The sequence below is a fragment of the Schistocerca nitens genome, chromosome 2 (assembly GCF_023898315.1).
Source record: "Schistocerca nitens isolate TAMUIC-IGC-003100 chromosome 2, iqSchNite1.1, whole genome shotgun sequence".
Classification (NCBI taxonomy): Eukaryota; Metazoa; Arthropoda; class Insecta; order Orthoptera; family Acrididae; genus Schistocerca; species Schistocerca nitens.
Genome location: NC_064615.1, coordinates 717748900 through 718902332, shown reverse-complemented (window position 1 = coordinate 718902332; position 1153433 = coordinate 717748900). Strand labels below are relative to the sequence as shown.

At 42.9% G+C, this 1153433-nt stretch overlaps 1 protein-coding gene and 1 non-coding gene across 5 annotated transcripts; both read left to right on the top strand.

Moving 5' to 3' along the window:
- Nucleotides 1-39065: 39065 nt before the first annotated feature.
- Trnat-ugu (transfer RNA threonine (anticodon UGU)) lies at nt 39066-39140 on the top strand. The gene has a single exon. It is a non-coding gene; the product is annotated as a tRNA-Thr (tRNA).
- Nucleotides 39141-306629: 267489 nt separating this feature from the next.
- Nucleotides 306630-1122820, top strand: LOC126236895 (schwannomin-interacting protein 1 homolog). 4 transcript variants are annotated; one of them, XM_049946538.1, is made up of 13 exons: nt 306630-306839; nt 473372-473436; nt 554312-554398; nt 574001-574182; nt 609040-609512; nt 629111-629759; nt 726775-726872; nt 1085853-1085970; nt 1087940-1088070; nt 1091467-1091751; nt 1098934-1099045; nt 1106457-1106556; nt 1118952-1122820. In XM_049946538.1, exons 1-13 carry the CDS (start codon nt 306705-306707, stop codon nt 1119067-1119069), a joined length of 2553 nt encoding a protein of 850 aa, XP_049802495.1. In that variant the 5' UTR covers nt 306630-306704; the 3' UTR covers nt 1119070-1122820. The 4 variants fall into 4 exon arrangements, with proteins under 4 accessions (XP_049802495.1, XP_049802494.1, XP_049802493.1 ...); XM_049946537.1 differs by having other exon boundaries at nt 1087922-1088070; nt 1091470-1091751; XM_049946536.1 differs by having other exon boundaries at nt 1087922-1088070.
- Nucleotides 1122821-1153433: the final 30613 nt, after the last annotated feature.

The window sequence follows — 1153433 nt, the reverse complement described above, 5'->3', positions numbered from 1 at the left end:
GTGGAAGGACTGATACTGGGTGCATTCAGCCTCGTGATGCCTACTGAGGAGCCACTTGAGTGAGCAGCTGCGCTCCTTGGTCTGGAAAGTCTGTGTAACGGCGGGGAAATTGGTGGATTTGACCACATGTCCGTCCATTCTGCATCCGCATGATGTCGCAAGGCAGAGGATAACATGGCAGCCAGTCAACATCCCCTGGATATTCACGGCCTGTTGACGAGGTCGATTAGTATTGTCAGTAGTGCTCTTGTTATTCTTTATTGTTGTCAGAAGACAATTGATTAATATCAGGAGTTACCATGCTGGAAGATCTAGAAGTCATGACAGCATAAGTATACAGCCTCCCCCCGCCCCCCCCCCCCCCAACAAATAATAATAAAAAAAACACTTGCTTTCGATATCTTAATTTCTTTATGAAATACTTTGATGTATCGTTCTTTACATTTCTTCAGATACCTCCATCCATTCCTGGATAAACATGTCTTTATTTAATTGGGGTGAACTTCGTTTTAATTTATGATAAATTCACTTGCTTTTGTGTCAAGTGTATCATTCATGAATCATATATTCTTACTGCTTAGACTACAATGTTTCGCCGTATAAATTAACCTGCTATAACGAGTCTTGCCAAATTATTGGCGATTAAAGCAACTAGGAAGAAAGCATGTGAACGTTCTAACATTTTGTAAGGCAGTTCCATTTCAAGACTGTTACACTTAAGTGTAATGACGTGAAGGTCAGCATACTTCAGAGTGACTACTTGGCGATGTGAAACACGGAACTAGACTCTCGCCCTGTCTTTCTGCTGTTGCCTTGCTGCTGTGTGCCCTGCTGTGTTTACTCTCTGGTGGCTTGCCAGCGGCGTTTTACGGCTTCCCGAAGGCAGCAACTGAAGCCATGCAAACTGTAGACGTCCGGAGGAGACGTTCTCGGGAGGTGCTGTTAATTCAAAGAGAGTATTTCTGGCTATGCGGCAACCAATAGCCCATCAGCTCTGTGATTCGCAAAATATTTATAAATTTTTGTTGTGACTGACAATTCGCAATTTTTGGCACACACAACTTTTATTGATGTAAGCTCACAAGGCTGATGACAGAACAACAAACGAATGGTAACAATAACGATGCCAGTAAAAGTCTCCTAACTGGGGCAAACAAAAGTTCACTTGTAATTTTCCACAAAGGTTCGTGGTAAAACACACACACACACACACACACACACGCACACACACACACACACACACACACACACACACACACACACACTAGTAACAGTCCAATTCAGAGACGAAGACGTAATCTTCAGTAGTGCAGTACACGAGGTCGGCATCCGGCGTGAACTGAACTTCAGGGCTGGTTCTAGCCCCTAAATAGCTGCCTCCGGCCGATCAGGTTTTGGCGTAGTGATACTAACTGCAGGCCGTGGCTCGAGCTCCCCCTGCAGGAAGTAGTGCTCGGAATGTCTGTTTCCAATATCTCGTATGTAAATAGCCGGTACGCCCTGGGCATAGACAAACTCGTCCTGGGTGGTGTAATATGGGTTGCCGGCCCTCAGGGGCTACCTTGGCTCCAGTATAACAATTTTCATTTCGAAACATTTCATTTAGTCCTTATGTTAAAATGCATTCTGAGTCATCAGATGATCTATCACAGTTCTTATCTGGGAAATCTGAGCTCTCCAGTTGAACTCATTTCTGCATTCCATTTTGACTTAAAGCTTGCATATTTATAGTCGTGAGTGTCTCCGATTCCATTTACAATTACATATTTGTTCAACACATCATATAAAAGTTATGATAAAAAGTTATGATACGATTTGTGTCTATTGAAAAACAAACGTATTTACACGTAGAGAAATGTACTTACATACCTACTTGACGGCTATATCGTTAAAGAGTTTGATACCGATGCGTTGTAAGCACATCATTAGACGATAGTGCAAATAATAGTGGCCAGGAGTACAGAGAACCAGGGTACTAAGAAACACAGAGAGGAAAGGAAATACAGTCCTAACCTGATTATAGCAGCTATTGAAAGTGACCTAAATTCATCTCTTGGCACTTTTTGGTCCTGGTCAGCAAGTTGTTGAAGGCGGGTCGAAGATGGACTGCTGTAATTGCTGTAATCTCATCCGAAATGTTCTGGTGCAGTTCTTGAAGACTATGAGAGTTGTTGCAATACATGTAATGACTTGAGGGCTCCCCGCACATAGTAATCACACACCGACAGATCAGGTGACGTGGGGCCAGCTAGGGCCGCGACCAGACTCACAGCTGCTAAAAAGTCTTGAAGATTGTGTAAATGTGCGCCAAGGTTCGGCCAGCTGCACGGGCAGTTGTTCTTTCCTGTTGAAAGTAGCTTTATGTCTTTTCCTCCTCCGTTAATGCTGCTATAAATGATTTCAAAATGTAACGCGCCAAACGTCCGGGTCACTTTTATTTGCCCCCACCCTGTACTTTTTTTCCTTTGAAACTGTATTTGTGAGCGCCTGTGATATTCTCAAACACAAATGGATTTCCAACAGTTAATGAAAGTACTGTGAGGCTGTGCTCGATTTCTCCAACTGAAACCTGTTGATGACATTTCTTTGCTCAACCCTACAACAACATCTGAATCTTCTTCGAAAAAGGTTGTTTCTGCCATATCTATTAAATTAACATTAGATTCGTCTGAAAATCTTTTTTTAAATAAAAATCAATCCAGACCGCAATAATTTTTAATCTTCGACCAGTTTCGGTGTTTTATACCATCCTCAGATCAAGGTCCCAGATGACCGCAGTTGGTAACCAGTATCAGTCGGTACTACAAGGCGGCTCCTCGCGTCATGTGGCGTCTTGGTGGTCTGAGGATGCCCTTAAAGACCGATACCGATAACCAGAATTACAGATAAAAATTTATTGCTATTTGGACTGCTTTTTATAAAATATTAAGTACGATGGCACTCTTTTTGTTGTTGTTGTTGTTGTTGTAAAGATGTGAAAATTATCATCTTAAAATGGCCTGAAGTTGATATATTAATATTTTTAATTATTTTTTGTTAATTTAGATCTTAAATAATACCAGATCCATGCATATCAACATAACGTGCGAGAAGGGTTCGTTGACGTCAAAAGTACAGGCAGAACACAGGAGTCACATGTATGAAGCGTCATTGTTCTAAATTATGGTTCGATTTGTTGAAATTAGATGGTCAATTTATAGTGTTCATTGTATAGTGCAGAAGTGGTATTAGGCGGCTTTAAAATGTCTTTTCTGCCGAAAGTTTTTCGAATAATCGATCAGCAACAACGATAATTGCTACGAGGCAATGATTGAATTCTGCGGAACGGTAATACTGCCTTTAATATCTAACTCAGCTATGATATTAATAAGTATATTGTGTTTAAAGAGGAAGGAGTTGCTCTTTTCAACAATGTTGCTACAGAGTCTATAAACGATGATAGAGTGTCATCATAATGCACATTATTGCCGCCGTTGGCTTGAGAGAACATACAGAGGAGACCATCTGAGAGACTGATGGTGTTTGGTCCCATACTGGCATCGCACAGACTACATTCCAGCACCTAGTTACTCCTATTAACAGAACAAACGAATCCTAACCGTAACAGATTCACACCAAACACAGAGTTTTTATAGGTAAAGCGATATTTTTTAGATCAATATATGTGAATGGCTTGTGAAATAGTTGACAATATTTCTGACTCTCTTGCGCTCTCCTGCAGTGATGCAACGTTTGGTCACGCGTCATTCAATAGTTTTCGTGAACTTCAATACCCCAGCGAAATGATTATCATACCGTCTCTCTCTCTCATAGGTTGGTGACGAAATTAAATCCTTAACTGCATAATTCACAATGTTACCTTGTACCAAAACTATTTCCGTCTAGTCGAAACCTGTATTTTACCTCTCAAAGTGAATTACTATACACTGATGCGCAAAACGTAAGGGTGAAAATATAACATGATATGAGGGAAGAACTGCTACAGTACAGTACTGAAGGTCACTGAAAGAAATACGCAGTGAGACGAACAGAAGTTACACTTTTATTGAAAGACAACAGTAACACTGAAGTCACTGCTGTTTGTCATCGTCCTCTGGACATTACAAACGGCCGGACATGATATTTAATAGGATGTGTGATCACCATGGCGGTAATGCATGATCTGCAACGTGTTCCTATGCTGAACACAAATGGTAATGTGATAAACCTTTTTGCATTTACTTTATGTTTTCGTCACCATGGCGGTAATGCATGCTCTGCAACGTGTTCCTATGCTGAACACAAGTGGTAATGTGATAAACTTTTTGCATTTCTTTTGTTTTCGTTTTCTTTAAAGGCAAAGAGAAAAGATGAAACGGTAGCCCATCATAGAACCTATTCCTACCGTCAGGTATTTTTCATTTTCAGTTGTTAAAAAAGAGAGGAGTTTTTCTTGTACCAGTATGAGGAAGGGATTCGCGCTCAGCTAGTGAACGAATGAAAAGCACGCCATTTCAAGCGAGTAATTGTAGACCGCCATTTTGGGGTCGCTATGAATAAGTGAGGAGTATGTATTTCGTATGTGCACCGTTTAGAAAAATACAGTATTGTTTTATTAACAAAAAGGTCGTGTGAGTTTTATTTCAAACAGTACGATAATTACAGGAACTGAAGCCCACCTGTGTACTTTGGAAAATTACGAAGATCCGATAAGCTTAATGGGAACACGGTCAAGACTTCAAAGGTGAACACGGCGACCAAACGTAGCATTATAAAGCATGGTAAGCACAAATCTACAGCGGGGAAAGAAACTACTTCGCCCTGCAAAATAATATGAACTAATACGAACTTCTTTCCAGGCATAGCTCAGCTTATTGTGCTTATCATTCGTGCCGAAAAATTAATCTCATTAATTCAATAAATTTTAAAAAGCCACGCATTTCAACATTTTATTATCATCTATTCCATTATTTTATTATATTATAGTAAGAACCTCTTGTAGGAGGACGACCCATTCCTCGACCAGGGCTGTTGACAACTACTGGATGGCTGTTCGCAGGAGAGCTTCTGTAAAGTTTGGAAGGTAAGAGACGAGATACTAGCAGAAGTAAAACTGTGAGGACGGGGCCTGAGTCGTGCTTGGGTAGCTCAGATGGTTGAGGACTTGCCCGCGAAAGGCAAAGATTCCGAGTTCTATTCTCGGTCCGGTACACAGTTTTAATCCGACAGTTAGTTTCATATCAGCGCACACTCCGCTGTAGAGTGAAAATCTCATTCTGGATGGTTGTTGTACATGTGGAAGTGCTGCAGTACGTCTCTCGGCGTGCTCCATGGGATTTCAGTTGGGGGAACGGGCAGGGCAGTCCATTTCGCTGAATATCCTCTCATTCAAAGAGCTCCTCCAGCTGCGCTGTTCGATGCGATCGCGTATTTACATCCTTAACAATGAAGTCGTGGACAAATGCACCCCAGAAAAGAAGCCATTATTGATTACTTGTTCTGTCTCGCAGTAAAAAGAAGAAATTAAGTGCCCGAGTGAAGTGACACCAAGCAAACATTTTCTCCTCCTTCCGCGCACAGGGCCGGCCGGAGTGGCCGTGCGGTTCTATGCGCTACAGTCTGGAACCGCGTGACCGCTACGGTCGCAAGTTCGAATCCTGCCTCGGGCATGGATGTGTGTGTTGTCCTTAGGTTAGTTAGGTTTAAGTAGTTCTAAGTTCTAGGGGACTTACGACCTCAGCAGTTGATTCCCATAGTGCTCAGAGCCATTTGAACCATTTTTTCCGCGCACAGCTTCTAACAAATTTACAAACTATTGTGAAATTCGGTTCTCTCATGTTCTCGTTCGCATGTTGACACCATAATAACTGGTGTGGAATTGCGCCAATAATGTCACTGTATAATTCAACAGGGCTCACACTTTACTGTAACTGAGTGTCGATGCAGTCTGTATCTTGGTCTGACGAGAGAAAATTTACAGTCAGTAAATAACAATCGCTGGAGTTCTCCATAACCTCGATCGGCAGTCATGATTGAGCTAATAAGAAAGTTTTATTCTTAAATATAATTAGGGATTCTACGTCTGTTCTTAAAACAGACAAATATCAACCATAGATGCATTTTTATACACAGAATAGGTGAAAATGTGCACTTACAGTCAACAGTCTGCCATTTTTAATGGTACTCATAACAAGTTTCATAGTGAAATTATGACTAGGTAATAGTGCAATAGCACTAATTTTAGAATTTTCACATGAGAGTACTCTCAAAGAGGGATATCTGCATCATACTTCATTGCGCTTTGTGTGACAAGTAATACATATTTTAATACAAAAATGGAACAAAAAAAGAGACGCACCACGAAGGAATTATCCGCATGGGACGGAAATCCGTAGATGTGGTGTACATGTACAGATAAATGATTACATTTTCAGTAAAATTGGATGATTTATTCAAGAGAGCTGGACATGGCATGCCCGCCGAGGTGTGGCCTGTTTTGGCTTACTCGGAAGTACACGGAACTGCGCGACGTTCCATTTAGTATTGCGGTGTGGCATTGAGAGAGCAGAGTTGGCGGGCGGGGCCTGCACGCTAGTGGGGAAGCTACTGGCCTGACAGCGGCTGGCTGGATCCATCAAAACTATTCGCGTTACTTACACGCGCCTCTAGCCTGTCGCTGAAATCTGCTCGTATGTGCTCAGCTAATTCTTGGCACTAATGCGACCTCGCAGGGTAACCATAGGATCTTGTTCAGCCCACGTTCAGGATCTTGTTCAAAGACTTCATCTACATCTACAAGACTACGCTGCAATTCACATTTAAGTGCTTGGCAGAGGGTTCATCGAACCACAATCATACTCTCTCTCTACCATTCCATTCCCGAACAGCGCGCGGGAAAAACGAACACCTAAACCTTTCTGTTCGAGCTCTGATTTCTGTTATTTTATTTTGATGATCATTCCTACCTATGTAGGTTGGGCTCAACAAAATATTTTCGCATTCGGAAGAGAAAGCTGGTGAGTGAAATTTCGTAAATAGATCTCGCCGCGACGAAAAACGTCTTTGCTTTAATGACTTCCATCCCAACTCGCGTATCATATCTGCCACACTCTCTCCCCTATTACGTGATAATACCAAACGAGCTGCCCTTTTTTGCACCCTTTCGATGTCCTCCGTCAATCCCACCTGGTAAGGATCCCACACCGCGCAGCAATATTCTAACAGAGGACGAACGAGTGTAGTGTAAGCTGTCTCTTTAGTAGACTTGTTGCATCTTCTAAGTGTCCTGCCAATGAAACGCAACCTTTGGCTAGCCTTCCCCACAGTATTATCTATGTGGTCTTTCCAACTGAAGTTGTTCGTAATTTTTACACCCAGGTACTTAGTTAAACTGACAGACTTGAGAATTGTACTATTTATCGAGCAATCGAATTCCAACGGATTTCTTTTGGAACTCATGTGGATCACCTCACACTTTTCGTTATTTAGCGTCAACTGCCACCTGCCACACCATACAGCAATCTTTTCTAAATCGCTTTGAAACTGATACTGGTCTTCGGATGACCTTACTAGACGGTAAATTACAGCATCGTCTGCGAACAACCTAAGAGAACTGCTCAGATTGTCACCCAGGTCATTTATATAGATCAGGAACAGCAGAGGTCCCAGGACGCTTCCCTGGGGAACACCTGATATCACTTCAGTTTTACTCGATGATTTGCCATCTATTACTACGAACTGCGACCTTCCTGACAGGAAATCACGAATCCAGTCGCACAACTGAAACGATACCCCATAGGCCCGCAGCTTGATTAGTCGCTTGTGAGGAACGGTGTCAAAAGCTTTCCGGAAATCTAGAAATACGGAATCAACTTGAGATCCCCTGTCGATAGCGGCCATTACTTCGTGCGAATACAGAGCTAGCTGCGTTGCACAAGAACGATGTTTTCTGAAACCATGCTGATTACGTATCAATAGATCGTTCCGTTCGAGGTGGTTCATAATGTTTGAATACAGTATATTCTCCAAAATCCTACTGCAAACCGACTTCAATGATATAGGTCTGTAGTTCGATGGATTATTCCTAATACCCTTCTTAAACACTGGTGCGACCTGCGCAATTTTCCAATCTGTAGGTACAGATCTATAGGTGAGCGAGCGGCTGTATATGATTGCTAAGTAGGGAGCTATTGTATCAGCGTAATCTGAAAGGAACCTAATCGGTATACAATCTGGACCTGAAGACTTGCCCGTATCAAGCGATTTGAGTTGTTTCGCAACCCCTAAGGTATCTACTTCTAAGAAACTCATGCTAGCAGCTTTTCGTGTTTCAAATTCTGGAATATTCCATTCTTCTCTGGTGAAGGAATTTCGGAAAACTGCGTTCAATAACTCCGCTTTAGCGGCACAGTCGTCGGTAACAGTACCATCGGCACTGCGCAGCGAAGGTATTGACTGCGTCTTGCCGCTTGTGTACTTTACATACGACCAGAATTTCTTCGGATTTTCTACCAAATTTCGAGACAATGTTTCGTTGTGGAACCTATTAAAGGCATCTCGCATTAAAGTCCGTGCCAAATTTCGCGCGTCTGTAAATTTTAGCCAATCTTCGGGATCTCGCGTTCTTCTGAACTTCGCATGCTTTTTCCGTTGCCTCTGCAACAGCGTTCGGACCTGTTTTGTGTACCACGGGGGATCAGTTCCATCTCTTACCAATTTATGAGGTATGAATCTTTCAATTGCTGTTGCTACTACACTCCTGGAAATTGAAATAAGAACACCGTGAATTCATTGTCCCAGGAAGGGGAAACTTTATTGACACATTCCTGGGGTCAGATACATCACATGATCACACTGACAGAACCACAGGCACATAGACACAGGCAACAGAGCATGCACAATGTCGGCACTAGTACAGTGTATATCCACCTTTCGCAGCAATGCAGGCTGCTATTCTCCCATGCAGACGATCGTAGAGATGCTGGATGTAGTCCTGTGGAACGGCTTGCCATGCCATTTCCACCTGGCGCCTCAGTTGGACCAGCGTTCGTGCTGGACGTGCAGACCGCGTGAGACGACGCTTCATCCAGTCCCAAACATGCTCAATGGGGGACAGATCCGGAGATCTTGCTGGCCAGGGTAGTTGACTTAAACCTTCTAGAGCATGTTGGGTGGCACGGGATACATGCGGACGTGCATTGTCCTGTTGGAACAGCAAGTTCCCTTGCCGGTCTAGGAATGGTAGAACGATGGGTTCGATGACGGTTTGGATGTACCGTGCACTATTCAGTGTCCCCTCGACGATCACCAGTGGTGTACGGCCAGTGTAGGAGATCGCTCCCCACACCATGATGCCGGGTGTTGGCCCTGTGTGCCTCGGTCGTATGCAGTCCTGATTGTGGCGCTCACCTGCACGGCGCCAAACACGCATACGACCATCATTGGCACCAAGGCAGAAGCGACTCTCATCGCTGAAGACGACACGTCTCCATTCGTCCCTCCATTCACGCCTGTCGCGACACCACTGGAGGCGGGCTGCACGATGTTGGGGCGTGAGCGGAAGACGGCCTAACGGTGTGCGGGACCGTAGCCCAGCTTCATGGAGACGGTTGCGAATGGTCCTCGCCGATACCCCAGGAGCAACAGTGTCCCTAATTTGCTGGGAAGTGGCGGTGCGGTCCCCTACGGCACTGCGTAGGATCCTACGGTCTTGGCGTGCATCCGTGCGTCGCTGCGGTCCGGTCCCAGGTCGACGGGCACGTGCACCTTCCGCCGACCACTGGCGACAACATCGGTGTACTGTAGAGACCTCACGCCCCACGTGTTGAGCAATTCGGCGGTACGTCCACCCGGCCTCCCGCATGCCCACTATACGCCCTCGCTCAAAGTCCGTCAACTGCACATACGGTTAACGTCCACGCTGTCGCGGCATGCTACCAGTGTTAAAGACTGCGATGGAGCTCCGTATGCCACGGCAAACTGGCTGACACTGACGGCGGCGGTGCACAAATGCTGCGCAGCTAGCGCCATTCGACGGCCAACACCGCGGTTCCTGGTGTGTCCGCTGTGCCGTGCGTGTGATCATTGCTTGTACAGCCCTATCGCAGTGTCCGGAGCAAGTATGGTGGGTCTGACACACCGGTGTCAATGTGTTCTTTTTTCCATTTCCAGGAGTGTATATCTTTGAATTTGAGCCACATCTCGTCTACATTTGCATAGCCAGTTCGGAAGGAATGGAGATTGTCTCTTAGGAAGGCTTCTAGTGACACTTTATCCGCTTTTTTAAATAAAATTATTTTGCGTTTGTTTCTGGTGGATTTGGAAGAAACGGTATTGAGCCTAGCTACAGCGACCTTGTGATCACTAATCCCTGTATCAGTCATGATGCTCTCTATCAGCTCTGGATTGTTTGTGGCTAAGAAGTCAATTGTGTTTTCGCAACCATTTACAATTCGCGTTGGTTCGTGGACTAACTGCTCCAAATAATTTTCGGAGAAAGCATTTAGGACAATCTCGGAAGATGTTTTCTGCCTACCACTGGTTTTGAACAAGTATTTTTGCCAACATATCGAGGGAAGGTTGAAGTCCCCACCAACTATAACCGTATGAGTGGGGTATTTATTTGTTACGAGACTCAAATTTTCTCTGAACTGTTCAGCAGCTATATCATCGGAGTCTGGGGGTCGGTAAAAGGAGCCAATTATTAACTTAGTTCGGCTGTTAAGTATAACCTCCACCCATACCAATTCGCACGGAGTATCTACTTCGACTTCACTACAATATAAACCACCACTGACAGACACAAACACTCCACCACCAATTCTGCCTAATCTATCTTTCCTGAACACCCTCTGAGACTTCGTAAAAATTTCTGCAGAACTTATTTCGGGCTTTAACCAGCATTCTGTACCTATAACGATTTCAGCTTCTGTGCTTTCTATTAGCGCTTGAAGCTCAGGGACTTTCCCAGCACAACTACAACAATTTACAACTACAATTCCGACTGTTCCTTGATCCAAGCACGTCCTGTATTTGCCATGCACCCTTTGAGATTGCAGCCCACCCCGTAATTTCCCGAGGCCTTCTAACCTAAAAAACCGCCCAGTCCACGCCACACAGCCTCCGCTACCCGTGTAGCCTCCAGCTGAGTGTAGTGAACTGCTGACCTATTCAGCGGAACCTGAAACCCCACCACCCTATGGCGCAAGTCAAGGAATCTGCAGCCAACACGGTCGCAAAACCGTCTGAGCCTCTGATTCAGACCCTCCACCCGGCTCTGCACCAAAGGTCCGCAGTCGGTTCTGTCAACGATGCTGCAGATGGTGAGCTCTGCCTTCATCTCGTAAGCAAGACCGGCAGCCTTCACCAAATCAGATAGCCGCTGGAATCCAGAGAGAACTTCCTCAGATCCAAAGCGACACACGCCATTAGTGCCGACATGTGCCACCACCTGCAGCTGGCTGCACCCTGTGCTCTTCATGGCATCCGGAAGGACCCATTCCACATCAGGAGCCGGGCAAGTGGCCGAGCTGTTCTAGGCGCTTCAGTCTGGAATCACGCGACCGCTACGGCCGCAGGTTCGAATCCTGCCTCGGGCATGGATGTGTGTGATGTCCTTAGGTTAGTTAGGTTTAAGTAGTTCTAAGTTCTAGGGGACTGATGACCTCAGATGTTAAGTCCCATAGTGCTCAGAGCCATTTGAACCATTTTTAACCACATCAGGAATGACTCCACCCGGAATGCACACGGAGTGCACACTGGATTTCTTCCCCTCCTTAGCCGCCATATCCTTAAGGGGCCCCATTACGCGCCTAACATTGGATCTCCCAACTACTAATAAGCCCACCCTCTGTGATTGCCCGGACCTTGAAGGCTGAGAATCATCCTCTGAAACAGGGCAGGCAGCTGCATCTGGCTCAGCCAGAGACAGTGCCTGAAACCTGTTTGTCAGACGCACCGGGGAGGCTTTCTGATCAGCCTCCGGGGACGTCTTTCGCTGCCTTTCACGCCTTGAAACGACCTCCCAATCAACCACAGGCGAGGGCTCAGCCCCACTGCGGGCAGCAACCGGGGCAACCACAGCGGCAGACCGATCTGGGGACAGACGGGACGAGGTTGACATCTCCGTGATACCCAAGTCCGGCTCCCCACAGTGGTGCCCATTGGCAACAGCCTCAAACTGCGCGACTGAAGTCAGCGCCGCTTGCAGCTGTGAGCGAAGGGATGCCAACTCAGCCCTCATCCGAACATAGCAATCACAGCCCCTGTCCATTCTAATCGATGTTGAACAACAGTTACTGAAACACGAGTCCATGCCTAGATAACGCAAGGGAAACACGCAAAGAATGTATTAACTAACCTGTACAAATGCCTAACGACTGCGCTACAATCTGCCTGAATTTACGATTACAGTAACTAAAACTCTTAATTACACCTCCTATACGAAAATCACACGCAATTTAAGTAAGAATCTACGAAGTAAACACTAAAGCGCGATGCTACAACTCTCAAATACTATAATACGCCCGAAATTTATGAATTAAACAATGCAAGTACCCAAAAACACGCAAAGAAATTAAGAATTAAACTATGTAACAAATAAGTAAGCTAGGGGTATACGACTTGCTGCTGCAGCTGCTTATCCAACGGCGGCAGGGAGCACTTAATACTGCCATTTTCACTATTCGAACGGTATCAAAAGTGAGTGCTACTTCGACACGTAAATTAGTCTACTTTGCTTATTTTCATTCACTTATGTCGTATGGTATTATGTTTTGGGGTAACTCTTCCCATTCTAGAAGGATTTTTTTGGCTCAGAAACGGGCGGTTCGGGCAATAAGTGGTGTGAGTTCACGAACCTCTTGTCGACCTCTGTTCACGAGTCTGGCTATTTTAACATTGGCCTCTCAATATCTATATTCCTTATTGTCGTTTCTTGTTACCAATATTAGTTTATTTCCAAGAATAAGCAGCTTTCACTCGGTTAATCCTCGGCAGAAATCAAACCTCCATTTGGATCGGACTTCCTTAACTCTTGTGCAAAAAGGTGTGCGGTATACTGCTGCATCCATTTTCAATAAGCTGCCACTAGAATTAAAAAATCTTAGCAGTTATCCACGCGCTTTCAAATCGAATCTGAAGAGTTTCCTCATGAGTCACTCCTTCTATTCTGTCGAGGAGTTCCTTGAAAAATTAAGCTGATTCTTATTGTAATGCTGATAGCGTTTACTTAAACTTATGGACTGACTTTTTTTCAGGTTCATGAACATTTATTTTTATCTAATATTACTTTTATGTTGTAAGTTCATGTACTGACACGTTCCATGACCTTCGAGATTTGCTCCTCAATTTCGTCCTACGGAACTTGACGTGTAAATAAAAAAAAAAAATACTCAGTATCACAATATGGCTGCCCAAATCAGTACCAGACCCATGCCACGTTTCATTCTTGGGAAGAAAACTCGGCCAGAAATTTGTAACAGTGTGAAACAAGACTCATCCGACAAATCTCTTACTTCCACTGCCCCATAGCCGACGTTTTATGGTTTCGTACAACATTTTCCTGTTACGGTATCTGCATGGCTGATGAGTGGTTTGGGAATTCCATCTCGCCCTTCAATTCCCTAGTTATGCAGCTCCATTCGTGTTGTTTTGGTGCTGACAGGATTCGCGTGCTCGAAATTCAGTGACTTTTTCGAAACAATGCTTCTCAATGACTGTTAGTTGCGATCACTCAACACAAACTTTCATCAACATTGTCACCTATCCGCTACAAATCTTGCAACATAAAACACTTTCGCTCCCTTGCTTACAGAAGCATCCAGCACACGAGCAACAACAACTTGCCCGTGTTAGATTGTACTCACCTCCATCACAATGCAATCACAACTACAGAAAACAGTGTTCTACATCTGCATCCATACTCCGCAAGCCACCTGACGGTGTGTGGCGGAGGGTACTTTAAGTACCTCTATCGGTTCTCCCTTCTATTCCAGTCTCCTATTGTTAGTGGAAAGAAAGATTGTCGGTATGCCTCTGTGTGGGCTCTAATCTCTGTGATTTTATCCTCATGGTCTCTTCGCGAGATATACGTAGCAGGGAGCAATATACTGCTTGACTCCTCGGTGAAGGTATGGTCTCGAAACTTCAACAAAAGCCCGTACCACCACTAACACTTGTAGCGAAATAAGGACCTGCACAGTTGCCGTTCATGGTTAAATATAACAGAGATGCGTGCAGATTTGACTAGCAGCTGCATTTATGTTCAAGCATGCATTTATCGCGGTGTTTTTATATTTTTGTCAAACCCTGTAAGTGTAGTATTACATACCGCAACGTTACACGTCCAAAACATTAATTCAATCCGTGACAGAATGCTTACATCGTAAATTTCTGAAGTATTCGTTATCAAGAACACGAGGAGCGATGTCGTACAATAGACAAAACAGCCAGCTCGCGTGTAGCGCCATGACATATAACAAAGGGAGGATGGGCGTGGTGCAGTACCGGCGCGGCGCACGTGGCTCGTGAGCCCATTGTAGGAGGAAGCGGAGACACACCTCCAGCTGCTCATACCGGATAAAGATCAGCCATCGCGGCCGCAGAGAAGCCGGCACACCAAGCAGCGTCTCAATTCGTGTCTCCCGTGAACCTCTCGATGACTACGAGAGCTTTCTCACTCCTTGTGAAAACAGAGCTCTTATATTCGTACGTCTTCGTTTCTTACGACCATACAATCGGTGTCTGTCTATTGTCTGTAAGTATAAACCAACTTTCCACTGAAATGTAATTTTCAGTAGGTGCTTAGAAACAACGGTAATGTTAAACGAGATTAAAGTGGGCTATACGCTTGATAGCACCAACACGTTCAGATTGCAGCCACCAACATAATAAATAATCAAGGAAAATCGAATATGCTTCCATCGTGATTGTAAAACATCGGACTTCACACAGAGTAAGTGGGGGCAGATGGCTGCACACGTCACCAACAGGCCACAACTAAAAAGAGGAAGTTCACCGCTCAGCTGATTACCACACTGTTTTCTGGCTTACAATGTCACTTTCATAATTTCAGAGAAATCGGTATGATGCAGCTTCTTTGGGCGCTGAGATGATTCAGCAGCTACACTTGAAAATTTGTGCCACACCGGGACTCGAAACCGGATACTCCGCATCTCTAGAACGGTTGTCTTAACTACCTCGACCATCCAGACAAGCTCCCCTCACCACTGATGTTGTGACTCCGTTCATTTTCACATTGCTCGCAGCTTCAATTTATTCCCGCGTGGGCGGCGATCGATGGCATGCATTCGCGTTGAAATAGTAGTATGCCCGTCGAGGCGTATTTTCACAATTATATATGTGGTGTCTGTCCTTTAGGAAAATATCAAAGGAACAGGCACCACATATATAAGTAACTGATCTGACTTTCAATTGCGTTAAGCCTTTGTAGACATGGAAACGAGTCCTAATTTTATGTCTCCCAACACTGGCTGGGTCCTTAGGTCAGAAACGAAATCAGGCTACCCTGTTATCCGACACAGTTTATTTTATTTCCACACCGGTTTTCAGAGTTTTAATGCACGCAATCAATATGTTCCCAAACGCCGCGCATAAAAACAGGATTCTTCCCGGGCTCATACCTGGACTTCTGCCGGTGATAGGTATAGTCATGTGCTTCGGACACCCCTTGGGATAGGGATCGTTTGTACATCCAAGAGAAGGATCGTCTTAGTGTCTATATCATACAGTACAGAATCTAAGTATGAATATTACACACTTCTCAGTTTTTAGGCAAATAGAGCAAATCGATTGGTAGTTTTTTCATTTGATGTGATCTGGCGTGAACATTAAGAGGCTTATGGAGACACCATTTCTTCATGACCTGTTCCTTACAAAACTAAAAAAAAAAGAGGTTTTTTGAGCAGTTTTTAGCACCAAAACCGAGTCGCTGATTCCAAGATGTCTACGGACAGCAAATGGCAGAATTTTATACTATGTGTTCTAAGTTCCCGATCTCTAAATCCCTGAAAATTTTCTTGATATCTTTATTCTTTTCCGAGGTACACACGCTCAAGCTACCCTACTTGTATACGAAAAACACGCACGTAAAATCCGTTGTGAGACGCAAATGTAATTTATAAAGTGACAACATGGAGGAATATGGTTTAAAGTGTCTCAGTCTTCATCAGAAGGGTTCTGGGAGCCCCATGTTGTAGTACTGAAGCACATGCAAAAATTTTGTGTATGTGAAATCCGGTCTGAGGTGTAAAATTAGTTTTTCGTTTTTTTTTCAATTTCACGTAAGTAAACTAACAAAGTTTTTGTGACATACCCTGCTGTTGCAGGGAAAAGAAATGAACCAGCGCAAAAATGGTCCTGTCGAAACACAAAAAAAGACGAATATGCTCCTGTTTATAGGACTCTGACTGAAAAGTGGGGTACCAGCTGTCTCATTCTACATTCGTGAAAACCTTTGCCGAGAGCAAAGGAAAAAGTGACAGTGTGACAGAAAGATAGGGACAAAGCAGTAGTGGAAAACTGTGCTAAGAAAAGAGAAAAGACAGTACCAGTGGAAGAGGAGTAAAGAGAATGAGAAAGTGGGTGTGATCCAGTGATAGGAAGAGACAAAGCATATGTCGATGACAGCAGGAAGATTGAAGCAGTGACAATGAGAAGAGCCGGCCGCGGTGGTCTCGCGGTTCTAGGCGCGCAGTCCGGAACCGTGCGACTGCTACGGTCGCAGGTTCGAATCCTGCCTCGGGCATGGATGTGTGTAATGTCCTTAGGTTAGTTAGGTTTAAGTAGTTCTAAGTTCTAGGGGACTGATGACCACAGCAGTTGAGTCCCATAGTGCTCAGAGCCATTAGAACCATTTGACAATGAGAAGAGGTAGCAGCAGTGGGAAGAAATGAATGAGATAGTAGTAGTAAGAGAGACAGTGGGAGTCACAGGAGACAGTAGTAGGAAGACAGAACGAATGAGACGGTGGCTGTGAGCCAGGAGACAGTGACAGTTAGAGAAACATTCAGCCCAACTCATTGTCATTGTCTCTTACAATGACAATGAGCTGGGCTGAATAAGTGAGAGTGGACAAGTCGAAGTTGATGGGTATGAGCGACTTAAGGCGACGGACCAGTGGGTAAGAGCGAGTTACAATTAGGGGAAATTGTGGGAGTAAGAGGCAAGGCAGAATGATGCAATTTGTACTCCACTGTTAAGACAGAGTCTTTTAAACAGGAGCAAAAAAATGTTCAAATGTGTGTGAAATCTTATGGGACTTAACTGCTAAGGTTATCAGTCCCTAAGCCTACACACTACTTAACCTAAATTATCCTAAGGACAAACAGACACACACCCATGCCCGAGGGAGGACTCGAACCTCCGCCGGGACCAGCCGCACAGTCCATGACTGCAAAACAGGAGCATATTCGCCTTTTTTGTGCTGCGACAAGAAGGGTTTTCCGCTGCCAGCCTTGCATGTGTGTATTGCTTTACGACTTTTGTGTAGGCTGGGGCACTGTCTCCAGTCTCAGAGCATCCTTTTTCTGTCGTGTTACATCACATAAAGCATCACTTCCACTTTGTAAAAGAAGAAATATAATGTAAGCAACGATATCGTCTAGAATGTGGAAATGCAAAGCAAATAAACCTCATATGGCTTCATTGATCAAGAAGCAATGAAAAGTAATATGTCATTTTATATTTTCTAGTTGTCAGCTAGTACGGATGCCGAGCCGGCCGAAGTGGCCGTGCGGTTAAAGGCGCTGCAGCCTGGAACCGCAAGACCGCTACGGTCGCAGGTTCGAATCCTGCCTCGGGCATGGATGTTTGTGATGTCCTTAGGTTAGTTAGGTTTAAGTAGTTCTAAGTTCTAGGGGACTAATGACCTCAGCAGTTGAGTCCCATAGTGCTCAGAGCCATTTGAACGGATGCCGAGAGGATAAACAAATATAGCGTCTACTGTTTCTCGAGGGTTGACGTTTCATCTTACAATGAAGGTACCGAATAATAAATTAGTTGTATCACTCAATAGTTTATCCTAATACCTACCAATATGAAACGTAATAACCTTACCACAGATGAAATCGTATTGGTTTCAGATTACATACGTGTATGAAAGAAGATCGTGGCAGTGTGAGATTAGAAATATATAGGTCACCTTACATAGAGAAGGCTAGCAAGCTGAGAGGCCACCTGTGACGACCGTAATCTCTGTTGAAACTTCCTGGCAGCTTAGAACTGTGTTTCGGACAGAGACTCGAACTCGGGACCTTTGCCTTTTGCTGGAAAGTGCTCTACCGAGAGCACTTGCCCACGAAAGGCAAAGGTCCCGAGTTCGAGTCTCGGTCCGGCACACAGTTCTAATCTGCCAGGAAGTTTAATATCAGTGCACACTCTCCACTGCAGAGTGAAATTTTCTTTCTGTAATCTCTGTTGCTTGCCAGATAATCAGTTTGCCATTACACTCTCGAGAGAAGCTAGATTCCGAAATTAGAGTTCTGCTTTTATGCAGCCTGCATCCATACTCTGCAAAGCACAGTGAAGTGGCACTAGCGAGAGTGATTTCCATCGTACCACTTGTTACGTTGTCTTCCCTCTGCGTTCGAGTGTAGTGCGTGTGGAGAATGATAACTGACAAGGGAACCGCGTCAACTCGCCGATTCAAATCAACCCATCGTCGCACACAAAAGTACACTACTGGCCATTAAAATTGTTACACCAAGAAGAAATGCATATAATAAACGGGTATTCATTGGACAAATATATTATACTAGAACGGACATGTGATTACATTTTCACTCAATTTGGGTGCATAGATCCTGAAAAATCAGTACCCAGAACAACCACCTTGGTTGCTTGGATGGCGTGTACAGGTACAGCTGCCCATGCAGCTTCAACACGATACCACAGTTCATCAAAAGTAGTGACTGGCGTATTGTGACGAGCCAGTTGCTCGGCCACCATTGACCAGACGTTTTCAGTTGGTGAGAGATCTGGAGAGTGTCCTTTCCAGGGGAGCAGTCGAACATCCTCTGTATCCAGAAAGGCCCGTACAGGACCTGCAACATGCGGTCGTGCATTATCCTGCTGAAATGCAGGGTTTCGCAGGCATCGAATGAAGGGTAGAGCCACGGGTCGTAACACATCTGAAATGTAGCCTCCACTGTTCAAAGTACCGTCAGTGCGAACAAGAGGTGACCGATACGTGTAACCAGTGGCACCCCATACCATCACGCCAGGTGATAAGCCAGTATGGCGATGTCGAATACGCGCGTCCAATGTGCGTTCACCGCGAAGTCGCCAAACACGGATGCGACCATCATGATGCTGTAAACAGAACCTGGATGCATCTGAAAAAATTACGTTTTGCCATTCGTGCACTCAGGTTCGTCGTTGAGTACACCATTGCAGGCGCTCCTGTCTGTGATGCAGCGTCAAGGGTAACCGCAGCTATGGTCTCCGAGCTGATAGTTCATGGTGCTGCAAACGTCGTCGAACTGTTGGTGTGATGGTTGTTGTCTTGCAGACTTCCCCATCTGTTGCCTCAGGGATCGAGACGTGGCTGCACGATCCGTTACAGCCATGCGGATAAGATGCCTGTCATCTCGACTGCTAGTGATACTAGGCCGTTGGGATCCAGCACGGCGTTCCGTATTACCATCCTGAACCCACCGATTCCATATTCTGCTAACAGTCATTGGATCTCGACCAACGCGAGCAGCAATGTCGCGATACGATAAACCGCAATCGTGATAGGCTACAATCCGACCTTTATCAAAGTCGTAAACGTGATTGTACGCATTTCTGCTCCTTACACGAGGCATCACAACAACATTTCACCAGGCAACGCCGGTTAACTGCTGTTTGTGTATGAGAAATCGGTTGGAAACTTTCCTCATGTCAGCACGTTGTAGGTGTCGCCACCGGCGCCATCCTTGTGTGAATGCTATGAAAAGCTAATCATTTGCATATCACAGCATCTTCTTCCAGTCGGTTAAATTTCGCATGTGTAGCACGTCATCTTCGTGGTGTAGCAATTTTAATGGCCAGTAGTGTATTTTCCGATAAAGCTTTCAATACCTTCTCGTGTATTTTACTTTCAGTTTGAATGTGTTCTTCAGTTATTGCTGCGGAATCTTCTGGCGTCATCAGATCGTTTTTGGTCCAAATATGCAAACTATAATCCAGCGCCGTTTTGAAGCTATGATTCAACGCTTTGTTATGGAGACTATCATCGTGTGGCTTCTGTTCTTCTTCTAGCGACGTTCCTGCCACATCAACATTTTCACTTGCACATTCAGACATTTTCGGTCGGCTCGATATTTTTCACAGGATTCCCACTGTGTGCTCACAATATTGTAAAAAAATTCGTGTTACTCGATTTAGATCTAGCAAGCGTATGAGCACCGTAATCGTGTTGATAACACTATCCCTGAAGCCAAACAAAACTGTGACCTTTCCTGCAGTCCTTCGTTGTGACTCGTGTTTGGCATGGGTCTCACACAAGTGTTTTGGAAGCAATCTCCTTTGTAGACTGGCTGCATTGTCCAGTGTCCTACCGAAGCATACAAGTCGCATTGAAGTCGGCCATCTGCTTTACGTATGGCTCAACCTACGCGAACTTTCCATTTCACATGCCCTCAAAATGATACAGCCAGGTGGACCGATTCCAAGGCGGTGGTATGGTGGACACTCAGATGAAGCGAGCTGGATTCAGTGACCAGTCTCTCCACTTGTGTTATATTTCGCGTCGTTGCACAACAATGTGAAACTTATCTCACAGCCCGAATTTCAGAAGGGTTGCTCGACTCAGAAAGCTATTTATGTATCCACTCACCAAAGATTACAAGACGTAAATAACAAATATCGCCAGTTGCTATTTTATCTGATCTTTCCAGGGAGTTTGATTGTGCAGATAAGGTTACTCTCTTAGAAAAACTCTTGTTTTATGGAACTGATGACTTTACGTACAGCTGTTTTGAATTATACGTAATAAACAAAATCCAAAAGGTTGTGACGCGTAATTCAAATCATGTCTGAAGGGTATAAAATTTTAGGGACTGGGGTAAATCATAAAAAGAGTCCCATTTTCGATGGAATTATGAAGTGGTTCGTAGAAAATGAACTCTCTCTAAATTTTGAAAGAAACACACTCTATATTCAGTTCACTACAACAAATAGTCAAAACAACATCTGATGTAGCACATGAACAGGAGACAGCAAATACAGTAGAACACTCCAATATATGTTGTGTGCTTGAATGGGAAGAAGCATGGTACTGATCTAAAACAGTTAAATTCAGCTACTTTTGGTCTTCGTATAATTGCTGTTCTTGGAAACAAACGAATCAAACTCCTGAAATATTTTGCATATATTCCCCCATTGATGTCTTATGGAATCAGGGGTAACTCATCACTTAAAAAGTGTTGATTGCTCAAAAGCGAGCAGTAACAATAATATGGGGTGTTCACCCACGGCGATCATGTAGGTACCTCTTCAAGAAGCTAGACATTTTAACTGCGCCTTCGTAGTACATATATTCGCTAGTGTCTTCGTCATAAATAATTTACCACATGCGGCCGGTGTGGCAGTGCGGTTCTAGGCGCTTCAGTCTGGAACCGCGTGACCGCTACGGTCGCAGGTTCGAATCCTGCGTCGGGCATGGATGTGTGTGATGTCCTTAGTTCAGTTAGGTTTAAGTAGTTGTAAGTTCTAGGGGACTGATGACCACAGATGTTAAGTCCCATAGCGCTCAGAGCCATTTGAACCAATCTACCACAATTTGAGATGAACAGTGATGTCCATAACTACATCACTACAGGGATAAATGACCTTTGTTATCCATTATTAAAGATGTCAAAAGATGTCAGTGGCTAAGAAAGGAATTGAATATGCAGCAAGAAAAATTTTTGATCATTTGCCCAAGAACATTAGATGTCTGAGAGGTAACAAAAGAAAGTTTTAAATCAAACTTAAAACCATTTCTGCTCGACAACTCCTATTCCAATCACAAATTCCTACTTAAAACTGATAGCCAGTAAAAAAAAAAAAAAAAAAGAAAAAGAAAAAATGAAATGTAATGTAGTTGCCCGAGTTGGACAAAAGAAGTAATGTGATCGTTTCGATCAAAGGATTGTTCAAAGGCTCTATCAAATACGTGAATAACTAAATATCTCCAAATTTTAAATCGTTTTTCCCAAAGAATCAAAACGGAAGAAAAAGAACAAAGACGTGTCTATACGCCAGAATAACAAAATGAAAATTTATTTTGATGAACGCTTGCTAAATCTTTTACCAATAAGCGATACCAATCTTTTTCTGACGAATTTCGTTTGTAGTTTGCCGACTTCATTTCCAAGTGCTCTTTGAGCTGCCTGGTTTCTTTGGACGACATTCTGGTGACACGTAACCGAGGGCATCTGCTCCGAGGCGGAACGAACAGCCGCTTTAAAAAAGTGCGCCCGTGCATTGATTGCATTCTGGTCCCCTCAAATTTCCTGTCTGGCAGCGTAACGAAGTGATCGACCGGCAGCCCTTCCGGCTCAGCCCGGCGCTGCGTGGCCTTCCACCAGCGCTCTACACGTGTAGTCAGCCAGCCGTCGCCTCACGAACGGTACTGTGACCACGTGTCATCGAAGTACTATGTCGGAGTTCCTTAAAAAGTAACAGGAATACAAATTATCAGAAACTGATCTACTCGTAATATGACCTATAAGAGACACTTTGCTGTCTTTCCAACTTTGGTGAGGCACGCACGAATATCACTCCTGTGTCAGCCTCTTCATCTGAGAGTAGTACTTGCACTTCACGTCCTCACGTACCTTCTACAGCTGCCATTGAACTTACTCCTTGACGTCTTTATGCACATCCTGTCATACTGTCCCTTGTTCTTGTCAGTCTTTTCTACATAGACCTCTCCTCACCGACTCTACGGAGAACCACCTCATTTCTTATCAGTGTACTTAATTTTCAACAGCTGTCTATACTATAGACCCTACAGTATCAAATCTAACATGCTTCAGTTCTGTTCTTTTCCACTTTCTCAGTGTCTATTATTCACACCAATGCAACGCTGTGCTTCAGACGTAAGTCTCATATCTTTCTTCCTCAGATTGGTGCATTCGAGAATGGCGTCAGTCACCCTGAATGAGGCAGCTGGACTGATCTTTTTAACACATATTTTTCGAAAGTAATAGCTTTGTAACTGTGAATTCAATAACTGTACGTGGTATTTCATTTGAAACGATGAAACCTGGTTTACCTGTTTCTAAAATATTATTATGAATATTAAAACATTCTGAAAAAAATCTTGTGTACGTGATTTATACACACAATTGCCTGAATGTGTTGTATTTTGAAACGATCAGGCATACAAAGTGCTCTATAGATCTACCGCTGCAGTTCTGTGACTGGATTGGAGACATCCCGTCAGAAAGGACACAGGTCGTGTTAACTGACGGAAAATTATCAACTGGGACAGAAATGATATCTGACGTTCCCGGACGAAGTGTTATAGGTCCTCTGCTGTTTCTAAAGTATATAAACGATTTAGGAGACAATCTCAGCAGCCCTCTTCGATTGCTTGCAAGTGATGCTGTCGTTTGCCGTCGAAAAAAGTCATAAGAAGCTCACAACATGTTTAGAAAATGATTTAGGTAAGTACGAATTGACCCTAAACAATGAAAAGTGTGAGGTCATTCACATGAGTACTTAAAGGAAACCTTTAAATTTCCGTTACACGACAAATCATTCATATCTAAAGGCTTTCAATTCATTACACACCTACGGGTTACAATTACGAAGAATTTAAGTTGGTAAGATCACATACAAAACGTTGCGGGGAAGACGTACCAAAGATAGAGTCTTATTTACAGAAGATGCAACAGATCTACTAAAGTGACAGCCTACAGTACGCTTGTCCGTCCGCTTATGGAATATTTCTGCACGCTGTGCTATCCTTACCACATAGGACTGTAGATGATATCGAAAAAGTTCAAAGAACGACAGCTCGTTTTGTATTATCGCGAAAAAGGGGACAGTGTGTCATCGATATGACACGCGAGTACGAGTGGCAGTCATTGAAAACAAAGGTATTCCTAGTTGCGGCGAAGTCTTTTCACGAAATTTCAGTCACCAACTTTCTCCTCCGAATGACACCAACCTACGTAGGGAGAAGTGATCATTGTAATAAAAGAAGAGAAACCAAACCTCATCGGGAAAGAATTAAACGTTCGTTTTTCCCGCACGCTATTATAGAACGGTAGAGAAATACTCTAAAGGGAGTTCGATGAACCCTCTACCAAGCACTTCATTGTGAAGTGCAAAGTAATAATGTAGATTTAAATTACAATTTGCACACCAACAGGCGTTCATTTCGGCAAATTCTTCTCTTCTGGTTCTTAGTGACATCGGAACACACTTTGCAGACACGTGTCGCATGTGATTTTTTCTCAGTAGGTGGTATCTTTCCGGCAAAATGTCACCCACTAGTTCCGCTTGTTGCAAGAACAGGAGAAAACCCTGGGCGCCATCCGCCTGAATAGCCGCCTATGTTAATTGAAGGTGGAGAGGGGAAGAAACGAAAGGAAAGGGAGGGGATCCCTGCTGAGAGCTGCCTTGGGACATAACGCGGAATCAGCGGCGACGTGTGAAAATGTGTACTGGCCCGGGATTCGAACCCAGGATCTCCTCATACAATGAAGGCTTTCACGACCGGATGTTTCAACTGCCGAATTCTCGGTACCAGGATGTCCTGCTTACTGGGCAGGTGTGTGAACCATTGCGCCATCCGGAAGACAGCGTGATCGCACCTGCGCGGAATATTACCGCACGCCTCACGGCCGACCCACACTCCCATCGAACGCCACCTATTCGCACTCCCTGTCCATTTCCTCCATATTCGCTCTCTGAGATTCCTACACGACACACCACGCATTCGTATAATTTGAATAACTGGCGCTGCCCGAGTTCTACTCGGGTTCCGTGCACAACGTATTACCACCGATTTCTGGTACTAGTAGACTTCTTTTGGTCAAGAATGTCCTCTTTAACTGTCCTAGTCTGCTTCTTGTGTCCTCGTTGCTTCGTGCGTAGTGCATTATTTTGCTCCAAAGGGCGCAGAATTCATCCACTTCATCTACTTCGCCGTCCTCTATTTTGATGTTAAGTTCATCGCTTAACCCATTCCTGCTGTTAATCATTACTTTCATCTTTCTTCAGCTGATTATCAATCCATCGTGTGTGATCTTTAGAATGTTTTGCTTCATTTAGCAGGTCCTGCAATTCTTCTTCGTTTTCAAAAAAATGGTTCAAATGACTCTGAGCACTATGGGACTTAACTTCCCAGGTCATCAGTCCCCTAGAACTTAGAACTACCTAAACCTAACCTAAGGACATCACACACATCCATGCCCGAGGCAGGATTCGAACCTGCGACCGTAGCGGTCGCGCGGTTCCAGACTGTAGCGCCTAGAACCGCTCGGCCACTCCGGCCGGCTTCTTCGTTTTCACTGAGGATAACAATGTCATCAGCGAATCTTGTCACCGGTATTCTCACACACTTTAATCCCTCTTCTCAGCCTTTCTTTTAAAATACTTAAATAATGAAATATTAAAATATTTTAGAGGTAATTAGTACATCCCACCTTCCTTCATAAGGACTTCATGGGTGAACAGATTGACAGTCGATGAAAGCCACCTTCATCACAGCGTGGACTCATTTAGGTGGGAATTGGGACGCGCTGTCTTCCCTGATTCTTTAGTCTACGTCTTGAGAAGGGTCGCTGCAATAAGGATAAGAAGTCAGATATTTTATTTTTTTTAAGGTGACGATGGAGTACACCCACAAGTTTTCAATAAGATCAATACCGAATGCTTCGTCGACTATTTTACAACTGGCAGTCATTACATTAAAACTTATAAATGAGGTCGTGACTTGGTAAATATCATCACAAAACGTCTCGTAGAGCGGGAGTGTGATTTGATATTGAAAAAGGCAAGCTCCGAACCCGAGTTTCTCTGGTGACCTCCGAGGCTTTCGTTACAGGCGCAGTACTTGTACAAATTATGCAAAGTGGCCGCTTATACTAGCGCAATTTGATCGATAACGGTAGAGATTATCCGTACTGTGAAGGACAGTAGGACTAAGAATGGGAAGTGAGTAATCACTCTGCCGATTTCCATAGTTCTAACAACGCAATATAGTTCACGACAACGAGAATAAATTTAACAATATCAGTAACATAAATCTTTCATATGATCCCAAGATTCTGAAAACAATATGAAGCATTTTAACACTTGAATTTTCTGATAACTTACGCAAATGCTGCCTGATTACGTAGTCGACAACCGTAGATGATTCGACTGGTGAACATCCAATAGTTTTCATGGCATGAATGACGATCTCGCTGTTTATGGTAACTTAAATCCTCAGTTGGCGGGACTACGCAACCTGGAAGCAAACTATGTGTATGGAGAAATACAACACACACCGTAAACGACTAGCATCAGCATACAACCAAAGATGAGCTACGTTAGGCTTATCGACAGTGGAAAATTAATTAAAAGCGGATGAACAGGTAGCTCTAACTCCATCCCTCGTTGTTTGACGAGAGAAACAGCATGGTTCCACCCAGAATTTAATCAAAAGTCTGTCTGTATGTATAACGACACTCGCTAGATTAATACCAACTGCTAGCTTAATATCGCTATCCCAGTAGCTGGAAGCGCACGCCAGAATCTCTGCGTTATATTCAGGTAGAATGACCGATGCATGTTGGAATGACCGGTGCCAAGCCAGTGTCCCGCAGCAGTAGATTTTCTCGGCTGTTGTAAGCGTATGTGATGCTCATGCTGAGCACACCGGTCCTCCACAAATCTGAATATCTGACCGATGTATGACGTGCGATAACTCGAGAGGATACAGTAGGTTGTGTAGACTTTACAGACGCTAAGAGGGCTCATAATTCACACCGCGTTTCCTCAGAATGCGAATAATCCTATTGGAAATAATGCTTGAGTAAGGGTTGCGGCTCCTCCTTTCTGTAGTCATTTGCGGATGCTAAATTTTAGGTTATTAAGTTGGTGGGTGACGATGTCTTCGATCTTTAGAGTCGTGTTCGGTTTATTTTTATTTAAAGCAGGGCGGACTAGTCACAAACTACATTAAAATCTCTTGAAACAGTAATAGTGGACGCAACGCAGCTTGACTTCGTCTTAAACTGTTTATTCACAAGCCCTGTTACTAAGCAAGCTCTCCCTAATTCCGCCCGCGCTGGATAGCCGCGTGGTCTAGCCGCCTTGCCACGGTTCGCGCGGCTCCCGCCGTCGGAGGTTCGAGTTCTCCCTCGGGCATGGGTGTGTGTGTTGTCCTTAGCGTAAGTTAGTTCAAGTTAGATTAAATAGTGTGGCAGCCTAGGGACCGATGACTTTAGCAGTTTGGTCCCATAGGAACTTACCATAATTTTCCAATTTCTAATTCGTTGAACAAACTCTATTTGTTTTTAATTAGAATTAATTTCAATTACTAAGACTTGAAAACAAATGTCTTGACACGTTATATTCGTCGTTACTAAGTTTTCACGTCAGATTACACACTGAAAGTCAGAGGTTGCTGCAATGTAGTCGGTGAAATTCTTCAAATAAATCACAGTCAGTCGATCGCTCTGTGCTGCGATCGGAAGTTAACTTTTTCATGAAAATTGTTGAACCGCTGTTGAACTGAGACTGACTTCAAAATTATAGAAAGTGCAGTCTAGTATTTTTAAACCAATCAGCCTCAGGTGTAAAATCGTAACACTGCAATAATTCTATACATTAAAATCCGTAAATAACAAAGCTGAGCCAGAGATTACTTTTGATTCTGTTTTATTCGTAACCCGTTCGAAACGAAACTTTCACAAATAACACTTTTCAACAACAAACATAAATGTAACCGAGATTCTGAGAGAGAGCTAACAGAAAAGAAGAAATTGCTACGGTCTAAAACATGTACTTATACTTCTAAAATCAAAACACTGAAAAATGGAATACCTACTTGTTATTCTGTAGCCTTTATCATCCTTAAAAAATCTAAATTATTTTATTATATTAATAAACTTTTAAATTTCAAACAAAAGTTGACATAACAACTCTTCTAAATAACTCAAAAATAAATATTTCAATTACTATACTACGAAATAATGGCTTCAGGGGCGAAATCCTGTATACTAGGCGCTAATTCATTATTCTCATCGTTAACCCGTTTCATGGTTTGTTGAAAGCGCAACGCGCATTTGATCTCTCTCTCACTACACTCATTCTGGGGAAAGGTAAGTACATGATGGGATAACTCGCGCGTCTGAACTGTCTCTCACCATATTCATTGGGGTAATTCAGCTGACAGACTTTCAGGGTCTGAGTTGACATGGACATGTGAACCACGACACGAAGTCACCCATCGTGCCGAGTCCGATGGTGACAATTTTCAGCTTGAGTGAGAGATGGCTGCCTGTTAACGGCATCGCCCAACGTACCATCATCCTTCCTCCTGACCAATTCATTAAGGAAAGGAAGGCAGCCATCCTTTTCCATTTTCATGTTGAAGTGAATATCTGGGTGGATTCATGTTCTAAAAAGCTGGGAAAAATTTTGAAATTTGTGGTAAAGTACTATGGGACAAAAACTGCTGAGGTCATCGGTCCTTAGGTTTACACACTACTTAATCTAACTTAAACTAACTTACGCTAAGCACAACACACACACCCATTCCCGAGGGAGAACTCGAACCTACGACGGGGGGAGCCGCCAGAACTGAAAAAGCTGGGAAATTTTCGGCCAAAACCCAAGTGTCAATAGTTTCGCACCAACCCTATTCATCAGGTTTGCCCCTCGGCGACCTTTGCCTCGTCTCAAGTACGAACATAGACTTCAGAGGAAAGCGTTTTCAGTGCAAAGAAAGGGAAGGTTCAATAGCTATTGGAGGCATTACGCAGCGTAAGTTTACACTGCTTTGAAATCTGTTGTTATCTTCAGTTGCAAATTTGAATCAAGTTCATTAGGTCTGTTTTACACTAGACTGAAAGCAGTGCTACTTTGTAAACAGCTAAATTGCAGGAATATAGCTTAATAACTTTCGTCACTTCGCTATAGCATGCATATACTCATTCCTGACGTTATTGTTTAAATTTTGGTTTGTAAATACTTTGACTCCCAGTAGCGGCCTGTTTAAAACCACAATGCTAGATTTGACTTTCCGATCTTCTCTTCACGAGACAGCAACACCGCGTGTTGGCGGTGAATACGTGGTGTGAAACGAGGTATCTGATACGTCTACATCCACATGGACGCTCTGCAAGCACTGCGAGGTACGTGGCTGAAGATACTAAGTTGCTGTTACATTTGCGAGTTGTGCAGTGGAAAGATGAATGGATGGAATCGTCCTGTGAGTGTCCTAACCACTCTTCTTCTGATAATCCCTATACAAGAATACGAGGGTGAAAGCAGTATGTGGCACAGTCCTCCTCTGCGTCTAGGGAGTCACATTATCAGCATACAGACAGCACAGAAGGCGATGGGGACCTAACTGACAAGACCGATCTGAATAACATTATATTGGCACACACAGACTACAAGAAAGCTCAAGGCTGTAGAGGGCTTCCCCTACCTACTATCGTTACCTCTTTACTCCACAGACCGGATGTAAATAACTACAAATGGTTCAAATGGCTCTGAGCACTATGGGACTTAACTACTGAGGACATCAGTCCCCTAGAATTTAGAACTACTTAAACCTAACTAACCTAAGGACATCACACACATCCATTCCCGAAGCAGGATTCGAACCTGCGACCGTAGCGGTCGCGCGGTGCCAGATTGTAGCGCCTAGAACCACTCGGCCATACCGGCCGGCTAAATAATTACAATTTGATGTGATAAAGGTATATAAATTTGACAGACTCCGAAGCCAAATACCCAGTGACGATACCTTCTGTGTGGAAGGACACGGATTCGATTCCTAGTACTTCCTCGGATTTTTCTGTGGTGGGGATGTCTGGAATGGGCTCCACTCCACTCTGCTTCGTGGGATCATTTGAGGAGTTTCTTGAATAAAGATGGTTCAAATGGCTCTGAGCACTATGGGACTCAACTGCTGAGGTCATTAGTCCCCTAGAACTTAGAACTAGTTAAACCTAACTAACCTAAGGACATCACAAACATCCATGCCCGAGGCAGGATTCGAACCTGCGACCGTAGCGGTCTTGCGGTTCCAGACTGCAGCGCCTTTAACCGCACGGCCACTTCGGCCGGCTTGAATAAAGAAGCAGTGCGTCACCAGGCTTCACCTACTGCAAGCAACGGCTGGAGGGATTTACAGTCCACAATCACAGATCGCTCCTCGGCAGTAGTCTGTCAGTCGAAGCAGGCCTAAGGGCTAAATGCTTGAATGGTGTTTACGTTTACTTTAAGTTCAGTTGGCTCAATTAACGTTATTATTACAGCCCAGTTCTCGAAATACTGCACTGTATCTTTGCGTATTGTATTCAATTAGGAGCTTGGATCTGAACGCACAAACTATCTTGAATAAGGCACTCATATGAATCCATTCTAATAAATGATTTGTATGTGATGACTATAATTAAACATCCTTGGCATATTGTACCATTCACAATGCTGACCTTATTCTGGCTGTTGTAATCTTACTAGCTTATTTTTCGTATTAAGTGAACGTGATGTGAACTCTCTTTTTATTCGATACTTCATACTTGTACCGTTCCGTCCGGACAAACCTTGGAAGGCCCAAAGGTAGCGACCGAGTGCCGTGTCATCCTCAGCCGATGAGTGTCATTGGAGGAAGGGAAGGAGATTAGAGTTTAACGTCCCCTCGACAACTAGGTCATTAGAGACGGAGCACAAGCTTGGATTAAGGAAGGATATGAAGGGAAATCGGACGTGCCCTTTCAAAGGAAACCATTCCGGCATTTGCCTGAAGCGATTTGGGGAAGTCACGGAAAACCTAAATCTGGATGGCCGTCGGTTTGAACCGTAGTCCTCCCGAATGCCAGTCCAGTGTGCTAACGGCGTCACTGCATGCGGATATTGAGGAACATGTGGTCAGCACGATAGTCTCCCGGCCATTATAAAATTAGACGACGGGAGCTGCAAATTCACCGTCAAGTAGCTCGCCAATTAGCCTCACAAGGGCAGAGTGCAACCCGCTTACCAACAGTGCTGGGCAGTCCCGGCCGGCCACCCATCCAAGTGGTAGCCCAACCCAACAGCGCTTAACTTCGATGATCTGACGGAAATTTGCCGTTAACACTGCGGCGAGACCATTGACTCATATTTCTACACTGCATATTTTTGAAACAGAAGTCTTCAATAGTCAAAGTGTTACACCACAGAGGTTCAAAAATGGTTCAAATGGCTCTGAGCACTATGGGACTTAACTTCTGAGGTCATCAGTTCCCTAGAACTTAGAACTACTTAAACCTAACTAACCTAAGGACATCACCCACATCCATGCCCGAGGCAGGATTCGAACCTGCGACCGTACCGGTCGCGCGGTTCCAGACTGTAGCGCCTAGAACCTCTCGGCCACTCCGGCCGGCACACCACAGAGGATCCGAGTACAAGCAATGTGATCCGTTGTTGTCAGTGGCACTGTCGTTGCCACGTTATCAGTGTAGCATTCAGAGTGAAGTAGGCGAGAGAGAGCTGAGTGTTGGTCATGCTGTTGAACGGTCTAAAAATAACCAGCAGAACATGAAGGATGCAAACGCAGACGATGTTGCATTTTGTAAATATTATTTTATAAAGACTGATATGGAAACTCTGAAGATATTCAAATAATGTGGTCACTGCATTGCTTGCTCGCGCATAATTTATCATGAGTTTTGAAGACAGATTTTAGCATCATCTTTCTTCTTTGGTTTGCGTCAATATTTTCATTGTCAAGACGAGATTAAACAAATTTATCTGCTCACATAGCTTGTACTCAGAACTATAGTTTCACCACCTCTTTACCATTACAGTAACGTAATGTATGAAACAGTAACATTTTTGTAATAAGAACTGAATTTTTTGAAGATTGTTGTAATGTTGTTGTCATGATTCACAATACAGTTTTTTAATGCAAGTCTCTTCTACATTGTTCAATAAATTCAGTTTTCTATGTTGCCGCTCTGCAACTATAGGAACACAGTTTCTCAAAATATAAAGCACGATTTGTTTACCATTGTTGCTTTTCCTCACTTTGCACTTGGGCAACATTTTTTTTTCTTTTCTTTCTCTGGTTTGCTTCTGCTCTGCATTTTAATTTTCATTACTCTCCAGCAGTACCGAGTTACAGTTGCCACAAGGAGATAAAATTTAGTAAGGGCCAGTTTAACATCAGTCAGGACACAGTAAGACCATTCACAGTTAAGTACGGAATTTGAAAATCATCTTCAGCGTCACTACAGGTAAAGTCAAGTTCAGATCTCATTTGTTATGCCGACGTTCTTACTTTTACAGTGCAGTGTTACATTCATATCATTATCGTTTAGTGTTCAGAATTTTATTTTGTCAGTTTGCATACATGAAATTACAGCACATTGTAATAAAAGCATTCTGGACATATATATGTTCTTTAAAAATTCGATTTTAAAATTTATGTAGAATATTTATTCTGTTACTTTTGTGTGTTGGAACTGCTAGTCACGTACTGTGGCGTCTCGCATTCTATCACTGCTTACTGCATGCCACGATACAGAATTTCACAGGACAGCTTTAAATTTTTAATTGTCTTTGGTAATAGTTAACCACGCGTAACACAGCCCGCACGGTAGCTCAGAGTGTTCGGTCAGAGGGTTACCTGCCCTCTGTAATAAAAACCTGAGTGAACGGATCAACGATGAACTTGAACAGGTGTTACGGGACGTCCGCCCCGAACAAATGCAACGAAAAATAACAAACAAAATTAGATCAGCAAGAAAAGTTGTGTCTTTGATTAGTAATCAAAATGTTCTGCGTCCTGTGTTCGGAGCTCGCCACGCCTATATTCTGATTAATAATCACCACTGGCGGCCGAAAATTTACGGCACAAGAAGTCACCCTCATTCTGACGGAGAGGACGGAGTAACGGACAGAGGTTCAGGGCACTCTCCTGTCCTTGGGGTGGGAAACTTTCCCTAAAGGCGGAAAAATCAGCAGTGATCAACGGCATGAGGAAGCAGAAGGCAATGGAAACACTGCATTTAAGGCACATAACGTGTTTCTACAGGACATGTGGCCTGTGGCTGAAAAAGTGTCATGATGACCTCTCCACTACTAGAACATTCCGGAATAGTCCCCCATTCGTAACTCCCGGAGGGGACTTTTTTTTACATTACATTTATCGTTTTCCATGGATCCCTTGGAAAGGAGTCTCTGGGATGTGGAAAGAGTCTAAGTATTTTTTTCTGCTCAGATACATGGAAATTGTACAATTCTAATGCAGACAGTTATGAGCTATAATCCTTGTGAAGATACTCATTGATGGAGTAGAAGGAATTGTCCAACAGGAAGTTCTTTAATTCACTCTGAAACCGATCTTTATCACTTACAAGATCTTTGATATGCTCTGGTAAGTTATTGAATATGTGGGTACCCATGTATTTACTCCTTTTTGTATTAATGTTAAGGTTTTATAGTCCTTATACAGATTGTTTTTGGTTCTGGTATTATAATCATGTTTTTCACTATTTTGTATAAAAAGAGACATTTTGGAAATGACAAAGGACGTCAGTGAGTGTATGTACTGAGAAGTAGTTGTTAGAACACCAAGTTTCATAAAGAGGTGTCTGCATGATGATCTAGGACTGACACCAGATATAATTCTAATGACTCGTTTCTGAATTTTGTAAATGTTCACTTTGTGAGTGGAGTTTCCCCCAAAGATGATTCCATAACTCATTAGTGAATGTAAGTAGGCCGAATAAACTAATTTCTTCATTTTTAAATCACCTATTTCTGCTATCATGCGTACTCCAAATGTAGCTGAACTAAGGCGCTTCATTAAGTCTATAGTGTGATTTTTCCAATTTAGGCTGTGGTCAATTTGTAGTCCTAAAAATTTGACACTGTCTACAGCTTTAATTCCATTATTTGAATACATTATACTCATACGGTCAGGTATTCTTTGTGAGGTACTAAACTGTATGTACTGGATCGTGTCAAAATTCAGTGACAATCCATTTGCTGTGAACTACCTATTGATACCTACGAATATTTCATTATCTGATTGTTCAGCGAGATCACGGGTACTGTTTTTATACCAATACTTGTATCATCTGCAAATAAGACAAAATTTGAATTTTGTGACACTGCATATGGAAGGTCATTAATATATAAGAGGAACAACGAGGTACCTAAAACAGTGCCCTGGGGCACCCCTTGTCTGATGGTTTCATAACTATTGTTATGTGGTAAGTCTGATACAGACACGCACTGTTTCCTATTAAAAAGACAGGATGAGAAACATGAGCCTGCTACTCCTGTTATCCTATAATATTTGAACTTTGGATAAAGATATCATGCTTAACACAGTCAAAAGCTTTAGCCAGATCACAGAATATTCCAAGTGGTAATAACTTTTGATTTATTGATTCTAATATATCATCTGTAAAAGTGAATATAGCTTGATCAGTTGACAGCCCTTTCTAAAATCCAAACTGATTGTAAATGAGAATATTTTTCTGTACTAAGTGCTTATAAAGTCTATTGTACATAACCCTTTCAAGCACTTTTGAAAATATTGCCAATAATGAAATGGGATGCAAGTTTTCCATTGATTATTTGTATCCTTTTCGTGTAATGGTTTGACAATAGCATATTTAAGCCTATCTGGAAAAGTACCACTGGGGATGGTTTCATTACATAATTAACTCAGTATGTCACAAAGTTCTGAGGAGGAACATTTAAACATGGTAGTGCTGATTCCATCATAACCACTGGAACAATTGTTTTTAAGAGAGCTAATAATATGACAAATCTCTTTCGCTGAGGTAGGATATAGTTGAATTTTGTCAAACTTCTGCGGAAATGCATTTATTAAATATTTTAGGCTGTCTTCTGAGGAACCATGCAAACCTGAGTTGTCTATTACTGAAAGGAAAAAGTTGTTGAAAGTGCCTGCAATTTTGGAGGTATCTCTAATCAACATTTACATTTACATTTAACGTAATTTCCTCATTTGCCTGATTAGTTTTTCCTGTTTTACTTTTTACTATGTTCCATATAGTTTTTATCTTGTTATTAGAGGCATTTATTTTTTTCTTGAAAATAAATACATTTTCAGGTTCTGATTACTTTGCTTAGAATTTTACAATATAATTTGTAATGTGATTTAGTTCTGTAGTCATCGTTTTCCCTTGACATTAAGTACAGTCTTCTTTTTGCTTTGCAAGATACTTTTATTCCAGTTGTAATCCAAGGTTTTGAAATATTTAATCTATTTGCCTAGGCAGCACTTTTCATTGTGACATGTGACCATATTAGAGAAACAGTTATGTTCTTCATTTATCCCAGGTGGATTGTATACATCTTTCACGTCTATATTCCTCAAACAGTTTTTTATACCTTCAATTCCTGTTTCATTTATCATTTGTATAGTTTCCTACTTCCTGTTATTAGTCGAATCACACTCCACTATATTATATGTAAGAAACTGGGCATCAAGATCTCCAAGGCCATTAAATATTGGATTTATACTCTGATTTGTTGGTGTGGTAGTATATATGAAAATGTTATCAATAGCAATGCTGCTGGTACCCATAACACTGGTTGGAAACTTTACTAAGGTAATGGGACTATAAGAAGTGGTAAGAGACTCTAGTATGGATCTTGAGTGACTTTCCCCCAGAAAATTTAAATTAGAAGTTAAGAAATTTAATATTGCATCGAGCTGTTTAGTGAATACCTGGAAATTACCAGTTGGAGCCCTGTATAATGTGACTATGATTATTTTTCTTTTGTGTGTTTCTACTTGTGTGGCACATACTTCAAAATGCTGATCACTGCAGTATTTAAGAATGTCAGTATTTTTATGTTGTGACCCTTTCTAATATAAGTGGCAACTCCTCCTTCCTCCATCTCTTTTCTACAGTACTTTGAAGCTAAGGTATACCCTTCCATATTAACCATTTCAATTTCACTACCTAAATGACGTTCAGAAATACAAATAATATCAACAGGAATTGTAGACTGCAGCTCATCTAAATAGATCTGAAGTTCATTAATTTTGTTTTTTAAACCTCCGACATTTTGATGTAGTAAATTAACTCTTTTTTTCCCCTTCACAAGTATTATGCTTAACATTTTTCAGATATGTCTTATTTCAATGTTGAATGTGTAGATAATGAGCTTAACCTAAAAAAGAACTACTATGAGATGCAGTGTCCCCCCTTAAACAATTTGCTATCATCCTAGCCAGTATATCCTTCCCTGTTCTATTGAGATGCAGGCCATGCGAAGGAAAGCCCCACCAACAATAGTGTCAACAGGAACCAAACCAATCCCTGGCCCAGCACCAGCTCAAAGCAGTCGATCCAACTCCGTATAGGCCCTCTTAACAGAGCTATTCAACTGGGGTGGATCGTACCACTTGAAAACAGGCACAAACTCAACATTAGTATGTTTCGTTGCCAATGAGGAGATGACCATGATAAAAAGACGAAAGGATAACGTTCTACTAGTCGGGGCGTGGAATTTCAGGAACTTGAACGTGGCAGGGATACTAGAAAATCTGAAAAGGGAAATGCAAACGCTCAATCTAGATATAGTAGGAGTCATTGAAGTGAAATGGGATGAAGACAAGAATTTCTGATCGAATGAGTTTGCGGTAATATCAACAGCCGCAGAAACTGGCATAATGGGAGTAGGATTCGTTATGAATAGGAAGTTAGCGCAGAGATTGTGTTACTATGAACAGTTCAGTGATAGGGTTGTACTTATTAGAATCGACAGCAAAGCAACACCGACAACTACAGTTAAGGTATACAACAAGAAATAATAATAATAAATTAAAACAGTAATGTTTATAATAAGCCTCTACAGTTACAACTATTGCTGCCTGTGTGGTCGATGATGCCTGAAGCCAAAATAAAAAGAAGAAAAGTAGCACAGCATTTACAAGCATTAATCACCGCTGTCGTACATTTTTCTAGAAAACTCTCATCCCATTCATTGGCTACCGTTTCCGAGAAGCGGCAATTACGTAGACATCTACCTACATCCCAAGAAGGAACATAGTCACGACGTCAGAGGCCACAGAAAGGCCCCACTGCAGTTTGCTGACAATTTATTTGACTCTTTGATATCAAGTAAACAGTGACTTATCATGTGGCTCTTAAACCAGGAACTTCATTTACCAAGTATCAACCTGTCATTATGTAACTGTCATTATGTCACCAACGCATTAGTATTTACCTCTAATTTTGGTAAGTCTCTAACACGGAAACTACAAAATGGCCCCTCAACAGCACTGCCAAAAACGTGATTTATTCTTGCCAACACGTTTTTAGCAATCGTGAGATACTCTCTTGGAATGTGTGCTACTGCTTTTCACTTATTTGTGTGTATTTATTTCAAAACAATTACAAGTTTTTTTGAAGAGAAACAATTAAAATGAGCACTATTACAGCACACACTTTTCTCCATGTGCACCTTCAAACTGCCCTAGCCATCCTCGTGTCAAGGCGTCCTGAAGTCGCTGACCTCGAACTCTAACCAATCAGACGCCAGAAAAAGCACCGCTTCCTTATACAGGCATGCTCTGAACAGCGGAGTCGAGAACCGTATTATTTAATCGCTTCGCATGTTCGATCACGCACAAAGTTTGTGATCACGACGCAACAGGAGTGGCCCGGTTGAATGTAACTTATACTACACAACGTTAATTTTTCCATACACTGCATTACTTGGCTGTAATTACTGTCTCCCAATCAACTGACACTATATTTCAGATTTGACAGCTCTCAGCACAGATCTAATTAGCCATAAATAATACAAGTTGCTTACCAAGGCATTCGCCAGTAGCCCCTCGCCACTATTTACAGCTGAGTTCGACATCCGACCCTTTGATGGTCTTGTTTTTCAGAGTCTGTGCTGATATTCCTTGAAAAGCACATTCTCTAAGTATATCCTATCTATGGTGGATGCGATGGCCGGAGAGATTCCAATGACTTATTTTCCAGGCCCCAAGTCTTGTCCAAATTGAAAACTCCGTCCCTGGTAACTGGGATCTCATAGGCCATCGCATCCACTGAATTTTGAAATGTTAAGAGGATTTAAGTTACTGCAGAATGACAGTCTACTATGTGGCTGCATTTTATGCAGGTACTCAGTGGGTCATGTTACCTAAAAGGCTTGTACAACAGCTGACTACGTTACCACCTGCGCAGTTTATTGAATGGGTCAGAGGATGTTCAAAATTCTTGTGCCTATGTACCTAAATGGCGACATTGTCCATAATAGCACAACTGGTTTTAATGTGAGAATTATTCAGCTTGGAAAACACATCAACGTTAAAAGTGAGTGACACAGAAGTGATAAAGCTATTGTTTACCCTATTTAGAAAAACTGATCTTCAGCTTCAGTTTCTCGGGCATGTCCTTTAATACAAGACAGTTTGCTCGCGCTGTCTAGTAACGATCTACAACACTGCTATTTACCTTTGTTGTCTGTAATCTTGCCAACGGTTGTTGACAATAATTTATTGAAGCTTTCATCCGGTCTTCTATAAGTAGTCTGATTGGACAAGGAGCAGCTTCTAGAGCTACCAGTCTGATTACACCTTATGTCACCTGACTTCTGGGCAATATTATATGAAGATGGTATCTGTCCTTTAGGACATGTCTGAACGAACAGCTACCATCTTCATATAGTTAAGGGTAACCGGCCACTGATCTTCTGTGCGGATGCACACGCATTGCCCGAACTCTTATGGGACTCGATAAGATTGTCAGCCGCGAGTAATGAGTGTAATGGGCAGGGGCACTTCGAATGTAGTGTGTCGACATTAAGTCGGGAATTTGGGTCTCACGGGGAGCGTGCAAGGGATAAATCCCTGTAGTCGCACTATCCTCTGTGCCCTCGGTGGCTCAGGTGGAAAGAGCGTCTGCCATGTAAGCAGGAGATCCCGGGTTCGAGTCCCGGTCGGGGCACACACTTTCAACTGTCCCCGTTGATGTATATCACCGCCTGTCGGCAGTTTAGGGTCTTGATTTAATTATCATATATTGTGTTTATCATTGCATATTTTACAAGTAGGAGCTTGCAGTTACTAGCATAACGATCAGGGCAGATGCACACAAACACAGCTTATTTTTCATGATAAATGTTCGTCGATCTTTGATACCAAGTGTTTGAAACTACTTACATATAATGACAACATCAAGTTTATTACAAAACTTGCAGTTCCCTTTTTTATCAGCACAATCCAGACGTTCTTTCCTCACATTTTTCATTTGACTTTTGGTGCTGGATTTGCCTTGCATGTCTTCTGGAGGGTTGTTCTTAAATCTAACCAACCTAACAGGTTGACGTTTTATCTCCAAAATATTCGTCAGTTGATTTAGAGTGGTGAATGTGGACTCATGTTAACCTGCCACTTAGGACGATCTGTGGGTCGCAAACAAGCCAGAAATCTTTATTAAACAAAAAAAAATTAAAAATAAAGCTTTTAATGCCTATAGCACCATTTTCCTACTATTGCATGAGTACTCATTCAACGGGACAATTTTCTACATGACCCTCAACCAGCGAAATTACCGTCTACAACAGGGCCGGCCAAACGCTGCGACAGCGACATCTGTTATTAGACAGAGGGTTGGATCCCCTCAGTCGACGACGTTAGGTTGCAACGCCTGGGCTACTCTCAGGTTGTAATCTCCGTCTTCGGCGGTTGTGTCTGTCTGTCTGTCTGTCTGTCTGTCTGCCCGTCGCTTCCTGCTGTCGCTGTTCGTCCGTCTGTCCGCCTGCCTGCTCGCTGTCCACCGCCGCCGCTGCTGCCTGCTGTCCGTCCGTCCGTCCGTCTGCCTGTTCGCCGCCGTCTGCTGTCCGTCCGTCCGTCTGTTCGTCACCGCCGCCGCCGCCGCCGGTGCCCGCCGCCGCCGCCAGCCGGTGCCCGCCGCCGCCGCCGCCGCCGCCACCGCCGCCACCGCCTGGTCGCCGCCGTCGCCGCCGTCCTGACCCTGGTCTACGGCCGTCTTCGTCTTCATCCGTCTTCGTCTTTGTCTGTCCCCAGTTTCTGTCCTTTCCTCTCCGTTCTGTTCGTTATTGTTTCTGTCTACCATCATGTCCGCCCCCACCACCGCTGCCACCGCTACCACCACCGCCATAGTTTATACTTCCCCTTCCGCCGCCTCCACCACTATAACTTGGTGTGCCCAGTCCCACCCCCCTCCTTCCATCCCACCTCTCCTCACTCTCCCTTCACCCTCTATCTTTGTCGCCCCCTCTCACGCTTCTTCCTCTCGCCCCTCTCGTTCTGATCCTTTCCCCCCACTCCCCCAGCCTGTCACTGCAGCTCCGGCTCGGGTGGTGGCCCGTCGGGCCACTGTCCACGCCCAGCTTTCACCGTCACCTTCGCCATCACCACCGCCACTGCCACCGTCATCGCCGTCGCCTTCGCCTTCGCCTTCACCGTCACCATCACCATCTCCGGCGCCGACTCCGGCCCCGGGACCTGCCCCTCCCCGCCACATTCCCGTTGTTCCCGTCCCCCACACCTCCTCCACCGCCGTCAAGCGCCCCAGTGGCACCCCTGCTTCCTCTGCTTCCAAAAAGGCTCCGCCTCGTCCTCCTTCCCCCACCCATGATGCCATGGATGTCTCCCCGCCTGTCCCTGCCCCCTCCTCCTCCTCCTCTACCCCCTCCTCCTGCCGCTACCTCCTCTCCCGTCCTGATCCCTCTCTCCTTGAAGCACGGAACCTCACCCTCTTCCTTCGCCAGCATTGTCCTGGTGCCCCCATCTCCCTCCTCACTCCTCGCCGTGATTCGGTCCTCATCTCCTCCCCCAGCCCAACCCTCCACACATACCTCCTTTCCCGCATCCCTGTCACCCGCTTTGGCCCTCATGCCTCTCTCACCCCTGCTCCTTCCCCACCTCCCTCCCGCCAACCCCAACCTCCGCGTCGCCCGCCAACTCTCACCGCCGTGATCACTCGGCTTAGTCCAGTGATCACGGAGGAGGAGGTGTTGGCGGAGCTCAAGGCGCATCCCCATTTGGAGGTGCGTGCGGTTCGCCGGATACATAACGCTGCCGGCCCCACCCGCCTTATGCGGGTTTTTTCTGAGCACGCCCCCTCCATTGACCGTCTCCTGAAGGAGGGTGCCCTCCTTTTTAACCAGCGGTACAAGGTCGACCCCTCCCGTTCCCCTCCTCAATCCCTGCGCTGCCAGAGGTGTCTGCACTATAACGCGCACCCCACAGCTGAGTGCCGCGAGGCCCCCACCTGCCCGCATTGTCGGCAAGCGCACTTCCTCCGGCAGTGCCCTAACCTCCAATCCCCTCCTTCCTGCAATACCTGCAATCTCCCCCATCCCACCTACTCCCAAAAGTGTAAAGCCCGACCCCCTCCAACCACTCCTGAACTCACCGTCCCTGTCCGTCCACTGGACGCCCCCACCCCTCCTGGCAATTCCCTTCGTCCCCCCCCCCCACCGCTGAGGACATCATCAGGTTCCTAACCATCGTCCTCCAGAATGTTCACCCCTTTCAGCGCCCCCACACCCTCCGGCAGATCTCCCTTGCCGCCCATTCCGTATTCCAACTCAAGATGTACGCCACCTACTCCAACAACCAGGCCCATTTCACCTTCTCCCGCCTTGACACCCTCGTCTAAATCCCGATCATGGCGCGACAGCAACATATCCTTTTCAACAACATCCGCTCCCTACCCGCCAACAGGAACCTCTTCCTGCACACCCTTGCCGCCCACCGCGTGGATGCCTTCCTCCTTAATGAAACCTTCCTCCAACCCCACCACACCATTCACACTTCGCCCTACCTCCTCCACCGCTCCGATAATCCCCTCCCAATTGCGCGTGGTGGAGTTGCCATTGGTCACCACCGCCAGATCCCCGTTCGGCTCCAACCTCTCCTTCCCGACCCCACCGAACACCTTATCCTTAGTCTCTTCTTCCCCGGCCTTACCGTTACCTGCGCCACCATCTATGTCCGCCCCAACGCTCCTATTCCCTTCGACTTCCTCTCCCACGTCGATCGTACCTTTTCCTCCTACGTGATCGCCGCCGACCTCAACATCCATAGTCGTTCCGCCGCCCAGTTACGGCGGTGGCATCGGTTCCTCTCCTCCCTTCAAGGCGACCTCATTCCCATCCCCCAGCACACCCGTACCGAATCCAACTCCACTCCTGATGTTATCCTCTCCTCCCCCAACCTCCTTGGCCGCATAACGGTGGATGTCCTGGAGCCTATTGGCAGCGACCATCTCCCTGTCCTCCTCACCGTTTCAGACGGTCGTCGCCCCCGCCCCGACCCTCGTAATGACCCTCCCCCTAAGTATGTCCATGACTACTCCCGTGCCGACTGGAATGCCTACCAGGATACCGTTTCCACCCAGGTCGATAGCCACCCCTTCACCTACCACCACCCTGACGATGTTACCCATGCCGCTTCCTTTCTCCAGCAGACCTTGTCTGAGGCCATGGAGGCCCACGTCCCTACTGTCGCCATCCACCCCCACCGTCCTACCTTACCCCCACAGGCCGTCCTCCTCCTCCGTGAATCCCGTCGTCTCTACCGCGCCTTCCTCCGCACGCGTGACCCGGACACACTACGACGCCACCGGCAACTCCAGCGACACATTCGTAATTTGCTCGCGGCTAAGAAACGCCGGGACTGGCGACAGACATGCACCCGTTTAAATGCTACCCTACCAATAAACTCGTCCAAGTTCTGGTCGGCCTTCCGTCGCCTTACTGGAACTAAGCCCTCCCCTTATTATCCTCTTCTCCATGATGATCACCCTTTCCCTGACTCCCTTAGTAAGGCCAACCACTTTGCCTCCTACCTCTCCGATGTATTTTCCATTCCCGATGATCCGCAGTTCGATTACTCCCTCTTCCCGGATATCCGCGATCGAACTGACACATCTGTCCCTCCCCTCGCTCCTGGTTTCCAGTACTTGGACAACATTGCACACACGGAACTCAATGCCCCTATCACTACACAGGATCTCATTGCTACACTCCGCACGAAACGCAACACCGCTCCTGGCCACGATCGTGTCACCTACCGTCACCTTCGTGAAGCTCCTGTCTCTTTCCTCTCCACCCTAGCCAGGCTCTACAATGTAGTCCTGTCCACCGGTTACTACCCCGACCTGTGGAAAACCTCCCGTATCCTCATGTTCCTTAAACCTGGCAAACCGCCGTCAGCCGTCTCCTCCTACCGCCCCATCTGCCTTACCTCGGTCTTCAGCAAGGTCCTGGAATCTATCCTCACCCGCCGCATGCACCAGCATCTCCGCCAGCACCGCCTCCTTCCCGTTACCCAGTGTGGCTTTCGGCCGTCCTTCTCTTCCGACGACCTTCTCCTTCACCTCACTCATCTCCTTACCGAACAGCTTAATTCCCGTCGCTCCGCAATCTTCCTCTCCCTGGACCTCGAACGTGCCTATGACCTCGTATGGCATTCCGGTCTCCTCTTCAAGCTCCAAACCTTCGCCCTTCCCATTAACTACGTCCGTCTGATCGGCTCCTTTCTCTCCCGCCGTCCTTCCTATGTCACCGTCCATAACACAGATTCCTACACCTTTTTCCCCTCTGCCGGTGTGCCCCAAGGCTCCGTCCTCTCCCCCCTTCTGTACCTCTTGTACACGGCGGATATGCCGCCGCCGTCAGCCCCCGTCCACCTTCTCCAGTTTGCCGATGACACCGCCTTCCTTGCCCTTGCCCCCACCCTACAGCGCTCCCAACACCTTCTCCAATCCCATCTTGACCGGTTCACCGCTTGGTGCAACCAGTGGTTGCTCAAGGTCAATCCATCCAAAACCCAGGCGATCATTGTAGGCAAAACCACCCCTTCCTTCCGCCTCCTTGATTTCTACATCACCATCTATGGCCGTCCCATCGCCCTCACTCCCACCCTTAAGTACCTTGGCGTCACCCTTGACCGTCGCCTCTCCTGGACTCCCCACCTCCGGACAATCCAAGCCAAGGCACGCTCCCGACTCAATCTCCTCTAGCTCCTCTCTGGCCGTACGTGGGGTCTGGACCCCTCCACCATCCTCCACACCTATAAATCCCTCATCCGCCCTATCCTTTGTTATGCCCATCCGGCTTGGATCTCCGCCCCCCCTCCCTTTTATAAATCCCTCCAAATCCTTGAACGCCATGCTCTCCGCCTCGCCTATCGCATCCGTCTCCCCTCCCCCACACGGATCCTGTATGATCTCATCCCCTTCCCCCACCTCCTGCTTTTCCTTGAAAGGATACGGATCCTGTACACCTCCCGTAAACTCGACCCTCCTCACCCGCTCGTCTCCCCAATCCTCTCCCACCCCCGCCCGCTGCCGCGCCTGTATGCCCACGTCCCACCTGGTCTCCATCTCTCCACCCTCCTTACCCTCTCCCAAGGTGGCTTCCGCCAGCTCCCCCTCCCTGATGATGTCCTCCTCCCCTCCATCTACCCCTCCTATCAACTTTGACCCTGCCCCCCCCCCCCACTTCCTGTGTCCTTTCCTTTAGGCACCCTCCCTCCCTTCTCTTCCCTTCCCTTCCCTTCCCTTCCCTTCTCTTTCCTTTTTCCCCGTCACCTCCCTCCACCCCTCTTCCCCCGGGCTTCCCCTCCCCCTTCCACCCTCCCCCCTTTTCTCCTCTGCCCGTGGCATCTCTGCTCTCCCCTCTCCCACTCCCCTTCCTCCTCCTCCTCTCTTGGCAGGTCCCCGGACTCGCACACGCATAGTGAACATTCGCGCGCCGGAGATCATCGCCATCAGTGTCTAGTGTGTGTGCTTCGTTTTGTGTTTCGTGCAGTTACAACTCAACTGTTCACATGTGCTGTCGCCTTTCTCCGTGTTTTGTGCGCCGTGTCAACAAGTTTTAGTGTTTTTATCGTCCAACGTGAACGGCTTCTTGTTTATTGTTTTTTGTATCTCCATTTTTTGCCCGCCGTTTTTTGTATTGTTTGTATCGCCTCTATGTCATGTTATTGTTCCACTTAAGGCTGAAGAGCAGCGTACTATGCTGCTGCCAGCCCGCCTGTACAGGTGATTAAAATTACAATAAAGGAAAAAAAAATGAACGGCGGCGGCTCCACGTCCCTGTTTATGTGGTACAAGCAAGAGCGCAACATACCCAGTCTCGTTTACCCCTGGTGACCGTAAACTTAACAGAGAAGTACTGAGAAATGGCAGGTACTGTGAAAAAGCAAAGGACGGGAGATCTATGTTCTAAGTCGTTTAAAAATGACTGGGAACTGCAATTCTTTTTTGTAGCCCTTGGCGAAAACTCACAGTGTTTGCTGTGCCGCCGAATAATAGGCGGCCAGCGTAAGCTTTCAATTGAAAGACAGTGCAATATATATCACAAAGACGAGTGTAGTGTACTCAACAGCGAAGAACGGCAAGCAAAATTGAATGTACTTAAGAAAATGGAAGAGACACACCAACTCGATTTTACTGTACGTCAAAGTAAGTGATACTTCTTGAACTCTTAGTTTCTTGTGTGACATTTATGTCTATTTTACTGTATGCTGTACAATGTAATGTTTTCAGTTTTCCAGAATGACAACCACACTAAATCTTTACAGCGAGCAAGTTTTAAAATCGCATTAAGAATTCACAATCTGTTAAACCCTTTTCCGAAGGGGAGTTTGTGAAAGGGTGTCTGACTGATGCTGCAGAGCTTGTGTGTCGCACGAACGTTAGCAGATTTCAATAAATCAGTCTATCCAAACAAACAGTGACAAGACGTATTACTGCTATGGCCGGCGATGTGCACAGGCAGCTAATAAATAAGGCTAAAGACTTTGTTGCTTTCTCTGTTGCGCTCGATGAAGCAACAGATCTTACAGATACAGCCCAGGTTGCGATATGCATACGAGGTGTCGATAACGCATTTTGTGTAACAGAGGACGTTTTGGACTTGGTACCTTTGAAAGGGACTACTACAGGTGCGGACTTACTCCAAGCTGTCGAGCAAGCGATTGATGGTGTCGGTATGGACTGGAATCGGTTAGTCTCAGTGACCACAGATGGAGCACCATCAATGCAAGGCCATCAGAGATGACCAATAGCACGGATGCGCAAAAAGCTAGGGCCATAGCACAGACGAGATGTTGTATGGAATTCACTGCATTGTGCATCGAGAGGCACTTTGTGCAATATCAGTAACGTTAGAAAACGTCATGCAAATTGTTGTGCGTAGTGTAAACTATCTGAAGACACATGGGCTTCCGCATCGCCAGTTTCGTCAGTTCTTGGAGGAGTTAGGAGCAGAGTACGGCGAAATACCTTCCTATACCGAAGTACGCTGGCTCATTCGAGGTAAAATATTTTTTGATTTACGTTTGGTCATAGTAACATTCTTAAATGAGAAGGGAAAAAGTGAACCTATGTTGGAAGTCCCTTGTTGGATGTCAGACCTTGCATTTCTCGTGGACATTACGTCTCACATGAACAGCCTGACCGTCAGTTTGCAAGGTGAAAATAATTTAATTTCCGACATGTTGGAAAAAATAAATGACTTTGAAAGGAAGTTTGCGCTTTGGGAGAGCCAGCTATTGACAGAAAACACTGCACATTTCCCGACTCTTGGACTGGTCCATGAAAGGTGTCAATAATTGTAAAAATTAAGGAACAATTTCGAGCACGATTTGCAGATGTTACGAGTTTGTCTCTTGTCATTCGCCTCTTTGCTCGACCGTTCTCGTCGTCAGTTGAAGATGCTCCAAATGATCTACAGATGGAACTGATCGACGTACAGTGTAATACGAGACAAGGACAAGTTATTTGCAGTGCGAAGTACAAAAGAATTCTACGAAAATTTTTCACAATAAGAATTTCCACGCCTGCACCGAGAAGCCGCGAGAGTTATGTCGATGTTCGGGTCGATATATGTTTGTGAAATATTTTTCACAGTAATGAAAATGAATAAATCAGGGTTTCGATCAAGCACAAGTGATGAAAATCTTCGCAACTGCTTGCGTTTGTCAATGAGCCGTGCTTTTGTGCCCGATATTAACTATATCATTTCTCATGACCAGTGATAAACGTGTTTGGATTTATTCCTTTCATAATTAAAAATTATTGTTTACTGACTGTGCATTATTGCCTCATTCTGCTACATGTTACATTATTATCAGGAAAATTGGTCATTAAACCGATTGTTCCAATGTATACTTACATTTAGGGGTTTCTTTTTAATGTGTGATGGGCTACGCTCAGCTGAATTCGATAAAACATAACATTCATCTAATTGTCGGTTATTATGCAGATTTCAGACGGATCTGATGAAAGATACAGCCATAATGGTATAGAAATAACAGGTGATCATCGAGAGGTCTGCGGTTATCATTCTGTTCAGAGGTCAGTGAAACAGAAATTATGTGGATGTAACTAAGGGCACCGAGAATTAGTTATAGGAAACCTTTCATTAGTTTAATGTTATTTGAAATCATGAATAAGGTTTGTTGGAAGTCACTACGTGCTCACTTTCTTAAATACTACATCAAAAACAGTACGCGTCTTTACGTGCCGCCAGTCAAGCTGCCTTAATAAAAACCCACGGTTGTTAACTGTATTACTTGTCCTATTGGGTTAAACTGTTAACATAAAAGTAGACGTCTCAATGAGTAGACTGTGACAGTGTTTTAAATGTTTAATACGCGAAATATCTTCCCATGGTTGGCTTGCAAGCTGTGGAATGAGCACTAGAATGCGCCGGTACAGAGTATCCCAGCAAGTGGATAAAGCGACACGTGTGCGTAGAAACATGCATTACATGAACGCTGACGGCTGCGGCGTGCACGCTGTGACCCGGAAGTTGCACATGTGCAGGAGCACCGCACGCCTGCAGAATTTCTGGCCAGCCCTGCTCACAAGCTGGCTTCCTCGCGGTGACGTTTTCAACTACGTACTGTTATTATTTTGGTACCTACGAAAGCATGTTGTTGCATGACTACAGCTAACGATGCTTTTCAATGTTATTCACCGCCTTTTAATATTTTGACCGACCTGAAGATGATTGCAGATAGTAACCTAAACTAGTTATAGAACTTTAATTGTGACAGGAAAATTGCGATCTAGGCATTAACAGTCTTTACTTTAAAAAGAAGTTATTTAATAAACCATATTAAGACCGCCGTCTCCCCCTGACCATGTCTGGCTTCACTAACCAGAATTGCTTCCGAAAGAAGCACTTAATGAAATGGGACATTAAGAGTTAAAACCTTTAAGGGATTCTACAGCTACGTGCGTGATTCATGAGGCGTCTAATCCCTAACCGTGCAGTGGTAGACGTAGGTGCGGCCAAAAAAGACTTTGCGTGTTTGGCTTCAATTATTTTGGTACTATCCCATCTCTGCATGATAGCCCCAAGTCAGTCGTTAGATTTTCTGACATGATAGATGTATGTCTTAATAGGTCCTCTGCTTCACAAGCAATGTAGAACTGAGCTAGTGGACTTTTTTACACATCATCGATTGAGTTTTTGTTCATAATTAAACTCGAGAAGACATCATTGTAACGGCAACTTAAGGTAGTCACCTTCAGAAGTCGGTAAGTTAATAGACACTAACTTCAAACTACAGACATTGCCTGGCGGATTCGATAGTTCCTTAGGCTGTGGTATGTGAGCGTGCCGCTTCATTAAACTCTTCGTATTAAATTCAATGAAATTCCAGGAATCCTCGGATTCTGCCGTGTGCTTGCTATGATCCATGGACTCATCTTCAATTTGCAACCGTGTTTCTGCCGACTTTTCATTCCGGCGTTCCAACGCTGAGTGTGTCTACAGCTTGTACAAAACCCTCTATGCGTGCGAGGTGGCTTTTGCAATACCTCTCTGTTTAACCAATCGAGCCTCTCACCAGATTGTATTTTTAGAATGATCGGATGGTAATAGGGTAGCAAGGAGCTGATAGTTGCACTTCCAGATTACAGTCAGCGCGGCAGGCACCACGGACTGGAAGGACCCTAGCGTCATTATGCACTCAGTCATCGGTGGCGAAATTTCGACGCTATCAAGTGACGTCACAGAACACAATGGTTGGTGACGCCTGTACTCTTCCTGTTTAGTGTTCAACAAACACATTGTCAGCGGACAAACAGCTGAGAGCGCTGATGTTTCAGCAGCTGTTTCTGAAGTAATGGATCTTTTTTAAGAAGGAACACTGATAAATCTTTTTAAAAATGTAGAACAGGGCTTCTACGGCTGTAGAAACGAATTTAGAGGATGGTACGACAACAGAGGGAATTAAATCAGATTTTGAAAGTGAACGACGTAAATGATGAGCTGTGGGTTAAATACTTAACAGAGTTGTTTAAAGGTAATAAACTACCAGAAAACGAGAAAATTTTAGAATTCAGCATACAAGAAAACAATGGTGAAACTACTTCACTGGCAGAGTTAGAAGAAGCTGTAAGTCTGGTAAATAATGAGATACCTTCAGGGAAAGATAGGATTCCCAATGAGTTACTGAAGTATGGAGGATATCCACTAACTAAACGTCTAATCACGTTATTTAATAATTTTATAAACTCCTAATAAAATTCAAAATGAATTAACTACTAGTATCATTATTCTCACGTGCAAAAGAGGAGATATGAAAGATCCATCCAATTACAGAGGGCTGAATCTACTCAGTTCAGTTCTTAAACTCAGAAAAAGGTTGTAGGAAATGAAATTTAAAAAATATAACCCTTACAGAGGAGCACTATGATTTTAGAACCAGTAGGTCACGCACAGATGCAATATTCATTGTGAGACAGCTTGTAGAAAATGCAACAGACCAGCTTATTTTTGTTTTATTGACTTTTAGAAGGCTTTCGACATTATTCAGTAACACATGTGATAAACCTGCTCTGTAGTGAGGCCATACCTAATAAAAACAATTGAAGACATTTATTCCAAAAACTACATGCACGCGAAAATTGGTTCCAGTTTATCTGGCTGTAAAGCAATTAATAACGATATTAGACATGTTGACTCTTTCAGCCTGCTAGTCATGGATGACGTGATAAAGAAGGTATTGGATTGTAGTCGATATAAAATGGGGAACGAGGAAATAAAAATAATTTCTTATGCTGTTGCAGTTCTGTAAGCAAATAGTGATAACCTGCAGAAAATTTTACATACAGTTAACGTGGCAGCCTCAAACTTTAATATGATCATGTTCACTCAAAAAACCAAAATCATGACCATTTCTGTGGAAACAATTAGATGCCAGTTGAAAATAAATGGAAAGACTCTTCAACAAGTAATAAAATTTGAATACTTTGGTACTGAATTGTCCAGCAGAGGAAATTTCGCAGAAGAGCTTAGAGAACAAGTATAAAAAGCAAACAGAGTGGTAGGGTGTTAAACAATACAGTTTGAAGAAACAAAAATATAGGATGAATGCAAAAGAAGGAATATGCACTGAAGAGGCAAAGAAATTGGTACACCTGCCTAATATCGTGTAAGGCACCAGCGAGCACGCAGAAATGCCGCAACATGACGTGGCATGAACTCGACTAATGTCTGAAGTAGTGCTGGAGGGAACTGACACCATGAATGCTGTAGGGCTGTCCATAAATTCATAGGAATACGAAGGGCTGGAGATCTTCTGAATATCACGTTGCAAGGCATCCCAGGTATCGTCAATAGCGTTCATGTCTGGGGCCTGTGGTGGACATCGGAAGCGTTAAAACTCAGAAAAGTGTTCCTGGAGCCACTCTGTAGCAATCCTGGTCGTGTGGGGTGTCGTATTGTCCAGCTGGAATTGCCCAAGTCCATCAGAATGCACAATGAACATGAATGGATGCAAGTGATCAGACAGGATGCTTACGTCCGTGTGACCAGTCATGAGTGGTCCCATATCACTCCAACTGCACACGTCCCACACCATTACAGAGCTTCATCCGATTTGAACAGTCCCCTGCTGCACGGATTCATGAGTTTGTCTCCACACCGGTACACGTCCATGCGCTCGATACAATTTGAAACGAGAGTCGTCAGACCAGGCAACATGTTTCCAGTCGTCAACAGTCCAATGATGTCGGTGTTGATGGGCCCAGTCGAGGTGTACGACTTTGTACAAGGGTACAAGAGTGGGCCTTCTGCTCCGAAAACCCATGTCGATGATGTTTCGTCGAATGGTTCACGCGCTGACACCTGTTGATGGCCCAGCATTGAAATCTGCCGCAATTTGTGGAATGGTTGCATTTCTGTCACGTTGAAGGATTGTTTTCAGTCGTCGTTGGTTCCGTTGATCTTTTACCAGCCACAGCGATGTCAGAGATTTAATGTTTTACCGGATTCCTGATATTCACGGTACGCTCGTGAAATGATCGTACGGAAAAAATCCCCATTTCATCGCTACCTCGGAGATGCTGTGTCCCATCGCCCGTGCGCCGACTATAACACCACGTTCAGACTCACTTAAGTCTGTATAACCTGCTATTATAGCAGTAGTAACCGATCAAACAATTGCACCAGACACTTGTTGGCCGATCGCAGTGCCGTGTTCTGCCTGTTTGCATATCTCTGAATTTGAATACGCTTGCCTGTACCAGTTTCTTTGGCGCTTCGGTGTAAAGAACAATAGTGAGACCGATTATGGCATACAAAGCTGAGACAAGGCCTGAAGTATCAAGAACTGGAAGACTTTTGGAAGCCACGGAAATGAAAATACTGTGGAAGATTGCAGAGGAAACGCCGAGAGATAGAGATAGAAGTGAGAGCATAAGAAAATGGTTGCGGGAGAACCAGTCCAGTGGAGTGTCTCCTCAGGCGCTTCTTGTCGACTATTGATCTCAACATGGGGAACGTCTGTTAGGACACTTACTTACAATGTCGCTCATTGAATATCGCCACAATCACACGAACTGTCAGGGCAAAATTCCCACTTGTGCATGTTGTTTTGAACATACCTCCTCCAGTCCAGTATCTGCTAAGCTGCACGCGCACCCCTTTAGGACCATGAAAGCCTGGGACTTTAACAGCTGAGTTGTTAATAAATTCGTGGTTCCGGGAATTCATGGCTCGCCATTCAATTTTCCATTCGCAGTCCCGGTTGAACCCAATTGAGAAAATCTGGACACCTTCTTCATATACTGGACTTCTGTATTTGAGACATTTCTTGTTCAGCAAGAGTAAATCTTTGTAAAGAGAAACTTATTTTTAGAAGCTTCCCGGAAGAGGTTGTAGAGAGCCGCCTTTCGGTGTTGGTGTGCATGTCACATATTCAAGACTACTGATAGCCAACATAGCTGAAGGTACGGGATTAAGGCAAAAGAAAAAGTAGCAGAAATATGATTATTATGGAAAATATACATTGCGTTTGCGAAGGCGGTGACTGACATGTTATGAGATATTATTTTTTGTTTTGACGCAGCCACTTTTGATGATACAATCATAACCAGTTTCGGCCGTCAAAGGCTATCTTCATGTGCTGCAACAGAAAACAGAAATGCTTGAATTAAGACCTGAAACAAGTGCAGCTCTTTTCACTAGACCTACGTGTGGGCTTAATAAACTGCTATTGCAATGAATATGGTTCATACCTAAGGGCGGCGTTTGATGAGAACATCAGATCAGAAATCAGGGAATTATGTACGTACAACCAAGTGTACTTTTCCTTCCCTACTCTTTGCGCTAGATGCACGCATCCGCTACAAGAGAATCTTCAGCCTTGAAAACAATAGTTACTACAATAATATTTCACTCAGTTATCCATTCAGTAATTCCCTAATTTATGATCTTGTGTTTAGCTGACTATACATGAACACTTGTTCATCAAACTCCGCCCATAGGTCTGAACCATATGCATTGTAACAGCACTAAACTCACAACTAGATCTAGTGAAAATAATTGCACTTGTTTCACGTCTTAATTTAAGCTTTTCTGTTCTCATCTGAAGATGAAGGCCGAAACCGGTTATGATTGTATCATAAAAAGTCGCTGAGTAAAAACGAAAATAATACCTTATAATACCATTATTATTTTCCACTACGAACCATGCATTCCAAGCTATGACGGCTCATCTCTGCAGAATGAACATTATTTAGCCCCATTGCTCTGTCTTTACAAATAACTTTCCATCTTAACTATTCTATGTTACTTAGAACATTATGAAAGTGTGTTTCAAATGGACATCTAAAAGTTTGCCTTCTATTGCTAGGCTCTTCCACCCCTCTCTTAATGTTACGGTTTCTGCTGTCCTAATCCATTGCAATCTTTTGGCTTTTCCTACTATATCTAGACCTTTATATAAATTATTAAATTCATCATCATGTAGTGTTCTCCAGGCTTTATTATTACTTTTTTTCATCAGTCTTGTGACTGGTCTGATGCGGCGCACCACAAAATTCTTTCCTATGCCACCCTATTAATCTCAGAGCATCACTTACAACCAACGTTCGCAGTTACTTGATGGATTTATTTCAATCCTCATCGCCTCCTACAGTTTTTACCCTTCACTGCTCCGTCAAGTGGATGTTATTCCTTGATGTCTTAACAGATGCCCTATAATCCTATACCTTGTTATTGTCAACGTTTTTTCTCATTTTTCTCCTCCTCCCCTCCCCCCCTCACCAATTCTGTGACGAGCCTCCTCACTTCCTGTCTTATCAGTCCATTAAGTTTCAACGTTCTTCTGTAGCACTAAGTCTCAAAATATTTTATTCTCTTCTTTTCCGGTTTTGTGGACAATCAATGATGCACTTGCATACAACCCAACGTCGTTCTCAGTTGGTAGATCCTCATACTGAAGCTGATACTAGTAGACGCCCTCTTTGCCTGTACTGGTATGTGCTTTATGTCCTCCTGGTTTCGTCTGCCAGACCCCATTTTGCCTTCAAGGTAGCAGAAATTCACCATTCCGTCGGCTTCGTGATCGCTCATTTCTGCTACCTCTCATTACTTTCGTCTGTCTTCGGTTTACACTCAGTTATACTGTGGTTGTAAGATTGTTCATTCTGTTCAATACATCCTGCAGTTCTTCCTCACTTTTGCCGAGGCTAACAGTGTCATCAACAAATCTTTGATATCTTTTCACCCTGAATTGCAATTACACTGTTGAACCTTTCTTTTTATTACCGTCATTGCTTTCTCGATGTATACATCGAACAGTATGGGTGAGAGACGACATCCCTGACTTACATTCTTTCTAATCCGAGCCCTTCATACTTGCTGTTCCATTCTTAGTTTTTCCTGTTGGCTCCGTACACCCTACACCTAAATTCCTGAGAACTTCGAATATATTCCACTATATTACATTGCCGGGCACTTTTTCGAGGTCGCCAAATTCTGCGAAAGTTTTGTGTACCTTACGCCGGCCGGAGTGGCCGAGTGGTTCTAGGCGCTTCAGTCTGGCACCGCGCGACCACTGCGGTCGCAGGTTTGAATCCTGCCTCGGTCATGGTTGTGTGTGATGTCCTTAGGTTAGTTAGGATTAAGTATTTCTAAGTTCTAGGGGACTGATGACCTCAGATGTTAAGTCCCATAGTGCTCAGAGCCATTTGAACCAGTTTTGTATCTTACAGGTCGACATATTTTCCTTAAGGGGGGTAGGACGTCAAACGGGCCAACTTGGAGCAGGAGAGGCACCACAGGACATTTTAATTTCCACTGTCTATACTTTTACAAATAAATTCATAAAACTTTGTCAGCATGACCAGGAAGGATTCAGAATTCACACTCATAGCAGTGGATGTTCGAAAACATAACGAAGTAATTTCTTTTTTTTTTTTTTTTACGTGTGAAATTTCATCATTTTTTTCACTTACTAATGGCTGCATTTGTTGCTACAGGTACACTTTTCTTCATAAGGAAGTGATATTCTTTGATTAATTTTGCACAGCATACAAACCATACATAAAGGTGTATGAAACTCCAGAATTTTCAAAATCTATTAAAAACTGTGGTAAAAATTGAGGTAATTAACTACAAACTTTGTGTTTTTTCTAAACATGAAGTTCAAAATATAGAAGCTCATTCGTTTTTTCATAAATTAAATCAATTCTTGAGTTTCATAGACCTGTAAGCATGGTATGTATGCTGTGCAAAATTCATCAAAGAATCTCTCTAACTTACGAAGAAAAGTGTACCTATAGCAACAAATGCAGCCATTAGTAAGTGAAAAAAATGATGAAATTTCACATGTAAAAAAAATTATTTCGTTATGTTTTCGAACTTCCACTGCAATCCTTCCTGGTGATGCTGACAAAGTTTTATGAATTTATTTGTAAAAGTATAGACACTGGAAATTAAAATATCCTGTGATGCCTCTCCTGCTCCAAGTCGACCCGTTTGACGTCCTACCCCCCTTAAGGCTCTGCGTTCAACTCCCCTTCAGTTTCTTTTGTTATTTCCCGAAAGAAGTACACCGTTTTATTTCTTTTAATGTGAACAGTATCGCCTTTCATACGCACAAAGACATTAAAGTTTTTTTTATTAAGTTTGAATGTGGATTCCAATAGAAAACCACCCATCTTGAATTCGCTTGAGATTTAACAAGTTAAGATTCATAAGCGCTTATAATTGTGTTTGTGTATTTCTGTGTGTGTATGTGGAGGGGGGGGGGGTGTGGATGTGGGTGAATGTGTGTGTGTGTGGGAGGGGGGGGGGGTGTACGTACAGTAATCGTTCATTAAGCGCTTTTGGAGGATTTTAATCTCCGCGGCGCTACGCTTCAAAATGTACGCGGACTCGCTGCCCGTCCGCTCCAGAACAGAAACACAAGGGCCGAGACGGAAAGCGGCAGGCTGCTTTTCGCGCGCAGCGGAAATCTCCGCCGAGCCGAGAGCACGGAGTGAGCCGGGAAAGGGGCAGCTGGTGGGAGCAGAGCGGCCAGCCGTGTTTTCCGGCCGCGCGATCACAGGCGCGGTCAGCACTCGTGGCGTCAGCTGTACCGCGGGCCGTCGCCATGGCGACGGCGGCTACGTGGGCGTGGCGGGTGGGGAGGGGGCGCGGGGCAGCGCAGGCCGGCAGTGCTCCGCGCCGGTGGCGCCCCACAGCCAGCCGGCGAGCCAGCGTCGCGTCGCGCCGTGCGTGCCGAGGCGTGGTCCCGCGCCGCGCCGCGCAGCTGCCAGCGTCCGCCCGCCGGTGACACAGTGACGGCCGGTGACAGCGAGACCGCGACGCCAGCATGGAGGCCCCGCCAGGTGAGTGAGTGCCAGTGCGTTGCAGCGCAGCCCCGTCTCGCTCCGAAGTGGCCCACCCGCCGGCGTCGCGCCTGACCTCGGCGCGCGCGATCGATAGCTCGCAGCCGGCCGCGAGTGTGCGCCGCGCTCTACGGCTCTGCTCGCGTGCCGTCCGGCGTTCGCACTGCCGCAGGCCCGGCCCTGGCGACGTCATCACGTGTGTGTTCGTACGGCCACGCTCAGCTGCCCGGTGCACCGACTGGTAGCTCGGTCTCTCCCCGCCCTGTGATTTACTAGCAGTGCGTGTGGAACGCTACTTACGTTTCGTGGAGCAGTGACACCCTCGTGCGCATTAACGTCATTTGACAATTTTTTCCGAAAGGGCTCGACAACTATCTGTTCAGTCACAATCTGCTGCTGCTGGGTCTTCAGTCCGAAGACTGGTTTGATGTAGCTCCCCACGTTAGTCCATCTTGTGCAAGCTTCTTCATCTCTGCGTCACTACTACAACCTTCATCGATTTGAACCTGAGTTTTATAGTCGTGTATCCGTCTCCGTCTACAATCCCCTGCACCCCTCCCACAATTACCAAACTGGTATCTCAGGCTGTGTCTCATCAATCGATACCCTCTTTTATTCATGTTATGTCATAAACACTTCTCCAGATCAATTGATTATTTCCTCCTCATTAATTATTCGATCTAGCTATGTAATTTTGAAGACGCTCCTGCACAACCACATATCAAAACTTTCCTCTCCTTGTTTATCACGCACATACCGCTTCTGTACAAGGCTCAAGATAGACAACGTCTGAAAAGATTTGCTAACATTTAAGTTCATATTCGACGATAACAAATTTAACAATTGTTACGAGAGTTTCCGCACCGGTTTAAATTTTCGAAACATTTATTGTCACTCTTGGTTTCGATCACATTTAATGATCATCTTCAGCTATGACTAATCACAGATATTGAGCAGCGCGGGATCAGCCGAGCGGTCTAGGGCGGTGCAGTCATCCTTTGTGAGGCTGGTCCCGACGGAGGTTCGAGTCCTCCCTCGGGCATGGGTCTGTGTGTGTTTGTCCTTAGCATAGTTTAGGTTAAGTAGTGTGTAAGCTTAGGGACTGATGACCTTAGCAGTTAAGTCCCATAAGATTTCACACACATTTGAACATTTGAACAGATATTGAAAAGCCAAAATTCTTTCAAAAGTACGTAGTCATAGTTGTAAAATTAAGGAAACAGCACAATAGTACATACATGAAACTTTCCATTTCATCTTGCATTTTACTCATAGATGTTAGATGCCATGAAATGTTGCCACAGGTGTACTACTTTGCTGTTCTCTTTGTTTTGCAGCTTTGACTGTATTATTTTTAAAGAATTTTGCTATTCACTACTCATGATAAACCAGATCTGAAGATGATCCTTAAATGTGATTGAAACTAGTTATCAGCGATAACTACTTTCAGCTAAAACAATTGTATTAAATATTTCAAAGAGATATGGTAAATATCATTTCCAGAAATGTTTTTCCTACTAATGTCGGGGTGAATTTTTATATCTTTGGTAGCTAAGCCATCGTCATTTACGTTGTTACTCAAGTAATGAAACTCATCTAATACGTTTAGTGTCTCGGCTCTCTTTCTGAATCTAATTCCGCGACCGTTGCCTGGTTCAGTTCGACTATACTGTATATGACTGAGGAAAGTGACAGCAGTGTCTTAACGAGGATGATTTACATCCGGTACTACTGTAATAATTTATGGAAGGATCTAAGGCAAAATCTGAATGCATCTTACATATTTATTTTATTATTATTTGTACGATTTGTTTCGGAACAATAAAAGGGAAGAAGAAACGTAAACTGCACATCACGACAACGACAGTGTCATTAGCGACTCAGAAGAAACTGGAATTTTTCATGTTTTGTGAAGGAATTTGGTAGCGTCCTTTCATAGGGGACGATACCGGTCTCGCTTAAATCGATGTAGGGAAACCACGGAATACATAAACCAGGACGGCTCGACGGGGATTTGAACCCTGGGTCGATGTTCGTCTCTCCATCAAAAAGCCGGCTACTTAAAAACAGTACCTGGAGAAGAAACGCAATCAGTCGTAACGACTGCTTCCTTTGTAGCCGAGTATACACTTTAATCAAACATCCTGCCAGTTTGGAACAGTGCAAAAAGCAAATACTTTTCAAGCTCCAAATGCGGCCGTCGGAAATACAAAATTATCTCAGCTACAGAGGAATTTCCCGCCAAAGGCAGCGATTGGTATTCGAATCGCATTCTGCTGAAAAGTTTTAATCTGACAAGTAGATTTCGATTTCAGAACTTCTGTACCTGTTCGTTCTTCTTTCCTTCTTGGATGTTACTTCCATTATGATAAAAGTTTAAAATACGTTTTAATTTTCGCACTAGAGACAATGTTAACTACTGGCAGATGTCTGTTGATGCCAAATCGAAAGCACGACGCAGAGGACTATATCAGTGGTCCTGTGTGCCTGATTTGTTGCAGACACATGTTCTAACCCAGAGATACTTTGTGAAAACATTTCGCAGTGGCAAATGCTACGACTAATGCCCAATGTGCTTCTCTGCAGATTTCTGTACCTATTGAAAGGATTTCTGTTGGGGATCTTCTTACTTAATATTCTCAGCTGTGCTGGAGTACACAGATTTGAGACGCCTTCTCTTGATATAGATCGAACGAGGTGGCTCAGCGTTTAAAGGCACCGGATTAGTATTTGGAAGGAAGGCGGTGCAAATCCCTACACGACCATCCTGCTTCAGTTTTTAAGCAGTCTCTGTAAATCACTAAAGGCAAATGACGATGTGGATCCCTCGAAAAGAGCTCGTCCAGTTTCCTTGCTCATCCTGCCGTAGAAAGGGGAGATTTTTATTCGGCTCTGACGACGTCACCGTCGATGCGATGTGAAACCCCATTTTTCCTTCCTTGCTCTTAACACAACGCTACGACACATAAATAAATGTCTTTGAGAAACATTATACACAATCTTCATCAGAAGAGGATCGGTCACCCGTACAAGCAATGCACAGATGCTTTTGGGATGATTCCTTGTTTTATTTTCTTTGCAGGATTCCAACCCAAGGATCCCTACAACCAACCGCATAACATCAGAATAAAACATAGACTATGTAGTAATAAAAACACCACAATGTAACAGATATATAAATATAGTTTCGAGATTTCGTGTTACAATTTGACTAGTTCATAACGTACATGTAATGATAGGTTTACAAAGAATGAACAACATGCTCTCACTGTTATGAAGAAGAAAAATTAATATTTACAACGATGTTGCATCTGTCCACATTCATAGATGGAATGTTTGTGATGTCGAATGTCAGCCTTATTTTGTACTACTGATTTGGTAATAGTAACAGGTTTTGGCGTTAATGGTTGTTCTGGTCGTGGGAGTAATAATTGACGAATTAGTGTGTTGGCTGAGTAAGGAAGTATGCTGTAAAAGCTTTCAGATATGGAGCGAATCTCTTATAAAACAAATTTCTAAGTGTGAAACTTCTTAATAATTGTTTTTACTTAAACTGCAATAGCTTGGAGAGGTGAAACTTCTAAATTTATTTGATTCTGAAACTGCTGAGTGAAACTGAATGCAAGTGAATCTGCTTAAACTGCTGAGTGAAACTATATGTACTGTCTCTTTGCTTGTCTTTATCATTTCATGTCTGACCTACAGAACTTGCCCTGACAAACGGAACTCAAACTTCTCCTATTCATTAATTACTCACAATATTCAAATAACGCGATCTGACTGCTTTGAAATTGATAACCTGACTTCAAATAATTAATACAAAAGAATGTCGCTGAATTAGAAGAAATCCTAACAATAACCCATATATATCATAAGTTACTTACCTCATAGAAAATCTTCATTACACGAACTACGGCAATGCACCAAACACCCATAAAGCTAGCTAAATCAAAGATTCTAGCTACAGTAGGCTCTAACCATTAATGGAAATGTGGTTAGCAAAGGAAAAATTTGGTTGCAGAGCAAACAATGTATTTGCCTTAAGAATGTGACAACCAGTTCAAAAATTATATAATCATCAGTAATAAATCTCAGTGGCAGATATACATTCAGACCGTCCGCTCACGCTAATACTGCAAACTTCCAACACTGCTAATTATTAACCTCTAACCTCCATCACTGCTGACTACTCACTCCCAACTTCCATCACTGCTGGCCATTCACCTCTAACTGCCATCACCGCTGACTGATAACTTCCAACTGCTAGTCCAACCAGCCACAGAGTCTCTTACAGAGTGCACACAGCACTGTCAGAGTTATTAATGCAAAGTGCTACATAGTGCTCCCAACATACAAACACATAAACAAGGTACTTACATAGCCTCCCTGCTCCTCTCAAATATTTTTACAGAATAGTTTGGGCAGTGGCCAAGATTCTTTTGTTAAATTTTTTTCATATTAACGATATCAGCTAGATCAAATGCACACAATTAGTAATATACTGTTGGTCAAAAGCAAAAATTGTCCTCACAGTCCCTAAAGACAGTCCTAATCATTCATCAGAAGAGTAGTCTTGACAGTTTTATGCACAAAGTCTGAGCATTAAAAGAAAATGCACACACAAGGAGAGGACCACCATGCAGTCTTGAAGAAGTAGTGTTGTCCTCCCATTGGAAACATTGTGCTGACTCTTTACATGAAGAATGGTAGTGGGCCACAAGAGACAAAACCCACAGCAGAGTCAGTCGAAGCCTGGAAGAATATTGGTAGAACTGGTAGGTCACCAGAGAACAGACCCCAGTATTTCGTGTAGAAATTATGGTAGTAATGGGCCACCAAAGGTGCAGACCTACTGTAGTCCTTTTAGAGATTGTGGTAGTAGTGGGCCACAACAGAGCAAACCCAGAGAAGAGTCGGTCATAGTCTTGTAAATATAGCTAGGTAGATCACCACAGAGCAGACCCACGGTGTGCCTTGTAGAAATTATGGTAGTAATGGGCCACCAAAAGTGCAGACACACTCTAGTCTTTGAAGAGATGGCCAGCAGCTGTGTGGGTGCACAGTCACAACTGAAGAGTCTTGCGAATAATGTAGCAAGTCCATAAACCACCACTTGTGCCCTCACTAATTTTTTACAGTATCCTTAGAACCCACAAGGCTGTTAACCAGTCCCTTGCTGAGTTATCAACACAAGTGCAAGCACTAACACAGTCATATAACATGTGACGTTTTATTCATATACCACGACCAATAGAAATGTGTGCAGTAAAATGAATCCCTACTCTTTACTTAACTTGAAGAACTGGTGTCTATACAATTTACAATTTTACAGCATAAAAATACAGTTACAAAGGTACAGAAAAAATCATTACAATCAACAAAATGATAATACAGATAACATTTGTATTAATACAGGCTTTACACAAAAATAGAAATAAGCATAAACATCAGTATTACAGGAATTATGACATAAGTAAACAAATTAAAGAAATTAGAATATTCTTAGCAACATTAACTTGACACATGAGCATTGAAAGAAAACGTAACAGAATAAATGACGTCCAAACATCTACCCAAAGTAAAAAAAAAAGGTTAGATTTGAGGATAACAGTATTCCTCATCATAGTGAACGCAGCTAAGTATTAGAAGGAAAAAAATTCTATCAAATTTATCTTATCAGGTAAACACACAGAGACAGGAAGAACACAGACATACAAGGGTACACATAAACATAGAGGAATAACACAAAAGGAAAAGACGGGGTTTGTTTTCAGTGTAATATTTAGTACTGCAATACTTAAGGTACTTCATTTCCAACCAAAACTTCGTTTTGTTCTCGGAGATCTCCCTTAGTTCAACATTGTTCCCAAAAAAATTCCTGTCTAAGCATGCTTTTTTGGAATCATACTTTCACATATTTCTTACCTCATCATTTGTTTCCAAATAAATCCTACCTAACAAAATAATTGTTCCCCATTAACAATACTCTTTGGCCAAACTTTTTTCTTATAACTTCTCAATTCAAATGGCTCTGAGCACTATGGGACTTAACATCTGTGGTCATCAGTCCCCTGAACTTAGAACTACTTAAACCTAACTAACCTAAGGACATCACACACATCCATGCCCAAGGCAGGAATCGAACCTGCGACCGTAGCAGTCATGCGGTTCGGGACTGAGCACCTAGAACCGCTAGACCACCGCGGCCGGCTTCTCAATGCATTTCTTCCCAAGTCATCACAGTCATTTTCATATATAGCTTACCTCCTGTTAAACTAACTTCAATCTACTGAACTCAGATACATAAACTAGACAACGAGGCAATGCAGCAGCACAAAACAATTAACACAAACAGCAATGAAAAAAAGTAAATTGGCAAAGCAAGCAGCAGCATACTTAAATTAGCAAAGCAAATCCAACATGACAACTAATATAAGGCAGCAAACAAGAGAAATAAATCATTGGTAAAACTTACTTAATGCAGTAATAGAATGTGAAATTCAGTAGAGCAATGCCTGACAAATAGCAGCAGCAAATGCAGAAACTTATACCTAAACACGAGAAAGCACAAGCAGAAAAAATATTACAGTAAAGAGAGCAATGCAGATAAGGGAAATGTTTATTACATCTTAATGTCTATCGTATCACTAACATGGTGCACCACAACAGATTATTCTACCAAAAAATTTCCAACTCTTCAAAAAGAAAGTTATGTATGCAATTCCTGTTACCAGCCCCTTCGCCTTTTTATGCTTCTTTCCTTTCCAAGTACTCTTTTTTAAAAATGTGGATCATAAGATTATTATTTAATGGATCTGTAGACAGAAAGTGTTTACATTAGCATATGTATTAAATTCTATTTTATAAAATCAATGTTAGAGTACAGCTAGAAACTAGACATCAAAAAACGAAAATTTGTACAAAGCAATGCATAAAAACATCATTCACCAGCCGTATGGAATTTCATAAGTCAGTAAAAAAATTTCTCAGCTTTTGTACAAAGATACTAGTCATAATCAGATGTGTAACCTCAGAATATTTCTCATCAATTCATAAGTATTTCAGTAATTAGTATAAGGTACGACCTCCAAAGTGTAATCATATGTTTCCAAGTAATAGTGTGTCGTGTTTGTGGTGCGTTCTGCAAAGAAATGTCAATAGTAAGGTAAATGGCCTCTTTTTTCTACAGCTATGTGAGCGCTTATGGTAGTGTGGCAAGCTTCAAAGTTTCTGAAGCGGCACGAGGAAAGTTGAAAGTCCACACAACGATATGTATATTTCAAAGAGGCTAGTGCGTACCCCAGCGCAGCGTAACTTCAAGGTCACATACACTTTTCACGAAAATATTTACAACAGCAATTTCAGCTATAATGATCGTTTAATACAAATAAAAAATTTCACAGGCTGAAAATTTACGTTGGAAGTGTATAGAAATGAAATTTCATTAATAACAGTGTCCAAAAATTTCTGTCAGCATTGTGGTACTCACATTCACATATATACTCACCTTTCATAACTCTTAAAATACAGTTCTTGGTTTCCAACAATTTTTCACAAACCAGAGCTCCTAACCACTACTCATTATTCACACACATATATGTCGATACTGCTTCAATATTTCATCATAAGAAACACGTAACATAATCACATTCCTCATATAGAACCACCTTATTGATCATAAACATACCTCAACATCATAATACACATCTTCGTTATAATACCTCATAACAGATCAATCAAATCTCAAAATCGTCATAGCTTCTTTCAATAATCTCAAAACACATAAAAAATTCTCTGCTTGTTTCAATAATGTCATCTATCTCAAACGTACTTCAAAAATCATGATCCCATACAAAATACATCATTCAAATCTCTCACAGTATCACAATGATTCCAAAAATATATGAACAGTTCACAAAGTACAAAGTACAATTTCCAAAATACGAATTGACTCAATTGTGTAATTACGTAGCATGTGTCATTGACATAGTGAAAAAATTTTCAATTTCCTTTCCTAAATGTCTAGATAGCTGTGTAATTCTGTTTTAGAGAAATATGGTACCAATATCTAAATTGTATAAGCAAATACCATATTAACTAGGGCTTCCTGCACTTGCTACACACATGGTACACAAATTAGGCGTACCCCCATAAGGGATAATGTACACTCATGCTCATAAATTTAGGATAATTGCAGAATGTGATGCCACACAACGTGGCACTACACAAAACTGGCGCTAATAGCATAGGCACATAGGGAACACACACGACACAGATCTGTAAGTCCATAGTATTGGTGATAAGTTGAGAAAATCGTCCCAAAACACATTTGCTACAAAACGCCACTGTTAACTGCTCATGTACCCTGACATCAATATGGGATATGATCACGATGCACACATACTCAGGCCGCACAACGAGTTGGCATACTCTGGATCAGGCGGACGAGCAGCTGCTGGGGTATAGCCTCTCATCCGTGCACGAGTGCCTGTCAGACCTCCTGAAGTGTTGTAGGGGTTTGAAGGCGTGCAGCCATACGTCAGCTGAGAGCATCTCAGACGTGCGCGATGCGGTTTAGGTCTGGAGAACAGGCAGCCCACTCCATACACTTGATATCCACTGTTTCACGGTACTCCTCCACGATGGCAGTGCGGTGGAGCCGTGCGTTATCATCCAACAGGAGGAAGGTGGGGACTCACTGCACCCTAAAAAGGCGGACATACTGGTGCAAAATGATGTCCCGATATACCTGACCTGTTACAGATCCTCTGTCAAAGATATGCACCAATCATAATCCCACCCAACACCATCAAACCACGACCTCCATACAGGTCCCTTACAAGGACATTAAGGGGTTGGTATCTGGTTCCTGGTTCACGCCAGATGAAAACTCAGCGAGAATCACTGTTCACACTTTACCTGGACTCCTCCGTGAACATAACCTGGGACCTCTGTTCCAATGACCAGGTACTGTGTTCTTGATACCAGGCTTTATGGGCTTTCCTGTGACCAGGGGTCAGTGGAATGCACCTTTCAGGTCTCCGGGAGAATAAACCATGTCTGTTCAGTCGTTTGTGGACTGTGTGTCTGGAGACAACTGTTCCAGTGACTGTGGTAAGGTCCCTAGCAAGGCTACCTGCAGTACTCCGTGGCCGTCTGCGGGCACTGATGGTGAGATATCGGTCTTCTTGTGGTGTTGTACACTGTGGGCGTCCCGTATTGTAGCGCCTGGACAAGTTTCCTGTCTGCTGGAATCGTTGTCATAATCTTGAGATCACACTTTGTGGCACACGGAGGGCCCATGCTACGACCTGCTGTGTTTGACCAGCCTCCAGTCGTCCTAGTATTCTACACCTCATAACGTCATCAATATGTGTTCTTTGAGCCATTTTCAACACACAGTCACCATTATCACGTCTGAAAACGTCTGCAAACCTACTCGCTGCACCATACTCTGACATGCACCAACACACCTCTGTGTATGTGGACTGCTGCCAGTGCCACCGTGTGACGACCGCAGGTCAAATGCACCACATGGTTATACCCCGAGATGTTTTAAACCCGCAAACCACCCACCAGAGCGTTGTTTCACCATGTATCAGCAATATCCTTAATTTATGAGCATGAGTGTGACAATGCCCTCAGATGTTACAGATTAAAACTGCGGAATGAAATGTATCGCCGAAAACCTTTACTGTATCATAGTAGTTCAAAAATAGTTCTTAAAAATATTCCAAGTACAAAAGGTAATCACTCAAATGCGTGTCCTGTAGCGCTAAGCTATGCTTCCTGTTGTAGGATAATTTCTGTCATTGGTTAATGGTAAAAATGTGCTAAGTGTCATAGTCATCGTCATCCATAAGCAACGTTCTCCAAAAATCAATGTACTTACCTTTGTCATATACAGAAGTAAAGGCTGCGTTAAGTATTAGCATTTCAGCGGTGATGTCCGAGCAGTCTGCTATAATAGTCATTGCATATCGTCGGATGGAGTTTGTATGTCCTTGTAGAAAATGTCTTTCAGCTTTCCCCACAGAAAAAAAGTCTACAAGCCTTAAATCTGGGGAGCAGGCCGGCCAACGATTTGGAAACAATTTGTGAAGACATGATGTTGTACTTCGTCCACTATTGGCTGGATAGCTATCATTTTGTTACCACAGGGTCTTTCCAGTCTGCAGATGAACGTCTTCTAGCATCCGTACAAGACGATCTGTTAGAAGGATGCGATACTTGTGTGCATTCAGTCTGCCGTCTCTGATAAATGGACTATGAGCTGACGGTTCACTATTTCACACCACACGTTTACACTCCATGGACGCTGACGTTTCACCTGACGAAGCCAACGGGGATTGTCGACAGACCAATAGTGCATGTTTCAACGGTTTACCTGGCCATGATTGCTAAATGTGATTTCGTCTCTGAACGAGATACGTGATACATGTGGAGTATCCTGTCTTCAGGCCCATGAGCAAAAGTGAACACTATTCTTCTAGTTGTTTCCTTGCAGCTCTTGATGGAGAAATGTGACCGGGATGGGACCTAAGTCGATGAAGAATGTGTAGGTCACTTGCCTGACTCATGGCACTTCCTCGTTCGATTGCGCAGGAGCTAAAGTGCGGATTAACTGCAACAGCAGCAATAGTGTTAATTTCCCCCTACTCTGTCTCCATTTTTTCTCTACTGTTAAGCATTGTGTAGGTGTTACACTACCATTTGCACGTAACTGAAGGAAGAGGCTGATAACTGCAGAGATGGTTGACGTCTATTGGAATATCTTGCGGCATACAGTGTACAAGCGCAAATTGCATTCTGCCTACAGTCTCCGTACACCGTGAGCATGCCGACTTTTTCTGCATTGATAAATCTCATCGTCCACTCACGACCTACTGCTTGGACTGTCACACACTAACTGACGAGCAACCCGCAGTGCACTCGAGGAACACACAAACACTTTGTAAGCAAACATAACATCTTGCCTAGCAACTACGCTGACAGTCCGCAGCTCGTGGTCGTGCGGTAGCGTTCTCGCTTCCCACGCCCGGGTTCCCGGGTTCGATTCCCGGCGGGGTCAGGGATTTTCTCTGCCTCGTGATGACTGGGTGTTGTGTGATGTCCTTAGATTAGTTAGGTTTAAGTAGTTCTAAGTTGTAGGGGACTGATGACCATAGATGTTAAGTCCCATAGTGCTCAGAGCCAACTACGCTGACTGAATGGCACAAACAAGTGTCGGCGTGAAAGTATTTCAACATACGATACAACGTAAATGACGTGTACTAGACTACTGAAACAAACTCCTGTGACATTCTAATTTACTGTACTTTTAGTTTGTTACTGCCAATAGGCATCGCTCCATTTAAAAAAGTATATGTTCGCACAAAAAATTCACCTAAGTATTGTTACAATCTGTGTATTGGCTATCAGTACGAGGCCCTAGCTACCAATCCATTCTGTAAAAACGGCAAATCGATAACACTTTGCATTTTCACAGTATTTTCGTGCAAGTTTTAGGTAGTTCACCTTTCTTTTACGACGGAAAAAAATGGCAACACCAAAATGGAGTAATGTGACGTAAACACAAAGTTGACAGCCGTGTTTCTACATCTGGAAGACATCTATTCAAATTTTACACCAGCAGCGTAAGAGTGGCGCTAGTAGCGCCACTAAGAGAATGCGAATCGGGTTTCATTTAAATACACGCTGTAACGGTCGTGAGCATTTGTTATCCTTGAACGGGATGTGGTGAGTTGATGTTAATCAAGAATGCCTTTAAAGCGGCAAGGACGCCCTTATCAACTCCTCACTGAGTTTGAACGAGGACTTATAATAGAGCTACGAGAAGCTGCATGTTCCTTCCGCGATATTGCAGAAATACTTGCCAGGAATGTAGCCACTGTGCATGACCACTGGCAGCGGTGGTCACGGGAATGTACAGTCCCAAGAAGACCGGGCTCCGGATGGCACGTGACACTACCGAGAGGGAAGACCATCTTGTTCGGCGTATGGCTCTGTCGCATCGTACTGCGTCTGCAGCAGCAATTCTTCCAGCAGTTGGCACCACGGTGACACAACCAACTGTTAGAAATCGGTTACTTCGAGGACAGCTCTGAACCAGACGTCCTGTGAAGTGCTTTTCACTGACGCCAAACCACCGCTATTTGCAACATCAGTGGTGCCAAGCAATAGACCATTGGAAGGCAGGGTGGAGGTCTGTTGTGTTTCCGATGAAAGCTGGTTTCACCTCGGTGCCAGTAATGCCCGTGTGTTAGTTAAGATGCGGCCAGTTTTGGTCCTGCAATTAATCTGTCTGCATGCTAGACACATTGGACCTACAGCTCGAGTTATAGTCTGGAGTGCCATTTCGTAAGACAGCAGGAGCACTCTAGCGGTTATGCAACGCATCCTGACTGGAAATTTGTACGTCAGTCTGGTGAATCATTCTGTTATGCTGCCACCCACGAACAGCAACAGTTCAACGCTCCCCCACATAACGCTGTTGTATCCCTACATGCTTTAGAGAATGTCGACATTTTGCCTTGTTCTGCTCGGTCACCAGATATGTGTCCAATCGAGCACACATGAGACATCATCGGACAACAACTCCAGCTTCATCCACATTCAACATTAACTGTACCTGTATTGACCGACCAAGTGCAACAGGCAAGGAACTCCATTGCATAAACTTGTATCCGGCAGCTGTACAACACAATACATGCACATTTCCATGCTTTCACTCAACTTTCTGGTGGTTACTCCCATTATTGAAGTACCAACATTTCACATTTTCATTGGCTTATCTCGCGCTTACATTAACTTGCGATCTTGTAATGTTAATCAGTTAAATATGTGCCTAGAGAAATATATTGTCGAAATTTAATTCTCCACATTAATTTTTGGTGTTGCAATTTTTTTCCGTCAGTGTATATTAAGTCGGTCGCAAAAGGGAACATTGTGAGACTGCGGCGCTAGTAGGATAGACGTAGAAAGTATTACCATCTTTACGATACAGGCGAATTAGTCTTACAATAGTGCTGGAAAATATTAATTTTATGAACTTGTATAACATACCATTATGCCATTATGGCATAGTGTGTCAGAGGCTTGAGCTATGTCGAGGTATACGGCTGTTGTGTCATCTGTGTAAGCTTCCACTAATATTTCCAACTGCAGTGGAGCCGAGTGTTTTGGACGAAAACCGAGCTGAGTATTTGGTGTAATTGATTTATCATCGCATGATATACAGATTCGGAGTAGGAGGCCTGTAATTTGTTCAGATCCAAATGACGACCAATGGCTGATTGTTCTGTAATTCTCGGGGTCTATGGTGTATGTTTTGTTTGGGTATAGTAATTACCTTATCACGCTTCCACAGACTGGGAAAATTCCTTAAGTTTTATACTGCATTTATTGTCACTACCAGCACTCTTTGGGAGCTTGGAGTCGCGTTTTTTCATGATTTTAGTTGAGACAGAATTTTATTAATCTCTAGGATGTTTCAGACACACTCACTTTACTTTAGCAGCGGCGTCAATCCTAGACTTAGCGTGTCCTAGCCAAATGGCGCGTGTAGTGGTTGTGATGGAGGAGACCGGCGTACCACAACAAGGCTAGCGCAGACCTCAAGACGCGCTGGGCGCGCCCGGACAGCCGCGCCTTGGTATTGATCCCTGAGGATATTAGGCAGGCCGTGGTGTGGAGAGGACACGAGAGGCGGTTAACAGCGGCCGCGGAATGAGTGCGCAGGATGTGTCGCAACCGCCCCCCCCCCCCCTCCCCTCCCCGGCTCACCGCGGCTGCGGGACCAGCCGGGCACACGGCGGCTCGCGTCCCTGCCTCCTCGTCATCTTCAGTATTTACATACCAGGGAACACAGGCGCGGATCCAGGGTTAGAGTAGGAGACTGTCACAGTCGATATAATTGGTTGGCACTCCTATTTTTGACGTACCACAGATGCGTAAGACTTCATTAATAATAACGACACTAAACCACGAGGGGGCTTCAAAGAGTATGTTACACATTTCGTCCCACGCTAAGATCATTGCGCAACAAAAGAGCCGCATTGTCAGAAGGGGGTACACGTTTTGTGTTTCCTGCAGACACAGTTCTGCTGCGGTAAGGATAACATGTGCACCACAGTGTGGGAGTGAAATGATGCGGCAACTGCAATACTCGAAAGTTCACCGTGAAATTCTGGTGGTATGTGGACCTAATGTAACGTCGCATGCAGCAATTGTGAAATGGTACCAACGATTTTCCCAAGGTCGCACAGACTTTTGTGAAGTGAATCGGGAAGGAAGATCGTCGATACTCATCACAGACGACTGTGTCCAGACACCCGAGGAAATAATTCTCAGCAGCCGCGATTTTAGACGTCACGCAGCATTTCTCGAATGGCTCAGAAACAAAGGATCGGATTTTTGTCGTCGGGGAACTGTACGAATGGTAGAACGATCCGTCCGTTGTTTTTAGTGACTTAGCAACTATGCTGAAGAATTGTGTCATGTATCAATTTGAACTGTAGTGGAGCATTCAGTAAAACTTGTCTCCCATAGCAATATGTATCTTACTTTTTTGGTGAAGTCCCCTCGTATACAAAATGTTGTAATGCAATAATAATTTGCATCAGTGCTTATTAGGGCTGTATTCCTTTAGCGTATCTTCCAAGAAATTGTAATTCAGCAAAAGAGATTATTTTAAAAGAATTGGCCGAAAGTTTGAGATCATATGCCACCTAATTCATTTAAGAAATAGAGCAGCAACAAACTTCCACAACTCTGAGAGCGTCATAATTTACAAGATATCCAGGAATTGGAAAAAAATATGAGAACAACGAAAGAAATGCATGCTTGAACTTAAATGTAGACGTTAGCCAATCCTGCAAGTTGCGCTGTCATATTGTGATTACGAATGGCGCCTGTGTAGTGTCCTCAATTCGCTGCCAGTGTCCGTTTCGGTCAGAACAGTCTTCTGTGTAGTTGTAACTGCATTATGTCGGAACTAAGTGAATTAGAACGTGGGAAAATTGTTTGTGTCCGTTTCGTGGCTGCTTCCGTAACCAAGGGAGCAGAAGTATGTGATGTTTCAACAGGCACCGCATCGAAGATCTATAGCGCATGCATGGAAAAGGGAAAAAAATCATCCCATTATACGCTAGATCACAACGCGGACGGAAGTGTATGTTGAGCGATTGTGACAGACGGTCGTTGAAGAGGATTGTGACGTAACATTAGAGGACGATAGCTGCAAAGTCGCTGCAGAGCTGAATGTCGCACACGCTAGTCCAATTACTACCAAAACATCGAAGAGCGGCGGGTATGCCTATGATATTTTAACATTTTTCACACTGATGATGCGGCTTAAAGCCACGAAACCGGTCGTGTTTTAATAAACAACAATTTTACCAGATGTGAGCGGATTCAAAACAAGAAGGGAGCTCCATAAGCAGGGAACTGCAGGGCCCAAAACCACTCATCAGTGGTGCACATGCCCTTGACAGGGAACGTAGTGCAGAGCTCATAAGACTTTCCTGTGGAGCAATGGAGGAAAGTCATTGGTCGGATGAGTCTCGTTTCACAGTTTCCAACTTCTGGCCCTGTTTACGTCCCATGAGTGAAAAATGGCGCGATGTAGGTTGCGAGGTGCCGGGGCTAGCAGTGTATTTAACACTAAATTCTAGAATCTACATATGTAAATGATGCTCTAAGCCCCCCTATTCTAACTCCGACTTTTGCTGTTGCACAAGGATTAAAAATTATACGCGAACTGACTGTAATCAACCCTGCAAGTGGAGTAGAAAAGAGTTTGGCACCTGCAATAATTTAATTTGATAAATAAGTTAAATAAAGGAAGGTTTCATAAACGTAGTGAGAAATGATGGGTTGCTCTACCGATTAACAGAATGAAAGTTCTGTCCAAAATAACAATATGATTTATTAAGACTAAACACAAAATAATAAACAAAAACACATGAATTCTAATTTATAATACATCAAATTGGCTCAAATTGGAGATTCATACAAACACTGTAAAGGTGAAGTTGTCCCTAAACTAGATCGTGAGGTTTAAGACGAAGTGGTATGTGGAGCCAATTCCTTGCCACTCAAATCTCAAGAGAGACACACAGCTAACCCAACTGTAATTGCTGCTACTCAAGACAGAACAAAGTTAGAAAAAGACGAACAGGCGCGCTCTGCTGAGCTCTGATTATCACCTAGGAAAATCCCTATCTGCCGGTGCTGCGGACATACATTACCAAACTGTCTTCTTGACTGCCAGAACGCGATCTGGCGTACTGCAGGCGAGGGCTGGTTGCTTCGACGTCCTCGACCGAAAAGCGACTGCCGACTACCTAGAGCACCCGTACAGGCCGAACACAGAACATTCCCGCCCCCACGACAGCGGCCGTGGTTATACGTTCCAATCAGCAACTCGAAAACCGGCGGAAATTCCACTCCATTGCCGGAGCACTACCATTCCACCAATGGAGATTCTTGGCGCCAATTTCTGTGCTGATTTTGCTACGTCACGGAGCTATGCCCTGAGCAAGCCAATCACAGTTACTATTTTGCAGAAAGCGCGGGAATTTTCCCGCCACAGCTGCCTGGGTGCATAAGTCATTCCCACGCCTCGCTGGTAGCCCGCCAGAAAGTGTTTTCGCTAAGCTTCTGAGAAGCAACGGAACCTCCAGCCCAGCCGCCACTTCCGGCCCCAAACGGGCGCGTCTCCTGACAATGCCGGCGTCCGGAAAGCATTCACTCGACCCCCCACGCCTGTCGGCCTACCCTTTCAAAGTCAGAAGAGCCCGCCTGTCACTGGACCACCCAGGTGACGAGAGACGCTGCATGGGAAGTCTGCGTGTATAGGAATAGCAACCCTCCACCGCATGCAACTAGAGAGGAGAATCGTAAGATAGAAATATGAGAGGGGGCTCATGCCACCTCTCAAGGTGATGATTTGGCCAGCCAAATCGTGATATTTCGCGAGCACCTTGGTTACTCTGCAAACTCACATTACTGCCAAGGTTTATGTGATCATTCTGGCTGATCAATTGCATCCCGTGACCAGAGTTTGTTTCCCAATCGTGGAGCTGTGTTCAGAACGACAGGTTTTCCTTTCAAGCAGCTTGCGTCGCCCAGGACTGGTCTTGTCAGCATGAGAATTAGCTATCGCTTTCTTCCTGGTCACCAGACAGTAGTTTGGAAAGAAAGGGGCGTGATATCTATCCACCTCCGTCATCGTTACCTGAATTTGCCACCATATTCCAGGAAGAATGGTATAAGATTCACTTGAAAACTATACAGGACCTGTATTTTTCCATTCCAGCAAGACTGTTTTCAACGCCTACACCGTATTAGGTATGGCAGTGTGTTGTGTTTTTGGTGTTACCATATTTTTGTCTAACGCTGTAAAACAAAGTGCGCACTCATGATCATCAGTATTGTCCTAACTCTAAGACTGTGAGAATTAGCTATCGCTTTCTTCCTGGTCACCAGACAGTAGTTTGGAAAGAAAGGGGCGTGATATCTATCCACCTCCGTCATCGTTACCTGAATTTGCCACCATATTCCAGGAAGAATGGTATAAGATTCACTTGAAAACTATACAGGACCTGTATTTTTCCATTCCAGCAAGACTGTTTTCAACGCCTACACCGTATTAGGTATGGCAGTGTGTTGTGTTTTTGGTGTTACCATATTTTTGTCTAACGCTGTAAAACAAAGTGCGCACTCATGATCATCAGTATTGTCCTAACTCTAAGACTGTGAACGTAGGTCTGCTGACTATGGTTATATGAGGTACTTTTTTCCGTCCGGGAAATTTTGTTCTGTGTCTTTCCCTTTCTGTCTCGCTTTACGTTATTTATTTATGTAACCTAATCTGATTAGAGTCATCAGACCCTCTCTTACATCAGACCAGGGTTTCACAGATAGAGTACCTCTTTTACATCATAGCTACCTAAGAGATATCGGTTTTAATATGGAAAACAGTATTAAAATGATTTGGATGTCTGTAGTGATAATGTGAGTAATACTACGAACTAATAAAGTTAATACTGGCAATATTTGTATTACTGCTGCTGACGCCACTAACAGTATTAACAGTAATAATAATAATGTCAATTTTCCGACATGGCGAGTTCTGGAGAAAGGAAATTCAAGGAGAATTCTCCAGCTAAGGACACTGGGAAACGAGGGAGAAATGATTGGAAAGATGAGTGTAGAAGTGTACAAGCGAAAGGAGAGCATACAAGGACAACAGTAATCCTTATTGTTGTTTGAGTAGTTACGTCATTAGCCCTTCTGAAGCCGAAAATGTTATTTAGTTCTCTAATATAATGCAGGAGGTTATTCCGCAGTCGGGTTCCTGCTACTGAAGAGGACTGAGAGAAAGCAGCTGGACGACGGAGTGAGACAAAGGATTTTGCCCTGATGCTACTCCGCCGTGTTGTTCAGACAAGAGCGTTAAGGCCGAGCAGAGAGGTGGATTCAGTGTTCGTTGTAATACGGTGGAGAAGACAGAGGGTATATAAATTTCTGCGCTTGTCTGCACGCAGTCCGGATAGATGTGCAAATGATGGAGAACTGTGATCAAAGAGTGGAACATCAAGGATATAAAGAACATAGGCATTGATAACCAATTTCAGGCGCCTTGAGCTATCCTGAGAGGAACCTTCGTTGGATAACTTCGCTGTAATCAATAACTGGAAGTATAAGTGTTTGTTCAAGTTCCTTCGTCAGGTCATGAGGAAAGAGCTTTTATAGTTTTGTAGAGAATGAAGAGAAGCTGATGCCTTCTTTCCTCAACTTCGTGTGGTTTGCTGATTTTATCTTCTGCTTGCAAAACGTGACGTGATTCTTGTTCTTCGCAGGCACGGTCAGCCTATAAAAGTGCCCTTTTTCCTTGCATGAATATTATCTGCAAACGGTCAGCAGGAGAGTGCATCCATTCGCTCTGGTCCTCAGACGTGCAACTGAAGACTATCCTGTGTTACACATATTATAAATTTAAATCCCCCGCCATTTTTTGCTACCTAAGTAAGAAGGATGATCTTGGAAACAGTAATACATATAATGATTCACAAGGAAGATTTACGTATGTAATTTACAAATATTTCATGCAAATTGGCTGCACTAAAGGTAAGATCATATCTGTCGATTAATTCGTGCCTCCTGACAACTTTCCTGGCGTGGGCTGCTTAAATCGTTTAAGTTATGGTAGAACGTGGAGTTAATTTTCAGTTACCCAATGTATTTTCATTAATTTTAATCATAATTCTTCGCAGTGTTCCGTAAATGAAATTATTGCTACTCCAGACAAGCCGTACGGCCGTAAATATGACTGTTATACTTAGTGCTACCCGTGCGAAGCGGGGGCGGATTGTTACTTGATATATGTAAAACGGAAAACATGTTTTAGTAAAATGGTATTTTGGCAAGAGGAGGTAATGTTACTTATATCTCTCCTCAACCCCCCCCCCCCCCCTCCCCTGAATCCCATCCACCAACGCCTCTTGTGACAGGTAGCGACAGTTTCTGGAGAGACACATTGTGCATTTTTGTACCTCATTAGACTCCACTTATCAGCACAGCTGCCTCTTATTTGTGAAATGTATACGACATTTCTGCACTCAGGCTGCAATACTTCAAAAATGGCTCTGAGCACTATGGGACTTAACATCTATGGTCATCAGTCCCCTAGAACTTAGAACTGCTTAAACCTAACTAACCTAAGGACAGCACACAACACCCAGCCATCACGAGGCAGAGAAAATCCCTCACCCCGCCGGGAATCGAACCCGGGCATGGGAAGCGAGAACGCTACCGCACGACCACGAGATGCGGGCTGCAATACTTATCAAGATCTTTTCTTGGTCACACCATATACAAAACTAGTTTCTTCTTGTATAGCCATGTATAGCCAGTTTCAGTTATTTACATTTACTATTGCAATAACGGCAGCGGAAGTCTCAAGTAAACCGTCAGTGGTGGTAACATATCTTGTTTGATGATTACTATATGCATGTTGTGAAATCTCGCTGCTGGTAACGGTGTTGTGAGCTGTTTCGCAATACAAAGATGAGCCAAAACATTGTGACCATCCTCTGATTGGCGAGTTGGGCCACGTTTGGAACGCAATGACGCGGCTGTTCTACGTAACATGAACTCGCAGAGTTCTTGGTAGATTTCAGGAGATTTGCGGTATTAAATGTCTATTCACTTGTTACGCAATTCCCGTAAAGTACCGTTCCGGTTGCTCGTGAGAGCGGAACAGGCATCCGATGGCGTCCCAGGTGTGTTCTGTCGGATTCACGTCAGGTGAATTTGTCCACGGCAGCAACCTTAGATGTCTATCATGCTCATCAAAACACTGTAGGATGATTCTGACTTTACGAAACGGTCTGTTATCGTGCTAGAAGATGCCCTCACCGTCGGTTCAAATGGCTCTGAGCACTATGGGACTTAACATCTGAGGTCATCAGTCCCCTAGAACTTAGAACTACTTAAACCTAACTAACCTAAGGACATCACACACATCCATGTCCGAGGCAGGATTAGAACCTGGGACCGTAGCGGTCGCGCGGCTTCAGACTGTAGCGCCTAGAACCGCTCGGCCACTTCGGCCGGCTCCTCGCCGTCGGAAAAGACTTCAACCATGAAGGGTCCCAGATGATTCGCAGTAAAGTTCATGTGTTCCGCTTCTCTAGAACGGTTGTCTTATCCTCCTCAGCCGCCGGACACGCTTTTTTTCAGACCCAAATTCACAACTTCCCGCACCGCAACGGCCTCCGTCCATTAACCTCCTACTCGTTAGCTTCTGATTCCCCGTACGAGTTCGGACGTTAGTTGCGCATTCACAATGAAACTTTACCAAGTAGCTGTTGCGTCCATAGAATTATAGGCATGAGTGGTGACAACATTCGTATCTACACTCCTGGAAATGGAAAAAAGAACACATTGACACCGGTGTGTCAGACCCACCATACTTGCTCCGGACACTGCGAGAGGGCTGTACAAGCAATGATCACACGCACGGCACAGCGGACACACCAGGAACCGCGGTGTTGGCCGTCGAATGGCGCTAGATGCGCAGCATTTGTGCACCGCCGCCGTCAGTGTCAGCCAGTTTGCCGTGGCATACGGAGCTCCATCGCAGTCTTTAACACTGGTAGCATGCCGCGACAGCGTGGACGTGAACCGTATGTGCAGTTGACGGACTTGAGCGAGGGCGTATAGTGGGCATGCGGGAGGCCGGGTGGACGTACCGCCGAATTGCTCAACACGTGGGGCGTGAGGTCTCCACAGTACATCGATGTTGTCGCCAGTGGTCGGCGGAAGGTGCACGTGCCCGTCGACCTGGGACCGGACCGCAGCGACGCACGGATGCACGCCAAGACCGTAGGATCCTACGCAGTGCCGTAGGGGACCGCACCGCCACTTCCCAGCAAATTAGGGACACTGTTGCTCCTGGGGTATCGGCGAGGACCATTCGCAACCGTCTCCATGAAGCTGGGCTACGGTCCCGCACACCGTTAGGCCGTCTTCCGCTCACGCCCCAACATCGTGCAGCCCGCCTCCAGTGGTGTCGCGACAGGCGTGAATGGAGGGACGAATGGAGACGTGTCGTCTTCAGCGATGAGAGTCGCTTCAGCCTTGGTGCCAATGATGGTCGTATGCGTGTTTGGCGCCGTGCAGGTGAGCGCCACAATCAGGACTGCATACGACCGAGGCACACAGGGCCAACACCCGGCATCATGGTGTGGGGAGCGATCTCCTACACTGGTCGTACACCACTGGTGATCGTCGAGGGGACACTGAATAGTGCACGGTACATCCAAACCGTCATCGAACCCATCGTTCTACCATTCCTAGACCGGCAAGGGAACTTGCTGTTCCAACAGGACAATGCACGTCCGCATGTATCCCGTGCCACCCAACGTGCTCTAGAAGGTGTAAGTCAACTACCCTGGCCAGCAAGATCTCCGGATCTGTCCCCCATTGAGCATGTTTGGGACTGGATGAAGCGTCGTCTCACGCGGTCTGCACGTCCAGCACGAACGCTGGTCCAACTGAGGCGCCAGGTGGAAATGGCATGGCAAGCCGTTCCACAGGACTACATCCAGCATCTCTACGATCGTCTCCATGGGAGAATAGCAGCCTGCATTGCTGCGAAAGATGGATACACACTGTACTAGTGCCGACATTGTGCATGCTCTGTTGCCTGTGTCTATGTGCCTGTGGTTCTGTCAGTGTGATCATGTGATGTATCTGACCCCAGGAATGTGTCAATAAAGTTTCCCCTTCCTGGGACAATGAATTCACGGTGTTCTTATTTCAATTTCCAGGAGTGTATAATCTGGCCTTTGTCGAAGTCGAAGATAAAGAAGGTGCTGTGCCCACTCTCTCTCCCTGGCATTCATATGCTTCCTTGCGAGTCAGGAAGAAAGTACATTGGTCAGGCCATCGGTCACGTAACCATCTGTTCTTCAGAACATAAAAGGCACATTAAAGGCGTTAACTTGAGAACTCAACGTTTTCTGACACAGAGTCTCACAAGTAAACACATAATATTGTCTGATGAAGCTAAAACCTTGTCATACGGGCCCAAACATTCGGATTTTGTCATTAAGGAAATTAGAATATCCAAGAGCAACTTCAACCTGGGCAGCAAGCGTGGAAGCGATCTGTCGACGCCGAGTAGAAACAGAGGAATGTGCTGAACTGTTTACGTTCGTAAGAGAGCGGTGTCTCCACCAGTGCAGACGCGTACAGTGGGTGAACAAAAATATGGAAATGCCAAGAACGCAACACATTACAGCGCCTAATACGATGTAGGAAAACCGTTGACGATCAAAACAATCTCCAGTCATCTCGGAATGACTAAATAAATGGGCTGTATCGTTATCAAAGGAATTTGCATCATTCTTCCTGCAACACACTGGGTAACGATGCTGGATGTGGAGAGCCATGACACACCCTGCTCTCCAAAGCACAGGTACATTTACATCTACATTTATACTCCGCAAGCCACCCAACGGTGTGTGGCGGAGGGCACTTTACGTGCCACTGTCATTACCTCCATTTTCTGTTCCAGTCGCGTGTGGTTCGCGGGAAGAACGACTGTCTGAAAGCCTCCGTGCGCGCTCGAATGTCTCTAATTTTACATTCGTGATCTCCTCGGGATGTATAAGTACGGGGAAGCAATATATTCGATACCTCATCCAGAAACGCACCCTCTCGAAACCTGGCGAGCAAGCTACACCGCGATGCAGAGCGCCTCTCTTGCAGAGTCTGCCACTTGAGTTTATTAAACATCTCCGTAACGCTATCACGGTTACCAAATAACCCTCTGACGAAACGCGCCGCTCTTCTTTGGATCTTCTCTATCTCCTCCGTCAACCCGATCTGGCACGGATCCCACACTGTTGAGCAATACTCAAGTATAGGTTGAACGAGTGTTTTGTAAGCCACCTCCTTTGTTGATGGACTACATTTTCTAAAGATTCTCCCAATGAATCTCAACCTGGTAGCCGCCTTACCAACAATTAATTTTATATGATCATTCCACTTCAAATCGTTCCGCACGCATACTCCCAGATATTTTACAGAAGTAACTGCTACCAGTGTTTGTTCCGCTATCATATAATCATACAATAAAGGATCCTTTCTATGTATTCACAATACATTACATTTGTCTATGTTAAGGGTCAGTTGCCACTCCCTGCACCAAGTGCCTATACGCTGCAGATCTTCCTGCATTTCGCTACAATTTTCTAATGCTGCAACTTCTCTGTATACTACAGCATCATCCGCGAAAAGCCGCATGTAACTTCCGACACTATCTACTAGGTGATTTATATATATTGTGAAAAGCAATGGTCCCATAACACTCCCCTGTGGCACGCCAGAGGCTACTTTAACGTCTGTAGACGTCTCTCCATTGATAACAACATGCTGTGTTCTGTTTGCTAAAAACTCTTCAATCCAGCCACACAGCTGGTCTGATATTCCGTAGGCTCTTACTTTGTTTATCAGGCGACAGTGCGGAACTGTATCGAACGCCTTCCGGAAGTCAAGAAAAATAGCATCTACCTGGGAGCCTGTATCTAATATTTTCTGGGTCTCATGAACAAATTTCCAAAAACGACATGACACTCGAGCAAAAAACATGTTCTAAAATTCTACAACAGATCGACGTCAGAGATATAGGTCTATAGTTTTGCGCATCTGCTCGACGACCCTTCTTGAAGACTGGGACTACCTGTGCTCTTTTCCAATCATTTGGAACCTTCCATTCCTCTAGAGACTTGCGGTACACGGCTGTCAGAAGGGGGGCAAGTTCTTTCGCGTACTCTGTGTAGAAACGAATTGGTATCCCGTCAGGTCCAGTGGACTTTCCTCTGTTGAGTGATTCCAGTTGCTTTTCTATTCCTTGGACACTTATTTCGATGTCAGCCATTTTTTCGTTTGTGCGAGGATTTAGAGAAGGAACTGCAGTGCGGTCTTCCTCTGTGAAACAGCTTTGGAAAAAGGTGTTTAGTATTTCAGCTTTACGCGTGTCATCCTCTGTTTCAATGCCATCATCATCCCGGAGTGTCTGGATATGCTGTTTCGAGCCACTTACTGATTTAACGTAAGACCAGAACTTCCTAGGATTTTCTGTTAAGTCGGTACATCGAATTTTACTTTCGAATTCACTGAACGCTTCACGCATAGCCCTCCTTACGCTAACTTTGACATCGTTTAGGTTCTGTTTGTCTGAGAGGTTTTGGCTGCGTTTAAACTTGGAGTGAAGCTCTCTTTGCTTTCGCAGTAGCTTCCTAACTTTGTTGTTGAACCACGGTGGGTTTTTCCCGTCCCTCCACAAATCTCAATAATATTGATATCTAGTGAGTATAGTGGCCAGAGGAGATGCGACAATTCATCATGCTTTACAAAGGCTCTCCTGGACGACGCGATCTGAATGAACAGGGGCCCCTGTCGTCTTGGAATATAGCATCACCATTGGGAAACAAACATTGTACCATGGACCTGACCAGCCAAAAGGGCCACGTAACCCTTGGCAGTAATGCGTCCTTGCAGAGTAAAAATGGGACCCAGAGGAATATCATGAGTGGCTACCCAAATCGTAACCGAACACCCACCATGTTTAGTTTTGGGCCGTAAATTCGGTCATAATTGTAAACAGTGTGTAACAAATCTCATCGAACCAAATGACTTTCTTCACTGGATCCATAGTTCACGTTTTATGCTTTAGGCACTACGTTATGGGCATTTCATCACTGATGAGTGGTTTTGGAATACTACCTGTTGTTGTGGTCTTCAGTCCTGAGACTGGTTTGATGCAGCTCTCCATGCTACTCTATCCTGTGCAAGCTTCTTCATCTCCCAGTACCAACTGCAGCCTACATCCTTCTGAATCTTCTTAGTGTATTCATCTCTTGGTCTCCCTCTTCAATTTTTACCCTCCACGCTGCCCTCCAATACTAAATTGGTGATCCCTCGATGTCTCAGAACGTGTCCTACCAACCGATCCCTTCTTCTAGTCAAGTTGTGCCACAAGCTCCTCTTCTCCCCAATTCTATTCAATACCTCCTCATTAGTTATGTGATTTACCCATCTAATCTTCAGCATTCTTCTGTAGCACCACATTTCGAAAGCTTCTATTCTCTTCTTGTCTAAACTATTTATCGTCCACGTTTCACTTCCATACATGGCTACACTCCATACAAATACTTTCAGAAACGACTTCCCGACATTTAAATCTATACTCGATGTTAACAAATTTCTCTTCTTCAGAAACGCTTTCCTTGCCATTGCCAGTCTACATTTTATATCCTCTCTACTTCGACCATCATCAGTTATTTTTCTCCCCAAATAGCAAAACTTCTTTACTACTTTAAGTGTCTAATTTCCTAATCTAATTCCCTCAACATCTCCCGACTTAATTCGACTACATTCCATTATCCTCGTTTTGCTTTTGTTGAATTTGAATTTTGTTTGTATTCTAGCTAGTCCTGCAGTACCCTGCTTATGGAGCTCTTTTCGCGTTGTTTTGGTGCTGACAGGGTTGGCGAGTACGATATTTGGTTCTGCAGTGTCGTCATGCAATTTTTGGTCGCAATCCTCCTTAGTGACGATCACTCAACACACCAACACACACTTTCGTCCGCTTTTTGACTTAGCGGATGATGTTTTCCGCTTACCTTGAATGTGACATAAATCTTCGACATGGTGGCTCTTGAAATACCAGACACTTCGACTACATTGTTTACGAAAGCACCCACTAAACGAGTACTAACAATTTTCCCATATTTGAATACACTTAGCTTCGACATAATGGATTGACAACGACACAGAACTCCGTTCTGATCGCGACTGACACTTGCAACATATTGACGACATTGCATAAAAGCCGCTCGTGCTCAAATACAAAAGTGCAACGTTTTGTCTTGGCTAACATCTGCATTTATGTTGAAGCATGTATTTCTCGCGACGTTTTCGTGTTTTTGTCCATCCAGTGTACAGTGTTCCTGGCAGTGTTTCGTATGTCGCTCAGTCACAGCCGTATGAAGGGTGCAAAGGGTCACTACAACAGCAATCACGACAGTGGGTTTTATTCTTAGCGAAGACAAATTCTCGTCGAACACACTAGCTTCTAACCAGATTTGACGAGGCAAGTAAACCGAGAACGTTTTCTACAATGATGCCTTTCCGAAGAAATTCGATCTTATAGATACACAGTATTGCTATCACTGTACGACGCTAATAGTGCCTCGAAAAACTCGTAAAAACACGATGAACCTGAAGAGTGGTCGAAAACAAGGAGACTGTGAAAAACGACACCGTATGCAGAGACAGTGAGTGCTGCGTCGACAACAAAACGCACTTTGCACGCTCGCCGTGCTGGCTGTGTCGTGCCGGTGGCTGCCTTCGCTCTCTGCGTTGCGCCCCCCTGAGCAGTGGAGGGGTCGCCAGAGCTGTGGTATAGCGCGGGGCGCGCCAGACGTAGGGGTTCCCCCTGGCGCGTGACCTGCTCGCCGGAGCCGGGATCATCCGGTAAACACAGGGGTTCGCCACACCGCCGCAGGCCGCGGCGTCACGCCACACGCCGCCAACGAAATCCCCGAAACCTCTCCTCCACCCACAAGCCGCAGACACACTTCTCCGTCTTTCTTCGTTCTTGCCGATCACAGAAAATCTTGCTTCGATTTCTTACAGCTTCAACAAGATAAAACTGGAGATGGATAAACTTGTTCATCTTTGGGAAACAGTTCACTGATGGCCGGTCCTTTCTGGGAGCTGTCCATTTTTTCTCCTTCATTTTTCCTTTATTTATGTAATTATGTAACGATTTATTGGTTGTAAGAGGACAGAATGGAAAACCAGAAATACTACACCCAGTAATAAAAGCGTTCCCAGAAAGAAAACGATCCGCCATTGGCTGTGGTGCTAGGGGGCAAAGGGGGGCGGGGGGTGGGACTTGTATTAGTTTCAGGGTGAAAGGCGAAATACGAGGGCTATTCGGAAAGCAAGGTCCGATCGGTCGCAAAATGGAAAGCACAGTTAAAATCAAAAATGTTTTATTTGCAACAGTTGGCTACAGCTTCCAGCTACTTATCCACATACCTACCACTCCGACTTAGACGTATGTTGTAGCATGGTACCAACTTTCCAACATCGTCGTCATAAAAGGCAGCCTCTTGTCCTTTACGCCTCTTCTGTACGCTGGTCTGCAGTTGGTTGATATTTTACGGCGTATGATTCAGTATACCCCTGCTTCTAGTCAGTATTTATTACATGTTCGGCCTCACTTCATACTGGTCATGTGTGTGGTGGAGCATCATGCGAAGCGAAGTCAATTAGTGAACACCAGTTTTACTGGGTGGGGGCGAGGGGTCAGCTCAGCCTGCCACCCCCTCCTTCATCTGTGGTACACGGAGAACTGTAAAATAAATATTATTTAGTTTTTAATGAGTCTACATTCTTATGTACTGACGGATTATTCCATAAATGACAACGATAAAAGCCTTTGCCGAGATGCAGAGACACGTAAGGTTTTCTTTAATCGAAATACGCACTGTGTAAGGGCATTCGAATGTCCTTTACAAAAGTACAATAGTGATACACTACACTCAACGTTTTCGGAAATAGGCGTTCCGTAAGTGTGATAAATTTCAAGGCCAAAGTGAACTGTAAAGTGATGTTTACGTTCAGTTATCTAATGTTTACATAGCAATAAACTGAAACCGAGATGTGCTGTTAGTTTCGGATTTCGTTTTTTTGTTTATTCCTTGTTTATTTCCGCTAAATCTTTGAGGTTATTATTTAAGAAGGATCAGTTTGTTAGACTCCTTGTTGCAAAATTTCTTCCGAGTACCGTATTAAGCGAACATAGCTCAATAAAGAAATATCGACTTCCTCAATATCTCCGTGAATAAGGTTTAGCGAAATCGAACACCTTTGTCCTACTCTTCTATCCATTTATGAAACTAGGTGTGGCAATGTTAGAAGCGAACCTCATAAAAAATAAAAATAAAAAAGTTGCTTGTCTCAAATCCGTTGGCAAACTATTACTGAACACAGGTGACATAGTTGCAAGAAGACCAGAAGACCACAGAGGTGAGACTCAAATCGCAGTACGGCTATTAATATTTATGTTTGTTGAGACGTCCTTATATGGTTTCAGGTGCTCTCCTATTGTTTCCTTTCATATGGTCACGGTCAGATCCTTCCCTTGTCTTCCTGCTGCCTAACAGCGTTCCGTTCTCAACGCCGACGAAGTGTAAGGCGTTAAACTGTGTCCTACACTGATATACGAGGGTTATTCGGAAAGCAAGGAACGATCGGTCGCGAAATGGAGACCACAGTGAAAATCCGATGAAGTTTTGCGCAGGTGTGTTGGGCAGTGTCTCTAGTATGCCCGCCGATCGCGTTTCGTCGTTCTTTTTACTTCTGAGCACGCAGGGAGCACATAAAAGATACCTAGAACAGTAGTGTCTCCCGCCAAGCACGAGGGCCTGGTGAGAAATTTCGCCTGAAGCTATGCCAACAGCCAACATTACATAACTTTCGTGCGTTTTCTTCTTCAAGACAATTCTCAGACGCATTCTGCAGGGGCAATGAAGATGCTCCTGCATCTTTTCCAATTGGAAATATTTGATTACGCACAATTCAGCCCGTAATTGTCTCTCTCTGAGTTACATCTCTGTTCACATGAACCGCTGGTTATGAAGTTAACATTTTGGCACATACAACGAGCTGTAGGCCAGTGCAGAGAATTGGCGGAAAGCACTGGCAGCTGCCTTCTACAACGAAGGTATTGAAAAGTTGGTACAACGCTACGACAAACGTCTAACTCGGATAGGCAACTACGAACGTAAGTAGCTGGAAGATGTAGCTGTCTGCTGCAAATTAAAAAGTTTTGATTTTCACTGTGGTTTCCATTTCTCGATCTATCGTTCCTTGCTTTCCGGATAGCCGTCGTAAACTAGGAATATCTTTCATGCTCAATAAGGTCGTAACAAGTCTGAGCCGGCCGCGGTGGTCTCGCGGTTCTAGGCGCGCAGTCCGGAACCGTGCGACTGCTACGGTCGCAGGTTCGAATCCTGCCTCGGGCATGGCTGTGTGTGATGTCCTTAGGTTAGTTAGGTTTAAGTAGTTCTAAGTTCTAGGGGACTGATGACCACAGCAGTTGAGTCCCATAGTGCTCAGAGCCATTTAACAAGTCTGAAATAAAAAACTCCGTTTTCTCTAAAAATCACCGTCGAAGATACTGGGTAAAAACGCGCGTTTCCTCGTGGGCATGAATTGTACGATGTAGGTTCTCTATTACAATCTCAACCCGCCCCATGCACGAGGTTATTAACACTCGCTCATCCGTAGATACCAACTTCGAAAACCAATGGTTAAGAACGTTTTCATCGCCATAATTTAACTGTCCAGGGGAGAAGAGGCGGTGGTGAATGGTTTCTCAACAGCAAACCGTATACCTATAGGCCTGCGGAACATCGGGATAGCACCGCGCTCTCATAAAGTGGCGATCATGGCTTTGAGTCCAGGAGGCAAGGTAGCAGATTTTAAATGCACCGCTGCTGTTTACTATTGAATTTAGTGATGAAATGAACCCCGAGAAGTAAGTACATATGTGAGTCCATTATGTTACAACGCCGATTACAGTAACTGAAAGATCAATACTTTCTACTAAACTAAGTAGAAAGTTCCGGCATACGACGTCACCCTCATTCTGCCAAAGGTCAAACATGGTGGAGGAGCGTACAGAGTTTCAGAGCACTCTCTTGTCCTTGGGGTGCTAAACTTTCCCTAAAGGCGGAAGAATCAGCAATGATCAACGGCATGTGGATGAAGAACGCAATGGTAACCACTGCATTAAAGACACATAGCGTGTATCCACAGGACATGTGGCCTCTAACAGAAAAAGAGTTTGATGATCTCTCCATTGACAAGAGATTCCGGAATACGAGTAGACTCCAGTTCGGATCTACGGGAGGGGACTGCCAAGGAGGAGGTGACCGGGAGGTGTAACAAAGCAGCTTTAATCACTTAATAAGGGCAAGGCCTCCGGTCCAGATTGTATACCAGTCAGGTTCCTCTCAGAGAACGCTGATAAAATAGCTCCATATTTAGCAATTATATACAACCACTCGCTCACAGAAAGATCCGTACCTAAAGACTGGAAAATTGCCAAAAAGGGAAGTAGGAGTAATCCGCTGAATTACAGGTCTATATCACTAACATCAATTTTCAGTAGGGTTTTGGAATATATACTGTATTCGAACATCATGAAGTACCTCGAAGAAAACGATTTATTGACACATAGTCAGCACGGATTCAGAAAATATCGTTCTTGTGAAACACAACTAGCTCTTTATACTCATGAAGTAATAAGTGCTATCGACAGGGGATGTCAAATTGATTCCATATTTTTAGATTTCCCGAAGGCTATCGACACCGTTCCTCACAAGCGTTTTCTAACCAAACTGAGTGCCTACGGAGTATCGCCTCAGTTGTGCGACTGCATACGTGATTTCATGTCAGAAAGGTCACAGTTCGTAGTAATAGACGGAAAGTCATCGAGCAAACCAGAAGTAATATCCGGCGTTCCCCAAGGAAGTGTTCCTGATCTATATTAACGACATTGGAGACAATCTGAGTAGCCGTCTTAGATTGTTTGCAGATGATGCTGTCATTTACCGTCTTGTAAAGTCATCAGATGATCAAAACGACTTGGAAAATGATTTAGATAAGATATCTGTATGGTGCGAAAAGTGGCAATTGACCCTGAATAAAGAAAAGTGCGAAGTTATTCACATGAGTACTAAAAGAAATCAGGTAAATTTCGATTACGCGATAATTCACACAAAGAGGGCTGTAAATTCAGCTAAATACTTAGGGATTACAATTACAAATAACCTAAATTGGAACGTTCACATAGATAATATTGCGTGTAGAGCGAACCAAAGACTGCCATTCATTGGCAGAACACTCAGAAAGTGCAACAGGTCTACTAAAGAGATTGCTCACACCACGCTTGTCCGCCCTATTCTGGAGTATTGCTGTGCGGTGTGGGATCCGCATCAGGTGGAACTGACGGATGACACCGAAAAAGTTCAAAGAAGGGCGGCTCGTTTTGTATTATCGTGAAATAGGGGAGATGGTGTCACAGACAGGATACGTGAATTAGAGTGGCAATCATTAAAACAAAGGTGTTTTTCGTTGCAAGGGGATGTTCTCATGAAATTTCAATCACCAGTTTTCTCCTCCGATTGCGAAACCATTCTGTTGCCCCCCACCTACATAGGGAGAAATGGTTCTCGCTATAAAATAAGAGAAATCAGGGCTCGTACAGAAAAATTTAAGTGCTCGTTTTTCCCACGTGCCGTTCGAGAGTGAAACGGTAGAGAGGCAGCTTGAAGGTGGTTCATTGAACCCTCTGCCAGGCACTTTATTCTGAATAGCAGAGTAGGTGGTGGTTAGTTAGTGTTTAACGTCCCGTCGACAACGAGGTCATTAGAGACGGAGCGCAAGCTCGGGTTAGGGAAGGATTGGGAAGGAAATCGGCCGTGCCCTTTCAAAGGAACCATCCCGGCATTTGCCTGAAACGATTTAGGGAAATCACGGAAAACCTAAATCAGGATGGCCGGAGACGGGATTGAACCGTCGTCCTCCCGAATGCGAGTCCAGTGTGCTAACCACTGCGCCACCTCGCTCGGTGAATAGCAGAGTAATTACGTAGATGTAGATGAGAAACAGACTGAAAAACCAACAAAAGGATAACCTTCTACGAGCAGGGGCGTGAAATGTCAGAAGCTTGAACGTGATAGGGAAGCTAGAAAATCTGAAAATGGAAATCCAAAGGCTCATTATAGATACAGCAGGAGCCAATGAAGTGAAATGGAAAGAAGACAAGGATTTCTGGTCAGATGGGTATAGGATAATATCGACTGCAGCAGAAAATGGTATAACGGGAGGAGCATTAGTTATTGGCTCTGAGCACTATGGGACTTAACATCTTAGGTCATCAGTCCCCTAGAACTTAGAACTACTTAAACCTAACTAACCTAAGGACATCACACAACATCCAGCCATCACGAGGCAGAGAAAATCCCTGACCCCGCCGGGAATCGAACCCGGGAACCCGGGCGTGGGAAGCGAGAACGCTACCGCACGACCACGAGATGCGGGCCATTAGTTATTAACGGGAAAGCAGGACAGAGAGTCAGTTACCGCGAACAGTCCAGCGATAGGGTTGTTATCATCAGAACCGACACAACCCAACACCGACAACGATGGTTCAGGTATGCATGTCGACGTCGCAAATTGAAGATGAAGAGAGAGAGATAGTATATTAGGATACTGAAAGGGTAATACAGTAGATACAGGGAGACGAAAATCTAATAGTTAAGGGGGACTGGAAAGCAGTTGTAGGGGAAGGAGTAGAAGAAAAGGTTACAGGATAATATGGGCTTGGGACAAGGAATGAGAGATGAGAAAAACTAATTGAGTTCTGTAATAAATTTCAGCTAGTAATACCGAATACTCTGTTCAAGAATCATAAGAGGAGGAGGTGTACTTGGAAAAGGCCGAGTGATTTGGAAATATTTCAGCTACATTGTATAATGGCCAGACAGAACTGGATTTTAAGGAGTACCCAGGAGCAGATATAGGCTCAGATCACAATATAGTAGTGATGAAGAGTAGGCTGAAGTTTAAGGGATTAGTCAGGAAGCATCAATACGCAAAGAAGTGGGATACGTAAGCACTAAGGAATGACGACAAACGCTTGAAGTTCTGTAAGGCTATAGATACAGCAATAAAGAATAGTTCAGTAGGCAGTACAGTTGAAGAGGGACTGACATCTCTAAAAAGGACCATCACAGAAGTTGGGAAGGAAAACAAAGGTAGAAAGAAGGTAACTGCGAAGGAACTATAGGTAGCAGAATAAATACTTCAGTTGATCGATAAAAGAAGAAAGTACAAAGACGTTCAGGGAAATTCAGGAATAGAGAAATAAAAGTCGCTGATGTATGAAATAAACAGGAAGTGCAGGGAAGCTCAAACGAAATGGTCGCATGAAAAACTTGAAGAAATCGAGAAGAAAATTATTGTCGGAAGGACTGACACAGCATATAGGAAAGTCAAAACAACCTTTGGTGAAATTAAAAGCAAGGGTGGTAACATTAAGAGTGCAACGGAAATCCCACAGTTAAATTAACAGGAGAGAGCGGATAGGTGGAAGAGTACACTGAAGAGGAAGGGTTGTCTGAAGTGCTAGAAGGAGAAACAGGAGTCGATTTAGAAGAGATAGTGATTCCAGTATTAGAATGTAAGAAAGATTTGGAGCACTTAAGGTGAAATAAGGCGGAAAGAGTAGATAACATTCCATCAGAATTTCTAAAATCATTGGGGGGAAGTGGCATCAAAAAGACTATTCACATTGGTGTCTAGAATGTACGAGTCTGGCCACATACTATAACCCTCCTACCTCCCCGTCTAATTACGCTTTTCTGTATGACCGTGCACCTGAAGTCTATAATCTTTGGGATAACCATGTACTCCGAAGAATAATGCAAAACCGAGAGAAGTAGATGAAGCTATAACAGAATCGCCACTGCTCAATATTTTAGCAATGACGATTAGAAACATAGTTCGGTTAACTTCAGATTTTTTTTTTACGTAAGCTAATTTTTAAGTAACAATAGTTAGTGGAAAATTCGAAAAAAAGGTTTTCACAGTATGTCATTAATGAAAATAGCCAACGGTCGCTAGTTTCTCACCGTAACAAGAATAATTATAATGAAACACAACTTTATACTCATAAACAATCTTATGTAAGAATAGTTATTGGCGTCATAACGTAGGAACGGTACCTAACGCACACTTTCAAGTACTTCACACCACACATATCACAGTAATCAAATAATAATCTAATAGCAAACACATACAATATATTATATTAATTTTCAAAGGTCAGTTAAAGTAAGTTTTGCTGTGCACAGAAACGTTTTGTTACGTTACTCATCGTAATACTGACTGTCGTAATTGTAGCAAGCAGAAAGATTGTTCGACTTTACTCATTGGTAAGGACTGTCATTTACCTAGCAGTTACTCTTATATTTCTTTGCAATAAAAGTTATAAGTTATGTCACAAGCTATAAATTAAAACTGTGCTTTGACAGTGAAATTCAATGTCCAAGTTACGTAAAGTTTTATTACCAATTTTTAATTATGAATTTTACTCTATTTTTAGTAAATGAATTAATATTGGCTTTTTCATCATTCTGTTTCTGACATTATTCATACTACAGCCAAAGACGTCATTATTACTTAATTGTCCAAAAGTTGGAAAAATTATGATTTGATAATCTAATAAATTAAGGTTCATTTTCAGTTCATTTTGCGGTAGCGTTCTCGCTTCCCACGCCCGGGTTCCCGGGTTCGATTCCCGGCGGGGTCAGGGATTTTCTCTGCCTCGTGATGGCTGGGTGTTGTGTGCTGTCCTTAGGTTAGTTAGGTTTAAGTAGTTCTAAGTTCTAGGGGACTTATAACCACAGCAGTTGAGTCCCATAGTGCTCAGAGCCATTTGAACCATTTGAACCATCAGTTCATTTTCTGATTATCTCGGTTCGTACAAATGAATGGGATGGATACTACTTGGATAATGATTAGGAAAATTATCTACGTGACAATATGCACGAAAACAAGGTTATTTAAGCAATAAAATTCCAACTACGCTGATCAGCCTATTACACTTGTAGTTAAAAGAAGTCTAGGTCTTACTTCGCTTTATGATGCCGCTGGTTTGTCGAGCGGCTTCATTTAGTGGCATACATTGATCATCTTACCATACCGTAGCCAGTAACAAGGGCCCACAGTACTCTTGGTGTTATGTGAATTCACAGTACTCTTGGTGTTATGTGAATTACTCTCGCTGCATTAGTACTGTGCCCAGTACGCTCCATACACATAGCTTGCCCATATTAAACATCCTCCAAAACAGCCATTCCAGTTTTCATTACTCCGCACTTCGGAAACAGGCTTTTTACCTTCGCACTTCTGCACAGCCACGCCGGCGACTACGCACAACCAATGACACCAATCGTCTCCTTGTGACTCCGAACTGCTACTTTTCTGGCGCGCTCGCACGCCCAGCGATAATGCATTGACAATTTATTACACTCTTTGACAATATCTTTTCCCTGACTACGCCAGCGTGTCTACTTACAAAATGTTAACATTCCATGCGTATTCTCTTTCTTTAATAACAACAGAATTTGCAACTTGACAACATATTTACAAGAATAATACTCAGCACAACTAATAAAACGAACTTCGCTAAACACGTAGAGAAAGTATGATCATCCACAGAGTTGTGGTGTTACAGTACCATCTGACTTTCGGAAAAATATCATCCACATAATTCCGAAGGTTGCAAGAGCTGACAAATGCGAAAATTGTCGCACAATCAGCATAACAGCTCATGCATCAAAGTTACTTACAACAATAACATACAGAAGAATGGAAAAGAAAATTGAAGATATGTTATAAGACGATCAGTTTGGCCTTAGAAAAGGTGAAGGCACTAGAGAGGCGATTGGTAATGAAAGCAAGACAGAAGAAAAATCAAGACACGTTCATAGGATTTATCGACCTGGAAAAAAAAATCGACATTGTAAAATTGTGCATGTTGTTCGAAATTCTGAGGAAAATAATAGTAAGTTGTAGGGACAGACGGCTAATGTACAATATGTCCAAGAGGCAAGAGGGAATAATAAGAGCGGACGATCAAGAATGAAATATGCGGATTAAAAATGGTGTACGACAGCGATGTAGTCTTTGGCCCGTGTTATTCAGTCCATACATCGAGGAAGCAATGATGGAAATAAAATAAATGCTCAGCAGTGGAATTAAAATTTAAGGTGAGAGGATATCAGTGACACGATTTGCTGATGACATCGCTATCCTGAGTGAAAGTCAAGAAGAATTACATGATCTCCTGAATTGAATGAATAGCCTAATGAGTAAAGAATATGACTGGGAGAAAACCGGAGAAAGACGAAAGTAATGAGAATTAGCAGAAATGAGAACAGCGAGAAACTTAACATCGGGATTGATATTCACGAAGTAGGTGAAGTTAAGGGATTCTACTACCTAGGCAGCAAAATAACCAATGACGGACGGAGCAAGCAGGACATCAAAAGCAGACTAGAACTGGCAAAAATGGCATTCATGGATAAGAGAAGTCTACTAGTACCAAACATAGGTCTTAATTTAAGGAAGAAATTTCTTAGAACATACAGGCCTTAATTTAAGGAAGATTTTTCTTAGAGTGTACGTTTGGTGCACAGCATTGCATGGTAGCGAAACATGGACTGTGGGAAAACCGGAACAGAAAAGAATCGAAACATTTGAGATGTGGTCCTAAAGACGAATGCTGAAAATTAGGTGGACTGATAAGGTGAGGAATGAGTAGGTTCGGTGCAGAATCAGCGAGGAGAGGAATATGTCGAAATCACTGACAAGGAGGAGGGACAGGATGATAGGACATTGTTAAGAAATCAGGGTGTGCCTTCCATGATACGAGAGGGAGCTGGAGAGGGCAAAAACTAATCGGAAGACAGAGATTGGGTACATCCGGAAAATAATTGAGAACGTAGGTTGCAAGTGGCACTCTAAGATGGAGAGGTTGGCACGGGTAGCGTCAAACTAGTCAGAAGACTGATGACCCAGAAAAAAAGAAACCGTCTTTGCAGTATTGATGACTGAGACGAATACAGTGCGGACATTGTGTGTCGCGGATGTGTTGTTATTGTGATGGTGGTGTTGGTCGCTGACGGTGGTGGTGGTTGTGTTCATAATGATACTAGCACTAGTAGAGAGCTTTCTCGTCTTGTATAACATCAAGATGTTAGCTGAACCTGACGACGCCATCGGATGGACGGATCACCATCAACAATGCGCCGGCAGTTGCTCCGTCCTGGAGATGGAGATGTCGTACTTGGGGGCCATCTTGGTTTTACTCAAACTCATTTGGCTTAGTGGGTAAGGGAGTTAGCATTAGAACAAAAACTCAAAGGTTCAATCTTCAATATAACCAAGGACTTTTCGTCATTTATCATTTTTTCACTTCTTTAATCATTTATATGTAAGAAAATAGCAAGTTCCACCGCGCTCGAACATAGACAGTGGCATACTTCCCTCGTAGAACATTTCCGGGAAAGCACTGCTGTTTTTGAACCGATCTTAGGGTTGAAGGCGGCTTAATCAGAGGCCACGTGCTGGTATTGGCATTCTCAACGTGCCTTTCTGTCACATTTGATGCAACATGAACGCAAGACTGCACTTCACGATTACTTATCAAGTCCTCAGCCATTCTCGAACTCTAGATACAAACTTAATACACTATCCACAAATAGAAAGAAGGCAACCCGTATTCGTTTCTTACCCTCCCCAGCTGTTATGAAGACAATCACGAAAGTCTAATGGTGAAATTATCGCTCTCAGAAGTGCAACATTGTAGCCCAAACACAAACCAGATTTTACAACAAGGATGTCTACTGCCAAGATAAAAGAGTCCCATCTTAGAAACGATTAACTGATAGATGAACATAATTTCTCTTGTTTTTAATATTTATTATCGTAATGAATATTTGTATCGTCGAGAATTCCTCAAAAAGAGATTTTATTGTATAATCAGGTGAAAATGGCTCCAACTTCTTCATTAAATACGTAACACCAAGCCACATTATGTCGTCTACAGAAAGTAAAAGAGAATTACCTCAGAGGGATTGCAATAATATAACTGACACAGTCACCGGATGTAGCAGACGACTGCGATATCATAATTCTGCAGCGTGACGATTCCTGCAATGGCTGATATTTATTAATAAGCATAATGCAACTCTAATTTCCTTCGAATGCTGGTGGCATTGTAAGAACGAATATCGCGAAACGATATCGGATAAGCAGAAGAAATATTTACGGCACAGAAACGAGCCTGTAAATAGTGAAAACTAATCGAATCATTTTTTTTCTATAAACGTCCCTTCATTTATAATATTTTTCTACCCCCTAGCTGTAGTAGCAGTTTTGGCCCAAACAATGGGCTATTTGAAAGCATCAAAGTTCTTCGGGGTTTATCAGAGTACTGTGGAAGCACGCGTAAAAAAGACCCGGAGTGGAATGTGTTTAGAGGATGCTACAAAGAAAGGTAGGCCTATTTACTATTTTAGAAGAAATTAATTAAACTGTTGCAGTTATTATTATTGTTGTTGTTGTCGATGTTGTTTTAGGTCTAGGCTGCTACAAACCTGTATTTAATCAGGAGCAGGAAAATGAACTTGTTGAATATATCCCGTTAATGGAAAGCAGATTGTTTGGGTTGACCATCGATGAGGTGCGGAGTCTTGCTTTCGAGAGAAAAATAACTTGCTGCGTAACTTCAGCAAGACTAAGAATATGGCAGGTAAATGCTGGTTCTATTCGTTTTTGAATAGGAATCCGGAAATAAGCCTGCGTTCTGCCGAGCCAGCATCTCTTGCGAGAGCAATGGGTTTTAACCGTGCAGTGGTAAGCAGTTCTTTGGTTTGCTGTTAGAAATTTATAATAGGTACAACTTCACAGCCGATAGGGTCTATAATGTGGATGAGACAGGAATGACAACAGTCCCTAATAAGCAATCAAAGGTGCTTGCCTTGAGTGGAAAACGTCAAGTTGGCGGTTTGGTTTCTGCGGAGAGAGGCATCTCAGTGACTGCTGTAGCCTGTATGAGCGCTTCTGGAATTTATATGCCCACAATGTTTGTGTTTCCTAGACAAAGAGCAAGCCTGAGCTGCTGTATAATGCTCCGCCAGGATCTACTGCGGAGTATCACCCAAGCGGATGGATGCAGAAAGAAATTTTCCTGATGTGGTTTCAACGATTTGTTGAATTTTCTAAACCAACTGCAGAGAAACCCATTCTTCTGCTCTTGGATGGTCACCCAACACACACAAAGAGTATTGAACTTATTGATGTGGCTAGAGAAAACCATGTTCGTATCTTATGCTTCCCCCCCAACTGCACCCACCGAATGCAGCCACTGGATGTTGCATTCATGGCCCCACTGAGTAATTATTACTCTCAAGAGGTTCGAAAGTGGCTTCAGTGTCATCCTGGATGAGTGATAACCATCAATCATGTTGCAGGGCTGTATGGGACAGCATTCATGAAAGCTGCTTCTATTGAGACTTCTGTATAAACATCCTGTAAAACTGGAATCTTCCCACTGGATGCAGATACTTTCCCTGTTTGGGTGTATCAGCCTGCTGAAACAACAGACACTGACCCACTATTGGAGAAAGGTGATGTCCCGCCTTCGGAACCTACTTCAGAGTCATTCAACAGAGAAACATCTTTTCCAACCACATCATGGTCTTCCCAGTCGGATAGGCCTAAGCCTTCTACTTCAGCTTTCCACGTCTCTCCGAAAGACATAAAAGCAGTGCCAATAGCTGAAAGAAAGGAACAAAAATCTGATAGAAGAAGAGGAAAGACAGCTGTTCTTACAAGTTCATCTTATAAGAAAGAATTAAAGTTTTCTATGAAAAAGGGAAAGAATCCCAAAAGGAATCTTCAAATGGGGCCACATTGTAACTGTTCTAGGCCTACTGAAGTCAGAAATATTGGTCAGAAGGAAAGAAAGAAAGCTGTAAAAGTCAGAAGAGGAAGGGGAAGATAATAATACTGCTTGCATTTATTGTAATCAACTTTTCTCCAATTCTAAGCCTGAAAAAGGCTGGGTGAAGTGTTACAAGTGTAGTGAGTGGGCTCATGAACAGTGCGCCGGCATTAATGATGATTAACCATATAAATGTGATTTTTGTACATGAAGTGATTGCCAGGGTTTGTAAATGGAGTTTTTTTTAATGTTCATTATAATGTAGTACCCTATTTTATCCAAGTAGTCTGATAAAACGGGGTAGTTGACACAAGTGTAAAAAATTCTTTTCTGTGATGAGGCATTTTGTAATGTATGTTTCTCATGCCTAATTGTAAGTAGACAGATTGGACAATTAGTCATTAAAAACTCAGCAGATTGGTACGCACAGTTCATTACATATGCCACTTTGTTTATTAAGTACCCTGTTTTAACCGACTCTCCCGTACAAAAAATTACAACAAAAATAGATGTAACAGTCTCAACAGTTGTGATAACTGCGCAGCAACAATTCTGAACAGAAGTCGTTTCTTATTCCGCGGGAAAACAGATGCAACTCAGATCGGTGAGGTGACTCAACCAAGCGACACAGTGCGAATGGTAGTTCGCTCCTTCGCCAACAGATGTCGAGTGCGGCTCTCTTGCAGCGTCACATCCGCAACGTGGATACGCATGGCGTTTTTAGAAACATTGAATGTAGTATGTCGCCGTTGTTTCACAAATTTTTCCTTTTTTCCAGAGCGGTTGAATCGTTTCTTATCTCAACGTAGACCTCATTGAACTTACATGTCATGAATTTGTTATAGAAAGCATTACTTGCTAGATCCTTACTCCGGCACTTTTAAAAAAGAATTTCATACAAAATATTCTAACTGCTTTTCAGAAAAACAGAAGAGAAGGCACTTTAGGGGATGCGCGTTTTATATACACTGATTATCACAGAGTTAATGTGGTTCACGCCTGCTGTCCGCTCAGTTATCGGAATTTGAGCAGACTGTTTATTAGTGAAACATCTTCACAGTTAGTGTGATTGTGAACAGGCAGGCAGCTTCGAGTTACTATGGGACCGTGAGACCTGTTAATCACGGATTCTGATGAGTCTTACGTGTGTTGTAGAGGCACTTGTCCTGAGTATATGGCTTGCTGCTTGCATGCGATAGCACTACGTTTCCCTGAAAATCAATGTTGGCGTGTCAACTATACTTACGTTGCGACAAAGCGAGCTAGGAGGCCGTGGTTCACGGCTACCACGCCTATATTAATTGCATCGAACAGAAGATCATTAAACAGTATATGTCTTACAATAGAAAAATTGTCATTTCCCCCGTAGTAAGTTCACTATTAAATCAATCGTTGCAGCAAACGTACTTCAGATGTGTATTCCGTTTTTTACAGAATAGATTGCATTGCTTAGTGTGCAGAAATCCGGATGGCACTGTATTTGTCACAGAGGCAACCGAAACACAAATTCGTGGAGCATAACGCACATTTAATGAAAGCTACTGAAGTGCAAGCCACATATTTTTACGTAGCGTCACCGGAAAACACCGTCCATTTATATTCGAAAAGATTGCTCTGTCTTCGACTATCTTAGATAAGGACGACTCGTACTAGATCATCCTGAGACTGCTAGTGCATAAATTGATGCACAATTAAAGAATGTGCTTTTATGGAATTTTCCCTCGAAGCGGTTCCACTATCAGTCTTTATCAGTTCGGGGGCATTCTGAATTTTTTTCGTGATAATTTTAACCTACCTATAAAAAATAAACGTCACAGGGTTGGCAAAGCAGGATACATTTGGGTGAGATAATTTTTACGATGTACGTTCATTCTTTTCTTGCATCCACAAGGATTTGATCCCCACGATTCAGTAATGGAAAGAAAATTTTCTTATTCCACGTATGAAAGAATGACCAATTTTAAAAATTCTTCGTACAGCACTTTTGTGAACTTCCTAACTGCATACAGGTCCAAGTTACATTTTTTTATTTATCGGTCAGTTCGTGAACTCTTCTTTGAACAAAGCGACAAAATTTTCTGCATGGTTTTTGTATACATAAGAAAACATAATGGAATATCTCTTCTGTCGCAGTTATAGTGTGCTGTGAGGGAAGGATTAATCTTGTTCATCTTTCTTTTTTTCTGCACAGGGACGGTTTTTGCTTCTTACTCCGCAAGAGATCTACTCCACGTCGATTGATATTGGCAGCCGGTTGGATTGGTATTAATTACGTAATCGAGGTCGAAATTAGGGATGGCTTTTTCCATCTTTACCTGGAATCCTTTCGCATCTGCTAATACTTCCTTCATTGTAGCAAACTCTGGGGCCTGTACAAAAATTTGGAATTTTAACTAGGAACCACAAACGGAATACACATTTGAAGAAAGTAATGTAATGATTGATTTATTAACGTAATTACTATGCAAAAAATGAGTAACTATGCGTAACGAAATTGAAAACAAATGAAGTAGACGGGCAGGTTTTGAACGTCTACCAGCAATTTCATAGGAGAGAAATTTGGCCGCTGTGCTGTGCCTGCTTGGTCGAAACATGAATAACATTACGGTAGAGGACGCACGCACACAACTTTAACATCGATTTTCTCCGAAATTTGGATCCGTCGCAACAAAAGCCACCCCCTCCTTGGTAGTGATATATTTCTCAGTCAGAAAAAAAAAATACAGGAAATTTCGGTCAGAGAGAATGCACGCGTGTTAGTAATTATAGAATGTGCACAAATCATTGTTTTGTAAACCTTGCTACGTCTACACATGTCAGTGATAATTTTTCAATGAATGATTCAAACTTAAATATATTTACGGTTTCCTACCGTCATATTTTATTCAGAATTCAGGTATAAAAGACATGGGCACAGAGAGAAACTATTGAAATTTCGGTTACCGGATTTCTTGTGGTGTCACCGCCAGACACCACACTTGCTAGGTGGTAGCTTTTAAATCGGCCGCGGTCCGCTAGTATACGTCGGACCCGCGTGTCGCCACTGTCAGTAATTGCAGACCGAGCGCCACCACACGGCAGGTCTAGAGAGACGTCCTGGCACTCGCCCCAGTTGTACAGCCGACGTTCATAGCAATGGTTCACTGACAAATACGCTCTCATTTGCCGAGACGATAGTTAGCATAGCCTTCGGCTACATTTGCTACGACCTAGCAAGGCGCCGTATTCAATTGATATTCAGATTCTATTAATGTATCATCAAGAGCGATGTTCTACAAATGTGGATTAAAGTTAAGTATTCCAGAAGCTACGTACTTTTCTTTATAGCATTCATTACGTATCCTGTTTCAGACCTCACGCCAGCCTGCGTGAGTTTAAGCGCGTGCCTTTCGGCTTCCTCTCATTGTGTCTAGGCTGTCTTGTCTAGACACAACATTTCTACAATTAAGATATTTAAATATTCATATAAAACTGCCATAGAACATCGATCAGCTGCTGTAGAACACTCAGACTGGAGGCAAATCGAAACTCTATCTTCATACGTTAACTGAAAATTGGAAGTACAGTAACATTTTATTTTTTACAAACACTGAGAGGAATAACTTTCCAGTATGCAATTGGGTCACACATGGAGGTGATATTTAGAAAGTGATGCATTTGCAAGGAAGAGCGGGAGTATTAACTTACTTGTTTCCAGAATGAGATTTTCACTCTGCAGCGGAGTGTGCGCTGATATGAAACTTCCTGGCAGATTAAAACTGTGTGCCCGACCGAGACTCGAACTCCGGATCTTTGCCTTTCTCGGGCAAGTGCTCTACCATCTGAGCAACCGAAGCACGACTCACGCCCGGTACTCACAGCTTTACTTTCTGCCAGTATCTCGTCTCCTACCTTCCAAAGGTTCGCAGAAGAGCTTCTGTAAAGTTTGGAAGGTAGGAGACGAGATACTGGCAGAAAGTAAAGCTGTGAGTACTGGGCTTGAGTCGTGCCTCGGTAGCTCAGATGGTAGAGCACTTGCCCGCGAAAGGCAAAGGTCCCGAGTTCGAGTCTCGGTCGGGCACACAGTTTTAATCTGCCAGGAAGTTTCAACTTAATTGTTGTATAGACAATCCTTTCAGTTGTTGGTCCATGATGAAGCTATCTTTAAAACAGAATATACACTCAGATAATACCATTTTATCATTATTGAAGACTCGATGCAACAAATGGAAGTACAATGTTGGGTAATGATGCGTAGTAGTTCGACATCTAGTTAGAAATCGCCTTCGGAAGCTGGAAAAGCTTATCCATGGTCTACTTCATACTCATAAATTACCTACATTGACCAAAATGCAGTCTTGATCACCCCAGGAGCAGGACCAAATCACTTTAGATCGTCTACTAAGGAAGTCATCCATAGAAGCGACTCTGCTATCCAGAGATTGTAGCACCGGATACGGAATGACACCATCTCAAAAGTACATTGCTGCAGTTTCCGATGGCATTCCCCAAGACTGATTCTTTTTCTTTTATTTATTTCGAATAGAAAATAACAGGTATTAGTCATTCCCTGAAGATGAATGTGATGATTACCAGGTCCTAATACTCTTTTCTAGATCGTATTCTTCTAACTGTCTGAGATCACAGTGTTACTTGCTTGTGACATCCAAGAGTACAGCATAAAGTGATGAAGACGCGTATCACGTCTGGTGATAACACGGTCCTAACTTACCTCTGCCTGTGCCCTGCCGGCTTCTGCCTGCCTTTCACAACTGTTTCTGGGTAAGACACTTTCACAGAAGTTTGTGGAGCTTGCAAATCCTTGATCAACTTCACGCCCTCTCTCCCCCCCCCTCCCCCCCTCTCCACATGCTGCATAATACAGTGACGCTGATAACTGAATTCACTGTACCGTCACAGATACTTAATGCCTCAGTGCTTAACGTTGTCACAGCACCACCTCGATGATCAAAATTTAACCAAAAGGACCACGTCCTCCTGTCAGATTCGATTTAATGTGGATTTTTTTTTTAGGAATTTGAACCGCAGTATCTATGAAATTATCCGTCGCCTCGCTTTTCTCTTTATGTCTGACTGAGAAGTTCAGTTTCTACGCATTTACGCCCACAATCAGTCTTCCAAAACGGCGAATACAATTAAATACATAAACAGTTGCGAATACGCAAATACAATAAGAGCTACTATAGAAATTCGTTATTGTGAATCAATATATAGACAAGTACTTCAGAAAAAAAATATGCATTGAGAAAGTGAATAGAGACGCTTTGCTGATGTGTGTTAACAGTTCGGTGTAACAAAAGTCAGATCAATCGCAATAACAAAATGTTAATTGTTGTATGGTCTAGCAGCATGCGACCACGTGAATTCTAACTAGAGTTAAATTAATTGTAATACTGATTAGTACCGGAATGCACCGAATGGTAATAACACTCCTGCATGAAGCCTCTCTATGGTGCCACTGTCAGTTACAAGCAACCTCCTGCTGCGTTTCAGAAGAAACCCTATTTTTAATCTTATGTGTTTCAGAAAAATTACAATCGTCAGTAATTTCCTTCGCACCTCTCTCTGAAGTATGTAAGAAAATTATTTAAGTAGGTCTCATGATTCCAATGTTATTTATCCACATACTACACTGGTCTCCAAAATTAAAGCAACAAACCGCTATTTCTCCGTCTTGCATCTAGTTCACGATAAAATCATACAAACAGATGTCTGTACGATCGTGTTCTCTACGGAAGATGGCATTCTAGAGTTTTTCCGGATAGCCCCACATCCACAGTCGCCGTTTTCACAGTCACAGACTGTGCGATATAGCACAGAGAAGACGCCTACCAGACTTTCTGCAGTAGAGGGCCATAGGAGGAATAGAAGCAAGACAGTCACAAGCTGATATGGCCCGACAGCTTAATGTGGATTGTTCTGTTGTTTCTCGGATGTGGCGACAGTTTATAGAGACCAAAAGTGTATAACGAAGACCAGGGCAGGGCCGACCATGTGCGACATCAGAGAGAGAGAGAGAGTACCGCACAGCAACTGGCATCTGACCTCGCAGCATCCACTGGGCGTGTTGTATCGAGGCAAACGGCCTACAGAAGGCTTCAACAGAGTGGCCTTGACTGCCGGAAACCTGCTGTATCCTATACCTCTGACGCGTCATCACAAAAGGGAACGTCTAGAATGGAGTCGTCAACTTGTCTCCTCGAGGGTCGAACAGTGGGCCAATAATCTTTTGACAGATGAGTCCCGATTTGGTCTGCAGAGACCCAAACGTTGTGCAAAAAGATCGATATCGAGGAGGCAGGGATTACGTTGACCATTCGAACAGCTCTTCGTGAAACCGTACAAGTGAATCGGTAAGGTTTAACTGGTGTCAGGTATCGTGAGGAGATCTTGGGACCCCATGTGTGGTTATTGCTAGACGATGTGGGCTCAGACTTTGTACTGATGGACGCTAGAGATCGACCTCATAGAGCACGGGCTATTCATGTTTTCTTGGAAACTGAAGATATTGCACGCGAGGCGTGGTTACTCGCTCTCCCGATTTGAATCCCATAGGGCATGTCTGGTATGTACTAGGGAGACGAGCTGCATCACGTCAACGCCCACCACCAGATATCCAGGACTTGTGATTAGCTCTATAGGAAGAATGGGCGTTATTGCCTCTGCATGAGACTGACGACGTCATACACAGCATATCCCGACGTTGTCAGGCCTGTATTGCTGCAAAAAGTGGTCATTCCCCACACTGAGCGCATTAACTAGTTGTCGGAATGTGTGTGCAAATACTGTTTCGTAGCAAAATAAACGCAACCTTGCAAAATTTCATTTTGTTGTTTTAATTTTGGACACCAGTGTACTATGTTTACACAGTTCTGATAAAATTTACGATCACACTGTTCTAGCTGCTAGAGTGAGTGCTCTGCTGTTGATGTAATTAATAGTCGTCAGAGTACTGTTAGACAATGTTAAACCAACATACGCTCGCTGTTTATTTAAGCCAATACACTTTAATGTAATATTCCGTATGAAGCCTGCTTTTCTATGATACGACAACGAAGATGGCGGCTGATAGTTGACTGCTGAAGCACTGATACAAGGCCGTACCACGCCGTAGCGGAGAAGTGTGGAAAGTGTTTTCGAATAGAAGACAGCCATTTGCATGGACGAACATGAATACTGATCTTGATTTAAAGGATGTGGGAGACATCTAAAGAAAACCGACAAACAAAATGAAAGGATGTTTGCTTCACAATTCCTAATGCGTAATAAAGTCTTTCTTAAGTGACTGTATTTTCCTACTTTTCTGTATGGGTCTCCATCAAAAGACGGGAAGTAATAAATGTCTATTCAAGAATGTGGGGTTCTTCTCTTACAAGTATGAGCGAAGTGCGTGAAATTTTCTATTCAGTATAGCTGCATGTAACCAATTAAGTTGCAGACAGTTTGTCAAACACTCAGTTATTCACTTCCGGTTGTTGTTCTTCCTGGCACATACTCTGCGTCTGTTTTTTGCGATTATTTTTCGGACTTTATTTTTTGTATGGTATAATTCTGTCTACCTTACTTTCCACAATTTTGTAGTACTTTTTATTCATTTAGCATGGACATGACTAATTGTAATCTCCAGTATCAACTTGAACTAGCCACTTCATTTTCACACTTTTTCCTGACAACAGGTATACATAGTCCGTATGAACATTATTTGGGTAATTTCTAAGAATGATTGCCTATCGAACGCGCTTTGGCTCTAACGATATAAATCGAACGTGCGACTGTATGTCGACTACACGACTCGCGAATTATGGTAAATATATAGCGAGTTGACAGGGGAACATAGTTTATTGTTCTCGGTTGTGAATAGCAGTGAATGAACGTGTTGCGGTTTCGAGTGACGATAGTCTCACACAGGGAAATCTAATTCCTTTGTTATGTAGTGTGGAAAATTGTATGAATTTTGTTGGGACTTCGGATTGCTTCCAAATTAAGATACCAGTAACTGAGTAGGATGTCGTGGCTTCAAATCCGTGAAACTTCGCAAGAAAGATGCTGATTTTCTTTTCCAATTGTACAGCGCCCATTGTCACAAGAGAACATCTTTAAGAAAAAACAGTGGTTTCACAGTTCGACCTTGTGCATTGAGAAGAGCATCATTTTAGTTTCTTGTTGGATAAAAGCCTATATGTTACATGTGACAGCTTCTGAATCACAATTGTCCACGAACACCGTCTGAATACTGCGGTTTCGGTCTAGAAGTCTGTTACGTAATAGTCATGAACGGGAGTGTTTCAATCAGTGGACGAAACAAGATTTTCGAAACAGCCGAATCGCAAGTAGCTTCTAGGAAACACCGCTGAAAAATATAGTCGAACTTATTTGGGTATTGGGCGGCACTGAAAGAAAATCCCGCAGGTGCTTTATAGTTTGCTTTTATTCAAGAGGAAAGAAACTTGAGCACTCTGATGAAGCATTTTATATAGCCAGCCACGAATGTAATGGCAGACGGCCTTCGGTCGTACAACATATTAAAGAAGGAAGGATTTAAGCGTGAGTTTATGAATCATTGTGTTGAATTTGTGTCATCGGACGATCCATAGACACCGAAAGTCTAATACTTGAGGAAATCGGTGAACTCCTCCGCAAAGGGAAAGTATCTCCCGATACTTCTGACTCACATAGCAAGAGTGAATCAGGGGTGCGAGAAAAAAGGGTTATTGCCGGCAATTTGTACAACACGGGGAAAAGTGCATGAAGAAGACGTGGTTGACAAGTAAGTAATGTTACTAATTTCATTTGTAATTAATTGTAACTTGGTAAACAACAGTCTTTTGTTAATGCTGTAGAGAACGCTGTAACAGGATCCGTACCTCGTGCCACCAGAGACGTGTGATCGACATAGAGTCACACGTTCAGTATCCTTCATTAGGGGCCCGCGCATTCGATAGGCAGTCATCCTTGGATGGTTCAAATGGCTCTGAGCACTATGCGACTTAACTTCTGAGGTCATCAGTCGCCTAGAACTTAGAACTAATTAAACCTAACTAACCTAAGGACATCACACACATCCATGCCCGAGGCAGGATTCGAACCTGCGACCGTAGCGGTCGCTCGGCTCCAGACTGTAGCGCCTAGACCGCACGGCCACTCCGGCCGGCTCATCCTTGGAAACCACCGTTATTTGCATCTGTTAAGTCATTTTGTGTACAATGTCTTATCAGATATTTGACATCAATCACTAAGTGCAAACACGGAGTTGACCTGAAAATGGCAGCTTCAATATGGGTGGGCTATACTAGCGCCAGTGATCAGTCTATTTAAAGTGGCCAGAACGAAAATAAGGCTTCAAGGTCATTTCGCCCTCTTACAATATTGCCAGCTTCTTTTTATAGTGATAATTTAAAATGTTCGAACAGATTCAAAAAAATATCAGGCAACTCATATTTTTAATCTAGAATATTATGGAGTACTTTCCAAAAGAAAATTCTCACTAGCTGGTAGGAAAAAAAATGAAAACTAACGTTACAAGAAATTTTGGAGGGAAATAATTTTTGCTTCAACCTGTGGTAGTAACAGAATCACTAATGTAATTGGACTGAAGAAAAATATGAACATCCTCAAAGTTCACAGATGCATATGCTGCGTCTTTTATTTCGGAAACATAAAAGTATTCTGAGATAAAAAAAATATTATAAGAGGTGTGAAATTGTGCCGACTGCGTAGCAAAAAATATAGTCACTGATGAATATTCGTTCTGTAGGACTGCGAAGAAACATCCAGCGAGAAAGTTGTTAAGAAAACTACAACATTATTTTTGGTGACATTTCAGGTATCATTATTGTATCGTATCATGTACAGAGGCAAATTAATTCTGCGGTATTCCGTGCACAGCAGCGCGCGAGTCGTTGTAGGCCATCGCCAAGGGTTTTGTTCGGACGGCTCGCTTTAATATGACCGAGACTATTCCCTACTTCCCGAAAGTATTTTACTGGCTGCTAATACATATCCTTCGTCATTGCATCCATCACTCAAAACGCCAATATACGCTACGCAAAAGTAATTGTAGTTATTTTGAAGCCTATATTTTCACTGAAGTCAAGCAAAATATTTGTTCGAAACGTTTTGTGAAACACAAGTTTTATCTAAATTTGCTGTAAGCTCATTATTCTCAGCACGCAATACGTGCTTGGTACACGAAAACCTCATTTTACTACTGTAATCTCCCTGTCTTGTGTTTCAAATTTCGTCCAGCATTACAGTTTCTGAATTAAAAACCAAGTGGGCGGAGAAGACAGTGCATTGCAATGACTGGCCAGAATAATCAATTTTATCATGGACATTACCCTGTATTTCTTTAGCCATCGGATACTATCCTCTGTCATAGTAAAGTAACACAATTTTACGTTCTAGCTTTTTGTAAAAGTCGTCAAATATCATAGATTTTTATGCTCTTCTCGGAGAATCAGAATAGGCGATGGGATTGTCCTGATGTTACTGCACTGTTTATATATATAGTCGATACAGAAGCACCACAACGTTTTGTCATTTTATGAACTGCATTACCCTTACTAAGAAACAGCCAGTAAATCCTTCTATGAAAAAAGGAATTAAATTTCGAATGTACTGGTAAACCGAATGCAGTAAGATTATATCCGAGACATTCGATACAGATTCTTTGGAAAAACTGTTGTTAATTAATGCTGAACTGACAATCTTATTTTAATTGACAGTTACTGTCGAGTAAACTAATGGCCACCATTTGTGATAAATTTATCAGACGTCTACTGTAAGAGAAAAACATTCGCAGTATGTCCTCTATAACTGCAATGAATAGCCAAACATTTAAATCAAGTCGTCTCTGTACATAGACGGCACTTACCTAAACTGAAGGATCCTGTGGCTCCGTGTCTTCAGATTCCCTGTCGCTTGTTTCAACCAGTTGTACCATCACAGATTCCACTGTGGTTTCTTTTAAAACCTGGTTCAAAAAATCAGTTTCTTGCAATGCTTCTGCGTGTTTTACGTACCTCTCCCAGTCCTGCTGAGTAACATTGTCAAGAGTTTCGTGTGTTATCTTCTCGACATCAGCAAGTATGAAAGTAGTATTTCTTTTCGCTACTTCTCGCTTTACTTGGTCCCATATCAATTCAGTGGGATTATAATGGCAGTTGATCTAATTCGTAAGTCTTTTGGCACCTGCGATTTCTTCCTTAGACAGGAGTTCAGCCTCCGTTTCATCGACTGAGTATGAAACATTCTTTCTCTTTAACCACTCCATAATATCTGCCTTGCGCCAATTTGAACGTGACAGCTTTTGTATCTGAATGGAGTGGTAGCAGGCGTTATCCATCACGATAATTGACCCTTATTCCAGCGCAGACAACAGTCGAATAAACCAATTCTTAAAAACTTCTCTCTTCATTTCTGAATGGTAATCGGATTGATAGAACTTTTCCCAACACGAAAAACAAGTTTGGCCTCGGGTATGAAGCCTGTGGTTAATGAACCAGCGTGGGCGATGATTAATCGGCCACCTCTACCAGTAGGCACTTTCAAACCGCCGTTTCCTTTGCAGTCGTGCCATATGTATTTATTGCTGTGGTTTTGTGAAAACCAAGTTTCATCCAAGTACACTACAGGCCTGGGGTCTCCAGCACGCAAGAAGTGCATTCTACGCTCAAACTTCGCTCTTGCTGCTGCAATGCTTCTGTGTTCCATTAAGAATTTCCGTCCGTCATTACACTTGCTGAATCGGAAACCGAGGGAGCGGAGGATAGGAAGAACAGAGGTCTATGAGCCCTAGTGATTAATTTTTTCATGGAGGTCAGCCTGTATTTTTTTAGCCGTTGGATACTCTCCTCGTCGTAATATCCAAGTACATTTCTACACACGAGTTCTTTGTTAAAATCGTCAAAGTCGGTTGATTTCCATTCACGTTCGGATCCCTTTCATGGAGAATCCAAACACGCATTCATGTCTGGAGATTCTGCCAATGACACAATTTGCTAATACGGCCTACAGTTGGAGACAACAAACGCTTTAGCAGTAAATTTATGAATTTGCGCCAAATTTAAGTTATTCCTCGCTTCTTCATTGTCAGCCATATCAGTAAAAAACTTGAGTACATTCGATACAGTAATTTTCAATTGCTTACAAATGTCTTTCCACCCTTTACACACACCGATCAGAGGAGTACTACAAGTAGGTCGTTGCTCCTGCATTGTTGTTCACCACCGAACACATGTCAAAGCACCTTTCTAAAGACAGGAAGACACTGAGATCAGACGTGAACACGCGATATCGCTAATGGTGCCTACATGGCAGCAAAGTCGAGAGGCGGGCAAATCACAGCCCCTGCTGGCGGTAGGCAGCGGCCATGACCTTGAGGAGTCTACTTTCGTGCTGGCCACTATAGTTATTTTTACTAAGTGTATGAGCAGAGTCTAATTCATACAGTCACGACACTTTCTGTGCGAAAGTTGTTACCGTTCAACAGATGGAGCGACACCAGTGCTCCAAGCGGTGAGAAAGCTGACAGTCACAAGTGTTGTAAGGACAATGTTTGTTTTTAATTATTTTCTACTTCCTTAACGAAATGGTTGTTATATTTTTTGCATTCCATGCGGTAGTAAATTATCAAGAGAGATGAATTGTAATGAAGTACATTCAAAAACACCTGTACTTTCAAATATGTGTATATTTGTAGCTTATTCCACTGAAATCAAGAGAATATAAACACATCTCATGTGTGAGAAGCATACATTTCTATTGTTGTCTGTTGTTATTATCAAAGGCACTTTCCTCACACTTGAAAATTTTTATGGAATCTAATGATTCACCCATTGTTAAACTTCACTCGACTTTCTGATACATGGATATTTTTGTAAATGTAATTACTTTTGCTTCAAAAGTGAATGTTTTGAAGATTCTTGCCATTTGTGGCTCAGATTTACCAGTAACTGTAGAATTGCTATATTCTGTGCTGGGAAACAGTTTTATTGCTTTTGACGATTTATTATCAGATCTGTATGATTTTTTCCTTAATATGTAGTTGCCATGGCTTATTTGGTGCGTTGAATACTGATTTGCCTGAAAGTGTGACGAACAAAATTCTGCTTTGTTGGGTACATATACCATGTCTTTCGGTAAAAGGTCAGGTTTTCTGGCGTTTACTAGCAATTATTTGTTATTAAAGGAAACTAACAATATTTAAGTGTCACTTGTTGGCCGCTTGAGACGCTGCTATCGCTGTGGGTAAAAAAACGATACAAAGTGTCCTGACTATTATGTTAGACTGTGGTATGAGTAAGTCTGCGCACTGATATTTCGTACCTCTTGATGGCAGTTCTCTGGATCTGGTCCTCTGCTGTTCTTTGATATCACTGAGCTACTGCAAGATGGCGATGGCGATCTCATTAATTAGCTCAAGTAATGATGAAATTCAAATAAAATTTCACAGCTGCTCCAACTGGTCTTTTCATAGGAGGAGGCACAGTAAATAAAACGTTAAATGGTTTCCAAGAAGTGTGGGATAGAATTTGTTGGGTTAATAAATTTAGCGGACACTAATTTAGCACTTCCAACAATGACGGCTGTGAAACTGCGTATTTAAAGAGCAGTTCATTATTGCACTCAAAATTAATTGGTCGGAAGCTTGCCTGTCGCGCTGTTAAAACACAGTTTTAAACAAAATACTTCACAGTTCGATGCACGGAACACTATTGGTCGATATCCACTCATACGTCCATAGCACAGTGAAAGTCTCAGTCGCTGCTGTCGAAATAACACGGAAATCATTCAGCCAGACACTCGATATGGATTGCGTATTGCTGATGTGATTAGGTACTCCGGGCATTTGACTGTTTTACGTATTTCGTCTACATCTTTCCAATGTCTTGTACGACGATCTTCTAAAATCTCCTTGCTTGTAGTTTCTTTTCACTACTCCGACATCTTTAACACTTGTGATTCCTTTGCTGCGATGATTTCCACAGATAAAATCTTCTTCCAGAAGCATAGTAATTTTCGGCAACAATGGTGCAGTCACCATCTTTTAGAATGTTCTATGTTCGACTCTCCTCTCCGGATAAAAAAAAAGAAAACAGCGTTCTCCTGCTCATGACAGCCCGCGTTCCGATCGTCTTGATACTGCCACAGTCTAACATAACAAATGCAACACTCCGTCTCCTTTTTGTTAGTCACAGCGACAGCAGCGCCCCAACCGGCCAGAAAACAACACTTCTGAATAGGACATCGAATGGGTGCGAATACTAACGTTTATATTGGTTTGTAACATAGCTTTTACAGTAGGGAGTGTGTATATAAAGCAATAAAAATCTACAGTCACAAAAAATTACACCGCATTTGTCATTCTTTAATTTGCTGAGGATCCTGAGAGGTACGAAATGGTACAGTACAGCACAGTTTATTTACGATTCTCTTGTAATGTAAAGATATTTACTGAGTAATATCGTTTTGCTTCAGTAACAAAAAACTGCTAGTAAACATCAAAAAGCCTGTCATTTTGCAGAAGGAAGAGGCCTTTGTTCCTTACACTCTCAGCCAAATCAGTGAATATGTACGTAGGAAACCTAATGGAATGTAATACCTAAATCATTTAACGTATCAAATATGCCACGACAACTGTAGCGTTTGGGAAAACTACACAGATGTGATAATAAATCGTCAAAAGCAATAAAACTGTTTCTCAACACAAAAGAAAAAATTCCACAATTGCTGTTAACTCTGAGCTACAAACGGCAAGAATCTGCAACACACACGCTTTTGAAGCAAAAGTAATAACTAGTGCTTGGATTTATATGCACTGAAAAGTATGAATATATGCATGCATCTATGCATTAAAAATCTGATAAATATGCTCTAAAAACTTTAAAATATGCATAATAAATAAATTTCATTATTTCAACTTTCTCACATGTTTTAATCCTCCTAAAGTAATCTGATTATACAATTATTCTTAAAACATTAACTAACAATTATTACGTTATATTGATAATTTTTACAAGGACTAAAAAAGTTGAAGATTAATTAACAAAGTTAATATTTATTATTGTCTGTTTGTTTCTTTCTCTTAGTCTATTTTAGCATCAGTTGCTTTCATTGCAATAAACAATTAAATATTTTTCATAGTTTTCTGGAAGAAATGATTCCCTTCTGTCACTTAAAATGTTTTTGTACGAGGAGAAAGATCTCTCTATATCACATGAAGTCACAGGACAGTACTGAAAAGAGGCTATGTCACTTACAGAATAACCATTAAGCTGTTTTTCAGATTCTCCTTGTAACACCTTATTCACACCCCGAAGAAACATTAAACCTGGATTCCTTACTTCAGTTTTCTCATTTCTGTTGCGAAGACACATTCCTATTTCTCCTGGTATGTCTCCGACGACAGCTGTTTCGTAGACCTCAAGGGCAGAAAATAGAGGCATTGCTTCTTCTTCCAAACGTGTGAGTGTGGCTGGGAGTTTACTTAAATAGGTCCTAATAAACACTAATTTACTCTGGAGACTCTCCTCATTGCAAGCACTAATTGCAGCTCGGATACTTACTGATTCGTTTCTGTCCATCACGTCCAGCACCCTTTTCACGTCTTCTAAATTCTCACTGTAATACAGAGCTGCTTCTATCCATGTTCCCCACCTCGTGATGATCGGCTGTGGGGGTAAACGAATACCTGGCATCATTTCAGTAAATAATTTTACTCTTGATGGCGCCCTCACAAACACTTTTTTCACAGATGAAATTAAGGCATTTACTTCTGGAAAATACGCTCGAATGTCTTCAGCCAGTCGGTGAAGAGCATGTGCTAAACAAGTTATGTGAACTGCCTTGGGATAAAATGCCTGCAAAGCTTTAGGAGCCTTAATCATATCACCAGGAGTTTTTCCTCGTTTTCTTTAGCGGGCCACAAAACGCGTAATGCATCACGAACAACCCTAGCAATAGCACAATGGTTTGTTTTTCCAGTACTCTGGAGACAATGAGATGAGGTGTTCCTGGTTCAGATTCCGCCATTTTTCCGACGACAACATTGGCCATATATCTCTCACATGAGTCAGTCGTTTCATCCACAGATAACCACACGTTTGAATCTCCAATATCATCTCTGATCTCTTGTATTACCTGAAAAGTATTATTTTATTGAAAATTTGTAAAGAACAGCCATGGTAATATGGGTCTCACTTCTTTTTTTTTGGGAGGTGGGGGGGAGAAGCACAAGTGTAAAATGGGGGGGAGGGGGGAGGATAAGTATAACAGAAAATATTAAAAATGTTTCTTGATCGTAAACTCGTTGACACTACAGGCCATAAGAAATTTTATGTTTCGATTTTAAAATATTTTTTGTGTAATAGATTTAAAATTCTTTAAAAAAACGAAAAGTTTTAATGAAACTTAAATGGAGGGCGGGGGATATGGGGGTAGCTGACATGCGAACTAATTTCATTAAATAAATGTTTAAACTACCTCTTCATAAACTTTGCCAAGATAGTTTTTCCTTATTGTTGATTCATCATGAACTTTTCGTTTGGTATATTTTTCGAGGAACCCGCGAAATTTTTCATTATTTAATTTATTGAAAGGGATGTTGGCTGAAACTAAAGCTTTGCAGAGATCTTTCGAAAAATTATCATTGCCATCATTTCCACTTCTGCTTGCAGAAAATGCTGTTGGTAAGGTTGTCTGGATGTTTGAGATAATTTTATTAGCAGCATTTCTATGAGCAGCTGTTTGTAAATGTTGTGTAATCTGGAATTTTTTATCACAGGGCACCTATAACAATGTTATGAAAATAAAGTGAGTTTATTTTCATTAAGTAAAAAACTAACTCGAAAATCACATTGATTTTTCACTTTGAGAAAGCAAAAATAGAACTTACGTGCTTCTCACACACTTGGCACAATACTACATTTCCATCTGTTGTTAGAGTAGGATTTCCATCAATCCACTGTCGAAGTAAATAATCTTTACTGTTCTTCTTTTTCGGCATTGTGGTAATATGGTCTCCTCCTGCGCACACTTCAGAAATCACGAAGAACAGCAGACTAGTTACTGATTTATACGTAGCTGACAATGGAACTTTTTCATTCTTGGAAATGTCATTGTTGCAGATGGCGGCTTCGTTTATTACACAATACAAACCGTACTGACTTTTATGACGTGATGGCCGACCAAACTTTAAAGGTTTGCCGCATGATTGTTGATCGCTATTTAGTTTTTGTTAAGCTGTCGAGAGACATATTTTTGTAGTACAGGAACCGCTCATTGCTGATTGCTATGTTCGTCTCATTTTTAGGCGCCCTTTTATGGATTTGTAAATATGACAGAGAAGTAATTCTACAAACACAGAGCAATAAAAGAGAAATTTGCTCAGGTCTTACTCTTCTTCTTAAACTATTGTGGTGAAATACTTGTCTTTCAAGAATCATTGCTGCAAAAGTAAAATATATGCATAAATATGCAAAATTTATTTATATATGCAATAACCCCTTAAATATACATTTATATGCACTAACATGCAACTATGCTAAAATCCTAGCTCTAGTAATAACGTCTACAAAAATATTCTTGTATTAGGAAATCGAGTGACGCGTAAAACAGCAAATCATTACATTCCATAAAAATATTAAGTTTGAGAAAGCGTCAATCATAAAGAAAATAGACAACAACAGACGTACGTGCTTCTCATGCATGAAATATGTGTTTGTATTCTCTAGCTTTCAGGGAAGCAAGCTGCAAATTGGCACCTATTCGGAAGTATTTCTTCACAAAGAAGTTGTAGCTTATATCACTGAACCATTGTGATTCACCCACATATCACTTAGCCAGAGAAATGCACACATACTTACAGAAACATTACATGCACACAAATAACAGAAGCATACACAACACTGAAGAGCTGATACAAAAAATCGAAGACATCAACGTACTTTCAACAGCCACACTCACATCATTTGACATCACATCCATGTACACCAATATCCCCACCACAGAAATCATCAACATTATCAAACAACAATTAGAAGAACAGGCAGAAATTCCCAAACTCCACATAAGAGAAATAGCTAGCGTTCTAAAACTAATCACAGAGTAAAACTATTGCTCCTTTGACAATCAGTTCTACTCACGAGAAGACGGGGTTCCATTGGGGTCACCAGTCAGTGAACTTCTAGCCAACATTTTTTCTTAATCACATTGAAAATAAAATATTTGAAACAATGGTAGGACCCAAACAATACGGATGATATATTGGTATCATTATGTAGATGAAATCATATACCTTCTGGGTGAAAAACCCAGTTGCATCCAACAACTCTATAGTGACGTGAACAAAGTCCACCCAAAAATAAAATTCACCTTAGAAACAGAAAACAACAAAATGTTAAATTTTCTTGACCTCACAATATTCAGACACAACAACCAACACAAATTCTCCACAATCAGAAAAGTAACCACCACCATCACAGCCATTCACAAACATTCCAATCTTCCGATTACACACAAACTTGCCGGTTTCCAGTATATGCTACACAGACTGACCAAAACTCCACTCACTGAAAGCAACTATAACAATGAATTACAGACAATCAGACAAATCGTGGGTTTTGTTAATATCGTCTGATCTAATATGATAACAATTGCGCTGCCATCATCTGCTTAAATTAGTAGCTGCGGGAATTACCAGCTGATAGCTTTAAATTAATGTAACACGTGGTACGTCTAGTCTAAGGGTAGCGTCTTTGTTCCTGCATTCAAACCCCTCCTTTGCTTAAATTTTGAATAAAAACCATCAGTAATGGCAACCGAAGACCTCCGACATAAGAAGTCATCCTCATTCTCCTCACCACCTTGTCAAAGACAGCGGAGGAGCGGACAGAGATTGAGGGTATTCTCTTGCCCTTGCAGTGGGAAAATGTCCCTAAAGGGGTAGGAATCAGCAATGATCAACGGCATGAGGATGCAGAAGACAATGGACACCACTTCATTAAAGACATATAATGTGTATCCATAGGACATATGGCCTGTATTTCAAAATTGTCATGCTAATCTCTCCATTGGCAAGAGATTCCGGAATAGACCCCCATTCTGATCTCCAGGAGGGGACTGCCGTGGAGGAAGTGACCATGAGAAAAAGATTAAGTAACCAACGAAAGGATAACGTTCTACGAGACAAGGCCTGGAATGTCAGATGCTTGAACGTGGTAGGGAAGCTAGAAAATCTGAAAAGGGAAATGCAAACGCTCATTCTAGACATAGTATGGGTCAGCGAAGTGAAATGGAAATTAGACAAGGATTACTGGTCAGATTAGTATAGGGTGATATCAACAGCACCAGAAAATTGTATAACGGGAGTAGTATTCGTTATAAATAGGAAAGTGGGGCAGAGAGTGTGTTACAGAGAACTGTTCAGTCATATGGTTGTTCTGATCGGGACCGACAGCAAGCAACACCCACAACGATATTTCAGGTATGCTTGCTAACGTCGCAAGCAGAAGATGAATAGGTGAGAAAGTATATGAAGGTATTGAAAGGGTAATACAGTACGTACATGGAGGTGAAAATCTAATAGTCATGGGGGACTGGAATGCAATCATAGAGGAAGGCGTAGAAGGAAAGGTTACGGGGTTATGGAAGAATAACGGTTTTGGACAAGGAGCGAGAGAGGAGAAAGACTAATTGGCTTCTGCAGTAAACTTCAGCTAGTTATGCGAATACTCTGTTCAAGAATCACAAAAGGAGGAGGTATACTTGGAAAAGACCGGATGATACAGTAACATCTCAATTAGATACATCGTGGTCAGACAGAGATTCCGTAATGAGATACTGGATTGTAAGACGTAACGAGGAGCAGATACACTCAGATCAAATTGTAGTAGCGATGAATAATAGGCTGAAGTTTCAGAGGCTAATCAGGAGGAATCATTGTGCAAAGAAATGGGATACGGAACCACTAATGAGTGGAGTGTTACGTTTGAAGTTCTTCGACGCTATAGATACTGTGATAAGGAATAGCTCAGCAGGCAGATCAGTTGAAGAGGAATGGGCGTCTCTATAAGTGGGCAATCACAGAATTTGGAAAGAAAACCATGGGCACAAAGAAGGTAACTGCGAAGAAGCCATGGGTAACAGAAGGAATACTTCAGGTGGGCGATGAAAGAAGAATGTACAAAAATGTTCAGCGAAATTCAGCAATACAGAAATACAAGTCACCGAGAAATGAAATAAATATGAAGCGTAGGGAACCTAAGACGAACTGGCTGCACGAAAAATGTGAAGAAATAGAAAAAAGAAATGACTGTCGTAAAGACTGTCTCAGCATACAGAAAAGTCAAAACAACCATTGCTGAAATTAAAAGTAAATGCAGCAACATTAACAGTGCAATAGGAATTCGACAGTTAAATGCAGAGGAGAGAAAGATTAGACGGAAGGAGTACACCAAAGGCCTCTATGATGCGTAGGACTCGTCTGGTGTGATAGAAGAAGAAAACAGGAGTCGATTTCGAAGAGATAGAGGATCCAGTGTTAGAATCAGAATTTAGAGGAGCTTTGGAGGACTTAAGATCAAATAAGTTAGAAGAAATGGACAACATTCCAGCTGAAGTTCTAAAATTTTTAAGGGAAGTGGCAACAAAACGACTATTCACGTTGGTGTACAGGATGCGTGAGACTGGCGATATGCCATCTGACTTTATGGAAAACATCAGCCACACAGTTCCGAAGACTCCAGGAGCCGACATGTGCGAGAATTATTTCACAACCAGCTTAACAATTCACGCATCCCAGTTCCTGACAAGAATAATACACAAAAGAGTGGAAAAGGAAACTGAGGATCTGTTAAATGACGATCAGTTTCGTTTTAGGAAAGGTAAAGGTACCAGAGAGGCAGTTCTGACGTTGCGTTTGATAATGGAGGGTAAAGTGAAGAAAAATCAGCATATGCTCAGAGGACTTGTTAACCTTGAAAAACCTTTCGACGTTAAATGGTGCAAGGTGTTCGAAATTCTCATGAAAATATGGGTAACCAATAAGGAAAGAACGGTGATATACAATATGTACAAGAACTAAAAGGGAGCAATAAGAGTGGAAGACACAGAAGGATCTTCTCGGACTAAATAGATTATATGACAGGAATCCGCTCTTTTGTTCCTACTGTTCAATCTATACACCGAAGAAGCAACGACGGAAATAAAAGAAAGCTACAAGACTGGGATTAAAATTCAAGGTGAAACGATATCAATGATAAGAGCTGTTGATGACATTACTGTCTTTTGTGAAAGTGAAGAAGAATTGCAGGATCTGCTGAATGGAATAAATAGTCTAATGAGTACTGGATGAGAACTGAGAGTAAATCGAAGGACGACGTAAGTAATGATAAGCAGCAGCAATGAGAAGAGCGACAAATTAGTATCAGTATTGGTGATTATGTAGACGATGAAGTTAAGGAATTCTGCTACTTAGGCAGCAAAATAACCGATTATGGAAGCAGCAAAGAGGGTATACAAGGCAGACTGGCACAGCCAAAAAGGGCATTGCTGGCGAAGAGAAGGCTGCTAGTATCAAACATAGGTCTTAATTTGAGGAAGAAATTTGTGAGAATATACGTTTGAAGCAGACCCTTGTACGATAGTGAAACCTGGTCTTTGGGAAAAGCGTTTGAGATGTGGTGCTACAGAAGAACGTTGAAAACTAGGTGGACTGGAAAGGTAAGGAATGAGGAGGTTCTCCGGAGCTTCGGCGAGGAAAGGAGAAATGAAAAACACTGACAAGCAGAAGGGAAAAGATGATAGGACATGAGTTAAGACATAAGGGAATAACTTCCACGGTGCTAGAGTGAGCTGCAGAGGGTAAAACTGTAAGAGAAAGCCAGCAACTAGAAAACGTACAACAAATAATAGAAGACGTAGTTTGGCACAGGACAGGAATTCATGGTGGGGTACATTCAGAAATCTGATGCCTCAAAGAATAAAGAAAATACGTATTGTCCCGTCCTCATTATTCATTCCATTGCACATACATTTTGATCTGGTCTATAGTCCTTATAATAACTTTGTTTCCGTTATGAGCAATAGCATTGTTATAATTCCGGCTTAGTTTGGCAATTTTATATCCTATTTTTATACTTGCTATTAAATATTTATTATTATTTTATTTGCTTTTTTATTCTTTTATTTTTGTTTACTTATTTGTTCTTTTTTTGCACATAAGGATTTTGTTCAACATATTTAATTCATTATTGTTGACACATAGTTCTGTATTAAGTACGACTTCGTCAAAAAACTTACTGAGAAGAGATAATGAGAGACTTTATTGCGTTATTTGAGATGAAGGCACCTATCTTTTTTTGTGTCTAAGCGAGATTTTAGTAAGTTCCTTGTTAACATATGTATCGATATTATTAAGAAGAATTGTGAACACATGGGCATGACAGGTGTGACGAATTGAAGATTCATATTGTACAATTGCAAATTGAAGAGATCTTCCGTCTTATTAAGAGATTTGGTTTCAGTTTCAGCGAAATAGTGTCACAGTGTGATTTCGTTTTGGCAGGCATGCTCTCACTTCTCTTATACACTGGTATAGTTCAGGGTCAGGTTTTCAGATGGACATTTCTTGTTAAATCTTTTTGCGAGGATGGTTTTCGTTTGTTCTGTTGTGGTGGAAGCAGGTTAAGCTTAACCGTTTTGTGTTTACATTCAACATACAGTCACAGGTTCTAGAATATCCATTGTGGATAACCTTAATCCTTTCCCTATTTTTTAAATCAGCATACGATGCTACTCCATGCCAAAAGATTTCACAGTTTAACAAACACTGATCATTCTTATCTTTTCAGTGCGTGCACTTCTGACTTTATTAAAAAGGTTTTTATTTTCCTGTCTTTTTACCATACTAATACTATTTCTCTTCTTAAGCTCTATGAGTAGAAAAGAGACTTCGGGTCTTTATAAACTGACTGCATTTCTCAGTAGCAATCAAATGCATTATTAAAATTTACTCTTTGATAACTTCTTCCTTTCAGAGTAATGAACAGAGAAAAACAATAATAAACGCTTAGTTTCAATTAAACCTTAACTCTAATATAAATTTTATAAAAACCAGACTGCAATTGCGGAGCTCTGGAAGGACACTGTACACAGGCACACTTAAAATTATGTCTGCCGCAGATAAACTTGAAAATAAAAAATATTCTCTCTCGTATTACTGCAGAAGCTTATTACAGAGATTATATGGCCTCTAGGTAGTGTCATTAACGATAAGTGATGAGCGAGACTCATTTGATTGCGACAATGTAAAAAAAGCAGCTATCACTACTGTCCTCTTCTTTATAGTTACAATATGATGGAGGTACAGACCTGGGAAAGCATCAGACTTCAGCTTACGTTTCATAGGAACATTCCACAGTTCACCTTACAATTCTCCTTGCATTCTGAATCAGAAACATTATCTCTTTAGAATCCTTATCAGCAAAATGTACTGAACACGCTCAAGCATTACCAACTGACAACGAATCGGCCCTTTAAAAGCATTTATCCATTGTTGTTTCGTCTGTAGTCTTCAAAGTGCATGAAACCTACCTTCTAACTTTTTGTTGTCTGTAGTGGTTACATTAGCTTAGCAAATAATTAGTTTTCTATTTAAACTGTAGCCTCAGAAACTGTCAATACACCGACAACTGTAGTAAAACGCTGCACTTAATCGTTAGTAACCGATAAGAACTAACACTCACGCACGGAACCTTGTATATACTCAAAAACCCATGATAAGATGACAGCATCTACCCTATTATTCATTAGTTTTACTACATTTCTTTTCATTGGTTGTTGTCAAACGAAAAAGACCTGGTCCAGCTGATACTTGATTTAGAAGTATCATTAAGAAAATGGATCTTCTGCGACAGCGAACTTACTTCTCGTCACAAACAAAATTGTGAAACGTATCTCTAAGCCTAATTTTTGGGATAACGGTGCTGAAAGCTTTGAGACGGTATACGCCAAAGGTTACGACGTGAGGGCTTCGACTGGTCCACAGTTAGTGATGTGAACTGAGTCTCGCAGTCTCAAGTTCGCACAGTGTCTGCGCCTTGTGTGCGTTTGTGGACTAAATGCCGTCCTTCCCGGAGATTAAAATGTTAAGCACGCCGTTGCGCTACAATATCATTGCATTTACATGCTCCGGGTCTCCTGCGGCAAGGCCTCGCTGCAGCGTAATTACCTCATAGGCTCCATTACGGGACGCGCCAGCTCCGGGAGCACGCCGTTGTAGCGCTCACCGACCGGCTCTGCCGGAAGTAACGTAATCTTCCGGCGGCAGCTTACGGGGCGAGGCCGTAGCAGGAGCGGTGTTGGGCGCGAGCAGGCCATCTGTCCGCACAGCACGTCACGCTCTTCTTATCTACGTTTGCTTTTTACTCTGCGCGTTGATCTGTTTACACAGTCTTCCAGTAAAGAATACCTAAACCCGCGTGCAGATCATTCAGTCTCTTTTCGGCTGGCAGACTGTTAAATTTAATTTGTGGTAAGGTCTTAGGGGACCAAACTGCTGAGGTCAGCGGTCCCTCAGCCTACACACTACTTAATCTAACCTAAACTTACTTACGCTATGGACAACACACACACCCATGCCCGAGGGAGGATTCGAACCTCCGACGAGGGGAGCCGAACGGACCCATAGACCGCGCGGCTACCCCGCGCGGCAGACTGTTAAATATATATTGTCTACATCTACATAAATAATCCGCAAACCACTATAAGGTGCATGGTGGAGGGTTCCTTGCACCACTAATAGTAGTTCCCTTTCCTATTCAATCGCAAATAGAGAAAGAGACATCGACTGTGTATACGCCTCCGCACGAACACTAATTCCCCTTAACTCGTCTTTGCAGTTCTTAAACGAAATGTACGTTGGCGGTAGTAGAATACTTTGGCAGTCAGACGCAAATAGCTGTCCTCTAAATTTTCTCAGAAGTGTTTTGAGAAAACGTCGTCGTCTAACCTTCAGGGATTCCCACTTGAGTTCCCGAAGCTTCCCTGTAATACTGGAGTGTTGATCGAACCTACCGGTAACAAATCTAGCATCACACCTCAAGAATAGGTCGCACTAGTGTCCTACATGCGGTCTCTTTTACAGACGAACCACATTTTCCCAAAACTCTCCCAATAAACCAAAGTCGACCATTCGCCTACCCTACTACCGATCTCACGTGCTCGTTCCATTTCATATCGCTTTGTCATTCTGTGCCCCCCTAATACCATATTCAAATATTACAGAATATTGTCTTTCCTACTCATCTGCGTTAACTTACATTTTTCTACAATTAGCGAAGGCTGTCATTTATTAAATGAGAGAGAGATTCTGTCCAGTTCATTACGTATCCTCCTACAGTCACTCAACAACTACAGTTTCCCGTGCACAATAGCGTTCTCAACAATGTCGGACACTGCTCATAACACTCTCTGTCCGTCGTTTTTGTATATACAGGGTGACCATTAATAAAACCGACAACCTATAGGCATGGATTGCTGACTGGAACTGAAAGAAAAAAGATCATATGAACACCTGTCCGGAAATGGATGGTGTGCGTGTAATGACAAGAAATCGTCCCGGAACGCAGTACAGAGCTCTATCACATCCATGTCACAACATATGTTCAAAGCGGCCTCCATGGGATGCAGTGTACGTAGTTCTCATGCAGGTTACACATAATCTTACTTCGGCTTACACCATGTTGGCGGGCCACTTGCTGGATCTTGTACTGAAGTTCCTCTCAGTATCCTGTAGACCACTGTCCTCCACCTTTGGTGTAGGCACAGTCCACCACCTTCCCGCAAGTTCGTCTGTCTGAAAGGACCCATGATCACACAAACTCCCAAAAAGGGCTTGGGATATTATGTAATGTGGCAGGTGTCTATGAGGGTACTTGTTGCGGTATAGCCGTGCTGCCTCTCGACCGTTTCCATTTACTTGGCCGTACACAAGACCCATCTCGGCTTGTTCCCAACATGAATACCATATCATTCAGCTGCTTACAGTAGACTGTGCCAATCACACAGCCTGCAACTCACAAGGAACACACGGCACGGGTTCAGAGGCACTTTCATTCGTCACCACTATCTTATGTGACAACGATGAATTTCCGGACACATGTTCATAGGACCTTTTTTTTTTCCTCCATTTCTGGTCAGGAATCCGTCGCTGAAGTTTGTCAGTTTTATTGATGTTCACCTCGTAGGGGACAAGAGTTGTCTGTCATACCCTTATCTCTGATGAACACTTGTCTGGGAACCCATCCCGTATGCTCGGATCTTCGTTAACAATTTGAAGTGGGCCACCATATCAAAAACTTCCAGAAAATCTAGGAATATGGCATCTGTCTGTTGCAGTTTATCCACGTTTCGCAGGATGTCCTGCGAGAAAACGGCAAGCGGAGTTTTTCACGAGAGATCCTTCTTAATTCCGTTCTGATTTGTGGCCGGAAGCTTTCCTGTCTCAACGTAATTTATTATAGTCCAACTCCGAACATGCTCAAGAATGCTGCAGCAAACTAATTAAGTATATTGGTCTGTAATTTTGCGGGTGCATAGAGCCATATGTGATTGTTATTTAGTACACCAGAAGGAACTTCATTGGTTGGTTGATTTGGGAGAGGGATCCAAACAGCGAGGTTATCAGTTCCATCGGATTATGGAAGGATGGGGAAGGAAGTCTGCCGTGCCTTTTCAAAGGAACCATCCCGGCATTTGCCTGAAGCGATTTAGGGAAATCACGGAAAACCTAAATTAGGATTACCGGACGCGCGTTTTAATTGTCGTCCTCCCGAATGCGGGTCCAGTTTGGTAACCACTACGACACCTCACTAGGTGGAATCATTATTTCTTTCCTACTGTATCTACGGACGTGGTATTTCTTCGTTACTGGCTTTTAATCACAAAATCACTTTAGCTGAAGCCCTTCCTCTCACTACAGGTAGAGGACACTAGACTAGCACGAGATTACTGTTAACAACAGGCACGTAAGTAATGTGAGAGATCGGAGCTGCTGAAGTTAAAGTATAGCAGCTCGTGAACTTGCTGTAACAAGTAGTCCAACAATTCAATAGTCCGGGTAGCATCATGATGACTGACTGCGTTTTCAGTGCGTTTGCGCTCTCTGGCCAAGAATAGCTTCAGTACCTGTTCGAAAATGAAATTCTTTAATAACAACATCTTTTTGAAGGAATAGGCACCTGGTTATATTTTGCAATTAACGCGTGGAGCTAAGAAAGAATGACCTTGGACTACAAGGAAGATAATGATTTGTCTTGTCGTCGAAGACCAACTCTAACGACCTCGACACAGACTGCAGGATTAATGAATCAGTGCCAGAGACAGTATCGCTTCATAATATCTGGGAGTAATAATGCAAGACGATTGTGAGTAATGTAAATGGCAGGCTTCGATTTACATACAGGATACTTGTAGGCAATATATTATTTATATACTCTGCCCATAGAAACTTCCAAAGTAGTTAGTTCATTTCAGGAGGCAGGAACAACTCTAAACGGGCAATCACACAAGCTGGTAGTAAAATATAAATGTAAGAAAAGTAACAGCGAGGGAGTAGTGGGTAGCAGAGGAACTACTTCACTTGGCTGACGAATGAACGAAGTGCAAAACTGTTCAGATAAAGAAATGAATGCAACTACATGAATCATTCAGACATTAAACCAATAATGAACGCAAGTTAACTAAGGCGAAATAAAAGAGGATAACTGTCAAGAAATCTCAAAGTAAGTGCTACTATGAAAAACAAATTCATCATGTAGGAAAGCATTTAAATGCAACTGCGCCAACTTTAAGAGTGCAAGCGAAATCACTTTCTTAAACTCGGAAGAGAGAGTGGATGGGTGGAAAGAGTACATCGAGTGCCTCTACGAGACGAAGAAACGGTCTGATAATGTAGCACAAAAGTAAACGTGTTTGATGTGAGGCATATAGGGGATCCAGCATCACTCACAATTTGAATGAGCTTTGAAGACTTGATCAAACAAGACAGGAAAGATAGATATCGTTTATTGGGAATTTCTAAAGTGTTTGGACCAAGTGGCAACCAAATTTACATTTAGATTAAACACTAGGGTCATGCCATCGGACTTCCAGAAAAATGTCATCCACCCAATCCCGGAGATAGCGGGGCCATATAAACGCGAGAGCTGTCGCAGCTTAGTAACTGACTCATCCGAGTTCATGGGCACAGTCATACACAGAGCAAAGAAATAAAAACTACCAATCTGTTAGATGACTATCAGTTCAACTTCAGGAGAGGCACCAGAGAGACAATTCTTATGCTACGCGTGATGATGGAAGCAAGACCTACAACACTTCCAGAGGGTTTGTCGACCTAGTTAAAGGTCCGACAATGTATAGTGGTGTGAGACATTTCAAATCCTTGGTGGAATACTGGAAAACAACATTGGTCCATACATTGACTGCACAAACAGGAGTTTTTCAGAATAATATTACCACGAAATATTTGCATACAGGAGCTGCAAGAAAAGTATAAATCCTTTGGGTAAGTATAAATGAGAATGTTATGGTTTTCTGAGCATCCAGTTCAAACGTCCACGTCCCACGGTTCAAAGTGTTATACGTCACGATGCAATCCGACCGAGGACGTGGGTGGCAGCCTGCAGAACACCACAAATCAGCCGTTAGTGTATTGCAGCCGATTATCCATTTTCAGAAGAGAGGTACAATAAAACAATTACGGCTATTAAATTGCGTTGTGATCTCGTAACGTCAACATGACAAGTGCCCGGATTATTATGATCTTCAACCGTATGCACTTACATCGTCTGTGCAAACAAGAAACGTGCTATCCAGAATGTTCATCCCACTCTCAGTTCACTATCACTTGCAAATAATAGCCTAACGAGATGTTAAGTGGTTGTAATGGCCATTGTCCCAAGTCGGATAAGTTTTTCCTGAATTTTGGGTGTAAGTATACTACCTTTTTGCACTGTTCATCAATTCTAGGCACTAGTTTCACACACTTTTTGCAAGTTCATTTTACGACCGGAATAAAGAAAGTGACTGACTGCTAAGACCCAGTAGTTGTGCATTCTCTTTGTTTAGAGACACTTACATCACAGATCACTGGACTCGATATATACTTTTGTTTGTACATTTGATTACTTTCATATGCTTGCGAATAAACGCTACTGTATCTCTTTGCTTTCACCTTCGATATTGCCTCGTACCACTCTTACTGCCTAAAGTGGACTCTGGCTTCCAGTTCACCCTACAATCACTGCATATGAGCACTCTAGCTATAACAAAAATGGATCAATAGTGATTGGAAAGGACGTGAAAATATCGCTCTGTTTCATGACTGTAGATGTTGCATAATTTCCAATTGAGGGACGGTAATCTAATGTAAAATAAATGGTCATCGTGTACCGATCTGGAAATAAATATATATGTTTTGACTACTGGAACATGAATTCACGATGTTCGAGGCTTTTGTAAATGAAGCTTTTCGAACTACTTCGAAACTTCTGTATGACTTTCGTATAAAGTTCTTACAGCTTTCAGAATAAATATACAATTTGTTGCACGAATCAGTCGATCTTAATTTTAGAGCTATTTAATTTTGAAATCAGGGACACCTTCGCTGGACTCCCTGTATGTTTAATGAACATTTCCTAAATGTAATACAAAATATAAGGACAAACAGTTCAATAGAAAAATCACAACAATATTTTGAAAACGCAGCTCTCATAAAATTCAGTCACATGAATTTATCTTCAACTTCTCCTTTTGAAACTGAGAGAATTGTATAATTTCCGAAAGATGAAAACTCACCTGGATTTGAAAGTGTTTCTAACAGAGTACTAAAGATTTGTTTCCATATAATAAGCCATTTATTATCTGAAATATGCTATGCTTCAGTAAGTCAAGACTATTCTCCAGAAAGATTGAAATATGCCATTGCTAAACCATGTCTATCCGAAAGGCGATAGGGGGTATGTCAATAACTAGCCACCTGTTTAACTACTGGCAGTATTTTCCAAAATTTTTGATAATGTAATGTGTTGTACAATAGTATCACACCTTGGCAAGAATATTATCTTCAGCAAATCACTGTTCGAATTTCCGAAAAGTGGATCGACTGAGAATGCCTATTACACGCTAATTCACCAAATTTAAATTAAATAACAAAATTTCACCATTTGGTATTTTCTGCGACCTATCTAGGGCACTGACTGTGTGAATCACAATATTCTCCTGCATAAAATGTGGTGTTTGTAATTGATGGTATAGCCAACCAATGGGTAATGTAGTATCTAACCAAACGAAGACAGAAAGTTGTACTTAGTAATTCAACCGACGTAATTGGGAGAGATTATTCTGTCTGGGTGGGGGGGGGGGGGAGATATCACTTATTAGATTCCACAAGGCTCAATCTTAGGTTCGCTATTGTTCCTCGTCTATGAAAACAATCTTCCGTATGATATAAATAAGCTGAATAAGTTCTTTTTGCGGATGAAACTAGTATTATAATCAGTCGAAGCATACATGCAGCAACAAAAGAAATGGTAAACAAAGATCTTAAAAGTATCATTGACTAGCTTTTTTTTGCGAATCGCCTCACTCTCAACTTCAAAAAGACACCACTTATTCAGTTTCGTATATATAGAGATATTACCACAATGATAACTGTAACATGCGGTGAGAAAATAATAAATGGGTGAAACCTTCGAAAATTTTAGGTGCCCATGTTGATGAAGATTTAAACTGGAAAAAGTGCATTTTCGAATTCAGCCACATTTGCACTTAGGATCATTGCAGATCTTGGGGAGAGACAAAGCAGTAAGTTGACATATTTTCCGTATTTCCACTCAATAATGTCATATGGAATAATGTTCTTGGGTAACTCGTATTTGAGAAAGAAAGTCCTCATTGTTCAAATACGTTCTGTAAGAATAATATGTGATGTTGACCCATAATCACCTTGTAGACATGTGTTTATTGAGTTCGGCATTCTGACTACTGCTTCGCAGTATATTTATCTCCTCATGAAGTCTGCTGTAAATAATCCAGTGCAACTGAAAAGGAACAATGATGTACACAGTTACAATACCAGAAGAAAATTGAGAATCTTCACTCCACAGTAGGGTTGTCTTAATCACAAAAAGATGTGCGCTGTGGCTGTAACCAAAACTTTCGACATGTACCCAGTGATATAAAATGTCTGATAGGCAGAAAAAGTAAAATTTGAAAACAAACTGAAAAAAATTTCTTCTTGCCACGTCCTTCTACTCTCTAGAATTTCTGTTATTGTAATGTATAAAAGTGTTGCATATGAATTAGTAACTCACATCTGTATATTTAAAAATGGTTCAAATGGCTCTGAGCACTATGGGACTCAACTGCCGAGGTCATTAGTCCCCTAGAACTTAGAACTAGTTAAACCTAACTAACCTAAGGACATCACAAACATCCATGCCCGAGGCAGGATTCGAACCTGCGACCGTAGCGGTCTTGCGGTTCCAGACTGCAGCGCCTTTAACCGCACGGCCACTTCGGCCGGCTCTGTATATTTAAAAAACTAATGAACAGCATGTAGCTATATTTACAAATTGATTTGTTATTTGAAAGTAAAATGACTCTACACACATCACTGCGATTTATCCTGTAAATTGTCCACGTAACAAGAAACTAAGTAACTTACTGAGTAACTAACTCAGAGCACGCTGCCTTGCAAGTAAGGGATATGAGCCAGATCCGGATAGAGCCCGCGGTGCGGATAAATTACCGTGGTCTGGTACACCGACTAGCCTGAGATCGGGTTTTACGCTGTTGCCCACCCTCGTTTGGGCCAACGCTGGGCTATTCCTCAAATTCAGTCTGAGAGAGTACATACAGCACACAAAGAGCTGTGGTACCTTAACACGCAGAACAAAGTTTACGCGATGCACAGACATACGGCACACACGACTTCCCTGTCTCAGATTACCTTGACGACTGTGACGTCTGGAAGCCATCCGACCACGAAGTTAAATGCCTACTGAAAATAAACCTGTAAAACTGTCGTGCTGGATTGTTTGTTTGAACAAGCTTCTTCAAAACTAATAGACGAATTTTCAAGGGGGTTTTCGCATGTAACTTGGACATAGCTTGGGGCGCCGTATAGAATTCATTTCATCAAAATTGGGTCACGTTAAAAGAGATGATACAAAAATTATAAATGCGATAGTAACTCTATCTACTACATTTTGACGAGTAATCCGGTGAATCAATTTCGATGACATTTGGTATGCAGATAGCTTGTACCAACATAGGCTGCTTTAGACAGTGTGTAGTACATGATAATTATTGATTTCACGAATATTACTCGAGCTAGGGGAAAAAAATATTCACTCTTTGGAAAAGCTATTTACCTTCTGACTTTTGATCTTTATCATATTTGTAAAAATAGTTTTATTCGTTGTATATGCTATGTGTTACGATTCAAAGTACTGAAAGCAATGCTTAAACAATCTATAATGTGTTTAATCCGTACTTCCACACTATTTGTTCCATAATGTACTTGCTATAAACGTTATATATACACTGCCAGTACATTATAGCCACCGACCTACTGTCGATATACACTCGTCCTTTCGATAGCAGCGTCACCTGGCGGGGAATGTCTAGTGTTCAGATATACACAAGGCTCGGCACGAGAATTTCGAAAACTGCAAGATTTGTTGGGTGTCCGATGAGTGCTGTGGTGAGTATCTTCAACACTTGGCGAAACCGACGTGAAACCACGTCTAGACGTCTTGGGTTGGGCGGACACCTCTCATTACAAATGTCACACGTCGCAGTCTGGGCAGACTAGTAAAACAGGATAGGCGGCGAACTATGACGGAACTAACATCAGGCTTTAATGCTGGGCAGATTACAAGTGTGCCGGAACACGCAGTGCACCGAACGTTCCTAACTATTGGCCTCCGCAGCCGACGACCCATGCATGTGACAATGTTAACACCATGACATCGGCAACTGAGATTGGAATGGGCAATTGACCATCAGCACCGGACGTTGCCGCAGCTTCGTGGCCTGATAAATCCCGACACCTTCTTCATTATGCCAATGGGAGGGAGCTAATCCGTTGTGATCCAGGAGAACAGCTACTTGACACCTTTTCTGCGGGACGGAGACAATCTACTGGCGGCTCCATTATGCTCTGGGGAACATTTACCTCCTTGACGCCGAAGGAGTATCGTAAACTGGTTGCAGACCACGCACACTCCTTCATGACGATCATGTTTCCCGACTGCAATGGCATTTTTGAACAAGATAATGCGACGTGTCACAAGGCCAGAAATGTGATGGAGTGGTTCGAAGTATACAGTGGGCGAGTTCCAGTTTATGTGCTGCCCCCCTCCCCCCCCCCCCTCCACACTCGTCAGATCTGAACCCGATCGAACACATCAGGGATTTGATTGGACGTGGCGTCAAAACTCATCGCCCCCTACCAGGAATTTACGGGAATGAGGTGACTTGTGTATGCACGTGTGGTGCGATGACCGTCCAGCGACCGACCAAGGCTCCACTGGTTCCATGCCACGACACATTGCCACTGTTATCTGTGCTGATGGTGGACATACCGGCCACTAGGCAGGTCTCATCTGCGTGATTACTCTACTATTCACAATAAAGTGCCTGGCAGAGGGTTCAATGAACCACCTTCAAGCTGTCTCTTTACCGTTCCACTCTCTAACGGCACGCGGGAAAAACGAGCGCTTAAATTTTTCTGTGCGAGCCCTGATTTCTCTTATTTTATCGGAATGATCGTGGTCATAATGTTCAGGCTGATCAGTGTAGATGTGCACTTTTGCGTTTGCCCCTCTGAACGCACTGCTCGGCAGCGAAATTGTGCATGCCGACGTATTATTACTTAGGTAATGCTTACGTGAACAGTCAGACGCATGAGAGTAGCTGATTTTATTGCACCTATTAATCATCATAACGAAGCTATTGGTATGAAAGCACTGCCATGGGTTAAAAACAAAATTCTCAAAATGCAGACCCCATACTGTGGTAGTGAAAAGAAAACCTCAGTGTTTTGGCAGTGATACTAAAGTGAAGAATATAGTGCAGCAGCCTTGTATGATCCGAAAATTCAAAACTCTTGTACCAATATGAGAAATGCTTTAATAACAGTCACGATCACATAAAGAAATACAGAAAGCTTCAGTTTTATAAGTGACATTTTTTTCTAACATAGTGCTTTGTTTTACTAATATCTATTAAAGTTAGAAGATACTTACGTCTTAGACTACCGTTGAAAGGTAGGATTAACTATTGCGCGATATTGTGCTAGCCGCATGCGGTAGCTGCTTGCACCGTTCTGTGGAACAGGTAATAAGCACAGCGGTGCGGCTTCTCCCAGCAAATTACCGCGGCTCACCTCACCTCGCGTCGCGTCGCGTCGCCACGCTACGCCAGAACACGCACAGGTGGCGGTGGGGGCGCTGTGTTAATTAAAAGTTGAGGCAGCCAGCAGCCGACAGCAGGCTGCCCTCAGCCGTGCTGCTAATCGGCCCGCGGTCACCGCGACCCGTGCGGCCCTCAGCGAGATTAGGGCGCCGCTATGCGGCTCCACACTATGACGCTGCCGCCAGTCGACACCGACCTGTAGCGACAGGTGGCCTCAACCTCGCATATGTGCCACACTGACACGTGATCCTCCTAAGATGGTGTACAAAACGTAACAACGAAAGTGACTTCCGCATGTGTCACTGCCACGTAACATAGCTCGATGAAACATGAAACATGCATAGGAAAAACTGCTACAGTACAGTAAACACGATAAATGAAATACCCAGAGAGAATAACAGAAATTATACCTTTATTCAGACACAATAATAACACCGCGTTTCATGATGGCCCACTGGACATTACAAAAGGCGGATCACGGTTCTAAATAGGGTAGGTAATCACCACGGACGGCAATGCATGCTCTGCAACGCGCTGCCATGCTTACCACACCGCTATATTTGTAGTAGGACGTTACATTTCTGCACCAGCGCAGTTGAAAACTTTTCGATCGCCGTTGGTGTATGAAGACGTGTTACAACACATTGAAAGGTGGCTACACTGAGTCACTGCGCCAGAGATTGCGCCAAAGATTATTATTCCGCCGCCTCCACGGGGGCAGTAGCAGTTCAGAGGATGTCGAGGGCAGTCGTTGTTATGTTGGGCGAGAGAGTAGACGATCTGACTGTTGCCTGAAATGTTGTACTGTTCGGCTGGTGTAATGTATAGATGGAAGAAGATGCAATTGTCAGAATATATTTGAGAAAGGAGATGGGATTTTGATTTATGATGCTGGTGTAATGGAATATTTTCGTCAGTATATAATGAGGTAAAAAGGTATTACAGTTTTCTTTAATAACAATCCCTCTTGCTCACAGGTACAGTCAACAAAGCATCTAGCTCGTGTTCATTTATTAGACTTGTAATTCTGTTTTCTATATGCAATTATAGTATTTCTGGTTTTTCAGTTAGTTCATTGTAAATGCTGTTTAAAATATTTCGTCGTATTGACAAAGAACCGAGCCAGATACATGTACGTTGAGTCACACTACCACACACAGAACAGTTACACTTGTGCTTTGTTGTTTCGTAGCTTTTATAGTTGCAGGGGACTTAATTAATCAATTGTGTTAAGGGAAATTCCTTGTCGTTCTTTATTTTTATTTTATGCAGTCAGATTGCGTGCTAATACTAGTCAGGGCCAATCGGTTACGAGACTTCTTAACCGGTCACACAGCTAGTAAAATTATTGCATTTATTCATTAATATTAGTCTTTTCTTTTTAATTAAGCCCCCATGCAACATCTCCCCGGTGAATCCCGCAAGTGCTCTGTAGGATTCAAGTCGTGGAAACGGGCATGCCAGACCATTTATAGAATAACCTCTCGTTCCAGAATCAACACGGCTTGCACTGTTCCATGCAGTCACACGCACTCATCCACGAAAATGAAGTCATGTCAGAAAGCACCTCTGAAAAGATACTTGGGGAAGAAGTATATTTTTACGACGGTTGCCCAGGAAGAAATGCACCGGATTTTTTTCTCTCAGCCGAAAACAATGCTACGAAAGCGAAACGTTACGTATGTACGAGGGCTGAATGAAAAGTAATGCCTCCACCTTCGTTAATGGGGTTTTGATGACGATACCTTAATAAATCAAACGCAGAAATAATCCTTAGAATATGTTCTTTAATTACCAATATTCACTTTTCCACATAATCACCAGTCAATTGGATACATTTCTGCCAATGATGAACAAGTTTTCTGAAGCCGTCGCGGAAGAAGCAACCACAGTCTCACAGTTCTCTCAACGTCTTCATCAAAAGCATAACGATGTCCACGCAGATCGTCTTTCATTATCGGGAACAGATGGAAGTCAGACGGTGCTAAATCTGGACTGTATGGAGGATGCCTTACGGCGGTGAGATTCAGTCTCTGAAGTTCTGCTGTGGTGGCACGCGAAGTGTGTGGTGTGGTATTTTCATGCTGCCGGAAAACAACGACGCACAGTACTCACATCAACACAATCACCATAAACTGCTTTCATTCTCTGATGAATCTCCTCTGCGACGACACCTTCTGCTGTCAAGAATTCAATGACTGCACGTTGCTTAAATCGCATTGACCGACCGTCTGCGCAGGGTTCCATACGTTACACTGTAACAACACAACCGTTCAATGCTAAGGCTTCCCGCCAACTGGAGATGTAGAGAAGAGGCTGCGGAAAAAGTCAGTATCTGCCGCATACCAATGCTGCCAACCGTTCAACAGTAACGAAGGTGGTGGCATTACTTTTCAGTCAACCCTCGTATTATCTGAAGTCTCCTGAGTGATATCGGCAAGTTTCCGTCACTTCGACAGATAGCACGGCAGCAGGACAGTTTCAAAATGGCGTATGCAGGTGATGCACGTTACAAGCAACATACCGTCATTGAATTTCTCACTGCAGAGAAAGTAACTGTGGGGAATATACAGAAGCGGTTGTGCAAAGTCTATGGAGCATCTGCTGTCGACAGAAGTGCGGTTAGGCGCTGGACACGGAGGGTGAGGTCATCAGAAGGCGGTTCGGCGGGGCACCACGACTTACAGCAGTTGGGCAGACCATCCATGGCTGTCACACCTGACATGTTGCTGCGCGCTGATGTCATTCGCGAGGACAGACGCATTACGACTCGGCAGTTGGAGAACATTTTGAGGACGATGAGGAAGGAGGTGATTCACACAGTGCAGCACTGGCTCCGCCTCCATAGGACAAGGATTCGTACCGTCAGGGCACAGACGCCCTTGTTTCGTGCTGGAGGAAGGCCATAGAACGGGATGGAGATTAAGGGTGGAAATAGGGTTTGTAGGTAAAACACCAATCATTCGTGTGTGTAATTCTCATTATGTTCAACAAAGAATTGTTGAAGAAAAAAATGCGATGCATTACTTTCTGGGCAACCATCTTACATTAACGTTGACCAGGAGCATGCCCTGTTCAAAGATTTGGATGTCAGAGTGCCCGATAAACATTATGCTCCTCACATTTAACACCTGGACCAGCAAAACGATAATGTTCGACAATGTTCCTCGGTGCACTACGTGTTCCTCTCGTCTTGCCATATGAGACTACGCCCAGCATTGTCGAACGTGATTGTTTTGCGGGCCCAGATGTCACGGTGGGGGCAGGCATAATGTTGCGTCTTTGAATCTTTGAACATGGTATACTCACGGTCAACGTTGTTGTGAGACAGTACTGCTTCCCCATGAGCGTCTTTTCAGGGATATTGTTGGAGACTACTATACATAGCGAAAAAATGAAAATACGTTAAATCAACGTACCAGACGTTTTAAAACATTTTTTAAAAAATGTAGACCTATTATAATACTAGTCTTTCGTTATCTACACTAATCATAGTAATACTATTAACATTTAATTCGTGGCGAGATGCGAATCCCCGATCATCTTCGCAGGGCTGTGTATTATCTTTGGTAATTGGTCTCTTTGATTTCATGTTTACGCACCGAAGCGCTCAGCCGCGCTACTCATATGTTTGTATTACTTTGTTTTTCCTGGAGGTGTACGGACCGTGCACACAAACAGCGGTGGCTGTGTCACTCCCTGTATTCAGGAAAGCATATGCCGATTCATTTCAGTTTATTTTGTCGATTGTGCGAATGATGTGGAAGCACATCTTAGAAACACTTGGTTTCAATGGCAGTAACGACGTATTTTAATACTTTCATCAAGAATTTTATTTTTATCGTTTTCATAGATTCTTGTGAAATAATTCTGGTAAAGAAGGCTTCGAAACACGCCAGGTTTAGTACTTTTGCATTGTGAAAGGTTGTTGAGCCTAAGACGACGATAAATGTACGTTGAACGACTACGGGTTTTATCAAATGGTGGTGTTAGTTCTCCGTACTGTCCTGATATTACCGATGCTTTCTGCAGTACGGAGCTCTCGCCTCACTGTATTTTCACTAAATATAACTGAATTATTGTGTCTTTGGAACTTCTTTGAACCCTAATAAAACATCTTACCACTTTCCTCAGTCTACATCTACATGGATACTCTGCAAATCAAATTTAAATGCCTGGCAGAGGGTTTATCTATACATACACTGACAAACAGATTTCTCTGATATTGTATTGGCTCATATTTCCCACACAGACAACACAATTGTGAAGACACATTCACGTAATCAAGCCAACCAACAAAATAATAATAATAGCAATAATATAGTATCATATTAAGTTTATTTGAGCGTACGTTGTTTACTTATAAGTATCAGAATTTGATACATTAAGGTCGCGTAAGACTTTTAGTGATGCATAGTTTTGTTATAACTCTGTACCTTCTGTAGCCAGTTTAAGTAGATTTTACGTCAAAGTTCAGTCGCAAAACATATGCGCTACAGTTTTTTTGCTACCATAAACTGATGTTATTAGACATCCCACCCATTTTAGCAATTTCTCACCCAGTCGCGAGTTTAACTGCACATTCATATACGGAAGCTATAAGGTACTAGACTGCGGGAGAAATGACCGAGTTCGTGTTTTTTTACCAAAATCGGACTATCTACCGTTACCTTGAGTGCATTTCCAAAGTTTTGCACTGCTAACTAAATTTATTTTATTATTTTATTTCCTACTTTCTTTCTGAGATTCTCGTACCTCTGGCTGAAGGCAGTTCCAGTTAGCTGTGTGAAACTCGCTGGGCCGCGCTGCCGTCGCTGATCTGAGACGGCTGCGAAAATGACGGTATCTTCAATTCGAAATTTTAAAAGAAATTGGCTAAAAATTAATACAGCGAACATTCCGCTCCAAACTGTAGTTCAGCGCGCATTTAACGTCTTGATTAAGCCAAGGAAGATTTCAGTAGTGATTTAACTGACTCTTCGGTTCTCTTCCAACAATAGTATCTGCACTATTATTTTATTTGCTAATATGAAGTGACCATTTATTTAAAACATCAACTTTTCGCAGGCAAATTGCATGCTATTGCCTCAAAAATGATAAAACAGCAGTAAATTTTCTGTCACTTACGTAGGTCTATGCAACAGTCACTGACACAGGTAAACAGTTTGTTCATCTGCCACAGTCCAACTACAAAATACAATCGACACATGCCTGCTCCTTTACTGACAAATATAATTATTCTTGGCTGTTCTTGACGTCACAGTATGATACCAAGCCTTACGCCCACACGTCTGCAATAAGAGTACAAGCAGTTAGTAACCTTCACATCGACGTGCTTACCGTCCACCATTAAACAATTCTCGGTGTCTCCTGTTCTTCTCCTCTTTCTTGAAATCTTCTTCTTCCAATTAACTCAACTTCTACTTCCTTTTGATGACCAGCCTCTCTTGTTTCTTGTTACTCTCCATACTCTTTTTAAAAGATTTCTAACTACGTGATATCTCAGCTTACAGTTCGTCGCTCCCACTAATACGACGCCATTGCCATCTGCGACCTACGTCATCATTACAGTGGCAGTTTCTCATAATACCTACCTTAAACTACCTCTCCTCACAGTAATTCCTTCCGCACTCTTCTTACCACTTGACAGTCTAAATATTGCTTCAAAATATTTCTACTTCTCTCACTACATGAATCCTTCCTTCCTCGACTAACGTACGTCCATCAATTTCATTCCATCTTTACATTGTCAGCAGTCGTACTTTACCTCTCTCGTTTAAAAAATTCCGTTATTAGCTTTCACCTAATGGGCTGAGTATTAGATTACATACATTCAATATATTAACATTACACAAAAGTAAAATAAAAGGAATACGTTTACAAACAAAGTTTCATTCATTCATATTTTACACCTACTTAGAGCCCGCTGCTTCTCTCGCGTAGACTGTATGACTTGCACAGATTTTTCGCTTTTGTTTTCCTTTAGTTGATTTTTTTCTCAAATAACATCTTACACTTCTGACCAAAATGCGATTCTGGTAGCTAGAGTCGGAGGTCTTTGTTAAACAACTTGCCTACCGAGTTCTTGTGGTGATATTTCCATAAAAATATTCGTCCCTTTACATACATTACACATACTTCCTAAGCAGTCAAATATCAAATTTCATACATTTAGCATTATATATGTTTCAATGTAACGAAAAATTTTCATCCCCTATTTCACATTCTTAGGAGTTGTACTTCCAAAAAAAGCCAAATAGAAATTTTCAGGCTTTTGTTCCAAAAATTCTTTCATAATGACATATTTCCATAAAAACTTTCAGCCCCTATTTTGCGTCATTAGATACTGAATTTCCGAAAACATTGAAACACGTATTTCTTTTACTTGTAACCGAGAATCCAAGTACTTTTTTTTTATTTAGCTTTAAAAATCCTTTCGTGATGAGATATGTTCATAACGGATTTTATCCGAAAACACTGAAATACGAACTTTTTATTTGTGACCCAAAAGTCAATACCAGTGTTCACAGATTTACTTTTAAAAGTGCTTTAGTAGTTCTTTAATAATATTTTTTTAGAATAAATTTTCAGACACTATGTTATCCTCATAGGGGTTAAAATCCAAATATGCAGAAACATTTATTTTTTTTATTTCTGATTGAGAAGACAAATGCCAATATTTTTTAGCTTAAGCTTCAAAATTGCCTTAAGAGTAGCATATTTTCAAAAACCATTTCATACTCTATTTCACCCCCTAGAGGTGGAATTTAGAAAAATCTCTTCTCAAACTCAGCAACACCCTCTTCAATTTTCAAGTTACTGGTCTTAGCGGTCTGGGCTGAGCGATCATGAGTCAGTGAGTCAGAGTTAGTCAGTTATCCGGGTATTTCCTTTTATGTATAGAGATTTTTATTAACAGAACCAGTTAAACAATATGCAATAACTTTACTTTGAAACAAAGAAAATTAACATAATAGAGCCTACTGTCGGAGTAACACACAGAAACAAAATAGAGGGAAATTGTCTGTCGCAAGTCTACGTTTTAATATTTACACATGGAACAGTTCTGAAGCTGTGAGATGATGCATTGCATTGACGAAGGTACAGGTTGCCTGCGCGTATCTCCAGACTTAAAACCAGACACATATAATCGATTACTGGGTTCCCGAGTCGTCGCAGGTAGGAGACAATGACAGATGTGTATTTCATCTCGTGTAATCTCTCAAACGAAGATCCTCCTTCACCCTGCTGAAGAGTGCAAGAGGAATGCATCAACTTACGGGGATCTCTGCCATTGGAGTGTGCCGACTATGAAGTGAGCTCTCAGAAGCGTCAAATATTTTATGAGAACATGTATTCAGCTGAGCTTCCAGGATCCTAATCATGAGTTTCATACAATCAAAATGGCCTGCACTATATCCAAATATAAACGCTGAATCCACGACGTAAAAGAGAGCATGGTTTACCTCCTACTACCGTTCCACTGAAACGTACATAATTTATGCTTTTTATCAGGAAGCATCTGTATATTCAGCTGAAATCTTGTGAATTAAGGCTGCTAAAATGTACGGAAATCACAAAATTTTAAAAGTCTTAGTGCTAGCAAATTAGAATTACTCACAGTGAAATGGTGTGTGCCTTAGCAAATGGGCATGCTGAAAAAGTTACATATCTTCACTGATTACGTTCTCAGTCACATCTTTCTGGGATGAAAAAGTACAGGAAGGAGCAAAATGTCCTTTATACGACATAGGAAACAAGGAATTTAAGTTATTAAGTGCAGTGTTTCCAGTCTATCCGCACTTAACAATCTTCAGCAGTCGATGGCGATTTGCCTCGCCAACCCGGTGTTGCCCACAAGAAGTGACTAATAGTGATGATTCTCCCTTGCACTGAAAGTTGCTGAACATTCGCGATGTATGTGGGGAAAGGTAACTAGGGCGACGCGCAAGTTCGTTGCGAGGTCCGCATTTCTAGTGGGCTCAGAGTTGCCTTAGCCGATATACATCGTGAGTGCTCGGTTCTGCCTGGGGCCCACGAAAAATCAATACATCACTGAAAAGGTACACACGCTAAATATTTTAACTTTGTCATCTGTTATCGAGAGCTTTCATGTATTTAAACGCTTAATTAAGAATTATTAAACTCGTCTAAAATAGTAACCTGCTCCCCTTCGCAGATGATCGTTCGAAGTAGGAGGACCTGTAGCCTCACGTCCTGTGACGCACGCCACAGAGCCCGCATATCTCTTCGTGAGAGTGTGAGGACAACAGGCTTGTGCTTCAGTGAAATGTGCCAAGAGGCTGAGTTACAAACGGAGGTGTGGCCTTCTGTTCACAGAAAATGACATGTGTGCACTCTGGTAGGCTTGCAACAGCAATCAGACACAAGAAAACTCTATCATTTCATTTGAACTGTGTCATTAGTCTGGTATAAGTAGATGTCACTGATGGCACGAAAAGGAAATCATAGGCCGGAGAATATTTCACGGAATCCTCAGAAAATCTCTTGTATGTTTCCATTAAATAAGTTTCGAATGCAATATACAACAGGGAAGACTCGCCATTGGAAGGACCATGAAATACTTCATGACAGACGGGGATCAACTAACAGTTCATTTGTAGGTTGCTTTTGCAAGTACGACTAATAACAACAACGCTGCTCGCGAAACAAGATGACACTCGGCACGTTGGCTGACAAGAACGGCCGTAAGGGCATTACCCAATTAAGGTCGCTCCAATGAGCCATCGCGTCGACTGTCGATTTGCATGAATAGTGTAACTTTATTTCAGGACGGAGGTTAATTTTCCTCTTCTTTTTCTTTTTTGTCATTAAAGAGGAAACCACTAGTATGGTGTGCATTAGACCAGCTCTTTCTTCGTAGCAGATTATGCTATTATTTCCTTACTTAACCTACCTCTTTTCTATCTTAAGCACACTAAGTGTAAAATGTACTCGGACACCTAGATAATTCGGCTTTGGTTCTTAGGACGTGGACCACAGACGGTCGATGCTGTGTTATTTTATTACGCATATGCATAATTAAAAACGAAACATTGCATCAGTAAAATAAAATTTTATGCAGCTATCCATTTTCTTTCTTGAAAGAATTCCTATGTTCGAATCAAACGTCAAGGTTATATGAATTACTGCAACAGTATCAACACAGACATGTCGAAAATTAGAAATTGTGATGAACGTTTTAAAAATACAGGCACAACAAATAACTCGTGTCATTTCAAGCCCTGTAAGAAACAGATGTCTTGTTTCTTCTATATAATTACTCTCTTGTAAGAACGCATTCATATAACCGATCCGCCTCGATGGGCAATGAATCACAACCGTCATTGCGGACGCACATTTACGTTCGACCTCCAGCGGAAATGTAAAATTAGCAGGCGCCGAGGACATGGACAGGGACTGAGGATAGGCGGCGCTAGGTGGGAATGTGATCGGCTGGGAAGTGTGCCGTGATAGTCCGCTTACTTGCAATAAACACTATGTCCAGGTGGCGCAGCTGTTAACTCAACTACTTAGTAAGCAGGAGATCGTGGGTTCGAGTCCCAGTCCGTCACATCTTTTCACTCGTCGCCGCCGATTCCACATGAAGTCCCGATGCAGCTGATATCAATAGTTCCTTAACCTTCCTTTCCTCTCGTCCCCAAACCACCTTCAATATACATAATAATTACTCTATGGTGACACTTACTAATCAATACTATAATTTTTATTGCACCATTGCCGATTTTTTTCATCGAACTTATGGAAGTAGCTTGATCGTATGGTTTTTATTTGTAATTTAATTGTTTTTTTGTGTAATATTCGAAGAAGTCTCAGACCAAGCAGAGGCGACTTGACATAACAGTCCGCAGCTCGTGGTCATGCGGTAGCGTTCTCGCTTCCCGCGCCCGGGTTCCCGGGTTCGATTCCCGGCGGGATCAGGGATTTTCTCTGCCTCGTGATGACTGGGTGTTGTGTGATGTCCTTAGGTTAGTTAGGTTTAAGTAGTTCTAGGGGACTGATGACCATAGATGTTAAGTCCCATAGTGCTCAGAGCCATTTGAACAATTTTTTGACATAACTTAACCCGATATCTGCGCCCCTTCAAATACCAACAGTGCTTTAATTGCATGCCCGGTCAGGGAAGGAAAGCTCAGTTAAATACTCCTCGAGATGCTGCGCGACAGTCTCTAAACATTTTCCAGTACCCATGCACGACCCCAGAGATTTAGTGTTCAGTACGACGGACACCGATGTCTTGGTCTCAGTAAAATATATTGGTATTGCTCGTTTTGTTCACCCGTTGCTCAGGCACGTTTCACACCAGTTGTATTTGTCTAAGCATCCCAGTTTCGTTGAACTTTTTAAGTGACAACATTTTCGCCAATGGGTGCACTATTTATTACGTCTCTGACATCTGTAGAACCTACGAATCCAGTTTAACTAGATTTTCCAGAATAGGTTGAAACGTTGTGCCCACGCGACATAAATGACATTCGGAAAAGCGAATATTTAAACACCATACTTTCTCGAATTTCTGACTGCTGAAATAGTGACTTCTGGTGAGATTTACCGTCGTTAAAAGACTGTTTATGGTGATGATGCTGTTGATAAGTGTACTCTAAATCGATGGATAGCAAAATTTCGTGGTTTTGAACGTGAAAAAGCCGTAATTTTTCATGAAATACGCGGCGGACGTCCGGTAATTGCCAGAGACGATAAACATAGCAAACTCGTCGACGATTTGATTCAAAATGGGCGGCGAATCACTCAAACGCTAATCGCAAACCATATTCGAATATCCAAGGAACATGTCGGCTTTACTATTGAACAATTAGGATACCGTTAAATCCGTGCACGACGGGTACCAACCGTCTAACAGACGAAAACGAAATTAATAGCGTCGATTAGAGTGCTGCGAGCAACATTTGCAGTGCTATCGTGACGAAGGAGACGGCTCAAAATGGCTCTGAGCACTATGCGACGTAACTTCTGAGGTCATCAGTCGCCTAGAACTTAAAACTAATTAAACCTAACTAACCTAAGGACATCACACACATCCATGCCCGAGGCAGGATTCGAACCTGCGACCGTAGCGCTCGCTCGGTTCCAGACTGTAGCGACTAGAACGGCACGGCCACTCCGGCCGGCGAAGACGGCTTCCTTTTGAATATTGCGACGGGAGGCGAGGCACGGGTCATTCATTACGACACAGAAGGCAAAAGAGCGCTGAATATCGATAGTTGTCTTCTCCTTCGGCGGAAAAATTCAAGACTTACACACATAAATAATCTTTTCACTGTGTTTTGGGATGATCACCGAGTTTATGTGACCGACTGTCTGGTACAAAGGGCAATGGTAAATTCTTTTCAGTTTGTAGACACTCTAAAACCCCTCCGACGTCGAGTTTGTCATGCTAGAGGCTGCCTGGAGTCAATAATCTTGCACCATGACACTCGTCCAAAGACCTCGGGCGCAACTTAAAGGGGCTCTGCGAATTCTAAATTCTGAATCTATACCACACACTTGTTACTCCCCCTGCCTTAAGCATTGCGATTTTTTTCCCCCGTAGTCAAGAGAGACCTCTAGGTTACTCATTACACCTCAGACGATGAGGTGAAGGCAGCTGTAAAGTCCTGCATTCGAGAAGAGTCGGAAGAACTTTTCAGAGACGAAATGAAACAACATGTTACATGTCGGTAGAAATGTGTTAGTCCTAACGGTGTCTACACTGAAAAATAAGTATATGATTCGGGAGATTAAAAGTTGTGCTGTAGCGTACTTTTCGCCCAATCTTCCTAATTGTTTTTGTTCGTGTTATACAAGCATTTGTGGAATACTTCTCAGTCTATCCTCCTATTTCTTACTGTTGCATATCGGTAGAGTTAAATAAAGTGTTTTATTTATCTGTTTTCTTCTTAACACGTTCTCGTAAAAAGATGACGTATTCTGACCCTTTACACCGATGAAGTACGTCACAAATTTTGATATAAGCCATAAAGCTCTCGTGCTTTTTACTTATCTCGCTAATTTTGGCAAATGTTGTGATTTCCGCATATCAGTCATTTTTTTCGATTGACAATCCAGATTATTTCATGGAAATGGTGTAACACGCGTATGCTTTCTGCCATTGCAACTTTAGTATTTCTTATTGACTGCAGCTGAACCATTCGAATACTACTTAACAGACGAAATCTCAGCTCTAGAAATTGTAATAAATAGTACAGCCCATGCCTAAAATGTTTCCATGTAAAAAATAATCGCCCACCGTCGTGGCCGAGCGGTTCTAGGCGCTTCAGTCCGGAACGACGCTGCTGCTACGGTCACAGGTTCGAACCTTACCTCGGGCATGGATGTGTTTGATGTCCTTAGGTTAGTTAGGTTTAAGTAGTTCTAAGTCTAGCGAACTGATGACCTCAGATGTTAAGTACCATAGTGCTTAGAGCCATTTGAACGATTTTTTAAAATAATCATGAAACAGAAGCCTAAAATATTAATTATGATAACACTAATATTATTAAACATTTCAGTAAGGCTGGAATATAATGGTTCAAATGGCTCTGAGCACTATGGGACTTAAACTCTGTGGTCATCAGTCCCCTAGAACTTAGAACTACTTAAACCTAACTAACCTAAGGACGTCACACAAATCCATGCCCGAGGCAGGATTCGAACCTGCGACCGTAGCAGTGGCGCGGTTCCGGACTGAGCGCCTAGGGCTGGAATATAACTGAGTGATTGTTTACATAGAAAAATCAGTAAACAAGGACGAGTGAAGTGAGCATCAACGGACAGTATACTGTAGTGTTCTCCACCTTCTCGCAGGCCGAAGTGACCGTGCGGTTCTAGGCGCTGCAGTCTGGAACCGCGAGACCGCTCCGGTCGCAGGTTCGAATCCTGCCTCGGGCGTGGATGTGTGTGATGTCCTTAGGTTGGTTAGGTTTAACTAGTTCTAAGTTCTAGGGGACTAATGACCTCAGAAGTTGAGTCCCATAGTGCTGAGAGCCATTTTGAACCATCCACATTCTCCCCCACGTAGCGGTAACACATTTCCGGGACGAAGTGATGTTACGATTAACATCAGAAATGTACTTCATAAAAGCGTTCATCCTCTTCTGCAGAATCGATGAGGTCGCACATTCACACAAGGAAGTCCTTGAAGAATGACCTGACCGCAGTCGACAGCTGAAAGTACCAGGGCTCAACGAGTTTTCAGAGCGCCTCCAACAGATATTTTTGATCCGGATTCTAAAAACAGCCCATTATCATTTGCTTCAAGTTACTGCCACTGTGTTTTGTGCAGTTTGTGCTCCATAGCTCGTAAATATTTGGAAAAAAGACTTTTCAGAATCGTCAAGAGGTACTGATAAAATAATAAATCTTTATTAAGTATCGGGATCGGTTAAATGATCATTTTCAGAAATCATAAAATTGTTTGCAACAGCCTGCATAGTAATGTTCTTACTGTGCCTCCAAATAGAGTAAAGAGAGTGAACTGGACACGGAAGGATGGAAACTGATTAGGACAGTGTGCGATGACTATCTGTGCCATAGCATTTTACTGTAGGCTATACAGGGTGAGTCACCTAACGTTACCGCTGGATATATTTCGTAAACCGATTCCACAGACCGAACGTGAGGAGAGGAGCTAGTGTAATTGTTTAATACAAACCATACAAAAATGCACGGAAGTATGTTTTTTAACACAAACCTACGTTTTTTAAAATGGAACCACGTAAGTTTTGTTAGCACATCTGAACATATAAACAAATACGTAATCAGTGCCGTTTGTTGCATTGTAAAATGTTAATTACATCCGGAGATATTGTAACCTAAAGTTGACGCTTGAAACCTCCGACGTGCAGTTGCGTGTTGTAACAAACACCGGCCACGGTCGGCGAGCAGCATCTGCAGGGACATGTTTACGATGACGACCGTGTTTACGAGTGTGGCTGTAGTGCACTGTTGTGGCTTGGTCTAGCTGTCGCAGTGTCCGCATGTAGCGCTTGCTGCTATTGTTATTCTGCATTCGTCTCCGCACGCAGACCAACTGTAGTACACCGTGTTACCAGACGTCTGTGATAGTGTTGTGTTGTAGGAACTATGACCATGGTGTATTCGATCTCTGAAAAGGCGGAGATGATACTCATCTATGGCGAGTGTCGACGAAATGCAGCTGAAGCCTGCAGGGTGTATGCAGAACGGTACCCGGACAGAGAGCATCCAACGTGCCGCACATTGCAAAATATCTACCGCCAACAATATGCAACAGGTAAGGTCGTAGCACGCAAACGGGTCCGTAACAGGCCCGTCACAGGAGAAGCGGGTGCAGTTGGTGTGTTAGCTGCTGTTGCCATGAACCCACACATGAGTACACGGGACATTGCGAGAGCCGGTGGACTGAGACAAAGTAGTGTCATGCGCATACTGCATCGTCACCGCTTTCACCCGTTTCATGTGTCGCTACATCAGCAATTACATGGTGATGACTTTAATCATCGAGTGCAATGCTGTCAATGGGCATTAACAGAGAATGCGTTGCAGTTCTACCTGTTTACCGATGAAGCGGGTTTCACAAACCACGGGGCAGTGAATCTACGGAACATGCATTACTGGTCCGTGGACAATCCTCGCTGGCTCAGACAGGTAGAGCGACAGCGACCGTGGACTGTAAATGCATGGTGCGGAATCATTGGCGACCACCTCATTGGTCCTCGCTTCATTGCAGGGGCCCAAACAGCTGCAACATACATCGCGTTTCTACAGAATGATCTGCCGACGTTGCTCGAAAATGTCCCACTGGAAACCCGTCGACGTATGTGGTATCAGCATGTTGGAGCACCTGCACATTCCGCAATTAACACTAGGCTGACCCTTGACAGGATGTTCGACGGGTGTTTCGTAGGACGCGGAGGACGCATAAATTGGCCAGCCCGTTCTCCTGATCTTACACCTCTGGACTTCTTTCTGTGGGGTACGTTAAAGGAGAATGTGTACCGTGATGTGCCTATAACCCCAGAGGATATGAAACAACGTATTGTGGCAGCCTGCGGCGACATTACACCAGATGTACTGCGGCAAGTACGACATTCATTACGCCAGAGATTGCAATTGTGTGCAGCAAATGATGGCCACCACGTTGAACATCTATTGGCCTGACATGTCGGGACACACTCTATTCCACTCCGTAATTGAAAACGGAAACCACGTGTGTACGTGTACCTCACCCCTCATGGTAGTGTACAAGTGCGTCAGTGAAAAAGACCAATAAAAAGGTGTTAGCATGTGGACGTAATGTGCAGTTCCAGTCTCTTCTGTACCTAAGGTCGATCACCGTTCCCTTTGGATCCCTACGTAATTCGGTGCTCTCCGATACACACGATCGAACAGTGGAGGAGTGGTACTCAAGCGTCAACTTTAGGTTACAATATCTCCGGGTGTAATTAACATTTTACAATGCAACAAACGGCACTGATTACGTATTTGTTTATATGTTCAAATGTGCTAACAAAACTAACGGGGTTCCATTTAAAAAAAACGTAGGTTTGTGTTAAAAACATACTTCCGTGCATTTTTTTATGGTTTGTATTAACCAATAAACTAGCCCCTCTCCTCACGTTCGGTCTGTGGAATCGATTCGTCAGTATTTGATGTGGTTTACGAAATATATCTAGCAGTAATGTTAGGTGACTCACCCTGTATAATGCATTATGCTGTTGAGAAAGGTGATGCAGGACGGTTTTCGCTTTACCTGAAAGTGGAAACCAGTTTTATTTATTTTCCGTTAATCCTCTCTCAATTTCTCGTTTTTGGGCACCAATGTTTGCTTTTCCACGTTTAGCTGTAGCCGCGGTCTCAGATGTTTAGCGAAACAGAGGAGTGTGAGTTAGTGCGCCGCCGTGTGATCGCCCTCCCGCGGAGTGCTGAGCGCCGACTGCGATGGATGTGGCGTGCTTTACGATCGGGGCGCCCCGAGTGCCGGCCTCGCTGCTGGCGGAGACTTGCGCACGCGGCCATGTGAGAAATTGCGTCTATTCTCATCCATAACAATACTCGCAAACTGATTGCAAATTACTTCCAACGCACGCGCCCATTTTGCTCTAATTGAAATTCAGCGCCGCGCCGGAGCCTTGCTGCTGGCAGCGAGGAAAGTGGAGCCCCGGCAAGTGGGCTGCTAGGCTGGCTCCAAACACACACACACACACACACACACACACACACACACACACACACACACACACAGCTCCGTCACTTTAACTCCCTGCTACATGTCGAATATTAAAGCCAAATATCCTGCTTCACTACAGTCGTACCACTTGCCCTTTGCAACATGGTTTGGCAACGAATTTTGATTTTTACTACTGAAACGTTAAACAGAGACGTTACAGTTTCATTGCAGTCTATTTTATAGATGCGTTGCCGAAAATCCCAGTTGATACAGAAATCACTGCCTTACTTGTCGCACAAGAGCATTAGTTGTCAACTTCTTTTTTTTTCCCCCTCAGTAATGTCGGAATTGAACTCCATTCTGATATTTGGTTCGAGCGGATGTTTTCCTTTTAAAACATTTTACACTCACGGAATTAGTAATTCTGCAATTCTTAAGTGACGTGGAACAGTCCCTAAAACACATAAAAAGTATCTACAACTGCATCTACATACACACTCCGCAAGCCACCGTATGGTGCGTAGCGGAGGGTATCCCGTACCACTATTAGTCATTTTCTTTTCCGTGCCTCTCACAAACAGAGCGAGGGAAAAACGACTGTCCATAACCCTCCGTACGAGCCCTAATCTCTCTAATCCTATGTTGATGGTCCTTATGTGAAATGTACTTAAGTGGCAGTAGAATCGTTCGGCATTCAGCCACAAAGGCCGGTTCTCTAAATTTTGTCATAGTGCTCCTCGAAAAGAACGTCGCCCTTTCTCCAATGATTCCCATCCGAGTTCCAGAAGCATCTCCATAATACTTGCATGTTGTCCGAACCTACCGCCAACATACATAGCAGCTCACCTTCTAACGACAGAAGTATACGTAACACAGTGTAGGAACTGTTGCATTTGATTTCATAGAAGTTATATCGTTATTCTCTGCCATAACTTAAAAAAATATATGATCAGTAGCAGGGAAGTTGTAAAAACATGTATAAAGCAAGACATGATATGACAGAGCACTGACGGCGCGCCGGCCGCAGTGAACGAGCGGTTCTAGGCGCTTCAGTCCGGAACCGTGCTACTGCTACTGTCGCAGGTTCGAATCCTGCCTCGGGCATTGATGTGTGTGATGTCCTTAGGTTAGTTAGGTTTAAGTAGTTCTAAGTACTAGGGGACTGATGACCTCAGATGTTAAGTCCCATATTGCTCAGAGCCATTTGAACCATTTGAACCACTGAAGGCGCACAGGCCTTCTAACGGCAGCAGGGTAAAGTACAGCAGCTCGCCGCTGTAAGGTGCTGCTACCAACCTGCGAAGTACGCAACCAATAACACAGGTCTGCAAAAAAATATTTTTTGAAAGTTGTTTGAAATTTGATAACTGACTTTTAGGTACTTTTCAGCGCTCATTTCAAAAATGCAATCCATTTTTCCTATCACGTCAAGTTTTCTCACAAAAAAGGGAGTAGTTTAGGGTATAATAACAAAATTTAAGCAATTTATCACATTTTTCGAACTTTATAAAATTTTATTTTATTTATAAATCCTGTTCTAAACTACATTTCCAGTACACTTCCACTTCTCTTTAGGCTCGTAAGTCCTTATAATAACGCTTTCACTTTCGATCGAAGCTTCTTTTATTTGCTTTTCCGGCTGCGGACTCGTTGAGGATCATCTCTTGTAACCTCCCCACACGAAAATATTAATTAAATGATGAACCATGAACCAAGTGTAACCTCCCCACAATTTTATATAAATGAAAATGAACCCTGCGTAAACTTCTCACAAAAATAATAATTAAATGAATTTTTTAATATTGTAACCTCTGAACAAAATTGGCTCCCAATTACAGTGTCCGTGCAGAAATGCATTCACATTTAATGTTCCCACAAAATTTTATTCCTAAACCCGGAAATAATAAAAAAAATTCAGTAACCTGGTTAATTTTATGACGACAGCAACGCTGCGCCTCGGCCCTATATTCTGAATAAAAAAAAGCAAAAATTCTTACCTCAATAAAAACTGCAAATATATCTGCTCGTACATAAAAATTTTCGGCACAGCTCCGTGCAATGCTGACCTATGCTTTGTGATTCGTGAAAGGAATAATTATTCATTGAAAAAAAATCTTTAAAATTTTAATGAATGCTTTTTTTAATTACTTTATATTATAAAAATTATTATTGGGGCATTTTTTTGAAAGAAATTAAATAACAATTAATATACATTACTAGATATGCGCAAGGCTGCTTCTTTCCTTCTGTAACAATACTCATCCTCCAGAGTCCTGACCAGAGTCCCGAGCAGAGCAGACAGCCGATACGCGTCGACTACCGCCGACTCACGCAGACTACTCAAGACTACTGTCGACACCCGCAGACAAGCGCAGACTAGCGACAAGCAACAACTAACGACATACTGCTCTCTGGTCAGAGACTCTCCTAAGTCTTGCCTATTGCAGGCAGCGCATATAGCGCATACCTCACCTCTTACATAACCCTCCACTGGGGGGGCAAAAATTTGGCAGCGATGGTGAGTCAATTGGACTTGCCATGAGCAACAAATTTTTCCTAATTAACTAAGTTTACAACCACAGAATATATACATATATATAAGTGCAGAACATAAAATATAGTGTACATGCACTGAGTACAGAACATATCAAGCAAAGACAAAATGTGTACACAATGAGTACAAAACATATTAACAAATGACAAAAAGTGCACACGCACTGTAAAACTCTTTAGCATTTTTACAACAAATAAACATATCAAGGAGTGAAATAAAGTGCACACGCACTGTAGAAGTCTTTAGCATTTTTACATTACATATCATGGAGTGAAATAAAGTGCACACGCACTTGTAGAAGTCTTTAGCATATTTAGGACAAGGGATCATATTAACAAATGAAAATGAAGTGCACACGCACTGTATATGTCATTATCATTTTACAAGACCTAGGAAAGGAATGGGAAGGATTGCATCATGGTTGTAGTAAATTAGGTTGCACGCAGCTGCACTGAAAGTCCATATCTTTCTACAGAAGCACAACACCAAGTGAGACAATCTGAAGTTCTTTTCCCTGAAGTATTAATCAGTGTAGCCAAGACACTGAAATGTCGTATTAATATTCCATGTTATCATTTTGGTAGTACATTAGGTACACCAAACAGTGGGACCATAATAATATCTCCATCGCTCAAGGTGGTGGACAGCATGTCGTGTCAACACCACGTTCTTGTAAGGTACACCAACGTAGAATTAGTGCAAAAACCAAATATAGTGCTCCATGAGCATGAGGATAGACAGGACAAACGAATATTACAGTAATTTCTGGTAATTAAGTTAGAAGGTGAAGGACATTAAATCTTATGCCAGTCATCATTGATAATTACACTAGTCTATTAACTGATTTTAAGTAATTCGTGGCACTCATCGCCCAGTTACTGAACATTTCTGTACCATGTATGAAGTATTACAGAACAATGTTCATAAGTTATCTGTTTACAGAGAACATTGGCACTCATTGGCCAGTTACAAATCATCAGAAGTCATCATTCAAACAGGAGCTAATTCATATATATGGCATGAAAGTGACATAATATAAATTTAAAGTATAAGAAACAGTGGCATTCGTTGGTCAGCAAGTATTAAATATTACAAAACATTTTTCATCATTGGAGTGACATATGACATATTTAAAAATAATTATTGGCACTCATTGGCCAGTTACTAAACATGTAGCAAGTATTGAATATTACAAAACATTATTCATAACTCATCTGATTGCAGTAATTATTGGCACTCATTGGCCAGTTACAAAGTATTCACATAGTTTTACAAAACATTATTCAGTATTATTCAGAAGTCATCATTCAAAATAAGAGTTAATTATTGGAATAGCATTAATGCATAAGTCATCATTCAGTATTACTCAGAACTCATCATTCAAGTGACATAGGACATATTTAAAATTTAACACCGTAACTATTACTCAAGGTCTGTAGTCGACTAATACATAGACATAATAGATTCAATACAACAGAGAAATTTGTATTATATTTAGAACTAGAAATATATCTTAAATTGGTAGCATTATTTGGTTGTATACTGGTAATAGTTTGGACTGGTAATAAATTTATTTATTTATTTATTTATTTTGCTAGCAATGCATTGTGTTTGGATCGATAATTAATTGCTGGGGCATGAAAATATTTGCTTTTGACTTATTGCTGGAAATAAGGATTAATAACGTCATTCGCCATGAGTCAGCTGTAGCAGCCGGCCGCAGTGGCCGTACGGTTAAAGGCGCTGCAGTCTGGAACCGCAAGACCGCTACGGTCGCAGGTTCGAATCCTGCCTCGGGCATGGATGTTTGTGACGTTCTTAGGTTAGTTAGGTTTAACTAGTTCTAAGTTCTAGGGGACTAATGACCTCAGCAGTTGAGTCCCATAGTGCTCAGAGCCATTTGAGCCATTTTAAGCTGTAGCAAGGTTATGAAACAAAGGCAGTATATGTGATCACATTTATAAATGATAGACACAACTGGGTAAAAAAATGCAAGTACTAGAACAGGTTTAATAAGTAACAGGTTTAGTAAGTATCATGAAAAGCTTCTCCTGGGAAAAAAATACAAAGTGGATTATTGAGCTGAAAGAAGAAATGCATGTTATGCTGAAAAGTAGTGAACTTCGAATTAACAGGTAATGAAACGTGTAAAAAAAATATATGTTCTCTAGCTATCCTTTCCAAAACCTTCAGTCATCATACCATGCGACATAAGACATACTGTCAAAACGAACTGCAACAAATACCTAAATAACTACATAGCATTTCTTAACTAACAGTAAATATATAAGCTTCATCATTATTTTCATCTGCAAAGAAAAACTTCATTATCATTACTATCATCACCTGCAAAGAAAAACTTCATTATCCATATCACCATAATTCCATTATTATCATCACCTGTAAAGAAAAACTTCATTATCTATATTACCATATTCTAGCATATTTCATCACTAAAACTAAGATGTGTAGTTCTGTCTGACAGTCTGCATCAATCGCCTCGTATTCTGAAAGAAAAAAATTAGTTAAGACTGCTATCATACGATGTGTATAGTATATTCTGTAAAGTTTGGAAGGTAGGAGACGAGGTACTGGCAGAAGTAAAGCTGTGAGTACCGGGCGTGAGTCGTGCTTCGGTAGCTCAGATGGTAGAGCACTTGCCCGCGAAAGGCAAAGGTCCCGAGTTCGAGTCTCGGTCGGGCACACAGTTTCAATTTGCCAGGAAGTTTTTTAGTATATTCTTGTTAATGCTTGTTAATTCTGATCCATTTACTCTTCGTGACGAGGTATTGCATCTTCTTTCGGTCATTCCGAAGGTGAAATTCCCATTTCTGTTTAATGTATTTCTTTTACACGTTATTTCTTTCTGAAAATGATGAATAAGGATTAATATCTTGCATTTAAATCACATACTCATTAAATAAAAGCTGGTTTCTAGTGATATAACTGAGCATACAGCGTAGCATGACAGAAAACGTAATATGTCAAAAAACATAGACAGTGTTCAGATGCAAAAATGTACACAGAATATCACAATGCAGCAGCAAAAAAAATATATATATATAAAAATAGTCACGATGTTGAGATATCATAAGGCAAAATGTCAAAGTCAACTGGTGTTTGTTATATCTAAAAGATTACATAGTGCATACAAACAAAACAGGAAAACAATCATACATACATGAAAAATGAAAAATGTGCACGGTCTAATGTGTAACGACAAGAAAAGCGACCTGCTAACCTTACCTTGCCGGGCACTTGCCAAGAATAAATACGATAATCATCAGTAAGTGTTCATGTGAATATAATTGCATAAGTGGTCATAAAAAAAATCAGGAAATGGCATTACAGTGTGATAAATCATAAAGTATGTTCATTCAATAAAAGGTTTGACGTTGGAGACGTGGTGGTTCCCTTTGGTTTTTCTGGTTCTCAAAGTTTTGACGTGTACTACATTGGGGTGAGGAATGCTGCGAATTCGATATGGACCTGCATATAGAAGCTCAAATTTACTACATCTAGCTTTTCCTCTATTAGATAAATAATGTGTGCGTACTAATATCTTCCCCCCCATGAACCATGGACCTTGCCGTTGGTGGGGAGGCTTGCGTGCCTCATCGATACAGATAGCCGTACCGTAGGTACAACCACAACGGAGGGGTATCTGTTGAGAGGCCAGACAAACGTGTGGTTCCTGAAGAGGGGCAGCAGCCTTTTCAGTAGTTGCAAGGGCAACAGTCTGGATGATTGACTGATCTGGCCTTGTAACAATAACCAAAACGGCCTTGCTGTGCTGGTACTGCGAACGGCTGAAAGCAAGGGGAAACTACGGCCGTAATTTTTCCCGAGGGCATGCAGCTTTACTGTATGATTAAATGATGATGGCGTCCTCTTGGGTAAAATATTCCGGAGGTAAAATAGTCCCACATTCGGATCTCCGGGCGGGGACTACTAAAGAGGATGTCGTTATCAGGAGAAAGAAAACTGGCATTCTACGGATCGGAGCGTGGAATGTCAGGTCCCTTAATCGGGCAGGTAGGTTAGAAAATTTGAAAAGGGAAATGGATAGGTTAAAGTTAGATATAGTGGGAATTAGTGAAGTTCGGTGGCAGGAGGGACAAGACTTCTGGTCAGGTGACTACAGGGTTATAAACACAAAGTCAAATAGGGGTAATGCAGGAGTAGGTTTAATAATGAATAGGAAAATAGGAACGCGGGTAAGCTACTACAAACAGCTTAGTGAACGCATTATTGTGGCCAAGATAGATACGAAGCCCACACCTACTACAGTAGTACAAGTTTATATGCCAACTACCTCTGCAGATGACGAAGAAATTGAAGAAATATATGATGAAATAAAAGAAATTATTCAGATTGTGAAGGGAGACGAAAATTTAATAGTCATGGGTGACTGGAATTCGAGTGTAGGAAAAGGGAGAGAAGGAAACGTAGTAGGTGAATATGGATTGGGGCTAAGAAATGAAAGAGGAAGCCGCCTGGTAGAATTTTGCACAGAGCACAATTTAATCATAGCTAACACTTGGTTTAAGAATCACGATAGAAGGTTGTATACATGGAAGAACCCTGGAGATACTAAAAGGTATCAGATTGATTATATAATGGTAAGGCAGAGATTTAGGAACCAGGTTTTAAATTGTAAGACATTTCCAGGGGCAGATGTGGACTCTGACCACAATCTGTTGGTTATGACCTGTAGATTAAAACTGAAGAAACTGCAAAAAGGTGGGAATTTAAGGAGATGGGACCTGGATAAACTGAAAGAACCAGAGGTTGTACAGAGTTTCAGGGAGAGCATAAGGGAACAATTGACAGGAATGGGGGAAAGAAATACAGTAGAAGAAGAATGGGTAGCTTTGAGGGATGAAGTAGTGAAGGCAGCAGAGGATCAAGTAGGTAAAAAGACGAGGGCTAGTAGAAATCCTTGGGTAACAGAAGAAATATTGAATTTAATTGATGAAAGGAGAAAATATAAAAATGCAGTAAATGAAGCAGGCAAAAAGGAATACAAACGTCTCAAAAATGAGATCGACAGGAAGTGCAAAATGGCTAAGCAGGGATGGCTAGAGGACAAATGTAAGGATGTAGAGGCTTATCTTACTAGGGGTAAGATAGATACTGCCTACAGGAAAATTAAAGAGACCTTTGGAGATAAGAGAACCACTTGTATGAACATCAAGAGCTCAGATGGAAACCCAGTTCTAAGCAAAGAAGGGAAAGCAGAAAGGTGGAAGGAGTATATAGAGGGTCTATACAAGGGCGATGTACTTGAGGACAATATTATGGAAATGGAAGAGGATGTAGATGAAGATGAAATGGGAGATACGATACTGCGTGAAGAGTTTGACAGAGCACTGAAAGACCTGAGTCGAAACAAGGCCCCCGGAGTAGACAACATTCCATTGGAACTACTGACGGCCTTGGGAGAGCCAGTCCTGACAAAACTCTACCATCTGGTGAGCAAGATGTATGAAACAGGCGAAATACCCTCAGACTTCAAGAAGAATATAATAATTCCAATCCCAAAGAAAGCAGGTGTTGACAGATGTGAGAATTACCGAACAATCAGTTTAATAAGCCACAGCTGCAAAATACTAACACGAATTCTTTACAGACGAATGGAAAAACTAGTAGAAGCCGACCTCGGGGAAGATCAGTTTGGATTCCGTAGAAATACTGGGACACGTGAGGCAATACTGACCTTACGACTTATCTTAGAAGAAAGATTAAGAAAAGGCAAACCTACGTTTCTAGCATTTGTAGACTTAGAGAAAGCTTTTGACAATGTTGACTGGAATACTCTCTTTCAAATTCTAAAGGTGGCAGGGGTAAAATACAGGGAGCGAAAGGCTATTTACAATTTGTACAGAAACCAGATGGCAGTTATAAGAGTCGAGGGACATGAAAGGGAAGCAGTGGTTGGGAAGGGAGTAAGACAGGGTTGTAGCCTCTCCCCGATGTTATTCAATCTGTATATTGAGCAAGCAGTAAAGGAAACAAAAGAAAAATTCGGAGTAGGTATTAAAATCCATGGAGAAGGAATAAAAACTTTGAGGTTCGCCGATGACATTGTAATTCTGTCAGAGACAGCAAAGGACTTGGAAGAGCAGTTGAATGGAATGGATGGTGTCTTGAAGGGAGGATATAAGATGAACATCAACAAAAGCAAAACGAGGATAATGGAATGTAGTCGAATTAAGTCGGGTGATGTTGAGGGTATTAGATTAGGAAATGAGACACTTAAAGTAGTAAAGGAGTTTTGCTATTTGGGGAGCAAAATAACTGATAATGGTCGAAGTAGAGAGGATATAAAATGTAGACTGGCAATGGCAAGGAAAGCGTTTCTGAAGAAGAGAAATTTGTTAACATCGAGTATAGATTTAAGTGTCAGGAAGTCTTTTCTGAAAGTATTTGTATGGAGTGTAGCGATGTATGGAAGTGAAACGTGGACGATAAATAGTTTGGACAAGAAGAGAATAGAAGCTTTCGAAATGTGGTGCTACAGAAGAATGCTGAAGATTAGATGGGTAGATCACATAACTAATGAGGAGGTACTGAACAGGATTGGGGAGAAGAGGAGTTTGTGGCACAACTTGACCAGAAGAAGGGATCAGTTGGTAGGACATGTTCTGAGGCATCAAGGGATCACCAATTTAGTATTGGAGGGCAGCGTGGAGGGTAAAAATCGTAGGGGGAGACCAAGAGATGCATACACTAAGCAGATTCAGAAGGATGTAGGTTGCAGTAGGTACTGGGAGATGAAGAAGCTTGCACAGGATAGAGTAGCATGGAGAGCTGCATCAAACCAGTCTCAGGACTGAAGACCACAACAACAACAACACTAATATCTTCTGTCCAATGTGAAAGTCACGGCGTGTACAAACCTGTTTTTGCTGTCTTCTCCGGCGCTCTGCGGCACGTTTGATGTTGTTCAGCGCAATGTCAATTATTTCATGGTGTCGTAGTCGACGAGATGTAGGAAAGGTTACTAATTCTTTAGTTTTGTTAGGTGGTTCAACATTTTTCAGTATAACAGACGGAGATAGCATAGTAGATTCATTTGGTATGGAATTAATTACATCCTGGAATGAGAGTATGTGTGTGTCCCAATCAATATGTTTTTTATGGCAGTATATTCTACACAGTTTACCAATTTCTTTCATCAATCGTTCACAAGGGTTCGAAGAAGAATTGTACCTGGATATATAGATCGGATAAATGTTTCTAGCTCGTAACATACGTGTCCATATAGCAGATCGAAACTGTGATCCATTGTCGGAAATTACTTTCAACACATGCCCTACATGAAATAGAAAATGTTTTACAAATGCTTTCGAAACAGTTTTACCAGTAGCTTTGCGTAACGGAGTGAAGGTAACAAATTTTGAAGTGAGTTCAACAGCGACAAAGATGTAGCGAAAACCTCTATTAGTTCTGGGAATCGGACCAAAAATGTCTACAGCGGCCATGTGTCTCAATTTAACAGGTACAATGGGATGTAACGGAGGAATATGTGAAGTCGTGTCTGATTTAGCTTTCTGGCAGATTTTACATGACGCTAAAACTCGTCGAATACGTTTCTCCATGTTGGTAAAATAACAGTTCTGTCTCAGTATAAGAAAACATTTTCTGGCTCCGTAATGTGCGTAACTTAAATGAGTATACCAGATTAATTTGTTAACAAGTTCGTCTGGAATGCATAATAACCAATTGTTGCTGTCAGGGTGAGAGCGGCGAAACAGTTATTGCGTACAGTGTAATGGCTTCTAATGGTAACATTATTCCTATCTTGCCAAAGGTGTTTAATTTCTTTCCATACGTTGTCTTTACTCTGCTCTTGTGCTATGTCTTGTAATGACGACGAAATGACATTCTCAAATGCAACTTGTTGAATGTACATGACGCTGAAATTTGCTTTGCAGAAGTTGGTTGCGATGTCTTGCTGATTGTTGCTGAGAGAACGGGATAGTGCGTCTGCTACAATATTTTGTGTACCGGGAATGTGAACAATTGTAAAATTAAATTCCTGTAAATAAAGTTTCAATCTACTTAATCTGTCGTGTGTAAATTTAGCCGAAAGTAAAAATTGTATCGTTCTATGATCTGTGTAAACGGCAGTGTGTCTTCCATAAAGAAAGTGCCGAAATCTCGTAAATGCCCAAACAACACATAATGTTTCAAGTTCTGTAACAGAATAAATTCGTTCAGCAGGTGACAGAATGCGACTAGCAAAGGCTATATTTTAATTACTGTAGTGCCATCTTCTTCAATTTCCTGAAAAATGTGTACGCCTAAAGCGGTGTTAGAACTGTCGGTGGCAATGTAAAAATTTCTAGTAAGATCTGGGTGTGATAAAAGTGGTGCATTCAACAAGACATGTTTCAGATAACATTTTCGTGAACAAGATTCTGTGTATCTGAAGTATTGCTTACGTTGCTGGAAGATGCAACTTGTACTGTATCTAGTCAAATTCTATCTGACGTGCTATTATTTTCAGGAGGATGCTGTGGCATTTCAACTATTTGTACCGTTCTGTTATTTCTTCCTGACGTATTACGTTCGGGATGATATCTACTGTCTGGTTCATTCATGATATGTTGTTGCGGATGATTTTGCTGCTGGTAAGACCGACTGTTATTAAATGTACGCTGAAAATTGTGCTCATTACTTTTACCTCTGTCATGATAGTAATTTCTATACGGTGCATTATTAAATGTACGCTGAAAATTGTGCTCATTACTTTTAGCTCTGTCATGATAGTCATTTCTATATGGTGCATTGCGATAGGAATTGAAATAGTGTGTTTTCTGTACGTAGTTATTTCCTTGTTGCTGTGCATTACTATTTGTTGGAGCTGATGCTATACGTGCACGAGGCGAAACATTAAAGCTTGGTTGACCTTGCAGATTACATTGTTGGTTAGGTACGCTAACCGGCTGACTTTGATGCTGTTGCGGTGAAAAACGTCTATTGTTACCAAAATGTGGTTCCTATTGCTGATAATTTTGACGACTGCTGAAAATGCTGCACATACTGATGATTACAATTTTATATGTTATTAAAATTATGCTGGTAGTTCTTGCCATTTCGAGAGTGTCTAATAAAAAATTGTCACTTTCGGTAAAACTTGTCATATCGGGTTTCCTTTACTCTTTCTTAATCCTAGATAGAGCGATAGTTAAAGAGCTATTCAGATAGATATAAAGGATAGTAGAAGAGAAGGCAGCAGTGCAGAAAACTAAAGATGAAATAGCACTACTACGGCTCGGAGCCCTGTGCACGCTACGACACATTTTCATTAAAGCGTAATGAATCCCCTGAGGTCTATTACGCGCTACAAATAAATTTTAGCTTTTGCGTTACAGGCAATGGCGGTGAAAATTCCAAAACAAATTGTTGTATCCAAGCCAATGCTAGTTTCTGCATTACACGAAATGCTGGTGAAAATTCAAAAGCAAATTGTCGTATCCAGTCGAAAGCGTGTACCTGTGCTCTGTCATTTTTAAATACCTTAGATTTTTTTTACAGATACAAAATGCTTATAATCAACGTTATCGTCACTGAATGTGTGAACAGGTTCACGATTGCATAAGAATCTGTTTGTCTGTGTCACTTCGTATTCTAAGTCACTTAGTCTCTGTAAATTACCTAAATTACACTGGCTGTGTGAGTGTGACAAATGTTCGGAATGTGCCGTATGCTGTGACGTGTTATTGACTGAAATATTTTTTGTCACTTCTTGCTGTAAAGTTGACAATTTTCTACGTAATGTATTATTGGACGAATCTATCTCACTGATCGTCTGCTGTAAATTTTGGAATTCAGGTGTTTGATTAAACGAAATCGGTGAAGTATCGTCTGATTTGCTGTCATTATTACTTTCAATAACATCAATACGACTGGCCAATTCATCATATTTTTCAGTTAGTATTTTTACCTGATCATCGTTTTTAGTGTCACAAGCATTAATTTGTTTTTGTATTTTACGTGTGGTTTCGTTCAATTTTTTAACGTCAGCTTTGATGACATCGGAATCCTGTATTAGTTCTAATTGTTCAAGTCTGTCGGTCACTGTCTGAAAGTCACTGTGTGTGTATCTGTTTTTGATTTGAGATCGGAAATTTCATCACGCAATTCGGTGTTCAACTGTTTGATAGTATTAATTTCTTCTGATACTGTAGCAATATTGTTGTCTACGTATGTTTTTGCTTTCGTAAACAATTTACATTTATCTTCCTGTCTCTGTGCAGTAATTGTTTCCATGACTTGTCGCTTTAATTTATTCTGTTCCTGTATGAATTTACGGAAACGCGTTTCACTGTTTTGTAGGTGGTGATTGAAACGTTCGTCAATTTGACTGTTCTGTTGGTCGAATTTCGCGTCTACCTTTGCATCCAGTGTGCGCGAAAGTTCTGCTGACATTAATTTAAACTCGTCGCGTAACTGTGTTGCGTTTTCAGAGCATTGTTTACTGACTGCACTAATTTCGTCTGTAAGTAATTTAGTTGTTTCTGCATGTCTATTATTTAATTCTTGTGCCACAGATCTAATTTCTTCACTACTTTTCCTAGCACAAGCCTTAATTTCCTCACGTAATTGTTCTTTAGTATCATGACATTGCGCGGCAACGGCTGTAATTTGTTCACTAAGCTGTCTGGAATTGTTGTCTAATTTTTCATTAAGGTTGTCTTGTTTTTCATTAAGTTGTTTCAAATTTTCATTCTGTTGTAGCAATACTGCCATAATTTGATCCAAGCCAATATTACCTACTCTATTCTCTGTGCTGTTTGATGGCGTACCTGCAATTGTCACGTTTTGTGTAACCATTTGGTCATTCTGTGATTCACGAAAAAGTTTGCCAATCGGATGTGCACTGTTAGTCACTAACTCGGAATCAAATAAATCTGTCGTACTTTGAGTACACTGTTCATTTTCGTTAGAAAAATTTATCTGTTCACAATTCAAATTTTGCAAATCGGGTGTGTTAAACTGGGCAGCGTTCATTGTAACAGAACGTCCCGCGTCATCAATTGTCGTTAAATTAACAAAGGACACAACTGAATTCGTTTGTTCATCATTAGGATCAAAATCAATATTAGTGGTCGGTACGCACTGATTGTCTACTATTAGGGGATTATCATCATTACACTGAGTGCCGCAAGTATTATCGGTCAAACTATTCGAGTCGGCTGTTTCACTCATTACACATCGCGATGTACTGTTAACAGTTTTTCGCGGCATTTTTTTTTTTTACAAATCAGAATTAAGCACAAATGAAACAAGGGCAATACAAAAAATGCAACAAACACAATTACAACAAAGAGCAAAAAATTGCCGATGATCTGTGAAAGAAAGAGTGACAAATTAGTAAAATGCGTTGCGCCAGATTCAAACTACGTTTCAGTAAATAAGAGCAGATATATGACTACTTCTCAGAAGATTCACAAAGAAATACGATCCTGGCCGGATGTCGCCAAGTGTAACCTCCCCACACGAAAATATTAAATGATGAACCATGAACCAAGTGTAACCTCCCCATAATTTTATATAAATGAAAATGAACCCTGCGTAAACTTCTCACAAAAATAATAATTAAATGAATTTTTAATACTGTAACCTCTGAACAAAATTGGCTCCCAATTATAGTCTCCGTGCACAAATGCATTCACATTTAATGTTCCCACAAAATTTTATTCCTAAACCCGGAAATAATAAAAAAAATTCAGTAACCTGGTAAATTTTATGACGACAGCAACGCTGCGCCTCGGCCCTATATTTTGAATAAAAAAAGCAAAAATTCTTACCTCAATAAAAACTGCAAATATATCTGCTCTTACATAAAAATTTTCGGCGCAGCTCCGTGCAATGCTGGCCTATGCTTTGTGATTCGTGAAAGGAATAATTATTCATTGAAAAAAATCTTTAAAATTTTAATGAATGCTTTTTTTAAAATTACTTTATATTATAAAAATTATTATTGGGGCATTTTTTTTTGAAAGAAATTAAATGACAATTAATATACATTACTAGATATGCCAAGGCTGCTTCTTTACCTTCTATACCAATACTCATCCTCCAGAGTCCCGAGCAGAGCAGACAGCCGACACGCGCCGACTACCGCCGACTCACGCAGACTACTCAAGACTACTGTCGACACGCGCAGACAAGCGCAGACTCTCGACAGGCAACAACTAACGACGTACTGCTCTCTGGTCAGAGACTCTCCTAAGTCTTGCCTATTGCAGGCAGCGCATATAGCGCATACCTCACCTCTTACACTCTTTTTATCATCCAGCAGTAGCCCGCTATCATGTTGACGGTCCATCTTCCTTGATATCTTCTTTCAATTTCTTTGATGTCTTGGTGGAATCTTTCGCCCTGCTCTTCACTTAAAACAACAAGGTTTTCAGGGAAGTAGTCTAGAAGTGAGTGGAGGAAATGAACTTTAATGCTCATGTTACAGCCCAGTCTCTTAAAGCTGTCGAGCACGTCTGCGACGATTGTCTTGTAGCTTGGATCTCTTTTGTTTCCTACGAAACCGGAAACAACTTATTTAAAAGATGTCCATGCTGCCTTTTGTTTCCATTTTGTCCACAAAGCTGGGCTCTGTCATTAGTTTTCTAATGTCTGCTCCGACAACGATTCCTTCCTTTAGCTTTGGTTCGGATAAACCAGGAAACTGGCCACAAGGATATTTGAAACACTCTCCTAGTTTTTGGCAATGCCTTAACAAATCGTTTCATCAGCTCCACCTTAATGTGAAGTGGTGGAAGTAACACCTCTTTAGGATCCAAAAGGCTTTTCCTCTCAACATTTCCATGATTCATGGTGTGTGACAAACTAAATTTATGTTTCAACGAAAGTGCAAGAAAGTGCTCTTGGTACCTTGCTCTGAAGTACTAACAGGAAACATCAGTGCAAAAACTCATTTTCAATCAGTGATCAATACTGTACAAAGATAATGTTAAAGAAAGATGTTTATTAGTTACAAAAATTACAAATAACGCCACCACAGTAACTACGCATTTCAGTGTTTAGCAGAATCTTTTCAGTCAACATGTCAGTGTTATTTTACACAAAAGTCTCTGGAGTTTGAAATAGTTTTATTCTGTACTGATGAAATTGTCTTTTGCTGCGGTAACGAAAGTAATACACGTGTAGGACCCATACTGTCCACATGCATTGTATGTCGCTATCTCGAAGTGGTTATGACATATTGTTTGCTCTCCTCCCACTTATTTCCTTGTAATGTTACTATATCAGTTAAAATAATTCAAAATTAAAGATTGTGCGCTGAGAACTTAGCTCTGAAGTGCTTATAGCGATTAATGAAATGAACACTGAGGTCTTATAGCATGTGAGTTTTTGAAAGCAATCACAATGAAAACAGTTGGGTGTGATTGTGTATTGTTTCATTACTGGCAATGAAATAAAACAACATTTATTATCACAACTGATTAATTCCATTGAAATAGTTCAATAATGTATAACTGAATGAAAAGAAATAAAAATGTGGGAACATATTGATTCTTTCCCCATGAGTCATACAATGATATAAACCAGGAAAGTGTTGGAAAAAAGATGTTTAAGACAGTTTATTATGTGTGTATTTGAATTTAACATCATGATGGAAAGTGTGAACACAGTGGGGTGATAATCTGACATTTATACTAATAATAAATCTGTAAAACCGTTATATTTGTCTATTTGTCTGCTTGAAAATGCTTTTCCAAACTGCCAGACGACTTTTCATGAGGTTTTTGCAGCTAATTTGAGTTTAGCTTTGGGAACCATATAGACTTTAGTTGATCAAAATTGGATCGTGGAAAAAAGACTGGAAGTTTTATCCATAATATTATTAATGTGAAAGAAAGTGTTTGTTACATTTTCATGACTAACCCTCTGAACCGATTTTAATTACATTTGGTATGGAGATAACTTGAACCATGAGGAAAAACATAAGCTATTTTAGAAAGCGTGTAGTACTACATACTTATTGATCTGAAGATAAGTACGTGAATTGATGTTTCTCATATTTGTGAAATTGCTCTTATTTGTTGATATGTTTTATGTGATACAATTCAAAGCAATCAGTACAATTCTTATACAATCTTCAACGTGTGTAATCCATAATCCCACACTTTTTGTCGCAAATGTACATGTTGTATAATATATAGCTGCTTCAGTAGCACAGTTCAGTTCATAGATATATGCTAGTGCCCATGTTCCTCTGTACGCGTGCAGTCCGACATATCGTGTGTTTGGAAAGACTGGGAGAGGGAAAGCTATGCTTACACAATTAGGTGGATATGTGAGGACAACTGACGTGATTGCATGTACAGTAGCTCACTTACTAAGCATCACTCATCACACCAAAGCTACTGATATGCAAGTGCAGCATTTGGTAACAGCTAGTTAGGAATAAATTTACATCTGACGGTAAAAGTTGTCTTCAGTTCCTTTTTATTATGTCACAATAGATTAGGGGCCACCAGTCCTGCAGTCAGATGCATGTGCTGAAAGTATATCTAATCGATGTGATGCATGTTTTCATAGGATCACAGCTTGCTGTCATCACTAACGCCACCGTGTGTGCTGGGAGGAAGGTTCGGTCATGCTAGGTGGCGTAACAGTGTCGACGCTCGTACTGAACGTGACAAAGGTTCTTGACCAAATTAGGTATTATCTTTAAATTTTTAAGAACCTGTTACCGAAAGTCCTATCTTACTTATCGAAAAGTTTACGTATTTCTGTGCTAAGTAATGTAGCCAATTTGTATTGTAACATATTTCAGTTGGTCATGTCATCTATTGTATTTGTATGCAAACTAAAAATCTCTGTGAAGATTATTATATGCTGGCTATTTGATAAAGTGCTGTTTGAATTTTTATAAGTAAGACAGAATTTTTGCCAGTGTTTGGGCAAGCAGTTTTTAAATATTTTATAAATGGACACGCATTTGCTGTAACAGCTTCTTAAAACTTTAATGGTAATACCTACATTGTCCAGATTCTCTATGGCACTCTTTGTACGTGCATCGACACGGTTACGCCACTTATAGTGACCGAGCTTTGCTGCCAGCACACACGGTGGCTCTGGCCATTGCTTGTATAGTACGCCAACAGTTAGTCAAACTGTGCTACTAATTGTGCAACCTGTTGTAGTATAAGTACATAATAGTAATGACAGTATTCTACATCAACATCAAAGTTTCATGTATTCGTATCTAAATTGGTATGTATTTCTCTCTTAAAAAGTGTTTTGTTTTTTAATATTGTTCGTTTATAACTGGCTTTTACAAGCAATTTGCGTTTCTGTAAAATTTGTAACCTAATATCTGTGACTTTTGGCTGTTTGTAATACGTCATCATGATGGGTTCAACCTGAATCGCGTCATGACAGTTAATAAACAAATTCAGAAAAAACCAGCGACTGTTTTTAAGCAACTACACGCCTTTCTTAAATTCCTTCCAGGACCGTGGCGGTCCGGTGTATAGAGTATAAGCATCACACACGCTTACAACAGCCGATCAAATCAAATTATTTACGCGAAAATTTCTTTTCATGGCATTCCGTATGTATTTGCTTATTGTCTATAAGCACTGTCTACCATTTTTATTTTAATGCACACTGAAATCGCTGTTGCTAGGATACGATGCATCTGACTTACCTTTATAATTCGTCCTTAGTTGGAAATAGCACCAGCTCAACGATTATTTGCACTGCTACTTTTGTAGGATTGCTGATAATTGTCGCTTCAGTAACGCAGCTGTAAGCACCACCATACCGCCAATACCTGCCACCACTACTTCTGGATTGTCTACTATCTGCTGACTTCTTGTTTCCTTCACAGACGCTTGCAGTACTTCTAAATGGCTTCATTGTTGTTCTTCATATTTAATATTTGTAATATATGATTACAGTGATTACAGAAATTTATGTAGGTGTACAGTACATATACATTACGCCAGCAAAAAAGTAACAAGACACGCAACAAAACAAATAAAGATTTTTATCCGTTTCTGTGAACGTAATTACAAAATAAATGAATATGATAACGGCTTCACGACTGTCAACTTACTTAAATTAATTCTTGTTGATGTACAGATGAATTAGTTGAAACTATTACGATGACAGTTTCTTCAAGAAGTTGATCAATTCTTGTCACATTCCCATTAGTATGCCAACCTGGTGTGCTTTGTACGTTGCATTTATTGCCACGCGATTCAAATCGCTTGTTGCTCACCTAACGATTATATTGATTTACTTTCCTTGACACTATGTAAAGGAAAATAGCTCAAAATATATTTGTAAGAAAGTGCATGCTCATGTGACTTCAATGGTGTCGCAAGCGTTATAATGTTAAATTTCGATATTTAAGAATTTAAGTATATATTTAAGTGTCAGGAAGTCGTTTCTGAAAGTATTTGTATTGAGTGTAGCCATGTATGGAAGTGAAACATGGACGATAAATAGTTTGGACAAGAAGAGAATAGATGCTTTTGAAATGTGGTGCTACAGAAGAATGCTGAAGATTAGATGGGTATATCACATAACTAATGAGGAGGTATTGAAAAGAATTGGGGAGAAGAGGAGTTTGTGGCACAACTTGACAAGAAGAAGAGACCGGTTGGTAGGACATGTTCTGAGGCATCAAGGGATCACAAATTTAGCAATGGACGGCAGCGTGGAGGGTAAAAATCGTATAGGGAGACCAAGAGATGAATACACTGGACAGATACAGAAGGATGTAGGTTGCAGTAGATACTGAGAGATGAAGCTTGCACAGCATAGAGTAGCATGGAGAGCTGCACCAAACCAGTCTCTGGACTGAAGACCACAATAACAACAAGAATTTTAACATTAGCAGTACGTATTTCAATTACTACGCTAATTCCTCTTTCAATTAAATTACTGAGGTAAGCTACAGAGGTACCTTTAATGTTTCGATATTAGCGACAAATGATTTCCGTCTGAAAGTTAAATACTCTATCTGCCTCAGTATATTTTGAGTATATCTTTTCATCATTACGCTAAGTATTCTTCTCCAACGTCTTACTTCGTCGTATATTAAGCTATTTAGCTTGTTGTAATACACACGGTATCATCATAATTGATGTCATTGAATTTAGCGACGAAGAGCTTTTGGACGTTAGTTACCCATAGGGAACTTTAACGTTATTTCGAAAATAGTAAATTAATAAGCACTACGTGCAGAATTAAGTCTTGTAGTATCTGAACCGCAGAAACCGTATAAAGTTTGGATGCCTCCAAACAGGGAGTAATCCTCTTTATTTGGGAGACGGTAGCCGCCTGTAATTGTACCGGAGGACCAGCTGCGCCCCGCAGAACAACGCATCTGCAGAGCTTTTTCCTCTCGCTGGCCTGCTTAAAGTTCTCAGTGATCTGGGGCGCGCTGAGATTACCTTCCTCCTTCCAGTGAGGCTGCTGGCCCTTTTTCGTGTGAATAAAGTACATTGACCTCCTGGTCCAACGCCCATTTCAGCACTGGATAAATCCCACGTTTTCGTCTGAAACTTTCCTTGTAATAAGCGTGCAAAGAAATAGCCAACGTATCATTTCTTTTTTACTAATTGGATGTTTCTCAAGAATATTACTTCCGCTGTAATGTGAATTTAGTTATTTGCAGAACCTAAGTTACTCGTTTTAACAGCGATGGTACAAAAAAAGTACTCAATGTGGAAACAAGTTTTAATTATTTTAAGAAGCCACTAACCGATGCTGCACTTTTCTCTCAATTTAATGATACATTAATTTTTCTCTCGGATAATTTCGACGTTCTGCGCTGGAGAGACGTCTCAAGAAAGGTTTCTGAGTGTTGTCTTTGTAATATTGTCTTCATTTTTTATTTCAAAACAATTTAGCTGCTTCACATACGTAACATGATTCTTCCCATTTCTTGATATCGCATTGGAGTTGTAAGCGAGGTATGCCAGGAAAAACTTCTGTTTCCTTTAGACAACCCTTTTCGAGTCTCTTAATAGATTTTATCCAGCAGTGTGCTTTGGATGTGCTCCATGTGGAGGAGCATCACAACTATAGTGCTACAGGAGTGTGGTAGGGTTGGGTTGAACGTGGGTGAACATAAACCTTAATATTTATAAATATTTAGTAACAGACCAAGGCTTGTTGAATCGAAACAGAATTAAAATCGAAGGCGACGGTACAAGCCCCAAAAGATAAAAGGGATAGTAACCAAATATTATTGATGAAACAAGTTGCATTGGACAAAGCCACGGAACAAAAACAATTCAGAAAGGATATAAAAAATTCATAACACGCTCAAGCCAATGGATCAAAGGGCCAAGTAAAATCACATTATACAAGAGACTCATGAAAAATTGCTTTAGTTAATCTTGACCACAGGTCCTGCCAAGTTACAGAATAACGAGAAATTAGAGTTATCACCAAGCCTAGTTTTTAAAAATAAAAACTGGAAGTTATTATATGGGATTAATAAAAGTGTTATAGTTGCAATTGACGAGATATCCGAGAGTAGGGGTACAACTTACAACGAGTAAAATTAGAATCACAGCGAACTACTGATGGCTCTCGCATAGCTTCGACGCATCGTCGGTTGCTTACAGAAAGTATAGGATTGCACAGTTTTTGTAATCGCGACACGCCCATTTTTCTCACGGCGTCATTCAGCGTGAAACTTTTTTTAAATCCACTTCTACTGTTTCCACCATTTGACGTTGCTACTCTACAGCAGAACGTAAGTTTTACATTGTTTTTACGCTTGTACTGTCCATATATAAAAATTCTCTCACCTCCCATTATATTAAAAAATAAAAATAAAAAACAAGAGTATCTATATGCCCGTTATATTATTTATTAACACGCATCGGTTTCAGATGCATTTAATAATGGCCTAATATAGAGGTCGAAACCGGTCGTGTGAGCTTAATAAAGTCCTAAACTAAAACAGCAACTGGAGCGGCTTTCATTTACTGGGCGTCCTTTACGGACTCAGCAGCAATTTCATCGATACATGGAGAAACTAAAAAGGCAGATTGTTTGCAATTCCCTCTTCAATGGGTACACTGCAGGTATCAGAATGTTATTTAAGTGATTTCATATTTTCATTAACATTCTCTTTTTTCAGTGTCTGGGATGTTGATAGAGGTTTTGGTCGTCGAAATGACTACGGTATTGCGTTTACATGAGTTCCTGTAATTTTTTGCGGGAACGCTTTGTGTTCGGACCAAGTGCCCAGGTGCTGTGATCACAAAAGAGAATCGTTCTTCTGTTTAATGTTTCGCATAGTAAATTCCCTGCCATTGTCTAGAGGAAACTTAAGGAAAGTAAGTGTGCATAATGCAAGATCGAAATTCATATTTTCGTCAGTTAGGAACTTGGAAAGTTGTGCCTTTGTATCGATCTCATATACAAATGATTAGTATTAGATATCATGTTGAGTGAGCTTGAATCATTAATAAGTGGTTCAGTTATTTAATACGTGTCTAAAATTGCTTCTTATACTCGTATAACGTAGAGTTTAAATACTTAGCCTTTTTTTCTCGTTAGTTTGACTCGTCTTCAGTTACATGTCGATCACTGAGGTGGCCTCTGTAACGTTGCCAAGTGAGTATCTGTTACCTGCACGTTTCGTAAATTATGCTTTTTTAATTAATCAATTTTTGCGTAGATTTTTGGGGACGCAATTTTACTTCTCTTTCACGTGTATTATAGTGTTTGCATGAGCCTCAACTGTAGGAGAGAAATATCTTATGTCTAGTCTATGTACACTAGTAAGATTGCTGTCCTTTCGCGTACCGTTACCGTGCACTACAATGTGCCCATCCTCAGTCCCTTGATGCATATGGTGCTCTTAACGCCCATTCATGTATAGGAAAGTGCAGTTCCTTTGCATAAATGCTAATCTAGTTTCTCAACTGTTACACCAGTTTCTTTTATTGGTTTGCATGTACTTTATGTTTAACGAGATATGGTCATTTATGAAACTTCCTGGCAGATTAAGACTGTGTGCCGGACCGAGACTCGAACTCGGGACCTGTGCCTTTCGCGGGCAGGTGGTCTGTCATCGGAGCTACCCAAGCACTACTCACGCCCCGTCCTCACAGCTTTACTTTTGCCAGTATCTCGTCTCCTACCTTCCAACGAGGTTGCAATGTACATCTCAACTTCTAAAAATGACGTTCCGGCTGATGCAGCTCTAGAAGAAATGAAAAACAAAATAAAGGATCTCACGCCATTTGAAGATGGAGAAGATATCTTTAATTTCAATAGTGCCTTTGATTACATAGTGAGAGAATCATTGTGATATATAAGTTCTTCTAAAAACGTATACACCTTCTCTTTCGACGTGGAAGAACTGTGAGTATTACTCGGCTTACTACTTTTGTCAAGGTACCATAAACTTAAATCAGAAGTACATTTTTGGTCTGAAGACGGTGACTTAGGACTGGAAGTCGCCAAGAAATCTACGTTGAGAAGTATATATCAGAAGAAAAAATCTTTAATACAGTTCAGTGATAATGATCAAGCTCAAGATAACAAACGTGATAGAGGGTTCAAGGTTAGAGCACTAATTACAATTAACGAGTCCTACTAGCAGTTCGGTATATTTTTGGAAAACTTCAGTGTCGATAAAATGATTTTAAGTACTATGGCCATCACACACGAAAACAGTTCATTCAAAGAAAGCCAATTCTATTTGGCTATAAGCTATAGGTATTACGTGCTTCTAATGGTTAATGTTTCAATTTTGATTTGTAATATGGTGAGGAAGAGACAAAAGAAATGCTGACCCTGGTGTTGGATCTAGGGTAGTACTAAATATGCTTGAATGTGCTGAAAATCCCCCGGATCATACTACTTACTTCGACAACTATATGACTAGCTGAGATCCCTGTTGCATGTGCGAAACATTGTATTTAGGGCAACAGGTACAGTGCAAGAAAATAGAACTGAAAAGTGCCCTCTTTAAGAAACAAAGCACTAACAGAAATTGCCTCATGGCACTTGTAACTTTGTGATACACGTGGTGAAATCCTGTTTGTCAAATAGAATGATAATAAATGCGTCTGTATTGGCACCATTGTTGATACTGTGGAGCCACTCACTTCTGCTAGTAGATGTAATAGAAAAGCTAAACAGAAAGCCAACATTCAACAGCCACAACTTGTAAAGAGTTACAATATATATATATATATATATATATATATATATATATATATATATATATATATATATATATATATATTGTAATTCTTTACAAGTTGTGGCTGTTGAATGTTGGCTTTCTGTTTAGCTTAGGAGAAGACTATCATGACTGGCTAGCTGACAAATATGCCACTTCTTTACACTGTAAGAAATGGTATTAGGGTCTCTTTTCAGGAATAATTGATAGAAGAAAATCTCATGAAGTGAGATATGACGGAAAGACCACTTTATGTCAACGCGTTATTCTCACAGACGTTGTCAGTTGCTGGTTGCAAAGGCAATACACAGACGTTGTGGAAGATATGTAACATTACCCTTTGTTGCAACTGCTTTGAACCTTAACACAAAAAATAAGACAGAACAATGTGAAAGCATTAACAGGTGATTAGAATTGAAAATCACTGGTCTTTACAAAAATACGTGTTTCGAAAGTAAATTTTAAAAGTAATAAAGCTTTTGACAAAATAAATCTTGGGTGAACTGGCTGGTATGAGTGTCCATAGGACACAATATTTCGGCAATCGACCACGTTGCCATCATCAGGTGCGCTGATGATGCAACGTGGTCGATTGCCGAAATATTGTGTCCTATGCACACTCATACCAGGCTGTTCACCCGAGATTTATTTCGTCATAAAATACGCCTGGAAAAATTGAAGGATCACAATACAGCTTTTTCTTCTAAAACTTAAAGATATTTTTAATACAAAAATATAATAACAATGAGTAATACACTGAAGAGCCCCCACGAGCACGCAGAAGTGCTGGAGGGAATTGAAACCATGAATCCAGCAGCGCTGTCCTTAAATCCGTAAGAGACCAAGGGGGTGGAGATCTCTTCTGAACAGCATGTTATAAGGCATCCCAGATATGATCATAATGTTCATGTCTGGGGAGTTTGGTGGCCAGCGGACGTGTTCAGACTCAGAAGAATGTTTCTGGAGCCACTCTGTAGCAATTGTGGACGCGTGGGTCGTCGCGTTGCCCCGCTGGAATTGCCCAAGTCCGTCGGAACTCACAGTGGACATGAATAGATGCAAGTGATCAGACAGGATGCTTACGTACGTGTCACCTGTCAGAGTCGTATCTGTACGTATCAGGAGTCCCATACCACTCCAATTGCACATGCCCCAGTTTCCTGCTGTCATGCAGGGTCCATGGATTGATGAGATTGTCTCCATACCTGTACACGTCCATCCCCTCGATATAATTTGAAACGAGACTCGTCCGACCAGGCAACATGTTATCAGTCATCAGTAGTCCAATGTCGGTGTTGACGGGTACAGGAGAGGCGTAAAGGTTTGTATCGTGCAATCGTGGAGTCATCAAGTGTACACGAGTGGACCTTCGCCTCCGAAAGCCCATGTCAATGATGTTTCGCTGAATGGTTCGCACGCTGACAATTTTTGATGCCTCAGCATTGAAATCTGCACCAATTTGCGGCGGGGTTGCACTTCTGTCACGTTCAACGATCTCTTCAGTCGTCGTTGCCACCCTTCTTGCAGGGTCTTTTACCGATCGCAGCGATGTCGGAAATTTGATTTTCACGGTACACTCGTAAAATGGTCGTACGGGAAAATCCCCACTTCATCGCTACCTCGGCGATGCTGTGTCCCATCTCTCGTGCGCCGACTACAGCACCACGTTCAAACTCACTTGAATCTTGATAACCTGCCATTGTCGCAGCAGTAACCGATCTAATAACTACGCCACACACTTTTTGTCTTATATAGGCGTTGCATACCGCAGCTGCTTATTCTGCCTGTTTACATATCTCAGTATTTGAATACGCATGGCTGTACCAGTTTATTTGGTGCTTTAGTGTAAGAGAATATGTAATTTAGTTTGGTATATGTAGTTTATCTTTACAATAATAAGCTATAATAATGTAATTATAAAACGAATCCCAACTGAGGTGCCAAAATCTAAATGTTTGCATAAACATCTCATCCGAGTAATCTTTTTGTAGATCAGCCAACTCTGTTCTTCAGAGTAGTTTAAAAAATAAATATAGGATTTATTTATGATATTTAATATCACTAAATTATATAAACACAGAAAAACGTCACTCCCCCCCCCCCCAAAAAAAAAAAAAGAAAGTTGGGGTAATGGGATAGTAGCAAGGATCATGTGGTAAAAGAGATGTATTTTATAGTAATGAAGATGAACAAGTGGTGATGGCTCTTCAGGTAGATGCTTAGCCCATGTTTACACAGGACCTTTTTGTATTTAGTTTCGTTATAACGTCTGCCAAAGTACGGAATACGGTTTTCTTGGGAGCCCTATACACAGAAGTACCTACCATGTGCAAAAATGCTTACCATCTGCATATCCTAGCATGTACTACGTTTCATCCAAATTTGACGTTTGTTACATGCCACCTTCACAGTGGTTCAATTATAATTACTAGCAATGTAATTTATTAAAGTGACGCAGGATGCTGTTGTCGTAGGTTAAGGTTTCACTCACACCAACTTCTCAGAGAAATAGGAGTTGTTATGGTGTTTTATTGGCAACCATACTTCCAACGCATCATTTGTGACTGAAACAGGGAAGGAAGGGAAAATGTAATGGTAGCAAAAGTCCCCTCCGCCACACACACTAGCTGGCTCGAGCAGTACAGAGGTAGATGAAACACTTCAGCTCAAGGTCACAGCCGTCGGCCAACTCACAAGAAACTGACATTTCCTTTTTATTTTACACATTCATGGGTACAAAAATAAAATAACTTCATTGGAAGGGTGATACTGTTATTATTCCAAGACTAGGTATGTAATATCTAGTATTCCAAGACTAGGAAGGTAACATCACCAGCTTGACCCCATATTTCAAGGAGAAAAAAGCATACTTACAAGATACCAGTCGTAGAAATGATTCTGCGTGAAAGTTTGGGACGTAATTCTGATAGTGTGATAGTACCGATTGTCTCTCGCTCCGCCCCACTGCAGTCGCATAAAGCCGGAGCGCAACAGCGGGGTGACTAAGAGGCTTGTCAAGTACTGATTTCCCATTGGTAATAGGCTTTGTTCACTGTGTCAAAGTCCGCGGTTTCCAACCTGTAACTGGTGCCAAAGATCCTTGTGCTTTGAATGAGAAGAATAAGTGTGTCGTTAAAGTAGTAGCGAAGCGCAATTAATGTTAATAATTTGACATTAGATTATTATAATAACATCACTTCTGTGCGTAATTTTCTTTCGTTTATAAAGCTGGCACTGTTAAATTCAAGTACACTCCCAGGAGACGATTAAATTGTAAATCGAAAATCATTGACTTACTTTCACGTAATTCGTCAGTAACTTCATTTTCACTTTCTCGTGTAAATATAGCTGCAGAACATCGATTGAAGAATGGTGTTAACATACACTATCAAGTCATGTTAATGTAACCATCGGTAAAAGGCCTGAGTTAAGCAGCTTTCAAAGCGCGGGCTGCTGCCAGACATGATGGAAGAGAGAGAGGTTCTGGAAGGTGCCGACAGGGATGTGGACTAATACCGACTCCAGTGCCGTCGTCAGCTGCGCTAGGTTTCTCGGTGGAGGATCCGTGCCGCGTACAGATCGATCGTGGGATCCCAAAGACTCTCGATTGAGTTTAAGTTGGGGGGGGGGGGGGTTGGTGGCCAGCGGTGGTACTGCAAATTCATCCTGATCCTCTTCGAACAACACTCGTATACTGTGAGCCGTGTGGAAAGTTGCTGAGGAAAAACAAACTGCTTGTAGGGTTGGACATGGTCTCCAAAGATAGACGCACATTTGTGTTGTGTAGACTTTTCACGTCATACATGCCAACGGGCATTTGCCCGATGGAGCATAAAATGTGATTCATCTGAAAGGACCACCTATCGCCACTCAGTGCACATCTAGTTACCATATTGTCGCGCTGATTCCAGCCTCCGTCGCCGGTGAGCACTAGTCAGCATGGGGTCATGAACAAGGAACTTGCTGGTGTCCAATACGTAGCAATGTTTACTGAGTAGTCATTGAAGAGACACTATTGGTAGCCCCTTGGCTCATGCCGGCGGTCAGTTCCTCAGCAGTTGCGCGTCTATTCGCCAGTACACATCTCAGCAGCTATCGTTCACCGCTGACAAGTGTGGCCCTTTGTGCAGCACACCAGCCTCTTCAACCATAGCAGGACGTGAACAGCTTACAAATTCAGGCGTTTAGGAAAGCTTCCACCTGTGGCCAGAAAGCCAATGATCATATCCTTTCGGACGTCAAATAAACCGCTCTCTTTCCGCATTACGACAGCAACTGCACTGTTTCCCATGACTCCCTTCACCCTCCCCCCACCCCCTTCCAAGTTTTAAATAACTTCCACTCCTAGTGTTACAAGCTGCCGTGTGTTAGTGGTTATTGCACGGTGACACCGAACATAGGCGATAGTCAAATCAATGTGACTGTACCACTTAATGTTGGACATATATGTGTATGAATATGACACATTACGTACTTGTATTACCGTCTTGTAAAGTCATCAGATGATAAAAACGACTTGCAAAATGATTTAGGTAAGATATCTGTATGGAGCGAAAAGTGGCAATTGACCCTGAATAAGGAAAAGTGTGAAGTTATTCACATGAGTACTAAAAGAAATCAGCTAAATTTCGATTAGTCGATAAGTCACGCAAATCTGAAGGCTGTAAATTCAAGTAAATACTTAGGGATTACAATTACAGGTAACTTAAATTCGAACGATCACATAGATAATATCGCGGGTAGAGCAAACCAAAGACTGCGATACATTGGTAGAACTCTTACAAGGTGCAACAGGTCTACTAAAGAGACTGCTTACACCACGCTTGTCCACACTATTCTCGAGTGTTGCTGTGCGGTGTGGGATCCGCATCAGGTGGAACTGACGGATGACATGGAGTAAGTGCAAAGAAGGGTAGCTAGTTTTGTACTATCGCGAAATAGGGCAGATAGTGTCACAGACGTGATACGTGAATTGGAGTGGCAATCATTAAAACAAATGCGTTTTTCGTTGCGACGGGATCTTCTCATGAAATGTCAATCACCAGTTTTCTCCTCCGATTGCGAAAACATTCTGCTGGCACCCACCTACATAGGGATAAATGATCATCACGATAAAATAAGACAAATCAGGGCTCGCAGAGAAAAATTTAAGTGCTCGTTTTTCCCGAATGCCGTTCGAGGGTGGAACGGTAGAGAGACAGCTTGAAGGTGGTTCATTAAACCCTCTGCCAGGCACTTTATTGTGAATAGCAGAGTAATCACGTAGATGTAGATATTACGGATCTGTTTTTCGCGTAGAGTCTGTTCTACATCTACATCTACATCTACATCTATACTCCGCGAGCCACCTTACGGTGTGTGGCGGAGGGTACTTATTGTACCACTATCTGATCCCCCCTTCCCTGTTCCATTCACGAATTGTGCGTGGGAAGAACGACTGCTTGTAAGTCTCCGTATTTGCTCTAATTTCTCGGATCTTTTCGTTGTGATCATTACGCGAGATATATGTGGGCGGTAGTAATATGTTGCCCATCTCTTCCCGGAATGTGCTCTCTCGTAATTTCGATAATAAACCTCTCCGTATTGCGTAACGCCTTTCTTGAAGTGTCCGCCACTGGAGCTTGTTCAGCATCTCCGTAACGCTCTCGCGCTGACTAAATGTCCCCATGACGAATCGCGCTGCTTTTCGCTGGATCATGTCTATCTCTTCTATTAATCCAACCTGGTAAGGGTCCCATACTGATGAGCAATACTCAAGAATCGGACGAACAAGCGTTTTGTAAGCTACTTCTTTCGTCGATGAGTCACATTTTCTTAGAATTCTTCCTATGAATCTCAACCTGGCGCCTGCTTTTCCCACTATTTGTTTTATGTGATCATTCCACTTCAGATCGCTCCGGATAGTAACTCCTAAGTATTTTACGGTCGTTACCGCTTCCAATGATTTACCACCTATGGCATAATCGTACTGGAATGGATTTCTGCCCCTATGTATGCGCATTATATTACATTTATCTACGTTTAGGGAAAGCTGCCAGCTGTCGCACCATTCATTAATCCTCTGCAGGTCTTCCTGGAGTACGTACGAGTCTTCTGATGTTGCTACTTTCTTGTAGACAACCGTGTCATCTGCAAATAGCCTCACGGAGCTACCGATGTTGTCAACTAAGTCATTTATGTATATTGTAAACAATAAAGGTCCTATCACGCTTCCTTGCGGTACTCCCGAAATTACCTCTACATCTGCAGATTTTGAACCGTTAAGAATGACATGTTGTGTTCTTTCTTCTAGGAAATCCTGAATCCAATCACAAACCTGGTCCGATATTCCGTAAGCTCGTATTTTTTTCACTAAGCGTAAGTGCGGAACCGTATCAAATGCCTTCCTGAAGTCCAGGAATACGGCATCAATCTGCTCGCCAGTGTCTACGGCACTGTGAATTTCTTGGACAAATAGGGCGAGCTGAGTTTCACATGATCTCTGTTTGCGGAATCCATGTTGGTTATGATGAAGGAGATTTGTATTATCTAAGAACGTCATAATACGAGAACATAAAACATGTTCCATTATTCTACAACAGATTGACGTAAGCGAAATAGGCCTATAATTATTCGCATCTGATTTATGACCCTTCTTGAAAATGGGAACGACCTGCGCTTTCTTCCAGTCGCTAGGTACTTTACGTTCTTCCAGAGATCTACGATAAATTGCTGATAGAAAGGGGGCAAGTTCTTTAGCATAATCACTGTAGAATCTTACGGGTATCTCGTCTGGTCCGGATGCTTTTCCGCTACTAAGTGATAGTAGTTGTTTTTCAATTCCGATATCGTTTATTTCAATATTTTACATTTTGGCGTCCGTGCGACGGCTGAAGTCAGGGACCGTGTTACGATTTTCCGCAGTGAAACAGTTTCGGAACACTGAATTCAGTATTTCTGCCTTTCTTCGGTCGTCCTCTGTTTCGGTGCCATCGTGGTCAACGAGTGACTGAATAGGGGATTTAGATCCGCTTACCGATTTTACATATGACCAAAACTTTTTAGGGTTCTTGTTTAGATTGTTTGCCAATGTTTTATGTTCGAATTCGTTGAATGCTTCTCTCATTGCTCTCTTTACGCTCTTTTTCGCTTCGTTCAGCTTTTCCTTATCAGCTATGATTCGACTACTCTTAAACCTATGATGAAGCTTTCTTTGTTTCCGTAGTACCTTTCGTACATGATTGTTATACCACGGTGGATCTTTCCCCTCGCTTTGGACCTTAGTCGGTACGAACTTATCTAAGGCGTACTGGACGATGTTTCTGAATTTTTTCCATTTTTGTTCCACATCCTCTTCCTCAGAAATGAACGTTTGATGGTGGTCACTCAGATATTCTGCGATTTGTGCCCTATCACTCTTGTTAAGCAAATATATTTTCCTTCCTTTCTTGGCATTTCTTATTACACTTGTAGTCATTGATGCAACCACTGACTTATGATCACTGATACCCTCTTCTACATTCACGGAGTCGAAAAGTTCCGGTCTATTTGTTGCTATGAGGTCTAAAACGTTAGCTTCACGAGTTGGTTCTCTAACTATCTGCTCGAAGTAATTCTCGGACAAGGCAGTCAGGATAATGTCACAAGAGTCTCTGTCCCTGGCTCCAGTTCTGATTGTGTGACTATCCCATTCTATACCTGGTAGATTGAAGTCTCCCCCTATTACAATAGTATGATCACGAAACTTCTTCACGACGTTCTGCAGGTTCTCTCTGAGGCGCTCAACTACTACGGTTGCTGATGCAGGTGGTCTATAGAAGCATCCGACTATCATATCTGACCCACCTTTGATACTTAACTTAACCCAGATTATTTCACATTCGCATTCGCTAATAACTTCACTGGATATTATTGAATTCTTTACTGCTATAAATACTCCTCCACCATTGGCGTTTATCCTATCCTTGCGGTATATATTCCATTCTGTGTCTAGGATTTCGTTACTGTTCACTTCCGGTTTTAACCAACTTTCCGTTCCTAATACTATATGCGCACTATTTCCTTCAATAAGCGATACTAATTCAGGAACCTTGCCCTGGATACTCCTGCAGTTTACCAATATTACGTTAACTTTTCCTGTTTTTGGTCTCTGAGGACGGACGTTCTTTATCAACGATGCTGATGTTCTCTCTGGTAAGCCGTCAGGTATTTTATCGTTTCGCCCAAGGGGGGGGTCCCTCTTGCACAAAATTTCAAAACACTTCGGCCAGATGTGTCCACCTTCCCCTCCTTCTCCCGTGACTTTCAACATGCTGCGAATGGGAGTGCTCTGGTTGTCACTCCGCTGTATAGTACTTTGCGCTCGGGCATAACGAGGTTGCAGAGGGACGGAGCGAATGATAGCAACTGATGAGCGCGCAGTTAAGGGCTGTAATCTCAGAAAGTCATATTGTGTACTACCAGAATTACGGCCCAAATTTTGCGCAGGTATGATTGGCGGTGCTGGTAACTTGCAAGTATCCTCTTTTCTCCTTAAAATATGAGGTGAAATTGGTGACGTTTCTTTATAACAAGTGGTACTTTTTATTATAGAAGTCGCTAGCTGGATGCTTTTAGTTCCCCTCGGAGGACGACACAACGCGCTCCTGTAGTTTGGGTGGGATTGACAGCCAAATCCCCGCCTCGTTTGGGAGTGTTGGGGTGCACCTGGCGCGGCGCGCCGGCCCCCTGGATAATTCAACGGGCAGGGTGGCCAGGCGGCCGGGAGGCCGGCCCATCTCATTCTGGGGACGCATCACGGCCGCCTTTACTCCGGAGCGCCCGCTGTCTTGGCTGCCGGCGGGCCGCCGCCGCCGCCGCCGCCGCCGCCGCCGCTGCCGCCTCCCACTTTCATATTCATGGACTCGCTGTGCTCTGCTCTGCTCTGCTCTCTCGACTCCCCAACTCAGCAGGCCAAGCGTGGCCGCTGCTCCTGTCGCCGCATTCCTTCGACTGTAGATACTAGGTACCGGGCGTGTCGTCACTTTCTTGCAGGTACAGATCCAGGATGGGGCTCTGCAGTTTCTTACTTTCTCCTCGGCCTCCCCTTTCCCCAAGTGTAGGAGGAGGAGGAGGAGGAGATTAGAATTTAAAGTCCCTTCGACAACGAGATCATTACAGGTGGAGCAAGCTCAAATTAGGGAAGGATGGGGAAGGAAATCAGCCGCTCCCTTTCCTAGAAACGATACCGGCATTTGCCTGAAACTATTTAAGTAAAACACAGAAAATCCAGATCAGGATGTCCGGATATGGTTTTGAACTGCTGTCCTCCCGAATGTGAGCCCAGAGTTCCCCCAACTATAATTTGCTATCACTGTCTCTCTTAATGTATCACAGTTGCCTAGTATATTGTTATAAAACAGAATGGTAAGAGATAGAAATTAGAAGAAAGTATTAAATCTCCTTCACTTTACCACAGACAAACTCAAGTCATGCCAGAAGCAGCAAGAAGCGCGCCAGCATGTCGCAAGTGAGTGACGTTACCGACACATTACAACACCAGTTATCAAGATAGGATACACATTCACCAGAAAGCATACTGTGACAAAAAACCAAAAGAAGTGAGACAAGCATATTCGTTAACTCGTAAGCATGTTGCACGAAACTCTCCCTCTTTCACAAGAGCACATCACGTGGAACTGACAAAGTAGTTAACAGCCTATTACGCGAATATAGCAGAATAAGGACGACACATGTGGTCATTAAAAACTGAGCCTTACATGACAGCCTCACGTCAACTCCCTTTAAATGCCATAGCTCTCCAGCTCTCGTAATGAGTTTATTATTGGGATCGATGGCATGCACAGCAACAGCACTCGATTCCATCATTACGACACTGAGTGAATCTAAGTCCTAGAGGCACCAGCTCAGTCTATGAATCAGTCGAAGATGCATTCAAAATGATGGCCTTCACGTGATAGAGAGAGTGACTGTCTTTCGGTAACACCATATCGCAGAGTGTTGCCAGCGTGGAACTTCAGTGTGGTAGCCAGCAACAGTGTCTACTGGGGTCTACGTTCCCGTTCAACACTCAGGCGCCTCTTGGTGTTGAAACCTACCAGGATTATGGAGGAAATCAATCGACCACACCACTACCGACACCAGGAACATCACGAATGGGTCATCAATGGCCATCATAGAATTCGGATTGGAACCAAGACACTCCAGCAGCCAGCGCGAGAATCACTTTGTGCTGGGCAATGGCCACGCCTACCAGCTGGCAACCTGCTGCAGTCATTTCCTGCTCGCGCAGACGTCAAGCTGATTCAACGGATATCAGCTAGACTCCAATATGCATCTGTATGAACAACAGCGGAGGCTGATACAAAAAAACGACTTGCAGACATTGTGAATAAATGACTGAATTTTAATAATGTTTTACTGACATCAAAGACGCTCCACATGTTCCCAACAGCTATCCTGACTACATGCAGAGACGCCGCTGCTCGGCCCTCTGTAATATTATGAGGGCGTGCTGAAAAGTAATGCCTCCGAATTGTTTATCGTGTTCGCAATATCGATTCATGTATTACATGCCACGCATGTTAGTCGGTCGGCTTTCCCGCTTCGCTCACGCAAGTTGCAACACTATGCCGCTAGAGGGCTCCGAATTCTAGCATGTAACCTGGCTGTGTGTAAATCAACTACGTCGGTGCGTGAGAACAGCGTGCTTTTATCAAGTTTCTAACCACAGAAGAGTTTAGAATCTCAAATCAAACACCTTCCAGCCATCTAAATTTCCAAATTGTTATTTTGTTGGGTTACCAGTTTCGGTGATATATTACGCCATCTTCAGGCCCATTGGCCGACGGTTAGGAAGATGGCGCAATATATCGCCGAAACTGGTAGCCCAATAAAGCAAAAATTTGAAAATTTAGGCCTGTACAAGGTGTAGAAGATTTCGTCCACACATGTAGCACCCTCTCCTTCAGCATCATAATGCCAGACCGCAGGCGATTTCTGTGACATCTGAAAGAGTCTGACGCCTTGGATTCACAGTCATCAATCATCGTCCATACACTCCAGACTTGTCTCCATCCGATTTTTCAGTTTCCAAAACTTACGGAACACCTTTGAAGGCTTCACTTTGAGAGTGATGAAGGGTTCAAGTAAAGGTTTTGGTTCCATCAACAAAGTCAGACGTTCTGCAGTGACTGCATCAACGAACAGGCCTCTCTTTGGAAGAAATGTATTCGTCGCCAAGGTGACTATGTTGAGAAATCAGTATGTATCTACGAAGGAAAATGATGTAGAATATTAATAACATTTGTTTTGTTTAAAAATCTTTAAGGGTTTTCTCATAAAGAGTTTGGAGGTATTGCTCTTTAGCACAAGGTGCTTCAGGAGCACTTAGTATAGACTAAAACGAATAAATTATTCCATAAAACACGCATCCAGTTTTTATTGGTTACATAAATACAGCAGTAAGAATGTAACTAAGCAAACAGTCACAAAGGTGTTAAGAAATGGTAAATGATTAACTTCAAAGTTGATTTTCATAAATTCCATCTCCGACTACGGAGCACTTTCGAAGTCTCTTGATAACAACATGTGATGTCTGAGGTCGTCTGCGCATCCTATGAGGGCACCACTATCCATAATCCGTTCAACTGATCTCTTTTCTTCCTTTCTTTTTTTCGTTGAAGATTTTGCCTTCCATACAGCCTTAGTGGCCAAGAAACAAACATTGCTGCCCACGCATCTCCCGGGAAAGGTTTAGATGATGTCTCACCTAACTTCTAGAATTTTGACCAGTCATGATGGAAGAACGTATTCCACCCTTGAAGCGAAAGGAACCTCTTCCAAGAAAGCTGCAAACTTCCTGAAAGTCTAGATAACACGTCTCTGTTCGATGGTGCAGCAACAAAATAGGATCAATCAACTGAGTGACAATACCACACTATAGATTTATATAGAAGCGTTCTCACAAACATGTCTCCACAAATACATTCGTCGGACCATCGATGTGAATTAACGAGTCTTAACTGATGCTGTAACGAGTAAAACAGACTTAATCAGTATAATATTATGTGTTATGGCGTTATTCGACGATTTGCAAGTAAGCAATGCCAAATTTCATCGGTCCACCTTGGCAGAGGTGCACAGCCCACTGTAAACGATATTGATAGAGGGCTTTCATACGTGAACTCAGCATCATTTAATACCGTATAATTCCGCCCCTGGACTTGATAACCGCCTGGATTCCGTTAGGAAGTGAGTACACGTAGTTGTACCGGTACTTCGCATACAGGTTAAGCCACTCGCTGAGGATTTCATTGCGTAGTTCAACCAAATATCGAGGATGCTGATGTCGGCGTTTTACCCACTGTTCAAAGATGTCCCACAGATTTTCTAAGGGGTTCATGTCGAATGATTTTGTAGGCCGGTCATGATGTAACAGGTTGATAGTGTGTTCAGAAAACTAGTTACTTTGTCTCCAGCCTAATAAAAACACTGCCGTTATCGTCCTTTTGTGCCTATGTGAACACTGGCCTCTTGCGAGGTGATCGACTCCAAATGCTCATTAAGTGTAGTTGCCATCACAATGTTCTCTCGCCAACGAGTTGGAACGGATCTTCAGTCACTGCCTGCAGCAATTCCTGTTGTGTCTGGTAGAGATTTCGATTCCCAAGCCATGAAATACGTCTGCGGTCCTTCTCAGTCAGGATCTTTTTCCGACCATAATTCTAAGATGTTTCGCGGCCACCTGTAGCACACCCTTGCTTGCAGACACGTTGAACTGACCGCCGTGAAACAACAACTAGTCCAGCAACTTTTTTTTTTCATTTATTGGCTTTGGTGACTTACCTGTACTGTCATCTGACGTAGAAGATTGGCAATTACGATGATGCGAACGGGAGGATAATACAACACCCAGTCCCTGAGCGGATTTACATATGGTTTCGTACATTGTCCGCTAGAATATAAATGTTCAGTGATCACTACTGTGTTATGTGACCTGTAAGAGCTTAAGGTTTCATCTGTGTGTGCGCACTGAGCTTAATATCCGTCATATTCTTGTACGTGGAACACCGATAGGTGGAAAGACTACGTTCTACCAATTGTATAATGCCATTTGAACGTTCACATGAAATGTGACTGTTCGACCCATTTCTGTTAAACACGATTAAACACTCTTGAATCTGGTACTTTGCTGCTAGAAAATCTTCTGCCTTATTCCCTACAAGCAGCAACACCAGCATTTCCAAGTATGTTTGACATGCTTAAACGATACAGCACAATTGGCCATAAAATCACAATCACAATTGCAAAATTCAATTACCTAAACTCACGTTCGTCTTCATAACTTGAACTTCGAAACAAAAACGATCGTTGACAAAGAAGCCCATATTAAATGGAGTATTACCATAATAAATAAAAACTTATCTGTGTAATAAGTTGTATCTCTATAACCATCCTTAGTATATTGCTCTTGCAGAACTTCGAGAGTAATAATTTACACGATATAAAATCGAAGGCGGACTCGCACTATCAATATTTCACCCAGCACTACGATTCTGAACAAAAGGCTGCAGGCTACGAGTAGACGAGCTTGGAAATGAGAAGAATGTTGTCTGTTTCAGTAGTTTCAGCCCACGATCAGGAAAGTCCTTGATTTATCCGTAGTTGAAGTCCTTTCTCTTTCTTTCTTGGCTTCTTCGGCTTCCTATGGTTTGCCAGTTCTACCTGTGGAATCAAAAAATTGTCCGATTTGTTGTCGATAGCAGTCATAGACGAACTGGCTCGAATGCTTTCTGCAACCCTTCAGTCCGCAAGCCCATCCACGTGGGCTGGCCCTCGAATGATAGATTGAAAGTTTCCTGTCTTTTTATTTCTTTTCAGTTTTAGACTGTTCTCACGCTACCTTATTTTCCGTAAATTGACTAAGAATATTGCAAATCGATATACATAAAATTTAAATGCTTTCAATAACTTTTTGCTTTAGCGCGGATGGTGTGTTCATGACCCTATGACATCTGCTTCTTGCAACCGCGCTTATGTTCTTTGGATAACACCTGTGGAGCCACTACGATGTAACTGTTCGCAAAAGATCCGTGGTGTCATGTTGTGCTGACGAATGTACAGTGCCTTTTGTTCGGAACACTATCACTCAATTTCACGTGTACCTATTATTATTACTATTATTATTATTATTATTATTATTATTATTTCTCTTTCCTGTCTCAGACGTTATGTCTGGTTAAAAATGGAAAGTGAGGCGGACCTTGATCAAGCGTGACTTCCTTTTGACTGTACGGTATATGTTACATTGCATTTAGGAACTTTCGGGTAATTGAACATGTATCAATAATTACAGATGTCTGTAGTTGTATATATACGTTTGGATGTAGCTGTATTGCGTTGATGTACTGGTGTGTATTGTGCGGTATGACTCCTGTAGTTGATAGTATAATTGGTATGATGTCAACTTTATCCTGATGCCACATGTCTTTGACTTCCTCAGCCAGTCGGATGTAGTTTTCAATTTTTTCTCCTGTTTTCTTCTGTATATTTGTTGTATTGGGTATGGATATTTCGATTAGTTGTGTTAATTTCTTATTTTTATTGGTGAGTATGATGTCAGATTTGTTATGTGGTGTTGTTATATCTGTTACAATGGTTCTGTTCCAGTATAATTTGTATTCATCATTCTCCAGTACATTTTGTGGTGCATACTTGTATGTGGAAAAGTGTTGTTTTATTAGTTTATGTTGTATGGCTAGTTGTTGATGTATTATTTTTGCTACATTGTCATGTCTTCTGGGGTATTCTGTATTTGGTAGTATTGTACATCCGCTTGTAATGTGATCTACTGTTTCTATTTGTTGTTTTCAAAGTCTGCATTTATCTGTTGTGGTTTTGGGATCTTTAATAATATGCTTGCTGTAATATCTGGTGTTTATTGTTTGATCCTGTATTGCAATCATGAATCCTTCCGTCTCACTGTATACAGGGTGTTACAAAAAGGTACGGCCAAACTTTCAGGAAACATTCCACACACACAAATAAAGAAAAGATTTTATGTGGACATGTGGACATGTTAGAGCTCATTTTAGTTTCGTCAGTATGTACTGCACTTCCTCGATTCACCGCCAGTTGGCCCAATTGAAGGAAGGTAATGTTGCAATTGTGCAATCACGTCATCAACACAGATTTTCTGTGAACGTTTGGGCAGGCATTGTTGGTGATGTCTTGATTGGGCCCCAAGTTCTTCCACCTACGCTCAATGGAGCACGTTATGATTTCATACGGGATATTCTACCTGTACTGCTAGAACATGTGCCTTTACAAGTACGACACAACATGTAGTTCATGCACGATGGAGCTCCTGCACATTTCAATCGAAATGTTCGTACGCTTCTCAACAACAGATTCGGTGACCGATGGATTGGTAGAGGCGGACCAATTCCATGACCTTCACGCTCTCCTGACCTCAACCCTCTTGACTTTCATTTATGGGGGCATTTGAAAGCTCTTGTCTACGCAACCCCGGTACCAAATGTAGAGACTCTTCGTGCTCGTATTGTGAACGGTTGTGATACAATACGCCATTCTCCAGGCCTGCATCAGGGATTCCATGCGACGGAGGGTGGATGCATGTATCCTCGCTAACGGAGGACATTTTGAACATTTCCTGTAACAAAGTGTTTGAAGTCACGCTGGTACGTTCTGTTGCTGTGTGTTTCCATTCCATGATTAATGTGATTTGAAGAGAAGTAATAAAATGAGCTCTAACATGGAAAGTAAGCGTTTCTGGACACATGTCCACATAACATATTTTCTTTCTTTGTGTGTGAGGAATGTTTACTGAAAGTTTGGCCGTACCCTTTTGTAACACCCTGTATATTGCCTTTTCTTAGCCATGTGTTGGATGCGTCTTGATCGATGTGTGGCTGTGTTATATGATACGGGTGCTTGCCATGTAGTGTTTTCTTTTTCCAATTTACTTTCTTCGTGTCTGTTGATGTTATGTGATCTAAAGACTTGTAGAAGTGGTTATGAAATTGCAATGGTGTAGTCGATGTATTTATATGAGTGATTGCTTTGTGTATTTTGCTAGTTTCTGCTCGTTCTATAAAGAATTTTCTTAAATTGTCTACCTGTCTACTTAATGTGAATCTTTCTGATGCTGAATGTATGTGATGTATTCTATATTTGTGGCATTGTGATCGTGTAAGTGTATTGAGTGCTTCTAGGTCTGTGTTACCTCATTTCACTACTCCAAATGAGTAGGTCAATATTGGTATAGCATAGGTACTTCTAGTTTTTCTCTTGTTTCTTGTTGTCAGTTCTGTTTTCAGTATTTTTGTTAGTCTTTGTCTATATTTTTCTCTTAGTTCTTCTTTATCGTTTGTATTATCTATTCCTATTTTTTGTCTGTGTCGTAGATATTTATAGGCGTCTGTTTTTCCGTCGCTTCTATGCAGTCGCTGTGGTTATCCAATATGTAATCTTCTTGTTTATTGTGTTTTCCCTTGACTATGCTACTTTTCTTACATTTGTCTGTTCCAAAAGCCATATTTATGTCATTGCTGAATACTTCTGTTATCTTCAGTAATTGGTTGAGTTGTTGATTTGTTGCTGCCAGTAGTTTTAGATCATCCATGTATAGCAAATGTGTGATTTTATGTTGGTATGTTCCAGTAATATTGTGTCCATAATTTGTATTATTTAGCACGTTGGGTAGTGGGTTCAGAGCAAGGCAGAACCAGAAAGGACTTAATGAGTCTCCTTGGTATATTCCACGCTTAATCTGTATTGGCTGTGATGTGATATTATTTGAATTTGTTTGGATATTAAGTGTGGTTTTCCAATTTTTCATTACTATGTTTAGGAACTGTATCAATTTAGGATCTACTTTGTATATTTCCAATATTTGTAGTAACCATGAGTGGGGTACACTATCAAAAGCTTTTTGGTAATCAATGTATGTGTAGTGTAGTGACCTTTGTTTAGTTTTAGCTTGATATGTCACCTCTGCATCTATTATCAGTTGCTCTTTACATACCCGTGCTCCTTTGCAACAGCCTTTTCGTTCTTCATTTATAATTTTGTTCTGTGTTGTATGTGTCAATTTTTGTGTAATGACTGAAGTTAATACTTTGTATATTGTTGGTAGGCCTTTTTTGGGGCGATATTTTGCTGGGTTTGCTGTGTCTGCTTGATCTTTAGGTTTCAGATAAGTTATTCCATGTGTAAGTGTATCAGGGAATGTGTATGGGTCTGCAATGTAACTGTTAAATAATTTAGTTAGATGTGAATGTGTTGAGGTGAACTTCTTTAGCCAGAAATTTGCTATTTTATCTTTCCCAGGGGCTTCCAATTGTGCGTAGAATTAAATGCTCGGGTGACTTCATGTTGCAAAATTATCACTTCGGGCATATGTGGTATCATCTTGTATGTGTCTGTTTCTGGTTGTATCCACCGTGCATGCCTGTTATGTTGTACCGGGTTTGACCATATGTTGCTCCAGAAGTGTTCCATGTCTGTTATGTTTGGTGGGTTGTCTATTTTAGTGTGTGTTATCTATTGTCTGATAAAATTTCTTTTTGTTTGTGTTGAATGTTTGGTTTTGTTTCCTTGTATTTTCACTTTTTTTGTATCTCCTAAGGCGTTTGGCCAATGCTTGTAATTTCTGCTTTTTTTCATCTAATTGCTCTATCGAATCTTGTTGTGAGATTTTACCTAGCCTTTTTCGTTTTTTGTCTGATATTTCATTTCTTATAAATTGTGTTAGCTGTCCGATGTCTTTTCTCAGTTTTTCTATTCTGATCTGTAGCCTGTGTTGCCATGCTGGTTTTGTGGGTTTCTTCCGTGTGTTGGTTTGTTCTAATCTCTGCCTACTGTGTATATTTAATATAGTGAGTGCTCCTATATAAACAAGTAGTTGTAACTCATCCATAGTTGTATTTTCATTTATTTTGTTGTGTATGATTGTGTTGATAGTTGTTATTGTTGTTCCGACTTGTGGGTTATTTGGTGGTCTATGCAAGAATGGTCTAATGTCTGTATTTGTGTCTTTGTATTCTATATATGTTAGCTGAAATTTTTCTACTATATCTAACATATGTGTCACTTCATGTTCTATTTGTGCTTCTTCTGGTGGCTGTCTTAAGATTTCGTTTTCCTCTGATTGTTTAATTGAGGCGTGGTGTTGTTTGTTTGTTTGCTCTGGGATGTTTGAGTCCATTACTGTATTTTCTTCTTCTTCTGATTGCACATTATTTTGTTCCAGTATTTGTTGTACTTGTTTGATGTTTTCTAATTCTGACTGGGGTATCCTGTTATTTTTTATTATTACCCGGATCTGATCAGCTAGTCGTTGTTCTGTTAAAAATTTTAATTCTGGGTATCTGGTAATAAATTTTGTGTATACTTGTGATCTGTATCCAGTTGTGCTGGTTCCTAAGTTTGTTGCTTGGTAATAACAGAACATGAGGTGTTGGTTAACTTCATCTGACCATCTCATCCTCTGTCTTTGTTTTCCTTCTAGAGTGGTTGCAGGACGCATATCCTGCAAAACACCTCTATTTGGATTTAAATCATTTTTCATTTCAGGTCAACTCCAGATAAGTGCATCCGCTCCAGAAAATTCGAGGAAATTTTTAAGACAAGACAGAAAACTAGGACTGTTATTAAGGCACATTAAGCGATCAGTTTTCATGTTTATTTCCTGCTGACAACTTCTTCGTTTGAGCTATTTAGCGAGCCACCAGATACCGCGGGTACTTTATACCAAAATAGAGATTATCCCTGAATGTCATCCGAAATTTTTTCATTTGATTTCGGGTAGACCCTGAGTATATGAATAATTATTTTAGGAAGAATTAATTGCATATTAGTTATGCTCATAGCTTTGTTACTCAAGATGTGAAAGTTCTAGTCTGCTTACAGATTGCCTTCAGTAAATGAGGAAAAAATATCTGCAACATATGAGAACGTACTGAAAAGTAATGCCTCCGAATGCTTTACGTGAAAGCTCTTCTTAAATTAAACAAACGTCGTTAATATTCTACATCTTCATTCTTCGTGTCTACTTATCCATTTTTGAACATAGTCACCCTGTCGACGAAGTTATTTCCCTTATCCAGAGACCAATTTGTTGATACCGTCACCATAGAATGTTTGTTGACGAAGCCACAATCTCACCTCTGCTAACACCGTTTCACCACTATGGAACTGAAGTACTCGAAGGCGTTCTTTAAATTTTGGAAGCAGATGAAAATCGTAAGGGGTCAAGTCAGGACTATATGGAGGATGATCGATGGGTGACGTTCGTTATGGGCAAACTCTTGGATTTTAATTTCGTGAACTAGTTACACTCGTATATGTATGAAGGCCACTTGATGAAGATCCCTGAACGTCATCTGCACATTTTCTATGTCAAGGTGAAGGTATTTGATACTCATCTGTTATGTGAGCGATATATAATTTTATATTGGATAATTTTTTTCCTTTTGTTCCTAAGTACTATTCTACTTGATTTATTGTACCAATGATTTTGCTGCAATATTGTACAAATTAGAGTATGTTCTTCACGGAGAAACGATTATTATCGTTCTCCGTAATGTGGTGGACCAAATTTTATTTCTTGTGGCGATTGTGGCTGTTTCTGTGTGGCCCTCTCCTGCATCGATTTTATAAAAATTTTTATTGCTATGACATAGGCACATTTGCGTTCATGTCTCTTTGAAAATCTCTCCGTTCTAATTCTGAATTTCCACCTACTGGCAACCTCTATCATCTTGGCGACTGTTCATCCGTTATCTGTCAGTCTATCTCCAGCCGTCAGCAGGGAAACTTCTTCTGACGTAGTACTAGTGGAAATGTATTTTGCTACCTGCTTATTATAGCTACCTCCGTGATGAAGCTACTGAGTTACGTAGTGCTGTGGGGCGTTAAACAATGCCTTTACTGTGCGGTACGTTTATTACGGATACATCTTGCACATATGTTTATATTTTTTGATCGTAGGTATCTTTCCATATACTTGCTTTTCATTTATAGTGCAGTAAAATTGTAAAATGTATGTTGTTACGATAAAATGTCTAAATACTATCGACGTAGATACTACCGCCTTATACTAAGTGGTATGTAAGCCTATTGCTAGGCAGTCTGTATTCTTATATATAGTCCGTTGAATATTAGCCTGTAACCTGATTATTACATTTTTTTCTTATGTCAAGATGGAAATTTAATTTGCTGAAAGTAGTTATCAACGTAAAAATATTAACGATCGAGGCTAGTAAAGTATTCCAACAAGGAGACTACACCACCGATAATTATTGTTCACCTCCTACAGACCTGATACTGTCAGGTAATTATTACATAAATATTCTTCGAATGACCTTACTTGCACACATGTTACATACCAAGCTATCAAAAGCTGAAAATGTTAACATTTTTGCCAGTTGTAGAGGCCCCAACTCGATTATATTGTGTCATACGTCCGATACCTACGAAGGCCAACGCTCCACTGTACTAAGACTGATATAGTTATAACTGTGAACTGAACTTCGTGCATCTTCATAAACTATACTGGGCGATCGGTTTCACAATACGATGGCTAAGCCATGTCTCCGCTATATCCTTTCTTTCAGGAGTGCTAGTTCTGCAAGGTTCGCAGGAGAGCTTCTGTAAAGTTTGGAAGGTACGAGACGAGATACTGGCAGAAGTAAAGCTGTGAGTACCGGGCGTGAGTCGTGCTTCGGTAGCTCAGATGGTAGAGCACTTGCCTGCGAAAGGCAAAGGTCCCGAGTTCGAGTCTCGGTCGCTCACACAGTTTCAATCTGCCAGGAAGTTTCATATCAGCGCACACTCCGCTGCAGAGTGAAAATCTCATTCTGGAAACATCCCCCAGGCTGTGGCTAAGCCATGTCTCCGCTATATCCTTTCTTTCAGGAGTGCTAGTTCTGCAAGGTTCGCAGGAGAGCTTCTGTAAAGTTTGGAAGGTACGAGACGAGATACTGGCAGAAGTAAAGCTGTGAGTACCGGGCGTGAGTCGTGCTTCGGTAGCTCAGATGGTAGAGCACTTGCCTGCGAAAGGCAAAGGTCCCGAGTTCGAGTCTCGGTCGGTCACACAGTTTCAATCTGCCAGGAAGTTTCATATCAGCGCACACTCCGCTGCAGAGTGAAAATCTCATTCTGGAAACATCCCCCAGGCTGTGGCTAAGCCATGTCTCCGCTATATCCTTTCTTTCAGGAGTGCTAGTTCTGCAAGGTTCGCAGGAGAGCTTCTGTAAAGTTTGGAAGGTACGAGACGAGATACTGGCAGAAGTAAAGCTGTGAGTACCGGGCGTGAGTCGTGCTTCGGTAGCTCAGATGGTAGAGCACTTGCCTGCGAAAGGCAAAGGTCCCGAGTTCGAGTCTCGGTCGGTCACACAGTTTCAATCTGCCAGGAAGTTTCATATCAGCGCACACTCCGCTGCAGAGTGAAAATCTCATTCTGGAAACATCCCCCAGGCTGTGGCTAAGCCATGTCTCCGCTATATCCTTTCTTTCAGGAGTGCTAGTTCTGCAAGGTTCGCGGGAGAGCTTCTGTAAAGTTTGGAAGGTACGAGACGAGATACTGGCAGAAGTAAAGCTGTGAGTACCGGGCGTGAGTCGTGCTTCGGTAGCTCAGATGGTAGAGCACTTGCCTGCGAAAGGCAAAGGTCCCGAGTTCGAGTCTCGGTCGGTCACACAGTTTCAATCTGCCAGGAAGTTTCGTATCAGCGCACACTCCGCTGCAGAGTGAAAATCTCATTCTGGAAACATCCCCCAGGCTGTGGCTAAGCCATGTCTCCGCTATATCCTTTCTTTCAGGAGTGCTAGTTCTGCAAGGTTCGCAGGAGAGCTTCTGTAAAGTTTGGAAGGTACGAGACGAGATACTGGCAGAAGTAAAGCTGTGAGTACCGGGCGTGAGTCGTGCTTCGGTAGCTCAGATGGTAGAGCACTTGCCTGCGAAAGGCAAAGGTCCCGAGTTCGAGTCTCGGTCTGTCACACAGTTTTAATCTGCCAGGAAGTTTCATATCAGCGCACACTCCGCTGCAGAGTGAAAATCTCATTCTGGAAACATCCCCCAGGCTGTGGCTAAGCCATGTCTCCGCTATATCCTTTCTTTCAGGAGTGCTAGTTCTGCAAGGTTCGCAGGAGAGTTTCTGTAAAATTTAGAAGGTACGAGACGAGATACTGGCAGAAGTAAAGCTGTGAGTACCGGGCGTGAGTCGTGTTTCGGTAGCTCAGATGGTAGAGCACTTGCCTGCGAAAGGCAAAGGTCCCGAGTTCGAGTCTCGGTCGGTCACACAGTTTTAATCTGCCAGGAAGTTTCATATCAGCGCACACTGCGCTGCAGAGTGAAAATCTCATTCTGGAAACATCCCCCAGGCTGTGGCTAAGCCAAGTCTCCGCTATATCCTTTCTTTCAGGAGTGCTAGTTCTGCAAGGTTCGCGGGAGAGCTTCTGTAAAGTTTGGAAGGTACGAGACGAGATACTGGCAGAAGTAAAGCTGTGAGTACCGGGCGTGAGTCGTGCTTCGGTAGCTCAGATGGTAGAGCACTTGCCTGCGAAAGGCAAAGGTCCCGAGTTCGAGTCTCGGTCGGTCACACAGTTTCAATCTGCCAGGAAGTTTCATATATGCGCACACTCCGCTGCAGAGTGAAAATCTCATTCTGGAAACATCCCCCAGGCTGTGGCTAAGCCATGTCTCCGCTATATCCGTTCTTTTAGGAGTGCTAGTTCTGCAAGGTTTGCAGGAGAACTTCTGTAAAGTTTGGAAGGTACGAGACGAGATACTGGCAGAAGTAAAGCTGTGAGTACCGGGCGTGAGTCGTGCTTCGGTAGCTCAGATGGTAGAGCACTTGCCTGCGAAAGGCAAAGGTCCCGAGTTCGAGTCTCGGTCGGTCACACAGTTTTCATCTGCCAGGAAGTTTCGTATCAGCGCCCATCCGCTGCAGAGTGAAAATCTCATTCTGGAAACATCCCCCAGGCTGTGGCTAAGCCAAGTCTCCGCTATATCCTTTCTTTCAGGAGTGCTAGTAATGCAAGGTTCGCAGGAGAGCTTCTGTAAAGTTTGGAAGGTACGAGACGAGATACTGGCAGAAGTAAAGCTGTGAGTACCGGGCGTGAGTCGTGCTTCGGTAGCTCAGATGGTAGAGCACTTGCCTGCGAAGGGCAAAGGTCCCGAGTTCGAGTCTCGGTCTGTCACACAGTTTTATTCTGCCAGGAAGTTTGAACTAATCAAAGGTTTGGCCGAGTCGGAAAATAAATTAATTTCATCACATTGCAAAAAATCATAAAAATACGTACGTCGTGATATCGCTCATAGGGGATGCGATGTAATTAATAGTATTTCCCGTGCACTGTTCACGATTATCAACCATTTAAAATAAAATAGTATATGCATGAACACTGTGCAGAAGATCAGCTCCCAGCAACACACCTGAAAATATGACTTAATCTAAAGCATTTGTTTTAAAATAAAAGGGGAAACTAATCACTGGACCTTTGCGAAAGGAAACGCGTTGGATGTGCTAACAGGAAAGTTACGAGGTGAGTGGCTTAGGTGCAAAAACGTAACCTCTGAATGCAAGAGAAAATTATGTATAACATCATTTATTCCTAAGATATGGATGTGAGGCATGTACACAATTTCTGATAACATTAACTCCTAAAAGATTAAAGAAAAGCATCGAAACATACACCGTTATAATCTACAACTAAAATCATTGGTGTGAATCGTTCATACAACTGCTGTTGCCTGATAACTGATCGCAATAACTCGTGAAACGGTACACGTTTCGCAGTACACCCACATGCCCACGTGGTTTGTGGAGATGCAATTTCTAGGTATCGTGGCCAAGTTGCTACAATATCACATTACACAATCATGAATAGTTAACATTCTTTAAAACAAACATGAGACCGGACAGTTAGTGATGACTGTAGCCCAATAAACTGTCATGTTCAACCACGTGGTCGGCTCACGCACGGACGAAAGGTACATAAAACCAGAAAAATTTACGAGAAGGCAAAGCTATTAATATTTAGGAAAATGAAAGCTTATACAGGCACGGCTGAAGGCAAACAGACATTCATACAGAAGCGAGGGTTCACTTCTTATCGACACCTTTGTGTGGCGCTCTTCCGGCGGATCCAAGTCTGCTACAGAAATTTGCTAAAAGAAAAATCCGCCAAAGTTTTGCATTCCTTGCTGCGACAAGGCAAAGCAATCTTTCAGAGTTGAAAAGCGAGACCAAAAGCTAACAGCTCTCCCCTCGCCAAGCAACAATGCGCCTCGCGGTCAGTCTAACTCACCCTTCTTCGACTGGAGCACAGCTGTGGACGCTTCCCGTACCGGCGGCAGACTGCCTCCCGCTTCTTCTCCAGCCTCTTCCACGCTCCGCGTGGCCCGGAAAACCCAAAGATGCCGTTTCCGCCACCAACCCAACGCGGGTGGATTTCTCACAGCCGGCCGCGGTGGTCTAGCGGTTCTAGGCGCTCAGTCCGGAACCGCGTGACTGCTACGGTCGCAGGTTCGAATCCCGCCTCGGACATGGATGTGTGTGATGTCCTTAGGTTAGTTAGGTTTAAGTAGTTCTAAGTTCTAGGGGACTGATGACCACAGATGTTAAGTCCTATAGTGCTCAGAGCCATTTGAACCATTTCGATTTCTCACAAGTAGCGCAAACCTCTTTGCCTACTTGACCACTACCAGAGTTGGCTATTCTGTACAACTGCTGCTGAATCTGTATCGCAGACTTTCTGCAGCAGACTACGCCACCGTCTAGCAACGAGACACACAACCACATTCATTCAAACACACCACTATGATAATTATGAGAGAAGAGAAACAAGGAAGGAAAGAGAAATACTAGTGAAAATGGGCTACCGGACTAATGAAAGGTGGCTACAGGACCTTTTCAAGATCCTAAAATAACGGAGGCCTCTTCATACGAGAAGCAGATCCGTTCCTTTAATCAACTTCCTGGAGAGCAGACGTACGGTCATGGCGTAGTCTCCACCTATCACACGCATCACAAAGTGTGAGTGTCTAATGGAAGCACAAGGTCTAACATCTCTCTATTTGTACGTCACCCACGTAATGAGCAGATACAGTATGAACTAATGCAGATCGATGAACGTTAGGTGCCTGTTAAGTAATTTCCAACTTGTGATTATAATCTACGGAACGAATCGGCCGGGCATTCGAGCTCCGTAGCGACGTATTAATTACTGTAGATAAAAATAATTATCGCTCAATAACGGTCGCAGAGAGACAACGATTTGTTTTCTGCGGCACGCAACTTAAGCAGGGCTAGGCTGTCTGAAGAAAGCCCGGAGATGTCCGGGCCGGGAGACAGCGCTGGTTAGCCGAGCCGCCTGCGCATGCAGTATTCAGGCGTCAGCGGGGGCCGCCATGATTTCCCCCGAGATGGCGCCAGCGACATGAGGCCTGTCGGGAGGCCACGACGACTGCGCGCCCTTTGTCTTGTGTCTTTGGCGTCGCTCTGCCGCTGTGTCCGCTCACTCTCTCAGGAGAAAGCTGCTGCCACCTAGCCCTTTCTCCGGGAAATAGCCTTGACCGCATGCCGCGGAGCTGAACGTGAAGGTCCAAAGAGACCCTTACAGTGAGCTGCCTCCCCCTCCCCCCCCCCCTCTCGCCAAGCTACGATAATGAGGGCATCACAAGAGTGAATGACCACACCGGCCATAGAAATCAGTCATATCCCTGCCCCCACCCTCCACTTGTAGGAGAAGTCACGCTAACACCGTCTCTAGCCTTGATAGTAAAGTTCGGCGAGGAAATGGATACATAAATCTCTTCCAAAACGCCACATCAAACACAAGCCACACATGAATTTTAAACCCCGCAGAGTTTCCAAATTGAAGGAGCATTGATTACGACGTTTCCCCAACTGTCCAAAGCAAGTACCAGGCAATTTCTATGAGATTAGGACCAGGAGATTTAGTGGACCAGTCGATGTTCCATGCGGGGCCAGACCGATCGTCAGTGCAGCCTTGTTAACACAGCTGGCATCATGTTGCAAGACGAGTGTCCACAGAACGATCACGATGTAGGAGGAAGGCTCACATTTTGTCACCGAGAATGCGGAAATAAACAACCTGGTTCACGTTAACGGTAACCTTATTAGGTGCTTGACGTCTGTTATGATTCTTGGGGATGCAAAATTTGGAGGTATATGGGAATATGAATCGGTAGTGACTTGCGAATTACTAACAGCGAATGGCTCCTGCCCTACTAGGATACAACAGAAACGCCTACCACCAGGTATCCCCTCTTTAATGTATTTAGTTGGTCGTCTGCCATATACCAGGTTCTAACAAAAGTATGAATCAAGTGAGGCTTGAAGTCAAGAGAAAATATTCTCAACCTAACCCTCCACAGGTTCAAATGGCTCTGAGCAAAAAATGGTTCAAATGGCTCTGAGCACTATGAGACTCAACATCTGAGGTCATCAGTCCCCTAGAACTGAGAACTATTTAAACCTAACTAACCTAAGGACATCACAAACATCCATTCCCGAGGCAGGATTCGAACCTGCGACCGTAGCGGTCGCGCGGTTCCAGACTGTACCGCCTAGAACCGCTTGGCCACCCCGGCCGGCTCTGCACAGGGTAGCGTTGACTCGGTACATCCTTATGGAGACGATGGCCTGATTTTCCAATGATATTTTCATCTCACAGATTCTTTTATACTACTATCATTGCCTTGGGACTGTCGACAAGGGCCGGCCGTGGTGTCCGAATGGTTCTAGGCGTCTCAGTCTGGAACCGCGCGACCGCTACGGTCGCAGGTTCGAATCCTGCCTCGGGCATGGATGTGTGTGATGTCCTTAGGTTAGTTAGGTTTAAGTAGTTCTAAGTTCTAGAGGTCTTATGACCTCAGATGTTAAGTCCCATAGTGCTCAGAGCCATTTGTCGACAAGGTGGTATGAAAAGGTCCATTGCAAAGTAACACTTGTGTTGATAAAATTCTTCTCGGGTATGCAGCCGGATCATGACGTCTTCAAGACACAATATTTCTGCGGTCCAACTGGCCGCCATCATCAGGTGAGAGCGCTGGTGCACAATCTCGCCGGAACTGACTTCCCAGCGCAAGCGGCAGCCCATATATAGGCCGCAGAAGGCCCACAACGCGTGCGCGAAAAGGTGCCGTAGCTGCCCTCTAGTGCAGTAAACATGCCGCGCCGCCGGTGGTGGAAAGAGGCGAAATCGAGATATCGCTGTCAAAAATAAAAGAAATTTAAAAAATTCTATTCCGACGATTGAGACGCAGACCCTGCATCCTAGCATCAAGTTTACCATGGAGGTGGAAAGTGATGGAAAGCTTCCGTTTCTGGATGTTCTGGTGTACAGAAAGGATGATGGGACACTGGGACACAGTGTTTATCGAAAGCCTACGCACACGGACCGTTACCTGCATGCTTCTAGCTGTCATCCATCGTTCCAGCGTACAGGGGTCCTGCGAACGTTGGCGAGAAGAGCTTATGCCATTTCAGATGGAGAAAGCTTGACACAAGAATTGGACCACCTTAAGGTTGTGTTCAAGCAGAATGGCTATACAGATAAACAGATCCGTCGTGCTTTCCAGTTTGGACCATCGCCTGAACCACCAGAAGATACCTGCAAATCGGTGGCTTTTCTGCCTTTTGCTGGGAGCATTTCCTCGAAGATAGGAAGAATTCTAAAAAGATATCACATCAAAAGTATTTTTCGTCCGCCGGCCAAGCTTAGAGCGTTTCTTGGCTCTGTTAAGGATGACTTGGGTCTGAGGAAGCCCGGTGTATACAAGATCCCTTGCCACTGTGGGAAGGCTTACATTGGTCAGACGATCCGGACCATTCAGGACCGATGTGTTGAGCATCAGCGGCACACACGGCTGCTTCAACCCGAGAAATCCGCAGTGGCGGAGCACTGTCTCACCCAGGGACACAGAATGCAATATGATGCGACACAAATGGTTGCCCCTGCATCTCGCTATTGGGACTGTGTTTTAAAAGAATCAATAGAGATTCGTTTATCTGACAATCTTATTAATAGAGACAAGGGCTATCTTTTAAGTAAGACTTGGGACCCGGTGTTATCCGACATTAAAAAACAACGGTCTGCGTCTCAATCGTCGGAATAGAATTTTTTAAATTTCTTTTATTTTTGACAGCGATATCTCGATTTCGCCTCTTTCCACCACCGGCGGCGCGGCATGTTTACTGCACTAGAGGGCAGCTACGGCACCTTTTCGCGCACGCGTTGTGGGCCTTCTGCGGCCTATATATGGGCTGCCGCTTGCGCTGGGAAGTCAGTTCCGGCGAGATTGTGCACCAGCGCTCTCACCTGATGATGGCGGCCAGTTGGACCGCAGAAATATTGTGTCTTGAAGACGTCATGATCCGGCTGCATACCCGAGAAGAATTTTATCAATTATTACGCCGGGAAAGCCTTTGTAGTCACAACACTTGTGTTGATACTGTATTGCTTATTTGACGTGAAATTTGGGTACAAAATTATGGTGGACTGCTAAGCGCTGTTGTCCTGTACAAAGTCGTTATCACAAGGAAGTATGATGGACAAAAGGATCAGCATGGGGAAGGACCTATACATTAAGGGATTGGATTCTTATATTGGAGGGGATATTAGCCATGTAGGCACCAGACATGTTCTGTTAAACATGGCAAGGAAAACGGCCGAATGTCTAGATGTATTAGCGGAAGGTTCGACCGAATAATCTCAAGTTAAGATCGGGGTGGCAATGCCACAGTACCGTTGAAGAAAGCTTCTATAGACAGTAACAGCAACATCTGTAGGATTGCACTTTTCTATTAGAGCGATTTCTTCCGAAACTGAAAGCATGATACCAAATTAAGTAACTACTCTGACGGAGAAATATAGCAGCACCAAGGAGCAGTTGTGCGACATAAACGAAAGTTGGTAGGCGCGTTTCTACATCTGAAAGATGGTGACTATTCACATTTCGAGTCAATCGACTACGAGTGGCGCCAGTAGAGTCACTACGAGGATGCAATTCAGATTTGCTTCAAGTGCGCACTCCTAACAGCAGTGAGCGTATCTTTGAGACTGGACGCAGTGAGCTGATGTTAGTCAAGAGTGCCTTTAAGGCAACAAAGATGCCATTATCAACACGTCACCGAGTTTGAACGACGTCGTTTAATAGGGCTATGAGAAGCTGAATCTTCCTTTGCGACACTGCAGAAAGACTCGGCAGAAATGTTTCCACTGTACATGATTGCTGGGAGCGGCTGTCATGGGAACGTACGGTCTCAAAAAGACCAAGCTCGTAACGGCCACGCGCCACTACCGAGAGGGAACACCAACATGGTCCGCAAGTGGCTCTGGCGCGTCGTACTGCATCTGCAGTAGCAATCTCAGCAACAGTGACACAACGAGGTGTTACAAATCCGTTACTTCAGGGACAGCTCCGAACCAGGCGCCCTGCTGCGTGCATTCCACTGACCCCAAACCGCCACCATTTGCGGCTTCAGTGGTGTCAAGCGAGAGCTCATTGGAAGGCAGAGTGGAGATGTGTTCTGTTTTCAAACTGTCGCTGGTTCTGCCTCGGTGCCAGTGATGGCCTAGTGGAGGTTAGACGGAGGCCAGTTGAGGACCTGCAACCAACCTGTCTGCGTGCGGTGTACTCTGGACCTACAGCTGGAGTTATGGTGTGATTTGGTATGACAGCAGATGCAATCTCATGGCTATCCCACGCACCCTGACTGTAAATTTGTACCCCAGTCTCGTGATTAAACCTGTTGTGCCGCCGTTCATAAACAGCATTGCAGGGGGTGTTTCCCAGCAGGATAACGCTGCCCACATACCGCTATTGTAACTCAACCTGCTCTGCAGGGTGTCGACTCGTTGCCTTGGCCTGCTCGATCACCAGATCTGTCTCCAGTCGACCACATATGGGACAGCATCGGACAACTCCAGCGTCATTCGCAACCAGCATTAACCGCTCCAGTATTAACCGACTAAGTGTAACAGGCCTGTAATCCCATGCCGCTAACTGAAATTCTGCACCTGTACAGCATAATACATGCACGTTTGCATGCTTCCATTCAGCATTCTGGTAGATATACCGGTTATTGAAGTACCAGAAGTTCCTATCTTCAATGCCATATCTTGTACTTAAATTTACTTGTGATCCAGCAATGTTGATCACTTAAATATGTTACCTGGACAAATGTATTCCCGAAATTTCATTACTCTACATCAATTATTTTATTTGTTGCGTTTCTTTCCCTCGGTGTTTGTGCATATTCACACGGAAACAGAGACTGAGCAACTCGGAACGCTCTCTATTCCTGAAAGCACTAATTCTTTCAAGTTCTGTGGCCTAACCTCCTAACAAACCCCCAGTTACAATTACATTTTCTCTTAGCATCTCAGGTTGCAGATTGCAGCAGTCCTGCGTGGACGCAACCTCTGAAGTATTCCACCAGTTACTTCCAACACAAGTCTACCACTCCCCAAGTCTATCTACCAGACGGCCTTCCGCAAAACACGATTCCTCTTCCGCAGTTTTTGGAGATCTCTCTGTCACGCTCCTCGGTGTGACGCACTAGTCGAGTCGGAATCTGAGAAAATGATGCGTAGAAAATCACTTTTGGCGGCCCTGTGAACTAAGAAAGCTACTAGAGCCTTCTCGAAGCTTCCACCAAAAGATCAGAGGAGCAAATAAAACGATTCGCCTAAAGTTCGGCGGGAAAGCTCGCTTCTCGAACCTCTTGCATCCCACAAGTCACGTAGGCTCTAAAATAATGTGCCGGTTTTCGCACCAACGTTTTTTTGTGCGTCCACCCCGCCAAGATCCCGTGAGAGCTAAGAGTCTCTCTCCCTGGCTTCCTCCAACAAGGAACAGTAGTAGTTCGTCCTAGCACCCAGCTAAACTTATATCACGTGTTTTCATGCATGGCAGTGAAAAAACACAGATTAGAGTCTGCCGACCATAAAGGGCATTTAAATAAAAATAAAATAGAGGGTTTCACAGACCACTTACTCTGTTATTTAATTTTATTAGAAACAGACGGAGAAACAATACGTTACTCAGTCAAGTTAAAGAGCTCCAGTTTAAGGATGAAGTACCAAAATCAACATACATCTTTCAACTTGAATAACTTGGCCCAATGTTTCGCAAGACACACTCTCAAAATCACCATGGGCCTCAACTACACAATCCACGCACACTCCAGGTTAAGCGCCTCATCGGACCTTCGGCGCACTCGATCGCTTTGCTCATTTGAAAAGAGGTAAAATCCCGACTCTTCGGACTACACTATGCACCAGACAGCCACGCTCCAGTTTCTGTGTGGTTTGGCAGATTGGAGACGTGCAACCTCATTTACTGCTGTGAACAATCGTCTTTTGCGAGATAGCTAATCCAGATGTCCATTGCATCCGGTCCCCTTTGCAACGTTCACTCAGACTGGTTGAGACGGACCTGCATTGACGGACAGCAGCAGATCCTGACCCGTTTCTAACCAGTTTTCAGTGACCAGGCGTAACACTCGCCTCCACTCCTTGTCGGTTAGGATCGTCTCACGAGCGCTGTTCTTGTGCCTCGTTACGTGGCTGTGGGTAGACACGCCAGGCAGTCCGCGCTGATACATCAACAAATTGGGTCATTTCCTTTACGGCGAGGTTATGGGCACGTCCAGACACGGTGGTTTCCTTCTGCCAATTTGACATGTCTGCACGTCGACTCACCTTACGCACCGGTTAATGACGTCCGAAAGGCACTCTCGTGCGTCATTTCGCTGCCGTGGCAGGTTGCCAACGGTTACATGACTAGCCGTAACAAATTTTACACCGCCTACAGTGTTTCAGAGCGACCACACAATCAATGACATACACTGATGGACAAAAAAGTGGACCACCGTGAAGGTGGGAAGGAAACGAAATGAAACTTCAGAGATTGAGAGAGTATTTGAGATACTGCACTAATTACAGAATCGAGTCACACTGACAAACAATTAGGCAATATGGACCCACTTATCAGCAGGACATCGCTCCCTTCTGACCGGTATGCATGCACTGATTCGATTGGTAAGGGTGTCACTAACGCCGTTGTATCCTCTCCTGAGGAAATTCAGCTGACAGCTGTTCTGATAGATTCTTCTTGATATCCTGGGTATTGGACCTGAGATGGAGTTGAAGATCGAGCTGATCCCACCCATGTTCTACCGGAGACGGATCTGAGGATCTTGCTGGTCAGGGAGTACCACTACATCACGCAGACAGTTCACAGAGACATGCGTCGACGAGCATTGTGCTGTTGGAAAAAGACACCACAGTCTGTCGATTAGAAGCAACACGTGAGGATGCAGGATATCCGTGACGTGCCGTTCTGCTGTCAGAGTTTTCTCAGCCACTACCAGTGTAGGGCTTTACATCAGGAAAGAAATAGAACCCAGCGTAGTTGCAATAAGGTATGTAAAAGGACGACTAATGTGGATAGATTTGACAGTGTCTAGCAAGAAAATTAGGATTATGTCAGTATATTCGCATTGTGAAGGGACACATCAAGATAAGATGGATAGTTTTTATGAGGCACTCAGTTATGTAGTTGTTAGAGTAAAGGACAAGGACAGTGTCCTGCTCATGGGTGATTTTAACGCCAGGATTGGAAATCGAACAGAAGGGTATGAAAAGGTTATGGGTAAATTTGGAGAGGATATGGAGGCCAACAGGAATGGGAAACAACACTTGGATTTCTGTGCCAGTATGGGCTTAGTAATCACAAACTCATTTTTTAAACATAAGAACATTCACCGGTATACTTGGGAAGGCAGGGGAACCAGATCTGTCATTGACTATATAATAACAGATCAGGAATTCAGGAAGGCTGTGAGGGACACACGTGTATTCAGGGGATTCTTTGATGACACTGATCATTATTTAATTTGCAGTGAAATTGGGATTGTGAGGCCGAAAGTGCAGGAGGTCAGGTCCATATGTAGGAGGATAAGAGTGAAGAAACTTCAGGATAAGGAAATCAGGCACAAGTACATAACAGCGATCTCATAAAGGTACCAGTTAGTTGAATGTAGTAAATTACAGTCATTGGAAAAGGAATGGACAAGGTACAGGGACACAGTACTAGAAGTGGCTAAAGAATTTCTTGGAACAGTAGTGTGTAAAAGTAGGATGAAGCAAACAGCTTGGTGGAATGACACAGTCAAGGCAGCCTGTAAAAGGAAAAAGAAGGCGTATCAGAATGGCTACATACTAGAACTCAGGTAGACAGAGAAAGTTATGTTGAAGAAAGAAACAAAGCCAAACAGATAATTGCAGCATCCAAGAAGAAATCTTGAGAAGACTTTGGAAACAGGTTGGAGACTATGGGTCAAGCTGTTGGAAACCCATTCTGGAGTGTAATTAGCAGTCTTCGAAAGGGAGGTAAGAAGGAAATGACAAGTATTTTGGACTGGTCAGGAAAACTACTGGTGAATCCTGTGGATACCTTGGGCAGATGGAGCGAATATTTTGAAGAGTTGCTCAATGTAGGTGAAAATACGATCAGTAATGTTTCAGATTTCGAGGTAGAATGGGATAGGAATGATGATGGAAGTAGGATCACATTTGAGGAAGTGGAGAAAATGGTCAATAGATTGCAGTGCAATAAAGCAGTTGGGGTGGATGAAATTAAGGCGGAACTCATCAAATACAGTGGAATGTCAGGTCTTAAATGGCTACACAGGATAATTGAAATGGCCTGGGAGTCGGGACAGGTTCCATCCGACTGGACAAAAGCAGTAATCACACCAATCTTTAAACATGGAAACAGAAAAGATTGTAACAACTACAGAGGTATCTCTTTAATCAGCGTCGTGGGTAAAATCTTCTCAGGTATTGTTGAAAGGAAAGTGCGAGTATTAGTTGAGGACCAATTGGATGAAAATCAGTGTGGGTTTAGGCCTCTTAGAGGTAGTCAGGACCAGATCTTTAGCTTACGGCAAATAATGGAGAAGTGTTACGAGTGGAACAGGGAATTGTATCTATGCTTTATAGATCTAGAAAAGGCATATGACCGGGTCCCTAGGAGGAAGTTATTGTCTGTTCTACGAGATTATGGAATAGGAAGCAACCTTTTGCAAGCAATTAAAGGGTTTTACATGGATAGTCAGGCAGCAGTTAGAGTTGACGGTACATTGAGTTCATGGTTCAGAGTAGTTTCAGGGGTAAGACAAGGCTGCAACCTGTCTCCACTGTTGTTCATATTATTTATGGATCTTATGTTGAAAACAATAGACTGTCTGGGTGAGATTAAGACTTGTGAACACAAAATAAGCAGTCTTGCATATGCGGATGACTTAGTTGTGATGGCAGATTCGAGTGAAAGTTTGCAAAGTAATATTTCAGAGCTAGATCAGGAATGTAAGGACTGTGGTATGAAGATTAGAATCTCCAAAATGAAAGTAATGTCAATGGGAAAGAAATATAAACGGATTGAGTGCCAAATAGGAGGAACAAAGTTACAACAGGTAGACGGTTTCAAGTACTTAGGATGCATATTCTCACAGGATGGCAACATAGTGAAAGAACTGGAAGCGAGGTGTAGCAAAGCTAATGCAGTGAGCGCTCAGCTACGATCTACTCTCTTCTGCAAGAAGGAAGTCGGTACCAAGACTAAGTTATCTGTGCACCGTTCAATCTTTCTACCAACTTTGTTGTATGGGAGCGAAAGCTGGGTGGATTCAGGTTACCTTATCAACAAGGTTGAGGTTACGGATATGAAGGTAGCTAGGATGATTGCAGGTACTAGTAGATGGGAACAATGGCAGGAGGGTGTCCACAATGAGGAAATCAAAGAAAAACTGGGAATGAACTCTACAGATGTAGCAGTCAGGGCGAACAGCCTTAGATGGTGGGGTCATGTTACACGCATGGGAGATGCAAGGTTACCCAAGAGACTCATGGGTTCAGCAGTAGAGGGTAGGAGGAGTCACGGCAGACCAAGGAGAAGGTACCTGGATTCGGTTCAGAATGATTTTGAAGTAATAGGTTTAACATCAGAAGAGGCACCAATGTTAGCACTGAATAGGGGATGATGGAGGAATTTCATAAGGGGGCTATGCTCCAGACTGAACGCTGAAAGGCATAATCAGTCTTAAATGATGATGATGATGATATTGATACCAGCCGTGATCAGGAGTCATACCCAATGACTCCCCACGTCATGACGCCAGGAGTAGCTACCCTGTGCCACTCCAAAACAGTGGAAGAATAGCACCTCTTCCAAGTCGCCGCCATACTCGCTGACGATGATCATTCGGGGTGATGCAGAAGCGTGATCCATCGCAGAGCACAATGCAACGCCATTTATAAGCGCTCCATGCTTCCCGGTCGCTGCACCACTCCAAAAGCAGCCGTTTATGTTGTGAAGTTATCGGCGGCCTATGAATGGGACGGTAGTTTTCTATTCCGACTGCTGCTAGTCTTCGACTAGCAGCAGTTGTGTTTCAGTAACAGAGGTGGGGGCGATAAGTAACAGAAAAAAATTTGGACCAAATTTGTAACGAATAACAGACCTTTAGATTTGTAGCCTTACACTAAGCCACCAAGCTATCGACTGAAAACGTTTGCAGCAAAACGAATGCCAGCTTAACAATTTCTTGACTAGTATTATTGACACTGCGAAAGTAGACCATGTCCCACATGTTGTATCCTCCCTAAATGTGTTGGATTAAATAATTTACACATGAACGCAGACATTGGTTTTTAATGGAAGAAAACTTCAGTTTACATAAAACTTAGTTTTCATTTGTTTATCTTCTCTTAAATTTTCAATTTCATGGATACACCAATTTTCTCCAGTCCTAAGTTTTTTTTTTCCTGTACTGTATATAGAAAGGTAGGCAAACCCAAAAAGCAGCATTACACTTCAAGTGACTAATAAAACATATAGCAGCTTGGGTGGAATGTTCATTTGCAGATTTGAAACTGTTCAAAAGATTTCCAAGGTCTCTCAGAGTCAAGAAATAGTTCCCATCTTCGCAGTACTCTCTAGTCTAGAGGCTGACCTCCTTCAGACAGAGTGCTGTAGCATTCTACGAAGGAATTAGATTATATATTAATACCTTCAACTGTTGACGGGCGTTGATGTATATCAACGGGGACAGGTGAAAATGTGTGGCCCGACCGGTACTCGAAACCGGGATCTCCTGCTGACATGGCAAACGCTCTATCCATCTGAGCCACCGAGGGCACAGAAGATATTGCGACTGCAGGGACATGTCCGAAAGAACAGACACCATATCCATGTAAGTATATTCTACGAAGATGTCGTCACGGGGATGAGTCAACAAGAATGGCGTGCAACTAATCTGTCAAAATGTAATGAAAAGAATTAAGAAATGATTAGGTTGTGAAATGCTATAAAACCTACGAGTGACATACACTTCGAAATAATAAAATTGTTACTTTAACTGATTCTTCCGTCGCTTCTTGGTAAAGTAGCGCCGGCCGCTGTGGCCGAGCAGTTCTAGGCGCTTCAGTCTGGAACTGCGCTGCTGCTACGGTCGCAGGTTCGAATCCTGCCTCGGGCATGGACGTGTGCGATGTCCTTAGGTTAGTTAGGTTTAAGTAGTTCTAAGTCTAGTGGACATGACCTCAAATGTTAAGTCCCATAGTGCTTAGAGCCATTTGAACCATTTGGCAAAACAGCTTCATAATCTTAATAAAATGTAAATGTTCATTTGTTGAATATCGTATATACCTGCGAAAGTTCTTCACCGATTGCTGTAATAATTTTGACACAGAATTGCATTCGAATACGCACGTTTTTCTATGTTCCTAATAGGCCGCCATATGTATAAATACGGAGATGGACAGAGAGGTGGGAGTAAATAGATATGGAAAGGAAGAAATTAACAGGGATGGCGGCAAGGAGGAGATGAGAAGAGAGGGCGTGGACGAGCTGGATATAGAAAGAGGGGAGGGGGTGATGGACAGAGAGAGGGGAAGGAGGAGGTGGACAGACGCAGTGATAGGAGGAGATCAGGACGTGTGCTTTCTCTTTTCTTTCCTTTCCATGTCATCAGAGTGAGTCACAACAATGCATGGCTGGCAACAGCTACTTGTAAATGAAAAGTTCAATACTGTGTGTGTGTTACAGTTTAATTTCTTTTGTTAACAGATTTTCGGCTTACAAGGCTATCAACAGCATTAATTGCCTATCGTCGTCAAAGAAGATAGAGTATTCACTAACAGCACTGAAAAATATGTTACACATCAATACTGAGGTACGAACGCAAAGTAAATAACATCTTTGAGAGTGCAGTTGTAATGCAACTGACAATGTTAACACAGAACAGTAAATAAATATAAAGGGAACAAAACAGGAAAATATTAACAATACAACTGAGAAAACAGAGCATATATAACAATTTAAATTACATTAACAATCTCAATAAAATAAAACTAGTACATGCAAGTGTACTGAAGAACGGTTTCGAGAGGTACTATGTATGGAAATTGATACTGAAATAGAACTGGCAATTTTAACAGAAGAATATATGAAGAGCATCTACAGTCACTATAAAATTAGTAAATACAGAAGTAATGAGGAACAAAATGGAACAGACTGTGTGGGAAGCATTGGAAACTGTGAGGATTAAATGAAGTTCAGAAAACGAGAAGTGCTGAGCTGTGTTTGGTCGTTTAGTACGAAATATGATGATCAGATGTTTCTTAATCTCCACGGCTTCCAACAGATTAAGCTTTTATCCTTCGTTTGCTGAGAGGAGGAAATGTGACTGTAGCTGCTAACTGTAGCCCTCACTCAGTATTTGATCCACAGATGTGGAGCCGTAGCTCTGCAACTTCCAGCTGCACTCACATTCAGCCAACGCAGCCGCTATGTCTCTGCCTGATTGACCAATATGAAACTTATCACAAAAGGAAAAGTAATTTTGAATACTCCATTGTTGGCCAATACTTGGGTATTACGCCGGCCGCGGTGGTCTCGCGGTTCTAGGCGCGCAGTCCGGAACCGTGCGACTGCTACGGTCGCAGGTTCGAATCCTGCCTCGGGCATGGATGTGTGTGATGTCCTTAGGTTAGTTAGGTTTAAGTAGTTCTAAGTTCTAGGGGACTGATAACCACAGCAGTTGAGTCCCATAGTGCTCAGAGCCATTTGAACTTGGGTATTACCTTTACCACTGAAAAAACACTGGGCTGTGGTCATCCTCACGTATTGGGAAATTATATAGCTGCAGGACTTCTGTGCTTTGCCTACACTCCGTGACACCTGTCCTATGTATGGGATTGTGTATCATTTCCTGAAAATTTTTAAAAGAGCAGCGGAGAGGGTGTATAATTTTGAATTTTTGGTTTTTATGCAAGATGTAGTGAATCAGGACAGGGTTAAAGCGACGGGGTTATAGCAATTGGTTGTGTCTAACTCTCCTTTGAAATCTTCATTGAGCATGAGATCAGATAAGATGTGGTAGACTACTGTGTGGAAAGCTGCATGTCTGTACGTTACTGAGTGTTGGCAACAAGAAGGCATTACATTGTCTGTAGTTTTAGTTTTCTATAAATTTTGAAACAAGGTGTTTGTGTGCTGATGCCCGTGGTTAAATCTAGGAAATCTCGATTGTGAACTGAATTTTTTATGCTGAATTTTTAAGTTAAGAAAAATGTGTTGGGCTCTCTTTAAGTGCATTACAAGACAGCTCAACACATTTTCTCAGCTCAGTCAACATAAAACCGTTAAAAACATTCAGTTCAACAAATTTTTCAGAACTTTTATTCCTTGATTAGATAGCCGAGCGAACTGGAAGTACAGTGACTCTAATATAAATTCCTGACATCTTAGAACATTTCTCTCCTTAAACGCGCAATTCATCTTTGTTTAACGATAAGTGTAGTGATTGAAAAAAGCACTTGAATCAAAATATAAACATTTTAAGGAGGAATATGTATAAGCCGATTCTTAGTTTAATAAATCGTACATCAGTTGCAGGTACGTTGCCTGTATTGGAATAGCACCCTTTCGGAAGGTATTGTGACGCTTCAAGGCTCTAGGCGTCTACAGTGGGCGACGCGTAAAGCGAACAGTGTTTCCTCTCTCCTGTCGCTCTGTTGTAGCGAACGTGTACGTGGTGTAGTAGCAAGTCAGCGGCTGCGGATGGCTCGTTCCTTGTCTCAGGGAACGGCCGGACCGTAAATCGGGAGCTCCCGGCTCTGTTTTGACGTGTATTGCCCATTCTGCCTCGATAAACGGTCGATTCCTGCCACTAAAGTACACATTTTCATTTGCAATTTCGTTCGGTCGTGATTTACTGTCGCCTGAACGTCGTGCCGGTAGACCAAAGTAGACGAGAGAAGAATGTGTGTGTAAAACACCGTCAGGATCTAAGGCTTCCTCACTGCCCGAAAGCACGCTCATCCACATATTACATGCCGAAATTAAAGCTCTACTGATACACTGTTATTTATAACGTCAAAACAGCAAATGAATCTGAGAACTGTCGAGTGTCCGTTAATTCAGAACTTGCTACCGTAGTATTATTATACTAGTAGGATATTAGCTGATTTCTCTTCAGTATCATAATACAGAAAATCGACGTTTCTTCTTGTAATTAGTAAAAAAATTAAGTGTAACATCTTTTTTTCTGTAATCCTAATCCTAGACTGTTCTTTCTTTCATTTCGACTGTATAGCAAACTATGCCAGTTACTTTAAATTTCGTTCATAAGGTATGTTTCGCAGGGCTACGTTAATTGGTTCAATATACGTCGTTCTTCGTGTTGCACTTACAGCCTGACCACGTAATACTACAAAGAAACAAACAATCAAGGCCGTTCGATCGTTAGTTTTCATACAGTTTCCCAAAGGCTACAATACATGATTATATGATAGCGGAACAAACACTGGTAGCAGTTACTTCTGTAAAATATCTGGGAGTATGCGTGCGGAACGATTTGAAGTGGAATGATCATATAAAATTAATTGTTGGTAAGGCGGGTGCCAGGTTGAGATTCATTGGGAGAGTCCTTAGAAAATGTAGTCCATCAACAAAGAAGGTGGCTTACAAAACACTCGTTCGACCTATACTTGAGTATTGCTCATCAGTGTGGGATCCGTACCAGGTCGGGTTGACAGAGGAGATAGAGAAGATCCAAAGAAGAGCGGCGCGTTTCGTCTCAGGGTTATTTGGTAAGCGTTACGGAGATGTTTAGCAAACTCAAGTGGCAGACTCTGCAAGAGAGGAGCTCTGCATCGCGGTGTAGCTTGCTGTCCAGGTTTCGAGAGGGTGCGTTTCTGAATGAGGTGTCGAATATATTGCTTCCCCCTACTTATACCTTCCGAGGAGATCACGAATGTAAAATTAGAGAGATTCGAGCCCCCACGGAGGCTTTCCGGCAGTCGTTCTTCCAGCGAACCATACGCAACTGGAACCGGAAAGGTAGGTAAGGACAGTGGAACGTAAAGTGCCCTCCGCCACACACCGTTGGGTGGCTTTCGGAGTATAAATGTAGATGTAGATGTACAGATGGTTCTTCACTCCTTACCCACTTTCGAACTATTTCGTAGATTGCTGACTGTGCTCCACTTACTCACTTTCCTTCAGTTCATTTGCTTTTGTTAACATTTGATTCAATGACTCTATAAAGCGTACCACAGACCCCGCAGGAACGGAAACTAACTTGACTTTACGACAAGATACAGTGACATTAATGTAGTGCGCGTTGTTACCACCCGATTCTAGTAAGAAAAGCGAGTTCAGAAATGGTTTGGTGTTACTGTAATTAAATGTAATGACGGAAACTGTAAGCAATAAGTTTGAATTAAGTAAGTAAACTTCTGAGCAGCAATGTCTGTACTGTTACTATGCATATGACGGCAGGTTTCGAGACTGGGTGCTGAGTGGAACTTATATATCAACAACAAAGGAGGAGGAGGAGGAGAAGCATATTGCTCCCAATAAATATCTGATTTACGGTATGGCTAAATGCGTTCTTAAGTAGCAATGTCTACGATACGTTGTCAACTCACATTAATGTTAATAATTGGCAACCAATGCTATACAATCGCAATAAAATCATGAGATGTTCAGTTGACTCCTTTATTAGAATATGTTACGCGATTCGGGATTACACCCACCTTCAGACATCTGTTACAAAAAAAGTACGAAACGTAAGTGAACAGCACACTCAACATGTCTCAACGTTACAGAAAATGGGATCGTAAATATAACCATCATTATGCATCTAGAGCTATCCAGTCTCCGGATAGCTTAGATAGGAGTCGGGAAATTCTCGTGCCACTAGTTTATATAAGGAATGTATGAGGTACAACCCACATGTGTGTTTTGGGATTTTATGAAAATGTTCATTCTCTCACCATTAAATTTTTTCCACTTGGTAGAGAGGTGTAAGTTGTTATTTGAAGGCTTTTGTTTGGGCAATCGTGGCGCATGAATATCACTTGGCTGTAATTCGATAGGCGGATGGCTGCCGCCGACATGGTTGCCGTTGGCTTTAACAGATGGTGCCTAAGACGTTTGCGTACGCGAGCTGATCACAGGGTTTTAGTTTAAGATGGATAATGTAGGTTATATTTAATTTGGTGGTATTCTTCTAGAGAATTGAGAGTTAAAGGTCTATTCATGAAGGAACTCCCCCCCCCCCCCCCCCTCACTGTTATTTATTTTATATTGACATATGGTTTGAGTTTTGCTTAGTGCCACTACTGACTATAGGTATAGTACGGCAATGTAAAAATTTTGAAGTTTCTAAAATATTAAAAAAAAATCGTTTAGTGTTAACGTGAACGGAAGTACCATTCCGGTCGCTAGTCGTAATTACACCCTGTTAGGTGTTACATGCTGAGTATATTATTATTAACGACATGTGAACGCATGGAGCACATGACCATGCAGCGCCCCCTACCGAGGGCGCTTCGCTGCTAGTTGACTTGTTTAGCGTCAGTATACGCTCTGCTTCAAAACTGCTTGTGTCGCAGTTATAGTCATGTGTTATTGTACACATTCTTTGAGCTGTCAAGGCTGTACGCCTAGTTAGGAAGGAGTTGAAGTTTGTGGTATGTAACTCATATGACCCATCTCATTTTCTGTAACGTTGAGACGTGTTGAGTGTGCTGTTCACTTATGTTTTGTACTTTTTTGTAACAGATGTCTGAAGGTGGGTGTAATCCCGAAACGCTTAGCAGGTTCTAATAAAATGGTTCAAATGGTTCTGAGCACTATGGGACTTAACTTCTGAGGTCATCAGTCCCCTAGAACTTAGAACTACTTAAACCTAACTAAACTAAGGACATCACACACATCGATGCCCGAGGCAGAATTCGAACCTGCGACCGTAGCGGTCGCGCAGTTCCAGACTGTAGCGCCTAGAACCGCTCGGCCACTCCGGCCGGCGGTTCTAATAATGGAGTCAACTGAACGTCACATGACTTTATTGCGATTGTTGCCATTCGTTGCCAATTATTAACGTAAAAATGATCGCAGGCCGCAGACGGGATTTTATGTCCCGTATATGTCCGTAGCTCGTGGTCTTGCGGTAGCGTTCTCGCTTCCCTCGCATGGGGTTCCGGGTTCGATTCCCGGCGGGGTCAGGGATTTTCCCTGCCTCTTGATGACTGGGTGTTGTCTTCATCATCATCGTTCATCCTTATTACGGTAGGAGGAAGGCAATGGCAAACCACCTCCGCTACGACCTTGCCTAGTCGGTGGTGCGGTTCTCCCGCATCGTTCTCTACGCTCCTCGGAGTATGGTACCTCATCATGATCATCTGTCACATTAATGTGAGTACGTCTCAGAAGTCTCAATAACCAACTTTTGTAGCGCGGACCGCTCCGAGACGTGCAGGAAGAGAATTAACCAGGTTCTGGAACGTACCTCCGACGAGGATATGGAGCCATGCCGACTGCAGCGCCGTGGCCAGCTGCGTTTCTCGGTCGAGGATCCACGGCACGAACAGCCTGACCGAGGTGGTCCCACAGATATTGTGTTTAAATCCGGGGAGTTTGGTGGCCAGGTTTGTACAGTAAACTCACCCTGGTCCTCTTCCAACACCGCACGTACACTGCGAGCTGTGTGATACGTTCACACTGTTCTGCCGGTAGATGTCATCGTGCCAAGGAAAAACAGATTGCTGGTACCGATGGACATAGCCCCGAACAACAGATACATGATTACGTTGATCCATTGTGTCTTCCAGAATGACGAGATCACCAAGGCAATGTCACGAATACATTCACGCAGGCTATAACGCTCCCTCTTCCGGCCTGCACCCTTCCGAAGACTCTTGCACAATGTTTCCTTTCTCTCCGATGGAGCATAAAGTGATTCATCTGAAAAGGCCGCCTGTCGTTATTCAGTGGACGTCCACTTGCAGTATTGTCGTCCAAATTCCAGCCTTCGTCGCCGCTGAACTGCAGTCAGCATGGGTGAACGAACCAGGCGCCTGATGCGGAGTCCCATCTTGTTCATCTGGGGGGCCAGGTGCTCAACATTTGCACGTCTATTCGACCGTATACGTCTCCGCAGCCGCCGTTCACGCCCGTCTTCGACGGCCCGTGGTACACCACAGTTGTTCGGCGTCGGTTTTGGACAGCGCGATATACTGTAACCACGGCGGCACGCGAACAGTTTACAGACTTAGCCACTTCGGAATTGATTCCACACTTGGCCCGAAAGCCAATGAACTTACCCTTTTGAAAGTGCGATAACTCGCTTCGTTTCCGCGTTACGACAACGGCTGCGCCGGCCGGAGTGGCCGTGCGGTTCTAGGCGCTGCAGTCTGGAGCCGAGCGACCGCTACGGTCGCAGGTTCAAATCCTGCCTCGGGCATGGATGTGTGTGATGTCCTTAGGTTAGTTAGGTTTAAGTAGTTCTAAGTTCTAGGGGACTGATGTTAAGTCACATAGTACTCAGAGCCATTTGAATCTCAGCGTTTTTTTACACAATATTTGCACGTAGCCAAGCTGACAAAAGCAAATAAATGACGTACTTCGCTTTTTTCTTGCATTCACAGTTGTTCGTCAGACTGAAAACTGTCCTTGGCTCATTGACGGATTGCTTTTAGTAACTGATGGTTATGGCATAGATGTCGATGAAAGTCTTTCAACGTTTATCGTGTCTTCTGCCCAAGGCCTCTGCGTGTACCAGATTATAAGGAGGAGCTGGTGAGCCGTTAGATACGCTGTGGACGTGGCCATTAACGGCAATCTCTCTCTCCATATGCAGTGCCACTCGCCGGTCCTTCGACGAGTGACGGAGAATCTGGAGCGAGCGAAGCATCTGCAGCCGACTAACCCGGACTTACTACACTCGGCTGACTTAAGAGCAGAGCGATAGTGGCGTCATTTGCGGTCGGCGCGAATACCGCTGATCCCGCAACATCTCCAAAACAATAGTGTCTGCCTTTGTTCTTGTACGCCTTCTTTACCCCAATGAAACTAACGAGGAGAACACGGAAAGTGCCATACCGACACCGGTAGTGTAAGGATCAAACACTTTTGTAATCGTAGAAGATAACAAAAAAAATTGTTCTGTGTTTACTGAAGGTACAAGCCATATCCTGTCCAGCAATGCCCCTAAGCAGGATATAGTCAGATCTTCTGTTCGCATTCCTAATAATATTTATTACCTCGAATATCTGTTACTCTAAAAAATGCTAAACAGGCCTTAATCCCTGTGGGCCATCTTTCGCAAGAGCTCAGCGGACTCTTTCTCCAATGCAAGGCACGAGGTATTTTATTCATTCCTATGGGGCGCCACGAATTACCCACTTTCCCACACGTCACACCACAGGCCAGGAAGATTTTCAAATCCAGCCGGCAGCTGGTGAGCGCTTCCGCGAGAACAAGTAAACATTTGCATACTTTATAGGCGCTCCCCCGGCAGCGATCTCCGACTGAGTTCATCATTAATGCAGCCCTGGGCTGGCTGCCGACTGCTTGCGAATCGTGGGAGCTCTGCAGGACAGGCAAGCTGGAGCCGAAGCGGAAGTCTTTCGCTTGCAACGTCCTTACCTTCTTTTGACACGCATTAACCAGTCGTGCTAAGTGTTGTCAGATATCTTACTTTAGTTGGAATAACCGTGAATGCACTGAACAAGACTCAATACTATCGCAGTACACATTAATCGAGAGCCGCTAAGTTAAGTGCGGTGCCTGCAGTAGTACTGAGCCACGCGGGATTAGCCGAGCGGTCTTGGGCGCTGCAGTCATGGACTGTGCGGCTGGTCCCGGCGGAGGTTCGAGTCCTCCCTCGGGCATGGGTGTGTAGTGTGCGTCCTTAGGATAGTTTAGGTTAAGTAATGTGTAAGCTTAGGGACTGATGACCTTAGCAGATAAGTCCCATAAGATTTCACACACATTTTGCAATAGTACTGCCTTGTACGCTTTTAGACTATGCACAATCAAAACGGTCGCCAGTCCACCGAGACACATGCTGTTGTGGACCATTTGGCTATAAGCGTAAATTTTCTTCACCAACAATACAACCACAGTGATCTCAACTACGATATTCAATGCGCAAATTGCATTAAACTTACATTATTCGTTCTATGTAGCAATATAATTTACATGCACTGAAATTTCCTGTCAGTTTTGATCTTTACGAAACAATAGCTTGTAAGTTAAAATATATTACTTGTCGAAAAGTTTGGTTATGATAGCGTGAAAACATCACCTCGCATGAACATATGCCTCATTAAATATGCAAGTTTCCGTTTGAGGGCTTTGCTGCAGAGTGTATGGAACCCAACGCGACTCCTATGCGGGTAAAATAAGCACTCACATGTAGATAGGCATTAGTGTGGCCTTCGAAAGAAAACGTTTTAATCGCTCCTTGTACAATTACTCAGAACGAAGCACGCATTTATCATTAACACTGCCACCTAAGACTCCAGTTATACGAGTAATATGTGCTCTCATATAAACACAAAGCAGTTCGATCTCCAACAGCTCATTAATACGAAGAAAACATAAATCTAAATAGTATAGGCGCTGTGTCAGTTGGAACTTGGTAAGAAGACTTTTGGGAGTGACTACAAGGCTTTCTGCCTATCCCACCGCCGGCCGCGGTGGCCGTGCGGTTCTGGCGCTGCAGTCCTGAAGCACGGGACTGCTACGGTCGCAGGCTCGAATCCTGCCTCGGGCATGGGTGTGTGTGATGTCCTTAGGTTAGTTCGGTTTAAGTAGTTCTAAGTTCTAGGGGACTTATGACCTAAGATGTTGAGTCCCATAGTGCTCAGAGCCATGTTAGCCTATCCCACCGTTCCCAGCATGCATAAGGAGAAGTACATTCCGGGTATTCTACATTAACATACCACATCTGATAGGACAAGGCTGCAGTCTGTCAATGAGTAAGTGATACTTTTTTCATATACAATGTACCCCAATTACATTTAAAGCCACTAATTTCGAAGCAATAGTCATCAATCACTTTCCCCACAGACAAACAAATTCTTAAAACGACTTATTCCTTGGCTATTCTTTAGACAGCATTTTGGCTCCGACATGTAATAGCTGCTTCATATTACGTCTACAGTCACTAAATAATAGCAGACGCCATTCGTGTTATGCTTTAACTTTAAGCTTCTACAAACATTATTTTGAAACGTCCTTCCTCAAGCGTTTTTGGACACAAAAGCGGTACCAGTCGTGCCCACAGCTTCTTGATTCAGAACACGCCTATTAGTCCGACCGTATTATCAATATCAAGAAGATTTATTCAACGTTTCTGTATCGCGCTACCTTAAGACTGTCGACCACTTATTCAGAGCAACCCTCAAACTGGTGTCCAGAAGAAGTCGAGGTACCACTACTTTGCTTAAATTCATTTATCCAACAGTAAATAGACCTCAGTGTCGTGTAGAGTCCTCGCCAAGTTTTCCAAATTACTATGATCCCGTTGGGCTGTTCTTTAGAAATATTTCATTACTCTATTTTCTCTTTATCCATTTTATACAGAAGGTGTACTACTTAAAGGACCTAAGCTCAAATAATTGTCACTCGTATTTCTTTGAAACTTCGAACAAAATCGATGTCTAGAGACATTCAAAAATTTCTAGTTATTTATTTGTTATATCAGGCTATTCTCGTGGCGGCATACAAATATGAATAATTCTGTTTATCGGAGTATGTGATGACTGAACTATGTTCTGTCATCTGAAAGCCACAAAAGTGATTGGTTTGTTTGCAGCTCATTCTTATGTATTTCTTAAGAGGCAGCAATGGTGGTGTTGGTACACATATGGTGATAACAGCTTCGACTGCGTGGAATCTTCCTGACTGGATGTATGGGCGTTCTCTAATGAGTCTCTACGATGAAGATGACCTGCGCGTTCCTAGAAATGGCACTGCAACGTCGCTGCTCTTTCCTGAATGCAGGTGGCAGTAAGCATTTTTCTAGCAACTACACGCGTGCTGCTAAGCCGTTGAAAAGCTGGCGCCCTCAAAACACGTCAAAAGTGCTGTCTGTGGAGTTCTTCATTTGGGCTGTCGGTTGTAAAACAAAAAACTATGATGCACTACGTAAAAGCCGTTCTGACGGAGTGAATACCGCAGAGGCTGCATCCGCAAAGACTTGGCTCAACAGGAATTTGCGGGTAAACTCAGGGGTATAGCACGGTTAAATTGAATGGGGCACACATGTGAGTAGGTTAGTATCCAGCAAATCGTGAACATTTATGAGTACCACAGCGAAGGGGAAAATATCTCTTCATAATGAAAACTACTGCCAACGGCGGCACCATTCTGATGACGTACCAAACGACTCATAGGCCGGTTAAGACTCTCGATTCAAAAGAGAAAAACACAAATGACGATAAGAAAAAGTTATTAGAGTCTCGTGCGTCTGTGAACAGATGTATGTGCGAACCGTACAGCTACTACTACCGGCGTACCTTAGCAAAACATCTGGCAGAGAACCCGAAAAAATTCTGGTCCTACGTAAAATCGCTAAGCTCATCTAAGGCTTCCATCCAGTCTCTTATTGATAAATATGGTGTAACAGTTGAAGCTAGCAAAACGAAAGCCGAAATTTTCAATTTCGCTTTCTAGAAATCGTTCAAGCAGGAAAATCGAACAAACATATCGGCATTTGACCATTGGACAGGCATCCGAACCGATGACATACTAATAAGCATCCACGGCGTAGAAAAACAACTGAAAGATTTGAAAGTAAAAGTCTTGACAGAATCGAATTCAACTTTACAAAGGGTACTTTATGGCATTGGCGCCTCACCTAGCTTGCTTCTATCCCTTATCTGTCGCTCAGCGCAAAATCCCAAGTGACTGGAAGAAGCGCAGTTGACTCCTGTATGTATGAAGGGCACAAGAACGGACTCATAAAATTACAGACCAATATCCTTAACTTCGAAACTTCCTGGCAGATTAAAACTGTGTGCCCGACCGAGACTCGAACTCGGGACCTTTGCCTTTCGCGGGCAAGTGCTCTACCAACTGAGGTACCGAAGCACGACTCACGCCCCCTCCTCACAGCTTCACTTCCGCCAGTACCTCGTCTCCTACTTTCCAAACTTCACAGAAGCTCTCCTGCGAACCTTACAGAACTAGCACTCCTGGAAGAAAGGATATTGCGGAGACTTGGCTCAACCACAGCTTGGGGGATGTTTCCAGAATAAGATTTTCACTCTGCAGCGGAGTGTGCGCTGATATGAAACGGGGCGTAAGTCGTGCTTGGGTAGCTCAGTTGGTAGAGCACTTGCTCGCGAAAGGCAAACATCCCGAGTTCGAGCCTCGGTCCGCCATACAGTTTTAATCTGCCAGGAAGTTTCATATCAGCACACACTACGCTGCAGAGTGAAAATCTCATTCTGGATCCTTAACTTCGGTTTGTCGCAGAATTCTTATTTCGAATATAATAAACGTTTTTGAGACTGAGAAGCTTATGTCTACAAATCGGCATGGTTTTAGAAAGCACCTCTCATGCGAAACCCAGCTTGCCCTTTTCTTACATGATATACAGCGAACTATGGGTGAAGGGCAACAGGCAGACTATACTTCTAGATATCCGGAAAGCACTCGACACGGTGCCCAATTGCAGGTTGTTAACGAACGTACGAACATATGGAATATGTTCACAGATTTGTGAGAGGCTCGAAGACTTCTTAGGTTATAGAACGCATTATGTTGTTCTCGATGTCAAGTGTTCATCAGGGGCAAGGATTTCGTCAGGAGCGCCCAAGGGAAGTGTGATAGGACCGCTATTGTTCTCTATGTATGCACACGAATTGGCGGACAGGGCGGGCAGCAATCTGCGGTTGTTTTCTGATGATGCTGTGGTGCACGGAAAGGTTTAGAAGTTGAGCGACTATAGAAGGATACAAGATGACTTAGCTAAGATTTCTAGTTGTCGTATTGAATGGCAGCTAGCGCTAAATGAAGAGAACGTAACCTAATGCGAATGAGTAGCGAAAATACCTGTAATGCTTGCATATAGCATTAGTATTTTTCTCGACACAGTCGCGTCGTTTAAATATCTGAGCGTAAAGTTGCAAAGTGATGTGAAATGGAACGAGCATTTGAGGACTGTGGTAGGGAAGGCGAATGGTTGACTCCGGTTTATTGGTAGAATTTTAGGAAAGTGTGGTTCACCTGTATAGAAGACCGCATACATGGCGCTGGTGCGACCCATTCTTGAGTACTGTTCGAGTGTTTGGGGTTCTTATCAGGTCGGATTAAAGGAAGACATCGAAGCTATTCAGATGCGGGCTGCTAGATTTGTTAATGATAGATTCGAACGACCCGTTCGGCAACTTAAATGGGTATCCCTGGAGGGAACGCGATGTTCTTTTCGAGGAACACTGTTAAGACAATTTGAAGAACCGCCATTCGAAGTTGGCTGCCCAGCGATTCTACTGCGGGCAACAAACATTGCGCGGACCACGAAGATAAGATACGAGAAATTAGGGCTCATACGTAGGCATATAGATATCTGTTTTTGCTTCCCTCTATTTGCAATGCCGGCAGCTATGCAATAGACACTCTTGAGCTTTATTTGTCAGGTGAATAACTGAAACGGTTAAATGGAGGATATTAAATAGGTTGCTGCCATCAAAATTACAGTCTCATGTTTTCGCGACTGTCAGAACAATGTCCACTATCGTCTGGTCTGCGTGCTACAGGCAATGAACGTCCACGACATTCGCTACGAGACATAATAACATCTCGGTCGATAAGAGTGTGGTGGATAATCCACCCTAACCAGCCAGCTGCTGTTGAGAGGGAGGGCCGCGCCACATAAGGAACAGTCACAGTTTATAACAACAACACTTTCATTACTTCTCTTCGGCCAAATAAAATTTTATCTTTAAAATTCAAAATCCTTTCAAGCACGGGCCACCGCCCTATTCAAACAACAATATTAATCTTTAACCAAGCATTGACTTGCAAGTTAATTAAATTCTATACACAGTAAAGCTCCCAAAAGGATACTACAATAATGATATAAACTTTAACCAATAATGGATATCACAATCTATTTTTAACACAAAATAAAATACAAACAGATACGCCCCTTCGTGACATTTTCAGAACAGGTGACGTCACATAGGCACGGGCTAATTCAAGTAGCAGAAGGGGGACCCACTGGACCCAGACCAGAGGCGGCTAGACCCAGAACCCACCGCAAGCGGGCGAGCTGGACAGGGTGCCGCACACAGTACACTATAAAACACTGAAAAAAAGGTCTTTGAGCTCGTGCTACTATACAATTTCAGAGAAATAGGGGGGGGGGGGGGAGGGGGGAGAGAAAACGGCAAACATTAATTCCTCAAACGTAGAATAACTACAATGTATAAAATGACAGCCTATTTCACGAACAATGAAATAAAATAATCAAGAGTGAATCAATAACTAATGCCCTTGACGTAACCTTGAAGGACAAGGGCGAATAGCATAATACCAAGTCAGCTTAGAAATTTAAACTACACTAGTAGGTTAACATATGCTCACTGAAACTGGGGAGCTTATTTAAATTACCCCCTTAACAGGATACTGAGAAACAGTCAAGTGAGGGTACCATCTTACTTTTACGAGTGAACGAGTAATGCAATTAGTAACACAGAATGTACAGATTCAATGTTAAGCCTGCGCTTTGAACCAACTATAGCAACGTCCAAAGAGCTCACAGTACCAGGAAAAAATATTACTGTTTCACCATACTAGCTTATTCTGTCCGTCACTCCGAACAGCAATAGTACCAATTAATACACCTCGCTTGCTCGGACTGTATCACATCACAAAATCCAGATAGACATTTAACCAAACACAATAACACGTGTTTACTTAAGCGGCACTAAATAGAGTGGACCTTTTGGTTGGCAAGACAACAGTTTCCGGTCATGGTGCCGATACTTGGGAAGCAAGGATCAGTATAATATGCGCACCAAAAACATGACAAGCAATTCTCACCAAATCTTTTATGAAATCCTTTACAGATCCAAGTCGGGGCCGCACGACTCGATTCGGGTAATGTGGCCGAGTCCAATTCACACAGTACAAGCCAGGTTCGGTCTTGCAAACGTGTCAAGCAGACAACCGCCACCTCTGCGTCGTACCCCGGCCTGCAAAACCACGCTCTCACGCGCCGCGCGGCTCTCCGGCTGTCCCTCTCTAGCGCCACACCCCATCGCGGCCAAAAGCCACGTCAAACGGCCGAGCCCAAAGATCACACCATGCCGTCCCGATCGATCAATCGATACGAGCCGGCACGGCTCAAAGAGAAAAACTATGATAATGGATCATGATCAGCCTCCTATAGTTTTGTAAATGGCTTGATCAGTATAGCCATCCTTTTGTTGAACTGAAGGCTCCTATTCGTTACTTTTTGTATGTCCGGGTTACTGTGAGGAACTACTGTACAGATTTTGATACAAGTCTTGAAATTCCCGGAATCAATTTTTAGGTAGTATCGTTATCGGTAACAGGCAAAAATGGTTGATATTACCGATTTCCAGGATGGCTGAACCATTTATGTACTTAATTAAGTTTGTACGGAAGCCTCAGTGCGTGAGGCCTACTCGCACTTGGCCGCTTTTTGTTGTTGTGGTTACCCGTCACATCTAATGCACGCATACAACATTCCTAATACAAAATGCGTACCGGACAATTCATTACTGTGGAAATCCCTTCTCGCCACATTCCGGAAAGATCTGATGCACAACATGCAGTTGGCGTTTGCACGTGTGACGCTCTGGCCGGGGTTCCAATCGGCGCCGCGCGTCGCGTCGCGGCCTGCGGTCTGCACGCCTGCGGGCGATGCGTGCTGCCGCAGGCACGCCGCGCGCTTCTGACGTCACGGGCCGCAGCCCATGTGGCCAACCGCGGACGCCGGCAACGGCGCAAGAAGTGCGGCCTTGGCGGACGACAGACGTCCCCACAACAAATTGTTGAATGCGAGCATCCTGTAGCAAAATCAAGCCAATCCTATGAAGGAAACTGGATACTATCGTACCACAAATGAAAAGCTCGGATGGGCTGAACCTACCTATTTCGGCTTTGACTCGTGACGTAATAATGATCTGATGTCATACGTGCCCAAATAGAATCCCGCTTACACCTGGTGAAATTGTTGCTCATTGGAACACAGTCGCTTTCGCAGCGTAAAGCCGCATCAACAGGTACTACCTACATGGTAATGAGCAAAGTACAAGTCACCAAATTTTATGGGTATTAAAATAAATAAAGGAGTGACTAAAATATACTCACAACGGTAAAAGGTCATGGGAATGCCCATCCCTCCTAATCAAAATTTGCTATTCAGAGAGTATTGTCAACACTATGGCAAGCGAAAGGTAACGAAGATGTGCTCTGTTCATTTAGGACAAATTACTGATATACGTTAAGTTAATTCGCAATTGAGAATGAGGACAACCATCAGCTGTAGAATGGAATGACGACAATGAGAATTTCTGCTGGACCGGGACTCGAACCCAGAGTTCCCCCGTAACGCGAGCGGTCGCCTTACCGTTTGGCTATCCGTGCACGGCTTAAGGCCAAACTCAAACTTCTATATGACGTCAACCATGCGTCTACTATGACAGATGAAACCTGCAGGTACAGACCCATGTTTTAAAATTTGCCTGGAAATACAAGGAAACAAAGAAAAAAATATTTTTTAGCGGGAGGACGCTACATTACTTTAAAAGGGCCGGCTTGGCGATAAAAAAATTGTCAGTTCTAACATAATTAGTCGCGGCACTATGCAAATCGCTACGTGGAATTAATCAGGTGGCAGTATCTTACTGGTGTGACGGCAGTGCGACCCGGTATTGGGCAAAGTAAAAGTGGTCCGCACGAAACATTAAGAGATAGTAGCTGGCTGGTGAAACGGAACCTATCCGTGTGGAGTGTGTGATATCATGTACTCATAAACGGAGCCAACGAGATATACGGGCCCTGCAACGAACTTGTGACGTCACACCAGTAGGCTTGCCGCCACTCTTCGGGAACACTCAGCCCCGTGCAGGGCTCACGGGAGATCGTTATTTAATTGAAAACATACGGACTAAAGATCTTAAGTTTGTCGTGTGCTGTCGGGAAATTTCATGCCTTTAAACGCGCAGTCCAATGATTATTAAACTCGTCTGAAACAGTTACTCGCTGGCAACCCGAGACGGTGCCGGCACTCTTGAGACCTGCTGTGTCACGGTGCTGTGTTGTACGCGCCTGTCTTTCTCGTGGGCGTCGCTCATGAAGAGGAGCGCTGGGTCGCTACCTTTAAAAGCTAGAAATACACAGAATTTTATTACGTACTGATACCTAATCGTGGCCAGCCGCTGTGGCCGACCGGTTCTAGGCGCTTTAGTCGGAAACCGCGCGACCGCTACGGTCGCATGTTCGAATCCTGCCTCGGGCATGGATGTGTGTGGTGTCCTTGGGTTAATTAGGTTTAAGTAGTTCTAAGTTCTAGGGAACATGACCTCAGATGTTAAATCCCATTGTGCTCAGAGCCATTTGAACCATTTTGAGCAATCACGATTAGCCAGAATGCTATGGTGCTTTAATTCAACTTGGTTATTCAACGTGAACTGCGTATTTTCTGTTTTATATTTAAAATTATCTATTTCCTCTGTTACATACCAGGAAGCATGTTTGAATTTTATGAAGGCCTTGTGATGCTGTGCCCCTCCTCGCGTAAATGTGCTCTTAATGCAGATCAGGAATTATTAAACTTAAGATGTTCCTGAATTCTTATTCGAAATGACCTGCTGGTTTATACGATTAGGTATTAGTATGTAATAAAATTCTGTGCAATTCTTGCTTGTAAAGGTAACGACGCAGCCCTCATATTCAGGAGTGTGTGACGTCGCATGGCGACACACATAGCTTCCCTTCCGCCAGCCAGCTAGTCTCTCTTTGTCGTTCGTGCGGGCCGCTTTTACTTTGTCCAGCACCAGGTTGCCCTGCCGTCGCACCAGGAAGACGGTGCCACCTGATACATTCCACACAGTAATTTGCATAGTGCCGCGATTTCTTTTTAGACGCAGGCAACTTTTAAAACATGGCTCTGTAACCACGAGTTTCACCCATCAGCAAGATTGTCCTAAAAGGAGCACGTCTTTGTTACTTTTCGCTCACCACAGTATGACGATACTCTCTGAATAGTAAATTTGGACTAGGAACGATCGGTGTGCCTATGACCTTTTAACGTTGTGCGTTTATTTTAGATGTTTATATTAATATCCAAAAACTGTGATGACACTGTAGTTTGCTCTTTACCACGTATGTCGCATCTGTTGATGCGCCTTTAGGGCGCGAAAAGCGGTTGTGTATCAATAAACAAAAATTTTACCAGTTGTCAGCTGAGTTTTTCTTAACATCGCGTCTTTCAACGGCAGTGGATGCCTAGAATATAAAACAAATTTTTCCATATAGAACAAAGCGCTGATAAATTTATTTCCAAATTATTATTATTGTTATTATTATTGTTGTTGTTTTGTTTTAGTTTCTGATAACGGAATGATCTCTATAATAGCCCGAAGTCTAGGTAAGATTGGAATGAGAAAGTTCGATAGTGAGGTGGCGAAGACAATAAATGTAATGTGGCAAGAACTATGACGTTTGTTTTACGCTCTTTGGATTCCGATAACTAGTTTATGTCTATAATTCTGATGACGTCAACCGGCAAAACAGGGGTATGGTATTCTGAAGACTCAGTCAGCCTTGTAAGCCAGAACGCAGGGCTTATTTAGTGAACAGGACGGAAACTGTAAGGTCATGTAGTCAGTTATCTTTCATCTGCACGTGGAGAATGTTTCTACCAAAACAGCAAAAATAATCAAGACACATAAAGTGGAAGTCACGCTCTCCCACTGACCAACATGTTAAAAGGGAAGGAAGATTAGCGTTTAACGTTCTGTCGACAGCATGGTCATTAGTGACAGAGCACAAGCTCAGGTAAACAAAGGATGAGAAAGGAAATCGGTCGTACCGTTTGCAGAGAAACCTTCCCGACATTTGCATGGAGCGATTTAGTGAAAATCGGGAAACATAAATCTGGATGGGCGGACTCTGAACCGTATTCTTCTGACCTCGTGTCCAGTGCGCTAAACGTTGCGCCACCTCGCTCGGTACCAACATATAAGATCTTCTGGGGACATTAAGTACGATTTACTATTAAAGAAGGTGAAAATCTATTCGACACATGGAAACACAACCAACAGTAAGTACAAGAACAGTGTCAGAGGCTTATTGCTTTCTTCAGCCAGAATAAATCGGCCATGTCTGATAGTTTTAGTATCTGCTTATTGCTCTGATTCGGCTACATAGTAATTTTTTTTTGACATGTTACTGCTGTAATGAGACTCTAAATAGAATGTTAAATATTAACGTTTTTTTGTAAGAAAAGTGATGCTTACATAATGTTACATCGTAATGGTACCTGCCATCTTTTCATCGTGTCATTCTTGTATATGAGCTCAAAAAATGGCTCAAATGGCTCTGAGCACTATGGGACTTAACATCTATGGTCATCAGTCCCCTAGAACTTAGAACTACTTAAAGCTAACTAACCTAAGGACAGCACACAACACCCAGCCATCACGAGGCAGAGAAAATCCCTGACCCCGCCGGGAATCGAACCTGGGAACCCGGGTGTGGGAAGCGAGAACGCTACCGCACGACCACGAGATGCGGGCTTGTGTATGAGCTAGAAGGGTATATACACAGGATAAAATTTTGTAAGAAAATTTTGTATTGAACGAGACATGGTCAGTTTTAGTATCGATTGTGTAGTAGCGTCGCTGGTCAACAGCGATCGCTGGTTCAAGGTGTTATGGGTATGGTGTTAGGGTAACTTTAGATAGAGAGATGAATGGAGGACTCTCAAGTGTAAAGACGTGTTGTATCTGATGGGTGCTTCACATATACTTGCTCGCTACGGGCAGCAATGATTTTTTATTCGCAATATACCGTACTGTAATTACACACATCAAAAACAGTGTTGCATCACACCGGTTCCGAGAACTCCTGAAGATAGACGCTGACTGTGGATATTGTACCGCAGACACAGTCCCTTTGACTGTTCAGAGATGTCACTAAACCCGACCAAAGATGTAAACAACCGTGCATGAGCAGCGCATATTAGACGGAGGGAGTCCGACAGACGATCAGTTCCAGTTATTCCACCAGGAAGGAGGCACACGGCTCGTGTTGTCTGTAGTTCAACTATGCCTAGACAGTCAATACCCGGGTTCGATCGCGTCTGCATTGTTACTTTGTGCCAACAAGGGCTCTCAACAAGGGAAGTGTCCAGTCTTCTCGGAGTGAACCAAAGCGATGTATTTCGGACATGGAGGAGACACAGAGAGGCAGGAACTGTCGATGACATGGCTCGCTCAGACCACCCAAAGGCAACTACTGCAGTGGATGACCGCTACCTACGGGTTATGGCTCGGAGGAACCCTGACACCAACGTCACCATGTTGAATAATGCTTTTCGTGCAGCCACAGTACGTCGTGTTACGACTAAAACTGTGCGCAATAGGCTGCATGATGCGCAACTTCACTCCCGACGTCCATGGCGAGGTCCATCTTTGAAACCACGACACCGTTGAGCGCGGTACAGATGGGCCCAATAAAATGCCGAATGTCCGCTCAAGACTGGCATCACGTTCCCCTCACCGATGAGTGTCGCATATGCCTTCAATCAGACAAGGTGGAGGTTCCCTGCTGTTTTGGGGTGGCATTATGTGGGGCCGACGTACGCCGCTGGTGGTCATGGAAGGTGCCGTATTCCCGGCGGGGTCAGGGATTTTCTCTGCCTCGTGATGACTGGGTGTTGTGTGATGTCCTTAGGTTAGTTAGGTTTAAGTAGTTCTAAGTTCTATGGGACGGATGACCATAGATGTTAAGTCCCATTGTGCTCAGAGCCATTTGAACCATATTTTGAAGGCGCCGTAACGAATGTACGATACTTGAATGCCATCCTCCGACCGATAGTGCAACCATATCGGCAGCATATTGGCGAGGCATTCGTCTTCATGGACGACAATTCTCGCCGCCATCGAGAACATGTTGTTAATGACTTCCTTTAGGTTAACGAAATCGCATGTTCTCCACACATGAACCCTATCCAACATGCCTAGGATGGATTGAAAAGGGCTGTTTATGGACGACGCGATCCACCAACCACTCTGAGGGATCTAAGCCGAATCGCCGTTGAGGGGTGTGACAATCTGGACCAACAGTGCCTTGATGAACTGGTGGATAGTATGCCACGACGAATACAGGCATGCATCAATGCAAGAGGACGTGCTACTGGGTACCAGATGTACCGGTGTGTACTGCAATCTGGACCACCACCTCTGAAGGTCTCGCTGTATGGTGGTACGACATGCAATGTGTGGTTTTCATGAGCAATGTTGATCTCTATTCTAATTTTCTGTAGAGGTTCCGAACTCTCGGAACCGAGGTAATGCAAAACTTTTTTTATATGTTTTATTAAGGTAAAGAAAGTTGTTTTGTTACCGACGCATTGCGGCGTGTTCGTAAGTAATGGCTGAGACAATGTATAGCACTCACATCCAATGATTTTGTAAAGCTAATTGTTAATGCATAATCAGTTTATTGTGCGTTAATTGTGAGCATTATTAATTTTCAAAGTTTCAAAATACTAGTTTTAAAGTTAGTGGCCGGCCGCGGTGGTCTAGCGGTTCTAGGCGCTCAGTCCGGAACCGCGCGACTGCTACGGTCGCAGGTTCGAATCCTGCCTCGGGCATGGATGTGTGTGATGTCCTTAGGTTAGTTAGGTTTAAGTAGTTCTAAGTTCTAGGGGACTGATGACCATAGATGTTAAGTCCCATAGTGCTCAGAGCCATTTGAACCATTTTTTAAAGTTAGTGCCATGTTGTTACTTACCACAAGTGAATATCCGTTCCCAGATCCATATCGTTTTTGATTAACTATTTTGCTCAAGAAGTTATCGTCTCAGTCATATTCGATTTTATTAAAATGTATGCTAAGCAACAGCCTTGCACACAGCTGTATGCTAACTATGCAATTTAAAGTACTAACAGAGAGCAGTGCGAAGAATGTTACCATTATACAATAAAGGTAAGAAATTGTACTTCAGGGATAGCGTTCATTAAGCACAGGGACCACTATTTTCAATTTGATCAAGTTTTGTTTTATTACCAGGGCTAATTTTAAATCAATAGTGTTGCATCAGATTCAGTTTTTTTGTTAACGTAACTTCATGCAGTTTTGGTTTGGCATAAAGTTATTGACAATTAACATTCTCGCAGTCAGAAAAGTTCAGTTCAGGGAAAAGCGTTTGAGGGACGAAATAAAATACACGTTCGCATGCCATTCGCATTTTAATAGATGTGTTGCAGGCCACTGTCAGTTACGTTACATCAAACGTACATGCTTCAAGCTACTACTATGTCGATGACTATGTGACTTCACCCAATCTTACGGTCAGACACTGCACTCGAATCAACAATTGATCTCATGATGACTGAATATTCAGCCGAAACAACAATTCGCAACACAAGTAATGGGCCATGACGAAATTATCTGTCACTGGAACACAGAAATTTGTAATTTGGGTCAAAGGTGTATACAACCTTTCTCTATACTGGTGCAACAGGGCGGCGTGTTGCGATGTCCCCCTCGAGGTAGCGATGCTTCAGACAGCAAGGCATCACCACATGTGAAAAAAAGGACAGAACTTAGAAGAAGGTGGGAGATGCAAGGTGAGTTACATGCGTCGCAATGGCACCAAGTTTCACCACAATTCTGGGCAACCCCACCGCGGCCATGTCTTACGATGGGAAGCCCCCATACCTTCTGATACCAAAATTTCTGCGTCTGAAAGCGATTTCGAAAAAGTTACTCTTGAATTATGTTGCACATTGTAGTAATCATCGCGAACAGATGTTTTCGACCGCGAAATGTTGTAAATGAAGGCCCCTGGTTTCGCTGACGGCCTTGATGCTGCCGCCAGGGTCCTTTTCGTGTTGCTTTTGACGACGGTGTGTCTGAAGTTTTCGTTGGCCATCTATGAGAAAATTGCACGATTTCAACGCTGGAAGTCGCGGTTCTCGCAGAGACGTCAAGAGATGAGGTGAAGTGTGGTTAATTGGAGGTGTGACGACCTTCTGTGGCGCCGTGGGAAAACATAAGGAATTTCTAAAAAGTTACCGTTTAATTGTTTTGTACGTTGTAATAATCACTGAATGTTATACAGTTGCTACCTGGACTATTGAAAGATATTGTCTATATTTTTCTTACGTTCACTAGGCTTTCTAGATCACTTGTCTCCACTTCGAATGTGAGAGGAAATAACAGACTGTATTTCCACTAGCTACCCAATGAATTATGATTCATGCTTGAACCTCATCTTTTATAGGTTTTTGTAGTCAAGGAAGTATGTGTTGAGACTCAGCCTTATAAGCTCGGTTGTTACACTGAATCAGTATTCTGTGTCTTTTATTCTCGGTATTCCGATGAATGTCATCATTTTTAACTTCAACCACGCGCCTTTTAATTATTGCAGACTTGTAACTTCCGCTGAGTGGCGCGGTCGTAATTTGTACTAAGCGCTCACGCAATTCGTCAGTGCATTATTCATTAACCCGGTTAAGTCTGTGGTGATATTTTGTCAATCAAGTCTTTTGTAACGATTCCACCTTGACAAAATACATGATGACTATCTTTTTCAGCCTTCTAGGGGTTGCGAAATTAAAACAACAGTGAAAATCCGGTGAAGCTTTGCGCAGATGGGTTGCACAGTGTCTGTAGAATGACCGTCTATGGCGTCACGTCGCACCTTTCACTTCCGAGCCCACGATAGGCAAACACAGATGCCTTCAACAGTAGTGCCTCACGCCAAGTCTCAAGTGCAATTTGAAGGGTTTCGCCTTATGCCATGCAGCCCACATAATGTAAATGTCTTGCGTTTACTTCTCATGGCAGTTAGTCTCGGCAGCACACTGCAGGTGCAACGAAGATGATTCTGCAGCGTTTTCAATGGGAAATCTTTGATCATAGATCATGTAGCCCGAATTTGGCTTCCTCTGATCTTCATCTCTTTGCTCACATGAACCGCTGGTTGCGAGGATAGTATTTTGGTACAGACAGGGAGCTGCAGAGCAGTATAGCATATTGGCGGAAATTACTGGTGGCTATGACGAGGCTATTGGATAATTGGTACCACACTAAAACAAATGTCTAAGTGGGAGCGGAGACTATGTAGAGAACCATCTAGAAGGTGTAGCTAAATGTTGTAAGATAACTTTTTTGATTTTCACTGCCGTTTTCATTTCTTGATCGTTCAGAGGTTGAAAAAAAAGTAGCCCCCGAACCTTTGAGTCCTATGATCGTGTCATTTTAAGCTATAAGTAGACATCTAATAACGCTCTGAGGCCAGTCAACGATTCGCTTTGGCAATACGAGGTGTGGCTAGAAAAAAACCGGACTAGTACTGGTGAAACAATAAAACGAATGCAATAAGGCTGAAAGTCGCGTGGCCTGTCACGTGACTCTCGCTCCGCCTACTGCTCGAGTTTCATCTGCCTCCTGCACTCAGTCTGCCCGTGGCGTCTGTTTTAAGTAGTTGACGTTTTGTCTGTTCGTCGGAAAATGTTGAGTGTACAGAAAGAACAGCGTGTTAACATCAAATTTTGTTTCAAACTAGGAAAATCTGCAAGTGAAACGTTTGTAATGTTACAACAAGTGTACGGCGATGATTGTTTATCGCGAACACAAGTGTTTGAGTGGTTTAAACGATTTAAAGATGGCCGCGAAGACACCAGTGATGACACTCGCACTGGCGGACCATTGTCAGCAAAAACTGATGCAAACATTGAAAAAATCGGTAAACTTGTTCGACAAGATCGCCGTTTAACAATCAGAGCAGTGTCTGAGTTAACAGGAGTTGACAAGGAAAGTGTTAGGCAAATTCTTCATGAAAGTTTCAACATGAACAAAGTGTGTTCAAAAATGGTTCCAAAGTGTCTCACAATTGAACAGAAGGAACGCTGAAGAATGATTTGTTCTGACATCCTGGAAAACATTGAAAGTGATCCCACCTTCTTACAAAATGTTATTACTTGCGATGAATCGTGGTTTTTTACTTACGATCCCGAAACTAAACGCCAATCGATGCATTGGAAAACTCCTGGTTCTCCACGACAAAAAAAAGCACGAATGTCAAAATCGAAATTCAAGGCAATGATGATTGTTTTTTTTTACATCAAAGGGATTGTGCACATTGATTGGGTACCAGAGGGACAAACAGTGAATCAGCATTACTACATTAGCGTCCTGGCTACCCTACGTGAGCAAGTACGGAGAAAACGGAACGATTTGTGGAGAAAAAAGTCATGGATCCTTCACCAAGACAATACCCCAGCTCACAGTGCGTTGTCAGTGAAGACGTTTTTGGCAAAACACAACATTCCCATCTTAGATCATCCACCCTACTCACCTGATTTGGCCCCCTGTGACTTTTTTCTTTTCCCTAAAGTCAAGTCAGCTTTGAAAGGAACTAGATTTGAGACTGTTGAAGCAGTAAAAGAAAAAGCGACGGAAGTAATGTATGGACTTACCGAAAATGATCTGCAGCATTGCTATGAACAGTGGAAAATTCGTATGGAGCCGTGTAGAGACCGAGGAGGAGAGTACATTGAAGGAGATAACATGAAATTGTAAATAATTGTAAATAAATGTTTTTTCCAGCATCAGTCCGGTTTTTTTCTAGCCGCACCTCGTATAAAGATTCAGAAATATCGAAGAACAAATAATGATGCACGGAAGCACGAAAACCGTTCGGTAAGGCAATTGCACAAATGTGGTTTATCATGGGCACCGCGATTGACGCATGATGCCAAGTCCCAGTCCTCTTTATAAAGCTCCGAGCATTAACATCTTTTCAGTTTTATTTTAGATTAATTTTGCGGCTATCGGATTCAAGTACAGGAGCTTTAAATAGAGAAAACGCTTCGTCACGAATATAGCTTTATCATGTGCCTCATACGAATACGTTTCACTTATACTTCCCAAATATTGAAGTTTCTCAGTCGAAAAATGGAAATGTCACTTTGACATATCACAGTACAAGTCAAATTACTTTGTTGTATTGTCCCTTCAGCATGTAACATCCCTGCCTGTACCTAAGCTCATCCGGTCTCGCTTTAACAGTTATGCTAGTGCACATTCGCACTCAAGTAACCATTGCTACGTTGCATTTCCGCACTAATTAAACAGGCAATCGCTGTTGACGGAAGCCTTTTGATTTACGTCCTACTATCAATGTGTTTTTCCACAACAACTGCTGATTCACAAACACTGTTTCAACAGTATATCCCAAAGTTAATCCCTCGCTCCTTATTGCGTAATAACGAACTTACTGAAATACTTGTCTTCTGCAAACCGACATAACAATTTCAACTCTATTACTAGCAAATTCTTCATACCATCTATTTGCGACGCGGCTGCGCGTGAGCGCTCCATACTGAAGAAACCCAATGACGACTCTCCCTAAAGGCCAAGAAGGCACGTCACCGTTAGGCCGGTATTACACTATCAAATTTCTTTCTCAAAGATTTGATCAAAGATGTGATCCAATATTGCGTCCAATATATTTGACAAAGATCTTTGACGTAGCGCTAGAAGGGGTATTACACTGTCATCAAATTTTTCGTCAAAGTTCACGATGGCTGACAACAACTTGTTATTAACCGCAGCAGTTGTACGTACCCCAATTGCATTGTGTGCACATGCGGAAAAGAAGTGGGGGAAAAATGGAACCATACATACGAGGTTGACAGTCTTAAAAGTCCTGGGATTACAACTTGATAATAAATTCAGTTGGGAGGAGCACACCAGAGAACTGCAGAAAGGCCTTAACAAATCTGTATTTGCAATTCGAGTGTTAGCAGACATAGGCAACATAAAAATGCAAAAGCTTGCATACTTTGCCTACTTTCATTCCATAATGTCATATGGGATAATATTTTGGGGTAAATCTTGAAGTCAAACAAAAGTTTTCAGAGTCCAAAAGCGTGTAATACGTATTATTTGTGGAGTAAATTCACGGACGTCCTACAGAATCCTCTTCAAAGAACTGGATATACTAACTACTGCCTCTCAGTATATTTACTTCTTAATGAAATTTGTCGTAAATAATATATCTCTTTTTCCAACAAACAACTCAGTTTATACATACAATACCAGCAACAAAAATGATCTGCACAAGGACTTAAAAGCACTTACTTTAGTTCAAAAAGGGGTCCACTACTCAGGAACACTCATCTTCAATAATTTGCCAGCAAACATAAAAAATTTAGTTAGAAATAAAGATCAGTTTAAAAGGAGCCTGAAAGACTTAGCCTACTACTGGCCAACTCCTTCTACTCCATTGGCGAAATTTTTAATAGAAACAGATGATGTATTTATTTATACTATTAGTATTGTTATTTCAGCTTAAAAAAATCGACATGTTCCACATCCACGAGGATCTCCTCAGCACGGATCTATGGAACGAAAACTAATGTAATCTGGGTGAAGCCGTGGGTTTTACGACGACACGATAAAAGCATTCAACAAAACTTGTTACATGAGCTTACAGTGGAAGACGTCAAGTCGTACATCAATTACTTAAGAATGGATGAGCATACATTTCTGTATGTGCTCAATGAAGTGTATCCTCATATCACAAAGCACAATATTCGCTTAAGAACTGCTACATCTGCAGAAGACAGGCTCACTGTAACACTCCGATTCCTTGCTACAGGAGAGGGGTATGTTAGGTTAGGTTAGGTTAGGTCAGGTCTCCAATCTTCTTAATCTATTTTTGTATTCAGGGTGCCTCACGTTGTAAAGCGCCTCATCAGCATCAGACATCTCTATTAATTTTGTAGTTGTCGGCACACACCAATTGTATTTACCGGCAATGGTTGTAAAAACACTACAGACGACAGAACGCTGCAGCGATGCTAGCGCTCCATGTGGTAACATGTCACATTGCAGTGAACTGAAGACAAGCGGTTTCTTTGATCAAATATACAGCGAGGCCCTAGATTTGATCAAATATTGGACGATATTTAACAAAGTCCCTATTACACTATCAAATATCTTTGACAAAGATATTGGACAAAGATATTGGACAAAGAATTTGATAGTGTAATACCGGCCTTACTGCTGTGGCATTGTTGCTGTTACGCAGCAAGATAGTGCTTCCTCAGAGAAAAGGCGCTCTCGTTTCCGAAAGTTCCACTACAATATCAATCCAGAAGCAACATTCCTCACATCCTTCTTTACTGTTGTACTTCGTCGACAGATATCGATGGTCATGTGATGTGTAATTTGTCTCCCCCAGCATTTGCGTCGAGAGAAAGACGTTACGAAACGCCTTGCAGAGACAGGAACTATTGCTTTTAGCCATAATTTAATTTCTCGTTGGTGTATGGGATAACATGTACGGACAACTTAGTTCACTCACGAAGACCATTTAGCCAGATGAGAATTTTCGAACCCATGTTGCATACGTTTGGCCACTTCTAAACAGTTATCAGAGCAAATCCCTTCTGCTACAGGCTGACGTCGTGCAGTTACTCAAAAGGATATGAGCAGCCAACCAGTGAAGATACGTATTGAGAAACAAGTTCTGTGAGAGAAGTGTGTTCTCCGCTATTGTTTAGGAATGATTTCTATACTCTGCTACACACACTTTCAGTACTCGCCTCAATACTTTTCCTACTGCCTAAAATTTTAGAATGGCTCCCAGTTTTGACAAACACAATGAGGCACACGTTCTGATATATCAATGGTGTTATCTACTTTAACAGTAATCTCAATCAGTTACAACCTCGTAACACAGTTAAATGGGTCAAAATAATTTCTGTAGGTACAGTGATCTAACCGAAGCAAACATTAAATTTAGATCTGACAACCCGTGAGGTATCGCTAAGATGATTTAGCTCCTACAGAAATATATTGAAATGTATGTATATAGCGGAGAGCTGCGCCCTTATTTCTCAGTATTATCAGCATCACAATGATAAAAAATCCGTCAGTTTGATACCAGAAAGTTGTGTCATATATGTGGACATTTAAAAATGAAGATAGGACACGAAATATGGTTGACCGGAGGTTTTTGAAGAAGCCGTCCCTTTTTGTTTTCTTACTTGCCGAATCAGAGGAGAACTTGCTATTGTCTTATGCTAAGTCATCGTAACTTTTAATATCTTGCTATAGCACAACAACTCAAACGTGTCGATGCTCTTTTGCGATGTTACCACACTCTATGGTTCATTACCATACAATATTGGCTCCAGAAGTACATCAACAGAACTTTCTTCCTCAAATTAAGACCGATATTCGACAGATGTACATTTTTTGTCCAGCAACGCAGTTTTTGCCTGTTCTAGTATACTTTATATGTCCGCATTATTCCGTCCGTCATATGTTATTTCCAAGGTAGCAAAAGTCATTCAATTGGTGATCCCAATTTTTATGTTATCGAAAATCTCATTTCTGCTGCTCCTTACTAACTTCGTCTTTGTTGGATTTACTCTGAATCCACAGTGTGTGTTTATTCCACTTAACAGATCCTGCAAAGTTTCGTCACTTTCACGGAGGACAGCAGTGTCATCAGCGAATCTCAGCATTCATATGCTTTCACCTTTAATTTTAATCCCCACTTTCTTTTACTTGTATAATTGCTTTTCGATGTATAGGTCAAATAGAAGGGGTGAAGGACTACATTGCAATATTACACCCATTCTAACTTGAGCATTTCGTTTTTGGTCTTCCAGTCTCATAATTCTCTCTTTGCTCTTGGCATGTTGTATATTACCCGTCTTTCCCTGTTGCTTACAGACCGAGCGAGATGGAGCAGTTGTTAGCACACGGGACTCGCATTCGGGAGGACAATGCTTCAAATTTCCGGGCAGCCATCCAGCTTTATGTTTCCTTTGATTTCTCTAAATCGTTTAAGGCAAATACCGGGTTTCTTCCTTTAAAAGTGCAGGGCCGAATTCCTTCCCAACACTTCAGCAGTACAAGCTTCTTGAACGCTGTCTCTAATGACCTCCTTGTCACGGGATCTTAACCTCTAATCTACCATCCTTACTGTTACTTACACTTAGTTTCCTGAGAATTTAAAACATCTTGTACAGTTTTACGTCGCCAGCCTCTTTTTCCAAGTCGACAACTACTACGATTGCGTCTTGTTTTTCCTTAAGTGTTTGCTTCCATTGTCAAGTGCAACGTCAGAACTGCCTGCTCCGTTTCAAGTTCCTGTACACTATACTTCTCAGCGATTTGGATGCAACAGCTGTTAAGCTGATTATGCGACAGCCGTCGCACTTATATGCCCTTGGTATCATTAGTATTGTGTAGATGAGGTTTTTTCCGAAAATCTGACTGTATTTCTCCAGACCCGTTAAGTCTACAAACCGATTTGAATAGTCGTTTGGTTGTCACTTCCACCAAAAATTTGAAAGGACTAGTCTTCTACAGCTCTGTTAAATTCTGACTCTGATACACTATATCTCCCACATCGAGTTCCATTTCATCCGCTATCTCATGTCGCCAAACAGTTCCTCCCCTTCGTAGAGGCCTTTATTGAACGTTTCTACCTATTTGGTCTCTGTTCTGGATTCATTAATGACATTCCTCTTGCATTTTAAAGTTAACATATATTGTTTCACCGAAAGTTATTTTGACTTTTGTGTATGTTAAATCAGTATTTGCAATGAACATGTCTTTTTAGATTTACTCCCATTTTTCGTGCAACCATTTCGCCTTGGCTTTCCTGCACTTCGTATTTATTTCATTCGAGACTTGTATTGCCGTATTTTCGTCTTTTCCGTCACATTTTTGTGCTTCCGTCTTTCGTCGACCAATTGAAATATTTCTTCTGTTACCCAAGAGTTCCTTCCAGTTACCTTCCTTGTACCTACTACATTTACATGTCCAAGTTATGAGACTGCCTCTTCAAGTGAACTGCGTACTGTGGTATTCATTATTACATTTAGTTTAACCACATAAAATGAATTATCCATTATTGATGTAGTCTTCTCGCTTCACATAGGCCCACACATTTGACTCTGATTTCAGGACCACGACCACGCAGGCTCTCTATGTCTTCCCTTCTGCCCGTCAGAAAAACTGTATCAGCATCCCCCCATAATGAATGAGATATTGAACCCCCGCTCCAAATTCTACGTCTTTAGCCGTTTATTATGTAATATTTAAGATTTACTCTTTGACTCCCTTTTGAAACAAGTATCTTTCACTTCATTTCCTTGAGCCAATTATTTAACAGTTTTAATCCCTGATATATGTCATCATCAGAATAATTAGACAGATCTATAGTTCTACTTAAATCCAATAAGTAATAAAGTTGCTTTAGACATGTAAAGTAACAGAGGAGAAGTAAGAGGAACTTCAACCAATAACTGTGTTTTTGTTTTTTTTTTTTTTTTTTGGCACACACTGGGCCATCAGCCATCAAACAATTGAAGTGAATTAAAGAAACAAAATCTGAATCTAGAAGATGCTACTCCCAATTAACCCAGCATAAATCGTGCAATTCCTTCTATAATCAGAAAAGGGGTATCAGATACATTTGTGACTTTGTGTGATGGTTATTTCTACGAAGTGCACCCTCACTCCCTGTTCGGTGGCAGAAGCCGCAATCGCGGAGGCGTGCCAACGTGGCGGCAGGGCGCTGGCGGTCACCTCAAATTAATTTTGCCCGTGGGGACGGGTCGTGCGGGAGTGAGGTGGCGGTGTTGGAGAGGAGGGGGGGAGGTCGAGTGGCGGCGACCCGTGACAAACGAGCGCTGGTGGCGCCGCCACGCTGAGGACGCCGGCACCGGCAGCGCCCCCTGATAAATGATGACAAATGACTGGCGCCTCTGCGCCTCTCGTCGCGGGCGATTCGTCAGCGCTCGCCTGGTATTTTCCGATAAAAAGAAATAGTTTTTCTCGAGGTAATAAACAAAGCATTCGAGGCAGGCTTGCTGGCAGGGGGAAATAATTGCACCGTGTCACTCAGGAGGGGCCGCTGCTTGCGCCGTGTGGCTCCACGTGTCACGTGGCTCAACCGGCCAAACAGCGCCTGACTGAGCGCAGGAGCTGCGCCTTATGGCTCTAGCCGTCAGCGTCGGCTCTGTGCACGTCGAAACACGTACCACAGAAGAATTTGTGGTGTGTGGAAACCTTCGGCAAGTTTGATTAAGCTCAATGTTCCTTCGTACGTTAGAAAACCAGCATGGGTGCGATCCAAAGTGTCTGTCACTGAAAAACGAGCTTTAACATATAGTCTTGTAATAAAATTATAAACAGCCGACCAGTTGCAATGGATAAAGAAATCTTTACCTAGGTTTCAACAAATTTAAATTTGTCTTCTTCAGAAGGTGGCAATTTTACATTAGTATGGACTGATGTATCATCGCCGTTTTTACAAATGTCTGCATAGATCCATTTGTCCAAATTAAAATATAGTATTAAAAATAGGGTTTGTCATGTAAATATAAATTAGTACATGGATGTTGCAGAGCTCTAACTACCATGCGTCCATTCAAAAAGACATGGTTGATTCTCGTATCTTGTTGATTAATGTAACTTTGCAGCGCATTGGTCTTTGCTTTTTTACCCCTCGTCGCTGTTGATGAAAGAAGATAGATAGATTTAGCACACGCTGATTCCATCGTACACCATCACTAGCAACTAACTCTATCACAGTACGTGAATCCTACATAGTATGTTTGTTGTCATTTGAGGAGAGCTGACAATGCAGATCGCTTTGCGAGAACAGTGGCTTTCACTTGCTGTTCATCTTGAGAGGGTACTGGTGTGTAGTATCTGTAAGTGGTTGTTCTTTGGAGGGTGACAATGCCCAGTGGCGCAGGGAGTCGCAAGCAGAGGCAGTTGTTGAGAGTCTGTGGAAGGTGTGGGCTGCGTGAGCCAGGCGGTTGCGTAGTGAAGGATTTATCTCTGTGTTTAATAGTAGTGGCACACAGTTCGAATAATAGCGTGTTTATGTTTGTGCAGTGTGATAAAGGAAATAAATTAAATTTTACCAGTCTCCATCAGTTAGTACCACACCATTGCATTTAACAATGAACGAAGTCTCGATACACACAGTCAACTAAAACAAGAGGAATGTAACATAATAATCATTAATTAACCCATATAATCTCCAAGGAGACGGGAGCTTATAATCTCATAGACAGCTTTACTTACTGCTGTGTGTGTTACATTGCAACTGATGGGTATGACCATTTTGCCATTACTTCCTCTGTAAGAAATTAATTCACCTTTTAAGGTGACTTGAAAACGTATATTTCTTGACAGTCGTTCTTGTGTGACAAAATACTGTCAGATTTGGATCGCGAACTGCAAGATGAATAATGTATAAGCAATGGTTCAGCAGACAACGCATATATGATGTCTGCACGTGTTTGTCGCGCAGTATCTGTTTTTCCTGGGACGCCATCGTACCAGTATAGGCTAGGCTGACCAAATCATTATTTGAGCAAACCGAGAATCATCGAGCTGCGCTCCAACGGACAACTCCCACCCCCCCCCCCCCCCTCGCCCCCTCGCAAATGTACCAAGTTCTTTTTAATCTACAGTATCAATAATAATACGTTTTGTTAACCTGATTAAAGCATCAACAGTTACACTATTCTGACAGTGATAGTGGTAATTGGCGCCACAGCCGGATATTTTTCATAGCTCTTCTCAAGTTACAACGCCTGCAAATGTTACAATATAATTACTCTCCAGCCACAGTACCGCGAAAATAACGGGTTGTAGGGAAGCAGCCTACTCACGCTGTAGTAAATTCACATCATTGTATGCCAGCCAGTCTGCTGTAACTAGCTCTGACGTCATAAATGTTGCGCAATACCTTAAGAATCAAGCAAATGACCTAAAACTTTTATAGCATGTCAGGAATAATGATACTGCAATCATATATTTCCCTTCTAACTCGCCGCCCCACATATGGTGCATCGGCCGGGAAATACGCTAAATGAAAGTGATTTTTAACTATTCGGATTCGCGAGTGGAATGCGACACGCAACTGAGTAATAGAACAGTGGAAGTGTTACGTGTGCATGTGGACGACGCAATTGGATTAACAACGCATCTGGATTCACGGAGCTGGCACTGAGTCTAGCGGTGCTGCCGGCATCGCGAGTAGCCAGTTTCGCCGCACCGCAGTCGGAGCCGCAGCAGCCGGAGCCTCGCCTGTAGTTACGGGCCACGCAAACACTCATCAGCCGTCGGAGTGCCGTCTGCAGTTCAACGTGACACGTCGCCTCAGTAATCCTGGTACGCCGCGCCGACAACGTCGTGCAGAAGGAACTAAGTTAAGTGGAAAGCTGTTAAAAATTTTACTAACCTGCACTAAAAGACTGTCGGCGATGGAACCGCCAAAAGAAACTGAGTTTAAAATTAAATTAGAACCTATGTCTGTTGAGGGAACTGTAAATCCAGACTACGTTTCAAGTACAAACATGCATGAAAGTAGTAATGTTAAAGTGACAGTAGTGGGCGAAAGGGCAATGATTCAATAATAGAGACCCCTGTAGTAAAACAGAAACCAGAAATAGTTAATTTATTGGATGATAGTTTCTCTGATGAATTAAAAATGAAACAGTCATCAGAGATGGTAGAATTTAAACAGGAGAAGTTAGATATGACTAATCAATCAGAAGTTTCATGTAGTTTTGATGATTCTGGTATTGGAGCTAGTTTTTCGTCACCTGAGTGTGATAAAAAGCCAGCTAGTGAGCAACCCAAAGATGCTGGGGCTGTTGATTTAAATATTATATTACAAGCAATAGCTGCCAGTAATGCAAAAATGTCAGCCAGTAATGCAAAAATGACAGCGGAATTAAAGTCTGAAATAACTGAGGTCAAAAGCAGCCATGCAGAAATGTCAGCTAGAATGAATGCTGAATTAAAGTCTGAAATAAGCGATGTCAAAAGCAGTAATGCTGAATTAAAGTCTGAGATTATGGCCAGCCAAACTAATTTTAATAAACGATTGGAGGTAATGGACGATACCTTCAAGGCTGGTTGCAATAAGTTGAAAGAGGATCTAGATAGTTTAAACTATAAAATTGATTACAACCATGAGGATATTAAGAAAAAGGTTGCTCAACAATTTTCAGAAATGTATAAAACAGTTAAATCCGAAGTTGCTGAGGTTCGCAAAGACTTCCAAATGGAAGATGCGAAGCTGGAGCACAAGCTAACAGAAAAGATCGAGGCGGAATCTGAACTGTGCTCAGATAGAATTAAAGATGTTAATATAAAGGTAAACATATGTCAAGCTGACATAGATGCAGTCAAAACTGATACTACTCATATTGTACAAAGAGTAGATAATGTGGAAATGAAAGTAGAAAATATTAGTACTAACATTGCTAACATTGAAAGTAGAGTAGCTTCAGTAACTTCTGGTAATGGTAGTGTACAACAAGTTGTAGCTGCAAACGCCGCTTTTATCGGGTGTCGGCAATTCTTGCGGTTCGATCCAGATAAGAATATCCACCCGCTAGATTTCTGGAACGATTTTGAGGATGTGATTCCACCAACTTGGTCTGAACGAGAGAAAATCTCATTTATTAGAAGCCATTTAGCAGGTGACGCCATGCGTTGGTCAGCTGATGTTATGTTGAAATGTAAAACATTAGCGGAGTTTAAAACAGCTTTCATTAATGAATATTGGTCTAGTAATAAGCAAAATGAAGTGTTGAGAGAATTTTGGAGTGGAAAGTGCTTCAATGCAGGCTAGGAATCCATCAAAGAGTTTGCTAGGTTATGGATTTCACGTTTGTCACATTTGGACGAAAAGCTAAAACCTGATATGATTATACTAGGTCTTGAAGCCAAACTGCCATGGTATTGGCAAACTAGAATTATATCTGCCCCTAGAGACAATCTGGATCGTTTCATTGAGTATCTGGAACGTGCCAATGAGGAGCAAGCACGTAATAATAGAAATGCCAATAACAATAATAGTAATTTTAGGAACGAACAAAATGGCAATGTAAACATCAGAACAGTAGGTGTTCGCCATCCTAAGAGAGGTAGGAATTGGGGAAATAATTATCAGAACCAACAATGGCATCTAAATGACAGTAATGTTGTTCCTAACAGAATTATGCAGGTAAACAACAGTACGGAAAGTAATGCTGTGCCAACTAACTATAATGAAAACAAAGGAAACAGCAGTAGGCCGAGGCAGGAAAACTAGTTCCCGTCTATGAGGACACTGGCGCTCACCAGGCGGTTACTTTTCCTAAGCCAATAGTTAAGGGAATTGGCAAGACAGATCAGGATACTCAAACTGAACATGTAGATGAAGAGTCGGTAGCACCTAAGGATACAACAGAAATATTAGATCACTCACAGTATTTGATAGATACCGTGTTAGAGACGCTTTCTAAGTGGGAAGAGAAAGAGAAGGCGCAGCTGTGTAACGATAGGGAAGAGCTACAAAATATTGAATTGACAGGTGAAGAAGCAGAAGAAATTCATGCTTATATTTACGATGAAGATGATGTGCTCTTATCTAAAGTGCTTGTGCAGGATGTTGATAATGTACTAATAGATTTAGGACAGGAGCTAAGTGAGAATGTAGAGGGTAGGTTGTTGGGGGTCGATGAACCCGGTAGCTGTGACCAGTTGTCACTTGAGAAGGGAACCGACGATAATGGTGAAAGTGGTTTAGCTGTAACTAGTGTTATGCCCGGTCTGGAGGCGCAGAATAGCTCAGACTACAGTAATTTGGGTCATGTTCAGCAGACTAAATGTAATGAAGTCGTGCGGTGTTTCGATTTAAAATTAATAGACCGACTGGAAAAGGCAGCTGAAAATGTAATTCAGGAAACCCCTACACACTGTGACCTAAATGTAATGAAGACAGATGTCGATCACTTTAGTTGGAGACAAATCCAAAAGGAACTATTAGATGAATTTGAGAAACCACCTGTACAACCTAGAATAAGCCACCCTATAATAATAGTGAATATGTTGGGTATCAATGTACGTTGTCTCTTAGACAGTGGAAGTGAGGTGAGTGCGATATCACAGTCCTTCTTTGATGCATTACCGGATAAAGACAAACTTACAGTAATGAGGGTATCAGGACTAAGAATAATTGGTGCTACTGGCAAGGTGTCAAAAACTGTAAAGCAAGAAGCTTTGCTGCCCTTTAACATTAATGGTAATTTAATTGATCATCCATGTTTAATTGTAAACAATCTCAGTATTGAGGTTTTAATTGGCATAGATTTCTTGTCAAAATATCAGAGTGTTGTTGACTTCGAAAGAAGCCAGTTAAAAATGGTCTTGCCAATAACCGGAGTAATTACAGTCCCTTTTAGTGATAAACATGTAGTAACTAATGATGAAACTTGGGAGCTGCCTATACGAGTTCTGAAAAATAGGAGATATTGGGACGAGGGTGCTAATCTTAGTACAAGTAAGCTAAACACAGAAAAAGAAGAAGAAGCAATTATTTTGGACAAAATAGAAGCTAAATTGCAGGAAATCGATAAGGTTTCAGCCAATCAGAAGGAAGAACTGAGACAGGTTCTAAAAAGGCATCATAAAGTATTTTCAGATCGACGTGGCGTATTCATAGGCAGCCAATGAAGGCTGTAGGGAGGAGGTTGTTCTGTAACCTCTACACAGTGTGGCAGCTGTGCAGTCCCAGCTGTGTGAGATCTTCTTTCCCATTTCAGGTCTCACTCACTCTTCATCTTTCCTATCTACAAAAATTTAGATATCTTCTTTCCAATACGAAAATTTTCTGTTATGGCTATCAAGCCATGAATTATGTAACCATTCTATCTACCGATTAGTGAGGAAAAATACCGGATGTGACAAACCTAATAGTGACAAACAATAGAGAAGTATGACGTAATTAAGATATAAATGTATTTGAGTAACAATTATGTATAGAACCTTGGTAATATTGTAAGTACAAAGTGTTATTTTATTGGAAATGGTCCACCAACAGTAATTTAAAAGGATGTACAAATTCATGTACGAGCAGGATATGAAGTGGTAGTGAAACTTAGTGTATGCATTAGAGCTAACTGAGAAATAGTAAAAGAGATTGCTTAGTGTTAGGAGAAATATGCAGATAAGTTGTAAGAATAAACTCACCTTGAGTAGCAAGGAATAGCAGTGTAATATAATGGAGCAGTGTTTGTGGTTGAGACGTGAAGGACACGTCCCTGAAGTATTTATAAGGTTGGAGCTGGCCGTTATTTTGGTGTAGTGTGTGACAGGATACACCTACACATATTGAGGTTATGAGTTGGAGGCGTGAATGCGACCATAGGTACCCTTATGTTAAATGAGACAGAGAAGCTCATGGTGTCCTATAGGTTTCAGGAATTTAGCATTACGCACGTCCATAATTACTTGATGCATTTTAGTGGTAGGTCGAGAGAGACTACCTGTGGTTTCAGCGTCCGATCGAGTGGAAATGGATTGCCACGTGAGCAAACTAATCAGCTGCAATACACTATGAATATGATATAAATGTGCTATCCTATGCTTTAAATATTAATGGAGTGAGTGTTAAATAAGTACATACACTAGCAAAGTAAATTGAATAACATAATGGCAGACGTAAAACATTATTTTAGCTCAGCATAAATACACTTCAAAGTAAGTAAGTACCTAATTGCAGATGTGGAACTGACAACAGCAGAGGACCAATAAGTGGATTCAGTAGTCAACTAAACGTAGTGTGTTTTGAACACTTACAACTGTACTATTACCAAAGGTTACTCACATGTACAAAGAAGCTAAGAAAACAACCACTAATCATACTCATACTATCTCTAAGAATAAGGTAATCGAAGATGAGTCAGCTAAGTGAATAAAATACAGATTTGTCAAAAATGTACCGAGCATTGGTTCAGTGTTCCGGCCCAGAAATAATAAATTGACGTTAAATCTGATTTATGATTATATGCCTTGAGCATAAATTTTCTCTAGTACATGACTAAAGGCGTTTTGAGCCATTTATTTACCGATTTTATGACAGTTAAGTAACCGCGAGAGTAATATTGAAAAGGTTCTGTTAACTTTGTTCCAGCAACATATTGAAGGATAAAATGTATATATCCCCATTTCATTGTGACCCACCCTTAGATATTAAGTGAACAGAGTCTGAGGCACTCTTTTTGTTTGTTCTACAGGACAAACCAGATAATGGCAGCCTGGTAGCTGCGTGAAAGCGTGGAGTGACTTGGACACAACTCACAGTGACCTCTCCCCTTTCCCCATGTAGTTCAGAGAAAACGAGAAGGACGCACACCATAGCAACTTCCCCTCCTCTACCCTTGTGAATGGAAGTGTAGGACGCCAGCCAAAGCAGCTACAACCACGTGTGTAAAAATTATGTGTGAACTTTTCTTTCAGGTTTAGAAAAGACTGCTAAGAGATAATCATCTGTTTATGTATCATGTTATTTTCTTTGAATTTGTGTATGTAAAAATGTATGTAATGGATTTAAGATTTTCATAATTTTTCTATTTGTATGTGTTTGTTTGTCTAAGGCAATATGTATGCCAAAATATTTCATTGACTTTGCTTAAAATTTTGAGTAATGACATTGTTTAAAAGGCAGTGCACATGCCCACAATTGAAATAATTAATGTAGGTAATCAGTTTTCTTTAATGTGTCTATATGTTTACATTTCAATTTTCATAGGGAGTTAAACTGTACTCTTGCTTCCCTTTTTGTAATTAAATTTTTTTTCATTCATTAACATTCATAAACAAAAAATTTAAGTAGAGGGTGATGTAGGGAAGCAGCCTACTCACGCTGTAGTAAATTCACATCATTGTATGCCAGCCAGTCTGCTGTAACTAGCTCTGACGTCATAAATGTTGCGCAATACCTTAAGAATCAAGCAAATAACCTAAAACTTTTATAGCATGTCAGGAATAATGATAAATTAATGTGTGTTAAATATCAGTTCGATAACTTAAGCGATTTCCGAAATTTGGACGTTTTTCTGCAAAAATAATTGGCGCAACAGAAAAGAGCTAGAGACTTCAAAATTTATATTTAGATTCACCTTTCATAATGATTGAATAAAAACAGTACTTTGGATTTCACAAATTAAGATCTTAATGGAAATTCATGATTTTCTGGTTTTCGTCTCAAAACTGAAGGAAGCAAGATAGATTAAGTAGGCTAAGAAATAAGGCTAGGATGTTTAGATTTAAATAGGTTGGAGGTCCGCTATAACTAGGAAGATGTGTGAAGTTTCCTTTGAATACTTATAAAATTATAGCGATAGCGGATCTCAAAAGGGACAGTTCAGAGCTCATCTGCTGCGTGCAGTGCAATTAAATTAATTCTCTCGCCCAAAATATTTAAGTTAGCCACGTCAAAATTTTATTATCAATACTTACTTGCGTGCTGAATGCACAGTTAAATTAAAAGCTTCATCGGCCATCAGCAAGAGAAGCTATAATTTATTATGTAACTTGAAGTGGTGCGTTACTAGCCCAGCGGCTAGTCGGGACAGCCGATTTGATCAGGCGTTCCCTCAGCCGTCCGCACCGCGGCTTTATATAAAAGAGCGCTGCGCGAGGAAGAAGGCCCCAGTTCTCTCCAGACGCTGAATGACACGCCATCTGTGTCGGCTGTCGCGCCGCATCGGTATCACTGCGAAGAACAGCCTCGGGTGCCGTATTAAGTTACTAGAGATGCGCGTAACCATGAAATCGTTTCAAGTGACTTTCATTTTCTAGCTTCAGTTTGCGTTTTGTCGTATTTTCACGTGCCGTCGCGGGACAGACATTCTACCAATAATTTAGCGTGGCGTTTGATGAAATACTCTCATCAAATTATGGCGAGCATTCTTATTAACATCTAATTCGGACATTTATAGTTGCATCAGCGCATTAGACTCTGAACTGCTCTGTTAGTTAGGTTGAAAGGATTCTTATGTTTTATCAGCGAATTTCAGAATATACTCAACTATTTTGAAAAATCGTGTTTGATTGGAAATCCCAGACAATCACCTAATTCCTCAGAGCTACAAGCTGCAGCTATAACAGTTTTCTCAGGAGAAGTGGGCACTAGGAACTCTTTTTACAAGCTTCACGTTTTATGAAATCGCTTTCTGGGGGCTAACACGTAAATAGAGAGCCAGTGTTGAGAACGGCGAAAGACAGCTTTAACAATATTCTAATAGCCAGAAGCTGATTCAACAAACAAACATTTTATACAGCAACTAAAATATTTCCCAATTCTCTCTAACTCGCCGCCCCACAGGGTCCCATGTGTCGATATTTAAAAATTATCAATATAGGCCTACGACAAATTGAGAAAAATAATCGATATTTCGACAAATCGATGGGAACGATATCGACGAACCGGCCAAATAAACGTCGACTGCACATAGTAAATATACTGCCAGTTTTAGAGCTGTATATTTATGTACTAATTTATTATTAGACATCCTGTACGTCAACAAGCTAGCAGCCTGTTTATCTCCCTCAGAACAATAATTGAAAGTAAAACCACTTTGTTAACAATGGTAACTGCAGGTAAGTGGCACAATAAAAGGTGTCAGATGGGTTCGTCGTTCGGTTTCGTCTCATATTTAATTTATCTGAAGAACTTCATGTCGACTTACCTGTTTTTTTCACTTCTGCAAATACCGGAGACCCAGCAGCTGTAGTGTCAAATCTGCGTGGTGAAGTCCAACGTTGAAGTTTCTGTTGGTAGCGCCGAATCCAGATTACGTCAGCATTTCCTCTCACACTTCTCCACCCACCGCAAAGATCAATTTTGTCATTTAGATTTTTGTTCATCAGTTTCAGCAACTGTTTTTTAAGAATGTCGATGTGCAGAAATAGCACATCAGTTGCATTAAAAATTGTTTTTTAACGAAATTTGTGTGCTATTTCTTCACATACGATATCTTGTTATTCCATTCACACCACCACCTCCCCTCCTCCCCCCCCCCAAATGAAATCGAACTTCTTCATTGTGCCATCTATAGATGTATCACACCGCCGAAGAGAAAGACCGGGCGTGACGAAACCTCAAAAAGTAGTAAGACTCCTTCACACAGTGAAACTAAAATTATGTTATACTATATTTTCAAAAAACGACAAATTCAATTATTCATCGAATATTGCGAAAAAAATGTGATATAAAATGTTCCCATTTCGATATCGATAAACAGATATATCTGTGAAAAAATATCGCCTATTTATATCGATATTTTATCAACTGCGCTAGTGCTGATAGTGCTGTCTCACACGTGGTATCTCCGCGTACTCCACCGTGATCAGTCAACATCTGTCCCTGTTCACGCCCCTTTTATACCCTACTACGCCTGGTAACGACTTTAAACACGAAGAACACTAACGCTCTCTGGTGGCCGTTCTACTTATCACAGAGGATTGCAACTCCTATAATTTAAGCCGGCCGTTGTGGCAGGGCGGTTCTAGGCGCTTCAGTCCGGAACGGTCGCAGGTTCGAATCCTGCCTCGGACATGGATGTGTGTGATGTCTTTAGGTTAGTTAGGTTTAAGTAGTCCTAAGTCTTGGGGACTGATGACCTCAGATGTTAAGTCCCATAGTGCTCAGAGCCATTTGAACCTATAATTTACTGCAGTGCAGTAACTGAGACACTGCGTTGACGATCAACAGCCGCATTCAATTAAGAATGAACTCGCAAACTGAGATTATGGTTCGGCTTCAACTGTAGAATATTTCAGAACAAATGGAAGTTTGAGCAGGACGGGGACTCAACCCGGATTTTCTGTTTGTCGCAAGCAAACCGAGCTATCCGAGGACGCCTTCAGGAGCGACCAAAATATCCATTTGTCCTGCTTTCTACTATACCTTGTGCTCGCAGTACCTTACCGCGATTCCCACGAGGGGTGAGGTTGTTACAAGAGAAAACAGTATCTCACCCTGTGCAGGAATCACGGTAATAGAGTGCGGCCAAAAGGAAAAGCAGACACCTGGGCAGATGGAAATTTGGACTGCTTCTTGAAGGGGTGCTGGGATAACCGAAGTGTTTAAGGCGATTGCTAGCGACAAACAGGGAATCAGGATTCGAATACCGATGCAGTACAAATTCTCATTTATTCTGAAATATTGTACAGCTGTAATCAAAATTTGCGACGTCATTACGTCATTCAATAGCCGCCAACGGTAGGTAGGTAGGTAGGTAGGTAGGTAGGTAGGTTGGTTGGTTGGTTGATTCATTTGGGGTTGGGGACCAAACAGCGAGGTCGTTGGTCCTATCGGATTAAGGAAGGATGGGGAAGGAAGTCGGCCGTGCCCTTGCAAAGGAACCATCCCGGTATTTGCCTGAAGCGATTTAGGGACATCACGGAAAAACTAAATCAGGATGGCAGGACGCGGGTTTGAACCTTCGTCCTCCCGCAATCCAGTGTGTTAACCACTGTGCCACCTCGCTCGGTACCGCCGACGGTGTGCACGTGTACGCATTTACTGTGACATCCGACCATGTCTTCTGGGTGCTCCAATTTTTTATGGCAGGCTGTGTATTTTGTCCTCCACTGTGCTGTGGAAATCAGGGTGCCATGGGATTTGAATGAATTGATGGTTTCAGGATGGCTACATACGATGTCCCGTAGGATCTTAACGGATTCACGCCACATGGTGGACGAGAGAAGAGATGTATTGTTGGTTGGGCCCCGTCACGTACTATGAATCAGAAAATGTGCCAATTGTCAGCAGTATGGACTGTGTGACAATGTCAGGAGCAGCACTGACTGTCAGCAAGGTGACCAATTCTGCGGCTTCTCTGGAAGCATATAGGCCCAATGAAAACACTTGACGCACTGGTGGCATCACATCCTCTTCTAAGAGGAATTTCGGTTCTACTTACCGTACCTCTGTGGATGTATTCGTCTGTGGAGCTCACTCGAGATATTCCTCATTACCCAGATCTTTCACGCATTAAAATCATTTGAACAACGGAAACCGAAAACGTTCTGGGTGACACTTTGCCACAAAACGCGTTTTCAGTGTTGTGTTCTCGCTGTTCTGTCGCTTTTCTCTAGACTTTTTCCAGGCTCAAATCGTGGCGATCTGAAACATTCATTACTAGATGGCGTATCGTCTTTGTGCCAAGTAGTGTTTTCCTTTGATTTCAAAGTGTTGTAAGTAGGCTGTTTATATTTTCTTATTGGCAACGTTACGTAGCGCGCTGTATGAAAATCACTGGCTGTGCTGTGTGCAGTCTGTGGCTAGTTTGCGATGTTGGGCAGCTGGATGCGAAAAGCGCGTAGCGTTGCGCAGTTGGAGGTGAGCCGCCAGCAGTGGTGGATGTGGGGAGAGAAATGGCGAGTTTTGAAATTTGTAAGACTGGATGTCATGAACTGCTATGTATATTATGAGTTTTCAACACTATTAAGGTAAAACATTGTTTGTTATCTATTAAAATCTTTCATTTGCCAACTATGCCTATCAGTACTTAGTGCCTTCCGTAGTTTGAATCTTTTATTTAGCTGGCAGTAGTGGCGCTCGCTGTATTGCAGTAGTTCGAGTAACGAAGATTTTTGTGAGGTAAGTGATTTGTGAAAGGTATAGGTTAATGTTAGTCAGGGCCATTCTTTTGTAGGGATTTTTGAAAGTCAGATTGCGTTGCGCTAAAAATATTGTGTGTCAGTTCAAGCACAGTCATGTATAATTGTTCAAAGGGGACGTTTCATATGGCGACCCTGCTGGGATACCTCACTGGAATCTTCTGATTTTTTCTTGTAATGTGTGTAATTAGTGTAGCTTTTTTTATTGCTAGTGCGTAATTGTAGAGAAAATCTCCTTTGTAGTTGTAGTCTTTCATTGTTGTACAGTAAAACAGTTGTGGCATGCATGTAGATTTGCACCAAGTATTTCGCAGCTGCGCTTGCAATTAATTAGATATTATTTTCAATGCTATGTTAATGTGTTTTGTTATTTTGCTCTTCAAATTGTGCTTTTCTGTGTTGTCATGTGAAACATTGTGACAATAATGGCGTGTGAAAAACGTAATACTAGGCTTCAAAGTAAACTGAGAAATGACAGTGAAGACGAAAGCAGTGTGTTAGCGCCGCAGAGTAATGAATTAACTGATGTTCAAAGTAGTAATATGGTAATTGTGCATAGGGAAATGGAGCGGGCTGCAAATAATGGTATAGGCAGTGAAACAATTAGTGAACAGGGAAGCATTATCGATCGATCGGTCAGCAACAGCTCGCCTCAGGAATCTGAAATGACAGAACACAATATTACAAATACTGTAGACTCAGGTTTTGGGTCCTCACCATTTCCTCAAATAAGTCAAGACACATTTTCTGCTTGTCAGAACGTGAATGTTGCCGGTGAAAATGCACTGCCAAAAAGCATAGAGAAACACATTCCAGACACTAATACATTATTATTGCAATTAATGCAACAAATGGAACAAAATCAGAGACAAACACAGCAACAGTTAGACGCAATGGAACAAAATCTTCACACCACGCTTGAACAAACACGTGAAGATTTAACTACTGAGTTACATAACATTGAATCGAAATGTCAAAAAGCCTGTAATGACGTAAAAACACAAATTTGCGAGAATTTTAAACCTATTTTTTCGCGGCATGAAAATGCATTACAGAATCACGAAGCAACCATAAAAGAACTGGAAATTATTGTTCATGAAAATCATGAGACCTTGCAAGCTAAAATTGACTTAGTTGCATCTACCGATTCGGTTACGCAACTTGCAAAAACTCAGGAAAACTTAAAGGACACAGTAGATACGATTTCAACACAAATGGACACTCTGAAACTTGGTTCAGAAAAACACACAGAGGAAATAATTTCACTATCGGATAAAGTAGCCGAACTTTCAGATCAGTTCACTAACTTATCTACAAAGGTAGATGATGATGATCTGAATGACACAAGACCTGTAGCTTTCACTGACACTGAAGAGTATGAACAAATTAGAAAATTCAAACAAAATCAAAATCAAATCAATACACAGTACAAAAGAGAAATCCGGGAAGTAAAAGATCAGTTGGCACAAGTAATACAAAAATTACATATTTCAGAGGACACTCGCACTCCAACATGGGAAGAGCGACTTAGAAATACGGAAAAGCCACAAAATAATAACACAGGGCATTTCGGAAATTATGAAAGAAATTGGCAAGGCGCATTGAATTTTGAGATGGAACCGCCAAAACGAAGTAACAATGAGCGATGTGCGACTCGCCGACACGATGATTTTGACTATAAGCTGTTCATTACTACACGTAAATTCAAAACGTTTAAGAATTCTGGAAACGACATTCAACCACAAGCGTGGCTTCATCAATTCTCTCATTGTTTTCCTCCCAACTGGTCATTAGAGCATAGATTAGAATTTATGTGTGGCTACTTAGAGAATGAACCAACTGTGAGAATGCGACCGGTCATTCACGATTGCCACAGTGAAGGAGAGTTTTATCGTGCCTTCCTCTCAACATATTGGTCTCAAGCCACACAAGACCGTGTAAAACATAGCATCATAATGATGAAACATTTCGAACAATCTGAATTTTCCAGTCTTGTGAAATATTTTGAAGACATGTTGCACAAGAATCAGTACCTGTCAAACCCATACAGGCCCTCAGAACTCATCCGCATTTGCTTAATCAAACTACCTGAACATTTACGACATATTATTTTGGCAAAGATGACATTGAAGCTTTTCAGGGACTGTTACAAGAATTGGAAATTGACACTGACAATCGTGGGACGCGAAAACAGGAACACAATAATTACAGGTCACATCCGTCACAATTCTGCGATGAAAGAAATAATAACTGGACACGACAAGGCTATTCTTACAACGTAAATCGTGACCAAAACAGACACCACCCATATGACAACCACTGGCACAGTAATAGTTACAGAGAAAGATCGCATTCCCGTAGTAATGAATATAACAGAGACAACCATAGAAACAGACAATATGGCAACCAGAACTATTATTATCACGGGAGGCAGAATAACTTCAGACGCGGTGGTCCACCGTGCAGTGTTAATTCAGGGAGGAATTCTCCACCACTTAACCGACAAGAAAGAAATTACAGAAACTACCGACATAACGACAGACGATATAATTGTAACGACAGACCTGAATTTTATCAGAGCTGGCGGGATTCAAACAGGGCAGGGCCCTCTCGACAAGGTGAATTTGTAGAAGTTAGACCTACAAATCCCAATAATGTTATCTGTATTGTTACGTTCTTTAATGATGTATTTTGTACCTTTGTTATTGTATTCTCATGTTATAAAATTGTATTTGACTCCAGTTCATCAAATTAAGTAACTTGTAAGCATTCATTTCACTGCACATATTTCTGTATATGCACAATATGTAAAAAAAGGACTGTTAGTGCTCACATGTGTGTTGATAATTCAGCAAGGGACTGGATAACAGCATTGCTGGTTCTAAGGACAATTCCAAAAACTTTGTGAGTGCACAAGTGGTGGTTTATGGACTTGCTATATTGTCCGCAAGACTCTTCGATGGTGACTGTGCACCTGCACAGTCGCAACAGATGGCTGCTGGCCGTCTCTACAAGGACTACAGTGGGTCTGCATCTTTGATGACCCACCAATACCATTATTTCTACAAGGACTACAGTGGGTCTACACCTTTTCTGACTCACCAGTACCATTATTTCTACAAGGACTGCAGTGGGTCTGCACCTCTGGTGGCCCACCAATACCACAATCTCTACCAGGACTACAGTGAGTCTGCACCTCTGGTGGCCCACCAATACCGCAATCTCTACCAGGACTCTGTGATGACCTGCCTACCAATATTCTTCAAAACTTCGAATGACTCTGCTGTGGGTTTGCTCTGTTGTGACCCATTACTTGTCTGCATGTCGAGAGTCAGCACTGTCTTTCCGTTGGAAGGACAACACTACTTCAAGACTGCATGGAAATCCACTACTTCCGTGTGCATTCTCTTTTACTGCTCAGACTTTGAGAAAAACACTGCAATTTTACTGTGATGAACGATCAGGACTGTCTTTATGGACTGTGAGATAATTTTAGCTTTTGACCAACATTGTATCAATAAGTGTGTGCATTTGATATCTTTGTTATTGTAATTATGAAATATTTTATCAAATCATTATTGGCCACTGCCCAAAACAATTTGTAAAATTTTTTGTGGGGAGCATGGGGGCTATGTAAGTAGGCTGTTTATGTTTTCTTATTGGCAACGTTACGTAGCGCGCTGTATGAAAATCACTGGCTGTGCTGTGTGCAGTCTGTGGCTGGTTTGCATTGTTGTCTGCCATTGTAGTGTTGGGCAGCTGGATGCGAACAGCGCGTAGCGTTGCGCAGTTGAAGGTGAGCCGCCAGCAGTGGTGGATGTGGGGAGAGAAATGGCGAGTTTTGAAATTTGTAAGACTGGATGTCATGAACTGCTATGTATATTATGAGTTTTCAACACTATTAAGGTAAAACATTGTTTGTTGTCTATTAAAATCTTTCATTTGCTAACTATGCCTATCAGTACTTAGTGCCTTCCGTAGTTTGAATCTTTTATTTAGCTGGCAGTAGTGGCGCTCGCTGTATTGCAGTAGTTCGAGTAACGAAGATTTTTGTGAGGTAAGTGATTTGTGAAAGGTACAGGTTAATGTTAGTCAGGGCCATTCTTTTGTAGGGATTTTTGAAAGTCAGATTGCGTTGCGCTAAAAATATTGTGTGTCAGTTTAAGCACAGTCATGTATAATTGTTCAAAGGGGACGTTTCAGTGTCACGCTTCAAGGAGATCCCCATTTAGCAGCGATGGTTCTGAAGTGATAACTAACAAGTTTTTGGTGACTGGGCACCGCATTTTTAGCTGCGACAGAGGTTTTGCAGTTGCAGACAAACGAAGACATGTAAGCAAGGCCTTGATTCCGCAAGATTGAAACGAGAGCTATGAACCAATTTGAAGGCATACAACTGACTTTTCTGAGTTTAAAGCTGCTGCTGAAACATTGTTGTCGATGCAGGCGTGTAAGACCTCCAAGTGCAGAATGATCAAACTTTCTCATAGTCATCCGTCTCAAATATCTATTATAAAGTCTTAGGGATAGAAACATGGGAAAATGTCAGTGTATTCGAAATATGAAAGACCGCGGCTGATGTATGCCTTGCCGTACTTCATCTGAAAGACCAGCCACGTTTATCAATGACAGACCTGTTGACAATGTTGCACAGGGAGTTTTATAGGGAACTTTGCGACATCTGATCCCAAGAATGAAGATGTGTAACAAACAGAAATCAAAATTGAGTTATTTTTTCCTTGAATTTAATTTTGTTATTCTCTTGAACAATTAAGCGAAATGAGAAATGGTTTCTGTGGATTACAGCTCTACTAATAACAAAATGTCTGCTCTATTAACGGCACTTGAAACAAAACATTTCACACTGACGCTAACAACCAGTCATTTTTCTAGTATGGCATTCGGAATGGTTTTAATAAATTATTTATTTTGTCATTTGCCTCATTATTGTTTTGTAGTGATGAGGTACATAGCATAATTGTGTGGTATCACAATACATTCACATTTCTTGGCTACAATTAAATTACATACAAAGGGGTTACGAGGGTTTACTGAAAAGTTATGCTTCCGATATTTTATGTGAGAACAAACTGATGGGATTTTATAAAGTGATACCCCCATAAAAGGATGCCCAGAAGACATCAGAACTGCTACACGTGTTGTTGTCAGGAGAATTCTAAAGTCTCCTGAAGTCGGTGGTAGAATTGATGAAAATCAGCTTTCTGAATAAAACAAATGTTATTAAAATTGTACATCTTTATTCTTCATGTCTACATATTTATTTCTAACATAGTCACCCTGGCTACGAACATATTTCTTCCAACGAGAGACCAGTTTGTTCATTCCATCACTGCAGAATGTTTGTTAACGGGGTTACAACCTCAACCCTCCTTGCACCCGCTTCATCACTATCAAAGTGACGTCCCCGAAGGTGATCTTTAATTTTGGAAACATGTAGAAAATGTTCAAATGTGTGTGAATTTCTAAGGGACCAAACTGCTGACGTCATCGGTCCGTAGTCTTACACAATACTTAAACTAACTTAATCTAACTTATGCTAAGAACAACACACGCACCCATGCCCGTGGGAGACATAGAACCTCCAGGGAGAGGGGCCGCGCAGTCCGTGACGTGGCGCCTCAAACGGCTCGGCCACTCCGCGCGGCTTGGAAACATAAAAATCAGATGAGGTCAACTCGGGACTGTACGGAGGATTATTGATGACAGTGAAGCCAGGGTGTCGGATTCTTCCAGATGTCGCAGCGCTCGTACAGGGTGTTTCAAAAATGACCGGTATATTTGAAACGGCAATAAAAACTAAACGAGCAGCGATAGAAATACACCGTTTGTTGCAATATGCTTGGGACAACAGTACATTTTCAGGCGGACAAACTTTCGAAATTACAGTAGTTACAATTTTCATAAACAGATGGCGCTGCAAGTGATGTGAAAGATATAGAAGACAACGCAGTCTGTGGGTGCGCCATTCTGTACGTCGTCTTTCTGCTGTAAGCGTGTGCTGTTCACAACGTGCAAGTGTGCTGTAGACAACATGGTTTATTCCTTAGAACAGAGGATTTTTCTGGTGTTGGAATTCCACCGCCTAGAACACAGTGTTGTTGCAACAAGACGAAGTTTTCAACGGAGGTTTAATGTAACCAAAGGACCGAAAAGCGATACAATAAAGGATCTGTTTGAAAAATTTCAACGGACTGTGAACGTGACGGATGAACGTGCTGGAAAGGTAGGGCGACTGCGTATGGCAACTACAGAGGGCAACGCGCAGCTAGTGCAGCAGGTGATCCAACAGCGGCCTCGGGTTTCCGTTCGCCGTGTTGCAGCTGCGGTCCAAATGACGCCAACGTCCACGTATCGTCTCATGCGCCAGAGTTTACACCTCTATCCATACAAAATTCAAACGCGGCAACCCCTCAGCGCCGCTACCATTGCTGCACGAGAGACATTCGCTAACGATATAGTGCACAGGATTGATGACGGCGATATGCATGTGGGCAGCATTTGGTTTACTGACGAAGTTTATTTTTACCTGGAAGGCTTCGTCAATAAACAGAACTGGCGCATATGGGGAACCGAAAAGCCCCATGTTGCAGTCCCATCGTCCCTGCATCCTCAAAAAGTACTGGTCTGGGCCGCCATTTCTTCCAAATGAATCATTGGCCCATTTTTCAGATCCGAAACGATTACTGCATCACGCTATCTGGACATTCTTCGTGAATTTGTGGCGGTACAAACTGCCTTAGACGACACTGCGAACACCTCGTGGTTTATGCAAGATGGTGCCCGGCCACATCGCACGGCCGACGTCTTTAATTTCCTGAATGAATATTTCGATGATCGTGTGATTGCTTTGGGCTATCCGAAACATACAGGAGGCGGCGTGGATTGGCCTCCCTATTCGCCAGACATGAACCCCTGTGACTTCTTTCTGTGGGGACACTTGAAAGACCAGGTGCACCGCCAGAATCCAGAAACAATTGAACAGCTGAAGCAGTACATCTCATCTGCATGTGAAGCCATTCCGCCAGACACGTTGTCAAAGGTTTCGGGTAATTTCATTCAGAGACTACGCCATATTATTGCTACGCATGGTGGATATGTGGAAAATATCGTACTATAGAGTTTCCCAGACCGCAGCGCCATCTGTTGTTGAAAATTGTAACTACTGTAATTTCGAAAGTTTGTCTGCCTGAAAATGTACTGTTGTCCCAAGCATATTGCAACAAACGGTGTATTTCTATCGCTGCTCGTTTAGTTTTTATTGCCGTTTCAAATATACCGGTCATTTTTGAAACACCCTGTATCTGGTCTAGCATTGTCATGCTGAAGGAGAGGGCGCTCTCTGTGTAGACGAACTCTGCGAATTCGAAACTCTAAAAACACGATGCTATTTCTCACACGCTGATATAGCTACGTTGCACACCGCCATGTTATACGCTAGCTGTTACGCTAGCTGCAGAGAGCAGTAAATATCTAGGCATGAAAGGTAAAGATGATGAATATATACTGTTTACTTATTCTCCTGATAAATGTGAGGTTTGGCACTAAGAATGTTACCGCTATCCACTCCTCAGTTGCTTGTGGGTTTCCGAGAGACTGGCACGCCATGAGTCGCGAGCTGCTATCATAAATGATATCTGGCAATGTACTGTTAAAGAAGCATGGAAAGACGTACTCGCATCTCACATACCAGCTCATTCCGACTCGGTACGCAGCCGATTTAGAGCAAGTAGCAGCTCTGTATACTAAATTTCGCACTCTGTATACTATCAAACATCTACAAATTTAATATTGTAATTGTCCTACCATACTGTTTACGCACAATAAGCGAAGTTTCGTTATTAGCTACCCTTCCTGGTGTTGCAGTTTTAGTGGCGAACAGTATTAAGTCCGTTGCCCACAAACTGAGTACGAAGAAATGTTAGCCGAGTTTTTCAGGGACAGAGCGGTTTCACATTTGCCAGCCGATTGAGTGACAGAGAGGAATGAGCGACATTGTGATGCCTCCATTCCGGCGCGCCCTATTTGCGCGGCTTCGACCGACGACGCTGCCGTCGCGGCGCGGTGGCAAACGCCCCACGAAACCGCTCTTAACATTAACATTTATGAGGAAATACGCGGGACGGCTTTGACATTTATTGCGGGCGCGCTATCGCGGGCGTAAATCGCGTCGCCTGCCACGCGGCCCTATTAATCAGCTTTGCGTCAAGTCCCCGCCTGCGCTATCGGCAACCCGCGGCGCCAAGCGGGCACGCGCTACACACACGGCAGCAGGCACTAGCCAGCGCTGTACTGGCGCTCGCTCGGCACGTCCCCGCCGGTTTCATTCCCCGCGACAACGCCAGGCCGGCCCCATCCATCACGCCGTGGCCGCGGCCACAGCCGCACTCTGCGGACGCTGACGTCAGTATTGGCGCCGCAGACGACTCTTTAACAAACAACCCGGCACAGTGCTCGACCTCTCTCTCTCTCTCTCTCTCTCTCTCTCTCTCTTTCTCTCTTTCTCTTTCTCTGCCCCTCTCTCCCTTCCCTCTCTATTCACTTCTGCACCACATATGTTCTGTCATGTTGTGCCGCCACATCTCTAGAGTCATAGCTTTTCAACAAGTTCTCGCTGGAAAATCAGCAAAAGTTAAAATTTTTAATATGTCATAACCCTTAACCCACGAGGTGACTTTTCAGTAACGTATACTACAAGATGAGTCTCTGGTACCCCCCCCCCCCCCCGTCTAAACGGGGATTTAAGGTATAAATAATTTGAAAATTTTAATCTTAGTTATGTAAAATTTTAAATTATTTACTTGTTGTGCAATTACTGCTTTTTGATTTGATTGCACTAGATAAAGGCCGTAGTATTTTACTTTTAATCGAACAAAACCGCATACTTCACTGCATCTGTCTAAATAATACACTTAAATGAACTGTTAAAGACTGAATTTTACGCTGTGAAAAACTGTAGTAGTTACCTCAGTAAAACTAAATTCCATGATTTAAACTTGCAGATAAGAATTGCACTCGATACGACAAACAGAAAATCTGCAAAACTGGCATTCACTGCTGGGATCTACGTATTGCTTTACCAGTACTCAGAAGACATTTGATGTTAACTAACATTTCAAGTATTTTACTAGTGAAACAGGAAGGTGCCTATCATCATTTTCCTCGGTTCTTCATCTGAATGATGCCCTTACTCGCTTGCAGAATTGTGATCATTTGCTACTGCAAAATCGTCGTCTTTTTCGTCTATTTATTCATATATATACCAGTGACATCTTCCTTCATCCATCGACTGACAACTTTATCAAACCTAGGATCATTAAAATTGACACATTTCTGCGAACTCAACCGAGCGAGGTGGCGCAGTGGTTAGCACACTGGACTCGCATTCGGGAGGACGACGGTTCAATCCCGTCTCCGGCCATCCTGATTTAGGTTTGCCGTGATTTCCCTAAATCCTTTCAGGCAAATGTCGGGATGGTTCCTTTCAAAGGGCACGGCCGATTTCCTTCCCCATCCTTCTCTAACCCGAGCTTGCGCTCCGTCTCTAATGACCTCGTTGTCGACGGGACGTTAAACACTAATCTCCTCCTCCTCTGCGAACTCAGTTATACTATAGTGAAGAAAACAGTTACATAGGTCACGAGGTCTGGTCTGGGAAACGCTAACGCATGTCAGCAAAACGTGTCAACAAGAAACAAAGATGACGAAAACGCAACTGACAGTAAAACATTGCTGGGTTTGCAATTTAAGGAAAGTAGAAGGGGGGAGGGAAATTGTTTTATTTGGCCACTAGATTTCGTATTTTATTTAGATCGAGAACACGTGTTGACATAGAATACATAAATCTGCTCAAGCCGTCAACTTCGTCCACAAAAGGTGCTTAACACATATAATTAGTAAATCAGACATTTATGTTATCAATTCATACTTCTTAAATTTAATAATGAGTGATATACATAGAGGAAAATATAAGTCCTGCTCATTTTTCCCTATACTCATAAGAAACCTGACAGTCACCTTATACTGGGGAATATATTTAGAAACCACAAGAGCAAACGCTGACTGAGAGACGAGATAACCCATACTCACCAAAGTTTTCAGAAATTACGATTGTTCATTGTCAAATTTGGAACACGAAAATGATGTGATTTACATCAGCTTCTCACTCGGAATCACACTCACTCGCACAGGAATAACGGAGTCGAATGATGGTGGAAAGGGGCCAAATGCGTCCTCGTAAACTAAGGCCTTCTTTTAATTTGAGGTTGTAATGCCGCAAACTATCCACCTGTCGTTTGTTGGGACACATTCCACATTTCTTGCCGTTGTTGTTTTCCGTCGCCTTTGACCTCACATAAGTAGTCTGCATACGGTAATTTCAAATCGAGAATAGTTCCCATACCCGATGAGCTGCAGGATTTTTATGTCACTTATCAATTTCTTCACCTCTGACATTGTTTGTTATGTCCAACAAATCGCGTTGCACCGCCCTTCGGTGTTCTGATTAAACTTGAGGTCGCCCTGTAACTGGCTGCTAAGTCAGATCAAAGGGCAGAGGGAAGGCAACGGCATACCACCTGCAATACAACAAGGGCCTACCAAACCAACTTCCGTACTAATGACAGATTTACTTTACTTAACGGATCCCTAATGCTTTCACGTGTCACAATGAGACAGAGGGAGACTTTTCGATGTGTACAGGAAATCAAACTACTTACATTTATTTATTTGTTTATTTGGGGTTTAACTAAAATATATGAGGCGCATAATTTTACGAAATAAATAGCATTACAGCTCTAAATCTATAAATAAATATCTATTTTTTTTGATCCATGTAAAAGCTGCTTCAGCCACTTGAAAGATATCTTCTAGGGTACGCTCGTCTGACACAGCTTTCTACATAGTGTGTAATGGTCTGATGATCATTGACAGAGTCACTTTGAGAAGAGGAAGCCTTACCCCTCTCATATGTGCTTCCTACAGAGATGCTATGGCCTATATGAAACCTGTTCATTCTTTTTCAATACGCTGCGTCTATTAGATGTAGAATGGCCTCGTACCAGATCCTATGAGAGTCTGATATTCCTCACAGGCAATGCCGTGCCTCACGTCTGATCACTTCCTGTTCGGACTGAACTCCACTGCTTGGAGCTAATCTGTCTGCATGTTGGGTGACTGCCTGGATTTTAATCGGCTCATTATAAATGTAGTGACATGAGAGAGGATCTGGAGCTGTGAAATTTTAATAAATTTTTCATTTTCAGTGAGAAGAGCATTCTGTCTTCGCAGGTCCGATGGTGCAGTTTGGCTGAGAGACTGTAATCAGTGAAGAAGGGTAGACCTGATACATCCTGTTTTGCAACAGTGTAGACGAAAATGTAACAATGCTAAAGTGTTATATAGCAATTTTTCCACACAAACAAATATTTACAAATCTATCGCTGCTTTTCTGTAGCTCCCAAACGACAATCAGAAGAACTTGAAATTAGTTATTCCATACATAAAAGTAATCGACATTTACAAGACTTCATTGAGCTAGTTAGCGCCAACGAAGCAAATTTGTCGCAAAATGTACCAAACATTGCAGTAGTGGTTCAAGCAACACACATCGCACTTGCTCCAAGGTTGGCTGGTTGCGCTACTTGGCGTCTGTCAACGACCGAATGTGGCACACTTCTCACTGTTCATGGCCGCTGTGTAAAGTGAGCACGAATCACGAACAATCACTCAAGGCTGATTGTTCCCACATTCGAGAGTGGCAGCCCGTTTCCGTCACAGGTGCTTTCAAAGGCTGTAACTGCCGTTAACTATTGACTAAATTTCTGACCAAACGAAAAAACTGAAAGAATAAATTGTGACTGAGAGTTATCTATACTTTCCGGAGGCATGTGCAATGAAATATCACTTTTTCTTTTTTATGAATAAAAATTCAATAGACGTCAGTGCGATTTCTTAATTTACCTAAAAGAATTTGTTAAGGATAGCTCGATATTCACGATTTACATGTTTCGGTAGAGGCTTTTGAACATGATGACGTGCTAAAGGGGAGTTATATTGTCAAACGAAACCTCACTCTTAGTCCCTAGTGAAGTTCCTCTTATGTTGGCATACTGCCTGTTGGCTTTTGTCTCGGATTCATGACCCAACGTTTCTTAGACGATTTTTCTGACGTTTCGCCAGCTTGAGTGGCTCGCAATGTCAGAGCTTCAGGGGAATCGTCAAACATCAGCCGAAGAACCCGAGACAGTAGCCAACAGGCAATATGCCAATAAGTCGGCACAAAACCTCAATAATTCGTTTATGTTGTCTGAGTTTTATCGAATAGTATCAACACGACAAATTAACGAATGAAAAAATTGGTCCCATACGCTGTTCGGTTCCAAATATATGCACTTAAATTAGAGAAGATACAGTACTGGGGAAAGAGCATTGCTACAAAAGACTTTACAATTTTCTAAGAACTATGAATAACGCTGCAAAATGCACTGACGGAAAAAATCGCAACAACAAAAGATAATTTATGTAGAGTAATTAAATGTCTGGAATCCATTTGTCTAGGTAACTTAAGTGACTGACATAGCAAAATCACAGGTTAATGTAAGCGAGAGATGCGCTATTGAAAATGTGAAATGCTGGTACATTGATAACCGATGTAAGCGCTAAATAGTTGAATGCAATCTCGGAAACGTGCGTGCATTGGGTAGTCCAGGTGCCAGATGTCAGTTTATGGGATGGAGTTCCGTGCCTGTTCCGCTTGGTCAGTCAGTACAGGGACGGTTAATGCTGATATCCCACATGTGCTCGAGATGGAGACCGATCTGGTGACTGAGCAGACCAAGGCAACATGTGACATTCTGTAGAGTATGTCTGGGTGAACGTTATCCTAAAGTGCTGTTCACAATAGGTAGCACAATAGGTCGAATCACCAGATTCACGTACAAATTTGCAGTCAGGTTGCGTGACATAATCACGAGAACGCTCCTTCTGTCATATAAAATCGCACGTAGACCATAATTCCATATGTATGTCCAGTGCGTCTATCGTGCAGACAGGTTGGTTGCAGGTCCTCAAATGGCATCCTTCTGCCTCAACATACTACCATCACAGGCACTCTGGCAGAACCAGCGTTCATCAGGAAACAACACACTTCTACCCTGCCCTTTTAATGAGATCTCACTTGAAACTTCTGAAGTCACAAATGACTGTGGTCTGGGGTCAATGGAATGCACGCTACACGGTATTTGGTTTGGAGCTATTCTTGAAGTAACCGATTTGTAACAGTTCGTTGTGTCACTATGGTACTGACTGCTGATCAAATTGTTGCTGCAGTAGCAGTGCGATGAGCCAGAGTCCCGCTCCGAACACGATGGTCTTCCTTCTCAGTGCTGCCACGTGGCCATCCGGAGTCCGGTCTTCTTGCGACCGTCCCTTCCGGTGACTATCCCTGCAGCAATAGTGTACAGTGCCACAGTCCTGCCACGTCTTTCTGTAAAATCGTAGCAGTAACATCTAGCCTCCCGTAGCCCTATTGCACGATCTCGTTCAAACCCAGTGAGGCGCTGGTAATGGCGTCTTTGTCGCCTTAAAAGCATTCTTGACTAACATCAACTAACAACTTCCAAAAGTAACTAACGCTCACGACCGTTACAGCGTGTATTTAAAGCAAACCTGATTTCCATCTTCATATTGGCGCTCATAGTATCACTCTTAATGCGATTGGCGTTTCTTCTACATGCTCGATGATTCCCGAAGTTTGTTCATTTTCCAAGAAAGCACGACTACGTCGATTCTTTAATATCCAACCACAAAATAAGTTAGTATACAATAAACTGCAGTTGTAAAAGACAGCTCCTCCTACCCCATTCACCAAAGGTGCTCAGGAAGTATATACAGCGAATTACGTTCGAAGTATATTATAGACCAAAACCAATACAACGGAATGTTACACTGTAAGTTTGGTAAAGAACTGAAAATTACGTACAAACTAATACTGCTAAAACATTAATAACTATCAAAAAATTATAAAGTAATGATTTTTTCCACAAATTCCGCGAATAACACGCAGTAATACATGTAAGCTGTACCTCTGGGAATGTTAAAACTTATTTCGTTGGTGTGAGATAGTTTGAACCACATTATGTAGAAATAAAACTAGAGAAGCTGCTTCTTAAGGCACACGAGTATCAGTGTATAATGATTTCTCGAGAATCAGTTTAGGAAATTTCACTACATTAGTGAATGAATTTTATGAATTTACTTACTTGCCACCTATGCAGAACTGCGAACTGTAGACTTCGGGCCGGCCGAAGTGGCCGTGCGGTTAAAGGCGCTGCAGTCTGGAACCGCAAGACCGCTACGGTCGCAGGTTCGAATCCTGCCTCGGGCATGGATGTTTGTGATGTCCTTAGGTTAGTTAGGTTTAACTAGTTCTAAGTTCTAGGGGACTAATGACCTCAGCAGTTGAGTCCCATAGTGCTCAGAGCCATTTGAACCATTTTTTTGTAGACTTCGATTAAGGTCTGTATCGTGTGAGACACTGTTCTTACGAAACTGTAAAATGTATTATAAAGTACAAAACAAGTGACATTGTTGCATTCGAACACTTTTTATACAGATAGACTGACATTGTAATGGTATTTTATTTAATATTCTCGTACTATTTTTTTTTACGTATTGTATTTGTTTGGTTTGCTAGCTATGAAAATGCTTTCTTTGAATATGGTACAGATATAGTTTTCTCCTCTGTGCATGTTGCTGGCTGAGAGTTAGATTAAGGATATCAGATGTATTGTGTGTCTGTACTCCAGTAAAATTACAGCTTCGTATAAAGCTCTATCACGTATGTACGAATATAATAGACCTGAAGCCATCTATCATTATTTGTTCCTCAAAATGGCTCTGAGCACTATGGGACTCAACTGCTGAGGTCATTAGTTCCCTAGAACTTAGAACTAGTTAAACCTAACTAACCTAAGGACATCACAAACATCCACGCCCGAGGCAGGATTCGAACCTGCGACCGTAGCGGTCTTGCGGTTCCAGACTGCAGCGCCTTTAACCGCACGGCCACTTCGGCCGGCGTGTGTTCCTCCAGTAATTTAGTCTGGTATCATAGATTTACAAGGTATGCTGATCAGAAAAATGCAGATTCCTTATAAAACCATAGTATGATTATGTATTCGCAAATCACTTAAAATTGGCTTTTGATTAGTTTGTACGCCTCATTCGTCGGGTGTTGTCTCGTAGCTAAATAATAAACTGCGTACGCTGTTAGCCGAAGTCGAAAGATTTCAAGATAGCTGTTCTCGGATCAAATGCACTAGAACAAGGAGAGATGAAGGACAGTCTTAATGCAGATGACTTTAAGGAATGTTTCACTTTCTTGATTGCTGAAGTTCATTTATTTATCGAGTTTCAACATAATTAAGAACTGGATCCATATTCTTTATTGGTTATGTTTCTGAACATCTGGTTGCGAAATCTTCTAACCACTGAGTAGTTCATTCGACATTTTTTTTTCCTTACCATTTTTGGTATATGGTGTCCACAACAGCCAGTTAAATGCTACCACAGAAATCTTATCATTCTCTCATTTCTTTTCCTACGCCTACATTTTCCAGTATTTTTCTCATTCTTTGTACGACTAATGTAGCATCCACCTGCACCAAAGCTAACGAGTTTGCATCCTCTTACACCTATTTATCGGTTCTTTAATTTTCTCACACTTGCATCCTTCTTCTATCGGTTTGTATCGTGGGCGTGCAAACTTGTGCAATAGTGGCAGATGTTGACTCCATTGCATTCTCAGAAGAGTGATGTGGCCACTGTCTTGCTCTCTCCTTCCTTTCCGACAATACTAATACCTCTTAAACCAAACTTCAATGCTGGCGCTATATTCACCTGACGAAAAGCCATCGCCCCTTTCTGTTTCACTATAATTTATTATTTATAAGTCTAAATTCAGCCAGTCGTCTTCCTTGCTAGAATTTTCTACATCCAGTCAACAATCAAAGCTCTCAAATTTTCCTCACTGATTCGCAGAAGATTTCCTATATTTGTAAAGCCCCAAAAAACAACCTCCACTCAAAAATCGGAAGACGGGACGGCTGTTTTATCCACTATTATTTATTGCAAGAAAAATCAAGCTGAGAGTTGCCTAATGAGAACACTGGGACATTTACCTTATCATTGAGGTTACATTTTATCCAATAAATGATCGTAATATCAGCCAAAAAAGTAATGAAGTTTCGAATACGGGTGTGAAACCCGAGTAGGACCTCTAATATATTGGATGGTTACGGCGCGCATTTCCTCCCCGACCACGCGCCATTTAATATGCTTGCGCATATATTGGACGATAGGAGTGGCTGTATTATCTTTCACAGGCGTCTATTTTTCAGCGCATAAGCCTACAGGCATCTTCAGTCATTAGATGCATTTGCATCAATATCACGAGCAGCGACCACAGGCGAGGCTGCCGCTCAAAAGCAACTCCAGCAACCCTACTGGCATTACAGAAAGCCTCAGTGTAAGAAGAAACATTCGCAAGCCATCCTACGAGGACTAGACCGTGCGTAATGTACTACTCTATCTCTCTCCTCTCTAGACCCATGCAAGGGTGTAGGGCCACAGTTGGTGAGCCCATTGAGGACCATTCCCCACGAATCTCTGTCTCGGAAATGGTGTCTTACTTGCTGTAAGCCCATCCCTGTCAAGTTCTTAAGCTGGTCTGCCCACTAATGTTGAAAGTCCTCTAGGTCTCTGGCCGTTGACTTTTCCCTCAATCATTGTTCTTTCCACTGCCAGCGAATATAATATTTTAACTGATTTTGAGTGACAGGAGTCGACAGCCTTGTTCTGATACCGAATTGTCTCAGGATTGATTCATTAGTTCAATGTGGTGTCCTTGGTATTAGAGGCAATCTTGTACAGCACCACATTTCTAGAGCATCAATATTACCGACAACGATCCGCCATCTTCATCGCCCAAGTTTCTTATACATACGTAGCCGTAGGGAAGATTACAGTTCGGACGATGATGGAAGTGTTCTTCCAGATGCGAGCAAATTTTGCTGTAGTATTTCTCACAGTAGAAATGCGCCTACGGATTTCAGGTTCGCAGTCTCCAGCATCGTGATAACAGATACTAAATACCCGAAGTGACTGAGGACCGCCGCGCGGTATTCACTCCATACTTTGGCGATGCCTTTTGTTTCCGTGATGATATTCCCTTGGTCGTCTTTAATTACCTGAGACCCGGGTGAAAACTCCTGTACCAAATACTTCACCTAGTCGTAAAGGTCTGAGCTGCGGTTCTCCGTCGCAAGTGTAAATTTCCTTTTCTAAAAGCGTGTGTAATATCGTTATTCACTATTTTCATTAGTTTTTCGAGTTGGTTTGGACCTCTGTCTGTGAGCCAGATGTTAAGTCATTTTTTAATGAAAGCCAAAGTTCGCTTCACCGTGGTGTTCGTCTTCGGGATTTTGTTTGCTGCAGCTGTGATCCAATTTCCTATCCTCATCCAAGCTATGTCGCAATTTAATTCTAGGTTAGGTGGTACAGTGTTTCGAAGTACTTCTTGGAATATAACTGGGTCAGGCGCTCAGCTTAATTTTGAGGTAGGCCCAAAGCAGACGGTGATCAGATCTGCATTAGGCACTACGCTTGGTTTTAACATTGCGGAAAGTGGTTTTCCGTCTGTTATTAATAAGGATATGGCCACTTTGGTTCTCGTAATGTCCTTTTGAGGAGGTCAACGGAAAGAGACGGCGTTTGTGATGTTTAAACATTGTATCCGTTGTGAGAAAATTGTTGCCGATTGCAAACTGCATCAATCGATTGCCTCGCTCATTGCATATTCCAAGGCCATACTGACCCACAGTCTCTCGCAAGTGGTCATCCTTCAAAGTGGTTCCGTCTTTCGCACTGAAATCTACCAGAAAAATCCATTTTTCTTCTTGGTTTATGACTGTGATGGCATTTTCTAAGTTTCCATTGAATCCTTCATAGTCTGGGTCATCTGCAACGGTGGGTAGATACAACAGGATCAGATGTAATTCATATGGTTTCGTGTTGAGGGTGACGGTCAATACTCTGTCGTTGATGGGCCTGTAAACCTCAGCATACTGCATCATACGCTTTCTAGCAAGAAGCGTGACGCCATTCCGCCCTGTAACTTCCGCTTCGGCAATGTGTATGGTGTGATCATCGGTTTCCAAACGTCCACCGTCTCTCTGATAAGTCACAGATGTCAATGTCATGCTTCTTTAGCTCTCGTTCCACAATATGAAGTTTCTCCGTCCGAAGTAATCCTTTCACGTCTCGTGTAGGTGTTGCTTTACCTTTGCGAAGTTGGTCTGTCTTTGTTCGATCAGTACTGCACTGTCCGTGCAAGTCCTAATGGTTAACATCTGCGCATCCGGTTACACATTGCACATCGTTTGGCACGGATCCAGTGCGGTGCTTTTTCACTTCTTGACCTTTCCATGATGATGTCATGGGATTCTGATCAAGTGGTTTCCCCTCGCCTTCCTGATCCTTATGCCGTTGGCTACCTAATGGCTCTTCCTCCTTTAGGAGCAATTTCTCATCCCGAGGGCAAGAACCTGCTCTATGCTTCTTTCCACTGATCAACCCTCCGAGGAGGCCGTTGTCACTTGATAATGGAGGGACGACTTATACCGGTAGTCATTTGGTGCGCACTCGCAGTTTAACGTCATGCCCGGACTACTAGGACAACATTTTGAAGACTTGGGTCTTTCATCCAGGGCTGTGACCTGTAACAAGCAAGGACGCAGAGGGAGAGGGAGGGTTGGGGGGTGGGGGTAAAAACTAACCGGATACAAAATCTGATTGACTGACTGACTGAAAGACGGCGTAAGAGTTCTCCTACCCCTCGTCTTCCTATTGTCTATGTATGGGAGGTCTTTCCTCGCCCCGCGACCGTAAACGCACAGTATCACTTCCGAGAGACTGTGGGACACTATGGCCTTGGAATATGAAATGATCGAGGCAGTCGATTGCTGCAGTCTGCAATCGGCAACAATTTAGACTATTAATTTGCGATCTGCTCTAGTATGGAGCCACACATCGCGGACAACTCAGAGTCGCGAGTACACAGTGGTCGTGGAAAATAACCTGGCCTTGCTTTTATTCGCTTGCCTTTGAAAGCCAAAAGCCACACACTTCGCTGCTCAGAAAAATTCGTGATAGGTAGACGATACGGGATCAGACCCTGGAATATGGCGCTTGCACTTACTTCTACGCTCGTTACACTCGCAAAAAATTACCGTTTCTGTGGGGATCGCGAAAGTACTTCATAATATACTGATGGAAAAACTCGCAACATCAAAAAACAATTAATGTAGAGTAATTATTTTCGGAAATATATTTTCTCGGTGACATAGTTAAGTGATTAACGTTGCAAGATCACGGGTTAATGTAAGCGCGAGATAAGCCATTGCAAATGTGAAATGTTGTTACATTAATAATGTGCGTAACTGCAGGATTGTTGAATGCAAGCAAAGAAAAAGTGCATGCACTGTGTTGTACCTGTGGCGGATGTCAGTTTGTGGGGTGGAGTTCCGTGCCTGTTGCACAGGGATGCTTATTGCTGGTTGTGGATGACGCTGGAGTTGTCGTCCGATGATGTCCAGTATGTGCTTGAAAGGAGACGGACCTGGTGATCGAGCAGACCAAGGCAGCATGTCGACACTCTGTAGAGCATTTAGATTATAGCAATGGCACGTGGGCATGCGTTATCCTGTTGAGAAACACCTCCTGGAGTGCTGTTGAGTAATGGCAGCACATCAGGTCGATTCACCAGACTGACGTACAAATTTGCAGTGAGGGTGTGTCGGATAACCACGAGAGTGCTCTTGCTGTTAAGCGAAATCGCACCCCAGACCATAACAATAGGTGTAGGTCCAGTAGGTCTAACACAAAGACAGGCTGGTTGCAGAGGATCAACTGGTCTCCTTCTAACCGACACACGGCCATCACTGGCACCGAGGCGGAACCAGCTTTCATCAGGAAACACTGCAGTCCTCCACCTTGCTCTCCAATGAGCTTTCGCTTGACACAACTGAAGTCGCGAATGGCGATAGTTTGTGGTCAGTGGAATGCACGCTACAGGGCGTCTGGCTGGCTTGAAATAACCGATCTGTAAGAGTTCGTTGTGTCACTGTGGAGCAACTGCTGTTGAAATTGCTGCTGCAGAAGCAGTACGATGCGTCAGAGCCACATGCCCAACACGAAGATCGTCCCTCTCGGCAATGGTACGTGGCCGCCCGGAGTCCGGTCTTCTTGAGGTCGTAAATGCTACCGACCACCGCTGCCAGCAATTATGTACAATGGCTCCATTCCTGCAAAGTCTTTCTGCAGTATCACAGAAGGAACATTCAGCTTCTCGTGGCCCTATTACACAACCACGTTCGAACTCAATGAGGCGTTCCTAATGGCTTCTTTGTCGCCATAAAGGCATTCTTGATTGACATCATCTGAGGACGTCCAATCTCAAAGGTCACTAACGCTCATGATCGTCACAGTGTGCATTTAAAGTAGACCAGGTTTTCACTACATGCGTGAAATTTGAAAAAACATCATCTTTCAGATGTTGAAACATGTCTACCAACTTTCGTTTATGTCGCACAGCTCCTTTCTGGTACTGCGAGGTTTTTTCTGAGAATGTAGAACGTGACTCTTCTTTCAAACCTAGCGCGTGTGATTGCGCCCCCACTGGCTCTGTGAGAGCACGGCCTATTCCTCCGGAGCGCGGTCCGCCGCCTGCTTTACGGCTCCGCGCCGCCAGACTCTCTCCTCAGCCCCGCCGGACATTCTTTCTCATTACTGCGGCCAGCGACGCCGGCCCAAGTTGCCTCATTCCGCTTCCTAAGCCCGACAAGCCTTCTTTCGCGTTTACAACAAAGAACCGCACGTGACACCAACTTCCCCGAAGCCATTACCGCTACACGTGTTACTTTACTAATCCCAACAAAACTACGGACCATTTTCTCACAGTTGTGTGAGGCCTAAATCTGCAATTACTCAAACATAGAGACCCAATGGAAACTACGAGGGGTTTAACAAGTGAGTTACACATTATGACAGCAGGCCAAATAACATTCACTGTCTACTGCACTACAGTTCATACTGACAAGGATAACTTACATGATTCTGTTTCTCAACATAGCCACTCAGTCTTTGTAAACAACGGCCGGAACTTTCCGCTAGTCGTTCAGTTCCTCCAGGATAGAAATCCGCCCCTTGGTCACGCAGTCATTCTGGAACCCTTCAAAAATGTTCAAATGTGTGTGACATCTTATGAGACTTAACTGCTAAGGTCATCAGTCCCTAAGCTTACACACTACTTAACCTAAATTATCATAAGGACAAACACACACACCCATGTCCGAGGGAGGACTCGAACCTCCACCGGGACCAGTCCATGACCGTAGCGAAGACCGCTCGGTTAATCCCGCGCGGCCTGGAACCTCTGTGTCAACGTCTTCATCGCTGAAAAACCTGTCTTTCCTCGACTGCCTGCACATTGTAGTTTGTGGTCGATGTCGATGGCCATTCTTCCCGATCAGCATCATCGACGCCTTTGCGCTCTTGCTCTTACTGGTGGCACTATTACACCATGGCTGGACGCGACTGTGCATTTGTTCCGTGTACCACTCTAAATTTAAGGCTAATGTGTGTCCAATTTAGACGTCTTGCCCACAAGAATTGTACTGTCCCTCGTGCTAAAACTTCGGAGTACGTTCGCGGTTTCCGTGCCATTTCACTTCCGCACTGTGATGGACCGGCTAGCCATACCGCAGGAGAACTGTCTCTGCAGAAAATCTGGAACATGTACTCTCTTCTGAAAATGCAGCACTCTTGTTGAGCAATGGTCTTAGCTTGCATCGACATGTCTAACTTCCTGAAATCCCTACGTAGCACACGTCACTCTTGTTTATATGAAAATCGTAAATCTGGATAGACAGAATTACAAAGTAGTGTGCCATAACTTGACTAAAAGGAAAGACAGGTTAGTAGCATAGATGCAGAACCGCCAAGAAATAGAGGCCAGCATTGGGAAGGGATGGGGGAGAGAAATCATGGCTTGATTACAGGTAGCAGCATAAAGTGGGTGTAGGTTGAAGCAGGATACCATGAAACATGCACAGGATAGACTATCGTCAAAAGCTGTATCGAAGCAGTCTGACTGATGACTACAAGGGCATCGCTCAATGTCTTTGCTGCAGTTCTTGAAAAAAAAAAAAAAATCTTGCGATGCATCAGCACTGGTTTGGGAAAAGCCATTCGTAATGCACATCTCTATTTTTGGACAAGATATGAAGGCGTGGAAAGTAATTACTCCAAATTTTTTATTCGAAAACTCCTAAGCCCTTTTAAACAAGCGTTAATAACATTCTACATCTTTATTCGTCTTGTCAACATTATGTACAGCATTCTGCCGCTAGAGGGCTCCGAATTGTAGGGTGTAACATGGCGATGTCTAACGTAACTATGCCGGTGCCTAAGAAACAGTCAAACAGCGAGTTCCTAACCATGCACACATGGAGCCCTCTCCTTTACCATGGCAATGCCAGACTACACAGTAGTGCCTCGACACCTGCAACAATCCGAGGCTCGGGTTCACTGTCATCGTTCAGTCTCCATACAGTCCCGACATGGCTCTGTCCGATTTTTATCTTTTCCGAAACTTAAATAACACCTCCGAGGATTTCATTTTGGAGCACGCCGATTGAGGTTGTGGTTCCGTTAGCAGTCTCAAACATTCTGCAGTAACGGTATCAACGAATTGGCTGCTCTGCTTGGGACAAATTTGTTCGTCGCCAGGGTGATTATGTTGAGAAATAAGTATGTCGACATGAAGAATAAAAATGCAAAAGTTAATAACGCTTGTTTTATTTAATATTTAAGTGTTTTCACATAAATATTCGGAGGCATTACTTTTCAGCACGCCCTCGTATTTAACACATATCCCATGAAGGAGAAAAAATTAATCCAATATTCTTAGATACCTGAATAACGTACAACAGAACAGTACCACAATTTTCATAAAAAAACTTAAAAATGTAGAGTGTTGGCTCGGATATTTCATTGAAGAAGTTTTGACAAATCGGATACAGTGCGCAAAACAGGATTCCGAATTTTCAAAAGAAACATTAGTAGCGTTTTCCACGACCACTGGATAAATGTAATACACTACTGGCCATTAAAATTGCTACACCAAGAAGAATTGCAGACGATAAACGGGTATTCATTGGACAAATATATCATACTAAAACCCTGGGCACTGAATCAAACGGAGCTTGGATGGCGTGTACAGGTACAGCTGCCAATGCAGCTTCAACATGATACCACGGTTCATCAAGAGTAGTGACTGGCGTATTCTGACGAGCCAGTTGCTCGGCCACCATTGACCAGACGTTTTTAGTAGGTGAGAGATGTGGAGAATGTGCTGGCCCGGGCAGCAGTCGAACATTTTCTGTATCCAGAAAGGTCCGTACATGACCTGCAACATGTGGTCGTGCATTATCCTGCTCAAATGTAGGGTTTCGCAGTGATCGAATGAAGGGCAGAGCCACGGGTCGTAACACATCTGAAATGTAGCGTCCACTGTTCAAAGCGCCATCAATGCGAACAAGATGTGACCGAGACGTGTAAGCAATGGCACCCCATACCATCACGCCGGGTGATACGCCTGTATGGCGATGACGAATACACGCTTCCAGTATGCCATGTCGCCAAACACGGATGCGACTATCACGATTCTGCAAACAGAACCTGGATTCACCAAAAAAAAAAAAATGACGTTTTGCCATTCGTGCACCCGGGTTCATCGTTGAGTACACCATCGCAGGCGCTCCTGTCTGATGCAGCGTCAAGGGTAACCGTAGCCATGGTCTCCGAGCTGATAGACCATGTTGCTGCAAACGTCGTCGAACTGTTCGTGCAGATGGTTGTTGTCTTGCAAACGTCCCCATCTGTTGACTCAGGGATCGAGACGTGGCTGCATGATCCGTTACAGCCATGTGGATAAGATGCCTGTCATATCGACTGCTAGTGATACGAGGCCGTTGGGATCCAGCACGGCGTTCCGTATTACCCTCCTGAACCCACCGATTCCATATTCTGCTAACAGTCATTGGATCTCGACCAACGCGAGCAGCAATGTCGCGATACGATAAACCGCAATCGCGATAGGCTACAATCCGACCTTTATCAAAGTCGGAAACGTGATGGTACGCATTTCTCCTCCTTACACGAGGCATCACAACAACGTTTCACCAGGCAACGCCGGTCAACTGCTGTTTGTGTATGAGAAATCGGTTGGAAACTTCCCTCATGTCAGCACTTTGTAGGTGTCGCCACCGGCGCGAACCTTGTGTGAATGCTCTGAAAAGCTAATCATTTGCATGTCACAGAATCTTCTTCCTGTCAGTTAAATTTCTCGTCTGTAGCACGTGATCTTGGTGGTGCAGCAATTTTAATGGCCAGTAGTGTATTTCCACTAACGTTCCCAACATACATAAGTGATTCGTTACACATCGTAGCGGTTAACGTCTAATTGATTAATGACTACATACTTTTCTACGAAAAAGTGTCATGATTGGATGATCTTAAGGAAACGAAAAGCGACATACACAATACTTACACTCGGTATACTGAATGGCAGACCTTAACTGCGGGGCCGGCCGGTGTGGCCGAGCGGTTCTAGGCGCTACAGTCTGGAGCCACGCGACCGCTACGGTCGCAGGTTCGAATCCTGCCTCGGGCATGGATGTGTGTGGTGTCCTTAGGTTAGTTAGGTTTAAGTAGTTCTAAGTTCTAGGGGACTGATGACCTCAGAAGTTAAGTCCCATAGTGCTCAGAACCATTTGAACCTTAACTGCGGATAAATACAAGGGAAGTAATTCCGTAGTATTCGGTTAAGCGTAAGCGACAAATATCTGTAGCTTTTCACGTGTTTTAAACACCAAGAGATACTACTATGAAGTAATATTAAATAGAAATGAAATCAGCTGTAGAGAACGTCAATGGAAGACTTAAATTTATTGAATTACTATCCTTACATGAATTATGCCTGACAGCCGACATCAAAGTAACTCGAGACATGTTCGCAAGATGGCAGGTCGGCACAACATGCATGGCAAAAGCAGTAGAGATGCTTACATAACATACGTGGGAATATTTGCAGAAAGGCGACGTTGTTCTCACACAAACCTGTTGGAAAATTTAGAGAACCTATATTCGACGTTCACTGTGTAGCAATTCCGTTGGTTCAAATGGCTCTGAGCACTATGGGACTTAACATCTGAGGTCATTAGTCCCCTAGAACTTAGAACTACTTAAACCTAACTAACCTAAGGACATCACACACATCCATGCCCGAGGCAGGATTCGAACCTGCGACCGTAGCAGTCGCGCGGTTCCGGACTGCAGCGCCTAGAACCCCTCGGCCACCACGGCCGGCGCAGTTCCGTTGCCTTGCATCGAAAATCTCATGTAAAGTTCATGAGAAAGAGGTGAGATGAATTAACATGCGACAAAATATGGAGGTATGAGGCCCACACATCCGTTTTCCTTTCGCAAGCAGCAAATCAAGTCGCTGACGTCGATAGGAAGGATCCGCCCACGCAAAGAATTTGTGAATCACGTACTTACCATCGTATGTACATTGCCAACATGCTTAACGTAACTGATGTAGCTTACCTTGCCGTCGACTATGTACGTTCCAGCGTACCTGTTCCAGTAACAATTAACAGTGCACACTCCTGTCTGTCGTCTTCAGTAGATATCGCGCTCACATTAGTTTTGTTTCCACGAAGAGTGAGACTATCTTACCAGCGCCAAATTTTTTTCTGTTGCCTTTGAAACGCATTCGTATCCTTTATTGAGAAGTGTTAAATTTATTCAGATTTCCTCATCGTTAATTGCATGAAAAGTGTATTATCTGTGGCATTAAATACCGATACTGTGAATATGTACTACATTTCAGTTTTAAAACATGTACAAGTGCATTAGTGCTAGATTTTAATTTCGTTATATTACAACCAAAGCGAATATCTCGGAAAATTACCTTTTCGCTGTAGTTCGGCACGAAGATATTGACCGTTATTTGCCTAAATCTCGAGATGATAGCTTTGAGAAGTGTACAGTCGATTTCTTTCTCTCTCTTCCCCTAAGTTAGTACATTCTAATTATCTCGATGTTAAGAGGAATTTATAAAATTCCTTTAGTCCTTGTCGTGCACGTAGTGAAATTAACGGTCGTGAATTTACTTTTCCCAATACGGGTTACATACCTAGACTGATAAACAAAGTATTAATTGGTAATGTAACATAAATAAATGAGGACAATCAACAACATGACTATTTCCCTTCTAGAAACTAACAATAAGCTGTATGAAGTTCCGTTGTACTGGCACATTTGTCACGGGCTCGCTGCGGTGTTTATATTTATAATGTCTGTTATGACGGCGAGCAGTATTTCGCGCCTTTCTGGCTATCTAGCCGTATCGCAGTAGACGCTAGGTCCACACGCACCATTGCTTTGCTGCGTGCCCTCTACCAATTTGTTAACTACTGTGCGCACGCCAGAGCACGCACTAATTTACATAAAGCTGCTGCTTATTACGGGAGCATAGCCCCTAAATCCAAAGATTATCTTTTTATCAGAAAAAGAAATGAGTAATAGCTCTGACTCAGGGGATCTCTCCCGAACATGGGCGCACTGCCTGCACCTGCGGTGTTCATGGCAGACATCAAACCTCTCAGTTCGGGAAAAATCCACGCCACACTGTCCTTTTAACCAAAAAACGTGTTCTATGTTAATATTAAAATAATGCGTGACATAAAAATGGCAAACTCTTCAGTGTCGACATTTTGGTACGCTATTACAATTGTCCTTTTTTACCCTATTTACTACAACGAAGTTCAGTCACGTGTGTACTCTTCGTAGACCTACATAGCAACATTATTATATAACTTATCTGATATGTATTCATAATGATTATGATCATAACAAGAACCACATAAATTCATAGAACGTGCATTTTTCTGTCTCATTGTTGATTTCTGTCCCCACCCCCGAAGCGATATGGCATGTACATAGCTGTTCTTCAACAAAACTGCCAGCTGCCACTCAGTGATTTCGTGCCTGGCACCGCTCTTGGTTCCCTCGTTGTTCACTACACTGGTGGTGAGGTAGTACTGTTTAAAGTGGTCCGCATCACAACGTGTTGGTCTCCAGGAGCATGTGTCCGTTTCGCATCAATGTATTTTTCGAGGGAACAAAGCCAAGATTGTTCTATACTATTCTAAAACTTGTACGCATAATTTCGAATGTTAACGAAGCGTAGTGTATGGCGGCACGGTAGCTCAGCGTGATCGGACAGAGAGCAGGTTGGCCTCTGTAATAAAAACCTGAGTGGAAGGATCAACAAAGGAATTTTAACGGATGTCATGTGACGTGCACAGCGACCAACAACAACAACAACAACAACAACAAAAGTAGTGTAGTGGTTATGATACTAGACTATTGCTTGGAGGGTCGTGAGTTCAAAATTCACCTGACCTGTAAAATTTTAATCTCTATATTCATTTCGAATACATTCTATAAGTATCCACAAATGGCAAGAACCATTGCACTGAAATGTTCTGTAGCTGAATATATGTAGTATGTGTTCTGGCCGGAGGCAGTTCGTTCCGCGCTCTTGTATGTGCAAGTGCTGAATAAACCTTCGTCATTCCTCTACTTACACCTTCCTCTACGTGACATTATTCTAGAATTTTCCAGGACACAGCCTGGAAACGGTAATTGTCGCAATGACCCACACTTCCATAAAATCGTCTTAACCGAAGGGTCGCACAACGCAGTAAGGGCAGAGTAACAAATCGAGGAAGTACGTCTGCTTAACGTAGAAAAAATACACAAACAAAGATTGGTCGTGTGAGCGAACAATTTTAGCAACAAGAAATGAGTAGCTCAATAAACAAATCTGCGATGCGGACTATGATACTACTGGAAGAAAAAATATTTATAGCCATTGATACAAAGATGAATCGAGACGCAAACAGCAAATTTGCAAGAGCATTCCTAAATTCGCTCTGAGTTCCCCATATGCCCTTACAAAAAAGTTTGTAAACATCATTGCAGAAGCGGAAATATTAATCAGAAAAGAAAAGGGCAAATCAGATTCGTATTGCGAATTCCATGCATCACAACTAAATTACCATTCAGCTTTACAGGGCTCTAACTTTTGCTTTTGATTACGTCCACTTAGATTATCGACGAAGTGTACGGGGAACATTTCGAAGTTGCGAATCGAATTTAAGAGAAATGCGTTTTCTTGACAGATAACTATACGTAGCGTGTTAAGCGTGTTGAACAACCATAAAATGTATTCGTCTCTACACCCGAAACTAAAACCGTAAATGCAATTTATAACAGTATACTCTGAATAAGTTGGATGCTACAAAAATATGATTAACTACACATAGTTTCACAGCTGGTGAAACGTTGTGATGCCTCGTGTAAGGAGGAAAAATGCGTACCGATAAAGATCGGATTGTGGCATATAGCGATTGCGATTTGTCGTATCGCGACATTGCTGCTCGCGTTGGTCGAGATCCAATGACTGTTAGCAGAATATGGAATCGGTGGGTTCAGGAGGGTAATACGGTACGCCGTGCTGGATCCCAACGACCTCGTATCACTAGCAGTCTAGATGACAGGCATCTTATCCGCATGGATCGTGCAGCCACATCTCGATCCCCGAGTCAACGGATGGGGACGTTTGCAAGACAACAACCATCTGCACGAACAGTTCGACGACGTTTGAAGCAGCATGGACTATCAGCTGGGAGACCATAGCCGTGGTTACCTTTGACGCTGCATCACAGACAGGTGAGCCTGCGATGGTGTACTCAGCGACGACGCTGGGTGCATGAATGACAAAACGTCCTTTTTTCGGATAAATCCAGGTTCTGTTTACAGCATCATGATGGTCGCATCCGTTTTTGGCGACACCACGGTGAACGCATATTGGAAGTGTGTATTCGTCCTCGCCATACTGGCGTATCACCCGGCGTGATGGTACGGGGTGCCATTGGTTACACGTCTCGGTCACCTCTTGTTCGCATTGACGGCACTTTGAACAGTGGAAGTTACATTTCAGATGTGTTACGACCCGTGTCTCTACCCTTCATTCGATCCCTGCGAAACCCTACATTTCAGCTGGATAATGCACGACAGCATGTTGTAGGTCCTGTACGGGCCTTTCTGGATACAGAAAATGTTCGACTGCTGCCCTGGCCAGCACATTCTTTAGATCTCTCACCAATTGAAGACGTCTGGTCAATGGTAGCCGAGCAACTGGCTCGTCAGAATACGCCAGTCACTAATCTTGATGAACTGTGGTATCGTGTTGAAGCTGCATGGGCAGCTGTAGCTGTACACGCCATCCAAGTTCTGTTTGACTCAATGCCCAGGCGTATCAAGGCCGTTATTATGGCCAGAGGTAGTTTTTCTGGGTACTGAGTTCTCAGGACCTAAGCACCCAAATTGCGTGAAAATGTAATCACATGTCAGTTCTAGTATAATATATTTGTCCAATGAATACCCGTTTATCATGTGCATTTCTTCTTGGTGTAGCAATTTTAATGGCCAGTAGTGTATTTGTCCGCACACATCTCTGCAGATCTCGTTTACCTCCGTCCTCTGTGGACCGTTGTGCAACACAGTTGCCAAGGCGACTGCAGTGACAAGAGTCATGGAATTGCGGAGTACCTCCTACTATCGTGTCGAACCTAATTTTGCCCGGCATAATCACAGCAACGCGGCATCAACTCAACAAGTCGTTGGAAGTTCCCTGCAGAAATACTGAGCCCTGCTGCCTGTATGGCAGCTCATAATTACGAAACCGTTGCCCGTGCAGGATTTTGTGCACGAGCTCATCTCCCGATTACGTCCCATAAATGTTCAAATGGTTCAAATGGCTCTGAGCACTATGGGACTCAACTGCTGTGGTCATCAGTCCCCTAGAACTTAGAACTACGTAAACCTAACTAACCTAAGGACATCACACACAGCCATGCCCGAGGCAGGATTCGAGCCTGCGACCGTAGCAGTCGCACGGTTCCGGACTGCGCGCCTAGAACCGCGAGACCACCGCGGCCGGCCCCATAAATGTTCTATGGGATTAATGTCGGGCGATCTGGATGGCAAAACCATTTGCTCCAACTGTCCTGAATGTTCTTCAAACCAATCGCGAACAATTGTGGCCGAGTGCGATGGCGCATTGTCATCCATAAAAAATTCCGTCCTTGTTTGAGAACATGAAATCCAAGAATGGCTGAAACTGTGGTCCAAGTAGCAGAACATAACCATTTCCAGCGAATTATCGGTTCGGTTTGACCCAGTCCATTTGATGTAAACACATTGCACACCATTATGGAGTTACCACCAGCTTGCTTAGTACCTGTTTGACAACTTGGGTCCATGCCTTCGTAGACAGTCGAACCCTCCCATCAGCTCTTACCAACCGAAGCCGGAAGTCATCTGACATGGCCATGGTTCTCCATTCGTCTAGGTTCCAACCCATGTGGTAAAGAGCCCAGGAGAGGCGATGTAGTGCTGTTAACAAGGGCAATAGTGTCGGTCGTCTGCTGCCATAGCCCATTAACACCAAATTTCGCCGCACTGTCCTAAAGGACTTGTTCGTCGCAAGTCTCACATCGATTTCTGCGGCTATTTCACGCAGCGTTGCTTGTCTTGCAAAAGCTGCTGTTCTCGGTCGTTCAGTGAAAGCCGTCGACCACTGCGTTGTCCGTGGTGAGACGTAATGCCTGAAATTTGGTATTCTCGGCACTCTCTCGACGTTGTGGATCTTGGAATACAGAATTACCTAACGATTTCCGAAATGGACTATCCTATGCTTCTAGCTCCAACTACCTTTTTGTGTTGAAAGTCTTATAATTCAATGAGCACGTCGGAAACATTTTCAGTTGAACCGCCTGAGTTCAAATGGCAGCTTCGCCAGTCCATTCATTGCCCTTGGATATTTGACATCTACTGTACGCGATACTACCGCCATCTGAATGTGTGCATATCACTATCCCATGACTTTTGTCACCACAGTGTACTTTAACCACGGAGGCACATTTCCACACTTGTCCCGAAAGCAAATGATCATGCCCATTTGGACGTCAGATAAATCACTTTACGACAACGATTTACTCTTCCCCGCATCCCCCCCCCCCCTCGACACGCTTTATATATCCTCCACAGCTGCCAGCTTCCACAAGTGAGTGCTTACTTCACGTTAACGTTAAACATAAGTGGTGGTCACATTAATGTGACTGGACCGTGTATAAATGATAAAATGTGTCATTACCTATAAACCAGTGAACACTTTTGTAAAACCTGTGATCATTTATACTGGAAGATTGTTCCATAACTGCAACATAGGTTAAAGCAAAATCTCTGGGAAAGAAAAAAAGATAGAGACGATTTCACTTTGTCTTCCCCTATTTTAGTCTTGGCTGAATCCACGTTTTTTTTATTGCTTGTTTTTCTCCAATGTCTCAGGGTGATAGCGGTATACCCCGGACTCTTTCGTGATGATAAGGTAAAAATCACCAGGACTACCCTGACGCAGCTAAATTTCCGTTGCTGTCGTGGTCCAGCGAGCTTTTAGAATGGGTGTGTGAACACAACTCAGTCAGCGAGTTTTGTCATTCTCAAAATGTCCTGCAAGATGTTCAGAACTACTCTGTGATTGATTACCACTGGTTGAATTACTCAACTGTGACATTCCAATTTTGTCTTACGATTCCTGGTTATTCACAGTTAGGTGGCCTTCCAGTTTCTTCGACAATCAGACAATTCTGGAAGCGTCGTCGCCACATTATTCCGTGGGGGGTGCATTGCTTCCGTACCCATCCATCAACTCAGCGTTGTTCCTTTTTAAATGCAGAAAAAGAATTACAGCACTATACACTTTATCAAACGGCTGCGCCGTTTTGTCTAGTTTAGCGGCCTGGTACGGTACTGTGGCGCGTAGACTTTAGTATGCCTCTGGACTGCAGAAACGTACTTCCAAACAAACAGAAAATTAGTTAGCTAGCTTTCGTATTTTCGTTTTAATTGAACATTTATGGTTACCTTCATAAAATGTATTTCATTGGTGAAAACGATTGCCATTCAAGGTATGCCGACTAAAGAGGCTTTTGATGCCACTTGTTTTATGTGATCATTCCACTTCTAGTCGTTCCCGATCTATTTATATTACGCAAGTGGTTCAAATGGCTCTGAGCACTATGCGACTTAACTTCTGAGGTCATCAGTCGCCTAGAACTTAGAACTAATTAAACCTAACTAACCTAAGGACATCACACACATCCATGTCCGAGGCAGGATTCGAACCTGCGACCGTAGCGGTCGTGCGGTTCCAGACTGTAGCGCCTGTAACCGCTCGGCCACTCCGGCCGGCATATTACGCAAGTGACCTGACGCTGTGTGGTAGAGGGAACTTCTGGTACCACTAACTGCCCCTCCCCCCTGCCGCGCTCCCCCTCTTCAATGTTCCAGTAGCGTATGACGCGTGGGAAGAATGTTTGTGGGTAAGCCTCTTTATTAGCTCTAATTTCTCGAATTTTTTCATCGTGCTCATTCCCCAAGATGTATGTGGAGAGGGAGTAATATGTTGTTCAGTTCTTCCCGGAAAGTACTCTCTCGTAATTTGAACAGTAAACAGTGTAGGTGATGCACAGCGCCTCTCTTGGTTTCTTGAGCATCTCCGTAACGCTCTCGCGTCAACTAAAAGACCCCGTAACGAAACACTCCGCTCTTCGCTGGATCTTCTCTCTCTTATCTATCAGTCCTACCTGTTAAGGGTCCCAGATTGATGGAAAATACTCAAGAATCGGGACAAGCGCCTTGTACGTCACTTCTTTCGTGGTTGAAACACATTTCCTTAAGATTCTTCCTATGTATGTCAGTCTGCTATCTGCTTTTCTTACTATCTGCTTTGTGTGGCCATTCTACTTAATGTGCCGACCGCAGTGGCCGAATGGTTCTAGGTGCTTCAGTCTGGAACCACGCGACCACTACGGTCGCAGGTTCGAATCCTGCCTCGAGCATGGATGTTTGTTATGTCCTTAGGCTACTTAAGTTTAAGTGGTTCTATGTTCTAGTCGGCTGATGATCTCAGATGTTAATTCACATAGTGCTCAGAGCCATTTGAACCATTTTTTTCTACTTAATGCCACTTCGGACGGTCACGCTTAGTTAATTTACGGTAGTTACAGTTCTCAATAATTTTTGGCCAGTAGCGTAATTGTACTGTGGTAGATTTTTAGACCACATGTGCACAGTATTTATTTAATGTTGTTCGAATGTGTGTGAAATCCTATGGGACTTAACTGCTAAGGTCATCAGTCCCTAAGCTTACACACTACTTAACCTAAATTATCCTAAGGACAAGCACACACTCCCATGCCCGAGGGATGACTTGAACCTCCGCCGGGATCAGCCGCACAGTCCATGACTGCAGCGCCCGAGACCGCTCGGCTAATCCCGCGCGGCTACATTTATTTAATGCCAGTGCTGTGCACAAGTCATCAGTTCTCTGCAGCTCATTCTGCAAAACGCTACAGCCTTCCAGCACTGCTACCTTCATATACAAAACCACATCATTTGCGAACAGTCTTGAAAAACTTTCGGCGCTTTCTACTAGATCACTTATACACACTGTAAACAGTAACGGCCCTCTGACACTTCCTTGCGGTACTCTGGAATTTACCTTTACATCTGTCGATTTTAAAACCGACGTGTTGAGTTCTATTTGCAACGAAGTCTTGAATCTAGTCGTAAATCTGATCCGGTGCTTGGTAATATGTTTTCTTCACTAAACGACAACGCGGGTCAGTGTCGAATGCCTTCCTGAAGCGAAGAAACGCGGCGGCAGCCTGATGTATACAGCTTTGTGGATCTCATGAAAGAACAGAGAGATCTGTGTTTCCAAATTTCTATTTGTGGAATCCCTCTTAATTTCCACAGATGAGATTAACGTTCTCCAGAAACGTAATAATACTTGAGCATAAAATGTGTTTCATAATTCTGCAATAGATTGACCGCAGCGTAGTAGTCCTAGGATTATGTGCACCTTCACCATTGCTTCTGCGGTAGAGGTGGCAGATTGAGAAGCCATACCAGTACTATGAGACGATTAGACCTCTCACTGTGTACGCCTTTCCGGTGCTGGGTGTTTATAGACCGATTACGGACGCAGTGGCTACAAAGGCGCCCACAGCGGCTGCACAATGGCCCCCAGTAACACAGAGGGCCCGAATTACTGCATCCGGTTCAAGCGCACCGCCGCTAGCCAGACGGCTTGCAGCAAGCGCGAGCTCACAAGGACTTTCAGCAGTTAGTAACACAGGTCGCTCTCCTGCCGTTAAAACAACCGTGAATTCAATGAACTTCAGTCGGGTGCCGAGTTTGCGCTAGGACGAGTGTGAATCTGCATAGCGTCTCACGTGCCTACGGTCTGAGGCTTAGGTTGTAAAAGCTCCCCTTACTGCTTTACGTCCAGAGGTGCGGGTTCCGTGCGGCTAAATAGGCACTAAAGCACAACTCGGCAACCGCGCCCTACAAGTTTAGCCATGTGCGTGAAGTACTCGCCAACTCGGTTGGAACCTGTAAACAGATCAGTGGCGCCCAGACACGCTACCCAAACTAAAATTGCATGAAAGTCCGTCTTACTGGTTTACTAGTACCTAACACTGTCTCAAACGCAAGTAATCAACATACAGCAAGAACAGAAGTTCGACACTAGACGGAAGTGTTAAAGTTATAGCGTATCGTGCCCACAAAACCATTACGTACAGTTTTGTGTATTTATTTACGACTGCAAACCTATTACTGTTGCGCAGGTATAATTTACAGAACAGTAACGAACCAGCGAAATCCATAAACGATGATAGCAACAGCTCCTATTTACGTAGCCCAATTGCTGACTGCGGGAGGTTGCTGCCTAGGTACTAAACAGCTACGATCGTTCTTGCGCTTATGAACGTAGTATTAATGTACCACAATTCTAGTTCCTATAGGGTATTAATTAATCCTAATATGTCTATTATCTTGTTTTCTCAAATGGTGGTTTTTTGTTGACATTCGTCGCATGTCAAGCCGATATGATTAGTAAAAATTTGTGTTCGTTATTGAAGTAACAACCTTTAATAATCAACCAGATTCTTAAGCTTTAGTTAATAATGACTTGCACGGAAACAGAAATTTTATAACAGTGACACTGACCGTGGTTGTTAGAACAAAAAAAAAATCCTTTGGCAAACTGGGCAGGAGAGTTAAAAAACGTCAATACGAAAAGACTATAAAAAGTAAGGTGTCAGGTTAGTGCTTATATCACATTGGCGATAAGGACACATTAGACATGCGAAGACTTTATTACCTAAGAAGGGAGCGGAAGACATGTTGGATAATCTCGTATGTGTACCCACTTTGAACTGACAAAATTCTTGACATCATTTCGTTCCCCTACTACTTCATCAATTAGCTATGAAAAATGCTCACTGACTACCTAGACGTCCTAGGCAAACGACTGTTAAGTCAGAGCCGTAGTGCGGAGATCCTGTGCGGGCTGCACCCGGCAGAGCAGCCTAAGCTGACAGTCCATCGCTTCCCGTAAACTTCCTTTCTCCATGTTTCTCTACCCACATTTACAAAATCATTTTGTAGCTAGGTTTCACAAAGGTGAAGAATTACAGAACACTACTGCTTAAATGAACTACGTACTGTATATTGAGGAAAATGGTGAACAACAAATTAAAAGTATCATTGTAGTAAGTAAATTACAGATCGTATAAACCTCATAAAAATTCAAAGTAAAACAAAATCTTTATTTTATGTTCATAGCAGCTACCGAACGTTAGTTGTAGTATAGTGTGTAGTGAAGAATATATTTAATTTGTTGCGCATTAACTAATAATAGTGAAGAAAATATTAATGAGGAATCAAATGGAACTAAGCTTAGAGAAAATATTCATTTCCTCGAACTTCGCATTTACATGCTTTGATTCATTGATTATGTCGAAAATGAAGTCAAACAACTTACTTGTATTCTATATACCTTCGTGTCTGCCCGAAAGAACAGACACTACTTTTTATCCAGCAGCCATTATGAATTAAGACGCAAAGGAGTCACAAACATTGGAAGCGAGCGAGCATTGACTGAATCCAATGGGGAAAGTTAAATATTTGAGCAGTTTCAATGACCACGTTGTCCAAATGGCTTAGAGGTCAGGGCACCTACCTAGTGAGCAGGAGACCGGGCACAAATCTTCCCCTTTGATTTCAGACAATGCCCGCTCGCTGCCAGTTTCTGTACTTAAGTCTCTACTTGTGTTTTATCGACAAGATAGCTAAATTTGACAGCCTGCTTTAACCCTTTATCGATCTTAAGTACCTCACAAGACAACACAGTCACCAGCATTGATATAAATATCCTTAACACTATGCCAATGTTTGGAGAAGCCTCTCTTAACCCATAATATCGTATTTAATTCAACATCCACTCGCCCACCTACGAGATCCTAAAATATCGTACCGAATCAGTAGTGAGAACTCCCTTGCTGAACAAGAGCGACCTGTGTAGGCGGCAGCTGCGTGAATAAAAGGCGAGAGACCTCTGTTCCGTAGTGGTCGTTTCTTTGTAGCAGACCGCACATGACACAAGTTCTTTTCTATCTATGGGTTTGTCAAACAAGTCCACACACGTACTAATAAAGTTTGTCAAGTTAACCTCCCTTTTGAAACAGACATTGATCGTGAAGTATTTTGACGCTATTGGGAATGGATACCAATGCAGAGAAGGCGTTTCTCTTTAAGTGAATTTGAACGTGGTTCTATAGTCGGTGCACGAGCGATGGGACACAGCATCTCCGAGGCAGCGATAAAGTGGGGATTTTCCCGTACGACCATTTCACAAGTGTATCGTGAATATCAGGAACCCGTTAAAACATCAAATCTCCGATATCACTGCGGTCGGAAAAAGATCCTGCAAGAAAGGGACCATCGACGACTGAAGAGAGTCGATCAACTTGACAGAAGTGCAACCCTTCCCCAAACTGCTGCAGATTTCAGTGGTCGGGCATCAACAAGTGCCAGCGTGCGAACTATTGAACTTAACATGGGCTTTCGGAGACGAAGGCCCACTCGCGTACCCTTGATGACTGCACGACACAAAGCTTTAAGCCTCGCCTGGCCCTTCAGCACCGACACTGGACGGGTTGATGACTATAAACATACTGCCTGGTCGTACGAGTCTCGTTTCATGTTGTATCAAGCGGATAGACGTCTACGGGTATGACAATCTCTTGAATCCATTGTCCCTGCATGTTAGCAGGGGACTGTTCAAGCTGGTGGAGGCTCTGTAATGGCGTGGGGCGTGTGCAGTTGGAGTGATAAGGGACCCTTGATATGTGTAGATACGACAATAACAGGTGACATGTACGTAATCATCCTGTCTGATCACCTGCATCCATTCATGTCCACTGTGCATTCCGATGGACTTTCGCAATTCCAGCAAGACAATGCGACACACCATACGTCCAGAATTGCTACAGAGTGGCTCCAGGAACACTCTTCTGCGTTTAAACACTTCCACTGGACACCAGACTCCAGAGACATGAACATAATGAGCGTATCTGGGATGTCTTGCAACGTGCTGTTCAGAAGAGATCTCCACCGCCTCGTACTCTTACGGACTTATGAACAGCACTGCAGAATTCATGGTGTCAATTCCCTTCAGCACTACTTCAGACATTAGTCGACTCCATGTCACGTCGTGTTGTGACACTTTTGGGTGCTCACGGGGTCCTGCATGATATCAGGCGGGTGTACCGGTTTCTCTGGCTCTTCATTGTAGAAGAAGAAGAAAACACCGTTGCTCCAGGGAACGGCTGAAATTGAGTGGGAGATACGCTCTTGAATATCTGATAAAGGAAATATTACACTCAAAACCTGATAATTACGTGAACTTTCTCCGAATGGACAAACATTTAATAACAGATTCACTTCGCCGCCACATTGAAGTAGAAGAAAAGTATACGAAAATTTATTCTCTTCTATTTGGTCCCGTAATGACAGTTCTTTAGCCGGCCAATGTGGCCGAGCGGTTCTAAGCGCTATAGCCTGGAACCGCGCGACCGCTACGGTCGCAGGTTCGAATCCTGCCTCGGGCATGGATGTGTGTGACGCCCTCAGGTTAGTTAGGTTTAAGTAGTTCTAAGTTCTAGGGGACTGATGACCTCAGAAGTTAAGTCCCATAGTGCTCAGAGCCATTTGAACAGTTCTTTATGCATCAAAGAGGATGTATACGAGTATATCGTCCATGGTCCATGGAAGAATCGGAGAGTTTCCACTTTTTTTTATTTTATTACACTCCCGTAACCTCTTCCTGAATAATATAAGGCAGAGAAAGTCGCAACTTCCCTATCATTTTGGTAATTGCCAGTGCTGTTTTGTTTTTATCATTGATCACAGTTTCCGCAGCTATTGAACCTCACGATACAGTGATATCAATTGTAATAAAACTATTTTTTGCTAATCATAGGCGTCGAAACATCGACACTATCAGTCCGACATCTCGTTAAATATGGTGTCAATCTAAGTTTATCTCAAACACGACAAATATGCTGTATATTTGACAAAGACTTCAAACAGCACCATACACTACCAGATATTCAACAAATCTATTGCAGTTTATCAAATTTTTTGATCGTGTTCGGTGTAAAGGTTTCCTCTTGTAGGAAGAAGATACAACCAGGAGGCGTAGGAGGACTGACGTAACTGTCACGGTCAACTCTCAAACTGCCTTTCTATTTCGATTTCTGTTCACGTAATCGAAACTGCCACTCGTCGCAGTGGCTCGTGGGAGCGACAGAAAAAGCATTTCCCATTTGCGATCGCTCACATTTCTGGATTTTTTTACTGCGCCTCACAATGTTGAACCCTGCGTGCGACCGTTTCCAACGCTGATACGCTGCGAGACGAGAGTCATCAGGATTTCACGGTTCGGGCGGGCCCTGTGACGTTACCGGCGCATCACCTGTTGAACGTCATCTCCCCTTGGAGACGCGCTGTACCCAGTCCACAGTCCAGTGATCGATCTGCTTGGCGGGCACATGACAGCAGCAGACAGCGCGAGCCGCCCTATGCCACTCCACTTCGAACCGCAAAAAGAAACGATATACCCGACAGGGAGCACAATCGAGCAGTGAACTCGGATGGTGAAGAAAATCAGTCGCGTCTTTTTCTAAGGACCCAACCCATCTTTGACCCTAATTGAGATAAATGAATGGTGATTTGAATTCCACTTCGAGGAAAACGCGAAAAAATTGTGGGTCTGCAAATAAGAGCGTATGATTCGTGAAAGAGTCATTTATTACCAACAGAAATAAGAATTTCTGGCGTCCTGCTGAGACGTCAGCGATTGTACTGAATACAAATAAAAAATTATTGGTGTTTACCGATTTCGGTTATATAATAACCATCAACAGAACATCAAGACAGCATGAGGACCCACTGTCCTACACTCGCTGACGGATACCACTTGGTAACAATATAGTGGCTCCTCACACTGTCTCCTGTGGACTTTAAACTGGTCTGATAATTATATAACCGAAACCAGTAACCACCACTGTTTGTACCAAGATAATTCTTTTTTAGTTTAAAGCCCTTTGTCGACTGTTTCTTTTTCTTTTTTCTTTCTGTGACTAGTATCTACCACTGAAGTGTGTATTTGAAACATCTGCGACATATTCACCTGCGGCTGGTACAACCTGTTCACTGAACAGAAAATACTTGCTACAATAATTTCCTCAAAATGAGTGGAAAATCTACCCAATACGGTAGATGTTCCATTAATTCTCACTTCATATCACTCTATTTTTCAGTTGCTGAAGCTTGAAGAAAGATGATCATTTTCTTTGTGCAATGCAGCTTCTTCTCACGTGTTTTCTCACCCTTTCGTTCCACCTCATTTGCATAATATTTCCGAGTTATAGTAATCATTAAGAAAAATCGCCTTAAAGTTCCAGGAACTCTAGCCATAACTTTTTCGGTAGATGAAATCAGTTTTGCCTCTTTTTATACACGACTACAGGTTATCACTCCCTTGTTTCTTTTATGACGAGTAGAGTCCACTTCTCAAACGCGGTAGCGCAACATAGGAACTGGTTTGTAAAAGGAAACAAACATTGTGAGAAATACATTTTCAACTTTGAAATTTAGTCACCATTAACGAAATACGACATCTGTCATGCACAGAGGTCTCCCATAATGACTTCTTCTCGTAAAAATCTGTGGTGTTCTTCTACACTCATATCGCATCAGTCATTTTATAGGCTATATTTTAGTCAAAGATCGTCCATTACCGTTTTGTGCATTTTGCCGTTTTTCTGCTAGGAAGTGTTAGGCGTCATCTTAAGTGGAAGGAAATTATGACACTGGGGGCTTGGACCCTTCAACCGTTGGAAATACGACCAAGGTTTTCCACAAAGAGTTGCTGCCGCAGTAGAGTTGTAGGACATGGCAAAAGAAGTTTCTGAAAAGTGCACATTTCGCTGCATAGTTAAAGATTCATTATGAAAAGTGTATCTGCTAGTATCATAAATGTATTGCAGGACTGAAAGAGTTTTTCCCCTCCCTCATTGTTATTGCCGAACTGGTGTTCTCTCCCATATTTTTGCCTTCTGGTCCTTTCCCTAGAAAAACGTTCGAAAGTTTTAAATTTTGTTTTTCCGTTACAAACTGATCTTCCTGCCGTCTGACGTCGGCAGGCATACCTGAACTATGTTTATCAGCATTGCGTTTGCATAAACGCAGTCACCAAAATTCTTGCTTGTGCTTGAAGTGCCTACTTCTTCCACACAGTTCTTCTACTCTTTGACGCTGTAATTAGTTTGTATTGACAAACGCAAAGAAATTTAGTTGACGAAGAGCTCATAAACGCTACAGGCGACAGACAAGTAAGAGTTTTTTTAGATTCCGTAAGTAGAAAACTGATATTTGTTGTACTGAGATGGATGAACTGAATTGAGGTGTAATTTCATTATCGTCGTTGTTGGGTGCTCTATGTACCTATTCTGCATGAAGATAATCGGACTTCAGTGGCAATTAATTAAGGCTTTACCTCTCGTATAGTTAATGTGGAATTACTTGGAGCAGAAAATGTCCAGACTGACATACACGATAGCACTGACTAAAAAATGTATAGAAGTCGATTCATATTGCTCGTTGTGAATGATACAAGCTTTTGAAATATCACTTAGTTTATTAAGAGATGGTCCACAATCCACGCACAGTATTAATATACAGCCTAGCACGAGAACAGTTAATTACTTCTGACCTCTATCATAACATGGAGTCAAGAAGAAAACAAACATTATTTCATGTTTTGTTGCTAAACAAGCTAGGTGAGGCTTTTCCAAATAGCTCTGGAATAAAATTACTATGGCAGCTGTAGGCCGCTCCGCTTAAGTTTTTGATCAATATACAGCGAATGAAAATTATTAACAACAACAAATAGCAGCCAGGGGACGTTATACTGAGCTATATTTCTGTAGTAAATTTTGTGCAGTTCATTGAAGATCTCGGAATAGCTGATGGGACAGATGTTAGTCGTCAAATACGCGTAAAAGCAAAGCGCGTTGGCGCCAGACGTGAATCTACTTACTCATCAGTAGCAGGAGAGCTCTTGTGTGAGGACACTTCAGGAATGGGTGCCGGTACTGCAAATTCCTAGGCGCTGGAGGACGATCAATACGGGCCGGGGCGTTCCTAGAACCGGCGGTAACAAACAGCCCGGGGCGCCACCTACTGTAGCTGCAGGCGCCTCGACTAGACCTGCCGTATGCACGGCTGCGCTTCCGGCCACACCGGTAACTCGCCACAGAATTGCAGGCACATGCCTAACAGAGGACATGACTCATCTTCCTTTCTGTCTGTAAAGAAAATAAAGGACCCTCACAAAATATTATCATCTTTGGCTACATGAGTTATTCACTCACCGTCGAAAACAAATAGTAATGATTTGTCAGTCGACAACAGATCATTAGCGTGCAAGAACAATGTTATATTTCAAGCTAAAATTTATGTAAATGGATTACTTTGTAAAATGTTTTAGTCTCGATGCTATAATCGATAGCCACTAGTTCTGAATGTATAGTTAAAATTTTGGTTATTAGAAACATTTGAAGTTACGAACTACTGGCACACTTAAAATTTCTATTATTAACTACGCAGTACCGTACTGGTTACTATGTTTTTGTGAAATAAAATGTTTTTATGAAATAATATCGAAAGTAATAATGTAACAGAAACTAGTAGAAATTAATTTGTTAAGAAAAATTATAAACCCTCTGGAATATGGTTATTTCCGCAGAGTGTGAGAGTCGTAAGCATGCCTCTGATGTGATCGGGCGTGTGAACAATGTAATTTCGGCTTTGTTAACTTGAAAAATTAAAAGACTTTATGAAATACTAAGATGTGACAAAATAAGTTTACATAAAAATAAAAGTTTTGCAACAACAATCTCCAAATTTAGTTAGTTCAATTCAACCTTGAGGTCCTAAAATATGAGAATTTCAGCTTCAAGAATCAGACCCCTAGACAAGAAGAACTGGAGCCAACTCAACATGACAAGCTAAGTAAACTGGAAAGTTAATTGCAATCTTCATAAAAGACTAATGTGGACAACAGATGGAATTAGCAAAGAGGGAGGAGGTTACAAGTTGCAACCCTGTTATGCCATACACTTCTCCGCAGCCGTCGCCCACCACTGCTATCTATGGCCCGTGGCGCACCGTATTTGCCTCGGCGCCAGATTTGGATAGAGCCATTTTGTCATGCAAAGTATACTTTAACAACGACGGCACTCAATTTACAAACTCATCCTTTCGGGAATGCTTCCAACCTTAGGCCCAAAAGGTAATGATCATGCCCTTTCGGACGTCAGATAAATCGCCTGCTTCGGCATTACAATGACTGCGAATCTTTCCGTCTCCCCCTCTAAACGCTTTATATATCGTCTACTGCTAGTGCTACCACCTGCCGTCAGGAAGTGGTTGTTGCATGTTGAAATCGAACATAGGCAGTGGTCTCATTAATGTCACTGCCCCGTGTAATATTCTGAGGTGGAACCATGAGCTACATACCTTCTCGTCAGGATTTAAGCTGAGGGATCTTGAACTCTTTTTCAGATTAAATTACATTACGATGGAGAAGTATGGCAGGATCTGTGCAGTTCATCGTGTTAAACCATAGATCTTTATTGCTGTTGTCAGTCAGTATTAGAATTATTGAAACTGTTTTATGCTCACATATTACGACATATTTGAAGAACGAAATTTCGAGAACATGCGTTCCGGCAAGAACTGGGCAATATATTTTTCTTCACATATACATCTCGTGCAATGACCACAATGACAAAATCATGGAAAATAGAGCGCGTATAGAGATGTAACACAATGATTCTCCTACAAGGAAGGGGAAAAAGGTGTACCAGAACCGCCTTCCACCACATACAGTAAGGTGACTTATGGTAAGTATTTTTAGGTGGAGAATATCCTTAGTGGGCTGAAACATTTAAAGTCTTTCCAGTGCATCGATATGTGTGAAGGGGAATATTGTCCTATGGATGGTGTATTGTGATAAGACATTGAAGTGCCTGAGTTATTCCCAATTACACTGCAATGTCCCTTCGCACATACGTGCATACCGGAAGGAACAAGCACCGCGGCGACAAAAGCCATTAAGAAATACTTGAAATGTACTGGCAGTTACGAATATGGGCAACCAGCAGCTGTATAATAGAATGACGACAGTGAAAATTTGCGCCAGACCGGGATTCGAATACGGATTTCCCGCTTATCGCGAGCGGTCACCATACCATTTGACGATCTGAGTTCGCCGGCCGAAGTGGCCGTGCGGTTAAAGGCGCTGCAGTCTGGAACCGCAAGACCGCTACGGTCGCAGGTTCGAATCCTGCCTCGGGCATGGTTGTTTGTGATGTCCTTAGGTTAGTTAGGTTTAACTAGTTCTAAGTTCTAGGGGACTAATGACCTCAGCAGTTGAGTCCCATAGTGCTCAGAGCCATTTGATCTGGGTTCGACTCACGGCCGGACCCAAACTCCCATACGTCGTCGACCATGTGTCTGCAACATGTACTCGTACATCCATTATGTATATTCCCGTCCAGGTGAGACATTTCACTTGAAAGTCGCTTGCCTGGTATCGGCCGATAAATATGATACTGCAGTGCCTGTGTTATTCCCTATTATGATGCAATGTTCCTTTGAACACCCAACCATCCCAGAGAACATTCATTGAGTAAAAATACGCAAAATAGGTTTAGTATTTGGTATACTAGATTAGTAGGTAATGAGATATCTTTGGCGTTACAAATCTGGATGAGGCGTGGTTTTATTTATTTTTTTCCCCAAACAAAGCTATCACATTTCCATAAAACCAGTCAGTAACTTGCACAAAAGCATCATTTACTGTTTTCTCTGTTGGTGCTTCTTTGATAGACTTCACTACATACTTGCATCATCTGCAAAGACAACTAATTCTCCCTCCTCACTGTAAAATGATGGTAGTTCATGAACATAAAGAAGAGCAGTAGCGTGCCTACGGTCAAAACCTGTAGACTTCCATCGTAATTTTTCTCCATACAGATAACATGACACCCTTTTTGTAATAACTGAACATGCTAAGATAGTTTTTTTTTTTATAAATTCGTGCATAAAGTTTGGTCGACTAGGGAACACATACCTTAAGTAAGATCGTGGTCGGGTTAATCAGTAGAAAAAAATATTTAGCAACGAACTAAAACATACACATACATACATATACACATAAACAAAAGAAAAATGCAGCTACAACTAATAGCCGGCCGATGTGGCCGAGCGGTTATAGGCGCTTCAGTCTGGAACCGCGTGACCGCTATGGTCGCAGGTTCGAATCCTGCCTCGGGCATGGATGTTTGTGATGTCCTTAGGTTAGTTAGGTTTAAGTAGTTCTAAGTTCTAGGGGACTGATGACCTCAGATGTTAAGTCCCATAGTGCTCAGAGCCATTTTGAAGCTACAACTAATAACAAGTCCCGCCACCCACAGCGTCGAAAATTCCTTGGTACCTCCGAGGCACACTTGAAAATAAGTTTTCGGCGTATTCACGTGGAAGAGACCTTCAAATGTGTCGAACCTGTGTTGACAACAGTTTCAAAGTGAAGACCGTTTTTCCTTGTAGCTTCTTTCTTTTCTAAGGCCACACATTTTTAAAGGATTACCGTTAGGCGACTGTGAGGGCCATTCCAGTACCTGTACACAGTCTCTTCAAAGCCTGCTGCTGTCGTTCGAATCAAAAAAATCAGATGGTTCAAATGGCTCTGAGCACTATGGGACTTAACATCTGAGGTCATCAGTCCCATTGACTTAGAACTACTTAAACCTAACTAACCTAAGGACATCACACACACACAACCATGCCCGAGGCAGGATTAGAACCTGCGACCGTAGCGATCGCGCAGTTCCAGACTGAACCGCCCGGAACCGCTCGGCCACACCGGCCGGCTCCTTCGAATCATTATCCCTCTGCAGTATCTAGCCATCATTCATGTCGCAAAACCAACGTTTGGCAGTCGGCATCAAACATCTTTGATAAGTTTGTAATATCTTCTGTGCATTTAAATTGTTCGTAAACATGTGCATATCTTAGTCAAGAATTCAAAGTAAACTAACTCTTTATAGACATTGCCTGACTGACGCAGGTTCCCTCTAGTGTGCTGTGGAAGAACTGATGCGATATCTTTTTACTACCCATCTGTGTGTAATGCCGACCACGCTCTTAACATTATATTGGAAACCCCACTCGCAACGTGCATTCCACCGACATATCGAACAGGGGACCACTCGGAGCGCCACTGTGGCTGTGGATCGAGGCGAACACTACCCTACTTTTCCAATTAAAGTAAGTGTTCCAAAGTAGTGCCGTCAACTTCAATACACTTAGTACTTCGCCTTTCAGATACCCGCACACAGGACAGAAGCATACCGCTGGGAATGTCAGCACACGCGTTTCTGATGCGGTCGACCATGTCCTCAAAGCCCTTGGCACTTGCTGGAGACCCAGTGAGGTGGCACATTCGTTAGCACACTCGATTCGCATTGGGAGGACGACGGTTCAAATTCGCGTCCGTCCATCCTGATTTAGATTTTTCGTGATTTCCCTAAATCGCTTCAGCCAAATGCCGTAGTGGTTCCTTTGAAAGTGTACGGCCGACTTCCTTCCCCATCCTTCACTAATCCGATGGGACCGATGACCTCGCTCTTTGGTCCCCTCCCCCAAATCAACCAACCAACCAACTTGCTGGGGCACCTTATCTTTTAATACCCCCACAGGAAGAAACCCGGCGACGTCAAATATGGCGACCTAGCGTGTCCTTTAATAGCGCCATCTCTGCCGATCCCCGCCAAGTCTTTACCTCCCGTGCTTCAGTTGCCTAAAGTGCTGGCCAGCCGCCATGCTGAAACCACAAACGTTGTCGGAAGTCCAGGGCAACATGCTGCAGTGGTACCGGTAATTCCTGTTCCAAAAACCTTCGATATTTGCGTCCATTCAGTTTGCCGTCGATAAAATAGGACCAACGAGTTTGTTCCTCATGATGCCACTCATACGTCAACCGACCACGCACGTTGATGGTCAACTTGCCGTAATCAGTGTGGATTGTCTACACGCCAGTAATGCATGTTATGCCGGTTAACGCTAGCATGATTTGTGAATATAGACTCATCGGAAAATAGAACCTCCCAAAGAACGTGGAGGCGTTTACATTTATTGTCGTGCCCATTCACAAAACACTACCGGGTTACAGAAATCAGCGCCATGAAGTTCTTGATGCAATGACACGTGGTATGGATGATACTTCTGAGCACGCAGTATTGTGACAGTACTACCTACAGACATACCGCAATCGCCATGTAATTGCTGGCCACTTATCCGTCGGTTGCGGTACACTTCTGCTAGTACAGCTATTTCATTAACGTCTCCTGTAACACGTTTGTTAGCCGGCCGAAGTGGCCGTGCGGTTAAAGGCGCTGCAGTCTGGAACCGCAAGACCGCTACGGTCGCAGGTTCGAATCCTGCCTCGGGCATGGATGTTTTTGATGTCCTTAGGTTAGTTAGGTTTAACTAGTTCTAAGTTCTAGGGGACTAATGACCTCAGAAGTTGAGTCCCATAGTGCTCAGAGCCATTTGAACCATTTTTGAACACGTTTGTTTCGTTTCCTTTTGCACGTCTGCATGCTGCCATCAGACAGAAAGGTGTCCCCAACATTGTAAAAGAACGAACGAGAGCGAGATTTCTCTGGAAAACGCTCGTCATACTTGGCAATAGTAACGTCATCATTTCTCCTACATTCTCCGTAAATCAGGACCACTTCAATTTTTTCGGCTGTGGTTGCTACATCCATCGTCCGGGAACTCCGAAAATTTTGGCAAAATTTACAGCCGTGACGTGGATAGTGAACAACAACATGCATAAATTTTATCAGGCCGCGATTCCATCAAACTTTCAACATCTGAAGAACTCTTGCAGGTCTTTGTTACACACAGTGACGGAAGTATCTTCCCGAATTCAAGCGTAGCCGTACATATTATGCTGACAGTCGATATCTCCATCCTTGAGCAAATCGAAGTTCATTCTCTCGTGTCCCAGTACATCTGTGGGACCAAGATGACTCAATGAATTTTCTATGTATGATACTGAAAGGGTAAAGACAGAGAAATATGATATTCACGTAGTGATTGAGTAACTTACGGCAGCGAAAGAAAAAGTAAATTTTGCTGAAGTCAGTCGCTGTGCGCACAATAATGCTTAGAATTTATGACAAGAGGCAACTACAGACGTCCGGCCATGATTGTGGGTTCTTTGACTGCTCTCGGAGGTGGCTCATCTGAACTACAACATAAAATATTAATCCACTTTATTAGATGAATGATAAAAAAAAAGTTAACTTGATAAAATGCTTTGCCACAGGAGTGCTTGACAATTTACAACAGTCATGACTATTAAAGCATCACTTGATGCCCTAATTAAGAACTGACAAATTGTTCTCTTGAAGTACAATGTTCAACATTTACAAAACCGTATTTCCATCTGCGACTTGAACAACTCTTCCGTCCTTCTCGATGATGCTGACTGCTTCAGCTGAGGGCACGAACTAAGCAGAGTAGGCCTACTTCCAAGTTCGGCTCTTTATTGACCACCGTGTGAGGACGCTGCTGCGCTGACAGAAAGGGTCAATCTTGAAACTTCCTGACAGATTAAAACTGTGTGCCGGACCGAGACTCGAACTCGGGACCTTTGCCTTTCGCGGGCAAGTGCTCCACCAACTGAGCTACCCAAGCACGACTCACGCCCCGTCCTCACAGCTTTACTTCTGCCAGTACCTCGTCTCCTACCTTCCAATTTGTCAGGAATTTTCGTATCAGCGCACACTCCGCTGCAGAGTGAAATCTCATTCAGGGCCAATCTTATTCATCCTCTCCCATTCGTCACTGTGTATTGTAGCAAGACATCACTAATGTATGTGGTATAGATATGCGTTGCTCAATATGAACAGTACCAATAAAGTTTTAGTAATTTTAGCATTTTTCAGTTAAAACAAATGTAATTCAACCACAAGCTGCAGTGAGAGTGCAGTCAGAGTTTCTTATGTTGTTTTACGTTTTCCTACTGATAATATAATTTCAAGAGCCTTTCGTAGCAATATATTTTACTCTTTCATAAACACTATATATTTCTTTGCTCCAATATTACGTAATATTTAAAATTAAAATTTAAATCAGTCTTGATCGCAATCTTGTTAAAATATATATATTTTTTTTTTATTGGAGTGAGTGACCGGTTTCGACTCTATGAAAGTGTCATCTTCAGACTCTGTAAAGATATATTGCCGAAGTAGTATAGAGTAATAACAAGCATATAAAAATAAGATAAATAATAATAAATTATACCCAGAGCGGTGGATGGGCACTGTTAGATGAGTTCCGTCGACCTTCGACGCTCGTGTAACTGCTAACTGTGAATGGAGGGAACGGGTATTAATAGGGCTGGTCACACCCACCATTCTGAGTATGACATCATAAGTAGCCAGTCAGAAAACACGTTCATGATTAGATAACTTAAAACATAACTACGAAGGAACAGTTACAGTTGGAATACATCGTAATGTCAATTATTGGTCATTATTCGTCAATGAATATAAATTATAATATTAAAATGGTTCATTGGTATGAAATACGGCTTAGAGTATGCAGCCCTCTAAACTCAGAACTACAAAATCTGCACCAAAGATTGTCGTTGCCCCAGCGTTTACGTGGTTAATCGAGGGTTGTCATGGAAATGGCGTCGTGTTCCGCTGTGGACGTTAGTGGTGCTGTCAAAGATTGTACTAGGGGGAGAAACGTCGTATGTTACGGTTATGTGATGCCATAGAAATACGGTTAATTTTGCTCTCTTTTGATGTCAGCGCCATGAAAAATAACTGTACTATGGCGGAACCACACCAACATTTCTGTAATAACAGTGGAACGATGTTACTAAAGTGCATCGATAGTTGTCGTGGAAACGGCGTCCTAGCCCGGTGAGGCAGGCATCAGGTGATCACAGATTATTAATCTCTGATTATTAACAAGATTGCGATCAAGACTGTTTTAAATTTTAATTTTAACTACTTCGAAGATCGCTGACTATGTTTTCAAAAATCTTGTGTAATATTGTTCCAGTATTGTGTATTTACACAATTAAAACGTAGCAGGATCTCACAAGTATTTATGTTACAAACACACAAGTGCCATGCAACGAAAAAGAAATGTTTTTGTGTAAAAATTTGGCTTTGCACTGCATTTTCTTTGCGTTGAAACGTTATACAACTCTATATTACTAACTGGATGAAAGAGTTGCCTCTTTTGTCTTCCAGGAGCAAAAAAAAAAAATAATATTATTTCCAGTATTTCATATAGTTACTGAGCAACTTCCTTTCTTCGAGTCGTCAGTCTTTGCACCGGTTTGTTGTCTCCCGCCACTGATTCCTTCTTGTGCCAGCCTCTTCATTTCAGTATACCACTTGACCCCTAGTTCCTCAAATATTCGTCGGATGTATTCCAATCTCTGTCTTCCTCCACAGTTTTCATCCTCTACAAATCCCTCCAATAGCTTGGAAATTATTGCCTCTTGTCTTAACGCAGGTCCTATCATCCCGTCTTCTTGTCAATATTTTCCACATGCACATTCCTTCGTAGATTCTGAAGAGAACCCCGCCGTTTCTTACGTTATCAGTCCACATAACTTCCAAAATACAAAAATTGAAAATGATGGAATAATCTACAAACTAATAGGCATAACACTACAATAAAGGTTTAACTAAAATTAGAAACTCTATGCACTGCTTTATCAAAAATATCGACACTCCTATGTAACGCGGAACTGACCAAAAAACGCCACGTAAGGCGGACCCGCCTTTACCAAAAACAGTCGAGGAGTATAACGTTGTCAGCAGGGATTTAATAACAGCAGAATACGTCGATCAAGAGAACTCAGTCACTGGGAACGTGAAGTAGTCACTGGATGTTAACTGAGTACAAAATCCACCAGCTACTTTTCAACCCTTCTAAAACTGCCCAAATCGACTGTTGTTGATGTGACTGTCAAGTGGAAACGCGAAGCAACAACCACAGTTAAACCAAGATGGCCGGCTGCTGTGGCCGAGCGGTTCTAGGCGCTTCAGTCCGGAACCGCGCTGCTGCTACAGTCGCAGGTTCGAATCCTGCCTCGGGCATGGATGTGTGTGATGTCCTTAGTTGGGTTTAAGTAGTTCTAAGTCTAGGGGACTGATGACCTCAGAAGTGAAGCCCCATAGTGCTCAGAGCCATTTGAACCATTTGAAACCAAGATGAGGCAGATTTCCTGTGCTGACACACACAGACTGTCAAGCACTGCGGACGGTGGTTGTAAAAAGTCCCATGACATCAATGAAGGGAATCACTCAGCAGTCCAGCTAGCAGAGTGATTGTGCCCAGTTAGTTGAAAAGAACGGAGTACAGTGACCGAGCAGCTCGTCCTATGCCACACATTTCTGTAGTCAATGCTGAGCGATGCTTGTGGTGTAAAGAGCGACACCATCACGATATGCTCGGTGGCCATTTTATGCAAGAATTAGGGTGTGGCTCATACCTGGCGTCATATGAGGTGTCAATATTGAAGTCTGGAGGAGGTGGTGTTGCCTGATTAAGGTGTGGTCCACTTATTGCGCTTAAGAAAGTGCTAAATGCGGAAAGAAATGAAAATATTTTACAGTTTGGAGACGGTGATTGTTTGTATTATCGTGACATTGCACCTTAAAGCAGCATCTGCAAAGCAATAGTTTATGTTTAATAACATTCCATAACTAGACAGGCCTGCCGCAAGTCCCGAACTGAACCCGATGGAACACCTTTGGGATGACTTAGAGCGTCTACTTCACCCCAGATCGCAGCGTCCAACATCACTACCTTTTCGGGTTTCAGCTCTTGAGTAAAATTGGGCTGCCATTCTTACACAGACATTCAGAGACTTCACTCAAAGTGTCTCAAGGCATCATAAAGGAGAAGGGTAGATACACCCAAATTAAGGGTAACTATACTTTTGATCGCAGTTCGCCCGGTTAGCCGATCGGTCTAACGCACGGCTTTCCGGAGCAGTAAGGGGCGCCTGGTTCCCGTCACGAATTCACCCGGTGGACTTGAGGTCTGGTGAACCGGCCAGTCTGTGGATGGTTTTTATGCGGTTTTCCACCTGCCTCGGCGAATTTGGGCTGGTTACCCTTATTCCTCGTCTGCTACACTATATCGGCGATTGCTACGCAAACAAGTTCTCCACGTACGCGTACACCACCATTACTCTACCACGCAAACATTGGGGATTACACTCGTCTGGTGTGAGACGTTCCCTGGGGGGAACCGCACAATAACCCTGGGTTCGGGGTGGGGCGGCGGAGGGGTGAAGTGGACTGCGGTAGTCGTCGTGGGGTTGTGGACCACTGCGGCTGCGGCGGGGACGGAGCCTCTCCGTCGTTTCTTGGTCCCCAGTTAACATACATCATACTTTTGATCACAAGCTGTGCGAGGGTTATTCGAAAAGTAAGGTACGATCAGACGCGAAATGTAAACCACTGCGAAAATCCAATGAAGCTTTGCATGGATGTTTTGGCAGTGTCCCTAGTACGCACATCGGCCGCGTAAAGTCGCTCTTTTCAGTTATGAGCTAACAGTCAGCACGTAAAGACGCCTAGAAAATAGTGTGTCCCTCCAAGTACGAGGGACTGGTGAGAATTTCGACTGAATATATGCAGCCCATGTAACATAACTGTCATGCATTCCCTTCTTCAAGACAATTCTCAGCCGCATTCTGCAGAGGAAATGCGTCTGCGATGGGAAGTGTTTGATAACCCATAATACAGCCCGTAAATGGCTACCTCTGGGTTCCATCTGTGCTCCCATGAACCGCTGGCTATGAAGACAACATTTTGGCAGAGACAACGAGCTGTAGACCAGAGTAGAGAACTGGCGGAAAGCACTAACGGCTGCCTTATATGTCGAGGGTATTGGAAAGTTTGTACAGAGTTACGACAAATGTCTAAGTCGGATCGGCGACTATGTAGATAAGTAGCTGGAAGGTGTAGCTAGCTATTGCAAATAAAACAGTTTTCACGTTCACACTGATCTCCAGTGCGCGACCGATCGGACCTTATTTTCCGAATAGCTCTCGTATATGTCTTCAGGTAGCGTAACTTACGGTGCGAAAATTACACAGACTATATTCATCCAGTATTTGAGAATGGGGGCACATACTAATTTCCAGTTAAGTATACACTTTATTTAAAGCCATATCGAAATTTTTTACATGTGTAATGTCAAATATTTGACTTTGAAACGTCCCCTTTGAAAAATTAATGAATTAATGTGCTGATAAACCTCTTACATTATTTGATTTTCAAACAGCTGAGCACAACTGAACGTACTCAGACATTTCGCTCTTTACCTATTCTGATCAACACTAAACTGACACACAATATTTGTAGCGGAACGCAATCTGACTTTCAATAATCCCTACAAAAGAATGGCCCTGACTAACAATAATCTATACCTTTCATGAGTCACTTACCTCACAAAAATCTTCGTCACTCGAACTACTGCAATACAGCGAGCGCCAATACTGCCACCTAAATAAAAGATTCAAACTACTGAAGGCACTAACTACTGATAGGCATAGTTAGCAAATGAAAGATTTTGATAGAGAACAAACAATGTATTTACCATAATAGTGTTCAAAAGTCATAATATATATATAAAGTTCATGACATGCAATCTTACAAATTTACTGTCTCTGATGGACACACATCCAGATCATCCGCTCTCAAAACTCCGCCATCTCTCTCCCCACATCCACCACTGCTGGCGGCTCACCTCCAGCTGCGCAGCGCTACGTGCTGTTAACAGCCAACTGCCCAACACTACAATGGCTACTATTCCAACAATGCTAACGAGCCACAGACTGCACACAGCACAGCCAGTGATTTTCATACAGAGCGCTACGTGGCGTTACCAATATAAAAACCTAAGCAGCCTACTTACAACTTATTAACTCATTTGTGGAGTAATCAGGTGTATGAAGCTGTCTTATAAATGGGAGCTCGATTTCTAAAACTAAATGTACCCTGTTTTGTCTCTTTGGGAAGACAACTTTAATTTTAAGATTTATTGTTACCAAAGAGCACAATATTTTGTTGCAGAAGTTCAGAAAATTAATAATTTCCTTTTGTTTAAGCTTTGGTTTATTGTTATTCTGAAATATGTTGGAATGAACATTTGTTGATTCCTTCTGGAATCAGTGTTTCAGACTAAAAATTACTTTTGCTCGAAATACTCTTTTCCTCTGCTGGTGGCCGGCCGCTGGTGGCCGAGCGGTTCTGGCGCTACAGTCTGGAACCGCGCGACCGCTACGGTCGCAGGTTCGAATCCTGCCTCGGGCATGGATGTGTGTGTTGTCCTTAGGTTAGTTAGGTTTAAGTAGTTCTAAGTTCTAGGGGACTTATGACCTCAGAAGTTGAGTCCCATAGTGCTCAGAGCCATTTGAACCATTTCCTCTGCTGGTGTTTTCAAATATAGCAAAATAACGGTGGTGGATGAGCATTTACTCTGGATTATTACGTAGTTTCGAGTGTGACAATCTGCTGAGTGCTGCAAAGTGAACAACGTGAATATTTAATACGATGACACTCAATGTGAGTTCATAACGCTGGAGGCGTACCAGAAGCGGAACGGCCGCGGGCGACGCACCGGAACGTGTGCTGCTCGAGCGTCACGTGACGCGCGCCGAGGGCGACGGTGGCGCTCCTGGCGGCGGGGGGCGTCGCGTCGCCTTAACTCAGTGCACTTCCCGCCACCGGCCCGCGCGCGCCGCAGCACGCAGCCCAGCGCGGTGATGTAAGAGGCGGGCAGCCAGTGAGCAGTCGCGTCAGCTCTCGGTATGTTCGCCGCTCTGGTGCAGTGCGGGGGCGGCGGCGTCGGCGGTACCGCCTCCTGCTCCATCGCCGCCAAGGCCAGCGTCTCGGCCGCCGACGCCAGCTGTCACTACGTCAAGGCGCGGGTCACACCGAAAGAGGTGCGTGCTGCCGTGACACGGACCGTGCGCGCCCGTGTCAGTCACTCTCCGCGTGTCCACTTGTCCCTGTCGCGAACTTCCTCGCAGAACAGTCTGCCAGCTTTCCCTATGTGTCGGTCAGAATATCTTGGAGATCATAATGCCAACACGATAAACTACAACTTGTCCCCACTGAACAAACGTCCATAAATTCTGGAACTACCATAATTGCTTTGAACTAAAAAACTCACGTTACAATTTTCCATTTTTTAAGAGAACCCACAGAAATTGCTGTTGAGCGACAAGCAAAAATAAATCTCTGGGGGTGACTTTTCTGGCAAAGTTACAACCGGAAAAGTCGTTCTTTGACAGTTAGTGTGCTGGGTTGCGAAATAAAGGTGGGTCGGTTCGCTGTAGGCGTGGCGACGCAATCTGGCTACATACAGTTTCGAGATGCAAACTGACACCCCTATCACTAAGCATCAGCCATTCGCGCAACACGGTTTCACATGGAGCATAATCCACTCACAAAATGTATCGTAGCTTGTGCTTGTTTTCTTACATTATCATTTACATAAGCTGTAAAATGGCTCTGAGCACTATGCGACTTAACTGCTGAGGTCATCAGTCGCCTAGAACTTAGAACTAATTAAACCTAACTAACCTAAGGACATCACACATCCATGCCCGAGGCAGGATTCGAGCCTGCGACCGTAGCGGTCGCTCGGTTCCAGACTGTAGCGCCTAGAACCGCACGGCCACTCCGGCCGGCCTACATAAGCTGTAAAACTGACACATCGATTATGCTTCCCACTCTGCTCATGACTTCCACCCGTAACTTAATTCACTCGTAACATGGTGTACTGCGTTGCCTATCCGACATACCCCCATTAACTTCTCTTGTCGAAGACCTCAAACTTAGACGTATATTTTGCTGTAAAACGGAGGCAATTTTTTTTTTAGGCGAATAAGAATTTCACTGTTACTTATTGAAAGTAACACATGCTTGAAAAATGCTGCATTCACCGCTATAGGGCCAATTAATTAGCTGCCTGAATACATAAACTTCAACGATGACACGCCAATGGCTCTATTTATAACTAGAAATACCTCTAGTGACATTATATGGTATTTCATTATTCTGCAACTCTTGTCTTGTTCAGACCTCAGGAGAGAGTGTATTTCTTTAACCGGTGTAAATTACTAAGGTTACCAGCACTGTGTAAACATAAACTCAAACGCCTGTTGATTTAAAAACTATTGATAACGTTCCCATCTACGTAGATCTCTTCATAGAGCTTTAATTTCTATAAAAGTAAAGAAGCCCACGCAAGTTTTGGAATAGGTACCCCGATTCGCTCAAATATTACGTCATTCACAGAATGGAATCTCTACACCTCTGTCCATTTGTCCACAGAATACTCCTCATACTGAGTGTAAAACAGAACATGAAGACTACTGCAACAGTTTGCTTGTTCCACACCGTGTTTCGGCGCCACTCTTGTTAGTCGCAGTATAAGAAACTCTGCAAAAAGAACACGCTACATCTATGTAGAATTACAATTGTTCACGTCCATTCGCTGTTTATCTTCTAATGCTCTCGTTAGGGTATCGCTATCCACGTTTTCTAATCTCTCTTAGGCTCAAGTAGTTTCCTCGGCTCATATTTTGGGTGTTATTTGGGTGTTTTCTTGTCGTTGATTAATGTCGCAAGGATTCAGTGATGTCCCGTCTGTGTGTTGCCGTAAAACGTGAAATCAGTTTTTTTTAATCAAATTTGATGAATTTGTTAAGCAGCTCTCTAGTCTGAAGCTAGATTATTTAGTCACACAGTATTTATTGACTTCGATATGAACGATTCCATTCCTCTTCTTACTACATCAGTTATTCGTCTAAAGCACAAAGGAAACATTAGCCGTCAGTTTTTCGGTTTCTGATTTCATTGTAATAATGAGCTGCCTATATATTCATAACAGACCAAGCTATTACATAATTCCAAGTTGATTACGTGAGGTTGTTTACAACGTACCGTTCTACACTTCGAGGACGTGGTAAAAAAAAAAAAAATAAAAAAAAAACAGCCATAGAGCTATCATTTGGATAGGAATCCAAATCTCTGTGTCGCAGCAACAAACGTGTAAAATAATACGTTCCACCGTTCCTTGTCTGCTGGGTGATAAAGCGCTACCAGTTAACGTTGGTAAATGCCACATCTGTAGGCAAGAACCTAAAGTAACAATACCCACATAATACGGAAAAAGAATTCGGACAGCTGATGGAATAAGAGACAGTGCGTAACGTGATACTGGAAACTAACGTTTCCCCTTTGCCTTGGCACTGTAAATTACCATAATGTCAGTCTCCTGGTTACATATAAAATAGCGGTAGTTACGAGCGACACAAAAAGTTAATTTTATTCTTCAACGCACAATGCACGGGCATGCAGGAGACGGTGTTGCTCCTGTAGCACAAAGAAAGTATGTTTACCGATTACGGCTTCCTATCTCAAACGATATCTATTCGGTCTGCTCAGAAAAATTCAAAGTAAAGGGATCTTTGAAACACCCGTTATAGTAATGGCTTGAAAGATGTCGGTCTGATTTCGAGACTGACCATTTGCAGAGAAATGTATAGCAATAAAAAGGTGGTTCACAACACGTATGTTGTACTGAGCAGATGAGTCATAGTAGCACTCAGCCGTCATACAAATATGTCAGACAACAAAGTGAGGAAAAATGGAATGCAAATATCACGTAGACGGCCCAGCCATAAAGCAAGAGGTAGACTGCGGTTTTGCGGTGTTGGTAGGCCACCTGAGAAACTGTCTGTGAAATTTTGGAACACTGTTTAAGTATATGCAATCGATACTCATTGTGAAAAAAACCATAGTTCTGAGTTCCTTTTGCGGTTTATAACTATCACTGATTGCTGTTCCGGCAAAGAGAGGAATGACAGCTCTGTAAATCAGGATGTAAGACGATTGAGCGATATCCTTGTGATTGGGAGGCGCTATTTTTTGTACTTTTAACATTCAATTAATTCATTCATTAGGTTATTCAAAAAAAATGTGAGTAGGTACTAGTTCAGTACACTCCGCCAGCACTTGTCGCTACTGCTTCCGGACTCCAAAGCCTAGGAACACTCCCAAGAGAGACGGCACCCTACATACGGCTTTAATATTATGCTTCATAAGCCATCCACAGAAATACGTGATTACGTGTTCTATTATAACAAATAGAGGTCAAAATAGTCAATAACATTTACAGCTACCTTTTTTGTTTCTAGGTGTATTTGTTTCTACGTTTCATCGTCTATTTGTCGAAAGTATATGCATAAATGTATTAACGATCCGCATTTTCCGTTTCATTTACAAGTTTTCTCACTCGTGTCCCTCGAATAATACTCGATGACATACGTTAAATTCTCTCTCCTTGCATTATCTGTTGTTTCATGTCAGAGTTCTGTACATTATTTCAATGTAGCTTCCTAATTATCATGATACATCGTTATAAAAAGATGAGAAGGTACTGATAGGGAAATGAATACATACATTTCAATTTTTACGAAAGGAGAAGGTTTTCAAAACTCAGCTGAAACCAGTGTTGGCACAGTGAGACAAATTCACTACCGCGCAATTGACAGTGATGAGTATATAGTGGAAATAGATGTCATGTACATGGAAAGCTTCAGCCTGATTGAACGAATCAATTTGTTCCTCCGTTCTGATGTCGTATTTAAGATAACTGTTCAACGTGAAAATTACTTGCATTGTTAGAAAGACGTTTCTTTGAGAAGAGTGTTGAAGATGTGACAGTCTCGAAGGCAATTTTTTGTACAGACCACAAAACAGTTTTCAATTCCATTTATGTCACTGCATTGAAATATTACACTTATAAACGTATTTTTAAGCGGTATAAAAAAAAGTGGGAAACTGCAGAAATGTGGGCTGAAATGTCAATGCGCCCTTTACAGATTACGGTCATTTTAAAACTTCTTTATCAACTCGATAAGGATTTACAAGTTAACAGCGCACGCATGCCGTGTATGTTCATTCAGGAAAACGTCGTCTTTAGATTTCACACGACAATTTTCACTATTTGAAGCCAAATAATGATAATAATAATAATAATAATAATCCTTATATATTATAAAAATGTATGTATACATACATGCATGTTCCACATCCACTGGACCGATTTCAACCAAACTTCGTACGTATATCCCTTATTGTAAAGCAACGATCGTTGTGGGGGTAAGAACCACTTACGTATGATAGTTCAGAAGATATCACTTGATAAAGACTGAGATATATGAAAAACTGCCGCATTATCCATAACGTTTAAATTTATTACTTCTTTGATACTAACTCTATTCGCAACGTATTTCGCTGACACAATCCAAATACGACACTCAATATAATTGCACAAACGTATCATTGTACGACACGTGATTTAAGTGATATGACATCATAAACACTGAGATATGTGAAAAAATGCTGAATCGTGCATGAAGTCTTAATAGATTTATTCGTTATTACTGCGACCTTTCTACAGTCGTTTTAACGTAAGGAAATTCTTGACGCTTAGCAGCCCTTTCGACCACTTTTAAATGGGAAGCGCAAACGGCTGTAAGCGAAAACGATAGCAGTCTGTAGATCTATGAAGAGACGTTGCTATAGAGAAATTTACAAAATTGCGTCGTAGAAATGCGAAACAGCTGTTCTTGTTTTGATTTGATTTGAATACTGTACTTATACATTTGTACATTATGCATATTTCTATGCGCAAGTTTTTCATAATTTCAAAGCTGTTTTTTCGAATACATGGAAATGAAATTTATTCGATACTTCATACGAACACGCATCAGTTTTTGTTTGCATTTCTTATAGAAAACCGGCAAATGACTACCCAGGCAATGCCGCGTTTGTTAGCTAGTAATGTAATAAATCCGTTGTTACAACTAATTTATTAAAATGAACAAGCATTTGTAAAACAAAGTAACAGTACTTTATACCAGTCATGGCTCTCTTTGGCAATTAGGCAATGCTGGATACATATTGTACCTGTAATTATGAAATTAAATTTTATTCCATATTGTAAGGGTACAGTACCCTTACGTAGTATCGATTATGCACTATGCAGAGGTCATACATGGTTTAAGAAAAGACTGCAGTGCAGTCAACAATGTGCGAGTGGGTAAGCAGTAGTCGAGTGTTGAGTCCGTGGGTGGAAGTCGGGTGTGAGATGCTAGAGAGAGAGGTTACTCGGTAGCGAGGCCGGAGATGATTGGCAGAATGGCACACAGTGTTTGATGTTCATAAATGTTTATAAATTGAGTGATTTAATTAATAAATTCCAGCATTTAAGAAAGGAGATGTTATCACTTAGTAGTTTTCACAGTAACGGAAGTGGACAACAATGAGTCTCATGACAAAGAGGGTAGATGTATATTATGCTAAAATAATTAAAATATAACTTCACTTACAGCGTATGCGAATGATTTAGTTCGGTGCGAAACTGGGGGGAGGTTACAATATGCACCACTATGCTTCATTTTATTACAAACCAGTTATTGGTTCTTCGCGGTTTTTCAGGTAGCTAAACCAAACACATAATAATGTATAGCGCAAGTAAATAGTATAAACAAAGTAATCCCATATCTTACGAACAAAGATGCACCACTTCGTCTCGTTTTTCCTTCGATTCTGACCTAAAATTACGTGGACTAATATTCACTGATTCCACCAGCGGTGCGCGAAACCTTGTGGGACGCAGCTCTCCAAAATGTCGACTCTAAAAAGCTAGGACATACGACGAACAGAAGCACGACGTCCACGCAGTACGGAAACTATGCAAAACTACCCAATGAAGAAGTGTCTACCACCATTTTCGTTTGTGTTAATTTTGAAGAATTGTTGCCATCGTTACAATCTGTCGTAATACTCATATTAATTGATAGATGATCGCTACAGACGTGACTACCGGTTTTCCGAAAGATTCGTAAATTGTGTTAACATACACCTTAAATATAAAATTGTGTATCTTATAAAACCTGCTCCCTGTTGGATAGGTCCACAGAATTATGTACGAAATAGAATGAAACTTCCGATGCATTACATCGGTTGTGTTGGTCACTTGCATCCGTATACGAACTTGCTTGGAACAACTTGCTATGCGTGAAGATAGTTATTTAAAGAGCGACAAAAGTTTCCGTTTAACAGCGATGACCCCTCCTTCCTCCCCCCCCCCCCCCCCCCTTCTTTCTTTTTAATATAGGAATCGTACAGAGAAATACGTCATTTTTAATTTCACTATTAAAAGAACAATTAAATACATATTAAAAACACTAAATACAAAAGTTTCACTACTATTTTATAAGTACTATATGTATTTATAACTTGGTTAGTAAGTCATGAAATACTCTGAGCTTTAGCAACATTGAATCTGATATTTTGGTAGCACCAAATATGGTCATCAGGCGTTAAAGTGGAACTTCGGTATTTCCATTCCCAGTAGAAGATAAAAGATGAATCCTTAAGTATTTCTAAAGTAATGTCGTACCTACATTGTTAATTAACACAAGATATACATGGTGCATACTTCATTTTCATGGATTTTCCAACCGTTCTTGTATTCTCCTGGTAGAACTGTCTGGCAAAGAATCTCTCTAGTGGCATCAGCTGATGTACCTACAAGGGAAATATATTTTGAAAGCCAATAGACACCTGATCTTTGTATTTCCTGAGGTATTTAACTCGAATAATACTCGAACTTCTTTATACGAATTTTACAGTAAGCTAACACATGGGAGAGGATTGGGAACTTTGACGGCAAGTATACGTTAATTTTGCCTGCCATGAATAACGAAGATAATAATTTGTATCAACATTTTGGATTATAGATTCTTCACTGTTTTTGTTTAAAGCATTACCTCCAAAAAAAATCCAAAAGCCATAAAAATGTATTTATGATCGGTGTTAGTTTTACCCAGTGATCTATTTCGGACGTATGTCCGTCACTGCACGGCTCTGTTACGTTGCGGACATAACAAAAATGTAGCTAAATACACGACGACGTGTTTAACTGCGTGGCTACAAAGTAGTATGTTACCTGCTACAAAACACAAACCCTAAGATAAATATTGTCCTAGTAGCATACAAAAGTTTGAATTCAGTTTAAAATTTCCGTATTTTATTCTTTATCAGATTTTGCGCCAAGGTTAGATGCACTGCTTTGTACCAAATCTTTGATTCTGCAGTATCAAAAACAAGAAGTATTACTCCTGCCTTAATAAGACCTAGACTTCAAGAGCAATTTTTTCCCACCATTCTTCTGACTGGTTTGACGCGGTCCACCATGAATTCCTTTCCTGTGACAACCACCAACCTCTTCATCTTAGCGTAGCACTTGCATCTTACACCCTCAATTACCCTCAATTATTTGCTGGATGTATTCCAATCTCTGTCTTTTCCTACAGTCTTTACCCATTTCAGATCCTTCTAGTACCATGGAAGTCATCCCTGTCGTCTAAACAGGTGTTCTATCATCCTGTTCTTCTTTCTTATCAGTGTTTTCTATATATTCCTTTTCTCTCCGATTTTGCGCAGAGCCTCCTCATACGTTACCTTATCAGTCCACCTAATTTTCATTATTCTTCTGTAGCACCGTAACTCAAATGCTTAGATTTTCTTCTTTTGTGTATTTCCTACAGTCCATGCTTCACTACCATGCAATGCTGTGCTCCAAGCGTAAATTCTCAGACATTGCTTCCTCGGATTAAGACCTATGATTGATACTAGTAGACTTTTCTTGGCCAGGAATAACCTTTTTGCCAGTGCTAGTCTGCTTTTGATGGCTTCCTTGCTCCGTCTGTCATTGTTTATTTTGCTGCCTAGGTAGTACTATTTTTTAAATTCATTTACTTCTTGACCATCAAGCCTGATAAGTTTCTGGCCGTTTTCATTCCTGCTACTTCTCATTATTTTGGTCTTTCTTCTTTTTACTCTCAATCCATATTCTGTACTCGTTAAATAACTCATTCCATTCAGCAGATCCTGTAATTCTTCTTCACTTGCACTGAGGATACCAATGTCGCCAGCGAATCTTTTAATTTATGTCCTTTCACATTGAGTTTTAATTCTGCTCTTGAACCTCTCTTTTATTTCCACCATTGCTTCTTCGATGTAGAGATTTAACAGTAGGGGCGAAAGACCACAGCCCTGTTTCATACCCTCTTTAATAAGAGCACTTCATTCATCGTCTTCCACTCTTATTATTCCCTCTTGGTTCTTGTTAATGTTGTATATTACCCGACTCTCCCTATAGTTTACCCGTATTTTCCTCAGAATTTCGAAAATCTTGTGCCCATTTACACTATCGAACGCTTTTTCCAGGTTGACAAATCCTAATAGCGATTTAAGCTCTTTATAAACAGAATTTTCATCAGGAGATGGACTCTCAGAACTTGAAATGTATTGTTAATATGGCAAATCACACATATTCGTAAGAGGAGGCATAGTGTTTAACTTAACGTAGCTGCGGTAGGCATATGCTTTGGAAAATATCTGTAATTTTGTAATCCGTGTGACCATCTCTTAGAAGGTGTCTTTAACAGGTTTGAAACTTTGTATTTTGCAGGAACGCTCGTCTCGGACATTTTACCGAAAAGCCTCGCTTTATTACGTTAACGTTCGTGCTGTGGCTGGTCTCTTGGACACGACTAAAATTAAGAGAGTAATCAACTATGTTATCAAGTTCAAGATTCGTTACCGAAGATCTTTTACTCCCACAAATGACCTATAAAGCATTCAGCCGTGCAAAATCGTCTGGTCGATTCTTGATGGAAAAATGGTTTCTCCGCGCAGAGAAAAGTTTTAAGTACTTTAATCCGTCGCAACCGCAGTTCTTTCTCTAAAATGCTACTCTGTATCTCAGTAAAAGGGAGCTTTTATAACCACGCAGCACAGACGCACCAAAATGCACTGCTTAGTTGAACAGATAAAGGCTAGAAGTAAATGCTTTACTTGTGGTTTCCTGTGGCTGTAAGCGACTTCGTCGCGGAATTGTCGATAGCGTTTTCCTTTCTTTCTGTTATAAGTCATGAAACCTTCAATATGAAAGCTCTGAATTACGGACGCGTACTGCAGAGCCATTAAGGTTATTTATATGCGTGGAATTTGTAGTAAACATTTTAAATCGAAAATTTCTTTATCGCTAAACAAACCTGCTGAGTATGCACGGATCTTCTATTATTGTTATTCGCTGCTATTACTGGCTTCATGTTGCAAAGTTTTCCGTTGCTAAGCATGTAATTCAACATTAGTCCTAACAGGAATTAAATACAAATTAATTTCGAAGAGGATACTTTATCTGTATCTAAACAGAATAAGCTATTATCACTGCCTAATTTCTACCCAGACACCATATTACACGTGAACCTGAACTGCAGATTACATCTGTTTGCACGGATTTCAGAAGTGGTTAATTTATATGCATAAGGGGGAATACCTTTCCCTCTTCGAAATATGGAGTTTGTAATGTTTATCGACAAAGAAATATCACCCAAGATAGGTGTTGTTGTCTGCAACTAGGTATATGGGTAATGTCTAGAAGAATGTAAATTGGATTTTTATTAATAATTAGCTACCTGACGATAAAAAAAATTGGGGAATAATATGCAAATCCTCTGCATCAACTGAGAGCAAAAAACGTGGGAATGTGCTTTAATTGCAAGATAAATTAGTTTATTTCATGACCAGTTTCGACAATGACTATTTGTCATTTACAGATTCGCTACAATCATAATTACACATCAGCCTCCATCCTGAGGGCATGCTCCAGCTGTACTAATACGGCTCCACAATGGTTTATCAGATATATAAAATCGCCATAGCACCAATAAGGAGTACAGGAGCAAAAAGAGATACATCAGTACAGATTATGCGTCGACGACAACTCAGGATGACAACTAGTTACAGTCGAAACTGATCATGTAACCAACTATTTCACCTCATATTATGGCTTCTCATATAATAAAGCGCAGCAATTTCATTAAATCTAATGAATCCAACCTTGTACCCTCATTTACTTTGAACTCTTGTGTCAGTTCTGCCACCTGCCTACTATTTTCGACCGAAAATGTTCCACTGTAGCTATGCCATTTACGATGCATCTCACTTAGCCATGTAATTAATTTTTCTCCAGGTCCTCCTCTCCCATATTAAGAGATTGGTTATTTTAGTACACCGGATGTCAGAGAAAAAGGGGTTTGCTGGATTTTGTAAAGACAAGACAGTCTCAATGGTACAAATTGCAAATAATGGGTCACATACACTTATCAACCAGAACTTTATGACCACCGGACTAATAGCCTGTAGGTCCACCTTTGGCACCACATCTGCACAAACACGTCACCTAATTCCTGTAAATTCCGGTGAGTGGGGCGATGAGCTCTGACGGCACGTTCAATCACATCCCAAATGTGTTCGAGAGGGTTCAGATCTGGCGAGTTGGGGTTTAGTACACCAATTGTCACTGTGTTCCTCAAACCAGTCCGTCACACTCCTGGCCATGTGAAATGGCGCATTGTCTTTTTGGAACATGCCAGTGCTGTCGGGAAACATGAGCACCACGAAGGGGTGTATGTGGTCTTCATCCACTTCACGATACTCCTTGGCTGTCATGGTGCCTTGCACAAGCTCCACTGGAACCACGGAGTCACACGTGAATCTTCACCAGAACATAATAGAGGCGCCACCAGCTTGTCTCTGTGTCACAATACAGGTATGGAGGAGCTGTCCGCCTGGAAGACAATTGATTCACACGCTCCCATCGGCATGTTGAAGCAACACCACCTGGACTAGAAGGCTTTGGGTGAAGCAGGTATCGTAATTCATCAGACAGTGCAACGCTCTACCACTGCCTCAACGCCCGGTGCCAATGGTCACGTGCCCATTTCAATCATAGTTACCGACGTCGTGTTTTTAATATTAGTACATGCATGGGTCGTCGACAGCGGAGATTCATCGTTACGAGCGCTCGGTGCATTGTGTGTTCAGACACATTTATAGTTCGCCCGGCATTTAAGTCTAATAGCCGGCCGGAGTGGCCGTGCGGTCCTAGGCGCTACAGTGTGGAATCGCGAGACCGCTACGGTCGCAGGTTCGAATCCTGCCTCGGGCATGGATGTGTGTGATGTCCTTAGGTTAGTTAGGTTTAAGTAGTTCTAAGTTCCAGGGGACTGATGACCTGAGAAGTTAAGTCCCATAGTGCTCAGATCAATTTTTTTTAAAGTCTAATATTAGTTCCTCCACAGTTCGCCGCCTGCCCTTTTTTACCGGTCTGTTCAGCCTACGACGCTCGACATCTGTAATGAGGAGCTGACGCCCAACCCCATGTCGTCTGGACGTGGTTTCACCTTGGTTTCGCCACATGTTGAAGACACTCACCACAGCAGTACTCGAACACCCGACAAGGCGTGCAGTTTCCGAAATACTCGTGCCGAGCCGCCAGGCATCATAATCTGCCCTCGGTCAAACTCAGAAAGATCGCGTGCCTTCCCCATTCTACACACGGATAGCACGCTCACTAATACTACCCGTGTGCCTGATGCAGTTATTCCTGGCCAGGTGAGGCTGCTAACGGGTTTATATTGATAGTAGGTGGATGGTCATACTGTTCTGGCTGATCGTTTTAAAGAGAAGGTGGTGCTGTACTTGTGTGGAGAATCAGTGCGCAGCGGGTATCAGGTACCATAAGCATTGCCCAAGCGGTAGAACAGTGCTCAGCTGCAAACTGAGGAGACGGGGGCGCGTGTGAAGCGCTATCCTTTCTTCACTGCCCCATGTGAAGCCACCGCAATTGCCCGCATCTCGTGGTCGTGCGGTAGCGTTCTCGCTTCCCACGCCCGGGTTCCCGGGTTCGATTCCCGGCGGGGTCAGGGATTTTCTCTGCCTCGTGATGGCTGGGTGTTGTGTGATGTCCTTAGGTTAGTTAGGTTTAAGTAGTTCTAAGTTCTAGGGGACTGATGACCATAGATGTTAAGTCCCATAGTGCTCAGAGCCATTTGAATCATTTGAACCACCGCATTTAAGTCATTAGTGGTGCAGGCAGCCGCGCGCTGGGTAGCCCCCGCCCACCTCATGCCCAACGAATGACGTCCAGGGGTGACGACTGTTTCTGCAGTCCACGGGCCGTCGTCACCACGCGTACCACCTGTCCTACAGAAGAGACGTGTCCGGATGTTGTAACTCCTGAGACGCGTCCGGCCATCACATTTAAAATTTCGAAGGGATCCCTAAACCACTTCAATGGATATCAGAGGTCCTATCTTGCACACGTTAAAAATGTTATGTTTACGACTCGGTATGTCGAAGAACGTTAAGGATAACGCTGTACTCTGCAGAGAACTGTCATCTTTGAGTGGCTGTAGGAGGGTACTGAATGACTTAGGGAGAATATCGATTTCGTGTGACGAATCGCAGCTTGCTTTAAAGGCGGCAAATGAGTAGGAGAAACAATCAGCTAATGTTCGAATACAATATTGGTGATGTGCTTCTTGACACAGTTACGTAGATTAAATATTAGACATAACGTTGCAGAGCAACATGAAATACGTGGTTATTCGTAAGTGCAGGGGTGACGGAGGGGGGGGGGGGGGGACGACGACGACATAACATGTAGTCAAATCATGCACTCCGTATTTGTCCCATCGAACTTCACGATGAGAAACAATTACAGGATCATTTCTTCGAAGCGCCGTAACTGTCTCCCACTGCGACGTAGTAGTTCGCAATTTGGATCATAGGCGCCCACAGCATTCTACTGTAATGATACGAAAAGCTTTAAACAACAAAGCGTCCTAATGCGAAAAGAAATACCAGGCCTCAGAAGGGTTAATGATGTCTCGCTGATGTCGCGTTGTTACCCCCTCTTATCCACACAACCAGACTTCATCCCTTTTTCTGACGCATCTGCGACAAGGGTCAGAACTGTCATGCCCAGGCTTGGAATCACACGGTTCCCTTATGGGTGGCCGAGGAAAACATTTCACACACGCCACTGCTTAAAAATGACATGAAAATGCCTTAGGGGGGCGGCATAAAGGACGCCAATAAAACTACCCCTTTCCTTGCGGCATCGATCTCCACTGATTTCGCGGTAATAGACAACAGTTCACAGTGAAATGAGCAACAAGTCGACGTTCTTCATAACATTGATACTGCTGACACCCCAGAACGATTCAACCCCACTCTAAGCATTGTGGTCCAGCTACCCCATTGATGTGATAGCAGATTCCTAGGTGTCTGCAGACAGGCAACCCCTTGAGACATCTCTGATTACGCATGCCTACTAGTAGACACAGGAGCAGCGGCGTAGCCTGCCTGCAGGCACCTAGGACTCCCATCACAGTTTGTCTCTGTTCAGCTACATTTTTAAAGTGTTCAGCAAAGACGGCCGAGTAGAACCGCAGGAGGCCTCGATTTTTTAATTTCATTTTTTCCCCCAAGTCATCAGTCTCGTGGCTGATTTGAAGAATCCCGCAATGAATTCCTCTCCTGTGCCAACCACTTTAACTCAGAGTAGCTACTGCAACTTATCTCCTCCATAATTTGATACATGTATCCCAATCTCTGTCTTCCTCTACAACTTTTCCCCTCTGCAGCTCCATCTAGTACCAACCATGTTATTCCTGATGTCTTAAGATGACTTACGATCCTGTCCCTTCTTCTTGTCAGTATTTTCCAAATATTCCTTTCCTCGTCGATTTTCCGGAGAACCTTGTCAAGAGGACTGAACAAGCGTTAGCACCCTTTACTGCTTCAGATGACGTTCAGATTTTCACCAACTGCGACATAATCGCGTGTACAAACAGTGATCCAATACTGTAAAATGCTCTAGTCTCTGATCACAAATTAATTCTTTGGACGATGACCGGTTTCAGTCTATAATGACCATCTTCAGATCTTTTTTACACCATGTCCTAAAGTGATACAGCCATGATGGCATCGTCAAAACATATAAATATAATCAGCATAGCATCGTCACATAGATTTAAAATATGGTGTAGAGTAGGCCACATCGTCCACATAGTGATTATTGCCAACTAGCTAGCTGATTGATTCATACTGTAATTGATAATAGGAGCAATTAGTGACTTCCAACAAACTTTGCACATAATTTCAAACCTTCAAGAAACTTTTTCTTCCTCACAGACCCCACAAAGTTATGAAAGGAAAAAAGACTATCGCTTATTAAATTTTCACTGTTCATAAGTAAAACTGCCGTATCCCGCATGACCTTTTAATTTATTACTTTTGTATTGCTAAGTGTACTGACAACACATTTGGCAGACAGTATTCATATATATGATTAAATATATCTCCAAAATTAGATCATAGTACGACACATAGCTGAGGCGTACGACGTCAAAAACGTAAAGATACGTGAAAATGAAAGTGTGTGGCGAAATTTGCTAGATATGCACGAGGATTCTGTGTACAGATATGTTTGAACTATGTTAATATCTGTGAACTATGTATGAATTGTGCCTACGCGGGCAAATCCACCCGTTAAAAGTTCATCCTAAACCCCTGGAACGATTTCAACCAAATTTCGAACACATATTAGTTACTGCTTGGACAAAAAGAGGAGGAGATGGATAGAGAGAGGAGAGAGACCGAGGAGAACAGAGAGCGGATGAAGAGAAAATGGAGAAAGAGAGGGAGGAGGAGGGGGTGGAATTAGAAAGGAAGGAAGAGATGGAAAGATGGGGAAGTAGCAGGTGGACAAGGGGGAGAGGGGAGGAGACGGACAGAAAGAGGGAAGGAGCAGATAGGCAGAAAAGGGACTACACAAGTTGAACAGAGAGGGATTATAGTAGGAGATGGACAGGTAAAGGAGAAGGTGCACTAATATACGTATTGGAATAAATACACACCCCAGCAGTGTGTGTGTGTGTGTGTGTGTGTGTGAGAGAGAGAGAGAGAGAGAGAGAGAGAGAGATTGAATGTGTTTGAAATATAACCTATCAGTGCATCGTATCATAAATGATGCTATGGCAGCCTAATAAGAGACTGAAACAGCGAATTGTAATTTATCGCAAATTATAGAGGCACTGACCGCAGAGGCAGGAAAGGAACGTTCTTTTTAACTTCAGCATAGGTTTTTAACCTGTTACTGAACATTCGATACGACGATGACGTCGCCAGTGGAAGAGAAATATAAGCTGTCACAAAAGATTCGTAACGTAGTTGTCCTTATAACGAATGGAATCGTCTTCATCTTTGTACGTTCCGCGTAGTCATCAAGCGTAATGGATTTGAGGCGCACTGGCTGTGGTCGAGGAAGCGCCAGCCGCGCTCATGTGATGACGGGAGCCGCCCCCCACACGCTGAGTCAGGCAAAGGAGAGGACTAGGCCCCACACCGCTCAGTTCTAGAAGGGCCTCGCAGCGCACGCACGCAGGCGAGTCTCTGCCGACTGTTTCTGCAGACTATGGGCGACCGCAACACGCCGGACCTAGCACAGCGGACGCGGTGCTCCTGAGGTATTTCCTATCGAGAGTTGTCGGTTGTCAAAGTCGCGTTTTGCATCTCATATCTTCAATCACTGTGAAGTTTTTCGCCTACAACATCATTCATGTTGACACAGCTACTAATTGTCATTCTACGATGCATAATTCGAGTCAGATCCCATTGTGATATTGAAAACAATTGTGAAAGTAGCTATTTGCGATATTGAAAGTTGACACTTTTTCATTCGGTTTAAACTTTCACTAAAGGTAGAACTCGAAAATCTGATCTATGGATTTCACGTGTATGTTTTGCAGTCATTTCTGTTTTTGATAAGTGCAATAGGTATTCCAAATTAATATACTGAAACGCGATGGTGCAGTATATCATTTTGAAATAGTAGCTTAATACGGCACACTCATTTGAAGATCAGTAGCAATTGCAACCACTCGAGCAAGGTTACTAATAAATTAAGCTAAAAATAATAACAAAGGAGCAATAACATCACAGGCTACATTGAAAAATAAACCTACATCTCTTTATTGTTTGTTTTGTGTAAACTCAGTAAAAGACTTCCTAGAAGAATTTTGTGCGCCCGTCCACATATTGCAAAGATTGTTTCCACTACGCTGCAGAAGTTTAGCTGCGAAGCCGTTACCCATCCTGCATACAATCGCGCTTTCTCCTCGTGCGATTACCATATTTTTGGAGCCCTTAAGAAAGGCATTCCTGGCCGTCGACGTGCTTCGGATCAAATGCTGCACTCCTGGGTACAATCATGGTTTCGTAGGCAATCGTAAACATTTTTCCATGAAGGCAGTGACCGTTTCGTCTCAGGGTGGGATGAATGTATTTTTGGAAATTGTGTTCCTATGAGACCAAACTGTTGAGGTCATCAGTGCATAGGGATACACACTACTTAATCTAACTTAACTAACGTACGCTAAGGGCAACACACACACACACACACACACTCCCATGCCCTAGGGAGGGCTCGAACCTCCGATGGGGGCAGCCACGCAAACCATGGCAAGGCGCCCCAGACCGCGCGGCTACCCCGCGTGGCAATGGATGTGTTGACAGTTATGGTGACTGCTTCTGAAATAATAAGTTGCTTACTTACTTTATTTCAGTCTTTCTCGTTTTCCTTTAACTGGCCCTCATATTTATAACCGCCAGTTGTTATGACAATATCAACAAAGAACTTTCTTTGCATACCTTGTATTTATGGCCTCTAACTGTGAGCCAGTTTTCTTAATTCTGACGTGTTACCGAACAGTGAAGAAATGCAACCCTCTCAAAAAAGATGTTTTTGCAGCATTTCTTTTACATCGATTGTAGTTTTGAAGTTTCACGAACACCTGCAAGATAATCGAAAGCAAGTCCCATAATATTTGCTGAAGCAGGAAAGTACTCTCCAAAAATCGCCAATAATAAATGTCTCGAACGACAGTATTGTCTGGATAGCTGCTTTATTAACATTTGTCGCTAATTATAAAGTCCAACTATTTACGTTTTGCCACCTGCAGATATTGAGAACGATCCAAAACAGTATCAAATGGTTCAAATGGCTCTGAGCACTATGGGACTCAACTGCTGTGGTCATTAGTCCCCTAGAACTTAGAACTACTTAAACCTAAGGACATCACACACACCCATGCCCGAGGCAGGATTCGAACCTGCGACGGTAGCAGCAGCGCGGCTCCGGACTGGAGCGCCTAGAACCGCACGGCCACCGCGGCCGGCAAAACAGTATCGAAATATAAATTATATTCCTGCTGTTCAGACTTTATTGTATCTCGTTTAAGGCATTTCGTGTAATATCTCAATTATTACGCTTGCATACAATTCTCTGCAGCTCTGAGAACCGTGGACAAAGTTAGTGGAGTGTGGAATACAAGTAGCTTAGGGCGGTGTTTCTGACGTAGGGAAGCAGTGACAAGGACGTGCTCGGTGTTTCGCAAGATCCTGCGCCGTGAGTCATCCGTCTCTGCAGATGTGGGCTGCGCGCATCCGCTATTAAAGGCAAAAACACGTCCTCCTCTGGCATGACGCGGTGACCGCTTATAAACGTTCCACCGCCACGCCGCAGTGCTGTTTCCAGCGTATGAGGCGCTGTCTTCCAGCAGCTACAGTACTGCTTGCAAAAAAACCTAAAGTGTTTCATCGGTGAGGTTCTAACAGCGCATCTTATTTCAACGAATATTTTCAAGGGCACCAACCTGTGCACCGTTTAAAAACTATAATACATATAGCGAATTGTAGCGTGTAACATGGCAGTGTATAAAGTAGCTATGTATGTGCTGATATGGAATAAGCACAAACTCGAAGAGTTCGTCCACACATGGAGCACATTCTCCTTCAGCTGACAATGCCAGACCACACGTGAGCTCTCGAACGTCTGCAACAATCCGACGCTTTTGGGTTACTGTCATTAATCATCCTCCATATACGGCCCCATCCGATTTTCATCTGTTTCTAAAACTTAAAGGACACCTTTCTGATCTTCACTTTGATATTGATGATGCGGTGCTAGTAGAGGTACGGTTCTGGCTCGTCAACAAAATCAAACATTCTGCAGTGTCGCTAATAACAAACTGGTCTCTCGTTGGAAGAAATGTGTCTGTCACCAGCGTGACTATGTTGTGAAATAGAAATTTAGATTGTTAATAAAGTTTGCTTTATTTAAAAGGCTTTAAGAGTTTTCACATAAAAAATACGGGGGCATTACTTTTCAGCCAAAACATTGGAAAATAAGTACCTTGAGGTTCCTAGCCAAGTGCAAGCCATTCGATTCGATTCGACGCAACACCACTACAGCGGTTTGTCAGTTGCGCTCTTTATGAAACTTCTCATTTGGCCTCAGTGGCCGAATCCAGATTACACCGTCCAGAAATCTGAGTTTTGTCCCATGAACCTCTGGAGGCTAGCTAGTAATCTACACCACGGAGGTGCCCCGCAAACATGGTTATCTTTATAGACAGCCTGCCTATTACGAGGCCTGTTCAGAAAGAAAGCTCCGATTGATTGCCAAATTGAAACCACAGTGAACATCAGAAATGTTTTACTTGTAACAATTAGCTACACCTTTCAGCTACTTCTCTACGTAGTCGCCGTTCTGACTTAGACTTTTGTCATAGCGTTGTACCAATTTTCCGATAGCCTCATCATAGAAGGCAGCCGCCAGTGCTTTCCGCCAATTCTCCACGCTGGCCTACACCTCGTTGTCTGTGTCAAAATGTTGTCTTCAAAGACAGCGGTTCATGTGACCAGAGATGAAACTCAGGGGGAGACAATTGCGGACTGTATTGTGGGTAATCTCACATTTCCATTTGAAAACGATGCAGGAGCATCTTCATTGCCCCTGCAGAATGCGGCTGAGAATTGTCTTGAAGAAGAAACAGCACGACAGTTATGTAATGTTAGCTGCATAGCTTCAGGCGAAATTTCTCACCAGGCCCTCGTACTTGGCGGCAGACACTATTTTCTAGACATCTTTACGCACTCACTGCGAGCTCAGAAATGAGAAGAGCGACGTGATGCTAACTGGGGTTATACTAGAGACACTACCCAACACATCTGTGCAAAGCTTTATCGGATTTTCATAGTCGTTTCCATTTCGCGACCGATCGGAGCTTACTTTCTGAACGCCCCTCGTAGTTATGTCTCAGTTTGTCTTCGTGTGTGTTACCGTCTATTTCTCTGCCCCGATAGCTGAGTGGTCAGCGTGAAGCTCAGGGACTGGGTGTTGTGCTGTCTTCATCATCATTTCATCGCCCAACGTGGCGTCGAATGTAATAAGACCTGCACCAAGGCGGCCGGACCTGCCCCGCAAAGGGCCTCCCGGCCAATAACGCCAAACGCTCATTTCCATTACCGTCTATTTAACCCTCTTGGCTTTTTTATGCATGAAAAAAAATATTTGTTAGTAAGTTCGCAAATTATTGTACAGTGCGCACAAAATAAATTGACTGATGGCGTGGTAAGAGAGAGAGCAATTATATAGTGTGATAATCTAATAATTTTGCTATTCAGTTTACACAGATTGATATCGAACATTGTAACAGAATTTGTCAGTTGCCACTCCTTTTGAAATTACACAGAAGTGATGGCACAAGATTACGAACACAGTTTGTGACCTGGATTATATCACGTAGTCAGTGAATACGAAGCATTGATAATGCGATCTGACTTTCTAAATAGCAACAGGAGATGCTAAAGCTTCCATAAAGTGCAACAAAAAGGGAGAAGTTACTGGGAAGTTACATAATTGAATACCGAACGTGAACGAACTGCGAACACATGCTACACAGCTTTAGAGCATAATAAACAGCTCCTTATAGGTCTGATTTGTGTATGGACGAATGTTTTAGTCTTGTGTTAGCTCCATTGCCCAATAACATGAAAACATCAGCTTATGTGGTGAACGCAACGATCTGCAATTACGTTGTCTCATTCCAAGGATATGCCGGAGAAGTGCATCAGCGTCAACTTACCTCAACTGCTGAAAATCTCTCACAAAAAAATAAATAAATAAATAAACTAGTGGAGCTCACATGTTCACTGCTATTCATGAGTCAATGCAAACGTAAGTGTAAGAAAAACGCTTCCCTAAGAAATCAAGTCTACGATTCATATATAGAAGCAAATACACGTGGTGGAATTGCTAGTTCCAAGAAAAATTTGTGAATTATTGAATTCACGAAATTGCAATGTAGCAGAAACACAACATAATTTACAAGCAGATTAGATACAGTGCGAAGCCATTTTGGCTAAGAACAAATATCGAATCTGAGCATCTAACACTACTTCCGAGGATCATATCACAGAACGGCATCAGAAACATCATCACTGGTACATCTGGGATAACATAAAGAAAAAACATTTCGCAAGGAATGATGCATGACATACTTCATTTAAACCACATTGACGATTACAACGTCTTAAATTGAAGCGACGCCACTGTAAACACTTGTGTTTAAACCACTTGGTTTATGGAACCGAAGTGATAACAGAAAGAAATACGGCTCATCTAGTTACGTCATCATGTCAGCGTAATTACATTCATACTCCCACAGTCATGGGGATTACAAAACCTGATAACTTCAGTCAGACTACTCATACAATGATGTTTAGCTGCTCAGTAGAATGTACAAAATGTGTTTGAAGGTTCTATGAATATTACTAGTGAATTTAATTCTCTCTCACACAGTGTCGTGTTCAGTATTCTGTTCTACGACTAGTGACATTGAAGCAGCTTACTGCAGTAGAGGAAAGATTTATTGTACTAGGTTACCTAGTACAGTTTACACAAACACATGTTTTACGTTTTAAAATGAATTGTGCATATATTATTGCGAATTTATATAAAAGAACTGACGCGAAGTTTACTAATCAAAAAAATTCCTTGTATCGGAAACAGTACGAAGCTTACGCAATACTGAGACTTTGTAGTAATGAAGTTGCTTGTTCTCGGCAATGCAAGTATGAACACACTTCGACTCACGTACTTTATGTCTCCGTACTATATAGCAGAACCTCTTTTTCAAGCCAATGAGACATTCAAGATGCCTATAGCAAATCAGATTATAGGACAGTTAAATAGAGCGCTACAATACCACATTTTTCATCATAAGCGTGCCGTATGCTCTGTACTGCTCAGCCGACTCTCGTGAATGCAAAACATTGAAACTTATTTCTCAATCCAACAATATTTTATCACTTCTGAAGATATTATTTACATATAATTTTTCAGTATTATTAAGGTTTAGATTTGTTACATTTATAACACCAATGCTAGAACTTTGTGCTGCAAATAACTGATTAGTTACAAACTAAAAACTTATTCATGAATGAAAATGGAGAGTATGGGGTATATTACACACAGGTTCTGTCTGAGCAATTTAGAGCACTGTGGCGGATTCGATACTAGCAATAAAAAACAGATCTATGACGTTTCCGTTTGTTTTGTTACAATGACAGTCCATCAAGGAAAGTGGGTGAGCTTCAGTGAAGTTTGGGACGTAGGAGAGAAGGAACGACGGAACTAAAGCTGTGAGTGCGGTTCATTAATGCAGCCTGGATTGCTCATTCAGTTGGCTGTGCAAGATAAGGTTTCAGATTCTAGCCCCCGCCCAGCAAACAGTTTCAATCCTCTGGTCAGCTTCTCGCAGCTTTGTGCTCAGTTTTACAGGCCACATCATGGAAAGAACTTTGCGTCTCTCACCTGTGTTGTGCGGGTTGCTGCCTTCGCAGGAGGCACCTGTTGTACGAACAGGTTGCCTAACTTTCTCGAACCATGTAAAATCAACTGAAGTGACGCGACTAGACCCTATTTTACATATTTATTATATCAGTGGTGCCGTGTCCACCATTCTGCATTATTAACATACATGCAGAAAAAGGAATGAAGGACTCTTACAGTTATCATTTTTCCGACATTGGTGACATATGGGACGGAGTGTTCGCTCACTTGGACAATAAAGAAGAACAGACACCGTTTCGGCCGAGCGGTTCTAGGCGCTACAGTCTGGAACTGCGCGACCGCTGCGGTCGCAGGTTCGAATCCTGCCTCGGGCATGGATGTGTGTGATGTCATTAGGTTAGTTAGAGTTCTAATTTCTAAGGGACTGATGACTACAGCAGTTAAGTCCCATAGTGCTCAGAGTCGCCTCTGATCAAAAGCTCATCGCTGGAGTGTAAATAATTACGTAGTACAATCTCGACTCGTATTTGTCCAGTACTTTGGCGAATAAAAAAGTAAGACAACAGAAAAACGCTCATCTCCTATCGGCATCATCACATACCATAACGATAATTTCGATATCGTGAACTATTAATGAAACATTCTGTTTGTCCACTTTGTTTTTGAGTACCTATAAATCAATACATTGCATACCGCCGTGGAAGGCATGGAGAAAGGTGCTTATAACACAGAAAAGATGGAACATGGCATCTACCACTACCCGACCACATACTCCTTATTCCCTATCGACCTTTCGGTTCTTAACGACCACAGTGTAAGCCACACTCCTTTGAAACTTTGTCATTCACTACTTTAAAATTTTCTTCAGCAAGAGTAGTTTTTCATCCAATGTTACTCGTATAGGGACACATTCGTGGATGTCTTGCATTGACTAAATTTGTTAGGTACTAATGTAATAGAATCTCTCCAAATTGACTTCAATGAATCAGAATTCCAACTGTAAATTAAATAAAAGAATAAATAAATTTTAAACTTGTAGGAATCACATAAATTGGAGCACATGAAATCATCATTCCACAGAGTCACAATGGCTCGCTACCTTTCTACAGTACTGCCCATGCTTAATTTAATTTTCTACGTACTCACTAGGAATGTGATCAACGTGACTAAATTCAGAGACACGTCACGCATACTCTCTAACAACACAGTTAAATTTTTGTTTCGAAACTAAATGCCGTACTTATCGAGGTACATTTAAGATTATGTTCCAAGTGACGAGTCGATTGTGTGTCAGTTTGGAATTATCTGCTGATGCCGTTCTGTGAACATCTGTGACATTTCTGTTGTCTCCACTGAAGGATCGGTCGTTTTTCTCTAAAATACCACCAGAGAAAAATACAGTGGGGTCGTGCACAGAGAATCGATCAAAAGTAATAAGCCGCGACATATTCTTTCAGTTGCTAGTTTTTTGACAGTCGTTGTAATACAGTTCGACCCCATTTTTTCGTCCATTCTCTCTTGTGAATAGCGACGTAAACCGTTACAAAGGAAATTTCGTTAAAATCAAGTATGATCCTATAAAGAAAGTAATCAGAGTAGTTACTCGTAGTGGAAGAGAGTTGTTAGTATTCGAGAGAGCTAGCTTACATATTTGTGACAGTATTTACAGTTTATTTATGTTAGCATACATGGACAGAGAGAACAATTCAGTTCCATAGCAGGGCTTAACGAAATGCCGAGTGATCCGATATGTAAATTTCCAGAATAATACGCCATTCCAGCCGTTGGGAGAGTATAATATTCGCTTATTTTAAGATTGTCCATAAAATTAAAATTAAAGTATAATTCGTTTGTATTACGTTTCGACTGACTGTTTATTAAATGGATTTTGTCATAAGCCAATTGTACCGTGTGATGTTTTAGTCCATCATAAAGCGAGCCTAAAACTGTTGATAAAGTTATGCTGTAGCTTACCAGTATCTCTACAGAGGACCCCATTCAATTTCCACCATAGAGATACTTGAAAAGCAGGGATTATTAAAACATTTAACGCTATTTATAAATTTTACGTTCATCTCCTTCGGTATATAGTCTGATAATATATTATAATTGCTATTCAATTTACGACATTATATTACTATCGAACAATGTAATAAAATCTGTGAGCTGGCACTCCTTTTGAAACTACACGAGACTTCATGCACGATTACGAGCATAGTTTATGTCCTGAAATATATCCTTGAGACAGTGAATATGAACCTTTGCTAACGAGGTCTGACTTTTGGAATAGCAACAGAGGATGGTCACATAAAGTGTAACTAAGAAGAGGGTAGTTACTCGGAAGAAACGCAGTTGAATACTGAGCGTGTACATAAATTGCGAACCACATATTACACGGCTTCGAAGTATAATAAATCACACCTTCTAGGTCCAGTATGTGCGCAGATCTTTTTTTTTTTTTTTTTTTTTTTTTGTCGTCTGTTACCTATATTGCCTAATCCCTAACAATGAGCTTGTGTGGTGTATGCGATGATTTCCAATGACGCCGTCTCACCCCTAGGATATGTCGGAGAACTGCATGAGCGTCAACCTACCTCGATTGCTGAAAATCTCTTACAAAGAAACTAAATGCTAGTGGAGAACACAAGTGTAAATGCAACGTACGTTTAAGAAATCAAGTTTACAGCTTCACACATGGAGGCAAACACACGTGGTGGAATTGTAAGTTCCAGGGAAAAGTTGTAAGATAATGAATTCGTGAAATCGAAAATTATCAAAAACACAGTGTAATTTGTTAGCAGATTGGACATGTTGTTTAGCCGTGCCGGCTATGGACAAACATTGAATCGGAATATGTAACTTCTCTTCGGAACAACTTATCTTAGAATTAGAAAAAAAATAACTTTACAGATCACTAGAAAACATTGGCGCTCATGAGAGAAGATGTTTCTAAGTCACTTGAATTTACAGATACCCAGCATAGAGATGTATGCATATCACCACCTGTTCTGAAACAATTGAAAATGAGACCAAAGATTCTGTATTCTACACGTGAAGTCCGCATGTAAAAGCCAACCCGAAAAACGCAAGATTTTACGTACGTTGAACACTGTTATGGGTCCCAATCTACATCTACATCTACATGACTACTCTGCAGTTCACATTTAAGTGCTTGGCAGAGGGTTCATCGAACCACAATCATACTATCTCTCTACCATTCCACTCCCGAACAGCGCGCGGGAAAAACGAACACCTAAACCTTTCTGTTCTAGCTCTGATTTCTCTTATTTTATTTTGATGATCATTCCTACCTATGTAGGTTGGGCTCAACAAAATATTTTCGCATTCGGAAGAGAAATTTGGTGACTGAAATTTCGTAAATAGATCTCGCCGCGACGAAAAACTTCTTTGCTTTAATGACTTCCATCCCAACACGCGTATCATATCTGCCACACTCTCTCCCCTATTACGTGATAATACAAAACGAGCTGCCCTTTTTTGCACCCTTTCGATGTCCTCCGTCAGTCCCACCTGGTAAGGATCCCACACCGCGCAGCAATATTCTAATAGAGGACGAACGAGTGTAGTGTAAGCTGTCTCTTTAGTGGACTTGTTGCATCTTCTGAGTGTCCTGCCAATGAAACGCAACCTTTGACTCGCCTTCCCCACAATATTATCTATGTGGTCTTTCCAACTGAAGTTGTTCGTAATTTTAACACCCAGGTACTTAGTTGAATTGACAGCATTGAGAATTGTACTGTTTATCGAGGAAGCGAATTCCAACGGATTTCTTTTGGAACTCATGTGGATCAACTCACACTTTTCGTTATTTAGGGTCAACTGCCACCTGCCACACCATACAGCAATCTTTTCTAAATCGGTTTGCAACTGATACTGGTCTTCGGATGACCTTACTAGACGAATGCATACGAATGCAGCCGACATGCCCGCTTCTTGCTCCGGTCTTACCATTACACGAACCGTTGCTGGCTGAATGCGTCACTATCAACCACAACACAAGCTTCTGGAATACAGCTTTCTGTTGGGAGCTGGCCATGAGGATGATTGAGACAATATGATAATACATTTGTGTTTCAAAGAATGGTGGAACTCGGATGAACTCTTAGGCTTTTTGCCAGTTAGTTTATAAATTTACTTCCAGATAGGGTAAACCAGCATTCCTTCTTTTGTCAAAGATGAGTTGCTTTCGCGGACAGAGGCGATTGGTTACTGACTTCGTGAATCAATAAGTGACTAAGCCGATAATAGTGTAGTTCTGCGATGACGTGTGAAATGCGCTCACTACGAAACGGCCACCATTCACATCAAAATCATCACCCGGTAAGAGCAACCTATGATTGTAATATAACTTCACTGAGTTTGTTAAAACTGGGACCTTGCATTCGCCTGTTTTGGTCGTCGCATGGATTTGAGTCCTCTATTAATTTACTCATCGTGAAATATCCTTTAATACTGTACCTAAATGTGTGTGGAAGAGAAAATAACTAAATTTATCCGGAAGAGACGATGTGTTATACCGAGTGTACTCCAGTGAGCATTTGTGTTAAAAAGTCTTAGGCGAACGTTACTTCAAGGCGAACAGAGTTTAAAACCGTCACAGTTCAAATGCGTACATATAAAATGCGAGCGGCAGTTAATTATCAAGTGCGTTCGATAACATTTTAACTCTTTGTCTGTAGTGTAATTAGGGTGTTTGCGAAAGAATCTAAAGTGTAACAAAAATCTTATAATGCCTCAGAGAATACAAGTTTTCTTTGAACGCCTTATGGACTTTTTATTCAGTTATCAACAGCAATGGAACTTACTAGAGAGTTTATGCGGTCTTTGACTGGATCCTCTAGCGGAATTTTAATGCGTTTGTTTGACACGGAACTGAATGTAAGGAGAGTCTTAAGAAATGTAATTTATTAATCTTATAATACATTCGAAATAGTGAACGACAAATCGTGTGAGAATACGTAATAATAATTTTCTGTAATACTGAACATTCCTCTCACCTGAGGGAACTGTAGAATACCTTAACGACATCATGGTATCAACATGCGCTCCATAATCAATGTCAGTATCTATACTTCGAGAACCTGTATACATTTTTTCACGTACCAAGATTTCTCAGACCCTTCGGGTGTAAAATATAAATTGAGACGTAGCATTTTGTTTTACGACGAGTGTGAAATCAAAAACATAGTATTTTCTCGACATAAAAGTTTTCTAGATATGGTACCGCGTCATAATGCATAAAACTACTGCTGCTGGAGAAAAACCAACGTTTCGACCACGGTTACAACGGCCTTCTTCTCAGTCTACTGATAGATATGAAGTGCACGTGGTTTTATTTTTATCCAGAAGAATCTTGCCCCGTCAGAGGCTCGACTCCTCCCCTCGGGCATAGGTGTGTGTGTTGTCCACAATGTAAGTTAGATTAAGTAGTGTGTAGGATTAGGGACCGATGACTTCTGCAGTTTGGTCCCATAAGACCTTACCACAAATTTCCAATTTTTTCCAGAAGAATATTTAGAAACAGCAAGTCGAACAGGAAGGATACAGTGCAGGCACTGATCCATGATTCGGTTCTGGTTGAGAGGAACAGGAGGGCAGGGGATGGCGTGCCACAGTTCGTTACCTGGCTTCCCTCCCCCCGCCCCACACAACTTGCTGTCAGATTTACACAAGCCATACATGACTATGATTTCAATACTAATAACAATATTTAATATAATTATAATAATTTGTTGAAATTTGTGCTTATTGCATCACTTTAACGTAACCAACTTCCAAGAAATAGCAAGCCGGAGAAGTATATTATTTGAAACCCATTCGTCTGAATAATTGAAGTTGACACTTTTGAATTAAGATCTCTTACAGTTTTGATAACGTTACAAATTACAAGACATATAATCGAAGTGTGCAGTTAACATTGTCAGAATTTTTCTTGCCACCGAATGTGTGAATGCAGGTCCAAAGGCTACAGCCATATGGCATGTCAGTGGTAAGGAAAGCTGTATCTTTCAATTGTTTCGACCTAGATAGGAAAAGGCAGTCTATGTTATTTTTTCTTAGTGATCGGACTTTGTCCTTCAGTCTTGCCTTACTCAACTTTCTGTGGTTTGCCGGTTCTCGACTCGACTCGAGAAGCGATTCGGGTTCTCGTTGAGAGCAGGTACGGTCAGTCCGTGAACGTGTGCCTTTATACGTGGGTGGACTTCTATTTGAAGGCAGTCAGACTACAATCCGAGTCTTTTGGTCACGACCTCAGGCAAGTAACTCGAAAGTATCCTGTGTTAAACATAGCTTGTAATTTCTAGAATCATCGCCACTTTTAAGACTCTTAGCTGTTACGCTGGCTGAAGGGTTTGAAAAATGATATACATATAAATATAAACGCTTTTTATAAATTTTTGTTTTTATTCACGTCTGATACAGTTACAAAGCAAATATCATCCCTTACTGAGGTTCTTGAACGTATACAGTACTAACACGAAGGCTCGACTGTGTTCTGTCTGGTGAAGTAGCAGACTATCAACCCACGTGGCTGCGACATTAATTTAGGTTTAGATCATAGTACCGCTGCTGTGGCGGCGACTAACTATAAGTGTCATGGACATCTTCTCTTCTGTACTCCCATCAGTAAGCTTTGTAATTTAAATCTCCGTTGAGCTATTTCAAGCTTAGTTCTGTCCGAGGCATGTCCTACACGACTGGAATACGTAGATTATTTAAGAATTTTAGATTTGTGATGAAATTATAATTCCAGGACTGTAGGGATCTTGATGTCAACTTGTTCTACAAACAAGGTGTAATTTTCAATTAACGAACTGTGATGTCAGCCTATTGTTCTAGATTTGTGTTACGCTACACAATAACTATCTGCTGCTCTTTGCTCGCCAACAATTACCAAACGTTTCTTCTTTTTCAGGTAAGCACGTCGCCTGCAGCAGCAACAGCCAACAGAAAAGAACGAAATTCGTCTCCACTGCTTCTGTTGAGAATTGAGAACGTAAGTTCTTCACGACCTGCTCATCTTAGAGACGTCCGTCGAATGAGCCGTGACAGGAAAATAGGGAGCAAAGATTACCGGAAAATTTCACCTTATTCACCCTTACTTATATTACTATTTATTGTATGTTTATTTGTGTGAATGGAATGTTAATTCGCTTACGAGATTTCGGAGCAAAGCGGGATCCGACACTGTTCTTTCGATAATGTGTTAGGTGAATAACTAACCGTTGCTATTCTCCCTGATTACACACGTTATGTGATGGGAGTAATCTGTCAAGTCAATAGAAAGAAATTTCTTCTACAGCTAAGATCGCTAAATATTATTTATTTCACGATGTCTGGCAGAAGCATGCTGTTGTCATCTGATCTTCTAAAATATTTGTTTGTACCAGCAATTTGCTGGTAGCTGGCGTAGCTCGCTGAAAACTCTCCACGAAAGCCCAGCTTCCGATTATGGCGTCTACCAAGCCACACGTCATAATTACAAAAGTGCGTACGCTAAATTGTGAGTGAAATGTGTTCCCGCTATGTGACTGGTGTGTATGTACATAGTATTTCCGAAGCTCGCTTCTGTCGTAACAGGTAATCGTGAAATAAGTAGTATGTAGCAACCTTGGCTTCGGAAAAAAATTCTTTCCATTATATTGCTATTCTCCTGATGATGGCAGCAGTGAACTTGTGCAAGGAGGGAGGGTGATTGTAATGAGTGATTACGAAATGTTATGTTGTGATTTTGTTGCTAGCAGTTAGGGACGGAAAGAACGTAAGATCTAGTCACAGTTTTTTTTGTGCCTAAAAGGCAAGCCACCTTCAGTGAATTTTCAAATCCATAACTCCCTTGGATAAATTTATATTCTTGGTTGCAAGATCTCCGCTTCGTATGTCTGTGATTTGAAATTATTTGAAAACAAACAAATCTCTGCGTAATGTTTGTTCATCATCGTTCTGCACAAAACGAGAACACTGACCCATTTCAATGTGGCATCGTCAGTTCTGCTACCATAGTGTTTAATAGAACCGGGGAACACCTGAAACTATTTCTCCCGCCAGTTTGCTGGTAGCTGGCGTAGCTCATTGAAAACTCTCCACAAAAGCCCTGCTTCCGATTATGGCGTCTACAAAGACCCACGGTACAATTACAAAATGTCTAATGAATCAAGTGATGATCTGTACAATTTCCAGCTACATTGAAAGCCAGTGATTCAGTTGACCGAAATAGCATTTGGGTACCTTCGCAGATAGATGGCTATGTACGCATGGAAATTATATTTATCGTGTATTAGTTGATGAAACTATGTAGACATGGTTATGGAATGCCTAAAAACACACGAACAAAAATCACTAAAAAATGTCAAAATAATAAACAGATTGTTGTTATTATATCTTTGTTTGTTAGTTCCGTGTTGCTGTGAAAAGACATGGTCCAGACTTTCAATAAATGTTAGTAATGGTTCGGATAACTTTTAAAAGGGAAACCACATACGAAAACTTAAATCGCATGGAGAAAGTTGATAAATTAAACATAAATAAAAAGATCGAAATGGAAAAATACGGATAATTTCAAGCCGTTTTATGTTGCAGCTGAAAGTGTTTATCATACCATAATGAACTTTTATTACAGAAATTTTAATTTACAATGAACAACGGGCCCACCTGCCTTTCGAGGCAGTCGATTAGGCGTAGATCGAGCGCTCGCAATCGATATTTGATTTATAAGAGAGAGGAGAGACAGAGCGAGCGAGAGAGAGAGATGAACTCAATAGAATTATATCACAAAGGGCAACAGAAAAAAAGTCTTCATCTAGAAATGCACCATGGCGTCACCGAGCTCACGTAATCCCTAAATCTGTACATCCCGATAATATTAGATGGAAGGAGCATTGGGTAGCACAAACTACAGCATTAATACGTTGAACTATACGCCCTTAACCCGCTCAAGGCTACGAAGCTCACAAAATGTGCAAAGTAATTTATATTCATTTGTTGTAGTGTGTTTATGGAATATTTCAGTAGTAGCTGAATAAAGGAATTGAAACATAAATTCCTCCAGTCTGCCTCCACTATTTTGTACCAATTTGCATGCTTTCACCGTTCTCAGTTGACCATTACTAGGCTTCGTTATTCAGCTCATCACCAATCGTTGTGTTTAGCAGATATAGGATGAAAAAGTATCTACTGAGGAACATTTTCTGCGTGTAAAGAGTAAGTAGTGCATTGTAGCTAAGGATGGAAGTTAATTGATGTATTAGGTAACTTACAGAGGTCACAATTTTAACATCGTTGTGTACATATATTGTATACAACCTGAATTACAACCTGTTCGTTCGTCTGTAATTGATTGTAGAACAACCTCTGAAATGAACTGCAATAAACAGTTCAACAAACGCTGAAAGCCTTACTGGTTGATGGGGGGGGGGGGAGGGAGAGGGGGGAGAGGGGTAGGGACTGGGACTGTCATAAAGTAGGAAGAGGAGGATTATTGTAATTTACAGAGAATGGAAATAATAGGTGCATCAGTTGTGTATTTGCTCCGATACTATGTGTTCCCTGTCGGATTAATAGTATGCACAAGCCTTTATTCATGCCAAACACTTACATGACACAAGATACAGCTGTTGATGTAAGAATAGCTTGGCTATTGCAGTATGGGTGATACCTGTAGAATATGCGCGACATTAATGCCAAGAACAACAACATTGTTGCAGTTTGTAAGTTAATGAGTTTATATCCACCACCTCATGTCATTTGGTACAATTTGCTTTACTCAGTTGTGTGACTGAAGCAATACCTTCCTAAACAGTCAGGGACGACTGTTAAATGATTTTAAATGATTGTCTATAGCCTCCGGTTTAACTAGTAAGCCAAAAATTGCTTTCTTTCAAAAACTGCAGAGTATACGACGGGCTAGTCGTACTAGTAATTATACGTTGCAGAACTGAAGAGCTGGAGTATTTAATAGCGTGAGGTACTTCGACCGTTACGCAATGTTTAAAAGGACATCCAGCTCTCTGTCTTGAGTTCTTAATAAACAGTTTTTTTAGCGCCAAGAGACACACTTCTGCCTGTTTCACTTTTACAGACGGCTGTTGCTGTCCCAGGCTGTCACTCAACCCCTTGTAAACAAAAAAAAAAAAAAAAAAAAAAAAAAAAAAAAAAAAATTTACGCTACTGTAACTGGACTAGTCACCCAAAGAGTTACTACAGTTGTTATTACTCTGCCGAATATTCCTGTAATTCTGCTACACTTATTCCTGACAAAATAACGACTTCGTAATAACCTCCCTTGAAATGAGCGACTGACATTTTAAGCGAACCAGTTGTTCAGTTCTTTTCGCTAAGAAAGAAATTTGTACGGAGTCAACATGAAACGATACAGTACGGAAAACGCAGCCCGTTTATCACTGAAAGCTCCTTGCCCCGTATAAAATGTTCAAACAACTTTTGAGAATACAGATGGGTGACGTCATCGACAACTGCCGATATTTCGACAGGAGTACACACTGCCATTTTCAAGGCAAAACTGCAGCAAGTGAGCGCTGTGCAAGGGAATTTAATACCTTGGTTTTCAGAGAAACTCTGGAAATATAATACACACGGGTTCAACAAACCTGTGTTTCCCTTCTTCGTATACTCTCAAAAATGGTTCAAATGGCTCTGAGCACTATGGGACTTAGCACCTGGGGTCATCAGTCCCCTAGACTTAGAACTACTTACACCTCACTAATCTAAGGACATCACACTCATCCATGCCTAGAACCACTCGGCCACAGCGGCCGGCCGTATTCGCTCGGTATACCCTGGTCAGTTCTGCTTTCTACAGGCCCCACTGACTTGAGCAATATTCTGCGTGACGCAGCATGTGAAAGTTGCTGTGTGTGGATGGGTTACTCCTGTAACCGAAATTGTAGATCTGAAGATGGTTCTAGAGGAACCGAAACCGGTCATGTGAATAAACATTTTTGCAGTCAAAACGGATTATAAATAACTCTGTTTATCCAGTGATTGCGGTATCCCTTCAGACATTATGTCTGTTTTTGCAAACTGGTCGCTGAATTAGATAAGTTGTCTGGCGGACTTTAAACGAGTCTAGTTTTTCTAGTTGCTGAAAAAGCTGGCGGATCACGCTACAACTTCACGTCCCTCGCAGCAGTGAATAATCCTTTATAAATAAACTAAATAAGTCAGAGTGTGGTTTAAAGTCGGACAACGTAAACCAACTTTAATGTTTATAATGGAGGCGTGAGTTTCAGCCATGCTGATCCTGCATTCTACACATTGCTTACAGTCGTGGAGACATTTTTGAATTTTTTTTAAAAATATACCATTAGACTTTATACACTGACAGAAAAAAATCGCAACGCCAGGAAGGAGCTGTGCGACGTAAAGGAAATCTGGTAGGCGTGTTTCTGCATATGAAACGTGACGACTGTTCAGATATATCTCCAGTTGCATAAGAATGGCGCTAGTGGTGCCACTATGTTGCAAATCAGGTTTTCTTTAAGTAGACCTGTAACGGTCGTGAGCGTTAGTTACCTTTGAGACTGGATGTGGTGAGTTGACGTCAGTCTAGAAAGCCTTTAACGCGACAAAGAGCCATTATGAGCACCTCACTGAGTTTGAACGAGGTCGCGTATTAGACTACCAGAATCTGGATGTTCCTTCTGCGATATTAGAGCAAGGCATGGCAGGAATGTAGCCACTGCACGTTATTGTTAACAGCAGTGATCATGAGAAAGTATGGTCGCAAAGAGACAGGGCTCCGGATGGCCACGTGTCACTGGCGCGTCGAACTGCATCTGCAGCAGCAATTTCAGCGGCAGTTGGCACCACTGCGACACAATAAACTCATACAAATCGGTTACTTCAAGGATAGCCGCGTGTCAGGCGCCCTGTAGCGACGTCAGGTTGGAGGTCTGCTGTGTTTTCTGATGAACGCTGGTTCTGCCTCTGTGCCAATAATGGCCGTGTGTTGGTAAGGAGGCGGCTAGTTGAAAGCCTGCGTGGCAGTCTCACTAAACCTACACCTGCAGTTATGGTCTGGGGTGCGCTTCCGAATGACAGCAGATGTCGCCATTCATGAACGACATCTGTTTTCCAAAAGAATAACGCTCGACCACATGCTGCTGTTGCCATCCAACAAGCACTACAATGTCGACATATGGGACATTATCGGATGAAAACTCCAGCGTCATCCAGAAACAGCATTAACAGTCAATGTATTGAACGACAGAGTGCAACGGTGTGGAACTCCGTCCTACAAACTGACATATAGGACCTGTGCAACACAATGGACGCACGTTTGCTTGCTTGTGTTCAATATTCTAGCGGTTACACATTTCACATTTGCAGTGGCTAACCTCGCGCTTACCTTGCAATGTTAAGCACTGAAATATGCTACCTAGACAAATGTGTTCCCGAAATTTCTTTACTGTACAGTCACTACCTCTTTGGTGTAGCGATATAACCAGAAACTTCCTGCAGTCATTAACTCACAAAAATGTTCAAATGTATGTGAATTCTTATGGGACTTAACTGCTAAGGTCGTCAGTCACTAAGCTCACACACTGCTTAACCTAAATTATCCTAAGGACAAACACACACACCCATGCCCGAGGGAGGACTCGAACCTCCGCCGGGACCAGCCGTACAGTCCATGACTGCAGCGCCCCAGACCGCTCGGCTAATCGCGCGTGGCCATTAACTCACACTCACCGAAAGTTTATCGTATGTTTCTGTGGTGCAAGTAGTTTATGCTCAAGAGGAGGACATCATTCTGATGATGTTTATATTGTGGTATTTCCCCTACAGTGCTCTAACATTAAACGAGGGATTGTAAGAGATGGAAGTTCCGTGCGAGTGCGCCTGTTGGAAGGCGTTACTTCAAGCTGCGTCGTTGCTCTAAAGTGTTCCGTATTATGAATACAGGCCGCTTTAGCTGCACGCCATCTCACTCTTTATTGCCACAACAAAATCCCTCCTCAGAACGATACACGTGATGAAGACGAGAATCATCTGGCGCATTTGACGAACATACAGAGGCGCGAGACAGCCGCCTGTAAACACACGCGACTTATCAGCAGGCGACGCGGGCCCTTGGAATAATTCAGCGGCTGGCGGCTGCATTAGGGGGAGGCTCCATCCCCCCCGTTTTACGAGCGCTAGGGGCACGCCACGCCACGCCAGCCGCCCCGAGGGCCTGCCTCGGCCTATTTCGAGCGCCCACAGCACTGGCCACGAATGCACGGTATCGCGGCTCGCACTAAACGCCGCGCAAACCATCCAAATGGAGCCAAACGTCACCCGGAGACCAAGCATGTCACTCCTTTTTCGCACACAAACACTGTCTGTTAGGGGATGTACAATTTAAAATCTTATTATATGAATGCTTCGTGTCTCTTCCTTTGGACATGCCCGAAAGAACAGACACCGCGTGGAATCCGCAGCTGCGACATATATTATGGAATTGACGATGAATGGGGAAGAAAGGAAAGGGAATTGAACAAACTAACGACATCAGCTGCATCGGGACTTTAAACGGAATCGGCGGCGACAAGTGAAAATGTATGCCGTACCGGGATCGAGCCCGGGATCTTCTGTTTACTAAACAGTTGCGTTAACCACTGAGCCATGTGCCTTCATACACTGAAGAGGCAAAGAAACTGGCACACATGCCTAACATCGTGTAGGGTCACCGCGAACACGCTGAAGTGCCGCAACACGACATGGCACGGTCTCTATTAATGTCTCCTGTAGTGATGGAGGGAAGTGACACCATCAATCCTGCAGGACTGCCCATAAATCCGTAAGGGTACGGGGAGGTGGAGATCTCCTGTGAGCAGCACGTTGCAAGCCATCCCAGATACGCTCAATAATGTTTATGCCTGGGGGTCTGGTGGCCAGTGGAAGTGTTTAAACTTAGAAGAGTGTTTCTGGAGCCACTCTGTAGCAACTCTGGACGTGCGGGTGTCACATCGTCCTGCTGAAATTTCTCACGTCTGTCGAAATGCACAATGGACATTAATGGACGCAGGTTATCAGACAGGATGCTTATGTACGTGTCACGATTCGGAGTCGTATCGACGTGAATCAGGAGTCCCATTTGACTGCATCTGCACATGACCCACACCATTACAGAGCCTCCACCAGCATGAACAGTCCAGTACTGACAAACAGGGTCCATGGATTCGTAAGGTTGTCGCCATACCCGCACACGTTCGTCCGCTCGATAAAATTTGAAACGGTACTCGTCCGACGAGAGAGCATGTTTCCATTCATCAATAGACCAATGTCGGTGTTGACGGGCCCAGAGAGTCGTAAAGCTTTGTGTCGTGCAGTCATCAAAGGTATACGAGTGGGCCTTCGGCTCCGAAAGCCCATATCGATGAATGTTTCGTAGATTGGTTCACACGCTGCTATTTGTTGACGGCCCAGCATTGAAATCTGCACCGATTTGCGAAAGGGTCGCACTTCTGTCACGCTGAACGATTCTCTGCCGTCGTCGTTGGTCCCGTTCTTGCAGAATCTTTTTCCGGCCGCAGCGATGTCGGAGGTTTGATCTTTTGCCGAATTTCTGATATTCACGGTACACTCGTGAAATGGTCGTACGGGAAAATCCCCACTTCATTGCTACCTCGGGGATGATGTATTCCATCGCTCGTGCACTGACTTTAACACCACGTTAAAACTCACTTAAATCTTGATAACCTGCCACTGTAGCGGCGGAAACGGATCTAACAACTGCGCCAGACAGTAGTTGTCTTATATAGGCGCTGACGACCGCAGCATTATATTCTGCCTGTTAACATATCTCTGTATTTGAATACACATGCCTATACCAGTTGCTTTGGCGCTTCAGTGTATAACAGATTCCCGTCGATGGCCAGTGAATCCACAACCTTGAGTGCGGTTGTTGAACATCGCTCGACCTCCGACGAGAATCTAAGATTAGCGATCATGGAGCTCATGGACAAGAACTGCGGATAGCTGGCGCTAGGTGGCAGTGTGGGACGGCCGGCAACCGTGTCGAGGAAGTCCGTGCATTTACGATAAACACTGTGTTGGGATTGCTCAATGGTTAACGCCTGGTAAGCACGGAATTCTGGGTTCGACTCCCATTCCGGCACACATCTTCATTCCGCATAAACTCCCGCTAAGCTGATATCATCAGCTCCTTTCCTTTCTTTTCACCCCTCCCCCCCCCCTCCCTGTACCTTCCGTGTATATTATTTGTTATTGCCCAGTTTCAACATGTTAGTCATAATCAGGCAACTTCAAACATACCAAGACATACATAAAATAAAACATGAAACGTATCCAAGGAAACGTACATAAAACAAACAGCAGCGTTGTGAAAATCTGAGTAGCCTTGTAGTTACACTGCGCAACACAATTAAAGGGTGACAGTTTCGACCCCTTAATTGTCTCCCATTGCAGCCTATAAATCTGAAATTTGCCTCAGAGGTGCATGCAACCTCCTTCTGTAATGGTACAAAAGCGTCGTGCCCTTCGACTCCATCCTCGGGCTAAAGTCGTTAAACACCGTCTTATCCACATTTCATGGCTTCTCTTGACGTCTTTGCAATGGAAGTCAGAACTGCGAAGCAAGGCGTTGAAATCACTCGGTTTTCTTATGGCTGGCTGACGAAAACATTTTAGCTCTGAGCGCTATGGGACTTAACATCTGTGGTCATCAGTCCTAAAGACTTAGAACTACTTAAACCTACCTAACCTAAGGACATCACACACATCCATGCCCGAGACAGGATTCGAACATGCGGCCGTAGCGGTCGCGCGGTTCCGGACTGAAGCGCCAACAACCGCTAGGCCACAACAGCCGGCAAAACATCATTTCCCTTGTGGCGCTGATCCGCACACATTCCGCGGTTAACTGTAGAGTAAGTAATAAGACGACGATCATGAAAACTTTTAGCACTGCCGACAGCCACCGGATGATTCAATCATTCTCTAAGGACGTCGTTGGCCTGGAACCCCTTAAACGTGATTGCACCCCTTTGGAGTGTAGTGTGAGCACAATTTTCGCCCTTGTATACAGGGTAGTACCACTAGGGAACTCAAAGCTCTTCGACGACAATTCAAAATAATCCGGAGCAGCAAAGTGTTTTTATGATTTTTCGACCTTTCTATTTTGCGCCCTGCTGTGGCATGATCCCATTTGGTTGGGGGGAGGGAGGGGGAGGGTGACATTGACACATGCGTGAATAAATCAGGCCGATCGCTAGGTGCTTCAGTCCGGAACCGCGCTGCTGCTACGGTCGCAGGTTCGAATCCTGCCACGGGCATGGATGTGTGTGATGTCCTTAGGTCAGGTAGGTAGAAAACGAGACGAAAAGTCATGATGCTGAGTGCGGTTTAAGCCAGGTGTAATCGTCAGAGCACTCGAATTTTTCATTTTTATATCTAGCGGACAACTAAACAGTTTCCTTGATATTGAAGAATTAGCGATTTTGATCAGCTGCAGGTATGGTCACATGATTGGGTGTCACTTGTGTCATACGTCTGTACGCGAGATTTCGACACTCCTCAACATCCCTAATATTTTGTGAATATTTTCTGGCACATGCAGAATTCAATCAGTTACAGATGAAATTTAGGATAATTAACTCAAAAATAGACGGCATGCACGATAATAATATTAATAAAATAAATAGTATTGCTATACACAGTATATCCTAATGGAACATTTTACCTTTGATTTAGCAAAGTAATCTACATGAAATGAACTCTTCTGATGTACGATACGTTTTGTGTATCTCCTGTAAAATTTTGGCATTTTCTCTGCCTCGTGATGACTGGTGTTGTGTGCTGTCCTTAGGTTAGTTAGGTTTAAGTAGTTCTAAGTTCTAGCGGACTGATGACCATAGATGTTAAGTCCCATAGTGCTCAGAGCCATTTTTTTCTAAAATTGAGTTGCTGGAAAACGACACGTGCTCAGTGTCAACAAATTAGCTATATGAGAAATTACAGTTTTACATTCGCGCCCAGTCTTGGATAAATTTCTGCATACTCTTGCATACTCTTGCATACTCTTATACCTGTGTCTGAAGAATCTTACTGTGACGACGGGAAGGCTAGAGGGAGCGCACCAGAGCGCCCGCCGCCCGCCGCCCGCTGCCCGCTATCCGTGTCCTGACTGGGGGGCGGCGGCTGGCGGCAAAGCGCGTCCGGCGTAAAGCGCCGGCCAGCCCGCGACCGCTATCAGCACAGCCGACGCAGCCGCAGCCGCAGGCCGGAGCTAAGCCCGGATTAATCATCTAGTCGCGCGCCACATTAGCGCCGATTGCCAGATTACGCCCAAACAAATGGCTGCCGACAGGCGCGATCCTAATGTATCGCCGCGCCTCCGACGCTTCGTGAATCCTCCGTTTTTGGCAATCGGCGTTTCGGGTGTTTTTCTTTTATCAGTATATATTCTGACCTATTCGTTGCAAATCGCCGATAAATCCACCGAGTTAAATTCTTTCGATAAAACTGTCATTGTTTTGGAACGGCAAAATTACGACAGATGCTGTTGATTTGCATGCTGCGCAACATTCTTCATGCTGCACTAACACACTTTTGCCCCATTATTCTCTCTTTGTATTAAGCGTAAACCGCGGGTACGAACTTTCTCCTTGCCTCTAACTTCGGACATGCGCACCAGCAACGTGAAAAACAATGTACCACACGGTGTCAGCAAAATGAGGCAAGTCGGAATTGCCCACTGCTGTCACGACCGAAACCTTAGACAAGGAGGCTCGGAAAACTGAACCTGCCAATTCCACCAATTTGCTTTGGTACTTGATGCCAACAAAATTGCAACTATAAGCCATTAATCAAAGACTTATATCCGCTGATATGAAACTTCCTGGCAGATTAAAACTGTGTGCCGGACCGAGACTCCAACTCGGGACCTTTGCCTTTCGCGGGCAAGTGCTCTAACAACTGAGCTACTCAAGCACGACTCACGCCCCGTCCTCACAGCCTTCCTTCTGCCAGTAACTCGTCTCCTACCTTCCAAACTTTACAGAAGCTCTCCTGCGAACCCTGCAGAACTAGCACTCTTGAAAGAAAGGATATTGCGGAGACATGGCTTAGCCACAGCCTGAAGGTCCCGAGTTCGAGTCTCGGTCCGGCACACAGTTTTAATTTGCCAGGAAGTTTCATATCAGCGCACGCTCCGCTGCAGAGTGAAAATCTCATTCTAGATACAATCCCCCAGGCTGTGGCATACTGCCAGTGTTCTGCTTTATGTGTATTTGCTCACGCATTACGTCACAAGCCAAAACACTATTACGTCTAGTATTGTTAGGTTCAACCCACTGTCGTTTCGCTGCAGAATTAACTTTGGAAATTTGTGGTAGGATTCTATGGGACCAAACTGCAGAGGTCATCGGTCCTTAGGCTTACACACTACTTACAATAAAGTAATTTAGCTAAGAACAACACTCACACCCATGCCCGAGGGAGGACTCGAACCTCCGATGGGAGTAGCCGTGCGAACCGTGACAAGGCCCTCCAGACCACGCGGCTACCCCGCGCGGCAGACTTAATTTGACTGGTGCTAGTGTCTCTGGTCAAGTACAGTTCTGTGACCGCCAAATCAAGTTTATTTTGGCATTGTTACCCATGCTCACAGAACGAAAGAAGGGAAGAAACTAGAATCCCAACCGTTGCCAAAAAAAAGATAAAGGAATCTCTCATTGATGCCATGTACACCGAAGAAAAAAATATGGTTTCCTTTCTTCCTCTCTTTTTTCTTTTCCTTATTTGCTTGTAGCCCAAGCCACTTGAACATCTCTTCCATCTTATGTACTGACGGTTCAAGCTCAACGTTCAGAAAAGGAAATGTTTATAGCTACAATCACCCTTACTTAAAGGGCAACTAACCTATCGTTAAATATTTTTGTTTTTGTCCAAACATAAAGCTTGAAGCGCCCTATCTTTAAATATTTTTGTTCTTGTCCAAACATACAGCTTGAAGCGCTGTGCGTAGAAATTGTAGTTCGAAACGGTGTCTAAAGTAGAACAAAAACTACAATTATAGCGACTTAGCAACCTGTGTTCCTGATTTCTTCCAAAAGACTTGGAAAAGGTATGAAACGTAATGGTTTACATAAAACATTCTGTGAAATACTTCAACATTTCACTGTAACAAGAAGGAAATATCTTCAATCAGAGCGTTGGGTTGGGTTGGGTTGGGTTGATTTGGGGAAGAGACCAAATAGCGAGGTCATCGGTCTCACCGGATTAGGAAAGGATGGGAAAGGAAGTCGGCCGTGTCCTGGAAAAGAAACCATCCCAGCATTTACCTGAAGCGATTTAGGGAAATCACGGAAAACCTAAATCAGGATGGCCGGACGCGGGACTGAAGAGTCGTCCTCCAGATGCGAGTCCAGTGTGCTAACCATTGCGCCACCTGGCTGGGTGTAATCAGAGCGTGTCGTTGATACAGATCAGTTGGCAATAGTGGCTGAAATTTTGAAATATTTCGCGAGTTGATTCATTCACAAACCAAGTACACTTTCTTGAAAATGACTCAACTCACAGAACCTTACACATGTAGGACAGTTTGCTCACGACCTAAACCTTTGTGAGTTACCATTGATAATCAGCACTTTTACGATACCTGGAGAAAGTGTTGTTTGAAGCGTCGGTACTCATTTTCTTCGATCAGCTAGAGTAAGTAAAATTACTGCGTTGGGAGATGGACATTTTTAAGCGGGAATCCCGTTGCACATTTTTGACTATGAATTTTATGTTTCCAGCTTTTATATCATGCGTGTGTTACTAGGTTCACCCATTCCCCTTCCGAAACAAATCCGCTTTGAGTTTAATGCCTAACATTAAAGCCTGGAGGATAAGAGTGAACTGGATATTAAAAACCTCTGTGCTTGGTAGTCACACGTTTTCCCATAGGCCACAGTCCTGTGGCGCATGGCTTCGCCCCCCGAAGAGAGGACCGTCCAGTGTGTGGTGCTTGTAACTTAGAGATTACTGTGCGCCACATTTCACTAGACTGTGTTTAATTTTCGTACCAGAGGGCAACGGCAGATTTGCCGGCAGATCTTTCCTCTGTTTTAAGTGACACTGAAACGAATGTGATTAGAGTTTTAAGGTTTCGTGATCTGTCCACATAGTTTCCGATTTTTTTTATATATATAATTTTTCAGCCACTCACATATCCCTGCTACATTGTTTTGGCTCCTCTGTCGTTTTAGCTCTGTTTTTATTCCAAGTACAGCACCTTTTAGTATATCTCCTTCGTTTTATGGCATGTGATATCGGGTGATTATGTGGGTCAACGCGAGTGAGATAGGAATGAATGAATGAATGAACGCGCGAGTGTGCCGACGTTTTTGGCCCTTTTACTCATATTCGTTTCTTTTAGTATTTTAAGGACGCTAATAACCTCGCCCTTAAGCGTCCACACACCCCAAAAACAACAAAACAAAATAGTTACACGTTTTATATCTCCACATTGATTGGTTTTTGCGTAAAAAGTAAGAAAATTCGTAAATATTACAGTCTCAGCGCTACTGCAATCTCTGTTCTTATTTGTAAAATGAAGTAATTTATGTTTTCGGTGAACTGATTGAACTGTCTTTTGAAAATTATATTTTGCTTTAATAGTTTTACAATAAGTGTTATATTGATTGTTTTCCACTCACATCACAAGCATTCTGGTGGCAAGTCATTTATACCACGATTTCTGTCTGTGTCTCTGCTCGTAATTTAAGCAGCATCACAAGTTTGGTAAACAGTTGCTTAAATATACTTCATCATTTCAGTGAAACAAAACGAAAAACAAAATATAATCGAGAAACAATAAACCGTCATATAAAAAGCCAAAAATTTACCTATCTCACAAAAAAATAGATTTTTTGTTCTTTCTACGCCCCATGAACCCAAATAAAACAATTATGAGGGAAAATAACAAATACTCAAATATACAATCAACGAAACTTTTGCATCATCGCCGTATTTCAAAATTCATGGGAAAAACGGCAAAAACTGATTCTGAGACATACGTATATACACAATTTAAAAACGAGATTACCAAACGAAACAAACAAAAAATACCTGTTTAATGACAGAATCTGAATGACAGAATAGCGAGATTTCCGCAGCACTCCTGACCAACATCAGTACGTGGTGGAACGTCGCCCCGCTCGGATGCAGACTTGGCGTCGTCATGGCATACCACTAATGAGATCATCTAACCAGCACTGGTCCAAATTGTCTAATTCTTCAATCGTGATTCTCCGTAAATCGCACAGAGTACGTCGTCGTTGTCGAGGTCTAAAAACAGCTAGTTTCGAACGATTTCGCACATGTTCTATTGAGTTCGTGTCTAGGAAACAGGCAGGCCTCTCCATTCTGATGATCCTAGCACATTGTAGGAACACGTTCACGAAAACAGCACGCTGAAAACCAGGACCATCATCCATCAAGATGAACCAATGTTGGCGATACTGTTCCTCTATTGCTTGCAGAATCTCGTCCCTGTACCGTAGAGCAGTGAGATTAATGGTAATCTCGCAACGGTAAACTAGTAAGCGAAGTGTCCCGTGGCTCCTTGTAATGCCATCCTAGAACATCGCTCCACCACTACCTTGTTGCACATATAGGACACAGTGTTGGAGGCGTTAGATATTAAATGGGTTGTCCACAAATGCGTTGTTTACGATTATCATGATACAAACAGATCCGAGATTCGTCCGTAACAACGCCCCATGCCAATCCTGGGGCGTCCATTCTGTATAATGTCGTGCCCATCTGTAATGGAGTTCCTGGTGTTATGGTACGACGTGGTGCTCGCAATGTTCATCTCCAAGCAGTCCGCCCCCAGTAGCTGAGAGGTCAGCGAGACAGAATGTCAATCCTAAGCACCTGGGTTTGATTCCTAGCTGGGTCGAGATTTTCTCCGCTCAGGCATTGGGTCTTGTGTTGTCCTAATCATCATCATTTCATCCCCAGCGACGCGTAAGTCGCCGAAGTGGCGTCAAATCGAAACGGCACCCGACGAACGGTCTACCCGACGGGAGGCCCTAGTCACACGACATCTACATCTCCAAGCATTCTGATGCGATACATGAAGTCCTGTAGTTGAATTCAGTTCTGGAGCATTCAGACCATGGTTCATTTGACCCAAAAGGAGTAGATGTCGATCATACTGTGCACCTGTGGAATCTGGATGGTCTATGCGGCGTGAGTCCTCAACATTACCGGTAGGTGGTAAACGATTCCATGTCCGCAACACATCACTTTGAGTCCGGTGCACATGTCGAGCAAAGTCCTGGCTGGCAAGGTTCCTGCGAGTAACGTTATTATTGGTCACGAAGATCCTTTTTGGCATGATGGACGGTCATTCTACTGTTCCACAAGCGACTCCAGTGCATTCCCACTGGTGCTTTACTTTTTAACTGAATTGCTGCAGTCTATTAAAGAGCAATGTTATATCTGTAAATAGCACTGATAATAACCGTGTGTACCTTTACAGTCAACGCCAGGGGTAACTTCCCGATCGGAACGGGAACACTCACAATAGCAGCACACAAGCACGACGTAGTAGGCTGAAGCAAATCTTTTGTTGATGTGTGTATTTTTTATTATCTTATATTCAAATCTTGCGAGACGATTCCTAACGCTTAGACACTTTTTTTGTCTTCATAGCTACTAGTTATTATCATCAAAGTACAAAACTGAAAACACTCTTTTTGGTGGGAGAAGATATTTATGAGACTGATACAGTTTTTAAAAAATTCTGCAACTATTACTAGGTTTCCTAATTTTTCATAAATTCTATTCATACAAACGATATTCATACAGTTCTAATTGCATAATTTGTGGCTGATAATAAGAGTAATACTATGATCTGCAGTGTGTATCGACTGATTAGAATGGTGCACCAAGTTCTGTTCTGGTCGCGGGTCAGCACAACACTAAGGCGGTTCTGCGAGGCCAAGATCATCAATTGCAGACGAGTGGGGGACACTCAAGCACGCGGCATATGGTCCTAGTCCCTCCCAATGCCATTATCACACCTTTGGTCCCTCAAAAAAGAGCTTGAAGGCCCGAAGATTTCTGTTGGATGAGGATCTCTTCACGTAGCACGACACGGTTTTTTACCGAAAGGTTGTCTTCAGCCTGGTGCGTCTTGTAATGGTCGCCTAGTCGTAGATATTGCTAATTGCTATAATCGCACTATTTCACTCCAATTTACGGAGCTTGTTAGCACTTGATGTTAGGTTGGCGCCATTAAAATGCATTGTAGTAATCGATGCTGCTTGCTGGATCGCTGCTGTGTCTCGATGCTGATGCTGGCTCTAAATCTGGTTGTCTAGGGTAAAAACATGAGGTCCCGTGTTTTTTATGTGCTGTTGATGATAAAGAACGAGCGAAACCAACAAACATGTAAACATCAAATATTTATTACTCTGGTGGCCATCTTAATTCCACTGTCCACCAAAGACCATGACACAACACAAAGTAGTACTTCCTTTACATGTTCTTTGCATTGTTTATCCACCTCAAACAATAACACACAAACACACTTTACCAAAGTGACGTTCCGACTGCCTCCCGACCCTTCCTGCTGCTTGTATTTATAACATTGTCAAAGAACTACGAAAAAGAGATATAGTTTATAAGTCACATGTACATCTGTTATCATAATTTGTGCAGAAAAGTTATTAACTTGCATCGAGTGACATAATTTAACATGTTATTAAAATGACAGACAGATTTGTTGACTTGACAGAATAATTCTCTGTTACAAAAAGGCCGTTTTTTAGAAGTTTGTCAATTGACTTCTCTAATTTGCATAAATAAGTAAGTAACATGAATTATTAAGAATTACATTGGTTTTCGTCTAAAATAGGATTGATTACGTGAATACTGAGTGAAAACGCTCCTAGTGAACAAATAGGTTTCACTGGGTGATTTTTATTTAAGGAGATCCAAAATACCTAAGTTGGTCACTATTTTTCGTACTTCATATTAATTGTTTAAGATGAACTTAGTGTTTTTATATGATGACATTTGCTGTATCAGTGATCAAATGATATTAACTTTTGTGTGGGTCAGTTATTCAGTATAATGTAATGGGTTGACTGTTTATAGAGACATGTTATGCAATCATTGTTAACATACACAATAACTTTTCTATAATCATAAATACTCATTAAACTGGTTGAATGTGGAGGGTATCACATACTTCATTAAAGTAAAGCCTTTAATATGTTCCGTTACAATACCCCCCTCAGGTAATATCATTTACAGAATGTTAATGATATTAGCCGACTAGGACAGATGTGTCAAATGGTTAAAATTTGGAAAAGCACTAGTTTAATAATATTTTTTTTGTTTTACTATGCATAATGTGTATGTATACAATGACCATTACACCGTTTCAAAATGACTTTTTCCTGCAAATATTTTAGTTGTGTTGTTACAAATGCACTTTGTGTTATGGCTTTCAGTATGACAGCATAATAAAAATATTTAGTAATATATGAAAGTAAAAAAAATTGTTAATCTTTGCTCTCAGTGAGCCACATGGAAAATGATCAAAAACAGACACAAATATATCACATGCGATCTTAAGATATATGAAAAAAAATATATGTAAATTATTTCAAAGTCAGCTCTCATTGAGTCACAGAATAATCAAGATAATAGTAGGAACATAAATATATTACATAGATGGACAGGCCAGATGTCCATAGGAAAATATTGCAACTGTCTGCTCTTTTTGAGCCACATAAAGGAAATGAAAACAAAGAACATAATTATAAGTATGGACATGATATATAAAAACAAACACTAGAGAAGTCACATGTATGAATATAGTATGCATTTAAAAAAAAAGAAAATATTTAAAAAACTTGTCTCCCATTGAGACACACAGTCAAGATAGTACAAGAACATATTAATACTAAAATTGGACACTTAAATTGGTCACAACATAACACAAACATCAAACTTGGTGAACATCTGATTAGCTGTAGAAAATTGTACACAAATCTTATGCCTAAGAAAACAATAGTAACAAAATGATGGGTCTTGCACAACAATTTTTACATTGTCTTTTATTTGGTGCAAGTATGTCCCATATTCAACAATACAAAAAGAAAGTAATAAATGTTTGTCACCTTCTTGCCCGTTGCAAGTAAAGGAGATGTCTCAAAATTTAATATTCAATAGTGACAATACAAATATAAAAACATTCTCTCAGAGATCTGGAACTTTTCCAGGGTCTGTAGGATGAGTGGTAGTTGCTGTTTGACACACCCAGTAAAAATCTTTGCTGATAACATGCTTTATGGAAAATGGGTAAGTAACTGTATTCAAACAGGGAAATGTGCTTAATCATGTTTATATGGTTTCAATTCAGTGATGTTTCTTAATCCAAATAACCTTCTTGATCTGGGAAAGATAAGTCTATACGCATTAGGATGTGGGCTTTCTTTTATTTCTAATGGACAAATGTCGATGTTTACTTTAACATATGGACAACCTAGCTCAAAATCTTTGTCTATTTCAGTATTTTCAAACAATAGATGCTTTTCAATTTCTTTAGTTCCTAAGTCTAATGTCTCTTTCCTACCCTTAGACACATCCCTCTCTGTTTGCAAAGCATTGACATTTAAACTTAAACCTTTGTTTTCATCTGTTCCTCTTAATACTGTGTTGTCACTTAACAAACTACTGTTTTCACCCCATTTTTTATGAAGTCCACTACAGATTCTTATCCACCATGTAGGATACAAGGTTGCACTTACCTTTGCTAATCTTTTCCAAAAGGCATCTTTGTTTATACAGTTTCCATAGTTGTTCCACAAAACTTCTAAAAACTTTTCCCCTTTTTCTTGAAAACACACATTTACATTCCATCCCTTTATATTTTCTTTAATATTATTATTATTATTATTACCATTCTCATAGATTAGTGTTTCATAGTTCCCAATAGGCAATAGCTTGTCCTCAGATACACATTCCCTAGTCTGCATTTTACTTAAATTAACCTCATTATTACCCATATTTGTCACATCACTTACCTTTACCACATAATCACTTTTCAATTATACAAATACTTTTATTTCTTCCTCCACACTCTCATCAATAACATCACTTGATTTAGGATCATTATTTAAATGTCCCTCTATTACTTATTCCTCCTCCTCCACAACAACCCCATCTTCAGTTTCCCCCCTATGTATCTGAATCTCAGCAATTGAGTCTTTGGCTCCATTAAACACTTCGTCATCCCCCTTCTTATCAAATGAACCCCCCAAAATAGATTCTATTTGTGGTGTGTCTGACTTGTTATTAACACCAGTATCTTTTTCAGCCCAACTATGGAACTCTGCAATACCTTCAACTTCTGCACTTTCACTAACTACCTGTGCTTGAACACTGTTTTTATTAACTGTATCACTTTTACTCATAGTATCCCAAAACCTTTTATTAAATTCTAATTTATTCATTCTAACAACATCAGTATTTTCATGGTATTTTCTCTTTACATTGTATCCTCTCCTTTTCCAGTTTCGGTTATGTGTTGTCCTATCATAATATTGTCTAGCCCCAAAACTACGGACATCTAGTGGGACTGTCCACCGTTTCCTGGCTGGTTCCCTCGGTCTGTCCGTTTGTAGTTGTCGTTTTGTTCACTAGTTTCAACAAACCCCCTTCTATCTTGTTCTCTTCCCCAATACCTATTTCTATCATTCCTGTTATCTCTCCTCCATCCTCCCTCCTGTGTATTGTTTCTGAAATCATTTTCATATCTCCTATCTCCCCTATTTGGAGCATTATTTCCAGAATTTTCAAAGTCTCTCCTCCCATAATAATCTCTATTTACATTCCTGTTCCACCCCCCATACTGGTTGTTGCCAGAGCCAAAACTTTGGTTATTTTCTCTTTCCAAGGCCCTGTCTAATATATCTACAAATTTCAGGAACTCTTCCATTGAATCATCTGGTCCATGGACCAATTATCACTGAAGTCTCTCTGGTAACCTTCTTTTCAAAACATCAATTTGTGTCATAATATCAAAAGAGTTATTCAAGTGAGCAAGTTTTTTCAATTGATCTCTGCAAAATTTTTGCTTTCCCCCTACTTTCCCTCTATACACTGGTCCATTTAGAAATTCTGACTTTAATCCGGCTTGTATGGATTGTGACCAAAATTTACAAATTAATTTAGCTTCAAACTCTTCAAAAGTATTCCAAGAATCATTATTCTCATTTGCCCAGGATAGGGCCTCCCCTTCTAGAAACCATTTTACTAACTTAATTTTTATGTTATCTGACATTCCTACAACAAACATAACCTTACATTGGTGAATAAAGTCAATAGGGTGCAGATTTTCACCAGGAAAGCATTTCACTTGGATGTGCCCATACATTGTATTTTGATTGTAAAACATTTGTTTTGACATCAATGCATCTTCCAATTGTGTATATTTAGTGTGTATATATTCTACTTTTGTATCTACATTAGTGGTATACAGGTTGTATTCTTGTTTAAGGTTTTCTGATGTTTTGTCTATTCTCTGATCTAATCTTTCAACTTCAGTATCTACTCTGTTGTAGATGACAGCAATGCTGTCTGTGTTAGCTTGTATGTTTTCATTTAAACTTTCAACTTAAACTTGAAAGTCATTTCTGAAGTGTGTCAACTGTTCTCTAGTGTCCTTACTGAGGCTAGTTTTAATTTCCTCGCACTTCTCATTGAGATGAGTACTTAATAGATCAAAATTCAAGCTTAACTTATCCAGTCTATTTGTGTTTTCTTTAAGTTTCAAACTTACTTGTTCACTCGATTGTTTAAGTTCCGAGCTTATTTGAGTTGCAAACTCTGCTAGCCACTCTGTTAATTGTTCACCACCCCCTGGTTCAATTTTTACATTTCCTACGATCTCATCACTCTCAGGTATAGAGACATGTTCACTATTAATTTTGTAAATGACAACAACAAAATACCTTGCTTTATGTAGCTATGCTATGATGTCATGGTCGGTGTTCTTGTTGGCTTTCTTCACTTTTATTCGGTTTTATCGAAGCTGAAGTCTTGATTGATGAATTCCATTGACATAATCCAGACGTTAATCTTCCGAGCAGTGTGATGATAGTTTTTTTTTACTTTGACATATTTTCACTGTTGCCACACTGCACAGATAAACTTTTTTGGAGTGCTAAGCACTTACGAAATTTATCGCTGCACTATTATCATCGATGCACTTAAAGATCCCGGACGAGCCCCCACTTTTGTAATGGTCGCCTAGTCGTAGATATTGCTAATTGCTATAATCGCACTATTTCACTCCAATTTACGGAGCTTGTTAGCACTTGATGTTAGGTAGGCGCCATTAAAATGCATTGTAGTAATCGATGCTGCTTGCTGGATCGCTGCTGTGTCTCGATGCTGATGCTGGCTCTAAATCTGGTTGTCTAGGGTAAAAACATGAGGTCCCGTGTTTTTTATGTGCTGTTGATGATAAAGAACGAGCGAAACCAACAAACATGTAAACATCAAATATTTATTACTCTGGTGGCCATCTTAATTCCACTGTCCACCAAAGACCATGACACAACACAAAGTAGTACTTCCTTTACATGTTCTTTGCATTGTTTATCCACCTCAAACAATAACACACAAACACACTTTACCAAAGTGACGTTCCGACTGCCTCCCGACCCTTCCTGCTGCTTGTATTTATAACATTGTCAAAGAACTACGAAAAAGAGATATAGTTTATAAGTCACATGTACATCTGTTATCATAATTTGTGCAGAAAAGTTATTAACTTGCATCGAGTGACATAATTTAACATGTTATTAAAATGACAGACAGATTTGTTGACTTGACAGAATAATTCTCTGTTACAAAAAGGCCGTTTTTTAGAAGTTTGTCAATTGACTTCTCTAATTTGTATAAATAAGTAAGTAACATGAATTATTAAGAATTACATTGGTTTTCGTCTAAAATAGGATTGATTACGTGAATACTGAGTGAAAACGCTCCTAGTGAACAAATAGGTTTCACTGGGTGATTTTTATTTAAGGAGATCCAAAATACCTAAGTTGGCCACTATTTTTCGTACTTCATATTAATTATTTAAGATGAACTTAGTGTTTTTATATGATGACATTTGCTGTATCAGTGATCAAGTGATATTAACTTTTGTGTGGGTCAGTTATTCAGTATAATTTAATGGGTTGACTGTTTATGGAGACATGTTATGCAATCATTGTTAAAATACACAATAACTTTTCTATAATCATAAATACTCATTAAACTGGTTGAATTTGGAGGGTATCACATACTTCATTAAAGTAAAGCATTTAATCCGTTACAGTCTGTGGCATGATTGCGTCAATGCTCAAGGCGATTTTGACAGATTAACATATCAATTCTGGACTATACTTCATTCCAACGAAAACTTTTTGATCGCCCCTTATATGTTTAAGTAAGTCACCAGAATCAGCAGGGTGGTCAGAGCAGTCTGAAAATCTTGTACGGGTCTTGCAGGATAGACACACATAGTTGTTAATTAAAATATTCGATACGTTATCATTGAAGTTACCCAATCAGGCCATCGCGAGAGCAAATTCAAGCGGCCCGCCATAGACGGTGTTACGAAACGTATTCTTCTTTCGGTTTCCTACAACCAAAAAAGAAAAAGAGAACGATAGAATACGGTCGCAGGTTCGAATCCTGCCTCGGGCATCGATGTGTGTGATGTCCTTAGGTTAGTTAGGTTTAAGTAGTTCTAAGTTCTAGGGGACTGATAACCTCAGAAGTTAAGTCCCATAGTGCTCAGAGCCATTTGAACCACTTAGAACGATAGAAAAATTGGACATTTGACGGTAGTAAGGATCGAACCTTAGCCAAAGGCTGAGCAGTCTTGTGCGCTATCATCTAGGCTATGAGAACAACTGAAGGTATTTGTATCTGGAGGGCCGCTTGAATTTGCGCGCACCACGGGCTGACTGGCTAATTTCAATGCTAATTAACTCGGAAATGGGAACGAATCGAATTTTTTTGTTAATCGTTAAAAAAACACTTCTTAGCATAACCTACCCTGTAATATCCTTATAAGCTTTTGGAACTGTTTCTGACCACTTGGTATTTTTAATTTTACGTTAATGAGCTTCGTTTACCTGAAAGTTTCGTCTTTCTCAAGGCGTGAGTTGGACTTTAGAGTGCATCGGCATCGTTCCAATAACATATTTTTCTGAAACTCAAACTGCGTATTTATTTTTGTTCCCTTTTGGTGCTGCGAATCACTTGCTTCTCACAGCATATATTCGATTTGTTACGCCTCACTTTTCCTTTATTAGCAAACATTACACTCGTTTCTGACAACTCAATCGCTCTTGCAGCACACCTTGACTTCGAAAGTGAATATTCTCTCTGACGCTCACACCGAAGCGAACACCGAAACGGAGAGCACGTGAACTTCCTGTGTGGCCGGCCGGAGTGGCCGTGCGGTTCTAGGCGCTACAGCCTGGAGCCGAGCGACCGCTCCGGTCGCAGGATCGAATCCTGCCTCGGGCATGGATGTGTGTGATGTCCTTAGGTTAGTTAGGTTTAATTAGTTCTAAGTTCTAGGCGACTGATGACCTTAGAAGTTAAGTCGCTTAGTGCTCAGAGCCATTTGAACCATTTGAACTTCCTGTGACGGTTCGCTGAAAGATCAACAATCAGCGGAACACGAGCCATCCCCTACAGATGCGAACCGAACATGGCCGGATGGACTCGACCACCGTTAAAAGAACGAATGTCTGTTTGCTGTTGTGAACCAGGTTTATGAAGATCGGCAACAGCTTTAGGAATAGTGGAAAAGTAACTGCAAGTCCAAATACACAGAAGAGCCAAATGAAAAAATGCTTCATATGGCTCTGAGCACTATGGGACTTAACATCTGAGGTCATCAGTCCCCTAGAACTTAGAACTACTTAAACCTAACTAACCTAAGGACATCACACACATCCATGCCCGAGGCAGGATTCGAACCTGCGACCGTACCGGTCGCGCGGTTCCAGACTGTAGCGCCTAGAACCGCTCGGCCACCCGGCCGGCAGCCAAATGAAACTGGTACACCTGCCTAAAATCCTTTAGGCCCGCGCAAGCACGTAGAAGTGTCGCAGCACGACGTGGCCTGGACTCGAATAATGTGTGAAGTAGTGCTGGAGGGTATTGACACCATGAATCGTGCAGGGCTGTCCATAAATCCGTAAGAGTACGCGAGGCCTCTTCTCAACAGCACGTTACAAGGCATCCCAGATATGCTCCAAAATGTTCATGTATGGGGAGTTTGGTGGCCATCGGAAGAGTTTACACTTAGAACAGTGTTCCTGGAGCCACTCTAGCAATTCTGGACGTAGCGGGTGTTACATTGTCCTGCTGGAATTGCCTAAGTCTGTCGGAATGCACAATGGACATGAATGGTTGCAGGTGATCAGACAGGATGCCTACGTATGTGTCACCTATCAGGAGTCCCATATCACTCCAACTGCACACGTTCCACACTTTTACAGAGCCTCGACCAGCTTGAACGGTCACCTGCTGACACGCAGGGTCCATGGATTCATGAGTTTGTCTCCATACCGGTACATGTCCATCCACTCGATAAAATTTGAAACGAGACTCGACCGACCAGGCATGTTTCCAGTTGTCAACCGTTCAATGTCGGTGTTGACGGGCCCAGGCGAGGCGTTAAGCTTTGCATGCAGTCATCAAGGGAACACGAGTGGGCCTTCAGCTCAGAAAGCCCGTATCGATGCAGTTTCGTTGAGTGGTTCACACGCTGACACTTGTTGATGGCCCAGCATGGAAATCTGCAGCAATCTGCGGAAGGGTTGCACTTCTGTTACGTTGAACGATCCTCTTCAGTCGTCGTTGGTCCTGTTCTTGCAGCATCTTTTTCCGGCCACAGCGATGTCGCTGATCTGATGTTTTATCGGATTCCTGATACTCACGGTGCACTCGTGAAATGTTCGTACTCGAAAATGCACCCTTCATCGCTATCTCGGAAATGTTGTGTCCCATCGCTCATGTGCCGACTATAACAGCGCGTTCAGACTCACTTTATCCTTGATAACCTGCCATTGTGCCAGCAGTAACCGACCTAACAACTGCGCTAGACACTTGTTGTCTTATTTAGGCGTTGCCGATCGCAGCGCCACTTTCTGCCTGTTTACATATCTCTGTATTTGAATACGCACGCCTATATCAGTTTCTTTGGCACTTCATTGTAATACCTGATTGCTGGATACATATTAAGGGTCAGTCAATGCAGAAGAGATAGATGATGTGGTCCCTCAGACCATACATCCCCGAGAGAATTCAGAAGTATATATTCGTGAAAGACAGATCTGATTTTTACTAACGCTGAAGTTCGTAAATGCATTATCTGATCAAAAGTACCTGGACTCCTATTCGTGGACATTAATATGGAGTGCGCCGACCTTTCGCCGTTATTTCGGCTCGAACAGTGCTGTGTACACTTTCAGCGAACCCGAATGTCCTTAGAGGAATGGTAGCACATTCTTCCTCAAGAGTTGAAACCAGAGAAGGTAGTGGTTTTGGACGCTGTGGTCTGGAACAGCCGCCGAAGTTCTAACTTATCCCAAAAGGGTGACACTGGGTTCGGGTTGGAACTGTGGGTAGGCCAGTCTGAATGCTATTGTCCAAAAACCGTTACCTCACAGATGTTGCAGTATCATGCTGATACAAACAGTCGCCTCCGAACTGTTCCTCTACTGTACGCTATACATTATAGTGTAAAATGTGTTCATATCCTTCCACGTTCAGCAGTTTCTTAACTAAATAAGAGGACCACATCCTAACCAGAAAAAAACCTCAATATCATAACACCGCCTGCTTTGTACTTCACCGTTGGCACTTCACAAGAAGGCAGATAACATTCTCCAGGTATTCACCAAACACAAACCCTTCCATCGAACTGCCACAGGGTGTAGCGCGATTCGTTTCTCCAAGTCACTCGTTTCTAGTCATCCACTGCACAGAAGCGCTGTTCTTTGGACCACCTCAAGCGTCGCTTAGCACTGACCGCAGAAAAGTGAGGCTTATGAGCAGGTGCCGTTGTATGCCGATCTTCTTAAATACTGACACAGGCACTGTGCTAGCTGGACTACTGGTAGCGCTTTGGAACTCACGAGTGATTCCTGTATCTGAATCCTTCGTGCTATTGTTTCCAAATGCCCTCAGCAATGCTCGAAGGTCCCTGTTCTTCGTGCACGAGGTTTGCCAGGCATTGCTGTGTTTGTTCCTTCGCATTCCCACTTCACATTCAAATCTCCGACAGCCAGCTTGCGTAGCTTTAGAAGGCTTTAAACGTCCCTGATGGACCTGTTGCTCAGTTGAGATCCAATGACGTTCAAAGTCACTGAGTTGTCCTGACCGACCTGCATTGAGATCACAAAAGACATGGAAAAATTGGAAATTTGTTGTAACTGCCGAGGTCATCGGTCCAAACTACCTTACGCTAAGGACCACACACACACACACACACACACACACACACACACACACTCATGCCCGAGGGAGGACTCGAACCTTCGAACCTCCGACCTCCGACGGGGGGGGGGGGGGGGGGGGGAACCTCGCGAACCGTGTCAAGGCGCCCTGGACTGTGCGGCTACCCCGCGCCACCAAAGGTCATGGGATTCCGTTATGCATATATACAGACAGCGGTTGTATCGCTTACACAGAAGCTGTAAGTACTCAGATGATTCATGTGAAAAGGTTTCCAACGTGGTTACGGCCGCATGATGGGAATCAATTGACTGAAAGCGGAATGGTAGTGGAATTATATGCATGGGACATCCCATTTCGGAAATCGTTATGAAATTCAATATTCCGATATCCATAGCGTCAAGAGAGTGCCGAGAATACCAAATTTCAGGCATTACGTTTCACCGCCGACAATTCAGTTGTCATTGTTAACAGACAAGCAACACTGCGTGAAATAACAGCAGAAAGCAATGTGAGACGTACGACGAATGTATCCGTTAATTTGGCGTTAATGGGCTGTGGTAATAGACGACCACCGAGAGTGCTTTCGCTGACAGCACGACATGGCCTGCAGAAAATCTCTCCTAGTTTCGTCACCATAATGGCTGGACGCTAGATGACTGGAAAACTAGAGCCTGGTCAGATAAGTACTAATTTCACTTGGCAAGAGCTGATGGTGTGCGATTCGAGTGTATCGCGGAACCCATTAAGTCATAGACCCAAGTTGTCAACAAGACCCTATGCAAGCTGGTTGTGGTTCCATAATGGTGTGGTCTGTGTACATGGAATCGACTGGGTCTTCTGGTCCAATTGAACGTATCATTGAATGGAATTGGTTATGCTCTGCTACCTGGAAAGCATTTTCAGCCATTCCCGGACTTCATGTTCCCAAACAGTGGCGGAATTTTTATAGATATTAATGCGCCATTTTACAGGACCTTAATTGTTTGCTATTGGTTTGGAGAATATTCTGGACAGTTGGCGAGAATGATTTGGCCCCCCAGATCGCCCTAAAGCAATCTAACATTTATAGCATATAGTCGAGAGTCAGTTAGTGCACAAAATCCTGGACCTCTTTCGTTATTAAGGACAGCTATACCGGCAGCGTCGGTCAGTGTTCTGTAGCGGGCTTCCAACTACTTGTTGCTTTCATAGGATGGAGAGCTGCTGCACTACGCACGACCTTCGACTGTTACTGCTTTTCTACTAACAAATCTCCCCGCCTCCTTTTACACTGGCGAGTCCGCCTCCTTTTTCACTGGTGAGTCGGCCTCTCCTTACATTCTGCATTACGTAGTGCCCGGATACTTATCTTCGATTAGTGTGCTTCGGTATTTTTAGAAGAGAGGGGCGAACGAACGCCGAGGAACGGCGCGTGGCTACGGGTAACTGCCGGTTACGCAACGTCGTTCTCAGACGAAGACGGAGGCGAGCTCAAGTGTCCCTCAGGAGCGTTGCGCAACGGCCAACTTCCACTACACGATCCGCCAGCGGTGGAGGTGGAGCAGGGGGCTGCAACCCGCGCTAGCGCGACCGGGGTGTGCAGAACGACGGCGAAGTTCTAGCCCGGATTTGTTGGTCAGTCCTTTCTGTAGATGATCCGTGTGGCACTGGCTGTAACGCTTACCACTGTCGATATTTATGTTCTTGTAGCGTATCGTACACCATATGTAATGATTCATATTGAACATAATGACTTTTTCTCACGAAACCAGGGCAGACTTCACCATATTCGTGTTTTCAGAATGAACTACAGAACTTGAAATATCGTGTTATGGTAAACATTTACACTCCTTTTGACTCAGTATTGCATCGGCAGCCAATACAATATATGTTCGTTTTGAATATCTAATTAAACTGATGGGCGATATGAGGATTTCTTGAAAGACGATCACAGAACCATATAGTGGGCGGCGAGTCCTATAGTGATACAGAAGTAAGTGTCCGCCCCGGTAGCTGAGTGGTCAGCGTGACAGACTGTCAATCCTAAGGGCCCGGGTTCGATTCCCGGCTGGGTCGGAAATTTTCTCCGCCCAGGGACTGGGTGTTGTGTTGTCCTAATCATCATCATTTCATCCCCATCGACGCGCAGGTCGCCGAAGTGGCGTCAAATCGAAAGACCTGCACCAGGCGAACGGTCTACCCGACGGGAGGCTCTAGCCACACGACATTTCCATTTTCCACAGAAGTAAGTCGGGGTGTACCTCAGGGAAGAGCTACAGATAGGAGTGTCACTGTTTACAATACGTTTGGCTGATAAAATTAATAGTAACATTACATACTTCGGAGATAGAGCAACATTCAGCATTACAGATTCAAAAAAAAAAAGTTTAAATGAGTGTGAAATCTTATGGGACTTAACTGCTAAGGTCATCAGTCCCTAAGCTTACACACTACTTAACCTAAATTATCCTAAGGACAAACGCACACACCCATGCCCAAGGGAGGACTCGAACTTCCGCCGGGACCACCCGCACAGTCCATGACTGCAGCGCCTTCAGCGTTACAGATTACATTTCGTGATGTTGTTAGGCCATCTTCTCGTAAGAGTGGACTGCGGCGTATATACAGGGTCCAGTCACATTAATGTGACGACTGTATGTGTTTGACGTCAACGTGCGATAACCGCTGGACAGAAGTCAGATGTCAGCACTAGCAGTGTTTATATTCAACGTGTCGGGGGGAGGGGGGACGTGGGAAACAGTGTAGTCGTTGTCTTAATGCGGAAAGGGAGCAATTTATATGACTTCCGAAAGGCATGATCATTGGCTTTCACGTCAAGTTTGGAAGCATTTCTGAAACGGCCATGTCTGTAAATATTTCGCGTTCCGCCATGATTAAAGTATACCGTGCATGACAAAATGGCGCTATGTAAAACGGGCGCCGAGGCAAGTGTGGAGCACGACGCTTCACAGATTACAGGGATGAGTGGTGCCTGCGAAGATGTGTACGGGCAAACAGACGTACAACTGTTGAGCAATTGAACGCCCAGCTGAACCAAGGGGCTGCAACAGGGTCTTCTCGAGACCATTACTGTGTATGCGACTCCGTATTAGGTGCCTCAATTATACGCCCATCGTGCCTGTTATTCATCGGCGAGAAAGCTTGGAATTTGCAAGTCACTACCTCAACTGGACTTTCACAGAGTGGTGACAAGTGGCCTTTCCTGGTGAATGACATTTTATGCTCCATCAGACAGATGGCCGTTACCGTGTACGGGGTGAAAGATCTGAAAGCAAACATTATGCAACATTCGTCGAAACGGTCCAGGCTGGAGAGCATTCCCTGTGTGACGTTTGTGTGGAAGGCATAGCGGATCAGCACAAGTATTCGTCTATCCTTAGGGTCCGTGTCCATTCCTACATGCAGCTTTTCCTAAGCCCGATGGCGTCTACCAACAGGACAATCCAATGTGTAACACAGCTTTCGGTGTACATGTGTGGTTCAAAGAGCACCAGGATGAGTTTAGCGTTCTCCCCTGGCCACCAAACGCCCCGGATTTAAACCCAGTACAGAACCTGTGGCAGCACTTCGATCGGACTGCACGCGCCATGGATCCTCAGACGAGAAACCAACCTAGCGCCGCTGGCCATGGCACTGTAATCGACATGACGTCCGCTTCCGGTAGCTGAGTGGCCAGCGCGACAGACTGTCAATCCTAAGGGCCCGGGTTCGATTCCTGGCTGGGTCGGAGATTTTCTCCGCTCAGAGACTGGGGGTTGTGTTGTGCTAATTATCATCATTTCATCCCCATCGACGCGAAAGTCGCCTAAGTGACGTCAAATCGAAAGACTTGCACCCGGTGAACGGTCTACCCGACGGGAGGCCCCAGCCACATGACATTATTATCGACGTGACTCCACGTCCCCGTTGGTAACTTCCAGAACCTAATTCATTCTCTTCCTGCGCGTCTCGCAGTGGCCCGTGATGCAAAAGATGGTTATTCAGGCTTTTGGCAGTGGTAACATCAATGCGACTGGACAGTGTATTGTGATGAGACAAACCATTATGTTCACGGCCTAGCGTCAGTCTGAATTTGACACGGTGATTTTCTGAGCACGTAAGTCGATAAGGAAAGAATATAACCAGATTGTTGGCAAATCATTCTAGTGCCAATACTCGCCGCAAATGGTTAAGTTCAGTAATATAAGCGACTTTGACGAAGGACAACTGGGCACGATCATTTCAAAACGGTAGTCAGCTATTCCCGTGATACTGTTGTGAACGCCTATAGAAATTGGCTGAAAGGCGGGGAAACCACCAGTAGACGATAAGTTTTTGGAGACCCCGACTCCTCACACAACATGGAGCCTTGCCAACTGTGTAAAGTAGGATAGGCTGTGACCTTTACAGATCTGAAAACGAATTATAATGCTTTTGTATGTCAATCCTTTTAGCAGGACATCTCCGGGACGATGGCCCTTTACTATCTTGGTAAAAAATAAAAACACCTATAGCTGTCCTTATGATTCTATTGTATAAAATCATATGGACGGCTGTAGGAGTTTTTATTTTTTTCACAATTATAAAGCTGGCGCAGTCTGTGTAGCACTTCTTTACGAGTTTCATAACTCTTGGCATCACAGAAAAAGTGCGTTATGTCACAGTTAAGACCCATTGCATCTACAAATCGAGAAGAATACTTAATTTCGTTCTCTATTTTACGCAACGCTTGGCAGTCAATTTACATGTGATAGTCAGTGTACGGAAATGAAGTTAAATTAATGGAAATTCCCATCAATGCATCCAGTTAATACGAATTATTTTTAGCACTTTCAACTCTCAGTTCCATTAGTAAAATAACTGCCGAAGTTGTCAACGTCCTTATCATAAATGGGAAAGCGCTCCACCTAAATACTGTACATCTGCGGGCTAGTAGTGGGGCGTCTGTATCCCTACACGCAAGGAACCCTTGAACTAAGACAGTAATTAGTGGCTCATTTAGGCCACAGACGTAGGTTTCCCAGCTGCTGTCACTGTAAGGCGTTTTCTTTCATTTTTTTCTCTACTTCAGCAAATACTCCATTAACCTTTCTTTTATTGTTCAACAATTTTGCGGGAAAATCTGCAGAGAATATTAGATAAAAGTGAACAGCCAGTGGGCAGACTAATATAATAATTAAGCTGCTAACGATCTGCTGCTCAGCGCTGGAGGAGCGGATGCTCAAAATTGAACTAAAGAGAACTGCTTTTGCAACGGCCTCAAAACATAATTACAAATTCGACGGTAGCGTCAGTTCTTTAAAGCAGATAGTGCCTTATAGGCGACAACAGATGCGCTTCGAAAACCGAGAAGATATTTTTCCGCTGGACCAAATGCCGTACAACATGAATGATGATTATCACCTTTTCGAGGTAGCCGACACGCTTGGGTAGAATACTTTTGTATTCAATAACTGTGATGAAACAGTTCAGAATATTTGCGATATCTACTTTGACTATGACCAAAACAAGAATTTATTCGTTTACATTATTACTTACTCCTAGACACATCTAATGTTTCTTATATTAATTTAAATTTATGTGTCGTGGGTTCTACGGTAACAATGAACAGTAAGCTTAACGCTAGCAAGGCCGACGCCAAGTTCTCTTACGATAGCAGTCGTTGTTTCGTGGGGATATTCCTTGACGGAGAATATTAATATAAAAATGAGTAATGAAATGTCTCATGTATTTTAGTCTGCACGCAATCATAAATACGAAGAAGGATGTAAGGACCAATGGATTTTTTTATCTTAAAATTTTATTTATAATATAATTTACAGACAATTTGTATGTAAAAATCGTCTTCATTCTTCCACGTGCGCCGAAATAAAACGCTTGCAGACAGAAGGTTTTTTGCGTTTAATATCTCTTTATACATTTGTAAAGTATTTTAAGCAGCTTTAATTTCCATAGCCCACACTTGACGACAAGCAGATGAATCTTCGTAGTCGGACAAAACAATGAGCCTAGCAAGAATCAGGATCAAGTCTGCAAATATATGTTTTGATCGGATTCGAAATCTATCAGTTTCGCCAATTACGAATTCATAAAAAAAGGTTAAAAGCGCCTCAGGGCAGCATTATGACAATGTGTTCAATTTCTTTTTGCCCAATATAAATAGGGATTGAACTGCTGTATCTGTTAGTACATTCTAGATCACGTCACGAATTTGCGACTCACTTTAAACACTTCTGTTTTGCTCTGCCTCAGGCTTTCATAGACATGCAGTGGGGTTATCGTCCGACTGTTCGAATGAAGCACCAGCTTTTTTTTTCAAAGCCTCTATATCAGAATGGAGGGCAGATAATCGTCTTCAGATGAACTGGATTGCGCTAAAAAGTTCTTCTTCAGTGATGCACGACCACTCGCATTTCACCGTAGCTACTTTTTTAATGGATGATTATTGGCTGGTATTTTCGGCCATAGGCGGGTTTGCCCCATTTCCACTTCATTATAATATCAATTTTCTGCAGCGCTGGATGTAATTTGCTCTAATTGGACTCGAAATAATGCGGTCGCGTCGAAGCACGCCCTGATATCGGTTTTAAATGCTTGGTGTGTACGTTCATTTATCTTCCCCCGATAGGCAACGCCGGTGTGCTTTCAGGAACTGTATATTCAGTAGCAATCGTCAACAATGAATCGATTGTAGAACTGAGGGATATGAACATCTTCCCATAACTTGTCCCGTCGCCACGCCCGGTTAAATGGCCGGGAGAGGATTTCGCCAGATGTCCGTCGCGAGATAAATGCGCAGAGGAATTTAAAACCGATATTAGTGCAGTCCTCTTCTTCGGGTCCAATTAGGGCAAATTACTCTGGATGCTCCATCAAATTGACAATTATAACCGAGAGAGAACGAGAAACACGTGGCCGGCGAAAAACAGTGTGCGGTAATTAAATGCAATAACTCAGTGGGGTGGGAAGCTCGCGCCGCCGGTTTTAATGAAGTTCATTAGCAGACTGCCCCCGCCTGGGCCACTTGCTCGCCAGAGGCGACCAGCCTATCGATTTCGGCAGCCAGGAGGAGAGGGCGCCAGCGAGCGTCTTCCAGGTTGTGCGAACAGCCCACGGCTTAACAGAGTTCAAAGTACGAAGCTTGAAGTTGTCAATAAACCTGCAACAATTTCACCAGGTATAGTCTCGGAATAAATGTCCAAATATTTAATGTTTGAAGATTTGCTACTACATATTTATTCACCATGGTCATCCTGCAAAAAACGGTCGCATCTTATCCCCCGTGTTATTCAATATGTGCTTAGAGGAAGCAGTAAAGGAAACTAAGAAGAAATAAAGAAAGAGAGAAGAAACAAAAGTTTTGAGATTTGCCGATGGCAGTGTAATTCTCTTAAAGATGGCAAAGTCCATCGAAAATCAGTCAAACGAAATAGTCTTAAAATATGTTACAAGATAAACATTAACAAGCGCTAAACGTACAGCAATAGTGATGCATTGTAGTTGAATAAAATTAATTGATCCTGAGATAATTATATTAGGAAATGAGACACTAAGTAGAAAACCAGTTTTGGTCTTTGGGCAAAGAAATAACTGATGATCGCCTGAGCAGAGAGAATACAAATGTGGAGTGGTAATAGCAAGAAAGATTTTGAAAAGACAAGTATGTTAACATCAAATACATATTTAATTATTGTTTCCATGGTCATCTTCCGCAGCAGCCTTTGTAATAATTTATTTCTGTTTTTTTTTTCTGTCTTAAGCTTTTCGTCTTGAATGCGGGATAAGTGAAATTACTGGAAACGACCGTTCTATTTATTTTGTGAAATGTACAAAAATAAAGCAAAACAAAAAACGCAAACCCAAGAAAATAAAATTTGACTTCGGAAAAGCGGAAAAATCGCTAAAGGTGAATATGAAACCAGGTTTTTCTCCACTTCAGCCTCCGCTAACAACGAGGATAAAAGCAGTGGACTTCGGATCATGTAAAATGGAGGGTTAAATCCCAATGACCACTGAAAATGCTTCGTAAGTAAAAGCGAAGTGTGTCTGATGAAAAGTACTCTTATTTTCAGTAATCTTAACCCTGTAAACTATATATTAAAAAAGAAGGGATAGATGGATAGATTTCAGACATTTATGCTTCCAAACTACAAAGAACAGAAACAATTCCAACATTTCTGGAAAAAGAAAGGTTCAAATTTTTAAGCATTCAATGTGAGCACCATGTGTTACATGACTAAAATCAAAACAAAATGTCAAATCAAAACACCTTTCAGCCATATAAATTTCCGAATTGTTATTTTATTGGCTTACCAGTTTCGGCGATATATTTCGCGATCTTCGCGCCCCATGACCGACGTGTAGAAATATTCCAGCCTCGGTTCCGGTCAAAATAGCGGCCAGGATTCAAAGACTGGAATCTTCCCATTCGTCGTTCAGGAGGTCTGCAGATGGCGTAATATATCGTAGAAACCGGTAACCCAATAAAATAAGAGTCTGGAAATATAGACGGATGAAAAGTGTTTGATTTGAAATTCTGTATTGAACACTCGAGGTCCCGCAACCGTTCCTGAGAAGATAGACACACAGAAAAATATCAAAACGGGGGCTCGTTTCCTGCCACATACAAAGCAGCTTGTCTCTCGTCATCAAATTCACAGCTTCAGCAATGCGATATCGCAGTCTTTTATGGGTGTCAGGCATACGGGAGGATAAAAGCGCCGTCTTTTATATAACCCGATAGATAAAAGCCACAAGGTGTGAGGTCTGGAGACCTGACAGGCCACAGTCGATGTTCATCTTCTGCTCCTCCTCGTCCTATGCAACGTCCTGGAATGGTGTCATTCAGGTAACATCGGACGTGCTTAGAGAAATACCAGTTTGCAGCTACCGGTTAATGCCCATTTCTTTAGAGAATACAAATCTCACGAACGAAACAGTTTCAAACGTCTGCTTACTTTTAAAATGAGTTAACGTGTCAAATATTTCACATTAAGCACATAATTGAGAAAAAGTTTAAGAAAGGTTTCAAGTCATACTTAAAGATTGTTGGATGTAGCTAAGTGCTACCATTTTGAAACACTGGATGAATGTAGTAAGGGTATTTTGCACTCCATTTTAATCAAAAGGTAGTTTTTCTCGCTTCTAAATGTTTATGAAGTCATGTCTGCTGCAATATGTGTCGTACGACGAACCCGGGGAACATCTTCTCACACCAGACAAGTGTAATCTCTATGTTTGTGTGGTAGAGTAATTATGGTGTACGCGTACGTGGAGAAAATGTTTGCACAGCAATCGCCAACATAGTGTAACTGAGGCGGAATAAGGGGAACCAGCCTGCGTTCCCCTAGGCAGATGGAAAACCGCCTTAAAAATCATCCACAGACTGGTCGGCACACCGGACCTCGACACTAATCCGCCGGGTGGATTCGTGCCGGCGACCGCCACGCCTTCCCGCTCGGAAAGCAGTGCGTTAGACCTCACGGCTAACCGGGCGGCCTTATTAATAATTTAAGACTAATGACTTGCAGGGTCCATGGATACATGAGAGTGTCTCCATACCGGTACACGTGCATCCGCTCGATACAACTTGAAACGAGACTCGTCCGACCACACAACATGTTTACCGTCATCAACAGTCCAATATAGGTGTTGCCGGGCCCAGGCGAGGCATAATGCTTTATGTCGTGCAGTCATCAAGGGTACACGAGGGGGCCTTCGGCTCCGAAAGCCCATATCGATGATTTTCGTTGAATGGTTCGCAAGCCGAGACTTGCTGATGTCACAGCATTAAAATCTGCAGCAAATTGCGGAAGCGTTGAACTTACGTGACTGTGAACGATTCTCTTCAGTCGTAGTTGGCCCCGTTCTTGCAGGATCTTTTTCAGGCCGCAGTGATGTCGGATTCCTGATATTCACAGGACGCTCGTCAAATGGTCATACGGGAAAATCCCCACTTTATCGCTACCTCGGAGACGCTGTATCCCATCGCCTTTGCTCCGACTTTAACATCACGTTCAAACTCACTTAAATCTTGATAAACAGCCATTGTATCAGCAGTAACCGACCTAACAACTGCGCCAGACACTTGTTGTCATATGTTTACGTTGCCGATCGCAGCGCCGTATTCTGCCTGTTTTAATATCTCTTTATTACACATGCTTGTACCAGTTTCTTTGGCACTTCAGCGTACGTGGACTGTGTTCATGCAATGTTTGAGAAAGACAGCATTTAACGCCTTCCGTCAAACTTTCAGCACAATTCCAAACCTTTACGAAATCCCACAGAAAACGATGAAAAGAAAAAGCCTATCGCTTACTACATTGTTACTGTTTATGCAGTAAATCTTCAACATAACGCATAACGTTTTAATTTATTCCTTTTTACTACTAGTTGTATTCGCAACATTCTGCAGACAGTAACCACGTATATCTCTGAAGGTAGTGTAATTTATGCATGTCATCAGGGGGTGTTCAAGCTCTGTAATGATGTGGGGCGTGTGCAGTTGGAGTGATATGGGACCTATGATACGTCTAGATACGACTCTGACAAGTGACACGTATGTAAGCTTCTTTTCTGATCACCTGCATCCATTCATGTCCAGTTTGCATCCCATCGGACTTTGGCAATTCCAGTAGAACAATGAGACACTCCACACTTCCAGCTTCGCTACAGAGTGGCTCCCGGAATACTCTTCTGAGTTTAAACACTTCCGCTGGCGATCAAACTCCCCAGATATGAACATTATTGAGCATATCTGGGATGCCTTTCAAGGTACTGTTCAGGAGAGATCTCCAAGCTCTCGTATTCTTACGGATTTATGGACAGCGATGCAGGACTCATGGTGTCTGTTCCCTGCAGCACTACTTCAGACATCAGTCGAGTCCATACCACATCGTGCTGCGGCACTTCTGCGCGCTCGCGGGTGCCCTACATGATATTAGGCAGATGTACCAGTTTCTCTGGCTCTTCAGTGTGTTTGCGCGCTTTTAGTTAAATTGCCTCAAGACGTATACACAGCCGACCTCTGTGACCGAGTGGTTCTAGACGCTTCAGTCTGGAACCGCGCGACAGCTACGGTCGCAGGTTTGAATCCTACCTCGGTCATGGATGTGTGTGAGGTCCTTAGGTTAGTTAGTAGTTCTAAGTTCTAGGGACTGATGACCTCAGATGTTAAGTCCCATAGTGCTCAGAGCCATGTGAACCATTTGAACATGTACACAGTTTCTAACTGTAATAAGACTAAACTTCTTAACGAGTGGATTATGACAGCTTTTAAATGCTTAAATTGAGTTAGTAACTACGCGAAATACTGAAAGTCAGGTTTTTGTTGCTTTGGAAACCATTGAATAAGAAACCTGCAACTTGTGCCAGTTTCCGGGAGAGCGGTTTAGTAACACGATAGTTGCCAGTGCCAGTTAGTTGTCACTTGTGACTAACCACATTGAAACATCAGCCGTGATAAATCCAGAAATCGCATTTCACCGTTGCGGAGGGAGACAAGTTACGAATTTATAAACTGCGAATTTAATCTGTGACATACCACTACTGAAAATGTTTATTACCGGAAAGCTGCATTCACTAAAGTCACACATCAGCCCATCCCTAGTGTCGACACGGCTCGTGCGATCGGCAGCAGCTTGCGTCACACCGGGGAGAGTCCCACGCCACGCGGACTGGCGTCGCCGAGTCGTGATCGAAGGCTGGCTGGTATTTCCGACAGGGCGTCGGGTGGGCAACCGCCGGCAGGCAACTCACGCGACCACTGCTCCCCTCACCCTAACTGGGCGGCACCCGGTGTCTGGAGGGGTCCGGAAGCCAAAAGCTACTCCCCCGGCTTAGGAGCGGAACTTTCACGACGTAGCCAATACATTATTTGGCTATGACAGTCACCAGTGGTCTAGGGGCAGCAGCGTATTTGACTAATAATCAAAAGAAGTCCGCGGTTCGAAACCTAAATTTTTAACAAATCACCAAAAACAGCCGAAGACTCCTGGTTTAAAGTATTCCTTGTTCTGTGAATCGCCCAGTACTTAGCCATATTTGTAATTCTTACTTCAGGAATGGTCAGTTTCCTGAACGATTCAAGTACTCAGTAGTAAAGCAGCTTTATAAAAACAGAGAAAGGGATGATGTAGATAATTTTAGGCCTATTTCTATGCCATCAGTGTTTGCAGAAGTTATTGAAAATCCGTGTATGTAAGCATAATTTATCATTTTGGATCACATAATTTGCTATCAAATGTACAATGTGGCTTTAGAAGTCATTTAACAACTGAAACTCCTGTATTCTCTTTTCTCTGTGAGATACTGGATGGGTTAAACAAGAGGTTTCGAACACTAGGCATATTTTTTATTTAACTAAAGCATTTGATTGTGTTCATCACAAAATTTTGCTCCAGAAGTTGTAGCATTACGGAATACGGGGAGCAGCTCACAATTGGTTCACCTCTTACTTTAGCAACAGACAGCAAAAGGTAATTATTCACAGTGTTGAGAATGGCTGTGAAGTGGGGTCTGAATGGGGTGCCCCAGGGATCAGTGTTGGGGCCACTCTTGTTCGTTATTTATATAAATGATAAGCTCTCTAGTATTACGGGTAATTCTAAAATATTTATGTTTGCTGATGAGACTAGCTTGGTAGTAAAGGATGTTGTGTGCAACATTAGCCCAGTTTCAAATAGTGCAGTTCATGACTTTCAAGTTCATGGCATGTAGAAAATAAACTAACGTCAAATCACAGTAAGGCTCAGTTTTTACAGTTTCCAACACACAATTCAACAAAAACTGACGTTTTAATTTCACAGAATGGGCATACGATTAGTGAAACTGAACCGTTCAAAGTTCTAGCTGTCAGGATACACAGTAAAATGTCGTGGAAAGCCCATGTACAGGATCTTGTTCAAAGACTTAATGCTGCCATTTTTGCTATTCAAACGGTATGTGAAGTGAGTAATCGTTCGACCCAAAATTAGTCTGATTATTTACATTCGCTTATATTGTATGGTATTATATGTGGTGTCACCGCCAGACACCACACTTGCTAGGTGGTAGCCTTTAAATCGGCCGCGGTCCGTTAGTATACGTCGGACCCGCGTGTCGCCACTATCAGAGATTGCAGACCGAGCGCCACCACACGGCAGGTCTAGAAAGAGTTCCTAGCACTCGCCCCAGTGGTACAACCGACTTTGCTAGCGATGGTTCACTGACAAAATACGCTCACATTTGCCGAGACGATAGTTAGCATAGCCTTCAGCTACGTCATTTGCTACGACCTAGCAAGGCGCCATGTTCAGTTACTATTGATATTGTAAATAATGTACAGACAAGAGCTACGTTCAACATTAATGGATTTAAGTTAAGTATTCCACCATCTGCGTCCGTTTTTCTAAGTTCTAATTTCCTTGCCCTGTTCCAGACCTCACGCCAGCCTGCGTGAGCTAAAACGCGTGCCTTTCGGCTTCCTCTATTAAGCCTGGGTTGGCTCTCCTGCCAATCGACAACAGTATATTTTAGGGTAACTCTTCCTATTCTAAAAGGATATTTTTGGCTCGGAAACGGGCGGTTCGGGCAATAAGTTGTGTGAGTTCACGCAAGTCTTGTCGACCATTGTTCACGAGTCTGGGTATTTTGACAATGGCCTCTCAATATATATATTCCTTACTGTCATTTTTTGTTAACAATATTAGCTTATTCCCAAGAAAAGCAGCTGTCACTCAGTTAATACTCGACTGAAACGAAACATGCATTTGGATCGGACTTTCGTAACTCTTGTGCAGAAAGGTGTGCAGTATACTGCTGCATCGATTTCAATAAGCTACTGCTCGAATTCAAAAATATTAACAGTAATCCACGTGCTTTCAACTCGAAACTGAAGAGTTTCCTCATGGCTCACTCCTTCTGTTCTGTCGAGGGGTTCCTTGAAAAATTAAGCTGATTCTTGTTGTATTGTTGATTACGTTTACTTAAACTTAAGGATTGACTTTTTTGCGTTCATAAACATTTTATTTTTATTTGTTACTACTTTTCTGTTGCGATTCCACGTACTGACACGTTCCTCGATTAGGTCCAAAGGAACTTGACATAAAAATTAATTAATTAATTAAGAGGGTGGGAGAAGCAGACGGAGTTTCACAGCAATCTCTTGCCCTTGGGGTGAGAAATTGCCTCTGAAAGGCAGAAGAATCGGCAATTATCAACGGCATGAAGAATCCGAAGGCAAGGGAAACTACACCATTGAAGACACATATTGTGTATCCACAAGACATACGCCCTGTAGTTGAAAAAGATTTATGATGCTCTTTCCATGGGAAAGATTCCGCATTAGTCTCCCATTCGATTATCTGCAAGGAGATTACCGATTCCAAGGTAATAATGCAAGGAAAGGATAACTTTCTACAAATCGGTGCGTGTAACATCAGAAATCTGTAGTAGGGAAACTAAAAATCTGGAAAGTGAAGTTCAAGGGCTCAATCTAAATACTGTGGGTGTCAGCGCAGTGAAATGAAAACAAGATGATGATTTCTGGTCAGATGAATACAGGCTAATATCAGCTGCAGTAGAAAATGGATTAGCAGATGTATGATTCATCGTGGATAGGAGGGTAGGGCGGGCAGTGAGTTCCTGTGAGGGCTTTAGTGACAAGATAACTCTCTTCAGAATCTACAGCTAACTACTACCAACAACAATAATTCGGGTATACATTCCTACATCACAAGCAGGACATGAAGACACAGACATAGTGTATGAGGATACTGAAGTAGTAATTTGGCTCGTAAAGCGGGATGATGATCTAATAATCATAGGGTATTGGAACGCGGTGGAAGCGGGAGGCATACGAGACAGAGTAACACGAGAAAAGAAGTTGGTAGTAGTGGTGGGAAAGGAAAAATATTAATTGCGTTCTGCAGTAAACTGCAGATGATAACTGCAAATGCACTCTTTAAAAACCACAGCAGGAGGAGGTATACTTGGAAAAGGCCAGGAGTTACACGAAGATTCGAGATAGATTGCATCATGGCAAGACATAAATTCTGAAATCAGATATTGGAATTACGGTGTACCCAGGAGCAGATATAGACTCAGTTCACAATTTAATAATGTTGAAGAGTGGCTGAAGTTTAAGAGACTAATCAGGAAGAATCAGTGCGCAAGGATGTGGGATATAGAAGTACTAAGGAAGAGAAGACACGCTTGAAGTTCTCTGAGGTTATAGATAGTGCGATAATAAATAGCTCAGTAGACAGTTCATTTGATACGGAATTGGCATTTCTAAAAAGGGTAATCACAGTTGGACAGACAAACATTTATACACGGAAGGTTACTGCGAAGAGACCTTGGGTAACAGAACAAATACTTCAGTTGACCGACCAAACAAGGAAGTACATAAACGTTCCGTGAAATTCAAGAGTACAAAAATATAAGTCACTTAGTAATGAAATAAACATCAAATGCAGGAGAGCCAAGTCGAAATAGCTGCAGGAAAAATGTGAAGAAATCGAAAAAGGAATGGTTATCGGAAGGACTGCTTCAGTATATAAAAATGTCAAAACAACCTTTGATGAAATTAAAGTCAAGAGCGCCAACATTAAGAGTGGAATGTAAATACCATACGCATAGGAGAGAGCGGATAGATGGAAAGAGCACACAGAAAGCCTGTACAGAGAGACTTCGTTTGCCGTAATAGAAGAAGAAATGGGCTTCTATGTCCACGACATAGGAGATCCAACATTAGCCAGAGTTTGGCAGAGCTTTGGATGATTCGCGGTCAAATAAAACAGAATGAATGGATAACATTGTTTCGGTACTTCTGAAATAGTTATAAGCACCAAGTGACTCCGGAAACAAACTGTCAGTCATCATGCAATCCCGAAGATAGCAAGGGCAGATAAGTACGAGAACTATGGACAATAAGTACGGGAAAGAATATGAAGGATATCTAAGATGACGATCAGTGAAAAAAAGAACTCTTCCTTGGCGTTTATTCCGTTTTACGAAAGTCGCCCTTTTCATGAAGTGGGGAATTTATTTTATTTACAGTTATTGTTTTTCTCGCCCTAAGCTTGACGAAATCTCAAAATGTGTTTTTCACCAGGACTGTTCCGCTTCTGCTTACAAAGCATCTTCAGTGGTCATGCTGAAATGTTGTGCACGTACGAGAGCGTGCTGAAAAGTAATTCCTCCGAATATTCATGTGGATACCCTTTATTCTTCATGTCCACATATTTGAACCCCTCTTCCGCTAGAGGGTTCCGAACAGTAGCGTGTAACACGGCGGTGTGTAACACAACTATGTCGCTGCGTGAGAAACAGTGTGTGTAATAAGAGTTTCGAATTCGAAGAGTTCGTCCACACATGGAGCAGCCTCCCATCCAGCATGACAACACACACGAGAGCTGCAACATCTGCAACAACCCTACGCCTCCGGTTCACTATCATCAATCACCTTCCCGACTTGGCGTCATTCGACTCTCATCTGTTTCCAAATCCACAAAATACCTTCGAGGATGTCACTTTGATAGTGATGAAGCGGTGCAAGCAGAGGTGTGGCTCAACGAAGTCAAACACTCAACTGCGACGTTATCAACAACCTTGTCTCTATTTGCGGAAAATTTGTTCGTCGCCAGGGTGCCTATGTTAGGAACTCTATGTGCACAGATGAAGAATAAAGATGTAGAATGCTAATAAAGTTTGTTTTATTTAGAAAGCTTTAAGAGTTTGTACGTACAAAATTCGGAGGCATTGGTTTTCAGCAAGCCCTTGTTAAATGTTACTACGTTTTGGTATTTATAGATCAGAAACAGTGTTTCTTTATAAATTTTGAGAGCAATTTACTTTAGGTGTTTTTCCTTTTGCTTGAATGTTACGAAGACCACTGCTTTGTTCCAAGTTGTTAGCGGAGGATGGTTTCGTAATCTAAGGGACGGGAAGGGGCGGGGAGTGGAGGTGTAGTTACAGTTGTGTGCGCTGTCTTTCTGCGCATCGTTTATAGTTTGTTCTGTGTTACCGTATTTTAACTGCTTGTGTGTCGTTCTCTCTGTGGTGGGGTTTTGAAAATAGCCCAGAATCTGGCTAAAGTATCACGGAAAACCGTCTTAAAACCACACTCAGGCTGGAAGGTGCACCAGACCAAGGTACGGAAGTCGGTTATCGCTGAAACATCTGGTTTCCAGTTGTATCAATTTGCTTCCGCCGGTAGTTTATCCTGACCGATAAAATCGCTCAAAATAACAGGTTCCTGAGATAACCGATTATCGGTTTTTTTATTGCTGCTATTTCCAGTCATTAAAGTAAATTTCGAACAAAGATTGAAAAATTCCAATGAAGATGAAGAACTTGGAGATCTCCATCGATATGGGGTTGATGCTGTGCCAGAAATCGATGTCGGTGTCTGCAGCAAAGATGGCGACGGTGACGGAGACGTGTAAGGCGACTGTGAAAGAGTAGCTCTCAAGCTGATGACTTTCCTACGTCATCACTTTTTGATGGTATCAGTTTTTTCCCCTGAAGCAATCACAAATTAAAGGTTCATGTTTATAGCACGTCACTAAAATGATATGCGTAGCAATCACATTTACCGTCTATCAAGGCGACATATAGGATGTTTGCTAATTATATGACGTCGCATGTTTTTTTTTTTTTTAAACCTAAGTCGACTTTAGGACTAGGACCTTACATGCTCCTTCCCTTTCCTGTCGCTTTGCAACGTTACACCTAGATATTTAATCGGCTTGACTTTGCGAAGAAGCCCACCACTAATTTTTTATTCGAACATTACAGGATTGTTTTCCTTCTCATCTGCGTTAACTTTCATTTTTTGTACATGTAGAGGAAGCTGCTCTTCATTACATCAAATTGAAGTTCTGTCTAAGTCATCCCGTATCCTACTTCAGGGAATCAACTACGACACTTTCCTGTCCACTGCATGGACTGTAGCAAACAACCGAAGATTGCTGCTCAGTTTATTCGACAGATAGTTTACGTATATAGAGAAAAAGAGGAGATACATCGCACTTCCCTAGAGCACTCTTGACGATATCATTCAGCTACGCACCGCCATTCGATTAAATTCCAAGCAATTCCAATTAAGCAATCTAAGCAATGTCGACCCACATAATAAGCATGTGAACTCATATTTAAAGCTGCCCAGTGATTTTGAGAATATCATAAAGGCTCTTCCCTTCACACGTGTGACGGCTGTTGGGGAATCTGGAGGTTTTAGCACTTCATTCCGAGCAAACAAACAATAAACCTTCATATATCCAGAATGAGATTTTCACTCTGCAGCGGAGTGTGCGCTGATATGAAACTTTCCTGGCAGATTAAAACTGTGTGCCCGACCGAGACTCGAACTCGGGACCTTTGCCTTTCGCGGGCAAGTGCTCTACCAACTGAGCTACCGAAGCACGACTCACGCCCGGTACTCACAGCTTTACTTTTGCCAGTACCTCGTCTCCTACCTTCCAAACTTTACAGAAGCTCTCCTGCGAGACGAGATACTGGCAGAAGTAAAGCTGTGAGTACCGGGCGTGAGTCGTGCTTCGGTAGCTCAGTTGGTAGAGCACTTGCCCGCGAAAGGCAAAGGTCCCGAGTTCGAGTCTCGGTCGGGCACACAGTTTTAATCTGCCAGGAAAGTTTCAACCTTCATATAGTTTTCCTTTGAGCTTCTTCGCAGAATAGATGGGTCAATGTGTTTTTGAGATGGACTGGAAACGTAATATCTTTGGCTCCAGGTGTCACGTTTGTACCAGCCAAATGTGTCAAAACAAATTGGCTGCCTACATATGCTTACTTTATTTCACTACAAAAATGCCTAAAATGTTCAATCACCAACTACACTTACTGCATATTTTTCTTTAGCGGGTATTTCCTTCACATGCTCTTTCTGTATTGTATGGCACTCGTGAGTTTCATACGTTCGTACGCCCTGTTTATAACGTCAGAGATTACTGCAGGATGCTGACTGCCCAGATAAATTTCAATTTGTTTTCTAGTTACCCTTCGTCAACAAAATATTCCCCTTGTTTCTCCACATATCGTTTAACTCCTTGCAACGTTGATACTATTAAGGCATCGTGGGCCCTGATTTTCTGCTATACGTTAACTGAGACGTGAAGTGTTACTCTTACGAGTCACTTCGTACCTACAAAAGGAAATTTTCAGATGACGAATATAGTACGATGCCACCCGAATCCCTGCCCTTGCCAAACATGCATAGTCACGTTTCCCATTCTATACCTGACAAGTAAAAATCACCCTCTAATACTAAAGCATTTATGTCTTGCTGATCTTGACAACCGATGATGAACAGATACTCTTCAAATCAGTCAAAAAAACTACAGTGGCTAACATAATGGAACTAAATTATAATTTAATGTCTTCCACGACGCTTTTGATTGTGGATATTGTATCACAGACACAATCCGTTTGCTTTCTCAGAGATGTCACTAAACCCGCCCAAAGATGTAAACAACCATGCATGAGCAGCCCCTATGAGACAGAGGGGTCTGACAGCTGATCAGTTCCAGTCATTCCACCAGGAAGGAGGTACACGGATCGTGTTATCTGCAGTTCAACCACGCCTAGACGGTCAATAGCGCGGTTCGATCGCATCCGCAACCCTGTCAGCAAAGGCACCATGTTGAATAATGCTTTTCGTGCAGCCACAAGACGTCATGTTACGACTAAAACTGTGCGCAATAGGCTGCATGATGCGCAACTTTACTCCCAACGTCCATGGCGAGGTCCATCTTTGCAAACACAAGAGCATACAGAGTGGTACAGATGGGCCCAACAAGAGTGGAACGCTCAGGATTGGCATCACGTTCTCTTCACCGATGAGTGTCGCATATGCCTTCAGACAGACAATCGTCGGAGACGTGTTTGGAGGCAACCCGGTCAGGGTGAACGCCTTAGTGTCCAACGAGTGCAGCAAGGTGGTGGTTCCCTGCGTTTTGGGATGGCATTATGCGGGGCCGACGTACGCCGCTCGTGGTCATGGGAGGAGCCATAACGGTTGTTCGATACCTGAATGCCATCCTCCGACCGATAGAGAAACCATACCAGCAGCATATGGGCAAGGCATTCGTCTTCATGACGACAATTCGCGCCCCATCGTGCACATCCTGTGAATGACTTCCTCCAGGAGAACGACATCGCTGGACTAGAGTGGCCAGCATGTTTTCCAGACATGAACTCTATAGAAGATGCCTGGGATAGATTGAAAAGTTTATGGATGACGTGACCCACCAACCAATCATAGGGCTCTACGCCGTTGAGGAGTGAGACAATGTGGACCAACAGTGCCTTGATGAACTTGTGGATAGTATGCCACGACGAATATAGGTATGCACGAATGGAAGAGGACTTGCTACTTGGTATTGGAGGTACCGGTGTGTACAGCAATCTGGACCACCACCTCTGAAGGTCTCACTGTATGGTGGTACAACATGCAATGTGTGGTTTTCATGAGCAATGAAAAGGGTGGAAATGATGTTAATGTTGATCCCTATTCCAGTTTTCTGTACAGGTTCCGGAAAGCGTTTTTTGACGTGTATATAACAGATTGTTACTGTTACAAAGGATAATTTTCTAATGATAGACTACAGAGTGACGTCGCCTGCTGTGGCTGTGGGTGCACTGTGAGGCGGACGACAGTGTCTGTTTCAATGGCCTGCAGAAATCACATCCTGTGCAGGCATTCTTTGGCTGTCAAATTTGCCATTTGGAACACAGCCATATGGTATCCTAAAACACAGCCTTGTTTGCTGTAGGTGTAGCATTTGTGAATGAGTGGATTAGTTATATTAATTTTTTATTTTTGTAGGGGCGTTAATCTTTTTGTTATTATTCATTTTTTAATTTACTATATAGATTGTTTTAAAAAAGAATACTTAAGTTTTACCCAATCGTTTCGGTGGCCTCCACAGTACCCCAGGGTTCTTTAAGAAGTGCTGCTGTAGAATATCAACAATTTTATAGTTTTCACATACAGTTAAAAGTGAGACACTGTGTGCACTCTGTAGCCAGCGTGAGACGCCCGTCTGTGAAGACAGTTCCCATTGAGCAGGCGGCAGTGGTGCGGGTCGGACTTGTTATGCAGCTGGCGCTGTGGTGTTTATTTTGACGGCCCAGCTGAGCCGCGCCCCTTGTTTAGCTTCCCCGGCCTGGGCTCGGCCGCGCAGTGCGCGTAATGGCATTACAGTGAAGGCGGGGGCTGCCCCGCCCCGCCCCGCCCCTTGCCATACACACGGCGTCGCCCGGGGCGCCCCCAGGCCGCCGCCCTCTGCCCTAAATTGCTCCGCACTCTGCCGCCCCTGCAGCTCCTCACCAGCTTGCTTCCGCCGCACTCGCTCGCGAATGCTTGCAAGATCTCATTAGCGACGAAAAATGTTGCTAAGTCGGGCAATTAACGCGAATAGCCTCCTGCTTAGCGTGTCAACATCAATACGTCATTGCTCTAACGCTGCTACAGAAGTACAGTCAGACGCGTCAACGATAGTGAACGTCGTAGCACGAGCGGAGACCATTTTTTATACTTCTCTTAGTTGGACGCCATCTTGAGACTTACCTCATTAGATGGCATACACACTTTTCATACAGCTGATAATTAGTTTCCTATATCCCAACTTCATGACTGTGTCAACTTGACGTCTGTAAACCATTTATACATCATTTTACCCATGGTGATTAAGTGATAATGTACAAGTCTGGTTTTACTCTCATTGTTTTACTTATTTTATGCTCGTTCTGATGTTATCTGTCCTCCCGCAGTACTTTCTAGTGCCATGCCAACCTCGCTACCATACCTGCTATAACTGTCGCCACCCACTCATTTTGCGCCGTTTGAGTTTGAAGGTAGCAGCATCTCTCCTTCGAAACTGGTATAAATGGACCGTGTTATTCACCACTATACCAAGCGCCAAAATGTCATGAATGAGGTAATGGAGCCCAAAGTTTCTATTCCCTCAAAAAAGTATTTATTTTTGAATTTTCCAAATTTTTTGTACCGAAGAATGGTCATTATTGTTTCACTTAGTAGTTGAACCTTAAGTTAATTAAATTCTAAACGATATGAAAAATTAACTAAAATGGTCCTTACCCTACTTATGCTTAATTGTTGCTTGTGAGCTTTTGTTATGCATCACTAGACTAGCCTTGAAGGTCTTTTGGTCTCATTATGTATAACAGAGCATTAGGCCTATTGCAACAATAAAGCATTTGTAAACCACATGCCTTTCATAAGGTGAAACAACTTGGCGAGGTCACTTTCTTGGAAACGAACCTCAAATAAATAGCATCTTATACTTTGTAAGTTAAACATTATCCAAAAACCAGCAGAATGTAATAAAACTGTAGTTATTGTAGGAAGAACGTATCTTTTATTGATTTATATGAAACGCAAAACAATTGCAACGATCCAAATAACATTAAAGACTTCTATTTCTGGAATTTCTTAATGTGTTCAGTTACCTCTTGTAGACAAGTATCACCTATTTTTTCCACCACTTACTCCAAGACTACCACGACGTCATTTAGGAAATTTCTTATTTTGCAAAGCGTTATTCGCTTTACAAATTGATATCCCCAGCGTCTGTTAATAAAATTTTTTTACACACAACAACACCACACAGTTTGTATAAGCTACTAAACTTTCTTTTATTTGATGTTTTCACCTTTTTCCGTTTTGTTTCAAACTCAGAAACCATTGAGCAAATCAGTGCGCGCTGGGCGCCATGAGATTCGAGAGTATAAAATTTGTCAAATTCATTCTTGACATTGTCCTCTCCTATTTCTTTCAAACGTTTGTAGGGGCAGAATTAATGACGGAACTCTTTGAGTAAAATAACCCTTGAAACTTCTTGGCAGATTAAAACTGTGTCCCGGACCGAGACTCGAACTCGGGACCTTTACCTTTCGTTTGATGTTTGGTTTGTGGGGCGCTCAACTGCGCGGTCATCAGCACCCGTGCAAAGTCCCAATTTTTATACAGTCCAACATTTACACAATCCAATCTAGTCACTTTCACGAATGATGATGATGACGAAATCTTGAGGACAACACAAACACCCAGCCCCCATTTACCTTTCGTGGGAAAATGCTCTACTGACTGAGCTCCCCAAGCACGACCCCTCCTCACATCTTCAGATCCGTCAATACCTCGTCTCCTACCTTCCAAACTTCACAGAAGCTCTCCTGTGAACCTTGCAGAACTAGCACCCCTGAAAGAAACGAAATTGTGGAAACATGGCTTAGTCACAGCCTGGGGGCTGATCCAAGACTGAAGTATTCAATCTCCAGCGCAGTATCGGATTTCGAGTCTGAGTCCGGCACACGGTTTTAATCTGCCAGGAAGTTTCATATCAACGCACGCTCCGAGTGAAAACTGCATTGTGAAAAATAGTCCTTGTTTGGATGGAACACTTTTTCCTAAACTCCCTGTCTTAGTCTTCGTACTTACGATTCCGTATGGTTCAGTAATTCTATTTTGTGCATCATTAGTATGCACAATCTACTGTGGGATCTCCACTTTCCTTTTCTTTTTCTTTCGCCGTTATCAAAGTGGTTACTGCCAGATCTGCAGTTCTCATCTTCATTCCAAGCTGCAGTCCCGTCAACGTTTTTCTTATCGACCGTTACACTTGACACTGAATCATTGTTACAGTTATTTCATTCAGAGAAGAATCTTTGATCAGAATGTCCGCCCTTGAAGATGTATATTCTCATTAAAGAACGGAAGAAAAGTGAAAGACGTAAGGTACTTGACATTTCTGTAGGTCTTTTTGGAGTGCTTTTGAGGTTACCCTCTAAAGGGAACTTTATGTTTCCATATCTTTAAAACTCCACATCCAATCCACATCATTGTTGCACTTTCAATAATTCGTTGTGTCCTTGTTTTGAAAGCATCCATTATTCCACCTGATACTCAAAACATTCACGACGTTGCAGCACACAACCTAGTGCTAGGTCCGGAAATACCACTCAGCCCACAGATCTAGGAGAGAAGGCATTTTGTCTGGTCTGTGCAAACAGCAGACGTTGTGAACCAGCGACGCCACATGTTCCGTTTACCATCACTAAACCAGAAGGTGCTTAGTGAAAGTTGGTCTGCTGTTGTAAAAGTGTGATTTGGATTGTGGATTTGTGATGCAAAACTGAAAATCAAACATAGACGGAGCGGCGCTTAGTCTTTTCCAGTATTTCATGGCCCTTGCTACGACGACAACGGTGTTTTCTTTCCAAATAGGTTATGTTGTTTCTTAACAGACGGCGCTTGGTCTAGTGATGCATAATATGATCCAAATGTCTCGAGAACTGTAGTTAAATCTATGTATTCTTTCCTTTGAAAATATCTTTTTTACATGTTACTTGTTTGTCACTCCTCGTTTTATTTTGCTTCGATAGACGTTATAGAGATTTATCAGTTGATAATGAATGTAGTACATCGGCACCAGCAGTGAGTAATTGATTATAATCATCATTTTGGCCCTTTTGTAAACGATCTTTCTTTTCCCTTTACGAAAATATGTCTGTATTGACTTTTTTATGTCTCCTCTATCTAGATTGTTTGCCATTTCTAAGCAGAACAGAGCGGCAAACTGATTGACAGTTAGCTATTCCCAAATGGTTACCATTGGAACAACCTAAAGGGAACGTGCGTAGTAACGACTTCTGTTTTGTTCATCGTTGTCATATCACTCTGCAGGCGGCAGTTAAGGGTGATAACTGCTGTGATACATTTACATCATCTGCTTTGCTTCTTTGTGCTTATTTTTTTATATAATACAGAAAATAATGTCTGCAGCTAACAGCTAAAGTTTGCAGCAAAGTGATAAGGCTACTGTTAAGCTGCAAGGTGAACTCAGTACTGCAGATTAACATAAAAACATGCGAAGGAGTTCTGAAATGGATAGCATAGCTGTTTGTCGACGCCGCCATTTTGGCGTGTGGGTAACTGCGAATCGCCACAATCGTCCGTTTCCCTGTCTCTCAGTGCATTGTTATTCTGATCAAAGTATATCAGTCGAAGACATAATGTCTGTAAATGAGTCCACCATCGTGTTTCGCAACTTGTTCACCAATGCCCCGTCTTGAACACATCTAACGACGTAATTCACAATTACCGAATTTGGCTTCCTGCAATCGTCAGATCTGTTACAAGATGGAAAAGAAAACACACATGTGACAATATTCAGTTCGAATATCTGAAGGAAATACATACAGAAAATCTAATAATACGTTAAAAGAACCTAAGAATACATAGGAAAGATAAAATTGTTGACATCCATTATATGCCATTAAAGGTATTCTGATACAGATATCGACGACATATAATATACACACGCTGGTACATAGTGTGTGTTAATTATGGCCTGACGTCGTCCTATAGTCAACACGTACACAAGCACTTGACGGCAAATGGGGAAAACAACGTAAGAAATCAACATCATAGATTAAGTGACTCCAAACAGAATATTTATAGTCTTTTATTAAAATGGTTTCAGGTGGATAACTTGTGTGTCTGACAATAAAAGTAGAATAAAATATAATATGTAGAAAATAAAATTATACTTTTCTTATTACTTTTTCGTGTTCAAAGGCATTAATTAGTAGATTGTATACCACTTCACACGTTGTAATAGGGGGCTACCAGTTTTCAGTAAAGACTCGTCTATAAAATAGAATAAATTGTCCAGAAGAAGCTATATTAGGTTAGATTTAAACTTTGCTGATCTACCTGCCAGCCATTTTATGTTATTGTGCAAATCATCGCAAGCTTTTGTTGACACACATTGAACTCCTTTCTGAACCAATGACTGCTTGTATAAAGAGTAATAAATGTTAGTTTTTCTTCTAGATTTGTAGGTATACACAGCAGTAGGGGATTTTCTTCTTAAATTGCGATGGGTTATTTATGACGGATTTCATCAGCACATTCGAGGTTGTGACGGTGCAGTCAAAATGAAGAATTCTGTGAAGATGTACCTACAAGATTACTGTGGGTGAACACCACATATTATTCTTACTACTCATATGGAGCAATCAATACTTTTTTCTAAGTAATAATGTACTTCAAAAAATTATTCCATGAGACGTTATTGAGTGGAAAGATGCAAGATATGATAGGAGGTTGGTTCGTTTGTTTCCAGGACTAGCAGTTACAGGTACGAAGAGCAGAGGAGATGAACTTTATTGTTGGAGCAGCTCAGTAATATGTTCCTTCCAGTTCAAGTCTTCAGCAATGCGTACACCTAAAACTTCGGATAATTCTAGCCTGTTTATTGACACCTGTTTCTGCGCTGCACCAATTGTTGATATGACTGTTTGTTGCACAGAACTGAAAATTGAATGTTTTCTCAAAATTAACGGTTTATTTTCAGAGAACCACTTAATAATTCTTTGGATTTATTATACTTCCAGTAATCAGCCAAAAGTAGCAATTCTGCTTTATTAATGTTAACTGGAAGATCATTCAGATATACAAAAAGTAGGAGTGGACCCAAAATTGAACCCTGTGGGTCTCTCTTCGAAATTTCTTGAAAGTCACTAAAATGTTTTCTCTTTCCAACATTGTTTGAATTATTCATCACAACCTTTCGCATTTTTTTCGTTAAGTATAATTCATACCATCTGTTTTTAAACCAATGAGTTTTGTAGTAGTTAAGTTTGTATGTGAGAGTAACATCATATCAAATGCCTTGGAAAGATAGCAAAAAGTACCAAGTATTGCGTTTTACGCCTTTATGGGCGCTCATTGTCAACCATTTGAATCCCATCACCATCGCCTTACACTGCCTAACAGTCTGTGTCTGTCAGTCTGTGAGAATAGAGCAACGGATGTACTGTTACTTACAGTTGCAATGTCTGCAAAGCAGCTACGTGACGTCATCCGGAAGTATGCCAGAGCTGGGCAGAGACGCCGTTGTCTGGAGGCGCGGCGCGTCGCGTCGCGTCGCGTCCATGTTTCGGTGGCTCGACTACGGTAATGGCATTAGCCAGAGACTGTGGCGGAATCGTTAACTAGGCGGAGGAGGCTGGGACGTGGCCAGCAAAGGCACGCTCTGACGACCTCCGGCTGCCACAGCGCCTTCCCTGCCCGCCACACTGATACCTGCCGAGGAATTTAGAATGCGACATGCATCTGCACCTGTGCAGCCCAAGTTATTAATAACAAATGAAATAAGTGAATGTACATATACAGTGAGGCTAGTGTGAATATCCCTAGTTCCGTGATTAAATGTCTGAAATATGATCTTGGGTGGGCTCCAGCTATTGTTCTGATTATACGCTTTTGTGCAATTAATACGTTTTTCCTTAATGATGAGATAACCCAAAATATGCCAGCAGCGAATTAAAATAGGCATATTTAAGCTAATTCAGTGTTATCTTTATCGTCAAAATTTGCAATAACCGTAATGGCATAAGTGGCTGAACTCAAACGTTTCAGCAGATCATCAACGTATTTTTTCCAATCCAATCTCTCATCAGCGCACAAACCCAAAAATTTTGAATATTCTCCCTGAGTTACAGACCTGTTCAAAGTCTATATTTATTAATGTCGTATGCCGTTTACTGTGCAGAGCCTTATATACTGCGTTTTATCGAAGTGTGATGAGAATCCATTTGAAGAGAACCACATAACAATTTTCTAAAAAATTTTATCTACAATTACCTCACCTAATTCTTGATTGTCTGGTTTTATTACCATTTTAATAATATCAGCAAAAAAACTTGTATGCATCTTCGTGAATATAGAGTAGCAAGTCATTAACATACATTAAGAACAATAAAGGACCCAAGACTGAAACCAGTGAAGCCCCATTTTTGATACCTCCCCAGTTTGTGGAATCAGCTGATTTTTGCATTATGTAAATACTTATTTCAACCTTCTGCACTCTTACAGCTAAATATGAATAAAACAACTTGTGCATTGTCCACTTACCCCACAATACTTAAGCTTATCGAGAAGTATTTCGTGACTTACACAATCGAAAGCCTTTGACAGATCACAAAAAAGGGTGATCTTCCGTTATGCCAAGCATTTAATATTTGATCAGTGATAGCATATATAGCATTTTCTGTTGAAAAGCTTTTATGAAAACCAAACTGATATTTCGTTAACATTTTACTTTTGAAAATACGTGAAGCTACTCTTCAATACATTATTTTTTGAAGATTTTTTGATAAAGTTGTCAGAAGCGAAATTGGATGGTAGTTGCTAGCATCTGACCACACCCCCCCCCCCCCTTATATTCAATGTTTTAACGATAGTACATTTCATTGTCTCGGGAAGTATACCCTTTCTTAGCGAGCTATTACATATGTATCTGAGAATCCCACTTATTTATTGGGAACAGCGTTTTAGTACTCTGTTATAAATCCCATCAATTCCACGTGAGCTTTTATTTTTGACTGAGTTTCTTATTTCCATAATGGCAGAAGGAGAGGGGGGTATAATTTCAATTCTATCAGACTGCGTAGGTATTGCCTCTTCCATACATGGCCTTGTCTTTTCAGATGACCATCTGGAGCCTATTTCCTCAACAACATTTTGAAAATGATTATTAAAATATTTTCAACTTCTGACTTTTATTTAATGAACTTTTCATTCAGTTTGATGGTAATGAATTCTTCCAGTGCGCTTGGTTGCCCTGTTTCACTTTCAACAATATTGTCAAATGTGCTAATTTTAGACAAAATACACATACTTCTGGACTTTTGGATACCTTTCCTTGAGATAGTACAGTAGCTTCGATAATATTTTATTGTTTCCGGTTCATTACACTTTCTTGCCATTTGATATACCTTCCTTTTCCAGTTACAAGATATTTTTGTGCCCTTAGTAAGCAGAGATTTTTACATTGTCTTTTTATAATTATTTTTCACTGTTTTCTTAGTGAAACTGTTTTCAGATATACTCACAAACGTATCATGAAATAGGTCATATTTTAAATTAGCATCATCCCAGTCTAACTGGTGCAGTGTTAAATACACTCCTGGAAATGGAAAAAAGAACACATTAACACCGGTGTGTCAGACCCACCATACTTGCTCCGGACACTGCGAGAGGGCTGTACAAGCAATGATCACACGCACGGCACAGCGGACACACCAGGAACCGCGGTGTTGGCCGTCGAATGGCGCTAGCTGCGCAGCATTTGTGCACCGCCGCCGTCAGTGTCAGCCAGTTTGCCGTGGCATACGGAGCTCCATCGCAGTCTTTAACACTGGTAGCATGCCGCGACAGCGTGGACGTGAACCGTATGTGCAGTTGACGGATTTTGAGCGAGGGCGTATAGTGGGCATGCGGGAGGCCGGGTGGACGTACCGCCGAATTGCTCAACACGTGGGGCGTGAGGTCTCCACAGTACATCGATGTTGTCGCCAGTGGTCGGCGGAAGGTGCACGTGCCCGTCGACCTGGGACCGGACCGCAGCGACGCACGGATGCACGCCAAGACCGTAGGATCCTACGCAGTGCCGTAGGGGACCGCACCGCCACTTCCCAGCAAATTAGGGACACTGTTGCTCCTGGGGTATCGGCGAGGAACATTCGCAACCGTCTCCATGAAGCTGGGCTACGGTCCCGCACACCGTTAGGCCGTCTTCCGCTCACGCCCCAACATCGTGCAGCCCGCCTCCAGTGGTGTCGCGACAGGCGTGAATGGAGGGACGAATGGAGACGTGTCGTCTTCAGCGATGAGAGTCACTTCTGCCTTGGTGCCAATGATGGTCGTATGCGTGTTTGGCGCCGTGCAGGTGAGCGCCACAATCAGGACTGCATACGACCGAGGCACACAGGGCCAACACCCGGCATCATGGTGTGGGGAGCGATCTCCTACACTGGCCGTACACCACTGGTGATCGTCGAGGGGACACTGAATAGTGCACGGTACATCCAAACCGTCATCGAACCCATCGTTCTACCATTCCTAGACCGGCAAGGGAACTTGCTGTTCCAACAGGACAATGCACGTCCGCATGTATCCCGTGCCACCCAACGTGCTCTAGAAGGTGTAAGTCAACTACCCTGGCCAGCAAGATCTCCGGATCTGTCCCCCATTGAGCATGTTTGGGACTGGATGAAGCGTCGTCTCACGCGGTCTGCACGTCCAGCACGAACGCTGGTCCAACTGAGGCGCCAGGTGGAAATGGCATGGCAAGCCGTTCCACAGGACTACATCCAGCATCTCTACGATCGTCTCCATGGGAGAATAGCAGCCTGCATTGCTGCGAAATGTGGATATACACTGTACTAGTGCCGACATTGTGCATGCTCTGTTGCCTGTGTCTATGTGCCTGTGGTTCTGTCAGTGTGATCATGTGATGTATCTGACCCCAGGAATGTGTCAATAAAGTTTCCCCTTCCTGGGACAATGAATTCACGGTGTTCTTATTTCAATTTCCAGGAGTGTAGTTAACAGAACTCGCGTTTTGGAAGAGTATTTTGCATTACTGTACAGAGCTATGTTAGAGTAGATTATAGCTATGTACCTTTCCAGTGATTTCGGTACAAACGCTATGTTCGATAATGTCTACGGCACAAAGAGAAAAAGTGGAGATCGTCCTTCCTGAATTGAAAAAAGATTTCGAAAATTTTTGTGAGGTGCTGGAATGTGTAATGTTTGTTAACCGGAAAATTTTCTCATTGCGTTTCCTACGAAAGTCACCAATTATTACGATTAGAAAATCGCTGTTTCTTTTCATCTTCCGCAAACTATCACGCAGTTTCTCAATTGACAACAATGGTAGTGCTTTTTTGATCATTGGCAGGCAATAAGCCATATTTTTCTGGTTAAATAAGGAGAACTTAACAAATGGTTCAAATGGCTCTGAGCATTATGGGACTTAACATTTGAGATCATCAGTCCCCTAGAACTGAGAACTACTTAAACCTAACTAACCTAAGGACATCACACACAACCATGCCCGAGGCAGGATTCGAACCTGCGACCGTAGCGGTCTCGCGGGTCCTGACTGAAGCGCCTAGAACCGCTCGTCCACTGCGGCCGGCTACATAACAAATCCCTGCACGGTATTTGATTTAAAAGATAAGGATAAGAGCCACATCGCACATCCTGTACTAGTAATAAAACTGTAAGGCTGCCATGTCTGTTTTTCTATTGTAACACGCTAATCTCCAAAACTACTAGACGAATTTTTGTAAGGTTTTCATAGGCAAATTGAGCGTAGTTTGGGCTACGTATAGACTTTATTTCATCAAAATCGGATCACGAAATAAACGACATCGTAATTCAGAGTTTGAATATTCAGTTGACGTAAGTAGTTCCTATGTGACGGCATAGTACACCAGAGAACTCATAGATGGTTCTGTTAGTTCCGTAGTACACGAAAGAACCAATAGACACCGACAGAAATTCTTTTTCTTACCTCAGTGACAGAAGTATTTTCAGAAGTTTACGTCATTGATACAATTAAGCGACCTAATCTAATCATTACGAATCTAAACTAACATTGAATTTACTTGGCTAGGTTATACTGATTTACTGATTTCTCTCCGTTTATTATAAATTTAACGAAACTGCTTGGCATTTTTCGATAGGTTTCTTTTATATTTGACTTCTTCGCAAGGAAAAAAAAATATGGGCAAAGTGATCCTGTCAGTGTTCCGTTTTTACTGACTGACAGTTGCGTACAGCTAATCTAGAATACGGAACGGTATTGTGCTTGGTGGAAGTTTATGAGAACAGTAGCAAATAGACCAAATGGCCAAAAGTGATGGGGAGGCAGTGAATGTCAGCTGCTGGAGCCTATACAATGCGTTTGTCCCCGTATAGATCTGAAAGAAAATGGTTCCTAGAGCTCCAGTTTCAAATCGATGGATATCACACTCGGGAGGATGTCGACCGGCGATCGACCCCTGTGGCTCTGCAGAAGCGACGCTTCATCGGTCCGCCGTCAGTCACTTGGGCTCGCCCTGTACGCCGGTTTACGCGTGTGGAATGTGGAAATGTTCCCTGCGATACTGTAGGTCGACGTCATAAACTGCTGACCACTGTGGGTTTGGAAACCCGAATTCTTTTGCATCTCCAGAATAGTATGACCAATACCTCTTGCACCAAAGATCATCAAAGTCAGTCAATTGTCGACGTGCGGCCGGCCGAAGTGGCCGAGTGGTTCTACGCGCTACAGTCTGGAACCGCACGACCGCTACGGTCACAGGTTCGAATCCTGCCTCGGGCATGGATGTGTGTGATGTCCTTAGGTTAGTGCTCAGAGCCATTTGAACCATTTTTTGTCGACGTGCTGCTTTATTCACTACGCACCTGCCTATAGCATAATGCTCAGATACCGTCTCTACACTTGCGCTGTACGCCATATCTACCTCCAGAGTTACGTCGTCGTACTAAATTCGTCTTTAAATGGGCAACGATTGCCGTAACTTTTGCGCACTCCAGTGGGTTGCTCCAGCTTTGTCACTGGAGGCTATGGAACAATCTGAACAACTGGGGACGTGATGATGGTTTGCAGTGATGCAACTACGTTGTATCGAGTGGGGTGATCTGGCCATAGACCGCAACTATCTCTCTCTCTCTCTCTCTCTCTCTCTCTCTCTCTCTCTCTCACTATCTATCTATCTATCTCTCATTCCCAGCATCAATCCTGTTGTATTTTAACTTTATGGCCGGATCCCATTTCTGTCAATACTGTTGTCAGTTAACGGACGGGAGGAAAGCCACGTCTGCACCATGGAAATTTTGTTGTGGGTCTTGTCGTATTTTATCCGTTTGTGTGTCGTATTTTGTTAGGCATCGATTGGCACCAGACCAGCATCTGCCTAAAAAAACGTGGAAAACCACCCAAAACGTCACCGCTGACTGGTGTATCTGGCTTGCTTCCCTATGCCGCAGACTACAGTGGGTGGAAGTAAAGAAGGTGAGAGAACTTAAAAAGCAGACTTTCAGTGCTAAAATTGGCACTTCTGTCCAAGAGAAATCCACTAGTGTCAAACATAGGCTTTAATTTGAGGAAGAAAGTTCTGAGAAAGTACGTTTGGAGCACACCATTGTGTGGTAGTGAGACATGGACTGTGGGAAAAACGGAACGTTAGAGAATCGAAGCATTTGAAATTTGCTGCTACAGACGAATGTTGAAAAGTAAGTGGTTTGATAAGCTAAAGAATGAGGAGCTTCTCTGCAGAATTGTCTAGGAAAGGAATATATGGAAAACACTGACAAATAGACGGGACAGGATGATAGGACATGTGTTCAGACATCAGGGAATGATTTCCACGACTCTAGAGGGAGCTGTAGACACTAAAAACTATAGAGGAAACCAGAGATTGGAATACACCCAGCAAATAACTGAGGACGTAAGTAACATGTGCTAATCTGAGATGAAAAGTTTGACTCAGGAGAGCAAGTCGTGGCGGGTCACATCAAAGCAGTCAGAAGGCTGATGACTCAAAAAACTGGGAAGCATGCAGTCTTTCACTCCTTCTGTTAAATTTATGCATCAAAGAAGGAAAGGCAGAAATAAAAGAAAGGTACAAGACTAGAATTAATATTCAGGATGAAAGGATTTCAGTGATATGATTCCCTGATGACATTGGTGTCCTCAGTGAAAGCGAGGCAGAATTACAGAATATACTTAATGGAATGAAAAACCTCTTAAAAACAGAAAATCGATTGAAAAGTAAACCGAAGAAAGATTTACGTTATGGGGTATAGCGGAAATGAGATTAGCGGGGCGTACCATCAGAATTAGGACCACGAAGTAAATCTTCGAAACAAGATAACATACGACGTACAAAACAAGGACGACATAAAATGCAGACTAGTTCAGGCAAAGATGAGGTTTCTGGCCAGCATTATTATCAAGCGCGAGGTGTAATCTGAGGAAAAGTTTTCTGGAAAGGTACGTCTTGAGCACATCATTGTATGGCCACAAATTGTGGACTGTGGGAAAACCGGAAAAGAAGGGAATCGAACCACTTGAGATGTGGTGCTACAGAAGGATATTCACAATTACGTGGACTGAAAGATTAAAAATAAGGATGTTCTCCATAGAATATGGAAAACAAGAAGAAGAGACCGGATGGTAGGACATCTGTCAGGATATCAGGGAATAACTGCAGTGGTATTGTAGGGAGTACCAACTGTACTCAGAACAGAAATTAGGCTACATCCAACAAATAATTGAGGGTGTAGGGTGCAAGTGCTGCTGCGATATGAAGCAGTTGGTGGAAAAGAGGGATTCGTGGCCGGCCGCATCACACCAGTCATAAGACTGGTGACTGAAAAAATTTGAACACTGCAATGGCTAAGTACCTTCCACCATAGCTAAAGTAACACAAAAATCAGCACTAAATGATCAACGTGCAACCCAAAGCGCCCGTGCAGACAGAAGTGGCAGAATGACGCTGCTGGCTGGAGCGTCATGTGGTACTCTGCTCCTTGCCACTGCACGTCACCCCACCACCATCTGGGTTCCTACGTGCATGTCACTATAGCCCGCTGCTCTGTAACCTAACCGTTCAGGACGCTATAGGCAAGCGCTGTCTGGTATATAATGTAACCGAGAAGGAGGTAACTGCCAGTAATACGGAACATACCTTAGAGTCGATCTATTTGGCAGGTGACATTTTGTATTACCTTGAAGGAAAGGATACTAAAATATTCTGCTCGTCACTTTTTTCTTTTTTTCATTCGTTAAGCCAGTTCTGTGATACAAGCGCTATCCTGTCCTTTTAAACGAAGCTCTTGACGTTGAACACTTTTCCAGTGCTGGTCCAAGTAACAAGCCCCCAGCGCCTCAGTGTACTATCCTCCAAGACAGCAATTTATAGAAATTTGTAATACATGAGGACAACGGCAGGAAAGGAAAATTAAAAAAGAGAGTAGCAGCGAAAGAATGTTTGAATGCATAGGACGTTGCTCGTACTGATCATTGGCCACAGTAAAGTCTTGGGCCACCCACGGCGATACGCGCGAAGTGAAAAGGTAACATCTGTACTACAATGCGGCGCCACTGTGAGGATGCCGACCACTTAGTAGATGAGCTCTACGGGCGTGTTTCAGCCGAGAACTCGAGGGCCGCAATCTTTGTGAATGCGCTGCCAGCATTGATCGCGGCAAAACCCCGTCCTCGGCACGAGGCGAGCAGCCAAAGGCGCCACCCCTCCCCCCAATCCCCCTCCTCGCCACTCGGCACCCAGTGTGCTGCGCTTTTAATTGCGGTGCGCTGCTGCCCAGATGCGGATTAAAGTAAAGTTCTGCGAAAGGACGGTGCCCATAGGAGTCGGTGGTGTACCGTGCCTTGCTGATCACCTGTTCAAATGGTTCAAATGGCTCTGAGCACTATGAGACTTTACTTCTAAGGTCATCAATCCCTAGAATTTAGAACTACTTATACCTAACTTACCTAAGGACATCACACACATCCATGCCAGAGGCAGGATTCGAATCTGCGACCGCAGCGGTCGCGTGATCACCTGTACTGCTGTAGTTCATGGGGTGTCCTGGGATGAGACTGACGTAAACGTGTGCACTAGTAACCTATGCCAAAATACTCGAGCCTCCATTGGCACAGTCTGCCTGTGTACGAGATGTGTCCATAAGGTAGTGGGAACTTCGTAATTTCGCATAACGTGCTAGTCCGATTGGCATAATGTATTCGTTATTTTGTTAATAAACTTCTCTAAAAAGTACCTATGGGACGGTAGACGTATCTCATAATTAGTCCACCAGACCGAAAAACGCTCCTAGAATAGCACAAAAAAGGCGAATATGCCCTGGGATATGTAAAAGAAGGAGTCTAGCTTTTCGACTTATCTGACAGTTTCAAAGACGTTTATACCAACCCATGTTGTGTAATATAATGTATCGGGTTAAGTAAAGTAACATGATACATGATATCACGTCGTATATCATGATGCATGGCTTCATGTCACCCAACATGGCCTTTTCCATATCGTGCAATATGACACAACTTCTCATTAAAGTTTAATATGCATGCATCCCCTCTCCGAAATACTTCCTATTATAGGAATTGTTAGCCTATAAATTTCAAGATGCAGGCGTGCCAACATCTTGCAGCTAAAAGAACTCACTGCGCTGGAGAAAAAAATCACGAACGTGTCAAAATGTTTTGATTTAAATCTCTTTGAAGCTGCCTGATAAGTCGAAAATCTAACTCCCTAACTCTTCCCAGGACATATTCATCTTTTTTATGTTATGATACGAGCATTTTTCACTAGTTCTGAACTTTTTCTCTACCATGATATTGATAATTGACCGCCATAGCTTTGCAACCGATGTAGATTTTTGTTATCTACTGCGTTATAGGTTTTGCTATTGTTTTTCGAACCATATTGCTTACATCGTAGCAATGGATAAAGATTTCACAAAACAACAGGATAACAGTAATTATATGTATTTTTCTATCTCCTTCCAAATTTTGAACAAGTTCGCAAAAATTTGGAACATAGAAGTGGCGTGCGTAAAAAAGAACAGAAAACGTATTTTTTGGACGTAAAATGCGAATGAAGCTAGATTTTCAGATTTTACTTTTACCGTATAAATGCATTTTTTATTCATCTGACCGATTATAAACGTTTTCGCACATTCGGTTCACTTACGAACGAACTTTACGTACTACATTTAGCTCACTTACAACCATCGTATCTAGACAATGGATATATATATATTATTGGGCAAAAAATAATTCATTTTGACTTTATTCATTTATCTACCTTAGTACAAAGTTTGAACCGATTTGCACAAGTTTAAAGTATAGAAGTGGCGCGCTTCAAATCCCTCTCAGAAAAATGCGACTTTTGCACGTAAAATCCAAACGAAGCAAGATATTTTTTCACAATTAAACCTTATGTTAGACCAAGGCCCGATATACCGGTGGACCGAATTTGAACCAGCAATACGGTCCAGTCCGCGATTATTTAAGGGTGACTACTTTTGTACGTAAAATCCGAACGGGGGTGGCTGGTGCGCAAGTAAAATACGAACGGTGCATATACAAATGGTGCCATTAGCTGAGCATTAATTTCAGTCCAATTAAATATTTTGTAAAAGGAATTAGTCGATTTCACAATTTGCCTGGGTGCCAGCTACGGTTCGTCGCTCAAAGCTTGCTTAATGTACTGTAACACAGCTACAGTAAGACCAATGTTAGAGTCGCTGTACAAATGACCGCTGATCTAGGCTAAGCCAAAACTTTTCACCACATTTTTCTAGCTCAAACAAGAACCGAGTACCAAGATCCCCTTCCAAACCGCGATTCTGTGTGCCCCATTTTGGTATATATTTGTTCCAGTGCTTCCGCGCTATAAAAATTTTTCAATTGTCATAATAATTCGGTAGTATCGGCAGTTATACACGATGAAACTTTCCTGGCAGATTAAAACTGTGTGCCAGACCGAGACTCGAACTCGTGACCTTTGCCTTTCGCGGGCAAGTGCTCTACCATGTGAGTTACCCAAGCACGACTCACGTCCCCTCCTCACAGCTGTACTTCCGCCAGTACCTCGTCTCCTACCCTCCAAACTTTACAGAAGCTCTCCTGCGAACCTGCAGCACTAGCACTCCTGAAAGAAAAGATATTGCGGAGACATGGATTAGCCACAGCCTTTCTTTGCATCAGACGTCTAGAGGCGTCAGATCAAATCATGAGTACCAACTATTTTTAGAGACAAAATGTTTGGTGGCGCTTGCTCATGATGTTAGATATCCTTTTATTATTGTTATGCCCCTGCGAGGTGGCTGGGCGCAGGCACTCTGCAGCGTGTCTATGCAGTGTGTGTTGACTATAATCTGCTCTACATGAAGGGCGAGAGGGCAAACAAAATCATAGTTCCTGTCTCCCTTCTGTGACATTTTTCTTCACCTATAAACTCGCGTTCTTAAGGTTTTCTCGTCGAATCTAAGTCTGTCAGTTTACTGGGGTAGGTAATATGCCGATGCAGCGCACTTTGTTATTAGATTCTGCCTCTCAGAGGCATAACCAATAATAGACCCCTAGCGTTGCTGGGAAAAGTCAACGAACATTTCGTCTCTAAAAGACGCTCTTCCCCACGGAGTGATCTTGCACGCTTAGACGTTCGGTGCAAACGCTTTGAGACAAAAAACAGAAAGGATCCGAGAATTTGTATTTCGTCTTTCGGTAATTACGGAATAAAGTGCAGATAAGTTTTGGAGATGTTAAATATTGCCGTTGGTTAATCTGCTATAAAGGTTTTACTATGGAGTGAAAACGCTGTAGCTGACAAGCGCCCTGGACATCAGAATACACCATCAGCCGATAATATCATGGGAAGGTGAACAGAGATGGTTGAGACCGGTTATCGAATCACAGCCAGAGAAGTTTTTAATGATAGTAGCACATCGGCTGGCTCATTCCATGAGACGTGCGACAGCAAAATGTACCTATTACAGAACTGTTGAACTGCCACAGCAACGAACGCAGGTTGCTCAGGAGTCTCTATATGAAGTCAACAACGATGCAGAACTACTTAAACGTGTCATAATATACGATAACGATTGAAGCTGAATACATGAATTAAAAATTTGTGCCACGACCGGGGTTTGAAGCCGGGTCTCCTTGCTTGTAGGCAGGAATGCTGACCATTACACCACCGCAACACTGTGGCTGAATTTGCTGCACGGACTACCAAAGTCCAGTGCCGATCCCAACACTAACTTCAATTCATATCTTCAGCTTATTTTCCCCCTAAATCGTCACTATTGCCAGGGCTCTCCGGCATTGGAATAACACCCCAGCGTTCGACGTAATGAGGAAATATCCTGGGCCTCAGGTGATCGTATAGATAAGATCTATACGTGTCATAATAGATGATGAAACAAGCGTTAGGAATGTGGTATGGAAACTGAGGCTCAATCATCTCAGTGTTATGCACTCTGGATCGCCAAGTCCGAAAACTGTCAAATTTGAAGGTTATGCTCACTGTGTTCTTCAATTTCTCCAGCATAGTAAATCATGAGTTCTAGCCGAAAAGTCGAATGATCAACGAGAAATACAAGCACCAAGTTGAACGGCGTTTGCGTGAAGCAGTCTGTAAAATGAAACACCGCGATTTTAGGTGAAGCTGTTCATGGATTTTTCACCATGATACAGTGGAAAGTGTCTAGAAAACAATGACCATCGTTTTTTTTTTTTTCAGAAACGGTCGAGTATATACGAATTCGCCTATTTTGGACTCCCTTCCATTGAGCGACTTTCTGAGAAATTGGGTGATGAGACCTATCTTGTTCCCCTCACCAGTGTAGCTCCAGTCACTAAAACATTATGCACGTCTGTTTCTCAGTTACTATACATCAACTAACTATCAGTATCCGGAAGTACACAGTGCGCAAGTAGACAGGGACAGGTAAGTGTTGCGGACGGCTTGTGACTGGGGTACGGCGTAGTGGCGTACCTGCAGCGGGTCCCATGCTTTAAGGGCGGGCCCGCAGTGCGGCGCGGGAGTCGCTGACCTTTCCTAACGGCACCGAGTCCTGGGCTGTCCTGTCCACGTCCGGCCCGCTAGTGCAGTTGCTGACATTTGCCGCTGACCCATCTTATTTATCGCTGCGCTTAACTATCGATTAGCACCGCCACTGCCGTGGGGCACGCGGCCCACAGGCTGTGTCAGCTGGCGTCGCAGATTAAAGCTGCAGCTAATGAAAGCCTCTTCTTATGGAGATACTTCCTGGTGATCTTCTTCTTCTTCTTCTTCTTCTTCTTCTCTTCATGCAATAGGCCTACAGCTTGTTCCATCTTCACATTTGTTCCTCGGTCGTCCAACAATCCTCTTTTATACTGGATTATAATTTATCTTCCCCAATTCCTTTGATATACAATTCCTATTTTATACGTTATTTCTACGCTTTTTTTTCTTTTTCTTTCTTTTATGCAGTTTGCGGAACGTTCCATAAGGAATGCTCATTTCAAGCAAAAAACATCGAATGGACACATGCCCTATTCCGAATAGTTACCAATATAGAATGCATTCAATTTCCATTGTTATTTATGCTGAAGAACGAAAGAAACTGGTACGCCTGCCTAATGTGGTGTGGGGCCCTCGCGAGCACACGGAAGTTCCGCAACATCAAAAAAATGGCTCTGAGCACTATGGGACTAAACATCTATGGTCATCAGTCCCCTAGAACTTAGAACTACTTAAACCTAACTAACCTAAGGACATCACACACATCCATGCCCGAGGCAGGATTCGAACCTGCGACCGTAGCAGTCGCACGGTTCCGGACTGCGCGCCTAGAACCGCGAGACCACCGCGGCCGGCTCCGCAACATCAAGTGGCATCGACTCGACTAATGTCTGAAGTAGTGCTGGTGGGAATTGACACGATGAATCCTGCAGGGCTGTCCATAAACCCGTAAGAGCACGAGGGGGTGGAGATTCTTCATGTTTATATTTGGGGAATTTGGTGGGCAGCGGAAGTGTTTAAACTCAGAAGAGTGTTCATGGAGCTGCTCTGTAGCAATTGTGGACGTGGGGGCTGTCGCACTGCTGGAATTGCCCAAGTCCGTCGGAATACACGATGGACATGAATGGATTCCGGTGATCAGACAGCATTGTTACGTACGTGTGACGTGTCAGAGTCGTATCTAGACGTATCGCAGATCCCATATCACTCCAACCGCACACGCCCCACACCATTTCAGAGTCACCTCCAGCTTGAACTGTCCCACGCTGACATGCAGACTTCATGGATTCATGAGGTTGTCTCCATACCCGTAGACGTTCATCCGCTCGATACAATTTGATACGCCGGCCGCGGTGACCGAGCGGTTCTAGGCGCTTCAGTCAGGAACCGCGCTACTGCTACGGTCGCAGGTTCGAATCCTGCCTCGGGCATGGATGTGTGTGATGTCCTTAGGTTAGTTAGGTTTAAGTAGTTCTAAGTTCTAGGGGACTGATGATCTCAAATGTTAAGTCCCATAGCGCCCAGAGCCAATTGAACCAATTTGATACGAGGCTCGTCCGATCAGTCAACATGCTTCCAGTCATCAGTAGTCCAATGTCGGTGTTGATCGGTCCAGGCGAGGAATAAAACTTTGTGTCGTGCAGTTATCAAAGGTACACGAGTATGCCTTCGGCTCCGAAAGCCCATATCGATGACGTTTCGTTGAATAGTTCGCACGGTGACACTTCTGATAGCCCAGCATTGAAATCTGCCGCAAATTGCGGAAGGGTTGCACTTCTCACCCGTTTAACGATTCTCTTCAGTCGTCTTTGGTCCCGTCCTTGCAGGATCGTTTTCCAACCGCAGCGATGTCGGAGATTTGCTGTTTTACCGGATTCCTGATATTCACGGTACACTCGTGAAATGATCGTACGGGAAAATCCCCACTTCATCGCTACTTCGGAGATGCTGTGTCCCATCGCTCGTGCGCCGACTATAACACCACGTTCAAACTCACTTACATGTTAACAATCTTTCATTGCAGCAGCAGTAACCGATCTAACAACTGCGCCAGACACGTATTCTCTTATATAGGAGTTGCCGACCGCAGCGCCGTATTCTGCCTGTTTACATGTATCTGTACCTGAATTTGCTTGCCTATACCAGTTTCTTTGGCGCTTCAGTGTATTTTCTTTCTTATTCATTACCTTGTTAGGTTTACATATGTAGAAATGTACATATGTTAGTAAACATTACAACAGGTGTTTTCAAATAATCAACTGAAAAATACATACATGTCGGTTATAATTAAACTTATAGTACTCGAAAGGACCCTCATAAAAATGAGTGATCGTAGGACAATGAAACTTTGTGGAAATATTTGTAAGAACAAGCGGAAGAGGAATAACGAATAAATCGTTGAAAGAAAGACATTTGAATTTGTAACATTCGTGAATCGACTGTCACGTTCACGTTCCAGATTACAAACGTTGCGCAATGTAACGACCATCTGCATCCACGACTGCCTGGAATCAGACTAGAGATACCATTTCACAATTGTTCACAACAGTTTTCGACCATAGACCATGCAGTATTTATCTGTCGTGACACAGCTGGTACACTGCTTGAGGATTACACATATGGGTCCAGCATTCTCTCCCGTGTCAAGAGTAACTTCTTCATCAATTCGTGGCGCAATTGGCCGTAATCTTCTCCAGGAGCAATCCTCAAATCTCCCGTTACTTCTACCTCCCTAATCAACACCAGGGCGGGACCTCCGCGTATTCCTTTAACGTGTCGATAGCGAACAGCAGTAGCACTGTCGCTGTTGTTTTGATAAAACAACTTTAAGAGTAAAGTGGTGCTGCCTTGTACATACCCGTGTTGACTGTCTGCGACTGTAATGCACAGCGATGCTTGTGTTTTTCAAACCTACGTCGCCATACCAGCATCGTCGTCTGGTGGCAAGTCATGACATTAACACTACCGACAACACAAATTTCAGAGCGCGCAGTCTGAACATTATTCCTATAAAGCGGGATACCCATACGGTAAATAGTTTTCCGTCTACACTGGTCCAGGTAGTGAAAGTTTAATTATAACCACCCTGTATTTTTAACACATTCACGTGCAGAAAGTCGGCTTGTGCCGGCAGTAGGACTATACTGCACACTTTCAACAACGTGATGCTGTTCCTGTACAGGTCACTGAACTATTAAGTTCAGAAGAAAAATAGGAACTTGGAAGTATTCTCGTTCGCGTAATGAGCTGGTAAATACACTACGATCAGTAATTCGACTTGTCACAAAGCCCCGACGGTATTGTTCGACAACAGCAGGAACACTGTCTCGTAGAAACTGTAAACGTACCCCGTGCTTGCACATTCTTCATTAGTGTAAATGTGTGGCTTTTAGTGAGTGCGTCTGCAGATATATTTAACCTATTGTTCTCTCTGGTACACTCTTCATCCCACGCCCTACTTTACTCACAACACAATATAGACAACTAAGCATTCAGCGGGCAAGTTTAATGACAGAATGGCAACCCGAGCAAAGAGGCGAGAAGCAACGAGGTAGGCTGGGGTAGAATAAAATATCAAAGAGGGCAGGTAGGTAATACATAGATGAAAAATTTTCCGTTTGGGGGCGTTTCTGTAGCTTATGTGCAACGTAGCACGACTCCAATGCAGGTATATAAGTACCGACATGTAGTAATGTACTGTTATGGCATTCGTGTCTTCCCGATGAGCGTGAGGTAAATGTAGAAACATGAACCATGACAACGCTATTGACATAGGCGTCAGAACAGGACCAACGTGATGTTATTCTTTTCTCGGCTACCGACGGACAAACACCGGTAGAAATCCATCGGAGAATGAAGAATGTGTATGGGGCAGCATGCCCGTTGAGAGCCACTTTTGTGGAATGGTGCGCCAAATTCTGTGCTTGTCGTGATTCTACACAAGTCACGGATCTACCTGGGAGGCCATCCTCATCCATTATGGACAAGTGGAAGACACTCGAGCATCCGCCCTATAGTCCTGATCCCTTCCCTTCAAAAAGGCCTTGAAGGGTCGACGATTCCTGTCGTTCCTGTCGAACAAGGATGTGCAGACATGGACTTCTTCACGCAGCAGGCTACGGTGTTTTACCAAACGGGTATCCTCAAGCTAGTGCGTCGGAGAGACGATTGCCTCAATGTTCACCGCGATTTTGCCTCATTGGTATACCGCTTCTGAACTGTACGGACTTAGAAGGGAAACTTTTTGATCGCTCTATATTAAGTTCTTCTTTTGTAATATTGTTCCGTCTTCTAACTTGAACTTTCCGTAACAAATTTCTTTCACGCTGCCTGTATTCTTGTTTTGTCATAGTTAATATCTCCAGGTTCGCTTCCGTCTAGAGGCCGTAACAAAAATGTATGGCCAAACTTTCATGTTTTATACGAACATGCGACCAAAACCGCTTTATTTCCATGTTAGAAATCATTTGCCACAATTGTGCAACACACTGATCATGTGACACACACAGAGAAAAAGGTATCAGCTCAGTATGAAGACACTTCCACAAACGGAATGTTGAAAATGACCTCCGTTAGCAAGGATACTTGCATCAACCCGCCGTTGCATTGAAATCCTAGTGCTCCAATGCATCCTTAGAGAACTGTGAATTGTTTCACACTCTTCCACAATACGCGCTCTATTACACTGTACATGATGTACCGGGGTTCCGCACATAAGAACTTCCACAAATGCCTCCCCAAATAAACGTCTAGTGGGCTTAGGTCCGGATAACGTGGAATCTGTCCATTCCATCTGTCCATCTGCCACGTAATCTCTGTTTTGGAAGCCTAGGGACATTAACACTGCAATGAGGAGGAGGACCATCGCGTACATGTTTTGTCGCACTCGTAAATGCACATGTTACAACAGAACAAGTAGGGTATTCTCTAAAAACACCGTGGCCAGTTTCTCCTTTGAGCCTGAAAGAAAGAATATGAGGCCCTAATAAACTGTCACCAACAATACCGCCCGAAACGATGACAGGGAACAATCCTTGATGACGACGGGATTGCACAACTTCATGAGGATTGCCGACAGCCCCATTCGAAGCCTCATCCGTGAACAGCGCATTAACACTAAAGCTATGGTTGACACATTGTTGAATGAATCATTCGCAGAAGTATACCCATACAGGAAAATCAGCTGCTGACAGTAGCCGTACACGCTGTACATTGTAAGCATTCATCAAGGTCTGCAGACAGTCGTGTGCTCAACATTACTTGCTGCAACTAAACGTTGTAGTCAATTTCACGACGTCGTACCACTCCGTCTGAGGTATCCTCGCCCTTCTAGGCCCCTTCCAGTAGCGAATAGAAGGCTTAAACGGCCCATGCTCCTTAAGACGACGAACAATTCCATCAAATGTTCCCCTGTCGAAGCAACGTCATTCCGGAAATCTCTTCCGATTCAAACGTTGAGCGTAACGGCCATTACAAATCTACTAATCCGTACATGAAATATACAGCATGTAACAGACTCAGTATTTGAGTACGCTTCCATCGCACTGTACCGGAAACAAAGTCCGTGATGAACATTAAACAGTTTAAGCTACGTGCTTGAACAGTCCGTGATCAACTGAAAAAACAGTTCATGGTACTTGCTTGATGATAGTACAGAAACGAGGATAGTCACGTGTCAACACAAGCAGGGAAGAGAGTCGCAAATCAACATTACTTTCGTTCCAGTGGAACAGCGAACACTGGTGGCGAACGTAAACACTACAACTTGTTGTTCATTCTAAACAGAGGCAAGATGGTACTATGATCATTCCATTTAGGAGAACGTTTCATGTAATGTTGGTGCGTTTTGTTTCTGTATGTTTCACATTATTAATCCGAGTATTCAGATGAGAAAATGAGCTCTAACAAGGAAATGAAACGTTTCCCGACACATGTCCATATGACAGATTTTATTCATCTATGTGTGAGGAATGTTTCCTGAAAGTTTGGCAACAACTTTCTGTTACAATCCTTATATTACTAACCAGCTAACCCGGTTCATGGTTCAGTGCTGCACGGTCGGAGATGAATGCTATCTACTTATCAGTTTCCAGGGGCAACAAAAAATTTACTTCAGTACTTCGTAATTGACCAAATTTAAAAATTTTAAATGCCGTCATAATATGATCGTTCAAAGGTATTACGCCAAATTAAAGCTTGCATAACTCTATAGAACTACAAGCATTCTTTGGTCTGATAACAATAGCTTGTTTACACAACGCACGTGGGAAACCATTGAGTGAATTTCGGTCAGATGAATATGGCTTTCCTATTTTTTTTTTTCGAGCCAAAATGAACTTTGTAAGATTTGGTAATATTCTGATGTGCCTCTGGTTCGATGATAAACTTATAAAATAAGAGAAAAAGCAGTTACTGTATCAAAAGCTGATCCTAAACGGGCTGTGTTTGAAATGTTCATTGATGCACGCATTTCATCTTATATCCGTGGACCTCATATTACAGTTGACGAGCACCTGTGTACTTTCAGGGGACGATGTACATTCCTTCAAAACTTGGAAACCACAGGATAAAAGTGTGCAGTGCGCAACTGAATACAGGGAAATTGCTGAACGATGGAAAATAAATCAGGGAAATGAGTGGTATATGATTTTGTTGATCACCTGACGGGAAGTGGTGAGAAAATTACCACTGACAATTTTTTTACAAATTTGCAATTTAAAAATACAACTCAAATTTCAACAACGTGCGTGGGTCGCACAATAAGTCGTTATTACTTCTGTGGAAACATTTTGCATTTTATTGCCACTTTGTTGCTAGAATCACATATAATATGTTTTGCCAGAGCTGATAGCATGCGAAGGCTGAAATAATCGATGGGTTGACAGGACACATCGTGAGGCTAGAAGGGTTGATTATAGAAAGCAGGTTCAGATGGACATAACGTGAGGCAACTGTTGGGTACTGCCCACTCGTCTCGTATGGGGTGCCTAAAGGATGCTGCGTTCTCGGAATGCTATACAACAATTCAAGCAAATCACATTAATAGTTTTTATTACAAATAATAAGATTGACAATACTTAACTTTGAATTTAGACCGGTGTCGCAAGCGATGGGCGACAAGCAAACAAGTAATGTTCTTCGCTATATACAGGGTCCATGTAAGCAATTGCTATGGATCACACGTCACTGCTTTGGTAGTTCTCTCAGAGTACTGAGCCACTAATGTCCGGCCGAGGCTGGCAGGAGCGGTGCTTATATTCTCTTCGGCCAGAGGGCGCTCCTGTCGTGCTGCGGTCCTTGTCAGCTGGCTATTGGCTGACGTCTCACCGTCCTCTCTGGTCTTGCGTTCTTCGTCTTCGTGCCGGCGCTTGTCGATACGACGGAACAGATACCGTGCAGATAAGAAGACACTTGGACAGGATAGACTATCGCGGAGGGCTGAATTAAACCAGTCTTCAGATTGATGACGACGATAACGTCAACAGCAAAACCGAGAACAATAACCACGTTGTCTGCCTTGTGAGGTGATTAGCAGTGAAGTCACGAGCGTGCAGTGTGCAGGACACGGGGAGCAGGTGTCTGCGAGGCCTGCTGGCTGGCTGTAGGGGCGGTTCTTCTTTAAGGCTGCGCCGAAGCCGCGGCCAGCCAGGCCGACCAGGGCAGAGCGAAGCGAAGCAGCGCCCACCAGAGGCGGCTGTCGGCCGCGCGGTCGATGTCTGCGCCGCTGCGGCCTGCGCCAAACAGCTCTGCCCGCCCGAACGGGCTCCGCGCGGGAGTCGAGTTCAGCTGAGCGTCTCTGTGGTCGCTGCGAAATTCAGTGATTCACTGAAATGTATTTTAACCAATTAACTGCCGTAATCCCCATTTGGAGATTTGTCTTCGTCACGGAAATCTGGCAGCAAGTGGTATTATTTTGCATTGTTGTGTAGATCTATGTCAAGCTTGTGCGTACATTGTTGGTTATTGTTAAATGAGCGAATATGCACGATCATTTGTGTGAAGCAGTAAAGTTTTTCAGGTTTGCAAGAGATTTCCAAAACAGCATAAGGCACATTACTACGGGAATAACTTCCAGCGCAGGTGTACTGGCATCTTCTGTAACGGTTTTAGAAAATGATTATCGATTGTTTATTTCTACGGTATATTTTATTTTCCTATGAGGGACATGAAAGGGAACCAGTGGGTGGGAAGGGAGTGAGACAGGGTTGTGGCCTATCCCCGCTGTTATTCAATGTCTATATTGAGCAAGGAGTGAAGGAAACAAAAGAAAAATTCGGAGTAGGTATTAAAATTCATGGAGAGGAAATAAAAACTTTGAGGTTTGCCGATGACATTGTAATTCTGTCAGAGACAGCAAAGGAGTTGGAAGAGCAGCTGAACGGAATGGGTAGTGCCTTGAAAGGAGGATATAAGATGAACATCAACAAAAACAAAACGAGGATAATGGAATGTAGTCGAATTAAGTCGGGTGATGCTGAGGGAATTAGATTAGGAAATGAGACACTTAAAGTAGTAAAGGAGTTTTGCTATTTGGGGAGCAAAATAACTGATGGCGGTCGAAGTAGAGAGTATATAAAATGTGGACTGGCAATGGTAAGGAAAGCGTTTCTGAAGAAGAGAAATTTGTTAACATCGAGTATAGATTTAAGTGTCAGGAAGTCGTTTCTGAAAGTATTTGTATGGAGTGTAACCATGTATGGAAGTGAAACATGGACGATAAATAGTTTGGACAAGAAGAGAATAGAAGCTTTCGAAATGTGGTGCTACAGAAGAATGTTGAAGATTAGATGGGTAGGTCACATAACTAATGAGGAGGTATTGAACAGAATTGGGGAGAAGAGGAGTTCGTGGCACAACTTGACTAGAAGAAGGGATCCGTTGGTAGGACATGTTCTAAGGCATCGAGGGATCACCAATGTAGTGTTGGAGGGCAGCGTGGAGGGTAAAAATCGTAGAGGGAGACCAAGAGATGAATACACTAAGCAGATTCAGAAGGATGTAAGTTGCAGTAGATACTGGGAGATGAAGAAGCTTGCACAGGATAGAGTAGCATGGAGAGCTGCATCAAACCAGTCTCGGGACTGAAGACCACAACAACAACAATGAGGGCTCGGTGAATTTCGATTCCCATTTGAGGCTCATGGCAAGTTCCGCCTACAACAACATTTTGCTTTTGTTTTCTCCCCAGACAAAATGAGTCTATAAAGCCCTTTCTATAAGGGAAATTGAAGACTTTGTGAATGATCCCAATTTCATGGCTTGTTCCGACGATGAGGGTGAAGTGAATGTGACCACTGACATCGTCGAGCTCCCTCTATTTCGGGTAGATGAGATGTCTGACTGATGATATCAACGAAAATATACTGGAAGATATTCTTCCAGCTGATGTTCCATGCGCCTTGGAATTTCAACGAAGAAATGGAGGACGAGGAAAATGTAAGACATCCCAAGAAGAAAATGAAAGCTAACATCACTTCTAAAAGAACTGGAGATGCAACATACAGTAAAACCTACCCCTGTCTAGCAGAAATTGAGCAGAGCTAATGCTTTTTGGTAGCAACATTAAAAGAAAAGTTCGCAGATGACTGTTTTGAAGAAGTTTTTATGAACAGTTACTGAACTTGACTGCCAGTGAAAGGGTCCAATATATACAAAAAACATCAATTACAGCTTTGAAATGATAATTAAATGGACACCCTAGCTGCAAACAGGCGTTGATGTACTTCATTGGGGACATGTTGAAAATGTGTGCCCCGACCGGGACTCGAACCCGGGATCTCGTGCTTACATGGCAGACGCTCTATCCATCTGAGCCACCGCGGGCACAAAGGATAGTGCGTCTGCAGGGACTTATCCCTTGCACGCTCCCCATGAGATCCACATTCCCAACATGTCCACACCACTACATTCGTAGTGCGCCTAACAGATGTTTGCCCATCATACTCATTACTCGTGGCAGATTAATCTACCAAGTCCCGTACGAGTTCGGGCATATCGTGTGCGTTCGCACAAGAAGGTCAATGGCCGGGAAGCCATATTTTAACTATATATGACGGTAGTGTCTGTTCCCGAAAGAACAGTTACCGTGGATGACCATGCAGCTTTGCTAGAAATGAAATGATAATTAAATGGACAAACATGGGCAAACATCTATTAGGCGCACTACGAATGTAGTGGTGTGGACATGTTGGGAATGTGGATCTCATGGGGAGCGTGCAAGGAATAAGTCCCTGCAGACGCACTATCCTCTGTGCCCGCGGTGGCTCAGATGGCCGGCAGTCTGCCTTCGGCAGTGACACAGTGCGGACCGTGTTGCCAGCCGGCCGCGCTGTGGTGCGCGCGCCTGTTTGTTTACGCCGGAGCAGCTTCGCGTGTGCGGTGTCGTGAGTCTAGGACGAGATGGCACACTCGTACAGAAAAACGACTTTGAAGTTCAGTTTTGCGACCGACTATACACGACCAAAGGCACACGAGATTGAACGTGTCTTCAGAGAAGAGGTAAAAATCGATCCACAGGAAATCGTGGGAATCAATTTATCGCTCGTTTCAAGCGTCGTCTATGTCAAACTTGTTGACGAGGCTGCTTGCGACAGACTTCTACAACGATCACCGAACGGGTATCGTTTCTGTCATGCCGATGGGAATGTAGGTGCGGTTACAGTCGATCACGCGGGAATGGGGATCCGCACTATACGCGTCTTCGAACTTCCGTTTGAGGTCCCGTCTGAACTTGTTACCGACGCCTTTCGACCATACGGTACAGTTCTATCCCATGTGGCCGAAAAATGGACGAGTTTTACCACGTATCCCGTTTTAAATGGGGTGAGACAAATACGGATAGAACTGCGCAAGCACGTCCCCTCTTATTTGTACATAGGAGGTTGTCGAGCGATTATCATCTATGATGGGCAACCTCGCACTTGCTCGGGGTGCGGGAAAGAAGGTCACGTCCGCTCGGAATGTCTCCAGCGACGTTTAGTGCAAACTCCACGGGTTGACGTTCAGGTGCCACAACAGACGACTGTCTTACCGTTGACCTTTGTGGAAGCCCTGAGAGGCGACGTGAGGGAGATTTCCGATAGGCACCAGCAGCTGCCCCCTATAGAGAACATGGACACCAACGGACTGGAACTCCGACCGTCGGTTCCTCCACAACAGACACAGGACACCACACAAGAGATGCAGCTGACGGCCGCTCCAGGCTCATCCGTGGTGGCTGCCAGTGCTTCCACCGAGAGCGTGATAGGCCAGGCCCAAGACGGAGGATTCGCAACCCACACAGCCGATGCGGAAGCAAGGCAACGGAAACAGCGTTCGCCGAAGAGAAGAAAGAAGCGTCGACTGACTTCTGCTGACGACAGCCATAGTCCCGAGGGGACAGTGGACGACAACGACAGTATCGATCTGAGACCAGTGGATTCCACAGATACCGAGATGATGCAGGAACTACACAGCGATGATAACTTGAACTCTCCTTCTGGTGACCGGAAGGCGGAAGTGGAGATGACAACTGTCCAACATCAGAGCGATGACAACGTTACCTCCCATCCTTCGACCTGTTCCGGAAACATGCTGGGGGACTGGGCGCAAGAAATGGACCAACAGGAACAGGATGAAAATACGAACGCGACGATTGAGGATAGTCCTGGCCAGAGGCCGGGAGGGGTCGGGAAATGTTGACCAACTTAGTGTGATGCGGAGCGCCGGGGTGCAGATGGCCGCTTAATGACACCGCCCTACAACTGATGAACACAAGCCAGGCGTACCGCATTGCCACGATAAACATTAATGGCATACGGACACCGCTTAAAATTCAGATGCTGCAAGATATGTTACGCGCTGCGGACGTGGACATTGTACTCCTACAAGAAGTGCGTTTCACATCGCCGCCAGTGTTCTTCGGTTACGAGGCACATTATTCAGTGCACGATGAAAGTGGATGCAGTTTAGCGATTCTCACCAGGGAAGGAATAGGAGTGGAGGACGTCAGGTCTCTCCCTTCGGCACGCGGCATAGCGATCACTGTCGACGGCGTTCGTTTCATCAATTTATACGCACCATCTGGCTCCACAAAACGAAGAGAAAGGGCGACTTTTTACACCGAAGAGATAGCACCGTTGTTCGCTGGACGCTTTGATAACTATATAGTGGGCGGCGACTTTAATTGTGTCGTCGACAAAAAGGACCAAGTACCTCATTATGTGCCATGCATGGAACTGCGTGCGTTGATTACCGAAATGGCGCTTCTGGATACCTGGGAACTGCAGCATGGTGACAGACCGGGTTATACGTTTGTCACGGGACACTCGGCGAGTAGACTTGATAGGGTGTATGTGACACGAGCACTACGGACGGCGATACTGGATGCCGAAATCTGGCCAGCGGCTTTTACGGATCATATGGCGTACGTCTGTACGATTTCACTAACGCGTCAGAAGATATGGCGGAGTAAAGGTCACTGGAAAATGAATTGTGCACTTCTACGTGACACTGAATGTCACCGGTCGATAGAGGCGGCCTGGGAGACCTGCGTTCGCCGTCAACGAGCCTACTCCTCGGTTCTCCAGTGGTGGATAAAATGCGCAAAACCAACGTTACGGAGAACGTTGATACGATACGGGCAGGACAAAACGCAGTGGAACCGCACAACGGCTGATTTTTATTTTACAGCCCTGAGGGAGCTGATGACCCAACAACCATCGCCGGAAAGACACACGGCCACGCGCAGGATAAAAGCCAAGTTATTACAGCTGACGAGACTAAGAATGGAAGGTATAATGGTCCGGGCGAGATTGGCGGACACAGTTGCTGCCGAAACCCCCTCCATGCACCACGTGGTACGTGAACGCCAACGACGACGCAGGACATTGATCAGGGAACTAATCTCTGAAACTGGCCAGCAAGTTGTGCACCAGCGTGATATTGCGCATGTGTTTACCGACTATTTCCGCCAGTTATATGGACCTGTACATGTGAACCACGAGACACTACATGATGTCATCTCGGAAATGCCAGATAGAGGACCACCACTGGATGCAGAGACTTTCATCACAGCGATAACAGAGGACGAGCTGACAACCGCAATTGCCAGGGGGGCACCGAACAAGTCCCCAGGACAGGACGGCTTCCCAATTGAATTTTACCGCGCCTTTGCATACCTCATGGGACGGACCTGGATTCAGATGTACAACGAACTCCTGTTACCGCAGACTGAGATACCTGTCGAATTCACGGAGGGTATCATCATCCCAATACCCAAACCACGCGGTGGCAGAAATCCAGGAGATTATAGACCACTCACTCTTTTGAACTGCGACTATAAGATTTTCGCGCGCATCCTTGGGGCTCGCCTGCGGTCTTCACTTTCTGATAGACTCCTCATAGATCAAACTTGCCTCGGCGGTAAGAGCAACGTACATACGGCGCTCAGTGACTACCGAGATATCATCGCATTAGCAGCGGCATGCCGAGTGCGTGGGGCACTCGTCTCTATTGACTTCGACCATGCGTTCGACAGAGTGGATCATACGTTTTTGCATGCGGTGATGGGCAGATTGGGAATCCCACAGGCCTTCATCCTAGTGATCATGCGACTGTTACACGGCGTACGATCAAAGGTCTCGGTGAATGGGCGGGGCACTGACTACATTGTTATTTCAAGGTCAGTTCGTCAAGGTTGCCCCCTTTCGATATTTTTGTATGCAATGGCTTTGGAACCCTGTCTATATGGTCTCCGAAGACGGTTGGAGGGACTGCCGTTGCCACAACTGACCTTTCATTGCCGCGCTTATGCTGACGATGTGATGCTGGTGGCACGGACAGGCGAAGAAGTACGTACGGCGTTGGCATGGATACAGCGATATGGGATGGCGGCAGGAAGCGTGCTTAATCTACAAAAATCACGCTGCATGAACGTCGGTCGAGGATTACAACCGGGTGAGGAAGGCCCGCTCATCTTAGTTAAGACCATAAAATGCCTAGGTATTACGTTCCACACGGATGTGCAGCGGACAGCAGCGGATAACTACCGACGCATATTGAAGCTGATGCGGACAATGGTGCTGTTACAGAAATTAAGAGCGTTGGATATGATTCAGAGGGTGACCTATGTTAACGTATACCTAGCACCGAGACTCACTCACGTAGCGCATGTCCTGCCTTTAACTCGCACAATGGCATCACGCATACAAGCAACTTTCGGAACCTACGTGAGTGTGGGACACCTGTTTAAGATCCGATACACAACGCTCACGCAACCACCTGGAGAGGGTGGACTTGGTCTAGTGAACGTGTATGAAAAGGCACGGGCGTTATTCGTAAGTACGATTTTCCGACAGTGGCGCGGTCAATTTCGCAATATCTCGGGTGCGTTAGCCGATGTACTAGCGCCCACTTCAATGCTGCCCCCAGTCAATGTGGGCCATATTTCACCGAAGCTGTCACATTTCAAGTCCTTTTTTTTGGAGCTTAGCTATGTCAGAGATTCCTTCCCAACAACACGACTACCGACGACGCGAGACGTATACCAACTCTTACTGCGCCGGTGCCCCAGGAATACCCTGGAAAAGAAGTACCCAGACAAGAACTGGCGACAGATATGGCGCGTTATACGGAACGTTTACCTTCCAACGTCGGTACGCTCAACATGGTATGTGGTGATAAATAGGAAGTACGCAACGAATCAACGGCGGCACGCGATTCATTTGGCGGACACTCCACTATGTTTAGGCTGCGCAACAGTGGACACTGATGAACATCGTTTAGTATGTAGTGGGACGGCTCCAGTGTGGCACTTGGCACAACAGATATTGGCGTTCCTGTTACGCTCCGCCCCTCACACAATTTCATCAGACACACTTTTTTTCCCCCAAGAATCTTATTTCCCGGTCCAAAAAACCAATGCGGTGACATGGGTGCGGGGAATGGTGGTGGGCTACGTATATAACGAATCGGAAAAGGACAAAATTGATTTTTGGCATTTTCTCCTGGATGGACACACGAAGCTGCAACAGCATAAGAAATATAGGCAAGACTTCGCTAATTACTTGCGACTTACATTTACCGACCCGCCGGCCAGATGGGGTGTGACGGGTGAGAGATGAGATAGACGAAGAAGCCGAGATAGATATCGATCACACTTACGGACCCTTAGTTAATTTCGAGAAGACGACCCAGTCTTACCCCAACGTCTGGAGAACGAGTCGATAGATGGCTCTTTTGCTCTATCGAACGTCGGGTCGTGAGCAGGTGTCGCCCCCGACACGTATTTCATTTCATTGCTACAGGAGCATGTTTCTTTTGTATTTGTACTATCCGCAATGTCTTCATGTCTTTCTTTTGGGCATTTTCAGTTTTATTCATTTCCTTAATTAATTAATTTTCTCATTAGCCACTATTTGTCAACATAGGGACTTTGTAGACACTATTTATGCGATAGTACCACAAAATGTATGTCAGCAAAGGTGGTCAGCCTGACATTCGAAAAAAAAAAAAAAAAAACAAATAGAAAAAAAAGAAAAATAGGCGTTGCAGTCATGGACTGTGCGTAAAAAAAAAACAAAAAATAAAAAAAATAAAAATAAAAAAAAACAAAAAAAAAAGTTGGTAGAGCACTTGCCCGCGAAAAATGTAAAAAAAAAAAAAAAAAAAAAAAGATGGATAGAGCGTCTGCCATGTAAGCAGGAGATCCCGGGTTCTAGTCCCGGTCGGGGCACACATTTTCAACATGTCCCCAATGAAGTACATCAACGCCTGTTTGCAGCTAGGGTGTCCATTTAATTATCATTTCATTTCTAGCAAAGCTGCATGGTCATCCACGGTAACTGTTCTTTCGGGAACAGACACTACCGTCATATATAATTACAGCTTTGATCCAATTAATGCATAAAAGAATTCTTAGGTATATTACTCTTCACTGGATACCATCCACTCCTCAGAAATTGGAATAGGGCATAACACGCTGTTTCGAAATACGTTGCTATTAAGGCAATTTTGAAAGCAGAACTATGAAAATTGGCATTTGGCTTCTCAGTCATAATTGAAATAAAAAGTATCAGCATTTTTGTAAATTCAACCACTGAGGGGATATAATAGTGATTGAAAGTGGTTTCTGAAAATAAATCATTATCAGAGAACTTCTAAAGCATTTTTGAAGCTACATCTATGAAGATATGTTGGTGTTCCACGGCGTACAATTCAACACGTCTACAAGCAATGGTGTAACACTCGGTCATGAAACACGATGTCGGAACTGTGGTCGGGAAAAGATTATGACTTCTCAGTCAGGATCTTTTCCCGACCATAGACGCGATTCACGGCTTGTGAATCAAAATCGCTTCCAAACCAGACAGAAAGTGCTGCAGGCACTGAATGAAAGTCCATCCCTAAATGTTAGTGAAAGAATATTGCGACGGAAACTGCATGCGATAACATTTGGAGTCAGTCGCCGCGCAAGAGGCCGTTGCTCACACAGGCACATAAAAATGACAGCAATGTTCATAGGGTTGGAAGCATATGAGACTGGATTTCTGACCACTCCCCCACCCATTTACACCCAGATTGGTGTGCCATGTCACCTGACTTGAACCCCATAAAAAATGTGTGGCGCATGTTGGAAAAGAGGATGGAACGCGGACATTAGCATCCCCGAAATTTGGTAGAACTGTGCGATCAATTTGTCAGCGAGTGGCTTAAGCTGTAGGTGACTTATCTTCATAAACACGTGGTCTCAGTCCCTAACCTAATCCAGGCTGTCAATTCCAGGGACGATTACACGGTATTCTAATGGTTTTTCTAGGGGTGACTATTTTTTTATGTGATGAGCTTACGTCTCGACCTCTGCGACTTCCCGATAGAAAACTTGAGTCCCTGCTTTACGCCAGTCAACTAACTCTGAGAGAGTGCAACTTCCCAGCCCCTGTACGTGGTTCCGCAACATACTCTCTAGCGTGTTAATGAGCTATCGGTTTATCGTTCACGTGTTGGCTCCCCTCTCTGGGTCACGGTTCCCCTCCAGGGACTGTCATCTGTCCAGAATTACTGTAAGATTAACACATCGGCAGGAACACTTGGGGGGGGGGGGGGGGGGGAGGAGAGTTGTCATGTCCCGCACGGAACATAGATGTCTTTAAGCTCGCTCAAGCTTGCAAACTATTCGATATACAAAAATGGAAGTGATATGTTTCTTCTTGAAGAGCTGCACTCTGTTTCCATCTTAGTTTCATTTGCAGTCGATACGGGGAAAAATTTACAGAAATGCATTGTCTGACCAAGCTGTCGAATTTTCGACATGCGGGAAACGTTTTTGTTATTGGCTTCACACCAACACAGTATGCAACTGAAATCTTAAGAAAATGTTGTTTTTTTCATTTGCTACGTATCAGGACTGTCAGAGGTTTCTAACGGGAGATACTTGAGTTAAATGCGGCACATGATACGACGCTTGCGCGCAAACTCTTCAGCAGTTGTCCGATTATTTTCATTGGGACGATCAGAGCGCTATTTATCATTACGTTTTCTGAGCAGTTATTCTACTTTTCTGAAACATGTAACAAATTTGGCCTTTTAATAGACGTGAAGAAATCACCGGTTTGGAAGAAAAAATATCGATACAAAGTGCACTACCTCAGTGTCGCAGCTATTATAATGTAAACTGTGAGTGAGATTTCTGTAGTGTGATTAGCGTTGGCTTCCTGAGACGAACTTCATTCGGACAGAGTTTCTGATTACAGACTTCTTACTAGCAGACAAAAAGTATGCATAGTAATATTATAAATGCGAAAATAACTCTGTTTCGTTTTCACGAGTAAATCACTGAACCGATTTTGATGAAATTTAATATAGAGATATCTTGAACCATGAGGAAGAGCATGGGCTGCTTTCGAAGGTTGTATTATCTTTCTCTACATGATTAATACTCGGTGTTCGGCGATTCTGAATGTTATAGACTGTTCCGTGACAGTCCGAATGTTTACTCGCTCTCGCGACTTCTGAAACTTTAAAATCAATTGCTACACCACATAGCGGTGCTGGACAGTTTTTTTCATTAGTTTCTCCATGCTTGGATGACTCCGATTCGGCAACTGTTGTTCAATTAATGAAAAGCCGCTCCGGTTGCTTTATTAGAATTTTATCAAGTACACACTACCAGCTTCGGGGTTTAATTACACGAAGACAGTTATGCTGCAGTGAAGCAGAACTTCTCTACACCATAACTTTCAAATACACTTAATAATGGCTAGTATAAAGGTCGAAATAGGTAGCGCGGATGTAATAAAATTCTAATCAACCAATTGGTGCGGCTTTTCAATAATTGGACAGTTTTTACCTCGAAATGTTGTTGATACACAGCAATAAACTCCTATGGTAAGCTCGAGAATCGTATTTAACACTATTACTTCAGGAAATTGACAAGAAAAGTATTAATAATATTATTTATTTAATTATGTACCTCGCAAACGTAATTAGTTCTCAGAGAACTCGTGTGGCGGAAGTTAGCCGAACTTAACACGCCTCGGAGCAATCTCAGTTCAGCGGGAAGTGAGGTACAGAACGTCAAGTAATATTAAAAACTACTACTACATTAGAGTAGTCACAGGCCTGTCGCATTTTGGACGTAACCGTCACGAGCCTCCTACAGCTTCTGAAACCCTTGGAGACTCGCAACGACGGCGTCCTTTCAATGTTTAGTGAAAAACATACGTCGCACCTTTACATGAAAACTGTGGGAAGCTTTTAGTGAGGCTGGCTTTCAATATGATCCATATTTAAACCACGATAAATATTCAGATATTTATAAATTACTACCTTACTTACTCACCGTCACACTTCATAACAAAACTACTCACATGCGGACGCAGCCGCGGCTAATAGTTGTTGTTGTTGTTGTGGTCTTCAGTCCTGAGACTGGTTTGATGCAGCTCTCCATGCTACTCTATCCTGTGCAAGCTTCTTCATCTCCCAGTACCTACTGCAACCTACATCCTTCTTAATCTGCTTAGTGTATTCATCTCTTGGTCTCCCCCTACGATTTTTACCCTCCACGATGCCCTCCAATACTAAATTGGTGATCCCTTGATGCCTCAGAACATGTCCTACCAACCGATCCCTTCTTCTGGTCAAGTTGTGCCACAAACTCCTCTTCTCCCCAATCCTATCCAGTACCTCCTCATTAGTTATGTGATCTACCCATCTAATCTTCAGCATTCTTCTGTAGCACCACATTTCGAAAGCTTCTATTCTCTTCTTGTCCAAACTATTTACCGTCCATGTTTCACTTCCATACATGGCTACACTCCATACAAATACTTTCAGAAATGACTTCCTGACACTTAAATCTATACTCGATGTTAACAAATTTCTCTTCTTCAGAAACGCTTTCCTTGCCATTGCCAGTCTACATTTTATATCCTCTCTACTTCGACCATCATCGGTTATTTTGCTCCCCAAATAGCAAAACTCCTTTACTACTTTAAGTGTCTCATTTCCTAATCTAATACCCTCAACATCACCCGACTTAATTCGACTACATTCCATTATCCTCGTTTTGCTGTTGTTGATGTTCATCTTATATCCTCCTTTCAAGACACTGTCCATTCCGTTCAACTGCTCTTCCAAGTCCTTTGCTGTCTCTGACAGAATTACAATGTCATCGGCGAACCTCAAAGTTTTTATTTCTTCTCCATGGATTTTAATACCTACTCCGAATTTTTCTTTTGTTTCCTTTACTGCTTGCTCAATAGACAGATTGAATAACATCGGGGAGAGGCTACAACCCTTACTCCCTTCCCAACCGCTGCTTCCCTTTCATGTCCCTCGACTCTTAAACTGCCATCTGGTTTCTGTACAAATTTTAAATAGCTTTTCGCTCCCTGTATTTTACCCCTGCCACCTTTAGAATTTGAAAGAGAGTATTCCAGTCAACATTGTCAAAAGCTTTCTCTAAGTCTACAAATGCTAGAAACGTAGGTTTTGCCTTTCCTTAATCTTTCTTCTAAGGTAAGTCGTAAGGTCAGTATTGCCTCACGTGTTCCAGTATTTCTACGGAATCCAAACTGATCTTCCCCGAGGCCGGCTTCTACTAGTTTTTCCATTCGTCTGTAAAGAATTCGTGTTAGTATTTTGCAGCTGTGGCTTATTAAACTGATTGTCCGGTAATTTTCACATCTGTCAACACCTGCTTTCTTTGGGATTGGAATTATTATATTCTTCTTGAAGTCTGAGGGTATTTCACCTGTTTCATACATCTTGCTCACCAGATGGTAGAGTTTTGTCAGTACTGGCTCTCCCAAGGCCGTCAGTAGTTCCAATGGAATGTTGTCTACTCCGGGGGCCTTGTTTCGACTCAGGTCTTTCAGTGCTCTGTCAAACTCTTCACGCAGTATCGTATCTCCCATTTCATCTTCATCTACATCCTCTTCCATTTCCATAATATTGTCCTCAAGTACATCGCCCTTGTATAGACCCTCTATATACTCCTTCCACCTTTCTGCTTTCCCTTCTTTGCTTAGAACTGGGTTTCCATCTGAGCTCTTGATGTTCATACAAGTGGTTCTCTTATCTCCAAAGGTCTCTTTAATTTTCCTGTAGGCAGTATCTATCTTACCCCTAGTGAGAAAAGCCTCTACATCCTTACATTTGTCCTCTAGCCATCCCTGCTTAGCCATTTTGCACTTCCTGTCGATCTCATTTTTGAGACGTTTGTATTCCTTTTTGCCTGCTTCATTTACTGCATTTTTATATTTTCTCCTTTCATCAATTAAATTCAATATTTCTTCTGTTACCCACGGATTTCTACTAGCCCTCGTCTTTTTACCTATTTGATCCTCTGCTGCCTCCACTACTTCATCCCTCAAAGCTACCCATTCTCTATTGTATTTCTTTCCCCCATTCCTGTCAATTGTTCCCTTATGCTCTCCCTGAAACTCTGTACAACCTCTGGTTCTTTCAGTTTATCCAGGTCCCATCTCCTTAAATTCCCACCTTTTTGCAGTTTCTTCAGTTTTAATCTACAGGTCATAACCAATAGATTGTGGTCAGAGTCCACATCTGCCCCTGGAAATGTCTTACAATTTAAAACCTGGTTCCTAAATCTGTCTTACCATTATATAATCTATCTGATACCTTTTAGTATCTCCAGGGTTCTTCCATGTATACAACCTTCTATCATGATTCTTACGAAAATATAATTTTGTTACGTAGGTACACGAACTACGCAGATGAAGAATGCAGCTGAATCCAATTGTGCATTTCTCAATGATACACCGGAAAGACTCTACTGAAATTACTCTCGTCGCTCTCGAAGATGCCCGAGGTGGGGCACTGTCACTGTCTTATTTAATGATGTCGTCATTTCCTATAACAGTTTTTTTTTCAAATCCCTTCATTCTGAAGTGCGGTTTCCGGGATGCGCTGCTTGTGACTGACGGTCTTCCTCCAGTCTTCGCACGTGACTTTTCTGAGAGCTTCGACTAGAGAGAGAGACTTTTTTCTTGTTGCTGGCAACGTAGCCTGTGCCACATCAACATAATGGATTGAAGAAGTTGTGGCGGCGTGACAGCCTAATGGCTATTTTACTAGCTCGGCGAGACTCGTTATATCAATAAATCTATCGCTTCGACAATTCGAAACTGATGCCAGTCGTCTCCTCCTTCCGCCTTGCCATAGTAGGCATCTTATGAACAACAAGTTGATTGGGAGCATTATCAAGAACAGTTGTTGACAGTTTTGTTTGGCAACGTGCAAACATTTTCTGACGACAGAGCACGTACGACAATCCCTTGGCTTAGATAGCGCTAAACTTGCTTCTAAAATTGTTCAGTGTCACACAGTATACAATAAGCAATAGAAGTAATATATACTAGATTAACCCCGCCACTGTAAGAAATGAGCCGGCCGTTTTGGCCGAGTGGTTCTAGGCGCTTCAGTCTGGAACCGCGCTGCTGCTACGGTCGCAGGTTCGAATCCTGCCTCGGGCATAGATGTGTGTGATGTCCTTAGTTAGGTTTAAGTAGTTCTAAGTCTGTGGGAATGATGACCTCAGATGTTGAGTCCCATAGGGCCATTTGAACCATTTGTAAGAAATGAAAACAAAATCTCAGCGCTCAACGAAAGATCCCACATGGCAGTAACCAGCTTGAAACTGCGAGCAATAAGTTCTGTAGTGACTGAGGTGACGGCCTGGCAGTCGCGAGTGGTTTCTGCGGCTACATGTCTCTTAGGATTGGCTGAAAGCGTGACGAATCTTCCTCGTCACCCTAATCCTACTATTTCCTTCATGGCTATAACTCTAAGGTAATTTTAAACTAAATATAGGACTAGCGTTTCCACTAACAGGTTCAAAATGTTCAAATGTATGTGGAATCTTATGGGACTTAACTGCTACCGTTATCAGTCCCTAAGCGTACACACTACTTAACCTAAATTATCCTAAGGACAAACACACACACCCATGCCCGAGGGAGGACTCGAACCTCCGCCGGGACCAGCCGCACTAACAGGTGCTACAACATTCTGCAACTCGAGAGGTTTCAGGTCGTGTTCCGTATTTATCCGGTAACCCCTCCATTTGTTAAGCGCTCTAGCTGGCCCATAGAATGACTGTACCGCTCTCTCGCTGTTGACGGTCGCGTCTTAACTGCATAAAAGGGATAGAAACAGCTATCACACTGGTGCTAAAGCAGCGAACAACTCACCGAGTAGATGGCGTTTTCGCACGTGTCGGAAGCCTAACGAATTGCTCCAGCGCACGTACTGATAACAACTCACCGAGTAGATGGCGCTTTCGCACGTGTCGGAAGCCTAACGAATTGTTCCAGCGCACGTACTGATTTCAGTTTCCGCCTCGTGAAGTTAGCAGTGGACCTTCCGTAGCCCCTAGATTCTGGATGGTGTTGCATGTCGCAATCTCTGTTAGCGAATATTCAGCTTGTAGGTAATCTGCCGCACTATCCCATTGCTGTTCGCCACAGTACTAATGACTCGTGGCTGACATCGGCTCATGACACTGGTGGATTTACGTGGATTCCTCGCAGGAACTTGCTCGGATTCTATTCGAGTCTCGCTTCCTATCACTTCCCGTACACCAGCGTCAGCGTCGCGTGGCGCGTTATGCTATGCGAACAGGTCCATGCTGAATACAGATGATTTCCTGAATCGATGATCTGTCTGAACACAAAGCCTCAAAGTGCTGCTGTAAGGTCCAACTTGAGCCTGTTTCTACCGGCATTCACATTTTTATCTCCGTAAAGCAGTGTTAATGGAAGAAGTCAAAAAATTAATAATCATGTAATGGGTTTTATTAATTTGCCCCGTGATTTAAATGGAAAGAGGTAAAAAGCAGGTGTTTATAGTTCCGTCTATACTCCAGAGAAGGGGTGGGTTGGCCTGCCAGTACTGCGGACCACAGACCTGTCATTGTGACTACGTAATGGCGAAGAAAAGGAGAGACAGAAGCCATGTAAGAAAATACAGGATTTAGATCTTTGTAGCGTCTCCTGAGGTTATACTCCTTTTGGACTATTGCAACACTTTTGCAAATAAGCAAATAATGCTATTCAGCGACTGCGATTAAAAAAAAATAGTTTCGGTCCAGCTATCCCGCAAACGCTGCTTCTCGTCCCGTAATCTGCGCTTCCAACACGGAAGCTTTAACTTCAGAATTTTTGTAAGTGGGGGCAGCGATTCGCAATAACGCTGATGAGGACACATGAAGAATGTTCGGACGCAAAGAAAGATTACTTTTAGGGTGTATCAAAACCGATCATCCGATTTTAAAAAGTCGTAACTATTATGTTATTTCAGATATGTGTGTGAACAACGTACTGTTGGAATGAGCAAACTCTCGAGTTTTACATGCTTCCTGCCAGGTAGCAACAGTGTGCACCCACTTCAGTTCTAGTAAAAATGGTGTCGGGGCAACAGAAAGTGTTTTGTGTTGTACGTTTTATACAGTGCGGGTCGGTAATAACTGTTCAGCGTGACTTTCGTACTAGGTATGACGTGAATCCTCCCACCGCCCAGACCGTTTGACGATGGAATGAGCAATGCGGAGAAATAGGTAGTTTGTGTGAAGGTAAATCACCGGGCCGTCCCCGAGAGTCTGAAACAGACGTCGAACCCATCCGCCATTCTTTCACGAGCAGTCCGCAGAAATCCATTCGCCGTGTTGCTCGACAGCTCAACATGCCCCCTATGTCCTTCTGGCATATGTTTCGTCGACGTTTACACATGAAACCATACAAGATTCAGCTTCTGCAAGCTCTTCGTGAAGGTGACAAAGTAACAACGTGTGGGGTTCTGTAATTTCGTTCTTGGCAATTAAGAGGATGATAGATATCCCTACGCTTAGTGTTTAGTAATGAGGCAACATTCAATTTAAATGGAAAGGTGAACCACGATAATGGTGAGAATATGGGGTACGGAACAACCATACGTAGTTGTACAACATGAGAAGGACTCTCCAAAATTTAATGTGTTTTGTGCAGTTTCACGGGAAAAGGGTGTATGGTACATTATTCTCTGCCGAGAACACTGTTACAGGAAGCACATATCTCGATATGCTTGAGAACTTTCTTTTCCCACAGTTGGAGACTGATTTGGACGACTTCATTTACCAACAGGACGGGGCACCGCCACACTGGCATCTGGAAGTGTCGGATTTTTAAAATTTGACTTAAAACAATGTATTGGTCGTACTGCCAGCCTTACATTACAGGCCTCCAAGGTCACCGGACCTGACTGTGTGTGATTATTTCTTGTTTGAGGGTTACAAAGACGCTGTTTATATGCCTCCGTTACCAACAATAATGAATGAACTGAAACATCGCATAACAGCCCTGTGGAAGCTGTAATTAAAGACATGCTCGTTGCAGTGTGGGAGCAACTTGAATACCACACAGACATATGCCGTGAGCTCAAGGGGGGCATATTGAACACCTATGAAAAGGTACGAAAAAAGTAAATTTTTGAGTTTCCCTAGATCAAATAATAAAATTCATTGTATATATTTATTAGTTTCAGAAACATAGACGTGCCAAATCGGATGATTTCTTTTTATACATTCTGTATGGATGATCATGAGGCCAATGCACACAGCTTCACAGAAAGACATAGAATTGTTGCTTATCTTTGTTGCAAACAGTTAAGCGTACTGATCAGTAACCTGATGATGCTCACTTACACAATTTGTGTAGTGTAGTTTACACGGACCAGTTAAGACTAAACAATGACGTTCCCAGCAGTCCCACGTGCGGCTCTTGTTTCTGCGACTGCTCTGTTGCGCTAGTGCGCTATTTCCGAGTAAAACACATAAACAATAAAAATTCACGAAAATGAAGGTTGAGGGGCGAGCCGCCGTCAGATCAATGCTTTAGAGCAACAGCGGGCGGCGAGTGCATCGCGTGACGGTGCGCCGTTCTCGCACAGACCCAGTCAACAAGAGGCGCCGCTGGGCTGGCAACCCGCAGCACAGCCCTCTCTCCTGCTGCTCCGCGCTCTGCACCGCGCCCTTTTCTTATAAGCCTAGTGACTCATTATCTTCGTTTAAGGTTTTTATTTTGATAAGCAGCACAAGAAAAACATGGCGCTGTTAGAATACCACCATTTAAAATGGAATGATCGTTTAAAATTGATCGTTGGTAAAGCAGATCCAGACTGAGATTCAGTGGAAGAATCCTAAGGAAATGCAATCCGAAAACAAAGGAAGTAGGTTACAGTACGCTTGTTCGTCCACTGCTTGAATACTGCTCAACAGTGTCGGATCCGTACCAGATAGGGTTGATAGAAGAGATAGAGAATATCCAACGGAGAGCAGCGCGCTTCGTTACAGGATCATTTAATAATCGCGAGAGCGTTACGGAGATGATAGATAAACTACAGTGGAAGACTCTGCAGGAGAGACGCTCAGTAGCTCGGTACGGGCTTTTGTTGAAGTTTCGAGAACATACCTTCACCGAGGAGTCAAGCAGTATATTGCTCCCTCCTACGTATATCTCGCGAAGAGACCATGAGGATAAAATCAGAGAGGTTAGAGCCCACACAGAGGCATACCGACAATCCTTCTTTCCACGAACAATACGAGACTGGAATAGAAGGGAGAACCGATATACTCAAGGTACCCTTCGCCACACACCGTCAGGTGGCTTGCGGAGTATGGATGTAGATGTAGAGTTCCGCTTTAGGGGAGATCAAGACACAAGGGAAAAAATTTCGACGATTCGCTTGATGATGGAAACCAGACTTAAGTAAAATGAAGATATTTTCAAAGGATTTGTCGACCTAGAAAAACCTTTTGACATTGTAAATGGTGCAAGGTATTCCAAATTTTCAGGCAAATAAGTGTAACCATAAGAGAAAGACAGGTAATATACAATATGCACAAGAGGGAACAATAAGACTGTAAGACCAAGATCGAAGTACAAGGATTAAAAAGGATATAACACAGGGACGTAGCCTGTCACCCCTACTGTTCACTCTATACCTCGAAGAAGCAATGACAGAAATAAAACAAAGGTTCACGAGTGGGGAAAAAATTTAGGGTAAAATGATACCAATGACAAGGTTAGTTGGTGATATTGCGGTCTTCAGTGAAAGTGACGATGAGTTACCGAACATGTTGAAAGGAATTAACAGTCTCATGAGTACGGAATATGGACTGAGAGTAAACTGCCGGCCGGAGTGGCCGAACGGTTCTAGGCGCTACAGTCAGGAACCGTTCTACTGCTACGGTCGCAGTTTCGAATCCTGCCTCGGGCATGGATGTGTGTGATCAGGTTAGTTAGGTTTAAGTAGTTCTAAGTTCTAGGGGACTGATGAAAAGCCAAGATCGCTTAAATACCGTTTACTGGATAACACTAAAGGTGCCATCATCGGATCTGAATGTAGAGTAACGTTTGTAAACCATTTGGATATAACGGTACATATAAAATCATTGTCACAAAAAATAAGAAACAACTGCTCTCCTGGTCATTCTTTTCCATGTTGTTGTTTTGGTCTTCAGTCCTAAGACTGGTTTGATGCAGCTCTCCATGCTACTCTATCCTGCGCAAGCTGCTTCATCTCCCAGTTCGTACTGCGGCCTACATCCTTCTAAATCTGCTTAGTGTATTAATGTCTTGGTCTCCCTCTACGATTTTTACCCTCCACGCTTCCCTCCAATACTAAATTAGTGATCCCAGGAGAGCAGTTGTTTCTTATTCTTTGTGATAACGATTTTATATCAGCTGGTCTGCCTCATGTATCGTTATATCCAAATCGTTTATAAATTTTAATGTACATTCAGATACGATGATGGCGCCTTTAGTGTATTGAAACCGTTTATCTAGTAAAAAGTATTGGAGCGATCTTGGCTTTTGAATTATTTCTACAACAGAGTGATCGCCCCACTACGCACTATGCGTTCACTGAAAGATAAACTTAACACCAAATTTGGCGACCACTGTGTAGATGAGAGGAAGGAATTCTGCTACCTTGGAAGCAAAATAAAACATGACAGATAAAGCAAGGAAACAAGTCAAAAATCCGCCTCAGTTGCGAAATGAGACCAGTGGCATTTCGGAACTGAGACGAATTTTCGACTTATTAATTTATCACAGTGGCTGACAGGGCTGCAACATGTTAAATATTCTTATATAAAGCAAGGACATAAAAAGCAGACTAGCACAGGCGACGAAAAGTTTACTTGTATCAACACTGGTCTCAGTTTGAGAAATAAAATTCTAAGGATGTGTTTTTGGAGCACAGTTTGATACAGAATCAAATAAAAGATCTGTATAAGAACCGGAAAGGAAGACATTCGAAGCTATACAAGAATGCTGTAAGTTTGGCGAACCGATAAGGAGTGAGGAAATTCTCCGTAGAATCGGCGGGAAGAATGTTCAAATGGCTCTGAGCACTATGGGACTTAACATCTATGGTCATCAGTCCCACAGAACTTGGAACTACTTAAACCTAACTAACCTAAGGACATCACACAACACCCAGTCATCACGAGGCAGAGAAAATCCCTGACCTCGGGCGGGAAGAGGAATATACGGAAATCGTTAACGAAAGGAAGGGATAATAGAACATATAATGTAAAGGAGTAACGTTCATACTATTAGGAGGAACTACAGAGGGTATAAGCTGTAGAGGAAGACAGATATTGGAATAAATCCAACAAATAATTGAGGACTTTGGGTACAAGTTCTACTCTGAGATAAAGAGACTGATACAGGGGAGGAATTCGTGGCGGGCGATATGAAACTAGCAGAAAACTGACGATCTTTACACGCTCAATACGTAATATTTCGTTATTTGCTGTCCTTCCTGGTACAGCAAGCAGTTATACTGCCCGGAGATTTGCAGCTCCATCCGTTCCGCAGTAGAACTTTCCACTAATGCTGGGATCAGATCCCTGGCGACGGCTAAGGGTGGTAGCGAGTGCGCTGCAGGCTGACATACGACCCCCGCGCGCTTGTTCGCCGGGCGCCAGCGCGGCTGGGTCGGCCGCCACCAGAGCCGGCCAGCCGGCGCCGTCTGGTCTCGAACCGACGTCGCGCCACTCATCAGCCACTGTGTGTGCGTGACTCACACGTCAATACCAGCCAACCGGCCGGAGTGCTCGTTACCCGCTTAGCCGCACGTGTAGTCTGCCCCTGAGAATGAACAGTAATCACTAGTGCGCGACTCGAGCAATAGACATTTCTGCTTCTTCTTCTTCTTCTTCTTCTTCTTCTTCTTCCCTTTCCTCTCTCCATGTATTAGGTAACATTGCCTGTTCCAGCTTCAAAACGCACGCTAACGGAAAAAATCGCTATACCGAGAAGAGTTGTGAGACATAAACGAGCCGACCGCGGTGCTCTCGCGGTTCTAGGCGCGCAGTCCGGAACCGTGCGACTGCTACGGTCGCAGGTTCGAATCCTGCCTCGGGCATGGATGTGTGTGATGTCCTTAGGTTAGTTAGGTTTAAGTAGTTCTAAGTTCTAGGGGACTAATGACCACAGCAGTTGAGTCCCATAGTGCTCAGAGCCATTTGAACCATTTTTTTGACATAAACGAAACTTGGTAGGCGACTTTTTTGTCTGAAAATGATATCTTTTAAAATTTCCCACCAGTCCCATAACAGAGACGCTAGTAGCACCGTTATGAAGACGCAAATCAGGTTTGCTCTAAATACACGATGTAATGGTCGTTAGCGACAGTTAACTTTGAGGTTGGACGTGGTGAGCTGATGTCAGTCAAGAATGCCTTTAACGGTGACGAAGACGTCATTATGTATACCTCAATCAGTTTAAACGAGGTCGTCTAATGAATGAATGAGCGTATGGCATTGGTGGCCGGGAGACCCCTCACGGGGAGGTTCGGCCGCCGCTCCACAAGTCCTTTAGCGCCACTACGGCGACTTGCGAGTGAATGAGGATGAAATGATGATGAAAGACACACAACAGTCATCTCGAGGCAGAGAAAATCCCAGACCCCGCCGGGAATCGAACCCGGGACCCCGTGCGCGGGAAGCGAGAACGCTACCGCAAGACCACGAGCCGCGGACGGTCGTCTGATACAGCTACGAGAAGCTGGATGTTCCTTCTGCGATACTGCAGAAACACTCGGCAGGACTGTAGACACTGAATGTGACTCCTGGCAGCGGTGATCACGTGAATGTACAGTCGCAAGAAGACCAGGCTCCGGATGGACATTTGTCATTACCGGGAGGGAAGACCATCAGGTTCAGTATATGGCTCTGGCGCTTAGTACTACATCTACAGCAACAACCTGAGCAGCAGTTGGAAAACCAGAGACAAAACGAATTGTTACAAATCGCTTACTTGAAAGACAGCTCCAGCCACACGCCCTGTAGCGTGCATTCCAGCGACCCCAAAGCACCAACATTTGAGACTTTAGAGGTATCAAACGAGAGTTCGTTAGGGGGCGGGGTGGACGTCTATTTTGTTTTCTAATGAAAGCTGGTTGTACCTCGGTGTCGGTGATGTCCGTGTGTTGTTTAAGAGGAGGCCAGTTGAGGGCCAGCAACCAAGGGGTCTGCCTGCTAGACAGACTGGACTTACAACTGGAGTTATGGTCTGGAATGCAATCTGGAATAACAGCAGGAGCACTCTCGCGGTTATCCCACGAACCCTGACTGCGCCAGTCTGGTGATTCGACCTGTGATGCCATTCATGAACAGCATTCCACGGGGTGTTTACCAACAGGATAACGCTCGCCCACATACCGCTGTCGTAATCTAACATGCTCTACAGAGAGCGGCATGTTGCCTTGGTCTGCTCTATCACCAGATCTGTCTCCAGTAGAGCACATGCGGGATATCATCGTACGAAAACTCCAGCGTCACCCACAAACACCATTAACCGCCCTTTATTGACCGACCAGGTGTAACTGTGATGGAACTCCATCCCAGCAACTGACATCCGACACCGGTACAATACAAGGCATACATGTTTGCATGCTTGCATCCAACATTCTGGCGGTTACACTGGTTATTAATGTACCAGCACTTCACATTTGCAAAGGCTTTTTCCGCGTTTACATTAACCTGTGATCTTGCAAATAACTTACACATGTTACATAGACAAACGTATTCCCGAAATTTCATCACTGTACTTTTTTGCGATTTTTTTCCATCGCTTTCTCTGACCACCGTTTCCTTGGTCTTCTCAAATATCTTGTTCCTTTAGACCTATAATATAACACTCTTCTCGGGATCCTCTCTTTCGACATTCTACCAGCATTGCAGCTTCTATAATTTTTCCTTCCAAAGAATTTATTCCTTTCTTCTTCATTTGAAATTTTATCTGAATGGACACGTCATTTTACTATTCCTAAAAATCTCGTTGCAGCTGCCTGTACGTTGTTTCTACCAGCTTTTCTCAATCTCTATGTTTCAGCTCCACAGGAAGAAGCAGGCAAAGCCATCACTTTGCTGAATTTCATTCGCGTTTCTTTTCCGGTTGTTTTAGGTCTCTCTTCATTGTACCGCATCTTTGCTGGAACGTAATTTTTTTTAATCTACATATTCAGACTACCCAGACGCATATACATCATGAATCGTAGTATAAATAATTTATATTGTTGGAATCATCATATTCATTGCAATTAGGTGAGAAAGACTGGTTACAAATCGAGCAATTTTCTAACTGACGTACCTTCTTCAGTAATTAAAACCTCTTACTTGTTCTAATACAGTGTCACTGATTACTATATTAGGTTTAACAGTATATTTGAGTTTGAGATCCATTGTTTTTGTTTTATTCATTGAAATTGTAAAATTATAATTCTAACATTCCTTGTGTAACATACACACTGCTATACCCAGCTCGTCTTCAGGTTTAGTATAATAATCCGATCATTAGAAAATAGCGTAAAAATTGGTGCAATACAAATACCTTCGTTAATTTTATGCTTTCATTTTGTAACCAAATCATCTATACAGATTTTAAACAAAACAGGAGACAAACTAAAACCCTGCCTTACAACTTGGTTTGTATGTATCTTTTTTTACTATACGTTCCATTCCCGACAAATCGCTGATTGTTATCTCTTTATATACATTTTAGTACTTTAAATAGGTGGTTCGTAAATCCTCTTCGAGTCATAATTTCCCATAATTTTTTCCTAATTACTTGATCTAATGCTTTTTCCTAACCAGTAAAAGCCACATGAGTGTCAAGATTACAATCACCTCTTATTCCTACTATCTCCTTAACTTTGAAAGGCACATCTGTACAGGATTGTCCCTCTCTAAAGGCGTTTTGTACTTCTAGTACTAAAACATCTGTAACTGTTTGCACTTTTTTACTGAATGTTCTTGCATTTATTTTATCTCCTTTATTCAAAATATGTATTTCCCTATGATTTTAACATTTTCATTTCTACTTGAGTAATTATGTCGTCACAGTGCATGAAAGTTCTTCCTTTTGCTCTATCCCAGAAGGAACATTTGGAAGAACCTTAAAATCAGAATTCCAGATATACCATTTTTGTAATACATACGATGGAGAACGGAGCAACTGCAATTTTTTGTGTCCTCAATCAATCCAGCCTGTTTCCGTGCACAGACTGCATACAATTCTTATGCAGTTTTCGCCTTCCATGGTTGCTTTCTCGTCTGTCCATTGCTGCGGTAAATCTGGACACCGGGTGTTAGTAATAATTTGGGTCCCCACGCCAAATGACAAGCTCTTGCTTTTCCTCCTCTTATCGCAGATTGCTGTGTCTGCAGTGCTGGTCCTTAGGCAGCAGGACGCGAAGTCTTCCCCCTCTTCCGGCCTGAATGTTTTTCCAGGAACTTGAATTGAACAGCTGTTGGCTCCTCTTTTCAGGAAAACAGACCCACAACTGAGAATGTGGCGCTGGTTGTCCTCGAGATAGACACTGCAAGGCAAATTACACCTAAGCTTCGAACACTCATGCACCTACGCCAGTACGTAAAACTATGCCCATACACCACAAGCCACCTTATGATGTGTAGCGGAGGGTACGTTGTGTAGCCCTGTCACTTTCACATTTTACTGTTCCACTCACGAATGGTGCGAGCAAAGAACAACTGCTGGAAAGGTTACGAATCTAATTTTTCATTCAAACTCTTTTCGCGAGATACACGAGGTCGCAGGGAATTTATTGGTTGACCCTGCCAGGAACGTACTTGTACATTTTAGAATTTTAACAGTAAACCACAAGGTGGTGTTCAACGTCTCTCTTGTAGCTTATGTTACAGAGGTTGGATGAATACCTCCGTCATTTTTTCGCTCTTACTAAAAAACCTAATAAGAAAGCCGCTGCTCTTGTCTGGATGTTCTGTTTCGTCTATCAACCCTATCTACTATGGATCCCAGCTGTGGAGCAATATTCAAGTGTCGTTCGAAACATGGCGAGTTGACAGGGAACGTTATGTTTGCGAAACGATCATCAAAATGCTTATGTTCCACATTGTTCCTATGTACGTTACACGTTCGTACCTCTCGCCATATGAATTGCATCCAGCATTGTCGAATATGATCGCTTTTGTAGTGTGGGGAGGAATAAAGGTCCTACTGACATCCAAATCGTTGAACACCGTTCACTCAACGGTCAATGTTATTATGATACTCTACTCCTTCCCCATTTGCGTATTTCCAGAGGTGCATTCGCTCCTGACTTCATTTTTATGGATGAAAATGAGCAACCTCATCGTACAGCACAGGAGGAGAAGGATCACCTGGAACGACAGGGTATTCAGTGTATGGGCTGGCCTGCCTACTCCCTGTCTTAAATCCCATCGAGTGCAGATGGGACGCGTTGGGAAGACGTACTGCAGGACGTTCACGTGCACCAACGACCATCCAGCAGGAGTCTTCCGCGCTGCTGGAGGAGTGCAACGGCCTACCAGAACAACTCCTTACCGCCCCTGTGTCCAGCACGAGAGTATGTTGCAGAGCATGCATAGCAGTCCGTGGTAATTACACACCGCATTAAGAACCATGTCCCGCCTTTTTTAATGTCTAGAGGACTTTTACGAATACCGATGACTTCAGTTTAATTATAGCCTTTGATTAAAAGTGTCACATCCTTTCATCTCACTGCGTATTTCTTTCATTTATCTTCTGTACTTTACTGTAGCAGTACTAATATGCACGGTCCAAGCTTCATCGAGCTCTGGTACTTGGCAGTGAGACGTCATGCGAATGTTACTTTCGTCCTCAACTATTGCACACCAGTGTAGATTGTTAGTGGGCAACGTCGTCAACGGCCCCTAATTGTATAAGTATGTACTTTGATTTCTTGAGTTGGATTAACAATAATGACACAAAAATACACTACTGGTTATTAAAATTGCTACACCAAGAAGAAATGCAGATGATAAACGGGTATTCATTGGACAAATATATTACACGAGAACTGACATGTGATTACATTTTCACGCAATTTGGGTGCATAGTTCCTGAGAAATCAGTACCCAGAACAACCACCTCTGGCCGTAATAACGGCCTTGATACGCCTGGGCATTGAGTCAAACAGAGCTTGGATGGCGTGTACAGGTACAGCTGCCCATGCAGCTTCAACACGATACCACAGTGCATCAAGAGTACTGACTGGCGTATTGTGACGAGCCAGTTGTTCGGCCACCATTGGCCAGACGTTTTCAGTTGGTGAGAGATCTGGAGAATGTGCTGGCCATGGCAGCAGTCGAACATTTTCTGTATCCAGAAAGGCCCGTACAGGACCTGCAACATACGGTCCTGCATTATCCTGCTCAAATGTAAGGTTTCGCAGCGATGGAATGAAGAGTACACCCACGGGTCGTAACACATCTGAAATGTAACGTCCACTGTTCAAATTTCCGGCAATGCGAACAAAAGGTGACCGAGACGTGTAACCAATGGCACCCCATACCATGACGCCGGGTGATACGCCAGTATGGCGATGACGAATACATGTTTCCAATGTGCGTTCACTGCGATGCCGCCAAACACGGATGCGACCATCATGATGCTGTAAACAGAACCTGGATTTATCCGAAAAAATGACGTTTTGCCATTCGTGCAACCAGGTTCGTCGTTGAGTGTACCATCGCAGGCGCTCCTGTCTGTGATGCAGCGTCAAGGGTAACCGCAGCCATTGTCTCCGAGCTGATAGTCCATGCTGCTGCAAACGTCGTCGAACTGTTCGTGCAGGTGGTTGTTGTCTCAAACATCCCCATCTGTTGACTCAGGGATCGAGACGTGGCTGCACGATACGTTACAGCCATGCGGATAAGATGCCTGTCATCTTGCATGCTAGTGATACGAGGCCGTTGGGATTGAGCATGGCGTTCCGTATTACCCTCCTGAAACCACCGATTCCATATTCTGCTAACAGTCATTGGATCTCGACCAACGCGAGAAGCAATGTCGCGATACGATAAGCCGCAATCGCGATAAGCTACAATCCGACCTTTATCAATGTCGTAAGCGTGATGGTACGCATTTCTCCTCCTTACACGGGGCATCACAACGTTTCAGTAGGCAGCTGGTCAACTGCTGTTTGTGCATACGAAGTCGGTTGGAAGCTTTCCTCATGTCATCGCGTTGTAGGTGTCACCAACCTTGTGTGAATCGTTGTAGGTGTCGCCAACCTTGTGTGAATGCTCTGAAAAGCTAATCATTTGCGCATCACAGTATCTTTTTCCTGACGGTTAAATTTCGCGTCTGTAGCACGTCATTTTCGTGGTGTAGCAATTTTAATGGCCAGTAGTGTAAATAATGACTGCGAGACGCAATCTTAAGAGAGTGTCATGTAGCAAATAATAACAAAATACCTCACGTTATTCCACAAAACTAATGCTGAATGTCTTGAAAATTATAATACACCAATCTGTGTACACGGCTCGCTGTGAGATTTTTTAGTGGCCCACCGTGTGAAGTGTTAGTTACATTCGAATGGCGGTGCTATCTGCAGGCATGGACTCAAACGAAGTCATTAGTTATCTTCCCCCGCTCGCAGTTTTCCTCGGTCTTCCCTACATAACTCCTAACTCAAAGAACTGATTTTCGTAGACTGGAAAACATTCTCGTGCTGTAGCGGTAACGAAATACTGCTTACCCTATACATTGCACGTCAAAACACAGCAGAGTTTGAAAGCAACACACATATTGCGACAGTCTGTAAATGAATACACGATAAGCTGCAGTTTATGAAGCCAGCCAGCGCTGGTTTGAGAGAGCCGGTCCACTGTGGAGCCGCCCGCGGTTCCGCAATGCACGTCCTCCCTCCGGCCTGCTCTATATGGAGGCTCCCAGCACGCGGGCCCCGTGGCTTTATTGGGAGCCGGCGGCGCGGGTGCGACCGAGGGCGAGGGCGATTGTGCGGTCGAATGGCCGCAATCGATTTCCGGCCGGCAGTGGGGCTGCTGTCCACCTGGCCGACACGTGTCCGACAGCGTCGCCACTGCCTATTCGATTCCAACGCATTATAGATCAAACCTTTCTGTATTCTGCGCAATTTGTTTGTGGTCTCTTGGTATTTCCCGAGGCGAAGTTAAGTTGGAATGCGACAGTCTGGTTACGAGGGAGCGAAGGCGGCCTATGTGATTTCGTAAGAAGCAGCACAGCCACATACAAGGTATTTTATAACTTGAGACAACTAAATATCTCTACAAGGACACATCGTACAAAAAAAAATGTTCAAGGTGAAAACTTAATATTAGTAAAGGGGACATCTGTCTGTGCTACAACTGGCCACCTCCTAACCAACCCTCCCGCGTGGGCGGGGTTAACTTCGTACTTTCAGATGGGAACCTCAGTTCTTACTGTATATTCGCATTCCGTTGGAAAATACGTACGGTTTGCTCAGACCATTGTTCCCATTCGTAGTAGATAGCGATGTAATCGGCAAATATAAAGTGTGCCTGTTTTTGCAACTACGAACAGACGCATTTTCTTCTACATATGATTTACTATGTAAACGAAATAGGCATTTATCTCAGATAATCTACTTGTGTGATAACGGGGTTACTTGTGGTGAGTCCCCGACTTGACTTCGGTGGCCACCTTCGAACCCCGCCATCAGAACGACTAATTTCGGCGTAACTCTCGCGCTGGCCGCTACCCGGCTACAGGCAGGAAACAAACCACAATCATTGTAATACGTAAAAGTTCATGAAGTGATAGTGGCATGCGCCCCTGCCATGGATACTCATAGAAATCAAGCGCCTTAATGCTGAGAGCCAGCGGACTCAAAGCTATCAGCCATCGCTATAGGGACGGAGAATTATTGCATCCACGTTGTTGTTCTTGAATCACGCTAAACCAACCAGACATCGAAACAGGTGACTGTGTTATACCACACACAAAAAAAATGGTTCAAATGGCTCTGAGCACTATGGGACTCAACTGCTGTGGTCATTAGTCCCCTAGAACTTAGAACTACTTAAACCTAACTAACCTAAGGACATCACACACATCCATGCCCGAGCCAGGATTCGAACCTGCGACCGTTGCAGTCGCACGGTTCCGGACTGCGCGCCTAGAACCGCGAGACCACCGCGGCCGGCTATACCACAAAACCAAACTTGCAGCACTGAAGTAAATTTCGAACATAAACATAAACATCAACCTTAAAAAACACAGGTTGACATTTACATCCTAAATCAAATGTAAAACCAATGCATCAGGTCGTAGCTGCAAAAACGGGTGCAATTGATATTTGTCAATTACAATGCCACCTAACACGAATGGGAAACAATGGTTTGACTAAACCGTACGTATTTGTTCTAGTAGAATCCGCAAATGCAATAAAAATGGGGGAAGTGGGTCGGGGGGTGGGTTCCCATTTGAAAAGCCAAAGTTGACACTCCCACGTAGGAGTGGTGGTTAGGAGGTATCCACTTGTAGCACAGACAAGTGTCCCCTTTAGTAGTATTATATTTTCACCAACAACTTTTTTTTTCGTAGGATACTTCGTTTCTGATATACTTAGTTTTCACAAGTTAAAACAAACACCCTATGTATCTCAAAGTGACTGTAGTGAAACAGTCTGTCATCAGAGATTACGTACAACATACTTCGAACTGCAATTTCCACCCTGTACCATGTGCAACCGAATAGGAATTATTATTTTGGCGAGTATTTTGCGAACTTTTGGATGGACAATTGTTCTTTAGTTTCGTCCTATAGTACTGGTAACAGCACGACGATGTATACTGGTTATAACTCTGTCACCGATTTTACAATTGTAAGTGTCCACTCAGCTCGTACCGTTGCGAACTAAAATCTCTTTTGGAATGATAGATACGTTTTATTAGCTGTCGCAGAATAATCCATTGTTTCCCCGAATTTACTGCATTTTAAGAGGTTTTGTTTATATTACTACGTAACAGATTTATGAAATCTTCAAGGCTGTGCCTGTACCATTTCCCTGCAATATGTCTTCCAGGAGTGATATTCCTGCTAGATATACAGGAGAATTTGTGTAAAGTTTTGGAGGTACGAGAAAAGGTACTGGGTTTCCTTGGGTGACTCAGTCGGTGAACAACCAGCCCATGGAAGGTAAAGGTCTCAGATTCGAGTCTACGTCCGGTACGTAGGTTTAATCTACCAGCACGTGTGTGATTTATTAAAACTGAAGTCAACATAACTACTGGAATTTGACGTTGTATAGAAGCTTATGGCAGTTATTGAGGGTTGGTAGTTATATTGTTATCGAGATTTGACTGGATTGCTTCAGCTCATCGCTACGAGACATCTCGCCTGCCTGCTGCTTTCTGAGCGGCTAACTGCGGTCACCTGTTGGCTTATCACGTTCAAACGCGCACACTATAGCAAGTAAAAACACTCAAGTATGGGCACTGCTCTCATTGTCAACTTTTACAGAGTTGGGTGATATTGTACAAACTAATGCAATTCTGTTACGTCTACATCTATACCCCGTAAGCATCTAATGGTGTGTGGTGGAGGGTCTCTTTTGTATCACCCTCTCTTCCCCCTTCTCCTGTCCCAGTGGGAATGGTTCGCAGCCGCGCGGGATTAGCCGAGCGGTCTAAGGCGCTGCAGTCATGGACTGTGCGGCTGGTCCCGGCGGAGGGTCGAGTCCTCCCTCGGGCATGGGTGTGTGTGTTTGTTCTTAGGATAATTTAGGTTAAGTAGTGTGTAAGCTTATGGACTGATGACCTTAGCAGTTACGTCCCATAAGATCTGACACACATTTGTTTTTTGAACAATGGTTCGCAGAAAGAACGAGTGTTGGTAAGCCTCCGTGTGGGCTCTGATTTCTCTGATTTTAACTTCATAGCCATTTCACGAGATATACGTTGGAGGAAACAGAATATTTGTTGACACATCAAGAAACGTACGCTCTCGAAACTTTAGTAATACATCACACCGTGATCCAGAACGCCTCTCATGCAGAGTCTGCCACTGGAGTTGTTTCTTTGTCTCGTGACGATTTCGTGGTTATTAAATTAACCTGTAACAAAACGGACCGCTCATTCCCTCTATCAGTCCTATCTAGTACGGTTCCCATACTGGCGAGAAATATTCAAGTATTGGTCGAACAAATGTCTTGTAATCTACTTATTTATTTTTGTTGAAGGACTACTTTTCCTGACGATACTTCCAGTGAACCTGGGTCTGGCAACTGTCTTATTCGTGATTAATTTTATGTGGCCGTTCCTTTTCAGATCAAATGGCTCTGAGCACTATGGGACTTAACGTCTGCCCGGGTTCCCGGGTTCGATTCCCGGCGGGGTCAGGGATTTTCTCTGCCTCGTGATGGCTGGGTGTTGTGTGATGTCCTTAGGTTAGTTAGGTTTAAGTAGTTCTAAGTTCTAGGGGACTGATGACCATAGATGTTAAGTCCCATAGTGCTCAGAGCCATTTGAACCATTTGAACTTAACGTCTACGGTCATCAGTCCCCTACAACTTAGAACTACTTAAACCTAACTAACCTAAGGACATCACACACATCCATGCCTGAGGCAGGATTCGAACCTGCGACCGTTGCGGTCGCGCGGTTCGAGACTGAAGCGCCTAGAACCGTTCGGCCACTCCGGCCGGCTTTTTCAGATCACTCCGTACGCATACTCCTAGGTGTTTTATGGAAGTAACTGCCTCCTGTGATTATTCTGCAATTGTGTAATTACATAATAAAGGGTCATTTTGTCTACGTACTCGCAATACGCTACATTTGTTTATGCCAGTACCTGCACCAAGCGTCGGTCCTCTGCAGATCTTCCTACTCTTCGCTACATATGTCTACCGTCGCGACTTCCCCGTATACAACAGCAGCAGCCTCGGAAAGCCTCTTGGAACTTCCGACGTTATCTGCTAGGTCACTTGTGCATACTGCGAAAAATAGTGGCCCAGTAACACGCCCCTGCAACATGTCCGAAGATACTTTTACGTCTGAAGACATCTCTGCGTTCAGTATGAATGCTCTGTTCTGTTTGCCACAAACTCTACAGTCCGGTCTCACGTTTGGTCTGACATTCCGTCGGCTCGCATTTTGCTCATTAAGTAGCAGTGCGGAACTGTACCGAATTCATTCCGTAAGTCAAACAACACACCATCTACGTGGACGCCTGTGTCAACTGCTTTCTGGGTCTCGTCGGCGAACAAAGCGAGCTGGGTTTCACAAGCCCGGTGTTTTCGGAATCCATGTTGCTTTATACAAAGCAAATTTTCTGTTTCTGAAATGTCGTACATTTTTAAATTTACTTATAAAAATGTCTATCAGTGTGTTGTGTGTTCAATGAAATACATTTACTTATATGTATTATAAATACAAACTCTTGTTGTTAATTAAGTCCGACATAGACGTTTCCCTACGTACAAGAATGAATAATCCCAAGTTAAAGTAACGCATTCTCACTAGTTACTGTTACATCTACATGGATACTCCGCAAGCCACCGTATGGTGCGTGTCGTAGGGTCCCTGTATCGCTACTAGTCATTTTCTTCCCTGTTACACTCACAAATAGGGCGACAGAAAAAATATTATCTATATGCCTCCGCATGAGCCCCAATTTTTCGTATCTTATCTTCGTAATCCTCACGTGTAATATCTGTAGGCGGCAGTAGAATCGTTAGGCAGCCAGCTTCTCTAAATTTTCTCAATAGTGTTTCTCGAATGAAATGTCACCTCCCTTCCAGGAATTCCTATATGAATTCCCGAAGCATCTCCGCAACACTTTTGTGTTGTTCGAACGTACCAGTAACAAATCTAGCAGCCCGCCTCTGAATTGCTTCGATGTCTTCCTTCAGTCCGAACTGATACGAATCCCAAACACTAGAGCAGTCCTCAAGAATAGGTCTCCTTGACAAGTGACTCACTTTTTCCTAGAATTGTCCCAATAAATCGACGTCGACCATTTACCTTCCGCACCACAATTCTCGTTCCATTTCATATCGCTCTGAAACGTTACGCCCAGACATTTAAACGACTTGATTGTGACAAATAGGACACTAGTAATAATGTATCCGAACATTTCAGGTTTGTTCTTCCTACTCATTCACATTAACTTATATTTTTCCACATTTAGAAATAGCTACCATTCATCACATAAAATGGAGATTTCGTCTAAGCCGTCTTGTATCATCCTACAGTCACTCAACTTCGACACCTTACGGTACACCACGGCATCATTAGCAAACAACCGCATATTACCGCCCACTCTGTTCGCCATGTCATTTATGTATACAGAGAAGAACAGCGGTCCTATCACACTTCCCTGTGGCACTCCTGGCGGTACTCTTATCTCTGATGAACAGTCGCCGTCGAGGAACACACATTGGGTTCAAGTACTTAAGAAGTCTTCGAGCTACCCATATATAGGATCTTACTCCATATGCTCGTACCTCCGTTAACAACCTACAATGGGACACTGTCTCAAATGCTTTCCGGAAATCTAGAAATATGGAATCTGGCTGTTGCCCTTCATTCATTGTTCGCAGTATATGTGAGAAAAGGGAAAGCTAAGTTTCGCATCATCAGACACCGATACTTGAGTAATGTGACGGACATTATGTTTAATACCTGAAATAATTGCTCATTGGCATCTGGTTAACTTTTCTTTTATTGAAAACACAATAAATCTTCCTAACAACACAAAGTTCTTCTATAATTATCAAACTATGGTTGTAAGTTAGTACATTCATGTATAACCTGACTATCTTTCATTGTTGCGAGCTTGTAACGCCATAGTAACCCTGAACGTGGTACCAGAATGTGATTTAGTTGTCCTCTCGAACTCCTCGAGGTGACTTACCTTGGGTGCCCTGCAGATAGCTTAATAATGAAAAGAGTGGCTTATTTCTGGGTACTGATTATCGGCAAAAGTAATGCTCAATGAAACAAATTGAATCGACCAAGAAAAATTTTAGATTACTTTTTTGCACACAAAGCTTTCCTGCAAGCCATTATATTTGCTCGCATTTATTATCTCATAGGAATGGTACCTCATTTAACAGAATAAATAAATGGTATGGATTACAAATAAAAGGTGTGATATTTACGTTAGCTAGAATTATTTTTCTGCCACTTACATACAGAATCTGTATAGCTCACTCCGATTGCAATGGCTTGAAACACGTCTTGTATTTAGTACAAAGATCAGTTCTTCAACGTACAATTAAAAAAATCATGCCAAACATAATCTGTTTGGTAAATAAATGCAATTCACAAACTGAACGAAAACTACCCCACTGAATCGCACTCGCGAGAGCCAGTGTGCCACAGCAGTTAATATTTCATCCAGAGAGATTTCGACAAGCCAACATGGCTCGCAAGCATTTATTTAATGCAAAATTGTTAGCTTTTTGTTCAGATTCGTCGCATGAGAGGAGCTCTTTTTTTAATAAAATATCCCACACATACAAACCGTTGCTGTTTTTTATGCATATATAGCTAGCTGTCGCTCTCTCTCTCTCTCTCTCTCTCTCTCTCTCTCTCAGCGTGTATAAATGCAACGGCATTGAATATCACATCGTTTCACAGCATAAGAAAGTACATCTTATCACTGTCATAGACAAGAACGGAAAGGGGAGAATCCACCCTTCTTGCTCTTTTTAGAAAATCACAAAAAGGAGTCAGTGACTGCACATGTAAGCACCTAATGGGCTACGCTACCCACGCACCAAAGAACCACCGCTGATACCAAAGCAGACGATGTAGCGAAATTCGATCAGTGGGTTCAAATATAGGAGTAAAGCTTGTGTCACAGACAATCGGATCGAATTGAATCTATGGAATTCAGCTAATATGCAAATATCCAGACATCTTTCAGTCATTACGTTCAAAAACCAAATACTAGGCAACGCTATTATTTCACATATCAGAATACAAAAGACAGAAAGGAAAATAGGACACTTTAGGGATCACAGAACAAGAAAGCCATGATCGGAAGAACAGAAAGAACGAATATTTAAATATATAACGCAATAAGGAAAAGGCAACCTAAATTGTATTATGTGACAAGTTAAACTAGTTCGGTCAACTGACTCCGCCCCAACCTGTTACCATTGCACCTCCTGCTCTACCGAACAGTTTTAACCTGTCAGATGTAATACTGAATACCGATTAACGTCCAGAATTATTCACACTTTGTATCTAAAATTTGTCGGCATTTATACATAATGAACTGCTAAAAGCTAACCGAAAATATTTTCGTCTTCATCTTCAAGTAAAAAAACAGTAGGTTCGCTAGAAAGCGCCTTTGGTTCCCCCTGTTCAGTAACACTCTGTATTCAGAAATAAATAAAGATTGGTCACTTTTCACTAACGGACGGAGATACTTTTTGTCAAACCATGACTGTTATTGATAATGGTTTGCGTAATAAAACGATGCCTCTTCCACTTTCGGTAAGAGAGTTCTCCTGTATGGAACTAAGTAGCCAAATGAAACAATTATGTTCGAGTACGAGGTGCATTCAAGTTCTAAGGCCTCCGATTTTTTTTCTCCGGACTGGAAAGAGATAGAAACATGCGCATTGTTTTAAAATGAGGCCGCGTTCATTGTCAATACGTCACAGAGATGGCAGCACCGTACGGCAGATGGAATTTTACCGCCAGCGGCGAGAATGAGAACTGTTTTAAATACTTAAAATGACGACGTTTTCCTTACTTGAACAGCGTGCAATCATTCGTTTTCTGAATTTGCGTGGTGTGAAACCAATTGAAATTCATCGACGGTTGAAGGAGACATGTGGTGATGGAGTTATGGATGTGTCGGAAGTGCGTTCGTGGGTGCGACAGTTTAATGAAAGCAGAACATCATGTGACAACAAACCGAAACAACCTCGGGCTCGCACAAGCCGGTCTGACGACATGATCGAGAAAGTGGAGAGAATTGTTTTCGGGGATCGCCGAATGACTGTTGAACAGATCGCCTCCAGAGTTGGCATTTCTGTGGGTTCTGTGCACACAATCCTGCATGACGACCTGAAAATGCGAAAAGTGTCATCCAGGTGGGAGCCACGAATGCTGACGGACGACCACATGGCTGCCCATGTGGCATGTTGCCAAGCAATGTTGACGTGCAACAACAGCACGAATGGGACTTTCTTTTCGTCGGTTGTGACAATGGATGAGACGTGGATGCCTTTTTTCAATCGAGAAACAAAGCGCCAGTCAGCTCAATGGAAGCACACAGATTCACCGCCACCAAAAAAATTTCGGGTAACAGCCAGTGCTGAAAAAATGATGGTGTCCATGTTCTGGGACAGCGAGGGCGTAATCCTTACCCATAGCGTTCCAAGGGGCACTACGGTAACAGGTGCATCCTACGAAAATGTTTTGAAGAACAAATTTCTTCCTGCACTGCAACAAAAACGTCCGGGAAGGGCTACGCGTGTGCTGTTTCACCAAGACAACGCACCCACACATCGAGCTAACGTTATGCAATAGTTTCTTCGTGATTGAAGTGATTCCTCATGCTCCCTACTCACCTGACCTGGCTTTTTCCAACAATGAAAGACACTCTCCGTGGCCGCACATTCACCAGCCGTGCTGCTATTGCCTCAGCGATTTTCCAGTGGTCAAAGCAGACTCCTAAAGAAGCCTTCGCCGCTGCCATGGAATCATGGCGTCAGCGTTGTGAAAAATGTGTACGTCTGCAGGGCGATTACGTCGAGAAGTAACGCCAGTTTCATCGATTTCGAGTGAGTAGTTAATTAGAAAAAAAAAATCGGAGGCCTTAGAACTTGAATGCACCTCGTATATGCAGAAATGCTGAACCTACCAACACAATTCGCCTACTCGGACCCATTGTTACTTGACTTCTTGAGTGCTTTTAAGCGCTTTTCAATGGCTATCGACACAACATTTGGTGCAGAAAAATGCAATGTCAATGGGACACAAGTTTAAAGGGTCAACACCGAAAATACACTCCTGGAAATTGAAATAAGAACACCGTGAATTCATTGTCCCAGGAAGGGGAAACTTTATTGACACATTCCTGGGGTCAGATACATCACATGATCACACTGACAGAACCACAGGCACATAGACACAGGCTACAGAGCATGCACAATGTCGGCACTAGTACAGTGTATATCCACCTTTCGCAGCAATGCAGGCTGCTATTCTCCCATGGAGACGATCGTAGAGATGCTGGATGTAGTCCTGTGGAACGGCTTGCCATGCCATTTCCACCTGGCGCCTCAGTTGGACCAGCGTTCGTGCTGCACGTGCAGACCGCGTGAGACGACGCTTCATTCAGTCCCAAACATGCTCAATGGGGGACAGATCCGGAGATCTTGCTGGCCAGGGTAGTTGACTTACACCTTCTAGAGCACGTTGGGTGGCACGGGATACATGCGGACGTGCATTGTCCTGTTGGAACAGCAAGTTCCCTTGCCGGTCAAGGAATGGTAGAACGATGGGTTCGATGACGGTTTGGATGTACCGTGCACTATTCAGTGTCCCCTCGACGATCACCAGTGGTGTACGGCCAGTGTAGGAGATCGCTCCCCACACCATGATGCCGGGTGTTGGCCCTGTGTGCCTCGGTCGTATGCAGTCCTGATTGTGGCGCTCACCTGCACGGCGCCAAACACGCGTACGACCATCATTGGCACCAAGGCAGAAGCGACTCTCATCGCTGAAGACGACACGTTTCCATTCGTCCCTCCATTCACGCCTGTCGCGACACCACTGGAGGCGGGCTGCACGATGTTGGGGCGTGAGCGGAAGACGGCCTAACGGTGTGCGGGACCGTAGCCCAGCTTCATGGAGACGGTTGCGAATGGTCCTCGCCGATACCCCAGGAGCAACAGTGTCCCTAATTTGCTGGGAAGTGGCGGTGCGGTCCCCTACGGCACTGCGTAGGATCCTACGGTCTTGGCGTGCATCCGTGCGTCGCTGCGGTCCGGTCCCAGGTCGACGGGCACGTGCACCTTCCGCCGACCACTGGCGACAACATCCATGTACTGTGGAGACCTCACGCCCCACGTGTTGAGCAATTCGGCGGTACGTCCACCCGGCCTCCCGCATGCCCACCATATGCCCTCGCTCAAAGTCCGTCAACTGCACATACGGTTCACGTCCACGCTGTCGCGGCATGCTACCAGTGTTAAAGACCGCGATGGAGCTCCGTATGCCACGGCAAACTGGCTGACACTGACGGCGGCGGTGCACAAATGCTGCGCAGCTAGCGCCATTCGACGGCCAACACCGCGGTTCCTGGTGTGTCCGCTGTGCCGTGCGTGTGATCATTGCTTGTACAGCCCTCTCGCAGTGTCCGGAGCAAGTATGGTGGGTCTGACACACCGGTGTCAATGTGTTCTTTTTTCCATTTCCAGGAGTGTACATTGATGGGGCCAAACATTATAGCTACCTGCGTAATAGCTTGTCGCTCTACCTTTGGAACGCAATACAGCGGCGACTCTGCAGCACCTGGTGTCTACACACGGGTCATGCAGTCGCCGCAAATTACGATTGGGTAGTTTTCAAGAGCCCAATGGTGTTCCATATGTGTTCTGTGTGACTCAGTACGGACGATTTTGGTGGCCAAGATACCAACGTGAGTTATCTATCATATTTGTCAAATCAGTGTAACACAGTTCTGGCTATGTGACATGGACTGTTATCCTGCTGGAAGATACCATTGCCATACAGCATTCATAAAGAGATCCAGCTGGTCCGCAATAATGTTCTCGTGGGCCACAGCTGTCATTACTACCACAGGCAGCATGTAATACCAGGTGAATACCCTTATAGCATAAGGTCTGTGTCCGTGTGGCGGTGCACGTTTAGAGCAGTCATTCACCTGAATGACGGCTGTATCCGGACACGACCACCGACCATTTGTTACAAGTCACTAGACCAGGCGTTTCGTTTCCATTGACCCACGCTCCAGTTTCGCTGATCTCGTGCCCACTGCAGTCGTAATTGACGATATGGGGTCAATACGGAAATACGCAGAGACCATCTGTTGCGGAGCCCTGTATTCAACAACCTGCGCTGAAATGTGTGCTCACAACACTTGTTCCTGCGCCAGCAAAAAAAAATGGTTCAAATGGCTCTGAGCACTATGGGACTCAACTGCTGTTGTCATAAGTCCCCTAGAACTTAGAACTACTTAAACCTAACTAACCTAAGGACAGCACACAACACCCAGCCATCACGAGGCAGAGAAAATCCCTGACCCCGCCGGGAATCGAACTCGGGTACCCGGGCGTGGGAAGCGAGAACGTTACCGCACGACCACGAGATGCGGGCCCTGCGCCAGCACTTTACTCTGTCCCCTGATCCGTAACAGATAGTCGCCCATCCACCTTTATAGAGTGGACAGGCGTCCGACCTCCAAATTTTATGGTGACGTTTGGACGTCCAGCGACTTGTCTTCTGCAAGTGGTTTCAGTGTCTTCAACAAGTTTCCATAGATGCTCACGATAGTAGCACGTAAACGAGAGACCAGCTTCGCCGATTCTGAGATGACGGTGCCCAGTCGCGGGGCCTAACGACTTGCGTTGTATCTGGGCTTTTTCATTTGCAGCCCATATCGTCGCTAGAATGATTTTCCATTCGTCTCTGCTCCACTTATGTACTTCCCTTGCCACGTTCTATGCCCGCAACACCATCAGGCAGCATTCAGTCTTACAGGGAACTCTGGTCATGACTGTACATTTCGGAAACAAGCATGCAGAGATAGAATTTGAACCGTTACATTTTATTTAACTTAAAAATGGCAAGGCTGAAGTCATTCACTTATTAAATGAAACTGTATTTTACAGTATTGTCCTCATTTGTATGTGAACATTTCTAAGTAATGTGGATTGTCCCCTACAGGAAGGGTGTGTATGTGAATCACATAAAAGCTACATGCTGAGTACCATCGCATCCGCTCCGTCTCCCCTTGTCTGCAGACACGACGATTCCACCACCAAACGTGAATTTCAATGCACGCACATTCCACATCCGTGTGGTTCTGTGGGGTATTAGAAAACGGTGCATTACTCTGTATTATCTTCCCACAAACCATGCTGATTACTTGAACAACCTATTTAGTTTACTGATAAGCGACACGTTTGATTATTCTCTTATTTATTATATCTTTCAATTACATGACGATGTCATGAAAATGACGAACGTGAACCACTCATCGAGGACCCACTTGCTTCAAACATGGGTCATAACAAATATTGTCATAATTTTCATAACATTACATAGTTAGATTCGCCAATTCTCAAGCAAACTGTCACGTTCCAACGAACCTAAACCTCATGTTACGCTTTATATGTTACCAAAACCTGCATTCCAAAATACAGTATGGAAGCAATATAAATATCATCAGGGTTCTGTTCTATATTTACATGTGTACGTATGGCTTAACACCTTGGCGACAGGTACAACCCAATCTTTATTTTTTTTCTTTTTTTATTTATTTATTTATTTTTTTTTCTTCTAAGTAGTTTGATGTGGCTCACCATCTCTTCGTATCAGATCAAAGTAGCATTTAGTCCCAACGTCCTCAGTTATTTAATGATATTTTCCAGTATCACTCTAGTGTCTCACAAGTTATCCTATGATGCCGTCACACATCTATCACCCTGTACCTTCTCCTAGTCACTGTATTCTACAAATTCCTCATCTCATTTCCTATGGTCTGCTCTCATAGTCTTCCATTTCTGCTCTCTTGCTCTTGCATGTTCTGGTTGTTATTCCTTTTCCTATAGCTTTTACAGTTCTCAGAGAATTTCAAACAACTTCCGGCATGTTACTTTTCATGTAACCTTTGGTAACAGCGTATGTCAAACGCTTCGACTCTTTTCTTTGGTTTTCCCTCAGCCACAACGTACTTCCACAAAATGCTATGCTCCAGAGACACATACTGAGATAAATGCCTGTGTTTGATACTAGTGGACTTTTTGGCGAGGAATGAGCTCTTTTCTTGTGCCGATCTGCTTCATTGTCCTTTATTCTTCGTCTCTAGTACCGTATAGTGGTTGCGAGGTAGCATAATTCCTTCACTTGGTTCTCAATTTTGATGTTAAAACTATTGATAATCTCTATTTTGCTACTCGTCATTAATTTCGTCTCTTTTCGATTTACTCTCAGTCTCTAGTGTGTTCTTATCAGACTGTTCACTGCATTCAAGAGGTCATGTAATTATTCCTCACTTTCACTAAGAACAGCAATGTCATCAGCGAATCCCATCATTAATATCCTTTCACTAAAAATTTTAGTTCCCACTTTTAATTTCGTCATAGTTTCTTAGAAGCACAGGTTGAAAAGTAGGGGACATAGACGGTATTCTTGACCTATGCCCTTTTCATTCAAGAGTTCAATTTTTGTTCCCTCTTCCTTCTTTCTTCATAGTTACTTACGAAATTTTACTTTGTCGAACGTTTTTTCTAAGTCAACAAATCCTATTAAGGTTTCTTTATTCTTTTTAATTCTTCCCTCCACGATCAAGCACAACGTAGAACTTCTTCTATGCTGCCTTTACCTTCTGAAACCCAATGTGGGTGCCATGTAAGAGACCCATTAATTTCTTCTCCGCTGTTATACATATTAATCTTACCAACAACTTGGATGCATCAGCTATGGAGCCGATTATGGATTTCTGAATTTCCCTTTCCTTTGATACCTTCGAGACTGCGTGGATAATGATATGTCTCAGGTCTCATAGACCCTACAGACTAACTTGAATAATCTTTTGATTGCCTTTTCCCCTCAATAATTTCACTAAACTCTGGAGGAATTTAATACATGACTTCAGTAACCTTTTCTGATCGTAAGTCTTCCAAAGCTCTTTCAGCCTGACTTCTAAATCGATACCCATTTCTATCACATCAGCAGAAGGTCATAGATGCCTTCCAACCTTGCGCTCTCTACTCTGCAATTAAAAGAGGAAATAATCGTTACACTCTTAATGCTCATGCCCTTATTTTTAATTTCACCGAAATTTGAGTTTACGTTACGCTAAATCTGTGCTTTAGATATCCATTTACTTTTCAGTTTATTCACATTTTTTGCTGTAATCATTTCCCTTCAGCTACATTGTACGTCCTATTGATTTCTTTCCAAAGGGAATTGCATTGCTGTATATCTCTCTCCTCCTGAACGTTTTTCTTTTTCCTTCGTTCCGTCACCTTAGGTGTCTTCGTAGTTAAGTTCCTTGAACACACATTTCTCTCTCCAACGTCTGTAATTACTCATGTTACGGATGCGTATACATCTTAAATTTAGCTGTGTACTGTGGTGTTCATTGTCACAGTATCCACAGTTTCAGAGGACATCAAACGCACGTTATCAATCCTCAGTATTTCAGTGTTCCACTTCCTGAAAAACTGATTCTATGTGATGATTTTCATCAACATCAAGCTTTCTTAGCCGTTACTTCAAAAAGTCTATATTTGCACCTGGGTACGCCTTACAATCTCATTTCTGAAAATTTGTGTTACCGAGATGCAATCCAACTGGAATCTTCCCGTGTATCCTTGTATTTTCCAAATGTTGCTCCTTCTTTCGTGATTCTTTGAACGGCGTCTTCGATAATATTAGCTGAAATTAACTGGAGGACTCGAAAAGTGTTTTTCATTTCTCAAAATGGTTCAAATGGCTCTGAGCTCTATGGGACTCAACTGCTGTGGTCATCAGTCCCCTAGAACTTAGAACTACTTAAACCTAACTAACCTAAGGATATTCACACACATCCATGCCCGAGGCAGGATTCGAACCTGCGACCGTAACGGTCGCGCGGTTCCAGACTGTAGCGCCTAGAACCGCTCGGCCACTCAGGCCGGCTTTCATTTCTCATTCCTACTATCCAGCCCATAATTTCCCATGACTCTCTCCTTTTGTCCCTTGACCTACTTCAAGGTTACAGTAATTCATGATTACTAGAGTTTTATCGCTCTTTGTGTACTGAGTTACTCATTAGATATCCTTATATTGTCTCTCTCTCTCTCTCTCTCTCTCTCTCTCTCTCTCTCTCATCTTCTGATTGTGACGCCTTCACGTATAACTGACCTATTGTTGTTAGCTTTGTTTTGCAGCCGTTTCTGACGAGAGTAACCGTTATCACTGAATTGTTCACAGTAACTCACTTTTTGCCCGTACTTCATAACGAGTCTACTGTTGTAATATCACTTCTCAGATTACCTACCATTAGGAAAGTTGGTGCACTCAGCGACTGTGAAGTTATTTATAAATAATAAATTATAGAGCGCAGCAATCAGTCTTTTTTTTTTTTTTTTGCAGGCTTTATATGGCAAATCCAGGTTTCGGCTAGTACCTAGCCCTTATCAATGCACTATTTTCTAATCTCGATTCATGTCGGTTCCCTGTTGTTCGGGAGTCAGTCACAGTTCTGAATTTGCCAAATAACTCATGCAAAAAAAAAATTTTAAAAAAAAGGACGGCTGGGTGTTGCGCTCTATAATTTATGAATACCACTTTCCGCTGTTGTTGACATCATATGTTATGCCTAGCCTTCCACTTCCTCACTGACTAACGCTATATCTAGACTGAGCCTTTGAATTTTCCTTTCCTAGCTTCTGTATCACCTTCAGACTTCTGAAAATACGCACTCCGACGGTTGGAAAGTCACCGTTTCGCTGGATATTCAGTCTTTTTCTCGTGGTCATCTCTCCGTTGGCAGTCCCCTCACGGAGAGACAATTGGGAATCTGGACTCGGTTTCCAATCGAAATGTCATGTGACACTTTTGTGTCAACTACGGGCCGCATTTCCACAGATGCACAACTTACTAATAAAGTACTAATAATAACCTCAAAAAAATAATCTTATGCAATATATTGTTGTTTGCAAGTAAGTGTCTGCAGTACTAGTACTCACTGAAATCACAGCGCGACAGTAACGCAGCAGTCCAGTAAAGAAAGCAGTAGTCAACGTCGCAGCCTCTCTTCAGTTTATCAGTAGACCGCGAGTTTTGTTTTGGATGAAGCGACGAATAAAATTTTGTACCAAAGCTAGGATTCGAACCCAAGTCTCCTGCACACTAGACACACACGCTAACCACTACGCCACTCTGGCATAATGGCATTCCACAACAGCGCGGCAGTGCAACGACACTGTGGCAGAATTGTGTACTGGTTAGTGTATCTTCCTAGTGAGCACGAGACCCACGTTCAAATCCTGGCCGTGGTACAAATTTTTGTTTGTCGTTTCAGTCTGCATATACACATCATAGATATTTGAGACTTGAAAAGATCTCTGGAATCATAGAGTTACATGTTATTTTGTTTTAGTTCAGGACTGCTACAGGACTGCTACAGTACTCTCATATGGGGATTTCAATGTGTACTAAACTGCAGACATGTACCTGCAAACAAGTAAAGAAATACACTCAAGAGTTTGGTACATCTGTCTAATATCGTGTAGGGCCCCCGCGCGAGCACACAGAAGTGCCGCAACACGATGAGGCATGGACTCGACTAATGTCTGAAGTAGTGCTGGATGGAACAGGCACTATGAATTCTGCAGGGCTGTCCATAAATCCCTGATAGTACGAGGGCTGGAGATATCTTCTGAACAGCAAGTTGCAAGACATCCCAGTAACGCTCAATAAAGTTCATGTCTGGGGAGTTTGGTGGCCAGCGGAAGTGTTTAAACTCAGAAGAGTGTTCCTGGAGCCACTCTGTAGTAATTCTGGAAGTGTGGACTGTCGCATTGTCCTGCTGGATTTGACCAAGTCCGTCGGAATGCACAATGGACATGAATGGGTGCAGGTGATCAGATAGGACTCTTACGTACTTGTCACTTGTCAGAGTAGTATCTAGATGTATCAGGGATCCCATATCACTCCAACTGCATGCGCCCCACACCAGTGCAGAACCTCCACCAGCACGAACAGTCTCCTGCTGACTGCAGGTTCCACGGATTCATGAGGTTGTCTCCATACCCGTACACGTCCAACCGCTCGATTTAATTGGAAACGATGCTCGTCCGACCAGGCAACATGTTTCCAGTCATCGACAGTCCAATGACGTTGCTGATGGGCCCAGGCGAGGCGTAATACTTTGTGTCGTGCAGTCATCAAGGGTACACAGGTGTGCCTTCTGCTCTGAAAGCCCATATCGATGATGTTTCGTTGAATGATTCGCACGCTGACACTTCTTGGTGGAAGGTGGCGCAGTGGTAGCACACTGGAGTCGCATTCGGGAGGACGACGGTTCAATCCCGCGTCCGGTCATCTTGATTTAAGTTTTCCGTGATTTCCCTAACTCGCTCCAGGCAAATGCTGGGATGGTTCCATTGAAAGGGCACAGGCGACTTCCTTCCCCATCCTTCCTTAATCCGATGAGACCGATGACCTCGCTGTTTGGTCTCTTCCCCCAAACAATCGAATCCAATCCAACTTCTTGGTGGCCCAGCATTGAAATCTGCAGAATTTGCGGAAGGGTTGCATTTCTGTCACGTTGAACGATTCTCTTCAGTCGTATATCCTGTTCTTGCAGAATCTTTTTTCGGCCGCAGGGTGTCGGATTTTTGATGTTTAACCCGATTCTTGATATTCGTGAAATGGTCGTACGGGAAAATCCATATTAGATCGCTACCTCGGAGTATTTGTATGGAGTGTAGCCATGTATGGAAGTGAAACATGGACGATAACCAGTTTGGACAAGAAGAGAATAGAAGCTTTCGAAATGTGGTGCTACAGAAGAATGCTGAAGATAAGGTGGGTAGATCACGTAACTAATGAGGAGGTATTGAATAGGATTGGGGAGAAGAGAAGTTTGTGGCACAACTTGACTAGAAGAAGGGATCGGTTGGTAGGACATGTTTTGAGGCATCAAGGGATCACAAATTTAGCATTGGAGGGCAGCGTGGAGGGTAAAAATCGTAGAGGGAGACCAAGAGATCAATACACTAAGCAGATTCAGAAGGATGTAGGTTGCAGTAGGTACTGGGAGATGAAGAAGCTTGCACAGGATAGAGTAGCATGGAGAGCTGCATCAAACCAGTCTCAGGACTGAAGACCACAACAACAACAAAAACAACAACCTCGGAGGTGCTGTGTCCCATCGCCGACTATAACACCACGCTAGGAACTCACTTAAATCTCTATAACCGGCCATTCTAGCAACAGTAACCTATCTAAGAACCGCGCCAGACACTTTTTGTCTTATATAGGCGTTGTCGACCGCAGAGCCGTATTCAGACTGTTTACATATCTCTGTATTTGAATACCTATGCCTATACCAAGTCGCGCGGAGTGTCTGCTCGGTTTGAGGCGCCATGTCACGGATTGCGTGGCCCTTCCCGCCGGAGGTTTAAGTCCTTACTCGGGCATGGGTGTGTGTGTGTTGTTCTTAACATAAGTTAGTCAAAGTAGTGTGTAAGTCTAGGGACCGATGATCTCAGCATTTTGGTCCTTTAGAAATTACACACACACACTAGCACACACACACACATACACACACACGCCTATGTAAATTTCTTTTTCATTTCAGTGTAACTACGTAGCGCAATTTTTTCTGGGTAATAAATGCAATTTTGACTGTCCCTGGTGTCCGTTTTCAAATGGCTCTGAGCACTATGGGACTTAACATCTATGGTCATCAGTCCCCTAGAACTCAGAACTACTTAAACCTAACTAACCTAAGGACATCACAGAACACCCAGTCATCACGTGGCAGAGAAAATCCCTGACCCCGCCGGGAATCGAACCCGGGAACCCGGGCGTGGGAAGCGAGAACGCTACCGCACGACCACGAGCTGCGGACGTCCATTTTCAATCCAATCGTTTCGACTGTATCCTGCACTCCCTCGCTGTTGATCATTAACGGCGGAGTAACCCATAACAGACGAAGCTAGGACATAAAAAGCAGACTAGCACTCGCAAGAAGGGCATTCCTGGCCAAGAGAAGTCTACTGGAAGTATCAAACGTAGGCCTTAATTTGGGGCATAAATTTTTGGGAATGTAGTAGGATGGCGTAGGTTAGTTTGAATCAGAAACTTTCCCAAAAATTAGTAATACAATGATATTCATTATATATTAAGAAATACTCAAATGAAGCTGCTTCTTGTGAAGTGTACAGCACAATTAGACGTTTGAAATTATTACAAGTTCTGCGATGGTGTACTCAACGACGAACCTGGGTGCACGAATGACAAAACGTCATTTTTTCGGATGAATCCAGGTTCTGTTTACAGCATCAGGATGGTCGCATCCGTGTTTGGTGACATCGCGGTGAAGGCACATTGGAAACCGTGTATTCGTCATCGCCTTACCGGCGTATCACCCGGCGTGATGGTAAGGGGTGCCATTGGTTACACGTCTCGGTCACCTCTTTTTCGCACTGACGGCACTTTGAACAGTGGACGTTACATTTCAGATGTGTTACGACCCGTGGCTCTACCCTTAATTCGATCCCTGCGAAACCCTACATTTCAGCAGGATAATGCACGACCGCATGTTGCAGGTCCTGTTCAGGCCTTTCTGGATACGGAAAATGTTCGACTGCTGCCCTGGACGGCACGTTCTCCAGATCTCTCACCAACTGAAAACGTCTGGTCAATGGTGGCCGAACAACTGGCTCGTCACAATACGACAGTCAGTACTCTTGATGAACTGTGGCATCGTGTTGAAGCTGTACCTGTACACGCCATCCGAGCTCTGTTTGACTCAATAACCAGGCGTATCATGGCCGTTATTACGGTCAGAGGTGGTTGTTGTGGGTACTGATTCCTGAGGATCTATGCACCCAAATTGCATGAAAATGTAATCACATGTCGGTTCTAGTATAATATATTTGTCCAATGAGTACCCGTTTATCATGTACACTTTTTCTTGGTGTAGCAATTTTTTATGGCCAGTTGTGTAATTCATGACGTAGATGAAGATGTTGGCACAGGAGAGCAATTTATGGCGGGCTGCATCAAACCACTCTAGTTGCCGACAACTATAAAAAATAAATAACAGACTGTCAGTCTTACTCACCCGTACATGCAGTGTGTGCTCCAGCTTGCGGTTTCCTCAACCTGACACACGTTTGGCTGCAGTGCTCGGGGTAAGGTGCAGCCGCTGCTCGGCCCCCGGCCACAAGACACGCGTGTTTGGGGCGCTGCGCGATCCTACAGCCGCGGCCCGGAATGCCAGGGGTGGGTCGCGGTGTGGCGAGGCGCAACCCACCAGGGGCCTCCAGCTACAGCCGCTCTGTCACACCGCTGCTCTCTCTTAACACACACGCTACGGAAACCTGCCATTAACGGCACAGAAACACTGTTTCCTCACTTACAGCGGGCACTACTAAAACTTTACAGAATGATCCACGTACCCACAAGACCCATCCAAAAGGTAACTACTGTACTGAAAACTTAATGCTCGTAGGTATTTATCCATTGACGCAATGAGTCACTTTAATTTTATTCGTGATAAGAAGCGCAGACTACCGAAGCTCTATGTCTATCCGTGAATTTCTTCTGTGGTTTTCAGTCTGAAGTCTGGTTTGTTACGGCTCTGTACTGTACCCTGCGCACACCGCTTCATCTCTGTGTAGACAGTGTAATCCATGTAATCCTGTTCATTGTACTGTACGCTTGGTGCCCCCCCCCCCCCCCCAACCCCCAACACACATGCATCCTTCCACTCCCAAACTGACTATTTCTAGATCCTCAGTAGGTACCGTATCAATTTATCCCTACTTTTAGTCAAGTTGTCGCATCGATTACGTCCGCATCTCGTGGTCGTGCGGTAGCGTTCTCGCTTCCCACGCCCGGGTACCCGGGTTCGATTCCCGGCTGGGTCAGGGATTTTCTCTGCCTCGTGATGACTGGGTGTTGTGTGACGTCCTTAGGTTAGTTAGGTTTAAGTAGTTATAAGTTCTAGGGGACTGATGACCATAAAGTCCCATAGTGCTCAGAGCCATTTGAGCCGTTTTTCAGAATCGATTTCTTTTCTCGTCTTTTCGATTCAGCAACTCTTCATTCGTTATTCGACCTACCCATCTAACATTTGCTATTTTACTGTAGTAAAATTTTCCAAAGCTTCTATTCTCGTGTTGTCTGAACTGTTTCAAATGGTTCAAATGGCTCTGAGCACTATGGGACTTAACGTCTATGGTCATCGGTCCCCTAGAACTTAGAACTACTTAAACCTAACTAACCTAAGGACATCACACAACACCCAGTCATCACGAGGCAGAGAAAATCCCTGACCCCGCCGGGAATCGAACCCGGGAACCCGGGCGTGGGAAGCGAGAACGCTACCGCACGACCACGAGCTGCGGACTCTGAACTGTTTATCGTGTACGTTTCGTCGTCGTACAAGGCTGCACTTCAGGCAAATACCTTCAGAAAAGACCTCCCGGCACTTAAATCTATACTAGATCTTGTCAAATTTCTCTTTGTCATAAACGATTTTATTGCCACTGCCGATCTGAATTTTATATCCTCTATGCAGCTGCCATCGTCATTTTGCTGCCGAAATAGCAGATCTCGTCTGCTTTGACGTCTCATTTCCTAATCTGTTCTCTCCGAAATATCACAAATTAAACTTGATACAATAAAGCTGTATGTCAGGGCAGTTTCTAGTCTGTTACGCTATTCCAAGAAGAGGTTAAACTGCATTCTATCTACACCATTTCCAGGTTCACCCGACAAATTTTAGATAAAGATCGTTCTCATTGTTAACACGGGCACAATTTTGAACTGTTCGATATTATAAATGTCGTTAAATTGCAAAATTCGGTTAAGGAACATGGTTTCTGTTATAAAGTTGTGGATATGTGGAATATGGGACTGTAGATATGACATCAGACTTTTAGGAGAATATCATCACATGATCCGGATGATAGCAGAGGTAGATAAATGCGTCTGCTACCGCTCAGCAGGTCACGTATCTTAGTTGTGACCAGAATAATGCGGACAAAAACTGAGAATTTGTTAGATGAGGATCAGCTTGCGTTTGAGAAAATTAAAGGCATGAAAGGGACAGTTCGAATGTTCCACTTGATAAAGACGATAAATAGTAAAAACAAATTTTATTTCGTTGACATAGAAAAAGCGTTCGTCATTGTATAGGTGGTGCAAGATGTTTGAAATCCTGAAGATAAATAGATATACGCTGCACAGAGAGACGGGTAAATATACCATCGGTATAAGAACCAACTGGTCACAGTAATATTGGAAGACCTAGGAAGAACTGCTGGGATTAAACAGGGCGCTAGTCAGGTATGCAATCTTTCTTCCCTACTGTTCAATCTTTACATCGTAAAACCAAATATGAAAACGAAAACCTCAGAAGTGCAATTAAAATTCAGTATAAAATAGTCTCAGTGACAAGAATCGCTGATGTCATTGCTATCCTCAGTGATGAAGTGCTGGACCGTTTCAGCGGAATGAGCTGTCTAAGTAGCACACAATACGGATTAAGAATAAACCGAAGATAGACGAAAGTAAAGAAGAACATAAATTAGACTCTTGATAAACTTATCATAACTGAGGAACTACAGGGAGACCATCTGCAGCCATTCATGGACTTTACGTTCCAAACACGTCACCTGAACAGAAATGTTTGCGATTGGTTTCAAAAACAATGTGGACAGTTCGAGCGAATGATTTGGCCACCCAGACTACACGACATAAACCACATGGAAAATTTATTTGACTTAATAGAGAGGTAGTTCGTGCACAAAATCCTGCGCCGGCAACACTTTCACAGTTATTGACGGCTACAGAGGCAGCATGGCTCAGTATTTCTGCAGGGGACTTCCAACGACTTGAGTCCATGCCACGTCGAGTTATGGCATTACACCAGTCAAGAGGAGTTCTCACAGGATATTAGGAGGTATACCATGACTTTTGTTATCTCAGTGTGTAATGAACAAAGTACAACGCTATTACAATGCTTGGTTTTGTAATAGTATCCTCGTAATACCCGCATCTGTGTGGTTGTTAACAACAATAACATTTCAGACTGCAGACTGTTCGCAGCTGGTAGCACACGGTCAATAAATGTTGACACTCTCTGGATGACTGTAAAGAACTTAGCTACATAGACACTAAAAATAAAGAGGAAAATGCAACTGAACTATGTAACTATTTGGCCAGATCAGATTATCTAATGTCAAACGGAAAGGACTCGATGTACCGTACGTAACAAACATATTTTATAAAATAGAAGATTGTGCTCCGTTACCAATGTTCCGAATATGGACATATTCTTATTTTTTATACTGTGAATTTATACTGATTACTGAATATGCTCAGGAAAGCCAATGGATAAATGAAAGCCTCGTGTAAACATTCATAAGGAAGATAGTAAACTACTTTTATGATGCAAGTATAAGGTTTATCTTACCATTGACGAATAGGTCACAAACGTGAGATAGGGTGTATAATGTTTACAGTATTCCCACGCCCGGGTTCCCGGGTTCGATTCCCGGCGGGGTCAGGGATTTTCTCTGCCTCGTGATGGCTGGGTGTTGTGTGCTGTCCTTAGGTTAGTTAGGTTTAAGTAGTTCTAAGTTCTAGGGGACTGATGACCATAGATGTTAAGTCCCATAGTGCTCAGAGCCATTTGAACCATTTTTGTTTACAGTAACACCCGGTTCTGTGCTATGCACAGAGAGGCGATCTAAATCAGTTTATGTTACAAATGTAAGCACACCGAGGCAGGTAGGAAAGACAGTACAGATATTTCATTGGATGTAAAACGAAATTGATAACCTAGTAAGATAGTCTATAGTAATGGACAATATGGCTGCAACCGATAAAACTAACGACCGAATACCATATGTATTCCTTACAAAGCCTAAGTGTGTGTGTGTGTGTGTGTGTGTGTGTGTGTGTGTGTGTGTGTGTGTGAAATCTTATGGGACTTAGCTGCAAAGGTCATCAGTCCCTAAGCTTACACACTACTTAACCTAAATTATCCTAAGGACAAACACACACACCCATGCCCGAGGGAGGACTCGAACCTCCGCCGAGACCAGAAAGCCTAAGTCTTTATTAAGTAAATGAAGTAGCAGCCTCTCAGACATGTCCACTGCGCACTAGTTTAAGAACAGTTGGCGCTGAAAGCCTTAACGATATCCATCTAATGTGTTTATAGCGTTTTTCTTTGTCGGTATACATTTTCACATGAAGGCTTCAGTGAACAGGCAGGGACATTCATTGCGATATCAACGCTTTATAAAAGCGTATCTGTCAATATTATACTGTATTCTTAATTTCAATTTGCGAAACTGTGGTGGAAAATAATATAATACAGAATTACATGAGACTTTATGTAGATTTTTGTTTGAACTTATACAGTACGCCTGTGAATATTTTTGATTTATTTTGTGTATAACATCTCAATGAAACAACTTCCACATGTTCAATAAGCACAGTTTTCAAAGATTCCCCTACAACTTTCAAAGAAAATGGCAAATTGCATGAATATTTCAGTACTACTAGACTATAAATAGTTTCGTGTTATACGACACATCTTAATCTTTAAATAAATTCTTCAGAATAAGTATGTCTGTCAATGAAGTCCGTGGGTATACAATAAGTTTTAACAAGCATCTTCACGAATTCTTCTGTAATTCCGTGTATATTCCTCCACAGTTTTGCAAATTTCGTTTAAAAATAAACTATAACTCCCACACATAGATATTTCTGTTATATTGGAGTCACAATGGAGATCATTAATTAACAGTAGAAAGCCGTGGGCTATGAAGCCGTGACTTCGAAATGTACAGTGGCATGTGAAATCGCTATAACCACAGTACTCGGATTTTATTATTACTGTTAGTAGTAGTAGTAGTAGTAGAAAAGAGTAGTGTCTCCTAACATTACTTTTAAAAGAGAGCTTTAGAACTTAAGTGGTCATGATTTTTTCTTGTTCTTTAGTTCTTCTTAAATTCTCTTTATACGTTCGCTCTGTCCTCTCTTGTGTTTTTGACATCTTTTATTTCCTGTTCTGATTCCATGTACTTTCGTTTAATTATTTGGTTTAATGCTGTTTCTCAACTATTCTCGACTGCTTATGTTATTTTGTCTCTGTCCCACTTCTTTATTACCTTCTTCTGCTTCGATATATTGTCTTCTTTTTTCAGTCACTGTCTCGAAGATTTACCTTGTGAATCTGTTCTCGTTCATCCTGTAGATGCATCGATAGAATTTAATTCTTATTTTTCTAAACGTGTCCGTTATCGTTTCTGTCTGTTTATAGATGTCGTTAGACGGCCTCTTTATCCATATTCCTTACGAAATGTGGGTCCGAATATTTTCCTGAGAATTTTACTTTCCTACTTTTCGATCTCTTGCATTTTTATCTGACCATGAATCACCGAGTTGCTGCATCGTAGAGTACTTCTGCTAGAAATTACGTTTTGTAGTGCCTTAGTTCTGTATTGCTAGAGGTACATTTTTTATTTTAGTGGCGCCAAGTGAGTTTATTTGCTTTTTTTCAACTTCGAGATTCTTTCTAAATTCGCTCTTGTTTTCAATTTGAGTGGTTGGATTTTACTATTAGGCTCATATATTTCACTGTCTTAGCTTGCCATAATAACCACTAAGGTTACCATAAAAATTGAACGTTATTTGATCCTATTCCTGGTATTTGTTGTTGTGATGTCAGCAACGATCCTGCGATTCGTTTGTGCTTTATACACGAACGCAAATGAATATATTTGCGTTTTATGGAGTCCTAATTCGCAGATCTGATCGTTAACCCAGTTCACATCGAAAAACGCTTTATCGACAACGACGTGTGATCTACGCCGATGGTGGCAAGGTACCGCTCACATTTTCGGTTTTTCGTCCTTGACGTAAAGACGAGGTAACGACTTTACAAAATGTTGACGCCCGTGTGATCAACGAGGCCATTAAGGGGGAGGTTCCTTATCTACATAAATGCTTTTGGATAAAAACCACTAGTTAGAAGGCTGCTCCTGAAACAACGACCTTCCCCCCCCCCCCTCTCTCTCTCTCTCTCTCTCTCTCTCTCTCTGGTGTGTGTGGTGTGTGTATGTCATGTAATCACCTTATAAAGTAAAAAGGATTAGACACGTCCTTCACTTGTAATATGTGCTACTATTGACGGTGCCATGAAGCAGTCAATCCTCCCGCTTAGGATCTCTGGAACATTCGAAGTTAGGCACGCCTTTTTATGGTAGGTGGCATTTCTTCCTCTTTTGTTCAGAAAACCAAAGTGCAGTTGGCACGCGCCTTTATGTGAGGCGGCGGCAGTTGTTCTGGTTTCTAGTGGACCGTTATTATGCAGTCGAGTTGCACCAAAAACAAGAACAGCTTGCAGACATTGATAAAATATGAGTTTTGAAGGTCTCCGAGGAGTAATAGGACAACAGAGATTGATTAATTGGTTTATTAGTGGAGCGTGCGCGTAATTACACGTTCTTCGGTTGACATATCAGTACTGTCATTCTGAGTAACATCGGTTAATGGGCTACATTATTCTTCGAACAATTATTATAGTGACCGCGAACTGTTACAACGTTATAATTTGATTTGGCAAAGCAATGCAGCCATGGAAAACTTCACTGTGAAAGTAGAACAAAATTTAAGCTCTTAATCTAAGCATGATTGGTTCTAGTCACTGTTTGTAAACATATTATTTACGAGTTCAGTAAACGAAGTAAATGGTAGGAAATGTTATACTCGTTATACTTTCAATGCACCCTTTTTCAGTTAACACTGAAGAACTGTAAAACTTAAATAAAGGAGAAATATTAAATTCTGGACAACAAAATACGAAATGTGTTCTCTCTGTTAACCATCCGTTACCCACGTCCGAGGGCCGCGAAGGACACTGTTTCAGTTCAGCATCAGCCAAAAATTGCAGGAGGAAGGTTAAACTCTACAGTATTTTTAGGTTCTCACTCGTTCTAATTACAGCCAATCTTTGCTTTATATCCCAACACATCTGTAAGTCACTTTACTGTGAAATTCATTCTACTCTTTATGGTCCATTTTTACTACAGTTCTCTGCTTCTTTTTAATGCTTTGTCATCCTCATCGACATCGTTGTCGGACCTGTCGCCTCACATTTCACGTCAACGTCTACATCCATACACCCCTGTAACCACTCTCCCCAAGAGAACCAAATATTACAGTATCTACTGTCAAGACGAGACACAACAACGCAGCACCAGCTTCACCCAGCAGGAAAATTTATGGTGTACTGCGGAGGGTACTTTGTGTGCTGCTGTCACTCCCTCCCTTCCCTCCCTCCCTCCCTCCCTCCCTCCCTCCCTCCCTCCCTCCCTCCCTCCCTCCCTCCCTCCCTCCCTCACTCAGTCACTCACTCACACACCCCCCCCCCACCACGCATCCAACGTTTTCTACCACCAATATTTCCTTTTCGTGTTTCAGTCGCGGATGGTGCACGTGAAGGACAGCTGCTGTAAGTCTCTCTGACACAACCTTTTCGTGAGATATACATGGTACGAATACTAGGTCTATTGGTTGACTCCGACAGCAAAGGTACGCTCTCAGAAATGTAACAGTAACACACACCGTGCTTCATATGATGCTCAACGCCTCTACTGCGGCTTGTACTACTGGGATGAACATCTCTGTGGCGCATTTACATTTACTAAACGAACCTGTGACGAAACGCGCTGCTCCTCTTTAGACCACCTCAATTTCCTCTGTCAGTCCTATCTGGTAGGCATCTGTCTGTTTCCTCGGCACAAAGATTACGACCATCGTTTTCTTGGTCTACCTTAACCCCTCTGCCCTTCCCCATCAAGTTACGAATTTTTTCTAGATATTCTTTCATGTCCCGTTATGTGGTTTTCTATCTTCGCATTCATGTATTTTTTATTAACAGCGTATACATTCATATCAATGATTATTTCAGTCCTAATTAAGTATCCTTTTAATCAGAGTATTGTATTGTATGGTGCAGTCATCTTTCATTCTTTTCCTCACCCAGTGCTAGCCTCTATGCAACAGTTAATTTATCACCAAAGTCATAGCATTTAATTTTTGTGTCTTTGTTGCCCCACGTATTGATTGAAGTCTGTGGAACATTTAGTCTATAGCATTATCATATTATTACTTGTGTCGCAACTTAAATATTTAAAACATAACGTTTGTTCTATTATTTTGCTCTTAGTAACTATCATTGATCGCACTATTTGTCGTATAAATGCCGTGACTTTTGCCTTACGGGAGAAAATTCAAAAGTTAAATTACGTGCGTACTTGGCTTAGCCGAAGAACTACCAGCAGGATGCCATCTTTACTTTCTTATATAATCACTTAAGTATTTACAAATGTCAGTGCACTTAAACTGGCGTGTTTATCCAGTTTAATGCCTGGATAATCCTCTTATTTCCATGTTCTAAAGTCATTGAACCGCATTCGTTATAATAAGAAATACTTTGAGTCACATCAGCAACGCCCGAAGAAAGAAACTGCGCCTACACGTTGTGATTTGTTGTATTCAAGTTAGGCCAAGCAAGCTGCTGATTTGTCCAACACGTCTATTCACTCGATTAAGGTTCGTAAACCGCGTACGTATTTGTACGCTGACATGAACATTGGCAAGTCTACTTTGAGAAGTTGATAACACGTAAACAGTCCGTGTGCATGCCTTATCGTTGTGAATCCGGATTTGCAGAATACAACTGTCGTGTACATGAAATTGCTCTATTTTAAAAGTTAGACTGGAATACATGTAACGAGTGTATGTATATTTTGAAACGTCTAGCAGAGAGTAGACTGGTAACCGTTCATGTCAACAATAATCCCGGTCTAACAATACGTCACCGTAGACTTATCATATTCGTTGCCAGTGAAACGTATATTGGTAATCAAGCATTAATATGCCGTTTGAAAGTTGATCATTGAAACTGTCGCATTGAGCATTGTGTTTATATGAAGGTAGAGGTTATGTGGACGCCGCAGGGAAGCGAGGAGGAGTCCGTTGTGGATGTTCCGTCTTTGACGGATGATAAGGAGTTATCGACGTCCAGTATTATGATGTAAATACAACACAGTTGTGGACGTATTGATACAAGTGGAATGGGTGACTCGGTTTACCAATACATCTAACGAAGTACGGTTTTGAAGATAAATTTGATTGGTGCGCAAAAAACTTTCCGACATTGTGGAGGACGAAATGAAGTTATTTCTTAGCGTGTTTTCTAACGTATATATTCATAAGGTTAAAGAATATGCTTATAGTATTCATTTGCGTATAGAACGAATAACAAATGGAGCTAGTAAGAAATTCTTTGAAGGGCAACGACCTATTGAGAAGAGCAACATCGCCTTTTTGTGTAAATTGGGTAAATTTCCGCTACAAGGGTCCGAGTCTACAGGCTCCCCATGACATAAATTCACCAGAAAGAATTGGTATGTATGGACTATGTATTAGAAACCCAATAGATCTGTTGAATCTGCTGAAGTTAACAGATGGCCCGATTTATAGAAATTGTGCGTAGTTCAAACTCCATTGCTTCAAGGAAAAAATACGTTTTATTGTGGACATGAAATATATAGTTTGGAACCTAAGGAAAGTGACGATTCAACATCTGAAGTTAAATACTAGTCTTATATGTCTACAACAAACTATATATATATATATATATATATATATATATATATATATATATGACGTTTTGTAAGAGAAAATGAAATCTTTGGTATCCTAGTTAATGTCTGCATTGGCCCTTTTTTTTTATTCTAACTGTGAATACCTATGATACTTTGCAGCTGGCATAAAGAGAGCTTTCCTCGCACCTAACGAAGAAAGGATTCAAGACGTTGATCTTACCTTCTTCGGGAATAACATAACTTGCTCGGCAGCTATACTTGTGCTGGAGAAACTGTGGTATTACAAATCTCGTTGCGAATAACTGTTAGGACTCTTTAATGATTGTTGTAGCTATTGCACGTTAATGCAAAATGAACGTAGATGCCATCGGTATTATGAGTGAGACTCTTGCCTCTGTGGTATCTTGTCGTTCACCTAGATTAGTTCTTATTTGGTCTGGCCTTTTCTCCCCTGTAGGAATTATTAGATTAGGTTTCGATCGGTCGTATGAAATGCAATGGGTAGCCATTCTCACTCATATAACCTAAAACTATTCCAATCCAAATGATCTCTTTTTAAAATTTATAAAAAAACATCCATTACTGCCATAATTCACAGTGAGTGTGGTTTCTATGCTGCTACCGAGACGAAGTACCCCGCGTATTTAACCATATTAGCTTACCAATACGGACTGTTTTCAGGAGCATAATGTTTTTTATTCACTTCATAGTAATATCAAATGGTCACGTCACAGTCATAACAACAAATGCTGGTTATAATTTGAAACAAAAGAATTGTATCCCGAAATATCATATAATGTATTCGCAAACTGCAAATTCAGTATCACAACAGCTATACAGTTTACTGGAAACTTATGATAATTTGTGCTGGACCAGAACTCGAACCGCGATTTCCTGCTTGTAGCAAGCGGTCACCTTAACCACTTCGGCTATCCGAACACGCCTGCAGCACCGACTCAGATCTCCATATGTCCCGATGTCTGTTTCCCATAGTGCGCGCATGGTTATGTGATTCCTGCACAAGAAGAGAATTATAAATTTTTTTCATCCGGTTGCCTTGGCTTTGCCATAAAATACATTAGTATAGTGTCTGATTTGATAGTTTCTGCACAGTTTGAAACATATGTGCATGTCTGAAGTAACGCTGCATCGAACTATACAGACACTGTCAAATATAGGCAATGCACTAACGTATTCTGAAATAGATTCAAGCATTTCACTTGTGAAGCTAATTTATTTCACTGCTCTCAGAGCTGCTTGATGTACACACGCTTTTGGGAAATCATCAACAGAGCAAGAGACAGAAGCCACAGGTTGTTGCCCCAAAAGGTACCTTTTGCGTTGGAAATAAATGTATTGCTAAAAACCTATAATTTCAAATGATTTAAATCTGAAGTTTTGCAGACAATCGCAATCCTGTCTGGTTCATGCTCATTTGTCAAAGTTGTCTTCCAAGTAGCGTTATATCCGTTACGTCTTGATAAGATAGCAGTATGATGCAGTAGCAGGCAATATACTCCTAATGAAAAGAATGTTAAAATCTGAGACTCAAAAATCTTTCAAATATAACTAACATAAGGATGACTCACCTGCCCCTACGAAACGCTTTATGCAACCCACAACGCCTTCAAAATCAACGAGCGAGATTTTCATATTCTCTCGCTCACAACGTGCCAAGTATTAGTCCTACAGAAAAAATGAACAACACCTTTTTGTCGGAAATGTCACGCAGTTAAATTTTGTACTGAGATACATTTTCGCTAGAGGCTAAGGTTTTCGAGTTATTCAAGTTAACCGTGTTTAAATCCCACTTTTGAACATTTTTCTTGAATAATTAAAGAATTACAACCTCTAGCGAGAACGTACCTCAGTACTAAATGTAGCTACATTAAATTTGATACAAAAATATTCTCTTCATTTCTTGTAAGACTAATAGTTTGCATTTAGTAATAAAGAGAATGTGAAAATCTGGCACAAAATATTTGAAGGCACTGCATATTGCATAAAACCCATGAGTAAGGCAGCTGAGTCATCTCATATATAGATCAAATGATTAATGGACCTGTGACAGCCATGATAGATAATTACCTGAAATTAACGTTATAACGAAGTATAAAGGGCAATAACCACTAAGCTCATTTTTGCTAGAATGAAGTATGGCTATGGATGCTGGGAAACTGAAGTTCAATTACAAAATAGATTATTTACAGTAGTACAGAGTGTACTGAAATATTTCTTAATTGTGTGTGGTCCTTTTCTAGGCTGGACAAACAGTATAAGATAAAATGAGAATAATAACAGCTCCATTCCTAAATGTGACGGTAAGAAACCTTAATACGAGACGCAATAACAAGGAATCTGTGACATAATAATAATTGATAGAGAGGAGGTGTAGAAGTTCGACAGTATCCTCCTACTACAGACGTTTGTTGTACATACTGGGGAAAAATTTTTTAAATCTTCAGTGCAGCGGTTTGTAATTTGGTTGAATGCTTTACAATTACTCTGTATAACACCGTCAGAGAATTAATTGGTGCTGTAATATGTTTCTTTCCGGTTCGAGGTAAATGTTTGGTTGTAGAAGCACGTATGCCGAATCCTTAATGAAGCCACTAAAAAAAGAAAAGAGCAAAAGCTAAAGTTCCCAATCTCGATACCCATTTCACCCTATCTAGCATTGTGAAATTTCTTGAGTTTTCTCTGCGCTATAAATGGGCGACAGACTTTCTCTCGAAAATGCGAAGTATGTTTTAAGTCTCAGGATACTGTTCATGTTCCACTATGCTATCAGATCGCTACGTTCCCTAATTTCTAGCAGACAAACTTTGGCAGAGGAGCAGAAGTTTTCCTCGTCACAGAAAATCAAGTGCAACGGGTAACTTCCAGTCTCTTCTCCTCTCTCAAGGTTGTAACTGCAAACCTGAGTGCTGCTGTCAGTATTTCCTTTATTAAGTGCCCGCAGAAGTTGAACCTTGTTCTCTTTTAGTGCCAAACGTCGACGTAACTTTCTGATTCGGAACACAAAGCTCCCGGCACGCTCATCGTAACGTTTCACGGACAATAAATGAACAACTGTCGAATTCGTCGGCGCTCCTGTTAGCCGTGCGAGAAGGATCCCAACGTATTGAGTTTCGCAAGTATCCTTTCTTTGAAATGTGCAACCAGAAAGAGCTGCAGAGCGGAATTTCGACGGAAATTACAATGTACTTCTCAAACGTAACTCACAACCCTTTCCATGTGGCTAGCACACTGTTTTTAACAATACACTACGCCTCAAATCCTGTATTCGCTAGAAGATCTCTCGCCGAACAAATGAAACTTCATTATTCACAAATACTGACAATTTTTGAAGTTGCAGAATTGTGAAATAGGACCAGGACCTTAACACACTTATTTTCCATTCTGTGTATATATATTGTACGTGTGTATGTCACTGAACTCCTCCTAAGCGGCTGCACCGATTTGAATGAATTTTTTTGTATGCGTTTGTGTGGCGCCCTGGATGGTTTAGATTCACAAATCAGCCTGGCAGATGGCGCTGCAGTCGGTATCTAGGTTATATATCTATACTGCAACTAAACGGCTGGATCGATTTGAATGAATTTTTGTGAATGCATTCAAGTGGGGGCCTGGAAAATTTATATTCTTAAATCAGCACGGTAGGTGGCGTTGAATATTTGTGTGCAATATTGAGCGTATTATATTCAGATATAAGTTACGTTCATAGTATTTCGTTTATTTTTCGACATTTTAATTTGAGTGTATTATTATGTGTGTTTCGCTATTTTGACATTTCATTTTTTTTTTTGTACGGTGTCTTTTGATATTTCAGGTGTCGCATTTCAGTAAATATTAAGTGTATTATATCCACATATAAGTTACGTACATAAAACAATGCCACAATGGAAGAGGAGGAAATATTGGTCGACGGACTCGGAATTCACAATTAGTCCAGAACCATCGGTTAAATACACTCCTGGAAGTGGAAAAAAGAACACATTGACACCGGTGTGTCAGACCCACCATACTTGCTCCGGACACTGCGAGAGGGCTGTACAAGCAATGATCACACGCACGGCACAGCGGACACACCAGGAACCGCGGTGTTGGCCGTCGAATGGCGCTAGCTGCGCAGCATTTGTGCACCGCCGCCGTCAGTGTCAGCCAGTTTGCCGTGGCATACGGAGCTCCATCGCAGTCTTTAACACTGGTAGCATGCCGCGACAGCGTGGACGTGAACCGTATGTGCAGTTGACGGACTTTGAGCGAGGGCGTATAGTGGGCATGCGGGAGGCCGGGTGGACGTACCGCCGAATTGCTCAACACGTGGGGCGTGAGGTCTCCACAGTACATCGATGTTGTCGCCAGTGGTCGGCGGAAGGTGCACGTGCCCGTCGACCTGGGACCGGACCGCAGCGACGCACGGATGCACGCCAAGTCCGTAGGATCCTACGCAGTGCCGTAGGGGACCGCACCGCCACTTCCCAGCAAATTAGGGACACTGTTGCTCCTGGGGTATCGGCGAGGACCATTCGCAACCGTCTCCATGAAGCTGGGCTACGGTCCCGCACACCGTTAGGCCGTCTTCCGCTCACGCCCCAACATCGTGCAGCCCGCCTCCAGTGGTGTCGCGACAGGCGTGAATGGAGGGACGAATGGAGACGTGTCGTCTTCAGCGATGAGAGTCGCTTCTGCCTTGGTGCCAATGATGGTCGTATGCGTGTTTGGCGCCGTGCAGGTGAGCGCCACAATCAGGACTGCATACGACCGAGGCACACAGGGCCAACACCCGGCATCATGGTGTGGGGAGCGATCTCCTACACTGGCCGTACACCACTGGTGATCGTCGAGGGGACACTGAATAGTGCACGGTACATCCAAACCGTCATCGAACCCATCGTTCTACCATTCCTAGACCGGCAAGGGAACTTGCTGTTCCAACAGGACAATGCACGTCCGCATGTATCCCGTGCCACCCAACGTGCTCTAGAAGGTGTAAGTCAACTACCCTGGCCAGCAAGATCTCCGGATCTGTCCCCCATTGAGCATGTTTGGGACTGGATGAAGCGTCGTCTCACGCGGTCTGCACGTCCAGCACGAACGCTGGTCCAACTGAGGCGCCAGGTGGAAATGGCATGGCAAGCCGTTCCACAGGACTACATCCAGCATCTCTACGATCGTCTCCATGGGAGAATAGCAGCCTGCATTGCTGCGAAAGGTGGATATACACTGCACTAGTGCCGACATTGTGCATGCTCTGTTGCCTGTGTCTATGTGCCTGTGGTTCTGTCAGTGTGATCATGTGATGTATCTGACCCCAGGAATGTGTCAATAAAGTTTCCCCTTCCTGGGACAATGAATTCACGGTGTTCTTATTTCAATTTCCAGGAGTGTAGATCGGCAGAACAATTGGCGGAGAATGAAAATTTAAAAATCCAGGCTGCAATAAAGACCGGCCCCTCAACGAGTCACCGACACATTCAGGACACGTGAACAACAGCTTTTGCAAGTGTATCGCGCACTGACACGTGCATCACTTCTTCGCCTTGCGTTTGAATATGAGTCGGACATCGACTGTTCGTCACAGTCACAAATTATAATCGGTGCTCTGAACAAACAATGCCAACACTGTCATACACTCAAATACAAAGGTGAATCGGCCGGTTTCTGCTGCGCGTCTGGAAAAGTTGTATTGCCACTATTGAATTCGCTGCCAGAACCATTGAAAAACTATTCGCTGGAGCTACATCTCAGTCTAAATTGTTTTTGCGTAAAATTTGCAAATTCAATTCGTGCTTTCAAGTGACATCATTTGGAGCTACAAAAATCGTTCAGAATGGGGATGGTCGCAATTTTCAATCAACGTTTAAGCTTCAGGGCCAAGTGTATCATCAAATTGGTTCTTTAATGCCGATGCCTGATACCGGTTCAAAATTTCTGCAAATCTACTTCATGGGTGACGAGAAGCCGCAAATAAACGCACGCTGCCACTACAACCATATCGAGCAGATGGAGGAGCGAGAAATTGTGGGTATTTTGGAACCGTTTTTTACAGAATCACAACCAGTTGGTCCAGTTATTCAATACCGTTTCAAACAGACTGCAAAACGGCAATTATACAGCAAAGTACCATCTGGGCAGCACTCGAGCCGATATAATGCACCGACCATTAATGAAGTTGCAGTTGTTACGGTTGGCGACGCATTTGAACGTCGAGATATACGAATCCAACGCAGAGATAACACAGTGCATACGATTGAACACAGTCATTGCTCTTACGACGCTTTGCAATATCCATTGATATTTTGAGAAGGAGAAGATGGGTATCATTTAAATATCAAACAAAAAAATGCCGGACGTCTGTCGGGTCCGCTAGTATATATATATATATATATATATATATATATATATATATATATATATATATATATATATATACTATGTCTACCGCAGCTAATGAAATGTCCTTGTGTGTTGCAGGAGGCCGCGATGCGCCTGAAGGACGCCGACTGTGCTGGGGTTGTTGCCGAGCCGCGTCTGCATATGTGAGTACCTGAACACTAGGTGTAATAAGAGGAGGTGTCATGTCGTCACAAACTATAAAGCCGACGTCTGCCATGGAAACTGCCCAAAATATTATCTTCTGGTGAAAGTGTTTTGATAAAAAAATTCCACCTCGTCATATATCGATGTAGGTCTAATGACAGTATAAACTATAAAAGAATCGCAATTCGTTCCTGACACTGTGTCATTCACGAAAACAGTGTAAAATTTATCATTTAAAACAACTGTTGCGAGCTCATAACAGAAATTAAGAACAAAAAGCAATCGTAAACAGTAGTCTGCTAATGTTTTTGGGCATCCGATATGGTGGGGCCGGCTTGAAAACAATGTACAGCTTAAGTCTGTAGTGCCATTCCCCTTTATTATACCGCCATGGTCATACCAGTCTTACCATTTCCGTGTGAAAATTACCCCAGAGTTTTCTATAAAAATGGTACGCTATTCATGGTTGTTGACAGCCTTGAACAGTCACCAGGAAACACTTATAAAAAGTCGAGGGACATGGAAAAAGCAGTAACTGAGAAAGGAGTGAGCAGCGGCTGTGTCTTATCCATCATTTCATCAAGTCTGTAATTAGTGAAAGCAATACAAGAAACCAAGGAGATACTTTTGGAAAGGCGATTAATGCTCAGGGAGAAGAAATAAAGAGTTCAAAAATTTGCTGATGTAATTCTGTCACAGAAGGCAAAGGGCTTGGTAGAACAGTTGAACGTCTTAAAAAGAGGTTGCAAAGAAACACGATTAAAAGTAAAAGAAAATTTTCGAATCTTGTAAGGTTATGATGAGGGATTTACTATTTGGCAATAAGACCATGAAAGTAGTATACAATGTTTGCTACTTGGATAGCGAAATAACAGACGAAGGCACAACTACAGAAGAAGTAAAATGTAGGCTAGCAATGGAAATTAAGTTTTCTTGCAAAAGAGAAATGTGATAACATCTAATATAAACCATTGGGAAACTCCTTCTCTGAAAGCTTTTGTCTGGAATGTAGCTTTATACGGAAATCCAACGTGGACGATAAACAGTACAGAGAAGACTAGAAGCTTGTGAAATGTGCTACAGGATGATGCTAAATTAATGAAGAGGTGGTTGTTGTTGTTTTCAGCCCATACATTTCTCTGCATAACTACTGCAGTCTACCCACTGTTGTCAGTCCTTGCTGTCTCTCTCTAATTTTTGTAATGTAAAGTTTCTTTCGTTACCAAATTAGCAATTTCTTGATGCTACAGGACGTGCTCTGTCAACCGATTACTTCTTTTATAGTATGAGCCATAAATCTCTCTTTTTCCTAATTCGATTCAGTACCTTCTCATTAGTTATCTGATGTATGATTATGACATTCAGCAATCTTCTGAAGCTTCCATTATCTTCTTGTCTGTATCGTTTGTCGCCAACGCTTCCGAACTGGGGAGAAAAGATATTTGTTACTACATTTGCTAGATGTATTCTAATCTCTGGCTTCCTCTACAGTTTTTACAGTCTACAAAATGGCTCTGAGCACTATGGGACTTAACGTCTGAGGTCATCAGCCCCTATAACTTAGAACTACTTAAACCTAACTAACCTAAGGAAATCACAAACATCCATGCCCAAGGCAGGATTCGAACCTGCGACCGTAGCGGTCGCGCGGTTCCAGACTGAAGCACCTAGAACCGCTCGGCCACACCGGCCGGCTCCAAGAGTAGGATTAAAATACAAGGTGAAAGGATAGCATTGATAAGATTCGCTGATGACATTGCTATCCTCAGTGAAAGTGAAGAAGAATTACAGGCTGTGTTGAGTGGAATGGCCTAATGTGTGTAGAAAGTGGATTAAGAGTAAATCAAATATTGATGAAAGTACGGAGAAGTAGTAGAAATGAGAACAACGACAAACTTAACAGTATAGTTGGTGATCACGAAGTGGATGAAGTTAAGTTCTTCTCCTACCTAAGCAGCGAAACAATCCATGACGGACGGAGCGAGGAGGTTGTGTTCCAAAAATGAACAGCATAGAGACAGACGTGACGACACTTTTTCCAGGATCTGACCATCATTTTGCAGGACAATGCTCAAGCACGTACAATGCAAGCAGTTATTGATTTGTTTGACTGATGGGGCTGCTGAATACTGCACCACCTACTGCACTCACCTGACTTAAGCCCTCGTGAGTTCAGCTCGATTTCTAAACTGAAGGAAACACTTCACGGCATTCTCTTCAGAAACGCTACAAATTTGTCGGGCAATAGACCGCGCCGCTCAAACTGTCAACGCAACAGGCACTGCTAAGAGTATCCCATGACTTCCACATCGCTGGCAACGGGTTATTCACAATGCTGGTGACTACTCTGAGGGTCAGTAAAACTTTGAAACAGGTATCTATTTTCAACTGAAACGTCATAACTACCTCTCTGGTACCTTTGCCTTTCCTAAAGCCAAACTTATCATCATCTAATTGATCCTTAAATTTCTTTTCAATTTTTCTGTTTCCTATTCTTGTCAGCAGTTCGGATGGATGAGCTGTTAATTTGATTGTATGATAATTCTCGCATTTGTCGGCTCTTGCAGTCTTGGGAATTGTGTGGATGATGTTTTTCCGGAAGTCACTAGTCTCATACATTCTACAAACCAACTTGAATATTCGTTTTGTTGTCACTTCCCCCAATGATTTTAGAAATTGCGATGGAATGGTACCTACCTCTTCTGCTTTATTTGTTGTTAAGTTTTCCAGATCTCTCTTACATTCTGACTTTAATAGTAGATCCCTCTATCTTCCATATAGCCTCCTGTTTCTACTTCCATCACGTCATCAGACACGTCCCACCCCTCATAAGACTCCTAATGTACTCTCTCCACCTATCCACTCTCTCCTCTACATTTAGCAGTGGAATTCCCATTGCACACTTAATGTTACCGGGCTTGGTTTTAATTTCATCGAAGGTTGTTTTGACTTTTTTGTGTGCTGTGTTAGCTCCTCCGACAATCATTTCATTTTCGATTTCTTCACATTTTTCATTTAGCTATTTCGTCTTAGCGTCCCTGCACTTCCTATTTATTTCATTCCTAACTGGCTTTTATTACTGTTTTCTTGACTTTCCCGGAACATTTTTGTACCTCCTTCTGTTATCCATAGCTTCTTCACAGTTACCTTCCTTGTACCTATGTTTTTCTCTGCAAATTGTGTGATTACCCTTTTTAGAGATGTCTGAACTGCCTACTGAGCTATTGGTTGTGGCAGTATCTATGGCTCCAGAGAATTTCAAGCGTATATCTCCATTCCTTGGTATTTCCGCATCTCACGTCTTTCCTTCTAGTTTCTAAAACTTCTGTCTACTCGTATCTCTCGAAATCTTGTCTCCATCAAATAGACAATACGTGCTCCAAACGCACTGTTCAAGTAAATTTGGCCTCAGGTGTTGGCCTCTTTCTACGTAGATTAACGTGGAGTACTTCCTTGTTATACAACACGGCAAAACAGCACAGTAGCAAAATTATGCCAAATTCTGGACTGAGTGTGTATGTGTGTGTGTGTGTGTGTGTGTGAGAGAGAGAGAGAGAGAGAGAGAGAGAGAGAGAGAGAGAGGTAGAGGTGGGGTTTAAGATTTTTGCACCGCAGAAAGCTTTCTCCGCTTTTGCGTATATTTCTTACCCCATCCTTCAACTAAGCCAATTATTTAATCTTAATTACTAAACTGCCGGATTTTGCAACGATTAAGAATCATGGCTGGCAAAGAAAGGATGCGACGAGTCTCCTCTTACTTGTTCTCCAACCGTAGAGTGCCGATAATGCTTTTCTCGTAATGTGATGTTACATCATTTCGTGCATCACAGACTTCGAACGTCATTTTAGCATACTTTCAGTGACTGCCGAACTCCGAGTGTATAACTCACTCTCTCTCTCTCTCTCTCTCTCTCTTTCTCTTTGTGTTCCCTTTTTCTCCCGGTACGCTATTCGGGTGCTGGAGAGTGTTTCCCTCTGAAATAGTCTTTCGATGTTTACCTTCCATCTACCAGCTCTTTTTCTCTAGATTTGACACTGGCTTCCTATCCGCTTATCTTATATCGTCACAGTTTCTTTTTACTTCAGTGAAATTGTGTTTCATCTTCATCCCTGCAGCTTCAATACTTACAAATATTTATTTTACCCTTTATTCACGAATTTTCTCCTTTCACAGATCATATAGAGTACTTTTGTAAACTATCTTCAATTTTCTTCAGTCTCCCTACGCTATAGAAAGTGATATATTTGACTTTGAGCGTTAGCTGTTTTTATTAGGCACTTCCATTTTCCAAAAATCTTCTATTACTTTATTTAGCCGAAAAATCACAATATGTGACAATCTCGAACAAATTTAATTTCCGAAGCCTTAAGGTAGTATCTCTTTTCTTTCATTTTGAATTTCTTCCAAAATTGCTCCCGTCATACGTTATATCCTCAATTCATATTTTCATCTAAAAATATCTTGAAATATTGCATATTCCCAACAAAGGCGTACGTCAGTCACTGTCCTCCTGTGTAACCAAACGCTCAGAAAAAAAACACACGTTGATTTCACTTAAAATCTAAGCTACTGCTGCTTAATCAAAGGATGTAATTTTCAGTTGCTAATGCCTACTGCTGTATCTTCCATTTGTAAACATACAGAGTAATCTTGGCATTCATCAGAACAGAAATTTTGATTCAGTGTTGTATAAATATCTTTAAAGTTAATTATGTGATAGTTTCCTTTAAACTGAGGTTTTATTATCGAGAACTCTCAGAATGATGCTCACTTTTCTTACAATTAACCTGTATTAGAAATGATAATGTGTCATGAATGTCAAGCGTAAATTAAATTTTAAAGTGATACATACGATGTAAGTTTCTTTTTATTCCTTCTTTGGGCAATACATTGCTCAGAGAGGCATTAAAAGTTAGATTTCCGCCCACTAAGAATTTTCATAGGCCTGAAGCTTTGTACTACTCTCTTAAAAATTCTTGATTTAGCATCCTCCTAGTGTGTGTGTGTGTGTGTGTGTGTGTGTGTGTGTGTGTGTGTGTGTGTGTGTGTGTGTAGGTGTAGAGGGGGTCTCAATGAGGCGACGATTCTGATTGCAGTACTTATTGTACGAAACGTCGTTCCAGTTTATCATGCGAATATGGACAGGATGCATTTTGCAGCTATCTCAGGAGCGATGCAATATACACGCTCATCCAGTTTTGGAGTAGGCGGAAATATGATGCTCACGAATGCGGTCTGTAGCAGGTAAAGCATTTGCTGGAAGGACTAAGTAAGTTCCCTAAAATATTTTACGGCAAATTCCGGATGGCTCCTTTAGAGAAGTGCATATGTGGATTTCGTGACGCGTCCTATCCGAGCTTCTGCTGTGTCTCCCATTACCCCGCCGTGGACATCAGGTCAGCATTCTCTCTGGTTAAAAAAGGATGCCTCAATGTGCGTCACTAGATTTTGACCGACAGAGAGAACGAGCTAATCGTTATATCAAGTAATTTTTTTAGTTAACTAAAAAAGAAACTTCAGTATTAGCACAAGGTTTCTGGCGGTTCCCTATCTTTTATCTAACAGGTATCTGATATTCTTCAACCCTGAGCGTTAGTTCAGCAAAAGTGTAAGTTCGTACTTACAGTCTGGTTGAGCTAAACAACCGCATTACGGAGGCAAATTAAAAATCTTGTTGGAAAGTTACTTTTTCCAGCCTGAAAGCATAAGTGAAGGTTTAATTTAATATCTGACTGCAATAAAAGTGTTCCGCTGCTCAGACGTCGCCAAGGAAATAATTCAAGAGAAAATGTGACCCAAGGGATAAGGGATTATCGCAGCTTCGCTCATAAAAAAAAAAAACTGCATTCAGCTCAAATTGACTGAAAATAAAATGAGTACATATTCAAGTCATTTCATTCTATAAATAACTTTACTAAGGACCAAACAGAATAAATGTTTCTTAATAATATTACAGGCATTGCGCCTCGTAAACCAAGTTATTCTAAATGCTTATTTAGTAATAACTACAGTTGCCCTATCTGGCATAAACTTCCAATACATCAGTCTAGATGAAAACAAAACAATGATTCTTTACAATTAAATATTAATTGTTTCTATTTGTAACTAGAGCTTGTAAAGTTTTGAGGTCAGAACAACGACTGTGTACGCTGTAAGTATTTTTTGGTTTAATTTTACAATCTTATCACAGAAATACACACATTTACACAGTTTACAATGTGACAATGTTACGACAGTTGTCAAACAAACGCACCTCGTCCTCAGAAAGTGAAATAATCCTAAACACAAAAATGGTAAATTTTAACTAGAAGTTTCTTTACAAAATTATTCTTATGACTACGTCATGATGTTGGCCAGTACTACAATAAATCATCCAATTCCTGTTCAAAGTTTGGTACTGTTTAGGATGACAATCAAGTCTACAAAGGATGGTTAGTTTTGTGACAAGTTGAGCAAAAGATTACCCTAGGTCACTCGAGTTTACAGTGGATGCAAGCTGGTGAACCAATAGTTTATGCCTCTGCTTGTGGTATTTATCTTAGCTGTGATGAGCTGTTGTCTGCATGGCTTCTCTCATCATCTGAAATTCCTATAAAGAGCTAATTAAACCTTTGCTGATTTTTCCAGCAGAAACTCTCCCTATGTTTCTCGTTATGCGAGAAAACATGTACTCATCCCTCGTCTTGGAATATGGCGATATGCACGTGCATGGCTGGAGCAGCGTGCATATTAAAATGAGCTCTCACTCTTCGCAAGAACAATTAACTAACTGGCTGGTTCGTTTTTCCACAGTTGGAGCTCAACGATGCTACAGCTAATATCTAGCTGAATGTTAGCCACAGTGAACACAGTGTCCACACAGATTTCTCCACTGTGTCATACAGAATGTTATACACTTCACTCTGCACTTGACGCCAGTTCAGAGAAGAGTCCCTGGAAATGTCGCTCTTGTCTTCCTCGTTGCCGAACTGTCACCCCACCTGGGTTCTTTCATTCTCCACGTCACGGCTTTTTTTCGACCAATAGGAGTGTTCCTCTTATTTTTGTGGAAATCTCTCTGCCAATAGCAAGGGCTTGCGTCAAAATCTCGGCACTTTACTCCTTCCTACTTCGTTTCCGCCAAACGGACGTTTTGTGCCCACTCCAGATGCCTAAAAGTTACATGCCTACATCACATGTGTACCACTCACTATTCACGTGATCAATGGCATCACTGGGTTTGTTCATATCCATTTGGAATTCCGAAACGCAGTTTTCTAAAGCTTATTTCTGTCCTACTTCTGGTGGCCCGTTACTTGCTTTCCAGTATGCGCCACCTGTCCAGTCACTGACTTCCACCACGAGACACCCGCTAAGAGCTTTTCGTGGTGCCTCCCGTGGTGCGGCCTCTGCTTCCGCCCACGCCTGCTTCCAGACAAAACGTTTCCTCACGCTGCTTGTTTCACCCTCTGCTGATTGACATGCATTATATAGAAGCAGTGTGTTAATGCCGTCGATTGAGTGTCATCCCTTTTGCATTACATACTTAAAGGCAAATCTGCTCATTACCCCCAAAGTAACTTAGGTGTCATATTCACCTTCCCATTACGATGTATAAAACTCTTATGTAAGGTGCGAAATTGACCTTCATTTTTTCTGACACCTTACAAGCTTTACAAATTTGAAACGAGACTTATATTATCGTTCTTTGATTTTTATGCTCTATCAGCAGGCGTGTTTGCAAACCAGAGTGTGAGAATTGCGTTCTGATTATGCTAACTACCCAGTGTTCTTATATTATTTTTCTGGTAAGATAAACATTTTATGTTGAAGTGATGTGGTTAAACTTGTGAGTGTTGTTCATAAAAACAGCATTTTCAGTGATTTGCGCCACCATATGCAGGAGAAAAACATGTGCATGAGGAGTGGGACAACGATACAGACTAAGATAAACTTCTGACCAGTTAGTGAAGTACCCATATAGCTTAACCAGATAGTAATTAAATCGTCAATAAGATAAAAAACACATGACGATGGCACAAATTTGCCCAAATACGTTTGGGAAAGAAAAGTAATGTAAGGACGTTTTGCATGAATGGACAGAATCTATTTTGCATAAGTAGACTTAGTTTTATGTACTGTTAAAGTGTAAAATGATATACTTCTGGACACGTGTGTACATACAAGTTCTCTTTAGAAGTGAAACTCCTTATACTCTGAACTGTTTGCACCTGACTGACCCGCTACATGATCAATAGTTTAGGAGAAAAGCGACGTATTGCTTCTACAGTTCACATCAAATGTTGCACTGGCGTATTACACTTAAAATCCTAGCGGAAGAGCCTCAGTCCTCAGTAAAATTTAAGCACAGTGTAATGGTAAATAACTCTGATTTCGTGTTCTGTACAAAAATCAGGTGCGTTTGTAATACTAATACTAAATTATTCTACCTCTTATTTTAAGATTATTGTAGAGCCACTCTTGAGGTAAAGTAACTAATCTAGAAGCGCAGCGCATTTATCAATGAAAGCTTTCCAAATTGACAATAAAGTGCATGCAAGCTCTTCCTGTTCAGTCATAACATACACTATGTGATCAAAAGTGTCCTGAGACCTGGTTGAAAATGACTTACAAGTTCGTGGCGCCCTTCATCGGTAATGCTGAAATTCAGTATGGTGTTGGCCCACCCTTAGTCTTGATGACAGCTTCCACTCTCGCAGGCATACGTTCAGTCAGGTACTGGGAATGTCAGCCCATTCTTCAGTGTGCTGCACTGAAGAGAGGTAGCGATGTCGGTCGGTGAGGCCTGACACGAAGTCGGCGTTCCAAAACATCCCAAAGGTGTTCTGTAGGATTCAGGTCAGGACTCTGTGCAAGCCAGTAAATTACAGGGATGTTATTGTCATGCAACCACTTCGACACAGACCGTGCATTATGGGCAGGTCCTCGAACGTGTAGAAAGATGCAATCGCCATCCCCGAATTGCTCCTCACCAGTGGGTAGCAAGAAGTGCTTGAAACAACAATGTGGGCCTGTGCTGTGATAGTGCCACGCAAAACAACAAGGGGTGCAAGCCCCCGCCATGGAAAACACGACAACAACATAACACCACCGCCTCCGGTTTTAGTGTTGGCACTACACATGCTGGCAGATGACGTTCACTGGGCATTCGCCACACCCACACCCTGTCATCGGATGGCCACATTGTGCGCCGTGATTCTTCACTCCTCACAACGTTTTTCCACTGTTAAATCGTCCAATGCTAACTCTCCTTACACCAAGAGAGGCGCCGTTTGCCATTTACTGTCGTGATGTGTGGCTTATGAGCAGCCGCTCCACCATGAAATCCAAGGTTTCTCACCTCCCGCCTGTCATAGTACTTGCAGTGGATCCTGATGCAGTTTGGAATTCCTGTGTGATGTTCTGGATAGATGTTTCCTATTACACATTACGACCCCCTTCAGCTGTCGGCGGTCTCTGTCAGTCAACAGACGATGTCGGGCTGTACGCTTTTGTCCTGTACGTGTCCCTTCGCGTTTCCACTTCACTATCACAACAGAAACAATGGACCTAGGGATGTTTAGGAGTGCGGATATCTCGCGTACAGACGCATGACACAAGTGACACCACCTTCACTTAAAACTTCCGGGCTGATAGGCCGTGGTCGAAGTATAAAACTGTCTCCTAACGTTTCGTCTCCGACTGCGGGAGACATCTTCGGAGGTAAAGCGGCGAACTGCGAAGAGGACTCGAGGAGGCGCTGATTATATAGGCAGTACAGAGGGCGCCACTGTCGATCACGTGGCGTCGGCTATGAGATTGTCTCTGGTAATGCCAACATTCTCGATTGAAAGTAATCGATCGTCACGCTTGCGGTGCAACGCTGACATCCAAATTTTATCCAGTTTAACACCTTCGTCTTTCCTGTTAAAATTATTACGATGTTTATCAATCTCGATAGCCTCTCTATACAAGCGTGCATAATAATACGAGGTTTTTGATATGACGCTCGTCTCGCTGAATTTTATTTCATGATCACCTTCCTGGTAAACATGTTCCGCTACGGCCGATTTATCCGTGTGACCTAGGCGGCAATTCCTCTTATGTTCGACAAGACGGGTGTTCACACTTCTCTTTGTAGTACCGATGTAAACCTGTCCACAACTACAAGGAATTTTATATACCCCCCGTGTAGCCAAAGGGTGCCGTGCATCTTTTGCCGACCTTAAAAATTCTTTTATTTTCCTAGTAGGTCTGAAAATAGTTTCCACCCCATACTTGCCTAAAATTTTCCCAATGCGATCTGTGACCTTGCTAATGAACGGAAGAAAAACTTTGCCCATGGACGACTGTTGTTCGTCGTTACTCCTGATTCTCTGCCTAGAGCGAAGTGCTCGATCTATATCCTTGCTAGAAAAGCGATTCTTCACGAAAGCTGACCGTAGATGTTCAATCTCATCTTTTAAATAAACAGGTTCACAAAGTTTGTGCGCCCTGTCTACCAATGTTTTCATTACACCTCGTTTTTGTCTAGGGTGGTGGTTTGAATCTTTGTGTAGATAACGATCAGTATGTGTGGGCTTTCTATACACCTTATGGCTCAACGTTCCGTCCGGTCGTTTAATCACAGACACATCCAGGAAGTTCAATTGCCCATTCCTTTCTGTCTCCATAGTGAACTGGATTTTCGGATTAATGCTGTTTAAATGTGTCAGGAAGGCATCCAAATCCTCTGCTCCGTGTGTCCATACTACGAACGTGTCATCGACATAGCGATACCATCTGGCTGGTCTCTTACTGGCCGTCTGCAACGCCCGTTGTTCAAAAGTCTCCATAAATAAGTTAGCCACAGCAGGACTGAGAGGACTGCCCATAGCCACCCCGTCAATCTGTTCATAAAAGTCACTATTGTATTGAAAGTAGGTTGTGGTGAGGCAGTGTCGGAATAATGCCACAATATCGGTGGGAAAAATATCCGCTATGCATAAGATAGCTTCGTTTACCGGAATCATGGTAAATAACGACACAACGTCAAAACTGACGAGGATATCATCCGGGCCCACGCTCGTTTCCTTTAACTTGTCAATGAAGTGAGCTGAATTTTTAATATGACTGTCCGTCCTACCAACATAAGGCTGCAGCATTGAGGCAAGGTGTCTAGCTAACTCGTGTGTTGGTCCGCCTATAGCACTGACAATTGGCCTCAACGGAATCCCAGGTTTATGAACTTTGGGTAAGCCATAAAGTCTAGGTGGGTACGCTTCTGTTTTACACAGCAGCTTCTTATCGTCGGAGCCAAATGAAGACGCTTTCACCAGTCGATTTGTCATTCTTAAAATCTTCATAGTCGGATCTTTCTGGAGCTTTTTGTAATTGGAGGGAACCAAAATATCATTGATTTTTCCATGATAGTCCTCACTGTTCAGTATGACGGTGGCATTACCCTTATCTGCATTAAGAACAATAATGTTTTTATCTCCATTTATATCCCTCAGCGCCTTCCTTTGAGCCTGCGACAAATTACTTTTAGGTGGCTTACATGTGCGTAAAATCCTAGCCGTTTCCATCCTTGCCTCAATGCTGCAGCCTTATGTTGGTAGGACGGACAGTCATATTAAAAATTCAGCTCACTTCATTGACAAGTTAAAGGAAACGAGCGTGGGCCCGGATGATATCCTCGTCAGTTTTGACGTTGTGTCGTTATTTACCATGATTCCGTTAAACGAAGCTATCTTATGCATAGCGGATATTTTTCCCATCGATATTGTGGCATTACTCCGGCACTGCCTCACCACAACCTACTTTCAATACAATAGTGACTTTTATGAACAGATTGACGGGGTGGCTATGGGCAGTCCTCTCAGTCCTGCTGTGGCTAACTTATTTATGGAGACTTTTGAACAACGGGCGTTGCAGACGGCCAGTAAGAGACCAGCCAGATGGTATCGCTATGTCGATGACACGTTCGTAGTATGGACACACGGAGCAGAGGATTTGGATGCCTTCCTGACACATTTAAACAGCATTAATCCGAAAATCCAGTTCACTATGGAGACAGAAAGGAATGGGCAATTGAACTTCCTGGATGTGTCTGTGATTAAACGACCGGACGGAACGTTGAGCCATAAGGTGTATAGAAAGCCCACACATACTGATCGTTATCTACACAAAGATTCAAACCACCACCCTAGACAAAAACGAGGTGTAATGAAAACATTGGTAGACAGGGCGCACAAACTTTGTGAACCTGTTTATTTAAAAGATGAGATTGAACATCTACGGTCAGCTTTCGTGAAGAATCGCTTTTCTAGCAAGGATATAGATCGAGCACTTCGCTCTAGGCAGAGAATCAGGAGTAACGACGAACAACAGTCGTCCATGGGCAAAGTTTTTCTTCCGTTCATTAGCAAGGTCACAGATCGCATTGGGAAAATTTTAGGCAAGTATGGGGTGGAAACTATTTTCAGACCTACTAGGAAAATAAAAGAATTTTTAAGGTCGGCAAAAGATGCACGGCACCCTTTGGCTACACGGGGGGTATATAAAATTCCTTGTAGTTGTGGACAGGTTTACATCGGTACTACAAAGAGAAGTGTGAACACCCGTCTTGTCGAACATAAGAGGAATTGCCGCCTAGGTCACACGGATAAATCGGCCGTAGCGGAACATGTTTACCAGGAAGGTGATCATGAAATAAAATTCAGCGAGACGAGCGTCATATCAAAAACCTCGTATTATTATGCACGCTTGTATAGAGAGGCTATCGAGATTGATAAACATCGTAATAATTTTAACAGGAAAGACGAAGGTGTTAAACTGGATAAAATTTGGATGTCAGCGTTGCACCGCAAGCGTGACGATCGATTACTTTCAATCGAGAATGTTGGCATTACCAGAGACAATCTCATAGCCGACGCCACGTGATCGACAGTGGCGCCCTCTGTACTGCCTATATAATCAGCGCCTCCTCGAGTCCTCTTCGCAGTTCGCCGCTTTACCTCCGAAGATGTCTCCCGCAGTCGGAGACGAAACGTTAGGAGACAGTTTTATACTTCGACCACGACCTATCAGCCCGGAAGTTTTAAGTGAAGACAATACCGGCCGTGAAAGTTTAAATTGTATGAACAAGTGACACCAGTCACCTGACCACGTTCGAAGTCCATGAGTTCCGCGGAGCGCCCCATTCTGCTCTCTCACGATGTCTAATGACTACTGAGGTCGCTGATATGGAGTACCTGGCAGTAGGTGGCAGCACAATGCACCTAATATGGAAAACGTATGTTTTTGGGTGTGTTCGGATACTTGTGATCACATAGTGTAGCTTTGCGTGTAACTCTAAGTATCACTGACGATGGCTAGAGGAATTCTCTCGCGATATAAGGTGTCCCAGGATCATGGTCAATAAAAGTGAATTGACAGGAATCATCATTCGAAGCAAAAAGAAGAGTAAACATGGGCTCTAAGGTGCATACCTTAAGAGCAATGAGCATTTGTTCACCTTCGCTACTGTATAGCATATGTCTTCTACTGACCAAGTGCTAATAGCTCTTAAGCTATTGACGAAATGTCATCGAGTAAAACAGAAGTGATTTCTGGCGTTAAAAGTGTTATAGGCCCTTTGCTTTTCCTTATCCATATAAACGATTTGGAGACAACCTAAGCAGCCGTCGTAGATTGTATGCAGATGACGCTGTCGTTTATCGACTAATAAAGTCATCAGAAGATCAAAACAAACTGCAAAACTATTTAGAAAAGATATCTGAAAGGTGCGAAAATAGGCAGTTGACCCTAAATAACGAAAAGTGTGAGGTCATCCACATGAGTGCTAAAAGGAATTCGTGAAACTTGGGTCACACGATAAATCAGTCTAATCTAAAAGCCGTAAATTCAAATAAATACCTAGGAATTACAATTACGAGCAACTCAAATTGGAAGGAACACACAGAAAATGTTGTGGGGGGAAGGCTAACCAAAGACTGAGTTTTATTGGCAGGACACTTAGAAAATGTAATAGATGTGCTAAGGAGACTGCCTACACTACGCTTGTCCGTCCTCTTTTAGAATACTGCTGCGCAGTGTGGGATCCTTACCACATAGGACTGACGGAGTACATGGAAACAGTTCAAAGAAGGGCAGCATGTTTTGTATTATCGCGAAATATGGGAGAGAGTGTCACAGAAATGATGCAAAACTTGGGCTGGACATCATTAAAAGAAAGGCGTTTATCGTTGCGATGGAATCTTCTCGCGAAATTTCAATCACCAACTTTCTCCTTCGAATGCGAAAATATTTTGCTGACACCGACCTACAGAGGGAGAAACGATCACCACGATAAAATAAGGGAGATCAGGGCTCATACGGAAAGATATAGGTGTTCCTTCTTTCCGCGCGCTATACGAGATTGGAATAATAGATAATTGTTTAGGTGTTTCGATGAACCCGCTGCCAGGCACTTAAATGTGATTTGCAGAGTATCGATGCAGATGTAGAAGGTATGCAATTTAGAAATATGTTTACAAGAGTTTTTTGATTTGAATAATTGTTCCTGTCATATCCTTAAATATTGACCATTCCTCCTGGGACACCCTATACACCACCGTATGCCGATTTAAGGGACTCTTGAAACACGAGAAGGCAACTGGAGTTTCGAGGATGCGCGCCAGAGAACCCATTGTTATGCCGAAGCAAGTCCCTTCTTCCTATAATAATTCGAAAATTAACGTAATGGGAAACATTAAAACACAATGTTTCAGGTGCTGACAGCTTCGGAATGTACTAGTATTATCATACACTTATACTTACAGTAATTTAACCTAATTACAGGCAATAATTTGAAGAATAATATTACTTTCGTCAAAACTTTGATTGTAATCCTATTGATTGCTGTTATCATTTTGTCTACACTCATCACACCTCTCCAATGTTGTATAACATATCGTTCAATTCATTGTTATTAATAAAGAAATCTTTATGTATTGTTAGTGGGAGAAGCGAATATGGTTTAAAATACAAGGCGTCTAAGGCGCTGCAGTCATGGACTGTGCGGCTGGTCCCGGCGGAGGTTTGTAAGCTTATGGACTGATAACCTTAGCAGTTAAGTCCCATAAGATTTCACATACATTTGGACATTTTTTTTTTAATACAAGGCGATGAAATGTCTACAGTCGCAATTTTATTGATTTTTTTTTCTTAACCGTTTCGGTTATTTAGCTGTCATCACACCTGCTTCTTCTTCTTCTTCTTCTTTTCTTCTTTTCAGCGATCATAGGGCATGTAGGCCACGCGCTACGCCAGCGATCTGCTTCCATCTCCTATCTCTCGCTGTCCCTCTCCAACCTGCGGGTATTCCTAATGCTGCGACGTCAATCTCTATGTCATCTTTCCACTGTGTGGAGGTCAGACCAGGAGTCTTGTTGCTTGGAGAGTGCCCTCAGATGCCTTCTTAGGAAGTCTTTTGGTGTCCGTTCTAGCCACATGCCTAGGCCATTGCAGTCTCCTACTTTTTAATTTCTGGACGATAGTAGGCTGCTTCATTTACTGATAAATTTCAGTGGTGCAGATGTCATTCTCCAACAAAGGTCCCCATATTTTCCTCGTCATATCTAAAAGAAAGAAAGGTTTTAAACACTCCAAAAAAATGTTACATAAAACTACGGTTGTAAGAACACTGCGTGCAATTGGTAGAGTCATATCATCAACGTACTTCTAACACGTAGGTTAGTACTAGAGATGTTCTCCGAACTGGCTGTCTCCATGTGCCCGTAAACTCGAAATGTGAGTCTCTTCCACAGCCCAGTCATCACGTGATTCTGCTATCGGTTAGAAGTGTACTCGACGCGCTCATAAAGGAGAGCGACTACACGAGTTCGCAAGTATAATCACGGACTCGCGGCATTCCCACTACAAATGCAACCGTTTTAAAAGAAATTTCGGCTTCGTGGGGTAGCCACGCGGTCTGAGGCGTCTTGTCACGGTCCGTGCGGCTCCCTCCGTCGGAGTTTCGTGTCCTCCTTCGGTCATGGGTGTGTGTGTTGACTTAACGTTAGTTAGTTTAAGTTAGATTTAGTAGTGCGTAAGATGGTCCCATAAGACCTTACCACAAATTTCCAAATTTTTCCAAAACAAATTTTCACCATTAAACTGTCAATTATTATTCATTCGTATGACACAACAATGATTTCGGGTTTAGAGCCATTCTCAAGTGAAAGATAAAATGTTACAAAAATGTCCGAGCTATCTAAACGACGGAAGCAAGCTATATACAATTATAACGACTGATTGGTTAGCAGTGAATATTGTTCTGTTCTCACATACATTTATAAATACAAGATTTTTTGGAAGAACGCTGTAAATTTAATATATCTATTCAGAGAATGTTTAAAAGTTACGTTCACATATACACTCTTTGAAGGCGTTCCCGAGTTTGTAGCAACAGGACCAAAAAACAGGACATGAGGATGACGTGCAATCTCTCACTGGTGATTAATTATTAAAATAAATCACAGAAATGAATGATAAGCTAAACACCTCGCTATTAGCCCATAAACTCAAATTGCCATGACCATTTGAATACAGAAATAGAACGCTTTTTTGTCGCAGGGATATGTCAGTGACGTTACTCTGTGCCCAGTTTTCATTTGGTCGAGTACATATATTTTCTCATGCTGGAGGCGGAACAAACGAGAATAGAACCATTTTGTCTGCACTGAACGAAATTTTTATGTTTTTCGTCTGAAGCGTTGACTATAGCGTGAAACTGATACCAGATACCACTCCTCCTCTAATGGAAGACATTTCATTTGCGTACTTTGTGTCAATTTTCGTCTTGCACTCTTCACAGTCTCACAAAACACAGCTTCGTTAAAGGCATTATGCTCCCGAATGCCATTCATTTAGCCTTCTCAGCAGAAAGATCGCGTATTCAGCTTCAGTACTAAAAGAAGTCACGACTAGCCTCACACTAGTGCACGCTTCGGCAAGGGAGTACGAGTCCACGGCTATGAAGCAACCGAAACGCCACAGTTCTCGCTCACTACAGCAGGAACAAAGGAAGCCCGTTAGCACCGATTAACAGCGGCGCCCGCGATTTGTGAAGTATGCAACCCGGACATCAGACTCGTACTCGCACCGTTTTTTGATCTGTGGTAGGTACACGTATAGCAAGAAGTAAAACTCACACTTGCGACTCAAGATTGCTAATCATTAATAAACTCTGGCAAAACCTTTAGCTTCACAATCAATCTTTCTCACTTAGCACTTTGTGCTAATAAATCACTCCAGGTTCACTAAGGAACCGCTGTGTCATTCTTAATTAGAATCCTACATTTTTCTATTCATCTTGCTCTTTCCAAATCAAATCAGACGAGAAGAAATTTTAAACCCCACTGCAACCGTCCTAGGCTCTTGCAGGAAAACGAAGGATATGTTCCTCGTGTTTCCGTTGTTCTCCCTAAAGGATGCCTAGCGCGCAAGTAATCTGGGCCGTCTTTTATTATTCATGGAGCCTAGGGACCATTCATATGCTTCCAAGGCACGCGCTTCTCTGCAGGAGGCCGGCTCTAGTAACTAAATCCAGTAACAGAGATTCTTTCCAGGCGCTGCTTATCGGGCACGCTATCTTTCGCGCAAAGCACCTGCTCCAAGGAAGTAATTGTCACCGAAGAAAAACTGAGCGTCGCTTTAAATCGTTTATATTTTAAGACAAATACGTGTTAATGCAGACGTTTATCGCTAAAATACGGGGTGGTTATAACTAAACTTCAATACTTGAGAGGGGCCCATGAAAAACGAGCGATCGTAGGACAATGGAATTTTATGGAAACTTTTGTAAGGACATGCCGAAGAGAAACGACGAATAAACTATTGACAGAATGACATTTTAATTTTCTACATGAAAGGGTAACATTTGTGAATTGCGTACCATGTTGTTCTAGGTTGCTCAATGTGATGACCACCTGCATCCGCGACTGCCTGGATCCTCACCAGAGACGCCATTTCACAACTGTTCGCAGCACTTTTCGAACGGTGGACCATGGAATGTTAATATGGTGATATAGCTCATGCTCTGCTTGGAGGTAGCACATTGCATCCAGCATTCTGAGCCAAGGCAACAATAACTTCAACAGTTTGTGACGCATTTGACCGTCGGTCTCTCCCAGGAGCAACTCCCAAATCGCCAATTAATTCCAACTTCCGAATCATGTTCCTCAATCCCACTGCGAAAAGAGAACCTCTCCGTATTCCTTTTATGCGTCAATACTCACGATGAGCACTGATGAATGTGTTTCAAACCTACGTCACCGAGCTAGTACTGGTGCCTACCGGTAAGTCATGACAGTAACTCTGCTAACAACAAAAATCCTGCAGCGCACAATCTGAACATCATTTCTACAAAATTGGGTACCGATACTCTTTACAGCTTCCAGACTACATTGTCTCAAGTATTGAAGGTTTATTTATGACCACCCTGTAGTCCAGTTGCTTTTTACCAGCTTTCGTTTATTTCACGTAAGTCATAATAATGCCTTAGAAAAGATTTTTCGTGAGTTAGAATTAATGACAAACAATTCTTGTCTCTTGTAATTGTAAGTTGTTCAGTGTGACTTCACGAACGTTAAAACCCTACCGTCGCATGGATGTATGTGATGTCCTTAGGTTAGTTAGCTTCAAGTAGTTCTAAGATCTAGGGGACTGATGACCTCAGATGTTAAGTCCCATAGTACTCAAAGCCATTTGAACCATCTGAACGTTAAAACTGAAACTTCCTGGTAGATTAAAACTGTGTGCCGTTCCGAGACTCAAACTCAGGACCTTTGCCTTTCGCGGACAAAAGCTCTACCATCTCAGCTACCCAAGCACGACTCACGACTCGTCCTCGCAGCTCCAGTTCCGCCAATATCTCGTCTGCTACCTTCCAAACTTCACTAAAGCTCTACTGAGACGAGGTACTGGCGGAGTAGGTCAGTCATAAAGTCGCTTCGAAATTTTAATCGACATTTTCTCGGAACCTGTGGAGTGTTGGTACATAAACCAAAATAGGTATTCTTTTATTTTACTGCTTCTTCGCCTGTATCAGGGAGCGACTTATGCGTGTAGTCAGAATAATAGCTGGAGCCCTCTCAAGATCACCTTGCTGACATTTATTTAAGGAACTTGGGATATTCACAGTAACTTCGCAATACATATATTCACTTGTGAAACTGGTTATTAATAGCCTATCCCCATTAAAAAATAACAGATACTTATATAGCTACAACACTAGAAGAAAGGATGACCTTCACTATTCTGGATTAAATCTCACTTTGGCACAGAAAGGGGTGAATCATGTCGCCAAAAAAATCTTTTGTCATTTGCCAAATAGCATTAAAAGTCTGACAGATAGCCAACCAACATTTAAAAGCAAATTAAAATGATTTATGAATGACAACTCGCTCTACTCAACAGATGAATTTTTAGATATGAAGTATTAACTGCAGAAAAAAAATGATTAATTATTTTGTGTAAAGAAAACTTATGTTAAAGTGACACGTTCCACATCGTTACGAAATGTCGTATTCATAATCTATGGAACAAGTGTTAATGTATGTGTATGTTTGTGTGTATGTATGGATATGTATGCACGTATGTACGAGAGTTCCGCTTGTAAGGGCGAGGAGGGGGATCAGGGGGAAACTGCGAAAGCACCGTATTTAGATGGCAATTCATTCGGCTACATACGACTCGGTTTCGCATTTGATATTCCTCAGCAACATAGATCACAAACGAAATATATTTTCAGTACTATTTAATTATTTATTTATGCGTGCTGAAGGTAAAATTTTTTATGAGGTACGAACTGTCGACGTACGGGCAAACGCAGACAGTTTCACAGATTTTCGTACTCAGGTGGCCACGTAATCGTGACTAACTCAGTTTCATAATCGAAAAAAGGTCTTTCACACAAGTATGTTAATCGAAACATATTAACACTTTTGCAACCTCATTATGGGGACTTGGATATTCTACATGAGGAAAACAATGTGGACGTCTTGGATAGTTTTAACGTAGAAGGGTTTGCCTTTAAAACGAGAATTACACTACAAATCGATCAGTACCATCTACACATGTAAAGGCCGGCCGCGGTGGTCTAGCGGTTCTAGGCGCTCAGTCCGGAGCCGCGCGACTGCTACGGTCGCAGGTTCGAATCCTGCTTCGGGCATGGATGTGTGTGATGTCCTTAGGTTAGTTAGGTTTAAGTAGTTCTAAGTTCTAGGGGACTGATGACCATAGATGTTAAGTCCCATAGTGCTCAGAGCCATTTGAACCATTTGAACCACATGTAAAGGGGCGCTCACGACTGGAACGGCAAATGGTCTCAAAAAACAGCTCGAAAACAGAGATAAAACTGGCGCTGTCCTCAAAACATTTAGAAAACTATTTTCACACTTATTTCAACGCCATAATGAATTCTTCAAAGTTAGCGTTTTCCTTAACGCCAGTGCGTTTCGTCAAGTGAACGGTGCTGCATGTTAGAAGTGTTCCCTTACACAATGCAATTTTCTTTTTAAATGCATCCCCATCAAATCAGAACTTAATTGGTTCTCTCCTTGCAGTGTCTTAATATGGGCAGCGTGTTGTCAAATCCACATACATTGTGGGGTCTGCAATCTTTTCTAGATGTTCTAATTTTCGTTCCTGCACTCCTTTTTGTTTCACAAATTCGACACTAACGGGTTTTAAATAGAAAAATCGTTCCAGGCATGTCCTCTAACTTAACCAACGTACTTTACAATTATATATAAAGTCTTCAACTGACAGTGGAATAAAGAGCGCGACTTCAGACATTTTAGTACTCGTGCCACCGATTGCTCCACGCCTACAAATTTAGCACAGAGTGCTTCTTGATGCACAAAATAATGAATACCGGCTGTCGACTGTTGTAATTTTTTGCTGTTTCATTGTCAATTGAATCTTTAAATTCCTTCTGCATGATACTGGAATGTCATTTCATAGAAAATTTGCACTACCCGTCGATTATACAAATGCGCAATAGTTACTGAGAATACTCATCCCCCTGTTCTGTCATTCCCACTCATTTGTAAAGGCTTGTGACGATAGATTACTAGACTGCGCCTTTCTGTGCAAGCGGTCATTGAACCCATGAACCTCCTTCACACTGTGAACAAACAGAGATGGCTAAATAGCGATGAAACCACGATTCTGTCGAACAGAAGAGAGTTGTGTCGACCGAAAGAATGCCGCACTTCAGTACTAAACTAAATGTCACGCTGTGATGATTTCTTCTGAGGAGGACCGAACAAAAGTGAGACAAGCCGAGCCTGAGCCCACACGTGGCCCTCACATCCAGATCGCGTGCAGTCTGGCACCCCATGGTCAGCCCTGTTTTACAGATATTTAAGTAGCTGAAGAAAACTGCAGTAAGAATGAATGGTGTGCTGTGGCGTTAATTAGGTATTTAGCACATAGTGAATTTTCTTCACACGTCATTAGTGTCACCGCTCCGTTCTTTCTACTGCCTTCGGCGCCTTCGGCCGTCATCGGCTACACGTCTCACATATCAGCATTCGGTCGTCAAAGAAAAGACACGCTGCTTTTTATTTCCCCGTATTTGTGTACTTAGAAAGTGTCACTTATCACGCATATTCACCAGGAATGTAGAAGAAGAAAAATTAATTTTATTTTGCTTTCTTCAACTTCTTTGAAGGTAGAATTCTGATCAAAATGCCATTTTGTCTCATAAACGTGAAAAAAAGATACGAGAAGTCGAGGTCACACTGTAACTGAGCCTCAGGTCGACATTTGAGGCTTCTGGAGGGAAACGTAGGCGAAATGGGTGTTACATGCATTGCATATCAAAAGAATAATATGATGCTAAAGAGAACTGTACAAGACACGAGCCTATTTACTGAGAAAATGAGACTCCCCTGCCTATAGATAAAAATGCTCTATTGTAACAGATTTTAAATAATAAGCCAATTATTAAAAGCAGTATTTGGAATTTGACGAGGCTTGTTTCACAAAGGATTATTAAATACTGTGTGAAGGGAAAACAAAACGTGTCGACAGTGCTTTGTGCGTCACTGCATAAAAACGTACGCTGTTTCTAAATTTCTGATGTAATTCACATCGAGCTTCAAATCCGATTACTAGGAAGAGGTCTACTTCCATGCTGTGTGTATGTATTATATTTACATATATTTACAATAACACAGTGTACGGAACAATGGTCGGCTTATATCCGCTAACTGTACTTTATTCTTGATCATAACATCTGGCGCTATTAATCTCCCTCCAGGATGAACTAAATACTGTAACTTGATCTACATCTATATCTACATACACACCGCAAGCCACCGTACGGCGCTTTTAAGAGGGTACCCTGTACCACTAGTAGTTACTTCCTTTCCTCTCACAAACAGAGCGAGGGAAAAACGACTGAGTATATGTCTCCGTATGAGTTCTAATTTATCGTATTTTATATTTGTGGTCCTTACGCGCGGTGTACAATGATAAGGCAAAACGTTATGACCACTGCCCGCTGCGAAGCTGGATGCCGCCTGGTTGCGTTGGGGGCATGAACAGGGATCACCGTACTGAAGATATGGGCTGCAAACGGGGAAACCCATTTAGATAAGCGACTCTGACAAAATGCTGATTATTATTATTACGCACAGCTTAATCGGGCATCTCGAAAACGATGAAGATGGAATGTTCCCGTGCTACTATCGTGATCATCTACGAAAAGAGGTAGGAGCACAGTGGAACTACCACTAGGCGCCAAATAGTTGGACGTCCACCACTCTTCACAGAACGTGGGGTTCAGAGGCTTGTCTGCTCTGTAAAGTAGAACAGATGGTGATCTGTGACGTCTCTATAGGAAGAGCACAATGCTGGTGGGCGCAAGGGTGTTTCGGAGCACACCGTTCATCGTACATTGCTAAATGCGCAGCAGACCCTCCCTGCGCGTTCACAAGCTGACCCAACGGGCACGGGACCACGATTATTCGACCGACGATCAATGGAAACGAGTTTACTTTTCGGGTGAATCACATTTTTGCTAGATGGTCGTCTCCACACATGCCATCATTGAGGCGAACGGCGTATCGAAACGTGCAGTTCGCCATGGCTGGTGGGGCAGTATTATACCACTGGAGACGTTCTCCTGTTTTGAATCCCGCCCGGCGCGTGGGTAGGAGCAGGAGCAGGAAAATTATGTTGGTACTTCAGTGAGTAAAGGTGGTTTACTGGTCCAAGAAAGAATACATAACTTGTACAGATGCGAAGTCTTAGACCCGTCGTATGTAGAGCAAAGCTGAAATGAAGTTTCCTGGCTGGCTGCACCTGATGAAATGGGGGAATCTGTAGCGGAGCTGGTAGATCAGCACAGCACCAGCTAGAGGGCGCTGTCGTCGGTGTCTCGTGGTAGGCCAGTCTTAGAAACTATGCCGTGGCATCGTTGCTATCGATACCACATCCTGCGCTTGCATGGGACCTGCGGTAGTAATCGAAGACATGCTGACACCTGCGAACCACCTGCATCCCTTCATGCTTGATGTCTTCCCCGACGCGGTGTCACCATCCAGCAGTATAAGTGTCCGTGACTCGGAGCCAGAACCGTGCTGCAGTAGTTTCAGGAACATTATAGTGAGCTTACGTTGATGTCTCGGCGACCAAATGCGTCTGATGTAAATCCTATGGAACCACTCTGGCTCACTATAGAGCGCCGTTACCACGTACGCAATGCAGCGGTCCGTTATTTACGCGAATTTCATGACCTGTGCGTAGACATCTAATGCCACATTGGTCCACAAATCTACCAACAGACTCTCGGATCCGTGATACGCAGAATCAGTGATGCATTTCGTCCCAAAGACGGACAAACAAGCTATTAAGCAAGTGGTCACAATGTTTTGGGTCTTTAAGTTACAGATACAGGTGAGACTTCGTAGGATGAAAGAATAGCCAAAATAAAAGAATACCCATTTCTACTCTGGTGTCAACACTCAATAGTTTCCGAGAAAATGTCGAAGCTACGTTATCAGTGTTTTAGCAGATAGCTGATGAAATGTGTCGGTAGTGTAGTGGTTAAGACCAAAAGTTCGAATATTTGCGACCCTTGTTCAAATCTAGTCTTATGTCCATTTTATTTTCTTTATCTATTATTGTAGAAGTATGTGATTCTTCTTCTTCTTCTTCTTCTTCTTCTTCTTTTGCTTACGCCTTTGTCCCGCAGTTTTCGCAGGGTTGGCGTGGTTACAATGGGATTTTGGCAATGTTAATTTGAAGGGGTGGCTGGATACCCTTCCTGCCGCCACCCCGTAACCGCCCGGGACGGAAACAGTGTACCCCAGCTGTCTGCGTCTAGTGTAAATCATGAAATAGTGCGAACGTGTGCCAAACGTGGCGAGTCGTGTAACTGAGGCGGGGCGTGGGGAGCAGCCCGGCATTCAGCTAGGGGGATCTGGAAAACCGGCTAGAAACCACATCCAGGTTGGTCGGCACACCGGCCCTCGGCTAACCTGGTGGGTTTGTAGAAGTATGTGATGTCAGTATTTTTTGTGACAATCTGAATTAAAATGGAATTAATGGCAAAAGAAATATTTCAAACCTTATAAAAATAGATTTTACCATCACAAAACCTAGGGCTATACAACTTTATATTATTAACAATAATTGTAAATTAAAAACATATACTTCCAGTGTTTCAGTTTCCTTACATGATGGGTTGCGTGTCGATAAAATCAGAATACCGTCGTGTTCGTTAAAAGTAATTGCGCTAAAGTGTACGCCAATGTGACATCGCTGCGCTATATGCTTTTACCGACAGATGAAGAATTACGTTCGCATGTTACGAAGGGGGAATGACAGGTAGCAGCGATGCAGTTAAAATACATGCCTTGGTCCATCGTCTGTTGCAGGCCTAGTGCCTGCAACTTATGGTACACCAAGAAAATGTTTAGATATCCATGGTGGTTTGCCCGAAATATCACCAGATAGCTAAGGTTGCTTTTGCTGGTGGCGCTCCGAATTTTTGTATTTTGCATGCTTTCGTCGTAGATGTCGTCATAGGAAATATACTGGTTATCTTGAAGTAAAAAAGTAAAAGTGAAAGCAAAAACTGAAGTATTAGAATTTACATGTTTTTCGTTTTTAATTACTGTTGATGACATAAGTTTTCTGATGATAAAATCTATCTTAATAAGATTTGAAAAACTTACTTGTTTTGTCAATAATTCCATTGTATTTCGCGATGTCATAATAAAAACTGATATCACGTACATTCACAACAACAAAAGATAAATAAAAAACAATATAAGACTGGATTTGGATACGGGGCGTAAAAATGCGAACCTGTGCTGTTGAAAAGAACCCACTTTCTTTGGCATTGCCTAATCGAGTGATTAACTGGCGTCAAAACACTAATCATCATTTTCTCAGAAACGAATCAGGGTTGGCACCTAAGCTAAAAAAGGTGGACCTTTATTTTCACCATTGTTTCACCTTGTAAAGTTTCGTGTGTGTCAGAGACCGACATATGGAGGATGCTACTGCTGTGGTACGCGAGCAGGGCATATATCGCGTGCCGAATTCTTAGCCGCTCCTGCTGCAGAAGAACATGGAGACACAAGGTCCTCAATTATCTGCTGGATGTGTTCCAATGTTTGTCCTCCGCTGCAGATTTTTCCATTTTCGACTTCCTCTAGCACCACGGAAGTTATTTTGTGATGCCTTACATATACCCTGTCATCCTGTTCCTGTCCCTGACACGATTATCAAAAATAATGAACTGCTAACGAGAAGCGGAGGGTTATTAAACGTTCTGGAGTGAATCCTGAGGTGGCTATCGTTGTTCTCAGGAGAAATAGACGAAAGAGGACTGGACGCCAAAGAGTTAATATTATGTTAGGTCCCATAACAATATACGAACTATTCATAAGGAGCACGTACAAATTCAGCAGTTGCAATCTAAAACAGTGAAGCACATAGGAGACCAACTCCATGGCGCCTGCTGCAAAAAGAGCTATGGGCCGCAACATGATCAATTTTGTATTGGTGGGTGGTACAGTGAAAGAAATTAGATACTATTCAAAGGAGCCAACACACTACATTAGAAGAGCGTCACAGGTTAACAGAGGAACGACCTATGTCTGTCATAACACAGAGTATTTTGTCTTTGATGTATCTGCAGTCTGACCTAAAAAAAATTAAAATGAATCCATTACATTCATCCTCTATCTCTCAAAGAATGGTGATACTGTAGGGTAGAAGTTGCCATTCACCAACATTCAGAATTTTTTTTATATTATTCTAGAGAAGAGTGACAGATATGATGCCAAAGACGCGAAACGCTATGAAATGTGTAGCAAAGGATACTTTTTATTGAACCATGTGTTAAGATTTCATTCCGTTTCATTCATAGAAGGAAGTGGAAAGCACCTCTATACAATTTTAAATCCAGGATTTCTGGATACTATAGCGCTGAAAAATATTCCAAGTACCTGCACTGAAAGCCGCTTTACTTCGAGTTAAATCACACTCGTCATGTTTCATGTCACATTCCTTTGTGTACGGTTAATCATTCCGATCTAACAGAGAGTGACATATTTGAGCGTTTTCTAGTGTGGGTTCTAGGGGTATGTTGTGAGCAACCCACATTTCGTGAATGTCTTATCAAGGAATCGAAATCTTTCATTTGCTATAACCGGCAACTGAGCCTGTGTGGACGTTCGAGATCATAAACCTACACATGATTGTTGTCAAGTATTTGTATGTCATGACTTGCTCGAACTGTGCCTTATTAATCCTGTAGTCAATGTCAGTTCTTTACATTTCTCTACATTAAGAGCTAGTTCCCTGAAGCTGGTCATATTTTGCCGAGACATAACGGGATATCACAAGTGAATTCGTTCATAATTAACTGAGTCATCTGTAAAAAGTCTGAGATTGCAGCTAGTACTACATGTTGTGATTAATGCTCGCCTGGGGCACACTATACTTCAGGATCTGTAGATGGCTCTCCATCCCGGATAACGCGTTGTGTGCTGCCTGTGAAGAAATTTTCGTCCAGCTCTAAACCTGGTTAGATGCCGCTAAGAACGTAAGCTCAACGTACAACAGATTACTCACCCTTAAAAGTCAAACTAATCGCTTTTGATCACTGTATGTAGTCTCGTGACCCTTCAACGTTGACGTAGGTCATGGTAGTGAAGTGGTGTGTATGTGACAGTCAACCGTATGTAACCAGCACAGAAGGATGAGTCGAAGTGGAGAACGGATTCATGTTTGGCCACGCCTATTGCCATGTCCTGACATACGCTAGAATAAGCATAAGAGAACGTAAGAGTGTTTGGGTCATTTTGCAATTTTCGAGCCGTAAAAATTCAGTTTACAGCCATGACGGCATTTGCTCGGGTCAGCGTCTAACAGTTCCACAGGCCCGGTTTTGGGGCTCGATAAGGATACTCGTAGAAGACTGAAGAAACTCAAGGTTCTGAATACTGCTGTTTGTTGCACTCAGACTTAACTACTGCAATGGACTATGTCTAGACATGAGGAAAGGCGAGTCGCTCAATTGTTGGTACAACAGAAGTCAGTGTTTGAGTTCAAGGGGTGAGAACTAACAAAAGTGGCAATCACTCGCATCATATTAAGCCGTATATATTTGAGAGTAGCACTCCAAGTGAGAGAAAAAAGTTGTTACTCAAAGCTGGCGTCGAGCGACGCGTAACTGACGTCTAAAAGTTCAAGATAAATGCTTCTTTGAATAGTAGAACCCTGGGTTTTTTAAAGGGTAATGGCAGCGAACCGCTTCCCCTTCTCTGCAGTCGGTCCGCCAACACCACTTGTACTTTACAAGCATCGGCCAGTCTGACATGAGGCATGGCACCTTCCTGGTGCTTACAGCAAACAACTTTAGGGGGGGGGGGGAGATTTTCCTGCCTTAACACCAACAGATTCCTTGTTTGGCGGCAACAGCATTCAACTGAAAGACAAACGTCGGCTGAATGTCACTACGTAGTACAGAACATCACGACCACAACGTAAATGAAGGTGTCCTCTTTGTTGGTGTGTCAATGTTGATTGTGCAACGTGTCTACAAAGAATGGAGTACTACTCAAAGCCATGCAACACGGTGTAAGAGCAGTTGTTCTGGAAAATCCTATGTGACAGGGGCCAGACACGAGTGTTACGCCTGGTCAATGGCAATCGGTTTCAATCCCAACAGGAATTGCTGCTAGTAACGAATTCAGATCCATCTCAGCCAGTTTCAGAGTGAACGCTGCTAAGGAAACTCCATGGACTGGGTATTTGCGGACGGATCCGTCGCTAAAGACCATTGTTCACACCAGAAAGCTAAACAGTACGCCTTCAGTGGGCGAAATGACTCAGAAACTAACAGTAGCTGCCAGAGGTCGCCGTTTTGCATGTTTTCTAATAATGCACGAAGCACACCGACGGGCCAACGAGATACTTAACCCGAAGTGTGCGGAGCGTGTAGTTCACGCTGAAGGCCTAGTGGTGCTTTTCGTACCATGACTGGGGACCATTTATTCATGTTACTGTGAACATGAACCAGGACGTTTATTTTAACATTACCGGTGACCGAGTATTGCTCTTTCTCCAACACCTCATGATGAATCGCTCACGTACTCACGTCTTTCAAGATGACAACAGCGTCCGTACGCATTAGTTCCAGCTATGACACTGTCCCACACCGACTGCCCCAACTGCACCCAAAAAAAGAGGTTTTAATCCCGTAGGAGAAATCTATGTTCACTGCAGCTTAAATTCAGCAACCATCCCCGTAATTTGGCAGCTCTAATGACCAACGAGTAGCTTCGGCCGAAGAAATTTGAGAAATCTCTTGTTCATCGAATTCGGGCCACTCACATGGCGACAGGTGGGAACATGCAATGCACCCAGCAACACTGTTGAACATGTTTGTTTCGGGGGTAAAGCTGTTATGGTCGAGGAGGGTATAATATTGTATGGGCGTATAAATCTTTGAACATGGTGCACTCGCCGGTCAGCATTATTGTAACTCTGTACTCCACCCCTATGTACGTGTTTTCAGGGGTTCATTAAACCCTGCCTCCATTTTTAGGGTTCCCTACCTCCGTCGGTAAAAACGGAACTCTTATAGGGTCACTTTGTTATCAGTAAGTATGCCTGTCTGTCCGTCCATTTGTCTGTCCGACTGTTAACACCCATTTTTCCTTCGAACGGAATGAGGTATCAAGTTGAAATTTACGTCATGTATTAAGGTCCACGGTCCCCTAGCGACGTGAATATTTTAAGCTTCTAAGTCAATTCACTCAAAAGATAAGGGCCATTTATGTCACATATTTTGACGTTCGCAAACTCACTTAATAGACCCTGTAGGGTACTTCGCGTTAACCTACAGGAATCAAATTTGGCAAGAATCAAGGTTTTACGGCACAAGTAAAGAAAGAAAAAAAGAAAATTCTTGATCTATGATTATAACGCATCACAAAAATTGTCTTTCTTTGCCATTTATTGTCCGTGTGCCATCTCTGTCCGTCTGGTAAGACGACTGCTTTCCAGGAATGATTGCAGGTATAAAGTTGAAATATATATCACGTACTAAGGTCTACTGTCCCTTGGCTGAGTCAATAATTTAAGTTTCAAAGTCAGTGCAGTTAAAGGATACAGCCATGTATGTCACATATGTTGAAACTCACAAACTCCTCATCAGCACCGACAAATGGACTGTGTACATACATGTTGGACACGTTGGTCTAGTGGGAAAGCGAGTGACTGGAAATCCAGAGGTCGCTAGATCGAAACAAAACAAAAATGTCGGTCGGACCACGGAGTTTTTAGTTTTTGTTTTAACCTAGCATTAACCTCTAAGTGATGTAAGGAGTCGCCAGAAGCAACACGTGGTGCGGATCCACATTAAACTGCAGGTCCCCTTTAACTGGATGGATATCAGGCGTAGGTTAGCGACACGCAAGTCGCCGGAATGGCGCCCAGTAGACAGATTAAAACTAGTCCCTGTTCTGCGCTCATAGGCAGCACACCGCGCCTGGTACACGCGGCGCTTGGGGACCACAGCACAGCTACGACACCTGAGGATGGGCTTATAACAGTCCGAAACCGGTCGTGTGAAAATAAAGTAATTTACAACTGAAGCGCTATTTTCAACTTCTTCCAAAACAAGTATATTGAGCCCCATACTACATGTGGCTTATCTATATGCATAATTAAGTTTGTACGGGACCCTTAGATCCGGAGTCCTACTCGCGCTTGTCAGGTTTTTACGGATGGCAGTGCGCGACCGCGTCGAGCAGCGCAGGTGGAGGAGTTCATGCAACGAGAGGATATTCTGCGAACGAACCGGGCTGCCCGTTCCCCCGACTTAAACTCCATCGAGCACGTGTGGGATGCGTTGGGGAGACGTAATGCAGCGCGTCAACTTGCACCAGCGATCACCCATTAGTTGTCAATCGCGCTGGAGGAGCATGGAACGTCCAAATAAAAGGACTCCTCAGTAAACTTGTGGCCAACACGGGAGCACGTACTGCCGTCCCTGGTGTTCACACACCCAGTTAACAATCACGTCCTACGATTTGTAATGTCCAGGGAACCGTCATGAATCGCGGAGACTTCACTATAACTATTGTCTTTGAATAAAAGTATCATTTCATTTTGTGTCCGCCCCGATAGCTGAGTGGTCAGCGTGACGGATTGCCGTCCTACAGGCCCGGGTTCGATTCCCGGCTGGATCGGCGATTTTCTCCGCTCAGGGACTGGGTTTTGAGCTGCCTTCGTCATCATTTCATTCCCATCCGGCGCGCAGGTCGCCCAGTGTGGCGTCGAATGTAATAAGACCTGCACCAAGGCGGCCGGACCTGCCCCGCAAAGGGCCTCCCGGCCAATGACGCAAAACGCTCATTTCATTTCCATTTCTGTTTGTCTCATTGTGTGTTTCTTTCACTTGCCTTCTGTATCATACTGCATCAATTCCGTCTACGTATGGTCCAAGTTTCATCGAGCTATCTCACTTAGCAATGACAAATCGTCGGAGAATCACGTTCGTCCCTAAGTTTCGCACACCAATGTACAATCGTCCTCCCAGAGAAGGACTATGATCCGCCTGTACGTAAGACATAATCCTCGGACTCATTACTGTCTATTCCCACGAATATACCTCCTGACTGTAGTATTTTTGGGATACGAATTTCAGCGTACAGCATTTTAATACAGTCCAGGGGACTGATGACCTCAGATGTTAAGTCCCATAGTGCTCAGAGCCATTTGAATAAAGTACATTTCATGTCCTGACGAAACAGTATGTATGGATTTATATGAAGACCTGCTCCCTATACTAACTGGCGAGATGAGTGTCGTATGCGTTTCAGGGTGCGTAGCTCACCCGTTCTTAATTATAAGCCCGTCACATGTAGTTGCTGTACTTTATTAGTCTGTTCTTTACAGACTATCGTCCTCATATTATAGTTTCAAATACAGTGTTTGTGTTATGCTTTGTTTTGGGAATAAATGTAATGCTTATCACTTTAACCGCACTCACTTTTGCATGTTTTAGTAAAGGCGCTAATAGCTCTGGTGCCGAGCACCCGAAAGTGCTGTTTCATCAGCATCGAGACTCATCCCGGAATAGGTTATCGAAAGGGTAGCAGTGTCGAAAAATTGTAGGGTCAGAGCGCTTGTCGAAAGCCTGCTCACTAAAAAATTGACACAGTTGCTAAACACAACACTAGAAATTTTGACTAAAGTATTGCAGTTTCTAGGGATTCTGAAACTGTGTAACATACGACACCAAATTATGAAAACACGTATCGTTGTTGAATTTAGGTCAAATGGCGCTGACTACATCGTTGAAACGAATTTTGGGCATACACGAGACCTGCTAATGGTTTTAAAGAGTAAATTAACGAATGCCAACTTAAGAACGACTTTGAAAGAAGTGACAATCATCAGAATGAGTGAAGAAAATTATCTCCCTGGGTGGTAAACGAAAGAGGAAAGAAACAGCACTCCAGTCGGCCGTCCAAGAAGTGAAGGTGGCCGTAAATTATTAAAAATGGTTCAAATGGCTCTGAGCAGTATGGGACTTAACATCTGAGGTCATTAGTACCCTAGAACTTAGAACTACTTAAACCTAACTAACCTAAAGCCATCACACACATCCATAACCGAGGCAGGATTCCAATCTGCGACCGTAGCGGTCGCGCGGTTCCAGACTGAAGCGCCTAGAACCGCTCGACCACAGCGGTCGGCTGTAAATTATTAGTATCAACAGGTAACAAAGAAATGAAAATGAGTCATATTGCTTTTTGCAGTGGTACACTTTACAGTAGGGTAACGGAAACTTTAAAATAAAGTGTATGGTGACACCGCATTATGTAATACAGTACCTACGTGATGACCATGTGTCTCTCCACAGGAGATAAAAGTTAGTAAATCTATTCTAGAAACGGGGAATGAAACTAGTCTGTGGGACGAAAGGAGAATTTCAAAATAAACCAAAAATATTAACGTAGTCATCGGACAGGAAGAGGCGGCAGGCGACAGTTAAGAAACTTTCTGTGACATCAGATAGTTGATTAAAAGCAATGAAACTGGGAAAAGTTTCAAGAGGTTACGAGAAACAGTGAATCCAAAAATGGAGCTAGCCGCTGCCGACTCGTTTGTTTGTAAAAACCGGAACATTTCTAATTATTCCGAAGCGTACTCGTACCTGCCGCTAGACCCCTCTCTAGTGCCGTGTGGCTCCTGTACCGCCCGCTGCAGCTGTGTGCCATCCCACTTGGCCCCAGCGATGGCAGCCACTGACGTCATGTAGCTCCCACCACTTGCGGCCCTCATTGAGCGTCGGCGGTACAAGCAATTCTCCACGGGCTCTCGTTTCCTCGGAACGACCTCGCGACTTGCCGTAATCAGCAAAAAATTAGAAATGCGCTTCCGTGCGACATGTGCTTGAGATTAATGACACTGGCGTTCATTCCTGCATCGAACACGTGCCTGTTAACAAAGAAAGGTCTTCTATAACCACGAGTTTCTCCGCCGTGCCACATCCTACCTAACAGAAGATTCCGTAAAAGAGAACTCATGGAAATATTCCCCAAGACGTAGGCATACATTGACTTCTTATCATATCTATTAAAATCACTGTGTACCGCATTACAGATATAGCAATCCCAACAAACAACTACGTTATTGGATACACTCTCAAATTTTATCTTGCTTGTTATGTTAATATAAGTAGTTACTAATTATTTTTATGTTAGTGTTTTTTCAACATAGTTTTAAGCAGAAGTCACGAATTTCGCAACCGTTAAATATACTATTACACAAAAAACCGACACACCACGGAGTGTCGGAAATTGGTAGATATGCTGTGCACGTAGAGACGAAGGATTACAATTTCAGAGAAAATGGGTGATTAATTCAAGAGAAAGAGCTTCATAAATCGAGTAAGTCATTAACGCGTTGGGCCACCTCTGACCCTTATGGAAGCAGGTATTTGACTTGGCACTGATTGACGGCCTTGGATGTTCTCTTGATGAATATGATGCCAAATACTGTCCAATTGTCGTGACAGATCGTCAAAATCCTGAGGTGCTTCCAGGGCATTGCCCATAATACTCCAAACATTCTCAGTTGGATAGAGATCCGGCGATCTTGCTTGCCAAAGTAGGGCTTGGCAAGCGCGGTGACAAGCAGGAGAAACTGTCGCCATGAGTGGGCGGGCATTATCTTGCTGAAATTTGAGCCCAGGATGACTAGTCATGAAGGGCATCCAAACAGGGCGTAGAATATCGTCGACTTACCGCTGTGCTGTGAGGCGTACCGCGGATGGAAACCAAAGGGGTCCTGCTATGAGAAGAAATGGCACCCCAGACCATTACTCCTGGTTGTCGGGCCACATGGCAGGCAATAATCAGACTGGTATCCCATTGTTGTCCGTGCCGTCTCTAGATATGTCTTCGCTGGTCATCGGGGCTCAGTTCGAAGGTGGACTCATCACTGAAGACATTTCTACTCCAGTCAATTTGATTCCAGGCAGAAGACGTGTCTGAAGACACTCCAGGCAGCAGTGAGAAACCATCCTGACTGTCACCCGCCATTTCTTTTCATAGCAGGACCTGTTTAATTGTCATCCGCTGCACCCTAGCAGCACAGGAGTATGTCGACGATAATCTTCGTCCCCTTTTGTTGCCCTTCATGACAAGCCATCCTGGGCTTACATTTCAGCAACATAATGCCTGCCGCACGAAATGAGAGTTTCTATTGCTTGTCTTCGTTCTTGCCAAATCCTAATTTGGCCTCAAGTTCGACGGATCTCTCCACAATTGAGTACATTTGGAGGATTATTGGCATGACCCTCGAACCTGCTCGGGATTTTAACGATTTAACTCGCCAGTTGGACCGAATTTTGCACGATATTCCTTAGGAGAACATCCAACAACTGTATCAATCATTCCTAAGCCGACTAACTGCTTTCATAAGAGCCAATGGTGGACCAATGAGATATTGACTTGCTCAATGTGTGAAGCTCTTTCTCTTAAATAAATCATCCAATTTATCTGAAATTGTGATCATTTCTTTGTCAGTACATGAACATCACATCTACAGATTCTGTCACATTCCGATTTTTTTGTTTTGTGTTAGTGATTCTGACCTTTCCTGAGCGACCCTTTCTGGTGTTCATGCTTCTCTGCTGACAACACAATACACCCCGCCTGTTTTTACACTGATCAGTCTCTCTCTCGTGACATCTAGTGGTCACTTCCGCGTTACATATTGGCGTCCACATTCTTTTGAACACGTAGTGTATGTTACACTTTTGTATGGGATATAAGATCCTTGCAGCGATTCTCTGAATCCATTCGATGCCTATTGTTATGCCTACTTCATGAGGTCTCCGAACACTGGAACTGTTTTCTAGAATTGGACACAGTATGCGATCCCCTATAAAGAAAAGTCTGCCACTTGTGTTCTCAAATTTTATCTTAGTTTCAGTATTTTCCCTAACCACTTATAGGATGGATTATGTTACATTTACTCAGATTTTTAAAAAAATTGGCTATTCATTACACCAAGTGGAAATTCTGGCCAAGTGCTCCCGAAATTTCTTACGATCGTTCAGCGATGATACATTCTTGTACACAACAGTAGCCGGGCGGTGTGGCTGAGCGGTTCTAGGCGCTTCAGTCGGGAACCGCGCGACCGCTACGGTCGCAGGTTCGAATCCAGCCTCGGGCATGGATGTGTGTGATGTCCTTAGTAGTTCTAAGTTCTAGGGGACTGATGACCTCATATGGTAAGTCCCATAGAGCCATTTGAACCAACACAACAGTACCGCTAAGAAACGGTCTTACAACGCTGCGTAAGAATATTGTTTTTAAAATCTAAACGAGAATCTCCAAACTGCTATACCAAAATAGGCTACAGAATAAGCTTACCATGGAAAGAATAGAATACCCCACAATATTGTGCGATCACCTGAAAAGAATTGGTTTGGAAACTGGAAGACACGCCCATTGAGAGTATGAAAAGAAGAAAAAATGTGTAGAAGAGCTATCCAGCCAGTTGGAAGAAATTGTTCAGGAAAAAAAGCCATTTGCGTGTGAAATTTTTCATTGCAGAAAACCAAATTGTACTACAAAGGAGATGGAGAAGTTAAGATTTGAGAGGAAAACAGTTAGAAATAACGGAGGAGGATGTGAAAGCATTGTTGTCTAAAACGAAAATAAATTAAGCCCCAGGAACAGGAAATGTAAGAATGGAACTTCTGAAATATGGCGGAAGTGTAGTGATATATCTACAGAAACTATTTGGGAAAACAGTGACGAGAGATGATCCACATACAATACAGAATTTGTCTCCTCGGTATATAAAAAATATAAGAGGGTGTACACAGATTAAAGAGGAATGTCACTGCAGCAGCGTCTAGAATTTTCCCGGTGTGTTGAGTAAGAAAACAGAAAAGGATGTATCTGCTTTAAGTGAAGATCAAAGTTGTTTTAGGCAAGGACGACACTATATGACTCGTACAGAAAATGCTCAGGCATGAGTATAAAGATACGTGACTATACTCTTCACTCTGCTTCATTTCCGGATAACCAGGTAATGTTGAGAGAGGTTTAAGAGGAGTATTGCAAATGGGGTTTGGGATAAATCTGGATAAGACGGACTGTATGAGTACGGGACAGGATTCGGTGAAAATTTACAAAGAGGAAGGAGAAATAAAATCCTACAAATATTTCGGAACAATAATAAACTCCGTGCGTGTGACAAGGATATTACTTCTAGAACATCAATGGGAAAGAGAGCTAATAAAGCTGTGCACGGGTTAATATAGAACAATAATATTTGGCAGGTCAATAAGAAAAGAGTATTTCACGGTATAGTGGAGAACATAGTTCTATATGGAGCCGAGATGCGGCCTCAAGTAAAAAAACGGACTACATGAGAAGACGTCTGCAGTTAACAAGGCAGGACAGAAGAGATTACTGACGAGGGATGTCATGCTTCTCGACAGTTAAAAAGTGAGTGAGTGTGGAGGTGAATAGAAATAAATGTCCTTCATAAGAAAAACTTTGGGGAATAGAGATCTTCAGTACTTCGGACCATTACACTGAATGCCGAGCCGTAGGTGGTCAAGGAAGATTTTAAGCTGAGAGCTGCCTGGAAGAAGGAGGAGGGGATGGCCTGTGCAAGACAGGAAAAGATACATGCAGGAAGACAGAAATATGAGACTGGATAATTAGAATGAAAGAGGCCTGTGAACGGCAAACTCCCAGAGGGGAACGCCGAGAAAGAGAAGAAAAAAAGTAACGGAAAATCTAACGGTAAAACATTCCGTCTTGCGAAGATCTTTAGATGAAAATTTTTCTAAATTATGTCCGAGTTTACCCTATGTAACTAGAACGTCTGTGTACTTTTGTAAATCCTCGCAGAACTGCAACCGCGTTTTGAGTGTCACGTCTCCTTTCTCGTTTTCCCTGAGATATGAAGTAATTTGCAGTTTTGCTGCCTTTCCACACAGCTCTGCGACATCATTATCGTCGAAGAGGCGACACACAGTTAAGACTGTCTGCCCCAGTAAGACTCGAACCGCACACTTGTCTTTCGCAAGCTGAATGCTCCCAACAGAGCTTCCCGAACAAGCCTTTACTTGCCATCTCATGGCTTCTATGAGCTGCAGACTTTCCTTCGATCTCTTCATTACCGCTGACACCCAATTTTTTATTTAAATATTGACGGTTATCTGACACCCGTAAACAGAATTTTTCCCGAAAAGGTGTTCAGTTTTGGTCGTAAATAGAGGTAACGGATGAGATGCACAACATTAAGAGCGCTAATGATACCTAAAATACTTCTCGTTTGAACGAAATTGTCTTCTCAAGTCGTACCCTATTTCAAAATAGTCGCTCTCTTTTGTATATGTAGAAGTTTACCCCCAAAGAGCGTGCATAAGTTCCGAAATATAGATAAAGTACACAGATCGAGGACGTATTTGCGCAATATTCACAGAACTTATAAAACGAACATCGGGATACCGGAAATTGCATAAATCTATTGATATTTATAGTGATAGGTTACTTAACTATTCAAATCTGGCTCATGAAGCTGATTATGATGATGAAAATTAAATTTTAATTACGCCCTTCGTTTGTATCCTCACAACAGAAAACCATCAAGATTATTGCAGCTGCATGAAACTTATATTAAAGACTTTCGTACAACCCAGATACTAAGCATTTTTTATCAGATCATTACATAACGCTCATAAAAATCATACTTAAAATCAGACAAGGTCGTACGTACAAAATCGGACTATAATACAAAAATGTTAACTCAGATGTATCTATACGAGGCGTGTTTTTTTAAGGAAGTAGCGTTTTGAAATTAAAAAAAAAGAAAAAGACGTGCTAAGATATCCCAATATTTTTTTTACATGAAAGCCTGTACCTTAATCTAATTTTCTACATAATATCCGTCAATATTGAGGCACTTGTCATAACGTTGTACCAGTTTTTGAATACCCTTCTCATAGAAGTCTGCCGCCTGATTTGTTAACCACCGCATCCCCACTGTTTTGACTTCGTCATCGTCTTGAAGACGCTGACCGCCCAGGTGTTTCTTCAAGTGCTGACCGCCCAGGTGTTTCTTCAAGTGCAGGAACAGATGGTAGTCACAAGGCGCAAGATCAGGGCTGCACGGAGGATGAACTAGAGTTTCGCATCGGAAAGATGTGATGAGATCTTTGGTCTGATTCGCCACATGCGGACGGGTATTGTCTTGCAGCAAAACGATGCCCTTGCTCAACTTCCATCGACTGTTGCTTTGATTCTGGTGTGACGTAGGCCACCCATGTTTCATCGCCCGTAACAATTTGGCTTAAGAAATCATCACCGTCGTTGAGGTACCGCTCAAGGAAAGTCAATGCACTGTCTAGACGTTTGGTTCTTTGCACAGCCGTCAACATTTTCGGTACCCGACGTGCACACAATTTTCGATGATTCAAGTGCTCGGTCACAATGCCATACAAAACACTACGAGAAACATTAGGAAAGTCATCCCGCAAGGAGGAAACCGTAAAGCGTCTGTTTTCTCTGACCTTATTGTCCACTTCCTGCACCAAACTTTCATTAACGACCGAAGGACGCCCACTCCGTTGTTCATCAAGCACATTTGAGAGGCCATCTTTAAATGCTCTCACCCACTTTCTTACCAATCCATCACTCATAAAGTTTTCTCCGTAAACTGCACAGATCTCACGATGAATATCGATCGCTTTTAGGCCTTTAGCACTACGAAATCTTATAACAGCCCGTACTTCACAGTCGGCGGGAATGACGATTATCGGAGGCATCTTAAACACTCAGTACACAACGTAAACAAGGAAGAATCAGACTGTAATGGCATCAGTGCGTAGATTAAGGTACAGGCTTTCATGTAAAAATAAAATTATTGAGATATCTTAGCACGTCTTTTTTAATTTCAAGACAGTACTTACTTAAAAAACACGCCTCGTATATAAGAAAAATTTAATCTGAAAAAATTTAAATGTTAAGAATACACTCACGAAATTCGTCTGACAAGATTTGTATCACCAATCTGCTTATGTGTTTAATAAACTAAACGTACATATAAAAACTGTCGAATACGGGAAAGCTCAAGTAGGATCAAATTCTTACTATACATATCGTCCACACTACAAAAAATACAACAGCTATGGAATCTATAAACCCAGTGGAACAACTACTCTGCAGACAGCTGCTTATCCACCGGCAGTGACTTGGATTTGTTTCAAGTTGGCACGGCGTTGACAGTTGAAGGTTGAGAAACAGCCATCCACCAACACACCACGACCAATAGTTCATCAGCAATGAGCATAGTCGCAGTGCAGAGCTGATGTTTGCACTTTTCCTCTGCCCACCTTGACCGCTATCCACACGGAACCTTGTCCTCGAAACCTCAGCACCGCTTTGGTCGGAGATTGAAAAAGTCTTTTCCGGACGATTTAGCCTTAACATTGGAGTGCTCACCCCCCATCGATCTCATCGAGCGCCCGCATCGTCTTTGAGAATTTACTCTGGGTTGCACCGGCCGGAACATGTTGCACCTTTATGGGAAAGTGTGTCCTCACAGTGTCTGAACTATGAACTTCCGAGCCCTCAAATGTGAAAATCGTTTTCAGACTACAAAAAATTGTCACAAGAATAACAACGAACAGAAGTGATAAAGTTCATTGTCAACATCTGTTTGAAACATTGGAGTTTCAACTATTCGATGTGAGTACACATACCATACAGGTCTGCACAAAAAAATCTTTTATATTTGGCGCACAGACACCTTAGACCATGAACATTGAACAATATTAATTTGGCAAGAAAGCATAGAAAAAAAACTCGAAACAGCGTTACCTTCCAGAAAATAAAACTGTACCATAAACTACCAAAGGAAATTAAACACATTACTGAAATAAACTTACTCAAGAACAAATGCATTGTCACTGACAGCTTGCGTTCAACAACATTTCTTCTCCACACTCATGTTCTAGGAGTTAGACTTTTTTACAGATCATTCTGTTACGCAGATTTCTTTAGATAACAATAGCACAGAATGGAGATACGTTTAGTTTATTTAAATGTGTCGCCTTAGCAAATGCGTGAGATTTTTAAAATTTTAATTGAAATTCCACATTACGCAAGACACCATTTGCTTAGGTTTTCTTTACCCAAACGTGTTTCAGCGTTTTTTGTAATAATTTCCGTGATACGTTTTACTGTTCACTCTTACACAACGCTAACAAAGATTTTGGGGCTGGTAGCTTTATAACTCCCACACATTTTGGAGCACTACGAGTTGTTTTCGATACATTGCATTGCTTTCCATAATTTCATGTTTAGCAGCTTTTTAATTATAAATATCATGCTTTTTCGAGTATTTATTCGTTTCATGTCTTCTGTGATTTAAAACCATGGAGGTAAAAAAAAAGAGGCGATATGGCGCTATAGACTTGCGCTGTACGTCGTTTTGAAGTGAGTGTGGGCGGAGCCTGCCCCCCCCCCCCCCACACCATCTTGAAACATCCAAAACATTAGCAGACTGCTGTTAGCGATTACTTCTTGTTTATCATTTCTGTCGTGTGCACGCAACAGCTGTTTTAAATACTAAAAATTACCGTGTTTACGTGAATAACAGTGTAACGAAGGCAATTTCGTTTTTCTGTTCTTGAAGATTCGTATGCTCTAGCAATATGACACATTTGGGATCGTTAATGCAGCTTGTTTTTGGTGATATATTTGGAATAACCGAGAAGAGATGGATGTGATGTGAAAAGGATGCTTTCGTAATGAATTTTCTTCCACTTTTACTACATTTGTATCGATACCAAACAAAGCTGGAATTCCAAAACGAATGCTTGTCTGTTACTGGTACTGCTTGTTCGTCACATTTTCAGCTTTTAACTAGTATGCACAAAATTTTTTATGTTCAAATTTGCAAAAAACTTAACTACGTGTCCATTTCAGCCCATAAACGTGTGCAATCAGGAGTGAAGCAAAGCATACTATCGTGTCTTGTGCTTGTGAACAAAGTGAACGATTATTGAAATCTCAAAGAAACAGAACTACTTACAGGTATCCCTCCGTGAAGAATAGAGTTCTTATTTTATTAGATTGGCAGTGCATTAGTTTCACTGTAGTTTACACATTTTCTCATTCTGAAATCGTACCTATGATACGTCATGCAGTGTGTGACCAATAACACCAATTTACAGGATAAAAAACGATATAATTTGTTAACCATGTTCCAGCATTTTGCAGTACTACAAATATGATTAAGGGAATCGTCTCAAACGCTTAGACCTCGTGAAATGGATATTTTGCTTCAACATGTACGTAAGTCATTTTTTTTAGTAGTGGTAGCCTAACCTATGTAACACATACGCCTACCTTTCCAACAGTAGCCCATTTGCTTCTTTTCCCGCAATATTTTCGCCAATAGCTCTACCAGTTTTTCAGGAACAACAAAAAATATCACAACTGGAATGTACGCTTACTATGATCATCTGGTTCATTTTATTTCAGAATTTCATTTTGAAGTTTTCGAAGTAGATAAGTCTATACCATGGTTTATGATGGACCAGTTAGTTTCATGTTCCGTGTATCATTTTCACGATAAACAGTAATGATGAGAAACGAGTCATTATATATAGGCACCATTTTTTTTTGTAACTATGCCTCCATGCTGATCGTTTATTAGCTTGTTTTTTAATTAAAGACAGATGTTAATCAGTAATTCCTACCCATCACGATTCACACATTACAGTAGTATACAATCTTCTACGGTATTGGAGGAGATTTCAAAGAGAAACGTTTTCATTTTAGATTCGTTCCCTTTTCTGTCTGTCAGGCATTTTATATCACTGACTAAGTAGTCAAAGCTTGTGGTTGCAGCATTGTGAGTGCGTGTTTGTGCTATAGACAACCTTCATACGGCGTAGTGAATTTTTTTTCTGCTATTGTAATTATGTACATCATTATATCTGCTGAAGTGAATTTGATTATTTGCAACAAACTTCATGAGGGAAAACTATACTATGAAATGGACTGATTTCTACTCACACACCGAGCAGCAGGCAGGCACGACGAAAAGAGCGTTCACATAAGTTTTCAACCAAAGCCTTCATCAGAAAGGATGCAAAGCACACATACTCATTTATACAATCATACACACAAAACTTACACACACACACACATGATCGCTGTCTGCGGCTGTTCGAGCCAGTTTTTTTTTAAAGTGGCAGGAAATGTGAACAATGAAAAATTATCTGCGGGAGCAATTTAGGGCGTGAGATGCTGTCCCAACAATCATCACGATTACGTAGACGTGAGTTGTGCAAGGAGGAGACCGTTGAATAGCGTGACTCGGATGTCGGAGCGTTTCAATTTAAAACGCGCTGAAAACCACAGGCAATAAGGGAAAGAACGGACACTGAGTAAATTAAGGCAAATCTAAAGTCAAATGACAGAAATAAAAGCACTACAATAAAAGTAAACAGTACAACAATGATTCATTTATACAAAATAAAATATTCCTTGAACGGCTCCAGTCACGAATGAAATGTAATTCCTGTAGACTTTAGATTACGATCTGACGATCAGTTAGCAAGCCAGTATTTTTGATGAAACAACTACGTCTCCACACAATCAAAGCACCCAAAGGGTCGAAACGGGCAGGGGCACGTCACGGTGTGGTATCACCGCGGTGAACCATAGAGGTATGAATGCGGTGAAACTAATGTTTTGGGCCACTTAAGATGGTGCACGTCAGCTTCAAGTTTGTGACGTAATTACCGCTCCTTCCTTTCTTTACCTCTGTGTTTAAGACCTAGGTTTGAGTGTATGTCGGTGGTGTGTTTACAAGCTAGTGTAAGCGTCTAATCTTTGGATAGTATCGGTTTGATTTATCTGAGAAAATACAGTGCTATTTGGTTCTAGTTCACTTCGTGTCTTCTGTTACCTCAAACGTACGTTCAGCGAACATCTGTCATGTTGTATATATGGTTGTCGGGCAAGACGTCGGATGTCATAGAGAAAACTCCACAATATTTCATCAGCGCAACTGGCCGACATTTTCATGTGCGACGAACACACTGCAAAGGCAGGTTTTTTTTTTCCTTTATTTCGATTCCCCCCGAAGGGAGGGGGGGGGGGGGGCGGCAGCAGCTTAGTACGCTGCTCTGCAGCCTACAGACTTTTAAACGTACGAAGAAAAGAAACAATGAAAGCAGGCGATAAAACGGTGACATAAATTGTAAAACGGCGGAAACTAAGGCAGTACCAGAGCCCCCTATTTATGCCAGTCTTAGGCAGGAAGTGCGCATGCGTGGAGGCGCCAAATTCGATGGCCAATAACGACGTTATCAACCGTTCATCCTACAGGATGAAGAACGAAAGACTTCGGCCCACGCGCGGAGGCTGGAGCCGCTGCTCTGCGCTGCCATCGGCCGCCCCAGCGACATCTGTCGGAAGCCGCAAGCAAAAATGCGCGTCCGCGTAGGCGCCTTGATTATCCTCCCGTAGTCAACAGAATATTTATGTTGCTGGCGAATCGTCATCCGTCGTATGACCAATGGTACTCCTCGCCGCTAGTTCTTGAGCCGACGAACTTACGACTCGCACCGTCAGATATACTCGTAAGTTTTGACGTAGTCTCACTTTTTACTCGAGTACTATTGCAGGAATCGTTGTTGCTCATTAGCGAGAAGCTGAATGGGGAACTTTTCGACTTATTCCAACATGTGCTCACCTCGACGTACTTTTTATTTAATGGACAATACTTTGAACAGACTGACGGCGTCGCAATGGGTAGTCCCCTGTCACCCATTGTGGCTAATCTTTTCATGGAAGGCTTCGAGGACAGAGCACTCCAGACGTCGGATTTGAAACCTACTTGTTTTTGGCGATATGTGGACGATACCTTTGTTATCTGGCCTCACGGCATTGCATCGCTGAATGTTTTTCTTGAGCATCTTAACTCGCTTCATCCCAACATCAAGTTCACGATGGAGATGGAGAAAAACGGCGAACTTCCATTCCTGGACGTGTTGGTTCGGAGAAAAGAAGATGGCACATTAGGTCACGTAGTGTACTGTAAACCAACACACACGGACTTATACTTACAGGCCACCAGCTGTCACCATCCTTCCCAACGAAGTGGCGTACTGAGGACGTTGGTTCACAGAGCACGAGCCATATCAGACTCAGACAGCTTATCCAATGAGCTACTCCATCTGCGTACCACTTTTCAATAAAATGGATACTCCGAACGGGAGATTCGCCGTGCCTTACACCCTAAGCGGGTTACCCAACGTGAGGAAGCGGAAGAAGGCGAAGAACAAAGGGGAATGGTCATCTTGCCATACATCGGCGGTGTCTCTTCAAAAATAGGAAGATTATTGAAGAGGCATAAAGTTAAAGGTGTCTTTAGTCCGCCGGCAAAACTCAGAGCTCTCTTGAGCTCATCTAAGGACAGCCTTGGTCTAAGAAGACCCGGTGTTTACGAGATTCCTTGTAGCTGCGGCATGTCGTACATCGGACAAACTTGTCGCACTGTAGAAGAGCTATGTACTGAACACCGACGCTACACTCGTCTGGAGCAACCAGAAAAGTCTGCAGTGGCCGAGCATTGTCTCAGTACAGGCCATTCTATGAATTATCAACATACCAAAATTCTCGCATCGACGAGCTCGTACTGGGACAGTTTTATTAAGGAAGCAGTGGAAATACGTAGCTCGACGAATCTTGTAAACAGAGACACGGGCTTCCAGCTCAGTACAGCTTGGGATCCAACACTGGCCACATTGAAGTTGCTTCGAGCGGCGAGGAGTACTATTGGTCATACGACGGATGACGATTCACCAGCAACATAAATATTCTGTTGACAACGGGAGGATAATCAAGGCGCCTACGCGGACGCGCATTTTTGCTTGAGGCTTCCGACAGAGGTCGCTGGGGCGGCCGATGGCAGCGCAGAGCAGCGGCGGCAGCCTCCGCGCGTGGGCCGAAGTCTTTGGTTCTTCATCCTGCAGGATGAACGGTTGATATCGTCGCTTTTGGCCATCGAATTTGGCGCCTCCACGCACGCACACTTCCTGCCTAAGACTGGCATAAATAGGGGGCTCTGGTCCTGCCTTAGCAGTGTGTTCGTCGCACCTGAAGATGTCGGCCAGTTGCGCTGATGAAATATTGTGGAGTGTTCACTATGACATCCGACGTCTAGCCCGAGAACCATATATACAACATGTCCGTCGGGAAATCCTCAAGCAACACATCTGTCATGTTATCTGCGTCCGCCTAACGCCTAGAAATTTGCTGTACTCGCCGGCCGCGGTGGTCTAGCGGTTCTGGCGCTGCAGTCCGGAACCGCGGGACTGCTACGGTCGCAGGTTCGAATCCTGCCACGGGCATGGGTGTGTGTGATGTCCTTAGGTTAGTTAGGTTTAAGTAGTTCTAAGTTCTAGGGGACTGATGACCTAAGATGTTGAGTCCCATAGTGCTCAGAGCCATTTGAACCATTTTGCTGTACAACTCACTGGAGGATGAGTTTTTGCTAATTATTAGTTTATTACCAGTAAAATGTGTTGTAGTGCTTTTTCGTTTACTGTCAGACTAGCATCAGAGTGACACATGTGGATGTGGTAGTATGGGAAAAACACGTTAGGATATGGGTTGATGCTTCTCTGAGACGAATGTGGAAGTGTCAGATGAGGTTCTTCCAAGGAGTTGTAGATTATATAGTTGAGGCAAGAAAATCGTGGAAAATGGAAGAAAGGTTTGTGCCCTTCTGACAGAATTGGAAATGCCATATTTTGAATCACATAGGTTGAATGGGGTAAGAGAGAATTGAAGCTGGAACAGTTGATAAACAGTAGGCAAAAGGAGAACCTCAAAAATCACATTTTGAATTCCGGTTAGCGATCAGTTTGACTTGTTACCTGAAGTAGAAGAGCCTCAACCAGTTGTTGAGGTAAGTGGAGTGCAGCAGACTCGTAGGAACGATTTTAACACTATGTCGGTGGAAAAATCACGTAGAAAGAAAAGTCTTGCTGCTATGTATCAGTCATACGAGAGGCGTAACTGGTGCAGGAAAAGTTAGGTGTAAAATATCAGGTCAAAGGCATCCGAAAACCTATCGTCAGGCTTGGCCAGGTGAGAGAAAACATAGGGATCCTGTGCAGAGGTTCTGATGGAGAGGGTAAGGCACGTATAATAGGAGGAGCAGGAAACAGACCAGCAAGCAACTTAGAATACAGCATAAAAGGTGATATGGAGCAACAAATGTACACATTCGTGTTGGGTTCTGGAAGTTTTAGAGCACCATTATTATCATAACTATGTTAACAATGACGTGAGTGGATTGCCTTTGATTGAAAAAAGTCTCGTATCTATGCCATGCCTGTTACTGAAATCTGAATATGAGGATACACAAATCATGGTCTGCACCTGAATAGCTGGGGGAAAGAAAGAGAACCTGAGTATCTTGCAGAAAGTGTAAAGGGGTCACAAGCACACCTGTGATTACTGGAGTCAAAGGGGCGCACTTTTTGGGTTAAAGTCAAGTTACAGACAGATAGTATTGAAATAAATTATAGGAGAACAGGATCATAACATATGTAACAGTTCCCAGAAAAATAAAAATTTGTTTCATCAGAAAATTAGAGGGTTTAAAAACAAGTTGGATATCCTTCTTGTATGCCTAGAAGATGTGGAAAATTCTGAAGTAATAGATGTTATGTGCCTCTCTGAACTCCACATAAACACAGATGGAGAAGTTAAATATCGGCGATTACAGACTAGCATCGTTTTCGTATGGAGTTAACATGGATTAGTTGCAACATACGTAAAAGCTGGACACAAAGAAAAAAAATAAGAAACAAATAGCTTTTGTGTTGACCAGACCCTTAAGCCATGTGCTTGTGAGATGTTATTGCAGAATATTTCTCTGACAGTTGTAACAGGCTACATATCCCCTCTAGGAAACATTTAGCTATTTATGAGAACTCTAGGTGCATTATTGTGTTACCTATCAGACAAGAAGAAATGGTAGTTTGTGAATATTCCAATGTAGATTTCTTAAAAGGTACAGACAGGACAAATGGACAAGAATAATTATTTGGGTGTTTCAGTCTAATTTCAGTAGTTAGGCTTCCAACTTGTGTACAGTAAGATAGCATATTAATTGCTAACATTTTTAGACACTGCTCAGGCTAAAACTAGTAATTTATACCCATTTAATAGAATATCTGCTTATGAAGCACGATTAATGAAAATAAGCAATATGGCATCTTACACCCTTGAAGCAAGTTAAAAAAAAAAGATAAGATACAGTGTATAAAGAGTAAGTTAAAAAAGGTTGTACGGGATGAGACATTCATAGAAGGAGATGCTAAGCATTTCAAATTCATTTTATTCCATAGTAAATTGGTGTCAATATTGGAAATTTGGTTTGCTAAAATTTATCCATAAGATCCATAAAAAAAAGTAAGCCATGGATAACTAGGGAATTAATATCTCATAAGAATAAGAGGGAAATTTATATAAAGACCAGAGTAAGTCAATATCCAAAATCTCTTGTATAGTTCAAAAATGCTGTAGTATTTCAAGGAAAGTCATTATGGCTGAAAGTATGCACATCCTGACAGAAATAAATAATGCAGATAATAAGACTAAAACTGTGTGGGATATTGTCAAATGCGGGACAGAACAGCCAGTCAGTGTACAAGATACCATAACAAGTAAAGTAAACGACAGTGTTGTGATTGATAATTCACAAGTTGCGTGTACTTAACAGTAACTTTGTATATTCAGCACAAAAAAAGAGGATTAAATGGATCAGTTGAAGAAGCAAGAGAATATACTAAAAATTTCATTCCACAAAACGTTAAGCAATTAGAAGTAGCATCAACACCCTTCACTGAAATTAATACAGAAGCTCATATAGTGTTGATTAAATTTCTAATAGTATTCTGAAAATTTGTTCCAAATCAATAAGTGATGTCCTTAGAGATGCATCACTGGCAGGGGAAAACTTCCAACTTAAAAATATATAATCGTTAAACTTCTCATAAGAAAGATTGCAAGACAGATTTAAACAGTTATCATTCAGCTTCCTTACTGACAAGTTTTTCCAAAACATTCGAAAAAGTGATGTAGTCAAGAGTAGTCTCACACTTAAGTAGAAACGATTTATTTAGCATATGACAGTTTGGGGTCCAGAATTATTGGTCGACGCAGAACACTATTTATACACTCACTCAGCGAACAGTACAGGCTTTAAATCATAAATAATCGCCAGTTGTCATTTTTATGGTCTTTCCAGGGCATTTGATTGTGCATATCATATTGTCGTCTTAGAAAAACGGAAGCTGTATGTAATTTTTGGTTTTACACACAGCTGATTTGAATCATACTTAAACAGAATCCAAAACATTGTGCTGAGTAATTCGAACGATGAAGGAAGGGTAGAAAATTTTACTAACTGGGGATAAATCGCAAAGAGTGTGCTACAGGATACAATTTTGGGTCCACTCCTTTATGTGTGTATGACCTTCTGCGCAACATTCAGCAAGCAAAATTTGTACTTTTTGCAGACAGTACTAGTGTAATAGTACATCCTGTTAAAGAGAAAGCAACAGAAGAGATTGTCAATTATGATATGGCCAAACGAAACGTAATAACAGTTTTAGAAACAAGGCCAAGGGAGCGTGGAACGTTAGGCATGGTTCAGGAAAACATCTTTCACCCTTTAGTTTGTACACTTTATTTAAATAATAGCAAAGATTTTTCAGTTAAAAAATTTCATAGTGTTTTAAGAAACAAAGTTTGAAAAAAAAAAAACACGTAGCCTAAGCCAAAGCCCAACTCAAGCGCTTCAAGAAGGTTAACAGTTACTTAATTCTTACGAGAAATGTTAACCATCAAAATTTAGACTTTTCTCTCAGTTAAAAGCAAAAATTTTTTGCTTTAAAAAAATGTTTTAACCATTTAAGAGAAAACAAACATTTAAGGGACATCGGCGAATATACTTTCAAGGCAAGCTTCAAATTATGTACGATTGCTTTAAAATATTGAAGTCTACATGATTCCACCACACCTAATAAAATCGTACGATTTCTTTCATTTAAGAAACAGCAAGAAAACTCTTAATCATTTGAGAAAAGAAGAAAACATTTGAGAGCCCCGACCAAAGTACACATTCAAGGCAAACTTTGCACAACTCTTGATTCGGTGAGCCGTCTGCCGAGCCTCCATCCCTCAGTTGTCGCAGGTCTGGACGCCCTTCCGCCCCGTCAGACCGACGAGGCCCACATGCCGGAAAAACTGGATCACGCTGAGGCGTGTGCTAACGGCTGATTCCATACCACTAGTCGAGAAGTAGTTTCAATAAACACACCTGGGAGAGAAATAAAGGTCCGGTGTGAAATAGCACAATGCCTTTGAAAAACAAGTCAATATGGAAACGCCGAGCTACAGGGGCTCAAAAGGCAACGGGCAGAAATCAAGGCCCACAGCTCGACGTGGCCGTTATCGAACCAAAACACCAGAGAGATCTTACGGTTACTCAGAACGACTCAAGAGGTGGCTGACAGATGCACAAGGTCAAACCAAGCAGCCGCCCAGCTTAGGTCAACTCGGAGGAGACAGTTCACGGGTGGGGTTGATGATACACACACACTACCACGATGATGTTGGAAAATATCCAGAACAGAACACCGGGTGGACCTTCAGATTAAATGAATAAATTGTAAGCTGGCTATAATTTCGCACCTTACAAGCACTCATCCACATACTTTGCCATGAACTACAACCACAATTAGGTATCATTTGATAGGTTGCGCATCGCAAATATGAATATTTAAAGGAGACTGACATTGTCACGTACACTTTGTAAATAATTGTGAACGCTTAGTGCATGAAAGGTGACGGATTGTCTTTATCATCAGAACGGCGTAATGAATGATTTCCTATACTAGTAGAGGTTGGAACGCCAGTGGAGATGAAACGGCAGGCAGAACTCAAGCTCTGGGTGGAAGGCCTGCAGAGGTGTAGGTCCTGCTTAAACACAGGAAGTAGCTAGACGGACGTCGTGGGACCTGAGATCTGGAGCACAATAGGGTGATGGCCGTCCGCTATTGTAGCAGGACCGGAAGGATAACCAGGAACTCTGCAAATCTTGTACGCAGGTGAGAGGAACGAAGAAGTGGCACCTCAGAAACCACGTAGGCTGGGTTATTTCTAAGGATTTTTACTCAGAAGCGTACCATTGTACGAGCATAGGTTTTTCCTCGCAAACTTTTAGCGCTGGACGACAAAAGACTAAAATATGGTTGGTCGGCGTTCGGAATAATCTGTACAGAGGGAGAATATCCCGTGGTTTCGTGAATATGATTCGTTTTCGGATTTACGAGGGTGGGGAGCCGAGCCGTACTGGGAAGCCAGCGGTGGAGAGATGAGGTCTTCCGTTGTGAGCACCCGTGAATGATGGTCGCTCGGTATCAGCTTTTTTGATACAGATGGACTTGCTGTCTTTGCTCTCAGGAGAGTTTATAGTTAGAACAGTTAGGCACAGTACTGTTGAAAACCTATACTATTATGGACTTCACCTCCGGGTTGGAAGTCGCCATTGAGTACGCAGTGTTCAGTAACTGAGAGCACTTCTTCTGCCTATACTTACATTGAGACGTTATCTGAACTCCATCCTTGTGGCTAGGAGTTCCTGTTTTTCGTCTGTAGAACACAGAGAGGAGAAGACAGTGTTAGAGAATATTAGTCAGAGGACCGCCTTCTGCCGTCCTAGTGTTTGAAAGAGTTTATTTGTGGCTGGAGTTCTTCCATCATCGCAGACGAGTACGAGAACCATCACTCCGACGCACCGGACGCAGTACATACAGTGATATCGCAAATTACTTCAGCTTATTAGGGCCATAAAGCTAAACAGCTGTGATCACGTTACTTTATTTCCACTGAGGTTCCACACCACCGTAGATCATCTTTGAAAGTAGTGTCTTCTAGTGTTTGGTATGTAGATGATGTCAGTCATTTCGCATTAGTGATATTAGACTGGACATTCATAATAAGGGGCAGAGTTGGGCAATTGATTAGTAATTTTAGTTAGGAAATATAGACAATTGTACTAAAAGGGTTGATTTTAATCTATAATAAACATATATGTTGTACAACAACGTTTATCATTAGTAGTATAAGTTACCTTCATCATTCGTTTATGGGGTTGGGTTTTTTGGGGAAGGAGACCAGACAGCGAGGTTATCGGTCTCAGCGGAGTAGGGAAGGACGAGGAAGAAAGTCGACCGTGCCCTTTGAAAGCAACCATCCCGGCATTTGCCTGGAGCGATTTAGGGAAATCACGGAAAACCTAAATCAGGATGGCCGGACGCGGGGTTGAACCGTCGTCCTCCCGAATGCGAGTCCAGTGTCTAACCACTGCGCCACCTCACTCGGTCATCATTCATTTATGTTTAGATTGTCATTTATACGTAAAAAAGAGAATTAAGAGATTCTAAGATCTGCTTCAGGGGGTAGTCTGACAGGGCCAAATAATCATTTTAGCGTTTATTATTTTCCGTTGCGCACATTCAATTTTACACCCGCCTGGAATAGCATCTTGGAAAATATGCCATACTCGCCAGCAAGGCGACACTATCTAGGATTATTGTTTCAGGAATTCACCTAAGCAAACAGTTATGCCATAAGTCAGAGTCTGTAGCTAGGATCATATTCGTGTCTCGGATCACAGCACTACAGCCACTACAGCATGTAACTGAAGTTAAAGAAGATCACTGAGAAGTGGAAAAACGAGCACAGTGGGCGAGGATCCCCTTCAACTGGGCGCCAATACCTGTGGCCCTCTCCTTCTGAGAAGCGACGGGGCCGTCTCCTGTCTGTCCTGACTCCTCCTGCCACTTCCGTCCGGCCGGAGCCGCTCCACCCGACCACCGTGCATCGATCGCTCCGGCCGCCGCACTGCCGATCGCGCCCTCTCGCGGCCACCGTCGCTGAAATCGAGCTGCTGGCACCGCGAGGCGAATGCCTCCACCAGAACAACAACATCACGGAAGCAAACAAACAAAGGACAGGCAGATCCAGGGAAATCGAAGGAAGCTGAGCCGCACGGCTCAGATTATGTTTTCCACAGAATTATGCAGTCTTTTTCAGAAAAAGAACTCCCCCTCAATTTTGAGAAAAATACCCTATATTGTTCTGTACAAAAAATACCATCATATCTACAACCGATGGAGAACGTAAGCTGGCGTCAGTAAATATCGTAGACTGCTCCAGATTTTTGGATGTACATATTGATCAAACTTGTACTGGAAGATGCATATTACTGAACTTCTGAAACAATTAAGTTCAACTACTTTTGCTCTTTGTTTAACTGATAATCTTGGAAACAACAGAATTAACCTGCTGAAAGAGTTTTCATACCTCCACTCAATAATTTATTATGTAATAGTTTTCTGGGATGAGTCATCTCTTAGAAAAGTATTGACGGCACAAAAGCGAATAGTGAGAATAACATATGTTCAACGACGGTATCGTGTAGGTACCTACAAAAATAGAAGGAAAAGTGACCTTTATTACCCATTATTAAAGCCGTCAGGGACTCCGAAAGGAGTTCAATATGCAGCAACAAAAGTTTGTAATCATTTGGCCAATACCATAAAATACCTGAGAGGCCGCAAATAAAGTTTGTTTTTAAGTGTAGGTGCATGAGAAGGACTAAAGAAATAATTTGTTCATTAATGTTAACACTAATCATGTATACATATACCGTAAACTGACTCGTTCCGCATCATTTCTATAAAAGATTCGTTCAAATGATCTCTGGAACACGTAACGAACTAATTAACATTTTTGCAACCTGTCAACTCCGGATTCTGTAGCCTTCTTTCCCGTTACTTGCTTTCTTTGTTAACGGAAGTTAGTTGCGGCTTCTTGGCGGTCACATCATTTTTTTTTTTTCAAATAGTTAGCAGCAGTTTTGGAGCACCCCACCACACACAAAATACATATTCCTTGCTGTTAAGCGTAGGCTATTATGCCATTTAATTATATTTAAATCACCCACATGTAGCTAAACAAACACAAACAAAAAAAGTATAAAGAATGAGTTTTGCACTCAGTAGTGGAGTGTGCTCTGTTGTGAAACTTTTTGGCAGATTAAAATTGTGTGTCGAGCCGGGACTCGAACCCAGAATCTTTACCTTTCATGTACATTCGCCGTGAAAATAAGGTTGCAAGACAGAATACCAGCCCGGAATACAAGTTTTATCTGACAGAAAGTGTCACAAAATGTGTACCTAGCCTTTTTAGACTAGCTTGTTACTCATCATTTCGATAGCAATCACGCAAATAACCCGTGCAACACGGAGTTAAATCATATACGGACAGAACAGCCACAGTTCTCAGAATCGCAATTCCTATTTGAGCTAAGAACATGCACTAAAACGTTTTTGGTTTCGCTCGGGCCAGCAGCCATTAGTATAGCCAATCGAACATGTGTCTTACTATAGCTACGTTACAGTATATTGAGCAAGCTTTGAAGGCGAACCGTAGCTGGCTCCCGAGAAAATTGGGTGAATCGATCGTTTCCTTTTGAAAAAGATTTTAACTGGACTGAAATTAATGCTCAACTTATTGTAGTGTCGGCAGACTTGCCAACATTACGCACACTAATTGAAAGAGGCGGCCAAGATGCACGCGCTAACTCACGAAGGATGGAGTGAGGTCTGAAACAGGAGACTTAATGAATGCGATAAAGAAAATACGTATCTTTGGAATATACTTAACTTTTAATACATCCTTGTATACATCGTTCTTGATGAGACATCTGGAGATTGTGGCGATACAAGTGACTCTTTATATACAAGCTATTTAAGGCTAATGGCGCCTTGCTAAGTCGTAGCCCTTAACTTAGCTGAAGGCTATTCTGTCTCTCGGCAAATGAGAGCAAAGGCTTCGTCAGTATAGTCGCTAGCAACGTCGTCGTACAACTGGGCGAGTTCTCGTACGTCTCTCGAGACCTGCCGTGTGGTGGCGCTCGGTCTGCGATCACACAGTGGCGACACGCGGGTCCGACATGTACTAATGGACCGCGGCCGATTTAAGCTACCACCTAGCAAGTGTGGTGTCTGGCAGTGACACCACACTTATGGCACCATTTTTATCTGCACTGTTCGGATTTTACGTGCAAAAATAATCACCCTTAAATAAATCCGGACTGGAGCGAGACTGATGATTCAAATTTGGTCCATCGGTGCATGAGACCTTGGTCCAAGTTAAGTTTAAAATGTTAGAAAAATCTCGGTATCTTGCTTCGTTTTATGTGTAAAAAACACATTTTTCTGGGAGGTTTTTATAACGCGTCACTTCTATATTTTAAACTTGTAAGAATCGATTCAAACTCTGTACGAAGACAGATAAATAGATAAAGTCAAAACGACATTAAAAAAAGCAGACAAGAAATCGATTGACGCCTTCCGAAGAGACAGTCTCCACTTCTTCCAATCCGACTATGTAATCAGTGACCAGTTGTGGTGTAAACTCAAAGAAATAGTATCGACCGCAATTGAAAGATTTATACTAAATAAATTAGTAAGAGATGGTGCTGATCCCCCTTGGTACAAAAAATAGGTCAGAATACTATCGCAGAAGCAACGATAAAAGCATGCCAAATTTAAAAGAATGCAATATACCCAAGATTGAAAAAGTTTAACAGAAGCTCGAAATTTGGCACGAATTTCAATGCGAGATGCTTTTAATAGTATTCACAATGAAACTCTGTCTATAAATCTTGGAGAAAGCCCAAAGAGGTTCTGGTCGTATGTAAAGTACACCTGTGGCAAGACGGAGTCTGTAGCTCCACTTCACCACAACAAGGGTGATGTTATTAATGGCAGCGCCACTAAAGCAGAGCTGCTAATCACGGTTTTCCGAAATTCCTTCAGAAAAGAAGACGGAGTCAATACTCCAGAATTCGAATCGAGAACAGCTGCCAACATGAGTAACTTAGAAGTAGATATCCCCGGAGTAGTGAACCAACTTAAATCACTTAGTAAAATAAATTCTTCCGGTCCAGACTGTTTACCAATCAGCTTCCTTTCAAAGTATGCTGATGCAAAAGCCCCATACTTAACAATTATGTAAAACCAATCGCTCTTACGAAGATCCCTACCCAAAGCCTGGAAAGCTGCACAAGTCACACCAATACACAAGAAAGGAAATAGTGGTAATCAGATGAATTACAGATCCATATCCTAACGTGAATTTGCAGTAGGATTTTGGAACATATACTATGCTCGAACAGTATGAATCACACCGAAGAAAAAATTTGTTCGAAAATAGCCAACCGGATTCAGAAAGCATCGCTGTTGTGAAACACATCTAGCTCTTTATTTTCACGAAGTGATGAGTGCTATCGACAGGAGGACGTCAAGTTTATTCCATATTTTTAGATTCCATGTTTTTAGATTTTGACACCGTTCCTCACAAGCGACTTCTAATCAAATTGCAAGCCTATGGAGTATCGTCTCAGCCGTGTGAGTGGATTCGTAATTTCTTGTCAGAAAGTTTACAGTTGGTAATAACTGACTGAAAGTGATCGAGTAAAACAGCGTTCCCCAAGGAAGTGTTGGTCGCCGTCTGTTGTACCTGATTTATATAAACGATTTAGGAGACAATTTCAGTAGTCCTCCTAGATGGCCTGTATATGATGCTGTCATTCACCGTCATGTTATGTTATCATATGGTCAAAACGAAGTGCAAAATTATATAGACAAGATATTTGCATGGCGCAAAAGTGGTAATTGACTCTAAATCATGAAAGGTGTAAAGTCATCCACATGAGCACTAAAAGGAATCCGTTAAACATCTGTTACAAAATAAATCATACATATCCAAAGGCTGTAAACTCAACTAAATACTTAGGGATTACAGTTGCGAATAATTTAAATTGGAGAGATCACATAAATAATGTTGTGATGAAAGCAAACCAAAGACTGAGATTTATTGGGATGACACTTAGAAAATGTTACAGGTTTACTAAAGAGACTGTTTTAACTACGCTTGTCCACCCTCTTCTGGAGTATTGCTGTACGGTGTGGGACCCGCATCGGATAAGATTGACGGAGGAGTTCAAAGAGGGACAGTTAGCGAAGTAGGGGAGAGAGTGCCACGGATATGATACACGTATTGGGGTGGCAGTCATTAAAACAAACCTTTCTTCGCAGCGGCAGGGCATGCTCATGAAATTTCATTCAACAACTTTCTCTTCAGAGTGTGAAAATATTTTGTTGTCGCCGACCTCCATAGCGAGAAATTACTATCGTAATAAAATAAGAGAAACCAGCGCTCTCACGGAAGGACTGACGTGTTCGTTTTCCCCGTGCGCTGTTCGAGAGCGGAACGGTAGAGAAGTAGCTTAAAGGTGGGTCGACGACCCTCTGCCGTACACTTAACTGTGAACCCCAAAGTAATCATGTAGATGCAGAAGTAGATTTTTTTTATCCAATAGTCTTTATCGGTTTTTCGAGCTACGATAGGTTAAAGTTGAGTTGTAAATAAATTTCATTCTTATGGGAACTGAATGCGCAGAAACAGTTTAAAGTGAATCAAATAAATTTAAAAGATGCTTTCTTATGATAAAATTGAAAACTCGCTTTCAAAATCTAGCTTCGTTCGAATTGTACATGATATTTTTTGTGAGTTTTACTTCCACGCACCACTTCCCTGTCTAAAACTTGTGCGAACCGGTTAAAATTTTATAAGAAGGTAGAAAAATGCATGTTAATTATGGTCTCCCTGTTGTTTTGTGAAAGCTTTGTCCATCGCCTCTATATAGCGGTGTACATAAACTGCACACCAAATGCACTTTATATCCGTTTTCACGCGAATCTCGCGTTCTGACATGGTTTAAAGTGATAGACATGATTATAAAAAATATTTTCTTACGTTAATTATAAAAATCGTTTGCAAAAATCATTCATCGTTCCGGTTTTATGTGCGAAAAATCACGCGTTTTCGTATGAAACTGTGTTTCGTAAAAATGCATTGCATTTTAAGCGCTGCATTTGGAAATAATTAAAATGAACTGGTTACTGTTGTTGATTATCGTTTTGTTGCTTATACCCTAAGGATTCGATTCACCTGTGTAGGAATCCGGGTCTGCCGAGTGCTGCTGGCAAACGGGGTGCATTCATCCCTCGTGAGGGCCACTGAGGAGCTACTTGATTCAGAACCAGCGACGCCGGTCACGAAAACTGGCACCTGCCGTGAGAGCGGTGTGCTGACCACACGTCCCTCCGTATCCTCATCCAGTGATACCTAAGGACTGAGGACGACACGGCGGCCGTTCGGTACCGTTGTGCTTTCAAGACCTGTTCGGGCGGTTATTTTCATATATCTTCGTATATAGTCTCAAGCGTATGTGATAAAAATGCTTGTAAGTATAAAATAATAAAAATAAACAAAAATTCAAAATACAATACAAAATAACACAATAGTAAAAATTATGAAAAAATTTAAAAATGGGGCAAAAAACTCCCACAGACTTGTGAGCTTGGCGTGGTGGTGAGGCCTGTGTGCTCTGTGGACGCACCAGACTATACTCGACAGGTTCAATCACTTCATGAAGATTGATTCTTACAAAGAAGAAGACAGCAACCAGTCACTACTAATAGTGTCTGGTTGCTGTCTTCTTCTTTGTAAGAATCTAACTACATTAACTGTACACAACCACGGTCTCACTATGTCAGTTTTAGACAAAATAAAAGCAGGTTCAATCACACCTGACGGGTAACCGTACAGGAAGTAGACTAACGATAATCAACTCAAGCAACATGGTTCGAAAGACAATAAAAGAGTAATGTCGGATCATTCAACGGCCGAGTCAACAAAGAAACTACGTTGGTTGTCAAGCTTTGGTGGTCTAATGTCAAAATTATGGTAGAGTAAAAGTTGGGACCACAAAATGAAAAGTGTTTTTTATCATAGCACAAAAAAGGCGAATTGTCCTGGGCAGAGTTAGGGATGTAGAAGAAGGGAGCTAGCTTTCCGAATTATCTACCATCTTCAAAGGCACTTAAAACAAAACATCTTGACACATTCGCGTTCTTTCACTAGTGAATTCTACTTACCCAGCGCAGTGAACTCGCGTAGCTTCAAGGTGTTGACATACGTGCATCTTGTAATTTAGAGGCTGCAGTCCGTAATCCTGGGCCCAGCATCCAGAAAATTCACCAGCCATCGTAAACAATATATGATGTCACATGGCTGAAGAGCGTATGTGTAAGTACGTCTAATAGGGAGATAAAATTTGTTGGTAGTGGATTTATTACTGTGTGGGGGAGGGGGGTCGCTAAAACAATTTTTTGATTTCTCCGTGGGTGAAGGCTGATTTTTTCCCCAAGGAGACAACTCCCTCAAACCCGCCTCATGTTACATGTGCGGTGAGGGGTGAAAGAACAAATTGACACAAATTTGTGTGTTTCTTGAGATTAGGATGCATCTGCATTAGAAAGTACCGGAGAGTAGGTTTCATCCGTTATGGGAAGGATGGCAGAATGGGGACGCATGCATCGTAAACTTCAATGACACGTTGTTTCATATTACACGACTAGACAAATGCCGTGGTGGATAACATGATGGCGTATGTCATATTATACGACATGAACAAAATGGCTCTGAGCACTATGGGACTCAACTTCTAAGGTAATCAGTCCTCTAGAACTTGGAACTACTTAAACCTAACTAACCTAAGGACATCAAACACATCCATGCGCGAGGCAGGATTCGAACCTGCGACCGTAGCGGTCGCACGGTTCCAGACTGTAGCGCCTAGAACCGCTCGGCCACTCCGGCCGGCTCGACATAAACACTTGTATCAAATTGTTTCACTTGACAAGATGCATTATACACTGAAGCACCAAAGAAACTAGTATAGGCATGTGTATTCAAATACAGAGATATGTAAACAGGGAGATTACGGCGCTGCGGTCGGAAATGCCTATATTAGACAACTGTCTGGCTCAGTTGTTAGATCGGTTTATGCTGTTACAGTGGCAGGTTATCAAGATTTTAGTGAGTTTGAACGTGGTGTTATAGTTGGCGCACGAGCGATGGGACACAGCATCTCCGAGGTAGCGATGAAGTGGGGATTTTCCCGTAGGCCGTTTCACGAATGTACCGTTAATATAAGGAATCCGGTAAAGCATCAACTCTTCGACATCTCTGCGGCCGGAAAAAGATCCTGCAAGAACGGGTTCAACGACGACTCACAATTGTTCAGCGTGACAGAAATGCAACCCTTCCGCAAATTGCGGCAGTCTTCAATGCTGGGCCATCAATAAGTGTCAGCGTATGGACCATTCAACGAAACATCATCGATATGGGCTTTCGGAGTCAAAGGCCACTCGTGTACCCTTGATGGCTGCACGACACAAACTCTTACACCTCGACTGGGCCCGTTAACACCGACATTGGACTGTTAACGACTGGAAACATGTTTTCTGGTCTGCCGACTCTCGTTTCAAATTGTGTCGAATGGATGTACTTGTACGGGTATGGAGACAACCTCTGAATCCATTGACCCTGCATGTCAGCAAGGGACTGTTGAAACTGGTGGAGGCTCTATAATGGTGTGGGGTGAGTGCAGTTGGAGTGATATGGAACCCCTGATACGTCTAGACACGACTCCGATAAGTGACACGTACGTGAGCATCCTGTTCGACCACCTGCATCTATTCATGTCTATTGTGCATTCCGACGGACTTAAGCAATTTCAGCAGGACAATGCCACATCCTACACGTCCATAATTGCTACAGAGTGGCTCCAGGAACACTCTTCTGAGTTTAAACACTTCCGCTGGCCACCAAACTCCCTAGACACGAACACTATTGAGCATATCTGGAATGCCCTGCAACGTTCTGTTCAGAAGAGATCTCCACCCCCTCGCACTCTTACAGATTTATGGACAGCCCTGCAGGATTCGTGATGTCCATTCTCTCCAGAACTACTTCAGAAATTAATCAAGTCCATGCCAAGTCTTTTTGCGGCACTGTGTGCTCACGGGGTCCGTACGCGACATTAGGCAGGTGTATCAGATTCTTTGGCTGACATGGGTACTAATACTAACAAGTAAAACAGCGTGAATATGTCAAGATGTTTTGATTTAAACACTTTGAAGTTGTCAGATAAGTCGAAAAGCTAGTTCTTTTACTTTCCTAATTCTGCTCAGGACATATTCAGCTCTTTTGTGCTACTATAGGAGCATTTTTCATTATTCTGATTTGATTATTACCGATCTCGCTCGTCGCACACAAGCATCATTGGATGCGCTGATGGAAACACACTAAGGGCGTTAAAAATACCTTTCAATACCATAGCCAATCACAAAATGTGACTAGCGGAAAGGGTACTGTGCGACTCTGTCTTTGTCACCTGTATATTACCCGTATTTACAACGGTTGAGGGGTCGCATGCATAAGATCATTTGAAACTGTTAGAAAAGTCCTTATTACGGACGTTGTTAAAACCGGACGTCGCACTGGGTTGAATGTTGGTTAATGTCATGAAAGCGTTGACCGCTGAAGTGAATTTCTGCACTTTTTCGTGTTGTGGTAGATCGCATTGATAACACCAAGTCTCATCACCCGCGACGATTTTTTCCAGAAAATAATCGTCGGCGTTTACACGTCAATCAAGTCGCGGCAGCGTCCACACGTCGTTGTTTTTGTTTGGGCCGTTTTTCTCTTTCTAAACATTTTGGAGAATGCTTTGAGCACTTGATTTAGAAATGTTGCTCCATTGTGGATCATGAAACAACAACTGCACGTCCGTTACTTAACATTGCCCGCTCTCAGCTGACTCGTCGAATGCACATCTGGTATGGTTAGTTCAAGCTGCCACCGTAGTTACTGCGCTGACGTCGTTTGATGTTGTTGTGGTCTTCAGTTCGAAGACTGGTTTTATATGCCGATCGCTGTGGCCGAGCGGTTCTAGGCGCTTCAGTCTGGAACCGCGCTGCTGCTACGGTCGCAGGTTCGAATCCTGCCTCGGTCATGGATGTGTGTGATGTCATTAGGTTAGTTAGGTTTAACTAGTTCTAAGTCTAGGGGACTGATGACCTCAGATGTTAAGTCACATAGTGCTTAGAGCCATTTTTTGAACTGGGTTTATGCGGCTTTCGACGATAATCTATCCTGTGCAAGTCTGTCCATCTCCGTGTAACTGCTGCAACCACCATCCGTTTGAACTTGCTGCCGTATTCATATTGGTTACTCTCTACAACTTTTGCTCCTCACACTTCCTTCCCTTTTTAAATTGGTAATCTCTTGATGTCTCGGAATGTGTCCTACCAACCGACCCTTTCTTTTAGTCAAGTTGTACCACAAACTTCCCCGCAGTTCAGTTCATTACCTCCTCATTAGTCACATGATCTACCCAACTATTCTTCAGTATTTCCAGACAAATAACTTCAGAAAAGACTCTCTAACATTTAAATTTATGTTCTTCGCTAGCCAAATTCTCTTCTTCAGAAACGCTTTTCGTGCCATTGCCAGTCTACATTTCATATCCTCTCTACTTCTGCTATCACCAGCTATTTTACTGCCCAATAAGCAAAACTCTTTCTGCTGCTTTTAGTGTCTCGTTTGCCAATCTAATTTCCTCAGTTTCTCCTGATTTAATTCGTTTACATCCCATTATCCTTGTCCTGATTTTGATGGTGTTCATCTCATACCCTCCTTTCAATCCACTGTCCATTCTGTTCTATTCAAGTGCTTTTCCAAGTCCTTTCCTATCTCTGACAGAATTACAATGTCATCAATAAACGTCAAAATTTTTATTTCCTCTCCCTGAACTTCAATTCCTTCCCCAAAGTTTTCGTTGCTTTCCTTTACTTGTTCTATAAAAGGATCGAATAACCCGGCTATGGGCTACAACCCAGTCTAACTCCCTTTTTAGCCACTGATTCCCTTTCGTGCCTTTCGGTTCTTATCACTGCCGTCTGGTTTCTGTACAAATTGTAAGTAGCCTTTTGTTCCCTGTATGTAACCCCTTCTAACCTCAGGATTTCAAAGAGTGTGTTCCAGTCTACATACTTCTGTAAAGAATTTGTATTATTTTGCAACTACAACTTGTTACACAGATAATTCGGTAATATTCACACATGTCAGTGCCTGATTTTCTTGGAATTAGAATTTTATAACATTTTCCTTGAAGTCTGGGGGTATTTCGCCAGTCTCATACATGTTCCACACCAGGTGGAATAGTTTCTTTACGGCTGACCGCCCCAAGAATACTAGTTATTCTGAGAGTATGTCGTCTACTCCAGGGGCCTTGTATCGATTTAGGTCTTTCAGCGTTCTGTCAAATTCTTCTCGGAGTATCGTATCTACCATCTCATTTTCATATACGTCCTATCCCCTTTCTATAATATTGCCTTAAAGTTCACTTCCGTTATATAACCCCTATATCTACTCCTTCCACCTTTCAACTTCTCTTTCTCTTCTTAATAATGGGTTTCCATCTGAACTCATGATATTCATACACCTGCTTCTCATTTCTGTAACGGCTTCTTTAATTTTCCTGGAGACGATATCTATCTTTCCACCAGTGATATAACCTTCTATAACCTTGCGTTTTCCTCCAGCCATTCCTGCTTTAGCAATTTTGCACTTCCTGTCAGTCTCATTTTTACACGTTTTTATTCCCTTTTGACCACTTCATTTGCTGCATTTTTATGTGTCCTCCTTTCATTAATTAAATGCAGTATCTCCTGCGATATCCAAATATTTCTGCTATGCAGTGACTTTTTAACTATTTGATCCTCTGCTGCCTCCACTATTTCGTCTCTAAGAGTACCCATTCATCTATCGCTATATTCCTTTCCCCTGCTGCAGCCCACCGTTGCCTAATCCTCCCTCTGAAACTCTCAACCACCTATGGTTCCAGGCTCATTCTATTAAATTTCTTATTTTGTGTCATTTATTCAGTTTTAATCTACAGTTCATAACCATTAAATTGTAGTCAGAGTCCCCATCTACCTCTGCAAATGCCTTACAGTGCAAAAGCTCGTTCCGAAATCTCTGTCTTATACGCTAGCAATGAACTCATTCTCGTAACATTTTTTGACGGACCGCTTAGTAGTGGAAACAGTGTAAGGAATATCATTTTGACATGTGTGAGAAGTTTATCTCCGCTTAAGAGTTGAGCAAGTATAGATAATTCCTCTTTTTTTATGTTCATTGTCACTATGCCAGTAGCAATGACGTGACGAAATGTCTGTCATCATTTCTCCCTCTTCCGCCTCCCCCGTAGTGTACAGGAAGTTACGAACAGAAAGAAGGCTGCGCGTTAGAATTGCCAGCGACAGGCAGCCAGCCAGCAGTGGTGTACGGATTGCTGCGTGAGGTGCCGTGAACAATGGAGCGACTCCCAATAGCTGGGCCACCGCCTCGTCCCGTCCCCATTGTGCGTGGCGGTAATTCCTTCCGCCCCCGGTTCTGGGCTTGCTGCCACCTCATCGACCCGCGCACTCGCCACACACTGCTGACTGCTGACTGGACCACACAGGCTTGGATTCCTTTATTAGCTGTGTCCTAGCCACGTGCACAGAGCCGGTCCGAATTGGTCCTCCCCCACTGGCAAAACGACCAAAGCTGCACTTCCCCTCTGCCCTACCCCTGCCCGACCGCCGTAAAATCAACTTCCTGCGTATACAATCATGGACTTGTGGTTCTCCCATGAGCAAACACAAATTCATTTCACTTAACCGTCAAAGATGATTCGATGACGTTTCACGATCGTCAGTGGGTTCCTCCATTATCCGTTAAATTACACGTAAAGAAATGTTGCGTAATAACACATAACGGTTTTTACTTTATAGTATTTACATTTATATAATTACTAACTGACAAACCTGGCATTCATTCTGCCAGTTTTATATCAGACAAGCCGGCCGAAGTGGCCGTGCGGTTAAAGGCGCTGCAGTCTGGAACCGCAAGACCGCTACGGTCGCAGGTTCGAATCCTGCCTCGGGCATGGATGTTTGTGATGTCCTTAGGTTAGTTAGGTTTAACTAGTTCTAAGTTCTAGGGGACTAATGACCTCAGCAGTTGAGTCCCATAGTGCTCAGAGCCATTTATATCAGACAAGAAAACAGAACTGTCTTTGTAGTGTAATATCGAAAACATTTCATTTCCGTGTATTCGTGAAAACGCTTTTGAAATGAAGAAAGAGCTGTACAAAGAAATGTTCATAATGTACAAGTATGAAATGCAGTATCCCAGACGGTTTCTGTACACTGCCCGCAGCTGCTTCGCGTGTCTACAACGCTATTTTGTAAACGTCTCTGTGGCAACGCCTCTTCATAGCTCTATCGACGGCTGTTGTTTACGCCTACAGCCGTATGCACTTCGCAGTTGAAATCTGTCAAAAGTGTTGCCAGGTCTCAGGGATTTCCTTATGCTGACTCGACTGTAGTTGTGTGTGTTGGTTGCAAAAAATATATGTATTAAAGCTTCGTAAATGATGCGCCAATTTTTCACATATCTCAGTGTTTATAACGTCATATCTCTTTAACTGTGTGTCGTACAATGATATATTTGTGTAATAACATTTAGCGGTATATGTGGATACTGTCTGCAAAGTATGTTGCGAATAGAGTTAGTAGGAAAGAAGTAAGAAATATAAATTTCATGCAAGATGCGGCAGTTTTTCACGCATCTCAGTGTTTATGAAGTCCTATCTCCTGAACTAATGACAGGTCGGTGATTCTTATCCCCATAACGATTGTTGGCTGATAGTAAGCAATATTCGTACCAAGTTTGGTTGAAATCGGTCCTGTGGTTTAGGAGGAAATGTGGAACATAAACACGAACATACATTCATTTTTATAATATGTATGGATTAACAAAAGAATCAGCAAAAAAACATATGCCTTAGTAAACTCCCATCCCTGAATCCTTAACGATTCGAACTCTCTATTAAGAAACGTCACTCTCCCGAACTACATGTAGTACACTGATGTAATTTTGTAGGTAAGTTCAGTGGATGTGAGCAAAATGTTTTGAATAGGGTTAGTGGTAGGAAGGAACGTAATGCGTGATGCCGCAGTTTTACTGGAGGAACAGCGAAACTCTAGTAAGCATATTTGTAAGGAACTCGTTAACAATCAGACAACGAAGAACACGTTAAATACGAGTAAGAAGGATTTAAGGAGTATATGCAACAATATTACTCACGCCTCATTTGAAGATTATGGTTATGCTCACTCAGAATTCTGCAGAACTACTCAAATTTTTTACAGGGACTTCTAAAACTATAGTATATCTGTCAAGAAATCTGAAAAAAATATTTCTCAAAATTCAGGTGCCATCTTCTGCCAATGGCGCTTCCTAGGGAGGAGGACCATGACGAACAACAATCCTGTATTATTTTTCAGCCATAGAAGGATTTTTCTAGAAATCCATCTTCAATTTACAAGTAGATCTCATCAATCAAATCTTGGGAGCAGCAGAAGTGCTGACTGGAGGGAAAGTAAATTACATATCCGTTCCACTTTTTTTTTTCTTGCTTCCATCCTTCGCTGGCGCGTCTCGTTCTATTCATCGATAAAATAGGAAGCCTTCAGTGAGGCAGCGCATTTGCTTCAAAAGCCGCTCGTCGACCTTTGAGATTTTACAGTACTGTAGCGAAGTAGCAGAAACAGCATTATGTAGGCGGTAGCTGTATGAAACAAGCGCCCATAAATCAAGTTAGCGATAGTCGTCTGTTCTATAGCAGTTTTTGTATGATGATGTTACTTGGACGAAACGACAATGTAAAAAGGACACTGTGACAACCTTTGTGGGCTGGCAACATTGTATGTTTCCTTACCACTAATTTTAAACTTCAATCAGGTGAATTTATTTTAATTTATGATGGATGAATTGTGGGTACCTCATTTATGGGCAACCTGTGAGAAAATCTGATAGCAGAAGAGTAAAAACTACTGTAGTATGTGGTTCAAAGTTATGTGAGCGTATTTCAATGCAATGGTGAATAGATTATTAAAATTGCTCCCACGCCTGCATGAAGTTGAAAGAGAGCTGAGTATTTTAAAGCCAGCGGCCATGAAGAATGGATACAGAGGGAGGGGTATGACGAAAATTTGTAATAGAGGAAAGGAAAAACAACTAAAACAGATAAGTAAATGTCCCATCACAGTTACGAATTCCAACAACAACAAAATAAGTGGCTACCACCTACAACAGGAAGATTTCCGATAGAATCAAGAGATGCTTTCATAAAGCAAATGTAAAAATACGTTTTTTTCCGTAAGAAAAAGATGCTAAGATTCAGTCTCCACCATAAAATATGTAATAGTGGGAAAAAGTTTCGGGAGTCAAGTGTGTATAGGATCATGTGCAATCACTCTAATAAAAAGTACAGAGGGCAAATGGAGAGCAGCTTCGAAACTCGATTCGGGCAGCGCACGTAGTCTCATAACAAAACAGCCTTTGAGCACATGAGGAAACTTTAAAGCACTGTACACGAGCATTGATCAAAATTTGAGCATCTTACGCAAGGGTCTTAAGAGAGGAGTCCACAACTTCTCAGAGGAACTTCAAATTTACGACCACAGAAAGCGAGATCCATACCTAATTTTGAATGAGCAGAATGAATTAAATCAGAATGCCTATTTTAACTTTTATGACGGCTTACTAAGTTGATGACTGTTTATGGGTAGGGCAGAGAAAGTGTGTGGTGGGACAGTCGGAACGCGTGTGCTGTGCCTGAAGTCGGTAAACAGCCCAGCGTTTTAGATCCAGTTTCCGAAATTTTCCCATGGCAGACAATAGATACTATTTCGGCAACTTTCCTCAAATATCTTAAACCTACCAATTCTTTTAAACTATTATTTTTTATTATTATTGGAAGCTGAAATAGGTGTAAAAACAGGTGTGAAATAGGGCCATAAAATAATCATACTTATCAAAAAATTGTAGTATAAAAACTAAAATTTTTAATTTGTAAATGAAAACAATAGCCTGACCGGAAAAATAAAAAACCTGATCTAGGAGCTTCGCAGTCGCTCTCTTCGTGCTTTTTTCGTTGTTCTGTTGATTTACCATTAGTGCGCCATCTGTATCTTATTTCGCCACTCGACACCACTATCCGCTACGCTACTGCGAACACACAAAATCCGCGCCTGTATGTTTTACTTACATTTGTAACCTCTTGACCGCCGGTCTGTCCCTATGTCACATTTAATGACGACAAATCATACCAATCCCGAAGGGTTTTCGAGAGATCCTCAGTATTTCAAACAGCATGTATTGATAGGACGTACTTTATAATATAAAACCCACCAAATACAAGCTTCAGCTAAAAAGACGAAATCCAGTATGGCGCCTCCTCAGAACTCGGTACGACCACAAAAGTCGATAGACATCCGGAACGGTCCAAACTGGGTATGTACACGTCATAGTGATGTCACGGAGAGGTATCACTGCGGTGAGCCTAACGTCGTTCACAAAGGGAAAGGTGTACTGATTGAGTTGAAGAAATAGTGAGGTCTAGTGAATATCCACAAAAACTGAGTATGTGTCGTTTGGACTAAAATATCAAAGATACAGTTATTAATAAGACTAAGCAAATAAAATACTTTCCAGTGTACCCGGTACCGAAATTTTCTTCCACAAAAATTTCCTCAACAGTTCTCTTTCCCCAGAAGTTGCCCCCAGGAAGTATTCCTCCCCAAAATTGCGGAAAAACCCCAATCTGGAGTCGCTGCCCTTTGCCCACAACGGTGGATTGCAAACGACTGGTCGGCCTGGGGCACAACACCAGAGCAGCGACGAAGACAGGCCTGCAGCAACGCCTTGCATACGGACGCCGTCCGCCATTCAAATCACAGTTTTTTTTTACTTTTTTTATAACGTTTTAAGCTTTAATCAAGTATTTCGAAGAACAATACTTTCAATTCACAGAGAAAGACTGTCATTAATTCCTTGTCGGTATACATTTTTTATTCCTGTGTGACAAATGTACCAGACGCCACCTATTGGCGGTTGATTTGCGCCTTATATGAATAAAGTATATTCTATCAAACCACTATTTTATCCTGTGACGTACCATGTAAATTTTGATGATAAGTTCAACGGGTTACTATTTTAACCGATACAGTCAGGTACATTCTGGTACATTTGAAGTTTGTTGGTATCGTATAACGACGACGTCGTATTTCGTAGAGTATTTGTTGATTAGTTATTTTACGGCGATCAGGAGGTCTGAGGATTGTTAATGTTGAAGTGAAACCAGTCATGTCTGAAACTAAAGCAACTGACACAGTCAATAAAAGACCTCTTTCACACCCAGTGATTGCAAATTTTCCCCGACAACGTTATTATTTTTTACATTTATATTCTGAGTAAATGAAATCATTATCATTCTCTTTTTCTCTATACTAGGTGCATTCAAATTGTAAGGCCTCCGATTTTTTTTCTCCGGACTGGAAAGAGATAGAAACATGCGCATTGTTTTAAAATGAGGCCGCGTTCATTGTCAATACGTCCCAGAGATGGCAGCACCGTACGGCAGATGGAATTTTACCGCCAGCGGCGAGAATGAGAACTGTTTTAAATACTTAAAATGGCGACATTTACCTTACTTGAACAGCGTGCAATCATTCGTTTTCCAGGTGGGTGCGACGAATGCTGATGCACGACCACATGGCTGCCCATGTGGCATGTTGCCAAGCAATGTTGACGCGCAACGACAGCATGAATGGGATTTTCTTTTCGTCGGTTCTGACAATGGATGAGACGTGGATGCCATTTTTCAATCCAGAAACAAAGCGCCAGTCAGCTCAATGGAAGCACACAGATTCACGGCCACCAAAAAAATTTCGGGTAACCGCCAGTGCTGAAAAAATGATGGTGTCCATGTTCTGGGACAGCGAGGGCGTAATCCTTACCAATTGCGTTCCAAAGGGCACTACGGTAACAAGTGCATCCTACGAAAATGTTTTGAAGAACAAATTCCTTCCTGCACTGCAACAAAAACGTCTGGGAAGGGCTGCGCGTGTGCTGTTTCACCAAGACAACGCACCCGCACATCGAACTAACGTTACGCAACAGTTTCTTCGTGATAACAACTTTGAAGTGATTCCTCATGCTCCCTACTCACCTGACCTGGCTCCTAGTGACTTTTGGCTTTTTCCAACAATGAAAGACACTCTCTGTGGCCGCACATTCACCAGCCGTGCTGCTATTGCCTCAGCGATTTTCCAGTGGTCAAAACAGACTCCTAAAGAAGCCTTCACCGCTGCCATGGAATCATGGCGTCAGCGTTGTGAAAAATGTGTACGTCTGCAGGACGATTACGTCAAGAAGTAACGCCAGTTTCATCGATTTCGGGTGAGTAGTTAATTAGAAAAAAAATCGGAGGCCTTAGAACTTGAATGCATCTCGTATTATCCCTTTTCCTGTCACTCTAAGTACATAAATTACACAAGTGTTTCATTATCTTGATGCCAGCATATCGGCTGCGTTTCTGATTTACTATACTGTGTTATGACTCCGACTTCCAAATTTGTTGTCTTGAACTCCAGTCTTTTCTAGAATTTCTCTATAATCAACACAAACAAAGCCCTATTGAAAATATAGAAAACGATTGAGAGAAGATCCATTTGTGTGAATCACTTTATCACAATTTAATGACTTTTTTTTTCAAACCGGATATGCCTTGCCCAGCTTCATTTTCAGTTTTGAATTATCCACTGTCTTGATGTACTCTTGGCTTTGGAAGTACACGTGGCCTGACTGGAAGGTTCACAGCATTATTGATCAAAATGAGGAACCAAAGACAAAATGGTAAGTCATTTTCCGTTCGTCTTCGAGAGAAAGAACGTCGTCTACATGTAGTTATGCCCTTGCGGTCGATTTACGGTTTCGGTATGAAACTGAGGGGGCCACAACAGTTGGGGAGGGAGGTTGTAAGTGTTGCTCTGCAACAGCCGCCCAAGCCGTGGTACCAGCTTGAAATCCATATTAAATTGAAATGTTTTTCATTCTTAGATTATTAGTTTTGCTAGCCAGCGTTACTACGAGGACTGGAACTATAATAGTGTCAACTATTTATTTAGAGCTATTACAAAATAGATACGAGTTTCAAAGTTTTACTGACCTTCAAAGTAGTCACCAGCATTGTATATAACCCGTTGCCAGCGATGTGGAAGTCGTGGGATACTCTTAGCAGTGCCAGTTGTGTTGACACTTCGAGCGGCGCAGTATATTGCCCGACGAATTTGTAGCTGTTCTGAAGCGAATGCCGTGAAGTTTTTCCTTCAGTTTAGAATTCAAGTTGAACTCACGAAGGTTTAAGCCAGGGGAGTGCAGTAGGTTGTATAGCACTCAGCAGCCCCATCAGTGAAACAAATCAGTAACAGCTTGCACTGTACGTGCTTGAGCATTGTCCTGCAAAATGATGGTCAGGTGCTGTTAATTTTTGGAACACAACCTATGACCAGCTTAGAGACAGAAGTAATGACACTTTCTGCATGACCTGACCATCATTTTGCAGGACAATACTCAAGCACGTGTAGTGCAAGCTGCTACTAATTTGTTTGACTGATGTGGCTGCTAAGTGCTATACTGCCTACTGCACTCCCCTGAATTAAGCCCTAGTAAGTTTAACTCGATTTCTAAACTGAAGAATACACTTCACGGCATTCGTTTCAGAACTGCTACAAATTCGTCGGGCAGTAGACCGCGCCGGTGGAACTGTTAACACAACTGGCATTGCTAAGAGTATCCTGCGAACTTTCACATCGCTGGCAACGGGTTATACACAATGCTGGTGACTACTTTGAAGGTCAGTAAAACTTTGATACACGTATCTATTTTGTACGAACTGTAAATAAATAGTTGCCACTATTAAAGTTCCAATTCTCGCATTTCTCAATCTTTTGGTGTTATTCGAAAGATTCGTGGTTCAATTCTTTGGCAAACCATCCTGATTTATGTTCCTCACTGTTTCCATAAATCACTTAAGGGAAATTTTGATATGCTTATAAATTATAGAGTGCAGAAATCAGTTGTCCTTTTTTAGAATTTATTACGCAAATCCAGATTTTGGCTAGTGGCTAGCCATTCTCAATGCACTATTTTCTATTCTCGATGCGTGTAAGTCGCTGTTGTTCGGCCGTCAGTCACATTTCTTCGAATATTCAAAGAAATGAAGCTAGGTGGGAACTATCCAGAGAAAGTCTACTAACGAAGTTTCAATAACCATATTTAAATGATGACTCTAAGGATATGCTACAACCCTCTACATATCACTCCCATAGGGATTGTGAGGACAAGGTTAGATTAATTACAGCATGCACGGAGGCATTTAAACAATTATTCGTCCCGTATTCCATAAGTGAATGGAACGGGGAAAAGCCCTAATGAACGATGCAGTGGGAGGTGCCCTTCGCCACGCACCTCACGTTGGTTTGCAGAGTATGGATGTAGATGTACATATAGTCTCAGTCGGAATCAATGTCACCAGATCACGCTCTACGCAAGCTCCATTCTACCGGGATGGCAGAGTTGAATTTCAGTTGTGCAAGTCTTGCTTCAGAGGAAAGGGGTACAATGAGTGCTCAAAACCTGAATGACGTTCTTCTTATACACTGTTGTCTGATAAAATTCTCACCAAAATTATTTTCCGTGAAACTGGAGTTTTCTTTCCTGTTAGTACAGGAAAAGAAGTACAGCATGAATATATATTTTTTTTTGTTTTTTTTTTGTCTTTTTTTTCATTTAGGCTGAATATGATACAGACGACTAACAAGAAGCAAAAGCTTCCTGCTTCTTGAGATTGTTGCCTAGATGAGATATTTGTGGTAGTTGGGTATATAAAAGATGTATTTTTTAATTATATTTCGTCGGATCTTTTATATTAAACATAAAAGTGCGTGTGTCATGCTACGGTGTAATTGGCCATGCAGCCTTACTTTGCCTAGGTTATATGAAACTTTATGTACATGAGACGAAGACTGCAGACGTAGCTCACGGAGAGCTTGTTGTAGCCTGTGCTCGCGACCTGTGGGCCAGCCGGGCTGGAGGCATGCTGGCGGGCTAGCGAGCGGCCACACAGCCGAACACAGGCCAGGCGTACTGCGGTTGGCTACCCGCAGAACACCAAAGTACCGGTAGTGCGCTGCCCGTGTTATGACACGGAAGCAGAGAACGACGGCAGCACACTTAGTGTTCTGGCAATGAACTTTGAATACGGAGAAATATGGCTCGAAAATCCGTATTCTTTTTTCGCGAATTACGAGCATTACATGATCACGTTTTTAATTTTTACAATGGGTGATCAATAACACTTTTTTTCTGAAAGGTTGGTTTTATACAGAATTCCAGTGCACTACGATATTCCTCACACTTTTCGCTACGAAACCCCATTTTTTACAACATAATCTCTATTCTATACGACGGCCTTACGCCACCTTACTGGGAAAGCTTGTATGCCCGCATGTTACCAGTCTGCTGCATGAGGTCGGAGCCAACGTCTTGCTCCATTAATAACCTCCCCATCATCAACATACTGCTTCCCGTGGATTGCATCCTTCATTAGGCCAGACAGATGAAAGCTAGAAGGTGTGAGATCTGGGCTGTGTGGTGGATGAGGAAGAACAATCAATGAAGTTTTGTGAACTCCTCTTGGATATGCTGACTTGTGTGAGACCTTGTGTTGTCATGGACAAGGAGAAGTTCTGAAACTTCCTGGCAGATTAAAACCGTGTGTTGGACCGAGATTCGAACTCGGGACCTTTGCCTTTAGCGGGCAAGTGTTCTACAATCTGAGCTACCCAAGCACGACTCACGATCCGTCCTCACAGCTGCAATTCTGCCAGGACCTCGTCTCCTACCTTCCAAACTTCACAGAAGCTCTTCTGCGAACCATATGAGATTTTCACTCTGCAGTGGAGTGTGCGCTGTTATGAAACTTCTTCCAGGAGTGCTAGTTCTGCATGGTTCGCAGAAGAGCTTCTGTGAAGTTTGGAATGTAGCAGACGTGGTACTGCCAGAACTGAAGCTGTGAGAACGGGTCGTGAATCGTGCTTAGGTAGCTCAAACGGTAGAGCACTTGCCCGCGAAAGGCAAAGGTCCCGAGTTCGAGTATCGGTCCAGCACAGTTTTAATCTGCCAGGAAGTTTCATAACAGCGCACACTCTGCTGCAGAGTGAAAATCTCATTCTGAAGGAGAAGTTCGTTCGCGTAATTGTAGCGACGAACATGCTGAAGTCGTTTCTTCAGTTTTCTAAGGGTAGGACAATACATTTCAGATTTATCACTGCACAATGATGGAGGACATCAAACAGAATAACCCCCTCAGAGTCCCAGAAGACAGTCACCATTTGACTTTATCGGCTGAGGGTGCGGCTTTGAAGCGTTTCTTCAGAGGAGAGATGGTGTAGCACCACTCCATGGATTGTCGTTCCGTTTCCAGTCCGAAATGACGAACCCATGTTTCATCACCTGTGACAACGTTCAACTGTGGCAACCACAACCAACTGCGGAAACGCCTTGGGCTGCGGATCGGAGCCGCCAGGCGGGGAAGCCACCGGCGGTGGAGCACGCACCACCGGGTAAACACAAGGACGAGTCGGACGACAGACCAACGACAACCGACAACAACCGACCACGACCGACTATGACCGACACAACAAGGAAGAGATAAACAATGGAGGCTTGTAGAAACCACAACACCAAACACCAACAGTAAATCCACTCGGAACCAGAGCCAGGCAAAAGTCAACAACGAGCAACGACAAGAACACAGTACCGCCGAGATAGAAACTCAATCCAGAGCGAGTACCAGACTGACTGGACTAGGTTTTTTTTTTTTTTATTGTATTTCAATTCCCCATCGGGGCGGGCTGGCAGCAGCATATGCGCTGCTCTTCAGCCGAAAGACATAGAACAAACAATAGAAGACATTTAAAAATAACAAAGGAGAGACTATAGTGAACATAGATATAAAAAAAGGGGGAACATCATGGAAGGCAATAGACAAAAAAACGGGGTGACTGTAAAATGGAGATAAAAAAACTGTTTAAAAGTAGCACACACAAAAAGCCACACACTGCGACAATTAAAAGAACACTGGACTAGGGCAGAGCGGGTCCCTGTATACGAAACCGGAGGGAGCGGCTATTGGCCTCTGTCTGCACGTGGCGTAGCGGTGGCGCCCTCGATGCGCGAGAGCCGCTGTGCGGAATAGCCGCCGCGGACGCGGAGCCCTCTATGGGCTGACCACATTCATTTGTTCTGGCGCGTGTTCGACTTCCGCGGCGTGAGGTACTAGATAAACAAAAATTTGTCACGATCAGCCTCGTAGTGCGCAAGAAATTCGCACAGATGGTTCTTCGTTGCTCCTTGCGGCCTGTTAGGCGATGAGGACCCCAACAGTCACACATCTTTGAGTATCCTAACTGTTGGACAAGTGTGTCAGCACTAAGAACAAAGACGTCCAATTATACAGCGAGATGTTTGATTATGATCCATCGATCACTTTGAATGAGAGTGTCCGCAAGTTCCAATATTGCATGTGTCACGGATGTGCGCGGCCGGTCGGTACACGAGGGATCGCATAGGTTTGAGAGACATTGATAGGATAGCAACGGACGTTTCGCCCAGCGACTCACCATGCTTTTGTTCACTGTCAGGTCTCCGTAGACATTCTGCAAGCGCCTGTGCATGTCTGCGATGTTTTGGTTTTCCACAAAAAGAAACTCAGTGACAGTTTTCTGCTTGGCACGCACCTCCATTACAGACGTCACTTTGAAGGCCGCTTATAGCGCCACCAATTATTGGGACTTCATGAAGCTACAGATGCTGAAACAGGAATATTCCACGACATCCCACAACAGATTCCGCAGTTTCTCAATCGAAACTGACTGAGGAAAAAATGTGTTGCACTACTTATTGAACGCCCCTGGTACTTTAAGGCTGACACCGTAGTTAAGTGCGTGTCTGGAAACGTTTCTGCGACCTTGAAAAGTACTATATTCGAGAAATCTCAACAAAAGCTAAGATTAACTTCTCATCACTGGCATTCGCAGTCATGTATAATTTTGTAAATGACATCGTGGTAACCTTTTGATTGTAAAATTATTTATTTGTAAACTTCAAAGAAAACTCACTATTAGTGGGTAACATATTATTTGAAAATCAAAAAGGAGACATACATGGATCTTAAATTTGAATAGAGAACGGTATCAGTTGGACTACATCTTTATACACGAAAGTTTAGGAACTGTCTGAAGAATGCCAAAGCTTACCCAGGAGCAGACGTAAATTCAGACCACAACCTCGTAATGGAAGAAATACAAATGAGGTTGAAGAAAGTGTGGAGAGGTAAAGCAAAAGATAGACTAAACTTGGAGGTCCTCAGGGACGTAGTCAAGGCTTTAGAGTAAAGGCAGGTTTATGGAAAAATGAAAAAGAAGTAGAAATGAAGAATAGGCAAATGAGAAATGAATAAAGATGAAGGAAGGACTCATGGGTCCCACCAAAGAAGTAGTAGGAAGTGACTAAAAGTATCAGCGAAAATTGGGTAATTGAAAACATATTGAAAGAGATGGAAGAAAGGAAAAATATTTTTTAAAAAAAGGTACAAGGAACGGAATAATGAATTAAGCAGAGAAACTCAAGAAGCAAGAGAAATATGGATGAAAGAAAAATGCGAGGAAATAGAGAAAATGAACATAAAGGGAAAGTATGAAATAGTGTACACATTGGGCAGTGAGATGGTTTCCGAAAGTAAAAGGAGGAAGACAAACATGTAAAAAAAAAAAAAGAGTGGATGGTACACTGGGTGAAGAACCACAGGAGGTTTTGGGCAGACGGCAAGAATATATAGGATGTCTGTATAATATGGATCAAATACCAAGTGAAATCAAGCTTTAAGAGCAGGAATATGTGCCGTAAAATGGTAAGGACTACAGCTTCTCGGAAGCAGGAGCACAAGAGGCGCTGAAGGAGATGAAAACTGGATGGCACTTGGAATTGATAACTTGCCAGCAGAAATGTTGAAGTTTTGGGTAAACACGGAAAAGAAGGAATTATACTGAATGAGAAAAAGAGAAATGCCAAAAAACGTGAAGAACATATGACTATCAACGTAGTTTCTCATGCAGCTAAAGTATTGCTGTGAGTGCTGAAAAGAAGGCTATATGCCAAGCTAGATAGATGGGTTGAGGAGAAACAGTTCGCTTTTAAAAGAAGAAAGGAACAAGAGATACTATTGGCCTGTTAAGAATCATAGGGGAAGGTAGAGAAATTTGTGCTGTTTTTTTATTTGTTTGGAAAAAAAAACTTTCCACAGAGCATAATAGAGCGAGGTGATGGGTATTTTGAAGAGGAAAGGAGCAGACTTAATGGAGAGGTGATTGGTACAGCAGTTATATTTACAACGAAAAGTAAGAATAAACACTGGAAGTAAATTTTCTGAAGGAAGCAGCATTGTAAAGGACGAGAATCAATACCGCAACGACAAAGACTATGGACATCGTCAAATGAAGGGGACTGACAAGTATTAAGACAGCACACGTCATTATTAGCCGAGTAAGAGCACTGAAATATCTTGGAAGTACGATTACTGAAGACTGGAGATGCCATCAGGAGCTGAAAACTCGCATTGGCATAGCGAAGGAGGCATTCAGTAGAAAGAGGAAATTATTATATGGAAAACTAGATAAAAGTCTGACGAAAAGACTTGGCAAATGTTTTGTCTGGAGTGTGGTACTCTTTGGGGCACACACTTGGACACTAAGACGAGAGGATGAGAAAAGGCTAGAAGCAGCTGAGATGTGAAGGAGACTGGAGAGTATAAGCTGTATGGAAAGAATAAGTAACGAAAGAGTGTTGGAAATGGTTGGTGAGGGGGAAGAGTCCTGCACGCAATAAGAGAAAGGAAGAAGAGATGTGGTGACATTCGTTGAGGGGAGAAGGTCTAGTTCGTGGGAAGAGACTGAGAGGAAGGGAGAGATACAATATGACAGACGACGTAAAGGGAAGCGGAAATTACGCGGATCTGAAGAGTATGGAAGAAGGCAGGAGAGCGTGAAGAGTTACCACGTTAAAACCCATCTTTAGGCACAACACTTATGACGGTGACCCAATATTGTAAATTTCGACTATGTGGCCATTATCAAATGAAAATAATTGCACACATATGTTAAAGCCTAAAAATCGTCGGACATGACAGGACACAGAAGTTGGTCTCATGGTAATGCGTTCCTGATTATGATTTGTCGTGTGTACTGCACTCCTTGGATCATATTGAAAATATGTTGTTTGTATTCTCCTTGGCTCTAAATGGTGCAAATGGCTCTGAGCACTATGGGACCTAACTTCTGAGGTCATCAGTCCCCTAGAACTTAGAACTACTTAAACCTAACTAACCTAAGGACATCACACACAACCATGCCCGAGGCAGGATTCGAACCTGCGACCGTAGCGGTCGCGCGGTTCCAGATTGTAGCGCCTAGAACCGCTCGGCCACACCGGCCGGCTATTCTCCTTCATTTTTGCTTGCATCCATGATATTGGATGAAGTAAATGATTACATTTCTGTTTTTGTTTCATATAAAACAGAAGCTGCTTTCGTCACGTTGTACCTGTGGACCCACATACACTGACGAGCCGAAACATTATGACCACCTGCTTAATAGCTTGTTGGCCCATCTTTGGAACGCCATACTGCACAGATTCTGCCTTGCATCGATTCTACAAATTTTTGGTAGGTTTATGGAGGTATGTGACATCAGATGTCTACGCACAGGCCACGTAATTTGCTAAATAACGGGCTGCTGCTTTGTGTACATGCTGATAACGCCCGATAGCGACCCAGAAGGGTTCCATCGAATTCACATCAGGGGAATTTGGTGGCCAAACCATCAACTTCATTTCACCATCGTGCTCTACAAACCACTGCAGCACGGTTCTGGCTTCGAGGGCACGAAGGGATGCAGGTGGCTCGCAGCTGTCAGCGTGTCTTCGATTACTACCAAAGATCCCATGCAACCTCAGGAGAATGTTTTCCTCAGCATAATACTGCTCCCACCAACCTGCGCCAGTTGTGCGATGAATGTTTGGAGCCGCCCTTCACCTCGATGATGACATTAGTGGAGACGACCATCGACGTAGTGTAGCAAGAAACGTGATGCATCCGAAGAGCCGACACGTTTCCAGTAATCCACCGTCGAAGTTCTGTGAAGAGTCCTGGACGTCTAACCACTTAATGTCTAGTGGAAGTTTCACAGTTCTTCTACCAGTTTCCGTAGATGCTCACGACAGTATCACGTGAGCATTCGACCAGCTTCCCCGTTTTAGAGATACACGTTCACAGGCTCTACTTAATAATAATCTGGCCTTCAGTGTGGCTTATCTCAGTGGATTTCCCCATTTGCAGCCCATAGCTTCGCTAGGGTGATCCCCCATCTGTCTCTTTTCCGGTTACATACTTTTCGTACGGTGTCAAACCCTTGCAATGTCACCAAGCGACATACGACATCGCGTTGAGTTGAGGTCATAATGTTTTGGCTGGTCAGTATGTATTTGTACCTGTTAACGAATCTGTGTTTGAACTGCTCGATGTAAATGCATTGTAAGTACATTGCTCGTATTCTGCTTTATTTTGGTTTGCATCCGTTTTCCGTGCTTTCTCGCATTTAGTAGAGAACTCGGATATTTTCATTGGAGTGAGGGGATGATTCTTGTACATTGATTTCTGCTAAAACGTATTGTTTGTAATATCAGTTAATAATGTGTGAACAAATCTGCGTAAATACTGTTGCATTCTTAGCATTTCCAAGGAAGAAAACTCTGGTCACTAAAAGCATGCTCGGTGATAAGAAACAACACCCATCCAAGCGAAGTTAGATACATGTCCCATGACAATTTGCAATAAAGTTGAATATCACTTGAGTTAAAAGCTGCTAACATGGAGTTGTCCGCAGCTCGTGGTCTCGCGGTAGCGTTCTCGCTTCCCGAGCACGGGGTCCCGCGTTCGATTTCCGGCGGGGATTTTTCCTGCCTCGAAATGACTGGGTGTTGTTGTGTCGTCTTCATCATCATCATTCATCCCCATTACGGTCGGAGGAAGGCAATGGCAAACCACCTCCACTAGGACCTTGCCTAGTAAGGCGGCGCGGGTCTCCCGCGTCGCTCCCCTACGCACTGTAAAGGAGTATGGGACTCATCATCGTCAACATGGAGTTATTATTAAATGCAACAAAGTATGGGAAACAGATGCAAACAAAAATAGATTAGAATACGAGCTGTAGAAATACAAAAACACGCGAACAGTTTCAACAAGAAAGAGGAAAGCCTTAAGGTAAACGGATCCTGGCTTCCCTTACTGCAGCGGACGACCGTCGCAGGTAGCAAGAAATGACCGCGGAGAAGCCCTCGGACGTTGGCGCGCCAGGTACATATAGTATGCGGCCGCGAGCTCGGCTCCAGTTCACCAACGGCAAAGGACGGTGAAGCTTTGACAATGCCAGCCACTCGTGCTGGCGAAACGTCAGTAAAATCATTAGATGAACGTCGGCCGAAGAACACGAGACAGAAGCCAATAGGCAGTTTGTCAACAAGTGGCCACGAAAGCCTTAACAATTTTGTACGAGCAATATACTTACAATACATTTAAATCGAGCAGTTCACACAGGAAGAACAAATAAACACGAGTGACAATGCCACCTTCTGTTTTATATGAAACAGTAATACATATACTTTCGATAAATGGCAGCGTCGGTCGTAAAGATTGAAGTGCTTTATTTTACAGATAGATTTCCATCACTGTGTGACCATCTTCAGTGCAAACTATTCGTACCTTGTATGCCAATATCATAACAACACAACATTGTCTATATGGTGTAACATATACTGTGATGAGTAATTCCAACAGATATCTTCACTTTTACTGCATACAGAACTGATGAGATTACAGAAGAACCTATCTTGTGACCTTAGCAGTTGCCGATCCAACGTCCTTCCATTTATCCAAAGCATATTGGCAATAATGGAATTAGACGTAAATAAGATATATGACGTGATTTAGTTCACTCAGTATTAAAAATGCGAGCAAAGATCAAGCAGAATAGTAGTATAACATAACAGTGCAAACCAGAGAGTACAATACACACAAGAAGTCGTAATCAGAAACACAACGCGATGAAACCAGCTACCGTTTACTAGGAAACTAAATCAAATTCGCCTGTCATTGGACCAAAGCTCTGCTATCGGAAGGCCCCGTATGAGGTCCCCCCCCCCCCCCCCCCGCCCCTCTGTGGCTAGCACTCAGCAGCGTATGGCTCTGTGTGTGATGTTACTGACGAACTACTGGCAGATTATTCACAGATTTTTCCACTGTGATTTTCTTCTAATCACCCGTGGTGACTTAATTGAACACTGTCCTCGGAACATTGACTGGTGATGCAAAATTTTTCTCACCTATGTTTCTTATGAATTGTATGTGCCGCACATACACATCAATTACTTCTTTTCAGGATTCTTCAGATGAAAATCATCATACAATCTATTTATAATCATGTGTTTGAACCAGCTCGTATCGGTTTTTAAGGTGAGACCTAGATATTTGGTTGATGTGAGTGAATTCACAAATGGGAGGAATTGGCGCCATTCCAGGATGTTTCGCAGCGCCGGCTCCCGGAGCTGTTTAGGCTTGTAATGGCTGTTGTAGTGAATACCAGTTAACGCCGTCGCTGTCGCCGCCACTGACACCGCCCTCCCCGTGTGTTGCAGCCGTAACGCGTCGCAGCTGCCGCACAGGGACCGCAACCGGAACACCGCGGCCACGGCGGCCGACGCCGCCCACCACCTCATCAACAGGTGAGCACGCCGCGTCCACACCACGCACTGCGCTCCTCAGCTGGCGGTACGGCGTCTCAACACCAATCAGTTGCACTAACACAGCAAGGGGGCAATTTTCGCTGGACGGTTCAGTTACATGGTAGGTAGATTTTTAATCTTCACCAGATCTAAAAAACGAATGACTTCTTGAGGAAGTGTAATTATTCGTCCACAAAAGAGGTAATTTATGAAACCGCTTTCCGTCAGTTCTTCACCATTTCTCGTCTCTCTGGGACGCTGATACGATTAAAAGAGTAGATACAGATGAACATGAGAAGATCTGCATATTTCGTCGCGGATTCGTCCACTGACCACGATAGCGTCAAGAAGACACTCATCAGACTCCAGGGGCAGACGGCACAAAATATTTACTGTTACAATTTCGAGGGCGAACATTCCAGGAAGATTCGCTAACATTCGACGTACTGTCATGTGCTGTTACGAGGCTAATCCCAAAAGTAAGGTCTCCTATTCTTTTATAAGTACATAGACCTGTTTATTTCTACAATGGTTTACATCAGTTTACAGCTTGAACATTTAGCTATTTGTCGACATTATCACCATTTCTGTCGATGCAGTTTTATAGACGCTGTGGCAGCTTTTCTATGCCCGTGTCAAACCAGCTCGTCGCCATGCTGTTCATAAAGTTATGAACCCCTTCTTTCACCCCGTCGTCGCAGCTGAATCGCTTTCTGGCAAAATGTTCTTTTAACCTAGGGAACAGATGACAGTCACTGGGCGCCAAGTCAGGACTATATGGTGGTTGGGTGACTATGTTCCACTGAAACTGTTGCAGGAGAGCAACGGTTTGCCGAGCGATATATGGGTGAGCGTTGTCATGGAGAATGTGTACGCTCTTGCTCAACATTCCTCTTCCCCAGTTGCCGGCCGCGGTGGTCTAGTGGTTCTGGCGCTGCAGTCCGGAACCGCGGGACTGCTTCGGTCGCAGGTTCGAATCCTGCCTCGGGCATGGGTGTCTGTGATGTCCTTAGGTTAGTTAGGATTAAGTAGTTCTAAGTTCTAGGGGACTTATGACCTAAGATGTTGAGTCCCATAGTGCTCAGAGCCATTTGAACCATTCTTCCCCAGTTCTGAATTGCCCGTTTGAGTTTCACAGTACCTGTCAGCGTTAATTGTGGTCCCAGTAGTCATAAAGTCGACCAACAATACCCCTTTCCGAACCCAAAAAAACGGTTGTCATGACTTTAGTGGCAGACTATGTTTGTTTGAATTTCCGCGGCTTTGGCGAAGAATGATGCCTCCACTGGCGTGATTTTTGCTTCGTCTCAGGTGTAAAGTAGTATGCCCAGGTTTCATCTGAGTCCAGAAAGTTGTCCAGTTCGGCTGCAAGGCGGTGAAAAAATGCGCGGGGAGCATCAACTCGTTGCCGCACGTGGTCTTCAGTCAGCATGCGTGGCACCTATCTTGGGCACACCTTCCAGTAGTTCAATGTTTGCGTCAAATTCTGTGAGCGGTGCTTCGGGAAACCTCAGGAACCAACGTGCAGAGAGCATCCAGGGTGATCCGTCGATCTTCACGCATGCTTTGCTCAACCTCCTTTGTTCGCCGTGAATTTCGGTCCGAACAGCTCTACACCACTTACGAACATCTTTGACATCCATGCACGACTCACCATACACTTCTGTCAATTGGCGATGGATTTCAATCGGCGCAGTGCCCTTTGCGTTCAAAAAACCGAATAACTGCGTGCAATTCGAGCTTGGCGGTAACATCCAACAGGAGCTCCATTCTCAACGGCTACCAAGCCAAGACTAAGCGCCTCAGCGCGGCGTGCGCATGTTTACACACAGCGCGTGAAGCACTCTTCATAACAGTGTGACCAACTGCCACACAAACATAGTTCTGTACTTATGAAAAAATAGGAGACCTTACTTTTGGAATTATCGTCATATGTTCAAAAGAATCCAAAAGACGTGAATTGCGTTCCGACTGATTTTCATGCAGACACATAACGTAACTGTCTTGTAGCTTCTCTAATTGCTTTCTGGTACAGTCGCTCGACTACGCAAAATTGTTACCACAACTGACCACTGAAAGGCATTGGTCTGTATGGCAATAACTCCAATTGTAAGCAAATACCACGATATTACCAATCTCAGGAAGTTCCTTATTACAGATGAGAAGTCCTAAACGCTTGAAAACTCAGATTTATTACAGTAAGTTACACTTCTAAAATTTTACCATTATCATTAGTATCTGAGACAACGAATGCCCGTAACTCAACCACAGAAAACATACAGCAAACTTTTCCCAAAACTAAATTTATTTGCTAATAAGATATTTTCAAAGGATATCTGGACTCCCAAAATTCAATGACAACTCAAAGCATTCTCAATATCTAAAAGGCTTTCCACACGCCTGTTAACCGTCGTATGCATAAGCTGGTTCATGAAATTACCAGTTAGAAAACCGCGATTAACGGAATCATGTGCTATATGGAAACCTCATCAACAGCAACGTATCGATAATAATCTCACTGTATTCATGGTGGCTACCAATTTGTAATTCTCCTATCTACCAGAAAGTTACATTAAAAACCACGAGCAGCGAGTTGCGCATATGTTTGAACTTTAAAAGACATGACCAACTGTTTTGTTCTGAATGTAGGTTCAAACGCGAAATCTATGGGCCATGCAACGCGTTGGTGCCTGGCTGAAACTAGAACACAAGATTGATGGACATTGCTGACTATGCATAAAGATACAAGATACACTTCATTTTCGCTAGTAGCAGTTAGTAAATCTGAACTTGGAATTACATTGCGAAAATCGTTATATTGGGCCGGGACTCCTAAGCAGCAACTTTTGTTCCTCTTAACTAACCACCAAAGATGTTAACTATGGTTTAATGCACATGCAAAAATCTTGAAATGACGAGATGTAAAGTTTTATGTTGACCGGGAGTTTGAACCCAGCACGTAATCAGATTCTTGAGTAAGCACAATCAAATAGTAGTTAATGATTTTTTTAGCAGTAGCGTGATGTTTGAATTTTTACCTTCCCAGGATTCGAACCCGATGCTTATCGCTGTTATCGTCCAGTGAAAATGGACATTAAAGTGGAAAAGTAGAATAGATGTGCTCCGCAGAAACGAAGATGAACAAGTTTTCATAGCTCTTAAGGTATGCTCCTTATAGACCTTGTATCCGGACACCGCCATTAACTTACGTTTTACATATTAGGTGCATTGTGCTGCCACCTACTGCCAGGTACTCCATATCAGCGACCTCAGTAGTCACTAGACATCGTGAGAGAGCAGAATGGGGCGCTCCGCGGAACTCACGGACTTCGAACGTGGTGAGGTGATTGGGTGTCACTTGTGTCATTCGTCTGTACGCGAGATTTCCACACTCCTAAAGATTCCTAGGTCCGATGTGACATTGAAGTGGTAACGTGAAGGGACATGTACAGCACAAAGGCGTACAGGCCGACCTCGTCTGTTGACTGGCACATACCACCGACAGATGAAGAAGATCGTAATGTGTAATAGCAGACATATAACCAAACCATCACACAGGAATTCCAAACTGCATCAGCATCCACTGCACTAGTATGACACTTAGGCGGGAGGTGAAAAAAAATGGCTCTGAGCACTATGGGACTTAAATTCTAAGGTCATCAGTCGCCTAGAACTTAGAACTACTTAAACCTAACTAACCTAAGGACATCACACACATCCATGCCCGAAGCAGGATTCGAACCTGCGACCGTAGCGGTCGCGCGGTTCCAGACTGTAGCGCCTTTAACCGCTTGGCCACCCTGGCCGGCTAGGCGGGAGGTGAGAAAACTTGGATTTCATGGCCGAGCGGCTGCTCATAAGCCACATATCACGCCGGTAAATGCCAAACGACGCCTTGCTTGGTGTAAGGAGCGTGAACATGGGACGATTGAAGAGTGGAAAAACGTTGAGTGGAGTGACGAATCACGGTACCCAACGTGGTGATCCGATGGCAGGGTGTGGGTATAGCGAATGCCCGTTGAACGTCATCCGCCAGCGTGTGTAGTGCCAACAGTAAAATTCGGAGGCGGTGGTCTTATGGTGTGTTCGTGTTTCTCCTGGAGGGGGCTTGCACCGCTTGTTGTTTTGCGTGGCACTATCACAGTTCAGGCCCACATTGATGTTTTACGCACCTTCTTGCTTCCCATTGTCGAAGAGCAATTCGGGGATGGAGATTGCATCTTCGTACACGATCGAGCATCTGTTCATAATGCACGGCCTGTGGCGGAGTGGTTACACGACAATAACATCCCTGTAATGGACTGGCCTGCATAGAATCCTGACCTGAATCCTATAGAATAGCTTTGGGATGTTTTGGAACGCCGACTTCGTGCCAGGCCTCGCCGACCGACTTCTATAGCTCTCCTCAGTGTAACACTTTATGAAGAATGGGCTGCTATTCCCCAAGAAACCTTCCAGCACCTTATTGAACTTATGCCTGAGAGAGTGGAAGCTGTCATCAAGGCTAAGGGTGGCCCAACACCATATTGAATTTCAGCATTACCGATGGAGGTAGCCACGAATTTGTAAGTCATTTTAAGTCAGGTGTTTGGATACTTTTGCTCACATAGTATGTTTTCTTATAACTTTCAATATTTCAGGTGTCAGTTTGGTTGATCTTTCTGATGTGTCTTTGCTGTACAACGTTCGCTCTTTGATTGCTAGGCCGCTCAGGAAACATACTAACCGTGAAAACGCATTGGGGATGATTGAAATTTGAAGCATTGTGGAATATGTCTGACAACCCTGTGACAGCAGAGTTACATCCTGGACTGATACAGAATTATCCTGCTAAATTCATTTGATATTTCCTTGGTATTTTAGTTAGATATTCTGAACGAATTTCACTTGTTGTGTGTCTTCTAATTGTCAAAAGCATGTTTTTAGTCCAGGAAGATCGTTCCACACAGAAACTACAGCTTGTTTCAATGCAGATCTTCTGTATTAGTCATCAGCACGACAATGACAAAACTGAATGTCACGTATGGTTGCTAGGTCTGTGGGAACATTGTCACATTGTAAAACAAGCCTAACCAACCTAAGGACATCACACATATCCATGCCTGAGGCAGGATTCGAACCTGCGATCGTAGCAGCAGCGCGGTTCCGGACTGAAGCGCCTAGAACCGCTCGGCCACAGCGGCCGGCTTAAACAGGTTGTAATCCGCTCCATGGAGTCACGTGTCAGAAATCTCATCCAGGTGGCACGCCTGCATTACGATAAAATCATTACCAAGCGTGAAGCTTGCTGGTCTGGTGGCTTGATAGTATCTTTGTATACTTAAGTTCTGGTTTCGATTCCCACTCGAGCGACTGTTTTTCATAGGCCTATTTACCTCTCTTCGCTAGCGACTAGGGGTCAGCATGGGTCATGAAAAAGTCGTTAGTGTGTGTAAAAACTCTGTTACCATTAACCTTTGTTACACTTATATTTTTAGTTTATTTCATGAACCAGACTCCATGTAACGTCACAGGACACTTATTCCATCTTTTATTTGAGCTTGAGATGTTGAGTATATTGATTCTGGGTTGCGATTAGAGCTCGTATTTTCCCCCTCCCAGGATCTAATCCCATATTGGCGATAAAGTTCCATCAGTTCTTTGCCTGGACAAGATTTCAGAGTCCTCAAAGTCTCCGAGTATGATGGGTGTTTGGGTTCGAATCAGGTTTCAGTATAAAAATGTTCGTCATGTTTTTTCAGGCTCTAGCATCAGCAAACCTATTTGCTAAAAGAACTAAACTCCGCCCAAACAGGCCATGAAGTCTTAACGGTACCGATCGGCCGCCGTATCGTCCTCAGCACACAGGCGTCACTGGATGCAGATATGGAGGGGCATGTGGTCAGCACACCGCTCTCCAGGCCGTATGTTTAAGAGATCGAAAACTCACTGCTGATGGCAAATAATTTTGATTTTTAATGCCGCTTCATTCGTTGACTGCCAATAGGACACAGAATTTGTCGTCACATTATTTCAGGTTCACGCATACCACTCTTACATACCGGTAAAAAAAAATGGTAGGTAACGTTGAAACCTTCCCGTCTCCTCTTTTTTTTTGTGTCAAGTGAAACCTTCCCGTCTCCTCTATATCTTTTTTGTTACGCAATAACCGTCTCCTCTATATCTCATTTGTTACTCAACCTTCCCCTCTACAATAACCTATGAAAGCTTCCCTCAGGATTTCTACCTCTTGCTTAATAATAACAAATGAAATCTTCCCTTTGAAATTAATTCTTTTGTCCATCTTCGCATACAAATTTCATTCCTGCTTATTAAAAGTGATTTTCTGATTATTTCGACGAAACAAAGAATGTGTCGTCGTCGTGGCCCTCAGTTGTTACCTGCAATAACCCAAAACTGTTCCCTACCTTTTTTACTGTTACTGGATCGCCACCTGACTGCTACATCGAACTGCGTCATGAGTATACTTACTCTGTTTTACTATACTCTATTAGCTGCTGGTGAGCTCTCATAATAAGTGGCTGTATTTATTACCATAGCTGACGTTATTCTTTAATAGCAAAGCTGACGTTATTCTTTAATTAATTTGACTGACGTTACGTAATTCATAGTTAAACTTTTTCTTGACAACAATAAAATTTTGCAAAGCTTTACGTTGATGGTTTTTTGAGATTGATTATAATCAGTAATGCAATATTGCTGGCAAAAATTAATTATATTCTGAATGAAATGATTTTACAAACGTTCAAATGGGACTTACTTTTTACAATAATCTTACAACTAGCAATGCGCAAGCATACCTTCAGTAGTCTTGGGTTTCTCAAAAAATTAATTCAATAATATTAGTTCCTCTTATGATGATAGTTAGCTGATGTCTCTGTACATCCGTTTATAATCTCCTGTAAATCATAGCTGGTGGCTAGCAGACACACCGCTCCTCTCAACCTCTCGCTTCAGACCTGCTACCGACTCGCTTCACTTCTCGCATACTACTGACTTCCTACGAACGCTAAAGTGCGGTCTCTCCCGCCAACAATGCTTTCTGGTGCAGACAATCCCTGCTACCATTAGAAAATGTATTAATGCGCGGTCTTTCCAGCTCTTTTCTTAAAATGTATCCATACGTGGTCTCTCCCGCCCTTTTTAAAATTACATCAATGTGCGGTCTCTCCTGCCAACAATACTTTGGTGCAGACATTCCCTGCTACTACAATTATTTCCAACATGACAAATATTAATTATTCCTACTTAATCCTATTAATAAAACATAAACATCTTTCATAAATTGTGGTTTGAAAATATACAATAGAAATATACACGTCTTACAACGTTTCTTCGTGTGTAATCAGTGACGATATGTGCGGTGTTTTGAATTCTTAGTCACGTTATTTCTAGTTCAAACGTTTGCGCATCTCGCAACTGGTGTAAGAAACCTACAATTAACGTCAATTTTTGCTAAAAAACAACGGCAATGAGTGCTGGGTTCTAATCCCGGGAATGCAAAAATTATTCATTCATCCCTTCATTTCAGATACAAACATCTCGCTACTACCAAAGAAATTGGTTATCTCTCATTTGATTGTGTTTACTCAACAATCTGGTTAAGTGCGTGGTTCGAATCCCCGTCCATCGAAAAACTTTGTCCCATCATTTGAAGTTTGTTACTCACGAAGGAAACCATATTTAACATCTGTTATGGTTAATTAATAGGCAAAGAAGTTGCTGAATATGAGTCCCGGTCCAGTACAAAAATTTTTGGCAAGTAATTGCAAGTTCCGCAATACTAGTTGATATAGTTAATAACCAGATACATCACGTATCTTTATGCTTAGTCAGCAATGAACATCTGTCCTGTGTTAGAGCATCGGTCAGTCCGCAGCTCGTGGTCGTGCGGTAGCGTTCTCGCTTCCCGCGCCCGGGTTCCCGGGTTTGATTCTCGGCGGGGTCAGGGATTTTCTCTGTCTCGTGATGACTGGGTGTTTTGTGCTATCCTTAGGTTAGTTAGGTTTAAGTAGTTCTAAGTTCTAGGGGACTGATGACCATAGATGTTAAGTCCCATAGTGCTCAGAGCCATTTGAACCAACCAGTATCGGTCAGGCACGAAACCTTTGCCTATAGATACTGGATTTTAATCCATATACAGAACACAGGAGTTGGTCACGTCTTTTAAGGTTACGACATATGCACAACTCATGATTTTTAACTTCACTTTGCATTGGATAAGAACGGCGATAGGTGACTTTCGAACTACACATACATCCACGTGCCGTCATGAATGCAGTGAAATTACTAATGATATGTTGTTGATGGTGAGGTCTCCATAGCGCACTTGTTGCTGTTAATTGAGGTTTTCTAAATGGTTAGTTCATTAACCAGTTTATACAAACAATATATGGAGCTGAAGGAATGAGACTTGACGACTCATTGCTAAGTTACATCTACCCTCCGAGTTGACGTGCTTGTATGTTCTGATTTATGTCCGATGGCTACTGGCTTCAATTTCCATCGTTGCTAGATGAAGTTGCGCATCGGTTAAGATGACGCAGTGGCATGTCAGAGTAACTGATTCAAAACCCTTTCACTTCATTCCTTCCCCTACATCATAGCTAGAGAACGCCGGGGTGGTTCTCCTGCAATGCTATAGCTGATTTCCTTTTCATTTTTCTCCTACTGAATTAGCACGGTGACTTTTATGGTCCCGACGACGGCGAGAACTTCAACTTCACTACCAAAGAATAAAATTAAAATAAGACAATGATACTGTATATCTCGGTAGTCAATGAGAAAACATAACAACAACAAGAGCTGAAATCCCTTTCTCTTCTTTCTGCATCTTCCAATGCCGTTCCTGTGAACAGAGCATTAGATGTAATTTATGATCCATAGTTCCATAATTAATTCACTTCACTCAGGAAATTAGGCTACTTTTTGCCATGTCATCGAGAGATCTTATCATTGATAAACTTTCACCATGAATTTTAATCCAATTCTCACCCTGCCTTTTATTTCGGTGATTACTTCTTCAACGTACGCACTGAACTGTAAGGGCGATAGATTGCATCCGTGTCTATTTAATCCGAGCACTTAATTCTTGTTGTTACATTTTTATCGTTGCTTCTCGGTTCTTGTACATATTATATATTTCTCATCTTTTCTATTGTTTAGACTTATTTTCCTCAAACCTTCCAAAATCTTGCACCAGTGTACTTTGTCGAACGCTTTTTCCATGTCGTCAAATCCTATGAGCATGTCTTGATTTCTCGTAAGTTTTTCTTTCACTACATAGCACGACGTCACTCCTGCCTTTCTGGTTCCTTTACATTTCCGAAAGCCGGACTCCATCGTTATCTAGCAGACCCTCTATTTTCTTTCCATTCTCCTGTATATTATTCTTGTTGGCAACTTGGATGCATGAATTTTTGAGCACACTGTGCAATAGTTCTCACACTACTCTCCCTGCTACCTTCAGGATTGTATGGATGGTCTTTTTCTGAAAGTCTGGTGATAAGTCCACAGAATCATACATTCTACGGACCAAAAAGGAATGTTACGTATGCTTTCTGTCTTACTTGGTCGAAAGACTTCCGTAGCTCTGTTAAACTTTGACTCTAGCAGTGGATCCTCTATGTCTTCCACATCGACTGTTATTTCTTCCTTTCTGACTTCAGACAGTACCTCTCCCTCGTGAAGACCTTCAATGAACTCCTTCCACCTATCTGCTACCTCCACTGAATTCAACAGTAGAATTCCTCTTCCTCTCTTTAAGTTTTATATGTGATGAATCAGTCCTTCAGACTACCATTTATTTTTCGATTTCTTCTCATTTTCTCCTACGGTCATTTCGCCATGGCATCCCGAAACCTCGTATTTATTTATATCTTAAGAGACTTATATTTCTGTATCTCCATCTTTTCATGAGCATTTTTCTTAGTCCTTTCTTTCGTCTTCGAAGTATTTCTTCTGTTATTAGCAATTAACTTTCTTATAGTTATATTTATCTTTCCAACTTCTGATCTTCTTTCTACATAATTTACCACCATACGAGTGGCCACGTTTCGAGATGAAAATGAAAATTCCAAACGCAGAGCTAGTAATTAAAGCAACATGTAACATAAACACATTACGATTGGGCAACACAATATAAATAATCTGTACCTGTCGCTAGTACGACCACAGTTAACTACTCATTTTTCCTCCCTGTCGCATGTTCATCGGAAAATTATAAGTGACCACACGCAGGGCGATCGCATGAGAAGAGTCAGCCCAGTGGCGTCTGTTTCGAATTTGAACACAGCTCCTTGACGTGCCTTCAGCTCTGTAGTCTCTGGAAATTCAACAGGTCGTCGCACCAGTGCTGCTTACAACCATCTCTCTCACTTCACCCATCCTTATAAACGCTCACGCGCCAATCTCGGTGACGCGTCAGCGTGTGCGACATATTGTCTACGCCGCGAGCCGCTAGGAATAAGTGTAAAACAGGGCACTCACCTGAATGAGGTGGTCGGGTGGCTTCAGTGGATGTGCGTTCGCTCACCTAGAGTTTAGTGATACAGAAATTTCCTGTGCAGTTGTAATGTTAACGTCCCCCTCAGCCGGAGCAGTGTAGATGTTCCCCCGGAGCAGATTTGCAGAGTCTGGCACGGTGGAGCGGTCCCCCTACACTATTCAGGACTTTGTCAGTAATGGCGGGGCTGTGAGGAGGGGGAGGCTCATCCACTTGCTGCGCCGTGAGAGCAATTTGGCTGCGAGCCGCGCCAGCGGGATGGACAGGTAGCCGGGGGCAAGCACCAGGCACCAGGTAGCGCCACGGAAGCTCCCAATTACGACGCCGGGATGGCCGCCCCGATTTCCGGCTCACCTAATTGATGAAATGGTCAAGTTTGGCGGCTGCAACGCTCGCTCGTACTTTCTCTCTCCACTCCTCCGTCTCTATGCTGCACTCCCTCTCCCTCCTGTCTGTCTGTGTGTGTGTGTGTGTGTGTGTGTGTGTTTGTGTGTCTATCTGTCTCCCTCTGTCTACACGCACGCACACACACACACACACACACACACACACACACACACACACTAAAAGTAACGACATCCGTCGGATGGACGGCAGCAGACACCACGAAACTGACAATTCTTGGAGCACGTAAAATGGCCCATATCTCAACAGTTCTTCAGTCAATAATGTTGATTCGACAGGTCCGTCACTGCACTTACCTCGCAAGTATCTATTTAAACTTATCTTTTCGTATAGGATTCCGTTTGCTCGTTCGTATGACCTGTGTAATATCTTAGCTGCCTCGCATTTTTTTCTCTTGCATGACGAAATCATGGATTTGTTTCGACAAATTCCAATCTTCATTTTACACAAATTTTTAACACCCTACAGCTCTCTCTAGTACCGCAGAAGGTATTCCCTCGATGTCTTAACACACTGCCTATCATCCTCTCTCTTTCTTGTCAGTGTTTTCCAAATATTTCTTATATCGCAGGTTCTACTCTCCCCTCATTTCTTAAAATTCCACCCAATTTCCATCAACCTTCTGTGGCAACAAGCCTCAAACGATTCACTTCTTTTACAGTTCTCCCCTGTCGATTACTCGTAAAATACAACAAAATAATATAGTCATGTTATGCATGTGACTGTCTGCTGTAGTTGCTTAAACCTTCATTTTCTATATTTGTCATTGTTAAAAAGAAAACAAAATCCGTTTTCATTACTTCCTGTCTCCCTCGCCCTCGCCCCTCCCTCTTCCTCCCTCTCTCTCTCTCTATATCTCTCTCGCTCTCTCTCTCTCTCTTTCTCTCTCTCTCTCTCTCTCTCTCTCTCGACATTCTAGTAAAATTAAAAATACAGAGAACAGCAGGCATGAGTATAAGCAAAAAGCAGATATTTTTTAAAATAGAGAAGTCACTTTATATCGCAACATAGTCTCGATTTGTAGATGTACATTTCATTCCGAAAGTTTCCACTTGTGTTATTCCGTTGTGCAAAAATTTTCTATCAATTTCTGCAGAACACTCTTTGACGACAACGATGGCTTCTTTCTTTGTTGCAAATATCTTTCCACTAAATCAGATTCTTAAAGTGAGGAATGTAAAGAAACTATGTGGAGCTAAAACTGATAAAAGAGTGGATGACGGATCAGTTAGAAGTCAGTTTATCATGTGACTTTTACATTGTGGGATAGTGGATTGCCCTGGTCAAAGACGACACATATTTGCATGCACGGCTTTTCCGCTTGTCATTTAACTAATGATCTAACAGTTAGTCTTATTGGGTTCCAGGTAGTCTCTGTGACTGTTACACGATGGGATACCCAAAAATGAAAGAAAAGAGACTTTACCGGCCTATTGTGGAGCGTTGTCATCAGTCTGTTTCAGGGTATGACTAGTTTCAAATCGTGTATAGAGCGATCTACCGCTACGAAGTGGCGCAAAAAGTCCAGATGATTGCGGTTCAACAAACATTGCTTTGAAACTTCTTTGGCTGCTCTTTCAGTCAACGTTGTTGATTCGACAGATTAGAGTCACTCTACTCATCTTTATTTAACACATCCTGTCGTTCAGGATATGAGTTAATAATACAATATGAATTTCTTCTACTCATATTCCATGCTTAGCAAATTTCCATGTCATTTTCTGTAAACTTATCAGATTTTTCGAAAAAGTTTTCTAAAGCTCGTATCAGAGTACTCAAACTAAAATACAACAAATGAAATTACACTGCTAATGTTCCCTACATACGTTCAGAACAATAACAGGAAGGTCAGGCACCTCGATAACTTTGTGGTAATTGTAGTGGACAAAATTTGGTATCAAAACACTGATCTTCTAGGAGATTCACTTAGTCTTTTATTTACATCTTCAGTTTCAGTACCTATCGCCAAATAGTTTTTAGAAAAGTTTAGTTTTCGTAATATGATTGTGTCAGCACCATTATGGGTGACGCTAAACTCGCACTCAGAGTAACGGCGAAGGCACATGCAAGGCACGACACCTTCTCAGTCTGAGAGTTTTCTTTTCCACAGATCTCACGGAATCGGACATCATAATATGTTCAGGTTTCATCTTCCACTAGGCTTCATTTCCTTTGAAGAAGTATGTTAGTACTGTCTTGCGCACATGTAACAAATTACATAAAATCGATGTAGATTTACTGCATTTCGAATTATATCGTTTGAAAATGTTTATGAATCATACAGAACCTGCACAAAAAGCTTCCAGCAGCGGAATACAAAACATTACACAACTCTTGCATTTTAAACAGGGAAAACGTTATTATAAAAGAAAGAAGAAAGGTTAGATTTTAGTGTCCCATTGGTGACGAGATGGTTAGAGGTGAAATACAAGTAAGGATTCCGGGGGGGGGGGGGGGGGGGGTAAGGGTAAGGGAAAGGAATAGAGTTGTATCCTTTTCAAAGGGACCACCAGATGTTTCTTTGTACTGTACGTTGGGAAACTGCCATTGGCGTTTTAGGAAGACCAACAAGTTGGCTACTTAACGGGTGAGCCAAACCCTCAGAGTCAAAATTGTACAGGTAGCAGACAATACTCTGAAATAAGGAATTAATATTTAGTTATTTATTGATATTACAGCCTTATGTTTCCTAAGGACTGATGAACGTATGACCTAAATACAGTTTGCGACCGTCTTTAAACACTATCTGATCAACGCGCATACAACATTATGCCTTTTTACACCATAACGCCTGGTCCACCAGAAATATCGTGTGTGATAATGTTCCTTGGTGCACTATGTGATCCCACCTGGCGCCATATGAGGGTACGCTCAGCATTGTCGAACACGATCGTTTGGTGTTATGGTATGAGTCTCTAGCTCTCACTGAATTTCGTTGGCATTCTCCGTAAATGAGAAGCATATAGACTTGTTCTTCGAAGGAATACATCATTCACATTCTCTTGATTCAACGATACTAGTCTTACCGTTACTATTAATGTTGTATTGCGAAACCGTCGAATGGTGTTTACATGTCAATGGGGCGTAAGATGGATAAGCCGTATTCGGCAAATATTTACTTTTTGCACGACATACGAGAGAGCATGTTCTTCGATAAGTGCCGAAGTGATAAGGAGTACCATTCAATCCGTGATAAGAAGATTGCAGCATTGCATTGATGCCAGTGGTCATCACTTCTGTAAATGGACGTTCATGCCACCTTTGTGACCTTCGTTGACCTTCAAAGACCTTACTGTTAAACATCATTGGATTCGTCTCGATAGCCGCTAACAGAAAATAAGTACCAAACTATAGCATTCCGTTTAAAAAAACAAAGATGACCTTCCTATCTCTGACGCGACCCCACCTAGCAACAAAAAACCAACGTCATATTGTGGCCCCCGTTGTCCCATGCAACATTTGTCCCATAAACTTTTCGGCTACTATCATACTTTCGGAGTTATTCTAGGTGGCAATAGTTAGTGAGTCACCCTGTATAGTATACTGTACTAGTTCTTCCTATGTACGGTCGAAGTTACATCGAGTTACGTTACTTGATAGTGACATATCATGCGAAAGTTGCTTTCATCCGTAAGTTTTGAACACCACTGTATCTCATGCACCAAAACGTTGTGACTATAGGCCACGGCGAGAGTGAATGCCGTCTGATGGCTATGTGGGCTCGTGACTTGGCAAAGAAAATATATGATCGGAGCAGAGACGAAAGGAAATCATTCTAGCGAGCGACGATATGGGCTGCAGATACGAAAATCCATTGGCATAAGCGTTATTTTAAATTGCAGATTGTTATGACCATGCCCCAGAAATGAGCCTTTCGGAAAAGGCGAAGTTGTTCGCACAATACTGTTACAAACCTCTACGGAAAGTAGTTGAAGAACAGAGAACCCACTTAGAGGGAAGAAGGTGTTCAACGTCACAGCCTTTGAGCGTTCATAAACCGCGCGCAGCCGCACCTCGACACAGAGCACGGTGGTCGGAGGCTTTCCTGTTCTGTATTCGGTGACCTGTGTCGGATCTGACGACAGAGTACAGGACTGGTACAAGCACAAGTCTTTCTAAGCACACGGTTCAGAGCAGAATGCCGAGCATGAGGATCCGCAGCAGACGACACTTACGTTTTGTTACATTGAACCAGCGACAGCGTGAATAACGAGCCCAAATGGAAACGTATCATCTGGTCGCACGACTGTGGTTACTTGTTAAACCAGGTCGGAGGTTGTGTTCGGATAGGGCGTCATCTCGGCGAAAGAGCACCGCGCCTCAGGCGGGCAGGGTAGAAGGAACGGTATTATGCTAGGAGGGACATTCACCTGGCTTCCTTGCGACTTGTGGTAGTAATCGAAGACCACGTGAATATTACTGCAGACCACCTGCATTCGTGTGTGATTGACGTCATCGCCGTCGTCGTTGCCATCTTCCAGTAGGATAACTGTCCGCACCACAGCGCCGTAATTTTGCTTCGGTGGTTTGAGGATTATAATAGTCAACTCACAGTGATGTCTTGGCCACCAAGTTCCGCCTGATCTGAACCCAATGGAGCATGCATGGGGAGCTATGGAGAGCAACCTCCACTACTACATCGTTCGATTTGCTCATAGGCATCTGTAGCGAAGTACTTCCGGAAAACCACTAAGAAATTTTCGAGCCCATGATACGCAGAATCGCTGTTGGTGCGTTCCTGAGTGGACCAACACGTTATTAAGCGTGTGGTCGTAGCTAAGTAACATCAGCTTACATCCGTTTCGCTTTTCCAACAGAATTCATCCTGCTGCAGCAAACAGTAAATGCAGATCGGCAATTTCTGTAATGAGTAACGCTCATTGTTTGCCATCCAGTCGTGAACTGGAAGCAGTATTAAGCTCCACTGTGTACACATCACAGACAACTGTATATTTTCGAGGCAGCGCCACCAATGTAGATCCGAGAGGCGGTTGTTCATTATGAAAAATGAGCTGTTTCCAAATACGTGCGTCACATGCACTACTCATTAGAGACTTCGATCCACCTGAAATATTTATTCCCAGCCATTGCATTCTTATCCCATTTTATTCAGTTTAGCTTCCTCTCCCATTTATATTATTTTGACCCATACATTATTCTCCACAGTGGCGAAAGACAGTCGCAAAACTAATGTCCTCTTCCTCGGTCGATGAAAATGTGCCCCAGTTTAAACAATAATACTGACTAGCCCTTCGTCCCAGTCCAACTCAGTAATATCTTTTTAGTCTTTTATTCTTTAGAAACTTGTTTTAGATGGATTTTCCATTTATCTATGCTACCAATAACTTCCCACCACTGATTATTTAAAGAATCGAAGCCCACGTATGAAACAGCTCCATAGATATGATTACCTTACAAATGACGTAGTGTCTTGAATAATGTTGCAAGTCACTAACTGCTCTCATTATCAAACACTGGAAGAGTACTTGGTAATTTGTGCTCCGTTGTAAGAAAAGCCGGTTTATGACGTATCTCAGTGTTTATGAAGTAATATCTCCTGAGCCATGTGTCATACAATCATATGATTCAGCAGGTGCCTTCAATGGTACAGGGTGTTTCAAAAATGACCGGTATATTTGAAACGGCAATAAAAACTAAACGAGCAGCGATAGAAATACACCGTTTCGTGCAATATGCTTGGGACAACAGTACATTTTCAGGCAGACAAACTTTCGAAATTACAGTAGTTACAATTTTCAACAACAGATGGCGCTGCGGTCTGGGAAACTCTATAGTACTATATTTTCCACATATCCACCATGCGTAGCAATAATATGGCGTAGTCTCTGAATGAAATTACCCGAAACCTTTGACAACGTGTCTGGCGGAATGGCTTCACATGCAGATGAGATGTACTGCTTCAGCTGTTCAATTGTTTCTGGATTCTGGCGGTACACCTGGTCTTTCAAGTGTCCCCACAGAAAGAAGTCACAGGGGTTCATGTCTGGCGAATAGGGAGGCCAATCCACGCCGCCTCCTGTATGTTTCGGATAGCCCGAAGCAATCACACGATCATCGAAATATTCATTCAGGAAATTAAAGACGTCGGCCGTGCGATGTGGCCGGGCACCATCTTGCATAAACCACGAGGTGTTCGCAGTGTCGTCTAAGGCAGTTTGTACCGCCACAAATTCACGAAGAATGTCCAGATAGCGTGATGCAGTAATCGTTTCGGATCTGAAAAATGGGCCAATGATTCCTTTGGAAGAAATGGCGGCCCAGACCAGTACTTTTTGAGGATGCAGGGACGATGGGACTTCAACATGGGGCTTTTCGGTTCCCCACATACGCCAGTTCTGTTTATTGACGAAGCCGTCCAGGTAAAAATAAGCTTCGTCAGTAAACCAAATGCTGCCCACATGCATATCGCCGTCATCAATCCTGTGCACTATATTGTTAGCGAATGTCTCTCGTGCAGCAATGGTAGCGGCGCTGAGGGGTTGCCGCGTTTGAATTTTGTATGGATAGAGGTGTAAACTCTGGCGCATGAGACGATACGTGGACGTTGGCGTCATTTGGACCGCAGCTGCAACACGGCGAACGGAAACCCAAGGCCGCTGTTGGATCACCTGCTGCACTAGCTGCGCGTTGCCCTCTGTGGTTGCCGTACGCGGTCGCCCTACCTTTCCAGCACGTTCATCCGTCACGTTCCCAGTCCATTGAAATTTTTCAAACACATCCTTTATTGTATCGCTTTTCGGTCCTTTCGTTACATTAAACCTCCGTTGAAAACTTCATCTTGTTGCAACAACACTGTGTTCTAGGCGGTGGAATTCCAACACCAGAAAAATCCTCTTTTCTAAGGAATAAACCATGTTGTCTACAGCACGCTTGCACGTTGTGAACAGCACACGCTTACAGCAGAAAGACGACGTACAGAATGGCGCACCCACAGACTGCGTTGTCTTCTATATCTTTCACATCACTTGCAGCGCCATCTGTTGTTGAAAATTGTAACTACTGTAATTTCGAAAGTTTGTCCGCCTGAAAATGTACTGTTGTCCCAAGCATATTGCAACAAACGGTGTATTTCTATCGCTGCTCGTTTAGTTTTTATTGCCGTTTCAAATATACCGGTCATTTTTGAAACACCCTGTATATGTGGATAATGCCTGAAAAATGTGGCGAATAGAAATAATAGTAGTAGTAGTAGTAGTAGTAGTAGTAGTAGCAGGAGTAGTAGTAGTAAAGAAGTAATAAAGTTAGGCATGATGCTCAAGTTTTACTCCATGAACAGCGAAAATATAATGAGCGATAAACTTCTTTTCCTTTCATTATTTTGGGACGGTGCGTCAGCGAAAAAGATTTCAGAAAAGTCTTGCGGCTCCCTCTGAAGATGGCTGAACGTTATACGGCCGAAATATTAGAAGAAGAATGAGATTTCTTGGGGCTGCACACCCGAAACTTAATGGAACATTTCAGAAAAGGTCTGAAATAACGTGTAAAGTTGGAAATCATGGGTGCTTTTATTCTCAAACACTGGACGAATATGGTCTGTGAAATTTGCACACCGTAAGTTAGGATGCCTCAAGACGTATAGATTGTTTCCAACTTCAGTATCTGACTTACTGTGTTAAGCCTTTGACATAAGATTATAGTTCCTAAACAGTAGATATTGAAAGCATTTTAATTTTTTAATTATGTGAAATACTGAAAATAATATTTTTGATGCCCCTAAAAGCACACAGATAGGCAGTCTGCAATTGGGATTGAGTGACGGTTATAGCCGTTTGGTAATATGGGTATTTATAAGGCAAAGTCTGTAGATGTGACTACTGAAATTACAGTTGTAAATATGACTACTTTACCATTCGTTGCACAGTCTCCAGCTCCTACAGTTAACTTTACGACCTTTCATATGCAGCGGAAGTGTGGGGAAAATCGTATATTTAAGTCTGCCATGCAAGTAAACGAGGCTGTGCTACCAACGGTGAACTACGATAAAATATACGGAACTGTCGATCTTGCCATTTATACTAATTAATATAATTTTAACAACAAACATTGTTTACTTCGAAGAAACGTTGACACCTAACTGACTTTGTGTCTATTTGTCGCTTAAGCGCAGAGGGCGTGCGGCTACGGTAGATTGTTATTAATTGTTACGTTTTTCTCTTTGGAAGAGAGCAGCTCCTGATTCAAGGCTTCAGTTGACGTAAATGGACAGCGATTCACAAGACGATTTTCTCGCCAAAACAGAATCGCTACTCACTTGAAAACAGTGTACGAAATTGGAGATTTATTTTTGAGAGTGTTTGCAGCATCAGTCGCCGATCCTCCGCATAACTTTTTTTGCATTTCACCGCCGTCTTCCGAGCTTACAGCCTCACTATAAACAACAGCACAGTCCGCGAAAAGCCACACGGAGCTTTCGACGTCCCAGTTAAGAGGAATTCTAATTTTTTTATCTTTTTTTCACCTTGTTCGACTTACGTGGTATTCTTTAACTTTCATTTCACTGTAAGGAATTAAAAAACCGTCATTCCCGTGGTTAACAGCAGTTGCACAAAGTATATAAACTGACCGAAATCCGGGAAATCGTAAAGTCAGTTACGTGGCATTGTTTCTTCAACGGCGTAATACGTCATCAGTTAGGGCGAAACGTTTAAAATAAATTGTACTATATGTTTCAGTAACGGCACACAATGGGCAAGCAACTACGAGGAGACGACGCAGACCATTGTGAAGCACAGCAACAACTTCAACAACAACTGCAACAACAACATCAGCGTGCGCCCGCGGTCCAGCCACAGCATCGCCAGCTCAGAGTTCATGTCCGAGTCCTCTCCAGATGACAGCATAGGCGACTACGAGGGTGAGCTCAGCTGCGAAGCGCGCCCAAGCTTGCGAAACTCGCTTGTTTATCGTTATCGTCGGCGGCAGCCGTGAGAATTCTGTGTACGAGCATTATAAGGAAGGCAAGGGGGGGGGGGAGGGGATGTCAAGGATGTCAAGGGGGTCAGCGACGGGGGATGAGGGTGGGGAAGATACGGCATGTCAAATGAAAATACTGATAGGCATGGTATTAACACTGGTGCGCAAACCGCAAAGGCGAAATAACTTTTTCATGATGTGTCACCGCCAAGAAACAACTGCTACATTATTAGTACATAAAGTAACTGAAAGAATTACGCAATGAGACGAACAGAAACGACACTTTTATGCAAAGACAATAATTACACAGATATCACCGCCATTAATGAAGGTCCCCTTTACATTACAAAAGGCGGGACATGGTACTTAGTAGGGTATATGATCACCATGCTCCCATGCTAGCCACAACGTTGATAAATAATTTTTGAAGTTGGATGTCCCATTTCTCCTCCAGCGTAGCTGACAACGTCTGTATGGTCGTTGGTGCATATGGTCGTGTTGCAATACTGTCTTCAACGCTTTCCACACGCACTCGATGGAATTTAAATCGGGGGCACGGGCGGGTCAGTCGATTCACCGATTATCTTCTCCCCTGAAAAGACACACGCGGAGGAAGCGTACAGTGCCACAATAACTTTGACGGGTGAGTGTACCATGTTCAGATTTTCGCACGTCCGTACACCATGCAACATAGCACCTCTCACTCCACAACACCTGGACCATCAACACGATCATGTTGCACAATGTTCCAGAGTGCAATACGAGGATACGTCTAATATTACCGAAGATGATCGGTTTGGTTGTCCATGTATTATGGTGCGGGGGCGAAATTATACTTAAGCGTACTGACCTCCAAATCTTTGAAACAGTACACTCTTTGACATAAAACTTGACCGGCGGCCGGCCGCTTCAGAGGCTAAGTCCGCGCCGATCGCGACATGGGACAAAAAAACTGGCCAACTCGCTAATTCTCTAAGTCCGGTTATCTGCACAATCTGGCAACACTGTAGACTGCGGCACTTCCTGGAGGAAAACTTGTCCCATGATAGAGAAACTCTAGGCTGATTACGCCTGTGGTCTAGCGGTAGCGTGCGTTGTTTCTGTTCATAATGTCTGTGGATCGAGAGCAGCTGGCATAAAATAATTTTATAGCCTCTTCTGTCTGAATGCTGAAGACGTGAATGTAATGGTAGCGCAGATTCAATCTATTTCGCTTTGTGACACACCGATATCAAAATTTTATCCAGTAACGATTTTGCGGCAGATTTCCTGCAGACTGTCCTCCTCTGGACGCCGTATGCGGCAAAGCTCCGGGATCCATTTGCTGGCTACTGGCAGCGGCCGTGGCGACAGCAGCGGCGCTGCACTCCCCCGTTCTTTATCGAAAGCGCCTGCTACCGCTCATCGCTTTTGGTGATTTAAAACGCTTTATTATTAAATGTTGCTCCACAGAAAATTTCTACAATTTCCATTCACGCTCAAAAGCAACGGAGACAGACGCCCTGATTAGTAGGCGGGTATTATATTACATTAATCGGCAAGAGCTGAGTATGGCCCGAAATTAATTTTATAGACTGGGACGAAATTAAACCACCTCACTACATTCGATGAGTTTATAAATGCTTCATACCTCGTTTCTTTTCCTTTCAAACTCAATTATTTGTGCAACTTTTGGTCAGTGTTTGGATGTTTTCGTCAAGCCAGAGTGAGCGTCTGTGGTGTAAAGTGTATTACAGTTCTTGTTTCATTCCTTATGGTAAGTCTATGCGATAAACTGTGTGACTACCTTGCAATGCATGCTCTGTAGCAGTGCAGGAACACTGCACATTTGGAGTTCCATGTATGGGTTCATGAAGTATTTATTGTTGATCGGAAGTGATAGTTAAGGTCATCAGATTTAAACCAGAAAAATTTGTCGTTTTGAAGGTTTCAGAGAACGGAAAGGAATTGCTAACGCCGGTGTTAGAAAACGTCTACAGTTAAATGCTATTGCAAAAATTTAGAAGAAGGGAACTATATTAATAAACATGTGCACTTCATAAACAACCTTCTGACATGTTAGACCTATATGACGAACAAAGCTCAAATTTATATCGTTGACAGTCGGTTTGAATCTTTTCAGGGTCTATTTTACAGTGAAGCACCTTGGAATTTGCAAAGCAGAAATCCATGATATTAACTTAATTTACTAAGTCGGAATCGGACGAAGATTGATGTTTAAAGGCATTCTTCAGATTTCGCATAAGAAATTTTTACTAGCAGTTTGCAACTCCATTAATTAAAATGGAAAATAAAAAGTTGTAGTCAGCGGCTCCTACCGTGATTCGAACTGCTATGTCTTATAGTACAGGCACTGCAACGCACAAGGGAACCTCTGAGCTAACGACACACTGGCGGCCAGAGGCGGAATATAGTCACTGCGATGTTGCCTGAGCCTCAAAACGCAACCTTAAACACACGAACAGAGGAGGTGGAGATTACTGTTTTAACGTCCCGTCGACAACGATGTCATTAGAGACGGAGCACAAGCTCGGATTAGGGAAGGATGGGGAAGGAAATCGGCCGTGCCCTTCCTAAGGAACCATCCCGGCATTTGCCTGAAGCGATTTAGGGAAATCATTGAAAACCTAAATCAGGATGGCCGGGCGCGGGATTGCACCGTCGTCCTCCAGAATGCACACACAAACAGGTGTTACTTATGTGAAGAACGCCGTTCTTGGAGTCCAGAAATTAAATATACTTTCTAATTGTGTCATCTTGCAGTGGATTATATCGTACGAGTCTTCGATGTGGAAAACGAATGTCAAGTGAATTTAGCGAGGTTACGTCGACCTACACCCGGAAGTAAATGCACTATCAGAGTGTTGACAAATACTTGCTACGACGCTGCCATTTCTAGGCTCTCTGACGAGGCAGCTCTTCAGCGAAATGCTTGCCGTGATTCTCCGATACGGTTCTTCAGAGTGGAGACGCGCGCGCACGTTTGGTTTTTATGCGGCGTTCTCCCCTGATGGTTTCTGACGTCGCCTTGTGGGCTATGTATACATATGAGACATTCAATTATCATTAATCCAGAATCATACAAGTTTCAGCTTCCGGCGTGGAAGAAGGCTGTTGACGCCGACATTATATCATTTCAACGTAGGGAAAGCAAAACGGATCATTCAATGTTTCTCATTCAACATAAAGCATGTGAGATAATATTCCGTAACGTTCATAATCATCCAAAAATACAAACGAAGTAAAAATACACCGGAAGCTTATTCGAATTGAATATAACGCTTTGCACCTCGATGTAGAATTTGTCCACTTGCAATCTTTTGCAGCATACACATAGAATGTCATGATTACCACGAGAATGAAGAAATATGTTGGTAAGGATGGAAGCAAGAAGAGACGCAGTCAACAAATATTCTATTCCTCATGGCATTCATTTCATTTGACACGTAAGAAGAGGTAAAGCGGGAATTTACTTTCGTTAACACGAAAGATATGCCGCACATATTGATAACGAGGAAGTCTGCGTCTTCATACGTTTCCTCCTTGAAATCTGTATGCTCTATTATATACTAAGTAGCCCGATCATTGTTTCAGTAATGTTACCCTCTTGTTTGACCCCGTAACGATGAACAGATTCCAAATGCATGTCTCCCTTCCTGGGTTGTTTTTTGTGTTTTATTGCTTGGAATTCCTGAAGCAGACCACTGTGCCTTCCCCCCTCGTGGGTTAGGACTCAAAACTAAACCGCTTTGTATCCAATGGCATAATTTATTCAGACAGCATCAGCATAAGACTATCAAACAAAGCCTTCCATTTACAGTTGCAGCACTCTAACCAGCACTGACCAAAGTGTAATCCACGGTCATGGTCCTAAATTACCAGCTGTCTGCTACTGTGGCAAAGTCCGTACTACACTTTCGATTCCGCAGCAACATTTTATCTGGTAACACTGTGTAGTTGCACAGTTGTGCTACCAGGTCTGTCCTCACACTGTCAACTTTATGTATCTCACTTCTCCTGTAGCGTAGATCACGAGGAGCCGAAGTAAATGAGTGTATTCTGCATGACGTAACATTCAGTATTCCCTTCTTTCATAGCCACTCTTCATGTGCATCGATACCAAATAGGAATGCGAAAACTCTTGCGAGTGAGAGAATGACAATAACAATCGTAACAAGAACAAGCAAATAATGAATGATGTTTATTCCAACGCAGAACGAGAATGGCTTTAAATATAAAAATCTGTATCTATATCTATATCCATATCTATTGATCTTTGAGTTGGCACAATGCAAATATATTCTTAGCATTTAGTTACTGAATTTAGTTCTGGATGTTTGCAGAGAAAAGGAAAAGTCGGTACTTCTCGCTAGTGTAATATAATGTGAACCAGCAACTACCCTTTCCTTAGAACACGACTCAAGCAGGTCCTCAAGTAGGTAGCAAGGCACTGCTGCATTCTGTTCCCTGACATTGCTCTGATGACGGTTAATGCAGATAGTTCCGATTATGAAATACAAAACGTATTGCAGGTTAGTTCCTAGGATAGTAACATTAAATTTGCGTTGTAGACGGCACATGAACGTGACGACTATCCATATTACTCATCAATATAAAAAGACAATATTTTGGGAATTTAGCAGGATTACTCAAAATGAATTCTGAAATTGGGTGACTGACTGCACAGGTGCTAAACGTCGTCAAGAGTATACGATGTCCTAATCGCATTAGGAATATGAAGATCGTCTTCGACAGCTCGCAACTTTCACATTGCTATCTCCACCCTACTCCAGACAGCCCTCGGTGGAGTTGCACTACGTTGCCGATGTTATGGAAGGCCTTCAAACCGACAACAGACCACATATTGAAAAATACAAGCGAATTCCTTTGCAGCGTAAGCTTATTGTAACTAATCTAAAAATTATTGGAGAGGAACATTGTCCTATTCAAAAAAAGTAAAATGTTACACACTGTTGACGTCAAACGGACATTATCTATGTCCTGTCTTGTGTCCTACTCATCTATAATATCAAGTGTACTATGAAAATGATTATATATAATGGATGATAGGGTAATGCATTGATACCAGATGGTGGGGGCCGGCCGGTGTGACCGTGCGGTTCTAGGCGCTTCAGTCTGGAACCGCGTGACCGCTACGGTCGCAGGTTCGAATCCTGCCTCGGGCATGGATGTGAGTGATGTCCTTAGGTTAGTTAGGTTTAAGTAGTTCTAAGTTCTAGGGGACTGATGACCTTAGAAGTTAAGTCCCATAGTGCTCAGAGCCATTTGAACCATTTGAACTATTTAACACAAAATGACATTAAAAATTAAAGTTATTCACGAGCAGCTAGTTGAGAATATGTATGAACATTAAATGACACGACGAACTGAAATAATATGGCGAAGAGTTCAGCGCTCACTGGGAATAGAGCCCCACACATATCGTTGTTGACTACACACAAAGAGACGTCAGCTACCGAATTTTTATCCACCAGCTGCTCAGAATTGCATCTTGAACTTACAGTCATCTCGCAAATAGTTCTGTGTCTCACTGGGAGTTAAAAACGTCAGATATCGTTAGTGTTGACAACGAATGAAAATACATTAAAAATCAAAATTATTATCCACCAGCAGATAGGTGTTCTCACGATAGAGCTTGATAATACATAATTAAATCTTTAGTGCCGGGCCAGGATTCGATCCCATTCACGCGTAATATGTGAAGGTGTTGAGGAATCTGCAGTTTTGAACAAACAACAAATTGTAGCCGAGCTGTATTGCCACGAAGGGATCAAATTCCGCGTTAAGGGCGGTCTGAGTTGCATTCCCAGTTTAGAACCAATTTTATCGACATACAGAAGCTCAAATAAAAGATGGAATAAGTGTCCTGTGACCATACATAGCGTTTGTGTCGTCACTTGAAATAAATAACTAGTATAAGAAAGGTTACTGGTGATAGAGTTTCTACATGTCGCCACTCCAGACTTTATTGTGGTTCAACCTACCGTCTACTTGGTAAAGAAGGAATATCATCTTGAATGTGAATTTTCAGACCACGCAGCCATTATATCTCCTTCACTTGGTGTAGCCAGGAGAGAATGGAATCTGTCTCTCCCTATCTAAAATCATTGACGGAAGTGGGAATCGAACCCAGACCATAGGTATAACAACCTACCATTCGTCCAACAGACCACGAAATCCTCTTCTCTGCGAGTCATTTTTCTATCGTAACGCAGTTGCGCCACACTGGATGAGAATTCTGACACACAGGCTCCCTGTAGTAATTTGCAGCATGTTCAGTAAATTCATATACTTGGTTGACCGAATCACCATGAACTAGCTGCCTCGGCTACCCAGTGCCTACATTCGACTATTTTGTAATCACAGAAATAAAATCACGTAACTGCCACCTACACACAACTGCCAACAGTGTAGGATGCAGAAGTTTAAATAGGAAGTGTTCCTTTCCACTTGAGCTATTCTATTGCGCTGTCTGTTACTAGAAAACGTCGTTCAGTCCAAAAGAAAAGCTGTAACTGTTTGTCTCTCAGAAGTCAAGACCTGGCCATATGCATAATCTCACAGTGCTGTGGAATCCAAAAGTTCTGGAGGAATAGTTGCCGAGCTCTGGAGCTGCTGTAGCTACGTGTCAGCTTGTAGCATAGATAAGATGTCGCGAGTTCGAATACATTCAGTGCTACATTTTTTAAAACGCAATTCTGCTCTCTGCTGAAGGTATCAATCTAATGGAACTTTGAACATAATTCCCTTCACTTCTCAACCCAAAGTAGTCGCATGTGGAAAAAGGGCTAACTACTGTGACATTTTGTTCTATTCAGGTTTAATAGACAGCAGGCAGCAGATGCATCTCGAAGATGTGCAGGGAGAGCGCATCGTGCCATAATATGTCAGAAAAGTATTTTCTACATTAGCCGTCGTGTGGTAGTGATATTTTATTCTTCTTCAAACTTTGTTTGACAGCTTTAACTCAGAACAAGTTTTCTACGTGCATGTAATCAATAAACCGCATGTGCATTGTCAGACTGTCATAGGTAACATCAGAGAATTCGCATATATCGTTGATGATTAATTTCTCTCTCATGTTTACTATTGTTTTAACAACACTAAAGGAAACCTTACGAAAATTGTGCACTGTATTATAAGAAATGAAATAAAACTAACCATGATAACCTTACGACGAAAGTATCTGTACACAAGCATGCCTCTATCGACACGAATTAGTAAAATACTACTCACTTGGATTTTGATTGGGTCTGTGTTTAATTGGTATGCTGTGTCATACTCAAGAGGTATGCAAATGTGGCATTTCATAAATATAGTTACGTATTCCTAGAAACCCAAAATTCGCTTGGCAGCAGCGGAAAGAGGCCTTACCTGTTGTGCAGCATTGTAAGTTTTTCAACATTGCACTATGATGTGAAAGCATTTTCTTGCGATTTCCTTATTGACGTTTGATCTGACTGCTTGTAGCTCTTTCACAGAAGGGATAAAAACGTTACAGTCAGTGAGACTGGAACTGCGAACCGTAACAGACGCTTTTTCACAGGTCAGCACGGTACCACAGAGCTGGCGAGGAGGTATGGGTCTTAACTTCCTATTGCGAGGGCAACAGTAACTAGAACTCGTAAACCGCTATTTGAAGGTCGAGATTAGTTGCGGTTTCCACCTGCAACGACTTTCCTGGGCTGAAAACCGTAAATTTTCAATCTTTTGTTACCCTTCAAGCGATAATAACTCAGATTATTCAATGGAAATGACAGGTAAAATCAAGTGAACTTTGAAGCTTAATTCCGTGCACACCGGGAAGTAACTCGTCGATCACAGAGTTGCCAAACATACGTTGCCTTGTTGCCAAATCTCAGTTACAGTACCAGCAGGAAGAAGACGAAACGATGTGATCCTACAGCGGTCTGGGAAGTGACCATAGCTGGTGTCTCCAAGTCGCGGCTGCTACGGCCTGGAATACGTAATGCGTCTTATTCGCTTTCTGTAACTAGGTTTAGGGACTGGAGCGTAGTTACTAGTAATACTCAGAACTGACTGCAAACTGAGCATCATAAATCAGTAACTCTCATTGTTGTTTTTGTATTTCTTTCGTAAGTGTACTCAAAACTAAGAAAGTCATTCACAGGCGTTTTCGTGCCTCGCCGATAGTCGAGCACAACATACAAATAAAAATAAAAAAGAATGTGTGTGTGTGTGTGTGAGAGAGAGGGAGAGAGAGGGAGAGAGAGGGAGAGAGAGAGAGAGAGAGAGAGAGAGAGAGAGAGAGATAAATAAAAAGCAATGAGAGAGAGTGTAAAAAATTGTTGTAAAGAAATTGAATCATGGTATTTAAAGAAATCTTTCATTAAAATGACACGTTCCACATCATTACTAAATGTCGTATTCATGATCTATGGAACAAGAGTTAATCTAATGTAATCTAATCTAATCTAATCACATCATATTGATGATTAGCCATGAAGAGTCATGAATTACCGAAATTTTGGCCAATACCAATAACCAAATCTAAACTTGAAAATAAAAGACGACAATTTTTGTAATAAACCGTGACTCCTATCAAGACCCTTTCGTCCCTGTTATCTAACCACGAAAGATGTCTGATATACCTCCATTCTGAAGTAACAAAGTGTGCATGCATTTAAAGATGACGTGCATGATGTGAAGTTCTGTGACGGAGATACGAACCCAACACGTAATCCGATTGTTAACTAAGAAAAATCAAATGTTACGTATCGGTTTTTCTTACGAGCCGCTAGGTGTCTGAATCTAAAATAAGGATACACACTTTTGTGCCTAAGCGACAATCGAACTGCACACCTACCGTGCATCCACGAATATAGCTTAAGTATCAGTTGCTTACTCATGAACAGTAAGATGTGTGCGTGTTTGACCAGAAATAACGACACCTGTTGCGATTGTTGGAAACACATGAACAGACATTGAAATTGCGCGTTAATTTTCACTAGCAGGTGGGTGTGCACTTGATAAAGCTAGAAATGAAATTATGAATATTTTTGTACTGGATCAGGTTTCAGACCCACATACTTACCTTTGGAGGAGACCTAGAGAAGATTGCAGTCTTGGGAAAAGAAACGAAATGACTGAACTATACTGTTCCGAGAGATTCAGATCCTCGAAAGAGGAGATACGAATTCGAATCACAGTCCAGCACCAAATTTTTAAACGTCTCTAGTTCAATCAAGTACAAGTAAAATAAGAGCCCTGTCTCTTTAAATGGCTATCGGTTCATCACATAAAATAAAATTTCCTAATGTAAGTAAGCTTACTGGCGACTGTATTTCTGTTTACCATGACTTCCGCTGTGTCATTTCCCAACGTAAACCGGCTCTGCCCAGTTGGTAATGAAGGAACGTGATGTTTAATGCGAATTCTGGATTATAACGTCTTTCTCTTGAGGTTACCAGAGGTAAAATAAATCTGTTTGTGCCTCTTAAAAGTAAATGCCTGAACCCACGCATTGCACCTGTGATAGCTCGTTCCACCATACCATTGTGGCCACATTACCCAGCCCCAAGAGTGTGCTGTAACGGATGATGTGCTTAGCTTACAAAATTAGTCACGGTGGAAAAAATGCGAGTCTATTAAATGGTCAAGTAGAAGCAAGCTTCTGACGCAGAGATTATGCTATTCTCATGTCAGCAGGATGTAAAGACTCTTCTAGGCATCATAGGCTGGATGTGAAGCCATTTTGATTTTTCACAAATTCAGCAAATTTCTTAGTTCGAGAAAATCCACTGTGAAGTGTGAAGTTGCCGGATAATTCGATTATTACTGTTATTATTAATATCATTATATTCATATATCGGAAGGCAGTAAGATCTCTTGCCTTTTGGTTTGTCAGTACTCGATAGCCATTTCTAGGCGAAAGTAAACGTGAAAGGCAGTGCGTTTTTGTTACCAAGTAACGTCTTCGTCAATTACTTAGGTTTAAAGTAATCTACGAGTAATTGCTGGTGTTTGATATTAACATGAAAAGGATTCCGTAGACAGGGAAAGAACCTGTTCTTGGGAAACTACATCTATAGTGACCAAAAGGCATTAAATGATGTTCAAGCACTTGTGTTACAGCAGCGGTATGAATATAATGATATTAATAATAACAGTAATAATCGAATTATCCGGCAACTTCACACTTCACAGTGGATTTTCTCGAACTAAGAAATTTGCTGAATTTGTGAAAAATCAAAATGGCTTCACATCCAGCCTATGATGCCTAGAAGAGTCTTTACATCCTGCTGACATGAGAATAGCATAATCTCTGCGTCAGAAGCTTGCTTCTACTTGACCATTTAATAGACTCGCATTTTTTCCACCGTGACTAATTTTGTAAGCTAAGCACATCATCCGTTACAGCACACTCTTGGGGCTGGGTAATGTGGCCACAATGGTATGGTGGAACGAGCTATCACAGGTGCAATGCGTGGGTTCAGGCATTTACTTTTAAGAGGCACAAACAGATTTATTTTACCTCTGGTAACCTCAAGAGAAAGACGTTATAATCCAGAATTCGCATTAAACATCACGTTCCTTCATTACCAACTGGGCAGAGCCGGTTTACGTTGGGAAATGACACAGCGGAAGTCATGGTAAACAGAAATACAGTCGCCAGTAAGCTTACTTACATTAGGAAATTTTATTTTATGTGATGAACCGATAGCCATTTAAAGAGACAGGGCTCTTATTTTACTTGTACTTGATTGAACTAGAGACGTTTAAAAATTTGGTGCTGGACTGTGATTCGAATTCGTATCTCCTCTTTCGAGGATCTGAATCTCTCGGAACAGTATAGTTCAGTCATTTCGTTTCTTTTCCCAAGACTGCAATCTTCTCTAGGTCTCCTCCAAAGGTAAGTATGTGGGTCTGAAACCTGATCCAGTACAAAAATATTCATAATTTCATTTCTAGCTTTATCAAGTGCACACCCACCTGCTAGTGAAAATTAACGCGCAATTTCAATGTCTGTTCATGTGTTTCCAACAATCGCAACAGGTGTCGTTATTTCTGGTCAAACACGCACACATCTTACTGTTCATGAGTAAGCAACTGATACTTAAGCTATATTCGTGGATGCACGGTAGGTGTGCAGTTCGATTGTCGCTTAGGCACAAAAGTGTGTATCCTTATTTTAGATTCAGACACCTAGCGGCTCGTAAGAAAAACCGATACGTAACATTTGATTTTTCTTAGTTAACAATCGGATTACGTGTTGGGTTCGTATCTCCGTCACAGAACTTCACATCATGCACGTCATCTTTAAATGCATGCACACTTTGTTACTTCAGAATGGAGGTATATCAGACATCTTTCGTGGTTAGATAACAGGGACGAAAGGGTCTTGATAGGAGTCACGGTTTATTACAAAAATTGTCGTCTTTTATTTTCAAGTTTAGATTTGGTTACTGGTATTGGCCAAAATTTCGGTAATTCATGACTCTTCATGGCTAATCATCAATATGATGTGATTAGATTAGATTAGATTACATTAGATTAACTCTTGTTCCATAGATCATGAATACGACATTTAGTAATGATGTGGAACGTGTCATTTTAATGAAAGATTTCTTTAAATACCATGATTCAATTTCTTTACAACAATTTTTTACACTCTCTCTCATTGCTTTTTATTTATCTCTCTCTCTCTCTCTCTCTCTCTCTCTCTCTCTCTCTCTCTCCCTCTCTCTCCCTCTCTCTCCCTCTCTCTCACACACACACACACACATTCTTTTTTATTTTTATTTGTATGTTGTGCTCGACTATCGGCGAGGCACGAAAACGCCTGTGAATGACTTTCTTAGTTTTGAGTACACTTACGAAAGAAATACAAAAACAACAATGAGAGTTACTGATTTATGATGCTCAGTTTGCAGTCAGTTCTGAGTATTACTAGTAACTACGCTCCAGTCCCTAAACCTAGTTACACAAAGCGAATAAGACGCATTACGTATTCCAGGCCGTAGCAGCCGCGACTTGGAGACACCAGCTATGGTCACTTCCCAGACCGCTGTAGGATCACATCGTTTCGTCTTCTTCCTGCTGGTACTGTAACTGAGATTTGGCAACAAGGCAACGTATGTTTGGCAACTCTGTGATCGACGAGTTACTTCCCGGTGTGCACGGAATTAAGCTTCAAAGTTCACTTGATTTTACCTGTCATTTCCATTGAATAATCTGAGTTATTATCGCTTGAAGGGTAACAAAAGATTGAAAATTTACGGTTTTCAGCCCAGGAAAGTCGTTGCAGGTGGAAACCGCAACTAATCTCGACCTTCAAATAGCGGTTTACGAGTTCTAGTTACTGTTGCCCTCGCAATAGGAAGTTAAGACCCATACCTCCTCGCCAGCTCTGTGGTACCGTGCTGACCTGTGAAAAAGCGTCTGTTACGGTTCGCAGTTCCAGTCTCACTGACTGTAACGTTTTTATCCCTTCTGTGAAAGAGCTACAAGCAGTCAGATCAAACGTCAATAAGGAAATCGCAAGAAAATGCTTTCACATCATAGTGCAATGTTGAAAAACTTACAATGCTGCACAACAGGTAAGGCCTCTTTCCGCTGCTGCCAAGCGAATTTTGGGTTTCTAGGAATACGTAACTATATTTATGAAATGCCACATTTGCATACCTCTTGAGTATGACACAGCATACCAATTAAACACAGACCCAATCAAAATCCAAGTGAGTAGTATTTTACTAATTCGTGTCGATAGAGGCATGCTTGTGTACAGATACTTTCGTCGTAAGGTTATCATGGTTAGTTTTATTTCATTTCTTATAATACAGTGCACAATTTTCGTAAGGTTTCCTTTAGTGTTGTTAAAACAATAGTAAACATGAGAGAGAAATTAATCATCAACGATATATGCGAATTCTCTGATGTTACCTATGACAGTCTGACAATGCACATGCGGTTTATTGATTACATGCATGTAGAAAACTTGTTCTGAGTTAAAGCTGTCAAACAAAGTTTGAAGAAGAATAAAATATCACTACCACACGACGGCTAATGTAGAAAATACTTTTCTGACATATTATGGCACGATGCGCTCTCCCTGCACATCTTCGAGATGCATCTGCTGCCTGCTGTCTATTAAACCTGAATAGAACAAAATGTCACAGTAGTTAGCCCTTTTTCCACATGCGACTACTTTGGGTTGAGAAGTGAAGGGAATTATGTTCAAAGTTCCATTAGATTGATACCTTCAGCAGAGAGCAGAATTGCGTTTTAAAAAATGTAGCACTGAATGTATTCGAACTCGCGACATCTTATCTATGCTACAAGCTGACACGTAGCTACAGCAGCTCCAGAGCTCGGCAACTATTCCTCCAGAACTTTTGGATTCCACAGCACTGTGAGATTATGCATATGGCCAGGTCTTGACTTCTGAGAGACAAACAGTTACAGCTTTTCTTTTGGACTGAACGACGTTTTCTAGTAACAGACAGCGCAATAGAATAGCTCAAGTGGAAAGGAACACTTCCTATTTAAACTTCTGCATCCTACACTGTTGGCAGTTGTGTGTAGGTGGCAGTTACGTGATTTTATTCCTGTGATTACAAAATAGTCGAATGTAGGCACTGGGTAGCCGAGGCAGCTAGTTCATGGTGATTCGGTCAACCAAGTATATGAATTTACTGAACATGCTGCAAATTACTACAGGGAGCCTGTGTGTCAGAATTCTCATCCAGTGTGGCGCAACTGCGTTACGATAGAAAAATGACTCGCAGAGAAGAGGATTTCGTGGTCTGTTGGACGAATGGTAGGTTGTTATACCTATGGTCTGGGTTCGATTCCCACTTCCGTCAATGATTTTAGATAGGGAGAGACAGATTCCATTCTCTCCTGGCTACACCAAGTGAAGGAGATATAATGGCTGCGTGGTCTGAAAATTCACATTCAAGATGATATTCCTTCTTTACCAAGTAGACGGTAGGTTGAACCACAATAAAGTCTGGAGTGGCGACATGTAGAAACTCTATCACCAGTAACCTTTCTTATACTAGTTATTTATTTCAAGTGACGACACAAACGCTATGTATGGTCACAGGACACTTATTCCATCTTTTATTTGAGCTTCTGTATGTCGATAAAATTGGTTCTAAACTGGGAATGCAACTCAGACCGCCCTTAACGCGGAATTTGATCCCTTCGTGGCAATACAGCTCGGCTACAATTTGTTGTTTGTTCAAAACTGCAGATTCCTCAACACCTTCACATATTACGCGTGAATGGGATCGAATCCTGGCCCGGCACTAAAGATTTAATTATGTATTATCAAGCTCTATCGTGAGAACACCTATCTGCTGGTGGATAATAATTTTGATTTTTAATGTATTTTCATTCGTTGTCAACACTAACGATATCTGACGTTTTTAACTCCCAGTGAGACACAGAACTATTTGCGAGATGACTGTAAGTTCAAGATGCAATTCTGAGCAGCTGGTGGATAAAAATTCGGTAGCTGACGTCTCTTTGTGTGTAGTCAACAACGATATGTGTGGGGCTCTATTCCCAGTGAGCGCTGAACTCTTCGCCATATTATTTCAGTTCGTCGTGTCATTTAATGTTCATACATATTCTCAACTAGCTGCTCGTGAATAACTTTAATTTTTAATGTCATTTTGTGTTAAATAGTTCAAATGGTTCAAATGGCTCTGAGCACTATGGGACTTAACTTCTAAGGTCATCAGTCCCCTAGAACTTAGAACTACTTAAACCTAACTAACCTAAGGACATCACTCACATCCATGCCCGAGGCAGGATTCGAACCTGCGACCGTAGCGGTCACGCGGTTCCAGACTGAAGCGCCTAGAACCGCACGGTCACACCGGCCGGCCCCCACCATCTGGTATCAATGCATTACCCTATCATCCATTATATATAATCATTTTCATAGTACACTTGATATTATAGATGAGTAGGACACAAGACAGGACATAGATAATGTCCGTTTGACGTCTACAGTGTGTAACATTTTACTTTTTTTGAATAGGACAATGTTCCTCTCCAATAATTTTTAGATTAGTTACAATAAGCTTACGCTGCAAAGGAATTCGCTTGTATTTTTCAATATGTGGTCTGTTGTCGGTTTGAAGGCCTTCCATAACATCGGCAACGTAGTGCAACTCCACCGAGGGCTGTCTGGAGTAGGGTGGAGATAGCAATGTGAAAGTTGCGAGCTGTCGAAGACGATCTTCATATTCCTAATGCGATTAGGACATCGTATACTCTTGACGACGTTTAGCACCTGTGCAGTCAGTCACCCAATTTCAGAATTCATTTTGAGTAATCCTGCTAAATTCCCAAAATATTGTCTTTTTATATTGATGAGTAATATGGATAGTCGTCACGTTCATGTGCCGTCTACAACGCAAATTTAATGTTACTATCCTAGGAACTAACCTGCAATACGTTTTGTATTTCATAATCGGAACTATCTGCATTAACCGTCATCAGAGCAATGTCAGGGAACAGAATGCAGCAGTGCCTTGCTACCTACTTGAGGACCTGCTTGAGTCGTGTTCTAAGGAAAGGGTAGTTGCTGGTTCACATTATATTACACTAGCGAGAAGTACCGACTTTTCCTTTTCTCTGCAAACATCCAGAACTAAATTCAGTAACTAAATGCTAAGAATATATTTGCATTGTGCCAACTCAAAGATCAATAGATATGGATATAGATATAGATACAGATTTTTATATTTAAAGCCATTCTCGTTCTGCGTTGGAATAAACATCATTCATTATTTGCTTGTTCTTGTTACGATTGTTATTGTCATTCTCTCACTCGCAAGAGTTTTCGCATTCCTATTTGGTATCGATGCACATGAAGAGTGGCTATGAAAGAAGGGAATACTGAATGTTACGTCATGCAGAATACACTCATTTACTTCGGCTCCTCGTGATCTACGCTACAGGAGAAGTGAGATACATAAAGTTGACAGTGTGAGGACAGACCTGGTAGCACAACTGTGCAACTACACAGTGTTACCAGATAAAATGTTGCTGCGGAATCGAAAGTGTAGTACGGACTTTGCCACAGTAGCAGACAGCTGGTAATTTAGGACCATGACCGTGGATTACACTTTGGTCAGTGCTGGTTAGAGTGCTGCAACTGTAAATGGAAGGCTTTGTTTGATAGTCTTATGCTGATGCTGTCTGAATAAATTATGCCATTGGATACAAAGCGGTTTAGTTTTGAGTCCTAACCCACGAGGGGGGAAGGCACAGTGGTCTGCTTCAGGAATTCCAAGCAATAAAACACAAAAAACAACCCAGGAAGGGAGACATGCATTTGGAATCTGTTCATCGTTACGGGGTCAAACAAGAGGGTAACATTACTGAAACAATGATCGGGCTACTTAGTATATAATAGAGCATACAGATTTCAAGGAGGAAACGTATGAAGACGCAGACTTCCTCGTTATCAATATGTGCGGCATATCTTTCGTGTTAACGAAAGTAAATTCCCGCTTTACCTCTTCTTACGTGTCAAATGAAATGAATGCCATGAGGAATAGAATATTTGTTGACTGCGTCTCTTCTTGCTTCCATCCTTACCAACATATTTCTTCATTCTCGTGGTAATCATGACATTCTATGTGTATGCTGCAAAAGATTGCAAGTGGACAAATTCTACATCGAGGTGCAAAGCGTTATATTCAATTCGAATAAGCTTCCGGTGTATTTTTACTTCGTTTGTATTTTTGGATGATTATGAACGTTACGGAATATTATCTCACATGCTTTATGTTGAATGAGAAACATTGAATGATCCGTTTTGCTTTCCCTACGTTGAAATGATATAATGTCGGCGTCAACAGCCTTCTTCCACGCCGGAAGCTGAAACTTGTATGATTCTGGATTAATGATAATTGAATGTCTCATATGTATACATAGCCCACAAGGCGACGTCAGAAACCTTCAGGGGAGAACGCCGCATAAAAACCAAACGTGCGCGCGCGTCTCCACTCTGAAGAACCGTATCGGAGAATCACGGCAAGCATTTCGCTGAAGAGCTGCCTCGTCAGAGAGCCTAGAAATGGCAGCGTCGTAGCAAGTATTTGTCAACACTCTGATAGTGCATTTACTTCCGGGTGTAGGTCGGCGTAACCTCGCTAAATTCACTTGACATTCGTTTTCCACATCGAAGACTCGTACGATATAATCCACTGCAAGATGACACAATTAGAAAGTATATTTAATTTCTGGACTCCAAGAACGGCGTTCTTCACATAAGTAACACCTGTTTGTGTGTGCATTCTGGAGGACGACGGTGCAATCCCGCGCCCGGCCATCCTGATTTAGGTTTTCAATGATTTCCCTAAATCGCTTCAGGCAAATGCCGGGATGGTTCCTTAGGAAGGGCACGGCCGATTTCCTTCCCCATCCTTCCCTAATCCGAGCTTGTGCTCCGTCTCTAATGACATCGTTGTCGACGGGACGTTAAAACAGTAATCTCCACCTCCTCTGTTCGTGTGTTTAAGGTTGCGTTTTGAGGCTCAGGCAACATCGCAGTGACTATATTCCACCTCTGGCCGCCAGTGTGTCGTTAGCTCAGAGGTTCCCTTGTGCGTCGCAGTGCCTGTACTATAAGACATAGCAGTTCGAATCACGGTAGGAGCCGCTGACTACAACTTTTTATTTTCCATTTTAATTAATGGAGTTGCAAACTGCTAGTAAAAATTTCTTATGCGAAATCTGAAGAATGCCTTTAAACATCAATCTTCGTCCGATTTCGACTTAGTAAATTAAGTTAATATCATGGGTTTCTGCTTTGCAAATTCCAAGGTGCTTCACTGTAAAATAGACCCTGAAAAGATTCAAACCGACTGTCAACGATATAAATTTGAGCTTTGTTCGTCATATAGGTCTAACATGTCAGAAGGTTGTTTATGAAGTGCACATGTTTATTAATATAGTTCCCTTCTTCTAAATTTTTGCAATAGCATTTAACTGTAGACGTTTTCTAACACCGGCGTTAGCAATTCCTTTCCGTTCTCTGAAACCTTCAAAACGACAAATTTTTCTGGTTTAAATCTGATGACCTTAACTATCACTTCCGATCAACAATAAATACTTCATGAACCCATACATGGAACTCCAAATGTGCAGTGTTCCTGCACTGCTACAGAGCATGCATTGCAAGGTAGTCACACAGTTTATCGCATAGACTTACCATAAGGAATGAAACAAGAACTGTAATACACTTTACACCACAGACGCTCACTCTGGCTTGACGAAAACATCCAAACACTGACCAAAAGTTGCACAAATAATTGAGTTTGAAAGGAAAAGAAACGAGGTATGAAGCATTTATAAACTCATCGAATGTAGTGAGGTGGTTTAATTTCGTCCCAGTCTATAAAATTAATTTCGGGCCATACTCAGCTCTTGCCGATTAATGTAATATAATACCCGCCTACTAATCAGGGCGTCTGTCTCCGTTGCTTTTGAGCGTGAATGGAAATTGTAGAAATTTTCTGTGGAGCAACATTTAATAATAAAGCGTTTTAAATCACCAAAAGCGATGAGCGGTAGCAGGCGCTTTCGATAAAGAACGGGGGAGTGCAGCGCCGCTGCTGTCGCCACGGCCGCTGCCAGTAGCCAGCAAATGGATCCCGGAGCTTTGCCGCATACGGCGTCCAGAGGAGGACAGTCTGCAGGAAATCTGCCGCAAAATCGTTACTGGATAAAATTTTGATATCGGTGTGTCACAAAGCGAAATAGATTGAATCTGCGCTACCATTACATTCACGTCTTCAGCATTCAGACAGAAGAGGCTATAAAATTATTTTATGCCAGCTGCTCTCGATCCACAGACATTATGAACAGAAACAACGCACGCTACCGCTAGACCACAGGCGTAATCAGCCTAGAGTTTCTCTATCATGGGACAAGTTTTCCTCCAGGAAGTGCCGCAGTCTACAGTGTTGCCAGATTGTGCAGATAACCGGACTTAGAGAATTAGCGAGTTGGCCAGTTTTTTTGTCCCATGTCGCGATCGGCGCGGACTTAGCCTCTGAAGCGGCCGGCCGCCGGTCAAGTTTTATGTCAAAGAGTGTACATTCAGCGGTCAAAAGTGTGACACTGTACTCCTCCTTCGTGTGTGTCTTGTCAGGGGTGCACTCATCCCTGAGTTCATTTTCGTGGATGAGAAAGGACAACCACAAATAACAGAGGTACAGGAACTGTTGGGAACGAGAGGATATTCGATGAATGGACTGACTGCCCGCTCCCTCGACTTAAACCCCATCGATCAGATGTGGGTTGCGTTGGGGAGACATACTGCTGCACACCCACATTCATCGACGACCATGCAGTTATTCTCAAAAGCACTGGTGGAGAAATGGGACACGTTGCGGCCAGCACGGGTACACGTTATAGAGCGTTCATTCCAGTCCGTAGTGATGATAAACAACCAGTTCCCGATCTTTGTAATGTCCAGGAGATCATGCTGGATCGTCGTGACTGCAATGTAATTATTGTCTTTGAATAAAAGTGTCATTTCAGTTCGCCTTATTACGCATTTCTTTCAGTTACCTTGTGTATTAAACTGTAGCAGTTCTTTCTATGTATGGTCCAAGTTTCATCGAGCTATGTTACTTGGCAGTGACAAAGGGAGGAGAATTCTCAATTATATTTTAGTGAGTAGCAGAGTGGAGAGGGCTTTGAGTGTATGCTTCACTGTAAACCATAAAATATCCTAAAGGTAACAATCTCAACACACGACTTTGTTGCCGGAACATACACTGTGACCTAGAACATTATGTACTTATATGGATATAGTGTCTGTTCTTTCGGACATGTCAGAAAGAACAGACATCATTGATGACCTGCAGCCGTCCAGAACTAAACTAGAATTATATATTAATACCTTCAGCTGCTGACGGGCGTTGATATATATCAACGGGGACAGGAGAAAATGTGTGTCCCGGCCGGGATCTCCTGCTTACATGGCAGACTTCCATCTGAGCCACCGAGGGCACAGAGGGTAGTGCGACTGCAGGGACTATCTCGCGCACGCCTCCCGCGAGACCCACATTCTCACCTTAAATGCCACACGCTACATTCGTAGTGTCCCTACCCAATACACTCATTACTCGCCATGTCCGAAAGAACAGACACCATATCCATATAAGTATATAGTTCTGGCAATACCGGCCATGACCTTCCTCTTCTGTGCGATGCACACATATTACCCGAACTCTTACGGGACTTGGTAAGAATGTCTTCCACGAGTAATGAGTGTGTTGGGTAGGGACACAATGAATGTAGTGTGTGGACATATAAGGTGAGAATGTGGGTCTGGCGGGAGGCGTGCGCGAAATAGTCCCTGCAGTCGCACTATCCTCTGTGCTGTCGGTGGCTCACAGCCGGCACGGTAGCCCAGCGCGTTCGGTCAGAGGGCTAGCTGCCCTCTGTAATTAAAAAAACTGAGTTAATGGATAAACAACGAAGTGAAACGGGTGTCTTTCGACGTCCGCTCAGAGCAGATACAACGAACAAAATGAGATTTAAAAAAAAAAAAAAAAAAAAAAAAAGATGGATAGAGCGTCTGCCATGTAAGCAGGATATCCTGGGTTCGAGTCCCGGTCGGGGCACACATTTTCACCTGTTCTCGTTGATATATATCAACGTCCGTCAGCAGCTGAAGGTATTAATGCATAATTCTAATCTAGAACATTATGATCAGATACCACCGCCAGTTTGAACGCCACCTAAAGGCGTTTCGGGCACGTGGTGAGGTAAGAAAGGCTTATAAGTGGAGCAGAAACGAGTGGGAAACTGAAGATTTTGCATCCGTGGGGATCCACAGCCTCTACGTGCTTACTAAAAGAAAACATTGTCTATTGTAGGCTGTATTGTGCTTTATTAAAATGAACACGATATGTAATACATGACACAGCAAATGTGCTTGATAATGGCTCACGCCTGAAATTAGCTAACTGCACAATTTTAATGAATCACAATACAGCCTACAACGGATAATGTATTTCTTATTGAATGGGGAATTATTGTAGCGATGATACGGATCGCAAAGGGGGAAATCCACTGGTATAAGTGACTGTGACACAGCAGATTATTGTCGGCCGGTGCCTGGTAAGGACGAACGGATTCCAAATTTTTGACTGAGTATCTTGATGTAAATCTTTCATTGTATCCTCCCAAAAATGCGGTGATCTAGTTCGTTATGCATCGAGTCAATTCATGTTCTTTCAGTCTGTAAATAGTAGTACGGCACCTACACTTCACCGCTTTTATTTTTATTTCTTTCTTTGCTTCTAGATTCGTGGTCGCAACTCCGTTCTCTAACGCCCATCCTTGTTAAAATCAACCAAGCTGTCAAGCTGCAGACTAGCACCATCACTGCCCCCTGGCAGCGTCAACAACATGCGGTGGCTGCATGTCTTGCGCGTTTAGGCAGACAGACAATGGCGACTTTTCCTGTCTCGAATACCTTATCGACACATTATAAATACTTCTTATAAATGTTTGGACGGGATCCTTTCCCATTCTTATTCGATATTACTTTTTGTGAGGAGTATGTTGAAGTTTTATTTATCATCAGTGGAAAATTCAAGCTGTCCCTACCATCCCTAGTTCCCCCTTCTTCCCCCCCCCCCCTTCTCAGGGCTGCCTCTCGTCCTCTCCCTCTTCCCTTTCCCTTCTTTCTCCTTTTCCCCTGCCGCCCATCTTCTTTCTCCTTTTCCCCTGCCGCCCATCTTCTTTCTCCTTTCCACCCCCCCACCCCCGGGCTTCCGACTCCTTTCCTTCTCCTCTCCACCGCCCCTCCTCCCGCCTCCCATGTCTCCCATCCCCCCTCCATTTTCTTCCCCCCCCCACTACCCATCACACTATGGTAGGTCCCCCCCCCCCTTCGGTGCTGTGATTTTTAACGTTTTTGTTGTGGTGTCACTGTTTCTCCAGTGCTGTGTGCAGTGCTACGTTACCTCGCCAACAACAGTGTCACCAGTGTCACTCATTTGTGTTCCCACTGTGGTGTTTCTTTGTTTACACTTCGGTCTACAGTGCTCATTCTCCACATGTGTATGTAGCTCTCATCTATGTTTTTTAATCTACCTTTTATACTCATCTGTTTTGTTATCGTTTATTCACCCATCTTTAACATTCTCGTTTATGTATTCTTTCTCGTGAGCTTATGTTTTTTGTAACTCTCTTGGCTGAAGAGCAGCGTAGTGTGCCACTGCCAGCCCGCCCCAGTAGGGGGAGTGAAATAACGATAAAGGAAAATTTAACAAAAAAACTCAAGGTGTGGACATGAGAACTGGCACTACTCCAACTCTGGATATTCACTCTTCTGTGGGCCACATCTTATCCAGCGATGGAGAACCAGGAAGTAGGAAGAAGTAACTGGGTGGCATGTCCGGATATTAGATTTACGAGGCAAAATTTGGTGGCCCAAAGAAGCAGCATGTTTAACTGCGACAGGACGAGCAGCGGCGTTGCAGTGGAACCAAAACAGCCCCGTGAACACCTTCCCTCGACGCTTGGTCTCGACAGCCAACCGTAACACTGGCAGGAGATATTGGTAGCATGCTACTGTGACAGTTTACCTCTTATGAGCATAATCAGTTAGCACCAAAACATGACAGCTCCAGAAAACACCCGGCATCACGTTGCCTCATGATGGTTTGCCTCCTCGCTGTTTTCCAGCGTGGTGAATCCACATGTTGCCATTACTTGATATGCGGTTTTTCCTATAGTCTTAGTGATACAGCCAGCACTCTGTAGTTATTAAGTGCCATAAGAAGACATCTCTGTTGGTCAGACACAGCTGCAACACTTCCTCTACCGCCTCGGTTCCGCATTTTTTTGAAGTGGTACGAGCAGCCGTTCAACCCAACAAGCAGTGATATCCGACGTGTAAGATATTAAAAACGGATCTGTGACTGTGCTGTATTTTTTCCACTGTAGTCTGGATTTCAATACGCTGATCTTCAAACATCGGCCTCTCCATTTCTCTTGTGCTCCCCGGTTCTTCGCTGAAAGACGGTCTCCCACATCGTTCATCATCATTCAAACTTGTTTAAGATGGCCGCGGTGGCCGAGCTGTTCTAGGCGCTTCAGTCCGGAACCGCGCGACTGCTACGGTCGCAGGTTCGAATCCTGCGTCATGGATGTGTGTGATGTCCTTAGGTTAGTTAGATTTAAGTAGTTCTAAGTTCTAGGGGACTGATGACCTCAGATGTCAAGTCCCATACTGCTTAGAGCCATTTGAACCATTTGAAACTTGTTTGACCAGTGAAGCAGCCTCAGTACAGAAAACTAATATCCGCGCGATACTCCGCTTCATTAATGGGCTGCGCCAGTATTTTTGTATTTCAGGGTGTATCAAGTCTGCAGGAATGTATTTGAAAAAAAATTAACATTTAATTACGTATGGTTCAAATGGTTCTAAGGACATCACACACACATCCATGCCCGAGGCAGGATTCGAACCTGCGACCGTAGCGGTCGCACGGTTCAAGACTGAAGCGCCTAGAACCACTCGGCCACCCCGGCCGGCTAATTACGTATGTTTAAACACTTATCAACAAAAGTTTTACATCACCCCTTTATTTCTAAATTCATGCCACTGAGGTGACGCAAGTCATGGGATAGCGAAAAAATGGTTCCAATGGCTCTGAGCACTATGTGACTTAACATCTGAGGTCATCAGTCCCCTAGAACTTCGAACTACTTAAACCTAACTAACCTAAGGACAACACACACATCCATGCCCGAGGCAGGATTCGAATTGCGACCGTAGCAGTCGCGCGGTTCCAGACGGAAGCGCCTAGAACCGCTCGTCCACCGGGGCCGGCAATGGGATAGCGGCCGGCCGAAGTGGCCGTGCGGTTAAAGGCGCTGCAGTCTGGAACCGCAAGACCGCTACGGTCGCAGGTTCGAATCCTGCCTCGGGCATGGATGTTTGTGATGTCCTTAGGTTAGTTAGGTTTAACTAGTTCTAAGTTCTAGGGGACTAATGACCTCAGCAGTTGAGTCCCATAGTGCTCAGAGCCATTTTTTGGGATAGCGATATGCACATGTACAGATGGCAGCAGTGTCGGGTACACATGGTATAAAAGGTTAGTGCATTGGCGGAGCTGTCATTTGTACTCAGGTGATTCATGTGAAAACTTTTCCGACGTAATTACGGCAGCAGGACGGGAGTAACAGACTTCGACAGAGGAATGGTAGTTGGAACTAGCTGCGTGGGACATTCCATTTCGGAAATCGTTAGGGAATTCGGTATTCCGAGATCGAGAGTGTCAATGGTGTGCCGAGAATACCAAATTTCAGGCATTACCTCTGCCCAAGAGCAACGCAGTGGCCGACAGCCTTCACTTAACGACCAAGAGTAGCTGCATTGGCGTAGAGTTGTCAGAGATAACAGACAAGCAACACTGCCTGAAATAGCCGCAGAAATCAATGTGGAACGTACGACGAACGTATCCATCGGCACAGTGCGGCGTGCTTTGGCGTTAATAGGCAGTGGCAGCAGACGACCGAGGCGAGTGCCTTTGTTAACAGTACGAGATCATCTACAGCGCCTCTCCTGGGCTCGTCACCATATCGGTTGGACTTTAGACAACTGGAAAACCGTGACCTAGTCAGAAAAGTTTCTATTTCAGTTGGTAAGAGCTGACTGGTAGGGTTAGAGAGTGGTGCAGTCCCCCCCCCCCCCAGTGCTATGGACCCAAGTTGTCCGCAGAGTCCTGTTCAAGCTGGTGATGGCCCGATAATGGTGTGTGCTGTCTTTACATGGAATGGGCTGGGTCCTCTGGTCCAATTGAACCGATCATTAACTGGAAATGACAATGTTCCGCTACTTGGAGGTCATTTGCAGCTATTCACAGACTTCATGATAGAATTTTTATGGATGGCAAAGCGGCATGTCATTGGGCCACAATTGTCCGCGATTGATTTGAGGAACAATCTGGACAGTTCGAGAGAATGATTTGGGCACCCAGATTACCCGACATTAATCCCATCGAACATTTATGGGACATAATCGAAAGGTCAATTCGTGCAGAAAATCCTGTATCGGCAGTACTTTTGCAATTATGAATGGCTGTACAGGCATTTGTGCAAGGGACTTGACAACGACTTGCTGAGTCCATGCCACATCGAGGTGCTGCACTATGCCGGGCAAAACGAGGTCCGACATGATATTAAGAGGTGTCCCATGACTTCTGTCACCTCAATGGATATTCATTTGCAATGCGTCCTCATCACCAGATCAAGAAATCAAGCAACTTTGTCTGTTTCCCATTGGGGGATTTTCCACAGCACTCCTCAATACATGGTAGAAAGTCCCCTCGCTCGGAAGCAGGCTTGAATCAGTCGTGGCATACCATCAGTGAGATCATGGACCAAATTGTCGCACTCTTCAATAATGCGTAAATCGTACAGAGAACGTGGTCGTTGTCGACGTCCAAAAACAGCTCGTTCCAGTCAATCCCACAAATGTTCGACTGGGTTCATATCCTGGGAACAGGCAGGCCACTTCATTCTGATGATCTTGACATGCTTAAGAGTTCGTGAAACCAGTAGGATGAGCGCGTGATTTATCATCCATCAAGATGAAATTGTCACCAAAATGTTGGCGATATGGACTCACTATTGGTAGCAGAATCTCGTCCTTGAGCAGTTAGATGGTCCTCAACCACCACGAGAGATGTACAACGACCGCATATAATACCACTTCGGAACGTCCCTCCACCAAAACCTTGTTGCACATCTGGGACACAGCGTTGGTGGCGTTCTATATTACCGGGTTCTCTCCAAACACGTTTTTCGTTAATCAGGGTACAAACAAATCCCAGTTTCGTCCGTAAACAACAACGAACGCCAGTCCTGAGACGTCCATTCTGCACGATTTCTTACCCATCTATAACGGAGCCCATGGTGTTTTGGTGTATGTTGTGGTGCTCGCCATGGTCTCCACGAATGGAGATTTCCATCATACAGTCAAGAATTTGAAGTGATTCATCACGTCCTGTAGTCTCTTCGAACATCGAATCTAGTTCTGCCCACGGTTTCTTTGAACATCCTGTACACCTGTCAGACGTTGTGGCGTGCGAGTATTGTGGTTTGATTGCGTGTTGTATAATTTCACCAAGATTACAATAAAACTAGTTACTTATTATCAATGTAACATGAGGTTTTATTTAAACACTGCTTTTGCAGGCTAATGACCGTTATTTTGTTAAAGAAATCTCCATCTGGAAACGTGCAGCAATGTTGTCTGTCAAGCAGTGTAAATGGCACTGAGTTGCAGATCGTTTATCGAATTTAACATCACTGTTATTCGAGGCGGCAGTACTTTTCTTTCTGCAACATGAACAGTTTTGACACAAATACTACACGCACTCAACACTAATGCATTTTTCCTGTCAAAATATTTCATAAAAGTTGTTACGAAATAACCAGGCTTCATACATCAGCGGATAAGAATTTATATCACGTAAGATGCTATTTGCACTATATTTAAAGATTATTCACAATCTTAAGTCGAATTTATTTCCTCAAAGTGGGTTCTGGGCCACCAATACACAATTATTATCGCAATTATGTCCAAAAACATTTTATGTCCGTACAGAAAATCAGTTTATTTATTTATTTATTTTTATTTATTTATGCATTTATTTTACCTGGCAAGATTAGGGCCTTCAGGCCCTCTCTTACACCTAACCAGGCATACTCAGATTCAACAAATTTCAGTTTCTACAGAACATTAAGGACATATTACATGTTATACAGTATTAATGTTAAGAAAAAAATAGAGATTATAAACGTAGTACAATGATAATTATAACAATCAAAAATTAATTATAACAATCAAGAAGAATAATAATAGTAATAATAATAATAATAATAATAATGACTATGTATATGAAAGTAAACATATTTTTCTTTTATGAATGTCAGTCCTATTGCTAGTTGGGAATTTTCTCGTTATATTCTTGCAGCTTGTGAGTTATTCTCATCAAGCAGAGACATAAGACGATAGAATGGGGTGAAAGAGATATAGAAGAGGTAGATAGGTTAGAGGAAGAGAAATAGAATGGTAAAATTCGAAGCTATGATGGAGAGGAGAAAGAAAGAGATGAGAGGGGCCCAACAATGGTGGCTATACCGTCCCTAATATGTAAGTCTTGAGTTCACTCTTGAATGTTGAGTGGTTCCGGATAAGACGCAGATCACAGGGGAGCGCGTTCCATAGTCGTATGGCTGAGATGGAGAATGACATGGAGAAAGATTTTGTGTTATGTAAAGGTACAGCCAAGATGCTAGACGTATCCGATCTGGTATTGCGGTTGTGGAATGATGATAGGTGTTTAATGTGAGAAGATAAGTATTGGGGGCACCAGTGGCTAAGAAATCGATGAAGTAAGCACATCGTGTGGAGATCGCGTGCCTTATGTGGGCGTATCCAACCTAGCTGGCAGTATGAAGGACTGATATGATCATACAACCGTATATTGCATACGTATCTAACGCAAGCGTTCATCACTAGCTCGAGGCGTCTCGAATTTTCACTATTTGTGCCGTGTTGAACTACATCACAGTAGTAGAGATTAGGCAAGACTAGTGTTTGGACTAATTTTTGTTTAACATGGGTTGGAAATATTTTTCTAAATTTCTGAATTGCATGTAGGGAGGAGAGCGATTTCCGGCAAGCTGTAACTGTTTGTTCTTCCCAGTTTAGGTGTTCATCCAAGATTATTCCAAGGTCTTTTACTGTTTTTTGGTATGGTAGTTGGGTACCATTGAGGTGTATTTGAGGGACTGTTTCGTGAAAGTGCCGACTGATTAACTTTGGATGAGATATAAGTATGACCTGGGATTTCTTGGGGTTTAGTTTCAGACCTAGGTTCTGTGCCCATCGAGAAACAGAGCAAAGATCCGCGTTCATACTCGCTACTGCGTCAGCAATGTTCTTGGGGCTTGCACTTATGTACAGTTGGATGTCGTCGGCATATAGATGGTAGTTGCAGGAGTGAATCACTGAAGAAATATCATTAATGTACAGTGAGAAGAGTAATGGACCAAGGACGGAGCCTTGGGGAACTCCAGAGCGCACGTTTTTCCATGATGACTTTTCCGACCCACAAATGACTTGTTGACTTCTGTTTTTGAGGTAGCTGTCGAACCAGTGTATTGCGCTGTTTGAGAAATTCAGCTGCTTCATTTTAATTAGTAATATATCAAAGTCAACTGTATCAAAAGCCTTGCTAAAGTCAAGCAGTGTTAGGATGGTAGCTTCACGTCTGTCCATAGCATGTTTAATGTCATCAGTTACTTTGATTAATGCAGTTGCTGTACTATGGTGCTTTCGAAAGCCTGACTGATATTTGTCATGGATGTTATGAGTTTTGAGGTAATCCGTCAGCTGTTCATGGACGATGTATTCTAGGGCTTTAGATATTGCAGGTAGTATGCTGATTGGCCTGTAGTCACCTGGCGACTTAGGGTTGTCAATCTTGGGTATAGGTTGAATTAAACTTTGCTTCCACTCAGTAGGATATGTACTACTGACAAGAGACAGGTTGAAGATGTCTGTGATAACTGGGGTAATAGTGTCTACGACGTTCTTGATCATGCCAATGCTCACTCCATCATTTCCTACTGCCTCGGAAGAGATTCTCGTAATTGCCTTGTGTACTGTGCCGGTAGTGACATGTTTTAGGAAATACTTGTCTCTCGAGAGATTGATATCTTGGGGCTGGTAATTTGTCGCTACGTGGCAGTTTACAGCTGTTGAGAAGAAATCGTTTAATTCTTCTGCAGACGCTTGATAAACAGCGTCAGATCTTCGCTTCCCTATACCGAAACTGCGCAGCTTTTTCCACAGTGCGGCAGGTTTTGATATGCCGCATACGACAGAGCGGGCATGTCTGATTTTGGCATTCCTCACGCTCTGCTTGGTTCTATTTCGGAGTTTCCTATGAGCTTCGTACGCCTCGGGAGTTGGGTTACGCTTGAAGGCCCTATGTGCAGCATCACGTTTATTCATTAACTGGCGTAATGCAGTGGTGAGCCACGGAGCGGGAGCTCTCTTTACCTTGACAGTGCGTTGAGGAGCATGTTTATCATACAGTGCAATGATTTTGCGACATAATTCCCGAATTTTTCCGTCTAAAGTCGGTTCATTGCTTATATCATACCAAGGGATGTCTGAGCAATCCTTTTGAAGAGCGTCATGGTTAACATTTTTTAGGTTTCTGTAGGTTACCAGGTGAGATTTTTCTTTGGTAGTATGCACTGAGTAATTTAAGAATATCACGTCATGAGCAGAGAGTCCTGGAGCGGATGTCTGATTGGTGCGAATTATTTTATCTGGTCGCTTTGTTGCGATTATATCTATGAGTGTATGGCTGTGTGGCGTGTGATAAGTTGGGTCCAGCGGTGTTAAACTCATATCATTGGAGCGGAACAGTCTCCTTAGTTTTTCTGCAGAGGGAGATTTTAACTGTAAGTCGATGTTTGTGTCGCCCATAATGATTATGTGTTCATACAGTGTCACGAGCGAGGACAGGGCAGACTGAAAGGAGGACATAGCACCGACGTTTGGAGGTTTATAGATTACTCCAATTAGCAGTTTCTGATTTGATGTATTTATTTCGAAAAACAAGAACTCTGCTTCTCCTTCGCACTTTGCATCCGATGTGCATAGTATAGTAGGTCTCAGATCAGAGCGAACATAGGCACCCACACCACCCCCGCGTCGTGTTTCACGATCTGCCCTAAGGAGAGTGTAACCAGTGATTCGGATAGCGTCGGAAGAGACCAAGTTTCAGAGACGAGGATAATATGGAACAGCGATTGGCAGAACAGGTTACAGAACTCGTCGAAGTGAGCCGTTAGCGACTGAGCGTTCGCGTGGGCCACAAAGAGCCCGCCGCCGGAAGCGGTCCGTCCCATTGTGGCCGCCTGTAGGACCGAGCGCGCTCCGTTTACCTGCTGGCCGGAAGAGGGACAAAAGCTGGATTTCGCGGGGGAAGACATATTTACAGGTGTGTCCAAGGTCGTGACTGACTCAAGCGTCTGTGGGCTAAAGGTGAAAGACAAGCTGGAGGTATCGGAGAAGGGAGCGAAAAGAAAGATGGAAAGTGGCAGTGGTGCTTACGAAAAAGATAATAGTAGTAGTAGTGGTAGCGACGAGGATGAAAATAACAGATATAGAAAGGCGGTTTTAAGGAGATTCCTGTTAATGGTGAATGTTAATTCCCGTTTGACTGACAATATGAATATACATGAGCACTTATGATACACAAATAAAGAAGCAATATCTATGTGAAACAATTGACTGATTTTAAATAGAGTACTTATGGTACTTATAGAATTAACGAAGCAATATTTACGTAAAAAAATGAAAAGAAAGAATACTAATTAACTTATATTAGACAGAGTACAATATGAGACTTTGTGTCTCGCGAGATTTCGCTCAGTCTTTCAGTTCGGACATGTTCGTCACCGTTTTCCTCCCTCCTTCCATCTTGACTACGATCCTGCCATCCTGAATCCATACATTTTGAAGGCCGAACTGTGTGATCGCAGTGTTCAAAATTTTTAGTCTTTCGCGCGTCAGATCTTCCCTCAGGGTAACCCCACTCTTGGCGAGTTTTCTTTTCTGAGCAAACACTTCAGCTCTTTTCCGATATGACACAAATTTAATTATTATGGGCCTGGGTTTCATGACACCTGGTATCCTGCGCCCAACACGGTGGCTTCTGTCAATATCGGTCACGTCGATTCGCACGCCAAGTTTTTCACGCACGAGGCTAATGACCAGGTCGTCGGTGTTTTCGCGATCGTTTTCAGCTACCCCGAACAAGCGCAAGCTGTTCCTTCGCTGATACTGCTCGAGTTCATCGGTGGCCGCAGACAGTTTAGCTTCTAGGTCGGCGGCTTTTTTCTCTTGTGCGGCCAGGGACTTTTTAAGAGACTGGATTTCGGTGCTGTTGCGCCCGACAGACTCTTGCAGTTTGTCCATGACCGCGGCCGTCACAGAATCCGTGATGGATTGCACGATTACGTCTAGCGTGTCTTTGCTGTGCAGCGCCGCACTCACCTGGGACCGGACGAGCTCCCCGATGTCGGGAAGCGAGGCCTCACCTGCCGCCGGAGACCGGGCGCCCGCGCCGCCTGCGCCCCTGTAGCCTCGCCTGCTGCCGCTTACTCGTGCTCTTCCCATTTTTCACTCACTTATCACTTATCACTTGTGGTAATCAACGGAGAACAACACACCACGGCAAGTAACTCTTGTTTAGTCGGATGCACACGTTGTGGACTGCCGCACTTCTCTGTAACACCTTCAATGAGCGGAAAAACTCGCGAGCCAAAGAAACGCGCGTCACTCAGTGGCCGCCATCTTGGAATCAGTTTAAAACTGCTGCTGCAATATTTCACTAAGATGACGGCTAACATAAGACAATCACTTACCGATTCTGCTTCAGGCCCTGTTTTACTACTAACGGAAATACAGAAGCGTCCGATCTTACCCGCCGGCTTTGACCCATGACGTCACAAATACCGCGGAAACGACCATAAACAACAATTCCAATATGGCGGATATAAAAACATCGAATACGTATTGTAAACACTGAAATACACAAGTTTCACAAAAAGCCTAATGACTGTAACGGGACAAGCGTGGGAAATTGGGGGTTTTTGGGTGGGGAGAAACTAAATATGTCTTTATGCGGTGGGGGGAGTCTGCAGTGCCCCCCCATCCCCCCACAGGCTTCATTAGTGTCAAATCAATAGTTTCGAATCATAGGCGGCCGCTGCCGCGGCCGCATTCCAAAAAAAAAACTCCCAACCTAACCTCAAGTGGGCTACGCTACAGATCAATATGTTCATCAAATTGCTTCATATTACGTATACATGTTCTTTAAACAAGAGTACATCAAACCATGTATTAGGTTTTCCGCGCCGTAATGACGTCACACACCACAACACGCTTACGTCACGGGTCAAAGCCGACGAGTAAGATCGGACCTTTCTGTTGACCCACTACTAACAAATAATATATAGTAAATCTTTTTTGTAATTCACTACATGCATTAACATTTGAAAATATTTCTCAATGTTAATTGCTTATTATTCAGCATTTACCAATAAACCGCGCTGTAGATCAATAGCGCTAATGGATGCGCTTCTTTTGTAGCTGAGCAGAAAACTTAATGTTTATATAGGACGAGAATTACAATAAAATAAAACTTTAAACAAAGAAAATTCATTTCAGTGACACAGAAAGTCTATTTTTCAGATATTGATTAACAACATAATAGAGTTTTCTATAGATCTCTGTGTTACGAGACATCAATCACGTCCGATCATTATAACAGTTCGAACAAGAAGAAGGATTATTCTAGAAGAATCATAGATAACGAATGATGACTATTTCCATTATCTTTTTCCATGAGTATTGCCTGAGATATGATTTAGAAAATTAAATTATGTCACTGACAATAATTATTTATTATTATTTTAGTATCGATGAAGTCAGTTTTTATTGATATCACGAGAATGTTCACTCCAATTCCACATGCATTGCTGTCGTGAATAATGTTCTGAATAAAATATAGTCGGAGATATTACAACGTTCATTGCCTGTGCTTTGTAAGTCCTCAACACAGCGAGTCAGCTGGAACCGATTCCATGTCCGCTCCACATCACATCGATTCCGGAGCACATGCCGAGGAACTCACTGTTGACGAGCCTTCTGTGCCTAACGTGATGATGCGGACTTGATCAGTGGTCGCAACTGTCGTTCGTGCCGTGAAGGATGTTCACTCTACTATTCCACTGGTGTTTCTAATGCGTCCCTACTGGTCGTCTACTTACATATGATATGCTGTAATCCATTCCATTGCGGGGTTCTACCGTAGATGGCACTCATGGTAACTGCGTGTATGTTGCTGAGCAACAGTCATACAACCATTTTTAAATGAACACACCGGCATTTGATTGTATTGTGTTTATTTAATTGCGATCCAGGTTTCGGCATTTTGTCACTTGAAAATGGCATAAAAACCCGAAACCTGAGTAATAATTATATAAACAACAATAGTTAAATGGCGGTGTGTTCATTTAAAAAATAAAAAAGTCAGGAGTGACTTTTCGATGGGTACAAGAACAGTACCGTCTGTATATCCAATGTGGCAATTAAAATTTTACGACAACCTTTCTTAATTATCTGGATGTCAATGAGACTTTTAACCACTGCTGTGAAAACGTGGGATGGACTTCCACTTCTGCTTCCTTGTACCATACCCAACAGATTGTCGAACGCCATGTTCTCCGCCTACCTTTTTCGATCCGCTTATCCTACTCCACCCGCACACTCTAAAAACTTATAAAATTGCCCTCTCTACTCTCCCATCTTGAACACCCCCTGGTATCGCCCCTGCTCAATGACCTTGGTACTCTGCCACGCCTCTACCACCACATCCCCCTAACACTACACCATCATACCCTTCTCTTCCTCTCCCAGCTAAACTTTAATTGCCTTCCCTTGCCCAACTATGAAATCCGTCCTACATACACGAGTCCTACAAGATGCCTGCCAACCTCCCTTTGTCTGGACTCCCTTACTCTCCACTCCTTGAGTCTTCGTTTGGAACCACATCCTTCTTCACTCTTCCCACATCCCTCCTTCTCGATACTCTTATACCTGACACTCTACGATCACCCTTCACATTACTCATCTGTGTATCCATTTTCATCAGTCACCACATCGGCCTTTTACGTTTTACCACATCGAACTATCTGTTGTTATACAGGGTGCGGCGCTTAAATCCGGACAAATTTCAATTTGAATTTCCCGCCATATCGTAGTCCCGCCGGAGGTCGCCATTGGCTTTATTGAATGCCATAGGCGTCTAGTAAACAGTCAGAACCTCTAAATGGCGGAGATATTATGGACAAACGCTGAGTACAACCGAAGGGCCGCTATTATCGAAAGTCTTGGCGCTGGGTGTTCGCCCACTGGAATAGGACTTTTCTTCGGATACCCGAGATCAACTGTTTACGATATTGTGGCGAAGTATAATGCTTCGGAGAAGGTGTTGTGTCCAGCGATGGTGATATCACGCCGCCACAGTGCTTTGGAAAGGGGCAAACCGTCATAAAAGAAGTTTATCTCCAAGTTTTGATGAATGTCGTGAAACCGTGAATGGTAACTGTGGCCTCGGGAGACAATATGTCTTTCAACAGGACCGTGCACCATCTCGTATGAGCCACTTAGTCCAAAACTGGCTGTCGGATAACGCTTACATGTTCTGGTCAGAGGAGTTCTGGTCCCCGAATAGCCCAGATTTGAACCCCCTCGACTACTGTGTGAAGCACCGCACCCTGTATATTCCAGAGCAACATTCGTTTTTCAGCCCTCTGTGTCTCTATTTTGAATAATTAAAAAATCAGCCGTATATATATTTTATAATAATTTACGCAACTGTGATCTGTCTTTTTATTGTGCAAGACATTCATATTTGTGAACCACCATGTATAAGTTTTTATACTACGTTTTTCCAAAATAACTTTCATGTGGATGAAAAGTGGTAAACTGTATCCGCTAACAGCCCCCCCCCCCCCTCTCCTTCGCCCATATAAGGCGGAGGGGCTGGGGTGAAATGACAGTAAAGAAAACAAAGGAAGACCACTATAAAAAAGGCAAGCAGATAGGTTGACGGTGAGAATCCCGACACGTAACAAATGCCTGCCCGCTGGTACGTTGCAGACCCCGGAGCTCAGAGCAGCAGTTCGTACGGCGCGGGCCACGACAGCGAGGCGTGCGGCGAGGAGGGCAGCGTGCTGAGCGTGACGAGCACGAGCACGAGCGCGAGCACGAGCAGCAGCGGCGGAGGGCGGCGGCTGGGGCGCGCCTGCTACGCCGACGACAGCGACGAGTACAGCGACGTGGGCTCGGTGAGCAGCGACGACGGCAACTGCCGGCCGCCGTCTGCGCCCGCGCGCGGCTTCGCCAACCCCAACTACCCGGGCTTCCAGCACCTGGCGCGCCGGCTCGCGCGCTCCCCGGGCGCCGACGGCGACGACTCGTCGGCCGACGAGGTCGAGCCGGAACCGGAGCCGGAGCCCGAGGTCGACGACGACGACAACGAGGCCTGCAACAACAACAACAACAATAATAATAACAACAACAATAACAACAACAACCACGACGACAACAACAACCAGGAACAGGAGGACGAGGTATGTTAGCTGACTACACTCGGGAAATCTGTAGTTAGTTTTATTCGTGTAATTTCCGAACACTTCTTAACATTTTAGTACTTTCAACAATGCAGCCCAGTCAGCAGTCGTGATAATCTAATATATAAGAAACTATCAGCCTCGATTGCGGTAATGAAATCAACCTTTACCTAGGTTTCAGCCCAAGTAATTGAGCCTCGCGACCCCTATGGTGGAGGGGAGGGGGGGGGGGAGAGTTAGGGTTTCTGGAGGTTGCATTTATCATTTAATATTGATTCTTGAAAGTTTGTAAGTAGGCTTTATTCAGATAGTCTGCGCTTATTTTCATGGATCTTCCACATCAGTTTCTTCAGCATCTCATGACACTTTCGCATAGTTGAAACAAACTTGTGACCATTCGTGTTGCCCTTCTTTGTATACGTACATTATCCCTAGTTAGCCCTATTTGGTGCGGGACCCATACACTTGAGCAATAGTCTGTGATGTGTTACATGATTATTTTGAAAGCAGTCTTCTTTGTATAGTGATTATATTTCCCTATTATTCTATCCATGAACCGAAGTCTGCCACCTGTTTCCCCTACATTAGTCTACGTGACTGTTCCAGTTCATATCCCTCTAAATTGTTACACCCACGCTGTAGCATAAACTGATGGACGCCAATTGTGGCTCAATGAGATTGTATTTATAACATATTATTTCGTTTTGTGGAATCTTCCCATGTGTCCAGGTACACTTCCTCCTCTCGTGATTTTTGAATAGTGTATACGCTATTATTAGTTGAAATTTATTGTAGAACTCAGTCTTTGTCTCTCATTTCTGCTACCAAGCCAATATTTTCTTGTAACTCTATTCCTTCATTTACGATAGCGTTCCAATCATCAAGATTATTAGATTTTCGTATCCCTTTACATACTGAACTACGCCTTCAGTAGTCTCATATACTGACCCTCTCTACATCTGTTGTTTGTGATGTCGGCATGCATACCTGACTGATTGTTGTTGGTGCTGGTTTGCTATCGATTCTGATGAGAAAATCGATCAGATCAAGTATTTCTTTTGTTAGCTACTCTTTGTAGTTACCTATATTTGTGCATCCAACGTTCGTTATTCCTTTTTAAGATCTGACCATCCCTCTTCATCTGATTATTGCAGTATCTACAGAGTTCGAGAACTTCAAGCGTATCTCTACAGGGGTCTAGAACTTGAGACGTATCTCATCATTCATCGGCAATTCAGTATCCCACTTCTTTGCACATTGAGTTATCCGGAAGGTTCTCTTAAATTTCAGTCTTCACTTCACCATTACTAAATTTTGATCTGAGTCGGTTGCGCATTGCACTTTGAAATCTGATTTCAGAATTTCCATCTACCCATAATAGAGTCCAACTGGACTCTTCCCATGGTTCAAAATGGCTCTGAGCACTATGGGACTTAACTTCTAAGGTCATCAGTCCCTTAGAACTTAGAACTACTTAAACCTAACTAACCTAAGGACATCACACACATCCATGCCCGAGGCAGGATTCGAACCTGCGACCGTAACGGCCGCGCAGTTCCAGACTGTAGCGCCTTTAACCGCTTGGCCACCACGGCCGGCGGACTCTTCCCATGATTCCAGCTCTTTTCAAAGTATATTCCCTGCTGTTGTGATTATTGATCAGTATATTTGCTATTACTAGCTGGAATTTATTGCAGAACTCAATTAGTGTTTCTCCTATCTCTCATGCTGCGAAGCCCATATTTTCCCGTAACTCTGTCCTCTATTCCTTTCCCTACTGCAGCGTCCAGATTCCTGTCATTATTAGATTTCCATCTTCCTCTTCATCTTGAATTATTCGGTAAATATCCTGACACACTTTCTCTACATCTTCATCATTTGGATTTAACACCGGCATGTACACATGAGCGCTGGCCGGGGTGGCCCAGCGGTTCTACGCACTACAGTCTGGAACCGCGCGACCGCTACGGTTGGAGGTACGAATCCTGCCTCGGGCATAGATGTGTGTGACGTCCTTAGGTTAGTTAGGTTTAAGTAGTTCTAAGTTACAGGGGACTGATGACCTCAGAAGTTATGTCCCATAGTGCTCAGAGCCATTTGAACCATTTGTACACTTGAACGATTGTTGGCGGCGTTACTTCGCTATCGATTGAGACGTGTGCAACCTTATCACTGAACTGTTCACAGTAAATCACCTTCTGCTATATCTTCCTATTCATGACGAATGCTACTCCCGTTGTACCATTGTCTGCTGCTGTTGATATTAGCCTATTTACGTCTGACCAGAAATTCTTACTGAACACATCGCACTCGCCGCGCAAGCTGAGAATTTGAAATTTCCAAGTTGACAGTCGAATGTTAAGTCGACATTTGATCTACAAATCTTACAGACAACAATCAGCCTAAGCCCTTCGTGCTGGTGATAAAAGAAAACATGTTGACGTCAACAATGATCCCTTAACGGAACTCGAAGATGACAGATATTTCTACTGACATTGATTTTCTTTGACCTAATAACATTCCATATGAGCGATAAAGTTAACGGAAATAATGTAAGCGTGAGCGTGAAAGAAATACTCCTAAGGCAAACGCATTTTGTTTCGTTCCTTACGAAAAGGTTTATGGCCCATGCCTTTATGAAGACAACAGTAATTGAAACAAGGTATCCTGAAATGTTGCACACGTGACTTTTTCCACAACTTCAGGATTTCTTATTCCAACAGGGTGGAGCTCCACTGCACCGGTTCTGCAACAAACTACGTGCGATTTTTTTTTTTTGTGCTTACGTGAATGAATGTATCTTCCGTACCGCTCTAGCTCAAAACACAAATGAGCTCAGAATTAGAACAACAAAAGCAGTGACTTCCGTCGATGAAGGAATCATTCAGAATTTATGAAATTTCATCATTAAACCGAAGTCAATATTTGACACCAGTTGAACTCTACCGATCTTCTTCTGTCTTCCATTCTTCACCCAGTGTAACCTTACCTCATAGGTAGTATCAATAGGTAGTGTCAATATTTGACACCAGTTGAACTCTACCGATCTTCTTCTGTCTTCCATTCTTCACCCAGTGTAACCTTACCTCATAGGTAGTATCAATAGGTAGTGTCAATATTTGACACCAGTTGAACTCTACCGATCTTCTTCTGTCTTCCATTCTTCACCCAGTGTAACCTTACCTCATAGGTAGTATCAATAGGTAGGGTCAATATTTGACACCAGTTGAACTCTACCGATCTTCTTCTGTCTTCCATTCTTCACCCAGTGTAACCTTACCTCATAGGTAGTATTAATAGGTAGTGTCAATATTTGACACCAGTTGAACTCTACCGATATTCTTCTGTCTTCCATTCTTCACCCAGTGTAACCTTACTTCATAGGTAGTATATTTCCTTCAACTATTTTCCATCGCTGATTTTGATGAAAAGTCACTATTCTAATTTCTACAATCTCTCTCGTATTCCTCTCAGCGTAGTTTATCCCTCATCCACATTGAATGCTAAACATTTTGTCCACTCCAGTCAAAAGGACTTCTAGATACTGCGTAGAGCCTGCCTGAGGACTTTGAAACTTAGCATCGTCTCCAATTTAATTTGCACTTTTATTCGTCTTCCGAAATTTCTTTTCATTTTCTCAGTTCAAAATAAGCTACAGCTCCGTCTTATACACTTCTTACACCGAACTGTGCTAACCTCTTCATCTCAGAGTAGCACTTGCAACCTACGTCCTCAATTATTTGCTTGACGTATTCCAATCTCTGTCTTCCTCTACAGTTTTTGCCCTCTACAGCTCCCTCTAGTACCATGGAAGTCATTCCCTCATGTCTTAGCAGATGTCATATCATCCTGTCCGTTCTCCTTATCAGTGTTTTTCACATATTCCTTTCCTCTCCGATTCCGCATAGAACCTCCTCATTCCTTACCTTATCAGTCCACCTAATTTTCAACATTCGTCTATAGCACCACATCTCAAATGCTTCGATTCTCTTCTGTTCCGGTTTTCCCACAGTCCATGTTTCACTACCATACAATGCTGTACTCCAGACGTACATCCTCAGAAATTTCTTCCTCAAATTAAGGCCGGTATTTGATATTAGTAGACTTCTCTTGGCCAGAAATGCCTTTTTTGCCATAGCGAGTCTGCTTTTGATGTCCTCCTTGCTCCGTCCGTCATTGGTTATTTTACTGCTTAGGTAGCAGAATTCCTTAACTTCATTGACTTCGTGACCATCAATCCTGATGTTAAATTTCTCGCTGTTCTCATTTCTACTACTTCTCATTACCTTCGTCTTTCTCCGATTTACTCTCAAACCATACTGTGTACTCATTAGACTGTTCATTCCGTTCAGCAGATCATTTAATTCTTCTTCACTTTCACTCAGGATAGCAATGTCATCAGCGAATCGTATCATTGATATCCTTTCACCTTGTATTTTAATTCCACTCCCGAACCTTTCTTTTATTTCCATCATTGCTTCCTCGATGTACAGATTGAAGAGTAGGGGCGAAAGGCTACAGCCTTGTCTTACACCCTTCTTAATATGAGCACTTCGTTCTTGATGTCCACTCTTATTATTCCCTCTTGGTTGTTGTACACATTGTATATGACCCGTCTTTCCCTATAGCTTACCCCTACTTTTTTCAGAATCTCGAACAGCTTGCACCATTTTATATTGTCGAACGCTTTTTCCAGCTCGACAAATACTATGAAAGTGTCTTGATTTTTCTTTAGCCTTGCTTCTATTATTAGCCGTAACGTCAGAATTGCCTCTCTCGTCCCTTTACTTTTCCTAAAGCCAAACTGATCGTCACCTAGCGCATTCTCAATTTTCATTTCCATTCTTCTGTATATTATTCTTGTAAGCAGCTTCGATGCATGAGCTGTTAAGCTGATTGTGCGATAATTCTCGCACTTGTCAGCTCTTGCCGTCTTCGGAATTGTGTGGATGATGCTTTTCCGAAAGTCAGATGGTATGTCGCCAGACTCATATATTCTACACACCAATGTGAATAGTCGTTTTGTTGCCACTTCCCCCAGTGATTTTAGAAATTCTGATGGAATGTTATCTATCCCTTCTGCCTTATTTGACTAAGTCCTCCAAAGCTCTTTTAAATTCCAATTCTAATACTGGATCCCCTATCTCTTCTAAATCGACTCCTGTTTCTTCTTCTATCACATCAGACAAATCTTCACCCTCAAAGAGGCTTTCAGTGTATTCTTTCCGCCTATCTGCTCTCTCCTCTGCATTTAACAGTGGAATTCCCGTTGCACTCTTAATGTTACCACCGCTGCTTTTAATGTCACCAAAGGTTGTTTTGACTTTCCTGTATGCTGAGTCTGTCCTTCCGACAATCATATCTTTTTCGATGTCTTCACATTTTTCCTGCAGCCATTTCGTCTTAGCTTCCCTGCACTTCCTATTTATTTCATTCCTCAGCGACTTGTATTTCTGTATTCCTGATTTTCCCGGAACATGTTTGTACTTCCTCCTTTCATCAATCAACTGAAGTTTTTCTTCTGTTACCCATGGTTTCTTCGCAGCTACCTTCTTTGTACCTATGTTTTCCTTCCCAACTTCTGTGATGGCCCTTTTTAGAGATGTCCATTCCTCTTCAACTGTACTGCCTACTGCGCTATTTCTTATTGCTGTATCTATAGCGTTAGAGAACTTCAAACGTATCTCGTCATTCCTTAGTACTTCCGTATCCCACTTCTTTGCGTATTGATTCTTCCTGACTAATGTCTTGAACTTCAGCCTACTCTTCATCACTACTATATTGTGATCTGAGTCTATATCTGCTCCTGGGTACGCCTTACAGTCCAGTATCTGATTTCGGAATCTCTGTCTGACCATGATGTAATCTAATTGAAATCTTCCCGTATCTCCCGGCCTTTTCCAAGTATACCTCCTCCTCTTGTGATTCTTGAACAGGATATTTGCTATTACTAGCTGAAACTTGTTACAGAACACAATTAGTCTTTCTCCTCTTTCATTCCTTGTCCCAAGCCCATATTCTCCGGTAACCTTTTCTTCTACTCCTTCCCCTACAACTGCATTCCAGTCGCCCATGACTATTAGATTTTCGTCCCCCTTTACATACTGCATTACCCTTTCAACATCCTCATACACTTTTTCTATCTGTTCATCTTCAGCTTGCGACGTCGGCATGTATACCTGAACTATCGTTGTCGGTGTTGGTCTGCTGTCGATTCTGATTAGAACAACAAGGTCACTAAACTGTTCACAGTAACACACCCTCTGCCCTACCTTCCTATTCATAACGAATCCTACACCTGTTATACCATTTTCTGCTGCTGTTGATATTACCCGATACTCATCTGACCAGGAATCCTTGTCTTCCTTCCACTTCACTTCACTGACCCCTACTATATCTAGATTGAGCCTTTGCATTTCCCTTTTCAGATTTTCTAGTTTCCCTACCACGTTCAAGCTTCTGACATTCCACGCCCCGACTCGTAGAACGTTATCCTTTCGTTGATTATTCAATATTTTTCTCATGGTAACCTCCCCCTTGGCAGTCCCCTCCCGGAGATCCGAATGGGGGACTATTCCGGAATCTTTTGCCAATGGAGAGATCATCATGACACTTCTTCAATTACAGGCCACATGTCCTGTGGATACACGTTACTTTTAATATTTCCGTTAAACAACAAATTTCATCTTCGTCTCGAATGTCTTGTTGCTACCGCGTGTTGTCCAATAGTGATACACAACTCAGATGTCCTACTTTTTCATTTTTTTTCCCCCTCCAATATTAAGCGCACAGTCAGAAGTGCTTATATAGTACCTTTATTGTTTGTTTGTTAAACTGTTGTTTCTACTGGAGTTCTTTATTTTTTCTTTCCATATATACATTTACTCCCCCCACCATGAAACATGGACCTTGCCGTTGGTGGGCATGCTAGCGTGCCTCAGAGCGATACAGACAGCCGTACCGTAGGTGCAACCACAACGGAGGGGTGTCTGTGGAGAGGCCAGACAAACGTGTGGTTCCTGAATAGGGCAACGGTGTGGATGATTGACTTATCTGGCCTTGTAACATTAACCAAAACGGCCATGCTGTGCTGGTACTGCGAACGGCTGAAAGCAAGGGGAAACTACAGCCGTAATTTTTCCCGAGGGCACACAGCTTTACTGTATGGTTAAACGATGATGGTGTCCTCTTGGCTAAAATAATCCGGAGGTAAAATAGTTCCCCATTCGGATCTCCGGGCGGGGACTACTCAGGAGGACGTAGTGATCAAAAGAAACAAAACGCGTTCTACGGATCGGAGAGTGGAGTGCCAGGTCCCTTAATCGGGCAGGTAGGTTAGAAAATTTAAAACGGGAAATGGATAGGCTAAATTTAGATATAGTGGGAATTAGTGAAATTCGATGGCAGGAGGAACAAGATTACTGGTCAGGTGAATACAGGGTTATAAATACAAAATCAAATAGGGGTAATGCAAGAGTAGGTTTAACAATGAATAAAAAATAGGAGTGCGGTTAAGCTACTACGAACAGCATAGTGAACTCATTATTGTAGCCAAGATAGACACGAAGCCCACGCCTACCACAGCAGCAAAAGTTTATATGCCAACTAGCTGCGCAGAGGTTGATGGAATATATTGTAACGTTGTTGCTTTAATTTGGTATGAAATCGGTGCTAATAGACAATAAAAGCGGTTTAAAAGCTGTGAGCTGTCTGGGGAAGTTAACCTTGCATTACTGAGCAACTGTTTCACCAGGTATCCAGTCTAGCTTACCAAATTCCCAAGCAGACTAACATTAATTATAATCTTATAATAGTCATACGACAACCGGTGATTATATATATATATATATATATATATATATATATATATATATATATATATATATATATATATAAGAGAATTTAAATAAAAAGAAATAAATCAGTTTATATTTGGAAATTTATTTTAACATTGATCATTGAAATTTCAGCATTATAAACTTGAGTCATAACTAAGCTGGTGCCTTATTTAGGACTGTGAAAATGTGATTTTGTAATCTTACAGAACACATCAAATAGGGAGCCAAGATTGGGAGACTACATACAACACTACATTCATAAAATAACACACAAAGAACGTTGAAACATATGCAAGAGGAAATTAACCACAACCAACCGATTCAATTTTCACCCAAAGAAGTTACGTTCGTAGTGCAATCCTGTCCGTCATGTAATTACCACACATTGGTATACTAAATTCATACTAACTCTCTGTGAAATCTTCCCGAAAAAAATAGCTGAGGGCTACTTTGATGCTTTCACCACATGCTTCACGTGGTCAACTTGGTTTACACAAAGAGTGTAACTCCACAATAATTTTGATAATTAAAATAAATTACATCGAAACGCAATTTACTAAAGAAAAACCTCGAACTGGTTACTATCGTCTTACTATTAACCTGATGGGTCAAACAGTTGTATAATCACGTGGTACTGGTCTCATGAAGTACACCCCACGTGGGTTGAACATAAAGAAAAGTTGCTATATTAAAAAAATATTGTCAAGACGAGACGTTATAGTCACACGAGCATTCGCATTTAAGATTGATGATCTTAGAGTTACTGATCAACACGTGGTTCCACTTTACTCACAAAGTAGTGACAAAGCAACTACTGGAAGATATTCTGAACTGTACACTAGAATCACACTGCGTTGCAATTTAAGATAACATTAGATATTTTAGAGCTAAACCTGAAATAAAGGTGATTAAATTTTCAGTTAGGCTGAACTTAAGAAATCCATTGTTCTACGGACTTAGCAGACACGCGCTTAGCCGGAGATCTTACCACTTCAGACGCTCGCCGCGGACAGACTGCCGTGGTCCCTTCCTGAGGGGTGGCTTCTGTATACAAAACGGAAGTGACCAGAGAGGCAGCTTCCTATACCAACATGACAACGGACGGACAGGACCATACTAAGGATAGAAACCTCTTTGCTTTTAGAAAGCGTAGCTACCTGTTCCGACGTTGGTCCTACTGTTCTCTAGCAGACAGGCTTGTCTGCTACCATCCAGCATGCCCACTAGAAATACATTTTCTCATTCATCCTCTCACACAGAATGGAAGGGGGATGTCAGTCTCTTATCATATACAGTATATAAAAGAAAGCGGATGTAGGTTCCGTATGAGACTGTGTGACATGAATTACATATCAACTGTGTTTTAAAGTGTAGTAGTGTGACAGATCGTTCTTGTTTATGTGTAAAAGTAACACGTTCCACTGCTCAGTCTCCTCCCAGATAGTCAGAAACACCACAGTAAATTTAGAAGAGGAATTTATGCCGTAAATGACAACATATTTAAGAAATTAACATGAAAGGAATCCACCAGAGACCTTTCAATATGATGAGATGAAAGAAATTATTCAGATAGTGAAAGGAGACGAAAATATAATACTCATGGGGGACTGGAATTCGGTAGTAGGAAAGGAAGAGGAGGAAAAATAGTAGGTGAATATGGAATGGGGGTAAGGAATGAAAGAGGAAGCCGCTTGGTAGAATTTTGCACAGAGCATAACTTAATCATAGCTAAAACTCGGTTTAAAAATCATGAAAGAAGGCTGAATTTGTGGAAGAGGCCTGGAGACACTGAAACGTTTTTCAGATAATATAGTGGTAAGACTGAGATTTAGGCTCAAATGGCTCTGAGCACTATGGGTCTTAACTGCTGAGGTCGTCAGTCCCCTAGAAATCAGAACTACTTAAACCTAACTAACCTAAGGACATGACACACATCCACGCCCGAGGCAGGATTCGAACCTGCGACCGTAGCGGTCGCGCGGTTCCAGACTGTAGCGCCTAGAACCGCTCCGCCGCCGCGGCCGACTGAGATTTAGGAACCAGGTTTTAAATAGTAAGGTATTTCCAGGGGAAGATGTGGATTCTAACCACAATCTATTGGTTATGAACTGTAGATTAAAACTGAAGAGACTGCAAAAAAGTGGGAATTTAAGGAGATGGGACCTGGATAAACTGAAAGAACCAGAGGTTGTAGAGAGTTTCAGAGAGAGCATTAGGGAACGATTAACAACAACAGGGGAAAGAAATACAGTAGAAGAATAGTGGGCAGATTTGAGACATGAAATACTGAAGGTAGCGAAGATCAAGTTGGTAAAAAGACGGGGGCTAGTAGAAATCCTTGGGTAACGGAAGAGATACTGAATTCAGTTGATGAAAGAAGATAATATAAAAATGCAGTAAATGAAGCAGGCAAAAAGGAATACAAACGTCTCAAAAATGAAATCGACAGGAAGTGCAAAACGTCTGAGCAGGGATGGCTAGAGGACAAATGTAAGGCTGTAGAGGCATATATCACTAGCGGTAATATAGACGCTCCCTACTTGAAAATTAAAGAGATCTTTGGAGAAAAGAGAACCACTTGTATGAATACCAAGAGCTCAGATGGAAAACTAGTTGTAAGCAAAGAAGGGAAAGCAGAAAGGTGGAAGGAGTATATACAGGGTCTATACAAAGGCGATGTACTTGAGGGCAATATTAGGGAAATGGAAGAGGAAGTAGGTGAAGATGAAATGGCAGATATGATACTGCGTGAAGAATTTGACAGAGCACAGAAATATCTAAGTCAAAACAAGGTCCCGGGAGTAGACAACCTTCAATTAGAAATACTGCTAGACTTGGGAGAGCCAGCCCTGAAAAAACTCTACCTTCTAGTGAGCAAGATACATGAGACAGGCGAAATACCCTCAGACTTCAAGAACAATATAATAATTTCAATCCCAAAGAAAGCAGGTGTTGACAGGTGTGAAAATTACCGAACTATCAGTTTAATAAGTCACAGCTGCAAAATACTAACGCGAATTCTTTACAGACGAATGGAAAAACTGGTAGAAGCCGACCTCGGCGAAGATAAGTTTGGATTCCGCAGAGATGTTGGAACACGTGAGGCAATACTGACCCTACGACTTATCTTAGAAAATAGATTAAGGAAAGGGAAACCTACATTTCTAGCATTTGTAGACTTAGAGAAAGCTTTTGACAATGTTGACTGGGATACTCTCTTTCAAATTCTGAAGGTGGCAGGGGTCAAATACAGCGAGCGAAAGGCTATTTACAATGTGTACCGAAACCAGATGGCAGTTACTAGAGTCGAGGGACATGAAATGGAAGTAGTGGTTGGGAAAGGAGTGAGACAGGGTTATAGCCTATCCCCGACGTTATTCAATCTATACATTGACCAAGCAGGAAAGGAAACAAAAGAAAAATTTGGAGTAGGAATTAAAATCCATGGAGAAGGAACAAAAACTTCCGAGGTTTGACGATGAAATTGTAATTGTGTCTGAGACTGCAAAGGACCTGGAAAAGCAGTTGAAAGGAATGGACAGTGTCTTGAACGGATGCGATAAGAAGAACATCAACAACAGCAAAACGAGGATAATGGAATGTAGTCTAACTGAATCAGGTGATGCTGAGACAATTGGATTAGGAAATGAGGCACTTAAAAGTAGTAGATGAGTTTTGCTATTTGGGGAGCAAAATAACTGAGATGGTCGAAGTAGGAAGGATATAAAATGTAAACTGGCAACGGCAAGGAAATCGTTTCTGAATAAGAAAAATCTGTGAACAACGAGTATAGATTTAAGTGTCAGGACGTCTTTCCTCAGAATATTTATATGGAGTATAGCCCTGTGTGGATGTGAAACGTGGACGATAAAGAGTTTAGATAAGAGGAGAATAGAAGCTTTCGAAATGTGGTGCCACAGAAGAATGTCGAAGATTAGATGGGTAGATCATGTAACTAATGAGGATGTACTGAATAGAATTGCGGAGAAGAGGAATTTGTGGTACAACTTGTCTAGAAGAAGGGATAGGTTGGTAGGAGATGTTCTGAGGCATCAAGATATCACCAATTTAGTAATGGAGGGCAGGGTGGAGGGTAAAAATCGTAGAGGGAGACCAAGACATGAATATACTAAGCAGATTCAGAAGGATGTAAGGTGCAGAAGTTACTTGTAAATGAAGAAGCTTGCACAGGATAGAGTAGCATGGAGGCCTGCATCAAACCAGTCTCTGGACTGAAGACCGCAACAACAACAACAACAACACATATTTTTACATCGGTTGAAATAACTTCTTGTGCGTATACCTTCCACAGACATCAGAGGCTTTGTATGTAGATAGATACCTCCGACTTCTGTGTATTTGTTTGGTGTCATAACATTAATGGTTTCTTACATGCTGACTACTCATCTGAATCGCCTATTTCTTCCACGTCAGTCTCTCCTCTTCTTTTGTAACGCATCGTTCGTAAATATCTTGAGAACATTTGACGGATGTATTACACCATTACAGATATGTTAAGAAAACGTGCCCTTTACAGACATAACTGCTTCATTTTTAAAGTAAGGTTCAGGAGCAGTCACAGTTGTTTCCCACAATGAAGCTTTCATACAACTAGATATGATACTTTCGTAAAAAGGTGACGTGTGTGTTTTCTCTTTATCTTGCGCTGTTTAATATCCTCGCAACTGTTTATATTTAATGGTAAGTTGGAAATATGTATTTTCTAGATTTTTGGTTGTGTTTACAACCTTATTTTGTAAAGGCCTTAGAGTTACTTAATCCATCTATCTGACCTTTTATCCTACACTTAACAAAGTTGCGTCACTACTGTATAGGTTTTATCTCTCCAAAGTATAGTTTTCATGCAGATCCCTTTGATTTTTCCTATTTTCATTTTCTGTTAAATTTCATTAACAGTCTTCCAATATCCGTTCTTTTTCCATTAATATAATTTTCAAGAAACCTAAACTGTTGACGTCCCATCCCACCCCTTCCAGTCTTGTGGTTCTTACTTTTAGCGATAAAATGCAGTCTGTGCTGATTCATAAACTGCTTTTTCGCCTCCACCTTCGCTATATATATTGCACTCTGTTATCCATTAGCACTTTCCTGAAAAAACGTCAACACTTATACTTAATCCATTTCGTCTGAGAATTTATTCATTTCATACTGCGCTGAACTTAGTCCGCCTGTTTATTTAAATATTTGTGTAATCATATACGTTCTATACAGAGTCTCCCCTTAATGTTGCGATGAACTTCGAGGTGTTGTAGAGGGTGGCTTGAGGAGCAAATCGAGGATATGAACCCGTGTCTGGAAATGTCATCCAATGACCCTACAGAGCGTCGAAGTTACAGGCTCCGGCGCCTTCCGTTAGGCCACCCCATCGGCAGCAAACGAGACATCGCACGCTGACGGACATTAGGCAGTTATTCAGTGATCGCGACTGACTGCCACAATCGTCAATGGAGAAGATGGAGCTATATGCTGCGTAGGCAGGCCTTGTCTTCTACGAATGTGATTCTCCGCTGGCTTGGTGTAAGACAGCTTTGGACACTGGTTTCCATCTGCAGTTTATTTTTCTATTGTAAACCGAAAAACATTGGAGTATCATTCATAGGAGACAAGGCCTATCTGCGAAGCAGTTATGTTCATCTTCTCCACAGGTGATCGTGGTAATCAGTCGCTATCACTCAGTAACAAAAAACATTGTGATACTTTTCGCATAAGTCCGTCAGAGCACAAAGTCACACTTGCTGCCGAAGAGATGGCCTAGCGATATGCGCCGGAGCCTATAATTTCGACGCTCTGTATCGTCACTGAATGACGTTTTTGGACGCGGGTTCTTGTCTTCTCTTTGTTCCTCAAGACACCCTCTACAATACGCTCTAAGTTTGTTGCACCATTTCCGGGACAGCATGTGTACAGTGTTGTCTTCTGTAGCTTTCGCCAAGTATCACTTGACATTTTAAAAAGTGGTGTTCCCAGCATGCTTTTGCAGTCCTTCTTATCTCAGCCTCGCGTCTCATTTGTTTCTCAAAAAAGTGTTCGCGGCATGATTTTAAAATCTGTATTGTAACAGCCTCTCAATTCTCTCATTTTACGAATAGGTATCCTCAGCATGCTTTTGAAATCCAACCCGTAAGAGCCTGTTCTCACCCTCATTTCTTTTCTGCAATACTACTTCTCCTGTAATTCTGCCTTTCTTTCTCTCGCCTACTACAACATTTTATTCTTCTAAGACCGTCGAAAGTTCATTCATCCTCACATACTTTATTAATTCCACAATTTACTCTTGTACATGGTGTTTCACAATTCCTGTTACACGCTTCTAGAGGTTGTAGAGGAGTCTTCGTAGGTACAGTAGGAGAAACCGGTGTCCGAAAATGAACCGTTTGGATGTAAAACAAATTTGAAGACCCGATCATTATCACATGCACACAGCGGAGACAGTGACTTCTTACATTTGTATTCTCCAGGAGTCCATTGCATGGGCAGTGTTTCGAGTAGTCTTCGTCGGGTCGTCTTCTGCTTGACGAAGGACGTTCTTTCCAAAATTAAGAGATTGGCCCGTCCATCGAGCACCACAGCGACCCCTCCTAGCTGTGAACGTACCAGTTTCTCGTCGCCGTTGTTGTAGTTGGACGAAAATTGTCAGTTTGTGCGCGTAGAGTGTAGCGGCAGATTTTAAAGTGATCTGGTTTTTAAACTTATCTTACACCCAAACAATACACTTCCCGGACATGAGTTCCTCAACAAAAAATTATCTATTGTACATCCCCTAGAAATCTTTAATAGCAATTGCGAAACGTCCTGCATGTGTCAATGTACATTTCGAAGTCAAAGCTTCATCATCACGGCTTCAGTTTTTGTGTAAGAACCACAATTCTTATGTCAACGAGCCAATTGCAGTTTGAGAAATTATTGTGGAATATACAGGGTGAGTCACTAACTATTGCCACCAAGAATAACTCCGAAAGTATGATAGGAGATGAGAAGTTTGGGGAACTAAAGTTGCAAGGGACAATGGGGGCCATAATGTATATGACTTTGGTTTTTTGTTGCCAGGTGGGGTCGCTTCGGAGATGTGAAGGTCAACTTTGTTTATTTTTTTTTAATGGGATGCTATAGTTCGGTACTTATTTGCTGATAGTGGCTATTGAGACGAATCCAATCATGTGTAACAGTAAGGTCTTTGAAGGACAACGAAGGTCACAAAGGTGGCATGAACGTCCATTTGCACAAGGTGTTCGAAGTGATGACCATTGGTATCAATGCAGTGCTGCAATCTTCTTATCATGGATTGAGTGGTATTCCTTATCACTTCGGCACTTATCGAAGCACATGCTCCGACAATTCTCTCTCGCATACCTTCAGGTGTAGTTGGAACGTCTTTATAAACAATGTCTTGTACGAATCCCCATAAGAAAAATTCCAGAGGCATCAAGTCCGCCGAACGAGCAGGCCACTACACATCTCCTCCGCGTCCGATACAATCCAATGATTTGGAATTGTCTTTGCAACTCATTTCTAGCCATCAGCGTAAAATTTAGCGGATACCCATCGTGTTGATACCACATTCTGTTCCTAAAGGTATTTCTTCCTATCACAGACCTAATGTTTCTTGCAGGAATGTGGTGTACTTCCTACCATTAAGATTTCATTCGATGAAAGAGGGGCCTATATTCTGTCCTCCAGAATCCCACACCATACATTCATCGACCACGGTTTTTGGTGTGTAACTTGCCAAAGCCAACATGGATTTTCAGTTGCCCAATAATGCTTGTTATGCAAATTAACATTTCCATGGTTAGTGAATAATGTAGCCTCGTTAGTAAATAAATTAATAAATGTGTCATCCCTCTGAATCTGAAGATGAGCCCATCGGCAGAATGCAATGCGACGCATACAATCGGTACCAGTTAATTATTGGTGGATACTGATATGGTAAGGATGACATTTATGACGATGCAGAACACGAACAACACTACCCTGGCTTATGCCAGATTCCCTTGCGATTTGACGCGAACTAACACAAGGATCTCGAACAACAGTGGCAAGAGTATCAATTTAAGCTTCCTCGTTATTAACTTTCCTTTGCCAGATATGTTTTCGATGCACTAAATATCCAGATGTTCTCAGTTTATCATACGCATATTTAAATGTACGACGTGTAGGCTGAATACGTTGAGGATATCTTTCAGCGTATAAGTCTCTAGCTCTCATTGAATTTCATTAACATTCTTCGTAAATGAGAAGCATATCGACTTGTTTTTCAAAGGAATACATCATTCTCATTCGCTCGAATGGTGTTTACATGTCAGTGGCGCGTTAGATGGATACCCCGTATTCGGCGAATATTTACTATTTGCAAGATATAATTCGAATGGCTCTGAGCACTATGGGATTTAACTTCTGAGGTCATCAGTCCCCTAGAACTTAGAACTACTTAAACCTAACTAACATAAGGACATCACACACATCCATGCCCGAGGCAGGATTCGAAACTGTGACCGTAGCGGTCGCGCGGTTCCAGACTGTAGCGCCTAGAACCGCACGGCCACTCCGGCCGGCTGCACGATATACGAGAGAGAATTGTCAGAGCATGTTCTTCGATAATTGCCGAAGTGATAAGGAGTACCATTCAATCCGTGACAAGAAGATTGCAGAACTGCATTGATATCTTCTGTAAACGGACGTTTGCCACCTTTGTGACCTTCGTTGACCTTCAAAGACCTTACTGTTACACGTCGTTGGATTCGACTCGACAGCCACTATCAGAAAAGAAGTACCAAACGGTAGCACCCCAATTAAGAAACAAAGTATCTGTAACGGGAGCCCACCTAGAAACAAAAAACGAACGTCATATTATGCCCCCCCCCCCTTCCCTTGTCCTATGCAACATTTGTCTGACAAACTTTTCAGCTACTATCATACTTTCGGAGTTATTCTCGGTGGCAACAGTTAGTTACTCACCCTTTATACAGAAGTACAAAAAAAAAAACATAGTTGAGATTTCAAAGAATAAGTTACACACGTCGTCCTACGCTAAGGCCATTGCGCACCAAGAATAGTGAATTGTCAGAAAAGAGTGCATGATCTAAATTTCCCGCAGACACAGCTCTGCTGCGACACAGATAACAGGTGTTTCACAGTGTTGTAGTGAAATGGCACGCCAGCTGCAAAGGTGCTGCTGTACTGAAGTACGTGGAATGGGAAGATTCGTGTGCGTAAAATATCTAAACTGCACACCGATTCACCGGGAAATTCTGCCTGTATATGGGCGAAATGCAATCTCGTGTCCAGCTGTAGTGAAAACAACTTGAACAAAACCGCAAAGACATGGACTCGACTAATGTCTGAAGTAATGCTGGAGGGAATTCACACCCTGAATCCTGTAGGGCTGTTCATAAATCCGTAAGAGTACAAAGCATGTTGTAAGGCATCCAAGATATGCTTAGTAATGTTCACGTCTGGGGAGTTTGGTGGCCAGCGGAAGTGTTTAAACTCAGAAGAGTGTTCCTGGAGCCACTCTCCAGCATTCTGGAGGTGTGTGGTGTCGCATTGTCCTGCTAGAAATGCCCAAGTCCGTCGGAATGCACAATGGACATGAATGGGTGCAGGTGATCAGACAGGATGCTTACGTACTTGTCACCTGTCAGAGTCATACCTAGACGTATCAGGAGCCCCATATCGCTCCATCTGCACACACCGCACACTATTACAGGGCCTCCACCTGCTTTAACAATCCTCTACTGACTTGCAGGATCCATGGATTCAAGAGGTTGTCTCCACACACGTACACTGAAACTTGCCCTTTGAATGTAAAGAAATATGAAACTTCCCCTTTGAATGTAAAGAAAGACTGTGCTGGTAAACTTCTACGTTATTTGATACTGAAACAGCTGAGTGACACTGAACGTACTCAGACAGTTTTCTCTTTACTTATTCTTATCGTTTATAAACTCACACACAATATTTTAGCGCAACGCAATCTGACTTTTAATTATCCCTACAAAAGAATAGCCCTGGCTAACAATAACCTATCCTTCATGAATCACTTACCTCACCAAAATCTTCGTTACTCGAACTACTGCAATACAGCGAGCGCCAATACTGCCAGCTAAATAAAAGATTCTAACTACTAAAGGTACTAACTATTGATAGGCATATAGTTAGCAAATGAAAGATTTTGATGGAGAACAAACTATGTATTTACCTTAATAGTGTTCAAAAGTCATATATTCGTGACATCCGGTTTGACAAAATTCCTTTTTCTCACGGACACACACGGGTGCCTGTGGGAGGTATAGTGAATTCTTAACTGTATAATTTGTGAAATTGTGGGTGAATAAGATCGTCCGCTCATATTAACATTGCAAAACTCTGGCATCTCTCTCCCCACATCCATCACTGCTGGCGGCGCACCTCCAATTGCCCAATGCTGCGGGCTGTTCACACCCAACTGCCCAACACTACACTAACGAATAATCCAACAATGAGTCCAACCAGCCACAGACCTCACACAGCGCAGTCAGCGATTTTCATACACAGGGCTGCGTGGCGTCACCAACATAAAAACCTAAACAGCCTACTTACAACACATTCATCCACTCGATACAATTGGAAACGAGACTCGTCCGACCAGACAACACGTTTCCAGTCATCAACAGTAGACTGTCGGTGTTGACAGGCCCAGGCGAGACGTGCAGCTTTTTGTCGTGCAGTCATCAAGGGTTCACGAGCGGGCCTTCGGCTCCGAAAGCCCATATCGATAATGCTTCGTTGAACAGTTCGCACGCTGACACTTGTTGATGGCCCAGCTTTGAAATCCGCAGCAATTTTCAGAAGTGTTGCACTTCTGTCACGTTAAACGATTCTCTTCAGTCGTCGTTGATCCCGTTGTTGCAAGATCATTATTCGACCGCAGCAATGCGGGGAATTTGATGTTTCACCCCATTTCTGTTATTCTCGATTCACTCGTGAAATGGTCGTACGGGAAAATCCCCACTTCATGGCTACCTCGGAGGTGCTGTGTCCCACCGCTCGTGCGCCGACTGTAACAGCACGTTCAGACACTCTTAAATCTTGATAACCTGCCATTGTAGCACCAGTAAGCGATCTAGCCAGACATTAGTACTCTTATATAGACGTTGCCGACCGCAGCGTCGTGCCGGCCGCTGTGGCCGAGCGGTTCTAGGCGCTTCAGTCTGGAACCGCGCGACTGCTACGGTCGCAGGCTCGAATCCTGTCTCGGGTATGGATGTGTGTGATGTCCTTAGGTTAGTTAGGTTTAAGTAGTTCTAAGTTCTAGGTGACTGATGACCTCAGACGTTAAGTCCCTTAGTGCTCAGAGCCATTTGAATCATTTCGCAGCGTCGTATTCTGCCCGTTTACATATCTGTGTATTTGAATACGCATACCTATGCCAGTTTCTTTGGCGCTTCAGTGTTTATTCACCCATAATTTCACAAATTATACAGTTAAGAATTCACTATACCTCCCACAGGCACCCGTTCCTGAAATGTTGCATCGCAGTGGAGGTGCCTACCTAAAAACCGAGGCCCTGGTGGAGAAGCTGTTACATAGATATGTATATTTGCAAAATTAAAACGCTGTAAAAGACAGTAGACGGATTTTATTATTAGTTTTTCCAAAAAATTAATACGTAACTTTATTCCTTGGACCTGGCAGTTAAAACTCCATGACTAAGCATCGTAATTATCACAGATAGTTGATGTAAATATTATTAATTTGCAGGAAGATATCCTGGCGAGCAAGATAGACAGCATCAACCACTTGGACAGCGTGGAGAATCTGCAGAAGGCGTCGCTGTACGACAAGCCCAAGTTCAACATCCCAGTGGACGGGGAGGTGGACGAGGTGTTGGTGGTGAAGGACCTGAACGTGCCCACGCCCCTGCTGCCCCCAGAGGCCCCGGCAACCGCCACCAGCACCGGCGCCGGCAGCATGGCGCTGGCGCTCGCCGCCTCTGCAGACAAGATGTCCGATGCCTTCCTGTCGGGGGCCAAGGACGAGCTGGCGCCCATCAAGATGGCCACCGGCGACGCCTCCTGCGCAGCGTCCTCCGCCGGTACAGGTGAGGAGGACTCGAACCGCTTCGCCCCGGAGGGCGACGACACGGAGGAGACGGAGAAATTCGCGCTGGAGCGTCGCGAGAAGGACGAGGTGCCGCGCAAGAAGGAGAAGATGGAGGAGATCAACTACAGCGTCAAGAAGGGCGGTGGCCAGGTGGACAGCCACCAGCCCGCGGGGGCGGCCGCGGGGGCCGTGGTGCGGCGGCGCGGCGGCGACGCCGTGGGCGGGGGCGGCGGGGGCAGCAGTCGCAACATCTCCCACAGGAGGTCCGTGCCGGCTGCCAAGAAGAAGTCGTCCCCGGAGATACTCGGTGAGCCTCTATAACTACTTGTCATACGAGCGCACGAATCCACGCTCAGGAGCAGACTCAGTAACGTAGAGTCACACCATACGTCAACGTAACGGTAGGCACTTTCACCGTCGAATGCATGTGCACTAATGGTCTTTTCCTCGATAATGTACGAGGGAAAGTCAATTAGTATCTGCAATCAATTTTTACAAGAAGAGTACACAATTTTATTGGTGTCATTTTTCAACATTGTCACCTTTTCAATGCACTTGGCCCATCGTTGCACAAGCTTTCCAGTACTATTTGAAAAAAGGTTTTTGGTAGGGCAGCAAGACACGTATGGACCGCTCGTTCACCTGTTGATTATAGCTGAATCGACGACGTCTTAAAGTATCTTTTTGTAGAAGAATCTGGCTATAATGATTGTAAAGAATCCGGCTCGACTGCAAATAGAAGCCGGATGTTGACCTAGGTTTCGGCGCGGATAACAACGCTTTCTTCGGAACACACTAAAACTACAAACTGCCTAAAGAGGCATGGGCGTTCTGTATTAATGTTGGACCATGCCTCTTTAGGCAGTTTGTAGTTTTAGTGTGTTCCGAAGAAAGCGTTGTTATCCGCGCCGAAACCTAGGTCAACATCCGGTTTCTGTTTGCAGTCGAGGTGGATTCTTTACAATCATTAAATTATTCACGATTGCTGACGCGCAGCAGTGTTAAAAGTTCTTAATCTGGGTATGATTTGCCACATCATCAATAGGCACTTTGTTATTCAGGCTCAAGGCACGGACTTACTCGATATTGATACTAGTTGTGGCTGCAGCTAGACGTTCCGCTCTTTCATCATTATTCACGTCCGTCCACTGGTAGACACTTAGCTACGACAAAACATTGTCCCTGTAATGTTCTCAAAGTCTTCTTACTATTGCTGTTCCTGGTACACCTTCAGACCATAAGAAACGGATTACGGGACGTTGTTGTTCTATGGTGCAAACAGAGAGTGGTGCGGCAGTCTTTACGTCGCAACAGCGCAAAGAGGACTGTCGTGATAATGTGGCGGCCTACCATAGGCGAAGATATCAGTGCCACCTAGAGGCTGGTGAGCACAAAAAGCCGTAGAGGCAATCTAAAGACAATTAGAGCAAAATTGAAGGTGCTTATTGACTTACCTTCGAAAGTGTTAATAAAAAGCCACCACAGTTGTTTTTTAAATGCATTTATTATGCCTCAAACTGTTTGGTTCTAAATGGACTTCTTCACGAGACATCAAGAATTCACGGACAGTCTTCGTAACTAATTCTTACAATGTGGAAAAATAGTTCTAATATCTTGAATCAAAACTGTCTAACCGCCTAAGGTTTTAAGTCACATGCTGGAACATAATGAACACACTGAATCACTTCATCTTCCATCTGGCAAAATAACAGCCTTACTGAAAAGAACTTACAAACATATCGCTTAGCTTGCTGTCGACAGTGTGAGTGAGGTTATCAGATATCATCCGCCGTACAAAAAGCTGAAATACAGTTTTAGAATTAACTAACTAGCAATGATACTGCTTACTAATTGCCAAAGCAAAATTCATAACAGATGTTCTTGACAAAAGTTGTGTGAAAATTTTCTACTCCGTTGAGAAATGAAAACATGGAACAAGTGTTTTCCATATATTTCAAAACATCCACGTTTATCTGGTAGAGAAAATATATATATATATATATACAGGGTGAGTCACCTAACATTAGCCGGTGTGGCCGTGCGGTTAAAGGCGCTTCAGTCTGGAACCGCGTGACCGCTACGGTCGCAGGTTCGAATCCTGCCTCGGGCATGGATGTGTGTGATGTCCTTAGGTTAGTTAGGTTTAATTAGTTCTAAGTTCTAGGCGACTGATGACCTTAGAAGTTAAGTCGCATAGTGCTCAGAGCCATTTGAACCATTTGCACCTAACATTACCTCTGGATATATTTCGCAAACCACATCAAATACTGACGAATCGATTCCACAGACCGAACGTGAGGAGAGGGGCTAGTGTAATTGGTTAATACAAACCATAAAAAAATGCACGGAAGTATGTTTCTTAACACAAACCTATGTTTTTTAAATGGAACCCCGTTAGTTTTGTTAGCACATCTGAACACATAAACAAATACATAATCAGTGCCGTTTGTTGCATTGTAAAATGTTAATTACATCCGGAGATATTGTAACCTAAAGTTGAAGCTTGAGCACCAGTCCTCCGCTGTTCTATCGTGTGTATCGGAGAGCACCGAATTACGTAGGGATCCAAAGGGAACGGTGATGGACCTTAGGTACAGAAGAGACGAACAGCACATTACGTCCACATGCTAACACCTTTTTACTGGTCTTTTTCACTGACGCACATGTACATTACCATGAGGGATGAGGTACATGTACACACGTGGTTTCCGTTTTCAATTACGCAGTGGAATAGAGTGTGTCCCGACATGTCAGGCCAATAGATGTTCAATGTGGGGTACGTTAAAGGAGAATGTGTACCGTGATGTGCCTACAACCCCAGAGGATATGAAACAACGTATTGTGGCAGCCTGCGGTGACATTACACCAGATGTACTGCGGCGTGTACGACATTCATTACGCCAGAGATTGCAGTTGTGTGCAGCAAATGATGGCCACCACATTGAATATCTATTGGCCTGACATGTCGGGACACACTCTATTCCACTCCGTAATTGAAAACGGAAACCACGTGTGTACGTGTACCTCACCACTCATGGTAATGTACATGTGCGTCAGTGAAATAGACCAATAAAAAGGTGTTAGCATGTGGACGTAATGTGCTGTTCCAGTCTCTTCTGTACCTAAGGTCCATCACCGTTCCCTTTGGATCCCTACGTAATTCGGTGCTCTCCGATACACACGATAGAACAGCGGAGGAGTGGTACTCAAGCGTCAACTTTAGGTTACAATATCTCCGGATGTAATTAACATTTTACAATGCAACAAACGGCACTGATTACGTATTTGTTTATGTGTTCAGATGTGCTAACAAAAATAACGTGGTTCCATTTAAGAAAACGTAGGTTTGTGTTAAAAAACATACTTCCGTGCATTTTTTTATGGTTTGTATTAACCAATTACACTAGCCCCTCTCCTCACGTTCGGTCTGTGGAATCGGTTCGTCAGTATTTGATGTGGTTTACGAAATATATCCAGCGGTAACGTTAGATGACTCACCCTGTATATATATACAAACAGAACAAACAATATTTAGAAGACAATAACTAGCCACTTTTTACGTTACCCACTTTCCTAGGAACCATACATAGCCAAAAATAACTATTTTTCTGATTCGATGGAGTAGATTGTTTCATTGTTCAAAAAAAGTTCATAAATTAAAATTATCTTCTCAATTTATGTTCTCTTCTTATTTATGCACAATTGTAGGCTTTTTCTTTCTTCTGTTAATTAATACCAAAATCATTTTAGCTCTCAGCTCTCATGATGTATTTTGCCGTGTATTTTCTAAGCTGACAGGGGGGAAGACTTTGGACTGCTGAGGGACTTACCCTCAATTTTAGGCGATGACAAAATAGTAGCAAGTATATTCTTGACATTTTGTACGACGTTAGGATCCCTGCCCAATTTAATTGGAAAATGATTTTAATGTGTTTTAGGGCAGCTGGCTCATCCTATTAGCTTCGCTAGCAGCCATCCACTGTTTTATTAACACTATTAAAGGATGATAACGGTATGACTAGATCTACTGAAGATTGTATGTGACTTTTTTATTGCTGCATTTGTAGTTATATGGCCTTTGCTTTTCGTTTAAACAAGAGTATACACCAGTACGCTATTGTGAAAGGGCGTTGATGACCACACTGTTTAGCGCCGAACCATTTTCAGTCCATCCATCCATCGCCCTCAACTATTTGACATCTTTCGTAGAAGAACACTCACAGGAAAAAATCCTACGTAGTGTGTCAGAAAAATAAAGGAAATAAAAAATAAAGATTCAGAAAACACGAAAGCACAAAATCCCATACTATAACACGAGGGAGCGCCACGAGAACACTATGACTTACAATGTGAGCGGACCACATCATAATCTGCCACCGCCATTCCCCCACCCATCAACGTCAATGCAAAAACTTTCTTCCGAGAAACCACAACGTTGACGTCCCGTATCGTAATTTTAAACGCACTGCGGGATGTTTTACGTTTCGTTCCACAAACGTAAATAAACTCTTAATTGCAATTTTTTTCCCGTGGGAGAGTAACTGCGTCATTTTGTATAAAGGGATCTTCCAGGAATGAATCAGATTTGAAGTCTGTCATCCCAAACTCTATCATTCGGTCACTTTTTTATCAGTTTTCCGGCTGGTTTGATGCAGCCCACCACGAATTTTTCTCCTGTGTCAACCTCTTCAACTCAAAGTAGTCCTTGAAACCTACGTCCTCAATTATTTGGTGGATGAATACCAGTCTATGTTTTCCTCTAAAGGTTTTACCCTCTACAGCTCCCGCTAGTACCATGGAAGTTATTCCTTGATGTCTTAACAGATGTACTGTCATTCCTTACCTCATCAGGCCACCTAATTTTCAACATTCTTCTGTAGCACCACAGCACAAAAGCTTAGATTCTCTTCTGTTCCAGTTTTTCCAGAGTCCATGCCTCACTACCAAACAATGGTGTTCTCCAAACGTACTTTCTCAGAAATTTTTTCCTCAATTTAAGGACTATGTTTGATACTAGTAGACTTCTCTTGATCAGGAATGCCCTTTTAGCTAGTGCTAGTCTGCTCTTGATGTCCTCCTTGCTCCGACAGCTATGGGTTTTTTTATGTCTAGGCAGCAGAATTACTTAACTTCATTTACTTCGCGATCATCAATCCTGATAAGTTTCTCGCTGTTCTCATTTCTGCTACTTGTGATTCTTTCTTTGATATACTCCCAATTCATATTCAGTACTCATTACACTGTTTATTCCATTCATCGGATCTTGTAATTCTTCTTCACTTTCACTGAGGACACATCTTCATCTACATCGAAACTCCGCAATCCACCTTAGGGCGGATGACGGAAGGTACCCCGTACCACTGCTAGTCATTTACTTTTCTGTTCCATTAGCAAACAGAACGAGGGAAAAACGAAAGTATATATCCCTCCGTACGAGACTTAATTTCTCATATATTTTCTTCGTCGTCCTTACGCGCAATGTTTGTTGGAGGCAGCAGAATCAATCTGCAGTCAGCTTCAAATGCCGGTTCTCTAAATTTTCTCTGTAGTGTTTGTTCCTCGTAAAGAACAGCGCCTACCCTCCAGGGATCCCCATTTGAGTTCCCGAAGCATCTCCGTAACACTTAGGTGTTGTTCGAACCTACTAGTCACAAATCTGGCAGACCGCCTCTGAATTGCTTCGATGTTTTCCGTTAATCCGACGTGGTACAGATGTCAAACACTCGAGCGGTACTCAAAGATAGGTCGCAGCAGTGTCCTATATGCAGTGTCCTTTACAGATGAACCACTCTGTCTTAGAATTCTCCCAATAAACCGAAGTCACCTTTCTCTCCACAATCCTTACATGCTGACTCCCTTTCATATCACTTTCCAACGTTACGGCCAGATATTTAAACGACGTGACTGTGTCATGCAGGATACTATTAACGCTGTATCAGAACATTACGGGTTTCTTTTTCAACACATCCGCAGCAGCAATGTCATCGGCGAATCTTATCAATGATACCCATTCCCTTGAATTTTAATTCCACTCTTGAACTTTTCTTTTATTTCCGTAATTGCTTCTTCGATATATAGACTGAACAGAAAGGATGAAAGACTAAATATCTGCTTTGCACACGCTTTATCCGAGCACTTCGTTCTTCAATCACAATTATTATCATTTTCTTTTTCAGTTTCTTTGTAGTTATTATCTTGTTTTACCAGTCACAGAAGGGAAATCAGTTCAATCTCACAATTCTTCTTCAGCTTCTGCTTCTTCTTCGTCTTCTTGTCGAATCGTACTTTGTTCTCTCAAGCAACCTGACAAATGAGCAGTAGACAATGAGGGTAGGGGCCGAACCAACCGTGGTTTAAAAAAATAAATCAATAAAGAATTAAAAATAGGAAAATGGAACTGATGAATTTGTTTTATTCAAAATTCTTGTTCTGATTAACTTTTATCCATTGCAGTTTTTCGCAGTACTCCACTTGATGTTGGTCACACGGCAGAAATTTCAATAGTGTCTTTTGTGAAATACAGAATTTCTGACCAAAAAAAGTGAGCTATCCGAAAGTCAAGGTCGGATGTTAATGTAACTTCAAACACTTACACACCGTCGTCGGGTATGTAAATTATTACAGCTGCAATTTTCTGTAACATACAGAACGGCCACTACAGCACGATAGTGTTGTTTGTGTTTAGTGTTGTTGTATGTTAACCGGGACCTAGAAACGACGGAGAGGCTCCGCCCCCGCCTCAGCCGCAGTGGTCCACAACCCCAAAACGACTGCCGCAGTCCACTTCACCCCTCCACCGCCCCACACCGAACCCAGGATTATTGTGCGGTTCGGTCTTCGGTGGACCTCCCTCACACCAGACGAGTGTAACCCATATGTTTGCATGGTAGATTAATGGTGGTGTACGCGTTCGTGGAGAACTTGTTTGCGCAGCAATCGCCGACATAGTGTAGCTGAAGCGGAATAAAGGGAACCAGCCCGCATTCGCCGAGGCAGAAGGTAACCGCCTAAAAAACATCGACAGACTAGACGGCTCACCAGACCTCGACACATGTCCGCCGGACAAGATCGCCGTTTAACAATCAGAGCAGTGTCTGAGTTAACAGGAGTTGACAAGGAAAGTGTCGAACAAGTTTACCGATTTTTTCAATGTTTGCATCAGTTTTTGCTGACAATGGTCTGCCAGTGCGAGTGTCATCACTGGTGTCTTCGCGGCCATCTTTAAATCGTTTAAACCACTCAAACACTTGTGTTCGCGATAAACAATCATCGCCGTACACTTGTTGTAACATTACAAACGTTTCACTTGCAGATTTTCCTAGTTTGAAACAAAATTTGATGTTAACACGCTGTTCTTTCTGTACACTCAACATTTTCAGACGCACAGACAAAACGTCAACTACTTAAAACAGACGCCACGGGCAGACTGAGTGCAGGAGGCAGATGAAACTCGAGCAGTAGGCGGAGCGAGAGTCACGTGACAGGCCACGCGACTTTCAGCCTTATTGCATTCGTTTTATTGTTTCACCAGTACTAGTCCGGTTTTTTTCTAGCCACACCTCATATGTTGGGCTGCATGGGAATATGAGGGCACACACACTCGTCAAGGTCCAGTCGACCATGTCTGACCACCACAAGGGAGGACCACCGTACTGAGCGCCAAGCACACCCCTTACATTTGAATTTGTCATCGGAGAACAAGTAATGGGTTCCCTGCGCCATTCTGTGGCATACCGGACCATTGGCCGGAGACTAGCAGCAGCCGGACTATAGAATCACAACCTCGTAAGTAGGCTGCCGCTAACACCGCAACACAAATGAATGCGTTCTGAGTGGTGCATTGACTAGGGGCCATGACCTGCTGATGAACAGCGTCGCATTGTGTTCAGCGACGGATCGCAGTTCTGCACGCTCCGGATAGTCGGTGAATATGGCAGCGACCTGGGGAGACGTCCGGTTCTTCCGTTATTTTCGAGAGGCACTATGGCATTGCTCTTGGCGTCATGGTGTGGGGAGCCATCTCATTTGTATTTCAGGTGACGCCTAGTAATGAAATTTAACTGCCAACGTTACATCACTGATACCAGCTTACCTCTCGTACAACAGTACAGTGGTGCCGCTTTTTAACATGACACAGCTCTTTCAGTCGTCGCCCATGTGTCTATGAACCGTCTGCGTAATGTTGAGGGCCTCCCGTGGCCAGCAAGATCCCCAGACCAGTCCGCGATAGATGTGGCACCAGATCGGACGTCACCGCCCCAGCACCAGTATCCACGATAACAAGGACCGGTAACAACAGTTGTGGGGCAGTTTGCTTCGGGAGGGGATACAACGGCTGCGCGACGCCTTTCTCTATCGAATCAGTGCACGCATTCAGGCTAGAGGAAGTGCAGCGTCATACTGATACGTGGGATCGTACTGCCAAATTTGTAATTTTAACTCACTGAAATATCACGAACACTCTCAGACCGTGAATTTTCTTTTAGTTTCCTCCTCCCCTTCTGGATGCATCGCTATTTTTGTCGGGAAGCGTAATTTCACAGTCAAAGGCCACCACGACGTCTGAAAAATTGTTCTTCGTTTTCAGATTTGCCTATTTCCAGATGGAAATATTAACTTCTTGGAAGATGAGCATTACTGTACGAAACTGGTTAACACCTAAATAAAAACGTTCTGCTGAATGGTTGATGTCTTATTTCATTCTGTTACATCAAGTGTCAGCATAGCTTCTCCCTTTCTTCATACTAAAAAATATCAACAGTCGGAAGAGCCCTCGCCAACATGTGGCTACGACCCTACATGTATCAAAGAAGAAAAAAAAAAGAGACTTCCACTTATATCGTAAAATATGGACTAAGCTCAGCAGAATAAAAACAAAGCACAGCAAATGTGCTGAATCGTTACACCAGCGAGGTAGGGCAGCTTCACCGGAATGTCCAATTCGTGCCAAAAGACAAACCATGTAGCAACGCTTTATTTATCAAGTGCCTCCTATCACATACAGAATATGAAAATGGATACGGTATGGCTGAAGCCGTTTATAACTGCTGTCAGATCATGTAACTTTATAACGTAAAAGGAAGTGCGCGTCACTCACTTTTCTCTGTAGAGAGTATGTCGTTTCAGCAAAATCTTTGTTCTCACTTAACAGACTGCCGTTGTACAGTCGACAAATTTCTTTACCCGTGGTGTACGCTGATGTAATTGGCCTGCTTTGTAGTTTTCCCTTCCATCAAATATTTCTTCGGAAATTACAGGACAGGCTAACATAAAGCTAAATGCCAACCACCCACTTAAAACATCTGATGCGCTTACCTCCTGATATCATTCCCTCTTCACGCTTGCCTCCTGTTTGAGAACTAGCACAGTTTTCATACTCCTGAATCTACCAGACCATGACTGACTTCAAAAGCTGCACTTACTCTATGAAAAGCGTACAGAATGAGAACTAGCTGGTATTACTGTTTTATGTTTTAAAGAAGCGTGTTTGTAGTTAAATATCTCTTCCACCAAGATAGAACTCGTAATAATGATGACGCCACCGGTGTACATATTCCTGTTCTAGAGAAAACTTTTTTAAATTAAATTTCGTGCTTGTGCATTAATATATTCTCCGCACCTTTCAAAGGAAAGCCGCAATCTTTTTTGACTCTGCTTCTTGCAAAGAACACCTCTGTTTACTCGGTGCTATCACAATACTGGGTGTGCATTGCTTTAATGGAACGCTACCTACAAATTCTTAATGCATTGACATCCCATACATTATAAGCACGCACTGTGAAAAGCTATGTTAATTGCGACGCTCTTTCTTTCAGGTACCTTCACACATGTTGAATGTTGCGTATCTCGTCTGAAGACTCTTGGCGGTAGATTACTACACGTTTTTAAAGGTCTCATCTAGCAACTAAGCACTGCTTTCGCGACATGTATTTACAATGCTTGAAAATACTATGTAGTTATAAAATGCACTGTATGGTGAATTTTTTTGGATTTATGTAATCATTCCTGATACAAGTCTTTGAATTGGACACTGCTTCGGAAACATGCGTGTTAACCTACCCCAGTAATCTTACCGGGGAAAGGGGACGTTCCGCTTGAGGTGGAATCCGAACCACGTGTAGTTACCGGCGAATTCTCACATCATTGGGAAGTGAAGGTTATGTTGAAGGGAGCTTAAAATACGCTGACGAAAGAAAAGATCGCTACACCAAAAAATAATTAATGTGGAGTAATGAAATATCGGGAATAGATTCGTCTAGGTAATATATTCTACTGATTAACATTACAAGATCACAACTTGATATATCCACGGGATATGGTGGTAAATTAATAACAGGTGTAAGCGGCACAATGTTGAATGCAAGCATGAAAACGTGCGTGCATTGTCCTGTACAGGTGCCGGATGTCAGTTTGTGGGATGAAGTTCACCGCCCGGTGTGGCCGAGTGGTTCTAGGCGCTTCAGTCTGGAACCGCGCGACCGCTACGGTCGCAGGTTCGAATCCTGCCTCGGGCATGGATGTGTGTGATGTCCTTAGGTTAGTTAGGTTTAAGTAAGTTCTAAGTTCTAGGGGACTGATGACCTCAGATGTTAAGTCCCATAGTGCTCAGAGCTATTTGAACCATTTTTTTGGGATGAAGTTCCATGCGCGTTGCACTTGGTCGGTCAATACAGGGACGGTTAATGTTTTTTGTGGATGACGCTGGAGTTGTCATCCGATGAAGTGCCATATGTGCTCGACTGGAATTAGATGTCGTGATCGAGTACGCCAAGGCAACACGTCGACACTCTGTATAGCATGTTGGGTTACAACAGCGGTACGTGGGCGAGCGTTACACTGTTGGAACACACGGAATGTTTCCAGAATGAGATTTTCACTCTGCAGCGGAGTGTGCGCTGATATGAAACTTCCTGGCAGATTAAAACTGTGTGCCCGACCGAGACTCGAACTCGGTACCTTTGCCTTTCGCGGGCAAGTGCTCTACCAATTGAGCTACCGAAGCACGACTCACGCCCGGTACTCACAGCTTTACTTCTGCCAGTACCTCGTCTCCTACCTTCCAAACCTTACAGAGCACTTGCCCGCGAAAGGCAAAGGTCCCGAGTTCGAGTCTCGGTCGGGCACACAGTTTTAATCTGCCAGGAAGTTTCACACGGAATGTTGATCATGAGTGGCAGTACCACAGGTCGAATCGCCAGACTGACGTGCAAATTTGCAGTCAAAGTGTGTGGGATAATCACGACTGTGCTCAAGTTGTACGGAATCGCACCCCCAGACCATAACTGCGGGTGTAGGTCCATTGTGTCTAGCACCTGCCGGCACGGTAGCTCAGCGTGTTCGGTCAGAGGACTAGCTGCCCTCTGTAATAAAAAAACTGAGTTAATGGATCATCAACGAACTGAAACGGGTGTGTTTCGACGTCCGCCCAGAGCAGATACAACGAACGAAAACGAACAAAATGAGATAAAAAAGTGGTTAGCGCGTGGGAATGCGATACGAAAAAAAAGCACCAGACAGGATGGTTGCAGGCCCTCAACTGGTCTCCTAACACAAGGCCATCACGAGCACCAAAGCAGAACCTGCTTTCATCATAAAACCCAACACAACTCCATCCTTCCCCGCCAATGAGCTCTCGTTTGAGACCATGGAAGTCGCAAATGGCGGTGGTTTATCGTCGGTGGAATGGACGCTACAGGGCTCGTGGCTCTGAGCTGTCCTTGAATTAACCGATTTGCAACAATTCATTACGTCACTGTGGTGCCAGCTAGGTAGGACTAAACTGTGACTATCGTCACCAATGCTGTGTGACACGCAACGTTATAGTCTCAGTTTATCAATTCACCATATTTATTAAGAATGCAGTAATTATGTAGTTTGTTCAGTATTGATTAGCACTGCCCCTATAACACCTGAAAAGTAGCAGTTTGACATGTGTATGCGTCAAAAAGACAGTAGTGCTGGCCACCGTCAACACATATTTTGTTGATTCCCGTAGGCGGCGCATTGCAGTAGCATATCTTCCGGCTTGCGAATAAGTGGTGGACATCGATAGGACGAAGTAGAATCAATCATGGACTACAGTGTACAGCGTGGTTTCTCTGGAGGAAAGGTGCTTCAGGCATCCACAAAAGGTTAATAGCCGTATGGGGGGAACAGAGCAAGTCTAAGACCCGTGTTTCATGGAGTATCAGAGTTCAGGGAATGTGCTGAGAAACGCAAAAGCACTGGAGATCCAGCAACTGCACGCAAACCAAATAACGCTCAGCGTGTCAATGAGTCGATAACGGAGCAATGGCGAATTACATTTGATGAACTAGAAAACGCAACAGGTCTATCATCGACGAGGATTTGAAGATTAAAAAGGTGCATGCACAGTGGGTGTCCCATTCCCTCACAACTGCTCAGAACAATTGCTCAGAAACAGAAGCGTTTGGAAATATACCAACAGTTACTGCGACAGTACAGTGCAGATCCAGCGGAATTATTTCAGCATCACGTCACCGTCGATGAGTCATGTTTCTTCTAAACGACTGCAGAAAAGAAACGGCAGTCTCTGGACTGGAAGCAGAGTGGAAGCACATTGGGAGCGCAAGTCCCAAGAAGCCACGGCCGGTACTGTTCGTGCAGAAAAAAAATGGCGACTGCGTTCTGGGGTCAAGAAGGTATACTACTGTTGGGCTGGCTGCCTCCCAGTAAGACCCTCGACAGTCATCGGTACTGCAGTTCGCTGCACCAACTCCGCCGGCGCCTTCAACAGAGCCGCCATGGAAAATGGGCCCGTGGCGTTCTGCTCCAACACGACAACGCGCAGCCACAAGCCCCTTGCCAGACCATTCCCACCGTTCGTGAACTAGAGTTTACTGTGCAGCCACATCCTCTATATTCGCCGCATCTCGTTCCTAGCGAATATGCCCTTCTCGAAGCAATTAAAGAGGTCATGCGGGGTAAGAAGTTCACCACCAGCGACGGACTTCATGCCGTTGCCCACCAGTGGCGTCGGGATACCCCCAAAGAGTGATTTGCTACATAAATACGGAATAAATGTTAATTAATCCAAACCCTCAGCTGCCGCCAGGTTTTGTTGATATACCTCAATGGGGGGCCGCTGAAAATGTGTGCCCCGACCGGGACTCGAACCCCGGGATCTCCTGCTTACATGGCAGACGCTCTATCCATCTGAGCCACAGATGAATAGCGCCACTGCAGGGACTTATCCCTTGCACTCTCCCCGTGAGACCCACATTCCCAACTGTCCACAATCTACATTCGTAATGTTCCTTGTAGATATTTGCCCATCCACTCATTACTCGCACCAACTAAGGTGATGATTCCCGTAAGAGTTCGGGCAACCTGTGCGTATTCGCACAGACGAAGGTCAATGGCCGGATAGCCTTTAACTATATATGAAGATAGTAGCTGATCTCGAAAGAACAGATACCATTGATGACCGTGCAGATTCTCTAGAATAAATGATAATTAATCCAAACCCTCAGCTGCCGACAGGTGTTGTTAATACACCTCAATGGGGACAGCTGAAAATGTGTGCCCCGATCGGGACTCGAACCCGGGATCTCCTGCTTACCTGGCAGACGCTCTATCCATCTGAGCCACAGAGGACACAGATGAATAACGCGACTGTAGGGACCTATCCCTGGATGGGATGGGCAAATATCTATTAGGAACATTACCAACGTACGAGGGTGAGTCAAATGAAAACCTTAAATCTGTAATAACAAATCGATATTTAGCGCCGTTATCCTGTAAGTTGGTAAGCGTGCTATAAACAGCGTGCAGAATGGCCTGTAGGTGGCAGCATAGTGCAGATGCACACATACCGTAGCAGTATCAGGATAAAGAGGGCCGCCCCACTTGCTACTTACACCAGGGAAGAACAGCGTTCTGTTGTTCGGTTTTTGAGTAGTGAAGGTGTGAAACCTATTGAAATTCATCGACGAATGAAGGTTCAGTACGGTGATGCATGTTTGTCACAGCAGAAAGTCTACGAATGGAATAGGAAGTTCGCAAATGGTGTGACTTGAAGATGCTCCTCGTCCAGGTCAGGCACAACGAGTTGACTCCACAGAACATTGCAGCAGTTGAAGCCATATTGAAGGAAAACCGCAGAGTGATAGTTGGGAATGTGGGTCTCACGGGGAACGTCCAAGGGATAAGTCCCTACAGTCGCGCTCTTAATCTGTGTTCTGTTTCGCTCAGATGGATAGAGCTTCTGCCATGTAAGCAGGAGATCCCGGGTTCGAGTCCCGGTAAGGGCACACATTTTCAGCTGTCCCCATTGAGCTATATCAACAACACCTGTCGGCAGCTGAGGGTTTGGATTAATTATCATTTATCCTAGAGAAACTGCATGGTCATCAATGGTATCTGTTCTTTCGAGAACAGTTACTATCTTCAAATACGGAAGCTGCCAAAACGATGGCAAAAGTGCATAGACATTGGCGGGAAATACCTGTAGCACAATCTGTATTTGTTTGTTCACTAAATGGCCTCTGTGAACACAAAAATTTGTAGTGCCAGTTTTTTTTTTTTTAACACCGCAAGCACGTATAAGCCTTTTGAAGAGTACCAACGTAAACCACCCAAGTCCACTTAGACACAAAAGCCTAAACAACGCAGTTCACATGTTCGTAAGGCCATTCCAGGAGTGCTGGCTTGCAGAACGTCGTCCAAGAAGCAAACACTCGTAGACCACTGTATAGCTCTGTGACTCGCACAGACAACTCGAGTGCAAGTCACCGTCGCTCTAAGTACCCGACGAGTGGAAGGATAGAGTCACACTCTAGTTTCGTGTCTGTGTAGTGGGGGAGGGGGGGGGGGGCACGTTGGCGCCACCGGGCAGAGTCGTCCCCGTTCATGAGCCCGATTGTGAACACATTGTGGGTACACTGATAACGTGTGCTGAGCAGGTAACCGTACAGATATGGGTGTGTCGCAAGAGATCAAACTGCACATTGGATACATCAGTATTTGAAAGGCAAAACTGCCCCATTTTCTCTTCGAAAAAAAAAAGAAAAAAGAAATAAAAAGGTAGCTGACGAAGCCTGTGAGGTAGCGCTCGACTCGGAGGTAACCCAGTTCGAGTCCTGGTGGTGGGTGAAATTTTCGCTGCCAGTATATGGCCAGCAAGAGGAGGAGATATGGCGACGAAAAGTTTCTGGTCATACTAGACAACAGTAAACATGTAATTGGGATGAACTAAATGTTTGTTAACTATATCGACCACACAGATGGCGAAAGCGACGAATTAACTTTCGTTTCCAAGTTAAAGGGGTGTGGATTTAATTATATTTTATTAGCAATATTTGTTAATCTCTCCCAATATTGGCTTCCCGCTGATGGTAGACAGAATGATGAAGCTTGAGGCAACACTAGCTGTGTGTATTTTGTCTCTTATTTTAGCCCGGGCTCGTAGTAAAGGAGAAGGGGAAGAGGAAGGGAGGAGCGCAGCACGTTTCATTTAAGCGTGGTTTCAGTCTGTTACTAACTGTGTTCTATTCGTGTGCTGGAAGAACGTGCTACTGAAATGTATTTAGCAAATATGGTCATTGTCATTCCTGTGATTCAATATGCTTCCCAAATACGCAGAGAGGGCTGACAATTTTTGCTACATTTGCGGACAGACTACACTGAAATCGCAAAGGAGGCAAAATAACGTCATATATTGGGAAGGCGTACAGACTGTACTTTTGCTGTGAAATCGGGGACTAGGACGAGTCCTGAACTCCTCATGTATGTTGCATATCTTGTGTCTCGAGTCTTCATTCGTGGTTGAATCGTAAACGATCTTCCATGGGTTTTGTTATACCCACTATCTGGCGAGAACAATCAAACCACGTGAATCATAGTTACTTTTGTATGACAACTCCATTAACACATAGTATTTCCAAGAAGACATATTCTGACATTCCGTCGACAACGCGATCAATGCTTCACGGACACGGACAGCCTGTCCCTGTCCCGCCTGACTGGATAATGTCGAGGGCGGTAGTGAAATTAGTGATCCTGATTTTGTGAGTAGAGACTAGTGTACAAAAATTCACAAAATAACACAGTGTGAACTCAACGACCTACCAAGAGATATGAAATTGCCGAAAGTTAAAGCAGAACTGTTGGCATCAAAACAACAGTGGAATTGTCTTGATAAGACGGTCAACGTGACTGTTTTCCGTAACCGCTGTAAGTCATTTCTTCCATTTTTCGAAAATGAAAAGAACTTCGTATTCGCAGCTATGGGCACTGACTGTAAAAGTGATGGAGGTTGTCCAGCTCCTCCAAAATAAGTCTCAAGTGTGTGCTACTGCATAATGCCAACGTGTTGTCATCAATTCCGATTGGGTATGCACGTTACATGAAAGAAACATATCATAACATCAAACAGTTTTTACTGCGGCTGAGGTATGACAATTTTAAATGGCAGATTTCTTGGGATCTGAAAGTTGCAGCCCTATTACTTGGCCTGCAACACGGATGCTCCGAATTCTGTTGCTTTGTATGCCTCTGCGATAGCCGCACCAAAGCCGTTTATCTTAAAAACAAAGATTGGCCTAAGCGTTAATCACTTGAACTAGGATCTCACGTTGTTATGCACCAAGCAAGTTTGGAATTCAAGAACGTAATTCTCCCTTTTCTTCATATAAAATTGGGCCTAATGAAAAACTTCGTCAAGGCCATGGACAAAACTGGGGTAACACTTCTCTATTTTCGCAAGAGATTTTCACGTCTTATTGTGGCAAAAATAAAAGAGGAGACTTTTCCCAGACACGCAAACTGTACAAAGATGAGCATTTCAGCATCATCCTAACAGGTCATGAAAAGTTAGCTTAATATGCCTCCGTTAAAATTTCAACGAAATTTCTAAGAAGTATGAGGGCAGAAAACTACAAGCATCTTGTGACAAACCTTCTGCACTGCTACTGGGGTGCAACATGTGCTTAAAGTTACATTTCCTAGAATCCCACTTGGACTTCTTTCCTGACAACTGTGGTGCTGTAACCGACAAGCACGGAGAACTCTTCCACCAGCAAATTTCCGACATGATAATGAGATTCCATGGAAAGTGGATTGCATCACTGTCAGTCGATTATACATTACTGGCCATTAAAATTGCTACACCAAGAAGAAATGCAGATGATAAACGGGTATTCATTGGACAAATATATTATACTAGAACTGACATGTGATTACATTTTCACGCAATTTGGGTGCATAGATCCTGAGAAATCAGTACCCAGAGCAACCACCTCTGGCCGTAATAACGGCCTTGATACGCTTGGGCATTGAGTCAAACAGAGCTTGGATGGCGTGTACAGGTACAGCTGCCCATGCAGCTTCAACGCGATACCACAGTTCATCAAGAGTAGTTACTGGCGTATTGTGACGATCCAGTTGCTCGGCCACCATTGACCAGACGTTTTCAATTGGTGAGAGACCTGGAGAATGTGCTGGCCATGGCAGCAGTCGAACATTTTCTGTGTCCACAAAGGCCCGTACAGGACCTGCAACATGCGGTCGTGCATTATCCTGCTGAAATGTAGGTTTTCGCAGGGATCGAATGAAGGGTAGAGCCACGAGTCGTAACACATCTGAAATGTAACGTCCACTGTTCAAAGTGCCGTCAATGCGAACAAGAGGTGACCGTGACGTGTAACCAATGGCACTCCATACCATCACGCCGGGTGATACGCCAGTATGGCGACGACGAATACATGCTTCCAACGTGCGTTCACCGTGATATCGCCAAACACGGATGCGACCATCATGATACTGTAAACAGAACCTGGATTCATCCGAAAAAATGACGTTTTGCCATTCGTACACCCAGGTTCGTCGTTGAGTACACCATCGCAGGCGCTCCTGTCTGTGATTCAGCGTCAAGGGTAACCGCAGCCATGGTCTCCGAGCTGATAGTACACGTTGCTGCAAATGTCGTCGAACTGTTCGTGCAGATGGTTGTTGTCTTGCAAACGTCCCCATCTGTTGACTCAGGGATCGAGACGTGGCTGCACGATCCGTTACAGACATGCGGATAAGATGCCTGTCATCTCGACTGCTAGTGATACGAGGCCGTTGCGATCCAGCACGGCTTTCCGTATTTCCCTCCTGAACCCACCGATTCCATATTCTGCTAACAGCCATTGGATCTCGACTAACGCGAGCAGCAATGTCGCAATACGATAAACCGCAATCGTGATAGGCTACAATCCGACCTTTATCAAAGTCGGAAACGTGATGGTACGCATTTCCCCTGCTTACACGAGGCATCACAACGACGTTTCACCAGGCAACGGCAGTCTACTGCTGTTTGTGTATGATAAATCGGTTGGAAATTTTCCTCATGTCAGCACGTTGTAGGTGTCGCCACCGGCAGCAACCTTGTGTGAATGCTCTGAAAAGCTAATCATTTGCATATCACAACATCTTCTTCCTGTGGGTTAAATTTCGCGTCTGTAGCACGTCATCTTCGTTGTGTAGCAATTTAAAGGCCAGTAGTGTAGCTGGGCACTAATTAGGGAAACACCAGCAGACAAATACAAACGTCAGGCATAGTGGCTGGGCCTTTAATGACTTTCCTTTGACACCAAAGTAGCCCGCATCTCGTGGTCGTGCGGTAGCGTTCTCGCTTCCCACGCCCGGGTTCCCGGGTTCGATTCCCGGCGGGGTCAGGGATTTTCTCTGCCTCGTGATGGCTGGGTGTTGTGTGATGTCCTTAGGTTAGTTAGGTTTAAGTAGTTCTAAGTTCTAGGGGACTGATGACCATAGATGTTAAGTCCCATAGTGCTCAGAGCCCCATGACACCAAAGTAAATACAAGCATAAGCCTATATACGCGATAACGTAAAGTTATCATAAGTTCAAATGGCAACTAATCTTGCATTTCCATTTCCGTTTTTTGTTGGCCTGTCTCAGCAGCCTTTTCTCGAATGTCCTGGATTAAATTCCAAACCTCTGCACAGTGTCTCATGAAGTGAGGGCATGTGGCACTGTTGATGGTGATCCGTCCGTCGGATGGGGACGTTAAGCTCAACGGCCCCCACGGTGCTTTTTGAGAGGAGTAAGCTATGTGCCAGCACTGGGTTTCACCATCTCTCTTCCCTTCCCCCATAACAACACGATCCCAGCACTACACTGTACAGGCGGTCATCACAGTCATCCACATGACACAGAAACACACTTGAGACTTCATAACAAGTCTAAGGAAGGCAACGGCAAACCACCTCCACTTGTACCTTGCCTTCAGCGGCGGTGCAGGAGTCCTCCATCTTCTTCTCATCTTCTTCTCCTAAGCTCATTTCCTGGATGTAGGACTATTTATTATACTTGGTGTATACTAAACAATGGTATTTGCAATTAGGGAGACATATACCGACTAATACCTACAGTCGAGAGAATATTTATTACCATATAATTTGTCTCGTTTACGACCGCTTTACGCAAAAAAGACAAATTTTCCAGGAAAACAGAACATGATATCCACAGTAAAACTGTACGTTTCTACAATAAACAGCTCATTCCAATTGCTCGCATTATCCGTAAAACTTCTACCGCGGTTTCTTTCCGGACTGTATCTAACAATGCATTCCCTGCAATTCCAGAACTGCACTAAATAATGGCATTCCCACATTTGGCAGATGGACTAAAATAATGAGCGTCTGTCGACTTCCCTCTGTGCGGTCGAGCGTTCTTCCGCAAACAAAAGTTCTCTTGTCAACAAATGATTAAGACCTTATTTTAGCAATTTGCTTAAACATGTTGTATACAGTCGGAGCGCTCTAACAGTTGACATTGCTGCCGAAACACCAATAGCTGTCATTGTTTAGCAACCCGCATTCACTAATGCAGGGTAGGCAGTGTCCAAACAGCCACACATTCACATCATACGCACACTGCCACGCTGGCGCTACCTGCAGCCGTAACGCGCACAAATCCAGTGCCCTGTAACAGCTCTCCGCTCGTTTGGACAGCCCGATACCGGCCGCTGCGGCTCGTAACGACCTATGGCCCGCTATCTGCACGGAGTCGCCACCCGCGGCTGACCTCTACACACACGGGCAGCGTTTACTGCCGGTCGCATTTACTACCGGTCGTCGCATCCTACTGTCTATACTCGGAAGTAATATCAACAGCGCGCACTGATTCAACGCTTCGTTTATCTGCGTCCTGCTTTCCTGTCCAGAGCAAAGTCTGCGTCAATCGGTACCACACCCCTAGTTGGACGATATGTCGAGTTATGTTAAAATTACCTGCAGCTAGTCAGAAAAGTTCGTTCGGGTTGGTTCGTTGGTTTGGGGTATAAAGGGACAAAATTACGGGGTCATTAGTAAATTCTTCCTCGAGCAAACAAGGCTCAAGTTAAAACAAGTCCGAAAAGCAGCCGGAGAAAGGAAAAGGGCGGAAAACTAACGGGGAACCACAAGGGAAGAGAAAACGAAAGAAGCTAACCAAAAGAGGCAAACGAACACTCAAAGGAGGGTATTAATACAGCAGATGACCGAGGCTGGCTGATCTCAAGAATAAAAAAGGATGAGCCAGCCACTCTGCAACACACTAAAATCTCCAGACTGAAAGAGAAGGCAAGATGAACATACATAGGGACAAGAAGAACATCGAGGCAAACAAACAGCAAAGAAAGAGTGAGGAAGAGTTAAACGGAGGGCAGGTGGAGAACTGGGAGAGAAGGCCAGACGCGCACCCTTAGATTGTGTGACAAAAAAAAATTAAAAAAAAAATGGTTCAAATGGCTCTGAGCACTATAAGACTTAACATCATAGGTCATCAGTCCCCTAGAACTTAGAACTACTTAAACCTAACTAACCTAAGGACATCACACACATCAATGACCGAGGCAGGATTCGAACCTGCGACCGTAGCAGTCGCTCGGTTCCAGACTGCAGCGCCTAGAACCGTTCGGCCACTCCTATATCACATTATTTAATTTTTATAATAATTTAAGAGGTAATATAATGAAAAGATCCACGCGCATTGTCATAAAGTTGTAGTGAATTTTATACGTTATTTGACTGTTTATAATTTTTAATTAAATTTTCAAGGGCGACGGACAGGATAGGAAAGTCCAAGCCAAACCTCGATAAATAATGATGCGAATGACGTTGTTCAGCAATATAGTAAGCCACATTGTGCCAGACCACAAGAGTAACGTACAATTACTCGTCGGATGTGCTCTCGTCATCACACGTTGCAGAATGGTATTTATCAAGACGTGGAAAACATAAATCGAAACGGTATCTACTACGACGAATGAATGCAGTTTTCCCGCATTTACAGAGAATGTTCTGAGTTCCTAAGAGAGAACACACCTCGTTGAAATTTGGAAAAATTTCTATTTCTTTCGATAGTATAGATTAAAAATTAAGTTTGAGTGGGAGCCGAACCGACGCCTCGTACATTGTCTTCTGACAAAGATCGAACGCTAAACACTTGACCACCAGGAACTCTAACGTCCGGCTCCTACTCACAGAAACATCATTTCCATAATAGAGGCGTAAAACTTCTCTATCGACTTTCTCGGAATTGTCAGAGTTGTGCGCCTTACTATTTGCAGATTATGTTGCTTTAATGGTCGACTAAAGCTGTACAGAGTCTGAAGTAAATCTGTGATCGCAACGTCGTGGCCTCCGCTTGTATGATGGAACCAGTCATTGAAGCTTGGGATTTTATCCAGTCTGAAACGTTAAGTTAACCGAGAACTTTTTATCAAAGGAATCCATTGCGAAAGACTTCATTGTTGTTGTGGTCTTCAGTCCAGATACTGATTTCATGCAGCTCTCCGTGTTACTCTATCCTGTGCAAGCTCCTTCAACTCCCAGTACCTACTGCAACCTACATCCTTCTGAATCTGCTTAGTGTATTCGTCTCTTGGTCTCTCTCTACGATTTTTATCCTCCACGCTGCCTTCCAATGCTAAATTTGTGATCCCTTGATGCCTCAGAACATATCCTACCAACCGGTTCCCTCTTCTTGTCAAGTTGTGCCACAAACTCCTCTTCTCCCCAATTCTATTCAATACCTCTCATTAGTTATGTGATCTACCCATCTAATCTTCAGCATTCTTCTGTAGCACCACATTTCGAAAGCTTCTATTCTCTTCTTGTCCAAACTTTATCGTCCATGTTTCACTTCCATACATGACTACACTCCATACAATTATTTTCAGAAACGACTTCCTGACACTTAAATCTATGATCGATGTTAACAAATTTCTCTTCTTCAGAAACGCTTTCCTTGTCATTGTCAGTCTACATTTTATATCCTCTCCACTTCGACCATCATCAGTTATTTTGCTCCCCAAATAGCAAAACTCCTTTACTACTTTAAGCGTCTCATTTCCTAATCTAATTCCCGCAGCGTCACCCGATTTAATTCGACTACATTCCATTATCCTCGTTTTGCTTTTGTTGCTTTCAAGACACTGTCCATTCCGTTCAACTGCTCTTCCAAGTCCTTTGCTGTTTCCGACAGAGTTACAATGTCATCGGCGAACCTCAAAGATTTTATTTCTTCTCCATGGATTTTAATACCTACTCCGAACTTTTGTTTTGTTTCCTTTACTGCTTGCTCAATATACAGATTGAATAGCATCGGGGAGAGGCTACAACCCTGTCTCACTCCCTTCCCAACCACTGCTTCCCTTTCATGTCCCTCGACTCTTGTAACTGCCATCTGGTTTCTGTACAAATTGGAAATAGCCTTTCGCTCTCTGTATTTTACCCCTGCCACCTTCAGAATTTGAAAAAGAGTATTCCAGTCAACATTGTCAAAAGCTTTCTCTAAGTCTACAAATGTTAGAAACGTAGGTTTGCCTTTCCTTAATCTTTCTTCTAAGATAAGTCGTACGGTCAGTATTGCCTCACGTGTTCCAATATTTCTACGGAATCCAAACTGATCTTCCCCGAGGTCGGCTTCTACGAGTTTTTCCATTCGTCTGTAAAGAATTCGCGTTAGTATTTTGCAGCTGTGACTTATTAAACTGATAGTTCGGCAATTTTCACATCTGTCAACACCTGCTTTCTTTGGGATTGGAATTATTATATTCTTCTTGAAGTCTGAGGGTATTTCGCCTGTCTCATACATCTTGCTCACCAGATGGTTAAGTTTTGTCAGGACTGGCTCTCCCAAGGCCGTCAGTAGTTCTAATGGAATGATGTCTACTCCCGGGGCCTTGTTTCGACTCAGGTCTTTCAGTGCTCTGTCAAACTCTTCACGCCGTAACATATCTCCCATTTCATCTTCATCTGCATCCTCTTCCATTTCCATAATATTGTCCTCAAGTACATCGCCCTTGTATAGTCCCTCTATATACTCCTTCCACCTTTCTGCTTTCCCTTCTTTGCTTAGAACTGGGATTCGAGCTCTTGATATTCATACAAGTGGCTCTCTTGTCTCCACAGGATTTTCCTGTAGGCAGTATCTATCTTACGCCTAGTGAGATAAGCCTCTACATCCTTACATTTGTCCTCTAGCCATCCCTGCTTAGCCATTTTGCACATCCTGTCGTACTAATTTTTGAGACGTTTGTATTCCTTTTCGCCTGTTTCATTTACTGCATATTTATATTTTCTCCTTTCATCAATTAAATTCAATGCTTCTTCTGTTACCCAACTTTTTATCAAAGGAATCCATCGCGAAAGACTTCATAGCGAAAAGTGTGTACTAGCGCCACGACGACTCCCCGGCTGATTCTCCACAGGACCCAGCTGCTTCCTTGGCCTATCCGATTTTGCCACACTCCCGTATTCTCCCGACATGGCACCCAATTATGTGTTTCTGTTCCCTCAGATGAAGAACCGTTGCTTGGCAGTGAGTTTCAGAATGACGACGAGATGATTTTCTAGATGTAATGTTTCCCGAATGGTCTGAACGCAGACATATAAAATATAGACCTCCGCCATGTCATCCATCTTTGGAAGAAAGTGTGTCACATCTAAGGGCGCCTACCGCGCAGCGCCAGATGCCGAATGTCTGCCGGCTGCAAAATTTAAACGGCCGCGGCTCCAGTCGAACCGCGGCAGGGCCAAGAAGTCAGACAGAAGACCGTTGGAGGGCGACACTGGCAGCCGCGCCAAATTCTTAGTCGTCGCGCGCTGCTAGTATCGGCGTGCGCCGATCAAGACTACGTCCTGCTTTTGCGACCAAGCCAATCAGACAGATGTAGCACTCCGCACATCGAGGATTTAAGCTCGCGCCAGGGCAGCAGAAGGTTTACGGCCACTGATAAAGTTTCAGTCTTGATACGACAACCAGTATCAGTACCTGCTAACTTGAACTTCCACCGTCGGAGGGTAGCTCGAGACATAAGTCACACCGCCACACCTTCAACGTACACTCCAATACGTCGCGCCCCCAAGGACCGGCCTCTACCAGTTCGAAGTGTCTGGTCGTTGTCGTCGTTTCAGTGATTTTGGCCAGCAACATTAATTTTTTCAGTACTCGTGCTCAGCACGGACTTCACGTTCAAGATGAATGTGCTGCATAGTGGCTTGTCTGAACTTTAACTTTTGTTCTACCAGTTATACCAAAACGGTTCAAATGGCTCTGAGCACTATGGGACTTAACATCTGAGGTCATCAGTGCCCTAGAACTTAGAACTACTTAAACCTAACTAACCTAAGGACATCACACACATCAATGCCCGAGGCAGCATTCGAACCTGCGAACGTAGCTGCAGCGCGGTTCCGGACTGAAGCGCCTAGAACCGTTCCATAACTTCAAACACTGCTACAGAAATGGAATACGTAAGATAAAAAAATTTCAAACAATGCATCAACTTGACGATGCACAGCCACTGCGGAATCAGCCCGAAAATTTGCAGATGAGATAAAGAAATTTATCCAGTCGTTCAGAAAGGAATTGGTTTTCAACTCCGATCGATCAGGATTAGAAGAGGACCTGCATATGAAAGGAACCCTGTAAATCAGAGGTACCAAGAGAGTTGTATCAAGATGAACTAAGATCAATACCTAACGCATTCGTGTCCAATTACGCCGACTGTTAATCTGGATGGTAAATTGGCTGGAAAGTTATTTTTTGGGCTGCGAGAAGTTAGAGGTGCTCTGCCTCCTACGATTCTTTCTCGTGTGCGTGAATTTGTAAGGGCATTAGGAAATATTTAGGTCACATCAAGCAAGGAGGTTCGGGTCGTCCCTCGGGTATGAGTGTGTGTGTGTGTGTGTGTGTGTGTGTGTGTGTGTGTGTGTGTGTGTGTGTGTACTTACATCTACATCTACATTTATACTCCGCAAGCCACTCAACGGTGTGTGGCGGAGGGCACTTTACGTGCCACTGTCATTACCTCCCTTTCCTGTTCCAGTCGCGTATGGTTCGCGGGAAGAACGACTGTCTGAAAGCCTCCGTGCGCGCTCTAATCTCTCTAATTTTACATTCGTGATCTCCTCGGGAGGTATAAGTAGGGGGAAGCAATATATTCGATACCTCATCCAGAAACGCACCCTCTCGAAACCTGGACAGCAAGCTACACCGCGATGCAGAGCGCCTCTCTTGCAGAGTCTGCCACTTGAGTTTATTAAACATCTCCGTAACGCTATCACGGTTACCAAATAACCCTGTGACGAAACGCGCCGCTCTTCTTTGGATCTTCTCTACCTCATCCGTCAACCCGATCTGGTACGGATCCCACACTGATGAGCAATACTCAAGTATAGGTCGAACGAGTGTTTTGTAAGCCACCTCCTTCGTTGATGGACTACATTTTCTAAGCACTCTCCCAATGAATCTCAACCTGGTACCCGCCTTACCAACAATTAATTTTATATGATCATTCCACTTCAAATCGTTCCGCACGCATACTCCCAGATATTTTACAGAAGTAACTGCTACCAGTGTTTGTTCCGCTGTCATATAATCATACAATAAAGGATCCTTCTTTCTATGTATTCGCAATACATTTCATTTGTCTATGTTAAGGGACAGTTACCACTCCCTGCACCAAGTGCCTATCCGCTGCAGATCTTCCTGCATTTCGCTACAATTTTCTAATGCTGCAACTTCTCTGTATACTGCAGCATCATCCGCGAAAAGCCGCATGGAACTTCCGACACTATCTACTAGGTCATTTATATATATTGTGAAAAGCAATGGTCTCATAACACTCCCCTGTGGCACGCCAGAGGTTACTTGAACGTCTGTAGACATCTCTCCATTGATAACAACATGCTGTGTTCTGTTTGCCAAAAACTCTTCAATCCAGCCACACAGCTGGTCTGATATTCCGTAGGCTCTTACTTTATCAGGCGACAGTGCGGAACTGTATCGAACGCCTTCCGGAAGTCAACTTAGCGTAAGTTAGTTTAAGTAGTGTGTAAGGCTAGGGACCAATGACCTCAGCAGTTTGGTCTCTTAGGAACTCACACACACAAGCAAGCATGTGTGGGAAAATGGGCCTAAGAGAACTACAACCGTGGTATGAGCACTGCTTCAGACCAAAAGCTGGTCAAAATAACTTGCTTTTGCTTGATTCCTGGTCTGCGTATAAAAATCTTACTCCTTTAGGGAAAACTATCCCTCCTCAAAAATTTTGTGCCATCCAGTTCATACCACCTGGAACCACTGGACAAATTCAGCCCCTGGGTGTTTCTTTTTTTCATGTCCAGAAAACATATTATTGCACTACCTGCAGCTATGACTTAAAGGATAGCCAGTTACACTATAAGCTCCACGACGGGTTGTTTCGTATTCGGTTGCATGCAATCACGTTGCGCCAGTTCTCTTCACACCATTACGCCAGTAGGATTCTATATGCATTCCTTTTGAGTGATTACCTAGCTGAACGTCCTGCTCGATTTGTAACTCCCAAGGAGTTCGCCTTTGATCTTGATGGTGCGAATCTTTGTGATAGTTGTCGCAAGCTATTTTTCATTCGGTGTTTGTGGTGCAGCTTAATGGTTTGTTTAGAACATTTCTTGAACGTCAACGATGTCTTTTTTGTGAAGTGTAATAGATGCATCCCATAGAAGGTTGATATCTGCACCTCCCGGACACTCATTTTTTGTAGCCCTCCTGATGCTCACTGTGAGTCATTGGCAGCTAATGTTTTTTTCTGTGTCGTAATTGTTAATACAACATTTTAAAATGAGTTTTACTAAAGCATTACTTGCGATCTCACACTCAAGCGGTTCCTTGTTAGTGCATTGGTTTATTATGCGTGGGGCCAAAAAGAAGCTGTTTATGCAATATACATACAGTATGCGATCAAAAGTATCTGGACACCCCCAAAAACATATGTGTTTCATATTAGGAGCATTGTGCTGCCACCTACTGCTAGGTACTTCATATCAGCGACCTCAGTACTCATTAGACATCGCGTGAGAGAAGAATGGGGCGCTCCACGGAACTCACGGACTTCAAACGTGGTCAGGTGATTGGGTGTCACTTGCGTCATACGTCTGTACACAAGATTTCCATACTCGTAAACATCTCTAGGTCCACTGTTTCCGATGTGATAGTGAAGTAGAAGTGTATAGGCCGACCTCGTCTGTTGACTGACAGAGACCGCCGATAGTTGAAGAAGATCGTAATGTGTAACAGGCAGACATCTATCCAGACCATCACACAGGAATTCCAAACTGCATCAGGATCCACTGCAAGTACTATGACAGTTAGACGGTAGGTGAGAAATCTTGGATTTCATGGTCGAGCGGCTGCTCATAAGTCACACATCACGCCGGTAAATGCCAAACGACGTTTCGCTTGGCATAACGAGCGTGAGCATTGGACGATTGAAGAGTGGAAAAAAGTTATGTGGAGTGACGAATCGCGGTACCCAATGTGGCGATCCGATGGCAGGGTATGGGTGTGGCGAGTGCCCCGTGAACGTCATCTGCCAGCGTGTGTAGTGCCAACAGTAAAATTCGGAAGCGATGGTGTTATGTTGTGGTCGTGTTTTTCATGGAGGAGACTTGCACCTCTTGTTGTTTTGCGTGGCACTATCACAGCACAGACCTACATTGACGTTTTAAGCACCTTCTTGCTACCCACTGTCGAAGAGCGATTCGGGGATGGCGATTGCATCTTCGTACACGATCAAGCACCTGTTCATATTGCACGGCCTGTGTCGAAGTGCTTACACAACAATAACATCCCTGTAATGGACTACCCTGCACAGAGTCCTGACCTGAATCCCTTAGAACACCTTTGGGATGTTTTGGAACACCGACTCCGTGCTAGGCCTCACCGGCCGACGTCGATACCTCTCCTCAGTGCAGCACTCCGTGAAGTATGGGTTGCCACGCCCCAAAAAACCTTCCAGCACCTGATTGAACGTATACCTGATAGAGTGGAAACTTTCACCAAGGCTAAGGGTGGGCCAACACCATATTTAATTCCATCATTACCGATGGAGGGCGCCAGGAACTTGCAAGTTATTTTCAGCCAGGAGTCTGGATACCTTTGATCACACAGTGTATCTTCTGCAGAGACGCTACATCAGCTTGTCACAAAAACCTGGGGAACCACTCGGCCTCGCCTGGGTGCATAGAAGAAAGGGTAGAATATTTTTAACATTTGTGTGAGTGTCTGTCTTGATGACTTGCACATTTTTCTTTCAACCACGTGCCCTAAAAATTTGTATTAGTATTTGTGATACACGCGATAGTATGACAGACAACGTTACACAGAATGGAGAGAGAGAGAGAGAAAGAGAGAGAATTATGACTGCTTCGAAGCCCTCTTCAATTTAATGAATTTCACTTCGGGGAGGGAGAGCTGGTACCACAGTCATGCTGAACTGCTTGAAAGAAATTTCCAGCATTTGACTATAAATCACTCTTCATTTAATTCAGACTACAGTGATTTCTACTTCATAGGCAATCTCAAGAGCAAGTTGACACGTCACAAAATTTCCGACATGCGTAAGACAAATCACTGTCGAAATAACATATACACTCCTGGAAATGGAAAAAAGAACACATTGACACCGGTGTGTCAGACCCACCATACTTGCTCCGGACACTGCGAGAGCGCTGTACAAGCAATGATCACACGCACGGCACAGCGGACACACCAGGAACCGCGGTGTTGGCCGTCGAATGGCGCTAGCTGCGCAGCATTTGTGCACCGCCGCCGTCAGTGGCAGCCAGTTTGCCGTGGCATACGGAGCTCCATCGCAGTCTTTAACACTGGTAGCATGCCGCGACAGCGTGGACGTGAACCGTATGTGCAGTTGACGGACTTTGAGCGAAGGCGTATAGTGGGCATGCGGGAGGCCGGGTGGACGTACCGCCAAATTGCTCAACACGTGGGGCGTGAGGTCTCCACAGTACATCGATGTTGCCGCCAGTGGTCGACGGAAGGTGCACGTGCCCGTCGACCTGGAACCGGACCGCAGCGACGCACGGATGCACGCCAAGACCGTAGGATCCTACGCAGTGCCGTAGGGGACCGCACCGCCACTTCCCAGCAAATTAGGGACACTGTTGCTCCTGGGGTATCGGCGAGGACCATTCGCAACCGTCTCCATGAAGCTGGGCTACGGTCCCGCACACCGTTAGGCCGTCTTCCGCTCACGCCCCAACATCGTGCAGCCCGCCTCCAGTGGTGTCGCGACAGGCGTGAATGGAGGGACGAATGGAGACGTGTCGTCTTCAGCGATAAGAGTCGCTTCTGCCTTGGTGCCAATGATGGTCGTATGCGTGTTTGGCGCCGTGCAGGTGAGCGCCACAATCAGGACTGCATACGACCGAGGCACACAGGGCCAACACCCGGCATCATGGTGTGGGGAGCGATCTCCTACACTGGCCGTACACCACTGGTGATCGTCGAGGGGACACTGAATAGTGCACGGTACATCCAAACCGTCATCGAACCCATCGTTCTACCATTCCTAGACCGGCAAGGGAACTTGCTGTTCCAACAGGACAATGCACGTCCGCATGTATCCCGTGCCACCCAACGTGCTCTAGAAGGTGTAAGTCAACTACCCTGGCCAGCAAGATCTCCGGATCTGTCCCCCCTTGAGCATGTTTGGGACTGGATGAAGCGTCGTCTCACGGGGTCTGCACGTCCAGCACGAAAGCTGGTCCAACTGAGGCACCAGGTGGAAATGGCATGGCAAGCCGTTCCACAGGACTACATCCAGCATCTCTACGATCGTCTCCATGGGAGAATAGCAGCCTGCATTGCTGCGAAAGGTGGATATACACTGTACTAGTGCCGACATTGTGCATGCTCTGTTGCCTGTGTCTATGTGCCTGTGGTTCTGTCAGTGTGATCATGTGATGTATCTGACCCCAGGAATGTGTCAATAAAGTTTCCCCTTCCTGGGACAATGAATTCACGGTGTTCTTATTTCAATTTCCAGGAGTGTATATGATCGCAGAGGTTGAAAATATAGCTTCAGTTGTAAGGTTCCTTTTGTTTTTCAGTACCTGAACGCGACCTGTTTATTTTAATGACTGTAAAATGTCCTCGTTTAAATGAAGTTTGCATAGTTTTTTATTTTTTATCCCATGACTACGGCGCATTATTTTGCGCCATTATCTGTGTCCTCAATTAATATTTGCCTGTCATTTATGATGTAAAATTTGTCTCAGGTCTTATGTAAGCCTCGTTGAGTAGCCGGCTTTTAGTTAGCAGATTTTGAATTGTGCCTACTTTAATGCATCTACACTCCTGGAAATGGAAAAAAGAACACATTGACACCGGTGTGTCAGACCCACCATACTTGCTCCGGACACTGCGAGAGGGCTGTACAAGCAATGATCACACGCACGGCACAGCGGACACACCAGAAACCGCGGTGTTGGCTGTCGAATGGCGCTAGCTGCGCAGCATTTGTGCACCGCCGCCGTCAGTGTCAGCCAGTTTGCCGTGGCATACGGAGCTCCATCGCAGTCTTTAACACTGGTAGCATGCCGCGACAGCGTGGACGTGAACCGTATGTGCAGTTGACGGACTCTGAGCGAGGGCGTATAGTGGGCATGCGGGAGGCCGGGTGGACGTACCGCCGAATTGGTCAACACGTGGGGCGTGAGGTCTCCACAGTACATCGATGTTGTCACCAGTGGTCGGCGGAAGGTGCACGTGCCCGTCGACCTGGGACCGGACCGCAGCGACGCACGGATGCACGCCAAGACCGTAGGATCCTACGCAGTGCCGTAGGGGACCGCACCGCCACTTCCCAGCAAATTAGGGACACTGTTGCTCCTGGGGTATCGGCGAGGACCATTCGCAACCGTCTCCATGAAGCTGGGCTACGGTCCCGCACACCGTTAGGCCGTCTTCCGCTCACGCCCCAACATCGTGCAGCCCGCCTCCAGTGGTGTCGCGACAGGCGTGAATGGAGGGACGAATGGAGACGTGTCGTCTTCAGCGATGAGAGTCGCTTCTGCCTTGGTGCCAATGATGGTCGTATGCGTGTTTGGCGCCGTGCAGGTGAGCGCCACAATCAGGACTGCATACGACCGAGGCACACAGGACCAACACCCGGCATCATGGTGTGGGGAACGATCTCCTACACTGGCCGTACACCACTGGTGATCGTCGAGGGGACACTGAATAGTGCACGGTACATCCAAACCGTCATCGAACCCATCGTTCTACCATTCCTAGACCGGCAAGGGAACTTGCTGTTCCAACAGGACAATGCACGTCCGCATGTATCCCGTGCCACCCAACGTGCTTTAGAAGGTGTAAGTCAACTACCCTGGCCAGCAAGATCTCCGGATCTGTCCCCCATTGAGCATGTTTGGGACTGGATGAAGCGTCGTCTCACGCGGTCTGCACGTCCAGCACGAACGCTGGTCCAACTGAGGCGCCAGGTGGAAATGGCATGGCAAGCCGTTCCACAGGACTACATCCAGCATCTCTACGATCGTCTCCATGGGAGAATAGCAGCTTGCATTGCTGCGAAAGGTGGATATACACTGTACTAGTGCCGACATTGTGCATGCTCTGTTGCCTGTGTCTATGTGCCTGTGGTTCTGTCAGTGTGATCATGTGATGTATCTGACCCCAGGAATGTGTCAATAAAGTTTCCCCTTCCTGGGACAATGAATTCACGGTGTTCTTATTTCGATTTCCAGGAGTGTATTTCGGGCCATTGCTGTTACCTATTAATTGGTATTGTTCTTTTTGACAGTGTAGACAGTAAGATTTTGCTACCTTCCATTTTGTTCAGTAATGAGATGCTTTTTAATAGGAGTGGCACATGTGTTTATTCTTTTAACTCATGACTGGGGCACTTTATTCCACGTCGCCATATGTATGCCCACAAAATTAAAAACTTGCATGCCACTCACGCAAAGGGAAAAATTTTCATTGTCATAGTATGAAGGCTTTCACGACCGGATGACATATCTTCTGATAAGCCTTCCGGGATGTAAGGTCGTGGTCCATGAAACTCTTCAGCTCCTAACGTTTCGTCCAGAACTGCGCTGGACATCTTCAGAGGGGTGTTTCTCCTCCGGTGAGTCTTGCCGACTGACGGGTCGGACTTTTTTTTTTCTTTATTGATTTTCAATTCCCCCCGAAGGGGGCGGGCTGGCAGCAGCTTACTACGCTGCTCTACAGCCTACAGACTTTTTTTAAATAAAGGAAGGAGAAAGAAACAAGGTAAAACAGGCGATAAAATGGTGATTTAAAGTGTAAAATGGCGTAAAAAAGTGGAAAGTTAAAACAGAAAGAAAAAGGGGTTGGCAATGTAGATAAAATACACAGGAATCAGACAAGTAACATAGTAGACACACACTTTTTGCTTTTTTATATGTGCTACTGCGTGTAAAAATTATCAGTAATTCCAGTCTCTTCTTTATTTTCAGTATAACACCTAATGATGGACATGTAAGAGCCTGATACCGGGCGTATTTGAGTACTGAAAGATAAAAAGAAAAAAGCCATTTTCAACCTCGGCTGTAACGTTCAGTTGCAGATGTTCCTCCATGAGGATTGGCTCAAATGGCTCTGAGCACTATGGGACTTAACTTCTGAGGTCATCAGTCCCCTAGAACTTAAAACTACTTAAACCTAACTAACCTAAGGACGTCACAAACAACCAAGCCCGAGGCAGGATTCGAACCTGCGACTGTAGCGGTCGTGCGGTTGCAGACTGTAGCGCCTAGAACCGCTCGGCCACCCCGGCCGGCTCCATGAGGATTGCTGTATGTCTCATCTTATAAACTAGTTGTTGTATAACAGGATATGAGTATATATCAAAAATATGTAATAAGGCCGACATTGTGGACAGCGAATAAACTTTAACAAACTCAGTCTTACTATCTATGTGTCTCTGTTATGCAGTCCTATCCTGGTTTATAAGATCAGATATATGTTATTTCGACGATGACATGTGTTTGGCATGTCAGAGATTTTGTGACATTTCAGCTTCCACTTGAGAATGGCTACAAAGCTGAAATCGTGATTGTATGAATTAAATGAGTAGTAATTTACAGTCAAATAGCGGAAATTTATTTAAAACAAACCCCTCCATTTTGCCTGCAGCAGCCTAATCTTTCCGTCTATGCAAGCCTACTATAACCGAAATCTTCGACAATCCATTTACAAAATTCTGATCTTCATCTTCCCGAGCAGTCTTTAGAGAGCCAAATTTAATTTTTACATGATCCCTTAGCACGTGTTCAGCTACTCAAACACTTCTTCTGGAAAATGTTTGACGTAGACATCCTTCCTCGATTACTAATTCCACTACCTCTTCAATTCACCCATTATCTGTCCATTTCACTGTGCACATTATCCCTCACTTCACTCCGAATAATGTCAACAGTCGTCGTCAGTGGTTTTAGGAAGTTCCGACAATAGCGGTAAATCATGGTACCAGTAACACAGAAAAACAACAAAGAGTGTCCGGAGCTCGTGGTCGTGCGGTAGCGGTCTCGCTTCCCACGCCCGGGCTCCCGACTTCGATTCCCGGCGGGGTCAGGGATTTTCTCTGCCTCGTGATGACTGGGTGTTGTGTAATGTCCTTAGGTTAATTAGGTTTAAGTAGTTCTAAGTTCTAGGGGACTGATGACCATGCTCAGAGCCATTTGAACCATTTTTGAACCAACAAAGATTATTAATAAAGACGGTTGCATAACACAGGTGGCAGTTTTACCCTAGATCTATAGGCTAACGGTTCTTCATTTCCGACAGTGCAGTGTCTTTTATTTTACATCAGCACTGAAGCACAAAGTTCTCGGCACAGTTCACCGACCTATCGAGGCAATCACAGCTTTGCTGTAGACAGAGTCCAAGTCCCGATCCGCTGTAATCCCCCTTCCGGCGACCGATCGCAGCGGCATTTGTTTATTCCCACGGCGCGAAGCGGCCCGTATTCAGAGCCCCTGATAATCCCCAGCGCGCGTGCTGCTCGCTGGCACGCTTTTGTTTTTTGTTTATTCGGTTCTTGCTACAAGCGACCCGTGTATAGGGCCGCGTCGCACCATCCCACAGGCATGACGCATCACAGCGGTACCACAAAGTCCACCTGCTGCAGCTCATTCACTCGCGAATACAAAATAATGTACCGAGGGGTGTTGAATACGTAATGCAATTCACCTTATTATTCTCCAGTCTTTTGGCTACAGAAACCTATTTTTCAACATAATCTCCGTTCAATGCGACGACCTTACGCTACCTTACTGGGAGGACCTGTATGTCCGCACGATACCACTCTACTGGTCGTCATCGGAGCCAAAGTCGTGCTGCATCAACACCTCTAAATCATCCACGCATTGCTTCATGCGAAGTGCATCCTTCATTGGGCCAAACAGATGGAAATCGGAAGGGGCGAGATCCAGGCCGTAGGGTGGGTGAAGAGGAAGAATCCTAAGTAGTTTTTTGAGTTCCTTCAGCCGGCCGCTGTGGCCGATCGGTTCTAGGCGCTTCAGTCCGGAACCGCGTTGCTGCTACGGTCGCAGGTTCCAATCCTGCCTCGGGTATGGATGTGTGTGATGTCCTTAGTTTAGTTAGGTTTAAGTAGTTCTAAGTCTAGGGGACTGATGACCTCAGATGATAAGCCCCATAGTGCTTAGAGCCATTTGAGCTCCTTTCAGATGCGCAGAATTATATGAGGCCTTGTGTTGTCATAGAGAAGGAGAAGTTCCTTTGCATTTTTCTCTCAACGAACATTCTGAAGTCGTTTCTTCAGCTTCCTGAGGATAGTAAAATACACTTCAGAGTTGATCGTTGCACCATGAGGGAGGACATCAAACAGAATAAACCCTTCAGCGGCCTAGAAGACCGTCACCAAAACTGTTACCGGCTGAGGGTGCGGCTTTAAACGTTTTCTACGGAATGGAGGTTGTGTGGCGCCGCTCCATGGATAGCTATTTCGTGTCCGGTTCGAAGTGAGGAACCCAGCTTCATCGTCTGAGACGATCTTCGACAAAAATTATGGCGACCAACCTTGTAACGCACGAACAGTTTCACACAGTTGCTCTGCATGGTCTTCCGTTGGGTTGAGGGGAACCCAGCGGACACAGGCCTTTTTAGTACCCCAACACGTGGACGAGTGTGTCAGTGCTACCAACAGAGACGTCTAGCTGTGCAGCGAGGTGTTCTGACAGTCATCCGTCGATCAATTCGAATGAGAGTGTCTGCACGTTCCAACACTGCAAGAGTCACAGCTGTGTGCGGCCGGCTGGCACGCGGGAGATTGGACAGGTTTGCTCGTCTTTGTTGCAATGATGATAAACGCCTTGCCCAATGATTCACCGTGCTTTTCTTCACTGTCACGCCTCCCTAAACATTCTGCAACCCCCTGTGAATAAATGCGACCTACATCTACATCTACACATACATCTACGTCATTCTCCGCAAACCACCTAATATGAGGCAGAGGATCTTTCCGAACCGGCTGCTATGAAAGAGTGGTTCTAGGCGCTTCGGTCCGGAACCGCGCAACTGCTACGGTTGCAGGTTCGAATCCTACCTCGGGCATGGATGTGTGTGATGTCCTTAGGTTAGTTAGGTTTAAGTAGTTCTAAGTTCTAGGGCACTGATGATCTCAGATGTTAAGTCCCATAGTGCTCAGAGCCATTTGAACCATTTGATCTTTTCGTACCACTAACTGAGCCCTCCAGCCTTGTTACAGTCGCAATTAGCGCGTGGGAAGAATGATCGTCGGTAAGCGCCTGTATTTGTTCTAATTTCTCGAATTTTCTCATCGTGGTCATTACGTGAAACGTATGCGGGAGGAAGTAATATGTTCTCCGACTCTTCCCGGAAAGTGCTCTCTCGAAATTTCAGTAGCAAGTCTTTCTTTGATGCTTTGATTTTCTGCCAAAGCAAACTTCATGACAGCTCTCTGCTTGGAACGCACCTCCATCACAGACGCCATTTTGAAGCGTACGAGTTGCCCCGCCTTCTATCGGAACTTCATAAAACTATAAGGGCCGAAGCGGGAATATTCCACGATGTCTCACACAACTACATTCTTGCTTGTAACATTTGGCCCGTTTATATACATACAGTGAAGAGCTAAAGAAACTAGGACACCTGCCTAATATCGTGTAGCCACGCGAGCACGCAGAAGCTCAGCAATACGACGTGCCATAAACTAGACTAATGTCTGAAGTATTTCTGGAGGGAATTGACATCATTAATCCTGCAGGGCTGTCCATAAATCAGTAAGAGTGCGAGGGGGTGGAGATCTCTTCTGAACACCACGTTGCAAGGCATCCCACATATGCTCAATAATGTTCATGTCTCGGGAGTTTGGTGGCCAGCGGAAGTGATTAAACTCAGAAGAGTGTTCCTGGAGCCACTCTGTAGCAATTCTGGGCATTTGAGGGGTCGCATTCTCTTGCTGGAATTGCCGAAGCCCGTCGGAATGCACAATGGGCGTGAATGGATGCAGATAATCAGACAGGATACTTCAGTACATTTCATCTGTCAGAGTCGTATCTAGATGATCCAGGGGTCCCATATCACTAAAACTGCTCAGCCTCACACCTTTACAGAGCCTCAACCAGTTTTAACAGTCCATTGCTGGCATGCAGGGTCCATGGATTCATGAGGTTGTCTCCATACCCGTACACGCCCATCCGCTCGATACACTTTCAAACGAGACTCGTCCGACCAGGCAACATGTTTCCATTCATCAACAGTCCAATGTCGCTGCTGACAGGCCCAGGTGAGGCGTTAAGCTTTGTTGTGAAGTCATCGAGGGTACACGAGCCCATATCGATGATGTTTCGTTGAATGATTCTCACGCTGACACTTGTCGATGGCCCAGCATTAAAATCTACAGCAATTTGGGAGGGTTGCATTTCTGTCACATTGAACGACTCTCCAGTCGTCGTTAGTCCCATTCTTGCAGAATCTTTTTCCGGCCGCAGCGATGTCGGAGATTTGATGTTTTAGTGGATTCCTGATATTCACGGTAAACTCGTGAAATGGTCGTACGGAAAAAACCCCACTTCATCGTTACCTCGAAGATGCTGTGTCCCATCCCTCGTGCTATAACACCCCATTCAAACTCACTTAAATCTTGATAATCTGCCGCTGTAGCAGCAGTAAGCGATCTAACAACTGCACCAGACACTTGTTGTGTTATATAGACGGTATTGTCTCCTTACATATCCGTGTATTTGAATATGCATGCCTATACCAGTTTCTTTGGCGCTTCAGAGTATATCGATGGAAGGGTTTGAAGAAGTCCATTATGTGTAGTGCCAGCAGTGAAGTACGAAGACGGTGGCCTTTCGTACAGGGGTGTTTTTCGTCGTTGGGCGGTGGCCCCCTTATTGCGTTTAAGAAAACGCTAGTTAGGTAAGAATATGTACACATTTTACAGCATTGCAGTCAGTGTACAGGAACAGTTCGGAGACGATGAATGTTGTATAAGCACGACAATGCACCTGTCATATAAAACATAATTTGTGGTGGCCGAGTGGTTCTAGGCGCTCCAGTCTGGAACCGCGCGATCGCTACGGTCGCAGGTTTGAATCCTGTCTCGGGCATGGATGTGTGTGATGTCCTTAGGTTAGTTAGGTTTAAGTAGTTCTAAGTTCTAAGGGACTGATGACCTCAGAAGTTAAGTCCCGTAGTGCTCAGAGCCATTTGAACCATAATTTGTGAGGCAATTGTTTGAGGACAATAACATTCCTGAAATGGAGTGGCTTCCCAGAGTCCCCAGCTGAACCCCTTGGAACATCTTTGGGATTAGTTGGAACGTCATCCCTTGGAACATCTTTGGGATTAGTTGGAACGTCATCCCTCGGAACATCTTTGGGATTAGTTGGAACGTCACCTTTGCTCCTGACCCCTGCGTCCAACATCCATTTTTGGTTTCGGCTCTTGAAGAAGAATAGGCTTTCGTGCCTCCACAGACATTCAGGCACCTTATTGAAAGTGTCTCCTTGAAAGTTCAAGTGGTCATAAAGAAAGGTGGACACATTACAAATTAATGTCCACTAAGAGACGTCCGGATACTTTTTATATAGCAGCGTATGTTGTTAAACCACGATACGTTCTGTGCGCTTGCAAACACCGAGAACTTGCACTCTGCGCTCCTGTGCTTGTTGTGTACCTTGCGGCGGTGAACTGCTCCCCTCCAGAGCCACCCCTTCAAGCGTGTCCCCACCCGCAGGAGCGCCCGTCCACATGGGACAGGAAGACGCGCGGCCCCGGTTTAATTTGCGTGTCGCTGGCCTAATTGCGGCCATCAGTCGCCTAATTGAAACCGCAGTCACGGCTCCGCTCTGCCATTCCTCGCCCCCACTTAGTCGCGAGCCGGAGTTTGCAGTTCCTAATTTACGTCACTCTTGGCCTCTTTGTTCAGCCGTTCCGTCTACCCTTAGAAGTGCAGAGAAACAGATTTGTGTTAGTCTCGGTGTTTCACAATAGTGAGCGCGTTCTTTGCTACACGGACTTCTTTAGTTGTCTTGAGATCGGAAAGTGGTGCACATACCAAAAACATAGTGATACATTCACTAACAGTCGTTTTTTTTATGTCTACGGACTTTCTCCGACGTTCTGCCAATGAGTAAGTCCCTACACAAACGTGCGGTTGTGGAAAGTCTGCAAAAGCAAAGTTAAAAAACTATGGCTGCCATAAAGTTTTAATCGAACTCAAAACGTTTTCCAGTCACCGATTACCTTAGATGTGCATAAAGGTATTACGTGATTCTACTGGAAAATATTGTCCATAAATTATATGACAGGTGAATGATTTCTTCATACCGCAGGAAGCTGCAACATCAATATTTGTTTATTTATTGCTTTCAACTACACATCATCGTCAGTGCGACATAGCATGAAAAAACTGTACGATTTAATTTGATATCAGACTGATTGCTAGTGATACCCGTAACTTTTTCGTATATCTACGTCCTACATCCATACTCTGCAAGCCACTCTACGGTGTATGGTACCTCTGGCACCACTATTTCCTCCCCCAACTCCGACCCCCACCCTTTCCTTGTTCCATTCGCGAATAGCGAGTGGGAATAGCAGTTGTCGGCAAACCTTCATATTACCTCTAACCTCTCGGAGTTTATCATTGCTGTCATTTCGCGGACGAAGTAACACGTTGCCCTACATTTTCTGGAACGTACGCCCTCGGTAATTCAGTAGTAAACCTCCACGTAATGCACGACGCCTCTCGTGATGTGTCCGCTGGTGGAGTTTGTTGAGCATCTCCATAACGCTCTCGCGCCGACTAAACGATCCCGTGATTAAACTCACCACTCTTCTTTCCATCTTGTCTATCTCTTCTAGAATTCCAACCTGGAAAGCGTCGTATACTTGTTAACAATACTCAAGAATCGGTCGAACACGTGTTCAGCAAAGCACATTATTCATGGATGAATAACGTTTCTTTAAGATTCTTCCACTGAATCTCAGACAGGCGTCTGATTTTCTTACAATTTGTTCCATGTGGTTCTCCCATTATAGGTCAGTTCAGCTGGTTACGCCTTTGGTTTTTTTTTTTCAATGGTTTGTCGCCATAGTATAGATTGCATCATCTATTTATACGCAGGACATCACAGTTACCTTCGTTCAGGTCAATTTCTAGTGTCTGAACCAGTCTTGCTGCAATTCGCTACTGTTTTCTGTCGTTGCTACTATCTTACAGACAGTAGCATCATTACCGGCCGCGGTGGCGGTGCGGTTCTAGGCGCTCCGGAGCCGCGCTGCTGCTACAGTCGCAGGTTCGAATCCTGCCTCGGGCATGGGTGTGTGTGATGTCCTTAGGTTAGTTAGGTTTAAGTAGTTCCAAGTTCTAGGGGACTGATGACCACAGCAGTTGAGTCCCATAGTGCTCAGAGCCATTTTGAACCAGTAGCATCATTTTCGAACAGCCTCATGGAGCTTCCGACATTTTCTACTAAATCATTTGCATACATCGTAAACATACACGGTTCTGTCACACTTTCTTGGGGTACTCCTGAAATTACATCTACCGATTTTTTCAGTTAAGAGCGAGGTGTTGAGATCTACCTGCAAGGAAGTCTTAAGCCCAATCACAAATCTGGTCCGATGCTCGGTAAGTGCCTTTTATTTCACTAAACGGCAATGTGGGACAGTTTCAAGTGTGTTCTTGAAGTCAAGGAACACGGCGTCAACCTGAGCGCCATTGTCCACAGCGTTATGGATCTATGTTGATTTCTATAGAAGACATTTTCGTTCTCCACAGTCGTCATAACACGCGACCACGAAACACGTTCCATAATTCTACAACAGACTGACATCAGCTACTGTACGAGTGGTCTGTAATTATGTGCTTCTCTCCTACGACCATTCCTGGAAACGGGAATATCCCGTGCTTTCTTCCAGTCGTTAGGCATCCTTATTCGATCCAGCGACCCACTATAAACTACTGCTAGAAGGGGAGCAAGTTCTTTCGTATAGCATTTGTAGAATCTTATAGCTGTCTCCTCCGGTCCCGATGCCTTTTCCTTATTAAGCAACTGATGTTGTTTTTCTATTCTACTCTCACGTACCTCAAAATCTGACATTTCGGAGTCCATACGATGACTGAAAAGAGCGACAGTATTTCCAGCTTCAGCAATGAAAAAATTTCGGAAGAACAGAATTCAGTACATAGTCCTTCTCTTTGTCATCTTCCGCTTAGGTGCCAGTATGGTCACTGAGCGACTGAATAAATGGTTTCGATCCGCTAATTGACTATAAGTCAGACCAGATCCTCTTATCGTATTTAATCAGATCACCTGGCAATATTTTACTTTCAGATTTATTGAAATCTTGTCTCTTTATTCTTCTAACGCTCATTTTCGCTTAGTCAAGCTTTTGTTTGCCAAGTATGCTTTGACGTCGCATAAATCTGCAATAAAGCTTTCTTCGCTTTCCTATTAGCTTTCTGACAAGGCTGTTAAACTATCGCCTTTAAAACTCTATATCTGGTGTGAACTGAAGTATTTCTGTACCTTGACGTTCAGTACGGTGGGGTCTTATATCTCGTTTCCATGTCTGATGCCAATAATGTGGCCTCTCAGCTCAGGTTTCTGCTACGATCAAGTCTGGCTCAGGTCACTCGGTTCTTATCTACTACAGCTGAAATTGCAGACTCTTAAATACTCACCAGCTTTTGATCAACTTGAGTTGGTCATAACTCATCGAAGTGTAAATATTTCATGAGCACATGGTATTGCAATTCACCCGTTTCAACGAAGCGCACACAACAGAAACATAAAAATTCGTATAAAAGCTTTTCAGTAGACCGCTACTAGAGTTTACGTTATTATGCATTAATTACCAAAAGAAAAATACCAAAATGTCATTTGTATGAACACCATCTTTGTACCAGGCCGAGAAATAGTCACTCACTTTTGTTATTATATGGAAGTATTACGACGGTGCCCGTCTTTCATCATTAACTGACTTCTAAAATTACTTCTATCGGAATAATCTCTACTGCAAGTAGTATGATTTACCATCCAACGCTATAGGAACGTAGGTGGGTGGAAAACAAGAGGACCTAGCCATCTTATATTCTAAGTTAGACTGATGCCAGGGACGAACGAGGTGACAAAATAGACTTCGATCCATGTTTTCCGTCCGTTCCATATCAGCTTGTCTCGCTTGTCGAACAAGACCTTTTAACGATTTTTAACCTATCCTTGCCATCCTAAGCAAAATGGACGTTACTCCTGCTGTTGGTTTGATAGTGGTATACTTATCTCCCGTCTTGTGTTAATGTATTCTTCTCTACTAAGTACTGTATTCTAATGGTCATCCGTAACCTCTTGAACATATTCTAAATGTTGTCTGCACCCGCAAATTTTTCATATGTTGTTTGCTCTATAGTCTTTCTACGTACCTGCTACAGGATGCCTTAGTACAGATCTCATTAATCTGTTTCACACCACAGGCATCTTTCTTCTCCCACTCTTTAATTGCCTACGCCTGTATAATTTCTTTTCTCTACCTAATTTTAAATCATTTTTTTAGCATCGCTATCCAGTAGTTTCTAATTCCTTCGTCCTTGGGTGTATTAGATCCAGGTTCAACTCCTATGTAATGCTCTGCTCCAACCCTACAGTTTCAGAAACTCATTTTTGAAATTTTCTCCAGTTCTAGCTACTTGTGAGGATAGCTACTGCATACATTTTGGCATAAACTACCAACATCACAAGCAAATTTGAGGAATAGAAACGGACATTTGAAGCCCATGCGAACATTGGTCTCATTCTATTCATCTACGGTCTATACTCTCTAAAATACTGTGAAGTGCTTGGTAGAGGGTACTTCTCACAGTCGCACGTATTAAGGCTTTTTCCCAATCCAATCAAGTATAGTGAGAGCAAATAATGATTATCTAACCTTTTCTTCGCTGCCCAAGTGGATCATTATGTTGATCCTAGATCCCTCGTTTAATACTGGCTCTTGAAAATATGTAACAAATTGTTGGTATCTGTATACAAACGTCCATTAGTTCAGAATTTCGTCGTCTCTCTGACCCTCTCTCATAATACCAGCAAACCTGTCACCATTCGAGATCCGCTGTTTTGTATGTAATCAGTGGTTCCTGTGTATTTGTTGGTATTTGAACAAGTTATTTTATGTACGCACCCAAGACGTGGGGCACAACTGTGGTGATTCACGGTATACTTGCTCTCTCAACAGCATCCTACATTCCCCCTCCCACAACCCCCCGCCCCGTCTCTCTCTCTCTCTCTCTCTCTCTCTCTCACTCACACACACACACACACACACACACACACACACACACACACACACACATATTCCTATATTGGCGAACAATGGGGTTCTCACTGCTGCAAATCGGAAGCACTAATATATAAACTCGTTGCATATCTATCGATACCTTGCAGCACAAGTTGTATCGCTGTGCTTCTTAGAAACATGTTATATGGCCATTCTAATTTGTTCTCTTATGAGAAAGGTTAAATGAAAATACGAATTACCCGGTCAGAAAATGAGAGATTTGCGTCAGCTATGTGACTTTTTCAATTTTCACGAACAGCCAGATATTACTACGCTGTTTTTACAATAAACGTATTCCAGAATAGTTGACATTCCAGTGATTACAGGAACGAAAGCGAGAAGCAAGATTCTTGAAAAGTAGACATCACACTCCTGTAAACGACCTATTCTCGCAAATTCAGTCAATAACAAAAAAAAAAAAAACCTAGAAGATAATTCAGGCACTTTTTGGCAAACAGGAAATTTCCTCGCGAAAAGCAACGGCGTGTTTGGGGCTGGTCCGCCTCACAATTATGAATATAGTGTTACTGCACGCCAATGTTGAGAAAATGTGAGTCAGTTTTGTCATAAAAATGATTCATTCGCGCTACAGCAAAGCGTGCGCTATTTTGAAACTTTCTAGCAGTTTAAAACTGTTTGCCAATCCGAGTCTCGAACCCGGGACCTTATCTTTCGTAGGCTTTACTCTTATCGCCTGAGATAGCCAGGCTCGACTCACCACCCGCCCTTAAAGCTTAATTTCCTGCGGTACTTCGTCTCCTACCTTTCAAACTTCACATGACCCTTTATTAACAACAAATATCATAACCAAGTAAATGCCTTATTAAGACATTCTCAGCATACCAAGCTTTTTTATCAGTTGCCCGACATTATCCTTATAGAATGTTTCTGTGCAATTAATAATATGTGCCTAACTGCAACATTCCCCCAGAATATCATTCTACACATTAATGACAGGATGTATGCAAAGTGAGCCAACGTTCTGACGCTTTCATTTGCAAAACCAGCAGTCACATCCAGAGCAAATGTTGCTGAACTTTAGCTTCAGACATTTACAATGTGTTTTTTTTTATTTGGTCAGTAGTATACTAAGCGTTTTGTTGCGGCCGTCAAAGAATCTCTCTCGTGCGCCAACCTTCTCATCTTAAAGTAGCAGCTGAGCCTACGTCCTCAATTATATGTTGGACGTACTCCAATCTCTGTCCTCCCTACGGTTTTTACCCTCTACAACTCGCTGTTGTGTTCGCACGTATGCTATCATCCTGTCCCTTCTTTTGTTAGAGTTTTCCATACGCTGCTTTCTTCGCCGATTCTGCTGGGAGTCTCTTCATTCCATATCTTCAGACACGTTCTTCAGCACCATATCTCAAACGTTTAGACTCCCTTAGTTTCCAGTTTTCCCCTAGGCCGTGACTGGCTATCGCACAAAACTGTGGTCCAAATGTACATTCTCAAAAACTAATTCTTCAAAACAAGTCCTTTGTTCAGTACTAGCTGACTTCTTTTGGCCCGAAATGCTCTCTTTCCCTATGCCAGTTTGCTTTTTTTGTCCTCCTTGCACCGTCCGCCATGTGTCATTTTACTTCCAAAGTAGCAGAATTCCTTCAGTTCCTCTTCTTCATAGTCACCCTTTTTTATGTTAAGTTTATCGATAATCTCATTTCTACCACCAATCAGTGCTTTCGTCTTTCTTCGCATAACGTTCAGTCTATATTCTGTACTCATTAATCTGTTCATTTCGTTCAATAGGCCCTGAAATACACCTTCACTCTCAGTGAGCACAGTAATGTCATCAGCGAATCGTATCATTGATATTCGTTCACACAAAATTTTAATTTCAATCTTGAATCTTTCTTTTATTTCCTTCATTGCTTTTTCAAAGCACAGACTGAAAATAGGGGCGACTCACTGAATTATCATTTACTGCGAGCGCTTCGTTCTTGGTATTCCTTCCTCACTGGTTTCTCTTCGTTTTTGTACGTATTATATGTTGCCCATCATTCTCTATAACTTACTCCTACCTCTCTTAGAATTTCTAACACCTAGCATCATTTGACATGGTCGAATGCATTTTCGAGGTCGACAAATCATATGAGTGTGTCTTGATTTTTCTTCAGTCTTCTTTCTATTGTCAGTCGCAATTTCAGAATTGTCTCTCTAGTGACTTTACTAAAGCCAAACTGATCGACATCTAACAGACCAGAAGTTTTCTTTTCCATTCTTCTGTATCTTATTCTTGTTAGCATCTTGAATGCATGAACTGTTGAGCTAATTATTGGATGTTTTTCCAGAAGTCTGTTGGTATATTCTCAGTACCATAGGTTCTGCCCACCTACTTGAATAGTCGTTTGGTTGCTACTTCTCAATGATTTGAGAAATTCCAGAGGAATTTTTATTTACCCCTTCTGCCTTCGTTGATCTCAAATATTCCAAAGCGCTTTTAAGCTCTGACTCTAATACTGGATCCCCTGTCTCTTCCTTATCGACTCCAGTATCTTCTTCTGACACGTCATCAGACGATTCCTCCTCCTCCTAGATGCCTTCAATATACTCTTTAACCTACCCATCTCTTCTCTGCGCTTAATAATGGAATTCCCATCGCACATTTAGTGTTGCGGCTTTTGCTTTTAATTCCAGCAGACTTTGTTTTGACAATTGTGCATGATGAATCAGTCCTTCCGACGAAAATTTTCTTTTTTCGCGATCTCTTCACATTTTTCTTGTAGTCATTTTACCTTCGCTTCCATGCAATTCCTATTTATTTCATTTCTAACTGACTTATATTGCTGTAAGCCTGCCTTTTCGTGAACATCTCTATTATTCCAGCTTTTGACGATCAATTGAAATACATCTTGTCTCACCCAAGCTTTCTTCTAGTTACCCTTCTTGTACCTATGCAGGTCTGCCCAACTACTGTGATTGGCCTTTTTAGATATGTACATCCCTTTCAACTGAACTGCCTACTGCGGTATTCGTTATCACAGAGTCTGTAGTCTCAGAGAAATTCAAACGCATCTCATCATTACTCATTATTTCAGTGTCCCTCTTCACTTCCTGAATAATCTCTTAAATTTCAGTCTACTCTTCATCAGTACCAGAATATGATCTGAGGCTATATCTGCTCCTCGGTATGCCTTGAAATCCAGTGTCTGGCTTCGGAAAATCAATCTGGCCATAATGTAATTCATCTCGACTCTTCCCATGTTTCCAGGTGTTTTCCTCCTGTCGTCATTTTTGATCAGCGTGTTCACTACTGCTAGCTGAAATTTATTGCAGGACAAAATTCGTCATTATCCTCTCTCATTCCTACTTCTAAGCCCATATTCTCCTATAACTCTTTCTTTTTTTTTCCTTCCCCTATTACAGCGCTCCAGTCCCCCAAGAATATTAGATTATCATCTCCCTTTACATATTATATAAACAACTCAATATCCCATATAGCTATCTCTCCTTCTCCTTGTGGCGTCGGCATGTACATACGAGGTGTGTTCAAAAAGTAAGAGGACTTGATATTTTTATGAAAAATATTTATTTATTAATCAATGTTCATGTTGTCCCCTTCAAAGCAATCCCCCTCACCCTCATATACTATACACTTGTGCCAACGCTTCTTCCAATCCTCGAATCACTTCTCATAAGCACTTTTTAGTACACTTTTCAGTACTTTCAGCGATGCAATTTTATTTCCTCAGTTGTTAAAAATCTGCGTCCTTTCATAGGTTCTTAGTATTAGAAACAGGAAAAAGTCACAGGGGGCTAAATTCGGTGAAAATGGTGGCTGAGGCATGATTGACGTGTAGCTTTTGGCCAAAAAATCTCCCACAAGCAACGACGAATGAGCAAGTGCATTGTCGTGATACAAAAGCCATGAATTATTTTCCACAATTCCGCAAACGGCGCATAACGTCAAGGTAATACTCCTTATTGACCTTACGACCTTGAGGCAAAAATTCATGATGCACTAGGCCACGGTAACTGAAATAAGAAACAGTGAGTAAAGCTTTGACATTTGATCGAACTTCGCGTGCTTTTTTCGGTCTTGGCTTTCGGGGATGCTTCCGTTGAGACGTCATAACCGTAAACCCACGTTTCGTCACCAGTTTTGGGCCTTTTGAGAAAATCAGGATGATCACTGACGTCATGCAACAGCTCCTGAGCGATGCTCATGCAACGGTTCTTCTGATCAAAATTGACAAGTTTTGGAACGAACTTTACTGACACACGACTCATACCTAAAACATCCGCAAAATTTACATAACACGAGCCGACCGATGTGCGAAGCTCCTCAGTAACTTCTCTTACCGTAATTTAACGATTTTCCCAAACAACTTCATGTCTTCGACGTTATCATCGGTTGTTGATGTGCTGGGGCGTCCAGAGCGAGGTGCGTCAATGGCATCTTATCGGCCATCTTGGAAGAGCTTGTACCACTTGTAAACCTTCTTTTTTACTTAGAGCATACTCACCGTATGCCACTGTCAACATTTCAAGTGTTTTAGAGCACATGATTCCAGTTTTCATTTGATGCAAATTCTTTGCTCCGTTTCTTATAAAAATCGAATATGTCAGAGCACACTACAGCACGTCTAACCTTTTTATCTATCAAAAGCAAACTGTGACAGTTCGGGACATCTGTACCAACATAACAAAAAAAAATCGATTGGCGAACGTACGTTGCCCGCACAATTTTTAAAGTCACCTTACTTTTTGAACAGCCCTCGTATACTTTTGGAAGGTAGGAGACAAGGTACTGGCGGAAGTAAAGCTGTGAGGACGGGGCGTGAGTCGTGTGGGTAGCTCAGTTGGTAGAGCACTTGCCCGCGAAAGGCAAAAGTCCCGAATTCGAGTCTCGGTCCGGCACACAGTTTTAATCTGCTAGGAAGTTTCAGCCCTCGTATAGTTGATTTATTGTTTTTAACGTTGGTTTTCCGTAGATTGAGATGAAAACAAACATATCACTGAACTAATTACAGTACCTCAGTCTCTATGTTCATGACAAATCCTATTCCTACTATGCCATATTTTGATGCTGCTGATATTATATTACATTAATCTCACCAGAAATCGTAATCTTCCTTCGATTTCATCTCACTGACGCCTCCTGCATCTAGATTTACTCTTTCAATTCCCTTTTCAGTCTTGTAACATCCGTACCACGTTCAAACTCCTGACATTCCACACTCCGACTCATAGAGCGTTACCCATTCGTTGGTTATTCAATCTTTTTCTCATGGTGGTATTTCTAATTAAAGTTCAATTAATATTCACAGCAAAGAAATTTGAACAATCGGTTTTATGTATTTCTTTTCCGTAATGCCTTGTTGTGGTTGGTGGAACTATTTCTTGCCATATACGAAAAAGAATGGAGTGTGTTTCTTTTTCTGAGTTGAACAATAGGCCTTGGCAGACGTCTCCAGTAGATCTGACTAATGTGGAATCTTTTGATAGTAGAAGGTCCTACTCAGTTATAGGTCGCATGTTCCGCGGATACATATTACATATCTTTAATACAGTGGTTTCCATTGCCTTCTGTATCTTCAGGCCGTTGATCATTGCTGATTCTTACGCCTTTTCGTGGCAGTTTTCCATCCCAAGGGCAAGAGGATAACCTGATTCTCTGACCACTCCTCCACCGTCTTTGATAAGGCCATTGGCAGAACGAGATTGACTTCTTATGCAGGAAGTCTTTGGCCACCATCGCTGATGATTTATATTCAAAATTTAAGCAGTGACAGGATTCGAATCCAGGACCCAAGACACTTGAATTACTAGTTAAAAATCCTGCCCTCAGTTCGTACTAGATAGAGTGTGGCATTTCTGATTAAAGTTCAATCAATATGCTCAACAAAGAAATTTGAACAATCGGTTTTAGGTATTTGTTTTCCCTATACCTTGATGTAGGTGGTGGTGTTATTTCTTCAGATTGGCTCTGAGCACTAAGGGACTTAACCTCTGAAGTCAGAACTACTTAAACCTAACTAACATAAGGACAGTACACACATCCATGCCCGAGGCAGGATTCGAACCTACGACCGTAGCGGTCGCGCGGTTCCAGGCTGTAGCGCCTAGAACCGCTTGGCCACCCCGGCCGGCTGTTATTTCTTGTCATATACAGATAATAATGTAGTGTGTTTTTATCTGAGTTAAGCAATAGACCGTTTACAGAAAATCACTCACTAACTTTCGTGTAAATGGCATTTATCATTCCTTCTGCTGGTGCATTTCTGGTGGACTTGAATATAACGCTTGCATTAATGACTCTGGCTGAAATACCTTTGTAAATATCATTTGCTTGCTCTTCAGTAGCAATAAGGTATTACGAATAATTCAACAAAATGAATGTTAGACAAAATCTTTAACTCTGGATCAAAAACCTGTTGTGTAGCTGTTTATTATTCCATACTTAATCACAGGCTGCACTTCGTTTGCATATGATTCTGTAAATGGCGTGCAGGTGGTGGATAACGCAAATCAACGAAAATCTGTAATTTAGAAAATGTTGCCAAGAGTTCAAAACAATATGCAACAAAACTGACGGAAATACATTGAAATTTTTTAGACTATAAAACTGTTTTTCCTAAAGTTCGAGATTCAAGACAGTGTCTTGAAAGGAGGATATAAGATGAACATCAACAAAAGCAAAACGAGGATAATGGAATGTAGTCGAATTAAGTCGGGTGATGCTGAGGGAATTAGATTAGGAAATGAGACACTTAAAGTAGTAAAGGAGTTTTGCTATTTGGGGAGCAAAATAACTGATGATGGTCGAAGTAGAGAGGATATAAAATGTAGACTGGCAATGGCAAGGAAAGCATTTCTGAAGAAGAGAAATTTGTTAATATCGAGTATAGATTTAAGTGTCAGGAAGTCGTTTCTGAAAGTATCTGTATGGAGTGTAGCCATGTATGGAAGTGAAACATGGACGATAAATAGTTTGGACAAGAAGAGAATAGAAGCTTTCGAAATGTGGTGCTACAGAAGAATGCTGAAGATTAGATGGGTAGATCACATAACTAATGAGGAGGTATTGAATAGAATTGGGGAGAAGAGGAGTTTGTGGCACAGCTTGACTAGAAGAAGGGACCGGTTGGTAGGACATGTTCTGAGGCATCAAGGGATCACAAATTTAGCATTGGAGGGCGGCGTGGAGGGTAAAAATCGTAGAGGGAGACCAAGAGATGAATACACTAAGCACATTCAGAAGGATGTAGGTTGCAGTAGGTACTGGGAGTTGAAGAAGCTTGCACAGGATAGAGTAGCGTGGAGAGCTGAAGACGACAACAACAACAACAACAACAACGAGATTTTAAAGCGAACAGGTGATGGTGCGTCGATGACGATGATATTCAGATTTTTTGCGTCACCCAATTAAAAATTATGTTGACTGGTGTTAAGCTTGCTGTGTACAGAAAAACCACGTTTTGCACTCAAACCCATTGTAAATGCACGAAATCGTGAACTGATGACATACTAGTTACTAGTATCGATTTCTCACCACGTCACCTTACTTAGAGAGAAAGGGAGGTCGTGTTCAGTTTACTAAGAGGGGCTGCGCTGTCAGTTTGTGAGATAGATGTGTTCAGCTCCAGAAAACCATCTCCACTAAGCATCATGACGTCAGCACTTGTCGTAGAGAGAGCATTTTTAAATTGACTGGTCCAACGGTAAATTGCTGGGTGCCATTTACATACAGCTGTTTATACTGTACGTGATTAAAAATATAAACAACGATATAAAATTGCTAAGGAAATCTTTATCCGTGCCAAATGATTCGGACACAACGAAGCGAAATAAACTGGCCGACTTGTGTATAGCAGAGAATTGGTAATTCAAATCTACACTTTTTCTTCTTTTCTTTATTAGCATTTGACAGTTGTCATACAGCCATCCAAATATGCACTTGCATCTACAGGGTGTTACAAAAAGGTACGGCCAAACTTTCAGGAAACATTCCTCACACACAAATAAAGAAAAGATGTTATGTGGACATGTGTCCGGAAATGCTTAATTTCCATGTTATAGCTCAATTTAGTTTCGTCAGTATGTACTGTACTTCCTCGATTCACCGCCAGTTGGCCCAATTGAAGGAAGGTAATGTTGACTTCAGTGCTTGTGTTCACATGCGACTCATTGCTCTACAGTACTAGCATCAAGCACATCAGTACGTAGCATCAACAGGTTAGTGTTCATCACGAACGTTGTTTTGCAGTCAGTGCAATGTTTACAAATGCGGAGTTGGCAGATGCCCATTTGATGTATGGATTAGCACGGGGCAATAGCCGTGGCGCGGTACGTTTGTATCGAGACAGGTTTCCAGAACGAAGGTGTCCCGACAGGAAGACGTTCGAAGCAATTGATCGGCGTCTTAGGGAGCACGGAACATTCCAGCCTATGACTCGCGTCTGGGGAAGACCTAGAACGACGAGGACACCTGCAATGGACGAGGCAATTCTTCGTGCAGTTGACGATAACCCTAATGTCAGCGTCAGAATTGCTGCTGTACAAGGTAACGTTGACCACGTCACTGTATGGAGAGTGCTACGGGAGAACCAGTTGTTTCCGTAACATGTAGAGCGTGTGCAGGCACTATCAGCAGCTGATTGGCCTCCACGGGTACACTTCTGCGAATGGTTCATCCAACAATGTGTCAATCCTCATTTCAGTGCAAATGTTCTCTTTATGGATGGGGCTTCATTCCAACGTGATCAAATTGTAAATTTTCACAATCAACATGTGTGGGCTGACGAGAATCCGCACGCAATTGTGCAATCACGTCATCAACACAGATTTTCTGTAAACGTTTGGGCAGGCATTGTTGGTGATGTCTTGATTGGGCCCCATGTTCTTCCACCTACGCTCAATGGAGCACGTTATCATGATTTCATACGGGATACTCTACCTGTGCTGCTAGAACATGTGCCTTTACAAGTACGACACAACATGTGGTTCATGCACGATGGAGCTCCTGCACATTTCAGTCGAAGTGTTCGTACGCTTCTCAACAACAGATTGGGTGACCGATGGATTGGTAGAGGCGGACCAATTCCATGGCCTCCACGCTCTCCTGACCTCAACCCTCTTGACTTTCATTGATGGGGGCATTTGAAAGCTCTTGTCTTTACAACCCCGGTACCAAATGTAGAGACTCTTCGTGCTCGTATTGTGAACGGCTGTGATACAATACGCCTTTCTCCAGGGCTGCATCAGCGCATCAGGGATTCCATGCGACGGAGGGTGGATGCATGTATCCTCGCTAACGGAGGACATTTTGAACATTTCCTGTAACTAAGTGTTTGAAGTCACGCTGGTACGTTCTGTTGCTGTGTGTTTCCATTCCATGATTAATGTGATTTGAAGTAGTAAAATGAGCTCTAACATGGAAAGTAAGCGTTTCCGGACACATGTCCACATAACATATTTTCTTTCTTTGTGTGTGAGGAATGTTTCCTGAAAGTTTGGCCGTACCTTTTTGTAACACCCCGTATATCTACATGATAACTTTGCAATTCACAATTAAGTGCCTGGAGGGGTGTCCATCGAAGCACCATTAAGCATTTCTGTACCGTTCCACTCTCGAACGGAGTGCGTGGAAAACGTACATTTAAATCATTCTGTGCGAGCTCTGGTTTCCCTTCTTTTATTATGATGATCATCTTTCCCTACGTAGGTGGGAGCCAAAAAAATAGTTTCACATTCGGAGGAGAAAGCGGGTGATTGAAATTTTATAAGACGATCCTGCCGCAACGGAAAAGCCTTTGTTTTAATGATTAACAACCTAATTCAAGCGTCATATACATGGCACTCTCTCCCCTATTTCGCTATGGTACAAAACGAGCTGCCCTTCTTTGAACTGTTCCGATATTCTCCGTCAATCCTATCTGATGCACATCCCCCAATGTGCAGCAATATTCCAGAAGACGACGAACAAGCGTAGTGTAGGCAGTCTTTAGTGGACCTGTTGCATTTTCTAGGTGTTCTGCCAATAAACTACAGTCTTTGGTTCGCTTTCCCCACAACATTATCTATCTGATCGTTCCAGTTTACGTTATTCGTAATTGTAATCCATAAGTATTTAGTTCAGTTAGCAGTCATTAGATTTGTGTGATTTATCGTGTAGCCAAAATTTAGCGAATTTCTTTTAATACACATCTGGATGACTTCCCACTTTCCATTATTTAGTGTCGACTGTCACTTTTCGCACCATACAGATATCTTTTCCAAATCATTTTATAATTGGTTTTGATCATATGATGACTTTATAAGACGGTAAACGACAGCAGCATCTGCAAACAATCTAAGAGGACTACTCAGATTTTCTTCTAAATCGTTTACATAGATTAGGAACAGCAGAGGTCCTATAACATTTCCTCGGGGGACACCAGATATTACTTATGTTTTACTCGGTGACTTTACGTCAGTTACTCCGAAATTTGATATTTCTGACAGGAAATCACGAATCCAGCCGCACAATTGAGACGATACTCCATAGGCACACAATTTGACTAGAAGTCGCTTGTGTGGAACGGTGTCAAAACTCTTCTGGAAATCTAAAAATGTGGAGTCAATTTGGCATGCCCTGTCGATAGCACTCATTACTTCGTGAGAATAAAGAGCTAGCTGTATTTCACAAGAATGATTTTCTAAACCCGTGTTGTTTATTTGTCAATAAATTGTTTTCCCCTAGGTAATTCAAAATGTTCGAAAACATATGTTCCAAAATCATACTCCAAATCGACGTTAGTGATGTGTCTGTAATTGAGCGTATTACTCCTATTTCCTTTATTGAGTATTGATGTCACCTGTGCAACTTTCCAGTCTTCACGTATGGATCTTCCGACGAGCAAGCCGTTGTATGTGATAAATACGGAGCGACTCTGAAAGGAACCCGACAAGCATTCAATCTTGACCGGTGACCTTGCAGTTATTAAGTGATTTGTGCTGCTTCGCTACACCAAGGATATCTACGTCGAAGTTCCTCATGTTGGCATTTGTTCTTGATTAGAATTCTGGAATATTTACTCCGCCTTGTTTGGCGTAGAAATTTCGGAAAATCGTGTTTTGTAATTCTGCTTTAGTTGCACTGTCATCAGTAACATTTCCATTACCACAGGGCAGTGAAAGTATAGATAGCTTCTTGCCTCTGATGTACCTTACATACGGCCAGAATTGTTTTGTGTTTTCTGCCAGCTTTAAAGACATTACCTGGTACAGTTCGTCCGCAGCTCGTGGTCGTGCGGTAGTGTTCTCGCTTCCCACGCCCGGGTTCCCGGGTTCGATTCCCAGCGGGGTCAGGGATTTTCTCTGCCTCGTGATGACTGGGTGTTGTGTGTTGTCCTTAGGTTGGTTAGGTTTAAGTAGTTCTAAGTTCTAGGGGACTGATGACCATAGATGTTAAGTCCCATAGTGCTCAGAGCCATTTGAACCATTTTGGGACAGTTCAAGTATTCCATCACGTCTTGGCTATAAAAACGCAAATTATGATCATGTAAGACAGTGAGTTCGGCACTTAATTGCTTTTGATCTGTTATAAGTCTCACAGGTTAATATAAATTGCATAATTAAAAAATAACCACAGTTTCTAATATTTGGTCCTCAAACTGCCTACAAGTACCCTTCAAGTTCAAGGTAATAAGTTTCCTCACGTGAACGCTAGATGTAAGATAAAACGTCCGTAGGTGCCCATATTGGCGAAGTGTTACTTTGTGTGGGTGTGTCTTTTTACGGACGCCTTCTTGTACTGCCTCCGACATGAACACAAACGCAGATTGACGCTAATGACGCCAGCCTGCCACGGAATTTACATTATGATGGTCATCGAACTTAGTAGCCATAAGCGTGAAGGGATTATTTGTGATCAATGGTAGGATGCGAGAGATTGCCTGCCCTGCTGTGCTGTGGGCGTGGCAGATTCTGTTACGCCAGTAACAAAACTGCTAATTGACCGCAAGTGTGACATATACGTTCATGCAAAGTTGTTTCGGTAGAAATTTTATTGTGATTCACAAGAATGGAAAATGCACGTAACTGCAGCAGGAAAACTATTCTGTAATGTTCGGATACAATATTATCGATGTAAATATCTATTTGTATTACATCTACATCACTACCCTGCAGTGCACACTTAAGCGCTTGGCAGAGAGGTCATCGAACCAATTTCAGACTATTTATCTACCATTCCATTCTCTAGCAGCACATGGGAAAAGCGAACACTTAAATCTTTCCGTACGAGCTCTGTTCCTCTTATTACGATAATCATTCCTCGCTATGCAGTTTGGCGACAGTAAAATATATTCGTATTCAGAGGAGAAAGTTCGTTATTGAAATTTCGTGAAGAGATCTCGCCGCAACGAATAACATGTTTGTGTTACTGATCCCCATCCCAACTCGCTCAAAATATCCGTGACTATTTATCCTACTTCGCGATAATACAAAACGAGCTGGTCTTCTTTGAACTTTCTCCACGTCCTTCGTCAATCGTACCTGGTAAGGATCCCATCCCACATAGTAGCACTCTAGCAGAGGACGGACAAGCGTAGTGTAGCCAGTCTCTTTAGTAGACATGTTGCATGTTCTAATTCTTCTGGCAGTAAAACGGAGTATTTGATTTGCCTTCCCAACAACATTATCTTTGTAATCGTTTCAGTTTAAGTTTTTCGTAATTGTAATTCCCAGGTACAAAAATGGCTCTGAGCACTATGGGACTCAACTTCTGAGGTCATTAGTCCCCTAGGACTTAGAACTAGTTAAACCTAACTAACCTAAGGACATCACAAACATCCATGCCCGAGGCAGGATTCGAACCTGCGACCGTAGCGGTCTTGCGGTTCCAGACTGCAGCGCCTTTAACCGCACGGCCACTTCGGCCGGCTCCCAGGTACACACCAAGACAGAAAAACGAAGCACCACGAAGGAATTATCCGAATGGGACGGCAATCGGTAGATGTCAGGTACATGCACAGAAAAAGTAAATGATCAGAGTTACAGAAAAATGGTATGATTTACTCACGAGAAAGAGCTTCAAAATTTGAGCAAGTTAATAAAGCCTTGGTCCACTTCTGGTCCTTATGCAAGCAATTATTCGGCTTGGCCTTGATTAATAGAATTGTTGGGTGCCCTCCTGGCGAATCTCGAGCCAAATTCTGTCCAATTGGTGAGTTAGACCGTCAAAATACCAACACGGCTGGAGGGCCCCGCCCATAATGCTTCAAACGTTCTCAGTTGGAGTCAATCAAAAAATGGCTCTGAGCACTATGGGACTTAACTGCTGTGGTCATCAGTCCCCTAGAACTTAGAACTACTTAAACATAACTAACCTAAGGACAGTACACACATACATGCCCGAGGCAGGATTCGAACCTGCGACCGTAGCGGTCGCGCGGCTCCAGACTGTAGCGCCTAGAACCGCTCGGCCACATCGGCCGGCATGGAGTCATTCCGGTGGCCTCGTTGGATAAGGTAGAGTTTGACAATCACGAAGCAGTAGAAAAACTGCGGGCATGTAAGCCTAGGATGGCTGGCCACGAAGGCCAATAAAACGAGGCTTGAAATACCATCGACGTACCGCTGTGCTGTAAGGGTGCTTCGGGTAATAACCAATTGGGCGTTGATGTGAAAAGAAAAGACAACCCAGAACATGACTCCAGGTTGTCGAACCGTATGGCGGGCGACAGGCAGGTTGGTAGCCCACCGCTGTTTGGGCCTGGAACTCATTGACTTGAACAGAATTGTCTTCAGTGATAAGTCCCGCTTCGAATTGAGGCCCTATAACCAGCGAAGACGTTCCTGGAAACGCCCTGGACAGTGGTGGGATACCATACCATAGCATACCGGCCGACAACCGGGAGTGATGGTCTGGGGTGCCATTTCTTTTCCTAGCAGAACCCCTTAAGTTGCAATCCGCGGCACCCTTACAACACAGTGATACGGTGACGATATTCTACGTCCTGTTATGTCGCCCTTCATGGCGAGCCATTCTGGCCTTGCATGCCCGCCTGCACACCGTGAGATTTTCCACTGCTTGTGTTCGTGGCAGCAAGGTCGCCGGATCTCCGCCCATTTAACAACGTTTGGAGCGTTATCGACAGGGCCCTCCAACCATCCCGGAATACTGAGAATCCTGTGCGCCAGTTTGATGGAATTTGGCACGATATCCCTCAGCAGTCGATATCAACGCAAGTAACTGCTCGCATAAGTGACAGAGGTGGACCAAAGGGTAATAGATTTGGTCAGTGTGAAGCTCTTTCTCTTGAATAAATCATACAATGAAACTTCCTGGCAGATTAAAACTGTGTGCCGGACCGAGACGCGAACTCGGGACCTTTGCCTTTCGCGGGCAAGTGCAATACCAACTGAGCTACCCAAGCACAACTCACGCCCTGTCCTCACAGCTTTACTTCTGCCATTACCTCATCTCCTACCTTCCAAACTCCCAAAAGTAAAGCTGTGAGGACGGGGCGTGAGTCGTGCTTGGGTAGCTCAGTTGGTAGAGCACTTTCCCGCGAAAGGCAAGGGTCCCGCGTTCGAGCCTCGGTGCGGCACACAGTTTTAATCTGCCAGGAAGTTTCATATCAGCGCACACTCCGCTGCACAGTGAAAATCTCATTCCGGAAATCATACAATCTTTCTGAATTTGTAATCATTTGCTTGTGTGCGCATTTACATCACATCTTCAGATTTCCTTCCCACTCGGATAATTCGTTCGCGGTGCCTCGATATTTCTTAGAGAGTATTTAGGTCCGAACCGACATTAAATTAAATGAGCACGTCAGGTCAATTGGAGGAAAGGCGAAAGGCATACTGGGAGAACTCTATGAAAGGTAGCTCATCTATAAACGAGATCACCTATGACCTATGCGCCCCATTCTTGAGTAGTGCTATTGTTCGATCGAGACGCGAGTGTAATCAAGTGGAAATTCTTGGAGGGAGGAAGACGTTATTTTCGCGAAACAGTATTCAGAAACCAAACGATGAGGTGCTGTGGTTAGCAAACTGGACTCGCATTCGGGAGGACGACGGTTCATACCACCGTCCGGCCAGCCAGATTTAGGTCTTGCTTTAAACTGGCGCGGTCGATTTTCTACCCTATCCTCGACACAATACGTGCTTGTGCTGCGTCTCTAATGACCTCGATGTCGACGGGACGTTAAATCCTATCTTAGTTTCTTTCAGTGTTGAGAAAGTTTAGAGGACCGACATGAGCGACAAACTGGAAAATTATTTTACTGCCATCAACGTACATCCCGAAGAAGGACCACGAGAACAGGATAACATACATCAGGGTTCGCACAGAAGCGTATAGACAATAGTTTTCTGTCATTCATTTGCGAGGGGACAGAAAAGTGAATGACTAGCAGAGGAACAGGTCAGCATCTTCCATGCAGTGGCTCGTGGGAATTGTATGTAGATGTGGTCATGGATTATTTCCTTGCCTAGCATTTCCCAATCGTAGCTTGCGCTGCGTCTCTAATGACGGGAGATTAAACCACAATATTCCTCAATTGCTTCTCCAAGAACCCCGTATCATTCTGCGTATTTCCTGCAGGACTGCTGTATATTTGTAGTGAATGAGATTTGCCTTCCTTGCCCGCCACTTTGGGACGACCTCAGTGGAGCAGCAGGTAGAGGCAGCAGCGGTTGCCTGGCAGTGCCGGCAGCGGCCGCCGGCGCGACGTGATGGGCATGGCGGCACGCCACCGCCTCATGTATTTCGTATCTGGGCCGCATCTTTATGCCGCCGGTTATTGGGAGCGGTCCGCCGTACAGCATCTACCGGCAGTATTGAGTTTTGTGCGCCTGCGCAGTCCGCGGATGCGTCCCCTGGGGGGAACTGCTTCCCTGATTCCCTGCTGCTTCTGCCCGTCTTCCTTCGTCCCAATCGTCCCATCCTGTTCCCTCCTCCTGCTTTCCTCCCTGCCCCTCTACGCACGACGACTCGATAAATCATCGGTAGTAATTCAACGCTGGTTCGTACGCCTACACAGCTGATGGCTGAAGCATCCTTTGATTGCACGGTTGAGCTCCGGATCTGTAAACCTATTACCCTATTGAAACGTCAATTAGGGCGATTCACGAACAACAACTTAAGTACACATGTTATTCCAAAAATGTTATCGTGAAGTAGGGGGCCAGGAGGTGCTGGTGAAAAAACACACATTGATAAGATTATCTTTTATTTTGAAAGGCTTTCTCAGTAATAAATTTTTAAGTCTGGCATTTCTTAAAAAAATAATTTCAAACAATTTCAAATAGCTTGACAGTTTTCATTATGAAAAGGAGATTACCAGGTTTGAGATTAACAACTTGCCAACTCTTATAAAAATAGCTCTATGTAAAGGATAATGCAAGGTTTGACGTTAACCACCAGAAGATTTTAAACTTGTTATATCAATAAGGGAACAATTCCAAAAAAAACTTTAAGTAGCTAGCATGTACTAAGCAAAAGTAGTTGTCTGTCGCCAGTTACATAACTTATATTTGTTACAAGATAAATGTGAATAAGCCAGCATACAAACCTTCACATTAAAGGCAGTTCCCAAAAAAAATTTCCCTTAGCTCGGTGAGGGAGTGACACGTGTAAAGGGGCCCAAATCACAATAGACAGAATAGTTACTAGTGGTCTACAGGTCCATAGCAGATCAGCCCCAAAACTTCCATTACGAGCCTCCCCGGGTTACTCAAAACCAGAATATCTAGCAAGGGCGGTGCCTGCACAGACTCCGCACCACAGAGACCCGCGACACCGACCCTAAATCACCCCAATCGAGGCGTGAATGAAAATGGCCCGACCAAGAAGCAGTTACCACATTCCCGCGGTCAGGCAAACGACAACTGTGGTGCGACGACCCCAACAAACCACTGGTGAAGAAACTCATACACTTCACTAGAACTTGAAAACCTTCTCTCTGTTACATAAAAACAGTACTCAACTCCTCACACTCCACCCCAGCGCCGGGAACACGTCGCACTTCCAAATGCTCGTCAGAACCAACTGGTTTCAACGGCCAATAAGAAGACATACGGTCCCACGCGCTCATCTCCTGCACCACGGCTTCTAAGCTTCATAAGCCACGTACATGCGGGTAGGGCAGACTTAGCCCCTGACAGCCAAGAGGTCGGCCAAAGCACGTGGCGAGCAGATGACGACCCCCGTACGTACTGCCTAGATCGTCACGCGACCGTACACTTGCTCCACCTCCCGCCAGAGGGCGGTAGCGATCCAAATAGCGCGCCAAACGAAAGCGCCACCGCAAACACTAGACACGAAGCGAAAGCACTCCGCCTGGCGCGCTTTTCGAAGAGCCGGACACAACTACGGTTCACCTATCTTGCGGTGATTGATAGATTACTTATTTTACTCTCCATTCCCTCACTAAGAAAACATCATTTACAAACACATATAATAACTGAAACTTCCTGGTAGATTAAAACTGAGCGCCGGACCGGGACACGAACCTCGGATCATTGGCTTTCGTGGGCAATCACACACTCCGCTGCAGAATGAAGATTCATTCTGGAAACAATCCCCCAGGCTGTGGCTAAGCTATGTCGCCGCAGTATTCTTTCTTCTGTGAATGCTAGTTCGGCAAGTTATAAAGGAGAACTGTGACGTCTGGAGGATAAGAGAAGACATGCTGCCCAAAGTAGAGCTGTGAGGACAGAGTCCTGTTTGGATATCCCAGTCGGTAGATCACTTGCCTGGAAAGACGAAGCTGATTGTGACCCGATGACCCCACAGCATAATGGCACAGCTACCAGGAGCGCCATCGTGTCTACCCTTCAATAGGGAATGCTCACAGCCAGAAGGCTCAGTAAGGTACAAACGTGTGAAGCAAGCAGGCAACCACGCCACGGAGACGCACTCGTGCTTCTGACAGCTAACTAAGCGAGTTTCAAAGTGGTTAAATTGTGGCCTTCTAGATGGCGGGATGGTCCTATCGGAGAATTGGCACACAAGTTGGACGTGCAGCGGCAGTAGTGCAACTGTGCTGGTGTCAGTGGGCACGTGAACATTCTCTTACCCATAGACGTGGTTCTCGACATCCACGCAGTTCAGACGCATGCCAGTAGCAGTGAGACTACGTGCAAGCACAACTCTAGCCCGTCTTCTACTCACGTCACAGCATCGGCGTGCAGGGGTCGTCTGGTGCCGTCAGAGGATCACTTGGAAGATGGAATGACACGCCGTGGTCTTCTACAATGAAAGAAGCTTCTCCCTACACACAAGTGATCGTTGTTTGCGCATATGATATAGATCTGATGAGCGCTGTCTCGTAGAATTCCTCTCTCCAACACACTGACCTCATCCCATGCCCTATGATCTGGCGACCGATAAGCTACGACTTGCGTCCACTTTTGGTGTTTCTGGAGAGGTCACTAACCACCACTTGGTACATGCAGAATGTTTTTAGACCTTTTCTTTTGCCGTTTTGCAACAGGAATGTGATGTGTTGTTCCAACAAGATAATGCTCGCCCACACACTGCGCTTGAAGCTCAATGTGCTCTGAAAGACGTGCAGCAGCTTCCCTTTTCAGCACAATCGGCGAACTTGTCTCCAATAGAGCACGTGTCGGATACGATGGAACGAAGAGTGACACGTGCGACTCGCCAACCAGCAACTCTTATAGAACTACGTGAGGAGGTCGAGTCGGTGTGACGTCACGTATCCCAGGTCAGTATTCGCCATTTGCACGATCGAGTGGATACCAGAGTCAGCGCCTGTATTGCCGTCCATAGAGGCTACATCAAGTACTAATATTGGTGTTTCTGTGTGGGTCGATACCTCGAACCTCAGAACCGGTTGTGCTGTTAATCTGTAAATGTATTCGCGTCATGTACACATGCACAGTTACAACAATAAATCTTGAGTGAATAGGAAACTTCTAAAAAGCTGTACTAATTTTTTTTCAGCATTGTACACAAAATACACTACCGTTCGCGGAAATTGCAACACCAAGAAGGAAATGCACGAATTCAGTTAATGTAGTACCACAGGGTAGGTACATGACAAGTAACAAATGATTACCTTTTCAAATCTGTACATGTCCTTTGAGCCCTACTATTCAGTATGTCACGTGGTTACCATGCGCTGCAATTAGAGCTGATATACTCCGTGGTATTGAATCAATAAGGTTCTGAATACGTTCCTGATGGATTTCCCTCCACGCAGTTTGTATCCGAGCCCACAAATCCGTGACACCAGTTACTGGTGGACCGTGACGCACCAGGTGTCGACCAAACATACCCCAGACATGTTCGCCGGCCGAAGTGGCCGTGCGGTTAAAGGCGCTGCAGTCTGGAACCGCAAGACCGCTACGGTCGCAGGTTCGAATCCTGCCTCGGGCATGGATGTTTGTGATGTCCTTAGGTTAGTTAGGTTTAACTAGTTCTAAGTTCTAGGGGACTAATGACCTCAGCAGTTGAGTCCCATAGTGCTCAGTGCCCAGACATGTTCGATGGGCGACATGTCTGGCGAAAGTGCAGGCCAAGGAAGCAATGGTACCCGTCGCTCTTCGAAGAAGGCCTGTACATTCCTCGCAATATGTGGCCGGGAATTGTCCCGTTGAAATGTAGCCTGTGGAGATGCCTGAAGCAGGAGGAGTACCTCACGCTCCACAACCTCCGTTAGGTACCGGTTGCTAAAAGTGCCCGCGATATGTACGAGGCGAGATCGGTTGTTGTAACCAGAGGCGCCCCAAACCATCACGCCTGGTGTTTGCCGGCTATGCTGCTCCATAATGCAGCCCTCCAGGTTGCGCTCACCACGGTACCGCCGTAGAACACGTCGAAGCGGGACTCATCTGAAAAGATTACATGTTGCTACTCAGCACCCCAGTGACGGTGTTCACGTGCCCATTGCAGTCGGAGGAGCTTGTGGTTGTTGGCAATGGAAGCCGACTCAATGGCATGCGTGCAACCAGTCCAACCTGCAGCAGACGGCGACGAACCGTCGATGCAGACAAGTTCACACCTGGTGCAGTGCTCCAGCGACGAGCCAACACTATGGATGACGCCGCTGTACGGTCCGTAATGGCCATGCGCACAACATGACGGTCATCCCGTGTTATGGTCATATTCCGTGGTCCAGTTCCCACTCGTCGCTGCGTCGCTGCGTACAACCTTCGTCTGTCCACTGCGTCCACACACGCATCCACTGTCGTAGCAGCATGCCCTGTGCGAGCTGAAATGTCACGGTATGACAACCACATTTCCCGGAGATTGATCATTCTGCCCCGTCCTAACTCGTTCATATGCCGATATGGCTCCCTTTGACGTCAACGAGGCATACTGGCACTCACTGTATTGTTTCAATCTTGTCTGGCAGCTCTGCACCGCCTTCACCAGGCCTGTTGACCGACCCTGTTTGACCGACACGAGAGGGCCTTGCTCGGCCTACGTGTACCCCATCTCGCTGCAAAACGTATCACTTATTGCTTGCAGACCCGTCGCCACTTCCGTCAAGTGTGGCGCTATTTGGGTAATTCCTTCTCGGTGTTGCACTTTTCACAAACGGAAGTGTATATACAACCACAAAATATACAGGAACACAACTATAGCCGAATGTCAATGTTGCTGATGTATTCTACCGCATTTTCGGTAGCGGCCAAGAGTTCGGAGCAGTCCTCAGTGAAGGCTGTCAATGAGCAATCTTCAACTACAGTATACGTTTTACAGTTTGCCTAGCAAACCCGCAATCACACTAGGGAAAAGCTATTTTGTCCCGTCTACACAGTTCGTTCGTACTGAATTTCAAGTATCCCAAATTTTGCGAGGCTTCTCGAATTTAGGTGGTGTGGTAGCGAGGAAAGGCATATTATGAAAGGCAGGAGTTGCCTGTTTGGTCCACTCCTTTTTCCAGTTATCACTTAGGTGAATTCATTTTCATCCAAAACTGTTGCACTCTTAAATGGACTGATAAGAATTGAGTAATCTTATATATAGAAAACTGTAACGAGAAAATAGGACATGATCATGGGACACTAGATTTTAGTTAAAGTGCTTCGTGATGCTACATGGAACAGTTGAGTGCAAATATTTTAGTTGAAGACAGGGATTCAGTACACTCAACAAGTAATTCAAGACTTCTGGTGTCTCGTTACTCCGAGATGAAGAGACTGGCACAGGAGAGAAAATCGTGGCAGCTCTGATCAAACCTGTCCGAAGAATTATGTCTCGGAATAACAAATTAGTATGGTAGGTATAATTTCAAATCCACGATATGGATATAAATAGAAAGTTAACTGTCGACTCCATCGGACGTGTTCAGTGCTTAATTGTGTAAAACGTAAATTTATGAAAAGCTGGGATGATTTTAAAAAGAGAAATATCATAAAATGGCTTCAGAATACATAATCAAAAAAGGTATATTACAAATATAAATACTCACCATGAGCTCTTATTCAGTTTTAGTGACACAAAAACATTGGTTACACTCTCTTAATGCCGGCTGCGGTGGTCTCGCGGTTCTAGGCGCTCAGTCCGGAACCGCGCGACTGCTACGGTCGCAGGTTCGAATCCTGCCTCGCGCATGGATGTGTGTGATGTCCTTAGGTTAGTTAGGTTTAAGTAGTTCTAAGTTCTAGGGGACTGATGACCACAGATGTTAAGTCCCATAGTGCTCAGAGCCATTTGAACCATTTTTGAACACTCTCTTAATACTATCTGAAGTAATTTGATTTTGATTAATTTTCATTGAAATGTTGTTTGTCACACAAACAATAAAAACAGAATTACAGCCTTCCTCATGCACTGATAGACTGTTCCCCTCTTACTTACATTTTTTCAGGATAATCAGCTTCTTTGTTGCTGTTGGCCAGATTAAGTTTCTCAATGTTACAGTAATATGCTCTCAGGTGTGAAGAATACCTGAGACCGTGTGAGTCACCCATCTTAGTACACCAGTGTTAAATTCCATTAAGTCTCCATCCCTAATGCATTTTCTCTAACTCTCATATTCTGTAGCTTCCTTTCCTAGTAATATACTACAATACGTAGTACAAACTTCTTATACAGATTTTATTTCTTGTTATGACCATAGTTCCCAATATTCATCAAATGAAACGTGGTTTGCCACTTGTTTTATCTTCTATTGAGCCCAAGGAATTAGCCTGCTCAACTGTGAGCTCCTGATCTTTCCCACCATAGATATTTGTACCAAACTGACTGTTACATCAATCCTGTAGTCGAAGGAAGTAGCGTTCGTGTGCTTCTTTCAAATGATTTTTCATAGAGTTGAAATCCTATCGTGATACGATTGGATATTGATTCTCTTCGTATACGACTCCGTAACTTATATTTACAAGTTAGTCTGAGTTTTCCGTCAACACAACACATCAGATCACTGTAAAATGAAATACAAAAGTAGTCCAGTCATATTTTAGTAAAACTCTTGTAGTTACTTTTGTCCATGGTTCTTTATCTCATAAAACGTGCTCCTATCTTTACACCATGATATCATGTTTACTTTCAAATCTGACTAGTCAACTTATATTTAAGTATGTAATATTTAAGCAGGTATTTCAGTAGAGTTCAGTGCTTTATCTAATCAAATTCTTTTCAGAAGTCAGAAAACATTAGATCAGTCTGGCTAAATCGACCCACAGATCTTCGAATTTCTTTGTAAAGTGAGAGCTGTTCTTATCATCAACAGCGATTGTTTCAGGTAAATCATTGCGTCCAAAGCTAAACTATACTGTAAAAATTTAGGATTGTTACATATCAATGAAATGGTCAGGCAGCACTGTAAGTTACGGGAACTTTGTTGTAGACAGATGGAGTTCGCACTAGGTTCTAGTCCCTGACGGTTTTCTACTAACGAGGAAAACACGGCGAGTGCTATAACACAATATATATAAATGACCTAGTAGATAGTGTCGGAAGTTCCATGCGGCTTTTCGCGGATGATGCTGTAGTATACAGAGAAGTTGCAGCATTAGAAAATTGTAGCGAAATGCAGGAAGATCTGCAGCGGATAGGCACTTGGTGCAGGGAGTGGCAACTGTCCCTTAACATAGACAAATGTAATGTATTGCGAATACATAGAAAGAAGGATCCTTTATTGTATGATTATATGATAGCGGAACACTGGTAGCAGTTACTTCTGTAAAATATCTGGGAGTATGCGTGCGGAACGATTTGAAGTGGAATGATCATATAAAATTAATTGTTGGTAAGGCGGGTATCAGGTTGAGATTCATTGGGAGAGTGCTTAGAAAATGTAGTCCATCAACAAAGGAGGTGGCTTACAAAACACTCGTTCGACCTATACTTGAGTATTGCTCATCAGTGTGGGATCCGTACCAGATCGGGTTGACGGAGGAGATAGAGAAGATCCAAAGAAGAGCGGCGCGTTTCGTCACAGGGTTATTTGGTAAGCGTGATAGCGTTACGGAGATGTTTAATAAACTCAAGTGGCAGACTCTGCAAGAGAGGCGCTCTGCATCGCGGTGTAGCTTGCTCGCCAGGTTTCGAGAGGGTGCGTTTCTGGATGAGGTATCGAATATATTGCTTCCCCCTACTTATACCTCCCGAGGGGATCACGAATGTAAAATTAGAGAGATTAGAGCGCGCACGGAGGCTTTCAGACAGTCGTTCTTCCCGCGAACCATACGCGACTGGAACAGGAAAGGGAGGTAATGACAGTGGCACGTAAAGTGCCCTCCGCCACACACCGTTGGGTGGCTTGCGGAGTATAAATGTAGATGTAGATGTAGATTTCCCAGCAACTTCGCGCAATGGAAGAGGAGTCGAAATAAGCGAACACGTCTCTCGGCTTGTCCGTAGATACTCGACCGTGTCTGAGTAAACGACGTCAAAGTTTTCGACGTAATTTAGACGCCTTCTTGACACGCGCTAGTCTCAGCCCAAGTGGTGGCGCAGTAGTTCGCGTAGTGGCCTCTCACTTTTGCGCGCCGTGTTCGAAACGCGATTACCGTTTTTATTTATTTCGAAGGATAATCCCCACGAATGTTTCTTACTAACTTAGGGGATACAAGGGTGTTGTATTAACCGTAAAGTTACAACTGGGTTTCACAATAAGTATCGTACATTTATTATGTAAGTGTGTGTATGGTATTACCAGGGCTTAAATTCCTTTTAAATTCTCATATTCTTATATTTCATTCTTACGTCAATTCTTCTATTAATTCTTATGTTTATTCTTCAGAAAGATTTGGTGAATTACTTTAGATGATACCGATCGCAGAAATATTCGAAATATAGAAATTCCGAGCGTCGCGCGAAGACAGTTTGCCACAGTGACATTTCTTCGTACGAATCTCACTCGAGAAAGAAACGTCGTTAACATTGCTGAAGATTTAATCCGTCAGCAATAATTTCGCGGCAAACCAAGCATAATGGTTGGTTTTACTGAAAACTGTCGCTTGTAATTTATATGAATCAACATACACTACAGTAATTTCACCGAAAATAATGTTCTCATTCATTTATTGTATTTTTTTAATTCCTTCACCATACATACAGATAGTAATCGAATAAGGACAACGTTATTTATTATACACTGCAAAACATTCGCGTATTAATCTCCTATCGACATGGATAGAAAAATGAAAAACAAAAATAATAATCGAGTTTCTGAGAGGGTTGCAAAAGTGTGAAGCCGCGCCGCTACCCACTGTGCCCCCGCTTCTCTTGAACTGTTTACTCGATAAGAGGCACATTAAGCACCTCGAGTAGTTTGACCATCGTTTTCTCAGGAACGGTGGAGTATCTACGGATAAGCCGAGACATGCGTTCGCTTATTTGGACCCTCTTCATCTGAGTGAATTTTGTCGGAAATCGCGTTACGGCACTTGCCGCTTTCTCCTCGTAAGGCATCTAGTATAAACTTACTCAGCTACAAATTATGTGTAGATCTTGAAAGCGATACAGTCACGTTCAGAGTGATACCTTATTTTAGTGATTCCAGCTGTTCTCCACGTACACCATCCATTCATTCAATCATGCAACCGTTAATAGTTATCAGTACTCCAATTTCTTTCCTGAAGGAGTGTTTAAATACCGAACTCACAACTTCTTCATAGTGATTTAATAGCATATTCATCCACGAGATTTTTGATCATTAATTTTTTGATACCAGCCGTCTCATTGTTTTAGCCACGTGGAGTGGCCGCGCGGTTTGAGGCGCCATGTCAGGACTGCGTGGCCCCTCCCGCCGAGGTTCGAGTCCTGCCTCGGACATGAATGTGTGTTTTGTCCTTAGCATAAGTTAGTTTAAGTAGTGTGTAAGTCTAGGGGCCGATGACCTCAGCAGTTTGGTCGCTTAGGAATTCACACACATTTGATTTAGTTTTACTGTTACAATAGCTGATTAAAGACTTCTTGAACAGTTTCTTTAACAGCTGATTTTCTTGCATTTAACGTATGTCTGTGTACCTCTTACACTAAAATGTAATGTGTAACAGTCTCAAACCTTTTATAGCATGCACTGAGAGACAATTAATCTACATCTACATCATATTCCCCAAGCCACCTAATGGTGTGTGGCGGAGGTTACTTTTTTGTACCACTAACTGAGCCCCCCCAACCCCGTTCCACTCGCGAATAGCGCATGAGAAGAATGATTTTCGGTAAGCCTCGGTATTGGCTCTAATTTCTCAAATTTTCTCCCCATAGTTATTACGCGAGATGGATGTAGGGGGAATTAATATGTTGTCCGACTCTTCCCGGAAAGCGCTCTCTCGAAATTTGAATAGTAAATCTCTCCGTGATGCACAACGCCTCTCTTGTAACGTCTTGCGGTGGAGTTTGTTTAGCGTCTCCGTAACGCTCTCCCGCCGGCTAGACGATCCCGTGACGAAACGTGCCGCTCTTCGCTGGATCTTCTCTATGTCTTCTATCAGTCGTATCTGGTAGGGATCCCAGACAGATGAACAATACTCAAGAATCGGTGGAACAAGTGCCTTATAAGCCACTTACTTCGTGGATGAGTGGATGATTTCTTTAAGATTCTTCCTATGAATCTGACTCTGGTATCTGCTTTTTCCACTATTTGTTTTACTTGGGCATTCCACTTAAGGTCGTTCCGGATAGTCACTGCTAGATATTTTACGGCAGATACTGTTTCCAGCGGTTTGTCACCAACAGCATAGCTACACAGTAGTGGATTTCTTTTCCTCTGTATGCGCAATATGTTACGTTTATTTACTTTCAAGGACAACTGCCAGAGCCTGCACCATTCACCAATTCTCTGGAGGTCATTCTGCAAATTGTTACTATCTACTCGCGTTCCCGCTTTGTTATAGAGAACCTCATCATCTGCGGAAATTCTTAGAGAGCATCCGTCGCTTTCTCGTAGATCATTTATATACATTTCAAACAGTAACGGTCCTATCACACTTCCTTGGGGTACACCGGAAATTATCTTTACAACAGTCGATTTTGTTCCGTTAAGAACGACGTGTTGAGATCTGTCTCCAAGGGAATCTTGAATCCAGTCGCCAATCAGCTCCGATACTCGATAAGCTCGTTTTTTTTTTTTTTTTTCATTAAACGGCAGTGCGGGACGGCGTCAAATGCCTTCCTGTAGTCGAGGAACACTGCATCAGCCCGAGCGTCGTTGTCGGCGGCACTGTGGTTCTCCTGGAGGAACAGAGCGAGCTGAGTTTCGTAGACTCTCTGTTTGCGGAATCCATGTTTATTTTTATAGAGGAGATTTTCCTTCTCCAAGAACGTCTTGATTGTTGAGCATAAAACTTGTTCCATAATTCTACAACAGATTCACGTCAACGGTATAAATCTATACTTGTGTGCACCTGTCCTGCCTTAAGAACGGGAATGACCTGCGCTTTCTTCCTGTCGTTAGGTGCCCTTCGTTGCTCAAGAGATTTACGATAAATTACTGCTAGAAGGAGAGAATCATACATGTATCTCATCTGGTCCTGACGCCTTTCCACTACTAAGCGATTATAGTTATTTTTCTATACCGAGATCGGTTATCTCAACAACGGCCGTTACGACGTTCGTACGACGATTGAAGGGAGGAACCATGTTAAGATCTTCGCAACTGAAAGAATTTTGGAATACCGAATTCAGAATTTCGACCTTCGCTCTGTCGTCTTTCGTTTCGGGGCCAGTATTGTCACTGAGTGAATGAATAGACTATTTTGACCCACTTACTTATTTTACATACGGCCATAATTTCCTAGAGATTTTTGTCAGATCGATTGATAAAGTTTTACTTTCAAAGTCATTGATCTCATTTTTGTAAAATCTACTTATTGCATGTTTCTTCGGAACTAAAAAGAAATGGCAGTTTGTTAAGAAACGAAAAGAATTATATGTAGAGCCATCAGTCACAAATAAAACAACTATTTTTTAGAAGACAGAGGGTTTCTTCCAGGGATTTATCCTCGATTGGAGAACTGGAAAAGGGTAGACTCAGCGGCGTGGTGGAAACTGAGAGCTACTTCAGTGACAAGTAGCGGCTTGAAGGCCTAACAACTGCGGAGGGAGTAGTATGCTAACCCCACTCCTCTCCATAACGCACCCGAACGACGCAATTGGTACAGGATGACACGGCGCGCGGTTGGCACTAAACGGTCCGTCAAGGCCTGAATGTGAAACCGTACACGAGTTCTGATTTTAAGAATTCAGTATGGTGTGAATCCAGTACGTACTACACTCGGAGCCTCTAAAAGTCGAGGCAAAGGGCTTAAGGTGACATGATGTGCGTGTGAACAGTGGTTTACTGAAGAACAGTGACTAGGAAAGTGACGAAGTTCCACGTCTGGGAAAGGGTCGGAAGGTGACATGTCAGGTGAAAGAGCAGTCTAGGGAAACAGTGAGACCCACTGTTCTCAATAGTAGGTCTTCATCATACAGAGCAGGACACTGTCCACTTTTCAGTCCGGAACCGCACTGCTGCTACGGTCGCAGGTTCGAATCCTGCCTCGGACATGGATGTGTGTGATGTCCTTAGATTAGTTAGGTTTAAGTCGTTCTAAGTCGAGGGGATTGATGGCCTCAGGTGTTAAGTCCCATAGTGCTTAGAGGCATTTGAACTGCCCACTTGGTTTAGGACGTGTAAGATTTCCTGAAATAAGAACGTACCTCGGGCTATAAATTCTCCCTGGCGTAGTTGTTGTTTAAACTGCTTTCAAAGCTCTGATACCATTATCGTATGTAGCGTCCAGTGCCCACCCAAAACAACGCAGCGTTTGCCTGCTGTATCGCTAAAAAAGGGAAGCTACAAGACTGCCGTCATCGCGGTAACGTCTAACACACGTATGTCCACGACAGATTTCGGTGGGATCATCCCACTGCAGTCTGACGCGTTTATGACGTCGTACAATATAAGCCGAACCTGTGGCTAATGTGCTGACGGTTCAACGTGGCAGGCCGACGTGAGCGAAGTCAAACGAAGAATGTGGTCGCCGCTGGGAGAGGGGAGAGCAAGTACGTGCGGGAACAAGACCAGACGACCTCTCGCAAGGCAGACAGGTTCACACCACCCTCCAGCGACAATTCAACGCATCGAAGTGGTTGTGTGTGTTACAGCAGACAATTTCATGTCACCTTGCAACGTTGCGCAATGCACTGTGTCAAGCAGCACTCTCCTGATGCTGTGTTCGAACATTACAGGATTCTTTTTGCTACTCATATCCGTTAAGTTAAATTTTCCGACATTTAGAGCAAGCTACCATTTATCACAGTGACTAGAAATTCTGTCAGAGTCATTTAGTATCCTCCTGCAGACATTCAAGGACGACCATTTCCCGTACTTCACGGCGTCATCAGCAGTCACAGTTGTATAGAGAACAGCGGTCCTATAACTGTTCCGTGGTGTACTCTAGACGATACCTCTTTCTCTGATGAACACTAGCCTGCCAGGACAACGAACCCGGTTCTCTGGCTTAATGATATCGATCCCTTCACTTTAAAGAGAAAATTACTCCGTATCTTAGGACCCTCGTTAACAATACGCAGTGGGTCACCGAAAATGGTTTCTGGAAATCTAGGCATATGGAATCTGCCTGTTGCCCTTCATCCATGTTTCACAAGATATCGTGCGAGAAAAAGAGCCAGCTGAGCTTCGCACGACCGAAGCTTTCTAAATCCGTGCTGGTTTGTGGACGGAAGCTTTTCTAGCTCAAGAAAAATTATTCTTTTCGGAGTTAGAACATTCTCAAATTGACTCTGCTGTAATCTGATGTTAAGGACATAGGTCTTAAATTTTTCGGGTCCGTTCTTTTACCCTTCTCATACTGGGGAGTCACATGCGCTTTTCTCCATTCACTTGGGACTTCGCGGTGGCGGAGAGATTCGAGATAATCCGAGCTAAGGGGCCTATGCTGAAGAATACTCTCCGTAAAACCGAATTACTATTACATGCGGAAACTTGGGTTTCAATGTCGAGCGGCTGCTCATAAGCTACACATCACGCCGGTAAATGCCAAACGACGCTTCGCTTGGTGTAAGGAGCGTAAACGTTGGAAGATTGAACAGTGGAAAAACGTTGTGAGAAGTGACGAATCAGGGTACACAATATGGCGATCCGATGGCAGGGTGTGGGTATGGCGAATGCCCGGTGAACATCATCTGCCAGCGTGTGTAATACCAACAGTAAAAATCGGAGGCGGGTGTTTCATGGTGTGGTCGTGTTTTTTATGGAGGGGTCTTCCACCCCCTGTTGTTTGGCTTGGTACTATCACAGTAAAGGCCAACATTGATGTTTTAAGCACCTTCTTGCTTCCCACTGTTGAAGAGCAATTCGGGGATGGCGATTGCATCTTTCAACACGATCGAGCACCTGTTCATAATGCACGGCCCGTGGCGGAGTTGTTACACAACAATTACATCCCTGTAACGGACTGGCCTGCACACAGTCCTGATGTGAATCCTATAGAACACCTCTGGGATGTTTTGGACTTCGTGCTAGGCCTCACCGATCAACATCGATACTTCTCCTCAATGCAGCACTCCGTGAAGTATGGGCTGCCATTCCCCAATAAACCTTCCAGCACCTGATTGAACGTATGCCTACTAGAGTGGACGCTGTCATCAAGGCTAAGGTGGTCCAACACCATATTGAATTCCAGCATTAACGATGGAGGGCGCCATGAACTTGTAAGTCATTATCAGCCAGGATACTTTCGATCAGATAGTATAGGTGTCTGGATACTTTTTATGAGATAATGTAAGACACTACAGTCCAGGGCGACAGCGGTTCAAATCCGCGACCGGCCATCCAGATTTAGGTTTTTCGTGGTTTTCTTGTATAATTTAAGGTAAATGGCAGAACGGTTACTTCGGAAGGACGCAGCTGACTACCTCCGCCATCATTACCCAATACTAGCTTGTGTTCTGAATCTAAAAGACCAGAACGTCGACATGACGTTGAATTCTATTCTTTCCTTTCCTCCGTCACCCATACATTGATCTGAAAATACTATGAACGCTTCTACAATCACCACTGACTCGTAACTTGCGTTGTGAGCAGCAGAATGTATATCCTGTACGCCAAGATTTCCCCTGCGTACAGTAAGAAACCATTTGGCTGTAAATAGCTGCAACGTACGGGGGAAGAGCGGTGCTGAGGCGGCAGATCGGCTTGAGAGATTCGGGAAGACCCACGCGCCTCATTTTTAATGTGGGCGGCAGTGGGTGGGCTATTCTGCGCCGCGTCATCACGTGGCCCGTGAGGACGGCGGACGGCGGGCTCTTTTGGCTGGCGATGACATTGCGCAGGGCCGCGGCGACGCGCGAAAGGTCAGTCCACCGGCTGCGAAGCTGGGGCGATGACCTTCACTTCAGCGTGCTAAAGCGGGCGCCCGAGGCAGCCGCAGGAATTCAGGCGTCTGCTGCGCCTTGTGAACGAGCGGAGGCAACGCTACCTGCAGTGAGCCTTCGTTGGGAAACACGACTTAGTCGTAGTGCAGATTTGTGACTTGTGATTTATCTTGTGGCGACAAGGGTGAAATTAACTTTGAAGCAACATTTATTGTCTAGCCTGTTCACACTATGCAATCTGAGAATATTCTACAAAGGTCAGAATTCAACAAAGGCATAAATATATAAACAAAGAACAAACGCAAAGTCGAAGATATTACAAAAAAAAGAAACTTGATTCACGTGTGCATTTCTTATGCATTTGACACGTTCCTCATAACGGTTACCGTGAGATTGATCAGCGGAACACGTAACTAACTAACTCGAACCTAAAAGTAATATCTGTACGACTTGCATACTTCTACACCTTGATGCACTACACTGCCAAACACTACGTAGCCACTACATCACTCCCTCCTAAGTGTACCGAGCGAGGCGGCGCAGTGGCTAGCACACTGGACTCGCAATCGGGAGGACGACGGTTCAATCCCGCGTCCGGCCATCCTGATTTAGGTTTTCCGTGATTTCCATAAATCGAGCCAGGCAAATGCCGGGATGATTCCTTTGAAAGAGCACGGCCGACTTACTTGCCCGTCCTTCTCTAATCCTATGAGACCGATGACCTCGCAGTTTGGTCTCTTACCCCAAAAACAACCCAACCCTCCTAAGTGTTAACGATACCTGCGATTCAACTTGATCTGGTGTCCGGATCGCGTGACGACTGGTGTTGCTGTTGTGGAGTCGTCAGTTGTAGACCTTGATGTTCGTCGGGAGTTATTGTCGGCATGTGGCGGGGTAGCAGGTGGTTCAGATGTATCCATAAGTGGTGTGGTAAGTGATTTCAGTGCGCCAGTATCAGCAGCGCTTAAGGCGGAGTTTAGGCGGTCAATGGAAACTGTTGTCGGTGTTCCCATGACATCGACACTGAAAACTGTATCCTCCCTGCTGAGTATAGCAAATGGCCCACCGTATGGTGATTGTAGAGGTTTACGTAGTGTCGTGCCAAATGAACGGCTGACCGGTGTGGCCGAGCGGTTCTAGGCGCTTCAGTCCGGAGCCGCGCGACTGCTACGGTCGCAGGTTCGAATCCTGCCTCGGGCATGGATGTGTGTAATGTCCTTAGGTTAGTTAGGTTTAAGTAGTTCTAAGTTACAGGGGACTGATAACCTCAGATGTTAAGTCCCGTAGTGCTCAGAGCCATTTGAACCATTTTACCGAATGAACACCTGCCTGCAGCTCGAAAAATCAGCAAAGACGAATGGTCACGAGTTACTTGCTCTCTTGCTGCAATCGGCCGGTGTTGTCGGAAGTGTGTGCCTAACTTGTTGACGGTGTCTACGCATCGATGGTAGTGCCCAGCATGCTGCCCAGGAACTCACCGGCTGGCCTACTTGGTTGTCCACAGACAAGCTCAGCTGCGGTTGTGTTCAGATCGTCTTTGATGGTTATGCGGAGGCCCAGCAGCAGGATCGGTAGCATCTCAGTCCAACCGAAGAGAGGCCTTGAGTTGACAGTGTAAGCGTTCTATCACGCTATTTGCTGCGGGTTGGTAAGCAGTTGTCCGGATGCGTTTCGTACCAAACAGGGTGGCGAGTGTCTTGAATAGGTAAGATTCGAATTGCCTGCCCTGGTAGGTAGTGACGCGTAAAATTACGCCAAAACGGGCAGTTCATCCCCGGAGAAGTGTGATGACGACGGTCTCGGCGGTGGTATCGGACGTGGGGAATACCGTATTTTATCGCATAAGATCTTCCCCCGCATATTCCCCTCCCCTACGATTTTTCGTCATTAAAAAATTATTCTATTAATATAGCGTATAATTTCCTCTTCTTGTTCGCTATCACTGGAGCAGCCTTCAAATGACTTGACAGTGGACAACAAGGGATGCAGCGGTACTTGGCGTAAAAGTATTCCCATTGTCACAGCATACCCTAAATTTGAAAATTGGAGTTGCAGACGTATTTCTGGATCAGTTACGTCGTAATTTCGAAATATTGAAACTACGAGACAAAATTGAAATTAAATGATTCATCTTACGCTGATACAAACATTTTGAAAGCTGCAGGAAGCGGTTAAAGGCGATGCAGTCTGGAACCGCAAGACCGCTACGGTCGCAGGTTCGAATCCTGCCTCGGGCATGGATGTTTGTGTTGTCCTTAGGTTAGTTAGGTTTAACTAGTTCTAAGTTCTAGGGGACTAATGACCTTAGAAGTTGAGTCCCATAGTGCTCAGAGCCATTTGAACCAAAGCTGCAGGAAGACATTTCTCCGCTGATCCAAATTCAATACGGTACTGGTACGAACATAAAGACATACTCATGGCTGCAAAGGCAAGTTCCTGGTCTTTCCGTGGGCCTAAAACGGCGAAATATGCCGAAACTAATGATGGTGTAATTGCTTATGTCAATGAACTTCAGAATGATGGTTGATCTTTCCATTACGAAATGGTTCATAACAAAGCTCGAGAGATAGCTGTCACGCTCAATATTGACAGAAAGGATTTTAAAGCAAGCGTTGGTTGAGTGATTCGTTTTATGAGACAGCAAAATCTCAGTCTGCGAAGGAGAATATCTTCGTGCCAGCGTTTACCTCTAGACTACACAGATAAGGTAATAGAGTTCCATTGTTACGTAACACAAGTGTTACAGCAATATTACTGTTTGCTCACCCACATTGGTCAATCTGCTCAGACGCCAGTGTTTTTTAATGTGTCGCACAACATCACCATTGCTCCAAGTCCGCAGCTTGTGGTCTTGCGGTAGCGTTCTCGCTTCCCGCGCACGGGGTCCCGGGTTCGATTCCCGGCGGGGTCAGGGATTTTTCTCTGCCTCGTGATGACTGGGTGTTGTGTGTTCATCATCATTTCATCATCATTGACTCGCAAGTCGCCGAAGTGGCGTCAACTAAAAAGGACTTGCAATACGGCGGCCGAACTTCCCCTCATGGGGCCTCCCGGCCAACAATGCCATACGATCACCACCATTGCTCCAACTGCCTCAAAAAGTGCCCTTGCGAAGACAACTGGAGTGGAGAAATTAGGATACACAGTGACGTTGTGCATTACAGCACACGGCCATATGCCATCTTTAAAAGGAAGACATTACCAAAGGAGGCTACCCCACATGAAATTCGCTTACGAGTTCAGGAAAAGGGCTGAATGACAGCAGATTTGGTGTGGATTGTTTGGAGAAAGTCTGGGGAAGACGACTAGGGACATTATTACAAAAGAAGTCCCTTCTTGTCCTATACAGTTTCTGTTTCCGGAGTCATCTTGTCTAAACTGTAATGGAGAAAATGAAATGGATGGAGTCCCATCCTGTCATCATCCCTGGAGGTTTAACGTAGATTCTTCAACCGTTTGATCAACAAACCTTCCAACAGATAAGGAAGCCATCAATACCGACGATGTGGGAGCGAATAATTCGAGCATCGGGGAAAACTAGTGTCGATATTGTTAAGAAGAGTTTAAAGAGTTGGAATTTCTTGTGCCATCGACGGTTACGAGGATGGCACGCTATGGAATAGTGAAAATGAAGATGATGATCTGAGCCTGAAAATAGTGATGATAGTGACGAAAGCGACACCGCAGAATAGTAAGAGAAAAGAAGCAAAGAAACGATGCATTGCTGCTCCTCATTGTAGGCATAACGAAACTGTGATATGAGCCCAGTTCTTTTGAGTTAACGGAAAATAAATACTGGTAGGTACTCCTTTTTTCACAGATTACCGTAAACACAACTTTTACCTATCTGATACATCGTTTCCCTTCCTTTCTGAATTCTTAGAAGTACCAGTCTACTACTCGCATAATTCCCTCCCTTCTCTTTTCAGGAAAATTTTTCGAGAGAAAGGGGGGGGGGGGGCGGGGGCGGGGGAGTATTACGTGATAAAGTACGGGACGGTACCTCTGGCCAGCGAGTGAATCTGTCTGACAGTCAGAAAGTAAATACATCCCTCTGATGGTGGCAACGACCCAACGATGTCAGTGTCGATGTGTTCGAACCGTTGATTAGGTGGTAGGTGGAATAAACGTGCCAAGGGATACACTAATATGACGAGTGATCTTGTTACGCTGACAGACCATGCACTGGTGGACAGAGGTCTTAAAGTCTCTGTGTTAGGCCACGCAAAAGTTCTTTTTACCAACTGCTCTGTAGCTCGAGCACCAGGGTGAGACACATCGTGTAGTGACGCAATCGCTTGCTGTCGTAAGCCTTGAGCCACGTAGGTTAGTGGCCTCGACGCAGAGATGTCAAAATACAAAAGACATTTGTTGGAAGCACTTGAATGCTGAAGGGTAGGTGGCCGGGTCAAGACATCTCCCAGTTCGCCGTCGGACTGTCTTCAGGCGATTTTCGTGGTGTTCGGAATTTCCCTGTTTCGAATGCTTCTCAGATCGGTATCATCCAAGGGAATGCACCAGATCTTCCTGAAGAATAAACATAAAAACAGAATAAAAGAATTAAGAGATGATATAAGAATGAAATATAAGAACCTGCAAAGATTGTAACCCCTGAAAATACCATACACACATTATATATATATATATATATATATATATATATATATATATATATATATATATATATATATATATATATATATATGATACTTATTGTGAAACCCAGTTGTAATTTTACAATTAATGTAACGTCGTTGTATCCCTTAACTTGATAAGAAACATTTGTATAGAAACTTTCGACTGACGTAGGCAGATAAATTTAAATAAGTAAAATAAATAAAAATACTAATCGGTGTCGAACACGGGACGCTGGCGCTAGTCACCATACCACCATCTGAGATGCGCAGATAGCCTCCTAAAGTACATCTAAAGTTACGTCAAAACTGTCTCAGCAACAGTCGAGTATCTACGGATAAAATGATTCAGATGGCTCTGAGCACTATGGGACTTAACATCTGAGGTTCAAAATGGCTCTGAGCACTATGGGACTTAACATCTGAGGTCATCAGTCCCCTAGAACTTAGAACTACTTAAACCTGACTAACCTAAGGACATCACACACATCCATGCCCGAGGCAGGATTCGAACCTGCGACCGTAGCGGTCGCGCGGTTCCAGACTGAAGCGTCTAGAACCGCTTAGCCACTCCGGCCGGCTAACATCTGAGGTCATCAGTCCCCTAGAACTTAGAACTACTTAAACCTAACTAACCTGAGGACATCACACACATCCATACCCGAGGCAGGATTCGAACCTGCGACCTTAGCGGTCGCGCGGTTACGGACTGAAGCGCCTACAACCGCTCGGCCACAGCGGCCGGCTATCTACGGATAAGCGGAGACACATTCGCTTATTTTGGCCCCTCTGCAACTAAGCGAAGTTTCTGGGGGTTAGCCGGCCGACGTGGCCGAGCGGTTCTAGGCGCTACAGTCTGGAACCGCGCGACTGCTACGGTCGCAGGTTCGAATCCTGCCTCGGGCATGGATGTGTGTGATGACCTCAGAAGTTAATTCCCATAGTGCTCATGCCATTTGAACCATTTTTTCTGGGGGTTATTGCGCTTGCCATGTTCTCCTCGCCAGTGTACTGTTACCAATACACGACAAGTGAGGTTTAACTCTTTGATGCGGCTTCATTCCTACTGTAATTATGGAATATGACGTCTGGTTTAGTATGTACAAAGGAAAAGAAGCTGATAATTATAATATATAATATCGCACACGTAAGTATAAATACTGCACTATAACGTGGTATGTTAATGTGGGTTGTGTAATGTGTTATTTTACATTGCGATGTATAGAGATTTATGCAGACAATGTTGACGCTCTTCTAGGTTGATTTTTCAAAAAAATGGTTCAAATGGCTCCGAGCACTATGCGACTTAACTTCTGAGGTCATCAGTCGCCTAGAACTTAGAACTAATTAAACCTAACTAACCTAAGGACATCACACACATCCATGCCCGAGGCAGGATTCGAACCTGCGAGCGTAGCGGTCACGCGGTTCCAGACTGAAGCGCCTATAACCGCACGGTCACACCGGCCGGCTTGATATTTCAGATGCGTGAAAATGACTTACGATCGAAATTAGTTAATCGCACGCTTTAAGTAAAGAACGTTTAATTACAGCCTACTACGGACCATATTCTCTTTTATATAGTATTTAGAGACTGCAGACACTCATAGAAACATTTTAACGTTGTGAGTATATTTCGGCCTTTCCTAGCTGCCTCATCCCGCGTATCTCTAATCCGTTTCCTGTGTCATTTGTTTGGTGTGCGTGGTTTGTGGTTTAACGGCGAGGTTATCAGCGCCTTTAAATATATTAACAGGAACGAGTGTGGTTAAAGTATCATAATACTAGGACGAGTAGGTCTTAGGTAAATACACGAACTGTATGTCAACCTCAATGACTATCATCCGAACATTCAGTCTTGAATCATTCACAACCAAGTGGTCGTTCAGGCACTTCGTAGGATGATCTCCCTGTGTGAAATAACGAGGTGTGTTTTACGTCAGCGTCATTATGTTTCATACGCTGTGACGCAACGTCCTTGCTTTGTGCCATGCATGTAGCAAGCTACCCCATTCTTCTTGGGCTTCTAATTAGACGCTAATGTCTACGACACGAACTGAGGTAAAAGGAACACAGCACGCCTTTCACGTTACGAATTCTCGGAATCTCTCTGTCCAATCACGTTTTCATTCTCTTTTGCGAACGATGTACTTCCTGTTACATCTCATTAACGCCAGCTGCACGCTCTGTAGAGCAGTGCAAGTTCTGCTGCAATCGCAATACAGGAGCAACGGAGAAAGCCACATGGAATAAATGAAGACGAGAATCGTTGTAGATTGTTTCGCTGTATAATAACTTTAAATTTCCTGTTACATCACATTTCATTATTTATAATAGTAAATATTACGTCATGGAACTTTTATCTCTGCCTTCAGCTTTGTTTTAGCCACAGAGTGTTCAACCTAAAAGAGGCCCCGTCGCTTAGTTAATTCTATAAACAATATTTTTATTGGAAAACTTATATCATAAGTTACTATATATTATAGTAGGTGTTGGAAATATTCTCCATCCATTTCTATGCACTTTTAGACACGTTTGATCATGTTCATTGCGACTATTATTAGCTTCACACTATTTCCTTGGGTCTTATCGCAATGTACGTCTTCAGAACCTGCACGGTATGAGGATTACTCTTGTAAACAATATCTTTTAAGTAACTGCACAGAAAGAAGTCAGGGCTAATAAGATTAGGGGATCGTGGTGTCCACAATCGTGTCGAAATCATTATTCACCGAAAGAATCCTGTAGCATTTCTATAGCAGAGCGAGCTGTATGGAAAGTGACGCCGTTTTGCTGCAACCAGCAGTCACGCTCATCCTCTTCAAGTAAAGCTATGAATGACTGGAGTTTGTCTTGGTAGACGGAAGCATCCACAATTGTTTCAAACAACAAAGATCTTATTATTCATCGCCTTTGTGGGTGTAAGGGAAACTCAGTGAAAGAGTGCGGATTGTCAGTACCCCTAGTCCAGTAGTTCTGGCCATTAGCATACCCACTAAGATGAAACCAAGCTTTGTAAGTGAAATAAACATAATGTAAAATGCGATTTTTGCCTCTAATGAGGGTCTTGAACCACTAACAGTAGTGATCCCTTCTGACATAATCAGCATTATTCAGCTCACGTAAAACGTGCAAGCGTACTGATAACATTTCAGTATTCTCGCTGCAGTGTGGGCTGAACCAGGTGAAATGTTCTTTTGCTGGCTTACTCCGTACACAGTTTTATGGAAAGATGCAGTAACTGTTGCTTTAATATCTTGAATGACGTGTGTCGTTAAAACTGACCTTCATGTGGCACGTTTCTTGTTTATCACTGAACCTCTTTCACGAACTGTCTGAACTAACTTCTGAGCAACATTTTTCACTGGTGCTTCCTTTTCAAATTTCTCCGTGAACTTTCGCCGACACACATCATGAGATTTCATCACAAAATAAATTTCAGTCACGAATACACGTTTCTCGACAGTTTAACAAACAATACATGATTGCGCAAACTTGTTCAAAAGCTGACGCTCAACAGTGAATGGCACAATTTAAGCGGGCAGGCAACAAACCGACTTACCGCTCCGGCTCCAGTCGTACAAACACTATAAACATTATTTCACCTATCTTATACGAATATATGCATGTCAACAACAATATACATTTAATATAAACTTCTGAAACATGAGGCCTATTTTAAGTTGAACACTCCGTATTTTCGAATATCAGCAGTCTGCACGGTTTGCTCCCTGGAAAAGAAGGAAACCTCCCCACATTGGCAAGTATACCAGCATTTTTATTCTTTTCGCAAAAGAATGCTCATCAGTTGTCATGTTCACGGAGAACGTAATAATACTCTTGATAATAATTCCATAGATTCCATGGCACAGAAGCGAAACATGTCAAAAGCTCTCGATTAAAGAAAGTAACCCGTAATAATTCTTGGGTGACAGGAAAGTAACAACAATCAATCACGACCGACGCATCTGTTCTTCTAACTAAAGTACATGCAGCTGGTCAGTCTACTTACATCTACATCTGCGACCCAAGAGCCGCATGGTGTGTGGCACAGGGTACCTGCTATACAAGAATCATTTTCCTCTCCCTATTACACAAACGAATAGCGAAACAGGTGGCAAGGTTCTTGCTACTGCTCTTCATAGGGCACACGTTTCTTTGCTTACATTCTCATGATATTTTATTTCTATTTTTTTTCCTCTGTCTAGTGACTGTATTGCACGAATTCCTCTCATGCGCTAACCTCTTCATCTCATAGTAAAATTTCACCTTACGTCGTCACTTACAATGGGGTTCAATAAATAAAGCAACACATTTTTCTGTGGCCAGTTTCTGGGAAGAAATGCGAAATTTGTTGCTGCACATCATGAAATATTCCGCTTCAGCCCCGAAAGATTCATAAGATTCCGATAGATGGTGGCTTTACACGAAGCCTACAAAACGTCGTCTGTAACGGAGGCGTGTTCCAAGCAGAGAGCCGCCATTGAGTTCCTTTGTCGAAAAACCAAAGCATCTCAGATATTCAATCGCGCTTACCGAAGTCTAAAAAGTCCTGGCAGTGAACATAAGCACGGTGAGTCGTTGGGAGAGACGGCTGCAATCATCGCAATGGGGTTGCGCAAGCATGTCCGATCTCCCAGGTGCCGGCCTGCAGACCACAGCTATGAGTCCCGCAAAGTTGGAACATGCGGACACACTGATTCGAGCTGATCGAGGATTCACCAAACACCTCACTGCCCAACTGGCCGTCTCTGTCGGTAGTGCTGACAACACTCGTCCACCAGATGGGCTACTCAAAGATGTGTGTCCGCTAATTTCCTCGCCAACCTAAAGAAATCCATAAAGAGCAACGAAGGATCAACTGTGCGGAATTGCTTGAGCCTTACGAGGCTGATCATGGCAATCTTTTTATCGATAATCGTCGCAAGCGGTGAAACATGGGTTCATAAATTCGAACCGGAAACGGAACGCCAATCCATCGAGTGGCGCCACACCACCTCTCCTCCGAAGGAAAAGTTCGAAGCCACACCCTTAGCAGGCAAAGTAATTTCAACGGTTCTCTGGGACTCTGAAGTGGTTGTTCTGTTTGATGTCCTCCCTCTCAGTGCAACAATCAATTCTGAAGTGTAATGTGCTACCCTCAGGAACTTGAAGAAACGACTGCACCGTATTCATCGACACAATAATGCTAACGACCTTCTTCTCCACGACAACGCAAGGCTTCATACAAGTCCGTACATCAGGGAAGAGGTCACAAAACTTCATTGGGCTATTCTTCCTCGTCTGCCCTGTAGCCCAGATTTCGCACCTTCCAATTTCCATCTGCTTGTCCCAGTGAAGGATGCACTCTACAGGAAGCAATACGTGGACGATGGTGAGGTGTTGATGCAACACGAAGTTGGCTCGTAGACAAGTAGTGGTACCGTGCGGGCATAGCAACCCTCTCATCAAGGTGGCGTTGGGTCTCCATTCAACTGACATCATGTTGAAAATAGGGTCTTGCAGCTAAAAGACTGGGGAATAATATGTTGTGTTGGAATCCTGCATAAAACCAGCCGGCTTTCACAAAAAAAGTGTTGCCTTACTTACTGAATGAATCTCGGATTTGGTTGGTGTATTCCGATCTCTGTCATCCCCTACAGTTTTTGCCCTCTACAGTTCCCTCCAGTGCCATGGAGCTTATCATTTAGCGAATTAGAAGAACAAACTCATTTCTTGACGTTTCGGAGCGTTTCTTTCTGAGAGTAAGTCACGAAGGGATGCTCATCACTTTTCATATAGCGGTTCCCAAGGTAGTAGCATCAGCACGTCTCTGTCGCTCTGGCACTCGCTAGATAAATCCGTGGGGAAGCGCACAGTTCCTATTAGGTCTCCTGTCTCGTTCCTACTAACTGATAAAAATCTAAGATTAGAGAATAACTCAAGAACTGATCAAACGAGTCTTTCGTAAGTCACTTCCTACATGGCTGAATTGCATTTCCCGACAATTGTGTTGATACGTTTTGGCCTGACATCCGCCTTCCCCAGAGCTTGAAGTTATCTCGTCGTTTCATCTTAAATCCCTCCCCAACAGATATCGCTACATACATTAAGGTTTTGACTGGTTTCAGTGATCAATTGTTGCTGACATAATCAAATGAATTGGTTCTTCTAGTATATTTACACCCTTTACATTGTTTATTTTGAGCCAGTCTTTGCACCAAGCATTGGTCATCTTCATATTGACGCGACCAACCTGCACATAACTGCACCTTTAGGGAGGTAAAATGGTTGTTTGCCAAGTCATTTCCTCCTCTTCTTCCTTCCGTCCTTCCTTTCTTCCTTCCTTTTGAGCCACTTACGGAGAACGTTACACCTTCATATTTGATAGTTTCTGCTTTTCTATCCTCGCAAAATTTCTTCAAGAATCCACTATATCTTTTCTTTTACTTCTTTTATTTGTCGGTAACCTTCTTTTTAAGCTTCTCTGTTAATCTGTACTTCGTCAGTAGCGCTCCAATGACTAGACGATTTAGTAAATTTTCTTCTGCGCTGTTCACGTCTTGTAAATCTTCCCTAGCTTCTCGCCACCACCTAATTTTGATCTTTAAGTTAATAATGTTAAATAATCTTCTAGTGCGTCTGTTGTTGTCCTTATTATAAATATGGCCATAAGATTTCAAACGTATCTTGTGATCGGCATGTCTATTGGTTAGGTGTTCTCCTCATCGTCTAAATTCCATTTCCTGTGCCAGGTCATACATTTTCCTAAAAATATTCCGCTCTTGTTTTCCAATTTCTGCAGTTTTAGAGTGTCCTCTAACAGTTTTTGATTTCGATGCATAAAATGATTCTCGTAAAAGAACTGCCATGTAATGTCGTAATTTTGATGTTGCTGCGCAATATTACTTTACTGTTACAGTGTTCCATGTGATTCTGAATGTTTTTTGGAGTTTGACGACTCTTTTCAGGTTTGCACTATTACCCAACCCTAATATCAGTGTGATCTGTCCACGGTATTTGAAGGATGATACCTATAAACTCGCCATACATTCCATCTTTGGCCAATTTTCCTGCTGTTTTGATGTATATTTTCCAAATATCGGATTTTCTCATGAGATATCTGGTGGCCTGCCTTTGCTGCTGTCTTGTGTAGTTTGTCTACACCATATTTTGTTTCCTGTTTAGTATTGGTGGTCGCTGCTAAATCATTACAGAGGGTAAGCATTTAACATGGATTTTGGAACCTTGATTTCTTACTTTTATACATTTGATATCTTTTTCCCATTTTCTCATAACTTCGTCCAGAACTAGGTCAAACAGCTGAGAGATCGGAAGGAATGGGAGGAGGGAGGGGCAGGAGACAGGAGACAGGCTGTGTTCTTGTCGAACACCACAAAGCCTCTCAGGTTTCACTAAAGTGAACAGTCCGGCAGATTAGTTCTCTGGCCTTCTTAAAATATGTAAGGTGACAGTTGTGCTTGCTTGATTGAGAAGTCGTTAATATGCACTGATGAGCCAAAATATTTAGGAACATTGCCCACTGCGAGACTGGACGCCTCCTAGTGACGTTTCGGGCACGTAAAGAAGTAAGGAAGGTACCACGTGGCTAAAATTAAAGTGAGTTACTAACACAGGTCCAGTGTCCAATGTAATTATGGCAGCGAAACTTGGTAAATATTCTAATGTGTTAATGCGAAACCGATGTACGCTCGAAAAAATTAGTTCCAGTTTTAGTCACCATGTGCAAATCTGGCGATGTGATTGCAAGAAAGACGTGTAGAAAGGTTCTCAAAGGTACTGGATTGGGAACCAGATGTGGGCAGAAAAGGTCAAAAAAGTAAGAAAGGCATAATGTTGATTTTTTTTTTATTAACCGGCACATACACAGTCTGTTCAATATAAGCACTGGAGATGCTGCACAGCACCAGATTGCACCTGGTGGCCAAAATTGGAACTATTTTTTTCCAGTGTAAATCAGTTCATCAACGCTTAGCATATCTACCAAATTTCGATACCGCACTATAATTACAGCCTACACTGAGTAGCTGCACTTTAATTATATCCACCCGGTATTATAAGCGGAGCAGAGGTGAATGGGGAATCATTCTAGCAACGATACTGATCACAAATGGTGAAGTACACTGACATAAGCGACTTTGAGAATGGGCAGATTGTTATGGGTCGGAGCCTGCGAACAAGCACTTCGGAATCAGCGAAGCAGTCGACTGTAGTGTGCTACTGTATTGAGCGTCTGTGGAAAGCGGTTAAAAGACGATGAAATCATGAGCACGAGACATGGTATTGGACATCCACGTCTCATCACAGAACACTGAGGTCAGAAGCTTGCCCATACTGTACGAGGTGTGGCTAGAAAAAAACCGGACTAGTACTGGTGAAACAATAAAACGAATGCAATAAGGCTGAAAGTCGCGTGGCCTGTCACGTGACTCTCGCTCCGCCTACTGCTCGAGTTTCATCTGCCTCCTGCACTCAGTCTGCTCGTGGCGTCTGTTTTAAGTAGTTGACGTTTTGTCTGTGCGTCGGAAAATGTTGAGTGTACAGAAAGAACAGCGTGTTAACATCAAATTTTGTTTCAAACTAGGAAAATCTGCAAGTGAAACGTTTGTAATGTTACAACAAGTGTACGGCGATGATTGTTTATCGCGAACACAAGTGTTTGAGTGGTTTAAACGATTTAAAGATGGCCGCGAAGACACCAGTGATGACACTCGCACTGGCAGACCATTGTCAGCAAAAACTGATGCAAACATTGAAAAAATCGGTAAACTTGTTCGACACTTTCCTTGTCAACTCCTGTTAACTCAGACACTGCTCTGATTGTTAAACGGCGATCTTGTCGAACAAGTTTACCGATTTTTTCAATGTTTGCATCAGTTTTTGCTGACAATGGTCTGCCAGTGCGAGTGTCATCACTGGTGTCTTCGCGGCCATCTTTAAATCGTTTAAACCACTCAAACACTTGTGTTCGCGATAAACAATCATCGCCGTACACTTGTTGTAACATTACAAACGTTTCACTTGCAGATTTTCCTAGTTTGAAACAAAATTTGATGTTAACACGCTGTTCTTTCTGTACGCTCAACATTTTCCGACGCACAGACAAAACGTCAACTACTTAAAACAGACGCCACGGGCAGACTGAGTGCAGGAGGCAGATGAAACTCGAGCAGTAGGCGGAGCGAGAGTCACATGACAGGCCACGCGACTTTCAGCCTTATTGCATTCGTTTTATTGTTTCACCAGTACTAGTCCGGTTTTTTTCTAGCCACACCTCGTCCAGCAGGGTAGGCGGCGATATGTGGCAGATCTAACGACAGAATACAATGCTGCTGCAGGCATGAGTCTTTCGGAGCACACCGTTCAGTGCACATTGTTGATCACGTGGCTCCACAACAAACGATCCCTAATTTGTCCCCATGTTGACCCAACGACGTCGTCTATTACGATTGCAGTGGGCACGCTGTCATCTAGATTGGATAGCATACCAGGGGAAATTATTCGCCTGGTCGAATGAACCACGTTTCTTGTTACACCAGGTCGATGGCCGTGTCCGCATACGCAGTCATCAAGGCGAACGTCTGCTCGGTTACATGCACCGTACCAAGGATGCAGGCCGATAGGGGCAGTATTGTCGCTGTAGAGGACATTCACGTTGACCTCCATGGAATCTGTGGTAGTAATCGAAGCCACCATAAAAACTGTGGACCACCGTATCCCTTCATACTTGACAGCTTCCCAGACGGCGACGGCATGGCATCTTCCAGCAGGATAACTGTCCGTGTTACGAGGTCAGAATCGTACTGCAGTGATTTTTGGAGGATTGTAGTTAACTCGCGAAGATGTCTTGAACAATGAATTCTCCTGGTGTCAACTCGATCGTACGCTAACGCGCCCATTAACCGCCTGCCTTTATTTACTATCAAAAACAGTCTTGATCACAATTTATTTATTGCGGTGACCGGTTTCGACCACTACTGTGGTCATCTTCAGACCTACAAGTCGTATACAAAGCTTTAATTAGAGGGCTACATACATTAAAGAAAATATATAAAGTTATAAAGCTATAAAAAGATTAATTACCAATGAGTAAGAACCTCCCTCTGCTGGAGAATTACTACTGGAGAAACCAGTGCACGTCTTACTATATATAATGGAGGCTCCGCCCACTTCTGACGGAATGATGTCATTACTAACCAGTGGGTAATAGTTCGAATAACAACGTAAAATTTAAAAGAACATTGTCAAGAAATAAAAATAAACACACACTAAACTTAGCTTATTTAACAGCTATTGTCAATTAAGAAGCGTTAAAAATATTTAAACATGTAGGATAAATGAACTTCGTTTTGACAGTACATGGGTTGCGCTCTCAAGGCCTGTTACTGAACCATTTGGAACCACTGATTGCCATGGTGAAGTTGGACGCCGTTCCAAAGATGGGGCAGCAGGCTTCTTTCCACTGAAGTTGTTGTAAAGTCGATAGGCAAACTAGTGGTTGCCATGGTGAGGATAAACGCCAGTGCAAAGATGCGGCAGCAGGCTTCTTTCTAACGAAGTTGCGAAAGTGGAGTGGGAAAGCCTGTCACGTCAGACGATGTACTATTGAGCAGCAACATGTCTTTATTGAAACGATTTTCAATGAGTAGGCTGCAATAATCTTTAGCTGACATGTATAGTACATGCTGCACAGATACGATTTACTGGTGTAATAAGAGATTTTCATTTCCATAGATTACGTAATAATTCTTACAGATCAATATGGGAATTTTGCGATCTGTGTACGGACATCTGCTGCCACCCACCACGGATTTGTTGGATTCTTACCATGCAGAATCGCTGCTGTATTGCAGTCGAAAGTTGGTCCAACACGCTAACGTTAATAAGCAGTTCGTCATAATATGTTAGCTAATCAAGGCATATCGTGCTGATTTATATTTCCATTACATTTCTTTAGGGTCCTCGGGGCTCTCCTTTCACTTCTCACGATGCCTCCCTATTACCACAGATTTACTAGGTTCCCTTAGCTAAGAAGGCTCAAATGGCTCTGAGCACTATGGGACTTAACTTCTGCCATCGGTCCCCTAGAACTTAGAACTACTTAAACCTAACTAACCTAATGACATCACACACATCCATGCCCGAGGCAGGATTCGAACTTGCGACCGTAGCGGTCGCTCGGTTCCAGACTGTAGCGCCTAGAATCGCTCGGCCACCCAGGCCGGCAGCTAAGAAGGTTTCACTCCAAATGCGTACCCATTTCCGGTATTCCATTACCACGTATTTGTTATATTAGCCGACGATGCGTAACTCTGTTAGGAAAATGGCATCAATAGAGATGTAGACCTCTCTACAATCTTCTGTCGCCTGAACGAGCAGAACAATCAATGTATACACAATCTGTTGCTTACTAATAGTAGTTGTTCTATTTTCAAATGAAAGTCATCATAAACGAGCACAAAAATATTTTCTGTGATATTGCAGCAAACTGGGGTCAATAGGTCTGTAGTACTGAACATCATTTGTGTGCATACCCTCTTAAAGAACGAAGTGACCAGCCCTTTTCCCAATCACTTAGGATGCACAGTTTCTCAGCCTACTTGCAACAGAGGGTTGATAGGAGAGGTGCCCGTTCTACCGCCTGTTCGATGTAGCAACTAACGGCTACCCCGAAAATATTTCAAGTCCTGTGTATCACATTCCATTTTCGCGCCATCATGAACGAGCAACTGTACAAATGATTCTCATCCTTTAAGTGAGGCTAAACTGTTTCAGGTCTTCTTAGGAACTCTGATCGTAATATTTTGCTTTCAGCGTTGAACCCTTCTCACATAGCGTGACTTGAAAGACAGATGATGAGAAATTGTAGTCCAGGCAAAGTTCTCCGTCGTTATTAAAGGCGGTGGTTTTTAGCGGTCAGAGTATTTTACATTTGGCTGCTGTTTCTTATGATCGTCTGTAAATCAGAGAAGCCTTGCTTCGAGTTATCGAACAGAGTAAAGTGCCGCCTTGTCTGAGACACTGCTGTCTCAGTCCGTTTGAGTGGAGTTCAAATTCCTGTCCGGGTACCCTGACGTACGTGTCACACAGGTTCCGTGTATTTCTTGAGGAGGGTGCCGGTACGGTTTTTATTAAAAGACCACTGCCGATTCCTCCTCTCATCCTCAATAATCGGAGCCAATGCTCCATCCCTAATTATTCCAACGATGATATGATTTTAAACTCCAAACATATTTCTTCCTTCCAGGCTCGACATGGAATTTTACGCTTGAATTAGCTATTCTCCCATATAGGACGTTGTTTGAACTTGATGGAAGAGTCTTTTATTTTTCCAATATCATACATATGCTGCAGATATTCGCTATATACAGGGTGTAACAGGTATAAAAATAATTTATTCTGTTGTACTTTAGTACATACATCGGTGTGTCGGTTGTGGTTGTCCTTTCTCTTCATTGAATAATCTTCCCAGAAGTAAGTCACGCAGTTCAGGATCTGATGTTTCCTGCACGGTCGTAACTGCACAGCTAGGTGGACTACATCTGTCAGATTGACTAATGGAGCCGGCCGGTGTGGCCGAGCGGTTCTAGGTGCTTCTGTCTGGAACCGCGTGACCACTACGGTCGCAAGTTCGAATCCTGTCTCGGGCATGGACGTGTGTGATGTCCTTAGGTTAGTTAGGTTTAACTAGTTCTAAGTTCTAGGGGACTGATGAGCGCCGAAGTTAAGTCCCATACTGCTCAGAGCCATTTGAACCATTTGACTAATGGATTTGCGTCCATCCGCCCACACTTAAACACATGACATGCTGACGAGGGGAAAGTAAGCATTAATGTCTTACTCCTGCCACACATACTTGGAGATACTAACCAACCTAAATGCAGACGACATGTAATAGCTGTAATTATTAGCCTGCAAATCACATCAATATTGATATAAAGTTGTTCAGTGCAGCGTCCTCAGTCACCAAGAAAAATATCTGCGCTTATACCCGTCACGTGTAAGGAAAAACGCAAAAAAGGAGTTGTGCGACATAAACGAAAGTTGGTAGGTGGGTTCCTACGCCTGAAAGATGATATCTATTCAAAGTTCGCACCAGTTGCGTTAAGTGGGGCTGGTTGCGCCACTACCAGGATGCACATCAGGTTTGCTTTAAATACGCTTTGTAACGGTCATGAGCCTTAGTTACCTTTGATATTGGATGTGGCGAGTTATTGTTAGTCAAGAATGCCTTTAAGGCGACAAAGACACCATTGCCAACACCTCAATGAGTTTGAATGGGGTCGTATTATAGGGCTCCGAGAAGCTGGATGTTTCTTCTGCGATACTGCAAAAAGACTAAGCAGGAATGTAGTCACTCTACATGGTTGCTGGCCGCGGTGGTCATGAGAATGTACGGTCGCAAGAAGACCGGACTCCGGACAGACACGTGGCATTACCGAGAGGGAAGGTATGGCTCTGGTGCAGCAGTACTTTGAGCAGCAATTGGCACCACGGTTACTTCAACGACAGCTCCGACCCAAATGTTCTGTAGCGTGCATTCCACCGACCCCAAACCACCGCCATTTGCGACTTACGTAGTGTCAAGCGAGAGCTCATTGGAGGGCAGGGTGGTGGTCTGTTGTGTTTTCTGAGTAAGCCGTTTCTACGTCGGTGCCAGTGATGGCCGTCTGTTGGCTAGGAGGACGCCAGTTGAAGACCTGCACCAACCGGTCTGCAGCCTTGACACACTGGACCTGCACATGGAGTTATGTTCTGCGGTGCCATTTTGTATGACAGCAGGAGCACTCTCATGGTTATCCCACGCACCCTGACTGCAAAACTGTGCGTCAGTCTGGTGATTCGATCTGTTGTCTTACCATTCATGAATAACATTCCAGAGGGTATTTTCCAACAGGGTAACGCTTGCCGACACAGCACTGTTCTAACCCCACATGCTCTACAGTGCGTCGACATGTTGCCTTAGCCTGCTCAGTCACGAGATCTATCTCCAATGGAGCACATACAAGACGTCATCGGACGACAACTCAAGCGTCACCCACAAACAGTGTTAACCGTCCCTATACTGACCGACCAAGTTCAACATGCATGGAACTCCATCCCACAGAGAGACATTCGGCGTCTGTACAGCACAATGCAAGTACGTTTGCATGGTTCCATTCAACATTCTGGCGGCTACACCGGTTGTTAATGTACCAGCGTTTCACACTTGCTGTTTCTTATCTCACGCAGACATCAGCCGGTGATCTTGCGACGTAAATTACTTAAACATGTTACCTAGACAAATGTATACCCGAAATTTCATTACTCTAAATTTCCGTTAATGTATAATGCGTGGTGTGTGTGTGTGTGTGTGTGTGTGTGTGTGTGTGTGTGTGTGTGTGTGTGTGTTCTGCAAATCCATACTTCTTTCTTCTTTTACCACGTTTTCGGACAGTTGCTCCACTTTGTAGAGACCCTGTTCACCTACCCGCTCTGTCATCCGCATTTATCAGTGGAATTCTTTCTACATTTTTAATATTGAGACCTTTGTCTTTGGTCTCTCCGAAAGTCATTTTGACTTTTCTGCTCTCTAAATCTGTCCTTTCGACGACCATTTATTTTCTGTTTCTCCACATTTTTCCTGCAATAGTTTAGCTATAGCTTTGTTTGTACTGGATATTTACTTCATTTCTAAGTGACCAATTTTTCTATAAATTTGTGTCTCCTTTCTTTCACCAATAAAATGAAGTAATTCTCCTACCACCCATAGTTTCTTCAGATTAATTTTTCTTATTTGTCCGTCCAGCCTTTGTGATTCTTTTAAGAGATGCCCATGCCTTCTGAGCGAAACTACTAACTGTCTTATTCAGTACGATAGTAGCTACAGATAACTCTGATGCACCTCATCATCCCTAAATACTAATCACTTCCTTGTACTTTCATTCGTGCTGTCAATATTCTCTTAAACATCAGCCTACTTTTCATCATTATTGAATTATGATCCAAGTCTGTATCAGTTATGGCCATGCATTACACTCCAAAATACTATTATGAAATCTCTCTCTGCGTTTCACCTGTCGTATTCCAATATAATATTAATATGCAATATGAGCCGCTGTAGCCGAGCGGTTCTAGGCGCTTCAGTCTGGAACCGCGCTGCTGCTACGGTCGCAGATTCGAATCCTGCCTCGGGCATGGATGTGTGTGATGACTTTAGGTTAGTTAGGTTTAAGTCATTCTAAGTCTAGGGGACTGATGACCTCAGATGTTAAGTCCCATAGTGCTTAGAGCCAGCCATGCAGGATGTGCAACCAGGCTCCTGTCTGCAAATAATTTGTCTTAATGACATGCATGTCAAAGTTTGCCTAACGCGAGGAATAATCGATTAAGATTCGAGTTTGCTGCAGGCTGACACTGATATTTTGCAATGATTTTGTTCTTAATATTGGGGCTTGGTTGCCGTCCGAAATACGTTACTGTAATCGCGAAAGCATACTGAAGCTAAAATTTTATGGCTCTTCAAACTTCTTCTACAAAACTCGACGTTTCGAACACTGTTCTGGGTTCAGTCTCAATAGAGATTGTGGCTATAGGTTTCAATGTTCGTGGCTTCCGCCATCAACTAACGAACAGCCACGACGCGCAATGAGTACAAAGACCAGGAAGCCAACTCGCGTCTCGAGAAGAATTATACACCGGTGTGCAAAACTTAAGGACGAAAGTAACTTTCGCGCGACGTGTCACTGCCAAGTAACATTGCTCAATAAAACCTGGACCATACATAGAAAGAACCGCAACAGTATAGCATAGAAGCTAAGAAAGAAATAAGCAACGAGACAAACAGAAATGACAGCATTATTCAAAGACAATAATTACGTTAAGTCACCCCGATCTATGATGGTCCCGCGGGTGGAATATGGCTCTTAACAGGATGTGTGACCGCCATTGACGGCAATGCATGCCCCTAAAAGTGCTCCTATGCACAGGGTTGGTAAGGAGTTCTTGTGGTAGGGCGTTCAGTTCCTGCACCAGCTAGGTAGAGCCAGCTGCTGGATAGTCGGTGGTGCACATTGGCGTGTTTTAGTACGTCTCCACACCGGATCCCACACGTACTTCATGGGGCTTAAGTCGGGGGAGCAGGAAGGCCACTCCATTCACCGAATATCTTCTTTGAACAAAAACTCTTCCACCTGCGGTCGCGTATTATATCCATAAAAATGAAGAAAGGGCCGAACGAATCTCTCATAAGACACACAGAGCAAAGGAGTGCAATGTCACAACAAAATTTGCCGGTGGGTGTACCGTGTTCAGCGATTTGGAGGTCAGTACACCCGGGTAACATTCTACCCCCCACATCATTAATCCTGGGCCATCAAAACGAACATGTTCACAATGTTCCTGAGTGCATTAAGTGTTCCCACGTCTAACCATATGAGGAGTCTGCGTCCAGCATCACTACTCAGAATAAATCTACCGTCATCCAGGAAGAGCATGCGACGTCATTCCTCGTTGGGACCAAGCGAGGTGGCGCAGTGGTTAGCGCATTGGACTCGCATTCTGGAGGACGACGGTTCACCCTGCGTCCGGCCAACCTGAATTAGGTTTTCCGTGACTTTCCTAAGTCGCTTCAGGCAAATGCCGGGATGGTTCCTTTGAAAGGGCTCGGCCGACTTCCTTCCCCATTCTTCCCTAATCTGATGGGACCGACGACCTCGCTGTTTGGTCACCTCTCCCAAATCAACCAATCCTCGTTGGGCCAGGCCCTGTGCTCTTGGCACCATCGCAAGCAGTTCCGAAGGTGTGCCGGTGTCAACGGAACACAACGTCCTTGTCATCGGATAAAGAGACCACTCCCGTGCGGTCGCCGTATGGAACGTGAGTGTGCGCGCCATGGACTTCTGTTAAAAGTCGTAGCAGTCATACTTCCTATTTTACGTGGATCCCCTCTTGCTGTTTCCCAATATAACTCTAATCTGCTAGTGTAGTTGACTGCGGTTGAGCACGTCCTTTCCTCCGAACAGCAGTGCCTGTGATTCGGAACGCTCCACATGCGCGTGAAGCAACGGTGTGAGCAATGCCGATTTCATTGGCTAGATTCGTCATACTTCGTTCTTCTTCCAGTTTCCCGGTGGTTCTTCTCCGTCTGAAGACATCCAAACGTTGTCCCCGGGCCATATTGTAATGAAGAATCCCACCATCGTGACTGCTCGATGATAGGCACACACAGTCTTTTTCCCGTTCCTTCTACTGCCTCGTGTTGCGAATCCAGCCCTGTTCGGCGCTACAGTCGCATTGACCTCACGCCACGTGACATCCATCTTTCTGTGCACAACTGGGAGACCTCTGGCAACATGTTCCCGCACTTTCTTTAATTTCCGCCTAATAGTTAGTATGTTATGTTGTTTTATCTTCCCCTTCCTTAAATTTTGCAGGGCAGCGTAGTCTCCCTCTCTTTATCAGCAATCAGCACTTACCCTATGACGAAGTTCCTCAAACGGTAGATTGATGAATTTTGTGTAATAATTCCTCTTCTTCGGAAAAACGCGAGGCTACTTCCTTCTATGAGTGTACACGACACTAGTTTTCGACACCATAAGACCCCAAGGCAGGAGGTTCGAGTCCTCCCTCAAGCGTGTGTGTGTGTGTGTGTGTGTGTGTGTGTGTGTGTGTGTGTGTGTGTGTGTGTGTGTGTCTCGTCCTTAGCGTAAGTTATTTTAAGTTAGATTAAATAGTGTGTAAGCTTAGGGACTGATGACCTCAGCAGTTTGGTCCCATAAGACATTACCACAACTTTCCAGCTTTCTTGCATACTTCTGTCTCTCTCTCTCTCTCTCTCTCTCTCTCTCCCCAAAGCAGATTCCAGCAGGGGGATGGAAACATATACGTATGAAGAAATACCTAGAAGAGGAATATGACTTAAACATAATCAGCAGCAAGGTTTTCCCTTCAATGACCACCGCCACAAAATCCTGCAAACTTACACGCCACAGCATTGTTTCTGTATATCACTAGCAAAACGGTGATGATTGCAATTTGTATCGAGCAGCAAGTTTACTTCAACTTCTGAATTTAGGCTACAATATACTGCATTTCGGTAATTCTCTACAGCAACATATACCTTTCAACTTGTCTATTGACAGATAAACGTTGTTGGTATTATTAACCGAGATGCTGGAAAATACTGAGGTATATAGACAGATTATTTTTAAAAAAATACTACTCACTTTATCGCAATTTACTACAACAGAATTTGAGAGAATTATAAAGGGTTTTGATCTGCACCAGTTGTCTTGCTCAGGAGAATTCTGCCTAATGCCTATTTGGCACACGCTAGTCAAAGACACAGCAGATTTTTTTTTCTAAAAACATAAACTGTTGCCATCCAGTACGTCCCTAAACCGTGTTAATGCGCTATTCAAAGTATCCTACTATGTCACAGCTCAGTGATTACATTCCAGTATGCGCTGCCACAGCTTCCAAGCACGACGATCTGGCGCCCACGAAAGGAATGTACTGGCATCTGAGGGCAGAGGTATTTACTGTCACATGGCGGCACTTAATGAAATTTTCCAGATTCCCCGCGGCGGTGCACAGGATCGGCGTGGCCTGGAGCGGCATGCACAACGTCTCCGGGATATCACCTGAGGTCTCGCGGGAGCAGGGTCGACCTGGCGCTCACGACCAATCGATAGTGACGCGGCTGCACATCGAGCGCTGTGCGGCGCCTCCACAGCTCCACGCCTGCACGCCTTCCAACCTCATTCCGTTTTTCTCTCGATTTTCCAGGAGGCTTTGATGTCTACAACATCGAGACTGCGATGCCCAAGATCGACCTCGATGCTATCGAGTCGCACCTGCGCGCTGCGAGGGAGGAGGAACGGCGGGTGAGTACAAGTCATCACAACCTTTTGCTGTATTACCTCTGACAGCGGCATCTCGCTCTGAAGTTCACCACCAAATCGGATGTTTACCTGTTCCTAACGGGAGGCGACAGGTATTGATTGGTGCTGCAGTAGATTCGACAACTACTTTCATAGCTCCTTCTGGCATATTTGCCAGAGTTTCTATGTTTAATTACACTTCATTTTTCATACTACCAAAATATGACGTGTTTCGGCACTTTGACTGGCATATACCAGCGTATTAATTCCGTATATTGCTTACGTATTATGTTTCTACCCCAGAAATTGACAACAATCTCTAAACCTTGTCTCAGATATCTATCACAAATCTGGATCACCGTTATTGACGGTGGTAGTGTAACAACAATGTAAACAAACCATTTCAACCTCAATTTAAGGAAGAAAACTCATCTTAAAAGTTTGTGTATTAGATGCTCCAAAAATTCTCTATGTATGTTGTACGCTACAGGACCTAAAGTTTCTCAGGAATGACATTTATAGCAGTAAACTAGTGATTTCTGCATTTCTCTTAAGCACGGGAAAAGTTGCCTCCTCCTGAACTTACGACAGGTTCAAAGCCTGAGATAATTCTTGTTTTCTTAGCACAAGTCTTAAACTGCAAAGAAGGGCTCTTCTTGATAAGCAGAAACAATGTTATTGATTCGAGCTCTTTTTTATCTTTCTATCGGGAAGACCTCACCACATGTGAAATTTTTGATTCTTCTTTTTGGCCCGTGCCCCGCTATCGCAAGGTCCCCATACGACGTAACATACTCACAAGATTCCCACATGATTTAAATTACGCAATTCTTGTTCTCACAACGCAATCTTAATCTATGGAATGAGTATCGTGTTCTTTTGTCTGTAAACATTATTCTGCTTTATTTCGGACATAATGAATGGCATAATGGGGACTGCAACTAACAATTGAATATAAATAATACAGTTTTCTGTTGCAGCCACCTGTTTACTGATGCATTACGCTTTTCGATGGTTGCCCTGAAACATAACCTCTTTTGTACTTGGCCTGCAGCTGTTGAAAGGCGTCGACGTTAATATAAATATTTTAACTACCTAATTCTTCACCTCAAAATGGTACTGCGAAGCATCGAATTGCTTAGTAGTAAAACAAACAAGTGTCTAACGCAGAAAACTGTTTTATTTATATTGTTTGCATGTTTTATCCGAAGAGGCGGTGGGAACAAGCCCAGCTTTCGTCTCGGTGAGACCAACACGATCTGGTCGATTTATATCGATGATTGTCGTTAATCCGGCGTAGGACTTCCATTAAGTTCTTCTTCACCTTCTTTTTTCACAAGCTAGAACTCTTCGTGTTATCGTATAGGAACAGGTCCGTCGTCAAACTTAAGCTGAAGAAACTATTTAACTGCTGTTAGGTGAAACAAAACGCTTAACAGCAATTTCTACTTCATGCTCAGAGAGAGATGTTAATAACAGAGTCTAAAATAAAAACATATGTCCCGAAATCGTTCTTTTTCATGTTACAAGGGAAACAGAAGCAGCTCTGGTTTTTAACTCTGGCACTATTTGTAATTTTTCTTGGGCGATTTTCCCGTATGTATGCTAAGCTGACTGAATGCTAACTTCGTTACTGCACTGTGTGGTAATTCTCCAGTTTATAAGACGAATTCTTTCCACTGATACGATGCGTTTTGCAAGGTTAACTATTTTCAACAGCTGCATTTGGGATGAAAAACCCTCGAGTCGTACATTCCCGTGGATTCCAGCATACTTTCGGCGGCAAAGTATAGATAAGTAACATTGATAGTAGTTTAATAACAAATTGTATTTTTCCTCCCCGCCTAACGGTCAGAGGTTGTTTTCTGCAATATTTACACGTGAATTTGCTGGAAGATGCAGCACTGAATATTATAGAAAAATTCGACAGCGTGCCAGCACAATGTGCAGTAGTAGTCCGAGACTATCTCGAAGCAGTATTCGAGAAAAGGAAGGTAGCTGGCGATCGGCCACAGGTTAGGCCCGAAATATTCCCATATGTAACTGTGTTACATTTTTATTTGTGCGGGCACATGAAAAATCCTCGACGAGGCATCAGATGTGATCTTTCAAACTTTCCTGACGGATCTGATGCAAGCATATATCTCGTGTTTGTCACCGGATTACACTGAGTAACCAAGCTGCGCTCAGCACTCTGCCTTCGTGTTCCTTCCGTATCAGTGACAATAAGAGCTTATAATCTAAGCTGAGTTTATTAAAGGAGACGATAGAAATTGTTACCTTTGTTGGTTTATCCATATGTAGGGCTTTCAAACACAAAAGTGGCAATCAGGAAGACGAGTAACCTTCTTCTCGCTGTGTTAACTTAGGCCTAGCGTTTGTTTATAGAGTTGCTGACCCTACAAGAAGAATTCTTCTGTAATATAGTACTATATTTTTAGTCAGAATGAAGTAAGACTTTTTACGACGTAAAATGGACACTGAGCATCTCAACTCTGCACAAGTCTATGAAGTGACGTACGACTGTGACAAAGGGTACGTAGTCAAGCGAGTAAATACCCAGCCATGGTGCTCGCGGGAATACAAACAGCTTGCAGGAAACCACCTCTGCTGCACTATAACAATATTTTGGTAAACATCCCATCCCCCACCCTTGCTTCGATGAAGTATTGTGGCATTGGCAGTGTAATATAGGGCGGCAAATCCGAGAAGCGTATTTGCAAGATGAATCCTGTTTACGACATCCGTGTTAAAGCAGTCTTTTAGATAACTGCATGGATAGTAGAGGAGTAAATTAAAAACGAGTTACTCATGTTTCCCTTGAATCGGGCGTTTTCAGACATAGATTTCGGAATAGTGTTAATAGGAATGGTGGGAATTCTGTATGAGGAAACCAAATGAAATGAGAACGTTACACTTCCCTGTACTAGTCTTATGCTGGGCGCAAATTTTGTTCCTTGTGTAAGCAGGCTAGCCTGGCTCTCTACCAGCAGAGGCGCCTCTCTTTATGGGGAGCCTAGGTCTTAATTGCTTCCAGTCTGCGCGCAGTACGGGTGCACACACGAGGGCACGGATTTACCTGCCAGGAGGGCCGAAATGTTGATTGCTTTGCTGCTTCGGCCTCGGAGCCGGAGAAAAAAAAAGGTATCCATTCTGTCACCCTCAGTGAACAGTTGAACCGTGGATAACTGCTTGACACCGTGTACCTACAAATTTATTACATAAGATTACTTCTCTAATATTATAAGGGGCGATCAAAAAGTTTCAGTTTGAGGGAGTTGTAGCGTACATTTAACGTATCGCGACTCCGTTGCGGGTATATAAGCACCGACCTGTAGGCAAGGGATTAGTGTGGCATTCGTGTCTTTCCGACGTGCTTGCGATAAATGAGGAAACTTGAACTATTGTGATGTTATTACTAAATGTGTCCAAACAGGACCAACGTGTTCTTATTCTTTTCTTGGATGCCCAATGACAAACCCTGGTAAACATGCATCGAAGCCTGAAGAATGTGTATGGGCAGCTTGTCTCTCGAAAACAACCGTTGTGGAATGGTGCGCGTCAAGGGGTGCTGCTGTTTCATGATAATCGACGTCCATCGCAAATGTCGTAACGCAGAAGTTACGCCAATTCAAGAGAGAGACTCTCGAGCACCCACCTTATAATCCTAATCTTTCCCCATGCGATTATCTTGCTTTCGGTCCCTTAAAAAAGGCCATGAAGGGTCGACAATTCCTGTCTGACAAGGATGTGCAACTGGCAGTTACTTCTCGCAGGAGGACATGGTGTTTCGTCAATGGGGTATCTTCGACCTTGCGCGTCGGTGGAATGATTGCCTCAATGCTCACGGCATTTTTCCTGACTTGCGTACCGATTTTGTACTGTACCGCCTTCGAAAGGAAACTTTTTGATCGCCCCCTTATAACAGGATGTACCTATGTCCTAAAAAGCGTTTTGACTGCTTGTGAGATCCCTCCACACTGTTGTCCCTGTAGAAAAAAGCTGTATGTACCTGTAGCCAGAGCTTATTGAGCCATAGGACGTACGTGGCGGGGGCAGCTTGTTCATAGGGCACGGCTGTGTGTCCATTAAATACGCACTGGTGATGGACAGGTCACGGAGTCTCCATTCTTAATATGCTTTTCTTTTTTTTTCAGAAAGAGGTGGCTAGTCTAGGTGTATAGTGTATCTCACTGTGTGACTAAATTACAGTTCACGCGTTCTGTAAGTTCATAGAAGAAATTGTCAGACATCCAGTTAAAACAGCTGATGGGTCGCTTTGAAGCAGCGTGGATAGTGTAGAACCGTACGACTTGGTCATGTCACACTTCACTGCAGTGGAAGGCAGTGGAGTGGTGTGTGTGTGTGTGTGTGTGTGTGTGTGTGTGTGTGTGTGTGTGTGTGTGTGTGTGTGTGTGTGTGTCAGTCGGTTGTATGGAATCAGCACTTTAGGACGGAATACGCCCATGGCCAAACCGTGAATGCTCAATTTGGTGGTGATCGACTCGCACTGTCCAACGTGTCTGCAAGGAATATTGCACCACCCGCAGACATGGGAACGCGGCGTAAGAACAGTGGTCGTAAACACACACTAACCGAAAAGGACCGAATCGAGTGTAATGTCTCGTGAGTCACAATCGGTTTCAAACCCGACAGGAATTCTTGCTGTTAGTGATTGCAAGTCTTTATCATCCAGTTTTAGAGCGAATATTGGGAACCAAACAAGATATAAACTGGATAACAGCTAATTGCAGGCATGTGGTGTAGTCAGACGAGTCACAACTTTGATTCTTTTCAAACGGTGCAAAGCACACTGAAGGTCCAATGAGGCATTGTTCTGATGAATTAACAGAAGCATTCAGATACTACGTTCACAACAGGAGCACTGTTTTCACCACAGTGAATAGATACATATAGCCAGCCACTAGTGTACTGGAGGTGAAAGCAGATCCGCGTCCTCGATGCAGTTGAGTACAGAGCGGTGCGCACCAGTCGAGGACGGAACACGGCGGCTCGTGGACAATACTCGGTGTGTCAGCGTACAGCGAAGACACATCTCAAACGTACGCCACGTGCTCGTTGTCGTTTTACGAACAGAATGGTTCACAACAAGGGAAGCTGCCCGCCAAACTGGCGTACACCCCACTGATGGCCTTCGAAAGTTCACCTGGTATCGTGAGACACACTCTCATTCTCGGCGAATTTCGTTAATAAAATCAGCCGAGTCGTGGCGTCGCAACGTTACGACAGGTTTCCTACTTTTTATCTTCGGTCGACGTCGCCTATTGTTTCAGATTGAGAGTGCCCATTCTTTCGTGCGATTTACCCTTGCGTCTTACAGGACAAGTGATCTATAACAGAGGGTAGAGGGAGAGAAGGAGACACGTTGAGACAATATGGCTTTGCCAATCGACCTATAACTAGAGTAGAATTCACCATTAACGATATGTCTGGTAACGGTCGATGGCATTGAGAAGCACCAGCTCATGCCCGGTACCTACAGACTATGTTTCGCAGCTGCCCCGAAGATAATACAAGAGAACTACACGAGATGGGTGTGTCGACCAAGGTAGAACCCAACTGTTTCCACAAGACCATTTTGACAACCCCCCCCCCCCCCCTCAAGAGCATAAGAGCATGGTTCCCGAGAAAGTTGGACAAATTAACACGTGGGATGCACCGTGGATCGATGGCGACGGTTGCCTTTACCGAGGAGTGCAGGTTATGTTCGACGCCTGATGATCATCTAGGAGGCTGTGGGCCGGCCGGTGTGGCCGCGCAGTTCTAGGCACTTCAGTCTGGAAACGCGTGACCGCTACAGTCGCAGGTTCGAATCCTGCCTCGGGCATGGATGTGTGTGCTGTCCTTAGGTTAGTTAGGTTTAAGTAGTTCTAAGTTATAGGGGACTGATGGCCACAGATGTTAAGTCCCATAGTGCTCAGAGCCATTTGAACCATTTTTAGGAGGCTGTGGAGAAAGATAGGTACCAGTGCCGGTTTCAGGCATACAGTCCCATGGATCCAAGAGCCAAGTGCTATAGTCGTGTTTTGGGAGGGTGTCATGTATAGATGCCAGATGTTTCTCATCGCTGTCGAGGGTAATTTGTGGGATGCGCGGTATCGCGACAGAAAACTCCGGCTTAGTGTCCTGTGCTATACTCAAGAATTAGCCGGCGGGTGCGTCTGCCAAGGTGATAAATGCGTGAGCCCTTAATACCTCCGCCCAGGACGCAGGATAGAACCGAATGGACTGACCTGCTACACGGACCCGATGGAGCGTACTGGGTACACTTTACGTAGTAACCCTACTCAACCACTAGACTTCATCAAGGGTGCCGCCGTCGAAGAGTGGGACAGCCAAAAATGTCTGGACCAAGTCATGAACCATAAATCAAGGAGGATCCAAGTATGTTAGATTGCATAGGGTGGAGCAACATAGTACGGTATTGAACGTTATCGAGCAGGAGATTTTGATTTCACAGATGTACACTTCCGAACAGCTTGCTTTTCTTGTGGTTGTATTTTATTCCCAGTCCACCGGAACTTTATTTTTAGCTTTACTAGGCTTGATCTTTCATTCCCTGGTTCCCTTGAATCTAAGTTCACATACGATCGCAGGTCTTCAGGAGTTCCAAAGATGTTTCTAGCAATTAACGGTGGAATATTTTCATATGTTAATCGTGAAAAGAGGTACAGATGTTGCTCTGAACACAGCAGTGGTTTACTAGACATGATCCTTCATCCGACGTTTGAACTGGCTTCCCAGTCAGTTACTTGGGGAGTTATAGTTTAACGTTGATCCCGAAATTACAGTAGAGCTTACGTTTTTTCACGCATGCGATTTATTTCCAGAAGTAAAACCAGCTGTCGGTGACAGTGAATTGATTTAGTTTTGTAGTCCGACAGTTATCCGTAGAGCCATCCAATAGGGTAGGCGGGGGCAAAGGTGCGCGCTTAACACTTTCCTGTTTTTCCCTTCTGCACACAATACACCTAGGATCATGCTTTATATGACACCGTAAGTTCAAGATGGCTTGTATGATGTATTAATGTTACATTTAACAAAATTTTATAAATGAAGGAAACTGATTCTTCACCAGACCTTGGGTAAATATCCTATTGGTATGGGAAAAATTTTACACAAAAGAGATTATAACAGACTTAGGTAGAATTATACTATTTCTCAGGTACTGCTATTATTAACCTGTGTATTGTTTTACTGTATCAAAACCATTACAATCATCATCATCATCATTATCATTGTCTCCATCATCGTGATCGTGTTAAAAATCAAAACATGTCATTAATCTATCACTAATTTAAACACAAAACATCTTAACACAAGGAAACACATTTTCTTATTATTATTTGGCCTTTTCTTGCCACACTTTTCTGCAGTTCTCCCGGTACAGTCTGTAATCCTGTTTCGCCTTCCCTATAGGCTCGACGGCGCAGGAAATTATATTTGGATGCGAAGTTTCCAAGTCGCTGAAGAAAACCTCCATTTGTGCCCTATTGAACTTCATTATCCTCCCAACACTGATTTTCTCCTGTTGCCTCAGACTTAATTATGACTAGCGATGAATGAGCGAGCCCAGTATTCCCTGCCACTTGGGTTTCTTTATAAAACAGGAGGTTTGCGACATTACTTACGGCAAACTAATATGCTAAATGTCGGAAGTGTTTAAACGTAAGGCCATAAAACATAGGATCCAGACTGATACAGTGTTACGGCAATTCAGTTTCCTCTGTCTCAGAAAACACGCTCCTGAAACACCCTAATGAAGCCACTCCCATAGACTGCGTTACGTGATTTACGTAATGTGGATTCATTAAATCGAAGCCTTTTAGCTGCATTCTAATGAAAGATCCATTTGCTATTAGATTCTAAGCCTTTTCTAACGTTTTAGAAGACAATGGTGTGCAGGACGTTTTTGTCTCGTAGTTTCTGTAACATGAAGTTGAACTAGTCATATTAGTATTGATTTAGTCGATATGAAATAGTGAATTGTAAATTAAGGTCCATTAAGTACCTTAAATAAACCTACGCCTTAAGTATTAAAAGCGAAGAGAGAAAAGATAAACGTTTTGGGGCAATTGCTCCATCTAGTTCTTATGATTTTTGTCCCGTGACGCTGGTTTCTGAACTTTCGATGTCAACTTCTTACACTAAGAACCAAGCTTAAAGAGTGAGTTAGGTTACGTGCTTGCATACGAGGTATTAATACTTCTTTGGGATTTTGTTATAGTAGACAGTTATCCATCAATTACATGTTAAATACTCAGATCTAAAGTTCCAAAAAACTAACTCACATTATAACTCGGAAGCTTCAAAGCACAAACCACTGAACCAATACCTGACTCTTCCACCAAAAAAGGTCTCAACTACAGTTCAGGGCTGCCAAACTATACCCACAAGTAAGAAAAACAATAGATTTGGATCTATGCCCCTTGCACACCTTTGGCCACCCTCCATAATCTAACAAAAACTAAATTGACTCATTCACATCATTCGTATGACACAAGTTTTTGGTTCTTATCGAAGCTCTAGCTAAATGAATTAAGCTGCATATAAAATATATCATCCAGGAACGTGTAAGTATTTTTCACATACTTTTCGCAAATTATGCTCCTGCTGAATGCCGTTTGTCATAAGACTTCATCCATTTATCAGTACTCTCCAGCACTGGCAGACGTGTCTACCCTGGTCTGACCCGTAGCATTGTTTGCAAATTCCGAAGAGGGTACTTCGATTTAGGAAGCCCAGTGGAATGCCCCACAAGATTAAATAAATGGCCGAGTTGCACAGCTTATGTTTCATTAGTCCTCAGCTCCTTCGGTCATTGCCCAAATGAAATGATTACAAGCGTAACGAACAGGAAACGTAAATAAGAAAGTGGTAGTAACCAAGTAACGAAACTAACCTTACGATCGCCAAGACACGTGTTGGTGTACGAACATTGTCTGCTTTGGTCTACGCCTGCCCGCAGCGACACTCGGGGGTTCCCCTGCTTCCTTCTTTGCCCCTCCCAGCTGCCACTCGCGATCGGCGCGCCACTTTATTCCCGCGGCGTCCTGGCGGCGGTCCCAAAACGTTTTACGACACAACAGCGGGCCGGATGAAAAATTCAAATGTGCGCCTGCGCGGCGCTGCGCGCCACACGCGTAATGGCACTGTATATTGTGTTGTATAGCCGGCGCGTTGCAGGCGCAGTCACGCCGAAGCGGCTCAACCGTGCACCGAGCCCTATATTGGGCTATTTCCACACGTCACGCACGCCACACCATAGCACGCCAACGCATATCGCATTTCTCATTTACTCCGAGCGAAGCTTTGACTGTGTACTGTGCTGTAACACAATATAACGTAATGTCCTCAAAATAACCGATGTAAACCGTCCTCAAAATAACCGATGTAAATATAAGCAACTAATACATGCTCATATGCGGTTCCCGCGTAATGCGAATAGGAACCTTTTGATAAGTGTAGCCCAAGAGTTCATTTTCTCTAGAGATTATTGTTGATATGCGCTAGAATTTTGCTACGTGGTTGAATAATATTACAGTTAATAATGATTTTCAACTTAAATTCTGTTTAAACAACCTCCCTCCCTTCTCTCTCTCTCTCTCTCTCTCTCTCTCTCTCTCTCCCTCCCTCCCTCCCTCCCTCCCTCCCTCCCTCCCTCCCCCCCTCTCTCTCTCTCTGACCACAACAAAAATGCTTCAAATGGCTCTGAGCACTATAGGACTTAACATCTGAGGTCATCAGTTCTCTAGACTTAGAACTACTTAAACCTAACTAACCTAAGGACATCACACACATCCATGCCGGAGGCAGGATTCGAACCTGCGACCTCAGCAGGAGCGCGGTTCCGGACTGAAGCGCCTAGAACCACTCGGCCACAGAGGCCGGCTTATGACCACCACAAATATATCCAGGATGAATAAATATATGGTGCGGTTTTCGCTGTATTATAGCGAACAACAGGACGAATCTCGCACAGATACGTCGCATCACTTCGCACTTTTCGTAGGTAACACTCGGAGAACAGTAAGCAACTATGGCAGTCACTGTCATGCAGCTGCAGATACATCGAAATGCGATGAAATGTAGTGTTCGCAGAACACTCGTTTGGTTGGTCGCTCTCGTAATTCCGAGATGCCTCTTAGCGACATTTTCATTGCGTGTAACTGCTACTAAAATGTTATTTTCAATTCTTTCATCAGTTGCTCTTCTTTTTCCCTGCCGTATTTTTCTCTCCAGACTTACAGCTTCTATAAAAAATTTTGTGGTGTTAGCAAAGACAGATCGTGAGTGCTCAGCACCATCTCGATACTCTTCAGCATAACGACCGCACCGCCGTTCTAATAGCTTGGCGAACGCCATAGCGATATTCACTTTTTCAGCGGTCGTATACGATGTGAATCTCTCAACAGCTTTACGAGCAAATTGTCTGACTGCTACAACAGCAGAACACAGACTGATGAGCTTCAAGACCACAGGTAAACAGAAGAACCATACCTGAGTTCCGTGTTTGCTTACATTTGGTATAAAAGCGTAGACGCTTGTAGAACACCTTCTCCTGACGGCGAGACAGTGGTTTGCGGCGCTATCATCTTGATACTATTTGAGCAAGTCCCATACATGCTATGTCGGTGATGTTCCCTTAGCAGCTTGTTTCAAACGTCATAGAAAACTGTATGTAGTTGCACTAGAAGAAAAGTCTGTGCCGTAATTCGGAAGCAATAAACGATAAAAATTACTTGCGAACGTCGAGGAATTCGTCCTATTGGCCGGTATAACTTGGCGAAAACCACACCTCGATATATTTGTTCATTGTGGATATACTGTATTTGGAATGGCCTGTCTTAGCTGTCTCACTGTTTCTATAACAACTTTTATAATTTTTGCGGAGACAGATTGTGAGTATTCGGCCCTTGGTTGCCCCCTTGCGACTATCGTGGTTGCGCAGTGGCAGCTGTTGTGGTTGAGGAGATACGAGAGTTTCAGATGGTCAGCATCATATCGTGGTGGTTACCAGGACATCATCTACCCTTTTCGCAGCAGTATGCTTCTCAAGGGGAAAAAATTGATTTTTGCCTGTAATGTTCTTGACTATTTATGAATACTCTCGAACGTTAACGAATTTTTGCGAATGGCCTAGAAAATGTTCTAATGTTTCAGAATCAACTTCGAAATGGCGCATATCGTTTTGATTCACACTCTGGCAAAATCGTCTTAACCAATGAGTTGTACAGCGTCCGGCCCCGGTAGCTGAGTGGTCAGCGTGACCGAATGTCAATCATAAGGTCCCAGGTTCGATTCCCGGCTGGGTCGGAGATTTTCTCCGCTCAGGGACTGGGTGTTGTGTTGTCCTAATCATCATCATTTCATCCCCATCGACGCGCAGGTCAACTCGAAAGACCTGCACCAGGCGAACGGTCTACCCGACGGGAGGCCCTAGCCACACGACATTTCATTTCAGTTGTACAGCGTAGTAGAGACATAGCAACAATTCATTGATAAAATATGTCCACTTATAGAGAGAAACTAATTAAACAAAGAATAGTTGTGTGAGCGAACAATTTTAACAACAAAAAATGACGTAGTTCAACAGATAAGTAATCGAATATATACACAATATTTAAATCCATTCATACGATGACGAATAGAAGGGAAAGCGTAAACTTTCCAGCGGATTTCTTACATGTGCATACTGTGTGCAAAATGTGTCGCGAATACAATTAGCAGGAAGGGAACGATAAATCATAACGTCATGCCTCATGCAGTACTTTCACTGCATTAACAGCGGAATAGTAGTAAGCGATAAATTTTCTCTTTACATCATTTTGTAGGGGTTGTCAGCGAGAAAAAAAAATTGCGAAGGTTTGAAATTATGTGTAAAGTTTCTTGCAAGTCCTGAGTGCTCTCTTTCTCAAATACTCGGTGAATAAAGTCTGGGAATTCTCCCGTCACAGGGTACACTTCTTTTTCACCCCCAGCCCTTTGATGGATGCTTCTTATCCCCACAGTGATTGTTGCCTGACAGCAAGGTATATGTGTACCATGTTTGATTGATATCGGTATAGTGTTTTAAGAGGAGATGTGAAACACACACGCAAACAACACACACACACACACATTTATATGGTGGTCCATTGATCGTGACCGGGCCAAATATCTCACGAAATAAGCGTCAAACGAAAAAACTACAAAGAACGAAACTCATCTAGCTGGAAGGGGAAACCAGATGGCGCTATCGTTGGCCCGCTAGATGGCGCTGCCATAGGTCAAACGGATATCAACTGCGTTTTTTTTTTTAAATAGGAACCTCCATTTTTTATTACATATTCGTGTAGTACGTAAAGAAATATGAATGTTTTAGCTGGACCACTTTTTTCACTTTGTGATACATGGCACTGTAATAGTCACAAACATGTGGCTCACAATTTTAGACGAACAGTTGGTAAAAGGTAGGTTTTTTAAATTAAAATACGCACCATAGGTACGTTTGAACATATTATTTCGGTTGTTCCAATGTGATATATGTACCTTTGTGAACTTACCATTTCTGAGAACGCATGCTGTTACATCGTGATTACCTGTAGATACCACATTAATGCAACAAATGCTCAAAATGATGACCGTCAACCTCAATGCATTCGGCAATACGTGTAACGACATTCCTCTCAACAGCGAGTAGTTCGCCTTCCGTAATGGTGCGCACATGCATTGACAATGCGCTGACGCATGTTGTCAGGCGTTCTCGGTGGATCACGATAGCAAATATCCTTCAACTTTCCCCACAGAAAGAAATCCGGGGACGTCAGATCCGGTGAAAGTGCTTCGACGAGCAATGCACCTGTCATGAAATATGCTACTCAGTACCGCTTCAACCGCACGCGAGCTATGTGTCGGACATCCAGCATGTTGGAAGCACATCGCCATTCTGTCATGCAATAAAACATCTTGTAGTACAACATCGGTAGAACATTACGTAGGAATTCAGCATACATTGCACCATTTATATTGCCATCGATAAAATGGTGAATGACGCTTCGTCGCTAAAAAGAAAGCGTGCAAAAAATCTGTCATCATCCCGTAATTTCTCTTGTGCCCAGTGACAGAAACACGACGTTCGAAGTCGTCGCCATGCAATCCCTGGTGCATAGAAATATGGTACGGGTGCAATCGATGTTGAATTAGCATTCTCAACAACGACGTTTTTGAGATTCCCGATTCTCGCGTAATTTGTCTGCTACTGATGTGCGGATTAGCCGCGACAGCAGCTAAAACACCTACTTGAGTATCCTCATTTGTTGCAGGTCGTGGTTGACGTTTCACATGTGGCTGAACACTTCCTGTTTCCTTAAATAACGTAACTATCCGGCGAACGGTCCGGACACTTGGATGATGTCGTCCAGGATACCGAGCAGCTTACATAGCTCACCCCCGTTGGGCATTTTGATCACAATAGCCATACATCAACACGATATCGACCTTTTCCGCAATCGGTAAACGGTCCATTTTAACACGGGTAATGTATCACGAAGCAAATACCGTCCATACTAGCGGAATGTTACGTGATACCACGTACTTATACGTTTGTAACTATTACAGCGCCATCTGTCACAAAGTGAAAAAAGTGGTCTAACTAAAACATTCATATTTAGGTACGTACTACATGAATACGTAATAAAAAAGAGGATTCCTATTTAAAAAAAACGCAGTTGATATCCGTTTGACGTATGACAGCGTCATCTAGCGGGCCAACCGTAGCGCCATCTGGTTTCCCCCTTCAAGCTAGACAAGTTTCGTTCTTTGCAGTTTTTTCGTTTGACCCTTACTTCGTGAGATATTTGGCCCGGTCACTATCAATGGACCACCCTGTATATAGACGCGCGAGCGGGCATACATTCATACATTTCTATAATACAGTGTTTGTGGATTGTGTGTATACTGGTCGTAATCCAGTGCCATGCCACTGTATTGGTGTGGAGGACTTGTGACTGTGCACTATGGGCTCCGTTTCCCAACGTGAGGCCACCCCCACGTGGCCGTCAATACCGACGGCAGCTGGCTGCTCTGGCAGGGGGTTCAGCGGGTCAGCAGGCGGCGAGCGCCCCGTGTTATCTCGGGAAACACGGCCCAGTTTGCAGCGGTGTGACGCCTGTCCAGAGAGCCGCCTCCGGCAGAAAACTCTGCAGCTATCACAGCGCACCTCGTTTTGCCTCTCACCTCCCCTCCCCTCCCCATGCCACGAATACTCATACCTGTCTCGAGCCTCCGTGCGCGTTGACCCGTGCCTATATAAGTCACGCCGTACCGTCGTCAGCTGCTTTTAAAACCTTTATTAGTACAACCAGTTTAGACTGTCGATAATAACCGTCAGGTACCGAACCTTTTCAGTTCTTGCACTTGGTATTGTTTAGCAACAGCTGGTAACAATAATAAAGATTTTTATATCAGCTGACAGTGACAAAACATTTTTTCATAAATAAATGCTTACTCTCGAGCACTACCTATAGAAAATATTGGGAAATGTATATGTGTTTGAAATACGGATCTTGTGAAACCGAATTTACAACTTTTAATTTATGTTTGAACTAGGTAACAGGAGTAGATTTCTTTGTCAGTCAAGCCGGCCGTTGTGGCCGAGCGGTTCTAGGCGCTTCAGTCCGGAACCGTACTGCTGCTACGGTCGCAGGTTCGAATCCTGCCTCGGGCATATATGTCTTTAGGTTAGTTAGGTTTAACTAGTTCTAGGTCTAGGGGACTGATGACCTCAGATGTTAAGTCCCATAGTGATTAGAGCCATTTGAACCATTTGATTCTTTGTCAGTCAGCACAATTCATCAGAAAGAGTTCTGCTCAAGTCTGGTTGGAAGCCAGGGCATAAACCAGCACTCATGCACTCATGCTAATTAAAACAAATAACCCAACACTTTAAAACAAAGAGGGCAAGCCGGAAGAGAGGGAAGGCGGCGGAATTAACCATGTGTACGAGTATGTCACTGACACCGCATGAGGTGGCGCGGTGGGAAGGCATTCCGCCAGTACTCTGGAGGACGATGGTTCAATAAATATAGGGTGTCCCTGCTAACACTCATCAAGTGCAATTTCATCTGGTATTTCGTTATATATTAGCAATTTCGTTTTTGCAGTTGTAAGTACCATCAGCTTAAATAAATGCTCCTCATCGCGTTTCGCTCACACGCTCAGAACAGACGAGAAGCGTCGGTTTGTTTCCAATTACGAAAAATTCTGCTTTAAAAATAATTTTGTTTGTAATAGGAAAAAAACCGACATTTCCCGTCGATTCTTCCCGTCGACATATGGCACAGCATGAATGGCGTGATGAGCAGAACCTGCATGGGCCGGCTGCAGCTTCACATTGCAAAAACGAAGTGGCAGATATCTGCCGAACCAACAAAGAAAATGTGCCTGCCAGCTCTTAGGAGGGGCATCCATTATATGTAAGTTTTAGTGATGACTGAGGACAATGAACTAAAGAAAATTACATCAATATTTACTTCATTTGCAGACAAACATTATGTGTATTCCGAGCAGTACGTATTTAGGTTGGTCAGTACCTTCGTGCATGAATGATCAAGCAAGTCGTTAAAGTTTATTTTCCCGTGGGCAGCGGGTCAGGGCTTGCAGTGTCAATGCGTGGAGGCTAAAGGATAGTTTATAGTTAAAGGCATAGAACACTTTGTGGTGCAGTTATGACTGTACAGAAAACATCAGGTAGTAAATTAAGTGATGGATATGTAGGAAGACTGTCAGACGCAGAGAAAAAATAACTTACACACTGAAGCTGATGTATATTGAGGTACCAGTGATCACAGTATCTACCTATACCCCTAACACCCCCTGTATACCGACTCAAGCTGCTCGCTGTACTGTAATTACTTTTTCACTTTATTGCTACACTAATACCAGACACTTGGACATATCCAGCAGCCTCCTCATTTCAGAAGACCAAATGCATAGTGCAACAGGTTAATATCTAGTGTACAGTGTTGTGTTCCGCAGGAGCTAAGACGAATGTCATGTTGTAATTTTGCTTGCCACTGCGCGTGTCAAACAGATTTACCAATACTGTTCTTGTAATTCTTCAATAAAATGGCCGTGTAAATCGGCGAAGATATTTTTGATCATGAGAAATTTGCAAGGACGATGTGCTGTTCATCCATAGATTCTGAATGATGTTTGATACCATAGATGATATAGGCTCTGGTGGAAGGAACAACAGCAGGTGGTCAGAATATGGAGTGTACTATACAGTCTCACTTGCAGGTTCCAAAAAATAAATAGTTAAGAAATATGTAAACAGATCTAACGTAGAAACGAAAATGTAAACATGCAACACATTTTATAATTTCGTTATTAATTTGTTTATCAGTGTTATCTGAATACCAAAAACAAAGGCATGTGCTTACAGAATAAAAGTTCACACTACTACTGGTGAAATTTTCGATGACATTGGTGATTTTTCGTCGATCTGTTATTGAAAACAATGTCAAGTTTTTTCGTCGGAAATATCAAAACATCTATTTCCGTAAACTGTTAGTAGGCTGCTTTTTCAGCAAAGTGTCGGACTAAATGGTTGCAGTTCGTTTCCCCATTGCATACGGACATACGCTGGGGGATCCAGATCCCCAGACTTCGACGGTCGGTTCACACAATAGATCGTTTGTGAGGAAGTTAACAGGCGACTGTCAACTAATATGGGAGGCTCTGTACCCCCCATCCAACCTAATGCATTCTCACACCAGGAGCTCGCCACCACCACCACCACCATCACCACCAGCAACACCTCCTATTTGTTCTCTGTCCACGATATTCTTAAGATTATACCACTTACCGCTTTTCCTCCACACGAATGTGCTACAGAAATCGTTCTGCAATCTAAAGCTGGTTTCGTCTATGGTAAGCACATTCCTCCATTTCTTTGTGGACGATTTTCAGTGTTCCTGATTACCCAATAAACAACCTCTTGTATCCCCCACCACTTGTGAATCACAACTGGAATATTCAACTCAAGCAAATACATGTATGTGCAACAATTTGTATGGATTAACATTCTGTTAAGATAGCTTTAGGTTGCACAGAGTTCGAATCATTCTTACTGTTGTCGCTCCTCTGACTCGAGCATCGTCATTGCCCTGGTGATGACACACCAGAGATTGAAAGTACTGCTCGGTGCGACAGGCACGAAACAGTGTGGTGAGTTTATAAGTACCGAACGGTGTTTTGAACCCGTAACGTATTATCATCAGGGGAATGATAATGCTCTCGTCTGCTGAGTAAAAATACCAGTAGTGAATCAAACTCTGCGCTACATATGGTTGCTTTATCTTGATTAGTTAATACAATCTCTGTCCCCGGCAGGTGATGTCTGCTTTCGCTAAATTTGTATAGGTATAGAATGATCACATATATCAATCGTAGGTGCAGCAGATGGGAAACTTCGGTTCATTGGTAGAATACTCAGAAAATAGAATCAATAGAAAAGGAGATGATAAAAATATATTAATGTCTCCCACCTTAGAATGTTGCTCAAGTACGTGGGACCCATACTAAAAAGGGTTAACGCTTTATTGATACTGAAAGCATTCGAAGAAGAGTAGCATGAATGGTGATAAGATTGCCTGACTCACGGGAGAGGGTCACGGAAAAGCTGAAAAGCATTAATTGGCAGACACCAGTTATCTAATGAAAGCCTACTTACAAAGTTCCGACACTTATTCGTAAGTGAAGAATCTGAAAAATTAATGCGGCTCTTACTGCGAAGACCAGATTGGCGCACAGTAAATCATTTAACCAGTCATTGTTCCCGCGCTCCATACTCGGCTGTAACGGAATAAATATTAAAATTTGACAAAATAACTACCTTATGTCACACATTTCACAGCAGTTTTCTGAGAATATATGTACAAGGGTTGGGCAAAAATATGAAAACACCGCGAGAAATGCATATTTGAACACAAAAGCGGATATTAGGCAACTCTGCATGTTGCGCTGATGTATCTGAAAGCGAACGGCACCCGTGCAGTGTCTTTAATATGTAGCAAGTGGCAGCCGTGGTCAGAACAGTGTTCTGTGCAGACGTGATTACATTACGTCGGGGTCAAGTGGATTCGAACGTGGGCAAATTGTTTGTGCTCGTGTGGTGCGTGCTTCTGTAACCAATTGTTTAGTGTTTCAAGAGGCACCGTATCGAAGTTTATACTGCATGCAGAGAAGGCGAAAAAAGCACCATCCACTAAGTCACATCACGAACGAATGTATGTGCTGAGTGATTGTGACAAACGCTCATTTAAGAGGCTCGGGACGATAAAAAATAGGATAACGACAGCTGCAGGAGTCACTGCAGAATTGAATGTCGCTCAAAACAACATGAAGGGAATTCCGTTAGCAGGGAATTGCAGAGCGAGATTGAGTTCCAAACCCTTTCATCATTGATGCAAAAACACGTAAAGGGAAACGTAGTACCGACACCATAAAACGAAGACTGTGGAGCATTGGAAGCAAGTCATTTGATCGGATGGGTCTTTTTCACACTGTTTCAACTTCTGGCCGAGTTTACTTCCCAAGTGTGAAAAATGGCAGGGTTTCGGAGATTATTTGGGCATTCTTATTGTAGTTCTGCATGGGAACCATGAGTATTCTGCAAGGCTGCATTACTGCTAAGGATTATCTACCTCTACACGATTACTCCCCAATTAACAGTTACGCTACTGACAGAGGGTTCATCGAACCTCCTTTTAGATACTTTTGTAAGTGTTTTGCCAATAAATAATGGTCTTTGGTTTGTTTCCACCACAATATTGTTTAAGCGATCTTTCCAATTTAAGTTATTCTTAACTGTAATCCCTTAGTATTAAGTTGAGTTTACAGCTTTTAGATTCCTGTGATTTATCGTGTAACTGAAATTTAGCGGGTTCTTTTTATTACTCATGTGGATGACTTCACACTTTTTATGATTCAGAGTCAAATGCCGCTTTTGGCACCATACACATAGCTTGGCTAATTCGTTTTGATCATCTGATGACTTTACATTACCGTCATGGCTGAGCAGGTCCTTCCCATTGTACAATGTCTGTTCCTCAGTGGTAATGCTGTGTTTCAAGGCGGCAGGGCCCCTGCCCACACAGCTCGCCTCGTCCTGGATTAGTTTTGCGAGCACGAGGATCAATTGTCGCACCTCTTTTGGCCAGTACAGTCACAAGATCTATGTGCTATTGAGCCTGTTTGGTCGAGTTTGGAGAGAAGGGTACGAATTCGCCATCACCTCCATTATCACTCTCTGAACTTGCCACTACTTTGCTGGAAGAATGGTATGAGATTCCCTTGAAAACCATACACGACCTTTATTTATCCATTCCAAGACGACTGGAAGCTATTTAGAATGCTAAACGGTTTCCTACACTGTATTAGGCTTGGTGTTTCTTGTATTTTCGCTACTTCCATATTTTTTTCATCCCCTCTAGATGTAGATGTAGATGTAGAGTGGGTCACACACTGCCGTAGTACAGACCAACAGCTATTCTGGGCCTCCGATACACGGTTTCCCCGAAAACTCAAATTCCTGACACATCTGTAAGCTCTGCGGAGGAGACCCTAGTTGGCAATCGTCGTGTAGGTAAGTCCTATTTGGAGTGGTTAATTCATTATCGACAACCCCTTGCAGTGTGGGTTATTCAACGCTGCTGATTGTGAGGTCTGCACCTGATCTACTTCAACGCATACGGTGAGTGCAGTCAGCAAAACGGGTTCTAAACTGCGTTTTGTAGCCTTAGCTTCGCTGGGAGGCTACTCTCCGTTCTCTGTTTACAAAATTATGGGACTGCAGGCAGCTGACGTGGGCTTATCATCTCGACACCTCGGATGACAAACAGGAAGCCATTTCGAGACAGATTTTACGACTGGAGTTTACATATGCTCATCGCTAAATATACACAAAAAATTGACCCAGTGTTGGTGTTGTATGCTCATAGGTCTAGTCTGCATTGCCACTCTCTGCCACACTGCGCTCCAAGTGACAAGCAAAGCATACGCCATAAGGGTCATCGATTTTGCTCGTCTGTCGCACGAGTAAAGTTATATTCATTGATATAACAAATGTTTCTCTGGTACGATGCACTTTTCAAGCGTTTCTAGGAAATCTAAATTCAAATATTTACGAACCTGAAGAATAACGCACGACAGCGCTAGCCGCCGAGCAACTGCGTTAGCGCAAACGGCCAAGGCAGTACAGTGTGCCCGACACAGCGTTCTAGTACAGTCGCTTTAACTCGGTTGGTGAAGCTCCTAGCAGATTAAAACAGTGTACCGTATCGGTACTCTAATCTCGGCCCTTTGTTTTAAGCGGAAAAGTCCTGCAACGACACAACTATTCAAGTACGACTCGCGACATGCTGTTTATCCGCAATATCCGTTCTTCCACGAGTGTTTGTCATGCAATACATTCGTATGCAGTACATATCCGCTACGAGTGAAAATTCATTCTGAAACAATCCCTGAAACTGTAACTAAGCCACTTTCCGCAAAATCCTTTCCTTCATGCAGGAAAAATTCTGTGAATTTTGGAAGGTAGGAAACGAGGTACTGGCGGAAGCAAGGTGGTTCGTCAGTCGTCCTGGGGTAGTTCAGTCGGTAGAGCAATTGCTCGCGAAAAGCAAAGATCCCAGCTACGAGTCCCGCTCCGGCACACAGTTTTAATCCGCCGGGAAATTGTAAATGAGCGCACACTCCGCCGCGGAGCGAAAAATTCGTTCTGGATTCATATGGTAAAGTCGAGGTAGTGGCTCGATTTGAAACACATACTAAAAGTATCTTTGTAGTATACAGTAAAAAAAGACTTTCCTGAATGGCAATGAACAGTTAGGTAATGACTAGCTAGCTTCTGCTACCGAAAGGAAGCGGTCTCCAACGCGGCAGGTAGTAAAATAGGCAACCAGCTCATTCTGCGAACAGGGAAGACAGTTGCTTCCCACTCATGCTTCAAAAGCTATACAAATACGATCAACATCCGTTACGATTTCTCTGGGAAGTCTTTGATCACCCACCCTTTAGCCAGGACGTGGCTCCCACTGATTTTCACCTCTCCTCACATGAACCCCCTCCCTGGCTATGAAGACAAAATTTGGCACAGACAACGAGCTGCATGCCAGCGAAGGGAATCGGCGGAAAGCACAGGCAGCTGCCTTCTATGAACAGGGTACTGGAAAATTGGTACAACGTGAAAGTAATGCGTAAAAAAGTTATAAACTCGTGTTTGTACGTGTCTGGTTGGTATCTGAGAAATTAATAAAACTTATCTTGATATTGAAATGCGTGAATCTCAATGCAGGGCGACGAACTGTGTTAAATTGTAAACGAAAGCATGTGAAGCAATCCAGGCTAGACAGTATATTAAACAATCCACCTGCGAGAGAGAAATCCGTTTTCAATGAAATTTACATATGCTGTTTGACTGAAAAGCAAATGACTCACATCAAAAATGTTGGCCCTGAATATTGCCAATCTTTATCTCTAGTTTTGCAAAAAATCACTGTGCCTGATTCATTTTAGTCATTACTCAGCAAATGAACGTACAACTTAACGCATCTGACTTTATGATAAACTGCCTGAAATCTTACAAGACAAAACTTTTCTGAAATCTTTTCCTTATATGAAACCTCTGAACTGATCTTTTCACATTTATATTCCGACAACCATTGTACCTTACAGTGGACATGAATTTTGATAATTAAATTTGTTGGCCTACCTGTGCGCACGGAACGCTCATCTGTTCTGCAACCTGTTACTATTGGGAATATTGATCTTAATGTCCAAAACTATGTTTCATTTGCCGTATTTTTGATGTGCAATACAAGACGATATCTAACCAGTGTTCACAAAATTATTCCGCAGCACACAACTCGCGATGTGCAATGCGAGTGTACAAACACATTGCTAAAGACAAAAACTGAAAAATCGGGAACTAAACTTAACGACTGATAAATGAGAACAAAGACTCCAAGTATAACTATGCTTCATTAACAAAAATACAACCTTTCGTAAAGTTCTCACAACTAGACAAGTTAGAAGAAAAATCTTTGTTAGTAATTTTCCTGTGTACAACTACTTTCCTTAACACTTATTTTAGTTATAAGACAAATCCATATGCTTCGCTATAAAGCTTCTTACAGTAAACTTCAACCATACACAGTGTTCTAACAATAAGAAACTACACAATTACGAATATATAAAAAACTAAATTACCTTAGAGAACTTCTCTTCTGACATTCTTGCATTCATATCAGCCTCCTTTCAAACGCTACGACAAATGTCCTTGTTTTTTGGCCTCTTTTTTCCGAATTTACACATAAACAAGTGGTATAAGTTAATTTTACAGTTGTAAAAGACAGAAATGAAGCTATGCAACTTGCATTTCTGATTTTCACTGCAGTTTTTATTTCGCGACCGATCGGAATTTACTTTCTGGACAACCCTCCTACATGAACGTCCTCTGTCAAACTGTGATCCCGAAGAGTGCAAACTCGGTGGTATTAACTGTAGTCAGACACGACACTTGGCCTAAACTTCGTCTTCGTAAAAAAATTATGCAACTCTCCGACTTCCATACTTTATTCAGTTTAAAGTCGTCCTAACGGCTAACAAGGTTTTCCCGAAATACATTTCCATATATTTTCATCCCAAAAGACTATTCCACGAAATGTTCCGTGCAGATATAATGCCGACCTATGGCTGACTTACTGGGCCCCGAAAGGCGAGCGCGATGATTATATTCCATGCATCTTTTACGTACTGCCCGTGTGGAGAGGGCGGGCTTGCAGCCAAGAATTGTGCAGTTACGCTGTCGCAACAATTTTTGGAATAAACATAGCCAACCACACCAGTTCCACCAGTAAAATTTACCTGAAGGTGGCCGCCTCGTACTCAGCCGAAGAATCGGAGCAGAAGTCGATATCATCCGACTACAGTCTCGAATGCACTAAAATGTTCTCGATAGCACGCAATGAACTGTTTAGGAGAGTAAAATGCAATTACATCGCGACACAGATGTCAAGAAGGGAGCAGATGCAATCACCGATGATACGGCATCGGAAATAAAAGAAGCGGAACGCGTATGACAGAAATCATCAAGGAGTCACAAAGACGGATCTCTGGTATAAAAGATAAGGAAGATTTAGACAGATAATTAGTCCCGGCGATGTTAGAGCACCTAGATGTGACTGTTCAGTCGTCACATTGTGAAGTATCCTGGCCGTTCCATTGGCCTCGGGCCTGGTAGCAGAGTAGCCCCTGAATGAAAATTAGCGCCGGTTTTACTGCGCGGTAGGCCGTTAACGGGTCGCCGAATCCACTGACTGCTGCCCCCGACCCGCCGATATCGGTGGCCGCGTGAATGAGGGACGGTGGTGGGGGTTGGGGGCTGAAGAGGGGGAGGGGAGCGGAGGGGTGATCAACAGGTGCCTCCCGCCCCCGCCAGGCCCATGACAGCTGCATTAACGCCGCCACGTGCATCCGCTTGCCGTCGTCATCCAGAATCTCACTGTGATTCTCGCGGCGCCATTAACTTACGAGTACACAGGTGAAACAATGCTCTCCGCTGCCCGGTGTGACAGCATTGACACTGATGTCACAATGTTTATCCAGCGGCAGAGGGACAGTGGGGGATGGCAGTGAGTCGGGAAGAGCGTTTCACACACGCAGGTACTTCTGAAAGTAAGTTACATATGTCGCTTTAGGCTAAGACCATTCCACAACATGAGTGGCGCATATCAGACGAGCGAACGTGTTCCTGATTTCCTGCAGACACAGTTCTTCTGCGTTAATGATACGAGCTGTCCCAAAGGGTGTGATTGAAATGGCGCGGCAACTGGTAACGTACTCCAAAGTAGAAGTGCGCGGAACAGTACGATTCTTGTGAGCAAAACGTCTAAATTGCCCACAGATTTATAGGGAAATGATGGCGGTGTAGGGACCAAATGCAGCGTAGCATCCAGTGGTAGCGAAATGTTAATTTCAGTAAGACAGCGCAGACGTGGATGGTGGTGATCTGGAATATCTTGCACCCTGCGAAAGCACATCTGGAGGAAAGAGTTATTCAGCGAGAAGTTCTCGAAAGTTTCAGTGATCAAGCAGCAGTTTTCCATAGTGAATGGACAACTGGTAATAACAATAATGTCATGTGCCTGACTGCCTGGTGCAAGTTTTTCTGTTGAACCCCACTTCGACGACTTGCTTGTCGTCACCTACGACAATTATCCAACTGGGGAAAGGGGACCTACAGTTTAACGTGGAATTCGAATCACTTGTCGTTTCTGGAGACTACTCAGATCGTTAAGAGGTGAAGGCTGGGTTAAAACGCAGACTGAAAAATCCAAAGTCCCACCGGGAGCCGATCCGGTGACCTATTGGTTTCCAATCAAGCGGTCTGCCGTTTTTTCCCTGTTTTTGTTCGTTATTCTTTTCGTTATTTTGTCTGTACGGCCGTCACATGACGCCTCCTTAAAGTGCATCGTAGAAAACTTCACCTAAACTTTTTTTACTACAGAGAACACACTGAGCTACCGTGCCGGCTTTGCTAGACCACCAGGCACGACCAACGATTGGTAGGACGTTCCGACTGTTGTTTACAGAGATTTGGTGGTTATGTTGCAAAATTGCGACACGTATGTGTGTCACTTTGAAGTGTAGTGCAGCGTTCAATAAAAGTAAATAACTTTTTGAAGTCCGCTCGTACAACATTACAGCAATCTCAATGCAATGAATTATTCTCAGAGAATTAAAGATTCCACCCGCCCCCCCCCCCTCCAGTATTAAAGAGAGAATTTAGGTAAGCTTTTTGTATAAATAGTAGTTATTCGGATTAGGGAGACCTTCTAGGTAACACGCTAACTTCATCAATGATCATAATATTTGCCGTATTGGTTTCATATCAACCTTTTTTTTCTAAAAGGGCATGCTTAATTATTACATAATATGACTCTGGGAAATTCTTGAAGATCATTCCGTATTGTCTGTTGTTTATTATCTGTGATCTGTAGGACTTAAGTTAAAGAGAACTGAATTCATACGACACGTCAATGAGGAGGGGCAGTAATTATAATGGAAACACTTAAAATAGGACGTTATGTGCAGCTGAAGATATATACTGGGACGAAAGGAAAGTTCCAGTCTATACGGTGTTTGTGCGGGAGAGAGAGGAAAAGTCTTTGGGATGTTTGTAGAAACATATAATGTTGGAGAAGCAAGCGTCAGTGGCTATTTGCAACGCGAGGTGAAAGACCTCCGATAACAGATAGCAAAACAAATGTTTAAATGTTTTATTACCAAAAGCAGTCTTGTAACGTGTATTATGTACCCTGTTTTGTGCCCACAGTTGCAGGCAAACTGCTCAAGCATAAAACATAAGAAGTTGTCCTATTCCAATGTATAAACACAGGTGTTAAACCAGCTGATGACTAAAAGCTTACGTTGGCTGGAAGTCAGGGCATAAACCAGGCAGTAAAAACATGCACTCATGCTAATTAAAACAAATGACCCAAAACTTTCAAACAAACAGACTGCAACGCTAAGAAGTGGGACTCTACGGGTTAACTAACTAGTTTTGCATTACTGGCACTACGCTAGGTGGTGCGATAGTAAAGCACTGCGATCGTACACCACAGGAGGACGATGATTCACGTGAACACCAAAAACACAACACATTGCCATGCTTAATACGGTGCAGGAGAACTGTTGACATTCGAAACAGCTACCACTCGTCTCGGAATAAATAAAAACAGGTTGTGTATGCTTTTCAGGGGAATCTTACAACATTCTTCCTGAAAAATAGTCGCAAGTTCAGGTAATAGTAATGGAGGTGGATAGCGACCACGTACCCTTCTCTGCAAAGTAAACCACAAAGGCTCAGTAATATCGAGAGATGGTGATTGTGGTGGGCAGAGGAGATGCGATAATTCATCCACATGCTGACAAAACGAGTCGTGGGCGATACGAGCTGTGTGGAATGGGACCTCGTCATCTTGGAACACATAATCACCAGTGAGAAATATTTGTTGCTCCATGGGATAGAGCTGATCAGCCATACTGTCCATATAATCTTTGGCAGTAATACCACTTTGAGGAAAATCATGGGGCCCATGGAATATAATGATATGTCTATCCAGATAATCATCGAATGTTTCATTCTTGGGTCGTAGACTCGGTCAGAAGTTGGAAAATGGTGAATCAAGACTCATCCGACTAAATGAATTTCTTCAGCTTTGTTTCCAACGGAAGTGCGTCCTCCACGACTGTCTTAATGAGATCCAAGATAGGAGAAACAGCACCATCGGTCGTATATTTTTAATCCGTTTACTGCAGATCGATTTCAGCTACTGTGTAGTTATCTTTAGTACATGACTTAGATATAACTGCACAGAAGATAGCTACACAGTAGATGAAATCGATCTTCGTCAAAGAGGTCAAAATATTACGACCAATGCTGCCCTTCCTCCTATCTTGGATCATAAATGTCTTTGTTCCATTGCTCCATGGTCCAGTTTTCCTGTTACCGACATTTCCGACACTGATGAGTCGTTTTGGAACTCTCAGCTTGTGGAGCTCCCTTAGTGTTGTTTCGGTGTGGACGGGGTTTGCTAGTTCGTTCATTTCTGCGGTGACTTTCGTAGGTGTGGTGCTCTTACATTTTTGTCACAGTCAATGCTGACCGCCGCGATCTCTCAACACAGTCTTTCGTTCGCGTTGTAACTTAACGGATGAAGTTGTCCGGCTTACCCTGTGTGCAGTGCACTGCCTCTTCAAACACCATACACTTCGGCTACCTTGCTTGCGGTGGCACACGCCATACGAACACCAACAATTCTCTCACGTTGGAATTCACTTAACTCCGGCATAACACACATCCACGCAGAACACTGTTCTGACGACGACTGACGTTTGCGAAGTATCAATAACATTGTATAGGCGTGGTCAAATGCAACAGCGCAACCTGCAAATTTGGCTAATATCTGCAGTTTTCCGGGGTTTCCGTACTTTTTTTCCAGCTACTGTGTATACAGCCGCACACGCGCGCTACGCCTCCGTCACATTTCCGTTATGTAAGAAAAAATAAGCAAACTGCTTCGCTCCAGTTGGATGACTGAACGCTAACTGCTGCAAAGCACAATTATCTGCTACAATCAACAAATTTTGCACTTCATTAAACTTCTGTGTAATGAAGGGCTATATTTCACTAAATTGAATCAATTAATAGGGCGCGGAGAGAAAATTACACCCTTATAGACTCAAACGAAAACATCACTCGCCACTGACCGGTGTTTAATTGGAAACGCTATATGGCCTCGCAAATTTGGAGAGCACCCGACGGCGCTCTCTTAATTGAGCTCCATGTCTGCTCTCTGAAGAACGTTTGCAACATAGAACTAACTATCCCGGCACATCGTAAACTGTGGCGGCAATGCATCATTCAAGTACCAATCGGAAATTTTGTTTGAACGTGAACTCAAAGATAATTTCTCTACAGAAAGTTATTGGCTAATTCGAGTCTCATTTATAGTCACCGTATCAAAACAGAAGCATATTTTGATTGCAAAATACTGAAATCCGAAACGTCTGCAATGATAACTGGCGAGACATCTATAGGCCTCCAAAGCGGGATTTTAACCCATATGACGAGGCAGATGATAACAGGTTTGCTGTTTAGGGGGAGCGGAACAGTAAACAGTGTTATATCAATGTGAAAAAAAGGAGGTGTGCAGCGGGTAAGAAGTTGCACTCGTATTTGACAGGATGTGGGCTCAAATAACCCCCAAGGGACGATAACACCTGAAAGTGTACTCTATCTGCTATTCTTATTTTAATCGAGAACATACACATTACAATAAGTACAGACGATGCTAAAAATTTCTTAACACTATAAGATTGCAGATATACATTGAGGTGACAAAAGTAATGGGATACTTCATAATATCGTGTCGGGCAAGTCGTTGGAAGTCCCCTGCAGAGATGCTGAGCCTTTCTGCCTCCATACCCGTCCATAATTGCGGATATGTTGCCGATGCAGGATTTTGTGCTCGATTATGTTCCATGAATGTTCGATAGAATTCGTGTCGGCCGGTCTGGGTTGCCAATACTCCACTTGCCCAGAATGTTCTTCAAACTAATCATGAACAAGTGTGGCCCGGTGATATGGCGCACTGTCATCCGTAAAAATTCCATGGTTGTTTGGGAACACGACGTCCATGAATGGCTTCAAATGGTCTCAAAGTAGTCGAACGTAACCATTTTCAGTCAACGATCAGTTCAGTTGGACCAGAGGGCTAAGTCCATTCCATTTAAACACAGCGCACACCATTTCGGAGCCACCAACAGTTTGCACAGTGCCTTCTTGACAACTTGGTTCCATGGCTTTGAAGGGTCTACACCACATTCAAACCCTACAAGCAGCTCTTATCAACTCAGATCGGGACTCATCTGACCAGGCCACAGTTTTCCATTCGTCCAGGGTGCAACCGATACGATCGTAAGCCCAGGAGAAGAGCTGCAGGCGATGTCGTGCTGTCAGCAAAGGCACTCGCGTCGGTCGTCTGCTGCCGTAGCCAATTAACGTCAGACTTGGCCGCACTTTTCTAACGGATAAGTTCGTCGTAGGACTCGCATTGATTTCTGCGGTATTTTACACAGTGTGGTTTGTCCGTTACCACTGACAACTCTACACAAACGCCACTGCTCTCGGTTGTTAACTGAAGGCCTTCGATCTCTGCGTTTTCCGTGGTGAGAGTTAATGCCTGAAATTTGGTATTCTGGCACGCTCTGGACACTGCAGATATCAGAACACGGAACGCCCTGACGATTTCCGAAATGGAACGTCCAATGCGTCTAGCTCCGACTATCATTCCACGTTCAATATCTGTTAATTCCAGTCGTGCGGCTATGATCACGTTGGAAATCTTTTCACGTGAATGACATGAGTATAAATGACAGCTTAACCAATACACTGCAGCTTTACACCTTGTGTGCGTGATAGTACATAGCATATATGCATAACGCTTTCCCACGACTTTGTCACCTCACTCTAATAATTAGGTGACAGTGTCATTGCACATTTAATTATGTCAACACACTTACATGCTGATTAATGGCTATATCCGTTTCGATGGTCTGGTAATTATCAATACGGAGTCAAGCAGTCTCAAACGACCGCCGTGTCATCCCGTGCCAACGGTGTTACTGGATACAGTGTGAAGGTACATGTGGTCAGCACACCGCTCTCTCGATCTTTGTCGGGTTTCGTGACCTGTAAACGCTTCTAAGAAGTCGAACAGCTCCTCAGCTGACCTTATGCGGCTGAGTGCATCTCGTGCCGGTCCACGTACCAAGAAAAAATCACTGGCAGTACCGGTAATCGAACCCGGGGCTTCCGTATGGCAATCAGCTGGCTTACTAGGCCGCTACGGAGGCGGATTGTCGTTATCAATAGCCCATAAATATTTCTTTGTCGATGCGAGGAATCGAAATTTCGATTAAAACGGAAAAGTAATGCCATCGATTTTTTATCTTTGTGAGTATTACGTATCATGCCTATTACTCGGTCGACTTTCCCACTTCGCTGATGCAAGTTGCAGCCCTCTGCCGCTACAGGGCTCCGAAATGTAGCGTGTAACGTAGCGATGTGTAACGTAATGAGGTCGGTGCGGGTAACATCCTCGGAAAACTGAAAGCACGATTTCGGAGAGTTCGTCCACACACGAAGCATCCCCTCCTTCCGTTTGACAACGCCACACAACACACGATCATTGCGACACCTGGAACAACGTGACGCTTTGGGTTCATTGTTATCGATCATGTCCCATACAGTCCCCACTTGACCCCGTCATATTTACATTTGTTTCCAAAACTTAAAGAACCCCTTTGACGACTTCACTTCGATGGTGATGAAGCGGTGCAAGCAGAGGTGAGGTTGTCCGTCAACAAAGTCAAACATTCTACAGTGACTGAATTCGGTCTTCCGAAATTGTTTCACGCGGAAGACTGTAACACGGTCCCTACTTCCAATCGTCGTACGAACGTCGAAAAGGCAGAAATTGAGATAACCGAATGCAGAATACAAAAACTACAATAGCTTAGCAGTAGAAAGGCGTCAGGACCAGACGAGATACCTGTAAGATTCTACAATGAATATTTGAAACGACTTGCTCCCATTCTAGCATTAATTTATCGTAGATCGCTTGACCAACGAAAGGTATTTAGCGACTGGAAGACAGCGCAGATCATTCCCGTTTTTAAGAAGGGCCGTAGGACAGAGGCACACAATTACAGAACTATATCGTTGACGTCAATCTGTTGGAGCATTATGGAACATGTTTTATGTTCAAGAATTAAGACTTTTTTTGGGGAATGAAAATCTCCTCTATGAAAATCAACATACATTCTGCAAACAGACATGCCGCGAAACAGCTCGCTATGTTCCTCCATGAGATCCACAGCGCAGTGGACAACGGCGCTCAGGTTGATGCCGTGTTCCTTGATTTCAGCGAGGCATTTGACACCGTCCCGCACTGCCGTTTAGTGAAAAAAATACGAACTGATAGAGTATCGGAGCAGATTTGTACTTTACGCAAGGCTTACTTGCAGACAGAACTGAACACGTCGCTCTTAACGGAACAAAATCGACAGATGTAACTTCCAGAGCGTCCCAATGAAATATGATAGGACCATTACCAATTAAAATAAATGCAAATGATCTAGTAGAAAGCGTCGGATGCTATTTAAGGCTGTTAGCAGATGATGCGGTTGTCTGTAGCGAAGTAGTAACGGCAGATGATAGTAACGATTTACAAAATGACCTGCAGAGAACTGATGAATGGTGCAGGCTCTGGTAGTTGATCCTGAACGTAAATAAATGTAACATACTGCGCATACATAGTAAAAGAAATCCACCACTGCACAGCTACACTATTGATGGCAAACCAATGGAAACAGTACCTACCGTGAAATATGTAGGAGTATTTATCCAGAGCGACCTTAAGTGAAATGATCACATAAAACAAATAGTGGAAAATGCAGATGCCAGACTCAGTTTGACTGCAAGAGTTGCACACTAACGAGTGTCTTGTCACTGGAGGTAAATGAGTTTGAAAAGTGTAGAGCTATCGGGCAAGAATAAATATCCTTTTCTTCGTATATACGAGGGCGTGCTGAAATGTAATGCCTCCCAATATTTTATGAGAAAACTCCTAAAGTTTTTTAAATAAAACAAACGTTATTAACACTACACATCTTTATTATCCATGTGTCCACATTTGCTTCTCCATACAGTCGGCCTGGCGACGAAAACATTTCCCCTAATGAGAGACCAGTTTGTAGCTATTGTCACTGTAGAATGTCTGACCTTCTTGGCGGAGCCATATCCTCACCTCAGCTTGCACCGCTTCATCGCTATCAAAGTCAAATCGTCGAAGGTGTTCCTTATGTTTGGAGACAGATGAACTCGGATGGGACCAAGTCGGGCCTGTATGGAGGGTGACCGGGGTCAGTGAACGCAAGGCGTCGGGTTATTGCAGATGTCGCAGAGCTCGTGTGTGATCTATGATTGTCATGAAGAAGGAGAAGGTGCTCCATGTGTCCACGAACTCTTCTAATTCGAAACTCTGTTACAGCACACTTTTTCCCACGCACCGACGTAGTTACATTACACGCCGCCATGTTAAATTCTGCAAGTCGCTCCGCGGCATCTAGCGGCAGAGGGCTGCAGATATTTGGATGTGAAGAACAGAGATGTAGAATGTTTATAAAGTTTCTTTTATTTAAAAAGCTTTAAGAGTTTTCACATTTCAGCACGCACTCGTAACATTGGATAGGCGATCTTTCAGCTAACTGAACCGTGTATACAGCCTCTCATTGATGTAAGAAGGCGAGACGTGATGGTGTGGGAGTGTTTTGGTAAGGTGTGCACTACACGCAGGAAGCGTCTACTACAGTAGCAGTGTACAAGTGGTGTGCTATTGTTGCTGCAGACAAGTCGTAATGCTAAGAAGTTGAAGGAAAATGCGGGGAGGGCTGCATACGAACCGCGCGTGGTGCACTGGCCTTGGAATTGAACCCCTGGTGCTAACAAATGTACGCGTAATGTATTGCACATAAATAAACGGGAAGACATGTTATTGCTTCATTACAGGGTTGGCGAACAATCAGTTGGAAACAGTCACATCCATTTATAACACTACTGGGCTGCGTGGTGGCGCAATGTTTACGTAGCTTGCGTAATCAAATACCAAGTTTGGTATATTACTTATTATGTCCTAACAGAAAAAGTAATCCTGTCAAAGAAAAGCCACGTATAACACTACACTCTGCTACTATTACACCATAACCCCAAAGTAGGAGTCAGTTTACAAAACAAAATTATTTTGTTATAGTAATTATGGTATAACGCACTCAGAACAGTGTTACCCTCTGAGAGGAATTTTGTTGTTTGACCATGTTGTACCTAACGAAAGTGGCTTATCGGAAATGAAAGTCAGAATTGCGTAACTAATTAAACAGTGACTAACGAAGAAATTGCCTTCCTGTACTGTTAAACTGATAATGGTAAAACGGCCGCCAGCCTAACTAGGCAAAAGAATGATCAACATTCTCGTTGAAGAAAATAGTAATTAATAATTTTAACAGATAAACACAACCTATACTTGACCACAAGCGAGTGCAATTAACTCTGATACATACATATACATATGATAAAGTTGAAACCAACAATTAGAGCAGCAGAAGCAATTTGCAAAATTATAACATCTACTAAAAACACACTATTACTTTACACAAAGTGACTTGTCTTTATAACGTTATTATTAATATGCACTTCTAATACACGAGAGAGAGAAAGAGTAAACCTGAATATATAATTTCCTACTATTGCAGTTTTCCACTTTTACTGCAGTGAGACACAAAAATAACATATATACAAGACATTGACTCACCTTCTGCGATTTGCAATAATAAGCAGTAATGTAATCATTTACTAAGCAAGAAACATTATAATCCTCAGTCTTAGGAACTTTTACTTGAAGTTGGCAACAACACGTTAATAAGCAGTTTTCACTAGGAAAACTATTTTTCAGTTCAAGAGGCTTTAATTAACAAAATCACTCTAGGCTCCAATGTACTTTCAGTAAGGACACTCGGTAATCAGTATAGTCCAAACGGTGAGGATCCTAAGAGGTTATGATGAGGAGAAAAGTCAAGGTAGATACACAAATTCAGATATAAATTACCTTATATTTCAGCACATTAGCACATCCTTTAAGCTGATCCTTCACCGTACATCATAATGTCACTATGAAGCAATGATTGCGCAATGTGGTGGCAACTGCATGCAGGTAGGTGGAATTGCAGGCCGATTTCTTGATGGCGATGATAGAGACAAATTCCAGAATATTTCCAACTATTCGAGCCCTTGGAGAGAAACATGAAAATCCTCTCTTGGAAATCAGCACAATATGCGTCTTTCCCATGGAATAGCACGGACTCGTAACTCGTGTCCGTCTGGTGGCTCGTCTCCGACGGCTTCCGTCTCCGTCTCCGTGTGCTTTCCGACTGACTTCCTCGTCTACCTCCAGTGGCTACCAGTCCCACCTTTTTCCGCAAGGCCAAACACAATTTGCGCATTCTGATGCAATACCGTTCCCGTGGGGAACCACTACACCTTATGGTGCAATAATTGCTAAGATTCCTAAGTGAGGATCAGCAGTTTACATAACAACAAACAAACGCATTGGATAACACAGAACTTTTGCACATATTAACAAATAAAGAAATATACAGTTATGTGTTACCCATTCAATCACACACATTTACAGAAGTAACATTAATTAAATAAAAGCAAAATAAATCAGTAGATCATTAGAGCTATGGTGTTACACATGCCCCATGTTTCCTGTAAGGGACACTTCAAGGAAACATCCATAACACCTAAGTGGTGGTGGCTACAGAAAAAAAATTATACCATCCAACTTCAGTTGGGAAAAAAAAATACATATTACAGACATACAGCATATACATTAAGAAATTTTATACTTTTTTTTTTAAGAAAACATTTTAAAATTGAGACATTTACACCAATTTTCATCCACAGACTGGTTTAAAGAAATTAATTTTCATCATTACATAGGATACCTTTAAGCATGTTCATTTCACACACATATAGTTTAAATAAAAGACAAACAGTACACAAAATAATCTATACATTAGTAGAATAGGTATAGCTTTCAAAGAAAATAAACACACATACAATAGCACAGAACATTTTAACCTAACAAAGCAGAAATTTATCATTCAATATTTTTAAAGGAATGTAAATATTCAAACACACAAGCATGTTAATGATTATAGTACTTTTTCAAGGTTTTCTCAAAATAGTTAACTTTAAAGCTGCTCTTCATTAATAGCAGTCCAAAATGTTTGTTGCACATAAACACATTAACCTATTCAGATCCTATCTTTAATCATCACTGCTGTAATTTTAAAACAAGGCAGTCCAAAACAAACATCTACGTCCATTTGAATTATAATCCATTTTTATTTTATAATAAGTTCTCACTGACTGCAGAAAGAATAGTCAGTTCATAGCTCATTGAGCAAAAAACCTAACTTACTTCACTGCTTGCCTCAGCACTAGCAGTCCAAGTTATACACATTCTGCCCATTATTGTTTTGGCAGTCTTTATAAACATTTAGGCACAAAAACACACTTTAGGTTTGGCAGTTCATGCCCACGTATCAGCTCCTTGCCCCACAATGGCAAGTCCTTTGGCTACTGCTCAACACAGCATATTTGGTAGTCCTTAATTTCAGGACCACAGCATTTTTATTCATTTATCTTGTTTCATTGCCCAACAACATATTTTTGAGCAGTTCATTATCATCATCTTCATGTTTTTCATCATTCTGTCACACTTTTGGTACAAATTGCATTAATGGTATAAAACATGATACCTGCAACTTTGAAACAGTTATTAGACACTGGCAACAAAACCATTTCTTTTCAAATGACAACTTCAGAAAATATATACATTGGTCAAGAAAATTTTAAATGACATTTTTGGCATAATGACAATGTTCAGGGGTTATTTAAGTCCCTGATTTATAGTTTTTTTTTCTCCTCTTTCTTACTCATCAATATTTCTTCTAAAGTCAATATTCAGTATAATTACACATTTAGGTTATCAAATATGTCAAAATCTGAACAGTAACTTTACGTCCTTCTGTAAGTGACTTCTGCCTACTCTTTGTGGCACTAGACACATATATCTCATATCTACTTTACACATATTAATCAGGTTTCTCTCCTCAATTTTGACACAGAACATTTTTCAAAACATTTACATTTAGTCATATTGTGGCATTTATTTACCTTGTTTTCAGTATTCTTACCATTTCTCATTCATATTTTTCCTTTTAATTACTTTTCCATTACTTTTTTTTTACAATACTCACTATACTTTCATTATTCTTGGTCATTTTCTAGTGTACCCATATTATTTATCCATTTCTATTTGTTCACAAACAATACACAGTATGTTACATTATTTCTACACTTTTCATTTTACTCTGAAAGAGAAGAAGGAAAGAAGATAGTAAAAGTTCTGAATGATGAAGAGGAAGATTGGCAGCACAAAAAGAAACGGAAGTAGTGCTGGCAACAACTCGGGTCCCTGGTGCTCGTCAGACACCTGACAATGCAAAGAGTGCATGTCCCCTGAGGCTTACTACATTTTATTCATCATTGGTTTCTGTGTACATACAATTTCAGGTCGACTATATTTCTAACTCCTAAAGGCTTCCTTGACCTAGGGTACACAAGAAAATAAGCATTTGCATGTGGAGTTCCTTGCACTTCAAAAGGCCCATTGTAAACGTATTTGAATTTAGAAATTTCATTATTAATTTCGCTAGATTTTTCATGTGTCTTCACTAAAACATAATCTCCAAGCTTAAATTTAGTTGTTTTGAGATTATGATCATGCCTTTTAGATCTAGCGGTCGCTTTATCTTTCATTCTTTTCTTAACTAACTCTTTTTTATCATGCAGGTTAATTCCTACAATAGGTGGGAATTGCAAGATCTCTTCAATAATACTTTTACTTTTACGGTCCAACAGAATTTCTTCAGGGGTAAAACCGGTGGTTTCATGGTATAAGGTGTTCATGGTCTTTTCAAAGTCATTTACAAATCTGCCCCAAGCCTTATGGTTATGGTGACAGTAGGTTCTACCTAACCTTCCTAATTCACGCATATACCTTTCGACAGGGTTACTAGCCGGGTGGTAAGCTGAAATATATTTAACTTGAACATCATGTTGCTTTATGCCTTCCTTCCAGATTTTTGAAATAAACTGTGGTCCATTATCAGACAAAACAGCTTTAGGTTTACCAATGGTGTTAAAATACTCAATCATTTTGCCAAAGACTGCTTTAGCAGTGGCTTTCCTAATTGGATATAATTTAACAAATTTGGAGAAAACTTCCAACACTACAACAATGTAAGACCAATTACCTGACGTTTTAGGTAAAGGACCATACAAATCCACTGACAGCAATTCTAATGTGTCCTCTGGTACTGTATTCTGCATGAAACCTTGATTTACTTTATTTGTCACTTTTGCCCTCTGACATACATCACAAGATCTTATTCTCTCAGTAATTTTCTTAGTAGCACCTACATTAATTATAACCACATCAGTCAACTTTTCAATACACTTCTTGGGACCACAATGCCCTAAGGCAAGATGAAAATAATCAATCACTTCAGTCTCAAATTGCCTAGGCCAACACACTTTCCATTCTTCTGTACTGGTATTCTTTCTCCTGTACAAAACTCCATTAAATATCTTGTAAAATTTATTTATTTGTGGGAAATTAGGGTTACTAAAATTAACTTTCACTGATTTCCAAATTTCATCTTCATTCTGGTGGAACCTCATACTTTTACAAATTTGCTCAATTCTTTTTCTACCTGGAACCTCCTTAATATATCTTATATAAAATTTGCCATCTTCATTACATTCCCTTGGTAAGTTGTTCATACCCTCAGGCAATCGTGATAGAGCATCAGCTACATAATTGTGACTACCTTTAATGTATAATATCTCATAATCAAACTGTTGTAAGTACAGGGCCCATCGACTCAACCTGCCGGTAAACAGTCGACAGTTTTTTAAAAAAGTTAATGCCTTGTGGTCTGTATGAATTATGGTTTTATGCCCCCATAAATAAATCCTAAATTTCTTTAATCCCCAAATGATTGCTAAGGCCTCTTTCTCTGAAATAGTATAGTTTTTCTCATATTTAGTTAAAGTCCTACTAGCAAAAGCAATAGTCTTATGTTCTGTTTCCCCAGTTTCTGTGTTTTCCTGAAATAATTCAACACCAATACCATAAGCACTACTGTCTGTAATGATGTGGAATGGCTCACTTAAAACTGGGTGATATAAAATGTTTTCCCTTACCAACTCAGTTTTCAAATTTTCAAAATCTTTCTGACATTCAGATGTCCAAATATATACACTATTTTTCTTCAACAAGCTATTCAAATGTGGGCTGTTGAAAGCTTGCCCCTTCGCAAATTTGCGGTAAAACCCACAAAGACCTAAAAACGCTTTCAACTGTTTCTTATTCTTTGGAGGAGGACACTTTTCAATAGCATTAAGCTTTTCTGGGTCCTTGGTAATCCCAGATGTGGTTACTATGTGCCCTAAAAACTTAATTTCTTGTCTCACAAATTCACACTTTTTAAACTTTAAAGTCATGCCCCTTGCTTGAAGAGCAATAAGGGTTTTGTTTAACAGGTCACAATGCTCCTCCCAGTTATCAGTAGCAATCAATAGGTCATCTACATATACAGTCAATCTGGCACAAAGTTCTTTTCCTAATACAGAATCCAAAGCCCTAATGAAAACAGAAACAGAAGTATTCAAACCAAATGGTACAACTTTGTATTGGTAACATTTTCCTGCAAACAAAAAAGCTGTATATTTCCTAGAATCTTTGTGTAATGGGATCTGCCAATATCCAGCAGTAAGGTCTAAACTGGTTAGATATTTTACATTATGGAACTTTTGTAATAAATCATCTAAATTTTCAGGCCTGTCTACTTCTTTCCTGACAATTTTATTCAAAGTTCGTGCATCAACAACTACTCTTACACCTCCATCCTTTTTATTGACTATTATAAGTGGACTATTGTATTCGCTATTGCTTCTTTCTATTACCCCCCATTCCAACATTTTATCAATCTCAGCTTGTACTGCTTCTTTCTTAGCTATAGGTATTGGATATGGTCTGACAAAGAATGGTTCATGTTCTAGGATATCCATACGGTATTCAAAGTTAGTTACGACACCTGGTTTATCAGAGAAAACTTTCTTATTATTATTCAAGATATTAAATAAATCACCTTTCTGTTCACATGATATTCCTTGGATAACATCAACAATTTCCCTAAAGCTGTCAGTTTTTTGATCATCCTGCAATAATCCTCTCACATGGTATATTTCATATAGTTGGGATAAACCATCATTTTCAGATTCTATTTTTAACAAAATGGGTTCTACATTCACAGCTTGGACCTGGTTGTCACCTTCAAATTTAATTTCTATTGTTTTGGTTTCCCTATTTATCTTAACAGTTCCACTACCGCAATCTAAAATTACGTTCTCCTTGTCTAGCCAATCAATACCTAGAATCATTTCAGCACTTAATTCAGGAATCACTAAAAAATCATGTTCAAAGTTTTGGCTTCCTATTTCAAAGTCCATCAATACTTGTTTTTGAATAGGCTTGCTGGACCTACCAGTAGCTCCTATAATTTTCACTCCACTAACAGACATTATTACTAACCCTGGTTTACATGAAATATGATCAAAGAATGATTCTGATATGGCACTGATTTGGGATCCTGTGTCTAAAAGTACTTGCAGTTCAGTGTTACAAACATTTACAGGTATTATAGTTTGTTTAATCATCCTCTGTTCCTTTTCCTCCTGTTCTTCCCATAACAAATCCTGCTCAACCATAATGTCTTTCCAGGAAATATTACCTACTGATTTCAGTTGTATATCAGGTGGCTTTTTGGGTTTTGGAATTTCAAAGTCTTTAGCAAGGTACAACATCTCCTGCTCTGCTATTATTTTATCAGGTGGTCCTTTTTGTTCCTGTAATTCACACTCAGTTAAAACATTTATTAAGGCTTGCCCCAGTATAGTATCATCAGGGGTTTCCTGTAAATTATGCCCCTGTGTTACATTATTGAATAATTCATTCGGTTTCTGCCCAGTTCTACTTTCTATATCTTGCTTTGGAAAAATGTCACTAATTTTCTCATACCCTCTTTCAGTAAAAGTATATTCACTTTCATTTACACCTGAAAATTCATCTTCACTGGAGTCATCACTACTCCCTTCCTCACCATCAGATTCACTTAAGTACTCAACTTTTGAACAATAGAGAAAGTTAGTATATTCATTTTGATCTATATTCATATACCCTTCATCATCTGAACTATCACTGATTTCATTTTCGTTATCAGATTCTAGCAGGAAAGCAACTTTTAAACAGTGAGGCAGATTATCACTAGATGTTTCAACCACTTCGTTTTTCGACTCATTTTCTACATAATGCACATCATTTGGACAGTCAGACACTTCTGTTATATCACTTTGAACGATTTCAGCCTTAACTTCATATTTAGTATAATCGTCATATATTTCGATAACTTTCATTTCATTTTCCTCTTTATTATCATTCTCAGGTAATTGTGCGAAATATTTACTAGACCCTTCTGCATTAGAATCATAAAATACCTTTCCATCAACAACAATTTCGTCTGCACTGCTTATAATGTCATGTTCACTAACGTCCTCCTTTACATCATTTTCACGTATTTTTCGTTGTGCACACGTCTTTTGCGTGGCATATTCTACCTCCCTTGCCTCTTTATTCATCATAACTTCCCTCATATCTACGTCTTTTACCTCACACACATCAATAACAGTGCCAATATTTCCCTTTTCACTCGCCTTTTCTGCCTCCCTTTCGTTCTTTAATAAAGTCTTTTCGCACGATTCCGATACTAAGTTATCCTTATTATATGACATATTAACTTTATTTTCATTTTTACACTCATCTACTACTGAAACCGGCCATCGGAAGTGTCCGATCCCGCCTCTCCTGTTTCTCTCTACGGCAGCCATCTTGTTCTGACGTCTGCTGTTTGTGTCTGCTGCCAAATACAATGTACGCTGCTCCGGCAACCGCTGGCCCGAGGACGAACGGTCACGCAACTTCGTACTGGGAATGCCACTACGTAACATTTCGCGCCCATCTGCTATAGGCGCGGCCTTAAACTTCCTGCCCCGTAGTTTACATCTTTCCTTCTCGAATCTAATATTTGACATCTTTTCTTTGGGCCCAAAACCGGTTTCCGCGTGAATCCGACCCGTAACACACGCGGTTTTCAGTTTTCCATTTCGTCTCTAGTTTGGAAATTCCGCGTCATGTACCCTCTGCCACGCATCGTATAATTTCCTCTACCTCTCGCGCGACCTCTTTGAACCGTATTTACACGAAATTTATCATTTTCGTGTCGTTCAGCTTGGTCATTACTTTCTCGCGAATAATTGTTGTTATTACGTGGACGGGAATCGCGATTTCTTCGCCAGTGATCTTCATCTTCTACCCTTTCCAGAAATACAGAAAAACTACTGTGGGTACTCCCAACATACCGTTTAGAATCCTCAGGCAGTTTCTGCCAAAGAACCCAAACGATCTCGGCTTCAGTCCTTCTTGCTTTCAAATGTATCAGTTTCCTGTACCACGATTCGCAAAACTCTTTCATAGTTTGTCTACCCCTGGTATCATACACCCTGGCCATTAGGAACTCACGCCACAACTGGTCTTGTTTTCGTTCTGACCAGTACTAGTCAATAAATTTTTGTTTAAAGCTTTCAAAAGACATCTGGTTTGTATCCAGATTCAACCCCCACCTTTTTGCTTCTCCTGTTAATGCACTGATTACAACATTAATTTTTTCCTGGTCAGTCAAATATTCAGGAAAATTTCTTTCGCAATTCTTTACAAAATCAAGAGGGTGCCAACCGATATATCTCTTTGCAGGGTCGAATTTTTCCTCGCCCTCTAATATTTTACTGAAAGGCATTTTTTCAGTAAAATGTGTAGGTCCTGTTTGTATTTTTATTTCCAAGTCATGCACTTTGCCTTGGATTTGTGAAGTGTTATGTTCACACTTCTTTTCGCAAGTAACAATCTGTTTGGTTAATTCTCTACTTGTTTCTGTTACAGACTGTTTAATCTGCGCAAATTCCACGTTACATTCAGTTTGTATTTCGGATTTAATACCGAATACCTTTTCGTCCACTTTAGTGATGACTAAGGGTTCTATTTGATCTTGTATTTTAATTACTTCAGTGTCAAATCTTTCGTTAATGTCATCGATTTGTCCTTGTACATTGGCAATATTGCCATTGATGACAGTAATTTCGCTTTTAAGGTTTTTAATTTCATTACTCACAATGTCTACTTTTACATCAACCTTCTCAATCTGTTTACTAAGATTCTTTCCTTGCTCTTGCATTTGTTTACTAATATTGTCATTTTGCGCAGCATTTTGCTGTCCCTGTGCTGCAATTTGTGCAGACAACATTTTTAACAATTCTAACATATCTGAATTCTTTTCACTTTTAGGTTCTGCTACATTTTTCTGTTCAAGATCTACTTTCCTTTCAGTTTTTGGTGATTCAAACATATCCCGCGATTCATTAGCATAGCCACTGTCTTCCACAACGTCGCTCATACTGTCTTGCTTAGAACGCGCGACACACATAGCTTCGATCTGTTTATTGACGTCTGCGTGAGAACGTACGTAATTTAACTCGCGTGTAGTGGCATCTGTTGGTGTGCTGCCTGAACTGCTTTCGGTTACATTCTGATCTCGCGTATCTAGATTCATTTCTAGTTTCCTGTCCATTTTAATTACTGTTCAGTACTGATACCTTTTATTTTCGATTTAAACTGAACTTTCACTATCCGGTCTCTCAAATAATGCACAGGTTCGTGCCGCTGGACGTTTTATGTTCACTCTATGTTTGTAAAAGGCTAACTACTTATAATTTTTTTTTTTCGTCTGTAGGTGCAGACTGAACAACGTCCTGTCACGCGGCGCCACATATAACACTCATCTGGGCTGCGTGGTGGCGCAATGTTTACGTAGCTTGCGTAATCAAATACCAAGTTTGGTATATTACTTATTATGTCCTAACAGAAAAAGTAATCCTGTCAAAGAAAAGCCACGTATAACACTACACTCTGCTACTATTACACCATAACCCCAAAGTAGGAGTCAGTTTACAAAACAAAATTATTTTGTTATAGTAATTATGGTATAACGCACTCAGAACAGTGTTACCCTCTGAGAGGAATTTTGTTGTTTGACCATGTTGTACCTAACGAAAGTGGCTTATCGGAAATGAAAGTCAGAATTGCGTAACTAATTAAACAGTGACTAACGAAGAAATTGCCTTCCTGTACTGTTAAACTGATAATGGTAAAACGGCCGCCAGCCTAACTAGGCAAAAGAATGATCAACATTCTCGTTGAAGAAAATAGTAATTAATAATTTTAACAGATAAACACAACCTATACTTGACCACAAGCGAGTGCAATTAACTCTGATACATACATATACATATGATAAAGTTGAAACCAACAATTAGAGCAGCAGAAGCAATTTGCAAAATTATAACATCTACTAAAAACACACTATTACTTTACACAAAGTGACTTGTCTTTATAACGTTATTATTAATATGCACTTCTAATACACGAGAGAGAGAAAGAGTAAACCTGAATATATAATTTCCTACTATTGCAGTTTTCCACTTTTACTGCAGTGAGACACAAAAATAACATATATACAAGACATTGACTCACCTTCTGCGATTTGCAATAATAAGCAGTAATGTAATCATTTACTAAGCAAGAAACATTATAATCCTCAGTCTTAGGAACTTTTACTTGAAGTTGGCAACAACACGTTAATAAGCAGTTTTCACTAGGAAAACTATTTTTCAGTTCAAGAGGCTTTAATTAACAAAATCACTCTAGGCTCCAATGTACTTTCAGTAAGGACACTCGGTAATCAGTATAGTCCAAACGGTGAGGATCCTAAGAGGTTATGATGAGGAGAAAAGTCAAGGTAGATACACAAATTCAGATATAAATTACCTTATATTTCAGCACATTAGCACATCCTTTAAGCTGATCCTTCACCGTACATCATAATGTCACTATGAAGCAATGATTGCGCAATGTGGTGGCAACTGCATGCAGGTAGGTGGAATTGCAGGCCGATTTCTTGATGGCGATGATAGAGACAAATTCCAGAATATTTCCAACTATTCGAGCCCTTGGAGAGAAACATGAAAATCCTCTCTTGGAAATCAGCACAATATGCGTCTTTCCCATGGAATAGCACGGACTCGTAACTCGTGTCCGTCTGGTGGCTCGTCTCCGACGGCTTCCGTCTCCGTCTCCGTGTGCTTTCCGACTGACTTCCTCGTCTACCTCCAGTGGCTACCAGTCCCACCTTTTTCCGCAAGGCCAAACACAATTTGCGCATTCTGATGCAATACCGTTCCCGTGGGGAACCACTACACCTTATGGTGCAATAATTGCTAAGATTCCTAAGTGAGGATCAGCAGTTTACATAACAACAAACAAACGCATTGGATAACACAGAACTTTTGCACATATTAACAAATAAAGAAATATACAGTTATGTGTTACCCATTCAATCACACACATTTACAGAAGTAACATTAATTAAATAAAAGCAAAATAAATCAGTAGATCATTAGAGCTATGGTGTTACACATTAAACATCTAGGAGGATCTGCACAGAGAGATTTAAAGTGATCAACCGCATAAACTACTCGTAGCAAAGGCAGGTTTCAGACATATTCCTTGGAAAAATCCTCAGAAATGTACTCCGCCCACGAAGGGGAGGTAACTTAGAGAATCATCTTTCAACATATGCTTGAGTACCGCTCCTCGTTCTGAAGCTCTTATTAGACAGGACCGGTAGAGGAATTTGAGAAGGTGAAAATAAGAGAACGTGTTTCGTCATGAGTCCGTTTTGTCAGTGTGAAAGCGTCATTCAGATGATAACTCCAGGGGCAGGAGACTACAGGTGAGGCGTTTTACATAATGGTGTTGTTCGCTATTAAAATTCTGAGTTGTAAGATCCTGGAGGCCTCAACGAACTTATTGGTTCCTCCTACGTACATCTAACAAGAAATACCCGAAGATAATCTTAAAGATGTTCGAGGTCACACGTAGACTTAGCAACAGGTTTTCTTCTCGCTCTCATCATTTGCGACTGGAATGGAGAAGGGAGGAAGAGACAGTGTTACACCAAATACCCTTTGCCACTCCTCGCAGTGTGGCTTACAAAGTATCACTATAGATGTATACGTGATATTCTTAAGAGAAATCTGAACAGATGTTGTCGTTCTTTTCTTGCCTGGATATGCACAATTCGTCTTAGTGATCATTATAGCTTCACATTTCATTAGTTCATTATTATAAACTATCTAACTTATCAATCTTCGTAAAATTATGGATAGGTGATCATCGAAACTGAGTAACCTTCGGGCTACTAATATAATACTGATGTAAGCAGTAAGACGTCAAAGTGACTTATGAATAGTTCAAGTGGCATTACTGGCCTGGAGACACGTCCGGGGTTGTTCGACCACGTAGTGCAAATCTTTCTATTTGATATCGCTTCAGCGAATTACAAGTCAAGTTCAAGAGACAAAAATAATTTATTTACTATTTTTCTGTGGTTTGGATGGGAGTTGGTGAGAAGTGCCAGGATAGCTAGTATGGTAATAGTATCGCCCACGAAAGACAAGGGTCCGGGTTTGTTTCGCGGCCTGACATCCAATTTTAAACTGGTAGTAAGTTTCATAACAGCCCAGAGCATCCTGCGGAATGAAAGATTCATTCTGGATTAAAGGAGACAGTCTCTTGTGTGAGGTGAATGTTAGCTACAAAGACGACTCTTGTAATTGCGTACTGTAAGATCTGAACCGCGCACTGAATTCCCCATCCATACTTCTCAAGCTAGGATTCTGTATTTGCTTCCGTTATATTCTCTGGAAAGAAGGGTCGTCTCTGATTTGTGTACTTCCTGCAAGCGGTGCTCTTATTTGCGTTGCAAATCCACCTACATAACCGTATGCTACTCACTTAGGGAAGAAAAAGTAGCAAATAGCGTGCTGCTCCCAGAAGTTACTATTGAAGATTCTGATTAACAGTTTGCTAAATTGATATTCTCTGAAACAAAACTTTCTCCCCAATCTTGAGGTACGTATTTCGTTCACAGCTGTTAATAGTAGCCAAGTATATTGTTTGAGCTCCAAAAATATCAACCCGCTGCTGGGAGATGGTTTTCCTGTTTAATTACACGGACGCTGGTGATGGTCCCGCCCCAGCGGCGCAGCCCTCAAACCCATGGGGCGCTGCAGACGACGTCAGCCCACAAGAAGCCGGAAATTGGGGCAACTCCATTGTCGGCAGTAACAGCGTTACCGTCCCGCTTGTGTCACTGATAGTATCAGGCGCCCAGAGAAATTGCTGGAAACCTCCAACTAAGAATGTTTGGGAAAACAACATGTAGCTGACGTGATGCACGCTCTTCGTACTATCTGTCCACATCCGGTGCGTGCGTCATCACAAACATGATAGTGCTAGGGAGTGGTAGATCAGCGCAAAATCATCTGCTAATTCCTCGAATATAAGGTGAAAGTAACATTTCTCGAATCTCAGGTGTCGCTACTAAAGCAGAAAAATAACGGTGAATAGTGTCATACCATGTTACGTATAAATCCAAAGGATTTACTGCACCCAGTAGTCACCCCACGGTTCTATTATGAAGATTAATCCCATTCAGCGATAGTATAAGCCAATGTGTGAGTCTTGGATCTTTGAAACAATTCCAGCTGCTCACTGCAGAATAGCTTGAAATTCCGTAGTTGCTTTAATCCTCTTCTTGCTTTGAGCTTGTATGCGATTCCCATTAATCTATGTTAGCAGTGGACCAAAGCAACGAAAGAAAAAAGGATGTTATGGGTCGGCGCGCAGTACAGAGAGCTACTAAATCCATATCAATATTGGAAATTATGAGAAGCCTATGGATTCAGCACTCGAAATTAAAAGTTATAACGCCACAGCTAGTTTAGCAGTAAAAATGGATTTAAAAGAAAACTGTGTCCTATTTGAGATGGTTACTATTTTATTAGTACAGTTGAGAATGGCACAAATACCAAAACCGACTGTTAGTGCACAATGTAACACAAATATATTTTCTTACTGAACGGCTTTTGCAGAAACGAAGTCTTGCTTGGAACTACGTTTCGTATCATAGCATAATTAATTAATCTAGCAGAGATTCGACGTTAATCGATGGCGAAGATAGGCGAGACGCAATAAACTCCTTATCACTGTGCAGTGGTAGCTCGCCACAATCGCACTTCATGACATATCTATATACCTAAGCGGCTAATACGGTTCACGGTTCATGGAGCAATATTCCAGTTGCAGGTTGCCTATCTAACAGCTTTTAGGGGCAAAAAAATTCGATTTTCATTATTTCATATCAGTCCGTGCATGACACTGCAAAAATAAAAAAAAAATAAAAAAACAGTATACACTTCCACCAGCCCGGGAAAATCTAGCAAAGCGGGAGGGGGTGGGGGGGGGGGGGTTGGATCCATTCCATCCAGGCCGACGAAATTTTACCACCCAATTTTGAAACATGTGTGTTGAGGAGCCCCCTCTCCCAGGATTTTTGAGCTGCCGAGGTATGGCGGACACAGGGGGAGTGAGAAAGAAATACAGAAGGGGGCAGTGTAAGTGAGACAGGAGTTAGTGGCAGTGGGATATACTGTAAATCAATGGGAGAAAAAGGGGGACAAGTGTGAGAGAGACACATATAGACAGTGGCAGTGACAGGGAGATGCTGAGTATGAAAATTTGACTACAAAGAGAGTCTGGGTAAAACAGCGCGAATACATAAGCATGTGAAAATTTTTGGTGAAGAAGGCGGAATGAGGATTGAAGCAGTAGGTTCCTCAGTCTTTTAAAGAGAAACGTATTCGACTTTTTTGTGCTGCAATATGAGCATTTTTCCCCTGTTAATTATTGCACGAATTTAAAAATTTAAAATACTGTCATAATCTTCTCATTAAGAGACATAATCTTATTTTAAACTCATAACACAGTAAGACAACTATAACAGTGAGAAAGTGTATACACGTCGTGAGGTAGCGTAACTTGTGGGGTGCAAATTAGCCAGACTATTTGCATACATTGTTTGAGAATGAGAGCACTTACCGATTACAACAAATGTTTAGGAAACTTTTTCTCGCTGAAACGGCCACAAAATGACGAAAGGAAAAATGTTTATCGCTTAATACTTTTTCGCTGTTCACGCTGTAATACTTCAGCATCAGGCATGACATTTTAATTTATTAATTCTTTACTATAATCCCCGTTTGCAACACATTTTGCTAATGGTATCCGTATATGCCACTGAATGTACCTATAAAAATACGTCAGAGTGAGATATGAAGTCATAAACATTGAGAAGCATGAAAAACTACCTTTTGCCTAAAACGGAGCGCTAAGTACCCAGACATCAAGTGTTTCATAATGAGAACACTTAGCACCCTCCAACAGACTTTAAATGTTATTTAAAATCTTTTCTAAACATTTACTCTCTCACATGCTTAACACCAAATATGTAACGCATTTGTAAGGTAATTAGTAGTTCGAAGCTGTTTTATACGTATATGGCAGTTCGATTCGTTACAGAATCGGGGACTTGTTGGTGTCCTCCTAAACCAGTCACGCTATCGTTCGCGGTTTTTGTCATAAGAACATAGTATACAATATACACTCCTGGAAATGGAAAAAAGAACACATTGACACCGGTGTGTCAGACCCACCATACTTGCTCCGGACACTGCGAGAGGGCTGTACAAGCAATGATCACACGCACGGCACAGCGGACACACCAGGAACCGCGGTGTTGGCCGTCGAATGGCGCTAGCTGCGCAGCATTTGTGCACCGCCGCCGTCAGTGTCAGCCAGTTTGCCGTGGCATACGGAGCTCCATCGCAGTCTTTAACACTGGTAGCATGCCGCGACAGCGTGGACGTGAACCGTATGTGCAGTTGACGGACTTTGAGCGAGGGCGTATAGTGGGCATGCGGGAGGCCGGGTGGACGTACCGCCGAATTGCTCAACACGTGGGGTGTGAGGTCTCCACAGTACATCGATGTTGTCGCCAGTGGGTGGCGGAAGGTGCACGTGCCCGTCGACCTGGGACCGGACCGCAGCGACGCACGGATGCACGCCAAGACCGTAGGATCCTACGCAGTGCCGTAGGGGACCGCACCGCCACTTCCCAGCAAATTAGGGACACTGTTGCTCCTGGGGTATCGGCGAGGACCATTCGCAACCGCCTCCATGAAGCTGGGCTACGGTCCCGCACACCGTTAGGCCGTCTTCCGCTCACGCCCCAACATCGTGCAGCCCGCCTCCAGTGGTGTCGCGACAGGCGTGAATGGAGGGACGAATGGAGACGTGTCGTCTTCAGCGATGAGAGTCGCTTCTGCCTTGGTGCCAATGATGGTCGTATGCGTGTTTGGCGCCGTGCAGGTGAGTGCCACTATCAGGACTGCATACGACCGAGGCACACAGGGCCAACACCCGGCATCATGGTGTGGGGAGCGATCTCCTACACTGGCCGTACACCACTGGTGATCGTCGAGGGGACACTGAATAGTGCACGGTACATCCAAACCGTCATCGAACCCATCGTTCTACCATTCCTAGACCGGCAAGGGAACTTGCTGTTCCAACAGGACAATGCACGTCCGCATGTATCCCGTGCCACCCAACGTGCTCTAGAAGGTGTAAGTCAACTACCCTGGCCAGCAAGATCTCCGGATCTGTCCCCCATTGAGCATGTTTGAGACTGGATGAAGCGTCGTCTCACGCGGTCTGCACGTCCAGCACGAACGCTGGTCCAACTGAGGCGCCAGGTGGAAATGGCATGGCAAGCCGTTCCACAGGACTACATCCAGCATCTCTACGATCGTCTCCATGGGAGAATAGCAGCCTGCATTGCTACGAATGGTGGATATACACTGTACTAGTGCCGACATTGTGCATGCTCTGTTGCCTGTGTCTATGTGCCTGTGGTTCTGTCAGTGTGATCATGTGATGTATCTGACCCCAGGAATGTGTCAATAAAGTTTCCCCTTCCTGGGACAATGAATTCACGGTGTTCTTATTTCAATTTCCAGGAGTGTATATTAAAAAAAGAATCTTTTTAGGTGCTAAAGAAATTGATTTCAAAGCTGCGAATATGCATGCTGGGATTGGTAAGTGGAGTGCTAATGAGTGACCGCTGTTGGGCGTTAGTATTGTCTTTTAAGCATCGAGACGTGGCCTGGTTTCAATCTTCTGTGATGCGACGGAGAACTAGACCTACATTCCAGAATGAGAATTTTCACTCTGCAGCGGAGTGTGCGCTGATATGAAACTTCCTGGCAGATTAAAACTGTGTGCCCGACCAAGACTCGAACTCTGGACCTTTGCCTTTCGCGGGCAAGTGCTCTACCAACTTTTTATTTTTTTTTTTTTTTTTTTTGTTCGTTATTGATCGTTGTGTTTGGTCGTTGCGGACGTCGCAAGACATCCTGTTCATGTTCGGTGGTTGATCCTTCCACTCAGTTTTTTATTACAGAGGCCAACCGGCTCTCTGCCGCGCGGGATTAGCCGAGCGGTCTGAGGCGCTGCAGTCATGGACTGTGCGGTTGGTGCCGGCGGAGGTTCGAGTCCTCCCTCGGGTATGGGTGTGTGTGTTTGTCCTTAGGATAATTTAGGTTAAGTAGTGTGTAAGCTTAGGGACTGATGACCTTAGCAGTTAAGTCCCATAAGATTTCACACACATTTGAACATTTTGAACCGGCTCTCTGACCGAACACGCTGAGCTACCGTGCCGGCAGTTTCATATCAGCGTACACTCCGCTGCAGAGTGAAAATCTCATTCTGGAAACATCCCCCAGGCTGTGGCTAAGCCATGTCTCCGCAATATCCTTTCTTTCAGGAGTGCTAGTTCTGCAAGGTTCGCAGGAGAGCTTCTGTAAAGTTTGGAAGGTAGGAGACGAGGTAATGGCAGAAGTAAAGCTGTGAGTACCGGGCGTGAGTCGTACTTCGGTAGCTCAGTTGGTAGAGCACTTGCCCGCGAGAGGCAAAGGTCCCGAGTTCGAGTCTCGGTCGGGCACACAGTTTTAATCTGCCAGGAAGTTTTAGACCTACATTGTTGCCAAGCGCGTGGTGCATATTGCATTTACATTATCTTCCTAACAATAAGTCTTGGTTCAGAGACACGTAGAGTTTTTAGTAGACCAAAGATATTTTCGGAAGTTTATTGCCGGATTTCATTTGTACTCACATGATAACATGATGTGACCGCTTCTGAAACATGTGCCGCCATAACTTATACAAAGAAATTCTGGTGTTACCAGATGCCCAATTAACCCAGCGACTGCTCCGGTGTCAGACACTGATCTGCACGTTGCTACTTTTTCTACTTTCATTCGTATTGCAGCTTTGAGAGAAGAGCCGTTAAATAAGGCCTCGCAGAAATATACTAGACGCGTAAAGACGGTAATGACCAGTTCCATTTGATACCAAATATACTAAAATTATGTTAACAAAATGTAACTTGGTAAAAGTTTTCCCAGGAATAGATAAGTTTAAATCATTCTTACCAAATTCTGTTCGATATAATGCTTGCAAAGACATAGCCCACAGCTTTTCAGGCATCATAACCTTTTTTGAAAATTTATCGTTATTCTGTATTGTCTAGTACCGTTCAAAGGATCATCGTCAGTAAAAAACTTGAAGGCTTGGTGCTACGCAGCTTTAAGATATCTATTAAAGGACGTCTCCTAAACACCATGAGCTGCACTTGAAACGTTTATTTCCCAAACCGCTATTTGTATATATCACCCATCATCAATGACATCTGATAAGAGGGACAAGTACGTATATCGATTTCTACATCATGACAACTGTACATATAAAACCAGAAATGTAAGACTACTTACCATATGAAACTCTGTACCAATGACACACGTGTCATTTAATACGATGTGATATGAAGTTCGTCCTGTCATATAGTACACAGGTTCCCGCATATTATTACTGTCAAACCTTAGGCAGTGACAGTTCTTGATCATGTCTGACATAACTGATATAGTGTAAACATGGAACTGACAGATCAAACAATCAACATTGTTATCATTTGTTACTGTCCAAAGATTGTATTTTATATGTATGAATGCATGTCAGAGATGTTGTTGTTGTTGTTGTCTTCAGTCCTGAGACTGGTTTGATGCAGCTCTCCATGCTACTCTATCCTGTGCAAGCTTCTTCGTCTCCCAGTACTTACTGCAACCTACATCCTTTTGAATCTGCTTAGTGTATTCATCTCTTGGTCTCCCTCTACGATTTTTACCCTCCACGGTGCCCTCCAATGCTAAACTTCTGATCCCTTGATGCCTCAGAACATGTCCTACCAACCGGTCCCTTCTTCTTGTCAAGTTGTGCCACAAACTCCTCTTCTCCCCAATTCTATTCAATACCTCCTCATTATTTATGTGATCCACCCATCTAATCTTCAGCATTCTTCTGTAGCACCACATTTCGAAAGCTTCTATTCTCTTCTTGTCCAAACTATTTATCGTCCATGTTTCACTTCCATACATGGCTACACTCCATACAAATACTTTCAGAAACGACTTCCTGACACTTAAATCTATACTCGATGTTAACAAATTTCTCTTCTTCAGAAACGCTTTCCTTGCCATTGCCAGTCTACATTTTATATCCTCTCTACTTCGACCATCATCAGTTATTTTGCTCCCCAAATAGCAAAACTCCTTTACTACTTTAAGTGTCTCATTTCCTAATCTAATTCCCTCAGCACCACCCGACTTAATTCGACTACATTCCATTATCCCCGTTTTGTTTTTGTTGATGTTCATCTTATATCCTCCTTTCAAGACACTGTCCATTCCTTTCAACTGCTCTTCCAAGTTCTTTGCTGTCTCTGACAGAATTACAATGTCATCGGCGAACCTCAAAGTTTTTATTTCTTCTCCATGGATTTTAAAACCTACTCCGGATTTTTCTTTTGTTTCCTTCACTGCTTGCTCAATATACAGATTGAATAACATCGGGGAGAGGCTACAACCCTGTCTCACCCCCTTCCCAACCACTGCTTCCCTTTCATGTCCCTCGACTCTTATAACTGCCATCTGGTTTCTGTACAAATTGTAAATAGCCTACCGCTCTCTGTATTTTACCCCTGCCACCTTCAGAATTTGAAAGAGAGTATTCCAGTCAACATTGTCAAAAGCTTTTCCTAAGTCTACAAATGCTAGAAATGTAGGTTTGCCTTTCCTTAATCTAGCTTCTAAGATAAGTCGTACGGTCAGTATTGCCTCACGTGTTCCAACATTTCTGCGGAATCCAAACTAATCTTCGCCGAGGTCGGCTTCTACCAGTTTTTCCATTCGTCTGTAAAGAATTTGCGTTAGTATTTTGCAGCTGTCACTTATTAAACTGATAGTTCGGTAATTTTCACATCTGTCAACACCCGCTTTCTTTGGGATTGGAATTATTATATTCTTATTGAAGTCTGAGGGTAGTCAGAGATGTATATAAATATTATTTTATTATTTTATTTGCTTCTAACATACAAACTTTTTAGCAATCACATTTTAAATGTATTGTTACACACACACATACAAGGCAAGATTTGTTCTTCTTCATTCATATGTCTTCAGATAGAGATTCTTGTACTTTACTACAAAGACACAATTAACCACTTAGTTACTAACATATATAAATATCTTAGAAATAACAAGATACAGTTAATGTAGACTTCGATGTGTCGGTTCCACATTTATATTGTGTGATACTTACGGCAAACATGATCCAAGAATTGTCCATGCCTAAGATTTGACGGCAATAACATACACGACAACATGTGTACTACGTGACAAGACGGATTTCAAATCTTGTTGTATTAACTGACACGCTTGTTACCACTACAGAAGTAAATAATGTAAGCAGACTCGTATTTCTGCTATTATATATCCAGTCGTCATTTTGTAGAAATTGATGTAGATATGGTTATTTGTTCCTCTTTATCAGATGCCACTGACGATGGGTTATATACCCGAACATCTGTTTGGTAAATAAATGTTTCAACTGCAGCTCATGGTGTGTAGATGATAGTCGTCAATGGATCTTTAGTTGCAAAGTAACCTAAAAATTAAGATAATCTGAAAGTTCGACTGTACATGAAACTTGGGCCATAAGATCTGATGATGATTTGGAAGAGAAGCGAAATCGGTCGATATAAATAAAAGAATCTTTGTAATTAAGACGGTGAAAAATATGTTATAAGAATCGCGGATCACAAGACACTACGTCACAGTTTAACAGTATGGTTTCGCAATAATTAGATGTTGGATCTGACGGCGACCTGTAGCAAAGATCTAAACTGTTGTCTAATAAAGAAGTGACGTGAACCAGACAGTGTCTCTCTTCGTCCCTCAGACATCATGTCTTCAGTACTGAACTTTCAGGTAATGTTAGTTACATGTATACGCCGGCTGAAGTTGATTTTACTGTCGGAACTAGTCACTACAATTAATATCGTTACAGCACCTTTTTGACTGTTAATAATGATATTCTTCGGGCTTACTTCTTGTTGATATCTCGTAATTTTATGTTTGAAAGTGAACACAAATTTCCAGTGGTACCAATTTCCGCTAAGTTGCTGTACTGATAACATTGCTATATCAGACTTATGTTACGGAAAATCGCCGAGATATTTACTGCTATTGGCGACCAAAGAACGAAAGTTCTGTCTTTCGTTCTGAGGGAAATTGACACTACTGATCCGTAAACCAGATTTCGTCACATTGTTATCGCTGCAGATACAGCACGTTTTCCCGCTGTCGCTCACGCAGGCGGGCCGATGTGGCTGCCACCAGCTGTTCTCCGGCAGAACCATAATCTCAGTAGCGGCGTGTCTGGATTACGGCGGACACGGGGCGAAATTTCCTGCGACGTCGGCGGGGGTCCGGTGATCCGGCCCGTGTTTTACGGCGCCCGTGACGCAGATGGAAATCTTAATTAAGACCAGTAGCGCCGCCATTGTCTGCGCACACGGCCAGTTTTAATTAAATCTTGGGAGCGGCTGGTCGGCTGCAGCCGGCCGCAGGGCCACTTGATGCGTCGTCCATCGGTCGTGCCGCCAAGGCCAGGCTGCGTATCACCTCACCTCACCTCACCTCACATCACCTGCTGGCACCGCCGTAGCGTACGGCTACCACTGGCCGGTGCTCTGGTCCCTTCTCCAGTGTACGCTCATACACCCTACGGCGGGAACACCCACGTGTGTCAAACACGCCGAACACTGCTGTCGACAAACAATACACGGTGTTCCAAAAACAATTACCTGATTTCAAAACCAGTATTTATTGATAAAAATGCTCAATGTGTCCACCAGTATCTGCAGCACGAACATAATCTGGAAGGTAAGTAAATTCGTCATAAACTTCACACGGTATACATGCTATCACGGAAGTTATGGCAGCTGCTATTCTGTTCTTCACTTCTTCTGAGTCACGAGGTAAATGGGAGGTGAACACACATTCCTTCTCATATACGTTGTTGTGTCAGTACGGTGGAGCTCCAGCCTGTTGGAAAATGAAGTCATCGGATTCCTCCTGAAGTTCTGGAAAAAACCAATTCGACAGCATCTGAAGATAGCTCATTCCAGTCACTGTTTTCCTCAAAAAACAATCGACATTGCAGTTTTTCACTTCCGGTGACGAAAAGCACTCTGGACCGAAAACACTGACTCGCACTTTGTAAACTGCAGCACACAAAACACCTTCTCTTGAGCGGACGCCATCTTACTTCTGACTGACTGAAAACTGAGATAACGCATTGGCTGACATCTAACGGCGTTTTTCTGAAACTCTAGGTCACGCACATTCAAACGACACACATTCCTTGCCGGTAAGTCCTATGTTTCGTAATTATACCATCCAAAATCACATCATTCATTTTGAAACACCTTGTATCTTAAAATTTTGTTTCTTTGATGATCCACAGCTCTAAATACTTTATAAAAGTATTTTATATCGGTTGATAGATTTTTATCCTTTGCTACCCCCTTTGTGCTTTTTAAAAGTATTGAATGCTACTTTGACAGCTTGTAGTATGTAGTAGTTTGTATTAGCTCATAATTTTAGTCGATGTAGGTCATGGAATAGTTTCTACAAACGATTTCCTAACTATACTACATGGCTCTGAACATTCTTTCAAATAATGTGTTGTGTTACTATGTATTTGTTAATGCAAGATGCAAGAGGATCATTTTGGCATCTTTGTGTGTCCAAGGTGTACCAGAAATGAGTGTTGATTATATTTGTGGTCTTTCTCTTTTTGCTACCTACTATCACAGCTTAACAGTAAGGCGAAATACAAGGCCCACATACAGACACATGTTTGTGTGTATAAATTGTCCTCTGTAAAAGGCTACCTAGGCAACATAATAAACCATGATTGACGAAGCAAGGAAGAAATAAAAAGCAGACTAGGACTCACAAAAAGGGCATTCCTGGCCAAGAAAAGTCTACTAGTAACAAACATAGCTCTTAATTTCTCAGAATGTACGTTTGCAGCAGAGCATGGTATGGCAGTTAACTTCAGACTGTGGGGAAACTGCAACAGAAGAGAATCGAAGCATTTGATATGTGTTGCTGCAGACTAATGTTGAAAATTAAGTGGACTGATCACGTAAGGAACGAGGAGGAAACGAAAACATGGAAAACACTGACAAGAAGAAGGGATAGGCTGACAAGACATCACTGAATAACTTCCGTGGTACTAGACGGAGCAGTAGAGGGTACAAACTGTAGAGGAAGAAAGGAACTGGAAAACATCCGGCAAACAATTGAGGAAGCAGATTACAAGCATTCCAGTGTTTCGTCAGTGACAATATAATTTTTAAATATTATGAAATTTATAAATTCGTAACTTATTCTTCCGAATAAAATGTCAATAGGCTGGTTTCCATGTGTCTGCACATAGCCTTCAGGCACTCATGACCTACCTCTACGGTATAATGCATTGGTTAAGTCTGACGCTCCAGCAATTACTGTATTGTTCATCTTTGAGTATTTTATGAAATTTGTACTTATTTCATATATTACTTTTAATGTGCTTTATTACACTACTGGCCGTTAAAATTGCTACACGAAGATGACGTGCTACAGACGCGAAATTTAACCGACAGAAACAAGATGCTGTGATATGCAAATGATTAGCTTTTCAGAGCATTCACACGAGGTTGGCGCCGGTGGCGACACCTACAACGTGCTGACATCAGGAAAGTTTCCAACCGATTTCTCATACACAAACAGCAGTTGACCGCCGTTGCCTGATGAAACGTTGTTGTGATGCCTCGTGTAAGGAGGAGAAATGCGTACCATCACACTTCCGACTTTGATAAAGGTCGGATTGTAGCCTATCACGGTTGCGGTTTATCGTATCGCGACATTGCTGCTCGCGTTGGTCGAGATCCAATGACTGTTAGCAGAGTATGGAATCGGTGGGTTCAGGAGGGTAATACGGAACGCCGTTCTGGATGCCAACGGCTTCTTATAACTAACAGTCGAGATGACAGGCATCTTATCCGCATGTCTGTAACGGATCGTGCAGCCACGTTTCGATCCCTGAGTCAACAGATGGGGACGTTTGCAAGACAACAACCATCTGCACGAACAGTTCGACGACGTCTGCAGAAGCATGGACTATCAGCTCGGAGACCATGGCTGCGGTTACTCTTGACGCTGCGTCACAGACAGGAGCGCCTGCGATGATGTACTCAACGACGAACCTGGGTGCACGAATGGCAAAACGTCATTTTTTCGGTTCTGTTTACAGCATCATGATGGTCGCATTCGTGTTTGGCGACATCGCGGTGAACTCACATTGGAAGCGTGTATTCGTCATCGCCATACTTCAAAGACGCCTCATAAAATAGTAAGGCAAAGACATTTCCATACAGATGAACGAGATCAGTGGTTAGGTACAACAGTGAGTAACCGGTCACTGACTCATTTATTTTATGATTCCTGGTCATAACAACACCGGGCATTGTACACGTAAAATACGACTGACTCACGTCCAGTTGCATACCACGTTCACTTGGAATGTGCGATAAGCAGTCACATCTCTGCTATCAAAACTCTCTAGACCTGCAACGGCTTTCGTTGTATCACCAGGATCTCGCACAATTGCTGCAGTAATCCAACCATTACCATCAGAAGCTGCATCATTGTTCGTAACTTAAGTTCACAACACACCCGCAAAACACGGGCGGGCCTTGCTGGATCACTTGTGTTCCCACTTTACTATTCGTAGTAACTTCAGTATCATCAATGGCCTTATATACCGCCGTACGAGAACGTCTGATTCTCCTATAGCGTGGCATCATCGTTCGCAGTCCAATGTTGTCGCATGCGCAGCTACACGACGACTCATGCCGTCTTTCCACATCCAGTATTTATATAGCTGCACTTGCTATATATGGTACATTGTTTCACTGAACCTGTCTGTTTTTAATTAAGTGGCATGCAACTATTCAGCAAATCATGATTTTTCAAAAATTATGTGCCATGGCCGGCTCGCATTGATGCCTTGTTCTTTGGCATTTGCCACAATCAAGTGGCTTCTTATTTCTCCCTGAGTTACTGCCACAACGAGTTGCTGACTTGCCTCTGTCAGTGGCAGCAGCAGCGCTTATCGATACTGGTACTGCTGTACCATCTTTGGTGTGACCGCTATATTTCCGTGTGTGGTGTGTATGACAGTCGGTCGGTTGGGACAGAGCAGCGAGGAAGTCTCCGCAGCACGATGTCAGGCCGGGGCAGCTGGCTGCGTGCACGCGCGGTCGGGTTTGTGAAGTGCTAGCGGCGAGAGTTACAAAGTTCGTCGCCCACCGAACCTGGACACTGAAGTTGAGTGATCAGTTGTCCAGTTATGAAACCTCAACTGCTGTGACGTCTCTTTGTTCATTGCCGGTTGTTGCTTTCTGGGCCGTTTCCGCAAGCAGCAACGTATGGTGTGTTGGAGTCGGCAAAATTTTGCAGCCGTCTTCCTGTATGGTGTTTAACTATTGGACTGGTTGATATTTATGAGTGTAGTGCACCAGCAGTATCTTCTGCCTTGCGGCCGTTAACGTTCCAATTAGCTGCCCTGGTCGTTAGCATAGTTTTCCGGCAGTGTGTTTTTCCTCGCCGTGTTGATGCTGTCTGGCACGACGTGTAGTTCAACAGCTTTTGGTGTTGTTCATATTTTTGAGTGGTTATTGTGTCTTGACTGTATTTAGACGCCAATTTTCAAGACGTAGTGCTGCTGGTATCTTCGTTCTCGCTGATTTTTCCGTTGTCGTGCTGTTGGTCAGGCGGAAGTGAATTGATTAGGTTGTTGGTCGGTCCTTCAGCTGTCCCTGTGTCGGGTTGCCATCCGATTATTTAGTATTACGCTTGGCTGCCTGCCTCATCTAAACTTATGTTAGAGTTACCTCCTTAGGTTGACCCTTGGAGCACTTCTGAGCACCGCTGTTCTGTTGTTTTAGATTGTGGTTTTCTTTTAGTCGCAAGTACTGTGCGAGGCCTTCAGCTATCTATTAATTTCGTTTGTTTTCATGTTAAGGCCTTCAGTGGTTTTAAATTAAAACTTTGAAGATTCTTGCTTAAACTAAATTTTTAAAAAAAGGGGATTTTGACATTTGGAAATCCTTATTATTATCCATGCCTTAAGCCTTGAGATGTTCTATGTTCAGTATGTGGCCTTCAGCCGAACTTTACATGAAATATTTTAAGATAAGGCCTTAAGCCGTCTTAAATTAAAATTTGAAAAGTCACTTTTTTAAAACCTTTTAAAATTTTATTCTCTGTCTGAAATCCTTGTTATCCAGGCCTTAAGCCTTCAGTTGTTCTGTCTCCAATGTGTGGCCTTCAGCCGAGTTCTTATATAAAATTTTGTAACCAAGAGCTTCAGCCGTGTGTATACCTTAAAGCAATTTTAATAACCTGGGTTCGGGCCTTCAGCTCTATTGTTTTTGAATGCTTTCAGGGGCATGTGTGATTAAGTGTTTTAGGAAAATAATGTTTGAATGTTTTGTGCAACTGACAGTAACTGATTTTGGCCCTCTTGACAACTACAACCTAATCCCCTCTGTGCTGTGAAACCAGATTCCAACTATTTTTTGTTATACCTGTCAGAAAATTTGTGCTTCTGCAATTTAATCCCCAGTAAATTACACGTTCAGTTCCCTATCGTCCTGCCGGACGAATTTGACTAAGTTATGTATTCCATTCTCCCTATAGGGCAGTCGAGCTCGATGTTATCTGTTTTCGGTACAGGGGAAACAGCGCCCGTTCGTTACGCTGTTAATTGGAAGAACGGGACGCTCACGTGTTAGCCCGGACGAAGCAAACGAGGAGGCCGCGTGATTAGAGTTACGGCTGCCCTCATTTGCTGCACGTGTGTGGATGCACTGGCCTTCCGATACATCACGAGTCACAGCAGACACCAGCCACAGGGGGAAACAGGCTGCCTTCCGAACATCCGTGCTGACCTCACGCAGCGCCCGTCTCCGCGAATTCGAGATACATTCAGCGTTTTATGGACCTCTGCCCAAATAAATCAAATTCATCTAAACATTTCTATCTTATTTAAGCACGTCAATGAAGTGGACTGCTCAATCGTAGTAAATGACAACCTACGTGTTTTACTCTCTGGAGGAAATTAGGGTGGCATATAGAGTAAGACGGAAATACACGCTGACGTAAAATAAGAGCCGCAGAGCTAAACTAGTTGTGCTAGACAAACGAAATTTCTGATGGGTATTTGCAGATTTGAAAGGTTACGCCGTTGCAGCATTCGCGTTTGTCAACTAACTAGTAGCGACACTATGACGTGGCAAAGCGCGTTTGCTATAAATAAGCAAAGTATAATTCGTGATAGTTATCTGTCTGGATTCGAAGTTGTGAGTTAATCGTGTCTTTAAGGAAATTGTTACGGCAGTATGAGCAGCTTACGGAGTTTAAACAAGACCGTGTAACATGCCTACGGGAAGATGCCTACACTACGCCTGTCCGTCCTCTTTTAGAATACTGCACTTGTCTTTAATAAAAAGATTATAGTTGATAGTCTCTATGGCTCCAATGCCTCCACTTCGGATTTTAAAATCTATCCATAGTATAGAGAGAGAGTCGATTTTCAACGGTTTTAAATAGAAAAATACAAGTGTCAATCCAACAATGTTTTTATTTGCATTGCAGATTACAATTCTGAAAATGTGGAACATTAAATACAGTATGAAATTACAGAAAAATATTATCAGAAAAACACCTATTTCCTACCCAAAAATAAATAAATTAAATCTTACCGGATCTTTTCTTTTTTCCTTCGTACAGTCACTGAAAAACGAGATTTCACCTGCTGGTTTCGCTGATAATTTTACGTGACTTCGGCGGTGACCTGCCTACCATTGAAAACAAACGCTCGGCGGGCACTGATGCAATAGTAGTTGTGAAGTACTCGTTGGCTAGCTTAGATCACTGGTGGAATGAAACCTTCTTACCTCCCCTCCCCCATTGTATTAAAAGATGGTGACACAGTGCTGACAAAGTTTCGCTTCATATTTTTGATCAGCCAAACAATTTCGAAAGAGGCGACTGCTACATAATTTATTTCTGCCTTTGAATGTGGTGAAATGCATGTTCCTCTTGTGAGAATGTTAGATTTTATGTTTTGTGTTTTGTGAACTAGCTGTGCAAAATATGATGAGAAACAGTGGGAAAAAAGTGAAAAACATACCGAACGATCAAGGAAGCACACTTTTAACATTTTATTGCCAGCATACATTGGTTGATCCTTTCTGTCATTGCGCATCACGTCACTCGAGGAGCACACTTGTTTACACATTTTAAAACACACTTCTCAGATGTAGTTTAACATGACAGGTCAAAGATGAAGTTTATCATGTAATGCCAGAGATCTGAGTATTAACCAAATTGACAAACACGAGGAATAAATTTAAAATAAATCTTTAAAATTACTAAAATAAGTATGGCAAGGGAATCTGTCTCTTCATTTAACATAGATTCAGGCTTTTTGATCTTATGGAGGTATCTTTCCGTTTCTTCCAAAGATTTAGGGTGTAGCCATTGGCTTCAATGTGCAACACTACCAAATTGTTTTCTATCCCATTTATTACGTGTTTGGTTTCCAGCATACGTCGTGCAATAACTGATTTTTCAAAGTAGCTGAGCCTGAAAGCACACATGTGTTCTTGGAAACGGGTTTGGAAATTTTTGAGGACACAGAAATGCTTTCAGACTCTACATCTTTGAAAAATCAGTTATTACACAGCATATGCTGGAAAACAAATACATTATCAACAGGATAAGAAACGTAAATAAGTTATACACAATTTGATAGTATTATACATTGAAACCTATAGTAAGACCTAAATCTGTTAAAAGAACTGGAAATAAAAAAATCAAAAAGCCTGATATGATGGTAAATGAACAGACAGATTTCACTAGTCATACTTCTTTAAGTAATTTTGAAGATATCTTTTAAATTTATTTCTGACGTATGACAATTTAGTTAATATTCCGATCTCTAACACTACGTGATAAGCTTCATCTTTGCCTGTGTCATGTTAAACTACATCCATGAAGTGTTTTTTTTTAATGTATGAACAAATGTGCGCCTCGACTGACGTGATGTGCGATGACGGAAAAGATAAACCAATGTATGTTGACGATGAAATGTTAAAAACATTCTTCCTTGATTGTTCAGTAAGTTTTGCACTGTTTTTTCACTATTTTTCATCATATTTTCCACAGCTTGTTGATGAAATACAGAATCTAACATCTCACCTTTTCATAACAGGAAAATGTATGTCACCTCTCTCAGATGCAGAAATAAATCGTGTATTAAGACGATTTACACCTGATGATGGATCCGCGGGATCCGAAATGCATCGTTTAATTTATTAAACATGAAAAAATTGTGACTCATACCTCCTGTGTGTAGAATACTGTCACGTTCACAGCTGCAAAAAGTGGAAAAAAGGAAAATGTAAAAAATACAATAATAAACAAGTAAGACGAATCAAAAAAGGGGATTCCAAGTAAAGGAACTGCGAACGAAACGTTGCCGAGATTTATGAAGTGTCGCAAATGTTTCCTTGTACTCACACTGTCGCTAGCATATTCGCCGCTCGGTCAATTGATGGCCTCTTGGTGCTCTTGCGTTTAATAGTGATTATGGTTGAAATGGCTCCAAGCACTATGGGACTTAACTTCTGAGGTCATCAGTCCCCTAGAACTTAGAACTACTTAAACCTAACTAACCTACGTACATCACGCACATCCATGCCCGAGGCAGGATTCGAACCTGTGACCGTAGCGGTCGCGCGATTCCAGACTGAAGCGCCTAGAACCGCTCCGCCACAACGGCCGGCTTATTTCATTCTCATACTTGGTAAATATCCTTTCGCTTCCTGTTTACTGCTGTGTGACATGCCACCCAAAAAATATCTCAAAATCGCTTAGCCAGGTAGCGCAATGATTAAGATTTTGGATTTGCTTTCAGCAAGAGCCGAGCTCGTACACCCGTCCTCTCCTCCATATTTTGGTTTTCCCAAATCAATGCGCAAGAATGTTGCAAAGCTTGCTTTGAACCGCTGACGACTGAATTCTTGCCGCATCATAACGAAGTTAAACTTGAGCTGCTATCGATATAAACCCGTTCAGGTGATAGCAACGTCACTTGGCGAGGAATGACTGCTGGCCACACACACGCACCCTGCCTGTAGTATCAGTGAGTGTGCTGTCCGGCTGTCCGTGTGTAGAACAGGGAAAGCCGGTGATCCGTCTTAGTGTGACCGAAGGCAGATTGTGATGGCCCAGAGGCTCAGCACGAACATTTCGGAAACTGCACGATTCGTCCGGTGTTTGAGGAGTGCTGTGGTGAGTGGCTTCAACGCGTGGAGAAACCGAGGTGAAACCACGTCCAGACGTCGTGGGGTTGAGCGGTCACCCTTCACTGCAAATGTCGATAGTCGCAGCCTGGGCAGACTCGTAAAACAGGATGGGGTGAACTGTGGCGCAACTAACATCATACGTTAATGCTGGGCCTCCCCAGCTGATAACAAATGCTTTTGCCAGTGTGAACATCACCAGATCGGCAACTGCAACTGAAATGGGCACGTGATCATCGGCACTGGCGCAGTGGCAGAGTATTGCATGGTCTGATGAATCTCGATACCTTTTCCATCATGCCGATGGGAAGGCGTGAATCCGTCGTGTTCCAGGGGAAGAGCTCCTTGACACCTGTAGTGTGGGACGGAGACAAGCTGGCGGCGGCTCCGTTGTGCTCTGGGGACATTAACGTGTGAATCCATGGGTCCAGTGGAGCTCGCACAAGGCACCATGACGGTCAAGGAGTGTCGTATAGTTGCAGACCACGTACGCCCCTTCATGACGATCCACGATCCTGTATCCCGTCGGCAGTGGCGTTTTACAAAACTCGCCAGAGCTGAACCCGATCGAACTCATCTGGGATGTGACTGAATGTCACATCAGAGCTCATCGTCCCACTCCCCGGAATTTACGGGAATTCGGCGACTTGTGTATGTAAATGTGATGCCAACTCCCTCCAGCGACCTGCCAAGTGCTCATTGCTTCCATTCCACAATGCGTCGTCGCTGTTACCCGTGCTAAAGGTGTATATACCGGTTATCAGGCAGGTCGTCGTAATGTTCTTCCTGATCAGTGTGTACTACACGAGCCACATTAAGGTGAGTGGTTAAGGGTATATTCTGTATCACTGTTACTGCACGCCATTCCTGTTCCAGTGCACAGGATGAACAATTCTTGGTAAACCTCCATATAAGCTTTAATTTTACATTGATGGTCTGTTCACGATGTAAACACATTAGGAAGCAACACATTGAAGTGACTTTCCCGCCGTGGCACGGACTCAACAAGACTTTGGATGGCCCTTGCACAAATATTGAGCCATGTTGCCACTACAGCAGGCCATATAGCGAAAGTGTTACCAGTGCAGAATTTTGGTCACGAACTAACCTCTCGATTATGCCTCAAAAATATTCTATGAGATACATGTCTGGCGATCTAGGTCACCAAATCATTCGCTCGAATTTTGCAGAATGTTCTTCAAACCAATCTCATACAAATGTCGCCTGGTGACATGGCGGATTGTCATCCATAAAAATTCCAGCGTTTTTTAGGAACATGAAGTCCATAAATGGCTGTAACTGGTCTCCAAGTCAATGATCCAGTCAAAGATCGGTTCAGTTGGACCACAGGACCCAGTCCATTCCATGTAAACACAGCCCACGCCATTATGGAGCCACCAACAGTTTGCACAGTGCCTCGTTGGTAACTTGGGTCTGCGCCACACTCGAGCCCTACCATCAGCTCTTACCAACTCAAATCGGGACTCATCTGACCTGGCCACGGTTTTCCAGTCCTCAACCGTCCAACCTATATTATCACGAGCGCAGGAGACGCGCTGCAGACGTGCTTTTAGCAAGGGCACTTGCGTCGGCCGTCTGCTGTCAAAGCCCATTAACGGCACATCTCGCCGTAATGTCCTGACGGATACATTCGTCGTACGTGGCACATAGCTTTCTGCGGTGTTTTACGCAGTGCTACTTGTCCGTTAGCACTGACAACTCTACGCACTGCGTTGTCCGTGGTGAGCGGTAACGCCTGACACTGTGGATCTCGGAATACTGAATTCCCTAACGATTTCCGAAATGGAATGCCCCATGCCTCTAGCTCCAACTACCATTCCACGTTCAAAGTCGAACGTCTATGATCATATCGGAAACTTTTTCACATGAATCACTTGAGTTATGAAACGTCCCCTTAGAACAATTATACAGGACTGTGCTGAAACTGACACACAATATTTTTAGCGCAACGCAATCTGACTTTCAAAAATCCCTACAAAAGAATGGCCCTGACTAACATTAACCTATACCTTTCACAAATCACTTACCTCACAAAAATCTTCGCTACTCAAGCTACTGCAATACAGCGAGCGCCACTACTGCGAGCTAAATAAAAGATTCAAACTACTGAAAGCACTAACAACTGATAGGCATAGTTAGCAAATGAAAGATTTTGATAGAGAACAAACAATGTATTTACCTTAATAGTGTTGAAAAATCATAATATACATAGCAGTTCATGATATCCAGTATTACAAATTTCAAAACTCCGCCATCTCTCTCCCCACATCCACCACTGCTGGCGTCTCACCTCCAACTGCCGAACGCTACGCGCTGTTCACATCCAGCTGCCGCTGCCCAACACTACAATGGCAGACAACAATGCAAACTAGCCACAGACTTCACACAGCACAGCCAGTGATTTTCATACAGAGCGCTACGTAACGTTGCCAATAAGAAAACATAAACAGCCTACTTACAGAGTACAAATGATAGCTCTGACACTGCACTGCCCTTTTATACCTTGTGAGTATGCGATACCGTCACCATCTGCATATTTGCTTATCGGTATCCCATGATTTTTATCACCTCAGTGTATATTGGTCGACTCTTCCACAAACGTGCGCTCTTGGAATTTTAACCGTAGACGAAATCGTGATGCTCAACGACTCTCGTAGGAGTCGTGTGAGTCCTCTTCCCGTCGCCCTGACAGTAAAATTAGAACCGATTGCGCTGCCGTTTATTCGAAACATTCACGGTTTTCTAAAAGGATAATGCGTATGTTCATAGCGCTACGGTCACCCATCGTGCTGTCACGACTCGAGCCAGGGTCGTGTTTTTATCAGGAGGTCGACCGAAGAGTGGGGGCTAGTGATCCTGTGAAGTGCCGAGGCGAGAGTCATTTATTGGCGAGGGTTTTTTCAATCCCTCCATTTTCTTCCCGACGTTCTCTTTGCGGTACTGATGGACGTGACGAACGTCTTCGGCTGGTGGTGTTCTCGTGTTGCAAGTAGCTATGCTTCGCTACGAGACAGCACGTCCATTTCGGGGACGTCGCTCCCGCTCGCTCGCTGCCACAGATTGCGGCCGTTTAAGAAGGGCACTCGCAACCTCGCAGCTGGCAAGGGGTCACAGCGTTACATCACGCACTCCCTCCAAGCCATGTCTCCAGAGCTTCAACAAAAGCACTGCAGTAGTTTACATCTGTTTCTCAACACGAAATGGCTTTTTGCTGTCGTGCCCAAGTCAAAGAAACAAAAACCACACACACACACACAGAGAGAGAGAGAGAGAGAGAGAGAGAGAGAGAGAAGCCAGAAATGTCATGGCACGACACCCGACCTGCACACTGCGTGGCTATGAATTTTTGTACTTGGGTTGTTGCTTGCGGTTGTAGCAACAGTGCTTTACGTACTATCTCGTACATCCGCAATTGGTTTGACCTCTGTGACGCAACAGAGTGAACCGAAAGCAAGTTCTTCGAAGTCAAACATATCGACAGAAGACAACTTTGTGGGGTCGCCACGGTACTCTGTCTGGAAGTAATATTAACTGACTGGAATTCAGGCTTTGCAGACGACTTTTATTGATGAAATCTTCTCGCGTTGTTAGTCGAATTGTGGTGTTTTTTCGATGAGTTTCCTACATTAAAACCATTTTTCGCTAAAGGCTAAAATTGAGAAAATGTTTGGGTCAGTAAAAGGGTTACGGGCATCTGGTGTCTACAGCATGAATTACTGGTGCGGCAGGCAGCACATCGACTATACGCAGCGTACATTTCACAGCACTGTTCAGAATATGTGCGGAGCGTTGCCCTCTGCCAAGCCGACGGTCCTACAGTGGCAGAACACAGCGTCGACGAAGGACACACATTTATTTCTGAAATGACAAAGGTGCTGTGTCACGCCTTATGAGATTCGGTTATAGAGGGGCAGTGGAAACAAAAGTACATGAATATCTTGTCAAACGGGACAATAGTTTCCAACTGAGCTCCACATTGGATATGGTATCAGCAAGAATACTTTAGGAACGCTCTGATTTGAAAGAGGAGACGCAGCTGATTATGAAGGAGCAGCAGGACTCGACACCGGGAGTCCTCTCCACCCTGGCGGGGCTATACCTCCCTTCCCCTCCCCGCCCCTGAGATGATAATCGATATCCCGCGTCTTGGATACCGTGCTTTAACTGAGAAGCAGCTGTGGTATTTTGGTGGTTTCGCAGCTGAAATTATAGACTACAGAAACAGTCACAACATATCTCGCCAGACTTTTATTTCTTTGAAATGGCGTTGCTAGCGAAGCAATTCTGGGAGCAACAGCTTGCGATGGTGGTCGGGATGACCGTGGACAGTTCCAAACATCTGTAAGGCGGAAAAAAGAGAAGATACCTCACTGCAAACAAATAGCCGAGGCATAGCAAATGTTACTGCATGCTTAAAGCAGTGGGTTCAAATGGCTCTGAGCACTATGCGACTCAACTCCTGAGGTCATCAGTCGCCTAGAACTTAGAACTAATTAAACCTAACTAACCTAAGGACATCACACACATCCATGCTCGAGGCAGGATTCGAACCTGCGACCGTGGCGGTCGCTCGGCTCCAGACTGTAGCGCCTAGAGCCGCACGGCCACTCCGGCCGGCCAAAGCAGTGGGAAGTCAGGAAAAAAAAGGTAGAATCTGCAAAGTTGTCATGTACGCAATTCAACTAAGGCTACAGAGATATTTTGAACGCTACGTGATGTAATTTTTCGCCGCTCGGGATTAGCCGAGCGGTCTGAGGCGCTGCAGTCCTGGACTGTGCGGCTGGTCCCGGCGGAGGTTCGAGTCCTCCCTCGGGCATGGGTGTGTGTGTTTATCCTTAGGATAATTTAGGTTAAGTAGTGTGTAAGCTTAGGGACTGATGACCTTAGCAGTTAAGTCCCATAAGATTTCACACACATTTGAACATTTTTTTGTAATTTTTCTCCATGAAACATCGAATAAAAACTAATTAAGTAATAGTGTTTTCCAAGCTCCAGTTGTACATAGAGTTCGTGAAATTCATAGGGTTTACGTTTCCACATAAACATCTTCAGCCCTCGCACTGTAACCTTGTATACTTTAAGACACAAAAAAGATACGCAAGTGTGGCATTGTTGGCCAGGAGGCCCCATCCGGGGAAGTTCGGCCACCGAGTGCAACTCTAATTTCAGTCCACGCCGTACTGGGCGACTTGCGTGCCGGTGATGAAATGATGATGAGGCCAACACAACACCCAGTCCACAAGCTGAGAAAATCTCCAACATGGCCGGTAATCGAACCCGGGCCCGCTGCATGGGAAGCAAGCATGTTACCATTCAGCTAAGCAGGTGGACACGAATTATCCAAATGGGACGGAATTCGATATATGTGATATTCATGAACAGACAAGCAAATGATTACAATTTCAGAAAAAATGGATTATTTTTCCACGGGAAAGAGCTTCACAAATTAAGCAAGTCAACAGAGCGTTGGTCCACTCCTGGCTCTTACGCAAGCAGTTATTCGGCTTGACATTGGTAAAGAGAGTTGTTGGATGTTCTCTTGAGGATCATCGTGCCGAATTCTGTCCAATTCGCGCGTTGGATCGTCAAAATCCCGAAATGATTGTAGGGCCCTGACCGTAATGCTCCAACCGTTCTCAATTGGGCAGCGATCCAGCGACCTTGCTGAGCGAGGAGCGTTTGACAAGCAGTAGAAACTCTCGCTGTGCTCGTCCGGCCATTCTCTGCTGAAATTTAAGCCCAGGATGGTTTGCCTTGAAGGGCAACAAAACGGGGAGTGGAATATAGTCGATGTACCGCTGTGCTGTAAGGATGCCACATGTGATAACCAAATGCGTCCTGCTATGTACAGAAACGGCACTCCAGACCATCTCTACTGGTTGGATGGTTGATTTGGAGGAAGAGGACCAAACAATGAGGTCATAGTTTCCATCGGGTTACGGAAGGACGGGGAAGGAAGTCGGTCGTGCCCTTTAAAATAACCATTCCAGCATTTGGCTGGAGCGATGTAGGGGAATGACGGAAAACCTAAACCAGGACGGCTGGACGCGGGTTTGAATCGTCGTCCTCCCGAATGCGAGACCAGTGTGCTAACTACTTCCCCCTCGGTGGCACCCTAGACCAGCACTCCTGGTTGTCGGGCCATATGGTATTCCACCACTGTCCGGGGGCCTCCAGACACGTCTTCGGCCTGCAGTCTCATTGACTGGAGTAAACCTGTCTTCAGTGATGTCCTTCATTGAACAGAGCTCCAGTGACCAGCGAAAACGTGTCTGGAGACGCCTCGAACACACCGCCCTGCTAAACGCTACACTTCGGAGTCCTCTAACGGTAGGGGGCTGCAAATATATAGACATGAATAATAAATATGTAGAGTATTCGTAACGTCTGTTTTATTTCAATGTATTTTAAGAGTTCCCACATAGAAATTCGGAGGCATTACTTTTCAGCACGCCCTCGTAAAAACACACTGCATTCAAGAGGATATGAAAGTTGTATCTGTTAACATCTGCGGAGCTTCGCTCTTGGCATGTCCCAGCAGTTTTACCTCTGTCAACAGTGAACCAGTATCTCTGTCACACTCTCGATGCTTTTCCAGTATCATCTGTTTCCGTCCTCTTCTATACTACTGCCATATGTTTCTGTTAGACGTTGTTGCTACATTTGTACAAGGACATAATATGGAAATTGCTTTATCGTTGTTATTACTATTATTAATAATATTCAGGTAGTAGGGTGTACAGCAGTCAGTCTCAATTACGTTTATTGCATATGTAGATTTCAGTCACTGTATGGCCATCTTCACTGCCAAAAAATATTCCTTAAGCAATCAAACTTGAACAATAATATTACCACTATCAGCATTATTGCAAATTGAAGATGAAAAGTACACATTGTACTGCTGATTCACTGTGAGTGTCTTGTTAGGTGTAACAGAGGCCTGAATTCCCTCGCAAGGTTAAAAATATGGAAATAAATGACTACAGTGATAATTTACTGACCGCAAAATGTACAAATTAAGTTTCCATAATTTATTTATCTTTTACTAATGTATACACTGAGCCGCATCCCTGGTGGTTCTCCTTTTTGAAGGAATTGTGAAACACGCTGAGCGAATGGATGAATGAATGATGAAACGCAGGTCATAGTGTCTAGCTGTACACGTAATTGTCAGAGTGACATAAAGTTTCACTCTTCAATAGGTCGGTGCTATTCAATCAGCCAACTGACGTGCCTGAAATGAAGCGGGTAAGTGCACCTACATAGTATACAAGAAGAATACTTAAAAAAGGGAAGAGATTTGCTGACGCAGCGCTGTAGCAGGAGACTCAAGTGTCACATGGTAACACTTCTTCCCGATGCGAATTGGTCAATTGAGTTCAGTGCAACCTTCACAAGGGGCGCTAATTCGAATGTCAAGGTGCAGCGCGACGAGTTCCCGAGTCAGAGAGTGGAAACCGCTCGTTCAGGAATGTTTCTGAACGTGCAGAGCAATATCACATATCCTGAACGCGGATTCCAACGTGGGCCTATGAAATGTAAATAAATATCATGTACGTTGCATGCAGATCGCTTGTCGTTTCAATAAAGAGGACTTTTTTTTTACTGATAGATGTATTTAAAGAACAACAGTGTCTGTACAGTTAGTTGTAAAAGTATAAGTCGTTTCTGAAAGTGTTTGTATGGAGTGTAGCCAAGTATGAAAGTGAAACGTGGACGATAAATAGTTTAGACAAGAGGAGAATAGAAGCTTTCGAAATGTGTTGCTACAGAAGAATGCTGAAGATTGGATGGGTAGATCACATAACTAATGAGGAGGTACTGAATAGAATTGGGGAGAAGAGAAATTTGTGGCACAACTTGACTAGGAGAATGGATCGCTTGGTAGGACATATTCGGAGGCATCAAGGGATCACCAGTTTAGTATTGGAGGACAGCGTGGAGGGTAAAAATGGTAGAGTAAGACCAAGAGATGAATACACTAAGCAGATTCAGAAGGATGTAAGTTGCAGTAGGTACTGGAAGATGAAGAAGTTTGTAAAGGAATGAGCGGCATGGAGAGTTGCATCAAACCAGTCTTTTGACTGAAGACCACAACAACAACAATTTATCATAATTAACACTGCAGGGCTGAGGCACCACCTATTGTCTTCGACAAAAAGGAAAGTTAGTTTACGACTCACCATTTCGAGGACTCGTGCGTAGTTCGTAGCGTCACCTGTAGCCCCAAATTGCTGCTGGAGCGTTGTCGAGTCGCACATGATCATATTGCGGTATGCTTGCCGTATGAACAAGCTGGATCGTTTCTGAGCGTTCAGCAGCATGGTGGAGACCGTATCGGCAGGCTGTGGTGGGTGGTTATAATTAAAGTGCAATTACTCACGAATGTCCAGTGTGGACTGTTATTATCGTATGAAAGCGAAACTTGGTAGTAATTCTAATGCGTTAGTGCGGAATTTATTTACGCTAGAAAACACATTAGTTCCACCTGTGGGAACCAGGTGCAAACCTAGCGCTGTACACTGTTTGTACGACGATATGACATCCACGCTGTCATTTGACCAGCCATAGCGTGAGTGAACAGTACCGTTATCGAGAAGAGAAACGGTGCGCTGTTAGTGAAACTGTTTTATTTGAGCGTCGGTAATTACATCGCTGCATCGAGAGAGTATCGCCGACGGAAGAGTCTGGGGGGAGACCCGATGTCGTTTAATAGTTTAAAGAAGATGATAAAGGAATTCGCAAACGCTGGTAAACTTGGCGTGACACCTGGAAGACGAAGTCGTCCTATCCCGGTGGAAGCTACTGCTGGTTGCTGTTGCTGGAGCTGACCGTGCAGCAAGTGGCCCAGATAGTGATAGTGGTGGTGCAATGTCACCAGAACTGTCCTCTCCAAGGTCAGCAGTGCGGAAAGTTTTGCGGCCTATTTTAACACTGGTACCCGTACAAGATCCAGACGGTGCAGCAACCGAAACCTCACGTTCCGTAGCAGCGTTCTGAATTTGCTCTTCTGTTTCTGGCACAGACCGAAGTTGATGACATGTGGCGGTTCAGTATTCTATGGAGTGACGAGGCACATTCTTCATTACAGGATATAGTGAATACATAGAAGTGTCGGATTTGGAGTAATGTTAAACTGTGTGTTGTGCATGAAGAGCCATTGCAGACACCATATGTGACTGTGTGATGTGGATTGTCAAGCACCTTTATTCTCGGTCCGTTCTTGTTAGAAGAAAATGGACCCATAAGGTATGTCAGTTGTACGGTGACGTCTGCATGCTATCGAGACCTCCTTGTACAGCACGTGATTCCTGCTTTGGTAGAGCGCAACTGCGTGGAAACCACCGTTTTCTTGCAAGATGGAGCAACACCTCAGGTCGCTCGCCCAGTGAAAGATCTGCTTAATGCAAGCTTCCATGAACATGTTACCTCCAGAGATATTCCAGATGCATGGCCTGCAAGACCAACTGATCTGAATACATGTGAGTCTTAGTCCTGGAGATATCTCAAACAAAGAGTTTACTAGGGACACGTTCGGTCTCTACATGCTGTGATGTCCAATGTACAGGAAGACGTTGCTCAAATTCCCTCGGAGCTGCTGCGGGCAACTGTTGATCACGTCGTTTTACGGATGCAGTATCTCGTAGACGACTCCGTTGCTCGTACTGAATAAAACGTGCAAGTGGCAGTCAATAATAAAATCAACATTATGCATTTATCACTTGTTTGACCTTTCTGCCCGCGACCGGTTCCTAATGCGTTACACACGGAAACATTTCTATACGACTCTCTTGCATTCACAGGGCCAGACTTGCATGTGGTGTCCTGAATTGGAACTACCGGGTGATCAAAAAGTCAGTATAAATTTGAAAACTTAATAAACCACGGAATAATGTAGATAGAGAGGTAAAAATTGACACACATGCTTGGAATGACATGGGGTTTTATTAGAACAAAAAAAAATTCACAAAATGTCCGACAGATGGTGTTGTCAGTGACTGCGCATGACAATCGTTTATAAAAGGAGCTGTAATGAGAGAGAGAATCAGATGCGCCAGCAGTCGCAGCATGTTGGCGTTACCTGAAAAGTCACTTTTAGTGAAGCTGTATTATCAGAATGTGGAATGTGCTAGTTCAGCGTTACGATCCTATCGCCATAGGAAGGGGATTCGAACGGGTAAAGGTCCGCTGACAAATGCAGCTGTGGCGAGAATGATTTAAAAGTTCGAAGCCACGGTGTTGTTTAGACGATAGACCCCCGTAGTGGCCGACCGAGCACAAGGCGTAATGCTGCTGAGACAGTTCAGGAAGAAATGGAGACGGTAGCGGGTTCGTCTATGCACAGGGAAGTCAACGCTCGTGCAGTCGCACGTCGCACCGGCATTCCATACACTACTGTTTTGTTGGCACTGAGGCGTACCCTCCGATGCTATCCGTACAAAATCCATCGGCATCATGAACTGTTACCTGGCGATTTAGTGAAGCGGAGGGCATTTGCCGTGTGGGCGTTTCAAAAGATGGCGGAAGATGACGATTGGTTGAGTAACGTGTTGTGGACCGACGAAGCTCATTTCACGCTCCGAGGGTCTGCCAACGCCTACAACTGCAGAATTTGGGCTACCGAAAATCCTAGAACTGTCGTGGAAACTCCATTGCACGACGAGAAAGTCACGGTATGGGTTTACCACATCTACCGTTATCGGGCCTTTTTTCTTCGAGGAAATGCGTGATTCTGGTTTTGTAACTGCTACCGTGACGGGTGAGAGGTACGCCGATATGTTACAGAATCGCACCATCCCCAGCCTGGCTGATAAACACCTGCTGGAACGTACGATGTTTATGCAGGATGGCGCTCCGCCCCATATTGCTAGACGCGTGAAAGATCTCTTGCGCGCGTCGTTTGGTGATGGTCGTGTGCACAGCCGCCACTTTCGTCATGCTTGGCCTCCCAGGTACCCAGACCTCAGTCCGTGCGATTATTGGCTTTAGGGTTACCTGAAGTCGCAAGTGTAGCGTAAGTCAGTTCCACATTAAAGCAATGGGATATCTACCAAGGTTCACTGCCGTAAGACAATTACAGCCCACACTGGACCTCTGTGAGTGACTGCACCACTGAACGCCACGTCCATGTGAAGGCTGCATGAGGGACGCAGTGGCAATATCTGGCCTGGCGCTCCCTCTAGGTGGGACAGGAGGACACGGCTACGTCCTGGCTAGCGCTTCCGCTCCCGTCGCGGCACTCTTTTCACATTTATTCGCATCTCTGGGCGCTCCTATCTGTGACGTCACGCGCAGCGCGGCGCAGTCACGGCCGGCGTAGCGATAAAGCGGCGGCGCTGCGGCATGGCGAGGGGTCGGCAGTGTGCAGTCGCTCCTCTCTCTCGCCTGGCCTGGCCTCGCCATGCAGCCGTCGCGGGCCGACAGAGCCGCGCGCTTCCTGGACACTCTGCAGGTACTGGCTGACCTCTTGCACTCGCTCACTCGTCTAGGCCGCTATTCCACTACGGAACGTGTCCCCAAACTGTCCCATTCTCTCGTGGCATATGTTCGCTTTGCGGTCTCGCTTGACAGGAAATGGGCTACATCTACATCCGTGGCCAGCAAGTTAACTTCCGGTGTGTGGTGGAGGGTCCTACTAGTACCATCACTTCCTTCCGTTCCCGGAATTGTCTTGAAAACTCCGCTTCCAGAACTTTAAAACTTCCCGTGATGCACAGCGCCTCTTTTGTAGCGTCTGCTAGAGAAGTTTTAAGAGTGTCTCCATAACGCTCTCGCGCATAGTAAACGAATCTGTGCTCAAATTGTCTGTCTGTCTGTCTCGTTTTAAGAGTGTCTCCATAACGCTCTCGCGCATAGTAAACGAATCTGTGCTCAAATTGTCTGTCTGTCTGTCTGTCTCTCTCTCTCTCTCTCTCTCTCTCTCTATATATATATATATATATATATATATATATATATATATATATATATATATATATACGAGGGCTATTCGGAAAGTAAGGTCCGATAGGTTGCGAAATGGAAACCACGGTAAAAATCAAAAATGTTTTATTTGCAACAGTTAGATACACCTTGCAGCTACTTATCTCCATAGTCGCCGATACGACTTAGACGTGTATCGTAGCGTTGTACCAACTTTCCAATACCCTCGCTATAGAAGGCAGCCGCCAGTGCTTTCCGCCAATTCTCTACGCTGGCCTACGGCTCGTTGTCTTGTGCCAAAATCTTGTCTTCATAGCCAGCGGTTCGTGTGAGCAGAGATGAAACTCAGAGGGAGACAATTACGGGCTGTATTGTGGGTAACCAAACATTTCCAATTGAAACGATGCAGGAGCATCTTCATTGCCCCTGCAGAATGAGGCTGAGAATTGTCTTGAAGACGAAACAGCACGACAGTTATGTAATGTTAGCTGCATAGCTTCAGGCGAAATTTCTCACCAGGCCCTCGTACTTGGCGGCAGACACTATTTTCTAGACATCTTTACGCACTCACTGCGAGCTCAGAAATGAGAAGAGCGACGTGATGCTAACTGGGGTTATACTAGAGACACTACCCAACACATCTGTGCAAAGCTTTATCGGATTTTCATAGTCGTTTCCATTTCGCGACCGATCGGACCTTACTTTCCGAATAGCCCTCGTATATATTATATGATCAAAAAGTCCGGAATAATGTAGATAGAGAGGTAAAAATTGACACACATGCTTGGAATGACATGGGAGTTTATTAGAATTAAAAAAAAAAGTATTGCTAGACGCGTGAAAGATCTCTTGCGCGCGTCGTTTGGTGACGATCGTGTGCTCAGCCGCCACTTTCGTCATGCTTGGCCCCCCGGGTCCCCAGACCTCAGTCCGTGTGATTATTGGCTTTGGGGTTACTTGAAGTTGCAAGTGTATCGTGATCGACCGACATCTCTAGGGATGCTGAAAGACAACATCCGACGCCAATGCCTCACCATAACTCCGGACATGCTTTACAGTGCTGTTCACAACATTATTCCTCGACTACAGCTATTGTTGAGGAATGATGGTGGGCATACTGAGCGTTTCCTGTAAAGAACATCATCTTTGCTTTGTCTTACTTTGTTATGCTAATTATTGCTATTCTGATCAGATGAAGCGCCATCTGTCGGACATTTTTGAACGTTTGTATTTTTTTGGTTCTAATAAAACCCCATGTCATTCCAAGCATGTGTGTCAATTTGTACCTCTCTATCTACATTATTCCGTGATTTATTCAATTTTCAAATTTATGCTGACTTTTTGATCACCCGATATATATATATACGGTGCTGTGACATTATCATTAATACGATCAGCCCCTACGTTCGACATCAGTGTGTAATAACCATTCACAGACGGCAGGTAGCAGCATTAGCTGTGGAGGGTACAGAGGGTACAAAAACCGCGTCGGGGGACTCGAAAATGAGTGCGGTCATTGTAGCAATGTGCAAATGGAGCGACGTATCTGTCGCCTATGACGATATGATCAATTGCTTTCGGGCCAAGAGTGGAAGCATTTCCGTGACGGCTAACTTTGTAAACTATTCGCGTGGTGCCGTAGTTAAAGTGTACTGCGCATGGCAAAATGGCGCTATCCAAACCGGCGCCTAGGCAACTGCGGTGCGTCACTGGCCATGGATGACAGGGGTTAACGCCGTGCAACTGTTGAGCCACTGACGGCCCAGATGAATCAAGGAGATACCGACAGTGATCCGCAACGACAGCTCAGCGAACATTCCTGCGTATGGACCTCTGCAACAGGCACTTGTTTCATGCATCCGTACCGAGCGAGGTGGCGCAGTGGTTGGCCCACTGGACTCGCATTAGGGAGGACGACGGTTCAATCCCGCGTCCAGCCATCCTGATTTAGGTTTTCCGTGATTACCCTAAATCGTCCCAGGCAAATGCCGGACTTGTTCCTTTGCAAGGGCAGGGCCGAATTCCTTCCTCGTCCTTCCCTAATCCGATGAGACCCATGACCTCGCTGTTTGGTCACTTCCCCCAAACAACCTAACCCAACTCATGCATCCGTGCTGTTGTTCATCGGCTAGAATTTGCACGACAAAACCACAACTGGACGCCCACTGAGTGTCGATCGGTGGCATTTTCAGTTGAATCTCGCTTTATGCTCTAACGACATGAAATGTCTGAAAACAAACATCCTGCAACAATCGTCAGAAGGGTTCAGGTCGGAGGAAGAAGCATTATGATCCGTGGTATGTTTTCGTGGCATTCAGTGGGTGACCTGGTCATTCAGAAAGACACAATAGATCAACACATGTATCATTCTATCCTCGGGAACCATGCCCACTCCTTGGTTTCTCCTCCGCAGCCGGCCGCTGTGGCCGAGCGGTTCTAGGCACTTCCGTCCCCGCGCTCCTGCTACGGTCGCAGGTTCAAATCCTCCTCGGGCATGGATGTGTGTGATGTCCTTAGGTTAGTTAGGTTTACGTAGTTCTAAGTTCTAGGGGACTGATGACCTCAGATGTTAAGTCCTATAGTGCTCAGAGCCATTTGAACCATTTTCTCCTCCGCACCATGGCATCTACCTGCAGGACGATGCAACGCCTCCCACAGCTCGCATTGTACGAGCGTTGTTCGAAGAGCAACAGGATGAGTTTACCATACTCCCCTGGCCACCAAACAATCCGGATTTATACCCATCGAGAAGCTGTGGGACCATCTCGATCGGGCTGTCCGCGCCACGGATACCCAGCCTCAGTACGGGAGTCGGCATTGATCCACGTCCCTGTAGGTACGTTCCAGAACCTGATTGACTCGCAGCACTCCGCGCTCCAAAATGTGGTTATTCCCGCTTTTGACAGATGGCCACTTTAAGGTGACTAGAGAGTGTATAACGGTCAGTCAAATGAAAATGAGGGAAACGGGAAAAATGTACGTAAGCTGCATATTACTTCAAAAATTATCGCCGTAACTGTAAGTACCTTTATCCCACTGTCTGACGAAACAGTCAGCGCCTTCATGGAAAAATGTTTGCAGTTGCGTACGGAAGAATAACTGTACCCAGCCGTGCATCTCTTTGTCCGAAGCAAATCGTCTGACGCAAATGTCTTTATACAGGGCCCCAAAAGTATGGAAATCTCGTGGGGAGAGATCAGGACTGTTTGGAAGGTGTATAAGGTATTCCCAGCGAAATTTTTGTAGCGTCGTCGTAATCACCTTGGCAATAGGTGCCCGGTCATTATTCTGCAACAGAATGATGCCATCCGTCAACATTCCTGGGCGTTCGGACTTGATAACGAGCTAAAACTTTTTCAACTTGTACGAGATGGTGGTTTACACCCTGCTTAGGTACAGGTTTTATCGCAGATTCACAACGAACTTTCTTACCACTTCTCAATTGTTATATAAATACTGTTCTTCGTTATAGAATCAGATGACTACAGTAGACGAAACATGTATTTCGAAACTTATTAAGAAGTAGTGTGAGAAGTATTCATATGCGATCCCGACAGTTCAAATGGCTCTAAGCAGTATAGGACTTAACATCTGTGGTCATCACTCCCCTAGACTTAGAACTACTTAAACCTAACTAAGCTAAGGGCATCACACACATCCGTGCCCGAGGCAGGATTCGAACCTACGACCGTAGCAGCAGCGCGGTTCCGGACTGAAGCGCCTAGAACCGCTCGGCCACAACGGCCGGCGATCCAGACAGTATTATTTGCGAAACACGATCGTTTTGTAACAGTTCTCGAGAAACAACATATACACCAGGTGGTGCTGGAAAGTAATGCCGCCGATTTTTTTTTTCTTCTTTTCTTAACATTAGCCTACGTATAACACGTCACGTACATTACTCTGTCGACTTCCCCTCTTCGCCGACGCAAGTTACAGCCCTCTGCCGCTAGAGGGCTCCGAATTGTTGCGTGTAACGTTGCGACGTTTAAGGTAACTATGTCGGTGCGTGGGAGACCCTCAGGAAAGTGAATGCTCGAATTCGAAGTTTTCGTCCACGCATGAAGCTATGACAATGCCGCACAACACACGAGCGCTGCGATACCTGCAATAATCCGATGCCTTTGGTTTATTGTCGTCGATCATTTTCCATATATTCCAGCCTTGACACTATCCATTTATCATCTGTTTCGAAAACTTGAAGCATACCTTCGACGACTTCACTCTGATTGTGATGAAGTGGTGCAAGCGGAAGTGAGGTTGAGGCTTCGTCAACATAGTCAAACATTCTGCAGTAACTGTATCGACCAACAGCTTCTCGCTGGGAGAAATGTTTTCGTCGCGAAGGTGACTATGTTGAGAAATAAAAGTGTAGACATGGAGAATAAAAATGTAGAATGTTGATGAAGTGTGTTTGATTTAAAAATCTCTAAGAGTTTTATATAAAACATTTGGAGGTATTACTTTTCAGGAGTCCCTCGTAGGTATACTCAAGAATATATGCTTCAGTGCTATAGTTTCCATTAGACTTCCATGGGGTAGTGGGAAATTCAGTTTTGAAAGAGCACTCGGATAAAAATGGCCTACGTGCTTTTGGTAAAATTAATTTTCAAGACATAGGGGCTGAAACAATACGTTCACAATCAGTGTGTATTGCTAGGTTGGACAGTGGGACATGGGCTTTTAATCCGAAAGCCGTTCCAAAACAGAAAACTGTTCAACGAGAAATAAAGAGGTATATGTCTGGGGGACTGATTGGAGTGGAAGACATAAAAACTGCTGCAGTAAACATAAAACTGAGTAATAACTTATAGCCAGGCTAAAGGATACTACCCAGCCAAATGCTGTTCTTTCCTGAGTTCCAAGAGATAAATAACTATCGTAATGCACTTAAGAGTCTATAGGACGCACTTATCCAACGACTGATGTCGAATGGTAACGGCTTCTGCTACCCCGTTGTGCAGATACCATAATGTGAATACAGGCAACTTATTTAAGTGGTAAATGTGAAATAAAAGCCAAAAGCGTTTTTGACTTCAATAACATGCAATAAACTAGACAAGAGTATCTCCTTTTCTGTTATGAATGTCATACTACTGATGCTGGAATACAATTTCCGAAAAAAATTGTAGGTTTGTGTGGGAGTTGTGAAGCCAAGGTTGAACAGCATCATTATAGGAGGAGACCCTTCGAATACTGTTCAGCAGAATATTAAAGAGACGGAAGTATGATGGCTATACCGGAACAATGTGGAATCATCTCACAGCTAAGTTTGGTCTACGTCGCGCATTGGAAATTTGTGCAATCGATAGCTGAGCCGTCTCCAGCGCACTTTGTGAACATACAGTAATACACCTGTAATAATGCTCTAAGACTGCGCGAAAATTATACACGATCATTCCGTTACTGCCATTCGTATGATATAACCTTGTGCTAGTGCAGCCCAGCTCCACCTGTTCACATGTCTCAGATTGCTTTCGAGAGAACGTCTACCACATGCGGACCGCTGAATTAGCATAAGGTGGTGCCGGTATGCATCTGCTAGGTGGGCCCCGTCATATTCAGGACATCATATCACTTATCCATTTCTAATTCCATATCCTGTTCACATTCCGCTGGCTACGAAAATTTAAATCTGGATGACTGAACGGGGATTTGAACCGATATCCTACAAAATGCGAATCCAGTGTTTTCAGTACTTCGACACCTCGCTAGCCCGCAAGTCACACTCACTGACCTCTCTTTCGATATTTACCGCAGGGGAACGACGAACAAAAATATACACACATTCCTTTCCAGCCCACAAACACACGTCTACCACGGTCTTTCAGTAGGCGCTGATTAGCAAAAGAGAACGCATTCGCTCAGTAACGCTACATGCTTTTTTCTTCTGCATCAGTCTTGTGTTTGTTACAACCCGACACAATTTTCTCTCCTCTGTCAGATTCTCCGTAGCACTTGCACCAAACGTTCTCAGTTAATCTTTCCAAACGCCTGTCATTTTTCACTTGCGTGCCCACACATGTAGCAGAGTTTACAGTAGGCGGATTTGTCGTAAGTGGGCGACATATATACGTAATCACAAATCACACGGGCAGAGTCCGCAGAAGCCAGCGCCGACTATTTTAGCCGCCTACGTAGCGCCTGAACGTTATCCCAGGCTGGCCTCTGGCCCGTCTGTGCGGTCTCAAATCTTGAGCAGCAGCTCTTGAAACGCACTCTGGCGCCTTGTTTTACTGCTGTGCGGTCTGACGGCGCCAGGGGGGGCCACGAGAGTGGAGGAAACGGTCAGTCAGTGTGGACTATATAACGAATAGCGAATGATCACAGAAAAGTCGACGTAACATACACAAAAATTTTTAAGTGACCTTCTAATTAGCCTTATCACAAATTCAATTTCTGTCTAATAAATTATAGCCCTTCCTCTCGTCTTTCCTTTAAATGAATTACTGTGTATGGATATATCTTTCTGATTGACGCAAATTCGAATACAGAAGAATCAAATACACGAACTGCTGACAAGCCGGAAACTCCTCTTCATTTCGAGCCAATTTTGTACGAGTATCAACTTCTGTATACAAGATTTACTTTGCGTATTTCCGTACATTAGTGCTTAAAAACCACGAAACTAATGATAGGTCACTAATTTCTGTGTCGAATGCGCTGAAACTTGAAGGAGAAACCGTAGAACATGTAATTCTGAAAAATAATTGATAATTCCAGTCCATTTAGAGTATTTTTAAATGAACGGCATTAGCGCGTCATTGTGATAAAGCTTAATTAATAGCATTATGGAGTTTGAGTATTCTAAGCCCACCATTATAAATGGTTGGTAAAAGGCTGCGACTGTAAAAACACTGGTTTTGTTTACAAAATAACTTCTTCTGCTGCCATTTCCGATTTTCCTTTCATTTGTCTTTTGCAAGAGGTGTTTCGGGAAATGAATCCCATTTCAAAATGGGTTTTTCGTGTATTACGCCATTTATTCGAGATGGTTTCGACGTGTGAGATGTTGCATTCCACTGTTGCCTTGGAAAATATTAACACCCATCATTAATTACAAAATTGCGCATATTTATACATGGTATTAAAAAACTTGTACAAAAATTTAGTGTGTAGCTGAGATAAATTGCGAGTGGAACAGAAAAGGAAATGACTAGTAGTAGCACAAGTTAGCCTGCACCATGGGCCATACAGTGGCTTGCGGAGTATGTATGTAGATGACGATGTGAGAAAAATATCACAAGTGCGGGGGTCCATGGCTACCATGTAATTTTGTTATATCCGTTGGTGCAGCACACGGTAAAACAAACTGCTGATCGGGAGCAATTACATATTTATCACAGAATAAATGCCTTCGTTGCTGCCGAGAAACAGCAGCTTCATCAGAGTTATAATGTTTAATTTATATGTTTTCTAATCTATTTAGCTTCAGTGAGAACTGTGTTTGTAAAAAGGCGTTGAAGGTTGTAGAAGCATTACACATGTACTAATGTCATTAGCTTGGTATTATGTTGTTTTCTGATCTGTTTGAATTCTAATATACACTCCTGGAAATGGAAAAAAGAACACATTGACACCGGTGTGTCAGACTCACCATACTTGCTCCGGACACTGCGAGAGGGCTGTACAAGCAATGATCACACGCACGGCACAGCGGACACACCAGGAACCGCGGTGTTGGCCGTCGAATGGCGCTAGCTGCGCAGCATTTGTGCACCGCCGCCGTCAGTGTCAGCCAGTTTGCCGTGGCGTACGGAGCTCCATCGCAGTCTTTAGCACTGGTAGCATGCCGCGACAGCGTGGACGTGAACCGTATGTGCAGTTGACGGACTTTGAGCGAGGGCGTATAGTGGGCATGCGGGAGGCCGGGTGGACGTACCGCCGAATTGCTCAACACGTGGGGTGTGAGGTCTCCACAGTACATCGATGTTGTCGCCAGTGGTCGGCGGAAGGTGCACGTGCCCGTCGACCTGGGACCGGACCGCAGCGACGCACGGATGCACGCCAAGACCGTAGGATCCTACGCAGTGCCGTAGGGGACCGCACCGCCACTTCCCAGCAAATTAGGGACACTGTTGCTCCTGGGGTATCGGCGAGGACCATTCGCAACCGTCTCCATGAAGCTGGGCTACGGTCCCGCACACCGTTAGGCCGTCTTCCGCTCACGCCCCAACATCGTGCAGCCCGCCTCCAGTGGTGTCGCGACAGGCGTGAATGGAGGGACGAATGGAGACGTGTCGTCTTCAGCGATGAGAGTCGCTTCTGCCTTGGTGCCAATGATGGTCGTATGCGTGTTTGGCGCCGTGCAGGTGAGCGCCACAATCAGGACTGCATACGACCGAGGCACACAGGGCCAACACCCGGCATAATGGTGTGGGGAGCGATCTCCTACTCTGGCCGTACACCACTGGTGATCGTCGAGGGGACACTGAATAGTGCACGGTACATCCAAACCGTCATCGAACCCATCGTTCTACCATTCCTAGACCGGCAAGGGAACTTTCTGTTCCAACAGGACAATGCACGTCCGCATGTATCTCGTGCCACCCAACGTGCTCTAGAAGGTGTAAGTCAACCACCCTGGCCAGCAAGATCTCCGGATCTGTCCCCCATTGAGCATGTTTGGGACTGGATGAAGCGTCGTCTCACGCGGTCTGCACGTCCAGCACGAACGCTGGTCCAACTGAGGCGCCAGGTGGAAATGGCATGGCAAGCCGTTCCACGGGACTACATCCAGCATCTCTACGATCGTCTCCATGGGAGAATAGCAGCCTGCATTGCTGCGAAAGGTGGATATACACTGTACTAGTGCCGACATTGTGCATGCTCTGTTGCCTGTGTCTATGTGCCTGTGGTTCTGTCAGTGTGATCATGTGACGTATCTGACCCCAGGAATGTGTCAATAAAGTTTCCCCTTTCCTGGGACAATGAATTCACGGTGTTCTTATTTCAATTTCCAGGAGTGTAGATGGGAAAATAGGGATGGTTCTGTAGAAAATTTTGATAGCTTCTGTCAAACACTCCGTATTTCTCTCCTCTAGTATATTCCTCAGTCTGGCACGAATTATGTTATCAAAGAACTTAGAAGTAGTTGTATAAGTTTCTATATTTTTCCAGCTCGTTTTGTGCAGCATGTTGTACAGTAAAAACAGCACCGACACCATCTCCTACTTTTTCGGAAGCCTTTCTGCTTGTTTTCAAGCAGAAAAGCATCAAAAGCGGTAACATAAGTATTGCCGTTCTACAGGAAAGATTCGGCAAGGTCAAAAAAATGTCTAGGTAATGTTATCCTAAAAGAAAAAAGTTTTTTAGTCCTCGGATACTACGCTATATATAGTTGCAGCGAAGCCACTGAATACTGTGTGGTTATTCTTTTACGGGTGTACATATCAATTGAAATGGTTCTCAAATTACGTTGTAGAAAAGGCAGACAAATGAGTGATATTGAAATGTTGGTTATATCCAGAATGACAGAGAAATTTTGCCAAGAAAAATAATTGACAACAGATACACTTATTAAAATTAAAAGGCTTCCAGGGTTGTACTGCTTAAGAAATGAAACACTTTGAAAAGAAAAGATACTTTCAAATCCAGACTGCAGACAGCTACAATGCCAATTCGCTGTCAGGCGACAGACCTGGGAAATGCCTACTTAGTGTGTATCATAATCCCTGAAACAATAGTATAATGCGATAGGGGACGTTGCAGTAAACAAGGCTCCTCAAACGAGACGTTTGCAAATATGTGGCTCTCATGCGCCACTGACTGGACCTACATAGTACAAATGTAATCTACTGATTGTTTAAATTTTGCGTTTAAGTTTCCATCTAATTGGATTCAAGCTTCACCCGAATCCAATTGTTGGGAATGTGATTGTCGGTGATGTAAGATGGCACCCAACGTGCTGATATGCTCCAACGAGGTCAGGTCATGCAGGTCCCATACCTTGGCCTCCAAGGTCAACTGAACTTAGTCTTCTGGAATTTTCTGTCTAGGATCATCTGAAAGGTGAAATCGATAGCACTCACTTTCATACGGTGAGCTAAAGCAGCTAGTTGTACAGTCCTGTCAATATTTACGAGATGATACAGTGATGCTTGAAAGAACTCGTACTCACTCCATAGACCAGTACAGTATTGCATCTAAATGTGGAGGACGACGCGTGGAACACTTCCTCTAACAGGTACGGGTTCACAAGAAATTACACTCAGCGACAAAACTCATGTGATAGCGATATTCACATTTACAGATGGCGGTAGTGTCGCGTACACAAGTTATAAAATGGCAGTGCATTGGTGAAGCTATCATTTGTATTCAGGTGATTCATGTGAAAAGGTTTCCGACGTTGTCATAGCCGCAGGACTGGAATTAACAGACTTTGAACGCGGAATGGAAGCTGGAGCTAGACGCATGGGACATTCCATTTCGAAAATCGTTAGGAAATTCAGTATTCCAAGATTCAGAGCATCAAGAGTGTGCCAGAAATACCAAATTCCAGGCATTACCTATCGCCACGGACAATGCATTGGTAGACGGCCTTCACTTAACGGCCGAGAGCAGCGGCGTTTGCGTAGAGTTGTCAATGTTAATAGACAAGCAACACTGCGCGAAAGACCGCAGAAATCAACATGGGACGTACGACGAACGTGTCCTTTAGGAGAGTCTGGCGACAATTGACGTTAATGTGGTATGGCAGCAGACGAACGACGCCAGTGCTGTTGCTAAGAGCACGACATCGCCTACAGCGCCTCTCCTGGGCTCGTGACAATATCGCTTGGACCCTACACGACTGATAAACAGTGGCTGCTTCAGATGCGTCCCGATTGCGGTTGGTAAGAGGTGAAGGTAGCGTTCGAGTGAATCGCAGAGCCCACCAAGTCATGGACCCAGTTGTTAACAAGGCACCCTGGTGGTGGCTCCATATAGTGTGGGCTATGTTTGCATGGGATGGGCAGCGTCCTGTGGTCCAACTGCATCGCTCACTGACAGGAAATGTTTATGTTCGGCTACTTGGAGACCATTTGCAGCCATTCATGGACTTCACGTTGCCAAACCACCGTGGAACTTTTATGGTTGACAATACGGCATGTCACCGGGCCACAACTGTTCGCGGATGGTTTGAAGAACATTCTGCACAGTTCGAGGGAAATATCTGGCCAAGCAGATCGCCGGACATGAATCCCATCGAACATTTATGGGATATAATTGAGAGGTCAGTTTGTGCACAGAATCGTGCACTAGCATCGCTTTCGCAAATACGGATGGCCATAGAGGCAGCATGGCTCAATATATCTGCAAGGGGCTTCCAACGACTTGCTGGGTCCGTGCCACGCGGAGCTGGTGTACTGCGCCAGGCAAAAGGAGGTCCCACACGATATTAGAAGGTATCCCCTGACTTTTGTCACGTCAGAGTATAATGGTAATACGCTGAGGTAGTATAGTATTACGTGCTACACTAGGCCATGGCTGAAATTTGAACCCAGTTAGATCAGAAGTTAATCAAAGAGTTAAAGTTTCACATTTACTAGGATAGTATCTCGTACTGAAAGCAGTGACAGCTCGTAACCACGCGTTCGCAATATCTCACAAACAACTTATTTGTTGACCTGTAATGCTAAAATGTTTTCTCTCGGATTACAGTATCCGCCTACCTGCGCCAGTTTTTCGCTATTAATTATTGTCTGCTCTGTAGATTTGTAACGAATCGAACTGTGAGAAGTTATATTTTGTGATCAATGCTTCGCAGGTGCTGCAGTCCGCCGTTTCAGGCTGCAGTCCTCTGCGGCCATCCACCTGACAGGAGTATTTTGGTGCGTTTTCTACGTGACGTGCAAAATTCTGTCAATACTGATTATCTTTGGCTACCCATCTGCCCTGTTAACCATTCAACAATCTTGGCTGGAGGTTTCTCTGTGCAGCCGTTCTGAAATTGTAAATATGAGATCTGAGGTGTGGTAATTAACGCTGAGGAAATAACGTCAAAATCTGAATAAGTACTATACGTCCTAGAAAAATCTCTCTCAGTAAGTTACATCCTCGCCAATTCAACGAGATAGGCGTAATTCACTAGAGCATTCACTGAGCACTTGACCTTTCCCTGTTTGCATCTGAAAATTATGGGAACAAACGGACAGCAGCATTCTGAATGATCGATGGTAACCAAAACAGGATACAAAAAATGAGCATGAATTGGTTCTGTGACTGTTAAGCTCTCTAGTGTGTCATACTTCGACTTTTTTCGTTCACGACCGCATCTCACGTTCTATTTTCCTTGCACATAAAAATCGACGACTTGCAATGTCACATAAGGTTACGGCTCGTAAAAATTTCATTGCTGTCCTTCGCCGTCCCGTTCACTTCCGACACTCCTCGTATTCGCCACGATGTCACGCAGTTCGTTTTAGGACTGCAGCCTGAAACGGCGGACTGCAGCATCTGCGAAGCATTGCTCACAAAATATAACTTCTCACAGTTCGATTCGTTACAGCATTTCTGCTAGTTCGGTCTACCGGCGAAGGCGGGAATGCAAAACGTTCTCGAAGGAGGGGACGTAGGAATGGCAGTAAATACTTAAATATAGTATTGCTGTTATTATTATTATTATTATTATTATTATTATTATTATTATTAACTCTGTTATTGATTATCAGTATTACATCACAACTGATTTCCTAGCTGCAGCAACCACTTCGTTCAACTTATCATGTGGGATGGAGCAATCAGATACGCACGAATGGAAAAATGCACTATATTAATGAATGCTGCAAAGACCTAGATATTACTTTTAGGTGATTTCTCGCTGCGTCTCACACACTCGATTCAAAATCAAATTTCATACAACTCACATCAACATTTAAAAAGACACTACGCCAGGAAATGCACAGTATATGTTGGAGTGTATCTTGTTTAAATGTTAGCCGCCACTTTCCAAGTGCTACGTCGCATGGAGCAAGAAAAGCAAATGCCTGTGTACCCAATACGCCCCTTTTCTCTGCTTCTCGCGATATTCTCCTTTCTGCAAATAAATTCCTTATAAGTCCCCTGAACTTCTATGCTGTACTCTCGATTGGGCTATTGGGTGTGTCGCTGAAGACATTCTGCATCTGCTGTTAGGCTCACTTGATAAGACCAGCAAACACTGGAGCAGTACTGAAGACGCGTTCACAAGACTGCGTTCTGTGCCGTTTCCTTAACAAAACAGACTCACAATAGACTCATGGAATGATAGCGTACAAGGTTATCCCCACTACCCACCGCTTAGGTCGCTATAATGTAATATCGCAAGGACAGCCAGCAAGCTTTGGCAGCATGAATGAAGCCCAAGCGTTCAAACAGCAGTAAAAACGGCAATGGAAATCTGCAGCTGCTATTGAAAGTAGCATGTAAGAGCAACGAACAGGTGCACAGGTGTACTGGAAGGCATGTAGAGCCAGAATAAATGATTAAATGGTTAAAAATTATCAGCGACTAAAAGCACCAAACATTCCCATTTTAAGCAACAGATACTTCATGCAGTACTATCATATTTTTCATGCCTCGTGTTTTCCTAAATATCTGTGACTAACAATCTTTTAGATATATTAGTACCGACAGCAAAAACAAAAACAAAAAACAGTTTTCACTTAGTTCGGTATATTTTTCCAGATTTTGGAAATTTACTTTTGTATTCAGCCATACATACTGTCGACAACTACACTGAGGTGACAAAAGTGACGGAACGCCTCCTAATACCGTGACGGACCTCCTTTTTCCAGGCGTAGAGTAGAAGCTCGACGAGGCATGCACTCAAAAATCCGTTGAAAGCCCCCTGCAGAAATATTAAGCCATGCTGCCTCTACAGCCGTCCATAATTATGAAAATATTACCGACACAGGATTTTGTGCACGAAATGACCTCTTAACTATGTCCTATAAATGTTCGATGGGGCCGGCCGTTGTGGCCGAGCGGTTCTAGGCGCTTCAGTCCGGAACCGCGCTGCTGCTACGGTCGCAGGTTGGAATCCTTCCTCGGGCATGGATGTGTGTGATGTCCTTTAGGTTGGTTAGGTTTATGTAGTTCTAAGTCTAGGGGACTGATGATCTCAGATGTTAAGTTCCACAGTCCTTAGAACAATTTTTTTGTTCGATGGGGATCATGCCGGGCGATCTGGGTGGCCAATGATTCTCTCGAATTGTCCAGAATGCTCTTCAAACCAGTCGCGAGCAACGGGGCCCGGATACATGGCGCATAGTCATCCACAAAAATTCCATCGTCGTTTGGGAACATGAAGTCCATAAATCCCGGCAAATAGTCTCCAAGTAGATGAATATAACCGAGGACACAATCTATTCCATGTAAACACAGCCCACACTGTTATGGTGCAACCACGAGCTTGCACAGTGCTTTGTCGACAATTCGGGTCCACGGCTTAGTGGGGTCTGCGCCAGACTCGAATCCTAGCATCAGCTCTTACCATCTGAAATCGGTACTAATGTGACCAGGCCACGGTTTTCCAGTCGTCTAGAATCCAACCAATATGTTCACGAGCCCAGGAGGGGCGCTGCAGGCGATGTCGTGCTGTTAGCAAAGGCACTCGCGTCGATCGTCTGCTGCCAAAGCCAATTAACGCCGAATTATTTCGACTCACTCTCGTAACGGTTACGTTCGTTGACGTCCCATTTCTACGCTTATTTCACGCGATGTTGGTTGTCTATTAGCACTGACAACTCTATGAAAACGTCGCTACTCCGGTCTTAAGTGAAGACCGTCGACCACTGCGTTGTGCGTGGCGAGAGGTACTGCCTGAAATTTGGTATTCTCGGCACACTCTTGACACTGTGGATCTCGGTATACTTAATTCGCAAACTATTTCCGAAGTGGATTGTCCCACGCGTCTAGCTTCAGTTACCACTGCGGGTTCAAAGTCTGTTAATTCCCATCAAGCTCTAGGGCGCTGCAGTCGTGGACTGTGCGGCTGGTCCCGGAGGAGATTCGAGTCCTCCCTCGGGCATGGGTGTGTGTGTTTGTCCTTAGGATAATTTAGGTTAAGTAGTGTGTAAGCTTAGGGACTGAAGACCTTAGCAGTTAAGTGCCATAGGATTTCACAATTCCCGTCATGTGGCCGTAATCACGTTGGAAACCTTTTCACATGAATCACCTGAGTACAAATGACACAAATGACTGCTCCGCCAATGACCTGCCTTTTTATACCTTGTGTACGTGATACTACCACCATCTACATACGTGCATATCGCAATCCCATGATTTTTATCAGTTCATTGTATAATACACTGACGTATAGATTTAAATGGACCAGGTACTAGATAAACCCATCTATACAGAAGTTACCAACGTTTCAGCTTTCAGGAAATACAAGACTTAGTTACTTATTTATTAACACAACGGTATTTAAATTACAAATCCAATAGTGTACCCAAAAATAGACTACGGATATATATACTGTAATTTTCAAAAAATGTGTAGAAACATATGTCGTTGTCGTATTTAGGGTAACAAATTATATGTAACACCGTTTATCAAATAATCTAGCCGACAGGAACAACCTCATCGTTCACAGAGACAGGGTTCTTTTGTAAATGGCCAACACGCAGCCTTACACACAAACGAGTCTTGTACACTTACACTCCCACTTTGTCTCTCTCTGTCCGAACAGACCTTAAAGGCCCAACGGGACTGACCGACCGCCGTGTTATCCTCAGCCTAAAGGCGTCATTGGCTGCCGACATGGAGGGTAATGTGGTCAGCACATCGCTCTCCCGGACGTTGTCAGCTTTTGTCATGAGAGACGCTACTTCTGAATCAAGTAGCTCCTTATTTGTCTCACAAGGGATGAGTGCACCCCGCCTGCCAACAGCGCTCGACGGACCGGACGGTCATCCCTCCAAGTGCTAGCCATGACCAACTGCGCTTAACTTCAGTGATCTGCCGGAAACCGGTGTTAAGACTGCGGTAAGGCCGTTGGAGCAATTACACTGCTGGCCATTAATTGGCAGGAAGTGACTAAATGCTTCGGTATGCAAACTCATCATTTCAGTGCAACCGCACAAATAGGATAACACCATCCACAACAAAATGTAGGAAAAGATTATGTAGTGGTTTTCTCATTCAGAAATCACGTTTGAAAGTTGGTTGTCTGTAATAATATCGTGTTATGCCTTGTGTATGAGTGAAAAACGGCTACCAGCACATACCGAAATTCAACAGACACATAGTAGCCTTGGAGGCCGCAGTATACTGCTTTGCTATATTGTTGCTGGCGACTGAGATTCCACGACTGTTAAGCGATTCCCGGCTGGAGTGGCCGAGCGGTTCTAGGCGCTACAGTCTGGAACCGCGAAACCGCTACGGACGCAGGTTCGAATCCTCCCTCGGGCATGGATGTGTGTGATGTCCTTAGGTTAGTTATGTTCAAAATTGGTTCAAATGGCTCTGAGCACTATGGGACTTAACTTCTGAGGTCATCAGTCCCTAGAACTTAGAACTACTTAAACCTAACTAACCTAAGGATATCACACACATCCATGCCCGAGGCAGGATTCGAACCTGCGACCGCAGCGGTCTCGCAGGTCCAGACTGTAGCGCCTAGAACCTCTCGGCCACCCCGGCCGGCGTTAGTTAGGTTTAAGTAGTTCTACGTTCTAGGGGACTGATGACCTCATTAAGTCTCATAGTGCTCAGAGCCATTTGAAGCGAGTATGCAATCTATAGGTTCAGGATGGCAATATTCAACGCCATGCAGGATCTCAACAGCCCCACGCAGCTAGCACCCGAGAGGACAAACAGGTAGTCCACTTGGCCGTGTGAGGTCATACAGTCACTTACCGCGAATCAGGAAATTTTCTCGTTTGCAGCGACGAACAGCGCGATGACGTCTGAAGCATCACATACTTTTAGCACGACAAATATTATTGCGGTTTCCCCTGATGTGATAGCAGAGATGCCGGCCGGCAGCGATGGCCCAGCGACATTACTGTGCACGGGAGCGACTCCGTATCGTCTTTTCAGAAGGGAGTTTGTATTTGTTACCGCCCATATAATATATGAGCACAGAAACTGAGGTGGTGGTAAGGGGTGTCATTGGGTAAGCAACACGTTTACCTCTGGTTCGCATCTGCTGTAATTTCGACAGCAGGCGTTACATTTTTAACGTGTTAAAATCAGGTGGTTGTGACTTATATTCGAGGTCTCCATGACGGTATCTTTCAAGAAGATAACCCGAGACCCTATACTATCCACACTGTCTTGGCCTACATTGATATCAAAACCGCTGGGTTATCTAACAACACAGACTCTCACTGCACTAACACTGAATAAAAATTTCTCCAGTTTCCAGCCGCATCAAGTTAGAATTACACGAGCTTTCGACCAAGCACTCCTTGACCACTGTCAAATGATATCACCAAACAGTGCTTGGCCGAAAGCTCGCTTAATTTTAATCACTTGATGTCGCTGGAAAGAAAACTGAGAACTTTTCATCCATTTTGTTGTCGATTGCCGACAGACTGGTACGTCACCAACCGCCAGCCATTTCGACTGATAAACTCTGGCGTAAAGTTGAAGCAGCGTGGAACGACCTAGCCGTGTCTGTCGTAGAAGCTCAGTTCGATTGTGCCCAGCTGGGTTAGAGCTGTTGTTGCTAGCAGAGGTGATAGCTCTGTGTGCAATACTTCGCACCTTGTACATCGCGAAATCACCTACAAATTTTATCATCTAGTCTTCCTGCAACACTGTATACAGACAATAACTACGATTTCGTCATTTCCTATCCTTTATGGTGTTGCAATCTTAATGGCCAGCGGTCTGCTTTCGTCATCCACATATAATTTGCACGATTGCTATCTAAATAATGTGGAACGCGTCCGTTTACGGGCTAACGTTTTTTGAACGAAACTAAAAAATCCGTCGAAGTTGCAACAACCTGACGGTCTTGCAATTTCATAGAATCATACCAAGTTGCTGCCTATTGCCCTCCAGTGAGCTGGAAGTGATGTCCGCCTCCGTAGTTGCGTGGTCAGCGTAGATGGCTGCCATGTGCGGGATCCAGGTTCGATTCTTGGTACTGCCAAGGATTTATCCTTGGTGGGAGGAATGGTACAAGGTGCACTCAGTCTCGTGATGCCAACTGAGGAGCTACCAGACAGAGTAGCAGCGGCTCCGCGGCTGGAAAGTCTGCAAAACTGGCGGGAGAGCGGTTTGCGGACCACTTGCCCCTCCATACCGCGGAGGGTGACATGGCGGCCTGTAGACGTCACTTGGGCCATCATGGCCTGGAGAGGAGCTCGTTTATGCTGTAAGTGAATAAATTTCTTTGACTGAACACATTAAGGTATAGGTTATCGTAAATATAAATGACAAAATTCTGCACCATTCGATTGCTATAAAATTAACAGAGGACCTGTAAGCCTACAACAGAGGATAGATGTGAATACTAGCGAGAAATTTTTCTTGTACGTTTTCCCCAGAAACGTTTACTGAGTGCATTGGTATCAGGAGCCTGCTGTCTCCAACGAAAAGACGGTAGCAGAGTGGTTCAGATATTGAAAATAAATTATCCAATGACTGATTACCTTCTAAAGATCGGAATATAATGTGCACGCAGACTGACAAAGATTATGAAAACAAATATCATTCGCAACAGTATTGTTGGTATTGGTTCCTGTGCCTAGTTACTGTACGCAGCTGCTTCTCTTAAAGCAGCTGTTCATAGCGCTAGCTGCTGGCGCATCGTGGGCTACATTACACGCTCTACCCGTCCAGGACATTGGCGCGACGTAGCGGCCGCGACAGCCCGGACAATATAGTCTATACTAAAGTCGACTCGAGAGAAAGGAAGCAAGTGAAGAAGATTGAGGATTAACGCCTCGTCATCGTAGAGGTCGTTAGAGACGGAAAACAAGCTTCGTTTAGGAAAAGGGTAGCGAAAGTTATTGGTCATGTCCTAATCAAGGAAACTATCTGATTGGCGTACGAACATCCGAATAGCCGTCCTCCCGAATGGCACTCCAGTGTGCTAACAATTGCGGCATCTTCCTCGGTTGACGAATATAGCCTCGTCAACAGATGCGGAGGAAAAAGTTCATAGGCGCCATACATGGTCACTGAGCTGTCCACGCAACACGGCCGCCACAAAAACCAACCCACTGTTCTCAAAAATAGGCATCGTGCTGTTCCATAGAAGTCTCATCATATTGAACCACACAGTTCACTTAATTATGAGCGACATATTTTAGGTGTTATGGAAATGACATTAGTAGATCTTTTTGGTAGGTTAATACAATTACTTGCTTCGCAACATATGGATTGCGTGTACCACATTGTCCACAGACAGACAGCACTAACAATTGTAAAAGTTTATTACCACTCCATATACTAAAGTACTACCTGATTTGTTTCATTTATGTAAATCTTACAAGTCTTTTATTCTAATACACATATCAAAAACAAGTTTTGTATCACCTCGGTTCCGGGAGTTCCGAAACCTGTACAGAAAATTGGAATAGATAACAACATAAACATCATTTCCGCCCTTTTTATTGCTTATGAAAACCAACCCATTGCATGTTGTATCACCATACAGCGAGACCTTCAGAGGTTGTGGTCCAGTTTGCTGTATACACGGGTACCTCTAATACCCAGTAGTACGTCCTCTTGCATTGATGCGTGCCTGCATTCGTCGTGGCATACTATCCACAAGTTCATCAAGGCACTGTTGGTCCAGATTGTCCCACTCCTCAACGACGATTCGGAGATCCCTCAGAGTCGTTATTGGGTCACGTCGTCCATAAACAGCCCTTTTCAGGCTATCCCACCAATGTTCGATAGGGTTCATGTCTGGAGAACATGCTGACCACTCTAGTCGAGCGATGTCTTTATCCTGAAGGAAGTTATTCACAAGATGTGCACGATGGGGGCGCGAATTGTCGTCCATGAAGACGAATGACTCGCCAATATGCTCCCGATATGGTTGCACTATTGGTCGGAGGATGGCATTCACGTATCGCACAGTCGTTACGGCGCCTTCCATGACCACCAGCGGCGTAGAGCGGCCCTGCATAATGCCACCCTAAAACAGCAGGGAGACTCCACCTTGCTGCACTCGCTGGACAGTGCATCTAAGGCGATCAGCTTGACAGAGTTGTCTCCAAACACGCCTCCGACGATTGTCTGGTTGAAGGCATTTGCGACGCTCATTGGTGTAGAGAACGTGATGCCAATCCTGAGCGATCCATTCGGCATGTTGTTGGGCCCATCTGTACCGGGCCGCATGATGTCGTAGTTGGAAAGATGGACCTCGCCATGGACGTCGAGAGTGAAGTTGCGCATCATGCAGCCTATTGCGCACAGTTTAAGTCGTAACACGACGTCCTGTAACTGCACGAAAAGCATTATTCAACATGGTGGCGTTGCCGTCAGGGTTCCTCCGAGCCATAATCCGTAGGTAGTGGTCATCCACTGCAGTGGTAGCCCTTGGGCGTCCTGAGCGAGGCATGTCATCGACAGTTCCTGTCTCTCTGTATCTCCTCATCTCCATTCCTAACAACGTCATTTTGGTTCACTCCGAGACGCCTGGACACTTCCCTTGTTGAGAGCCCTTCTTGGCACAAAGTAACAGTGCGACGCGATCGAACCGCGGTATTGACCGTCTAGTTGAACTACACACAACACGAGCCGTGTACCTCCTTCCTGATGGAATGACTGGAACTGATCGGCTGTCGGACCCCTTCTGTCTAATAGGCGGTGTTCATAAATGGTTGTTTACATCTTTGGGCGGGTTTAGTTATATCTATGAACAGTCAAAGGGGCTGTGTCTGTGATACAATATCCACAGTGAACGCCTATCTTTAGGAGTTCTGGGAACTGGGGTGATACAAAACTTTTTTTGCTGTGTGTAGTTTCTCTCAGAACTGTATAATAGAGAACTTCAAGGCATACGAAAATCGAAGACTTACAACTACTGACTATCTGCTACGGACACAATACGCTATATGTACACCATCGGATGCAATCGTAATTTTCTCGATTTTCAGACTGTACAGGGGGGCATGCTTGTATAATATGGGATCTTCGTGCCTCTAAGGAAAATAGTTGTATGTAACTAAAGTAAAGCTGTAATATTCGTCGATTCTCGAATCTGTTTTCGTTTCCGTTTGTTCCAGTTACCTGTTACAATAGGTTTCACTTGTTCATTTGCGTGCAGGAAAGAACGTTGCTTTGAAAGACTGGTCTCGAGTGCAGCCAACACGAAGTGATCCGAAACGTGACACGGGACTTATTATTCTCGGATTAGGTTTTCGAATACTCGACATCAGTATTCGAAAATTTGGAATCGGGAACTTCTCGGTTTAAAGTAATCTTTATGAAAGTAAACTCCCTGATGTAACTAACACTAATAGCACGTCACAGCAGGAGACACCATATGCAGAGGAGAGTTATTGAGCAGAAAAGGAGCAGCACCAGTACCAAAAAATGGCCGATGCTTCAGCAATTTCAGAGGCAGTTGTGTTTTGTGACATTCGATGAGGAACGGAGCGAAGATGATAGGCGTAGTATTCTCGGACAGCTGTATGCACAGTGCAGACGAGAACACTCTGCTATTTTTTTCCGAACCTCCTTCCTGTCGACATTATTTTAGATGTGAGATCGGAGACATTCTGTCTGATAATTTTATACTAGAGCGGTCTCTCAGGATAATGTACTGAGTGATACGTTTTTTTTTTTTAATAGTTACAAGCCAAGGATCTTGAAAATTAGGTGGAATGATAAGAAATGAGGAGTTTCTCCGCAGAATTGGATAAGAAAGGAATGTATTGAAAACACTGAAAAGAAGGGACAGGATATGTGTTAAGATATAAGGGAATAACTGCCATGATGCTAAAGGGAGCTGTAGAGGGCGAAAACTTTAAAGGAAGACAGATATTGGGAAAAAAACACAACAAATAACTGAGGACGTATGGCGCAAGTGCTACCCTGCACGCAGAGGTAGGCGCAGGAGAGGAATTCGTGGCGGGCCGTACCAAACCATGCAGAAGAATGATGACTGAAGAAAGCCAATTTGTGTCTACAATAAAAGGCTCCATTCGATACCATTTATTCAAGGATGATTTTTTTTTACTTTTAGTGAGTCTGCCAGTTTTTCTTTTAGCTAAATCAGCTGTAATTTCCAGCGATATGTCTGTTTTAGATTGTAGAGCTAGATATTGATTAGAAAGTACTTGGAATGAGGAGCAGACACGACAAGACTTAAACAGAGAGAGAATAATCGTCTGAGATGCAAAGCTCCAGATATTCCAGGACGTTAATTAAAACTAGTAATCGGCTTGGCGAAGACGCTGGCGGCCTATGTCCTTCTGTGGAGTTTTCAGTTCAGAGAATTTCAGAACGCAAGCCCATAGTGACATTGCGCGGGGCTAATTAATTCTCTCTCTCGGCTCGAGCCAATGGTGGTAAGTGTTACTCAATTAAATGAATACATTAGCGGAGTAGGCGTCTCCAGGTAAACCAGTAACAAGTTTTCGGAGACGTAGGTCGCGCATTAGGTCGCGTGAACAGCTACTTGTGTTATTTAAAAACGACACGAAAGGGAAAGAGCGTCACATAATTGTAGTCTGAAGTATTACCTCGTGTCGTACACGATATGAAAAAAGTACACTGAAGCGCCAAAGAAACTGCTATAGGCATGCGTATTCAAATACAGAGATATGTGAACAGGCAGAATATGGCGCTGTGGTGAGCAACGCCTATAAGACAAAAAGTGTCTGGCACAGTTGTTGGACAGGTTACTGCTGCTGCAGTGGTAGGTTATCAAGATTTAAGTGAGTTTGAACGTGGTATTATAGTCCGCTTCGAGCGATGAGAGACACTATCTCCGAGGTAGCGATGAAGCGGGGATTTTCCCGTACGACCATTTGACGAGTGTACCGTAAATATCAAGAATCGGGTAAAACATCAAATCTCCGACATCGCTGCGGCCGGAAAAAGATCCTGCAGATACGGGTCCAACGACGACTCAAGAGAATAGTTCAACGAGACAGAAGTGTTACAGATTTCATTGCTGGGCCATCAACAAGTGTCAGCGTGCGAACCATTCAACGAAACATCATTGATATGGGCTTTCGGAGCCGGACGCACTCGCGTACCCTTGATGACTGCACGACGAAAAGCTGCACGTCTCGCTTGGGCCCGTCAACACCGAGAGAGGACTGTTGATGACTGGAAACATGTTGCCTGGTCGGAGGGTCTCGTTTGAAATTGAATCGAGCAGATGGACGTGTACGGGTATGGAGACAAACTATAGAATCCATGGACTCTGCATGTCAGCAGGGGCTGTTCAAGCTGGTGGAGGCTCTGTAATGCTGTGGGGCGTGTGCAGTTGGAGTGATGTGGGATCCCTGATACGTCTAAATAAGACACTGACAGTGTGACACGTATGTAAGCATCCTGTCTGATCACCTGCATCCATTCATGTCGATTTTGCATTCCGACGAACTTGGGCAATTCCAGCAGGACAATGTGACATTCCATACAGAATTACTACAGTTTGGCTCCAGGAACACTCTTCTGAGTTTAAACACTTTCGCTGGCCACCAAACTCCCCAGCCATGAACAATATTGAACATATCTCGAAAGTCTTCCAATGTGGTGTTCAGAAGAGATCTCCGCCACCTCGGAGTCTTGCGGATTTATTGACAGCCCTGCAGGATTCATGGTGTCAATTCCCTCCAGCAGTGCTTCAGACATCAGTCGAGTCCATACCACGTCGTAGTGCAGCACTTCTGCGTGCTCGCGGGGGTCCTACATGATATTAGGCAAGTGCACCAATTTGTTTGGCTCGTTTTAGAACCACTTATTCATTCATTCAATCATTCAGTCATGCAGGTATCGTGTTCCGTAATTTCGAACAAGAAGGTGAGCCTTCATGAATTTCTAACGGGCAATTGTGGCACGTGGTATAAGATTTCATTACAAATTGATGAGTCAAAACATTGCGGCCACCTGCTTAATAGCGCGTTGGTCCACCGCTGGAGTTAGTACAGCAGAGACTCTGCAAGGGCAGCATTCGCCGAGTCTTGGCAAGTTTCGAAGGTATTTGCCACCAGATATCCACGTACAAGTCAATCTTTTTTGTGCCTCTTTAGTCTTCGGATTGGTTTGATTCGACCCGCCATTAATTTCTCATTTTTCAACCTCTTTCTCTCAGAGTATCACTTATAACCTATATCCTCAATTATTTGCTGGACATATCCTGATCTCTGTCTTCTTCTCTAGCTTTTATCCTGCACAACCCCTCTAGTACCACGGAAGTTATTGACTATTATCGTAACAGGGGTTCTATCATCCTGTCCCTTCTTCTAGTCATAGCTGTTTATACCGTATACTCCCTTCCTCGCCGATTCTGTGGAGGACCTGCTTATTTCCTGCCTTAACGGCCCACCTTATTTTCAGCATTCTTCTGTTGCACCACGTCTCAAATGCTTAGAGTCTCTTCTATTGCGGTTTTCCCACAACCCATGTTTCGTTATCATACAATGCTGTGCTCCAAACGTACACTGTCAGAGACTTCTTCCTCAGATTACAAGGTGTTGGTCGTCCACGCCTCATCACACGGAGATCGGAGAGTTGCTCGCTCTGTAAAACGCATAGGCGCCGACCTGTGGCGGTACAAGGCTGGCGGAGCACGCTGCTCAACTCACACAGTAGAACGTGAGGCTCCGCAGCCCTTAGTTTTCACGTGTTAACCCAGCGACATCGTCAACGCTTCGCCGCGCGAGATGAATCAAGTTTCTTGTACCGTCAGGTCGATGCTCGTGTACGGAAATCCTTATCCGTGTGAACGGCTCCTCGAAACATGCAAAGCGCCACTGGGAGTTGTATTATGTTACAGGGGACGTTCAGTTGCATTCCCATGGGACCTGTGGTAGTAATCGGAGGATCTGCGACATCTGTGGACTGCGTGGACACTATTACGGACCACCCGCATCCCTTCATGCTTGAGGCCTTCCCCGACTACGATGTCGTCCGTGTCACAAAGCCAGGATCGTGCTACAGTGGTTTAATGAACATGATAGCTGACGTTGATATTTTGAGCACAAAATTCTCCTAATCTGAACCCAATGGAAAAATCTGAGATGCTATCGAGCGATAGCTCCACTCTACAAATCACTGGTCCGTAATTTACGAGAATTCTATCGGAATTTCTAAAATCATTGGGGAAAGTCGCAAGAAAACGACTATTCACGGTGGCGTTTAGAATGTATGACATTGGCGATACACCATGAGATTTTGGGTAAAGCATTATCCACACAGTTCCGAAGATAACAAAAGCCGGCAAGGGCGAAAATTATGGCTCTATCAACGTCACAGCTTATGCAGCGAAGTTTCTGACAAGAATAATATGCAGAAGAATGGAAAACAAAATTGAGGATACTGTAGATGAGAATCCGTTTGGCTTTTGGAAAGATAAAGACACCAGAGGCGCAATTCTGACCTTGCGGATGATAATGGAAGCAGGACTAAAGAAAAGTCAAGACATGTTCACAGGATTTGTCGATCTCAAAAAAAAGTTCGACAGGGTAAATGGTCCAAAATGTTCGAGATCCTGAAAAAAATAGCAGCGAGCTATAGGAAAAGACGGGTCATACACAATATGTACAAGAACCAAGAGGGAATAATAAGAGTGGAAGGCCAAGAGCGAAGTGTTCGGACTAAAAGGGGTGTAAAACAGGGATGTAGTCATTGGCCCCTACTGTTCGATAATGATGGAAATAAAAGAGAGGTTCAAGAGCGGGATTAAAATGCAAGATGAAAGGATTCAAAATGGCTCTGAGCACTATGGGACTCAACTGCTGTGGTCATCAGTCCCCTAGAACTTAGAACTACTTAAACCTAACTAACCTAAGGACATCACACACATCCATGCCCGAGGCAGGATTCGAACCTGCGACCGTAGCAGTCGCACGGTTCCTGACTGCGCGCATAGAACCGCGAGACCACCGCGGCCGGCAAGATGAAAGGATCTCGGTCTTAAGATTAGCTGATAATATCGCTGCCCCGGTGAAACTGAAGAAGAATTACAGGATCTGATGAATGGAATGAATAGTCTAATGAGTACAGAATATGGACTGAGGCTAAATCGAGAAAAGACGGAAGTAATGAGAAGTGTCAGAAATGAGAAAAGCGAGCAATTTAAGATCAGGATTTGTGATCACGAAGTAGACGAATTCTGCTACCTCTGCAGCAAAGCAACCGACGACGGACGAACCAAGGAGGAGATCAAAAGCAGACTAGCACTGGCAAAAATGGCATTCATGGTCACGAGGAGTCTGCTAGTATGTAATAGTACGAGCAAAGTATTTATGTATACACAAAACAAAATCAAAGTCAGCATCTGTTTTGTACAAAGCTTATGGTCTAAATAGTCTGATAAATTATAGAAGACTATCTAATAAGGTATTTAGAAATCACATCTTATTTCAAGCAAAGTCTCTCCGCTGACTTTAGTTCTCAAGCTGTGGAATGCAGTCATTCCAAAATGTTTTTGAATGATGAATAAAAATGTAGGATGTTAATAAAGTTTGTTTTATTTAGAAAAAATCTAAGAGTTTCCATATAAAAAATTCCGAGGCATTACCTTATAGCACGCCCTCGAATAGCGCTGTCAGTCTTAAGGCAGTAGAAAGGTAGCCCTCCAGAGGTAGAGGACATAGGGAGCGTTTCAGTGGTATGGGCCTCCACAAGTAGCGAAAGTAGTAATTACATTGAACAGCGTTAGACAGTTAGGCCTGCAGCATACGTACGCGTAAAATCAGGCGAATAAATATGTAAGTTATTTTGCTGAGTGATGATACGGATTTCGCATCTTTTGCGATTGTTCGTCAATATTGAACTGCTTTCAGTACTTGTACTAAACCGAAGAAAAAAGTGATGTATAAATAAGTACGGCAGAATACTCGCTTATATAAATAAAGTTATCTTCGTACGTATTTTGGTAGTCGCGACACATCAGGGAACCACTGGACAGACACCGCACGCTAGGTGACGAGAAGTAATGCAACGCGGTATCTTCAGAGGGAAGTGTCGGCAGGAACATGAAATAATATAGGAGAATAAGTAAATCAATGTAATCGATGGTCAGCGTATTAAGGGATGGTTGTAGCAGCGTGTAATTTTGCTAGGTACCATGAACTCTAAGTATGGCAACTGACAAAGAGGGGCGGAATAGTGCCGACAATGTTACAATGTATGTGGGCGCTTTATCAATATGCTCGTGTCTCCATCAAACATCGCAGTGTTCTGAGGAGTCCTGTAATATCCCAGTCAAATCAAATACCGGGTGGTTATAATGAAAGTGCTGCTACTCACAGAGGTCCGCTGTTGCCTTAGTTGTCGTTGTTGTGGTCTTCAGTCCTGAGACTGGTTTGATGCAGTTGTCGTATGACAGCGAAAACTTGGTGGGTATTCTAATGTGTTAACGCGGAACCGAGTTACGCTGGACAAAAATTAGTACCAATTTTAGCTACGTGGTACAAAAGTGACGCTTTAAATGCAAGAAAGACGTATAGAAATAATCCCATATATAACGGGCGGACTAGGGACAGGGCGAGGGAAGAGAAGGTCAAACAAGTGAGAAAGGCATAATGCTGATTTTATTATCAACTGCTGCTCACACAGTTTGTTCAGTATGAGCACAAGAGATACCGACGAGATGCTGTACAGCGCCAGATTTGCACCAGGAGGCTAAAATTGAAACTATTATTTTTCCAGCTTGAATCGCTTCCACATTAACCATTGGCATATCCACCCGGTATGGTGGTCGAAATGGGAGCAGACCTATAACCGAACCTTGCGGAACTTCATATTTAATGTTCCGCTATTCCGTACTTCTTCCTTACTGTGATTTACTGCTGTGGCTATTTGTGAACCGAAGTAATAAGGTTTACACGTTGCAGTCGTGTGTAGCAGATTGTTATTTTTATAGCCATATACCCTGTGAGTGGCAGTCTCTCGTCGCTTACAAACTTTAAAACCGTGACGCTGAGCACGGCGAGCTTGTTTGGTGTGCGCTAACGAGAGAGGTTAGAGGCGCGGCACTAAGACAGGCCCGCTGATTGTTACAGAGGACGGAGGGAGAGAGCAGGGCAGAGGTTGCGGAACTTTGTGAGGGCGTGCGGGCCTTTGGCGGGGCGCGTGGCGGCCGGCGCACAGCAGCCGCTCACAAAGGCCACAAAGAGCGTCTCCGAGGCGCGGCCTTTGCGCGCTGGCGCCAGCAGATACCGTGCGTGCTTCCGCCCCCCTCCACCACACCGCAACCCTCACCCCCCTCTCCGACAGATACGGCACGTCCGATCGAATAACGACACGACCCGCTCCGGTTGGAGGTTCCCGTCTTCCGGCAAAACGCCCTCTTTTACCACCGTGGTAGTGCTCTCTGCGCCGCCCTTGTTGAGGCACAGTGACCAAGAATGGCGTTACGCGTGTCGAGAGGCGAGGAAATTGCAGCCGTCGCCTACCACATACAGCTACACTACTTGCTATTAAAATTGCTACACCAAGAAGAAATGCAGATGATAAACGGGTATTCATTGGACAAATATATTATACTAGAACTGACATATGAGTACATTTACACGCAATTTGGGTGTATAGATCCTGAGAAATCAGTACCCAGAACAACCACCTCTGGCCGTAATAACGGCCTTGATACGCCTGGGCATTGAGTGAAACAGCTTGGATGGCGTGTACAGGTACAGCTGCCCATGCAGCTTCAACACGTTACCACAGTTTATCAAGAGCAGTGACTGGCGTATTGTGACGAGCCAGTTGCTCGGCCACCATTGACCAGACGTTTTCAATTGCTGAGAGATCTGGAGAATGTGCTGGCCAGGGCAGCAGTGGAACATTTTCTGTATCCAGAAAGGCCCGTACAGGATCTACAACACGCGGTCGTGCATTATTCTGCTGAAAAGCAGGGTTACGCAGGGATCGAATGAAGGGTAGAGCTACGGGTCGTAACACATCTGAAATGTAACGTCCACTGTTCAAAGTGCCGTCAATGCGAACAAGAGGTGACCGAGACGTGTAACCAATGGCACCCCATACCATCCCACCGGGTGATACGCCAATATGGCGACGACGAATACACGCTTCCAATGTGCGTTCACCACGATGTCGCCAAACACGGATGAGTCCATCATGATGCTGTAAACAGAACCTGGATTCATCCGAAAAAATGACGTTTTGCCATTCGTGGACCCAGGTTCGTCGTTGAGTACACCATCGCAGGCGCTCCTGTGATTCAGCGTCAAGGGTAACCGCAGCCATGGTCTCCGAGCTGATAGCCCGTGCTGCTGCAAACGTCGTCGAACTGTTCCTGCAGATGATTGTTGTCTTGCAAACGTCCCCATCTGTTGACTCAGGGATCGAGACGTGGCTGCACGATGCGTTACAGCCATGCGGATAAGATGCCTGTCATCTCGACTGCTAGTGATACGAGGCCGTTGGGATCCAGCACGGCGTTCCGTATTACCCTCCTGAACCCACCGATTCCATATTCTGTTAACAGTCATTGGATCTCGACCAACGCGAGCAGCAACGTCCCGATACGATAAACCGCGATCGCGATAGGCTACAATCCGACCTTTATCAAAGTCGGAAGTGTGATGGTACGCATTTCTCCTCCTTACACGAGGCATCACAACAACGTTTCACCAGGCAACGCCGGTCAACTGCTGTTTGTGTGTGAGAAATCGGTTGGAAATTTTCCTCATGTCAGCACGTTGTAGGTGTCGCCACCGGCGCCAACCTTGTGTGAATGCTCTGAAAAGCTAATCATTTGCATGCATATCACAGCATCTTCTTCCTGTCGGTTAAATTTCGCGTCTGTATCTCGTCATCTTCGTGGTGTAGCAATTTTAATGGCCAGTAGTGTATTGTCTCTTATTATAACTACATGTCCGAACGTCAAAATCGAGTATGTGTATCGAGGAGTAAGCATCCGCAACTGCGTTTTCGTTAGACATTAAAAATCCATCCTTCGAGTGCGGTTTGCCAAACAGGCGTTTACCCAGTGTTCAGTTCATGGAAGGTCACAGTCTGTCGCTTCCTGACCCCTCTTCACATTACAAATACACTAAAGATGCGAGAGTCGTTGGAAATTTTAAGCTGTGCTGCCTCTACTGCCATCCACAATAGCGAAAGTGTTGCCGGTGTGCTCACACGAATTGATCTCTGGATTGTGACCCATAAATGTTCGATGGGATCCGTGTCGGGCGATCTGGGTGGACAATTCATTCGCTCGAATTGTTCAGACCGCTCTCCAAAGAAGTCGCGACAGTTGTGGCCCAGTTACTCGGAGCACTGTCATCCATAAAAATTCCATCGTTGTTTGGGAACATGAAGTCCATGAAGAGCTGCAAATGGTCTACAAGTAGCCGAATATAACCATTTCCAGTCAATGATCAGTTCGGCTGAACCAGAGGACTTAGTCCATTCCACGTAAACACAGCCACACCGTTATGGAGCTACAATCAGCTATCAGCTTGCATATAGTGCCTTGCTGACGACTTAGATCCAGGGTCTCGTGTGGTCTGTTAGCTAAGGGATTTGTATCGGTCGTCTGCTGCCACGGCCCATTAACGCCAAATTTCGCAGCGCTGTCCTAACGGATACGTTCATCATAAGTCCCACTTTGATTTCTGCGGCTATTTCGCGCAGTGTTGCTTGTCTGTTAGCACTGACAACACTACGCAAACGCCGCTACTCTCGGTCTTTAAGTGAAGGCTGTCTGTGAAGGATAACGCCTGAAATTTGTGTTTTCGGCGTACTTTCGACACTGTGAATTTCGGAATATTGAATTCCCTAACGCTGTCCGAAATGGAATGCTCCACACGTCTAACTCCAGCTCCCATTCCGCGTTCAAAGTCTGTTAATCCCAGTGGTGCGGCCATAAGAACGTCGGGAACCTTTTCACATGAATCACCTCAGTACAGCTTTTATATCTTGTGTATGCGATACTACCGCCATCGTTATATATGCTTGTTGCTATCCCATGACTTTCGTCACCTCAGCGTATTACATCTGCGTGCAGTCACCGTCACTTATAATACGTCAAAGATGCCTTCCATTTTCACAATAATAAGAATAAACATATTTAACGTTTTAACATCCTTTCTTTCCTGCCCTTCATCCCGTATCTCCATGGTATCAACACGTTACTCTGCATTTGACAATGTTAGAGGTACAGAGTGGACGGATGCACTTCCGTCGCCAGACATCCCCTCTTCCCACACCCACCCCCTACCAGGATGGAAATTACGTTCAAAAAAATGGTTCAAATGGCTCTGAGCACTATGGGACTTAACATCTGAGGTCATCAGTCCCCTAGAACTTAGAACTACTTAAACCTAACTAACCTAAGGACATCACACACATCCATGCCCGAGGCAGGATTCGAACCTGCGACCGTAGCAGTCGCGCGGTTCCGGACTACAGCGCCTAGAACCGCATGGCCACCGCGGCCTGCGGAAATTACGTATCCCACAAGTTAGCAGCCAATGTTATTCATATCAAAGTGTGAGAATGTGTTCGAAATGTTTGCGGATGGTATAACTGAGGCGCAACGGGGGTACCAACTAACTAATCACTAGTCGTGTCTGGTAAACCGCCAGAAAACCACAACCAGACTCGCGAACACACGGTACTCGTTAACTCATCGGACCGAATCCATCTGCGGATTCACCGAATCCTGGAAGCGGCGTGATAATCCAGGAGGATCACAAAATGTTTTATTGCAATGACAGTACTTTGTTTACCTCAGTACTTAAGACTTCCCTCTAACATAACGTCTACGAATTTTCAGTTTAGAGGATATTAGCATTTGAAAATGATTCGTCAGAAAATTTTAGAAGAACACGCGTTATCTGATTAACTTAAGAACTTTGTAGCAACAGAATTTCAACTTTGACGTCATAAAGTACAGAAAGTAAAATCGAAGTGTGTTCGCTACGTTATCAGTATTTCACGTAGCACTACGACTGTGAGCACAGATTTGAAGAGATTGTGGCTATGAGAGCGAGTAAATGAGACTGATGCTGTTCCTTTCGCCCGTTTCCACATACGTTCGGGCATTCAGTTTTCCTGTTTTTTCCACTAAGTTGTGCATCTTTCTCTTTTTTCTTCCCTTACTGAACTTCCCCTGGTTCGTTTCTTCTACCTGTGGACTCACGAATGGACTCACGAACCCAACGGGATTTGTTATCGATAATACAGTACATACAGTCAACATGAGAGCCCTGCTAGAATGCTACCGGACCAGTTGTAAACCCGTTCACGTGGGCTAGTCCTCACACAAGGAGCGAAAAGCATCCTGCGTAAAGTGCAACTTGCAGTTTATAGAATTCCCTGCAATTTTCAAAAATCGTAATTTTCGTGCTATGTTTTCTTCCGAAAGTCAGCAGCGAGATATGGAAATTGATATACGTAAATGTATAAAGAGTTCTACTAAAACGTATTTTGGAGGTCCTTCATGGCCCCCATGACCCGCTCCTTTGAGTTTCCAACAGGCAGAATTGTAACAAGGGATTTGGGTCTGGGGTATCAGCATAGAAAGTAGCTCCAACACAGCTGCATAGGATATGTAGAAAGAAGACGCGGCCAGTGAACGTACAGGCGTCTTTCCTTGACACCAGGGAGAGGTTAAGACTAAGATTGATGTGACAGTCATATACGAGTAAGAGCTGCTGATAAATAAAATCCGTTATTTGCTGTCGTCCTCCAACGACGTAAAATCCCAGACTGAATTTCTCATCCTGCACCGCAGCGTGCGTTGTTTTAAATTTTCCTGGAAGATGAAAACCACGACTGAACCCAGGACCTAGCCTTTCGCCGGCAACACTTCTCTCCTGTTTTTCAAGCTTCGCAAAAGTTCTTGTGTGTCATCTAACATCACTCCTACCTGATGGGATTGTCATTAGTGCAGTATTTACACGCAGCGAACGAAGATACTTGTATGATTTACTCTATCCCTCAAAGTTTGCTGTAAAACAAAAACAACGCGCACTCAAAACGTAAAATGAAGATTATTTCACGTAGGCAGAAATCTTTAAATGTAAGTCGCTACTCATTTGCACTTCATTACCGTCAACGTTAATGTTGTTGTAATACACATAATATCCTATTGCATACAATGTGTAGATCATTTTATATATGACTGCACAAGTAATCGGTTTTACGTATATGTCGCGCAGTGTATACAATCGAGAGAACATTAGTACGAACATTTCCAGTCCTGTTACCTTGTATCCTACTTTCATTTTCAGTGACTTGTGATGTATTTTAAGCTTTTGATGACACTTTATATCGTCATGTAAGCTGAGCATGTGCATCAGATAGCACTGACATTTAAATATGAGATGTATTTCGTGTGTTCTCCTCTAAGGTAAGCACATACCTCATGATGCTCTGAAAACTAAAACTATTTGTACTAAAGAAGTACTTTTAACAGCTCTTGGAGGTGAACTGTGATGTTTTTTTTAAGTACTTAAGTACTTAAGTACTTAAGAGCTTTGGCACCGCCTTCACAAAGTATTTTAGTTGATTGTCCTGGAAGAACGATGAGTTAAAAACGCCATGCGTTTATAAAGCGTGTTTAAAAAAGTGGTCATATTCCTAGAAGAGAGGGCTATAAGCAAATGACGAGAAACAGTTGCTTGTAGAAACATGCACCATTCTGTGCTACGACAGCCATCCATCTGATGACACTGCGGAAGGTGCTCATTGTACAGTAGTTACCACTCTCACGCACCCTTCGCCCGCCTTCTCAAAGAATCGCCAGTTCGTATGAACACACCTGTTTGCAGCGGATTTGGTCAATTGTATGAAACTCACGCTCCTTTAACTATTCGTGTGTTCGATGAGTGTGGAGTAGACCAATGTCCTTAAATGTCCCCATAGCCTGAAATCTAAGAGGGTTAAAGGGCTTTGTGAACGGGCTACTAAGCTTCCTAGACCAGCCCGTCGGTTATTAGAAGTTTGTGTTAGTACTGTTGTAGGAGCGGTACAAAATGGGTTGGCGCCCCGTCACGCGTGAAGCACATTAGCTGCTATTCTTCAAGGAAGACGTTCTGCAAGCGGGCGAATAGTCTATCGCATTGAAACTGGCGATAAAACGGCACCTATTAATCTGTCGGATAAAATGTGTGTCGGTATCTGTATATATCTCGCTTCATCCGTAAATAAAATGCAGGGCTGTGAACTGAGAATCTTTGCTGCTGCGTTTTAGAAATAATTGGTAACTCTGTAATCAGAGTAGATGATCTTGTTCCTGAGAGCCTGCAAGCTCAGTAAACGATAAAGTAACAGCCGGCGCCGGACTGGCATAGCAAGATCTTCGTTTATACCAGTGGTCGTCAAAGCTTTTTGCTCAAGAGCCATTATTAACATTGAGGGACGACACCTCGGGCAGCATATGTACCAATCTTATTATTAATTGGTAAACTATACAAATTAGTATGTTGCAAGCATCCAGTTGAGTAGTTGTAAGGGCGCGATAAGTTGGCAGCTGTCACCCTTGTAGTGATCTTTAAAAATCGGTGCCATTCATAGCACTTCGTGTCAGCTGTTCTCTATTTCAGATTGTTGCACCCTCAGCGACCCCAAAGTCGTAGCACAGCTGTGACTAAGTCTTGAGTTGTCTGTGTGAACGGATGGTTAACTGGTTAATAAAACTAACTGTACTTATGTTTCAAAGCATTATTCAATATGAGACACTTTGACATATGATTTAAATGTCACTTTTCTTCTGCTCATTGCACTGTATTATAAGATCTTTAATGTAATATTCCTCCTTGCTGCAAGTATCACATTTGAAGATGACCGTCTCTGTAACACGCATTCACAAATCCATGTTACTTCCGTCTCAAAATTTATACCGTTGCAGCTGATCGCTACGAGACGCTCGCACACGTGATTTATCGGTACTGGAAGACAAAACAACAAAAGTTTCCCGCTGAACACAGCAGTGGCCGCGCTACTTGACCGTTATAACCCTCGGGTACGCGGCCAACTTTACTTAGCTCATGGACGATCAACATCGATTAAAATTAAGCACATCTTAAAATCGTAACTCGCTGTGTAACTATTTTTTTGTTATTAAGCAGCAAAAGTACAGCTCTTAACGTTAGTTGACGTTTTGGATTCAGCTGTTAGTTGCCAGATACATATTGTTATAAAATACGACTCAGAATCGCGGGCCACACGAATACTTGATTCGGGCCGCAGTTTGACGACCAGTGGTTTATACCTTTAGCAGCTCTAACTCTTCCCAAACTTGCCTCACGATCAACTTCTAATTGTAGCAACACTCGCTCCAACACATCCGGGATGCGACTTGTGCCTCGTCTGCTGGCAACCCTCGCCCTGGTTGTTCCTGATCCCGTGGCCGAAACCTCTGGAAGAACCAACGAAACACTTCTTTCTTTACTATGGAATCAGCGTTGAGAATGTCGTTTTGTGTACATTACACGTGCCTATCGATTTAAACCGTTTGCTAAGCCATAGCAGAAGACAATGTATGCCACTTCTCGCGTAATGTTGTAGAATATTTCGTTGATTATGTTGTTCACCCTCCACAGAATCAAAAATCGTGTTCCGAGGTTACGACACCTCTAAGCGATATTTATGGAATAGCTGATAGAAGAGCAGTTGTGAATGCTATATCTGGCAACAACACCACAGTTAGAAGGCGAAGCACAGAGACGAATGCAACCAGTAACAAAATAGCGACGAGCGCCAATAGGGACACAGCCTCCACAGCTGAGTACCGACAGTTATCGAGGCGCGTAAAATGGCGCCTATCACAAAAATTATTAGATTCCTGGTCTATGTTTACAGGATTTTTCTTTCTAGTTTCGATTTGTACTATTTTCTGTAAGAATATTGGTCAGCTTTTTTAAAACACCATGTATTTACTTTTGCGCCAGAAAACAGCAAGACTGGTTTCACCACATTTCGACTGTGACTCTTTGTGGCGAAGTCAGTGAATTGCAGTAAATGCAAGCATTATGGACGCATTACCAGATCTTACAACATCAGATCAGCCTGTGTAAATGTAGAAAATTGCTGCATTTGTATAGATGAGGATGGGATGGATGAGGTTCTTGTAGACAGTATGATAGTCCCCATGTTCTGCTCATTCGTCAGAGTTCGTTTACAAGGTGTAGTACGTGTAACAGGTGTACGAGTTGATCATCAAAAAATGGCTCTGAGCACTGTGGGACTTAACTTCTGAGGTCATCAGTCCCCTAGAACTTAGAACTGCTTAAACCTAACTAACCTAAGGACATCACACACATCCACGCCCGAGGCAGGATTCGAACCTGCGACCGTAGCGGTCGCGCGGTTCCAGACTGCAGTGCCTAGAACCACTCGGCCACCCCGGCCGGCGTTGATCATCAGTTCGAACGAAGACACACTGGGTTATTCGGTGAGGGTGGGTTCAAGGAGTTGGTGGATGCGTTTAAGAGGATGAATTCAAGTACCCCGCTGAAGAGTGAGTAAGACAGATCCGTCGTTAGGAAGAGGTTTCACTAGGAGGCTTCTTGGGATTTGGGAAGAGGAGAATCTTTTCCGTCTTCACAGTTCAGAGCAGAAACCTGTGTAGAGGATTATGTTACATAGGGTTGCAAGGATTTCTAATATAGGGTAGCAAGGGTTTCTAGGAAGACGAAAGGACTTTAAGCTAGAGGTATGTGTTGGAATCAAGAACAATCAAATTTTTACAACAAAATGTTAGTAATTAACCTTCTGGAATTGTCTATGCGGAAACACATCACCTGTTTTCCTCATATCCTTAGTTACACAGACCAACAATGAAAGAACTTTTTTCATAAATGTTTCTTGTTCTTGTGATTTATAATGTGGTGAATCCTAATATAACAAAAAAGACTTATCACCCACTTACTTTGGAATTAACACTGAATATTTAAAAATACATTTTATCAATTTGACTATGCATTTTTGACATATTAATCATATGAATTTGAAATTTCAGTGGCAATGGTCAGTATATATTGTACAGTAACTATTACGATAAGCTCACAGTACGTACTGTCATTATTTTAATACTTACGAATGTAAATTGTTGCATGAATACAGCTAACGATGCTTTCCAATGCTTATTTACTACCTTTTCACATTCTGAACGGTATGTTTCCTGATAAACATTAACATAGTTTATATCACACGTCTGGAATCGGTTCCCCATTATTTTTGCTCAGCTGTTGTACAGTGTTTTTGTATTCTACTTGATTGTAGGTAATTTTCTTAGGCTATGTTTCCTACATGTGTTACAGATTTGAAGATGGTTGCAGATAGCAGGTGAAACTAGTTATCGAATTTTAATTGTGATAAGAAAATTGCGGACTAAACATCAAAAGTTCTTACTTTTAAAAATTTTTATTCACATTTGGAAGTCACTTCGCTTTTACTCTGAGAATTTGAGTGAAATCACCCATAAGGTGATCGTTTCTACCAAGGACGCAAAATGGAAAGACGGTAACAGGGCTGCTATGAGGCTAATCTCAAAAGTAAGGTCTCCTATTTTTTTTATAAGTACAGAACTCTGTTTTTTTGGCAGTTGGTCACATTGATATGAAGAGTGCTTCAAGCGCTGTGTGTAAACATGCGCACGCCGCGCTGAGGTGCTCAGTCTTGGCTTGGCAGCCGGTGAGAATGGAGCTACCATTGGATGTTACCGCCAAGTGCGAAATGTGCGCAGTTATTCGGTTTTTGAACGCAAAGGGCACTGTGCCGACTGAAATACATCGCCAATTGACGGAAGTGTATGGTGAGTCGTGCATGGATGTCAAAAATGTTCGTAAGTGGTGTAGAGAGTTTGCAGCTGGTCGAACCGAAACTCACGACGAACGAGGGTGCGGGAGATCGTCAAGGTTGAGCAAAGCATGCGTGAAGATCGGCGGATCACACTGGATGATATCTGCACGTCGGTTCCTGAGGTTTCCGAAAGCACCGCTCACAGAACTTTAACGTAAACATTGAACTACCGGAAGGTGTGCGCAAGATGGGTGCCACACACGCTGACTGAGGACCACATGCGGCAACGAATTGATGCTTCCCGCGCATTTCTTCACCTCCTTGCAGCCGAACAGGACAACTTTCTGAACTCAATTGTCACGGGTGACGAAACCTGGGCATACCACTTTACACCTGAGACCAAGCAACAATCAAGTCAGTGGCGGCATCCTTCGCCAGAGCCAAGGCTGCCAAAGCCGCGGAAATTCAAACAAACACAGTCTGCCGGTAAGGTCATGACAACCGTTTTTTGGGATCGGAAAGTGGTATTGTTGGTCGACTTTATACCCACTGGGACCAAAATTAATGCTGACAGGTACTGAGAGACTCTGAAAAAACTCAAACGGGCAATTCAGAACCGGCGAAGAGGAATATTGAGCAAGGGCGTACACATTCTCCATGACAGCGCACACATAGCTTGGCAAACCGTTGCTCTCCTGCAACAGTTTCAGTGGAACATAATCACTCACCCACCCTATTGTCCTGACTTGGCGTCCGGTGACTATCACCCGCTTTCTAAGGTAAAAGAACATTTGGTCGGAAAGCGATTCAGCTCCGACGACGAGGTGAAAGAAGAGGTTCACAACTTTTCTGAAGAACAGCATGGCAGCGAGCTGGTATGACATGGACATACAAAAACTTCCACAGCATCTACAAAAATGCATCGACAGAAATGGTGATTATGTCGAAAAATAGCTAAAAGTTAAAGCTGTAAACTAATGTAAACCATTGTAGAAAAAAACGGGTCTATATACTTATAAAAAATAGGAGACCTTACTTTTGGGATTACCCACGTAGAATACCAATATGAATGTAGGCTACAATGATCAGGTCACCGAGACAGTTCATTAGAGATAGCGCTATATTTTATGGTTTAAGGAGAAAAGAAAATATAAGCCAATAGACACGCAATTCCTACGTAATAAAGAGGGTTTTGACGTTTTTACCCCAATAAATTTTTTTGTATATTCTGGTTGTATGTATGTTACTAATTTGTAATGAAGTCACATTGTGTCAAACGTTGACCTGTCTTATCGATGCCTCAAGTTGCACGTTATGCAAAAATAGTCTCTCAACGTTAGTTGCGCAATAGACAGTAATGAGCGTTAAATACACTGTTAGCCTTCACGAAACATTTAAGCCAGGCCTATTAATAACACGTTCAACCGTATATCGATTTGCCCCCCGCTGCTCCTTTTCTGTGATCCGCCTACGGCCTGCCTTAAAGCGCGTTTACTTTGCCTCAACAGGCTTTCCTCCAGAAAACTCTGTCAATAACATTCCTGAGCATCCCCTAAGGCATTTGAACATTCACCGAACTATTCAAAGGCGTAACAAGAACGTTAGACTAGTTTACAACTGTTTTCCAATTACTGGTTTGTTTTCTTTTGTATCTACATACTTTCGACTTCAGCTTCTAATTTAATTAAATTTTGTGCTTCGGAATACCTTGTAAGGAAGAACTTACAGTCTAAACCCTACCTCTACATTAAAAACATTCGTCGTAACACTCTTTATGTATAACATTTGTGGTAAGTGATAAAATTCGCTCTTCTTTGGTATCGTAACTCATTCTTAATTCCGATATTACTGATGAATACGTAGCCGTCAATATACTTTGTCTGCAGGTTTGCTGCGATGTTAGTAAAGGGGAAAAGTCAGCCGTCTATTGACACCACTAATGTCCAGTAACTAAACTGACTCATCACATAGAGAACATTATCTGTAGGAACCACGTCGATCTGAAATATGTTATTCTATTCAAGTAGAAGGAAGCAGTTTCCAACATTCGTGGTATCAGATGCCGTCAAAAATAAGGAGGGAGTGTCGAGTTAGTTTACAACATTAACGTATTGCAGATAGAAGTTTCCAGAATTAATTCATGAATACAAATGTTCTCTCTCCGTCAGAGAGATAACAGTGCAAATTTACCGTAAGAAAAATCAGTTGCGACTGATATTTATTAGACTGTTACATACAGAAGCGGTTCTAGGCGCTCAGTCCGGAACCGCGCGACTGCTACGGTCGCAGGTTCGAATCCTGCCTCGGGCATGGATGTGTGTGATGTCCTTAGGTTAGTTAGGTTTAAGTAGTTCTAAGTTCTAGGGGACTTATGACCACAGATGTTGAGTCCCATAGTGCTCAGAGCCATAGAGAGATTGATGATCTGATTAGTATCTACTACAAATAGAGGATTAGAAAATCAAATAACAACGCTCATGTGAAGAAAATGTTTTGGCTAGTGTGTCGAAAACAGAAACTGAAACTCATCGTTAAACTGTGCCAACACTGAGTGAAACTACAGTTTTGAACAGAATGGACAAGCTTACTAGTATATTAAAAAAAATTAAGTAACAACGAATATCAAGAACAAAAAGCTGTGGCAGATATAACACTGTAAAATAACCATCATCAAATAGACACAAGAAAGGACGCCTTCGGCTCACCTGTCGAATTAAAAAGAGTGCCGAAGTGAGCTGAGTTAGATACCTACCTTCAACTGCCATCACTCTACCAAATGAGCATTGATAACGAGCGACTCTGTAAGGGTTCATGTCCCAAGTGCAGCAGAAATACCTAAGGAAGTTAAATGGGGTTCTTGGAAAGAAAGGTAGCATTACTCACTTTAAGTGCAGTTGTGTGAATGTTGAGAAACGACCTTGGGATCTTCCGTTCCACCACCCGCATCGTTGATCTTCCGAAATAATCACGACAACAATATAAAGTTGATTACGGCGGGAAATGACCGTGCCGACAGCCAGTTCTTCCTTCGCTCAGTACGGGAATGGAATAGTACTACCGTACATGTAGTGGCTCACATGAGGGGAACGTACCCTCCGCCATGCACTCTGTCATGGCTTGCGAAATGTACTAGATGTAAAAGTTCTCGATGCATTGATCTTCTTAAAGTCTACGTTTGTAGCACAACACTGCAAGATTTGAAACACGGACACCAGGCAACAAGGACGATACGGATCTGAAAGCGAATGAATCTCGTCGACATCATTGTAGCGATGGAGTATCTGTTTTGTTTGAAAAGGATAATTGCGTGAGGGGGTAGGGGATGGCGAGAAGACTTTACTAACCTTCTCGATTTAGTAAAGTTACATCAGTCCTTCATTAGGACGGCGAAGCAGGAAAATTACCAGAATCATGTCTTCGTCATCGCAACATTTCGTACACGTGACGCAGAGAGATGGTAATGATCAAATGTACAGTAAAGCACGAAATAAAGATGTAGTAGTAATATTAGGCAAGAACAGAACTTTTGGTGATTATGTCGCACTAAAGAGTGGAATTTGTTTCACCTTTTCATCTGCCTGTCACGAAGTTGTTACATACGCTCAGAATTTCTGTGCCCAAACAGCTTAAAGTGGAAAGCCACAGTAATGGCGTGGGGCAGTCAGGGTTCAACAAAACGTAATGCCTTCCGAGAATGGCGCACGATCAGCCTATTAGCAAGCAGCAAAGAAGTTTCTTTATCGGGAAGAGTCATCTCCATCAGGGAGAGCATTAGAGTTTTCCATCTTGAGTGAGCCTAAACTATGGAAACACAGTCGATTTATGTCCCCGTACTGCATAGCAATAGTTAATGTACAGTATTATTATTATTATTATTATCTTTTATTGATTGGAGCTGACACGGTCCATGTCAAGCCTTGTCGCATTTAGCACTGAGATTTTTATTCTACGCGCAATTCCTTCAGTCTGCTAGTTCATCTCAATTTATTCCATTTGTGACTGTCTTTACGCTGCAGAGATATCTGTCGGAAGTGTGTTTATTTAGCCGCGCGGGGTAGCTGCGCGGTCTTAGGCGTCTTGTCACGGCCCGGGCGGCTCGCCCCGTCGGAGGTTCGACTCCTTCCTCGGGCATGGGTGTGTGTGTGTGTGTGTGTGTGTGTGTGTGTGTGTGTGTGTGTGTGTGTGTGTGTGTGTGTGTGTGTGTGTGTGTGTGTGTTGTCCTTAGCGTAAGTTAGTTTAAGTTAGTTTAAGTAGTGTGTAAGCTTAGGGAGAGATGACCTCAGCAGTTTGGTCTCATAAGACCTTATCACAAATTTCCAAATTTGTGTTTATTTAGAAACGATCAAATATCTTTGTAGTCAGTATGTTTCTGTAATTCCTTTGAGGTAACCGTGAAATCGTGCCCATCTTTTGTACTTGGTTTATGTGACTTTTTTCTACTTCAAACAAACTTCTTTGTTGGATTTTCTTCATAAATGTCGTTCTTCAAATTGGATCCCAGAATTCCTCTAATGATTTTACGTTATTTCCTCTCCAGCTCTCCGACCATTCCTTCACTGCCACTCTGGGACACGATTTCGCCAATACACAAAACATACTGATTTCATAACCATTATACAATCATGTATCCCGAAACAGTGAAAAAACCATTGTGCTGTAGACCGTTGTGGTGTTTGGTAGGCCGTCCAGTTTGTGTATTCGCTATTAAAGTGCTTTTTATCCAGTCCGTTTTTGTTGATGACATCCCTTCTATTTTCCTTATATCTCCGTATTTGTTTCGAATTTGGTGAGCCATCTTTGAAACTGGTCATTACCTCCGTTTTCACGAAGATTATCTGTCTGTCTGGCGATTTATTTTAGCACGGTGATTTAGATCCTAGCCGTTTCCATATCTTTTGATAAGAAAAAGCTAAAGAGTCTTCGGCGATTCATCCAGATTTGTTTTTCTTTCCCAGTGAGCTGTATCAGGGTTTTTTTCTGTTCAGATGATCTTTTCGAGAATGCCTTCTACAAAATGACGGGTAACTGCGAAGACTTACAACTGTCGGAGACACCAAAGTAGTTCAAAATCTAACAGACATCGAGAACCGACAATGAAAGAAGTTTCCCATGTATCGCGTGTTGGAACACTGCAACAGAAGGGCGGTCAAGTGACCAGAGGTGCGTGGTAGTCCTCAGAATCCGCTGTGAGAGCGCGTCTGGGCTAGCCGCCGGGATAACGTGTACTGGTTTGTTTGGTAGCTTTTTAGAATATAGTGATGAGCGACGTACCTTATAGACAACAGTTGTTAAATTGTTTACAGAATGAATTTTCACTCTGCAGCGGAGTGTGCGCTGATATGAAATTTCCTGGCAGATTAAAACTGTGTGCCGGACAGAGACTAGTAATCGGGACATTTTTTAAATTGTTGTTTTTAAATGGCATTGCTGGCTATATCTGTAGATTACCAGCCAACGTGTATTCTGATAAAAAAAACTCGATTTTTCCAAGCTCACTGTCAACGGGGGTGGCAGGAGCAGGAAACCAGAGTGACACCTGACGGATTACGCACTGCAAGAACTACTCTCTTAGCTCCACGAGGAGTAACATAGTTTGATATGTGATAGCCAATAAGCTATGCTGCCAGCTCGATTGTCGGGAAATCGATAGCGAAATATGGAAGCTGTTTCGACCCCTGGCGTCGTCAAAATGGCGTACGTAAGCCACTCACTGCAAACCAGTATGGGGAAAACACGCGCTTTAATAAGAATTACAGTTACGCTCATGATATCACAAACTGTCACCACAATCCCCATCCCAAAAAAATATAGAAGAAAAAGAAACATTAATAGTGTGCTGTCCTATCTCTTGTTCACACACATACGAGGCCACACATCCCATCATCTTTACGTCACGGGACAACGCCACCATCCGGTATCATTTTATTGGACATGTTCAGGAAATAATGCACTCTAAATGTATTTTTTAAGTCTGTCTTTCATAGCATTATAGGTAAGCACCGTAATTTTTCTGAGGTATACGCGGACAGCTCAGAAAAAGGCGATACCCTTGTCTTCTCAGTAGTCTTTAGGTGTCGACTGACTGGTTAGTTTACAGGTTGCAGTGTTCAATTGCTAGTAGTCCTGGAGGCACTGGAATAAATGTGGCGTCACCAAAGCAAGCAGTTTCTCATCTGCTCAGATTCCCTTAGTGCTCTATATGCAGTGCAGCAATTAACCCAACAAAAAAAACGATTCAATTAATACGGGGTAGACTACTACTTCTTCAGTAGCTGGTGGAGCAGGTATCGTTCTGCAGGGTACTAATTCGTGACAGTCAATTGCTGGACTGACATGTCTCATCTTTTAGTGTCATAATGTTCTTTAATTTATTTGGGCTGCATCTGATTGAAGCTACATTTGTATGCCCATGTCTCTGGAAAGCAGTATTCAGTGACTGTGGAGATTAGGACATCAATTAGCATATTACTTTTCTTTATCTGTATAGTGATAGTTGTATGTCAGTCTTTTAGTAAGTTTCGTGAAGGGAGAATGTCAGATCTAAGCACCGCCTAAGTATGTGTTTGCGTCACATGAGTGAGGTCCCATTCTACACTTACAGCGACCACCGTTCGTAGCTTAAGGGCAGGTACCATAAGGTCCAGTGCTGTTGAGTGTACAGACATAATCGTGGTAATAACTCCCCGACAGTTGTAGAATACTTTATTGACCGAAATCTTTCATGATAGAAGTCACTATACACTTCCGCGCTTTCCAGGTCTTAGCCCCATCATCAAGTGTATCTGAAACTTTGCAGTAGTAGGAAGTCATACCTAACAACTAATGGGCAAACGTATATCGTAGGTAGACCGTCAGATAACATCCTAAGCTGTGACTGCAAAAAACTCCTACTTTCAATCACGGCCTGGGAAAAATCCTCTTGTCCCAGAATTGCCACCGGGAGTGCAAGTAGTCTACCTCTGATAGGCGCATCTGTTTGACCTGTGCGGCTACGGCAAGCGGACTCCGCTACTATTCGGGATGTTATTTGACGGTACACCTACGGTACTTGTTTGCCTGTTGGTTATTAGGGAATGGACATGACGTCCTACTACTGCTAGATTTCAGATACGCCTGACGATGGGATTAAGAAACCGCAGCAGTGCTAGTGTATAGCGACTTCCGTCGCGCATGACTTCGGTCAATAAAATATTGTACAAATGTGGTGGATTTGTTTCCCACGAACATGTTGCAAAACAGTCGTGGACTTCCCATAAATAATACTTTGTACAAACATGAGTCCCCGAACAGTCGGCGTGACGTATGTCGCATTAGGTGCGGTCTGGTGCCTTCTAAGTAGATCAGATAAGGTAGTGGGAAAACAGTTCAGACGACCCGATGGATTTAGCAGGCCAGCGCAGAGAGGTGTAATCGTGTCACAAAAGAAATTTGTTTTCAAACTGGGAAGTCCTTCCCAGAGGCAAGTGGTGTGCGTTGGTCGACACCCTATGGAACCGCGAGAAACAGCGAGGCCCTGGTCTCCATACGGGCAGTCCGGCCAGTTCGTTGTAAAGTTTGAATGAGACTCCGTACTGGTTGAGCAGAGGGGCGGAGCCGAGAGCTGGTTTCCACAAAGTCCAAAACGTGGAGCCAGCAACTGAAGTTCTGCCGCTGGGCCGAGTTTTGTAATGTCGTTTGATTGGCGCACCGAAAGGTGCACATACACCGAAGTGAGTGTTGATCTGGAGAAGGAAGCGAACAGGGACTTGGCCGCCGAGAGCCGAGCTGAACACTTCTTCTCCGAGAATCGACGAGGGCCGGCTTCTTAGCAGCATATCATGGCTTACGCTCCGCTGTTTGCAAAGTCCGGTAAGTTAACGAGATGTTAGGCAAACGAGTGGGGAGACTCAGAAGATATTGGTAAGACATGTTAGGATTGAGCAATAGTTTCAGACCTTGTTGTTTCGTGGAGAGTTTGACGCGACAGTCAGCTTATTTCTTGGTGTAGTATGCAATAGATAACCAACCTTTCAGCGTAATCACGCAATCACAGGACGGGTACCAAGAGTTATAAATTTCAATAAAGTTTACGAGGCGATAATTTCATACAACCCCTTTTATTCCGATCTTTGCAAAGACTTAGTATTACTCATATGCAGCAGTCATTCAACCTCCGTACTTGTGATTTCTAATCTTGAGTCAGATGGCATAAATTAATTCACGTCTATTTTCTGACCACCACTTATATTAAACAAGTCTGATTTGGATCCCTGTTTCATTTAATATTGAGATGACCTCGGCACTAATTGAAATAGCTCGCCGGACAAAAAGTTGTCACTCCAAGAGAAATCATTAAATCATCGTTCAAAACCGGGTAATTCCGCCCCTGGACTTTATAACCACCTGGATTTGGACACGAAGCGAGTGCAAAAAGTTGTGCAGATATGTAGCTGAGAATTTGATCACTCAATTCTACCAATTTCCGGAGATGCTGATGTCTACGATTTACCTGCTGTTCCAACATGTCCGGCAAATTTTCTCTGGAGTTAAAATCACGTGATTTTGAGGGCCAGTCGAGATCTAATAGGGTAGGGGAGTGTTCAGAAAACCAATCATATTTTCTTCCAGTCCGATGAAATTTTCTGTTGTCGTCTTTATGTGCCGGTTTGATCAATGGCCTCTTGCGGGGTGACCGACTCCAAAGTGTATTGCACGCAGTTCCCGCCGCAACAATCTCTAGCTAAGAGGTGGGGATTGACCTTCAGTCGCCGCCCGCAGCAATTCCTCTCGGATTTCGAAGCGATTCTGATTCTCAAGCCGTGAAACTCGTGTCTGGAGCTTCTCTCTGTCAGGATCTTATTCCGGCCATATTGTCCGCCTGCTGCGGTGGGCGGTAACGTGCTCGTCTCCTATGCAAGCGGGCCCGGGTTCGATTCCCGGCCGGACTGGAGGTTTTCTGCGCTCAGGAACTGGGTGTTGTGTTGTCCTCATTATCATTTCATCTTCATCAGCCGCGCGCAAGTCGCCCAGTGTGGCGTCGACTGCAATAAGACTTTCACTTGGCGGCCGAACTTCCCCGGATGGGGCCTCCCGGCCCACGATGCCATACGCTCATTCCATTTTTCTTTTTCCGGCCATAATTTTGCATCATATTTTGCAGCGACGGGTGTTACACCACTGCCTGTAGACGTCCTGAACAGCCCCCCTCGAAACACCAACATGCACAGCAACTTCACACTCCGTGTGGCCATGGGCACGGTCAACCACGATTTGCTCTTTTTTGCCACTCTGTCACAATTTCAGCTTGAAACATAAATGTCTCACTCGTCACTACTACCTTATGCTGAAGTAGAAGCAGTACCCGCGCGGTTGACCACGTGACTCGATCACTGCGTCATCTGTAGAGGCTTAACGATTCACCAGTACCTGCGCACTGGAGTGACTTTTGTCTGGTGAGCTTACTAGATGGTCAAACCAAGTCTCATTGCTGCCATTTTTAATAAATAAATTTATCCATTGTGCACAATTCATTTAACTCACCTGAGCCTGTGGACGTTTAGTTATGTCCCAAACGACTGACCTCTAGCAGTATCAGGGCATTAGGGAATTCCGGGAAAAGACCTAGAGATGTGGCCGCCAAGAAGGACCGTAGAGAACGCAATGTGATCATACCCTCGTGTGCTGCCATATGACTATTGTGTCAAAAGCTATGCAACTGTGAGAGGGCCCGCATCTCGTGGTCGTGCGGTAGCGTTCTCGCTTCCCACGCCCGGGTTCCCGGGTTCGATTCCCGGCGGGGTCAGGGATTTTCTCTGCCTCGTGATGGCTGGGTGTTGTGTGCTGTCCTTAGGTTAGTTAGGTTTAAGTAGTTCTAAGTTCTAGGGGACTTATGGCCACAGCAGTTGAGTCCCATAGTGCTCAGAGCCATTTGAACCATTTGAACTGTGAGAGGAAGAGTGGCAAGGCATGAGAGAAATTAAGCTGCAGTCGGTGAAGAAAATTATCCAGCCGTGCCCTGCATCGTACCGGCCACAGCGATGCGGCTGTGGCCGAGCGGTTCTAGGCGCTTCAGTCCGGAACCGCGCTGCTGAAACGGTCGCAGGTTCGAATCCTGCTTCGGGCATGGATGTGTGTGATGTCCTTAAGTTAGTTAGGTTTAAGTAGTTCTAAGTCTAGGGGACTGATGACCTCAAATGTTAAGTCCCATATGCTTAGAGCCATTTGAACCACAGCGATGGGAAGAAGTCACCCTTAACGCCTCCAAATAGGACACTGTCCACTAACGCATGATTCTTGGTTTTGGCGAGAAACTAACCCTGTCTGTGATGCCTGTGCGGTACGACTCACCTCGTTTTATTGGCGTGCATTTTGTATTCGAAACAGAGGGCAGCTGCGCTAATTTAACTGGGTACCCGTCCTCTGTTCTAGCTGATGGTGATTCAAGTGTTACAGATCTTTTACAATTCTGTGCATTGTGCGGCTCCAACGTAAGATCTTAAGTCGGAGGTTTTAATTGGTAGTACATCACAGATTTCTTGTCTCTTCCTATTTTGTCTAGTGATCAGCCAGTCATATGTATGTATCAGCCAGTCATATGTATCTACTATGGTATTTTACTTATTGTTTCTATTTTCAGTTAATCCTTTAAAACTGGCATAAGAAGTAGTTTGACTCGTGCGTGCGTGTGTGTGTGTGTGTATGTGTGTGTGTGTGTGTGTGTGTGTGTGTGTGTGTGTGTGTGTGTGTGTGTGTGTGTAAATCTACATACATTGATTTTCTAGCAACCAATTTAATTTTTTATTTTACTATAGGTTCTAGGCGCTACAGTCTGGAACCGCGCGACCACTGCGGTCGCAGGTTCGAATCCTGCCTAGGGCATGGATGTGTGTGATGTCCTTAGGTTAGTTAGGTTTAAGTAGTTCTAAGTTCTAGGAGACTGAATACCTCAGAAGTTGAGTCCCATAGTGCTCAGAGCCATTTGAACCATTTTTTTTTTCGAACCTGCGACCGTAGCTGTCGCGCGGTTCCAGACTGTAGCGACTAGAACCGCTCGGCCACTCCGGCCGGCCAAGATGTCGTGAACAGATTGGTGCAACCTGTGTCGAAGTATTCCGGACTAGCCAATCTCATCATGAGACAATTTGGATAAAGAAGACATTGCAGCGAAAAACAAATATCACTACATTTATCACAAAATATAGATACAGAAAGGTAGCCCTGGCAGGGGCAGGATAAGAGAGTGGCAGAAGATAAGAAAGAAGGCAGCCTCAAACCAGCGCGAACGGTGGTAAGCATAACCGAGACTACAGCAATCGGACGTATTGGTTATGTCGAGCATTCCGCTGGCTTCTTCCGGTGTATCGCGGCCAATAGCTGGCCTACTGCCAGCGCGTGAATACTGTAGCCCCCCAGCGAGGGTCCCGGTCTGTTAGCCGTCGCTGTTGATCTAGCCCTCGCAGCGCCCAGATCAAATATTTGTCCTGCTCGAGTACAAAACGCCTCCCCCTCGCCCCGTGTTCCTCGGCGTACGCAAACACGTCCTCGGAACGGTGGTAACAATGGTGTAATGGCTGCCGCTGTGGATTACGGAGCGGCCTTGTTACCGCCTGCCTGCAGATTGCCCCACAGGCGACCTGTCAAACGCTAAACGATAGTACGTACGCATACTGCGGTGCCTGCGCCCTGTTAACAGCTGTCTCTGCAGAGTGCCCCGTCGACTGTGGGCCCCGCGCCACGCCGCTTTATTCGGGTAAAATGCTGACGAGAGGCATGGGCCAAGTTTGGACTGCGTGCCAGTCGCTCGTAAAGGAACCTGATATTTACGGCGTTTATTGCTTTTCTGATTATAAAGTCATATAACGAAAAAGGCATTATTTTTTCATCAACTGCATGGAGTAAGAAATCCTCAGACTGAAAGATGTAATGTAATACATCCAAAAGTCGTTCTTATTTATAAAAATAATTGAAAAATTTCACATTGTCAAAAACAGTAGCGAGATAAGATTTTATTTATTTAATCGTATGGTTAGGGCCCCCCGTCGGCCAGACCGTTCACCGGGTGCCGGTCTTTCAATTTGACGCCACTTCGGCGACCTGCAGTCGATGAGGATGATAGGATGATGATGATGATGATGATGACAGCACAACCAACACCTAGTCCCTGCGCGGAGATAATTCTCCGATGCAGCCGGGAATCGAACCCGGGCCCGGAGGACTGACAATCCGTCACGCTGACCTTTTTTGCATTTTGTTCGTTATTGATCGTTTTGTGTGGTCGTTGCGGACTTCACATGACATCCGTTCGTTTTGTTGATCCTTTCACTCAGTTTTTTTATTACAGAGGCAAACCAGCTCTCTGACCGAACACGCTGAGCTACCGTGCCGGCAAAGTATTTTCTTGCGATTTCCTTATCGATATTTGATCTGACTGCTTGTAGCTCTTTTGCAGAAGGGATAAGAACGTTACAGTCAGGAGACTGGAACTGCGAACCATAAATGACGCTTTCTCACAGGTCAGTACGTTACCACAGAGCTATCGAAGAGGTATGAGACCATTCAGCTACCGGGGGCGGACAGCGAGATAAGATGGAAATGTTGAGGATACCAGAAAGGGGCGGGTGGTAAAACACTGGACTCACATTCGGAAGGACAGCTGTTAAAATCCCCATATGGACATGCAGATTTAAAATTCCCTAGTCCTTTAGGCAAATGCTGGGATGGTCGTCCCAGAATGACAAGGCCGATTTCCTTCTCCCTTTCTTCCCCAATCCAAGCGTGCCTTCGTTGTCTAATGGCTAACGTCGCCGACGCGACTTTAAACTCTAATCTTTCTTTTTTTACGTATTCTAGTAATCAGAAAGGCAATTTTCCTGCAGACGGTTAGTGTCAGTTTTCGGAATGGGATGGAAATCGGTAGAGAAAGCGCTTCAAATTGATCCACCTCTGGCTCTTATGAAAGCAGTTATTTGGCTTTGTATTGATTGACAGAGTTGTTCATGTCCTCCTCATGGATATCGTGCCAAATTCTGTCCAATTGGTGCTTTAGATCGACAAAATGCCGAGCTGCTTCGAGGGCCCTCCCCGTAAATCTGGGGAGAGATCCGGCGACCTTTCTCGCCAAGTTACAATTTGGCAAGCAAAAGACAAGCAGTGGAAACTCCCGCCTTGAGCGAACCGGCATTATCTTGCTGAAATGTAAGCCCAATGTGGCCTGCCATGAAGTGTAGCAAAAGGGGACGTGGAATACTGTCGACTTACCGTTGTGCTGTATGGGTTCCGCGAATTGCAACAAAAGGTTTCTGGCTATGAAATGAAATGGCATTCCCAGATTATCACTCCTGGCTGTTGGATCGGATGGCGGGCGACAGTCAAGCTGGTAACACACACCCCAGTGCAGGGCGTCTCCAGACACGTCTTCGCTGATCATCGTGCCTTATTTATAAGCGATACTCATCACTGAAGACAATTCTACTCCGGTCAGTGAGATTCCAGGCCGGATGAGCCCGACACCACTAAAAACGGGCTTGTTGGTGTCGGCTCAAGGGGCGCCGTGAGCTCAGTCCCCTTTCTGTGAGCCGTCTATTAGTGTTTCAGTGGTCTCTGAAGCATCAGTTGTACGTCGGATCGACGATTATGGCGAATACGGAGTCTGGAAGCTTCTCTGGAGATTGCTCGGCCCTCACGTTCTGTCGTCTCTCCAGGTCGACCGCTCCCTTCTTGACGCTGTGTTCGACCACGGTTCACTCACTCCTGCCAACATCACCGAATCCTGGCATCGCTTCTTGTCAAACGTCGAGCAATTCGCCGATTACTCCCAACGACTTCCTTGAGCCCAGCTACATGTTCCCTCTCAGATGTTGACATCTGTGTAAAAAGTTCACGCGCCTGTCTGCGAGGCGTCCGGAACCGTGCCCTGCAACGTACCGGTCACAGCGATGCGGGTGTGGCCGAGCGGTTCTAGGCGCTTCAGTCCGGAACCGCGCTGCTGAAACGGTCGCAGGTTCGAATTCTGCCTCGGGCATGGATGTGTGTGATGTCCTTAGGTTAGTTGGGTTTAAGTAGTTCTAGGTTCTAGGGGACTAATGACCTCAGATGTTAAGTCCCATAGTGCTCAGAGCCATTTTGTCTGCGAGGCACAGTTACTGCCCAGCAGGGTACACAGAATGAAATGCGAATAAAAATTGTGCACTGGTATGGACATGTTCTCTGTTTACTATCCGTTCAAGCTGAGAGGTGAAATCGTGCTGTAGCGTCACGCATTCGTCCATTGTCCGGCAAAGTTTACAGTTTTGCATTTTCCCTCGATACCTGTATGAATATCAATTTATGATGAATTTATGTAACTACGTTGGGCATCCTTTCTTTTTCTTTCGTGTGTGTGCGTGTGCGTGTGCGTGTGCGTGTGCGCACGTGCTAGAGTTTATCGTACCTGAAATTCTCCCACGGGTATACAGTAATCCAACTACCACATCCGCTCTAGGGCGCTGCAGTCATGGACTGTGCGGCTGGTACCGGCGGAGGTTCGAGTCCTCCCTCGGGCATGGGTGTGTGTGTTCGTCCTTAGGATAATTTAGGTTAAGTAGTGTGTAAGCTTAGGGATTGATAACCGTAGCAGTTAAGTCCCATAAGATTTCACACACACACATTTTCAACTACCACACCAGCAGCCCTGATGTTGGCTCTTGTTGGGGGTCTGTTGCTGCCCCCTCGAATTCTTCTCTTGTGCTAACCTTTTCTTTTCAGCGTGGTACTTGCAGCCTACATCCTCAACTACTTGTTGGATGTATTCCAATTTTTGTCTTCCCCTACAGTTTTTACTCCCTACAGCTTTCTTACGAACCGTCGAAATTATTCCTTGATCTCTAAACACAGGTCGCATCATCCTGTGCTTTCTTCTTGGCAATGATTTCATATGTCCCCTCCTCGCCGATTCTGCGAAGAACCTCGTTCTATAGCACCACATCTCAAATGTTTTGGTTCTCTTCTTTTCCATATAATGCTGTGCTTCAAATATACATTCTGAGACACTTTTCCCTCAAATTAAGGTAGATGCATTTAGCATAGGCGTCACTAAAGATAGCACAAGACACTGTAGACGATGACATGTACGAGTATTAGAGGCCACATGTGCTGTTCAAAAATTACATACTGCTGTTCATATTTCGTAACGAATAAAATTACAAGAAAGTCAGTCATGCTGCTTAATGTCTGCCCGGTAGCTAAACGTTATTTGCTTGATATATTGCTTGTGACAATAGTTCGCAGAAAGGCAGTCGTAAATCTGCTTGACTCGTTCAGTCGCGTCTTGCCCAGTAACATTATGGGACTGCCCCATCGTACACTCCGTCGTCCACTGCTTAAGTACGGCCTGACTAGACTTCTCTAAAATGTACCGCGAATCACACTACTACTCAGGAAATTTTGAGGGCTCGGCGGTAAATACTGGCCAGTTTCTGGCTCGCCTCGAAAAGAACGGGCCGAGTGCAGAAAAGAGAAAGCGGCGGTATTTGCAGGTGAGGGCGGCTGCCGCGCTGCCGAGGGCTGGTCCTTAATTTCTCGCCCACTCGGGCCGCGCGTCGAGTAGGCGCGCTTCGCCCCGGCTGGCTCTCCGGAAACACTGCGTATTCCGCCCACAGAAAGAAGAAACAGCGAAAGCTGGAGTCCTGGTTCAGAACACGCGCTGAACGAACGGCAAACGACCCAGTGAACAGCACACACTACGTAATGGCACTCTTTGTGTTCCTTTGTTTGTTGGGGCTCTATGGCACAAAATAGCTGAGGTTATAAGCGTCCAAATCGTGACTTAAATGGTCCTTTCCTAACGAAAGCGCTCTATTATTTTTAAAATTAGTTGACACATAAGACCCTAACCTGTCCCAAATGAATAATAGCAGCGAGCCTGGAAATCAAACTGAAAAACAACAAACTCAGTAGAAATTTAAATGAACAGTTACAATAAACCTATTTTAAGGGTCAGTTCGGTAAAAGTTTCTATGTCCTCGATCGAAAATTTAATATTCTTTGCCATCTTGATACACTGAGTAAAGAGCAAAACGCATTCTACAGCATGTGCTGTGTCTGCTAAAACCTCGGATAGCCCAGATGACAATCACACATTATAACGTGAGAGGTTAAAAACTGACACTGGTTAGAAAGTGTTCTTGTAACGAATTGCTGTAAAGTGCGATTTGACAACTACACAGCTATCACAAGCAGTTAAACCGAGCGGTGCAGTGCATTGTCAAGTATTTGGGTGAATGGATGTTCAAATCCCTAGGCTCAACAAGATTCGGGTATTCCTTGATTTCCGTAAATCGGCCGAATGGTGCCTTTCAAAATTAGCGTCAGGTTTCCTCGCTCATCCTTTCCCAGTCAGAGCTAGTGCTCTGTCTCAAATGATCTCGTCATCGACGGAACGTCAAGCCCTGACCTTCCAACCACAATCACTTGCTACTGTGATGCTATCCCCAGTAAGCTACGTAACGGTGACGGTTAAAGTTCAACAGATTACTTAAAAAATGCTGTGTTTTCTTTATGTCTCACACTCGTACATCTTTCTACATATTATTAACGTTGCTACTGTCATGATTTCTTTCAGAAAGCATAGCTCCTTTTGTAGTACGATGTATGAATGTGCAACCATTCCCAACTTAATATCTCACTGATTTTTTAACGACCTCTGGACTTCTAGTCCTCTAATAGCAACCAACATGCATGCTGGAAGTTGAAGCCAGTTTTACAAAATTGGTCTGTAATAATTTGGAGAAAAATGGAAATGCGAAATTATGTTAGCTGCTTGGCGCTATGAGCCTTGCACAACCAGAAATTTTAGTGCAATGGTTTTTAAAAGATCGTAACATTTTCTCTACTGTCACTTCAGCAGAAAATTTCTCGCAGCGAATCAGGATTATTATGATGCGTCATGCTGTTATAACAATATCACCCACGTTAATAAGGTTAATTTTAGAAGCAAATGCCCTTCTGATTGTTTTTCCGATAGCAATTGTTTCTTCTTCGTCCACGATGGATATGAAAATCTTCGTAAACGTTAGAAATGTTTGAATGATGAACAGAAACCTTGTCTACGGGCCAAACTGTTATTTGACTTCAGGTATCGAGAAGACCACACAATCGTTTAATTTTTGATTACTTTTCTCTCTTTTTATTCAGTGATAGTGAATATTGTAATGTAACTGGAGAATGTTGTTCTGTTCTGTTGGACCCATTGTGCAGTATAATCTCGATCCAGCCTTCCCAATCTATAGGCGCTTAAAAATATTTTGTTTCTCCTAGACTCGCAACAAGTTTTCACGTTTGTTCAAATGCATATATGTAGCAACATCTGTATTAAGACGAGGCTACAGACTAAGGAACAGAGGAAAAACCCTAGTGTTCTTTTTAATGAGGAGTCATCTATTTCATTCACCTTCATTGTATATCCAAAATCATCGCTGCTTTTCCAAGCGGCGCATGTCTACAGGCCTCCACAGATTCTTCGGAACTCGTAAGTGTCATTAGTATGTAAAAAACTTCCTTGCGTTCCCTTGCTCCTGCACGTGCTGCAGAAAATGCTCAGTACCCTTTCCCCACTAGAATTATTCGCTCTTGGCGACACAATACAATCTGCTGCACAGGTTTACGGTTCAAGGCTAACGACACCTTCTGTGTTATAAGTAACATACTGAGATTTCTTTCAGTCCTATTCACCACAAGCATGGAAAAAAATTTGTTATTACATTCGAGCTTTCATTTGCACAAATTTGTTCTCACGGATCTCACAAGGACGATAAAGCATGGTATGAAGAAATACATAATTTCAGCTTGAAAATCATTCTTCAGTTTTCCTAATTTATGCAGCGTCTCTCTCCTAAGAGTCATCAGACATACTTTCCCAGATGTTACGGAAGATATCTGCAATTTCTTTCTTCAGACTGTAGCTGAAGGCACCCGAAAGAAGTAAGCCTACTATTCATCACGTCGTACATGCTACGTCCAGCGCCGACAGAAATGTTGGATTTGTCTCCCGTTACAAAGAAAATGATTTTTAAAGCAGAATTTTACGTTACCATTCGGTGTAGCGGCCCCAAGTTAGTCTAGTGCGATATTTGTTTTATCGATATATATTGACAGAGATAGTTAAATACGAAGAATAACCAATACCCCAGCAGTCAGAGCACCGCCTTGGTAAGCACTGACTGCTACCGCCATGCAACAGCTCTGCTCATTCGCTGCTGAGGTACTTGTTCTTCTTTGTGCTCAACTATCCCCGCCAGTACATATCGATAAAACGAATATAGTACTAGAAGAGTCTGAGACCACTGTATGGAATGGCACGTAAACTTCCGCTTTCCAAATCATTTTGTTGGTAACGGGAAGCAAACCGACGCTTTCCGGTGACACTGGGCGTTACACGGAAGCCGCGATGAACAACACTTTTCTGGGCCGACTCAAGCTACACACTGCAAAAACGAAATTGCAAATATCTTCCGAAACACCATAGAAGATGTACGGGACGACTCTTAGGAGAGGGAACCTGTATAAAGGGTCTACAAAGTTGTGCTGAAAATAATGCATCCAAATTTTTATGTGAAAATTCCTCAAGCTTTTTAAACAAAACAAACGTCATTAGCATTCTACATCATTATTTTTCATGTCTACATATTTGTCTCTCGACACAGTCATCCTGGTGACGAACACCTTTCTCTCAGCGAAAGATCAATTTGATACCTTTGCTATAGAATTTTTGACTTTGTTGACGAAGCCACATCACCACCACTGCTTTCACAGCTTCATCACTATCGAGTTGAAGTCCTCGGAGGTGTTCTTTAAGTTTTGGAAGCAGATGAAAATTGGATAGCGCCAAGTTGGGAATGTATGGAGGATGATCGATGGCAGTGAACCAAAGGCGTCGGATTGTTGCAGATTTAGCAGCGCTTGTGTGTGGTCTGGCATTGTCATGCTGAAGGAGAGGGAGCTCCATGTGTGGACGAACTCTTCGAAATATGCTTGCACTTTTCTGAGGGTCTCTCACGCACCGACGTAGTTACGTCAGATACCGCAATTCGGAGACCAATAGTGGCAGCCGGTTGCAATCTAAGTGAGCGGAGCGGAAAGTCAACCGAGTAATGTGCATGACATGTAATACCACAACCGACATTGAGAACAGAATGGAAAATTCGGAGGCATTACTTTTCAACACCCTCTCGTATATAAGGGAAAACAGCCTGAGGACAGTATTAGAGAGAGAGAGACAGATAGAGAGAGAGAGAGAGAGAGAGAGAGAGAGAGGAGAGATAAATAAAGATTAGATGGGAGATATAAGAGAAGAATTTGATGGAGCAACGTTATATCTAAGTGGAACCAAGGCTCATGGAGAAGACAACATTCCCGCAGAATTACTGAGATGCTTGGGAGAGCCAGTCATGACAGAACGGTTCCACCTGGTGAGCAAGATATATAAGACAAGCTTCCAGAAGAATGTAGTAATTGCTATTCCAATGGATATAGGTGCTGGTAGATATGAATAATATCGAACCTTCGGCTAAATAAGTTATTGTTGATAAATATTGACACAAATTATTAACCCAAGAAAAACTGGTAGAAGTCAATTTTGAGGAAGATAGTTTGGGTTCCGATGAAATGTAGGAACACGCGAGGCAATATTGTTCCTACGACTTTTCCTGGAAGATAGGTTGAAGAAAGGCTAACGTACATTTATAACCTTTGTAGATAAAATACGGTAGGAATAAAATACAGGTAGAGAACGGTTATTTACAAGTTGTACAGCAACCAGACTGCAGCTACACTCCTGGAAATTGAAATAAGAACACCGTGAATTCATTGTCCCAGGAAGGGGAAACTTTATTGACACATTCCTGGGGTCAGATACATCACATGATCACACTGACAGAACCACAGGCACATAGACACAGGCAACAGAGCATGCACAATGTCGGCACTAGTACAGTGTATATCCACCTTTCGCAGCAATGCAGGCTGCTATTCTCCCATGGAGACGATCGTAGAGATGCTGGATGTAGTCCTGTGGAACGGCTTGCCATGCCATTTCCACCTGGCGCCTCAGTTGGACCAGCGTTCGTGCTGGACGTGCAGACCGCGTGAGACGACGCTTCATCCAGTCCCAAACATGCTCAATGGGGGACAGATCCGGAGATCTTGCTGGCCAGGGTAGTTGACTTACACCTTCTAGAGCACGTTGGGTGGCACGGGATACATGCGGACGTGCATTGTCCTGTTGGAACAGCAAGTTCCCTTGCCGGTCTAGGAATGGTAGAACGATGGGTTCGATGACGGTTTGGATGTACCGTGCACTATTCAGTGTCCCCTCGACGATCACCAGTGGTGTACGGCCAGTGTAGGAGATCGCTCCCCACACCATGATGCCGGGTGTTGGCCCTGTGTGCCTCGGTCGTATGCAGTCCTGATTGTGGCGCTCACCTGCACGGCGCCAAACACGCATACGACCATCATTGGCACCAAGGCAGAAGCGACTCTCATCGCTGAAGACGACACGTCTCCATTCGTCCCTCCATTCACGCCTGTCGCGACACCACTGGAGGAGGGCTGCACGATGTTGGGGCGTGAGCGGATGACGGCCTAACGGTGTGCGGGACCGTAGCCCAGCTTCATGGAGACGGTTGCGAATGGTCCTCGCCGATACCCCAGGAGCAACAGTGTCCCTAATTTGCTGGGAAGTGGCGGTGCGGTCCCCTACGGCACTGCGTAGGATCCTACGGTCTTGGCGTGCATCCGTGCGTCGCTGCGGTCCGGTCCCAGGTCGACGGGCACGTGCACCTTCCGCCGACCACTGGCGACAACATCGATGTACTGTGGAGACCTCACGCTCCACGTGTTGAGCAATTCGGCGGTACGTCCACCCGGCCTCCCGCATGCCCACTATACGCCCTCGCTCAAAGTCCGTCAACTGCACATACGGTTCACGTCCACGCTGTCGCGGCATGCTACCAGTGTTAAAGACTGCGCTGGAGCTCCGTATGCCACGGCAAACTGGCTGACACTGACGGCGGCGGTGCACAAATGCTGCGCAGCTAGCGCCATTCGACGGCCAACACCGCGGTTCCTGGTGTGTCCGCTGTGCCGTGCGTGTGATCATTGCTTGTACAGCCCTCTCGCAGTGTGCGGAGCAAGTATGGTGGGTCTGACACACCGGTGTCAATGTGTTCTTTTTTCCATTTCCAGGAGTGTATAATAGGCGTACGAGGTGAATGGGAAACTAGCTGGGAAGGACTGATACAAGGTTGTAATCTACACTTGATTTTATTCAATCTGTAGCAGAGCAAGCTGCGAAAGGAATCAAGAAGAAATTTAGAAAGGGAAAGTTCAGGGAGAAGAAATAAAATCTTTCATGTTTGCTAAAAACTTTTCTGTCAGAGACGGCAAAGGACTTGCAAGAGCATCTGGGTGGAACAGATAGTGTCACGAAATGAGACTGTAAGACGAATATCAACTAAAGTAAAACAAGGGTAAAAAGGTAATGGAATGTAGATGAATCAGCTCAACTGATGCTGAGGGAATTACATTAGGAAATGTGAAACTGAAAGTAGTAGACTGGTTTTGCTATCTGTGGGGGGGGGGGGGGGGGGGTTAGATGATAGCTGAAGACTATAGGATAAAATGAAGATGCAATAACGCGAAAAGCATTTCGGAGAAAGCGTAATTTCAAAACAGAGTAATTTGTTCTTATGTTAATTTGTTAGGCAGTCTTTATCAAAGTAAGTCAGTTTGTTACATGTTCCACAGCTCATTTGAATGATTCTTTTATCGAAATGAGGTGTAATCAGACATTTTACAGGGCGTGTACACGTGATTAGTGTTAACGTAGCTGAACATATTTATTTGAGCGCTACTGATACAACTACACCTAAAAACTAGGGTTTTTTTTACAGACTACCAGTTTATCAATTAAAAAAACTGTCCCTGGAATTGTAGGAGTTGTCCAGGAGAAATGATTTTAGATTTGATTTTAAATTTTTTTTGCTACCTGTCAGATATCTTACGTTATTTGGAAAATGATTGTTTCTACATATCGAACTCCTTTGCGAGCTTCTAACAACTTTTTTCCTGTAGTGTTGTAGGATAGACATCACTATTCTTCTCAAATTGTCATGGATTATTTATGACTGATTTTATTTGCGAATATATGTATTGTGATGGTGCACAATGCGCCTAACTTTACGAACAAGTGCCTACATGACAACTGCGGATGACCTTTTATGCAATTAGTACTTTCTTTTTAAGTGATGAGTTACCCCAGAGAAATATTCCATACGACATTATTGGGTGGGAATATGCAAAATATATCAGAAGAACAATATGTTTGCTTTCAAGATTACCTATTTATACGAAGAACAACAGTGGCTCATTTTAATTGTTTGTCTGGAGTGTAGCTTTGTACGAAAGTGAAACGTGGGTGACCAGCGGTTCAGACAGGAAGAGAATAGAAACTTTTGAACTGCGGTGCTACAGAATAATGCTGCAAATTACGTGGGTGGATGAAATAACTGAAGAGGAGGTACTCATTCGAATATGGCATACCATAACATGACTAAAAGAAGGGATCGGACACATTGAGAGACGTCAAAGGTTCATCAGTTTGGTAATGGAAGTAACTGTCGAGACAAAAAATTTGGTGGGACATCTAGGCATCAATACAGTAAGCAAATTTAAATGGATGTAGGAAGCAGTAGTTATTCAGAGATGAAGAGGCTTGCACAGAACACCATAGTGAGTTAAATCAACCCAGTCTTTGAACAACGCTACAACAACGACACAATGAAAGTGAGTATACCATCCACCGACTTCCATTTAATTGACCGGCTAGGTTTGTAATAGATACGTGTGTGTGTCAAAGAACAGACTCTGTTAACAATCCATATCTGTATGTGCATATAAATATCACAAGTATAGGGGGGCACACAGCGATAACAACAATGGTCTCCATTGCCCTTTGTCCCATAATCATTGTTGAGAAAATACAAGTAATGCTGCGAACATTAGGTGATGAATTTAATAATTTAGTCGACTGCAATGTAAGGATGCAGACAGTGTGACATGGAAGTTTGGGTCGATCTGGGTAGCGTGCACAGATAGCCGAAGTAGTTAGGCTACCGCTGGTGATAAGTGGGAAACCCGGGTTCGAGTCCCTGTCTGGCACAATTTTTTATATGTAACTGTTGGGTAGTAGATCTATACCTAACACAGCTGATGTCAACGAATTCAGAGGCAGCGAATTAATTTCGAAGATGTCAGCCGCTGTTTTCCTGAATTTTCTTCGAATCAAAGAAACTATTTTACTACAAAAACTTGCGACAGTTAAGGTACCCCATTCAACAAGTGGTGTTGTATTATGATGTCTTGAAGATATTCAAATATACATAGCTCTTTTTTATTTTATACGAGATAGAAACGCGTGTATATGAAAGTTTGTGCAGTATTGTCATGCCTAAACACTCTAATCTCCCGGCACTATCTGTTGGGTTCTTTTTTAAATTCTATTTTGTGTGTAGTTTGTTGAGCCAAGATTCCTTAGGTATCAGTGCTGTACTTACGTGGACATCGCAAAATAATCTGGAAGCATTGTTCAACAAATTTATATTGTAATTTCTCTGTACATATGAATTTATATTTGTGTAACGCTATTGCCAATAAGATTCAATAAAACGAAGCCAAATTTGTGCGTCCCACGCATATTAAATCACATTAAGTCCGGTGTAATAAGGTTATGGTTTGACGTTCGTTAAACAACGATGCTGTTGTTGTTGTGGTCTTCAGTCCTGAGACTGGTTTGATGCAGCTCTCAATGCTACGCTATCCTGTGCAAGCTTCATCATCTCCAAGTACCTACTGCAGCCTACAGCCTTCTGAATCTGCTTTGTGTATTCACCTCTTGGTCTCCCTCTACGATTTTTACCCTGCACGCTGCCCTCCAATACTAACTTGGTGACCCATTGATGCCTCAGAACATGTCCTACCAACCGATCCCTTCTTCTAGTCAAGTTGTGCCACAAATTCCTCTTCTCCCCAATTCTACTCAGTACCTCCTCATTAGTTACGTGAACTGCCTATCTAAGCTTCAGCATTCTTCTGTAGCACCACATTTCGAAAGTTTCTTTCTCTTCTTGTCCAAACTATTTATCGTCCATGATTCATGTCCATATATGGCTACACTCCATACAAGTACTTTCAGAAAGGACTTCCTGCCATTTAAATCTATACTCGATGTTAACAAACTACTCTTCTTCAGAAATTATTTTCTTGCCATTGCCATTTTACATTTTATGTCCTCTCTACTTCGACCATTATCAGTTATTTTGCTCCCCAAATAGCAAAACTCATCTACTACTTTAAGTGCCCCGTTTCCTAATCTAATTCCCTCAGCATCAGCTGATCTAATTAGACTACATTCCATTTTCCTCGTTTAGCTTTTGTTGATGGTCATCTCATATATTCCTTTTAAGTTGCTGTCCATTCTGTCGAACTGCTCTTCCAGGTCCTTTGCTGTCTTTGACATAATTACAATGTCATCGGCAAACCTCAAAGTTTTTACTTCTTCTCCATGTATTTTAATTGCTACTCCGAATTTTTCTTTTGTTTCCTTTTCTGCTTGATCAATATATATATATATATATATATATATATATATATATATATATATATATATATATATATATGTATATATGTATATATATATGTATGTGTATATATATATATATATATATATATATATATATATATATATATGTGGAATAAAATTGGCGATAGGCTACAACCTTGTCTCGCTCCCTTTCCAACCACTGCTTCTCTCTCATGCCCCTCGAATCTTATAACTGGCATCTGGTTTCTGTACAAATTGTAAATAGCCTTTCGCTGCCTGTATTTAACCCCAGCATCCTTCAGAATTTGAAAGGGTATTCCAGTCAACATTATCAAAAGCTTTCTCTAAGTCTACAAATTCTAGAAACGTATGTTTGCCTTTTCTTAATGTATCTTCTAAGATAAGTCGTAGGGTCAGTATTGCCTCACGTGTTCCCATATTTCTACGGAATCCAAACTGATATTCCGCAAGGTCGGCTTCTACCAGTTTTTTCGGCTTCTACCAGTTTTTCCATTCGTCATTTCTTAAGCTATCTTCTAAGATAAGTCGTAGTGCTCAGAGCCATTTGAATTTTGATAGTTCGGTAATTTTCACACCTGTCAACACCTGCTTTCTTTGGGATTGGAATTATTATATTCTGAGTATAACGAAGAGTGTGAGGTGAGCCACATGAGTTCCAAAAGAAATCCGTTGGAATTCGATTACTCGATAAATAGTACAATTCTCAAGGCTGTCAATTCAACTAAGTACCTGGGTGTAAAAATTACGAACTACTTCAGTTGGAAAGACCACATAGATAATATTGTGGGGAAGGCGAGCCAAAGGTTGCGTTTCATTGGCAGGACACTTAGAAGATGCAAGTCCACTAAAGAGACAGCTTACACTACACTCGTTCGTCCTCTGTTAGAATATTGCTGCGCGGTGTGGGATCCTTACCAGGTGGGATTGACGGAGGACATCGAAAGGGTGCAAAAAAGGGCAGCTCGTTTTGTATTATCACGTAATAGGGGAGAAAGTGTGGCAGATATGATACGCGAGTTGGAATGGAAGTCATTAAAGCAGAGACGTTTTTCATCACGGCGAGATCTATTTACGAAAATTCAGTCACCAACTTTTTCTTCCGAATGCTAAAATATTTTGTTGAGCCCAACCTACATAGGTAGAAATGATCATCAAAATAAAATAAGAGAAATCAGAGCTCGAACAGAAAGGTTTAGGTGTTCGTTTTTCCCACGCGCTGTTCGGGAGTGGGATTGGTAGGGAGATAGTATGATTGTGGTTCGATGAACCCTCTGCCAAGCACTTAAATGTGAATTGCAGAGTAATCATGTAGATGTAGATGTAGATGAGGGTATTTCGCCTGTCTCATACGTCTTGCTCGCCAGATGGTAGAATTTTGTCAGGGCTGGCTCTCCCAAGGCTATCAGTAGTTCTAACGGAATGTTATATACTCCCGGGGCCTTGTTTCGACTTAGGTCTTTCAGTGCTCTGTCAAATTCTTCAAGCAGTGTCATATCTCCCATTTCATCTTCACCTACGTCCTCTTCCATTTGCATAACATTGCCCTCGAGTACATGACCCTCTATATACTCCTTCCACCTTTCTGCCTTCCCTTCTTTGTTTAGAACTGGTTTTCCATCTGACCTTTTGATATTCATGCATGTGGTTCTCTTTTCTCCAAATACGATATACACTCTAATAATTTTAAAAAATTTGAAAAAAACGGTGCAACATTGCGGAATTCTCCGAATTCCGAATGGGTTCAAAATGGCTCTGAGCACTGTGGGACTCAACTTCTGAGGTCATCAGTCCCCTAGAACTTAGAACTACTTAAACGTAACTAACCTAAGAACATTACATATATCCATGCCCGTGGCAGGATTCGAACCTGCGACCGTCGCAGTCGCGCGGTTCCAAACGGTAGGGCCTAGAACCGCTTGGCCGCCCCGGCCGGCTTCCGAATGGGACAGAAATTGGTACGTGTTATGTACATTTAGTGAAAAATAAATGATTACAATTTCAGAAAAATTGGATTAGGTATTCGAGAGAAAGAGGTTCGCGTTAGTTGGCTGCAGGTAAGCAAGCGAGTGAATGGATCTGCAAAGCGCTGTCGTTGGGCATTCTCGGGCAGCAGCAATAGCGCAATGAACAGCAGACGCATGCTGACGTTCGCCGCGTCACAAATGGTGACCACATTGAGCACTTCTACTGTGAATTGGAGCAATAGAGTGTCCACTGGTATGTGTTTGTTTTCTGTACTAGTCTCAGTTTTCGCGCAATTCTTAGCTTTCGTGCAGTCTTCTTATGAATACCTCGATGCATTTCTGAATAATCTTGTATATCCAAGTATGTAGGACGCTTCACGCTGATGTGACGTTCGTTGCGCATTGTAATTTTTAGCGGTCAGCAGTTTACGTTGAGAACTTTAGAGATCATTGAATTTTCGCCGCATATATTTTCACGGTCAGCCCTCGAAGTATGGGCGATTGCTCGTGAAACGGCCGGTGCACGTAGCTGCAGTGTCGGGGGAGGGGGTGGGGGGCGGGTGCGCCGCGTGGCCGGTGCGGGGGCGGCCGTGTCCGGCGCGTGCGTGCTGGGGCGGCGCTGCCCGCGCCCCGCCGTGGCTCCGCCAGTGCCGCCGGCGGCCTGCACCCGAGCGTCAGCCGCAGCGGCAGCGGCAGCCACAGCCACAGCGACGGCCGCCGACGTCGACGTCGACGCCGCACAGTGCGGGCGCTCATTGCTCCTCTGCAAGCGTGCTCCCCGACACCGCAACGTAAGTACTCATCGCCCCCTCGTTCACACGCTCTCAAACGCGGTCGCTGTGACTTTGTATAATGGAGTTATGAACCGCTACCCAATTCCATCTCGTTTCTGACACATATGGAAGCTTCCTGCGTACAGGATGTTTCAAAGTCTTTGCATCAGACGTCTTGGTCTGATAGATAGGGAACAATTTTTGTTAGAGACAAAATGTTCTCTAAGCTTGCCGGCGACGCCAGTCGTCTTTTATTACTCATTATGCCCCTGAGAGGCGGCAGGGCGTAGGTAATACGCGACGCCCGTATGCAATGTGTGTTGCCTAAAACCCAGTCATTTTCTGCACGTGAAAGGTGGTAGGTTGAACAAAGCTGAAGCTTTTGATTTGCTTCTAAAATATGTTTATCTGCTTGCAGACTCTCATTGTTGCAAATAACCCTTTCAATGTACCGGAGGACGTAGTAAGCAGATGCAGATACACCACACCTTATCAGTATAGCCTGCTAGCTCAATGAAATCCCATCGTCCTAGGACAGCTAAATCCAATAAAAAGACGCTGGGAAGTGTCAGCGCATATTTTCTCTCTAACAGACGTTGTATTTCATGACGTTGTCTATCACTAGTAGACGTTTGATCCAAAGACTTTGAAATATGATGTATAAGAGGTGAATATGATACATCGGGATTAATTATCCGTGAAATGTGCGAAGATTATCCGGCAAGTAGGGTGGTAAATAGTATGACGGGGGTGGTGTTAGGGGTTGGGGTGGGAAGGATGGGGAGGAGGGAGGCGGGACCATCGATCAGTATGTTCTCGTTTCCCAGCTATAGTCGTTTAAAATAAATGCTGCAAATGAAAATACTTCCAAATGTAATTTTTTCTGTAATACAGTTTTTATTGGCAAAAAATCTCGAAGCTGTTGCCATTCATCTCGAAATTCGTGTTGTGTACGGACCGAACGTGATAAGTGACGGTTTTGTGTGTCAATGGCGTCGGTTGTTTAAGAGTGGAAGCACGAATGTTCACGATGATAGCAGAAGTGACCGTCCGCCCGTGTAGCCAACAACAAACCGATTTTCCAAAACAATGGTGAAAAGCGGCGTTCTGCGATGTCTCAACTGTCGGACAATTGAAGGGGTTGGTCGAAGAAGGTAGTGACCCTCGGTTTAGTAACCGGCCCCCTCCCACCACCTCATTCTTTACACAACAGGACGCCCATACATAAAACAGCTTCAAAGCTCTGATTACAAATGAGTAAAATATTTGCCGTTAGGCGTGCAGAATCTTTATGGTTGAAGGTATTGCAGCTTTTCATCCATAACAATGTTTATGACGTTGTATCTCCTGAACTATGAGCCAGACAATGATATATTGCTGGTACATTCAGTGTTATACGTGGACACTGGCTGTAGCGTTAGTAGTAAAGAAGAAATAAATTAAAACGTCGTGCCTGATGACGAAGTCTTACAGCATGAACGGCGAAAATGTGGTAAACTTTTTCCTTTCATTCTTTTCGTGTGGGGTGCCATGGAGAAAAAGTTTCGTAAATGTTTGAAATTACGTCTAAAGTATTTTGAACGTAGCTGAGTTCTCTCGTTCTCAAATACTGAATGACTACAGTCCGGTTAATTTGTGCGCAATGAGTTGCACTGCCTTGTGACATATACATAGTTTCTTACTGGAATACTTGTTGCCTTAAAACTTTAAGATAACATTTTACCTAGTAATGAATAGATCATGATAGCATTTTAAATTTTTAAAAGCAGTCAATAATTACATGAAATAATGAAAATTAAATGTTTGTTGCCCCCTGGAAGCCGCTAGATAGATAACATGCAACGAGTACCGTGCACCTTGTTCCTCTTTAGTAATATAGGTTAACCTAATCACATAATCTGTCTTGTTTTGGAATGCATCACATGCTGTTAACAAACAGTTCCTCATTTTCCGATGGGAAACATTGTCAACTACACATTATAAATAGCTTTGTCTTATATTTATGTTCTTGTATTTGAACTGAATCAAACTCGTAAAATGCAGTACCGGTACCTCAACATAGGCTCTCAAGCGTTAGCACTTTCTTTCGCCGACTCCTTCAACTTTCTCCAGATTTTTTGAACTGATTTTGCACGATATTGTAGCCAAACAATAGAGGTACCTCAAATCACTTGACCTTTCTGCTCCAAAACCCACTGCGGAAGGATTTTGTATACAGGGAATTTGTCAGCTCGTTAAAAGATTTGATAAATGTTTAAACTTGAGTGGTGATTATGTAGAGATGTAATACTACGTTGTACTTTGAATATTTTTTCTCGTGAATTTGCATCAATTTCTCCAGTATTTTATTTACAGGTTAGCGGAAGTAACATTCCGGATACCACTAGTGTTAATGAAAATAATTGTCATATGAGAGGCGCTCATCTGTCAGGATAACGGGTGACGGTAATGACAATACACAGTATGTTTTGTAGAAGGACTGGCGGAAGGCATAGACGCACTTCCGACGTCGTGGTCATGAGGGGTGGGACATGTGCTCGACTGGAGAGAGCAGTTGTAGAAATCGGCAACGCCCTCGTTAAAATAATGACAAGTTATTTATAAGACCCAACGACATCCTTAATCAGGATAACAGGACGAAATTTTAACCCCGTTCCTTCCGAATGATAGTGCTCTGTCTTAACCGCCACACCACTTAATTTACTCGCACGGTTAAGCAGAGGTTGATTCTTAATTGCTTTGCTATAGCTCGCTATAATATGATGTGTGTCGACTGATCCACAAGAATACTAAAATTTCTAAGTGCCTATTCTTAAGTGTTTAATTCAAAAATGCAAATATTACATATTCAAACATTCTTCTATCAACCAAAAGTAGTTGTCGTGGCAAAATATCAGTATTTCAAATTGTGTTTAAATTCTCTTGTAGTTCGCTAGAGAGGTGGTCGAACATTTGTTCGTTGCATAATTTGCTCACCTAACTTGCTCAAGCAATTTTTGTGTTTAAGAAGGCTATTATTACGTTAAAATTCTGATTTTTTTTTTTTTTTTGTGATGAACTTCAGTACTGACTAACTGATTGTGAGCCTGTTGTCAGTATTCTTAGATGCTGAAAAGCACTGCGCCAGAGCTTTGAGGATATACAGCACATGTAACCGTTTCTGCATGTTCATTATGCAAACATCACTTTCCGTTGTGGTTGCATAATGACAAAAGAATGTTATTCCACGTAATGTTATCGAATGGAAGCAAGCAAAGCAATGCTAACATTCTTTCTGAGTATCTTGATTGCCGAACTCAGCAGTTACATGTATAGAAAAAGTCACTGAATTTAACAGTGTAACAAAATTAATAATCAAATTCATAAGATATTCTTAATTTGAAAATTACTTCCCATTTCCTCCTTCATCATTTTATGTCGTTATTGTTGAGGTTATATATACATATGATAGCCATAAAGAACTCAGTGGATAAATTATAAAATCTTGTCAAGAGATATGTACACTGACCAGATTCCAATTCTTGAAAGTTCATTAAGCTCCTCAAATGTTTAACGTCGATGAATACAAACATATTCCCGTGGCCGTTAGTTCGAGCCCGAACGCTGTGATGTATTTATAAGCTTGTTCGTGGGGTACTCGGTCAGTGCGTTCTCGTTCCTCTACCTACATGTTCAGAATGAGCGCCTCTTTATCTGGTCTGATACAACAATAATGGTCAAATAACGGTTCATTTCTCTCTCTCTCTCTCTCTCTCTCTCTCTCTCTCTCTCTCTCTCATCTATCTAGTGTTGAAACATTTATTTCACTGTGACCAAAGTTTTGTGTCATATCATCATATAAATCTCATGCAGCTATCTGTTAACAGAAACACAACAGCTCACTTCTTCATAGTCCTGCAATCTTGGGTTTTCTTAACGTGGAGATTGACCTCTAACTGGTGCGTTAACCCTGCACACCAATACTCCACCCAGTCTTAGCGAGCCCTCACTTCGCTCTTCATTGTCAACGTTCCTTACATTTTAACTACAACGTCTTCAGCCACTTACGACATATTGAACCACTCACGGTCTCGTCCAGTAAATCTATCTGAGCTGTCGGTAAACGACGTGTTTCACAAATTCTAAACCGAACCACTCTCAACACCTCAAACGGTGACGCATCCATTGCATTTATATTCACAAATACTAGAGGATATTCGTACCAAGTCTATATTCCTAGCCAAATCAAAAAACACTGGGGAGATGCACGTGCAAAGTGCCAGCTCACCGTAGTATTACTTAATTTTACTGTCGAAATTTTCTGTTAGAGTTCAAAACAGCTTCATCTTTAATAAGCCGCATATCACTTTAAAGAACAAACAAATTGACCATTACCGGGAGCACGCCACTAACGCAACAGCTTATCTAAGTGGTCTTTACCTCGTCCACTGTGATGAGTCGTCGTCCACAAACGCAACAGGAAGCACGGCACAAACAGTGGCACTGTTCCGTAAATGAAGCGCGTTACGCAACCCACATTCCAGCTTCAGGCGATCGTGTTATCGGGGTACAACAGAAACCGTTTGACCAATAACATACATTGCTTCCTATTCCTTTCTTTTTTAACATTTCCCAGCAACATTTCACACAAACTTTAATGCTCGTTTCAGACTGTGCAGTATTATTATATACAGCCTAGTGTTTTGTGATAGCATGCACTATAATAAATGTGCAACATCTGTTTCCATTGCCGAAAATTAATTAGTTAACAAGTGTAGTTTTTCACGAAAGACGTCACGATAAAGGAAAAAAAAGGAAGAATCAGACAGGAACCAGATTTTTCATCTGCGACTAATCGTAATTACATAGCATGTGCACTTCCGGCATGTTGATGGTGCACAGCCATACATAGAGAGGCCGTTACATGCAGGCCCAGCCTCCAGAGAGGTATTTCTCTGCAAAACTTACGGACGAGATAGATAAACTAAGATAACATATTAACAATTCGGTGGAAATGAATAGAAGTGCTGGAGCATGTTGCTAGAGGTCTCCCAGTAGTGTCCAAAAATCTGAACGTCACGTGGTGAGAGACCAGCGTGACTATAGCGCCAAATGGGGCTGGCCCCGCAACATAAGGCAGTTGAATGAGCTGGAAAAGACAGTACGTGTCAACCAGTCAGTAGTTGCGTGGTAACGCAATGGCAAGTTTCCCTTCGACGCCCACAGCGGTTGCACGGGATGTGGCGACCCAGTCGTGAGTGCCCGCTGAGCCACGTCGACGTCGTAAGGCCGTTATGGCAAGACAGGAAAACTGCGTAAGAAGGCCAGATCTACCAAGCAAAACTTAATATATAAAGATGTTTCAGGCAGTCGAAAGACGCACTGACGTAATGTAATTTTCTTTTACCTGCAAATAAGAAAATACTTCATGTAGTTTCCAGAACACTAAGATGTAGCCGGCCGCGGTGGTCCAGCGGTTCTTGGCGCTCAGTCCGGAACCGAGCGACTGCTGCGGTCGCAGGTTCGAATCCTGCCTCGGGCATGGATGTGTGTGATGTCCTTAGGTTAGTTAGGTTTAAGTAGTTCTAAGTTCTAGGGGACTGATGACCACAGATGTTAAGTCCCATAGTGCTCAGAGCCATTTGAACCATTTGAACTAAGATGTAGTGTCTTTTTTGCGCCATCTTCCGAGTAGATACGATGGCAGGCGACTATCTCGAGATGTGCCTGCTATTACTGACTCCCGTAAATTCAAGAATAGCACTTACGAATGTTTTACTCCATCCTGTGCAACAACACGCAGTCTGAAGTTAGGTGCTCTGTTTTATAGTAGTAGACGTATGTTGGTAGGAAGATACTTTGCAAGCACCTACTGGTATGAGTTCAGAAATTTTTGATGCAAATGTGTGTAGGGAGAACTGCTTACACGATGAGCCAAAGCATTATGATCACCTGATTAATAGTTTGTTTGCCCGTCTTTGGAACGAAATACGTCACTGATTCTGCGTAGCAGGCATCCGACAGTTTGTTGGTAGGTTTGAGGAGGTATGTGGTATAAAATGCCTTCACACAGGTCATGTAATTCGTGTCAATAACAGGCCGCTAGCCGCACGGCATAGCCGCGCGGTCTAGGGACCCTTGGCACGGTTCGCGCGGCTTCTCCACGTCGAAGGTTCGACTCCTCCCTCGGGCATGGGTGTATGTGTTGTCCTTAGCGTAAGTTAGTCTAAGTTAGATTAAGTAGTGTGTAAGCCTAGGAACCGATGACCTCAGCATTTGATCCCATAGGAACTTACCACCAAACATGCTGCTGATCTTGCATAGGCGGAGATGACGTCCTATAGCGCCCCAGAAGGGTTCCTTAGGATTTACATCAGGCGTATTTGGTAGCCGAGACATCAACCTTAGTTCACTATAATGTTTCTCAAACCACTGTGGCACGGTTCTGGCTTGGAGGTACGGACAATTACACTACTGAAAGGGACATATTCGTCGTGGAAGAGATCAAGCATGAACGGATGCAGGTGGTTGCAGCTGTCACCGTGTATTAGATTACTACCACAAGTCCCACGCAAGCACAGAAGGATGTATGCCATAGCACAATGTCCCATCATCCTGCATCCGTGGAGCGCTGCACGTTTCGAGCCGTCGTTCACCTCGATAACGGGGCTTGTGAAGACGACCATCGCCCCAGTGTAGCAAAAATGTAATACATGCGAAGAGTCATTGATAGACAGTCGAATCCTAAAGGTCTCGTGCCCACTGAAATCGTAATTGACGATGTCGTTGGGTCAACATATGAACACGTAGGAGTGGTCTGCTGTGGAGCTCCATGTTCAACAATTTACGATGAACAGTGTGCTCCGGAACACTTGTGCGTGCACCGGCATTGTGCTCTTTCGGCAGAGATGCCACAGATCACCATCTATCCTACAGACAAACCTCCGAGCCCCACATTCTGTGAAGAGTCGTGGACGTTAAACCATTTAACGCCCAGTTGTAGTTTCACTGTCCTTCTACCTCTTTCCGTAGATGCTCACGACAGTATCACGTGAACATTCGACCAGCTTCGGCGTTTTCTGGATACGCATCCACAGGCTGCGCGTAATAATAATCTGTCAATGTCGCTTATCTCAATGGATTTCCCTATTTACAGCCCGTATCTTGGCTAGGGTGATCCCCATACGTCACTGCTGCGCTTACATACTCATCATAGCGCATCACACGTCCACAGTGTCACCAGGGGGCATTCAACGTCGCGTTGGGCGGTGGCCATAATGTTTTGGCTTAGCAGTGTATGCCTTCCTGACATGACTCACAAACGTGAAGAAAGAAAAGAAAAGAATATGAAGGTTTAACATGTCGTCGATGAAGAGGCCTTTAGAGACAACACGAATTCGGATGGGTCAAGGAAGAGAAGGACGTTGGCAGTGTGCTATTGATAGGAGCCATTCCGACATTCACCGTAATCGGCATAGGGAAACCACGGTAAACCAGCTCTGGTTCCTGTCTAGTGTGCTAATCACACCACAAACATGAGCCTCATAAATGACTCTCCTGTGTGCGGATGCATCAACAATAGAACTACGCCATGACATTCGAGAGTCGTTCCTTCATCCACCACGACCTTTAGATCCCGTTCTGAATGAGCCAAATTCTGTAGGATGCATTAACTATTAGCTATTGTTTAAAGCAATAATCAGTTTTCATAAGGAGTATAATAAAATGAACATATGCGTTACTTAAACAATGAGAAAACTGCTGCTCAGAAATTGCTTGCTTTGTAATCTTATGGCTGTTACACTAAAGAAACTACTTCCGTGTTCTCTGACCGAGCGGGGTAGCACAGCGGCTAGCATACTGGACTCACATTTTTTTAAATTTTTTTTTATTTATTTATTGTTCCGTGGGACCACATTTAGGAGAAGTCTCCATGGTCATGGAACGAGTCAATACATGAAATTATAACACGATTGTAGAAACAGATGAAATGAAATATAAGAAACATATTCAGGCGACAAGTCGTTAGTTTAAATAAAGAAAATCAAGAATGTAACAATGGAATTTGCTTAATTTTTTAGCTCTTCCAGGAGCTCCTCGACAGAATAGAAGGAGTGAGCCATGAGGAAATTCTTCAGTTTAGACTTAAAAGTGTTTGGGCTACTGCTAAGGTTTTTGAGTTCTTGTGGTAGCTTATTGAAAATGGATGCAGCAGAATACTGCACTCCTTTCTGCACAAGAGTCAAGGAAGTGCATTCCACATGCAGATTTGATTTCTGCCTAGTATTAACAGAGTGAAAGCTGCTAACTCTTGGGAATAAGCTAATATTGCTAACAACAAACGACATTAAAGAAAATACATACTGTGAGGGCAATGTCAAAATTCCCAGACTATTGAATAGGGGTCGACAAGAGGTTTTCGAACTTACACCATACATAGCTCGAACAGCCCGTTTTTGAGCCAAAAATACCCTTGTTGAATCAGAAGAATTACCCCAAAAAATAATACCATATGACATAAGCGTATGAAAATATGCGAAGTATACTACTTTTCGTGTTGAAATGTCACTTATTTCAGATACTGTTCTAATGGTAAATAAAGCGGCATTTAGTTTCTGAACAAGATCCTGAACATGGGCTTTCCACAACAGCTTACTATCTATCCATACGCCTAGGAACTTGAACTGTTCCGTCTCGCTTATAACATGCCCATTCTGTCTGATTAAAATGTCAGTTCTTGTTGAATTGTGAGTTAGAAACTGTAAAAACTGAGTCTTACTGTGATTTAGCATCAAATTATTTTCCACAAGCCACGAACTTATATCATGAACTACATTATTTGATAATGTTTCAATATTACACACGAGACCCTTCACTACCAAGGTGGTGTCATCAGCAAACAGAAATATTTTTGAATCACCTGTAATACTAGAAGGCATATCATTTATATAAATAAGAAACAGCAGTGGCCCCAGCACTGACCCTTGGGGAACGCCCCATTTAACAGTGCCCCATTGGGACTGAACATCATTACCACTCTCAATATTGCGGAGGATTACCTTCTGCTTTCTGTTCTTAAAGTGGGAGGCGAACCAATTGTAAGCTACTCCCCTTACTCCATAATGGTCCAACTTCTGCAGTAATATTTTGTGGTCAACACAGTCAAAAGCCTTCGTTAAATCAAAGAAAACACCTAACGTTCGCAACCGTTTATTTAATCCGTCCAAAACCTCACAGAGAAAAGAGACTATAGCATTTTCAGTTGTTAAGCCATTTCTAAAACCAAACTGTACATTTGACAGCAAATTATGTGAATTTAAATGCTGCAGTAACCTTGTATATACAACCCTCTCGATAACTTTAGCAAACACCGATGGCATAGAAATAGGTCTATAATTATCAACATTATCCCTGTCTCCCTTTTTATAAAGTGGCTTCACTACCGAGTACTTTAATCGGTCAGGAAACCGACCACTCCTAAAGGAAAAGTTACAGATATGGCTAAGTACTGAGCTAACATACGTGGAACAATACTTCAGTATTCTGCTAGATACCCCGTCATATCCATGAGAGTTCTTGGTCTTTAGTGATTTAATTATTAACTCAATCTCCCTCTTGTCAGTATCATGGAGGAGCATTTCAGGTAACAGTCTCGGAACACTTTTTTCTAAGAGCGCTATATGATTCCCTGTTGGGACTAGGTTTCTATTTAGTTCACCTGCTATATTCAGAAAGTGATTATTAAGTACTGTACATATATGCGACTTATCAGTAACACGGACATCCCCACTACGCACTGATTCTATATTCTCGATCTGTCTCTGCAGACCAGCCACTTCCTTTACGACTGACCGTATGGTTTTAATTTTATCCTGAGACTTAGCTATTCTATCTGCATACCACATACTTTTTGCCTTCCTAATAACTTTTTTAAGCACCTTACAATACTGTTTGTAATGGGCTGCTGCATTTAGATTGTGACTGTTTCTAACGTTTTGATATAATTGCCACTTTGTTCTACAAGATATTCTTATCCCTTTAGTCAGCCACCCAGGCTGCCTGTTTGTGCTAGTACCCTGTTTTGAACGTTCTAACGGAAAGCAACTTTCAAAGAGCACGAGAAAAGTCTTGAGGAAAGCATTATATTTATCGTCTACTGTATCAGCACTATAAACATCTTGCCACTCTTGTTCCTTGATAAGGTTTACAAAAGTCTGTACAGCAACTGGATCAGCTTTCCTAAAAAGTTGGTAACTACATTTAACATGTGTTGCAGCACAAAAATCTTTTAGACTTAAAATTTGTGCATCATGATCTGAAAGGCCATTCACATTTTTGCTAACACAATGCCCTTCTAATAATGACGAATGAACAAAAATATTATCTATGGTTGTTCTACTGTTCCCTTGCACTCTCGTTGGAAAGAATACGGTTTGCATAAGATTATATGAATTAAGGTCTACCAGCATCCTTTGCCTTGCACAATCACTTATACAATTAATATTGAAGTCACCACATATAACTAACTTTTTGTATTTCCTATAAAGTGAACCAAGAACCTCCTCTAGCTTTAGCAAAAATGTTATGAAATCGGAGTCTGGGGATCTATAAATAACAACAGTAAGAAGTTTAGCTCCACTAAATTTCGAGAGGACGATGTTCAAACTCACGTCCAGCCACTCTGATTTATGTTTACTGTGATTTCCCTAAATCGTTTAAGCAAATGACGGGGCGGGGGGGGGGGGGGGGCGGGGTTCCTTTGAAAGAGCACGGCTGCATTCCTTCCCCATCCTTCCCTAATCCGAGATTGTGCTCCGTCTCCAATGACCTTGATGGCAACGGGACGTTAAACAGTAATCCTCTTCCTCCTCCGTGTATTCTGAGTAGAGATCCTAAAGTGAACATGGGTACTTGACATCCATCAAACAGGAGCTTTCAATACTAAAATTTTTACGTAAGAGAACCCAAAATTAATACTGTTTGATTCATTGTTTCCATCCGTACTTAACAACCAACAGCGGCTCCGGCCAAACATTGTACATCACTTTTCCTATCAAATCAAATCTATTAAAGCAAATACACGCCTGTAAACCTAATAAACATAACAGTTTTAGTCCAGTCTCGCGTGCCTTCACCGATTTATTTCATTATTTACTGTCCTGTATGAACATGTACGTGATCGATCTCTCGCTACCGTATAATCGATGAATATGAAACTGATACGTCTTACATGAGCCACAGACATGCTGATTTTCATAACCCAGTTCGAGTGGCAAACGGAGAAATCATTTAATTGATGATTGGAAAACTCTTACGAAAAATTAATTTAAAAAATTAACAAATAAAGACATCTGAAAATTACAGCGTACTACCTCCTCCGTTAGATTTGTAAAAGTGACTGAAACAGTAGCAAATCCACTACTGTGATAAATAAAATAAAATTTACGATACCGAATCTCTTACGAGGCGTATTCGGAAAGCAAGGTCCGATTAGGCGCGGAATGCAAACCACTATGAAACTCCGATGGAACTTTTCACACATCTGTTTTCTTTCGTGTGACTGTAGATGGCTTCGCGTCACTCTTTTCAGTTCAAAGCGCAAAGTGATCACGTAGAAATGCCTAAAACAAGTGTCTCCCACCAAGTATGTGGTTCTGGTGAGAGATTTCGCCTGAAGCTACGCAACCCACATAACATAAATGTCATGCCTTTCTTTCTTCAAGACAATTTTCAGCCGCATTCCGCACAGGCACTGAAGACACCCCTGCAGCGTTTCCCATGCAGTTTTTGATCAACCACAATGCAGCCCTTCATTGGCTCCCTCCGTCGTTCATCTCTACTCACATGAGCCGCTCGCTACGGAGAAAACATTTTGGCACAAACAATGAAAGGCAGACCAGCGTATAGAATTGGCGGAAAGCACAGGCGGCTGCTTTCTGTGAAGAGGGTACTGGAAAGTTTGTACAACGCCACGACAAATGTATTTAACTCGGAGCGGCGACGGTTTAGAGAGGCGGGTGGATGATGTGGCTAACTGCTGCGAATAAAAAATTTTTGATTTCCACTGTGGTTTCCATTCCGCAACCGATCGGACCTTACTTTACGAACAGCCCTCGTAATTTAGTGCGTGGCGTACATCGATATAGAATTTTCTGATTTTGAACTTCGATACTATGTTTTAGTTTATATTACTATCTTCAGTACACTGTGAAACCCCTGTTTAATTATAAGGTACTTTCAATAAATGACCGGAAAAGTTGTATAAAAAATATAAAATTTCGACAGAATTTGTGCTTCTTTGTTATTTTTTGGTGGTGTCCTAGAACTATTATCAAATGGGGATGGCACGCCTGTCTTTCGATTAGGATGCTAGGGACTGGTGAAATAAGTTGGCTACACCTTTGTAGGTTTGCACCAACATGGAGCAGCGGAGTGCTATTAGATTTCTGTTAGCTGAAGGGTGGTAACCAATCGTAATTCACCAGCGGGTAGCAGTGCGATACGAAAGTTTCTGAATGGAAAGGTAAGTTCAAACGCAGTGCAACAAGTGTTGAAGTTTCGCCACACCCAAGACACAATGTCTGTGCAATCACGGAGAACAACATAGCCACAGCTGATGAGTCGGTTTGGGAAAAAAGGCGTATTACGATCACTGACATTGTAACAATGGTGAACATAAGTGCCCGATCAGAGCACCATATTGTTCATGACGTATTGACGTTCAAGACAGAGTGGGCGAGATGGGTTCCAAAACATTTGGCATCAGAAATGAAAGAAAGGCGCTTGGATGTGCAGGGAGCTTTTCAAACAGTACGAAGCTGATGGGGAACCATATTGTAAAAAGAGATGAAAGCTGGGTGTATTTTTAAGAACGTGAACAAAAGCTTGCTTCTTCATCTCCAAAAACCAAGAAGGTGCGAACCGAAAGTCGTATTGGTAACGTAGTGTTGGCTTTGTTTTGGGACCATATGGCAGCAACTTTTGAACATTACATGCCGAGAGGTCAAAATGTGAACAGTGCGACGTACGCAAACCTTATGCGTGAAAATTTAACAGTTTTTAGGAAGCAGCACGGACTCGTGTCCAGTCACGTCCTGTTACTGCATGACAAAGCGAGGCCACGGGCTGCTGGAGTCACGTTAGATATCTTCAAAGACCTGAAGTTCAAGGCCGGGATGGTTCCTTTGAAAGGGCACGGCCGATTTCCTTCCCCATGCTTCCCTAACCCGAGCTTGTGCTCCGTCTCTAATGACCTCGTTGTCGACGGGACGTTAAAAAAACACTAACCTAACCTAACCTGAAGTTCGTCTGCTTGACCCTAATTGCTAATTCTTTTATCCTACTACTCGTGCGCCTCAAAACTCTTATACCCTGTTCACTGCAGACATTCCCAACCTCCTCCCTTCCCACCCACACCCCACCCCCCACCCCCGCCCCTCTCCCCCATATTTCCCGGATCTGGCACCTCCAGATTGTCACTTTTGTGATTCACTGAAAGAAGCTGCTAGCGGACCAATGAGGAAGTCCAGAGCAGGATTGCAAAACTGGTTGCGCACACGCCCCCAAGGATTCTTTGCACGTGCAAATGATAAGCCTATCCAGCGCAGGCATAAGTGCATAGAATTTGAGAGGTATTACGCTGAAAAATAAATACGTCTTGTATTCCATTCTAGTAACAGATTCTTTAACAATTTTTTTTTAATGGCCTTTATAACCTTTGGATAGCTAACGGCATCGTAACGCAAATATCACTGAGAAGGATTGCGAATTCTTTAAGAAACTAAAGTAATGCCGAAGACGATAGACGTTTCAGCTGTAGAGTGATCTGGAATGGCTTCCTGAATTAAGACGATCGCCAGAACAGTTGATCAGTGCCTAGCCCGGTACTTCCCCCACCTCCTTGTCCGCATCAATTTCTCTCAAAAGGATGCTAAATGCACACACTAAAAAAAGACAAAGGATTATATCCTCTCAAATCTTCATTGCAATTCCGTTAAACTGTTTTAGAGAAATATTTGCAATTACTTACTCTCGGTGGGATGAGAAAAATGAATGAAATTAGTGACAGGCTGCCGAGACCAGAATAGCATCCTGTGATTATGTAATGAATATGTTTTAGCATCCTGAACAGTCGGCTGCTGTTGCATTATGGTTTGTAGTTTGTACGGCGCCGGGGCCAATTCTGTGTCACATTATACGCTTTAGTGAAGTCGCCACGCTCCATTTGAAGCGGTAATTGCTCTAAAGCTCAATTTTTGTTTTAATTAGCAGCTTTACACAGTAATGGAAGGGCAATTTCAATTCGACTGTGAAAGAGTGAATCGCTAGCGCCATAAATCAGAACATTATGTTTTACATCGGAGAGCTTTTAGCTGCCCAGTAATTCGAGCGGTGCCGCTCTTCTAACGGTATTCCCGCATGATGCGATCGATTCGACAAGGCCGTAAATTTCAGCAGCTGCCGTTACGACAAATTCACCCGTTAACAGAGTGATAACTTTTCTCTCTAGAGCGTCTTTCGACTCATTGCACGCAATTAGTTACTCACTCGATTGAATTATTATGTTTTGATGCCCCTATAGACTAGAAAATTATTTAAAAAATCGGATTTAGAAACTCTCCTGAAAGCCATAAAATGCAGCTTTGGGGTGGACAAAGAGTCATATAATTTTGACAAAAGTCCGAAATAATCTAAGCTACAGTAGTTGAAGACAGTAATTACACTCGCACAATCGAAAAACTTCTCAGGTAAAATTTGGGGTTTAAAGATAAAAAAACACACACATCCATGCCCGAGGGAGTACTCGGACCTTAGACGGGGAAAGGCGCACAGACTGTGACTAGGCACCTAAGACCGCGCGGCTACCCCGCGCGGCTCATTTTAGAATAATGACCACAAAAACCCTTTACTAGAACCCGTCAGATATCAATGAAGGGTGCAGAGGCTGGAAACTGCAACAGGCCACACACACACACACACACACACACACACACACACACACACACACACACAAACGCGCGCTTGTTCTGCGCTCGTACGGCCCTATGCCATCAACCACCCAGATCCGTCTCCAAATCTCCGCGAAGGAAGAAAGTGACGGCTCTTCATCTCAACAAAAGACAAAAAATTTAAATGAATGTTACAATATTATGAAAAGATAATTGCTACTTACCTTATTGCGTAGATGCTGAGTCGTACAACAAAAGACTATCGGAAAGTGAGCTATCGGTTTCAGTTGCGAGAGACTGTGGTCACACGTGTGTAAGTTGCGTTTGCATGAGTGTGTGAGTGTATGTTCTCTATTTTCGACAAAGGCTTTGTTGACCAAAAGCTCACTTTCCGAAGTTCTTTTTGTTGTGCCTATCTGCGAATCAGCATATCCGCTATATGGTGATTAGCAACTATCCTTTTCATAATATTGTTACATTCCATCCTGGATTTTCCATTGTTAGATGAATATTATGTTTTAAAACTATGTTTAATTTTTAAAAATGAGACGAGGTTCTATAACACGGTTCAAAAAGAGTTTACGTTGATGCTGCTATGATGTCACGGTGAGGGTGGCGAACAAAACTGAAGATGTTCACGATGGAGATGAAAAGGCGTTTACTGCATCGAGATCCTTCAAAATCGTAGTAACAACAATCTGAGGGATCAGAGAAATAAAGGCAAAATGGCTCCGAGCACCATGAGACTTAACTTCTGAGGTCATCAGTCCCCTAGAACTTAGAACTACTTAAACCTAACTAACCTAAGGACAGCACACACATCCATGCCCGAGGCAGGATTCGAACCAGCGACCGTAGCGGTTGCGCCGTTTCAGACTGAAGCGCCTAGAACCGCTTGGCTACCCCGGCCGGCAAGTAAAGGCAAATAATAGACTAGCATGAGGCTTTTATGGGACGTTGTTGGCTACGGCTAGAAGAAAGGGTATATGATTGATAGGACGAATTTCATGGTTCAGAAGAGAAGTTTGTTGTAAGTTCCACAAGGGGGGGGGGGGGGGGATGGATAAGGCAAGGATGCACATGAAAGGTAGCGTACTTCTTTTCTTTATTTTTTTTTATTTTATTTTGTGAAACAAGACACATGGATTGGCGATTAGTCGGCAGGATATTGCATGTTGAGTCAGAGCTTTTCAGTTGATGTACTTTACTTTATCGTGCCTCAGGAACAATATAAAGTGTGGGAAATGATTGATTTGATTTAGGATGAGAGCCGGAGAAGGCAGGCAGGTGGGTGTGGCGTGCGAGGCGAACAGTAGTATTCCAGGAGACTGGTAGACTTCAGTAGAGGCGGAGATCCAGGGAAGTTTAGACATAAGGATGGAATGACTGAGGGATTTATAAGTGAGTATATTAACAAAAGTATGCAGATCTGCAGCCTGTTAATATAAAGGGTTTCAGGTTTTGGACTCGATAGTGAAGAAGCGTGCTTTCCACGTCAGTTTCTTATCAACGGAAAGTCGTAAATGCACGTCTATCGTAATGCGAGGAATGAGCTGATGAAGTAAAGGTTCAAAAATGGTTCAAATGGCTCTGAGCACTATGGGACTTAACTTCTGAGGTTATCAGTCCCCTAGAACTTAGAACCACTTAAACCTAACTAACCTAAGGGCATCACACACATCCATGCCCAAGGCAGGATTCGAACCTGCGACCGTAGCGGTCGCTCGGTTCCAGATTGTAGCGCCTAGAACCGCACGGCCTATAATGGATGATTTTATATAGTTCGGGTCATAAAGAAAACCATGTCACTTCAAGAAACACAATTACCGAGCAAGAACTGCAGTGAGTCCCTTTAATAACGTTCATACACTTTATGTGAAGGAGTACTGAAATATCTTTTTTTTTTTTTTTTTTTTTTTGTTACATCAAGTTTTTTCCGAAATACTCCAATGTGAAAATTTAAGTGCAAAGAGAAGAATATACCTTGTATGAAGAAAGGCTTTGCTACTTTAAACTGGCAGTGTCAAATAAATGTTATTTAAAGTAACAGTTGACCGTTCGCACTCATTTATTTTTTTTTCTAGAATAACTGACGCGAAGTAATATTGCTATTAACATTTTATTGTCATTTAACACAACCACAAAACGCTTCAACATGTCAACCGGTTTCGTCCCACACCGTCCATCATCAGAACATTGATGTGAAAGGAGGATGAGATCCCTCAAACGTCGTCCCTATAGAATCAAGTTGTTCTCCCTATCCCCACCTCTCCCCTGCTTCTACATGCTATTTGCGTGTGACAGCAGAAATCTAAGGACAGTCAAAGCTTGTACATGTATATGGCATTAGGAACCATTTCCAGTCTCCAATACACTCAGGTGACAAAATTTATGAGATAGCGATGTGTCCATATACTGATGGCGGTAGTATCGCGTACACAAGGTACAAAAGGGCAGTGCTTTGGCTCAAAAAAAAAATGGCTCAAATGGCTCTGAGCACTATGGGACTTAACATCTATGGTCATCAGTCCCCTAGAACTCAGAACTACTTAAACATAACTAACCTAAGGACAGCACACAACACCCAGTCATCACGAGGCAGAGAAAATCCCTGACTCCGCCGGGAATCGAACCCGGGAACCCGGGCGTGGGAAGCGAGAACGCTACCGCACGACCACGAGATGCGGACAGTGTTTTGGCGGAACTGTCATTTGTATTCAGGTGATTCATGTAAAAAAAGTGTCCGCGAGATTATGGCCGCACTGCAGGAATTACCGGACTTTGAACGCGGAACGGTAAATGGAGCTAGACGCATGAGACATTGCATTGCAGAAATCGTTACGGAATTCAATATTCTGCCAAGAGTGTGCCGAGAATTCCAAATTTCAGACTTTACCTCTCATCACGGGCAACGCAATTGCCGAAGTCCTTCACTTAATGCCGGCCGCGGTGGTCTCGCGGTTCTAGGCGCGCAGTCCGGAAACGTGGGACTGCTACGGTCGCAGGTTCGAATCCTGCCTCGGGCATGGATGTGTGTGATGTCCTTAGGTTAGTTAGGTTTAAGTAGTTCTAAGTTCTATGGGACTGATAACCACAGCAGTTGAGTCCCATAGTGCTCAGAGCCATTTGAACCATTTTTTTCACTTAATGATAGAGAGCAGCGGCATTTGCGTAGAGCTGTCGGTGCAAACAGACAAGCAACACTGCATGAAATAACCGCAGGAATCGATGTGATACGTACGACGACCATATCCATTAGGACAGTGCGGCGAAATTTGGTGTTAATGGGCTAAGGCAGCAAAAGACCGACGCGAGGGCCTTTGCTATCAGCACAACATCGCCGGCAGCGCACAGCATCGCCTACAGCGCCAGTCCTGGGCTCGTGACCATTTCGGTTGGACCCTAGACAACTGAAGAACCGTGGCCTGCTCAGATGAGTCCCATTTTCAAGTGGCAAGAGGCGCTGTGCAAGCTAGTAGTGACTCCACAATTGTGTGGGCTATGTTTACACGGAATGGTCTGGTCCTCCGGTCGAGCTAAACCGACCATTGACTGGAGATGGCTATGTGCGGCTACTTGAAGACTCTGTGTTCTCAGACAGCGATGTCACGTCACTGGTCCCTAATTGTTCAAGAATTTTTTGAAGAACATTCTGGACAATTCGAGCGAACGAGTTGATCGCCCAGCTCGCTCGACATTTATGGAACGTAATGGAGAGGTCAGTTCGTGCACAACATCTTGTATCGGCAAGACCTTCGCAATTATGGCCGGCTATAGAGGCAGCATGGCTCAATATTTCTGCAGGGGACTTCCAACGGCTTGTTGAGTGCATGGCATGTCGAGTTGCTGTACCACACCTGGCCAAAGGAGCTCCGACACGATATTAGGAGGTATCTCATAACTTTTTGTCACCTCAGTGTAATGCGTCACAGGAGATGACCTCCTGATTCCGGATGCTAAAAGATATGCGTTACTGTCGTTTAACTTCTAATCACAGACAATTGCTTCGATCTCTGCATTTGGCGACGTTTCTATTCATGTCGATACTATCTGAAGGCTCCTTCCAACACTACACAAAAAAATGATTAGTTCCATAGCAAAAAATTTTCTCGCATTTCTTCCCAAGGCCGCTCATGATCAGTTTAGTTCGGATAAAACCTGTATACAGACTGCCAGTCACAAGAACGGACCGCATGCAACTGTTGGTGCCTGCTCCCAAGTTTTGTTTCACGTGCGACACCAGACAAAGCCCTCAATTAGTACAGGAAACGCCGTATATATACAGTGAAAGAAATGGGAAGTGTTACACCCTGAAGCACTAGCCCGATATGTATCAAACATTGTAGGGATGTTCATCTCATAACTGGTATTAACCCATACATTCCATTCGGATCTGATGCCCATCATCGGTATGACATGTTAGCCCCAAAGCCATCAATTCAGTCCTGTATTGGATGTGGTTTGGAAGCAGACACTCTCCGAAAGCCATCTTGAGGAATTTCTTGTCACGCTCTAAAGGCATACTGTGTCAGTTCCTTGTTGTCTGGAAATTTCTGTGAATGTACGCGTCTTCCCATCGCGTTCTATACATGATTCATGGGGATCGGGCAGGCCAGCCAAGAATCCGTATAGTCCCAAAGGTGTTTGCGCCGTGAATTGTGTGTGGGATCGTGCATTATCGTCCTGGAATATATCATTCGACACCCTGCTAATGAAGTGTATGACAACGAGGTTTACCATCCTTGCTACATAAAGGCAGACAAATTATCAAATTAGTTCTGTTGTGATGTCCAGTAGCTCCCCACACCATGGTTCCAGGAGTTGGAAAGGTACGTGTCTCCAGAAATGCTGGTTGGTGCGACCTTTCAGTAACTCGTCTACAAACACTCTGGAATCGATCTCTGTGACTGAGAGAAGGGAGACTCAACACCACAGACCAGCACTCAGTGTCCCAGCTAGCACAGTACCACGCAAGTATCTGTCACCTGTGGTTTGGCATCAGCAGTAAATGGCGGGTCGCAAGTCAGAGTCAGGGGAAAATTCCCAAGATCTTTTCGTGATGTAGTCCTTCTGTGCTGATCCATGTCTGCTTATCCTCATAATCTGTTGTCCTGAGACCATCTCGTCAGCACTCTGTCTACTCTCATTACTCTACGGCCAACTGTCTGTGCATTCTGTCAACATTGTGCTCCTACGTCCCTCATTGCCATTATTTGACATTTCTCAAAGTATGAAAGGTGGAGGGCAGTAACACATACTGTGTTGCTATCTCCCCCTGAAAAGTTCCAGCAACGTCACGTATGCACTGCCTTCTTAGTTTCTAGGAATGGCTTCTTTCTGTACAATAAATAAGCTCACATAGGAAAGAAAATTTATTCAATAATTTCCACAGATGTGAAAACACTGGAGTTTTAGTTCCTCAACATTTAGTCAAGTTTTTAATGGAACAACACATTCTACTTCCGTCAGTGTATACATATAGTGACTCGCGTATGATGGAAACACTGCGTCCCGCCTTCTGCAAGAATAATACCGGGGAGGTAGGCTCCGACGTGTACATGCGCTGTGGCCCGTTCTTCGGACTCTGGCAATCGGCTTTACTCAAACTAGAAGAGTTAGTAGTCGGCTTAGAAAGAAGGCCGATTTCGTACTTCATACTGACCAATCAGAAGCATCTGCTAAAAGAGCTATGCGCAAACAGGAACTGGAACTGTACAAAGTAGCAGTAGAGCATCGACTGACCGGGTGTTGTTGCTCGACATAAGTATTTCAACTGGCCATCGTAGTTTGTGCACGATGGAGAGGCTCGTCCTGAAATACCAATTTTTTCTTGTGACTCACGGGTGCGTTTATAAGAATACGTGAACCCGCAGAATCGATGTTGAAGTTCTGAAACTCGTCATCAGTTGTATCTGGAGCTTCTACATGTTGACAAAACGGAGTGTGATGAGCGCTCAGTGCAACACTAAGTATCGGGTCCATCAAACCATAACTTCAGTATATAGTATTTATTTTCTTTTAGTCTGTTATCTAGATACAAGAACACACCAAATGTTATAATGAATTGGTGTGTATGAATATGGCCAACTGCCTTGCCGCAGTGGTAACACCGGTTCCCGTCAGATCACCGAAGTTATGCGCTGTCAGGCTGGGCAAGCACTTGGATGGGTGACCATCCGGTGTGCCGAGCGCTATTGGCAAGCGGGGTGCACTCAGCCCTTGTGAGGCAAACTGAGGAGCTACTTGATTGAGAAGTAGCCGCTCCAGTCTCGCAAACTGACATACGGCCGGGAGAGCGGTGTGCTGACCGCATGCCCCTCCATATCCGCATCCAGTGACGCCTGTGGTCTGAGGATGACACGGCGGCCGGTCGGTTCTTTTGGGTCTTCATGGCCTGTTCGGGAGGAGTTTAGTGTATGAATATGACCCATAATATTTTAAAACAATTGCAAATGTGTTAGTATAAGAAAACATTATGGTGGTGAAGAAATAAATATTTACATAGAATATCTACTTTAAAAACATAATTACAATAATTTTAGGACTGTAGACACTACCCTTTGGTCATCTGGCACGCAGATAGTTTTCATGTATCGATACCACGTCACGGGCGTCCTTAAGTTGCAGCCGAATTGCAAGTTTCCGCCAGACGCCAATGTGGTAGCGCAGGATCCTGTGGACGGAATGGAGCACGCCCGCTGAGTCGCGCCTACAGCGGCTCCGGACAACTAGCGCCGTCTGGCACCGCAGTACACGACGGCCGGCGGCAGCCACACACCCACTCGCGCTTCGAGCGACTTCGCTTCGTAACGCTTTGCAGAGGCTGCCTAGTCGCGGCTCCGACACCACCCATCGTGCTTTAGTACAGAGAGCCTCGTTGCCGTTGCTGCTGTAATACACGGACTTATTTCTTCCTGCACTACTTGCAATGAGTCCTCATATGCTAGGAGAAATGCAAGTAAATCTTCTGTTTACTGTGTTAACTTTTTCGCTAATCATTTTCCGCTCCTGCCCAGCTTTCCTACGACGACAGTAGCCGCACCACTCTGTAAGCCCACCTCTCCAAACCATTCTGTACGAAATTGTGCTCAAAAATCTCAAATCCGGAAAGCACAGGTTACTCATTTACAGATTATGCTACATTGTTAAACCAATTTTGTAATTTATAATTCTAGACTATATTACACAGCACTACACTAAACTACACTGTAGCCCTTGGTATCAGAAGCAAACCAGATTTCCTGTGGATAGTTAGCCCCTGACGTGCTGAAGCACAACTCAGGATTCACTGTGGCTGTGTTGCCGTGACGTCCAAGGTGTAGAGACAGAAAGACTGGAAGATGGCTGGCATTGTCTCAGGAAATCCCTCGTAGCCCTCGAAGAAGAGGCTCATCTCTTCGTTGCTTCCGGATGTCAAGGCGATTCGCCGACCAGTTTTGAAGCGTTCACTCGACTGCCCTCTGCGGCCCAGTGTGTTACGTATTCGCTCGTGGAAATAAAAGCAGTTGGAGAGCACGAGCACTTTCTGTAACACGACAAGACATCTGAGGGAAAATATACAAAGTGTTTTTATGTACAGCAGAAGCGCTGAGTCCGGCATGGCCCTTAAATGCAGCCTGTCATCGCCACCTACACAGCAGGCCGTTCCTCAGACTGTGGTAGGTGGAGTTTCGATTTGAGACGAACAAGTCGGATTTGGAACAGCCTAGGAAGAGCGAGAAAATCGTTGCACCACCATTTAGCACCAGTCTGCTGTGTCAGCAACGTCTGTCACACAGGTGTGTATAGCCGGCCGATGTGGCCGTGCAGTTCTAGGCGCTTCAGTCTGGAACCGCGTGACCGCTACGGTCGCAGGTTCGAATCCTGCCTCGGGCATGGATGTGTATGATGTCCTTAGGTTAGTTAGGTTTAAGCAGTTCTAAGTTCTAGGGGACTGATGACCATAGATGTTAAGTCCCATAGCGCTCAGAGCCATTTGAACCATTTTGAACAGGTGTGTATAAATTCAAACTGATAGTTCTGTCATAAAAAAAAATCTCGTAATACTGTTACACATGCATTGACGGTGTGTGCTCTTGCTTTGTCCTGCACGAAATACTTGACGGTATTTTCTTAGCTGTTAGTTCTATGAAAAAGGTTTGTTGTATATTCTCCACATACCTAGGAAATACTTTCCTCATTCCTTAGTCTTTTATAGATTAGTGTATTACCAAAGACGTTCGCATTCTGGTCCGCAAAATTTATTTTATTTATTCATTTACACGTGAAGTTCCGTAGGAACAAACTGAGGAGCAAATCCCCAAGTTCATGGAACGTGTCAGTACATGAAATTACAACGTAAAAGTAATAACAGACAAAAATAAAATGTTTATGAACCCAAAAAAGTCAAACCATAAGTTTAGGTAAATGCAATCAACAATACAACATAATAATCAGCTTAATTTTTCAAGGAACTCCTCTACAGAATGGGAGGAGTGACCCATGAGGAAACTTACGCTATACTGATAATTTGTACTTTACGGACCGCCTGACAGCAACTGAATGAAACACAATTTTGGTGCGACACGCGTTTCGCCTTTATTTTCTGCAAGGCATCTTCAGTAGGAGGTTGAGTGGACGATTTCCTACATATTACGCTTCTGTTGCATTTTTCGTGTTGTTATTCTTCTTCTAAATGCCAAGTTGCGTTTTTTTCCCACATTTCACAGCACTATGAACTTGACATTTGTTTCGATGCGAAACGCGTATGGCACTAAAATTATGTTTCATTCAGTTACTGTCAGACGGTCCATAAAGTCAAAATTATCAGTATACCATAATATTACACGCAACTGAGGAAGACAGGACTACAAAAGTTGAAGATGTCATGAGGAAACTCTTCAGTTTCGATTTGAAAGCGAGTGGATTACTGCTAAGATTTTTTTATTCTTGTGGTAATTGATGCAGCCGTATACTGCACATCTTTCTGCACAAGAGTTAAGGAAGTCCGATTCATATGCAGGTTGGATTTCTGCCGAGTATTAACTAAGTGAAAGCTGCTTATTCTTGGGAATAAGCTTATATTGTTAACAAGAAACGACAGTAAAGAATATGCATATTGAGAGGCCAATGTCAAAGTACCCAGACTAGTGAACAAGAGTCGACAACAGATTCGCGAACTTACACCACTTATTGCCCGAACCGCCCGTTTCTGAGCCAAAAAAATCTTTTTACAATGGGAAGAGTTACCCCAAAATATAATACCATACGACATAAACGAATGAAAATAAGCAAAGTAGACTAATTCTCGTGTGAAACTATCACTTACTTCAGATACCGTGCGAATAGTAAAAATAGCAGTATTAAGTCTTTGGACAAGATCCCGAACATGGGCTTTCCACGACAATTTACTATCTGTCGGAACACTTAGAAATTTGCACTGTTTAGTTTCACTAATCATATGCCCATTCTGTGAAATTAAGACGTCGGGTTTTGTTGAATTGTGTGTTAGAAACAGTAAAAACCGAGTCTCATTGTGATTTCGCGTTAGTTCTTCTTTTCTACAAGCCACGAACTTAGTCATGAACTGCACTATTTGAAACCGAGCCAGTGTTGCACACAACATCCTTTAGTACCAAGCTAGTGACATCAGCAAACAGAAATATTTTAGAGTTAACCGTAATACTAGAGGGCATATCATTTATATACTCGTAAATAAGGAACAGGAGTGGTCCCAGCGCTGATCCCTGGAGCACCTCCATTTGACCGTATCGCACTCAGATCCCACATCACAGCCATTCTCAACACGGGGAATAATGACCTTTCGCTGTCTGTTGCTAAAGTAAGAGGTGAACCATTTGTGAGCTACACCCCGTAATCCGTAATGGTCCAAGTTCTGGAGCAATATTTTGTAGTTAACACAATCAAATGCCTTAGTTAAATCAAAAAATATGCCTAGCGTTCGAAAGCTTTTGTTTAACCCATCCAGTACCTCACAGAGAAAAGAGAATACAGCATTTTCAGTTGTTAAGCGACTTCTAAAGCAGAACTGTACATTTGATAGCAAATTGTGTGACATAAAATGATCAATTATCCGTAAATACATAGCCTTTCCAGTAACTTTAGCACAAACTGGTGGCATGTAAAAAATGGTTCAAATGGCTCTGAGCACTATGGGACTCAACTGCTACGGTCATTAGTCCCCTAGAACTTAGAACTACTTAAACCTAACTAACCTAAGGACATCACAAACATCCATGCCCGAGGCAGGATTCGAACCTGCGACCGTAGCGGTCTTGCGGTTCCAGACTGCAGCGCCTTTAACCGCACGGCCACTTCGGCCGGCGGTGGCATGTAAATAGGTCTAAAATTGCCTACATTATCGGTTTCTTCCATTTTATAAAGCGGCACATTTCAAAATAATGTGGTCCAGGAAGCCGATCGCTCGCGATTCAGAAGTACCCGTGGTACGTTGAGGAATTTTTAAAAGTGCCTCTGATATGATGTCCCGACAGGTAGTGTACAGCTCCTCTGGTCGTAAGGAAGTATGACATTGTTAATCTTCCTTTTATTTTAGGAAGGAACTGGTAGATTCTCCTCCATGTTGCTGCCCTCTTCCAAATTTCTTTCCATTCTCTCTCAATGCACACCTTAATTTCATTGGTATGTGGATAATACAAGGCAAACTTTTACCACAGAATAACAGCTGAGAAAATCCTGTTAGATATTTAGTGCAAGACAAATCGAAAGCACCCGCCGTATATGCATGTATAACAGTATTACGAAGTCTTTTTGATGACAGGACTATCAACACGTATAGAACAGACGTTACTGACACAGCAGGTTAAAATGCTAAATGGCGGCGCAATTATATAATATATATATATATATATATATATATATATATATCATCAAAAAGTCATTATAAATTTGAAAACTGAATAAATCACGGAATAATGTAGATAGAGAGGTACAAATTGACACACATGCTTGGAATGACATGGGGTTTTATTAGAACCAAAAAAATACAAAAGTTCAAAAAATGTCCGACAGACGGCGCTTCATCTGTTCAGAATAGCAATAATTAGCATAACAAAGTAAGACAAAGCAAAAATGATGTTCTTTACAGGAAATGCTCAATATGTCCACCATCATTCCTCAACAATAGCTGTAGTCGAGGAAAAATGTTGTGAACAGCATTGTAAAGCATGTTCGGAGTTATGGTGAGGCATTGGCGTTGGATGTTGTCTTTCAGCATCCCTAGAGATGTCGGCCGATCACGATACACTTGCTACTTCAGGTAACCCCAAAGCCAATAATCGCACGGACTGAGGTCTGGGGACCTGGGAGGCCAAGCATGACGAAAGTGGCGGCTGAGCACACGATCATCATCAAACGACGCGCGCAAGAGATCTTTCACGCGTCTAGCAATATGAGGTGAAGCGCCATCCTGCATAAACATCGTACGTTCATATCGGCGTACCTCTCACCCGTCACGGTAGCAGTTTTGCTGTCCAGCGCGATCTGTCGGACATTTTGTGAACTTTGGCTTTGTTTATTTATTTATTTTAATTTTTTTTTATTTTTATTTTTTATTTTTTTTATTTTTTTATTTTATTTTTTTTTTTTTTTGTTCTAATAAAACCCCATGTCATTCCAATTTTTACCTCTCTATCTACATTATTCCGTGGTTTATTAAGTTTTCAAATTTATACTAACTTTTTGCTCATAACTTTATTTGCACTTCCGAGCCTGCTCCAAATCCGTCTAGTTCGTCTCAAACCGATACTCTACCTACTAGAGTCAGAGGAACGGCCTGCAGCGTGCGCGTCGATCGCAGCCTGCTTTTAGGGCAGCTGCGTACGCAACGCTCCTGCTATGCATAAAAACTCCCTGTATATTTTCCCTCACCTGTCTAGTCGTTGTGTTCCAAAAAGTGCTCGTACTCTCCAACCGCCTTTATGTCCACGAGCGAAAACATAACACATTTGGCCGCAAAGGGCAGACGAGTAAGCGCTTCCAAACCGGCCGGCGTACCGCTGTATATTTGCATACGGGAGACATGGGAAAGCGGCGGAGCTTAAAATTCATGCGTCGTGTTATTGCGCATGCGTGGCTGTGCACGGCTGCTACTGCAGTGCTGCCAGAGCTGACATCCAGCCACTGGAGCAGATGCGTGCGCAATCACGTCCCCACTACCGCTTATTATTCATCGCCCATTGCCGCTCATATTAACATTCAGTGTGGTGCAAATGACACAGTGCGTCGTTAGCGGAGACACGAGTGCGAGGACTAGTGACCCCTATTTCGACAGGAAAGAGAGAGAAAAAAACATTGTGTTTAAGTTGCCGTTAACTCTTTGCGCAGACCTTCTATTGCCTTCCAAATGTCATACTTTCAGTCGCAGAACAGCTGCCAATTACGAGTATCGATGTTAACATGCAGAGGGCGAGGGTGCTTGTTCGTTATGCAGCCGACATCAAATGTCAAATGTCACACAAAAACGATGGAACCTTGGGGACATAGTACTTCCGCTTAACGAAGCAGTTATTTCTTTTTCCAACCTACATTCTATGAGTGCGACGTTAAAATACACAGCCAAATGTTAACGCGAGTACGTGTTTCTTGGAACAAAACAATTTTCGTTACAGAAATTTACAGACAAGTACGTAATTGGCCAAAATCACGTATTATGTTCGTCTATATTACTAAACGGGTAACTCGGTTCATGGCGCCCAATTTCAGTTGCAGGTTGCCTATCCAACGGCTTGCGGGGGCAAATTTCGTACAGTTATTGACCAAATTTAAAGTGCTGTCGTAATCTACTCAGTAAGTGTAATAATATTATGTTAAACCTTTAACATAGTAACACAAATATTACAGTCAGAAACTGTGTATACAAGTCGATTCAGCTACCCCTTCCGATGTCATTTTACGCAATCTGCAGTGTTATAACTGGCCTTCTAAAACCGGGCGTGAGATTTTCATTTCCTCTCTCTTGCTACGCGCGAACTGTTAGTCCCACAGAATAAGTGTACATGACCTTTGTGTAGGAAAATTAATGTAGTTAAACTTTGTAGAATTACGCGTTTTCGCTAGACCGTAGTTTCCGACTTATTCGAGAAAAACGTACAACAATGACCTTCTAAAGCACCCCCACTCCCACAATCAGTTCCTACCGATCATGATTGCTCATGGCACTCCTCGCTGCCACTGCAGAAAAATATGTCACTACACGAATTATTTCCCACATTCGACCATCTTTGGTCTTCACTGACTGGCCTTATTACGCCACCGGTTTAGTCGAGCACTCACAAGTTGTAAAACTGACGTTTGTGTAAATTTTATGCAGCAGTTTTGTGAATTTTAACACCATAAAATAAACAATTACATCGTTTTATTCGTCATGCCTTCTGACTAAGAAACTACTGTGCTTGTAAGGGCCAAGTTATGCATCGAACTGTCAACGTAATTAGTTTTAGCGTAACGTTTACAACAGTCACTTTTTCCTTCGTTGCTCTCACGGGTACGTTTAAATTAATCATGTTAACGAAGTTCCAAATGATTCAATTTTTCCTCTTTCTTGACATACAATGTGAGAAATAATTCCAAATCCTGGCAGAATTAAAATGTAAACTTCTGGGTGTCCAAAGAATCAGAATAGATGTGCTCGTGGCATAATAGCCCAGTCTACAAAGACCAGAAAGGTCGAATATCGGGAATAGTTCACGTAGTTGGAAATTTTTGTACAGTAGTAGAAGCGAGCGCCACGAACAGCGTACTAGAAACCCTGACTGATGAGGAATGTGTGTTGGGGATGGAGGTGCGTTTGAAGGTCATATTTGCACGTTTCTCTAGAATAACTCAAAAACCATGACCTTCAGTGAAAACGCGTCTCGGTACAAAATTTAACTACATTAAATTTCCTACACAGTAAAGCTTCAGCGTCAGGAAGGACGTTGTAATTTATTACGTCTTTGCTATTACTTCTAATCGCAATACACTTTGGAGACAATATCTACATATACCAATGAATGCACCTACAAAAATATATCATTTTAAGACACGTGGTTCAGGAGGTATGATATCATAAACATTGAGATGCGTGAAAAACTAACTCTTTCTTATAAAACGGAGCGTAAATTTCACTTTCTACACTTACCAAGAGTTTGATAATGAGAGCACTAGACGAATACGAAAAAACTTTCACCATAATTTCAAACCTTTTCTTACGTTTCCCTCGCTTACTTACTTAAAATAAATAAACACTCATTCTCATTCACAAACTAGTCAGATATTTGATGGAAGAAATATATTTCTTTCTCAAATTAAGGCTTGTGGCTTATTTCTATTGCCCCTCAACACAAATTTTGTTCTAGATAGACTGTTCATTCCATTCAAAAATCACCGAGCGAGGTGGCGCAGTGGTTAGCACACTGGACTCGCATTCGGGAGGACGACGGTTAAATCCCGTCTCCGGCCATCCTGATTTAGGTTTTCCGTGATTTCCCTAAATCGTTTCAGGCGAATGCCGAGATGGTTCCTTTGAAAGGGCACGGCCGATTTCCTTCCCAATCCTTCCCTAACCCGAGCTTGCGCTCCGTCTCTAATGACCTCGTTGTCGACGGGACGTTACACACTAACCACCACCATTCAAAAATCCTGTTAGTCTTCCTCACATTCGCATAGTATATACTACACCAACGAATCGCATCTTTGATGTCTTTTCAGCCTATATATCGATCTGACTGCCGACGCTTGGATACATATAATATATCTCAACGCATTCGTCACTGTTAGGTGAATCTTTTGTCTCGGATGATCAGCCGGATATTCTCGACAGCATGTTGTCGTTTGATGCCGGCTAAATGTAATTTCGATCTGAAAAAGCTTCTTTAGTTGCTATTTAAATTCTTAGAAATAACTTATTTCATCTCTTGGGCCTTCCTACGAAACAAATTTGTTCAATCCAAAGCCTCCCATGAAATTCAAGTCCCGCATTTCCTGTCCGCTTTCATTCATCCTGTGAGCCCTTTTTATGCAAATACTGAAAAGACGGAAAATCGTCCTTTTGGTGCGCTCCGTCTTCCGTAGACATAATCTGGACAGATTATTTGCCTCTGGAAGGGAGGATCCACTTTCCTCATCTCTGTGAACGTCCGCCCCATTATGCGAGCGGCGCTCAGCAGGCCAGTAACAGCTCGCCCCGGTATTAGCTTTGCAGCGAGCCAGTAACTTTTATTGGCGACGTTAAATTCCCTGACAGATGTCTGCCACTCTCCCCTACCTGTAAAATTACGTCTGCAATTCTGACGCTAGTCTTCTCGTAGGTACTGTAATTTGCGTTACTTCGAAAATATGTGAATCTTTCATCTCCAAGGACAACAAATAGAACAAACATTGCACGATTTTTAGCTTAAAAGGAGGAAACAAAAACTTCTATCATATGTGCGAACGTTTTACGTTATGCTTGTTGGTGACCGCTCTATTACTAGCCAAGTTTATTGTATTAAACATTCTAACAGCGAGTTTAGGAGGATGATACATGCATCAGCAAATGCGTCGATGTTTTTTATCTTCTGCTGGCAAACACTTACGTGTTACCTAAACGCCATACACACAATACAACAAAAACATAGTAACTCACATAAACTGATCTGATTATGGGTAAATAATATCGCAAAACGCACAGGAGAAAAAAATGACATATGTGACTTGTTACATCAGTTTATTTTTAACAGAAAACCTTTGATATTTTATTGAAACGTTTCTGTAAGGCTTCAAATACAAGAACGAAGAGAGTGGTTTTCTTTCGTGCCCACGTGTCTTTAACTACATCACACTATGTATTTAACATACTTCGAATGACTTCCTGTCAAATAATTCGGAATTCACTGATAACAGTCCTTCGCAGTTTGTAAAATCACTGAGAGAAGTAGCAAAAAAACGACTGTTCAAGTTAGTTTGTTGAATCTATGCGTCTGCAGCTAACCGCCAGACTGCCAGAAAAATACTATCCACACAATCAGTAAGGGTATAGATATCGATCGTATACCTTAGAGATCGAATCTCCCCTTGCACTTCTTTGTTACAGCGCAGTGGCATCGCTGGCGGGGATGCCCCATAGTTCTAGAAGGGACGGATTGGTGCCTGGAGATCTTTTGGCACGAAAGAGTGAGTAAGTCGAGTCTGATCAAGCCTGCAGGGCGGGTTCCGGGAGCTCTTGCTCCGCGCGTCTTGCGTAAAAAAATGAATCAGTTTTGTGACATTGCGGAATATTGTCATTTGAGCCAACTTGCTTGCTTGCAGAGCAAATCCAGAGAGTATAAAAGTGAAATGTTTGGTGAAAAGAATATTGAAGTCGCACTACAGTTAAAACGCGGGTAAAAAAACGTATGTGTGAGAGCGAATTGAAAATTTTGAAGCTCAAATTTAAGTTTCGTATCTGGTCATTTGTTACTTAGCGAAAGGGCGATCGTATAGCAATGAACTGGCAATGCTAATCCCGTGATAAATGAGTGACTGCAATTGTAGAGTGAGTGCAGTCAGAACAAGTAGGGACGTGTTGTTTGAATAAAGTGGAATAAATTAACTGTATCGAACAAACATGTTCACGTTAGAACCTCTTCATTATTAATAAAATATTTTGGGACAGAATCATAGAATAGTGTGGGAGAATGGATTGGGCATGTGTCGTAGGCTCACGGTCAGAACTTTAGTTATCGGCGCATGTAGCTTAGGAGTAAGCACGCCCTCTATAATTAAAAAAAATGTTCAAATGTGTGTGAAATTTATGGGACTTAACTGCTAAGGTCATCAGTCCCTAAGCCTACACACTACTTAACCTAAATTATCCTAAGGACAAACACACACAACCATGCCCCAGGAAGGACTCGAACCTCCGCCGGGCCCAGCCGCACAGTCCATGACTGCAGCTCTAATCTCGCGCGGCCTCTATAATTAACTACTTATTAATGTAGGATGCCTAATTTTCTAAACAGCCAGACTATAGCAAGTAAAAATTGCTTATAAGAGAATAAATAGTGCGAGGGTGGCTTACAAACCCAGCGATAACAAGGACACATTATAACGACAACTATCAAAAAATCTACTTAACGTCTCGTGCATCCAAGTTGCGGCCTAGATTAATATACAGGAGAATAGAAGAGAAAACTGAGGACCTGTTATATGACGATCCGTTTGTCTTCAGGAAAGGTAAAGTCACCGGAGAGACAGCTCTGATGTTATGCCCTATAATGGAAGCGAAACGTAAGATAATTCAAGACACATTGATAGGGTTTACCGATCAAGAAAAAGCCTTCAACAATGTAAACAGGTGTGAGAGGGTCGATATCCTCAGGTGTGTGCTATAGGGAAAAACGGGTAACATAGAGTATGTACAAGAACTTAGAGGAGACAAAAATAATGAAAGACGAAAAACGAAGTTCTCGGATTACAAAGGATATAAGACAGCTCCTTTAACCCCTACTGTTTGTCTACACATTGAAGAACCAGTAACGGATGTGCAGAAAAGGTCAAGAGTGGAATTAAAATTGGAAGTGAACGGTTATCAATTACAAGATCCACTGATGACGTTACTGTCTTCAGTGAAAGTGAGGAAGAGCTGTAGGACCTGTTAAATGGAATGAAGTCTAATGGTCAGAGTGGACGGAGGAAGATGAAAGTAATGAGGAACACAAGAAATCAAAATAGCGGTAAAATTCACGTCGAAATTGGGGACGGAGTACGAAGTTAGACTTCGGCTACCTTGGAGTTATAATAACGTACGCTGTACGAAGCAAGGAAGACATAACGAGCAGACAAGCAAGTGAAAGAGGGCTTTCATGGCCAAAAGAATTAACCTGAGGAAAAAAATTGTGAGGATGTAAGTTTGGAGCCCAGTATTGTTCGGAAGTGAATCACGGAGTATGAGAAAACGGGAAAATGGGAGTATCAAAGTGTTTAAAATATGCTGGAGAAGAGGGTTGAAAATGAGATAGACTGATAAGAAAAGGAATGAGAAGGTTCTCTGCAGAGCTCATAAGGAAAGGAATATATTGAAAACACTGACAAGAAGAAGGGAAGAGGATGATAGGGCTCATGTTAAGAGATGAGAGAATAATTTGAGACGTAGGCTGCAAGCGCTACTCTGAGATGAAGAGGTTGGCACACAAGAAAAATTCGTGTCAGGTTGGTTGAAGCCAGTCATAAGATTGATGATCCAAAGAAAAAAACCCTTTCGTAAGAGACGGGAGTGAGAGCAGTTCACTATTTCCTACTATCTCTCCTTGCCCTGAACAATAATTCGTCGTCATTGTCACTTTTAACGTGACACAGATTACTACGATTTTAATAATAATAAAATAACAATGAAATATTGTAATATAATCAGTTGCTTCATTAGAGTAAAATGATTTACTACCATTATTTGATTGTTTTCATCAGTGCTCAGTACATCGCCCTAGCAAATCATGAAAGGTATTATGAGAATACAAAAAACCGCAACCACTCACTTTTTTAAATAGTTATTTATTATTTCATGAACCGGTTCTCGAACCTTTTCAGGTTCATCTTCAGATGATTATCAAGAAATCGATACGTAACTTCGGAAAACCACCTGAAGATGAACCTGGAAAGGTTCGAAATCATTACTAGCAATATGCTAGAAACAGATACACATGATCCGAAAAACCATTTGAAGATGAACTTGAAAAGGTTCGAAAACCGGTTCATGGAATAATAAATAATTGTTCAAAAAAGTGACTAGTTACAGTTTTTGTGTATTTACATTCAAATAACAGTCACGGGTTCTAAAACATCCGTAATGGAAAGCTTCATTAGTCAAAGATATTGCAGTTCAGAAAAATGTAGATTTGAAAACCATTCATACAAAAATCTGAGAAACACATATATAATGCCGTAATTTAGTAACTATGAAAGCAACGAATTATCACAACTTTGACAACGTCATAATTTACTCAATATGATATGGAAGTCTACACCTATCACATCTTCGGTATACAATCACCATTTCTTCCCGTGAAGTCACGATCCGTGTCGGAGTTTTTGTAGAGGGCAGGTACGGTCACCGGGTGAATGTGTGCCTTCACGTGGCTCGAATGTTAGCCGTGAGCACTTCCGCGTAGTCAGGTCCCCACTTAACTATTAGGCGTATCTCCTAATTTTTTAAATGTCTTACCGTTTTCGAGACTTACTTTTAATGCTACTTTTATCTCCTAAATTTAGCTGTGCAAATTGGAAATTGATAAATACAAGGCTACAAACGCTTTTACCAAAATGTTTTGGAGAAGGTGGCCTCACGATCACCGTGATATCTCCCCCTACCGTACAGAACGCCCCCCCCCCCCCCCTGTATCGTAGAGCACATAAATTATTTGCGTAGGCAGACGTTAGGGCCGGGACATTCTTAACAGACACGTCAACTTCCTTACAAATCCTACCATTAGTAACTAACTTGCGCATGCGTACAACACATCAAACCAAGCGGTTGCTTTAAAATTACGACGAATGCAGTAATGACTCATCTGTACGTCAGAGAAGTTTGGTAAGGTGAAACTTAGCATGTCTTTTATTTGTACCCGTGCGCAAAAGTGATGTACGAAGCTAAATTTGGCATGACGTGTCACTGCCAGGTAACACTGCTCGACGAAATTTGGATAGTACATAGAACGAACTGCTACAGTATAGTACAGTACAGTACAGAAGATAATTGAAAGGAATGTGCAATGAGGCGCACAGATATGACGCTTTTTATTCAAAGAAAATAATTGCACTGAATACGCCGCGATTCATGATGGTCTCCTGGACATTTAAAAAGGCGGGAGATGGTTCTTAATAGGGTCTGTGATCATCACGAACGGCAGTGCATCCTCAGAAACGAGTTCCCATGCTGGCCAAGAGGCGGGTAAGTAGTTCTCGTGGGAGGGCGTTCCGTTCCACCACCAACGCCATTTTTTATTTAATCGTATGGCTACGCCCCTCCATCGGGCAGACCGTTCGCCGGGTGCCGGTCTTTCAATTTGACGCCACTTCGGCGACCTGCAGTCATGAGGATGATAGGAGGATGATGATGATGACACCACAACACCCAGTCCCTGGGCGGAGAAAATTCCCCGACCCAGCCGGGAATCGAACCCGGGCCCAGAGGATTGACAATCCGTCACGCTGACCATTCAGCTACCGGGGACGGACGACCAACGCCGTTGAAAACTACTGAACAGTGTTTGGTGCGTGTACCTTAGATGTGCTGCAATACGTCTCCTCAAAGCCTCCAGAATATGCTCGATGTGGTTTCAGTCGAGGGACAAGCAGGCCAGTCCGTTCACTGAACATACTTTCCAAAACCCCTCATCCACCATCAGTGCAGTTCGATGCGGTCACGGATTGTCATGCATAAAAATTAAGCCAGGGCCGAATTCACCCCTGAAAAGACGCAAATGGTGAAACAGTAAAGTGTCACAATAACGTTGACCGGTCAGTGTACCGGGTTCAGAGATTTGGAGGTAAGTATACCCACGCAGAATTTGCTTCCCCACACGATAAGAGCTGGACCATCAAACCGATAACGCTGAATGTATTCTCTTACTGCGAGAGGTGGGAACACGTAATACATCCAGGAGCTTTGTCAGACACGATAATTTGGTGGTCTTCGTGATATGGTGTGGGGAGGCACAGTGCCGTGTCGGCGTACTGACCAGCAGATCTTTGAACCTGAGACACTCGCCGGTGACATTGTGACACCATACTTCCTCGTGTGCGTCTTTTCGGCGGTGCATTCGGCCATTGCTTCTTTGTTATGGATGACAATGCGCGACCGAATTGAACATCGCAGGTGGGGGAGCTCTTGGATCGAGAGGATACTCGGCGAATCTACTGCCCTGCCCGATCCCCCGACTTAAATCCCATCGAGCACGTGTGGGATGCGTTGGAGCGACGAACTGGAGAACGTCCACATGCACCAACGACCATCTAGCAGTTGTCAACCACTCTAGTGGCGGAATGACAGAAGCACTCCTTACCAATCTTGTGGCCAGCTTAGAAGCATGTTGAACATGTATTACCATCCGCGGTGGTCACGCACCTTATGAAGAACCATATGCTACATCTTGTAATGTCGAGGGGCCATCATGAATCACAGTGACTTCAGTGTGATTACTGTTTCTGTTCCTCACGTTGCGTACTTCTTTCAGATAGCTTTTGTACTACACTGCAGCAGTTCTTTGTGTGTGTGGTACAACTTTCGTCGAACTACAGTGAAGAGCCAAAGAAACTGGGATGCCTTCTAATATCGTGTAGGGCCCCTGCGAGCACGCTGAAGTGCTTTAACACGACTAATGTCTGAAGTAGTGCTGGAGGGAACTAACACCGTGCATCCTGCCTGACTCTCCATAAATCGGTAAGAGTACGAAAGGGTGGAGATCTCTTCTGAACAGGACGTTGCAAGGAATCCCAGATATGCTCAGTAATGTTCATGTCTGGGGAGTTTGGTGGCCAGCGGAAGTGTTTAAACTCAGAAGAGTGTTCCTGGAGACACTCTGTAGCAATTCTTGGCGTGTGAGGTGTCGTACAATGGATATGAATGGATGTAGGTGGTCAGACAGAACGCTTACGTACGGGTCACCTGTCAGAGTCGTATCTTGAAGTATCAGGGATCCCATGTCACACCAACTGCACACACCCCACACCGTTACAGAGCCTCCACCAGCTTGAACACTCCCCTGCTGACATGCAGGTTCCATAGATTCATGAGGCTGTCTCCACACCCGTACGAATCCATCCGCTCAATATAATTTGAAACGAGACTCGTCCGACCAGGCAACATGTTTCCAGTCATCAACAGTCCGATGTCGGGTTGACGGGCCCAAGCGAGGTGTGAAGCTTTGTGTCGTGCAGTACACAATGGTACACGAGTAGGCCTTCTGCTCCGAAAACCCATATCGATGTTGTTTCGTTGAATGCTTCGGACGCTGAGACTTGTTGATGGCCCAGCATTGAAATCTGCAGCAATTTACGGAAGGGTTGCACTGTTGTCACGCTGGACGACTCTCTTCAGTCGTCGTTGGTCCCGTTCTAGCAGGATCTTTTTCCGGCCGCAGTGACGGACATTTGATGTTTACCGGATTCCTGATAGTCACGGTACACTCCTGAAATGGTCGTACGGGAAAATCCATACTTCATCTGCGCCATATACTTGTTGTCTTACATAGGCGTTGCCGACCGCAGCGCCGTATTCTGCCTGTTTACATATCTCTGTATTTCAATATGCATGCCTATACTAGTTTCTTTCTCGCTTTGGTGTATTTTGCTTGGCACACCAGTGTTCTTTAACAAATGTTCAAATGTGTATGAATTCCTAAGGGACCAGACTGCTGAGTTCATCGGTCCCTATACTTACACACTAGTTAAATTACCTTAAGCTACCTTATGCTATGAACAACACACACACACACGCATGCCAGAGGGAGGACTAGAACCTCCTGCGGGAGGGGCCGCGCAATCCATACATGGCGCCGTAAACCGCGCGGCCACTCCGCGTGGCTGTTCTTTAACAGATCTGATGCTTAGTAAAGGACGAAACTGGAGATCTTGGTGAAAATACGTGTAGCAATAGACAGCGTCACGAGATATTATTGCAGAGACGAGGAGACAAATGATAACTAATTGAGGACATTGGTTGTAGCTGCTGCTGTGCGGTGAACAGATTAGCACAGGATTGGAAATCGTGGCGGGCCGCATCAAACCAGTCAGAAGATTGACAACCTAAAACAAAATGGGGGTTGCCTTCCCACTATGCTAAAAAAGCAGTTGCCGTCCCATTATCTAAATAACCGGTTTCGATTCGCGATTTCTCACCATTCTGACGCTGCTCGGCCAGCAGCAGGAAGACTAATGAGTTCGCCAGCGCAAGCTGATTAGCAGGTGGTGCGCTATTTGAGGAGGCACAAAACTGGCGTGCGGAGTCTCCGAATGACGGGTCGCAGTTCGACCGCCTGCGCTTTATTCGCGGCACGGACTGTAGGGCGCAGCTGGGCGGGAAATCCTCTTAGCAGCCGACAGCAGCCCGTAATACAATGCGGGCCGCGGCACGGGTATCCATTAGCAGCCACTGGTGCCAGCCGGCGCCGGCGTCCTTGTGCGGCTTCCCTCCCGGCACTCCTCAGAACCTGCCAGTCACACTGGCACAGAGGGCACCGTATCACACGGTGTACTTCAGTGGTTCCCAACTTTTCCGAGACCATTACTCTGAATGCAATCACGTATTAGCCTACACCTTCACAATCGTTAACATTAGCACCTAACTCAACTCTAGAGCGAAGAATAATTTTCTTTGAACAGTTTCATTTTTAAAATGTCTAAAGATAAGTGTACTTAATTGTTGTTGGTATTTTATTAAACCGTCAGTACTAAACTGGCGACCCGGTCGTATGGTTAGCCCCGCTAGTTTAGCACACAGCTGACCACCTCCAGTGCTCCATCCTCGCGACAACCAGCTAAAGGGTTTGCCATTATAAATGGGGTTTCCAGTTATCTGATGTTCTTTCTCGGTTTTTGCTAGGTTGTTGTTGTACCTCACCAAATGGTTCAAATGGCTCTGGACACTATGGGACTTAACATCTGAGGTCATCAGTCCCCTAGACTTAGAGCTACTTAAACCTAACTAACCTAAGGACATCACACACATCCATGCCCGAGGCGGGATTCGAACCTGCGACCGTAGCAGCAGCGCGGTTCCGGACTAGTTCCCCTATTCATGGGGTTGGATTCTCTGACTACGAACGTTGAGGGCGTTTCCTTGTGCAAACCTATGTGACACACCAACCACCTGAAGATGCTGCTGTAACGCAGAGAAACCAGTCGTGAATGAATTATCAGTTCACAGCCGTTTGCGATTTTATTCAAGGTCAATTTACTATGAATTTCAACAGCTGCCCATATTATAAAGTTGTATGTAAACTAAAATAATTTTTCGTTGCTACAATTTTTGTATCCCGCCTGGAAGGCGGTGCGTGGGTCTGCTCCTGTAAACTGAAGGTTGTACTGCAATATGAATTTAAATCACCTTTACTTTAGTAAGAAGAATACATAACTTTGCACTGAGGAGCACGTAGGTGCGAAGCCTTAGACCCGTCATTAGTAGAGCAAAGTCTCTATATGAAGCGAAGTGTCCCGGCCGTCTGCTCTTGATCAAATGGGCTGAATCTGGAGCGGTGGCTGTCGTAGTGCCGAACTTGAACCTACGCCGTGACATCGTAGCTATCGATACCACAACAATACTGTTCTTGGAAATACTTGATGAAAACTTGGTTTGAGAAGGGTAAAAACATAGAAAAATATGTAATCTGAAGCCGGCCGGTGTGGCCGAGCGGTTCTAGGCGCTTCAGTCTGGAACCGCGCGACCGCTACGGTCGCAGGTTCGAATCCTGCCTCGAGCATGGATGTCTGTGATATCCTTAGGTTAGTTAGGTTTAAGTAGTTCTAAGTTCTAGGGGACTGATGACCTCAGATGTTGAGGCCCATAGTGCTCAGAGCCATTTGAACCATTTTATGTAATCTGAGCGGCAGACGACGTCCGCATCCATGGTCATTCAAATTACTTAGTTTCCTTGCGGATTACAGGTACAACGTGGTTTCCGCCAACCCTCTGTTTATCCAGCGACTTGCGACGTAAATTTTGCTGATGAATGATACAATCAGGTGTTTAAGATAATTGTCAATTATTGTCCCGTCTCAGTTGCATGTTTCTAATTAGACTAAATCCTTCGACCACTGTGGGTCATTTGATCTGAGTAGTTGCGTCAGCAACCCATCTTGTCTACTCAATCTTACATCTCACAGTACTCTGATACGTGGTTCTGAATAGAAAAGACAGGTTTCTGACGCAACTACTTGGATGTGAACATAATTCAGAGTAATTGAAACTTTAATGTAATTAAAAATGTGTAATTGAGATGGAACAACAAATGAGAATATCTTAAATATCTGTAGAGTTACTGAGTCTCAAGACGATTATGTCGACTATGGTGACAATTAAATCTCTTCTCCTACATTTTACTTTTGATATGATACAACAGCAAAGTTACACATGACTTTATCGTAGAGTATACTCTATCAGTTTTTTATACCTATCAACAGATCTGAGGACTGTAACCGAACCGATTTTGGAAAATTTAAGCGTTCTAGACCGACAGTAAAAAATCTATTTAAGGCAAATGCGTCCGATGTGTTAATCGGATGATTTCAGATTCAGCTCCATATATGATCTCAGCGATCTTTCATTTTGTGTTTCACTTCTTCTTTCGTAAACATACTAAAAACAGTCTTTCCGATAACGTAAGTTGGCAGTGACAGAAGAACGACCCAAACTGGTCGATGTCTTTAGACTTCGATTCTGTAACTTCCATGAGCCACTTGAAAACTTGGTTTGAGAAGGGTAAAAACATAAGTCAGAAAATATGTAATCTGAAGCCGGCCGGTGTGGCCGAGCGGTTCTAGGCGCTTCAGTCTGGAACCGCGTGACCGCTACGGTCGCAGGTTCGAATCCTGCCTCGAGCATGGATGTCTGTGATGTCCTTACTGAACAAAAATCATTTTAAAATAAGGAGATAAGCCTGATCTACAACCCATCAAGGCCATTAATCTGTAAAATTCTGCATTTGTGCACAATCGATGTTTGAAGGTTAACGGATCTAGATACTAAAAATTGGCCACGTGCGATTTGGACTCGGGGACTGAGGATTCCGTAAAAACTTAATTTTTTGGTATATAAACACCTCATCCATTCCGGGAATCGAGGATCTGGACGACTTTTGCCTTTTATCGACACTGGTACTGGCAAGGTGTCGATCCGAGGAAATCGCCGGCCGGTGTGGCCATGCGGTTCTAGGCGCTTCAGTCTGGAACCGGGTGACCGCTGCGGTCGCAGGTTCGAATCCTGCCTCGGGCATGGATGTGTGTGATGTCATTAGGTTAGTTAGGTTTAAGTAGTTCTAAGTTCTAGGGGACTTATGACCACAGATGTTAAGTCCCATAGTGCTCAGAGCCATTTGAACCATTTTTTTGATCCGAGGAAATCCAAGACTTCCGTGCTTAACGTTTCTCTTCACGGGACATCCACAGCTGTTATTCATTGTCAGTGATAATATCCGCTATAGTGTTATAAAAATTATTTATTTCTTAAACGAGAACCACTACCCGGTTTCAGGCCGTATGTCCCATCTACACGACATGTAAGAGAATATACTCTTCAGTCCTAAGTCTGCCAGAAAACCCCTCATACAGGACAACGGTCCAGGCTTAGGGGTGTGCCACACATGGATACGCATAAAGACAGATGGCCGGTGTTTCGAATACAGAGCTTCATAGACACATATCGTATCAGTACGACACACATCTCAAAGTTCAATAACAGAACGCTGTGATCCAAAGACGCCCCATCTGTCTCCATGCGGAACGATGTGTGGTGCGCGCCTAAGCCTGTACGGTTGTCCTCCTCTGCGAGTGGCTTTCTGGCGGACCTAGGATTGAAGGGGATATTGTGTTACATTTCAAGTACCACGGATGCACTATTTTTACATATTTTAACCTATTCGAACTTTAGTTATCCATTCTTTGTGGACTCACATTTTAATATGTACCTGAAGATAGGACATAATCCCTGAAACCGTTCCTTTTCAGAAATAAATTATTTTTTGAGCTATAGAGGATTCTATGAAAGACCTCCAAGGCTATTTTAATTTCAAGTTTGAACTCAGTTAACAAATGACAAAACAAATATCTTTCTGGTGTGATACAGTTAAAAGTTAACAATTTTCGGAATCTTTTCTTTTACTTTTACTGTGAAATCTTTCTTATTGCTAAATTTCGTGATTCTACGGTCAAGGGGAAGTACACTATAGATTTTAATGAGTGAGTTTCCGGGTATCAAAATTTGTAACGTAAATCACCGTATCTGCATTGACTGAGAAGCAAACGTTTATTACATCACCAGACCTTAGCATGTGACATAAATTTCAATTTGATGCGTCTCTCCGTTCCTAAGCAGAAGGGGACTTAACATACGGACGGACAGATAGTCAGCCAGACAACAAATGACAAAAGAATTGTTTTTCGAGTGATATAATTACAAATTGACCACTTTAGGATTTTGCCTTTGGTTTTAGTGTGAAATCTTGCTTCTTACCAAATTTCATTTTTCTAGGTCAACGGGAAGTGTTTTGTACGTTTCGATGTGTGAGTTTGCGAGTGTCAAGCTATGTGGCATAAATGGCCGCACCTTTTGATTGAATTGACTTAAAAGCTTCACGTTTCTACATCTCCAAGGCCCCATAGACGTTAATAATAGAGATTTGTGAAGGTGGTTCGATGAACCCTCTGGCAGCCACATAAATATGATTTGCAGTGTATCGATGTAGATGTAGATGACACAAATTTGAACTTGATTCGCATATCTGTTCCTGAGGAAAAACGGTTTTTAACAGACGGACAGACAACAATGTGATCCTATAAGGGTTCCCTTTTTATCGGTTGAGGTACGGACCCGTAAATAAACACAAACCCTCAAGAAGCATTACCGCCTAACAGACAATCATGACCAGAAATCAACCAGAGCTCTAAATGGGGTATTATCAGGCAAAATCTAAACAATTGCTTGAAACATTGTTATATATACTGACAAATATAGTACATTCAGAGTCATGTTTCCTAAAAAATTAGTTGACGAATTGCCGTATGACTTTCTTTTATTCGTCATCGAGGTGAAACGTGGTGTTTCAGTGATCTAATTACAGGACAGTCGACTGGAAGAGCTCATAGCAAATATATGAATAATACGGATTTTTACACTGTACTACTGTAGCGCGGAATACAGAATATACAGAATATGATGCAGTACGTTCACATTTGGTCTCGTAAGGCGTGCATACTTCTTCACTCCGCTTTGCTTTTATCACTTCACTGGGACTCCGAATTTCTCCTTCGGCGATGACAACACTATGATACAGGGTGGTCCATTTAGTGACCGGGCCAAATATCTCACGAAATAAGCATCAAACGAAAAAACTACAAAGAACGAAACTCGTCTAGCTTGAAGGGGGGCACCAGATGGCACTATGGTTGGCCAGCTAGATGGCGCTGCCATAGGTCAAACGGATATCAACTGCGTTTTTTTTTTAAATAGGAACCCCCATTTTTATTACATATTCGTATAGTACGTAAAGAAATATGAATATTTTAGTTGGACCAGTTTTTTCGCTTTGTGATAGATGGCGCTGTAATCGTCACAAACGTATAAGTACGTGGTATCACGTAACATTCCGCCAGTGCGGATGGTATTTGCTTCGTGATACATTACTCGTGTTAAAATGGACCTTTTACCAATCGCTGAAAAGGTCGATATCGTGTTGATGCATGGCTATTGCGATCAAAATGCCCAACTGGCGTGTGCTATGTATGCTGCTCGGTATCCTGGACGACATCATCCAAGTGTCCGGACCGTTCGCCGGATAGTTACGTTATTTAAGGAAACAGGAAGTGTTCAGCCACATGTGAAACGTCTACCACGACCTACAATAAATGATGATGCCCAAGTAGGTGCTTTAGCTGGTGTCGCGGCTAATCCGCACCTCAGTAGCAGACCAATTGCACGAGAATCGGGAATCTCAAAAACGTTGGTGTTGAGGATGCTACATCAACATCGATTGCACCATTAACATATTTCTATGCACCAGGAATTGCATGGTGACGACTTTGAAAGTCATGTACCGTTCTGCCACTGGGCACAAGAGAAATTACGGGACGATGACCGACTTCTTGCATTCGTTCTATTTAGCGACAAAGCGTCATTCACCAACAGCGGTAACGTAAACCGGCATAATATGCACTATTGGGCAACGGAAAATCCACGATGACTGCGACAAGTGGAACATCAGCGACTTGGCGGGTTAATGTATGGTGCGGCATTATGGGAGGAAGGATAATTGGCCCCCATTTTATCGATGGCACTCTAAATGGTGTAATGTATGCTGATTTCCTACGTAATGTTCTACCGATGTTACTACAAGATGTTTCACTGCGTGGCAGAAAAGTACCTCCAACATGATGGATGTACGGCACACAGCTCGTGTGCGATTGATGCGGTATTGAATAGCATATTTCATGACAGGTGGATTGGTTGTCGAAGCATACCATGGCCCTCACGTTCACGGGATCTGATGTCCCCGGATTTCTTTCTGTAGGGAAAGTTGAAGGATATTTGCTATCGTGATCCACCGACAACGCCTGACAACATGCGTCAGCGCATTGTCAATGCATGTGCGAACATTACGGAAGGCGAACTACTCGCTGTTGAGAGGAATTTCGTTACACGTATTGCCAAATACATTGAGGTTGACGGACATCATTTTGAGCATTTATTGCATTAATGTGGTATTTACAGGTAATCACGCTGTAACAGCATGCGTTCTCAGAAATGATAAATTCACAAAGGTACATGTATCACATTGGAACAACCTAAATAAAATGTTCAATCGTACCCACGTTCTGTATTTTAATTTTAAAAACCTACCTGTTACCAACTGTTCGCCTAAAATTGTGAGCCATGTGTTTGTGACTATTACAGCGCCATCTATCACAAAGCGAAAAAAGTGTCCCAACTAAAACATTCATATTACTTTACGTAATACACGAATATGTAATAAAAAATGGGGTTTCCTATTTTAAAAAACGCAGTTGATATCCGTTTGACCTATGGCAGCGCCACTTAGCGGGCCAACCATAGCGCCATCTGGTTTCCTCCTTCAAGCTAGAAAGTTTCGTTCTTTGTAGTTTTTTCGTTTGACGCTTATTTCCTGTGATATTTGGCCCGGCCACGATCAGTGGACCACCCTGTATATTTTAAGAACACACGACTCTGAACCGGGCTACGCCATTGTTAACTTCTTTATTCCGTTAGGCTACCAAATAACACGTAAAAAAACAGTACGATGATTCGAAAGAAATATCAGTATATGGGATGCTTGACCAGTACTATATTTACGACGTGATCGTTGAAACGTTAACCGCACTTGTGAGGAACTCTCCGGTTATTCGCCATGTGGGCGACTGACGATGTAAAATTTAGCTAATGGTCTCAGTTTCACAACGGGAGTAGAAATAGAACTGTGTTCTCAGGGTTTTGAAGACTGCTGAGAAGACGCTATGCGAATCTGAATATAGATTACTTCATTAGGGAGGCGGCGTGCAACCTAAAGGGCTCGCGCCCCAGAGGGAGCGCTTAGGGTAGTCTCCTCCGGCGTACTGCTAACTGCAACATCCAGAATAATTCCTGTTAACGGCGTCGGCAACCAAGCGTCTTGCTCCAGTGTCATTACGTTCATATATTACTCTACTGGCCATTAAAATTGCTACTCCAAGAAGAAATGCAGATGATAAACGGGTATTCATTGGACAAATATATTATACTAGAACTGACATGTGATTACATTTTCACGAAATTTGGGTGCATAGATCCTGATAAATCAGTACTCAGAACTACCACCGTTGGCCGTAATATCTCCCTTGATACGCATGGGCATTGAGTCAAACAGAGCTTGGATGGCGTGTACAGGTACAGCTGGCCATGCAGCTTCAACACGATAGCACAGTTAATCAAGAGTAGTTCCTGGCGTATTGTGACGAGCCAGTTGCTCGGCCACCATTGACCAGACGTTTTCAATTGGTGAGAGATCTGGAGAATGTGCTGGCCAACGCAGCAGTCGAATATTATCTGTATCCAGAAAGTCCCGTACAGGACCTGCAACACGAGGTCGTGCATTATCCTGCTGAAATGTAGGGATTCGCAGGGATCGAATGAAGGATAGAGCCACGGGTCGTAACACATCTGAAATGCAACGTCCACTGTTCAAAGTGCCGTCAATACGAACAAGAGGTGACCGAGGCGTGTAACCAATGGCACCACATACCATCAAGCCGGGTGATACGCCAGTACGGCGATGACGAATACACGATTCCAATGTGCGTTCACCGCGATGTCACCAAACACGGATGCGACCATCATGATGCTGTAAACAGAACCTGGATTCACCCGAAAAAAATGACGTTTTGCCATTCATGCACCCAGGTTCGTCGTTGAGTACACCATCGCAGGCGCTCCTGTCTGTGATGCAGCGTCAAGGGTAACCGCAGCCATGCTCTCTGAGCTGATAGTCCATGCTGCTGCAAACGTCGTCGAACTGTTCGTGCAGATGGTTGTTGTCTTGCAAACGTCCCCATCTGTTGACTCAGGGATCGAAACGTGGCTGCACGATCCGTTACAGACATGCGGATAAGATGCCTGTCATCTCGACTGCTAGTGATACGAGGCCGTTGGGATCCAGAACGGCGTTCCGTATTACCCTCCTGAACCCACCGATTCCATATTCTGCTAACAGTCATTGGATCTCCACCAACGCGTGCAGCAATGTCGCGATACGATAACCCGCAATCGCGATAGGCTAGAATCCGACCTTTATCAAAGTCGGAAACGTGATGTACGCATTTCTCCTTCTTACACGAGGCATCACACCAACGTTTCACCAGGCTACGCCGGTCAACTGCTGTTTGTGTATGAGAAATCGGGTTGGAAACTTTCCTCATGTCAGCACGTTGTAGGTATCGCCACCGGCGCCAACTTTGTGTGAATGCTCTGAAAAGCTAATCATTTGCATATCACAGCATCTGCTTCCTGTCGGTTAAATTTCGCGTCAGTAGCACGTCATCTTTGTAGTGTAGCAATTTTAATGGCCAGTAGTGTATTTTGACGAGGCGAGAAAATCACTTAACCAGCTTTGGGTAACTACCTCACAGAAACCGAACAGTAAATCTTTTGACCAGAAAAGTGCGATTGCATTGCTGTGGCTTCGTTGAAGGAACGATTCGGAAATCTGTGCTAAATTATTTAATAAAATCACAAAAAACAATCGGAAACAGTGCGACACCACAGTTGTGAGATGTATTTGAAGTACAATATTATTTGAGACAGCAATGGACTCGTCTTAGTCCCCTCTGAAGATGGACTGGTTAAATTGAAACTGCTTACAGGCGTGCTATTTGCACTTGTTAGTAAAATTTTTCGTTATAAACCATCGCTATTCTTTCAAAAGCGATCATGTGGATGATTACTGAAACCACGTGGAGCTTAATCAGGAGTACTAAAGTAAGATTTATACCCCACTGCTGTCCAATACGAGTACTGTGTGTTGATTACAGCCGGCCGAAGTGGCCGTGCGATTAAAGGCGTTGCAGTCTGGAACCGCAGGACCGCTACGGTCGCAGGTTCGAATCCTGCCTCGGTCATGGATGTTTGTGATGTCCTTAGGTTAGTTAGGTTTAACTAGTTCTAAGTTCTAGGGGACTAATGACCTCAGCAGTTGAGTCCCATAGTGCTCAGAGCCATTTGAACCATTTTGTTGATTACAGCGAGCAGTTGACCGAGTTGGCTCGAATGGCTTGTACGCTAAATAAGAAGTTACGGTGCACAGAGAAGGGTACTCATGCAATCAAAACGAAAGTAAGATAGTACTATTATGGACAAAGAAACCGTCACACAATTCGCTCGAAGCGATGCAAAGGGACAAACCAGTGGTTTGGCTAGTGAGTTCTTGAGAATTACGGCGTCATCAGCGCGGTGCCATATTTATGCAACAGACGCGCATCAAAAACGTTTACGGTTTCTACCGTTCAGTATAGCTTAAATTCACTGCAAGATACAATAGTTAGCTTACGTTTAACGCTCGCTACCCTTTCTCAATCTTTAGACGACACTATCAATATACAAAATTTTCTCTGTGTTTAAACATAGTCAGCTCCACTAATATTCTTCGGGTGTCAAGATCTGCAGCTGCCATCGTCAACAGGGGCAAACAACTAAATGCGTCTTACATCCGTACAGTGCTCCACTCCATACAAATATCTTTAGAAAAGAATTTGTAACACGCAGATTTATATTCGGCGTTAACAAATTTCTCCTTTGTAGAATTATTTTCCTTCTTATTGCCGTTTGCATTTAATATCCTCTCTTCTTCGGCCATCCTAGGTTATTTTGCTGCCCAAAATAGCAAAATATATGGTCTACGTGCTTCACTTCTCCTGATGTACTTCTGTCAGAATCATCTGGCTTATTCGACTATATTCTATTACTCTTGTTTTGAAACTTCCTGGCGGATTAATAGACCAGTCGCGGACTGAAAAAAAGTTTGATTTCCGGACACAAAAAAGTAAAGTAAAGACGTAAAACGAAAGTTTTTCTTCTTTGCCTCGTTTGCATACAGCTGTCTAGCCGTTTCATACACTCTCAGAGAGCAGTGCCGGTGTGAATTCTTGGTCTTTTCCGCGTGTTGCCCGGCTGTCGTTGCCCCGCGCCATGCCCACCTCGCACCCCATTCGACAGCGGCACGTGGATCGGCGCGCGCAGATGGAGATTCGCCACGTCCCGGGGGGTCGCATCGCCCCCTGGCCGCCGCGTCGAAAAGCTGCCAGTATTTCGCGAGGCCCGGTCTGCAGCGGTTGCAGCTGCGGTGAGCGCCCGGAAACTTTCTCCGCTAATTCACTGCCGCCCCTGCGTACACAATGCAGGGCGCCGCAGAGTTGCCGACCAAGGAACGAGGCTGCAGGAGCTTCCGTCTGCAAATACAGAGGAATTCCTGCAGAGGTTACCCCAGAACTACGTCGGGACTCGTTTTAGCTGACTAACCCTTGTTCCACAAAGCGTTAGTCTCTACGGATCCTGTGGAGAGAAGATAAGGGCGCTTAAATGTGGTGCAATGAAATGAACTAACACTGTAAATAGAAATGATCCACAGCGCTAATATTAATTGTAAAATAACCTAAAATATTATTTTTAAGAGTTTCTCTGAAGATAACCCTCAATGAGGCAGGAGAAGTTGCACAACAAAAAGTCGTTTAGTCAATCTTACACTCCATCAAATTACCCAAAAACATCTGACGTGCACTGGCTAGACGTTAAATACATGTGTCCACCTGCATGTAACTCTTTTCTGTACTGGTGTTAACTGCTTGAAGTTTCTGTATAGGTTGTTAATTTTTTTCGAACCTCAACTTACAGTGATTCGATTTTTAGGAAAAAAAGTAATTATGTCTGTATTGTGTAGAACATCCTGCAGACAGCTCTTGCAGAACTTGGTGTTTCAGTAGCTGCTTGAAAACTGGTAAAATTAATGAATATACGCTTTATGAAGCAATTATTAAAACATCAAGTTTTTCACGAGGTGACTACAGGGTGTTCCACAACTAAAACCACACATAATATTGTGTTTCCTGAAAATCCTATCACTGTAGGTTGGCGTTCTCGAAAACTGATTCCGTAAGTCATTACTGATAAAAATATTAATAATGAAGTACTAACTTCATGTTTAAATCACGTGAAACATTTCTATCGAATAAGAAATGAAGAATATTGTATCAATTTGGTAAACATAAATTTATGGCAGAACTTGACTAAAAGAAGGAATCGGTTGATAGGACATGTCCTGAGGCATCAAAGAATCGTCCATTTGATAATGGAGGGCCGGCCTGAGTGGCCGAGCGGTTCTAGGCGCTACAGTCTGGAACCGTGCGGCCGCTACAGTCGCAGGTTCAAATCCTGCCTCGGGCATGGATGTGTATGATGTCCTTAGGTTAGTTAGGTTTAAGTAGTTCTAAGTTCTAGGGGACTGATGACCACAGTAGTTAAGTCCCATAGTGCTCAGAGCCATTTGATAATGGAGGGAATTGCTGAAGGTGTTCATCATTATTTCAGACACAGGAAATTATTCCTGGGTGGCTTTTTTTTCTTTCTTTTTTTTTTTTTTTTTTTTTTTTTTTAAGAACAAGCAAGTGACTTGAATCTTCGGACTTGATTTCATCTTCAGACCATAACCAGCTCAGTTCTCCTTATAAAAGCCAAAGAAGTTTGCATGAGGGTTCTTAGAAATATTGTGCACATCTGCTCACGCCTGTATTGCTAAAATTAAGATATAACAGACCAAAGACGGTCCTCAACGCTTCCCAGATAAGTTACCATTTAATTATGTTACTGATCTCAAAACCATTTTCTGCTTATGTTTGGCGTTGTATAAACATCCTCAATTGCTAAACAAATAGGACCACATTCGCTGGGCAAGTATCTGGAAAGGAATAGGCTTTTGACCGGAAAGCTCTTTCACGACACTCTTTTCGCTGCATGAAGCCTCTACGTGCAGCCAAGGTAGTAAAAGTAGGCATCCATTCTTCTCAGAGCAGCTGTGTAGAACGAACTGTGCGTCGAATTATGAATGGGACACCCAGACCTGTGTACACTGTTCACTTTGACACTTCGTCACGAAGGTTCTTTTCAAGGTCATTCGCACAGTGTCACTATACGGCAAGAAAGGTTTCGCACCGAATCGGCGTGCCTCACAGCAAGGTCATCCGAAAATTCAGCAGATGTCGTGAGGTGGCAAACGTTGATCAACGTTACCTACAAATTACGACTCGAAGGAATTCCAAGCAGAATTCAACATAACTGCACACAGCCTTTTAGGGCGCTACCATCAGCTCACAGGCGTCATTACACCCAGTGTTTAGTTTTACAGTCAACTTCTGGACGAGTGTTTCATTTTTCGAGACGACAGAGTGCGAATACACCGCGCCCATTTCGTGAACACCTTCCTTCCAAAGGCAGCAATCAGCTGAAATTTATGGCCTGCGCTTTTTGCTGGCATGAACCAGAGTGAGCAAGCTTGTAGCCAGTTGAAACCTTAGCGCGTTGTCGCGGGAGCCCTCCTCACACACCTGCTGCCCTCAGAACGACCGCCGACGAAGAGTGGATAGGGTTCAGCAGCAACTCCTCAGATACCCTGTGGATAGCACGGCAAGGCGGATCCAAGCATCGTATAATGGCAGGTCGCTATGGTCGAGCGGTTCTAGGCGCTTCAGTCCGGAACCACGCGGCCGCTACAGTCGCAGGTTCATATCCTGCCTCGGGCATGGATGTGTGTGATGTCCTTAGTTAGGTTTAAGTAATTCTAAGTCTAGGGGACTGATGACCTCATATATTAAGTCCCATAGTGCTTAGAGCCATTTTTTGAACCATGTTACAAAGCATACGATGAAGCAACACGGCAGCAGGTTTTATTTAGCACATGCGCAAAGACTTATTTCTTTTGCTTTTATTACACAATAAAATTCGCAGCTAATCAAATGCTGCAAAACTTTTTTTGAGCAGTTTACAATGCGTGATGAATTCGTCTATAACTGTTCGACGTGTCACTTTTGGAACAAGATACTGCGACTAATGAGGAAATTTGGAAATTTGTAGTAAGGTCTTATGAGACCAAACTGCTGAGGTCATCGGTCCCTAAGCTTACACACTAGTTAACCTAATTTAAACTAACTTACACTAAGGAGAGAACACACACACACACACACACACACACACACACACATGCCCGAGGGAGGACTCGAACCTCCGCCTGGGGAAGCCACGTTAACCATGACAAGGGGCCTCAGACTGCGTGGCTACTAAGGAGGACTCAGAAAAGTCGTAACAAGTAAACCGTCGATCAAAAGCCATGAAAGTTTCAATTTTAAAAAATCCTCTAAAGTTTGTAGAAATTTTAATATTTGTGTGCTGACTGTACCATCGATGAGAAAAATCCATATTTTGAGGAAAAAGAAATAATTTGTGTGACTTTCTTCCGTGGTCCAGACCACGCAAATACTGGACTCAAGCCGACCATACGTTACGTGTAGTATAAGAGATAATTTCATTTCCTAAAATCATGAGAGGTCTGTTTTAACTCTAGACAATACTACTTTTTCCAAACGATTTCCCAAGTCAGTAAGCACACTTCGCAATATTTACATTGACTGTGCCTACCATGTTTCTTACAACTGGCCGTCTGTCTCTCTGTGCTAGCCGCAGAGTGTTACCGTACCTATCGCTAGGATGAGAGCCTATAGTTCCACCACTGCCGTGGGATCTACATTTGTTAACTTCCCACAAGTGCGGATAAAACTACATTTACATTACATTTACTTTACCACTACCGTCAGTTGTTCACAGTGGCACTTTCTCATATTTCGCTACATAGATATTATGGACTAGTGTAGAGGCAACAAACACCGGGCAGACGCCGTCCAGACTTCCTTGCCTACGTTTGAACAGCAAGAGGAGTCTCTTGCCTCCTATACCGTCCTCACATCAACCGGTGTTAGCAGAAGCGAGCACTAGTTCCTTCCAGCATCCAGACCCGAAGCTCGACCAATCCACATAGACGGTCTGCTCGTATGTTGTCATAAACGTTGTAAGAGTTGTTTTTATTATTATTCATCAGTCTTCGGACTGGTTTGATACGGCCCGCTGCAAATTCCTATCTTCTGCCGGCCTATTCATCTCAGAGTACGATATGAACCCACAGTAATAGAGTATTTGTTGGGGTGTTCCAACCCTGTCTTCCGTACTGTTTTTATCCTCTACAGATTGCACTAGTACATGGAAGGCATTACCTGATGTCTTAACGTATGTACTATCATCCTGTCCCTTCTTCTTCTCAGTGTTCTCAATATGTTCTTTCCTTCGCCAAGTCTGCGGAAACCACCTCATTCTTTATGTTATCAGTCAAGCTACACACGTCAAAGTTTTCCATCACCCCGGTTCTCAGAACTCCTGAAGGTAGACATTTACTATGGATATTGTGTCACAGACACAGTCCGTTTGACTCTTCAGAGATGGCACTAAACCCGCCCAAAGGTCAACCATGCATGAGCAGCCGATCAGTTCCAGTCATTCCACCAGGAAGGAGGTATACGGCTCGTGTTGTCTGTAGCTCAACCATGCCCAGACGGTCAATACCGCGGTTCGATCGCGTCCGCATTGCTACTTTGTGCCAGGAAGGGCTCTTAACAAGGGAAGTGTCCAGGCGTCTCGGAGTGTACCAAAGCGATGTTGATCGGACATGGAGGAGATACAGAGAGAGACAGGAACTGTCAATGACATGCCTCGCTCAGGCCGTCCAAGGGGTACTACTGCAGTGGATGACCGCTACCTACGGATTATGGCTCGGAGGAACCCTGACAGTAAAGCCACTATGTTGAATAATGCTTTTCGTACCAGCCACAGGACGTCGTGTTACGACTCAAACTGTGTGCACTAGGCTGCATGATGTGCAACTTCACTCCAGACGTCCATGGCGAGGTCCATCTTTGCAGCCACGACACCATGCAGCACGGCACAGATATGCCCAACAGTATGCCGAATGGAACGCTCAGGATTGGCATCACGGACGCGTTTGGAGACAACCCTGTCAGGCTGATCGCCTTAGATGCACTGTCCAGCGAATGCAGCAAGGTGGAGTTTCCCTGCTGTTTTAGGGTGGCATTATGCAGGGCCGATCTACGCCGCTGGTGGTCATGGAAGGCGCCGTAACGACTGTGCGATACGTGAATGCCATCCTCCGACCAATAGTGCAACCATATCGGGAGCATATTGGCGAGGTATTCGTCTTCATGGACGACAATTTGCGCCCCCATCGTGCACATCTTGTGAATGACTTCCTTCATTATAACGACATCGATCGACTAGTGTGGCCAGCATGTTTTCCATACACGATCCCTATCTGACATACCTGGGATGGATCGAAAAGGGTTGATTATGGACGACGTGACCCACCATCCACTCTAAGGGATCTACGCTTAATCGACGTTGCAACAGCGCCTTGATGAACTTGTGGATAGTATGCAGGCATGCATCAATGCAAGAGGACGTGCTACTGGGATTAGAGGTACTGGTGTGTACAGCAGTGTGGACCACCACCTCTGAAGGTCTCGCTGTATGGTGGTACAACATACAATATGTGGTTTTCATGAGCAATAAAAATGGCGAAAATGATGTTTATGTTGCTCCCTATTACAGTTTTCTGTACATGTTCCGGAACTCTCGGAACTGAGGTGATGCAAAACTTTTTTTAATGTGCGTATTTTTCAACATCCTTCTATAGCATCATATCTCAAACGCTTCGATTTTCTTTCCCAGTTTTCCCACGGTCCATGTTTCACTACCATACAATGCTGAGTTCCAAACGTTCCTCAAATTAATACCAATGTTTGATTCTAGCCGACTGCTTCTGGCCAGGAATGCCGCCTTTCCTGTACTAGTCTGCTTTTTATGGCCACGTTGCTTCGTGTATCAGACGTTATTTTGAAAGTTCCTGCCAGATTAATATTGTGTGGCGCACTGAGCGTCAACTCGGAACATTTGCCTTTCGCGGGCAAGTTTTCTGCCGACTGAGTACACACACAGGTAGTGCGTCGTGCTTGGGCAGCCCAGTTGGTGTCAGCGGGAGATTCCTCGCCTGTCCTTAAGGTCACATCGTCGTACTGACAAGACAGTCGGCTCCAGTGCACTGTCATATCGTCTTTCCATTACTGAAATGGATGAGTGGGTACGACCCGAAAACCAATAAATTGAAATTTAAAAAAGAGCTTTTTTCATAGAGGTAATGGAATTGTAACTTAAAAAAGACAAGCGCCTCAGTCCGACGAGACCACTGAACTGATTCATCCTGACCTTACGTACTACCCTGTTACTCGACATGTTGACATGGTGTTGGTTAAAGGCATGGTGGTGTCATCCTTTTTTAGTGGGAGCGTTGCAGAGTTGTTAGATTTTTGGCACTACTTAAAGAGCGACTACACGGTTTTACGCCGCAAGACGTCGTATGTTTCACTCTTTGCAAATTACTAGGGGTTGTTGTTTACGCTTCCTCCAGAGCGTTGGAGTGTACTGGATGTGAGAAGAGATTGAAGGTACAGCACAGGATGAAAACATGTGAGACATCAACGATTATTACGCGCTGATTAACGTTCGATAAACGAGAACACCATCTGGACACCCTGCCGTCTAGCTGCTGCATACATCTCCGGAAAGAAATTAAAAAAAAAAAAAACATTGTACCCTTTCTTTTCTCCCTCTCTTTTTTGCAGGACGATCGTGAGAGTGTTTTTTTTCCCATGGGTGGAGCCTGCAGTGGTGCCAATAATCAGTTCTAGTTAGCCTTTAGGGTGAAAGTGCCGGTTGGTATTAGATATTGTTTTTGTTGTAGGTTAGATAGGTTTTTGAGAGGGGGGGGGAGGTAGTATAAGTGTTAGGGACCAACGTCTGAAGTGGAAGAGGACTGGAGGCGGGGGGAGGAAAGTCGAGCACTTGCCGGCGTAAGGCAAAGGTCCCGAGTTCGAGTCTCGGTCCCGCGCACAGTTTTAATCTGCCAGGAAGTTTTAAATCAGCGCACACTCCGATCATTCTGGAGACGTTATATTGCTTCCAAGATTGCAGAATTCCTTCACGTCATTTCCTTCTTGGTCATTAATTTTGATGACAAGTTTATCGATGATCTCATTTCGGCTACTCTTCATTACTTTCGTGTTTCTCCGGTTTACTCTCCATCAATATTTTGTATTCATTAGCCTGCTCATTCCATTCAACAGGTCCTCTAACCCTTCCTCACTTTGGCAGAGGATATCAGGGTCATTAACGAATCTTATCATACACTACTGGCCATTAAAATTGCTACACTACGAAGATGACGTGCTACAGACGCTAAATTTAACCGACAGGAAGAAAATGCGGTGATATGCAAATGATTAGCTTTTCAGAGCATTCACACAAGGTTGACGCCGGTGACGACACCTACAATGTGCTGACATGAGGAAAGTTTCCAACCCGATTTCTCATACACAAACAGCAGTTGACCGGCGTTGCCTGGTGAAACGTTGGTGTGATGCCTCGTGTAAGGAGGAGAAATGCGTACCATCACGTTTCCGACTTTGATAAAGGTCGGATTGTAGCCCATAGCGATTGCGATTTATCGTATCGCGACATTGCTGCTCGCGATGGTCGAGATCCAATGACTGCTAGCAGAATATGGAATCGGTGGGTTCAGGAGGGTAATACGGAACGCCGTGCTGGATCCCAACGGCCTCGTATCACTAGCAGTCGAGATGACAGGCATCTTACCCGCACGGCTGTAACGGATCGTGCAGCCACGTCTCGATCCCTGAGTCACAGATGGGGACGTTTGCAAGACCACAACCATCTACACGAACAGTTCGACGACGTTTGCAGCAGCATGGACTATCAGCTCGGAGACCGTGGCTGCGTTTACCCTTGGCGCTGCATCACAGACAGGAGCGCCTGCGATTGTGTACTCAACGACGAACCTGGGTCCGCGAATGGCAAAATATCATTTTTTCGGATGAATCCAGGTTCTGTTTACAGCATCATGATGGTCGCATCCGTGTTTGGTGACATCGCGGTGAACGCACATTGGAAGCGTGTATTCGTCATCGCCGTACTGGCGTATCACCCGGCTTGATGGTATGGGGTGCCATTGCTTACACGTCTCGGTCACCTCTTGTTCGTATTGACGGCACTTTGAACAGTGGACGTTACATTTCAGATGTGTTACGACCCGTGGCTCTACCCTTCATTCAATCCCTGCGAAACCCTACATTTCAGCAGGATAATGCACGACCGCATGTTGCATGTCCTGTACGGGCCTTTCTGTATCGACTGCTGCCCTGGCCAGCACATGCTCCAGATCTCTCACCAACTGAAAAAGTCTGGTATATGGTGGCCGAGCAACTGGTTCGTCACAATTTGCCAGTCACTACTTTTGATGAACTGTGGTATCGTGTTGAAGCTGCATGGCCAGCTGTACCTGTACACGCCATCCAAGCTCTGTTTGACTCAGTGCCCAGGCGTATCAAGGCCGTTATTACGGCCAGAGGTGGTTGTTCTGGGTACTGATTTCTCAGGATCCATGCACCCAAATTGCGTGAAAATGTAATCACATGTCAGTTCTAGTATATTGTATTTGTTCAATGAATACCCGTTTATCATCTGCAGTTCTTCTTGGTGTAGCAATTTTAGTGACCAGTAGTGTACTTTGAATTTTAATCCCACTCTTGAACCTTTCTTGTGTTTCCGTCACTGCTTATTCGATGTATAGATTGAACAGTAGAGGCAAAAGACTACATCCGTGACTTGACATTCTTTTTAATCCGAGCACTTCGTTCTGTGTGCTCCATTGCTGCTCTTCCCTTTTAGTCATTGTATGTTTATATATTAAGACTCTTTCTCTATACCTTCTATTTTTTTCACTGTTTTGAACATCTTGCACCATTTTACAGTGTCGAACGCTTTTTCCAGGTCGACAAAAACTATGAACGTTCCATATTTTTCTTAGGTCCTAGTCACACACATGTATAATGCCCAATGGAAACTTGGTAAGTCTGAGTTACAAGACGTTTTATCACCTTCTGTTACGGCGTTGCTATATACTGAGTGGGGCCTGTTTCTGATACTTTGCATACCACTTTAGTAAAGAGTTGGAACATTTGTCAATCGCTCAGTACATGTGCCACATTGCTGCATTGTTGGTCAGTAATTTCTGCCTCTCTATGGAGACACCCTGTGCGTACTCAGGGCACTGGAACGCTGTAATTATGTTCAGGCTCCACAGCACCCACTCTCCGACGGCAGGCCACCACAGTGGCCGCGGCGCAGTGCGGGCAGCGCGCCAGCAGGCGCCGCAGATGGCCGCGTCATTCTGTGATACCGCCGCTCCGCCGATCCCATGAATCTCTAATGGAGCTTTTTTACTGCCGCCAGATACCACACTGTATAATGGCCCAGATTCTTTTTTGCTCAGAGACCATCGTAAATGTTATTCCTGCCGGCTATCCGAATGATAAATATCTAAACGGAAAGGCTCGAGATTTTCCATCTGCCTATACGGTACTTCCAGCGAATATATCGGTCTTTATGTCAGCACGTTTGCTTAATTAATTTGAGAAGCTTGTGGTTCCAGAGACCGTTTTCAAGTATCAAAACTTTGTGATATATATATGCACACTGATAACAGTATTATAAGACAGACACTGACGGCTAATTTGCCAAGGTGCCTACAGAAGACTGCTGCGCCCCCCCCCCCCCCTACCATAAAAAAGAAATAATGCTATTCCAATTTTAATTTTGTTCTGATACACTGGTAGGTTGTAAAACCCGTTCAGAATGATTCCTGCTGGCCCTGAGACCCATCAGTTTCGAGAGAAAAGCAGCCACAAGATGGAAATCGATAAATGTGATGTACAAGTTCAGAGAAATAAATGATTGCAGTTTCAGAAAATTGGGTGATTTATTCAAGAGAAAGAGCACAAATTGAGCAAGTCAGTAACGCGTTGGTCCACCTCCGGCTCTTATACAACTAGTTATTTGACGTGACATTGATTTATAGAGTTGCCGGATATCCTCCTGAGGAATTAGATAGTCAAAATGCCGATCTGCAGCCGGCCGCTGTGGCCGAGCGGTTCTAGGCGCTTCAGTCCGGAACCGCGCTGCTGCTACGGTCGCAAGTTCTAATCCTGCCTCGGGCATGGATGTGTGTGATGTCCTTAGTTAGGTTTAAATAGTTCAAAGTCTATGGGACTGATGACCTCAGATGTTAAGTCCCATAGTGCTTAGAGCCATTTGAAGCATGTTTTGCCGATCTGCATGAAGAGTCCCGCCCATAACGCTCCAAACGTTCTCAGGTGGGCAGAGACACCGAGTCCTTGCTGGGCTAGGCAGGGTTTGGCAAACAGAAGACAAGCAGTAGAAGCTCTCACTGTGTGCAGGTATTATCTTGGTGAAATGTAAACGCAGGATGGCTTGAATGAAAGGCAACAACCGGAGCATTAAATACCGTTGACGTACCGCTATGTTGTAAGGGTACCACGAATGATAACCAAAGCGGTCCTGCTATAAAAAGAAATATATCACAGACAGCACTTCAGGTTGTCGGGTCGTATGGTGGGCGACTGTGAGGTTTGTATCCCACCGCTGTCCAGGAGTCTTCGGCCTGGAGTAGAATTGTCTTCAGTGATGAGTCCTGCTTCGAACTGATCCCCTATTACCACCGAAAAAGTGTCTGGAGGCGTCCTGGACAGCGGTGGGATACCAGCATGACTGTCACTCGCCATACGACCCGACAACCACGACAACCAGGAGCAATAGTCTGCGATTCCATTTGTTTCTATAACACGTCCCCTTTTGTTGCCATCCGTGACACCGCCAGACAACCAGGAGCAATAGTCTGCGATTCCATTTGTTTCTATAACACGTCCCCTTTTGTTGCCATCCGTGACACCGCCAGACAACCAGGAGCAATAGTCTGGGATACCATTTGTTTCTGCAACACGTCCCCTTTTGTTGTCATCCGTGACACCGCCCCATTCGGATAATGTCTTACAAGGGAACCTCCCCATCGCACCCCCTCAGATTTAGTTATAAGTTGGCACAGTGGATAGACCTTGAAAAACTGAACACAGATCAATCGAGAAAGCAGGAAGAAGTTGTGTGGAGCTATGAAAAAACTAAGCAAAATATACAAACTGTGTAATCCATGCGCAAGATAGGCAACATCAAGGATAATGTGAGCTCAGGAGCGCCGTGGTGCCGTGGTTAGCGTGAGCAGCTGCGGAACGAGAGGTTCTTGGTTCAAGTCTTCCCTCTACATCTACATCTACATCCATACTCCGCAAGCCACCTAACGGTGTGTGGCGGAGGGTACCCTGAGAGTACCTCTATCGGTTCTCCCTTCTATTCCAGTCTCGTACTGTTCGTGGAAAGAAGGATTGTCGGTATGATTCTGTGTGGGCTCTAATCTCTCTGATTTTATCCTCATGGTCCCTCGAGTTAAAAGTTTAATTTTTTATTTTCAGACAATTATCTGGCCGTCCGTCCGTCCGATGCGAAGTAACTGTGCCGTAGTATGGAGACGCTACACCTAAATAAACATCGAAACACACGTCAGTGGACTACAGCGCACGGAAGAGAGAGTATTCCTGCTAACGAGGCTCCCTGGCTGGCAGTTGACTGTTCGCTACTTTGGACGGACAGATAATAATTGTCTGAAAATAAATAATTAAACTTTTCACTCGAGGGAAGACTTGAACCAAGGACCTCTCGTTCCGCAGCTGCTCACGCTAACCACGGGACCACGGCGCTCCTGAGCTCACACTATCCTTGATGTTGCCTGTCTTCCGAATGGTCTACTCAGTTTGTACATTTTGCTAATTTTTTTCATAGTTCCACACAACTTCTTCGTGTTTTCTCGATTGATATGTGTTCAATTTTTCAAGGCCTATCCACTGTGCCAACTTATAACTAAATCTGACGGGAGTGCGATGGGGAGGCTCCCTCCTAAGTGTTCCGCAATTTTTTTTTTTTTTTGAAAACATATTAAGCGCCCTTCATCTAACTCAGTGACTTCGAGAGCCGTAAACTACAAATCCTTACACACGTGTTATCAAGTTATTTCTTTGCGTCGCATGTCGTAGTGCAGGCGTGCGGCCGCGTCCGTCGCGTCGCCAAGTGCCGCCCGCAGTGCGACGGCCGTGATGAGGAGTGGGCAGGCGGCGCGGACCCACAAAGCCCTCCCCGGCCCCGGCTGCTCGCTGAATGGCCCGAGAGCGTCGAGCAGCGCGACGCGAAGAAAGCCAAACGTATCGACCGGCCGAGCGGAGCGCGGAACAAATGCACGCGCACTGCCGCGCTTATTCGCACTCAGGCGAAATTTGCGCCGCTGAAAAACCTCCTACTGCTCTTCTGGCCACGTCCGCAGGTTAAGGTCTTCTCTGCACAGCAGGCAGTCGAATAATTTTACACCGCAGTAGCCGTCCCTCTTCTTCTATTGCGCGGACTTAGTTTCCAGTATACCGTTATCATCAAGAATATTATAATCACCTTCCACTATACTACCCTGTGAGCCCTGGTATAAGCAGTCTCTCCATCTTAGGCACAACGTCGATGGTAGACTGTGAAATATCGGTTGAGGCAAAGGGTATGAACAGTTTGGGACAAACGTGAATGCAAGTTGAATTAAATTTTTTCAGGTTGTTGTACACAACTCCGATAAGACTTTTTTTCTACCAAAATGTTGAAAATTAGATGAACTGATAACAAATTAGGAAGTTCTCCACAGAATCGGCGAGGAGAGGAATATCTGGAAAACACTGAGAAGAAGAAGGGACAGGCTGATAATACTAGTTTTAAGACATCAACGAATACCTTTCGTGGTACTTGAGGGAGCTATAGAGGGTAAAAACAGTAGACGGACTCTGTAATATATCCAACAAATAGTTGAAGACGTTGGCCACAACTACCGTTCTGTCGTGAAGAGATTGGAAAAGGAAGAGATTTCGTGTCGGCCCCATGAAACAGTATAACTTTAATGACCCCAGAAAAGTGTTTACCACCAAAAAGCTGCCACAATCTTTATTACTATCCAACTACTCTGAGCAGTTTATGTCATAATCTGTTGGCAGCCCTGCACAAAATACGAAATATAACGACACCTGCTGCAGGGTGGGGCCGCTATGAGCCAGGTTGGTACGAGAGGGTGGTGGAGAGGAGGTGGCTGCGGAGAAAGGCAGTAGCAAATGTAACAAGTTGTTTTACTGCCGCAGTTGCGATGCATGATGGACTGGTCAACAGCCGGCTGGGCGCTGAATTTTTCTGGGCTGGTTGCCCACACACTCCGCACTGCTGCTGACAGTACTACACTGCGCCAGCGGCCTCGTTACGTAACCCGGCAGTACGGAACCCGCGCCAGCAGTGTGCGAACTCGACGATGCTGTCCGCTGGCGTCGCAGAGGGGGCTGCCCACCGCGCTGAGTCGCCCGTCCGAAGGTGATGATGGACGGTGGCTGGCGTGCACTGGAAGTGACGCGCCCCCTGCTCAGGTGTAGGCCTTACTGCTACAGATGACTTGGTGTGCCAGCCACACTGTGCTACTAGGTTCGGGGAGGGACGTAGCGCACAGGCTGTTGCGCCACTCTGGCCTCGAACCGGTTTCCGCTGCTGGCAGGTCCACGTGGCCTTTTCGTCCGGCACAGCTCCATCCTCCTGACTGGGCTGCAAGACTCTGTTACCAAAATGACCAGTACTGACAGTCGGCAGCAGTGTGCTTGTCGTGCATATGCGCCAAACTAACTTGCCTCGCATGGCGGTGGCCTTGTTGAGTTACTATAGCGACAACATCCCGTGCTCGCCTGCCCTCAGTGCTGCTGCAGTATTCTCCTCAGTCCTACATTAATATGCCCGTATGTGGAGGATTCCGCAATCTGAAGAAAAAGACTTATGTAACATTATAATCGTATTGTATCTACGAGTAGATACTTGAAAATGGTGCTTACCGCATACCCATTATTCTAATGCTGTGTATTTTTCGTATATAGTTAGTTCAGTGGTAGCAAATATGCCTCTGAATGCCAGTGTAATAGATACCAGAACACATGAATAGAAGCTACATTTTACATTACATCGTAATCTACTTGGGATTAGGCACATGATTCACCCCCGACACAACTAAATTGGAGTTCTACATTCAAACTACACTGAAGCGGCAAAGAAACTGGTATAGGCAAGCGTATTCAAATACAGAGATATGTAAATAGGCTGAATACGGCGCTGCGGTCGGCAACGCCTATTTAAGACAAGTGTCTGGCGCAGATCTGTTATTGCTGCTACAGTGGCAGGAAATCAAATAGCTCTGAGCACTATGGGACTTAACATCTGAGGTCATCAGTCCCCTAGAACTTAGAACTACTTAAACCTAACTAGTCTAAGGACATCACACACATCCATGCCCGAGGCAGGATTCGAACCTGCGACCGTAGCGGTCGCGCGGTTCCAGACTGAAGCGCCTAGAACCGCTCGGCCACACAGGCCGGCAGCAGGTAATCAAGACGGAACGTGGTGTTATAGTCGGCGTACGAGCCGTGGGACACAGTATCTCCGAGGTAGTGGTGAAGTGGCGATTTTCCCCTACGGCCATTTCACGAGTGTACCGTGAATATCGGGAATCCGGTAAAAAATCAAATCTCCGACATGGCTGCGGCAGAAGAAAGATCGTGCAAGAACGGGACCAACGACGACTGAAGAGAACACTCTTCTGAAAAGAACACTCTCCTCTCGCTAATAAACTCTCCAGACATGAACATTATTTAGTATATCTGTGATGCCTCCCAACGTGCTGTTCAGAAGAGATCTCCACCCTCTCGTACTCTTACGGATTTATGGACAGCCCTGCAGGATACATGTTGTCAGTTCGCTCCAGCACTATTTCAGACATTAGTCGAGTGCATGTCACGTCGTGCTGCGGCACTTCTGCGTGGTCGCGGGGGCCCTGCACGATATTAGGCAGGTGTACCAGTTTCTTTGGCTCTTCAGTGTATATAGAGCTACGAGTAGCATTGTAGTCCACGTGTTCAACACTGACTGCTTCGTTACTTACATAATTTAAAATTTCGATGTTCAGTATGTCGGAACGTAAATTAAATTATTATAAAACGTCATACATTTATTAAATAAAATAAATTAAGCATTATATAAAACGTAGTATGTCACAAAATCTAAAAACTCTTAGGCTGTAAAAAAGTATTAGGCATCTGTCTACTTACAAAAACCTATTCCGAAAACCACAAGCATTCTATCGCATAGTAGGCATTATTACATTCTGCTGGAAACATTAAAATGCATTCTACTTAACATGATACTTTTAACGTGGCCACTGCTACGACACAGTACAGTACTGGCGTTGTCATACTCATTACTATATGACAATATACTAACAGATACAGCGATTATTATTTAACTAAATAAGTCATCAAAGCAGAATCAGTAGCTGAACGAAACTGGCTCCTCATAAACCATTCTGCCCCTGCTCTGATGGAATATATGGAACCAGTCCGTGTTTCAGATTGGTTGTTAGAGTCCGTCGTCTTTTGTCAGATAATATACACTGCGTCAATGGTCCTGCAGAAAGCTGCTTCTAGATCCTTGGCCTTCTGCTCTTTTATCTAGATTCTATGATTGTGCTGCAGGCGGTAACGAGGTTCAATTGACGGCCACTTAGCATGACTCGTCTGGCGTAACTCACTTCCTCATGTCCTCGATCAACAAGAGAGATGGTTCAATAGTTAAGCCAGTGTATGACATTCCCCCTGTTTAAAATCCATCCACACTACGACGGGTAACGTCAAAGGTACATGCATGTTGCAACTATAATGTGGTTCGCAGTGGGCGTCACTTGTGACTACACACCAGCTATCAAAGTAGACACCGTAAGTAATGTCGAACGGTAACGCATAGTCAGCACTAACCTGTCATCTTCTGAAGAGGATCTCGTAGCCCTTTGTCCAGCCCTTTGTATCTTAGAAAGTTGCATGAAATCATAATAGTAATGTGGCAATATTTCAGTATGCCATGCGAATTTTTAACTAAAATGTACCAAAAACCGAAGTGGTTTCTAATATGCTTTTACTGTGCGATTTAATCTTACCTCTAAATGTAAGATAGTCGCATTATCGAAACAATAAAAAATTCTGTGATAATTCTCCTAACCGTCTTAAAGCACCCCCACCCCCCAAGGTTCAATTGACGTTACCATTCATCAGCAGCCGCCAATATTGTGCTGCGTCGGTCTGTTCGTAGCTGGTCATAATCATTCCAGTTCCAGTTTTATTTTGTTATATTAGCGGAAAATTAACCTCAAAAAACATAAACTGCTACAAATACATAAATTAAGGTGTTCAGAATGAAACTGCCTCTTGCATGCTGCACGTTAAGTTTTTTTTTTATTTATCTTGTGCATCCACACGCCTTTCGTTTCAGTTACTAGGCATCTTTAGTGGGTGTAATATCAGAGTCTAATTAATTATTTTTAAGCCAGACAGCTTTCTCCCACTTGGCAATTTGGTTGAAAATTTGCAGTTTTCCTTTTGGTCAGTGTTTTCAAGAGGAAAACTGCAACATTTCAACCAGTTTGCTACACGAGAGAAAACTATTGGTTTAAATATAATTAATTAGACACTGATCTTCTACCCACTAGAGATGTCCTGTAACTAAAACGAAAGGTGTGTAGGTGCACAAGATAAACAAACAAAACTTAATCTGCAGCATGGAATAAACGTTTTCCTTTTGAAATACTGCAGTGAACTGTTACATTCAAATAACAGAACTTTTCCATGCATGCCGGCCGTTGTGGCCGTGCGGTTCTAGGCGCTTCAGTCCGGAACCGCGCTGCTGCTACGGTCGCAGGTTCGAATACTGCCTCTAGCATGGGTGTGTGTGATGTCCTTAGGTTAGTTAGGTTTAAGTAGTTCTAAGTCTAGGGGACTGATGACCTCAGATGTTAAGTCCCATAGTGCTCTAAAGGATGGGGCCCCTCCACGCCCACACCAACGTGGTGACCAACACAAAAGTTCTACTGTCACCTCCGTAAACATGTTAGTTTTTGAATCAGGCGTCACAGGATGCGGGCTGTGATGTTGTCCATGCGTCTGGGTATGACTACTCATTAACATGGTCCATCAGGAGATAGAAGTGGTCGAAAACGATCGAAGGGTAGCGGTTTTAAGAGCAGAGGAAAAAAAAGTGCCAAGGCACCCATAGTGCTCAGAGCCATTTGAACCATTTTTTTTCCATGCATCTTCGCAATGGCTGCAACCTGTTTTACATTTAAAGGCATCAGTACTGTCACAGGCTATTCTGCGCGTCTTGTATATCCTTCAGGCTATTGATCCGTGGTTCGCCTGTCGCTATTCCACTAGTTCTTACTAATAGACACAGGTCGTCATTAATTGCCCATGCCAGGGAAAAGCTTTTCCAGCACCGAGTGTTCCTTGTGAAGCCAATGGTGTCCGCTGTTGGATATGGCCCGTGGCCGGTAACACAACAAATGGATTCATATTCAGAAAGACCGGGATCTAAATCCTTCACCAACCCCGAAATCACTTAAGACAAATGCTGCAATGGTTCCATTCAAAAGGACGATTTCCTCCTCAACGCATGTCGAATCAGAGTCTGTAATGATCTCGGAGGATGTTAATTTTAATATCCCGTCGACAAAGAGGTTATTAGCGACGGAGCACAAGCTATGATTATGGAAAGATGGAGAGGGGAAGTGGCAGTGCCCTTTTCAAAGGAACCAACCCGTCATTTGCCTTAAGGGGCTCCGGAAAGGCTCAAAATCATGAAAAGTTCAATTTTTACTTTTTTGCGTTTTCTGAATCTGCAGACTATTACCTTTTAATAGATATATAATTTATTCAATTCCGAATACTACAACTATTTTTAAATTTTTTGAAATGTGTTCTACATGGGCGTGACCCACTGTGGCGCTGTTAAACTGCTGTCAAATGGTGTTATTATTAACGTCCGTGTTCATCAGGTACATTTTAGTGATGTGAGATAAAGTATGTGTTGTGGCTAACCTGTGATGGTTCAATATATATCGCTGGTGTGATTGTCGATTGTTTCATGTTTATTTACTCTGTCGTTATCTCGAAAATATTCGTAATTAATTCTGTTTCTTGAGTCTCTGCTTTGTTGAAGTATAATAATGAGTAAAAGTAAAGTTATTAGAAATCCTCTGAAGGCTTTTAAGAAAAGGAGAAATGTTGGAAAGCCAAAGGTATTTAGAAATATGGGAATGAAGATAGGTTTTAACATGGTACGAGCGATGCTTGCTTTAGACAAGGAACGCCTTCGGGCTGCAGACAGGGCTGTAAAGAGTCTAGAAATACAAGCAAGAGTAAACAGGAGGAGGAACAAGAGGAAGCTGGAGAAGGAGTTTCCAGAGGATGAAGATAATCCATCCTATGGACCTGGAATGCACTAAAATGTTAATCCAATCTTTGTCGCTCGATTCCCAAAACTATTATTTTCTCATACTAATTACATGTTTTCTAAGGATCTTCCAAACATATTTGTTTCAAGCTTTCAGTAAATGTTACACAGTACCTTCTGCATAATTTAACACAGCCTTTTTTCCAAAAAACTGTATATTTTTGAATATATAAATAAAAAATTGCAAAAAAATGTTGTGAATTTTCAATACAATTGAAAAAAAATCATCTTTAATAACTGAACTAAAATTTTGTAAAATCCCTGTGTTAAGTTGTAGCCCATATTCCAATAAATAATCTGTAAAAAGTTCAACTTCCCACCTCAAATACTTTGTGAGGAAAGATGTAATTTATAAGCGTTATTTTAACATTGCAAGTATAGGGCGTTCCGGAGCCCCTTAAGCAATTTAGGGAAATCACAGAAAACCTAAATCAGGATGACCGGGAGCGGGTTTGAACCGTTGTCCTCCCGAATGCGAGTCCTGCGCTAACCACTGCGTTACCCCACTCGTCTTCAGTAACACATTAAAACCTAATTTTCTTCCCTTCTACTTATTCCATATTTTTTATTATTGATGGTGTGTGTGTGTAACTCGTTCACAATAATGACCAAGACTTCGACAGACGAGGTACAAAAGTGGAGCCGGGGCATTTGACTTGCGGGAGATTCATGTCCGCGGCACTGTAGGTAGATGGGTGGGCTCGTTTGCGCTTCTTTGTGCCAGAGGTCCGGAAATTGTGGCGAGGGCGGACGTCGAGGGGTGAGGCCACACCGAGCGAACAACAACTGAGCCAGCCAGGCCTGGAAACACGTGTTTCGCTAAACAGAGGCCGCTGGGTCAGGGGTGGGCGGGTCGCCATTAATCGCGCCCCTGCTGCTGCAGGCGACAGGTGGGCAGATGTCTGTGTTGACAGCCCTGTCCGCGGGGAAGCCCCTCCCTCAGCTGTCATCGACTTTGAGTTGCCAGCGCCGTGTTTTCAGGACCCGTCAGCCCGAACCGCCTCACAATGCGCCAGTCGGCTGTAGCCTTCGCAAGCAGCTTGAATTGTCTGAAACTATGATCGGTTATCTTCGTGGGCTTTTGTTAGGTGACAGCTACGATGAAACTTCTTGCTGTGCCCTACAAATTTTTGGCGGGCTTTACTACTTTCGTAACACAGAAATAGATGTAGTCAAGTAGTGTGCCGATGGGACTGGGGAAGAGCTCAAGAAGTATGAGTTCAATGGTATTCATGATTCATTTACTAATTTGGGGCTAATCCCAGCCTAGGGCTTAAATACATTGGCATATTTCTGCATGGAAACCTTTATTTTTCAGAAGGGGTTTTAACCGTTTTAGCCTGCGTAGACCACATAGAAATCAATTGAAAAAGAAAAAAATCGGTCATTCAGCATACCGAGATGGTGGTAAGAATGAGGTTGGGCTGTGGGATGCCCTGGATTTGGTCTGGACTAGTTACACTACTAAAAATTTATTAAATAAACAACAGATCTAAAATTTTGCACCTTGATCCAAGAGCCCCTTTACAATATTGAAGACAGCAAAAGTCTACGATCAAATAATTAAGCTCGCAAAATAACAAGATAAGATTGGTTCAAAACGCGAAAGTTAACTCACAGTGATGTACATTGTACTCTTCAGTTACATGCTCAACGTTCTTCAAGAAATATACGTATTTTTAGATTTCAATAACCCCATCATTAAAGAAATTTGTTTTCTTAAAACAAGATGAATAAAATGGCAAAATTTTAACTGAACTAATATTTGGTGCCAACAGCGCTTTAACTGCTATAGTTATACGTTGCCACGTTAAATGAAACTATACAAGAGTTAAATATTACACTATATCGGTAAAGATAGATTGCTACCTCACACGCACATGGCCACTAGCTCCAGCATCTCGGACCAGAATGCAACTGTCATGTGGGATGGAAGCAGCAATCTGGAGGAGTGGGGAAGGGGAAGGGATAACGGTGTACAGGTGGGAGGAGAGAGGAGTGCTGTCTGGTGGATGTGCAGGGACTAGAATGCCAACAGGCACAACGTCAGAAGGTTGTGGGGCCGGGAGGTGGTGAAAATGGAGCAAAAAAGGGGAGGAATGGGGAGAGCTAGGTGGGTGTGTTGGCAGAGGGTGGCAAACAAAGAGGGTGAGAGACAAGGATGGGGAGGCAGTGATAGGACAAACGGTGTGTAAACTGTTGGGTGGAAGGAGTGGGGACAGTTTGTTACTGTAGATTGAGGCCTGGATAATTAAAGGAGTGGAGAATATGTTGTAAGTATAACTCTCAGATGCACAGCTCAGAAAAGCTAGTAGTGTAGGGGATGGTCCAGGTGGCTGTGGTAGCAGGTAACCATTGAAATCAAGAATGTTATGTTCAGCTGCATGTTGCACCACAGCGTGATCCACTTTGCTTTTGGCCACTGTTTGGTGGTCGCCATTCATCCAGGTGGACAGCTGGTTTGTAGTCATACCAACATAAGAAGCTGTACACTGATTGCAGCAGAGCTGTAAATGACATGGTTGCTTTCACAGATGGCCCAGACCCTAATGGGGAAGAATAAACCTGTGTCAGGACTGGAGTAAGAAGTTCTGGGTGGGTGAATTGGGCAGGTCTTGCACATGGGTCTCCCACAGAGATATGATTCTTGTGGAAAGGGGTTGGGATACAGACTGGCATAGAGATGAGCAAGGCTCTTGAGAAGGGTGGTTGTGCAGTGGAATACCACTTTATAAGGGGTGGAAAGGATCCTGGGTAGGGTCCTCCTCATTTCAGGACTGATGATAGGTAATAAAAGTTCAGGAGAAGGATATGGTTCAGTTGTTCCAGTCGTTTGGTATTGGGTGCTGAAGGGGCACTCATTTGGTTCTTAGGGGTAGTGGGTGTGTTGTGGGAAATGGCATGGGAGATCTATTTGCGGGCTAGTCTGGGGAATAGCTCCTGTCTGTGAAAACCTTGGTGAGACCTACAGCAAACCGAGCAAGGGAGTTCTTGTCACTGCAGATTTTCTGTCCCCAGGTGGCCAAGCTGTATGGCAGGAACTTTTCGGAGAGAAAGGGATGACAGTGCCCAAAATGCATATTAGTGGGTTTAATGTGGTTAGAGGCACGAATAGAACCATCAGGGAAGAGGAGGTCAACATCGAGGAAGATGTCACGCTGGGCTGCAGGGGACCAGGTGAAGCAGATTGTAGAGAAGGTGTTGCAGTTGCGAAGGAATGAAGAAAGAGGGTTAGGTGTTGCAGTTGCGAAGGAATGAAGAAAGAGGGCTGTGTGTCAAGATCATGAACATAACACCAATAAACCTGAACCAGACTAGTGGTTTGTTGTTCCAGAGGCTAGGAAGGTCTCCTCTAGATGATTCATATACAGGTTGGCATAGGAATGTGCCCATGGCTGTGCCACAGCTTTGACTGTATACCTTCCTTTTAAAGGAGAAATAGTTGTGAGTTAGGATAAAGTTAGAATGGTATATATGGAATGAGTTTGTGGGATTGGAGTTTGAACGACTTTCGGAAAGGTAGTATTCAAAAGCAATAAGACCATGGGCATGAGGGATGTTGGTGTACTGGGATGTGGCATCAACAGCGATGAGCAGGTATCTAGGAGATATATGGGGGGGGGGAGATTCAATGAAGGAAGTGGTTGGTGTCTTTGATGTGGGAAACTAAATTACAGGCAGTTGGTTGTAGGTGTTGGTCAACGAAGGCCGAAATTCACAGTGGGGACACAATAACCAGCCACCACAATGGGACATCCAGGGTTGCTTGGTTTTTGGATTTTAGGGAGCATTTAAGAAGTGGATGTTTGGGGTGTCATAGGGGTGAGGAGGCAATTGGATTCAGGAGAGAGGTTCTGGGAAGTGCCTAAGGCTTTAAGCACAGATTGGAAGTTGTGATGGACTTCTGGGATGGATTCACTCTGGCAGGGTTTGTAGATGGAGGAGTCAGATAATTGGCAGAGGCCTTCTGCCAGGTAGTCAGTGTGACTCATAACAGCACTGGTGGAACATTAGGCTGCAGTAGGATGATTAGGTCATGAATTGTTTTGAGATTGTGTGTGGCTATTCTTTCTTCTGCTGAAAGTTTGGTGTTCTGAGGAAGGGACCTGGGAAAGGATGATGAGACTAAGTCGGAGGTAAGATATTCCTGGAAGTTGACTTGCAGATGGTTAGGTGGAAGGGGGGTTATGGTTGGATGGTTGTGTGTACTTGGAAAGACAGGGTTCAATGTTGGGATCAGGTTGGTTTTTGTTGGAGGGATTGGTGGCAAAGAAATGTTTCCATTGCAGGGACTGGAAGAAGGAGAGTTAAGTCTTTGGTTAAAATTGACTGTAGGGCTAAAGGTGAGGCCCAAGAATAGGAGTGAATCTCCTATGGAGCTGAGGGTTTTGGTGGAAAGGTTAACAAGTGTTACAGGAATGTTTCGGCTCTGCATTTGGTGGAGTGTTGGTAAGGAGTTTTGGGGTATGTGACATGTTGAAAAGTTCTGGTAGGCAGGATTTGGATGCTATGAAGGGAGGACGAACGGAACACTGTGGGTAGGATAGAGGTTGGATAGTGGTGCCCCAAGGTGGCAGTAGGATGTCAGCAGGAGGTGGTTTCTGGAATGCTCCTCCAGGTGCTGGAAAGCAAGGGATTCAATTTCAGAGATGTGGTGTATGAAACAGGGATTGCACAGTAGCAGTATCTAGCCAAGGGAGGAGAGATGGTTGTGGGATGCCTGTGCTGTGGAGGTGTGTTTTAGCAGTATCAGGTTTGTGAGGGCTAGGGAGTAGCGGAATCTGAAAAGGCTAACGTCATTTTGAAAGGAGGGATGGGATCCACAAAAAGGAATTTGTATGGTTAGGCCGTTTGATTCCATGGTTTAAAATGGCTCTGAGCACTATGGGACTCAACTGCTGAGGTCATTAGTCCCCTAGAACTTAGAACTAGTTAAACCTAACTAACCTAAGGACATCACAAACATCCATGCCCGAAGCAGGATTCGAACCTGCGACCGTAGCGGTCTTGCGATTCCAGACTGCAGCGCCTTTAACCGCACGGCCACTTCGGCCGGCTCCATGGTTTAGGCAGCATTGAAGATATAGGATGTAGGAATGGGTTTTAGCCAGGGAAAGGAATACTTTTCTCAACTGGTGCAGAAAGATGGAGCAGGGGTCCATTGTGGCAGGATTGGTATGAACAAAACAGGAACTCGGAAATGGGCAAAATAGATGTTGACGATTGTGAGAGGGGCTGAATAAGAGTGTATAGTAATCAGGTAAAAAAATCTTAATGCCACTTGGTAGCAATTACAACAGGGCAGAACTTGTTGTCTTAGCCATCCAGAGAATTGGTGAACTTATTCTCGCAGACAGCACATGAGAGTGCATTGAAATTCTTGGTCTGACGAAAAACGTAGCGAGCTAACTAAAAGTTTCATATGAAAGGAGAAGTGTAAACACTTGAAGCTAAGTGTATGCTGATGGATGGTTGTTCAAAAATGCGTCATTTGAAATGACTCAACAATTCATATCTTTGTCATTCCTTGTGAGACCGAGTAATGCCGTGCAAAAACTCGACGTTATTTGTCAAGACATCACCACGTTTATTTTGGGTAGTTCATCTCAGCATCTCAGTGTTTTGCTATAGGCTTCGCATTACATGCCATTCCTTATCAAACCTGTATAAAACATCGTGTCATGTCCTGAAAAATTGTAGCATTAACCGTCTTGCTGACAGTTTGGAGGAGACGGTATGCCCCCACAACATTGACTGTTTGTTATATTGCGTCCTCGTTAGCATAGGAAACCCATGTCTTATCGTCGGCCATGTTCCTTTTCTGTAAGCCTTCCCTTTCTCCATGGTATCGAATAAGTTAATCCACAGAAGCACTCGTCTATGAGTTGTGGTTGCCAGAAATGAGTTTTGCCAGATCTCGTAGATTCAGTTATTTTTGTGAGGGAGTTCTGTCTAGTAAACACTGAAGTAACATCTGGCTGATCAGACTCCGACTATTAGTTCTTGATATAGAAAACTGTAAAGTTAGAAAATAAATTCTTTGATTATAGGATTGATTAGTGAGACTTCAGCCAGTCATATCATTTAAGTATTTAAAAGTAATAGTGTATAGAAATAGTAAGTGTAGCTTACAGGTAAAGTAAACGGCAGGCTACGATTCATTACTAAAATACTGACAACCTGTAGTTCGTGCAACAAACAGATTGCATACAAATCAGTGCTACGTTCTGTGCTTGAATGCTGCTCAAAGGTGTGGGACCTACACTGATCACGCGAAAACGGGTTGACCACTGCCGACTGAAACCTCCTGGTGACATCATGGGCACCTGACGAGATAAGGAAAACATATAAGCGGAGCAGGGACGAATGGGGAATCATTCCAGCGACGGTGCGGGACGGAAATTTGCAAGTCCATTGACATAAGCTACTTAGAAAAGAGGCAGATTGTTAAGTGGCCCGGCGTCTTGGAAAGAGCATATCGGAAACGACGACACTGATCGGCTGTTCGCGTACTACTGCCGAGGCCGTGTGGAGGACTGAATGAAGAACCACGAAACCTCCAGTAGGCGACAAAGTGTTCCACGTCCACGACTCATCACAGCAGGTGAGTGTCAGAAGCTTTCCGCTATGTAAAGCGGAGTAAGCAGTGATCGCTGGCAGATGTGAGAAAAATGCTGATGCAACCATGCTTCGTAGCACACAGTTCAGTGCACATTGCTATACATGACGCTCTGAAGCAGACGAAACGTTCGTGACCTCACTTTGAGCCGACGATATCGTCAGTGACGATGTAACCTCCCCACAAAAATTTCTGTAACAATGTTAATGAAAATGGTGCCAAGTGTAAGCTCCCCAGAGAAATTTGAAAGACAAAAATTTAAATGTTAACGAAAATAGAACCTAACGCAACCTTCCAGCAAATAAATTTAATGACAATGACAATTAAATGAAAAATAGCAATCTGACCCAAGTGTAAGCTCCCCACAAAATGAAAGTCAATTCAGTGATAATAAAATCTCAGTGACAATGAAAACGCAAATAGACCGAAATGTCGATCTTAGGCCCTGTGCAATAATTAAACTCAAATTCTTACCTCAGTAAAACTGCATCTGCTCTTATTTTTCGCCACAGTAAAACTGCATCTGCTCTTATTTTTCGCCATAGCACGAAGGAAATGCATTGCAAAAATTTTGAATTTAAGGGAAACTTTTCTTTAAGGAATACCAAGGGAAATATTTCTTTCAATAAAATGTTTGTTTTCTTAAAATGCTTGGTTTGAAAACAAAAATTATTATTGGGGCGATTCTCGAACAAATTAGTTACAGTTAATTTACACTACATTATCAGATGTGCGCAATGCTGCTTCATTACCTTATTAAAAAATATACCTTGTCGTGAATCTTGACCAGAGTGCCATGTCGACGCCCGCCGACTCCTCACACACAACTGCGGATTCCCTACATGCAACTGAACTCTCTCACAACTCGACCGCAACTGCCACTACTGCGACTCGACCGCAACTGCCCTCTCGCGCGGTCAAGCGCAGACTAGGAACGACAAATAGCTCTCTGGTCAGAGACTCTGCAATGCCTCGCCATCGCTGCTACCGAGTACATACGCGTTTCAACGATTGCAGAGGACACGGGACCAATGGGAATATGTCGCCTGGTCGGATGAACCATGTTTATTGTTACACCAGATCTATGATCATGTGCGGATACTCTGTCATATAGAAGAAGGCGAACGGATGCTCGAAACAGGCACCGCACCACGGACGAAAACCGGTGACAGACTGATCTGAACCCGATGGAATACGTACGGAACGCTCTGGGGCTCCAGCTCCACGAGCACAAGACACCTCTTTGTAATTTACGGGAATTGCGCGAACTGTGATTACACATCCTGCTCCTTATACTACCGAAGGCCAACCAAAGATTTGCTGTATTGTGTTCCAGAGGTGGACCAACGCGTTATTAAGCACGGGGCTATAATGTTTTGGCTGACCACGCGTATCAGGTGGGACTAAAAGTGGACATCGAGCATATACAAAGAAGGCCGATGCAAATCGTCACTGACTTATGGTGGGCGACTGAATAACAGAAGTGTTGAAAACTCTTTACCGTCAGGCACTCGAAGAGAGACACCTTATTTCTTATTTCTTCTATGTGAACCTCAAGAATCCTCTTACAGAGGAGAAACTGTGAACATGTTTCAGCGCTCTGAATATTGACAGCTGGTTTCTCAGGATGGGCCAGGATAAGGTTATGATTGTGGATGAGGCCGTAATCAGTTACTCTCGGTTGCAAAACAAATACTTAAATTTTATTTAAAGAAATTAAAATTTTAAAACAATCTATTTAAAAAAAAAACAATTGATGGTATGACGGCTGAAGGCCTTATCACAGAAAAAAAGTCTACAATTTTAGGGCCGAAGACCATCAACAATAACCTCAAACAACAAACGGCTGAAGGCCTGAATCATAAGTCAGAAGAACAATTCCAAATAGCACTTTTAAAATAAATCCCTTGCTTTTAAAACAAGTTTGCTTAAAAAACTTACTGTAACACGACTGAAGGCCTCATCACCAAAGAAGTGAAATTATTGCTCGGCTGAAGGCCACACCAACAATAATTAGAATATTACAAATATCCTTAAAGCAAACATCACAATCTAAAGAATCAGGACAAGCTGTTCTCAGAAAGTGTTCCAAGGGTTGGCCTGGGAAGGTAACTCAAACATAAGGTAAGGTGAGACAGGCAGCCAGGAGTTGTACTCACGTAACAGGATGGCAGTTCAAACTAGGGGCAGCTTAAGCGCCGACCGACCGACTAACCAATCCGCCTAACGTCCGATCACCGGTACAACGATGGAATATTTTTAGGCAAGGGCGAAGAGACAGACAGCACTACGTCTTCATAAAACACCAAGGACGACGGAAACACTAGAACCAAGGCAGACCTCCCAAAAAAATACGCACAGTACAATACAAGAGGCTGTCGAACTACAAGCCGTGTCAAATGGCTCTGAGCACTAGGGGACTTTACTTCTGAGGTCATCAGTCCCCTAGAACTTAGAACTACTTAATCCTAACTAACCTAAGGACATCACACGCATCAGTGCCCGAGGCAGGAATCGAACCTGCAACCGTAGCGGTCGCGCGGTTCCAGACTGTAGCGCCTAGAACCGCTCGGCCACCTCGGCCGGCCACGCCGTGTCGGACAGTATCGACACGACGAGGAAAGGTACACTGCCGGAAAAGTGCGCTAACCTCCAGGGCAGGTAACTGGGGCGTTAGCGGCTACAAGGCAGAAAATACCGCTGGTTGCACTTCACTAATAAGAATAATACTACAGTCAATGGTGAATAACAAATAGAGAAAGACAGCTGCAATATTTCACCGCCTCGAAACACTTCACTCAGTTCGCAACTCACCCCCACACAACGCGACCCGTAAATACTAGCGGTCGCTCCAAAGATAATACCACAGTGCTCGTATCGATAAGCGCTGCTGCTGCCACTCACGGGCAGGCAAGCCAGCAACTTAGTGACGCCAGTAAATCGAATAAGAAACGAGATGCTATAACCGCAATGCCAAGATGCCAAGCAATAAACGGCATGAACACGAGCCGCGCAAGGCTCACATATGTATTATGAAAAGGTACTGCCGATAAAATTGGGCAAGCAGTAGTACTTAGAGAAATTTACAAGCAGTCGTTCTTTCCGGCTTCCATTCGTAAATGGAACGGGAAGCAATAACCAAAAGTTTCCTCGCAATTGGCGGGGAGTCGATGGATGTTGATATGTAGAACGAAAAGCAGTGCGATCTTATCGCTCGATAGAAAGGAAATACCGATTTATAAATTTAATATTTCCTTATAAATTTCCTTTAAATATTCTCCTCTTTTGTCCGTAATCTGATGATTACTTTCCCGACAGCCGTCGTACTCTTCAGTGCACAACTCGGCTGCAGTCTGATGAGCTATTTGTTTTTTAGCTTTTTTAATTGAGACGCGAGACCAGCAGCGAGGTCAGAGGAGCCTGCGTGACCTCTCGCTGACGTCTCAATATATTCTACGAAGCCATTAGAGAAAGTGGAGAGGCCGACGGGAGAAGTTGGCGCAGCCGCCACTCGTGCTCTAACGACGTCCTCTCCTCTGCTCCTGTCCGGCTGCAGCGGGCCGCCATTGGTCGCAAACCGTGCGTGCGCCCCACACGGCAGCCGAGCGCGTGCGCAGGTCAGACGGCAGCGACCACGCCACTGCCAACATCACATACCAGCACCGTCTAACGAGCCGCGACAAGTTCTCCGCTTTATATTTCTGCTCCAGAACTTTAGTAAAATGCCTACCATCATAAACTTTTGGCTTTTGATGCTCTGGCAGCAGACGAATGGAAAAACTAGCAGAACCCGACCTCGGGGAAGATCAGTTTGGATTCCGTAGAAATGTTGGAACACGTGAGGCAATACTGACCCTACGACTTATCTTAGAAGAAAGATTAAGGAAAGGCAAACCTTCGTTTCTAGCATTTGTAGGCGTAGAGAAAGCTTTTGACAATGTTGACTGGAATAATCTCTTTCAAATTCTAAAGGTGGCAGGGGTAAAATACAGGGAACGAAAGGCTATTTGCAATTTGTACAGAAACCAGATGGCAGTTATAAGAGTCGAGGGGCACGAAAGGGAAGCAGTGGTTGGGAAGGGAGTGAGACAGGGTTGCAGCCTCTCCCCAATGTTATTCAATCTGTACATTGACCAAGCAGTAAAGGAAACAAAAGAAAAATTTGGTGTAGGTATTAAAATCCATGGAGAAGAAATAAGAACTTTGAGGTTCGCCGATGAGGACTTAGAAGAGCAGTTGAACGGAATGGACAGTGTCTTGAAAGGAGGATATAAGATGAACATCAACAAAAGCAAAACGAGGATAATGGAAAGTAGTCGAATTAAGTCTGGTGATGCTGAGTTAATTAGATTAGGAAACGAGACACTTTAAGTAGTAAAGGAGTTTTGCTATTTGGGGAGCAAAATAACTGATGATGGTCGAAGTAGAGAGGATATAAAATGTAAAATGGCAATGGCAAGAAAAGAATTTCTGAAGAAGAGAAATTTGTTAACATCGAGTATAGATTTAAGTGTCAGGAAGTCGTTTCTGAAAATATTTGTATGGAGTGTAGCCATGTATGGAAGTGAAACATGGACGATAACTAGTTTTGACAGGAAGAGAAGCCGGCCGCTGGTGGCCGAGCGGTTCTGGCGCTACAGTCTGGAACCGCGCGACCGCTCCGGTCGCAGGTTCGAATCCTGCTTCGGGCATGGATGTGTGTGTTGTCCTTAGGTTAGTTAGGTTTAAGTAGTTCTAAGTTCTAGGGGACTTATGACCTCAGCAGTTGAGTCCCATAGTGCTCAGAGCCATTTAGCCAGGAAGAGAATAGAAGCTTTCGAAATGTGGTGCTACAGAAGAATGCTGAAGATTAGATGGGTAGATCACATAACTAATGAGGAGGTATTGAATAGAATTGGGGAGAAGAGGAGTTGACAAGAAGAAGGGACCGGTTGGTAGGACATGTTCTGAGGCATCAGGTGATCACAAATTTAGCATTGGAGGGCAGCGTGTAGGGTAAAAATCGTAGAGGGAGACCAAGAGATGAATACACTAAGCACATTCAGAAGGATGTAGGTTGCAGTAAGTACTGGGAGATGAAGAAGCTTGCACACGATAGAGTAGCATGGAGAGCTGCATCAAACCAGTCTCATGACTGAAGACAACAACAACGGCAGCAGCCGTATTTATAGAAAAAATTATGGGAATTCAGTTCCCCAGTCTGTACAAACGACAAAACTTCTTATATTACCTATCACCAGAATGCGTTTCAGCATATGCGCCATTATTACTGGGGTTTTATTATCGAGGTCTTAGAAATTTTAGTTGTCAGGCTTTGTAGCACTTTCATGAACTGGTTCGACAGCTCGTCATAATTTGTATCGTCGCCATTATCATCATGCATATGCTACTCTGTTGCAGGTGGAACTTTTCGTACCACCACTCGCAAGTATTAGCATTGAATTTCAGAACACAATGTAAATATTCGTTCTGTCTTACAGACAAAAATGGTTCAAATCGCTCTGAGCACTATGGGCCTTAGCAGCTGAGGTCATCAGTTCCGTAGAACTTAGAACTACTTAAACCTAACCAACCTAAAGACATCGCACACATCCATGCCCGAGGCAGGATTCGAACCTGCGACCATAGCAGTCACGCGGTTCCAGACTGAAGCGCCTAGAACCGCTCGGTCACAGCGGCCGGCTCTTACAGACGTAAACATTCTGTTTTGAAGTACTCGAGTACGAATGTAAACGATATTCTCGATGTCAGCACAACTCTAACTCCTAGTCTACCGGTATATTAATTTCCTTTCTGAGGAACTATCTCGTGTTTTAATATCAACCGTTGATCACTTTCAATTTGCCAACTTTACGCTAGACATTCCGCTACTATTTAATACACTTACTCAGTGCATAGAGAAATTATCTTTAGGTTCCAATGCACACGCATTGTTTTTGTGGAAATCTCTTCAAATTGTTGCCTTTATACTTCTGTCCTCCTACTCAGACTCATGTCGGTTCTATGCTCTGTTTAAGCTACCTGTTGATAAACGTACTCTACTTGGCCACTTTGAGAGGCGACTACTGGAACTACAGTTTAATTAAATTAAACTGAATAACATTTTTAGCAATGTAGTTTTTAAAATCCTAAATCCCACATTTATCACAATCTCTCTCTGTGTCCCTCTCTTGACTAAAATGGCAGTAATCTTTAATATTTTCTGTGTCCTAAACTTATTTTCTGAACGTAAATACATGTATGATAAAATTTTAATTGCAGTAGAATTGGAACTGTTTCATAATAAGTTAGGACTCATTTATGAAACCTCTCAGTTGGTTGTAAGGCAACCTGAACGCCTAAGTCAACCGTCATTACGCTTCAGTGAACATTCTATGGTTGAGTGTCCAACATGCATGCAGCGTGCTGTTGAGTAGACATAAATTAATACTAATTTCATCACTACGGAGCAATTTGGTAGCTTGTATCTGTCTTGAGCCATGCATTAGACAACGATGCCATGCGACTTCACTGTTCTTAAAGTTTCCTTGCCTCATAATTCGTAGATTTATCACAGCTACCATAGCAGTCTCTTTTCATTTATTTCTGCGGTTTCCCAACACTGACTTCCATAACTTGTTATAGTTCCACGATAAATCTGTAAAATCGCATTTCAGGTGTATGTAATTATATAGTATATATAGGGTATATAGTGTATAACTGTGTCACATACGCTTAGTAGTGACGAATGAGGAAAGCTAACCGTACTGCGTTAAAAATATCTGTAACAGAGTGAGCTGCAATCTGGAGCTGTTTGCTGATGACGCTGTGATATGCGAGAAGGTTGAGTGACTGTACGAGGATACAAGATGAATTTCACAAAATTTATGCACACATCAAAAAAAGTCTCACCGCGGACTTCTAGTACTCAGCCACACACAATTGACATCATCAAAGTGTACGGACCTGAAGATAGCGTTGACACAACGTCGAAACTAGTAGTCACATAAATATGAAATCTTAAGTACAGCTGGGGAGTTTCGTTTCTGATAAAAATTATGCAGCTGATGTCCCACCATTGTCCAATTTAAATATGGATGTACGAAGAGCAAATGGTTATGTTTGGCTACGTGGAGACCATTTGCAGCCCTTCATGGACTTCACGTTCCGAAACAACGATAGAAATTTCATGGATGACAATGCGCCATGTCACTGGGTCTCAATTGCTCGTGATTGAATTGAAGAATATTCTGGACAATTCGGGTGAATGATTTTGCCACCCATCGAATATTTATGGGATATAATCGGGAGGAAGTTCGTGCACAGAATCCTGCACCATCAACATTTTCGCAATTGTGGACGGCTATAGGGGCAGCATGACTCATTATTTCTGCAGGGGCCTTCCAACGACTTGTTTCATCCATGCCACGTTGAGTTGCTGCACTACGTCGGGCACAGGGAGATCCGACACGGTATTGTTGTAACTGCGACAAGGACGGTCGCGGGGTAGCACTGAAGGAAGGCGCGGCGGGACCCGCGGAGAGGCCCGCGAACAACACAACGGAAAAGGGCGGACACGACCAACGTAAGACAGAACGAATACGACAAGACCGAACAACAGAGTCACAAGGAAACAAACTCGTACACGAACCAGGAAGAAAGCAGTCTAGCGCAAGCGAGGTGTAAACCGACGTAAGCGAGATTAGACTGGCTGGATGAGCTTTTTTTTTCCCTTTATTGAATTTCGATTCCCCCCGAAGGGGGTGAGCTGGCAGCAGCTTAGTACGCTGCTCTACAGCCTACATACTTTTTAAAAACGTAAGAAGAAAAAAAAAACAAGAAAAACAGGCGATAAAACGGTGACTTAAATTGTAAAACGGCGGAAAATTGTGGAAAGTTAAAACGTACAGCAAAGGGGTTGGCAATGTTAATAAAATACACAGGAATCAGACAAGTAACATAGTAGACACACAATTAAAAAAACATGGCGACAGTATGGTTTCTGTTCGCAAGAGATAAAAAATCACACCCAGTGACAGTGTGATGGCCGTTAGACTGGATGAGCTTTTTTTTTTTTTCTTTATTGATCTTCAATTCCCCCCGAAGGGGGCGGGCTGGCAGCAGCTTAGTACGCTGCTCTACAGCCTACAGACTTTTATTTTAAAAACGGAAGAAGAAAAGAAACAAGAAAAACAGGCGATAAAACGGTGATGTAAAGTGTAAAATGGCGGAAAAATGAGGAAAGTTAAAACCGAAAGCAAAAGGGGTTGGCAATGTTAATAAAAGACACAGGAATCAGACAAGTAACATAGTACACACACAATTAAAAAACACAGCGACAGTCTGGTTTCTGTGCGCAAGAGATAAAAAGCACACCCAGCGACAGTATGATGGCCGTTTGCAACACTTCCCAAAAAACACAACACGGAACACTCACTGTAAAACACTCACTGTAAAACACTCACTGTAAAACACTGCACGAAAAGGGCGGCACAAAGATAACACTCCCGAGCCAAAGGCAGATGGGGGGGGGGGGGGTGGAGACCTGCAGGAGGGGGAAGAACAAGGAGGGAGGAAGGAAAAAACGAAAAGTGGGGGAACCAAGGAGGGAGAGGACTAATAAAGGGGGAGAGGGGCAGGGCAGATGCGAGAGGGAATGAGAGGAGGCAGAGGAGGGAAATGCAAAAGGACTCGGGGGAGAGAAGGGGGCAGAGTGATGGGAGGTGCGGAAAAAAGAGGATGGAAGGGGGGGAGAGGGAGCCCAGGAGAAGGACAGAGGAAAGGAGGGGGAGTGAGTATCAGAGTTGATAGGAGGGATAAATGGAGGGAGAGAGGGCATCATCCGGGAGGGGGAGTTGATGGAAGCCACCTTGGGAAAGGAGATGAAGGGTGTAGAGATGGAGGGTAGGGGGGACACAACAGTGAAGATGTGGCAGGGGGCGGGGATGGGAGAGGAGAGGAGCAACCAGGGGGTGAGGGGGATCAAGGCGGTGGGAGGTGTAGAGGATGCGGATATGTTCGAGGAATAGGAGCAGATGGGGGAAAGGAATGAGATCATAGAGGATCCGCATGGGGGACGGGAGGCGTATACGGAAGGCAAAGCGGAGTGCGTGACGCTCAAGGATCTGGAGGGACTTATAGAATTTGGGGGGGGGAGGGGGGGGGCAGATATCCAGGCAGGACTGGCATAACAGAGGATGGGACGGATTAAGGATTTGTAGTTGTGGAGGATGGTAGAGGGGTGCAACCCCCATGTCCGGCCAGAGAGGAGTTTAGGGAGTCGGAGGCAGTTGTGGGCTTTGGATTGGATGGAGTGGAGATGAGGGACCCAGGTGAGGTGACGGTCTATGGTGAGGCCAAGGTAGGTGAGGGTGGGGGTGAGGCGGACAGGATGGGCGCAGACAGTAAGGGAGAAATCCAGGAGCCGGAAGGAGCGAGTGGTACGACCTATGATGATTGCCTGGATCTTGGAAGGATTGATTTTCAGGAGCCACTGGTTACACCATGCAGGAGAAAGGTCAAGGTGATTCTGGAGAAGGCGTTGGGGCCGTTGGAGGGTAGGAGCGAGGGCGAGGAATGCAGTGTCATCAGCATATTGCAAGAGGTGTACTGGAGGGGGGGAGGGGGTTGGGGCATATCTGCCGTGTACAGGAGGTAGAGGAGAGGGGAGAGGACAGAGCCCTGGGGCACACCTGCAGAGGGGTAGAAGGTGTGGGAATTGGCATTATGGATGGTAACATAGGAGGGGCGGTGGGAGACGAAGGAGGCCATCAGACAGATGTAGTTGATAGGAAGGGCGTAGGTTTGGAGTATAAACAGGAGACTGGGATGCCAGACACGGTCGTAGGCCTTTTCGAGGTCAAGGGAGACAAAAATGGCGGAGCTGGAGGGAGAGGAGATGAGTGAGGCGGAGGAGTTGATCATCAGCATAGAAGGAAGGTCGAAGGTCGAAAGCCACATTGGATGAGCGAGTGGCCGGCGCTTAAGTACGCTCTTGGGGGCGCGGCTATTGGCCGCTGGGACCACGTGTTCCACTGGTGGCGCCCCCACACTAAGAGCGGGCCAGGAGGCGCGCGCCGCCACAGCTTACGGTGCAGCGACCTCTATGGGTCATCGAGGTCCATGACGTCTGGCGCGGATTCAAATTCCGCGGCGCGCGGTACCAGAGGTATTAGGAAGATCCTATGACTTCTGTCACCTAAGTTTATTAACGAGTGGATCAGGAAAGGAAATGACCAGTAGTGGTACAAGGTACCCTCCGCCATGTACCGTACAGTGACTTGCTGAATATGTATGTAGAAATAAAAGTACAAGGATTGCCCAGAAAGTAATACATCTCGTTTTTTTTTCTTCAACAAATCTTTATTGAACATAGAATTACACACATGAAAGAATGGTGTTTTATCTACACACCCTATTTTTCCAAGTAATCTCCAACCTTCTACAGCCTTTCTCCAGTGCGAAACAAGGCCGTGTATTCCTTGTCGGTACCAATGCTTTTCCTGGTGGCGGGCCGGCCGCTGTGATCGAACGGTTCTAGGCGCTTCAGTCCCGAACCGCGCTGCTGCTACGGTCGCAGGATCGAATCCTGCCTCTGGCATGGATGTCTGTGATGTCCTTAGGTTAGTTAGGTTTAAGTAGTTCTAAGTCTAGGGGACTGATGACCTCAGATGTTAAGTCCCATAGTGCTTAGAACCATTTCAACCTGGTGGAGGTGCCAGTCCTTCGCTGTGTAAATAACCTCCTCACCGTCTTCAAAATGTCTTCCACGGCATCCTTTAATTGCCCAAACAAGTGGAAGTCCGAGGAGGCTAAGTCAGGGCTGTAGGGTAGATCGGGTAACACTGTCCAACCCTGTTTTGCAATGTTCTCAGCAGTCCTCAGACTTGTGTGCGGCCGAGCGTTATCGTGTTGAAGCAAAACATCTCCTGGGTTGCTGTGGCGCCGCAGTCGCCGAGCGCGTCTTGAGTTTTGTTAATGTGTTGACGTATGCTTCTGAATTAATGGTATCTCCTCTTGGCATCACATCAATGAGAATCAAACCTTCACAGTCCCAGAGCACGGTGAACATGATCTTTCCGGCGGGAAGCACTTGCTTTGAATTTTTTTCTTCTGTGAAGAGCGGGAATGGCGCCATTCCATCGACTGTCTTTTTGGTTCGGGCTCAAAATAGTGATCAAGGTTTCATCACCCATCAAACGTTGCAGCAAATAAAGGCAAATGTTTTTTCTGTGCGATTTGTGATCTACCGTTAGACATCGCGGGACCCATCTTGCACACACTTTTGAATACGCAAGAGTGCTGATAGCTGCATGCACACTTCCTTTGGATATTGAAAGATGCAGCGCCAACTGCCGGGTCGTAATGCGTCTGTCCTCGCGAATGACAACATCAACTCGCTGCAACATGTCAGGTGTGACAGCCATCGATGGTCTCCCCTACTGTTGCAAATTGTGGAGCTCCGCCGAACCGCTTTCCGGTGACCTCACCCTCCGTGCCCAGCGACTAACTGTACCTCTGTCGACAGCAGATGCTTCATAGACTTTGCACAAGCGTTTGTGAATACTCCCCCCAGTTTCTTTCTCTACAGTGAGAAATTCAGTGACGCACGTTGCTTGTAACGTACATCACCCACAGACGCCATTTTGAAACTGTGCTGCAGCTACGCTATCTGTGGTAGTGACGGAAACGTTGCGCGCTCACTCAGGAGGCTTCAAATAACACATACGTAACGTTTCGCATTCGTAGCATTGCCTTCGGCTGAGAAAAAAGCGCGATGCATTACTTTCTGGGCAACCCTCGTAGGACAGAAGCAAGCAGGTCATGTGGTGAATGCCGCACGCTCTCACAGGAAGCGCCGTAGCGACTCCGCGCCGCGGCGCCTCACCTTGTCAGGTACTCAGCCCTAAGCTGCCCTCTCGCCTGCCACATCAGCAGCGCCGCCAACCGCCCATCGAAGCCCGCTGATCGATCACCACCCCCACCCCCACCTCCTTTCCGGCACCCCCACCGCAAGGCACGCCGCGGCTGACCCCGTTCCTCTCCGCACTTCCCCGCCCTTATTGTGAGAGATGGATCAGAGTTTATTCGGCCAGAGTTGCGCTCAAGAAATGCGTTTCCAGTTTCTTTTGTTTCCCGCTCCGCCTCCCAACTTAGCCAGCGCCGGCTGTTCCCAACTCCCATTCGGTGTTCGGCGCTTCGCTCGCAGACGGTCGTCGTGCACTTGTTCTGCCGATACTCGAGCGAGAAACCCGAAACCCGGTACAGTTTTTGAAATGCGACCGCGAAAGTAGCTGCTCTCGTCGAGCGAGTTGCAGCCGTGTTTCTGCTCTCGTTCTGGCGAGCACTCGGTCGGCTGGAGCGTCCATTTCTGTTCGCTACAGCCGAAATCAGAACTTTTTCCTTCCCAAATACTTCAGTGGGAAACCTTAGTAATGCTTCAAATTTAGAGACATTCATTCATTCATTCATTCATTCATTCGCATCATTAGCAGCAAAGATTTTTATTTCTGCTTTTACTCTCGCCACAGAGAAAAAAAATTATGTGGGACTTTTGAAGAGATCCACAGTTCCCTTGATACGCTATAAAATAGTAGGGCGGTGCACTGTGGAAGGATGTGCTAACTGACACACCATGCGTACTAAAATGTTTGATGGTACCATTATTGTACGTTTCAAATACACTCCTGGAAATGGAAAAAAGAACACATTTACACCGGTGTGTCAGACCCACCATACTTGCTCCGGACACTGCGAGAGGGCTGTACAAGCAATGATCACACGCACGGCACAGCGGACACACCAGGACCCGCGCTGTTGGCCGTCGAATGGCGCTAGCTGCGCAGCATTTGTGCACCGCCGCCGTCAGTGTCAGCCAGTTTGTCGTGGCATACGGAGCTCCATCGCAGTCTTTAACACTGGTAGCATGCCGCGACAGCGTGGACGTGAACCGTATGTGCAGTTGACGGACTTTGAGCGAGGGCGTATAGTGGGCATGCGGGAGGCCGGGTGGACGTACCGCCGAATTGCTCAACACGTGGGGCGTGAGGTCTCCACAGTACATCGATGTTGTCGCCAGTGGTCGGCGGAAGGTGCACGTGCCCGGCGACCTGGGACCGGACCGCAGCGACGCACGGATGCACGCCAAGACCGTAGGATCCTACGCAGTGCCGTAGGGGACCGCACCGACACTTCCCAGCAAATTAGGGACACTGTTGCTCCTGGGGTATCGGCGAGGACCATTCGCAACCGTCTCCATGAAGCTGGGCTACGGTCCCGCACACCGTTAGGCCGTCTTCCGCTCACGCCCCAACATCGTGCAGCCCGCCTCCAGTGGTGTCGCGACAGGCGTGAATGGAGGGACGAATGGAGACGTGTCGTCTTCAGCGATGAGAGTCGCTTCTGCCTTGGTGCCAATGATGGTCGTATGCGTGTTTGGCGCCGTGCAGGTGAGCGCCACAATCAGGACTTCATACGACCGAGGCACACAGGGCCAACACCCGGCATCATGGTGTGGGGAACGATCTCCTACACTGGCCGTACACCACTGGTGATCGTCGAGGGGACACTGAATAGTGCACGGTACATCCAAACCGTCATCGAACCCATCGTTCTACCATTCCTAGACCGGCAAGGGAACTTGCTGTTCCAACAGGACAATGCACGTCCGCATGTATCCCGTGCCACCCAACGTGCTCTAGAAGGTGTAAGTCAACTACCCTGGCCAGCAAGATCTCCGGATCTGTCCCCCATTGAGCATGTTTGGGACTGGATGAAGCGTCGTCTCACGCGGTCTGCACGTCCAGCACGAACGCTGGTCCAACTGAGGCGCCAGGTGGAAATGGCATGGCAAGCCGTTCCACAGGACTACATCCAGCATCTCTACGATCGTCTCCATGGGAGAATAGCAGCCTGCATTGCTGCGAAAGGTGGATATACACTGTACTAGTGCCGACATTGTGCATGCTCTGTTGCCTGTGTCTATGTGCCTGTGGTTCTGTCAGTGTGATCATGTGATGTATCTGACCCCAGGAATGTGTCAATAAAGTTTCCCCTTCCTGGGACAATGAATTCACGGTGTTCTTATTTCGATTTCCAGGAGTGTAACTTCCGGGAATTCAGGATGATCTTGGTCTGCGTAAGGCGGGTGTATATCGTATTCCTTGTAGCTGCGGCATGGCAAATATTGGTCAAACTATCAGGACCGTGGAGGACCGATGTACTGAGCATAAACGGCACACACGATTACAGCAGCCAAGTAGGTCTGCTATTGCCGAATATTGCTTGGATACTGGTCACCCCATGTTATTCAATAACACCGAGATATTGGCATGCATGTCCAGCTATTGGGACAGTGTCATTAAGGAAGCAGTTGAGATTAAATTAGCGAGCAACTTCGTTAACAGGGATGTAGGTTTTTGTTTAAAGTCTGTTTGGAATCCGGCTCTCTCCCTTGTCAAAAAAAAGAGGGACAGAGTCAATGATATCTCACCTACGAATTCGTAGTCTCACTATCGATAGCTCTGACTTTGGTCATTGGTCATCTTTGGTGGCACTTGTGTTCAGTGTGTGTGTGTTACCTCTCCTGCTTCAGTCCGAGAACCGAGGTTTTAAATTTGCATGTACGTCGCCTGTCCGTTGCAGTTTGCCTTGAAAATGGGGGGTGTTCTCCCGCCGAAATACCGGCGGTCGCTGAAAGTGTTACCTGACTGAATTCCCGGAAGTTATTTGAAAGTTGTATACGCCAGGAGAAACTCAGGTCTGGCATTATTGTACGTGTTTCGGCGGCATGGCATCTTTCCTTTTCTTGAAAGCTGCTCACTTACCTCTGTGAGCGTCTCAGTACCACCGCATTCCCTGAGTCGACTTATAATGTGATTCTGCATGGAAAATCTGTTTATAAATCAGGCTGTACTGTACGGGTCCTCGCTCATATACTTGCGTGTGACAGGTTGAAAATTTGGGTGGTACGGGAAGCGGGTCTGGATGGCCGAGGTGGTTAATGTAACCCTTCCAGAGAAGCGAAGCATCCGGGTTAGAGGCACAGTCCGGCAAAAATTTTCAACTTTCATCACTGATTTATTTGCGTACACGTAGGCGTCTTAAGGCCCAATTTACGTAATACAGTTTCTCTACGATCGCTGTACCAACAATCATTTCTGTTCTATCGGATATGTCCAACGGAACAGACGCCACATGTCAATACGTCGCTCATTTTCCTAATTCCGACCAAATTTACTAAGTACCAAGTTCTTCGCTGAAATATCTGAATTATCACTTCAGCAATACGCCCGATGATACCAGGTCCGCTCCATAGTTCTCGCGTAAAAACAAATACTTCGTCCTGGCTTTTACTGTCACATCCGCTCGTACATCTCATTGTGTTACGAGCACGGAACCCGCGACCTGCTGCCCAAAGAACAGCAGCTTGTGACATTAGGAGACGCCAGCTCGCGGAGCGAGAGGTAGTGGCGGGTGCTTTGGCGGCTGCCGCTGACTGGCCGACCGGACGTAGAATGCAGACAGGCAGTGACTCAGCGCCAGAGGAGGGGTTCTTCCCGTGGCCAGAACACGCGCACTACGCTCAAGGGTGAAGAGGGCACAATGGCAACCAACATGGTTCACATGGGAAATGACTATTACCCTTTCAACGAAAATACGTTACAGATCCTTTAAACATGTTACAGAATGTCCAAGCACACCAGAAAAATCGCAGCGATGAGACGAGCGCATCGCAACTTCAAGTACATTTCTAAGATAAATGTTGAGAAACCACTGAGAAAATCTGATCGCGTGAAGTATAAAATGAAAACTGACGATATCTTAAACACAACTAGTTATAAGGAGTAGTCAAATAAAAACAATAGATATGTAAAAAATGGAAGTAAATTGTTTCTTATTTCAAAATAAATCGCCAAAACTATTGATACATTTATTCCACTATGAGATAAGATGCTCAAGGGCGTCATGGAAAAATGTTTGTAGTTGCTTATGGAATTGTGATTAAACCCAGGCGTGCACTTCTTCGTCCGAAGGAAACAGACGGCCACAAATTTCACACGGAGCAAGGGCATATTGTACAGTTGCTGGCGATCCTTCCATCGGTTGAGAGAGCTAAGTTCGGCGGCCCTGGCGCTGTTCGAGAGCAGAAGGCTATGTGCCGGCAATTTTCACCCTTTCCTTCTCATCAATGTACGACATAAATATGACGCCGTACTACGCACATATGTTCCACTTACATTAAAGAGATACACCAAAGACAAAACTCTAACACAGCCCGGAGGAACAAGCCATTGTGAGCGAAAAAAGAAAACCCTTTCCGATTAGGTGACTGATCCTAACTCAACCCTTCGGGCCAACAATGGCACACTCTTTCTGTATTTTCCAATGTCATATCTCTGTGCATTTGGTGAAAGCATTAATTGATTTATGCGAATACAGTCTTCTCGGCAAATTTTGACGACGAAATCAGCATTGTCTTGAAGCAACATTTAGACAAATGACTTACACACCATCCTCCAATAAAACGTCTGAAATCTGGTTCTTCGCCTGCAGAAGATTGGTAAGAATACTGTCGAAATAGTGTTTCAAGACTATACTGTCAATTACCTGATAATTCGTGATGATTTTATTGTTACATTGACGACGCTCAGATAACAGAAAACGATTACAGCTGCTTCAAGAAAATTAAATTCTTAATCACTATTTCGAAAAGTAAAATTAGTACATTTTCCTCCTATAAATTTAATTTGTAGGAGCTTTAGGTATAGATCTGGAACGTTCAAGGAACTTGTGCTAACCGGCCGGAGTGGCCGAGCGGTTCTAGGCGCTACAGTCTGGATCCGCGCGACCGCTACAGTCGCAGGTTCGAATCCTGCTTCGGGCAAGGATGTGTGTGATGTCCTTAGGTTAGTTAGGTTTAAGTAGTTCTAAGTTCTAGGGGACTGATGACCTCAGATGTTAAGTCCCATAGTGCTCAGAATCTTTTTTTTTTTTTTAACTTGTGCTAGGAGCTTTAATGAAAACTTGTTTGTGTTGTTAGTTAGTCACCGATACTTCTTACTCGCCTACAGCTGTTAGTCCTCATTACTCAAACAGTAATCACAGACGCTGACAACTACACTCCTGGAAATGGAAAAAAGAACACATTGACACCGGTGTGTCAGACCCACCATACTTGCTCCGGACACTGCGAGAGGGCTGTACAAGCAATGATCACACGCACGGCACAGCGGACACACCAGGAACCGCGGTGTTGGCCGTCGAATGGCGCTAGCTGAGCAACATTTGTGCACCGCCGCCGTCAGTGTCAGCCAGTTTGCCGTGGCATACGGAGCTCCATCGCAGTCTTTAACACTGGTAGCATGCCGCGACAGCGTGGACGTGAACCGTATGTGCAGTTGACTGGACTTTGAGCGAGGGCGTATAGTGGGCATGCGGGAGGCCGGGTGGACGTACCGCCGAATTGCTCAACACGTGGGGCGTGAGGTCTCCACAGTACATCGATGTTGTCGCCAGTGGTCGGCGGAAGGTGCACGTGCCCGTCGACCTGGGACCGGACCGCAGCGACGCACGGATGCACGCCAAGACCGTAGGATCCTACGCAGTGCCGTAGGGGACCGCACCGACACTTCCCAGCAAATTAGGGACACTGTTGCTCCTGGGGTATCGGCGAGGACCATTCGCAACCGTCTCCATGAAGCTGGGCTACGGTCCCGCACACCGTTAGGCCGTCTTCCGCTCACGCCCCAACATCGTGCAGCCCGCCTCCAGTGGTGTCGCGACAGGCGTGAATGGAGGGACGAATGGAGACGTGTCGTCTTCAGCGATGAGAGTCGCTTCTGCCTTGGTGCCAATGATGGTCGTATGCGTGTTTGGCGCCGTGCAGGTGAGCGCCACAATCAGGACTGCATACGACCGAGGCACACAGGGCCAACACCCGGCGTCATGGTGTGAGGAGCGATCTCCTACACTGGCCGTACACCACTGGTGACCGTCGAGGGGACACTGAATAGTGCACGGTACATCCAAACCGTCATCGAACCCATCGTTCTACCATTCTTAGACCGGCAAGGGAACTTGCTGTTCCAACATGACAATGCACGTCCGCATGTATCCCGTGCCACCCAACGTGCTCTAGAAGGTGAAGTCAACTACCCTGGCCAGCAAGATCTCCGGATCTGTCCCCCATTGAGCATGTTTGGGACTGGATGAAGCGTCGTCTCACGCGGTCTGCACGTCCAGCACGAACGCTGGTCCAACTGAGGCGCCAGGTGGAAATGGCATGGCAAGCCGTTCCACAGGACTACATCCAGCATCTCTACGATCGTCTCCATGGGAGAATAGCAGCCTGCATTGCTGCGAAAGGTGGATATACACTGTACTAGTGCCGACATTGTGCATGCTCTGTTGCCTGTGTCTATGTGCCTGTGGTTCTGTCAGTGTGATCATGTGATGTATCTGACCCCAGGAATGTGTCAATAAAGTTTCCCCTTCCTGGGACAATGAATTCACGGTGTTCTTATTTCAATTTCCAGGAGTGTAAATACTACTGTTGGTGCTGCTGTTACCTCGCTTCAGTAAGCAAGACGTCACTATAGGGTGTTCAGCAAACGACTCGCAGATTCACAAATTTAAATATCTCGAAAATAAAGATCGAAAGACGAGTGCAACAAAAGCTATATTTACTGTGGAAGCTATAAGAATTTTATGTAGAAGGTTCGAAATAGTTCGAAAAGCTGCTAACTGATGGATCTATACACTGTACACCTCGTGTAGTATCAGCGTGCATAATTAAGCTCGTCCTCTACAAGCAGCTTTTGCAGTCACATTGCCATCTTTTCGAAATGTCCACCACTCGCAGTACGGAAGTGGTGCAAACGAACAATGACATTTGCTTTCACATCCTGTAGTGTCTCATTGGAAATGGACTCAGATGGCACACAGATCACCGATTCGAGCTCGACCATCATGGTGGGAAGGTTCCGGAGACAGCGTCATTCAACGTGCCCCAAAAAACACTGCCACAAGGAGTCAGATCAGGCGAATCCATCCCGGTATCAACAAATTTGCAAAAATCTAACGCAATGATTCTATTCCCGAAGTATTCATAAAGTGTGGCCTTGCTCGATTTTGTATGAGGGCTTGGGTGCCTGGTCGAGCCTCCAACACTAGATGTGTGGGGACAAATTATTCCAAAATTGCAATACAACGTTCACTAGTGATCATTTTTCGCATAAAAAAAGAGCCAATAAAGCGTCTGCAGCCCAAACGGTTTCTTTGGGAGAATACAGTGGTATCGACCCATACAAATGCGGATTTTCGGAACCCCAAAATCGCGAGTTTTGCTTATTCACGACTCTATTAGGTGGAATTGTGCTTCATCTGTGAACCATATCCAGGAAAGATCAAATCCTTCAGTATCAGTCACTGTGAGAATCTATTTCGCAAAGTCAGTCCTCTGCCGCGCAGCTCGTACAGGTGTAGCCTAGTGGTTTTATATTGTATTTTGAATGGAAACGTGTGTTGGCTCTGTCTCAATATCTTCTGCGTGCGGGACCCCTTCAAATCAGTCTGTGCTGCAATTCTTCGGGCGGATTTCCTTGGATTTTGCTGAATTATGTGCAGGAAAATTGTATCCAGGAAGCGTGGCGGCATTTTCAGGAGTAACTACAGCTTATCTGTCGCTTGGAATTTGACGAAGACTTTGCGAATGGCTTTCGCAGAGGGTTCTTTTCGAACACCATGTTTGAAAACTGCGCTTTGTTGCCACAGGACTGTGTTCTAATCTGTGACATTCCAGTACCAGAAAAACACGTTGTCCGACGGAATACTTGATTCCAACCTCTTCCTTCGGAACGTTAACGTCTTTTCACGTTTCAGTGGTGGAACTGGTCTCTCTGAGCTGCGGCGCGCTATTTATAGCCACTACGTATTGCGACTGCAGCGCCATGTGTTAGCAGCTTTTCGAACTAATTCGAAACTTCTGTATAAAATTCTTACAACTTCAGTCGTCTATCGGTCTTAGTTTTCGAGATATTTAATACTGAAAACAGGGAGTCTTCGCATGGCCCCTAGTACAGCAGCTGTGTTAATTCAGGTGCTAGTAGCACAAAACCGTTTCCCGGCCAAATACAGGAGGCGGTTTTCTAGACAGAAATCAAATAGTTTTCTCTGATGCTTCTGAATAACACTGGACTCATCGCATGCTCAGTGCCGGTTCGAGGACATTTTTCCCACAGAAGCGACTTGTCAATTGGCGCCCTCTTCCTCCCTCCTTCTCCCGTCGTTCACTTTCAGTTTGCGATAGTAACTGTGACATGCGCTGTATACAAATCCTGCACTTGGGCGCCCTGGCGCCTCTCAGCTACTAATTGTGATACGTACTGCGTAGGAACGTTACAGCTGTGGCGCCTGTGGCGCTCCTCCCAGCTTCATGGCCCAAGAGGCTGCTTGTGTCGTTTGGGGCTCAAATCGGCCCTGCACGCGCTGTCCGCGCGGGCGACTTACGTCTGTGTCATATCAAACGCCGGCGGTAGGTTCTTCGTCCACACCTTGCACCGGTCGCACAACTGTGAACTCCAGGCACGCCGCTGCGAGACAAGGCACCAGGCTTACCACAGGAGAGCCACCGACGGAAGGGCGTATCCCGTGCTCGAAATAAAGTTTGCGTGTATTACCTACCGTCGGTACCATTAATCACCGCGCAGGTACGTTATTTTCTTCACATAATGGTTTTTTAATGTAATTACGACATTGCGTGTTAACGAAAAATGGACTACCATGAATATGCGTGCTAGCTCGACGGAACTAGATAGTGAGAGAACGACCTGTAAGTGAGAAATCAGATGCAAGCATGGGCTATTCTGGCGAAAATTAATCGTTACTTTACTACTTACCGGCAGCGTATCAAAATGATATATGCTTAGCAGCATTGTTTTTCTTGGAAACATTGTGCCTCAAGATGTGCTCTGTGCAAGTGCAGATGCAGTGACTTCTTGATGTGGCCTGACGTTCTTCTAAAATACAATGTACTTTGAAAGAAAAGTAATCGGAAATGATATTGTGATTCGTAGATGCACGTGTGTTACAAGATTACCTCTCGATTGAAGTTGAGGTACGGTTCCACTAAATAATAAAGCACGAGATACCCTGATTCTCAGTTTACGAGGGTAAATTCCGGCTCATTTCATACATAGGGAGTACAGTAATTGACAGCAACTGTTAATATGGTAACAGCAGCAATAACGTTCCGCCGCGCGGAGTGGCCTCGCAGTCTAAGGCGCCATGTCACGGAGTGCGCGGCCACTCGAGTCCTCCGTAGGGCATGGGTGTGTGTGTTCTTAGTATAAATTAGTTTAAGTAGTGTGTAAGTCTAGAGACCGATGACCTCAGCAGTTTGGTCCCTTAGGAATTCACACCCATTTTTTAATAACGTTCCAGTAAACATGGACCCGCAAACGAGCTCTTTACGAGATAACTGAATGTGTGGTTACGAGCCTTCCATGACTTCAATGTGAAATATGCGTCCATGCAGGACAAATAAACTTGAAATATAAACTTAAAATTATGTCCCCATGTAGGAGGGGCGTTCAGTAAGTTTTGCAACACTTTATGTTGCTGGTCAATTTCTGTTGAAAAAACTGCGGAATTTGTAGTGGAACATTGTGGAATGTTCCCGCTTCAGCCCCTTTAGTTTCATGAAGATCCGATGGGTAGTTGCGCTATACGTAGCCACCAAAATGGCGTGTACAACGGGGGTGCTTTCTGAGCAGAGAGCTACTATCAAGTTTCTTTTCGCGGAAAATCAGAGCTTTGCAGATATTCATCGGAGCTTGAAGAACGTCTACGGAAACCTAGCAGTGAACAAAAGCACGGTGAGTCGCTAGGCGAGACGCTTGTCATCATGGCAACTAGGTCGAGCAGACACGTCCGATCTCTCTCCTGCATTCCGGTGGCAAACAGCCATGACTCCTACAATGTTGGAACGTGCGGACACTCTCATTTGAGGTGATCGATGGATTACAACCAAACGCCTCATTGATCACATGGATGTCTCTGTTGGCAGTACTGACACACTCGTCCACCAGCTGGGCAACTCAGAGGTGTGTGCCTGCTGTGTTCCCCGCCTCCTTACAGAAGATCATAAACAGCAACGAAGGACCGTTTATGCGGAATTGCTTACACGTTATAAGGCCAATGGTGACAATTTTTCTTGAAGATCTTCACAGGTGATGAAACATGGGTTCATCACTTCGAACCGGAAACAAAACAGCAATCCACGGTGTGGCGAAGAAAAAGTTCAATCCGGAACCCTCAGCCGGCAAAATTTTGGCGACGTTTTTCTGCAACTCTGAAAGGGTTATTCTCCTTTATGTTCTCCCCCACGGTGAAACGTTCAAATTTGAAGTGTACTGTGCCACCCTCGGGAAATTGAAACGATTTCAGCGTGCCCGCCGCCACAAAGACGCATCACAACCGAAGGGTTCACACAATTCCACGAACCAGGTGGGAGTTACAGAACATTGGGCTGCTCTTCTTCGTCCACCCCGATTTCGCACCTTGTTTGGCCCAATGAAGGATGCACTTCGCGGGGAGCAGTACAAGGACGATGGGGAAATTACTGATACAGCAAATCGTTGGCGCCGACGTTGACCGGTAGAGTGGTACCATGCGGGCAACGTGTCTCCCACATAATCGTGTAAATCCATCACATTGAACGCGGATTATATTGAAAAATAAGGTTTTGTAAAACAGTGGGGAATGGAATGATCGAATGACATTGTTGACCGGGAGGCCCCTTTCGGTGAGTTCGGCCGCCGTATTGCAAGCCCTTTTTAGGTGACGCCACAGCGGCGACTTGAGAGTCAATGATGATGAAAGATACACAACACCCAGTTCCATGCCGGGAATCGAATCCGGGTCCCCTGCGTGATAGGCGGTAACTCTAACGCTACGCTAAGGAGGCGGACAGTGGGGAATACCATGGTGTATTGGAATCGTAAATAAAACCAACCTACTTTCAGAAAAAAAAGTGTTGCATTACTTATAGAACGTGCCTCGTAATTGCGCTGAAATTCCAACCATGGACTGCAATAACAATAATGTAGTGTAGGTACCGACTAATTCTCAAGAACTGGGGCAGAATGTATCTGTGTTTAGAGTCGCGAACAATAGACAGTTTTTGCAAAGATTATGCTGTAAATTATTGAATCCGTTGAAACGGCCTAGCTACCGAGAAAATTTCATTCATTAGATTAAAAAATAAGACGTTTAGGCGCGCGTCAACACTATCTGACTGAAAAGAATAACGTCACAAATCACCCGTCGACTTGTACCAACAGCCTCCACCAACAGTGCCTCAGTAAAGTGTACAAGGTATAGGTGAATTTTTGTTGGTCTGAGATAACGCTCTTTCATTTACATCTTTGCTTTACTTTCCTTGGAAACTATCATTCTGTTTCTCAGTCATGATCCTTTTCACTGAGACAATGCTGATTCGAAGTGGCCACGCCGATTGACGTGGTGCGAAGAGTCAGGGAACGTAGCTTGTATTTAGGAGGAGGAGGATTTAAATTACAGTCAGGTGATGTTGGTTATGTTTTCCCTGGCTTCTCCAAATCACTTCGCTAAGTGCTCAGACGATTTGTTAAACAAATCCTTGTTCGATCCGATCTCTAGTAATATCCACGTCGATGGAATGTTTAATTTTCGTTTCTTTCCCTTCTTGCTCTCCTTTGTTGGGACTCGTAGCCAACCAAAAAGGTTATTATGTAGTAAAAAATTCTCACGGATTTCGTGGCCATGTTCTGATGTGTTGCGTATTCGGCCTACTTTTCTTAAAGAGTTTTCTGACGTTTCTTGCTGGTGGCACTGTGTAATGTATCCATACCAGGGCGTGAGAAACAGCGTTTGTAATATCAGAAAACGTGCCTCCAATTGAAAGCCACGGAAGAATGAAAGCTGTCTACGGTGACGATTGTATCAGCATCAGGGTGATGGGTTCCTTAACGATATTGCGACGGCTGATGAAAGCTGGGTTCACCGTTTTTGACCCCGAAAACAAGAGAGCATCAATGGAGTTCCGCCACAAGAGATCGCTGACAGCAAAAAAGTGCAACACCATGCCATTAGTAGACAAAGCCATGCTCACAGTGTTCGCGGATCTTCTAGTTGTGTTGTATTTGGAATTTATGCCTAAAGACACCACCATAAATTCCGCAGTGTACTGCAAGACCTTCACAAAACTAAAAGCACAGACTCGACCATTTAGTCCACACATTGAGCACCCGTCCTTTAGCACGACAATGTCAGACCGCACACGAGCATGTGACATCTGCAACAATCCGACGCCTTAGACTGACTGTCATCGATTATCCTCCATACAGTTCCCGCCTTGATCCCATCCGATTTTCATTTGTTTCCAGCACTAAAAGAATGCCCTCGAAGGTTTCACTTCGATAGTGGTGAATCTGTGCAAGCTCTGTCAACAAATTCAAACATTCCACAGAGACGATATGAACAAAATAGTCTCCCGCTGGGAGAAATGTGTTCTTCACCAGAATGACTACGTTAAGGAATACAGATGTAAACATGAAGAACAAAGATGTCGAATGTTAATAAGGTTTGTTTTTTTTAAAAAAAAAAGCATTAAAAGTTTTCGCATAACAAATTCGGAGGCATTACTTTTCGGCACGTCCTCGTATTTCTCGCGCAAACGTATGACGGCTTTGTTCTGCCCATAATCGCTGTGGTTCACCCCTTGTTACCTATTCGGAAGAAGAAATGTCAGGTATGTAACTTGTACCATATTACCGAGGTTGGCTCACAGAATCGGACTTAGACTACGCAGACATGATGTAAAGACGATTTAGGTGTAAAGACGATTTCTCAGATTGGCAGACACAAAAGAAACCCACTCGCAATGTCGGGAGTGTACCGCATACCATGTACATGTGGAAAAGAGTATGATGTAATGACTGGACGACACATCAGAACCAGGATCATAGCACATTAACGGTATTGCAGGCTGGGACAGGCGGAGAAATGAGCTGTTGCGGAGCGTGCGCTATGTGAGTCCAACAACGGAGTAAAATTCACCGATACGGTCGTTCTCGCTGTGGAGGAGAGCTACTATTCCCTTTCGTTAAGAGAAGCCATTAGAATTCGGAAGCATGACAAAGGTTTTAACAAATAGAAGGAAACGTTAAGATAAACGGATCCTGGATTCCAACGCTGCTGGGGACGACCTTTGCAGGTAAGAAGAAAATTCTACAGGGAAAGACCCTCAGACGTCTTATTGTACGATATTACGCATGTTGCTGAGGAGCGCTGTGCATATCCTGCAAAGGATAATAATGGTCACTTCTAGCACAGAGCTGAAGTTGCGGAAGACGACAAAGGGCGTTGGCAACTCTGTGTTTACAGCAAATGTGAATACTGCAGCCTTATAAGTGCACTTATATTGGGCAGATTTTGCCAGAAAAATCGTGCGTTATTGTTTGGTATGACATACAGTATCATCTCAATAAGCTCATTCGCCTATGACGCACAACGGGAACATGAACATCCGCCAGTGCCAGTTGCGCAGTGAAAGGAAGACAACCTGGAGTACCAATGAGTAGGCCTGGTTGCCGCCCATGAAGGCGCCAAAGAAGTACCGGAAACTGACGCTTGTGGCAGAGGCTTTGCATAAAATTGTCGAAGGTTACCACATTAGATTCGTGTTTTCGAGGAGCGAGGTTAAAAATCCGCGTCTGCCCATTCAGTTTTTCTTTTCCAGGGATTCCCTAAATTAATAAAGGTAGGCTCCCCTAAAAAAAATATGCTTTTTTTCCTTCTCTGTTATGATCCAATCAAAGCTCGCAGAACTCCGTAATTTGTTGTCAGTAAGTAGGAATCGTTATATTTTTAGTAAGTTGAAATCGTCTGATGTACAAGTAGTATCGGAAGACCCCAAAGTAGTGTTCCAGACCATACTGTTCACTGATGGATTACGTACTAACCTCTGTGAGGTTGTTGGCGAATGTGCTGTTGTATATAGGGAAGTTGCAACCCCAGACCACCTTAGCTAAATATAGGAAGATCTGCAGAGTATTGACTCTTAGTGCAGGGATTGGTAGTTGCCTCTTAATGTAATACAATAAAACATATTCCTCATAAATAATCGGAAACTCGTTATTTTTCATTATACAACTAGCGCTAAACTGTTGCAACCAAAGATATCTAGAAGTATTCGTCCGAAAAGACGAAGTGGAACGATAACTCTTGCCGTATGAAGGCAGATATATTGAGATTGATTGTAAGTGTCCTAAATAAATGTAAATCGTTCATGAAAGAAGACATTTACAAAATAATCATTCGACTACTTCTTGAGTACCTCTCGTCAATCATGTAGGATTAATGGAGAAGACAGGAAAGATCCGAGTAAGAGAGAAGCCATTTGCCAGTTTCGTATAGTAAGTGCTAGAGCGTTACGGGTATTCTGATAGAACACCTTGGGCAGATGCTATAAGAGACAGTTGTGCATTAGGGAGATATTTGTTTTTGATCAAAAAATTGTTTTCAGGCTACAGTCAACAACATGGATACACTTGGAGAAATGCATGATACATAGTGTCCTGTGTCACAACCGGTTTTGATCACGGGCCGTCTTCACACTGGAAAACTACCTAGTATGACAACTCCACATATCGTACACGCTATTTAACCAGGAAAGTATAGCGCCAGTGCTGACTTGAAAACATCACAAAAGACACTCAACGCCTTAATATCGGCTTAAGCAAGCAGAAAAACTGAAAACACGAAAGTATGTGACAACAGTAAGTGCACAGCACCATTGCTCATACAATTGTGAATAAATATATTGTAAGACAGCAAGTTTATTTTTGAATTTTCGACAGCATACGTTCCAAGAATAGTTGGGGTATGGTATTAATTCCTCCAACGTTCGTCTCGCCACATATCTATGGTGGAAAATGAGATGCTTGCCGACATCGTTCTTCCCATGCACCATTCGCCAATGGAAAGAGGATTAAGAGAAATAACCTTGGTTCCGAAAGCACCCTCCTGCACGCATCGTAACGTGCCTTGCGGAGCGTAGTTGCAGATATGTGCCGTCTCTAATGACCTCGTTTCCGACGGGTCGTTAAACCCGAATTTTGCCTCCTCCGTTTGCAGCAATGGGGCAAAAGGTTCAGAACGCGTGGTGCTTGTACCTAAAAGCTAAAGATGCAGATATCTAAGCCCGTGTAGTTTCCATGTGAAATAAAGCTCTCATCCATATCAACTGTTTGACGTTCCACAGTGCGTTACTAGTTGCGTTCTACTCAAGTCTAATGATTTTTGATACTAGTGACACTTGCAAATGGTTTAAGACCGAAATCTAGAGTGTGGAATAAATCCTATTGTACAGTCAAATGACGGTTATATCTTTCAAAAAGTTTTATATGACCGTGGCTCCACATCAAAGTACAGGGTGTTTCAAAAATGACCGGTATATTTGAAACGGCAATAAAAACTAAACGAGCAGCGATAGAAATACACCGTTTGTTGCAATATGCTTGGGACAACAGTACATTTTCAGGCGGACAAACTTTCGAAATTACAGTAGTTACAATTTTCAACAACAGATGGCGCTGCAAGTGATGTGAAAGATATAGAAGACAACGCAGTCTGTGGGTGCGCCATTCTGTACGTCGTCTTTCTGCTGTAAGCGTGTGCTGTTCACAACGTGCAAGTGTGCTGTAGACAACATGGTTTATTCCTTAGAACAGAGGATTTTTCTGGTGTTGGAATTCCACCGCCTAGAACACAGTGTTGTTGCAACAAGACGAAGTTTTCAACGGAGGTTTAATGTAACCAAAGGACCGAAACGCGATACAATAAAGGATCTGTTTGAAAAATTTCAACGGACTGGGAACGTGACGGATGAACGTGCTGGAAAGGTAGGGCGACCGCGTACGGCAACCACAGAGGGCAACGCGCAGCTAGTGCAGCAGGTGATCCAACAGCGGCCTCGGGTTTCCGTTCGCCGTGTTGCAGCTGCGGTCCAAATGACGCCAACGTCCACGTATCGTCTCATGCGCCAGAGTTTACACCTCTATCCATACAAAATTCAAACGCGGCAACCCCTCAGCGCCGCTACCATTGCTGCACGAGAGACATTCGCTAACGATATAGTGCACAGGATTGATGACGGCGATATGCATGTGGGCAGCATTTGGTTTACTGACGAAGCTTATTTTTACCTGGACGGCTTCGTCAATAAACAGAACTGGCGCATATGGGGAACCGAAAAGCCCCATGTTGCAGTCCCATCGTCCCTGCATCCTCAAAAAGTACTGGTCTGGGCCGCCATGTCTTCCAAAGGAATCATTGGCCCAATCTTCAGATCCGAAACGATTACTGCATCACGCTATCTGGACATTCTTCGTGAATTTGTGGCGGTACAAACTGCCTTAGACGACACTGCGAACACCTCGTGGTTTATGCAAGATGGTGCCCGGCCACATCGCACGGCCGACGTCTTTAATTTCCTGAATGAATATTTCGATGATCGTGTGATTGCTTTGGGCTATCCGAAACATACAGGAGGCGGCGTGGATTGGCCTCCCTATTCGCCAGACATGAACCCCTGTGACTTCTTTCTGTGGGGACACTTGAAAGACCAGGTGTACCGCCAGAATCCAGAAACAATTGAACAGCTGAAGCAGTACATCTCATCTGCATGTGAAGCCATTCCGCCAGACACGTTGTCAAAGGTTTCGGGTAATTTCATTCAGAGACTACGCCATATTATTGCTACGCATGGTGGATATGTGGAAAATATCGTACTATAGAGTTTCCCAGACCGCAGCGCCATCTGTTGTTGAAAATTGTAACTACTGTAATTTCGAAAGTTTGTCTGCCTGAAAATGTACTGTTGTCCCAAGCATATTGCAACAAACGGTGTATTTCTATCGCTGCTCGTTTAGTTTTTATTGCCGTTTCAAATATACCGGTCATTTTTGAAACACCCTGTAGAATCATTATTAGTCTGTTGAATTTTGTACCCTCCTGCAGTCTTCCGATCGGCAACAAGGCGATTTTTTTCACACAACATACCTAAGGCAGGTTATTGCTGAATGGGAAAATCACCTTAACTGCCAGAAAATAAGTTCTAGGATCTTTGGGTTTACACTCTGAATCGCTCAGCTCCCATGTCCTCCTGTATACATGACCGTACAAATTCTGGAAGAAGGAGTGATTTATTTCAGAATGAAAGCTTTTACTTGCGTACAGTACTGCGTTATATAAAGAGTCAACCCCAACTCCACCGACCAAATTCTGGAAATTGTTCATGGGTATTTTCTGACGATTTTGGTTTAGTGACCTGTGATGTCTTGCGGCTCGTTACAGAGTAAATGTATTTCGTTTTATTTCTTATCCTCATTTCTCTTTGTATCTGTATTACACCGAAAGCATCTGCACAACAAAAATGTAGAAGATATACACTGTGTGTCTTAATCGATGCAGTCGCGGTGCTTGCTGTTGGCAATAGTGATTCTGATCTTACTCTTCGCCTTCAAGCCTGCATTCAGTATTGCTCACTTCTCTGTTGGATTCGTTTTCCCGTCTGCGTTAGTTGTACGTTAACAGAGATACTCAACAGTATCGGTAGCTTACTGATGAAGAGTTGGCCGATATGCATCTCGTGTATGGGTTCACTGAATATAACGGATGACCGTCACGAGACGTTATAATGAGCTCCCTCCGCAACTGCGGCAGTCACATCGCAGTGTTTTTACATCCGTACATCTATGTTTTGTGATTTGGCGGTTACCTATTACAGGTTTATCACTATCGTGTAAGTAGTTTCACAGAAGTAAAAGTAATACACCAAATAATCACAGCTGGATTACGTAGCGACACACTGGAGACTACGGGTCTCTCCTTCCAAAATACTCAGAAAATATGTCGAGCCGTAAAATTCTTTCGATGGAATTCGCCTTCATCCTCTGTAACAGCACTCCATTTTTTCTTGGCCTACTTCAATAATCGTCAATTCCTCTTATATTTTCTGACTGAAAACGCATGTAACGCGTGAGATGTCCCGAAATAACATCAGATGGAAAATAACTTCTAGACAGGGCAGCCGGTTTGTCGGTATTTTCATCTTCATTTTTCAGGTGAACCTGTCACTAGAACATCAGTAGGGACAACTTCTTGTCACAAATCGTATCAGATGTCACAAAAAGAGGGAAGTTGTCGCCACTATTACTCCAGTGGGTGTCTGAAAAATTATAAAAGAATGGAAAATAAAGGAATGAAAACAAAGGGATAATAACCACATAAAGAATGATAGATCGGGGGAATCAATAAGTTGTTTTGTCTTTGCAGACAGTCTTGTAATAATAGATAGGACCTTGGACAAAGCAAAGAAAAGACTAGAAATTCTGAGGGAGCTGCAAAGGCAGCTCTGCAAATATCGCTTGAAAAGACAGACTACTTGACAAATGAAAGCATCTCAAAAGAATTTTAAAAACGAATTACAGAAACATCAAGAAAACAGACAACTTGAAATATATGGGTAAAATATAAACATAAAATGTGAAAAGGAAGCAATTAAAAACACAACTGAAAAAATGAAAGGAGCATGCATGAAAGTGAAAAAAAAACATGCTTTCATAAACATGTTATATTACAACATTATAAGACAGTTTTAAAACCAGAAGTCTTCTATGGGTTGAAAACACTCATATATGGATGCAAAATGACATTAGAAGATTTGTAAAAGACAGAAAGAAGAATATTGGGAAAAATACTCAGTACAATTAAGACCACATATTATGACAGTTTTGTTATCAGAACAAATAAGATGATACACTAATTCTGCCCTAAAACAACAAATGAGATCGAAGTGGTTCAAATGGCTCTGAGCATTATGGGAGTTAACATCTGAGGTCATCAGTCCACTAGAACTTAGAACTACTTAAACCTAACTAACCTTAGGACACATCCATGCCCGAGGCAGAATTCGAACCTGCGACCGTGGCAGTCACGCGGTTTCGGACTGAAGCGCCTAGAATTCAATGAAAGCGTCACTAGTTCCTCTCAATAAGAAGAGCCATTTTCCTTGGCTGTACACGGTTTCAAAGGTCCTGAAAGACGCTAATGAATGCCCTAGCCTGTAGATGCAGAGCTACTATAGTCATCATAAAAAGGTGTGGGAAAGTAAAGAACGAAAGAGTATCCGCATGATTGCTCCAGGGGCGAAAAAGTTGTACACATATACCGAGGCGCATTACAAGTCAAGAATATGTTAAGGATTTTGTGTACTATTCAGGACTGATTCCAACAATCAGCAATATTTTGTTGCTCGTTTACTTCGTCAAAATGACACATCAACGATTGAAACAGCCACTGAAGTTACATGCAATATCTCTCTTTTGACTTCTCTTCAGCATTTATGAATATTCTGGGTTAGTGAAATTTCTGGAATTATTTTACCGCGCCCATAATTACGTAAATATGTTCAGAGGCCGGTGGCTTCGGTAGTGACAGTTTTGAAAACAACAAAGAAACGAATTTTACGTGCTTCATAAAACTGTAACCTACTACGAAATATGAAATAAACTTTCTTTTATTAATCAGTAACAAAATTTGCGTTCGGTGTGAATTGTAAGTATATTGTGACAATCATGGCAGTAGAAGAAGCTGCCACTACCATCTCGAGTAATTTCATTTTTAAATAGGAAAGACTATCATCATTCCTCCACTACTGTTTTAGTACGTTTTCTTTATGTTATGATCTGAGTTTCGGTTTGGAAGGCTTTTTTCAGGTCGTAACTAGGAGTTTTTGTCATACACAATAACCTGAAGAAGAGTCACAAAAAAAGATATATATTACAATTCGACTGTCCGCGGTGACTAGCCAGAGCATAATATTTGCGCATTTACTCTCTGTGCATGTGGTCCACGTTCGTCATAGCTCGATTCGTCGTTTTGAGCCACAACGTGTTGATGTGACTACGAAAACAGACTATCCAACTGCGCGTGATTTCCGGTCATTGATTCGATTGCTCAGTGCAGTGGGGCATAACTAGCGGCGAACCGTGTGACTGTGAACGTGGCGTCTAAACAGAAATGCTCCAGGTGGCGCCATTCAAATTTACCAGAGCTGAAAACGTTCAACAAGCACGGAAAACAACAGAAAGCGTGACCAGTCAGCTCTCATCGCGGCTGGAGCCGCGAATGTATACAAAAATTAAAAATTTCAGGTGGACGCTAATGAAACAAAACTCTTACATGCAAGTAAGATTTTTCAACAAATCAAGATAAACGTGCCATTCTGAAGCGTGAAAATGAGCAACTAAATCTGTGTTGCTTCTTAGGAAACAATCTAAAGAAATTGAAACGTGAACTCTCCCATCCAAACGTACATCCCTGAACACGAGAAGAAAACAATCTAAAGAAATTGAAAGGTGAACTCTCCCATCCAAACGTACATCCCTGAATACGAGAAGAGTAAATCCATTAAATTTCGAGAATGCAGAAGTATAAATCCCATCTTTCACTGATATTTCGGCCGCGTATGCTGCGGCAATCATCAGAGTGAGCAAAAAGCATTTTGAATGTCTATCTTAGTAAAGCGAAAGGCTTGTGTATTCTTTTGTAATAATTTACAAATTATATCTAATTTACAGAAACCGTTATTTCCTAGACCGCTAGAACAGGTTAATTTAAAATTATAAATGGAAGAAAAAATATTTTATAGCCTTTATAGCACCAAGAAGCTGCTATATTTTTTTCATTTTATTGCACGATTACGTCGTCATCATCTGGTACAGTTTTAAGGTACAAGCGAAATTTTAAACCCATGAATATAAAGACGAATGTGGTCTTTTCGAAACATCTGGACTGGACTGGACAGCTACGTGGATGTGAAAGCTTGGCAATGAAGAAAACGGTAACCTCCAGCCACGAGAGACGGAAATACAGAGCGAGTGAGATCTAGAAAGAACAAGTTAAGAAAGGAAATAAGGCAGCTCCCCAAGGAAATTATAAAGAGGAGGAAAAGATTGTGGCCATATACTGAGGCACAACAAAAGAATGACAAATATTTTCGAGGGCAAAATGCTGAGTGAAAAGACAGTTAACGCCGGAGATCTGAAGAGGACACTTGGATACGAAAGCTTTCAAATCATGAAGAGGGATACAGAACAAGATATTTGCAGCGAAATGACTTGGCCGCTAGAATGCGATGGTGAGGCGTCAGATACCTTCGGATTTCAGTCGTGCCATTCAGGAAAGCTCAGATCCGGAACTCTCTCGAATCGCGAGAAAGCATGCTTTTTAAGGTACTGAAATGATGAAAACATCAAACATTGGCTAGCTGCAGTCCAGTATGATGGAATGCAGAGGTTTTATTAATAACTAAAGAATATAGTTATTTCAGCATCTTTTTTGTCGTACTGGTGAGATACCTTTTGCTGTTGTTGTTGTTGTTGTCACTGTTTTGGTTTTTATTTACAATTCGCCATTGCTTCCGCTGCCAGACATACCGTTTACTTCAGTGTAGTTGCTGCATGCTACGCCACCAAAGATCTACCTTAACAGTGTGTACTAAAATTCGCGCTCCTAGGCGCTACAGCGCGGTTCCTTGAATACTAACAATGCAAAAATGTCGCTAACAAAATTTTGTCTCACGCTTATCCAAAGCAGAAAATGGGCGACAAGGGGGTGATTTGGGAACACTGTATACCATATACGACAATTACCTCTATTCAGTATTGCCTAGATATGCTGCCCAGTTAGTGCAGCGGATAAATTCTGGCGTTAGAACACGAGAATTCGAGAGTTAGATTTTGAGTGTAGGTGCAATTTGTTTTGGACTGATATTGTATCAGGATTTTTAATCGTTATTCAACAATTACACTAGGGATTATGCGAAATGTGCATTATTTGATACTAACACAGAAAATAGAGTACAATAGCATTCATTATTTCTCTTCTAGAGACGTATTTTGCGTTTAAATGTCGCTTCCTCTCCCCCACGCAATACATCCTTCCATGATTCTCGGTTCATTGTCAACATTACTTCCTTTTTCTTCAATTACACTTCTTCCCCAAAGGAAAAGACACACACACACACACACACACACACACACACACCTGGTCGGTCTTAGTGAATACAGCACGTGTGTTTAACATTCTCGTTTTGATAAGTTTCGTAGTTATTTCTGTTCTATGACAGGTAATTTATTTTACAGTGATTATGAAGATTGTTGACGAGCTGCCCGGATAGCCGCTCACGTTTGTACGCCGCTTCCGGGATTCGGGGAGGCGCTGCGGCCTTGGATGGAGTCTTCCCGGCGGTTTACTGACGAGGGGGCCGGTGCGGCGACGAGCTTGGATGTGGTTTTGTAGGCGGTTTCCCACATCCGACTAGGTGAATACCGGGCGATACCCACGTCCTGCCTCAGTCACACGGGATTCACAGACATATAGGGAAAAAAAGTTCGTTCTCTTTCACATGGGATAACGCCAGACGCAGACAGACTGGTACAAAAAAGCCGTACCGGTATGGTTGGAGAGGGAGGGGGGCGACAGAAAGGGCATCTGGCCAGTCTCTGCCACTAACATTGCCAAATGCGATAGTTAACATGTTGACCCAGTGAAGATACAGGAGAAAGGGCAGGAAAAGAAGGAATGAGGATGAATATTTCTGGCGCATCTGACCAATAATTATTACGTTCAACATTTAAAAAACTGTAGTTAAAGCTTATGTATAGTTTGAGCAACAATTATGTACTACAGCATTAATGTGCAGATCAAAATCACAAAAAAAAAGATTGCCCCTAGATCCGGAATCGAGCTATGGAACTCGAGTATTCTAACGCAAAACCCTGTACACTGCACTAAATTGGCAGCGTACCTAGCAGGTACTGAAGGGAGATACAGTGTTGCCAAAATGGCTGTCTGCCTTTTTTTTATCGAACGTATGCGGGGGGCGAAATTTCGTTACAAACATTTTTGTATTACACAAGGAATGACGCTATTGCGTCAGAAGTTCGATTCACCCTGTATGCTTTCGCTGCTATACTTCCTTCTCAACATCCCTTTAACTTCAGTTTTCAGCAACTAATCATATTATTACATGCACCCCAACGAATCATATTATTACATGCACCCAATCATTATGTTTCTGCGATTAATAATTATGTCCTTTAACATGCAGATTTACTTATTGGCTCGCGTCTGGGTACCCCCTTCACTTCAGCATATCTGCTGAATGCTACATCACCAAAGATCTGCGTTGTACACTCCCACTGTGTTTATTTTGCTACCTTAAACTACAATTTATAGCAACGGCTCGTAGTTATATGCAGCCAGCCATTCTATGTCTCCAATTAATTGTGTTCTTTAATAGAAATTTCTCTTCATTGGGTCGCTGCGAGACGTCTTCATTTCCTGTTGAAACAAATCGCCAAGTTTTCACAAGCCTCCTATAATACCACCTTTCGAAGGCTTTAATTTTTCACTTAATTTCCCTTTTCTTTCCCCAAAGGGCTGTGCTCCAAACATAGCTTCGTACAAGTATTTATCTGATCTCGGGCTTTCGAGTATTGGATGGCAGCAGTTGTTTCTTTTCACAGAAAGATTGCCTTGCGCATTCTTTGCTAATATGTTTTTCTAGCGCTTTCCCCCTACGTTATTTCATTTGCGAGATAGCCAAATTCGTCCATCTCTTTGTGAATCTCTCTCCCAAGTTTAACATTCAGCCGTCCGTCATGCCCACATGCTGCGAGCAGTGTTTCAATTATCATTTTTTGTTTAAGTGCATTTTGTAGCCATCAGCGAACGTACGTTCCATTTCACTACGCAGACGAGCCAGTTTCTGTTCAATTTCGACGTGCACTGCTACGTCGTCAGCTGTTGGAAATAACAGGTCTTGAATTCAGTTACGACTGTCACTCGCCAGTTCATTGCTTTATTTACGTTCATTGTGAATTTAAACACCTAGAAAAAGGATTCAATTTATAGTAAAAAGTATGAGACAGCATTCACTCTACCATTAATAACAGAAAATAGGTGTGAAAGAAATGCAAAAAGAGTGAAAAAGATGTATGAAAAAGAATAAATTGAAATTCCAAAATAGAGCAGCTGACCCGTATTACACCGAGGGAAGATTTAGAACAACACATCAGTACGTGTGCTACTGCACAGGATTTCTTTAGCTGCTGTAGTTCTGTCAAACAGTACATCAGTAGTGCGTTAGGGCGTTGGCGCAGCTTGCCCTGTGAGGGAAGCCGGCCCCCCTTGGTAGAATGCTCACACTGCCTCAAGAACCATCAGAAGCGAAATATTTTGCAGCGCTTCTACGGCGCTCACCTTCAAAAAAGAAACCATCAGCAAGAATCTCGCGCAAGTGCACTCCACTCCTCCGCGAAGTTGACCGTGGGATGAAGATGGAGATACAGCTTTTCGCTGCATCCTGGAGAGCGCATCAACTATTCCTGGCGTTCTCTTTCACTCCAAAAACTGCGGGGAAAGTAAACAGGCAGCATTCTCGCCTTTGAGGCAAGTAAAATAAGGCTTCACGAGGCAGAGTCCTCACTTCCCGCGCCACCTCTTCTGAAGGAAGGCTCGACGAAGCAAGAACAAAAGAAACTACGTGTAGCGGCCGAAGCAATCAAAGATTTGCTGGCCAGCTAAGGACCACGTGAAGAAAACTATTTTTTTCTCTCTTCCCTCATCTTTCTCAAAGACATCTCAGGTTGAGCTTTTTCCTCTCAGCTGGTTTCATCTCGAAAACTCTTTCCCAAAATGTAGGTGCGCAGTATTGGAACGAGGCCGGTAACTCAACTAAAAAATCACTTAATAACTTTAAATGTTGCTCATTTTAGTACTGTCTTGGAGGAATTTTCACTGTTGAAACTAATACAGCTTGCAACAAACTTCTTCACTCATTGTTACGTCAGAATAAAGGGAGCCACGTTACGTAAAATTTCCCCGTTAATAAACAGTCCAGTTTCTTCTTTTATCGTTTAATTTTTGTTTCATTTAAGATTATTTTCATTTCCATAACCAAACCGAGAGTTAGAGATACACCCTGTGGCAAAGACAGTGGGCAAATGAACATAGTGATACCTGCTTGATTTTCTTATTGAAATTAACGGTATGAAATTTTCGATTAGGCAGAAAAGGCAGTCAAGTCAGGTTTTACTCGATTTGTTGATTGGAACAATTATAGTGGGACAAATGGAACTAAGAAACACACACATTCGAAGCGACGAACCACATAACTGATTACTGACCACAATACTACATCAAAGTCTCACAGAATATTTTTTTCTTTGTTTATAGAAGACTAAAACACGTTGAAGTTCCATTAAAAAAACTAAGGCAATGCAAGTTTTAGATTTTGCACAATGTAACACTGGACATGAAGGAAACGTCTTCTCAATATGATACGATAGTGACGAGTAATTTTTAGTAATGGAAGTATAAAATATTAATTGCCTGCAGTTCTGCGAATGGAATAAGACATGTGAAACTGCAGAACGGGCAGATAAACATTACACACTGAGCGAGATGGCGCGCTTGTTAGCGCTCTGGATTCACAATCTGGAGGTTGGCTGTCCACATGCCTCATTGGCCAACCCGATTTAGCTGTCCCGTAGTCTTCCTACATCGCCTGTGGTAATTATCGGCGTGGTTCGTTTGGAAATGACACGGCTGATTTCCTTTCACATCCTTTCTCTAATCCGAGCGTGTGCTGCGTCTTCACAGCCAACGTCGTCGACGAGACGCCAAACTCTGATCTTCTTGCCTTCCTTGGAATGTGACGATAATTTGTATAAAGGTTTTCAGTAAGTCACCTCATGCAGCTCTCAAATACTGAATAATGGAAATTTTTAAATGCTTAACGCCGAAGTTGCTAATTACAAATTGCCACGTATTTAGTATTTGGGGAAAGTTTGATGTAAACAGATCTATCTACGTCATCGCGCTTAAATGTAGCTCAGCTCTTCATTGTTCTACGTGATCTGACCCACTTGACGACGATGTTTTATATACGAGGCCGTGCTGAAAAGTAATGCTTCCGAATTTTTATGTGAAAACTCTTAAAACTGTTTAAATAGAACAAACGTTGTCAGCATTCTACATCTTTATTCTTTATGTCAACATATTTATATCTCGACATCGTCACCGTGGCGACGAACACATTTCGCCAAACGAGGCACCAGTTTGTTGATACTGGCACTCTAGAATGATTTTGTTGACGGAGCCACAATCTCACCTCTTCTTGCACTGCTTCGTCACTATCAACGTGAAGTACTCGAAGATGTTCTTTAACTTTTCGAAGCAGATGAAAATCGGATGGAGCCAAGTCGGGACTGTGTGGAGAGTGATCGATGACAGTGAACCCGAGGCGTCGGATTGTTGCAGATCTCGCAGCGTTTCTGTGTGATCTGGCATTGTCATGTTGAAGAGAGGGTGCTCCATGTGTGGACGAACTCTTAGAATTCGAAACTCGCTTGTAGTACGCTGCTTCGCATGCACCGACATAGTTAGATCACACGCCGCCATGTTACACTCTAACTCTAGTGGCAGAGGGCTGCAAATATGTGTAAACGAAGAATAAAGATGTAGAATGTTAGTAACGTAAAAAGTGTTTAAAAAAGTTTTGAGAGTTTTCACACAAAAAAGAGAGAAATTGCTTTTCAGCACGCCCTCGTGTGTGTGTCACTCTGGCTTCTTTTGTGCAACACAACTGATGATAGATTGCGGCATCTGTAGTCCACTTAAATACTTTGATTCAAGAAATTTAGTGACGCACAGATACCAAAGAATTACGTAAATATTTCGTCATCCTTCGTATCATTGGCAATAGAGTCAATGAAATAGCATTTTATAATCTTTTGAATAAAGATTTTTAATATACCTAGGTCGCTACAGTTATTACAACGCAACTGGTTTCAACCGCTTTGTGCTGTCGTCTTCGAGCCATTTGATTGTTACTTCAGCACATTGTAAACGTTATCTAATCACAAAGTGACGTCCTTATTTTCTTTCATTGGCTTTTCATTAATATAGTGACCTGAGATGGTATTTGCATCAGCCTGAAAGTATCTAGAGGATGTTAATTTTTTTTCCCAGCCTGTTTGTCTGGTAAGCTACGGCGTAACATTATAAGATTTTAACATCGGGAGAAGTCGTCCTTTAGGACTGTAATCCTGTGGCTAGACCCGCGATCTATTTAAAAGAAAGACCAACCAAACAAAGCTTTCTGATCTGAGCACAGCGCAATATAAAAGGGGAAAAAAGAAAGTCTGAAAGGAGTATTCGCTGTGGGACGTCCGCAAGCCCCATTCGAGAAATGAAATGAGCTGCACCTTTATTACTCGCATAACCGTAGGCCGGATTTTAATAAAAGCGGATTATGTGACAGCGTAATGCCGGCGCACATTGCGAGACTTCCTGCATTTGCATAACTAGTTTTTTCGCGTTTTTGTTCTGAACAGGTCAATGAAATTTTTTTCCATTTAGAGGGTCACATTAATAACAGCGAGGGATTCGACGATGAGGTTGCTGTAACTGCTGTCCTTAGAGCTGAATTTTCGACTGTTGGGTGAGAGAGACAAACAGTGGAGGGGCGAGGTTCGGAGGTAAATGCGCGATAGTGCAGGCTATCGTGTCTGATAAGGCACCTCACTAACAGAAGCTAAAACTATTCCTGGAAGCATGCCGACCAGTTCGTGACTCAAGTAAATATCAGCTAAATCTAACCAGATGTGTGTTGAAATTATTTCAAAACACAATTCTTTCATTATTCCTTCACAGTTTTTTTGATCACCAACATGAAAAGCGCCGTTCGAATAGTGTATTCAAATCTCTCAGGCAATCTGTTAACTTCTTTCCAGTTTTTTCGGGCATATAAATACGAAAATTATAAATTAAGAAAGGGCATCAGTGTTAAGATAGCAATTACCGGATGGTGTCGTATATCGGGAATTTCCCGTGTGTACAGTCGTAGAAATTCATATGGGTCATCAAGGACCTACTTTGCAGTCCTACAGGAAAACCCTTCGAATATAACAGTGTCGACATTCAATCCGAAATCTGGTGGTATGGATACAGCCTTTCAGGGACAATACAAAAGCACCTAAGTACAAAATAGTACAGCTGAAACACTGATTCATCATTTTAAAATATCATGTGGTCTATATCCCAAATAATATAATAGAAACTAATTCCGCAAAAGCCTGCGAAAATTACTCTTACAGACAGGTTGATTTTGTGCGTCCGTTTACTAAACGTGTAAGTTGCTACTGTAAATATGTGTCAGCAATAAAAAGTAGGGGAGACCAGGACTAGTTGTTACACTTTTTTCAATCATTTTTGTACAACAAGGTTTTAGAGCTATTGATGCGAAATACCTTATTATGTAGCACCATTATTATCGATTCACTGCTTTTCTCTCCTTGTGCTCAGCTATCAGGAATATCAATGACCTCACATTAATTCTAGTCATGCACACTGTAACAGTTTTCCCCACAATGGGGAATGTTGGTACAGTGGGTGGGCTAAGTTGTTGCACATACTGTAGATTATTAAGCATTGATCAAAAGCGTTAGAGCTTTGTATTATTTATTGTTATCAGAACTGTAGAAAAGCCTTTTTTTTACAAATCACTGCTAATCTGACATTTTTGGGAGTCCTTGCTCTGATACACTAACTTCAAATTCATTAGAACTGTAGTTCTTGCAGATGTAATATTTATCTCGTCACACATTTTCCTTATGCTACTTTGTCTTTTTGCTCGTTTTCCTTCTTGCACTGAGAGATAAACTGTCTTTTCACTATATTGTCATACAAGTTTATTACAATTTTATTAGTGGCTCTTCTTGGTAAAGAACCACTTATTACTTCTTTTGCCACTTTGCTATATTTTTCTTTTGGTATTGTGCCTCTGTTTGTCTTCTTTTTATAATTTCTCATGTTGCTTCACGAGGATAATACATAATAAGACACTGCATGTGACCCTGAGCAGATTTTTACAAAGTAACAACTAATTGCAAAGAAACTGAAACAAATTGTTCCATACATTACAATTTATATGCGGTTACAGATAAGCATCAGTTTTCAATTGTAGAGAAATGTTGAAAATTTGACCTCAGGGCTAAGTTGCTATTAAAGACAATACTCAGAGCAGAAAAAATTACAAACAGACGGGGAAACAACGTTTTTTCTCCCAATTTCTCTAATACGGTTAGCCCGCCTTCCACCGATCGGCAGGAGAACTGTACCATCAGTTGCTACCATCTACTGGAAGGAAAGGGCATTGCTGCAGCGATTAATTCAAAATTCACATGTAAAAAATTGCCCCATGTAACGTCTAGCTCCAGTTTTCCTATTGGAAATGAATCAGCTAGCGTAATTGTTTCACTTCCTTCAATCACTTACACATTTAGGTCTATAGAACAAAAAACTAATACTTTCCTGCAACTATTTCCTTATTTACCGAAGTTTGATTATGAGTTACGTCTTTCGATGTGATTTTTCCATTTCACTTGTACGGACTGTCAAGCGAAGGAGACCCTCATTTCAGAATTAGATATCTCGAAAACTAAGATCGGTAGGCGAGTTCAACAAACAGTGGGTTTATTGTGAAATCTGTACCAATTTTATATAGTGTAACGTATATGTAACTAATGTGTGCGTAGCTACAACATATGTGCCTATGTTTGTCTGTGAAAATGGACTCGATAAGCAACCTGAGCTATCAGTAATGGAAATCTAACCTGCATAACACTGTGTGCGTGTTGTATGAGTGTCAGTTTCACTGTTATTTGAGCGCTAAACAGATCGTTACATGAAAAACCTAAAACCAACATTTGGATAAGCTATCTGAGTGCTTATTTGAACATGAAAAACTACAGGAAGAAATGAACCTGGAACAATGAATACGTAAGCTATCTGACTGCGTTTATGAACAAGAATTTAGAAGTGATACAGAATCTGACTTGTGCAACGGAATTTACTGGATTGGAGTACATGACATATTATGGTGTGTCAGTGTGTCTGTTTGGCCCTTAAGTTTTGCACTCACCTCTTCATATGACTGACTTTTTCCATGTAGTTTTCAGCAATTCGCAGCAGCGTGCAGCAGCAGTGGCTAAAGCTTATTGTTACTAAGAATGAGTTTAATAAAAAGGAGTTTTCTTGGGTCCTGTTAACTACTAAATAACTTGTGAGAAGCGATTTCATATCTATTTAAAACTTCAGAATCATTATAACCCATAACCAATAATAAAGAATGACAGTTACAGTGAGATAGCTATCAATAATGGCTGAGTGCCAGATTAACAAATCATTTCAATTTCAAAGTTACATTAACATTTTTTAACCACAGCATATTTATTAATTAGATATGGAGAATAATTGTTATTATTGGGATTATAAGAAGGCTTCTTTAACTGACAAGCAAACATGGGATTATTGCAAACTCGGACTAACAATCACGAGCCTAATCCTGCGATTGATTTTGCGCTTTGCTTGCGAATTTTACCTTGAAATCCATCTTCAAGAGTAGCTAAGCCATCTCAATCTTTCCTGGCTGTATAAATGAAATGAGGGCTTGAGTTTGGTAAGATCTGCCATCACCGACATGAGAGCAGCACGACACGTCTTCTGTCTCCGAGCTCTCGATCGACACTACTACTTCCACTCTCGCAGGCAGACCTCGTCTCACAACAATACTTAGAATCGCGCTCCCATGTTTCACCCTCAGATTGTTACTATCGATATCTTAGTGCATACGCAGTGCAAAGAATAGTGTTAAGTTGGCTATATTGTTTTCAATGTAATGGAGAGTTCTGACACACTCCTTACAACGGAAGTTTCGAAATAGTTCCAAAAACTGCTAATACATGGCGTTGAATCATAATACGGTTGCCTATAAATAGTGCACCGCATCTCGGAGCTATAAGTTCCACCGCTGAAAAGTGAAATGAGGTTTGCTTACCAAAGGAAGAGGTTGAAATCAGGTGCTTCTCTGGTACTGGAACAACACAGCCCAATGGCAACAAGACGCAGATACGGTTTAATGTTCCAAAAGGACGCGATGCGAAACCCATTCGCAAGCCATTCGCCAAATTTCAACGGACAGGTAGCGTGGTTGATTATTTAGAGGGGGATGTTGGCCCAGGCAAACCGTAGTTACTCATGAAAATGTCGCCACAGTTTCTGAAATTATTCTGAAAAATCCAAGGAAATCCACCCGAAGAAATGCCACAGAGACTGATTTGAAGCTTTCTGGCACGCAGAAAATACTGAGACAGTGCCTACACATGTTTCCATTCAAAATCAGAATGCCACCAGGCCGTACCTGTACTAGATGTGCACAGAGGACTGACTTTGCGGAACGGATTCTCACAATGCTTGATAACGAAAGAATTCGCAGATGAAGCACACTATCACCTGAATGGAGTCGTGAACAAATAATACTGGCAATTTCGGGATTCCAAAACACCCCATTTGAGTGAAGCGAAACAATTTTATTTTCCCAAAGTTACTGTTTTGGGCTGCGGTATGGATCAGAGGTATTGTTGGCCTTTTTTCATGCGAGAAAGCACAACTAGTGAACGCTAAATTGCGATTTTGGAACAATTTGTCGCCACACAACTAGCGTTGGAGGACCGACCAAGTACCGAGTGATTCTTACAAGTTGTTGTCAGACCATATAACTCCGGACAGCTGTTTCACTTTCGTGATGAATACATTGCTTTGGATAATTGAAAATTTACTGGCGCAGGGACGGACTGGACTCCATATTCGCCTGATCTGACTCCTTCTGAGCACGTTTTGTGGGGTGCATTGAACGACACGGTCTACCATAGCCATCGCACCACGCTGGACGAGCTTGAAACGGTGATCTGTGTGGCATCTGAATCCTTTTCCGTGGAGACACTACAGTATGCGACGCCAAACTTCATTGTTCGTTTGCGTCACCTCCGTACTGCGGTTGGTGGACATTTCGAAAAGATTGTGATGTGATTGCAAAAACTGCACACCACGCAGCTCCATATTTATTAGCTTTTCGAACTAGTCCGAAATTTCTTTATAACTTCTACATAAAACTCTTTCAGCTTTCACAATGATCATTTCTTGTGTTGCACTCGTCTGTCGATCTTAGTTCTCGAGATATTTAATTTTAAAATGAGGGACTCCTTCTCTGGACATCCTGCATAACGTTGAACCCAGCATAACGTTGAACGGTATCATAGGAAAGCTTTGTTTTCTTCTACATTTCCTTAAATTAAATTCGTCAACATGTTTGAAGTTCTGATAGTGATCAGCTAGTATAGTGTAACGCGCAGCACGCTAGCTTGTTCGACTGGAGTGTGAGACGCCGGGATTAATGACTGTTGGTCTGGTGCACTGGCCAGTCAGTATGCGTGCCAGGTAGTTTTCCACGCTCGCTCAGGAAACTTTTGGGCTCGTCCTAATCTCTGCCTCAGAAAATATGATACACAGCTACCAGAAATATGTAAATTTGCGTGTATGTAAGGGCTGTGTATTTTTTATTGTATCGAAGCTATGCCCAGATATTATTAATATCTGTGTAAAATCAGAGGAACTGGCGGCTGAAAAAGCTGGATGGAAGGGAAAGACAAATTGGGCGAGCGTGAGATTTTCTGGAAATCTAGTGTGAAAGCGAGAATTTTAACGAATCAAAGAATAACAGTTAGTGGAAAACTTTTGTTATGAAGAACTTGTGATTCAAAGTGATTAAAGATGAGAGTGCGCAACGGAATTATGAACATCGAGGAGCTGATGTGGGAGCTATAAATAGAAGAATGTTCTCTGTATGTGTTTACGAATAACTGTAAATGTTTTTTCTTCTTAATATTTTTTGTAGAAAGAATGTTGGTTTTTCTCAATAAACTTTCATTTTTCAATAATTAGGACCAAGACATTTAATTCTCAATATTTTTTTATAAAGGCATGCTGTGACAACATCTCAATGAGGCAACCTGTGTGGGTGCACATGTTACTATGACACGGGGGTCGGACGAAAACGTAATGAATCACGTAAGTACTGAGGCATCGTCGTAAAATGTGTTAGTAAAGGAAATCACTGCCGAAGGTATCGCATAGATTAGTTGGAAGAGACTACCTCACATCTGTTGTGGAATCTGGAAACAAATGTTTCACGACATGCAAGATAAATCGTTAGAGTGAAGCTCTAAGATATTGAAGTTGCAAACCAGTATGACTCTCGCTGCATCACACTCAGAAGCGGGTCGGTTTCACCATATTTTGGCTGTTGGTAGCAGAAATGCTACGGCCTCAAACTGCTGTAGCGCCGGCGACCTTCCCTCTAATTTGGCGTTGTAAGATGGAAAGCTGTGGCGCTGCGCGAAGAGGCGACGAGCATCAGGAGCAGTCTCTGATAAAGTGTCTTACTGAACTCTTTGCTGAATGGCGGTATCTATCGAGGAAACCTCGCTTTACCGCGTGCTTCGCTGCTAGTTAGACCTGATTGGCTGGATGCTATTTCCTGCGAGTTCCAACCACTAAATATGCTTCTATGGGGGCACAGATCCCCTTCCCTGGAGTACGTTTAACACGGTCAAGTAGTGAAATTTTTCCTGTTTCCTCAGAACAGGTCGTCCCTCGCTCATTCTATCTCTTTCTTCAGCCAATAAGGCCTTGCTCGCAGCCACTCTGGAAAAAAGTTCCATGATAGTCAATGTCCGTTCCCTTCACATTCGTATACAAAGTTTTTCTGTAATATCGGTGCATGAAGTGGCGTCTCACGGTTTGAAAGGCTTGGAGCTTCTTTTCATCTGCCTGACAATATCCCAAAAGTCGTTTCTATATTCGGCAGACAATGGCACCTGCCGCTGAGGTCCCTCCCCACTCGATCTCATGAAACGTTTTCCAAGGATTCTTCCTGTTACGGAATCCCCCCCGGCAGCACTGCAGGGCACCATAAATGGCCCTACTGGGCCTTGGCCATTGTGTGACTGACACCCTTAGTCAGCCCTTCTCCAAATCAGCGCAACGGGGCGTCTGGCCGTCCCAGTCGTCTGGTTTGCTTCCAAAGCATTTTCTTACTCCCTAATAGCATGAAAATCCAATTTTGTGCCACTGCAAGTAACGATCACTCGTACATTTAAGATCAGTTAGCTATGCAGGTAGAGTGTGAATCTCTAAATTGAATACATTATGTGAATTTGCATATGTTAAGGGTCCGTTCCGAAAAACAGTGCCGTAATACCATCTTGAAGCCTCATTTTGTGCCCGATTATTACGATATAACAGTGCCTGTGTTGTTGAGAAATACAATGGAATGTTCCTTCGGACATGCATGCATACATAGGCTCTGAAGTGTCGTATTTATCCGCTAACACCGAGCACATGATTTTCAATTAAAATGTCTCCCCTGTACGGGAATATACAAAATGGACGAAAGAGTCCAGATTGTAGACACTTGGTTGGATATCCCCTTGCTAGACTAGATGGCGTTGCCTTTTCCACCGGCTACGCTGTATCAGAGTTCCTCTCCGCCTCCCGTCGCTGTCATTGAGGTCTTCATCGAAACCCTGTACCAGGTACTATCACCCAGAAGCAGGTGAACCAAGGATTTTTAACGAAGTGTTATTCCTCCCACTCCTCTATCAATTACGCTTGGAACTGGCTATGGCCGAACTACTACTCATCATAGCTTAACTTCCGCGTACTACATCACCAAAGAACTGCCTTATAAACTGAAGCGCCAAAGAAAATGATATAGGTACGCGTATTCAAATACAGAGATATGCAAACAGGCAAAATACGGCGCTGCGGTCGGAAATGCCTGTATAACACAAGAGTCTGGCGCAGTTGTTAGATCGGTTACTGCTGCTACAGTGGCAGGTTATGACAATTTCAGTGAGTTTGGACGTGGTGTTATAGTCGGCGCACGGGCGATGGAACTCAGCATCTCCGAGGTAGCGATGAAGTGGGGATTTTCCGTACGAGCAATTCACGAGTGTACCGTGAATATCAGGAATCCGCTAAAACATCAATCTCCGACATCGCTGCGGCCGGAAAAAGATCCCGCAAGAACGGGACCAACGACGACTGAAGAGAATCGTTCAACGTGACAGAAGTGCAACCCTTCCGCATATTGCTGCAGATTTCGATGCTAGGCCATCGACAAGTGTCAGCGTGTGAACAATTGAACGAAACATAATCGATTTGGGCTTTCGGAGTTGAAGGCCACTCGTGTATCCTAGATGACTGCACGACACAAAGTTTTACGCCTCGCCTGGGCCCTTCAACATCGACACTGGACTGTTGATGACTGGAAACATGTTGCCTGGTCGGACAAGTCTCGTTTCAAATTGTATCGAGCGAATGGATGTGTAAATGGATGTGTACGGGTATGGAGACAACCTGATGAATACATGGACCCTGCATATCAGCAGGGGACTTTTCAAGCTAGTAGAGGCTCCGTAATGGTGTGGGGGGTATGCAGTTGGAGTGATACGTCTAGATACGACTGCGACAGGTGACACGTACGTAAGCATTTTGTCTGATCATCTGCATCTATTCATGTCCATTGTGCATTCCCAAGGACTTGGGTAATTCAAGCAGGATAATGCGGCACCCCACACGTCCAGAATTGCTTTAGAGTGGCTCAAGAAACACTCTTCTGAGCTTAAACTCTTCCGCTGACCACCAAACTCAGCAGATATGAACATTATTGAGCATATCTGGGATGCCTTGCAACGTGGTGTTCAGAAGAGATCTCCCTCGTACTTTTACGGATATATAGACAGCCATGCAGGATTCATGGTGTCATTTCCGTACAGTATTGCTTCAGATGTCGAGTCCATGCCACGTCATGTTGCGCCACTTCTGCGTGCTTGCGAGGGCACTGCACGATATTAGGCAGTTGTATCAGTTTCTTTGGCTCTCCAGCGTATGTCCACATCGAAGCCTGTCCCTGCTAGTCTCTCCTTCCACTGTCTTATCAAGAGGACGATTTACTTTACTCGAGGTACCTGTACTGTGCACTATTACTGAAAAGTCAAAGTTAATTTTGTATTATATTTTTAATAGCGTCACATTTATCTAAATGATACGCTGTGAACAGGCCTTGAGGAAAGGAAGTGAATTGCCGAAAATAATAGTGTAATTTAAGGTAGTTGCCGCGCGGGATTAGCCGAGCGGTCTTGGGCGCTGCAGTCATGGACTGTGCGGCTGGTCCCGGCGGAGGTTCGAGTCCTCCCTCGGGCATGGGTGTCTGTGTTTGTCCATAGGATAATTTAGGTTAAGTAGTGTGTCAGCTTAGGGACTGATGACCTTAGCAGTTAAGTCCCATAAGATTTCACACACATTTGAACTTTTTTTAAGGTAGTTGTAATGCTGTTTACATCTTCGTATCGCACAAAGGTACAAGAAAGGCAATCATGCTGGTTAACGTCCTCCTGAAAGATTGAAACATTTATTTTTATTTTTATTATGGACAGATAGTTTTTTGGGTTGATCAAGATAAATGTACATATACGAGGTGTGGCTAGAAAAAAACCGGACTAGTACTGGTGAAACAATAAAACGAATGCAATGAGGCTGAAAGTCGCTTGGCCTGTCACGTGACTCTCGCTCCGCCTACTGCTCTAGTTTCATCTGCCTCCTGCACTCAGTCTGCCCGTGGCGTCTGTTTTAAGTAGTTGACGTTTTGTCTGTGCGTCGGAAAATGTTGAGTGTACAGAAAGAACAGCGTGTTAACATCAAATTTTGTTTCAAACTAGGAAAATCTGCAAGTGAAACGTTTGTAATGTTACAACAAGTGTACGGCGATGATTGTTTATCGCGAATACAAGTGTTTGAGTGGTTTAAACGATTTAAAGATGGCCGCGAAGACACCAGTGATGACACTCGCACTGGCAGACCATTGTCAGCAAAAACTGATGCAAACATTGAAAAAATCGGTAAACTTGTTCGACACTTTCCTTGTCAACTCCTGTTAACTCAGACACTGCTCTGATTGTTAAACGGCGATCTTGTCGAACAAGTTTACCGATTTTTTCAATGTTTGCATCAGTTTTTGCTGACAATGGTCTGCCAGTGCGAGTGTCATCACTGGTGTCTTCGCGGCCATCTTTAAATCGTTTAAACCACTCAAACACTTGTGTTCGCGATAAACAATCATCGCTGTACACTTGTTGTAACATTACAAACGTTTCACTTGCAGATTTTCCTAGTTTGAAACAAAATTTGATGTTAACACGCTGTTCTTTCTGTACACTCAACATTTTCCGACGCACAGACAAAACGTCAACTACTTAAAACAGACGCCACGGGCAGACTGAGTGCAGGAGGCAGATGAAACTCGAGCAGTAGGCGGAGCGAGAGTCACGTGACAGGCCACGCGACTTTCAGCCTTATTGCATTCGTTTTATTGTTTCACCAGTACTAGTCCGGTTTTTTTCTAGCCACACCTCGTATTGTATGTCAGAGGAAACACCATTTGTCCGTTTAACCATTTATACCCCACCACTTAACAGTGAAAACTGCCAGCCCTGTGGACGAGTCAAAGCAAGTCCGGAGGCGCTGGCTGAGCACCCAGCAGCGCCCGCAACCAGGTGGCGGCGTGGTGTAGGCTGGAACGGCCGCATATAGCCTCAGTGCTGCGGTAATTGCGCCGTAATCCATAGCGGAGCAGGCGTCAATGGCCGCCCAACACGACACCATTGTTTCCGACCTCCCAGACATGGCCGTTGCTACCCCTTTCCTCTCACGATGACCTTGTACCCGCTTATTACCTGATTCATCATACAGGCGACACTATCAACTGCGCTCATTTAGTAGGCCACGCTATAAACGGAACAAGTCGACCAAAGGGTCCTCGTACTGAAACCTCTGGCAGATTAAAACTGTTTGCCGGACCGAGCCTCGAACTTGAGACCTATATCATTCGCGGGAAGTGCTCTACCGACTGAGCTACCCAAGCACGACTGATGACCCGTCCTCACAGTACCTCATCTCCTACCTACCAAATGTCTCAGTAAGTTTCGCAGGAGAACTTCTGTGAGGTCTGGTAGGTAGGAAACGAGGTACTGGCGCAAATAAAGCTGTGAGGACGGGTCGTGAGTGGCCTGCGACAGGCAAAGTCCGGTACACAGATTTAATCTGTGAGGGAGTTTCGTATCAGTGCACACTCTGCTGCAAAGTAAAGATTTCATCCTGGTCCTCGTAATAATTGCTGGCACACTATAATTTGCTGTGGCGGCCTTGCAAAAACCATACTCCGAGCTTCAAAATGTCAGGAGTGTAACAACTCTGTTGGCTACGTGACAACATTTTCACCATTTGACAGATCCTCAACATGTTCGAATCTGGCCTGAGTCACCCCGGATGGGCCAACTGGACTGCTCTTTTTGACATTGCCTGCATTGCTGCGAAAATCGTAGCTTTGTAACTGTAAAGGTATATTATATTTCACCTAAAATGATGAAAGATTATTTATTAAATCTTAAAAATCTTATTGTGAAATTACAAGGCGCCGGGGCTAGCAGTGTATTTAACACTAAATTCTTCTAGAATCTTCATATATAAAGTATGCCCTAAGGCCCCCCTATTCCAACTCCGACTTTTGCTGCTGCACATGGATTAAAAAAGAAACGCGAACTGACTGTAATCGACCCTGTAAGTGGAGTAGAAAAGAGTTTGGCACCTGCAATAATTTAATTTTATAAATAAGTTAAATAAAGGAAAGTTTCGTTAACGTAGTGAGAAATGAAACGGTTGCTTTACCGATTAACAGAATGAAAGTTCTGTCCAAAATAACAACATGATTTATTATGACTAAAATCAAAATAATAAACAAAACACATGAAACATTTTACAATTAATCAAATTGGCTCAAATTGGATACTCAAATAAATGCTGTGAAGGTGAACTTGTCCCTAAACTAGATTGTGACATTTATGACGAAGTGGTATGTGGAGCCAATTCCTTGCAACTCAAATCTTAAGAGAAAATACACAGCCAACCCAACATTAATTGCTGCTACACAAGACAGAACAAAGTTAGAAAAAGACGAACAGGCGCGCTCTGCTTACCTCTGATTATCACCTAGGAAAATCCCTATCTGCTGGTGCTGCAGACATACATTACCAAACTGTCTCCTTAACTGCAAGAACACGATTTGGCGTACCGGAGGCGGTGGCTGGTTGCTTCGACGTCCCGTCGTGGTGATGATAATGTCGCGAGTATAGCCCGAAACAATTATCCTGGTCTGGTTGTTCCAGACTAAAGACTTCCTAGCAATACAAATGCGCCTCTGAGGGAGACGAAGAAGGCTCACCACACAATCACTGATGGTACAGTGATTGATTTTAACAAGCGAAGTCACACTGTAACTCCGATACAGTCAACTTTAGCCAAAACTGCTCAAGACAGACAACATAGGCCGCTTGTACGCAGAACGCTCAATTGCCAGCTGTCCTCGGAAAGTTACGTTGAAGTCGAAACTTCAGCAACTTCGTCAAACAGTTACAATTAAATAATAGTGTATTAGACAGCCAACGGAAGGCAGGCTGTCCAGAGCAGCGAGAGCTCAGTCTTGTAACCTACCCCGACCGAAAGGCGAGAGCCGACACCTCTAGAGCACCCGTACAGGTCGAACACAGAACATTCCCGCCCCCACGACAGTGGCCGTGGTTAAACGTTCCAATCAGCAACTCGAAAACCGGCGGAAAATTGCACTCTATTGCCAGAGCACTACCATTCCACCAATGGAGATTCTTGGCGCCAATTTCTGCGCTGATTTTGCTACGTCACGGAGCTATGCCCTGAGCAAGCCAATCACAGTTACTATTTTGCAGAAAGCGCGGGAATTTTCCCGCCACAACTGCCTGGGTACACAAGTCATTCCCACACCTCGCTGGTAGCCCGCCAGAAAGTGTTTTCGCTAAGTTTCTGCGAAGTAACGGAACCTCTAGCCCAGCCGCTACTTCAGGCCCCTGCAGGCGTGTCTTTTGACAATGTCGGTGTCTGGAAAGCATTCACTCGACTCCCTCACACCCGTCGGCTTAACCCTTTCAAGATCAGCCGAGCCCGCCTGTCACCAAACCACCGGGGTGACGACAGATGCTGCGTGGGAAGTCCGCGTGTGAAGGAATAGCGACTTTTCACCGCATGCAATTAGAGAGGAAAATCGTAAGATAGAAATATGAGAGGGGGCTCATGCCACCTCTCATAGCCCCTACGCCATTTTAGATTGTACTTGGTGAGCGGTTGGCTCACTTAGGAGCAAGGTAGTGAGTCAATCGCCCAAGAACAATCTCGCAAACTGACTCCACATGCCGCACTCTATAAAGAAAATCACTGCAACTGAAAAATGCAGCTCATAGAGGGAGGATTATTTCTGATGTAGCCAACTTCACCTTCTTAATATGGAACACTAACACTAACACTCACATCACACATCCATACCCAGGGAGCCCCTTCCAAACACCGATTCACACAGACATTCACACTCTAAATATGGCCTGGGCATGTGAGCCAAATATAGAGCAGTTTATTCTTTACAATCAGAGTTGGAGTGCTCCGCAATTAAATGCCCAAGATGTTACAACAATTTGAATCATTAAACTAACCTGAACTCACTCACACATGATACTATTTAAGTTAACAATCTCTTTTTGTGAGCTTTCAGAATCTAATTACAACCTCCGATTCATTCTGTCTCCCTGCAGCAAGAATAGCCATTACAAAATGTTCCCTGAACTGATGGTCCATTCACAATGACATTGGTGGTATCTGCTTCAGTTTATGGGGACTTCAGGCACACTGTTTGCATACACACAACAATAAATACAAAATACAAAAAAAAACAACATGGTGTGGAGAACAATACGGTAATTTGTAATTTGTGTGCCCTACTCTATCACTTACATAAGAATTACAGTGTAACACAAACACATACAAGGTATGACATACGTTACAAAAACAACACTAGAGAAAGAAATTCAAGAAAAAAAACAAGGTTCATGGTGCGTCAAGTTGTGCTTGCACATTGCACAATGTTCACGACTGTGCTGAGAATGAGGCACTAAATCACATTGTTAGAAATATTCGAAGCACTTCACAAATTCGTTAGTTTCTCTCAGGGGGTTGGTATGTTGAGTCATATGCATTGATGCATGTGGTTCCATGTCTTGAGCATCAGAGGGGGGCTTTTGGGATGGGGCCACAGTACTGACATCACATACGGCTAAACGTCGGGTGTTGTTGCTACGTTGTTGCAACAGCAATAGGGTGTGCTAGAGCATCTGCAGTACTCTGTTGAGATTGCGGCAAGAACCACGCATTTGATGACGGCAGTACGGTAGGAAGACACAGTAATAGGCTCTCCTCACGTCGATTAATTGTCTCTGAGGTCTACTTGTTGGGATACATCACTAGGCTAGGTCTCTTCTCTCGCTGGACAGTACTTTACGTTTCCCAATATTGCAGTTCGACGAGGGATGATGGCACGTGGAGTGACTCCACAAGTGTGTGAGGTCATCCATACAGGATCGAACTAGGAGCGACGATTGCTACAATTGCTCTCTAATAGAGAGGAGAAGTTAGAAATGAGACCATTCATTTGTTAGAGTGTGTGGCACGATACTGCTTTGTGTATGCAGATCAGCCAATGCTAGTGAGTTGTAAAAACCCAAACAGGTGAGTATATAGCGTCCCTTTCTGTCCTGAGGCACATGAGGCGCAGGTTCTGACATGATATGTGATCTTCTTCGTGTACTCACGACAACGTGGTCTGCCGCAGGGAATCCCTCCAAACGGCTGCCGCGTCTGGAGATCTAGCAGGCTGTCGCGTGTGGGTCGCGTGTCAGTGTCAACAGCCAGCCTCACTTTCGCTTGTGGCCCGGCGAGGATCCCGCCTAATCCCTCAGGTATACGGCCCAGTGACTGTCAGCTTGCAGGACCGGTTGCCCCCGCGCCATTCTCGTTAGGTGGCGCCGACGCTCCCCTTCTTGCAGGTAGCCGAAGACCTCTTGTTTTTGCTCCGGTTGGCCTCTGCATTGCCACGATACCCGTCATCTGCACAATTCTGACAAAAATCGTATGCCTAACTTTTTCCCATGACCTTCTATGTTATAATAAATTTACATAACGACGCATTGATGGTCTGTCATTTCAGACACTCTTATTTTACTTTTATACACTCCAGGAAATTGAATTAAGAACACCGTGAATTCATTGTCCCAGGAAGGGGAAACTTTATTGACACATTCCTGGGGTCAGATACATCACATGATCACACTGACAGAACCACAGGCACATAGACACAGGCAACAGAGCATGCACAATGTCGGCACTAGTACAGTGTATATCCACCTTTCGCAGCAATGCAGGCTGCTATTCTCCCATGGAGACGATCGTAGAGATGCTGGATGTAGTCCTGTGGAACGGCTTGCCATGCCATTTCCACCTGGCGCCTCAGTTGGACCAGCGTTCGTGCTGGACGTGCAGACCGCGTGAGACGACGCTTCATCCAGTCCCAAACATGCTCAATGGGGGACAGATCCGGAGATCTTGCTGGCCAGGGTAGTTGACTTACACCTTCTAGAGCACGTTGGGTGGCACGGGATACATGCGGACGTGCATTGTCCTGTTGGAACAGCAAGTTCCCTTGCCAGTCTAGGAATGGTAGAACGATGGGTTCGATGACGGTTTGGATGTACCGTGCACTATTCAGTGTCCCCTCGACGATCACCAGTGGTGTACGGCCAGTGTAGGAGATCGCTCCCCACACCCATGATGCCGGGTGTTGGCCCTGTGTGCCTCGGTCGTATGCAGTCCTGATTGTGGCGCTCACCTGCACGGCGCCAAACACGCATACGACCATCATTGGCACCAAGGCAGAAGCGACTCTCATCGCTGAAGACGACACGTCTCCATTCGTCCCTCCATTCACGCCTGTCGCGACACCACTGGAGGCGGGCTGCACGATGTTGGGGCGTGAGCGGAAGACGGCCTAACGGTGTGCGGGACCGTAGCCCAGCTTCATGGAGACGGTTGCGAATGGTCCTCGCCGATACCCCAGGAGCAACAGTGTCCCTAATTTGCTGGGAAGTGGCGGTGCGGTCCCCTACGGCACTGCGTAGGATCCTACGGTCTTGGCGTGCATCCGTGCGTCGCTGCGGTCCGGTCCCAGGTCGACGGGCACGTGCACCTTCCGCCGACCACTGGCGACAACATCGATGTACTGTGGAGACCTCACGCCCCACGTGTTGAGCAATTCGGCGGTACGTCCACCCGGCCTCCCGCATGCCCACTATACGCCCTCGCTCAAAGTCCGTCAACTGCACATACGGTTCACGTCCACGCTGTCGCGGCATGCTACCAGTGTTAAAGACTGCGATGGAGCTCCGTATGCCACGGCAAACTGGCTGACACTGACGGCGGCGGTGCACAAATGCTGCGCAGCTAGCGCCATTCGACGGCCAACACCGTGGTTCCTGGTGTGTCCGCTGTGCCGTGCGTGTGATCATTGCTTGTACAGCCCTCTCGCAGTGTCCGGAGCAAGTATGGTGGGTCTGACACACCGGTGTCAATGTGTTCTTTTTTCCATTTCCAGGAGTGTAGTTATTAATCTATGGCTATCATTATAACAAAATCTTGGTGTATCTAATTTAGACATGGAAATAATTTATCTTGATATTTGTGTAGAGACCGATCTCACTATTGTATATGGTGTGTGACAACTGATGCTATGTATTGGATGAACAACTAAATGTGAGGGCCTGCACTAATATTACTATTAATTATATGGATCGACAGTAGACATCCTCAAGAATTAACTACCATTTGCCAACGACCTTCATTCTATGTCTTTTGATTAAATTATGTTGTTATGCAGGTCGAAGTTTTACTGAGTTATAAAGAACATGCAACTATTCTACATTCGCTCGCCCGTCGTCCCTCCACTTGGAGTCTGTGGTTTGGTGACCCGAAAAATAGCATCCCAACACGCGCGCGCCAAACACTTATGGTAGAAAACCCCCACAATATTAAGGATCTAGCTATTGTTAAATCCTAAAGTTTAACTTCTCCTAGTATATAGTACTCTCCTTTTTCTATTTTTTTTTTTTTTGTTTACCTTGTACAATACTCTTACATAATTCCTGTTACGTTGAGATGTCTCGCTGCTCGCCGCTATTGACGACAGTGATGTGCGCGCCGTACGACATGACCTCCGAGTTTTCATTATGCCTCACTGAAACTCCGGAGACTGGGTTAGCCATGGCTATACAATAAATTTATAGTTGCAACTTCTTTTTCTACGTGATGCTGTTTTCGCGATCAAAGCGCCCCTTTCCAGAGACAATGTAATATGACCAAGCCAGGACTGGTTCCCGTTGAGGATTCCGTCGCCCACCACACACCAGCTACACAGTATGTCACGAATCTCCAAGTATAATTCCTTGGTTATTCATCTGTGACAGTCACAAGCAGCACGCTAAATCCCCAACCAGCACATTGGCATGGTAGGCTTTATGCCCGCATTTCTACCGTCCAGGGCACCATTGGAGTCAAACGCTCACAGGTTCACCCCGACTTGCAAGACAACGATGCTGGCGCAACACTGTAAAAACTATACTGCCCATATTCATCCTCGAAATCACGCAATATACCACAATCTTGCAGAGCACTGACGCGTGCCTGCAAGCATTGGTATGAACGTCTCACGAACTGGTTGTGGCCGCTATGGAGCGTATCACGACTTCTCAGAACGCTTCTAAGAGCACGTTCTTGTATGCGCCCGTTTGTGCGACATCTCGTCACTCATCATTATCCCTTAACATGGACACCAGATAGGAAAGGACAAAAACATTGCTCATGGAAAGGTAGTGCCTCTTATCCCATCGACAGTGGAGATCGCGAACATAAACAAAAGAAGTTAGCAGCAGTAAATTCTTATGCGAGAAAACGCAGCGTGTTAATACTTTAACAATCTTAATCTATTAATGCAACGATTATTGTTCCCCGAAGAAAGGTTCATATATTTGCCTATTCTACTATGTACACCACTTACACTACTACTATAGCAAGGTTCATGTATTTTCCCATTCTACTATGTACACCACTTACACTACTACTATTCCACGAACTTCTTTGTGTGAGAGATGTGGTGGAGTCCTATGGACTAGCGCCAATCCCTTGTCAGACTACCCCTCCTCTGACGTGCATTAGGATTTGCGGGTCTAGTTTCAATCTCCTGGTCCTCCTGTTGTCCTTGGTTTCGCCCTCTCCAATTACGGTCGCTTTGCCGTTCGTTATTCCTCCTGTCCCAGATTCCTTGTCTAGATTAACCCTGTTCCCTGACGTTCTGGTTTCCGTGTCTCTGGTTTCCATAACCTTGAATAGCGTAACCTTGATTTCCGTAACCCTGGTTTCCTAACTGACCAGTGCGATTATGCGATCTGTTGTCGTCTTCCCTTGCTGGCCCGTGGTATTTGTTATTTTGTGCCTTCTTCCTGTCCTTTGCGTCTTGTTTATCAAAGACTACTTCGAGTTCGCGCAATAGACTCTTGAATGCTTCTATGTCAGATCCACACTTCCCGATAAGTGTCTGTTGATACCTAACTGGCAATTTGGAAAAGCAAAATTTAATGATTTCTCCGTTGCTATATGGACTATCTAAAAACTGATTCTTCTTGAGTAAATCATCAAAAAATTTGGTTGCGCTCCTATGCTCGGACACTTCCAGTTCAGGACAAAATATTATTTCCTCTTTAACCCTGTCTTGCGTTTCCTTTGACCAGTAGGTCCGCAGGAATGCACCAACAAATTCCTGATAAGTCCGACACGTCGCTGCCACACCCCGCATCTTTTCCGCGGCTTGGCCTTCGATGTGTCCACACATGAATTCTAATTTTGCCTCGGTTGGCCATGACGACGGTAATGAATTTGTAAACTGCATCACCCAGCTCTTCGGATGCATCGACCCTCCATTATCTTTGAACTTCTGGAATTTTAGTATCGACAGGAAGTGATTGTGATCAAAATCCTGTCCGATCCTCGCACTGGTGTTGTCACTCGTTTCCGATACTTGCACGTCTGCTGAGTGTCCTGATCTATCTTGCTGATAACTGTGATGTGCTACCTCTGTATCACAGTGGCAGTGGCACTCCGAATTCACTCTCCTAAGTGGGCTACAATTATTGGAGCTATTACTAGGTGTTTCTGCGTGTGCCTTGTTAGTTCTGCACTCTGTCACTGGGCTAGAGCACGGCTGGCTTTTCCTCGGAGACACAATCCTGTGTATTCCATCATTGGTATCCGAACGTGCAGTGCTCGTGTGCCCGTTTCGCTCCAGTTTTGCTATCCGACTCTCTACTTCTTTCATTCGTTTCGTGATGTTCGTAACCGCAATATTACCTTGAGTTTTTAAGAACGCTAGGGATTTTGCGTGGGCTTGTGTCGCACGTCGCAAGCGACCTGCAAGTTGAGAAGTTACTTTTGTGATTTTCATTGCCCCTGTTGCTGCCGTTTTGGCTAGGCCTGCTACTTTTTGTGCTACCATTGACATTTGTTTTGCTTCTCCACATTCTTTCTTTATTGTTAGTAATTCCCCACGAATTTCCCCTATATGCGAAATTATAGTCTGAGTGTCCTTCTTACGCTGTTTCTCATCTTCTTCTTTCATTGATCGAAGGAAGCTCAGTATTGGGTTAATGTCATCTTTTTGATCCTCTTCACACATGGGCGCTGTAACTCTGGACACCTGGGCGCTAGAGCTCTGACGTGACCGAGATGGCCCCTGTCTGCTCTCGTTCGTTTGATTATAAACTTCTGCCGCCGTCTCGACCTGTGTGCCTGTCTCTGTTTCATCCTCTACCTCGCTATCATAATCACGGTCGCGACGTTGCTCTAAGATCGCGTCCAAATCACCGTCCTCATCAATGACCCTGTCGTCCTGTCCTGCTAAAAATGTGCCCATCTCATCTCCGAACCTATCCCCGTCAGTAACGTGCCCCTTATCCATTATAGTATCCACTTTTGTTTTAGCTTCGCTCACTAATAGTCGTGCCTTACTTCTCGTGATCATTCATGAGAAATAGACAGTAAAGATAATCTACTCCCTGTATTTTTACACATAGACATAAAATTTCAACAACGCTGTAATTACAAGCACAATTTGATGTGGTACAGAAACCGCACACAAATCCGACAAAGTGCGATGTGGTACGGACACCACATCAACGAAACACAAAAACAATGAATAAAAAATACATATACACTTAAAACAAAAACTGTAATCATGCGCCGCTACTTAAAAGCTAATCGTGGAACTACAAGAAAAAGAACTTGGGTATTAATTATTAAAAAAATAGAGGAAAAGAATTTGAATGTTCCTACTAAGAATCCTCTTAGCTTATCAGTGATTCACAGGAAAGATCCGAGGCTAAGGGTCGCCATTTTATGCGAGGTGCCGGGGCTAGCAGTGTATTTAACACTAAATTCTTCTAGAATCTTCATATATAAAGTATGCCCTAAGCCCACCCTATTCCAACTCCGACTTTTGCTGTTGCACATGGATTAAAAAAGAAACACCCGGGTGACGAGAGACGCTGCGTGGGAAGTCTGCGTGTGAAGGAATAGCGACTTTTCACTGCATGCAATTAGAGAGGAAAATCGTAAGATAGAAATATGAGAGGGGGCTCATGCCACCTCTCAAAATATTAAAATCAGCAGACATACGAAATGTGTTACTAAATCTTGTTTTTATTCCGAAGAAAAACTTATACACAACGTTCTTGCATATATTTTGCCTGAGTGTGGTATGTTTTGAAACATTCAGGCGTACCAAGAGCTGTATCACCATTTGGATACCACGGAACGATTTTTAGCCTTCTGGCTCTTACTGACGCTGGAACACGCTTTGCAGACATGTGGTGGATCCGGTTTTCTACGATATTTTTACTACCACAGTTGTTTTACGAATGTTCATTTAGTTGATATAATACCACAAATGTTTCACTATGTTATTTATTACCTACCTGAGTATTCATCCACACATAAATCTGGATCAATAAGAGAATCCTGCAACAACTGCGAATATGCTTCTTGGAAACTAGAAAGCCACTTCAGCAGTACGTAAATTTTTTTAGTCCGATACAAAGGATTTTCATACAGCTGAAGCGGTTTACTAATTTGCAAGATCGATAATCAACAACTTACCATTCTCAACTGGAATCATTCCCGGCCATCGAAAACATTGCTGTCATAGAAATTCCGTATGTCAGAGCTACAAGTGGCGTTCGATAAGTAACGAAACAAACTTTCTGAAAGAAGGTGGATTTATTCAGGATTCCGATACACCTTATTATTCCCACTAGTTTGGCTACAAAACCCTATTTTTCAACATAATCTCCGTTCAATGCCACGCTCTGCTTCCCACGTAGTGCTTCCTTCGCTGGACCATACAGATGGAAGTGGCAAGGTGCGAGATCCTAACTGTGTAGTGGATGCGGAAGAAAAGTTCAGTGAAGTTTTGTGAGCTGCTCTTGCTTGCGCAGACTTGTGAAAGGCCTTGTGTTGTCATAGATCAAGAGAAGTTCGCTTGCATTTTTGTGGCTACGAGCATGCAGAAATAGTTCCTTTCCTGAGGGTAGCACAATTCACTTCGGAGTTGATAGTTGCACCATGAGGGAGGACATCGTACAGAATAACCCATTCAGAGTACCAGAAGGCCGTCGCCATGGCTTTACCGGACGAGGGTACGGCTTTGAACTTTTTCTTCGGAGATGTGGTGTGGCGCCATACCATGAATTGCCATTTTGTTTCCGGTTCGAAGAAATGAACCCATGTTTCAGAGCCTGTGGCGATGTTCGGCAAAAATTGTCATCATCCGCCTTATACGAGGGTTGGCCAGAAAGTAAGTCTCGATCGGTCGCGAAACGGAAACTACAGTGAAAAACCAGAAACGCTTTATTTGCAACAGTTAGGTATACCTTCCACCTACTCCTCTACATAGTCGCTGCTCCAACTTCCAGTGTTGTGGTAGTGTTGTATCAACTTTCCAATATCCTCGTCATAGAAAGCAGCCGCCTGTGCTCTCGGCCAGTTATCTGCAGTGGTCTGCAGCTCGTTGTCGATGGAAAAATTTTGTCTTCATAGCCAGCGGTTCTTGTGAGCAGAGATGAGACTCAGGGGGAGCCAATTACGGACTGTATTGTGGGAAACGCTGCAGGAACGTCTTCATTGCCCCTGCAGTGTGCGGCCGAGAATCGGCATGAAGAAGGAACTGCTCGACAGTCGTGTTATGTGGGCTGCATGACTCAGGCGAAATCTCTAACCAGACCCTCATACATGGCGGGAGACGCTATTCCCTACACATTTTTACGTGCTCACTGCTCACTCAAAACTGAAAAGAGCGGACGCGACACGATCGACGGGCATACTAGAGACACTGCCCAACACATCTGCGCAAAGCTTCAGCGGGTTTTCAAAGTGGTTTCCATTTCGCAATCGATCGGAACTTACTTTCTGGACAACCCTCGTAACACGTAAGCATTCCGCACAGATGGTTCTTCGTTGCTCTCTATGGTCTTGCGTAAGGAGGTGGGGAACCCAGTGATCACACAGCTTTGAGTAACCCAACTGGTGGACGAGTGTATCAGCACCACCATCAGAGACATCCAGGTGATCAGTGAGGTGTTTGTGATCCATCGATCACCTTGAATGAGAGTGTCCGCACGTCGCAACATTGTAGGAGTAACAGCTGTGTACCGCCTGCCGGCAAGCGATTGATCGGACAGATTTGTGCTACCTTGTAGCGATGATGACAGACGTCTCCCCTAACGATTCACCGTGCTTTTGTTCGCTGTCAGATCTCCGTAGACATCCTACAAGCGTCTATGAATATCTGCAAGACTCTACTTTTCCGTCAAAGATAGCTCTCTGCTTGGAACGCACCTTCATAACAACATTTTGAAAGCTAGATATAACGCCGCCACCTATCGGAACGTCATAAACTATAGGAACCGAAGCGGGAACATTCCACAACGTCCCACACTAAATTCCACATTTTTTCGACCGAAATTGGCCGAGAAAAAAATGTTTTACTGTACGTCCCTCGTATGTGGAACGCTAGTAGTGAGCCATCACACAGTATGGGACTCAACAGAGAGGAAAAATATGCAAATCGTTTCTGTGAAGCACAGATAGTTCATAATTTAAAAACTACGCGATAGGACAGTGCTGAGACCTTCCCTTGGGCAGTCTATATGACTGCGAACAGAGGGCAGCTACGAATTTTTATTCGCAGCACGAGCAAGACTCAGGCGTCACCTGCCTGATTCAAATTGGCTCTGAGCACTATGGGACTGAACATCTGAGGTCATCAGTCCCTAGACTTAGAACTACTTAAATCTAACTAACCTAAGGGCATCTCACACATCCATGCCCGAGGCAGGATTCGAACCTGCGACCGTAGCTGTTGCGCGGTTCCGGACTGAAGCGCCTAGAACCGCTCGGTCACAGCGGCCGGCCCTGCCTGATTGGCGCTGACCGAGTCCTCCTCGCTCGCCCTGTACAACATGTTAATTTCCTTTCTGTCATTATTGCAATTTTGGTTCTGTAGCCATTTTCAAGTGATTCCTTATGCGATGGTCTTTAGTCAAACTGTATCCCATAGCATATGTCAAGAACACCGTGTTCAACAGCGAAGTTGTACTATGGCAAGGAATGTAACAAACCTTGTTTCTTTTGTTTTTCCAAGTTGATTCGCGCCTCCAGTTCTCGGTCTCACACCGAGTGAAGTCAGTTCCTATTACGGCAGCGCCTTCTGTCAGCAACTGAAAGCAGGAGTCCACAGCTGTAAGCCGTGCAAGTGCGAGCGTGTTCGGACGTGGAGCACACTTGTCGCCGTACAAACACGTATAAAGCGCTTGACCTCTGACTGCCGCGACCGGCGAGATAGCGGCGGCTGACATGGCGGCCGGCGGTCGATGAACCGTGGCTAATCGTTCATGCAGCACACGTGCAGGCGCATTAAGTAGTCGCGGATGAGCGTGGAGACTGCGTGGCTCCCGGGCCACAAGGACCGTATGCTTTCGTCAGCTCAACTACTCGTTCCAATTCACGTCTCTGCTCACTCCTAAGCACGTGTGTACAGTTATGGTACAATAAATACATCGACAAAAAAGCTAGTCACTCACAGCAGACATCACGCTAGTAACATGTGACGCTGTCTCTAGCCTTAATTATGGGCCCAGTTCGGCGAACCCTGATGTTTCTTCAGGTAGGCCATAGCTAGATGAAGCCTGACTCCCACTGATGATTAGAGCCTGTAGAGATAACAAATGTCGATTGCTATGTTCCATCCGCTCTTCCATATAGTCCCGCATATTTTCTGTAGCATTCGGGGGGGGGGGGGGGAGGGGGTCAGATGGGGTGCAGTAGGGTGCCTGGGAGCAAGTCAACCAGAAACGTATACGCGAAGCCCTGTGAACACAGACAGCTGTTGTCATCTTGGAAGACGGGAGTGTTCACAAATCGTTATGAAGGTGTACAAGCAAGCATTACATTCGATCACCTAGAAAGCTGAAATAAATCCACTGTAACCTGAATGAACTATACGCCCCAAAACATCTTATAACCACCACCAACCTCAACTACAACCTCTACCTACTTCGGGTTAAACACCTTATCATTTGAAAGAGGTTAAATCACAGTTGGTCGATCACACTACATCCTCCCAGTCAGCTGTTGTCTAGTTTGTGTTGTTCACCACACTGAAGAAGTGCAGGCTTATATGCCGCAGGGTGCAGTGGCCTTCAGTGAAGTACCTAACCGACTTCAGACGCTCACTGCAATTTCTCAATAACGCTCACACAAACCGCAAGAGATACGCTATAAGACGCTTTGTACAGTGCGGGCTCTCAAAGTTCTCAAAGCCGGCATACTTTTTTCAATTCGTTTCGGCCTACTAGGGTCCACGGAGCTCGTCTTAACTCTCAGCTAGGGTCTTCTGCTTTTTCTTAGCCCAGTAAGCCTTCATCTTCTTGCTGTGAGCCTGCTTCCTCTAATCCGTCCACTTAGGTCTGGTGGTGCCTGTACACTTCTTGCTTGTGAGAGACAGTGGGAAGACTCCCTGCAGGGTGGCCTGTCGGTGCTGAGTTCGGTTCTCGGTTGTCTTTAATGGGATCTGCATTTGCGCTAAGTCTGATTTAACCGAGGTGATCCACTTGGCTTTGTACGCCTTTCCCCTATTTGTCACTGTGAGGATCCTGTTGGTGAGTCTGGAGTGATTCCGGCGAGTCATGTGCCCATAGAAGGTCAGTCGCCTTTTCCTTATACATGTGACTATGTCTTCCTGATGTTCGTAGAGCTCGTTATTGTGCCTGATTCTGTAGGTACCGTCTTCCTCTCTTATGGGTCCTAGCATTCTCCTCAGGATCTTCCTCTGTTTAAGTTTCAGTTTCCTGAGACGTCCCTTTCGATTCATCAAGAGGCACTCGGAGGCATAGAGTGCAGAGGGTTTTACTGCCGAGTTGTAGTGCTTCAGCTTTATGTTTTTGGACAGATACTTGGAGGTATAGACGTTCTTACAGGAATGATAGGCCCTCTCTAACTTGATGCACCTGGCGTCTATGGTCAAGGTTTCGCTCTCGCTTGCTGAGATATGTTCTCCCAAGTACTTGACTGCAGGACCTTTACAGATAGTATTGTTTCCTTGTGGGATCGGCACACTGATATAACTAAAACGTAATATTTCTTCCAGTATACACCTACTGTAATAACTACGAACGTAAAGAGCAATTTGGTATTGAAAGAAGGGGTGTTCCTGTCTGCCACCCGCGAATGAAAAAATTGTTCTAGTTCAGTGTAGATCTTCCTCCACAGATCGTAGAACATATAAATATAAATCGCAGGTTTCAGCTTCACACTGTAACCTCAAAAAAATATTGTACGCACAACTGAGAGATCAAAGCCCAGAAACACACGAAGTCGACAGTTTTATGTTAATAGGAAAAGATCTGTGTAGTGGCACAAAGGGCAAAGGTATCTGTAAACGTGTTATGTTAATTTACGTTTTAGTTATTTACTTTACGTAGACAAAATGGTACCACGAGGTCCTCTGTTACATCTAACCACGTATTCTTCACAACACTAACAAGGGAACCTCCCCATCGCACCCCCCTCAGATTTAGTTATAAGTTGGCACAGTGGATAGGCCTTGAAAAACTGAACACAGATCAATCGAGAAAACAGGAAGAAGTTGTGTGGAACTATGAAAAAAATAAGCAAAATATACAAACTGAGTAGTCCATGCGCAAGATAGGCAACATCAAGGATAGCGGAGCTCATGAGCGCCGTGGTCCCGTGGTTGGCGTGAGCAGCTGCGGAGCGAGAGTTCCTTGGTTCAAGTCTTCCCTCGAGTGAAAAGTTTACTTTCTTTATTTTCGCAATGTTATGATCTGTCCGTTCGTTCATTGACGTCTCTGTTCATTGTAATAAGTTTAGTGTCTGTGTTTTGCGACCGCACCGCAAAACCGTGCGATTAGTAGACGAAAGGACGTGGTTCTCCAATGGGAACCGAAAACATTTGATCGCAAAGTCATAGGTCAACCGATTCCTCCACAGGAAAACACGTCAGATATATTCTACACTCCTGGAAATGGAAAAAAGAACACATTGACACCGGCGTGTCAGACCCACCATACTTGCTCCGGACACTGCGAGAGGGCTGTACAAGCAATGATCACACGCACGGCACAGCGGACACACCAGGACCCGCGGTGTTGGCCGTCGAATGGCGCTAGCTGCGCAGCATTTGTGCACCGCCGCCGTCAGTGTCAGCCAGTTTACCGTGGCATACGGAGCTCCATCGCAGTCTTTAACACTGGTAGCATGCCGCGACAGCGTGGACGTGAAGCGTATGTGCAGTTGACGGACTTTGAGCGAGGGCGTATAGTGGGCATGCGGGAGGCCGGGTGGACGTACCGCCGAATTGCTCAACACGTGGGGCGTGAGGTCTCCACAGTACATCGATGTTGTCGCCGGTGGTCGGCGGAAGGTGCACGTGCCCGTCGACCTGGGACCGGACCGCAGCGACGCACGGATGAACGCCAAGACCGTAGGATCCTACGCAGTGCCGTAGGGGACCGCACCGCCACTTCCCAGCAAATTAGGGACACTGTTGCTCCTGGGGTATCGGCGAGGACCATTCGCAACCGTCTCCATGAAGCTGGGCTACGGTCCCGCACACCGTTGGGCCGTCTTCCGCTCACGCCCCAACATCGTGCAGCCCGCCTCCAGTGGTGTCGCGACAGGCGTGAATGGAGGGACGAATGGAGATGTGTCGTCTTCAGCGATGAGAGTCGCTTCTGCCTTGGTGCCAATGATGGTCGTATGCGTGTTTGGCGCCGTGCAGGTGAGCGCCACAATCAGGACTGCATACGACCGAGGCACACAGGGCCAACACCCGGCATCATGGTGTGGGGAGCGATCTCCTACACTGGCCGTACACCACTGATGATCGCCGAGGGGACACTGAATAGTGCACGGTACATCCAAACCGTCATCGAACCCATCGTTCTACCATTCCTAGACCGGCAAGGGAACTTGCTGTTCCAACAGGACAATGCACGTCCGCATGTATCCCGTGCCACCCAACGTGCTCTAGAAGGTGTAAGTCAACTACCCTGGCCAGCAAGATCTCCGGATCTGTCCCCCATTGAGCATGTTTGGGACTGGATGAAGCGTCGTCTCACGCGGTCTGCACGTCCAGCACGAACGCTGGTCCAACTGAGGCGCCAGGTGGAAATGGCATGGCAAGCCGTTCCACAGGACTACATCCAGCATCTCTACGATCGTCTCCATGGGAGAATAGCAGCCTGCATTGCTGCGAAAGGTGGATATACACTGTACTAGTGCCGACATTGTGCATGCTCTGTTGCCTGTGTCTATGTGCCTGTGGTTCTGTCAGTGTGATCATGTGATGTATCTGACCCCAGGAATGTGTCAATAAAGTTTCCCCTTCCTGGGACAATGAATTCACGGTGTTCTTATTTCAATTTCCAGGAGTGTATATGACACTGGTGACGGCATGTGCGTCACATGACAGGAATATGTTATCGACCCACCTAACTTGTACACTTGGCGAATGGGTAAAAAGATTCTTCTACCTCGCCCGATTTAGGTTTTCTTGTGGATGTAATAATCACTCCCAAAAAAGTGATGAAAACATAAGAGTTTGTCACATAAACTGCAACAAATGAATGCAACAGTTTCACAGTCGCACAGTTTTCCCTGTGCTCTGTCAAAACATGTTTTTAACGTTTTCAAATTTTTCCTTGTGTAGACCGTCAAATCCTGCATATGTCCAAGCAAATCTGAACATGTCCTGGAATTTTGGAGAGCGAAGTTGATTATGTGTGAGTTCCTGAACTTTGATAATTGTCTGAAAATAAAAAAAATTAAACTTTTCACTCGAGGGAAGACTTGAACCAATGACCTCTCATTCCACAGCCGCTCAAGCTAACCACGTGACCAAGGCGCTCCAGAGCTCACAATCTCTTTGATGTTGCATATCTTCCACACTGACACTCAGTTTGTATATTTTACTTATTTTTTTCATAGTTCCACACAACTTCCTCCTGTTTTCTCGATTGATCTGTGTTCAGTTTTTCAAGGCCTATTCACTGTGCCAACGTATAACTAAATCTGAGGGAGGTGCGATGGGGAGGTTTCCTTGTAAGAACCAGAACTATAACGCTGATTACTTGTTAGCGTAATTGCTAGAGGGTATAATTAGATTAAGTAAATTAAAAGCCTATTAGTGCTCATATTAGCAAAATAATAATACTAAAACATAAACAGTGGCAATATTAGGAAAAGGAGGAACCAACAAGAATAACTGTAATAGTAAATTCCGGATTATACTTGTGCGTAACGGTGATCTAAAACTGGAAGGACCTACTAGAAACGCAGAAGCTGATGAGAGCAGAAGTTGCCGTCAGTAAGAGTTCCGCATGACAGTGCACTGCATTTCGAGACAGGAATGATATCCAGCTACCTTATGCCACTAACATTCCCAAAGCCATATTAACGTACCGACCCGTGAAGATAGGGCCAGGCAAAAGAAGAAGAGACAGCGGTCCATTTTAGAGAAAAGTAATTTTTCAGATACTGGATTAATAAAAATGTTAGATTCGACATTGTTAGTACATTTTCCTTAAAATCAGGAGCTCGACTAATTTCACCTGGAGCAAAACATATTGCATGTAGGTCGGTGTCCGACAACTGTGTGCTGACGTCAGAGAACGCATCTGCTGTTGACTGAAGAATACGTGTGACATCACCGTGCGAGGTGATAAGACGTGTCTAATACGTTTCTCTCGTGTCCTGCAGTCGTGATTCGGGTTTCTCGCACATCACTTTTGACGAATACTGGGGACTTGCCATGACTAGGCTACTGACGCTTTCTTTTCCCGTCCTGAGACAATTCTAACTTGTCTTGGTCGTTAATGGCCGCGACGCTGAGAGGATGCAACCACAGGCCTCCTTCAGTGCAAATAGCGGCCATGTGAATCAGACTTTGTTTGTCTGACGTCATCCGTCTCTGAGTGCAGATAACAAACTGCAACGAATGCACTAAAGCACTGGCGCTTTGCCCGGCAGTCACTTCCATGATCTGTCTTCTGGCGCACGCTGCATTACGAAAGTCAGTGTAGCTCATCTGAGAGCTTTAAAAAACCGACTATATCTATACTGTTTCAAGCTCCAACATAGTAATTAATATTTCCAGTAACGGTGGAAAAAAAATAAAATGCTACGGCTTCCTACGTATCTAGTCTGCCTTAATTCTACCATGTAGATTCAAATGCGAACGTGTTGTAAAACCTTCCCTTGCTTCATAGCCGTGCAGAAAATACAAAATACAACAGAGTTTGTAAATTCGGTTTAATCTATTTTCATAATCGTTTAAAACAGCGGTAATTCTTTATTACTGCGACTACGGCTCGTGTACTCAGCAGTATTTTGTTAATGCTCCTGCTTGTACTCCTCACTCATTTCGCTAAATATTTTTCCACGTTGAATGTGATATCAGCACTACTTACAACAAAACACACACATCTGCTGCTTTGAAGTCATACATACCGATACAGTTAAGTTATACAGTTACGTACTTTAAACACAGATAACTTCTTAGAGTTACTTTCAGAGTCAGAGCATAAATCTAGTTTGTTAACTCTCTCTTAGAGTGTACCAAAAATACCTCCCTCCACGGGAGTGTGTCCTAATGTAATACAGAGTCATATTTCGGGGTCTTAGGGGGTATTCGTTCCACCAACTTAATTACGGCTCTACCAGTAACTTATTAAATTTGCATATTCATGACTATCTTCGCTCCTAATGCAGCAAAATGAATCACTGTTACCTCGGATTCGCTTAAAATGGAAATGTTCGATCGACCTACCGCTCAAACTCGCGTATTACGACCGTTATTACTGCAGTAAGACTTTTGTAAGAACGGTGTCTGTATTACCTCCATTCGGTAGAGCAATAAGAACAGCTGAATGACACAGAAGTAGCCAAAAGGATATTAGATGGAAACCCGGGGGTCAAAGACGATGGCGTCGACAGAGAACTAGATAGACAGAGTCTAAGAGGACCTGAAAAAAAAAACGGACTCTTCTTCTTCTTCTTCTTCTTCTTCTTAAGGAGCCTTCACCTGACGGAGGTTGGCAGTCCACGCAGCCAGCTCTAGGCCTGATGTTGCAGCATGGAAGGCATCTTCTGACGTTCAGATGTACCATTTCCGAATGTCCTTACAGTTTTTGCGTCCTCCAACAAACTTTTTCCCTTGTATTTTTCCTGTAGTATTCTAGATCTAACCTCCTTCTTGCAGTCGCACTGCTCCTCCTTCACAGTACCCAAGTTTTTCAAGGAGGACACTTGTTGGACCTCATTTCCTTTTATTGCTTGGATTCTTCTCTTAGCGAAGACTACAACTTCGGTCTTCAAAATTTTGACAAACAGGCCAAACTCTTCACTACGCTGGACTAAATTGTCTTTCATGTGCTGGAGGGCAGGCAGATCATTTTACAAAGTCCTGAAGACTGTAGAGGATGGAAAACTCGAGCGTTGTTTCGTGATAACTGGAGGAGATTTGCTGAAGAGGCCAAGGTGAGCCTTGGACCGAACGCGATTCTGCTATTAATACTAAGTAACACATGGTTTCCATATCTAAATTGAACCATACTTCTCGCATTTGGCGAGAAGTACGACAGGTTTTGACAATGCAGATTACTGACTCAGATTCGGGATCTCAGAAATAAGATTTAACATGTCGGAAGAAATGTCGATCTGTATTTTTACTGCACAGGTGACGTTTCGCTGAAAGAGGATGCAGTTTTCTTTGAGGTATGTTGAATAAAGCAGGATGGAACACCTAAGGGTGATGTTTTAGCTCTAGGCACTTTTCAGTTGTACGAATTGCTAAAGATTCCTCGAGATCGCCCAATAGCCTTACAGAAGTTACGAAAAATACTGATGACACTAGTAGTTATTGCCGAAATCTGCAAACATGAGGCCGGCCGTTGTGGCTGAGCGGTTCTAGGCGCTTCAGTCCGGAACCGCGCTGCTGCTACGGCCGCAGGTTCGGATCCTGCCTCGGGCATGGATGTGTATGATGTCCTTAGGTTAGTTATGTTTCAGTAGTTCCAAGTCTAAGGGACTGATGACCTCAGATGTTAAGTCCCATAGTACTCAGAGCCATTTGAACCATTTGCAAAAATGAACTTAGAATTATGAAGCATCACACATCTCACTCTTTACAAACGGTATTTTCAAGATCGTGAAACCTAAAGAAATGACGGATGTTCAAAATCTGTTAATTACTATAATCCATTTTCGACTGATAACAAAAATATGAGCATAGAAGTAGCTTCACAAGTTTGTGAGATATTCGTAGACTTTTCCACTAACAGAACAGAGTACGCTATTGTGAATGGCGAATACTTATCGCAAAAAATGTCAGAAGAATCACAGCTAAGTCTTATGAGACCTGTACTGTTTTCAGTAAACAGTAGCTGAAAAGGGTGTGGAGATAGTAAGAAGGGGTACTAAACTGGAGCGTCTTCTCCTCCGTCAACCTGTACTGCGCTTGTCAGCCGAGCTGTTGCTCTTGATAACACTTGTCGATGCGCTACAGTGGTCTTCCCGGTGCATCTCAGACTTTGCGACATTGACTTGTGTTCAAAACGAGTGCTTTGTCTCAAAGATAGTGATGGTAACGATAGTCTTTTCGACATTATAAGGGTATCGATACAATATTAGGTATTGGTATCAAACCAAATATCGTATCAGATATTGTATGGAACGTCCACAATCCTGAGTAGCGCAATGAATCGGTATGCGAAATATCTGTATACACCACAATTATTTCAAGAACGTTTAAGATCGTCTTCTCCAGCCCTCTTTAGACAGTAAGGTAATCGCCAAACTGCTGGCATTCGCGAACGTCGACGAACTACGGCGACAGCGTTTAAGTGCAGGCCGCGCCCCCTCGCTCGTCATCCCTGCAGGCAGAGGCGGCGCCAGGCAGGCGTGACCCAGCAGCATTTGCGAATGCCAGCCAACCTTTGCGCTCCGCCAGTGGCCGACGTAAGACCTTCTGAACTGCCGAGGCGCCAACCAGCGTGCACACAGGCTGGACAGTCCACCTCGTTCAGCGTTAACGGATATCCACTTTTTAATTCTTGCCAAATATGATAAACGAGGAGTTGGAACCGAAAAAATTTGTCACATCTTTAAGCTATTAATTTCGCACATATAGTATCCTATAAAAAAGGTTATCGACTGCATGGCGAATAACAACAGCGTTCCACTCGGATTCAATGTCTCTGTTTATTTATTCAAGAATATACAGCGAAATCTGCGGAGACAAGGAAATATGTGTGATAGAGCTAATACACTTCAGATAATAAAACTCACGGGCTGGTATTATACGCTGAAAGTGATTGACAGTGATGTGATATTCAATGTGCTTGCTATGAACTTGAGCTTTCCTACAGAAGCATTCTTCTAGGTTTGTGCGTAGGTGAAGTTGTGGGAAGGATCAGCTTGCCAACACAATAGGGGTCTCAAGAAGGTAACTCCTGGTGCAACTTACCAAAGAAATTAAAGCCCTACAGAAAAAAATCATAAACAGCAATAGCAATCTATCAAGATTCATTCTCTTCATTGATTTTCTAAATAATTGTCTCCATTCGTGAGAGAGAGATCTTGAAAGGGGCCCTAGTCTTTCCGTGCTATCTTTGCCGAAATTTTCCACCTATGATAGTTATCGTCGACTGACAATTTTATAACACTTGTCACTGTAATGTTTGTGGAGTACACGATATTAATTTTCATTATAAAATTTACTTGTCTTTACCTGTCTTACTTTCATTATAAAATTTACCTGTCTTCATTTCCAAAACTTTCAAAGTTAAAGGTGGTACCATCGACTGTGTATAGTTCTGTGCGTTAAAAAAAAAGTCTGGTAACTGTCCAGGCTCATCCTACTGTTGCGTTTTACCCATGACTGTATTAGATATTCTGATTCGTAACAAAAGCCCTGCTACCATTCCTCGGTCATACGCCCCTCGCCAGGTGAAGCTACAGAGACGAAAGGGGGTGGGGGTTTAGCGTGTCGTTGATGCCTACTCGTACCTCGGTTAGCACAAGTACGAGGAAGAAAATCGCTCGTGTACTGCTCACCGAATCATATTGGTACGACTTCAAGCGATTTACAGAAACCACATAAAACCTAAACCAGGGTGGTCGGTCGGGGATTTGAAGCCCGCTTGTCACGAAGACTTGCTCAGTATACTACACTACTGGCCATTAAAATTGCTACACCAAGAAGAAATGCAGATGATAAACGGGTATTGGACAAATATATTATACTAGAACTGACATGCGATTACATTTTCACGCAATTTGGGTGCATAGATCCTGATACGCCTGGGCATTGAGTCAAACAGAGCTTGGATGGCGTGTACAGATACAGCTGCCCATGCAGCTTCAACAAGATGCCACAGTTCATCAAGAGTAGTGGCTGGCGTATTGTGACGAGACAGTTGCTCGGCCACCATTGACCAGACGTTTTCAGTTGGTGAGAAATCTGGAGAATGCACTGGCCAGGGCAACAGTCGAACATTTTCTGCAACATGCGGTCGTTCATTATCCCGCTGAAATGTAGGGTTTCGCAGGGATGGAATCAAGGGTAGAGCCACGGGTCGTAACACATCTGAAATGTAACGTCCACTGTTCAAAGGGCGCCGGCCGCGGTGGTCTAGCGGTCCTAGGCGCTCAGTCCGGAACCACGCGACTGCTACGGTCGCATGTTCGAATCCTGCATCGGGCATGGATGTGTGTGATGTCCTTAGGTTAGTTAGGTTTAAGTAGTTCTAAGTTCTAGGGGACTGATGACCACAGATGTTAAGTTCCATAGTGCTCAGAGCCATTTGAACCATTTTTTTGTTCAAAGTGCCGTCAAAGCGAACAAGAGGTGACCGAGACGTGTAACCAATGGCACCCCATACCATCACGCCGGGTGATACGCCAGTATGGCGATGAAGAATACACGCTTCCAATGTGCGTTCACCGCGATGTCACCAAACACGGATGCGGCCATCATGATGATGTAAACAGAACCTGGATTCATCCGAAAAAATGTTTTGCCATTCGTGCACCCAGGTTCGTCGTTGAGTACACCATCGCAGGCGCTCCTCTCTATGACGCAGCGTCAAGGGTAACCGCAGCCATGATCTCCGAGCTGATAGTCCATGCTGCTGCAAACGTCGTCGAACTGTTCGTGCAGATGGTTGTTGTCTTGCAAACGTCCCCATCTGTTGACTCAGGGATCGAGACGTGGCTGCACGATCCGTTACAGCCATGCGGATAAGATGCCTGTCATCTCGACTGCTAGTGATACGAGGCCGTTGGGATCCAGCACGGCGTTCCGTATTACTCTCTTGAACCCACCGATTCCATATTCTGCTAACAGTCACTGGATCTCGACCAACGCGAGCAGCAGTGTCGCGATACGATAAACCGCAATCGCGATAGGCTACAATCCGACCTTTATCAAAGTCGGAAACGTGATGGTACGCATTTCTCCACCTTACACGAGGCATCACAACAACGTTTCACCGGGCAACTGCTGATTGTGTATGAGAAATCTGTTGGAAATTTTCCTCATGTCAGCACGCTGTAGGTGTCGCCATCGGCGCCAACCTTGTGTGAATGCTCTGAAAAGCTAATCATTTGCATATCACAGCATGTTCTTCCTGTCGGTTAAATTTCGCGTCTGTAGCACGTCATCTTCGTGGTGTAGCAATTTTAATGGCCAGTAGTGTATAATCACTTCCCCGTCTCCCTCGCCAAGCACTTTGGCAGGATCCTCTAGCTGACGCGCATCAAGTGCGTACGAAGGAAAGAAAATTCTGTTCATATATCGCCCCTGGAACACAGCCCATAAGCAAACGCACACACACATAATACAAAACATAAAAGTAGCCTTCGCTTAGCGCATGCTCAAAATGGCAGCCGCAATACAACTTTGCGAAGACCGATGACCCGAACTGTAGGATTCTGTCCAGAGAACATAAAGAACACAGTGCGCAATATATGTGCATATACTGACATATTTCGCTCTGACTACTTTTTCGCATAATTCTACGTAATGTCTTTCGTGACACAGATAATAGCTGATACTTAACATTTGAATCAGGTTGCGATGATATATTAAAATGGTTTAAAATTTTGTATATCTTTATTTGTTTCATTGAAGTTAAGACATTAAAGCATGCTGCCTATTTCTTACAACATACCGTTGTTTTAACCACATAAAGTGTCTAAGATAATAGTATAATGTTAATGGTTACATCCTACATTACAAGTAGTAGCGACAATAATAACTTAACTTTGGTAACGTAAGTCTCTTCTCAACCTGAAGGACGCTTTGAATATTGCTGCGCCTTATGCATAGCCCTACTGGAAATGGTATGCCCTCACCTCCCTCCTAATTGCAGAAAATGCTGATAAAAAATTGTTAACGCAAAACCCAGGAAAGGCACAAAAGGAAAAAAAGTGACGCTAACTACTATTTGCACTGAAGAGAAATGCAGATACACTGTTTCAGGTAGATGTTTTGCTGTATGGAAAAGACCTGGTAGCATTGACGTATAATCCGTTGAAATGGGGTAAAGGGTACATTCAAAATTAAGGGGAAAGATAATATTGGTTTAGTAAACGTGATGGTATCTGTTTTCTGAGGAGAAAGATGCCAATTCTCTGCTTTGTGAAGAACGTCGTTGAATATTAATGAAGGTATATTTCAGAAATGTAGCTTTAATTAGCACCGAATTAAGTAATTGCCTAGTTGCAGTCTTCTTTATGTGAGTATCGACATCTGACAGAAATGGAGGGCAACATTACAGATGATCTGTCGATCTGTAAAAGAGCGAGAAATAATGGTCAGGTTAGCAGATGAAAGAAAACAGAACTACGCAGAGATGAGGAAAGCATGGATAATGTTGACAATGTGTCAGAAATACTGGTTCGCTGTGCCGAGAGAGAGGGTGCGCTGATAAGCAGTAAAGCTTCGGTCTCCTCTTGAAAGCATAGAGGTTTTAGATAAGATGCAGGTTACTGACCAGTCTGAAACAGAATCGTATGGCTGAAACGGAGAAGGATGTAAAGAAATATTTAAATTTGTGCTGGACATATCGGATCTTGTACGCCATTTACGGAATTACGGCAGGCATGGACATACGAGAGAAGACAGTGAAGAAACGATGTGACAAAATCACGTAGCCTGTACGGTTGCATCCACACTAAATGAACATAGGAAGAACTGACGTCATCGAAAAACCTAGTGTTACGTAAATGTCTTACGCAACTATGAATGGCTACCTCGAGTCGTCCGAAGTTTTCACCATTTGTGCCGAGCTGAATTACGTTCAGCAGTGCAGATTCAACAGGACTGAAGCCTGGACTAGTTTTTGTTTTATATTGGATGGAAATATATTTTTTTTAATTTTCTTTATTGCCTGTTGGCAACAGAGAGATTTTCCGGAGTTTCTCTGCTCATCCAAGATTATAACAAGATCTTTTAGTCTTTTCAGTAGGGCAATTTGATACAGTCAATAATTATACTGGGTGCGGCACGTAAAACCGGCCCGTAAAGTCAACGCATGAACATAAAATGTAACGTAATGTAATTTATTGAATATGGGACCGACGACCTCGTGTTTGGTCCCCTCCCCTACATCAACCAACCAACCAACCAATGCATTGAATATGATTTCTCACCTTTACAGTAGATGCTGAAAGTGTCCTCTACCCGCTTCAGCACACACATGAGCACGCTTAAGGAGAGTCATATACAACGTTGTCAGTTCTTGCGCTGTGATGCTACCGATGTCATCCTGGATCCTGGTCTTGGGTCCTTCAGTCGCGTGTGCATTTGTTTCGCTTACTCTTCCCTTTAACAGTCCCTACAAGTAAAAGTCACAAGTGGAAAAGTTTGGTGACTGAGGAAGCCACAAGCCTTTCTCTGGTGTAAACATCTCAGGCGCACGGGGCAATGATGCAGCCGATGTGTGGCATGTTGCACCGTCCTGCTGAAAGTAACATAACTGACGCTTCTGTCTGTCAAGTGTGGATAAAACTCCTCCAGGATTCCAAAATACACGTCACTGTTCACTGTCGTCTCAAAGAATATGGACCCCTTAACGCGTGTGGCGGAAATGGCACACCAAACATCAATCTTGTCGTCATGCAGAGGTACCCGGTGGATCGCGTGTGAATTTTCTGTCAACCAGTACAGGTGGTTTTGGGAATTTATACACCCAGCCAGATGGAACCACGCTTCATCACTCATGATGAGTCTTAGTGGGTCCAAGACAACACTGGCAACATTTGTCAGCAGCTACGAACAGAAATGCATTCTCTCCCGCAGTTTGGGCTCCTTCAGTTCTTGCACAACACCCGTCCGGTACAATTTTAACTTCGGTCGCCTTAAAACACATCTGCAACTTCTCTCACTCACATGAACCTGTTGACTCATTCATCTGGTTGACTTACGAGGATTTCTTTTCATTATCTGCTGCCCCTGTCTCTCCAACTTAGTTGTGAAGACAGGTGGTGGTCTGTTCCTGGGACTTGATCACGTACGCCGCCATTTTTCAATCAATTCCTGTATAGTGCTTTTTGCTGGCTCAGAACATCCTGAAGTTTTCTTCTGAAACAAATTCTTTGTTTTCACAAAAGATCCAATGCGAATGAACGTTTCAACAATGGCATCACGCTCTTGTAACGAATACGGCATTTCCACAACCCGGCTTCACACAACGAGGCCTTTTTTTCAACTGGTTTCGACAAGTTCCACTTGCTACGGCTGCAGCTGCCTTACACAACAACAAAGTTCTGCGCAGTGTCGGTACATCAGAGGAAATGGTTATTTCATGCGATACTGTTTCGACGTTTCCCGTTTTCCATTATTATTGACGCACTGGAACGTTATCGGCGTATACGACGTGCCGGTTTAACGTGCCGCACCCTGTAGAAGAAATTGTTCGATTTGTTTCATGAAAGAGCTCGTTGGTCAATTCTGAGGCTGATTTTAACTCTGACTTTTTAGGGTTAAGTTTAAGATCCAGATTTTATACCCGTCGTGAAACATAGCCATTCACACCTCACATAGCAAACAACAACGTTTTTAAGGCTGGAGTTTAGATACAACTGAATGTCGTCAGTATTTAGGTGATAGCTGCAAGAACGTAGCTTGTATGAAATGTCTGCGATAGACAAAAAAGCACTGAACTACTGACTGAGCCCTTTTTTTTCCTCATTTTGTTCGCTTTCGTTCGTTGCATCTGCTCGGGGCGGACGTCGTAAGTCCCGTTTAAGTTCGTTGTTGATCGATTAACTCAGTTTTTTTATTACAGAGGGCTGCTGACCCTCTGACCGAACACGCTAGCTACCGTGCCGGCTAGCCCTTGGAAGCTCACAAGACCACACATTACCAAACCACGGACGACTCGTTGTTATTTAATAGACAAGCAAACACCGTCTGGATCACAACTTTTTTTTATTAGCGACTTCCGGATCCAATCTGCGTTGCAGATCATCTTCAGGTCTGGCGGCGTGAAGTGCAGTTTGTCAACAGTTTGTTGCACTTTTTGTGATCCGAATGGTGTCTATTTATTGCAACAAAAGAGCTCACGGTGCCTACGACATGACGTCGTAGATGTTCGTTTTTAAGGTAGTTGTCGAACCGCATAACTGCACTATTTGAGAAATTTGGTTTGTTCATTTTCAAAAGCATTACATCGAAATCAACAGTATGAGAAAACTTGCTGAAATGAAGCACGTGAAGTCTGGTTGTTGTGAGACTGTGATATGCGTAACACGTTACGAAAAAAAAAAGGGGAGGGGGGGATTGTCGTCGGCCAGTGTGATTCAACGCGACCCTTAAGTTTTTGTATGCTTTTGGCCTACACTTCAAACGTGTTACATTAATCACAGCTTTATCGCTATCGCGAGTGCAGCGTTTGTTAGAACCCAGTTGTGGGAAGAACTAGAACATAAGGTAATATTTCAGGTATGTTGCCACAGTTGATAACGGCTCGTTAGCGTCTCCATCCTCTCCGGCGAGCGCAGCTCTGCGGCTGCCGGGGTCCGACGCTTGGCTGGCGAAGCGCGGCAGCCGATTTCGCTGGCAGCAGCAGCCGCCATGACGCTACGGTCTACGCAATTCGCCTTCGCCTTGCCTGGTAGCCGTCGTCGCCGGCTTCTGCAAGCCGCTCAGGCCCTCCTGCCTCCCATTCATGGGATTTCGGGATGGATCTGCTGATCAGTGAAAACCCAGCCACGTTTGAGGATGATCCTGTTAGGCGTTCACCCGCGCGGCTAACGAGCGAAAGTGTGTCCTCTTTGTTCCCCAGGGGCAACGAAGCGCTAAACTGGTTTCCCTTCCACAGATGCTGAAAGCGAAAGGCGTCCATCTCTCCACCCTTTTACCGGTTTAGCCATTACTCTGGACGGACAGCATTGAGCACGTATCGCATAGCGGACTTGATGGTGGGCTGATGGACTGTAAGGAATGTAGTACAGAGGAAACAAAGAGTGTGGGTTTTTGAACTGGTTGAGGTGCTGTGCACCGAAGGCGTCACTGGTCATTATTCTTTGGTATGACGTCGGGCAATTCAGATTAGAAAACGAAACACGAAAAGTAGTTTTGCTATTTGGGCAGCAAAATAATCGACGCTGGCAGAAGTAGAGATATAAAATGCTCATTTGTCGTTGTAAGAAAAGCATTTCTGGAAAACATAAGTATAAATAACAGCCTTTCATCTTGATTGAATTTCCCTATTCCTCATATAATAGCTTTGCTTTATTATTTAAGTCTTAGAAAGAATTTCTGCCGGTCGGTGTGGCCGAGCGATTCTAGGCGCTTCTGTCTGGAACCGCGCGACCGCTACGGTCGCAGGTTCTAATCCTGCCTCGGGAATGGCTGTGTGTGATGTCCTTAGATTACTTAGGTTTAAGTAGTTCTAAGTTCTAGGGGACTGATGACCTCAGATGTTAAGTCCCATAGTGCTCAGAGCCATTTGAACCAAAGAATTTCTGAAGGTATTTGTCTCGAATGAGATTTTGTGCGGAAGCGAAAAGTGGGCACTAAAATTTTCAGACAAGAAGAAAATAGGAGCACTTTGAAATATGACACTACAGAGGAGTGCTGAAGACATAATGGGTAGATCGAATAAATAATGTTGAGATACTGAATCCAAACGGGAAGAATATACATTTATTGCACAGATTGACTGAAAAGAGGAGATAGGTTGATATGACGCTCGCTGGGGCATCAAGGAAAAAGAAAGAAAGTGAAGAAAATGTAGGGAAGTGAGGGTAAAAACTGTAGAGGGACACCTAGACTTGGCTGTAGAAAGTAGATTCAAATCGATGTATGGTCCAGTAGTCTTGCACAGATGGAGCGACTTTCACAGGCTGGATTAGAACTACATCAAACCAGTCTTTGGACTGAAAATCACAACTTCAGTCAGGCCTCAGATAGTCTTAACACAGCGAAAATGCAAAAAAATAGATTATACTGCCCAAGTAGCACTCAATCAAGGCAGTTGCGGTGCTTTCAAGGTTGCTGTTCGAGTTGATGGAGAATGAAGTACTTAGTTTAGCAACTGAAAATACAGGTTTACTGTTTCCAATCGCAGTTTTATTTCCACTAAGCGTTACTACGAAATAGTTGTTTGTTTTCCCCTCAAAACAACGCCGACGTGATAAACGAAATAAATATTGTTAATGATGAGTTTCATTTTTTCATAAAATGTTCGTATTCCGTATCAATGAAAACTTCCACAGTTGCATTTACAGTTTAAGTAATGCAGCTATAGCGTTAATTTACTGCTAAGTCAGTGACTGATGCAGTCCTTAATGGAGTAGTAACACGAAAACGCGTTGGATTAAAGCAGGAGAGAAAAGCTTTGTGACTGAGCGTCACATATTACTAACACAAATATTCCTACTTTACGTTACACCTAAGAGTCTCTGTTACGAACATCATCTGAAACACAAACAATTCGGTAATCAGTCTCTTGAGTGAAATTTTCACTCTGCAGCGGAGTATGTGCTGATATGAAACTTCCTCGCAGATTAAAACTGTGTGCCGGACCGAGACTCGAACTCGGGACCTTTGCCTGTCCCGGTCAAGTGCTCTACCACCTGCCCGCGAAAGTCATGGGTCCCGAGTTCGAGTCTCGGTCCGGCACACAGTTTTCATCTGCCAGGAAGTTTCAGTCAGTCTCTTAGTAGGGATCTCACGTCACTTTTTAGGGAATAATAATTCACTCCATCTTGTGATACAGCCATTAAAATGGGGTTCACACACGCAACTGAGGTGACGCCACAGCGCTTGACATACTACAGTGGCACCATGAACTACCGTACACACAGGACGCAACAAATTCTACGCAGTGGCACAGTTTCCCAAATGGCGCCAATTGAAATCTTACGCTCGGCTTTTAACGCTATAGCAAAGGTTTGGCATCAACCATGCATTAGCGCCGAGGCAAGTAGAAGAAAAGAAAACCCAAATGTGGGATATGAAAATGCATTTCACGCAGAAGAAATGGAGCGCGATACACATAATGGAAATAATAACCGAAGACGAAAATTTACATGTAAATCATTTCTGAGTGGTTGAAACAAGTTTCAAGCACTTGCTGGGTGCCAGTCAAAAATCATGTACTCCTATGAAGGATGCAACTCGAATGAAATTACAAGTGCTTCGACGATTTGTTTCAGGAATCTGTCTGCTATGGTAAACGAACAGTTAGCTTATAAATTTCATCTGCAACTCACCACTCTTCCGAGATTTGAGAACTTTATTGTAGTTTATACAAGTGCTTGTCTCTAACATCTTTATACGATTCGCTTGTTTTGTTCCATACGTAAGGTCTTTCTTCTTATAGTCCTGTACTTAGGAAGTGTTAGTAGCCTCGCTGTTCCTGATCCACATAAATGATTTAGGAGACAGCTCTGTTAGATTGTTTGCAGATGACGCTGCCAGCTACCGACTTGTAAACTCATCAGATGATCAAAACCAATTGCAAAATGATTTAGACAACGCAACCGTATGGTGCAAAAAGTGGCAGTTGATTATAAATAATGGAAAGTGTGAAGTCATCCACAAGGGTACTAAAAGGAATCGCTAAATTTCGGTTACATGATAAAACATAAATCTAAAGGCTGTGGATTCAACTAATTACTTATATATTACAATTACAAATAGCTTAAATTGGAACGATCGCACAGATAATGTTCTGGGGGAAAGCGAACCAAAAACTGCCATTTATTGGCAGAACGCTTAGAAAATGCAACAGGTCTCCTAAAGAGACATTGCCTACATTAAGTTCGTCCTTCCTCTTCTGGAGTATTGCTGTGTGGTGCGGAATTTGCATCAGATAGGATTGACGGAGGACATCGAAAAAGTTCAAAGAAGGGCAGCTCATTCTGTACTATCGCGAAATAAGGGAGAGAGTGCCACGGATATGATTCAAGAATTAGAGTGGCAGTCGTTAACGCAAAGGCGTCTTTCGTTGCGGTAGGATCTTCTTATTAAATTTGTCACCGACTTTCTTCTCCGAATCCGAAATTATTTTGTTGTGCCCATCTATATAGAGAGAAAAGACCATCATAACAAAATAAGACAAATCAGAGTCCGCATGGAAAGATTTAAGTGTTAGTTTTTCCCGTGATATTCGAGAGTGGAAAGGTAGAGAAACACGAGTAGCTGGAAAGTGTTTAGGTGAACCCTCTGCCAGGCACTTAATTGTGAATTGAAGAGTTATCATTTAGATGTAGATAGTCCTCGGAACTGTGAAATTACGCCGTCCGTCCAAATTCTTGACGTATAATCAACGTCGGCGTAGTAACTACGGTGGCAGCTGTAACAAAGCCAAGCAACAGATGTTCATTCGACCAGTCAGCTGTGAGGAGGCCGTGCTAGAAGTGGGTGAGCGGCCGTGGTGAGTCAGCGTTGTGCCACAAATCGCAATGGAGCAACGTCTCCAAATTAAGTGCTCAAGACATTCCACACAATGTTTTGAAGAAGAGAAGATTCGTGCATTTTTTGTTCCGTGCGCCTTTACTGCCGAGTAGAAACAATGCCTGCTGTGACTTGATTGAAATGCGAAACGAGGGCACTTCGTTTGTGGAAGAAATCATCACGGGTGACGAGATTTTGTGTTATTAATATGAACTTGCCACATAACGGCAAAGTACAGAAATTGACATGTCAACTCTTTGACGACATAACCGACATTCAAGCCAATACGACGCGAGTTGAACAACATCCCCATTCTGACAGTTTCACATGGTTATATGAACGTTCTGTGCGTTGTTCTCAAGTGTAGGGAGACTATGTAGAACACCTGAAGCATTGAAACCACCATCTTAAGTTTTCTCTATTTTTTAATAATTTAACCCCGAAAGTTTTTGAACTGGTGGTGGCATAACTGCCGACTAAATTTTGGACATTTATCTTCAGTATGACCGTGCGGTTCTAGGCGCTACAGTCTGGAACCGAGCGACCGCTACGGTCGCAGGTTGGAATCCTGCCTCGGGCATGGATGTGTGTGATGTCCTTAGGTTAGTTAGGTTTAATTAGTTCTAAGTTCTAGGCGACTGATGACCTCAGAAGTTAAGTCGCATAGCGCTCAGAGCCATTTGAACCATTTTATCTTCAGTAAGAAAATGGAAACACACTGAACGGAAACGGATCTCAGCAGAACTTAATCTACAAAAACTGTGACACAATGCTGGTGTTTCCAAACCCAGCTACGACGGACAGTCAAATAATGCTATTCAATGGTGTTGAAAGATTAGTCGCGTTTCGAAATGTACAACCAAATTTAACTTTTAATGGCGTGGCAGAAAGTCGACGACCGCAGTGGCGCCACTAGTGTCTGCTGTGCTGCAGTAGTTAGGTGACGCAATGTGTGGCTCCGTAAGTTCTTCAGGCAGCGCAAGCAGGGGAGCAGTCGCCAGCGGCTGACGTCACACGGCAGAAGGCGGCGGCTCGCGTTACATCGCGTCAGCACGCGGCGCCGGCGCCAGCCATCCAGCTAGCACTCTGGTTATTCGCTGACACGCGTGTCCTCCGTTGTTTACAAACAGCACCTGTGCGTGAAATTGAGGTCGGCACCGACAGTGTTTTTTTACGGTTGCGTACTGTTATGTTTACGCTGAAACGCAAACACTTGTGCCGGTGCCTTTAGTTCGTCTGCCACTGGTCTACTTTATTCTTCACTACAAATGGAATCGTTCCAAGTCGGAAGGGTTTTCTGTAAAGAAACACTGTAGTTTACAGCAAGTTACTAAACCCTGTCACATATTTTAGAGGCCGTTGTGGAGATCAAATACATTAACGGAAAAAATCGCAACACCAAAAAAAAATAACTGATGTAGAATAATCAGATTTCCGTAATACATTTTTCTTGTTAACATGGTTCAAATGGTTCTGAGCACTATGGGACTCAACTGCTGAGGTCATTAGTCCCCTAGAACTTAGAACTAGTTAAACCTAACTAACCTAATGACATCACAAACATCCATGCCCGAAGCAGGATTCGAACCTGCGACCGTAGCGGTCTCGCGGTTCCAGGCTGCAGCGCCTTTAACCGCACGGCCACTTCGGCCGGCCTTGTTAACATGTTTAAGTTCTTAACATTCCACGATCACAGGTTAATGTAATCACGAGATAAGCTATTGCAAAAGCAATGTAACTGCCAGAATGTTGAATATAACCATGCAAACGTGCGTGCAATGTGTTGTAAAGGTGCCGGATGTCAGATTTTTCAGATTTTGGGATGGAGTTCCATGCCTGTTTCACTTGTTCGGTAAATACAGGGACGGTTAGTGCTCTTTGTAGATGATACTGGAGTTGTCGTCCGATGATGTCCCGTATGTGTTCGACTGGGGACAGATCTGGTGATCGAGCGGCCCAAGGCAACACGCCAACACTGTGTAGAAGTGTAGGGTATGTTGGGTTTACAACAGCGATATGTGGGGGAGCGTTATCTTGTTGGAAAACGCCCCGTGGAATACTGTTCATGAATTGCAGCACAACAGGTCGAGTCACCAGATTGACCTACAATTTTGCAGTCAGTTACGTAAAATAACCAGGAGAGTGCTCTTGCTGTCATACGAAATCGCACCTCAGACCATAACTCAAGGTGTAGGTCCATTGTGTCTAGCACACATACAGGTTGGCTACAGGTTCACCACTGGCCTCCTCCTAACCAACACACAGCCTCATTGATACCGAGGCAGAACCAGCTTTCAAAAAATGGCTCTGAGTATTATGGGACTTAACATCTGAGGTCATCACTTCCCTACAACTTAGAACTACTGAAACCTAACTAACCTAAGGACATCACACACATCCATGCCCGAGGCAGGATTCGAACCTGCAACAGTAGCAGCAGCGCGGTTCCGGACTGAAGCGCCTAGAACCGCTCGGCCACAACGGCCGGCGAACCAGCTTTCATCAGAAAACACAAAAGACCTCCACCCTGTTCTCCAATGAATTCTCGCTTGACAGCACTGAAGTCGCAAATAGCGGCGTTTAAGGGTCAGTGAAATGCACGCTACACGGCGTCTGGCTCGGAGCTGTCCTTAAAATAACCGATTTGTAACAGTTCGCTGTGTCACTGTGCTGCTGCAGATGTATTACGATGCGCCAGAGCCATACTCCGTCTTCCCTCCCGGTAGTGCCGGTCCTCTTGCGACCGCAAATTCTCGGCATCACCGCCGTCAGCAGTCGTCTACAGTGGTTACATTCCTGCCAAGTCTTACTGCAATATCGCAGAAGGAACATCCAGCTTCTCGTAGCCCTATTACACAACCTCGGTCAAACTCAGTGAGGTGCTCTTAATGGCGTCTTTGTCTCCCTAAAGACGTTCTCGACTAACATCAACTCACCACGTCCAGCCTCAGAGGTAACTAACTCTCACAAGCGCTACAGCGTGTATTTAAAGCAAACCCGATTCGCATCCTCATAATGGCTACTAGCGCAACTCTTATGCGACTGGTGCCAAGTTTGAATAAACGCAATCTTCCAGATGTAGAAACTTACTTTCGTTTATGTCACACTTGTTCCTGGTGTTGCGATATTTTTTTCCGTTAGCGTAGGTGTGATGTTGATAAGTAAAGTCCGAAAACGTGACAGTATTGTTCTACGGAATCAAACGTAAAAGATAAAGTGTTCCGTTCTCGTATCCGCTAAGCGAAACAACGGTAGTAATTAATTGCTATTCTGATAATTACAACATTTGTAACTGCCTTACTCATGGGCAACCTCTCATGATCCGCGGGCGTGATTTACACACCACTTTATCCCCCAGCGCCGCCTCGTAACGACGCGACGGCAACGCTAGGCACATTAAGTCAAAACTACAACGTTCGTGACTTTAATATTTATGGAGTAACGCACCGATATCAATGGCATTCCTATCCCTAAACGTCATGCCAGCAAATTATACCCTAAAACACGTTTTTTTTTTCAGAAAACATTAAATTAATGTTCACTCGGAATTTCTTCTGCGGGCCGTATTAACAGCCATCGCCCGCCGGATGCGACCTGTGGGCCTCCTTGTCTACACAATATGATAAAATGTTTAATATTGTAATAGCCTACTTATATTATTTTTTAAGTATCTTACCCAGCAAAAAGTTATCGCCTTTTCAAGAGGTAAAGCTTCCCACAACCCCTAGGTTGGTTTGAAAACCACAGTACTTATGGAATTGTCCCTTTGGAAGTTGTACGTCCTTGACCTTCTTCGATCTTCGAACTTATTTACCCAGCCAGTTTTACGGGAACCTGCAGTCCAACCTGGAATCCGAACCACTGTGCAACTCAGCGTCTTCAAATTGAAAGATCACGCCCAGAGCTGAAAGAACCTTTTCCATAACACACGGTATTTTAGACGTTTCAGTTTGCAACGTACGTTGTAGGACTGCAGTAGATGTAACCTGAGAACGTCTCTGTACTAGATTTTTGAAGTCTGTAAGATGTGAAATTGACAGGGTCGGTATCAACTGGCAATAGCACTAACGCTCTCCTTAAAAGAATCGAATCTTTAATCCTCAATTAACAAACTTCTTCCTTAACGACTCCCGATAGAGGATCAGTAATGACACAATGTCAGTCACCTAACCGTATGTATGTCCGGTATCAATGAAGGTATCGAGCCCACATTTTCGACATGTTTTAGTACTGATAGGAGAGAGCATTTTGCCACGTGACTTCTTTATAAACCGAGATATTAAAACTACTACATTTTAGTGGAACTTTACGCTATGAAATCATTCGCAAATAATGCGAGTACTGTGGGAAACCCTGAGGCCGACAGAGCGGAGTTTCACCTGCTTTAGCGCCGAGTCACGAGGCAGAACCTGCGCCCTACTCACAGGCTTGGCCTTCACGCCTATCCAATGGAAACAAAAAGAACCACATACAAAAACATTTGTAGCATCGACCGTACAGCGAAGTGTACACGCTCGCGGATAGCCTTGTTCGGTTCGGAAACTCATTTGAGGTTAGCAGCTTAGATAACTCGCAGTGTGTATCACGAAACAGTAGCCAGCAGGCAATATGTCATTCGGTAGTTTCCTACCACTGTCTTTCAATTCAAAATTGCATTCGATTACTTCGCCGGCTTTATCAGTCACATAAAATAACACTCTAAACTTCTTTTTTAAGGAGACTCTACCTGGGGTTTTCAGCTTACAGATGACGTCCTGTGAAACATCCAACGAGTATCGTTTTTGGTGCGTAATACACCTACAAGTAAGAACAGTGAAACTGGAAATTACTCCAATACTTACCTGACGCCTCTTAGACGCTCCTGACTAAGGCAAATATGGACACAGAAGAACGACGTGTCTCTTGAATCGGAGAAAATTCCCGTTGTTTGACAGGTGTCAATGGCTACTATCTTCTATTTTCATGACGCTGATGGCTCAATAGCCATGAATGTACAAGCAGCTGCAGCCGCATCGAGGCCATTCCAGTTTACTAAAGCAAATTTAGCAAGTGTACGTGTTGTAACTCTGTCCCAGGAATTTCTGCTGAAGTATAGTAGGAGAGCTGGTACGCTGCAAACAAACAAACAAACAAACACAGCACCGTATTTGGCCACACGAGCTCAGCATGTGTACAGCGCGCATTCAGAAATGGTGTTTCGAACTTCCTCCAACGCAGTTGCACAAACCTTCCAGAACAATGCACAGTGGCAGGCAGATTCCCAACACGAAACACGAGCTTGCACCTATCTTGTGGGCAAAGAGATATCCTACACTAAATGTACAAAACTTCATAAATTTAACAAAAAGTCCGCAGCTCGTGGTCGTGCAGTAGCGTTCTCGCTTCCCACGCCCGGGTTCCCGGGTTCGATTCCCGGCAGGGTCAGGGATTTTCTCTGCCTCGTGATGACTGGGTGTTGTGGGCTGTCCTTAGGTTAGTTAGGTTTAAGAAGTTCTAAGTTCTAGGGGACTGATGACCATAGATGTTAAGTCCCATAGTGCTCAGAGCCATTTAGCCATTTAACAAAAATGAAAAGGATGAAACCTTTTTGATGTTGCTAAAGCAGAGTGATATTCGTATATGAGTAAATGAAGGCACGCGGCTCTCATCTACTCCTTTACATTTTTAAATCACGCAAAAGCTTTGATACAAAAGAAGAGAAACACTTTTCTTACTAAACTTCATACGATACCATCAATTCCAGGAAAAACAATAACAGAAACTTCATATTTTCCACACATTTCGGAAACAAAACATAGCATAACGTTTATGGAGGTATGTTGGAACCAAATTCAAGGCAGTTTGTTTTTTGCCCTACGCGTTTCACTTCTTCTATGTATGAAGTATCTTCAGTGGCCAGCAGTACATGTTGGTTTCTGTAAAGGTTGATTTTTTTCCACCGTGTACGAAGTCAAGGAATTAATGGATGAGAGCATACGGAACAAGAAAGGTCTAATGAACTTCTGTCCAGAAATGCATGGTTTCCATGCTAGAGACCATTTAATCAATCATACATTGTTACAGAGACTGCGGTCCAATACGCGCTGTACCACGCAGCCACAGTTACAGTATGTGCTGAAAATGGTTTCCCTGTGCCTCGATGGATGCGTGTATGCGGCGTACATGTTCTGCCTCACGCGGTGACATCGGCCGGGCTGCATCCGAACAACGTCAAAGGCAGCATGAATACGCTGCTACTGTGTCTCCACATCTGGAATGCGCTCAGCATACACGATACTTTTGAGATGGACCCATGACAAGAAATCGCACGGGTTGAGGTCCGGTGAACCCCGACAAGATTGAGAAGCGTCCGGGCATTAACAGCGAATGGGACTGGAGCACTATCATGTACCAACCACATAACCCTTCGAATTATGAATGGCACAACTTTCAACAGGGGAGGCAATGTCCCCAAGAAACGCAGTAAGTTCCGGCCTGTTAGGCGACGTGGAAGGAAATACGGTAGCCAATTATTCTGGCCCACACATTCCGGCTGCACCGATGCTGAATATTTGCTGTCAGCATACTATTGGGTTCAAATGGCTCTGAGCACTATGGGGCTTAACATCTGAGGTCATCAGTCCCCTAGAACTGGAAACTACTTAAACCTAACTAACCTAAGGACATCACACACATCCATACCCGAGGCAGGATTCGAACCAGCGACCGTAGCGGTCGCGCGGCTCCAGACTGAAGCGCCTAGAACCGCTCGGCCACATCGGCCGGCATACTATTGGGGTTCTGCATACTATCCCACAAAAGACTGTTACGGGAGTTGAAGATATCACTTCATGTAAAGGTGGCCTCATCTGTGAATACGATGGATGACACAAATCCCGGAATCATGGTTGCGTGGTGAAGAAATCAGTGACAAAAATATTCCCGATGTGGAATGTCTGTCGCTAGTAAGCCCTGCACACATTATATGTGATAAGGATGGTAACAATTGCCGTGGCTTACCCTGTACTGGGTGGTACCGACACGGTGGTCGCCTTCCATAGTGTTCATCACATTTTCCTCCAAGTCTGGTGTCCGAACATTGCGGGTACGTCCTTCATGATTTCCTACTTCCTGAAACGAACCTGTCTCAGACTAACGGCGAAACATTGTTGCAAATATTGTATGCTGTGGTTGTTGTCGGCGGGGATAGGTCTCATGATAAGACCCTGTGCCCGTTTCCATTTGCCTTTCCGTAAGTAAACACCATGTCGGCAAGCTATCGATTCGATTACTGAACTACTGTGTACAACGCTCTACTGCATCTACTACAAGTGAATCGGACACAACATTGTCAGTTATCATGCCAATTACTAGGGCATGACGTCTGAGGAACAGTACCACCCGCTAGGAGGAAACCAGACATACTGGAACTATGGCTACATGGTACAGCGTGTATTAGATCACAGTCTCTGTGACAAAGTATGATTAAATAAATGATCTCTGGCGTGGACATTCATTTCCGGACATAAGTTCATTAGACCTTTCTTGTTCCATATCCTCCCATAGATCAATCCCTAGACTTTGTGCATGGTGGAACAGATAATCCTTTATATACACACATTAAAAATGTTTTGAATCACCTCGGTTCAGAGACTTCCGGAACCTGTACGAAAAATTGGAATAGAGGTTAACATAAACATCATTTCCGTACTTTTCATTGCTCATGAAAACCACACGTTCCATGTTCTACCAGCGTACAGAGAGATGTTCAGAGTTGGTGGTCCAGATTGCTGTTCACACCGGTATCTCTAATACCCAGTAACACGTCCTCTTCTATTGATGCACGCCTGTATTCGTCGTGGCATACTATCCATTAGTTCACCAAGGCACAGTTGATCCAGATTGTCTCACTCCTCAACGGCGTACATCCCTCAGAGAGGTTTGTGGGTCACGTCATCCATAAACAGCCCTTTTCAATCTGTCCCAGGCATGTTCGGTAGCGTTCACGTCTGGAGAACATGCTGGCCACTCTAGTCGAGTGAAGTTGTTATCCTGAAGGAAGTCATTCACAGGTTTTGCAAGATGAGGGTTGCGAATTGTCGTTCATGAAGACGAATGACTTGCCAATATGCTGCCGATATGATTGCACTATCGATCGTATGGTGGCATTCACGTATCGTACAGCCGTTACTGCTCCTTCCATGACCACCAGCGGCGTACTTCGGCCCCAACACATGCCACCGAAAAACAGCAGTGAACCTCCACCTTGCTACACTCGCTGAACAGTGTGTCTAAGGCGTTCAGACTGACTGGGTTGCCTCCAAACATGTCTCCGTCGATTTTCTGGTTGAAGACAAATGCGACACTCATCGGCGAAGAGAACGTGATGCCAATCCTGAGCATGTTGTTGGGCCCATCTGTGCATGGTGTCGTGGTTGCAATGATGGATCTCGTCATGGACGTATGAAGTTGCGAATCATGCAGCCTATTGTGCAAAGTTTGAGTCGTAACACGACGTAGTGTGGCTGCACGAAAAGCATTATTCAACATGGTGGCGTTGCTGTCAGGGTTCCTCCGAGCCATAATCCGTAGGCAGCGGTCATCCACTGCAGCAGTAGCCCTTGGGCGGCCTGAGCTAGGCAAGTCATCGACAGTTCCTGTCTCGATCTCCCCCATGTCCAAACAACATCGCTTTGGTTCATTCCGAGACGCCTGAACACTTCCCTTGTTGAGAGCCCTTCCTGGCACAAAGTAACAATGCGGACGCGATCGAACCGCGATATTGATCGTCCAGGCATGGTTGAACTACAGACAACACAAGCCGTGTACCTTCTTCCTGGTGGAATGACTGAAACTGGATGGCTGTCAGACCCCCTTCGACTAATAGGCGCTGCTCATGCGTGGTTATTTACATCTTTGGACGGGTTCAGTGACATCACTGAACAGTCAAAGGGACTGTGTCTGTGATACAATATCCAAAGTTAACATCTACCTTCAGGAGTTCTGGGAACCGGGGTGATGCAAAACTTTTTTTGATACGTGTATATACGGGGCATGCTGAAAAGCAATCTGGAGCATCACCTCTGAAGGTCTCGCTGTATGATGGTACAACATGCAATGTGTGGTTTTCGTGAGCAATAAAAATGGCAGAAATGATGTTTATGTTGATCTCTGTACAGGTTCTGTACAGGTTCCGGAACTCTCGGAAACGAGGTGATGCAATACTTTTTTTTATGTTTCTAGTATAGTAATAGGATGTTTTTAAATGTGACGTTTTGAGCGGCGGTTTGCGCGAAGTCGTCGACTACTTCGTTATATTTATTGCTAGTCAGTCCTTTGATCCACATAAATTTTACCTTCTTTCCGAAATATTCGTTTTCATTGGTAGCTTTCTTGATGTCCGTTATCAGTGGATTAGTGTTCTTGAGAATGGTAGGTGCCAGCATAACTTGGAGTACAAGCTTCTACAATCTGTTGTTCTGCTCTGGCATTTGTTTTTGTTGGAAAGTGGAATACATCAGCTACTGAAGTTATTTCGTACACTGGTAATTCGAATTAGAATATGTTGGTGTTCTTCGGAGATTAGGTAAAACATTCTTGAAATCTGTGAAGCTTCCACAGGGTGTTTCACAATGTATGTTAAACATTTCTATGGTTTGTAGAAGGAACTTAGTGGATCAAATTTTACATACGAACCGATGCCCTGAAAAGTCATCCAACGTCGCTACAGTGCGCCAAAATTATAAGAACCAGCGCCTGTAAATGTGTGTACATATAGGATGATCCCGTGGTGATCTTATAGACCATCTAGGATAGTGGAGATGGATAAACGTATAAATTTGAGGCAAGGGTTCTTATACCGGAAACGAATGAGTCGAAAGGTATAAGCGAGAACCGTTCCGATACCTCTGACGGTGGAACACACGTATCGGTGCTGTTGTTGCTAAGATTTTGGATAGACAACTTCCAGAGGTGGTAGCATTGGCCAAAACAGGAAAAAAAGTTAAGTAAACACGGTCTCTAACATGCATACCTTCAGAGGTTTGAGCACTTGTTCAGTAGAGGAGATCTGTTTCAATGACAGTTGCACGTCCAATATTCTTAGCAACCGACAGTACCGGCACCTGTATTCCACTGTCATAGGTGTTAGAATGATTTTCGCTTGTAACTTTCGACTCGTTCGTTTCAGATTCAAGGACACTGGTCATGAAACGTGTCAGTACATGCACTTACAACATAAAAGTAATAACAGATAAAAATAAATGTTCATGAACCTGAAAGAAAATCAGTCCATAAGTTTAAGCAAACGCTATCAGCAATACAGTGAGAATCAGCTTAATTTTTCAAGGAACTCCTCGACAGAATAGAAGGAGTGACCCATGAGGAAACTCTTCAGTTTCGATTTGAAAGCGCGTGGATTACTGCTAAGATCTTTGAATTCGAGTGGCAGCTTATTGAAAATGGATGCAGCAGTATACTGCACACCTTTTTGCACAAGAGTTAAGGAAGTCCGATCCAAATGGAGGTTTGATTTCTGCCGAGTATTAACCGAGTGAGAGCTGCTTATTGTTGGAAATAAACTAATATTGCTAACAAGAAACGACAATAAGGAATATACATATTGAGAGGCCAATGTCAAAACACCCAGACTCGTGAACAGAGGTCGACAAGAGGTTCGTGAACTCACACCACTTATTGCCCGAACCGCCCGTTTCTGAGCCAAAAATATCCTTCTAGAATGGGAAGAGTTACCCCAAAACATAATACTATACGACATAAGTGAATGAAAATAAGCAAAGTAGACTAATTTACATGTCGAAGTATCACTTACTTTCGATACCGTTCGAATAGTGAAAATGGCAGTATTAAGTCTTTGAACAAGATCCTGATTGTGGGCTTTCCACGACAGCTTACTATCTATCTGAACACCTAGGAATTTGAACTGTTCAGTGTCACTAATCATATGCCCGTTCTGTGAGATTAAAACGTCAGTTTTTGTTGAATTGTGTGTTAGAAACTGTAAAAACTGAGTCTTACTGTGATTTTCTACAAGCCATGAACTGAGGTCATGTACTGCACTACTTGAAACCGAGTCAATGTAGCACACAACATCCTTTACTACCAAGCTAGTGTCATCAGCAAACAGAAATATCTTAGAGTTACCCATAATACTAGAGGGCATATCATTTATATAAATAAGGAACAGGAGCGGCCCCAACACTGATCCCTGGGGCACCCCCCCCCCCCCCCCCACTTGACAGTACCCCACTCAGATCCCACATCACAGCCGCTATCAACATTGTGAATAATGACCTTTTGCTGCCTGTTGCTAAAGTAAGAGGTGAACCAATTGTGAGCTACTCCCCTTATTCCGTAATGGTCCAACTTCTGGAGCAATATTGTGAGATCAACACAGTCAAATGCCTTTGTTTGATCAAAAAATACGCCAAGCGTTCGAAACTTTTTGTTTAGCCCATCCAGTACCTCACAGAGAAAAGAGAATATAGCATTTTCAGTTGTCAAACGACTTCTAAAGCCGCACTGTACATTTGATAGCAAATCGTGTGATATAAAATGATCAATTAACCTTACGTACACAGCCTTTTCGATAACTTTTGCAAACACTGATGGCATAGAAATAGGTCTAAAATTATCTACATTATCCCTTTCTACCTTTTTATAAAGCGGCTTTACTACTGAGTACTTTAATCGCTCAGGAAACTGACCATTCCTAAAGGAAAAGTTACAAATATGGCTAAATACAGGGCTAACATGTGCAGCACAGTACTTTAATATTCTACTAGACACTCCATCATAACCATGAGAGTCGTTAGTCTTTAGTGATTTAATTATTGACTCAATCTCCCTCTTGTCTGTATCACAGAGGAGTATTTCAGACGTCAATCTCGGAAAGGCATTTGCTAAGAAATTTTTATGATATCCAGTATAAACTAAATTTTTATATAATTCACCAGCAATGCTCAAAATATGGTTGTTAAATACTGTACATATATCTGATTTATCAGTAACAGAAATATTACTGCGAACTGACTTTATATCATCAACCTTGTGCTGCTGACCAGACACTTCCTTCACAACTGACCATATGGCTTTAATTTTATCCTGTGAATTAGCTATTCTATTTGCATACCACATACTTTTTGCCCTGCTAATAACATTTTTAAGCACCTTACAATACTGTTTGTAATGGGCTACTGTAGCTTGATTGTGACTACTTCTAACATTTTGATATAATTCCCGCTTTGTTCTACATGATATACTTATCCCACTAGTCAGCCAACCGGGCTGTCTATTACTGCTAGTTCCCCGTTTAGAATGTTCTAATGGAAAGCAACTCTCAAAGAGCATGAGAGGTTAGTTAGGTTTAAGTAGTTCTAAGTTCCAGGGGACTGATGACCTCAGAAGTTAAGTCCCATAGTGCTCAGAGCCATTTGAACCATTTTTCTGTCCATTTATATATTCTTCAAACACTGTCGAGTTTCTGTATCAATGGGTGGTCGATTGCAGGAAGTGATTAGTTTCGATCGTAAGGCAGTGGGCATTTCTGCGACGTCCGCTACCAGTGCAGGGTATCAAACTCACACCTGGTTGTGGAAGCCGTGCGATTAACAAACGGAATAAAAAGTCGACGGTAGTGAGGTGTTGTCCTAGTCGCTGACGACTGCTGAGTGGGCACACAGCAGCAGCTCGTGTTGTCTGCTGCGGTCAGCTGCTGCCACAGCTGTTCCACGCCGGGTCGGCGCTCACTCCCCGCAGCAGTCGTAGACGGCGCGCGCCGCGGGAGTCACCGAGACATGGGTGTCGGCCACGTCAAGGTAGCGCTGCACTCACCGCGCCCTCTTCACACTACCGCTCAACGCTAACCACACAACCATCTCGCTTTTGAAAAATGTAATCTTCCTGTTAGAAAAGTTTTGTTTGCCCAGACTGCAGTAATTACATATATGGACTTCTAGTTTCGGCAAATTTCAATTGCCGTCTTCAGATCATCTACATACATCAAACATTGTGCCACTATGTAGTACACTGATATCTAGTCATGAGCTCAACTCTCTGGATCAGACGCACCAGTTAGCGTCATACCTCAGGTAATAAAAATATTATGGTAACCAATCACAAAAGTTATTGATAAAATAGATTTGGTACATAAGGTATTTCTTGCTCTGTTCATGTTTACAGCTGACTGTAATACTTTTCATAAACTCCGAAAGGACGCTGAGAAAAACCATTTACATGTCATCTTCAGTAAAAAATGTTTACAGCTACAAGTAGGAGTGTGTCGTCAACTATCAACACCGACAGACCTTTGTGCCAAATGTATTTGATCAGAAACTTTTGTGATTGGTTACCACAATTATGATTTTATTACCTGACCTATGAGACTACACTGGTGTGTCTGACCCAGAGAGTTGAACTCATATATGTTCATGACTAGACGGGAGTGCACTACATAGAGTGGCTCAGTGTTTGATGTATGTAGATGATCTGAAGATGACGACTAAAATTTGACGAAACTAATAGTCCATACATGTAATTACTGCGATCTGGGCAAATAAAACTTCTCTAACAACAAAATTACATTTTTCATGATAAGAGATCGCTGTCTTGCTGACAATGTCGAGTAGCCGTATATAGCTTTTCTTACTTCTTGACATATTCTTAATGATCTCCTGTTTTTCCTTAAAAGTACTTTTGCGCAGGCCACATTTTACTGAAAATTGAGGCCGCGATAGTGTTTAAGTCAACATAGCTGTAAAGTGGCTGCAGTACACAGCAATATTTCCTATGTGGCCCGTAAATATTGCCAATGGAGAAGGCGGTTGCAAGTAGCTGACTACGCGTGGCAGAGGTTGCCGGTGATGTCCACAGGATTGAAATATTTCTTACGGTTGCGTCATATCTGCCTCTATCTTTGTCTATAAATGCTTCCCTCTCACTCTCAGCCTTTCGTCCTCTTTCTCTCGTCGACACAGATGCAGTCCAAAATCGTGGAATCTCAGAGGTGACACAATATTAGTTCTATATAGAGTTTCAGTACATCGAGTCTTGCAGCTCTAAAATACTGGAGAACATATACTCTTAAATGTTTAACATCAAAGCTACTAATTATTTATTAGCTGACTAGTTTCGGCCTTCGCTCACTTTCACAAGCCACATGTTTGTGTTAAGTCTCATGTGGACAGTTTTGTTTATGTCATCACACTTACATCTAGCTCAGATCATCATTATCCAGCATGATTTGATACACTTGATAAAGATATTTCATAAACAACGGAGAATTTTTTTCATATTAGAATACACTGTTTGTCACGTGGATCAGATCATGTTGCATAATGAAGATCAGAGCTACATTTAAGTGTTATGGCACAAACAGAACTGTCCACGTCAACTTATCCCAAACACAAAATACCTGACTTGTGAAAATGGACAAAGTCCGAAACGAGTCAGACAGTAAATAACTAGCAGATTTGATATTAAACATTTAAAAATGTCTTTTCTTCGACATTAATTCTCTTTAATTCGAAAGTTGGCTTGCGTACGATGAGGCACTCTATTTCTTCGTTGTCTATACGGAGCTACCTCCGTTGAAAAACGAGAGAATCACGAATTTCAAAAATTTGATACGTCTACGACCAGAGCTACGGATGTAGAACGATAAACAGAAAGAATCAGGAAAACTACATTCTCTCTGCTACAAATAACTAATGAAGAGGTATCGAAGCGGGGAAAAAATAAATATATTTTACAACTTGACTAAAATAAGGGATCGGTTGATAGGACACCTTCTGGGGCATTAATGAATCGACAGTTTGGTAGCGGAAGTGTGGAGAGTAAAATTGTAGATGGAGACTCAGGACTGAGTACGGAAAGCAGGTTTAAATGGATGCAGGTCGCAGCAGTAATGCAGAGATGAAGAGGCTTTCACAGAATAGACTAGCGTGGAGAGCTACATCAAGCTAGTCGTAGCACTGTGAACCACAGTAACAATAGCCGGCCGCGGTGGTCTAGCGGTTCTGGCCCTGCAGTCCGGAACCGCGGGACTGCTACGGTCGCAGGTTCGAATCCTGCCTCGGGCATGGGTGTGTGTGATGTCCTTAGGTTAGTTAGGTTTAAGTAGTTCTAAGTTCTAGGGGACTTATGACCTAAGATGTTGAGTCCCATAGTGCTCAGAGCCATTTGAACCACAGTAACAATACTTCGTATTACAAGAAGATCTGCAGAACTGAATCCTGCATAATTTCTTAAGACTTCTAAACTTTTTGCAAGCTGTATCGCGTGCGTTTCCGTGTTCATGGACTAGAAGTTTCAATTTTGCTAACTGTCCTTTTTTTGTTAAGGCTTTTGTAGACATTACCTTCCACGTCCCACAATGCTGATGGTAGATGTATCGCATTTGTGAAATTCATAGTTCACTCGCAGTTCACTTACACATTGTATTTTTATTTCAAACTTATGTAAAACAGTATGACATGTCAATGGCCAATATAAACGTACCTTAAGATACTTGCACACAGTTATCCACGAAATTTGTCCGCGTTTAGCGGTTTGCTCTTCGCCTGGTAACGGCGGGTAAATACGATACTGCGGTGTGTGTGTTTTGAGGATGCAATGCCCCTTCGGATATGAATACATGAATTGTATTCCGTCGATGTCAAGCAGCGACTTTCAATTAAAATGTCCTCCACTATGAAGGAATTAGATAATATGCCTACGAGTACAGGTTGTGACGCAGGTACGACGACATATGGAAGTCTGGGTCTGGCAATGGGTCTTGTATAGATAGGCACAACAGTTAAGGTCTGTCATGTGAGAACAGTAGACTAGATCAACACAGATTACGCCGTCGACAACATGTTGCTCCAGCTGACAGTAATATAGCATTTAATGGATGAGAAATTTCGGAAACAATTTTCTGGGCCGAAACACGACACAAATTTTTTGTAGCTTCCATCGGTGACGTTGCTTCTCTCGCGGACTGTGTCGATCCAGTAGTAGAAGCGGCAGTCATCTTCAATTCCATCAATCGGGAGTCTGTTAGGAGGCTGTTGAATTAAGAACGATGCCATCGACGGCTCACGCCTTGTATCGCGAGAGGAAAGCGGAAGAGCGAAAATGGGTGGCAGCTGAGAGTGTGTTTGCCAGTGATTCATCCCACATCGGCGCTAGCCTGCCGCCTGTCCCCGTAATAAGCCCCCATCGATCGCTGCTCGGGTTACATTGTGGGAGTCTGCAAATATTTGCAAGAACCGGTGGACGTAGCATCGGTCCAGAGCCCACAAACAAAAGGCCCAGCTCCGTCTCTCTCTCTCTCTCTCTCTCTCTCTCTCTCTCTCACACACACACACACACACACACACACACACACACACACAGCAAAGCGAGCGCGCGCAAGCATAAGCATACACACGGTCGCGCACATAGTCACAGCCAACCGAAACTCTACGCTTGCTAAAGTAGAGAAAGTACCTTTGACCTCCAAACAAAATCGGGAGGACGACGGTTCAATCCCGTCTCCGGCCATCTTGATTTAGGTTTTCCGTGATTTCCCTAAATCGTTTCAGGCAAATGCCGGGATGGTTCCTTTGAAAGGGCACGGCCGATTTCCTTCTCAATCCTTCCCTAACCCGAGCTTGCGCTCCGTCTCTAATGACCTCGTTGTCGACGGGACGTTAAACACTAACCACCACCACCACCTCCAAACAAAAACATCCCCCAGGCTGTCGCTAAGTCATGTCTTCGCTATATCCTTTCTTGCAGGAGTGCTAGTTCTGCAACGTTCGCAGAAGAGCTTCTGTGAAGTTTGAAAAGTAGGAGACGAGGTACTGGCAGAATTGAAGCTTGAGGACGGGTCGTGAGTCGTGCTTGGTTAGCTCAGATGGTAGAGCACTTGCCCGCGAAAGGTAAAGGTCCCGAGTTCGAGTCTCGGTTCGGCACACAGTTTTAATCTGCCAGGAAGTTTCAAAAATATCTTTGATTTTCTGTGTCAAAACTTTGCACCCCGATATGCCTTTCGAGCCTAAACTCACCGTCAGATGACAAGAGTGTATGCTTGTAGACGCGAGTAACAACCAGAAACCAGTCACCAATAATCGGCGCTCGTCTGTCATCACTGACATTCTGAAACTCTTATTGTAAGCATAGTGTAGCCACATAGTTTGTGCATAATAGCCTAATGATCAACTTATTCGGCAAGTACGTAGCGACAAAGTAAATCATAAAACAGGTGTCATTTATGTTTCGCTCTCTTTTCCTCTATTTCCTATCTGCTTGATGATGAGAAATCTTCGTCACTGTGAGCCTAAACAAACAACCTCTTCCTATTGCTGATCTGATTGGTTGCATTTCTCTGCAGTCATTTTCGATGAAAATTTGTGAAAATATCTCTCTAAAATAGTTTAATGTATCGCGTCGAAACTTCTTGACTAGAGAGATTTTCTGTTAGGTTGGTTGAAACATGTGATAACTTGTTAGTTTACAATTTCAATCAATGATATTTTATATGTACATAATGGTTTCACTTTAATTAATGACAGTGAAGTAAGTGCTAGAAGTTGTGCACTATCGTTACACAATTGCTGAAAACTGAATGTATGATGTTAACTTCCTCCGCACTCACATTTAGTTTGCTTTACTTAGTTACATATTTTTCAGAGAATATTTGCCATACATGCTAATACATCGAATGAGCAATTTACGAGCTGTTTAGCACAGTTTAAATAGAGTTTATGCAGATGATAATATACAGAGTGGACAAAATAAAACTGCTCCGGAAAATGTTTCATGTACGCTAAGATAGGCAACCCAAGCTTACAGCATCTGCCCTCGGTTTGGAGGATTGAGTGGGTTGCCTATCTCAAGCCGCATGAAACAATTTCCGGAGCAGTTTTATTTTGCCTGTCCTTTATACGACAATAAAAAAAGTTATTTGATAATGGAAGTATATAACTCTTGTTCACTACATAAGCTGCAAGTTTCCAAATAAAATTGTTTGGCCGATAGCAAAAGTTGCTCAGAAGATAGATCTTAGTATGCTTTCAAACCTAAATCTGCTATCACATAGCCCTCATCTTGTGGTCGTGCGGTAGCGTTCTCGCTTCCCACGCCCGGGTTCCCGGGTTCGATTCCCGGCGGGGTCAGGGATTTTCTCTGCCTCGTGATGGCTGGGTGTTGTGTGCTGTCCTTAGGTTAGGTTTAAGTAGTTCTAAGTTCTAGGGGACTTATGACCACAGCAGTTGAGTCCCATAGTGCTCAGAGCCATTTTTTTTTGCTATCATATATTTTGTAGCATTATTGAGTGAGCAAATGTTTCGGTCGCAACATGGTGCGCGCTCTTTCTGAGCTAGCATCAATTTTCATGTTGAGTAATGAAGGTAATGAAGAGTTACAGAAGCTATTTTCCTTCTAGTGTTTAATAATGAATGCCATTATTTTTAATGGATTCTAATAGGTCATTTACAACAAATTTTACGGAAGATTTCGTGTGCTATCAAACCGTAATTAAACTGCCAAAGCCCTTAATCAGGCGTGTACAGAATGACCGTGGGTTAACACTGCACATTTCCTCATTGCATGGGTTTGTGCAACGAAGTGACGTGAAATGGAACGAGTACGTGAAATCCGTCGAAGGAAAGGCAAATGAAATACTTAACTTTATTGACAGTATTATGGGAAAAGCAGGTTGTATCTCTTAAGAATAACGCTTACAAGACTCTAGTGCGATCTGTTCTAGAACAGAGTACTTCTTGCATGCTTAGGGTGCCTGTCATGCGTGTGTGGTGGAAATCGTCGATGGGATCCAGGGAGACGTTCCTTGATCTTAGTAGGTCAGTTTAGTGCATATGTAACTGTAACAAAGGAACTATAGCTGGAAGACGTAGTTGTATTCGCAAAACACTGTTGAGTAGGTACTGCAGGAGAGTAAAGAATAGGAATTGACGCAAGGAAGGTTAGATGGATTTTTACATTAATTTTTATTTCAGTCAGAAGTTACGCTTACATTTATCAGAACAAAGGCGGCAACCTTACAGAACACCATAAGGTCAGACCAGATAAGACAATAGAGTGGCAATGGACGGGCCGGCCGGAGTGGCCGAGCGGTTCTAGGCGCTACAGTCTGGAACCGCGCGACCGCTACGGTCGCAGGTTCGAATCCTGCCTCGGGCATGGATGTGTGTGATGTCCCTAGGTTAGTTAGGTTTAATTAGTTCTAAGTTCTAGGGGACTGATGACCTGAGCAGTTAAGTCCCATAGTGCTCAGAGCCATTTGAACCATTTGGTAATGGACGACTCATCGTCGTGTAATAGCGTATATAGTAAATTGCGTATGTAGTAAAATATGAAACAAACTAGGAGCGCTAGCTCACACCCAAACCTCCAGATGTTACACACTTCGATCGGCCCAACGTTGCGTGTCGATAGAGTATCAGTCAAAACACCGATGATTTCATTCGTGGTGTGTGCTGTCGTCCAGTAGAACGTAATTAAAAGTAACACCAGAAGTGTAGGAAAACCGCATCTGTGAAGTGCGAACGTGGAGACCTCTGGTACGTGAGTTGGTAGATGGCGAATTGTTCTTTTACCAGTTTACGCATGAAATTGTTTTAAGGGAAAACATTTTTCTGACATCTAATAGGACGTTTCGGAGTTCATAGCGCTTTTCTTTTGGCAATCTGCTTTCACTTCGTTAGTTGAAAGTAGCAAACCTACAGAGCACATTTGTACCGATACGTGTGGTTTTATATATACAAATGTACGCTATAGGTTTGCTACTTTCATGTAATGAAGTGGAAGCAGACTGCCAAAAGAGCAGCGCTACATACTCCGAAACTTCCTTTTAGATGTCAGAAAAATGTTCTCCCATGTAAGAATTTTTTAATTATAAACTGTTAAAAAATCACAGTCTGTCGGTTTCCAACTCGGGACCTTTAATTACGAGAATCTGACACTTCACCAACTCACCTACCAATAATCTTCACATTTGTACCTCACAGATTAGCTTTTCCTGTATTCCGTAGTTGTGGTGTTTCTTTTAATTACCGTTTACGCTTCTTCTACTGGACGACAGCACACAGCACGAACTAAATTAGTGTTTTGGCTGATACTCTATCAACATACAACGTTTGGTACCGATATGGATGTCTGACATCGGGAGGTATAGGTATCAGTACTATCTGCTTATTCTTAGACAAACATGAAACTTTGCATGAATTATTATCACTGTAAGCTACATTTGGTTTCTTCATATATATACCGGGTGATCAAAAAGTCAGTATAAAATTGAAAACTGAATAGATCACGGAATAATGTAGATAGAGAGGTACAAATTGACACACATGCTTGGAATGAAATGAGGTTTTATTAGAACCATAAAAATACAAAAGTTAAAAAAATGTCCGACAGATGGCGCTTCATCTGATCAGAATAGCAATAATTAGCATAACAAAGTAAGACAAAGCAAAGATGATGTTCTTTACAGGAAATGCTCAATATGTCCCCCATCATTCCTCAACAATAGTTGTAGTCGAGGAATAATGTTGTGAACAGCACTGTAAAGCATGTCAGGAGTTATGGTGAGGCATTGGCGTCGGATGTTGTCTTTCAGCATCCGTAGAGATGTCGGTCGATCACGATGCACTTGCGACTTCAGGCAACCCCAAAGCCAATAATCGCACGGACTGAGGTCTGGGGACCTGGGAGGCCAAGCATGACTAAAGTGGCGGCTGAGCACGCGCGCAACAGATCTTTCACGCGCCATCTGTTGGACATTTTGTGAACTTTTTTTTGTTCTAATAAAACCCCATGTCATTCCTAGCATGTGTGTCAGGTTTTACCTCTCTATCTACATTATTCCGTGGTTTATTAAGTTTTCAAATTTATACTGACTTTTTGATCACCCTGTACTTAAAATGACTTGAAAAATGACAGTCTGTCTCAAATAACGATTCTAAAAGAGGCGCGACACGTCGAAATATGAACTTGGGGAAAAAATCACAGCAAGCTGCGCGGTGAGTTGCGAGGTGCCGCCGTACAAGAAGGATTTGTCTTTTCGTTTCCATCCGCCTCCTCGTGGACTAGACTCCAGCGTGTTACGTCGCTCCCCAGAAGCGGACAAGGTGCACGTCGACAGTTGTCTCCGGACACTCCCCCTCTGCCATCTCCTGGAACGGAAGCGCCGCCGCCGCTGCCGCCGTCGCCCGCTTCCGACGGCAGCCGGAAGTGACGACAACACCAGCGCAGCGCCGGCTCCTCCTTGCGCTCTCCGGCTCTCAGCTCGCCGTCTGTGTTCACCATTTGCTTCTCGCTGCGCCGTCCGACAGTCCAACCGAATAGATATGGTTATGGCACGTGTATACGCCTTCTTCCTCCTATTACCTGTTACTCAATTGCCGGGATAGTGAGTACACGGCTGTTAGACACGACGGGAGAAAAGCGGCGAAGGTTGGAGTTTAGCGTCTAGATGACAGTAAGGTCATCTGAGACGGAGCATTAGTTTTGGCGGATAAGGGCGTGAGAGAGGAGTGGCCGTCGAAAGAACTATCGCTGCGTTTGCCAGGAGAGAAGTGAATCACTCCGAAAATCAGAGAGGATCTTGCTGTACCCAGCAGACTGAAAAAAGCTTGTAGTGTCTGTAAGAGAATGGACAAGCTTAAAGCCCCCTCACTTAAAGTACTGTAGTAAGATTTTCTATACAGAACAATGGTCGTCAAACTGCGTCTCGCGGGCCGCGTGTCGCCCCTATCAACTATTCGTATGGCTCGCGGTTGTCAGCCGTATTTCAAACTTTGCAATTAACAGCAGAAACGAAAACGTCAACCAATGTTACTTCTTAAGAGTATAGTTTTTCTGCTCTGTAACAAACAAAAATATTTAAAGAGACAGTGAAATCTTAAATGACGTTGGTGAATTCGGCCGTGAGCTAAGGAAAGTTGGCCCCCTACCTCAGGGGCATACGGGTAAATAGAGCGGCCACAACGAGGTTACAGGATGAGAGAGGGGGAACGTTGTATTGTCTATCTTGCCTTCCTCTTTCAGTACTGGCAGTCGTGGGGGTGCGCGACTCGTACTGATCAGCTATACATTTTGACACAAAAGTGACATGGACTCATGAATGAGCGTTACGGAGAAAGTCGTCTTCAAATGGGGGTACATATTTGTAGCAAAAAATGTGGAATTAAATTAAGGCTATTGTAATGCAATGCAGTTGATAGAAGAAAAATTACATTCCGAAAGATTTGTGATCATTTTGCATTTTGCTTAATGCATTTAAATATAAGTAGACTTACTGCTATTAACCAATTAATCATACGCTCACGCAAGCAACTCAACAACACCGCATCAGGCAATTACACTGTCACAACTTTAGGGTCACTGAGGGTGGCAGCAATCTGAAGCAGGAAACAGTCGGCACGAAGTGTTCCGAATGGTTCCGACTTGTAATGATTAGTACTTGGGGCGTGGCGGTCGAGTTATTGCGCTCTTAATATAGCTAGTCTGTTGGGGGCGCTTAACATACTAACTGCTCAGATTACCAGCTAATAATATCGTTACGTATGCGGCCCATGATGAAGCCCTACATGCCAGAACTGGCCATGAGCAAAAATTTTTTGACCACCGCTGATATAGAATGCCCGAAGGCCTAAACATGGCAAGAAAAGGGGCAATTGGGAAAACTGAATGAAAAACCGTAAAGAAAATAATGAGTGATAGGTATAGGACTGACATGACACGATGTGGAACTGTAAATTTAAATAGAATGCAACAGCCACCAGAAATCCTCAGCACCGTCTCCGGAGCGAAAGTAAAGGACGCTTACGGACGAAATTACTGCAAAAGAATCTAGGACACTTAAATACAAGTGTACCACGGAGCAGTTAGCTTTCATTCGAATATTGGACTCACTGACCTGTTAAACACAGTGCTCTGTATTAGAAATGAAACCGATACAAGAGAGAAAGGCAGCTATAGCACTAGGATGAAGGGGAATCAGGGTAAGAAGAAAGATTCCAGGATTTGATAATCACGCTGTCTGTGTTAGGCCTCAACTAAAAAATGATCGTACGATCTAATTTGTCAACACTTCCACCTCGATTTTAACTGTTATAACGACTAACGTGGTCGAACGGTGAAACGCGCGAATACCTTCTTTTAAAAAAGATGTACGATACACAGGCTCGTAGAACGTCCTGTGCTTTCCTCATAATCCTATTAGTCTCAACACACCAAAGCAATAACAGAGTTCCACAGCAAAGCTTCATCGAGCGCCCCATGTGTGAGTGATTCTTTTATGTGTCAGTTGGCCAGTGCGAGTGTTGCTGCGCTTTCTTAGCTGCAGGCAGCTTATTTCGTCTGTAGGTCCCTCACGACGGGCACTACTGAATGATGTAGCCTAAGTTTCAGCAGTATGGAAACTGTCACACGCAAGTTTAGAAACGCTAAGTTGTAGTTTTAAAGTTAAATTATGCCGATACTGACGTAAAATACTTTTAACCTGTTTCTGTCTCACTACCTCTCATTTTACAGAGACATCAGCTAGTTAAAGAGTTGTTCTGCAGATAATTATGTCCTGGGCGAAAAGACTGTGTTTCCAGGAAGTTCTCCCACAATAAATTCACGAATTCAGACGGGTTCCCTCTTCAACTGCTCTAATGCAAATGCTTAAACGAAAGACCTATCTACTTGCATTTGCATACGTATTCCGCAAGCCACCGTATGGTGAATGGCGGAGGGTAACTGGTACCACTACTAGTAATTTCGTTTCTTGTTCCTCTCGCAAACAGAGCCAGGGAAAACCGACTGTCTATACGCCTCTGTACGAGCTCTAAATTCTCTAATTTCCGTAGTCCTTATGCGAAACGTTGGCGGCAGTAGAGTCGTTCTGCAGTCAGCTTCAAATGCAGGTTGTTTAAATTTTCTCATTAGCTTTTACACCCCAGAATGGGTGTAAAGAAGATTCTTTCCAGCTCTGATACGAATCTTGCGTGGTATAGGCAAGGGTGGCTGGCCAACTCCTCCTGCCCACTAACTATTAGTTGAATATATTCATTTTCTATGTTCTCTTATAATTTTTACCCTCTCCCCTTCCCTTTCTCACCAAGAAAGATATTCCGCCTGTCTTCACACCTGTCCAACCATCCTGTGCTTTCTTCTAGTTGATATTTCCACGTATTCCTTTCCTCGCGATTCTGCAGAGAACCTCCTCGTTTCTTATTTTGTACTTACACTTAATTTTCTGTATGATGTAGTAAACCCACACCGCAAATGCAAGTATTCACTTCTTTTCCGGTTTTCCCATAGTCGTTATACACTTCCGAACAATGCTGTGATCCAGTCGTAAATTGTCAAGAATTTCTTTCTTTTTAAGATCTGTGGTTGACCCTATTGGACTTCTTTTTTGCGATTAATACTCTCTTTGCCTGTGCTGTTTAGCTTTTTATGTCTTCCTGTCAAACTATCACTAAACGAGGTACATATCAGACTAGAAAGAGGCACTTCATGGCTAGGAAGATTGTTGTTTCTGTAAATTACTCTGTTTATTCCTTGATTAGCTCGGTTTGTACGGCTTTGAGAGCACGGTATGACTGAAACACTAACACACTGTCACTGTAATTAAACCTTTTTTTCTTTTTTATTATTTATAGAGCGCTACACTGACACACACAGTTCCACATGAGGTTAATCGTTTATTCGTATATATTTTTGTATCGGAGCATCTTGTTGTAAGCAGATTTACTCTACAAATTTTAATACATGTTTACACTATAAGGTGTCCGAAACGTGCCACATACCCAGTGTCCAGTGTCCAAGTTGTTACACATTTGTTTACATTTTTCGCTGACAATTATTTAGCTCTCTTTTGGTAGAGTGGTGACTTTGGTGCTACATTCCTTATCTTAATCACTCCGTCAAGGATAAGGTAAGGAGGGGAGGTACTGTACCACGACAAGCAGTAAAAAGGTTAGAGGTGGTCCACCATGTGTTGTTCTGCTTCCGAGGTAGCAGGCAGGATTCCTTCGCTTTGACCCCCAAACGATCTCAAAGTCGAATGTTAATTTTATCACCAATCTCATCTCAGGTGTCACCTGATGATGGCCCAGAAGCCGAAAGACTGATCGTCATCAAATAAATATTTTGCAGAGCATCGCGAAAGTGTTTCCTATTTAAAGTTACTGTCGTGTTCTTACAAGCAGCGGAGGAACATTCTGTTAATTTTATAATGTCGTTTCCGATATTCCTCACCACTTTAGTATTTCTTTGGTTTATTCAGTCCATATTCTGCGTTCAGGAAATTGTTCATTTCATTCTCTAGGTCCCGCAATTATTCGTCACAGAGTGTACCAATGTCTTCAAAGAATCTCATCATTGATCTTATTTCACCCTAATATTAAATCCCACTTCTGAAGCTTTTCTATGGTAGCTATGAATCTGTTAAACGCAACAGCACTCGAAACTTTTCCTGAAATCTTACAAATTAACTAGGGGACCGCACCCGCTCGTCGCCACCGATTTCGTCGAAACTTTTTTGTGTACGCAGGGCTTAGCCAGAAATGAAAGTGACAGAATTTGTATCTCAAGATGGCCATGCATTTAAGAAAAAAATAGCATTTAAGGTGCGGATCGAGTGAGACAAGAGCCTTTTATATTATCTTAACTTACAAGGGGACCATCAGACCTTTTAATCAAGGATTTTGATGAGTCTTAGGTAAGTTGTAGAGGGACCTGTCCCCGGTAACGTCTTTTCATGCGACAACCGATAGTCTCCAAGAAAATCGATTCTGAAGTATTACGCGTATCCCCTATAACTAGCGTTAGTAATGATTCCGCAAAGCGAGCGTAGCACAGCGGCTAAGATTCAGTGCTCCCATGTCGGCGGTAGGGGTACAAATCCTACCCATGAACGTTTTTTCCCAATTTCATAGCTTCCAGGGAAGATTCCATAAAAGTACATTCCTTAATCCTGCATCAGTTTAGAACACCTGCTTCCATATGAATGATCAAAATGCGTGGTTTGAATCTAAGTTGACTGAAGAAAGGACAATGCTTTGAATTTAAACGAACTGTTTTTTTCCGGAATCGCTCATGAAAAATCCGAAAAGGCAGTAGCTTTCATTAAATGTGCTTGGCGCTCTACGAGTTTGTTTTTAAGTTGCTTCTACGACAAATTCCACCCGGAATTCTGCCTTAAAACGGAATGCACATTTGAAGAAAATTTACTGTAGTGATTAATATTTTAATTAAATTATGTATGGATCGTACGCTTAAAACTTCAACGTCGATTTTCTCGGGAACTAGGGGCCGTCATACGAAAAGCCGCTACCCAGGCACGGAGGACAGTTCCCTCTACAACATACCTAAGACTCACCAGACTCCGTCATTAACAGACAGGTGTGACGGTCGCCCTTGTTGGAGACAGTGCTTGACACAGCGGAAAGGGAACAGAACGGTAATCTGAGGGGCGTGGGTTCGTCTCCTTCTGCAGGAACTCCTTTTTTTCATTTTCAGTGCTTACGATCTGCAAACCGCGAATAAACTGAAATAATGCTGAATATATTGTATTTGTTAATACTTTCATAAAAGGGATGAAAAGGAAAGGCAAAGGAAATTCTGGTAGACTACTACGCGTCATTACTTCATCGAAATCTGGGATACTTACAACAATCTTATGGAAATTTATTTTCACTGATGTTATGAAGCCTTACGTGTACGAGTACCAATTTCTTCTATTACTTGACTCGTGGGGAGGACGAACAAATCCACGACGAGATTTTTCAAGATGGTGGATTCGCGTAGTACACTATGAAAATGATTTCCTCCCCCCCCCCCCCAAAGGCACTCGCTAGTGTGGTCCTTCGATGTATGTTTTTATTGTCAGGTAAATAGTTTGATCAAAAAGCTTCGGAACTGCCCTTACCTCAATGAGAGAGCAAAAGGAATTACATCCCGAGAAGACCGCATCAAAATGCAGTACATTGCCACTCTTTGATGAAATGGTGCGTCACGCGTGATTTTCTGGCAAACTGTACGATAAGAGAGAACCTTTTATAAATGTAAACCAAGTTTGTTTTGTTATAGTAACTTTTAAACCATCATGTAATTGTAAAAATACTACGTTTATAACATGTGCAAGATGCCAAGAAAATTACTGCTTCCTCTTCTTTTTCTCTAAATATCACCCCAGCACGTGTAAATCATAAAGTGTAAGATGATAAAATGTAATTTTATACACGGAATTCTGGTATGCGCCTTATAATCACTTCATGCAGCCGGCCGAGCGGTTCTAGGCGCTTCAGTCCGGAACCGCGCTGCTGCTACGGTCGCAGGTTCGAATCCTTCCTCGGGAATGGATGTGTGTGATGTCCTTAGGTTAGTTAAGTTTAAGTAGTTCTAAGTCTAGGGAAATGATGACCTCATATATTAAGTCCCATAGTGCTTAGAGCCATTTGAATTTCTTCGCTGCTCAAAGGGCGCCTTAGGGTTTCCCCACACCGACACGGCAGAATATGTACACCAGAAGCCGCAGCCTTATCGTGCCAGCTACGTCACCACTAGGACTTAACCGCGGATGTTAAACGCGGCGAGTCTCCCAGGAGAGAAGTCGTCAACGTCTGCTTTTAAGTGTTGCGCGACTTCGGTGTGTTGGCAACGACGTGGGGATGCTGGCTTCCGTCAAAACACGGCGCGCCAGGCCACAGTAGGCCAGACCGCGGGTGGGAGAAGTGCGCTTAGGAGAGGAAAGGAAAGGAAAGGAAAAGCGAGCGGATGGAAACGCTCCCGGCCAAGCGGCCTCCGACGGGGCGCCCTGCGGACGTGACGCGGAGCAGTCGGCGGTCGGCTGTCGGCAGTGTGCTCTCGCTTTCCACCGCCGCCGCCAGTAAAGGCAGTTCGCGGCCGGCAGCCATGGGCTCCCTGCGCAGGCGCCACTACAAGAAGGACTCGTGCTTCCTCGGCGACCTGTACACGCTCACCTACGACTGCCACGAGTCACTCGACGACCCAGTGAGTACAGCCCGTCGTAGTTCTACTGTTGCGCCCCGCAGATCGGCTCTGCATCGTCAGTCGCTAGTGAAACCTGCCTCGACATCGCCGCGTCGTGAGTGTATGCTGTCCGTGAAGATGATTGTCTTCCTCTCAAGAAATCTTACAAAAATGTCTGTAGAAATAAGTGGTTGTCCGAAGTTACAGCAACTGCACCATCTCAATCAATAATCGTGTTCTCAGCATGTTCTTGGGCAGGAAAACGTCACGTGATTTCTACGTCACAGCACATACAATTACACCTTTCATATACATGCGTTGTGGTGAAGAATTTTTTTCCGCTATTTGCATTCGCTTCTCTACAACGATCTAGGCGCTTCAGTCTGGAACCGCGCGACCGCTACGGTCGAATCCTGCCTCGGACATGGATGTGTGTGATGTCCTTAGGTTAGTTAAGTTTAAGTAGTTCTAAGTTCAACGAAAGTTAGAGTAGCTTCTTTCGAAATCCGGCCCATCTAATTACTGGACGAGGCAGCGTTGAGGCAAAGGTGTTCCCAATTAAGATATACCTACAGAAGTTGCCAGTTCTGGAAATTGGAAATTTGTGGTAAGGCCTTATGGGACCGAACTGCTGAGGTCATCAGTCCCTAAGCCTATCACACTACTTAAACTAACTTACGCTAAGGACAACACACACACCCATGCCCGAGGGAGGACTCGATCCTCGAACCTCCGACGGGGGGAGCCACGCGGACCGTGATAAGACGCCTATAGACCGCGCGGCTACCCCGCCCGGCTTGCCAGTTCTGCATATGCTTCAGAACCAAGAGAAACTTCCCAAAAAGTTGGGTCGGGAGCGGGAGAGTAGAATTATTTTTCTCTTATTTCTGGGAAAATATGCTCCAGACATGTGAATGCCTAGTGTGTGTGTGTGTGTGTGTGTGTGTGTGTGTGTTTATGAGTGTCCGCCGTGCGCGCACAAAAATGAAGCCGGTGATTTGCTCAACATGTGCAGTGTACCTACCGTACCAAGTGTGTCTGTGAGGACGTTTCCGACCTGAGCTGAGGCACAGACTTCCATTGAATACATCTGGAGTGCCACATAATGTAAACGATTCGAAATAACGAAATAAGGTTTTTGTAAATTCATAGTATGCAAATGGATGATTACGCTTACCAGTTAATGCTTCAATGATTTTCTATTCAATAAGGTAAAAAACAGAACAATGTGCATGTAATCGCAGACTCTAGCTTGCGAAAAGAGGAGCAGAAGCAGCCAATCAGTCTCTGAAGTGATATTTTTCACAAAAATGGACGAAGAAATTATAAATGTGAGAGTGGTGCTCAGCTGACAGTTAACGCCCCGCTTAGGCACAGGTTTCATCGCTACGTTGTCTTAAAAGTTCTAAGACTTAGTCTCGTGATGGCAATAGCCAGAACGCCATTATAAATAAAGCATAAAATGTATTAAATGGTTCAGACGGCTTAATTCACAGATTATCCACAACAGTCGCAGACTCATTCAGAAAATTTATTTCCCGTGATAACAATAAAGTTGTTTACACAGATTAGTTTCACATCTACTGCTATGACAACAGAGCATAGCGGTCCCCAGATTACGATCTATGGACAGATTTTCATCACACATGTGGTAGCAAATATTGCTAGCTTCATTGAGAGCAGTGACAACATGTATTTCATCACAGTCCTGCCCTTTGCACAGCTAATAGGTTTCCAGTAAAAGTGTCCATAGTTCAATTAAAAAAACATAATGGATTCAGTTCATTAACAAAAAAAGCACGAAGAGTGTCCACCAGCAGCACATTCACCCCTTTTCCCACTGCCGCTTGTCAGGCACCTTTACAAATAAGCTGATGCGTCACTGCAACGTTAGGAATATGAACGTGTGACAGTCACTCGGGTGTACCCATACACATGTTCGAGTCTGCTTGCAGCAATGAGAAGTCCACCTCGTCTTCCCCTACACCTACAGTCAGATATCATAAGACGTGGAGTATGAAACACTGTTAGACTACCGCTCGATATAGATTTTCAAGATGCTTTGTTTCCACCGTTACGTAGAGAGGCGAAAATCCACACTTCTTATGTGAGAAAAATCTCATATCTTTGAATTTTACCGAGTTGTTAAGAGGTAAAAAATGGTCAAACAATCTTTCGGTATGAAACAGCATTTTATGAAATTCTGTTGAATCTGCGTTATGCAAGTACGTAATAAAATCTGCGTGATCTATAAAGCTGAAAGTGGCCAACTCGCTACTTCCATAACATGGGTGATCGGTTCTTGGAAAGTGGCCTGGTGTTTTGTACACCGCTCGCTTCAGGTACCCGCCTTACCCTCTAGGGCTTGAGGACATTTTTTGGGGAAGGGTGACCGGGGAGGGGGGGGGGGGGGGCAGATGGACATGAAGCGCCTGATACAAAAGTATTCCATAGACTTTAGATGCACTCATTGCATGAATCAAGACATTGGGTCAATAAGTTAACACACACGTTTTCACATCAGTCTCGATCTTGTAAATGATTGTTATTGATAACCTGTGTCATCGTCTTTTTTTTCAGTTAGAAGGTTTGTTACCCAGCATGCATTGTTGTTAGTTTCCAGTATATTCATAGCCTACGCGCCTTTAATCTATAATTCTCTCAGTTGTGTCAAAAACTTAAAATCTGTTCAGCGCGTTGGTGGTGGTATCGTTGTCCCGTTGCTATGGCTGTGTGCCTTTGCCCGTCAGGAACTTACCGATTGTGGTCAAGCTGTCGAGGCCGACTCACCTGATGGCGAGTCGCCAAGTGGCGCAAGCTGCTCTGCTCTCACTGCTGGCGCCAGCCGTCATCGCCGTCTAACCGAATGGTAAAACGTGAGCGGGCTTTAAAAAGAAATTTACCTCGTACTTCCTCCTTAAAGACCAAGTTTTGAATTCGTTTAGTTTTTTAACATGCGAAGTATTTCAGACTGTTGTACTATCTTCAGTAAACATTCCTGTTGTTTCCTTATGAAATGATTTGTGGTCGTGAAATATGGTGACTTTAGACTAATATAGCAAAATAAATGTTGTTATTTTGTATAAGATTTTCTATAGAGTTCAATATACTTTCCAAATCTATGTCGTACTAATTCTGGAACCTGGCTTTCTGTAAAAAGCGTGTTACAAGTGAAATTGGAATATATTTCAGTGTATGTGTTATATTTTTAACGCGACTTCATTTGTGTAGACAAAAATTCTGTGTGAGAATTCTCGCTGAAACGGATATTTTTTTTTTTTTTTTTACTTGATCGGATCGTATGTCCAACGTCATAACCTAGTTTCCGTAAGATATCTTCCTATATTATTAAGATCTGTTGCATGTAAATAGTATGAAGCCTTATCAGTTTTAATTTCGGCTCTATTTCCACTTTACCGAGATATCCTAAATCCACCTCCGTGGTGCACTTGTAGGGTGCGTTAGCATCGGAGGTACGCCGGTTACAACCCTGGTGGCGTAAAGTTCTGATCAGGCTTAAAGTTCCTGATCATCAGTCTTTGCGCCAATGTCTGGATTCAGTTCCAAACCTCTCCATTGTCTCTTGAAATGGCGGTAAGTGACACTGTTGACGGTGATCCGTTTGCCGGACGGCCACGTTAAGCTCGCCGGGGCTTACGAGAGGCGTAGGCCATGTGCCAGCACCTGGTTTCATCCTTTCCCTTCCCTCTGTCCATAATATCACAAACCTAACACTGCACTACACGACACTCATCACTGTCCTCCAAATGACACAGACACACACCTGACGCTTCGTAAGAGGCCGGGCGAAAGCAACGGCAAACCACCTGCACTGCCACCCTGCATAGAGAGGGGGTGCAGGGTTCAAAAAATGGTTCAAATGGCTCTGAGTACTATGGGACTTAACATCTGTGGTCATCAGTCCCCTAGAAATTAGAACTACTTAAACCTAACTAACCTAAGGACATCACACACATTCATGCCCGAGGCAGGATTCGAACCTGCGACCGTAGCGGTCACGCGGTTCCAGACTGAAGCGCCTAGAACCGCACGGCCACACCGGCCGGCGGTGCAGGGTTCTTGTATCCGCTTCCCTATGATCATTCCCCGAGTATGGGACAGCTCTGACTTGTCTAGATATTCTGCCACTCTTCATTCCTCTCGATATCCTATCTGAGCAATCTCTGTACTATCAGCACGAAAATTCTTACTGTCGTTCGTGTTCTTCCATGTCAGAATCCTTAATTCAATGCCACGCGATGGTACCATTTAGGTGATGTAGCAATCCTTTGCCACATGAAAGTATAATTAAAAATCCCAAACAAAATCCGTTACTAAGGCAAATGTGTGCGTATTTCTGAAATTAGACGTCAAAGCGTATTATGAGGAGTTGAAAACCAGTATCATTGAACGCGACTGGACTCCAAATACGCCTAATATGGTGCTAACTGAATGTATTCAAAAATAAAAAAGAAAAGACGAGGTCCCGAAATCAGTCCACACAAACAGAAACGTTCACAGCCCACTGGAGGTGGAATGATAAAAAGAAAAATTTTAATGAAAGCTTGTGACATGTGCGTACCTGTGTTACGACGATAATTACCAGTAGAAATTTCCATGTATTTACAAAAGGGCAAATATCAGATACGAGAGGTTACTAACATCATTCAGAGGATAGAACCGGTAAATATTAGTTTGTTGCTACAACACAACTATATGTAACACATACAAAAGCTTCCCGAATTTAGTGTGCCGTCCGTTATTCTAACTTGGGCCTTCTCGTCTCGCGGGTAACACTTTGCCAGTTGAGCCGTCCCAGTGCGCCTTGCCGTCCGACGCGAAACTTCAGTCTGTGATCAGACGTTCCCGCAGTCTGTCCTATATGCCTTATTGTTGCCTGAAAGAATATGACAGGAAAGCCGTAGTAGTTTCTAGACTGTCTTTCCCCCTGCAGTGGAGCGTGGCCTGATAGTTAAACACCAAGCGAGATGGCTCCGTAGTTACGTCACTGGAACCTTGTCTAGCAGGCTCAAATTCCAGTCCTGGTTTCCACATCTAAGCTTTTCCTAAATTACTTGAGGTGAATGTTGGGATGCTTCATTCAGAAACAATACGGCCAAACTCATTCCCCGTCCTTGTTTCATTGAGCGAATGCTCCATACGTAGCGGTTTCGACAGAGAGGGAATTTCGTACTGTAACTTTTTCTTTCTTGCTCAAAGCCGGAACTTTGCCTGTATCATGAAACACTTCCTTCTTTTAATTCTAGTGAAAGAAGTTACGTCGTAACAGCAGCAGCAATAGCGTCAGCAGCCGAATCGAAGGCTCTAGTTGGAAACGTGACATGCGCGTCTTTAGTCATTTAATAAATGTCTGTTCGACGATCTTAATGACGTTCTGTGCCATACAGAAGGTAGATGAATACATTTAGAGGGAAAGGTAACCAACATTTTGAAAACCGACTTAACAGGTCATACGGAACGACTTCTTCTACAATCTCATACGTGGCCGTGCGCTGTGAAAAAGCAAGTGGTGTTAACTTGCTTTTGTTTTCTTTTCCTGCAAGCGTTCTCCATAATTCACGTCACTGCGAGGCAGAAATGTACTATGCGTTATCCACATCAAATTTCTGCATGAATAGAATATCATGGTGGTATCTGGATTTCTCATCATTAAATACCCCGTTTGTACTTACTAATGTAGATACAGTACTGCCGTCGTGCCTATAGAAACGGAAAACCGTATCAACCCCGGCAGTCAGTGGTTTCTGCTCCTGACGACAATGGCAGAGATAGTCTTTGAAAGCTCGAGTATTTTATTCGAACTGACGCATCTTGAAAACCTAGATTTTATTCATTTTTTCCATTATATGAATTTACTACAATAAGCGGACATGGTGTTTTTGGTGGGCCCGGAATCTCCAGAAGTAGAATGCGCCTAAAAATTTAACCGGCCGAGGTGCTGCAGTGGTCAGGACACTGGACTTCATGAGATTCGCTGTTTAAATCCCAAATATATACAAGTTTTACGCGTTTTACATAAAGGGGTCAAAGCACAGGCCGAGATGGTTCCTTAGAAAACCTCTGTCGTTGTTTTGTCCGAGCCTGAACTGCGTGTCTAATGACCTCGTCGTCGATGGGACGAACGTTGATCCCCCATTTCCTTTCGGACGTTTGAGAATATCAACGTTTTGATTCATGACTGTGCTTCACAGAACTAGTCAGTAACACTACTAAATCTAATCCTTTGCTGCAAGTTTCAACGATCTGTATGGCTAAACGGCTGACCCATTATATGGTTCATGATGTACAGTCCCAGTTGCAGGTTAGATATCTAACGGCTTCAAAACAAAAAAAAAAATCTGTTATTTCACACAATGGTCGATTAGGAGGTAAAATTTTATGTCAAAAATTTATCGTAGTAAGACAAGTATTGCAGTTAGAAACTGTCTAGATACGAAGGCGTGCTGAAAAATAATGCCTCCGAATTTTTTTATGTGATAGCTCTTCGATATCTTTAAATAAAACAAGTTTGGTTAACACTCTAAGTCTTTATTGATCATTTCTACATATTTATTTCTCAATACAATGATCCCAGTGACGGACACATTTATGCCAACGAATCACAACCTCACTTCTGCTTGCACCGCTTTATCACTACTAAAGTAACGCTCTCGAAGCTGTTCTTCAAGTTTTGAAAACAGGTGAAACTCTAATGGGGCCAAGTTGGGACTGTATGGAGGATGATCGATGACAGTAAACCCGAGGCTCGGATTATTGCTGGTGTCGCAGCGCTCGTGTGTGGTGTGGCATTGTCATGCCGAAATAGAGAGTGCTCCATGTGTGAAGAACTCTTAGAATTGGAAACTCAATTACAGCTTGCTGTGTCTCACGCATCGGCAGAGTTACGTTACACATTGCCATGTTACAACCTACAGTTCGGAACACTCTAGCGGCAGACAACTGCAGGTATGTAGACGAGAGGAATAAAGATGTAGAAACTTCACAACGTTCGTTTGATTTAAAAAGCCTTAAGAGTTTTCACATAGAAATTCGGAGGCATTACTTTTCAGCACACCCTATTATCTTGTAGCAGCGTAACTCACTGTACACAAATTACCCTGGTTAAACTCATCCAGTATTTGCTAATGAGAGTACTTATCGACTTTCAACAAATTTTACACATAATTTCAAGCCTTTTCGAAACTTTTTCTCACTGTAACCTCCTACAAGGAGAAAGGAAAAAAGTTTATCGGTTACTACCTTTTCACTGTTCATGCAGCACAATTTCAGCATCAGGCATGACGCTTTTAATCTGTTACTGCTTTACTACTAATTCTGTAAGCAACACATATTGCAGACAGTATCCACATGTACCAATGAATTTACCTGCAACATTACATCGCTGTACGACACATAGTTCGGGAGATAAACATTTAGATGCCTGGAAAACTAGCTTTTGCTTAAAATGAAAAGCAAAGTACTCACATGAAGTCGTCAATTGTTTGATAATGAGAGTTCTTCGCGACTTCCAACAACCTTTAAACACAATTTCAAGCGTTTTTGAACTTTCTCTTATTTACGTGTTTAACGCTAAATATTTAACACATTGACTCATTTCTAATCAGATGTTTGAAACTGTTTCAAATATGGGAGTTCGATTATTTAAAGAATCGGAGGTGGTGGGAGGGAGGTATTTACTGATATCGAGTTATCGTGGAAGGGTCTCTGTTGCCCCACTCCACACCGTATTCAGCTTTCATTGAAGCTTATTCGCAATGACGTCTTTCTGAGCAACTGCATTTGACAATTCTTCTATATCTACAAACATGCTGTGCAAACCACTACGAAATACATGCAGATAACACTTCCCATTGCACCACACATTGGGATTTCTTTCCGTCCCATTCACATAAGGAGCGCGGAAAAAATATCTTCTTAAATGCCCCTATGTGCTTTGTAATTTATCTGACCTCGTCTTGGCGGTTCCTATGGCAACGATGCCCAGGACGCAGTAGTGCACAATCGGCCAAAAGTCACTACCTGTAGTAACCTAATTGAATACGAAATAAACAATTGGAATTCTGAAATAACAGAACCCTTTATTGAAGCTACAGGATTATCTATAACATTCTTTCTCGAACCGTTGAAATTATTATTCCACTTATTTATTATTAAATTATAACAACCTTTGTACCACGTTTATAAAGCGGAAACTCTTTCTTCATTAGAAAACATCTTCACAAGTTACGATCAATAATGAATAATTTCAGAAGTGTTTGATTTAGTAGCAGTGCAAGCTAATGTTTGTTCATATAATTATCACGAACAAACAAGATTACCTTGATATTTTCAATGGGTTTCGATGGGTAGCGACTTTTCGTCCACTCCGTGTATACTTGACTTAACACTGGTCACTGAAACATTGTAAATAGGCCTTCTCGCGATTGCTGCCATCTATCTTTAAGTGTCTGTTGGTTTAGGTTTTTCAGCATCTGCTTCTCGCTCTCTTGTGGGTCAAAAGAACGTGTGATCATTCGTGTTACCTTTTTTTGTATATGTTCGATATTCCCTGTTAGTCCTAGTTGGTATAGGCCACACACACTTGAAAAATATACTAGAATATATGCCACGTCTGTTTTGCCAGGAATTTCCCTTACAGGTGTACGGTGTTTTCCCAGTATCCTATTAGTGAATCGAAGCCTGCCGCCTGCTTCACCTACGCCTGAGTCTATTACAACGTGATCAGCAACAGTCCCAACACACATCCCCGGGGCAGGCCCGAATTTACTACTGCCGATGAATTTTTGTTCAAGATAACATGATATGTCATCCCTTACCAAGAAATCCTCATTCCAATCACAAAATTCGTTTAATACCCTATACAACCGTAACTCAGTTAATTGGCGGTGGTGTTACACTGAGTCAAATGCTTTTCTCTTACCACGACCACGGTATTTTATTTAATTCGATGCATTTAGACGTGAAAGAATGTCTCTGCGATGCGAACGTCGGTACGGACGCAGAGGCCTGTTGTACCATCTCGAGACCTTCCGAAAAATGTTGTCTTATTAAGGATATTATGCCCTTTTCACAGTATGATTCAAGTAATAGATGCTGTTTAAGGTTTTCCAAGTGTGGTTCTGATATTATCAAGATAGTTTCGCTAAAACATCACAACATTTCGACGATACACCTGCTCTCTTCGTTTTCATTTGATGGAGGACTCCTAGCAGTGCGCTAGTGTCAGGATGATGTCGCCACCAGAACATGACGTGCAGGTACCTCGTGAACATATTTTAGGGGCACCATCGATCACGACACAACCAACAACTACAATTCTCTGAGTTATTCTGAGCCGTGATTGTTAACACGAGTTTCTGCTAATCAAAATGTCACTAGTTTCAGTACAGGTGCAGGTATGGATATGAATATCAGTCTGTATGTCATCTTGTTTGACGTCCTGTGTTGTCTTCTGCAGGCGGGCAGAGTAGCTCTGATCCTCATTACTACATACACCTGCCAATGTCGGAAAGTGTAGTGTGATCCAGAGTAAGTTAAATCCTCAACAAGTGAAGGAGTAAACGATAGAGTAATTAAAAGAGAAGACGAAAATAAGGAGAAGTTGAATTGAGGACGTGTATCTTACCAAGTCGTAGACTCAGCACTGAGACAACATGTTTTTCACAACAAATTCACTGCGCAGTCCCGAAACACATTGTGAAGATACTAACCAGCCCGCTAGTGATTAGAATTAGCGCAAGGAGAGTAAGAAAAAAGATATTTCGATGTACGGAGGGGGAAAGCTTGCATATTGGGAGCCCGAAGAGCCTGCCCTTCGACTTCACAAGTGTCGTCACGTTGCGGACGTTCATGAGCTACGATAGTTACATTGCACCACGACTGATGTCAATCTATAGTTATGCGATGTGGGCTACAACTACTCCTAAAGCACTTTGCTGCTGCACCTAGAGTAACGCAAAGCTTCTTTCCAGTATTGTGATCTGCTTGTAAAATGAGTGTAGCAGACATATTGGCCTTCTCCTTATATGGTTAAGACATCTTTCAAGACGACAAAGCACCAAAGTATCTATCATGTCTGGACAGGAGGGAACGCAGGGAGTTCCTGCGTGATCCCGAAAGTCATTTCAGTCCCAATAATGACCAGGGATGCATATTTGAAATATGAATCACTAAAGCCTCCCCTCTTCTTCTTATCATTACTGAAGACCACAAAGCATGCAAAGTAGTTGATCAGGCCACAGCATTACCACTGACGTCTAATTACAGCACTGCCAAGTACGATCGCTGCCATGTGAAAGACGAAAGGGGGCTTGCAAGATGTTACGATAGTCGATTGATCGGTACTCTCTTTCAACGAAACAACGCTCACGATCAATAGAAATTCCCTGGAATTATGTTCAGCCGCGTGACTGCAAGAAAACGAGATCCTCGTAACGATTTGTCCAATCTTTCAAACAGATGCAAAGCGCAGTACACGAAGTAACAGACGTCATATGTTTCAAAGAAATGGATAAAGTCGCATATCCTGCAGAGGTAAAACATTTTTCCTTAAAAGAGTCTGTGAGACACATTTAACTTGACTTGGAGGAAGTTTATGGAAAATCTTCAACAGTGTTCCCTGTCGTTTATTACTGTACCATGGGTGCAGCTGTTTCCTGACAAAAAGCGCTTTAAGATGAATATTTCAAAATGCTTTTTAAACAAATTGAAGCATAATCTGAAGGGCTCTTGTGGTCGGCATGTGACTGTAGGTGGAATGTGGATTACTGAATTACATATCGGAATCAAACAATTTTCAAGATTGTAAGTTAGTGGTTCCAAGTGTACCGAAACAGTTAAAAGTTTACCTTCTACTGAATATTTTCAAAATTTTGCTTCCAGTACTGTCCTCTCACATCTATCACGTTTCCATAATTTTAATTTATAGCATTTTGATACTCTCTCTCCTGAAATTTCTCGTTGCTATTCTCCCTTTTAATTATTTGGTCTTAATTTGTGCTAAACATCCTGTGAATTCCATTTGATTGTTTTACTATAGCAAATATAACATTTATTTGTTCAGGGCCTCTTTGGGTATTACATTATACTGACATTTTTGTATCGACATAGTCGTAAAATGTCACATGTATTTGAAAAACAATCTTTGCACAGCCATGAAATCTCGCTGAAGCTGTGAGAACCATCTGTTTAGTATTAAATTATCTGATGATGGGCTACGATGCCGAAAGCCGGTTCATAACGAACTATTAAATAGTTATTATTGTGGAACATTAATACGAGGTGCATTCAAGTTCCAAGGCCTCCGATTTTTTTTCTAATTAACTACTCACCCGAAATCGATGAAACTGGCGTTACTTCTCGACGTAATCGCTCTGCAGACGTACACATTTTTCACAACGCTGACGCCATGATTCCATGGCAGCGGCGAAGGGTTCTTTAGGAGTCTGTTTTGACCACTGGAAAATCGCTGAGGCAATAGCAGCACGGCTGGTGAATGTGCGGCCAGTGCTCCAGTGGCAGACACTTCAAGAAAGGCGTTACGCAATACGGAGAGGTTTATTATCGAAATTACGAGAGAGCACATTCCGGGAAGAGATGGGCAACATATTACTACCGCCCACATATATCTCGCGTAATGATCACAACGAAAAGATCCGAGAAATTAGAGCAAATACGGAGACTTACAAGCAGTCGTTCTTCCCACGCACAATTCGTGAATGGAACAGGGAAGGGGGGATCAGATAGTGGTACAATAAGTACCCTCCGCCACACACCGTAAGGTGGCTCGCGGAGTATAGATGTAGATGTAGATGTAGAGTGTCTTTCATTGTTGGAAAAAGCCAAAAGTCACTAGGAGCCAGGTCAGGTGAGTAGGGAGCATGAGGAATCACTTCAAACTTGTTATCACGAAGAAACTGTTGCGTAACGTTAGCTCGATGTGCGGGTGCGTTGTCTTGGTGAAACAGCACACGCGCAGCCCTTCCCGGACGTTTTTGTTGCAGTGCAGGAAGGAATTTGTTCTTCAAAACATTTTCGTAGGATGCACCTGTTACCGTAGTGCCCTTTGGAACGCAATGGGTAAGGATTACGAGCTCACTGTCCCAGAACATGGACTCCATCATTTTTTCAGCACTGGCGGTTACCCAAAATTTTTTTGGTGGCTGTGAATCTGTGTGCTTCCATTGAGCTGACTGGCGCTTTGTTTCTGGATTGAAAAATGGCATCCACGTCTCATCCATTGTCACAACCGACGAAAAGAAAGTCCCATTCGTGCTGTCATTGCGCGTCAACATTGCTTGGCAACATGCCACACGGGCAGCCATGTGGTCGTCCGTCAGCATTCGTGGCACCCACCTGGATGACACTTTTCGCATTTTCAGGTTGTCATGCAGGATTGTGTGCACAGAACCCACAGAAATGCCAACTCTGGAGGCGATCTGTTCAACAGTCATTCGGCGATCCCCCAAAACAATTCTCTCCACTTTCTCGATCATGTCGTCAGACCGGCTTGTGTGAGCCCGAGGTTGTTTCGGTTTGTTGTCACACGATGTTCTGCCTTCATTAAACTGTCGCACCCACAAACGCACTTTCGACACATCCATAACTCCATTACCACATCTCTCTCCTTCAACTGTCGATGAATTTCAATTGGTTTCACACCACGCAAATTCAGAAAACGAATGACTGCACGCTGTTCAAGTAAGGAAAACGTCGCCATTTTAAGTATTTAAAACAGTTCTCATTCTCGCCGCTGGCGGTTAAATTCCATCTGCCGTACGGTGCTGCCATCTCTGGGACGTATTGACAATGAACGCGGCCTCATTTTAAAACAATGCGCATGTTTCTATCTCTTTCCATTCCGGAGAAAAAAAATCGGAGGCCTTAGAACTTGAATGCACCTCGTACTGTGTATTGAATTTTTTAACAAAATGTCTGTTACACGAACAAGAAATTTTAATCTCTCTCTCGATGCAGCTCACAGTGTGAACGTGGGCGAACTTCCATACTTTTTTTTTTTTTTGGTCATCAGCCTACTGACTGGTTTGATGTGGCCCGCCATGAATTCCTTTCCTGTGTTAACCTCTTCATCTCAGAGTAGCACTTGCAACCTATGTCCTCAATTATTTGCTTGACGTATTCCAATCTCTGTCTTCCTCAACAGTTTTTGCCCTCTACAGCTCCCTCTAGTACCATGGAAGTCATTCCCTCATGTCTTAGCAGATGTCCTATCATCCTGTCCCTTCTCCTTATCAGTGTTTTCCACATGTTCCTTTCCTCTCCGATTCTGCATAGAACATCCTCATTCCTTACCTTATCAGTCCACCTAATTTTCAACATTCGTCTATAGCACCACATCTCAAATGCTTCGATTCTCTTCTGTTCCGGTTTTCCCACAGTCCATGTTTCACTACCATACAATGCTGTACTCCAGACGTACATCCTCAGAAATTTCTTCCTCAAAGGCCGGTATTTGATATTAGTAGACTTCTCTTGGCCAGAAATGCCTTTTTTGCCATAGCGAGTCTGCTTTTGATGTCCTCCTTCCTCCGTCCGTCATTGGTTATTTTACTGCCTAGGTAGCAGAATTCCTTAACTTCATTGACTTTGTGACCATCAATCCTGATGTTAAGTTTCTCACTGTTCTCATTTCTACTACTTCTCATTACCTTTGTCTTTCTCCGATTTACTCTCAAACCATACTGTGTACTCATTAGACTGTTCATTCCGTTCAGCAGATCATTTAATTCTTCTTCACTTTCACTCAGGATAGCAATGTCATCAGCGAATCGTATCATTGATATCCTTTCACCTTGTATTTTAATTCCACTCCTGAACCTTTCTTTTATTTCCATCATAGCTTCCTCGATGTACAGATTGAAGAGTAGGGGCGAAAGGCTACAGCCTTGTCTTACACCCTTCTTAATACGAGCACTTTGTTCTTGATCGTCCACTCTTATTATTCCCTCTTGGTTGTTGTACATATTGTATATGACCCGTCTCTCCCTATAGCTTACCCCTACTTTTTTCAGAATCTCGAACAGCTTGCACCATTTTATATTGTCGAACGCTTTTTCCAGGTCGACAAATCCTATGAAAGTGTCTTGATTTTTCTTTAGCCTTGCTTCCATTATTAGCCGTAACGTCAGAATTGCCTCTCTCGTCCCTTTACTTTTCCTAAAGCCAAACTGATCGTCACCTAGCGCATTCTCAATTTTCTTTTCCATTCTTCTGTATATTATTCTTGTAAGCAGCTTCGATGCATGAGCTGTTAAGCTGATTGTGCGATAATTCTCGCACTTGTCAGCTCTTGCCGTCTTCAGAATTGTGTGGATGATGCTTTTCCGAAAGTCAGATGGTATGTCGCCAGACTCATATATTCTACACACCAACGTGAATAGTCGTTTTGTTGCCACTTCCCCCAATGATTTTAGAAATTCTGATGGAAAATTATCTATCCCTTCTGCCTTATTTGACCGTAAGTCCTCCAAAGCTCTTTTAAATTCCGATTCTAATACTGGATCCCCTATGTCTTCTAAATCGACTCCTGTTTCTTCTTCTACCACATCAGACAAATCTTCACCCTCATAGAGGCTTTCAATGTATTCTTTCCACCTATCTGCTCTCTCCTCTGCATTTAACAGTGGAATTCCCGTTGCACTCTTAATGTTACCACCGTTGCTTTTAATGTCACCAAAGGTTGTTTTGACTTTCCTGTATGCTGAGTCTGTCCTTCCGACAATCATATCTTTTTCGATGTCTTCACATTTTTCCTGCAGCCATTTCGTCTTAGCTTCCCTGCACTTCCTATTTATTTCATTCCTCAGCGACTTGTATTTCTGTATTCCTGATTTTCCCGGAGCATTTTTGTACTTCCTCCTTTCATCAATCAACTGAAGTATTTCTTCTGTTACCCATGGTTTCTTCGCAACTGTCTTCTTTGTACCTATGTTTTCCTTCCCAACTTCTGTGATGGCCCTTTTTAGAGATGTCCATTCCTCTTCAACTGTACTGCCTACTGCGCTATTCCTTATTGCTGTACCTATAGCGTTAGAGAACTTCAAACGTATGTCGTCATTCCTTAGTACTTCCGTATCCCACTTCTTTGCGTATTGATTCTTCCTGACTAATGTCTTGAACTTCAGCCTACTCTTCATCACTACTATATTGTGATCTGAGTCTATATCTGCTCCTGGGTATGCCTTACAATCCAGTATCTGATTTCGGAATCTCTGTCTGACCATGATGTAATCTAATAGAAATCTTCCCGTATCTCCCGGCCTTTTCCAAGTATACCTCCTCCCCTTGTGATTCTTGAACAGGGTATTCGCTATTACTAGCTGAAACTTGTTACATAACTCAATTAGTCTTTCTCCTCTTTCATTCCTTGTCCCAAGCCCATATTGTCCTGTAACCTTTTCTTCTACTCCTTCCCCTACAACTGCATTCCAGTCGCGCATGACTATTAGATTTTCGTCCCCCTTTACATACTGTATTACCCTTTCAATATCCTCATACACTTTCTCTATCTGTTCATCTTCAGCTTGCGACGTCGGCATGTATACCTGAACTATCGTTGTCGGTGTTGGTCTGCTGTCGATTCTGATTAGAACAACCCGGTCACTGAACTGTTCACAGTAACACACCCTCTGCCCTACCTTCCTATTCATAACGAATCCTACACCTGTTATACCATTTTCTGCTGCTGTTGACATTACCCGATACTCATCTGACCAGAAATCCTTTTCTTCCTTCCACTTCACTTCACTGACCCCTACTGTATCTAGATTGAGCCTTTGCATTTCCCTTTTCAGATTTTCTAGTTTCCCTACCACGTTCAAGCTTCTGACATTCCACGCCCCGACTCGTAGAACGTTATCCTTTCGTTGATTATTCAATCTTTTTCTCATGGTAACCTCCCCCTTGGCAGTCCCCTCCCGGAGATCCGAATGGGGGACTATTCCGGAATCTTTTGCCAATGGAGAGATCATCATGACACTTCTTCAATTACAGGCCACATGTCCTGTGGATAAACGTTACGTGTCTTTAATGCAGTGGTTTCCATTGCGTTCTGCATCCTCATGTCGTTGATCATTGCTGATTCTTCCGCCTTTAGGGGCAATTTCCCACCCCTAGGACAAGAGAGTGCCCTGTACCTCTATCCGCTCCTCCGCCCTCTTTGACAAGGCCGTTGGCAGAATGAGGCTGACTTCTTATGCCGGAAGTCTTCGGCCGCCAATGCTGATTATTTATCAAAATTTAGGCAGTGGCGGGGATCGAACCCGGGACCGAAGTCATTTTATTTGACTTTCTATTTTCCTACGTGCCCTGTAAAGGATAATTTTTTCGTTGCATGTGTGGAACGAAACGATAGGGGCCAGCAGCCGGCCAATACCACCGTCAGACATGATCAGAGTAATGCACAGTGTGTCCGTGCAGCAACGAAATATATGTGTGAACGCCATTCTTTAGGTAGCCTGCTTTGCTATGCTTGACGAGGTTAGTCGCAATGCGGAGCAAACTAGTGGTCAACATTGGCAAGGAAGCTGATGAAGGAGATTCGTGACGTCTGACATCTGACCTCCAACGGCCATTTGTTCCAGTTAGCGAGCCCTTTGTTCGGCAAATTGCCGGAAACTTGGCTTCACAAGTAGCGGGTCACTGAGGAACTTGCTCCTACGGAGATACTCAAACTGAACTCTTGCTGAAAATAAAGGCCTTTGGCATTGGTATCCTCTCTGTCAAGTAAGATTTTACGAATCTGATCTAATTGTTAAAAACTTTGTCGGTAAAACACGAGGCTGCAGACCGCAATCTTCGAGAAGTAAACTGTGTATAAAATAAAGCGCTCAAGACAACCAGATGTTTCACGAATGACTGTGGCTTCACCCAACTGGGCAACCAACCTACTTTACTGGAGCGTCTATCGATGTCTCCCACGCCAAACGCTTCGTCTCATACTGGTTTAAGGGATTCTGTTTCACGAAGACTACTATCAAGTCTTTATAATGTGACATGGTTTAGTAACCCACTCGCTGGAAATCTTAATGCATACAGGCGCCTTACTATTCGACTGTCGCATCCCCTTAAGCGAGAGAGAGAAAAGATACATCTATGGTGCCAAAATTGGCAATTGGCATTAAGTAATGAAAAATGTGAGGTTACCCTCATGAGTGGTAAAAGGAATCCGTTAAACTTCGCTTACACGATAAATCAGTCAAATGTAAAGGCCGCAAATTCAACTAAATACCAAGGAATTATAATTATGAACAGTTTAAATTAGAAAGAACACTTAGAAAACGTCTTGGGGAAAGCAAACCAAAGACGGCGTTTCATTGGCAGAACACTTAGAAAATGTAATAGATCTACTAGAGAGGCCGCGTACACTACGCTTGTCCATCCTCTTTTGGAGTGCTGCTGCACGGTCTGGGATCCTTACCAGATAGAATTAACGGAGTAAATCGAGAAAGTTTAAAGAAGAGCAGCACGTTTTGTATTATCGAGAAATAGGAGAGTGGCACTGACATGATAAAGAGTTTGGCTTGTACGTCTTTAAAACAAAGGCGTTTCTAATTGCGGCGGAATCTTCTCACGAAATTTGAATCACCAACTTTCTCCTCCGAATGCGAAAATATTTTGTTGACGCCGACGTACCCAGGGAGATACTATCATCATAATAAAATTAGGGGAATCAGAGTTCGCACCGAAAGATGTAGGTGTTCGTTCTTTCGCGCGCTGTTCAAAAAAATGGTTCAAATGGCTCTGAGCACTATGGGACTTAACATCTGTGGTCATCAGTCCCCTAGAACTTAGAACTACTTAAACCTAACTAACCTAAGGACATCACACACATCCATGCCCGAGGCAGGATTCGAACATGCGACCGTAGCAGTCGGGCGGTTCCGGACTGAGCGCCTAGAACCGCGAGGCCACCGCGGTCGGCTCGCGCGCTGTTCGAGATTGGGATAATAGAGAACTATTGCGAAGATAGTTCGATGAACACTCTGCCAGGCACTTAAGTATGATTTACAGAGTATCCATATAGATGTAGATAAGATGAACGTCAGCCAACTCGGTTAATCAGCCATTAAGAACCTGGAAACATAAGTATAAACTTTCAAGTAAACACAATAATAATGTAATTGTTTATCCAGGGGATCAGACACTATAGGTTGTAACGAAATCTTACCCATCCTAGCAGTAAGAAGTGGTTGTGTTGCAAATCAGATTCCAGTGTCAACTTGTTGCTCACAAAGCAGTCAAAACAACTGTGGACATTTGTCTATCGTAAGTCCAGTGTCTTCAAGGACCTCTAGCGCGCAAACAGTTCTCCTGCGAAATTTGTGTCACAAAAAGAGTGTTTCTTTTTATCAAGTTTCTTATAAATAGCCTTTTGCATGCTACACATTGTTTTTTAATTTATCTTCTGCACTTTTTATCTCCTCTAATAACTCTAGAAATTTGGTTTTTGTTCTCCCTGTACATCAACATACATATACCGCAAGCCACATTACAAATAGGGGCGGAGGGTGCTTGTGTCCATTCCGTCCGGGCTCCCCCCCCCCTCCCCTTTCCCCCTATTCTGTTCACGAATGTTACGTGGAAAGAACGACTGTCGATAAACGCCTTTATCAGCTTCCATTTCTCAAATTTTCTCTGATTTTCACTGTCTTTCCCAATGCTCCTCGCCAAAATATAACCTGCTGTCCCCCACAATAACATGCAAATACATAAAATGCTGTAATATAATAATAATTTGTTTTCGATGGCTCCTGCACTGTGTTAGGTTATAAAACATTAACATACTATAGCTTACTCGTTTCTTGTAGCTTAGGGGGGCGGGGGGGGGGGTTGAAATGAGAGACATAAATTTCTGCCTGTCACCGTCTTCCTAACCGTCAGATCAGAAGAACGCCACCGGCTGATTTGCTGCTCTTCGATCCGTGATGGGGTCAGGCGCTTCTTCGCGTACCGCAGGGATTTCGATTGTTGACTGTAATTAACTGGTTAATAAGACAAAAGGGTAAGCCTACAGATCGGTAACGTACACCTAAAAGAAAAGCACATATCTTCTCGTAAACACACTGAAATGAGACGCAGTCCCAATGAAAATAGATGGTAGCCAGTCCACAGTTTCGGACTACACAAGCTATCCGCAGGCTTGCTATGGGCAAAGCCACAATTACACGAAGAGACATAAAAAACGAACAAGGATAACGATGACTATTCCGGTCCCTAGAAAGAGTTCTGTAAGATTCGAATAAGAAATTATGGTAAAGAGCCCTGAGTGTAAACACGTTGCGAGCACACGGATAGGGGCAGCACGATGAAGACTACCGGATTAACACTGCCAAAACCGTGAGGCGGATCTCTCGTGTTGCAAACCGAATATTTGTTTCTTAAACACGGCCGGTTTTGTTACGAGCGCTCTACCGCGAATGAGTTGATAAAAACTGAGCACAACAGTGACTGATGTTTCCACGGCGGTGGAAACGAAAACGCGAAGCGCAAAATGGTGGCTACTACTGCAGGACTGTTGGTCACGAAATAAAGCCACGAACGAAGTCTGCCAAGCACTGCCACAAATCGAGACCTAGAGGGCGCCTCTCAGTAGTTTCGTAAGCCTGGATCCTCGCTAGCTGTATGCTTCCGCCGAGAGAAAAAGGTCCCTGCTGCCAAAATGAGCGGGGACGGGAACGCCGGCGGACGATTGAGCTTTCAGTCGAGGTGCAGTTCGGCCCGGCCGCGCCCTGGCTTTTACTGGGGTGGCGCTAGCCGCCTGGCAGTCGGAGAGGCGCAACCGTCGCCTTCGCGAGGATTCTGAAAACCAACGGCCACTGCATCTTCTGCAGTTGCACACCATTTTGAGTAATTTATGAATTACTTTATAGGTGAATCCGGAAATTTCTCCTTCCTCATCCTCCTGTACTCAAGTCAGCTATTTGTGCTTACAGATGGCTCGAGGAAATTGCCTTTAATGCATAACCAGGCGAATTAAATTCAGCATTTCTTAAATAAAGGACTCTGCAGCCCTGTGCCTAACATCACTGAACTCGTAATTGTGTAAGCAACCCGACTCTGTGCTTAGAATAGCAGTTTTAATTTTATTTTACTGCTTCCCTTTGTGTAGGGACTGAGCTGGACTGCTGTAGAGATTTGGACACGTGCTTTAAACGTCTCTGGAAAGTCTCTGTGCTACAAAATGTTAGAGTAACTATTAAAGTGGAAATAGATATACGTAGTCAGCCTCTTAAAATCAAATGGAATGCATGTCAATGAATTTAACAGTACATTGTGTGTATTTTCATTTTAATAGTTAACTAAAATATTTTAATGTGTTCTATGGTGGCACAGTGACAAACCCACGTAAGGGTTGGGTTTTATGTATGAATTTCGCATGTGGAACATTTCTGTCCTTACCTACTGTGACTGTGCGGAACTCTTTATTAGGGGCGCCATCACATATTGCTTTCCCCACATGGTGTGTGGAAAATATATTGTCTTACACATAACGATTTTTACTGTGATGTAGCTTCATAATGCCCAAGGACGAGAAATTATCTGGCTACTAAATAATGCAATAAATTATTTGTAATGAAAGAAAAGCCGACACAGGAAAATGAGTTTCTTCAAGAAACTGATATTTCCATTCCTTCCATATAAATCTTTGCTAACGCCGCGTAAATATCGTCGTGGAATGCGCAATGAAGCGGTGTTTTCCCTAGAGTCGGTTAGCTCGACTTTTTCTTCCGTTCTCTGCTCCCAAGTGTAGACAGGCTGTTGGCCCTTATAGAGTCGCGATTCTTTTCAGTTAATTACCAGGCGCTCTGGTAGTGGTCCCGAAAGGTTCCTAAATGGAAATAAGTAGAAGGAACTTACCATTTTTGGCATTTACCTCACAACAAAGGGAAACTTCCCGCAATCCTAAATTGGGACTGGGGCAATGGAGGCATTTGTCTTCCAATAAAAGGAAATCTCTTGAAACCGTGGGGTCAGAACCGGGGATTGAAACTATTTTGCATTTATTTCTGATACTATTTTGCACAAAATGTGTGTGAGATATATATTTCTGGCTAGTCATATTTACTGTGACGTCTTACCGCTAAGACTGGCAGGAGTGGCCGAGCGGTTCTAGGCGCTACAGTCTGGAACCGCAACCGCTACGGTCGCAGGTTCGAATCCTGCCTCGGGCATGGAGTGTGTGATGTCCTTAGGTTAGTTAGGTTTAAGTAGTTCTAAGTTCTAGGGGACTGATGACCTCAGAAGTTAAGTCCCATAGTGCTCAGAGCCATTTGAACCATTTTCTTACCCGCTAAGTCTTAACTATGGAAGAGTCACTACAGTAAATGTCATCGTAGTTTAGATATGCCAACACACTGCGTGAGTTTAGGACCAATACGTCTTTTACGTGACTATAGGCCTACGTTTAGTACAAAGAAGTTCTCTCATACATCAAAGAGTCATGTCGAGCTGCACGGCATAAATAAAATGAAGCACCCCATAACGGTAGTACAGCAACAGTGAAACATGTATGAGCAACAGAAAATCACGCAAACAAACAAACAAAATGTCTTGCATGAAAGCGGTTCTGAACTTATTACTTGGCTGCGTAATGTCTGTGAGCACGTAGAACAACAAACGACGTAACTTCCCACGGTGAGGACTCCCAGCGCTTCATTGTTCTGAAGAGACATTTTCGTCGTAACCTTGAGAAACCGCATGTTGACGCACCTTCACATTAAATTTCTTTTCGTGCACAAACCTTCTGTACCGCAGGCGTCTAAACGACATTATCATTTTTCGAAGTTGAAGATATTTGCTGAATCTACAAATGGACTCATTAATCAAGGATTCTGTAGCAGCAAACGACACGTATTCCACTAAATGAGGAAATTCTCTGTCACCTCGACCTGTTGACCATCACAGTCTTCTAGCAGAAGAGGTGTCTGCCATGTAAGCAGGAGATCCCAGGTTCGAGTTCCGGTCGGAGCACACATTTTCAGCTGTCCCCGTTGATGTATATCAACGCCTGTCGGCAGCGTAGGGTCTTGATTTAATTATCATTTCATTCTAGAGCGCTACATGGTCACCGACGGTATCTGTTCTTTCGGACATGTCCGAAAGAACAGGTACCATCTTCACATAGAATATACGTTTGAAGCACAGATTTGTATGGTTGGTAGTGAATCATGGACCGTGGGAAAACTGGAACAGAATAGAAACGAAATGTTTGAGACGTGGTGCTATAAAAGGATGTTAAAAATTAGGTTGACTGATAAGGAATGAAGAGGTTCTCCCAAGAATTGGCGAAAAAAGTAACATATGGAAAACACTGACAAGAAGAAGGGACAGGATGATAGGCCAAGTGTTAAGGCATCGGGAAATAACCTCCATTTTAGTAGATGAGGCTGTAGACGGTAAAAACTGTGGGGGAAGACAGAGACTGGAACACAGCCAACATATAATTCTGAATGTAGGGTGCAAGTGTTCCTCTGAGATGAAGAGGTTGGCTCAAGAGAGGAATTCGTGGCGGGCCATATCGAAGCAGTGAGAAGACTGATGAATCAAAATAAAAAAGCTGGAAACATTCATTTTAGTCGAGCAGGATGGTAAAGAGCTGTGCCCAGCTCTGTGCAAACATTGATACAAACACTTGTTGTTGACAGTGTAATCGAAATAGATCACATTGAAATAGAAATGAAAAAAGAGAGTATTAAGTATTGTTTCCAAGTGTCTCTTCACAAAAAAAAAAAAAAAAAAAAAAGATTTGAGCAGAAAACTGTTCCAGTTATTGGAAGAAATCGATGATAAAACTGATCAACTGGTCCAGATGACAACCATTCTATATAATTTTGTCTATAAGTGTTGTTGTGGTCTTCAGTCCTGAGACTGGTTTGATGCAGCTCTCCATGCTACTCTATCCTGTGCAAGCTTCTTCATCTCCCAGTACCTACTGCAACCTACATCCTTCTGAATCTGCTTAGTGTATTCATCTCTCTTGGTCTCCCCCTACGATTTTTACCCTCCACGCTGCCCTCCAATACTAAATTGGTGATCCCTTGATGCCTCAGAACATGTCCTACCAACCGATCCCTTCTTCTGGTCAAGTTGTGCCACAAACTCCTCTTCTCCCCAATCCTATTCAGTACCTCCTCATTAGTTATGTGATCTACCCATCTAATCTTGAGCATTCTTCTGTAGCACCACATTTCGAAAGCTTCTATTCTCTTCTTGTCCAAACTATTTACCGTCCATGTTTCATTTCCATACATGGCTACACTCCATACAAATACTTTCAGAAATGACTTCCTGACACTTAAATCTATACTCGATGTTAACAAATTTCTCTTCTTCAGAAACGCTTTCCTTGCCATTGCCAGTCTACATTTTATATCCTCTCTACTTCGACCATCATCAGTTATTTTGCTCCCCAAATAGCAAAACTCCTTTACTACTTTAAGTGTCTCATTTCCTAATCTAATACCCTCAACATCACCCGACTTAATTCGACTACATTCCATTATCCTCGTTTTGCTTTTGTTGATGTTCATCTTATATCCTCCTTTCAAGACACCATCCATTCCGTTCAACTGCTCTTCCAAGTCCTTTGCTGTCTCTGACAGAATTACAATGTCATCGGCGAACCTCAAAGTTTTTATTTCTTCTCCATGGATTTTAATACCTACTCCAAATTTTTCTTTTGTTTCCTTTACTGCTTGCTCAATATACAGATTGAATAACATCGGGGAGAGGCTACAACCCTGTCTTACTCCCTTCCCAACCGCTGCTTCCCTTTCATGTCCCTCAACTCTTATAACTGCGATCTGGTTTCTGTACAAATTGTAAATAGCGTTTCGCTCCCTGTATTTTACCCCTGCCACCTTTAGAATTTGAAAGAGAGTATTCCAGTCAACATTGTCAAAAGCTTTCTCTAAGTCTACAAATGCTAGAAACGTAGGTTTGCCTTTCCTTAATCTTTCTTCTAAGATAAGTCGTAAGGTCAGTATTGCCTCACGTGTTCCAGTATTTCTACGGAATCCAAACTGATCTTCCCCGAGGCCGGCTTCTATTAGTTTTTCCATTCGTCTGTAAAGAATTCGTGTTAGTATTTTGCAGCTGTGGCTTATTAAACTGATTGTCCGGTAATTTTCACATCTGTCAACACCTGCTTTCTTTGGGATTGGAATTATTATATTCTTCTTGAAGTCTGAGGGTATTTCACCTGTTTCATACATCTTGCTCACCAGATGGTAGAGTTTTGTCAGGACTGGCTCTCCCAAGGCCGTCAGTAGTTCCAATGGAATGTTGTCTACTCCGGGGGCCTTGTTTCGACTCAGGTCTTTCAGTGCTCTGTCGAACTCTTCACGCAGTATCGTATCTCCCATTTCATCTTCATCTACATCCTCTTCCATTTCCATAATATTGTCCTCAAGTACATCGCCCTTGTATAGACCCTCTATATACTCCTTCCACCTTTCTGCCTTCCCTTCTTTGCTTAGAACTGGGTTGCCATCTGAGCTCTTGATATTCATACAAGTGGTTCTCTTCTCTCCAAAGGTCTCTTTAATTTTCCTGTAGGCAGTATCTATCTTACCCCTAGTGAGACAAGCCTCTACATCCTTACATTTGTCCTCTAGCCATCCCTGCTTAGCCATTTTGCACTTCCTGTCGATCTCATTTTTGAGACGTTTGTATTCCTTTTTGCCTGCTTCATTTACTGCATTTTTATATTTTCTCCTTTCATCAATTAAATTCAATATTTCTTCTGTTACCCAAGGATTTCTACTAGCCCTCGTCTTTTTACCTATTTGATCCTCTGCTGCTTTCACTACTTCATCCCTCAAAGCTACCCATTCCTCTTCTACTGTATATCTTTCCCCCATTCCTGTCAATTGTTCCCTTATGCTCTCCCTGAAACTCTCTACAACCTCTGGTTCTTTCAGTTTATCCAGGTCCCATCTCCTTAAATTCCCACCTTTTTGCAGTTTCTTCAGTTTTAATCTACAGGTCATAACCAATAGATTGTGGTCAGAGTCCACATCTGCCCCTGGAAATGTCTTACAATTTAAAACCTGGTTCCTAAATCTCTGTCTTACCATTATATAATCTATCTGATACCTTTTAGTACCTCCAGGGTTCTTCCATGTATACAACCTTCTTTCATGATTCTTAAACCAAGTGTTAGCTATGATTAAGTTGTGCTCTGTGCAAAATTCTACCAGGCGGCTTCCTCTTTCATTTCTTAACCCCAATCCATATTCACCTACTACGTTTCCTTCTCTCCCTTTTCCTACACTCGAATTCCAGTCACCCATGACTATTAAATTTTCGTCTCCCTTCACTATCTGAATAATTTCTTTTATTTCATCGTACATTTCTTCAATTTCTTCGTCATCTGCAGAGCTAGTTGGCATATAAACTTGTACTACTGTAGTAGGTGTGGGCTTCGTATCTATCTTGGCCACAATAATGCGTTCACTATGCTGTTTGTAGTAGCTTACCCGCATTCCTATTTTCCTATTCATTATTAAACCTACTCCTGCATTACCCCTATTTGACTTTGTGTTGATAACCCTGTAGTCACCTGACCAGAAGTCTTGTTCCTCCTGCCACCGAACTTCACTAATTCCCACTATATCTAACTTTAACCTATCCATTTCCCTTTTTACATTTTCTAACCTACCTGCCCGATTAAGGGATCTGACATTCCACGCTCCGATCCGTAGAACGCCAGTTTTCTTTCTCCTGATAACGACATCCTCTTGAGTAGTCCCCGCCCGGAGATCCGAATGGGGGACTATTTTACCTCCGGAATATTTTACCCAAGAGGACGCCATCATCATTTAATCATACAGTAAAGCTGCATGCCCTCGGGAAAAATTACGGCCGTAGTTTCCCCTTGCTTTCAGCCGTTCGCAGTACCAGCACAGCAAGGCCGTTTTGGTTATTGTTACAAGGCCAGATCAGTCAATCATCCAGACTGTTGCCCTTGCAACTACTGAAAAGGCTGCTGCCCCTCTTCAGGAACCACACGTTTGTCTGGCCTCTCAACAGATACCCCTCCGTTGTGGTTGTACCTACGGTACGGCTATCTGTATCGCTGAGGCACGCAAGCCTCCCCACCAACGGCAAGGTCCATGGTTCATGGGGGGAGGTCTATAAGTAGAACTCTGAAACCTATGTGGAATGAAATAACGTTCTTAGCGAGTAATAATATGAATTTTGAAACGGCAGAAACACAAGTTGCACTCGTCATGCCTGTTAGCCTGTGAGTGTTGTGAGGAAGTGATCAGATTCAGCAATCCATGACTCCTGAAAATCTCTTGAATCAGTAGACGATCAAGATGGCTCGAGCCCAAGACCTAGTGAGCGTCTTACATTCCAGATTCTCCAGGTGGTCTCCTACTAAGACCGATGCTTTTTGGGCATCTGTAATACATTTAAACTGTTAATAGAGATAATGCGAACTCAGCTTACTACAACTGCGATGGTGGAAATAAATCGATTAAAATACGGTACTGACGAAGTTCTGACATCACTCATGTTGTATTAATGTTGCAATTCTGTGTGGTGATCCACTTCAGTGGTCCAATATTCCTGACAGCTTAAAATTATGATCCCGACCAACTGTGTAATCTGAATGAATTAGTGCCATCCTCACAATTGGACTATTTGCAAACACCTTACTGACAGGTACAGGAAGTCAAGCGATATGAAAATCAGCGCTCTGGTTAATGCTGTGATCCTCGACTTCAGGAAGGCATTTCACACTATCCCGCATTTCCGTTCAGTGGGGAAAAAAACGAGGTTACCGAGCATCGGACCACGTTTGTGACTGGATTCAAGACTCCTTTCCCCCACAGACCCCAACATGCCGCTCTTAACGGAACAAAATCGACACATGTGAAGGTAGCTTCGGGAGTACCCCAGGGAAGTGTGATACGACCGTTACAGTTTACAATTTATCTAAATGATATAGTAAAATGCGTCGGAAGGTCTTTCGGGCAGTTCGCACATGATTCAGTTGTCTACAAGAAAGTAGCAGTCCCTAGAGGACCTACAGAGGCTTGACGAATGATGCAGGGACTGATAGTTAATCTTGAAAGTAAATAAATGTACATACTGCGCATAGATTGGAAAAGAAATCCACTACTGTACAACTACACTATTGATAACAAATTGGTGGAAGCGGCAGCTGTCAGATAGGACCGATAAAGAAGATCCAACGAAGAGTGGCGCGTTTCGTCAAGGGATAGTTTAGTGCGTGCAAGAACGCTGCAGAGATGCTCAACAAACTCCAGTGGAGATGCTACAAGATATTTTGGCGTTGAATGTCAAAGTATATCAACTAGCAAGAGATGCGATTAGCAATAGAAGTAGTACGGCGATAAAAATACCTTTATTTTATTTATTATTATAATTTTTTTTAAAGTAAAGCGACAGACGATTCTTTCGTGGAAAGAATATACCGACAGTCAAAAAACACGGGGTAGAAGTTGCGCAAGGTTTGCAGCTAGTAATACAAAGACAGCCATGGTGTGTTAAGTCCAAACACTCGAGGAAAATAATTTTGTCCATTGATCGAATGCCTCCGTCATGGATCTTTTTCCGCCCACTTACATAGAATCGACTTTTCGGAGTCAGTGCCATGACGTTGCAATTCGTAATGTCCGGAGTCAAATTTTTAAAGGAGCTCCGAGACTTGTTCACTTCCCACCACGATGTACGGTACTATCTTAGATTAAAAAAACCCGTTTGCGGAGACGGTGACTGACTTATTCTTTATTTTTGACGCAATCTTTTTTATTGCTCAGTCGTAACCGCTTTCGGTTTACAATGGCCATTTTCAGGTACTGTAATAGTGAAAAGAAAAGCTTATTTTAAGACCTGAAAAAATCATAACTATTTTCGACAGGTCTACTTTTGAGCCTAGTAAGATGCTATTAACTTGCATATGGTTCATACGTATCGGCAGCATTTGGTGAAAAAGTGATCATGTATTTTAAACATAAAATCAGAAATCAGGGAATTATATACATACAACCGAGTGTACTTTCCGTCCCTATTATTTGCGCTAGATGCGCGCGTCTTTTATAACTACTATTCCAGTTTTGGGAGATACAAACAGAAGTACATATGATGCCAAAGCCAAATTTATAGCTCAAGAAGATATAAAAATCTAAAGAGAATTACGACCGTCGCTCTTACTACTAGAACAGAAGTGGTTTGTTGTCAGTTGTATCTAGTACTCTCATTCGAAAGTGTCAATTTATGTTCTGAAGACGCGTTTATGAATGTCTCCTCTACATGTGTCTGACCAGCGTTTAATGTTACCTTGATATATTTTTCATTTTTTTAAGTTATAGTACCTAAATAGTGTTCCACCAAAAAAAAAGGGGGGGGGGGGAAGAGGCTTTGTGCATCACGGAAAGTTTATTGGCCGAGAGGAGTCGAACACACATTACTTCCTCTTAAATACATCTTGTAAAGTGACCACAACAAGAAAATTCGAGAAATTAGAGCTAATAGTGTCAGTCTTCCCCCGCGCCATTCGCGAGTGGAACATGGAAGGGTTATCAGTTACTGCTACAAGAAGTATTCGTCACACACCATCAAGTGGCTTGCGGACTATTGATATAAATGTAGACCATGAAATAACTCTGAGGCTGTGAATGAAACATAGTGTAAACAACTTAAGTATTTGAATTTAAAATGCATTCTTTTAAGTACACTGAATGCGAGATCAAACTCATTTTAGTTGTATTGTCTCGCAACCTTCAAAACGCTACATTGTATTGCAAATAATAAACGCGATAAAATGCATAATTTCTTGCTTCGAGCCACAACCCAAGTTGTGGACCCACCTCTACTAAATCTACCTGCATAGGTACGTTATAGTAACGCGTCCTCGATTTGTTAAATAATAGTAGGGTTAAGTAAATGATTCGGAATTGCAGATATAGCATTTCAAGAAATAACCATTATTTTCAACGCAAGTAACCTCCGGAACGTATTTGTATCATATATACGAATCGTAAATATCTTATCACTGAAATACGCCGCAGGCGTTCATTTTGGCCACTTCCTTGAATAAAAAGAAGAACTTTTTGCGGCAGGTAAACACAACGAGACGCGCTTGTATTTCGTATACGCGCAACGGAACATCCGGTCAAAGCATTGGTGGATTGCTGTATTGTGTGAACGCTGCAGAGTGTTCTTTCTAGGCTGTTGAATTTTGAGCGTACGTTTACGAAATTGTAACCGCTTGGTGTTGACGTGTAGTAGCTAGTTTTATAGTACAGTACGTGTGTCTGAAAAGATAATATGTTTGAAAACATCATCCATAACGTAAAGTCGCATTCTGCAAAACTGAGTGAGACGTTAAATCTCGAGAATATACGATCGCAGACGACGCGTTTATCAGAAAATGTGGAAAATATAAAAAATCACACTAGCCGGTTATCGGACAATCTGATGTTGACATTGAAGAAATCCAAGTTTTCCACATTCTTCCCCATATCTGAGGATACATGCAATGTATCACAGCAACCGGTCACGGACAAATCTCCCCAAAATCGAGTGTTGAAATGGCCTGTGTTAGTAGATAACAGAATGCAGTGGATTACATTACAGCCAAATTCACTTGAGGAAGAGGAGGAAGAAGAAGATATTGTTGCAAGGTTCATTCGTGTTATTACACCAGAAGACGATTCCGTGCCAAAAGTAATCATTTTTTAGGTTTTTAATTACATAGTCTCAAGTAGCTTGTCATATATAATGTTGGTTTTGTTATCACAGTACTTTTAACTTCAGTGACAGACTGTCTGATATTTTGGTGGTTGAAGTTCCAGGAGCCTACTTGAAGCAGCAGCTGTAGTTCATTTACAGTATTTTGGACAACAAGAATTCCTCTGAATATCATACAGTGGGGGAAGATTTAATATTGAACACTTCCTTTTTTCCCAATCTCTTACATGTTTCTGTTTAATTTTAATCCAAAAAAAAACCTCATTTATTGAACAGTGTAGGCTGCTTCATGATTCTCAAAATTGCTTAAGAACACACTTAAAAGTAATTACTGCCTCATTTATTAACCCATTGTAATATGTTTGTCTACTTATGATGTACCCATTTCGATACTGTGTTAGTCTACACAGCACAGTCTGCCATGTTCTGCCTTCCAGAATTTATCTAAATTAGTGTAGGTCTGTAACTACAAAGAGATCATTATTTCTAAGTACCATTTTCCTTAAAAATGAGTTACTGATAAATGATACTGGTGTATTCTTTTAGTGATGAAATAGTTACTATTTATTGGAATGAAACCTTTGTAATGGCAGAACTAAAATCTAAGAAAAAACTGAAAAATAAAAAGCAATGGTGATTCACATTGTCTAGAGTAGACCTAATGTGATAATTCATTCCAGCTGAAAGTCTCTTCTGATAATGATGAAAAGCATTTGTGCCTTAGCTAATACGTATCAGAGTTACACCAAAAAATAACTGTTACTTATTTTGAAATAATAGTATTTTGTATGGGTAGTTGCTTGGGTATCACTTTGCAGTTATATTACTCAGATTAGAGGGATCACTGCTAGTGAGAATAATGAATAGGTTAACTGTGCAGTGGAAAGCTATCCTTGTTGGTTAAAAAAGAAATGAAAGAATCCACAACATATTATATAATTAGAAGTCAGTTTGAGGTACACAGAGGGTGCTCGAAATAAATGTAAGGCAGCATGGGACGCTATTAGACAATGACAATTCCTCCACCCGGCTACATCAAACTCTGCTTGATCCAGGAGAATTAAAAGAGTACATTGTCACATCAGTCAGAGAACTTGGAGACAAAATTAAGACCACAGACATATGCTTGGTCTCCAGCTGTCTGAAGCACTTTCTTTCATTGGGATAAAATCACACCCAATGATATCTGTAAAGCTGTTTCCAAATTATTTAATTAAAAAAGTATCGATTGCTGCTGGATGTCTAATTATGTTGTTAAATGAACAGTTCAGTTGCCAATTAAGCCGCTAAGTTTTATTTTTAATGAAAGTTCAGATTATGGAATTTTACAGGATTTACCCAAAATCACAAATGTTACCCATTATTCAAAAATGATGAAGAACGACTCCCCCAGAACTACCAACCAGTTTCTAATGTGCTAATATTATCAGGAATATTCGAATCACTCATTTAAGTTAAATTAAGGAATTATTTTGAAAAGGATAATGTTCTTTGCAACAACCAACGGTACAGATTTCAGCCAGATAAAAGTACCACTGCAGCTGTTCTGGAAATTGTTGATTAGGCTTGAACGGATTTTCTAAATTAGAAGATAGTGTCGCCTGCATTATGTGCAAAATGTTACGGTGTACTAAAATCTACATTAGCAGTAATTTCTTCCTATCTGATCACAGGAGACAGTTTTGTCTCAGTTATAGGCACTGCCCATAAGTAGAAACTGGTACAAGTGTTCCACCAGGCTTTGTCCTAGGCCCCTTCTTTTTCATTTTGCTGTCAATGACCTGCTCCATTGTGAATTACAGTCTCTTATCTGCTATGCTGATGATACAGCTTCACATCACAATTCTTGATAAGATCGTGCAACAAACTCTTGATTCGGCACTGAATTGGTTTGCAGCCGGTAAACTTGTTTGTAATCCAGACGAAACTCAGTAGTTTGTGTTAGGACTGTTTAAGAGTGTAAATGATAAATGTGTCAAACTCTTAGGAATATATTGTGATACCAAATTCAGTTGGGAAAAGCTTATCAACCAAGTCTGTAAAAAGATTTCACGGGAGTCGTACCTGACGTGGAAACTGAGAAACACACTCAGCAATAATTATCTCTGTATAACATATTTCATACTCTTTTAGTCACATGTCATATGTCCTCCTCATATGGTTACATGCTCCTCATTCAGTAACATTTTAAAATGAAAAAAAAAAAAAAATTGTCCATGTAATGTGCAAGGCTGGTTCTAAAGAGCACTGTCGCCATCTTTTTTACCAGGCTTAGGATACCAACAGTGTGAATCTGTATATTTATGAGCCTGCATTCTTTGTCAATAACAACATTAAAGAATGTGTTTTCAGGGAAACAGTTCTTAAACATGACACTAGAAATAAGGCAAACAATGATATCCCAAGGCACAGGCTAACAATAACAGGGAACTCACTTAAAGTGAATGCTCTCAAAAATTTTAACAAGTTTCCTCTTGTTGTTTGATACTTGCCATTTAAAAAAATTTAAATTGAAGTTATATGACAGGCAAAAACATCCATGTTACAACATAACAGAGTTCTGTGATATGGGCAGTGTTGAAATAAATATTTGTGATTATAGGTGTATATGTGTTGTTGTGGTCTTCAGTCCTGAGACTGGTTTGATGCAGCTCTCCATGCTACTCTATCCTGTGCAAGCTTCTTCATCTCCCAGTACCTATTGCAACCTACATCCTTCTGAATCTGCTTAGTGTATTCATCTCTTGGTCTCCCTCTACGATTTTTACCCTCCACACTGCCCTCCAATACTAAATTTTAGATCCCTTGATGCCTCAGAACATGTCCTACCAACCGATCCCTTCTTCTGGTCAAGCTGTGCCACAAACTTCTCTTCTCCCCAATCCTATTCAATACTTCCTCATTAGTTATGTGATCTACCCATCTAATCTTCATTCTTCTGTAGCACCACATTTCGAAAGCTTCTATTCTCTTCTTGTCCAAACTATTTATCGTCCATGTTTCACTTCCATACATGGCTACACTCCATACAAATACTTTCAGAAATGACTTCCTGACACTTCAATTTATACTCGATGTTAACAAATTTCTCTTCTTCAGAAACGCTTTCCTTGCCATTGCCAGTCTACATTTTATATCCTCTCTACTTCGACCATCATCAGTTATTTTGCTCCCTAAATAGCAAAACTCCTTTACTACTTTAAGTGTCTCATTTCCTAATCTAATTCCCTCAGCATCACCCAACTTAATTCGACTACATTCCATTATCCTCGTTTTGCTTTTGTTGATGTTCATCTTATATCCTCCTTTCAAGACGCTATCCATTCCATTCAACTGCTCTTCCAAGTCCTTTGTTGTCTCTGACAGAATTACATTGTTATCGGCGAACCTCAAAGTTTTTATTTCTTCTCCATTGATTTTAATACCTACTCCGAATTTTTCTTTTGTTTCCTTTACTGTTTGCTCAATATACAGATTGAATAATATCGGGGAGAGGCTACAACCCTGTCTTACTCCCTTCCCAACAACTGCTTCCCTTTCATGTGCCTCGACTCTTATAACTGCCATCTGGTTTCTGTACAAATTGTAAATAGCCTTTTGCTCCCTGTATTTTACCCCTGCCACCTTTAGAATTTGAAAGAGAGTTTTCCAGTCAACATTGTCAAAAGCTTTCTCTAAGTCTACAAATGCTAGAAACATAGGTTTGCCTTTCCTTAATCTTTCTTCTAAGATAAGTCGTAAGGTCAGTATTGCCTCACGTGTTCCAGTATATATAAGATACTTAATTTGTACATGTAATGTGAAAATTAATTTCAATACTTTGACTGCAGCTGTAATTTGCTATCACTGGGAAAGCCTATTACATTATAGATGCTCAATGGCAAATAAAGAATCTGAATCTGTATGTCTGGCTAGCTACCACACTGCTGTCCTGGTCATTAATGCTGCTCTGCTGGTCATTAATGCCCGCTTCTGAAAAGTGAACCCCTTACTTCTTAAAGAATAGATGCTCATATGTCCTTATGAGACTGAGTACACTGTATTCCAGTCCTCCTACTACGGGACTCAAATTCAGATCCTTTGTATAACAGTCAGACATAATGACCATTCAGCTAAAGTGGACCCTAAGTAGTTATAATCTTATTTTTGTCATTAGCAACTCAGTAGTAATCCTAGCTGAGACAGTTGCCTGTGAATTCATGGTTTACTTAGAATTGCATTGCAGAGGTGTGTTTCTACATTGTTTTTTTCCCAGAGTCATGGGTCTAAGTTGACATAAAAAGTCTGTTTATTTAATGGTTCATGCAATGGCTGAATTGTGTTTCCTTGAAACAGGAACTAATTGCCATCATGCTGGAGTAGCTTGGGTCAGCATCTTCTGTTAATCAGTAGAATGAAAGACCAGTCCAAACCGCAAATTTTTGCTTTTTTTATTCATTCAATGACTAGTTTTGGGCTGAGACCCACTTTCAAATCATACATACAGTGCATACAAATGACAGTTATTTGTATGCACTGTAAATGTTCATTGTACATGTTTGATATCTTCAGAAATGTCATTTTTGAATATGTTATGAATGATATGAAAATGGACCTCAGCCCAAAATGAGCCATCGAATGAATGAAACGTAAAAATTTGCATCTTGGACTCGTTTTTTGTTCTACTGAGGAACTAATTTACATGTGCATTAACTATTAAAATCATAATGTGGACACATTTAATGAAATGAGGTCATTTGACGTACTCTGATGCAAAACAGGAAAAAAATTCTGTTTTCAGCACCAAAAGTGTTGCTTTATATAAAACATTAGGAGAGTACTGTGTCTGTTATAAGCTGTGAATTATGTCTTATAAATCTGAATATTTTTCTTGTTTACAGCGGCGCAATGATCGTGAGGAAATTCGTAGGCGACTTGCTATGGGCTCAGACACAGATGATTATTATAGTGGTGACCGCCCAGGCAGAAAACCTAGTCTGCAAGCAAGGCTTCAGAGTGGTATGTGAACTATCTCAGTTACTTATTTCTTGGTCTTTTATACTGATTTTGCACTGAAGATTCTGATTTAGGTCTTCAGTGGTTTCTGTAAATCATCATATCCAAACTCATATTTTCATCTCTGATTATCTAATCATTGACTGCGTACCTCTTTCCCAACCAAATAGCCTTCTTTCCAGTAACCCTTTCCTCTTTCACCAACTCACCAAAGAAAGTACTCCTGGTTTTGAAAAATTCATTTGTTTCTTTCTTTACATTCTCTTCCTTTGACTTCTGTGATTCCACCTCCCCCCTCCCTTAGAAGCTACCCTTCTCTTCTTCCCATCTCAGCCTCTGTACGTCCCTCACTCTGTACTCTGTTAGCCTCCTATCAACCTACTTCCAACTTTCTGTCTCTCCCTCTCTCTCACACATATACAGGCTTTTGATATTCAACATCCACTGCAGGACAAAGACCTTCTCCACTTCCAGAATGCAGCATGTCATATGGCCTTCAGCTATACAAACCCCCTACATATTTTCTGATTTCATCTGCAGATCTTCCATTAGATTGTCTTCTCTGTCGTTTCTCATTTTGGAATCCTTCTCTGTCGTTTCTCATTTTGGAATCCAGAAAACTTCCTTTCTCCGTATGCCATCTGGCTATCCTATCCATCCACCTCAATGTCAGTTTCATTACAGTAATAACTGCACTGTACACTCAAGTTTATTCCTGAACCCATTTATTTGTTTCCCCGTCTTTCCTAATAATTTCCAAGCTGTGTTTTGTATTGCTTACCGAGTAGCTTTCAGTTTTTGAAAGGTTTTTATGCCAAAGGATCATGTCTCACATCTGTAAGTCAAAATTCAGATTACTGGTTGTAAACTTTTCTCGTCATACACACCAGAAGTTTAGTTTAGAAAATCCAATCTATTTTACTGAAAGTGCTCCACCCATTTTCATTCTCCTGTTTATTTCTTTTGCTGCCCATCCAGAAACTGTATTCACTTGTCTCGTATGCAAAAACACATCAACTGGTTCCACATGGAAGTTATCTATGCTACAGGCAAGAATTACATCATCATCGTCAAAACAAAGATGGTTCATATCTGTCCCATTAACATATAGTCCTCTATTTTTTTCCAATTGTTGCATCTGAAAACTTCTTCCAGGGCTTCTCAGATTAGCTTTCATGTTATATAATCTCTTTGTTCAACTCAACTTTCAGTCTTAAGTCTAATGGTACTGTAGTGGTAGCGTTTAGCACACTAAGGTAACTTGAATCAAAAACTTGTTCTCAGCGTTTTTTTTTTTTTTTTGCTCCATTTTATTAAAAATATGGGAAAGCCCTCTGAAAATTCTAGGCAAAGTGAGTAATTCATACTCATTACTCGATCCTCTAATCTAATTCGCAACATGCAAATGGTACATTGTGCTAGATACAATTTTAAATCTGTAGACACAATACATTTCATCAGTTAAGATGACATATAGTATATAACAAAGTAACTAAAACCAGAAAGAAAGTTGTAAAAGTCTTTGACAATTGTAAAGTTACAAAGTTGTAAATATGAACTTTCCCTTTGTTACTTTTGTATTTTATTGTTACCTATCCTAAAACAAGCCTCTTTATCTTTATAGTTCTAAGTTTATTTTGTATTTACTTCTCTGTGATATTTGTATTATGTTAATTTTTCTCTACATAAATCCACAGTAAGAAATAACATATGTTGAAGGAAATCTTCATTTTATTCATTGTGTTTAGACATTCATTGTAACATGTGACTCATGTTCTTTGTGGATGTTCTTACTCATCCAAAACTTTTGATTTTTTTTGTTTTTTGTTTATTTTTTTTTTTGTTTTGTTTTAAAATACCAAACTTTGTACAAAGAAACATTACAAAATACATTTTGATTTATTAATACTTTGAAAAGTGCTTTGTAGTAATAGTGCAAAGTTTACAGAAGTAGTGAATCTGTCCCCTACAGGGATGAACCTGCAGATTTGTTTTATGAATGAGACAGCATCTGATGTAGATTCCCCCAGTTCGGACACAGAGACATCAACGTGTGATTCAGAGAAGATGTCACTTTCAAGGAGTCATACATTACCAGCCAAGGTAGGTTTGAATTTGGAAACAGATACCTGCATGACATTAAGAATGATAGAATTTTTGTTTTTTATTTAACATGTATATTTTGAGCAGATTGTATCGGTTTCAGTGAAATATGCCGTATATCATTAAACACTTAAAATATGAACAAGAAATTAGTGGAATAAGTTAAGACATAGAAAAATGTTTGTGACATTAGCCCTAATGCAGAGCAGATGTGTACAGTTTTTGTGAAGACTCATAGTAAGAGAGAATTACTAATATTAGTAGCACAGTGTTAGTAAAAGATGACATGTTCCAGGCGATAATGGTTCATATCCAGACTTTAGGTTACTGTCATGTTATAAAACCGAGTATGAAGAGTGCACAAATATTAGAGACACAAAGAAGATACTTCAGTCTAAAACCATGGACATTTAAATCTAGAGAGCATAGTGTATCTGAGTTAATTACTAACTGTTGTGGAATGGGAACAAATCTTTGGAGAATTATGCTGAGGAAGATGTTTATAGTGAGGCATGTGCAGGGAATGGGTATACATAATGCCATGCCAGTATCAGAGTGTAGTGCACCAAGGCCATGTTGCTATTAATACTGTTAGGAAAGTTTTGTAATATGAGGTTCCTGAGGAACGTATCACAATCTGCTTCCAAACTTGTCCAAACAAGACTAAAAATAAATTTTAGGTAAGAACTTTAATTTATCTTATCACTTTTGGAATAGCTGTCAGCATCTAACTGTACTGCAGCGAAACAAAGAAGAGTTTTGCACTGCATTTCTTATGGTAAGATGACAGTGAGTCAATACTTCGAGGAGATGTCCCAAGAAAGAGCGGAAATTTTTCCACTCCACAGTTACATATATAAATGGATTCCATGCAGTAAATTCCATTTCCAGAAAACTCTTAGCTCATACTGCTGCATTACAGAAACTTGGGGAGATTTCTGTATGCTATACCATCAGATACAATATTACATAGCCCTGTTAGCATACACAGTTACAGTATTGTGTAACATCAGACTAGAACGAAAAAGCTGTATTCTTTGGTGTACTGCTTTCTTAGTTAGGGACAAGAAAACACACTGTGTCTAAGTGGAACAAAAAATCTAAGATATTTAAAAGGGATACATATCATTTAGCAAGAATAATCAGGGAAATATAAAAGAAAACAGAAGATGGTACACAGTGACATACAAACACAAACTCACACATAAAAACACCAACATTTTCTAAAGAAAGGGAATAAACATAACATACACAACAGATAATTCTATCCAAAAATACACCCTAAAACCTACAAAAAAGCAGAGACATATACCAAAAAGCAGGTATATATAAATTTCAGTGTAATACTTGTGATGACAGATACATAGGACAAATACGCAGAACATTTGATGTCAGATACAATGACCACTTGAGAGCCTCGAAGTATGGGACAAACCACTCCACATTTGCAGAACACTTAAGAGAACACAATTGCAATCAACCACTAGAGAAGAAGACATGAAAATAATTAGAATCAACAACAAAAGAAACCTCCTAACCCTGCAAGAAAATTACCACACACAGAAAACCAAAGCAGAAAAGAAAACCCTGTTGAATGATCAAGTACACATGCCAAACAACTCATTGTTTACACTAATAGATACAATAATAGAGTAACAATACAACAAAGGACTATAATAATAATAGCAGCACCCAACCCCATTTGACTCCTTGCCCGTGAACTTCGCCATAAAACATTTACAAAACTCAGATCAGCTGAATACCAAAACTTTCAACCATTTCTGGCAACTCTCTCTCTCTCTCTCTCTCTCTCTCTCTCTCTCTCTCTCTCTCTCTCTCTCTCCCCCCCTCCCCTCTCCCTCCTCCACAACACACACACACACACACACACACACACACACAAACAAACAACAACAACAAAATGAATAGCCATTATTTTTCAGCATATACTTTCTTAGATTGGCAACAAGTATGTAAACAAACCAAACAGGATGAGAAACGTAGTGAACTCACAGTATTTATGTCTTGAAAGCACAGTTTTCGATCAAATATCTAGTGACAGAAGGCTGATAGTGCATCACAACAATAAGGGCAAACAAGATGAAAAGTGAGAAGAAAAAAGTTAAGAACATAAAAACGTGCTTATGTTTCGTAAACAGAGCTGTGCGACCTCCAGCTTGTAACCGGTTGAAAGGAAACACAGATGCCTACAAAAAATGTGAAGAACTGTAAGGAATCACTTAATTACTAAAAAAGGGGATGTGAACTGTTTTATAATCTACAAATAACACATATCAAAACAAAACTGTATCATTCTATATATCACTGATCATACATTAAAGAGAAAAAGGCGAAATACGTCTGAGAGAAATAAAATACAGTGCAGCAAGAAAAGGCGGTTTTTATTTACCAAACAAATATATAATTATTACAGATGATGAAAACTTACTATATTATTAAAAAGTTTCTGCCAAGTAACAAAGTATGAAGTGGATGTTCGAAGTTGGGTGTACTTGTTTAAGTATGGAATCACAGCCTGTCGAAAAGAATGTGTCAGTCTATTGGTGATTCAGTGGATATGTGATGGAGTTTGGTATAGTCTGAATGTAACAAGATCTGTAGATGGATTCCCACAGCAGACATACCGTATTTTCGATTAATATGTTTGAGTTTTCAGGCACGTCTGATGACGAATGTCTAGAAATCAATAATGCGAAATACAATAAAACCTCTTCAGTATAGTCTCAGGAATTAAATAAATCAAATAACACAGTGTTGAATGTTTTCTTCGTAGCCTACAGATATTTGAAATGTGTGGTGCTGAACTGTCAAGAAACAGTATCTGTGAAGTGGTACATAATACAATGCTTGACTTAAGTAGATTGAAACTAAAAAGTTGAATATTTTATCGCAACAGTCAAGGAAATATAATTTTGTTGATTATTTAGCTGCAAAGGGCTACAGTTTTTTGAATCATCCCTCCTGTTCCTTGTAGCCTAGATCACTGGCCCACCTCACACACCCACCTTCTGCCATAAGAAAGTCACAAGTCGAACAGCTTTATGTAAAGTCTATATTTTCTAAAACTGTAGGATGATGAATTTGCTTAGTAGGCAGTTTTTTTTCTTTTTTTTAAAACAAGTGTTTTTTGAAAGGTAAAGAACTGCATTCAGTGCAGTGAAGCAATGGAGAGTCTTTTAAAAGTTAAAGCAAAATGGTCCTCTGATGTAAAGTTTTGTGCTGGTGTGTTGTAAAGAATTGTTGTGGTTCTGGAAGTCAGTATTAGCAACTGGTTGTTCTGTGCCATTTGTTTTAGCTGATAACTGTTAACCATTTTTGCTGACTATTATTATATATTGAACACCAACTCCCATTCAGTAACGTGCCTTGTTTCAGCAGCAGTGCACTTCTGCCACTGGAAACAGTATGGGTGCAGCACGGCCATCTGCATCTCTCTTGACCCTGCCTTTACAGCAAAAAGAACCTGAGTCATCGCAACCTCTTCCACCCCAACAGCCACTGACAGAGGCAGACTTCTTTGCTCGACAGGCACGACTGCAAGCTGAGGCACGTCTGGCACTTGCACAGGCAAAGGAAATGGCTCACATGCAGATGGAAGTAGAAAGACAGCGTCAGAAGAAGAGCCCAATCACTGAAATGGTGCGCTCAAGCCTAGAAAAGGTATTGTTTTCTGTGCTATTGAAGAAATTATTTCTCTTGCACCACATTTTTTTAAACATTGTAAAATAGAATTTTGCTCTCTGATTCTTCCTTCGGCACTTTTTTCCAGTTATTGTGCCCCTAATGAGTATTATAAGAACTGCAATTAACTTTTACAGGCAGTTTTAGTACCCACAAAAACTACATCGAAAAATAAGGCCATAAAATTAGCTCTTTGTGAATAGTTGGGCTTCAGTCTTCACCCAGACATTAATGTAGTATAAATCTTATTGTAGGCAATAAATGACTTCTGCTTTGTGAATGTACGCTGCAGAGGAGGGACTTCTTTCCTGTGTGTCCCTGATTGGTTCTCACATACATGCCCTTAATCAGTCTTTATAAAAATGAGAATCCTATCCACCCAGGCCTCAGTTTAATAAAATCATACAGTGTATCATCCTTCTAATTTTTGTGATATTCCAGATATTTACAATTAAATTGACAGTATTCTGAGCTCTGTAGTGTGCACTGTACACATCCCAGAATGCTGACACTATAGGTATGTTCATTAATTGGTGCCACCAGGTAAAAATATGTCATTGTGGGCAGTCAGAATGTGGTGTGGTTGCAGGAAAGTGATAGGGATGATCAAACACATGATGACAGTGGTTCTGGCACATTTGTTTGGAGGATATTGCTATAAGTTACAATATGTGGTCAATATGGTCTCCTGATTCAGCCACGTGCTGCATACATAACACAGCATAGTTGACAGTTGCTTGCAGCATATCCAGTGTAATCAGAGTGATATATCATCGTATGCTGTCCCCCAATAGACACTTATCTTTCAGATGTCCCCACAACCAGAAGTCACACGGATTTAAGTCAGGGGATCTGGAAGGCCACTCATCTTGAAATTACGTAGAGATGATGCAGTCTTTACCGAAGTTTTCTTGAAGCAAATTTTTCACCTGTCAAGTGGCATGTGGTATTACCTCATCTTGCATGAAAATAGTAGTGTGGAGACAGCTGCGTTCTTGCAAAGCTGGAATCATGTTTTGTACAAGGAGGTCTTTATAACATGCAAATGTCACTGTACACTTAACAGGCCTGAAAAGTGCCAGTTCTTGAAGAAAAACAGACCAAGCATAAAGGAGCTTATGAAACACTACCACACAGTCACATAAGCTGAGTGCAGTGTATGTGGCTGCGTAGAACCCCATGTGTGACAGTTCTTTGCATTCAATGCACTGTACAGAATAAAATGTGCCTCATCTGCCCAACAAATATTCTCCAGCCACATGTCGTGCAACGAAGCGCAAAGTCGCGGCATTGTAGCCTACCTTGGGGCTTCATTTGGTGCTCTTTCTGAATGTTGTAGGGGTACTCATGTAAAATATGCCATAAAATCTTTTGAACTGTTGACCAGGGGAGTGACAATTCCCATAATATAGATCAATTATTGGCTACAGAATTTGAGGCGCATACTGCACAGTTGGCGATAGCTACAGAAACTTCAACAACTGTCATGGGAAACGGCTAGCCCCCTCTTCCTCTTGCACCACATAATTCATGAGTTTCTTCAGATTTATTGATCATATCCTGTAGCACATTTACTGACATCTACATCTACATGACTACTCTGCAATTCACATTTAAGTGCTTGGCAGAGGGTTCATCGAATCACAATCATACTATCTCTCTACCATTCCACTCCCGAACAGCGCGTGGGAAAAATGAACACCTAAACCTTTCTGTTCTAGCTCTGATTTCTCTTATTTTATTTAGATGATCATTCCTACCTATGTAGGTTGGGCTCAACAAAATATTTTCGCATTCGGAAGAGAAATTTGGTGACTGAAATTTCGTAAATAGATCTCGCCGTGACGAAAAACGTCTTTGCTGTAATGACTTCCATCCCAATTCGCGTATCATATCTGCCACACTCTCTCCCCTACTACGTGATAATACAAAACGAGCTGCCCTTTTTTGCACCCTTTCGATGTCCTCCGTCAGTCCCACCTGGTAAGGATCCCACACCACGCAGCAATATTCTAACAGAGGACGAACGAGTGTAGTGTAAGCTGTCTCTTTAGTGGACTTGTTGCATCTTCTAAGTGTCCTGCCAATGAAACGCATCCTTTGGCTCGCCTTCCCCACAATATTATCTATGTGGTCTTTCCAACTGAAGTTGTTCGTAATTTTAACACCCAGGTACTTAGTTGAATTGACAGCCTTGAGAATTTTACTATTTATCGAGTAATCAAATTCCAACGGATTTCTTTTGGAACTCGTGGATCACCTCACACTTTTCGTTATTTAGCGTCAACTGCCACCTGCCACACCATACAGCAATCTTTTCTAAATCGCTTTGCAACTGATACTGGTCTTCGGATGACCTTACTTGATGGTAAATTACAGCATCATCTGCGAACAACCTAAGAGAACTGCTCAGATTGTCACCCAGGTCATTTATATAGATCAGGAACAGCAGAGGTCCCAGGACGCTTCCCTGGGGAACACCTGATATCACTTCAGTTTTACTCGATGATTTGCCGTCTATTACTACGAACTGTGATCTTCCTGACAGGAAATCACGAATCCAGTCGCACAACTGAGACGATACTCCATAGGCCCGCAGCTTGATTAGAAGTCGCTTGTGAGGAACGGTGTCAAAAGCTTTCCGGAAATCTAGAAATACGGATTCAACTTGAGATCCCCTGTTGATAGCGGCCATTACTTCGTGCGAATAAAGAGCTAGCTGCGTTGCACAAGAACGATGTTTTCTGAAACCATGCTGATTACGTATCAATAGATCGATCCCTTCGAGGTGATTCATAATGTTTGAATACAGTATATGCTCCAAAACCCTACTGCAAACCGACGTCAATGATATAGGTCTGTAGTTCAATGGATTATTCCTACTACCCTTCTTAAACACTGGTGTGACCTGCGCAATTTTCTAATCTGTAGGTACAGATCTATCGGTGAGCGAGTGGTTGTATATGAGTGCTTAGTAGGGAGCTATTGTATCAGCGTAATCTGAAAGGAACCTAATCGGTATACAATCTGAACCTGAAGACTTGCCCGTATCAAGCGATTTGAGTTGCTTCGCAACCCCTAAGGTATCTACTTCTAAGAAACTCATGCTAGCAGCTGTTCGTGTTTCCAATTCTGGAATATTCCATTCATCTTCCCTGGTGAAGGAATTTCGGAAAACTGCGTTCAATAACTCCGCTTTAGCGGCACAGTCGGTAACAGTACCATCGGCACAGCGCAGCGAAGGTATTGACTGCGTCTTGCCGCTTCTGTACTTTACATACGACCAGAATTTCTTCGGCTTTTCTACCAAATTTCGAGACGATGTTTCGTCGTGGAACCTATTAAAGGCATCTCGCATTGAAGTCAGTGCCAAATTTCGCGCGTCTGTAAATTTTAGCGAATCTTCAGGATTTCGCATTTTTCTGAACTTCGCATGCTTTTTCCGTTGCCTCTGCAACAGAGTTCGGACCTGTTTTGTGTACCACATGGGGCCTGTTTGCAGCTGTTTCTGCCAGCGATATTCTCACATTACAGAACTGCTATTGCTGCCTTTTTGATAAAACAATTTTATCTTCAGTGCACAGTCTTTCTGCTCAATAACCATTGTGTTTTGTACAGAAAACTTCAACCTTTTTACCCTTTACGCCAAGAGCCTCTTTACGAAAGAAATCTACACACGTCACCAAGCAACAAACAACATACTGACGTAAAAACCAGAAACATTTCACATTCTGACTGCTTACGGTATCATATTTTCACCTGGTGGCAGAAAATGGAACTTCTGCTAGCCTGTTAGTCTCCTTTGCAGATCTGTGGGGGGAAGACTGCTAATAGGGAGGTAACCATGAGAAAAGATAGAATAACCAACGAAATGAAGATGTTCTGCGAGTCGGAGTGTGGAATTTTAGAAGTTTGAACATGGTAGGAAAGCTAGAAAGAGTTTAGTCTAGATATAGTGGGGGTCAGTGAAGTAAAACGGAAAGGGGATAAGGATTTCCAGTTAGCAGAATATAGCAACAGCAGCAGAAAACAGTATAACAGGAGTAGGATTCATTATGGACAGGAAAGGAAGGCAGCGAGTGAATTACTGTGACCAGTTCATTGATAGGGTTGTGTTCAGTTATGCATGAAGACATCACATGCAGAAGATGAAGAGGGACTAAAGTATATGAGGATAATGAACAGGTAATTCAGTATGTAAAATGTGACAATAATTCAATAATCATAACTGATTGGAACATGATAGTTGGGTAGGGAATAGAAGAAAGAGTTGAGGAACAATATGGGCTTAATAGTAGGAATGACAGAGGAAAAGCACTAATTGACTTTGACAATAAATTTCATTTAGTAATAATGAACACATTGTTCAAAAATCACAAAAGGACAAGGTATACCTAGAGAAGGCATGGGGATAAGGGAAAATTCCAGCAGGATTGCTTCATGATCTGACAGAAACTGCGAAATCAGACGTTGGATTGTAAAGTGTACTTAGTAGCAGATATTGAGTCAGATCACTATTTAGTAATGATGATGAGCAGGCTTAGTCCAACATACTCATCTGAAAGAATCAATGTGCAAAGAAGTGGAATACTGTAGTACTGAGGAATGATAAGATACGTTTGAATGTATCTGAGGCTATTGATACTGTGATAATGAAGCCACAGTAGGCAGTGCAGTTGAAGGGGAATGGATATTTCTAATAAGAGCAATTTTAGAAGAAAATGAACAGATAAACATAGGTATATTGAAGGTAACTGTGGAGAGATCTTGGTTAATGGAAGCAGTAGTTTAGTTGATTGGTGAAAAAAGAAAGTACAGAAATGTTCAGGGAAATTCATGTGTATAGAAATGTAAGCCACATTGGAATGAAAGAAAAAAGGACACTTTGGGGAAGCCAAGTTAGAATGGCTGCAGGAAGAATGTGAAGAAATAGAAAAAGAAAAGTTCGTTGAAATAACAGACTCGGCACACAGAAATGTTGCAACAAATTTTGGTGAAATTAAAAACAAGGGCATCAACAGTAAGAGTCCAATGGCAATACCACTATTAAGTGCAGAAGAGAGAATAGTACTGCTAGGTACTTAATTGTGAATTGCAGGGTAGTCATGTAGTAGGTGGAAAGAATACATTGAAGGCTCTATGAGAGAAGGAGTTATCTGATGACCTGATTGAGAAAGAAATGACAGCTGAAATGGAAGACAGTATTAGTCAGAATTTAACAGAGCTTTGGAAAACTTGTGACCAACTAATTCAGAAGGGTGGGTAACATTCCTTTTGTATTTCCGAAATCACTGGGGAAAGTGTCAATGAAATGACTATTCAAGTTGGTGTGTAAAATCTGAGTCTGGAGACGTATCAACAGAGTTTTGGAAAAATATCATCCCCACAATCTTGAAGATAGCAAGGGCAGATAAGTGTGACAACTATTGCATAATCAGCTTAATGGCTCTTGCGTCCCAAGTTGATGACAAGAATAATGTACAGAAGAAATTAAAAGAAAACTGATTACCGTAGGCTTTAGGCTTTAGGAAAGGTAATGGCACCATAGAGGATAGTTCTGACTTTGTGACTGATAATAGAAGCAAGACTTAAGAAAATTTAAGACAGTTTCATAGGATTTATTGGCCTGGAATAAGCATTTGACAATGTAAAATGGTGCATAAGTTCCTTTCCTTTCATTTCATTTCTCCTCCGCCACCTTCAATTTACATAGTATGTATCACAGCTGATGATTCCGTATGGTGTCCACCACATATTCATATAATTTATTCACCTGAGTGGGCTATGAAGCCAACCTGCAGTGCAGATGCACATTTATGTCCGACCTTCAGTGCAAATCTAAAATTAGCGTACAGGACATGGACAGGGACTGTGGATAGGTGGCACTAGGTTGTAATGTGGGTCGATCAGGGAACATGCCAAGAAAGTCCGTGCATTTGTGATAGACACTGTGTCCGGGTAGGTTAGTGGTTAACGCAACTGCCTAGCAAGCAGGAGATTCTGCATTTATATTTCACTCATCACCACTGATTTTGCATAAAGCCCCAATGCAGCTAATATCAAGAGTTCCTTTCCTTTCCCCCACCTCTGCCTTTGATTTACATATTATTTGAGGTAATAGTCAAAAGTACAAAATAAACAGATGAAAATCTGCTAGCGGTCACTCTTCATGGCTCTGTTGAAAAAATGCTTTAATTTTATCATAGGTGTTATCTTGATTCTCATTATTATAAAAGACTAATAAATTAAAAATTGTTCTGACTAGTGTCACACAATGAAAAATCCAGGAGGGGATGTAACAGTATTACATTCTGACTAGTGTGTGTTTTATGGATGGAAAGTTAATCAGTGTATTAGGTAGCTGTATTCTCATACACAAAGAAAACATTTGTTGGGAATCTGCTCACTTCACTAAGAAAGTATCTGAAAGATTGACAACTTGTGCACAGAGGTTATATTTTTAATACATATTTATGACCGAGTCTTGTAGTACAAGAGTGAAATGGAAAGTATCACCTTATCATAGAGAGGCAATTGAGATGAATGAAATTTTGTATTTGTTACATTGGAACATGTTGTACAATACTATAAGTCAAGTTTCAGCTTTATCTGTGGGGTAGTTTTGTGGAATACTATACTACTTGATGAAATAATTGAATTGTATGTGTTTCATTTAAATATGTAATCTGGTATGGCTTGATTTTATAACCCCCTGCCATTTGCTGGCAATTTTGCTTAAGCAGTATTCTCCTATATTTATAATAGTTACCGCATTTCTCTTGAAGAGAGAGGACATGTGCATCCCAGGTGTTACATAGATGTGTATTCTGCAACATTTCATCTGAAGATGATTGTAGGTTACAATCAAAACCAGTAATAGTATGAATAAAAATAGTGATTGTCCTCTGGTTAAATAAAAAAAGAATAATTGTAATTGTTATATGGTAATGCCACAACATAAAAACACTGTTCTGTTACTTCTGTGTAGCACTATATTAGAAATTTTGTTACATTTATCTCCCTTCCCCCTTCACTCACTTTTGATGAGTATTAAACTGTTCATTCTCTTGTTGTCTTTTTTTTCCATTTTGTCAGATTGGTAATCATTTTCACTCGTGTTGCAGCAGTTGCTATCAATTTATAAAATTATGTTGTTTTCAGGTTGGCATCCCATTCCCAGAAGATAGAAGACGTGTTAGCAGACAGTTGCTGACAGAAATGAATGTTGCTCAACTTCAAGTTATTGTAAATGATTTGCACACCCAAATTGAAGGTATGAAATAGCATCTGCCGTTTGATAAAATCAGAATTATTACATTATATATATTAACAATCAGATTGAAATAATTGTGATTGATTTCTCTCTCTCTCTCTCTCTCTCTCTCTCTCTCTCTCTCTCTGTGTGTGTGTGTGTGTGTGTGTGTGTGTGTGTGTGTGTGTGTGTGTGTGGGTGGGTGGGTGGGTGGGTGCGCGCGCGTGTGTCGGGGGGGGGGGGGGGGCAGTGGCCACTTGTGAGTAGTATACAGTCTGGGTTTTCACAAAGTTTTTAGATTCAGATAATACTGAGAGTGAAATTAATGCTTGTCAACAAGTTTACACAGCAAAAGCCACTGCCAATAGTAATAACGACAGTAATAATAATATGCATAACTTATCTGACAAAAGGAAGAATTGTTTTTGTGGAATTTTGTTGTATTGTGCATAATTAAGTACAGTTTAGGGCAATAACGAAATAATGTGTAAGCTTTCACAACTCTCCATTTTGCTTCGTTGTGTACATGGGAGTTTTCATGCTTTTACATTTTTTCAGACAAATGTACAAGATCCCTAACACATATATTAGTTCACAAATTTACTTCCAGGCTGAAAATCAAATGTTCTTACACTGCACCCACACAACAACTTGTACTAACTGTACACTTCCTTGTTAAATGTTCATTTGTAGTTGCACTCATTTGATTTCATTGCTCTCTCAGTCACAGGATCTGCTTTTGGAGACCCTAGCTCCTTTGCAGTTAACTTTTCCTGGTAATTAACTTTTCTGTTCCCAGAATGAGGTTTTTCACTCTGTAGTGGAGATTGCTCTGATATGAAACTTCCTGGCAGATTAAAGCTGTGTGCCAGACCGAGACTCAAACTCAGCACTTTTGCCTTTCACGGACAAGTGCTCTACTCACTGAGCTATGCAAACACGACTCACGATCCGTCATCACATCTTTACTTTACTGTTAGCATTTAAAATGGATTCAACATAGTTCATGTTTACACAGCGTGCAACCAGCTCCAAACACGAAGCGCCATTTGTGGAAATGATTAAACTCAAGTAATAATGTCTAAAACATGGTCACCTGGCTGGAATACAAATGAGGCGATGAGATCCATAAGGGCCTAAAGCAAATTGCCATTGATTCCAAACTTAAGTGAATATGAGAGAAACCAATTATACACTTTCCATGAATTTTCATGTATACAGTGTGAGCCTTCAGCACAGATAAATCTGACTCACCATAAGATCAACAGAGTTCAGAAAAATGAATAAATGCTACCATGTCAAAGTAGACAGTGATATGGTTTAGGCCCTAATGATTCTCTGTGTGATAAAATTCATAACATATACACTGTAACTCATTCAGAAACCATAAAATAGGTTTACTGTCAGTACAACTTTAACATATACTGACATCCTATCTAATTTTACTACAGTATATAGTGAGCGAATTAGCATATCTGAGGAGTGGGCTATCATTTAACAGGATTTATGCCCAGCGAATGGGGATGAAAGTCTGCCACAGTGTGCTACCACCTGGTGGCATTGCCATAAGCTTCTAGTTGAGTGACAAGGGCTAGCTGTGCACATTATGAACCATGCATGTTGTTTATCAAATTCGTGTGTGGCGATATCTTTCAGATTGCAACATCTATGTTACGTTTAACAGCATTCAAAGAAAAATAATCAATAAATTCACAAGGTGTCGAAAGTTAGGGTGTTCACATGCTCTTTTGCTCTTACACATCAGCCGCCACTGTGTGTGTGTGTGTGTGTGTGTGTGTGTGTTTACAGAAGACAATAAGATTTAATACAAATCAATAGCAGAAATCTAACAATATGCAAATAGTATATAAAGCAAAAAAAAAAAAATTCAACAAAGAATAATGACTGGATGAGTTTGTTTCCAACACTTATGACAATCAGTGCATCAGTCATCATCATTTTATTAAACTGCAGAAGTCACCACAACTGGGGCATAATGCTAATTGTTGTATACACCCCTACATCTATACAACACACAGTCTATTATTCTAGCTTTTCCATACTTCTTTGTCTTGACACTTGCAATAATGCTGTTGTGTTCATTGCAGATCTTCAATTCTCCTGAATTTGTTCCATTCATTTTGCTCTCCACAGAGTTCAAAATTATTAGGAACATAAACAACTGATGTTGAAATTACACTGCACATTAAATAACATTGAACACAGAAGATGTTCTCCATACGTTCTAAAACCACTGAGGGGAAAAAAGGAAAATATTTTTTGTAAAAAATAACCACTGACAAACACCACAATTCCTGAAACACACTGTTGTCCCATTGTTCACATACAAGCAAGATATAGGTCAATGATACACACAACAACCAAAGTAAACAGACAACATAACAGGAAATAAACAGAACTTCTGGCCAGTACTTACCTGGATGAGGTCAAATTCTTAGCACTGGTGATAGACACATGTGAGCATACAAGATTCTTTCCTGAGGAGCAGAAAGGGATGGGTTGGGTAAGATTTGACAGGAAGCACAAGTCTCTCAGACTGCAGAATGAGATGTCTCCCATCATCCTGACTACAGGAGGGTCCCTCTCATCCTTGGGTCTTTGTAACATGCACTTCCCCAACCTATCATTCTTTCCTTCCTGAGGAAGGAACTAATAGTTCCAGTGGTTAGAATAATTCCTTGTACTTTTATATGTATGTATTAGTGTGTATAATGGTACTGAGAATTTCACTTTCAGATGGTAAGTACTGACCAACATTTCTTTCTCATAATTTTGTAGCTTTCTCAAGAATTTTCTTTTCATACAGTGACCACAATGAAACAGATTCCAGTAGCAAGTGGCTTCCTTTCCTTCATAATTGCCATAATACTGAATAAAACTAAAATGAAAAGGTACAAACCACAAAATGAAAAAATATACAAGTTACTAGCAACCCATAATTAGAATTATATCAAGAAAAATTGCAAATGTATGTTTGACAATTTTGTGACATTTGCAACATCAGATTAACTTGTCAAATATAGTTAAAACACACACACACACACACACACACACACACACACACACACACCAGAAATTAGTAAGTATTTCCCAAAAAGTATCATGAGCAAGATAAGTTAAAGAAACAAAATATAATGAATGGTGATAGCAAATGATTTAATAATAATATTATAGGCTTCCACAACTGTTTTGTATCAGGTAACCCTATGAGAAAGAACATAACAGCAAGGGGGAAGGCAACTTGACTGCCTGGTGATCATAAATTGTTCAGTTATATGTACTGTGGTACACCTTGGTAACATACATTAGCAGATCACAAAGGTCTGGTGACACTGTTGGGTTCAGACACTTAAAAGGGGGCTATAGTGCTTGTTATGGATTTAGGAAAACAGTAATGCATGCTATAAAAGGGCCAAGCTTCAAGATTTATTTTTCATGTTTACTTTAGTTCTTCATAGATTACAAAATTTAAAATTTATCCTTCCATGAAAAAAGTGAGAGGTGAGTTATTGAGCAATTTCTTGCTCTTGAACTTCCAAAATTTCTTGCTCATTCAACAAACGTGATACATTTGTAGCAAAATTACAGCGAACTGTGAAAACTAAGGAGTATGCACATGAAATTATATCCGTGCAATCACTCAGCCATTCACAAGAGCAGCTGATACATTCACTAATGTTTCTTTTGAAATTGACATCAGAAGGCAGTACCAGTCAAGAAACAGTTTGTGAGATGTCTGTACATTGTTTTCATACAAAATGCACCCAGTTTTGAAGTGAAAGGCAGCTCGCAGTCAAGAAAATCGTAGCACAACTTATTTCAGGCACAGTTTTTTTAACACAAAGTTGATGCCTGAGCTATGCTCAGCCTTGGTCTCCAAAGTGTTAACAAATCACACTTCAAATTGACAGGCCACGATGTTTCCATAAATTTTGACAGCATAGAAGAGATGGCACCTATATGTGATTTCTTGCCGCAAACTGAGAAACAGGAATGAAAATCACCACTTCAGTTTTAAGGCTTTTATTTTTTAAGTCATGACCAGTTTTGGGCTAACAAATGCCCATTGCTAGGTGTGATTACTGAAAAAGAAATTAAGTGCACAAAAAATAATTTTTACATCCACTTGTATGCATAAAATAATGAAAACTAATGAGGACTGTTGTGTATAAAATTATAACAGTGGTCAGGTTATATATGGTGAAAAGTGAGAGAGGAGTAAGTTGCAATACTGTAGCAACAACTAATAACAGAACATAGAAACCACCTCTTCAGGCATGGTATAGGATAAGAACCAAAACACTAGTTCTATTATTTATTGCTCTTTAAATCACCTTTATTATACTTTTTCTATGTGTCTTTTGCATTGTTTACATCAGTTTATAATATTTTCTCTCTAGTTCTGGATGAACAGTTATCAATTTAAATGTGAATGGCCAGGCTAGTTTGTCTATTTAGCTCCCTCCTTTGTGTGCACCACTCAGTGCTCTATGCTCATTTGTGTTGGTCTTCTCAACTCCACCCAGTCTCACTGTACTTGGGGTTGCAGGACACAACATGTGTGCTGGTTCATATCTTATACCATGTATCTTTACCTAGGCAGTTTCTCTGTTTTATTATTAGTTGTCACCCCAGTATTGCAACTGACCCCTCTCTCTCTTTTCACCATATCTAGCCTGACTGCTATTAAAATTTTATATCTGATAGTCCTCATTAGTTTTCATTATTTTATGCATACAAGCACATGTAAAACTTATTTCTAGCATACTTCACTTGTCTGCTTTCAGTAATTGCACCTGGTGATGGACATTTGTTTGCCCGAAACTAGTCATGACTTAAAAAATAAAAGCCATAAAGTGAAGTGGTGATTTTCATATGTATTATGATGCTCAGTTGCAGATGTTCCCCCAAACTGATTATTCACTGAGGACATAATCTTCCAGTAGGCTAACACTTGGTCTTGTACTGCTCATGTTTGTGCTTTTCCAGGAGCAGTATCTTTTTATTGCATTTGTATTTGCTGTGTGCCACCAACAAAACCAGGCAGGGAACTCTTACTATTCTGGGATCTGGTCCTCTAATCACCATCTTCAGCATCCACCAGTGAACTGTGGAACTGCATTGATACAGCATGTCAGTTGGAGCTGGAGAAATGATTGATGCTGCATCCTGAGATTTGCTCAAATTAATTTTTTCAGTCCAGAATTCTTATCCTTTATGGTTCACTCCTTGAGTAATTCACAAACTAGTTTTTATTCTCCTGGTGCCATTATTATTTTCCACCTCTGTAGCTGAGTGGTCAGCAGGGCTGACTGCCATCTGGGTGTTACCGGTTCGATTCCTGGTACAGCCAGGGATTCTCCCTTTGTTGGAGGACTAGTACACAAAGCACCACACTCATCCTCTTGAGGCCAACAGAGGAGCTGCCTGATCAATTAGAAGCAGTTTCGAGATAAAATAAACTCAACAGTGGCCGGGAGAGTGGTGTGCTGACCACATGCCCCTCCATACCATATCCAGTGATGTCATTAGTAGAAGATGACATGGTGGTCGGTTGGGCCCAACTGGCATGTCTAAGGCCAGAACACAGAACTTTACATTTTGCCATTATTAGTGTGTGATACACCATTCACATGCAGCTGTGGATCACCAGGTGTTTTCCACCAGGCATATGCAATATTTTTGTAACAACAGAAATGGACTAATCTTTTACATTGGGATATTTTATTTTATGTTACAGTTGTTATTGGTTGTTCCCATAGACTTCCTGATGTGTTGCATATGGTCATTAAATGTTTTTGTCTCCATTGCTTTCAGTCAAATGAATTCACTTAGAAATCTGCCCACCTTCACACAAAAAAGTTTGTGTGGTAGGAATGGTGGGAGAGATGTAGGAAAGTCACTGTGTAAATTTACTGATCACCATACTTTGCACCAGTGTCCTGGGTTAAATTCCAAATCTCACTGTAGTATGTCATGGAATGAAGACTAATGACACTGTTGCTTGTGATCCATTTGTGGGATGTTAAGCTAAGTGTGGTGTCACCGCCAGACACCACACTTGCTAGGTGGTAGCTTAAATCGGCCGCGGTCCATTAGTACATGTCGGACCCGCGTGTCGCCACTGGCAGTGATCGCAGACCGAGCGCCACCACACGGCAGGTCTCAAGAGACTGACTAGCACTCGCCCCAGTTGTACGACGACATTGCTAGCGACTACACTGACGAAGCCTTTCTCTCATTTGCCGAGAGGCAGTTAGAATAGCCTTCAGCTAAGTTAATGGCTACGACCTAGCAAGGCGCCATTTGTACCATTGCATGTATCTCAAGATAGTCTCACTTGTATCATCAAGAATGCTGTATACCAAAGGACGATATAAAAGTTAAGTGTTCTAGTAGCTACGTTCTTTTCTTTATCACATTCATTACGAATCCTGTTCCAGACTTCGCGCCAGTCGGCGTGGGTGTACGTGTGCCCTTTCGGCTACCCGTCACTGTGGACTGGCTGCCTTGTCCGTCCACTACACTAAGCATCTCCCATCATGTTTTTTGAAACAAGTAGACTATGTGATGGCACTAAGTTTCACCCTTTCCCTTCACTTTCATTATCATCAAAACACAAACCTTACACCACACTCCGTACATTCATCGAAATCACCCACGCTAACCAGTCCTACTTAAGTCACAATATTAGTAGACTTGTACTGCTATCAAAGTTAGAAATTTTGTTCGTGCACTGATACAGTAGTTTGTTTACGTAGTACAATACAATTGTGAAATGCAAGCCAAAGGGCAGCAATACAGATTTACCTGAATGTAACTGAATACAATCCTTGTCTGTAACAACAACAACAAAAATTTAAGTTTAGTAGTGAAAGCTCACTACCATTCAAAAGTGATATGCAAATATTGGGGAAGTGAAGGAGGATTAAAAAATTCACTTTGTATTATGAAGCTGAAGACCACCTGTTATTGGGTAACAGTTCATAGAGTACCCATGGAGTACTAAATAATTTAACATAATGCAGTCTGCTTGATATATATTTTAATGATATTTGATCTTTCTTTGTTGTTGTTGTTTGCCTTGTAAAACCAAGGCTAGCTTTCAGTTTTCTGAATTTAAATGTAGCTTGAAAACTCACTTAACTGCAACAATTTGCTATAGTCTTGCTGCAAGTAGTATTTCAGGCGTATGATTTTAAACACTATAGATGTCAGCCAATGTTCACCGTGGTTTCATAATCTTCTGATTTGTTTGTGCAAAAAAGTGATATGTGCTTTATCTCAAACATCACTGTATTATTGCATTTTTGAAATGAATTTGTATTGTATGTCTTATTTTCATTATCAAGAAAAAGTTTTCAGTTTGAAAATTACATAAAGTATTAAAGTACTAAAAAACCTGTTTCAGTTTTGAATGAAGGATTGGTTAAGTTCCTGATGGATCGTGATGATCTGCACATGGAGCAAGATTCTATGCTTGTTGATATTGAAGACCTCACAAGATATTTGTAAGTATGGTGTTTTAGTTGTAACACAATTTAGTGTTTAAAATGAAAATTCTTATAAAATCTGTTACATTCAGGAAATTACTGAATGTAGTTGGTGGACAACTTTCTTAGACTGCTTCTAACCACATAAAGGAGATGTTGAATAGCAGAAGGCACATCTAATAGTAAACTGTTACATTTTTTTAGCTATTGGACAATGCCATTCATCAGACACACACACACACACACACACACACACACACACGTACACGGACCACTGTCATCTCCAGGCACTATGGTCTCACTGGGAGCAGGTGGTGATCTTGGCTGGGTTGGGTAGTGTGGATACAGAAGAGACGTGGCTTGGGAGAGAGAGCAAGATAGGAGTGATGGAAGATGTGTAATGTGGCCTTTGGAAGGATGGGGGGACATGTTAGGTAGAGCATGGGGAGAGCTGTGATGGGGTGGGGGAAAGGAGGGAGTAGAGAAAGGGAAAGGACTATGCAGGTGAGTCTGGAGGATAGATGTCATGTGCGAGGCTGCAGTGGGAGCAGGGAAGGAGACAGAGGCAGGTGGATGTTAAGGACTAACAAACATTAAGGGGAGGGTGGATTCATGAGAACAAAGGGTATATTTCAAGGAGATTTCCCACCTGCCAATTCAGGAAAGTTGCCATGCTGGGCAACTGGATGGTCTAGCTACCACTGTCCACAGTTTTGTGAAGGCCATTCATGCAGACAGAAATTTTTTCAGCAGTCATGCATTCGAAGAATGTTGCACAGTGGTTGCTGCTAAGTTGGTAGACTAAATGGCTGCTTTCACAGGTGACCCTGCTTCTGATGGGAGTGTGTGGTTACTTACACAGTTTCAGTAACCAGCTTTAAATGATGAATCTAGGATTATACTGCAACCTCCTATGTATCACTCACATAGGGATCGCGAGAACTGTAGCACACACACAGTGGGATTTTAATAATCATTCTTCCTGCACTCCATACGTGAATGGAACGGAACAAACTTAATAACTGGAACAATGGAATGTACCCTCTGCCATACACCTCTCCATTGTTTGAAGAGTATAGATGTAAACATAGTGGGCGGGCATAGCTAAAATCTTGCAGTCTAGTATTAAATGTGCGTGTCTGTTGTTGAACAACACCTCTACATGGTGAGGTGCAAAGTATCCTAATATTCACATTGTTATTTCATCCTGGAGTCTTCATTATCAAATAACTTCCTGTAATGAGAGGCATTCTCTAGGGTCAGTCCAGATCTATTACCCAAAGGAGGCGACTTTGCTGAACACCCATTTGTTATGTGGTTTTCTCAAATTTTTATGTTTGCCTCGTTTACTTTTTCTCATTAATGTAGGTAAGAGCCAAGTTATAACATGCTCATTATCCTCCATTACAGTCCAGCAATTAACTTAGAAACCCGCTAGCTGACAGTTCATTAAGTAAACCAAAAGTATACATGGATCATAATAACATAGTGATTGTCGTTTAACTATTTACAAGGCTCCTACAATAGCAACAACCAATCAAAGTAAGTGTTTGTTCTGTTCCATTCACCATTGTCAAATTGCTCTGCTATTGCAGGTAGCAGTTACTGTAGCCAGTTGCAGACGACACTTGTGGCCAGTAACCCTACAGTTATGATCTGTTTCCATTGTGTGCTTCTTTCCCTGTGTAGTGAGTTTGTTTTGCAATACAGAATGTCTCAAGCTTGCAATAGAAGTATGCAGGTAAGAGTGGTTACTGAACCGAATGTTCAGTGATCTGCTCACCTCACTTTTGTGTGGTCAGACATGCAAGTTTGTGTGGTGTAGGAATATTTAAATTATTCAGGTAGTGAAGGGAGACGAAAATTTAATAGTCATGGGTGACTGGAATTCGTCAGTAGGAAAAGGGAGAGAAGGAAACATAGTAGGTGAATATGGATTGGGGGGAAGAAATGAAAGAGGAAGCCGCCTTGTAGAATTTTGCACAGAGCATAATTTAATCATAGCTAACACTTGGTTCACGAATCATAAAAGAAGGTTGTATACCTGGAAGAATCCTGGAGATACTAAAAGGTATCAGATAGATTATATAATGGTAAGACAGAGATTTAGGAACCAGGTTTTAAATTGTAAGACATTTCCAGGGGCAGATGTGGACTCTGATCCAATCTATTGGTTATGACCTGTAGATTAAAACTGAAGAAACTGCAAAAAGGTGGGAATTTAAGGAGATGGGACCTGGATAAACTGAAAGAACCAGAGGTTGTACAGAGTTTCAGGGAGAGCATAAGGGAACAATTGACAGGAATGGGGGAAAGAAATACAGTAGAAGAAGAATGGGTAGCTTTGAGGGATGAAGTAGTGAAGGCAGCAGAGGATCAAGTAGGTAAAAAGACGAGGGCTGGTAGAAATCCTTGGGTAACAAAAGAAATATTGAATTTAATTGATGAAAGAAGAAAATATAAAAATGCAGTAAATGAAGCAGGCAAAGAGGAATACAAACGTCTCAAAAACGAGATCGACAGGAAGTGCAAAATGGCTAAGCAGGGATGGCTGGAGGACAAATGTAAGGATGTAGAGGCTTGTCTCACTAGGGGTAAGATAGATACTGCCTACAGGAAAATTAAAGAGACCTTTGGAGAGAAGAGAACCACTTGTATGAATATCAAGAGCTCAGATGGCAACCCAGTTCTAAGCAAAGAAGGGAAGGCAGAAAGGTGGAAGGAGTATATAGAGGGATTATACAAGGGCATTGTACTTGAGGACAATATTATGGAAATGGAAGAGGATGTAGATGAAGATGAAATGGGAGATATGATACTGCGTGAAGAGTTCGACAGAGCACTGAAAGACCTGAGTCGAAACAAGGCCCCGGGAGTAGATAACATTCCATTAGAACTACTGACAGCCTTGGGAGAGCCAGTCCTGACAAAACTCTACCATCTGGTGAGCAAGATGTATGAGACAGGCGAAATACCCTCAGACTTCAAGAAGAATATAATAATTCCAATCCCGAAGAAAGCAGGTGTTGACAGATGTCAAAACTATCAGTTTAATAAGTCACAGCTGCAAAATACTAACACGAATTCTATACAGACGAATGGAAAAACTGGTAGAAGCGGACCTCGGGGAAGATCAGTTTGGATTCTGTAGAAATGTTGGAACACGTGAGGCAATACTAACCGTACGACTTATCTTAGAAGAAAGATTAAGGAAAGGCAAACCTACATTTCTAGCATTTGTAGACTTAGAGAAAGCTTTTGACAATGTTGACTGGAATACTCTCTTTCAAATTATGAAGATGGCAGGGGTAAATTACAAGGAGCGAAAGGCTATTTACAATTTGTACAGAAATCAGATGGCAGTTATAAGAGTCGAGGGGCATGAAAGGGAAGCAGTGGTTGGGAAAGGAATGAGACATGGTTGTAGCCTCTCCCCGATGTTATTCAATCTGTATATTGAGCAAACAGTAAAGGAAACAAAAGAAAAATTCGGAGTAGGTATTAAAATACATGGGGAAGAAGTAAAAACTTTGAGGTTCGCCGATGACATTGTAATGCTGTTAGAGACAGCAAAGGACTTGGAAGAGCAGTTGAACGGAATGGACAGTGTCTTGAAAGGAGGATATAAGATGAACATCAACAAAAGCAAAACGAGGATAATGGAATGTAGTCAAATTAAATCGGGTGATGCTGAGGGAATTAGATTAGGAAATGAGACACTTAAAGTAGTAAAGGAGTTTTGCTATTTAGGGAGTAAAATAACTGATGATGGTCAAAGTAGAGAGGATATAAAATGTAGACTGGCAATGGCAACGAAATCGTTTCTGAAGAAGAGAAATTTGTTAACATCGAGTATAGATTGAAGTGTCAGGAAGTCGTTTCTGAAAGTATTTGTATGGAGTGTAGCCACGTATGGAAGTGAAACATGGACGATAACTAGTTTGGACAAGAAGAGAATAGAAGCTTTCGAAATGTGGTGCTACAGAAGAATGCTGAAGATAAGGTGGGTAGATCATGTAACTAATGAGGAGGTATTGAATAGGATTGGGGAGAAGAGAAGTTTGTGGCACAACTTGACTAGAAGAAGGGATCGGTTGGTAGGACATGTTGTGAGGCGTCAAGGGATCACAAATTTAGCATTGGAGGGCAGCGTGGAGGGTAAAAATCGTAGAGGGAGACCAAGAGATGAATACACTAAGCAGATTCAGAAGGTTGCAGTAGGTACTGGGAGATGAAGAAGCTTGCACAGGATAGAGTAGCATGGAGAGCTGCATCAAACCAGTCTCAGGACTGAAGACCACAACAACAACACAGGAATATTTTGAGGAGAAGAGATACTATGGTGTGAATTTACTGGTTCTAATGAAGGTAAAAAGAACAACAGACACTTTGAGGATACATAAAAACACTGTTGTCAATGTTTGTAATTAAATAATAGTGTGCAGAAGAGGAAGTGGCTGGTTCATCTAAGATGCAGACACATGGTAAAAAGAGGAAAAGTCATTCCAACAAGATGCTGTTCATTATAGCATATACTAACAGTACAAGAGGAAAGGAAATCCAACTATAATCAAACTATGCATTATTCTTCAGGAGACAGAGTTATTCAATGGCAGTAAGACTTCTTTGTAACAGTTGTCAGAGAATTCTGTTCCAGGTACAAAAAAAAGTATTGCTTGCAAAATTATAATGAAGAAGTCCTACCTTTTGAAGACACTGTTTGGCTCACATTTCCATAAGAAATCTCATCTTGTTATTGGGGGTACCCCTCTACGCAAGTATTCACACTACAGTTTGTACTACTTTAATGTTTTTAGTTACTGTATTCACATAAAGGCTTCAAATCCATTTGAGCACCCCTTTCATACTGAATATGACACCAATATGTAAATCATACTGATTATTGTCCCCCCCCCCCCCCTCCCCCCATGAACCATGGACCTTGCCATTGGTGGGGAGGCTTGCATGCCTCAGCGATACAGATAGCCGTATCGTAGGTGCTGTCACAACGTAGGGGTATCTGTTGAGAGGCCAGACAAACATGTGGTTCCTGAAGAGGGGCAGCAGGCTTTTCAGTAGTTGCCGGGGCAACAGTCTGGATGATTGACTGATCTGGCCTTGTAACATTAACCAAAACGGCCTTGCTGTGCTGGTACTGTGAATGGCTGAAAGCAAGGGGAAACTACAGCGATAATTTTTCCCGAGGGCATGCAGCTTTACTGTATGGTTAAATTATGATGGCGTCCTCTTGGGTAAAATAGTCTGGTGGTAAAATAGTCCCCCATTCAGATCTCTGGGCTGGGACTACTCAGGAGGACATCGTTATCAGGAGAAGGAAAACTGGCGTTCTATGGATTGGAGCATGGAATGTCAGATCCCTTAATTGGGCAGGTAGGTTAGAAAATTTGAAAAGAGAAATTGATAGGTTAAAGTTAATATAGTGGGAATTAGTGAAGTACAGTGGCAGGAGGAACAAGACTTCTGGTCAGATGAATACAGGGTTATAAATACAAAATCAAATAGGGGTAATGCAGGAGTAGGTATAATAATGAATAAAAAAGTAAGAGTGCGGGTAAGCTACTACAAACAGCATAGTGAACGCATTATTGTGGCCAAGGTAGACACGAAGTCCACGCCTACTGCAGTAGTACAAGTTTATGTGCCAAGTAGCTACACAGATGATGAAGAAATTGATGAAATGTATGATGAGATAGAAGAAATTGTTCAGACATGAAGGGAGACGAAAATTTAATAGTCATGGGTGACTGGAATTCGATAGTAAGAAAAGGAAGAGTAGGAAACATAGTAGGTTAATATGGAATGGGTGCAAGAAATGAAAGAGGAAGCCGCCTGGTAGTATTTTGCACAGAGCATTACTTAATCATAGCTAACACTTGGTTCAAGAATCATGAAAGAAGGTTGTATACATGGAAGAGGCCTGGAGATACTGGAAGGTTTCAGATTGACTATATAATGGCAAGACAGAGATTTAGGAACCAGATTTTAAATTGTAAGACATTTCCATGGGCTGATGTTGACTCTGACCACAATCTGTTTGTTGTGAACTGTAGATTAAAACTGAAGATACTGCAAAAAGTGGGAATTTAAAGAGATGGGACCTGGATAAACTGACAGAACCAGAGGTTGTAGAGAGTTTCAGAGAGAGCATTACGGAACGATTGACAGGAATGGGGGAAGGAGATATATTAGAAGAAGAATGGGACTGAAAGACCGAAGTCAAAACAAGGCCCGGGGAGTAGACAACATTCCATTACCACTACTGACAGCCTTGGGAGAGCCAGCCCTGACAAAACTCTACCATCTAGTGAACAAGATGTATGAGACAGGCGAAATACCCTCAGACTTCAAGAAGAATATAATAATTCCAATCCCAAAGAAAGCAGGTGTTGACAGATGTGAAAATTACCGAACTATCAGTTTAATAAGTCACAGCAGCAAAATACTAATGGAAATTCTTTACGGACGAATGGAAAAACTAGTAGAAGTCGACCTTGTGGAAGATCAGTTTGGATTCCATAGAAATGTTGGAACACGTGAGGCAATACTGACCCTATGACTTATCTCAGAAGATAGGTTAAGGGAAGGCAAACCTACGTTTCTAGCATTTGTAGACTTAGAGAAAGCTTTTAACAGTGTTGACTGGAATACTCTTTCAAATTCTGAAGGTGGCAGGGGTAAAAACAGGGAGCGAAAGGCTATTTACAATTTGTACAGAAACCAGATGGCAGAAGAGTCGAGGGGCATGAAAGGGAAGCAGTGGTTGGGAAGGGAGTGAGACAGAGTTGTAGCCTAATCCTGATGTTATTGAGCAAGCAGTAAAGGAAACAAAAGAAAAATTCGGAGTAGGATTTAAAATCCATGGAGAAGAAATAAAAACTTTGAGGTTCGCCAATGATACTGTAATTCTGCCAGAACCAGCATAGGACCTTGAAGAGCAGTTGAACGGAATGGACAGTGTCTTGAAAGGAGAATATAAGATGAACATCGACAAAAGCAAAACGAGGATAATGGAATGTAGTCAAATTAAGTCAGGTGATGTTGAGGGAATTAGATTAGGAAATGAGACACTTAAAGTAGTAGATGACTTTTGCTATTTGGGGAGCAAAATAACTGATGATGGTCGAAGTAGAGAGGATGTAAAATGTAGACTGGCAGTGGCAAGGAAACGTTTCTGAAGAAGAAAAATTTGTTAACATGGAGTATAGATTTAAGTGTCAGGAAGTCGTTTCTGAAAGTATGTGTATGGAGTGTAGCCATGTATGGAAGTGAAACAAGGATGATAAATAGTTCGCAAGAAGAGAATAGATGCTTTCGAAATGTGGTGCTACAGAAGAATGCTGAAGATTAGATGGGTAGATCACACAACTAATGATGAGGTATTGAATTGAATTGGGGAGAAGAGAAATTTGTGGCACAACTTGACTAGAAGAAGGGATTGCCGACATGTTCTGAGGCATCAAGGGATCAATTTACACTGCTGGCCACTGTAAATGCAACACCAAGAAAGACAAGAGGTAGCACAACAAAATTTATTTTGTAGATAACATGTTGACCAAGTATCAAATGATTACGTTTACAGACGTCTGTGACATGTGGTTCCTGCCAGAATCAGTAGCCAGAGTAGCCGCCATTGTTGGAGATCACCGCTGCCACACGTCTCGGCATTGAGTCAAAGAGACGTTGGATGTGTTCCTGGGGTACAGCAGCCCAAGCAGCTTCCACACATTGCCAAAGATCATCTGGTGTGGCAGCTGGGGATGTAATCTGGGTCACTCGTTGAGCAACTATGGACCACGTGTTTTCTATCGGCGAAAGATCCGGAGAGCGAGCCGGCCAGGGAAGCACTTCAATCTGGTTATTGACGTGTGGTCGCGCATTATCCTGTTGAAATATGGCTGTGGCCGAGCCCTGAAGGTAAGGAAGGACAACTGGCTCCAGCACCTTGGATATGTAGTGCCGGCTATTTAAAGTACCGGCAATGCGTACTAGAGGCGTGCGAGAGTAATATCCAATACCGCCCCATACCATAATACCCGGTGCAAGACCAGTGTGGCGGTGCATAATGCAGCTGTCCAGCATCCTCTCTCCACGGTGTCTCCACACTCGAATCCGACCATCGTGGTGCTGCAGACAGAAGCGTGCTTCGTCAGTAAAGACAACGTCATTCCATTCTGCCGTCCACATCCGTCTGTCATCACACCATTGACGACGGAGACGTCTGTGGTTCTGCGTTAATGGTAGACGAAGCAATGGACGTCTTGCGGACAGACTACTCTGCTGTAAACGGCGTCGAATGGTACGCGCAGACACTGGATGATGCGTTACAGACGCAATGTGCTGTGCTATGGTTCGGGATGTCACTGAGCGATCCATCACTGCCATGCGCACAATTTGCCTATCAGCATGTGCAGTGGTGCACCGTGGTGAATGCGATCGACCACGTCGGTCCGTCGTACCCTCCTGCATCCAGCGGTCACATATCCGCATTACAGTTGTTTGGTTTCGTCCAACACGACTAGCGATTTCTCTGTATGATAATCCACAATCTCGGTAAGCCACTATCCTTCCTCTGTCGAACTCGGATACTTGATCAAACGATGTTCGCTGTTGTCTACGAGGCATAACTGATCGTCTTGTGAAACAACCACAAGGTAAACACACGTGCCGAACGTACACTCGTCGAAATCGGCAAGCCTTAAATGGCGCTATGAGGTGGCGCCACAGGCGCGCGTGATGTGCGTCTGTGCTGAAATTCTAATCAGTTGCATATCTCATCGCTGCAAACCCATGGTGTAAATTTCACTTGATTCGGATGCTTCCTTCAGGGTGTTGCATTTACGGTGGCCAGCAGTGTAGTATTGGAGGGCAGCATGGAGGGTAAAAATTGCAGAGGGAGACCAAGAGATGAATACACTAAGCAAATTCAGAAGGATGTAGGCTGCAGTAGGTACTGGGAGATGAAGAAGCTTGCACAGGATAGAGTAGCATGGAGAGCTGCATCAAACCAGTCTCATGACTGAAGACCACAACAACTGATTATTGTAAAAGAGAGTGCATGTCCTGTTGCTTTTGTTGGGATATACATATAACAGGAAAAGGTAGCATTTTATGCAGAGGAGTGCAATTGTTATGTTTAAGAAATATCACAATCCTGTAAAGTGAACTCAGTATTGCGCACAACCTGGGAGCATGAGAAAACAAGTCAGTATGGAATCACACAGCTGTTACTGCTACAGCAATACTGCTTATGCATGAATGTACCGACAAACCCACAGCATTGCCTCCTTCCGTGCTAAACTGTGCTTCACTGTGAATCACTTTGTTATTTTGATTCAGGTTCTAGTCATCAGTATGACATTAAAGTTTTATGCACATAGTATCATCATGTAATAACAAGGAATAAGAAAAGTTGTATTTGTTATTGAAATTTTTGCATTCGAGTAGTGTACCTGCATTTAGCAGTAGATTTATCAAAGGCCAGATATTAAGTCACTGGTAAATACTTTACAAGTTTTGATAATATAAATATTATGCTCACAGTGAGGTTCTGTAAGAAATTAGAAGCCAATACATGCCATTTTGTCTGTACAGGGCTATTAAGAATGAACATAAAATAATGATTTGAACTGCTTGAGGGCTCTGGAAGCTATCCACTGGATTGTTTGATTCATGATATTATTTCTGTAGCCTATTTACAATACTGCAATAATGTGAATGAATTACACATGTTATTTTCATTTGCTTCTGGCCAAAAAAAAAAAAATCATTTGTGTTTTTATCCACAGTACTTGTCACTCATGAGTAAATGAGGTTGTATGTTGAAGTTTTTTGTAGGTGTAGACTTTTGGAAAGGCTACTGAATGTAATTTTCCTGGAGAGCTTCTAGTAGAAATTTACATGTCACTCACTTTCTATTATTTCAAAAGATAAATGGAGCTGTGCGAAACTAAAATAATGTCCAACTATTATAAACAATTTGATAAGTAAAGATAACTGCTTTTCTTACTGAGGATTTTGTGACTCATTCTTTTATGGCAACATTTATTTATTACACTTGCATAAGTAACTGCAACAAAAACAAAAGTTAGTAAGTTCACAACAAAATAAAATAAATATTCTGAGGCTAAAGAAAATTAAAGAATTCACACAATTAATTAATTCTGCACACAGTTTAAAAAGAATACAGGCAAGTTGCTGGAGAGTAACACAGGTATGGCAGTATTGATAGATAGAGGTGGAAACCACTGTGCAAGTTAGGTAGTTTACTTAATACCTGTCCGTAGGTGCCGAAGCATAACTTCACTCTAGCAGTCTCACATACATGCATAGTTGACTTGCATCACAGCAAGAGCATTCCAATTCATTATCAGAGTCCATAAATATAGTGTCATTGTTTAGGAAAACAAGAGTTATGATCAGAACACAGCATAAACCTATTTGCAGAGAATGAGACAGAATTCGTAGCTGCTAGGGATTAAATCAGCCAGCTAACTGATTACACATGATGAACTGAACAGAGATGCCATGTTTTCCTTGCAAGTAATACTCTTATTGGAATGTAGATGTTATGATACTTGCCAATAGCTCCGTATCTTCAATTGATAAGTCTGACTGAGTTACAAGAATGGAGGCATTAAGTTTAACCCTTCACTTCAATTTTCAGACACACATGTAAATTTATCTGTTTCATTTGTCTCACTTTGAATTGCTTGGTAATCACCACACAGTCCACCACTACTTTGTTGCAGTTTCTCACTAAGAAGGAATTCTAATTAATACATGAAATTTTGTATGCTGGGTGAAAAGTTTAACATCAGCGTTCATACTCTGTTAAGTCTCTCAATATTTTTTACATTGTCAGTTTGTATGTTCTGAAACTCTTATTAAAAATGTGCATGACATTTTGTGCACCCATTGGAAAGTAGCCTATTGGTACATTGTGAGAGCTAATCATTGCTATTAAAGAAAGTGATGAATCGTTAACACAACTGCTTTTGCGAAGCTTCCAGCTGCTGTGCATGCAGTGTCAGTGACACGAAGTCTGCAGTAAATATAGTTTCTAACATATATACCATAAATACTTAAAAAAGAAAAGTGAATTACTCATGTATATTAAGCATGGAGATGCTGGAACTGACTCCCTTCATTGTTCAAGTATTTCTGATACCTGTTTAGGAAATCGCTCATTACACTCTGCAATTTCCTCTGAGAAATGACAGCAAATTCTTGACAAATGTTAGTTTTAAGTTCATCTAAAGTATGTGGATTTGATTTGTACACTTTCTCATTTCTGCCTCCAACCCCAGAGATAAAAATAGCTGTGGTTAAATCAGGATATGAGGATGCCATATTTTGTTGATAACTCTACCTTGAAACACACGAATTTCCTATAATGAGAAGTTGGTTGTAAATGCCATCACAGTGTCCTGTTGAAAGGTTGTGAAAGAATGTTCTCTTCTCTTTCAGTTAATTGACCAAAAAAGGTGGCATAATGTTTTCCACATATCTCTCACTGTTAATTGTTTTTCCTGGTAAAATACAGGAGCTATTATTTTCTCACCACTAATAGTGCACCATACTCCTATTTTTTGATCATGCAGAGGTGCCTCATGTATTACAAAAGGCTTTTCAGAACTCCAATAACAGTTATTTTGTGAATAAAAGTATCCACAAAGGTGGAACAATGATTCATTTGAAATAAAGTTACATGCACCCTATTCAAAATCCATTCACAAAACTACAACCTTATTGCAGGGTCATTCAGTTTAAGATCTTGGAATGCAGTTATTTTATTGGGCTGCAACTCAGTAACTTTGTAGGAATTTGAACATAGCCATAGGAAATTTGAACTGGTTTCCCAGGAGACTTTTCCAGAGCATGCATAGTGTTATCCAGAGTTTTTTTTCTGTGAATACTGCACGTGGTTGTCTAAGTTTCCTGTCAAGAACACTTCCCACTTCGTGAAATTTATTTATCGGTTGATGAATCGTACTGTGATCAGGATCTCGAACATCAGGAAATTCCTCTTAAAACAATTGTCTTACTGCACATGCTGATTCTGTATGCACCTATGAATCATACATGAATACTCTATGGCGAATACAGTATTTGTATTTCACCATTTCATTTGAAACACTTTCACTCAATACATTGCATTGCATCGCCCAACAGACACATGCTACTTGGGCAAACAAAGGCCTCTCAACAGAGTGGAAATATATTCCCCACCAGTGCTGCCTGCAACAAAATACTTGCCAGGTGATTGCGTTAAGAATTGACCATCCTGTATAACAATATTTTGTATTTATATAAGTGCATCCACGAGTGTCAGCTCTTTCACCAGACTGCCTGGACACTTTGATCGTGACATAAAACAAAATCATTTGTTACAGGGGTGCCAAAGAACAGTCAGTGAAGGAGCAACAAGATGTTCAGCTGCTGAACCAGAACAACAATCTTCTTTCACCCAAGCCAAAACTCAATAGGATAGCAGGCTTAGTGAAGAAGTAACACACAGTAAAAGTCAGAATAAATTATGTAGACTGAATCTCATTAATTAGCAAACTGAAATTATCAGTTGCTTTCAAACACACTGATGTTCCAATGGTGACAGACAGAAAGCAGTAATGTGTTGATGTGATGTGTTTTGTTCCTTGTGAAAGTGGACAACAAACAATGAGGAATGGAAATGGAAAAAAGCAGACTAATAGATTTAAAATTACATATTCATGCTTATTTGTTTCCACCTAAGCTTAATGCTAATTTTTGTATTATTATGTCTCCTTTTTTGTATGTGTAGGCTATAATTTATAGTTGTCTCCATGGACTGAATTGTGTTAAGTTCTTCTGCAGTGTTACGTATAGATTTCATATAAAGGTAGTAAGAACTCTGGAAACAATATTACTATTTTCAAAATAATTTATAATTACATAAACTTTGTAAATTGCAACTGTATTGTGTTCCACTATGTACAGAGTCTGAGATTTCAAACACGTATCATAACTGTACATTCCAGTTTTAAGAAAAATGCATTTTATTACAGCTGTGTAGCATAATTCATCAAAATATGTTCTGCACAAGAACAGTGTAATATCATTTTGAATATGACTGAACAGTTAATACCCCTAAGATTACTATAGTAGTTATTCTGGAAACCATTAACTCTGAACATTTGATATACCAAGCGATTGGATTCAAGGTGTAATTCCAATAAGCAATGTGTTTGGAAAAAATATTTCTTTACTGAATTTTGGATGTTCCTTTCATAATATTTTGTACATACATTTACATTTAATAATGAATTATATATGCAACAGTGATTTTAGTTTTTGTAAGAATGGATATAATGTTTATGTACTATATATATGTGTGTGTGTCATTACTTGTACAACCAGTTTCAAGTAATTTAATGTGAACAGTGAGACAGAACACTTTTTCAACTATTTATTGACAGTAATTTAGCACAGAATGTGGCCAAAGTAATTCATAGGTTTCTATTTTTCTTATTCTTATGCATTACTACTGTGAAAATTGTGAGCACTGTATCAGTGATGTGAAAGCATTACCCTGTTTTTATCATGGGCAGTTCATAGATATGTCATTTCAAATAGAGCAGCAAATCCAGTAAATTACTTTTTGCAACACCATGTGACCTGGCATTCGGCGATTATAATTTCAAATTCTTACAATCAAAACCTGAAACCGACATGTTGTTAAATTACTTCAATTCCATGCCTACTTTTACTTTAATATCATACATAAATTGCACTTTGTTATCTTCATCAGATGTGCAATAGTCTGCTATATTTTCAAAGAAACATATCAAATGTGCCACCTAAGACAAATGCCCGAAATATATTGATTCGAGATAACTTATGTGGTTATTACAGCAAGTTGCATTTTTTGTACATGTCTTCATCATGTACTAGTAATTGATGTAAACGGAGGAATACATCACACACACAAAGAGAGGGAAGAAAGGGAGTGAGAACTACAGAAATTAGTGACAGGGTCAATGGAGGCAGAGAAAGAGAAACATAGAGAGTGAGAGTGGCAATATACATAAACAGAAAGGAAAGAGAAGAATTACAATTTAAAGAGGATGGAATAAGACTGTATGAACAGGAGTGAGGTCTGCATCCTACTTTCTTGAAAATGATGGAATATGTGTTAATTATCAGTTATTGAATGGGAAACAGTAAGCTCTTGAGTTTCAGCACAGATTGTTGAGATCAATACACAAATGTGTTTGAATTCAATACAAGGAATATATTTCACATGAAAAAATTGTTGTATGTCTTATTACATGCATTTCAGGATAACTACACAGGTTTTAGACTTAGATGAAACAGTGGCAGAGAGAGTAATGCATGGGCAGCATGTACTGTAGCACTGGACAGATTATGATAGTTAAAAGATTTTTGTGTGCACTTATTTTTGCGCATGTTCCTTTCAGGGCAGGGCAGAAAGACAGCAATGCTTAATCATTATGTTGGCAGGAAGAGTTTAGAACAGATTATGTAAAAATGATAGGGGCCAAATACCAAATATATAATCAGATGTTGGTAAATTAACTGGAAAAACTGTTTATTGGCAATCATTCTCAGGTAAATGTAGCATGTTAATTATTTTTAAGTCAACAATCCATGTTCTAAGATTTACTGCATGAGAAATGATATCTTGACCAAACTGAGGATACAAAACATTTGCATTATATGGAAAAGATGAAATGCTACACTCTCAAAGATTGGGCTCTTTCTGGACTTTGCGGGATATGTCGATGTCCTGTAAGCTGCTGGGGGACCTGTCACTAGAAATTTAATTTGTGGAAACTATTTAAATTGCTGAGTTATTTTCAGGTCACGTGTTTTAAGTAGTGTAGTGTTCTCTTCCTACAACCTATACAGGTTAGGATGTTCTCATTAAGGCCAGCCTTTTAACTTCTTACCAGTAGTCACCTGCACAGTAGGAATATGGATACTAAAGAAGTCTTTTTAGTGCTTTATCAATACCATTGATCTCATTCGTAAATCTATTGATTGAAATTGTAAATAAGTCAAAAATAATATGGAATTTCTTCTTTTTTGCTATTGATTTGCATATTTATTGTTTCTTTGTACCTTCATCTATTAGTGCTTTTTATTATTATTTCTTCAGTTCATGTCCTCATCATCATTTGTGTGGGCTTCTGTCTGATCTGGCAACTGTTTTATTTTTGATACTTCCTGCCCCTGTCTTCTCAATTTTTAAATATTTCATTTGTCAAAACATTTTCATTTGCATTCCAGTTTATAACAGTACAAAATTTTAATGAAGAGATAATTGATGTTCAGCTTCAATACCATTAGTAGCAACAGAGGTAATATCTGTTCGGATGATTAAAGGCATTTTCAACTATAAAAGTTTCATATCAAAGATTGTGCTGAACTAAGAACTACTGGTGATATATATTACATAATGGCATATTTATGAAATTATTATTAATTGAAATCTTTGACTATGTCTTGGGATAGCTCAGAATTAAACATTCCATGAATTATTCACACGTTCACACCCACTTCTATCATTTCTAACCCATCTAAAACATTTAATGCTTTCTGTGCTAGTGTGAATGTTGATGCTAATTGTTGTATGAAAGATTATATTAAATGATTGTAAATAACATTTTTAGACATGTTAACATCTGTCCTGTAATTTCATGTATTTTAGATTGGAACCAACTTAATGTATGACAGTGGTTTTTTGTGTGTGTGTGTGTGTTTTGTTTAGTTCCTGTTCAGTTGTATAAAGATGTGATAACACGTAGCTGCCATTTGATCTGTCAAGTCTTCAATACAAGGTCATGTGGATACTGAATTAATCCAATGCACCATATATTCTGTAGTGAAAGTAGCAATCTGAATATATGTTGTTGATACTGAAGCTTGTTATCTGCTGCTTAAATGCACTCAAAACATATAACTGTTAACTTGTAAGTGCATCATTTTACATGTTCCAGGTCTTTTAGACTAGGGGCCAAATTGTAACTGTGCATCCACATCATATTAACAGAACTTGCTATATGCAGCTTTAAAGATAAAATGTCTCTCATTAAAATGCTTTGTGATATTTGTTAAATAAAATAATGTGATGTCTTGCTTGTTCCGGGTGATTGCAGGCAAGCTCCTCCAATTCTGTTGTACAAACATGTCAAAACTGAATGAAAGAGAAATAAGAATATTTGCAGCCATATAATCATTTCTATAAACTGATTTAAATTGACATTTTGTATGTTTCCAGTGTTATCCCAAATCAACTACCCAAAATTTTTGGTTTTTAGTTTCCTTAAAATTGCCACCATACCCTAAATCCCACACACTGGGTAAGAAGCCTAAGCATAACTTGACTATAATGCACCCATAAAGCATGACTGGTATCACTTTTGAGGAAAAAAAAAAAATCGTACTGTGATTGCTAGACTGAAATGTCATTCAGGAGGGAGGAAGTGTTCAAATTCATGTTGGGTTATCTTGACATATGTTTTCCCTGGTCACTGTAAGTGAAGAAGTCTTTTTAGTGCTTTATCAATACCATTGATTTCATTCGTAAATCTGTAGTGAAAGTAGCAATCTGAATATAATTTGTTGATACTGAAGCTTGTTATCTGCTGCTTAAATGCACTCAAAACATATAACTGTTAACTTGTAAGTGCATCATTTTACATGTTCCAGGTCTCTTGTTATGCTGCTGCAAACATCGTCTAACTGTTCATGCAGGTGGTTGTTGTCGTGCAAATGACGCCATCTGTTGACTCAGGGATCGAGACGTGGCATTGAGCTGACTGGCGCTTTGTTTCTGGATTGAAAAATGGCATCCACGTCTCATCCATTGTCACATTCAAATGAGCTAGTACTTCAAATCTACTGATGTTGACTAGTTGCTTGAGTGTAACATTCCTTCATAATAACTTGATTCATTAACCTATTGTCTCCATGTTATGCCACAGCCCCCCCTTCCCACCGCCCCCCCTCCCCCCCCCCCCCCCACACACACACACACTGTTCCCTTTAACAGTAAGTAGTTCATAACATTTATTTTCATTTAACTTGAAAAGATGAAATCAAACAGAAAAATTATTGTTATAGCTTTTTGGGACGGCAAAGGAATTTTTACAATGGATTTTATAAAAGTACCATGTGAGAATACTGAGACATCACAGGTTAATTGCAAAACACCAAAGGTCAAACCAAAACAAATAGTGTGGAATGATTACCAAAGGAATCCTCCTCCTTTACAACATTGTGTGACCTCATACTCTGAAATTATTGAAGGAAAAACTCAGACCTTTTGGCTTGGAGATTTTTCAAGATCTTTCCCAAGATGAAGGCCTGGCTGGCTACTCAGCACTTCAGGACCAATGATGAAGTCAAGGATGAGGTCAAGGATGCAGTCAACAACTGGCTGAAGCACCATTCTTCAATTAAGACATAAAGAAGTTGGTGTCACAATACGAGAAATGTTTAAATTTGGTGGTAATTATGTGGAGAAGCAATGTCAACATTTGAGTACATGTTCATTTAAAAAGTTATCTTTCTTAACAGCCAAATAGAGATTAACATATGATTAGCTCTCACTTACACCTATTTAACTCATATCTGCAATGGTGTGAGAATTAAATTGGGACAATACACCAGAGTTTTCCTATTGTACAGAAACATTTGAGAATGGAGTTCACAATTTCTGCTTTTGCTTTGCTATCCTCAATTTCAATTCTTATCTCTTTTATGGACAACTGGGCATTACTTTGGTGGTACCACAACACTAACATCTGTTACATATGACCTGAATTGCTGTAGATTGTGTGAGACACCTTTCAGTAATACGAGGTGCATTCAAGTTCTAAGGCCTCCGATTTTTTTTCTAATTAACTACTCACCCGAAATCGATGAAACTGGCGTTACTTCTCGACGTAATCGCCCTGCAGATGTACACATTTTTCACAACGCTGATGCCATGATTCCATGGCAGCGGTGTCTTTCATTGTTGGAAAAAGCCAGGTCAGGTGAGTAGGGAGCATGAGGAATCACTTCAAACTTGTTATCACGAAGAAACTATTGCATAAAGTTAGCTCGATGTGTGGGTGCGTTGTCTTGGTGAAACAGCAGACGCGCAGCCCTTCCCGGACGTTTTTGTTGCAGTGCAGGAAGGAATTTGTTCTTCAAAACATTTTCGTAGGATGCACCTGTTACCGTAGTGGCCTTTGGAACGCAATGGGTAAGGATTACGCCCTCGCTGTCCCAGAACATGGACACCATTATTTTTTCAGCACTGGCGGTTACCCGAAATTATTTTGGTGGCTGTGAATCTGTGTGCTTCCATTGAGCTTACTGGCACTTTGTTTCTGGATTGAAAAATGGCACCCACGTCTCATCCATTGTCACAACCGACGAAAAGAAAGTCCCATTCATGCTGTCGTTGCGCGTCAACATTGCTTGGCAACATGCCACACGGGCAGCCATGTGGTCGTCTGTCAGCATTCGTAGCACCCACCTGGATGACACTTTTTGCATTTTCAGGTCGTCATGCAGGATTGTGTGCACAGAACCCACAGAAATGCCAACTCTGGAGGCGATCTGTTCAACAGTCATTTGGCGATCCCCCAAAACAATTCTCTCCACTTTCTCGATCATGTCGTCAGACCGGCTTGTGCGAGCCCGAGGTTTTTTCGGTTTGTTGTCACACGATGTTCTGCCTTCATTAAACTGTTGCACCCACGAACGCACTTTCGACACATCCATAACTCCATCACCACATGTCTCCTTCAACTGTCGATAAATTTCAATTGGTTTCACACAACGCAAATTCAGAAAACGAATGATTGCACGCTGTTCAAGTAAGGAAAACATCGCCATTTTAAGTATTTAAAGCAGTTCTCATTCTCGCCGCTGGCGGTAAAATTCCATCTGCCGTACGGTGCTGCCATCTCTGGGACGTATTGACAATGAACGCGGCCTCATTTTAAAACAATGCGCATGTTTCTATCTCTTTTTCAGTCCAGAGAAAAAAAATCGGAGGCCTTAGAACTTGAATGCACCTCGTATATTACAGTTGTCAAAGTCTTCAAGCATTCCCATTTTGATGCCCTCCTGTTTTGACATCTTCAACTTTTATAGCCCTGTCTTCCTCAGTTGCGCGTAATATTACAGTATATTGATAATTTTTACTTATGGACCGTCTGACAGCAACTGAATAAAACACAAGTTTAGTGCCATACGCGTTTCGCCTTTATTTTCTGCAAGGCATCATCAGTGGCAGGTTGCGTGGACAATTTCTTACATATTACGCTCCTGTTGCATTTTTGGTGTTGTTCTTCTTCTTATGAACACCAATTTGTGGTTTTTTCCACATTCCACAGCACTATGCACTGAACGCTTGTTTTAATGCAATGTTTTGGTTTCTGTTGCCGACTGTTGACAGTCGGCAACAGCCATGCGTGGGTTTTCATGCATGGCTGTGTGCTTGGCCGCCTGTTGACTGTTGGCAACAGAAACCAAAACATTGCATTAAAACAAGCGTTCAGTGCATAGTGCTGTGGAAATGTGGAAAAAACTGCAAATTGGCATTCATAAGAAGAAGAACAAAACCAAAAATGCAACAGGAGCGTAATATGTAAGAAATTGTCCACGCAACCTGCCACTGATGATGCCTTGCAGAAAATAAAGGCGAAACTTGTATGGCACTAAAATTGTGTTTTATTCAGTTGCTGTCAGACGGTCCATAAGTAAAAATTATCAATATACCCTCCTGTTTTGTTCAGCATCTTTCTGTCTATAGTCCTATGCTTTGTTTTACACCTATTATGCGGCAGTCGATTCTTAGGAAGTTGGTTTTACTGTGACTATGTACCACAGATGGTTTCTACCATCATAAAGTACATATTTATCCAGTTTATAGTCAACTATTCTCTTAAACATGCACCACAGTTATACATGCTCCTGTCCAGGACTAAATGTTGAAAGTTCCTCATTTTGATATGACACTACTGCATATTTATCTAGTCTGCTGAACATACAAAACTTTCAACTTGTTTTAGTAAGTAATAAGCTGAGGTGGCACCGCCATCTGGGTAAATTAGTTAAAAAGCGCAGTTCACAGAGTAAATATTATTTTGACCTTAGCTGCATTCCTCCAGAACATTAAACCATAGGATAATAATGAGTGAAAGTATGCAAAAGATATTAGTAATCTCTCTTGTTGTGTCGTCCTGTAAATGGAATTAAAAACTGTAAAGTAGGCAGAACTGAACTTTGTTGTTAACTTACCCATCTCCTGATGTGACCTTAGTTTATTATCCATCTGGGTGTCTAAGAACATCACACATGAATCCTCATCCAGTGTGCCAACTGATATCTGCTTCTGGCATCTTTAGTGATTTTTATTGATGCAGAATTGCACATGCAAGCTAGTATATTTACTCTTTCTTACTGTTATAATTCCTGCAAATTCTGCACGTTTAAACAAGTAGTCATGACTTCTTTATTGGCGTTCCTTATCCTTCCTCCCCAATTTTATCACCTCTTCTAAATCAGGATCGGCATGCAGAACTGCACACGTGCACGATGTGTTGCTCACAGGTGGGACAGTGCTAGGCCTCACTCAGCTTTGCTTGGCCATCCTCAGAAATGCTCAATACAGTGCAACCTTTCATTTAACAGTGCAGGACGACATTCTTCAGTTGTAACATTCTTCAGTTCAGTAGAACTGTCATATCAATACTGTTTACATTCAGTATTTGTTCATGGTATAAAGGAAGTTGACAGGTCCAGTGGCTGTGACACAAAAAGTTGCAGTCTAGTGATGTATCATCACAAGCCTTTACAGCTGAATGGGAATGGCAGAAGAGAAGGATGAGTATTCTCAATATCTATTGCACTGTCACATAACTGACAGGTACTCCAGTTTTTCTGTGAAACAACATTACAACACCATGCAGAAAGAATATAGAGATTTATCTGACAACAAAGGAGCAAAAATTTACAATGATTGACAGGGGGATTCATTGCTCTATACATCAAGAAGCACTTGGTGTTAAATTTGTAGGCATGGGGCACAGGATGAAATTGGTGGTACAAATAGTGAAATTTCTGGAGTCGCACACACTATTCCATCGTCAGGTGCAACAGTTTTCAATGGACTTGAATTAAGAGCATGGAGACTTCATATATTACTGCAAATTATGTTCCTTAAGTCATAGAGCAGAGAAGCTGGATGGATTTAAAACCAACTATTGTTGAATTTATGAAGGGGAAAGGAAAATTGGAATGTGTGGATTGGATTGTAGACCATAAGACATAACAAGGTGACAAACAACTTAATTCTGATTTGATGGGGACGCATTTAAAAAGGAAATCACATTGTGGAAGGGACAAATTCTCACAAAAAAAAATCACACTCCATTTCCCTAAACACTCTAGCGTTAAAAAAAAACTATGATTTTTAAGAATTCATTGTGGCCTTGAAACAATTACAAGAATAGTTCTTTAAACATTTTGAGGACAGTGCCAATCTCTCATTTGTTTTTGATACCATGTGCAATTTCAGTTGAAAGTGCCCCTGTTCATGTGCAGATGGAACTGATCAATCTTCAATGTAATTCTTGTTTAAAAGACAAATTCTTTTATATAAAAACTGTCTAGAAGGTCTACACTGTCTTCCTTGTGAGGAGTTTCCAAGTCTCCATAGTGAGGTTGCAAACATGATAAAATTCTTCAATCAATATGCTTGCATGCAAAGAGAGTACAAAAGTATGTAAAATTGTCTGCACTGTCCATATGCTGACAGTTTGTCCCAGGTAAAAGATATGTCTTCAGTGCATTACAAATAATTAAATAATACTGTAAACCTGTTTTGTTTGTGATCTATGTTGTTGATAAATATGAAATCAAGTTGTATGCAGTGAAATTATGTTGCCAATTAAATGCAGAGTGGTCACAGTTTCACACACGAGACAGCATGGCTAGGCAGTGTGGGGAAAGTGCAGCCAGGTGAGAGAGCTATGCACACACGCAAAAGCACTATTTGTGTTCCAAATTCTTGGCTGTCCCAGCTGTAAATGTTGGAGTTTCAATTATACTATTTTTTAATTTTGGTCACTGAAATACTAAAAAAATTGTTTTGTTATCTGGTCTCTCTTATTATTTTCTCACACATGCAAAACGAGACATTTCACTGCTCGATTGAGTCTGAATGTTTTGGAGTATCTATATAAAGTTCTTTACTATTTCTTAATATGTAGTGTATCTTCCATTTACAACTGTTTTCACTCCAAGGATTTTTCTCTTTCCTCCATTCCTGGATTGTACAGATTGTCAGTGGTTTTATAGCTACATTGTTAGGTCCAATTATTGTGTCTACTGACAGATTTTTAAAAAAAAAATTGTACCCTCACAGAGTTGTTGTCTCAAGGTCTCTGGTTCTGGCTTCATAGACATCTTCAGTTGACCCATTTGTTTAAATTACTCTTAAAATTTGTGAACTTAATTGATGTTTCTGATATCATTTCTTAGGTAGTTTGGGTAGAATCAAAATGTTGGTCATACACTGTTTTGAATGTTAAAATTTTAAGGTCTGTTTCTGTATAGTTTTTCCTACAAGATTTATGTGAATGGCTGCAGAATTTATGTCTTTAGCAAAAACCAGGTAGGCCATTTGAAAAACCCAGGTAGTTATCTGAATGCCTTTATTTTTTGCCCACAGTTTGATTCGGTTAGTTATTCTATTTTCTTCTAATGTTTTATTATTATTATTATTATTTTAAATACTCTTTACTCTGAGAAACAGTTAAAAATACAAGCAAATTTCTTCATCTTGGAGCTTGTTTTACTTTCAAATGTTTTGGATTTGTATTTATGTGGGCACTATTAAGTTAAGATTATCAGTTTGTTACCTACACTGAATTCACATAGTATAGAAAGCAGGACTAGTTTATCTGTAGAACCTGTATGTTTTCTGGGGATCTACAGATGTGATAATGAAGTCTTGTTTTTTCGGCTTTACTTAGTCAAAGCTTAAAATTTGTTCAACACATGACCTTCACTTCCTGAAATCAGTTTGATATCCTCCTATCTGTTCATCCATTAAATTTTCTACTTTGCTTAACATGGCTTGTGATGTTCCTCTGTAATTGTCTCTCCCCCTTTTTTTTAATGGGTTAATTGGTGCATATATTTTCAGTTCTATGATAAATCTTCTGTTTCCTATATTAAGAAAAAAATAATAAAGTTGTACAATGGCATTTATCTTCAGATTATTGCAACATCAGACAGTTGCCTGTGTTCTTAAATGCTACATCCCCGTCTTCTTCTAAAAAACATAGACCTGGAATGAAAAAGTGTTTGAATTAATAGTTTCTGAAAGTGTTTAGTATTGCAGTAAACTTCTTGTAAAAACAGTAAATTGTTTAAATTATGTCGTGTGAACAAACAAAGATTATAAATGTTTAGTACATCAAAAGTGGCAAGCCTCACCACACTGCCGCCTGCCGTATAATTTGCAACATCTGAATGCCTCCCCACATTACATATTGTCAACAGTAGCTGCAGGCAACACACGGCCTTCAGCACTGCATCAGGAGTCGCTTATTATATTCCCTGCTGACCATGTCCACATCTGATTACATTCACATCTGACAGTGTCAGCAGCTTTGTTATCCTCTTTAGCTCCAACCAATTGTAGTGGTTAATAAAAGAGAGAAGAGAAGAGAAGAAAAGAAAAAAGTTGAAAATGTGGGAAGAAATGGTGAATAAAAAGGGGGTTTTAAAATCGTAAATGACCGTGAAAAAGGGGAAAAATGAAAAATAAATCGGACTTCGTATTACAGAAAAGCTATTGTTGGGGTGGTTCTCGTGGCGTTTTTGAGCAAAAGTTAAACCAATTTCCACTACAAAAATTATTGAAAAAGAACAGAGAATAACAAAATGTAACTGACAGGGGGAAATGGCGTAGCTTAGAGTTAATTCTTTACCATGTTAACATGTCTTCTTGTTTCGTGCGGCGTCCAGGTCTTCAAAAATCTCCTACTTCATTTCTGCGTGAAAAGTCTGCTCCGAAATCTTGCAATAAGTTTCATTGTCCAGGAATTTCTAATGTACACAAACCGTCTTGATATTAAATGTAATTTATTTTACTTTGCTTCCCTCCTCCAAATTTCATAACAACTTCCTCAATATGTCTACACATTAAAATCAGATCAAGACTAGCTATTAAGTTTTTTACGTCAGCATCAGATCACGTCTGCATTAAGCTTCCGCTCTAGAGACAAAATCAAGAAACGGATAGAAAACAAAAAAAGAGTTACAATTTTAGTATTTTTTCTGCCGTCGAGCGCTCATACCGCTGCGACGGGATATTTTTTATCTGAGGGAACGAGTGTAGCGCGGCGAAATTCAAAGTCCCGCTACACAATTCTCCATAGTAAGTAAATAAACTGCAGAAACTTTACACACTGTATATTCCCTACTATCCTTGGGCATACTAGAATGGCGATACAACAAGCACCGTTACAGAAGTGTGTGCTGCTTTGGTTGTAAAAGCTATGTAAGAGAGAGTATGCCTAAGGCTTCATGAATCAGCGAGATAATGGGAAATGCTCAAAAGCTGTATCAGATGAATCACCTGACGCATTTTATGAATGCACTGATGACCCAAAACATTATGACCACTGCCCACCATGAGTCTGAATGCTGCTTTGTGGTGCTGAAGTTACATGATGCAGTAAAGAATGTGTATAAAGCAGAGCAGATTTGAATGGGAAAACATTCAAGTGACAATATTTGCCACAAATGGGAAATTCAGTGACATAAGTGGCTTTGGAAAAGGGCACATTTATTGGCATCATACTTGGGAGTGAGCATCTTGGAAATGACAAAGCTGATTGGCTCTTTGCTTGCTGATGTGAGCATCTGTAGAAAATGGATGAGGGATGATGAAACCACAAGTAAGCAACAAGGTGTTGGACATCCGTGCCTCATAACAAAATTTGGAGGTCATAGGATTCCCCACTTCATAAAGCAGGACAAGCAGGTTATCTGTGACAGATCTGATGACAAGAGTACAACACTGGTGTAGGCACAAGTGTTTCAGAACACACTATTGAGCATGGGGCTCCACAGCATACATGTTCCCATAGTGACCCAATGACACTGTCAGTTACGAATGCAGTTAGTACAGGATCACTAAGATTGGACAATGGATCAGTGGAAACATGTTGCCTCATTGGGTGAATCACATTTCTACATGCACCAAGTCAATGGTCATGTCCAAATATGGCATCACATAGGCGAATGATTGCTTGAAATAATCACCGCACCAAGGACGCAGAACACTGATAGCGGCATTGTGCTGTAGGGGCATTCACATGGGCTACCATGAGACCTGTGGTAGTAATCAAAGGCACCATGACACCTATGGACAAACTGAATATTATTGTGGACGACCTGCTTCACTTCAGGCTTGATGTCTTTCTCAATGGTGAAAGCAGCTTCCAGCAGCATAACTGTCGATTTCATAAGGCCAGTACCGTGCTATTGTAAGTTAAGGAGGATGATAATGAACTCATGCTGATGTTTGGCAGCCAAATTCTCCTAATCTGAACCTGATCGGACACATCTTGACACCTTTGGATGCCAGTTAGGCACTTCCAAACCACTGGCCCATAAATTATAGGAATTGCATGACCTCTGTGTAGAAATCTGGTGCCACATACTTCTAGAAATCTACCAAGGTCTTGTCACATCTACGTCACGCAGAATTGCTACAGTATTGCATTCCAAAAGTGTACCAACAGAGATGGTCATAATGAAATCACTCAGAAAATGTCCAAATGAACCATGTTTCAATTGAGGTCAGTTTGTTAAATATGGAAATTATGAGAGGAGAGCAAAATATTGCACCAGAATATTTCTGAATTAGTCTGTGACGTACTGAAAGCTCAAATTGCGTTTCTGGGGTTGAAGTACATTAACTAACTGAAACAGTTAGCAGTTATGTTGGCAATGGAAAGGGATCTTCCCTTTCACCCCAATGATGAAGGTATTTGATATTCAGGTCTCATACACATAAATACTGATATACTGTTAAGTTGAAACTGCATCCTCTCACAGGCGAGAGGAGGTACCATTTACAACTACTGAGGTAGCATGTCTCAGTAGAAAAGCAGGTAACATGAAACATTTAAATGGTATAGCATTAGCTGACCTACAATGATTCCAGCTTATATGTGGTAGCTAACTGTTGCTGGTAATTTCAGATGAGAATGTTACATGGATTGCCGTCACTACTGTGTGGCAATTGTGGCCATTGAAAAAAACAGTCACTGTAATAAAAAAAAGAATCATTCCTGAAGAATAGCAACTGTTGGCAGTTTAGCACTGCAGTACTGCCCTGGATAATCTGTTAATGGTGCTAAATTCTAGGTTGAAACTAAGTTGTATGGTTGGCACTAATACTGAATTACACACCCAACTTCAAGACAGACTAGATGATGAGTACGACAATCAACTGCTGGTGACTTTTGAACAGGAAGAATTGCTGTTGTAATTCCAAATTGAAACCTGGTAAGTGCCAAAAGTCCAAGTGGCATTCACCCTAAGATGGAATGGAAACCCAAAGAAATTCTGGTCTTGTGTAAAGGTTGTTAGTGGCACCAAAGTTAGTGTCCAGTCACTCATGAAAGAGACAGGAAATGAAATAGAGGCCAGCAAAGCAAAAGCTGAAATGCTTAGCTCCATTCCCAAATGTTTCTTTACAAATTAAAACCTCACACCATTGAAAAGAAGAGTGGAAAGGATATTACCCTCAATGGTGTTGAGAAACAGATAAAATTGTAAAACTGAACAAAGCTCCAGTGCCCAATAGAACACCTATCATATCCTATACTGAATTTACAGCTGAGCTGACCACTCTTTGGACTATAATCTATCCTAGATCCCTCAGACAAAAAACTGTGCGCAGTAATTAGAAGAATGCACAGATCACAGCCATCTATAAGAAGGGTAATACAAGTGATCCACAAATCTACCGTCCAATATCCTTGACACTGATTTATTGTATAATGTTAGAACATTTTCTGTGCTCAAACATAATGAGGTATTTCAAAGAGAATGATCTGCTCTAAGCAAATCAGAACAAATATAGAAAACATTTGGCCTACTACTACATCTACACTTACTGTCAAAAGTATGATCATTGGGGCACCAGTGAAACTTCTGATTGGACTGAGGACTTTTTGGTTGGGAGGACGCACAGAGTATCAGCCAACCTGCATAAATACCTGGGTATAAACACTTTGTAGGGACATGAAAAGAAATGATCACATAGGGTCAGCCATGGGTCAGATGTAGAAGTAACTTCGGGTGTGCCCAGGGAAGTGTGTAGGGACTCCTGCTGTTCTCGTTGTATACTAGTGACCTTGCGGACAATATTAATAGTAACCTCAGACTTTTTGCAGATGATGCAGTTACCTGTAATGAAGTACTGTTTGAAAGAATCTGCATAAATGTTCAGTTAGATCTTGTAAGAGTTCAAAGTGGTGCAAAGACTGGCAACATGCTTTAAATTCTGAAAAGTGTAAAATTGTGCACTTCATAAAAAAAAAAAAAAAAAAAAAAAAACGAAAAAAACATAGTATCCTATGACTAAAATATCAATGAGTCACTGTTGGTATCAGCCAACCCATACAAATACTTGGGTATAACGCTTTGCGGGGATATGAAATGAAAGGATCACATAGGCTCAGTCATCATTAAAGAAGGTAGTAGACATTGGCTTATTGGTAGAACACTGGGCAACTGCAATCAGTCTACAAAAGAGATTGCTTACAAACCACTTGAGTGACCCATTCTGGAATACACACAGGTTTGTTTGACCTTTGGAGAGTGTCACAGAGATACTGAAGAAACTGAGTTGGCACACTTTTGAAGATATACGTACACTATCTCAAGAAAGCCTACTTACAAAGTTCCACAACCCAGCTTTAAATGATGACTCTAGGCACATGCTACAACCCTCTATGTACTGATCACATAGGGGTGATTAGGACAAGATTAGATTAATTATAGCACACACAGATATATTTGAATATTTATTCTTCTCATGCTCTATACATGAATGTAATGGGACGAAACCCTAACAACTGCTATAATGGGGCAAACTCTCTACCATGCACTTCACATTGGCTTGTAGAGTATAGATGTAGATGTGAAATGTAAGTCCACTTCAAGTACCCTTATTTGACGTTATTGCTGAACAAGGCATTGCGAACAGATAGAGCGCAGGGCACCTGTAAAATGGCCAAAGCAGCTGTTATCAAACACAGAGAGTGCTAGTTACCCTGCGCTATTGAAACTGTAACCCATTTTGGTTAAAGTCTAAGCATATAGACAAGTTTTTCTGTGCATTTCAGATATGAATCTGTAATCTATAAACAAAGCAAAGCTCATCAAAGCACATAAAGAGAAAAGTAAAGTCCAGCTGATTGCAGATAGTGCCACAGACTATGGCAGACTGAATCATGGCTGCCTGTCTGGTCCTACTGCTGCAAGTGGCTTGACCCACATAACATGCTACACTCACCATTGCTGGTGATCATCAACCATGAGCTACGGCATCTCTGGGATTGTCCATTGGCTGGGATATGAAAATACTTACTGCAGATAATTGCAGAAGTTAGAAATATAAGGCCTAAAGTTAGTATTAATTCAAGTCACATTTCAAAGAAGCAGTCGCCTTAGTATCAGTCTTTAAGGTCAGGTGGACATTTGGAAATCATCAAATGTTATTGGGTATGATAAATCAGTTCAAATGAAAAGGGTGACAAGAAGTGTAACTTCCACAGTGGTAACACATTAACTAGATCCCTAACCAAATCTTAAAAGATCATTGGTACAAAATAGCCACCCGTAAGGGTATGTGCCAATTCTAATAATACCAGCATGGACTATGTAGAAAAGTAATAGCAATAAGTTTAAATGCAGAGCAGATAACATACATCTATTATAATACTGTCAAATCTTGAACCCTTCATTGGTAGCAAATAGCAATTTATTATTCAAAAATTTAACTTTCAGTATAAAGTGTTCGTTCAGTTAGAATATTTTTCCATGTATTTTTTTGTTTCTGAAATAGATATTAATAATCTTCACTACAAATATAAGAGGTCTATTAAAATAAAATTCCAGAACTTTGTCCTCAAAATTTTCTGTGGCTACCTTCTACTTATTGTTCATAGTCTCCATCAAAATAGAGTTTGTGAGTTGTGCTGTCAATTTTCAGTTTTCAGAAGTGGCAGTAATCTTATGGATCTTGCTGATGTACCATTCTTCATATTAGAGTTTGGTTATACAGAGCTATATCATACTATTTTCCATAATCTATTTTTCATAGATGTTGTGTCATATCTAGATGCTAGGGATATTCGGCCCTAAAACAATTAAGGATGGTTACACAGTTCTAAACAAATTAGTTATCAATGAAGACAAACACACCTGTATAGTAGTTGAGGCCCGCATGTGGAACACTACAGAAAGAGTGTAAATCTACTATTAACACAAAACTCAATGTCCATTTCACTGGCAGTATAGTAGTTAGGCTGGGGCACTTTGCATCAAGGTTGGGGGGGGGGGGGGGGGGGGAATATTTTAAAAACAGGAAGTTAATTTGGGATTTTTTTGTATTGACAATGACACAGTTCAGTTTACACTGAAGTGCCAGAGAAACTGGTATAGGCATGCATATTCAAATACAGAGATATGTAAACAGGCAGAATAAGGCACTGCAGTTGGCAATGCCTATATAAGGTAACAAGGGTCTGGCGCAGTTGTTAGATCAGTTACTGCTGCTACAATGGCAGGTTATCAAGATTTAATTGAGTCTGAACATGGTGTCATAGTTGGCACACGAACGATGGGACATAGCATCTCCGAGGTAGTGATGAAGTGGGGATTTTCCCATATGACCATTTCACGAGTGTACTGTGAATATTAGGAATCCAGTAAAACATCAAATCTTTGACATCGCTGAAGCCAGAAAAATATCCTGGAAGAACAGGACCAACGATGAGTGAAGAGAACCATTCAACGTGATGCAAGTGCAACCCTTCCATAAATTGGTATAGATTTCAATGCTGGGCTATCAACAAGTGTCAGCATGCAAATCATTCAACGAAATATCATCAATATGGGCTTCCAGAGCCGAAGGCCCACTCATGTATCCTTCATGACTGCACAACACAAAGCTTTATGCCTTTCCTCGGCCCGTCAACATTGGACTGTTGATGACTGGAAACATGTTGCCTGGTCATATGAGTCCCATTTCAAATTTCATCTGAAAAAAAGCATGAGAAAGGACTTTTGAATTCCTTTAGTAACACACAACAATAATAGTCCTATGTTGGGAATGACTTCTCCCTGTAGCTGCTCCAGTGGCACCAGAGATAGTGGTACACTAGTAGGAGGTCTTGGTAGTCAACATTGAACTTTAACACAATTGAAGAGAAAGCAGACAGGGCTGGGAGCTTTGTAATTAAAACCAATGATCAACAGAAGGAACAAATGGATCTATTGATAGCATAGTTCCTTCATGCTAATAACCTAGCCTTCAATTAAACTTCAAGTCAAGAATACAAAGACATGATTCAAGAACTGTGATCTGGTTAAGTTGATCCAGACTGCTAAAATTAAGTGGGGCGGTGCTAACATGAAACTTCAGTTTAAAAGGCATAATAGCACTGTATTACTACAAAATGAGTAGTCTAATATACAGAACTATCCAAGCCAATAAGCATTTCTATTAAGTGCAGTTGATTGTGAAGCCAAACAGAACCACTAAATATTGTGCAGAGTCTTTGAATAATTCGGTTAAAATTTGTGAAGATAATTTTCAGAAAAAATTACTTGCTGTTTTCAGTTATAAAGAAAATAATATGGTAAAAATGCAACAGCTTTTAAAAGAAGATCTTTTTGATTTCTTAACATATGATTGTTCAGTTCATTACATTACTCTACTCAATGAACAAGTTATACCTACGTGTGTAATAAAGCATATTGGTGAAGCTCTAATTCCGCAGCTCCCAAATTCTACTAGATGGAATTCCTACCATGATTTTCTACATAACTTTACTGATAATTATTGTAAATATATAGAAATTGTAACAGAGCAAAATGAAGTAGTTCCTGCTAACATTAATAAAATCTTAGATAATGTTCTCATTTATGAAAATGCCACTTACCTTCTTCAACAATTGTCAGTGGTTTGTAGAGTCCTGGACCTTCTTCAGACAGACAGCACAAATATTGCACAAGCTATCGAACTGCGGATTGATCTTTTTAGAGAATTCTGATGGAACACTCTAAGGAAGTAATAATGATAAAAAAGAAAGGAACAAACACTAAAACCCTTTCACTATCTTTCTAATATGTTAGATCCTTGACTCAGAAAGAGAAGATCAATGGCTGAACAAAAGAAAGTGCAGAAAATTGACTCAAAGAAACACATCTAGAGTAGATTGCAACTGATATGTCTTTTAGAATTGCTGCTTCTGATTATTTCCCTGCAACATTACTTTTCTGGTGCAATTGTAACATAGTTCCATCCAAACTAACAGTGGAATATAATGAAGTTGAAAACAGCAAAAAAGAGGAAACTTACTAACAGAATTTATTACTTTTGTGAAAAGTCTCATTTCTTGCCCTGCCAGCACTGCATCCATTGAGAAAATATTTTCCAACTAAGTTCTTGTTTGCTCAAAATTAAGAAATAGTTTAGAAGGGAAAAGAGCTGAGAAATTAGTGAAGATCTATAAATTTCTGCATGGTCCCAGAAAAGACTTTGTGCTTCCCAGTTATTACAATTATACATCAAGTTAATTTTTTTCTGGACCTATAAATGTTATTAAACTGTGTTTCTTATATTGCAAGAAAAGTTAAAACACAATATTAAAAATAAATTCTTGTGACCGTAAATAGTTAAATATGATTGCTCTTTTTAATTTGCATAAGGTGAACTACGTAACATTTTGTATGTTAATTAAATTTTCATAATTAAATGCAGTTGGATTTTATGTGGCTGTTTTAAATAAAACATTTAAAAATTAATTATGGAAAAATTAATTAACATACAAAATGTTACAGAGTTAACCTTATACAAATTAAGTTGGGTTGGATTAAATTACAACCATCTTGCTCTGTGTAGATTAAACAGACAGTAATTTGCCTACTGACAATTGTTGACACACTCAAGTAGCTCCATGGTAAAAGACTTGCGACTGAACACAGACTAAGCATAAAGCTCTGAAGCCAGACGCAAATAGCAGCCAGCTGTAGCAGTGCTGCAGAGTTCCTCTTAGGTGTTGCCCTCAGTCAAGTCAGGGTTAGTTGTGCCATCTGGCTGCTAAGATTCTAGTAGTGTCTTTGGTGGTGCCAATCTGGAGCCATACAGTGTGAGATATTGATGACACCACATTTCTCCTCCCCAAATCTTTGCACCATCGCCAATTGCTGTTGAGGCCTGGACCAACGGTGGAGGGAAGGTTTGGATGCAGACACGGCTGTGGGGACAGGGCCGGTGACTACCCCGAGCAGCAGACCCCTATTGGTTGGTTGATTTGGGGGAGGGGACCATAGAGTGAGGTCATTCATCCCATCAGATTAGGAAAGGATAGGGAAGGAACTCGGCCATGCCCTTTTGAAGGAATCATGCCGGCCTTTGCATCGAGCGATTTAGGAAAATCATGGAAAACCTAGATCAGGACGGCAAGATGTGGGTATGAACCATTGTCCTTCCAAATGTGAGTGCAGTATGCTAACCACTGCACCACCTCGCTCAGTGCAGGCCCCTGTTCTTACCACAGTATTCACCTTGTTCACGAGTGTCTAGAAACACCAGCCACTGGTTACATGCCCAATGTCCAAGACAGTGTCTGTGCCGGATATGACTCCTCAACAGACATTGTTTCGGGTTGTGGGAATGATGGCAACACTTGATACGGCAGCTCCGCATCAATTTCCATAAGCACCTCAACCACAGGTGGTGACCAAAAGTTTTGGTCCACTGTCAGAGATGACGAGGACTTACAGAAATCCTTCGAGGCAAAACATTAAGGTGAGAGATGACTATAAAGGTAGTTGTGATAGACTGCATCGGGACAACAAAGGATAATATTCTATATGCATCCACCACCAGCAACTACCGATTGTTCCAAAAAGGTCCTGCAAAATCCACATGAAGATGTTGCCACGGTCCTGTTGACTGTAGGGGGGGGGGAAAAAAAAAAACAACAACAACGTTGCAGTGGAGCAGACTAATGCTCCACACAGGCTGCACAGTGGGTGATCAACTGTTCTATTTGGGCATCCATATCCAGTCATGTATAGTGGCATCAAGCTAATTGCTTAGTGTCTACCACTCTCCAATGACCCTGCTGGAACAACTGCAGCACCTCCCAATGGAAGCACTGAGGGACCAAGACTTACACATCGTATTATCCATGCGGAGGAGGAGAACACCTATATATGCAGAGAAAGAGGGTGATGTATCTCCTTGAGACTCCAAGGCCACCCAATGTGGACATACTGCAGAATCGCCTGAAGAGCTGGGTCAGATGCAGTTTCATGCACAATACATTGGTAGTCGAGGAGAAACCCATTAAGTATGTTGAAATCCTGGTAATATGTGTGAAAACAGGAATCCTTGGACAAATCAAAGGTGGAATCAGTACCCACTGGTAACAGAGACAATAAATCAGCGTTGAGATGCTGAGCTGTGGGCTTGCACAGAAGCTCATACTGGTAACTGAATACCAACAGGGCCCACCGTTGCAACTTTTGCATAGTCCATGATGAGGCAGGATCAGAGGGGCTGAAAAGAGCTTTCAGCAGCCTGTGGTCTGTAATAAGATAAAAGCGTCACTCCAAACAAAGACAATGAAATTTGATAACTCCATAAATAATGGTGAGTATCTCTCTTTTAAGAAGCAAAGGCAATGGGCCTGTCAGTAGAACCTATCCTTGTGGGAGAGCAATGTTCCAGTTCTGTAGAATGCATTCACTGTAAGGACAACTGGCTTGTTTGGGTCAAAATGAATCAGATGGCAATCACCAAGAAGGGTGTCCTTGACATGCTGAATAGCTTGCCAACATTCCCTGGACTACATAAGTTGAACACCTTTCCAGCGCAGCCCGTTCAGTGGAGCAATAATTTGTGCTGCATTACTGATAAATTTGATGTATGTGAGTTTTTACATCTCCATCTGCAGCTCCTTAACATTACGAGGTACTGACAAACTTTTGACTGTCGACATATGCAACTAGCTCAGATGAATATCGGAGCATTAGTGACATGACTCAAATATTTTATTTTTGTGTGGAAAAATGAACACGTTGACTTGTTACAATGAGACCCACTTCTAAAAGCATTTTCTGTAGACTCTATAAATTGTAAAAATGTTCTGCTGGTGTATGATCAGAAACCACAATAACTTACAGGTAGTTGGAACATGAAGGGACCTTTGCTGTCATGTGTCCCAAAAAACCTTGAAAAATGGCAGGTGATAATGCACTACTGAATGGTAGGTGCTGAAATTGGAATAGTCACAAGTGCACATTGATGACAAAAAAAGAAACGTTTGGACTGTTTGTCCAACACCACCTGTAAATATGCTTCTTGTAAGTCAAATTTAAAAAACAAAGCAGCCATTTCCCAGTTTGTCCACAAGTCCATCAGGCCAAGGCACATGGAAGGAGCCCACCATTGTCTGAGGATTAACTGTAGCTTTGAAATCTGCACAGAGCTGTAATCTGCTCGATGAATTTTCTAGAACAACCATGGGGGACACCTGCTGGTTCATGGAAACAGGTTGAATTACTTACTGTCTTGCCATCTATGTAGTTCATGCACAGCTTCATTGCAAATGGTGTGTGGGACAGGCCTAGAATGATAAACGGGTCTGAGCGTTATCCCTAAGTGTGAGCCTCGAAATCCTGAGCTTTCCAAAGTCCTCCTTGAAGTAACTGACTGTACTTATTACACAATTCATTGACACTGTCTTCAGGCACCATGGCATTCACTTGCAAGACATTATCCTGAATAGCAAGTTGATCTCGCTACTCAAAGTAATGTCTGTCAAGTGAATGCTGCAGTGCCTCAAGACGGTGTCAATGAATTATGTATTAAGTACCTACAGATCAAAAGAATCAAGACCAAAAATGTTGGGCTGTCCTGGGAACACAGTACCGGAGAAGACACAGATTTGGTTACACTGTAGAACATTTCTGGCAGCCTGTAAACACCCAATACACTGACAGCACAGCATGAGGCCGCCGCAGCCATAGGCTCCATAAAAACTCATAAGTATTTCTGTACAATAATATAACAGAAGCACCTGTATCTAACAGCATTTTAACTGTATGCTGAACCACTTGTTAATGCACATACAGTTTGCTCAACTATTGATGAATTATTATTGAACACTTCTGTTTATGTGAAGTTTGAGACACCAATGGCATCCCATGCACAGGCTCAGTAGATACAGTATTAACTTCCAATGAGGGAAGCTGCAATAGCATTGGCTGAAATATTATTCATTAATAAACAGCTTGTTTACAATTGTGTCACCATTCTCTTTTGTTGTTGTAAACACATGGGTTGAATGTGGCCCCACTTGCCACACGAAGAGCATTTAGCCTCTCTCCTCACTACGCAGACAGAGTTTATGGTGATGCACACTGAAGCATTGTGGGCAACACTTCCTAGCATTTGACTGGAAAGAGGCGAGTGTGCAGCATGACTTTCTACTTTTTAAACCAGGCTTTGCCTAACACGTGGCCTTTGATTGTTAATTGGACTGATTGTCTTGTGTGCTGTTAACTACTGAAATGGCCAGAGCCTGCAGGTCAGTTTCTGCTGCATCTAAAATGTCTTGTGAATCTATAACGGAGAGTATAGTTTCCAGACAAGGATTAGGTAACTTCAAAACTGAAGTGTGAATGCCTGCATATCACACATATTTTGTGTAATAGCATCACAGAGAACAGTATCACTGTATGAAAATCCACAAGAACACTTCAGTTTACAATATCTGGTAAGACCCTGTAATTCGGCTACCCACTGTTTTTTTTTTTTTTTTTCAGTCAGGTTGCTGCCTTAACTGAAAGAAATTGTAATGGGCAGCTGTGGCATGCACCTAAGATTCAAAGCATGCATCTAGTCACTCCATTAATGACTCATAATCTATGTCCTCTGGATGAGAATCTGGGATTAATTTAATGCACAAACAAAATACTGTGGCACCTGTATTAACAATAAAATGAGCTTTATGCTGTATGCCTTGTATGTTGTAGAAAAAGAAGAATGCCTTGAGTTGTACATAGTATTCTCCCCAGTCCTCCTGCTGGCCAACAAATTCTCAAAATCTGGGTGAAGAAGTAGCTTCTTGTGGGGCAGCTGCCATAGTTAGTACCTGTGTCAGTTGAGTGACACTCTGCAGCAGTAGTCGGATCTACTGGCTCTGTAACTGAACAGCTTGTGTCAGAGAAAGTTCTGCAAATGGAACAGACATAATTATTCAAAAAGGGCATACAAACACAGTAAATCAAACGTCACCACCTGCTGGGGAAGAATATTGAACCATAGGTTCTGAATAAACTCATTGCCATTGTAGTGTCGCTTATAGAGGGTATGGACATTCAGCCTTAAACCAATAAAGATTGGTGTGACAACTGTAAACAAACTATTTATTAATGAAGACACTTAGAGGGTGTCCAACAATTCTCAAAAAATAATTTTCCCTGAGTTTTCCAGGCCACTTTTTGATTTTTTCCACAGTCGCACTGGCTTGGACCCTAAATAATTTTGATAGATTTTGAGACAAAATTTACAAATTTTTGTTGTTCATGTATAGGAACATAACTGGGGCTTACACTCCGGGTTAAAAGAAAAAACACCTAATGAACATGGTTTATTTTAACCAAGAAATAAACATATTAGGTCCTGACAACAGAATTAAGTGCAAATCATAATCTGAACAAAAAAAAAAAAAAAACAGGAAAGCTACAAAGTTAAGTCACATTAATGTGAACATCAACTGTGTTCAACACCAACATGGAATAACCACTCACAGACAGCAGGTAGCAGCACTAGTAGTGGAGTGTATATAAAGCGTGTTGGCGGATGCAAAAAACAGTTCAGCTGTCTTCTTCATGTGGAATCGGTGATTTATCTGATATCCAAAAGGGCACGGTTATTGCTTTCAGGCCAAGGGTAGAGGCTTTTCTGATATGGCTAAGTTTTTAAACAATTCATGTGCAAATATGGTTAAAGTATACTGAGCATGACAAAGGAGCATTATCCATAACTGACATTGAGGCAACTGTGGTGCACCATGTGTCATAGATGATGGGGCCGAATGATGGTTGTGGAAATGTGTACAGATGAATTAGACATGCAACTGACTGCCTAAATGAACCAAGGGGCTACCAACAGTGTCTCCATAATGACCATTCAGCAAATGTTGCTGTGTATGGGCCTCTGCAACAGGCATCTGGTTCACACACACATGCTGACTGCTGTTCATTGACTACATTTCAGTAGTTAACAGTGCACACGATGATTAGTTCACTAAACAATCAAAGACCACATGTCAGGCAAAGCCTAGTTTAAAAAACAGAAAGTCATGCTGCACAATCTCCTCTTTCCAGTCAAATGCTAGGAAGTCAGTAGACTGGAATTTGCATGCCAATACAGCCATTGGACATCCACTGAGTGGCGACAGGTGGCCTTTTCAGATGAATCTACTTTTATGCTCCATGATACGGCTGTTGGTGTGTACAATGTTAAATGTCTGAAAGAAAGCATCCAGGCTGAAGAAGTGAGTGTTATGGTCTGAGGGAATGTTTTCGTGGCATTCCCTGGGTGATCCTGTTATTTTGGAAGACACAATGGATCAACACAAGTATGCATATATTCTTGGGCACCATATCCAGGCCTTTGATAGTTGATCCATTAATGTGACTAGACAGTGGTGGTCCAGTAATGTTACTGGACAGTGTAGAATGAGACTACTAGCAAAGGAAGAGAAACATTATTAATAAACATTTTAATTAGGAACGCTCAGCTGTTGGGAGCAAACAGACATAAAATCAAAGAGCATTATCTACTTTAGTAGAAAATTACACTTTTTACATAGAGATTTAAAAATAAAATCCAAATACCATTTGAAAAACAAAAATGATTATGGAAGAAACAGTAATAGACTAGTCTGCTAAGGACACATACATGGACATCAATTGATGTCATGGACAGGTAGTTTTTAGTGACAATACTACTTCTTCAATCTGAGAAACCTCTTTCTCAGCACTTTCCAAGAGTTTTGATTTTATAGTTTGTAGTGCTCTTAGCTTTTCTCTACTTGCTTTCTTCTTCCTCTCATTTGCTTTTAGGACTTATCAGCTGTTCTTTTCTCTGCTCATGTTTCACTGTACCTACCATGTACATTTTGAGAACTGTGTATTAACTGCTTTGTGATAGTTACAGATCAATACCTCCACTGATCTTGACCGCATTGCTAACAGCATGAATAGCCATGAGAAAGCCTTTAGTCAAATTTTTGATCAGAATGGAGTTGACAGAGAAACCTCTTTCAAGGCTGGCATTGCCCATGGATGAGACTGCAAGCAATCTTGATAAATCTCTTCAAATTTTTATGATCACCCTCGACCCCAATGACCATAATACAGAACTGATTGATGCAAACACTATCTCCATCAAATTCTTTAAGGATTTCCTCTATTGACATGATATACACTAGACTTTGAAACTTGTGGGCAATGGTCTCAGCCTCATGATCGCCAAAGCAATTTAAGGTAGTGAGATGTGTCAAGATTGGTGTCTCTTCTCACAGTTGACATTAATTACCATTTCTGGGACTGAACGTGGAATGACCTTCATAAAGAAATAAGCCAGGGCTGATTTATCCAGAACTTTGGACACCGTACTCTTCATAAATGTAAGGCACCCATTACAGAATGCCGAGACATGTTTCTCTCATATGTTACAATGACCCAGAGATCTTTAGGTTCTCCCCTGACATGCACTTTCTGAGGCTGCAGCTGATTTTGTAGTCACTCACATCTGTTTTGAAGCTAGTCTGCTTCTAAAAACTTCTAGTTGGACAAAGTTTCTTATTAATTCCCTGACTATAGACTGGAGGGTATAATAGAGGAAGGAGGTTAAGGGAGCATATGACTGAAATTTAGTCAGAAACGACTCAACTTGAGCAGCTACAGTCTGAAAAAAGGCGAGATGAACTATCAGCATCTTGCCTCTCAAAGACGTACCCACTATCTCGTACCTATGATCTTAGGTTCGGTTTTATCTACTTCTGTTCCTACTTCCTTTATACATTTTTACACAGCTGTTAATATTTTTTGAGCCCAGACTGCCACCATTTTATTTTCCACCCACCAAACCAGGAAAACTTCTGTGGAAAAACAGAGGTGCTTGTAATATTTTTGAAATCAGCTTGGGAGGAGGGAACATTTTTAAATAGATTACATAAAGCTCTCAGAAGCTGAACAAGATTCCAACCAACATTAGTACAATTTGACTTAAAGTATGTACATAAGCCGCATGTTCCAAAGTTCAAACACATGGGATCCTTTGGATTACCCTTTACTTTGAGCTGGCTTTTCAATTCCCTTAGGAAGGCCTTTTCAACATTAGGACCATCCATGCCTTTTTAGATTTACCTCAGATTGTATGCTCCTCCCTCAAATTCTTCAACTAAGTCTTTTGCAACACTTTTCTCAAAATCACTGAAGTGAGATACCTGCTCAAAATCTAGCCCAACACACTATTTCAAACACATACAAACAGATCAAACTCAGTCACTACCATGTCACAGGCAGCAACAATCTCTTGTAATTGTTTAGTGAAAAATGGCTCCAGTCCGAACATATGGTACCATATGCACTTACTTTTGACTTTTGAAGCTGCATTCTGGAGGCAGTATTACTGCCTGGGAATACATCTGGTAAACTGCCAATGTCCCAAGAAGATTGGTGTCTCCACAACAGCCAACTGACATAAATACATCTTTGCCTTCATCATGGCATCCCTCTGCATGTAACGTAGCAGTACATGCTTGATGTGATTCCTTTGGGGTAACACCTGGTTACTGGGACACACCAAATCTGAATGATGCACTCCCTGCCCGCACTGCAGCAAACTAAAAATACACAGAGGCTAATTAGAAAAACTACTTTTTCACTGAAACTGGTGATTTTATTTTCCAGTGCACCCATCAAATCGAGAGCACCATCAGGACTGTCCTTTCCACTGTCAGAGTTGACGAACGGCTGAGTATGTCCAAACAAGCCAGGTGCACCACAGGGGCTACATCTGAAGAAGTTTTACTGGAGCCATAGCTATTTGCGACTGTTCGCTTGGGTATAGGCAATGTAACCTTCCTAGCAGCCTCAGGCCCAACATGCTTCTTTCTTTTGTCTAGACAAGGCCTGCACACCTGTATTGCTATGTGACAATTTGGTTTTGGAGAGCATGAGCCAAACACTGAGTTTTTCAGAATGTGCTCTGCAGTCCACCAAAATTCTGGATCCTCAGTCCAGCAAGGGTTGAACGCACATTCCCAGTTCATCGACTAAGCCCTGAAGTAACATATGCATTGGACAGGATCACACCTAAACAATATAGCCATTAGAAAATTTTGCCACCTGTGCTTTTTTTTAAATTTGTTACGAGCAACTTCCACCCACCCCCTCGCCTACATATCCCTCTGAGGGGATTCAAAGTAAGGTAACAAAACCTTCCTCGCATGCATGTTCCAATTACCCTACTTTGAACCCACTCAGAGATGTAGGCAAGGGGGTGGATGGAAGTTGATCATAACAAATAAAAAAACACAGGTCGCAAAATTTTCTAGTGGCTTCCTGCCTTCATGACTCTTAGGCACGTCTCGCTATATGTCCAATGCATATGTTACCTCAGGGCTTATTCGATGAACTGGGAATGTGCATTCAACCCTTGCTGGACTGAGGAGTTTATGTTGACTAAGACCCAAAGCAGCATCAGAAGTGTTGGCCATTGAAGACAGAAATTTTGCAGAGTTGCCTCGCCCCGCACACCCCAGGCACCTACTTTCGCAGTCAGCTCTCTCTCTCCAGCCACCTTTATTGCACTGCAGGCTTTAACTTGATGTTAGTAGCTAAACCAACAACCACACACCAAAGCCCAATGACTGCTTGTTAATGTTCTCATTACACTGTTTTATTCCTACCTCTAAAGATTTACAATTGATTTTATTTGCATATAATACAATGCAATAATAGCTGTTAACATGCACAATAGAATGTTTTTTGTGTATATCCAAAACAATGTACTTTATGCCAACCTAGCAAACCCTAGTATCCCTGGTTCCAATTAAAAGGATTCAAATAAGCCACAAACTTCCCTAAAAGCACACGTCTATGTTATAACATCATTTTAGCAAACAAGGCAGTACATTTGAGCAGATGTAAATCTAAATCGCACAAAATAAATCACAGATCCTTGTGAATCACATTGTGTCACAAACACGCAAAACCATGACACAACAACAAATCAGTGTAGCACAGCCAAGCTGCAGTGACAGACATGCAAGCCATTCAATGTCAGCAACAACAAACTTCTGCACAGCTTATCTAGACTTGGCAAAGCCGGGTGGGTTAGCTGGCCTCTGCATTGGACTGAGCGAGAACAGTTGGGAGGTGCCATAACCCTGGAGGAGGGCGATCTCACAGTGCCAACTTGAGGGTGCACCATCAAGCCAAGCGGAAGGGAAGCAAATGCCTCTGCCTCAAATTAAATGAGACACAGTGCCTTTCCCAGTGTTTTTAGGCAAAATGCAAAGATTCCCCAAGTTTCTCAGGACTAAAGATTTCCCTGAGTTTTGCCTGTTTTCCAGGATGCTGGACACCCCGACTTAACTTGTATAGTAGATGTGGCCCATACGCAGTACATACAGCAGTGAGCGTAAATTCACTATTAACGTAAAACTCGGTGTCCATTTCACTGACTGTACAGTACAGTAATTAAGCAGAGATGTGCTGGTTATACAACACTGACAGTAATTTGTCCACTGACACTTGTTGACACATTTGAGTAGCTCCATGGTATGAGGCTAGCAGCTGAACACAGACTGAGCATAGAGCTCTGAGGCCATGTGTAAATAGCAACCAGCTGTGGTAGCACTACAGAACTTCCTCATAGGGGTGGCTCTGTCACATCATGGTTGACTGTACTGGCTAGATGCTACACTTCTAGCTGTGTCTGTGGTGGTGCCAACCTTGAGCCTCATGATGCATGAGAGTAATTTTTTCAGCTGCTTAGTTGATTCAAATTTTATTTTATAAATTCCTCAGTTGCTATTTCTACAAACCAGGTTCGTTCTAATATTAATTGCTTTCATAACTGACATAAATGATCTTTCAAATTACGTGCAGTCACTGCTACATGATCTGTATGAAATTCATTACATGCTGTGCTTGGGATCTACAGGTCTTTTGCTTTCTCAGTTGTTTTGAAGGAGGTATACCTTACTAAGACATTGAAATAGTCTGTCAGAATTTTAGCCGCTCTGTGGCAGACTTTTAACCTTCCCAGCACCATGCCTACGGTGTTGGGCGACAATGCCTCAACAGCAGATTTAGTTTTACATTTTATTCGTGAGGGGTTTTTTATTGTACCATCTAAGGATGGGCGTCTGGCCTTATCTCCAAGGCCTACACTCTCCCTCCGATTTCACTCTCTGTCATCATTTCTGTGCATTTTGTTTGCCTTGTTTTTCATCTTTTCCCTATGTGTGTTCATCTCGCCTTGTCTTTTTGCTGGACATTTTCGTGTGTCTCAAAGTGGCTGGCTCATCCTCTTTTATTCTTGTGGTCAGCCAGCCAAGACCATCTTCTCTATGATTTTAATACCTTCCTCTACTTCTCCTTGTGGTGTAAGTTTTCCCCCTTTTTTTGTTGCTTTCTTTCATTTTCTCTTTTGGTGCAGTTCCTCATTTCTTTTAACTATACAAATTAAATTTGAGTGTTGTTTTACCTTGAGCCTTGTTTGCATGAGGAAAAAGGGACTGATGATCCTGTAGTTTCGTCCCTTTATATCCCAAACCAACCCACCAAATGTACCACTATCATTTGTCTTTCTGCATGTAAGATACTCTCTTGCTTGGGCAATGAAGTCTCCTAGTAGTAATGAAAATATTTTCTTTGTGAATTTTATTTCATCTTACATCAGTTTCCACAATTCTGCTGTGTTAATTTGTAGGGGCAGGTCAGTTGACTGAAATGTATAATTTCTCTGCACACTTCATGAGTTAAAGTGACTCTCCCAGATGGGGAATCAAATTTGGTGATGGTGTTCAATATTTCTCTAATAATAGACTAAACAATTCCAAAGTGAGGTGTGGTTCTCATGGTGTTCTTTCCAGGTTTCCCTTGTAACATGTTGACTGCCGCAAGTGTAGTGATGGATGTTCTACTGCCTGGCAAGGTACATGGCATTAGGTTGGAAGTTTACAACTGACCCTCGTGACAGTTTGATGCACTAACATAAGACGTTCAAGGAAAAGTTTTATGTTTGACAATGCATGTTTGGGGCTGGCTTTTTACTTTTCACATTGCTTATGTTATAGAAGCTGTAAGAACTTGATAATGGGATAACATAGTCCCAAAATGTGTTGTGAATATATCACACATTTTTTTAAAAAAACTCCCTCAAGTGTAATTATTTGGAGTTTCATAGCAAATGTTTAGTTTCAAAGCTGCAGGTAAGACTGTAGGTCCTAAACAATTTTTAAGCAGCAGTACCAAATAACAATAGTCGACACTGACCAGTGTGCCGATACAGTGCAGCTGGATTTAAGTTCACTATTGAGAATTATTCATCTGGATTCTTCTTCATTAGAACAAACATCGACAACATCCAATCAATTTACTTGTAATGATATACACACAATAAAAGTCAGTTTCATATAAACAGGACTTGAAAAAATATGCCCATACAGACTTGACACCCAACTGAAGCTTCCCAGTGGAATTCTTTATTCTAATTGACAATATTTTTAAACAGTCATAAGACTTGAAGTGAAATTTGATTATTACCAAAATGCAATATAGGACACGATGTTTGTTGTAAAAATGATACCATAATACAGTAAATAATAACTGTTGTCTTCCACAGTTACAAGTATATTCCTGAATTGCTGAATAGCATAACGTTTAAAATTGTAAATACAGTAAAACTGATGCCACAGATACATGAACTACCTATGATTAATTACAGCTGGTTTTTAGTGTAGTCTACACAACATGTTTGTAACAACTGTTTTGCAGAAAGTCTTTTGCTGAAGAAGGAAGTATTCATTGTGGAGAAACGTGTAGTAAGGAACACATGTGGTGTCCAAACTGGACCTCTTATAGAGGGAGCTTTTGAAAGCTGGGTACTATGACAAACTCTCACAACATTTATTCCCTAGTGAAGTTTGTCATCAACTAAACAGTTCAAAACCAACAGTACCTTTCACAAATAAGAAGAGTGAGTAGGGTTTAAAAATGCAGGTCAAGTGTGTTAACCACACTGATACCTAACTTGGTAACATTCAAAGAACAGATGGTCTACATTAATCATGGCAAAAACGGGTGAAATATGCATCCATAAAATGTCTTTTATCCATTCCCCAATCATCAAAAGGCCTTAAAGAATAATCAAAACAATTTTAAAAACATAATGTTTGCTTTCTTTACTCTAGAGCAGAATTTCTTAGGATTGGGTACTACCAGATACTTTTCTATGAACACACAGTGGTCCGTATACTGTACATGTATCTGCCTCCAGATGGCTTAAATCAGAATTCAAGAAGGTTGTATTCTGAGCAAGAGCAATGATTTAGCCTCTTATTTTTTATTCCAGCTTTGGCGTCTTTCCTGACTATTTCAATGCGCATTTTTCTTATCATTGATGACAAAATCAGTCAAGTTGTTTTAGATAACCGTCTTAATGGAATGCGGCATCTTGATCTCCTTAAAAATTATTGGAGGATATTCCTTTGGCAACATATGTACTTTAAGCACAACAGAGCTCCTACACATTCTGTATAGCCAGTGAGACAGTACCTCACTGAAACATATCATGGACATAGGATTGGTCACCTTGGAGTCACTTCTTGGCCACTGAGGTCACCCCGACTTATCCCATTAGATTACTGCTTGTGGAGTTGGTTTAATAGCTAAGTCTACAAGCACAGAGTGCACACAAATGTGGACCTTCTTACTTGTTTTTTTTTTCATTTGCTTGCTCAAGCAAAGGACCATACGAATGAGCCCAGATCAAGAACACAGCAGTTGTCTACAACAGCTGCAAAATATATTGCAGTTAATGGTGGACATTTCAAACATCTTTTGTGAGGAAATGTACACAATTAACCAAAACATTAGATCACTACATTTCATTTACTGTTACCTGCATTTCTCCTGTTTCTAATTGTTTTCATTTTTGTCCTGTTTTCTGCAGGTTTCATTAGCCTTGTCGGAAACTTAAGAACAGGACATGTCCATATGATTGTTTTTGTTCAGAATCATAAACACTGCCACTACTCAAAGCATGTACCTTTCCTGCTGACTCTTCCTGTATAACTATCAGAGCTCCTTTATGATATGTAGCTGTCAATAATCTGGCCACTCCAGAGTGACTAAAGTGACATTTGCTGAAGCAGCAAAGCTATTAGCAACCTTGCATTTGTTTAGTTTGAAGTGCACAAACTTAATTAAAATTGTGAGACTGGCTGAATGGTTTGTACATTTCCCATAAAGAAATAGTCACAATGTGGTCTGTCAATCTTTCAAGTGTTTCTATAATCATGCTAACCACAAAGATAAGTGGTTTCAGGGACTCCGTGCAACACCAGAGGCAATGAGATGCCACAGTCATCATCACTGAGACTCAAAAGTCACTGAAAGCTGAAACCCATTAAATATAATGCAAATAAACTAAACCCTTTACAAAAACAAAGTGCAAATGACATTTAACCTGTATTTTGCTCCTGAAACCTCCTCTTGCTTTTAGTAGTATATTCTTAAGAGTAATTTCACACCTTTTAGTTGTTATACGAGCATTCTTATAACAAATGAAAAGCAATGGAATCTGATGTGATATGAACCTGCTCAGAGGCAAAAAAGGTAATACCATATTGTGATCTCTTAGGTTTTCTTGGTGGAATTAATGATGTGCTTTCGTGTCTTCAGCTGAGTTGCTGTTTCAATAATTGAGAATAATACCATCAAACCATATTATACCAACCAAAACAAATTTAGCTCATTCTAGGGTTTTAAATATTTACAAAAACATGAAAAAATTCATTTTCTTGCTTATACTAAACCTGCTTAACAGTACTTTCAATGTGAACATTTTAGGCCATGATTTACTGTGACTATTATGATTATCAATTGGAACTAAAAATTATAGTAGCCCTTCACAGTTAATTTGATTTTGGAGGGTTAAACCTCCATCATCAGGTGGATTTATGTCAATAATGGGTGTATATATTGTATAACATGTGGCACTGTCTAGCAACAATCACAGGGTCCCTTCACCCGACATCAGTACATTATGTACAACATACCACCCCTCAACATGCATCAAGAATCCATTTTTGCATTCATTCGTTGTCCAAAGCTTGACCCAGTGTCTCACTAAATTTGTACTCTTGGCCTCAGTTAAAATTGTTGCAGTTTATTCTAACTTCAGCTGCTTCCTTTATAATCGAGTCCCAATATGATGCTACATGAGCTGT

What these genes read in the sequence shown, in the direction of transcription:
- LOC126236895 (XM_049946536.1), top strand. Translation starts at nt 306,705, where the DNA reads ATGTTCGCCGCTCTGGTGCAGTGCGGGGGCGGCGGCGTCGGCGGTACC. An exon ending in ACCAGGAACAGGAGGACGAG is followed by an intron (nt 609,513 to 629,110) that starts GTATGTTAGCTG and finishes ATTAATTTGCAG; the next exon opens with GAAGATATCCTGGCGAGCAA. An exon ending in GCAAGCAAGGCTTCAGAGTG is followed by an intron (nt 1,085,971 to 1,087,921) that starts GTATGTGAACTA and finishes TTACAGAAGTAG; the next exon opens with TGAATCTGTCCCCTACAGGG.